At 36.5% G+C, this 1,153,433-nt stretch overlaps 2 protein-coding genes across 14 annotated transcripts; one reads left to right on the top strand and one right to left on the bottom strand.

The window, feature by feature from the left end:
* Nucleotides 1-152,770: 152,770 nt before the first annotated feature.
* Nucleotides 152,771-557,895, bottom strand: LOC145660847 (NEDD8 ultimate buster 1-like). 8 transcript variants are annotated; one of them, XM_081726271.1, is made up of 12 exons: nucleotides 557,742-557,895; nucleotides 446,933-447,080; nucleotides 394,160-394,422; nucleotides 384,869-384,989; nucleotides 357,871-357,966; nucleotides 326,211-326,368; nucleotides 294,123-294,319; nucleotides 219,791-219,952; nucleotides 213,444-213,799; nucleotides 204,527-204,764; nucleotides 169,737-169,893; nucleotides 152,771-153,298 (listed from the first exon to the last, which is right to left on the bottom strand). In XM_081726271.1, exons 2-12 carry the CDS (start codon nucleotides 447,059-447,061, stop codon nucleotides 153,289-153,291), a joined length of 1,887 nt encoding a protein of 628 aa, XP_081582397.1. In that variant the 5' UTR covers nucleotides 447,062-447,080; nucleotides 557,742-557,895; the 3' UTR covers nucleotides 152,771-153,288. The 8 variants fall into 8 exon arrangements, with proteins under 8 accessions (XP_081582397.1, XP_081582406.1, XP_081582410.1 ...); XM_081726280.1 differs by lacking the exon at nucleotides 557,742-557,895 and adding an exon at nucleotides 556,340-556,629; XM_081726284.1 differs by lacking the exon at nucleotides 557,742-557,895 and adding an exon at nucleotides 555,723-556,048.
* Nucleotides 557,896-588,947: 31,052 nt separating this feature from the next.
* LOC145660824 (DNA polymerase beta-like) lies at nucleotides 588,948-1,139,356 on the top strand. Of its 6 annotated transcripts, XM_081726247.1 has the most exons (8): nucleotides 588,992-589,110; nucleotides 665,419-665,618; nucleotides 744,070-744,230; nucleotides 840,164-840,286; nucleotides 892,521-892,686; nucleotides 971,339-971,543; nucleotides 1,131,520-1,131,622; nucleotides 1,137,619-1,139,351. In XM_081726247.1, the coding sequence occupies exons 1-7, from the start codon at nucleotides 589,044-589,046 to the stop codon at nucleotides 1,131,612-1,131,614; spliced, it is 1,017 nt and encodes a 338-aa protein (XP_081582373.1). In that variant the 5' UTR covers nucleotides 588,992-589,043; the 3' UTR covers nucleotides 1,131,615-1,131,622; nucleotides 1,137,619-1,139,351. The 6 variants fall into 6 exon arrangements, with proteins under 6 accessions (XP_081582385.1, XP_081582373.1, XP_081582393.1 ...); XM_081726259.1 differs by lacking the exon at nucleotides 1,137,619-1,139,351 and having other exon boundaries at nucleotides 588,948-589,053; nucleotides 1,131,520-1,132,413; XM_081726267.1 differs by lacking the exon at nucleotides 971,339-971,543 and having other exon boundaries at nucleotides 1,137,619-1,139,356.
* The last annotated feature ends 14,077 nt before the right edge of the window (nucleotides 1,139,357-1,153,433 follow it).

The raw sequence follows: 1,153,433 nt of genomic DNA, 5'->3' as shown, positions 1-1,153,433 counted from the left end.
GATTTAGAATAATTTTTAGGTACGCCACCGCCAATTTTTTTTCGTATAAATTGTTTATAAATCGTGTACAAACCAAAAATTTTTGTGGACAATCGTGAACAGACGATGAACAAACGATCTGCATGGTTTATTTTCGATTTCGAATAATTTTCAGGTACGTGAAGTTGGCGCCTCCCATTTTTTTCTTATAAATTGTTTATAAATCGTGAACAAACGAAAATTTTGTGTGAACAATCGTGTACAAACGATGAACAAACGATCGGCATTGTTGATTTTCGATTTCTGAAAATTGGATCTGCTGCTGGAAGTTGGCACCGCCCATTTTGTTTTTCGTATAAATTGTTTACAAATCGTGAACAAACGAAAAATTTTTGTGAACAGTCGTGAACAAACGATGAACAAACGATCCGCATGGTTTATTTTCGATTTGGAATAATTTTCAGGTACGTGAAATTGGCGCCGCTCATTTTTTTCTTATAAATTTTTTATAAATCGTGAACAAACGAAAATTTTATGTGAACAATCGTGTACAAACGATGAACGAACGATCTGCATGGTTGATATTCGATTTCTGAAAATTGGATCTGCTGCTGGAAGTTTCCATCGCCCATTTTGTTTTGCGTATAAATTGTTTATAAAACGTGAACAAACGAACATTTCATGTGAACAATCGTGAACACTCGATGAACAAACGATTTGAATGGTTTATTTTCCATTTCGAATAATTTTCAGGTACGTAAAGTTGGCATCGCATATGTTTTTTTTCGTATAAATTGTTCATAAATCATGAACAAAGGAAACTTTTTTGTGGACAATCGTGAACAAACGATGAACAAACGTTCGGCATGGTTTATTTTCCATTTCGAATAATTTTCAGGTACGTAAAGTTGGCATCGCATATTTTGTTTTTCGTATAAATTGTTCATAAATCATGAACAAAGGAAAAATTTTTGTGAACATTCGTGAAGAAACGATGAACAAACGATCTGCATGGTTTATTGTCGATTTCCAATAATTTTCAGGTACGTGAAGTTGCCACCGCCAATTTTTTTCCGTATAAATTGTTTATAAATCGTGAACAAACCAAAAATTTTTGAACAATCGTGAACAGACAATGAACAAACGATCTGCATGGTTTATTTTCGATTTCGAATAATTTTCAGGTACGTGAAGTTGGCGTCGCCCATTTTTTTCTTATAAATTATTATAAATCGTGAACAAACGAAAATTTTATGTGAACAATCGTGTACAAACGATGAACAAACGATCTGTATGGTTGATTTTCGATTTCTGAAAATTGGATCTGCTGCTGGAAGTTGGCACCGCCCATTTTGTTTTTCGTATAAATTGTTTATAACACGTGAACAAACGAACATTTTATGTGAACATTCGTGAACAAACGATGAACAAACGATCTGCATGGTTTATTTTCAATTTCCGAAAATGGGTTCTTCCAGGTTCACGCACATCGTGTTTAGCCCTTATGTATTCATCAATTCTTGTCCAAACACGTAACTTGCCCGACGGTTACGAATGAAGTTGTTACGGATGACGTAATTTTGTGTTGCTGGCATTTGCCCTGTAAAGGAGGTCGTCTCAACTCCTAGACCGAGAGAAATTGAATATTTGTCATGTTAGTATACGTCAGAAGTATCAGTTTTGTAGGTTGTAAAAATTTGCTGAACAGCCACACCCGGAATGGAACTTGCGTCCGCAACATTATGAAACTAACGCTGAAGCCACTACTCTAACGAGGAAGGTCCATAAACCGTGAGAGCTGAATTTTGACGAATATTAGTGACAAGATTCAGTTTGAGTTGCTAAGCAACGTAGTAATAGTCACTCGATGCGCAAATGCTTCCTTGAGCCGCTACACCGACGCTATCTTGAAATTCAGTAAGCAATGTCCAATCTTTTTTTGGCACAAAAATGAAAAAGCTTCTGATAGATCTGACTTCAGTATTGTGAACGGGATAGGCATCCATATGTGGGAGTACTTCCAGTGCATGATTGCCATCTTGAAAGACGCCATATTGAATTGCGGTCAAATATGATAAATGGCAAGGGGGTCATGTGAGGTATCAAATAACAATGGAACTACTCCTAAATCGATTTCCGTATCCAAAGTTTATATCTCTCTTTTCACTTCAGAGTTTAGAGGTCTCTCACCTACAGGAAAATATAAAAACTGTGCGAGTTAAATTTGTGTTATGAAACGCGGTAGTGCGAGCAGCTGCATGGTTTTAACTAATGCAGTAGTAGTCACTTGATGTACAATATTCACTATACCAATCGGGTCTTGAGCCTAGTGAGAAAAATCGTTATTTAAATTGGAAAACGTATAGTGAAAAATGGAATAGCAGCATGCTACAAATTATACCCATTTCGAAGCGCGATGAAATAGACTGGTGGTTGATGAAACTTGTGTTTAATAGTACTGACGAGCAGAGAATACCAAAGGGATTGTTCGAATATATATTAGAACATTATATAAACTGGTGTATTTGTTGAACGACCAAAGTGGTTCGGATTCCACTATAATCAGTAGGTGCACATCTCCTTTAGCGTAGCAGGCATAAGTGTGGTACGCTAAACTAAATCAAACCAAAAATTTATTTTAGGCAGTTTTACGTGATCCATTATAGTGTTAAGTTTTGTTCTCCAATCTTGAAACCTTACGCAAAGACCCTCATTGTTGCAGAATATTACGTTCTTTTCCAATACTCATACTTGACAACCTATAGTTTACCATGCATATTACGAAGTTAAAATACTTTAATGCATTTGTTGTCAGTTTTTCTAAATAATATCGATTTATCGCTGACGCATTGAACAATGAAGGGGATTTAAATTATCAGTTCACAGCCTATTCTTAGAAGAAAATATACCTGCAAAATTAAAATTTACTTTTCTTGTGTCTGTTCTGCTATTAGTGATAATACAATACATACACACCTGCTAAGAACAGATAGCAATAAAAATTATTACAAGATTCAATATCAAGTTTCAATCCATAACACAAGCCTCTTTCTGTTTTTTTCCTTCAATATTAAATAATTAAATATCTGCATCTTTTCACCTTTAACGATGAAAAACTCACTTATAATAAGGGCTTTAACACTCACAAAGATAGGTTAAAAGGGAAATATTTATTTTAAAGGATACATTTTTTTCGTATATTGTAATTGTGAATACTTTATTCCAGTATTTTCCACCCCGTGCAAACGCATGATGTGCACATACAGTATTATAGGGAGCTAGCTTGTTTACCAGCAGGGGCTGAGGTAAAGGGGGAAAAATTTCAACAATTTTTCTGCCTGACTCTTGCAATACTCCCTTACCCTCCTTCTATATGTCAGCGTTGCCAGGGTTAAAAATTTGTCACATGAATGTCATTCTGAAGAGTTAGTGTGAGTTGGTTATTTGTTGTGTGCTGTTGTGGTTGCGGTTTTGTTGCTTATTATTCATTTGACAATGGCTTCACAGCGTAAGAGAGGGCAAACTATACACAGCGAAGCTAGAGAAGTAATAAGGAAGGCCATAGTGAAGTGCGACGAAGAAGCGAAGGAGAAAAAACTGAAGCATTTGTTATCACAGCCTATTTTGCATGTGTCCACGTATACAGGGATCTTTGATAGGGATTGCATAATTGCATAAACTCTTTGAATTAAGTGAATATTAGCTGAATTTTTTGACAACGCACTGGCAACCCCGCCCAGGACCGTCGAGTGACCGTTTCTTGGCGACGGGGTGGGGAACCTGCCAATCAACTCTGAATTCCTCAGCCTCGCCCTCGGCATGTATGTGTAAATATTTTTGTAATACATCACTTTTGTATCTTGAATAGAAATTAATGTTCAATTGTGCGCAAACTTCAGTGAGGTATATGCTGTTTGTCTTCGAATGACAAACGGTAGTAGTACAGCAATTTTGGTTACGGTAGGCATCTGACGTTCGGTACGAACGCATTTGTTGGACCAGTGAAACATTCGTTCCGTGTATAAAATGCGAACATTTAATCCAATAAACGTAGTTAACATTTTAAATCAAGCAGTGGTGGAAAAATATACTGTCGTGAGTGAGAATGGGGTAGAAGATAAGACATTTGCAGATACATTGCTTGCAATGATAGCAAGCAAATATGATAGTGACATTTCTCTAACAGCTAGTTACACATTGGATGCAGACACAGACACAGAGTGAGCATGAGGACTCGATAAACGAAATGGATTTGGAACAGGGCCGTGCTGGGATACTAATGAGGGCGGTGGACAAGTCTGCTAAAAGGGCGTCACACATATATATATATATATATATATATATATATATATATATATATATATATATATAGAGAGAGAGAGAGAGAGAGAGAGAGAGAGAGAGAGAGAGAGAGACTTTGAAAGAAAGTATGGGTGCCATTTAATATCAAAATCACCACCAAATTTGTTTTAGTATTAACGTAAATAGTTAACCTCGAATCGAAATCTTCTTTACTACAGAAAAAATTTTTAGTTCCTGTAATAATATTTCTGTCAAATAAAAAGAAGCTAAATGTATCAACAACTTAATATAGCACGCCAATGGACGCAGGAGGTTCATTGCCGCGTTTACAAAAGCTCTCCATTGATTTCTGTCAGCCAACTGAACCCAGTTTCTACTTTATATTTCAATCTCTGCGAGAACCATTTTAATATTATCCTCCCATCTGCGCCTCGATCTTCCTAACGGTCATTTTCCTATTTGGATTTCCAGTTACAACTTCGAAAGCGTTTCTAATTTCTTTCAATCTGGCTAAATAACCTGACCATTTGAGCCTCCTAAACTTGATGACCCTAACGATGTTTGGTAAACGGTATAAAATTATGCAGTTCCTCCTTATGAAGTTTCCGCCTTTCCCCAATCTCGTTCCTTTTGGAGTTCGAATATTGGTTTAAGAATCTTGTTTTCAAATACTTTCAGTCTGCGATTTTCCCTCAGAGTCAGTGACCATGTTTTGCAACCATACAGCACAGCAGCCATGATTATCGTTTTATATTCTGAGCTACAAACTGCTCACCAGAATTAGCGACAACAAAAGATTTTTAACTGAATAATAGCACGAAAACCCCGCTTTCAGTTGACATCAAATTTTTTAATGATTATGGTTTTGGTCTGTTAATAATGATCCTGAATATTTGAAAGTATCCACTTTGTCGCAAGAAAATATAAGTTGGTATTTTAACGCATCCATAAAATGAAGAATTACGATCCCGCCAAACTTCCGTTAATTTAGTTCTCTCTGCATTGACTTTTAGGCCTATAGGCCTATCCCTGCAAGCGTTAATTAAGATTTCTGCATTCCTTTCTATTATTCTATCATTCCCTATTAAATTTACATCATCAGCATACGCCATAACCTGGCAAATACAATTCAGCTCTAGAACCTGATTGCTATCTTTGATTTTCCTTATAGTGTTCTCCAGAACAAAGTTAAATAATAATAACGACAACGCATCTCCTTGTTTCAGGTCATTCTCAACGTGAAAGCTGGTGAACAAGAATTTCCCTACTCGAACCTTACTTTGGGATTCATTTAAACATATCTCAATTAATCTACATTTTTCGGTATTGCAAATTCTGTAAGCATGTTGTACAATGTTTCCCTCCTACCAGAGTCTAAAGTCAATAATTGATGTGTCAGGATGTTGTATTCTCTCATTTCTTTTCAAGTATTAGTCGAATGGTAAATATCTGTTCGATAGTTGATCAATTTTACCTAAATCCGGGCTGATAATCTCCAATAATTTCATCTGTGTATGGAGTCAATCTTGCTAATCCAATGTTTAGGAGGATTTATTGGATGTTGACAGAAGAGAAATGCCTCGATAATTATTAAATCTGTTTTGCTGCTTTTCTTCTGAACTGGAACAATGATTGATTCTCTTCACTCTTGTGGTAATTCCTCATTGTTCCAGATAAGGAGAATTAGTTTGTGTATCTTGCTCTACAATTTTTCCCTCCAGCTAAAATTAAGTCAACCAGAATTTCGTCTACACCCGGAGATGTGTGTTTAATTTTCTTAAATAGCAATTTCTATTTCTGTCTGGTTAGGTTCTGGAATATACGGTTATGCTGCATGCATTTCACTTTCTCCACGCCCATTAGTTTCTGGCTATGTGTTTGCAAACCGTCAAAGAAATCTGTCCATCTATTTAAGATGCTATCTGTATCAGTGCGAACTGCTCCTTTAGGTTTCTTTAATATATAAGCACGAAGTTGATAGCCTTTCTTAAGTTCGTTGATGCATTTATACATGTCCCGAATGTTTTTGTTTTCACTATTATCTTCAAGTTAATTAATTTTAACTTTCAAAAGTCGCGTTTCTTTGTTCTAAAAGTTTTAGAAGTTTTCTGCCAGATGACAATGAAATTTTATGTAGTTATTTCATTCGGATTTTGTAGCCAACGCTGTTTCTTCTGTTTTCTCTTCTCTGCTACTTTAGTACATTCCTGGTTGAACCATGCTTTGTTCATACGTATTTCTGCGTGACCCAATATTTCTTTTGCTAAAATTTTAATGTTATCTCTAATTTCAACCAAGTATCTTGAACACTAGTGCACTCCGAACCTACTAAAAACAAGAATCTATTCGACACTTCAATCTGGCTCCCCTCTCACCTGACTCTCCTCTATTTTTTTTAAAAAAAATAAAATAAACCGCTCCGTTTTCAGATATTGAATATTTCCTTTATTCAACGATAGTCTCCCTCTTACTATCACATTCAACTCCTCTGAACGACCGAACATCAGTTATGCTAGACTGTTCTTTTCTGTCTACTAAAACATGATCAGTTTGAATATGTGTTTTTCCATCTAATGAAGTCCAAGTATATTTATGAATTTCGCGATGTTGGAATTTTGTAATCTTCACGATAAGGTTTCAGGATATTGCACAGTTCACGAGTCTAATGCCGTTGTCACAGGCCCGTAGACAGCCCTAAAACTTAGGGGGGGCCCGGCTGAATTTATTGGGGGCCCGATCCAACCATATGATAGTTCATCAACATATTATAGTTCTTTTACAAGCCTACTGTAAAACTTTTAGGGGGCCAGCAAAAATTTAGGGGGGCCCGGCCCCCCTAGACTCCCCCTGGATACGGGCCTGCGCTGTCACAACCTTCCTTATGCAAACATTTATTCCCTATAATCGGTTTGAAAATACCTTCTCGTCCTACCTTCGCATTGAAACCGCCTAACATAATTTTCATATGATATTGCAGGAGATGATCAAATACCCGTTCTATTCTTTCGTAAAAACTGTATTTTTTTTAAATCGCCATCCTTATTTTCTGTTGGGGCATGTGTTGAGTTGATTTTAGTTTAGCGTCCCGTTCAGCAGCGAGGCTATATGAGACGTGGACCTACTGATTAACGTGGAATCCGAACCACATGAGCTCCCGCCGGGAATCGAACCCGGGTCTCCCACGCCAAAGGCGCGTACGCTAACCGCTTAGCCACGAGGGAGCTCTGTTGGGGCATGTGAATTTAAAACAATAATATTACACTACCGACCCTTAAGGGAAGTGAAAGAAAATCTATCATTAACAAATTCAACCTATGTAATTGCCTATTGTGAACGGAAAGCCCTGTTTCTAGTTGGTAATTTTTAATTTGTTCCCCGTAAAAGCACGTAAAATTTCCCGACTTGACTCCTCCATTTCCTTCTCATCTAACTTCCTGATATCCCACTATGTCCAACCTCTATTTCTAAACTCATTTTTTACAAATTTTAACGCGCCTGTCCTATAGGAACTTCTTATATTTCATGTTCCAGATCTCATGTCGATTTTACTTTGCTGAGTTCGTGCCAAGTTATCAGTTCTGATCAGAGGATTCTGCGAACTTATCTGAACAATCCTTTTTTTACAGGGTGAGTTTGTTAGCCTCATACCAAATTCTCAAGCTGGATTATCACCCCTTGTCTGTCCACGACTGCTTACTCAGTATATTCGCAGCTAACCTCTATATCCCAGAGGCCTTCTCCTCGATCCACAACCTGAGGACGCGCCGTGCCGTGGTGACAGGAAGACCACATTTTATGGAAATTAATACAGCTATATTTCAGAAATACAAAAGGTACTGATTATCTGAACACTGCTTTAAAACACACAGGAACAATCAATATGCTCAGATATATGGATACATATTAAGACTGTGAAAGCTTCGATGCCGTAAAAATCGTAAATTAGAGACTAGTGTCAGTGTAGTATTACATAAATGCATCGTACGTTTGACTATCCGAACTATTCTTGATGTATCACATTGTTTCGTTTCATAGATATATACCTTTATATTATTTTTGTAAGTGATTATACTCTTTACCTGTTCTCTGCCAATAGCAACTGTATGAATTCATAATACAAAACTGAAATACAGAAGAATAAAATAAAAAACAATAATGTGATATATTTCGCAGGGCATCTTACGTAAAGGGCGCTTGTATTCTTCACAGGTTCTGTATTACCAGTCAGTATTTGAATTTATTATACAAAGCCCGTATAAAGGATAACTAAAACCACTTATTTATAATGTGATGTTTCGGTGGGCCAGCACGGGCCTGATTTGGAACAGATAACTAGTTCATCAATTACTGACAGTGAGCCTTCTACGAGTGAGTATGAGATGTCATTTTCAAGCAGGACGAACTTTGAACGTGTAACAAAAGCTGTCCTCCACAAATACAAAATATTCAAGCAAATTAGTTAAAACCCTGCAACTGCTCGTACGACCGTGTTTCATAACACAAATTTAACTCGCACAGTTTTCATATGTTCCTGTAGGTGAGAGACCTCTTAACTCTTAAGTGAAAAGAGATATGTAAACTTTGGATACGGAAATGGATTCAGGAGTATATTCCAGTGTTATTTGATATTCCACATGACCCCCTTGCCATTTATCACATTTGAGCGCGATTCATGATGGTGATCATGCACTGGAAGTATTCGCACATATAGATGCCCTATCCCGGTTTACAATGGTGAAGTCAGATCTATCAGAAGTTTTTTTCATTTTGTGCCAAAAGGGTATTCTTGGACATTGCCTACTGAATTTCAAGATGGCGTCGGTGTACCAGCTCAACGAAGCATTTGCGCATCGAGTGACTATTACTGCGTTGCTTAGCAACTCAAACTGAATCTTGTCACTAATTTCCGTCAAAATTCAATTCTCACGGTTTATGGACCTTCCTCGTAAGACATCACTATTCTGGGAGAAGGAAAAAATGGGGCTGTAGTGAATTCAGTAATTACACACTTTTACGATTCCAGTGTAATAATACTGAAACTTTCTGATTTCAGACATGACAAAATAGTAAAGTATTATGCAGAAAGAACTCAACCAGAGAAGTCAACTTTAAATTGACAACTCATATGTACGGAGGCGCTGCCATATGATCTCGCCTCGGGCCCTGATTTTTCACGGCACGGCATTGGACAGATACTTATATTGGATGGAATCTGGTGTTTCAGGGCACTGGCTTATTTTTTGGAGTTAATTAATTTAACGAACCTTATTGTCTAATGATCATCAAAACCTTTAGGGTACTTCCCGTAGATGTAGAAAGGTGAAATGTAGTATCCAGGCTTCGTGTAGCATGCAAGTAAGCAAATAAATGGCAAGAGGGTGATATTTCCCTCCGCTAAGTCCCCTTCAATGTAGTGTGTTGTTTATTCAACAAAAACACCTGAAATCCAATCAGAAAATTCATAAAATATAAAATATGTAGCCAAGTCTCGACTTTGCAATAATAATAATAATAATAATAATAATAATAATAATAATAATAATAATAATAATACAGTAATAACAGACTTACAATATGAATTACGTAAACATTACCGTCAAATCAAGAAAAAATAAATGCCACACCGGGATTCGAATCCGGGTGACTGTAACGGCAGTTCTCTGCTCTCACACTTTGCCATCAATTCCTAAGACAAAGATAAGAAAATAAACTAGTAGTTATGTTAGATAATCATAGAACACACTAGTTCTGGACGTGTTGATATAATTCAAAGAATGTGAAAATAATTTCTATCGTCTTTTCTTCTTTGGAAACTAGAAGGTAAAGAAGAATTGTAGGGATGGGTACGAGCGAGTTCTAGCGAGTTTTCACTCAAACTCGACTCGACTCAAAAAAGACATCTTTGAGCTCGACTCGAGAACTCAATTCCAAAAATTTCTTCCAACCTGACTCGAATTTGACTCGAGGTTCAACTCGATTCGAGTCAAAACGAAAAATCGAGCCAAATGCTGTGTGTAGTTTCAAGTACTTTCTTCAAGTATCCTACATAAACAATATAATTATTATCAGTGATGCTACTACTACTACCACTACTACTTCTACTTATTATTATTATTATTATTATTATTATTATTATTATTATTATTATTATTATTATTATTATTATTACTTTGACTATGGATCCGTATAGTAAAACTGCAAGCTTATTTTAAAGAAAAAATGTTATGAAAATTAAAGAAAACCTTGGGCAAGATTTGAACCCATGCCAAAAAGTATTTTCATTATTAGAACGTTGCCCTAGCACACTCGGCCACGAGGGCCGACAGCAGTTTGCCTTAATTTTCGCTATATGTAGATAATGACTCTTGATGTCCTATTTGTATCAGCCAATAGGATCAGAGGATATCTGAAATTCTTGGAATCTCCCGCACACCAAGGTCTGCGGGGTCGTTAGTTACGCCTCTGGGCTCGTTACATACGCGACAAATTCATTAAGGCTACAGTATTCACAAATTTGACAATAATATAAGAATATATATTTCTAGTGCCCCTAATAGTAGACATTTTTTTACGGAAATGGGCCCACGACTCATTATTGTTTTATTTATCTTTAATGTGCTGTTCTACTGTATTTATGTAATCTAATGAACCTGTTTGATGCGTCACTTATAATTTTATTTTCGTATCGTATATGGAGTAAAACAATTTTGTCTTAAAATGGGAACCCCTTGAACGGCGGGAAGCTTCCCTGGGGGTGGGGGCAGTGGCCCTCCCGCCCCCACAAGTTACGGCCCGTCGTTGTGGCAATCATTTTTTCTTAATTGGAATGTATTGTTTACGTAATTGATTTTGTAATTCTGTTATTTCTTTATTATTATTATTATTATTATTATTATTATTATTATTATTATTATTATTATTATTATTATTATTATTATTATTATTATTATTATTATTATTATTATTGCGAAGTCGAGACTTGGCTACATATTTTATATCTTATGAATTTTCTGATTGGATTTCAAGCCTTTTTGTTGAATAATCAACACATTCCACTTCAAGGGGTTTGGAGAAGGTAAACATTATCCTGTTGCTTTTCATTGGTTTACTTGCACGCTACACCAAGCCTGGATACTACATTTCACCTTTCTATATCTACGGGATGTGATGATAATAAGAGAATAAGTGGATAAGTGATGAGATCAATGAACTTTGCGTATTAACAACATTTCAAATATCAGGTTCTCAAAAAGTCATGACGTATTTCGGTAAAATATGACAAATGATGATTTGTGGATATACTAGAGTTATTCGGATCATGCAATAGTTTGTCATGAATAGCTAAGATTTTGAGGGTTTTGTGTAGTAGTATTGCTCTTTGTTTGGTTTGGTTTTACAGATTTGATCATAGATGACGTGGATCAATGAAAACTTGCGCTCGCGACCCACTCTGACTCATGATCCACCACCCAACTTGGCCCTCTCTGACCCACTACCCACCATGACCCACTCCGACCTATCACCCACAATGAACCACTGACCCACCAAAACACATCGTCATCAACTCTGACACATGATCCACGTCCTCTTTTCTACCGACTAAAGAGTTTATACTTGTAATAAAACAGGTTGTCAAATTCTAACTAATCGGAGTTTGAATTTCTACGTTCAATCAATCAAGCACCGCTCTGTTACAATAATGATGGATCTCACCTTTACGATATAAAATGGTAAAGTGTTTGTCATGAGCAAACTTACGATGAATTTCAATTAAATTATCATGGTCTAATTATTTCCTTGTTGAATTATCGATACTTCTCAGTTTAAAAGCGGATGAAATTTGAAACTCCCAAATCAAGGTACGTATACCAACATACAGAAGCTTACATTAGAAATTTTATGTCTATTTTTCTCACAACTTAATGGGTTCATTGTCCTGTGCTCTAAGCGCTCCATATAATAAACAAGCTTTTAGCAATTACTATAAAGCGCATGGTAAGCATATATGATATATGATATATGATGCGAAGCACTGTATCTTTTGTTGAGTTGATTTTGGGTTTAACGTCCCTTTCAGCAGCGAGGCTATATGAAAATGGACCTACCCCATGCCGTAAACGTCGCCAACACATAGTGGCCCACTTGCGGGTAAACGTCGATCGTCAATATAGAGACGAGACGGTGTCCCACTGCCGGCAGGGTTTCGACGAGTCGACACAGATATCTCACGTCGGGGTGTTGAAGTTCCCACCGCGTCGCAGCGAGGACTTCGTTTTGGTCCACGCTCCTTCGATTCGTCGCGGAGTATCGCGGAGAGACCTACACGAACTATCGCCAGTCGTGTGCATGCGGTTATTATTATATATTATTTTTTCCTGAAGAATTGTTCCTAAAGTGAGGTCCGGGGGTCAAAAATAACCACTGCCTGAACATCATGAAGTGAAAAATCTTGAGTGCGATAATTGTATGGATTTAGATGGCAACTGTCGTCGATCATTAGAAAGTGAGTATGGGAGAACTATGAAATAAAGTAAATAGACACGCGTCATTTTTTTTATAAAATTACATGGCGAACGCATTTTATCTTATCCCATACAGTTATCGTCTCATATATGCGGTTAAAAGAGCACTCTAATTGACCAGATTAAAACGACCTCAACGATTTATCCCTTTACAAGCGGTGTCTCCTTCATCGTCTCCGTGGTGAAGTCGGAAAAACACCCGTACAGTAATCATAAGGTTGGTGGTTCGAACCTCCTCCGGGGTAATTTTCTGGTACTTTTTTAATCTTTTTTTAGACTCGCCTTAATGTGATCAAATCACATTTATAGGCGATTTAACATATTTTGGGGGAGTAATTTTGTGATTCATTAGCGTTTTGTCGCGTCAGAAGATGCTGTCTACAATGCAGTGAGCAGAGAGGTTCGTTAAATGAATTAACTTTAAAAAATAATTCAGTGCCTTGAAACACCAAATTCCAATCAATATGTGTCCAATGCCGCGCCGTGAAAAATTAGGGCCCGAGGCGAGAGCATATGGCAGGGCCTCCGTACATATGAGTTGTCAATTTACAGTTGACTTCTCTGGACTATTCTTTCTGCATAATACTTTACTATTTTATCACTACTGAAATCAGAAAGTTTCAGCATTATTACACTAGAATCGTAAAAGTGTGTAATTACTGAATTCACTACAGCTCCATTTTTTCCTTCTTCCAGAACAGTGTTGTCTTAGAGTAGTGGCTTAAGCGTTAGTTTCGTAATGTTGGAGACGCGAGATCGATTCCGGGTGTGGCAATTCAGTAAATTTTTACAATCTACAAAACTGACATACAGTATACTTCTGTTGTATACTAACATGAAAAATATTTAATTTCTCTGGGTCTAAGAGTTGAGACAACTTCCTTTACAGGTGATACGCCAATAACACAAAATTACGTCATCTGTATCAACCTTCGTAACTGTCTGGCAAGTAACGTGTTTGGACAAAAATTGATGAACACATAAAGACTAAACACGTCCTTACTGCTGTAGTATGGGCCAAAACTGAGTTCCAAGGAATTGTTTCTAGCTGTGTAGAAATTGCTAATAGTGATCGAACTTATAATAGGGATCGCTAGTCAAGAGAATGATCCTATTTCAGATGTCGCCTCTCCTTTCTACTTAGAAGAAGGGTGAAACAAAATGCATGACTGTCATCAGCTAACAAATCTTTATATTCTATTTCTTGTCATAAAATGAAAATTCTATCTGTAAATCCGTAAACGTAATAATATTATTGCGTTCATGTATAAACCTAAGAAACATCTGACATACTCTATATCTTTTCTGTTCCTATGAATACCTTCGACATTGTTACTTTTTCTTTCCTTCTGTGGTAATAATAATAATCAAGGAATAACATAATTACAATACCAATTACATAAACATTATCTTCCCATTCAGAAACATTAATAATTACCACGACGGGATTTGAACTCAAGTAGCTGCAATGGGAGTTTCCTGCTTTAACAATTTCTTTTAAGCATATCGCCCCAACCGGAGTATTGTTCGCCACTGGCACCTCATGTCCTTTCGACGTATGCCAAACACTACAGGAACACGAACACAGAAATACTGGGGACAGTTAAAATTCCGACCTTGCTCTTCAGAGGAATTCGAATCCCTCGTGGATTGCGCCTCATGATAATGTGGCCTCAATTTGCCACAAACTCCTCATATGAATATAAGAAAATAAACTAGTAGTTATGGAACATAAACATAGAACTGTCTATTTCTCCACGTGTTGATGCAACTTAAAGAATGTGAACATAATTTCTGTCGTCTTTTTTTCTTTGGAAATTAGAAGTTATATTAAACACGAATGAATAAAGGTAATATTCAGTGTCCGTAAACGGAGAGATTCAATTTAAAGAAATTAGAAGAGAGCCAGGTAAGAGAGAAATACCAGATTGAAGTTTCGAATAGATTCTCGGCTTAGAAGATTCGGAGTGCACTAGTGTTGAGGATACCTGGATTGAAATTAGAGATAGCATTAAAATTTCAGCAAAATAAAAATTGGGACACGCGGAAATACGTAGGAACAAACCATGGTTCGACCAGGAATGCATAAAACTAGCAGAGAAGAGAAAACAGGCAAAATTACGCTGGCTACAAAAACCGAATGAAATAACTACACAAAATTTCGCAGATATCAGGCGGGAAACTTCCAAAACTTTTAGAACAAAGAAACGCGATTTTCTGAAAGCTAAATTTAAGGAACTTGAAGATAATAGTAAAAAAAACATCCGGGACATGTATAAGGGAATCCACGAATTTAAGAATGACTATCAACTCAGGCTTATATATTAAAGAAATCTGACGGTACAGTTCTCACTGACACGGATAGCATCTTAAATAGATGAAAAGATTTCTTTGACGATTTGCTTAACACGCAGCCAAAAACTAGTGTGCGTGGAGAAAAGGAGATACACAGCGCAGAACCGTATATTCCACAACCCAACCGAATAGAAGTAGAAACCGCTATAAAGAAATTAAAGAAACACAAATCTCCGGTTGAGTTAATTTTAGCTGGAGGCGAAAAATTGTGGAACAAGATACGCAAACTCATTCTCCTTATCAGGAACAAGGAAGAAGTACCACAAGAGTGGAAAGTATCAATCATTATTCCAATTCACAAGAAAGGCGACAAAACTGACTATAATAATTATCGAGGCATTTCTCTTCTGTCAACATCCTATAAAATCCTTTCAAATATTCTAATAGCGTTCAACTCTAGGCCTTGGTTGCTATCTTTGATTTTCCTTATAGCGTATTCCAGAACGAAGTTAAATAATAATGGGGAGAACGCATCTCCTTGATTCAGGCCATTTTCGATGTGAAAGCTCGTGGACAAAAATTTTCCTACCCGGACTTTACTTTGGGATTCATTTAAACATACCTAAATTAATCTACTTAGCTTTCTCGGTATTCCAATTTGTGTAAGAACGTTGTATAATGTTTCCCTCCTAAGGAGAACAATAGAAAGAAAGAAATGCAGAGATCTTATTAAACGCTTGCAGGGACATGGGTTTAGAGGTAAATGCAGAGAAAACTAAATAAATGGAAGTGCGTCGGGACCGGAATACAGCAAATTATGGATGCGTTAAAATATTAAATAATACTTTTGATAAAGTGGATAGTTTCGAATATCTAGGATCAATATTAACAGAGGAAAATCATATTCGCAAAGAAATTAAATGTCGACTAAAAGCAGGGAATTCGTGTTACTATTCGGTTCAAAATCTCTTGTCGTCGCGAATTCTGTCGAGGAATTTGAATCTTAAAATATATAAAACGATAATCATGCCTGTTGTTCTCCATGGCTGCGAAACATAGTCACTTACTCTGAGGGAAGAACATAGCCGGAAAGTATTTAAGAACAAGATCCTGAGACGAATATTCGGGCGAAAGAGGAACGGGAATCGGGAATGGCGGAAACTTCGCAACGAGAAACTACATAGTTAATATGGTTTACCCAATATTGTTAGGGTCGTCAAGTCTAGGAGGCTTAGGTGGGCGGGTCATGTAGCTAGAATGGAAGAAAATAGAAACGCTTTCAAAGTCTTGACTGGAAGACCAATCGGAAAACGACCATTAGGAAGACCTAGGCGCAGATGGGAGGACAATATTAAGATTGATCTCGCAGAGATTGGAATACAAAGTAGAAACTGAATGCAGTTAGCTAAGGATAGAAGTCAGTAGAGAGCTTTTGTGAACGCGGCATTGAACCTCCAGGTTCCATAGGCCATAGAGTTAGTTAGTTATGTAATGTTGTCATCTTTTCTTCTTTGGAAATTAGAAGTTATATTAATATTTCACGTTAATCAGTAGGTCCAGGTATCTTATAGCCTCGCTGCTGAACGGGACGTTAAACTCAAAATCAACTCAACTCTTTCCTGGGGCAAGCATTAATAAGATTATTTGGGCCCCTAGAGAAAGTTGATTTCTAATTATTGGGCCCCTCTCACCAACTTTCTTTTAATCTTTATGGGCCCACCCGAGCCTGTGGACCCTCCCGCACCGCAAGGTCTGCGGTTCCGTTAGTTACTCCCTGGGCCCATTACATACATGGCAAAATTATTAAGGGGACAATATTGTGGTGTACTTTTCTTTTGGGGTGAGATATTTAACTTTGTTAGCCATAACGTCATTAGCAAATGTAATTGAAATATCTTGGTAAGAGCATTGGTTAACCAAAATGCCTGTCACTGCTAAATAAGATACACCTTTAATTATTATGGAAACAAATTTAAATGATGTTAAAAGGGTTGCTAGTACATTTAAAATGATTTGTTGAAATATAATGACAAATTAAATGTAGTTACAAAATTAATAACTGATTAAAAAGTGAAAGCTAGTTAATTGAATATTTATGAATTAGATGGGAGACATTTCCTATTACATGGTAAGAATTCTGAACATTTCCTATTGAAAATTACAATTCAACATTTATCCAAATTATAGGATAAGTAGAAGGATAGTCACTTACAATACTATTCGGCAGAAGAGACCAGAAGATCCAACCTTTGATGGGCAGGAGAGATCCATCTCTATGTTCCGAACGATGGAGACTTCTTCAAAACAACTGCCTTGCTTCTCCACTGTACCAACTGGGCCCCGAAGCAAATTTACGGCAGTCTTTTATATGAATCGTGTAACTGTGGTTAAATTCCTCTTAACCTATTTCTGTTGTGACCCACTCACCTACAGAAGTCATGCAGCATAGAACAATATTTAGAATTTTACTGTTAGGTGGAGACTTCTGGTCTCTTCTAACTCAATGAGCATAGAGAAATAAATCAATCTCTGATTTTTCCACCTGTATGAAAAATATTTAAAATATATCACTTTTTTTTCGACTGTGATTTTTTACCACATTACCCCTCCTAGAGTAAATTCATCACACATTACTTTTCAATGTATGTTGTGATCACTATTTTTTTCGATTGTGTGCTGTTTTTTTCTTTGTTGTTTAAAGCAAAAATAGCGTTACTTTCATTGATTCCTAAAGGAGTCACTTATTATACACACAGAAAATAAAATTAAACACAAATTGGTGCACTGTTCGTTTAATGCACATTTTTCTGTGAGAAAAAAACACTGTTTACTAACCAGTTTCTTTGACTTCACTTTGGATAGGGTGTAAAGTTCGACGTATTTGATTATGAATGAGCCCTCTTTTTAAAGAAACACATACACACAGCAAATTCAATTCGTGATTGAGTATCCCAGCGAGTGTTCACTTGGTAGATAAGGTTAAAGCACAAAAGGGGCGACAGTTCTAGTGGTCAGTTATCGAAGTCCACTCCATGTTATTCCGTCGTTTACTTTTGTTACTTATACTTATTAGTCACACTGATATATTGATCGTATTGTAAGAACATAGTCTCAACGAGTGTTTATACGATGGGTCAGTGTTTTTAATCTTAAGATTGAAGTGTTATTAATATAACACATGTGCATGGCTTCGTAACCGAGCTACGAAGATCTTTGTCCTACATTTTCACTGGATGAAAACCATGGACTTAGAAGCTGTGAGATGCACTGCAAAGCATTGTAGAACCCGTAGTCTGTTAGCTGGCACTGCATCACGTCGTGAAGTATTTTGGGGAGCACAGTTATAAGCCTAAGATATTTCCAGTTCAAAAGGCTTTAATGCAGTTTCCTGGAGATATTGAGGACAGTTGGAGAACCAAACTGGGTTTCAAAATATAGTATTGATATGCAGCTTTGCGTAGTAACTCCGATGATTGCAGGCAGGTCTCCATGAAACAGCTCTGGATCAGCAGGATTCTCATAAGGTCGTCCTAGGATCAGCTTCTATAGGTCACTGGTAGAAGTCCTCCTGCTTGTGATTTGTGACGTATTTTGGGTGTCTTGGTAGTTAAGATAGGATGAAGGAGGTGTGTCATAAACGGTAAAGAGAGGGAGAAAAGGTTTTTTTTTCTTCATGCCAGTTATAGTTAATTCATAGGATGATGATCCGTATTACCAATAGAAAAAGCTCCCACATAATCATATTACTGAGACAATAGTCAATTAAGTACGGATAAAATAATGATAATGATGTCTCAAGAGAGATTCCCTTTTACTGAGAGAACGAGGAGAGAATGAAACTATGTCGATAGTAATAAAATAAGTTTTCCCTTAATAATTTCCCATAAATGAATATATTAATAGATATATTCTATTCGACACTATAAATATATATATATATTAAACTTAAAACTAATGCATATTTTATTATGTTAAAGGAGCATCTGTCCATCAAAATATATACAAAGTATAAAATATTTTAACTTTAGTAAGGACACAGCTGACATAAGAGATTACAGTTATCAATATGCGGAGGTAGAAGATTGCTTGAAGAGTGGGTGGGCTACAGGTAAATACTTTGGTGAACAAGGGGGTGTGGGTTGGCGCGGAAGGTTTGTCGTCTGTGAAATTGTTAAGATTTCGGAATTTTGCATAGGTGTTAAGGGAACAGGGGGTTCGCGTATAACACGTCTGTAAGTACGATAAATAATCCCTGAAAGGTATACGAAAAATATGTACATTCTACAGTTGTTAAGAATAACGTTAGTTGGCATACCTGATGGAAACAATGATATTTGGACTGCATCAATAGATTCAAGTGGCAAAGATTTAGTATTGAAATCTATCTTGAACGAAATAATTTTCACTTTTTCCTCTTTTCAGTGTATCCAACAAACAACTAAGGAATCCAGGTGTTTGGGCTTCGGGGAGGAAGGAATTCCCAGACCAGATGTTTTGACAACTCGCTCATTAAAAATGAAAAGAAAAATACTCGCTCGTGATTGGTTGGCAAAATTGAAAGTTTTTTCGGGGTCTAAGCGCAGTGAGATACTTATTATCAGTAATGCAGGAGTGTTTACTGTAAACATTTAAGAGATGGATTGGTTAAAATAAAAGATGTTTCCCCCTTATTAGTGTGCGTGTGAGATATTTATCCTGTGCAATGAAAGTCGTGAACCTGTTAAATGCAGTGGATGATTGATTGTGATATGTCGGAAGTTCATTTTTTTTTAATCATGGAACGTGAGACAAGGTCGTTAGTTCTATGAGTTAAAGTTTTTGGTGTATTAACGAGTGTTGTGCTTCCAGAAGTTCCTATATTTCGTTTCAAATCGTACGTCAGGAGCTACGTCAGGAAAATAGTGCTTTAATCTAGTCTTAGAGATTGGTTGTATCTTTCCATCCATTTCTACATTGTAGGAGTTGTTGTCAATCTTCGAAATTAGACGAAATGGGCCTAAATAATCCTGTCTGAAAGCAGCTGGTTCATTTGGTTTGCGATATATATTTTTTACTAATACCATTTGGTTAGGTTGATACGTGGTTGGAACTTTCTTTGATTCGATTTTAGCCTTTAGATCGGTGAAAGCTTTATGTCTCTGGTAGTTGACTAATGATCGTAGCTCGTCTAGATGTAACATACGATCAGGCACGTAGCCAAGGAAGGGGTCCGGGGGGTCCGGACCCCCCCCCCCCTTCGAGACCATAAATGAAAAAATTAAGGGAGGATAAAACAAAATGAAATGACGAAATGACAAAATGAAATGAAGGATCAGCGTTAAAAATTAAAAAGAAAATTACAGGAAGCTTTTGCTTACTCTTTCTTATGAGGAGATTTGTATTACTTGCACTATGGTGGCGAGGTAAGCGAGATATTCTGAAACAGTCAGGGAATTTGAAATTTCAAGAAAAGTTATGGAATTCTCAGAATTTCTGCTACTAGTCAGGGAGATTTCAAGCTTTTGAAAGCATATTGCCGTTGTGTAACAGCGTGGATATTTTAAATCATAATTTTTCGTCATCGCATCCTTGTAGTATCAAATGTTATTTCAAGGACAATTTTCTATTTCTCCTTTAACCTGTCATTTGGAACCGACAATAGTTGACGGAATAATAAAAACAAAAATTTATGTTGAAAGAGTTCTGTTAGCATTTGATTCAACAGAGAAAGGAACGTATATATTGTAAAACTAGTTGAACATACACATGCTTCGCCACAGGGGCTGTATTTGGAAGTCAACGCCTGTGGGAGTATCACCATTGATCTCAGCGACGACGAAAACTATGGATCTGATACTAATATCGGTCATTTTGGGCTATTTTTTTACATGTCTTGGTATCCACCCCCCGCTGACTCCCAGCCCGCATGCAATTGTAACTAAATTTGCAAGTCATCGCTAATGGAAATGTCACCATTGATTTCAGCGACCGCGAAAACTATGGATTTGACACTAATATCGGTCATTTTGGATTACTTTTATATGTCTTGGTATCTCACCCCCCTCCGGTGACCCCCGGCCCGGAGCCGAATAGCGTGAAGTTAATGCGATCCGAGTTTCACCATTGATTTCAACGACCGCGAAAATATGAATTCGACACTAATAGCTCAAGTGGTAGAGCGTTGGCTTCGCATTCGGGAGGTCGTGGCTTCAAATCCTGCTGCCGAGCATCCTGTCTGAGATTTTCCAGGGTTTCCCTCAGTCCTACCAGGCAAATGCCGGGATGTTACCTACTAAACAGGCCCTGGCCGATACCTTCCCAAATCCTTTCCATTGTTAATGTTGTTGGATATCCAGTGTAAAATGGCCTCTGAGCTGTATCTGGTGATTGTTAAATAAATAAATAAATATCGGTCATTTTCTACTACTTTTACATGTTCCGGTAAACGCCCCCTGAGATCCCCTTGGTTCGAATTTCGACAAAAACGTTTAACTCTGGTCTGGAGCCTGGACCAAGGTATTCGTGACTAAAATTTGGTAACTCTCGGTCAATTTGTCTGGTTCCCAAGCCGGTTCCGGTAAACGCCCCCTGAAACCCCCTGTTTAGAAATTAAAAAAAAACGATTCGTCTTGATCTGGGGCCTGGGCCAAGGTACCCCTGACCAAAATTTGGTAACTCTCGGTCCACTCGTCTGGTACCCAGGCCGCACACAGACAAACACACAAACAAACTCTTTATTTTATTTATATTAGAAGATAGTTTACAAGACAGTATTGAGTAAGTAATTTTTATAATAATTGAGGTCATAACGAAAGGAAAATTGTTATATTTGAATAAACTGGAGAAGGACGTACAAATTGTAAAATCTTTTTCAATACTTTTTTTTATTATTTTGCTCGAAATACTTGTTATTAAAATAGTTTGTTATTAAAATACTTGCCAACATATCCTCATTTTATTGTCCTAACAACCAAATATATGTTGATAGTAAAGTATTTTAGATTGATCGAGCTCCTGTGCCTTCATAATTTCATGTCACTCTGCCCTCCCCCCCCCCGTTACGAAATTCTGGCTAAACGAATCAATATATGTTCCAGTAAAATAGTTTAGAATGATCGAGCCCCTTTTGGGATGACCACAGTATTTCATGTCACGGACCCCCCCCCTTCACGAAATTCTGGCTACGTGCCTGATACGATCATGATTATCTGTATGTTGAATGGGAACTATTAATAAATTATCAATAATCAGTCGAGGTTGACGCCATACACGAGCTCAAACGGACTAGAACAGAATTTAGTATTGAGAGTTTGATTCGCGGAGACAGTGGCTTGGGGTAAAAATAGGTGCCAATCTTCCTTGTTGTTTCTTGAAAGGAATTTTAGCGCATTCTGAACTTGTTGTATTTTCTGTTCCACTGCACCTTGCGAAAAGTGGCCTAAAGGTAAGGAATATTTCACTGAAATGTTCATTGACCGCAGAAATTCTTTCGTCTTCGCACTTGTGTGATTACTTGATTTGTCAAGTAAAATTACCGAAGGTACCCCATATGGTATTATTATTTGTTCCATTAGGAAAGATATGAACGTGTCTGACGTCATATCTTTCACCAGGTGGGTTATGCAAAAGGATGATGCCATATCAACAGCAACATATATGTATTGATAGTCTCCGGAAGTTGTTTTTGGAAATTTTCCACACGAATCAAGTACAAGGGTGTGAAAAGACTTGTGGGTTGGCGCGTTTGGACGTAAAGATTATTCTGTTGGTAGTTTCTTTTGTTTTTGGCGCAATCTTGGCAGCTTCGTATCTTTTCATACAACCAATTTTTCATGTTACGTATGAAGTATTTAGATCTTAATATATAGTATCTCTTTAGGTACCCTGGATGTGTTAATTGATTAGCATGTACCTCTTGAAAAACAGTGTTTCTTAACACTTGTGATACGCATACTAACAATCTAGGGGACGTGGTTGAATGCATTTTTCTGTATAAAATGCCATCCATAAAAGTGAATTGCTTGCGCCAAAGATTGAACTGTGGGTGGCTTTAATCTTGTGCATGCAAAGTGTTTATGACCTTTGAAAAATAAGAATCTTGTCTTTGCAAACTAGCAATGTCTGTTTTGCTGTCCAATGCTAACAGATTTAAGGGGTGAACGTCAGGTTCAATGATTTCAAGATCTTCATCTTTAAAGGGTAGGGGGTTACGAGATAACAGGTCACTGATACTATTTTGAGAACTTTTTACATGTGCTATAGAGAAGTTGAAAGAATTAATATACTCGAGCCAACGTATGTGCTTTGCTGAGAGGTTCTTTGTATTCTGGAGTGCCGATAACGATTTATTATCGGTTACTATAGTGAATTTAGCACCTAACAAGTATTTTCTTAATTTCACTAGCGAATAATATATGGCAAATAACTCTTGACTGTAAATAGTAAGAGGTTTGACGCGGGTAGGGTAACGCGCGCTAATGTAACGAACGGCATGCCAATCACTTTCATTTTCTCGTTTTTGAAGCAGAACGCTTCCGATTCCAATACTTGAACTGTCACACATGAGTAACTGTTGTGTGTTTTCTGTAGAAAATATTGTTAAAACTGGTTCTATTGTTAATAGTTCACGTGCAGTTTCGAATGCATCTTGCATATGCTTGTCCCACTTAAGAGTGCGGGGAGAGCCTTTAAGAGCGTCATATAATGGTGCTAAGATGTTTGAAATGTTTACCAAGTAAGAGCGATAAAAATTAATTGTAGCAACCCATGATTTTAATTGTTTAACAGTGGTAGGCCTAGGGATTTCCAATATGGCCTCTAGTTTAGCAGGATCCGGTCTGATCTGACCATTCGAAACCACATGTCCTAGAAATTTGGTAGAGGTAACACCGAATTCTGATTTTTCCAAATTAAAAAGAACAGAGTGAGCTTCAGCTTTTTCCAATACTTGCTTTAAGGTATCAAGAAGCTCTTCAAAGGAATCAGAGTGAAGAAGAAAATCATCTACGTAGATTAAAAGACGATTTCGCGGGATGTCTTTGAAAATTTCTTTTAAAATTCGTTGCAAACTTATGGACGCATTTATATGGCCCTGGGGATAGCGTTTTAAGCGAAACTGAGCATGTGGCAAATCAATATCACGAAGCGAAAATGCTGTTGCATCCCTGTCTTTTTCGTCTAACTCGATTTGGAAAAAAGATGAATAATCACATATCAATTGAACACATGAACCTCGAGTTCGAAAGATGGTCTAAAATATCATTCATAGGAGTGATCGGTTCTGCTATAGATACACAGTGTTGTGACAATTTTCTCAAATCCAGGACTAGCCGTATATCATCCTTAGAATTCGGTTTTAACACAGCAATCGCGTTATTTCTGTAAGGGCTATTGGCAGGTTCTAATATTCCTTGGTCGAGAAGCTCCAAGACCTTCTGTTTGACTTTCGGTCTAAGGCGGTGAGGCATCGTAAAAGGTACAACCTGAAATGGGGCACGGTTTACTAAATCCAGTGAAGCAGAATAATTCGTGATTTTTGTAAAGTCTTCTTTACTCCATTTGAAAGCACATACATGACTGAGTAAGATATCTAGTATTTGTTTTTGTTGATCGTTACTAAGTTTAGTATTTATTTTAAATTTGGTGGGGTCTACAAGGGGTTTGATTTTTCCGTACCTTTCTTTTTCTGTGACTATTTGATCTGGAGTAAGATCATACAAGTTAGTAACAATATTAACCTGTTGAGTTTGATATTCGCTATTGAAAGGAATGGCAGAGACAATAACAGTACCCTTCTTAAAATGCTGAGCGTGGTCAGTGGGGTTGACAAGGGGAATAGCGGGGAAAGCAGCGTTGACTACTGTGTGAACAGTGTAACACGATTTCATATTTTTGTGAATGGGAGAATTGAGGTAAAACTCTCTGACGTCACCTTTCATAGGTAGACTTAGTTCAAGAATAGAAACGCTGTGAGAAGGAACCGTTACTGGTCTGGCAACTTCGAAGAGGTAGTTGCGGGTGGCTGGAATGTTAGCGGAAACAAATTTAAAAACTGTAACCTGAATATTGTCATAGTGTTGCGAAGGTGGCTTTTTCCCCAAACGTTTCAAGATTAGCTCACTTTTAGTATAATCTAACTTTGCAGAATGTTGGTTTAAGAACGGGTTTCCTATTATTATAGGCATTTGTGCTGATGGAGAAACACGAAAAAGTACGCTGAATTGTTTATCTCCTATAAAGATAGGAAGTGTAATAGCTTTGAGTAACCGAACTGGCGTATTAGAAATTCCATGTAGAGTTGTGGATAAATTAAAACAATGGGAGTTTGGTGGCAAAGCTGATAAAGGTATTATATTACATTCTGCTCCCGTATCCAAGAGAAAATGATGTTGTTTCTCACCTATTATGCCTTTAATAAACGTTAACTGGCGCTTCTTAATCAAGGGGGTACGCACCTGACTGCAATTTGGCTGGGATGGTCGTGGGATCGAGTCCCGGTGAATAACGTTCGTCTTTACGTTATCTAAATCATTAACCCCGTTGCTACTCTTGGTTTGGGGAGTCACAGTTGACGAAGTCACTGCGTTAAAGGACGAATTTCTGTTAGTGGTTATATGCTTATTGTATTGGGGTTTAAGGTTCGAACTAGGTGCGCTGCCAGCATTATCTATACAAACGTTATGTGAGGCGGGCACCGCGTCACATTGTTGTAGACGCTGGTTTGAATCAGGCACAGTGTTAACAGTGTTACTAGGCAGCCTACTACTGCTAGAGATTAGCCATTCTACCCCGTGCGGAGGTTCTGGCTGGGAAACCTTCGTTTGATTTGTTAGTTTTTTTTTTTTTTTTGATTGTCTGGGGGGAAGGTAGCAAAGGGTGATGGGGAGGATTGATTAGCTACAAACGGACTAGCATACGGATTGAGTGCTGAGGGAGAGAAATTTGGAAATTGGTAGGGAAAATGCTGGGTACATCATCGGAGGTACGTTAGAAAACATTGAAGAATATTGACTTCGGTTATTGTGCTTCCTAGATTTTTTTGAACGAGAATTCCTGAATTGTTGTTTCCCGTTATGGGAATTTTGTTTCTGGGTACTATTCTTAGAATTGGAAGTGTCTGTGTTATTAGACTGATGGCACGAACAGTCCTTCGATTTAGAGCGGGACCGTGAATGGTCATGACAACCATTTTGTGTACTGCTATGGGAATGAGTACATTCCCGACATTCGGAGAAATGTTTTTTTCTTTCCCTGCGTTCTTTACTAAGCTGTCTATCCCGACTAGGAGACCGTGAAAAATTTCCTTTAGAACATTTGTGATCATAAAAATGTTCTGATTTGCTATTATAAGACAGATCTCTGCCTTTTTGTGGAGGAACCGAAGAAAAGTGAGGGTGGGCGTCTGCAAACGCCACTGTGTGCGGGATGCTTGATTGTTACAATATGTGTTCATCTGAACCTGTAGATTTTCTAATTTAGAGATTATGTTATTCAACGCATCGTCTTGTGACGTATTAGGCGTGGCGATGGAAGACTGTGGAGGGTTAGTTAATGAAGAGAGACGTCTTTGAGCTGAGCAATCTGCCCTTTGGCGAATTTCAGCTGCGGTAACCAATTGATCGAAATTATTAATGGTTTGTTGGGAAAAGTCAAGGATATAAGTAGGTAACATATTGGTAATTGTGTCCTGTAAAAAATCTGAAAATGCAGGTTGCGGATCAAGCTGCTGACTGAGATATTTTTTTCTGTATACGTAATGTAAAAGAGATTCGTCGTTCTGTTGATAACAGCTCCTGTAATCCTCAATGTCAGATAATGGTGCGGTATTTGGTCCGAATTGTTTCAAAAAAGCGGATTTTAAATCATCCCAAGTTAATGTTGCATGAGACGGCTTTGAATGATACCAGAACTTTGGCACGTCACTTAAACATAACGAAAAAATAGTGCGACGTTTAGTATCTACCCAATTAGAGATTGCTGCAATTCTTTCAAAATTCGCCAGAAAGCGATCGGCGCGTTCAGTTTGTTGACCCGAGAATATAGCAAGGGAAGAGGGAGGGGGAGTGACCCACTTGATGAAGCGGAATTTTCTTGAGACATGTTCCTCGTATTCGCTCTAGTGCGGCTAGGTCTAGGCATAACAAAACTAGCACAATAATGTGAAAACTAAGTCTATTGGTACACAAACCATAAATAACATAACACAAATAAACTGGCATGAGAATAATGTACAAAAATGGAAAAATGCATTTGCAATTAATCAAAGGAAATGTAAGAGATTCTTAGCATATCATATACCGCCTAGAGAGCCATGTGGTGTACTTTTCTTTTGGGGTGAGATATTTAACTTTGTTAGCCATAACGTCATTAGCAAATGTAATTGAAATATCTTGGTAAGAGCATTGGCTAACCAAAATGCCTGTCACTGCTAAATAAGATACACCTTTAATTATTATGGAAACAAATTTAAATGTTGTTAAAAGGGTTGCTAGTACATTTAAAATGATTTATTGAAATATAATGACAAATTAAATGTAGTTACAAAATTAATAACTGATTAAAAAGTGAAAGCTAGTTAATTGAATATTTATGAATTAGATGGGAGACATTTCCTATTACATGGTAAGAATTCTGAACATTTCCTATTGAAAATTACAATTCAACATTTATCCAAATTATAGGATAAGTAGAAGGATAGTCACTTACAATACTATTCGACAGAAGAGACCAGAAGATCCAACCTTTGATGGGCAGGAGAGATCCATCTCTATGTTCCGAACGATGGAGACTTCTTCAAAACAACTGCCTTGCTTCTCCACTGTACCAACTGGGCCCCGAAGCAAATTTACGGCAGTCTTTTATATGAATCGTGTAACTGTGGTTAAATTCCTCTTAACCTATTTCTGTTGTGACCCACTCACCTACAGAAGTCACGTAGCATAGAACAATATTTAGAATTTTACTATTAGGTGGAGACTTCTGGTCTCTTCTAACTCAATGAGCATAGAGAAATAAATCAATCTCTGATTTTTCCACCTGTATGAAAAATATTTAAAATATATCACTTTTTTTCGACTGTGATTTTTTACCACAATATTGATAAATCTCAAAGCCATACGAATAAATATTACTCAAATGGGTCCACGACTCATGTTTGTTCTATTTACCTTTTCTCTGCTGTTTTGTTTATGTAATGTAGCGACCCAATTTGATGTTTCATTTCTAATTTCATGTTCCTATCGTATATGGAGTAAGAAACTTTGCCTGAAAATGGGCCCCCTCGAACGGCGGGGAGCTCCTCTGGGGGGCAGTTGCCCCTCCCACAAATTACGGCTCTGCCGATGACGTAGGCTCAACTGAAGAACATTTCGTGATACTTTCTTCATGAGCAACGTGTACATAACTTGTTTTTGAGTTAAGCAAGGAAATCTCGAGTAAGTCATTAAGACAAGCACAAGTTGCTTATATTTTCTTATTTGTATTTTTATTTATAGTTTGTTTATATATTTTTTGTTATATTTGAGTATTTTGTTTATATTTTTCCAGAAACGATTTTAACTAGGTGTTAGTTTGGGTGGAAATTTAAATGGCGCGTTGGGTGAATAATTAGCGTATTGAACTTCTATTTGGTGGACCTGGGTTCGAGTCCCGGCCGGGCTGAAGCTTTTTCAAGTTTTCTTTTTCAATTTCGATTTTAATGCATACTCAGTGTGATAAGCAAGATCTTCTCTTTTCCGGAAAGAAGAAAATGTTGGAATGAGGAGAATTTGAGAAAGTATCTCAATGGAGGCAATCATTTACAAAGTTATTTCCAGCGGTTGTTTTAGATTTGATATTTTCAGCTACTTTCAAGCATTTTCTGATTCATATGTGATCAGTGTTTTTATTTCTTTGATTATACAGTATATAATGAAAGAAATACATTACATACGCAGCAATATTGAGATAAATCTATGATGGTCATTGGACAACACGCTCTGAACCAGAGAGATTGATCTTAGAATGGAGAAATGTTTCGTTAGTCACCTACTTTACAATTTTACTCGCATAAACACCTGGATAGGGTTACCAACTGCTGTCAGTGCCGAGAAAAGTTAAGTGTAAGTTGGGTTGCATCTGTCTAGGCGTTCTCACAACTGCAAATTACCTGGGCCCCAAGTAATGGAATTAGAGCGTTTAGGGGGGAATTACTTTTCTGGCTGGTGTACGTTCTTTCATTCTTACAGAATATGCACTGCTTTGGATTAAACGAATTCTGACGCAATTGTATAGTATTCACATCATTGTGTTATAATGCTTTGTAAAATGGGTGTAAATTCTAATACTTACGGTATTTTCACTTGCAAGTCTGTCGCCTCAATTTTCTACGATCATTTGAAATGTTAAATTATCTTTCCTGCGTATCATTGATGGGTTGGTTTCGATTCATCGTCTATTTTAGCACTGAAGCTATTATAAGATATGTAAACCTGGAGTTTAGCATATATTCAACTCACGATGCTATTGGGAATTGAACACTGCCCTCTCACCCGTACGCTAACCATATAGTTACAGTAATGCTGTACCATGTATATCGATGAAAAGGGGAAAAATTAAGTTTCTACATCTATAGCGTAACATGCAAATCAACATTTTAGAAAAATTAATTGAAATATATTTGACTTTTACGTTTCAAGTTTATGCCATGTCGGCTAAATTGGATTGAAAATGAAAGCGAAGGTTTCTGAAAGAATAGGTAGAATGAGAACTAGAAATAAATGGAACCCGAAAAGACCCTCGGACATGATGTTGTACATCACAAACTCACATAGCCTGAGATTGAACCAGAAAATCCTGGCAACAGAGATGGACGCTTTGGCGTTGATCCACTCTGTCCCCGACGACATTTTAAATTGTTGGTATTTAACATGAATACTTTCTGCTGTTTAAAGCCACCACTGTACTTTTTCTCTGTATTCTTTTTTATATTTTTACCTTCATCTTGATGATGAATAGATTTTATTCCGAAATTATTTCATAGGTATAATTTGAGAATTGAGGCAACAACCGATTATTTCCAGATCCCTAATTCTTACATTTAAAAAGAAAACCATCGAATTAAAAAAATTATGATATGCGATGTTCCTTTAGTGTATGGTGCACCCCTGAATTTAGCAGGTATGTTAAATATACTGTATGGTATGTTAAATATACTCTATGTAATGTTGCCATTTCAACTAATATCCCACGCAAAAAAGAAAAGAAATCAATGACGGAGTTTTCATTATAACCTTTGTTGTAATATAGACCAACACGAAAATATGAAATATGGAAGATTTTTTTATTTTTTGCTTAACGTGGCTAGCACACTTAACAAAGAGTTACCCTCTATATGGGATGTGCAATCGAAAAGAAGTAAGAGTAGGCAGATTCTGGTTAAGTAAATATATTTACTTTTTTATAAAATATTAGAACATAAACATTGCAAATAAACTGCAGGAGATTGTGACCTTTAGCTATAATTATAAGAATATCAACAATTGTGATATAGTCAATATACAGATAAGTGTATAGAAGAGTAGCGAAATTTGTAGAGCAGAAATAGCCTGGTGAAGATGAAATTCAGACAAGATGCAGTTCGCAACACAACACACGGGAAAAGGTATTACAGTATTCCGTTGGTTCCTTACGTCTTCATCACCAACTCCGAACCCAACATCAGAATTGCCAGCTAAGCTAAGCCCAGCATCGCCCCCCTAACCAAGTTCTGAAATGTTCCGTACTTGGATGGCGAAGCGATGAAATAACCTAAGCAAACCTAACTATCCAAATATTTAAATCAATCAAAAGAAAGGGTGAGAAGGAGATCGTGGATGATCTCCTTAGTAGTTGCACATACGTTCATCTGAAAAGATAGAGTAGAACTTCCTCGCTCACTTTCATGCAAAGAGGGGAAAGTGAGCGAGGAAGTTCTACTCTATCTTTTCAGATAAATGTATGTGCCATTACTAAAGAGATCATCCATGATCTTTTGATTATTTGTGAGAACACGGACTCTATAAGTGGAACCAAATGCGTTTAATGCGAATGCTATCCAGTTTTAGTTCATGAACAATCCCGTCACCAATGTATTGCGAATCTAGTGCTCTGATGACAACAGACAGAACTGGAAGCAAGCGAGAAGGTGGAGGTTGCTTATTGGAATTGAAGACTTTGGGGCAAAAATAAGTCAAGTCCAAAAAGTGAAAAGTGTAAAGGAGATAGCTTCGCAAGGGTTTCTCTTCATCCGATTTTCTTCAAACTTGGAACCTATACTACACCGAAAATAAATCGACACGTATTTTTTGTTCTTTCAGAAAACAGGTTAAGAGGGGCAAAGGGCCCCTTTTCAAAAAAAAAGGGTTCCATTTATTAAAAGAACCACTTGAAAGAAACGAAACTTTGCCGATTAAAAGATGACTTCAAAGTAGGATATACAGGTTTTGTCGTTTTTGCGAGAAAAGGGTTGTAGGTGCAATGCCTCCTTCGAAATGACAAAGGACCCAAACAATCCTTTGGATTTCGGTGGAGTTGCTTGAAACCGTGATACGTTGTAAATATGCTGTTTCTGAGAAAAAGTCCCAATGGGCACAACACAAATCACTGACCGTTGGCCACTACAAGGCGTCTTTTTGAAAACAGCCGAAGATAACGACAGTCTGGATTTCGGTAAAATGACTGAAACGGTGATAAGTTGTAGACATTGTGGTCTCAGAAGAAGCATAATCAGGCATAAACACCAATCACTGATCGTTCGGCCACTACAAGGCCACGTTTTTGAAAAGAGCCGAAGATAGTGATATTCTGAATTTCGATGGAAATGACTGAAACTGCGATATGTTGTAGATATTGTCATTCTGGGAAAAAGTTTCAATGGACACAACCACAAATAACTAATCGTTTGGTCATTACAGGGCTACTTTCTTAAAAACAGACGAGTATAACGATGTTCTGAATTTCGGTAAGATTGAGTAAAACTAAGATATGTTGAAGATCTTCTCATCATGAAAAAAAGTCTTAGACACAACCATCGAAATATGACTGTTTGGCCAGTACAGGTCCAACTTTTTAAAACAGCCGGGTATAACGATATTTTTGATTTCGGTGTAAATGAATGAAACTGATTTGTTGTAGATGTCTTAATCCTCAGAAAAATTGTCTAGAGCTTTCCGGGGTTTTCCTTTATCCTGTAAGATGAACATCTGAATGTTGTCTATGCTTAAATGATGTTGGCAGCTACTTTCTCCATACCTTTTCCGGGTTGTGGGATAGGACTTTTCAGGGTTTCATATAATTCTATCAAAATTTCCGAGTATCCTTGCCTTCTGCTGTTTCAGAAAACGTGGCCCCGTAGTTGCAGAATGGTCACTGATTGTTGGTTCTGTCCATTGAGACTTTTCCTCAGAATCACAATATCTACAATACATTGCAGTTTCAAGCAATTACACCCAAATCAGAATAATGTTACCTCCTGCTCGTTTTTAAAAAGTGGCCCTATAGTGGCCAAACGGTCAGTGATGGGTAATTGTGCCTCTTGAGACTTTTTCTTGGGATCCACAATACCTACACCATACCACGGTTTCAAGCAATTCCACCGAAATCCAGAATACCATTTCCATATGCTTTTAACGACCCTTTAGTGGCCAAACGGTCATTGATTGGTGGCTGCTCCTGTTGAGACTTTTTTTCAGGATTACAATATCTACAACATATGACGGTTACAAGCAATTCCACTGAAACCCGAAATACCGTTACCTTCAGTTCTCTTAATAAAAGTAGTCCTGTAGTGGCGAAACGATCAGTGATGGATGGTTGTGCAAATTGAAACTTTTTCTCAGGATCATAATATCTACAACATCACGGTTTCAAGCAATCCCAGCGAAATCCAGAATAGCATTACCTTCTGCTATTTTCAAAAATATGGCCCTGTAGTGGCCAAATGGTCAGTGATTGGTGATAGTGCTTATTGAGACTTTTTCTCAGAATCACAATATCTACAATATATCAAAGTTACAGTCATTTTCATTGAAATCCAGAATATCACCATCTTCGGCTGCCTTCAAAAAAGTGGCCTTGTAGTGGTCAAACGATCTATGATTGGTGGTTATGCCCATTACGACTTTTTCTCAGATCACAATATCTACAACTATCACAGTTTTAGTCATTTGTACGGAAATCTAGACTGTCGTTATCTTCGGCTGTTTTCAGAAAAGTGGCTCTGTAGTGGCCAAATGGTCAGTGATTTGTGGTTGTGCCCATTGAGACTTTTTCTCAGAAACACCATATCTACACATATCACGGTTTCAAGCAATTCCACCGAAATCCAATTTCTGTAAGGATTGTGCGGCTCCTTTGTCATTTCGAAGGAGGCATTGCACCTACAACCCTTTTCTCGCAAAAACGACAAAACCTGTATATCCTACTTTGAAGTCATCTTTGCATCGGCAGAGTTTCGTTTGTTTAAAGTGATCTTTTAACCAGAGGACCCTTTTTTTAAAAAAAGGTACATTTGCCCCCGCTTAAGCTATTTTCTGAAAGAAACAAAAAATACGGGTCGATTCATTTTCGGTGTAATATACAAGTTCCAAGTTTGAAGAAAATCGGATGAAGAGAAACCCTTGCGAAGCTATCTCCTTTACACTTTCACTTTTTGGACTAATTTTTGCCCCAAAGTTTTCAATTCTCGATAGAGTATGTGTTTCGAAATGTGGTAGCCATGTTCGGGTCTATGGACCAGATGATAATGTCGTTCTTGGTAGGAATATGTTGCCTTATGTCCAAACGAAGGACGTATGTAAGGGACCCTTATTTAAGTCATGACTGGTTCAAATATATCATCGTATTTGACGTCGTAAGTAGTAAGGAGACAAGAATATAAAACCAATAGATGGTAGTGTTATTGATATAATTCTGTCGCCATATCATTAGAAGCTGCTGATGACTCATTCCCTGGTTTAGATGGAGGTTTTACACCTGTAACGCAGCACCGAAAATATTGGTCGTTGTAGAAATGCCTAGTACTGGTCGAATTTCGTGGCGACCTTTCCTTTTATCGACATTTTCCGATGGCAGAGAACCCTGCACAACGATTGGAGATAACCCAGCATGACCTAAACATTATCCAGAGTCTATAACACAAAACACCAAGATTTCCTAGTCAGTTAGAAGGCTACAGGTAAACAAGAAACGACCAACCGTTTGGATAGTGATCTAGATAGGGCAAAGAGGCTATCGACCTACGTTGGTATCGGCTGAGTTGGGCTAGATTAGTCTCTTAACAGATACACACAGAATTCCAGCTTCCATCACCAGGACAAGGGTAAGACAGAAGATTTGTCGTTAAAATGTATAATTTCAATGTCCAAAAATGGGTTGTAACGCATGTTAAGATATCAGTAAATACACAACTTGTTTTCCAGTAGGACGTAACTACAGAGAACACCCCCATATTTAGTACCGTTAAGGATCGAAGTACTCCAGTAGATAATGACAATATAACCAAAACGTTTTATTGAAATTATATTTTATATTCAGGATATCTCAATATTATAAATTTACTTAGCAAAGGTAACAATGAAAAGTTACTCATAAAAATGAACACAATGAATGCATTTCTAAATTCAGTAAGTATACGAATACTAACTTACCGAATAACAAATTAGGCGAGACCGGCCCAAAATTCCGCACCTGGGTAAAATTGCACAGTAGCTGTTTTCGAAAACAGTTTGATTAGAAACAGCCAGTAAGTGGTTTAAATGAGAGTTTGATGTAGCTACACTAGTGAGCTAAAATGTCATGTGTGTGTACGTAAAACGCAGTAGGTGTTATCGGCGAAAAAGTGATTTTGGTAGGTACAACTTTTATTTTCTTCTGTTTTTGATGTTGAATTATTATTTTACAGTACGAGGAAGTGCAGACATTTAAACATATCAATTGTAAGGTACATTCAATTATAGGTAGGTTAAACGTAGAAACCTCAAGGCTAAGCTTTCACATAATGTACAACAACCTGTTTTTGTTTTCCCTGCGCATCAGGGCAAGATGGCACCTAGTACATATTATACTATGCCATTTTGCTCTGGTTTAATCTGCCGAAATTCTGAAGCGTTTAAAGCAGTTTTCTTCAAATATATTTGCCACATATTGCAATCAAGAGGTGGAAAGGTGGTTGAAACCACATCCGGGAAGAACCGTGAGTCTTAGTAAAGTAGCCAAATAGTTTTCGAATGCTTATTTGAAATCTGCAACAACTCTCAATGCGCTTAATGAATTCAAAGCAACTAGCATGTGTCCTTTCAACCAAGATATTTTTCCAGACCATTTGTATGTACCAGCTGCTACAGATTGCCCTGAGCCAGTGAATGAAAGTGAACCGAGTATAGGTTCGGATGCAAAGTTTCAACAAGTCACAAACACGCAAGATAAAAACGCTACTTCCGTTGAGGATATTTCCCTTTCAGAACCAGGTCCATCTACATCAGAGCAGGGAAGAGTTTCAGAGGTTCCTGTAGCAGTTTTTCCTAAAACCTTCATTGAACACATTTCTCCAGTACCACGAGCTACAAAGAAAACGCGAACATAGAAAAGAAATAGGTCTACGCGTAAAGAAAGTCAATTCCTGCCATGTGGTCCATACCTCATGGAACTGAAGGTAAAAAGCGAATGTAAAATTAGACCTGCAGCACAAAGAAGATTGGAAAGAACTATAAAAGGTAGGATCTTTATTGATCTTAGTGGTGAACACGACAAAGTCTAGTGCCTTAGCCAAAGATCTGGAAGCCACTGTAGATCATAACGATGCGCCATGTATCTAGTGTAACGAACTTTACAGCATCTCCAAGGCCTGAGAAGGTTGGTTGCGTTGTCAGCTTTGTTTCCTCTGGAGTCAAACTGTACGTGCTGGATTATCTCCAAGGGCCAAGATGTTTGTTTATGAAATCTGTGGAAGCTGAATTATACTTAGTGCTTCATTTTCAGTTTTCATCTTCTGAAATATATTTTAATTTCTTTAATGTTCTTTCTTTCTTTTAACATGTTCGTAATTTTTACGTTGTTTTGCAAATAAAGTTTAGGCCTACATTGATATGTTTAAATGTATTTGTACAAAAATGTTCCTTCAGCCATTCTGTTTTTCTATTAATCAGTATTCACTTTCCTATACTTCTGTTTATAAGTTTCATAGAAGCAAGGTAGTGTGCCATTTTGCCCTGCCTACCCGGCCAAAATGGACTTTCGGAACTTTTTTCAAAAATCTAAAAACAAGAACTTTAACAATAAATAATCTTACTGATCTCCACGTCAATATTCAAACAACATTCCAAAGAAGCATTCATAAAAAACCGAGAAAATTTTAAACCTATTCTGAGGAGATATTCAAACATAAAGTCGATGTATGCCATTTTGGGCCGGTCTCCCCTACTATCAGTGGCGTAGGGAAGGGGGCCCAGAGGGGCCGACCCCCCAAAGAGGTGCGACAATGTACTTTGGTACTTTGATGTTTGTAATTTTTTATATATTTTTGTTTATATATTTTTGTTTGTAATTTCTCTATATGTACCTATAACAGCAATGTCCCCCCCCCCCAAACACATCCTGGCTACGTTACTGCCTACTATAAACATACCACATTTATCTTAATATACTTGGCTTCAAAATAACATTTTTTTCACTTCTTTACTCAAAGCCACACATTGACAAATTCCACACTACTTAATAATTTCGTAAGTTAACCGTAACTCGAATCTTCTTTCCAACTTTAAATACTGTTTTCTCAATTACAAAGATTTAATGGTACCACACCCACAATGATAAGATTACACTGGTTCGATGACTAGTCCATTAGTAGTGCTGCTAGTCATTTTCCCCTTCTACATTTAAATAATAATTCTATTCTTGGCCACATTTGGCACTACTAGTCTGAGAAATAAAATTACAACTACTTTATGTTTTATTTTTATTCTATTTTATTTATTTATATATGTATTTTTTACAGTTACTTCTTCAACTCATTACATCTATCGCTCGTCCTAACCTAAGAAAGAGGTTAACTTTTTATTATTATGGATTATCGCCGACCTAAGTTTGTTTAGTCCATTGTATTAATAAACTAAGTACTGAACTACTAAATAACGAACACCATTAACTGCTTCTCACAGTCACTCCAACACATACTAATAACCAGTGTTGCCACAGTCCTAGCTCTGGAGTGGGCTGAAAAATAGTACCAAATTGAAACAAAACGGGCTGAATTCATTAATTTTATACCAGTGTAATACATGGTTCTATAATACGAAACTAAAAGAGATAAAGTTCTAGAACACTCCCACCCTCTTCCAAGAGTCCAAATCAAGAAAGTGGCCTTTTAAAAATTATTTTTTAGAAACATACAAATAGGACCTCGAACAACCATGGAAGTTCCAGGGGTGCCCACAGAGTGGGGGCTATGACGCAAACTGCGTCATTGAAATATTTAGGGGGGTTAAAAATCTATATAAATATGTTTGAGGGAGTGTAAAAATTAATCGAAAAGATTTTTTCATGGAAGAACACCTACGGATAGACAATAGGGGGGTGCGTCATGGACATAAGGGCGGGCACCACTGATGGAAGTAGATAAAACTTTTCTCACACGTAGGAAGTATAACATAGGCCGGAAATTAAAAGGAGAAACAGTTATCATCTTCGGTATGTACTCAAACGCGCCTCTGTTTCAAAGTGACCAGTAAACCAAAACGGTATTATGGAAAAAAAATACATAAAACGAGGAACAAATCAATAATCTCCGAGTCAGGGATGAGTTCAAGGGGTAGCCCGGGGGAATCTCCCCCCAAAGAAAATTCATCCCCCCGGAGAAACTCTCAAAATTTCAGTCACAAAATGTAGAAATTACTTCACCCAATTATTTGCATTTCTTTCCGTGCACGTGCAGACGAAATCCGATCTCTCAATATTCATATAAATGACGCAGACCCATTCTATATAAATATTAAACATGTAACATCTAAGATAGAATACCAAAATAGTCAATAAGACCTGTATTTCTTAACGCTATGACCGAGTTTGACAGAACATGAAATTGTCAACTGTTGAAGAAAGGTTTGTATTTTAGTAGGTACTATACTCTCGCCCTATATTATAGGGTGGGTGCTCCATATATGGAATACGTTCCTAATATGAAATACCAGACTATTTTGTCTGCTATGTGCTGCCACCAAATAGACTTTACGTAAACTTGTGCACTGTGTCAGCCTCCGTCTGCGCATGAGTGGTTTGCTGCCGAACGATAACATAACATTTCCTTTTGTTGCAGAATAGTTTTTTGAAGAACTTGAGTTTTTCGGACGTACATTTCCAGGCTGCTGAATATATGCAAAGAGGCATATATTATTGTTGAGTTTGTAATATTTAGATTACATATATAGCGTACCATAAAGGCATAAAGATTCAGTACACAGAGAATCACGTAAGCGTATGTAGGAAGATAACTATCCAAAATGTCGATTTTCCTAATATGAAATACCAGCAGGATCCTAATATGGAATATTCCTAAATAGGTTCATACGTATGTGAACTAGAAGTGAAGAAGAATAACTGAATTGTAAGTTATATTAGACCTGGCATTGTTTTAGACCGAGCATCAGGGAAGCCTCCTAGTCGAAACGTTTCGCATTTATGTTGTCTGTCTACAGGGTGTCCATAAAGTCTGGATACATGGGGAAAAGCACAATTTAGTCAATTTAATGCTAATGAATAATATTTTCTACATTATTTCGGTGCTGTTCAGTGCATAATTTATGCGCTTTGCAAGATTAAGGTGAACTCGATGGAATAGGTCTGAATTGCCGTCGATTTCAGCACAACGATTGGTAATGCGTTCTGTCAGGTGATTTAAATTTCTAACCTTCATCGAATAAACTTTCTCTTTCAGCATATCCCAGAAAAAGAAAACAAGTGGAGAAAGGTCTGGCGAACGAGGGGACCACTTCACATGACCTCTTCTCCCAATCCAGTGAGGGAAATTGTCATTCAATCAATCTCTAACAGCTGCAGCAAAATGGGCAGGAGCCCCATCCTACTGAAACCAGTCTGGAGGTCCCTCACTCAAACGCTTAATTTGAGACATCAGTTTGTCTCTCATCATGTTTAGATAAGTCTCACTAGTTATATGTTCATCAAAGAAGAAAGGTCCTAGCACGAAACGGTTTTTGTCCAACATACTGCCTGTTTCTTTAAACTTGGTGATTAATTTCCCGACAGCAGTAAAACAAATAGGTTGTTAATGAGGGTGTCAAAGGTTAAATTCTTGAGCATTTTTGCGATACGATCATCCTTTTTGTCCAATTAAGAGTACCAACTCGACTCGTTCTTCTTTAGTCAGTCATCATTCAATCTGGAAAAATAAAAACAAAGTACTAGAATTCTCTATTTGCCCAGACTTTATAGACACTCTGTATGTGAGTATCTGTTTGTGTGTGTCTGTTTGTCTTGCAATAACTCCTGAGCACATCAATCAATTCGAATAAAACTTTCACAGATTAATTATTTGTTCAAATGTCTCAACTGCCGGATCGTATACAGTGTACAGTGAAGAGTACAGCACGACAGTACCGATTGAAGTAGTGAGTCCGCTACCACAACTACAGCCGCAGCGTCGTAGCACACGTAGTCGAAAGCAAGATGGGCAAAAATACTTACGAGTACTCCGCACAAAAACGATTTAGAAGCTGCTTCTACTTCATCACAACGGGCCTTTACCTCATCATTGCAAGTAATTAAAAAGATGTCTAGCTTTCTAAGCCCCACCCAACAAAATCCAATCGAAACAGCCAAAGAAAAGGCTTCACACTACTACAAATTAGATAGTTAATCCGAAGAATCAGTGAGTGACTTGAACGAAAGTAGTGACAGTTTAAGTGATCCTACTGATGATGTTGACGATGATGAGGAAAGCGGACATTGTGGTAAATTGTAGTCGCTCAGTGCAGGGGAGGGAGATTGGTTAAAATGTCCAGTTTGTAAAAGGTAATCCCACGAATTGTCTCCGGTGAAAGGTGGATAAAAATATGTTTGTAGCCATTGTTCTGCAAAGTAAAATTGAAATCAAAATTTAGACGCCATAAGACACGCTAATCCAGTATGTTTGAACTTTATAAAAGAAAAAGTTTAACTTTATTTGTCGCACGTAGTTTGATTCCCGTTTTTATTATTGGTTGTAGCTAGTAAACATACTTATTCCAAGTTAGAAGATATTGTAGCTACTCCAAAAGTTAAAATAAGTAGATATTATAGCCTATTACAGTAATTTACAAACATAGACCTAATAATGAAGTCAAGTCAAGTTCGATAATTATCTTCGTACTACGTAAAATTCTGGTATTTCTGCTGTTTTATATTTTAATTATCTTAAGAATGTTATGTAATTTTATGTGCACTTGTCTTATAGACCTACCAGTTATGATATATAGGCTACAATGCCTACAACGCGACATTTGGATAATTCGATCATGGGCACGATCCCTGCTCAGACCACCCATCTGAGTGAAGTTTATGTGGTTTTCCTCAGTCCTATCAGGCGTATGTCGGGATGGTTCTTTCCCTGAGGTCAGGACCGAGTCCTTTCCAATTCGTAGACTTATCTTAAGGGCCGATGTGATCTCGGAGTTGGGCCTTTGCTCCTTTTCTTGAACTAATAAATAAATTTATTTCTTAAATAAGCAAATAAATTGCTCGAATGCATTGCCCATGCTCGAATTATCCAAATGTCACATTGCAGGCAGATGCGCATATTTTGTTCTAGTATTCTATTTTAAGAACAGGTAGTGTTCCATATTAGGAGCAGGGTGTGCCTAATATGGGAAATTGAGTTTCTTTCAAGTTTGTAATATTGTAAAATATCAATAATGTGGAACAAACTTTCATACCTGTATTTTGTTTTACAAAGGTACCACAAGTGTTATGATGTATAATATTTTTATTCTGGAATACACGTTTCTGAGAAATAAAGAAGAAACAAAAAGTATTCCATATTCGGTACCTTTACCCTATATTAGAAGCAGGCACGTAGCCAGGATTTCGTAATAGGGGGGGTCCGAGACATGAAATACTGTGGTTATCACACCAGAGTTTGATAATTCTAAACTAATTTACTAGTAACATATATTGGTTCGTTTAGTCAGGATTTCGTGATGGGGGGGGGGGGGAGAGTATGATATGAAATATTGTGGTTATGACACCAAGGGCCTGATCAATTTAAACATTTTACTAGCAACATATGTTAGGACTTTAAAATTATGACATGTTAGTAAGGGCGCCGATTTCTCTGTAAATTGGGGGGGTCCATTCAGATGCAGAAGGCATATATGAATATTTTAAGACAAATTATATTCAAATTATGTCAATACATTGTATATTCATAAATACAACAAGGGGGCCCACATGACGTGTGGGGGACGGGACCCCTCGGCCCCCCAGGATCGGGGCCCATGCATGTTAGTAAGTACTTTAGTAACAAACTATGAAGAAATCTCGAATAAAAGAATATTTAAAAAAAAAATTACAATATCTACGTTCCCTCTTTTGTTCATCCAAATATAACAATTTTCCTTTCATTATGCTCTCAACTATTTAAAAAAGTACGTATCCAATAATGTCTTGTAAAATGTTTTATAATATCTGCGTTCCTTTCTCTGTTGAATCAAATGTTAACAGGACTTGCTTTCCACATAGCTTTTTTGTTTTATTATTCCGTCAATTACTGTCTGTTCCAAATGACAAGTTAAAGGAGCAGTAGAAAACCTTTTCTGAAATAACATGTTTGATACTGCACGGATCCGATGACGAAAAATTATTTTTATTTTTAGCTTTATTTTTATCTTTATATTTTATCTTTATTTTTAATGCTGATTCTTCCTATTTCTTCTTTCTTTTTGTTTCGTTCATCCTTAATTTTTTTATTTCTGGTCTCGAAGGGGGGGTCCGGACCCCCCGGACCCACCCCTTGGCTACGTGCCTGTTAGTAGGTAGTACTAACACAGATTGAGATAGGAAAGGAAAGATAGGGAAGATCTTTCGATCATTCCATATGATCTCTGATGTCAGCAGACTTCAGTTCTTGAAAATGTACAGTTCTTGCATTATTTGAAATAGAGCGCCTAAATCCCATTTTTCGCATCGGAAGTAACAGACGTAAATGTGTTTTACGATTGTTAAAGTAAACACACCCTTCTTTAACTAAAAATAAGTCAGTTAAAGGGTGAGATTCAGAGGGATCAGGGAGAAACAGTTATCCCTCTTGGGTTAGAGATCTATATAGAATTTATCAATATAATAGTAGTATATAAGTGAAAGATTGCTATTGAAGATGACGAAGATCCTGCTCAGTGCCGTGCCATGGGGGAGGGGCAAGCGGGGCAATGGCCCCGGGCGCCGAAGTAAGGGGCGCAAAATTCGGGAGGGAAAAAGAAAAGAAGGAAAGAAAAAGAGAGCAATGAAACACATATGCACATGTGGGCATGTGCACATATATAAAATGAAAGGAAAAAAGTAATAAAAAGTGCTCGAAATCAAGAAAAAGCAGGGTTTACTTTTTAAAATTTTCTTACCTTTCGCGGCTGGGGTGTCGACCTCACTCACATGTATGGGCTGCCGTCGCATACTCTCGCACCAAGCGCTGATTTTCCACGACACGGCACTAATCCTATTGAAGATTCCGTACTTTAAACTATTGATGTGTATGCAATGAAGAAACCAAGGTTAATATGCTTTATTTAGAATCAGAAGTGTGAGAAAGAATGATAATATTTTGTTAAGATATTCCTATGTATGTTTGTTTTAGGACAAAAAAAATTTGAGTTAATTTAAATCTTTTTTATAAACTTCTAAATTAGTAACAAACAGTAACTACTGAATATAAGAAATAGTAACAAAAATAGCTACTGTAAATAGCAGTTAAAGTTTAGTCTAAAGTATTTTTGCCAGTCTTTATTTAATGTTTTAGGTAAAATTAAACGATTTTTTTTAAAATTATTATCTCACATTGAATATTTATCAGCAAGTAGTCTCAATATTAGGTAAGATGTGCATGTGAATGGAATTGTTAAATATGCTGCTTTCTTGCAAAAAAACTGCCCCCCGAGGAGTTCACGTTCTCCCCGGGTGAAAATGTCTGAATTTAACACTGCTCCGAGTTAGTGTGTAAACTACGTTATAATAAAATATTAAAATATAAGTTATTGCACTTTATTCAGGCTTATTTCATGACCAAAGAAGGCTACTAAATTGACATTTGTAAACAATGTAAAACCGGTCCAGGATCCTAGAATCTTCCCTGAAAGACATCATAACACAATATTATTAATTTTAGGTCACAATGGATGAACTGATTTAGCGTAATTTGTTTCCCGGTATAGTTTGAAGCGTTACGCAGTGCAACGTCACAGAATGAATATTCAACAGCATTTTTTAAGAGTCCAATACACAGTATGAGTAACGTGAGATGTAGGAAAAGTCTTACTGACACTTGAAAGTGAGACAAGTATTTGTTAAATGGTGCTGAATTTGATAGAATTGTACCAACTTTTTCACAAAAGGGGCTGAAAATGCCAGCGTGGTACCAACGGGCTGATGAATGACAAAAAGGGCTGAATTTGGTACAATTGTACCAAGTGTGGCAACAGTGCTAATAACGAAACTTAAATGAACTAAAAATATTACCCATAAAATTCTCACATTCATACATCCAAAAGTGTGGAGACCCCCAAATAAAAGGCAGCTAAGTTGTAAAAGAATTGCAAAAGTAACACTGTATGTTAGTAGTACATGTGGAGGAAGAAAAAATTTTAGTACATGTTATGTTGATGGCCGCAACCTTGAAATACGCCATTTTGAATTCAGTTTCATTTTCCTCAATGGAAATCATATATTGTGATGCCTTGTCTTCCTCTGAAATTTTCTCAAAAATTAAATGCTGTGTGTTTTTGCTTCATCACTTACCACAACGAAGTTTAGATTGTTGACTCATTGAAATCATTTTGGTGTCATGAGAGCGAAGCACAACAATTGTTCCTGATGATTTTAACAACCGTCACCCAGTTAGGGCATCCTCAGCCATACAAGAGCAAACAAGTTGTTCAAGAAATTCAGGGAAATATGGTTCATGGCGAACAAAAAAAATCAGACAGGCCATGCATGGCAACTGACGAAACGTCACTGGCAGTGTTAGCAGTGTTTAGCAAGAGTCCAAATTGAAGCACTTGTCGTTTGTTCCGGGAAAGTGATGTTAGTCGCCCGTCCTTCATGCATGTTTTCACCCTGCATAATTGGAACTTCTGCAAGTTACAAGTGCATCAGCAACTTTAGAGGATGACCCCAATCGGCTTTGGTATTGGCAGAATGGGCAGCTGAGAAAATACGCGAAATTCCTCGTTTCTTCTACGACGTCTTATTCACAGATAAGGCCAACTTTTACGTTTCTGGTGAGATAAGCAAATAGAATGTTCGATACTAGTCGGATACTAATTCTCACTGGTGAGAAGCATCTGCTGGCAATCTTGCAAAAATTGATGGTGTGGTGAAATGTTGTGAGCATCATGTTGTGAAAAAAAATGAAATTTTTGAGTTTTACGTCCCACGCTTATGCCGGTTAGGCTAAAGGAGACGGTGATGATGAGTAATGAATGAAATGGTGGAATGAAGAAAGTGGGAGGAAACGGGAGAACCCCGAGAAAACCCACGCACACGGTGTTTGTCGCATCATGTTGTGGGTCCTTGGTTTATCAATAGTATGTTAACAACAATTGAATATTGTTGAATGTTGGAAGAAGATATTTTGCTATCTCTCTTATCTAAAGATCAGACATTCCCTATCTTCTGCCAACCTCCGCATTATGGAAATTGTATTCGTGAATATTTAGGTGTGTAGTTTCCCAACTCGTGGATCGGTAGACGTGTTGCTGTCGAGTGGCCGCCACATTCCGCTAGACTTTTATCCTTGGGGACATCTCGAGTCCATTGTGTCTTCAGTGAAAATTTGGTATATTAACCACTTAAAGAACATATAACAAACGCTTGTGCAGGCATACCTGAAAGCACTTTGAGCAAGGCTTTGGATAAATGGGAAAAAAGAATGACTGACAATTCAATGGAAGAGACAACATCGAACACATCCTTCAATGTGTGGTATGTGACTGATGTTGCGAAAATCAAACAGTCATAACTTCGCAATAATAAGTAATAAATTACGAACAAGCACAAATAGAAATCCTGAAAAAAATTCAGATAAAAGCAAGGTTCCATTTAAGTTCACTATGGGTTCCATTTAAGAAAACGAATGTGAATTCAAAATGGTGGATTTCACGATGGCGACCATCAACATCACATGTCCTAAAAGTTTATCCCCAACTGTACTACTAGCCTACTGTGTTACTTTTGCAATTCTTTTAAAATTCTGTCTTTTATTTGAGTGTTTCCACACTTCTGAACCACTCTGTATAGCAAGCAAAGCAACCTTACTTTGAACCCTAAGTAGCAGTTATAATCAGGGGTAAAAGTGGGTCTGAAAACGTAGGGGGACAGTAGGAAGCGGCATGACGTCACGCCGACCCCCTGCATATCTTTGCCCATTGCAACTTTTTTAGGAACTGCGGGACGCCATACATATTTTTTGAGGTGGGAGGACGGCGTCCCACCGCCTTCCCCCCTCTCTTTTATCCCTGGTTATAATTCAAATAATAGCCTAGAAATTGATGCAGTAGACTTGACATTAGATCAATACCGAAAAACTAATTATCTATTTATTTTAGGTTCGCAATGCCAATGCAACGGGAGTTGATTGACTACAGAAAGTTCTCTGAAGTTGTTGAAGAAGCTTTCACGCAAAACAAATTGGAAAGAGCGCCATTACTGATTCCTCTGGCTCATGTCCCTCCATATTTCACTGATTATAACTTTCTGAATTATGAAGAAAGGCGTATATTCTCCATGACAATGGAGAGATTAGCAAGGAAAAAGCCACATCTGATGCCTAACTTTAAAGATTTCGATACCACAAACTGTGGCTCCATTCTCAAAAACCAATTCTTACGTGTCCTCTCAGTACATGGTTTATCTAATTTAGTCTCCGGAAAGGAATTTGAAACGATTTGCAAATGCTTTGCTGTCCCTCGAGGCTTGCGTGAGGAAGTTGATTACAGAAAATTTGTCGAAGCATTGGAATATCTGAATTCCATTGCAGGTCACAATCCATTCTGAACTTTCCAACAATCTAATATTTTGTGAAATGCTTGTTCATATATATAGACCTATATAAACTATGTGCAACCATTTTTTACTATAATTTTCTAACAAAACATAAGTTTTACATCAATAGACCACTTTTCGCTCGATCTAACTTTATATATTCACTATATTTGTTATATTTGCCCTAAAAAGTTACAAAAATTGCTTGTACTCATGATTGTATTTTAAAAATGTACTGTAACTTTATTTATTTTAATAAAGATAATATTTTCGTTTAAGTTTGACGTTATAATATTGGTGTTGGTATATAGAAGATGTATTAGAATTTAAGTATTTTTTAACAAAATATCTACAATATATACACCTCTACAGCTGAATAGGGAATGAGAACATTCTCTTGGATGATAATAATATGAGATACTTCAGTAACCCCCTACTTTGCTATTTCCTGTTGCTTTACAAACATAAGAACACTCTCATGTATGACCCAATTCAAAGGAAATATGTATGTTTCTTCCGGTGGTTTAAGGGCACATGACCCAGGATTCGATTTCCGGTGGAAGAAAATTAAAATTTAAACGCATTAGAATGGTTCGAATTCCGCCTTAAACTCTAGGCCCAAGACGCTAAACTTAATAATAATAATAATAATAATAATAATAATAATAATAATAATAATAATAATAATAATAATAATAATAATAATAATAATCGAACGAAATTTGCATCACACAAACAGTGTTTGTAGGGGCATGATGGTATAATTCTTTCACAAAAACCTGGACTGCCTTTCAGAGTATACGTCCGAAAATGGAATTTAGATCGTTATGTCTCTCGGATCTGTGCTTATAAGGAAATTATTTTCCTTCCATTATGTCACAGAGTAAACTCTATAGTCTTACAACAAAAATAGACCATTTGCACCTTGCAGCCAAGGAGAGGCGCAAATTCTGACCAAGCCGCCTTAGCTTCAGAGTTGCCCCATCATTAAACTTCATGGTAGTAGTTTCTGTTGCAAGAGGGAAATGTCTTTCCGAAGTCAGGTAAGAACTTTTCTGCCTGAACATATCGTCGAAGCGTCACAAACTGTCATATCTCAGTTTTCTAAACTTTTCAGGAGAGCGATTTTTAGGTTTTTACACAACTTTGAACAGCCATAACTCAAAATCTATTTTATCGAAAGGAGTGAAAATTTACCAAGTTATAACTTGGATCATAAGAAATCAGTGTAGAAAGTTTTATGAAATTTGTCTGTAAAACCTTGTGAAAAATTTGGCGGGAAAGAGATACGACAGTTTGTGACCTCTCTTGTATGAAAGATACGACGCATATTTTTTTTTTATACTGAGAACTACATTAATAGATGAACAATCGGAATATATTGAAGTTTTATTGAAAAAACTTCGTGTTTATTACACAAAATATTTAACAAACACTTCCTGAGATTCTTGAGGGTAAACCGAAATTCCTGAGAATACATAAGAAACACAACATTAAGAACGTACTAACCTTAACACAAAATAAATGCTATCAAGTTGCCATTGCCAGAATATAAAATCTAGCAAAGTAATTGCAAATTATATGCTTTGATATCGCACTTGACAAGGCTGGCTAATGTGGTAAGTTTCTGTAAAATTGAACATGTTCAGGGTTTCGAATGATTGGAGTTGAGCCATGACACAATGATAACAAGTCCTCGTACTTCTCTGGAGATAATTTTTGGGAAGTCTGCAAAGTAGGAACTTCTATCTTGGTTGATTCTTTTCAGGGGATTGGATCTGTAAGTGTCCTCCAAGTGACTTGTGGACACTTGGAGGACATAAAAGATGACATAAAATGTGATTGCAATACATTTTATGTCATCTTTTATTAACCTTACTTGATTCTTTTCACTAATATGAATCTTCATCTTCTCTTCTAGCTTAGACTTAACTGTTTCATCACCATCTTTGTACACTCCGCATCAAAAAATTGCGACACCTAACGCCGTGCAGCTAGGCCTCCCAATATACACCTTCTTATCCCATAATCGTGTCTGGTAGAAAGACTCCCTCTCTCTCCCATACTAAAATTACCTAACAACAATTCTAATTTCAAACTTCACATGTATTAGTATCGATGAAATGAAATAACAAAACCGAGACGAAACAAGATTCATAAGTTAATTTAGGGAGAAACTGAAACACACACAATGAAAAATTAAAACCAACGAATGTCTATTACACAGAGGTTCAGAAATGAGGCAGAGAGAGAGAGAGAAGGCGAGAGAGAAAGAAAAACAAAACGGAGAACAGATAAAAATGTGGAATTTTAAACTTAGCAAGAAAAGAACCTAACAATATAAAGTTCCGTTACCAGAAATCCAAAAGTAATATAGAAATAACGTTTGTTTCATATATTTTTTCAGGACTATTCGAATGTATAGAGGATGCTTGAAACATTCATTAAGTCACTTTCAAAAAGGATAGCATACTCAATTTCCAGTAGAACTGTAGATCTCACGGGACACATCTAAGATAATGTCAACAGTTTAACACACATGCTTTGTTTCTGCGTGGTTCGGTTGTAAATTCGGTAGTGTTCATTGGACGTACTGAAGCAAACTACGTTCTAATAAACCCAGTAGGTAGCGTAGTTCATATCTTCCATTTCAGACTACTAATGCAAAGTGAAAAAAAGGAAAAGAAAAGAAAAAGGAAGAAAGAAAGAAAGATAAAATTGAATGAGTGCTATTTTACTGGTAAATTTTTATCAGAAATATCCTATATTAAAAGTCCAAACCGCATAATAATGCAAAGTTACAAATGTTCAAATGGAAAATTGGATGTTCCTTACAGATGTAGCAGACCTTGCATATTTCAAATTCCAACGTGAATAAATCACATTGAATTACAAGATGGAAACAAATTTGTGTCGAACTAGTATAAATAAATTTTTGTTTCCAAATAACCAAAGACATTACCATTTTCTAGTCTTTTAGGAAGATTTATCTGTACCGAACATCCAGCATCACTTTCATCTCTTGCGAATATAACGTTGTAATTTGCACAGAGAGAATGAAGACGCTAGAGCTAAAACGGATCATAGTGTCAGTCGGACGATGTTGGTTAGCTTATGAACCACCACTGGATCGAGGATTCAAACCCATATTGACCCGGTAATTCGACTGAGACTCGGTAACCCAGATGATAAAAAAGATATTTTGTTTATTCTCTTGCGTTTAAACAGTATTTCTTTCAGAGATGACGAGGACTGGAGATGTTATGTCCAGAGCACGAAAAACTCGACTCTGAAGTTGCCAGTTAATTACATTCTCCAGACCAGGTCTATCGGTCTCTTGCTCCGTTTTAACTTTGGAACACGCACACGCAGATGGAGTGCGTGTGTACGTGAGATAGAGGGGGAAGAAGTGAAAGATGCAACGACAGGATAGGGAAACGACAAGAAAGAGACAGAGAGAGATAGGGACGAATATAAATATGAAACATACTTATCATTACAGTGTATGATGAAGAACGCACACACTGTTTATTCGAATTCTCGCCAGTGATGCTTTGTAAGTTCTCCAACAGAAGATAAATCTCTGTTTACAGCCATTATTTTATGCGAAAACGTTATATTACCTGGTGGGGAATCGAATCCCGGTTTTCTGCTTGGAATTCTGGTACTTTACCACTACACCACCGATTGTTTTACTCAAACTTTGTTAAACAATATTTCTTTCTGAGAACGATAACACGAAAAGTGTTTACTGCAGATCAATGAAGTGTTTCGAATGTCCTGGTAAATCCCTTGCCCTTTCCCAACCAACATTCGTACATCGTCCCTATCATGATAAAGGTGTTTGGTTCCACATTCTTAAGCATTGCACGTATAATTTGAGAAATCGATTCTTCACTATCACTTTGTAAAAAATGCAAGTTTGGCATGAACAGGATTTGAACCTATGATGGATACCTTTATTAATCGTAACTCCATTACGTTACCACTACACTACTACGCCACCTGAAACTAGAAATCAAATATTACTTTAGCCTTGATCTTTGGAACGATCAAGCTTCTTCCTGTAAGTTTATTTCCACCAAAGTGCACAACGAAATTAATTTATTCGACGACCTAGAGAGAAATTAGTGCCCACTAATAAAGGAAACAACATACAATCCAGGAAAAAATACAGAAATAAAAACATATTATGAATTAATGTCGCCGTGCAAGTTCAAAAGTATGCCAATAATAATAATAATAATAATAATAATAATAATAATAATAATAATAATAATAATAATAATATAATAATCTATATTGTAAAATTGAAAGGGACTGTGACTTATAGTCTCTTGAACCACCCGACCGATCTCGATCAAATATTCAACATTGATAATGTTCGTACCTGGGAGTATTTTTATTTATTCGTTTTGATGGTGTTACTTAGGGCAGGGGGAGGATGGAAAAATATAAAAAATAAAGAAAACTTAATAAGTCTTGAATCAAACGACCGACGTGGATGACATTTTCAATATAGATTACGTTTGTGCAGTGGAATGCTTTTAATCATTTCACTTTGATGGTGGAATGTAGGGAAGGGGAGGCCGGGGAGAGATAAAAAATCAATGCAAATAAAAATAAAAGTGACTATGTTAATGAGTTAATAAGTCTTGAACCACCGAACAGATTTGCATCAAATTTTCAACATGGATGAAGTTCGAGCCTGGAGTGGTTTTCATCATATCACTTTGACGGTAAAACTTAGGGGAGTGGAGAGTAGGGGACAAATATATAAAAATAAAGAAAACCTAATAAGTCTTGAACCACGCGACCTATCTCGATCATTTTTTCAACATAGATGAGCTTCGGGCCTAGTATGGTTTTCATTATTTCACTTTGACGCTAGAAATTAGGGAAGGGAAATGCGAAAGGGATATATATATAATTTAATAACTCTCGAACCACCGTACCAATCTCGATGAAATTTTCAACCTAGATGAAGTACGAACCCGAGATGAAGTTCCTCAGATAATTTTGATGGTGTAACTAATTGAAGGGGGAAGGATAGCAACATTTAAAAGATAACGAAAAATGGCCGATATTAGTATCGAATCTATAATTTTTGGAGACGCTGAGATGAACAATGACACATCTGATGCCGTTTAAATCCAAATTCAGCCCGCAACATGGAGGAGGGGAAGACATATAAAAATGATCAAAATAACCAATATCATTGTGGAATTCATAGTTTTCCGGGTGGCTGAGATGAACAATGGCACTGAAGATGCCGTGCTCCGCAGCATGGGAAGGTGAGGGCAGATATAAAACTAACCGAAAATGATCGATATTAAAGACCGCGAATAATGGAGCATATTATTATTTTTTCTCAATTTAGCCCAGCAAAGCGGTTAATTGATGCTATTATTATTATTATTATTATTATTATTATTATTATTATTATTATTATTATTATTATTATTTTAAATTATTTTAAATGGCTGCAAACAGAGATTTATCTTCTGTTGGAGAACTTACAAAGCATCACTGGCGAGAATTCGAATAAACAGTGTGTGCGTTCTTTATCATACACTGTAATGATAAGTATGTTTCATATTTATATTCGTCCCTCTCTCTCTCTTCCCGTGTTCCAAAGTTAAAACGGTGCAAGAGAACGATAGACCTGGTCTGGAGAATGTAATTAACTGGCAACTTCAGCGTCGAGTTTTTCGTGCTCTGGACATAACATCTCCAGTCCTTTAGATTTCTTTCTTGCCTTTTTGAATAATTGGTGATTGTTTCTGCAATTTACATAATCTTGAAAGTGTTCCCAACATACTAGACACATGCACTTTACACATGCACTTTACACACGCACCAAACACTTCCTTGTTGCAGCCTGAGATCTCACAAGATGGTTGGACATACGTTGGGTCTTCGTCTGAAACACTGAGATCATCACATGAATGTGAGTCGATATTATCTCTGTTGGAATTCATTTGTTGTTGTACTTGGGACAAAGGAACGTCACTATCAAATGATATATCCAGCTTTTCGTCTTCAACTGGAAGAACAGTTTCCGTATACCATTTCCCGTCAGGTTTCCAGTACATTTTTACTTCAGTACCCTGCTGTTATTCACCAGAAAAATGTATATCTGTACTGGACACAATATTCTTTGTACCATCTTGCCATTGAACCAAAACATCCATGTTTTTAACACCTTCCATTGTAGCAAGATAAGTTTTACATCTACACCATGTGTATTACAACACTCAAATGAAGTAAGTGCAACAAAAAAGACGTAGTTTTCTACGCGTTAGTTTGCTAAAACAATACGTATCGCTCTTGGGCTTATTAATAACAATGCAAGAAAGCTTTGAAAACAATCTTTGAACTTTACCGACAAACTGCGACCTGTCTATAGGTTAACTGCGACCCTTGTATAGGTTAAAAAATAAATATATAAATAAAAACAAATTGCTTTGAATATAGACGTATCTGTCCAGTTGCGAAAGATTTGTTGCTCACAAACTGTCGTAACTGAAGATACGACTGTTTGTGAAAATTGTTTATATGCTTTGTCTTAAGATACTACACAGTGACGTCATCACTACCGTCAGAACAACACATATTACAGATGTGTCGTTTTGAGAAGTTGTAGAAGTCAGTGTATGCAATTACATAGTAAAATATCTCAAATTTCGATTTTTTTTTTTAGATACGACACTTTGTGACGCTGTCGACGATATGTTAACAACCAGGTTTAGTGGTAGCTTGAATTGATTAAATACCAATTTTATTAATGTTTTCCAACCTTGATTGCTTTTTTGGCTAATCTCTCATACTTTTTTCGATTTCTTGACTAAAATTAAATTCTTACTTTCAGTTGAACTGTAAGTTTATTTTACTCTTCTACTACAGTGCATATATTTACCTTATTTTTATAGCCTAAGACAAGTTTAGAATTAGAAGAAGAAAACAAATTTAAATATAAAAACCATAGGTATATACGAAAGTTGAGTATATTAATATTCAGACCTTATCGAAATTCCACTGATTTTACACTTCTAAGTCAATGTGTTACTACAATTTGGTGATAAAATAGGGCCTAAACCCATTACTACCCCTAAAGCTCATTTTCTATATAATCATAATTGTTTGAACATAGGTAAATTAGTTAACATTAACTAAGCATATCTGTAAGTTTGAAGTACAATTGGGGCAATCCAAATGAAATCGACCAATTTCCAGGTCAAAAGTTGCTAACAAAATTTATTTATCTTTTTATTTTTTTATCTAAGATTGTACCGCAGGTTTGTTTGTAGCGGCCATTATGTATAGGCGCCTGAGCGTATTTTCCACTTTTCAGAGAATTCCGTTAAATTCTGTAACTTTCTAGGTTTTAAAGATAATGAGTTCAAACCAAAACCATATGAAAATTAATGGAATGGACAACATTCTGTGTTCTGTGCACATTGAGACGTACTTCAGAACGTTGAAAGAAAAAGCTCTGAACATAGCGGTTGGAAACTTAGAAATGATCAGTTTGGAATGTTCATTTCGAAACGAAATAAATTAGACTCACCTTTTTTATCTACATAGAGACTAGATAGTAAACAACGTCCCAAACAAGTTTCAGATCTGAGAACCATATACTTGATTTTCTGGAAATTTTTAAACATTGCGAATTTTTGAAAATCGTGTATTTTCCCCATCAAATATCTCAGGAAAGACACAAGTGAAAAATCTCAAATTTGCACAAAATAGACGATGGTTGGGCAGTAACTAGTGAGTAAAATTGCATCACTGAGACTTAAGTGGTTTCTGAGTTATAAGTTGTAGCAATGATGTGAATTTCGCGATTTTAACAGCTCAAGTACCTCAGACATACAATTTATCTATGTTTCATCAGAAGGAGTGCTGTCAAATAGCAAGAAATTCGAGATTTGCTACTTGTAAAAGAATTATCATTGCCAAATCATATCATAGATTTATACCTGTAACGCAAACACAAATCATGTGTTATGAAGAATATAGCATGTTGTCATTTGCACCTAATGATACCGTAGCCTGTATTTACGACAAGAAATGGTGGATTGGGAGAATTAAAGACATCAGTCAGGAAAATAACGATCTTTTTATTAACTTGTTCCATGCCCATGGCCCAATAACCTTTTTTAAACTGTCTACGAATGACAAAGTGTGAGTGTCAATCACTAAGGTTCTCCGGAAACTCACACCCACAGAGTTCACACTGTTGCAGGTCGAACTTTCAATATCAGTGGCGAACTCTGTACACAAATTAGTCAACTGTTTACCGTACTGATGTCTTAACAGTTGCGCTATAGGCAGAAAAGAAATAACAGAGGCGTTTCGTTTTTTGTACAAGATATGATTCATCAATTATGCATACTTTACCCATTAAACATTACTGTCGTGTTATTTTGACTTTTGCTACAAAGTTTATATCCACTCCTCATGACGCTTCATGATATTAAGTCCCAGTGAAGAAGAAACTTACAACTCAGAAACCACTCAAGTCTCAGTGATGCAATTTCACTCACTCGTTACTGAACAACTATCATATATTTTGGGCAAATTTGAGATTTTTGACTTGTGTCTTTACTGAGATATTTGATGGTGAAAATACACGATTTTGGAAAATTTGCAATGTTTAAAAATTCCCAAAAAATTAAGTATACGATTCTCAGATCTGAAACTTGTTTGGCACATTGTCTGCTATCTAGTCTCTGTGTAGATAAAAAAATTAAAGGTGAGTCTAATTTATTTTGTTTCAAAATAAACATTCCAAACTGGCCATTTCTAGGTTTTCTACCGCTATGTTCAGAGCTTTTTCTTTCGACGTTCTGAAGTACGTCTCAATGTGCACAGAATACAGAATGTTGTCCATTCCATTAACTTTCTTGTGGTTTTGGTTTGAACTCATTATCTTTGAAGCCCAAAAAGTTACAGCGTTTAATGAAATCCTCTGAAAAGTTCAAAATACGCTCAGGCGCGTATATAAAATGGCCGCTACGAGGAAACCTGCGCGGCTAAAAAATTAATGAATACCCGCTTTCAACTCCCTGAATGTGGTACAAACCTAGGTAAAAAAATTAATAAAAAATTAAATTTTGTCATCAACCAAGCCCCTTTCTCCTAGGCTTTCTGAATAGGACTTGGTGCATATTGCCCATACAAGTAACGTGTCATGCTTATATTATACGTATTAACTGTACTATTTCTATAATGCTTGGTGACCTGTAGTTGTTGTGAAATAAACGCTTGTAAAGCGTTTTAATTCACCTGAATGTTTGCCTCTTTCGCTCCAAATATTTTTTATCGACATTTGATTTTCGAAACCGCAGTTCCTGTTCTTGTATTCGTGTTAGGGATCAACTTCCACATTCATACAAAATAATGGGCAGATTGAGCTCTTATTGATTTTAACGTCTTCGATATTTGTTAAGACAATAAAATGTTTTACAGTAGCGTCTAAGTAATAATAGACTACTCATTTCCCGCCATTAATCTACGTACATTGCCTCATTCGTATTTGTTACCAATACCCAAATTTAGAGTTTACACGATTCTGTTTATTAGAAAACCTTCCCTCTCTTGAAGGTCAACGACTTGCTTTTCCCTTTTGTAGTGAAAAGTAGTGGGAGGTAGGGAAGTTTCCTATCAGGTTACCTGAAACAGACTTTAGAAAGTGGAAGTTGGATATATAAGAAATGATAGCTTTTCCCTATAACAGAAGTTTCACTGTATGCCTAATAGTTGGACAACCAAAATAACAAATATATGCCCGGAAACATAACATGCCAGAATATTCATACATTTGGAGCAAAAAGTATTAGTAGTTTAGAGCATCACTTAGAGAAAAATCCACGAGATAAATATGCAGAAATTCCATTCACGTTAAGTTCTAAGAGATAGGAATTAATGCAAAGAAAAGGAAAATAATAATACACATAATGCAAAGACCGAAAAAGTACAGAAAGCGAAACAAAGTGAGAAAAAAGAAAAGAGCGAAAGTCATGGGAATAAACAAAATTTTAACGCTTAAGGATAAACAGTCTGCGTCTTTTCCCTGCCTCTGTTTTGGGTTTTTCTCCCTTTATGGGTATATCTCTTTCAGTATCAATAGCGAACATCATTTTCAATGCTTAATTCCTTGAAAAAAGTAACTGTAAATCCAGGCTGGGAATCGAATACAGAATCTTTAGAACGACAATCACACACGCTCTTTAATTAGATACACAGACCATATCAAGCACGTTCTTAAATCAGATATTGTGGGCAAGTTACCCAAGTTTCATTTGAATTTTGAATTTTATTTTCGGCCTTTAGCCATCTATGGCTAGCAGACACCTTGCTTTCCTACAAAAAACATTTGTTCTGTAGATTAAACTCAAGAATGAATTAATCTTTATTCTTGGGAACTGTTGCGCCAATATAAATTTCGAATTAATCGAGGATTAAGTGATTTCGTAAATCTACGAAATGAGTCCTGAAGGTGGTCGCATCAATAATATCTCGCTTGCGTTGTTACGTAACACACACACAGTGTAAATAAAGTTTCGAAACCACAAATTTCAAGTTCTGCCGTGGATAAGTCGGTAAGGTGTCGACGCTGCTGAGTGGAGCAACCAGGGTTAAAATCTCAGCTGGTACGGTTTGTTTTTCCTTTCAAAAATACATTTCTATGTGTTTATATTTATTATTAATAATCGCTTTCTTGCATTTTTGTAGATTATCTTAAATTGCTGGAGGTTAAGTAAAGTCAGGAAAGTTTATGTGTGTGCAGTCTTATATGTATCTTTACACATTGGTTTCCTTCTTTCGACCACGTGGATTACTGTCCCGACCTTGGAAGGTTCTCGAAGGAATCTGCTATGTATAAGACACAGATTTTATTCAAACTAATTGACCGACTCCGATGCCACATTGTTCCAATTTCGCCCATTTGCAACATAAATACAATAGGCAAATCAACATTTATAAGGTTACGTTCGTGACCTGGTAGTTAACGCTTCGGTGTCTGAAGTAAACAAGCCTGGATTCAAGTCATGTTATGGAAATTTCTTTCTTTCAAAATATATTTCTATATGTTCATATTTATGATTATTAATTGCTTTCTTGCATTTTCCTACATTATCTTAGATTAGTGACCATTGTTTAGGATAGATCATGTAAAGTCAGATACGGTTATGTATGTTTACACTTTCGTTTCTTTCTTTCAAATTACACTCCTATCTGTTCACATATATCATTAATAATTTATTTCTTGCACTTATTAATAATTTATTTCATACAACAGATAGAATAATCCATAGCATTCTTTTCACAGCACAGCGTTCTTCGGCATAGAACGTTGCTACGAGCAGCTCGATTATTAACTTTTTGTTCTTGTATTGACCTTCAAGGACCAACAAATGCCTTTTCGTGGAGTCACAAGTTTCCTTTAATCCCTGAAACTGATATAGAAATGATCTACACATTATAATCCAGATGTAAAATAGAAAGATTTATATTAGTTTTACCTGAACACTTACAAATCTATATATATAAAAGAGAACGCACAAATCCTTTGTTCCCTCATCACGCTAATACGGCTGAACCAATTTCTTTCATTTTGGGGGGGTTATTAGGATTTGGACCCTAGATGGTTTTTATCATATCACTTTAATTTTTAATTACCAGTGTCTTGAGATAATTGACCATTCAAGTGTCCATAACGTACAAATCCTTTGTTAGTTCATCATATGTAAAAATAAACGTATTTATATGCAACCCGCATGACCGTGTCACTCGGCGGGTTAACATAAATGACAGGCGATATAATGTTAACATTTACTGCAATCTACTATGGTTTTTATCATATCACTTGAAAGCGAAAAAGTAAAAATTATCTAAGTAACAAAGTTTATTGCGTTCCGGGGTGACCGCAGCGAAGCGGGGCGGGTTAACATAAATGACAGGCGATATAATGTTAACATTTACTGCAATCTTCTATGGTTTTTATCATATCACTTGAAAGCGAAAAAGTAAAAATTATCTAAGTAACAACGTTTATTGCGTTCCGGGGTGACCGCAGCGAAGCGGGGTGAACGCTGCTAGTATGTTATATCACAGAGGCCATCCCACAACTGGTTCCAATCTGGCATAATATCACAGCTAATTTTTTTTAAATATACATAGAAGTATGATTAGTACGTTAATGTTGATAATATTTATGGAACAAAAGACAGGTTTCAAGACTTCCAAACCATGCTTTGCATAAATGTCGGAAGTTCTATAGAACGGCTTTATCCGTGTGTCTGTTGACAGATACAGAGCAAAGACTGTAAGGAATATCGAGAAGTGGTTTTCTGCTATTGATTCAGCGTTCAAAGAATAGATTTCATCTCATCTGTTAACTCTATATTCAAGCCGGAAGTGGTTCAAATTAGACATTTCCGGTTTTAACATTTAACACCATAGATTGAAACGGCAACATACAGGGAGAAGCGGTTTTCTACAAATAATTCCGCGTGTAGAGGCAACATATCATGTCAATCCACAACATTCTACCAAAATTAAAAGTGGTTTAAATTTACTATTACTTCCGGTTTCAATACCAATTTCAACTTTTGCCGTCATAGCATCAAAACGTTAACAGCGAGAACTGATTTTCGAAAGCGAGTCACTGTCTTAAAACATGATTATCCAAAATATTCTACCGAAACCGTAAGTGGTTGAAATTTACTATTGTAGAGTATTGTATAAATTTACTTCCGGTTTCAATACGGATTGCTAAAACAGAAACAGTAAATGCTTCAAGATGTGGTTTCTCGCAATTAATTCAGCGTCCAAAGAATAGATTTTATTTCCTCTGTTAACCTTCTACTCAAATCGGAATTGGTTCGAATTACCCATTTCAGGTTTCAACGTTTGTCGCCATAGAAACAAAACGATAACAGTAAGAAGCGGTTTCTGCAAACGATCTAAAGAAAAGACAACATATCATTACTATCTACAATACTCTACCAAAACCGGCTGTAATTAAAATTACTATTACTTCTGGTTTCAGTAACTGTTTCAACGTTTATCGCTATAGAACGAAAACGGCAACTGATAGCGAGAAGTGGTTTCTGGCAAACGAGTCAACCTCTCAACAAACTTATAGTTGTTATCTATATAATTCTACCAAAATCGAAAATTGTTCAAATTTACTAGTACTTCTGACTCCAATACTGATTTCCGTAGAGCAAAAATGGTAAAAGATATCAAAAAGTGCCTTTCTGCAATCGATTCATCGTCTCAAAATAGCTCACGCACCAGAATAGCTTCCTCCTTCTCTGTTAAAGCTTTGTTCTCAGCAGTTAAAATTAGCCCTATTCTGTTTAAACGTTCATCGCAATAGAACAAAAACAGTAACAGATAACGAGAACACTTTTTTTTACAAACAATTCAGCGTCTCAAAACAACATAATTATTGCCAACACTACCAATACAGGAATTGGTTCAAATTTACTATTACTTTCGATTTCAATACTTATTTCCATAGATCAAAGCATTAGGATATATCAAGGTACGGCTTTTTGCAATGAATTTAGCGTCCCAAGAAAATGTTCCTCCAAGAATTCGTCGCCCCAAGAACATTTTCCGCCAATCCCTATTCAAACCAGAAGTAGCTGAAATTAGCCATGCCCGGTTTCTATGTTTATCGCTATAGAACGAAAACAATAACAGACAACGAAAAGCATATTTTTGCAAACAATTCCACTTCTAATGGCAACATATTACTATACACATCACTTTACCAAAACCGGAAGTGATTCAGTTTACTATTACTTACGTTCTCAACAACTTTTCTAACCCTTATCGCCATATAACAAATAGATAACAGATAGCACGGAGGAGTTCAAACAAATCACCTCTCAATACAATATATAATGACTATCAACAACACTGTTAGAAACAGAAGTGATTTAGATTTATTGTTACTTCTGGTAGCAAATACTGATTTCCTTAGATCACAAATGTTAAAATCCTATAAAAATGTGGTTTTCCCGATCAATTCATATCCCAAGAATAGGTTTTATTTCCTCCTTTAACGCTCTATTTGAGACGCAAGAGGTTCAAATTTACTATTGGTTCCGGTTTCAGTACTGATTTCCATAGAGCAAGAACTGTAAAAAGTATTAGAATGTGCCCTTCAGCACATAATTCAGCGTCTCAATAATGGATTCTATAGCTCTATTTAAACCGGAAATGGTTAAAACTAGCCATTTTCCATTTCAACATTTATTGAAATAGGAAACAAACAGTAACATATAATGAGAAGTGTATTTGATTTACAAACAATTCAGTATCTTAAGATAACATAAAATGACTATTGACAACACTCTACTAAAACAGAAAGTAATTCAAATGTACTATTAGTATTGTATTCTAGTTGTAATACTTATTTCTGTAGAGTAAACACGGTAAGAGATATCGAGATGCTGTTTTTTCAATCGATTTATTTGACCAAGAATAGGTTCCATCATGTTTTATTAGAATCTACCAGTTTTAGTTCAGTCTATGGTTGAATTAAAACTTGTTCAAATTAACCATTTTTGGTTTCAAAGCTTATCACCATAGAATAGAAATGGTAATAGATGGTAATGGTACAAATGGTATTTGCAGTGGACACAACCTCTCAATTGTACATATATCATTACTACCCGTAGCACTATACCATAACTAGTAGTAGTCGAACTGATAAACACATCTGGTTTCAGATTTTCATAGTGCATAAACTGTAAAAAATGTCGAGTTTTTTTTAATTTAATGTCGATGTCGATTTAATGTCCGAAGGAAAGGTTCTATCTCTTCCCCTAACTCTCTATTTAAACCGTAAGTGCTTCAAATTAACGATTTTTGGTTTCAAAACTTATTTTCATGGAAGATAAAGAGTAAGGGATAGCAAATAATGGGTTTTTGATATGAATTCAGAGTCCGAGGATTAAGTTCTATCTTCAATCTTTTTAAATTATTACGACTGATATAGATGTATTATTTGTCACAAAAGAAAATGCGTGTTTTTCGCGGGATAGTACCTCTTGCCCCTTGAAGCAATGGAAGATACGAGAAAGTCAGCTTGCTTAATAATGTAATTGCCCTTATTAGAACTTTATAAACTTGTAGATTCTAATAAAATAAGAAAATATATTACGTTTGCACATGCAACTTACACAATACATAACACAAATAGTGTAGCAAACAGGAAAAACAGAGAAACTCTTAGATGGGAAGACAACAGAAACAAAAAAATCACAAGTTCCATGTTTAAAGTTTATAGCAAAAAGCAGCACGTTGTCTTAACTATCAATCAACGATCCATATTCGAATCTTCAAGTATATTTCTTTTTTTTCTTTTCGTCTAGTGACAGCTATTCAATTTAGTATTAGAATTTTATATATCGTTTTATTCTGTCATTTCTTACGAAGATAATAATATAAGACTACTAGTACTTGTATGATTCTAAATCAAAAGGAAAGGTGTTCTGGACGTCATTCCATTAAAAAAAATATAGAAATTAGCTTACATCCGAAACTAAATATACAGGTAATTGAAACGAAAGTAGCAAATGACTACTAACGGACACAACCAGCAATTGAGTCTCTGTGCGTCCACCTGTCTGTTTCACCAACTCTCGTAAAAATTATTCGATTTTAATGAACCTTGGTATATGCCTTCTTCCAATCTTTGAAATTAACCTTACTGTTTGATATTGCAAAAATCAGCCAAAAATAGAGTAAAAGGGAATAAAATCCTTCCCATGCTGCAAGTTTTCACATACAGAAAATAATTTTGTGGTAGGCACTAATTCGATAAAATGTAGCGCATACTTTAGAGTACCCCAATAGTTGCAGTTAAACCGATGAAGGATAAGTTGGTACAAGATGCAAGTTTCCAAATCTTCCAAGTTTTATTATTGAAATAATATGATACTAATCAAATAATTTACTTTGATAGCAACAATGATTCGATTTTGATGCAATATGGCATATACTTTTTTTTAGGCTTTTCAATCACCCCACTCCATGGGGCTAAAGTTTGTCAAGAATTTAAGTATGAATCCTATATATATATCGGGTGTTCTAAAAATGGCGCCCACGGACCACAGAGTACTATTCTACAGGTCAAAATAAAGGGAAAATATTATATGACGATATACTCTCCGTGGCCTCCTTCAGCCGCTATGGAGAATAAAAATTTCAACATGTGGTTACGTCGCACTATAACTTGGAATTATTAACATTACTCAACTAATACATCAAGCAGTTTCTACACTAACGAGGAAGGTCCATAAACCGTGAGAGTTGAATTTTGATGAAAATTTGTGACAAGCTTCAGTACGAGTTGCTAAGTAATGTAGTAATAGTCACTCGATATGCAAATGCTTCGTTGAGCTGCTACACCGATGCCATCCTGAAATCCGGTAGGCAATGTCCAAGAATACCCTTTTGACCCAAAAATGAAAAAGCTTTTGATAGATCTGACTTCAGTATTGTAAACCAAGGTAGAGCATCTATATGTGGGAGTACCTCCAGTGCATGATCGCCACTTTGAAAGGTGCCATATTGAATCGTGGTCAAATATGATAAATGGTAAGGGGGTCATGTGGGGTATCAAATAGCACTGGAATTTACTCCTTAATCCATTTCCGTAACCAAAGTTTAAATATCTGTTTTCTCTTCAGAGTTAAGAGCTCTCTTGCTCACAGGAACATATAAAAATTGTGTGAGTTAGACTTGTGTTATGAAATGCAGTCGTGCGAGCATTTGCAGTATAATAGCCACTATACCAATCAGATCTTGACACTAGTGAGAGAAATCGTTTAAAAATTGAAATGCCTGTAATGAAAAATGGAATAGCACTATGTTACAAGTTATACCTATTTCAAAGTGCGGTGGAATAGACTGCTCGTCGATGAAACACATGCCTAATAGTACTGAAGAGCAGAGAATACCAAAGGGATTGTTTGGATATATATTAGAAAAATGATATAAACTGGTGAATATTAGTTAAACGACCAAAATGGTTGGGATTCCTCTATAATCAGTAGGTCCACGGCTCCTTTAACGTAGCAGAGATAAGTGTGGGACGTTGTACTGAATCAAACCAAAAATCTATTTTAGGCAATTTTACGTGGTCCGTTATAGTGTGTTTTCTTCTCCAATCTTGAAACCTTAGATAAAGACCATCATTGTTGCAGAATATTGCGTTCTTTTCCAATACTCATACTTGACAACCTATAATTTATCGTGCATATTACGAAGTTAAAGGTGCATTCCATTTCAATTCAGGCAGAGCATGTACCATCACCACCTCAGATATTGCTGAAACTTTTTTAATAGCAACTAGACATGTTTTTAAGAGACACATATTTTTTTGTTTTGTCGAAAAAAAAATTTCGCCAAGTAACGGGCCATCAAAGACGGGAAGTACAATTTATGAATTGTAGAAGACATGGAAAATGGTCAACTTCGGAGCCCCACCATTCAGCTATGGAGACAGGTAGAGTTATAATTCTTGTTGTGGTATGTACATAGGTATATAAACTATATTTTATTATAGTTTGGTTTACGCATGCGTATCTTTTTGTACATAAATTAACAAATGAACGTCAGTTTATCTGAAAAGTCGAAGTTTGCGAATTTTTTTCGAGCACTTCCGGTTCGAATTTTAAAATTCTGTTTTCACGGTTGGTAAGACCTAATAACCCGCTTTCCGAAAAAAAATGTTGTATCCCTTCTGTGTGCAACCGTTTTGTCGCAAAAAATTCGAGAAATTGCAAAATTTTCAAAAATTGCCATTTTTTGGGCGCCATTTTCTCGAAAACACCATCTTTTAAAATTCTGAAATTTTGTCAGATAGTTCAACCTTACATGAATAATAAACACACCAAATATCATACTCGACCAATGCTTCATGAATTAACTACAGCCTTTTGAAGTTAGCAAAGTTTCGTTAACTTTGATGTCTCACAAGGGAACCTTCCGAAAATGATAGTTGCAGTGAAAGATTTGGCCTATGCCAATTGAAAGAGCTGTAACAGAGATGAGCATTCCCAAAAAATTAGCTGCCCATAGCAATAAGTTCAAGAAATATAAGGGGTGGAAGTTCGGGAAACAGCAAGGTTGGACAAGGGGGAAAAGTGCAAATTCCGCAAAAAAACGGGGACACGGCAAAAGACAATGCTGACAAGTGATGTATAGAAAGAGACTTGCCACAATAGGGAACAAATGAAGGCCACCAGTGGGGTTAACAGTGTTGCCAACTGCAATGAAAAGTACATGTTTTGCAAAGAGTGTGCAAAACATGAAGGGAGTGCAAAATTTAGTGTCAACCTGTCATGTAGAACATAAGATATGGCGTGTATAATCAGTGGTACAATCTAACAAAAGAGAATAGAAAAAACAGAAGTACGAAAAATACGGATAAGACGAAGTTGGCAATAATGCGCCACATTTGATCACGAGCTGTGCATATTAGAATGAACAAAACAAGAAGCACCAACTATGCAGGAAACCGACGTACCTATAGTCGAAAAGAAAAACGAGTTCCAAAGTTCGCAACACTGGCCATGAACATCCAGACAAGTCTAATATAGTTAGGCCGCTCGCTTCACATAAAGAAAATTCCGGCAACAGGCATCACTCGGAATGCTTCAATGCTAGAGTGATTGATGCAATGTCAAGTCGGGGAACATGAAATGGTTGGGTTGAGCCAACAACCGATCGTAGAAGTAGTGAACATTATGTCATGGTTTGGTCGTATGTGGGAATATACAGGGTGTCCCAACAAACTTTGTGACCTGAAAGATTTGCGAAACGAACAAAAATGTGACGGATCCAGTTGTGCAGGAATGTACCAATGTCAGGGGGTGATAAAAGTTTGTGAGAAGCAAGTGCCCCCATGATCCCCATCATAGGGCTTCATGAGCCAACTTCAAACTTTCAAATGGCAACAGGGACCGAGTGGTACCTCTCTCGATAGATCATGGAATGTGCAACAACACCTATAGGAAACATTTGCTATATGAAGCATGTTTTTCAAATTGGCCGCCACAAATATATGTTGTGTCTTAACATGGCATCGAACACTATGATCTCAAATTGCTGCGAAGCGAAAAGAGATGTTGCAAATCCACTTGCACAGGAATGTACTCATGTCGAGGGCCAAGAATACTTTGTATGAAGCAAGTCCCTTAGGGCCCCCATCATAAGGCTCGAGGGGTCAATCGCAACATTTCAAATGGGAACAGGGGGCGGATGATATTTCTCTGGATAGATACCACACCGCCTATAGAAACATTTGCTATATGAAGCACGGGTTTCAAAATGGCGGCCATTTTGAAATCCCATATAGTAAATATTTCTGATATGCGTTTTTGCATAATCCAAGATTTATCAAAAGAATTATAACTCGACCGATGGTGCTATTTGAAATTTTGAAGTTGGCCCCTGGGATCCTATGATGGAAGACTTGGGGGCACTTGCGTCTCACAGAAGTTTGTCGCCCGCTGACATGGGTACATTCCTGCACAACTGGATGTGTCACATTTTTTTTCGCTTTGAAACTATTTCAGCCGCAGTGTTAGGTGGGACACTCTGGATATATCTTATAGGCGATGATAGTACTGCAAACAGCAACACACAGCGGATCAAGCCTTTGATTATGTTTGCTTTCTACAGGTGTGGATATGTGATAGAAAGACCACCAAAGGTTCCGACACCTCTAAAGTACTGTTTCGAGAAATTCACAGGCGATCATTGTACCATGTGCGACAGATTGGCAGTATTCCGCTGTGCTCACTGCAACTGTATCTTCTGTTTGCACCATTGTCTCATCGAACAATTGCACGTACAATGTTGACAAACATACACAAATGATGCGAAGGCTAATGCCTGTTGCCGGAATTTTTGTGAAGCGAGTGGTCTAACTATATTAGAATTGTCTGGATTTTCATGGCCAGTGCTGCCAACTTTGGAACTCCTTTAGTAGTATGATTCGTAGAAAATGACAGTTGTTTCCTTCAGGAATGTGGTGCAGGCCTGCAACCAGAGGGGGGGGGCCTAAATTTTTCGTGGCCCCTCCAGACCTTAACACAAAATGCTATTATTAATACAAAAAAAATTAGCTATTTGTAAGAGAATTTTTAATGATTCTCCCCTAACATATTCATGCTCCCCCAAACCTCTGTGGCTGGTTGCGGGCCTGATGTGGTGAATGTCCTGGAGTGGAAGGAATAAGTGTGGAGTCTTTAATTATTCTTATTCTTATTGATCCTGATGAAAATGAAAGTGTTACGTATGCCATATGGGAAAACAATGATTTCGTTAAAAAACTGTGGCACTTTCTGTTTTTGTATCGTACATTGCTGGTTTAACTGTAAGAATTGTAATTCATGACTACATCAAGAAAATCCAAAGAGAATTAATTCCTATAGAAAAGCATCGTATAAAATTTCAAGATACAAATTCTATTTTACTTCATGTGGACTTCGTTGAAAACTGGACTGTTATTCTGCAAAGTGAAATTCAGTTATCACCGAAATATGAAACAACTGACAGTTTTGTTGTAATAAGCGACGACAAAACACACAATTCGGCTCATGTACTCATAGCCATAGACAAGATCCTAAAAATACTCGAAGAAAAGCGAAAATATAGGTTATAGAAAGAGGTTCGAATACGTGAAAATAAGTGTCTACAATTTCTCAAACCGTGTCAAGTAATTCTGATGGCACTGCATCCCACTTTAAAAATCGCTTTCCGATGATCGAGATGCAGACAAGCCCGATAAAGCAGTGATTTTGCTGTGAAACCGGCCATGCAAGGTTCTTTGCCTCAGTATTGGGGGGAGGGGGTGTAAAGAATGAGGCAATGCGGCATAACTTTAGTCGAAAATAGATACACAGTATTAAAATCGCAGAAAAATTCGTGAGTATAGTGCAAGTACAAACTCCGGGTATTACTCTTGTTTTGTTGCCTGAAACTGAATTCGAGAACTTCCGGAGAAAAGAAAAGCAAGAATGGGATAGTGTGCGACCGGTAACTGGTATTCACCTTTGGCTTTCGGAAAATGGCGAAGTTTTTATGGCAGTAACGGGTCACCATGAACTAACTTCATGCTTCCCCCAAAATCGAGCTTCTGCAATTCAAAGTGTAGATTTAAGAAGTCTGCAAAAAGGAACTTTTATTACATACATATACGTATGATAACCAGTGGTGCGTAGCAGAAATATTATAAATAAATCATGAATTACGTGAAGTGGAAGTGCATTTTAGCCTTCCACAAGGACCTTCAGCAGGGTACAGGTTTCCAGAAGAGCATAAGAGAAGTGAAAATAAGTGTTTTGTGACTATCGACAATGTGCTACGCAGGGGCGTACCCGGGACAGACTTCTTGGAGGGGTGTGTGTAATACTGCTACTTGGAGCTATTTTTAAGAGCTCCAAACTTGGGATAGGTTTTATTTATATATAAAATAAGAAAGTTTTTTCTTCTGGTGCGGGGGGCGATCGTCCCCCTGCATACACCCCTGGACTAGTTGTGACTGCACCAACACCTATTGGGTATCTACACGGTTACACGCTGTTAGCGAAGAGCACACCATGCAAGCAAATGATTGGTCCATGTGAAAAAAATGTAAAATTTTGTTTCCGAAGACCATTCTAAGTAAGTGAACTTCAAATTTGTGTGTTTCGTAATCGTAATTTCCATCTCAGATAAATTCGGTATAAAAATTTTTAAAAAAACGGAGAAGAAAGTGGAGGCTCATTTTAATATTTCAGAGAGCCGTTTCGATCAAAATAATAAAATAAAAACAGTCAGCAAAACCTTTTATTCTTAATTTAATGAATGTGAACCACAAACATCATCAAATTATTGCACTTTTATTGTTTCCAGTGTTGCTAACTGTGACATCAAAGTTAACGAAACTTGGCTAAGTTCAAAAGGCTGTAGTTAATTCATGAAGCATTGGTCGAGAATGGTATTTCGCGTGTTTATTATTCACGTAAGGTTGAGCCATCTGACAAAATTTCAGAATTTTAAAAGATGGTGTTTTCGAGAAAATGGCGCCCAAAAATGGCGATTTTTGAAAATTTTGCAATTTCTCGAATTTTTTGCGACAAAACGGTTGCACACAGAAGCGATACATTTTTTTTTTCGGAAAGCGGGTGATTAGGTCTTACCAACCGTGAAAACAGAATTTTAAAATTCGAACCGGAAGTCCTCGAAAAAAATTCGCAAACTTCGACTTTTAGATAAACTGACGTTCATTTGTTAATTTATGTACAAAAAGATACGCATGCGCAAATCAAACTATAATAAAATATAGTTTATATACCTATGTACATACCACAACAAGAATTATAACTCTACCTGTCTCCATAGCTGAATGGTGGGGCTCCGAAGTTGACCATTTTTCATGTCTTCTACAATTCATAAATTGTACGTAAATTGACCATTTGTCTTTGATGGCCCATTACTTGGCGGAAATTTTTTTTTGGACAAAACAAAAAAAATATGGGTCTCTTAAAAACATGTCTAGTTGCTATAAAAAAAGTTTCAACAATATCTGAGATAGTGATGGTACAATTTTACTTTTTTTTGCCTGAGTTGAAATGGAAGGCACCTAAAATACTTTAATGTATTTATTGCTAGTTTGTCTAAATACAATCGATTTATTGCTGACGCATTGAACAATTAAGGGGAATTAAATTATCAGTTCACAGTCTATTCTTAGAATATACACCTGGAAACTTAGAATTCAGTTCTCTTGTGTCTGTTCTGCTATTAGTGATAGGGGAATGCATACACACCTGCTAAGAATAGATGGCAATTAAGATTATTACAAGATTCAATATCAAGTTGCAATCCATAAAACAAGCCTCTTTCTTGCTTTTTCCTTTAATATTAAATAATTAAATATCTGCAACTTTCCACCTTTAACGATAAAACACTTGCTTATAATAAGGGCGAGACTTTTCATATCAAAGCTGTGATAAATAACTAATTGTAGCAGGTGTTCACTTGTTTGGTGTACAACTTATATGGTAGAATTTTCATAATGAAAATGCATTGTGTTGTATATCAATTTTGTGCGCCAGTCCTAAAGAACATGCTTGCATATCCATGGCAGAAATGTGGGTACGTCACAGGAGCAATAGTTGGTTCATTTACAAATGTTCTGCAGCAGTGTCGGATTTACGTATAAGCTAAACAAGCTATAGCTTAGGACCTCATACTCATGGTGGCCCAAAAAATTCAAGGAAAAAATTGAATATACATTTTCAAAATATAAGAAAAACAATAAATGAAGTAACATCTACATATAGCAACATTGCTTCGTTTGTGTAGGCCCCTATGATGTAAGTAATGGGGTCCCTTCTGCTAGTCTGCTTCGTAAAATATCACTGGTTTCTTCATTTCTGTATATAGGATCCTACGTTCATCTGGACATATAAAGGGTCCCATTACCTTCAGTAGCTTAGGGCCCGACCAAACCTAAGTCCAGCTCTGTTCTGGAGACTAGTAGAAAATAGTGTCTGTGGTCATGAAGATTGTGACGAAAGTGCATTTGTTAAGTGTTTGTACTGCTCCATGATACTGTGTGCTAATCACTTCGTTTTGGATCTCCATCATAGTGCTGCGGATAAGCTAACCTATTGTGCACTCTTTGATAAAAGCACCAAATTTGGCACAGAGGTAGACAGATATAATATGAACAAATTTGGATGTGGAGCCATCGGCCAACTGATGCATTATCACTTTTCACTCTCAGTGTCTTGAAACGCACCAAAAAGGAACTGTTCTGAAGTATTTACTGGTTCTCGAGAAGATAGGATATTACCAGAGTGTAAATTTTGGTGCTTTTATCAGAAAGTGCATAATATGTTGAAATATCCAGCTAAACTGCCGGACTATTATAAACAATCACTAATTTGAGCTAGCTTTGAAATTTCGAAAGATGCTGCTTTTTAATGCTAACTTACATATTTACTCATTCTTCCTTCTCTGTTTCCAGAACAATGTCAAAGGTTTTCAAACTTGTGAAGCCTCGTGGTGAAGAAGCAGAAACTGTACAATCTACCTCCGGCCGAATAGCAAGAACAGAGACAGACTGATCATTATGGTTCATATGTCAAGAAGTGATGCAAGAGTCTCTAACATATCCATCCAGGAATACACGTAAAGACAAGGGGAGCAGCTACAGCATTCTCGCAGGATATCTGAAAAGGATATCTCCGCTTCTCCCCAAATCATTACTTTTTAGCCGACTAGATCAAGGAAGTGGCGTTGAAGCAGCATTGTTTGGAAACAATGCACGATACCATAAAACCTGTATGCTGAGGTAGAACAAAACCAAGTTAGAGAGAGCAGAAAAGAGGCAGCTGAATATAGGCGAAGATGAGGAAGCACAGAAAGCTGCTGACCACCAGCGAAAATGTAGTCGGTCACGACAATCAAGTACTGAGCCTAAACAACGAGAAGTGAAATGTTTCTTTGCGGAGAAACTGCTGGTCATGCCCCTCTTCATGAAGCTGCGATATTCCAACTGGACTCGTGTGTAAGGTCGTGTGCAATGATTCTGGGCGATATGGACCTACAGCCGAAACTCAACGCTGGGGACATGATTGCATAGGATGCGAAGTACCACCGTAATTGTCTCGTGAATTTGTACAACCGCGTTCGGAAGTTAAGGAAATGTGTCGTAAAAGTTCAAATGACGAACAAGCAATAGAAGGGCTTGCCTTTGCACACTGGTCGTGTTTATTGAAGAAGTTTTAGCGGAAGGTGAGACGGCTACGGTTTTCAAACTTGCAGACCTGACCCAGTTATATGTTTCGCGGATGGAACAAATGTTGGGAATCAAGTATGAAGGCAGGGTGCACACGACCCGTCTTAAAAAGAAACTGCTTGCTTACTTTCCTAACATGTGTGTACAGCATCAGGGGCTCGATGTCCTCCTTGCACTTAATGAAGACCTCGGTGATGCCTTGGCAAAGGCTTGTGAACTGGATACAGATACTGATGCTGTGCTCTGTCGCGCGCTGCCCAAATTGTGCGACGCCACACCTTCGGAGATGACAATGTGTTCAACGAATTTTCTCCAGAATGTCAACAGGATTCCGTGCCATCCGTGTTGCTTGCCATAGTCACTATGATCTTGGAAGGATCAAGTATCAAAGACCTTAGAGAAAGCACTACATAAGCGGCACTGTCTATCAGCCAAATCCTTACATTCAATTGTGTGAAGCACCGGAGAGCCGACATAGCCAATACGTCTCGACCAGTCCGGCACGCCACCACGCAGGAGACGCCACTTCCCATTTATATCGGACTCATGCTACACACGCACACTCGTAAAAGGGAGCTAGTCGACAAGCTGTCACACATGGAAATTTCTATTTCCTACGACCGAGTCCTGTCCCTCTCCGCATAGTTGGGGAACAGGGCCTACCGCCTCTACCATCAGAAGCAAGTAGTCTGTCCTCCCAAGATGAAAGGCAAAGTCTTCACCACAGCCGCAGTAGACAACATCGACCATAATCCAAGTTCTACGACCTCAAAACAGTCATTTCATGGGACTGCTATTTCTCTGGTGCAACATCCTTAAATGTAGCCGGTGTTGACCGCTGCATCAGTATCCTAGGAGGGTCGAACGAAAGAGGCCTCAAATCATTTGACCGTTTGCCACAATACAGACGTTCCATCCGTCAACAGCAGCATCAAGAACCCGCAGGTACCGGTTACCAACGTGACATCTCTGAGAGGCAGCAGCGGCCTCAAGCAACATATTGAAACAGAGTATCTTTGGATACAACACACCCAATTAGCCATAAAAGAAAATTTTCCATTAGAAAACACTTCATGGGCTGCATACCACGCAAGTCTACAGTCCAGTAACACAAGTCCGGCTATCTGCCCCACCTCACTACTCCCACTCTTCCTGGAGAGTGTCCATACCGTCGCTATGATCAAGCAGTGCATGGATGTCGTCAGGAACGCAGTGGAACATCTTAACCCTGGCCAGATTCCAGTGCTCATATTTGGCCAACCGCTTTTTGCACTGGCAAAGCAAATCCAATAGAAGTGGCCATAGGTGTACGGTGAAGAGAAGTTCGTCATCCTCTTCGGAGGTCTTCATGTCGAGATGGCGGCGCTGAAGACCATTGGTGACTTGTTGCGAGGGAGCGGATGGGTGCAAGCACTGGTTGAGGCAGAGATCACCAGTGCCGGGACTGCGGATTCCTTCCTGCGGGCAAAACATGTCACTCGAACCAGGAGAGCGAATCAAGTAACAGCATTTGCCCTCTTCACCCTGCAGCAGAACGCATACAACCACTACATTGACCAGTTGCGTGACGCCAGCACCAAGCAGCTTGAGTTCGCAGAGTGGTGCCAGCAAAAGGCGGAGACTTGCCCCCAGTTCCACTACTGGACAACTGTACTGGAATTGGAACTGACGATCTTAGTGTACGTGCGCTCTCTGCGCCAAGAATCGTTTGCTATGTACGTCGATGCCATCAAAGAACTAGTAGTGTGGTTCCATGCCTTGGATCACACCAACTACGCGCGCTGGATTCCTGTGCATCTGCGAGACATGGTGGAGCTGCCGACTAAACACCCTGAAATCGGTGTTGTCCTGGCGGTGGCTCTGTCACGCACCTTGAATGAGGAAACTGAAGTGTGGGTATCCTTCGGCTCGGGGAAGACGTTCCGCTGTTTGGCAGCCCATGAAATTGCTCGGGCTCTGGGTCCTGAAAAAGCTCAGACACTGCCGATGTTTCATGCTTTGACGGGCTTCGACACGGTCTCCTGCTTCGCTGGACGTGGAAAGAGGATAGCTCACGCACACGCTCACTCTTCTCTCCACTGCACCAGATCGTATTAATGAAGACGCCATGCATATAATTGAAAGGTTCATCATAGTGCTTTATGACAGAACAAGCACAGAAACGGACATTGATAAGGCACGTCACAAACTCTTTGCAAAGAAAAACAACGTCTAGCTGATCCCACCGACAAGAACAGCCCTGGAGCGGCACGTCCGAAGAGCAGTATATCAGGGCGGACATGTCTGGGGTCAGGCCATGGTTTCTGCACCAACACTGCCATCACCAACCGGCTGGGGTTGGATCAAGAACAGCGGCGTGTATGAACCTCTATGGACAACGCTACCCAAAGCATCCAAGATCTGCTCTGAGCTCGTCTCTTGCAAATGCAAAGACTGCATGAAAAAGTGCAAGTACAAGAAGGCCAGTCTGGAATGCACACCACTGTGTGCTTGCGACGGGGAATACTCTGAAATGTAAAATTATGAACTAAATATATATAACTTACAAATTATCTGGCATCTTTTCTTCAAAGCATCTATTAAAACCTTCAGCAACAAACTTTATCTAATTTCTGTTGTCTTTCGGGTGTCCAATGGCGGCCATTTTGGAAAATGGCCACCACGGCCGCAAGGAGTTAGTTGGCCGATGGCTCCACATCCAAATTTGTTCATCTTACATCTGTATAGCTCTGTGCCAAATTTGGTGCTTTTATCAAAAAGTGCACAATATGTTGAAATATCCTAGCTAAACTGCAGCACTATCAGCAGAACTGAAGAGCAAAAGGTTAGTAGGTTAATATTTGCTTACGTGCATCAGTTTATATTATTTTTCTATTAATTTTCTAATAACTTCAAGATATATATTCTTGTAAAGTCATAGGTGTCGTTGCACCTAACTTATATTACAACATTTAAATGCTATGCATAATCGCAACACACATAGACTCATATATATAGCACACTTTGAAATAAATATAATTTGTTACAGAGCTGCTATTCCATTTTTCACTACAGGAATTTCCATTTAATTAAGGATTTCTCTCACTAGTCTCAAGATCTGATTGGTATAGTGGCTATTGTATATCAAGTGACTACTACTGCATTAACTAAAATCCTGCAAGTGCTCGCACGACTGCATTTCGTAACATTTTAATTGCACAGTTTTTATATGTTCCTGTGAGCGAGAGAGCTCTTAACTCTGAAGTAAAAACATATATGTAAACTTTGGTTACGGAAATGGATTCAGGAGTAAATTCCAGTGCTATTTGATATCCCACATGACCCCTTTACCATTTATCATATTTGACCGCGATTCAATATGGCGCCTTTCAAAATGGCGATCATGCACTGGAGGTACTCCCGCATAGAGATGCTCTACCTTGGTTTACAATACTGAAGTCAGATCTATCAAAAGCTTTTTCATTTTTGGGTCAAAAGGGTATTCTTGGACATTGCCTACCGGATTTCAAGACTGTTACTACGTTACTTAGCAACTCGAACTGAAGCTTGTCACAAATTTTCATCAAAATTCAACTCTCACGATTTATGGACCTTCCTCGTAAGCGATGCTAGTATCAATCTATATTGACTTTAGCTGCCACCTAGAAAGAAAAGATGTAACTATTTGACAGATTGGTAGATCTACTCTATGGTTCTTTAGTCTCCGGACGAGAACCCGAAAGGTATACAAACATATTATATATATATATATATATATATATATATATATATATATATATATATATATATATATATATATATATATATATATATATATATATATATCAGTGGCGGCTGGTGCGTTGAATTTTAGGTGGTGCACAATAGATGACCTCACCTTTTTCATTATTATTATTATAAATAATAATAATAATAATAATAATAATAATAATAATAATAGCAGTGGCGTATACACGATTTTGTTTCGGGGGGCTTTGCTAACTCTCGAGGGGGCTTTGCCTGAAAATGTGAAAATTCTGCAAGATATTTCATATACTTTACTATAGTAAGTAAGATTTCGGGGGGCTTAAGCCCGGAAGTCCCCCTAAATACGCCACTGATAGTTATTATAAATAATAATAGCGATTTCTTCATAGCATGCTTCAAGTATGCAATGGAGAAGCTCATTTTGTATGATTTTTGACGTACTCTTGAAAATTATTGCGCTTTCTAAATGGCTCTTGAGAGCGCTGTCAAGTTCTGCACTGAAATTAATTAATCTACGAAAAACGCCTCGATTTGAAGACGAGTCTGTTTTTCATCATGTCCTCTTAAAGCCAATTCGAAGGTGCCACGAAACCAAATGCAATTGATGATTATATTGAGCACTTTTGTCAAGATGATTATTATTATTATTATTATTATTATTATTATTATTATTTTTTTGTCGTGCAGATGCTGGATATCCGCACCTTTTTTTACTCCATGCATCTTCCTCCGCCCCGAACAACAAACATTTTTAATTTCACATTCACATAACCACTTATGCTATTCAACAGAGACGTTACAGGATTCATTGCTACTGCATTGCTAGTTCACGTATATCAGGGACAGACACGTAATAATGCAATTACAGCAACAATATTCCAATGAACAACAAAGACTGGCACACACACACACAAACATACAACACAACAAAGTCCGCTACCCGCTTTAAACTCTCACCCTTTCCCCAATTAACGCTCTTTTTCTAAAAACTGCCCTCCAATTTTCTCATTCACCCATGCACATATGAAAAGGAAAACATTGTATCTATGCTGCCAAATTTCTACTTATTCAGATACGAGTCTATTAAATATCGACACCCTCAATTTATCTTCACTCTTCACGGGGTCGCCTTTACTGTCTTCATAGCTGCCTTGACGTTACTTGGTCGACAGATCCAATAGTTATGACCACTTGACAATCTCGCTTTTAGGCAAGGCGCAAGTTTTCTCTCTCTCTCTCTCTCTCTCTCTGTAGCGACTTGGTTACGACACGCAACATTGTCACTAAGGAACAAACTATTCCCCTTCAGGCGAGAACCGTGCAATCAATACTGTAGGGGGAGGGACGGTGGTGAAATTCCAGTTCCAAAGCGTTATGTTTTGGAAAGGCTGTTTTTGTTTGGTAGATTTGTTTGCAAAAGATGAGCAAGCATATGGATCCTTATGAAACAGTGCATGGCGTGATAACCCCCTCTTACTGCGCAACCCCCGCAATGGCCCAGAAGCTGTTAAAGCTGGGAGGTTTGGCAAACTATCAAGCAGAAAGCATCTAGCCAGCCCCGTTTCAATCGCACTTGTTTAAGAAAAGATAATGTTGACAATAAACTGAAAAATGATTTAGCACAAATAAAAAATGAAAATATTGGAAGGAGGTTTGAACAAATATGCATACATTAAGAGAAACCGCCACTGATATATATATATTATATATATACAGGGTGCGGCACGTAAAACCGGCCCGTCGTAATATTCTGGTATGTTGTGTTTTTGGCAACACTTAAATAATCTACCTTCCTACCAAGAAATGGCGTGTCGAGGTCGGGTCGACTTACGTGACCTGCAGCAGTCACGTGCAGCCGCAGCCAGTGAAACTTGTCGAAACCAGTTGAGAAAAAGGCCTCGTTGTGTTAAGCCGGGTGAGTGTCAGTGTGTGATAATGCCGTATTCGATACCCGAGCGTGTTGCCATTGTTGAAGGGTTCATTCTCACTGGATCTTTTGTGAAAACAAAGAATTTGTTTCGGGAGAAATTTCCAGGACGTTCTGTGCCAGCAAAAAGCGCCATACAGGAATTGATTGAAAAATGGCGGCGTACAGGATCGGTTCAAAATGCTCCCAGGAACAGATGACCATCTGTCTGCACACCTGAATTAAAGATGCAGGTGGAGGAGATAATGACAAGAAGTCCTCGAAAGTCAACCAGGAAATTGAGTCAACAGGTTCATGCGAGTGAGACAAGTTGCAGACGTGTTTTAAGGGGACTGAAGTTAAAACCGTACCGGATAAGTGTTGTGCAAGAACTGAAGGAACCTGACCTGCAGAAGAGGGTGCATTTCTGTTCATGGCTGTTGAGCAATGTTGCCAGTGGTTTCTTGGATCCACTAATGCTCATCATGAGTGACGAGGCGTGGTTCCACCTGTCTGGGTACGTAAATTCCCAAAACAACCGGTATTGGTCGACAGAAAATCCACACGCAATCCACCAGGTACCCTTGCATGATGAGAAGATTGGTGTTTGGTGTGCCATTTCCGCCACACGCGTTATTAGGCCCATATTCTTTGAGACGACAGTGAACAGTGACGTGTATATGGGAATCCTGGAAGAGTTTTATACACACTTGACCGAAGAGGAGCGTCCGTTATGTTACTTTCAGCAGGACGGTGCAACATGCCACACATCAGCTGCATCATTGTCTCTTGTGCATGAGATGTTTACACCAGAGAGGATAATCAGCAAAGGCTTGTGGCCTCCTCGGTCACCAGACTTGTCAACGTGTGACTTTTACTTATGGGGACTGTTAAAGGGAAGAGTATACGAAACAAATCCACACACAATTGAAGAACTCAAGACCAGGATCCAGGATGTCACCAATAGCATTACAACACAAGAACTGACAAGGGTATATATGAATCTCCTCAATCGTGCTCACATGTGTGTTGAAGTGGGCGGAGGACACTTTCAGCACCTGCTGTGAAGGCTGCTGTGAAGGTGAGTAGTCATATTCAATACATTACATTTCATTTATGTGTTGTAGTTAATCATATTCAATACATTACATTTCATTTTATGTGTTCACTTTACGGGCCGGTTTTACGTGCCGCACCCTGTATATATATATATATATATATATATATATATATATATATATATATATATATATATATATATATGCGATTTCTAGCACATATCGCATATTTCCTCTGAGATTTTCAATGATTCTCCCAGAACACAGTTAAAATCAGTAAACAAATAAGACACGGCTTTACTTTACCGATCCAGCCACTTCATCACAGTTCTACGATCACAAAATATTACATACGATCACATATTAAAATTTCATGTTTCTATCTATTATGGTTCTTGAGTTGCAAATCGCTACATCACAGACAGACAGACAGCTTATTGTATTATTAATATAGATGTGATAAACCATTCTGACAGTGAATAATTTAAACAATTGTTTTTCTTATCAGTTATCACCAATGATTATTAGTGTCTCACAGTGACGTCCACCAATGGTCACCTACCTTCGTGCAAAACACGCATCATGGAAGTAATTCAAAAGTAGGTCATAATTCTAACATTTTTGGCTACAATTTCAGAAAGGCGAATTTTATGAAATTGTATACTAGTTTAATGTGTGTCGATTGGGAATGCCTAAGGGAATACAATAATGTTTATGACCTAGTGAGTAGGCAATGAAATATTCGATACTTGCGCCCCTCGCAGGTAAAACTCCTCTGCCTCGAAATTTCCGTGCTGGTTCACTAAGGATATAATTAATAAATTGAAGGCTACGGCAAGTTATCGTAGGAAATTTCACCTAAAAACTAGCAATAGTACATCCTATTACATGGAATTTGCTCGTTTGAGAAAAGAAGTTAAAAATGACATCAAATTAGCATGTCAAACATTCTTATATAATACTGAAAATATTATTACTAAGAATTCAAGTGAATTGTGGAATTTTATTAAAAATTGGAAAAGACATCTACCGTCTAAATCAGCGTTTCCCAACCTTTTTCAACTTGAGGCACACTACGGGTGTTACTTGGATTCTCGCTGCACACTTATAGATATTATTATTTGTAAATATAAAACACAGTGGTATTTTTTCTGTGATTATTGATCACCTTCTCACAGAGAAGAAAGCTCGATCACTAGCGGTAAATCATTATGCTTATTTTTCATTCTAATTTAAAAATAGAAAACAATTGCAATGGAATATTGGACTCAGGTTTTTTAAAAATACGCTTTCTTTTTAAAAACTGTTGTCATGGGCTATATTTCGTGACCATTCTACATACGCCTGGGTTCTTGATTCAATTCTCATTAACTTTATTGGAAACAAAATTTTAAAATTTCTTTCTTTGTTCTACATATGCATTGCTTATAGGAACAACAATCTTAATGTTTGATTGCTATTTCCTTTAAATTGTCCAATTTATCTCAAGGAGTGAGAGATTCAAGAAGAGAGGAAATAGAGAGATAACGGTTGGTTGACTAATGCATTCTAGTTTCATCCAAACCTGGAAATTATGTAAACACTTCGTTTTCTTTTTGACGCAAAGACATCGGATGATTAGTCAAGAAAACGCAAACAACAAACAACTCAAGGTTATGTTGCACGACCAGTGCATACGTGACCTAGTTTGCAAGAAACAGGACATTGGCTCGATATGAATCAAGTAATGCCACAATTCAGGAAATGTCAGTATGATAATGTCATAAAGTTTGGGTTAGGAGTGATGTGAAGCTTCCGATCAAGTGAGATACCATCTCCCGAATATCCGACTTCTCCCTCTCCCTCTTTAGACAATCACTTATTTTGATTGTTGATGCAAACAGATTCCGGATAAGCAATTGCGTATGTCTCTTGTCCTATCTTTCTTCCCTCCTCACACTGACACATGAAGAGGAGACTCATCCTGCTTTCTGGAAAAATCCAGAATATCACACCACCATCTGCGTCACCAATGACGGAGTCGGGCATAATAAAATGACCGAACCCGTGAAACTTAGGGATAGTTGAGTGCGATTGAAAGTATAGTGTTCGTCAAGTGTCAACACCTTGTACGAAGCCTAACATCAGTTTTCAGGTAAATATGTTTCTGTTTTAAGTTATTTTTGTTTTCGGCAGGCAGCCTCGGAACAAATTCAATATGGCAAAGTTCTAGTGGAGAACTCTCAACTAAATACATTATCTGTCAAATGTTAGAATAATTTAACTCTTTAATTGATTGCAAACGATTTCAATTAATATTTGTCATTGTAATTTCTAATTTTGATTTTTACTTTATTCTGTTATTTTTAAACTTAAAGACAGACAAGATGTCATAATTTGTCAAGGCTTTCAAAATATTGTCTCAGTACTCCTCTGATATATTCTGAGTTTTGCACACTATGTTTTCTTCTTTCTCTTTTCTTGTTATCTTTATTTTATTTTAATAAATTGTATATTGTTAAATGAAGAAAGAGAGTTCTTCCTTTATACTAGACCTAGACCCATCCTTTCTAGGATAACAGTACAGGGTACAACTAGATGGGTGTATCTTGATCCCTATATCCCTAGACAAAATTTAACCTGTAGTATCTCATGTTTCTCTGCCTTCTGGCCGGGAAAACAGAGCCGTGAGAAATTTGGGGCCTCGTCCGGGATACGCCCTTGTACCTTTCTCATTGCCTAATTGCTTTTGTTTAGAGTATGCCTGCCTCCATTTAAGTGTAAGAATGTTTTTATCCATCCATGTTGTATTCCATGAATATTTTGTGAGAATATGTTAATCATTATTCAGCATATGGGCTGTATTTTTGTCATTAGAAATTGAAGTTCTATTCTGTTTCGGTCATGTCTTTCTTTATGCAGCGGTCTAAGGTTAAAAGATCGAAAGCCTCCCATTCATCAAGTGTTTGGCCGAAATGTTCACAAGTGCACTGTTCGCAATGTGGAGCTATCGCTAAGAATGATGAGGAACTGCAGAAAACGCTATGTCCAGGAAGGCCTATGGTTGGGTCATTCCTTCCTCAAACCAGGCATGAGGAACCATTGGACACTACTGAATATAAGACGGTGTCGAAACCCGCACCGAAACCACGCACCGTATTCTCAGATTCACCTTCGGATTCCCCTGGGAACATGTCAAGTAGCTATTAATTTCATAACCCAATGGCTACTTCAACTCCTCAGGACCCTCTAAAAATACCAAAAGAGGAAGTTGCATCTCCTCTACAGGTACATGTACAACCAGGTGACATCCTCAAACAGGATGAATATCCTAAAGAAGAAATTCCTGAGGCTTCACCGTTCACACCTCGTGTTGAGTTAAGTACCCAGGAATCTAAGTTAGTGTGGGCTCCTACTTTAAACTTTCCTGTCTTTAAGCGAGCCAAAGGTGAATCAGTTACTCGTTTTCTGGCAGACTATGAGCTGTTATCTCAAGCATACCAATGGTCTGAAGAAAAGAAACTTTCCTGTTTCTCATTTTGTCTTCGAGAAAGTGCTCAAGCACGGGAGTAAGTAGTACGACCACGCATAGCAGAAATGCAAACGTTTGCAGAGTTGAAAAAACTCTTGATAACAGCATTTCCAGACGACCAGTATTTATCCTATCTGCATCGGGATCTTCTGAAGCGAAAACTCCAACCCGATGATGCAGTGGATTCTTTTGTTTACACTTACAAACGAGATTGGCTGCTAGTAAGACCTGACATTACCGAACGGGAATGGTTACTTTATTTGCTTCGAGCTCTCCCTCTCCTATTTGCTGAGACTCTTATGTTATTTGAAGTGAGATCATTAGAGGATGTTATTAGGAAATTACGTATTTTAAAAAGTGTTGACAATCTGAAAACACGTAGTGCGTTCAATCCCTCGATAAGGGATGATATTCCTAACACGAAAACTAAATTATCTGCCGTTGGTGTTGTCAAAGGTCCGCAATTAGGTACATCACTCCCCACGGTTCGTCTTAAGTTAGGAGGGCGATTGGCAAATGCTCTTTTGGATACGGGAAGTGAAGTGTCCGTGTGTCACGAAAGTTTAATACCACCCAAGCTTTCTATAGCAAATCGTCTTAAATCCACAGTTCGAATCCAGACTATAGGTGGAAACCTGACCGAAGTACTTCCAGTTGTTCGGTTATGTTTCTATTTAAAGGATCATCAAGGTTATACCAACCGTATGTGGTTAAATATGGCTTTGTTGAAAGGTCGACAAAACGAGCATAGTGTTATTCTAGGTAATGAATTTATCCAAAAGTATTCACTTGCCATCCACCCAAACTATTTGCTGTTAAAAACCCCTGCAGGTCAACCCAAGAGACGGGTTTATTTTTGGACAAACCGTAGATGTACCCAGTCTAGGTTTAGACCCAGGTTAAACTTATCACGTGTTTACTACTTCACACGTTCAGGTTTACCACGGGGACCTCCTGACATAAATGCATGCAATGATTCCAATGTGATCACCAACAGTAGGAATCGAACCAGAAACTCCGCTAGAAGATGGAGTAAATGGCAAAGACCACAGCGAAAACTAAATTCGAGGAGTAGTCTAAACCAGAGTAGGTCAAGGGATTACACGTCTACCCAAGATCAGATTAAAGATCAACAATCACAAAGTCCAACAAACAACAATGTTGGAAAAGAGAAGTTAGACGATGATGCTTGGTCGATCTTTAGAATTCAGGACATAGAATATAAGCCTTCAGTGTTTGTTTACACTGCTAACGAAATAAAGATCCCCGCCAAACAAATGGCGGTAGTAAAAGTAAGAACTGATTCCCATAATTTTACTAAAATGTACATTGAACCTAGTGATGAGTTACAACACCGGTTCCGATGTCTTGTAACACGTACTTCATATGACCCAAAATTGGAAGGTCAAGTGTTAATACTTAACTGCAACCATGTGACCACCGTTATCCCTTCAGGTACCAAGATAGGTAAATTAGAAGAATATGACGAAATTATACATTCTGAATCTGTTGCTTCAGTAAATCGGTTGACTAGGAAAAGCGAAGATAAGCCCCAGGGCTCTTCATCAGTCCAGTCGGCGATTTCTGAACATGATGTAGCCACTGAAATAGACATCTCACCCGATCTCACGCCTGATCAACGGGCAGAGATTGTGGATTTACTTCGTAAATACCAAGATATTTTTGCCTGGCGTGTTGAGGATATTACAGTAACTCCAGAATATGAACATTCAATCGAAATGCTCATAAATGTACCCATAAGTACCGCACCATATAGAGAAACGCCGTCACAGCGTAAAATAATACAACAAGAAATAGCCAAACTTCTAGCTCAAGATGTAATTCGGCCAGTGAAATCTACCTACGCATCTCCAGTGTTAGTGGTAAAGAAACAAAATGGTGAAAATATACTCGTTTGTGACTTCCGAAAAATCAACCAGTACATAGTTCGAGACCAATATCGGGCCCCTGTGATAGATGATATTCTATATTACATTGGCAACTCTCAGTTTCTAAGCTCCCTAGACCTCCGCAGCGGATATTATCAGGTCGAACTAAAGGAATCAGACCAGGAAAAGACATCAATCATATGTAGTGAAGGTTTGTTTTGTTTTAAGACAGTTCCTATGGGTCTATCCACAAGTCCAAGTTGTTTCCAGCGATGTATGGACAAAATATTTGCGTCTTTGAAATTCAATATCATGGTCGTGTTTCTTGATGACCTCATTGTATACGCTCCTGACTTTCCTGAGATGGTTAGAAGAACCAAATTAGTTTTTCAGAGACTAAGAGAAGCTAATCTGAAACTCCACCCAGGGAAATGCCATATAGCATATAACAATTTAGAAGTTTTAGGTTTCAAAATTGGGCGAGATGGGCTATCACCGGTTCCATCAAAAATCGAAGCAATCACTAAAATCCCCGAACCAAAAACTGTCAAAGGTGTTCGTTCATTTCTAGGTTGTGTAAACTTCTTTCGGAGATTCATAAAAAACTGCTCCATCATAGCTAAGCCTCTCACTGAACTAACAAAACCTTCAGTTTCATTTCATTTTGGCGAAAAACAGAAATTAGCATTCGAAACCTTAAAACGGAAACTCACAGAGGCTCCAGTTCTTCAGATGTTTAACCCACAACTCCCAACAGAATTGCATGTAGATGGAAGCCAGAAAGGCATTGGATCGGTTCTCATACAAGTTAAGGGTGGGAAAAGACATCCTATTGCATACTATAGCAGAACCCTTACTAAACCTGAATCTAATTATTCAATACCAGAAATCAAAACTTTGATTAGTGCAAAGTATTCTTCATTTTCATCATTACTTGTGTGAAATTGATTTCGTAGTGTATGTAGATGCATGTAGTCTCTGCTACTTACGCAATCTCACTTCTCTTCGTGGAAAATATTTAAGATGGGCAGTAAGACTGCAACAATATTCTTTCAAAGTCGTGCATAAACCAGGAAAAACAAATTGTGTCCCAGATAGTTTATCAAGGCACCCTGTTACTGAGTTGTCTCAAGAAGAGCGCGATCTAAGAGAAGTAGGACCCATGGTGAATTATCTTCGTGTAAATACTGAAGAAACCATGGCAGCTAAACAAGCACAGGACTCATTCTTTTCCAAAATCCTAAAGGAAGTCAAAGACAACCCGACTGGTGCTGTCGCACGCCCTTATGTGTTAAAGGACGGTGTGTTGTATAGAAAAATGGGAGATGACTTCAAACTGTGCATTCCGGAGTCAGAGATTCCGAAAATTCTTCTAGAAGCTCATGACTCCGAATTGCTTGGTGGGCATTTTGGTTTTACAAAGACGTATGGAAAGATAAACACCCGTTTCTATTTTCCCCATATGGACGGAATAGTGCGAGACTATGTCAAGTCCTGCCTTCCGTGCCAGCAGAGGAACGCTGACAATAGACCTAAGCAAGGTTTCCATTAACCAGTTGATGCTAAACATCCATTTTATTCCATGGAACTTGATATTTTTGGACCCCTTCCTCCTTCTAATTCGTATAAATATATCATCACTTGCACTTGTAAGATGACCAGATATACTGTTGCCAGAACTTTGCGATCCGTAACTGCAAAAAGTGTGGTGAACTTCGTGATTGAAAATATTGTCTGTGTGCATGGTCCTCCGTCGATCATACAAACAGATAACGCAAGTAACTTCCATTCCGAACTGATGAAGGAAACAGCTAAATTGTTAGGCATACAGCAGGTATTCAGTAGTTCCTATCACCCAGAGTCCCAAGCGCGTGTAGAGAATTGGAATTATACCTTAGCCAAACACCTAAGTAAATACGTCGATGCGAATCAAAAACAATGGGCAAATACGTTCCTTTAGCAGCTTACGTTTATAAGTAGACACGACTTGCATCCATATAGTCCCTTCTAGCTAGTGTATAACAGAAAGCCGAAGTTGTTCAATGAATTGGAGATGCAATATTATAAACCAATGTCTCGTGAGTTTAAAACAAGACTCAAAAGAATTCACGAAGTTGCCAAGAAAGCTTTAGCCAAGCGACAGGCTAAAGATAAAGAACGGATTGATAAAGGAAGGCGTGAAATATTGTATAAAATAGGTGACAAAGTACTATTAAAGTCCTACGCTAAAAAACCTGGTCGTTCACATAAACTAGAGCGAAAGCACTATGTTGGTCCTTACGAAATACTCAAGGTGTTACCTCGTAACACCTGTGTCTTAAGATCACTTGGTAGTGATAACAAGGAATTTACGGTGAACGTTAAGCGCTTAAAATCATTTCATGAACGCAAATGGTCTCCAGGCAATCCTATCAACTCTGAGACTAAAGCCTAAAAAAATATATTAATCATCGTCCTTCGATGGTGTATCTTTACAGTTGGGTTAATTAGATAGAGATGGGTGTCTTCCTGATCCAGGCCGGCTAGGTCTGGAAGACATCCATTTCATTTGAATTGAAAAAAATTTATACGCCCTGTACTCTCAAAAAAAAGTTGTTCCTAAGGTTCTTCGAGTAGGCAGCTTAAGTTCAAGATTCCCGAGTTTGAACCAATATTCATTTAAACTCTACCCTGAGGGACTGTTTTCTCTTTTTGCATACTGTAGAAAAGAAAACACCATATGGTAACCGCAGGAACAATACATGTCTGGGAGTCCAGTAGCAGCTCGTACACGTAGTCACTGTAAGTCTAGTCCTTGTGATGTTTCTATAAAACTAGTTACCATGTAGACATTCCAAACAATTTACCCCTTCTGTGATGGATACCAAAGAAACACCCCAGGTGACGGTTCGTAATAAAATTCCAGTTTTCCCAATTGATATGTTCTCTGGGAAACCTCATCAGGATGTGACGCGTTTTCTTGATGATTTCAAAAGCGCGGCTCAGATGTTTAAGTGGAGTGATGCCGACAAGAGGGCATATCTACTCCCATACCTTTCAGGTAGAGCTCTCGATTACTTCGAAGTTCACAGTGCCGAGTTGAACGCTGAAGGGGTCACTTTTAATCAAGTTAGAGATAAACTCCTTAAGGCTTTCAAATCACCTGGAGATATCGGCGATGCATTTGCAGCATTGTATCAGAGAAAGAAGCTGCCAAATGAATCATACAATGAATACATGTTTAATGTCCTTTGCTTATGTAAAAGGGGAAACGACACTATGGATGAGAAAGAGAAAATCTGAAATATTCTAAAGGGTTTGGACAGTCCAGCCCTTCAATTCATTATAACTAAGGATTGCCAAACGCTGGATGACCTACAAAAACATCTACAGCTTTACGAAGCTGCAGAACATCAAACCAACTTAAGGGCAATAGATGAGTATACGTCCAAAATAGGCACTACCACTAAGCAGGCTCAACGTTCGGAAGAGCCAGTTCGCAAGCGTCCTAGACGCCAAGATCCATCTGTTCGGGCTCTAATAAAACAACTGCGAAACATGACTCTTGAAAGTCGCAATAAGTATTATCGTCAGGGTTCGAACCAGTATCGCCGTCAACAGAATCTGGCATACAATAGAAATACCAGCGATCAACAGCGCAGACAGTATAATCAATATCACCGTAACACACGTAAATTCCAACAACCACAAAACAAACGAAACCAAACATTGCGTAATCAGAAACCATCAAGGTTCCAACAAAGACCTAATAATAGTGCGCCTCAGCGTAAGGGTGACTCCGATTCCCAAAGGAATGCTCAACCCAGTACTTCCCAGAGTCAGGAATAGGATCATTTCTCTAAGTTATCTATGTGCATTTCTTATAAGTTTCCACAACTTTGTGTATCACACATTATGTAAATGCCAGTATCTGAAACTATTAGTTTAACGTAGTGACCTAAATGTTTTCATTTATTCGTAGGGGAATGTCAATCTTCATTGCGGATTTTAACGGTATGTACACCGTAAACTCTTATCTAATACGCGAATTCGCTTTGATCCCTATCATTTCCAGTCGCTTAGTAGCTGGTAGGAACCCATATATGGATCATAAGATTGTAAGACCAACACGCCATTTCGAAACTTTGTCAAAATTTGAGAAAGAGCAACACAACATTTATGAAAGAAACACAGGAATCACTTGGGGCATGGGCTCCTTAGACGAATTCCAACTTAGAGCCCGAGTACTTGGAGCAATTCCTCGCGGTAGTATCATATACACTCGCAGCAGTGCCCATGTGGCAGTATTACAAGAGATTCTACAAAACAGATTTGTTATGAATATTAAAGAAAACTTGGCTGGCCCATCTATAGATGACATGCCACCCTCAACATGGGAATGTCCGCTAACTCCTCTCCATGTACACAACAACCCATACTGTCCTGTCACAAGTTTGTATCAAATGTATCGGTTGTTTGTAATCCGGGCTCAGTACGGTGATGTTGAAGAAGTATGGAACTATGAAAATATGGAGTAATCTCTGGTATTCGGTAGAATATTAGAGTTTATTCATAGTTTATCCTTAGTAAAAAAAACAGTAATGTTCCTTGCACTTTCATTGATATGCTCACGTTGTAGGTACGCAACCTGAATTCGAAGTCCAAATTTGACTATTGAACCAGCACGGCAAACTAACCACACATCGCAGCAAATAACGTTCTATATGAGATCGAGGAGTGGATCGAAAATATATGGCAGTTAAGTTTTAAGGGCATCCGATCCAAATACGTAAACGAAATAATACCAAGAGCAATTCGAGTATTTCTATCACTCGAGGCATATAATCGATACGAAGATTTACAATGTAAGTGTTTGTTTAATATTTGGCTTTTTGTGACAAAACGTAAATTATTAAAATTCTTCCGCAGATTGCGAAGGGAACATGGATTGGCGTTCAGAATCAGGATCCGCTACAACCGCCATAATGAATGTTTTGTCATTTGCGCGGTAACTAGAAGTATAACGTGGCATGAATTTATTTTAGGAGAGAATTGATTCTCCTAATTCTTCTCTTCCAGATGGCTAATTCACTAACTCAAGCTATATTGCTCATCTGCAACTTGATTACTTCAGCTAATCAGAATCCATACACCATAACAGTAACCACCGGTGCGTTTTGGAACAAGCTCTCTCAGGTAATTACCTATGAAGCTACTATTCCTTTAGTCTATCATCAACAAGTCACTCAACTTCCAAATCTAAAGCAGAACTCTGCAATTAGTCAGAATCTTAAAGATGAAATTTGCCCAATAATTAACTATCATACACTCTTTTATTGTTCATTAGTCCAGCATGTTGACGAATTGGCGACTATCATAGAATCGCATAATGTGAGTAGGTTAAGTTTTGATATCCTTGAAAGCCGAAATAAGCGTAGCATAGATTTTTTTGGCGATGTTTTGCATTGGTGTTGTTCTGTAGCAACGGATGCTATAGTAGACAAAGTAGCAATTAGAACAAAGGAATTAGAATCAATAGTTGAGGCCATGAAATCGGAAATTTTCTCGGAACATCGAAATTTAGTTCAGTTTGTAAATGCTAGTAAGTATTTTAATGTTCAGCTAAAATCGTCCATTACTCAATTAGAAAAACAAATAAAACGCACACAAAAGTCATTAAATCAGGCACTGGAAAATGACACCGAACGAAAACAGTTACTCCTAACTACCTATGCTATGCGTCTTTACAATTCATTAATTCAACATATGAAAGATTCGGAAGATCAGGCAATTACTCATTGCATGTCTCAACGCATACCACCTTCTATGATTTCTCCATCTCAACTTAAATTAGACCTCACTAAACTTCAAAATAGATTACGTCAGCATTCTTATGTATTAGCGATACCCGTTTCTGATCTATTAAAGTACTATACCGTTCCCATTGCAAGTTGTCATTATTTTGAGGATGACGTAAGCATTGTCCTAAAAATTCCGATAACTAAGGATAATGCTCCTGCAGAAGTATATGAATTAGTAACCGTGCCATACAGGTATGAGAATGCTACATGCATAATATCTCATCAACTCTCGATCCTTGTAAAACGTGATCAAGGCATTTCAATTTTAGCTACAGATAAACTAGCTGCATGTGATCCTAAACGAGAAAGTCTTTGTTTTCTTCCAGCCTACCAAGGGGACTCAGTTCAATCACCCGGTTGCGCACGAACTTTATTTCAGAGTGCAACAGTTGAAGAAATTAGCAAGTATTGTGTGTTTCGTTGTGAAGGAGGAACAGGTTTACTTATCACAGAGATTCAGCGTAACTTATATACTGTCACAAAACCACCGAGGGAAATTTTTATAGAGTGTCCCAAGAAAAAGAAAACTGTATTAAATTTGGATCCTACTACAGCTGGAGCATATCAGTTGTCACTACCATGTCAGTGTAAGGCAATCATCACCGATGATCATGTTATTTCACCTTCATTCCCATGTCCTGCTACAAATGACCGAGACCTAACACTAAAAATTTTAATACCTGCTCCTTGGTCTAAAGTTCCATCACTAAAATTAAAAGGGACAGCGTTTGCAAGTTCAGAATATACACACCTCAATCAGTGTCTTGACACCAATTGGTCGGCCAAGATACGCCATTTCCGAATTTCGAAAACATATTCGCAAACACAATTACCATCACACGAAGTTCACATTTCTAACATTCAATCTCCACGGCCTTATTTGTCTATTATTTACGTATGGAATTTAGTACTCTCGATAATAATATTATGGGTTCTGTATCAGCTACGGCTTCAACTGTTTTCGCCTGTATTTCTATTGCCATCAGCACACGCAAACTTAATGCACGAAGTTGTAGAATCCTTATCATATGCTCTATTGGCTATTCTAATTTTTGGGTTCTGTCTATATTTTATTTCATACTTAAGTTGTAAGAAGTTAGGATCCTTACTTTCCCAAGTACGTCCGCTTCAACAAAAGACACTAGAGGCAGACACTCAACATATGACTTCCCTAGGAACTCCTCTACCTACCGCACGCGTCACCAGACATGCAACGTCCAGTGAAACGTCCATCTGACTACTTATTTTTTGTATGGCCTGTAGCAAAGTTGTAATGACCCAAACCCTTGAAATACCGATAGTTATTCACGGTGGATTGAATATGTTACCTTTTAATTCCCCGATTTTCTATGAATCATCAGTGGTCACTCTTTTTAAAGTCGAATACCTAGAGGATGTCTCATCATCAATTGGGTTTAGTAAATTGGAGCAATCTTTTTCCTTAGAAACTATTTCGGCCGACGAACCGTCAACCGGTTCGTACTTTCACACCATTACGCGTTTGCATACTAAACGTCTGTTATTATCTCACGATAATATCAACCACATCTATCGTACGTTATTTTCATTTGCTAATGAACCATGGTTCTTTACTAGTCGGAATAGAAAAATCAATTCTTCTGAAGAATTTGAAAAACTTTTGACAGCTTGTCAACGAAGAGTAGTGCACCCAAGTTTTCTAGATTTTGACGAATTATCTTCACTAGTAGATCGTATTCAGCCTAGACTAGCTTCAAAAGGAAAAACCTTAACTATAATTCCTGAAGACCCGGCTTCTATATTCAATTATCCACTAGCAGAATGTCTAATCTCTTCTACTTACGCCGTAGTAGGAATTAAGTTACCTGTCATAGAGCGGAATATAAGCGACCAAGCTTATGTAGTATCACCTATTGCATTTCGGAAAGGTAACACCATTTGTCATATAGAAATGCCGCAATCATTCATAGTATATCGACAACCAGGGGATCAGCTTTTGTACACTAGTTGTGACATTCATAGTGCATTATTGTGTCTATTGACTCCTCCGCCCATGACGCTTTTACCATATGTTGAATGTATAAAGGCTCAATTAAAAGGCATCACGAAAGATATTAATAAGTTCTGTAAATGGACTTGCTTTGTAAAGCCGTATGAAATGCCTACAAGTTACTTAAACTACACTACTCTATCACTGATGATTACGCATGAACAAACCCTAACAGTTACTTGTCCTACAGTTGACATCCCTCTGAGGGCCACTCAGAAAATTGGTGCTATTTTCGTGCAACTCGGTTGTTCATGTACACTTTCTTTTCAGAATGTAACCCTACGTCCAAAGTTTCCTTGCTTCTCGACAAGTACCTTACAGGCTAAAATCCATCATGTGACTCCATCCAAATGGATAACCCAATATCCTTTATCAGTACCAGCAGTTGTTGATTCATTTACTTTATCTGAAGATCCACTACATGAAGAGTCTCGTACGTCATCAAACGTATTCGTGTCGGTGAGTGTCAGCATCAATGTTCTACTATGCATATTTCTTATGACTCTCGGTGGTTTATATTATCGTCTTTCGATTCGCAAACCTATACCACCCCCTCGAGTAACATGTGCAAATCAAATGCACCAGCGAGCTAACCGATCACCGGAATATGAACACCACGTATTGCCCAATCTGCCGAATATATGGCTGTATTGTAAACCGGTTGCTGAAAGAAAGCGCATGATTAGTAGATACACAGACACTCTATCTACAGAAATAAGTATAAGAGAAGAGAACAGTTTTACTGATTATTTTAGGGCTAAAACCAAAATAATTCAAGTAAGCTTATTCTACTAAACTAATTTTCTTATCCATTTTTACTATATCTACCTGCATTACTTTTGCTTTATTATTCTTTTATTTTGCCTATAGCAAAAAAAAAGTTCTTTTTTATATTTGCAATAAGTAGATTTAGAGTAATCAGTATATTTGTTATCCTAAATATTAAGGCATTCACTATGTAAATGTAGGTATTCAAAATAGTATTCCTGATCAATCATTATAATCATTATAATCAAGATATAAGTATTCAATCTTTGTATTATATATTCTATCATGTAGTATTTAGTAAATATTATTGTAGAGTCTTGAAATAATGAATTGTCGGAACAGTTTTACTGATTATTTTAGGGCTAAAACCAAAATAATTCAAGTAAGCTTGTTCTACTAAACTAATTTTCTTATCCATTTTTACTATATCTACCTGCATTACTTTTGCTTTATTATTCTTTTATTTTGCCTATAGCAAAAAAAAGTTCTTTTTTATATTTGCAATAAGTAGATTTAGAGTAATCAGTATATTTGTTATCCTAAATATTAAGGCATTCACTATGTAAATGTAGGTATTCAAAATAGTATTCCTGATCAATCATTATAATCATTATAATCAAGATATAAGTATTCAATCTTTGTATTATATATTCTATCATGTAGTATTTAGTAAATATTATTGTAGAGTCTTGAAATAATGAATTGTCGGAATTCATTAGATGTAGAAATTGTGTGTAGGTATTTCTCTTATTTAGTTGGTAATATCTTGTCCAACCTTTCACTACGAACTTTTAAAACACAAATATAGGCAATTTGTCGAAAGGATTGAATGGTATTTTAAATTTTTAAGTTACGAAATAGTCTGCCACAATAAAGAAGCAATAATGCAACAATAACAATGATAACAGATACTTTTTCAACATTAGAAATGTACAGAACAGTTACACGGTATGAAACTTAAAATTGTAGATTCATAGTAGAGGTTCATAGTAATGTAAAATACAAATATACAATTTTCACTATGTTTTACAATTTGATTGCTATAAAATTAATAATTTTGTTTCGATTCCTCGCGGCACACCAGTGTGCCGCGGCACACCGGTTGGGAAACGCTGATCTAAATCGTTAAAGTTTCAGGATCATAATCTGTGTAGTAACGAGGAAATAGCCAATACTTTTGCGAAGTATTTTAGATCAGTGTATATTTCCTCTTCAGAAACGATAATTGATCCCAACATAGATCTGGGAGATAACAGATATGGTAGCATAGGAGCACTAAATATTTGCCAGATATATTTGAAGGAAATAGAAATGGCTATTAAGAACCTTAAGTCCAAAACGGTAGTTGGTTCTGACGGACTTCAATCCTACATTGTGAAGGGTTGCGCTGATATATTTAAATATCCCCTATTAATTGCATTCAATTTATCGCTAAGAACAAGCACTTTCCCAGACATATGGAAAACAGCTTTAATTTGTCCAATTCCGAAGTCCAACAAGTCAAGATATTACCAACTTTCGACCCATAGCAATATTACCTGCTTTTGCCAAAGTTTTTGAACATATCTTGTATCGACGAATCCTTAATCACGTCAAACCGGTTATCTCAATTAAACAACATGGCTTTATTTCACAAAGATCCACAATAACAAATCTTGCAATTATTACAGATTTTGTAGCGAATTCATTAGATGTAGGCAGCCAAGTAGATGTGATTTATATTGACTTTGAAAACGCTTTTGATAAAGTTAATAATAACATATTACTAGAAAAATTAAAGCTTTTCCACTTTTCTCCGTCCCAATGCATACAACTCTAAAGAATATATTGCATCCTCAGGAGTTCCTCAGGGTTCAAATTTAGGACCATTGTTATTTCTCTTGTTTATTAATGATTTACCTGGCTGTATTCCTGACCATGAAAAATTACTATATGCCGATGATCTAAAAATATATGCTAAAATCAATTCTGTGGACGACAACATAAAGCTGCAGCAAGGTCTAGATCATATTAGTAACTGGTGCTCTTCGAATCAACTTGGGGTCAATGCAAGCAAGTGCAAAGTATTATCATTCACTAAGAGCAAGTCACTTCGTCACTTTAATTATGAAATTAATAAATACATAGTAAATAGGCATGATCCAGTTAAAGATCTTGGTGTTACGTTTGATTCTAAGTTAACGTTTGACAATCACATTGTAAATAACAAGTGAAGCATTCAAGCTATTAGGATTCATAATTAGAACGAGAAAAGAATTTAAGAACTGTTCAGCATTACAGAAGTTGTACAATGCATATGTTCGCTCGAAGTTAGCGAACATATGCTATTTGGAACATATGCTTCATATGATAGCGAACATATGCTTCTACTATTTGGAATTCGACTCACATAAAACAACGTAATCAATTAGAAAGAAAACAGACAATTTTTTAAAATTTCTAACATAAAGAAACTCACATTTATCCTACTTATGACAGCTGTAAAACCATACTTGCTAACTTTAATCTTCCTACACTAGAACAAAGGCGACATATGATTGATTTATTATTCATTCAAAAAGTAACGCAAAATATTTTGAATTGTCTGATTTAGTTTCTTTATTGAATATTCATTTCCCCACATTAAAGTACGTAGAAACACTGGTCTTTATTACTGCAAAAAATCAAGAACTAATATAATGATGAAAACACCAATCTGGAGGACAACAGCTTTGTATAATAGAATGTGTTCAAATAACAATGAATTTGATATGTGATATGTCGCCTAAGACATTTAGAAATGCCATTATCATGAGCTATCAAGAGTTGTGAACTCAAGTTATGTTATCAAGAGTTATGAACATGTAATTGCGTAATTTACAACACTGTAATTGGGCTATAGCCTGTTGTGTTGACAATAAATAAATAATTATCATTGAGAATTAGGACATTTAAAATTACGTTGTAACTCTTATAACTTGTAATACCTAAACTGCTACTCAACAAGAACTGGTATGTTTGCCAAATCACGGCTAATTTCCCTGTTTGTGCGGAGGGGTGGCCAATTATTTACAGCACAGGGACCCACAATATATAAATACGAGCCTGGGGACAAGTAGAGCCTTGGGGAATGCCACCATGAAATAATATAGGATAAGAGACACTGGAATGCATGTAGACATTAGCCAGACGGTTGGTACGGAAATTATACAGTAGATGAATTGGATGTACGTGATGGAAAGACGGAAAAAGAGAAATCTGAATACTTCATCAAATGCCTTTTCGAGATAGAATAAAACTAAACAGGAAGGTTTTCAAGAATTATTAAGATTGTGATCATGTTGATAAGGCGAAGTAACTAATCCTTAATACTATAGTCTGCTCGGAAAGCGGTTTGATGCAAAGGAAGCAAATTTTTAGCTCTTAAGTGAGTGTGAAGTAAGTTAACAAGAATGCTTTCCAAGATTTTGCTGAAAGTGAGAGTTATTGGATAAGTCAAGTCAATTTTAGCAAATATGAGTGTTTTGGAAGTCGTCCATTGAGTGGTAAGATAACCTGTGCGTAGAATAAATATTTAAAAAAACTGCTAGAAGGCGTAGTAAGATGAATGTTGCTTTTTGACATGATTGAATCCAGACCAGGAACAGTGTTTCGTTTACGAGCCACGATAGATTTGATATCTGTTAAAGTGATTCTTAAGTGACAGGATGATCGTGTCCGGTTGAGCTCAGGTGAATTGATATTAAAGCTATGTGTAGGATGCCTTCAAGGAATGGCAGCTTCGGATGGTGTGAAGGTAGACTGTAGGTAGGTTGCGAAAATGTCTGCTCTTTTGTAATGTACCATTACAGTTGAAAGTGATGGCCACGTTTTTTTACTCACCCTATATCTAGTGAATTTTTTAAATTCGATTTTGGTTTAATTACACTATGTATTTATTCTCTTTACTTCAAATTAATGTAATGAATCGAAAGGGCTCATTAGGAATCATATTTTCACTGAATAACATATTTATTTATATTCAGATTAATTGTAAACTCCATTTTCGCATATACAAGTTGAATAGTTACAAGGTTTACCATTCTGACGTCATACCAAAACATAGTTCCGCCATTGGATATAAATTTTTTAATTTCAGACCAATGTAGAATTTGGCCAAGTAACTAAACCTTCCCTCACCCCCTCTCACTAGTCCATAGTCACTTTCAGATCCGGTTATATCTGGATTTCACCAATTTCTATTTGCTTTGTAATTTCCGCGGCTGAAAGATTTCGCCCTGATTGGAGGAATCATCCTATCCCTGTCGTTTTCGGGGCAATGTTCTCATTCTTAGCAAGGACGCATCTGGAAGCACAGCTTGTGGTGTGTACTGTCACATTTTCCACTGAAAGGGACAGAGATTTTAAGGAGAATTAAGGTAACATCCAATTTAATTTAATAGTTAAACTCTGACAACGGCGTAAGAGGCCAAAACTCTGCGTTTTTATTAAAGGAACAGTTAATACTTCAACGAAATAACAGATTCCGGTTGACAGGACGCCATGTTGTTGCCAAGCTAGTACAACAGAATGGGAGCGTGATTTTACTTTCCTTTTCTTTCAAACCAACGAGTTCAATTAGGGGTTAGGGAAAATAGACCTGTTTTGTGCATTTTGTTCGTGTATTTGGTAAATGTGATTTTTTAAATCAGTAACTGCATGTACATAGTACGTTTCATAGCTGTAATATTAATCATCATAATGGCAGCTTAATCTAACAAAAAGGGCTCCTATTCACTTTCCGAATTGAATCAGTTCTAGCGGGGGAATGGGTTAGTTATTGTTTGTTTTAGGGCCTTTTCCCCTCTCAGGGGAAAGGTCTCTCATTAAACCTTGTTAAGGTGCCCCCACGGCTTCAAACTCTAGTAAACATGTTTTAAATAATTGGCCAGGTCAATTGGACCTAGGGTTAACCTTCTCATTTTGTCCCCCTAAAGTTCAATAGAGCCAACTTTATATACCGACAACGGAGTAATGTGTTTTAAGTCTAATATATCAGGTACTTGCCTTTAATATGCATATAATAAATGGTGCTTGTTTAATTAGTAGTGTTATGTGTAGAACTTATAGTGGTGTATGTAGTTAGTAGTTCTGTGTGAGTGCGTGATTTTACTGTTAGGACAGTGTATGTTAATGCGTTAAGCTAGTACCATTTGTCTAACTCGAAGTACACTAAAGAGTAAATATTAGAGTTCTGATTAATAAGTGTAAGGGTATGTTTTAGTACACAGTAAATTATTTCTCTACTACAGCGCCATCGTGTCCGTTTTCGGCAATCAATTGTTTGTTGACATTACGTCATTGCATGAGTTAGCGATCTAGATTATTTGATTTTGGCCCCTTATTTTTAAATTACATCCCGTGGACATGGTTTTCGGTTCATATGAGTGTACGTTTCGATGAAATAGCATGAGATCTTGTAGTATTGAAAATTACAGTTCGTTACCTCAATTAGAAACCAAAATATCCGCCGAAATCAAGAATGCATATTTTCTTAATAGAAGTAAGCCTACATGATGTTACTGTTTGTTTCGAAATGCAATATTAAATTCTCTTTTCCCGTTGCTGTAGAGAGATTTCATTGTTGCTTTAGTTCTATCAGCAAATCAGAAATAAAATAATCGTTGACGATTTAACTTTCTGTAAATACACGTATGATTTTTTAAAAACTGCGAAGTAAATATAATTTTGGTGATTCGGAACAAAGAGTCCGTGGTTCAATGAATGTTATCTTGTAGCAGTTTAAGCGTGACGGATTGTGATAATTATAGATTTATTAGTGCATAATGTAATATGTGTATGGCCTGCGTGTAAATGTATGTAATTTGGTGTCCGTATAATATTACTTCGCGTGGAAATGAGTAAATAATGAATAAATGTAATGATATAGTAATAATACGATTATGATATAAAATGAATAAGATGATAGGATACCTGTACTGAAATGGATAGGCCCAATGTATATTATATATTGAGAATATGAATATGTTTACTGACAATCTCTCGCGTTTTGAATTCTCCACCGATACATTCATCGAACCGAGTTCGCTATTGAATAGTAGAATGTAGTTGGGAATTATATGTTACTTCACATTTAAGTATCTCATATTAACAGCTCCGGTTCTTAAGAATTTTATCAGATAGGGTAGCATAATGTAGGAATTACCTTTGAAGGTTTACGGAAATGATAATTAAGAAAAATAACTGCTATATCCTGGAATCATCGGAAAATACATGTTTGGTCATTTGTACCTGTAACATTCATTGACTCTCCAAGATTTTTTTTCTACGTTGCTTACGTTCTTTACCGTACAGTGTTCATATAGCTAATAGATCGGATGGGGCTATCCAATTAAATCAACCGCTACTAAATTAATATCTAGGTCCATTGCGTACCGGACGTCGACCCCTAGTTCTCTTAAGTATTTTCGGTTCTTTTCTTAGTTTAATTAGATGATGATGGAAATTAATCGACGTCCCAGACCTTGGCATGCCTGCGCAGGGTAGCCATCGGTGATATTTGGTCACTCAAATCACCGATCCAAAATTCAGTTTATTTATTTTTTTTTATTTTGGCAAATTACTCCTTAGGGATATCTTAGCTATTACTCTAGTTTCATTACTATTCTAAACTTTCTTAGTTTCTGAGAGGTCGGATGATTTTTTTCTTTTTTGAAATTCCAAATTAAGATTCTGCACCAACCTTCCGGTATGGCCGGGGTCTTCAATGGCGTTTACCGGATACAGTGAGTGGTGGGATTTCCCTAAAGCCTTTGTCTTTCCGAAAATCTCATTGAGGGCACAGACTCGTCTCGTTGTTGAAGATATTTGTTTTTTCGGCTATTTATTTGGTAAGCCGAACCCCTTTGGCATAAAAGAAAAGATTTGGTTATAGTATGTTGTATACGTAAATTCGACCACTTATCTTTCGTAGTTGTAGTGTTCTGTCTCCTCTCTTTTTACCTATCCTTTCTTCTACTCCTTCTCTAATGTTTTTTTTAAACTTTTACCCCAGGTCCTGAAACTCATGAAAGTATACAATGTTCATATCACTTATTTCGATCGTATGTACTAACTGAGACATCGAGGGATACAATTCGTGGAGGTATTTCCGTTATTTCAGAACAACTTATTACCGTTTTTCACGATACTCAACCCATCATGGGAGGGACTGACGAGAGGGTACACTACGATTTCAGATTCCCAGAAGCTTGATTATTGTTCATCGATCGTACAAACTATACCCATTGATTACTGATTTCCGGTTTCTTTCTATTGATTGGTTATATGGTGTGTATGTATTAGTAGTTTGGGCCCACAAATTTCAAATAATCTTAGTTTTTTACTTTCTCTGTATATACATTTATACATATGCTTACATAGTTTGAAAGGTTACGTGCCTGTTCTATTTGTTGTATTTCCACTTCTTGTGTCAACTTATTAAATAATATCAACCATTTCTCTATACGCGAATCTTAGTAAATTGAATTATTATTGATTATCGGGTTTATATATATTTCAATGTTGCAACCTTATTAAAAGAAAAAGAATTTTGTTAGTCAGGGTTTTTTTGTTTGGTTTTGAGCCAAGAAAATGTGAATACTTATTGAATATGAAAAGGTTATGTAGAAAATTAAGTGTCGACGAAATACTAAGATTGATATTAGAGAAAAATTTATTATATTGAGTAATATGAATATATAGATGAGCAAATATGTATGTATAGGGCTCGGTATTTACCCTGGTTGTTTTAGGTTGCCATAGATTTTTGACACCCCATTTTGACCAACTAGTTGTGATTGTAGAGTATTACCGCGTAATAAATAACACGTTACGGATTTGTTATTAATGTTCGTAACTATTAAATTTTTTAATACTATGTTAAATGTTGCATGTAAATAGAACAAGTAACAGATCGTAAAAATAACCCTAATCCGTATCTAAAGTTATTTTATGAAACCATAGCGAAATCAGTGAATTATGAATCAGTGTGCCCCAAATCCTTCCACTATGACTAGAACATACTATTTGTCATTCGCCAGTTAAGTGACTCGAATCTCTTGACTCCACAATATAGACCAGATATAAAATTTAGTGATCTTATATTGAACTGAATGTGGCTAATAATTTCGTCATGTAAATACAGGACCTAGGATAGGTCCAGAGACCTAGCTCCATTAAAATATCGTATAGTGGAAATATGTTCCCAATGTTTGAAACTAAATTCACTATTTTAAATCTCATGAAATTTGGAAATTTCATATCAAGTGTGTTACTAAGTGGAATATATATATATATATATATATATATATATATATATATATATATATATATATATATATATATATATATATATATATAATGTGAAGCAACTAATTTTTTTTGTCTGTAGTTAAGACAAATGACTAACCACTCTCATGGACGCCAATCTTAGTGCATAGAGTTATACAGGAGTTATTATCGACGTGAGGAAAGGACTCATAAAATTGTCGAAATTTCCCCTCTTGGGACAGAGACTCAATAAAAACGCTACCAAAGTTTTTTTCAAATGATTAACCAATTATATTTTTTCCTTCTTTCACATTGATATGTATTCTTTGTACTGAATCTTAAATATGTTCAATGTTGACCTTTGATTTTTTTTCTCTTCTTTCGTTTTTCGATTTTTTTTGTAACGTAGTCCAGCTCTTAATGTATCTGCAAAGAGAAATGTGTTATTCGATATTTTTGAAAGTAACAGATTTCTGTGCATGCCTATGAACCATATTATTATTATTATTATATTTTTTCATGTATCAAACTTTTTCCTGTTATGTCAAACTAAGTTTTCTTGGAATGTAATAAATGTCTATAGAAATGTAGTTAGGTTAGTTTAATTCAACTAAATGTAAGCCGAAGTATACATTGTCCTGTATGAATGTGAGTGTGAGTGAAATGTAGGTTTAGTATTAAGTGCACCAATTCTTTTGATATATATGTGTGACTTACTATAATTAATGGTAGTTAACAATTAAAGTCATTGAGAAGTCAATACTAATTCAATTTAAGTTGGCTCTATAAAGGAAGCAAAAAGGACAGAAATAGCCTGAACGAACGATCATCATGGGAGAACTTCGAAAGTCAAAATCCTCGACAAATATGTGTGTTACTTTGATTTTTTTGTTCTTCTCTGTGGTCAATTCTAGCATGCCGTTAACTTCATCATTTATACTTCAAGTACTGGATACTAGTCAAGAACTTTCGGAAATATTGAATAAACTGTTAAATTAAACTTTCTCATCTATCTCAGAGCTAGATTGGGATAATTAGGTAGTTGGGGTTAAATGGATCTAGGTCTGGGGGGTATGGGTTAACATGTGTCTACCTTTGATTACCTTAATACCAAATAATCACCCAATAGCTATTGGAAATAATCCCAATTCGATAATTATTCACTTTCCTTTACCATATTTCTCAAAAATATCCAGTAACAATTTCCCTATTTCCTCATCATCTTACCTTCCCTCTTTTCTCTTCTCCTATCCCATCTTCATCTTCTTTTCTTTACTTCTTCTATTTTTTAATAAAACTGAAAAGGGGGTCGTGACTGGGAATTCTATATATAGTAAACACGGTCATGTATTAATTTTATTTTATTTTCTTCAGAAGTCCGATATAAAAGTTTTCTCATTTTAATTGAACCTTGTATGTTCGAAAGTAAGAAATGGATTACATATTCCTATATAATTAGACATAAGGTGATAGCTTCATGAATATCTCCACCAGGGGTGAAGGGTTCTCACTCACGACTTATTCCATGCTTCTCATTTGCACGATACAGGGCTTCCCCCCTCTTTTTTCACGAGCGGAGCATAGTTTCTTTCCTCTTTCATCTTTTTTCTTTTTCCCTTTTCAGTTTTAGATTGGCGACCATAAACAGGATTGGTTACCATGGCAACCATGTTTGCTGTGGTAACGGATCTGAAAATGCTTCTTGAACAATACTAGTTATCACGCCCAACAGTTTTAGATTGGCGTACCGCCACAAGAACGGTTGTCATGGCAACGTTTGTTCCCATGGCAACGAATCTCAGTTTAAATGGCGACCGGTAGATCTGAAATTGTTTTAATGTCAAAGAGTGAGGTTGAAGGCATGTTGAATTCATTACAACATTGAAATTTATAAGAGAAATTTTATAGTCAAGTGGGACAACAGGAGTCGTTGGCTACTCTGTCATTTTTGTTTCCTTTCTAAGGGGAAAAATGGAAGGAGTGTCAAAATTCTTTTTCTAAATTAGAACTGAACGCTAGAAGGGTTTCAAGGAAGGAAAGAGAATGGGAATCCTTTAATTCATGAATATCTGTCTGTATAGTGAATAAGTATTACATAGTATATGTATATTGTATATGTGTATTTGTGATATATATATCTTGTCTTTTGTATAGTGTTTCAAAGCTATGGCAACAAATAAGAAGGTTATTTTGTCACAGGACGAATGTGAAGTCACGTGCACTGAATACACGTTAGATGATAACGCTAAAAGATCTCGTGCCCTGCGGAGATTAATAAGATGCACCGGTTGCAGGCTGAAATGGATCCACTTTGCTTGCACCAATCTGGATGATACTGCTGAAAATGCAGAAAAAGTCCAAACTGGTGAAATAGTAAAATACTGTGATGATTGTGAAAAGGACCGAGGCCAAATATCTCCAGTGGAGATATCCGACCTCGATGTTAAGGAAAAGAATGGAAATCACAGCGATTTTCGGAATCAGACGGTAAACCCGAAGGAAGGAATGTCATCTGGAGGGTCTGGCACGTCTGCATTAATTCGCCAGATGATGCAAATGATGAATGAAAAATTTTCTAATATGGAAGAAAAATTTTCCAATATGGAATTGAAATCGATCAGAATGGTGCAGACCTGAGGCGTGAGATAAATGAAAAGTTGGATCAGAATAGTGAAGACTTAAGGGGTGAAATAAATGAAAATTTTGATACCTCGAAACGAGAGACCGACGCTCGATTCGAGGTACTAAACAACAAATTTGATCAGATCTCTTTAGACTTTGCTTCTTCAATTAGCAAATTGAAGGAGCAAACGTCCACTGAACTAGACCAGGTTAGAGCATTCTACCGAACAGCTCAGAGAGGAAACAAATGCAAAATTACAGGAAGTAGATGTAAGGTTTGAGAACACAAACACAAGATTCTATGACATAGAACAAAAGGTTGAACAGCAGAAGGCTGAAATAAACAAATTAAATGTTACAATATCCAATCTGTCAATAGAAACACAACTAGAATCAGTCAACCAGAAAATTAGCAATATCCAAAATGAAGTGACAAACCTCAAGGAGAATGCCGGAAAATCGAATCAAGTAAAACTGGATCTGTTCTATCCTTTTCCTGGTAGCGAATCCCCAGGGAAAATTTTCCCAGAAACGAGTAACATTCAACCGGTAAAGAGTAAAGTGTCGCCTGATGCACGGGACACAGCAATGTATTGTCCCCCGCACCAGCCAACCTAGAAAACATGGTTGAGCAATTTCAATGTACCGATGCAGTCAAGTGTTGTGACTACAACAGTCACTAGCGTAAATGCTCATTCTACTTTTGGAATGGTACAATCTTACAGCGTGCTGCCAGGAGGGGGAGAGAGATGTGCCGGACCGTCGGTTACTGCCGTGGTGGTTCCTAAGTTCGAACCTCAGAAGGTCGACACTAATTATAAAACCTCTTTTGGTCATATGGGAGCGTTCAGTTCAGTGACCACTCCGTCGGTGGCAAATCCGGTGACAACCCAAACCGCTCAGGATAACGCGTTGATTCCACTAGATTCTTTTTCTGCCCCGTATAGTATGAACTCTAAAGTTTCCCTCCGGGATATTGAACGTTTTCCCACTTTTGATGGGAACATTGCTAACGGGTTACCTCGAGTTTTCCTGCTAAGATTGCAGCAATATCTTGACATGTATAAACTTACTGATGGGGAACGTTTGCAAATAGTTGAAAAGTGTTTAATCGGCGCTTCAGGTGAATGGTTTGCCTCCGTCAAATATCAAATTCGAACATTTAGTGATTTTTTATCCTTTTTAAAGAAGAGTATTGTAATGAGCACATAGAGCGGCTCCAAAAGAGAAACTTGCAATCACTCCGATATGATCGCTCCAAGTATGGGTCCCTACTGAACTATGCTTGGAAGATAATTGAATTATACTATCAGATAGCTGAACACCCCTCTCAGGCCGAACTGGCAGACATTAAAGTTAACGCCCTTCCACCCGATGAGTCCCGGGCCATAGCGTCCCACTTGTGCCAAATGGTGAGAGAAGTCACCTCGCGTCTGGCTGCCTTGTGCGGAAAGGAAGTTGGTGGTTCACCAAAGCGGTACTTCGCCCGACAGGCAAAGATTCTAAAACCAACTAAAACGAAGGTAACAGCAAGTTGCCAGACAGATTTCCTGAGTTATACCCAAGCTGGATCTCGTTGTCCTAGTGGGTATGGCTCAGAAAACAACAATAATGGCCGGCGACTATTCAGGAATCGGCCCATGTTCAACAATCGCCGGAGTTATCGTCCCTATGACCGTACTAACATGGAATCGAACCCGGATAGGGGCGATAAAACCCGGAGGAATTTTAACAGGACGTACGGAAGAAGGAAGAAAAGTAATAGTCAGGGTAATAATAATAATAGTAATAGTAACAATAATGTAAATCGACCCCAGAATTCAGTTCCTTCGCAAGTGCGTGGTAACGGTGAGCCTAGAGTAATATTAAATGGGAGTGATAGTCGGTAAACTGCATGCTAATGTCATCGGATATGCTAGTCGACGGGTAAAGCCTTACGAGTTGTCTCTGTCGATTTCTCAGTTGGAACTTTTATCCGTTCTATTCCTATGTGAACACCACTTGCCCGTTTGTCGTGAAAAAATGCTAAAAAACTGCGCCGTTTTGCATAATCTAAAAGGTGAAAGTATCGGAACTCATAACTTCCGAAATTTAAAGATTTTCGGGTGTACAGAAGATAAACGTAATGAACTACTTTCACGATACCCCAAGTAGATGTAATATATTGTCCAATTGTGACTGGTAACGTTTCAATGAGATGAATGAGTGTGTTAACAAGCATCAGTAGTTAGTATTCCCAATTAGCAAATTTTGTTATTCCAACAAAATTTTGTTAATGGGCCGGGGAAAACTGTAATGTACCATTACAGTTGAAAGTAATGGCCACGTTTTTTTACTCACCCTATATCTAGTGATTTTTAAAAATTCGATTTTGGTTTAATTACACGATGTATTTATTCCCTTTACTTCAAATTAATGTAATGAATCGAAAGGGCTCATTAGGAATCATATTTTCACTGAATAACATATTTATTTATATTCTGATTAATTGTAAACTCTATTTTCGCATATACAAGTTGAATAGTTACAAGGTTTACCATTCTGACGTCATACCGAAACATAGTTCCGCCATTGGATATAAATTTTCTTAATTTCAGACCAATGTAGAATTTGGCCAGGTAACTAAATCTTCCCTCACCCCCTCTCACTAGTCCATAGTCACTTTCAGATCCGGTTATATCTGGATTTCACCAATTTCTATTTGCTTTGTAATTTCCGCGGCTGAAAGATTTCGCCCTGATTCGAGGAATCCTCCTATCCCTGTCGTTTTCGGCGCAATGTTCCATTCTTAGCAAGGACGCATCTGGAAGCACAGCTCGTGATGTGTACTGTCCCATTTTCCACTGAAAGGGACAGAGATTTTAAGGAGAATTAACCCTTTCCGGCACATGGTTTTTTGGGCTATTTTTTAGACTTTGTCAAACAGCTACTGCATCGTCACTATTTATCCTAGGATCATGGTTCATACCTCATTCTCTTCAGAATGGAGCTGGCTTTCAAATGATATCACTTGCATGCTCATACCATATACCAGGAGCGGGAAAAATGATATCAAATGGAAAATTTCGGAGGGAAATTTTTTTGTCGCACTTTGGGCCCCTCTGGAGCATCCCTGCGTGAACGTTGCCATATAAAAAAAATCTGATAAATAGTACTTGGTATACTGAATGTGTGTGCCAAATTTCAATTTTCTATCTTGAATACCAAGGGCGGCAGAAATTTTATCAGGAATTCCCACCATGCCCCAAATTACCGTAAAACTTCATGATCTCAGGTAAAAAATTTCCTGAGACATCCCTAATTACCCTAGGGTCATGTTTCGCCCATCATTTTCTTCAGCTTAAAACTGCCTTTCAGGCGGTACCATTCCCTTGTCCCCATCATATATCTAAGGCGGGAAAATAAGGAAAAACCTTTTTTTGGGTCTAAATGTCCTTTTTTTCAACATTTAGCTCCCCCTGGACCCCCTGTTTTAACGCAGATATCTGAAAAAAATCTGGTAAATACTACTCGGTGAGCTGAATGTTTATGCACAATTCCAATTTTCCAGGTGCAAAAGTAAGCCCGCCAAAAAAAAAAATATACCGACAATGTCCCATATTTCCGTATACAGAGGGAAATTTTTAAACATTCCCTGAGACATCCCTAATTACCCTAGGGTCATGTTTCACCCATCATTCTCTTCAGAATAGAACTGCATTTCAGGCAGTACCATTCCCTTGTCCACATCATGTATCTAAGGCGGGAAAATCCCGTAAAAGGGATTTTTGGTAAAAATTTCCCTTTTTCATCCTTTAGCCCCTCTGTACCCCCTGTTTTAACGCAGAAATCTGAAAACTATTCAGTGGACTGAAAGTTTGTGCACAATTTCAATCTTCTACGTGCAAAAATAAGCCCGCAAAAAATAATACCGAAAATGTCCAAAATTCCCCTATACAGAAGTATATTTTGGTAAAAATTCCCTGACACTTCCCTAATTACCCTAGGGAATGTGTCGCACATCATTCTCTTCAGAACAGAACTACCTTTCAGGCGGTACCATTCACTTGTCTCCATCATGTATCTAAGACGGGAAAATGAGGAAAAACAGGATTTTTGGGTAAAAATGTCCCTTTTTTCAACTTTTTGACCCTCTGGATCCCTCCCCCCTGTTTTAACGCAGAAATCTGAAAAATCTGGTAAATACTACTCGGTGGACTGCATGTTTGTGCAAAATTTCAATCTTCTACGTGCAAAAATAAGCCCGCCAAAAATACTTTACATAAACCCCCCCAAAAAGTATTACACGAAAATATAAATTTTAGACTTATGACGTCATCACCTCCTATGTCTCGACGCAGGAAGGTGTGAAACCATACGTAATGTCTTCTACAATGCCTCTGGACTTGAAAAAAAAACCGGACGAAAAAGCTCAAATAGGAGAGTTATTACGCAATGTACCATGAAACACCCCGTATGGTACAAATTGTAAGGTGCATTTCGCCAGCCCCCCCACCTTGGAGTTTCGGAAAAAAACCTATGCCAATCGTTTGTGCTACGTTTGTGCCGGAATGTACCGCAAAAATTTTCGTTTGTACCACTTCCGGTACGAAGTTATAATAGTTTTAAAGTGGGGGGCTGGGGAAACGGCAGCCCCCCCACCTAGGAATTTCGAAACGAAACTTATGGCAATCGTTTGTGCTAAGTTTGTGCCGGAATGTACCGCAAAAATTTTCGTTTGTACCACTTCCGGTACGAAGTTATAATAGTTTTAAAGTGGGGGGGGCTGGGGAAACGGCAGCCCCCCCACCTGGGAATTTCAAAACAAAACCTATGCCAATCGTTTGTGCTACGTTTGTGCCGGAATGTACCGCAAAAATTTTCGTTTGTACCACTTCCGGTACGAAGTTATAAGGGTTTTAAATTGGGGGGGCTGGAGAAACGGCAGCCTCCAAACTTGGAATTTCGAAACAAAAACTATGGCAATCGTTTGTGCTACGTTTGTGCCGGAATGTACCGCAAAAATTTTCGTTTGTACCACTTCCGGTACGAAGTTATAAAGGTTTTGAAGTGGAGGGGCTGCAGAAACGGAAGCCTGCAACCTTGGAATTTCGAAACAAAAACTATGCTAATCGTTTGTGCTACGTTTGTGCCGGAATGTACCGCAAAAATTTTCGGTTGTACCACTTCCGGTACGAAATTGTAAGGGTTTTGAAGTGGCGGGCTGGGGAAACGGCAGCCCCCCCCACCTAGGAATTTCAAAGCAAAATTGATGTCAATCGTTTGTGCTAGGTTTGTGCCTGAATGTACCGCAAAAATTTTCGTTTGTACCACTTCCGGTATGAAGTTATAAGGTTTTAAAGTGGGAAGGCTGGAGAAACGGCAGCCTCCAAACTTGGAATTTCGAAACAAAAACTATGCCAATCGTTTGTGCTACGTTTGTGCCGGACAAAAATTTTCGTTTGTACCACTTCCGGTACGAAGTTATAAGGGTTTCAAAGTGGGGGGAGGGCTGGAGAAACGGCAGCCTCCAACCTTGGAATTTCGAAACAAAACCTATGCCAATAGTGTGTGCTACGTTTGTGCCGGAATGTACCGCAAAAATTTTCGTTTGTACCACTTTTGGTACGAAGTTATAAGGGTTTCAAAGTGGAGGGGTTGGAGAAAGGGAAGCCTCCAACCTTGGAATTTCGAAACAAAAACTATGCCAATCGTTTGTGCTACGTTTGTGCCGGAATGTACCGCAACAATTTTTGTTTGTACCACTTCCAGTACGAAGTTATAAGGGCTTTAAAGTGGGGGGCTGGAGAAACGGCAGCCTCCAAACTTGGAATTTCGAAACAAAACCTATGCCAATCGTTTGTGCTGCGTTTGTGCCGGAATGTACCGCAAAAATTTTCGTTTGTACCACTTCCGGTACGAAGTTATAAGGGTTTGAAGTGGAGGGGCTGCAGAAACGGAAGCCTGCAACCTTGGAATTTCGAAACAAAATTTATGGCAATCGTTTGTGTTACGTTTGTTCCGGAATGTACCGCAAAAATGTTCGTTTGTACCACTTTCGGTACGAAATTATAAGGGTTTTAAAGTGGGTGGCTGGAGAAACGGAAACTCCTACCCAGGCCCGTACTCAAGGGGGACTAGGGCGGGCTCAGCCCCCCTAAAATTTTTTGCAGCCCCCTAACTAAAGTCATAGTTCGAATTAACGAGGGATGCCGGGGAAATTCCCCTTCGGTAAAAATGTATGTCCGGCTCGTATCACAGAAGTAACATAACATCCATTTCTGGGATAAATTTTCGCCTTTTACATTTACAGCAAAAATACATAAGCATCCCCCTCTCGTTCGAAAGTTTAATTCGAACACTGACTGAAATGTTGGAAGAAATTGTATTTCCAAATGTACTTTAGAGGGCTAAATTAAAATTTACTTTTATTATCCTCATTTAAAGTATTGGCCTATTTATGCGCTACGCTTCTTTGAATTGCTATTTCTTTGAGCGTGATACTTTTTTTTTTTTTTTTAATGCTTCATGTGCAAACGACCCTCGCTGCCGGAGAAAAATAATTTATGGTTATTCTATCGGCAAACATGCATTTGTGTTCAGAAACAACATACTTTTACCTTAACACTAGAAGGACCAAAGGGGTCATTTTGACCCCTGACGGAATTTAACATATTGTAGTTTTAAGAATAATTATCTGATGGCCAACATATGGCGTCACTTTTATTCGTTTGTTATAACATGTCCATAGCTGAAATATTTATAGGTAATTATTTTTAATTTTCCCGAAAACTTAAGTTCTACCTAGAAGGACCAAAGGGGTCAATTTGACCCTTACCGTTTTAAACAAAGTTATATGAGTGAATAGTTTAAATAATTTTGTCGCTGCTATTTTATGACTTTTCTCTTGAGTACCGTGTGTTTTGTACGACGGTGTTCTTCTGTGAAGTAAGAATTGTGCTGTGTTTAGATTATACGTAGTGGAGTAGTGGGTATTCTGTTTTGAGTGGTATTGCAATATAATATTATGGCGTCGTGTAGCAGAAAAGAACTCACACCTCAAGAAATCCTGGACGATTTACAAAACGCTGATGCGATGGACTCGGGTGGTGAAGATGAACAGTGGACTGTAACTGAAACTGAAGACGATAGTGCTTCTGAAGAGAACAGTGTAGCCGATGAACATACAAGTTCTGATGGTGAAAGTGGTTTTAGTGATATTTCAAGTGAAGAAGAAAGTTCCAACCAAATTCCCAATGACGAAGTTGCTTCTGATCAGACAATATGGACAGTGATGGATGACAGTTCTGCATGGTGTGGTAGAATCAAGAAACATAATGTAGTGCATTACAGGGTAGGTCTTACACCTTATGTCATGCGTAACATAGACGATACTGAGGTGAGTCCTCTTAGAATAATTGTTGATGATGGGATAATGAGAAATATAAAAAAAAATGTACTGAAACAGAAGCTCGTATCGTACTAAAAGATCCAAACTGGTCGATTTCTCTTGATGAATTAGATGCCTTTGTAGGACTACTGTACACAAGTGGTGCAATGGGGATGAAAGGAATAAGTATAAAGTGCTCTGGTCTAAGAAGTGGGGCTCAAATTACTATGGAAACGTGATGCCAAGGAAGAGGTTTGTGGAAATTATGCTATTTTTACGGTTTGACTTGATGTCCACCAGGGATGACAGACGCAAGACACAAATTTTGACTGTTTTCTGAAACATGGTATAGGTTTATTGAAAATTCGCAAAAGTGTTACAACCCGGATGTCTTTTGCACTGTTGAAGAACTGCTATTTCCGATGAAAACGAGGTGTAGATTTATACAATTTATGGGTAACAAACCAGATAAGTATAGTGTGAAATTTTGGATTTTAGTTGAGGTGAAAAACAAATATATAGTGAACATTTTTCCTTACTTAGGAAAAGATGAACAGAGACCAGCAAACATTCCCCTGGTGGAACACGTAGTTTTACAGCTTGTAAAACCTTTCAAAACCTCCGGACTTCATGTGACCTGTGATAATTTCTTTACGTCGTTACACCTTGCAAGAGAATTGCGAAATATGAAAATAAGCATGCTTGGTACTTTACGAAGTAATAGATGGGAAGTACCAGCATCAGTTCGCTCTAGTAGGAATGAACTGTATAGCACAAAAGTACTCAAAACGGCCGACGACATCACACTCACATTGTATCAGTGTAAGCAAAACAAAAACGTCCTTCTGTTGAGCAGTCTTCATTCGGATGTACGTGATATGAAAGATGAGAAGAAAAAGAAACCAGAAACAATATTGTTCTACAACGAACAAAAGGTCGGAGTTGATATTGTTGACCTGATGTCACGAAAATACTGTGTGAAGGCAACAAGCAGGAGATGGCCTGTGCAGCTATTCTACAATGTGCTGGATTTGGTCACCATCATTGCCCATGTTTTGTACAAATGTGATACAGGGAGGAAAACCTCTCGACATACATTCATTCTCAAATTAGCGGAAAACTTTGCGGAGCGACAAGACAGAAACGGTTGCGGAACAAGCTAAATTCTGAAGAGTTGCCAGGTTCGATCCCAACCAAGAAACGGAAGAAGTGTCAGATAGGAAAATGTAAGGGCAATAAAACACAAGACATGTGCTTTCTCTGTAAGAAGTGTGCCTGTGGCTCTTGTACCAAGGTTGTCAAGAAATATGTTGTCTGCTCCATCTGCCCTGAATAAGGATACGGGATTCGTGATGGCACATATATGTTGTTTTCAGGTAGGAAACTCAATAACATTACTGTTTCATTGCTCCTGTACGAAAATTACAATTCCAGCCAGATGGTTGTTTCAAGCTTTTTTAATCCAAAAAATGAACATTCATATTTTCAGAAATAATAAAAATTGAGTCTCTCTATTCAAGAAAATAGTTTCTTTAGTTACGCATATGACCCAAAATTCCTTTAATTTCAACAAACCTTCATTTAAGCAAGTTACATTAATATTTATTTATTAAAACTTAGAGGGGTCAAAATGACCCCTTTGGTCTTTCTAGTATAAGAAAAATCTTGGTCCTTCTAGTGTTAATCTGCGGACGAAGAGTTTACTTCTTCCTGTCCTTCTTGGAATTTGCAACTGAAAACATCCTTTTGCTGTATGTCATTGGTTTTCAGTCAATATGCAAGAGATTGAACAAGACAGCATCCCTCAACAGGGGGTCGCAACTGCTTCGCTCTAATAATCACACAGGTGTATGGGTTTGTTTTGTGTATATTGGACATGGAGAGAGAGAGGGGGGGGGGGAATTTTGACTACGTTTTATGTCACGTGATAACGGAGTAAGAAAATTTTTCCTTTTCTGAATTGTGTTTACTCTTGTTGTGTTATGAGTTGAACATGGTTGTAATTGAAAGTTGATCGATACTGGTTTCTGAAGATGAACCGCAGCTGTCTTGAAGAATGAGAAATGTAGTGTATCAGCAACTTGACTATTTGTTAAATAACTTGTAATAGATAAGTAATACTTTTAATATATCTTTAAACTAAAAATAAGTTCGATTCACTTAATCTTTCTCGGGGATGAATTATTAGATACTTTAATAAAATAATTTAATAATTGTTGCCAATCTTTGGTGCCAGAATCAAATGTTCATGCAGATCATCAGACGTATGCCCAATCATCCAGAGTTACTATTTTGTAAAGGAATACCTTGCAATCTTCTGGTATGTAAACATACAATGCAGCGGACTAAACGGAGGTAGTAGTTGCACTTATAGGAAAAACAGAATTTTCAATTAAAAATTGAACCTTATTGGATGATAATATGTATAATACTTTATAAATTTGAAATTTGTCCTTTGACTTAAAACAGGGTGCATTGGGGAGTTTAGCGTCCCTCTTCAGCAGGGAGACTATGTAGACACGGGACCTATAGCTTAAAGTAACATCCAAATCACTATCGGTTTGAATCCGAGGACTCCCAGTACGGTTTGAACCCGAAACCAGACGCGACAAAGGCGAGCGCTGTACCCATGAGGCTACGGGGTAGCCCACAAAAGCAACAATTTGTTAATGTAGTTTCATTTTGAAGAAGAGATATCTTCAATAGAAATAAGTAAATGGCTGTTTAAATCATTAGTTCTTAACTTAAACTTTTTTTAGTGCCTACGAAAGCAACTCATCTCGAATTCTTATTTGTACAATGTAAAGAAGAATTTCATGTATACTTTGATATGAATTGTACTATGCAAAGAAAATTTAATGAATTGTTACTTCTCTTATCAATTTCGTTTCGAGAAAGAAGGTAACTGCGCTAGAACAGGGAACTTTTTTGGAGTTATTTCTTATTTGAATGCTCGAGTACCAAAACATAACAGATTATTTTTACTTAAACATGACTTTAGTAGCAATCGTCCTAAATGATTGTTGATAGTATGTTCCAAAGAGTCTAGAGCAGTGGTTTTTAAACTGGAGTCCGCGGACCCCAGGGGTCCGCGTGACCTGGCTATGGGGTCCGCGACGTCTAAAAATTGAAATGTGTTGTGATAAAATGGAACTCACAGCTGTTATGCAAAATGTATTTTTTCAGTTACTAAAAAGAAAGCAATTAGAAATTATACCTACGTTTGTAAATTTGAATATTTTCTTTACTAAATTTCTGCCCTGAAGCCGGTCAACCGTTATATAGGACTACTTCAGGTGAGAGGAATTCCTTCTTTGTTAGGGCATTTTTTCAAAACGAGTTGTACATTAACTGCACGCATTTTCGCAGATCCCAAGAGCTTCAGATATCCTTTGATCTGATTGGCCGATACAGATAAGACGTCATGACGTACATATAGCCAGAGGTGCCCATCCCCCCCAAAGCTGATGGCGCACTCCCCCCCAAAACTTACAATCTCTTCCCTCCTCAAAACTCAAGTCCTCTAAAAACAATTGCCCATTGTAGCAGTAGTTTTTATAGTATTAGTAATTGTTATTTTTGTTGTTGTTTTTATTTCCTGTAGTAGTATTATAAAATGCTTGTAGTAGTAGTAGGGGCAGTAGTAATTATAAAAATGGCATTACTTTTATTAGTAGTCTTGGTAGTGTGCAATACTAAATATGTTCTATAAGGATATTGAAGAGTATAAAAACTTCTACACACTGTGTATCACACAGGTATTCTTTTTTTTTACAATTAGTAGTAGGCCTATTATTTTTTTCTTTACAAAATATTGATATAATTCCCTTGCACATGAAAAGTAAGACGCAAGTTACAAGTTGTTGAGTTTGATACCAAAAGAAAATATTATCCTCGAAATTAGCCTACAAAAAGAAGTGATATCTAACAAAAAAACATTCCTGTAAAAGAGCCAAGTACGAGTGGCCTTAAAAAGAATTGAAATCACAAAAATAGGCGCCAAGTTCTGGTGGACAACAGTTACAAACACTCACTGGCTCACTTCAAATTTAGATTTGAAACTTGGCTGTTGTATGTATGGTTACCACTAGCTCACAATTATGTCAAACTACTTTATAATTTTCAACAGACAACATAGGCAAGTTTCAAATCTAAATTTGAAAGTGATTCCTTGAGTGTTTGTAACTGTTGTTCACCAGAACTTGGCGCCATCCTTTCATATAGCAACTTGCGCGGTACTTCATTCATAGTTTCTAAGCAGGGGGTTGGAGGATTCATTCTCGAGATTTAAAAAAAAAAATCGAATCGTGTTCCAATGTTATTCTGACGACAGCAAAATTACTTATTCGACATTAGAGTAAAATTCTTCCCCAATTTTTTTATTCCCCCCAATTTTTTTCTCGATGGCACTACTTGCGCCATTCATCCCTCCTGTGGGCGGCCCTTCTCTCTTAAAACGAACCAACCTTTCCTTTCATACGGCTACTTGCGCGGTACTTCATTCATCGAGTATCGAAGCAAGGGGTACAGGGGTTCACCCCGGAAAATTTTTGAAAATTAGCTTCTCAAAATCGTGTTTTAATGCTATTCCGACAGTAAAATTGCTAGTTCGAAAGTAGAGCAAATTCCCCCCCAAAATTTTTGTCAATGGCGCAGCTTGCGCCATACATCCCCCCTGTGGGCGGCCCTGCATATAGCACAAAGTAAACGCTAGCTGCTGTCGGCCCTCGTGGCTGAGTGAGCTAGTGCAGCATGCTAGTAAGAAAATTCGTTTTTGGCGTGGGTTCAAACCCTGCCTCCTGCCTAAGGATTTTTTTTATTATTTTAAAAATTTTTTGTAACATTTCTTTTGTTAAAATAATTTAGAAATAATATTCAGAAAGTGATTTAACGATTATTTTTTTAAAATTTTCATTAAACTTCTTTCATTAAAATAAGTTTGCCCTTGTACTATACAGATCCAAAGTGATCTAACGATTATTTTGTAAAATTTCCATTAAACTTCTTTCATTAAAATAAGTTTGCCCTTGCACTATACAGATCCAAAGCAAAAGCAGCAGCAGTAGTAGTAGTAATAATAATAGGTGACGTCATCGGTACGTGGCCAATAAGAATGTTACTTCAGCCATGTTTTGGCTGAACCTCTTGGGATCGGCGAAAATGTTAACTGCTACGTGCCGATCTTGTTTTGTTGAGTTACAACAATGACATCACCAGAAATCTCGATCTGGACACAATTGTTCTAAGATTGGCAGCATCCAAAACAAGGAGACTTATACTGTGATTGTGTTGTTAGTGATTGTTCAAATGTTCAACTTGTTTCTACTATAGTGTGCTAACATGAGGAGTGTATATATGTGTGTTGTGTTTGTGTTTCTTAATCTTATAAAATTTATAAATTTGTAGATAGCAAAAACCCATAAACATATCATTATTTCTTTCGAACATCACTATAAAAAACTGATCAAAAAATGTTTAGAAGTACAAGTGTAAAATAAAGCGCGTAACATTTGAAGAAATATAAAGTTTCGTATCTAAGGACATGTAAATAATAATACAGGTAAGATGTTAATTTCATTTTTCCAATATGCATATATTTGTTTAGGCCACATGTATTTCAAAATATTGATTTAAGATTTTGAGACCCTTCTCTGTAGAATCTCTTTGAAGATAGTATTAAATCTCATTACTCTCTAGATGTTTTCGAGTTTCATACATATTTTTTTCAGTCCATCAAAAGTTTAAAAACGTATTTCCTGTGCTAATTCTTTGGAAATTTTAATGATTGGTTCGTTCGGCCAACTATTTTTTTTAAATATTTTTTTTTATTTCCTTGAAGATGAGAAAACGGAAGAAATATTTTGTTGCCATAACAAATAAATAAAAATGAAACACAGTATTCTAGCTTTCAGGTACAATTGTACTAACGCTATAGGGGAAAATTTTAATAGTAATTCCTTCACGCTGTAGTTTTAGTTTTAAGAGCATAAGAAATTATTCATCATCACACACAGAGACAGACATTATATATGTGGAGTGCCACAAGGATCCGTATTAGGGCCGCTATTATTTTTTATATATATTAACGACCTACCAAGTAATATTGCTCCAGCAGAAGCATCCCTTTATGCAGATGACGCTAATATTATAGTAAAAGGTAAAACAAATGAGGTTGTTGAAGGTAGTGCAAACGAAATCCTTTGTAAAATCTCTCACTGGGTTAAAGAAAATAAGCTTAAATTAAATATTGAAAAGACACAAGCAATCAATTTTCATCACATGCGCAACAAACATGCACAGCCTAGGAACATTGTAATTCAAAATAACGAAATAGAATATGTAAACTCAACTAAGTTCTTAGGAATTTGGATAGATAAAAATCTCTCCTGGGATGTGCAAATAACTAAGCTTAGTAAAAAATTAAACCAAATATATTTCGCAATTAAAGTACTTAAAAATGTTTTAAGAGAGTCTACTTTAAAAACAATTTACTTTGGATTATTCCAATCGAATTTAACATATGGTATTATATTTTGGGGAAATACACACAAGGCCAACGTAATTTTTACGATACAGAAACGAATAATAAGAATGATGGCAACTGCTAAACCAAAAGATCATTGCAAACCAATATTTAAAAAACTTCGTATACTTCCAGTACCCTGTTTGTATATTTTAAATCTATTGATATTTGTAAAGAGACACCTACAAGGTATCCTTACCCGAGTAGAACATCAACATGATCATAATACAAGAAACAAAGAAAACTTTTCTATTGTAGAACACAGAACAGTATTATATGAAAAAGGGTGTAAATACGCGGGTATCATGCTTTACAATAAACTTCCGAAAGAAATAAAAACTCAGGACTCTGTTGCTAAATTTAAAAAAGAACTCCAGAAATATTTATTACAACATTGCTTTTACTCGGTAGAAGAATACATGAACTGCTAAGTGAATAGAAATGCACCATGATGTACAGTAAATCAATGTCATTACTCGCTTTCAGCATTACATATTTGTTGGAGGGTTTCTAAATACACTGCAAGTAATAATTGCTAAGTTTATTTTTAACAATGATGTCATGTAAAATGTACAGTGTAATAAGATGTAAGAAGTAAGACTTAATTATTAACCTAGTGTATGTAATTTTCACTATTATTGTTTCTTTCACTATTATTGTTTCTTTTACTTTTGTATTCATATATAAATGACGTGTCCACTTCATATGCATTGTATTACAGTGCTAAATGTATGAAAAAAGGACGAAATAAATACAATACAATAAAATACAATACAATATATATATATATATATATATATATATATATATATATATATATATATATACTAGCAGCGTTCACCCCGCTTCGCTGCGGTCACCCCGGAACGCAATAAACTTTGTTACTTAGATAATTTTTACTTTTTCGCTTTCAAGTGATATGATAAAAACCATAGAAGATTGCAGTAAATGTTAACATTATATCGCCTGTCATTTATGTTAACCCGCCCCGCTTCGCTGCGGTCACCCCGGAACGCAATAAACTTTGTTACTTAGATAATTTTTACTTTTTCGCTTTCAAATTGCAGTAAATGTTAACATTATAGCGCCTGTCATTTATGTTAACCCGCCGAGTCACATGGTCATGCGGGTTGCATATAAATACGTTTATTTTTACCTATGATGAACTAATAACAAAGGATTTGTACGTATGGACACTTGAATGGTCAATTATCTCAAGACACTGGTAATTAAAAATTAAAGTGATATGATAAAAACCATCTAGGGTCCAAATCATAATAACCCCCCAAAAATGAAAGAAATTGGTTCAGCCGTATTAGCGTGATGAGGTAACAAAGGATTTGTGCGTTCTCTTTTATATATATATATATATATATATATATATATATACATGTGTGCCCACCCTAATTTACATTTAGCCCCCCCCCCTAAATTTCGAGGCTGGCTACGGGCCTGCTCCTACCTTGGAATTTCGAAACAAAACCTATGCCAATTGTTTGTGCTACGTTTGTGCCGAATGTCCCACAAAAATTTTCGTTTGTACCACTTCCGGTACGAAGTTATAAGGGTTTCAAAGTGGGTGGGCTGGAGAAACGGAAGCCTCCAACCTTGGAATTTCGAAACAAAAACTATGCCAATCGTTTGTGCTACGTTTGTGCCGGAATGTACCGCAAAAATTTTTGTTTGTACCACTTCCGGTACGAAGTTATAAGGGTTTTAAAGTGGGGGGGCTGGAGAAACGGCAGCCTCCAAACTTGGAATTTCGAAACAAAACCTATGCCAATCGTTTGTGCTACGTTTTTACCGGAATGTACCGCAAAAAAAATTACGTGCCTGAAGTTGGCCCCCCACCTCTCCCAAATCACACCAAACGTTGCACATCGTTAATGCATCGTTAGTGCACGTTAGTGCATTTAGAACTAACGTTAGTGCTATCAGCGTTTACGAGATATTGAAGATTTTGGTTTGGGACCTACTTCATATGAAGTTAGCCCCCCACCCATCTTTATGCAGAGAGATTTTCACTAAACTCAGCGCATCGTTAGTGCATCGTTAGTGCACTTAAACACACTAAGCACTACCGTAAGTGCTACCATATTTTGGGAATATTCAAGATTTTCGGTGGGGGGGGGGCAACTTCAGAAATATCAAATTCTATACAAATAGAGGTAGAAACATGGGGTTGACGGTAATCGTTAGTGCATTGTTAGTGCACTTAAACGCAATAAGCACTAACATTAGTGCTACCATATTTTGGGATTTATTCAAGATCTTTGGTGGAGGGCCAACTTCAAAAATATCAAATTTTATACAAATAGAGGTAGAAACATGGAGTTAACGGCAATCGTTAAAGCGTGATTAGTGCACTTAAATGCACTAAGCACTAACGTTAGTGTTACCACATTTTGAAATTTATTCAAAATTTTTGGTGGGGGGCAACTTCAGAAATATCAAATTCCATACAAAGTGTCAGTATTTTCAGGAATCAGTAACGAATGCACTAATTACTTTGTTAGTGCTTGAAGAGGGCGCAAATTCACGCTGACCACCAAAGATATTTTACTTGTAGCACCTACACTAATTAAGCACTAACGTTAGGGGTTGGTGCACGAAGAAGCACTAACGATGCACTAAGGATTGTACTGGAAATGATCATTAGTGCTTTTTAATTTGGCAGAAATTTGACACAGTGAAAAACTCCCCTTAAATTTCTTATGTGAGTTTCCTGAGATGTAACTGGCCATAACTACACTAATAGTGAAGCACTAACGAAAACAGCTCTAATTTTTTCGTTATTGGTTGAAGTGGGGCGCCAAGTTCATGAAAGCTTCCAAAGGTTTTTTTACTTGTAGGACCTACATTAATGAAGAACTAACGTTAGGTGTTAATGCACTAAGAAACACTAACGATTTCAGTAGAAGAGGTCATTAGTGCTTTTGATTTTGGCGGAAATTTGACGCAATGAAAAATTCCACATGAATCTCTTATGGGATTTTTGTGGCATATAATTGGCCATATCTACATCAATAGTTAAGCATTAACGGAACTATGAGTGTTTTGCAGAAGCGCTAACGATACATTAACGAATGGACTTATTTTTCGTTACTGCTTGAAGTGGGAACCAAGTTCACGCTGGCCCGCTAAGGTTTCTTACTTGTAGCACCTACACTAATGAAGCACGAAACTTAGGTGTTGGTGCACTAGGAAGCACTAATATTACAAGGAAAGAAAACTTTCGAATTTATCGTGAACTTAGCCCCCACTACAAGCACTAACGAAAAAATTAGTTTTATACGTTAGTGCATTGTTAGTACTTCTAGAAGATACAAGTAGTTTCGTTAATGTTTCACCATTAGTGTAGAAATGGCCAATTATAAGTCTCAAAACTCCCATAAGAAACACATGGGAAATTATTCATTGTATCAAATTCCCACCTCATTCAAAAGCACTAATTACCTCTGTTAGTGCAATTGTTAGTGCATCGTAATTGCTTTTTAGAGCACAAACACCTAACGTTAGTGCTTCATTAGTGTAGGTGTTACAAGTAAAAAAACCTATGGAGAAGTCAGCGTGAATTTCGCACCGACACTTTAAGCACTAACGGAAAAAATAGTCCAATTCGTTAGTGCTTCTATAAAGCACTAACAATTTCGTTAGTGCTTCACTATTAGTGTAGTTATGGCCAACTACATATCACGAGACTCACAAGAAATTTAGGCAAATTTTTCATTGAATCAAATTTCCGCCAAATTCAAAATCACTAATGATATCTTCTAGAGCGATCGTTAGTGCATTGTTAGTGCTTCTTAGCGCATCTACATCTAAGGTTAGTGCTTCATTAGTAACTGTGCTACAATTAAAATACCTTTTGAGGCCAGAGTGAACTTAGCGCCCCCACTTCAAGCACTAACTAAAACTTAGTGCCATTCGTTAGTGCATTGGTAGTGCTTCTGGAAAACACTAACAATTTAGTTAGAACTTCAATATTAGTTTACTTATGGCCAATTACATGTAACGAAACACATAATAAATTTATGGGAAATTTTTCATTGCATCAAATTTCCGTCAAATTCAAGAGTACTAATGATCTATTCTAGTGCAATCGTTAGTGCATCGTTAGTGCTTCTAGAAAACACTAACAGTTTCGTTTGTCCTTCAATATTAGTGTAGTTATGGACAATTACATGTCACTAAACTCCTATAAGACATTTATTGGGAATTTTTAATTGCATCAAATTTCCGCCATATTCAAAAGCACTAATGATATCTTCTAGTGCAATTGTTAGTGGTTCTTAGTGCACCAACCGCTAACGTTAGTACTTCATTAGTGTAGGGGCTACAGGTACAATATCTTTGGAGGGCACGGTGAACTTGCGTCAACTTCAAGCACTAACAAAAAATTAATGCCATTCATTAGTGTATCGTTAGTGCTTCTAGAAAGCACTAAATGTTTGTATGAAATTTGATATTTCTTAAGTTGGTCCCACCAGAAATCTTGAATAAATCCCAAAATATGGTAATGCTAACCTTAATGCTTAGTGCATTTAAGTGTACTAACGATGCAATAACGATTGTCTTGAACTGCATGTTTCTACCTCTATTTGTATAGAATTTGATATTTCTGAAGTTGGCCCCCATCTAAAATCTTGAATAAATCCCAAAATATTGTAGCACTAACGTCAGTGTTTAGTATTTTAAGTGCACTAACGATGCACTAACGATTGCCGTTAACTCTATGTTCCTATCTCTATTTGTATAGAATTTGAAATTACTGAAGTTGCCCATCCCACCGAAAATCTTGAATGAATTCCAAAATATGGTAGCACCAACGATAGTGCTTAGTACGTTTAAGTGCACTAACGATGCACTAACGTTTGCCATTAACCCCATGTTTCTATCCCTATTTGTATAGAATTTGATATTTCTGAAGTTGACCACCCCACCAAATTTTTTTGAATAAATCTCAAAATATAGTAGCGCTAACGTTAGTGCTTAGTGCGTTTAAGTGCACTAATGATGCACTAATGATTGCTGTTAACACTATGTTTCTATCTTTATTTGTATACAATTTGATATTTCTGAAGTTGGCCCCACCACCAAAAATCTTGAATAAATCCCAAAATATGATAGCACTAACGTTAGTGCTTAGTGCTTATAAGTGCACTAACGATTCCCGTTAACTCAATGTTTCTATCTCTATTTGTATGAATTTGATGTTTCTGAAGTTTGCCCCCCTCTTTAAAACTATTATAACTTCGTGCCGGAAGTGGTACAAACGAAGATTTTTGCGGTACATTCCGGCACAAACTTAGCACAAACGATTGGCATAGGTTTTGTTTCGAAATTCCAAGGTTGGAGGCTGCCGTCTCTCCAGCCCCCCCCACTTTAAATGACTTATAACTTCGTACCGGAAGTGGTACAAACGAAAATTTTTGCGGTATATTCCGGCACAAACGTAGCACAAACGATTGGCATAGGTTTCGTTTTGAAATTTCTAGGTAGGGAGGCTGCCGTTTCCCCAGCCCCCCACTTTAAAACTCTTATAACTTCGTACCGGGAGTGGTACAAACGAAAATTTTTGCGGTACATTCCGGTACAAACGTAGCACAAACGATTGGCATAGGTTTCGTTTCGAAATTCCAAGGTGGGGGGGCTGCAGTTTCCCCAGCCCCCCACTTCAAAACTATTATAACTTCGTACCGGAAGTGGTACAAACGAAAATTTTTGCGGTATATTCCGGCACAAACGTAGCACACACTATTGGCATAGGTTTTGTTTCGAAATTCCAAGGTTGGAGGCTGCCGTTTCTCCAGCCCACCCACTTTGAAACCCTTATAACTTCGTACCGGAAGTGGTACAAACGAAAATTTTTGTCCGGCACAAACGTAGCACACACTATTGGCATAGTTTTTGTTTCGAAATTCCAAGTTTGGAGGCTGCCGTTTCTCCAGCCCCCCCCCCCCACTTTAAAACCTTATAACTTCATACCGGAAGTGGTACAAACGAAAATTTTTGCGGTACATTCAGGCACAAACCTAGCACAAACGATTGACATAAATTTTGCTTTGAAATTCCTAGGTGGGGGGGCTGCCGTTTCCCCAGCCCGCCACTTCAAAACCCTTACAATTTCGTACCGGAAGTGGTACAACCGAAAATTTTTGCGGTACATTCCGGCACAAACGTAGCACAAGCGATTAGCATAGTTTTTGTTTCGAAATTCCAAGGTTGCAGGCTGCCGCTTCTCCAGCCCCCCCACTTTAAAACCTTATAACTTCATACCGGAAGTGGTACAAACGAAAATTTTTGCGGTACATTCAGGCACAAACGTAGCACAAACGATTGGCATAGGTTTTGTTTTGAAATTCCTAAGTTGGAGGCTGCCGTTTCCCTAGCCCGCCACTTCAAAACCCTTATAACTTCGTACCGGAAGTGGTACAGACAAAAATTTTTGCGGTACATTCCGGCAAAAACGTAGCACAAATGATTGCCATAGGTTTTGTTTCGAAATTCCAAGGTTGCAGGCTGCCGCTTCTCCAGCCCCCACTTTAAAACCCTTATAACTTCGTACCGGAATTGGTACAAACGAAAATTTTTGCGGTACATTCGGGCACAAACGTAGCAGAAACGAATGCCATAGTTTTTGTTTCGAAATTCCAAGTTTTGAGGTTGCCGTTTCTCCAGCCCCCCCCCACTTTAAAACCCTTATAACTTCGTACCGGAAGTGGTACAAACGAAAATGTTTACGGTACATTCCGGCACAAACGTAGCACAAACGATTGCCATAGGTTTTGTTTCGAAATTCCAAGTTTGGAGGCTGCCGTTTCTCCAGGCCCCCCACTTTAAAACCCTTTTAACTTCGTACCGGAAGTGGTACAAACGAAAATTTTTGCGGTACATTCCGGCACAAACGTAGCACAAACGATTGGCATACCTTTTGTTTCGAAATTCCAAGTTTTGAGGCTTGCGTTTCTCCAGCCCCCCCACTTTGAAACCCTTATAACTTCGTACCGGAAGTGGTACAAACGAAAATTTTTGCGGTACATTCCGGCACAAACGTAGCAAAAACGATTGCCATAGGTTTTGTTTCGAAATTCCAAGTTTGGAGGCTGCCGTTTCTCCAGCCCCCCCCACTTTAAAACCCTTATAACTTCGTACCGGAAGTGGTACAAACGAAAATTTTTGCGGTACATTCCGGCACAAACGTAGCACTAACGATTGCCATAGGTTTCGTTTCGAAATTCCAAGGTGGGGGGGCTGCCGTTTCCCCCCCCCCACTTTAAAACTATTATAACTTCGTACCGGAAGTGGTACAAACGAAAATTTTTGCGGTACATTCCGGCAGAAACGTAGCACAAACGATTGGCATAGGTTTTGTTTCGAAACTCGAAGGTGGGGGGGCTGGCGAAATGCACCTCAAATAGTACCATGGGATCCCCAAAGGGTTAAGGTAACATCCAATTTAATTTAATAGTTAAACTCTGACAACGGTGTAGGAGGCCAAAACTCTGCATTTTTATTAAAGGAACAGTGAATACTTCAACGAAATAACAGATTCCGGTTGACAGGACGCCATGTTGCTGCCAAGCTAATACAACAGAATGGGAGCGTAATTTTACTTTCCTTTTCTTTCAAACCAACGAGTTCAATTAGGGGTTAGGGAAATTACGATCTGTTTTGTGCATTTTGTTCGTGTATTTGGTAAATGTGATTTTTTTTAAATCAGTAACTGCATGTACATAGTAGGTTTCATAGCTCTAATCAGGGTTGGCAAGGTAATTTACTTGTTACGTATTTTACATAAATTACGCGTAATTTACTAGTAATATACGTCATGCAAAAAAACAGATTTTTACGCAGACGTAGAAAACTATATTTCTTTCATTAAAACTAAAATCATTTTGAATAGTCGGTTATATTGTAAGCTTAGTTTTCTTATTTAAGCATTAAAACATTATTATCTTCTAAACATTATATAGAAAAGTAATGATTTTATGCCAAATCATAGTAATGAAAGATAATTTTCGATAGCCCCTCGCCGGCCAACTAGTACTATCCACCTATTAGCGCGCGCACAAGCACAAACACCCAACATATAAGCACGCACATTAAAAATAGGTGTTGGTTCGGATATGTTTGGAAGTATCAAGTAACCTTTTGTTTATAACAATTTATTGTTATACCTTTGCAGCTTTTAATATAAAGCTCGAAACATTTCAGTATACTTTGAAACTTCTATTAGAAAAGAAAAAGAGATTGACTATTAGGCTCATCTCACCTTCATATTACACACTAACACACATATAACTGATACGAAAAATACTGAACAGAATATTGAAATAATGAAATTTTAGAATAAACTGATCTGTTTTTCTTCCACGTCCCAACGATACTATCACTTCACTTAGCACTGGGACATATTGAATTTTCGATGTAAAAGTTATTACATTCTCATTTTAAACACACAGAACTGAAAAAATATAAAAGCACCCAACAGAACATTATACTACATTTTTCGGAATGAACTAATTTATTTTGCTCTTTTCTTCTAAATCCAACAACAACACTAAACATATTACTTCCCTTAGCACTTGACTATCATTTGAACTTTTAATGTAGAAATTTTTGATGCTCATAATAAATAGACAAAACTGAAGAAAATACTCAACAGAATATTGAACTACTTGTTTCTTAGTGGTTTTTGAAAAAAAAAAAAAGCAATTTTTCTTTCTTCCTAGTTCGGATACTGAATATATTTCACTTGGTTCCAATAACACTGAGTATATCATTTCATTTAAAACTTAACCATTATTTTAATTTAAAAAAATGTTACATGTAATTTCCGTTATAGTTTAGTACAATTCGAACACAATACTCTTAATCACACTAATATTCATAACTTGAATGGTCTTGTAATATGAGGGTGTAGTATATTTGAAGTAGTTTCTTCGAACGTTCGAAGCTGAGTCGGTTCCTTGTGACGTTAAGGACAAAGGACCAATTTGAGAAAAGTCTTTCAATTTACGCTGAAGATGCTGGGATGTTCAGTTACTTCATAGCAAATTCCGACAACTCCTTATGTTGCCGAGTAGTGAAATACCAGAATGTGCGTGGTGTTGTAATTCCCCTCTTCATAAGTTCTTCAAATTTTCCCCGATATTGCTGGTAGCTAGTTATTCCTGAAGGGCCGAGGTTTCCCAACAGAAACTCATCTACTTGTTCGTGATGCTTTTCTCAGACATTGCGGAAAGTCGTCACAAATGGAGACCACGAAGACTTACCATTGTTGTTGTATTGCATAATAGTTTCTCCCACGGCTTCTCTAGCATAAAACTTTTCTCGATTACAGAGGGTTTAAAACATGAAACATGATGAAATGGGCTTTAAATAGTCACGCGTGCAAACCGTATTATACAATGCTACTTTACAAAGCCAATACAAAATTCCCAGATTATGCTTACGGATTAAGTTTTGCAAAATCTAGCTAGATTCCATACAATTTTAGGAAGAATTTTTTAAAGTTTAGCGCGTAGAACGTTTTCTTTTAATTTGTAGACCTGTTTCTAATTTTTTACGTATTTTACGTAAATTACGCGTTTTTTACGCGTCACGTAGAAAACCTTTTTTTACGCGTAATTACCCAACCCTGGCTCTAATATTAATCATCATAATGGCAGCTTAATCTAACAAAAAGGGCTCCTATTCACTTTCCGAATTGAATCAGTTCTACCGGGGGGAATGGGTTAGTTATTGTTTGTTTTAGGGCCTTTTCCCCTCTCAAGGGAAAGGTCCCTCATTAAACCTTGTTAAGGTGCCCCCAGGGCTTCAAACTCTAGTAAACATGTTTTAAATAATTGGCCAGGTCAATTGGATCTAGGGTTAACCTTCTCATTTTGTCCCCCTAAAGTTCAATAGAGCCAACTTTATATACCGACAACGGAGTAATGTGTTTTAAGTCTAATATATCAGGTACTTGCCTCTAACATGCATATAATAAATGGTGCTTGTTTAGTTAGTAGTGTTATGTGTAGTACTAATAGTGGTGTATGTAGTTAGTAGTTCTGTGTGAGTGCGTGATTTTACTGTTAGGACAGTGTATGTTAATGCGTTAAGTTAGTACCATTTGTCTAACTCGAAGTACACTAAACAAGAGTAAATATTAGAGTTCTGATTAATAAGTGTAAGGGTATATTTTAGTACACAGTAAATTATTTCTCTACTACAGCGCCATCGTGTCCGTTTTCGGTAATCAATTGTTTGTTGACATTACGTCATTGCATGAGTTAGCGATCTAGGTTATTTGATTTTGGCCCCTTATTTTTAAATTACATTCCGTGGACATAGTTTTCGGTTCATATGAGTGTACGTTTCGATGAAATAGCATGAGATCTTGTAGTATTGAAAATTACAGTTCGTTACCTCAATTAGAAACCTAAATATCCGCCGAAAACAAAAATGCATATTTTCTTAATAGAAGTAAGCCTACATGATGTTACTGTTTGTTTCGAAATGCAATATTAAATTCTCTTTTCCCGTTGCTGTAGAGAGATTTCATTGTTGCTTTAGTTCTATCAGCAAATCAGAAATAAAATAATCGTTGACGATTTAACTTTCTGTAAATGCACGTATGATTTTTTATAAAACTGCGAAATAAATATAATTTTGTGTTTCGGAACAGAGAGTCCGTGGTTCGATGAATCTTATCGTGTAGCAGTTTAAGCGTGGCGGATTGTGATAATTATAGATTTATTAGTGCATAATGTAATATGTGTATGGCCTGCGTGTAAATGTATGTAATAGGGTGTCGTAAAACATTACTTCGCGTGGAAATGAGTAAATAATGAATAAATGTAATGATATAGTAATAATACGATTATGATATAAAATGAATGAGATGATAGGACACCTGTACTGAAATGGATAGGCCCAATGTATATTATATATTGAGAATATGAATATGTTTACTGAAAATCTCTCGCGTTTTGAATTCTCCACCGATACATTCAACCAACCGAGTTCGCTATTGAATAGTAGTATGTAGTTGTGAATTATATGTTACATCACATTTAAGTATTTCATATTAACAGCTCCGGTTCTTAAGACTTTCATGAGATAGGGTAGCATAATGTAGGAATTACCTTTGAAGGTGTACGGAAATGATAATTAAGAAAAATAACTGCTATATCCTGGAATCATCGGATAGTACAGCAGGGGTGTAGCCAGCAGGTTTGTGTAGGGGGGGGCCGTCGTTTTTGAGGGGGGGCCAGCTAGAATGTACAAAGCCAAAAAAAAGTGTGTTGCTGCTAGCGTTTTTGAGGCCTGAAAGAAAGGAAAATTTTGGTTTCCTTCTGGAAGACTAAAAACACTATTTTATCTTCTTCTTCTTCTTCTTCTTATTATTATTATTATTATTATTATTATTATTATTATTATTATTATTATTATTATTATTATTATCCATAAATTATATTCAATATAGTTTTTATTATGCATAATCATGAACTACTGCCAGGAACCAAACGCTATACTTTTGTGCATAACTATAAAGGTAACCAAGAAATTTCTGTCCCTTTTCGTGAAGGTCTGTGTTCAATTGGACCTCACACTGTGAGTTGAATGCAAGTGGAGATAAGGCGAACGTCAGTTGTTGGTGTGGGTATATCCGACATATTACCTGATTGTGGCAATTCAGACACACCGTGAACTTGCGTAAAGACAGAGGGAACATGGGACGAGCATGTATGCTGAACGAGTTCAAATGGAGGTCAAACGCCGCTGTACCGAGACATAAGATATGACAGGCCTTTGGTGAGGGTGTCGTGACGACGCGGACAGTGCAGCGGTGGTTTAACAAGTTTAAGGACGGTGACGAAACACCCGAAAACACCACGTGCCAGAAGATCAACACATGTACAAAGAGGAACTGGGACTACAATTCAGTATGTGGTGAAACCATTCGGCAGCACATCCATCAACTTGTGAAGCACTACAAGTTGGGTCGCTGGGTCTCTCATATTTTGACTACGGGCCAGAAGGCAACGCGGCAGTCGCCTGTGTTTATTTACTGTTTCGGAGCCATTTCTGGACAGGGAGTTGACATGTGATAAAAAGTGTGTCCTATACGAAGCTCCATGGCGCCGTCATCATTGGTTAGCATCCCATGAACCGATTTTAAAACAGCAGAAACCAGCACTGTACCAGAAGAAGGTCCTTCTGTGTGTTTGGTGCATCGTGCATCGGAAACTGCTACCAGCTGGTCAGAGTATCAGTTCAACTGTGTACTGTCAGCAGTTGAGCTGTGCTCAACAAAAACTCAAAACTCAGGAGCCATCACTTCTGAATTGCAAATGGGTCCTCGTTTACGGCTAGGATGACTTAGGACACTATTTTCCGCCTTGGATGGGAAACAATATTGCAACTACTATATTACCCGGGTATTGCACCGTCCGATTATCACCTGTTCCATTCTTTGGAGGATCACCTTAGAGGACGCCAGTTCAAATCCCTAGTAAAAGTCCAAAATGCATCTCATACTTTCTTCGTTTCACGGCCCACCAAGTTCTACCGCGATGGATTGCATGACCTTTTAGGACGTTTTCAGAAGGTCGTCGATGCTGATGGGGACTACTTTTGATCTTCCAGGTTAGGTGACATATCGATGTTCGAAGGTGGTGGGTCAAAAAGCAACAAAACTTTTCTTGGTTACCTTTATATTTAAATTTAAGACCTTGTATACAGAACCTATCTATACAAAATGGATTTTCTTTGAAATTTCACTTAATTTCTTTATGGTTTCCTGACAAAAATATTTATATTATTTGTGACTAAAACAAAACAGAATTATTTTATTACACTGAGTAGAAATAAAAGAGAGCGAATGAAATCTAAATTGAATAAAAGCATTGTTTCTCACCAAATTTTCCATCCTCTATGTCTTTTAAAACACTTGTTAAAGCACATAAAATATACTGTACTTACAAATCAGTTTAGTACCTTTGTTTTATGGCTGTATTTGTAGTACCTTGTTAAAACGTTTGTCTTCAAACTGTCAAATATAAATCGCAGTAAATTGTGTAATCTGCTGTCACAAAAAAGTATCCTATTTTTCGATCGGTATAAGGAAGAGATACTATATATACTATTTTTCGATCGGTATGGAAAAACAATATTTCTCCATACTATTTTACCATAAATTATTAATTGTCAATAAACTTTGTTACTTTTAAATGAATGAAGCGAGATAATTTTACTATGATGTTTTAAAAGTTGGTCATTTGGGGGGGCCAGGAAACCATTTGGGGGGGCCGGGCCCCGATGGGCCCCCCCTTGGCTACACCCCTGTAGTACAGGTTTGGTCATTTGTACCTTTGACATTCATTGACTCTCCGAGATTTTTTCTACGTTGCTTACATTATTTACCGTACAGTGTTCATATAGCTAATAGATCGGATGGGGCTATCCAATTAAATCAAGAGGGGACGCGGTGGCTCAGTGGTAGAGCCTTCACCTCTGGTGCTTGGGGTCCCCGGTTCGATCCCAGCCCCCGCCAAGTGAACTTTGTGGTGGAAAAACACCGTGTGCGTGGGTTTCTTCGGGGTTCTCCCGTTTCCTCCCACTTTCTTCATTCCACCATTTCATTCATTACTCATCATCACCGTCTCCTTTAGCCTGACCGGCATAACTGTGGGACGTAAAACTCAAAGATTTCATTTCATTTCATTTTTCCAATTAAATCAACCGCTACTAAATTAATATCTAGGTCCATTGCGTACCGGGACGTCGACTCCTAGTCCTCTTAAGTATTTCCGTTTCTTTTCTTAGTTTAATTAGATGATGATGGAAATTAATCGACGTCCCAGACCTTGGCATGTCTGCGCAGGGTAGCCATCGGTGATATTTGGTCACTCAAATCACCGATCCAAAATTCAGTTTATTTATTTTTTTTATTTTGGCAAATTACTCCTTAGGGATATCTTAGCTATTACTCTAGTTTCATTACTATTCTAAACTTTCTTAGTTTCTGAGAGGTCGGATGATTTTTTTTTTGAAATTCCAAATTAAGATTCTGCATCAACCTTCCGGTATGGCCGGGGTCCTCAATGGCGTTTACCGGATACGGTGAGTGGTGGGATTTCCCTAAAACCTTTGTCTTTCCGAAAATCTCATTGAGGGCACAGACTCGTCTCGTTGTTGAAGATATTTGTTTTTTCGGCTATTTATTTGGTAAGCCGAACCCCTTTGGCATAAAAGAAAAGATTTGGTTATAGTATGTTGTATACGTAAATTCGACCACTTATCTTTCGTAGTTGTAGTGTTCTATCTCCTCTCTTTTTACCTATCCTTTCTTCTACTCCTTCTCTAAAGTTTTTTTTAACCTTCCCCCCCGGTCGTGAAACTCATGAAAGTATACAATGTTCATATCACTTATTTCGATCGTATGTACTAACTGAGACATCGAGGGATACAATTCGTGGAGGTATTTCCGTTATTTCAGAACAACTTACTATCGTTTTTCACGATACTCAACCCACCATGGGAGGGACTGACGAGAGGGTACACTACGATTTCAGATTCCCAGAAGCTTGATTATTGTTCATCGATCGTACAAACTATACCCATTGATTACTGATTTCTGGTTTCTTTCTATTGATTGGTTATATGGTGTGTATGTATTAGTAGTTTGGGCCCATCAATTTCAAATAATCTTAGTTTTTTTCTTTCTCTGTATATACATTTATACATATGCTTACATAGTTTGAAAGGTTACGTGCCTGTTCTATTTGTTTTATTTCCACTTCTTGTGTCAACTTATTAAATAATATCAACCATTTCTCTATACGCGAATCTTAGTAAATTGAATTATTATTGATTATCGGGTTTATATATATTACAATGTTGCAACCTTATTAAAAGAAAAAGAATTTTGTTAGTCAGGGTTTTTTTTGTTTGGTTTTGAGCCAAGAAAATGTGAATACTTATTGAATATGAAAAGGTTATGTAGAAAATTAAGTGTCGACGAAATACTAAGATTGATATTAGAGAAAAATTTATTATATTGAGTAATATGAATATATAGGTGAGCGAATATGTATGTATAGGGCTCGGTATTTACCCTGGTTGTTTTAGGTTGCCATAGATTTTTGACACCCGATTTTGACCAACTAGTTGTGATTGTAGAGTATTACCGCGTAAAAAATAACACGTTACGGATTTGTTATTAATGTTCGTAACTATTAAATTTTTTAATACTATGTTAAATGTTGCATGTAAATAGAACAAGTAACAGATCGTAAAAATAACCCTAATCCGTATCTAAAGTTATTTTATGAAACCATAGCGAAATCAGTGAATTATGAATCAGTGTGCCCCAAATCCTTCCACTATGACTAGAACATAACTATTTGTCATTCGCCAGTTAAGTGACTCGAATCTCTTGACTCCACAATCTAGACCAGATATAAAATTTAGTGATCTTAAATTGAACTGAATGTGGCTAATCATTTCGTCATGTAAATACAGGACCTAGGATAGGTCCAGGGACCTAGCTCCATTAAAATATCGTATAGTGGAAATATGTTCCCAATGTTTGGAACTAAATTCACTATTTTAAATCTCATGAAATTTGGAAATTTCATATCAAGTGTGTTAAGTTACTAAGTGGAATATATATATATATATATATATATATATATATATATATATATAATGTGAAGCAACTATTTTTTTGTCTGTAGTTAAGACAAATGACTAACCACTCTCATGGACGCCAATCTTAGTGCATAGAGTTGATAAAGGAGTTATTATCGACGTGAGAAAAGGACTCATAAAATTGTCGAAATTTCCCCTCTTGGGACAAAGACTCAATAAAAACGCTACCAAAGTTTTTTCAAATGATTAACCAATTACCTTTTTTCCTTCTTTCACATTGATATGTATTCTTTGTACTGAATCTTAAATATGTTCAATGTTGACCTTTGATTTTTTCTCTTCTTTCGTTTTTCGATTTTTTTTTCTTTGTAACGTAGTCCAACTCTTAATGTATCTGCAAAGAGAAATGTGTTATTCGATATTGTTGAAAGTAACAGATTTCTGTGCATGCCTATGAACCATATTATTATTATTATTATATTTTTTCATGTATCAAACTTTTTCCTGTTATGTCAAACTAAGATTTCTTAGAATGTAATAAATGTCTATAGAAATGTAGTTAGGTTAGTTTAATTCAACTAAATGCAACCCGAAGTATACATTGTCCTGTATGAATGTGAGTGTGAGTGAAATGTAGGTTTAGTATTAAGTGCACCAATTCTTTTGATATATATGTGTGACTTACTGTAATTAATGGTAGTTAACAATTAAAGTCATTGAGAAGTCAATACTAATTCAATTTAAGTTGGCTCTATAAAGGAAGCAAAAAGGACAGAAATAGCCTGAACGAACGATCATCATGGGAGAACTTCGAAAGTCAAAATCCTCGACAAATATGTGTGTTACTTTGATTTTTTTGTTCTTCTCTGTGGTCAATTCTAGCATGCCGTTAACTTCATCATTTATACTTCAAGTACTGGAAACTAGTCAAGAACTTTCGGAAATATTGAATAAACTGTTAAATTAAACTTTCTCATCTATCTCAGAGCTAGATTGGGATAATTAGGTAGTTGGGGTTAAATGGATCTAGGTCTGGGGGGTATGGGTTAACATGTGTCTACCTTTGATTACCTTAATACCAAATAATCACCCAATAGCTATTGGAAATAATCCCAATTCGATAATTATTCACTTTCCTTTACCATATTTCTCAAAAATATCCAGTAACAGTTTCCCTATTTCCTCATCATCTTACCTTCCCTCTTTTCTCTTCTCCTATCCCATCTTCCTCTTCTTTTCTTTACTTCTTCTATTTTTTAATAAAACTGAAAAGGGGGTCGTGACTGGGAATTCTATATATAGTAAACACGGTCATGTATTTATTTTATTTTATTTTCTTCAGAAGTCCGATATAAAAGTTTTCTCATTTTAATTGAACCTTGTATGTTCGAAAGTAAGAAATGGATTACATATTCCTATATAATTAGACATAAGCTGATAGCTTCATGAATATCCCCACCAGGGGTGAAGGGTTCCCACTCACGACTTATTCCATGCTTCTCATTTGCACGATACAGGGCTTCCCCCCTCCTTTGTCACGAGCGGAGCGTAGTTTCTTTCCTCTTTCTTTCTTTTTTCTTTTTCCCTTTTCACTTTCTTTACCTGCTTGAAGAGGTTGATCAGTGTCTAGGAGAGGATAAGTAGCCTGGTTCTTGCTACCGGTAAGCATTTGGTAAATACATGGATGTACAGTGTGAGCTAAAATATTGGAAGCTCTTATCCACTGGCGGAGTTTATACGTTTTAACAATTGTGAACTGTACGTTGAAATTGATGATATAAGCGCAAGAACTCAGGATTCCCTGTACGTTTGTAATCTCTGTAGAATGCTCGTGAGCATCTAATAAGTGGTAAATAGTGGGTGGTTGCATTGGGTGAAAACCATGGGGTGTACTAATTAGTATAAAACAGCTGGTTGCGTAATGGAGTGTTGAAGTTATTGTATTTACAGAAGTATAATAGTTTTTCTCCGTTTTTTGGTAGAAATGGAAGGTTAACAATATTACTGAGATAAGAGAGATATACCCAGGGGTGGATAGGCATCATTAGATGGGCGCGGGTGCTTTTTTTTCCAGAAGGGCAAATGTCACAAATCAAAGTGCACAGTTTTCTTTCTACAGTAAGTCAATAGTATTAAAATTAACAATTGAAACCCTATATTCATCTTTCATCAATATATTATTCTGAATTGTTCAAAGTATTACATGAAGTTCAAAAAGTACCTACACTATATTACTAAATTAGCAGAATGTTTTAGTGTACTAGTTTTTGATGTTACTGTATATATATCACCTTTTCATTCGAAATAGTTTTAATAAATATTTTCTAACAGACACCAACATAAATGTTTTCAAATGTTCCTGAGACATGGTACTCCTTAACCTATTTTTAATGTATTTCAGTTTTGAAGAACTTTTTTCCTGAGTTACGGACAATGGTGCTATTCGGCCGGTTCGCACCGGTTCGCTAGAACCGGTTGTTAAAATATTTTCAGTTCGCTGAACCGTTTGTTTACCTTGACATAACAGTAAATTTTACCGTTATACAAAAGAACAATAAATTTCAGTTTAACTACCTTAGTGTTTAGAAATTCCTACAGCTACAAGGTTAAACATATCATTTCTCGCAAATTGCGATGCATCTTTGCATTTTCTATTATTACCACAGAAGCCAAAATAAGGAGCAAGCTGAGAAAAATATTACTATTATTTCAAGAAACTTTTCTGTGATGGGTCGGTTGGTGCAAGAAGAAATGCCTCGACTTCGGGTTAGAAAAGTTTTCCTCTCTGTTTTTCCTTCCCTTTGTCGGTTTGTTGCTAGTGGGTCGTCCTCCAGAGCTTCTTACGTTTCGAGTAATCCTATACTTGCTTCTAAGTGTGTAATAAAAAATCCCTTGAAGAAAAGACGCATTGGCATAAGAGAAAACAAGTTAAAACTATATTGGACCTAGCCGATACATGGTGTAACATGAATGTGGCTTGGATATGGTTACTGAAACGCAGAAGTGCGTACAGTAGATCACTCAAACAGCAACGGCATATTTCAGCGCGTTTCTTTTCGCTTTTCATTTGAAGTACTGATATACCTTATGCTTATTTACGCTTCCTGTGAAAACCAGCATACAGTATTTGCAAACTTTCTCCTCGCGAGACGCCATGAACCTAACTCAAGAAACATCCCGACCAAAGGAAATCTCTCTATATATAATTAGTCATTATAGTACAGAAAATGTGATACAGAATTTATAAATTGCGATACAAACTGAAATTTGTACTGCAATTTGCTACACAAAATATAAATTGTGAAAGAAATATACAGGTATATATACCTAGGTATACACACATACACACACACACACACAGAGAACCGGTTGTTAAAAAATTAGAATAGCACCACTGGTTACGCGCAAAGTCAATAGAAATTCGTATGCTAGTAGCAAACCTGACACAGAATCATAGTCATATGTCTTGCAAATAAAATCAGAAAAATACACACACTGCTGAACAAGACTGCAATTATTTAATTTAAAAAACACATTTACACGTGACGTTTCGATTTTCTAGCCAAGATCCTCATCAGACGTACACTCAAATCACGTGCACTCCTACACTCCTCATCACACTAGTAGCAAACCAGGATAAGTATTACTGCACAAATTGCAACTCTGCAAAATTGAAGAGCAGCACATCAGACAATTTTTGCAACACGTTTTGCACTCGCTTTCCTTGTGAAGAAATGTATTTTCTTCTAATTCTGAATCACTTGCGCCATCAGCACAGTCTTTAAATTTGTTATTGGCCTATTCTACGAATCTTAACACTGCATTCTTAAGGATTAAAAATCATATCTCTGTTCTTTCAGATGGAACAAAGTAGTCTGCACCATCCGATACTAATACAATACACCAGCACTCTGTATTTGGAGATAGTTTGACAGAAGGGTTGTCACTTGGAATATTCTCAGAAACTTGTGCTGTTAGAACTGTTTTGAACTTGAGATCTTTCATATATCCTTTCGCTTTACACCTAGCTTCTGATTTGATATTTTCTGTCGAAGCAATACAGCATTTTCTGGGTTCGAAAAATGACGAAAATTTTTCTGCAAAACAGTGCGTTTGATCTACCATCTTGTTTCCGCAATAACTAGAAGATGCCTTTGTTGACATTTGATCTTCCAAATGTCCATTCGCAGATAAGACTCACCATAAATATTGCAGTCATTCAGCAGAACAAACAGTAACACAGAATCAATGCAATTTTTTGCCAGATCACATACGACAAGATTGGATATATGAGCGTAACACCACACGTGTAAGTGATCATAGTGGTTTGAAAAATTAAAATATTGTCCTTGCATATTACTTCCGCCATCGGTTGAATTTCCAGTACACTTCTTAATACCATGGTCCAACTTCTGCAGAATTTCCGGTAGTAAAAAGGGAAGATACTGGCCTGTGGTAGATATGCATTTTACAATGACAATAATTTTTTTCTTTAACAACATTTTTTAATAACATACCCTAAAACAACAGAGCACTGGCCTGAAACTATTATATCTTGAGTAGTAACTAACAGAACAGAAAATATTCCAACTTGAGAGACTTTTTTCGAAACATCTTCTCTAATAAGTGTGTTGATAGCATGCAAAACATAATTCATCGTGTTTTTTAAAAGTTATGTGACGATCATCCTGCTTACTTCCTCGTACATGACTTAATTTTCTCTTCTCGATGAGCTTATCTAAATTACGTTTAAGCGGAAGGTCAAACTTACTGAACAAAAAAATAATATCGAAAAAGCTTCCATGATTAGTAGCCATGTCTTGCAGTCTATAGGTTGCTACATTTCCGTGTCCTCTGTAAGTTAGCACTTTTCTACCAATGAGTTTTAGCATATCGAAAACTCGCTGCATTATCTGTCTGTTCTTCTCAAACTGATACCGCCGTTTCTTTACCTAATCATGAGGAAGTAGTTTCTTAACACTATATGGTTTTGTTAGATATGTAAGCATCCACACTAGTCTCTGTTCTAGTTTGGAAGACTCGTGTTCTCTTACTCGCTGATAAACGTGTTTAATGTTACGTTTGTCACATAGAGAATCTTTAAGAAACATGTTTGTTCGATCTGCAGAATAAGCTGTTCACAACGCATTTTGAACTGGACAATATGACAGCCAAGCCCTGTTGGTCCCATCTGCTCGTTTATAAGCACTCTCAGAATTAAAGAGAATGCTATATTTTGGTTAATGGGGATGGAACTCAAAAACTTGAAGATATCATTCTCTTGTGGATGTATAAAATAATTAGTTGCTCTGTTCTCTGCTACATCATGCTTTTCAATGTTTTCACTGACTTCCAAATCGGTATCACTAGAACTGGAGCTTTTCTGTTCATTTTCTTCTTTAACAGCAACAATTGTGCCTGATGTTGGAAGCGCACAAATTTCAATACCCATGGAATATTCTTTATCATTTTCCACTCCGACAGTGACATTCGTAGTTGATGTGGTGGGAGTACTAATTTCAGCATTCACGAATCTAATGTTTCTTGTTCATTTTCCACTCTGACAGTAGCATTCGTAGCAAATAAGGTAGGATCGCTAACTCCAATACTGTACTCAGTCTGTTGGCAGTCAATAGCCGTAGTCTTGCAGGTTTGGAGGCACTAAGTAGGTATGTAATCCTTTTGCAAGCATCAGCATCTGCTTCTAATAGCTTTGCCTTCTTTCCATGACGCCGTATCGATTTTCACGATTTAAAGGTTGGTCAATTCAGTCCGAAATTTTCCTTTATATGTTGCATCTTGGGGGCACTTCGTTGAGGGGGCGCACCGGGGCCCCTGGATATACCGTCCAATCGGCTTTATCGAAGCACAATGTACTACGGGCGACGGGAGATAACTGGTGAGCTACGATGTGAAGATGCGAGTGATGGTTTAACGGGAACATGATCGCTACCAAGAGGATCAGAACTGTGAGAGTGCAACTTGCAAGGAACTGGCAGAAGTAATAACAACATCCAAGGTAGTATTGGAGGACGAGGCAGATTATGGGATGTGCCAGATGTTTCATTGTAATGGAGTATAGAAAATTGTACCTTTCGGTGGATCGTTCGTCTGCGAAAATTGATATCATCCATAACCATATAAGTACGGAAAGTGTCTGAGATATATTTAAAAAAAATTCGAGAAGTATGGCATGACCAGAGCGGATATAGATGGTAGCCAAAGTAATATACAAGTTCTTTGTAGTATAGAGTAGAGACATATTCAGGAGAATTGGTATTGGCAGAAAATGTTCGCGATAAGCAATAGTGGAAGAAAAGCCAAGGGCGATCCTGCCATTTGCACGGCACATGATATGGTAGTATCATGTCTTAGCAATGTGAAACGTAAAAATTTGTAGCTTTCGAAAGGCTTCCCATGAGTTTCATTCTGAAGAAATACGTTTATGTGTTCTTCTATAGTTGTTCAAAGAGTAGTTTAGGAGATTGAATAGATAGAATATTAAAAAACAGGAAAACCAACGTCATATGATCGGTATATAGTAAGTTAGGTTTTTAAGAGCTACGTTGAACGGCAGTAGCATGGAAGTAAGCATATGGAGCTAAATATGTAGCATTGAGTATGACATGAAGGGCTGCTTAGATGCAACTTGGATTTTTCGGAGTACATATTGTGGATGAATTAAAAAGCTATGGTCAGAAATGCAAGAAGTTGTTCGATTGTAATAACTTGATACAGAGGTAATAGGAGGAGATTCAGAAGATATAGTACCGGGTGCCCGAATAAGGCGCAAGTTCAGATTTACTCGCATTTACTGGTGGTCTGGCTTTGTATTTGTAACTAAACGTGGAATATTGTATTTAGGCGGTTTTTGTGTATTTGGAAAGACCTTTACGCAGTAAGGCCCAGAACAGAAGCCACACGCTGGCTGGTTTGGATATTTGGATGTCGGATAGGAATTATATTTCTGACATTTTTCACATAGAAGAGGTAGAAGTAGGGAAGTGGAGGATGCTTCAACCTTGTGTCTACGTTTGAAGATGAAGGCGTTGGAAGTTAGAAGTTCATCAATGGTTTCTTGATGCAAGGTAGAGACACGCATCATGTAGGTTGAGCTAATATTGTTCTTAATGTGTATGCATTTCGTAATGACATAGCCTTCCTGTTTGAGCTCTTCCGTAACCTCGCCATCTGAGATAGACGAGTCCACGCCACGTATAACTTCAGACGATTTCCATGGTGGTGGTGACTGCTTAGTTTTTTTGTCGGTTAACCGTGTCATGGTTGTTGTTTTGTCAGACTTCATAACTACAGCGATATAAAAATTTTGTAAGCTAGTTTCTCATCTACTGATTTGATGAGGATGCCATTACGAATAGGTATGAACTCACAGTTGGATTTACAGGACATGTACTTACAGAATTGCCGAAGAAGGATTTTGATATTGGTAAATTTAAGATCGAACTTTTGAAGAATAAAACTGTGTATTGGTAGATGCAGCTCCGAAACAAATTACGGTGCAGTGCTTTATCAAAACTACCAATAATCAATGCGAGATTAAGATCACGCTATTTTGCTCTAAATCAAAAGTAGCACCTATAAAGAGAATCACTCTTCCTAAATTGAAATTATATGGCACAATCTTATCTAACCTATTTTAGAAAACATTATCTAGCATGAATGTAGAGATAGACAGCATCCACTTGTAGATACATTCGACCATAATTTCAACCTGCACAAGATCATCTATGTTCCCCCTGAGTTGAATCAAGCCGACTTGGTTAGCAAAGGTATGGAGTCCCTAGCCTTGAAGAAATCTGAATTTTAGTAGAATTGTCTAAGATTTCTACAAGCATCATCGTGGCGGAAAAAAAAAAGAAAGCAAAACAGATATTAGAAGCGGAGAGCCCAGAAGAGAGAAACAAAATCATATCACTGATGAGCATTCATGAATACGGGGTTTATGCAAAAATATTTTAGTTTGAAAAGAAAAATAATGAGTTACAGCATACTGTTTACGTGTATCCATACTCTGAGAAATGCAGTCTGGAAAAACAGGAAACCTTGGTGTAAAAGACAAACCTATTTACATGCAGAGATGTATGAAAGTAGTAAAAGGACAAGCTTATTTTCAGGAAATAAGTGACATAAGCAACAAGCAAATTTCCAACAAAAGTGGAATTAAAAATTTATTCACTCATCGCTAGACACGGTTTATTACAAATTGGTAGAAGATTGGACAAACCGAACTTACATTATGATTCTAAGTATTAATATTATTATCTCCAGGCAAATACTTTACTAAATTTATCAAGTGTAAACATATGTATTGAGTCCATACACGCCAACCTCAGCTTCTTAGAGTATCGCTTCGTATGAAGTATCGAATACCACGTGAAAAATCAGTAAATAAATTAGCAATTCGTAATTATATGGCATACTACAAGCTGAAGTCCAATACAGCAAATCAACTAATGGGTCAATTACCAAGAGAAAAAGTAACGGAAACCAGAGTTTTTCTTCAATCAGAGCTTTGTTGGTATTGAGTACGCTTGGATATTTCTTGGTGAAGGCAACAGTTTGATCTAAGACTCTTGCAAAAGCTATATGCAGCTTTGTTCATTTGCATGGAAACACGAGTAGTTCACATAGAATTAGTCAGGGAATTATCAGCTAAGGCTTTTGTTCCTGCATTGAAAAGATTCATGGGAAGAAGATGTATCAGTTATCAACGTGACATGATTGGAACTTTGTACGTGAAAATCGAGAATTACAAAAATTCTTCAAAGTTGAGCTGTTCTTGAAATCAATGGGAAAATTTAAGGTTAACTTGGAAGTTCATTCCTTCACGATCCTCCCACAAGTGATCATGGGAAAATATGACGTATCAAATCTATATAGTGTAGAAATCTATAAAGTATCATTTAAAGAGGGTTGCAGGAGATGTTCATTTAACATTCGAAGAATTATCTACATGGTTCAAATCAAAGCGTGCCTAAATTCAAGAAAACTCACGCTGATTTCTAATGGTCCTTCTCATTTAAGTTCTTAAGTCCAAAATAATTCCTCATTCGCACCACGTTAACTAACACGCCAGAATCAGATGTATGTGACATTCCTATTAATCGACTGCTCAAATCGGAAAGAACCCATAACATGTAACTTGGAGACGCTGGAACAAGAATTATCTTAATCAACTTTAGTAGCGGAAAAAGTGGCCTTCCAAACAATCAAACCTGCAACCAGGAACAATGATTATCTCTCTCTCTCTCTTTTTTTTTTTTTTTTTTTTTTTTTTAAGTATTTTTCAAGTATGTAAACAGCATAGTACAAGTCCATCCAGGGAGTAATGTGATTGTTTTGTCAGATAGTTAAAACAAGGATCGAATTAGTAAATTAATAAGCTTATTTCTCGCCCTCAATTACATGAAAAATTTGCTTGAAATTGAGTTCAATCAAGACGGGAAGTGAATGAAGAAATCTTATTGTTTTTATATATCAATATTTTATTTTCTCATATTGTTGTTTGGTTTGCTACACTTATGTTTTCGAGTTTAGTTATTCTATTGTTTTATTCATTGAAGTGTAAAAGAATTTGAACAAATTTATATAAATTTTTTTGGTGCAGTATATTTGAAGATCAAGAATAAAGCTACAAGTGGTGTAGATACAGAAACTATTGCAGCGGTGAAATCATTGAAATACACAAATAAAAAATTGTCAATGAACTAGTGTGACATTATAGTAGAAGCTTAGTTCGATTCCGGACTACAACACTACAATTTAGGAGAATACGGTCAACAACCTGACGCAGCAAACTCTACTTTTTTTTTTTTTGTAAATAAATTATTCTAGCCTAAAATTTTCACTTGAAAGCATGATGTTTCCTTCATATTAAAGGAAACGCAATATACCTGTACGTCGTAGCTAAATTCCTTCCTTGGTCTCACCGGATTGATCTTTTGTACTGGATCACATTTCTCAGTTTTTCAAATTCTTTTCGTTGTTGTTTCTGGCCACAACTAGAATTCCAACTTCTAATTTTAGTTAATTTTATCAGCATCTTTTCTTCCTTTATCGCAAATCATTACTACCGAATTAAGCCGACCGCCACGGAAAAATATAACGTTCAGGAAGATGCAAGTCAGCCTACTATATATCACTATATGAGGACAATACTAGAAAGTTTACTTCCTCTGTCAACCATGGACTCTTTTGATGTTGTTCACCTGAAGAAAATTTCACCTACAAGCGGAACCTGACAACTCAGATATTCCTTCAACCAGGAGGAAAAGTCATGACGTTGCCATCTTGAAGATTATTGAGGAAGCAACCACGAGATCAAAGAACAAAGCTCTAATGTCATGTGAAACCTATATCAACGAGGAAGAAAATTACGAAGTAACCAGTAACCTATCTATATATGGAAGTATTGTCCTGGATAAGATAGAGAGTGTGTGGCAGAACTGATAAAATTACCCAGGAGAAAATACATCGAGAGAGAATCCATCAGTCAACCGATAGAGACAACCACCGCTAAAACCAGCGTAGGAATGAAAAAGATCGTATCTTGCACCTTGACCAAGGTAAAGCAACAGCATTTACTTGGCAGGAAACGTCTAAGAGTACTAACACTCTACATCCTAACTAATCGCTATTCTTTTTTAGCTACGCACTATTTTTATTAAAAGTATTTCTGTGGTTTCATTTATAAACCTCAATAAAGTTAAAGATATAGTACCTGAGCACATCTTCAACGTCTTAATTCGAGTCCAAACAATGTCAAATATCTACTAATAACTTATTTTTTGATTCCGACTTCAGTCAGAGGTGGGGAATCCCAAACGTATCTTGGATTCGAATTAGCACTTCCTTTAACATGAATTAAACTTTTCATTCACATTATGCTTTCATGTGAAAGCTTTTAGTTAGAACAATTTATTTCAAAAAGTAAAGTCAAAGGTCATGAAAGTGCAAATGTTACACTTGACCATTTTATGCCACCTCATGGAACACTAAACTCCAATCCAGTTCAATTATTGCTACTTCTGTAGTTTAATATTTCATAACAACCAGGTATATTACAAAAGTATATTGATACGTGTTCAACCAGAGTAAATAAACACGATTTATATTTAGTGCATGTGTATTTCATTTAATTAAGAATAAATAAATCATATCTACTCGGTCCAGTTTCAAAATATTCAAATTAAATTTCTTTATCTTTGGGATTTCCTTTCTTAAAAAAAAAAAATGTGCACCGAAATTATTTATTGCTTTATTAAAATCTAACAAATGTTACTTCGAAATTTTCTCATTTACTATAAATGCTATCATACCTAGTCTGTATGAATGGCGTGTGAATGAGAATTTCTTTTACTTATCTATTCTTGAGAGATTTCCAGAGTAATCTTGATCGTCAAAGCCTGCTACAAGTCACCAATTGATTCTATAGTATGGTATCTAGTCTTCTAGGTTTGAAAGGTTTAACGTATTAGAGCTAGATCGAATTAATGAAACTGTGGTGACAAATGCCATTTTGAGAAAAAAAAAAGTTTAAGTTGGGTTGGCAATATCATTACTTTGGTGATATCGCCAAGAATGTCAAACAATTCCTCCTGTCGATATTTGTATCGTACAAAATTTCAGCTCTTTATCTATTAATTTAAAAGTTACAAGGATGTTTCAAGATACATTGTCTACTTTGTATATACTCTCGAAACATCAATACAACATATGAGTAAATGAAATTTTCCAGTAAATTCGGATTTATACCAATACAACACTAAAACTACCATTTATTTCATATACGTAATGAAAGGTTAACGAAAACATATAACTCGTTAAACCACACAGGAACAAATCTGTATAATAGTTTCCATATTCTGTCAAACTTGCAGTTGTAAAGATAGTTTAAATTATTGTTCATGTGTGGTGTAACGAGTTACATGTTCTATAACACAAAGCAATGCCCTTAATCAGATATTTCAGAGTGAAGAGTAAGACTGAAGATTACTTTGTAAGTCAAGTAAATATATTGTAAACTAGAATTAATAATCAAAAACTTACATACCACCATTTTAGTAGTATCTATGAAGGGTTTGCTTAAACATTTTGTGCCCTCTGACGAAGCAATGAAATTACACTTTGTAAACCGGAAAAATAAGTAAATAAGTACAAAATAAAGAAAGAAAATTCTATCTAACTATACAGGATAATTGAGATTTAATTTTCTGTCGAAAATTATTAATAGCTTCGTAGTTTATTGTGGTAAGCATTCTTTGCTAAACTTCATAAGAAGAAGTGACTAAGCGTGAGGTCAGGGTTTTTGCTGATCAATATGTGAACCACGGGTACCCAGCGAACTTCTCGGGAATTTGTCGTCGTGCCACTCATGGAAGTTGACAGTAAAATGAAGGAGATGTGTTGAAGATAAGGCTGTCAAAACATTTTCTTGCAACATGGTTAGGTAATGATCTGTGTCTTTTGTGTTGTAAGGACCAGTCCACAACATTGTTGAATCTTACGCTGCTTCAGCTTATGAATTTCAAGCAACTTTCATTTGTTTTCGTCAAAGTGACCTTTTCGTGCCCAGAAATAAAAAATGTAGAAAACTGCACATCCTCCACATGAGATACAGCTTGGTCACTTTATAGAGTGGTGTTAAACAAGTGATACCAGTATTCATATCAACAAAGCATAATCTTTCCATAACCCATTTGTTGGCCACAGATACGCTGCAATGTTTTTAACAAATGAGGGAACTCCTTGAAGATAGTTTATATGTGACGGGTTTGGTCACATTCAAAAACGGTTTGGCGTATTCACTTTCTGTTACTTTCAGTAAATACTTTCTATAATATTTGAACATCATCCTTCCTAGGGTATTGTGAAACGATTATTCTACGAGCATGCATCAGATTCTGTAGTCGCGAGCCTGAAAAAGCTATTGTTGATGGTCTAGATCAGCGTTTCCCAACCGGTGTGCCGCGGCACACTGGTGTGCCGCGAATGGGCCGCTGGTGTGCCGCGAGAAAATCGAAACAAATTATTAATTCTATACGAACCAAATTGCAAGACAGGGGAAAATGTATATTTATATTTCACATTACTATGAACCTCTACTATAAATCTACAATTTTAAATTTCATACTGTGTTACTTTTCTGTACATTTTTAATGTTGAAAAACGTATTTATCATTGTCATGACCATTATTACTTCTTTATTGTTGCAGACTATTTCGTAACTTGAAATTTTAACATATCATTCAATAAATTCAACAAAGCAAGCATGCATACAAATTACCTACATTTGTGTTTTAAAAGTATAGGAGATTTGTTTATTTGTTCGTTATTTAGTGATCTTCCCTTTTAGTTAGAGGTTAGATACAGTTTTCGAAAGAGAAAGTGGATTTTTAAAAACCCGAGTCCTATATTTCATTGCTATTGTTTTCTATTTTAAAATTAGAATGAAAAATAAGTATAATGATTTAGCACGGGGGGGGAAATCAGTGATCGAGCTTTCTTCTCTGTAAGAAGGAAATTAGTAATCACATTAAAATACCACGGTAATTATATATATATATATATATATATATATATATATATATATGGGTGCCACGAGAATTCAAGTTACACCTGTAGTGTGCCGCAAGTTGAAAAAGGTTGGGAAACGCTGGTCTAGATATTCAGTAAAGAATGCAATCTACGAGCACTATGCCATTATCTCTACGCTAGCTATGATTAACTCGGTACGGTCGGAGAATCTTGTTATGATTAACTACGTTACATTATAACGAGAGGCCAACCGAGCTCGCTAACGTACCACCAAGTTTGGATTATTCTAGATTACTTCCATCACTGTAAGGTAAAACAAATATCTGCACTTAAAATTTGCAACTGTAGGGATCATAATACATTACGTTTCACGCAAACACAAGATCCTTTTCAAAATTCGTACGAAGTTTCCAATAGCAAATTAATTCTCAACCACCTCGTAAAATAATATTCTGGAGCGAACTTCGTATCTAATAGCCCAGTCAATGAAGGTAAAAATAAGCTAGATGTCGGAAGTAATTCCCGGAGAGCTGAATTTTTTCCTGTTGAAAGGCTATGATGAGACATGTAATTTCCCAAAAGTCCCCGGTTTTCCCCCTTGTGCTTCCCCCCAGCCCCCCTTAAAGGTGAATTTGCCGTCTTTCAGAAAATTAGCCATAACTTCGAAACCAGTGGAGCAAATGCTTCGCATTTTTTTTTTTAATTTTCTTTGTCTAATGTTAAGCTACAAAAAAAGTGTCTTTCATTTTTAACGAGAAATGTATAGTTTCGTGGCAATTGTGTCTTAAAAACAACAGTTTTTCGGCAGGAAAAATTCCCTTTATTTATTTATTTTTTTTTTCTATGAGGTAAAGTAAAAAAATGTTTCAAATGAAAGTTTTAGATCGAAGTCTAAGCTTTAAAACGAGGTATATTATGATAGTATTTATTTGACACATAACGAAAAAAATAACAAAAATGTGCTCCACCGGGTCAGCGAGCCTCAGTGCTGGTGTAATCCGACGAAATAGTACAGTGAGCTCAGAAATCTTAGTAAGAGCATAGAAGAGTTATGTACAATTTTTTACCCGATAAACTTAATTTGGATGGGAGGTATAAAGAAGCAACCTGGCTGGAATGGGCTTATGAACATTATTTGCAGCACCAAGCATTTTTCTGAATCTACATGTGTTATGGCAATACCATTTATAAACTTAGACCCAAATAATATGTCTACCATCTATTCTGCTTTATCTTTTGCTGCAGATCAATGTAGAAAAAGAAATCAATCTTGCATTGCTACTTTTAACCAACCATTGTATCTTAAAGCAACAGAAATCGTAGAAAGGTCAGATCCTAATAGTGACTCATCAAAGGTTATTCTTAGATTAGATGGATTTCACCTTTTAATGTCTTATATGGGATCAGTGGGCCGCATAATGGAAGGAAGTGGCTTACAAAATCTATGGGAAACTGTTTATGGTTCGGCAACTGTTAATAACATGTTCAGTGGGCATGCATATTCTAGAGGAATAAAAGCTTATTGTTTAACTGTAGCGTCTCTCATTACGGTAATGAGAGAAGAATTCCAAAGATTGAGGAGGACTGCAAGAAATTAGAAGACATATGTCAGCAGCTTATTGACAAGGAACTGGATTTCGAGCAAATTAATCTGGATGATGAAGCTACAGAAACTGTTTTAAACATTGAAACAAATTTTGAAGAGATTAAAAAAAAAAAAAAAAATCTAGCAGGACAGCAAAGTTTTGGCTAAATCTAATTAAGTGCATAGATCTTATGTTGAAATTTATATTTACAGAAAAAACTGGCAACTGGAACATGCACTTGAGTACAGTAGTAGACATGCTTTTATACTTCCATGCTGCAGGCCACTTGCCCTATGCTAAATCCGTGCATTTATATGCTCAGCAAATGTTGAAACTCGAATCTAAACTATCAAAAGAAGAATACGAATTATTTACTAAACAAGGTTATTTTCCGTTCGCAGGAATGGGAAATATTGGTCAGGAACTTGGACAGACATGATAATAGAACAATGCCTAATGCGTCCAATGAAAGCGGTGGGAGGTCTGACGCATGGAAGACGCATGAATGACAAATTCAATTATTTTGTTGATGTTTTCTTACATAATTTTAACATAGCATTTCCATTACAGTTACGGAAAGATCTTAATAACATGAAAAAGTGGGTCACGCAAGGAATAAAAGTTTCAAAGCAAAAGCTTATATATTATCATAAACTTAAGAAAACCTGTTTTAATTTACCAGCTAAAGTTATTTCCCATATAAAAACATACAAAAGAATATATCAGAATGTTATTCGAACAGCCAAAAGAATCCACAATGACACTATAATACACGGATACAAAAACAAAATGAAAGGTGCGTGGAACGTAATAAACAATTCATCAAAGACTGTTCCAATGCGCGAAATATCACAAGTTAATTATAGAAATAATTCTTTTGCTGATCCTGCTGCCATTACTGAAGTCTTTAATCAGTATTTTCTTAATACGAATTTACCACCTGGAAAGTTGGATCTCGCTGTAGAGTCAAATATTCCATGCAACAAACATAGTATGTATGTAACTCCGGTAACTGAAGAAGAATTGTTGGACTGTATCAAAAGGCTTTCTAGTACCCGTTCTGCAGGTATAGATGAAGTCCCATCCCTAATTATAAAAAAGAGTGCGCATTTAATAGTGAAACAACTATGCTTTCTTGTAAATGTATCATTTGAATCAGGCGTTTTCCCCGATAGATTGAAGACTGCAAAAGTTATACCTTTGCACAAAAAAGGAAATACTTATGATGTTCAAAACTATAGGCCTGTTTCTATTTTGTCTGTTTTCTCGAAGATTTTTGAATCACTAATGTTATCGCGCTTGAGAAATTTTATATCCTGCCATAACCTAATCTCGTCTTCTCAACATGGTTTCCAAAAAAACAAATCAATTGATACAGCGTTGTTTAACTTTATTAAAGAGGTTTCTACAGTACTCGATAAGGGAAAATATGCAGTAGGTTTATTTGTTGATTTCTCCAAGGCATTCGACAGTGTTCAACATTCTCTTCTACTGGCAAAACTCCAGAAATATGGTATTAGGGGTGTAGTACATGAATGGTTTCGCTCGTACCTGACAAACAGAAAACAAGTAGTAAAAATACAAAAAATAATTAACAATAAACAAGTCACATTTTCATCCACAACTGCTACTATCTCTGCTGGTGTTCCTCAAGGCTCAATTCTTGGGCCAATTCTTTTTTTATTTTACATAAATGATCTTGTTCAATATATGTATCCCCAACATATTGTACTATATGCTGACGATGTAAATGTCATAGTAACAGCGGACAATACAGTTGAACTAGAAAGTAAATTAAAACAAACTGTGGAGCGTTTGATAAAATGGACATCTCAGAATCAACTGCTGATAAATGCAAAGAAAACAAAAGCACTAAATTTTCATTACTCATGTACACCTCGAACAGTACCACCCATTGTGATAAATTCAACTGATGTAGACTATTCAAAATCCACTAAATTTTTAGGTGTAACAATAAGCAATAGGCTTACATGGGATGCACATATTACTGAGCTAAACAGCAAATTAAGTCGTATCTGTTTTGTCATTTATAGACTACGTGGTTCAGTGTCAAAAGAAACTTTGCTGTTATTGTACTATGGTAAGTTTCAATCATTGTTAAATTACGGAATAATTTTCTGGGGAGCCTCCTATTCCAGTGTTACTACTTTTCGTCTACAGAAAAAGGCAATAAGATCTATTTTTAATCTATCACCAAGGTCCTCATGCAAAAGGGTCTTTCAGTCAAATAAAATTTTAACTGTGCCTTGTCTGTACATATACAAAAGTATCATATATGTAAAGAGAAATGAAAGTAGTTTTCTTCATGTTGACGATGTACATTCATACAACACACGACAAAAGAATAACATATTCACAGCATACCAAAACTATGCGTGCACCAAAAGAAGTGTTCTTCCTATGTCCGCTAAGTTGTTTAATAAGCTCCCAAGTTATTTGAAGAATATCAAAAACATACGAAATATCAAAAATGAACTATTTAATTTTTTGTGTAACAAAATGTATTATCATATTAATGAATACTTGGGTGATAGTTTGTAAAATAATGTAAATCAATTATATTGAAATGTCTTATTATTATTTGACAAGTCCTATGTACTGGTCTCTGACCAATAATGTACGACATGGATGAATAAACAATGAATGAATGAATGAATAACAGATAGTACTTTGTCAAAATGAATTCATGGAACACCGTACTGTTTAAAGATACAAGAAGCCTTAGATAAATTTGCAGGAACAGCCTTAAATTTTACTGAACAGCATATTGAACTGCGGGAATCAAGGAAAGAAAGAGATAACAAGGATATTGAGAAATTTACATTTTGGCTGAGACAGCACAACCCTTTTACCAAGCTTTCAGGGGATCTCGTGTCTTTACATTCAGACTTTGTGTCAAATGACAGTGTTAACAGTAATAAAGCTTATGAAGTGGGTTTGGCAGCTATGAAAAAAATGAAAGGTAAGAGTTTTGGAGAGCTAAAATTGAAAAGAAAAGATATGGTAATTACTCAAACCAGTCATAAGTCTGTATCGGTTCGATCATTAAAATCCACAACAGCTTTTTAATAGAATTTTGTGTGTATGTGACAGCCCCAATAAACTGAAAATATATTTGGAATATGAATTGGCTCTTGTACCTCCATCGATTTTTGATGATACTTATCTTCGGAAAGGAACTAAATCGTCTATAGTTAAAGCATTTTCGGAAGGAATCGTTGAGCAACCATGCTTAGAAGATGCTGGGATAGTTATCGATGGAGGTTTCCTTCTTCATTATGTTTCATGGCCTAAGGATGCTACATATGGAGATGTTGTTAGGAACTATTGCTCATTTGTACTGTTTAAGTATGGAAATAATTGTACGGTGGTGTTCGATGGTTATCCAGAACAGGCGACTACGAAAGATGAAGAACACCAAAGGAGGACACTGAAATATTTCTCATGCGAAATACAGTTCGACGAAAATACTAAATGTGTCGTAAAAAAAAAAAAAATAATCTTTTCTTTCTAACAGAAAGAACAAAAAGAAATTGATTGAATGCACATATAAAGAATTGGAAAAGGTTGGATTAACAGCAGTTATAGCTGAAGAAGATGCTGATACTGAAATTTTAAGGACTGAAATTGACAAACTTGATACCTTTTCCAGAGTGATTGTTGTTGGAAATGACACGGACATTTTAATATTGCTAGTTGCATTAGCACCAGAGAAGAGACCCATTTTCTTTCGAAAAGATGTTGGAGGAAAGAACCCGTCAAGCACTTGTTTTGATATCGATAAATTGAAAAGATCCAACAAAAAATACAGACAAGCTTCTCCTTTTTGCCATGCTATTTCTGGCTGTGATACAACTTCGTCATTTTTTGGAATTGGGAAAACAAAAGCAGTTGAATTAATTCAAAAAAACACAGAGGCAAAATGTAAGGCAGAATGTTTTCTGCAACAAGATGCATCAAAAGATTCTCTTGTCGAGAATGGAGAAAAGTTTGTTCTTTCAATGTACGGGCTAAGTAAATATTCAACTTTAAACGAAGCTCGTTATTTCAGATTTACAAGACTAACTGCAAAGACTTCTTTGAAGTCAAACTTTGATTTAGCTAAATTACCACCGACCTCAGAAGCGTGTCGTCAGCACCTCTTCAGAGTGTACTTACAGGTGCAATTGTGGTTAGGCAACAAACTTAATCCTACTGATTGGGGTTGGAAACATGAATATATCAAAGAAAGTGATGGAAAAAGAAGAGTCTTAAGACCGATACTAAGTATGAAATCTTTTGCTCCTGATGAACTCCTAGCAATAATTTCATGCTCTTGCAAGGCAGCGGGTGGAGATTATTGTCGCTGCAGAATATCTGACTTTACCTGTTCAGCTATGTGTGAGCACTGTAATGGGTTATCATGCAACAATGTACCTCAATACAATGAAGATTTTGAAGATCAATTACACGAATAATCTGGCTTCATTTTAAAATGAATATTAGAAAACATTGCACACAGTATTCTTAGGTTATAGTGGTGGGTGGGTGCTCCGTGATGCTGTTCTTGTTAAGAAAGCTGCCGGTTGTTGCCAGTCAGGGACACGGCAGGTACATAGGTGGTAGATAATGGTGGATATGAGAGTAGGGAATAGTCCCCCCGAACTAAAACTGGACTTTTTTGATCTTATTCCTATGAGGCTTGAAGCATATTCTTATGACGTTCAAAGCTACATTACTCAGCTCTAGATTTACGTACTGTGACAATATATACCTCGTTTTAAAGCTTAGAATTCGATCTAAAACTTTCATTTGAAACATTTTTTTTTACTTTACCTCGTAGGAAAAAATTAAAGGGAATTTTTCCCGCCAAAAAACTGTTGTTTTTTTTTATATAAGACACAATTGCCACGAAACTATACATTTCTTGAGAAAAATGAAAGACACCTTTTTTGTAGCTTAACATTAGACAAAGAAAATAAAAAAAATGCGAAGAATTTGCTCCACTGGTTTCGGAGTTATGGCTAATTTTCTGAGAGACGGCAAATTCACCTTTAAGGGGGGCTGGGGGGGAAGCACAAGGGGGAGAACCGGGGACTTTTGGGAAATTACATGTCTCATGATAGTCTATCAACAGGAAAAAATTCAGCTCTCCGGTGAATAAAAGAATGAATGAATGAATGAATGTTCCGACACAAAACCTATTTTGACTGGGCTATAAGTACAGCATGTTTGTACTACTCATCACTAACTAATATATTACTACTAACCTCTATAATAATCTTTTATTTATTGATCAACTAGGTAATATTTTTCTGAAGTACAAATATTGGCACAATTCATCTTACAATGAAAATATAATTATAGAAATCAATCATACATACTTAATGAGTTAACAGATAATGTACAATGCACAAGAGAAAATTTACACTATTCTATTACATTAAAAATACCATTGATTCTTATCAACTGTTATGATTTCTTTTATTATGAAATTATATTATAATAATTTTCATAGTTTAATCTCACATACAATTTATTTAAATTTTGATAAAAATACGAACTCTGCACTTTCATATTTCAAAAACAAACATAACATTTATATTACATTGAATATTTGGAACATCAGTAATAATTCTAATATAAGAGTTGTACAATTCTGGATGGTTATTAAAGTTGTGTATCTTGAGGAAGGAACCAGAGTATACCTTTGTTCTTGTACTCCAATAGCCAATGATTCAATCGAAAATAATTAAGCTTTACTTCTCTTTCCTAATGGAAATCTGGTACTATTCAAGGCTGAAAAAGAAAAAAGTTATTTAATTACACTTACATTAATAAAGTCGTACACACCTGTTCACAAAAAGCTGGAAACTCGTTCAGAAACTAAGTCCGAAAAAGTGAGCCTAGATCCGTCACAATTCTCGCAGATCTATACACAGAGAATTGCATTTTCCTTCCGTTATTTATATAGACACTAGCTGCAAACCGTACTGACATCCGAGCAGTGTAAAAATGTAAAAAAACTTATTTCTGAGATTAATATTGATTGCACACCTCATGCACAGTTCCAATATGCAAAAACAATCAATATCTTTAGTAGAAATTACTGAAAAAGACCGAATGACTATTTAAAACTTCAAGTGTCAATCTGCGCTTGGAGCAATACAATTATCAATATTATAACGCATTTCCTTCTAAGTGCTTCCGCAGCCAAGCGGGTTTAGTAGTGCTGATTGAAATTTCTGAAGTGAAGGGCGACGGTTCGAGCCTCCGTGCAGGTGCGGAGAGTTCGTTTTTATTTCTACCTTTTTTAAAAAAAAAATATATGGGAACATTGTTATAAATATAAATTTCTACTTTGAAGTGCTTGGAAAAACAATCAGACGAATTGTCACTTTTCAAATCTCTGTTACATTTACTAGCCCGCCATTTTTAGAATTTATGTATAAAAACGTTAACACAGACGTCAAAAATGTAAATTATTCATATTCTATACATATATATATGTCTGTGTATGTGTGTGTGTTGTGTGTCACACAACTCTGTAACACTTTTTTTTTTCGTGAAAAATGCTGAAGTACGAAAACAGACGTATGCCTTGTCGCAGCAGACGAGTTTCTCCACTTAAGCTTACGAGTAATGAAATCACCTACAGCCAAACAGCTGTAATTCATTCATTAGTCATGGCTCATCGTGGTCAGAATGTTCGCGAGCAGCTTACTGCTCTTGTTGAATACGGTGGTATGAGTGTGAGACAAGCTAGCGAACGTCTTGGTGTTCCCTGTTCTACAGCATATACTTGGTGGAAGAAATACTCAGAAACAGGTAACGTGTCTAGAAAACCTGGCACTGGCCTTCAAAGGGTTTCAACTCCACAACAAGATCGGGCCCTAATTGATGTAAGCCGTCGCAATCCTTTCATGTCATCCCGGCAGTTAGTGATAGCGTCTCGTTTTCCTGGCTCCTTCCTCACCACTCGGCGACGCCTTAAAGATGCAGGGCTTCACGCATATCGAGCCGCGTGTAAGGAGCAATTGACGGATAGTCATAAAGTTGATCGACTAGCATTTGCTGAGGCAAATATTGGTCGTAACTGGGATCATGTAATCTTCACAGACGAAAAGATATTCTCTTCAGCAAATGATGGTCCTCGACTTGTGTATAGACCCACAGGAAAACGTTACGATCCACAGTACATGCACAGAACGCATCGAATGGGGCATGTTACTATTCACTGCTGGGGATGGCTGTGTAAGGATACAGTTGGTGAATTACACCGTATAGAAGGCCGATTGAACAGCCAGAAGTATCTGGATATTGTGCAGTATGGCTCTCTCCCCGCTGCGAGAAATTTATTTGAAGACGGCATTGTAGAAGTTCAACAAGATCATAGCTCAATACATGATTCCCATCTAGTTCAAGCCTGGTTTCAAGAGGAACCCAATGTTGAGCTAGTCGACTGGGTCCCAAGAGGATCTGACTTGAACCCAATGGAAAATCTATGGGCGGAAGTTACAAGAACTCTACACGAAAATTGGCCTGATCCCCCACCAAGGACACCTGACGCACTTTAGGAGTTAGTTTCTGACGCGTGGGAAGAAATAGCACAGGGACATCAATATGTCGCTAGCTTGGTTAACTCATTACCAAGAAGATCAAGATACGTCATCGAAGCTAACGGCGATTATACGAGATATTAATACCTGAATAAAGATTTGTCTTCATACCCAGGTGACCTTCGAGCTCTTTCAAGAGCTCACTAAGTTTTTCCATTTTTCCTTTAATATTGCTTTCATTGGGACGTTTGCGTTTCGTCGGAATGTGCAATATATATTTATTTCTGCTCCTTTGTTTACCCTACACAGATAGTCCAGTGGTTAGCACGTGTGCCTTTGGTGTGCAGGGCACCGGGTTCTACTCCCGCTGGGAGAGGCTTGTGTTTTTACCTATCTGTGATAATTCTGTGTTCGTGCCCCTGTTGTTAAAGAGGTACTGCTAAAACTATAAAGCCGAGTAGAACAATTACAAATAAAAAAATCAGTTACTGAGAAACGTTCGGTAAGTCAGTTTTGTTTTAATATCTAATGCCTAGCGCGTTCGTTGTTGGGTCTTATAGTCGCGGGTTCAATTCCCGTTAAGGGTCCATTAAAATTTTACTTGAACTAGAATGTATTTGCATGAATCACCCGTCTTCTTTAGCCTAAAGGACTTTTAAACGTTGAGGAAAGTATATGGTAAAAATGAAATAAATAATAAGACAGTAATAATGTTATTAATCTGTATCTATCTACATAGGATATAAATGAAAAAGACGTCGTCTATCAGAACAAAAAATTGCTTAACCGTTTGAAATGATTTTTATTAGTTAACATTTTCACCTACCTCTGACTCATGGGCACCCGAAGGGGGCAAGGTGGGCCGCCCTCTGACTCACGAAATGTACACAAACAGAATACCAAACATAATATATAGCAACCATGAAGATAGCCCCTCCTAGAACATTTTAGGGTGCCATGCGCAGACTGGCTTGTTGTCACGCCATTTTTATTAAGATACGTATCCTAACAGAGGAGAGAAGTTAAAATTTATGCCAAAAATAGAATATCTCACATTTGTGAGATGAACTTGGCCCCATGCCGTTAATGTCGCCAATATCTAGTGGCCCATTTGCCGGTAAATGTCGATCGTCGACATAGCGACGCATCAAAAGATTGCCGCTAGTGTCCCTGGCGGCAGGGTTTCGCCGAGTCGAAACAGACATCTAGAGTAGGAGTGTTGCAGTTACCACCACGTAGCGGCGATGACTTCTTTTCGGTCCGTCTTTCGATTCGTCGCGGAGAATCGGCGAAGGGACCGAAACGACTTATCGCCAGTCATTGCATGCGTTTATTATTATATATTTGTTTTTCCTGACGAATGTTCCTAAAGTGAGCTCCGGGTCAAGAGTAACCCATGTTTCTACGTCACAAGGTTGCTGTTTCGCGCCATTCCGGGAGAACTTTATATATTTTTTGTAAGTGCTTTTTAGACTCATCTCAATGTAAATGAATCATGCATATAGGCTATTTAACATATTTTGGTGGAGTAATTTTGTAATTCATTGGCATTTCGTCGCATCTCTGCCACCGGTGGCCCACTGGTGGTATAATTTTCAAAACGGAAGTGGGGCCACCGCGTATCGTTGCAGTGGGGCCATCAATTTTTGGCGAGAGGTCGCTAGTTACCCATCAATGGTCCACCGACGCTTACGGCACGGGGTAACTCTAAATTTAATTTAATTAGGAAATCACTATAGTTGCTATAAGAACTAGTTTTTGAACTTAGACTGTGTAATATTGGTTTTTTGAGGCAAACATTTCCTAAGTTCAACTTCGAGTCTCTTCGGGAAACAGTAAACCAAAGATGATAGATTCGAACCCACAATCCAACGTTCACAATCGAAAACATTCTGTAAATCTGTATTTTCCTCTTTTAAGTGTAGTAAGATATGTTGATCCGTTATTAACTGTACTGTAGAAACAATTCATCATTGTAATACTTAAGGATAAAGTATTTCGAAATTATGTATACATGGGAGCACATGGTAGTTGCCTCAATCCAGCTATAATCAATGCCCTCAATTTCCTTCTTGCAGTTCAAACCGATTTTCCTGCAAGCTGTTACACAACGGCAATTAGTCTAGTTGTCTACGTGTCGAACTGCTGAGCCAAAGGACGAGGGATCGAATCTCGGAGATGGACATGTAAATTTTTATTACTTGCAGAATTATACATTTCACCCATAATAAAATGAGCATTAAAACAGTTTGTGTTTCCATTGAAAAGTAAGAATTTACTTCAAGTTAAACTTGAGAGCAGTGAAGCAAAACGAATTGGGCTCATGGTTGTCCGAATACCTGACGATTTGAATAAACCATACGACACGCCTTTAGTATGGAGTTAAAGAGCTTTTTGATACGTATAAAGAAATCTCACTGACCTAAAATCCATAACGAAATAGGACCTACCAGAAGCTTCAACACCATGTCTGCGTCGCTTCGGTGAACACTGTATCAAAACTTCCTATATAAATTCCACTCACTTGACGTCTAGTCAGTCGACCGTACTTGGTTTGTTAGCTAACTATATTGAAGGGGTATAGACGAACAATATGCAAAATCCATTTTTCAATTTTGTCAGGAAACGAAAAAAATGTGACGCCCTTATGTTTCAGAATTCTTGAACTTTTTTTTTTGGGGGGGGGGGGGGTAAATTTCACTCATCTGCTGTAAGTAGTGACTACTGCTGTTAACCATTGCTTTCTTTCATTTTTCATTTACACATCCTATCCTCTTTCAAGTTCGGTTCCACATGCCATTTCATTTAGTTTCATATATTCTGTTCGATTAAATACACATTCCTCATATGTCCAAATTAACAAAACGGTTCTCTTGCTTTCTTTCTAATAATGATGATTTAGATTTCAAGAGAGTTAATTTTAAATAAACCTGCAACCAATTTGTTAATTACTACGAGCATTGAGTTCTTCCTCATTGTGTGTTAATATATATTCTTCAGTGTTTACATTCTAATAATAATAAATATTTATGCCACAATTAGATATAATTCCAGTATACGAAGGTTAAGTGGGTAATAAAGCAGTTCAAGCCAATATCTTACTTTAATCTGTATCGTAGATTACAATTATCGTTAAAAGAAATTGAATATTCGCATCCAAAATTGATTTTATCTAGGCAGGATGGATAGGGATGCGCACGAGACAAGATTTGAGGCCGTCTCGTCTCGACAATATGCTGTAAAAGTGATGTCTCGACTCGACAAATGTATATTTTTCTATTGGAAGAGCTGTCTCGACTCGAATTTTGTCAGGAAAATTCTGTCTCGACTCGACTCTCCGCATCCCTAAGGATGGACAGTTTGAAGAGCCCAGTATTCCAAAGCTGGCGGGGTAACCAACTACGCCATTACGCAACATCTATTTCAGATACAACCATTATTATACACTTCATTTTCACCAGCTTCTTCTTATAATAACTATATCGATTTCCTACTTAAATTCAATTATAGATAATTGTTTCTTATGTAGCAGCTAATATTCATGCTATACAGTATAAAACAAGTACACATTCAATGTAAATAAATACAAATGTAAGATATTACAGATTACTGGCATTGCGATTTAATCCGATTTTAAGCAGTACATATTTTCTAAATAATTGTTCAAATTGCTTTATAAGAATCCAGATTATGAGGTACCCTAAGTTTTTGTAATGAAAAAAAAAAAAAAAAAGCATATATATATAGGTGTATTTTAGGGGACTTCTGAGCTTGATCCCACCCCCCGAAATTTTATGTTTATTCAAATAAAATATTGTAAAGTGAATGAAATATCTTGTAGAATGTTCACATTTCCAAGAATGAAGTTAGCAAAGCCCCCCAATATATATATATATGAATAATTTTCATGTTGGACGTGTGGTTTTAGGTATTCAACTGTGTTCACATTTCTCATTTTAGCGTTTTCGTATATCAATTATGGACATGACGGGCTAGTAAATGTGACAGGGATTTGAAAAGTGACAGTTCGTCGGATAATGTGTTTCCAATCACTTCACAGTAGAAATTTATATTTATAAAAAAATTCTCATATACTTAAAAAAAAGGAAGAAAAGCTTTAACTTTCTCCACGGAGGCTCGAACCGTCGCCCTTCGCTTCAGAAATTTCAGTAGCAGTACTAAATCCGCTTGACCACAGACGCAACTTACAAGAGATTGTGTTATAATATTGAAAATAGAATCGCTCCAAGCACAGGTTCCTACTTGGAGGTTTAAATATCCCTTTTCTGTCGTTTTCAGCAATTTCTACTTAAGATAATGGTTGATTTTGCATATTGGAATTGTGCATGAGGTGTGCAATCAACATTAATCTCAGAAATAAGTAGTTTGATTTTGTTTTTACATTTTCACATCGCTCGGATGACAGTACGGTTTGCAGCTAGTGTCTATATAAAGAACGGCGGGAACATGCAATTCCCTGTGTATAGATCTGCGGGAATTGTGACGGATCTAGGCTCACTTTTTCGGACTTAGTTTCTGAACGAGTTTCCAGCTTTTTGTGAACAGGTGTGTACATATAGAAGGAGAGAAAAAAATTCAAACTTCTACGTAGACAAACTCGAACATGACCGCTTACACATACTCCAATAATATAGCATGCTTCTTCTTCTTTTTTCTTTGCTTTTTTTATTTTAAGTATTTGACCAACTAGTTCAAGTCAACTGTCTATGTACAAAGACACTAATTTATTCTATTACAATATACCGTCGCTTTCTAATGATTACAGGTTCTTCTTGGGCTTTTGCTTACAATAAAAATTAGGAAGTACAAGGGGAAACATCAGAGCATAATTTCGAATCCGCCGGATCTGAATTGTAATCTCGAATCCAGGTTTGCATTCATAATTTGAATCTTGAATCAAGAGTCGAAACCGAGATTTGGATTCTGAGAATTTCTATGGAGTCAAAATATTTTGATTCAGCTTATTCTGATCAAAGATTCCAAAAATATTTTTCTTCACTTGTAAGGAATGCGTCGACAGGTACATTGAAGCGTTGGGGACAAAAAAAACCTATATACTTCTGTGTACTTATTTTCACTTCCTTCATTTTCTCATTCTGTCACCCAAACACCTAAGTCGAATGTACATACGGATTGTTCGGTTTATATAAGACTAACTTAGAAACGCCGCTGCTATCTGGGGAATAATGCTAAAAAGACATATCTGCTGTGGTGGATAATAGTGGAAGTTGTAGGTGGATGAATATCATATATGAGTGTCACCAAGTGGTGCCTAAATTAAACCGATATGGAAAGGAGTTATTTTTCCTATACATACCTAATGAAACAGTGTTAGAAGAGTCGATTCGCACTCAGGGTGACAAGCTACTGTGGCCAGTTACACAAACCGAAAGATCATGGCGAAATGGTCGTCCAGAAATACAAGAATGAAAGTTCCAAGGAACGTGACAACCGTAGTGCTGCAGCGAACCTATCAACTGGCGTGCGAGGAAAATCCACCGACCCAACCAACATGTGATGGGCCAGCGATTCAATTTGGCACCTTTAACTGTGCACAAGCCATTCGCAAGTTGCATAGGCTGAAGTACGTTCTAAGGTCCACATACACTACTTCCTTCTGTGCAACACTATAGAACGAAAAAGTATGAAAAGCATTTGGCGGGGTCCTGGAGACAGTCGTGACAATGTAGGAAGCGTCCATTCATCTCACTGCTGGCGCTCCCATTCAGGCGCTGACAAACCTTGGTAGCAATGTCAAGGGCCGCTGCAACTTTGTTCGTCATTGGAGGAAGTTGCGCACATGTGTTTATGGTAATTACGGGATTCAGTTACACTGGGTAGTTGCTGATACACAAGACTAATGAAACGGGAAGGTAAATGCAAAATATTTCCAGAAATTCATTATGACAGTTATCTTTTGGATCTACGTCCCACAATTCTATGGTGGAAAGCCAATCAAGTGAGGATCCATACGCACACGGCTTCAAGTCATACTGAGGTCTCTCGTGGCTATGTTAGTAGCGTTCGCGCCTTTGGCGTATGGGACCCGGGTTCAATTCTCGGCGGAATCTTTTTATTTCTCGGTTCGGATCCCACGTTTAAACTGTGGGTTCACGTTTCACACAGTTTTGCTGCTGAACGGGATGCTAAAGTCAAATCCAATTAAATTCAAGTCATTAGACCAAAATATCTTTGCGTTTCTATCAGGGAATGGAACGGGAATTAGTCATTCCGTCATTCCGTTTAAAGACTTTTTTGAAAAGACCTGATACTATTCTAATGGATCTCTGAGGCTTTGCTCTATTGAGATAATATCGCCTCCAGCATCATCATCCTCGCACCCTTGCTAGTCGTTTTTCAGCTTGCAGAGCGGACTGGGACCGAACTTCCTTGCCCGTGCTTCAGCGAAGTTTGCTGGAATATAAACCTCGATGTCAGGCGATAGTTTATACTTCTGGGGTTCAATAGAACATCATTTGTGGTGGCGACAAGGTTACTCGTAAGGTACTCCAGGTTAATCTTCAAAATCGGTCTTAAAAAACTGCAAAACCTTTCGTACTGTAAACATTAAATTTTACAACTTCTCTTATTCACCCTTTATTCACGAAACAATTAGTTCTTCTATAATTTTCTAACAAACAGATATGATATTATTTACAGATTGTTGAATTGTTGATTTGTTCGGAAATCTTTTTGCTGCAGTCACATCTTTTATGCTTCAGGTGCTCGAAATACCATCTACCCTAATTTGTATTAATTATAAAGTACAGGATATGGAAAAGTTTTTTTTTTTTTTTTTTTTTTTTTTAATTGAGGAAATCCTCTAAACTTATTCCTGTTAGAGTTTGGAACACATGACTCCTGCTTGCTGAAACTTATGTACCTTTCCTTCTAACATTCTTTATTTCTCTTTTTGTTCTCAAAAATACTAGGTTTAGGTCAGTTTTCGTGAAAAAACATACTTCGTAACAATGTCTGTGTGAATACTTGACAACGCGTGAACAAACGACCACACTTGAAAGAATGACAGTTGCTATGCTCACGAGGACCAGCCGAGGATTATGGGAGTGAATATGAGTAATGGTTGGGAAAGAGGGACTTTAATTTTGTCCAAAAGTATATTACTTGTGTCCTTTCTAGCCAAATAGTTAGCGCGTGGTCCTAGGTTTTATTACTTGTGGAGGTATTGAATTAACACGTTCGCTGCGGCAGTGTAAAACCAGGGTCTGAAAAAAAAATCCTTTTTTTTTTAAAAAAAAAAAAGCCCAACCCACCTGGGCCCATATGGTTTCTTTCGGATATTTTCGAGTTTAATTGGGTTTTTTCGAAATATTTCAATGCCTTTGAGGTAGAAGTGTTAAAATGTGATTTATATTTCAAGATTATCATTGTCACAACTTGCAACCATTTTCTATTCACTGCTGTTTTGAAAAATGACTGTCATTTTGAAATTTTACGTTGGATCGCCGCCAAAATATATACAGCTAATTTAGAGTGTCTTGTGCTTCTACTCTGAAAATTTCAACTTCAAAAACCGAAAATTGCGGCGTGGATACCCGCTATTTTGGAAAAAAAAAAAAGGCCACTACTTTGAAATTTTACGTTGGTATGCTGCCGAAATCTGTATAGGAAATTTAGTGTGTCTCGTGATTGTACCTTGAAAATTTAAACTTAAAAGATGGAAAGTGGTACTTCGTTATATGTATGGTACAGGCAGACGAACGAACAAACGTAGATCGAATCATCCCAATAGCCTCAGTAACATTCGCCAAATATGTACACCAAATATATTAATTTAAAACAAATCTATAACTCATGTTTTATAAAATAAATGTTTCAAAATGTCTTAAATAAAAATTAAATATTTCCTAGTGTCAAATAAATTGTTTTACTGTTGAAGTTCACTTCCGATACTTTGTGTGTTCAATTGGGAATTTCCTGAGCACTTGTTACATGACTGTTCTCCCAGAAAATTAATTTAAAACAATTAACAAATATGCAAGGTGTTTCAAACAACACCGGCAACGTTTGGGAGGTGATTCCTGACACCAAGATAAGACAAAAAGTATAGACCAACCTAGGTGCACAAATGCTTCTTTTCGGAGTTATAAGCTGCCGAAAACATGAAAAAATAAACTTTAAAGGTCCATAGCTCCACAACTATGGAACCTACCAAAGACGGGTCAAGACTTTACTTAGAAACCAATGCGTGCGCTATCCAAAAATACATGTTTCTGAATTCTATGCTACTTCCGCAACCATTTTTATAGAGGTAGTTGGTGAGTACTTCAATTTAAAAGCCCCCAGCAAACCAAACCTCCCTCTATAAAAATTCTTGCATGAGTACCGCAGAATTCTGAAATATGTATTTTTGGATAGTGCACATCTTAGTTCCTAAGTGAAGTCTTGACCCGACTACGGTAGGTCTCATAGTTTTGGCGTTATAGACCTTTAAAGTTCATCTTTTCATATTTTCGGCAGCCTATAACTCCAAAAGGAAGCATTTGTGCACCCAGGATGGTCTATAATTTTTGTCTTATCTTGGTGTCAGGAATCATCTCCCAAACGTTATCGGTGTTGTTTTGAAACAACCTGTATAATACATATTTCATAAAGTACATGTTTCAATATGACTTAACTGAAACTAAATATCTTACAGCGTAAAATAAATAGTTTTATTAGGGGCGCGGTGGCTCAGTGGTAGAGCGTTTACCTCCGGTGCTTGGGGTCCCTGGTTCGATCCCAGCTCGCGCTGTGTGGACTGTGGTGGACAAACACTGTGCTCGTGGGTTTCCTCGGGGTTCTTCCGTTTCATCCCACTTTCTTCATTTCTCATAATCAGCGTCTCCTCTAGCCTAACCGGTATAACCGTGAGACGTAAAACAAAGATTTCATTTCATCTTTTTCAAATAGTTTTATTGTTGAAGTATTCAGTTACGATGCTCTGTGCGTTCAATTGCGGAAATTTCCCGAGCACTTCTTTCGCAACGAAGGGTTTATTATTATTATTATTATTATTATTATTGCTAGCTGAACCTGCGCTCTCTACACAGCGCATCATTCGCATATGGAAATAAATCTCCTTCTCATTCCTCACAACATCTATACATTCCCCTTTACAGACACAAGTAAAAGACGTCTTGATTAAAAAAAAAAAAAAAAAAAAAGGCATTATAAAGGGGAGATTTTTCGATTATTTTTTCTCAATATCTCGCACCGTTTGCAAGATTTGAGCCTACTTCCGGCTGGAGTTTCTAATTCATGTACAGGGTCAGTCCTTAAAGTAGTAGGACTGATTTTTTTTTCTTTTTACAGACTGACGGTGGTTACTACACCTGTTTTTGGTTGAGATGGGTCTCAGAAAACGCAGGAAGCAGCGCCAGTCGGCTTCCAGCCATAGCAGGGTAAAGATCGCTCGTCATCGTAACCTCTGCGAGTGACCCTCGTCACGCTGCGTCATGGCCAATCTTTTGGAACAGCGTTACGCCATGAAATTTTGCGTGAAGCTCGGTAAAACTGGAAAAGAGACTCATGCAATTATCAAGACGGCGTACGGTGATAACGCCATTGGAAGATCGAGTGTGTTTGAGTGGCACAAGCTGTTTAGGGAGGGGAGAGAAGAAGTTGAAGACGCTGCACGGTCAGGACGACCTTCGAGCTCCAAAACGGAGGACAATGTTGCAAGAGTGAAGAATTTGCTGGACAGTGACCGAAGATTAACTGTTCGCATGACTGCCGATGAACTTGGCATTGCTAAACCCAACTTCACGAAATTGTGCACGAACAATTGGAAATGAGGAAAATTTGTGCAAAGTTGGTGCCGCGAGTGCTGACAGGAGAGCAAAAGGACGTTCGCAAACGGATCTGCCAGGACCTTCTCGAAGAAGTGAGTGAAAATCCAAACTTGTTAGACAATGTGGTGACTGGGGACGAGACGTGGACGTTTGAGTATGACCCTGCGACCAAACGTCAAAGCGCGGAATGACACACCCGAAATTCCCTACGCCCCAAAAAGGCGCGCATGACGAAATCAAAAGTGAAAAACATGCTCATTTGCTTTTTCGATTCACAGGGAGTGATCCACAGGGAATTTGTTCCACACGGACAGACTGTCAATGCAGTTTTTTATCTCCAGTTCCTGGAACGGATGAGGAAACGCATCGTCCGCGTCCGCCCAGCCATCGCCAACTCCTGGTGATTGCATCATGATAATGCGCCGAGCTACACAGCCTTCCGACTAGTGGCGTATCTGGTCCAACCTAACATTGCAACCTTGCCTCAGCCACCCTACAGTCCCGACCTTGCCCCACCACTTTTTCCTCTTCCCCGCCTCAAAACCACCCTGAAAGGGGTATCATCACGGCTCGGTAGAAGCATTACAACAGGCCGTGAGGAGGCAGCTGAACAGCATTCCAGTTTCCGCCTTCCAGGAAGCGTATGAAAACTGGAAATCCCGCTGGCAGCGGTGTGTGGATGTAGGAGGATCATATTTCGAAGAATATTAAGCGTAAGTGTTATTTCTGTCAATATCTTATTTTTAATTGACTCAGTCCTACTACTTTAAGGACTGACCTTGTATGACCAGTATTTTCTTTCTTCTTGCATGCAGTATTTAATAAGCAAATACATTATATATACATAAATTATAATGTCAGTTATATATGGTGTTCATTGGGCAAAACACTCCAAAAATAAAGATTCATCTTAGACTGAAGAAATTGCTCTCCTTCCTTTTTCATTATTACTTGGCCATGAAACAAACGCCTGATACATATAAAACTTCTATATACAATAATGTGGCGTTGGAATGTCTAATGCGTAGGATATGGTGCTTTAGTGTTTGTTTTTTAATTTCAACATTTCCAATGTACCCGTAAAACTGTAATAAAGAAATAGTGGCCATATTTTTTAAATATTCAATTAGAACTGGACAATCGACGCAAAATTTGCAATCGATCAGTGAAAACGGCATCTTTCTAGAGCCTGTAGTTTCCGAGATCTCATTGTCGAAAGGATTAGCCACAAACATATAAACTTCCAGAAACATATAGTTTAAAAGAACTTCAAAGATGGCAGCACAGTTCATTTGCATTGCTTTTGCAGAAGGCTTATTAAAATGCAAAGGCTTTGAACAATAATTTAAAAGGATAAACCTTATGGAAAAGATGTCTTTAAGTAATTTATTTAAAGTACACATACTTTAAAATATTTGTCTTTGTTACAAACGTGAAATCAGAAATAACCATAAATTAAGGGTTCGAAATCAAAAGTTATAGGTTGGAGCTCAGGCGCTTTTGTTGCTATTGTAACATTTTAATATATAAATTATAATTATTATTATTATTCCCGAAAATGGAAGCTTTCTTTACTGTACAAAGAAACTTCCACTAGTACAGAAGCTTGAATCCAGCACTTGAAATGGTAAGCGTTACGTTAGTAAGCGAACTCTTCGAAACTCTGAGAATTAAACTTCTTAAATTTGACAAGAATTTTTACGCTACTGCTGCTGTTGATTCTACAGAATGCTTATTTGAAAAGTAGCAACAAATAACTAAAGTAAACTGTTGTTGGAAACCAAACTTTACTGAAGAATACTTGGGTTACCATCAAAGGTAATAAAAAATAATATTAATAGTTTTATTAATACACTACATATTTACTAGTAGTACCAGCAACTATGGCCCTAAACCCATCAGACGTATGAGGATAACGTCCTTCGGAGTCGCCGAGTGGGCGAGCACACTATTCACGGAAAGTATTTTCTAAAATATAAAATTGCATATTTTACTTCAAATAGGCTACAAGCACAATCCATACATTAATTTGTTCTATAATTATCTTAATCTAAGGTACGACTTTTTTCTTTCTTTCTTTCTTTTTTTCCCTACATTCAGTGCATTCACAACTTTATAAGGTCTTACGTTGATATTTTTTATACCTTAACGTGAAAGCACCTAATTCGTCGAAGAAAAGTCCAAAATCTAATAAAAATCACTTCCAATGTGATCACCTTAGTTATACCAATAATATACTAACGAAAAGCTCAAAAACCCAGGTGGGTTTTTTCATGTGGGTCCAACTCTGTGTAAAACCGAGTTTGGATCTAAGTGCTATACGAGTCACCGCATGTTTCGTTGAATGTTTGTCTGACGGTGCGATACGAGTCAGCAGCGACTCGTGCAGTCGTTCATAGATCTTACTTTGAGCTTCTCTCCACAGATGACGACGCGGTATTTCAAATTCACACTTCAGCCATCTGTTGACAGAATCTGAAGCTACGTTACGTCAAAGCAGGACGCGTCACCGGTGACTCGTGTAGCACATGGATGCTAGTAATATTAAAAATCTGTACAAACGAAAATACCAGAAACGCACAGAGGTGAACGCACAGAATGAACAGTGATACTTTCGATGCTGTTTAAATTCAAATTCAGCACCCGCTGCTTGGGAAAGGAGGAGGGATATATATATATAATTTTCACGTACTGGAGCATTATGTGTTTTCTCTGTACTTTAACATATAATTGTTAGATGGGCGCTAAGGTTCCTATATTTTCAGTCCCTTTTAATTTACAAATTTATATGTTTTAAGAATTTGATGCAAGCAGTTCAAATCAATGAAAATTGATAACTCGTCGCTATCGATCAAATTCCAAAATAACATTTTAAATTGAAACAAAAGAAGAGGTACATCTCACATCGACAGATAACCAATTAGATGTACAATAATTAAGAATGCGTCTCATAGCATTATCCTTTATATACCACCATATATAATTATCCTTTCATAGAACTGACTAGTATTGTGAGATGTTAAGGGTGCAAAGTCAGCAAAAAAATTTCCAAATTTTGGGAGGAATAGGTAATTATAAAAAAAATTTAAAAAAAAATCGAAGGAGTATTTGGCTCTTTCCTAATTTTGGGAAGGAGATATCTTAGATTACATTCTAATTTAGGTATATGCTAGCTTACATCTGAAAATTTCGGAAGATAGACCTTAGCCCGGCATACCTCGCCCATCACCCTTGTAAATTTGGGAAGGATGTATTAGACCACAAGATCACGTTGACCCGGGCTAAGGTAACTAGTTTAAAATTTTGAAATTATGATTTTGGCAATACCCATCTTGGTTTAAATCGTTCTAGATAAAGGCTTATGACAATGTCTGGGCTGGTAGGTACCTTTGATTCACCTTTGTCCGAATCAAGATGGCCTTCCCAAAATTTTGAAAGAAAATTTAGGAAGCATAACATTTGGAGGTACCCGTCTTGGTTTAAGATCTCAAGAACGTAATCTGGTCTAAGATACCTCTTTCCCCAATCGGTAATAATTTTAAGGTCACAAATTATTGATAGAATAATGTATATACTTAAAATTAGCTGTCTAATATGAATTTTGAATGTGCTCTTGTCCAAAATTTTGGAAGCGGTGCATTGGCCCATCCTGAAATTTGTAGCAATACGTTGGCCCATCTTAAAAATTTGAGACCTTTACACCAAAATGTATAATTGAAATTTAGTTGTTACGCATTAATTTCAAATACATCTCTACCCAAAAATGTTGCCAGAATCACGTTGGCTTACGCTCACAGTTCCTGGTTCACTTTAGATTTTAAGCTACAAAGAGAGAAAGGCAATGTACACGTTCAGAATGATGAATTATCGACAGAGCACATTTAATTGTTTCAATGCACCTTACAGTCAAAATTTTGTGTAAGGTTAACTGATGAATTCAAGACCTCTGAAGATGACCTTCCAGTACAGGGCATTGAATAATAATGAAACGTTATACATGTTCAACAATTTATTCCTTGTCTTCAAAAGCGAAGAAACGAAACTTACTTGTATTAATAAATTCTAACACTATTCTGAATTTATAGTATTCCTATAATTTATATAAATCTCAATTGCTTACTACTTCATTTAAACTTCATCTAGTATTGACTAATCATACAGGGAGTTTAGAAAGACCATACTGGAGCCTGTGATGCTAAATTAGTTTGTTCTTAAGGTTCTGACATTATTTTACGATGTTCCGTAGCATCATGTTTGATTTGTCCATTTACATCTTATTCATTATTCTATTCAATTTTTGAATGACGCCCTGAAATCAAATATCCACACCTTAAGCTTTATTTTATTTTTATTTTATTTTATTTTTTTATTTTATTTATTCTTGAATGAAATGGTTAAAATTACAGTTTTATAATTCTGTTTGAAAATTTTGTTTAATTCACTGCAACCTGGTAGGAGTACGTTCCTTAATTTTAGCTATTTTGTTCTATGCATTGAACGGTATCTTAATAATGTAGTACATATACACAAATTGTGGTTGATATAAGTACATCTATATATATGTGCCGTGACAGAGGTAAAATATATACATAATATTTAAGAGCAGTAACAGCATACTGGGGTGTGGTGGACAAACATCATGTGCGTGGGTTTTCTTGGTGTTCTCTTGTTTTCCTCCCATTTTCTTCATTTCACCATTATCATCCATCTTATCATAACGGTCTCCCTTGGCCTCGGAGGGCTTAAGTAACTTACGTATAGGATATTTCAGTGCAGTCACGCAATCTTACATGATGTAACTGTAGCAAATATATAAATATAACATGTCTGATTTTAAATACCGATATCAGAAGTTTGACTTACAGATGTTTCAGAAGTTGCTTGTATTCCAGAAGAAACTGCTCCTCTGGTATAAGAGTTAAGTCTAGATGATCCTCCTCGAACGTCGAAATACTTTCAGCTAGTCTTTCATAAGCTAGCTTATCCTGTTCGTTTCGAGCTTCCGAATCTGAGTCAGAATCTGGAAAATAAAATGAGTTGTATTAGTCCAGGGCCGGCGCGAGGGGGGTCGAGCCGTCCCATTGCCCAGGGCGGCAATTCTAATGGGAGGCAAAATTTGAAAAAGAAAAGTATACTATCAAAATATAATCCTTCGTAATAGGCCCACATGGAGAAATAAAATTGTATTCACCTGAGAATGTAATTGAACTTACTTCACTCACATTTGAGATACCGGTAATACTCACTCAGGAAATTCGGAGCATTCTCCTTCATTTTTAATTATCAAATTACTAGCCACAAGTATCGCGTTCAATATTTCTCTTGCAATGGCGTAGATAAGATCTTCAGCTAGGGTGGATAAGACTATAAGGTTTCTTTTATATTTTTTCTATTCAGCAATGTTCTAACGCTCTACTCCAAGTATGCAAGAGGTACATTTCCACTTGAGGCAGGTTCTAACCCACAGCTTCTAGAGACATTTAGGTTCTAGCAGCGAGTTGTTAACTAATTTACTGAGCAAATAACCAATTTTCGTTTTGTAGAAATTACATACAGTAATGGAGAATGCCGTGTAAAAAATTTGCGAACATTTTCTTGATTTCGTACCGGTAACAGACATCACTAGTCTAGGACTCACAGAAGTAATAATTAAACAGCTAAAGGAAATGAACATTCCTATCGAAGACATGAGGGACCAAGGGTACGACAATGGTTTCAATATGAAAGCAAACATTCAGATATTCAAAAGAGAATTTAAGAAATAAATTCCCAAGTCTCCTATGCTCCTTGTGGTAGTCATTCACTAAATCTTGTCTCAACGATGCAATTACAGCATCTCAATACGCCGTTTCATTTTTCTACAGCTAAAAAAGTTTGACTTTTTTTTCTGCATCAGTTCAACGTTGGGCCATACTAAAGGAACATATTAGCAGTCTCACTTTAAAACTGTTATGCACCATAAGGTGGGAGAGCCGAATTGATGCTCTGACTCAACTTACTGGTTAGATATCAAATAGGGGAGGCTGATGATGCCCTAGTTCAAATAAGTAACGACAATAGAACAGATAAAATGGTCACTCACGATGCTCTGTGTATAGCAAACCAGTTGCGTGGCTACTTTGCTCACTCGTTATTTGGTATGACTTTTTATTCCACATAAACATAGTAAGCAAAGTGTCCAAAGCATTGATTCTCATGTGTTGATGCAGTCGGGTTTCTTGAAAATTTGAGTACTTTAAGAAGAGAAGAAATTATGCAAAGTTTCAATCTTACTTAGTTGATGCGATGAAGTTGGTATCAGCATTAGATATGGATGATCTACTGATAGGTAATACAGTGCATGTTCGAAGTCGAAAGAAGAAGAGACAATTTCAGTACAAGGCAGAGCTATTGAAGATACACAAACAAGATACTAGATCGATTTTTATTACAAAGTTCTAGAATTGATTGTGTTAGCATTAAGAGAAAAGATTGAGCAACTTAAACATCACAGCGAGTATTTCGATTTTCTTTACGATATAAGTAATCTTAAAGATATGCCACCTGAACTTTTTTTTTGTCTGAAAAGTGTACTAAACTTGCCAGCATTTTAACTCATGAATAATCTAAAGGTATTAACCCCAGTGATTTGAAAGACGAACTGAAAGAAGTGTTATCCGCTACAATTAAGCCTAAATGTTCACCAAAAGAGACTTTAAAAGTAATTAAGGAACATGACTGTGCTCCCAATGTCAGTGTTGCACTTAGGATTTTGTTAACCTTGGCAAGTGGAGAAAGAAGTTTTTCGAAACTTTAACTTATTAAAAACTATATACTTTCTTTCATGTCTGAAACACACTTGAGTAGTTTAGCGATATCAACAGTACACGAATTGGCTGGTACATTGGACTATGCGAATGTGATAAAAGAATTTGCTCATAACAAAGCAAGAAAAGTTTCTTTCAATTAAGGTGTGTTTATGTCTGTCTTGTGTTCTAGTACATTATAGGGTTTAGGCTAATCACTTAGTTTTGCCGTAATATCTGATTCACTATATTATCTTCATGTTTCATACTCTACTGGAAACAACTTTTGATATAAAATAAACTTAAAATTCTTAGTCGTGACTGAAGTATACCTCTTTTATTTTATTTTCTGTATGCGCTGCTGTACATCACAGATATACAGCGAAATCAAGCACACTGAATATTGTGTCATGTATGGAGTCGTTTAAATATTATGTAAGCATTCGAAAGAAGTAGTGCATTTTTTTTTTTTTTTTTGTTTACTTTCTCATTTCGTACATGTTTTTAAATGGGGCATATTACTTTTAGACACTTGAACGTCTTCTGTCCAAATAAAGTTTGCGGATTAAAGGGGCGAAATGTGAAAGTACCGCCCAGGACGGCAAAACTACTAGCGCCGGCCCTAATTAGTCACGGGACAAATGCACGTACACAAAAGATTTTATCCCATAGCACTTTCTCAAAAAGAATCATAAGCTACTTAAAGATAGGAACGGTGGAACTCGAGCTTCTCTCGCCTTCAGTTTTTCTTTTTGATGTACGTGCTTATACTCATGGTTCAGAATGTCACTAAATTTTCTCATTCCTCAACACAAAAGCCCTCTTCGGATTTTAAGTGACTGGCACAGCAATATTGACGTGCTTCTGGATCTTGACAGATGGCTGCAGCATCACGCTGTCCTTCGAATCTTGACAGATAGGTGTCTTACTGACTACGCCACTGCACTTCCTTTCAAGACGAAAAGCGTGAGCTTACTCAGAATGCATAAATTCCTACTGTTATGGAAATGGAAATTAATGAACAATAAGGCGATGCTAGTTTAATAAAATTTTAATAAAATCACATTGTTGAAGCGCTGTCTAACCTCGATTTTCACTCCTGCCTCCTCACAAAAAATCTTGGACAGGAAGTTTAAGGAGTTCAACGTTTTACACGAGGCTGATAACTAAAATCACGGCCGCGTAGTCAGGACAACCTCGCCAAAGCCTGGTCTATTTTCCGCGCCGCTGCAACGGCGTTTGGCCCCAGTTTCAACTCGTACAGCATACACGCCATTATGACGCTCTGTGGAGATCCCATGTTCACTCTGTTCTTACGCAAGTTTACGGTGTAACTGAACTGCCACAGCCAGGTAGTATGTTGGATATAACCACACGAAAAACTGACCTTCGCATTTAACTCACGGTGTAAGAGCCAATTAAACAGACCTCCACAAAACGCGACAGAACTTTCTTGGCTACCTTTATAGAAGTCTATTGTAAACATTAACCCTGAAGTAACCCTCTGTATCCGAAAACCGATGATCTTCTACCAGTTCGTCGAAGTGCTTTCTTCACTTTGGGTCACCTTTTTCCTACGAACACAGCTGTAGCTTCTTGTTTTATTTTATGGTATTCTTTTCTCATTTTCTTCAATTTCTCTCGGCTCTCTTCAAGAGTGCGTAAAGCTTTCTCAATGTCAATTTGTTTAGTTTGGAGAAGTTGCGATGCGATGTGCAATCGTGAAAATATTTTTGACAGCAGCACAGACACACAAAATCGAAGGAATCTATGATTTTTGGAAATCACTCTGCTTTGGAACGTTTTCAGATTCATTCACTGCTCCTTTGAACTTTTATGACCTTTTGTGCATCATATGTAAGTTCTCCAACTCCTGTTTTATAGCTTTTATCATAATGATTGTTTTTTTATTTATTTATTTTGGTGTGTTGTTATTCGCAGAAGCAACATATTTTTGTCTTCATGTGGTCTACCAAACCTCAGGTTAAAATTATCTTTAGAGTAGTTCTGATGATCATGGTAAGTAACGGTAGTATCAAGACACTTAGCTTTAAAGAATGCGTACAGTTTCAACACAGAAAATGCAGCTGAAAGTTATTTGACCATGACGGAAAAGCGATGTGCCTCTGTTCCAGGAAATTCACAGATAAGAAAAGTTTTCAGAAGTTTCTCTCTGATTTCTTCAAAGGACAGGGTGCTTTCTTCGCTGGTCCTGTGAAATCTAATCTGCCACAAACACTTTACGAATCTGTGCAAAGATGAGACACATCAATCGATATAAAACATTTACCTGAACAAAATGGCATATTTCAAAGTAAATCCCAATGCAAAGTTTTCAAGAAAATCGTTAAAAAATTATTTTTTATAGCGCTAAAGGTATATAGTTCCTTACCAATAATAACTGGCAGCTTTTATTCTGGTGAAATACGTTGTTCATTTAGGAACTCTATAGGCCCTGTATAAAAATACCTGTTGCCTAGAATATTGTATCTACTATTGTTTATTCTTTTAATACGACAGATAATCGTAACAATGACAAAGATATTCCTAACAGTTACACGCATATTACTTGCAATCGTCAAATAATCTGACACGAAGAGAGAGTGAGGTGAACATTATTAAAATGAATTTCTATTACCAGTTCTCGATGTGATCTGCTGGTTAATGTACCGAATTTCCAAGAGCCAGACTAGGGATCGAACCTTATCTACACCAACTACCTTGTTTTTTTTAACCTTTGATTTGCCATTCGGGAAAAATATTGGAGAACAATAAACACGCAGGATAACGTCAGTGAAACCCTAATAGGAGAACAATAAACACGCAGGATAACGTCAGTGAAACCCTAATATCAAACAAATAAGGGTAAATTATAAAGGTAACCAAAAAAGTTCTGTCACTTTTTCATCCACCATCTTCGAACATCGATATGTCACCTAAGACATACCTGGAAGATCAAAAATAGTCCCCATCAGCATCAACGACCTTCTGTCAACGTTCTGGAAGAATGAATTCCGTCGCGGTAGAACTTGATGGGTCGTGAAGCGAAGAAAGTATCAAGTGTATTTTGTACCCCTACTAGGGATTTTAACTGGCGTCCTATAAGGTGATATTCCAAGGAATGGAACAAGTGATAATCGGACGGTGCAATGTCCGGGGAGTATGTCGGGTGCAATGGTGTTTCCCATCCAAGGCGTAGAATGGTGAATGGTGTCCTGAGTCATCCTAGCCGCATGGGGCTTAGCGTTGTCCTTTAACAAGAGGACCCCTTTGCGATTCAGAAGTGCTGGTTCCAGAATTTTGGGTTTTTCTTGAACACGGCTCAACTGACAGTACACAGTTGCATTGATGCTCTGACCAACTGTAGCAGTTCGCGAGGCACGATGCCGCAAGCAGTGCACCAAACACACAGGAGGAACTTCTTCTGGTGCACTGCTGCTTTCGGCTGTTTTGGAACCGTTTCACGGGATGCTAACCAATGATGACAGCGCCGTGGAACTTCGTACAGGACCCACTTCTCATCACCCTGTCCAGAAATGGTTCCTTGCTCAGACGAGACAGCAAAGAAACACAGGTGTCTGCTGGCGTTGCGTTCTGGCCCGGAGTCAAATCATGTGGGACCCATCCACCCAACTTGTAATGCTTCTCAAGTTGATGGAGGTGCTGCCGAATGGTTTCTCCACTTACACTGAAATGTAGTTCCAGTTCCTCACATGTCTGGTCGCCGTTCGCCCTAATTGTTGCCTGAAGATCTTCATTTTGTACATGTGTTGGTCTTGCAGCACGTGGTGGTCTTCGAGTGTTTCGTCACCATCCTTAACTTGTTATACCACCGCTGCACTGTTTGCGTAGTCACGAGACCCTCAGCAAAAGTCTGGCCTATCTTTCGCCCTGCTGCAGCGGCGTTTGACCCCAGTTTCAACTCGTACAGCATACACGCCATTATGACGCTCTGTGGAGGTCCCATGTTCACTCTATCCTTACGCAAGTTCACGGTGTAACTGAACTGCCACAACCAGGTAGTATGTTGAATATACCCACACTAACAACTTCGCTTTATTTCCATTCGCATTTAATTCACGGTGTGAGGGTCAATTAAACACATACCTGCACAAAAAGCGACAGAACTTTCTTGGTTACCTTTATAGAAGTCTATTGTAAACATTAACCCTGATGTAAGCCTCTGCCGAAAACCGATGATCTTCTACAAGTTCATCGAAATGCTTTTTTCAATTTGGGTTGCCTTTTTCCTACGAACACAGGGTGACTTCCATTTCGCAGCAACAGCTGTGGCTTCTTGTTTTATTTGATGGTATTCTTTTCTTATTTTCTTCAATTCCTCTTCGCTCTCTTCAAGAGTGCTTAAAGCTTTCTCAATGTTAAATTGTTTAGGTTGGAGAAGTTGCGATGCGATGTGCAATTGTGAAAATATTTCTGACAGCAGCACAGAGACACAAAATCGAAGGAATCCATGACTTTCGCCAATCGCTCTGCTTCTGATACCTCGTTAGCCTTCTTACTTGTCAGTGAAAGTTTTCGGAGAGTTTTCATTACATCAGCATACTTCAACCTGAAAGCTACAATGGACTGATACTGTGTGGCTCATCTGATTGGATTGAGCTTTTACAAAGTGACATCTGATTCTCCTGTCAATGATGACAGAATATCCCACCTATTTATACTTTGGCGAAAGAATATATACAAATCCTGGAGCGTTGTGAAGTAACTAGTAACCTTTGACGGCATCATAATAACAGGGTTTAGGTTATGTATCGCGCAGTGAGTATATATAGCTCGTTCCTCAATTTCTTGAAGTATCTTTTGAACACCTGAGTAAGCATCACTCATCATAGCAGCGCCATCATATCCCTGTCCTCAGCATTTTTTCACAGAGAATTGCAATTTCTCCAAATGACAACACTAGAGTTGCAAGTCAGGATGCAGTTGGACTTCTTAATGTAAAAATCCCGAAACACTTCTTCAATCTCTACTTGTCTACAAACTTCGTTTTCTAAGCTATCGTTTACTTTTGTAAAATTTACATAGCGAATAATGAAATTCACTTGATTTTTCTTTGGTAAATCTTGAGTTGTATCAATGATTAATGAGAAAAATTATACTCTTAATTTCCTTCAACAAATTAGCTTCTAAGTTTGAAGACAGGCAATGGACGATTTGATTTTAAATATCATGGTTAAGATACTTAATCTTGCCTTTGGGTAGACCAATTACCCGTGCCATTGTAGGATCATAGTTAGGTATCAACTGTACGAGAGACAAAAAATTACCATCGTAGCTTCCATTATACTCTTTACTGTCGCTAAATGCTAATGTGTTTTTTGCTAATGTGAGTGTAGTAAATCGAAAATTCTATCCAGAAGGTGGACCCAAAACTTTGCTTCAAATTACCTTTCACTCTCCAGTGAATCATCAATGGTTTCATCCATTAAGTCAACTTGCAATCTTTTTTACTCTTGGCTGCTCCACTTGTTTTACTTAGCTCCATGTTAAGGGGATAAAAAGAACAATTCACCAAACTAAGTTAACTGAACAGAGCGCTACTAAATTAATTGCGCCCGCTCACTTCAGCAGTGTTGCAACTCTTACAAGAGGCACAATGTGCAGATAATCTTATTTTTATACCCCTCGAAAGTAAGAGACATCGTTGTCAGTTCTGGTAGCTCATTACCTGGATCAAGTAATTAAACTATTGTGAAAATATCATTCATTTTCAAGTATTTTAAAAATTAGTATTTACAGGTAAGGTACACGGGAACCTTTAGAAGCCCTTGGACCTCTTATGGTTCTCTCCCCCCCCCCTCGTACCGCGGGGCCTTGCGGTTTATGGACCCAGTACTGAATTGCAAAAAGTATAAAAACTACTTTTAGACACAGTAGGACACTGTACACATTATTGACACTCTTTGAACACCTCCAGATGCTACATATTCACACCTTGTAGATACTGTGTTGTCCAAGTATGTTCCAGATGTATGTACAAAATGTGCAAAATGTATGTCATCACTTTGTTTTAAGAACTGTATTAAATATGTCATACTACATACTGTTCTCGGAGAATAAACGCTTTTGGACACGCGAAGCACACTTTACAAACACACCTGATATATTTTCCCCTCAACATCTGTACTAAAAGTGTTTAAATGGTGTTTTATTTTGTACAATGTGTATATAGAGATAAAAGAGCCGCAAAGAAATCCATAAATATGTAAAAGAAAGAAGCTAAAGCAATATCAAACATATCGTCCCTCTCAAGACAAAAGGGCGTATCTCATTTTCCTAAATTTTGCAAGAGCCAAGTTTAAATCTTTTCCCATGGTTTATTCTATCGTCTTCTTTCAAAATTTAGTTTGATTTCCTTTGTTCTGTTATATAATTTACGAGATCGAACTAAATTTTAAAAGAAGACGACAGAATAAACCATGAGAAAAGGTTTAAACTTGTGTCCTGAAAAAGTTAAGAAAATTAGATACACCCCTTTGTCTCGAGAGGGACGATATATAACGAAATAATAAGTTATCCTTAACACAAAAACAAAAGAAACAATTCAATAAATCCACAGGTTGTTCTTAATGCAATGAAGAATATATTTTTAAAAAAATCATAAATTTAAACATGATCATCACATAACAGGATAGTTTGTAGCTGCTCTTTGTAATAACCGTGATTTAAAAGAAGAAGACCTAAAAGTTGTACCTGTCATAATACATAATACGATATAATTCTCATTTGTTTATAAAAGAAGTTGGTAGTGAAAAACAAACAATAGATCTAATACCAAATAACAAGAAACGATACGTAACATTTAGTTATAAGGTTAGAACAATCAAATTAACATTCATTGATTGTTTTATATTTATGGCATTTAGTTTGGATGAATTATCATCAAACCTAACAACAGAACAAATGACTCATACACAACACTTCTACTCCAGTCAAGAGCAATTTCAAAAATCAAAGAAATATTTCAGTTTAATGTGCCATGGTTATGTCCTTTAGGCTAAGGGAGACGGATGATTAAGGCAAGTGAACGATGATTGAATTGGAATAATAATGTGGGAGGAAACGGAAGCACCCAAAGCGCACTCACGGACACGATGTTATCCACCAGAAACTTACTTGCAAGAGCAATTTAAAATTGTAATAAGAAAAGGTATTTATCAATTCGACTATATTGATAATTGGAACGAATTTAGAGAAAAAAAATTAAGATCTAAAAAAGAATGTTTCAACAAACTTAACACAGAAATTACTGATAAAGGCTAGGAACATGCAAAGAAGTTCGGGATAAATTCAGAATACAAAATCTTGGACAATATCATTAATTGTATTTAAGAACGGATGTTCTTAATAGCAGACGTGTTTGAAAATTTTAAAATCACATGTATGAATGCATATAGACTTGATTCTGCTTGGTATATGACTATTCCAGGTTCAGCTTGAGATGCAATGTTAAAATGCAAATATAGAATTAGAACTATTAAATGATTATGATACGGTATTAATGATTGAAAAGGGAATAAGAGGAGGAATTAGTCAATCTACGAAGAGATATGTCAAGGTAAACAATAAATATATGGAGAATATATGGAAGATTACAACAAAAATAAAGAAGACCTGTATCTAATGTATTTGGATGCGAATAATCTATCTGGATGGGATATGAGTCACTATTTACCTTACAAAAAACTTAAATGGTTACGTGAAGAACATTGAAACACTTTAGATGTTAATAAAATTCTTTAAAATTCAAAGACAGGAAATATATTAGAAGCTGATTTAGAATATCCGAAAGAATTACATGATCAACATGAAGACTTTTCGCTAGCACCACAAAACATGCAACCACCTGGATCAAAATACTCAAAAACTTCTAACATTTTCAATTTGATAACGAGAAATATGATTCACTACCGAAATTTAATACAGTATCTGTCACTTGGATTAAAATTAAAAAGGTACATAGAGTAACAGAATTCAAATTGCTTAAAAAATTATATCACCTAATCACGCAGATGAGAAGAAAACCAACAAATGAATTTAAGAAACATTTTTATAAGTCGATGAACAACTTTGTTCGAATAGACAATGGAAAATACTTGAAAAAAGAGTTAACATTAATCTAGTAAGCGATGAAAAAAAAGATATTTCTGGTAAAACCTAACTACAAAAGCATCATTGTATATACAGAAAACTTAATAGCTGTGCATATGAGCAAGATCAAAATATTATTTTGCAAACTGATCTATGTGGGAATGTATATCTTAGATCTATCAAAAAGTTCAATGTATGAATTCCATTACAATATAATGAAACCGAAATACCATGACAAAATAGGAATGTTATAGATCTACACACATGGGAAGTTTCATCTATCATATTTAAACGAAAGACTTTTGAATATGAACAAAATATTAATTACTATGATAAAAGTGTTTACAGTGAAAATAACACAATGTACCAAACATTAAGATTTTCGGTAAAATGAAAAATGAATTAAAAGGAACAATATTAGAAGAAATAGTTGGTTTAAGATAAATACATATTCCATAAAAGCGTCACAGATTGATTTAAATGACCCGAAATTTAAAAGCAAATTTGATAAAGAAGGATGTTGTAAAAAAGCAAAAAGAGTTTCAAAAATGTTCAAAAAATACAGATTTAACGTTTGATGAATAAAAATATTGTTTGTTAATCAGAAACAATATCACACAAATTGAGTTTAATTAGAAGTTATAAGCACGAGTTTTATTGTAGAAGAAAATAAACTCGTTCTAAGTTGTATAGATGTAAAGAGATGTCTTTTGAAAGATGGTATAAACAATTTACCATGGGGTCATTACAAGATATCAATAAATGTAGTATGTGTGTAGTATATATGCAGTTACAGTGTAATAGTTTTAGATATAAGTCTTTATGATTATGTCATGAAGTTCAATATGACACGGAATATATAAAATCATCTGTTCAAAAAAATTAAAGATTTTTATACAGAAAAAAAAAATAATCAAAAAATCTTATAACTCATAATTTAAACAATTGATTGATAATAGAAAAATGGGCGCAATATTTTTCGTAGAATGCATTTATGTAATTTTATATACATGAATTGTTTTACAAAATAGATATGTGCCAGAAATCCCATCTCATCAACTGTCGTGAACTATTGAACAGTTATGCCTCGAGAGTATCCTTTCTCCCTTCGCGCACACACATACTTTCGCGCAAATGAAGTTCCAATGAAATAAATTAGTGATTATATTCAGTGAAGGAAATAATAGAAATAATACCGTATAAAACAGAGAATTATTTTGGTGAACTTCCAGAAAAGGTACGGAATATTAGCACAGATTACGGAACTATCAGATATAACCTGTCTATTACAAGTAAAGCTCTCTTCGCGGTTTTAGCATCGTCTTGAAATAGTTTGTACACTGACCTGATGATGGTACTATTGTGCCAATGTTTAGATAAATGAATCAGTTTAGCGTAGAAACTATTTATAGATAAACACTAACAACGGCTAAAACCGCGAAGAGAGCTATACAATAGGAGAATATATTTGATAGTTCCTTAATCTGTGATATCAGTTTCATTTGTTCCTATCAAGTAATTATGATTTTTCTTTCTTTTTCCTTATGTTCTTGATATTACATACAAAGGTTTTCCCTCGTGCAGTACACAGATGCGAAGTGATAACCATTCATTTTACAATATATATATATATATATATATATATATATATATATATATATATATATATATTAAACTTTTACTTTATGCTAGGACGTTGTGAAATTTACGCTAGTACATTTAATGTGCAATTGAATGGTAATAACCCACTACATTAATCTACAAGAGTGATAGATAAATTGTAGATAAAGTGTAAGGAAGGACCATCTGATAAACTCATCGAAACATAAGTACTGTATTAAAATTAACATCAGCAGCTCTATAGCATGATCAGCGTTCTTGGTAAGAATAAGTAAATTTCGTATGCTCCCGTAAGAGTAAGTAGATAATTTAGATACGTATGCTCCTTTGAGTCTACTAAATGAATTTTGCTGTAGACAGACGGCATCATACACGAAAACTAAATAAAATATTTTGAAGAGCCTATCACGTTGATAACATTATAGATGGTGGCCGAATATAGATGTTTGCTGTAGGGTAACGAAAAGCAAACAGAATCCTGGAATCTAGCATTCAGAAAATTTAACTTCACGAAGATTGACAAACATTTCCAAAAGTTCCATAAATATTTCAATTGATGGATATTCATAGGGTTAGTCGTCTACAAAGTCTCCTGATGAAGGACAAAGTATGTTGACGAAATCTCGAAGTTCATTCGGATATGGTATACTTACGACATTTAAGAATATGGTTATCGAATGAAGTGCATCGTTTAAAGAGTTTTCCTCTGCTTATTATTTATTGTTACTTTCATTATTTCTCACTTTCATTTCTATTATTATTATTATTATTATTATTATTATTATTATTATTATTATTATTATTATTATTATTATTAGAAACTATTTTTCGCATAAAAGAAGCATCTCCATTCTATACATCGTTTTGCAAAACCATTAAACAATGAATATAATTATTTACAAAATTTTCTAACTATTTGTAAAATACAACTTCTACTAATATTTATTATATATTTAGAACATTTTATAAAGCAAATATTGTCCACAGCAAGTTTAAAGATTCCTACAGGTTTCTTATTTTTCCTAATTTCTTTTTGACAAAAGCTAACTTTATCTCGCCAAGCCAATCGGTAATTATTTTCAATAGGCCTATTGCATTTTAAACTACCATCACTTCTATTTAAATATCTGATTTGCTTATAAAGTACTACGCAAAACGTGATGTGCATTACGTGCTTCAGTTCAGTGTGTGATTTATTATTAGTATACTTCTTTCAACATAGTCATGTACTTAGATTATTTCTATTGCCATAAAGTTTACGAGAATGAAACAAATACTACTACGAGGTACACACGAGAAATTCGAGTCTTGAGAGCATAAATGTGATATGTCCAATTTTTTTCAATATTGACTTTGTCAGCTATTTCGATAGCCTGATACCTGCTATGATAGCTTGATATGTTAGCATGCATCAAAAAGACAATAACATGTTTAACTTCATCCCCAGTGTTCAACTATTTCAGTCATGATCATGTTTATTGCCAATATTTTGAAACTTCGAAACAGTTTCCTGAAAAATTTAGACAACTGGACATATGATATTTGTGTTGTCAAGGCTCGAATTGTTTATTTGTATACACACGAACAAAACTGCATTCACACTTCCAATTTTCATATCCTGCAACGCTAGACAATCAACAATACTGCTAAGGTTCGCTGGTTGAGAACTACATAAGGCGTTCTAAAAGTGCACCAGTTTGTTCGAAACATGTCAGTATAGCAAACTTAAAAAAAACAGAAAAATATCCATACCTCTGCGACGAATAAAAAATCGATTAGAATACACAGTTTAGTATTTACAGTGCGATTGATATAATGAGAGTTACAGAGAAATTTTATTTAACCTTAGATATACCAAGGAAAATCAATGTTGGTCAAACATTCATTTCATTTCACAGGCTACAGCATTTTGTAAAATCTCCGAATGTTTTACATTATTTGTTTCAACGTTACCTTCAGTTTTGTTAGCTATCAGTTTTATTATCTCTACTAAAACTTTATGAAAAAATATCAGGTCAAGGTATTTGACGTTCATCTTTGTTTTGTGAGAACATTTTTTATCAGCAAAACCGTTCTAGCTTTTTTTTTTTTTTTTTTTTTTTAAATGTATTATTTTTCATTTACACATTAAAGCTAACAAGAATATTTTTTGGTGCTGTATTACTGGTTTCCAGTGGGTTTGGAAAATGAAACAGAAAAGAAAAATAAATACAAAGGAAAAAGAAAGACAATCTAAGAAAGTAAAAACAAGATGTGCAGCGTGTCAGTTCAATTTGCAAAAACAATTGCAAAAAACCTGTGTATCTTGGTAGGTATTTAATTACGCTGAAATCTAAAACAAGCGTCTTGTGTGGTAAAATAATACATTACTATCTGTCAAAAAGATTTTTGTCGCAGGTCGGCATTGTTTAAACCTTCCTGGAATCTATGTTATGAACAATCAGTCCATACAATACGCATCCACTTCGTAACTTAATTATGTTTAACAAAGCTATTCAAGTAAGAAATATGAATAAAATAGTTATTTATATATATATTTATGTTGCAGTTTAGACAACAAGCTGTAAAATTAAAAAAAAAATCAGAACAAATCTTCATACTTAGCACTTAACGTTAATACAAAAAAATATTACAACTAGTCCGAGATATTATATTTGTTACAGAAGTTTCTTTGTGTCATTGGGTGAGTGGACAACGTACTTGAACAGTGAGATAATCATTATGGGTCTTGGGTTCGAACCTCCGCCGCAGCTATCTTATGATTCATTTTTTATAATGCTTGTTAAAAAAGAACCACAAATAGAAGGCAACAATTCGGTCATTTGAATTTGGAGCTCACCACGTAATTCTTGTGCTTCAATACAACGTCGAAAAAATGTTTGTTTAGTGGTGGATATAAGTCCTTAACCAGGTAATGGGGACTTCTTTGAAACCAAACGCAGAGTATGAGAATTAAGTTTGTCATATCTGTAGTTAGGTGTGGATAAGAAACGAAATTGAGAACCAAAGGTTTAAGAACAACTCAAGTTAGTAATACAAACTTATTGACTTACATCATAAAAGAAATACGAAAGACCTTTCGAAAAAAAGAACATAGAACTTTGTAACCGGAGGCAAAGAAATTTATTGTGAACACACTAAGGACGAACTTTTTACTGTGTAGTGATCGTGGTTCACTGGTCAAGGCGCTCGGCCAGTAACCAAAAGTTGTCGGATCGGATTCACGGAGGGCAAGTGTTTCTTTTTACTTTAGAATTTTTGGTGGCGATTGATCGGCGATCACACATTTTTGTTTTATTTTCAGATTTTTAATGCTCGGATGTTTCAATACTTGAACTACCAAATCTTCAGGTATAATAATAATCTCGTAGAAGATTAAAAGTTAGGAGCTTATCGTTCAAATCATACAATCAGGAACGTGACATTTGGCAAGCAGGAACGTGACATTTGCCAAGAACATTTCAGTTTTGTTAATGTTGCCCACGAGAAGAGGAATTTCTCATCTCGTTTATCAAACGAAACAAACAAAATCGAAACGAAAAAGAACATTTTACTTTCGAGATGGGACAAGGCTAACTCAAATTATCGTCTTGCTTTAGAGATGAGAATCAAGACAAGATGAAAAGTATCATAAACATTTCTCGTCTTATCTTGAGTTTCGAAGTAGCGTATGTCCATTCTTTAAATAACAATTGCTCTGTAGACTGAATCTTATACGCTATTTTGTTACTTTATGTTTCTGAGCTTATCAAATTATGGTCTGTGTACGTATTTTTGTAGCAAAGCTTTCGTAATTAATTCTGCATATCCTAAAAGTTAGTTTATTATATACCTTACTTTTCAGTGATATTCAGTTATTATTATTACAGCTAATTTTCTTAAAACGTACAGTAGAATACTTTCTACAAGAAATTTTAGTGGAACCTTTCGTTTAAAATTTTGGTAGTTGCAGAGGTGTGTTCTGGAGGTCCAGACCCCCTCCCCGAAACCCCGATTCTTCTGTACGTTTTGACTAATTTTAAGGCAACTTTAAAAAACTTTAATACCATTATTATTATTATTACTGAAGTTTTGTGAATGTAATGGTTTACCCTGTTCCAAAAAGGTCAAACGCTTTTTTTTATGGTTGTTTTGGTCGTAGCCCGCTCAGCTCTGGAATGTCCCTGCATCTATTCCAGCTCCCGCTCAGTGATCATTCTGCTGGAGAAACGCTGTGTGTGTAGGTTTTCTCGGGGTTCTGTTTCCTTCTATTTTCTTCACTCCACTATTTCTTTCGTTCTCGTCATCGACGTCTCCTTTAGCTTAGTCGGCATAACCATGGTACGTAAAACTTAAAAACAATTTTTCTTAGGGCTCTTGTGAGTTCAGTAGGCGTACTTTCTACATGAAATTTGACTGGAAAACTCGTTTAAAACAGGTTCGCTGCGTTACGAGTCACTGGTGGTTGGTGCGATACTTCGTTTCTGTGCGCTTCAACGAGAGACACGGTAACTCGTATAGCACTGAGAACCAAACCAAGTTTTACGTTACCGCAGTGAACATGTTAACATTTAGCTAGTTGTAGGAACGTACGCAGGGGATATGTCCTGGTCGTCTGGACACTTCTGTCCAATCCCGACTATGTTGTAACTTTTGCCTAATGTCTGGGGTAATTTTACAGATTTTAATAGAATCTCCTCACACGGAATTTATCTTCTGTACAAGGTGTTTCAAAACAACACCGACAACGTTTGGGAGGTGATTCCTAACACCATAAGACAAAAAATATGGACCAACTTGGGCGCACAAATGCATCCTTTCGGAGTTATAGGCTACCGAAAACATGAAAAAATGAACTTTACAGTCTCATAGCTCCAAATCTATGGGACCTACCGTAGTCGGCTCAAGACTTTACTTAGGAACTAGTATGTGCCCTATCCAAATATCCAAATTTCAGAATCCTGCGGTACTTCTGCAACAATTTTGATAGAGGTAGTTGGTGAATACTTCAAAGTATATACACGTAGCCAAACTCCTTCTATAAAAGTTATTGCGTGTGTACCCTAGGATTCTGAAACATGTATTTTTGGATAGCGCACATATTAGATCCTAAGTGAAGTCTTGACCCGATTACGGTATGTCCCATAGTATTGAAGTTATGGACCTTTAAACTTCATTTTTTCACATTTTCCGCAGCCTATAAATCGGAAAGGAAGCATTTGTGCACCCAGGTTGGTGTATAATTTTTGTCTTATCTTGGTGTCAGGAATAACCTCCCAAACGTTGTCGGTTTTGTTTGGCAACGCCCTGTATATATTGTAAGAGGAAGAGATGGATATAAACGCCTTATTTTATAATATGTGAGCACATCTTCCGTTGTCATTAAAAATCTGCTTTTGAGGGGAAAAGGGGGCAAGTTCTAAATATGCGGGCAATATGTAAAAGTGACCTCGTGTCCGATCATAACGGAAATCGGATGAACCGTTTGAAATGAATATTTGAATACATTTAGTACTTGGAAGAAAATAGTTAGCTGACGTCCACTGGAAACTTGACAAAACTTCGGCACGATTTAGAGGATGGTCAACTATGCCTAAATATAACATTTCAGTTGGAAGTAAACACGGGGAAAGAAGTAATCGCGGATTTAAGTTTAGCATTGGAAGTCACTGAAAAACAGAATGTGTTACGCTCAAACGACAAAAACGTAATTTTTTTATAAGGTTTGTAGACGTGATTAACAGATGATTTATCCCAACGGATCGACCATTTCTTACACGTGTCTGAAGTGTTTAGTTGCCCTCTCAGTTGATGCTGACTGATTGCGGCTACATTAACATCTGTTCCTTATAAAGTTTGGTTACTAACCTTTATAGAGTTTTGCCTTATAGGTTTTTTTTTTTTTTTTTCATTTAGGCATAGTTGATCAGTCTCTATATAGTGTCCAAGTTCGCCAGCGGACTCCAGGTGACCATTTCTTACAAGGGGAAAGAAAATTCAAAGTGCCAATATTAGAAACTAGAACAACACAATAGCCAGAAATAGTGGGGAAAAAGAGTCGCGCATATGTGATACGACGCGTAAAGTTATCAAGTGAGGCAGAGCGTCTGCGACCCCCATGCAAAGGGTCCTGGCTTGAATTCCCGCACGAGTGAACTTTTTTTGTTTTTGCTTTAATCAATAAAGTAGCGATAAAATATTAATTCACCATATGCTTATAATGCATAAAACAATAAAAAAGTTCAAACCAGTTGTCAAATCTTTCAATGCTCCATGTTAACCAGCAATAAAATGTAACCTATTCATCGTTGGATATTGATATCAGGAGTTATATTATGGTTAGCACAGTCGTTGTATAGAAAATTTCTAGACGCTTCGTGTTTATATCTGAGGATAGTGTGTAAATTACAATGGGGATGAGGAAGAAATTCCCTTTGGTAATATTGGATGTATGCTATAACCAGCTGTGTCATTTCAGACCACTTAAGGGGGGCAAGAGCGCCACCGACATAAGACTTTCACGTTTTGTACTAGTATATTAGTAGACAATTGATTAAAGTATATTTATTCCTCAAACTCTTGAGGGTCAAATGCCCCTCCTGCTCTCCCTAAATGATGCTCCTATTGTCATAATTTGCCATGCTAGTGTCGTCTGAAGCATATCCGTCCCCCCTTGTAAAAGTCCGGTCAATTCGCACACTGTTCACAGATACAGACACGAAGCGTCAAGAACATTTTTACACAACGACTTTGCTAACCATAATATAACCCGTCGCAACAATATACAACGCGAAATAGGTTATATTTTATTGCTCGTTAACATGAAATATTCAAAACTTTTCAACTGATTAGAATATTTATATTGTTTTGTGTATTATAAACATATGATGTATTAATATTTTACTTGTAATTACAAATGACTACTTTGTTCGTTAAAGCAAAAAACAAAAAACTGACTCGAGTAGGAATCGAACCCTGGACCCTCTGCACTGGAGCCGAGGATCATCCTAACTCTGCCACGCCGTCACTTCACAATTTCTCGAGTCATGTCATACATGCAGCGAGTTGGAACCTTTAAGACGCTCTTCCCCACTATTTCTGGCTATTGCACTCCTCTAGTTTGTAATATTAACACTTTAAATGTGCACTACTGCTTCGCGAAGGAGGCCCTGAAGTTCGTTTACCAAAGCCTGCTTTCCTCTTGTTAGTTAACTCTGGCCGGGTTTTTCTCATGTTACTTCTATACAATACACGTTCTAAGCGAGGAAAGGAGTATTAAGAGTACTCTAAAAAAGAGAGTTTCACGAATCTCTCATGATAGGAAGATGAAATTCGGCATTTAAACTCATCCTTACAAATCTGTGACGACATGGTCCATCCTTTTCGGAAATTCCAACTCTACCAAAAGAAACAAGGCAACTGCTACAATATCTTAATTTCCCATTTTGTTTTCATAAACTGGCGAAAGTAAGTATTTTAGCCATTTAAAATAATACTAGAAGATAGTTAGTTGGATTCACTTGGGTCTTTTTCATTTCACTTCAATTGATATGCTATTCTATTGCGGAAGAGGTTTGAATATTTCGCAAATAATATTTCATAAACTTATTCTTCTCGTTCGAAGAATGAACTTTTCAACTAGTTCGTGTATGACCCTTAAAGAGTGCTCTAGCCTATATTTTTAAACGAACTGTGTATTCTATTTTTGATTTTTTGAATATATTTACGGGTCTTTTGAACCCGTATTAGGAACCTAGAAGCACAATTTTAGGAAGCTAAAAATCAAGTTTAATTATTCTATTGGTCACAATAGCTCAGCGAGCGATCAAATTTTATACGCAGATTTGTGATTTTAATCTATTTTGAGTTACGTGGAACTTGCTCCATGCATGGCTTGTAGATTAATAGAAACCTTTCAGAGTTCACAAACCAATCATCCTTCCACAAACTAATAGTTCTAAGACTGATCAGTTGGTTTATTGGGAGTGTAACATCCCTTTCAGCACCGAGACTATATGAGATATGGTTCTACAACATAACTTGGGATCCTAAAGTGAACTCCCATCAGGAATCAATCTCTTGCTAGGTTTGATTCCATAAATGTTGCATTATTTTCATTCTCACGTGAGTATTCCGAAATAAAATATGACCTTCCAGAATACATACTGTCTTTCCACTCCGTATGAACACTAATTTATTAATCATATTCTCACTAAATAGTGAACATGATTTCTTTTTACAACATACTGGAACATCTAATAATAAAAACAAAATATGCTAATATTGTTTCGTTCCTTTTCTTTTTATGTTTTCATACAGACCAGTATTTCATTGATAACGTTGTGTTAAAAAAAAAAAAAAAAAAAAAAAAAAAAAAAAAAAAAAAAGGTGTGTTCAGTTCACGGTTAAGACAGAGATACGGCAGGCACTTGAAAGCTTGAAAGCGCCTCAGGTTATATTTGCTTTGCTCTTCTGCAGGCTGGTGACCCACCAATTTGCTACTTTCATTTTACTTACTTGTATATTTAGTTTCGGATGTAAGCTTATTTTTATATTTTATTAATGAAAAGAAATCTAGAACATCCTTATTTTTGATTTGCCTAGGTAGAATCATACTTGCAGCTTTATATTATTACCTTAGACAAGAATAAGAAAAAAAAAAACTTACAGAATGAAACCATATATAAAACTCTAATACTACAAGTAATGATTGTTTCTCCAACGAAAAGAAAAAAAGTGCACTTGATAAAGATTCCAACACAGATCAGCTGATTGGTAGGTTAGTACGTTAACCACTACGCCACATACTCGGGTGCTTGCTTTCCTGCTATACACTTTAAACATTCAGTTGTGATTTTTGCTTCTGTCGTCTTACCGTATAACAGTTTCTCTGCTTTCCCTGCTTGTCACATTATTCGTGTTATTTGCATTTGCAAACTTAATATGTTTTGTTGTTTTACCAGAATCCACAGCTTTAAAAGTTTTTAAGATCAATTACATTAAGCGAACTGATTTTCTCATATCTTCCATCGCTTCAAGGTGCAAAAGATACTTTCCTGCGAAAACATGCATAAACTTCTGTGACAGAGAATACCTATCGGTTTCTTCAAGGCAAGTTTATCAAAGAATTGAATCCAACATGGCTATTTAGTAGGCAAATATAATATTCAGTCATATATGGCGAAAGTGGCGGCTGCCAACAAATAGCGTTCTGTTTTCTTACAGCTAAGTGCTCTTTGCGAAGTATTCTGAAGTCTTAACGACATCAAACACAGTGGCGGCCGGTGGATTGTGGTTTCGGGTGTTGCAGTACGAATGATCGGAGACAGAACATATAAAGTGGGCTCCAGGCCCGTATCCAGGAAAGACTAGGGGGCCGGGCTCTCCCAAATTTTTGCTGGACTCCTAAAATTTTCACGGTAGGCTTCCAAATGGAGCATAATATGGTGATGAACTATAAGATGATTGGATCGGCGTTTCTAACTTTTACCCCCTCCCATCATTTTTGGGCTGGCTACGGGCCTGGTGGACTCATTGACTAATCAGCATAACTTTAGATACAAATGCTAGGTAACTTGTGAAATTAAATAAAATTCTGTTTTAAAAAATAAAAAATAATGCAGAACATTTTATCCGATTAGTCACTTCATTTAATTTGTAAGTTCATTTTCCTCTCTTTGATTGGAGCAAATCTGCCTAATACATGCTGGTTGAACTCTGGTATTCTTGTTGTCACGTCTTTTCCGATGGAAAACATAACCAATGGTGATAACTATTCCTGAGGCATTCAATTCCTTGAAAGTGTCAATTCTTTTCGATGTGAAAAAAAAAAAAAAAAAAAACTTTTTGTTTTATGCTGACATCATAGGTACAGTTAATATTAATTTCAGAAGCTTTGTAGATTCACTAAATAGCTTTCCTAGATTATTGGAAGAATTCATTCTAGCAAACCTAATCCCTGACAATGATAGAAATTCCTCTGCAGCGTAGACTGAAGACAGTTCGTGGCAGAGATTAGTTATATATAAATGTAAATTGAATACACTTTATTCACAGTTTATCTAGAAAAATTCAAAATAAATTGTGGAAATATATCTGGTGCAAACAACATTATTGCCATAAGATGTCCTGTGAATTTAAACCGAAGTTTTTTCGAACACTTTCCTGACTGTCCTTTGCTTGTTTTGCTTAAGCTTTAATTGGAAGTTTTTCCTGAGTTGAAAGCTGGGCATTTTTTGTAAGTTATTTACAGAAGCCATGGTATAAGTTCATTCAGAATTTGTAGGTTATTTACAGAACTAGAGCACACGCAATACAATTAAATCTAATAACTAAAAGACCAAACCAGCTGATACAAAAAAGTACCGCAATATGAATTGCAAATGTCACATATCAACACACACACACACACGTGAGCAAAAGAAAAACTACATTCCAAATCATCCATCTTAGTTAAGTAACGCACGATGAACACTGTATACTTCCACATGAAGCGAAACAACACTTATGAATGTCATACGTTCTGGAAAGCAAACTTTGAAACCCGCCGGATGTAGGATCAGTATTATCAGAAGCCAAAAGACAAAGAACGTCAAAACAACAGCATTGTCAGTTCTACACCCAGAAATGTTTGCTGGGAGGGGTCCAATACGTCTATGCAATATATACCTTTCTTATTCTGCACCCCCAAAAAAGACGATAAGTAATTCTTAATTACTGTCACCTATATTTTAAGCAAAAAATGATAGAACGATTATTTTTAAGAAAGAAAAAGTACATGATGAGGTGTAAAATAAAATATTTAGCCTACTTTAATCATTTCTCTTTTAAACAAGTATACTTCGTTAAAAAAAAGTCTACAAGTGTTAGTCGAGTTTCGAAATGTTTGGGAGGACCGGACCCGGTGGACCTCCCCCTCGCGGCTGCGCCCCTGAGCATTGCTAACTATTCCCAAATTCAATGTAAGGTTTCCCATCATAGTTTTACGTGGAAAGTTATCAAGAGTATAAAATACACTTATTTTATAAAGGAAATATATATGTATATGTAGTCCGCAGCAAAAAACCTGCAACATGAACATGTAAATTTATTGTGAAACGATGAAGTCTTTTGTTCCAAAATAAATGTGCAGGGGAGAACGGTGAGGTTTCTCCTGGCGTGATTCGTGTCACTTAGACGTTATGTTGATTCCCTGCGCTGTTAGGCGTAGCTTCCCAATAAACGTATATGGTCATGTTGAATGTTTTTTGCTGCAGACTGTACTTTCTCCAATTTATAAATGTGTAAGTATACTTCGTCAAGACAAAGAACAATTCGAAGTCCCTTAAAATTGTAAGTTTGGCAACAACGCATGAGAGAGGAGGGAAATGAATGAAAAAAGAAACAAGACTTATGAACACAGCTCACAGTTTGCTGTTTGAAATTCTCAGTTCCTCTTTTGTTACTTCTAATAATGATACTTCTAGTACAAAACAGTACCTTAGCATTAATGCAGCAAACTTTTTTTTTTCTTTAAAGAAAACACACACACACTTCTCGACGAAAAACAAAGATCGTCATAAAACAATGGTAGACAACATTTCCGGCTTCAGTTCATGTGGTTAGGGTCTTCGTTAAGCTGTACGTTCACTTCTCATAAAGCCTCCCTGCTGAAAGGGGAGCTAAACTCAAAATCAAATATACTATTATTATTATTATACGCATCTTTGGCATGGAATACCCGGGTTCGATTCTCGACGGGGGGCTCATGTGGTTTGGGTCCTACGTTAAGCTGTAGGTTTATTTCTCATTAACCTCGTTGCTGAAAGTTTCGCTAAACTCAAAACCAAATAGGCCTATATTATTATTATTATTATTATTATTATTATTATTATTATTATTATTATTATTATTATTATACACATCTTTGGCGGGGGAGACCCGGGCTTGATTCCCGGCGGGAGCTCATGTGGTTTGGGGCCTATGTTAAGCTGCACTTTTACTTCTCATATAGCCTCGCTGCTGAGAGGGGCACTAAATTAAAAATCAAACATACTATTATTATACGCGTCTTTGGTGTGAGAGATGTGGGTTCGATTCCCGGAGGGAACTCATGTGGTTCAGGGCCTACGTTAAGCTGTACGTTTCGCTAATTTTACAGTAATTATGTGATATCTTTAAATAGATAAAAGATAATCGAAATGTGGAACAAGAGCGCCCTAGACAAGATTTTACATGAAATACTGTTATCATGACTCACTTATTTGCTTTCGATTTCGAGCCATTTTGAAAATCAGCATTTATTTTCGCGTTTCTAAACGGCTGAAAACGGAAAGCCACTAGGTGACTTGTGATAACGGTACCTCACGCAAAGTAATATTGTCTAGGACGCTCTTGTTCCACATTTCAATTATGTTTTATCTATTTGAAGATATAATTACTGTAAAATTAGCGGTATTTTAATTTCGCCGGGATGAGGCCTTTTAAGCTGTAGTTTTATTTCTCATATTGTCTCACTGCTGAAAACGGCGCTAAACTCAAACTTTATTATTATTATTATTATTATTATTATTATTATTATTATTATTATTATTATTATTACTAGGCCTATAAATAGGGAATAGAAAAAAAGGTTTGAGGTTACTAAATTTGGTTAGACATTTTATTTCTTCCCAGTATGGACTTGATTGTTGTCTTCGTGTATCAGAACCATTTTAGATAGGTTTTCACGACGATCTCACATTTTTTTTTTTTCATTTAAAAGTCTCAATAGCTCTTAATAGTATCACCGCTTGCTAGAATTTATCTCACAAGAATGCACTCACTTTCATAAGACATTGGCCACCTTACCCCGAACACTCTCACTTAGTATTTTACGAAGGGATGAGGTATGTTCTCTATTGTATTCAAGTCGGTTTTGTCTTAGGTTTAAAGTAGTGGATGTAAGCCATACATTGAATTACGATATATTTAAAAAAAATGGCTGTATCCTCTTTTTAAAGATAAATGTTGTGCTCAAAAGTGAGATATCTTTCACATTTTCCTATAGAAAAGGTTGTCTGAAGAGAAATCAAAAGAAGTTGAGGCCATAGTGGGACACTATTAGTATATCTTAGATTCTGCGCAGCGAGATGTTTCAACTTCGAGGGAAAACGTACACCTAGAAAAAACACTGAACTCGCTGCCATCTGTGTTCAGCATTCAGATTTGGGAACCTGCCTCGTCAATATTTTCCTCATGCTCTGCCACATTTGTATCTTCAAGACTTCATCAGAGGGTGTTGTAACTTTTGATGCAAAATGCCTATAATTTCTATAGCACTCCAAAGGTTTTAATTTTGCAATACTGTCATGGATAACATCAATGTTTTCTGGGTCAGTATTATTGAAGATGCACTGCAGCGAAGTTCATTAACAATGAACCTTCGACCTTTTAGAAATCTGCGACTCAAATTCTCACAGTAGCTAGAAGTTACACGGTTCCTCAACAATTGACACATATCTGGATGGATTTTTGAGGTGATATCCTTCTAGTAGAGGTACCCAATAAAAGCTCGGTAATGCGCACCACAGAGCCGTTTAGGTTGCGATGAGCTATCCGCTCTGTTCGACTCGGCTCAGATGAAACATCCTCTCGAGTCGGCACGGTTGTGGTGCGTCATCGGCTCGGTAAATGTGATATATGAGCGGTCTTTCTGAGTTCGGCTGTGGAGAACAAGTCGCGAGCCGACCAATTTAAACCAATTGCACAGTTTCAGCACGTTTCATTCAACGCATTCAAATGAACCGAGTTTGGTCGCTAGGGGTTAGATCGGTTTTCACTTTTATGGAAGTGACTGTATGTCCAGCTTAGTGAGTCTTCTTGTATCTGATCTCTTCTTAAAGAAATCCTTGGTTCGGCTGTGAAGAGAATTGTTACAAAACGAAGTTCTTGTAAAGTCAGGTGTAAATTTCCAACTCGATAAATTTCTTGTATAGCTATCTTGAAGAATTAATGGCTTTACGCAGTGTTCAGTATCTTTTATCGGTTTGGGTGAGTAGGGCCATGGTTTTTATTGGACATTTAAAAAACAAACACTAAAAAGAAGATGAAAATAATACTTCCAGGTTTTGTTTATAACACCATGTTTTGCATCCGTACAGCACCGCAGGATTTTCATTGGAAAAAAGATATTCAAGTGACAATTAACTCCCATGTTCTTTACTATTGATGCACTCTCCTGTTCTCTTGGACATATCAGTAAAAGTGCTTACTTAGTATCAATTTGGGTAACAACGACACGCTGATGTTCTCTCATGCTTCACAGCGTAAGTGTGAAGATTCATGAATTATCGGAAATGAATTTTCTGAAAGGTAGTCCTTTCAGAATATAAATATAGCGTAATTTTGAATAGGCCTAATATAGGCACATTAAAAGCAAAATAATGATATAGAAATGTCATTTGACAGAAACGTGAAATATCTTGTCTAGAGTTCAATCTGTTTATTAAGTTACTTTTAAAATGCATCGCGTTACTTTGTCATCAACTTTTCCTTACATAAAGTATATGACACAAGTTATACTAGGTGATAGTTGTTACTAATACAACTCATAGTCGGTTCAGAAGTAGCGCGCTATTTGTAGCGAAGTTATAATAGGTAGCTACAAATTTTGGAGCTCTAGCTGTAGCGGCGCTACAAGTCTAAACCTGTAGCTTGTAGCTGTAGCTAAGCTAGATATTTTTATAGTGTGTAGGGAATTTTGCACTAAAGCTACAAATAAATCTTTTCCAGGACACAAAAATATTTTTTAACTCCAACATTACCTCACAATTTTTAGTAAATTTTTATATGATGATAGGGAGAATATATGATTGTTTTCTGATTTCTGTCTCCAATTATTTGGAACAATATTACAAGAAAATTTTCTGAAATAAATTGCGTACTGACGATCGGTCAAAAGGATAGTAATGACTCCTAAAATAAACCTACATGCCATTCTAGCAGCGAAAGCATATACATTTTTTGAGGGGAGGGAGTAATATATATATATATATATATATATATATATATATATATATATATATATATATATATATATATATATATATATATATATATATATATACTTTAAAAAGAACAGATAAAATGCATACTTTACTGTGAAATGCAAATTGACAGACAAAGCTTTTATGTAATATTTTAACCAAACTTTTAAGTTCAGTTACGCATGTAGATGCCATTATAATGCATGATCCCAAGTAAACTGTGACAAGAGCTTAAGTAGCGAATACGTTTCTGGAAAACTAGGTAATAGTTGTAGCGAGGTACATTTTTATCATGTACCTGTAGAGCAGCTACTTTTGAAAAGTAGCTTTCCGATCACTGCTCATACTAAAATAATGTTGGCAAATGGTGAATATAGTATATATACTTTCCTGCTACGTGTGCCTCTCAGGTCTATTCTAGGTGATCTTGTTTTCCTCGATTTCAACAAGCGATAGAAGGAAATTTATCACCTTTCTCAGTTGGTTTTCTGTATACTCAGAAAACTCTGAAAGTTAAGGGTATGATTTAGAGTACTCGGGTCATAACCAAAGAAGGGGCAAGAAAACCATGGATTTACTCATCTGAACCGATGAATACTACTAAACACTGCTTAAATCGATTAATTCTTCACGATATCTATGCAAAAACTTTATCGAGTTGGAAATGGTGGTGTCAACCGGCTCGGCTCGAGCCCTGAGCCACCGGCTCAGCTTGAACTCCGGCTCGGTTCAACTGAGCCAATAGCTTAAGTTTGGTCGATTGGAATGAGCCATTGGCTCGGTTCGGCTCGGCACAGGTGAGTCATTCGCTAGAAATGGGTCGGTTGAGATGAGACAACGGCTCGGCTCAGCTAGGCTCAGGTGAGCCATCGGCTTGAGCCTGCTCGGTTGGGGTGAGCCATCAGCTCGGTTCGGCTTAGCTTAGGTAAGATATTGGCTCGAGCCAGCTCGGTTGGAATGAATCACCGGCGCGAGCCGCCACGGTTGGATAAGCTATTGGCTACGTTCGCTTCTCAGTTCGACTCGCTGATGACTGAGCCGGGAGCGGAGCTGCTCTAGATGTTGACGACACTTATACTTTGAACTTGAAAAACACCGATTTGAAAGCAGTAGAGAACACACTTCATCTCCACTTGCAAAATACTCATGAGAGATTGTTCGGGGTAAGATGATGGCCAATGTTTCATGAAACAGAGAGCATTCTTGTGAGACAGACTCTAGCAAACGGTGTTGCTAACGAAAGCTATTAAGACGCTTAAGTGAAAAAATGTGAGATCGTCGTGAAAACCTATCTAAAATGGTTCTGATACACCAAGATCACATACACTCCATAGGTATAACCAGCACCGTAACTGAGATTTTTTCTGGGGGTTGGGGGTGCAAGCATTAATACGCGTATTAGGGTCCCATAGGAAAGATGTTTTTCTAATTCTTGGGCCCCCTCTTTCCATCTTTCTCTTACTCTTTATGGATCTCCGGAGCCTGGATGGGCCCTTCCGCACGGCAAGATCTGCGGGACCATTAGTTGCGCCCCTGAGCCCGTTTCATATATGACAAATTAATTAAGGGGACAATATTGACTAATCTCAAAGCCATACATATTATTTCTAGGGCACCTAATAGTAGATATTTTTTACTGAAATGAACAATAGACTCGTTTATGTTTTATTTACCTTTCGTGTGCTGTTATGTTTATGTAATGCCTGTTTGATGCTTCATTTATAAGTTCATGTTCGTATCGTATATGGACTAAAAAAAGTCTGTCTTACAATGGGCCCCCATCGAACGGCAGAAAGCTTTCCTGGGAGGGGAAGATGCCCGATGCCCCCACAAGTTACAGTCCTGGGTGTAACAAAAATCTGGGAGGAAATAAAATGTTTAGTACCGTCAAACCTTTCTTCTATTCCCTACTTAATAATAATAATAATATATTTGATTTTGAGTTTAGGTTCCCTTTCATCAGCGAGACTATATGAAAAGTAAACCTACAGCTTAACGTAGGCCCCGAACCACATGAACTCTCGCCGGGAATCGATCCGGGTCTCTGTCGCTTAAGACGCGTATAATAATAATAGTAATAATAATAATAATAATAATAATAATAATAATAATAATAATAATAATAATAATAATAATAATAATAATAATAATGATATAAATTAGAGATTCTGTGACGGATTGCTTTTTAGTTTTTAAAATGGATTAACGGAAGGGACAGTTACAGAAAGTAAGAAAATATGTTATTTAAAGTATATATGGGAGTATTAGAACGTCATTTTTCTGTTCTTTAATACTACTACTACTACTACTACTACTACTACTACTACTACTACTACTACTACTACTACTACTACTACTACTACTACTACTACTACTACTACTACTACTACTACTACTACTACTACTACTACTACTACTACTACTACTACTACTACTACTACTACTACTACTACTACTACTACTACTACTACTACTACTACTACTACTACTACTACTACTACTACTACTACTACTACTACTACTACTACTACTACTACTACTACTACTACTACTACTACTACTACTACTACTGCTGCTGCTGCTGCTGCTGCTAATTATTTTTTCTTGAAATACTTTGGTCATTGCGCAATGCTGCAACACTAACATTACCCGCCACTGATCAAATAAAAATGCAAGTACAAGTAGACGTAAAAAGTTAAAAACATCCATGTCTAGAGCGAGATTTGAACGTACGACACTCACAGCGAGAGATCTACACACCAGAATACAGGGATATAGTTGCCGGCTGAAAGAAAGGAAAATTATGAACAAACGTTTGTTCGACGTAGTATTGAAGCATAAGGATCACGTGGTCAGCTTCAAATGGATATGACTGAAATGTTCAATTTATTTATGGTTGTTTTCTTAACAAGCATTAAAAAAAAAGAATCATAAAATAACTGGGGTGGAGACTAGAATCTAAGACACTTAACGACTATCTCACTGTTCAAGTACGTTATTCACTCATCCAATAATACACAGCAGAAACTTCAGTAACAAACATAATATCTCGGACTAGTTGTAATACTTTTTTTGTATTAACGTTAAGTGCTAAGTAGGAAGATATGTTCTGATTTTTTTTACAGCTTGTTGTCTGAACTGCAACATTAAAATAAATGTAAATAACTATTTTATTCATATTTCCTACTTGAAAAAAAAATTGTTAAACATTATTAAATTACGAAGTGGATGCGTATTGTATGGACTGATTGTTCATAACATAGATTCCAGGAAGGGTTAAACAATGCAGACCCACGACAAAAATCTTTTTGATATGGCAATGCATTATTTCACCACAGAAGACGCTTGTTTTAGATTTCAGCGTAATTAAATACCTACCAAGATACACAGGTTTCTATGGTAGAAAAGAAATATTGTGTTACACTCAAGATTTCATCAAAAGGCTTGTCCAAACCGAGGCTTGGCTACTTAACCCTTCATTCGGCAAACCGAAAGTTTCTGTTTATTTCTGTTATTTTTTGTAAATCAAAGTTTTGTTTCCGTTCTTTCTCCCTCCGACCATTACTTCATGACAGAACTCTCAAGTTGGGAGACTTCGGCAGTAGTGAAAGAATAGTCGAGGTGTTATAGGCACTACATTAGAAATCTGGGGGTCATGGGTTCAAGTCTACTCAAAGTCAACTTAATACTTTTCAGGGTGTCTACTAAAATTGCAAAATGAAATTTCGTGACATTTTTTTATTTTTTTTTAACAAAAAATAAAATTTGCTAACATTTTCAAGAGCGAATTAGGTCGAATTTTCATCCATGCGATAGACACGTACTTTGCTTGCGATTTGGTAGCGTCTAATCCCGATCACAGACATTTTTGGTGGTGAATTTTGACGTTTTATAGAACAAAATTTTCCAATCTATATTTACATTTGTACAGTTAAAGAAAATCGTGACCCAAAAGTTAAATTTCGTGACTGTTTATGATTATGTTCTTAAATGTTCGCGATTTATTTAACTTGTAATGGCCTGTCTTCTAACAATGGAAACTTCCAATACTTGTTTTTAGTTTTTAATGTACCTTACTAATCGCTGGTTTTCAACTAACACTTCAAATAAACCACAAAGTACATATACTAACTGCACTGTGTTCATTGTACTTAAATAACAAACTTAACTTTAAAATTCTGGAAGAAATGTTCGTGCCTCGTGCCTTATGCACCGTCTCTCTTCAACACTTTCCATCTTGAATAACAAATGAAATCTAAATTTCGTAGAAACAGTGTTTCCAGTTCTTAAAAAATACTATTACATAATATAAGACTTAACAGTGACTTTCATGACCGTTTTCTGATTTCGTGACTTTCGTGACAGATAGACACCCTGCTTTTGAATTTAACCTGTTCTTGCAGGGTGTATGATGACTTCTCTTTGCTGAAAGTTCTCCATCTAGAGATGAGATGCAAGAATCATACGCATATTAACCGAGAGAAAGAGAGAGTGGAGGTATCTTCAATGAAAATATTACCCTACACATTCGTCGATATGCATATTTGATTATGTTTTAGTTCATTTTTATTTATTCTTCTTTACGAAAGTACAGTTCTCGATTATTTAGAACATAGCAAGAGATAGTGAATGATATATTACGGCGTATTACAAGAGAGAACTCGTGATCTTTTGATATCGTATATACTTCTAATAAAAACATACTCTTATTATTAATTGGGAATTAAATTACACAAACTCATGTTATGTGCACACATAATATGACTATTTGTCATATTAAAAACATATGACATGTTTTCTACTGATGCAATGGTTTTCGCAAATTGAACTGACTCACTGCACACCTTGTTTTTACTTTCTTAAATTATCTTTTTTTTCTCTTTCTTTTTCGTTTTTTCTTTTTCTTTTTTGTTTCATTTTCCGAACACACTGGAAACCGGTAATATAACTCCAGAAAATATTCTTGTTAGCTTTAATGTGTAAATGAATAATAATAATAATACATTTTAAAAAATAAAAAACTACGATGGTTTTGCTGATAAACAATATTCTCGCGAAACAAAGTTGGAAGTTAAATCATCTCAATCTGATATTTTTTTCATAAAGTTTTAGTGGATATATTAAAACTGATAAGTAACAAAAGTGAAGATAACGTTGAAACGAATCATGTAAAACATTCGGAGATTTTACAAAATGCTGTAGCCTTGAAATGAAATGAATGTTTGACCAACATTGATTTTTCCTTGGTATATCTAAGGTTAAATAAAATTTCTCTGTAACTCTTTCATGATATCAATCGCATTGTAAATACTAAACTGTGTATTCTAATCGATTTTTTATTCGTCGCAGAGGTATGGATTTTTTTCTATTTTTTGAAGTTTGCTATACTGAGATGTTTCGAACAAACTAGAGCACTTGTAGAACGTCTTGTGCAGTTCTCAACAAACAACTTAGCAGTATTGTTGGTTGTTTAACGTTGCAGGATATAAAAATTGGAAGTGTGAATGCACTTTTGCTCGTGTACATACAATGCCGTGGCAACTAAATTGCTTCAAAAACATGACGCGAAACATCGAGGGCCTATTTTTGCCTTCACTGTCAATCAAAAATACTTCAATAAAATTATATGCCTGTATGTATGGTGAACACGTACAAACCCCGACTGTGTTTTGCAAACTTCTACACTATAGGCAAGTAGTACTGCAAACAAATAGCCAATGATTGCCAGGTAAGTCGATAGTGGGCGTGGCTAACCGATTAGCCTGACAACTGGATCCTTGGAAATAATTCACTCTCAATAGTAGTTCGTTTCTTTTTCTAAATGAAGTCAACTAATAGTACAGTTCTTTTTCTTCTAACTTACGTACTACACAATCGTTTACAGCTTGAACAACAAATTCTTTGTTTTATTCAATTCATTCTCTACGACAGATATGACTGGCATTATGGCTACAAATTTAACTAATTTTACATTACTTCCAGTAATTTCTTGAACTTCTCAGATTAATATATTTGTAATTGTTTCTAGGTTGATTAACAACTAAAGCAGATGGTTTGGCAACGTTTCTTGAAACGTATATATCGTTCATTGCATCATTTGGAACTGTTACCTTAGCATATTGTTCTCTCACAAAAGGCAAAATAAGCGTACTTGTGCATTTGCTTGGTATAAATTCTACATTTCAGGTAGCATACGTTATATCTAATGGCGTGGAACTTTCTAAAGGATTTACAAAATTAACCTGTTCTGCCTGAATGCATTTAACATTCTCGTTTTTTGTACTATCACTATTTTGTCACTGGTCAATATCTCTATTTTTGAGATACTTCTTATATGAATTTTTCCTTTTTTTTTTTTTTTTTTTTTGTACACTAAGTGTACTTATGAGCCAGTGTGTTCGGTGTACCGATAGTAACAATGTTCAAGGTGATGACATAATACAGAACACTTAGCAAGGCGTAATCAGAGAAAAGGTATAGGGACGAAAACTAAGCCTAGTCGAACGTTATGGGAGATTATCATAAAGAACGGTAGAGTAGTGCAGCAAAGCTGAGTGCAGAAATTAATCAACATTCGGAGTCACGTTGCGATTTCGAAATCTCTGATCACTGCCGTAAACGTAGTAACAGATCGAGTTCATGTATAATGGATCTGCAAAGAGGTGTACGATCTACCTTCTACTGTCAAACACGGTGACCGCTGTGTGCTGTAATTTCATGATAATGATATAGTCCATTCTGTCAAAGGATAAATTACTACTAGATAGCGAAAAGGATTTTTGTGTCGGATTGCCACTTCCGATGAAAAATTGATTTACGACAACCATAAACTACTAGGACAGTATGGGAATCGTAATATACGTCCAGGACAACCTCCAAAACCATCTCTCCATCTACAGAGACTGTTGCTGGCATGGTGGTCTATGGTGAGAATGATTCATCGCGTCTTCCTCCGGCAAGTCGAAACTATTAGGGATCGTTATAGTCAGCGGCGCATATCTGTCTTCAACATGGGGGGTGGGGGGGGGAAGGGTAAGATTGTTCCCATACTTTTTTTTTAAGCGATGCTCAGAATATTTATGAAATTGAAAAACAATGCTGTGGAGAATCAGGGGAGCAGAGTTGTTTTCAACATTGGGAGGCGGGCTGATTTGAGGCTTATTCTGGGGAACATCAATTTCATCTCACTTTCCTTTGTGGCAATTGGACGCAAATCATCACATTTCTTCCCCAAAAAACACATTTCAAATCGGATTATTGGGGGGAATAGTCCCTCCCGTTCCAAGATTGGAGGGGATATGTCCCCCTCATCCCGCAGGATTTGCACCAGTGGTTATAGTGCTGAATCCATGAAACACGCAGTAAATTTCTTCATAAACTTTTAAGCAATAGTCAAAGGTCATTGTGCTTTCGCATCACATGAGAATGTCCGCCTAAATGTCGCTGAAACGACAGTACAGATGCTTCATGAGTTGTAATACGAAGCCACTCCTCACATACTGTATTCTCTTGACATATCTTTCACGAACTACCGCCTCTTCTGGCATTTCTATCACTTCTTGACAGCGTATAATTTTCCTAAAAACTGGGCGGAACAACGTTCGATTGGGGATCTTTCTTACATCATAAATTCTAGACTTCTTTCATCATGTAATCTAACTCTTGATTGAATGATGCCAAAAGTGTACTGTTGTAAAGAGACTATTTATACGAATTTGGTATTGTAATTTTTATCCCCCCTCCCTCTGGAAGTGACACATATTCCGACATCTCAAATGTACCAACCCAATACCAAAGATATTCCATTAATGGCTCATTAACTTTTCCTTTTAAATAGTTGGAAATTTTCTTTTTACCAAATCGCACATTAGTGATCACAACGCGCGCACAAGATTTTTTTTTTTTAATTTTTTTATTTTCTTATGAAAAAAGAGGTAATCATATCTATGATAATAAGAAAATCGATATAGAAAAGTTAAGACGGGTATACGGTACACAAGCGTTACAATACTGTACTCACAGATTTTTCAATAAACTTATGGTTCCTCCAGCTCTCGTAACTATTAAATATATCAACTGTTTTCATCATAATTTCTTACATTCATTGGCTATGTTAACCTAGAATTTCAACAGGAGCTGATATATTTCTTACCACTGTCAGACCCAGTATCCAGTGTCGTAGTCTGTGGTAAAACAGAGGACAAATCCGGAAAAATTCCTTCGTCTTGAGATGTTGATGCATTGTGAGGAGATGACGCTCTCTGCGAAGACGATTCCTTGGTAATAATGCCGTTGTTCTCTACTAGATCTCTAATAGCTTTCTCTGTGTCACCTTTGTACTTCTTTAATGCTAACTTGGCCATCGCCTCCTCAAATCCCATGCTAATCATCTAGAAAAATGATAATTGTATATTATTATATGTAATTGTATGTTATTCCATTACGGATATATACACTATTAATAATAGTTTTTAAGTAATTTAACAATATGAGAAAGAGTTCCTATTTAATCATCATCTTAAGATTATTTTGGGCGTTCAAGTAGTTTGTTTCCAGCTCGATGGATGGCGCCAGCGTCACGAATATTACTATATGAGAAAAGCTACATAGAAATAATCATAAAAATAGCGAACAATTAAAGAACTCAGCCAGAACCAACTAACTAAGCAAAAAGAACAATTATGCATTTTTTTAATATTCCATATTGCTGATACTCCCATCATTAGAGGTAACAATTGTTTATGAAACAATCAACTATAATTTGATATTTCTCACTTAGAAATCAACTAAACTTTGTAGTAGAATTTGTTGCAGACATATTTAGAGAACTGGCTAGGTAGAATTTCGATATTTTCCTTGTAACCATTGTCACAAGCAGGCCATTGCTGCACAACCGGATCAAACTGTCTCAAAGTCGGACTTAATTTACAATAAAAAAGAGAAGGTTCCAATACTTTCAAAGTAACTAATTCAAGAGTTTCCCAAGTGTTTCTAATCATCATGCACTCCTCATAGCTATTATCGAAATGCAATTGTTGCAAAACCGACAGAACACAAAACGGAATTACATGTAAACAATCTAAATAGGATTCAATTTTCTTAAAGAAACCGGTAAAAGTTTTGATACTATTACCAGTATAGATATCTATTGAACTAAATATCTGGAATTTTCATATTTTGCTTCTGATTATTGTGAGAAGCTGCTCATTGTTGCCGAAAGGGGTCCCTCTGTATAGTATTTTCTCGAAGAAGGTTCTAATTACCGTATATACTCGAATCTAAGACGCCCTCGACTCTAAGACGCACCCCCACTTCTGATGAGAATTACGAAGGTGTTCGAAACAAATATTCATTGCAATCTCTTGAAAGCAGAATTCATTTCATTTTATCTTTCTTACATAAAATAATTCATAGTGGAATAGATTCAGAATATTTGTTATCAAAAATTAAAATTCACGTCCCACATAGAGCAACGAGACCCCATATTCCATCTCTCGGAGCAAAGGACTAATGCATTAGATGTATCGCCTGTCAGAAAAATGTGTATATTGTATAATAAGATGTCACAAGAACACCCAGATATAGATATTTTTAGCTATAAACAAAATTTTCATTCTATATAAATTTGCTGTATCCTGTATATCGTGCTATGTGTATTTTCACGTATAAAACGTATATTTTGCTTTCATATTATTACTATATTATATATGTATTTTAAAGTGCATTACGATACAATGAAGATTATATTATTAATTTATTATATATGTATTTTAAAGTGTATTACCATACAATGATGGAAAACTGTAATTAAGCATTTGCCTGTTGTTTTTCCGAAATAAATTAAATTTAATTTTAAGAAAATGTAGTTTACTTGAGAGCATTGTTGGAAACTGCTCACTGCTACCAAACAATTATTTCTGATGCCCAAATATTTAATTTCAAGCTGAATGAGTGGCGCCACCGTCACCAATGCTATTACAAGGAAAGAGTTAACATAAAATCAATCATACAAATGTTGAACTAATAAACAATTCACCTCAAAACCAACTAACTAAACAAAATGAACATAAATGGTATTTGTCAATTTTCCATATTGTGGATCCTACCATTGTTGGAGGTAACAATTGTTTATGGTACAATCAATTGTAATTTGATTATTCTCAATCAGAAATCAACGAAACTTTGTAACAGAACTCACTACGAACATATCTTTAAAAATAAATAAATAAAAAAAAAAAAAAGAATTAATTAAATTTTGACATTTTGATTGTGACTATTGTTACAAGCAAGTCGTTGTTGAGAAACAGAGTCAAATTACCTTAAAGTCGGAATTAGTTTATAATGACAAAAGGAAGTTCCCAATACTTTCAGAGGAACTAATTCAAGTTTCCAAAGCGTTTCTAATTATACACTCATTGTAGCAATTATCGAAAAGCAATCTTTGCAAAACAAAGATAGGATTCAAGGCGGAACTATGCATAAAATTTCTAAATGAATATGATTTTCTCGTAGAAACTTGAGAAAGACTTTAGTACTATTACCAGTAAACATATCTATTAAATTGAATTTCTGGAATTTCGGTAACTTGTTTGTGTCCGTTGTTGGATCTGCTCATTGCTGCGGAAAGGGGTCGATCTGTCTCAAGATCATATTTATCTTATAATATAAAAAAGTTTCCAATACTGTCAGAACAACAAATTAAAGAGATTTCAAAGATTTACTTCTCAATATATACTCCTCGTGACAATTACTTAAGAGCTTTTATTGCAAAATAGCGAAAAAACATAAGACGAAACCATGTATACAAATTTTAAACGGGATAGGGTATATCGTTCGTTTTCTCGTAGAAACATGCGATTTATATACTTATTTATCTATTTCACTACTACTACTCTAAGTAAACATAATTTGGTATGGGTTTACAAAGTTTGTTTGAGAATATTGTTGAAAGCTGCTCACTGTTGCTTATTTTTGACGTTCAAATAGTTAATTTCTAGTTGGATGAATGGTGCCACCGTCACCAAAGTTACTACATGGAAAGAGTTACATAAAAGAAATCATAAAAATAGTGAGCAAAATTTACCCAAAACCAACTAAGGAAAATTAACACAGTAATACCTACAGAATGGTATTTGTCAATTTTCCATACTGCTGATACTGCCATTGATGGAGACGACAATAATTATGATACTAACAATTATAAACCGATTATTCTTATTCAGAAGTCAACTAAACTTTGCAAGGAGAAGGAGAAAAAAAGAGAAGCAGCAATTCTGAAGTGAGTCAGGCAAGGATTCTCATTGTCACAAATTTTGTTTAATCTCTACATTGATTGAATCAAGGACATTCACAGCCTAGTAATATGAACAGAAAATGCACACGTTTAGATTTGCGGACAATACCGCACTATTGGCAGACACTGAGAGAAAATAAAGGAAGGTATAAATGGAATGCAGCAGGTAATTAGCAGCAAATTCAGCATGATCAACGAGAGAGAGAAAGAGAGAGAAGTATGAAATGCGCAAGCAAATAAACAAGGAAATGAAGATTAAAATAGATCATGGTGGCGGAGGAGATACAAGAATTCTGTTACTTAGGGAGTAAAAGAACAAGTGATAATAGGTGTAAACAAGGTGTAAAATCCAGAACAGCGCAGACTAAGAATGCATTCGGAGAATAATAAAAGCTTCTAACTGGACACAACACAGAATTTAAGGAAAGGCTGATGAAAGAAAAAGAATGGAGTGTAGCGTTGTATGGATTGAAGCATGGACTGGAGAAGAGGAAGAACAGAGAATCGAAGGTTTTGAAATGTGCTGCAGAAGGTCGTTGAAAATTAGACATATAAACAAAGTATCCGTTGAAAAAAAAATACTGAAAATTGAAAATACTGAAAAGAAAAGTATAATGAAAGATATTAAAAAAAAAAAAAAAAATCAGATGATTGGATACATTATGAGATATAGAAGAATGATACTATTAGCCACGAAGGGAACGGCAGAAGGAAGAATACAGAAAGGTCGTGATTCAAATATACGAACAAAATAACACAAGATGAAGGGAAGCACATGTACATAGAAATGACACGTCTGGCTCAGGATAAGAAAGAGTGGAAAGCTGCGTGAAACCAATCGAAAGACTGTTGATCTGGGGAAAAAGATCATTCTAAAATATACCTATGTAGAATTCTATGGAATACAGTTAGATTGTTAATTTTAACTGAGAAGTGCATATCTTTCTCATGTCACAACATGATCACTATGTATTGCTCAGCTGAGAATACCATGTTCAAAATGCTTACCAACCTATTTTGTAATACCTTCTTTGTTCTAGGATGCTACGGCCTCCTAAATTTAAAATTTCATTTGTTAATTTTAACTGAGAAGTGCATATCTTTCTCATGTCACAACATGATCACTATGTATTGCTCAGCTGAGAATACCATGTTCAAAATGCTTACCAACCTATTTTGTAATACCTTCTTTGTTCTAGGATGCTACGGCCAACTAAATTTAAAATTTCATTTCGCCTTATTTCCCCCTTCTTAGTATTGAACTGCAAGGCGAGTTTGAGAATGCTGTCAATACATTTTCAGCACTTCTCCAGTTATATACAGTTTAGTGTAATAGGCTAATCGCAAGAGCTCTTCGACTTTCTCCTAGAAACTGAAAATCAATTTTGCCAGATATATCTATAGCACTAATTTCCTTTTTATGCTCATTGGTGACAAAAATCCAGCACTAGTTTTTGATCTGATTTTCATTCCAACCGGCCAACTGAGTTGGGCTAGGTTCATGCTACCTCTTTATTCTGTTCCATAATTTCGTGGTCAATTTCTCCGTTCTAATATCGATACAAATTTCGTTTTTGTGTTCATTGTTCAGCAGAAGGTTTTGGTGTTTTTTATTTTAAACAGTTGAGTGGTTGGGATAGTGTGGATTTGACCTTACCCAGAATCTTCCTTAATTTTTGACACTTCTCTGGGTACAATTTATGCCATATAGTAAAGTTATTAATGAAGTATTTATTTATTAAATATAAACACAATAGTTACAGCTGTTTCCAAAAAATCTGAAATTCTTCGTTTTCAGCTTCTAGTGATGCACCTATTTTTTGCACGCAGAACGAAAATTTTAAAAAAATATCCTAGGGAATCTCAATACTTAAAATAAATATTTGTTTTCGACGCATGATGGTTGGATCTACATGACAGCTTTCGCAGCATGTATGTTGATTATACAAATCATCATGTTTCAAAACTCCTTTCATTTCTTGATGGGCTCAATTCTATTATCTTGCAATTCTATTATCGCTCGAAGGAGGCATATTTTGAGAACAGCGATCTTATATTCTGTACCAATTGCATTTCTAAGCTGTATACACACAATTTAAATACTTCACATAACATTGATTAAGACTAAGTTATAAGCTTTGGTAACCAGACAGTTTCAGTACATGAACTCTAAAGGATCAACATTTAGAATATATGCGGATTAATAACATATATATATATATATCAAAAGAATATCGTCTACAAACTTGTTGCATGTATTTTTTTTTTAAAGAACATGCTCTATGCTTTATGAAAAATGAAAGAATACAAAAAGAATTAAAATAATTTACCCGTGACGGAATTTATACCCATGCTTTAGATTCTATTTGTAACTAAATCAACACTTTACTACTTAATTCATTGTACAACGCGGATAGTACCCACTTTAATGAACAGATAGCACACTGTTCAGTAGAAGGAACAACCTGTTCTTTAATATCGTTTGCATTCGCGTTTACGTTTTGTTTGAAACAAGTAAAACTTCTCTGCAATATCCAAATCTTTAACAGTAAGTTCTTCTAGTCATATACTCCACTATGGTTAACACACAAACTAATACAGCGGATATTGTGTTGAATAGTGCAGGTACCCTTGCCCATTACTGCTTAACACAGTTCACAGACGGTTCAGAGCCAGCATTAGTAAATAGATGCATTCAAACAATGCATTTGCGAGCCACAATGTATTCTTTTAAAGGCACTGCTGAATTTCTATAACTCGAATTACCACAATTAAATTCCCTAGAAAAGTGTTGCTATTAATAAATGGGTTAAGTATTGGCAACAATTTTTGACTGTATTTTAATTGTAATAATTTGGGCATCAGGATTTCAACAATGTTGTTAAGAAGTTGTGCTTGTCAATCAATGAAGAAAACCATCATGTAATGACTCAGTTGAAACATTCAGAGGTTACGTTCTCAGAATAAGATACAAGATTGCTATAAAAGAGGCATCGAAATAATTTAAATAAAAAGGAACATAAGCTAGGTGAGATTTTTCTTATTTTTGAATGTCAATTTTTTTTTAAGAAGAGCTACTATACTGACACAGGTAATATTTTTTGTTATAAATCCTCTGAAACCAGATATCCTGATGAATGTCAGGCCACAATAATTTCGTGACACAAAAATAAAGAACAAAAATATATTATCACGACAAAAGAAAATGTCAAGAAATTCCGAAAAAAACTACTCTTGGGCCTTTGACCTATAACTCGTGTATGACACTAGCTGAGGCTTTGACACAAATCACACTTTTACTCTTCAGAGCTTCTCTATAAATTGGCATGGGTTTCATTAATAGACGAAACGATCTCGTCACCAATGGTTCGAAGTGCTTTTGCTGTAAACTTTTAGAACTAATAGTTATGACTAATACATTATTTTAAAATTGCAAGAAAAATAAAATTTAATATTTGACCACAAATCGAAATTTTCACTCTATCCTGAATTTCAAAAAAATGTTTTCTTCTCTTTTGCTGGAGATACTTCGAATGAAATTTTCACCAAAATCTGAATAAAAGCAGGAAACTACTACTTTTATTGTTGTATTTTTGTTTTCAAGATTATTTCAAGATTGTTTTTTTCTTTATTAAGTCACTAAAATTAAATCAGTTTAATAGTTAATTTCTTTAACATGAATATACTCGTATATATTTAAAAAATTACAAAGTACAGAAACAAATAGAAATTTGAATATAAAGTATCTACAACAATTAGTTTTTCGACATTTTTGGATGAAAACCTCGGCTGAATATATGATTGTTTACAAATTTTTAAAATAATAATAACGATTTAAATAGAGGTCGATGACAATAATATTATCAAAATACTTTCAAACAGCAGTAAAAATGTTGATATCAACTCCTCTTTAACCGGAACGTCTTCTGCCTTCGAGATCTCCAAAGCCATGCTACTTTCCTCTAGGACGTTGTATTTGACCTACTGTGCTCTCTGCTGAGAAAGGGAAAACCAGAATTGGTTTCCTTCGGGTTAACATAGTTCTGTATAATGTATTGCCTGACGCTTGAACTCCCAGAAGATTTGGGGCTCAAATGTATTCTAGATCTCTCGAACTTTATTTCCAAATTTCAATGCTCTTAGTGTACTAGATACCGTCAGAAATTATAAAAGAAATATCTCTGCTAGTTCTTTACCAGTGCGTAACGTGCCCATAATAGCAGCTACGTTCCCTCATTGAATGGCCATGCTAATGCGTTGAATTAGAAAAGATTTAGCTCGAGTGTCTCCTGATTTAATGGATATACGCTTGCCAATTTCGTTAATAAATTTTGCGCCCTCTTGATCCCAGGATCCACTAGATTCAATTGCTACTGCAATAAACCAATAAGTACTGATCTAGGAGATTAACATATTTATTTCTTTTTTCTTTTGCTCTTCGTGCAGCGATAAGTCCTGCTTTTGTCGATCAAAATTGTAGATTGGAAGGTGCATACGTGTCTGAGCAAGTAAAATCCCAAATTAACGACTTTCCTTGCTTCCAGGGTACTAAGGTCATACCATCCGGCCTTTTTCCGTCTGAACGGCTGCACCCAATTGGTTGTTTCACTGCTGGCATCCCTGCGGATGTTAAGGCTCTCAAAATGATGTCATTCACATTCGAATGGCGTGAATGTATGCCGGCACTGCTTTTGCATGACAGACCGTGTAAACCTCTTTTATCTACGAGAGCGTTGCAACTTGGGGAGTGGTGTTGTTCGCATATATTTGCTCCTGCTCGATGGGCGACGGACACTCGGAAGCTTTCGTTGTCTAGGTGTAGACCGAGAGAAGATGAAGGTAGACCTTGAAGCCATGCTCCGTTTTCAGGGGACATGACAGCAAGTAATCTGGCCTTATCTTTGATGTTATTAGAAGCCTGCAATAATAAATTCAAATGATAATTCACGATGGGCTCGTGCCAGACCAACTGATTTTTTCGACTTTCGGGAGCCGGGGGGTCTGACCCAAGTAAATTTGTCCATCTGGCTATGCAGTCCCCTCTCTCTGAAGGAGGGTTCCAATCAGTTGTCTTGAACTATAGAAAGAGGCCAGAAAAGACGGGATAGCCAAATCCGTGGCGTAACGGATTCCAAGACTTTCATTTCTGACTGGTAGTGATGCTTGTAGCCATGCCTCATCACTGAGGGTACAATTAAGAATATTCTCCAATCTTGTTTTAAGAGCGTAGTCGAATTTTTCAAATAGATTATCGTCCTTCCCGGAGGGAGAACAATGTAGAAAATACAACAATCTTGGGATCGAGAAAGGTGCTCTGAGGAGATAAAATGCTGAATGTGCAGAAAGTTTGAAAAGGCGTGAAAGTAGAATCCAACATTAAATTTACAAATACGATTTGCCACTTTAGTTTTCCATACTTGCGAAATAATACACCCTAACCAAACAAATAACCAAGAGGTTTAAATAAATTTCCTATTGTTGCATTTTCTGGAATTAAAAAGGTAGTATTTGGTCTCAGAGATACGACAATACATTCTTTCTTAAGGAACAAGAGGGAATGGGGAGGGGGGGGGGGGCAAGTACATGATTGAGCTATAGATTATATATTTGTGTAACCAGATTTTGAAAGTATATTTGAGTTACTATTATGAATACATTTACGGTATTATGCTGGTATAATATAGAAACTGCAAACCAAAAGGAAGGAGATTTTAATGTCAAAAACTGGAAATGGAAGACAAGAGTCTCTATTCGTTTGCTATAAAATACACAATACCTGTTCAATGTCTTCTTTTCTTTTTCGCTTCTTTGTTTCCTTTTCGTTAGCAATACTCAAGAGCTCTGGATGATCTTGAATTAACTGAACAGCCAATGTAATATTATTGTTGGTTTGCTTCAAAGCAGCAGATGCAGTTTCTGAAGAATAGCCCATGGAAATAAGCATCTTATGGAATGATGCCTCAACCCACTCTCCATTCACACATTTTCCCAGTCTGTGACGCAACCTTTCCTCCTTTTCCTTCTTCAGTAGCTGCAACCGTTCATCACGCTTCCTCTGAATAATATCCACTGCAACAGGAATGTTTCCTTGACTAGCTCGCAGGGAAATTCTTGCTTCTGCCGGAGAAAATCCTTTTGAAATAAAAGTAAAGATTTAAGTGCGTATAATTTTGGGTGATAATTTTACTTACGTTCTACGCACACAATAATATAGTAATAATTCATAAAACATATAAGATTCCAAACATAGCGTCATATTATACTTTTCTTAACAATCGTATATTTTATATATATATATATATATATATATATATATATATATATATATATATATATATATATATATATATATCTATTATATAAAAGAGAACGCACAAATCCTTTGTTAGCTCATCACGCTAATACGGCTGAACCAATTTCTTTCATTTTTGGGGGGTTATTAGGATTTGGACCCTAGATGGTTTTTATCATATCACTTTAATTTTTAATTACCAGTGTCTTGAGATAATTGACCATTCAAGTGTCCATAACGTACAAATCCTTTGTTAGTTCATCATAGGTATAAAAATAAACGTATTTATATGCAACCCGCATGACCGTGTCACTCGGCGGGTTAACATAAATGACAGGCGATATAATGTTAACATTTACTGCAATCTACTATGGTTTTTATCATATCACTTGAAAGCGAAAAAGTAAAAATTATCTAAGTAACAAAGTTTATTGCGTTCCGGGGTGACCGCAGCGAAGCGGGGCGGGTTAACATAAATGACAGGCGATATAATGTTAACATTTACTGCAATCTTCTATGGTTTTTATCATATCACTTGAAAGCGAAAAAGTAAAAATTATCTAAGTAACAACGTTTATTGCGTTCCGGGGTGACCGCAGCGAAGCGGGGTGAACGCTGCTAGTATATATATATATATTCATACATACATATACATACATATATATATATATATATATTCATACATACATACATACATACATATATATATATATATATATATATATATATATATATATATATATATATATATACATACATACATATATACATATATATATATACCTACTACACACACACACACACACATATATATATATATATATCATTTTAAAAAACATTTCTGAGCAGAACAAAATGAATTATTTAACAAGTATACGATTTTTGTTACAGTTTCAAGGACCTAACATCCTCTTCATCAGACATTAAGAAAAAACAGACGACAGCAAATCTTATATCTTCCTCAGCCGTTAGTTAGCATAGCATCTGTCTTTTCTTAATGTCTGATGAAGAGGACGTTAGGTCCTTGAAACTGTAACAAAACTCGTATACTCATTAAATAATTCATTTTGTTCCGGTCAAAAATGTTTTTTAAAATGTTATTGTGATTATCCAGAACCATGGAGTTATATATATATATATATATATATATATATATATATATATATATATATATATATATGCTCCAGTTCCTTAAGGGATGCTGGTGGAGGGTAATGAGACCGAACACGCCTTTCTAACTCAAACCACAATGGCTCAATGATGTTCCGATCTGGTGATTGTGGGACCAAGGGGAAGTGTGCTAGCTCCTGGTTATGCTTCTCAAACCATGATTTCACCGTTTTTGTAGCGTGACACGGTGCCAAATCATTTTGGTAGATGCCATCACTATCAGGGAACAATATTTGAGCAATGGGTAGAACCTAGTCCCCCAAAATGGCCTCATACGCCTTAGCATTCATCATTCCATTCAGGGCTATGATGGGACCTGCGGAAAACCGCGATGTCACTGCCCATACTGTAACAGAAACACTCCTATGCTTTACAGTTGGGAGCAGACAGTCTGTATCATAGGCCTGTGACGGTGTTCTCCATACGTAACAACGACCTGTTGTTGGAAACAAGGCGAAGGTCGATTCATCGGACCACATTACGTGTTTCCACTGCTCGTGAGTCCACGCCTTGTGGTCCTTGCACCACTGGATACGCCTCTTCGCATTTACTGCTGTGACCAGGGGTTTGGCGATAGCGGCCCTGTCCTGAATTTTCATTTCATGAAGTTCCCGCCGCACTGTTTTCGATGAAACCGGGTTCTGTAGGCCGGAATTGAGTTCAGACGTAATTTTCATTGCAGTATTCTTCTTTTTAGCTGCTACAATCCGTTTTAATGACCTCCGGTCACTATCTGATAGGATTGTCTTTCCACCACTGTTGTGCTTTGCAGACGTCGTTTGCGCATGAATTGTGTATGCCCTTGTGACACTGAGCACAGTGCCTTTCGATACCCCCACAATGTTCGCCACTGTTGCCACTGAAGCTCCAACCAGACGGGCACCAACGATCATGCCTCTTTGGAAGTCTGTCAGGTCGCCCATTTTACCGCACCACTTCCGCACTAGGACCTCACAGGTGAACCGGTTATTGCTGACAGAAGAGGAAGGTCCACATGACACATTGAAAACAAGAAACGATCGGCAACCGCAACACGCATTGTACAGTGGATGGTCAAACTTACGTGTCCTGTATGAAGTGTTTTTAGATTTTTTGTCTACCCCTGTATATATATATATATATATATATATATATATATATATATATATATATATATATATACACTATGCGATCAAAAGACCCGAACACCCCCGCCCCCCCAAACACACGTTTTTCATATTAGGTGCATTGTGCTGCCACCTACTGTCAGGTACTCATTATCAGCGACCTCACTAGTCATTAGAGATCGTGAGAAAGCAGGATGGGGCGCTCTGCGGAACTCACGGACTTCGAACGTGGTTAGGTGATTGGGTGTCACTTGTGTCAGAAGTCTGTACACGAGATTTCCACACTTCTAAACATCCCTAGGTTTACTATGTCTGATGTGATAGTGAAGTGGATACGTGAAGAGACAAGTACAGCACAAAAGCGTACAGGTCGACCTCGTCTGTTGACTGACAGAGACCGCCGACAGTTGAAGAGGGTCGTAAAGTATAATAGGCAGACATCTATTCAGACCATCACACAGGAATTCCAAATTGCATCAGGATCCATTCCAAGTACTATAACAGTTAGGCGTGAGGTGAGAAAACTTGGATTTCATGGTCGAGCGGCTGCTCATAAGCCACACATCATGCAAGTAAATGCCAAACGATGCCTCGCTTGGTGTACGAAGCGTAAACATTCGACGATTGAAGAGTGGAAAAACGTTGTGTGGAGTGACGAATCACGGTACACAATGTGGCGATCCGATGGCAGGGCGTGGGTATGGGGAATGCCCGGTGAACGTCATCTGTCAGCGTGTTTAATGCCAACAGTAAAATTCGGAGGTGATGGTGTTATGGTGTGGTCGTGCTTTTCTTGGAGGGTGCTTGCACCAATTGTTATTTTGAGTGGCACTCTCACAGCGCAGGACTACATTGATGTTTTAAGCACCCTCTTGCTTCCCACTGTTGAACAGCAATTCGAGGATGGCGATTGCATCTTTCAACACGATCGAGCACCTATTTATACTGCACGGCCTGTGGCGGAGTGGTTACACGACCATAACATCCCTGTAATAGACTGGCCTGCACAGAGTCCTGACTTGAATCCTATAGAACACCTTTGGAATGTTTTGGAACGCCGACTTCGTGCCAGGCCTCATCGACCTCTCCTCAGTTCGGCACTCCATGAAGAATGGGCTGCCATTCCCCAAGAACCCTTCCAGCACCTGATTGAAAATATGCCTGTGAGAGTGGAAACCGTCATCAAGGCTAACGGTGGGCAGCAGTACCGATGGAGGGCGCCATGAACTTGTAAGTCATTTTCAGCCAGGTGTCCGGATACTTTTGATCACATAGTGTAGATATATATATATATATATATATATATATATATATATATATATATATATATATATAGCCATATGATAACTCTTCAAAGAATCAATTTCATTGAATTTCAATAGAATAATCTAATCATACCAGTCAGTATAAAGCATTATTTAACTGTGGAAGTATATCAATAATAAATAGTTGGTTGACTTGGAGTGGAGTGTCCATTTCAGCACCTAGGCTATATAAAACGTGAACGGAATTCGAACCACACGAGACCCTACTAGGAAGCAAAGTGGAGTGTCCATTTCAGCACCTAGGCTATATAAAACGTGAACGGAATTCGAACCACACGAGACCCTACTAGGAAGCAAAGTTGGATTTCCCACGCCAAAGGAGCGTACGCCAACCACCTAGCGACGAAGGAGCTCAACAAGAAATCAATAACAATGCAAGCTGAAAGTTCGAAACTTCTCGCATTTTTAACCATAACCACAATCTTTTTAGCGTCTTAGGCTATTATAATGAATTAAATGTTACTATATTATTTCCTAGGATATTTTATAAATATATTACTAACTTATGATTCACAGGTTATTAATATGTAAGAGGGCAATACTCACATAGAAAGAATTCAGACGACTTCAAATCACAAATTTGCAGAAGACGAAATTTTGTTACCTGTATCTTGCATTGTGGAGTATAATTTTGCTTCTGTACTTCACAAAACTTACTTTTTGCAAGAATATTTTTTCTACGGATCACATCTTAAACCGTTCCTTAATTCATGTTTTAATTCTTGTATTTGAGAGAAAGGATAACTTTACCGCTTAAGTAACTTCAAACTTAAGTAACTTAGTGCCTATATCACCTTCTGAGAATTGTTAGGACCCTTTATGATGAACATATTGTGTCTGCTAGCTTCCGTTTTTGAACAGTATTTCCATATTAATTAACATTTAACTACAGAAAGTTGCCCGCGATGGAAGTAGTCGACTTTGAACCATTACCTGGCTAATAAGTCCTATATTCTCCACCACCGATTGTGTTCGATGTAACGATCACGGGCCCGAATAATCGCGCAGCAGTATAGTTCCCATTAGCAAACTCCTACTAGAATGAGAAGGGGAATGTCTCACCATACTGCTCTGGCAATTTTCCCAAAACCCTGCAAAGTACAGGAACGGTTCTGAGTAAGTGCCTGTTTGAAGAGTTCAAATCCACAGTATTAGTGAGACGTCTGGGGATTTCACAGAGATGGGCGAAAATGAAATCACTCGAATTCCGGTCTTTTCTGCCTTTCTTGCGTACAACGTCTGCGATGATCGAGTGGTATGGAAGGAAGCCTTGTCTATCTGAATCCATATATGTATGTGGTCTCGTCACTGTACAGGAGGGGAATGTGTGTGTATACAGAGGGTACATCGCGTTTTCCTGGAAGTAAACTGCGTTGACTTTGGTGTTGGAAGGCACTTCGACAAATGGCAGTGTTCCTCGACTGCAATATCCCGACACCACAAAAAATTCCTTGGAAAAAGTTTCCTTGCACTGCAGCACTAAGTCAGAATGGCTCTTGTGATCTGTTTGACGATAGGAAATAGATCGAAGTCTGTTGGTCTTATCTTGGTAGAGTCACCTCTCATCTCGGCTAAACAACCATTGCTATTGGTTCCCTGTGAAGTCTGTTTCATACAGTTTTCAGCGTTTGCAAAACTCTCCTCGATGTTCCGCTCAGTGAGGAGGTGTCCGCGCGCTTTGTCCAATGTAACAATTATATATATTAACGATTTCACAACGCATAACACAGGGGTGCCCACAAGGGGGAGCTATGACGCAAACTGCGTCATTGAAATATTTGGGGGGGTTTAAAAATCTATATAAATATGTTTGATGGGGGGTAAAAATTAATCGAAAAGATTTTATTTTTCATTGAAGAACACCTATGGATAGACAACTGCAGGTGGGAAAAATGAAATGAAATCTTTAAGTTTTACGTCCCACGGTTATGCCGGCTAGGCTAAAGGAGACGGTGATGATGAGAGATGAGTGAAATGGTGGAATGAAGAAAGTGGGAGGAAACGGGAGAACCCCGAGAAAACCCACGAGCGCGGTGTTTGTCCACCACAAAGTTCACGTGGCGGGGGCTGGGATCGAACCCGGGACCCCAAGCACCAGAGGTGAACGCTCTACCACTGAGCCACCGCGCCCCCCAACTGCAGGTGGGGTGAGTCATGGACATAAGGGGGGGGGGGGCACCACTGCATAACATACAAAAAGGAAAAAAATGCCGATGATAATGCGTCTTACCAAGTTCCACAATGCGGCAAATGCTCTCGTCATCAATTTTAAGCTTTTGAAGTTCTTCTTCTGCCTGTTTGATTATTTCTGCTGCCTCGATCCGTTTGTTACTATGATATAACACTACGGCCTGAAGAATATGCAGTCGAAGTAGTAACGCTGCTACATCTCCTGTAATTAAATTTTAAAATTGAACGTAACTTATTAATCAATAGAGAGAAGACATGAAATTCAACACTAAACATCTGATAAGACCTAATATTAATATTTCGTGAGGATACGGAATATCAAATAATTTGGGGTTCAATATACATTGATGGAAACGCATGTAAAAGCACCCGGATACATGGCCGAACAAAACATTGTTATCAAAACTGCTCGTTTAGGACGAATATCAACGAACATCTTAGGGCGTATGACGGCAGTTGGTCGTGGAGATTTTTTCCCAGTGCTTGGAAGAATGAACAGCAATGTTTGCGTTAATATCCTTAAAAACAGTTGAGAATGCTCCAATCCAAGAGCATTGCCAGAACGAACTTAAAAAGAACTGCTTGTTGTCTACGGCAAATTACTTATATATATATATTATATATATATATATATATATATATAACATAGTAGGCTATTTGCTACCTGGGATGCCTAAGCCTACCATTTAATGCCTCATTTGAATGCCTAAAAAGATAATTGCTCGAGCCATGAGCTTCGATATTAAAACAGTAAGATATTGAATTGAACGATTCGAAACAGAAGAGAACAAGGATTACAAACTAAAGTGAAACTGAGTAGACCGCAAGTGACAACAGAAGACGAAAATGTTTCGATTATTGAAGCTAACGCAGCAAACCCGTTCGCTGCTGTAACAAACCTGAAAACAACTTTAGGTCTGGAATGCAGTGCAGAGACATGTGACTGTACTTATATTATTTGTTCTGCTTTGCAGGTCAAAAACAGATGCACATATACTTGCTCGCTTAGAGTTCGCAAGGACGCACATCAACAAGCCACAAGACTTCTGGAACTGTGTAATCGGGAGCGATGAGAAAGTATTTAGTTTATACGAAAGAAGAAACCTGTTAAAAACGTTCTACGATATATTGTTTTACGAAGAGATATGCTCAAACTGGAGGGCTCAAAATTGAAAAATTCGCAAAATATCATTTCTCTATGCTTTACGGTCCTCGAGATATGGCTCCTTAAATCTCTCGAAATCCGCACTTTTTTGGCCAATATCTGGGGAACAGTCGCTAGCTGGCCAGTGTACACTGGTTACTACTTGGTACCAAAATCAGGGTGGAAAAAAATCATGATTTTTTTCAAAAAAATCATTTTTGTTGATTTTTTTGATTTAAATCCATTTTTTTGATTTAAATCAAATCTTTTTCTTCGTATAATACAAGTCGCGAACTGAAGAAAAAACATTAAGAATTAGTATTAAATGTTAATTATGTCATTTAAGTGAAAGTATTGGGTTTTAATTTCGAATTAATTCCCAATCGTTAACCTATTTCAATCCCAAACAATGTTTCTTAAGCATTAAGGAAAAAGTACAACAATATATATCAACATGACACTTTTCTTTTCACGAAAGTTACTGATATTTGGCAGGGGCATATTTTTAAACAATTGGAACTAGCTAGCGGCAGGAAATACATATAAAGTACGTAAATTTTGCCTAAAATTAACTAACTCACTCTATGACCTATGGAACCCGGAGGTTCAATGCCATGTTCACAAAAGCTCTCCACTAACTTCTATCCTTAGTCAACTGGATCCAGTTTTTACTTTGTATTCTTATTTCTGCGAGATGCAACTTAATATTGTCCTCACATCTGCGCCTAGGCCTTCCTAATGGTCGTTTTCCGATTGGACTTCCAGTTAAAACTTTGAAAGCGTTCCTACTTTCTTCCATTCTCGCTACATGTCCTGCCTACCTGAGCCTCCAAGATTTGATGACCCTAACAATATTTGGTGAATGGTATAAATTATGCAGTTCCTCATCATGAAGTTTTCGCCATTCCTCATTTCCGTTCCTTTTGGTTCCGAATATTCGTTTCAGGATTTTATTCTCAATTACTTTCAGTCTGCGTTCTTCCCTCAGCGTAAGCGACCATTTTTCACAACCATACAGCACAACAGGCATAATTATCGTTTTATATATTTTAAAGCTTCAAATTCCTCGACACAATTCGCGACGATAAGAGATTTTGAACTGAATAATAACACGAATTCCCTGCAGGAATTCCAAAATAAAAAAATCAAGATGATCAGTTCCAGAAGAAGAAACACTTGTGATTGTTTAAAATATGCTTTATGTGACGTGAAAAACAGTTCAAATGCGAGTTGTCCGTGCATTTAAGACATCTATACATAGCAGGCACGTTTTTATACTTTTCTGTTGGCTATTTTATTTCCTCTGACAATTTTTCCTGCACAGGCGCGGCAAATTTTCTGCGATCACATCGCAGATCGCGGCATGTTCTGCAATGGGATCAAGTACGGTATCCACTTTATCAAAAGTATTATTCGATATTTTAACGCATCCAAAATTTGTCGTATTACGATCCCGAGGAACTTCTATGTATTTAGTACATAAATTTCGCCCAAAATTTTAAAATCTAATTTTTTTGTTTGTTTGTTTCGGAGAGGAGATCGGACCCCTCTAAATACGCCCCTATTATCTGGAAAGAAACAGACGTCGACACAAAAGAGTTTTCATCTTAAATGTCCATGTGATTTCACCGTTGGAATAGATATTTTAAAACCCTGTGTTACAAAGAGAAGAAAGCAGGGTTCACCCGTAACCCGTTCAAACGGGATTTTCCCTGATCGTTCCCTACATGATACTCGTTTTCATACTGTGCTTACATACATTTGAGTCTCATTGTATTATGATTATTATCTTCCATAATCGAAATAACAGAAGAGAAACGGGATATTATTTACTTTCACTTTAAATTAATTCATTTCGGAATTTGATTTAAATCAACGATTTTTATTAAAAAAATCAAGTGATTTAAATCTTGATTAAAATCGTGATTTAAATCAGACTGATTTAAATCAATCCACCCTGACCAAAATGTTTACCATCCTCTTAGGTACTGATCAACACCAATATCATCTCTCTATAATTTACGGTTCCCGAGATCTCCCCAAATCTCCCCAAAATCGGAACCTTTTTGACCAAATCTCGGGAACAGAAAGAGTGGCGCGAAAAATTCCATCACTTTCTTAGATAATTTTTGATGCTCTATCGAATGGATGGCTCAAAATTGAAAAATTCGCAAATAACAGACACATACATACACACACACACACACACACACACAGAGAGAGAGAGAGAGAGAGAGAGAGAGAGACAGAGAGAGAGAGACAGACAGACAGACAGACATAGAAAATTCAGTAACGAACTCTTTTAAGTTCGCTGAACATTATTGCCTTCATTAGAAATTAAATTTCCTGAGCAGGAAGATTATGTATTTATACATGATAATTGTTGTTCTTAATTTGCGGCAAATATAAGAATGGTTAAGTGAATATTCGGAGAAATTTGTATCGAATAGCCCCCTGTATCCTTAATTTGAGCCATATTAAACATAAGTGGCTCCATGTGGTGCAAGAATGGGAGAAGAGGCGTCAGGATCGAGATCAAACGTTTCTTCCAATGTATGTCATGGAGCTATGGAAACACTTCCTACCTAGTATTTGCTCTAGACTACAAGAAGGTATTGACTCTGAAGGCGATTACACGAAGTATTAGTGTTACTTTTGTGTAAACATTTAAGTTCCACTTGTTTATTATATTTTCTCGAAAGTAGAAATGCAAGGGCTCGAAAAAAAAACCCGGCTTTTTTGGAAAAAAACTCGGTTTTTTCTGCTTTGCTTTTTTGCTTGGGAAATTTTGGGCTTTTTTGAAAATTTTGCTTTAAACTGATAAAACAGACTTTGTTTCGCTTCTCTACGACAAAAAACTCATTTAATTAGTGGTTGATGCAAATAATAATATGAAACCTCGAAAATAAACCATGAATTTCAAAGAGATTTTTATGAAAATTCTTAACATATTTACATTATGAATTCCAAAGGATTAACCAATATATGTAATAATATTTTAACCTCTTATATACAATAAGTAGTTAAAAAAATGATACACAAATAACTAGCAAAATTGTATGCAGTATTTTTACTTCAAAATATCACACACCCTCCCTTTGAAGCAAAATAAAGAAAAACATGAGAGAAATCTGCACATCAAGGGCTTCGTTTCGGGTGGTTCTGTACATTCTTGAAATTTTTCAGTTAAGTTTTAACTTTCATATACATTGTATGAATATTTCGAACAAAGTTTTCACTGATTGATCATATATGTAATCTGTTACCACCTATCAGGTGCTACGGATCTGCAAAATCGGTAAAGCTCAAAATTCTGTAATGCACTGACTGTTCCTTAAGCTTGTTCAGAATCGGGAAAGTACCGAATTTTCTGTTCATGGATCATATACATAATATAGGTTCATCTGAGCGTATGGTTTCCTAGGCTGTAGAATATATAACCACCATCACGGTTTACCCAGTCCTGAAGGTTTTTGAATTTTTAACAAGAAAATTTAACATATCGTTAGGAATTTTTTTTCTATATAAAAAAAAAAACTATGGAATACATTTAAAAAGAGTGGAAGAATCAATCACTGTTCCAATTCACAAGACGACAAAATTGATTGTAATAATTATCGAGGCATTTCTCTTAACATTCTATTAACAAGATTGACCCCATACGCAGATGAAATTATTGGAGATTATCAGTGTGGATTTAGTCGAAATCGACCAGATATTTACCATTCGACAAATACTCGAAAAGAAATGTTAATATATTACACAGTACATCAACTGTTTATTGGTTTTAGAAAGGCTTACAACGCGGTTAGGAGTGAAACATTGTACAACATTCTTACAGAATTTGGAATACCGAAAAAGCTAGATTTATTAAGTGTTTAAATGAATCCCAGAGTAAAGTCCTAGTAGAAAAATACGAGCTTCCACGTCGAGATTGTCCTGAAATAAGGATATGCGTTATCGCCGTTATTATTCAGCTTTGTTCTGGAGTACGCTATAAGAAAAATCAAAGGTAGGAACCAGGACCTAGAGTTGAATGGTATTCACCAGGTTATGGTGTATGCTGATGATGTAAATCTGATAGGAGAACAATCGAAAGAAATGCAGAGGCCTTACTAAACGCTTGCAGGGACATGAGTAAATACAGAGAAATCTAAATACAAGGAAGTTCACAAGGATCGTAATACGGCAAATTATGAATGCGTTAAAATATCAATTAATACTTTCGACACAGTGGACACTTTCAAATATCTTGGATCAGTATTACCAGACCAAAATCATACCCACAAATGTCGACTGAAATCAGAAAATTCTTGTTATTATTCAGTTCAAAATATTTTGTCGCCGCGAATTCTGTCAAGGAATTTAAAGCTTAAAATATATAAAATGATAATCATGCCTGTTCTGCTTTATGGTTGTGAAATAGGGTCGCTTACGCTGAGGGAGGAATGCAGACTCAAATTATTTGAGAATAAAATTCTAAGACGGATATTTGGACCCAAGAGGAACGGGAATGGGGAATGACGGAAACTTCATAAGGAGGAACCACATAATTTATACGGTTTACCAAACATCGTTAGAGTCATCAAGTCTAGGAAGCTCAGGTGGGCAGGACATGAAGCCAGAATGGAAGAAAGTAGGAACGCTTTCAAAGTTTTAACTGGAAATCCAATCGGGAAACGTCCATTAGGAAAACCTAGGCCCAGATGGGAGGACAATATTAAGATGGATCTAGCAGAAATAGAAATACAGAGTAGAAACTGGATTGAATTGGATGAGGACAGAAGTCAATGGAGAGCTTTTGTGGTCATAGAGAAAGAGAGAGAATACATTTAAATTAAGCACAACTGCACAACTAACATGAGTGAGTGGTTAGCTTTCGCGCTTCTATCGTGAAGTCCTGGATTAAACCACGCGTTCGACCATTTTGACAAAAATTTTCCTTAATTCCATCTGTGAATGTAGAGATATTGCGTGTACTGTGAGTCCTGGCCGACTTCCTTTCTAATCGTTCTTAAATCTTTGTTATTACTAATTACCTGCAGTGATGGATTTGCGAAGAGGGTTAGGGTGGGAATGTCTTTCGGATTGAAGCCTCTATCCTGAAATTACGGAATTTCTAAAACAAACTAAATATTAATTTTGCCTTTACTCATAAACTTCATAGGAATTTTTAGAAAAACTGAGCATTAATAAGAAAAGCTCCTCCCAAAATACTTTTCTAAATCCGCCACTGATTATTAGTATAAAATGGTCTTCAAGGTTGTATCTGGAAGATTATAGCTGAATATACAAACGAAACGAAATATTTGTTATGCCTGTACTCATAAACTTAAGCTTGTCTTAAATAAAAGTTAGTAATTTTTAGAAAAAACCAAACATTTATTCAGAAAAAAAAAAAACTCCCAAATATTTTTCTAAATCCGATACTGATTATTTCTATCAAATGGTATTCAAGGTTGTGTCCGGAAGATTATTGTTAAATCATTGCACAGCTACAGTATAACGGAAATGTGGAAATACGCTCTGACAGATATATTGAAAAACGTACGCTCTGATCGATATATTGCAAAACATAAGTTTAATTATGTGCCAGAAGCTAGAGTACTAAGCTGTAAGAAGTGAAACATGGATGATTACAAAGAAACGATCTAGAGAATTAAAAAATGTCGATAACTCACAAGTTAAAATAAAGTTAAATAGCTTCTAAAACTGCCCTCAAATACTACGTACTTTATGTTTACTTTAATTCATAAACCATGTGCTCCATCCATCATGATTGTAAATTCCAGAGCGAAATATGGCATTTATGTCATGGAATCTTATTTAACTTTAGAGTATACTATAAGAAAGCTATTTTAACAGAAAAATCATGAAAATGAAAAAAGCCAAAATTTCCAAAATTCTGGTTTTTTTCCAAAAAAAAAAAAAAACTCGGCTTTTTATGTGCAAAAAACCATCGGTTCAAAACAGCCGGCTTTTTTGCATCTCTACACGAAAGTAAGAGATTCATAGATCTTCACTCTTTGCTTATTTATTATTACGTCAAAATGGACGTAATAGTAAGTAGTATATCTTTAAAAAAAAAAAGTATTTGCGAATTTATTCTTGAAATGGTGTCAGGAGAGTTGGGTATTAAAACCCAACGTCGACGACTGAGATTTCTGGGCGTATATAATACTCTAGGATTCCCGGGGTGCCTTTCCAAGTAAATCTCGAACAATGACTCTTCTGAAAATGCAGTTAAAGATATTTTTGAATGTAAACGGAGGTTATTATCTTCACAAGTGAAAGTACTCTTGAATGAGAGTACAGTGAATAAAACCATCGAGGTTTTAGTGTTCAAGCTTCTATTTTAGAAATCGTCAAGCCATTGTGGACACAATCTTTTGAATTACAGATTTTAAAAGAAAAAAATGAAGGGAAGATAGTTAAATAGAACACAACTTAAGCGCATATTTTTCTATATTAACAAAGTATATAATGCAGCTAACTGAAGTGAAAGAGTTGTCATAGTTCAGATAAAAAGAGCTTACCTCTGGTGTATGGAGTCTCTGCTCTGATTCCAGCCCGCGCCAAATAAACTTTGTGGTAGTAAAACAATTTTTTGTTCCATTATCATCATTCACCACCACCACTCCTATAGAATCGGTGCACAACGTGGGATGTTAAACTAATATATATATATATATATATATATATATATATATATATATATATATATATATATATATACAGGGGTAGACAAAAAATCTAAAAACACTTCATACAGGACACGTAAGTTTGGCCCTCCACTGTACAATGCGTGTTGCGGTTGCCGATCGTTTCTTGTTTTCAATGTGCCATGTGGACCTTCCTCTTCTGTCAGCAGGAACCAGTTCACCTGTGAGTGTCGTGGTATGAAAGTGGAGCGGTAAAATGAGCGATCTGACAGACTTCCAAAGAGGCATGATCGTTGGTGCCCGTCTGGTTGGAACTTCAGTGGCAACAGCGGCGAACATTGTGGGGGTATCGAAAGGCACTGTGTCCAATGTCACGAGGGCATACACAATTCATGCGCAAACGACGTCTGCAAAGCACAACAGTGGTGGAAAGACAATCCTGTCAGATAGGGACTAGAGGACATTAAAACGTATTGTAGCAGCTGAAAAGAAGAATACTGCAATGAAAATTACATCTGAACTCAATTCCGGCCTACAGAACCCGGTTTCATCGAAAACAGTGCGACGGGAACTTCATGAAATGAAAATTCATGACAGGGCCGCCATCGCCAAACCCCTGGTCACAGCAGTAAATGCGAAGAGGCGTATCCAGTGGTGCAAGGACCACAAGGCGTGGACTCATGAGCAGTGGAAACACGTAATGTGGTCCGATGAATCGACCTTCGCCTTGTTTCCAACAGGTCGTGTTTACGTATGGAGAACACCGTCACAGGCCTATGATACAGACTGTCTGCTCCCAACTGTAAAGCATAAGGGTGTTTCTGTTACAGTATGGGCAGTGATATCGCGGTTTTCCGCAGGTCCCATCATAGCCCTGAGTGGAATGATGAATGCTAAGGCGTATGAGGCCATTTTGGGGGACCAGGTTCTGCCCATGGCCCAAATATTGCTCGCTGATAGTGATGGCATCTACCAAGTTGATTTGGCACCATGTCACGCTACAAAAACGGTGAAATTATGGTTTGAGGAGCATGACCAGGATTTACCGCACCTCCCCTTGGTCCCACAATCACCAGACCTGAACATCATTGAGCCATTGTGGTCTGAGTTAAAAGGCGTGTTCGGTCTCATTACCCTCCACCAGCATCCCTTAAGGAACCGGAGCATGTTTTGGAGGAACAATGGTACAAAATTCCATACACCACGATTCAGGACCTGCATACGTCCATTCCACGTCGTTGGACGCAAAAGGAGGCCCCACACCATACTAGGTATGATTTTCACACTTTTGCAAACGTTTTAGATTTTTTGTCTAACCCCTATATATATATATATATATATATATATATATATATATATATATATATATATATATATATATATATATATATATATATATATATATATACCCACTCTCTACTCTATGAAAAAACCGGGCCATGCTATAACTTAAGAAATTCTGTGAGATTAAAATTTTACTACTTTTTTCTCCTCTTTTTTCTTTACTTATTTTTCTTCTCTGTTTTCTGTGGGTGATGAGCACTACAAAAATTCAGTGCGTACTCAAGCACCCAAGCTCCTCGGAGGTGGCGCCTCTAAATCATGTACTGTGAACTTTTTGAGAACATTTATTTACTTTTCTCATATAATTAACAATATTACTTTAATTCCAGTTACTAATAACTTTATTTGAAATCTCGGAGAATGTACATCTCTCTTATTTAACAGTTCATTTTATTTTGGTTCTTTAATTTCTAGTTTCGAGCATTATCTCAATTCGAATGAATAATGATGATAATATTACCATTTCTTCAACTGATGCTTGAAGTCGACAAAATGTAGTAGAATTTTATTTCTGACATCCATCTATAAAGGTAACCAAGAAAGTTCAGTCGCTTTTTCACCCACCACATTCGAACATCGATATGTCACCTACGACGTACCTGGAAGATCAAAAATAGTCTCCATCAGCATCAACGACCTTCTGCTAACATTCTGGAATGCCATGGATTTCATCGCACTAGAACTTGATAGACCGTGAAGCGAAGAAGGTATCAAGTGCATTTTGCACCTCTACTAGGATTTGAACTGGCATCCTCTAAGGTGTCTGTCCAAGGAATGAAAAAGGTGGTAATCTGGCGGTGCAATGTCCGGGAAATATGGCGGATGCAATAGTGTTTCCCATCCAAGGCGCAGAATGGTGTCTCGAGTCATCCTAGCCATGTGGGGCTTTGCGTTGTTCTGTAACAGGAAGGTCCCTTTGCGATTCTGAAGTGCTGGCTACAGAGTTTTGAGTTTTACTTGAACATGGCTCAACTGCTGACAGTACTCAGTTGCATTAATGTTCTGACCAGCTGGTAGCAGTTTCCGATGCATGGTGCTGCGAGCAGTCCACCAAACACACAGGAGGACCTTCGTTTGGTGCACTGCTGCTTTCGGCTGTTTTGGAACCGGTTCATGGGATGCTAACCAATGATGACGGCGCCCTGAAGCTTCGTACAGGACTCACTTCTCATCACATATCAATACCCTGTCCAGAAATGGCTCCTTCCTCAGACGAGACAGCAAAGAAACACAGGTGTCTGCTCGCCTTGCCTTCTGGCCCGGAGTCAAATCATGTGGGACCCATCCACCCATTTTGTAGTGCTTCTCAAGTTGATGGAGGTGCAGCCGAATGGTCTCTCCATCACACTAATAGTAGTCCCAGTTCCTCACGCGTTTGACCCCAGTTTGAACTCGTACAACATACATGCCCTTATGACGCTCTGTGGAGGTTCCATGTTCACTCTCTCCTTACGCAAGTTCACAGTGTAACTGAACTGCCACAACCACGTAGTATGTTTGATATACCCACACCAACAACTGACGTTCGCCTTATCTCCATTCGCACTGAACTCATGGTGTGAGAGCTAATGGAGCACACGGACCTCCACAAAAAGCGACAGAACTTTCTTGGTTACCTTTATAGTTAAGCAGTAACATAATATTCATTTAGTTTACTTTCAACGAGTTTTGCTTCTTCGCAGTTTTCAAATTATTCATTGATTTTTATCAATGGCATATACATAATTTCATCAGGGTTTCAAACTGCGATCTTTGCAGGATTTTGTATTTGTTGAAGAAAGCTAAAATCCCGAAATCCCCATTTGCTTATGAAACTGATTGTTATAATGAAATTACAAATGCAAATATTTATGTTCTACGTACAGATAAGTTCTATTAGTGCCTAAAGTGAAAACAGTGAAAGTGATTTTGCATCTCGCACAAAATTTGGTCCGAGCTGATAAAAATGTGTTAACTGCAATGGGATACTTTTCGCTGAAGGACGTGCCCTGCAGAACAGTGACATGTAATTGTAGTTTAATTCATACGAATTTGAAGTTTAAAATGTATAAAACGATAATTATGCCTGTTGTGATGTATGGTTGTGACATATGGTAGCTTACCTTAATAACAAAACGAGACTGGAAATTGTTCTGTTGTTGCTCGACCTATGATTTTGTCCTGTAAAACAAAAAACAGCTCTCCGCAGCATACAGAGAAGTGGATCCGAATCTTGTTTATCTGACGCCCCATTTCTTAAACTTTGAATACTTTGTGTCTTCTCCTTGCCCTGTTTGTTCGTCTGACCACTTCTGCAATTTCAGTTGCAGCATTGAAGTATTAAATATTTAATAATAATAATAATAATAATAATAATAATAATAATAATAATAATAATAATAATAATAATAATAATCTTCCCAATTTCTATTTATTTCCACTAATACTTCTGCATTCCATTATTAATACTGCAGTGCGGTGTCTTCCTTTTCATGGAACTACAGTTCCTACCAGTGACGTGGCGTGACACTTTGACGATTGTTTCCGGTTGCTGATACTACAAGTAACTCTTGTTTCTCAATAACAGAAATTCTAGTACTCACTTTTTCTTTCAGAGTATCAACCATTTCAAACTATAGGCATTGGAAAAGGGGTCAAATCCCACTTCATTTACTCTTGATCTTTTTGAACAATGTGACTCTTCAGGTTCTTTCATTTTTTTACTAAATATTATTGAAACTGTCTCTCAATGATCTTAGACATTCTTCAAACTCAACTGTTTTCTTTCTGCAGTAACGTACATCATGAACTTTCTTTTGTAAGATATTGAACAAGATTTCTTATCTTGATGCTATAACAGAAAACAGTTCAAGAAAAAAATTGAAGTCAAAACTTTGAAATGTTTGATAGAATTTTGCGACACAAACTCTGGTTTGAGAATCCTATTCGTCCGTTTTATCCATCATGGATTTAAAGACTCCTAACAGTTCATCTTTAAAGACATACAGCACATCATTTACCCTACTTCTATAGTTCCATACCCTGTGTTTGAGACTGTTGGGATACTTTTGTTGACTAAATAATCCAGAGCATTTGTTCTTTTTGAAGACTTCGAGGAAGAACAAGCAAGTCCCAACACAATTAAAAAACAAACCTTATACCCTTTTCCAGTAACGTAACTTGAAGTTTCAGTGCCCCCGCAACCTAGTTATGCGCCCCTAGTTTCGATATATTTTGCGACCCTGAAGCTCGTGCGCCCCCCCCCCTCCGCCACGAGGGTTGCGGGGGTGCTATTTACGCCTGTGCCCTTTTGTATAATCAACGGACTTTTCTAAAACTAAATTAAGTCTATGGGCATAAAATGAAAATATAATTAACAAGAGGCTGCAGTTCCCTATCTCACCAACCATAACTGGAGTTTCATCGTATGTTTGAGCAACAAGTTTTCCGTATTGAAAATTAGTCAGACAGTCAAACTACGACACGATGAAGACGATTGCACAGTTCTTTTTCAACACATCAAACTGCATCAAAGTGCAAATTCAACTAGTAGGCTAGCGGCTAGAGTTGGAAATTTGTTACATCGAAAGTTGTTTATACTAAATTAAAAACAAAATATTTTCAACTTAATTACCATAAATCATAAACAATAATAATTACTCGAATTGGAAGGAGCGCGGACAACATCTCTGCTTCGCTCTAATTATTACTATTCCCCCTTGCTCTTGAAACAGTTCCCATATAGCACAATGTGTTTCATCGATAGGCATTTCTATATATTTAATGACACTTCAGGGACTGACAATATCTTTGCTCCTTCAGGCATAAGATAACCATCTAAATTTATATATACCGCTTAAACAGAAATAAAATCTCATTTTTTTAAAAAAAAGATAATGCCCGTAAGCTCAAATTAACATTAGATGAAAAACTTTATTTTGAACCAAAGTAAACCTATATTAAATTTTTGTTAGAATATCCTATGGAATATATTCTTCTTATTCACTGTTGCTGTATTATTCAAATTTAAAGATAACGTATTAACATACAAAAGTCGTGTGAAAATGATAGATTAACATATAAATAATGCACTGGAACATCAGTCTCACAGTAGCACGTACTAAATGCTATTAGTATGAAAAACCTGCTACTTATATTTGTCCGAAATTGTATGCTGTTAAGACAGTGAAATAACCTTATGAATACTGAAATTACAGCCAAGTTTCTATCCTTAGAATGGGGAAGCAAACGAAACAGTATAGTAGAGTTACCGCCCGCTCGATCCTCTACCTCCTTTAGCCTAACCGGCATAACCGTGGGACGTAAAACTCAAAGATTTCATTTTTTTTTCGATCCTCTACAGCGAGAGGAGAGCGAATAGACTCCTAAGCGGGCGGTGAGTAGAATATACATGTTGATGATATTCTAGATTCTCCTTGTTTTGACAGGGAACGTTCCTATTTTTTCTTGTTCCACTCAGCCGAACGGTAACGTAAGGGCTATTCCGAAAATCCAAATACGAGCTCGCAGGATGCTTCTGGCTGGCAGCCTGGCACGCTAAAAGGTGCTTCTGGAGTGAACGAACGCTATCGGGGTTCGCGTTACCTCTGATATCTGCGGTATCAAAAACAGTATGCTCCTATTTGTGTTGGCATGTTGCATTCATTCACAATGTAAATGAAGCATAGGCCATCCAAACTTTTTTTTTTAAAAAAAAAGAAAGAAAAGAAAAAGGAAAATGTAAACATCTTCCCATGTCGATAATGAAATTTGAAGATATATGAAAACAACGAAAAACTAATATTTTTACCGTTACCGCCGGTAACAGCGGTAATATGCACTACACGTCCCTGGTTCCTACCCAATAGTTATTTTGTATTTGTGCGCATTTAATTTAACGTGTTTAAAGTCTTCGTTACATTCGTAATAATTGTAATTACAATTAGTTTATGCCTTGATTGCCGGTTCACGCTCAGCTCAGGATGCAAACTATTGGTTAAGAGGGAGTCATTCTTACAGCCTGATAAAACTTTGCATTGTGACTATAAGAAATGTCAGTAAAGTGAACTTTTCTATGTTTGCACTGTGCGTGACCAGTAAATGTCCATAAGGGACGCTTAATAATCCTTATAAATTACATAATATTGATGACCGAATATGAAACAGAACAAGTATCAATTACTAATATAATTCGTCAAGGAAACAAATAGAGTGAACACCAAATATTACAATAAACTTATTACATCAGGATGAATTAGGTTTAAACCTGAGATAATACAAAAGAGACTTCACTATGTGGCAAGATATATTAATCGAACAAGTTTGGAGTAGCTGCTAGTCAGTGATCCTAGTCGATTGGTCTGAGACGATTGGTTGCTGATTAGGAATACTTTTAATCGTTGATTCGAATCCCATACTGAAATAAGTTTTTTTTTTTTTTTTTAATTATTTCTATTTTAAATTCTCAAAGTTTCAGTGTTCCTATCCCTGTCGGATTCGATTAAGTAGGATTTCCAAATGGAGATGAATTAAAGGTCAAAAAGAAAAAAATAACACGAACTTTTGAAACAAAAAAAAAAAAAAAAAGGAAACAATGTCATTTAAATTTGCTTTGTTAGACTATGAAGAAATTCTAGCTGAATCGACGCAACTTTATTTGCACATGCAAAGCAATAATTTGAGTGCGAATTCGTAAAAATATTATCTAATCCTAAGTTATATGGAACAGAAATTAACATCGAAATCAGAAGATAAGGGCAAAAAGTGCTTTTAAATGTTGCATTAACCAGAAGAGAAAGAAAAAGAAATAAAAGGTAGTTTAAAATGTACTAATTAATACTGATTTGTTTGTTGGTTATTTCAAGTTTTTATGTTAATTTCTGTATATCGTCGTTATGGCAACGACTCGATATTGATTTCGGTTGCTAGGTAATGGTACGGTATCTATGTATTTAATTACTGATATAATGAAAATATATAACTTTAGAACGCCGAACTACAAGGACGTATGTAAATTTGCTGTTACGTATACGTCAAATATCTATAATATATTGGATATTAAGGCTACTACAATCAATCAGTACTTATTTATGCTGTGAACAGCGTATAGAGGTGCGAATAATAATTATTCCATGATAGAAATAAACGAACTGTGACAATATATCTATAAAATAGGTTTTTTTTTTTTTTTTTTTTTTTTTTTTTTTTTTTTTTTTTTTTTTGGCGTCTTCCGCCCAGGAAACCTTTGAGATGAGTTAGACGTATAAGTGTAACTGTCTGATCTATGTTATAAACATTTTGTAGCCAAAACGGATTATATTTTGTTACGTAATAACAAAAAAGTGTATAGAAATTCCAAATTAACCTACAAAGAGATGGAGATAACATAAATGTTAGAGTTGAAGATAACAATACATCAGCATCTGAGACAACAAAGAATGAGATTGATGTTATACGGCAATTTGGACAGCAATTAGATGCAAAAATTAATCTAATGACACAGCATTTACAAAAAAGCTATATGCCAAATGAGAAGAAACCGATGCCAAAATGGGACAAATTGTTCATCATTTTGCGGCTGTCAGGAGGTCTGTGAAAGTGATAGAAACACAAGTCAATGATCATTCACACCAAATTCAGAAACTCCAAGAAGTGCAAATCCTGAAAGAGGTGTTTGGGACAATAAATGGCAATTTCCATCCAATCGTGAATGCAGTAGATAAGGAACTAATACCGTTGAAACCAGAATATGCGAAGAGGCCAGGCATCTATAGGAATACTATATCGAAATGGAAGACGTAGGTTCCAATTCCAAGAGTGAGGATGAAGATAGAAGACCACAGACAAACCTTAATGTACATGGACAGCAGGATACCAATACTCGCGTAAAACCTAGTAAATTAAGGTATTCTAAAACCCATTTTAAATTTAATGAAATAAGATCTATGACTAAATTTAGCGGTCGCGCAGATGATATGGCAGCAAGCACATTTAAAAAAAAAATTGAAGTAGGGTATGATTTGATAGATGTAAATAGGTCTGGCATTCTTAAAATTTTACCTTAAGTTTTGTTACTGCCTTGTATAGTATGATTAAAAACTAATTAGAAAATTACATTTGCATAATTACATTGATTTCAAAAATGCATTAACAGCAAATTTTGAAAATGATTTCATGCTAGCTAATTGCGATGCACAGCTTAGAAATAAACGTTATGATCCTAATGTAGATAAGAGTATTACAGATTTTATGATTTCGGCCTATCTGATTTGAAATTGTTAAATTCATATCAACAGGAATTTTGTATCATTGCTTCAATACGTATGCCTTTACCCTTTAGACTCCAGCAAATTCTTATATCTTCACAATGTATTGATTTTTTGTGACATTTAAAAATTTTGAGTCAAGTGATGTTGCACAATAATGCGAACAGAAACGCAACAAATCACTCATATTATATTCAAAATCATATCATGATCTTGTAAGGTAATAACCACTTGACTTTTACCTTAGGCAGCGGTGGCCGCGGCGGTAGAGCGTTCACCTCTGGCGAATGGGGTCCCTGGTTCGATCCCAGCTCCCGCCACGTGAACTTATTGGTGGACATACACCGTGTAAGTGGGTTTTCTCGGGGTTCTCCTTCTTTAATCACTCCACCATTCCAATCATTTCTCATCATCACCGTCTCATTTAGCCTAGCCGGCATAACTGTAGGACGTAAAACTTAAAGTTTTCATTTCATTTTATTTGACTTTTACCTATTGCTCTCTTATGCTTACCAGTGTAATTCACTAAGATTAAATTGTCAACTCTCTGTATTGTGGGATTCGAAATATCTGTAGTAAGTTTTCTCCAAAAGGAATAAGGCATTAAACAAACTGAAGCACCAGTACCAATCAAAGCCTGAACTGGAACATCGTTAACTTTAATAGTATTTTAGCTGTGCAAAACGTTTTTAAGAAAACGAAATCATTATCAGGTAAATAAGTATTTTCTATATTGTCATCTAGCATCCAATAACAATTACGAATCGTAATGTATTGATATGTATCCATAAAATCTAAAACCTTAGGAAAAGTTTCCTTTTCAGAAAAATCAATTAAAGAATTTAAATGTATATATAATTATTCTCATAGCCATGTTTATAGGTTGCTCACGCAGTTTTAACCCATTCCACGCCAGCCACATCTAGTTTAAAGTACCGTTACTTAGTGGTTCCATCAAATTACATTGCGCAGCGCATTCTTACATATAACAGCATACTGTTTGATTTTTTTTTTTTTTTTTTTTTTTTGTACATTGGCTATTTCTGCCACACCTGAAATTGTTGTGGAATCTAAAAATTACATGTAGAATTGAACCTATGTAGTGATTATTTCTAAAATTTGTGGCATTACTACTTCTATCAAAATTAGATTTGGTCGTACTACTAATATTATGACAAGGGAACCTCAGATTGGCTCTCGCATTACAGTTATTGCCTTTATAGATACCAATGTTTCTCAAAGGTAGGTGATTGGTTGGGTTTCTGTTCGCATTACTGTGCAACATTACTTGACTCACAATTTTTAACTATCACAAGTAGGTGATTAAAATTAATACATCGTGAAGATATAAGATTTTGCTGGAGTCTAAAAGGTAAAAGGATACGTATTGAAGCAATAATACGAAATTCCTGTTGATATGAATTTAGTTATCTAAGCAGTACCTCGAAATAGAGGTTTTTCAAAATAATCACACTTTTAATCCCTTCTTTGTTCCTATCATTTCGAAATCCATATTATGATCACAGTACTAGGCACTAATGTACTTTAGATGTTCACTGAGCCGTCCCGTCTTACTTGCATTAACGTTCTAGAGGTTTAAAAAATTAATGTTTCTGATACGGTAGCGCTCTTAGTTTGCAACACTGAATAACAAAGGTCATACTATAAATTTTCGTTTGGTATGTAAATTTGAAACATGTAATACCATTAGAAAAAAATATAACGTTGAGTTGGCAATACTGTTAACCTGGTGGTATCACAGAGTATGTCAAATAACCTCTCTCTGTCGATATTTGCATGCCGCAAAATTTCATTGTTTTTGTCTATTTGTGTAAAAGTTACACGGGCGTATCAAGATAAATGGTCCATCCATATATATAAAATTTTCATGAAGATACATAACTCTTTATAACGTTTTGTGATTATACATTTTTGAGCTGGCAATATTACTATTTCTTTTTATCAATATCACTTACCGACCCTACCGTAATTAATAACAGAAAGTAGAAAGTAATGATCCTAATTTTAAACTTGAATTTCCATATCATTTTTATTGATGAAATTTAACTCAGTATAATATATTACACTGACAAGAGTAAAGTAATGTCATATTGTTCCAGGCTACGTGAGCAACATTAATACAGAATTCTGTATATAAAAAAACAAAGAATAATTTTGATTTCATTGTATAATATGTGGAAATGAACTTTACGCAGACGCTGTATTGTAAAAATGGTGTACATTATATTCGTGAAGCTAGTGTACAAAGAAAAGGCGATGTTTGTGAAAAGTTACGGAGAAAGAGTATTAAGAAAGTGCAAATTTAAAGAACACAATTAATTCAGGGGAGTAAAAGCCTTATTCCAGAAAGTCTTGATATTTTTACAAGTTACAAAAAACGAAACTTCAAGTGAATTCTAGAAAGTTGATAGTAAGTGAGTTGTTATAAATCACGCTCTCGTATTTGCTGTTTCTGTCACCCATATAACATAGACAAGCCTTGCTCTAAACCTACTCGATTATACGGTTCAACATAAACATAGTTCACAAATAGGAGTGCGAGTATCTTACCATGAAGCCACAATCTACCTAACATTGATCATTAACGCTGGCTCCCTAGCTATTCATTCAGATGGATTTCTCCTACGTTTTTGATAATGTTGACGTAAACGCAGGGATAAAAGTAAAGGGGAACGTGGGGGGACGCCGTCCCCACCTGCAAGAAATATGTACGATGTCCCCCCAGTTCCTAAAAGGTTACGATGGACGAAGATAGGCAGGGGGACGGCGTAACGTCATGTCGCTATCTACCGTCCCCCTACCTTTTCAGATCCACTTTTGCCTCTGCGTAAATGTGTGAGGTCTTGATAGCAAAGGTAATATGGGAGGGATTCATTGTGTCACGCCAGGTATCTGTGTCGCAACCCAGATAACAGTTAAGAAAATTCCAACTGAGTCTTTTATTAACACTGCAACTATCCGAGAGTACTTATATCCAATGAAAAAGAGAAATACAGGTCTTTCTTCAAAATCATTGTCATTGAAGACTTAAGTGAACTTCAACACAAGCAAGATCTCTTACTGACCAATTTTCACAATATCTGTTTCCTCTCAACCTTATATGGCTTGTTGGATTACAGTTGCAGCTAGGACGGAGTGGATTTATGATTACCATAATAAGAAATTCAAAAAAGTGACCAATCTCATATATTATGGCTGTATTGCAATTGATCAAAGCAGAAAATGAAAACAGTTGTAGTGATTGATGGATTTCTTATTTATTATGTTCCTTGTACTTAGGAAAATGTTATTCAAAACAGTAGTAACTACACTAAGTGTTCACTGAATTACGACCATCTACATAATACTTTATTGGTCCACTTTTGCTCAGAGGACGGTCTGACGTGGTATGGATTCTTGTAGTTGCTGATATGTTTCCACGAGAATCTGACACTGTATGTTCCTGATAGCATCCCACAATGAGCCCACAGATGTTGGTGCAGGAGTCATGGTGCAAAGAGCTCGTTCCGCAACATCCCATAAATGTTCTGTAGGAATAAGATCCGATGACTTAAGGAGCCAATTCATATGCTGCAGCTCTGTGAAATGTATCTGGCAAGCAAGTGCAGTCCTGGCTTGGTGGTACCATGTATTGCGGTCCTGGAAAATGTCTTTGTGTGGGTAGAAGTATTGCATTTAAGGGTACGTGATTCTCTATCATCTGCAGGTACACAACAGATGTCTCGCTCTGGTACATGCACACCAACGGTTCCAGTCCATGCCAACAGAAGCATCCCCAAGCCATACAGCGGCCCCAACCTGCCTGTACAATATACACCATGCACGAAGAATCCATAGCTGTTGGCGTCACATATGGGCACGCCCGTCCGAAAGGAGTAGCACAAACCGTGATTTATCGGACCAACACAAACTTTTCCAAATATCCATGGTTCAACTACAGTGTTCCTGTGATCGATCGCGATGAAGTCTGCGGTGACAAGTCGTAAGAAGTGGGTGACGAGTGTGTAGTCTGCTATGGAACTGTATGCGTGTCACTGTACGCCGTATAGTTACGTGAGATATGGGTGTTGTGCATCCACCATTGTATTGGTCATGCAATTCCCAGACACTGATGGTTCGTTTGGCTGTCACGATCTGTTTAACGCGACGCTCGCCCCACGTTTTGAACTTTCGTACGCCTCCATAGTTCCGTCTCTTGGAAACCGTTACTCAATTTTCTTCCCACTCCTTGTACAAAATTTTTAATATACATGGACGGGCGCACCCGACAAGAATTGCTGTCTGGGTTATTGACGCACCTATTGCTCGGATACCTACAGTCATACTATTAAAATGCAGATAAATCCTGCACACCTTCCATTATAACAGTGTGCTGTCTGCAAGAGTGTGTTCTTTTTCTGCAATACTACCAGTAGGGGTGGTCATATAGTCTGCTCGGCTGCTAGTCACACTTTCAAGGAATGTCGCTGTCGTTCTTGACGTTTGTCGTGAAGCTGTAACATGTTAAAGGTATGCTTTGATACCAGTACCAAGTTCTAAGCCCTTTGCACCTGGTGATCTTCGTCTCGTTTCTCACAGCTGTGAATAACCTTGAGCCAACTGTATGTAGAAATGTGCGGTTAGATTGTTCCTACATGTGTGAACACCAGGGTGGAAAAAAATCATTATTTTTTTTTTTAATTATTTTTGTTGATTTTTTTATTTAAATCAAATCTTTCTCCTCGTATAATACAAGTCGCGAACTGAAGAAAGATCATTCGGAACTAGTATTAAATGTTAATTATGCCATTTAAGTGAAAGTATTGCGGTTGAATTTTGATTTAATCCCCAATTGTTAACCTATTTTAATCCCAAAGAATGTTTAAGCATTAAGGAAAAAGTACAGCAACGTTTATCAATGTGACACTTTTTTTCACAAAGTTACTGATATTTGGCAGGGCATATTTTTAAAAAATCGAAACTAGCTTCCGGCACGAAATATATACAAAACACATATATTTCGCCTAAAGTTATAAAATAAATTTTAAAAAAAGGTTTCGGAGATGGGATCGGACCCCTTTAAATACGCCCTTATTATCTGGGAATAAACAGACGCGTACATAAAAGAATGTTCGTCTTACATGTCCATGGTGATTTTCCTGTTGGAATAGTTAGCGATTTAAAAACCCAATGTTACGAAGCGAAGAAAGCCGGATTCTCCCGATACCCGTTCAAAATGGGATTTTCCCTAATCATCTTCTGCGTCAAACACTCGTTTTCATACTGTACTATACATACATTTGAGTTTTATTGTATTATTATTATCTTCCATAATCGAAATAACAGAACAGAAACGGAATTTCATTTATTTTGACTTTAAATTAATTTATTTCTGAATTTAATTATAATCAACGATTTTTATTTAAAAAATCAAGTGATTTAAATCACACTGATTGAAATCAATCCACCTTGATGAACACTGTAACGGACTTTCCTGCGATAATTCTCCTGCCTAAACAACGTTACCGACTTTAATGATGATGAGTGTGGTCAGTGTAGCATTTTGTTTTAACCAGATTGAATTGTGAGCTGAATTGACTTTTATCAATCAACAAATAAATATTGATTGTATGTAAGTAGAGATGCAAGGGCTCGGAAAAAACCTGGCTTTTTTGAAAAAAAAAACTCGGTTTTTTCTGCTTCGCTTTTTTGCTTGGAAAATTTTGGGCTTTTTTCAAAATTCTGCTTTAAATTGATAAAACAGACTTTGTTTCGCTTCTCTATAACACAAAAAATCATTTAATTAGTGGATGATGCTGATAATAATATAAAACCTTGAAAATAAACTCTGAATTTCGAAAAGATTTTTCAAACAATTTTTCTTCAACTATTTACATTATGAATTCCACAGGATTAACCAATGTATATAATAAGAATTTTTTAACCTCCTATATACAAAAGTAAGCAGAGTTGGCAAGAACCATGGTTGTTTCTGAAAATGCCAAAAACCCAGGCTTTTTTGGTTTAAACCAGGCTTTTTTGATTTAGATTTTTTGCTTTATGTATTTATATTACATATTCACAGAAATAAGTTTGTTTCGCCTTGGTGTTATTATGCAACAGCGGGGTTATGCCGGAAGAACTCCCATAAGCTTAAAGAAGTCCGGTCAGTAAATTTCTTAAATTGAGAATCTCCCGCCCTAGCCATCGGGAAAATCCCGTCATTACTTGAAATCTAAGACAATAACGGGAAAATCCTGTTATTGCTTTTCATGTAAAATGTAAAGGTCAACGTATCATAATCAGTACGCTAAAACTGAGGTATTAAATTACAAATTTAGTATGTAGATATCATTGATAGTCCAATCCAAGCTAATGTTGGAAGCTACGTAGGCAATCGATAAATTTTGCCAATTTCTATCAATATACATAAGCATTCTTGGCTTCTTTATAAAGCAACCGGCATTTAGGCATGCAGAAATATATAATTTAGTTTGTTTCGTATGTTTAGGCTTAACATTCTTACAAAATACCGAGGTTATCAAGGAGAAGACTTTCGCTTAAACTGACATCCGAACCGCTACTTGGTTTACGCATGAAAGAAGGGTTGTGGTTCGACCGAGAATTGAACATGGGACACCTTGATTAAAAGGTGAAATAGAAATAAAACTATTGCAGGTGGTTTGATATCTGGAAACGTCACCATGAAGTTCACACGATTCGCATTTTTCATTCTTTTTATTTTTTGGTTTAAACCAGTTATTAAAAAAAAAAAGTTGGTGTAAACCAGCCAATCCTAAAAGTAAACACTTCTTTTAAAAGAATACACAAATAACTAGCAAAATAGTATGTAGTATTTTTACTTCAAAATATTCCATACCCTCTTTTTGAAACAAAATAAAATTAAAATAAAACAAGAGAAATACTTAGATTTATATGATACACTTAAAGGCTGCACATCTAGAGCTTTTGGTTCTGTATATTCTTGAAATTCTACAGTTAAGTTTTATACAACCACCATCACGGTTTACCCAATCCTCAAGTTTTCTGAATTTTTAAAAAGAGGGATTCAACATGTCATTACGGAACTCCCCCCCCCCCCAAATTAAAAGGACTACGGAATATATTTAAGTTAAGCTAAATACAACTGCACAACAAACATGACTGAGTGATTAGCTTTTGCGCTTCTATCGGGAAGTCCGGGATTCAACCAGCTATTCGACCATTCTGACAAAGCTTTTCTTCATTCCATCTGTGAATGTAGAAATAGTGCGTGTACTGTGAGTTGGCCGACTTCCTTTCTTATTGTTTTTAAATCGTTATTATTACAGTGAAACCTCTACTAACGGACACCTCTGTAAAGCGGACACCTCTCATAACGGACATATTTTGTAATCCCCAAACACTGTAATAGAAAAAAACATGTTGACAAACCTCTCTAAAGCGGACACTCTCTAGTACGAACACAGACAGTCTTTTCTGTCTCTTATAGGTATTATTTACCTCCATATTACGGACACGTTCTGTAGAAATAAGTTGAAAAGTACAGAAAAAATACATTTTCAGAAAAACATACATGTATCACCAAGGAAGCATTGTAATAACATTTTTCCTCGTCAACTGGCTGTTCAGAAACTCAGATGAAGCGTCTTTGTTTAACAAGACCCTCATATCCTTTGCTTGCATTCCACTCCCACCCAACCTTTTTAGAATCAAAAGTGATTGGCAGTTGCCTGCCATTTGGGATGACACGTCATTCTACTGTTCCGCTGGAATCAAGCAGAAGACAAGAATCAAGCATTTTTGTGTGTGTGTGTGTGTGTGTGTGTGTGTGTGTGTGTGTGTGTGTGTGTGTGTGTGTATGTATGTATGTATGTATGTATGTATGTATGTGTATGTATGTATGTGTATGTATGTATGTATGTATTCTAGATATTGCAATAAAACTTGGAACACAAATTACATATAGACCATAATATTTTGCGAGGTAGGTTATATTCAGGTACCTTACGGCCAGGGCTGCTCCAAAGGGCACCAAATTTCAAAAAAGGGATTTTTGGATGGAAAGTTCTCTATTTTACCCCGAATTTCCCTTCTCTTGTAGATCATGCAAACATGCGCATCATACCATTTGAAAGTATGTTTTATTCTGAAGAGAATGACGTATAACCCATGATACTCGGACGAATAGTACTGAATGTAGACTATCAGTAGCTACTTAACTGAAAGTCAACATTTTCCTCAAAAAATGCAGGAGTCGAAGAGTTAAGGGGGATAGAGGGGAAAGCAAGAGAGGGAGGGGTGGGGACTTTTCAGAAAATACCCCTTATATTGTGGTGTAACGTTCCTGAAAAATTCAGCTTGTTTCTAATTAGTCCCGACACAAAACCTTTATTGACTGGACTATTTGCCGCGATGTCAGAAGTGTTAAGGATCGCCAGCAGCACGGTTTCGTGTACTCGGAAAAACGCATGCTGCAATGTTTTCTTCCACAAGAAAGAAAGAAAGAAAGAAAGAAAGAAAGAAAGAAAGAAAGGAAGGAAGGAAGGAAGGAAGGAAGGAAGGAAGGAACGAACGAACGAACGAACGAACGAACGAACGAACGAACGAACGAACGAACGAACGAACGAACGAACGAACGAACGAACGAACGAACGAACGAACGAACGAACGAACGAACGAACGAACGAACGAACGAACGAACGAACGAACGAACGAACGAACGAACGAACGAACGAACGAACGAACGAACGAACGAACGAACGAACGAACGAACGAACGAACGAACGAACGAACGAACGAACGAACGAACGAACGAACGAACGAACGAACGAACGAACGAACGAACGAACGAACGAACGAACGAACGAACGAACGAACGAACGAACGAACGAACGAACGAACGAACGAACGAACGAACGAACGAACGAACGAACGAACGAACGAACGAACGAACGAACGAACGAACGAACGAACGAACGAACGAACGAACGAACGAACGAACGAACGAACGAACGAACGAACGAACGAACGAACGAACGAACGAACGAACGAACGAACGAACGAACGAACGAACGAACGAACGAACGAACGAACGAACGAACGAACGAACGAACGAACGAACGAACGAACGAACGAACGAACGAACGAACGAACGAACGAACGAACGAACGAACGAACGAACGAACGAACGAACGAACGAACGAACGAACGAACGAACGAACGAACGAACGAACGAACAAACAAACACAAACAAAACACACACAAAAAAAACATGGAGCTACCGGTTCCTAACACTTCTGACTTCTCTCCGAACCACTGGATGTCCATTGTTGTTAAGGCTTATCTCCTGCCTACTTTGGACTCTCCTTGAAATCATGGTATATCTGAGAACTCTATTAACGGCATATCTGAGAATTACACCCTGTAAGGAATACAATGTACACCTATTGAAAACTGACGAAATATGCACTTTTGAATTCTGTATGCGTGGCTCCCTTTACGCTGAGAAGGACAACCCTCCACAGTACCTGGAATTCGAAATATGGCTTCTTGAAATTAAAAAGCGTTGTAGCAAAAGATTTTTCATATCAGTCACCGTATTCGAGATGGCCGCCGAGACATGGTGCCTGTACCAGTTAAAACGTCCAGTACCCTAATATGAAAACGGTTAAAGATAAATGAACAGAACAAAAATTCGAATAGAGGATATTTATCAATCAACGGATTGAGAATAATACAATGGAGAAAAAAGATTATTAAAGTATAACTGACATAATGCACAAGATGAAATGTAATTCTTGGAAAATTATCTTTCGATCTCCCTCCATAATTGGGTGAAGCGGGAATGAATTGTAAAATCTCAAATGAGAACTCAGCTTTTACTTGCAATAGATATGGTTTGTTTGAAACACTTGTGTGTACAAGTGACTGTAATGAATAAAAGTAAGGTGAATAAAAATGAGGTGAAATTCAAGTTCAACACCCATTTGTATTGCAAACTGTGATTCGATGGGAAAAATGAAACAGCTGAAATGAGAAGCAAAGGTTTTCGTAATACATTTTGCCCACCCCTTCAACCCTGATAACACTAGTCAACAAGGTTTTTGCCACATGAAAGAAGAATGCTGATCTTTAAGGAACTTTGGCCGCTGAATTCGAATCTGCAATCCGTTTTTCTCTATCACGCACAGTTTCCCCGTGACAGAGGGATTGTCGGGAAATTTCCCCCAAAATTTCCCTTTTTCTTCATTTTTGTACCTCTAGCTCGGGTACCCTTAGGCATATAAACATACAAATTATATTCTAGGTTAGCTTGATTTATACTTAGTAAACCCTGTAAGTTTCATCTGAGTCGCATCATTCTTCATTGAGAAATAAATATATGCTATGTGTACTATCCATTTTACCACATACAATAGGTGCAGAAAAATCACATGTAACTTCCACGGGAATTACAATATAAGCAAGGTTTATACTTCATTGGATTTGTAATGAAAAATACTTTACAATGATGTATACACCATATCCGCCATTGGAACAAATGGATGAAATGCACAACTGCTTTACAAAGTATGAAAATAAAACATTTGTACTTACAATTAATTCTTCCTTTTGAAGTGCCAGTCACTTTCTCTAACTAAAAACCAGCAGTAGTCGCCCATCATATGAGGATCCCATTTACCTTGATAACGTTGCTCCATTTTTTGAATTTCCTGATGGAATCGTTCCCCTTGTTCTTCACTTAAAGCTCCTAAATTCTCGGGGAAAAATTCCAAGTGGGAATGAAGAAAGTGCATTTTCAGGGGCATTCTACATCCTAACCTTTGGCAGCTATCCAAAAGCTCTTGAACCAATTGACGGTAATTTTCTGCCTTATAATTTCCCAAAAATCCATACACCACTTTACTGAAATCTCTCCAGGCGGTTATTTAACTTTGTCTCAAAGATGTTGTCCTTTAATAGTTTCCGAATTTGGGGCCCGACGAATATCCCCTCTTTTACTTTCGCGTCACTAAGTTTTGGAAATTGACTTCTAAGGTACGCAAAACCTTCTCCATTCTTGTCCATGGCCTTAGCAAAGTTTTTCATTAAGCCTAATTTTATATGTAAAGGCGGCAGCAGAATTTTTTCTGAATTAACTAAGAGAGAATACTTAACATTGTGTTTCCCTGGCATATATGTTTCTCTTGGGGACCATTTTTTTTAATGTAGTGTGATTCAGTTGCCCTACTGTCCAAAAAAAAAAAAAAAAAGTATTTTGTAAATCCTCCCTGAAGCCTCAGTAATATAGCAATGACCTTTAAATCACCATAAATTTGCCAACAGTACTTGTTATAATACGAGGGCTATCCAGAAAGTAGATTACGTTTTGGAATAAAAAATCAACAAAGTATAGGAAACAAATTTTATTATATACAGATGAAAGCCACACACAAATACTACTTTTCGACATAGTCACCATTCAAATTAAGGCATTTATCGTAGCGATGTACGAGCTTGGAAATTCCTTCGTCGAAAAATTCGGCCGCCTGCGACTTCAACCACTTCGTTACCTCTTCTTGCAGCTGTTCGTCGTCATCAAAACGCTGCATAGCCAGCCACTTCTTCATTGCTGGGAATAGGTGGAAGTCGCTCGGTGCCAGGTCGGGACTGTACGGCGGATGAGGAAACCAGTCCCACTGAAAAGATTCAAGAACTTCACGTGTGACATTTGCCGTGTGGGGCCGGGCGTTGTCGTGAATCAACAAGATCTTAGAGCTCAACATTCCTCTGCGCTTGTTTTGAATTGCTCTTCTGAGGTTTTGCAGAGTTTGGCAATACCTTTGAGCGTTTATTGTAGTGCCTCTTTCCAGGAAGTCCACCAAAATCACACCTTTTCTGTCCCAAAAAACAGTCGCCATCATCTTCCTTGCCGACATTGTTTGCATGCATTTCTTGGGTTTTTGGGGAGAACCTGTGTGCCCCCACTGCATTGATTGCAATTTCGTTTCACAGTTCACGTGTTTCACCCATGTTTCGTCACCAGTAACGATGCGATCGAGTAAAGAGTCCATCCTTATTGTAGGCGTCCAAAAAGTGCAACGCTGCAGCCATTCGCTGATTTTTGTGGTCCTCTGTCAAGATTTTTGGAATCCATCTTGCACAAAACTTGTGGTAACCAAGCTTTTCGCTGATGATTTCGTGCAACAAACTTCGCGAAATTTGTGGAAAACTCAAAGAAAGTTCCGTTATTGTGAACTTTCGATTTTCACGGACTTTAACATCGACTTTTTCGACAAGTTCGGCAGTCACTTTGCTGGGTCTCCCACTTCGATCTTCGTCGTGAACATTGGTTCGGCCATTTTTAAATCTTATGACCCACTGTCGCACTCCACCTTCAGTGATAATGTTGTCCCCATACACTTCACACAGCTGCCGATAGATTTCTATCGGTTTACAGTTTTTTGCTGTCAGAAACCTTATTACTGCACGCACCTCGCAGCTCGCGGGATTTTCAATTAACGCAGACATTTCAAACCGTCACAGTATCTTAACGGAGCACAGCACGAACCTCTCACTAGCACGGCTAGATGCCGACTGAGCTGCGCAACGCTCTGATCCCAAGATGGCCGCGCTAGCCCCGCCCCTAGCGGACACAGACGAAAACGTAATCTACTTTCTGGATAGCCCTCGTATATCACAGCTAACAACACAGACAAACTTTCATAAGTTTCCTTCATCTCTACGGAATATGCCATTGGAATTGATGGTTTAGTGTTCCCATTATGTAGCAAAACAGCCTTAAGGCTTGTTTTAGAGGAGTCGATAAACAACCTCCATTCTTCAGGGATGTGTTGGAAACCTAGTGCATCCATTAAACCATCTATATTTGTACATGCACAGAGGGAATTTTGCATTATATAGTAACCTGAAAATTGTTCATGTCGGTTTCTGAAAACTGAAATTCTGGTGGTAGGAGCCAGTAAATTCCATTCTTGAAGTCTCGATCCGAGCAACTCAGCTTGTTGCTTACTCAGATTTAGATCCCCTTACTCAGATTTAGATCCCTCACTAAGTCATTCAGTCTGGACTGGTTAACAAGAAGTGGTGTGTTTTTGGTTGGGCTATAGTTTGGATCAAAGGAAGTTGATGGTTCGGGCAACTCATCTACTTGCTCTTCTGCTGGAGAAGATTCTTCTGACTGTGCGTATGGCTCAGGGATTGGGAGTTCAGGTCCATGTAGTATGGGTTTTAGAGCGGATGGAACATTTGAGTACTCAATATTAGATTTTGTTCGTTTAGAATGACCCCAAATTTTTGTTAGACAGAAATAACAAAACTGTCAGCATGACTGGTTGGTTCTCGCCAGACCATTGGCACCGCAAAAGGCATAGCTCGAGTTTTATCGCCACTTTTCCACTTAATAAGAGTAGAATAGCATGTTACACAGGACACATGGGAAGCCCACACTTTGTCTTGATCGTGTTGTTGTACAGCTGTATCAATGCAATCACTGCCAGGTGGTAGAAAACCACAGACCTCTTACTCCATGTCGTATACTCTCATTATTCGTATTTGTGCCTGTATGGGTAAATGAAATTTTTTTTTTCTTTTTTTTTTTTCTTTCGGTGCAAAGAACGCAACATCACGTCTTAAAATAAGTAGTACAAACAACATACATGCAGCTATATTTATTTCTCTAGAAATAATAATGCGATTGTTCTGAAACTTGCGAGGTTTCTTAAGTATAAATCAAAGTTTTATATGGTGTCATTTTTGTATTTATATTTCAAGAGCCAGTGGTACGAAAATTTCGAAAAAAGGTATAATTTGAGGGAATTTCTCAGCCCCCTCCCCTTGTCACGCAAAAAACTGTGGGTGATGGAGAAAAACGGCATGTCACTGCACTTTCGAATTCAGCGACCAAAGTTCCTTTAAGATCAGGTGTTTTCTCTCATGTGGCAGATAAAAAGTTAAAATTTGTTGACTAGTGTAATTTAACGTAATGCGTGGAAGATGTTCGGGAGGCATCTGCATCAGTACGAGGATCACAATCGAGATTACCGTTGAAACTTATTCGGAATTTAACTGTGGACAACATTTCAGTGAAGCTCATATTCTATCACATGCAAGAAGACGTAGAAGGAAAAGAATCGGACCAATATCGTGCAGACGACTGTTGAACAAAACGAACGTTTGTACACATTGTTCTAAAATTGCATTGTTCGACAAATTTGTTTCGCATTTCAGTTGATTCATTTTTGCATCAAATCATTGCTGGGTGCCTTCCATTTCAATTCAGGCAGAGTATGTACCATCACCATCTCAGATATTGTTGAAACTTTTCTAATAGCAACTAGACGTTTTTAAGAGACCCATATTTTTTTGTTTTGTCGAAAAAAAATTTCCCGCCAAGTAATGGGCCATCAAAGACGGGGAGTACAATTTATGAATTGTAGAAGACATGGAAAATGGTCAACTTCGGAGCTCCACCATTCAGCTATGGAGACAGGTAGAGTTATAATTCTTGTTGTGGTATGTACATAGGAATATAAGTAAACTATATTTTATTATAGTTTGGTTTGCGCATGCGTATCTTTTTGTACATAAATTAACAAATGAACGTCCGTTTATCTGAAAAATCGAAGTTTGCAAATTTTTTCGAGCACTTCCGGTTCGAATTTTAAAATTCTGTTTGCACGGTTGGTAAGACCTAGTTACCCGCTTTCCGAAAGAAAAAAATGTATCGCTTCTTTGTGCAACCGTTTTGTAGTAAAAAATTCGAGAAATTACAAAATTTTCAAAAATCGCCATTTTTGGGCGCCAATTTCTCGAAAACACCATCTTTTAAAATTCTGAAATTTTGTCAGATGGTTCAACTTTACATGAATAACCAACACACTAAATATAATTCTTGACTAATGCTTCATGAATTAACTACAGCCTTTTGAAGTTAGCGAAGTTCCGTTAACTTCAATGTCACAGTTAGCAACACTGGAAACAATAAAAGTGCAATGATTTGATGATGTTTGTGGTTCACATTCATTAAATGAAGAATAAAAGGTTTTCTTGACTGTTTTTTTTTTCATTATTTGGATTAAAAAGGCTCTCTGAAATAGTAAAATGGTCCTCCCCCCTTCTCCTCCGTTTTCTTAAACCGAAGTATGGAAATTACGATTACGAAACACACAAATTTTAAGTTTACTTGAAATAGCCATCCAATAAATTCTGGTGATCTATAAAAGGCCTGAACTATTACCTTAGTGATGATTTGGAATGCTTCAGACAAAGTCTCAATTAAGTGCGATATCAATACTTAATCGAAAAAGGACAAAAAGTTAAAAAAATCGAAACGTTTTCCTACGCGTTCCATCAAAGAAATTTACGGACTTTTTCAACAGAACAATTCCAGCATAAGAATGGGTCACTCGGAATTTTATAGTATTCGACTAAAGTGGGTCAGTCCGCAACCTGCGACGGAAGTGTGTGTGTGTGTCTTGTACAAATTTTAAGTTAGCTGCTACTGCGTTACAACAAATCAAAGGTGCAGCCTGTATTGAAGCTGTCATGAGTGACCTATTTCCTTTAGTAGTATGATCCATAGAAAATGACAGCTCTCTTCTTCAAGAAAGTGGTGAATATCCTGGAGTGCAAAGAATAAGTATGGAGTCTTCAATTATTGATCCTGATGAAAATGAAAGTGTTACATATGCCGTATGGAAAACAATGATCTCGTTAAAAAACTGTGCCACTTTCTGTTTTCGTATCGTACACTGCTGGTTTAAGGGGATGTTATACCTCTTCGCTTAGGTTTCTAACTCTCCATTTGGTAACACGTAAATTTTAATATGGTAATTTCTAACAAAGTATTACAGGTAATGACTTGAAATTTTTAATACAAATACACAAGACCCATATAAATCCAACCACGGTCTCCAATTTACGTTACATGCGTTAGATTAATTGCAACATATTCTTCAGAAAGTTTGGCAACTATGCTGTATATAGTATATGGATAGATCTTTTTGAAGGAATTGAGAGCCCTCTGAACCTCTAGCCCTACTAGCCTTCGCGACACGTGGTAGTGATTTATGAGCGCTTCAGGCTAAAAACCAATGTCGCCTCTGTTCTTTTCCTTCTAATTTTCTTTCTTGTTTCCTTTTTTTCAAAAACTTGTTTTGGGCAGCTTTGCCCTTTTGTCGGCTGTCTATAGAAATAGCAGTCATACTCCCTGGAATTGTTGACTCTCGGTTGGAACAGCCACTTCCTCTCCGTCGTGAACCTCAGTGTTAGATTCGAAAAACAAAAATAAACTCGAAGACAGTAAATGTAAAAAGACAACAGCAGCAGTAGTTTGTATTAAAAATTTGGAACGAACAAAAATATTGTATCTAAATAACGTATTTGTGTTAAATGTACTTTATCATGATAAGAAGTTCTATATTCTTCTCGTATAAGGTGTTATAAATCCTCTACTTTGTAATAAAACTAAAAGTAATGTCTTTGAAAGATTGTATTAGACTTGGCAAAAATTGGTTTTGTGGGGTCAATGTAATATTTCATACATACAATATTTTTATTCAATTTTCAGAAATTAGTGTGTTGGTAACATACAAAGTGTACAGTACATGTAATCAGTGTACAATATTAAGATATTTTATTGATAATTGTTTTTTGGACGAGTTAACTTCAGGCATTAATCATTCTATTCTTTTCTATAATGTAATTAATATAAATGTGTACACAGAGTATGAATGTTGTTTGACAATAGTAAGGTATTTAGTTGAAAAAAAAAATGCTTTTTGTAGGAACATTTTAATTTTAGATATATAGTCATTCTACCTGTTTTCATAAAGTAATTAATATAAATGTATCAACAGTATAAATGTCGTTAGTGTTAGAAATGTAGTGAAATATTTCGTTGATAATTGTTTTTTGTAGAATCATTTGAATTTTAACCTTATAGTTATTCAATGGGGTTCCATAATCTAGTGGTTAGAGCGTTCGACTCCTGATCGCCTGGTTGTAGGTTCGATTCCCTGCTAGAATACTCAAATTATTGGCGTCTGCCCATCGTCGTGAGGCAACCTGGGTAGCCATGTGATTAAAAGACATGACAGTCTATATAATTAATATAAATATATACACAGTACAAATGTTGTTTGACAGTAGTGAGGTATTTCGTTGATAATTTATTTTTGTAAGATGTATACTATTTTTATAATGACACAATGTGTGTATACTATTTATAGGATGTAGATCTATACATTCCTTTGTATAGACTTTTATAATGTATAATGAATTTTTTTAATCAAGAGCAAAAGTTTAAAACCTTAAAATGGGCGAATCTTGCCACAAAAGCGAGATGTACCCGTAGAAAGATTAATAATAATAATAATAATAATAAGGGAAGGAATGAAGACGTACTAAAGGAAGCTAGTGAAGGACGACAGATCATGAAGATAATAGGAAAGAGAAGAAACAGCATGCTTGCCTATCTTATTCGACACTCCGATCGGACCACCGTGTTGATAGAGGAAAAGGCAAAAGAAAAACCAGGAAGTGGAAGACCAAGGATAGAAAAATCTATAAGTTTTACGTCCCACAGTTATGCCTGGTAGGTTAAAGGAGCTAGTGATGTTGAGAAATGAAGGAAATGGTGGAATGCAGAAAGTGGAAGGAAACGGGAGAACCCCGAGAAAAACCCACACATGGTGTTTGTCCTCCACAAAGTTCACTTGGTGCTAGCTGAGATCGAACTAAGGACGCCATGTATTAGAGATGAATGCTCTACCACTGAACTGAGCCACCGCGGCCCGACCAAGGATAGATGCAGTTACGAAGAAGAGACCTTATCAAATTATAAAACAGCTTTCCCAGGGGAGAGAAAAGTTTTAAAATTTCCTTCTTGCGCATCAACGTATGATTGAAGTGAGGAAGGTTATTATTATTATTATTGTTATTATTATTATTATTATTATTTTATCGAGAATGTACTTCTGGGTTTCCTCCTAAAAAAAATGCACACACTATTTCCAACTATAGTTATCCTACTTTTTACAAATTTGTCTAATTCAATATTGGTTTAAATAGTAGTAGTTTTCAAGCTACATATATGAGTTCTTTGACTAACTGAATAGTGCACGCCCCTTCTGGCTCACTCGCCACTATTTAACATTAAATTTCAGATGCCTCGATATATTTGCATAAGTTTATTATTTCTAAAATAAACATTACGTAAAAGGTCCATTCAAATTGATATAAAGTTTTTCTGACATTTGTATATTACGCATATCTTTCTTAATTTGCATTACTCACATTACCCCAGAGAACGAACAAATTTTAGAGTTCTGGTTTGAACTTCTCTTACAATAATAAGCAAATATACGAGGAACAAATTTCCCACTATTGACGATGCGGAGGGGAGGAGATTTTCTGGACTAGGAAGGAATGTGTGCGGGTGCAGAGCAGAGATCTGCACGGGTCGGAATTTTCAGCCTGGGCCCGGCCCGTGAATTTACAATGTGAGACCCGACCCGAGTCCGAAATATGTCTTAGCATTTAGGCCCGAGCCCGGACTGAGCTCTGTGATAATCAAATGAGCCCGAAATAAGCCCGAATTACAGAAACGTAATTATTAATGCAAAATTGTATTTTTATTTACAGCAATTCGAGGTTTGATTTTGCAGTTGTGTTTTAAAAGTCCTCCAGAAAGAACGGTGCAATTTGTATCGTTTTACACCGGGACAGGACGTTTGGGCGCCGCCATTTGGGCGCGGACGTTTTGGCGCTGCCGTTTGGGCGCCGGACGTTTGGGCGCAAAGCCGTTTAGGCGCCAGACGTTTGGGCGCGAGGTACATAGTAAAAATCACAATTTACGACATATAAAGTAAGCTAGGCACTGAAAACTAAGCGCCAATCAAGATATATATACATTTCCTACACTTCTATCTTTATCTCACCTCATTTATCTGTATATTTTCTATCTCTGTCTTATTTATTCATCTAAATTAAATAGTTTAATGCGTTTGTGGCATTTGTTGCCTAACATCGTCATGGATTGATTTTTCGCTTGTTCACGATTCTTGTACTTCTGATCTAATATTTGTATTATATAAGAAAGCTAGGAAATAAAGGAATCAGACGAACTGTTAATTTTCTTAATGTTAATTAAAACATATTTATTTAATTTTTGTATTTTTTTAAAGAAAGTTAATAATTACATATTTATGAATATTAAAATTTGTTTTCTTTCGTATTACGTTTGCCAAACTCTTCTCTTCCTTAAGTTCAATAAAGAACTACCAATAAAAGATTGCAGCGTATCGCTAACACTCTCGCCTTCGGTGCGATCGGTCCCGGGTTCGATTCCCGGTGGGGGCACTCGGTCGAAAAAGTGTAACACGCTCTTTCAGGCCAGCCACCCTGAATGAGGTTTTCCTGGGTTTTCTTCATTCACACCAGGCAAATGCCGGGGTGGTACCTAATTTATAGGTCCAGGCCGCTTCCTTCCTTCCCCAATCCTTTCTTCTTTCCCTTTCCCCGGATAGTGTGCTCCCTCAAACGTGACGGGCTAAATGGCCTTAGATGCCGAGAGCCCAGAAATCTAAAAATCCTATATCCTAATCGAGTTGAGGGAAAGATATTTTGCATACATGGTGTCTAAGACATATTTTGCATACAGGATGTCTAACACATTGAGTTTAGGAACTGTAGTATGCCGTATTTCTGGTATCACTTTTTTTTATTAACATTCCAATATAAAAATCAAAACTTAACACACATTTTTTTCGTCCCTTGTAAGCATTTAATCTGCATTAAAGAAAGTGGCGAAAGAAAAAAAAACAACGATTTCAAAGTGAAAATTAATAGTTAAGTGTACATATATTGGTCATTTAGCCACTAGAAATGTGTTTGACATTCACACTTATTGCGTAACTACAGCAGAAGGCCTGCTTTAAGTTTTTTAATGGAATAGGCTCACTATGTATGTAATGCAGTCAATCATATGTAGTCTGGTCGACTTACATTTGGCTTGAAAAGTTATCAAATAAAAAGCACACTTAACTTTCGTTGAAACTTAAATTTACAAAATTTAATTGTTAATTCAGTTTTTATAATTTTGAAATTCCAGTATTTCTAGTATGTAAAACAAAATCCAGTATAATTCAAGGACTTCCACTACAGTAGACACCTTGTGATATCTTGATTCGAACTTTGTACTCAGCGCCTAACATAACGACTTTTTAACTCGCGCCCAAACGTCTGGCGCCCAATTGGCTTCGCGCCCAAACGTCCAGTGCCCAAACGGCGGGGCCCAAACGTCCGCGCCCAAACGGCGGCGCCCAAACGTCACGTACCGTTTTACACTATATTTACAAAGTTAGGCCCGAAAAAGTCCTAGAAATATGGTTGTATATTTAAAAATTCACATCCTGAACCCAGGGGCGTCATTTAGGGGGGCAGGAAGGGGCATTTGCCCCCCTGAGTTTGAGATTTATATAGATTTTATCAATAGAATAGTAATAAGTCAGTGAAAAACGCGAAATTTTACAAATATCAAGGGGTCTTGCCCCCCAAGCCAAATCTGAAATGACGCTACTGCCCGAACCCCTCCCGGGCCCGAAGTGATATATGTTTTGTAGGCCCGAGCACGTGCAGACCTCTAGTGCAGAGGCGTTTCAAGTGGTGGGCGACTGCCCACGGCCTTGCATCTTTAGGGACCTCGCAAAGACCAACGAGCCTAAATCGATTTGGCACTCACTTTTGTCGATGCAACAATAGAAACAAGTATGAATTCGGACTTACTTACAGAAAAACAATACATAAGGCTTCAAACTAACTTTTCATCTATTCGTATATATTAGATCGCTAGCATACGCGACAGGCGGCGAGTTTATTTTAAGATTGCAATAATGAGTGTGTATAAGTCTTTATCGTTGGGATGAATTGTTTTCGATAAATTTTATTATAATTAGCAATTTTTAAAAAAGGGGGGCAGAAAAAGGGGGCAGGAAGTACTCGTAAACCTTACTCGCCTTGCTGTGCAGATGATATGGTCAAAATCAATACTGGATAGTGGAAGTGTAAATGTAAAGGCTAATATGGAACAGAGAAACAAAAGAGAACTTCTTCAGAAGGGAATTGGGAGGGGAGGGACAATGCTGTGACACTTGAAATGCGCCTTGATCTGTATACTTCAGCAAACCTTTCTTATTAGATTACGCAATTTCTAGTTTCTTACTCCGATTATTCAAAGTATTCAAATGTTCTCGGAGAGAGCCCCCCATATCTCTCCCTTTAATCCGTCCGTGGTGTCATTCAGTTTTGCTTTTTGCTACTAATTCAAAATGCTTTCCGAAACAAGTTGTCTTCTTGTGACTGCAGGGGGTGGAAGAAACAAACAAACCGTGAAAGGAAGAGGTGGTTTTGGGCTCTTCCAGTCCAGACCATTCTAACCACTGAGAAGTAAGAATCGCATTAAAAGCAGCTAGAACAGATGGTCAGCCCTCTCCCCTCTGCAGCATACTTTTTATTCTCTGTTGCCAAACTTACTGAAGAATATATTGCAATTAATCTAACGCATGTAACGTAAATTAGAGACCGTGGTTGGATTTACATGGGTCTTGTGTATTTCTATTGAAAATTTCAAGTCATTACCTGCAATACTTTGTTAGAAATTACCATATTAAAATTTACGTGTTTTCAAATGGGAAGTTAGAAACATAAGCCAAGAGGTAGAAGATCCCCTTAACTGTAAGAATTGTAATTCATGACTACATCAAGAAAATCCAAAGAGAATTAATTCCTACCGAAAAGCATCGTATAAAATTTCAAGATACAAATTCTATTTTACTTCATGTGGACTTCGTTGAAAACTGGACTGTAATTCTGCAAAGTGAAATTCAGAGTTATCACCGGAATATGAAACAACTGGCAGTTTTGTTGTAATAAGCGACGACAAAACACACGATTCGGCTCATGTACTCATAGCCATAGATAAGATTCTAAAAATACTGGAAATAAGTGTCTACAATTTACCAAACTGTGTCAGTGATTTTTGATGGTGCTGCATCCCACTTTAAAAATCTTTTTCAGATGTTCGAGATGCAGACAGGTTCGACAAAGCAGTGTTTTTGCAGTGAAACTGGCCATGCAAGGGTCTTTGCGACGGTATTGTACAGAATATGGCAACGTGACATAACCTTAGGCAAAAACAGATACACGGTATTAAAACCGAAGAATTCGTGAGTATAGTGCAAGTACAAACTCCGGGTATTACTCTCGTTTTGTTGCCTGAAACTGAATTCGACAACTTCCGGAAGAAGAAAAAAGCAAGAATGGGAAAGTGTGCGACCGGTAACTGGTATTCAACGAAGTCACCTTTGGCTTTTGGAAAATGGCGAAGTTTTTATAGCAGTAACGGGCCACCATGAACTAACTTCATGCTTCCCTCAAAATCGAGCTTCTGCAATTCAAAGTGTAGGTTTAAGAAGCTTGCAAAAAGGAACATTTGTTGCATACATATACGTATGATAACAAATGGTGCGTAGCAGAAATATTATGAATAAAACATGAATTACGTGAAGTTGAAGTGCTGTTTATGCTTCCACAAGGACCTTCAGCAGGGTACAGGTTTCCAGAAGAGCATAAGAGAAGTGAAAATAAGTGTTTTGTGGCTATCGACAATGTGCTATTCAGGGGCGGATCCAGGACGGACTTCTGGGTGGAAGGTGTTGTAATACTGCTACTTAGAGCTACTTCTAAGAGCTTCAAACTCTGGGATGGATTTTATTTATATATAAAATAAGAAAGTTTCTTCTTCTAGGCGGCGGGTGGAGGTAATCGTCCCCCTGGATCCACCCCTGCACGAGTTGTGAGTGCACCAACACCTATTGGAGCATATACACGGCTACATGCTATTAGCGAAGAAGATACTAATCAAGCAAATGATTGGTCCATGTGAAAAAAAAAAAATCAGTTAAGTTTTATTTCCGAAGACCATTTTAAGTAAGTGAACTTGAAATTTGTGTAAAAAACTTGCAAAGAGTGAAAAACTGGTTTGACTCGAACCCGGGATCTCCGGCATAACGTGCCGATGCGCGAACCACTACGCAACTCAGTCCGCTTCCCAGAACAGCCAAACACTCTCTCAATAACGCATCAGCATGGTATGCCGGAGATCCTGGGTTCGAGTCCCGGTCCAGTCAAGCCACTTTTTCACTCTTTGAAAGTTGTTTAATTCGCACCTACAGAGGATTTTGGTGTGTAAAATAAATCGGTTGTTTCCTCCTTTCATTAATATATTTGAAATTTGTGTGTTTCGTAATCGTAATTTCCATCTCAGATTACTTCGGTTTAAGAAAACGGAGGAGAAGGGGTGAGGATCATTTTACTATTTCAGAGAGCCTTTTTGATCTAAATAATAAAAATACAGTCAAGAAAATCTTTTATTCTTCATTTAATGAATGTGAATCCCAAATAGAAGGTACCAATTAACAAGAATTTTACACACTTTATTCCATTACAGAGACATCTCTCTCTTATAAAAACACATTTCAGAAAACTTTGTTTCGTAGATATAATTTGCAAACACTAAGGTTCTCATTTGCAATTTCACCGTTCCTTCCTGATTCACCCACTTACAGAGGGAGGTTGGAGCGATAATTTCCTATGAATTAGATTTTCTCCTTTCTATTATAGCACTTTCATTTTAATCATCTTTTCCTCTGTTGCAACATTCCCTAGTCGTGGAATGATAAATACCCTCTGTGATTTCCTATTCGAATTTTTGTTCTGTTCATTTACCTTTAACTGTTTCCATATTAGTGGTACTGGACGTTTTATCTGATACAGGTACAATTCTTGGTGGTCATTTTGAAAACGATAACCCATATGAACAATCTTTTGCAATATCGTTCTTTAGTTTTAAAAGATATCGTTCTTTCCGGCATTAATGCAGTAAGCGATATTTTGAAAATTTTACAGGAGAGATGATAGGTTTTCTTGTTTAACGTTTTTGTTTTCTGAACTATTTTCGTAAGAAAAATACAGCTAATATAATTAAACAAGCTCCATCAAATAGAACAGTGACGTATATAATAGCTTCAAGATATTCACTTATTTTGGCGCTTAATTCATTTTTGCTTACAAAATTTTTAATAAATCAATGCTTCAAACAGTGGCGTGCGGTGACTTTTCTCATAGGGGACTAGGTTCGAAGAGAATGTGCGCTGTACAGTGGAGGTTCTGAGTCGTATTGTTGACATCAAACTCAATTTATACGTTTCTGTAAACGCTTCTTCTACCAAGCCTATTTCTTTCAATAAATGGATAATTTCAGTCACAGTTTTGTTTGAAAAATCTGAGAGTCTGTAAACTGATACTAATTCACTCCGCAAATTGTTAAAATTAAAAAAAAAAAAAAAAAAATCTAACTTGATTTAAGGGTCAGGAAATCGAGATTTGAAGCACTGAAATTTCTTTAAATATAACAGCTCAAGAAATTGCAACTCACTGTAATCTTGAAATCTCATTTCCATTTGTCCAATCACAGTATCAATAATGTCATGGTAGAGACGCACATATTTAATTTTTGTATCTGTTGAGTCATCTACTTTACGACTTTTATTAGAATGTTCCCGTTATCATCTAATTCTACTTTTCTATAAGACTCTTCAAAATCTTTTCTTGCATTTCTAAGGTGAGATATCGTTTCTTGTACTTTTTCGATGAAACATTTCACATCCAAGGTTTTACTTTGAAGAATGTTGAATAGTATGTATGTCTGTGCCCAAGAAAATATGACTGAAAACTTTTAGTAGAAATGCAAAATCGTAACCCTTCAATGATTACACATAGCCTTTTCCAGTCATGAAAGCTTCAGTGTCTCAATTATCTGAATCTTCTGCAATGTCTTCAAAACACCGTAAGAACTATATTTGATCTTCATTCACTGCATTCACAATTCTGGATTTGTAATTCCATCTTATATTGGCAACCGTTGGAAATCGCTTAATTACTTTTGATTCAATAAGCGCGTTACAGCATTTCGATGAATGTGAAAATAAATTTGGAATGCCACCTATTCTAAAAAATATTTTACGTTCCTTGATGTGATTAACAGACTGTGGAAAAACGAGATTGAGTCTGTGAGCATAGCAGTATATGGAGAGTGCAATGGGACACCTCCTTTTCTCCAAAGATCGTAAACCGTTTAAATGTCTAGAAAACGTGGCAGCTCCATCATATCCTTGTGCTACAAGCTTTTACTCACAATCAAAGCACGAGAGAACTTGGAAAACATGCTCACTTAGAACAGTCGCCGTGCAATCATTACTGCAAAAGAAACAAATCTTTCATGAATATTGTCATCTTTCACGTACCGAAAACGATTGAAAGTTCTTTGCAATGTCCGTAGTTTTGTCCAACATTATTACTGTAAAAAGTGTATTGTTAATTTCTGACTCAATTTTATCCAGAATTACGTCACCAACACATTTAATAACATAATTCTGAATCCTGTTTGATGTTACTTTAAACGCTGCCGTCCTGTAAAGATGTCAAGTCAATTTAGTGTCGTAATTAGAAAGTAACTGAATTACTTCAATACAGTTTCCCTAATTGACAGACTCTTCCTGTTCATTATGTCCTCTAAATGATAGCTTTTCTTGAGGCATAAAACAAGAAACATAAATAAATGGTTTCATTAGTTCTCGATTTGAATCAACTTCTGCATTATGCTTTAAAACATCTAACCTTCTTTGCTCACTCAATTGAAAATCAATTCTAGCTCTCCCGAAAGTTTTCAATTTAGTTATTGTGGACACGTGTGAATAACACTTATCGTGGCGCACCTTGGCTTTGTGAAAATTGTTCATGTCACAAAAAACATCATTATTCTTCATGTCCTTTTCTCTGTGGAACAGAATATAAGGCCAGCAACACTGCTTGTTTCTTGCCTCACATGCAGTTAACTATTTTGAAGAAGCAAAATAATCCGTTTTGATATTATGTATATAGTTTTTCATTTCAGACCCGAAACCAACCACAAAGGTTTGGGGGGGGGGGGGACATGAACATGTGAGGGGGGCCCAAGTCATTAAAAATTCTCTTATATATATCTAAATTGTGTTTGAGGTATAGAGGGGCCACGAAAAGTTTAGGGTGTCAGGTCTCTCTAGTCCATTCTGATTGCGGGCCTGTTTCATTTATGCCAATGGAAATACTTCAAGTTGATCTACCATTGGTTATTATTTGTTGCTTTTCTTGAAAACTAAGAAATCCAAATGATGCCATGAATAATTGGTCCAGAATATAACACTGAAACGGCCGATCCCCACCCCTACTGTCCCCTGTACCAATTGAAGTAATACCACTGCTTGCGCCATCGCTTTGCTGCAAGGGACTCGATTTCTCAGACGAGTCCCCTTCCATACTTTATTCTTCCAGTCATTTTCAAAATATATTGATAATCTAAAAAGTTCACACTTCACTAGATCTCTTATAGTGTCAAGATTAATACTGTAACTTTAACTGCGCTAAAACTATTAAGTGTAAAAAGCAAACAAGCACTAAATTCGCTTACGACAGAACGCCCGTGCTTAGAGCTTCGACAGCATAATATGAGGACTAGCTGGCTGGACCCTGTTCCCTTCCCCGAGAAAAGCTGATTAAAGTCCGAGCGTTTCCGATCTCCACTTCGCTGTCGCACCAAACAAACGGGCGCTGACTAAACTTGTGTGATAACAAGTGAAACAGTGTTATTTTACGAAAATAGAGAAATATAAAGAATGTTTTCGTATTCTTAGGTATATATTTATTACAAAATACTTTAATTTAAAATGCCAGGGGACTAGCCTAGTCCCCTTGACGGCACGCCGCTGGCTTCAAACGACATTCATTCAAATGTATTAATGCATTAAGGCACACGTTGTCATAGTGAGACTGCGTTAGGCGATATTTAGGGGGGAAAAATAAATGATAATAAATTGTTGATTCGTTAATTGAAGAATGTTAGTTTTATACTGATCGGTAAAGTACTAATCGCTTCTTGAAATAATGATGCTTAAAATCAATTAGCTAAGAAATATGCTTTGGATTACCTCTTCTTTATATGTAAAAATTAATCTAATCTTTTGAATGGTTAAGTTAATAATAACTGACACCATTATTTAGTTTTCTCATTTATTTTTAGCGTTTATTCTCATTTCTCATTTATTTTTTTAATTTCTTAAAGCTTAGAATATTGCAAATTATTACTGATTTGTTACGCTTACTGTACAATGAAAATTTGCATCATACATTTACTAAATAAATGCAAATTGCCGAAACTTCACAAAACCGTAACTTTATCAATTTTTAATTATTGCACGGAAAAATAAACAATGATGACAACATGTTTCAATCTTGAATTTCTTCTTCGGTATCCTCTTCATCTGTCTCCGGGAGGGTATCTTGTGCTTCTCCCCTGTGTGGCAACTGCTGGTAGAACCCGTGTAGATGCTTTGGTAGAATATTCTGATTACACAATTTGACAAGTTCCTGGTATTTGGCCTTACTGATAGCGATGGCTGCTGCCGCATAAAGTCTGCTTGGCTGCTTTTGTCTTGATGGGCGAAGTTTCAGTGTAAGATGCACTGCGTCCTTAGTCATTGAATACTTAACTTTGGCAAATTCACTATTTTTGATAAAGTGACAAACTCTCATCTTTGACAGCAAGAAAGGTTTCCCTGACTCATGTTTCTTAGCACTGAAGATTTGGGCTGCCAAAGTTGACCAGTTTCTAAAAGAATCATGCTTCAATAATTCAACATTATATGGATGTGGCTTTGTTCTCACCATTCTCATGACGGTAATCCACTTGGAAGGACTTTCAATTTTTTGATTAGGAGATGCTTTCTCAATTTGACTATGAACACTGTCCACAGGCGTATATGTGTGACCCGGTACCAAATAATTGATCTGGACTCGTTGTAAGTTTTTTGGATTTTTCAAGTTCATACTTCAACATGGCCAAAATATTTCTACTTTTGTTTCGACCTGAACAGTTATCGCAATACAGGATTAGAGTTCAAACATTACCTCGTTCGTCCACTACATCTATATATCTCGAAAGGATGGGAGCGATTTCATTCAAACCTTGTTTACCTTCGCTCTCACCCCATACATAATTGTATGCATTTCTGCTTTTTGATTCATATATCGAGAGATTGTATACGGAATACTTTCGTGTGTAGTATAAAAGCATGGAATCGCCATGACGTACGCTCAAAACTTTCTGCAAATCGAAACTCGCGACAAGTGTTCCTTCCTGACTACCACTCAAACTCTGCTGTATTTTTGAAACGAGCCTTAGTTGTTTCTTTATCTTCAATATGTCGGATGTAATCAGCCTTCTCTTCTTGGGTTACGTCTGTCTGGTTGGTAAATGCAATACATTTCTGGCACTTGTCCTTTTTGGGTCTATGAAACCCAAGGTTGAATTCTGAGTTCAATATATCCCGAAAAACTTTTTCGCTCAAAGGAATATTTCCTTCTTCGTTCATTGCCCGTGAGTAAATCGTATAGAGATAAGTGACGTTTTTGAGATCCTCGGGAAGATATAGTCGTGTTGTTTTATTTCTACAGTAGTGGGAAGGCACTGCAGGAAGTCTTTGAATGAATTCAGCAACGAGCTTCACATCTTGCTCGGATTTCGCATTGGGGCGAACTGAGTGGCGTCCTCGACCATCAGGTTTTGCTGAGCCTTCAGTGGATTGTGTAACAGTGTAATTCACAAACCTTTGTGAGATATCTTATGTTGAGAGCAAGAATTAAAGACAAACTCTTCTATATCCTTCACCTTCGTTAATAAAATACTGAAAAGATGATGCCCGTGGGCTCTCTCCCTGAATCCTCCTTCTTTTCACTGGAACTTGTCTGGTTGCTTCTAAGATCCAATTCCTTTGATCATTCCATTTTAAAGACCGAAAGTGTCTAAATAAGGATTGGCGCCTCTCTTCCGGAATATCAGAACATTTATTTGATCAAGACTTGCATTTGTTTGGTTGTATTTGTTTCTTTCTCGCTCTTTCATGCCTGTTTTTATTGTAGTTTAGCCACTTTGCTTTAATCGTTTTTTCTCTCTTTTTGAGGAGTTTTCTTTTTAATTCTCAATCCCCTTTCCCCTACGTTGTTCTTTTCTGGTGTAAAAGTAATCTTTCTACTTACAATTTTCCTCCGTTTCCTAACACCGCTTTCCTCAATGCAACCATAACCTGAATTCAACTTTGCAGCTGAATTTCCTGAAACCCTTTTTCTCTTAACATATAATTCATCTTCATCTGATGAGGTTGGTGTTGTGTCCTACCAATCTGTTGTTTTTGGAAGAACAAGCCTGGTTAAGTATGAAATCATCGTCAGAGAAATAGTCTAAATAGCTGTCCCAAATTTGTTCTTTTTCTCAAGTTCCGTTTCTCGGCGAAATAATGTTCATCTCTTTCTCGATTCTTTTCTTAAGTTCCCTCTTCATTCGGGTTTAGGGTCTCTTCCTTCACTACTGTCTCCTGATGCTTGTTTGGGTTTTCCCTACTTCCTTCGGTCTTCTCCTTATCTTCGTTTAGGGTCCCTTCCACTGCTACTGTCTCCTGATGCTTCTTTGGTTTCTCCTTCCCTTCTTCAGTTTTCTCTTCATCCTGGTTTACTGTCTCTTACAACGCTACTGTCTCCTGATGTTTGTTTGGGTTTTTCTTCCCTTCTTCAGTCTTTTCCTCATTGTGGTTTAAAGTCTCTTCCCCTGTTACTCTCTTCTGAAGCTGGTTTGAGTTTTCCTTCCTTTCTTCAGCCTTCTTCTCATCCTGGTCTAGGGTCTCTTCCACTGCTGTGAGTAAGGCCCCAATTTTCATGATCTCACTCTTTGGACAGTTAACTATATTGGAATATGTCTCGTTTGGTACCCTCGGCTTCATGACTTGTTTTTCAACTTGCTGTTTGGTTAGATAAGAAAAAAAAAACCTAAAAATGTGATAAAAGTAATATCTTTTATAAGTGGAGTGCAAAGTAAGAGTTTTAAAAGCTTTGGGTAATAGTACCTCCTGCCTACTAAATAAAGCTGACTTTTGAAGTTGGCAGAAATCTTACATTCATTAAATAAATTAGATAGTTTTGATTTCCATTGACTTGAAAGTTCAGCTATAAGTAGTAGGTACGTGGTAGTGTAAGTCGAAGCTTTAGGAAAATATTACTCTGCTATTTTTATCACGCTCTTTGAAATCGGTTTAATTTTTTATATAATTAGCATTGGCAACTTGTTATCTGGCCGGTGGAGTAGGGGCAACTTGCCTGCCTGCCAAACAGCATTGGATAGGTCGAACGTGAGCACGAACTTTGTTCTAGCCGGTCATCCAAACTGAGGATCTCCGTGATATTTCTCAGTCTTAACAGACGAATGCCGGAACGGCACCTGTAAGGCCAGAGCCGCTGGCTTTCCACATCCTTGCCCTCCATTCTTCTCCGGCCTGATCCTCAGTTTCCTAAAGACCACAACTAATTCACATTGCTAATTAGTTACTAAAAGAAACCTTTCTTAACAGCTAGATTTTATATGCACAGAACGATCGTTACAATAGAAATAACCGCCATCAAATATCGATAACACATAACTTCCACGTTATGAGCAGGTAACAAAGAAGACGAGCACGACTACCGAACATAATAGAACGCAGCAGATGCCCGTTATGGGCAAACAAAATTACGTGAGTCAATTTTGACTAGCGTAAACTGTTGAGGCACAAATAACTGCTGCCAGTACACCTGAGACAGTCGTACTTGTGGGATGTTCAAGCGCTACAGTGTCAAGGTTTTACCAACAGTGCTCATGACGGTCAGTCATCCGCCAAGCGATCACACTTGAATCAGGTACGTGCGTTGGCAAGAAAATGAACGAATAGCACTATGGTATCTCACCACAGGCGTATATTAATGGAGGAATTGACGCACCAGTAAAATGTGGGCCAATAAATCCCACAACAAATTTCAACTATGACCATGTGACATAATTTACATCGGTTAGGGTATGAGCCGTAGACTAACACTATTACAAAACAAAAATAACATACGGCTGACATGGACAAAAGCAAAGGGATCATTGTTCTATGGATCAATGAAAGAAGATTATCTGCAGTGGTAAGTCCCGCTTTTCACTGAACCATGTCGATGAGATTGTTGGAAACAGCATGAGTATATGACTCCGGGTTGCAGCATGGTAATTCAATTGGACGATGGCGGTGCTGTTTATTGTCTGGGTCTGGGAAGCGACGCACAGGGATTTCTTACTCGATTAAACTTTTCATGGCGCAAGATATTGCAACCCATACCTCCAAGCCCAAAAGAACAGCGCCATATTCTAGCAGGAGAACGGAAGGTGTCATCGGGCTGCGTTTATTACATAATGGTTGGAGGAACATTAAAATGAGTTTTCAATACTACCCTGACATCCAAAATTGCCAGACTTAACCCTATTAGGCATGTATGGAACATGCTAGGATGTTCTGTGCAGTGTGCTGCACATCGTCCAAATGTGCACCTAGTGTTGTAAAAAAAGGGGCTTTTTCTGTGAAGTTTTTTTTCAATAAAAAACATTGTTCTTTTTCATGTTTTTTCAAATGTCTGCTTTTTTTCTGGCAACTATTATTTATTGATTTATGTTGCAGATTATTGAAATAGTCAACAGAACTTGAGTCGAAGCCCTCGTAACTTACAAATCGTTTGTTTCTTTGTACCTATACGAGCAAAATTGTATGATTATCCCTTTCGGACCCAGGGCATTTTTGATGTTTTCCTACATTTTCAGTTAGTGACTTATTGCTCAAAAACCATTCATTCGATTGATATGGTTAAGGCCTTGTTTTTTAGAAAATGGATGTGGCTATCTTTTGGTGTAAGTTGCATTGCAGTGTTCCCAACGGGTGGAAAATTATTGAGGTAAATGTAGGGGTGAAAATTTATAAAAAATTCCCTAACCTAGTTTTTTTTTTTTTTTTTTTTTGTATCTGCAGCATTGGTGCTATATGAGTTCAAGTCACCTAAAAAAAATCTTTGATGTGTTGACAAGGTACAGTGAAATCCTGAAGTCGCAGGCTTCCATTCAAAGAGGGAAAGAAAAAAATCTCTGTCATCATGCACATGAAATTTTGACACTTTTTATGCCTCAGAAGCAAATATCAACAGATATGCTGGGTCTACAGCTTCTCTAATTATCCTATTGAAACATTTTATGGTGCGTTGTGTAGGGCAAAGAGGAAGCTTTCAGGTAGTGGCACGTTTGTTTCAATGTAGCCAGCAAAAGGGTAATAATAGAGAGGAAAAGGAAAATTTTCCGAATTTCTCACATAAAATCGAGAATTAATTGTTTTGGCTGGAAACACTGCCATCAGACAGACGAAAACTATCTGAAAATAAACCTTAGTACTCCAAGAATATATTCTACAAGTATCATGGCGATATCTAACAAAGTAAGAACGAAATTAAAAAAAAAAATCTCATTTTACCTCAGAAATTCATTATTTTCTTAACATTTCCAGAACATAGTTTATTATAAACCTCAACTGTACTTCTCCTAATTATTCTAGTGAAACTTTTTATGGTGCGCTGTGTAGGCTAAAAACGAAGCTTTTAGACACTAGTACGTTTGTTCGAGTGCAGCCAACAAGCGGGAAATAATAGAAACAAAAAAGGGAATTTTTTCAAAAATTTTCCACCTAAAATCTGGAATTACAACTTTCTGTAGCTGGCAACACTGCTATCAGACACACACACACACGAACTAGCTGAAAATAACCTTTGGTATCCCTCTAATATATCTTACAAGTATTGTGATGATATCTAATAAAGTAAGCATGTCAATAAAAAATATCTCATTCTACCTTAAAAAAACCACAATTATCTTTCCAATTAGAGAACAAGGTCTAATGTAAACCTCAACTGTACTTCCCCTAATTATCCTATTGAAACTTTCTATAGTGCGTTGTGTAGGGCAAAGACGAGACTTCCAGATACTGGTACGTTTGTTCCGATGTAGCTAACAAGAGGGAAATAATAGACAAAACGGATAATTTTCCCAAAATTTTCCCCTAAAGTCTGGAGTTAAAATTTTCTGTAGCTGGCAACACTGCTACCAGACAGACGCAAACTATCTTAAATTAAACATTGGTACACCACTAATATATCCTATAAGTATTATGGCGATATTTAAGGAATAAAGCTTCTAAGTATCAAAAATATAGTACGGTAAACATAAAAGGGAAAAACTAGAAAAATTAAGGGTTAGAACCTAAATACGAATTTTTCGTGCGCCCCCTAATTACCCCATTGTAACGATCTGCTCTTGCATTTGTTAAGTAAGGACAAATGTTCGATTGGCATAAGTTGACTTGCACTCGGACGTATAGGTACGGATTTATAAACAAAAATCTCGAATTTTTTGCCCAAATTTAGGGAAGTTGTAATTTCCCTAATTGGCAACACTACGCGCAGGCCTGTCCAATTGATGTTAACAGTTAGGTATCTATCTGGCAAGTCTTAAGGAGGTCTTTTTAGAGCGAAGGAAGCTACAGGGAAAAAAGAAGTAAAGGAAATTCGAAATTAGAAAATTCTAGAATTTTTGACAGGTGAAATTTGAGAAGGAAATTCGACACCAGAAAAAAAAAAGAAATTAATATAATAAACCATGGTCCAACCATATTTGGCAAGAATAATATTTAGATATCTTAATTAGTGTCCACACAGGAGCGGATTAAAAAAGTGACACACCCGTGTGTGCCACTTTGACCACCTAGTGTACATTTGTGTTGTTGTTGTAGTTACAGTCTCGACTAATAATAATAGCGTTGTTGTAACTTTATAAGGAAAATTTTCTCTCCTTTTTACATCTTAGTTCCAACACTGTTGGTGAGAAATGCAGGGTGTTTGAAAAAAATTTTGAGGTTTTAAGTCTTCGCAGTACTTATTACATTTTACGTACAATTATAAGCAATGCATCAAGTAAAAGAGCACCTCAAGCAGTCAGTCTTTGCTACAAGTGTTCGATGTGAGATTCATTCGTCACACGGTACACATCTAGTCGATAGGCAAGAAAGGCCCATAAACTTTCCGCAATATGGCACAAAACACATTCAATTTAGGGGAGTCTCGTTTCAAGTGTACCATCTCCTGAGGATTTGCTGACGGCCAGATGCAAACATTATGAGTGTTCACATTAGCTCTTAGGTGAAATGTCGATTTATTACTGAAGACGACACGATCCAGAAAATCTTCATTGTTATGCAACAATATTTCACTTGCGAAGTTGGCACGTAAACCGTAGTCTGTAGGCTTTAGATCTGTAGCAACTGCAAACGATAAGGACGTAATTGCAAGCGTCTTCTCAATATTCTTCACACAAACGGTTGCACTGTAACTACAGATTCAGTCTTTATTAAAACACAAAAAGCTTTCTGCTCTCTAGTCTCCATCTTTGCTACTTGCTCTTTCTAACGGCAGACAGAAGAAACAATGCATGTGCATGCGTGCATACAAAACTGTTTGAGTTGCTCTTTCATTTGATATAATATTTATAATTGTAAGTTAATTGTAATAGATACTACAAAGTTTCAAAACCCTAATATTAATTTTGAAACACCCTGCATTACTTCAAATTGAGTCATCCTATATTCATGTCTTGTATATACATATACAAGAAGTGCTATTATTATCAACTACTAACTTTCATCATTATACACACGGCTGGCCCTAGGCAATTTGTCGCCCCGTGCAATGGCATAATTTGCCGCCTCCCGCTTTCTCCAGAAAGAACAAATCTTAAAAGTCATGATTTTAAGTACTCAAGCATGAACAACGAAGGGGAGGGTAAGTGTAGTCGCACTCAGAAAGGCTTAAATACTTACTAAAAATGCAATCCCGTTGTGTCTGTTTTTTTCTTTAAATATTAATCTATTATGTTAGTGAAAGATAAAGCAAACACACCTGCAGAAGAAAGATGGTAATCTTTTATAGAATTCAGTATTGAGCTTGAATCTCAATGTATCGGTTTGCAATTCCAGTGCAACTAGTTCTTTTATCTTTATTTCTTGATTTTTCTTCTACATCTGTTAACATTAAAAAAAAAAAAAAAAAAAAACTTGTTTCCATCTTCAATGATAAGGAACTTGTTTCTGACAAAAACAAGACTACTATCCATTTCATAAAGATAGGCCCCTGACTTCGCGGTGCTGCCGTGACGTCCAGTCAAAACTGATATTGCATTGTCGTACCTCGTTGGAATTGCTGGAATGTTGTCTTTTTAATACTTAAGACATAAAAATTTTCTTTGTACTATGTAGTGAGAAAAAAATAAAAATTAATGAAAAAGTGCGTATTTTTTCGTACTTTTTTGGTAGATCAATGTTTATAGAACTATATCTCAGAAAAGAGATCACGTGAAATAATTTCCTGTGTACAATATGTAGATGCATCCATTAACTGTAAGTTGTGAAAAGTTTAATTTTCATCACTTGATATTTTTTGTGTAATTAAAACAAATGTGCGAAGCTCTGATCTCCTTTACCATGGTAGGTAGAGAAACGTACAAAATACTGTTCGAAAATTTGGAAGTCTAGTGTTCCAAATATTTGGAACTATTAACAAAAAAGGGTTTAGTTGGTAGAGTATTTATTTTTTAAAAAAATATGTTTACTTCAACATGTTCTCTGCGTTAAGCGGTGAGCCATGTTGCAACCCAATCTTTAAATTCCCCGCGCTTATATGAAGAAAGAGCATACAGTAAATGGAAGTGCGGCAACGCTGTCGTGCAGTGTTGTCGCGTTCAGGAAGCTTGTAGCGCGAAGCCTACTTCATAAGAATGTAATAGGAAAAAGTATTTATTATAACCTTTCACAACATCATAAAAACATTAATGCATGTACACTCATGTCTAAAATTATTGTCGCATGTCTATAAATATGTTATTGTAGGAATATAATTTGATAACGAATTCGCCTGGTATTTCTTATAATGTTAGTATGTGTATAATCGGCAAAGACATGTAGGCTATGTGGAAAATTTCATGTCAAAAGAGCAGTAAATAAGAACAATAAAAAGAAACTAAAATTTTCTTATCCATTTAGCAACATTTTGTTTTACTCATGCTAATTTTCGTATTCTTTTCCTATGAAATTTACCACAAATATACATTTCCCGACTCTACATATAGTATCAGTATTAAAAGTACCCTGCAAAATCATTATCAAATTATATTCTTACAAGAAGACAGTTATAGATATGCGACAATAATTTTGGACATGAGTGTACACATCTCAATGTAATCGAAATAAAACGTTGAAGTAACACATCCAAAAACTCATCTCTTAATCTATTTACTTCATTCACTTTCGTCATGACTTTGTTGACTCATCGCTGCTCCTGCTATCTTCCCTAATATTTATAAACAATTGCTCCATTTCTACCTCAAGATCTATCAGTATACACACTCTCCAGCTTACGAACATGTTAAAGGTTAAAAAGAAATGTGCCTTGGCAATCACGTGTTCACCCAAGTTCTGCGATCAATTCCCTTGCCGATTGTCCAGTAACACAGAATGGGTCCTTTGTTTTCTTTCAACGAAAGAAAACAATGCAATGAGTAGGTGACGAGGGCTGTATTTGCGTCTAATCACGTCTCACTGATTAAGTCTTCAATACTTCCCTTCGGTTCGTAGGCGTCAAAAACTTACACACGCATTCATATCATATGGGTTCATTGCAATGAGACGGACGAACTTGGCATATATATTTTCGTGAGTATATCTTGTGCTTTTTGATTAAAAAAAAAAATAAATAAAATAATAAAAAAAAAGATATTCCTTCACGAGCGGCGGTATTACAAAAAGAAGAGGCAAAATGTTTAGCGATAATGAAATTGCAGAACTGATGAATGACTCTGACTCAGGCGGTTATGAGTTAGTAATTAATAGTAAGGACATTGATTATTCTGTGCTCAGTGGCGTATCCGGGAGTGAACAAGATAGTAACTCTGTTTCAAGTAAACCTGAGGCTGCGCCGGAAAAAAAGAAACCGCGTCATTCCTATTCAAAGGCAGATTCTAATGTAGCTTGGAGCTCTTAGATCTGAAAACAGATTTTCTGTGAATTGTAAACTCAATATTACATATCAACTAAGGTTGTATCATATAATAAACTTTGTGCGTGTTTTTGTTTCTGTGCAAGTGTATTTTGTACTGCGTGCAATAAGTGAAGAACTGACAAAAATCAACAAATTTTCGAGGACCATCACATGCAAATCCAAACAAGATAAGAGTTCGCTTTTCTAATTTTGAACACTTGGTACATTTACTGTATATCCTGTTAATTTCTAAGAAATTGGTTTAAAATCTGTGGAGACATTACATTTTTAAAATATCTCTAAAAAGTGACGGGCAGTGCGTAACAAGTTTAAATACCCGTCCGGCTGAGAGTGTATACGCGTCAGGAAAATGTGGCAACGTAGCACTCCGTATAAACTGCGATAGCGAAGGGCGCAAAGCAGAGAAAATCATAATGTCATATTTGTGATTGTTTATCTTTTAAAACAAGTCAAAACAGTTTGGTTGAAAAAGCTACTTTAAGATCTTTCTAAAAGTTTTTTCAGATTGTTAATACACCGCCGCAATTCAGAGATAATGATGTCTCACTTTTTGCTGAATAACAAGAAAATTACTACGTGTTGAGTAATGAAATTTTCAGAACTTGCAGGTAATATATGCATCTATATATCTTGCACAGGAAATTATTTCATGTTAACTCCTTTCCGAGATATAGTCCTACAAACATTGATTTACCAAAAAAATATGAAAAAATACGCACTTTTTCATTAATTTCTATTTTTTTCTCATTATACAATACAAAGAAAATTTGTATGTCTTAAGTATTGAAAAGACAACATTCCAACAATTCCAACGAGGTACGACAATGCAGTATAAGTTTTGACTGGACGTCACAGCAGCACCTCGAAGTCAGGGGCCTATCTTTATGAAATGGATAGTAGTTGTCACATCAAAACTGTGATAACTTACTAAATGGAACAGATATTCGCTACTATACGAGAATTGAATTCTTGCATTTGAAAACAATCAAGCAATTTCTGCTCGGATTGATTCAACCATTTGCTTTAGCATTGTCCATGTAACCTTAAACTAATGCAACCTAAACATAATTTATGAATGTAGTATTCAAATAGGTCAGCTTAGTAAATGCAACTACCATCATCATGAAGTCTGTTTCCAACAAGAAATATTTAATTTAAATGATATAACTAGAGACCGGATGTTAGGCAAAATACCTATTCTTTAATGCTAAAGATATGATCAAAAATAACGTTTTAAAGTTTATATCGGGATTATAGTTTCGATTTAAGCCAACTCACTGCTTAAATAACTGCTTTAGTGCTTAATGTTGTGTATTCTATGCATTTTCTTTGAAAAAAAAATAATAAGATTTAATTGGGATATATATATATATATATATATATATATATATATATATATATATAATTTATATACTGTAAATAACACAAGCACATGGTACATTACAATCTCTATCTATCTGTTAGGGCAGAACCTGCTATAGTTTTGGTGCACATGCCTTTTTTTAGAGAAGAAGATAAAGAAGTAGAATGCTGAAACATTCTAGAAGTTTATGGAACATAATTTGTAATAGAAGATGTGATCTTTAAATTAGTTTTATACTGATATGTTTCTTGTGACACTGATTAATATTTAAATACATAGTAAAAAAAAGTGGAATGTTGTATTTAGTAGGTGTTACATAATTAATTTTTAGCATTGCGGTAGTTCAATATTTGGCGCAGTCGCATACAAGAATTTACGTTCCTGACAGACGGTAGGGAAAAGAAATGAAAAGCACATGTGTCTTTTATTTCAATTAGGAAGAAAAAAACCCAGCTGAGCTACATGAATAGATTACAATGTTTGTAGCCTAAATGAATCAGCATAATAATCAAGTTCACTTTGGCATGGTGGATGTCAAAGTGATGTCCTGTAGCGTATAGGATGTGGTGAGTGTTTCTTGTATCGCTTTATGCGAAGTGATTGAATGAGAGTCCTGTATTGCCTGGCGTAGTGGAGAGTTCTCTATTGCTTGGCGTGGCGGATAGAGTCCTGTATCGCTTGAGGCATTGTGAAGAATTTATGCACCCTTTAGTAAAAACTATCCTGTATCGCTAGGGATGAGAATGAGGTTTCTTGACATTGTTCAGAAGGATTTAGGCAGCTTATTACTGACTTGTTGTTAGGTTAGACTACGTATGGATATATTATTACCGGTTAGGTTAGGTTAGGTTTGTGACTGAAAATTTGATTTTGAAAAATTATTTGGTAACTTTCTAATTGAAGGAATGAGCTGTCGATAGAAAATCCTTTTAAAACAGAATTTAGTTTTGAGTGTATGTTTTATATACTGTGGGTTTGGAATTTTTTTTATTAATATAAACGTGTGTTTCTATTAAGATACCTTTGATATGTTTGTATGCAGAAATCGTTTATTAACAAGTTATTATCTATGCATATAAAATCATATTTGTACTTAGTAATTTATTCTATATTGGTATACGTTTCTGGAAGAAATCTATTAATACGAAATTATATACTTATTTTGGAGATATGATTAAACATTTAGAGGGAAGGAGGATGTTAGGGCAGAACCTGCTATAGTTTTGGTGCACATGCCTTCTTTTAGAGAAGAAGAGAAAGAAGTAGAATGTTGAAACATTCTAGAAGTTTGTGGAACATAGTTTGTAATAGAAGATGTGATCTTGAAATTAGTTTTATACTAATGTTTCTTGTGACAATGATTAATATTTAAATACATAGTAAAAAAGTGAAATGCTGTATTTAGTAGATGTTATATAATTAATTTTTAGCATTGCGGTAGTTCAATACTATCTATCTATCTATCTATCTATCTATCTATCTATCTATCTATATATATATATATATATATATATATATATATATATATATATATAATATGAAATAGATATCAAGCTTCGTTCTTTACATATACTGTAGAATGAAAGAAGACATTAACAAACAGTTATGTTGCTATATTCTTTGAACACTATTTATGACGAATCTATTTTTTAAATTGTATTGAGAATTTATCTTCATTATTTCGAGTTACATTTTACTGCCTATTTTACTGCTTAGTGCCTAAACATCAGGTCTCTACTTATAACAGATTTTGCCGGACCCTCCAAACTTGCCGCTCCATGCAAAAGCACGTGTTACAGGTATGGTAGAGCCGGTTCTGCATATCATATATATCTAGTCGACGAATTATTTATATATGATATTTAGAAAAATACTATTAGGCAAATTAGTATTAGTTTTTACCTTTAGACAAGTTATTTGAATTTTATACTGTTCGTGGCATTATTTTCGTACTTATTAAAGGCCTGCTTTCACGAAAAAGCAAAATTTCATTTCTACTTTTATTTCTTAGTTGATATTGATGAAAACTGCTGAAACCCGAATTGTTAATAGGTATGGTATTCATGTAAATTGTAAAATATTTGTAGCGTATTAGTATCTAGCGTTTAATTTATGTTGCATTTTACGGTGATTACACCTACATAAAATATTTCATACTTAAATAGACGTAAGATGCATTACAAAGGACTATTTGAAAAAATACGAAATTTAGAAAAAAACGAGAGGCAATGTTTTTTTCTAAAAAAAAACGTACATTTCTGAAAAAATACGAACGGTTTTTTTCTATTTACAACACTATGTGCACCACTTGCAGAAAACTGCTGCAGCATAGGTGGCTTGGACTGAAAATGCAGAATACAAGGAGTATACCTTGAGGAATCTATTCATGGCGTTTGAATGCTTTGATTACCCAGAAAGGTGGACGAACACGCTATTAGATAAGTGTCCCTAATGTAGTAACAGTTTAGTCTTAGTGTATAAAATAATCATTCTTAATAACTTGTCAACAATAGGAATATTTTATATAACATTTTTACTGAATTTTTAACGATTCTTTCACCATTCCGTAAGCTGAACAGTGTTACCTAATGCAAAAAGCTGCGCTGAAATCAGAATTTTTGGAGATATTAGTGGGCAAACATAAACTACATGCACACATAGAGACATCCTAAAAAAAATGAATTATTTGAAGTTCTACGTGATTTTCAGTGCGTGAAACCGGGATATTGTTCTGCATCTTTCCAAGTAAGTGATAGGATGTTTAGAACACACTTTTAGTGACTGTTCATATTTTACCTTGACTTTTATCCAGGTACAGTTTATTCAACACTAAAAAACATGTTCACGCAACTTTGATAATCGTTCATTAAGCGGAAAAATGTCCGGCTTTCCAACAATATTCTCAACGTTTTAAAGGTAAAGTTTAAACTTCTAAGATCCATTGATATTCTTAAAAAATCTTGAGTCTACTACGGTGAATAGCAAGCCATGTATGTTGACAGTAGTTCCCCGCAGATCATAGGCATATCGATCCTAGCACGCAAGTCTAGGTTGGATACGGTCATGCAGGAGCTATGGAATGCCCCATCAGAGGGGTTCTTGTATAATTGACATACTAAAGTTCACTGTAAAACAATGAATAAATAATTTCTAATGGTTCTTAATATAATCTTACTCAATAAGAAAAAGAAAATCTCAGTCTAAAATGTCTATTTCTGGCTTTAATGAAAATATTTGTGGAAGTGGTGCCACTTGTAGAAATTAATGTCAGAAAATCATCATAATTTTCATGAATTTTGATTTTTCTAGTGATTTTCTAGACTCTGGTTTAGGTGAGGCTTATACCCCCTAGGCACGCTATTTAGACCTAAGCTACACAAAACCGAACTGCACGTGCAAAATAAAGAAATCGAAAATTAACGATGGAAAACATTTAAATTTCTTTCAAATGTTACGTCTTGTTTCAATAATAGCAAGAATTATAAATTAAGTTGTAAAAACACAAAAATCTCTACAACTGAATTTAACATTTGAATCCTTTCCTCGATTTTTTTTTTTTTTTTTTTTTAATATGTTGATCAAGGTAGATTAAAGATTGACAACTTGAAATCAACGTTTACGAAACATACTATTGCTACTCGGGAGGCTTATTTAAGCCGGAAAGCACCGCAAGTTCGTTCCGGGAAATATTTTGTGTAGGAAGTCAGTTCTGCGACATTTGTCTTTTTTAGCAACATTTAGACACTTTAGTTAATAATATTAATGTTTATCTCTCAAACTATTATGAATTATCGATACTAAAACCAGTGTGGAACTTGCACCATTAGTTGATTCCGGTCATTGGCAGTTTTAGCAGAGAACAAAAACGAAGAATCAGCAGAACTGAGCAATAAACTACAGCAATAATTCTTACAAACCTGATTTTTTTTCTGCCCGACAATTACCATCACTAGGCTTATATTCACACAAAGAATGCCGTTCCATGTACTGTCTGCGAATAGCTTGTTGTTTAAGATTTTAATTCAACTGGCACAAGCGTTGTTGTGTTAAGGTTTATAAATAAGTAAAAAATTTGCTTTCCCCCACCTATTGTTGAAAAGGATGCATATGTACAATAATTTTACCATTCTCCCTGAAACCATTAAAATAACACCGACTATTTAATACACACCAGGAGCACTAGGGAATTTCTGTTCCTATTTTGTTGACAAGTTTTGAAATTATTAATATTATAAATGAAAACGAAATTATTGATTTTTAGCCTACTATTTAGTGAAATGATGTTAGATAATTGATATCTGAAACCATACAGTAAAGGGAACGCAAACAATCATTGTGAAAACTTCCTAAAAGTTGCTTCAAACCTTATCATTGTTCTCCTCTTGCATGGATTAATATACAATAATATTGTTACTTTCAGTCTACTGGAAAAATGTATTAAACGCCAAGCGTAGAACCTCTTAGCTCCTACCTTTTCGCTTGCTCGCAACACACTATTTTTTTACTAATAGGCCAGTGTTGCCAACGTGTTGATACAAAATGTCGCTAAAGAGGAGATGAGATGACTCCAATCTTGGGTGAAAAGTCACTAAAAAAATTATTCGTGGAATTTCTTTTTTACCCCTCTCTCTCTCTCTCTCTATATATATATATATATATATATATATATATATATATATATATATATATATATATATATATATATATATATATATATGTACAGGGTGGTAGGAAACTCCACCGACAAAATTCGGGAGGTGATTCCCGACACACCGAAACAAGAAGAAAAGTTCTTTTGCACTTTTCTCTAGGACACATAGTTTCGGAGCTACATGGGGCAAAATACACTTTAGAGCGCTATATCTTCTCTATTTCTAAAGATAGAGGCAAGGCAGCATGGTCACCTCAAAGGAACGAAACCTGCTCTATTCAAAGATGGGTATGTCGCAATCGTGAAATCAGTGCACAAGGGATTCCCCAAAGGAGCGTAGAGACTCCCGGATAATCTGTCAGGTAAAGATACGTCAAAATAGGCGTGAATGGATAGGTTTCCCACCTGGTAACCATAAGTAGTTGTACCATGCCGAGATCTCAAACAGAGACGAAATGGTGGACACGTCATATTCGTTATGCGTGGTTGCATAAGGGTCTTCACCACAGCGAAAATTAAACTACCGCTAATTTTATAGTTTTTCTGTAATATGTTCAAAATAAATACAAATATTGGGAAAGCAAAAACATAGTGCGCTAGATATTATAATTCTGCATGTGGTACCGTCATCACAACTCACTTATCTGCTTTCTATTTGCAACTGCCGAAAGATTTAGCATTTTTTGCGGGTTTTGTAAATAGCTGCACACACAAAGAAGATAGGTGAGTTGTGATAACGGTATCATATGGAGAATATTATCTAGTGCACTATGTTTTTGTTTTTCCAATAATGTTATTTGTTTTCAAGATATTATATTAAAAAAAAACACTTTAAAATTAGCGGTAGTTTCATTTCGCTGTGGTGAAGATCCATAACCACCAGGTACTGATGGTAACCAACAATGCAGTGGTACTAATTATTTCAGCCAGGGATACTATGTTATTTTCATGGTATAAGCCGGGAATAAGCTTTTACGTGAGGGTGATTTCCCCTGAACCCCTCGTTTATTCGAACACTGTTGACAGCAAAACATTGACTATTTTCGGGAACATTGCACGGTCAAAAAGAAGAGGGTCATAGCTACCATACGGCTAAACCACACTACATACGTACTTCGTTGATTTGCCTCGAGAGGACTCCCAAGTTGCTAGTCCAGGTCATTCCGATGCACAATGTGTTAGCACTGAAGAAACACTGAGTGCACAACCAACAAGCAATACATCACCATTGAGCAGACCTACCTTATCTGCCAAAGTCATCCGTGAAGTTGAAGTGGGCAACTACTACGTTGTGTGTTGTGAATCACGTTCATAGTGTAGTGTGTTGTGACAATGGCCCATTACATCAATCAGGAACAGGCTGAGATGATTTTTGTGTATGGAGAAAGACATGGAAATGGTAGGCAGGCAGCCCAGTTATACAACGATCGATATCCCAATAGATGCCAACCGCATCATACATTTGCAACGCTGTTTCGTCGTTTGTGTGAGACCGAAACGTTTCACCCTGCCATGTATGACACGGAAGATCACGTGAGGAACGCACTGTGCATGCCGAAGAACGTATTTTACGACATGTGCTCGATGACCCGAGTGTAAGTTCCAGGAGCTTGCCCCGTCAGCATAATGTCAGTCGCCAGAGGATGTTGTCGATCCTTCATGCTAACAATTTTTACCCCTATCATTTGCAACGGGTACAAAGTCTATCGCCAGGGGATTTTCCTCCCAGGCTGGACTTTTGTAATCAGGTTCTCCATTTCGTGGCAACAACTGTTGGTATTCTCTCCTCCATTTTGTTCACAGATGAAGCCCAATTTGGAAGGGATAGTATCCAGAATTTTCATAATAGTCATCTGTGGTCTGTGGATAATCCACATGGAATGGTACAGGCCCGCCACCAGCACAAGTTTCGTGTCAACGTTTGGGCAGGGATTCTGGGTGACCATTTCATTGGACCAGTTGTTCTTCCACAATGACTCACTGGGCTTATCTATTTGAACTTCTTGCGCGAGATACTTCCTACACTTCTGGAGGATGAGCCGTTGATCTTACAACATATGTGGTATATCCACGATGGTGCCCCGGCGCATTTCTGTCGCCCCTGCGTGATTATTTGAACACTGTTTTCCCGGGCAAGTGGATCGGCCGTGGCGGTCCTATGTCATGGTCTGCCCGGTCGCCGGATTTAAACCCTCTCGATTTCTATTTATGGGAGCATCTCAAAACAGTTGTTTATGCTACTTCGGTACCTGATACCCAAACGTTGGAACATCGCGTCCGAGCTGCTTGTGACGCTTTGCGGGAAGAACCAGACACGTTTCGACGTGTGCGCCGGTCTGTGCGACGACGTCTGAATGCCTGTGTTCAGAGTGGTGGACGTCATTTTGAGCATCTTCTTTAGTGTTGCCACAGGTAAGACTGTTGTAAGACTTCTGAAACCTTTAATGTCATTCTTTGTTATACTTATTCATCACAGACATCAGTACGAGCTGAAGTGTATCATCCTTGAAAATAGAGTCCATGTTTGCCTGTACGCATGCTTACTTTTGTCCATGTCTTCCATGCCTCAGTTGCCTACTCGGTAGGGCTCAAAGCGATTCTCGACCCTGCAATGTCTGCATACTCTGCTTGTTGCGAAACCGCTGCACCAACACCCATGTCCGGCGGTGTTCCCTTGAATTGGTCCCCGACGCTGCAATGGGGAATCCCCATTTTTCCAGCTCTCACCCTACAGTTCATACGTAAGCCATACGTAACACGTTACGTCTGTTTCACTTTTCACTGCCGCTACCATGTCTGCTTTGCGAAATCCCCTTCTTCCTGTATGGACTCCCATTGCGCAGTTTCGTCTGCTCCATTCAGTTTGCATCATCAGTCCCTTTGAGTATAATTTTCTTTCTCATTTTGTGGACCGACGTCACTATCTCAATTCGTTCGGGAGATATTCTACTTTACCCACGGTGTAGGGGCGATCTTTTCCTCGGTTCCTGCTGGAACACGCCGCCTCTTTCGATTTCTGTTCATGACTTGTTTCCTTGTTTTCAGTTATGGAGTCACCTCCCGTAGTGTATTCAACCACACTTCATATCCACAACTTCATTGTTGGTCACCATCAGTACCTGGTGGTTATGCAACCACACATACCTAATATGACGCGTCCATCAATTTGTCTCTGTTTAGATCTCGGCGTGGTACAACTACTTATGGTTACCAGGTGGGAAACCTATCCATTCACGCCTATTTTGACGTATCTTTACCTGTTGCGACATACCCATCTTTGAATAGAGCAGGTTTCGTTCCTTTGAGGTGACCATGCTGCCTTGCCTCTATCTTTAGAAATAGAGAAGATATAGCGCTCTAAAGTGTATTTTGCCCCATGTAGCTCCGAAACTATGTGTCCTAGAGAAAAGTGAAAAGAACTTTTCTTCTTGTTTCGGTGTGTCGGGAATCACCTCCCGAATTTTGTCGGTGGAGTTTCCTACCACCCTGTATATATATATATATATATATATATATATATATATATATATATATATATATATATATATAAGAAATCACGGATGAAATCAGGGGATAGCCCGGGGGATCTCCCCCGAAGAAAATTCATTCTCCCCAGAGAAACTCCCAAAATTTCAGTCACAAAATGTAAAAATTACTTCACCCAATTATTTGTTTTTCTTTCCGTAACGTGCAGACGAAATCCGATCTCTCAATATACATATAAATGACGCAGACCCATTCTATATAAATATTAAACATACAACATCTAAGATAGAATACCAAAATAGTTAATAAAACCTGTATTTCTTATACTGCTTGTAGACGATCCAAGAAAGCTTGAACAAGACACTTGTTCAAGACCATTCAAGACTATTTGATGAAAAACACGTCAGGACTGACATCATTTTTGTCTTGAATTCAATAGTTTCGTTCAAGAAATTTCGTTTCGGTCCTGTTCTAAACAATCCAATTCAAGAGCATTCAATAGCCAATTAGCGCTCGAGTTGAGTGCAGGAAAATACAAAACAAGTATGATGACGTCGTGAGACAAAGCTGCAGTTGAATAAATATCTTTTCGTTACTCTTTTCCATAATTATCTGATATTCCAAGTGTGTATTATAATAAACAAAAGCTAATATTTGCGTTGGAAGATACTGTTAGTATTTTTTATTGGTAATCACGATTTATATAGTTATAATGCTTGCATGCCCATAACTTTTGTTAAATTTTGAGGCAATGAGAAGTATAAGTATTAATTTGAGAATTTAATATACAAGAATACCGGGTATAGCTTAAGAAAAAAGAGACCATTAAATAAAAAGAATATATAACTGACTTTTCTTGATTTAATAAGACGTTTTGTACTGTTATTAATCTCTGATAATATCAAATAATTGCGTACAGATTGAGAATATGCTCGCAAACTGAAGTATCCTGGAAATGATTGCGTGTTATTCTATTTTATCACGAAATCCACACGTAGTATTTGAGAAGTTATTTCTTAAGGTAGAGTTTGCTTTCACACGTGCAGATTAATTTTACCAGTGCTTTCCCGTAAGGTACAAATGTGCATCCTAACATATGCTACATAAAAGACTATGCAAACATAATAATAAATAAATAAAATCGAGATACTATTTAACAGTGTCGGGGCAGGAGCATTGAAGCGGGGTCCACGGGAGAGTACGTTCGTACGGAGCAGGAACGGAGGTTATAGTACAAGAATAAGAATCATGTATAAATCAGAGTAGTGCAACAAACCCTTGACATCGTATTCACTCATTTGAACTGAACTATAGCTCTTGTAATGATTTGATACTGGTAACATTAAACTTCTAAATATAAAATACTGGTTTCCTACATTCTACAGGCATGTTTCGACAGTGGGAATTATTACGGTAGGCCCTATCTCAGATAATTCTCCTTCATATACACTCACACATTATAACAGTAAAATTACTATTCCTTTGACGGGTTATTCTTAACCAGTACCAAATTAGGGATCAATTTGTGAAGAACGTCTGGTGCAGATATGGGCGGTAAGTCCATTAGCTGAAAAAAATATTATCATAGCTTCCTTTGGTTTTCTGTGATTTCAACCTTTTCTTTAATGTCTTCCATGCCATAGCATAAATAACATCAAAAGGCAGTCATTGCCTCGTGATACCCACAATTTTAGGAAACAGTTCGATTTTTTTTTTTTTTTTTTTTAGTGTGATTTTGTCATCAGCACTCCATTTGAAGAATCAGGATTTTTTTTTTAAAAAAAAAAAACTTAGTATAGGGAACGATTTTATACCTAAACAGCACCTTACTTTTTTAACGTCAGCTAACCTAACTCACATTTAACGTAAAAGGAACAAACTACTTAATGGAAATTCGATGGGATTGCTGCAAAATCAATTGACCTGTTTTCTGACTCTTTAATATATTCTATTAAATTACAAATGCTTGCAGAAAGTTACGAAAAATATGCTAATATTATAGCTATTCATGCGCAGGTCTGAACTAAATCAATACGCACTTTCGCTTTCATTTGTTTTCTAGTTACAGTCACTTGTTTTGGACTGCCATCTATTAACAAGAATATAAAACAGATTCAATACCTCTTTAATCGTGTAAAAGTTGTTTCAAGTCCATTTGAGACTCTTGTTCAAGTGTCTTGAACAATACTCCTTTGAACATGTAAATTTGAGGTATTGAATGGTCTTGTTCAAGCTTTCTTGGATCGTCTACAAGCAGCATTAACGCTATGACCGAGTTTGACAGAACATGAAATTGTCAACTGTTGAAGAAAGGTTTGTATTTTAGTAGGTACTATACTCTCGCCCTATATTATATATTAGTAGGTAGCACTAGCACAGGTTGAGATAGGAAAGGAAAGATAGGGAAGATCTTTCGATCATTCCATATGATCTCTGATGTCAGCAGACTTCAGTTCTTGCATTATTTGAAATAGAGCGCCTAAACCCTATTTCTCGCATCGGAACTAACAGATGTAAATGTTTTTTACGACTGTTAAAGTAAACACATCTTTCTTTAACTAAAAATAAGTCAGTTAAAGGGTGAGATTCAGTGGGCGATATTTAGAGGGATCATGGAGGATCAGTTATCCCTCCTGGGTTAGAGATTTATATAAAATTTATCAATATAATAGTAGTATATAAATGAAAGATTGCTATTGAAGGTGACGAAAATGGAGCAAGCGGGTCGACGTAACCCGAGTACCGAAGTAAGGGGCGCACGATTCGGGAGGGAAAAAGAAAACAAAAGAAGGAAAGAAAAAACAGAAGAATGAAACACATGTGCACATGTAGGCATATGCACATATATAAAATAAAAGGAAAAAAATAATAAAAAGTGCTCAAAATCAAAGAAAAGCAGGGTTTACTTTTTAAAATTTTCTCAGCTTTCGCAGCTGTCTGTCCACCTCACTCGTATGTACGGGGGTACCGTCGTATACTCTCACCCCAAGCGCTGATTTTCCACGACACGGCACTAATCCTACTGAAGATTTCGTAAAATAAACTATTGACGTATATGAAGTGAAGAAACCGAGGTTAATATACTTGATTTAGAATCAGAAGTGTGAGAAAGAATGATTACTTTTTGTTAAGATATTCCTATGTATGTTTGTTTTAGGACAAAAAATATTTAAGTTAATTTAAATATTTTTAAAAACTTCTACATTAGTGACAAACAGTAACTACTGAATATAGAAAAAAATAACTAAAATAGCTACTGTAAATAGCAGTTAAAGTTTAGTCTAAAGTATTTTTGTCAGTCTTTATTTAATGTTTTAGATAAAATTAAACGATTGTTTTTTATATATATATAATCTGACATTGAATATTTATCAGCAATCAGTTTCAATATTAGCTAAAATATGCATGTGAATGGAATTGTTAAATATGCTGCTTTCTTGCAAAAATGCAGAAAAGCAACCCTCCCCCCAGAGGAGTTCACATTCCCTCCCGGGTGAAAATGTCTGAATTCAACACTGTAAGAAATATGGTCAATTCAAGCCATAGTTCTGTCTACGCTACAAAACCGTAAATGACAGAATCATATGTAAGTAACAACAAATAACATAGGTCTAAATATTTTTAACTTTATGATCAATTTCACTTCAACAAAATCAAAAATACTCACTCTTCTGCAGATGATCAGTTTGCTTTCGGTAATATATTATTTGTGACTCTAAACGGAAGCTATGTAAACTAAAGCATATTAGAGATTGGAGTTAGTCCACGTTGGAGGCCAAGAGATAACTACAATCAAACCGGGAATATGGAGATAAATGCTATGAACTTCCCCAGCTCGTCAACACTTTCACTGATTCAAATAAGCAAAAGGAAACTAAACATATATCTGAACTGATTTGAGCTAATACTACTTGATTTGACACAAAAGTCGGTAGATTTGTAAGTCGCCAAATTGTCATTCAAAAATCATCAAAAGTCGCTAATCAGAAAAATTATTTTCTGTCGTCATCTTGGAAGTAGAATTCCCTAGATTTAGCGACTTTTCCCCCAAATTGGCAACACTGTAATAGGCGCTCTAACGAAGGCCTTTTTTCGTGTAAAGTGGACGCTTGTGCAGCTTCGGAAGTTTTCGCCGATGAACTTCTGCGCCGAAATATGAAACCTTAAAATGTATAATACGACGTTACACACTGTTATTGCAAGTAAAACAGCAGTAAGTAGCTATAACAATATTACCGTTTACTTCAGAAGTGAGGCTGAGAGCCTCTTACGTATATTTTTAAGATAGCAACATTGCTGTAAGGAAAAGTATTTGTTGTTAGCAGGTAAATAGAACTGCAACAAATACTGGAATTCATTGATATCATTACATCAAAATTGTTTCAAGCGACTCAGTACCAACTTCAAGTTGTCATTTACTGCACTGCCATGAAATATTGTAATAATCATGTTCATACCACATTTATTTGCTCCAAGCACGAAAATAATTTGGTGTTTGAAACAATCTAGACTACAAGTCAGTTTCTTCGTTTCATCGGAAACATTTATACAGTAAATACAAACGACTGTGTGTTACATACGACATTTTTGCCTCCAGTAAGTCTAATTACACTAGTGTAAGCGACATAGCTATCTCGGCAACGGTTAAAGATAGAAACACGGCGATTAGGCCATTCGATGCGCCTTAAAATTTTCAGCCAAAAACTGCAAAAAAGTAGATTTCGAAAAAAAATGTCGCTCACTGCGTTAATGCCGGAAAGGGGCGATATGTCGAACGAGGTATCACTCATCCCATGTTTCCATATACAATATTGAAGTTGGACCCTGGGCGCCCATGAAGGGTAGCCCTGGAGAACATCGCGACAACACCATTCGATTTGCCCCATTAAATTTCCTATTTGAGTTTTTGTTTGGTTCATTTATGTTCAACCGTTTTCATATTAGGGTACTGGACGTTTATATGATACAGGCACCATGTTTCGGCGGTCATCTTGAATACGGTGACCGATATGAAAAATATTTTGCCACAACTCTTTTTAGTTTTTAAAGATCTTCCGAACGAGGTATCACTCGCCCTATGTTTCTATTTAAAATTTTAAAGTTGGGCCCCGGGCCCTCATGAAGGGAGGCCCTGGGTGGCACCGCGACATTACCATTTAATTTGCCCCATGGTATTTCCTATCTGAGTTTTTGTTTGGTTCATTTATGTTAACCGTTTTTAAGAAATGTTCGTGGAAAGATTAAAATGGGCCACTCTGTATATATATATATATATATATATATATATATATATATATATATAAACCAAGAAAATTTCAGTTTTTTTTCGAAATAATTTCATAAATTGTATTGTTTTGTTACATAATATAAATTTAAAATGTTACATTAATATTTTAATTTTTTTGAGACATTTGTTATATATATTTCGACAAACAGATATTGTCATGCTAATTTAACAGAAACATACAATAACATTCAATTTCTTCTTTCTAGTAGTCCAAAATCTTAGTGGCACTATAGACTATAGAAATAGAAATGACATAATGAAATCTCTAGAAATATAAATAAAATTGAGCATACTTGTTGTGGATTATGTTACAAGAATTTTCTGAAATCACTTTTACATTAAAAGTGTACTAACACTTGTAGTTATGATATTATTCAAAAAGATACTATTTTTAAAATATAGTAAAGTATCGACTATAAATCCTAATTTCAAAAAAGAAACAATTGAGTTTCGTTTTACAGTGTAAAACTACGGTAGACTTCCACACTATGCGAATTCAATACTCAAACTTGAAGTAGTACATCCATAACTACTGGTTGCATAAAGTAATAAGATCAAAGATATAACCTGTTTCTCGGACGTTGAATCTAAAAGCCATTAAGCCTACTCGCTATTCTTTACTGTTTTTGTCCTATGGCTATAAATGTTGAAACTGGAAATCGTTAACTTGGACCACTTTCGGGTCTGAATAGAGGTGTTAAGATAGGAGACAGAACCTATTCTTCGGACGTTGAATTGACTGGGAAAAAATATTTTCTCTTACCGTTTTTCCTGTATGGAAATCAGTACTGAAACTAGAAGAAGTAATAAATTTCAATTTCAGGTTTCGGTAGTGTTCCGAGTTGTGATATGTTCTCTTGAGAGTCTGAATCGATTGCAGAAAACTGCTTGTCGCTAACTATTGCAATTTTTATTCTGTGGGGATGAATGGTTAATTTGAACTGCTTCCGGTCTGTATAGACGGTTACCGGTTGAAATGGGACATATTTTTGAGACGCTGAATCGACTGCAAGAAATCACAACTCGATATCTCTCATCGTTTTTGTTCTATGGAATTAAGTATTGAAACCGGAGGTAGTAGTAAATTTTAATCACTTCTGGTTTCGATTGAGTACTGCGGTTTGTGATGATCAGGGCCCGGACAAGTCAACTTTTTTTCTGTTACGCATATGACAAGGCAAGTTCAAATAAAAACGTTATCCATCAATTCTTGGTTCTAAAAATATATTTTTTAGTCAACTTTTGGTCACTTTTTGCCGTTTTGAAGTTTCAGGTCAATTTTTTATATTTTAAGGTAACTTTTAGGTCACTTATGGTCTTTTTATTCTTTTTCTTCTACATAAGGAAATCTTAAAATAAAAACTGTTTACGGATTTAAAAACACGAAGTTAAATGATCTTTTATCCTGCTTCCTGGTTGTTGGGATGGAAAAACTGCATTCCTAACAAGTCAATGAACACTAAGCTGGAGCTGCTTGACGAGGGCTGGGGGTTCGTAAGTGGCCAAAGCAGATGGTTGTAAGTTGTTTACTACATAGGATATGACTACGTGAATAACTAAAAATTATTCTTTAAGTGCGCTTCCTAGTTTCAACTCGAGACTCAATTGATGCTTTGAGTATGTAGAATGTCGAGGCCTAAACCTCTACAGCTTCTCATTTAAGACATCTTGTTTCTGAATTTGGTGAGGATGTTTTTAGTACTGATAGCACAATAGTTTTGCAAGGTATGTGAAGAAAAGTGGCAGCAGAAAAAAGATATACTGTGCTAAAGCATATCAGAAGCGAAAAAGATTTACGTGCAGTTGAAAACAAACATAAAACCAAGTGTTCGCAGTTGTTACTTGTGGAGAGTGCTTCGAATAGTAAAGGCAAATCCTCAGTTTTCAAAAGAGTTGTGTGAAGTTTTTGTGTCTTCAAATATTCCTCTTTGGAAACTCAACAATGTGAAACTGCTGGATTTCCTGGAACGTCATACAGGTCGTTCCATTCCAGACGAAACGAATTTTAGGAAAAATTACATGCCAAAGTGTAACGAGGAGACAATAAGAAAAATACGAGAGGAACTTTGGACTCAAGAAAATTTTTTTTTTCTATAGACAGACTAGTGATGTGGAGGAACGTTATATAGTCAATATTATTATTGGGACAATGAAAGCCGACGAACCTAGCAAAATATTTTTCTAACTGGTGAAGTGTTGGAATCTGTCAACCATTTTACAATATGTAGAGTTTTCGATAAATCTATGTCCCTACTTTGGTCTCAAGGTGTCCAACATGACCATGTTCTTTTTTTAACAGATGCTGCTCCGTATATAATTAAGGCTGCTAATTCAATTAAATCGTAAAAATGTTTACAGTTATCTACTGCAATGCTGAATAAGGTATGAGCTAAATTTTGTGACGATTACAAAGTTCATGAGTTAGTTTGTTGTATCGCAGCTTATAAAATGTTTATATGTTGCTTAACTGGATATAGGCCTATATATCTGTAATTTAAATATGAAATGCTTAGCTACTTACTAAATTGGTTAAAGTTTAATTTTAATATTATTGCTTTTTCAAAACCAAAGACACAAATGATCAATGGGCTGCAACTAACTGAAACAAAACTTTTGAAAAAGAGTGAGAAATAGTAATTAAAATTCAATAGATGTTCAAAAAAATGTCAATGTTTTAACGAAATAAACGTTTAAAAAACGGCAAGTTTTAAGGTCAACTTTTGTTAATTTTAGGGTCATTTTACAGAAATTTTAGTATCATTTTATAGGTCACTTTTTAGAAAATTTTAGGTCAACAAAATCCGGGCCCTGGTGATGATATATTCTCTTGCGACCTTGAATCGACTGCAGAAAACCGTTTGTTGCTATCAATTTCCATTTTAGTTCTATGGCGGTAAATGTTCAAACCGGAAATGATTAATTTGAACTTTTTTCGATTTGAATAGATGGCTAACGGAAGAGATGGAACCATTCTTGGGATGCTGAGTCTACCGTAAAAATCCTCATCTCGATGTTTTTAGCATTTTACCTTCATGAAAATCAGTACTGAAACCGGAAGTTAGGAGTTAGGATTTAGATTTCTGGCCTTTCGGCATCTATGGCCATTTAGCCGTCACATATGAGGGATGACGTCCCTCAGCGAGCACAGTCAGGGGAAGGGAAGGAAGGGATTGGGGAAGGAAAGAAGCGGCCTGGAAACTGTAATTTAGATACCACCATTTGTCTGGTGTGACTGAGGAAAACCTCATTCAGGATGGCTGGCCTGAAAAAGCTTTTTACACTTTTTCGACCGAGTACCCCCACCGGTTAGCGACTACGCTACGCGGGGCCACAGTATTGAAACCGGAACTAATAGTAAATTTGAACCATTTCTGGTTTTGGTAGATTGTGGTGGATAATAATGTATGTTGCCTTGAGACGCTGAATCGTTTGCAAGAAACAGTATCTCGCTGGTGAGTAACACTGAAACCGGAAATGGCTAATTTGAACCACTTTCAGTTTGAATAGAGGATTAACGGAGGAGATGGATTCTATTCTTGCACGCTGAATCGACTGCAAAGACCGACATCTCGATATCGCTTACAGTTTCTGCTCTGGTACCTGTTGACAGACTTACGGATGAACGGACATAGCCGTTCTATAAGCAGCGGCGAATTCTCCATGGAAGAGGCGGAACAGCCTGTTCCCTCCTTTTTATATCTCTTTAAGTAATATTTACATTATTATATAACCTACCTTTTCAAGGAAAAGAAAAGGTCCATTCGCTGCCTTACTGCAAGCAAGCTCCATGTCTGCTCGTGTATGTGATATTGTATCACTTTTTCTATAAAAACAGGGAAGGTTTAGGTTTCTATAAAGCTAGTTAAACTTGTGCAAATAAGATGACAACGGAACAGGTAAGTGGCACCTGTTGTAAATTTCCGAATTCGGAAATTTAGTTCTGCACAGAAATGAAAAAGCCAGTGTATGATATATCAAGTGAGATTGAGTCCTTTTGGTTCACCGGACTTTATCATAATATCCAGTCGTTCTAAATGACAGGCCTACCCGTCACTTTACATAATTTAAAATGAAAATGAAATCTTACACTAGGCATTTTCTTGGTAGTCACCATAATTTTACGGAACGGTTCATTGAGTGCACATCAAGTGATAAATTGTCATATTAGTCATGTTTATTTTGTTACCGAAAAGACGTTTGAAACGTTTTGGAATTCAGTGATCATTTTTTGTGTAAATAGTGGGCAGGGCGTCATTTCAGACGTCGCTTGAGGGGGGCAAGAGCACCACCGACATAAGACTTTCATGTTTTATATCAGTAGACAATTGATTAAAGTATATGTATTGATTAAAGTATATGTATTATTAAGGGGGGATTGCCCCCCTAAATGACGTCCCTGATAGTAGGTCTTATGAATAGTCTTTAAACCATCTCCATCCAAGTACTGCGTAAAGATATTCGATTACACAAGGATTAACGGTCAAGTAGATTATCATTATCACTAAGAGATAGTTAAACTAATGAAAATGTAAAAACAAACCGAAAAAGAGAATGTCTGATTAGTGCCAGAGGTCTTCTTTAGCAAACTAGGGAATGGAACACAACATAGAGAGAGTAGAAGGACAATGAGCAAGAGCAAATACATTGTACTGCTGAATGTGATTGTAAGATATGATTAGAAAGTTGCAAACCATTTCTTGAACGCAACTACGTTGATAGAACATCGAATAAAATTCAAAATCACATAGCAGCTCTGTAGCAGAGGAAATAAGGCATGAAATTTTCATTCTCACTTTGTTGCGTTATTACTTCACAAAATAAGAGGCGTAGCAAATTTGAACTCCGTCACAGGTGGAAAAATTATTTCCATAATTCACAGATGATACTGAAAATTTATTGTTTAATCACAGTATTGGTTTAACATGTATAAACATGAAATAAAGTCTTTAACGTTCCATGGTTCTCATTTAGGCTAAAGAAGACGGATGATTATGAAATAATTTATGGAATGATAATGTGGGAGGAAACGGAAATCTCGAGGATGCTCATGAATATGATGTTTCCCATTTTAAATGCATCCTAATATTACGTTGGATTAGACAATGTCGAAAGATGTATTACTATTCACGATCTGTTCCCCACTCGGTATCAACATCGCTTGCTACTGTCTATAAGACTTCCGACGTTTATGCATAGCATAGTTTGGAAGTATAAAAAAGAAACAAAAACTTCGTAATAAAATGAAGAATAATTTTTAATGTCTTCATAAAAACACGACTTTTCCAAGGAACGATCTCCTCTACTCTTAACGCATTCATAGAAATGCAACTTTCCTTACGAAAAACAATCATCAATCACGTACTTTTTAGAAACACAAACTGGAAGTTCTCACTGTCTTAGGCCTATCTTTTTACATTTGTGTAATCATTTGCCAATGGACAGTAAAGCATGTTTAAATCATTTATTTAAGAATTAGACCAACGTTTTACGTTAATGACTTGTTTATTTTAAAGTTGTACGTATATACAGTGTACATCATTATATGTTTCCTGGAAATACTTGTAAGTCGGACATTTAAAAAATTATCTTAAAAATGTACAATTTTTAGTGTTGTTCCTACTTTTTCCGTAATATTAAAAAAAAAAAAAAATACAAACGAACTACTCAAAAAGTACTAAGAGGTCAGAATATATTAATAAGTACGGGTTTTGGTATGAAAAGTGTGTTCTTAATGCTATGGGTGAGGCAAAAGATGAGTAATAGAACTCCGACCTATCTAGCTTTTTTAGTATCCGGTCACATTATGACAGATATTCGGAAGTCTACTACATATCTTTACAAAAATGTCTCGAAAAATAGTTCCTTTACAGCAAAGTAGTGACTGCATCAAAAAATTGCTTTGTATTTGTTAGTACCTTCCTTATATGGTAGTCAGGAAACATTGGAAGGTCAAAACATAAAAACTGTATTGTCAAATGTAACGAAAAATGTTTCTTTACCTTCAACTATGAAAGAAAGCAAATAATAATATATTAAATAAAACACGAAAATTACCTGTTTCACCTTTAAGCTGAATAACTCTTTCTAAGTTTCGGCCATAACTTCGAGTGAAATTTTCTTCGCATTTCTTTAGTCGTTCTTCAGCATCCGGTATATGTGTAATACTTCGCAGACATAGATAGCACCACACAATATCCAGATTTAGGAGTGCGTAGTTATCTACACCTTTCAGGAGTTGTGAATTACAGTTGCTAAAAAGTAAAGCATATAGGAATCAAAATAAAAAGGAATGCAAAAATTAACGACAAAGAAAAGCATTATTCAACGAAAATGATGTAATTATCGTTTGCGCGCAGAAGGCTTATCAATTAACACAGAGCAAAGTTAACACATCTGCCTCGTTATCTTAACTTTCAAAAGCAAATATTATTGTTTTGAGTAGTATGCATGATGTAGCGAAACATGAAACAATACAAATAAATATATAAAAGGTACACTACATAACATATAATACGCTTAAAGAGTATGGAGGAAAAAAGTTACTGATATTGTTAATAAAGTCCCAATCTGATGTCTGTGACGGTGTTAGTGGCTAATGTGTGGTCAGTGTTAACATCTAACTTTCTTTAATACATATAATGAAGATGCCAGTAATAGGAAACAAAATGCTTGAACTCAAGTCCTTTGTATCTGTCCTGGCCGGAAATAAAACATAAAGTTTTCTGTGATGTAATTTTCAACTAGATTTGGAATCTCCATAAAATTCGGAGTAAAATTTGGGCAAGCAAAAGAGCAAATTTGAGAAACCTCGTCTCCGCTTAGGTATGGATAAAGTGCGTTATCAAGCAAGATAAAAATGTGTGTGAAAGTTGTCTATACCACTTTAAACGTAATAAATCTCTTTAAGCCCATCTGTGGCTAGAAAGAAACTGCCGAGTTCAGTAAAACTTTCGTCTATAACCGACACTTCGGATCACGGCCAGTGGAATACCTTTAACTAGAAAAGAAGAGGACAGAGGAAGGATAGTGTACCATAATTGATAATTTATGTTGTACGTATATACAAAAAATAAATGCTCCTTTTTAGGAAGTCGTACGAGAAGTATCAAATCATATCACGAAGTCAGCAAGAAACAATAAGCTGTTTCGACATTGTTAGTTTTTACCCATTTTTGAACAAGACCAAGAAGTATCCTCGACACCATTCCAAAATCTACATCCAAGGTGATAAATATACATCAGAAATTAGTGAAGAAAATGGTCTAATAAAATTAACGATCTTGCCGCCGCAAAACCTATTCCACCTGATGGGTAAGAAAATCCGATTATCTACATCTAATAGATGAAAAGAGTTAGAGCTACTTCATTGATACGAATTATATAAGTCGAATTTAGTTCCCCCAATGCACAGTGGTCCAGAAACCCTCAAAACCTGGCCAAAATTACCTTTTCGTGCAAAAAGTTAAAATCTTGTGTTTTTCGTTGCAGAAATGTTATGTTATGCTAAAAATAAGACAAAATGATGGAGAAAACATCTATAATAATGTATTTGCACATATTTGTACAACGAGAACAATATTTTTCCACATAAAATACAGCTTATGATTTTTACACATAAAGGCTATTATGATTCATCCTCAGATGACAGCTGTTAATGAATGCGAAACAAGAAGACAAAATGTTTTACTAACAATTTTAATAATATATTTATACATATTTGCACAATGAGAATAATATTTTTGCACGTGAAATAAAGAATAACTGAATAGTTTATGATTTTTACACAATAAGCCTATTCTGATTAATCCTCAGATGACAGCTGCTCTGGAGCCTCCATCTCTTGCAAAAGGTTCAGTATGGCTGAAGATAAGTTTCTTTTCTTGTGCTTCTGTGCCATGGGATTCCGAAGCGTGGATATCTTTGGGTTGCTTGTTACGAGGACCCGCTACAACACATCCTTCATTGTTTCTTTGCGTGAGAACTTTCGGGAATGATGCTCCCAATAATTTTTAATATGCTTATGTCGGGCTTCTTGGGCCTCCTCCGTCATCTGCGCAATGGGTAGTAGGTCGTGCAAGATTATTGAGGACCCATGAGCGAGAATTTTGTGAATGGAGGCGGGCATGTAGAACCACGAATAATGCTTGATGTAGAGATCCCTGATATCGTTTGCCCTAGCTTCAAATTTGTTTGGATCGATAGCCAGTCCACACGACTATGATTGCAGCAAGACGCCACATTGCTCAACAAGCTTTTCATTCAGACCTGTTATTGCTGCAACTTGTTGATATTTTCCAAAATATCGTCTGGCTGTATTGCCGTCGTTGGAAGTACCACTGCCGTCTTGCCTCGGTTCGTTAATATTGAGGCCTAACTAAGCTTTCATGGCCTCTTGGACCTCTTTTTTATTCTTCATCATGGTCGGTTGGTCGCCTTTCCGCACCTGCTATTTCTTAATTCCAAACGGTATGGCACATGCAGCAACCACTCCATAAATCTAATCCAGGCATGTAGCGTGGACAATCCGAATCGGAAAGTTTCTGGTTTTTCAGTTCTGGATCCCTTCTGGAAGAAATTCATTTCTTTTGGATTAGCGCCGCATAAGTAGCAAGTTTGTGCCGATCTTGTTTGTGTCACGGCATTACATATTTCGCCATCCACCATTGTGAACTGCAGATTGTGAGTAACCTCGAATTCAGTTGTTTCTATACTGCGATCTCCTAACAGCGGAATACTGATGCAACTTGGAGTCAGGCACCTAATTTGCTCTTCCATTGGGCTAGCTTCTTGCTTTGCAAGTTCTTCAGTTTCTTTCCTGAATTGTAACTTTATCGGCCGAGAATATCTTGTCGAAGAGGGACGTTGGTTTTGCCACACTACAACCCTAACCCCTTCTTTCTCATAATAAAGTTGCAGAGGCACAGTTGACGTGAAAAAATTGTCGCTGCCTTGAAAGCCCACCTCCAGAGCTGTCTGTTTGTATTGGGCTTGACTGGAGGATAAGTCACACCATTTGGTAATCAGCTGCAGAGATTTCTGATACTTTTCTGGGATGGTTTCGAGCACAGGTTCCTGTACTTGCAGAATTCTTGCAGTTGTATGTTCGAGGAGAGATTGTAGAGCTACTTCAGCTACAGATTCTGTGACGTTAATGACTTCAAGATAGCAGTCTTTCTTTGCGTCCATAACATGGTAGTAAGCAAGATATATATTGTGATCCAAGTCCTTTGCCCCGTTTCTTAGCAGCTGGTACTGGTGACGTGTCAGATCCCCTTCGAGTATCAGTGCTAAAGCCTCCACTGGGTTGTAAAATTTGGGATTCTGTTTTTGGGTATGTGCCCATGACTTTCGAATCTTGCCAGCCCTGGTAGGCGATTCTTCCATTTCTTAAAGAAGTTTCGTTTTTTCCAATTCTCTCTCCTCTCTATATTTTATTTGAGTAGCATAAACAAGAGCAGTACCGCTGAATGAGGAGCGCAATGTTTCTGTTTTTCTCCTCTTCGAGCTCTCGCTGCTCATAGAGAAAGCCACCTCTGGTAGTCCAGGTCCAGCTACATCTGCTAAAGTCGATGGCTCCCAGTCATCTTCACTGACAGGTTCAGTCATCATTAATAACTCGCCGTTTAGCCAATCCATATTCTCCTCTTCCAATTTTTGGTAATTACTGTTGCACTTGTCACGCATGTGAAACAATTTCGAGCAAAACACGTGCACACTCTGCTTGGCTTCCTTTGACAATTCAGCAGATGCTTTATCTTTGAGTTACGTGAACGGGTGCTTCTTTTCCACAGCTCTGTCTCCTTTTGCCCTCCGAAGGACCTCCAATACCCGTCTTCTTGATGTTTGATAGTACATGGCTGAAAACTAAAAGAAAAAAATTCAGTACAAAATAATTCTGCACTTTGTACAATGAGTCTTATTTACAACAAAAATATTTCATAGACGAGCAAAAATGAGTAAGTTTGGTTTACGGTTTCTGAAAGAGGAACTGTTGAACTACTTCCAGAGTGCGATACCAAAGTGGAAGTACGTGGAAGTCAAAAGATAGCTCTACGAGAACAAAAAAATACACATAACATTTCTTGCTCCAATTTACTTGCATTTCATCCCCTGTAAATCGATAAATTTAATAGCTACACACTAATCTAAACTCATCATCATAAATAATAATCTTTATAGATGTGACAAAAGTATTTCATTCCACCTGGCTACAGGAAGACTAGGTAGAAAACATTCTCACACTCTGTTGGCGCTAACTTAGAAATCTTCAGTAATTAATGCACAAGGTCAACCTCTCACTTCGGAAGTCAATTTCTGACTAAGGGGTGACAATTTCTTTAACAACCAGGTAGGTTTGAATACCCCAGGTCATTGACTTTCAAACACATTTGGTTGTTTGTTATTTTTAAGGAGTTGGTTTTTGGCCAGGTTTTGGGGGTTTCTGGACCACTGTGCAATGTATCGAAAAACTATTGTTTCCGTTATATGCAACATGTGAGGAACAGATAAACCAATCAACTTGTGAACATGAAAATTTTGAACAATGTCTCACCGAAAGTTGGGTATCACATGAAATACAAAATGCTATAGAGCTGGGTTATTAGATCGTAGAGGCATTCGAAATATGGAACTATGAAATTAACCAATATGATCTGAGAATCAATTTGAAATCGAAGATTAAATCATCTAATTAACCATGTTTTTGTATTACTGCGAAAGATAAATCCGCAGTGTGAGGAAATTACATTGGACCCTTATAAGACTGAAAATAACACAGCACATGATGATTTGTCAAATTACATTTAAATTCAATATGGAACGCTTTCGCAACTATCCAATTTTTGTCAAACTACTATTACAGTAGTAGGGACCCCGTTATATTGCGTCGAGTCAGCAAAAATTTTTGTGACGTCATAGGTCAAAGGTCAATGACCTTGGCCCTGGGTCAATGACCGAGGGGTACCTAGGACCACCCCCTCTAAATTTTGGCAGGGGTACCTTGGCCCACCCCTTAAATTTTGGCAGGGGTACATAGGACCACCCCCCTTAAATTTTGGAAATTGCCAAATCTAAAAATTGGGTGTGGTAGCCTAGGACCAGGGTATGTACCTCTATTAGTATTGGGTGTCTATGTCGTTCCCTTTCATGGGTAAAAAATTGCCAAAAATTGAAATTTCGGGGGTTTTTGACCTAATTTATCCCCTTTGATGAGGTGTTATTACCTTATATAGTTATATGGGCGTATACAGGGGTTCATTACCTTTCATAAGACATGGGTATATTAATGCACCCATTGAGAAATTTGGGAGGGGTACCTTGGCCCACCCCTTAAATTTTGGAAATTGCCCAATTTAAACATTTGGTATTATAGTACAGGACCCTAATATGTATTAGGTTAAATTTGGATGGTCCACCTCGTTTCCTTTTAGGGGTACCAAATTGCCAAAATATAAACGTAAGCAATACGTTATACCACGTGTTTGGTTTTTGGTCGATTTTATCCCCTTTGATGAGGTGTTATTACCTTATATGGTTATATGGTCATGTATAGGGGTCCATTACCTTTCATAAGACATGGGTATATTAATGCACCCCTTGAAAAATTTGGGAAGGGTACCATGGCCCACCCCTTAAATTTTGGAAATTGACCAATTTCAACATTGGGTATTATAGTATTGGACCCTAACATGTATTATGATAAATTTGGGTGGTCCACCTCATTCCCTTTTAGGGGTACAAAATTGCCAAAATATAAACGTAAGCAATACGTTGTACCACGTGTTTGGTTTTTGGTCGATTTTATTCCCTTTGATGATGTGTTATTATCCTATATAGTTATATGGTCATGTATAGGGGTCCATTACCTTTCATAAGATATGGGTATATTTGTGCACTCCTTTAAAAATTTGGGAGGGGTACTTTGGCCCACCCTTAAATTTTGGAAATTGCCCAATTTAAACATTTGGTATTATAGTACCGGATCCTAACATGTAGTATGATAAATTTGGATGGTCCACCTCGTTTCCTTCTAGGGGTACAAAATTGTAAAAATATAAACGTAAGCAATACGTTGTACCACGTGTTTGGTCTTTTGGCCCAATTTATCCTCTTGGATGAGGTTCTATTACCTTATATGGTTATATGGTTATGTATAGGGGTCTATTCCCTATCATAAGACATAGGTACATTTGTGCACTCCTTTAAAAATTTGGGAGGGGTACTTTGGCCCACCCTTAAATTTTAGAATTTGCTCATTTTATATATTTGGTATTATAGTACTGGACCCTAACATGTATTATGATAAATTTGGGTGGTCCACCTCGTTCCCTTTTAGGGGTACAAATTGCCAAATTTTAGTACAACCACGTGTTTGGTTTGACCTAAGTTATCCCCTTGGATGAGGTTCTATTACATTATATGGTTATATGGTTATGTATAGGGGTCTATTCCCTATCATAAGACATAGGTACATTTGTGCACTCCTTTAAAAATTTGGGAGGGGTACTTTGGCCCACCCTTAAATTTTGGAAATTGCCCAATTTAAACATTTGGTATTATAGTACCGGATCCTAACATGTAGTATGATAAATTTGGATGGTCCACCTCGTTTCCTTCTAGGGGTACAAAATTGTAAAAATATAAACGTAAGCAATACGTTGTACCACGTGTTTGGTCTTTTGGCCCAATTTATCCTCTTGGATGAGGTTCTATTACCTTATATGGTTATATGGTTATGTATAGGGGTCTATTCCCTATCATAAGACATAGGTACATTTGTGCACTCCTTTAAAAATTTGGGAGGGGTACTTTGGCCCACCCCTTAAATTTTAGAAATTGCTCATTTTATATATTTGGTATTATAGTACTGGACCCTAACATGTATTATGATAAATTTGGGTGGTCCACCTCGTTCCCTTTTAGGGGTACAAATTGCCAAATTTTAGTACAACCACGTGTTTGGTTTGACCTAAGTTATCCCCTTGGATGAGGTTCTATTACATTATATGGTTATATGGTTATGTATAGGGGTCTATTCCCTATCATAAGACATAGGTACATTTGTGCACTCCTTTAAAAATTTGGGAGGGGTACTTTGGCCCACCCCTTTAATCTTGGAAATTGACCCTTTTTACATGTTTGGTATTATAGTATAGAACCCTAATATATATTACTATAAATTTGGGTGGTTCACCACGTTTCCTTTGATTTGTACGAAATTGCCAAATTTTAGTACAACCACGTGTTTGGTTTTGGCTCAATTTATCCCCTTGGATGAGGTCCTATTACCTTATATGGTTATATGATCATGTATAGGGGTCCATTCCATATCCCCTTAAATTTTGGAAATTTTCCAATTTAAGCATTCGGTATCATAGTACATGACCTCAACATGTATCATGATAAATTTGGGTGGTCCATCTTGTTCCCTTTCATGGGTAAAAATTACTAAAATATAAACATAAGCAATATGTTGTACCATGCGTTTGGTTTTTGGCCCAATTTCTTCCCTTTGATGGGGTTCTATTACCTTATATGGTTATATGGTCATGTATATGGGTTCATTTCCTATCATAAGACATGGGTACATTGACGCACCCCTTGAAAAATTTGGGAGGGGTATCTTGGCTCATCCACTCGGTTTTAGAAATTGTTTTAATATAAGCATTTGGTATCATAGTACAGGACTTCAATATGTACCACTATAAATTTGGATGGTCCACATCGTTCCCTTTCATGGGTAAAGAACTACCAAAAATCGAATTTCGGAGGTTATTGACATCTATTTAGCACGTTATATGGTTTATTACCTTTATATGTTTATGTTCCCTTTTAAATTTGGGAATTATCAAATAACAAAATTCGGTAAACGTTTTCTAGGACCCATTGGTGTTCCTCTTATGGCCAAATATTCAAAATTTAAATGTTATTGACCGGCTTTATTATTGAATAAGTACAGGATTTATTACTTTTTTTTCATAAGACACAGGTGTATTTGTGTACCAATCTTAAATTTTGGGAGGGGGTACATTTCTTATTGTCATATCAATAATTGGTAAATGTTCTTTGGGTAAATCATTGTGATCACGTGATCAGTTATTGACCTATGATGGGATTAGGAGTCCAGGACATTGGTACATTGAAACTTTGTAGGATAATTTGAGAATGCGTCATTGGTATTGATTATTACAGCCAAATATAAACGTAAGCAAGACGTTGTACCACGTGATTGACCTTGAGTTTTAGAAATCTGATAGCTAACCTTATTGAATCTTATGACTCATAGTCTTAAGGGAATACATGCTACAACACTGGCAAAGTTATTGTTGATGCATTTTGATTGGCTGATCACTATCTTTCCTACAATCTGATTGGCTGATCACTATCTTTCGTGCAATCTGATTGGTTGATGAGTTTTAAATCTTTTTCTGCATTCAGTTTTGTTTTAACATTTAAAATTTTTTTGAATTTTTTTTTGTTTGAAACTTTGGTTTGACATTTTTTCGTTTCCAAATTTTTTGTTTAAAATTTTTTGTTTGAAAATTTTCAAAATTTTGTTTGAGATTTTTTCGTTTGAAATTTTTGTTTGAAAATTTTTTCGTTTGAAATTTTTTGTTTGAAAATTTTTGTTCGAAAATTTTGTTTAAATTTTTTTGTTTGAAATTTTTCGTTTCCAAATTTTTTGTTTGAAATTTTTTGTTTCAAAATTTTGTTTGAAATTTTTTTCGCTTCAAAATTTTGTTTGAATTTTTTTCGTTTGAAATTTTTTGTTTGAATGTTTTTCGTTTCAAAATTTTGTTTCAAAGATTTTTGTTTGAAATTTTTTGTTTCAAAGTTTGGTTTGACATTTTTAAAGTTTGTGCACTCATTAGTAAAGAACTGGAACTGTTTAGAACAAAAACCTTTGACAACATTGTGGTGCAATAGTACACGTCAGAACCTGGGGTTGTACTTGAAATGAAAAAACACAATTCATTGAAATGGATCATTTTATTACACTCCACATACATCCATACCAGATAGTGGTTCTGGATATTGTCGATACAATGTATTTTGAACTTCTTGCACTAGTTTGTCTTTAGCATATAATTTTAATTCCAATTGAAGTCTTTTAAGGTCTAATGCGATATCAATTGGTGGAAACTCAATGTTCATTTGATCACAAATAAACTGTTTATCAATACAGGTATGCACCCACGAACGATGTTGACAACCATCACAATATCTAGATACATGTTGTACAATATGCATAACACATTTTTCAAAATAGTACTTTTTCAGGAACATACTTGTTTTGTTACACACTTCCACTGCATGTTTAACACACTGGAATACGCTGATGAATTTGTTCCATTCCGTTTGTGTTAGATACACCATATTGCGAGGGACATGAAATGTACTCTTTTTACGTAACAGCACCATCTTCTCTTCGAGGACTGTACGCAGCACCACTTCATGATTTGAGCCTAATGATTTGACTATGGTCACATTTAGCTCATCATGAAAATAATCGTTCATTTGGTCGATTCGTGAACATAATATTTGCCATTCTTCACAGGTCAGTTGTACACCAAATTGTTCTGCTTTGCCCAATCGAATCACTGGGTCAAATGTTCTAGCACTGATACCAATCATCACATGTTTTGTTTGAAATATATTTATTGGATAATAGCTTGCGAAGATGAATTCTTTATCGTTAGAAGTACACATCTTTCCTCCTGAAAAGCACTTGCTCAAATGATTTCGTGGGATGACACTGTATTTGCTGGTTTATAGTTATTGCTGACGTCATTGGTAAGCAATGTGCAGACGTTTGAATTCATGATTTCATCACAGTTGCTGACCAACCAAATTCATACAACTATGTCTGATGTGCTGACGTTTGAATTCATGATTTTGCTGACGAATCTGGCTGTGTACTAAATTCAAACTGATGACTTCGACCCAAGAGTCTTTTATAGCATAAAGATACAGATCCAGTATTTAAGAAACGCAGCAGTTCTTCTTGTTTTGATGCTTCCATGGGTAAATATCTTGCTGGTAAAATTATATTCTTATCATTTTCAAGCTTCACTACGATTCTTAATCCAAACTCTGTAGGGATCATTTGGCTAGCTAAGATTCTATAAGGTACATTCTGTTGTAAATCAGTAATCTTGGTAAATGATTTCATCACATCACGTGTGTTTAGAAACTGCAGACAAGTAGCCATGATGATGTTATCATGAATACTAACGCGAACGATAATGCAAACTGATGACGTTTCATTATCATGTTCTGACGTGTACTATTGCACCATGTTCTGACGTGTACTATTGCACCACAATGTTGCCAGAGGTTTTAGTTCTAAACAGTTCCGGTTCTTTACTAATGAGTGCACAAACTTTAAAAATGTCAAACCAAACTTTGAAACAAAAAATTTCAAACAAAAATCTTTGAAACAAAATTTTGAAACGAAAAACATTCAAACAAAAAAATTTCAAACGAAAAAAATTTCAAACAAAATTTTGAAACAAAAAATTTCAAACAAAAAATTTGGAAACGAAAAATTTCAAACAAAAAATTTGGAAACGAAAAAAATTTCAAACAAAAAAATTTTAAACAAAAAATTTTGAAACAAAAGTTGTCAAAAAAAAATTTCAAACAAAATTCTGAAACAAAAAATTCAAACAAAAAATTTGAAAGCAAGAATTTTCAAACAAAATGTTTCAAGCAAAAAAAATTTTCAAACTAAAAAATTTTTACGTTTCACGGTTAACCGTCAAACTTTATCCGGTTTTTAACTATTCGATTAACAAATAAACGGTTTTGATCATATTTATCATTGAGTGCAAAATGTTGAACGAAAACAAGATTTTTAAATGTAAAACAAAACTTAAAAACTGAATACAGCAAAGATTTAAAACTCATCAACCAATCAGATTGCACGAAAGATAGTGATCAGCCAATCAGATTGTAGGAAAGATAGTGATCAGCCAATCAAAATGCATCAACAATAACTTTGCCAGTGTTGTAGCATGTATTCCCTTAAGACTATGAGTCATAAGATTCAATAAGGTTAGCTATCAGATTTCTAAAACTCAAGGTCAATCACGTGGTACAACGTCTTGCTTACGTTTATATTTGGCTGTAATAATCAATACCAATGACGCATTCTCAAATTATCCTACAAAGTTTCAATGTACCAATGTCCTGGACTCCTAATCCCATCATAGGTCAATAACTGATCACGTGATCACAATGATTTACCCAAAGAACATTTACCAATTATTGATATGACAATAAGAAATGTACCCCCTCCCAAAATTTAAGATTGGTACACAAATACACCTGTGTCTTATGAAAAAAAAGTAATAAATCCTGTACTTATTCAATAATAAAGCCGGTCAATAACATTTAAATTTTGAATATTTGGCCATAAGAGGAACACCAATGGGTCCTAGAAAACGTTTACCGAATTTTGTTATTTGATAATTCCCAAATTTAAAAGGGAACATAAACATATAAAGGTAATAAACCATATAACGTGCTAAATAGATGTCAATAACCTCCGAAATTCGATTTTTGGTAGTTCTTTACCCATGAAAGGGAACGATGTGGACCATCCAAATTTATAGTGGTACATATTGAAGTCCTGTACTATGATACCAAATGCTTATATTAAAACAATTTCTAAAACCGAGTGGATGAGCCAAGATACCCCTCCCAAATTTTTCAAGGGGTGCGTCAATGTACCCATGTCTTATGATAGGAAATGAACCCATATACATGACCATATAACCATATAAGGTAATAGAACCCCATCAAAGGGAAGAAATTGGGCCAAAAACCAAACGCATGGTACAACATATTGCTTATGTTTATATTTTAGTAATTTTTACCCATGAAAGGGAACAAGATGGACCACCCAAATTTATCATGATACATGTTGAGGTCATGTACTATGATACCGAATGCTTAAATTGGAAAATTTCCAAAATTTAAGGGGATATGGAATGGACCCCTATACATGATCATATAACCATATAAGGTAATAGGACCTCATCCAAGGGGATAAATTGAGCCAAAACCAAACACGTGGTTGTACTAAAATTTGGCAATTTCGTACAAATCAAAGGAAACGTGGTGAACCACTAAAGGGGTGGGCCAAAGTACCCCTCCCAAATTTTTAAAGGAGTGCACAAATGTACCTATGTCTTATGATAGGGAATAGACCCCTATACATAACCATATAACCATATAATGTAATAGAACCTCATCCAAGGGGATAACTTAGGTCAAACCAAACACGTGGTTGTACTAAAATTTGGCAATTTGTACCCCTAAAAGGGAACGAGGTGGACCACCCAAATTTATCATAATACATGTTAGGGTCCAGTACTATAATACCAAATATATAAAATGAGCAAATTCTAAAATTTAAGGGGTGGGCCAAAGTACCCCTCCCAAATTTTTAAAGGAGTGCACAAATGTACCTATGTCTTATGATAGGGAATAGACCCCTATACATAACCATATAACCATATAAGGTAATAGAACCTCATCCAAGAGGATAAATTGGGCCAAAAGACCAAACACGTGGTACAACGTATTGCTTACGTTTATATTTTTACAATTTTGTACCCCTAGAAGGAAACGAGGTGGACCATCCAAATTTATCATACTACATGTTAGGATCCGGTACTATAATACCAAATGTTTAAATTGGGCAATTTCCAAAATTTAAGGGTGGGCCAAAGTACCCCTCCCAAATTTTTAAAGGAGTGCACAAATATACCCATATCTTATGAAAGGTAATGGACCCCTATACATGACCATATAACTATATAGGATAATAACACATCATCAAAGGGAATAAAATCGACCAAAAACCAAACACGTGGTACAACGTATTGCTTACGTTTATATTTTGGCAATTTTGTACCCCTAAAAGGGAATGAGGTGGACCACCCAAATTTATCATAATACATGTTAGGGTCCAATACTATAATACCCAATGTTGAAATTGGTCAATTTCCAAAATTTAAGGGGTGGGCCATGGTACCCTTCCCAAATTTTTCAAGGGGTGCATTAATATACCCATGTCTTATGAAAGGTAATGGACCCCTATACATGACCATATAACCATATAAGGTAATAACACCTCATCAAAGGGGATAAAATCGACCAAAAACCAAACACGTGGTATAACGTATTGCTTACGTTTATATTTTGGCAATTTGGTACCCCTAAAAGGAAACGAGGTGGACCATCCAAATTTAACCTAATACATATTAGGGTCCTGTACTATAATACCAAATGTTTAAATTGGGCAATTTCCAAAATTTAAGGGGTGGGCCAAGGTACCCCTCCCAAATTTCTCAATGGGTGCATTAATATACCCATGTCTTATGAAAGGTAATGAACCCCTGTATACGCCCATATAACTATATAAGGTAATAACACCTCATCAAAGGGGATAAATTAGGTCAAAAACCCCCGAAATTTCAATTTTTGGCAATTTTTTACCCATGAAAGGGAACGACATAGACACCCAATACTAATAGAGGTACATACCCTGGTCCTAGGCTACCACACCTAATTTTTAGATTTGGCAATTTCCAAAATTTAAGGGGGGTGGTCCTATGTACCCCTGCCAAAATTTAAGGGGTGGGCCAAGGTACCCCTGCCAAAATTTAGAGGGGGTGGTCCTAGGTACCCCTCGGTCATTGACCCAGGGCCAAGGTCATTGACCTTTGACCTATGACGTCACAAAAATTTTTGCTGACTCGACGCAATATAACGGGGTCCCTACTACTATTACTATCAAGTCAGAACTCTACAAAAGCTAACATCATCACACAAAAAAGTAAGTCAAATTGTTCTTGTTTCTGATTCTAGGCTATATGTGGTTCGAGTGTGCAACAAAAGTACGCCTGCACAAAATCGAAACTCAAAGCTTGTATTGGGAGCATTTACCCCTTGCCAAGTTAGGCTCGAATTGTACAAATACCTGGATAAGTTGCATGAACGTATTTCATACTTTGACACTGATTTTATCATATTTACTCAGAAACCAGAAAAGCCAACGATCAGATTGTCAACGTACTTAGGATCTATGTCAGACGAAATGGAAAGATATAGTAGGGTAAAATTTTTCACAAACAAGGCTTTAAAAAGCAATCCGTATTCTTTTCTTTGCTACAAGTGGCAACTATTGTTTTTCTATTTCTCATAACCTATTTAAGTAGAAAATGATGTTTGCCACCCGTAAATTTCATGGAGTCATCAAAAATTCAAGATGGCGGACAATATGGCGGTCCGAAAACAAAAACAAATTTAGTTGTCATGTAGTATCAAGTTTGGTATCGATTTCTATGTTTTCATAGTTGTAGAGTTAAAAAAATGATATCAGAAATAGTGCCAGATGCATACAGAGACATAGAGAAATTTGACAAACAATAAAATTACTGTAAGCTTAAGGAACATTCATTCAAAATGATATATTGTCATTTAAGATGACTAGAGTTCTGTTCGTGGAAAAGTTTACATTTTTATATAGACTTCTGTTAAAAAGGATCTTTTCCCCATAATTTAATCTTTCTGTTTCTTATCTTTAAAAAGTAGGTTTTGCTTTCTTTTTTATTATGGTAATTAGATTGTAACTATTATAAAACCTACATAATGGAGCCTGTGGCAACAATTTCTCACTTTACCAAGAAAACTCGTTTTGAAGAAGATAATCCTGTATTGTGCCTCGTATGTGACAGTAGTGACAACAAATGAGTTAATGAAAGCAACGTTAAATGGTATAAATAAAGTGAAGAAATGTTTAGAGTGACAGTAATGACAACAAATGAGTTAATGAAAGCAACGTTAAATAAAATGAAGAAATGTTTAGAGAAAGGAAAAACGTTATCATCTGTTGACACTGAATTTAAAGACTATTGTACACCTAGAAAGATGCATTGTTAGATTGCCTTTATATGAGAACACATTTTTGCATTAAAAAAAAAAAAAAAAAGAAAAGAAAAAAAAACTGCTACAGTCAGTTCACATACCAAGACCATATTGATCGGTTGATGAAGAAACAAGAAAAGATGAACACAAGAAAGGTGGAAGTAGAGAGTTAAGATGATATGCTTCTAACTACAGGTGAAGAGGTTTTTCAGCCTGTGAAAGCATCTATGCGGTCATTAGTCCGTAACGTTAATTGGCAGCTTTGTATTTTCTGTCAGAAAAGAGATGACAAATATCTCAAGATTTAACATTTGACTGTGCTTCTACTATCCGCAGACTTGCAGACTCCAATTAACTATTTCGATGTCGAATAGGTACAGAAGACCTGATTGCAGTGGAGGCACACTATCATCCAACCTGTCGAAGGAATGAAGAGAGGGCATTTAAACTGAAAAATACTGTGGAAACTACTTGTACTTCACATATGGTACTCACTGGTACTAGTACAAACCCAATATTATCTGAAGTAGAATAGAATAATTATCATACAGGTATAGTCAAATGACAAAAGAAAAAAAAAACTTGGCGTTTATGTGACAAAGATATGAAGAAAATGCTATCCAAATATTATGGAAACAATATACAATTTCAAAAACAAATATGAAGAAATTTCCCTCCGCTTGTCTTCCCAAGAAAATTAACTACAATCGAAGCTGTAGAAGGTGTCATGGATCAAGATAGCTCAAGAATAAATTTTCAAGAAATTATTTCTGATACTAAGAACATATTCTCTGCTGAAAAAAAAAATCATTTCCACGTTAAAACGAAACTTCTGCAAAGAAAATCCTGTATTTCTTCGGATTCTTCTATCTGATAAAGATGACGATAAAATTTTTGAAGATGAACTTCCCACAACCAAAATTAACAGACAGATTGTTTAACTAGATCAAGATATTCTTTATGCATCTTCGAAAAGGAAAAAAATAACTCCAAAACATATTAGCACATACCTATTTGTTCATCAAGCAGATTAAAGAAGCTAATTAACACACTACATGCTACTGGAAGTTGTGTTAGTTATGATGTGATTCGGCGTATTGACACCACTATTCCAGAAAAAAACTGCGAACAGGCTTTCAGAAAATAATGTAGGGGTTCCTCAAAATCTTGTACCAAATTGGTTTATCTATTATGCAGCAGATAATATTGACATTTTAGAGGACACATTAGATGGAAGAGAAACTTTAAACATTTTCAAAATCAAAGCACACAATTCCAAAGAAAAATATTAACTTTTCTGTTAAAGACTATGGGCCTTATGCAGAGCCATTTTGACGCGTGATTAGTGCCATACTAAAGAGTTCGACTAACATGTTTCCTGCAGTAGTCAGGCCTTTAGTATGACTCTAATCATACGTCAAAACCACTCTGCATAAGGCGGTGTATATCAGTGTTTCCACCAAATCAGGACTTGGCATGACTATTTAGTCGATCATGCAGAGAAAATGATGTAAAGAATGTAGTGCTATCATGGACAGTATTTAACCAGTGTATTGCAGAAGGTGAACAGCCCAAAATTACTATAGGGTAGTACAAAATAACTCTAATCCAGCTCACGAGTATGACACATTATGGACTGTCGTTACCAGGTGTAAGATGATCTCTAAGAAACTAAACCAAAATGATGTTGTGATAACCTTTGATGAAGCTCTTTACTCAAAATTAAAAATGTTGATGTGACTCCCATCAAATGAAACAAAAAATGTTATTCATTTACTAGGTAACTTTCATTCGATACTGTTTATTTGACCGCCCCTAAAGAGCACTATGCCAGTTTAGTCCTTGAAGACTGCTGGGTATAGTGTCAGAAACAGCAGCAGCTTCTGTGTTGAAGGGAAAGCACTACAATCGTTGTTTGCAACTGCATAAAATAACTTTTGAAGCTGTATTGGGACCTTTAATGACATCATTCAAAAATGGGCTTTCCTTTAAAAATCACGAAGATGACAAGCATATAATTGATGAGAATGTAAAACATATCTATAAAGACTTTGAGACTAGATATTTTATGCAAGCTCAAATTGATGTTGAGGGATGCCCTTCCTTTCTACAAGATATTAAGCACTTGCTCCTTGAATTCATTCAGGAAAAGTCTTCAAATTATACTTTCAAGTATTGGATTCTTTACATAAAGTTCGTTGGCATCCTACTAGTTAAGATTGATATTCAGACGATTTGAATACAATTATATTGTCAAAATAACTGAAGTGAAGTAAACCTTTCGTTTCTTTAAATAAGTGAAGTTATATTATTAAGTTCGTTATGATACAGGAATACCGGTACTTGATGGTCTAATTATAAAGAAACATTGTGGTATCGTATTGAATAAATATTGTTGTGGATGCGTATTCTTATGTTTAATGTGCTGGATCTTAGAGTTAATGACTTTCTTACTTGCATAACTATTTATGTGATTGAGATTCAGAAGTTGCTCTTCAGTAACCGCGCGGCACATAACTGCATTTGAAGTATGAACTCAACAACTCAAAATGAACGCTTGTTACATCAGTTCGTATATGTATATACACGGTGTTTCAAAGCAACACCGACAACGTTTGGGAAATGATTCCGACACCAAAATAAGACAAAAAGTATAGACCAACCTGAGTGCACAAATGCATCCTTTCGGAGTTATAGGCTGCCGAAAATATAATATTATATATATATATAAGAACTTTAAAAGTCCGTAGCTCCAAAACAATGAGACCTACTGAAGTCGGGTCAAAACTTCACTTAGGAACTAATATGTGCACTATCCAAAAGTACATGTTTCAGAATACTGCTGTACTCACACAATTTTTATAGAGGAGTTTGGCTACGGACATATAATTTGAGGTACTCATCAACTACCTCTAGAAAAATTATTACGGAAGTACCGCAGGATTTTGAAACATGGATAATTGGATAGGGCACATACTAGTTTCTAAATCAAGCCTTGACCCGACTACGGGTCCCATAGTATTGGAGCTATGGACATTTAAAGTTCATTTTTTCATATTTTCAGCAACCTATAACTCCGAAAGGAAGCATTTGTGTACCTAGGTTGGTCTATACTTTTTGTCTTATCTTAGTGTAAGGAATCACCTTCCAAACGTTGTCAGTGTTGTTTTGAAACACCCTGTATATATACACATTGGATATTTAAAACTTGAACATTGTTAAGATTAAACAACATAGTTATAGTATTTCTTGTACTAAAGAAAATTTGTTATACTGTATTTGGAATACATGTTATTGCTGAGATTTGATGTTTCTAAATATATTAAATTTACTTTACTGAAATTTATTCTGCCTTTTATTTATTAAGAACATCATTTACTATTGGAAGGAAGAAGATTTATTAGAACGCTTCGATAACACCGTAAAATCTGGTTTAGAATCTATCCTAAATTGCTTTCTTGAGGATAACACATGGCTTCAGGCTTCTATGCCAGTTGGTTTTGGTGGATTAGGCATCCGACGAGCCATAGATTTGGCTATTCTCGCCTTCTTGGCATCATTCTATGGTTCCCGATGTCTAATAGAATCACTTCTCCAACAGGATATAAGCTTCCACATGGATTCTGAAGTAAAAGATTGCTCTTCAACTTGGTCACTGCTAGTTGGATCTGAATTACCTGAATTTAGTACCACAGCAAAGCAATCCACGTGGGAAGAACCTATCTTTAAATCACACTTCTCCTTTTTGCTACGGTCTTCAGACAGCCTAGAAGACAAGGCTAAAATAATTGCTGCATCATCCATAGAGGGAGGAGCTTGGCTTAAAGCTTTACCTTCGTCCCTTCTAGGCCTTCATCTCAGTAATGAGAGTTTTCGAATAGCTGTTGCGTTACGGTTGGGAGCAAATATATGTGAACCTCATAAATGTCAGTCATGTAAGAATCCAGTAGATAAAAAAGGACTGCATGGACTGTCTTGCATAAAAAGTACAGGTAGATATCCCCGACACTCGAATGTCAATGACATTATAATGAGAGCACTCATTTCAGTAGGTATACCGGCGATAAGAGAGCCAAATGGATGTAGTACAACTGATGGTAAAAGACCAGATGGGATGACCTTAATACCTTGGAAGAAAGGCAAATCATTGATTTGGGATTTTACATGCACAGATACTTTCGCCCCTTCCAACCTTCCTTTCTCCTCACTCCAAGCGGGCAAGGTAGCCAGTCGAAAGGAAACAGAAAAAAGAAGAAAATACAGTAACCTAACAGAGAAGTACCAATTTGTGCCCATTGCCATTGAATCCAGTGGATCCTGGGGCAAAGAAGGCCTCAGCTTTATAAGGGAAGTAGGTAAACGCATCACTCAATTATCTGGTGATGATAGAGCAAGCACCTTCCTCATTCAGAGAATAAATATGGCAGTGCAAAGAGGTAATGTAACCTCTATATTAGGAACCACACCACCAGGTAAAGAGCTAGAGGAGATTTTTCTTCTTTAAAACACATTTCTTTATGTTATCTGATTTTCTTAGGCTCGAAGAAGAAGAAATTGATTTGTATATAAAGTTATTTCTACTATGTGATTTGCTTTAGGATTGTTCTGTTTATGTACATGTTATTTATTCTTGTAATAGTTAAAACTTTACTGAAATATAATCACATTTTTCTCTTGTTTATGTTAATTTCCTTGATGCCCTTTCCAATCATGTAAATACCTTACATTGTATATGTCTCATAACATTTTCAACGTATTTTTTTAATTCAGCAGCCTCAAAAACATGAAAATCGACACCACGTTTGATGCCATATGCCAATTTGAACTTACTTCCCTTTTGGGCGGCCATCCTGAATTTCTGGTGACTCCAAGAAATTGACGGGTAGCAAACGCAATTTTCTGTTAAAACCAGTTTTAAGAATCACAAATACAATGATTGCTACTTGTAGCAAAGAAAAGCCTACGGATTGCAACTTTTCACTTATTCATTCCTTTACTAATATGGAGAACACGCATATAAAAAGACAATTTAGTAGTGAACCACAGAATTATGTCTTAAGAGTGTTCACTCCTGATACAAACACAAACAGTTATGTATATAAAACAAGAGGGTTCATCTTAAACTACCAAAGATGCCACTAGCTAAATTTTGACACCACGAAGCAATTGGTTTTAGATTAGTGCAGAGGTCAAGTTTAAACTATCAGTTCTCCCATGGAGTGCTGTGCAGTTTCCGATTGGGAAACAGATCGTGAATAGTAACACACCCTTCGATATTGTCAAAAACAGCGAATTAGCATGCGTTTAACGTACAACATTATATTCATGAGTTTCAAGAGGTTTTCCCGTTTCCTCCCACATTATCATTCCACAAATTCTTTTATAATCATCCGTTTTCCTTAATCTAAATGACATAAACGTGAAAGGTTAAAGATTTCATTTTATTTTTACACATGCTCGACCATTTTTTCTACCTGTAACAGTGTTCAAAGTTGCTATGCCTGTTATTTTCTGAACTCATATTGCAACAAAGGGATAAGTAAAAATTTCACGTTTTATTTCGTTAAACGTTTTCTTTGCTACAGAGCTGCTTAAGACGTTTTGAATTCTGTTGGAAGTTCTAGCAAATGTAGTTGTGTTCAACAAGTGGTTTACAACTTTCTAATCATACCTTACAGTCAAATTCAACAATACAATGTTCATTAACTTGCTATCCTCTTTATGTCTTCTAAGTTCCAACTCCTGCTTTTCTAAAGAAAACCTCTAGTGCTAATTAGACATTCTACTTTTCTGTTTGTGTATACATTTTCATTACTTTTAAATATCCCCACCGCCCGCTGGAGTCACTCTTCCGCTCGCTCTGTATACTGCCTGTCGAAACAACGATTCATAGTGTACGACAAAAACAAAAAATGACCGCTAGGTGACAGGGCCAGCCGAGGCTTGTTTTCTTCTACTTCACTGTAGCTCGTATACAGTAATTCAGCATATTTACCCCCAATTTTTGTAGGAAACAGGACACTTTTTCAATAATTTACTTACATACGGCAAAGTTGTATATATTTTTTAAGTAAGAATTTTACTTTTAATTAACAAAAGAAGAAATTCTACATATCTATTATCACGAAGTAATACAAAGGTTAACACAAAAAAAGGCGCAATAGACATGTAGTCGTCGTTAGCTGTATCAGTCAGTAATGGTATGTAATTTGTGATTTGCATACATACTTAACATATAAAAATAAATAATATTTAAATGAAAATACATAAAGTATCATCCTTATTTTCTCAAAGAAATAAATCCAAAATAGACGAAACACACTCTAACCAATTAAATTACGATCTACTCAGTTAATAAGGCCCAACATAAACAGATCACATTGTTTGTGTTGACTGAGCACCACCATCATTATGCTATTATTATTATTATTATTATTATTATTATTATTATTATTATTATTATTATTATTATTATTATTATTATTATTATTATTATTGACAAAAAGAGCAACGACTCATCATATGAAAAACACAAGAATGCCGTTGAATTTACACATTATAAAATGAAGTCAGGATTTACTATCCATCTCCCCAAGATGCATTCTCATACATCTTTTTCTAGGCCAACCCCCAAAAATTTGTACCTAATATGTATGTATCCTCCGCAAGGCTGGATTTAACACTAGAACAACTAGACTCGGACCTAAGGGCACAACGATCTTACGATCGGTCGTTGGACCAAAATTTAATAAGTGAAACGAAAAAAATGCAAAAGATGAAAAATGATTAGACAGTAAGCACCCTCCATGACGTTCAGTATGATTATGTTAATAGATACCTTCGCTCGGTACAAAACAAGGAGGAAGGCAGTTTATTTTAAGGGCAAACGCTTATAGACCCTACGCATCTGATTTTGGACAATGACAACAAATTCCATATTATACTGTTTCACAATCATACTGTGACTTTTTAGTATTTGAATATTAACATTTTACGGCCGAAAATTCGAAAGAATGTCTTTTATTCTTACACAAACTGATCATTCTCTGTAACTTTATTTTAAAAGATGTAAATTTGTATAAGTTTGACTTTCTTTACAGCAGATTGGAAACGAAAATTCGTTAAAATTTGAACAAAAATAATATATATAGGAGCAGGGTGGCTCAGTGGTACAGCACTTACCTCTGATGCGTGGGGTCCTGATTCAATCCTCGGCCAAGTAAGTTTGTGATGAACAACATGGTGTCCGTGGGTTTTCTCAGGGTACTTTCGTTTCCTTCCACATTTCATTCCACCAATTCTTCCATCAACATTCACTTGCCCTAATCATCCGTCTTTCTTAGCCTAACGGGTATAATCGTGGGATGTTACTCTGAAATATATATATATAAATATTATATTGTGTTAAAATTTTGTACATCGGCATGAGAGGCGGCAAATAATTTTTTGCCTATGGGTGGAAAAACATTAAATCTGACACCGACCATGCAGCCATTTTCTGGCGAACGACGCGCTCCACTCACTCCAAATTTTAATGTTATTATCAATAATAATAATAATATTTAAATAATAATAATAATAATAATAATAATAATAATAATAATAATAATAATAATAATAATAATACGAAACGGTAGAAATTCTCCAATACTCATTTTTAGAATTTCGACTGTCTTTCTAGAAATGAGTTTGAATTTGCAAGAAAATCAAAACGCTTCGTTTATGCTTTCTTCCTATGTGAATATTGGTTTCTCAATTTTTTCACTACTTTTTTCTGATAACAGCAATTTGTACTTTTCATCACTATAAAAGTTATACAAAATGCATTCCACAGAACTGGCAAACATAATGGCTCATAAATTATTACTCAATGAATCTACCGATTTCTTGAAATCCGGTATAGTAGCCTCAACGAACGTAACACAGTTTAGATTATGGAAGTTCGCCTTTCTAGGTGGTTCTTTTAGTCGTCTATTAAGAACACATTGGGCACAGAGTCTTGTTTCAGCATCCGAACTTTACATTAAAAAAAAAAAAAAAAAAAAAACTTCTTTTGCAGAATGTTGACAACAAACAATAGATCTGTCTGGAGGAATTCAGTTACTTCCCTTCGTATCATCATGTCTTGATATTTTATTTATTAACCATTTTTCTGCAGTTGAATACTCGATGGTATTTCGTGAAACGATACCCCAACGTATTCTAAAATGGCTCTTCGTAACTTAGAAAAGGCCATATAACAGTAATACCTTGTAATTTGCGAAAACACTGAACCCTACAATGTATTTTCCTCTATGAGATGTATACTAACAAGCCTCGCTTAGTGCTGCACCCATGTGGCGGAATTTGGAAAAATATTCGTACGGCGATCTCTATGTTATTTTTGGTGATTCGACAGGCAGTATAGAGAGCGAGCGAAAGGAATGACTCCAGCGGGCGGTGCTATCCCATAGCAATGTTGATAGACTACTTGACCAGAAACGTACGCAGGAAATTATTTTGAAGGGTGTCCAAATTCAATCTGAGGATAAATTATGTTAAAATTTGTAAAACTATTTAAAAAATAGACTAAATTTACAGAAAGTCAGGATTGTAGAGGGTCCGGACCCCAGAACTCACCCCTGCCTACGTTCCTGTACTTGACAGTCAATTCTTGTGTAATCGAATGTCTTTACGCAATACTTAGATGGAGATGGTTCTGAGACTATTTACGACACACGCTATTTACATTAAAAAATCATCACTGAATTCTGAGACATTCCAGGCACCTTTTCAGTACAAAATGAATATGACTAATATGGCAATTTACTACTTGATGAGCATCTCGTTAACCGTTTCGTAGAATTAATGACGACTACCTACAAAATGTCTAGTGTAAGATTTTATTTTCGTTTCAAATTCTGTAAGGTGCGGGTAGGTCTGTCGTTCTTTAAATAAAAAATTTAAAAAAAAAAACTCCATTATTATAAAATTCAGTGAACCAAAAAGATTCAACTTCACTTGATCTATCATACACTGATTGGTTCATTTGTGCAAGACGAAATTCCCCAATTCGTGAATAGAACAGCTATTACTTACCTGTTCTCTTGTAGTCTTATTTGACAGGTTTAACTAGCAGCATGGAAACATAAACCTTTCCAACTTTTATATATATATATATATATATATATATATATATATATATATATATATATATATATATATATATATATATATAAACTCCATGGTTCTGGATAATCACAAGAACATTTTAAAACACATTTTTCTGACCAGAACAAAATGAATTATTTAATAACTATACGATTTTTGTTACAGTTTCAAGGACCTAACGTCCTCTTCATCAGACATTGAGAAAAGACAGATGACAGCAAATCTTATTCCTAACTAACGGCTGAGGAAGATATAAGATTTGCTGTCATCTGTCTTTTCTCAATGTCTGATGAAGAGGACGTTAGGTCCTTAAAACTGTAACAAAAATCGTATAGTTATTAAATAATTCATTTTGTTCTGGTCAGAAAAATGTGTTTATATATATATATATATATATATATATATATATATATATAAATGATACAATATCACATATAACGTTATACAAAAGGATGAACAGATGATTTATTTCTTAGCAAATTAAAATCACATTTTAAAAAAATGAACAATATATATAGCGCTGAATTACATTATGCCCCATACACTGGTAGGAACAGGTCAAACAAAGAGTTTCGTCTGCTTGGTAGCCATGTTCGTTGTTTGTTTCGGGTATGCTCGGTTTTATTCGGAAGAAAATATCCCTCTCCCCAGAGAAGCAACTGAACGTTAAGCTGAAGAGCAGACGACATGGAGTTTGTTTGGGGTAAGGCAACGAATGAGCTTTGTTTTCCCTAGAAAATAGAAGTTTTAGAATAATTTAAATCTTAGTTACAAAAGCACAAATGGGAGGGAAAAGCTTGTTTCACCTGTTATATTGAGGAATCGTCGCTGCATTTCTCACAAAATTTGTCATACCAAAGGCCACACCAGTCAAGAAAAAGAGAAAGTATACAATATTAAATATATAAAAGCACGTTTCGTTGACACGACAGGATCACGTGCAGTTACATCAACAAACAAAAAATTGAACACAATGAAGAAGCTCTCCAAAAAACAATGAATAACCATAAAACGCAACAATGCGAATAACCATATTTCTATATCCTATTCCTCCTCATATCTCATGGAAATATTCTATAAGAAGAAGTTTTGCTTCAATCAATCTAAAGATAAATTAACATCAGTATAAGGACATAGACTTACAGCTAAAGATTTATCAAAACAAATGGATCTGCGAAGATGCTTTAAACATGAAGAAGTGACTTCAACCAACACCCTTCATAGAGTGTTATATTTTTCAATAAAACACTTTATTTATACCAAAAAAAAAAAAAAAAAAAATGTCCTTTGAGTTTACTTTATTAATAATTAAACTTAAGCTTAAAACAGTTTCGAGCTGTTGGCAGGAACCTTTTTCAAATTCATGTGTCGATTAGGAAGATTATAAAAACAAACTTGTATATCAAGTATGAAAAGTTTAAACTTTTAATATGCAAAGCTGTTTGCAAATGCTATATATCACCAAAATTATTATCTGAAAAACTTAATCCTTGTGTTTCATTTCTTTAAACGTCTTTTCCTAAACTATTACAATGGACAAGAATATTTTTAGAAAATTAATGAACTTATAATAAAAATTTTTGTTGACTGTCATATTAAAATTTACAAATTAAACAAAATATTTTTAAATTTTTGTATACAAAAGAAATATTCTTGAATTAGACAATTTTTATGTCAGGATTTTTAAAAAATAGTTTTAAAAGATTTACAGAAACAAAAAATAGTTTGAAAAAATTAGATGAATTTTGTTTGAATTTTTTTAAGCAAATGAATTTTTAGTTACAAAAATTTTACACAGAAAGTAATTTGTAAATTTTGCAAATTTTTTACACATGTTAAGACTAGTGTTGTAAAATTTCCGGAAATTTTGAAGCTGTTGGTAAAAAACCGTTTTTTCCGGTTTCTTTCCGGAAAAAATGGACAAATTGGGAAAATAACAAAAATCTTTGTATTGGGTTAGTTTTGTTAGTAATGGAACGTTTTTTTTTCGAACGTATGAAAAATGTAAGTTGAGAAATTTCAATATCGTGAATAAAAGAAGCATTCGAAAATAAAATTTGTAATAATTCTTGAAAATTAATAGTTTGCAGTTATTTTCTTTACGTGCTTTTTAGTCGTTTACTCCTGGTTGTGCATTAATTACAGAACTTTTACAATTGCCATCTATACATCTACCATCATGAAGCGTTTCTGTTATAACAAATAAGTCTCTTGAACGAAACTGAATTCTTAATGTACTCTTTGATCTGGTGAAGTTTTGTCGATTTTAACCAAATTACTTCTTAAAAAAGAGCGCAATAACCAAATTCACCAATATTCATGGACTAAAGCATAATTACTATTATCTAATATTCTAATATAGACTTGTAATATATAAAATTTATGTACAAATTGTGTATGTAAACAACACCTGTTTTCTAGTGCGACAAATTATCTATATACATACATAAAAATGAAAGTGACTATATTTGTAGCTTACCAACTCTTGAACCACCAGATTGATTGATCTAGATAAATTAAAAATCTACATGAGGTTCAGCCAGGGATGGATTTTACCATTTTACTTTGAAGGTGCAACTTGGAGGAATGAGGGGGATATACGTATATTGAAAATGACCGATGTTAGTGTCGAACCCATAGTTTTCGGGATTGCTGAGATGAAACAGTGACACTTCCGATGCTGTTTAAATAAAAATTCAGGCCCACAACTTAGGGGAGGGAGAACGGGATATATATATATATATAAAATTATTGTAAACAGCTGATATCATTGTCCAATCCATAGTTTTCGGGGTCACTGAGGTGAACAGTGACATTTTCGATGCCGTTTAAGTCCAAATTTATCCCCGCAAATTGAGGGACAGGAAGATATATATATATATATATATATAAATGGTGCAAAATGATCGATATTAGTTTCGAATTCATAGTTTTCGGGGTCGCTGAGATGAACAGTGGCACTTTCGATGCAGTTTAAATCCAAATTTAGCACCGTAACTTTAGAGAGGGGGAAAAGGATGATATATTTTTAAAAAATGATCGAAAATGACCGATATCAGTGTCGAATCCATAGTTTTCGGGGTCGCTGAGATGAACAGTGACACTTTCGATGCCGTTTAAATCAAAATTCATTCCCGTAACTTGCTGGCTGGGGAGAAGGAAGATTCGAATCAATGGTTTTTGGGGATCCTAAGATGAACATTAACACTTCCGATGCCCGTTGAAATCCAAATTCAGCCCACATTAGTACTCTAAAGGGGGTGACATGTAAAAGTAATTGGAAAAAAGACTAATACTAGTGTCGAATTCATAGTTTTTGGGGTCCCCTAAGTTAATTGATGACAGTTTTGACGCCCTTTATGTCCAAATTGACACGTCTTCTCCCCATGCGAAGAACGGGTATTCTGCTAGTCTTTAATAATAATACAAGTTTCACATGTTAAATTCTTTAATTTATTTCTCGCTTCTCAAATTTATGCACCTGTGCGGTGTATGTGTGTATATGTAAATAAGATCATTTCTCTTTTTAGTTGTTCCAAAAATATATTCAAATAATAAAGGGAGATTTTTACCAGAAATCACAAAATTAAAAAGTAAAATTAAAATCTGTTGCTTTAAGTAGTTTTCGTGCTAGCGAAATTCGTTGTATATATGCTGCAGATACATTACAGCAAATAAGATTAGCATCAGGCGAAGAAATAGTTTTTAAATTAATTTTCCGGGTTTTGCCAATATTCCCGAACAAATGTTTTTTTCTAATGGGTTCAAAATTTTCGGATTTTTTTACACAGCACAAGGAAGATACGTATCTCCATAAAATATATATTTGATTTTAACATACCGGTTTCAACTAACATGATTCTGGCCTCGTTCCCTGCCATAAACCGGGAACTTCATAAGATTGCTTAAGATAATTTAAAGGTGTGTACATTAATTAATCTAACTAGAATTATATATTATAAATTTTAATAGGGAAAATAGGGTGCAAATAGGGAAAATATATATTATAAATTTTCCCAATTCTAATACAAGAAACATAAGTACTCAATGATCTTAACTGTAAACTAGTAAATATAAAATAGATTTCATTTTAAAAGCATAATGTAGTAAAATAATCGAAATTTTCCCAAATTTTCCATTTTTTTCCACGCTCGGGTAAAAAACGGTAAAAAGGCTGATTTTTTACCCAAAATTTCCGTTTTTTTTCCAGGCCTTTACAACACTAGTTAAGACAGATAGCAACTTGTTTAAGCTTATGACATGATTTTAGCTAACTACTAAAACTAATGTAATATGTATGTGTAAAGAAAATATTCTATTGGCTATAATGTATTAAACTATAGGACAACATATCACGTGATAAGAAGGAAAGGAAGAGCAGGTGATGAAAAGTAGCAAATGAATGAATTCACGCGGCAGGTGTGAAGTATTATAAGTATTGTCTAATGTGCTGGTGTGAAGATGACTAATGCTTTACGGAGGACTGAATCTTAAAGTTATGTACCATGATTTTAAGTACAACTTTACGTCCCTAATTATAAAAACGGAAAAGAAATCACACATAGGCCACATATTCAAATTTAATGATGATTTTGGAAACCAATAAGGTTCATAACCCATGACAGAACATCACCTTTGTTCAAATGATACAAATGTTGTTTTGTTCACAGTTTTGACATATTAAATTATAAGAAAGTAATCATTTAATTTTAAAGCTAAACTTGTACTTCAATCACAATAACCCTAACTAAATATGACGTTAGAAAAACAGAAATATCACTTCTCATTCGCTACTTATCAACACATAAGTGTTTATTCCAGACTGCACAAGATGGAATCATACAACCATCACTTTCCAATCGCTAATTTCAACACATAAATAATCTCCCCAGGCTACACAACATAACGATGATGTAGGTCATGTGATTCACAACAACCAATTATAATGATTTCCCTGAGTGCCACGTGACTCAGGTTATGTGATTCACAAAAAACAATCACAGCGATTTGTCAATGTGTCTGTACGTCTACATCCGGATTGACTGTAAGAGAGTAGGGTGTTCGTACATAGGACCATAAACATTCAGTCTTAAAAGGTTGGTAAACCTATCGAAAGAAACCAAGGGATATGTATCTATTCCTAGGTACCCATGAGAGAGAGTAAGGTACTCGTCCACATAGCCTGGTATCTATAGGAGCGTAAGCAATTATGATTTTGAGTGGGTACGTAATCTCTCATAATATCCTAAGCACACATATCAAAAGAACCATAGAGGCACGTATCTGGTCCTCAATAGCTATTAAGAGAGTTTGAGGTACCCCTCTATAGGACCACAAACACCCATCATAGAAGACACCGAAATTTTTACCGTTCAAGTTTTTTGCAATGTTTGACTCATCCAAGGGAATGGGCTAGGACTACAACTTTCAGGAAGTAAATATCTACATCCCATAGACCCTACGTATCCTTTCAAAAATTAAGAGATCATTATCCCTATGACATTATACCATGTGACCAGTCATTTGACCGAGAGTCAGATGACTCCATGACGTGGTACTACGTGACCAAGATCAATTACCTCGGTTACTTTACCATTTCCTGCTATCTTCAGCTAAACAGAGCCGAATGACCTTAAACCGGGAGTACTACTAGAGGGTTAAGGAGCAGGCTGTCTCGATGACTTCGTCTGCCTCTAGATATTAATTGTAATGTAGGTCACATAACATGAAAATATTATTATCAGTATACAAAAAATCTGGCCCTCCACTTGTCCCCTATTTTCAGGAAAGGAGTGGAAGTCTGATGAAGATACAGTTAGTGTGTTGAAACTGTTACGTAATTGTGTTTTATATATTTTTATCACATAATCTTGCTCAATGTGTGTTGTGTTTAGTTTGATAATAAGGAAACAAGGTCTGATAGAATAATTATGATTCAATTACTAATCTTATTGATTGTTATATAAAATCCACAGGTAATTAAGTAAATATTTATAAATTACTAGTGTTTTCCTCGTTATATGTACAGTACAACTGATCAAAAACAATACGCGGCAAAAATTTCCTCTGAGAATTTGGTATACTATATACGATTCTTTCCAACAGAGATGTGAGGTACCAGCATTTGACAATATCTATGTTAATGCACTTACGTGGATTGAAATTAAAGCCACCTGAGAATAGTATTGCTGCTAATGAATTTTTCCAGAGTCTCACTATACGTGGTGATGTGGAAGCAAAGATGTGACTCACTACATGAATTACTTGACCATTATTAAATTGTACAGCGTAAAGTGTTGATATGATGCACGAACATACCATAACATACACACTATGCTCTATACAAATTGGGACTGTTCGTTTATCAAGTTAACTGAGCTGTCATCATACATATGAAGCAATTCATACTCCATGATAATAAGGAATATGTGTTTGAGAAAATCTTCGTAAGTACGTCAGGGCAGCTGAATGTATGGTCTGATGGTGGCCACTTGCAAAATTTCTACGCGAGTAGCATTTGTAATTGCTCGCGTCTCAGTATACTATCATACATCTTGTGCTACCTGTAGGAACAAGTATCATACATACATTTCAAGGAAAATGTAAGAAACAACAAATTACTAAGCGCTTGACTACTTTCCGAATGATCATCGAACGAAGACATTGCTATGCTCTTGAACCCACTGCTAATGAGATTCTCAATGTGTCGTGTAACACACTTCAACGAAGAAGAAGAGAACAGATAAAGCTACTGGGGTTTCAACTATTCCTTAAAGGACAATCATCCAAGATACCATCCAGTGATTAGAAAGAGCTAGTTCTTGGTGTTTGTCCACTCTCTAAGTCCGACAAGTTGGCCAAGATTGTTGTGTGCTAGAACCTTGCACGTAACTTTAGTAGGCATTATCGAAGAAAACATGTTTTTATATGTGTGCCATCTAAGGTGAATTCTCTACCAAGAGCAAGTATATAAGTCGGAAAGTCAATAGCGTCTGCGTTTCGAAAAGTAACATCTAGGTTAATGCGCTAACCTAGAGTCAGAAAATCAACCGAGGTTCCACTTCTATCGAGTGACTTATTGGGCTTAAACTTGTACGGAAAAACGTAAGTTCCATCTTATGACTGCCAATGACTCAAATTTAACCGAACTTCCACCTGACAAAAGTCCTTTCGGAAGAGAAGTTAGTCTTCCACTTCCGGCAAGCTTCATTAAGTCATCGGGTAAGAAGTCTTCAAATTTAGAAGACATTGTGGAATATATATGTACCAACAGACTAAAAACAAGATCTACCGATTACTTGAACTGGATTACGAAGTTCAATAAATATAGAACTGTGAACTCAAGAAACAATTTAAACATTACGAAATTGCAGTTTATGTGGAAAAATTGCCCATATATTTAGATCTTTTACTGTGCGTATACAAATACAGTAAAATTATATTGTGAAATTAAAATCCAGAAGAAAAATGTACTGAGATAAAGGTTGTCTTAGCCTTTATTGATGCAAGGTAGAAAAATTTCCAGTTGATCATTGTATGTACAATTTATTTACCGGAGAATGTGAATGTTCCACCCGTTCATACCGTTGAGGAATTGGTAAAGTCAAGATTAACAAATACTAAAGAGGAGTCAAGCAGGGCTACACGACAGGATGGAAGCACAAGCATCCATGATAGAGCCAATGACATTGTCAGTAAACCACTTGTGGATTCATGAGTACTCGTAACCACCAACACTTTTCTACATACTTCTCTTGCCTTACTCCTCCCTTTTTCTTCATATTGTATCCTCGTCTAGCTGCTTCGAACGTGAAGGATCAATCTGATATCATATGTCGGCCAGCTGGAAATGACTCGAGTAAGTGAAATTTTAAATTTGGGTGATCGACAAATCAAGAAGATATACACTTTGGACTCCTCTCCTTCCTCACACATAATAAACTGGGAAGATATAAATAGAAAACCAAGAATCTTTTTAGTTAAACTTTTTGTATTTTAACACTATTATGTTACGTAAATGAACAGCATAACTTATGTATTTGAATACTAACGCACCTGAATTCTTTGTCGGCTTCTAGAAGAAGAACCAAAGCCAAAGAATACTGCTCTTTTTTAAGTGCTGTTCGTCCTTTCTCATGTAGAGCCATTGCAATGACTAATGACTTCCGTTCCTCTTCTGGTAAATCTATTGCTTTTCCAGACTGATCTGCAACCTGAAAATTATAATTCTTAAACAGGCAGAAGGAACGAGATCTGTAGCTTAACGTTCTACGTTTATTTTCAGTAAACTAAAGAGACGGGTGAGAACTAGAAGTAAATAGTGATGAAACATCGATCTCAAAACTGAAAATCTGTGGTTAATCTCGCGAAGACTAAATAGAATATGAGTGGAATCTAACATAAGAGTAATCACAGTAACGATGTTATATACTAGAAACTCATTCGGTTCGAACCACGGACCCCTCGCACTGGAGATGAGAGCTTTGATATGTGCTATCGTGATCTTTAATTAAAGGACAGATTAAAAGCAATGCACTTTATTATTGCACAGCTTAGTACAATAAATAAAGTTAACCTGTCAGCCTGTTAGTACTGTTGACATAAATTAACGTTTATTAAAAAAAAAAGTTTCATTAATTAAAAATCGGATTTGTGTGCAAAATATTGATACATTTTTCACATAAAACATAACTAACGCACAGCATTAAAAACATTACATACAACTTGAGACACAAAAACAAAACACAAATATAAGATACATTGGAAACAGTACATAAGTTTAAGTACATTGTATATTTACATTTTATACGTTCTGGTTAATGTTTGAAAGAACTTCAAATATGGAAAATAATCTATATGGATTATTGCTTTCAACAACGTCTTCGTAAAATATCTTCAGTTCAACTGGAATACATTGTTGTATTTTCTGCGTTTGGCGGCGGCGGCTGCTGCTGCTGCTGCTGCTGCTACTGCTACTACTAATACTACTACCACCACCACCACCACCACCACCACCACCACCACCATCATCATCATCATCATCATCATCATCATCATCATCATCATCATCATCATCATCATCATCATCATCATCATCATCATCATCATCATCATCATCATCATCATCATCATCATCATCATCATCATCATCATCATCATCATCATCATCATCATCATCATCATCATCATCATCATCATCATCATCATCATCATCATCATCATCATCATCATCATCATCATCATCATCATCATCATCATCATCATCATCATCATCATCATCATCATCATCATCATCATCATCATCATCATCATCATCATCATCATCATCATCATCATCATCATCATCATCATCATCATCATCATCATCATCATCATCATCATCATCATCATCATCATCATCATCATCATCATCATCATCATCATCATCATCATCATCATCATCATCATCATCATCATCATCATCAATTTTATTATTATTATTATTATCGCTTCTCGGCTACTCTATTTTTCGAAAGTATTTCTTTAGTTTTCTAGCCAATTTCCATCTAGAGTAGCTGTCCCTTCCTCCTAGAGTGCCAAGCGTTTTCTTACTTATTACATCTCATTCTTATCTTTGGCTGGTGGGGTTGGTAAACGCTGATGGCAGTTAGTCAACCGGTACTGTGACAGTATGTCGCAGTGACTGTGTGTTGCTGCAGGGCCTTCAGCGGCTAAGCAGGGACATTTTCATTTGTCTGTTATCTACATCCTCATATGTCGTGAGGTCTTCTTGTTGTTTTTAGATCCTCTGGCAGTGCTGAGAAGCGATTTTGTGTTTTGTGTCTGTGTTTTGGATGGTCCTTTTCTTTGTCGTGCTCCTTAGGCCAGCGGAGTTCGATCTTTTATTTTCTTTTTGATAAATGTAGTTTTTATTTTATTTTATTTATTTATTTATTTTTTAATATGCCACCCTCAGCTGAAAATTGTCCATATTGTGATCTTCCAGTTTACGGAAGACAAAAAGCTGTTAAGTGTAAAAAATGTACAACTAAATGTCATGCATCATGTATTTCAGTGGAAACTGAAAGTAATTATGTATGTGAAAATTGTATGGAACAAAAAGACTATGATAACACTGGAAATAGTAGTGAAATGAATAAACAGAGTAAATTTAATCTAAATGAAAATCCTTCTTTGGCTACTTTTCAGCGGCTCATTGATAATTCTTTAGATAAAATGACTCAAATTTTCTTGAGAGAAATAAGAGCTCTCAAAGCTGAGATAACTTTTTTTACGTGATGAAAATTGTCAGTTGAGGTCTCTTTTGCAACAGAATGTAATTATGTCCGATCATGTATCTAATATGAAATCGTAGTTAGAAAATTATCAAAGCAGTGAGGTTAAAGAATTAGGTCAAGAAAACAGTTTTCCATCGCTTGTAAGTATTAATCAAGCATCAGGTACGTCTAATCGGAAGGATGATTCCGAGGGAAGTTGGGTTGAAGTAATTTCGAGAAATCAAAGGAAAATGAAAAGTAAACCTGCTAATAAAGACAATGTAAACCTAAATCAAAATCCGAATGTAGGTACAGGAGTAAAGAACAATTTACGCAAACTGAATGTTGGTCGTGGTAATACTAAAACAGAATTGGTTTCTAATGCAAGGAAAAAGGCTTTGTTTGTTACAAGATTTAGCCCATCCACTTCCGTGGAGGATGAAGAATTATTAAGTGAATATGTAAAATCTGTTAAATGTACTAAACTCAAAACCAAATATGACTCTTATTCCTCATCTCATATTGAGGTTCCTGAGTTTGATTATAATGTTATAAGTGACCCTGAAATTTGGCCTAAAGGTATCTTGGTTGGTCCGTTCTATGGTAACTAAAGAAATTAAATGTTACAAATAATATGGAAGAAATGAATGAAAACATAGACTCACCATGGATAATATTGAGTTATGGTACCAAAATGTACGTGGATTACGAGCCAAAAACAAACAGTTTTATAGTTCTGTGGCAGACTGCAAATACGATGTTGTTGCTGTCACTGAGATTTGGTTAAGTAACACTTACATTAACGATGATTATTTTCCCGACACTTACTGTTGCTTTAGATCCGATAGACACTGAATCTCATGTTTGTGAAAGAGGTGGTGGTGTTCTCTGTGCTGTGAAGAAAAACATTAAAGTAGTGAGACGAACTGACTTTGAATTTTTTGAGGAAAGTGTTTGTTTAGAATTTCCAAAGAAAACTGGAAAAAATCTTTTATTATTTTGTGTATATTTCCAACCTAATTTGCAATTGAATGAATTTAGTGAATTTTTTGAGGTCTTTTCTAATAAAATAGATATTTTACATTATGACATTTTAATGGTTGGTGATTATAATGTACCTAAAGTGGATTGGGCTAAGAAACAATTTTTAACAGGTATTCATTATTATGCTAAATGTAAAGCTAAAATTTTAATTACATTTCTGGATGATCTCAATCTCAATGTTAATTATAATGTATCTGACTTAGATTTGGTAATATCTAATTTTAATTTATGTGCTTCCAAGAATGTCCAACCGATTGTGGCGCCTGATAGCTGTCATTATCCTATTGAAATTGTTTCCTTTTTATTTCAATACACCGTTAGTTGGTAATTCTTCTTACTATGCTTATCATAAGGGCGATTATTTAGCCCTTTATCAACAACTTCTTGAAGCTGACTGGACTAATATTCTGTTGAATCCAGACCTTAATACTGCTGTTATTGCTGTAGAAAATTTAATAAAATCCAGTATGAGTAAGAACATACCTCTATATAGACCTAAATCTAGAAAATATCCTTCTTGGTACTCTAGGAATCTGATCTCATTAATTAAAGCGAAATAAAACGCTTATAAGAGATTTAAACTTACGGTTCAAATGAAGATTATAATGTTTCCGCTTACAAACGGAAACAATTTAAAGAAAGGTTAAGGTTAGACAAGCTTGCTTATATACATAATATGGAAAATGTATTAAGTAATTCACCTCAAAAGTTTTGGAAGTCTGTTAATAAAAACAAAAGTCAAATAAACCAAGCCACTGGACTTATGGTTGATGATGTGTATGTGTCTAATCCTAAAACTTTAGCTAATTCATGGGCTCAATTATTTGAGACTATATCAAAGGCGTCCTTCTTTACATAATACTGACTTATCGGACTTGGCGGGATACTTTTTATCCTATTATTACAACTGAGCAAGTAATTAAGGCTATAAACAATCTCAATGCCAAATCTTCTTCTGGCTTAGACGGTATACCTGCTTTTATACTGAAGGGCATTGTGTCAATCATTGCGCCTGTCTTAACATCTTTGTTCAACTGAAGTTTACTTACTTCTATTCATCCTGAACATTGGAAGATGGGCGTTGTTGTTCCTATCCCCAAGACTGATGGGAAAAATTTATCCGACTATATACCTATTTCTCTTTTGAGTATCATACCCAAGATTTTTGATAAGTTAATATGTAATTATTTGTATAATCATGTTTATCCCAATATTACGATCTATCAACATGGCTTTATGAAAAATCGGTCAACTACAACTAACTTAACATGTTTTATAGCTGATACTCTTCCTATCTTTAAAAGTAATGGTCAAATCGATGTAATTTATTTCGACTTTTCTAAAGCCTTTGATAAGTTACCACATGACATCTTAATTTACAAAATGAAACATTATGATCTCTCCATTGTATTTATTACTTGGTTAGTATCATACTTGTCGCAAGGAAATTGTTTGTGGTTAGGTATAAGGGTAATTTTCAAACGTATATAACATATACTCCGTTGTTCCGCAAGGATCAAATCTCGGACCACTTCTATTCCTTATGTTTATTAATGATATAACTGAAAATTTGGATTGTAAATGTTTGATGTATGCAAATGACCTCAAAATCTACAAAACTATTGTAAATTTGGATAATTGTTTGGTGCTTCAAAATGATATTAATAAAATATTACTTTGGTTTCAAAACAATGTACTACCTTTAAATTGTAACAAAACCTTTTCAATCAATATTACGAATAAAACAAATCCATTTTTTTTTCATTTATAACATAAATTATACTCTAATTAGAATTGTAGATACTAATAAAGATTTAGGCATTGTTTTTGACAGCAAATTGCTTTTCAAACATCTTGAGAATATAACTTCCAAAGCGAGATTCTTAAATGGATGTCCAAAGATTTTAAGTCTGTTAAAACATGCCTTATTCTTAATTATTCCAATGTCAGAAGTCATCTTGAATATTGTTCAGTCATATGGAATAGAAATATAGATTATTTATCTACTTCTCTGGAGGCAATTCAAAATCTTTTTCTTGCTTGGTTACGCTGGAAGTTTAAGTGTTATGAAGGTATGTCTTTAGATGAAGTTAGGATGTCTTTAGGTATGTTAAGGTTGTCTGAAAGAAGGATTATTTTGGATCTTAAAATGCTACATTTAATTCTTCACGGTAATTTGAATTTGTTATCGATAATAACTCTGTATATAACCAGTTATCATATAAGAAATCCGGAAATATTTAAACCCACTCAGTTTCTCAATGATGTTCCTTTGTATAAAATCTTATCAGCAGCAAATGATTTAGTAATATACAAAGACAGTTAGTTATATAATCATTTCATTATCAGCTGAGAGTTTTATTTTCTTTTATATAACATGATGTTTATTTTATGCATGATTTTTTGTTCTCCTTTTCTGTGCATGTGTCAATTGTATTTTATAATGAATTATGTTTATTTTTTGTTATTTGCATGTTATTTGTATGGAAATTGTAAGTGGGCAGTTCTGTCTGTAATTTCCAGTATGCAATTATTATTATTATTATTATTATTATTATTATTATTATTATTATTATTATTATTATTATTATTTTCTTTCAGGGAAGGTTATATGTCGTTCTCCTGCAGTCCTCAGAATTAATGTATGCTGAAGAAATAAGGTTATGACGATTATGCTACTATAGCCCTAGAAGAGTCTTCAGAGTACTGAAACTATATGGAAGGAAACTATTTGGAAGGAAATGCACTTATCGTGTCAAAGACTTTCAATTTCAATGGAATTCACAATCTTCTTGCCATCAATTCTTGGAGTCAGACGTATCATCAACACCAAGCAATCACTGTAAACTTCTATGATCTATTCGGGTGTACGACTATTTCACAAACTTATTTAAGAAAGTCATGTCATGTCTTCCAAGAAATTTTTATTGACTCCAAAAGACGATCATTTGGGAGATGTGAATGACCTCGTAACAGAAAGAAACGTTGAACCAAACTAAAATGTTTCATTTTACCAAGGCAACTAAGAATCTTACAATCGTATGATTCCCGTTCTGGCCCCAGGGCTGTCGGAGTTAATGAATATCTCATCTCAGGTAATTATCTATATAATGCAAGAGACATGAGGCTACTCTCCGAGAGATACCTTTAGCGTGTAGTCAAGTCAAAACTGCAAGGTTCTCTCTTTCCTTACTAAGCTTTATCAACCTTGAAATTGACTACAAAACTTCTTTGCCTTTCTTGACTTCTTAATTACTACAAGTTTATAATAATTTTCATTTCTCACACCTCTCTTCCGTTTTTTGAGATTTTCAATTGTCGTTTCACTCATTTTAACTTACATGTTCAGAAACATGGACACTACGCAAAAATGATGAAAAACAACTGGAAGCTTTCGAAATGTGGGTGTAGAGACGAATGGAGAAAATTATTGGGTCGAGCGCAAAACAAATGAGATGGTGTTACAAATAGTGTGAGAGAAAAGAATAATTTTAGATATTAAGAAGAGCAAGAGAAACATTGGAACATTGGAGAAACTGGTTGGAACATTGGCTAAAAAGAAACTGCATCATGAGGGACGTGCTAGAGGGTACAGTGGCAGGAAAGAGAGAGAGGGAGCGAAGGAGACTACAATTAATGGAAGATATCAAAACAGAAAAATCGAACGTGGAAACGAAGAGGTTAGCGAAAGATCGTGAAGTGAAAGCTTCTCAGTTGTGGCAAGTGACCTGCCAATACTGGCAGAATACCTATGATGATGATGATGACATTTTAACTTCAAATGGAACCTTTCTTTCTCGTTGAATCTTACTTGTCGACACTTTTACACCAATACAAGAACTAAGTACAAATTATAACCGAAACAGCTGTTTCGTTATTGAACTGGAGAGATCACAAATACAAATTTGCCAACTGTACATAGTGTCATATAATTACAAAGTTGCAACCGTGGAAACAACCGAACTCCAGGAGTAATGTTGTATCTACAGGGAACGGAAATTTTACAGTACATTTTCTGACATGACAGTAAGTGAGAATTACCTGATTTCAACATGAAATGATGAAACTACCCTCATGGAACAGTTCAACACAAACATCTCACTTTTTCAACAAGTGGAATTATGTCGTCTCATAAATTACCGGTTCATTAAAAAAATAATAAAAAAATAAAAAAAATAAAAAAAAACCTCTTCAGTGTCGTTTATACGATCCTTTGGCAAATGAATTGGTAATATTACATCACCGTGTAAGCATCTACAATATTCTTTTTAATCCAGCATTTGATATACAGACGTGGAGAACTGATTAATGCAGTTGTTTGAATTTTTCAACTTAGTTTATCAAATACAATGAATGATATAACATACTAACATATAACATACGAAGATAAAGTTCTTTTATTCAATGTAGCCATTCTACGACCGATTCCTCTAATTACTTTAACTTGCCCACATCTCCGTAATTAGGCGTTTCCGACCAAAGTAATACATTTCTTTTCTTGAAGTTCTGGACATGTACGCGAAATGCGTCGGTTTATTGCTAGAACACCACATATATAACGCTCTATTCAAAAAGAAGGAGCAAATTTAAAATATTTATTTCTAATGAACAACAATAGATGAAGACACATACAATACACCACTGGACAGAGAGAAGTTCCAAGTTTTAAACCCCACCTATTAGTTCCAGCAGCGCCGTGGCTTGTTTCCGAGGAAATGGCAACGCCCCAAGAGAAGTCGTTTTGTTTGTTATGCAAAAACTGAATTCTTTGTTGCAGTGCAGCGAGCATTTCACTGTAAGTTCAACAAAAAGCAGTCTCATCAGAAACAAATTTCCAATTGGTACAGGAAATTGGAAGAAAATGGTTGCATATGCAAAGGAGAAAGCACTGGTCGTCTTCGCAAGTCAGATAAAAATGTTGCGTGGATGCGTACTGCTTACGAAGGTAACCCTAGGAAATTCATAACCAGACGAAGCAAAGAACTTGGAATTCCGCAGCCGAGGTATGCCGTGTGCTACAAAAGCGTCTGAGTCTGAAGCCGTATAAGTTACAGTTACTCCAGACATCACATCTTGGCGATCATGAAAAAAACATCAGTTTTGCACTGCAATTTTGCAAGATTTGGAAGATGACACTTTTTCTGAAAGGTTAACTTTTTCCAATGAATCATCATTTCATATTTCTGGTAAAGTGAATCGCCACAATGTCAGAATCTGGGAAACTGAAAATCATGGCGTAGTCATCAGACATAAAATAGACTTTCCAAAGTTAAATGTGTTTTCTGCAATTTCCGTCAACAAAGTTTGGTGTCCTCTCTTTCTTACGAAGAAAATTATGACGTATTACGAAACTTGACATGTTCCAAGACTGGTTTCCACAAATTGAATAAAATCGGGATGATTTTATCTTCATGGAAGACCGCGCTTCACCTCACTTCCAACACGAGATACACAACAGTATCTGAATGACACAATTCCACGACGACGGATTGGAAGGAGGTAAGCAATATGATCTTGTTTATCTTCAGTGGTCTCCAAGGTCACCAGATCTTACTCATTATGATTTATATCTGTGGGGGTACTAAGAGGACAGCGTTAATGTAACATTATGTCTGTTACTTTTCAAGATCTACGAGATCAAATCGTTACAGCAGGGAGTTTTTTTCAATAACTAGGAACCAGTTAATTCGTGTGTGGCAAGAAATAAACAGATTAGATGTTTGTCGCATAACAAATGGTGCTCATGCTGAATGCATAAAATAAAACTTTGAACCATGGTACTCATGTTGAATCCATAAAATAAAACTCTGAACTTTCCTCTACCCAGTGATGTATCATATTATGTATCTATTTATTATTGTGTAATAGAAATAAATATTTAAATTTGTCCTTTCTGTCCGTTCTTCATACGCCCCCCTAACATTAAACGAATAGGTAAAAAAAAACATACTCACTGAAATTTTGTACCATGCAAATATCGGCAGGGGACATTGCTTGACACTCTGCGATACCACCCAGGTTTACAGTGTTGCTAACGCAACAAAGTTTATATATATATATATATATATATATATATATTAGCGTTATTACCCACTTCGCTGAGTTAAAATAAGAAAAATCAGTAATATGTTTCACATTTTACTATTACTGAAGGCGATGTTTTTTGTCTTGCATTCTTCAACCAGAACATATATATTCTCGGAATTTCCGACTCGAGAGATTGTCACATAAATTAGGCCGTGTGAGAAGCAAGGGGTTCTCTACCCCTTCCCCCTCCCCAAGCTGCGGGGCTGAATTAGGATTTAAACAGTATCGGGTTCATCTCAGCGACCCCGAAAACTATGGATTCGACACTAATATCGGTCATTTGCGATCACTTTTATATATTCCCCCGCCCCCTCCCCTAAGTTCCACCGTCAAAGTGAAATGATAAAAGACATTTCAGGCCCGAACTTCATCTATGTGGAAAATTTGATCGTGATCAGCCGGGTGTTTCAAGACAGGGACGTATGCAGGAGGTCCGGACCCCCCCCCCCCCTTCCGAAATTTCGACTTTTGTATAAATTTAGCCTAATTTTAGGGACAATTTTAGATATGTTATTATAAAATACCCTCATATTAAGTATGGACCCCCGAAATAAATTCATGCGTACGCTATTGGTTCAAGAGTTATTAAGTTAGAAACATAGTGACCTTCACTTTTATATATATAGATTAAAAGGCACTACATCAAGTTATTACATATTTTTTTAAATCTACATATTTAACGATAACTTACAATATCACATTAGTTCTTCATTGTTGCAAACTAAGGACTCTACAGTATTAAAAATACCAAATTTGGGTGACCTCTACAGCAGTAATAATGCAAGTGAGGAGGGCGAGGTAGTGCACATCTAAAATACTTTGTAATATTATGATCATGACAATGATGATTCTTGAATAAATAGGAACAAACTTACAATAGATTCAAAATTTGACCTTTTTCAAAAGCCTCTATTTTGTAAAACTGCTTAGATAAGTATCTCAGTCAATCGCAGAGATGTATGTCAATAGATGATAAGACCATAATACTGTGTATACCAATTTAACATCTCAAACCGTTCTGGAGATGTGACAAACATTTCCACCATTGCTTAAAATTATGTAATTCCGACAACTTATAATTACGCCTGCCAAAAACTACTGTTGGAATGTTACGGAAACAAAGGAAAGCAAAAGCGGTTTTAAAAATTTTCCCACAAACACGCCATCTTATGCAATATAGTAATTTTTATAATTTTTCTCTACCTTAGGAACAGTTTGACATACCAAATTGCTGTAAACGGCATTTTGGTCTTTGTACCTATACAAAACCAACTACATAATTGACTATGATACTTATCTAATCACATTTTCTAAAATAAAGTCCTTTGAAGAAAGTCAAATATCCTTGTAGCTTTGTTTATAGTTGTTTGAAATACGTCACATGATGATCGTAGTATTCGACACAAAGGTATCTTGGATATACATTGTCCCGTTTGCCTCACTTTCGTTATTAGTCATTACTGTTGTAGAAGCCTTTAAAATGTTATTATTTTTCGAAGTTATAATACTGTGTCGCCCTTAATTTGCAACCCTGCATACCAAGCGTGCTATTGTAAGCTTTCATTTAATACCTAGATTTTAAATATGTAATAGCATGACGTAGTGTTTCTTTGAAAAAAAAAAAAAATACGTCTGGTTGACATCACACAACGTCCACCTGTCGATATTTGCATCGTACGAAATTTCAGCATTTTGCATATGTTAGTTTAGAAGTTACAAAAGTTTCACAAGGTAGTACGATAATACACAGACGAACTGAAGGAACTGATAATAGGCATGAGATTAAGCAAAAAAAAAAGTCTAATGAACATGAGTCGAATGCGGCACCGTTTTACTGTAAGAGGCCTCAAAAAGGTCATCGAAAGCGCTGAAATAATGAATGACAAACTCTCCTGAACGGGGAAATTAACTTTGTTGGGATAAAATATTATACAGAAAGTCCACTTTGACAAATGCAATAACGTACGGATGGTAGCGGTACGGTCGCTGTGCAACGGGAATCCACACATATGAGGAATATGGGTGTAAAGTCTACATCTGTGTGTGGGGATTCCTCTAACGCGCCACTACTCCCCCACCATCGGCACATCATTACATTTGTTGGGGTTGACGTTCTATGTAATGTTTTGACCCAACAACGGTATCTTTCCGCGTTCATGAGATATTCGGCATTATATCAGTGCCTTCGCCGGTTTTCTGAATACGTTTTACAGTAAAATGGTGCCGCTTCCGACTCACGATACGCCGATGTAACTCTTAAACTAATGAGCAAAAAACGCTGAAATTTTGTACCATGCAAATATCGGCAGGGGTGCATTGTTTGACATACACCATGATATCACAAAATTAACGACGTTGCCAATCCGACATAGCGTTGTAGCTATTCAAATGTCATTACGTCAAGTTATTACTAGACTTCGGATTTTTGCATATTTGCATGTTTTATTCCTGATGTGATATTGGTATGCTCTTGAAACATAAATTCGTTTCAGCTGTTTTGGGATAAAATAGCAGAGTTTTATAGTGCATATATTTGCATATTTCGGAGGTTAGTGCATGTTTTCGTCGTTATTGCATATAAATGCATATTTAAAAGAACGACCAAATTGAAAATTTTTAAACAACTTTTCTCATAAATGGAATTTCAAGTTTCTAATACAAACAGACTCAAGACCTTGTAATGGGTCATTGTTGCAGTTTAGAATATCTTCCAAGATCACGTGAAGATAGAATAAGGAAGGGGTAAATGATTCATCCTCCCGGCAATGATGCATGACTGTTACTTATTTGGAAGGAGATATAAATGGGTGCACTGAAATTGCGCAAACTTTCACTCCCTTATCTGTTAACACAGATAAACCTTAATGCGCAGGCAACATAATTGGAAATTGCACAAAAAATGTTATGCAACGTTGCCATCACTACCATAAGCATTTTGACTAATAAAAACAGTCACCAAAACGCAAGTCGTTTTAGGGAAAAATACAAAGTAATGGATGGCAATATCATTTTCAGTTATCGCTATTATATGTGTGCACGGGCGTCGTTAGAGAGGTGAATGGGGGAACATGTCCCAGTCAATAATTTTTTGTATTATGTCTAACTATAAGATTGCCTGCAAGATTAAAACTGTACGAAAATAGTTATTGAAAGCAAGGAGAACTGTAAGGGAAACAAGCTTATATAAAATAAACAAAAAAATATATATATAAATATTTCTAGAAGTTCTCCTTAAATATCGTGGACAGGCGTTCGACCAATCAGAGATAAGGATTTGTTTATATTTTCCAGTTTTGCCAATTACAAACGAGCATTTATTTACATATTTCAGGTGTGTCTACCACGTATCTTACTAACTGTCCTTCCACTTTCTATAAATGATCCTTACATTAGCATCTTAGTTACTGTTCGTATGTGGTTTGAGAAAGATTTGTTATATATTATTATTTGTTATATATTGTAACCTAAATTGTTACGAGAATGAGTGGTCAGTGTGCCGGTTGCGGATATAATAAAAAAAATATAAGAAGCAAATGAGGAACAAGAATCACAATGTGGCAATCAAGATCGAGAATTAATAGCAAATTTTAGTGAGGAGCGTAAGATAAGCAAGAAGCAATAAACTAGAATTCACAGATAAACCATGAGAAGGCACGTAGGACAATTTAAAAAGCTGTAGGGTTTAAATCTCAAGGATTCAAGCTCTAAATGTGAAATATTCTCTAAATATACATTTTGCTTTGTAACTATTAGAATGCAATACAAGTATATCTCGCAAAGGAATCGTGTTTATGCATTTTGATGCACAATTTCAAGCAATTTCCTGAACCCTCTTGGCAACGTCGGGGTGGAAATTTGCGCAATTTCAGCACTTCCTGCTCTTCGTTAATAAGTCATACGTAGATTACAGAGGTTACAAACAATCTAATCCTTAGAAAAATTTGCGCAATGTCGTTGCACCGGATATAAATAACGATGTCGAATCATCTAGAACAAAATTCCACTTCAACCATCTCGGAAGTTTGCTACTGTTGTGTGTGTATGTCTGTGGATTTTAAATTGTGATCCTGTGGCAGTATAAGAATACCGAAAGAAACATCTAGAAGTTATGTTCTGAAACAACGGATTCAAGAAGTCATGAACATGTCATGACCGGATGTTCATGTCATGTTCATGAACGGATTCATGAACATTGTGATCATGAGAAAAAGTCTCAATGGGCACAACCACCAATCACTGACTGTCTTGCCACTACAAGGCTACTTTTCACAAAACAGCAGAAGGTAACTGTATTTTGGATTTCAGTGGGATTGCTTGAAACCACCACGAGGCCTTAAAATAACACGATGGGATTTTGGTAGAATTATATGAAACCGTGAAAATGTTTAGATCTTCTCCTCCGATCACACAACCCAGTAAAGGGAGGTAGTGAGTAACAGCTAACACCATTTAATCATTGGTAACATACCGATACTCATCTTACGGGACAAAGGAAAGGCTCGGAAGTCATAGAGACGATGACCGGCCTTAACCGAACCTTCCGAATGTGAACAAACGCTCTACTAACTGACCTAACGTTGCTCGGTAGCCATAAATTAACATCTTTTCACAGAACACGACATCTACAACATATCACAGTTTCATTCACTTTCACTGAAATCGAAATTTTTGTTATACTTGGCTATTTAAAAATGTGGACCAGTAGTGCCCAGACAGTCAATCAGGGGTAAAAGTGGATCTGAAAAGGTAGGGGCACGCACGACGTCACGCTGTTCCCCGTACCTATCTTTGCCTATTCTATTATTTAGAAAGTGGGGGTACGCCAAAGATATTTTCTTCAAGTTGGGGGACGACGTCCTCCGACGTTCTCCCTCACTTTTACCCCTGCAGTCAATGATTCTTGATTATGTCCATTAAGACTTTTTCTAACGATAACAAGATCTTCAACATATCAATTTCATTCATTTTCACCGAAATCCAGAACATGGTTATACTCGGCCATTTTTTAATCACCTTCTGCTGTATTCAAAAAGTGGCCCTCTAGTGGAAAACCGGTCAGTGGTTGGTTTTTAAACCATTGAGACTTTTTCTTAGGATCATAATATCTACAACATTCACAGTTTCAAGCAAGTCCACCGAAATCCAGAATTACTTCTGTTGTTTTCACACAAGTGACCCTGTAGCAGCAAAACGGTCAGTGATTGGTGGTTGTGATCATTGAGACTTTCTCTCCGGATAACAATATCTATAACATATAGTTTCAAGCAATTTCACCGAAATCCAGAATACTGTTACCTTCTGCTGTTTTCAAAAAAGTGACCCTGTAGTAGACAAATGGTCAGTGATTGAGGTCGTGCCAATTGAGACTTTTTCTCAGGTTCATAATATCTACAACATATCACAGTTTCAAGTAATTCCACCGAAATCCAGAATACTGTTACCTTTTGCTGTTTTGAGAAAAGTGGCCCTGTAGTGGCCAAGCGGACGGTGGTTGGTTTCTGTGCCCATTGATACTTTTTCTCAGGGTCACAATATCTACAACATATCACGGTTTCGAGCAATTCCACCGAAATCTAATTTCCATAAGGATTGTGTGTAGTACTTTTTGCGATCCTGTTTAATTTCGCTAGGCAGGTTTTACTATATGCTTATGCCAGAAATGTTTATTTACTTCTCTGAGTATATTTATTCTTTATTCACTGATAATTGGCGCATTCTAATCTTTTTTATTTGTAAATTACTATATATATATTTGTAAATTTCGGTTTTTAAAAGAAAATACCGAAAACTACATAGTTGTGTATTGTAGCATGAATACATCATAATTATACACCAAGTATATGCAGTTCAAGTAAAACAACTTTTTTGTCTATAGAGAATAAAATTTATCATTTAAGTTTAGCTTTTGATTGGTACATATTTATTCTTTTTAGTGCATATTTGCATATTTTCAGTACATATTTTCGTGATTTTTAGCGCATGTTTGGATGCATATTTTGCCGTTTTTTAGTGCATATCAATCTGAAGTCTAGTTATTACATACTTCAATTCTACATGCAGAACGAAAATATACAACACCACACTCATCATGCAGTGCTGAAAACTAAGGACGCTTCAGTGTCACAAACATGCAAATTCTGGTGGCCTCTTTAGCGTAATAATGCAAATAAGACAGTTGGAGCAGTGTATATTCAAAGTACTTTAGTGTTGAACACTATGATCATGATATGATGGATTTTAAATGAATACGACCAAAGTTACAAGGGATTGAAAACTTAACATTTTTCAAAAACCTTTATTTCGAAAAACTGCTTAGATAAACACTTCATCCAAATGCATTGATAACTTTGGATAGATATGTAGGTCATAATGTCGTTTACAGCAATTTGGCTCAAATCCTACTGGAGATGCGGTAAAAACTGTTAAAATTTGTAGCATTGTTTGAAAGTACGTAATTTCGAGAATTCTTTATAAAGACAACCTATCAAAAGTATCACTGTAATGTTATAGAAGCAAACTAAATAAAACGTTGTAAAAAGTTTCCATAAATATACCATTTTACCAACATACCAAATTTTATATATTTTTTTCGTATCTCCCGAATGGTTTGATAAATCAAATTCCTGTAAACGGTATTGTGACTTTTATGTCTATTTGAAACCTTACATGTAATTCACTGTGATACTTATATAAACACTTTTTGAAAGAAAGTCAAACTTCAATTCCTTATAACTTTGTTTCTACTTACTCAAAATATGTCATATGATTAGCATTTGATATTAAGATGGATTTGGATGTTTTTTTATGTTTGTGATATTATCGCGTTCTTAATTTGCAATACTGGATGCCAAGTGTGATTTTGTATGTTTTCGTTTTACATCCAGATTTGAAGCATATAATAACCTGACGTAGTGACTTTTGAAAAAATGCAACTTAATGTTGCATTGGCAACACTGTTAACCTTGTGTTACCACAGAATATGCCAAACAGTGTCCCTCTTCTGATATCTGCGTGGTACAAAATTCCAGCGTTTTTTGTTTGTTAGTTTAAAGGTTACACGGGTGAGGATGAATGGTCCACCTTGTATATATGTAACATGTCAAACCATATCACACAAAGCCAGGTCATATACGAGTAACATTTTTCTTCATAAAGCTGTATAAATATTATTATACAGGACTTTTATGTAAGTATAAGTAAGTTTAGTTCCATATCCATTGAAAATTAGAAGTTTTTGTTCTTAATTTTTGTGTGAATTTAAACTTCAATTGGAAAATGGAGTGAAAACTACAATTTTTTTTTGACGAAATTAGATATATACTTGTCTGTTCCGTAGCTTTTTCCTTTCCTTTTTTATTATTATTTCTCGACTCTCATCTTCTAATGATTCATTACTAATTATATTACATGTTTCCTCCTAGTCTCATGTAAAAAGAGAGAATTAATATCTGTTTTTACATAATATCTGACCAATCTAATCTAAAATACTTATGATTATGAATATAATATATAATGAATGACTTCGTCCTGCATACATGAAAGAGAGAAAATATTGTTTGACTGACTAAAAATTAACCTATACCGTGAAAATGTATATATAGCAAGTTTGGGAAAGAACGGGTAGAATTATGGCACGTTTAAGGTCGAAACTCTTGAAATTTTTCACTTTCACTTTCTAATCTTCTCTTTCGAACGTTTGTATATATAACAATAACTAAAGAAGTTTTGTCGCTTTTTCCACCCACCAACTTTGAACATCGATGTCACCTACGACGTACCTCCAAGATCAAAAATAGTCCTCATCAGCATCGACGACCTTCTGACAAAGTTCTGGAGGGCCATGCATTCCATCGCGGTAGAGCTTCGTGAACCGTGAAGCGAAGAAGATATCAAATGCATTTTGCACCTCTACTGTATTTTTGTTAAGAATGAAATGAAAGTAAAAAAGTGTATTATGTTTGAAAAACTTAATGAAGAAAAACAGTTTGAATGTTGTATAATAGAGGTACCTTTGCAAAAAATATGTATTATTTGTGTGTATAGGACGCCCGACAGTAACATTGAAATGTTTGTCAATAAGATAGATAAAATTTTGGCGTATTTTCATGTTAAAAAATACTTTCCAATTATTGTAGGTGATTTGAATGTAAATTTTCTAAGTGAAAAACTCAATGAAAGCTTTGAATCTTTACTTCAAACATACAACTTAAATCCCACAATTAAATTACCTACAAGAATAACAAAAAAACTCAGTATCTAACATTGACCAGACTTTAGTAAATCCATTAGTCATGAATTATGATTCAGAAGTTATAAATACAGGTTTTTCAGATCATGAAGCACAAATTGTAAAAGTAAACATTTTAAAACAAACACCTGCAACTATAGAGAAACCCAATGAAACACCTATAATAACGAGATGTTTTAGTTTAAATAATATTAATTATTTGGTTTATTTGCTTAGCTTGGAGACGTGGGATGATATTTATGAACTAACCGACGTGAATGACGTATATGAGAAAATATATGATACTGTAAAACATAGTTTTGAAGTAGCATTTCCAATAAAAAATAATTTTAGTAAAATAAAGAAGAAAAAATAAAATGGATTACACCTGAAATCTTAAAAGCAAACATGGTAAACATACAACTAAATAAAACTAGAAAGCGTTACCCTACCGGGATGAATGAATTAATTTACAGACAACACAAAACTAGTTATAAAAAATTGTTGAAGATAGCGAAACCATATTATAACAGTAGGAGAATTCTTCAGTCACACAATAAAACAAAGGCAATGTGGAAAATAATCAAAGAGCTCAACATGCAAATACGTAGTACCTGTAGGGTTGGCGTGAAAGGCCAAGTTGTTAGTGCCAGATGTGGAGTTGGCAAACACGGCTATGTGATTAACGCCACTTAGTTGAACTGTTTAGAAAAAAACATTTGAAGATCTGTTGTTAGTAACGAGATATGATATGTTGTGTTTGGGTACAGAGAAATGTTGAGTCTGTAGTTAATAATTTGTGGATTTATCAGAGGTATCGTTGTATCAGTGATTTGAGAAGTTAATCGAGTTGTGTAGAATTAATTAATTGTAGTAGGATATTATACACAACGCACGGATTGGTTTTGGGCTCACCAATATGAATTGATTTATCGTAGAGAATTTAGAAGTTATTATGTTGTTAATAAAGAAGAAGCGATTATAACCGTACAAGATTATTATTTTTATTATTTAACAATTGGCGACGAGTATTTGTGACAGAACCCACAAAGTTAAACGATGGCAGAAAACAAATTGGTACCATATTTTGAGCCATTAGATACTGATGAACCCGACGTTGAAACCTACATTGAACGGTATGAGCAGTATTGTCTAGCAAATGATGTACCATCGCACAAAAAAGTATGCATATTATTATCTTTGATTGGAGGCTCGGTTTATAAAATCCTGAAGGAGCTAGCAGCTCCACGCAAAGCACCTGAATTGGATTATGAAACCATTAAGGATCTTTTGATAAAGCACTTCCAGCACACATCGAACTTCATAGTCGAGAGATATAAATTTCATAATATGAAACAAGAACATGGCCAACAATTTCAGGACTATATTCTACAGCTAAAGAAACAAGCAAATCGTTGTAAATTTGGAGCCTTCCGAGAAGACGCATTGAGGGATCAAATAGTATGTGGTATCGCCAGTGAAGTTGCACGAAAGAAGATGCTTTCAGTGTCTGATTTGACTATGCATTCTGCTATAGATATAGCAAATCAGGTAGAATTGCTTGAAAAAGAAGTCACCATATTTTATAACACAGACACACGATTGGGACAAATACGAAATCCAGCAAATCGTTGCATTTCCAATAAAAACAATTTTTGCAGTAATTCATCACGGCAGACATACGGTTGTGCGGCATGTGGAAGACAACATCCCATACACCAGTGTCCAGCGCGAGATGCACGATGTAGAAGTTGTAATGCATACCATCACTTTGCTAAGTGTTGTCCAAAAAGAAAAATGTACTCCTCAAACAAAGAAGTTAATGAGATACCAATTGTGGAAGACAAACACATGGAGGATCGAAATTTGTTTAGTGAAGAAGAAACTCGACAAGCTTTGGATAATTTTGCTATGGATCCAGCAGAAATAAAAGAAGAAAATTGCTATATTATGGACGATTTTATAATAAACACTCTACATAATAGCAAGTCAGAACGACGGATGCCCGAAAAGGAAAGCAGACAATATCAGTTGGTCACGAGAATTGCTGAAGTAGATTATGAACAGAAGTTTAGCAATGTTCGTTATAATCAACATCGGATGAAGCCGGAATACAGATGCCTTCAGTGCATTCCTACAGAGGCACCAGGAATATGTAATCAAGAACAAATGAACGGTATTTCTCAGGACAGGACAGAATTCAGGGTAGCTGAATACGAATATACAGGTTCTTCGCAAGACAAGAAAGGTTTCAATTATGTAGATCAGACGGGGCAAAGTCAAATATGGAACAGGCAGCCAATAGAAGAAAAAGCAAAAGGTTGGGTTGTGAATCAGGAAGTAGCTTTGGAATCGGAAAAGATAGAAGAGTCGAATATATGGTTGTTGGCAGGTGAAAGAGAAGATAGCAGCTATAATCTTAAAAAGAAGAAAATGGAAGGTAAATTTGGTAGAGACTACACTCTATGGAAGGAACTGATATCGATGACAGGAAGATGGCACAAAAAAGGGGTCACAGGACGGAATGAAGCTGAAGACCGTCCAAAGGCAGATGAAATGAAGAAAGATTGTGGAAACCAGAGATTCAGTAGTGAAATCACAGGTAGAAAAGAAGAAAGTGCTGAGACTGATGAATTAGAAGAAAAAGACCATGCAAAGGCAGACGAAGTGAAGAAGAATTGTGTGGAAACCGGAGAGTCAGTAGTGTTGATGTCTCGAAGAGAAGTAGTAAAAAAAAAAAAAAAAAAAAAAAAAAAGGAAGGGAGAATGTTGTAGGGTTGGCGTGAAAGGCCAAGTTGTTAGTGCCAGATGTGGAGTTGGCAAACACGGCTATGTGATTAACGCCACTTAGTTGAACTGTTTAGAAAAAAACATTTGAAGATCTGTTGTTAGTAACGAGATATGATATGTTGTGTTTGGGTACAGAGAAATGTTGAGTCTGTAGTTAATAATTTGTGGATTTATCAGAGGTATCGTTGTATCAGTGATTTGAGAAGTTAATCGAGTTGTGTAGAATTAATTAATTGTAGTAGGATATTATACACAACGCACGGATTGGTTTTGGGCTCACCAATATGAATTGATTTATCGTAGAGAATTTAGAAGTTATTATGTTGTTAATAAAGAAGAAGCGATTATAACCGTACAAGATTATTATTTTTATTATTTAACAGTACCCATATAAATAGCATAATTTATGAGGGCGTGAACATGACAAATCCAAAGGACATAGCAACGTCTTTTAATAAATATTTCACAAATGTAGGGCAAACTCTTATTAAAAACAAAGGAACTAGTAAAACTAACTTATCGGAACTTAAAATTAAAAAAATGTGATAAATCTATATTCTTGAAACCAGTAACAGAGAATCATCATAACAAAACAAATGAAAAATTCGAATTCGGCTGGGTCGGACGAATTATCTAACAATTTAGTAAAAAGTTGTTACAAGTATTTAGTTAAACCATTATGTTATCTCTCAAATATTTCAATCGCCACAGGAACCTTTCCTCATAAACTAAAGATGGCTAAAGTTAAACCTTTGCACAAAAAAGGTAAACGCAATGAAAGAGAAAACTATAGACCGATATCATTGCTACCCATTATAGGTAAAATTCTGGAAAAAATAATGTTCAATCGAGTTATGGATTTCATTAATAAATATTCTATTATATCCAACACACAACATGGTTTCTTGAAAGGTAAATCTACTGAGACTGCAATTTTTCATTTTCTAGAAAACTGCAGAAAATTACTGGATGAGAAAAAAATATCTATAGGAATATTTTTAGATCTAACAAAAGCCTTCGATTTAGTAAATCATCATATATTGCTAGAAAAACTTAGTTGCTATGGTATTACAGGCTTAGCAAATAAATGGTTTGAATCATACCTTAAAGATCGGAAACAAGTAACTGAAATCACAGGAATAGTTAAAAATAAAATTCAAAAATGTGTGTCAAGTGAAGAAATTATTAATCGTAGAGTACCACAAGGATCAATTCTAGGACCACTTCTCCTTCTTCTTTATATAAATGATCTTTCTGAAAGTATTAATAGTTCATGTGTGACTTTATATGCAGATGATACAAACATAATAGTTAATGGGAAAGATGAATGCGAATTAGCTTCAAACTGCCAAACGGCAATGAACCAACTTTCAAGTTGGATGAATAAAAATGACCTAATCATTAATGTTAATAAAACATGTGCTTTAAATTTTAACAATGGTAAAAGTAATCAAGCCAATGCAATAATAAAAATAAATAATAAAACAGTTAAATATGTAGAAACTGCTACCTTTCTCGTAGTTAAAATATCTAATAATTTCAACTGGGAACCACATATAGAACATATAAGAAGTAAGCTAAGCAAACTATGCTATGCAATTAGTTGTGTAAGAGATAAGATTAATATAAAAACAGCTAAGTGTATATATTACTCAAATTTTCATTCTACAATAAAATATGGCTTGATGTTCTGGGGAAATGCACCTAAAAGTATTGCTATCTTTAGGCTACAGAAGAAAGTAGTAAGAATACTTGCAGGAGTAAAATGGAACTCTTCTTGCAGAAATATTTTTAAGGAACTTGGAATAATGACTCTTCCCTCAATGTATTTGTTCGAAATATTAATGTATTTGAAAAAACATAGTAGTGAATTTATTGTTAACAAAGACATTCACAGTTATAACACAAGAAGTAAAGACGACATTCACTTGCATGCACATAGGACAAATATATACAATAAATCAGTTACGCACAAAGGTACTCTATTATACAATCTACTTCCATCATGTATAAAAAATCAGGTCTCTGTCAATAGTTTAAATCCAAACTTAAAAGGTACTTGATAGAACAGTGCTTTTACTCGGTTGAAGAATATGTAGAAAATAATTCGTATACGTAATATTAAATGTATAGTAAGTAAATTAGTGAAACCATAAGAATCTATATGTAATAATAGTATGTATGTTTATGTATACTGGTATATATATAAATGACATGTCCAATTTCGTTGTATGACGATGAACGGATGCAATAAATTATGATTATTTATGATTGTGACTGGGGTTTGAACTGGCGTCCTCTAAGGTGATTGCTCAACGAATGGAACAGGTGATAATTGGACGGTGCAATGTCCGGGGAGTATGGCGGATGCAAGTGTTTCCCATCCAAGGCGCAGAATGGTGTCTCGGGTCATCCTAGCCACGTGGGACTTGGCGTTGTCCTGTAACAGGAAAACCCCTTTCCGATTCAGAAGTGCTGGCTCCAGAGTTTTGAGTTTTTCTTGAACACGGCTCAACTGCTGACAGCACACAGTTGCATTGATGCTCTGACCAGCTGGTAGCAATTCCCGATGTACGATGCCGCGAGCAGTCCACCAAACACACAGGGGGACCTTCTTCTGGTGCACTGCTGCCTTCGGCTGTTTTGGAACCGGTTCATGGGATGCTCACCAATGATGACAGCGCCGTGGAACTTCGTACAGGACCCCCTTTTCATCACCATGTCCAGAAATGGTTCCTTTCTTAGACGAGACAGCAAAGAATCACAGGGTCTGCTCGCCTTGCCTTCTAGCCCAGGGTCACATCATGTAGGACCCATCGACCCAACTTGTAGTGCTTCCCAAGTTGACGGAGGTGCTGCCGAATGGTTTTTCCACTCACACTGAATTGTAGTCGCAGTTTCTCGCATGTCTTGCAACTTTTATCTTCAATTGCTGCCTGAAGATTTTCATTTCGTACATGTATTGATCTTCCGGCACGTGGTGCGTCTTTGAGTGTTTCGTCACCGTCCTTTAACTTGTTAAAACACCGCTGCACTGTCTGCGTAGTCACGACACCCTCACCAAAGGCCTGGCATATCTTTCGCCCCGAGGCTTTGACCCCAGTTTGAACTCGTACAGCATACACACCCTTATGTGGAGGTCCCATGTTCACTCTGTCCTTATGCAACTTCACGGTGTAACTGAACTGCCACAACCAGGTAGTATGTTGGATATACCCACACCAACAACTGACCTTCGCTTTATCTCCATTCGTATTCAACTCACGGTGTGAGGGCCAATCGAATACAAACCTCCACAAAAAGAGACAGAACTTTCTTGGTTAACTTAATATATATATATAGGGTGTCCGGTGAGGAAAGTCAAAGATTTTGGGAGGTGATAAGGGAGATCATTCTTAGCAAAATTGCTTATGTGAACATAGGGTCTATTTCCCCTCGTTCCGGAGATAGGGTGAGAGTAACTTTTTTGCCTCTTGCACTTGCCGATTTTCGTTTGAAACATTTTAGCACACCCTGTAGTTGGGGTTATGTTACATATTATACCTTGTTTGAAAGCTAATGAAACATGCTTGCAGATGGTATACAGATTGTTCCAGTACTGCATACAAAAGGGAAATAGCGGAAGGAAATTTTTCGAATTTCCCTATAAAATTCCCTTGGATTCTTCTGGAGTGGAAACACAGTCACTAGAGGAATAGTATCTGATTAGGTGAAAATGATACTGTATACCAAAGATCACGTGAGGTGTCAATTTTTTAGCTTCATTAGAAGCCTTTAAAACAACATTCTTTATAACTCCTTACTCTAATAACGTAACAATGTTCCAACTTTCCATAGATGACAATGGTTAGAAATATTAATAAACGAATGTTTTTATGCAAAACTGGAGATACAATACTATTCCCTAACATATGAAAGCTCGACATTTGTATGCGGGAACACTAATTACAGTTTTGAACAACAGATGGCAGTGAAACAAAACCCACTTGAATTAAAGTTTTCGTACAACATATTACACCAGAATGTCTATTCCAATAGGATTGTCGAAAACATAAATAATTACTTCTAATACATAAACAATAATGTATACAGAAAGAGACGTACCCTACTAGCGTCTACCTTCAACGTAATTATTTAATTATTTTGCGTGTGCAGCAAATGTTCAAAGATATCACATCCTCGTCAATGCACTTTGTAGTGCGCGTCAGTACATGCAGTGTTGTCCGATGGATGTCTTGTCGACGCTCGTTGACAGTGTTGAATGCCTCTAGAATGATCTGAATTAACTCTTCTCGTGAGTTGGCCTTTCGTCTGTATATAATGTCCTTCAACCATCCCCATAAGCAAAAATCCAAAGGTGTAAGATCTGGGGAGTGGGGCGGCCAGTGAATAATTGACCTCCGTCCTCCCGACCCATCCACCGATGAGGAAACTTGGAGTCAATATATTGACATACAGCTTGTGTTGCATGAGAGGGAGTCCCGTCGTGCTGGAAGCACATGGACGCCCGAGTTTGAAAAGTCACATTTTCCAGTAGTACTGGTAGTTCATGATACAGAAAATGCAAATAATATTCACCGGTCAAACGCTGGGGCAGAAAAAAGGGACCAATGGTCTGATCACAGATAATCCCCGCCCAAACATTTAAAGAAAATCGTTACTCCAACAATGCCAATTGCGGGTGTTGTTTATCTCATTCCTTGTGAAAGTGGCCTCATCGGTGAACAAGATAAACGGCAAAACATTAGGATGCACCTGTACCCATTGGGAGAAACCAACATGTAGTTCACTGTCTCCTGGTTGGAGATAAGTGTGTTCCAAGAACCGGTTAACCGGTTTCGGTTCGGTTTGGGAACGGTTCGGTTCGGTTTGGGAAAGGTTCTGTTCGGTTTGGGAATGGTTCGGTTCGGTTTGGAAACGGTTCTGTTTGTAAAGTGTTCGGTTCGGTTTGTAGAATGGTTCGGTTCGGTTTAACAACTGTTGGGCTCTTTTTGAGGACTGTTTTGTTCGGTTTCAGTTCAATATTTGAAATCGACAGAAATGCAGTTTGCATTATTAGCAACAGTCCACCCGGACATTATAATAAGGGTGAATGTTACGTTTTTCGGTATAACTTTATTCAGATTAAAATTATTTCGATATTACTGAAACAATTTAGGGGTCGTACTTGTGTGGGTACTTTTACTAATGCTTTGGATTTTGGAATAAAACTCTTAATATCAGTTGGATGACAACTTTATGGCATGGGCGGATTTAGGAGATACCGTGGTAGGGGTGGCAGTTACTTGAAGGGTGGATGCTATTCCAGGAGAAGCTAGTTTAGAATGAAACATTAAATTCGTCTTAAAACGAATGGGGGGGAGGGCATGATTTACACCTGTATATGGAATATATCGTGGTGTAATATTATTAGGTAACCAAGAAAATTTATGCTGTTTCTGAGAACAGTTACTTTTGTCGCGTTAGTGTAGTCAAATTGATTCTGATGACGTTACACAGTATGGCGCTAAATTCGTTGTACAAAAACAGAGGGGTGATTCCTGAGAAAAAAAAGTTCCAGTACACATAGGACGAAAAGCGTGTCGTTTACGTGTTATAGGCTGCCGAAAGCGTGGGAAAACACACTTTAGAGTTAAATATTGCACAAACTACTGATTGTAGACGTGATGTGGCATGATATCCTAACCTGCTCTATCCAAATTTGCAGTTTTCAGATTTGTGCAATGGCGGCACAAGGAATTTCCTGATATTTTATGACGTAAATTGAGTGTACAACATGTAAAGGACATTTCACTGGCTGGAAATAATACTACGTGGCAGGTCAGTACTCATACACGAAGATAAAAGATGGCGGATGGAGTAAAAATTACTGTGTGGTTGCATACCTCCTCAAAAAGTACTAGTAAAGTCGTTGTACAAGAACTCACTGGAAACTTTACGTTTCTAGAATGTAAAAATACGCACGGCACAAGCCGATAAGTAGCAGAAAATAAAGAAATTCCGATTCCAGATCTGCTCATATTAATGATATCGCAACGCTTTTGAGAACACATCTACCTTTACAACTACAGTAATTGAACAAGAACTACAGACAAATAAAGAACGCGTAATAATAATAATAATAATAATAATAATAATAATAATAATAATAATACACATAACTGTTTTAGCACATTCATTTCGATCAGTACATCACACAAATGCGACTACAGTACGTTTTTTTTCAATCAATGTTCTAAACTGACGGGTGTGAAACAAAATATTCCTTCCATTCACGGTATTTGTACGTACTGTAACAGGGGCCGATATTTCTGAATCCAAATCGTATAACGGGACTGCATACAGAAGGTAGTTGTAGGGAGCAAGGTACAGAGGGGAGTCTTTATTTACATGGAAAAAGGATGGTTGTCAGAACGGACACTGCAAAAGGTGTTCAAAGTTTCAACCCACCACTTCAATGCAAAGGTTCCAGCGGCGTCGAAGGGAAAGACGCTGCGAACGCGTTGAAACACTTCTGCCGTTTCCTGAATGCTCCACGCTGCAGCAACAATTCGAGCAACCAAATCTTCCTCTGATTGCACAGGCGTCGCGCCGATTAGTTGTTTGATATGACCCCAGAAAAAGAAATCTAAGTGGTTAAGGTCGGATGAGCGAGGTGGCCAAGATACCGGTCCTTCTCTGCCGTCCATTTGTTCGGAAAGGATGCGTTGCGACAATTTCGCACCTCCACAGCAAATGTGCTGGACCACTGTTGTGCATAAACCACATGTTTCGATGAACAGCTAGTGGAACAGTCTCTAGTAGTTCAGGCAGAATCTCTTTCAAAAATATCCAATACTCCCACCCGGTTAGGCAATGTGGTAGTAGGTACGGTCTGATGAGAATTATCAACGATTCATGCCCACACATTCACAGAACTGCGTTCCTGATGGGCACGAGTTGACATTCCATATGGGTTTGCCTCAGACCACAAATGTTGAGTGTAAGTGTTCATCACTCCATCATGGGAAAACATAGCTTTATCTTTGAAGAGAATACGAGACACGAAGCGGGATATATTAGCATGGTTCGCGTAACCACTGGACAAACTTCCGCCTACGTGCATGGCGTGTAATGCATGCACCCTTTGGACATGGAAAGAGTACATCTAATTTTTTGTGAAGCATGTTCCAAAAATGCCGATGATGGGTGTTAATTTTAGCAGTTACTACCCGTGTGCTGGTGGACGGTTTTCTCTGATCTCAAGCAAGAATTTCCTTCTCAAAAGTCACAGTCCATACGGTTCTGTTTCGTCCAGCATTGGGCCTGTGTGCTTCCAGCAATCCTGTTTCTTGTAATCTTCGATCTACACCTGAAAACGTTGCGTGGTGTAGAATTCTAAGATTAGGAAACTGTTGTCTGTACACCGTTGTGCCACACGGCCATTATAGTCCGCTTTCCCGTATGCCAGATCAATGTCTGCCAATTTGAATTGAATTTCTCTTTATTTCAGCGGGCGAGGTTCAGCCGAGGCTGCTCTGCCACCTAACTCTTGTCATCATTACAAAGAAAGAAAAAAACAAAGACACAAATAAGATACAAGATACAAATAACAACATAACATGGTACATTCAATAATACTAAGGATAAACAAAACACTCAGTAAATGTGTATATATATATATATATATATATATATATATATATATATATATATATATATATATATATATATATATATATATATATATATATATATATATATAAAACTAATACTGTTACTCCAATTCCATACCAATTACAGTCCAATTTCATACTGTAGTAAACCTTTCATGTGTGCCAATGCTTTGTCTCTGAACTCTAAATAATAATGTTTGGAGTGATGATTTAAATGAATTGTACGGTTTGTCAGTGATTGACTTTGGTAGGGAGTTCCAGATTCTTACTGCCGAAACTGAAAATGCCTTCTCAGTTATTTTTCAAGAATGCCGGGGCATATTCAGTTTATTACTTCCTCGGGTATTGTAACGGTGAATTTCTGATCTACATGTTAATTTATGATGCAAGTAAGGTGGTGTTTTATGTGAATTTATTTTGTATAGTAAACAACAGTATCGGATATATCGTCTTTGGGACATGGTTAGGATATTGTTTTCATTAAGTACCGGCAGAATATGCTAAGACTTTCTGTAATTGAGAGAGAAGCGTAAAGAGTATTTCTGTATTTTCTGAATTGCCCTAGTATTTTGAGTGGAGAGACAGCTACCATATATTGAATCGCAATAGTCGAACAGAGGCAAAATGAGAGTGTTAACAAGATATAGTCTTGTTTCTTGCGACAAATAGCCTTTTAATTTATAAAGCTGTCGTAAGATGCGCTTAGCTTTAATACACTGTTCAGAAATGTGTTTACTCCAGCTAAGCCCTTGGTCTATTATTAAGCCTAGATCTTTTACAATTTCTCACGTGTGCACTTCTTTATTAGCTCTGTAATCACACTCGTTGGCCGTATGGTGATGAAATAAAGAGAAATTAAAGTGGGAAATGGTAGATATTTCCTCGCCATTGTGTTCACTGTCCAGAATCGAAGATAGCGAGATTCCAACTTAGTGCAACTCTTCTGTCAGAGAATGATATTCATGTGTACGATTAGCAAACGTACAAAACCTACATCGTGACGGAGAAGATACCACACCCAGAGTCGTAGCTACGGGGGGGAAGGGGAGGGAGCTGGTAGCAAGAGGGCGCCGAACAAGCAATAAGAAAAAAGAAGTGTTGAAAATGAGTAAACGATGTGGTGCCCCGTAAAAGTATTGGCGCCTTATTAAATCAATATTGTTGTCAGTTTGCAAAGAAATAGATTTGTTAAAAATTTTCTTGCTCGCTACGCTCGCAATCCAAACGTTTCAGTAAAACTCACAAGAAGTTTTTACTTATTATTTACAGAAAGTAATTATATAATGATTTGTTAACGATGTGATATACAAGGTGCCAAGTATTGGCTTACATTGTACGTAGGAGCGTTTTCAAAATCAGAAACGGTCAAAGTCTGAAATATGTGTTCGGCGTTTTGATGATGATGAGTCTGGTTAGTTAATCACGCTTTTCTTATAATATTAATCACGACAGTGAGAATGAAAGTATGAAAAATGAGAGAAATGAAGACACACGCAAGCTGCTATTTGAGCGGGAATATTAAAAGTGAAGGTAAACAAGAAGAATAATGACATTTTCGAATTTGAAGAAGTTGTAGAATGGGGGCTTAACAGGTCAGAACTTCACCCAACGAATTTCATCTTTTTCAAAGACTGATCACTACCAGTGATTTTTTTTTTTATTCCGTTGACATATGAAATGCTTCTAATTTGAAAGAATTTATTGGGATCATTTCTCCATCAAGTACTTGTATTGCCAGGATATTTTTTTTTTGTGCATACGTGGTATCTAGTTGTGTGATATTTTTTATCTATCTACATACATACAAAAGATATACAAACATATATATATATATATACTGCAACGAGTACTTTCAGGCTAATGCTATTTTATTCTTTTATTGTACACAAATCTGCTAAATGGTCGTATGTTACGAGTGAGTTAAAGATTAAATTCAGCTTCATGTGGACACAGCTGAATTTGCTTTGACGGTTCGCTTAAGTTTTGGTTAGCCAATAGTAAACGAAACCACGTTTCAAACCCTTTGGGTTTAGTTTGTCAAAGTTCTACGGACAGTTCTGAACGGTATGATTCGGTTCGGTTTGAGAACGGCTCGGTTCGGTTTGTGAACGGTTTAGTTTGGGATCGGTTCGGTTTGATTTCGGTTAACCGTTCCAAACGGTTTAAGTGGCAAACCGAAACCGCGGTTTACGTTTTCAGGAACCGTCCACCCCTAGTTGGAGATGTTGCACTCTTTGGGCATGGAACGGATAAAGCCCTTCTTCTCGCAGTACATCATGTACATACGTACGTGGAAGTACAAGTTGATTAGAAAGTCTCCTAATGGTGGTGGTTGGACTTTGCTGTACAGCCAGAATAACGTTGTCTTCTTGTTGATAAGTTTATTTTGAAGCTCGTTCAGATGTTAGCTTTACTCTGGGAAGCCCACCAGTTTCCCGTAGTTTAGTATACACGTGCAGTATGGACTCTGCGGCAAGGAAATCTTCGTTAGTATTCTTCCACCGCATCCTTGACATTACCATCACAAAACCCGTAGACGTATATCATATCTGCATATTCAGCGTGGGTGTATTCAAACGGCATTCAACTATAAGACTGTCGAACGTCTTTCACAGTATACACACAGGCACTTGGCACTTCCTCACGGTACCGAAACTCCTGTTATCACTTGCACATACGAGACAAAACAACTAATAAATGCCCTTTTAAGTTAATAAGTTGTGATGCGCCGCTTGCAGCAGAAAAATTCAAAAATACTTCGAGGAAATTGGGTATAACAGTGGCAACGTCTCTGTTGGGTGTGCGTGAGACTAGTAAAATGTTTGTGTACATTCGAAGTAATTATTTATTGCAATCCCCAATGCAATGCACATTCCGGTGAAGTATCTTGTACAGAAACTTTAATTCAAGTGGGTTTTGTTTCACTGCCATCTGTTGTTCAGAACTGTAGTTAGTGTTCCCGCATGGAAAGTTGGAACATTGTTATGTTATTAGAGTAAGGAGTTAGATTTTTTTTTTTTTTTTTTTTTTACGGCTTCTAATGAAGCTAGAAATTTGACACGTCATCTGGATCTTTGGTATACAGTATCATTTTTGCCTAATGAGATACTTTTCCTCTAATGACAGTGTTTCCACTCAAGTACAGTGTAAAATTGTTTAAAAAGGGAATTTTATAGGGAATTTCGAAAAATTCCCCTCCGTTATTTCCCTTTTGTATGGAGTATTGGGACAATCTGTATAACATCTTCAAGCTTGTTCCATTAGCTTTCAAACGAGGTACATGTAACAACCCCAAATACAGGGTGCGCTAGAATGTTTCAAACGAAAATAGGCAAGTGCAAGAGGCAAAAACGTTACCCCCACCCCTATCCCCGGAGCGAGGGGAATTAACCCTATGTTCACATAAGCATTTTTGCTTAGAATGACCTCCCCTATCACTTCCCAAAATCTTTGACTTTCCTCACCAGACACCCTGTATATACATATATATATTAATTTTCACACCATCACATTAAATTAATACATTATCATCTAATACGAGTAGTACTTTTCTTGATTTGGACAGAAAGAAGCACTGATGTATAGCAATGTTGTTCTTCACTATAATTTTGATGAATATATTCCAGGAGTTAAATCTATTTTAAAATTAAACTTACTTGGATGTAGTAGCTATGTTTCAGGTAATTTCTACTAGCAAGAAGCTCAGCATCAGCTCTCGTGGACTCAAGTAATTTGTAGTGGGACTCGTATTCCTCAAAAAGAGACATAAAATTAAATATTAATACACGAGTAAAACAAACGAACAAACAACATTTATGATTACAAGTCATATTTTGCCTTTAAACTTGTATTTTGTGTGTGTTAAAGCTTAAGCAAGATTTCAAACCTACAGAACAACAAATAGTCGAGCAAGATAACGTACAGCTAGCTATTCACGATAAATTTGCAATACTGTTCCACTGAGGTCCTAACACTCTTATAGTCGTTTGCGGAATCCCAAACATGCACTTCACTATCTTCATGTGTCTTCTGCTACTACTACTAGTACTGGTACACTTCTGTTCTCAAAAACCTAGACTACCTTCCACAGACTAAAGTTGAACTTAAATACTTACGTGCCTTAAGTCTGCCTTCAAAGGAGATCTATTTCTCGTTCATTCTGTTATGGAGCTACATGAGTATTCTTTATGGCATGTAGAAAACAATCATAAAATATAACAGAAAAGGAGGTATGACAAAAACTGCCATTCTGCATGATTCCACATTCAAGGCTGTACAAGATACATCGGCAACAGAAGAGTAACAGAAACAAACGGAGAGAAATCAAAGTCATGCATTCTTGGTGTAGTTGGTATCGTCACGGAGCTGTGTGCAACTGTTCATTTCGGCATCGATTCGAATCCTGCCTACAAAATTACTTTACTTTTTTTTACACAAAAATCTGCATTTTGTTAACAAGGAGCATCCATGTATGAATGTAAGAAATTTTAGTACACTAAAATATACATATTAAACAAAATTCCCCTTTCCCTTTTCTCTCTAATGTATTTTTGTTTTTAAATATATTCTTAAACAGAAAGCAGTGTGAAAACATGATCATCGTAGAAACTAACTCTGTAGTATTTCGCGTATGACGAATCATCGCAGAAGAAAATAAATGCCTGTTAAATTATATCAATACTAGCAGACGTGTCCGTTCTTTACGGGAAGAATAATGTATAAAAAATACAAAACCGGAAATCTGAATATCGTATTGCATTGTTCCCTTTTCCTTTAAGATTCGAAACTTTTGGGACGCAGTGGCTCAGTAGTAGAGCGTTCACCTCTGGTGCATGGGGTCCTTGGTTTGATCCCAGCTCGCGCCAAGTGAACTTCGTGGTAGACGAACACCGTGTGCGTGTTTTTTCTCGGGGTTCTCTGGTTTCCTCCCAGTTTCTTCAGTCCACCGTTCCATTCATTTCTCATCACCGTTCCCTTTAGCCTAGCCGGTATTACCATGGGACGTAAAACTTAAAAGATTTAATTGCATTTCATTTTTTCGGAATTTTCGAAAAAGCTGAATCACATAATTTTAATAAACATATTTTGTACTGAAGAGCATACGCCCAATTCAAATCAATCCGCATATTGGGTTATTTTCTGATTAAAGAAAGAGAAATCTAATTTAGAAATTCATCCTTTCTTCTTAGTAGCTGAGCTCTTAGAAAACGCTGTAAAATGTATTCCCTTACTTTTAATTATCAGCTTATAGCCCGCATTTCACACCTTCACGTTAAGCGAATCTTCTGATCGCCCATTTTCTAAATAAAGAAAGGGCATTTTGGATATTATAAAAATAACACTCTTTCAACTTTTAGGAGCGGGATATCTAGAAACACTAAACACTTATTTCATTATTTTTAATTAAGAGATTATTTACCGAATTTTATAGCTGCACTTAAAATTATCTTTACATTCAGAACTTCCAGAATAAAGAAAATAAAGGGAAATTTGCATATACTAAAAAATAAATGAAATCTTTCAGTTTAACGTCCAATGATTATGATTTCCAGCTAAGGGAGACGATGATTACAGCAAGTGAATGATGGAAGAGTTGGTGGAATGAGTAAGTGGAGGGAAACGGGAGTAACCCGAGAAAATCCACTTACACGATGTCGTCCACGACAAACTTCCTAGACCGGGGATCAAGCAAGGGACAATTTGCACATAGAAATGAGCAACATAGGAGCGGAAGTTTGTGAGACAATGAAACATTTCATTACTTTTAACTAAGAGCCTATAGGCGAATTTCACACCTCCAACTTACGCAGATTTTTACATTTGACACTTTCTGAGTAAAGGAAAATAAATTTGAATATTATAGGAACGATACTCCTTTCCCCTTTAGAAGTGCAGTTCCTGGAAATGCTCAAATACATCATTTTTTTTTTTTTAATTGAGTTTCACCTCTCCAAATTCAGAGGTTCGTGAGATATCCAATTCTTGGCAGATAGCTTTTTACCCCCTAAAGCCCCCTTATGATACATATTTCAATAAATCCTCCTTATCATATCTTTGATTTCGTGAGAAAACGAGCATTCTGTCCAAATTTCAAGTTTCTATCTATGGTATGGCTTGACTAGTGTTGTGAAGGCCTGAGAAAAAACGGAAAATTTGGGAAAAATTGAAATTTTCGAATACTTTACTACATTATGCTTTTAAAATGAAAACTATTTTATATTTACTAGTTCACAGTTAAGATCACTGAGTACTTATGTCTCTTGTATTAGAATAGGGAAATTTTGTACCAACAAACACATGTACACCACTCATCTAAAGTTTTTAAAGTTAGTACCGTGATAGAATGGAGTTATGGCTACAAAATATACTAAAATATAATCCTAGTTAGCTTAATTAATATAGAGGCATACCAACTATCTTAAGCAATCTTATGAAGTTCACGCTTTATGGCAGGGAAGTGTTACAATAACGGGTCCAGAATCATTTTAATTAATACTACTATGTTAAAGACATATTATATATATATATATATATATATATATATATATATATATATATATATATATATATATATAAAATGGAGATAAGTATCTTCTTTGTGCTGTGTAAAATTTTCGGAAATTTTGAATCCATTAGAAAAAAAATCTTTGGTTCGGAAATATTGGCAATACTGGAAAATATAATTTAAAAACTATTTCTTCACCTGATGCTAATCTGAGTTGCTGTAACGTGTCTGCAGCATATATACAATGCATTTCACTAGCAGAAAAAATACTTAAAGCAACAGGTCTTAATTTTGCTTAGTTTTCTGATTTCTGGTAAAAATCTCTCTTTATTATTTGTATATATTTCAAACTCAAAAAAAAAAAAAAAAAAAGATGATCTTATTTATACATACAGACGTACATCGCACAAGTGGGTAAATTTGAGCAGCGAGAAATTCATCAAAGAATTTAACATGTGAAACATCCGGTCATTTTTATTAAAGACTAGCAAAATACCCGTTCTTCGCACGGAGAGAATACGTTTCATTTCGGATATAAAACGCACCAAAACTGTCACCAATAAACTTACGGACCCCAAAAACTACGAATTTGACAATAGTATTGGTCATTTTCAATTCCTTCTACATGTCACCCTGCCATTTTAGGAATACCAATCGTGGCTGAATGGCATCGGAATTGATTTAAATGGCATCGGAAGTGTCACTATTCATCTCAGCGACCACGAAACCTGAAGATTGGACACGAATAAGGCTATTTCCGATCATTTTTATATATCTACCAGTTCTCCCTTCCCCAAGTTGCGGTGACGCATTTGGCTTTAAACCGTATCCGAAGTGCCACTGTTCATCAAGGATTCGACACTAACAATCGGCCACTTGACATATATAGCCGCCGTCTTTCCTACAATTTGCACCTAAAAAAATAAAGAAAATAAATAAATAAATGTATGTATGTATGTATGTATGTATGTATGTATGTATGTATGTATGTATGTATGTATGTATGTATGTATGTATGTATGTATGTATGTATGTATGTATGTATGTATGTATGTATGTATGTATGTATGTATGTATGTATGTATGTATGTATGTATGTATGTATGTATGTATGTATGTATGTATGTATGTATGTATGTATGTATGTATGTATGTATGTATGTATGTATGTATGTATGTATGTATGTATGTATGTATGTATGTATGTATGTATGTATGTATGTATGTATGTATGTATGTATGTATGTATGTATGTATGTATGTATGTATGTATGTATGTATGTATGTATGTATGTATGTATGTATGTATGTATGTATGTATGTATGTATGTATGTATGTATGTATGTATGTATGTATGTATGTATGTATGTATGTATGTATGTATGTATGTATGTATGTATGTATGTATGTATGTATGTATGTATGTATGTATGTATGTATGTATGTATGTATGTATGTATGTATGTATGTATGTATGTATGTATGTATGTATGTATGTATGTATGTATGTATGTATGTATGTATGTATGTATGTATGTATGTATGTATGTATGTATGTATGTATGTATGTATGTATGTATGTATGTATGTATGTATGTATGTATGTATGTATGTATGTATGTATGTATGTATGTATGTATGTATGTATGTATGTATGTATGTATGTATGTATGTATGTATGTATGTATGTATGTATGTATGTATGTATGTATGTATGTATGTATGTATGTATGTATGTATGTATGTATGTATGTATGTATGTATGTATGTATGTATGTATGTATGTATGTATGTATGTATGTATGTATGTATGTATGTATGTATGTATGTATGTATGTATGTATGTATGTATGTATGTATGTATGTATGTATGTATGTATGTATGTATGTATGTATGTATGTATGTATGTATGTATGTATGTATGTATGTATGTATGTATGTATGTATGTATGTATGTATGTATGTATGTATGTATGTATGTATGTATGTATGTATGTATGTATGTATGTATGTATGTATGTATGTATGTATGTATGTATGTATGTATGTATGTATGTATGTATGTATGTATGTATGTATGTATGTATGTATGTATGTATGTATGTATGTATGTATGTATGTATGTATGTATGTATGTATGTATGTATGTATGTATGTATGTATGTATGTATGTATGTATGTATGTATGTATGTATGTATGTATGTATGTATGTATGTATGTATGTATGTATGTATGTATGTATGTATGTATGTATGTATGTATGTATGTATGTATGTATGTATGTATGTATGTATGTATGTATGTATGTATGTATGTATGTATGTATGTATGTATGTATGTATGTATGTATGTATGTATGTATGTATGTATGTATGTATGTATGTATGTATGTATGTATGTATGTATGTATGTATGTATGTATGTATGTATGTATGTATGTATGTATGTATGTATGTATGTATGTATGTATGTATGTATGTATGTATGTATGTATGTATGTATGTATGTATGTATGTATGTATGTATGTATGTATGTATGTATGTATGTATGTATGTATGTATGTATGTATGTATGTATGTATGTATGTATGTATGTATGTATGTATGTATGTATGTATGTATGTATGTATGTATGTATGTATGTATGTATGTATGTATGTATGTATGTATGTATGTATGTATGTATGTATGTATGTATGTATGTATGTATGTATGTATGTATGTATGTATGTATGTATGTATGTATGTATGTATGTATGTATGTATGTATGTATGTATGTATGTATGTATGTATGTATGTATGTATGTATGTATGTATGTATGTATGTATGTATGTATGTATGTATGTATGTATGTATGTATGTATGTATGTATGTATGTATGTATGTATGTATGTATGTATGTATGTATGTATGTATGTATGTATGTATGTATGTATGTATGTATGTATGTATGTATGTATGTATGTATGTATGTATGTATGTATGTATGTATGTATGTATGTATGTATGTATGTATGTATGTATGTATGTATGTATGTATGTATGTATGTATGTATGTATGTATGTATGTATGTATGTATGTATGTATGTATGTATGTATGTATGTATGTATGTATGTATGTATGTATGTATGTATGTATGTATGAATGTATGTATGTATGTATGTATGTATGTATGTATGTATGTATGAATGTATGTATGTATGTATGTATGTATGTATGTATGTATGTATGAATGTATGTATGTATGTATGTATGTATGTATGTATGTATGTATGTATGTATGTAATAATTAAATAAGCCTATATTAATTGCTGTAGAGCACGTTCAATCAATTCAGTGTAAGTTGGTAATTAAATGTGCAAATGTTCTTAGGAAGACACTCCAAAAGTGCGGTGTATGCTTGTCGTACGAATGTCATGTATCAGGTTACACGCCTCACTTGCTTCATTTTTTCTGATCCTCACACACGTTGTTAGTGTCTGTCTGAGCAAACTGAAAACTCAGGTATCATTACCTAACTGAATTCAAATTTACTGCACTTTCAGTTGGCAAAATGCTAACTTCTCCAAGTTACTGCCCTTCCTCAACAGATACGCTCCTGCCCATTGCTCTACTTCCAAAGTCACGGCTTTAAACAACCACCATGCTACCCCAGTTATTAAACTACATGACAAGGATTTTCCACACTTTCCCAACAAACCAGGGCATTTTATATCTACATTGTCTGGCAACCAGTCGAAACGGTGGTGCCATAAGTACAGCAACTTCCTGAAGCAAGAAGATAAACAATGATCTTCCAACCATGGCTACCAGTGACTGTCTCCAGGACGAAGAGTCTGTTAATGCATCAGAACTGTCCAATTCAAATGCTGTATTCATATCGCTGTTAGCACAAATGGCCGGTGAAAATTTTAATTTTTTAAAAAAGAGAAAGACAAACAAAATAAGTGCTATGTCTGTATTTTCAGTAAGACCTGAACTTCCCCACCTGTACGAGTGTTAATATACAAGAGGTAGACTCGATGAATGAATAGGGAGTACGGTGGCTTAATGGTAGAGCGCTTTCCTTTGCTGGTGGGGTCACTGGTTCGGTCCCGGCAAAGTAAGTTTGTAGTACACAACATCATGTTCGTAGGTTTTCTCTGGTACTACCGTTTCCTTCCAAATTTGTGAGTTTCCACCATTCATTTGCCTTAGTTATTGTCTCTCTTAGCCTAACAGGCAGAATCGTTGGACGTTAAACTGAAAGATTTAATTTCATTTTCCACGAAAGAATAATGCTCAACGTATGTGTAGTTCCCCAGACATGAAGACCATACTAAAACGTAAACAAAACCTTATAACATAGAATGTCCTAAGTTTGAAGTGATTTGGCAGGTACAAGAACAGGTGTTCATTCTTTCTTAAGAGGTAAGACCTTAAAAATCTTGTATTACGTAATACAACTATTTTGCTTCGTTAATGATATCATTATAAGCGATTATCCCTTGTGTTTATAAATGTCTTGTCTGTTTAGTGGCTTACAAGGAAAATCCTTTTTATGTACTTTGTTTATATTTTACTTGTTTACACAAACAGTTTCCATAAAAACAATTCCTCCTGTTACAGCAAGAACGTGTATTTCTTTAAATATAAACGCCACTTCCAGTGCTAGTAATTGCTCTCTATTACGTACTTTATCAACACAACATCGAGCTTTGAAAGAAGTTCTGACACCGGAATTTGACTTCTTACCTCAATAAAATGCTTATGTCAATTTCGGCTCTAGGAACAGGGGTATTGCCATTTTACGTAAATGAGGTACAGATGTTACAAACGTTCCTCTGTCTTCGAGACAGGAAATCAGTATAACTTGCAGCGATATTACTGACATTAAAATATATTCCCCATCGTGCTCTTATAATAGATCTGCACGTGAAAACTTTTTCAACTATAAAATTTTAACCGTTATTTTCTATTGTTCCGTATACCAATATACTTGCTGGAGAATTTAATGTGACATGTCGTGCAACAGATACATTATGAACTCCTCGTCCCTCCCCTGCACTCAGCAATTACTTTTCTCATTAAAACTAAAAGATAACTGGCTACGCAATAGGCAGGATCTTCAGTTTACTTTTAAAACTAGTAATATGTGTAGCAGATTGGATTGCAGGTATCATCATCATAGGTATTCTGCCCTTACTGGCAGGTCACTTGCAGCAGCTGAGAAGCTTCCATGCTCCACGGTCCTCCGCTAACCTCTTTGTCTTCACGTATGATCTTTCTGTTTTTCTATCATCCATTACTTGTAGTCTCCTTCGCCCTCTGCCTCTTTCCCACCATCATACCCTCTAGGACGTCACTCATGATACAATTTCTTCTTAGGCAGTGTCCCAACCAGTTTCTCTTCTTCTTAACAATATCTAAAAGTGTTCTTTTCTCCCCAACCATTTCTAACACCACTCATTCGTTTTCCGCTCGACCCAACTAATTCTTTCCATCCTTCTCCACACCCACATTTCGAATGCTTCCAGTCGTTTTTCATCGCTTTTACGTAATGTCCACGTTTCCGCCCCATACAGTACAACACTCCACACGAAGCATTTTATGAGTCTTTTTCTCAACTCTCTATTCAAGGTCCCACAAAAGAGACTTTTCTTCCTCCTAAATGCTTCTTTCGCCATTCCTATCCTTGCTTTTATTTCACGTTCGCACTTCATGTCATTACTAAGAATACTATCCAGATATCAAAAACTATTTACTTGTTCTATTTGCTCCCCTCCCGCTTTTATATTTGACACAGATCTCTTCGTTCCAATCACCATGGTTTTTGTCTTTCTAACATTTATTTTTTTTCCATATTTTTCAAAGCCCATCCTCAGGTTTTCTAACAATTTATTGATTTCCTTTTCAGATTCTGCAACAAGCGCCATATCGTCTGCAAATCTTATGCATCTAATCATTCTATCTCCTACCGAAATGCCGTCATCATCATGTAAACTCTTTTTTCACTATTTCTTCTAGATAGACATTAAATAGTGTTAACGAGAGGCAGCATCCTTGTCGAGGTGAACTCCCCTTCCAATTGCACTCTCTTCCGTCAGTTCTTTTCCTATCCTAACACTTGCTTGTTGGTTCATGAATAAGTTTCTTATGAGTCTTCGATCTTTCCATTCCAACCCTATCTTCTTCAGAACTCCCAACAACAATTCCCAATTCACGCGGTCAAAAACCTTTTCTAGATTGATAAATACAACATACACCTCTTTCCCTTTTTCTATAAATCTTTCACCGATCGCCCTTAATAATCCCAATAATTTATATATATATATGCCCAATAATTTAATTTTACCTGTCACTGATATTCATTCACAGATTGTTCCGTTTAATGATCATGCAGATGTGCTTGCAAACATTCTTTCGGTGTTTCCTTGACATTTTGCAAAACTCTGTGGAAACTCAATAATTGATTCCTTTATGATACAAAAATAAAATTCCTATTTCGCAATAAATGGGAACATTGATTAGGCCAACATCAATATGATCTCATACTTATAGCTGGTGGGTAAAATATGCGAAGCCTAAAATACTAAGTTATTTATTTTTCATTAATTTTTTTATTTTTTATTATTATTATTTTTTTTTAATGGCAAGGTGCGGGAAGTGAACACAAACAGCGTGAACCTTAGCTTATGTGTATAGAGCCCTTCGAGAGCTGTGGATCCTGCCCAACTCCCTGCAAAATATAATTGTCATTCATAAAACTAAGGCATGGATAAAATAAATTCCTGCTACTTCTGTACGAAAGTATGATCCTATCTTGCCACAAGGTGCATGTCTAAACGATGAACATATTACTTTTTACCATTACATCTCTCCACATAAACGTCGAGTTGACAAGATTATTGACGTATTGCATCACGATAAAAAGACTTACGTCATGCCCCGACATTCAACGAATTTTTGTTGATCACTATACCCAGATGTATGCTAAACCTGAGGTACATGACTCTCGGTATCGGGATTACTTGAATATGCAACTCTTAGTATTATTGGAGGCCGAAAATAATTCCCTAATGACGTCCACTGCGGAAACTGAAATCCTACATCCGCTTACCCAGTTTTCTGGTAATTTAGTCCTCTAATCCCAGTCATCTAGTCTCTAGCACTGGAAGTGATGGATTAACATTGGGACATAATTAGGGTTGAAAACCTGTCACTATACAATGAACTCTATACCACTCCTTACTTCCTTCAAACGACGATCATCTTATTAACAAGTCTTCTGATAAAAAGGATGTCAAGCATTATCGTCCATAACTTTGCTTAACACTGATCTTAATTGACTTAACAAAATTTTAGTGCGACGCCTGCAATCCCCCTTTCAAGATACAATTAGTCCCTTCCAGTCGGCGTTAAACACAAGAAACCACTTACCAAGATTCGAGTTGTTGTAAGTTATTTTTTATTTGCTAAACTGCCGGCCTGCATTATCTCGTTTGATTTTCAAAATGTATTTGATCGACCGTCCCATGCATTTCTTTTTGTCGTGCTCCGAGCATATAATTTTCAGGAAGTCTTTATGAACTTTATTACTCACATCTATAGCACGGCCGCTGCCCTGCTACAGATAAGTGGTTGATTATCTTACTTTTCCCACTCCACTGCATAGACGTGTGCTCCAGGGTTGCCCATTTTTTACGTTTCTTTTTGACCTTGCACTAGAACCCTTCTTATATAAACTAGCAACATATATACAACTTCATCTCAATAATCACAGAAATATTTCGGTCACTGCCTTTGTTGCTGATGTTACGCTCAGCCGCAATATGTCCAATAATTTAACTTTATTAATGACCAAGTACAACAACTTAGTGATATTAGTGGTAAATTTCTTAATTTACGCCAAAAGTAATGATTGGAGAATGGATGGCATACATCTTCCTTTCTCGACAATTAATATGGTTGATAAAGTGAAAAAACTACGTATCACCTTCTCCAACAGTGTAGTCGACACTATAAACTCATTTGGGATCCAATACATTACGCATGATAAGTCTCAACCAAAAATTTATATTATTAAACCTCATTCAACGTACTCGGTATTTCAACAATTATTTGTGTGCTAAATTATGACACTATGATCATATACACCCAATCACAGAGCTGTATTTTCGCAAAATTAATTCTATTATTGACTGGTTTCTTTGGACAGGACAATATTTACATGACAATCGTAGCACTCTTACCTTACCTACTATACGTGGGGAATTGAAGCTAATTTCGATTCGAGCGAAATTTACTACTTGTTTTTTAACAAATAATTTTAGTCGATTTCATGTCCCTGATAGCTTTCTCCATCAATAGTTATCTTGTTGGATTACATCTTTCCCTGTATCTAACGACCTAATATAGAGTATCTAAAATATGCACCTGTGTATATTTAATACTGTGTACAAGGCTGCTCACACATACCTATTGCTGCGTCCATAACCTATTTCAATGTACCACTTACGTCTAATTAGTTGCATGCTCCTATTTACAACATTGTCGTTCTGCATATCCAAATGAAACTGTCAAAAAAAAAAAAAAAAAAGTTACTGATTTGGTCTAATCTTCATAATGTCACCTTGACCATGAAAGTCAGAAGTGTCTGGTATGAAATAGTACATGAACTAATTCCTAACAATATAAAATAAAAACACATTGGTGTGTTGTCTGTGGATATTTGCAGACAATGTAATCACTCAGCTGCAAGAGAACACAGACTGATGTTATATGCGTCTCCGTCTCTTACTATTTGGCATTTACAACAAATGTTACGTGTGGTACCATTGATCAAACTTCTGATCTTTTACAACAATATCGCTTTTTTAAATCTAACAAAACACAGCCTGACACATGATTAATTGGTCAAACATTGGTTTGTATCATGAACACATACCTATATGGGAATGAATATGCTTATGCGCTAGTTCTCAAAAATGGTAGTAAAATCTATTTTGTTAGCACAGAAAACAAATATTTTGCTAATTATTTACGTATCTTCTATAATAAATATATGATATAAATTATAATGTGAAAATTTAACACTTCTCCAAATGATGCTTTAAAAAAGCGTGTTAAAATGTCACTGATCCAGGGGTCAGGCGTTCGAAAATCCTCGATTTCTTTTATTTATTTATTTCTTTTATTTTTTACTTTTTTTTTTCCAACTGCCGCGTCGCCTTGGGTTCTGCTCGTAAACTACAACGTATGTCATTTAAAAAACGCGAGCGGCTCGCTCTCGCATTTCTCTAATTTTGTTTTCTCTTAGGACCACTTCGGTTAACCAGGTTAGGTTAGTTGGGGCTGGGAGAATCGAGACTATTACAAATTGGTCGTTGTACTGACACGAATGCCATCTAGAACCGATAAAAAATACATACAACAAAATTGGAGTATTTTACAGTTGTCGCATTAATATTGATAACGTAGTGGCCATTTATTTTCCAACAGAATGACTTCTATTGAGCGAAATACTGGAATATTACATAAGCATCTAAATATGTACAAATGAAATTGATGTTATCTGTTACAGCATTACAGAAAAAAATGAAAAACGATTTAACCATTTAAAATTAATTTCTGAACATAATTAGTATGTAATTCGAACTGGTATTTTTATCATGTCGCTTTGATTCAAATGCACTTCCTAACGAAGACAGAGAGGTTCAAAAAGTATGCAAAAACAGAGTATGTCACGACTCTCATGTTAGGTGCTTGAAATAGAACATCTTATTACAAAAAAGTGAGCGTGCCCTGTTTCCGAAAACTCCAATTCTTAACGGGAAAGGACAAGAAGAGGGTAATTTCTGTAATATTTTTCTCAATATATAAAAATACTATTGACGCTGTCTCTCTCATTATAATGGAATAACGGCTGAACCGTTTGAGATGAACTTTAGAAAATAAAGTTGGATCTAGCTGGGTTGTCATAATTTCATTTCAATTCAAAAACGAATCCTCAGAGGGAGAAAAGAAGTTCAAATATACGGTACCTTTCAAATGTTTTCCATGGACCTCTTCTTCTCGTGCAAAGAACAGGAATTTCACCTAGGATTGTAATTTTCTTTAGGAAATATATACCCTAAATACTACATTTCAGAGCAGTGATACACTTCATAGTTCATAATTTTTTAGTTGTATTATGCAGAGTTTCCTAGACGAAATATTCTTTCAGGTGACTGACAAATATGCCAGTGAAAAATATAATTTATACCGAAGTAGCTTAGTTGTTCTCGTGATAGCAAATGAACCATTTCGTCATAATTTGCGTTCATTATTTTCATTTTTGCGTTTTTTTTATGCGAGGGTCACCCAGAAAAAAAAGACTGATTTTAGCTATACAAAATGCAAAACACAATATTTATTAGAAAAACAATTCTGTTACATACCTAAAGCTTCCCTTACTTCTTCACATAATCACTATCTTCATGTAAACATTTGTCGTATCACGAGCTTCAGAATTGCCATGTTTTACTCTTCTGACGCCAGTTCATTGAGCCAGGTGGTCACTGCATTCCCCAACTCTTCATCACTTCCAAAACGTTTACCGCCTAGAAGCTCTTTCAGCTTAGGGAAGAGGTGGACATTGCTAGAAGCAAGGTCAAGACTATAGACTAGGTGATCAAAAATTTTCCATCCGAACTGATTCAGTAATTCTTACGTTACAGTAGCAGTATGACAACGGGCATTGTCGTGAAGAAGCGCAATTACTCCGGAGTGCATTCCTCGCCTCCCGTTTTGGATGGATCGCAGTAGTTTTCTTAGAATCTCACGATCTGCATTGGCCGTAGTGCCATTTGGCACGAAATCAACCAAAAGAAAACCTTTACGATTACAACATATGGTTGTCATGACCTTTTGTGTTGAGAGAATCCGTTTGAATTTTTCCGGTTTTCTGAGTGATGAGAGATCATGACACTCAAGTGATTGGCATTAGCTCTCTGGGATGATGTGGCACACCCATTCCTCATCACCAATCATAATTTAATCAAGAAATTCATCTCCATCTGTATGATATCGTGTCTATAATACCAATGCTGAGTCTGTTGTCAGAGTTTTATGTTGGTCACCCAGTTGCCGCGGAACCCACAGCGCACAACTTTTATTGTAGCCGAGATGCTGCGACACAATTTCACCAAGCAAAGAACGAAAAATGTCTGAAAACACAATGTTCAATTCGTCGAGAGTAAATAGCCTGTCTTGCAAGATTCTGTTGTTCACTCAATCTTCAGGTCTTCTGTAATGAGTGATGGGCGTCCAGATCGAATTTCATCGTGAGCATTTGTTCGTCCATTGTAGAACATTTCACACCATTTTCTCACATTTCTTTCCTTCATTAGATTATCACCATACTCTGCTTTTAGTTGCCGGTATATTTCTGCCGGTTTCACCTTTTGAGCATTAAGAAATCGAATAACGTTCCTTACCTCATTTTCGGCGGGATTTTCAATCATGTAGTTCATTTTGACCACCCCAATTGCGCAAGGGCGACTTCTTCCAACCTCCACTTACAGCGTTATAAGCACAACTGTTACGGAAGCCATTTGACCCTGAAAAGAGAAAGAGGAATGAGCTCCGCGGCAGAAATGTGCAAGCGGTCATTTGTTTGAAGGGACAGTGACCACCTGGCTTAATGTACTGGTGGCAGAAAAGTATAACATGGAAATTCTGAAGCTTGTGAACAGATACGGCAAATATTCAAAAAAGAGTGGTGATTATATAGAAAAGTGGGGAAAGCTTTAGGTATGTAATAAAATTGTTTTTTCAATAAATATTATGTTTTTCATTTTGTATAACTAAACAGTCCTTATTTTCTAGATGATCCTCAGATATATATGTATATACTTTTATTGAATGATGGATTTCAATGTGTTTTCAAACACTGCCAAATGGTTACTCTCCTTACTCCTTGTTATGTTACCACAGAGAGTATATCACATAGTAATTGCAAATAGGTGAACGATTTTGAAGCAAATTTTACTCGTTAGTGAAAACAAAACAACGTTCTCCTAACGGGAATTGAACTTAGATATGTGACTTTGATGTCGAGAATGGTAACCACTCAATCAGGAGAAACAGGTTTATTGGCATTAAATAGTCGTTATACGTTGTAAAAGTACCTAGGAAATTCTAAGCCTCAACTGAAGTCAAGTTACAGAAGAAATTGATAAAATTAGGCAACTTCGCAAGAAGTTTTCTGTGTGTTTGGGAAATTAACTTTATTCAAGATAAAAATCTTGTGTAGTTCCTATTGGCTTCTACGACGGTTCTTAGTCGCCTTGGTATAGAGTTAACAACGCTTGCGACATACCAGTGTCCGTGTGCCACTTCCTCCCACGTATTAAGAACTAGCTCCTACAAAATGTCAGCTCTCCTTAGTATTTTGTCAGGTCAATTCTCTTGTACAGCTGTCCATTGCATTCAGATTAGATGCTCTAGGAACACAGTCAACTAAATCAATATTTTCTTTTTCTTAAAGCCAGGCTTGAACTTAATGAGAATAATGAATTGAATAGAAATCATTTCTGAATTTCAACTATGTCGTTTTACGTTGCCTACTCAATCGGTCCTCTATATGGAGTAACTCAACTATTGTCTCCTTATATAAGCACTCTCAGCAGTGAACAGTAACATGCACCATTCAATGTGGTCAATGCATGTGCTGCGAATCATGTTTCCTTAGAGAGTCCAGGAATTGTTTATAGCCATCACTTGATAGGGAAATATCTTACACACAATCATAGTCAACGTCTTGCGAATAAAATCAGAAAAATAAACACATTGCTGAACAAGACTGCACTTATTTAATATAAAAACACATTTACACGTAACGTTTCGATCTTCTAGCCAAGATCCTCATCAGAGTGTACGTCTGATGAGGATCTTGGCTAGAAGATCGAAACGTCACGTGTAAATGTGTTTTTATATTAAATAAGTGCAGTCTTGTTCAGCAGTGTGTTTATTTTTCGGAAATATCTTCTCGTCTGTGAATAGTACATGATTCCAGTTACGATGAATATCTGCCTCAATAAGTAAATTATTCATTGCAGCTTTGGAAAATTCAAGATTGACCAAAGCAGTATATATTTAAGATTATATATTTGTGTTACAGTTTCGGCTATGTAACATAGCCTTCCTCAGACACATTATGAGATAAATATCCAATTTTGACAGCTTATATATAAATCTGAATGCAAGACACGGTTACTTTCTCTTTACAAAATGTAAACTTTTAATTGGCTCTAAAAAGGAGAATAGACAAGTGGAAGGACAGGAGGAAGGAGATACCCAAGAGACAGCAGACAGTGTTCTTAAGGAAGTGTGTAGAAGAGAACACCACACCGAAAGGACTTGGATAATTAAGAAAGGATTGATGTATCAATCAGTGAGAAACAAAAAGTTGATTAAGAAAGCAGAAAAGTAGCTCATGTGGGACACCATAAGGAGAACTAAAGAAGTGGAAGGCAGTGAGAAACGGACTAGAGAAGAGAGAGCAAGAATTGAAAATAAGTTATCGATATTTGTGAGAAGAAGAAGTAGTGAGAGGTTTGAACAAGTGGGAAAAGAAATTTGAAGAAAAAGAGAGAAATATTGAAAGAAAAAGGAAAGAAGCTTGGATGGACTGAGCAAGAAAAAGTAAGTGCAAACAGGGTAGTAACAATAAGAAATGTAGAATTAACAGACCAAGAAAAGAAATGTTTGGAATTAGGCTACAAGTTTAAAGTGAAAGAAGAGAAGGCAGAAGTAAAAGAGGTAGTATACACAGTAGAAAAGGCAATTATGGGAATAAAAGAACCAAAGCAGAGGGAAAGAATTAGGAGGAAAGCAGTAGTCATAGTAAAAGAAAACATAAACAGAAAAGCAGGAAACCTTAAGAAAGAAGAGAAAGAAGAATTAAGAAAGTTCAGGAGGAGAAAGGACATCGTGGTAGCACAGGCAGATAAAGGAGGGGCGACAGTGGTAATGGAGAAGGAATGGTACAAAAAGAAACTCGAAGAACTATGCGATGACACGTATGAAGTATGTGAGAGATGATATAAGAATCAAGATAATTGAGGAGGGAGAAAAACAAGGTTTCAAGAAATTAATCAATAAAACAGGAAGAATACCGAATTTGAAAGGTTTCCCAATAATTCACAAAAGAGAAATTAAATTAAGACCGGTGATGGATTGTAGGAACAACGTTTTCGAATTAGATGAAGAATTAAAACAGATTGTAGAAGATAAGAGAAGGACAGGAGAGTAGCAGAGTGAAAAACACAGAGGAGGTAAAACGTGCCCTAGAACGAGTGGGAGACAGAAGAGAGGGAACCATATTGTTCAGTGTTGATGTAAAGGCAATGTTTCCGAGCATCAAGAGGAAGTACGTGTTAAAAACAGTAGAAGAAATGGAAAATAAGATTATAACAAAATGGAAAAAGGAGAAGGTGTTGAAGGCCCTAAAGCTGATATGGGAGAATAGTGTATGCATGATTGGTGAAAAATTAGTGAGAATAAAAGAGGGGCTAAGCATAGATTCGAGACTGAGTCCGGTACTAGCAGAGATTGTAATGAATAGGTAGGAACAGAAAGTAAAAGAAAAAGGAGGACAAAATCTTATAATGTTTTGTAGATATGTAGATGATTGCCTTGGAATATGGAAAGGAACTAAGAGACAGTTGGAGAAATTTGTTAAAATAATTGAGGACGAAGAAAAAGGGATTAGGCTAGAAATGGAGATAGAAGAAGGGAGGAAAATCCACTTCATGGACATGACTATAGAGAAAATAGGAGGAAAATTCGAAACGAGATGGTACAGGAAAGAATGCAATGCCGGGATATACTGCCACAAGAGGAGCGACGTAGACAGGGGAACTAAGAAGAATTTTATACAGAACATGAAACAGAGAATAATAATGGTAGATAGCAACGAAGAAAGAAGGAAAGAAGACATAGAAATACTGTACCAGTTATTAAAGGGAAACGGATACAGAAGAGAAGATTTAGAAGAAAGAAAAAGAGGAAGAAAAGAAGAAGAAGCAAAGAAGGAAAAGCATGGTTTGGTATTGAAAGTTTAGGAGAGAAAACGGAGATCCTGAAGAACCTGTTAAGAAAGGAACGGATTAGAAGTTACAGGGAAGGAGGAAAGAGGCTAATAGACTTAGTGAGAGAGTAAAGCTAGAAGAAAGAAAAGGAGATAAGATCAGAAGAGGAAGGAGTAGTGTACCAGGTTAATTGTAAAGAGTGCGATATGAAGTACATAGGGGAAACAGGAAAGAGATTAGAAGAAAGGATAAAACAACATAAGGACGATGCCAGACTAAAAAGAGAGAACAACGCAATATATAAACACATTAAAGACACGGGACATGAGATAGATTGGGAAGGAATAAAAGGATTAGAAAGGGAGAAAAGGAGTGTGATAAGAAAGTGAAAGAAGCCCAGTGGATTAAGAAATATGGGAAGGAGAAGTTGATGAATTGGTCTAGTGGACTTGTGATACCGGGTACACGAATTATGGGAAAAGATGACACACAGAAAGAAAGAACTAAAAGGATCAACATGAGCTGTTGGAGCAGGTATACTATGGAGAACAGCAGATGTGCATAGCGAATAGAAAGTGTAAGTGACAAACACCTAATTAAAAGTTTCATAACAGGTGCGCAAAAAGAGAAAGTGCAATTAAAAGTTCACATTTTGTAAAGAGAAAGTGGGCATGTCTTTCATTCAGATTGTATATAAGCTGTCAAAATTGGATATTTTTCTCATACTGTGTCTGAGGAAGGCTATGTTACATAGCCGAAACTGTAACACAAATATATCATCTTAAATATACACACTGCTTTGGTCACTTGGATTTTTATTAGCTGCCTCAACAAATGTTAGCCGGTCGATTTTATGGATATCTGTCATTTTCTCCTTACGTCGGCTCGATAAGCCCTAAGATTAGCATTTCTTGACGTCACTGAGCAGTAAGAAAGATTTCGGAAAACGAGATGCTATCACTAACTTTCGGGAAGTCATAAAAGGATTCTGACGGCCGAGATTAATCAAGACCTGATCTTGTTGCTGGGTAGAACGCTTTGAAGAAGGGTGCTGCTTTCCGAGCCACAGTGCCTTTTCCCCTGTGCTTCCTCGACCAAATGAATACTGTCGCACGAGAAATATCGAGTTGTTGTTCGAGGCTACTTTTATCTGCGCCACCCGGTACTTACGAAAACAAAAGCAGATAGCAGATTTATCGTTTATAAGTAACAAATTTGACATACAGAAGTTTCTCAATTTCCCAACTTCAATCTTGAAATTTCGCAAAAGGAGTCAGGTCGCGCCAAGAACATAGCAAGATTATATCTTAAGGGTTCATTTCAATGTTCTGGAAGTTCTATTCAGGAGTACTTTTAAAACTTTTTTTTTTAAAGAGTCACTTAAAGGTTCTTTTATTTTGTTAAAAAAAAAAAAAACTTTGGATAAGTTTCTGTCATACATAGCTTACTAGCTGAAATGCCCGACCTTCGCAAGAAAAAGAATCTTTACGGAAAAAACGAAAAGTATATTTAAAGTCTTTATACTTTACTTAAAATCTTTCTACTTTATACCTTACTATATTCTTTTGCATTTTACTAAAAATATGAAGTAAATAAATAAATAATAAAGATCTGGCCCAGGCTAAGTACAAACAATATTCAAAAATTTATTTCAAAGGTATCAAACGTTTTGCTGTGAAAATGAAAATGAGAAAACTTCAAAATCATATATATATCATTCAAGACTGTATATCTGACTGGTCTAACCTAGTTGGTTTAAGTCCTCCTGAAATAACGGACAGAAGTTCGCCAATCATGAAATTATATCAATCAGTGTTATTACAAGAAGCAGACAGTCAAGAGGATAAGACCTCTTCCGCTTAAGACTTCTCCCCTCCTCATCACCAATTGCAGGTGCTTGGCTACAAGCATTACCTTCACACACCCTAGGACTGCACCTTCCAAACAAAAGTTTTCGTATTGCAGTTGCACTTCGCCTAAGAGCAGACATCTGTTAATCACACAACTATTCTAAATGTGGTGCATCAGTCAAGCAGAATGGTCTACACGGTCTGTCTTGTATAAGTAGCTCCGGAAGACATGTGAGGCATTCGAATGTGAATGACATATCTGGAGAGCACTCACATCGGCGGAAGTTCCATCTGTTCGTGAACCTACAGAATGTAACAGATCTGATGGCAAAAGAACAGATGGGATGACGCTGGTACCATGGAAGAGGGAAGGATTCTTCTCTGGGATTTCACCTGCTCCGACACTTTCTCGTCATCTAATCTCACTCTTTCTTCATCTCGAGAAGGAGCAATTGCAGCCTGCAGAGAATGCGAGAAAAGAAGAAAATATAAAGATCTACTCGATAGGTATATGTTCGTGCCCGTAGCCATTGAATCGAGCGGCACTTGGAGCCTCGAAGGACTCAATTTCATCAAAGAAGTAGGCAAACGTATTGCACACGTTACTGGTGACAAGCGGGCTACTACTTTTCTGATACAACGTATCAGCATAGCAGTTCAGCGTGGAAATGTGGCTTCCATTTTAGGTACATTACCTCCTGGCAAATTATTAGAAGAAGTTTTCCTTTTATAACTAACTGTTCAAAATTCGCTGTTTTATCTTTCTGTAAAAACAAATAACTTGAAAAAATCATAAAATAAGATTCGATTATTATTATTATTATTATTATTATTATTATTATTATTATTATTATTATTATTATTATTATTATTATTATTATTATATATTAAGAAAAAAACTACAATTTCATTACTTCATCCTCTTGTCACCGGAATTTCCGAATATGTTGGGGCACGTGTCAACATTGCTCTTAATAAGAAGGTCATATGTCAAGTTTCACCTCCCTAACATAAGAGGCTAATGAGATACTCTACTTTTGACATTCACTGAAACTCCCTTTCCCCCTTAGGTGTCATATTTTAAAAAAGTGCGATTACAAGAACAGTCAAAGACATTACCTATGTTTAAAACTTTACTTCAATTAGTTCAGTCCCTCCATCATTATAATGTAACAGACAACGTCTTTTTAATGTTAATAATATACTAATTGAAATGCCCGTATTTCCCACAAGAAGGATAGGATTAGGGTCAATCCATACGAAGTGGTCCAGAGGTGGTTGCTTGACCATCTCCGAAAATTATAAAAATTTGAGTGTGATGAACCTTGTGTATGGGAAGGTCAATAATATCATTCACGTTGTCGTATGTGCAAGTGTTCCTAAATGGCGGCCACATCTTTGTTGTCGGTGAAGTGCCAATTTTTGCATTTGCAAGTGTTTACAAAAATTACAGTTGCTCAGGACGTAGGAATCAGGCGAATACCAAACAAAAACGATTGTTTACAGGAGAGAATGAGGTACACGGATAATATAAACTTTTGCGTCTAAATAAACATACAGGGTTGCAAACCAACACACGAACTCACCGGAAAAACTACAGAAAATTACACTTTTGAAAGGGCTGTATTTTCGAATGGTACAAAGTGGGGGGTTCATAAGTTTTGTGCTGAATACTATTGCATGTAAAGAGTCTGTAGAAATAGCCACGTGGCATGATACTAGTGGCATCGTAGATTTATGGGGGTCCGAAAGTTGAAGTTTGTGATTTTGATGCCATAAAGTAATTCTGTATGTGAATAAACTATTGCAAAAAAATCATGACTAATATTACACGGAGAAAATAGTGAGGGCATGGTAAAAACTCGAAGAAAGCACTGCGTGACGATGGTCGTAGCCCGGAAGAAGTTAAATGTTTAGAAATATTTCATGCTAGATCTCAAAAACTACGCATGGTGCAGCAATTAGACCCGCTTTTTTGTGTGTGTGTGTGTTCAGTGGTCTTGCGAGTGGCGTTTGCTTCATCTTTCTGGCTCCATGATCATTGCCACGTCTATATGGTAAGGGGGTTAGCTCACAGTTGCACCCACGACACACATCATCGAATTGGATCGCAGTATTAAGGCACTTAATGTATCAGCAACGTATCATTGAAATCCAATCACAGTTACGGAAGTTAATATGTTTACAAAGTTTCGTTATATAGGATAGACTAGTTTTTGGCTAGCTGGAGACTTCGGCCCCACACCTCCGCATTTGCTCGGCCTATGGCCTCGAACCTCTGAAACCTACAATTCTACCAAATTTCAAGTTTCTTTTCGTATTTCAAGTATCTAAAAGATAAGATATTGTAAAACAAGAAAACAACCATTTAAATAACATGGGAATTACTTCATCCCCCAATAGATACCTTAAAAATTAAAAATATTCACTTTCGGCAATTTTCCTGTGGGTTAGTCCCGAAAGTATACAATCGTCCCAAATTTCATCATTCTAATCCTAACGGAACTGACTAAACATTCTGGGGTCTAGAAGATGTCCCATATAAGTAACATTGGGAAGACTTTTCAGTTCCCCATAAAAACTCTCTACGGTTGAACTTTTTTATTTTTGGTGATTTACTTAAGTAACGCTAACGGAAACGTACAAGAATATCGAATTTCAAGTTTCTATTTCAATTCCAAGTACCTAAAATATGAGATTATAAGTCCAAAAAAGGGCTCATCTAAGTAACGTAGAGAATTTCTTCATCCAACTTAGACTCCCTAAAAATTAAAAATATTAACTTCTGGCAATTTTTCTGTAGGTTAGTACTTGTAAGCTACAATCATGCTAAATCTTGACCTTCCACGTGAATCGGAAGTACCCCTTTATTTTACTTCAGTTCATGTAGTTTTATGTATAGTTAGGATAGATGTAACGCAACCTTTTGAAGATATTAACTTCCCTAACTGAGACTGGATTTCAATGTCACTTTGTTGATACATTAAGTGCCCTAATACCGTGGTCCAGTTGACGATAGGTGTCGTGAGTGCAAGAGGAAGCTAACCCCCTTACCATATAGACGTGGCAATGATCATGGAGCTAAGAAAATGGAACAAACACCACTCGCAAGCTTTTACACAACTCAACACAAACAAAAGCGGGCCTAATTGCTGCACCATGCATAGTTTTTGAGATCTAGCACGAACATAATAAAAACATTAAAATTTTTTCGTGCTACGACCATCGTCACGCACGTGCTTTCTTTGAGTTTTTACCATGTCCTCACTTTTTTATCCCTGTAATATCAGTCATGATCTTTTTGCAATAGTTTATTCACATACAGAATTACTTTGTGGCATAAGCAGCAATTTTTAGCACTTCGCCCTCTTGAGATATTACGCCCCAAAAATGGCATCAAAATCAAAAACTTCAACTTTCGGACCCCATAAATCTACGGTGCTTGTAGTATCATAGCCGTGGATATTTCTACAGACTCTTTATATGAAATAGTATTCAGCAGAAATCTTATGAACCCCCACTTTATGCCATTCCAAAATAAAGCCTTTTCAAAAGTGTAATTTTCTGCAGTTTTTCCGGTGATTTAACGTATTGGTTTGCAACCCTGCATATTTAGAGCCTCAATCTCTTCTTTAAACATTCGTTTTTGTTTGGTGTTCGTCTGATTCGTACGTTCTGAGCAACTGTAATTTTCGTAAACGCTTGCAAAGGCAGAAATTGGCACTCCACCGACAGCAAAGATGGCCGCCATTTAGGAACACTTACACATGCGAAAACGTGAATGATGTTATTGTCCTTCTCATACAAACGGTTCGTCACACTCAATTTTTTTATAATTTTCGTTGATGGTCGAGCAATCATTTTCCCCATTTTTATACCACTTCAGATGGACTGACCCATTATTGAAAATATTTAAACCTATTTGTTCCTTTGGTTTTCGTATGTCAATGTAAGTATAATGATAAGAATAGAAAAAGATACTTTATATTTATAATATATTTTTAAAAACCCTATTTTTCCTTACGGTACATCCTTTAATCAAAGTGTTGTGGAAGAAGACCACCTCGAGGTAGGTACCTGGTAAGGTACTAAGTAAGTTTCAAAGATATGTGTTCAAATAACCCATAAACTAAAGTGTTGTTATTTTTTCTCGTTGAAACTGCACTTTCCTGGCAATCTTACGTCTCGGAACGTAAATTTGAATACTTTGACATCTGTAACAGCAGTGAGCATTGATGTATGTCATTATATTCTGAATACACAATAGTAATTCTGTTTTTGTATTGTTATTTTTTTTATTAAGAATCCCTGTAAACTATTTTGTTCGTCCAAGAAATCGTGTCCACTCATATCATAGAAACCACATTTAAGCACACATCATCACCAAAATTCTTCAAGTTCTGTAGAGAGGAGGCACAAAAGGTGTGACACTTCATGTAAGAAGGTACTGGCTTGTTTTCTTGATTCACAAAGGCACTACCTGTTCCTAATATTGAGATGGTCACGGTCGTCTGCATATGCTTTTCATCGTTCATGTCACTTGTTACCGTATGATGTTACAAACAAAAACCCCCTACGGCAAATGTTGCAGCTAACAGAAAATTTGTCACTTGGTACTTCACGTATCCATGACAAAAAATTACCAAACAATCAGGAAGAACTGAACGTGGTCTTCGAATAATTAGAAACTGTCATGCTTGTTTCGTGCACTGAACCACTGTATACAACGAACACTGAACATCACAACTACAATACTTTTTCAATTTTCATGCTGCCTCTGCAATTTGAATCACCACACTAAACTAGCGAAAACCATTACTATACATCCCCCCTCCCCACCTGAGGTAAGAGAGAGGTGACGATGGTAATGAAAATGAAAGGAAGTAAGATAGTGGGAGGGAAACCGGAGAATCCGACGCACACAGTGTTTGTTTACCAAAAAACCTACTTGACGACAGGTTCCGTCTCTCTGTGAGAGCTGGAATCCAAACGAGACCCCGCTCGCAAGAGTGTGCACTCTACCACTGAGCCACCACGGCCCACCTGATGTGTTGTTTTGTACCTATCCTTTAGTTCACTGGACAAGGTATCTGTCCTTTTAATGCAGAAAATGATGGAAATGACTATATGAAACCTGTTCATATGATGAATATTCGAATTTCAATAGTACTAGTTCAGACTTTAGAAGTCAAAAATCAAAAAGTCAAATTCGATAACTTCAAACAAACGTCTAGTGGTATGATTGTAAGAAAGCTTATTTAAATATACTGTAAACAAGATTTGAGTCAGCTTCCTGTGTAACAAAGGTCAGAAGGAGTTGGTTTGAGATTCACATCAAAACTTTATTATTATTATTATTATTATTATTTTCTTTGCTAATTTTCGAGTCCCAATAATTCTATACTCAATCAAACAAGGCGCAAAAATTTATCACAAATTCATACCTGGACCAAACTCACGAAATACTACAAATTCGTAAAGTAACGTGAAAGCTCTGTTTTATTTGTTAATTACAAATTGAATGATTATTCTATTTTCTTCAAGAATGTATTTGTGATACAGCAACTCGTATTTTTATTTCAACATCACCCGATTTGCTTCGCTTTATTGACACTGTTACTGGAATTGGTTCTTCTTGTTCATGTATTAAATGAAGATATTTTAAAACCATTTTATTGCAATGATTGTTTCGCTTCTCTTCGTCACTCTGTAACGAAGATTTCAAACGATTAGCATTTCTTCACCCAAACTTGATTCACGTTTTTCTCATTAATTTGATGGTGAATGAACTTGATAAAGAGACAAAAGACATTTGCTTACTTTGTTTTATTCCACGTTATTTGTTTAACGAATAACTTTTATAACACACCAGTTACAACAGAAGCAATAATTCAGGTAAGAATCCTCCGAATTGTGATACTATATGATTTATTTTCTTATTAGAATATACTATTTTGTCTAAAAAAATGTGTGAGTTCTTAACATATGCTTGCTAAATACTTGTAAACGGAGCACTGGCTTGGGACATTATAAGGATATTCAAACATATCATTAAATATTGCGCCATAGCTGGTATTGTTTATGTAAGTATAGGAAAGAAAGGAAAGAAATTGGGACATATTTATAGAAATTCGTTTATTGGTTGACGAAAATAGTTTGAAATTGGTTTGCTGTAAAATAATTTAAACAACGCTCGAAAATTCCTTAGTTGAAAATTTCTAGAATTCGTTTATTTATTTATTTATTTATCATGAGACTTTTCTCAAAAAAATAAATATATAAATAAACTTTCGAAACTTGATCGCTGAAAAATTTTAGATGAATTTATTGCAAAATTTCATCTTTCTTTTTAATTCGCCGAATAATGTTTAGGATATTTTCCTTGCCCGAAAATTCTATTCTAGAATCCAGTCAATGGAACTCTTTTCGGATTAAAAATTTTTATTATCATAAAGTGTAATGTGAAACATTATAAATTTGGATGGTGAATGCCGGTTGAGAATAATAGGATGACGAAACTTTTTTTTTTTCGAACGTAACGTTACTTTAATTACGAGTACATCATGTCGAATAGTTGTTCTGAAGAATTAGTGCTCGAGTAGATTGCAAGATGCCAATGGCCTATTGACAGTTTACATGACAGAATGCATATTGTTTCTACAGCACACTTCGAGACCCCCGATGAACCTGGACAGGCATTTAATTATCAAGTCTGTATCATTTACAACAAATAGAGATACTTACGCCTAGATACTATCTATCATTAGATATGTTTTGTTCTACAAGAGTGTTTTGCGCAGTAGAAGGTTCTAGGTCATTTACCTACTTAATACAAAGGTTCAGTTCATCAGTAGAAAAAGAGCGAAAAGTTAGTACTGTTTTCTTGAAGTTTCAAAAGATTAAAATCTTGGAGTACGTTAAATGATTGAAAACTAGAATTGGAATACCGCGTAAAAATTGATGGTGAAGTAAATATAGCTTTATTAAACAGATATCCATTTGAGGACATAAATTAATATTCTTCTGAATTTCTATAACGCTAAGAAGCTAGATTTTGTAAATAAGCCATTTTTATTTTTCGTGTTTCCAAGCAATAATAACATCAAGGTTTAAGTTGAGTGTGTATACCACTCAGCGCACTTACTATCTCTATATCGAATGGAAATATATTTAAAGTGATCTACACTTCATGTCGAACCAGAAATATTAGTAATCTCAATGGAGTATATATCTTCTTACCTTAAGTACATCAGCATTATCATGTAAAAGGACAGCCATTATTTGCGATCCATTACTTAAGCCCTGACTCTGCAAATTCTCCTCATCTTTCATCACTCTTCCACGGCATATAAGTTTTATTCTTAAATAAAAAGAAAGGAATTATAAGAAATAGTATGAAATTAATTTTACTTATATTAAATATAAATAAGACGAACTATAAACGAAAGTAACTATATTTGTAACTTAATAATTCTTGAACCACTGACTGATCTCGATAGAAATTTGCAACATAGATGAGGTTCCGGCCTGGGATGATTTTATCATTTCACTTTGAAGGTGCAACTTGGAGGAAGTAAGTCCGGATATATATTGAAAATTACTGATCTTAGTGTCGAACCCACAGTTTCCGGGTTGCTGAGATGAACAGTAACATTTCCGATGAAGCTGTCATATATATACCCTCCCCTTCCCCCAAGTAGCAGTGCTGAATTTGAATTTAAGCTTCATCGGAAATGTCACTGTTCATCTCAGCAACCCGGAAACTGTGGGTTCGACACTATATAATGATCGAAAATGACCGATATTAATGTCAAATCCGTATTTTTCGGGGTTGCTGGGATGAATAGTAACACTTCCGACGCTGTTAAAATAAAAATTCAGGCAACTTAGGAAACGGGGAAGGGGATATATATATATATATATATATATATATATATATATATATATATATATATATATATATATATATAATGATCAAAAATAGCCGATATCAGTGTCGAATTTATAGTTTTCGGGGTCGCTGAGGTGAATAGTGACACTTTCGATGCCGTTTAAATCCAAATTTATCCCCGCAAATTGTTCGAGGGAGAGGTATATAAAAATGATGCAAAATGATCGATATTAGTGTCGAATCCATAGATTTCGGGGTGGCTGAGATGAACAGTGACACTTCCGATGCCGTTTAAATCGAAATTCAGCCCCCATTAGTACTCGTAAAAGGGAAGGGTGACATGCAAAAGTAATAGAAAATGACTTATATTAGAGTCGAATTCATAGTTTTGGGGGTCCTTAAGTTCACTGGTGACAGTTTTGGTGCCCCTTATGCCCAAAATGAAACGTATTCTCACCGTGCTAAGAACGGATATTTTAGTTGGCTCCCGGAGCTTTAATATATTTGTCACTGCTCAAATTTACGCACTTGTGTATGTGTGTATATGTAAAAGATCATCTCTCTTTTTGAGTTATTCGAAAACTATAGAAATAATGAAGAGGAATTTTTATCAGAAATCAGAAAACTAAAAAGTAAAATTAAAGCTGTTGCTCTAAATATTTTTCCTGGGAGCGAAATACGATGTATAGGTGCAGCAGACACGTTACAACAAATAAGATTAGTATCAGACGAATAAAAAGTTTATAAATTATTTTTCCGGGTTTTGCCAATATTTCCGAACAAAAGATTTTTTCTAATGGGTTCAAAATTTCCGGAAATTTTACAAAGCACAAGGAAGATATGTATCTCCATAAAATAAATATTTGATTTTAACATACTGGTATTAACTAAAATGATTCTGGCCCTGTTACTTTAACACTTCCGTCCCCTGTCATAAAACGGTAACTTTATAAGATTACTTAAGATAATTTCAATGCGTCTATATTAATTAATATAACTAGGATTATATTTTAGTATCTTTTGTAGCCATAACTCCATTCTATCACGGTGCTAACTTTAATGGAGTGGTGCAAACAAAACTTCCCTATTCTAGTACGAGAAACAACTACTCAATGATCTGAACTGTAAACTAGTAAATATAAAATAGTTCTCTTTTTAAAAGCTTAATGTAGTAAAATGTTCGAAAATTTCAATTTTTCCGGTTTTTTTTTCAAGCTCGGGAGAAACCAGAAACCTTAGGGAGTTTCTTTACCCAAAATTTCCGGTTTTTTTTTTTTTTCAGGCCTTTACAACACTAGTCAGGAATTAACTCCCAAACGTTTTCGGTGTTGTTTTGAAACACCCTATATATATATATATATATATATATATATATATATATATATATATATATATATATAGCGAGAGAGAGAGGGAGATGATAGACAGATAGATAGATAAAAATATAGATATATGAGAGAGAGAGATATTAAATACACTAAGTATATCATTATCATCAAGTACTCGTATTAAACATAACGCTACCACATTAAGTTAACAGTTAAATAAAGCAGATGTAACATTGTCTCTCTTTACTGTTGAAAAAACACTAGTAACAGTTCAGCTGTCAAAATTTATGTAAGTTCCTGGTATTCCCAAATTCCCGAAATTAGTCTTCGTATCACAGTTCGCGAAGACCAGTCTGTAGCCGACAAAAAGTAGTATTCAGGTGCACACAGTTGATATGTGGTAAAGGGGCATATATATTACGAAATCATTATTGTAAGCAACCTTATAGAATCGACATATTACTTGTTTGGGATGGGTATGTGTTAACAGATGGAACAATAAAATTCATTTTTTCGTTTGTATAATATACGAGACAGACAGTCTCGTTTCGAAATAGCTTGTTTCGGGGCAGGACGAGAATTAATAGGGGAAATACGCTCCACATCAAACATGTCCTGTTACTATTATAAATGCAATTATCATCATTAATGAAATATTCACATCATCATCATTAATATTCACATAAACATTTATCACTTTAGGACATATTTAATAAATACCAATTTGCCAGTAAAAAGTGGCTGTAAGAATGGTCTTTGAGTCTTCCATCGAGTGACAGCCATGTCCACATTACTGTACTCTCACACATGTTTTACTGCAATTATAATTATATCCGTTATAGTAAGGTTCAATATGTAGATATGGAGAAGGGTGGAAAAATCAGCTGGAAAAAGAAAATAAAGAAGTTCTGAGAAGAGTAAATGAAGATAGAAGAATACTGACGTCAATAGCAAAAAGGAAAAGAAATTGGTTAGGATACTGTCTAAGGTTGAATTTTCTTATAAGAGATACTTTGGAAGGATTAGTTTCTGGAAGGGGAAAGACGGGAAGAAGAAGGTGCCAGCTCCTGGATGTTATGAAGATCGAAAATTCTGATGCTTTAAAACAAAAACAAAAGTTGAGAACAGAAATGAATAGAGAAAGATGGGTTTGCTGTCAGAACTTGTCAATGTGGCAGAACACTGATGATGATAGTAAGATTACAGTCAAGCTCATAATAAAATACGTATGATTTGTTGTATTCATCACGATACATGGTAACAGCCTTCTTTGGGTAAAACGATTATTTATGCGCTATACTGTTATTTTATGAAAATATACACACGAATATAGAATTGATGTAGAAGAAGAATTGTTGCGATTTACAAAATTTGGTTAAACGGATATATGGAACGTATTGGAAATGGCCAATTGCTTAAAACATTATTATTATTTCTAGCAGTAGTGGTAGCTGAAGAAGTAGAAAATTAGGAACAATTCCACAATTGCTAGGAAACAAAAACGTTTGTTCTTTATCAGTCATATTTTTACTTATATTGAGGATGTGCCTTATGTATTCATCAATTGTTTGCTAAACATGTTGATCAAGATTGAATCAAGGTTGATACGACTCACGTCATTTTGTAGACGTGTTGTTGGTATTTCACCTTTCTATAGCGCGTGCCCTGTAGAAAGTCCTCTGAGCTCTAAGGCCGAGGGAAATTGAATATTTTTCATGTTGTTATACATCGGAAGTATCAATATTGCAAATGATAAAAGTTTCCTTAATTAACTCAGCAGGAATCGAATTCCAGACCCCCAACCTGTAAAACCGAGGCTTAAACTACCACTTCAAGATATCACTATTAAGTAAGAGGAAATAAGATTTGATGTGAAGTGTATTTAGCAAATTGCACAGTTTTACGATTACAATGTTATAATAACGGCGAAACACACTGATTTCAATCATGATAAAATATTTAAGTGCTATGTAGAAACAATAGTTCAGAGATTCAAATTTAAATTGAAAAACAATGAAAAACAAAAAGACATACAAACACGCAAGAACACGAAGGAAAGAAATGGACGTTAGAGGGATTTGAACCCTTAAGTGTCACTGTTCTTGAATGGAATCTGGCAGTGGCGTAGGAAAGGGGACCCAGAGGGGCCGCCCACCCCAAAGAGGTCCGACAATGTACTGTGGTACTTTGATGTTTGTAATTTTTTATATATTTTTATGTTTATATATTCTTTTGTTTGTAATTTTTCTATATGTACCTATAACAGCACTCCCCCCCCCCCAAACACACATCCTGGCTACGCTACTGGAATCTGTTTTTTCAGACCACTGGACTGTGCATGGCAAACAACGAAATATAAATAATTATATGTTGTAGTAGGATGATGAGAGACAAATGTCCCAATAGAAATAATATCAAATAGAAAATGTCCAGAGAAAGAAATGCCTAACAAGTAAATTTTACTTTCATATTATTATTATTATTATTATTATTATTATTATTGTTATTATTATTATTATTATTAGTAGTAGTAGTAGTAGTAGTAGTAGTAGTAGTAGTAGTAGTAGTAGTTGTAGTTGTTGTTGTTGTTGTTGTTGTTGTTGTTGTTGTTGTTGTTGTTATATGTGTGGCAGCAGTAGTATTATTGAACGGTGTTGCAGCATTAAGGTAATAGGAATTTTAACACCTTGCTTGAGCATCGAGGATATATGTTATGTGAAACTACAGTTTAAAAATATCTTGTCGGGTATTTCTTCATAATTATATTCTTTCACGAGACACTGATATCCATTGTAGATTGCCGTGTTTAGTGTTTTATCCAGTTTCCTCGATGTTGGAGGAATCAGATTCTCGAGAGCAGACATGTCTAACTGTTGGCCCGCGAAGCCGTGATGTATGGTCCGCGCCCTCAAAGGTAAGTTCTATATACATATTTTCTGTTTATTAAGGTATTTTGTAAGGACGTAGTTTTGTGAAATATAAAAAACAAAGAATTTTAATGTCAGCAAACTGAAACTGAAACCATTGATTTTTACACCCTAAGGAAAGCTACAATAGTTTCGAAATGACACCTGTAGTAATAACGTCCATCGTGGAAAAAATAAACGTCATAAGGATATTGTCAAAGTTGCCACTTTTCTATATAAATACAAAATGAGAAACGTTTGAAATTCATATTAAGAACTTCTAACATTTAGAGTATATTTACAACTACAAAACTTCAAATTTTTGTATCTAACTTTTACGGAACGTTGAGAAGTTCCTAAAGATGGGTTTTGTAAAAGACACTGCTCTTACTGTTTTCATTGTGGCTCGCAATATGATGTCCAAAATGCTGAAGTGGTCCGATGGGTTGAAAACAACGTTGGGCATCCCTGATCTAGAGAGAGAGACCATATTCATTACCTTTCTTAGTTTTATATCTATATAGGAGCGGATCTCGGATATAGTCAACGAGGTGGCTAGTAGAGATGGACGGTTCGAGGAGTCGTAAACCTCAGATTCAGTTTGTAGTATGAAAATATTATTCCCCTTCTTTACCTTCATTTTTAATATTCCCGCGCAAACTATAGCTTGCGTCTGTCTCTTCACCTCTCTTATTTTTTATACCTTCATTCTCACAGTCATGATTAATTCGATTTGGTAGAAAAGTGGGATTAACTAACCAAACTTATCAGCATCAAAACGCCTGACACGTATTTCAGACTTAAACCATTTCTGATTTTGAAAACGCTTCTGCGTACACTACAAGTTATTACTCGGCACCTTGTATATCACATTGTCATTAACAGATCATGTATAATATTTTTTTTAAGCAATAAGTAAAAAGTTCTCTTGACTCTCTTATAGAAACGTTTGAATCGTGAGCGAAACGAGCAAAAAAAAAATTTATCAAATCTATTTCTTTGCAAAACGACAAAAACATTGATTTAATACCACACGAACACTTTTACAGGGCGCCGCGTCGCTTACTCTTTTCCAACACTTTTTCTTCCTTCTTGCTCGTTCGGCACCTTCTTGTTATCAGCCCCCGGAGCTACAGTTCGCCCACCCAAGCTGCGGCTATGTTGGTTCGACAACGATATCAATAGATTTTGTCACGTATTTTTACTGGTAACAAGCAACTGACGTTTCACGCCAACATGGAGCAAAGAAAGAAATAATTAAGTTCTGGTAAGCAGACAAAGCCCAAAGTGAAATGTAATAATCTATGCAAGGTAATGTTATGCTTGTAAAAATATCAAGAGAGATTCATACACCTACCAAGGAATAAAATCAAAGTTGTTGAGCTTCATTGTCATCAACTTTGTCTACTTCCTGTAACAACTGAAGGAAAAAGATCGGGAACAAATCGAGTAATTCTGCAGAAAGACATCAGGCATAATCTCGTACACAAAAAATAATGATTTTTCCGGTATACAAATCTACATCGTAGACTTGCATACTTCAAGGTAACTAGCTATACAGAAGAGAAGCTTATTTACAAGCGATTTACAATATATAGAAAGCCTATTAACAAGTTCTTTATGCATATTCTACGGAAGAGGGTTTAAAATCTATGCCAAAATTAGAGTATATCAAAGCTTCTCATTTAGGAAGATGAAACAGCATATAAAGTTCTTATTTTAAAAAACTGAACATGTGCCAGTGCTTCAGAAAATTCCGCTTCTGAAGGCGAGGGGGCAATTTCTATGTATTTTTTTCTCTATGTCTATACTATAAAAATGAAATTGAAGTTGTCTGTTACATAATAACGGTAAAAAGGCTGGACTGTTGGAAATGAATTTTTGAAATAAATGAAATGAAATCGTTAAGTTTAACGTCCCACGGTTATGCCAGTTAGGCTAAAGGAGACGGTGATAATGAGGAATGAGTGAAATGGTGGAATGAAGAAAGTGGGAGGAAACGGGAGAACCCCTAGAAAACCCACGAGCATGGTGTTTGTCCACCACAAAGTCCACACGGCGCGAGCTAGGATCGAACCAGAGACCCCAAGCACCGGAGTTGAACGCTCTACCACTGAGCCACTGCGCCCCTGAAAAATGAATTTTTGAACATAGTATGTACGTTGAACTGGGCTTTTATCCTATCACTTTATTGAATTACATAACCTCAAGGGAAGGGAAGGATTCAAAATGCATGTAAAATAAAAGAGTGTATGAAGAGATCCTTATGTTAGGGAAATGGAATTCGGTATACACACTTCGCTTAAAAAATAAGCAAACACATGTTTCAGCGTTTTCTAAAACTCCGCTTTTAACGCAAGGAAGAGGTGCAATTTCATTACTTTTTTCTGTACGTTAAATCGGTAACGTCTGTCTCATCATAAAGGGAAAATGACTGAATAGTTTGAAAGGAATTTTTAGACGTAATTACGATTGTTCTAAGCCGGGTTTTCATCATGTTACTTTTATGAAATGAAATGAAATATTTCAGTTTAATTTCCACGATCATGTCCTTTAGGCTAAGGGAAACAATGATTAAAGCAAATGAATGATGATAGAAGAACTAGTGTGATGAGAAAGTGGAAATGGGAGTACTCCGAGAAAACCCACAAACACGATGTATCCACCATAAACTTACTTGGTCGGGGATCGAATCAGGGACCCCAGGCACCAGAAGTAAGCGCTCTACCACTGAGCCCCCGTGCCGCCGCTCACTTTCATTAAAATCAATATTCTAAGAGTGAGAAGGAATTAAAATTGTCAGCGATCGGAAGTTAGTCTGATCATCGACCTTCAGTAATACAAGCACGTTGCGCCCACGTAGCAGGCATAGCTCGTCCAGTGTCGAAGAGAAATGGAGGTATCGAAGCAGCTTGTCCGCGTGAGTTTGTTGTGTGACTTTAAAGTGAGTCCGTTAGCTGCCGCATCAAATCGTCCATATGCAAGATATGGAAAATTGAGTATCTTACGAGCCTCTCATCTCGGGGAGACGAAACTGGATGTATAAACTTATTATAAATAAATGATCACGTACTTCATTTTCAGAAATCCCGATTCTGAGAGCAAAGGGCGGGATGGGGGGCTTCCATATTTCTTCTCAATATATAAAAATGATATTGATATTGTCTATCTCATTACCAAGAGGAAACGGTTCAACAGTTTGAAATGAACTTTCGAACATACTTAGGGCTTGGCTTGGGCCAGGTTTTTATCACGTCGCTTTAAATCAAATGCACACCCTGAAGATAAGAGCGTTAAATAAACGTCAAAAATATATCTTCTAAGCCTCTTATGTTAAAGAAATTGAAGTCGATATATAAATACTCCATTAAAAATCAGTGGTCAGATGCTCCAGTACATTTGAAAATTCCGCTTTTAGGAGTGGAAGGGAATCATTTTAAAGATATTTAGTTTCCCTTTCGTATTCATAAAATTGCCAAAGCGAGGAAAGGTTTTAAATAAACTTTTGCACACATAACTTGAGTCCACCAGGGATTTTATAATTTTACTTTGACTAAAATGTATATCCTAAGGGAATAAAAAGGGTTTAATTTCTCGCAAAGAATAACGGCTACACCGATTGAAATGCATTTTTGAACGTACCTGGAACGAACCGAACTTCCTTCTTTTCTGAGCTTTCACTCTGATTCAAATAAGCATGGTAAGAGAAGAAAGAGAGTTCAAATATTCCTACAAAAATTTTCGTAAACCTATTCTTAACTTACAATCCCGGGCATTTCAGTTAGTACATTTTAATCATGACAAAGGGATTATTCAAATGTTCGGTTGGTACTCCACAGCCACAGCCACTCTATTATTCCAATCTTTCTCCCTCAGACCATATCTTATCTGTCTCTAATATATTTGGAGAATCTCATTTTGAAATTCGTTTACAAATTTATCAACAATAAACAGTAATGTAAGTATTTCGAACTAGAAACAGGTTATAGAATATATAATTGATTATTGAATGGAAATAAATTAACCTTTACGTATTCTAAAATTTTAAATCCTGGGTAATAATTTTAACTATCTGCATTGCAATCTTCTACGGAACCCAGTACAGATTGGCATTTTTTAAGGAACTGTTATTATACAGTAATCTACGAGCAGAAAGAATGAACTCTTGCCTAATCGTTGAATATATTTCTCAAATATTTAATCTTAGTGCTTTCATTTCTTCTGCTAAAAGTTATAAAAATAAAAATGCTAAGAAAATATGCATCAATTTAATACTGTCCATCACTGATGGATTCTGTAAATTTGTTTGAACATGCTGATTATATTACGTTATAATATTAAAATTAAACAAAACAGAAACAAAATCCATAATCTGTCATAAGGAAAATAATAGCAAAATCATTACCTTTGAGGAGTGACCTCGAGTTTACTGGCAACTGCTTCACGTAATTCCTGTCCCAAAGCATCTAGCCGTATTTCCATATTGGACGTATGAGAACTGCATTTTTCGTTATTCGGTATACGAACTTTCACACTTGCTACTCCTGTTTCCTGATATTTATTCCTCGATTTGATTTTATCTAAGGCATTTGACTGCAAAGACTTTAAGGCACTTTTAACAGTTTCAATGTCTAATTGAAGTTGTCTTGAATACAATTCAGCCAAATTCTGTTAAAAAATAGAAAAATAACATTATGAAATTAACTTTTCTTTATGTTTCTGTACTAAAAACTACACCTACTGATTTCAACCCAAAAAGGGTTCCAATCAACCAGTCAGCTTTTAACTGGTTCAGTGTTATCACCACATCAGTTCAATGACTTATTTCTGGATTTCTAGACCAGAGTTTGCAACCTCTTACTTTAAACAGTTTCTCAACCGCCTTACAATAATAGGTCAGCAGGAACAATACTGAACCCACCACAAATCGACAACATGGAACTATATTCCCTGTGAAGTGCAGAAGTAGTCTCTGTATTTCATCTGCATATCAAAATACGTATTAGTTGGTTTTCCTATCGATATATAATTAGTGTGTGTAACTGATTTTCTTAGCGATAGTTCAATTAATACATTTCATTTTATATTGTATATTGATATAATATTTAAGTATAGCTCAGTTACATACGACAGCAGCTATAAAATTATATATTGTTTGTATTTCTGTATATTTCCATATAGGAAGATTAATCAGTGATCTGTATCTATTTGACAGAAATAGGAAGAGATGGTACTGTTTATTTAATATGCTAAAAGAAGAGAATATCACTAATTTTTATTTGAAAAAGAAAAAAGAAAACTCACGAATCTACATTTTAAACTCGGGAAGCTTGAGTGACCGGAACTGGCTGCGCTCCGCATCTGCGATTAATAACGGCCAACCTAAGAGGGTGAAAGAGGCTAGCTAAGAGTCTCAATACTCGTCGACTAGCTATACATAGTCTTACTGAGGGACAATGATGGAATATTATGTGAGTTTCGAAACACTGCAGATTACTCACTAATCAACCATTGTTCAAAACTTAAAAATAAATAAATAAATAAATAAAAAATAATAAAAAAATTAGCGTAGAGCTGCAGGATTCTCTCTCTTTACAGGTTGTGGTTTCACACCTTTCACGATAGTTTCGCATCTTTGCCTGGCCTGGATTGTCTTGCCAACTGTCAACTCCTGCTTGGCGATCAAGCCTCTTGCTTCTTTTCCCATTAATAAACTGTGTTTCAAAACTGTTGATTGTTATTTTGATTTATTTTATAGCAAAATAAGTACATTCTGTCGTGTGAAACTACATGTTCTTGGAATCACACCGAAAAAATTATAACTTGATTTATCATCGTAGATCATAGCGTCGAGAATGTTTTATACTCTCTTGTTGATATATTTAAAAGTGATTACAGCAGTCATCCCAACAGTGTCTTCCTGAGAGGGAGCATGTCGGCTTTGGCAGACAACTCGCCTACACCCAACACGATGAAAATCTTCAATATATCTATATAAAGGGTTGTCAATTAATCATATATATATAGTTCTTCCCACTGATGTGCATATAATAATTTGTAATAATGATATCATATGTAGTATATTAGTATCTACTATGAAGACTTTTCCATGAAAATACCAATAATTTCTATGATGCAGACAGAAATATTTTCCTCCTCTTCCTTTTCCACTACGAGATCAGGGGCACCTCAAAACAGCGCTTCTCAGTGAAAACGTGATTTCCTGGAAATTTGAACACTATTGTGTTTATGTGTGATTTAATGTACTATAACACAATCATTCTAATCTTACAATACATGCGTGAACTTAGAAGAACTGACCATTACATTTATATATTTAGTGCAACAAAATGTGTAACGAGGGAAAAGTTACACACATGCAAATTTGAAAACTGTTACGCGTTTCCATTGTCTCAGTGCTAGCATAGGCCACCAAGAAGACACCTGTCGGCTATTTGCCATTTTCAAAAAGGGTAGGTGTGCCGCGATTGTCAGTGAACCCTTTTGTGTGTCCTAAAGATATAGACAAGGGGGAAGAGGATTAGCTGGTTTTGAAGACGGAATAAACATATCGGGAAGGTGTTACTGTGAATTAGCGAATTTGAAACCGGAAAGTAGAGGCAATGTTGAAAGAACGCTCTCAGTTGCTAAGCTGCGATAGTTTGATTTGAGATACAGATATACAGCACTATGTTATAATGTTATTATAGCTTATTCCTCAATTTTAGTGCAGACGTAGTTCCATGTGAATACCGGAAGACAATCCTACGAGAGAATGATCACTTCTGGTCTTTAAGTTTGAGGGACCAAGTTATATAACAAAACATAACGCTTACTTTAATTACAATATGGTTACAGTGATGGTGATTTTTTCTTTGAATACCTAAGAATTTCTTTTATGCAGAATTCACTAGTCATCTGTAAAGGTTGGATACTAAGCACCAGAGATGCTTGAATTCAAGAGCCAGTAGACAACAAGGAGGTGCTCCATGAAGACGAGGAACTTTCAACACTATATACTTCATTTATTTTTGTCGGGGTAAGTTAACTTAACCCGTGGGTTCGAACTTCTTTAACGATTCACGTGTCATATTGGATTATGACAAAGAGACTTTACATCTCATTAACACACATGATGTACAGACACAATTCTGAATAATAGAGTGTAACTTCGAAGACTTAGTTGTACGTTATCTTGAGTGGGAGATGGATTACCAGAGTACCTGGGTTCCTTTAGAAGCAGGGTTGGCAAAAACCATGGTTTTTATTAAAAAACAAAAAAAAACTTTTTTTTTTTTTTTTTTTTTGTTTAAACCAGGTTTTTATGGTTTAAATAATCTGCTCTATATATTCATATCATATATGGACCGAAATAAGTTTGTTTCGCCTTGATGTTATTATGCAACAACCGGGTTATGCTGGAAGGGGTCACATAAGCTTAAAGCGGAATAAAAACCGCTTTCCGAGAGAAATTGTCCTCCATTTGAATTCGGAACCAGGACTAATTGGCCACAAATGCGATAGTCTGCCGACTCACTCACGAAGAAATCCTGATAAAAATACGTTGTACTGATCTTTACATGCTTCTTAATATAACTGTCAAGAGTCATTTCAGAAGGACAAAAAGATAAACAGTTGCACAAGTGAAACCATTACACAGAATTACATATGAACAATTTCAAAGTACTACGGAGTACAGAAGAACTAATTTAGTTCAAGTTAGTTAACAACGACTTTTACTGGTCCAAATTAAAGAAATACAACGACTTAATCTGCATATCAATAAGAAAAGTGAATAAAAATACGAATTATTTGAGTCCACTTTGGCTCAGACTCATTTATACATAAATAGATACCAAAAATACTTATTTCACTAAATGCCTCTCGTGGGGTCTGTATGACCCCTCCCCACACACAAAAAGTACGGCATTTTCGATGTATTTTATCAATAGTAAACATTGAAACGAAACAATATTTAGAATTTTTCTTCGATTGCAATTACATAACAATAATAACAACTACAAAAAATCACAAAATAAACATTTATAAACTTATAAAAAAAGTTGCTTTTGTAGTATAATCTTTTTGAGTAATGAATGGGAATTTAGGTCTGAATATAATACGAATAATATACGGGAGTGAAACGTGATAACCCACAAATGTGTGTTCATCAAGATTTTACAAACACTTACACTTTTACTAATATTTTTTGTTTTTTGGTTTAAACCACCTTGGTTTAAACCAGCCAACCCTGTTTAGAAGAGTTAGAGAATAACAATTTTGATATAAATTGCCCGTCAGATGAAGGACGGAAGGCCATGCCTGTATACATAGCAGCCTTAAAGGAAAATAACCTGTGAGAGAAACGGCAATCGAGCTTTAGGTTGGAGGGGAAATACCAAACTACACAAGAGCTGGTGATTTTTTTATTTTATCTAGTTTTTTATTATTTATTTTTTTATTATTTTTTCGTTTTCCAATTGGATGAGGGTCCGAACCCGTGAATCTATCTCAGAGATAGAAGTGTACGTCAATAACTACACTGATCTCACAGACAGAGAGAGAAAAATTGAAAAGTGTGTTAGTAAAGCACCAAGTGTTTTTCGATGTCAAGCCTGGCTGCATATCCAATTATGAGCACAAGATCGAGGTAACGTCCACAAGTGAAAGTTTTTGGCTACTACGATCTAATTTGTACTGTTTTGTATTCCTGGCGCATTCTAATCAACATAGTACGAAAATCAATATTACCACTTCAAAAATAGGGGGAGAATGTCAGCCAACTTGAACTAAAAATGGCGGTCATTTCAAAAATTGAAAAATTTCTAAATGCCTAAAAGTAGTCGATATGAGCATCAAAACATTATTACTATTCAATGAGAAATCAAATGGATTTAAATTGAGAAAAACATGTGTAATAAAAAACAATATTGTAAAGTATCCAAAATTCTCACATGTATTTTGTAAATTTATTTTGTTTATTGTAAAACAAGAAAGTGATATTCAAACGGTTTAGGAAAATAAAAACAGATAACGTAGGCATCACACCACAATTATAGGAAGTTTTCCTATACGGAAATAACAAAGTAAGGCATTTCATAAGGAGACCTGAGCTAAGCTCTACGCCACAACCAGGAAGCACCGAAATCCCGGAAAGGGGTTGTGCTGGTTGAGGACGGAGAGTAGACTGGGGAGTTGGAATTAAGATCGCATAGTGAAAAGACATCGATTGGTGATTATCAAAACTGAAATACCTGTGAATATTACATCTATTTACCATGTTTGATAGTCATAATGGTTAAGTTTCTGTGCCATTATGATTTAGTAGATTTTTATAGTTAAAACCATTTCGAGTCCTGATAGCTTGTGGTGTGATGTCGAATATATATATATATATATAAAATGATTATTTCATTTCTTATCCTAAGAAGATTAGTTAAATCCATCCTTGAGTTGTCTAAATACACGGTGTTACAAATTTCAGATGAGCTACGCTCTGCCCCCAAGTATAAAAAGTTTCTAAGATACTAAGTCATTCCAGTTAGAAATTTGTAGCACACGTTAATATAAATCAATTTAAGTTCTCTTATTTTGTAAAGAGGGTGGATGTTGTGACATTGAATGTAGATCTGAATAATTCTTTATGTTTTTTTTTAAATATTGTTTTTAATTATAATCATCTGAATTGAAAACAGCACATATAATCAACAATTGTATTCAAATATAAAGAATTACTTCGCTTCCCGTCATGTAGCCCTAGGATATGGATAGAGTTTGGGTTGTTAGTGGTTCTCTTTGGCTTTCACTAGACTATTTAGTAAATTTCAATGTCAATTACATACTCTGTCTAATCAAATTGAGTACTATTACAATCACTTGTATCATCACCACTAAAGTCTTCCTCTTCAGGTTCAGGTTTCAGCACAAACATTTCGTTCTAAGGTAGTTAAGATCCATCATAGCAAAGTGGTTCCCATGACCCACTCCATCTTTTCCATACATTTTCCTCACGATTTAATTCCGGTATTAATGGTTCCATTGATCTTTTCCAGATGTACACAATTAAGTTGACTCTCTTCAGAAACTCTTTGACACTTATTGGGTCTAGAAGAAGAGTGTGCGTTGTTCAGTTTCGCTTTTGGTTTTCGTACAGTCTTATTCGAATTCTGACGTAATCTTCATCCTCTTTCCCACCGTAACAAACTTTCTGGATGAATTTATTTCCAATTGCCTGTACTTCGGGTGTAAGATTAGGCTCTTCTCAAATTTAGCTAAACCTTCCTCCAATTCTGTTTTGTGAAATAACTTTTTGATTATTGCAATTTTCGAAACTTTAAATAGAAATGATGTCACATTAGAGCCTATAATAGCAAGCACAGACAGTAGAGATTCAGACAAATCAGGCTCTAAAAAGGAGCAGATCTTCGTGACATTCGCATACCTGTTATGATCAAATTTGTAAAACCATGGATAAACATGGTCTTTTTCTTTGAGTCTGCTATATGCATGGATACATCAGTATCTTTAGAGAAAATCACAACAGGTGTCACTTTGGAAACTGCTGAGGCACACAAAATCAGTCGAGTATGTGCCTCCTCATTAAGAATTTAAAGTCCAAGAGTCCTCACCATCTATGGCAACTACTGGATATGGCAGTCTGTCTCGAATTATTATTATTATTATTATTATTATTATTATTATTATTATTATTATTATTATTATTATTATTATTATTATTATTATTATTATTATTTCAAAGTTTTACCAAGACTTTTGTAAGCGCTGCTTTGTTCTCGCTACTTTCAATAAAATCACTCCGGTTTCTCCCTTGAGGCATGACTCTTTCAGCTGATCATATACGAACTCGTGTTCCAGCTTCTCCTATTCTTCTTCTTGTGCATTTTTTTTTTAATACTTTCCTTATGATATGCATCAAAAACAATATGGAAAGCAACAGCCAAGAGTGAGTCTAGTGGAAAACATGATGTAAGAACTGCTAGGCCATATTCACTCCAAGATTTTCGGCTCGGCAGTGTCAATGGTTGCCATATCATTAATCAGTTATGTCGCATTCTCTGGAGCACGATTTTCCTTCTTGTACTAAGGTTTAGCATTATCACCAGTTCGCAATATTGATAGTGAAGTCTGGATCAGCAATATTAATAGCAGCAGCTGGTTACGCAATTGAAAATGCTTCCTCTTTGTCTGTATACTGAGAATAAATTAATCCAAAGGCTTCTTCGTCTTCCTTGATTACTTTTACAGCTTTTATTGTCTTCTTTTCAAGTCCAATCATAGGTTTATTACGCTTGATGTGTGCAAAGCAAAGGTGGCCATTTTCCACTGGGCTCGCTCGGACTCGCGCTCACCTGTCTCAGCTGGGCTCGCGCTCACTTCTCTCAACTTCTCTCAACTGAGCTCGCACTCACTCGGGCTCGCGCTCACCAGTCTTAACTGGACTCGCGATCACTTCTCCCAACTGTATTCGCGCTCACTCGCGCTCGCACTCACTAATCTTATCTGGGCTCGCGCTCATCTCTCTCGACTGGGCTCGCACTCACTCCGGATCGCGCTCACCTGTCTCAACTGGACTCGTGATCACTTCTCCCAACTGGGCTCGCACGCGCTCGCACTCACTTCTCCCAACTGGGCTCGCGCTCACTTCTGTCCACTGGGCTAGCACTCACCCGGGCTCGCGCTCACGTGTCTCAACTGGACTTGCGATTACTAGCGCTCGCGATCACTTCTCCTAACTGGGCTCGCGCTCACACTCACTGATCTTATCTGGGCTCGCACTCACTCGGGTTCGCGCTCACTTCTCTCCAATAGGCTTGCGCTCACCCGGGCTCACGCTCACTTGCCTCAATTGGGCTCGCGCTCACTTGGGCTCACGCTCCCTTCTCTCGACTGCGCTCGCGCTCGGGCTCATTTCTCTCAATTGGGCTCGGGCTCAGTTCCCTCAATTGAACTCGCGCTTACGTATTTCATTGGTGCTCGAGCTCACTTGCACTCGGGCTCACTTCTTTGAGTTGGGCTCGCACTGACTTGTTTCATTGAATCTCGGGCTCAATTATTGAGCTCGAGCCCAGTTGAGCGCAAGAGCCATGCTCGCGAGCTTGTACAAGCTTAATGGGCTGATTAATGGCGTATGTCCCCTCCAATTTCAATCCCTGATGGAGTTGTTACAATTAATAGGAGTTTTCTAACTTTTCCTATTTTTGCGGCAGCCCAAACTGTTATCTAAATCGATTTTTGTTAAAATAACGTGAGTCACTTTTATATCGATTTTCATTATTTCTGTTTGCAGAATCTACGTGGATAGAGCTATCATTTAGTTACAAAATAATGTTTTTTCTTATCTCATAGAAATACCTGACACGTTAATAATAAACTTCGTTAAAAGAGCTGCTTTAACAAAATAAACTAGTCCTACAAGTCATAAGTTGTTTATGCAGCTGAAATTTGAAATACTGTGGATTGATTAATTGATTATCTTTCACCGTCCCCTTTCATCAGCGAGGCTATATGAGACATGGACTTATAGTTTTAACGTGGAATCTGAACCACTGTCGTTCAATACTTCTCCACAGGGAATCGACCACCAAAGTCGCGCGTGCTAGCCACTAGACCAGTGGGAGGGCTTCTAATACTGTTGTCCAATGATTTTTATTAGGAATAAATTATAGGTGATTTTTTTATCGTTTAGTCAGCGTAACGAAGATGTCCAAATTACAGTATGATATACTAATTGTGAATGTGATAGCGCAAGTATTGAACCATTGTGTGGTCCACAATCCAGTATACACGTTCTGAACCCCTGTCACCAAGGCATTCGAAGTGAAAGTGTTAGTGCTCTGAAGAATGTTAACCCTCTCCCCGTCCCATCCCCATTGTTAAGAAACCAACTATCCAACCCCGAGTCAGTGAAGCGGAAATCGACCTTGGCCGATGATAATTTTGTGCTCAGGAACTGCATGAATTAGTAAGTACAACAAAATTAGTAAATCCCAGGTATGTTAAAAGCAGACCTTATTGTATTGCCAAGCCTCGAGGCTCATTCATTGTCGTGCACTGTAGATAATAGCTATGTATCCGAGACCATGCTTCAAAACCATACACTGAGAAAAAAGTGTACGTGGCGTACGTAAAATCGTATGTTACATTTGTAAATCCTGTAGTTTTTGGACTGCAAAGTACTACAAAACGTAGTGCAAACGTATAACTGAAAACGCATGTTTTATAATACTTTCTGTAAGTGTTCCATGTGTACGTACTTTCCGTATGAAACAATATGGGCGGTCAGGATCTCATATACAAATGGACGTATATAACATACATATATGTACAGGACCGAATTTAGGGGGAAGGGGTGAACCGGTGCACGTGCACCGCCATCCTTGAAAATATACACTATCGAAAATGAGAAACTAGCAGTGAAAATAGCAACACTTTCCGAAACTTTCTGCCGTCATGTTTCCGTTTGGGGATTTAAAAAAGAGGTGTTTTGCAAAAGCAATAGTTTAAGTTCATTTTCTGAATGTTGAAGGAAACGGATTCACCAAGCAAAGCAATATAACATTTGTCAAGTAGGGAAGAAACAAACCAGGAAGAGAGAAGACTTTTTCCTACATATCGTTTGTGACCCTCTTTAAATGTATAAGCTCACCTATGTTAATGCAAAAGCGGACATAAGCTCACCACTAATAATATAATTGTGTTATAAGATAATTAATGCTATAAAGAATACAATAATGATAACTAACTACACTTATAGGTTAATTAATTTAATTGCAAAGGTAAATAAACCTGAATAAAATAAATACAAGCAAGCAATGGATAAATGGCAAACGGAAAATATGACAAAAATGAAAACTAGATTTTGAATATTAATATGAGGCAGATTTTAAATATTAAAATATAAATTGAAAACGGATTTGGACAAACAAAATACTACTACTTACTTTTACTGAAGATAGCAATCCAACCCCCTCCCCTATGCTGAAACTTTCGGTGCAAGAAATTTTGCAGCGCAGAAATATTGGAAAACGATTTTGGGGAAAGGATATCCCCTCCTCCACTTTTTTTTTCGCTACGGCTGAAAGTACCTGACAAGGAACCTTCCGAAAAAGATAGTTGCAGTGACAGATGTGGCCTATGCCAATGGAAAGAGCTGTAACAGAGATGTTCATTCCCAAAAAATTAGCTGCCCATAGCAATATGCTCAAGAAATATAAGGGGCGGAAATTCGGGAAACAGCAAGGTTGGACAAGGAGGAAAAGTGCAAATTCCACAAAAAAGGGGGGGCATGGCAAAATACAATGCTGACAAGTGATGTATAGAAAGAGACTTGCCACAATAGGGAACAAATGAAGGCCACCAGTTGGGTTAACAGTGTTGCCAACTGCAATGAAAAGTACATGTTTTGCAAAGAGCACTATATGAAGTGACTGCAATATTCAGTGTCAACCTGTCATATAGAACATAAGATATGGCGTGTATAATCAGTGGTACAATCTAACAAAAGAAAATAGAAAAAACAGAAGTACGAAAAATACGGAAAAGACGGAGTTGGCCATAATGCGCCACATTTGATCACGGGCTGTGCATATTAGAATGAACAAAACAAGAAGCACCGAATATGCAGGAAAATGACGTACCTAGAGTCGAAAAGAAAAACGAGTTCCAAAGTTGGCAACACTGGCCATGAACATCCAGATAATTCTAATATAGTTAGGCCACTCGCTTCAAAAAAAGATAATTCCGGCTACAGGCATCACTCGGAATGCATCAATGCTAGAGTGATTGAGGCAATGTCAAGTCGGGGAACATGAAATGGTTGGGTTGAGCCAACAACCGATAATAGAAGTAGTGAACATTATGTCATGGTTGGGTCGTATGTGGAAATACGAGGGTGCACCACACCGAGGGTGCTCGTATGCAGGGTGCTCGTATGCAGGGTGTCCCACCAAACTTTGTGACCTGAAAGATTTGCGAAATGAACAAAAATGTGACGGATCCAGTTGTGGAGGAATGTACCATGTCAGGAAGTGATAAAAGTCTGTGAGAAGCAAGTGCCCCCAGGATCCCCATCATAGAGCCCCAGGAGCCAACTTCAAATTTTCAAATGGCAACAGGGACCGAGTGGTACCTCTCTCGATAGATCATGGAATGTGCAACAACATCTATAGGAAACATTTGCTATATGAAGCATGTTTTCAAAATGGCCGCCACAAATATGTGTTGTGTCTTAACATGGCATCGAACATTGTGATCTCAAATTGCTGCGAAGCGAAAAGAGATGTTGCAAATCCAATTGCACAGGAATGTACTCATGTCGAGGGCCAAGAGAACTTTGTAAGAAGCAAGTCGCCCAGGGCCCCATCATAAGGCTCGAGGGGTCAACCGCAACATTTCAAATAAGAACAGGGGGCGGATGATATTTCTCTGGATAGATACAACACCGCCTATAAGAAACATTCGCTATATGAAGCACGGGTTTCAAAATGTCCGCCAAAAATGCACGTTGTTCTTGTCACCGAGCAGATATTTTTGGCGGCCATTTTGAAATCCCATATAGTAAATATTTCTGATATGCGTTGTTCCAAATTCCAAGATTTATCGAAAGAAATATAACTCGACCGATGGTGCTATTTGAAATTTTGAAGTTGGCCCCTGGGACCCTATGATGGGGGACTTGGGGGCACTTGCGTCTCACAGAAGTTAGTCGCCCGCTGACATGGGTACATTCTTGCACAACTAGAATGTGTCACATTTTTTTCGCTTTGAAACTATTTCAGTCGCAGAGTTAGGTGGGATACTCTGGATGTATCACATAGGTGGTGATAGTTCTGCAGACAGCAACACACAGCAGATCAACCCTTTGATTATGTTTGCTTTCTACAGGTGTGGATTTGTGATAGAAAGACCACCAAAGGTTCCGACACCTCTAGAGTACTGTTTCGAGACATTCACAGGCGATCATTGTACCGTGTGTGACGGATTGGCAGTATTCCGCTGTGCTCACTGCAAATGTATCTTCTGTTTGGACCATTGTCTCATCGAACAATTGCACGTACAATGTGGACGAGCATGTACAAATGATGCGAAGGCTAATGCTTGTCGCCGAAATTTTCTTTTTGTGAAGCGAGTAGCCTAACTATATTAGAATTGTCTGGATTTCCATGGCCAGTGCTGCCAACTTTGGAACTCGTTTTTCTTTTCGACTCTAGGTACGTCGGTTTCCTGCATAGTTGGTGCTTTCTTGTTTTGTTCAGTCTAATATGCACAGCTCGTGATCAAATGTGGCGCATTATGGCCAACTTCGTCTTTTCCGTATTTTTCGTACTTCTGTTTTTTCTATTTTCTTTTGTTAGATTGTACCACTGATTATACACGTCATATCTTATGTTCTACATGACAGATTAACACTGAATATTGCAGTCACTTCATATAGTGCTCTTTGCAAAACATGTACTTTTCATTGCAATTGGTCACACTGTTAACCCCACTGCTGGCCTTCATTTATTCCCTATTGTGGCAAGTCTCTTTCTATACATCACTTGTGAGCATTGTATTTTGCCATGCCCCCCCCTTTTTTTTTTTTTTTTTTTTTTTGTTGTTGCGGAATTTGCACTTTTCTCCCCTTGTCCAACTTTGCTGTTTCCCGAATTTCCACCCCTTATATTTCTTGAGCCTATTGCTATGGGCAGCTAATTTTTTGGGAATGAACATCTCTGTTACAGCTCTTTCAATTGGCATAGGTCACATCTTTTACTGCAACTATCATTTTCGGAAGGTTTCCTTGTGAGATATATTTCATTTCGCTCTAGAAAAACGTATGATAGGTATAAAGAGGTATTAAAATCTAGACTTTGACTAGCAGTAGGCCTAATTCAGTAGAAAATAGAGCTATTAATGCTATATATCAGTTGCCAGATATAAAAATAAAATAATAAAGATGTTGCAGGGTTTAATGTATTAAACGTGGGCGGATTTTGAGGAACTTTAAATAAAATGCTCCTGATATTTAAATCTGGGCTTTGACTATTAGTAGGCCTAGTTCCTCAATAGAAAATAGGCTATATGACTAACGTCATATAGGAGTTATCAGACATTAGAATACAATATTGAGAGTGTTGCAGAGTTCAAGTCTTAAAGCTGTCATCACACTTGCAGACCAATACTCATCAAATGAACCTCTTTCTTATTTACTAAGATCAAAACAACTTATGAACAAACAAAAAAAAAAAAAAAAAAAAAGCTTAGTGTTAGTAAATAAGAAAAAGACTTGTTTGAGTGTTTGTCTACAAGCACGACGGCAGCACTAAGAAGCAAGGCCTAAATATATCTGAGTATGATGATTTCGTAAAATAAGAAAAAATATAAAAATAGTCCTGTTAGCAAGCAAATTCTATTATGTAAGTAGAATAATTCTAATTCTGATTTCTAATTCTGAAGGCGAATGTCCAATTCCACCATTGTTAATGCTATAAGTTATGGTTTAGCTTTGTCGATGGGGTAGTAATATTTGTGTAGATCAAGGTCAGAGAAAGTGAACAGAAGTATCTCTTCCAGGAAAGAATTTTCTGTTTTCCAAAAACTACCTTCTGGCATTAAACAAAGTTTAATTTTGTGTGTACGTGCTCTGGATTCCATTCCAAGACCAGAGCTGAGACACTTTTGTGGTATGTCGATGACTGTAATCAGAGACAAATCATTTGATAAGCACATGCATATGCTCGGTTTACTCACTGCAGGCGGCCTAACTCTGAAGCTGAAGAAATGCGAATTCGCCCGTACAAAAATTAACATACTTGGGTACGAGCTTTCCCAACACAAATTAGCGAAAAATCCGGAGAAAGTGAAAAAGCTATGGAATTTAGAACACCTAAAATTGTCAAAGAATTGCCCTTATTTATTGGCTATTGTCAACACTACCGCCGCTTCAGTCAGAGGTATTGGGGTGTTCCGTTTTTGTTATTAGCCCTACTGAAGAAAAATAGTGAAGTTCAAGTGAAAACTTTGCCATCATAAGGCCATGGAGAAAATTAAAGCCATCTTTCACGAGGAAGTTGTGTTGAAAAGACTCCTGCCAGATAAACAATCAATCCTGAATGTGAAGTCTGCTACTTGCATGTTCGTCGCTCCTGTATCAAATACTGCTGGATAAGGTCGAGAGATGAGATCAGGAGATAAAGATTATTGGTTTCTAGTCGCACGTGTTTAACGGCGCAAAACGGAACTATTTCATCACGGAGGAGTTCGTAGGACTAATAGATGGTGTCATGAAGTTAAAACATTATTTGGTTTGTCTCAAATTCAAAATTCATTCGGACAATCAGGCTTTAAAGTTCATCCTGCTCTATAGGCTTACTAACAAGCTGATTTCACGCTGGGTTCTAACGCTTTTGAACCTGGGCTTGGAGTTCGAATTCGTCAAGTCAAGCGACTATCACTAAGAATACCCTACGCACTTGAGGAAGATCTGAGTGCGCGTAGGAAACCACTATTACAAGAATCCCGTATGGCGATTCTCACAGAGGTCCCATATGATTTGCGTAAGCTTATAGCAATTCTTCCAGAAATGCAATCCTCTGACCCCACTTCAACAAGGTCAACAAGGATCTAAAAGACAACATGGACTCACCAAAGTTAGAGATGAATGTTACCGTTATGAATTGTTGAATGGACGTCTGTGTAAACGGGTTCGGGAAGGAGTCTGAATTTGCATTCCATAGGTCTTAGTAGGTCATCTGCTTGATTATTATCATTCAGAGAGCCAAGTAAGCTACTACCACTTGTCAGAGTAATTTGTGTGGTCCAAGGTGTGTGCATGCGTGAGGAAGTTTTGTTCATCTTGCAACATCTGCCAAAAGGAAAACCCAGCTCCCAGGACCTCTCAACCCTGTGGTAGTAGACCGCCCAAACTATTTAGTGTACGCTGACTGGTGCGGACTTTTGAAACGCGGAGGTGGGAAGTGTCATTACATCCTATTTTCTATTATGTGTTTTCGAAGCTGGTGTCACTCTATGCTTGCAGGAAAGCGAACACCAATACTGTTAGTAAGACTATTCATGGCTTTGGATTAATTGTTTTAACAAAAGAGACACTGACCAAAGCTTAAAACTTTACTTTATTTTAAATTATAATTTGTAACTGTTTCGGATATCTAGCATATCCTTCTTCAGACACGATCGAAATTAATGAAAATACAGACATATATATAAATGTTTATGCAAATTTGAAAACTGTTACGCGTTTCCATTGTCTCACTGCTAGCATAGGCCACCAAGAAGACACCTGTCGGCTATTTGCCATTTTCAAAAAGGGTAGGTGTGCCGCGATTGTCAGTGAACCCTTTTGTGTGTCCTAAAGATATAGACAAGGGGGAAGAGGATTAATTGGTTTTGAAGGTGGAATAAACATATCGGGAAGGTGTTGTTGTGAATTAGTGAATTTGAAACCGGAAAGTAGAGGGAACGTTGAGAGAACGCTCTGTCGCTAAGCTGCAATACAGCACTATGTTATAGTGTTATTATAGCTTATTCCTCAATTTTAGTGAAGACGTACTTTCGTGTGAATATCGGAAAACAATGCTACGAGAAAATGATCGCCGCTGGTCTTTAAGTTTGAGGGACCAAGTTATATAACAAAACATAACGTTTACTTTAATTACAATATTGTGGTGTGTATGGTTACTTTGATGGTAGTTCAGGCCACAAGAACTAATTCATTATCTGAACTATTAAGTGAAGTGACCAGGTTTCACGAAAACCATACTCGTGTGAAAAATACTATCAGTGAGAAACTCCTGCGCGTCTCGTCTCGAAATCCATTTTCGAGACAAAACTGAAGTGAGAACCAAAGCTGTGATACATATAGTGGTATTCTGCTGATACACCTAGTACGTTCAATCTTGTATCCACGTTACAGCATACACCTAGAAAAATGGAAATGAAATCTTTACGTTTTACATCCCACGAATATGCCGGATAGGATAGAGGAACGGTGATGATGAGAAATGAATGAAATGGTGGAATGAAGTGGGAGGAAATGGGAGAGCTCCGAGAAAACCCATGCACATGGTGTTTGTCCACGACATTACTCACTTGGCGCGAGCTGGGATCAAACCGAGGACCCCATGTACTAGAGATGAACGCTGTACCACTGAGCCACCGCGGTCCCAGCATACACCTAAAAGTTTTCACGATCACTGCATCAACATTACGAAGGGTTATGTAACGTAGGCGAATCATCTACGAGATCTAGCGAGACAGGTTGTTAAAATTTCACCTACAGTGATGTTACCAGTAACTACAGTCTACGTAGTGTAGTGGAGTGATTTTTCTTTGGATGAATGAGAATTTCTTTTATGCAGAATTCAGTCACCTGTAGAGGTTGGACATTAAGCATCGAAATGCTTGAATTCAAGAGCCAGTAGGGAACAAGGAGGTACTTCATGACGACAAGGAACTCCCACACTATATACTGCTTTTTTTTCTTTCTTTTCTTTTGTCGGGTTAAGTGAACTTACACATTGAACGTTTCAGTATAACTATAACATAAAATTTATTTCAATCAGTGTTGTGAAATTTCGGTGGAAAGTATAAAATTCTCCAATTGATTTCAAATATGAAAATATAGTATGATGTGTTAATATCCATTAATATATTAAATATTTGAAAATAATAGTGTGTCGTGCACCGTAGTGAATAAAGCGTTTGCAAGTGTTTTAATGTCTTGTGAGTTTCCAACACAGGAATTAAAGTATTTAGGATACTATAAATGAATGTTGCTGTTGTTCTTCTCATCGTGCTGGTGATTAAGCCAAGGGTTCTTCTTAATGTGAGTATGATTCTATTTCAGGAGGATGTAACGAGGGTTTTTCCTGAATGTTCTGGTAAGTCTGATTCGGTTCCTCTGATGTGAGCCAGAAGAATGAAAAATAAATGAATTCAGTGGTACTGAATAGTTAAGAAGCTAATGTAAATATATATCGCGTATATATCAGAAGTTGTTGAATAATGTTCTTTTTCCTCTCTTTCTCTCAGTTGAAGCCCACTCCTTATCCTTCTTACTGTAGTTAAGTCAACGTAACCAGCTACAGATTAAGTTTATGGTGGGTAATTATTACCAAGCCCTGAGATCAGTCCGAGTTGGGAGATTGGAAACTCTTCTTAATTTAATGGCAGTGGTAGCTCTAGAAGAAAGTCAGGTGCAAAACCTTCTCCTACATTTGTATCTCATTTAATAGGTTATTTTTTTCATGCTCCTAGATTATTATTTGCATCTATAAGCCTTTAGCTTATAGCAATTATTTTTTCCGCCACCGCCCTACACAAAAATTTGACATCCAGCGTGGGAGATCATAAGGGCTCTCCAGACTACTATAACTTTTAGCATGCAAACACAATAAAAATGCTGAGATAAGTTGAACAAGAAGAAAATTCAATTCTGAAACACTAAGTAGCACGTGCAATTTTGCTTTGTACTCTGTTACAAAGATATATACAAGTAGGAAAGAAAACGAAGCTGATGACATGTATTAACATGTATTCTATTAAATAAAACTGAAACATAAATAACTAAGTTACAACAGAATTAGACCACAGCACCAACATTTTTTTTTTTTAATGACCAGAACGTGATTGGAATTTCTAGAACTGTAATATTTAGTCCATGTCGGGTCTAATTTGCTCACTATGTTTACTACAAGAAATATATACGAGGATTGTGATAGCTATTATACTTGAAGAAAACTATTACAAAAGTAACGCACCGCAAAAACATGGTTACCACGTTGTGGTTATATTATATGTTTACAAAAAGGAACAAAAATTTATAGTTGGAAACCTCACAAATGAATAACGAATTCCGTTTTAATTTTCGGATTAACTTCGAAAAGAACAAATAGAAATAATTTGAAATAGGGCTTTGCTCTCTCTAACTGGAAGTATTATACATAATCAGTGCTTAGGAGGAATTCGTTAATATCACAGGAGCAAAATTATAAGATGTATTTCACTCCTTCATAATGTAAAAAGTAGGAATTTACTTGATTTTATAAAGGAGAGTGAACTTATTTTAAAAATTCCGTTCAAGCTTAATTAAAGAATATTTTTGTATTTAGAATTTTGTTAACGCAGGTTTGCAATAACGGTAGATGATATCGGGTAGATGATATACTAATCAAATTCCTTAAGAATATGGGGAAAGACAAGGGCAAAAAAGAATTGTTCCTATATTTGAAACAGAGTATAGCGAAATATTTCCTGAAGATGATCATGATATCGTTAGCTCTGAAATCAAATCCAGAGATGCGGCGATTACAGAACTATTAGTCTCGTATCATATGCAGCAAAATTATGCTTCGAATGCTGAACACAAGGTTGTATGGAAGAACAAATGAAGAAGTTTGAGAAGTGAAAAATAGAAGTTGTGTATGTTGTGCTTATTGCTCTAAAAAAAGGCGTTTGACCGGATGAAATGGGAATTGTTGATGGGACTTCTAAAGAAGGTTGAGCTGGAATGGAAAGATCGAAGAAACTTGTATATGAACCAGCAAGTATTAATAAGTGTTAGAACAGAAGTGACACAGGAGAATTGAACTGGAAGGGGAATTCGATAGAGATTATGTCTCTCGACATTATTTGACATCTACCAAGAAAAGATAGTAAAGAAGCGACACCATAATGAAGACGGTAGGAGGAAGAATAGTTAGGTGTATACGGTTTGCAAATGATATGGCGCTTCTGAAAAGGAAATTAATAAGATGTTAGAAAACATGAAGAGGAGCTGCGAAGATCGCGGAAATAAACGTTAGAACGACTGGATCGGTGTCAAAATATAGAAGGATCGGAGAAAACAGAACAAGTGACTAATTTCTGATATCTGGTCCATACTATTAGTGAGGACATGAAGTGCAAAGGTGAAATAAAAGCACGGAAATGGTGAAATAAATACATTCACTGACTTCCTCTTTAAAAAACAGCAGGAACGGAAGAAATGAAATGGAGATTCACGGCTTGCATGGTCATATAACTTTATTGTAATTATTATAATACAGACCAATCCGACATCGGGTTTGGTTGTGAAGAAAAAATGAAAAGAAATCTTGAAGTTTTACATCCTATGGTTATGCCGGCTAGGCTAAAGGAGACGGTGATGATGAGAAATGAATGAAATGAAGGGACGAAGAAAGTGGGAGGAAACGGTAGAACCCCGAAAACACTCACACACACGGTTTGTTAACCACAAAACACTTCGCGCGAGCAGGGATCCCATCCACCAGAGATGAACGCTCTACCACTGAGCCACCGCGGCAAGAGTAATGCGAGTTATACCAGTAAGTTGTAGTATCCCCGGGGATGGATATGTGCGTTGATGAACCCTGTAAATGAGTAGTAGAGTCATCATATCGTTGCCTGAGGCAAGTGAATGCGCCTCGAGAACTTGCAGATTAGCAGTGGCGCACAACTGTCGTATGAGTTTGTCCCGAACGTGTTCAATTGGAGACAGAGATCGAGTGACCTTGCTAACCATGGAAGAACCTCAACATGATGTAGACAGCCTATAGAACACACGAGTCGTATGTGGCCGACACACGAGCCGATCTCGTGCAACCCCACAACGCAGTCCCTTTCGAATGTCAAGATCGTGACGGCGACAAATAGCCTCGATGCTAACGTCCCATTAAAACTCAATCAATCAATCGAACACCGTCAAATGCTGGTAATGTTGTCTAATGCGGCAACAAGGCATTATTTGTGCTTCTTCACCTTTTTCTACTGTGCTGGCTCACTCTCTCACGTTTCACAATTAACGGACACGACCATGGCTGAACTCTTTACTGTTGGCTTTACTGCCCTCTGGTGGCCATTCGCGAAGTTCCCGATCTTTAAACTTTAATCGTTTAAACAACTTCCATAGCACACCTACCGGATTGCAGTTGAACTGGATGATTCTTTCTTGGTGTTTCAATCTTTTTATCAATGAGCGTATTTAAGTGTCAGTTAGCGTTCTTTATTTTGTGGTTCCTTAAATAAAAAGTTAAGGGAAAGATGTTAGTGAACACCGTGATGAAAGAGGTTTCTCAGAACCGGCAAGTGTTCTGCCACTACTGTATACCTATTAGCAGAATATCTATAATAATATTTATAGGTGTCACTCAGAGTTTCTACAAAACATGCAGCTTTTCTCTCGAAGTGGTAAAGAAATAGTATTTATCAAGATATTAAGTGTTTCACAGGTGGCTGCAGTATTTTGCAAATCCAGCTGCTTCTTGTGTTGCGTGTTCAACGGGTGCGTTAAAAATACTACTGTTTTAAGTAGGTAAACAGTATATCTAAGCACTGTAAGAACACTAACGTTCCTTAAGAATTGTCAGGGTTCTTACAAAATTACTTTTATCATTTTCCCTGACCCGCGACATTTAATAAGATAATGATGTACTAAATATGAGTGTCCGTAAAAGCTAAATAAAAATTTGGGCCAGTGATTCTCGACCTGTGTGCTACTTTCCGTTTGCAACACTATACAGTAAACACAGAGCCACACAAATGGCTAGTAATAGTAGACAAGCGAACCAGCGTAAGCTAACCAAAGAACTGCTATTTGAGCTAGTGAAGAAACTCTATAAGACATCTTCAAATAATATTACACATTAACGTTAAACTTCTTCAAAAAATGCGAAGAAGAAATTGGCCACCCTTCTCCTCAATGAGCAGCTATAACTTAAGAATTCATTCAAAAAGTCACAAATTACTTTTGTTAATTTCGAAGATATTAAGACGCACTCCTAAAAATTTAGTAAACAAACGAAAAAAAAAAAAAAATACGGAACTTCTCAATATTTCTTCAAATTCAATAAAATGAAACAATGAGTTAAACTTTTCAAAATCATGTGTAAACGTATATGCAATTGTGAGAAAGCAAATTAAGATTTTTTTTTCTCATCAAACGCAAAAATATATTTTAAGTTTAACATAATAAAAAGTTATGGGAAACGGACATTACATCTGCCTATGCCAACTCCCTAACCTCCATTTCTTGTACCGATTTTTTTTTTCAGTTATTCAATAGATCCTAATTGTTAGTACAATAGAAAATAAGTTAATTATGTTATATATATATTGTAAAACATACTAAAAGATAAAAGGAACTTAAATGATATTAAGTAGGAACACTACTTACAATAATAGTTTTTAACAATAATAGCTACGATTACTTGTTTCAGTTACTTAGATTGACTGCTTTAAAATTTTGATCTCACTTTCAATTTCTTGTGATTCCAATCATTGTTTTATTCTTAAGTTCATCTATTTTTTTTTTCTAGTTCTTTTAACTCAGCCATTTTCCTCCGTTCAAGTACTGCCTGAGACCTCTCATTTTCTCTTTCCTTTCTCTTTTCTTCCAAAGCCGAACTATAACTTGTTCTCGCACGTTTTACAGAAGCTAAAAGTTCTGGATCTGAAGCATTGAGACTTCTAATTCCACCTATGTAGGCCAAATAATCTACTAGTTGTCGTTGGGCTACTAAAGAAGTCTCTTGCAAATTTTCTACCAATAAATTTTCGTTAATAGAAAAAACAGACTTTACACTTGCATTTCCATGTGAAATAATATCATTTTCATTTTCACAAGACTCAAGAAGTGTTTGAATTCACTTTTGCCACTTAGAACGGATTTATAAAACTCATCAAGATTTGTTTTACTTCCACCTGAATTAAAATAAGATTCCAACACACTTTTAGACTACTGAAGAAAAGATTTGAACTCTTTCTGAACTTGCTCTGCTTTAACATCATTGAGATGAGACGACTGATGAAGTACTTTCAAGCACTTCGTCATTCTTATCCGGGCAATTTTAGGTTTATGCAAGATAACATCAGGATCAAAGCATGAAATGGCACGACTAAGAGGATATTTCAAAGGACATTGTTCGAGTATTTTTTTCAGTAGTGTCAGTAGTGCCTATCAAAAATTTTGACAATCATTGAAGAAAAAGCACTTGTCTACTTCCTTGACATCTTTAAGCTTCCCAATACATTTTTTTTTTTATTTATTTATTTATTTATTTTAAAGAATCCTATTTCTACATTCTTTGGGGCTTTCAGATTACTTTTAACTTTTATTTCTATAGGCAACTTATTTGCCGTTATGGAAAAGTGAAGAATTTCTTCTTTTACAAAACGTTTCAATAAATTTACAATAACAGTAAACAATTCTTCATATAAGAGAGGGGACCTGAAACTGAGTTAAAAATGGTTCTACCTCCAACGTCACAGATTTGAAAAATGTAAGTTTAGCAGGCATGAGGGAATCTTGAGTACCTGATTTCCCTCTGTTCGCGGTAGAATTTTCAGAAAGTTTAAGTGTCACAACTTTCAATGATATCTTTCACATCTTCAAATAGTTTTAAAGCTCTGTCCACACAATCAGCATTTTCCACCCATCGAACTTCACAATTGTTTGGGAGGAAACAGAATTTCCTCTGAATTTTCATTGTTCCTACAAAATAAGACAAACATTCCTCTTCGGGCTGGTGATTCACTGCATAATAAAGACATTGTTAAAACTTGTTGAGGTTCCATTGAACCATTAAATGTTCCCTTAAAAGAGTACTGTGTAGCACATGCAAACCACAGGATCCAATCTGTGGAGGTTTCGCTTCACTTCCCTGTACCTCTATTTCAGTTTGCAGAGAAGTTAGAAACTTCCAATGGACACTAGTTCCATCCATGCTTATTTGGAGTATCTAGGTCAAATCAAAACCCTCTGGAAAAGCTTCTTTGAATTTCAACGACAAATCATTTGCAGTTTCCCTATTAAAAAAAAAAAAAAAAAAAAAAAAGCCTTGTTGTAACACTATCTTCAATTTGATCCCAAAACCGCACATGCAGATCCATTTGACCTTCCCAGCAATTTTGCTAAAACGACTCGTCAAATGCAACAACAAAATATTCACGTTTTACCAAGCTGCTTGTAAGTTTTGTTCTGGATAAATGGGGCAATACCATAATATATAGTGTAGATATATTTAACAGGCCCCATGTGAAAATTCTTTGCTATGTTAATGTCTGGAAACATAGTTTACACAAATTGTAACTATCTTCGCAGTTGATGACTCTAAAACACCCCATAATTTCAGCAGCTGTAGTTCCTTCGATATTATATAGTTTGAAAGGTTTGCAGTGGTTTTATTGCCAATTGTACACCATGTACACCATTGCCATGTACACCATGAACTTTTTCAGAAGATTGTACGAAATGAGTTTTTGTACAACTCAACGAAAATCATTTATTTCTAGTGCCTCTTTCAACGAATAATGACTGAATTATTGGCTTATTTTAACAAATAGGAAAGACGGACAATAGTTTCATTTCCTGAGAAACATCACCAATTTTCCGCGATTTACAGGTTTCCCAGGTTAAGCACAATTTTCCCTGACTTTCCCCTGACATTTTCCCTTCGTTTCGTTTCCCCTGACCTTTCCCTGTTTTCCAGATTTGTAAGAACCCTGTGTTGTACAACATTATGTCGTCTGGACCATATATAAACAGAGACCTCGTATAAAAACTCAGATTTTCTGTTGTCAGCTGCTGTGGAAGCACAACATTTGATGAAAATGCTAAAGTAATCGTGTACTGCTTTTATCAACCATTTATAATCTGTGTAGTGCTTTTAAGAAAGAAATATCTACTAACAATCTAAAGGAAGTGATTTACTGTAGTGATTTAGTGCTTTTAAGAAAGAAATATCTACTAACAATCTAAAGGAAGTGATTTACTGTACTGGTGGATATGAAAATTATTTCCATGCAAAGCATACTGCATTAAAAAAGCCGAAAACATTAAACTGGTCAAACAAGTCCTATACGATCCCAATTCTCAGGGACACATTATTAGTAATACACTTCTGAACTTTGGCAAAATTCCTATTTAATCTCCTTAAACTTAACGAGGTAATAACGAAAAACTTGAGCGATATGTTTTAAAATCAGTTTCACTCTACTATAGGTGTCACGTTACTGAGTCTGTTATTATCGGCCACAAATGACATTTTTATTACTGTAAAAAATCGCTTTTGCACATTCTCTCTCTCTCTCTCTCTCTCTCTATATATATATATATATATATATATTTGGTCTAGGAATTAATTCGTGCGGTTGGTACGCACACATTGAAGCTGTAGTACAAACACAAAATACATAAATACCTTACGAAAAATATTGTCCATCGCTAGCCACCACTTTCGCCCATCTGTCAGGCAATGTACGGATTCCGTGGCGAAAGAAATCCTCATCCTTGGAAGCGATCCAGTCAGAGACCCATGTTTCGATATCTTCTGAAGAAGTAAACCGCTGTCCAATCAAATCGTTGTTCATGCAATCGAACAAGTAGTAGTCCGAAGGAGCAACGTCTGGTGAATACGGCGGGTGGGGTAAAACTTCCCATCCGACATTTTCTAAATAGATTTTTACCGGTTTTGCGACATGTGGGCGAGCGTTATCATGTTGAACAATAAGTTTATCATGTCTGTTCTCCCATTCTGGTCGTGTTCTGGCCAGAGCTTGCTTCAAACGCATTAATTGTCGTCGATAACGTTCTCCATTCATAGTTTCACCCGGTTGCAACAGCTCATAGTACACCACACCTTTCATATCCCACCATATGCACAGCATAACCTTTGCACAGTGAATATCTCGTTTTGGTTGTGATGGACCTGGTTCACCTGGTTTCACCCAGGCCTTTTTTCGTTTAGGGTTCTCGTAATGGATCCACTTCTCATCACCCGTAATAATTCGATGCAGAAACCCCTTTCTGCGCTGTCGTTGAAGCAGCAATTCGCAAATGGTTTTTCGTCTTTCAACGTCTCTGTCTTTCAATTCATGTGGAACCCAATGTGACATCTTTTGAATCATTCCCATGGCTTTCAAGCGTTTGGAGACTGTTGTTTGATCAACGCCTAATGCTGCTGCAAGTTGTTCCTGCGTTTGACACGAATCCTGCTCGAGCAATGCTGTCAATTCTTCGTCTTGAAATTTTTTTGGGTGTCCAGCTCGCTCTTGGTCTGCCAAGCCGAAATCACCACTTCTAAACCGTGCAAACCACTTCTGACACGTTCGCTCAGCTAGAGCATGGTCACCATACACTTCCACCAAAATACGATGACTTTCAGTCGCACTTTTCTGCATGTTAAAGTAATGCAGCAGGACACCCCGCAAAAACACTTTATCAGGCACAAATTGCGCCATGTTCACTTAACTACAAACTGGTGTTGACGCTTTAATCCACTGCCCTATACTACGAACGATACGCGATGACAGGGGTTTGCAACACGTGTGTGGATACACGGAACTGTGGGACGCTCCGTTCGTTGCGCCATCTCTTGTCCACCCGCACGAATTAATTCCTAGACCAAATATATATAAGTGAGGACTTATCCTCACGTTATTTTGTTCTGCTTAATGAGGTCTATCCATTGATATACTCCAAGGTAACCAAGAAAATTCTGTCACTTTTTGTGAAGCTCTGTGTTCGATTGACCCTCACACCGTGACTTGAATGCGAATGGAGATAAGGCAAAGGTCAGTTGTTGGTGTGGGTATATCCAACATACTACCTGATTGTGGCAATTCAGTTACACCGTGAAGTTCCATAAGAAGAGACTGAACATGGGGCTTCCAGATAAGGGTGTGTACGAGTTCAAACTGGGGTCAAACGCCGTTGCAGCGGGGTGGAAGATATGCCAGGCCTTTGGTGAGGGTATCGTGACTACGCAGACAGTGCAGCAATAGTTTAACAATTTTAAGGACGGTGACGAAACACTCGAAGACGCACCACGAAGATCAACACACATACAAAATTAAGATCTTCTGGCGGCAATTGAGGTGAACAGTGGCATGACATGTGAGGAATTGTGACTACAATTCAGTGTGAGTGGAGAAACCATTCGACAGCATATCCATGAACTTGGGAAGCACTACAAGTTGGGTCGATGGGTCCCACATGATTTGACTTCGGGCCAAAACGCAACGCGACTAGACATCTGTGTTTCTTTGCTGTCTCGTCTGAGGAAGGAGCCATTTCTGGACAGGGTGTTGACATATGATGAGAAGTGGGTCCTATACGAAGCTCCATGGCGCGGTCATCATTCATTAGCGTCCCATGAACCGCTTCCAAAACAGCCAAACCAGCGCTGCACCAGAAGAAAATCCTCCTTTGTGTTCGGTGGACTGCTCGAGGGATCATGCATCGGGGACTGCTACCAGCTGGTCAGAGCATCAATGTAACTGTGTACTATCAGCAGTTGAGACGTGTTCAAGAAAAATTCAAAACTCTGGAGCCAGCACTTCTGAATCGCAAAGGGGTCCTCCTGTTACAGGGCAACGTTAAGCACCACGTGTTTAGGGTGATCCGGACACAATTCTACGCCTTGGATGGGAAACACTATTGCATCCGCCATACTCCCCGGACATTGCACCTCCCGATTATCACCTGTTCCATTCGTTGGACAATCAGCTTAGAGGAGGTCAGTTCAAATCCCTAGTAGAGGTACAAAATACACCTCATATCTTCTTCGCATCACGGTCCACTAAGTTCTACCGCGATGGAATCTATGGCCTTCCAGAACGTTGGCAGAAGGTCGTCGATGCTGACGGGGACTATTTTTGATCTTCCAGGTACGTCATACGTGACATATCGATGTTTGAAGGCGGTGGGTAAAAAAGCGACTGAACTTTCTTGGTTAGTTTTATATTTTGCACTATCTTTTTTGGATTATTAGTAGCAGACAGTAAGATTTTTAAAAAAATCCTAAGTGTAGAATTAGATTGTTATCCGAAAATATTTGTAAAATTCGATAATTAGATGTTTTTTCTGTATTGTTCGCTATCACGTGTACCGGAGCTTTTTCAGATTATACAGACCAAATCTCTCAGAAATGAAAGCAAACTCATAGAAAAAATGCACATACTGTGAGTAATTTTAATGAAAAAGAACTACTGCATCCGTGGAAAAATGAAACACGAACAGACAGGTAAAAATCATTCAAAAGATATATTCGTTCATGCTTCACATAAACTCTATTTCCTTTTACATGCCAACCTATTCTTTAATATCAGGTATTTGGAAACAACTTGGAAATTACTTATACAAGGTAATTCCAAAAACATTAACCTTTCAAAGAAATTAGCAAACCAGGTAAATACGTCATACAAATCAATCAACAGGAAATAAAACTACATATAAGCAGCAGTAGCTATAAAATTTGTTGCTTTCGTCTGATCTCAAATATAATATTTAAATCATATAGCTTTTTATCTAAAATATAACATATACATACATTTTTGCTTCGACTGTGGTACGTCATTTTGCTTCAGCTGAAGATAAAGGAAAAGCAATTTGAAAAAACTTTTTCGAGTTCGTCCTTTTTTTTTTCTTTCCTTTTTTTAAAATTCAGATAGAACCAAGGAGTCCTTTAAGCTTAGATCTGGACTGAGAATCGGAGAACAGTCACTTTCGGAGAATAGCCACGAATAGAAAATCATTAGGAGTAAAAGGCACGCAAGTTTTAGACTTATTTAATGAAATATTTGTAATTATTTTCACAACTGATACCAAATTTTGATTTTGATACACCTTACCAAATACGTAGTATTTACGATTCTGCCTTATGTGAAGAGCTTTCAAAAACTACTTCGTATAACAATTTTATGCAGTAATATTATACTAGAATGAATTATAATGCACCATTAGATGAAAAATCAAGCTTACAAGTACTTTTACTTGTAATCTTTAGTATTAATCCTTTACAAAAGTAACGGAAGGTGCGTGAATAAAAAAAAATCCATCGAATTACACGTCACACTCACATATTCAAGAACAAAATTGTAATTTTTGGCTATATATATTTTTGGTACATTTGAGGAGTAGGGTTATTACTTTTCCAAAGCAAAAGTAGAGACACTTTATGCAGTTAATAAGATTAGAAACGTACCAATGGTCTTTTTCCTGTAATAACGTAATGGAACTCTTTCGAGAGAAAGGCGAATCATATGTATCTAATAGACAAAAGGAGACTGAGACTATTTAAATCATACAGGCCCTACTACATATATATATATATACAAAAATATAAAAACTTAAATAGTATGTAGCTTATATATAAGCCTATATGTTAGGCCTACATATCTAAATACATGCAAAGTAAAACATATAAATAGTTGATATATTCCAATACTTTTAATATAATAAGAATGAATATTACGAGACATTTATAAGTCCCGATACAGCCACGTCTGGACGTGGGACATGTGGTAATTCTAATGTACAGGAGCTACGCTATTGAACATATCGAGATCAAAAATTAAACTTAATGTTTACCTGGTATTCTCTACTTTCATCTCCAGGATCCCAACTAACAAGGAAACTTACGGAAGTGTCACTCACAGATTTGAATGAGATTTTGCACATTTCTAGAACATCGAAAATTAATCGACGCCTACTGTTTTATTTCGGCAATGGTGCGGGTTCAAGGGTAGAAACCACCCTTTGAATGTTAGGGGTGGCATCGAAGCATAGACAGAAAACATTCATTTAATGTAGAAGAAAACATGCTACCATGGGGGTTTTAGGACAGCTGATTCAGAATCTGACATCAAAATTACAAAATTCAAAATGGCGGATCCAATATGGCGATTACAATTACAAAAAATCATTTAGTTTGAAATGCTGTATATGTAACCAAGAACAATCATAGTTGGTAGGGATTACTGCGAGGAGGTTGCAGACCGATTTGAAACCCCTTTCTGTACTTATTTTAACGAGATGTTTTATTAAAGTGCAAAAATGAAATGAAATGAAATCTTTGAGTTTTCCGTCCCACGATTATGCCGGTTAGGCTAAAGGAGACGGTGATTATGAGAAATGAATGAAATGGTGGAATGAAGAAAGTGAGAGGAAACGGGAGAACCCCGAGAAAACCCACGAGCACGGTGTTTGTCCACCACGGTCCACACGGCGCGAGCTGGGATCAAACCACGGACCCCAAGTACCGGAGGTGAACGCTCTACCACTGAGCCACCGCGCCCCTGATTAAAGTGTGTCTCTGCACCTTTACTATTCGGGGTGCATATTTAAAGTGAGTCCCCTTCCTACCACTATTCGGGATGCTTATTGGAAATGACTCCCCTCCTCTCTCACTAGTCAGGGTGCTTATTGAAAGTGACTTCCCTCCCCTCTCACTAGTCAGGCTGCATATGTAAAGTGAGTCCCCTCTCCTCTCAGAATTCTGGGTGCTAATTTAATGTTAGTCCCTTCTCCTCTTACTATTCCGAGGTGCTTATTCCAGCGTCTAATGCAAAATCGATTTTGTTATTAGATTCGTGGAGTGGTCACAATTCATCAACTTTTGAACCTATTTCAAAAACAAAAGAGTACCTCAAAACAGAAACCTTTCCTGCAGAAATAACTAGTGGGATTCAGCCTCTTGATGTGCTGTTCTTTAGGCGATAGAAAAAAAACACTTCTTGAAACACTTTTCTGACATTGTTCTTTTCTACAACTATAACATTAATTTACATCTCCGTAATAGTATAACTAAGATCCAATCACTAATTAATAATCAGTATTCTTCTCCCAGATTTGAAAATCTTATTCGGCAAAAGCGGTTATTCGAAAGAAAGAAAGAAAAAAAACCTGCATTTGAAAATCGCAACACATTTTGTTTCAAAAATTGTGCAGCATTTTGCGATTTGGGCGCAGTTATTGCTATAATAAGGTGCGTCTGGTATAAATAATGTTTATGCATCACATACATTTTTTTTTTTTTCACGGAGTATCATTACTGCAAAACGTTTTCTCAGTGAATTTATAATTATAACAACTGAGGAAAGACTATGAAGTTTTGACATAGTGAGAGGCAAGAGAGCTCACTATACATAAGCACCCCGAATAATGAGAGATGCAGAGACTTATTTTAATCAAGTATCGTGTTAAAATACGTACAGAAAGGGGTTTTTAAACGATATGCAACCTTCTCGCAGTAGCCCCTGCCAACTATGATTGTTCTTGGCTAACTGTACAGCATTTCAAACTACAAGACTTTTTGTAATTGTAATCGCCATACTGGATTCGCCATTTTGAATTTTGTAATTTTTACGTCAGATTCTGAATCAGCTGTCCTAAAACTCCCGTGGTGTGTGTTTACTTCTACATTAAATGACCCTAATTATCTTCTTATTGCAACTCCACTTCACACTTTATTCAGGCTTACGACTGACAATGAATCAATTATTTTTACCAAACTAGAAACAGTTTTTACATTGGCACGTTTAAAGGTTGCGGAGACCTCCTATATCTTCTTGTCTGTACATGCTAATGGTAAACAATTCAGATCCTTTTGATTGTCCCTTTTTGTGTGTGTGTGTGGGGGGGGGGAGAGTTGTTTATTATTTTGTTTCATTTAGTCTATAACTTTACGGCGGACAGAAGTACTGCATGGCAATCTGAAACAAAGTTCTTCAATGGTTTGAAATCTACTGCTCCATACATATTCTGTTAGATGTGACTCAGTGATTCTGATACTCATCCTCCCTATGCGTCGTCGAATGTCTCGTTTTACTCGACCCATCGATATTAGGACCCATATTAGTTCTATTATATGTAAATGATTTGCCAAATAACGTAACATTAACAAATACAACTATGTACGATGATGACACGAGTCTAACTGTAACAGGTACAAGTCATGATATTATCTGTGATAAAATTGACAAGAAAACCCGTAGTTTAGAAAACTGGTTTGCCCAAAACAAACTAACATTAAACACAGGCAAATCTATAGCACTAAATTTTCATTACATTAAAAATAAGCATTGCCTAATACTGATATAATGTTAAATAATCAAAAAATAATGTATTAAAACTCAACTAAATTTCTAGGACTTTGGCTAAACCATAATCTTTCCTGGGAAGCACACATATTTTCACTAGCACAAAAGCTCAATAAAATGCTCTACGCATTAAAATCAATCAAACATGTTTTAAAACTAGATATGATTCGTAACTTGTATTTCGGACTCTTTCGGTCTTTACTTTCATATGATATAATCTTCTGGGGAAACTCCCAAGAAAAAGTAATATGTTGTTCGTTATTCAAAAAAGGGTTTTAAGAACTATAGCTGGGGCCAAAGTAAACGGCTCGTGTAGGCCAATATTTAAGGAACTTAAAATATTACTTTTACCCTCGCTATACGTATTTCGCATGTTGCCCTTTGTTAAAATTAACATTGAGGCATTTAACGCACCATCAACTCATAAATACGCTACCAAGCGTAAGGATAAAATCCCAGCATACAGCATTGCACAAAATTATACGAAAGAAATATCCAACGTATATGGGAACCATACGATATAATAAGCTGCCTCTATATCTTCGACAGACAGAACAAAGAGGAGAATTCAAGCGATTACTGAAAACCTTCCTATTACAGCACTGCTTTTATTCCGTGAATGAATTCCTCGATGTGTAAATAAATTTGATTACTGGTAGAATTTAAAATGCCTATTTTTTTGTTTCTTTTATATAGTAGACGTAGCTTAGTATTTTAATTTTTAATTCGTATGTGTATGTTAGAACTATGTATGTTTATGTATTTTTACACCCTGACGAGTCTTATTCACACGCACGAATTCGTGCAATATGTATAATTGTAAAGATGAAATAAAATGAATGAATGAATATTAGTGACACAAAAGATATAACGAAGATTAACGCCTTCGGCGTTACTCGTTTTAATATGAGTGCAATAAGTCTTCGGCGATGCCCTTCTCAATATGAGTGAAGGAAATTAATAAATATTAAAGAGAAACGCCTTTGGCGATGACCCTGTCAATTCTCGGACCAGCTGCCATGAGCCTTCTTGCCTAAACTTGAACTCAAATGTCATCCGAACAGTCACCAATCAGTTTAGCGATCCCGAAAACTGTGGATCCGATACTAATATTAGTCATTCTGAACATGCTACTTTTCACGCTCCGCAACTCTTCACAACAATGAGCTAAAACTGGACTTCAAGGATGACGAGTGTGTTACTATTCATGTCTGCGACCCAGAAAACTATGAATGTGACGCTGACATCGATCATTTTGGGCATGTTATTTTTCACTTTCCCCAACCACCCATGACGATTGAAGCTATAATTGGACTTAAACGCCTGAGAGTGTTATTATTCATCTCAGCAACCGTAAAAGTTATGAATCTGTCACTAATATCGTTCATTTTGGACATGTTATTTTTCACCTCCCCTAACTCCCAGGACGATGACAGCCAAAGCTGAACCTGAACAGCGTCGAAGTGTAACTATCCATCTTAACGACCTCAAAAACTATTAATTTGAGACTAATATCGATAATTGTGGGCAAGTATTTTGTACGTCACCTAGCCTCCCACGACGATGGAGGCAAAAACTGGACCTCAACGACATCGAGATTGTTATAGAAAATCTCAGCGTCACCGAGAGCTAAATTTGACACTAATGTCAGTCATTTTGAACATGCTATTGTTCACGCCAGCTTCAACCTCCATAAGGAGAGAGGCTAAACTGGATTTGAAAGGCATCGTGGGTGTTAATTAGGGCTGTGCGATATCGAAATTTCGATATCGACATTCGATATTTTTCTGATATCGATATCGAAATCTAATATCGATATCATCCAATATTGATATCGAGAACATCAAATATGGATATTCAACATATTGATTGGTCTTGAATATTCATGTTGATATAGACAATCTGGTCTCAAAGCGTTTCAATGGAAGATATCTCAGAATACTTGTTAGTCACAGAAAACAGACTTGAATAACGAAAAACACAGCTTTCTTACAAGGCTGGCTAGAATATTTATTATAAAAAATAAACTAGAAAAGTAAAGATTTTGGAAGTATAACACTTCCTTCTTCAGACTACACTCTACAACTGAAATCAGAAACAAAATTATATACAATAAAGAAAGGAGATCATTAGTTCTTTCCACCAATCAGGAATCACTCCTCATTAAAAGTTCACTTTTCTTTTTAAAAACCCTATCTCCCCTCCGGGGGCGAGCGTAACTGCCTTTTACCTGGCAAAATTGATGAGTAACAACATAACAAACAACTATGAACTGATAATAGCCGGCAACAGCTTTCTAACAATAAAATTCGTGAAAACAAGATCTTGGAAACACCTGCTTGAAATAAAGAGCTAAACAGAATCAAAACTTATAAAGCTTGTGACCATTTTAAAAACATTAACAAAATGCAGAAAACCATAAGTAAATAATGAAAGCATGAAAAATAAGTAAATAACTAAATAAATAAATGAAGGTATATAAAAGAATACATAGATTAAATAAACCTTATAGTGTTCTTATATTTTACCCCTCTTCTTTCTCTGTCCTTCCTTTTTCAAAACGTCCTCCCACTCTTCATTAAAACTATAACCACTATTTCAGTTCATAGCTTTATCGGCTACCTCTTTTATCCTCTTAGCTTCTTTCCACTTCCTAACCAGTTGTCTCCACTCATACTCCACTACCGTTGTTCCTTCCCAGTTCACTTCATGGCCGGTCTCACTGACGTGCTTGAAAATAGCTATTACTTTTCTAGTTTATTTTTTATAATAAATATTGTAGCCAGCCTTGTAAGAAAGCTGTGTTTTTCTTCATTCAAGATGGACACAAGGCCATATTATCATAATATCCAAAACAGACTTGTGTTCCTTCTAATCCACCACTCTTTCCTCAGAAAAAGTTAATAAAAATAGTCATTTAGTTTCTTTCCCAGCTATCATATTGGTCATCATTGCGGAAATAATGAGAGTGAAACAGGGTGACATAGAATATGCTTGTTTTATTTGTGTGCAGGTGTTTATTTCATGTATGTACATTTGTGAATGTGCACGTGTGGCGGTATGCGTTTGAGAGAGAGAGAGAAGTTCTTTCTATAATATAACACGTGCGTGTGTAGTATTTTAAGCTCACGTACAAACAATACTTGATCCAAATATGGACGATACGGGCCGCGGTGGCTCAGTGGTAGAGCGTTCACCTCTGGTGCATGAGGTCCCGGTTTCAAACCCTGCTCCCGCCAAGTGAACTTTGTGGTGGACAAACACCGTTGCGTGGGTTTCCTCGGGGTTCTCCCGTTTCCTCCCACTTTCTTTATTCCACCATTTTCAATCATTTCTCATTATCACCGCCTCCTTTATCCTAACAGGCATAAGCGTTGGACGTAAAACTCAAAAAATTCATTTCATTTCAGATATGGACGAATGACGTATCCGATCAACAAAAGCAAAATCGGGAAATCCCCGTATCTCTTTTGTGCTAATCATTTTATGCCTTACTGCAACAGGAAATCGATGCATATCTTTCAGTGCCATCTGCAGACAGTGGTGCTATTCAGCCGATTCGCACCGATTCGCTAGAACCAGTTGTTAATATATTTTGAGTTTGCTAAACCATTTGTTATACCCAGACATAATAGTAAATTTTACCCAGTTATACCCAAGAACGAGCAAGTTTCATTTTGTTTACCTTTGTTTTTAGAAATTCTTAAAGCTACAGGGTTAGATATATGATCTCTCAGAATAAGGTATAAGCGATTTTTTCTTAATTTCAAATGGGCTGGTTAGATATCAAGAATGAAAACTGGGATCACATGAATGCAGTGGTGAGGGTTATTTACATTTGAAACGCATACATACCATTATCAATAATTGTTGATCCATTGCTGGGTTAAGGTGTTTCCAATACATCTTGACAAATATCTATTTTAGATAATTCGTTTCCAAGATATTCGCAGTGCTACCTAATTTCGTCACAACACCTTATATTAGGTTGCTGTGTAGGTCTCTACTTTTCACTTGTGGTATCCAGTGAAAAATTTGCTTTTGTCTATCTTGTATGATTTGCTTCCTAAGATAGAGGGAGAGAGATATCTTTCTATGTATCCATCTACTATCTCTCTCTCATATATATAACCAATTGTCAAAAAATTAGAATAGCACCACTGCCTACAGATATGGAAGAAAACCTTCACTGGAGGAAATCTCATGACAGTGACTTTCCAAAATTATCTCCTCTGGCTCGTAAGTATTTGTGTAGGTACTAGCGTTCTATCGGAAAGAATATTTAGTTGTGGATGCAATATCGTAACTGATGCTTATACTTCACTTACAAGCAATGTACAGAACAAGGCAGGATCAGATCCGACTCAAACTTCGCCCAGAGGACACATAATAAAAAAGAAGAAAAAATGCCAAATTTTAGCTGCCCATATCCAGAAACACCGGAGATATGCTCCTCTACATAACGCACCACGCGACAATATGATACAAGGTAAACGTCGCAAGATACCCATTTATGTCGAAAACGGAAAGGATGGGCAGCACCAAAATAAAATCAAGATATTTGATATGCTATAACACTAGGACTAGCTCAGGAGAGTAATGCTCCAGGAAGTAGGAACGAAAAACACAGTTCTGATTGGTTGGCGTTATCCATTTCTTGTCACGTTGCATTCAAATAGCAGAAATCAAAGAATTGTTGTTGTTGGTCTTCGTGGCCGAGTGGACTACTGCTATATGCTACTAACAAAAATCTCTTTTGGCGTGAGTTTAAACCCGGCCCGAGGAAAGTATTTTTACATTTTTTTTTACATTTTTATAACACTTTTTAGATTAAAATAATATGAAAATAATACTCAAAAAAGTGATTTACTTACTTTTGTGCAGATAAGTAGTAGTAGTAGTAGGAGCGGGTTAGAAGCCACGCAGGGCTCGTTTTGTTCCCCTTGTACTCCATGATATAAATTTTGTGACCAACTTAAAACAACTGCCTAGGATAGCGCGTAAAACAGCTGGCTAGAGTAGCGCGCGAAAAAACGTACTTCCTGGAACATTACTCTCCCGAGCGGGTCGTATAACACTGACTTGGCAGCCATCTTGGAAACCGGGATCTTGGATATAGCGTAAGGTATTGAAATGAGAAGCGGGATGTCTGATATGTCAATGTAAGGTAAAATGCAAAAGGAAAACCAATGATGTAACCGCGTAAAACATATGTGTAATGGTGTGGACGGGACGAAGTGTGGAAGACTCGGGCAAAACAAACGTCTTATCGAAGGACAAAATAATAGGACAAGACCCCCACGACAATGATACGCGACAAGTAACTGCAACAGTGTCTGTGCATGAAAGTACATCCGCCTTGACAGATTATGCCTTTCGAGGATATTGGGATTCGGTTTGGAACAGTAAAAACCACAATTGCAACTCGCGATACTAGCGTTCGTTTGGCGACTACATAAACTACAAAGGATTATCTCTTATGGAACAGCAATTCAGCAGCTTGCTCCAGAGTGTAGAAGATATCATCTCGGATTGGTGATCAAAACAACGACCTACCTGGGATTGAAGCCCACTCCTAGACAACGTTTTATATGTTTCTTGTTCAATTTTCTTGCTGTTTCGTGTAAACAAAGGACATTTCGGCCTACATATGTTTAAACAACACTATCTAAAGCAAAGTGTGTACGAATGAGAAAGCCCAGCCATGTTCTAGCTTACATTTCTTTACGAATATTTCTTTTTCTTTGCGCGGTTTGCTACGCTGTTTCGCGACAGTCCCAAACAGTCACAATATCAGGGAAAGGCAGCGTTCTGCATTGACTCGATGAATTCCGTGAGTTGTTGCAGTCTCCCATTAGAAGGCTAGTTTACCACAAAATGAAATGACTCGAATTGTGTCTACTGGTTTCGAGAGTCTCATCCACATTCACTTTTGTTACATTGTGGTTGTTCAAAATTTCCAGCATGTGTTCAGTTCCTTGTCGTCCGTCCACTGTCGGTTCTGTCGATTGGAAGTACACTTTCCATCAGAAACACCAGATTGAGAGGGTTCGCCATTGCAGCTCTACATTGGTGTTTGTAGATGAACGATACTGCGGACACATTCACTACATAGAATATTGCGCGTTTTGGCTTGCGTATGCCACAAACCCACTATCACTTCTCACTGGCCGGCCCCTGCTGTCACGTTCACTTCGTTTCATATGTGCAAGTGAAACCAGTAGACACAATTCGAGTCGCCTCATTGTGTGGTAAACTAGCCTTCTAATGAGAGACTGCAACAACTCACGGAATTCATCGAGTCAATGCAGAACGCTGCCTTTCCCTGATATTGTGACTGTTTGGGACTGTCGCGGAACAGCGTAGCAAACCGCGCAAAGAAAAAGAAATATTCCTAAAGAAATGTAAGCTAGAACATGGCTGGGCTTTCTCATTCGTACACACTTTGCTTAAGATAGTGTTGTTTAAACATATATAGGCCGAAATGTCCTTTGTTTACACGAAACAGCAAGAAAATTGAACAAGAAACGTATAAAACGTTGTCTAGGAATGAGCTTCAATCCCAGGTAGGTCGTTGTTTTGATCACCAATCCGAGATGATATCTTCTACACTCTGGAGCAAGCTGCTGAATTGCTGTTCCATAAGAGATAATCCTTTGTAGTTTATGTAGTCGCCAAACGAACGCTCGTATCGTGGGTTGCAATTGTGGTTTTTACTGTTCCAAACCGAATCCCAATATCCTCGAAAGGCATAATCTGTCAAGGCGGATGTACTTTCATGCACAGACACTGTTGCAGTTACTTGTCGCGTATCATTGTCGTGGGGGTCTTGTCCTATTATTTTGTCCTTCGATAAGACGTTTGTTTTGCCCGAGTCTTCCACACTTCGTCCCGTCTACACCATTACACATATGTTTTACGCGGTTACATCACTGGTTTTCCATTTGCATTTTACCTTACATTGACATATCAGACATCCCGCTTCTCATGTCAATACCTTACGCTGTATCCAAGATCCTGGTTTTCAAGATGGCTGCCAAATCAGTGTTATACGACCCGCTCGGGAGAGTAATGTTCCAGGAAGTGTTTTTTCGCGCGCTACTCTAGCCAGCTGTTTTACGCGCTATCCTAGGCAGTTGTTTTAAGTTGGACACAAAATTTATATCATGGAGTACAAGGGGAACAAAACGAGCCCTATATAATGGAGTACAAGGGGAACAAAACGAGCCCTGCGTGGCTTCTAACCCGTTCCTACTACTACTACTACTACTTATCTGCACAAAAGTAAGTAAATCACTTTTTTGAGTATTATTTTCATATTATTTTAATCTAAAAAGTGTTATAAAAATGGAAAAATACTTTTCCCGGGCCGGGTTTGAACTCACGCCAAAAGAGATTTTTGTTAGTAGCATATAGCAGTAGTCCACTCGGCCACGAAGACCAACAACAACAGTTCTTTGATTTCTGCTATTTGAATGCAACGTGACAAGAAATGGATAACGCCAACCAATCAGAACTGTGTTTTTCGTTCCTACTTCCTGGAGCATTACTCTCCTGAGCTAGTCCTAGTGTTATAGCATATCAAATATCTTGATTTTATTTTGGTGCTGCCCATCCTTTCCGTTTTCGAAATAAATGGGTATCTTGCGACGTTTACCTTGTATCATATTGTCGCGTGGTGCGTTATGTAGAGGAGCATATCTCCGGTGTTTCTGGATATGGGCAGCTAAAATTTGGCATTTTTTCTTCTTTTTTATTATGTGTCCTCTGGGCGAAGTTTGAGTCGGATCTGATCCTGCCTTGTTCTGTATTGCCTGCTTTTTGAATTCCTGATGTAATATTTTAATACTCTTAGTTAAGAAATTATTCTGATATAGCAGCTAACTACAGTACCATTGTTGCATGGTAGGAAACATGAATGCAGATAGAATTGTTTACCATGGCTTTGTTTCGGGGGTCTTGCATGTGCAGCCACATGGATGAATTTTACTCGAGTTGACTGTTGTTTCCCAAAGAGTGCGCATTAGTGAGTTACCAAAGAACGCGCACGTACTCTTTGGGAGAATTTCTTTGATAGTGTGTATGGGTAGCGGCATTCATATTACAGACTGCGGTTATTCTTATCAGTTACTCTCGGAGTGTAATATGATGTTTGAATGGATTGTAGAATTATTTGTAATTGTTTGTCTTCGATTCAAGCACCAACTGTAAATCATATATAAGAAGTATTTTAAATTCACAAAATTTCTTAAATTACAATGATGATGTGGTGTTCTGCCTGGAGGTAGGCCTTTGGTCCATGATAGTTTGCCATTGCCTTTCATGGTATGATGATGTCGTCCTAAGAAGTGAGGAAATGATCAAAATAAAGATTCTGGAAGTGTTCTGGAGGAAGATGCTGAGTGAAATATGGCTTCGATTACGATTGTAATGAAACCACGAACTAAGAATTAAAAAAGACATACACTAAAGGTGTTGTTCAGGATTTTTTTCCAGTTGTGGAATAATGTAATGAAACCACGAACTAAGAATTTAAAAAATCATCATTAATTTTACTCATAAAAATCATAATTTGTGGGTGAAACTAAACGAAGATTTTCTTTAATGTTTTAAATTTCGTGTATGTTCATAATCAATTTTTTAAAACCACATGGACGTGTAATGAAGAAATTGTTGGAAGCAAAAGCAAAATAGTTTAGAATCGCCTGTATGCGAACAATTGGAAGCAAACATTAGAGTAAATTAAAGTTTACGAAGGGGTTTAGGTTTCAAGTATGATAGGTGTTCAGTGCGCCCTCTTAGGGACCGCAAAACGCACTCTTTGGGACACTGGTCCTTAAGAGTACGCATTTGAGTTTTTGAACTTTTCAACGTATATCTCCATTTCTACATCTAGTAGTAAACTTTTCTATTTCTTACAATGTAGCCTAAACTTCAAATAAAATTTTGTACAATTTATATAATTTTTGCTTCATTACTTTCGGAGCTATTTGAAAATGAATATTAAGTGCGTGCTCTTTGGTAACCTTCCTCTATAGTGAGGTCCGCCAATGCACTTAAAATATTATTACTAGAGACCGGATGTTTAGGCACTAAAAATTTCAAAAATAGGCAGGCAAATAGGCACTAAATGTAACTATAAATAATGAAGATAAATACTTAATACCATTAAAAATAGATTCAAGTCATGGATAATGTTCAAAGAATGTAGAAACATACTTGTTAATATCTTCTATTGTATTTATAAAAACGAAGCTTGTTACGCATTCCATATATACTGGGTGAATCTGAAAGAAGATTTGTACATATCTCGGGAGGTGATTCGTGACATCAGAAGAAGACAAAAGGTCCTCTTGCATGTTGTGAAATTCCAAATCGTGTACGAGTGACAGGGAGGCCAACTTGGAATCGAAAATCGAATCCTGACAATTGGAACGAGATACAAAGATGTGTAAATACTTCGGGAGGTGTTCCGTGACATTCAAGAGGACTTTCTGTCTTCTTTTCATGTCACAAGTCCCCTGTCGAAGTATGTGCACATCTTTCGGTTAAGTTCCAATTGTCAAGATTTGATATATATTTGAAGTTTACCCTATATATATATATATATATATATATATATATATATATATATATATATATATATATATATATATATATTGCAACGTACCACATGCTTGTGTTTACAAACATCTGATATACGTATATTTATGTTATAATATAAATTATATATTTTCCCAATCTAGGCATTGTTTTGAAGAAAATGCATAGAATAGGCAGCATTAGGCACTAAAGAAATTATTTAGGCAGTAAAGGTCGAAATAGGCAGAATAGGCAATATAAAATTGGCTTAAATCGAAACTATAACCCCCCATATAAAGTTTAAAACGTCATTTTTAATCACATCTTTAATATTAAAGAAGAATAGGCATTTTGCCTGACATCCGGTCTCTAATTATTACATAGCTCATACAATGAAGGTGAATGTGCATATGAGAAAATCATTATTCGTTTTCTCCGTTAATCCTTCATTAATAAAACACTTTTGTACTCGTTAGCTGAGCATTACCGATTGTTTTATTCAGTGAACTAGTAGAGCCAGAAACTATCCGTTTATTTGTTTCACAGAATAAGATGAGGATAGAAAAATACTAATTTGCTTGGGGAGGAAACTAATAATCTTGGCGAATAGGGAAACTGCACATTTGTGAACGAAAACTGACTTCCCATGGGCCTTTTACAAGGTGCATTTCGCAGAATAACAAGAAAAGGGCATGTCTTTATTCGGACAAGATAACAATTTCCGTTTCTAGTACTGTGAAATATAAATAATTCAAAACTAGTGACAGTAAAATTATATATCAAGGTTAACGTCCCTGATATGCTCCCGAAGCTAAGGGAAACGGCGATAAAGAGAAATGAAATTGTAGAATGAAGAAAGTGAGAGGAAACGGAAGAACCTCGAGAAAACCTAAACACACGTTTTTGTCCACCACAAATCTGACTTATCATGAGCTGAGATCGAACCAGGGATCCCACTCAGCAAAGGTGAATACTCTCTACTCAGCGACCTAAAAGTGAGAAAGAGATTGTTTTTACTATGCTAATTAATCTTGTATTTTTGAATTTGTTTGAATTTTTAAGTATTAGTATATTTAATTACTTGTAATAATTTTAAGTATTTGAATTTTTATAGCTGTTACAAATAATTATAAAATTGTTAATTTTCATTCTCAACAACGTGGTTTTATATATATTATTTACTAACTTCAATTGCAAAGATATGTATGAAGAAGACTCAGATACAGAGTTCAAACTATTATTATTATTTGTTTTTAATGGTATTTTATATTTTACCAGAATCAATACATTTTCTAAAATTTGTTAAAATGGATACAAGACTCAGAAGTCTATTATCTATATATGAAAATAAAATAATTAGCACATCCCTACTTACATGCCCGTATATGATTTATTCTTTTGTTTTGTTTGTTTTACGATACTTGTCCATACGAAAAATAAAAGAAAGAAACCGATCAGGACGACGAAGAGAAATGAAAATATATGGAGGGAAAATCGTTCACGAAGACCCGAGAAAAGAACTTTGGCTCATGATCCATTCTGCGTTTGGCTCTTCAAACGGGTTCTATGAACGGATCATTTTGATGAGTCGGATCTTGAGATCCGGATCACAATGAAGAGCCGTTCTGCCCATCACTAGAAATTAAAGAAACACAAATCTCCGGGTGTAGATGAAATTCCGGCTGAGTTAATTTTAGCTGGAGACGAAAAATTATGGAACAAGATACACAAACTCATTCTCCTTATCTGGAACAAGGAAGAATTGCCACAAGAGTGGAAAGAATCAACCATTATTCCAATTCATAAGAAAGGCGACAAAACAAACTAATAATTATCGAGGCATTTCTCTTTTGTCAACATCTTATAAAATCCTTTCATATATTCTATTAGCAAGATTGACCCCATACGCAGAGGAAATTATTGGAGATTATCAGTGCGGATTTAGACGAAATCGATCAACTATCGCCCAAATATTTACCATTCGCCAAATACTCGAAAAGAAGTGGGAATACAATACCCAGGTACATCAACTATTTATTGATTTTAGAAAGGCGTACGACTCGGTTAGGAGAGAAACATTATACAACGTTCTTACAGAACTTGGAATACCGAGAAAGCTAATTAGAGTAATTAAGATATGTTTAAATGAATCCCAAAGTAAAGTCCGGGTAGGAAAATTTTTGTCCCCGACCTTTCATGTCGAGAATGGTCTGAAACAGAAAATGCGTTGTCGCCACTATTATTTAACTTTGTTCTGGAATATGCTACAAGGAAGATCAAAGATAGCAACCAGGGCCTAGAGTTGAACGGTATTCACAGGTTATGGCATATGCTGATGATGTAAATTTAATAGGGAATGATAGGTGAACAATAGAAAGAAATGCAGAGATCTTATTAAACGCTTGCAGGGAATGGGTTTAGAAGTAAATGCAGAGAAAACTAAATACATGGAAGTGCGTCGGGATCGTAATACGGCAAATTATGGATGCGTTAAAATATTAAATAATACTTTTTATAAAGTGGATAGTTTCAAATATCTAGGATCAATATTAACAGAGGAAAATCATATTCACGGAGAAATTAAATGTCGACTAAAAGCAGGGAATTCGTGTTACTACTCGGTTCAAAATCTCTTGTCGTCGCGAATTCTATTGAGGAATCTGAAGCTTAAAATATACAAAACGATAATCATGCCTGTTGTTCTGTATGGTTGCGAAACATGGTCGCTTACTCTGAGCAAAGAACATAGACTGAAAGTATTTGAGAACAAGATCCTGAGACGAATATTCGGACCCAAGAGGAACGAGAATGGGGAATGGCGGAAGCTTCATAACGAGGAACTACATAGTTTATACGGTTTACCCAACATTGTTAGGGTCGTCAAGTCTAGGAGGCTTAAATGGGCGGGTCATGTAGCTAGAATGGAAGAAAGTAGAAACGCTTTCAAAGTCTTGACTGGAAGACCAATCGGAAAACGACCATTAGGAAGACCTAGGCGCAGATGGGAGGACAATATTAAGATGGATGTCGCAGAGATTGGAATACAAAATAGAAACTGGATGCAGTTAGCTAAGGATAGAAGTCAGTGGACAGCTTTTGTGAACGCGACATTGAGCCTCCGGGTTCCATAGACCATAGAGTTAGTTATGTGTTATGTATGTGTTTGTGTTCTTCTAAGTTAATCCGTTGGCTTTACAAATTTAACACTTGGACTTATTCTTTTGTAGTATTCTATTTTAATATTCAATTAAAAAAAAAAAAAAAACACGCGATCAATTGAGATCTCTTTCATGTTATTAAATTGATAATCTTTTGTATTAAAGAGCTTTACGCAAAGACGTGACATCTCCCACATGAACTGGAGAGGTTTTGTGCAAACTAGTATGTAAAAGTGTTGATGTTTTCATTAAATTTAGGCTAAAGCTTACGTCTTATACCATTATTCAGTTTTGCTTATGAAATCAATTTAGAAAGGTTCTAAGTCATCCCTAATAATAGTGCACCTAATAATGCATATTCTAATACTTAAGCAAATCCAAAGAAATAGGGAAGTGTTGATACTACCTAAACAGAATATGTAGATCTGTGTAGTGAAATGACAGAATGGAGGCTTTTGTTTGTTTTAGTGAGCTGAGTTATGTGGCTCAACTTACATCTAGTAACCACATACAAATAAACGGAAAATTACTACTTTGCACAAAAAACGGGTAAATTCTTGTTTCCCTGTCTGTTTAGATTTAAGCAAATATTAGCACTGGGATTTGATTCTTCACTCGCAATGGCAATACAGCACAAACATTAATTGTAGTGAGGATATCAAGTTGACTCAGTTAAAAAATGCAGCCATGTTAATGATGAGAAATATTTTGGAGGGCATAGCTCCCCGGCTCTGCACTGGCTTTGGGTTTATCTTTGAAAGGAACATCATTTCTGCCCAATACAATTTTTGCACAAAGTTTGGTTTGATTCGGTGAAGAAGTGCAGCCAATAATATAAGTCAAATATACAATATTTAGGTGGATTAAGTAGACGTAGAAACATTCCTACCCCACCGCCGATTTGGACTATCTTCAAAAGGAACCAAATTTTTAACCCATACTAATCCTCTGTAAATTTGGTTTTATTCTGTTAAGAAATGAAGTCAAAAGAGAAAATTAAATATTAACATGGAATGTTTGGGGGGCATAGTCCCCAAGCCCTACATTAATTTGACTCATGGAACGGGACGTTTTTCTGCCTCATGCGAGTATCATTAGGTTAAGAAATGCAAATGCAGCTGCTATCGCGAGCCAAAAGCGTTATGTATATAAAGCAAAACCCGCCGCAATTTTTTCGACGCAATGTCAAACACCAATATCGAATATCGATAATATCGATATCGAATATTGATATCGACAACATATCAATATTAAGTAGCGATATCGAATATCGACGATACCGGACATCGATATCGAATATCGACGATATCGGATATCGATATCGAATGAAGTCGATATTTTTGCGATATCGATTATCGATATACGCTGATATCGATATCCACGATATCGATATATCAACATATCGCACAGCTCTGGTGTTAATATTCATCTCAGAAACACAGAAAGTTATGAATTTGACACTAATATTCCTCATTTTGAACATGCTACTGTTTACGTCCACCAACTCCTATATCAGATGAAGGCTGAAGTTGGACTAGAACTGCATGGAGTGATACTATTCATCTCAGCGACCCCGAAAACTGTTAATCTCACATTAATATTGGTCATTATAAGCCTGTTATTTTTGAAGCTCCGCAAGACTGCATCTTAAGTTCGATTTGAACGCCGTCGGAAGTGTTACTATTAAAATCAGCTACTCCAAAAAACTATGAATTTGACAGTAACAGAGCTCATTTACGCCTCCCTAACTCCCCTGAGGATAGGAGTAAAGTTGAATTTCAACAGTGTCGGAAGTGTTACTACTTATATCAATGACTTCGAAAACTATGAATCTGACACTGATGTCTAATTTTGAACATGTTATTTTTTACATCTCATCTAACCGCATGATGATGGTGGCTAAAGTTAGGCTTGAACGGCGCCGGGAGTGTTACTATTCATTTCAGCGACCCCGAAAACTTAAAATTTGACACTACTATAAGGTAACCGAAAAAAAAATCTTGACGTTCTAAACCAGTCATAAACAAAGAATAAAACAGTGGACGGTATGCGCCTTTAGGTTTCAAAGTAATCTCCATCCGCATCCAATACCCTTTGTCAGAGTTCCTGTAGATGCACAATACCCTGGTAATACAACTCGGTGGCGGTGGGTGCAAAGAAGTCCGCGAGTCTTCCGCAGGTCTCCTTCATTTGCGAAGGATCACCCACGGAGATGATGGCAGAGGGAATGAAACAGATGGTGCCTTCCATTTCAACTCAGGCAAAAAAAAAGTAAAATTGTACCATCACTATCTCAGATATTGTTGAAACTTTTTTTTATAGCAACTAGACATGTTTTTAAAAGAGCTTTTTTTTTTTTTTTCGAAAAAAATTTTCCCGCCAAGTAATGGGCCATCAAAGACGAGGAGTACAATTTATGAATTGTAGAAGACATGAAAAATGGTCAACTTCGGAGCCCCACTAATCAGCTATGCAGACAGGTAGAGTTATAATTCTTGTTGTGGTATGTACACTCATGTCCAAAATTATTGTCGCATGTCTATAAATATGTTCTTTTAAGAATATAATTTGATAAGGAAATCGCCCGGTATTTCTTATAATGTTTGTATGTGTATAATCGGCAAAGACATGTGTGTGGCAAATGTCATGTCAAAAGAACAGTAAATAATAACAATAAAACGAAAATAAAACTTTCTTGTCCATTTAGCAAGATTTTGTTTTATTCATTCTAATTTTCGTATTTATAAATCTTTCCCTATGAAATTTACCACAAATATACATTATCCGATTATACACATGGTATCAGTATTAAAAGTACCCTGAAAAATCTTTATCAAATTATATTCTTACAAGAAGACAGTTATAGATATGCGACAATCATTTTGGACATGAGTGTACATAGGGATATAAATAAACTACAGTGATGCCTGTCTATGTTGGCCACCATCGGTTCCATTGAAAAGTGGTCAACTTAGACAGGTGGCCAACTTACAGAAAATAAGTGTGATTGGTGTTTTTTAAAGATAGGATTTCTAGTATTACTTGATTGTAAAATTTTAATAAGCAATGGCAGCATAGCTACTTTTAAATAATGTATATAGAGTAATCATAACAATGTACAGTACTAGAAAAAAGTACTACAGTATGTTTAATATATGTACGTTTATCTTCCTGAAAACTAGTCTGGTACACTTAGTTATTCGGATTGAAAGCGCAATAACACAAACAACCATATAATACAGGTAGAAACATATTTACGCAGCTTATTGAAATTGATATTGTAGCATACTGAGTTATTTAGATTGAAAACAAGGGCTTCAGTGGTAGAGCGTTCACTTCTGGTGCATGGGGTCCCTGGTTCGATTCCAGCTTGCGTCAAGTGCTTTGTGGTGGACAGACGGGTGCGTGAGTCTCCTCGGGGTTCTCTAGTTTCCTCCCACTTTCTTCATTCCCCCATTTTACTCATTTCTCATTATCACCGTCTCCTTTAGCCTACCCGGTATAAATGTGGGACTAATTTTCAGATTGAAAACAAGAAGAGCAAAATTATAAATTGAACAATTTATGTGCAGTTTATATATCTTTTTTTCGACAGTGACAAATATTTTCTGTAGATACCTTTCGAGAAAATAGCAAATCAGTTATTATACAAATTTATTCATCGTGGTTCATTCTAAACGTACTTCTTTTAGTCTTTTTAGCACATATACACGTTCTAATTTTGTAGTCAACTACTTCTTGTTAATGAACTAGAAGTGTTTCCTCGGAGCAAAATATGTTTTAAGAACATCTTATAGGAATTCATATCTCAAAACTTCCGCTACCTTTCGACAAGCCGTCAGGTGCCAATACTTGAAATTGAGATGGTTAGCTTTAACCTTGAGAATTTTCCGGAATTACTAAAGCTCCCCACTGATGAAAGGAGATGATATAGCTAATGGTTTTATCAAAACAGACAGGGTAAACAAATACGTCTAACCCTTTCCTGAATTCCTGTACGTGCTTTTTCTTATTCACACCTTCCTTCACCACCCCTTTATGAGGGTAGTGTTCTGGCCGTTGACCTCCAAGAACAAATCGTGCGAATCCATCTTTCTTTGTGCCCAGTCACAAATACAGAACATCTGCCTCTCATATGGGAATAAGAAAGAGTTAAGAAAAATAACAAAACGGTATTTTGCGTGGCCAAGATACGCAGGTAAATTTATCATTATCATCATAGGGCAAACATTGCTTCAATGTGGCCAACTTCCAAGATAGACAGGTGGCCAACTTACAGAGTAATAAGTAACGAATGTCTTATGGAAAAATGCAGGTTCAACACGAACTAGGCCAAGATAAGCAGGTGGCCAACTTAGAGAGGTGGCCAAGTTCGCAGGTTTTACTGTATATTTTATTACAGTTTGGTTTGCGCATGCGTATCTTTTTGTACATAAATTAACAAACGAACGTCAGTTTATCTGAAAAGTCGAAGTTTGCGAATTTTTTTCGAGCACTTCCGGTTCGAATTTTAAAATTCTGTTTTCACGGTTGGTAAGACCTAGTTACCCGCTTTCCGAAAAAAAAAAAAAAATGTGTCGCTTCTGTGTGCAAACGTTTTGTCGCAAAAAAAATCGAGAAATTGCAAAATTTTCAAAAATCGCCATTTTTGGACGCCATTTTCTCGAAAACACCATCTTTTAAAATTCTGAAATTTTGTCAGATGGTTCAACCTTACGTGAATAATAAACACACCAAATACCATTCTCGACCAATCCTTCATGAATTAACTATAGCCATTTGAAGTTAGCGAAGTTTCGTTAACTATGATGTCACAGTTAGCAACAGTGGAAACAATAAAAGTGCAATAATTTGATGATGTTTGTGGTTCGCATTCATTAAATGAAGAATAAAAGGTTTTCTTGGTTGTTTTTTTTATTATTATTTTGATCAAAACGGCTCTCTGAAATATTAAAATGAGCCTCCCCCTTCTTCTCAGTTTTTTTTAATACCTAAGTTATCTGAGATGGAAATTACCATTACGAAACACACACATTTGAAGTTCACTTACTTAAAATGGTCTTCGGAAACAAAATTCCACATTTTTTTTTTTTTTTTTTTTTTTTTTTTTAACATGGACCAACCCTTTGCTTGCTTGGTGTCTTCTTTGCTAATAGCGTGTAACCGTTCAGATGCCCAACAGGTGTTGCTGCACTCACAACTTGTCCAGGGGTGTATGCAGGGGGACGATCGCCCTCCCCCCGTCCAGAAAAAGAAACTTTTATATTTTATATATAAATAAAACCTATCCCAGAGTTTGGAACTCTTAAAAATAGCTCTAAGTAGCAGTATTACACACACCCCAAGAAGTCCGTCTCGGGTACGCCCCTGCGTAGCACATTCTCAATAGTCACAAAACACTTATTTTCACTTCTCTTATGCTCTTCTGGAAACCTGTACCCTGTTGAAGGTCCTTGTGGAAGGCTAAACAGCACTTCCACTTCACGTAATTCATGATTTATTCATAATATTTCTGCTACGCATCACTGGTTATCATACGTATATGTATGTAATAAAAGTTCCTTTTTGCAGACTTCTTAAATCTACACTTTGAATTGCAGAAGCTCGATTTTGGGGGAAGCATGAAGTTAGTTCATGCTGACTTGTTAATGCCATGAAAACTTCGCCATTTTCCGAAAGCCAAAGGTGACTTCGTTGAATACCAGTTACCGGTCGCACACTCTCCCCTTCTTGCTTTTCTTTTCTTCCGGAAGTTTTCGAATTCAGTTCCAGGCAACAAAACGAGAGTAATACCCGGAGTTTGTACTTGCACTATACTCACGAATTTTTCTGCGATTTTAATACTGTGTATCTATTTTCGCCTAAAGTTATGCCGCGTTGCCTCATTCTTTACCCCCCTCCCCCCTTCAATACTGACGCAAAGAACGTTGCATGGTCGGTTTCACAGCAAAATCACTGCTTTATCGGACCTGTCTGCATCTCGATCATCTGAAAGCGATTTTTAAAGTGGGATGCAGCACTACCTGAATCACTTGACACGGTTTGGAAAATTGTAGACACTTATTTTTACGTATTCGAACCTCTTTCTATAACCTATATTTTCGCTTTCCTTCGAGTATTTTTAGAATCTTGTCTATGGCTATGAGTACATGAGCCGAATTGTGTGTTTTGTCGTCGCTTATTACAACAGAACTGTCAGTTGTTTCATATTTCGGTGATAACTGAATTTCACTTTGCAGAATAACAGTCCAGTTTTCAACGAAGTCCACATGAAGTAAAATAAAATTTGCATCTTGAAATTTTATACGATGCTTTTCTGTAGGAATTAATTCTCTTTGGATTTTCTTGATGTAGTCATGAATTACAATTCTTATAGTTAAACCAGCAATGTACGATACAAAAACAGAAAGTGCCACAGTTTTTTAACGAAATCATTGTTTTCCCATATGGCATACGTAACACTTTCATTTTCATCAGGATCAATAAGAATAAGAATAATTAAAGACTCCATACTTATTCCTTCCACTCCAGGACATTCACCACATCAGGCCCGCAACCAGCCACAGAGGTTTGGGGGAGCATGAATATGTTAGGGGGGAATCATTAAAAATTCTCTTACAAATAGCTATTTTTTTTTTTTTTTTTGGTATTAATAATAGCATTTTGTGTTAAGGTCTGGAGGGGCCACGAAAAATTTAGGGGGCCCCCTAGCCCCCCTCTGGTTGCGGGCCTGCACCACATTACTGAAGAAGACAACTGTCATTTTCTACGGATCATACTACTAAAGGACTTTTTAAACAGAACAATCCAAGCGTAAGAATGGGTCACTTCAATACAGGCTGTACCTTTGATTTGTTGCAACGCAGTAGCAGATAACTTAAAATTTGCACAATACACACACACACACACACACTTAAAATTTGTGTTGCGGACTGACCCAGTTTAGTCGAATACTATAAAATTCCGAGTGACCCATTCTTATGCTGGGATTGTTCTGTTTAAAAAGCCCGTAAATTTCTTTGATGGAACGCGTAAGAAAACGTTTCGATTTTTTAAAAACTTTTTGTCCTTTTACCATCACTGTAATGACATCGCAATTAATTGAGACTTTGTCTGGAGCATCCCAAATCATCGCTGAGGTAATAGTTCAGGCTTTTTACAGATCAGAATTTATTGGATGGCCATTTCAAGTAAACTTAAAATTTGTGTTTCGTAATCGTAATTTCCATCTCAGATTACTTCGGTTTAAGAAAACAGAGGAGCAGGGAGGCTCATTTTACTGTTTCAGAGAGCAGTTTTGATCAAAATAAAAAAAAAATCAGTCGAGAAAACCTTTTATTCTTCATTTAATGAATGCGAACCACAAACATCATCAAATTATTGCACTTTTATTGTTTCCACTGTTGCTAACTGTGGCATCAAAATTAACGAAACTTCGCTAACTTCAAAAGGCTGTAGTTAATTCACGAAGCATTGGTCGAGAATGGTATTTGGTGTGTTTATTATTCATGTAAGGTTGAACCATCTGACAAAATTTCAGAATTTTAAAAGATGGTGCTTTCGAGAAAATGGCGCCCAAAAATGGCGCCCAAAAATGGCGATTTTTTGAAAATTTTGCAATTTTTCGAATTTTTTGCGACAAAACGGTTTGCACACAGAAGCGATACAATTTTTTTTCGGAAAGCGGGTAACTAGGTCTTACCAACCGTGAAAACAGAATTTTAAAATTCGAACCGGAAGTGCTCGAAAAAAATTCGCAAACTTCGACTTTTCAGATAAACTGACGTTCATTTGTTAATTTATGTACAAAAAGATACGCATGCACAAACCAAACTATAATAAAATATAGTTTATTTATATCCCTATATACATACCACAACAAGAATTATAACTCTACCTGTCTCCATAGCTGAATGGTGGGGCTTCGAAGTTGACCATTTTCCATGTCTTCTACAATTCATAAATTGTACTCCTCGTCTTTGATGGCCCATTACTTGGCGGGAAATTTTTTTTCGACAAAACAAAAAAATATGGGTCTCTTAAAAACATGTCTAGTTGCTATAAAAAAAAGTTTCAACAATACATGGTGATGGTACATGCTCTGCCTGAATTAAAATGGAATGCACCAGCTGGTAATCTGTTGGCCCAAACTCCAAAGAACATGGTGCATGCCACAGTGTCCTCCAACCACGTTGTTGAAGGGTCTCCTGAGTCCTCTTTGCCAAATGTGGCTTTACATTGTTGTGCACAAACACCACATCCCCAATGGCGGCTCTTTCTGCCGAAATTCACGGTGCCCCTTTGCAACTGCTGAGAGTAGAGATCAACAGTGATGATCTGACTAGGTGGAAGGAGTTCGTAATGCACCACTTGCCGACAGTTCTACCATACAGAGAGCATATGCTAGCGTGGATGCAGAGGTGGTCTTGAACTGTGAGGAACAGGGTCACGTGGCGACAACCAATGTCTGGTACGCTTGGGAGTGTTATAAAGGTCCCACTTTTCGTCACCAGTGAGTAAGCGATCTATGATAAGTGTGTTCAGCTGCCGAGTGAGAAAGGACAAACAGGCTGTCACTCATTGTTCCTTTGTTGGCTGACTCTATGACTTCCCTATCCATACAGATGCAGGTACTCTGACTGTTTCAGGAGAACCATGAAACCTTCCTGTACGTTCATCACACGTTAGACCACTGTCCTCAATGGCTGCTTTCAAAGCCACGTCATCCAACACATGTGGTCGTCCACTGCGAGATTCATCCGAAAAATTCACATCTCCCGAACGGTATCTCTGGAACCAATCCCTGGCGGTTCTCCTCAAATGCCTAGCATATGCGGCGACTTGATGCGGCAGCTAACAGGCCAATTTAAAGTCATACAAAAATACAAGGGAACAAGCTTCGATGCCTCCATTTCTCTTCAACACTGGACGAGCTATGCCTGCTATGTGTGCGCAATGTGCCTATATTACTGAGGTAGAGGTCAGACTAACTCCCGATCGCTTGGCAGGCATGTGCGTCATTTCATTTCCTCTCTGTGAGTGCATAATTAACGGGACGTCAAAAACGGCAAGAACTTTTTTTGGTTACCTTACATGTTGTTTTTCACTCCCCCCAACCCGAACTCCTCACGACTATGATGGCTGAAGTTAGGCTTGAACTGTGTCGGAATGTTACTATTCATCTTAGAGGTCTCGAAAAACTATAAATCCGGAATCCTTGGTATTTATAAATCTCCCTTTATTCATACATTTTGACTTCCCACCCATGTCAAAAGACGAAAAAGGGCTTTGTAGGCGATTAGATCTTGTGAAGATCTACCCGTGTAGCAAATTTGGTGGTTCTGGGTCACTCCTTTCTATGCGAAAAGTTGTATATATATACATTATTTTATTATTATTGAAGACACTGATGTTTCAAGATAAAGGGTCCCCTGTATATTTACTACCTAAAGGACAACAATACATACGACCATCCTCAAAAAATATGGAAAACCGAGTTTTGTATTGAGTTTAATAGAACGTACATTCAAACATTTACATACCTGTATCTCTCCCTCATTAACATCTTTGTCATCTACGTAATACGGAGGAAGCCATAATTTCACTTTATTTTCAGTTAGTTTGTCTCGAACACGAGATAGGTAGTCCTCCCACTGTAAATCTTCACTCATTTTCAAGGCCAATTATCATCTGTAATATAGGAACAAATATTTTTGAAAGGAATAAATGTATGTTCCTACTTACTTAAATGTAAATCTATAGTTATGAAAAATAATATTTTGCGCACACTAATTACTTTCCAAAATTACAATAGATAGATACAAAAACAAATATCTCGCACCTTAATGGAATAAATACACATCTCAATCAGAGGCGTCTTTTGGGGCGGGCGAATCGGGCCGTTGCCCGGGGCACCGCGCATTGAATGGCCCCACACATTAAAGTATATGCAACATAGCATATTTTAATTTAAAAAAAAAAATATATGAGAAAAAATGACAAAAAAAGTTCACTTATTTTAATCAACAAGTATAAAATATAACAATAAACTTAATGTCATCAGTGAAGTGTGGCAAGGTGAGAAAATGAACTTAGGTGTGACAAAGAAGCACTTGGAAGTGTTTCTGAAATGGCCTGAAGACTACCAGGAAGTGGCTTTCAGACAACCCTGTTAACAGCGAGAGAAGTCGCGGAATCATTTTCAAGACTGTCAGAAAAAGAAATAATAAGCACTTTAAGAATGATCAAAAAATGGATAAAAGGATTGTAATCTCGGCCAATAATTATTTTTTTGGATCAGTGGCCACAAAATTTTTGAACAGCCCCTAAATCCATTTTTTTTTTTTTTTTTTTTTTCGGAGAAAGCACGTTATATTAAGTTAAGTGATAGTTTGGGTTTGAGTACAGTCTACATGGTTCTCCAGATGTAAGGTCTACAAGAAAATTTTTGATTGAAATATACGGGATCTTTTGATCCAAAAATAGACAATTCTCTTACGAAGCTGACGACGAGGACCGAGAGCTTTCTGCAGAAGACTGCTTCAAAATAGAATACTTCTATATTATTGTAAATACGATCCGACGAAGCTGTGAACTATGATTCGAAGCTCTGAAGAAGCATAAACACACATTTGGTTTTCTATACCAGATTAAAAATTTGACAGGCATGAGCAACGAAGACCTTATGAAGTGCTGCAAAATTTAGAACAAATATTAACTTTGGAAGACATAGATGGAATTGAATATGTTCTCACAAGCCTTGGTAAAAATAACCTACTAGCAGTGCTTAAATGTAAGTGAAAACAAATTGGAGGAAATCTACCATAGTGTAGATATTGCTTTACGAATATTGTGCATAATACCGGTTACCGTTGCAACCGCAGACAGAAGCTTTTCAAGGATAAACTCATAAAAGCATACCTCAGAAGAACTTTGTCCCACCAACTGAGACTGGCCACTCTTGTCCTTCTTTCCATCAAAAACGACGTGGTTTCTTCTTTAGACTATAGTGCTTTGATAGAAAAATTCAGTCAACTGAAAAGTCGCAAAGCTGTTTTTTAAAGTAAGCATTCCAGTTTCCTGCGTGTTATTTTAGAGCTGTATGTACTTCAATACATCTTACAACAACAATTTATTTTACACAAAAGCTTACAAAGTATTATTGCGCCAGTGTCCCCAACCCAAATAGTAGGGCCCCACGGCACCAACTCGCCCAGGGCCCCGCAAGAACAAAGGGCGCCTCTGATCTTAATAATTATAGTACTTTACCATTTTAAAAAGCAGAGTATTTTGTATCCCTATAACCAAATATACAAGAAAAAGTGAAAACTGTATTTTCAACGATAAATTAAATTAATTACCTACGGATCCAGTTTCCAGATTCGTTTACTATTATGTCCCGGAGACGTTTCCTGGCAAGCAAATGGAAAGAACGAATCAGAAAATATGTATTAAAGAAACCCACTCTGGTAGAATTTTAAGAATCCAAGGAAACCCTTAGAAAATTTGTCATGAAGATGTGCAACTTACCGAGATCCAAACTCAACTTGAGAATTTTCCTTTGTCGTATATGTTTACGAAACCATGAAATGAGAACGTAATGTTGAGAAAAAAACGATATATACTACAAGGTGTGTTCTGGAGCCCGACTTCTTTCAAGATGTTTTAAATCTATTACACTCAGTTCAGGGGCGTCATTTCAGACTTCGCTTGAGGGGGGCAAGAACACCATCGACATTAGACTTTCACGCTTTGTACTAGTATATCAGTAGACATCGATTAAAGTATATGTATTCTTCAAACCCTTGGGGGGGGGCAATTGCCCCCTCCTGCCCTCCCTAAATGACGCCCCTGACTCAGTTTCTTTCCTTAAAAAGTAACAGGCGATTCTGATGAATTCGAAAATTATATTAATTTTCCCGTTTCAGATCTCAATTTTTGGAAAAAAACTGAAAAATATAACTGACATTTTCAATTTTCTGGTACTAGCTTGAAAATTTTGAAAAAACTTTCCTGATTACAATAATCTTAGTCATACAGTTCAAAATATTAAACACAAACGATCATTAATACAAAATAGGGAGATTACCCCCTTTCCATCACAGACGAAAGTTCAGAAACTTTTGCGGGAAAGAAGGGAGAAGTGACCATCAGACAGGGCTTGCCTAAGTAGGCCCAGCCCGAAAAAACCCGGTGTTTTTTTTTCGGGTTTGACCCACCTGAAAAAAAAACACTTTAAAACCCACCTGGGTTTTTGACCTATTTGTTAGTATATTATTGATACAACTAAGGTGATCACACTGTAAGTGATTTTTATCAGATTTTAGACTTTCCTTGGGCGAATTAGAGGCTTTCACGTAAAGGTATACATCAACATTCAACATAAGACCTTTATAAAGTTCTGAATGCACTAAATGAATTAATTTTTTTTTTAAAAAAAACTTACCTTAGCTTGAGATAGTTATAGAACAAATTAATGTATGGATTATGCTTATAGCCTATGTGAAGTAAAATAAGCAATTTTGTACTTTAAAAAATATTTTCCGTGAATAGTATGCTCGTCGGCTTGGCGAAACCGAGGGACTTTATCACTCATACGCTTCACGGGTTTAAGGTCATAGGTGCCGGTACTAATAGTACATATGTAAATACATTAGTAAAACTATTAGTATTATTTCTTACCTTTGATGTAAAACACAAGGTTCTTCTTGTGTTTCTTGCACGCTGGGAAGACCTTACTAACTACTTAAGTAAGCATGATAAATATAAAATATTATATCTGGGGGATGTAAATATCAATGTTTTAGTTGATACTCCTACCAAGAATTATTTTTCTGATATACTTAGATCATATAACTTTTATTTTCTAAATGATCAGCCAACAAGAAAGGAAGCTTGTTTAGATAACATTATTACAAATGTATATAGAAATGATTTATCGTGTGGTGTAGTACAGTGCTCATTGTCAGATCACGATGGCCTATGGGTGTTATACCCCTTTGTCAAACACAATAATACTAGGGTGGTGACCAAGAGTTTTCGAGTACTGAGTTTAGATAATATCTGTAGTTTAAGACATAAATTAAAAGAAATTGACTGGCAGCAAATATTCTTCAGATGTAAAAATGTAGTAGAAGCGTGTGAATTTTTTATGTATAATTTAACACGATGCCTAAACGAATGCTGTCCAAGAAAATTTAAATGCTATAACTTATCTACAAACAAATTACAGCAAAATGTTAGTAACTGGTACACTCCAGAACTAGCAGAGCTTCGTAAGGTTGTCATTGCTTGGTATAATAGGGCTAAATCGGGCTGTCCTGTGGGAAAAGAAAAATACATCAGAGCTAAAAGACGCTACAGAAAGGAAATAAGTGCGGCAAAAATTAAGGCAAACGACAATTTTATTGTAAACCATACAAATAAATGTAAAGCAGGGTGGACAATTATAAACAGGGAAATAGGGGTACGAAAAGAAAATGACTCAATATCAATATCCCCTGACACTTTTAATGAATTCTTTGTAAGTAGTGCTAAGTATGTAAATGGTAATACAAGCAGTATCTCTAAGTCCGCAGAAAACGATGTTATAGACTTCAAAAGTATTCTAAGTTCATGTAGAAATCAAACTAGTAACTTGACATTTAAATGGACAAACGTAACACCTGAAGCAATTTTGTCAGTGGTTCGTAAGTTTAAGACATCTGGTAGCGAGGATTATTATGGGTTTACTAATAGTACAATTAAAAATATTATAGACGTAATAGTGGAACCCCTTACACACTTAATTAATTGGATACTAGTAGAAGGAGTGTTCCCAGATTGTCTTAAGATTGCGGTTACTATTCCCATACATAAAAAAGGGGACAAAAACTGTCCCAGCAACTACAGACCAATATCTCTCGTACCAATTGTATCAAAAATTATTGAACATTGCATGAAAGAACAACTAACTCTGTACTTTGAAAATAACAATCTCATTAACTGTGCACAATATGGGTTTCGGAAAGGTATGTCCACAACTAAGGCTGTTGAAAAAGTTGTATCTGAGGTAATTGATGCCTTTGAAAACAGTTCATTCGCTTGCGCAACATTATTAGATTTAAGTAAGGCTTTTGATACTGTTTCACATGAAATATTGATTCAGAAATTACAGTATTATGGGATCAGAGGAACTGAGCTCTTATTGATCAGGTCTTATCTTGAAAGTAGAAAACAAGTTGTGTGTGTACAAAATAAACAGTCAAACGTACTTGATATATTAACAGGAGTGCCACAGGGAAGTGTCATTGGACCTTTTCTATTTCTGGTATACATTAACGATTTACCTGACTACTTATTAGAAACCACTGTTATGTATGCCGATGACACTACATTTATAACGAAAGATAATAATATAAACGCAATACACACGAAAAATAATAAAGCAATAGATAAATCTACTGATTGGCTGTTTCACAATAAATTAAATTTGAACCATAATAAAACAGAAAAGTTATACTTTCATCTCAGCAGCTCCACAACTGATACAAAAGACTGCTCCTCAGTTAATCTATTAGGGATATACTTAGATACGAAATTAAACTGGAATGTGCATACTATGCAACTTTGTAAAAAATTATCAAGGGCAGTATATGTGTTGCGTAAATTGAAAATATCTGTAAGTAAAAGTCTATTAATCACTGCATATTATGCTTTCTTTCACTCTCATCTGTCGTATGGCATACTATTATGGGGTAATTCTTCCGGAGCACAAACAGTATTTAAGTGGCAAAAAAGAGCGATAAGAACGATAACAGGAATTCCAGAGAGAGAATCATGTAGACATTTTTTCAAAGATTTTGAAATAATGACCATCCCGTCCATGTACATATTATCGTGCCTTATTTATATCAAAGAAAACTGTACAAATTATGTTACTCGAAGTAGTGTTCACTCACACAATACAAGGCGCAAAAATGAAATAAATATTCCCCATGTACGGCTGTGCAAAACTCAAAATAGTTATAAATATATAGGGATGAAATTGTATAATCTATTGCCACCTAGAGTGAGAGAAATGGAGATTAAAAATTTTAAATGTTTTTGTAAAAAGTGGCTCTTAGAAAAGTGTATATATAGTATTTCAGAATTTACGGAAGAAATTTCAGTATTAGAATAGAAAAGTAGTACTAGGTAAAATATAAAATATTGTATTGATTAATTAAAATTGTAAATATTATATGTACGCAAACTTAAATTTTGACGTTGTCTATTACAACATCATGTTGTTTAACGACAATAAATAATTCTTATTCTTATTCTTATTATTCTTCAACTAAAATTTGATTTTCCAAGAACAGTAGTTTAGTTCAGTTATTAGTTACTACTTTTCACATAAGCATTCTGTAGAAAATATGGCAGGTTTATTTACGCTGGAAGATGTTAATTTCATATAAGACATTTTAAAACATTTATTTATTTCAAACAACATGAATTGTATATTTGGCGAACGTCAGTCAGGCTTCTGGATGACTTGACGTTTGTCTGCCGAGCTCCTTCCGCGTCTTCGGCGTGGGACCCTGGTTTGCTTTCCGGAGGGAGCTCATGTTCTTCGGATTCCACGTTAATCAGTAGGTCCCGTCTCACACACACTACAGGGTACAACTTTCGGCTTTTTAAGTTAAAATTTTCAGAATACAAGCACGAGACACTCTAAATTTCCTGTATAGATTTTGGCGGCATACCAACGTAAAATATCAAAATGGCGACCATTTTTTTCAAAACATCAAGTATCCACGCTACGAAGCGCAATTTTCAGTTTTTTGAATTGACATTTTGACGGTGGAGGCACGAGATATGCTAAATTTGGTGTATAGATTTTCTCGGCGATCGAATGTAAAATTTCAAAATGGCGGCCATTTTTTCAAAACAGCAGTAAGTAGAAAATTGTTGCAAGTTGTGACAATGACAATCTTGAAATATAATTTCAATTTTAACACTTTTACTCCAAAGACTTGAAATATTTCGAAAAAACCCGAAAAAAACAATTAAACCCGAAAAAAACCATATGGGCCCAGGTGGGTTGGGCTTCAAAAAAGCCCAGGTTTTTTCAAACCCTGCTGTCAGAGGGAAATTTATCTATCCACACTTAACAACACCGGACGACGCTGAAACAAATGAGCATTAATATCACATGTTTACTTTCTTTCTTGTTATGGTGAGCTTCATTTCGCTGTTGAAGTAATGTGCTGTAACACACAGACCACACTGGAAGTTGTGTTCTTGCAACGCATTAAAGTGTGGATGTTTTGTTAATGAAATAGTTACAGTTTGCAAACGTTGTTTTGTGATGTGAAAATAAAATGCCACATTTGTGACAATGGCTAGAAAGTGTAAGAACGATCGTGACAACGTGTGTGTGTGTGTAGACGGATAACTACAAAACCGAAGCTTACGAAGATAATCTGTTCTTAGAAAAGCGTATGAACTGTATTTTTCATCGAAGGTCGACGCAGGCAAATTCTGGGCATTGAAATTTTGTCGTAAGGCTGGCCGATAAATGACAGTAGCGTGGCTCAGATAACCTGAGCCGGAGAGATATGGAAAGAAAGAGTTATTTCATTTAATCCAATGTTCTCGGGATTGCTGCCAGAGTGAGTGTTGCTGAGCTGAGCTTTCGTTACCATACAGCGGCAACATCTTCAGAGCTAGTTATTTCATTTGCCGCATGTTGAAAGCAGTTGAGGAAGAGGTTGGTGTTTCGGTCCTAAAGGTGTACGATGAATGAAACTGCAGTAAGAACAGTGACTTGCTACTTAGAAAAGACACTCACTGGGAAATTGTGCTATAGTCATGTGTTGACACTGAGTTTCGCAACTACTTTATAATTCAGTCGATGGAAGCCTTCCTAAGCAACATCAAGGATACTAATCATTTTAAATAGGTCCATATAAAGTAGTTTTTTCTTTAACGAGAAGAAAAGACACTGGTCACACTGGGATAAAGGAAATCTTCTGTAATAAACTTGATACAGTGTAGTGCGATTTATGTTATACGTAGTCTAAATTCGTATGTTAGAAATATCGCCAATCAATATCAAATAAATGCATTTACTTGTAACATAAAGTGAGTTATGTTTAAAAAATTATAAAGAATCAATGTTAAGATTCACAGTGGTGTACGAACAAAGAGAAAGAAGCACTGTCTTTATATTATTGATATAGTGATATAGTGATAAATGGCCTGAAACAAGGAGATGCGTTGTCGCCATTATTATTTAACTTTGTGCTGGAATACGCCATAAGGAAAATCAAAGATAGCAACCAGGGCCTAGAGTTGAACGGCATTCACCAGGTTATGGCATATGCTGATGATGTAAATTTAATAGGGGATGATAGGAGAACAGTAGAAATAAATGCAGAGATCTTATTAAACGCTTGCAGGGACATGGGTTTAGAAGTAAATGCAGAGAAAACTAAATACATGGAAGTGCGTCGGGACCGTAATACGGCAAATTATGGATGCGTTAAAATATTAAATAATGCTTTTGATAAAGTGGATACTTTCAAATATTTAGGATCAATATTAACAGACGAAAATCATATTCACGAAGAAATTAAATGTCGACTAAAAGCAGGGAATTCGTGTTACTATTCGGTTCAAAATCTCTTGTCGTCGCGAATTCTGTCGAGGAATTTGAAGCTTAAAATATATAAAACGATAATCATGCCTGTTGTTCTGTATGGTTGTGAAACATGGTCGCTTACTCTAAGGGAAGAACATAGACTGAAAGTATTTGAGAAGAGGATCCTGAGAAGAATATTCGGACCCAAGAGGAACGAGAATGGGGAATGGCGGAAGCTTCATAACGAGGAACTACATAGTTTATACGGTTTACCCAACATTGTTAGGGTCGTCAAGTCTAGGAGGCTTAAATGGGCGGGTCATGTAGCTAGAATGGAAGAAAGTAGAAACGCTTTCAAAGTCTTGACTGGAAGACCAATCGGAAAACGACCATTAGGAAGACCTAGGCGCAGATGGGAGGACAATATTAAGATGGATGTCGCAGAGATTGGAATACAAAATAGAAACTGGATGCAGTTAGCTAAGGATAGAAGTCAGTGGACAGCTTTTGTGAACGCGACATTGAGCCTCCGGGTTCCATAGACCATAGAGTTAGTTATGTGTTATGTATGTAGTCCCATAGGAAAACGACCATTAGGAAGACCTAGGCGCAGATGGGAGGACAATATTAAGATAGATCTCGCAGAGATAGGAATACTGGATGCAATTAGCTAAGGGTAGAAGTCAGTGGAGAGCTTTTGTGAACGCGGCACTGAACCTCCGGGTTCCATAGGCCATAGAGTTAGTTAGTTAGTTAGTGATACATGATTAATTTCTACTTACGTTTATCATACAGTTAATCTGATATTTTGGATAAGTATTTAGTCAACTATACTCTACGATTACTTATTTTGGTCAATTTTCTGCAAAAGACAGCACCGGATAAGATCAACGTTTTCAACGTTGTATTATTATTTCCTATTTTAATACATATCGCCTAGAATTACTATTCTTTCATTTACGTCGTTCACCCTTAACTGTTAATCACAATAATTTCTTATTTTCATGCTTTCTTTGCTCTTCATTACATACATATTCATTTGTATTGTATTATTGCACAAAATTAGTATCTTCCAAGTGTTAAGTGTTGCAAACTACGAACTATTCAGATATAACGAAAATAATGAATCCTTCTCATGTTTCCAACCTGCACTATAAACAACAGCCTACTACACTATTATGTAAATAAGTTTTTAGAGGGGAACCTGGGGCAGAACTCCTATCAAATACATGTCCCTGGGCCATTAAAAGTTACAAAACGCATACGAAAATACTTCTTTCCACATTAAGTTGCAACGAAAGGGAATACTTGTATTCATGAAATATAAATTTCTCTCTGCAGGAAATGCACTTTTACTGTTCTAGAAAGTGCAGACGGAGTTGGATTAATGGATTCAGATAGACTTTAGGAGGCCTGAGTATAACTACAGTGTGCGTACACATGGCATAAAAACTAAAGTACATAAAACGCGAACTAGCTTAAAAACACAAATCAATTTCTACTAGGTGACCACTAAAAATCACGAATGCCTTCTAACTAAGTAAGGACACGAACGCAGCAGGGATGCTCCAGCGCTCGGATATACGCATAAACGAGGAAGTGGAAAAACACTTTATATGGCATAGGACACATACTTTGTGTGTGGCACAGCTTTACGACATTTCTATGATCACCTTGCACGCTGCCTTCGCATAGCATTTCATTCCATCATGTCTGTCTTAAACTTCTGAAAATACTTAAAGAAATCGGAGTCAACTGGAGAGATCGACGACTTATTCAAAACCTGTACACAGAACAACGAGTGAAGATGCGCTTGAATGAAGGAGAAACCAATAGCGTGGAGATTGGAAGAGGAGTCACACAAGGATGTAGTTTGTCGCCCCAATTATTCAACATTTACAGTGAATGTTTAATGAAGGAAGCATTAATGGGAATTGGAGATTTCAAGATTGGAGGGCCGATCATTAACAAGATCAGGTATGCAGATGATACGGTTATAATAGCTAAAACCGAAGGAGGACTACAGGAGATGATTGACAAAATAGTTGACACTGGAAAACTGTATGGAATGGAAATTAACACCGGAAAGTCGAAAGTCATGAGAATATCCCGTGGAAACACGCCTTTACGGATCAGAGTAGAACAAAGAGAATTTGAAGAGGTCTATAATTTCAAGTATCTGGGAAGTATTTTGACGAGAGACGTTTACTGCACCAAAGAGATCAGGTCAAGAATTGCCATAGCTAAAGAAGCATTCAACAAGAAAAGATCACTCTTAACTAGCAGGCTCAATATTGGACTTAAGAAGAAGTTGGTCAAGTGCTATATATGGAGCATTGGACTGTATGGTTCAGAGACTTGGACATTACGGAAGTTAGAGAAGAAATATTTAGAGCTTCGAAATGTGGTATTGGAGGAAGATGGAGAAGATAAAATGGATAGAGAGAGCAACAAACGAAGATGTTTTAAAACAGATAGAAGAAAAGAGGACACTTCTAGCCACCATCCTTCGTAGAAAGGCCAATTGGATTGGACATATGTTGCGAAGAAATTGTCTTCTTCACACAGCCATAGAAGGAAAGATGGAAGGGAAGCGAGGAATAGGAAGAAGAATAACACAGCTGATCGACGATTTGAAAGATAGGAGAAAATATTAGGAGTTAAAAGAGGAAGCTGAAGATCGACAAAAGTGGAAGAAACATTTCCAGGCCAAAATCTAAAATTGAAAAAAAAAAAAAAAAATCCTCATTAGTTCCAGGACTTGCCAAAAGGCAGAATACTTCTTAATAATAATAATAACAATAACGTCCCTCTTATAAAGTACTATGCGGTATAGACCGCACATTCCATTTCGTATTTCTACCCTATGATACATGTAAGATGTAAGATGCAACTCCCCTCCTATTAGTTTTCGCTCTATATTCCTGTATTTCCCTTTATGTATTGAAGCATACACGTCCTAGATTAGTTAATAATCCTCTATACCTAATATCGCATCAATTCGCGAATTCATATAGTCCAGAATTTAACTTCGTTTTTCTCCCTAATTAATCACCCTTCACTGATGACATTACCTCCTTTGCTACTCTCATGCTGATATTTATTCTGATTCCGTTCATTTCTCCGTAAATTTTGTATTTCGGGGCCGCTGTCTGCGGCAGTTAACCCTTTATTTTTGGGGGGAGGCGTGACCTAAAGTTCTTCGAAACATCGCCAGAGCAACTGCTCTGTTCGCTCTTCGGAAGCACGGGCGTTGTAGTAAAGACTATTTTCTCTAACATTTTGTAGTTTCGTAGTGTTATTCTGGATATGAATCCAGGACTTTCTATGGAACTTCCTACGTCCATCACAACAACGCAGTAAGTAAGCCTAGTAAAGAGTATATTGTGTGGCCATTGTAAGTGTAGTTGTTCCTGTATGAGGTTGTTGTCTCTTGTCGACTCAAAATCAGATTTTTATATCTGTCACTTCGAATGTTATCCTCCGAACGACTGCACACAACTTCTTTGAGGAAGTTGATAGTTTATTTTATTGTTATGCTGTTGTGGTCATGCTATGAAAGTTTGATCGTAATTCCTCTATTTGTCTTCCTTTTGTTGCAGACAGACCATGGCCACTCCATTAGAAATTTGCACCAAACAGGAACAACAAGCAGTGATCCGGTTTTTGTGGCCGGAAGGTGTATCAGGGGCCGCAATCCATTCTGGAAATTAGTCATGGTTCTGACATTTCATCAATCGTCACTCGTCTGTCTAACAGAACCATGTCACGCGCACGCTCAATGTTGTTTTCATTTGAGGCCGTAGATGGTCGTCCGACTCCTTCCTCGTGCAACCATTTTTTTAAGTTTTCAATCCATTCGTAGACACTCCGTTCCGACAAGACACTGTTTCCGCACTGTGCCGGAGGTCTTTGATGGATTGCGGCCCCTGATACACCTTCCGACTACAAAACCCGGATGACTGCTCGTTGTTCCTCTTTGGTGCAACTTCTAATGGAGCGGCCATGATCTATCTGGAACGAAGATAAATGGAGGAATTAGGATCAAACTTTCATAGAATGACCACAACAGCGAAAGAATAAAATAAATGAGGACAGAGGTCAGTACAAACAATGTAAGAAAAGTTACAGCTACATTGCGGATAATTTTTGATTTACCCTCACATACCCAAAAAAATGGATGCCATCACCTCGGAAGATTTCTCTGATGTCAAAAGAAAGGAATTTCCAAATTTTCACCACTGTTTGGGTTGTTTGTATCCGCGTATCGTCTATAGTTAAGTATGTTATAGAAACCTTCATGATCTATCTGAAGTTGCTGCTGCAGATTCTGCAGAGATGACCGCAGACGTGCTTCTTTCTGGTCGCTTGTTAACAATCTGGGTACCTATTGCAATGACACCTTGGTCGTCTCCAAGATTGTACACACGGGACGCGTTCCTCGTATATGTCGATAGTCTTGAACTATCACCCAAGATATGAGTTGTAGGTCGTCGTAGGCGGAAAGGTGGAGGGGGGGGGAGTCTGCAGTGGTTTATTTCTGACGTTTTTGCTGACCCATTTCAAATACTGCGAATCACATTCTGGACGTGAGATATGAGTAGATCGTATTCCTCAGATGACCAACCATGTATTTATGTGTTGTCTTCGGTCATGCCTTTCTTGTGGAGGTATTAGATCACAGCCAGAATCACAATTTTCTATATAGCATTAGCTGCTGGACTTTGACCTCAATATGAGTCATCTTCTGTCTTTACCGTAAACAATTCCAGTCACCTTTCGTGTGTGTACTGAGTAGTAACTCTTTTTGTATATGTGGACATACATAAATTATAAAATTTTCAGTTCATAATGCAATTCGTGAGTTAGTTATGTCAACTCAAGTAGCCTCATAAGACACTGAAATTTGCCAAGTCAGAACTCATGTATTAATCGTCGGTAATACTGTCCTATATTTTAGTTTTTTTTATCTCTTTCTTGAACGGAAATAGGTATTCCTGATAGTTTTTGTCCTTCTGATTACGAATCTGAAATTAGATATGCTGTATCAGGTGTGGCTTTTCATAAATGTTGAAGTGAAATTTTAAAGGAAACCCTATACTTCTGAAATTTGTCTTTTAATAAAATTGTTATCTTTGTGTATGTCCAGATAGGGGCCTATATATTTATTAAATAAAGAATCGGTAAGTTATTATCTGTTCAGTACAGCACTTCAAAATACATAATGCCTGCCAGCCAAAGAAGTAGATATTTACGCTTTGTTACTCCAAATGCAGGAGGAAAACAAACAAGCAAGGGAAGAAAGTAAGGAGAATTTTGATCAGATTATTATTAATAATAATAATAATAATAATAATAATAATAATAATAATAATAATAATAATAATAATAATAATAATAATAATAATAATAAGTTGGTTTAGAACAGACTATAAACATAAGTTCAGTGAATGCATTGAAAATTTCGCGAAGATACAGGCCGAGCTTAAAAGCATACAATAGAAAGAAGACAATTTACAAGGATATGTACAGAGCGACCCTCTTAAAAGTGTCACGGGCTACATTTTCGTAATCTCCCTAGCTACCTATAGGTTCTCAGTTCAATTCTCTTTTAATTGATTGAAAACAAATTCTATCATTCTTTTCTTTGTTTTAAAAACGCATTGGTTATAGGGTCGACAATCTTAGGACGTGTCCAAAAGTACATAGTGCACACTTCGAGGATTCACACTCGAAGTCTACAAATGGACTGCACACTAAATAGTGTACACTTCGTCAAATTAACTTTTGATCCACACCTGATTTCAACACCTCATAGTGGTGGAACATGGAACATTGATAACAAAAGAAGGGAGAATTTCGCGTCCTAGAAAAAATAAACTTTTTTTTTAGATAAATGATTTTCCAGTTATATTAAATATAAATATATCGTACAGATTGACAATATGGCGTAACTATAAAATGACTTAAGAGTTTCTTTCATGTATGCCAACAGCTTCAGCTTTGCCGTACCTGCAAATATTTGTCATTTCAGATGTTTCACGCGCAGATTACAAAAGCGGAGCGTAAAATGCAATACCTATATATATATATATATATATATATATATATATATATATATATATATATATATATATATATATATATATATATATATATATATGTGTGTGTGTGTGTGTGTGTTTGTTTGTTGTTGTTGTTGTTGTCTTATGTGCACAATAAACTCGTAACAGCATAAAAACCACTAAAGTATTGGCGATGCTCTATTTATTAACTCCCCGGAAGAGCAGTAACACTGGTGGATAGGGCGCTAGCGACACTATTGCGAAGTAGCTTACGAATTTTATAGCAAGCGGAAGTAGGCAATTTGCAAGAGCGTTAGGACACCGAAGGTACTGAGGGAAGCGTCATTTACAATAATATGGTTCAAAACTACTTTGGGAGAGTTCATATTGAGTATAAATGCTTCTTGTTTGGAATATTACACATAAATGACACATAGTTGTTGTAGTTCTACTCTATTGCTTCAGTTACAGGTATACTGATTGGACTATTTCTACCATATTGCGCTAGTAATGAAGTTCCTTAGATGTTACCAGGGATTTATTTGTAGCCAGGGAATTTCCCTCCTTCTAAGTTTTGGTTTCCCTGTCTCTAGCTTTAATTCTATCTTCCCAGCCTGGGAAGATATTTTCCACCTTTCTTAGGTTATACAATCGATTTTAAAGTACAATAATTCAACTCCATATTTTAGTAACAATTCTTTAGTTTTTTGGTATGTTTATTGTTGCGAACTATGCTGGTCTTGTTTATAGATTTGTTTCCCGAAGAAAAATCTTGCAGCTGATATCACTGATTATCATACTTCATCTGAGTAGCACAATAATAATAATAATAAACATTTTCAGTTATTAGTGAGCAGTCACTGCAGTTGTGAATTGGTAGTTTCTTCGTTGACAAGCACCTTAAAAAGAACATAAGGAAATGGATATTAGACTACATTTTAATAAAGAAAAAGCTCCTGACGATTAAAAGGCAAGTAATTCCGGTACACAAAGTAAGAAAGTAAGAGGCTTTCGAGTTAATTGTGAATGAAATTCGTGTTGAAAAGACATCTTTGATATTTAGAACTGCCTATATTATTGCGCAAAATCGTCTGTCGTTTACCATGCATCTTATTAAATAGTAAGAAATAAATGGAATGAACCTCGAACAAATTCTCTACTCTAATGTTACGTGTTCAAATATTATTGACTTTGTAGCTACAGAAATGAACGAAAAATGACCCAGTATCTTGCGAATTCCGATCAACCCATCGCGCTAATGATGGACGAATCCTCCACTGTGTCTCATAAATCTGTTCTTAAGATGTATATCCGTACTGTAGTTAATCAGGTGCGTAGCAATATATTTTTAGGTTTATTTAAGATATAGGTAATAATAGGCAGAGATATTTGTGATTCCATAGTTAAAATATGTGAAAGTATGAATCTTTTCAAAAGGTTTTACTACAATCCAATTGGCGAGAATAATTGTCTGCAAGAATGTTAAACGGCGACAAAGAAATTTCAAAAATAAAATAAAATAAAAATAAAAAACAAAAGAATTAAAATTTTCCTCTGATGATTCAGCCAAAATTCTGCAAGAATTTTGAGAGCTTAAGATGAAACCTAATATTTGCCCAAATCTACAAAATCTTAACATGGAAATCAGTGTTCTTCCAGTTTCTTCTGCAGAGTGTGAGAGAAGTTTTTCCAGCTTAAACTTCCAGCATACTGATACTAGAAACCATTTATCTGTAAAAACCCTAGGATTTATTCTTTTCTTAAAGGTTAATGGACCAGATATTACCTCGTTCAATGGAGAAAAGTATACCATCAGCTGGATAAGAAATGGACATCATGACATCATGCTACTACCAACAAACCAATTGGGAAAAAGACGGCATCCGATGTAAAAGAACCTCGTATTGATAAAGTGAGGTACGGTGTGAAAGTATTGTTAATTTCTAAAGACAGTGTTAGATAACATGTAGTAAATCATGCTTCAGCTTAACCCTGTCTTTGTTCAATTCTGGATTCATTTTAATGCCAGTATTTTTTGTTGGCCAAAAGTTCACTTTTAGCAGAACATTGATACGTGCACACACCCCTGAATCTAATTTTATTAAGTACAAGGAGCAAAATGGAACGAAAACTCACTTATGATAATAAGGAATGACATTTAGTAGCGTCTTTCCCCTTCTACTTAATAAAATTAGGCGCAAGTATGTGTGCACCTATCACTGTTCTACTCAAAGTAACTTATCTTTTGTTGTATTTACTGTTCGGGCAGGGAATTTGGTCTTTAAGAACCAAATTAGAACAGACTAAAGAATTACTTGTCATAGAAAAACCGTTTTACGTAGAAGTGTGACACTTGTTATGACAACATGAGCAAATTGCAATGCAACTATAGGGCTTTTACTGGATGCTCTACACTTGTCCTCAGCAGTAGGACAAAAAGTAGTAAGGTAACTAACGCATGCAATCTAATCTACCTAACCAAATCTTATCTAACGTACCTATCCGTATTTATCATAAAATTGTTTTTTAAAAAAAAAGTTTAAAAAATAATGAACTTGGGAGTCTCCTATCAAACTAGTAACATAATTTCAAAGTAGATAGGTTTAAAAATAACGTTATTCCAACCCCACTTTAAAGTTGTTCTATTATACGGAACACAATCTTGTATAAATGTTCCCCCTTCTACAAAATCCACAAATAAATCATTGGATGTTACTATTTCTTTGTGAATCTACAGATTTTACACGTAAATCTTCGAATTAGTGTCTCCATATTCTTAATTTACACCAAAATTTAACACTTGTAAGGATGACAAAGAAAGAAGTGGTGGAGTTGAACAACATGAGGACAAAAATTTAGAGGAAATAGCTATTATGTCACTATGAAATACAAATTTATAAGGATCAGATATACTCAAGGTGGATAACCCTAATTAAAGTAATACGGTAAAAATAACAAAAAAATGGAAGATTACTATTTTATCTTATAAACCCGCTTAAATGGAGTCCTGTACATTGTATGCACTCACTACGCTTTCGGTGCTCTAAATCTCTCTCTTATTATACACCCGCTGTCTCTCCTACATGCTTCCCACTGCGAAAATGGTTACTCAGTTACGAAACAAATCCCCTCGTCCAAGTACAACCATAAAAGACTACTAATATAAGAATTTTTACGAAAATTAAGAGACGGTTCTATGAAAAAATACAGTATGTCTCATGTGATCGCTCTCATTGTTCAACTATAAGTAACTATTTGTTCATAATCGTTTCATAGTGGGTACAGTAATGGGATTATATGAATTAAGCGGAAGGTAAGTCTTTACTTTGGCCATTTCATTCAATGAATCGTTCAAGGAACCGATTCACAACGAAGACAGAAAACAACGTGCACTGCGGGGCTCTAACCCGCCTTCACTCACTAACGCTCGCTCGGCAATACTATGTGAATTAAATGTTAAACTTTGGTACAGAAAGGAACCAACTTAGCCACTAACCTAAGAGGCTATAGGTATGGGATAATAGGCAAGTTCTCAAAACCGGTACCAAAAGAACAAATCACTGAATCGAAAAAATGAATGAAATGGCCAAAATAAGAACTTACCAAAAGGAATTTGTGAAATCTTTGATAAATATATGGAAAGAAATTTTTGATTTGTATTTTTCACTTTTGGGCAGCTGTCAAAAATGTAAAATGTACGATAATTGGCAAATTAGTCTCTCACAAGTACAAGAAAATATGATAGCTTTGAATGGAATTTGTTTAGAATCAAAGCTAGAAAATTAGGTCTATCTACCTACGAATTAACATTTGTAGCTGTAGCTGTAAGTGTAGCTATAGAGAAATGAATAATCTAGGTATTCATTATTCTATACTACAACTTAATATTTTAATTCATACGGCATTAATATTTGTCATTTACGTGCAAATAGCTGTATTACCGATAGTATAATTATCTCAATTAAGCTACATAAACCATGTAATATTTAAACACAAATGTCTTTATAGCATTATTAAAGAAACTATTTGGTTGCTTTCCCTTTGCATGCTGAGAACAACGTAAATAGGTTTGTTATTTGTGTAACACTTACTAAATTGTATATTTATCAAATAAATTATTATTAGATCAGATCACAAATAAATTCACCTCAACAAAAATATTAAAATATGGCTTTTATAATTTTATTACTTTTATAATGTTATTTTATTAGAAATCGCCATGTTAAGCACACAAGTATACTAACATAGTGTACATTCTGGCACACTACGCACTATGCACTCGCAGACTTGTGAACTTGGAGCTTTTGACGCACACTAGGTGACGTCAGTTCCGGAAATAAGCGTACTTCAAATGTGCACTTGTATCTTTTGGACACGGCCTTAGTGTTTGGTTCTCATTTCCTTTACATTTTCCGATTACCTTAAAGATTGAGTAACCCGACAAGAGAGGAAACAGATAGACAGCAGTTGGATGATCAATACAGTCTAGTTTCATCCAGAAATGGAAGATATTGTGTAAACGCTTGTTTCTAGTCAGGAAAAGAAACCCAAAAACAACTAAAGGTTATGTTGTACGAACAATACATATGTGACCCAACTCGTAATAAACAGGACATTGAATCTATATGGATCAACTTGTGCCTCAAATCAGGAAATTGAAATGTGATGATGTCAGAGATCCTCAGCTCTGAGTGATGTGATGCTTCCTGACCAAAAGAGATACCATCACCCGAAAATTTCAATTTTCCTTCTCCCTCCTTTGACAATCACTTACTTTGATTGTTGAAGTAAAGAAGTTACGGATAAGCAATGGCGTATGACTCTTGCACCATCTTTCTTTCTTCGTCTCATCGACACGAGACATATTAGTCTGGAAAAATCCAGAATATACCACGCCACTACATACGTCAGCAATGACGGGTTCGGGCCAAAATAAATAAATAAATAAATAAAATTAAAAAATGACCGAATTCCGAGATTGTAGTGTACAGTCCAGTGCTATCCACACCGAAGTGTACATCGATGTTGTCAACATTTGAACCAAGCCTGAAGTCAATTTTTCAGGTAAATATGTTTTTATTAACTTAGAATACTCGTAGTTTCTTGTGTTTGGCAGGTAGCCTACGAGCAAACTCAATATAGTATATGTAGTGGAGAACTCTCAATATTAATTCACTTCTAGTCTAAATTCGTCCGAAGTTGTCTATATTCGTTTAATTTGAAACTTATTGTAAATGATGATTGACTAGCGTTATTTTGAATATTATAGTAACTATTAATTATTAAACTTTTTTTTGAAACTCGAAACAGACAATTTGTCTAGGATCTAGGATGTTTCGGTGTACGGACGTTATGGTGTTCGGGCGTTTCGGTGTAAGGACGCTTAGCTGTAAAGAACGTTTTGGTGTACGATTCAGAGGTATCCATAGGCGAGTTTTATAGAAAAATGCAAATCTAATTCAAAAATCAAATTTACTGCTAAATATTCAGCGTAATTTCTGAATAGAAATAAATATATTGCACAAAGTTTCTGAGATACCGTAATAATATATACAAACTGAATAATACATCAAAGGAATTTTGCTGAAAAAATAAATATATAGAATCACTCAACTCAGAATCTAAAATTGTACGTAATTCCTTCTAACAATGAAATTACATCAGATTTGTAATTTTCACAAACGTTGCTCAGTCTCTTCGTAACATCGGTGAATTTTTCTTTGTTCTGACTTTATGTCCGCCAATTATTTGTTCCATTTGAACGGGTCTGGGATGTTTCGGTGTAGGGCGTTTTGGTGTTGGATGTTTCGGTGTAGGACGTTTCGGTGTATAGCCTAATATTTGATTGCATTAATCATATGCTTGTAATGAACAATCATGTAGTGTCATACTGTAGCCACTCTGAATTGTGTAAACTGATTAACATTGTTATTGAGTCTCATTGTTATTGCTCAATCTCTTCGTAACATTGGCGTATTTTTTCGTTTCTCTGACTTCATGTCCACCAATTAGCTTATTTGTTCCATTTGAACATCACTAACAAGGAGACTTACGGAAGTGTAATTTACTGAATGAAACTTTGCATACTTGTAGAATATCAAAAAATAATCGTCACGTATTTTTTTTTTTACTCTGGTAATGGTGCGGGTTTAAGGGTAGAAACCACCCTTTGAACGTTAGAGGTGGCCTCCAAGCATAAACAGAAAATAATTATTAAAATAGAAGATTAAATGATACGGCCAGCTTGAAAAGGGAAAAAGAAAAGGAAAAAATAAATATAAGAAAGAAAGAAAAAATAAACTCCGCTCGCGCCGTAACAAAAGAGGGGGCGCCCTGTATTGTGCAAATGAGATGCATGGGAATAAGTCGTTGAGTGGGAACTCTCCACCCCTAGAGGGGATATTCATGGAGCTATCGGCTTATGTCTAATTATATATGAATATATTATCCATTTCTTAATTTCGAACATACCAGGTTCGATCAAAATGAGAAAACTTTTATATCGGACTCCTGAAGAAAATAAAATAAAATATGACCTTGTTTATTATACATAGAATTCCCAGTCACGACCCCCTTTTCAGTTTTATTCACAATAGGAGAAGAAGAAGAGATGAAGAAAGGAAAAGGAAGATAGGTTAGGAGGAGAGGAAAAGAGGGAAAGTAAGAAAATGAGAAAAGAGGGAAACTGTTATTGGATATTTTTTGGGAAATTTGGTAAAGGAAAGTGAATAATTATCGAATTGGGATTATTTCCAATAGCTACTGGGTGAGTATTTGGTATTAAGATAATCAAAGGTAGACACATGTTAACCCATACCCCCAGACCTAGATCCATTTAACCCCAACTACCGAATTATCCCAATCTAGCTCTGAGATAGATGAGAAAGTTTAATTTAACAGTTTATTCAATAATTCCGAAAGTTCTTGACTAGTATCCTAAATGAGCCAAAATGATGAAGTTGACGGCATGTTATAATTGACCGAACCAAAAAAATCAAAGTGACACGCATGTTTGTCGAAGATTTTGACTTTCGAAGTTCTCCCAGGATGATCGTTCGTTCAGGCTATTTCTGTCCCTTTTGCTTCCTTTATAGAGCCAACTTGAGTTAGTGTTAACTTTTCAACGACTTTAATTGCCAACTACCGTTAATTACAGTAAGTCACACATATATGTCAAAAGAATTGGTGCACTTAATACTAAACCTACATTTCACTCACACACACATTCATACAGGAAAATGTATATTTAGGTTGCATTTAGTTGAATTAAACTAACCTAACTATATTTCTATAGACATTTATTACATTCCAAGAAAACTTAATTTGACAGAACAGGAAAAAGTTTGATACATGAATTTAAAAAAAATATAATAATAATATGGTTCATAGGCATGCACAGAAATCTGTTACTTTTCAACAATATCGAATAACACATTTCTTTTCGTAGATACATTAGGAGTTGGATTACATTACTAAATAGTCGACAAAACGAAAGAAGAGGAAAAAAGTCAACATTAAACATATTTAAATTCAGTATGAACGAATACATATCAATGTGGAAAAAATAATATATATATAATTGGTTTATCATTTGAAAAGAAAAAAAAACTTTGGTAGCATTTTTATTGAGTCTCTGTCCCAAGAGGAGAAATTTCAACAATTTTATGAGTCATTTTCCCACGTCGATAATAACTCATTTATCAACTCTCTTTATACACTATGATTGGAGTCCATGAGAGCAGTTAGTCGTGTGTCTTAAACACAGGCAAAAATAGTTGTTTCACGTTATATATATTTTTCATTTCGTCACTTGACGCACTTGGTATAAAAATTCAAAATTTCTTAAGATTTAAAATATTGAATCTAGTCCCAAACAGTGGGAACATATTTCCATTATACGATGTTTCAATGGAGCTAGGTCTCTGGACCTATCCTAGGTCCGGTATTTGCGTTACGAAATTATTAATCACAATTAGTTCAAGTTAAGATCACTAAATTTTATTCCTGGTTTAGATCGTGGAGTCAAGAGATTCGAGTCACTGAACTGGTGAAGACCAAGTTAGTTATGTTTCCAGTTGTAGGGGAAGGATTTGGGACACACTGTTTCATAATTTACTGATTTCGCTATGGTTTCACGAAATAACTTTAGATACGGATTAGGGTTATTTTTACGACCTGCTACTTGTTCTATTTACATGCAAAATTTGACATAGTATTAAAAACTTAATAGTTACGTACATTTATAGCCATTCTGTAAGGTGTTATTTATTCCAAGTTGCGCGGTAATACTCTACAATCACATATAGTTGGTTAATATCGGGTGTCGAAAATCTATGGCAACCTAAAACAACCAGGGTAGATACCGAGCCCTTTACATACATATTCACTCATATATATATATATATATATTCATATTACTCAATATAATGAATTTTATTCTAATATCAATCTTAGTATTTCGTCGACACTTAATTTTCTACATAACCTTTTCATATTCAAAAGATATTCACATTTTCTTGGTTGAAAACAAAACAAAACCCTGACTAACAAAAATTCTTTTTCCTTTAATAAGGTTGCAACACTGAACTATATATATATATATATCCGATAATCGATAATAACTCAATTTACCAAAATACGCGTATAGAGAAATGTTTAATATTATTTAATAAGTTGGTACAAGAAGTGGAAATGCAACAAATAGAACAGGCACGTAACTTTTTAAACTATGTAAGCATATATATATATAAATGTATATACAGCAAAAAATCAAGATTATTTTAAATTAGTGGGCCCAAACTACTAATACAGTGAATGTAAAAAGTATTCATACACCTCGGAAAATCGAAACATGTAACTTATCACGGTGAACAAACACCGCTTGAACTGAAAATTCTATTTTATTTCTTCAACTGCAGGAAACATAACACAAAAATACACTGATATGAAACAAATTAGGATTGTAGCAAAGAAAGAAACTACTGTTCGTACAGGAAATTCAAAAAGGTTGTGAAAAGAAAGAAATATAAATCAACAAAAACTATTCATACACTTCACTTAGTACCTATGTTTTCGTCACATTGGGCCACTTCAGTACTTCGTAGGATATCCTTTCACTGCTATAATAGCTTTAATACGCTTTGGCATTGATGTTACTAAAGCCTTGGTCTTTGATGAGGGAATTTTCCGCCATTCCTCTTGCAGAGCATTTTGCAAGTCTTGTTTATTTGAAATTGGTCGTTTTCTAATTTGTTTGTCAAGGTAGTCCCAAAGGTGCTCAATCGGATTAATGTCGGGGGATTGGGGAGGTGTTGGCATGTATTTTGGCGTATTGTACAAGATCCAAAGGCGTGTATTTAAAGCGGAATGCTTTGGATCATTATCCTGCATGAATATGAAGTTTTGTCTAATGCCCATTTTTTTCAGCAGATGAATGGAGATTCGATTTTAAAATATCAATGTACTGATAATGATTCATCGTACCATCTATAAAGTGCAAGGACCCTACACCAGATGCACTCATACACCCCCAAACCATGATAGAACCACCACCATGTTTCACTGTAGGTTTCAGGTTTTGTTTTCGAAACTCTGTATTCTTTTGCCTCCACACCATGGTTCGTCCATCAGATGCAAAAATGTTGAATTTGCTTTCGTCCGTAAATATCACACGGTCCCAGAATTCTTGTGGTGTATTTCGGTGTGCTTTGGCAAATGTAAACCTTTTCTTCCTATTAACTTCACTTACAAAATATTTTCTTCGGGCTACCCGACCATGAAAGCCACGCTTTCTCAAGTAATTGCGAATCGTAGAATGTGAGACATGCACTTTAAGTTCATTATAAAGCTCACTTGCAAGCTCTGGCACACTCAGACGCGGATGCTTTTTTATTTTTCGAACTATCAATGAATGACAACGCGTATTTAATTTCACTGGACGACCTGTTCTGTGTGCATTTTTCAACGTTTTTCTCTGTCCCACTCTATCAATAATACTTTGAATAGTCCCTCTAGGCCTACCAACCATGTTTGCGATTTCAGAAAGTGACTTACACTGGTTATGCAGAAGAATTATAATTCTTCGTTCCTCTTCTGTAGTTTCACGACCTTTACGCTCCATTCTGCCGCACTTCCAAACTCCGCAATAATGTTGTGAACTTGAATGCACTCCAAGGGAACGTAGAACAAACTAGAGTGCCCTTACAGGCCTGTCGTTCGTTTTTGTACACGGAGAGTGAGGTATTCCTGTGAGAGTTGTGGTACTGTATGAATATTTTTTGCACATGAATTTTCAGATTTTTCCATTTTTTGTCTCTGTAAACCAAGGTCAAAATAGCATTTGTTGTTTACACTTCCCCCAAGTCTTCCTTCGGGAACACCTTTTTCTAATAGCCCAATGAGTTGGATTTACATATCATGGAAGCGGGACAAAATCTCATTTTTTACAAAAATACTGGCTGTATGAATACTTTTTACACTCACTGTAGATACATACCATATAACCAATCAATAGAAAGAAACCAGAAATCAGTAATCAATTGGTATAGTTTGTACGATCAATGAGCAATGATCAAGTTTTTGGGTATCTGAAATCGTAGTGTACCCTCTCGTCAGTCCCTCCCATGGTGGGTTGAGTATCGTGAAAGACGGTCCTGAGTTGTTTTGAAATACCTGAAATACCTCCACGAACTGTACCCCTCGATGTCTCAGTTAGTACATACGATCAAAATAGGTGATATGAACATTGTGTACTTCCATGAGTTTCAGAACCGTGGGGGAAGGTTCAAAACAAATTAAAAAACAAAATCCTGAAGAAGGAAGAAAGAGACAAGATAGAGGAAGTGGCGCCAACGAAAGGAGGAAGATTAAGGTACTACTCACTACACAGACGAGTGATCGAATTTAAGTATATATCAACTCACAGCCAAAAATATTCACATATGCCGAAAGAGGGTGGTTTACTTAAATACGTAGTCTCGAAAGTTATCTCCAAGCCCACAACGAGCCCGTGCCCACAAGGGAATTTTCAAAAAGGCAAAAGCTTTAAGGAAATTCCCCTCCTCACTGTATCCGGTTGAGTTCTTGGAGACCTCGGCCATACCGGAAGGTTGGTGCAGACTCTTAATTTGGAATTTCAAAAAATCATCCGACCTCTCAGAAAACCAAGGAAGTCCAGAATAGTAATGAACCTAGAGTAAAGATAGTAGCTAAGATATCCCTAACTAGCAATTTGCCAAAATAAAAAAAATAAAACAAACTAAATTTTGGATCGGTGATTTCAGTGACCAAACATCACCGATGGCTACCCTGCGCAGACATGCCAAGGTCTGGGATGTCGATTATTTTCCATCATCATCTAATTAAACTAAGAAAAGAAACGAAAATACTTAAGAGGACCAGGGGTCGACACCCGGGTACGCAATGGACCTAGATATTAATTTAGTAGCGGGTGATTTAATTGGATAGCCCCATCCGATCTATTAGCTATATGAACACTGTACGGTAAATAATATAAGCAACATAGAAAGAAAAAATCTCGGAGAGTCGATGAATATTAAAGGTACAACTGACCAAACCTGAACTTTCCGATGATCCCAGGATATAGCAGTTATTTTTCTTAATTATCATTTCCGTAAACCTTCAAAGGTAATTCCTACATGATGCTACCCTATCTGATGAAATTCTTAAGAACCTTAAATGTGAAGTAACATATAATTCCCAACTACACATTATCATCTCGGCTGAGTGAATGTATCGGTGTAGGAGTCAAAACGCCAGAGATTTTCAGTAACAGATTCATATTCTCAATATATAATATACACTGGGCCTATCCATTTAAGTACAGGTGCCCTATCATCTCATTCATTTTATATCATAATCGTATTATTACTATATCATTACATTTATTCATTATTTACTTATTTCCACGCGAAGTAATACTTTACGGACACCCTATTACATATATTTAAACGCAGGCCATACACATATTACATTATGCACTAAAAATCTATAATTATCACAATCCGTCACGCTTAAACTGCTACACGATAACATTCATCGAACCACGGACTCTTTGTTCCGAAGCACCCAATTATATTTACTTGCAGAAAAAAAAATTTATAAATGCATTCATTGTATGTTAAATTATCAAACATTATATTTTTCCTGATTTAACGATAATATCAGAGCAACAATGAAATCTTTCCATAGCAACGGGAAATTAGAGTTTAATATTGTAATTTCGAAACAAACAGTAACATCATGTAGGCTTGCTTTTATTAAGAAAATATGCATTCTTGATTTCGGCGGATATTTAGGTGTCTAACTGAGGTAACGAGCTGTAATTTTCAATACTACAAGATCTCATGCTATTTCATCGAAACGTATACTCATATGAACCGAAAACCATGTCCACGGGATGTAATTTGAGAATAAGGGGACAAAATCAAACAACCTAGATCGCTAACTCATGCAATGACGTAATGCCAACAAACAACTGATTACCGAAAACGGACACGATGGCGCTGCAGCTGAGAAATAGTTTACCGTGTACTAAAATATACCCTTATACTTAGTAATCAGAACTCTAATATTTACTCTTGTTTGATGTACTTCGAATTAGACAAATGGTATTAAATTAACACATAGTAGATACACTGTCCTCACAGTAGAATCTCGCACTCACACAGTACTACTAACTACATACAACACTATAAATACTACACATAAAACTACTAACTAAACAAGCACCATTTATTATACGAATATTAAAGGCAAATACCTAATATGTTAGGTTTCAAACACGTTACTCCCTTGTCGGTATATAAAGTTGGCTCTATTGAACTTCAGGGGGACAAAATGAGAAGTGTAACCCTAGGTTTAATTGACCTGGCCAATTATTTAAAACATGTTTGCTGAAGATTGATGCCCTGGAGGCACCTTAACAAGGTTTATTGAGGGACCTTTCCCCTGAGAGGGGAAAAGGCCCTAATCACGAATATTACCTAACCCATCCCCCGCTAGAAATGGTTCAATTCGAAAAATGAATAAGAGCCCTTTTAGTTAGATTAAGCTGTCATTATGATAATTAGTGTTACACTACGAAACCTACAATTACTGAATAAAAAAATCACATGTACTATATACACGAACGAGATGTACAAAACCAGATCGTATTTTACCTAACCACTAACTGAATTTAAAAGGATCAAAAATCACTCTCCCATTCTGTCTATTCTAGCTTGGCAGCAGCATGGCGTCCTGTAAACTGAAGTCCGGTATTTCACTGAATTACTAATTGTTTCTTTAATAGAAGTGCAGAATTTTTGGGCTCCTACGCCGTCTTCAGTGTTTAACTATGAAATTAAATTGGATTTTATCTTGAATTCCTTAAAATTTCAGTCCTTTCCAGCAGAAATGTGGGGGTCAATGTTACAGGTTGTGCTTCCTGAATCGTCCACGGTAAGGATGATAACATTGCGCCGAAAACGACAGGAACAGGAGGATTCCACCAATCAGGGCGGAGTCTTTCAGCCGTGGAAATTACAAAGCAAATAGAAATTGGTGAAATCCAGATATAACCGGATCTGAAAGTGACTATGGACTAGTGAGGGGGGCGTGAGGGAAGGTTTTAGTTACCTGGCCAAATTCTACATTGGTCTGAAATTAAGAAAATTTATATCCAATGGCGGAACTATGTTTCGGTATGACGTCAGAATAGTAAACCTTGTAACTATTCAACTTGTATATGGGAAAATAGAATTTACAATTAATCAAAATATAAATAAATGTTATTCCGTGAAAATATGATTCCTAATGAGACCTTTCGATTCATTACATTAATTTGAAGCAAAGAGGTTAAATACATCATGTAATTAAACCGAAATCGAATTTTAAAAAAAAATCACTAGGAACAGGGTGAGTAAAAAAAATTGACATTACTCTCAACTGTAATGGTACATTACAAGCTTACTGCCAAGGGGTTTTAGGACAGGTGATTCAGAACCTGACGTTAAAATTACAAAATTCAAATTGGCGGATCATATATGATGATTGCAATTACAAATAGTCTTCTGGTTTGAAATGTTCTGCAGTTAGCCAAGAACACTTATAATTAGCAGGGGCCGGGGTGGCTCAGTGGTAGAGCGTTCACCTCTAGTGCATGGGGTCCCGGGTTTAAACCCTGCTCCCGCCAAGTGAACTTTGTGGTGGACAAACACCGTGTGCGTGGGTTTTCTCGGGGTTCTTCCGTTTCCTTCCACTTTCTTCATTCCACCATTTCAGTCATTTCTCATAATCACCGTCTCCTTTAGCCTAACCGGCATAACCGCGGGACGTAAAACTCAAAGATTTCATTTCATTTCACTTATAATTGGCAGGGACTACTGAGAGAAGGTGCAGACTAATTTGAGACCCCTTTTTGTACTTATTTTAACAGGACGTTTGATTAAATCTATAGCCCAAAAAGTTAGAAGCCAGTGCCAATGCATTTGTCGCGAATGTGAAGCAACACGTGTTATTGGAAAAGAAAATATTTATAACTCTGATCAATACGGTTTAATTTGGAAATGCAGACGGGACGTACTCTAGTGTTTACAGGGATACAAACAGTAGAAAGTGTGACACAGTCAGTAAATTCTATGACTCGTAGCTACATCATACAGCCTTTAATTTCTGCAAATAGTGTTTTGTTATCACCACTGTTAATTGTTTTGTAGAAAAACAGTGGAACATTTGGTCTTATAGTCCAACACCTCTTTACATTTGAAAATATCCTTGTGAAAGCGTCAAATCCGGGACAATTAACATTACGTGTTGTGAGATCATAGTTCCAAGAGATTTTTCTTCAAGCATCTAATGCAAAGTCCATTTTGTTATTAGCTTCGTGGAGTGGTCACAATTCATCAATTTTGAACCTATTTTAAGAACAAAAGAGTAATTCATAATAGAAACCATTTCTGCAGGAACAACTGGTAGGATTCAGCCTCTTCTTGTGTTCTTTAGGCCGTTAAAAATTTTCTTGAGATATTTTTCTGACACTGTCCTCTACAACTATAACATGAATTTATATCTCTCTAATAATATAATTAAGATCCCAACACTGATTCATAATCAGTTTTCTTCTCCTACATTTGCTAATCTTATTGGGTATGCATGGTATAAAAGCGGTTTATTTGGAAGAAAAACCACCTGTGTTTGAAAATTTCCTTTCAAAAATTGTGCAGTATTTTGCGATTTGCGCACAGTTATTGTCGTAATAAGGCGTGTGTGGTGTACACAATGTTTATGCATCACACACTTTTTTACTATATATCATTACCATAAAACGTTTTCCCAATCAATTCATAATTATAACATTACAGGATATAAGAAGTTCTGACATAGAGTGATGCGAGGGGACTCACTATAAATAAGTAACCCCTGTCAATTACAGCAGCATTTAATTTTTATTTTATTTATTAATTTATATTTTCTACTTCATGAATTTATTTCTCCCTAACGAATAATTTTCATTTTGAAGAGTGGGCGTTTCGGTGTAAACATTGGAACTTTTACACCGAACCAGCCTCACACCTAAACGTCCTTACACCGAGACATCCGTACACCGAAACGCCCTGCACAAAAACGTCCTACACCAAAACATCCTACACCAAAACAGCCGTATCCCCATTTGAACAGCACTAACAAGGAGACTTACGGAAGTGTAATTTAATGATTTGAATGAACTTTGCATACTTGTAGAATATCAAAAAATAATCGACACGTATTTTTTTAAAATTTCGACAATGGTGAGGGGTTTAAGGGGAGAAACCACCCTTTGAATATTAGGGGTGGCCTCCAACCATAAACAAAAAATAATCATTAAATTAGAAGATTAAATGATATGGCCAGCTTACTGCCAAGGGAGTTTTAGGACAGATGATTCAGAACCAGACGTTAAAATTACAAAATTCAAATTGGCGTATCCAATATGATGACTACAATTACAAATAGTCCTCTGGTTTGAAATGCTCTGCAGTTAGCCAAGATCAATTATAATTGGCAGGCGCTACTGCGAGAAGGTGCAGACTGATTTGAAACTCTTTCTGTACTTATTTTAGCATGACGCTTGATTAAAGTAAATCTATAGCCAAATTATTTAGAAGCCAGACCCAATGCATTTGTCGCGAATGTAAAGCAACACATGTTGTTGGAAAAGAAAATATTTATAGCTCTGATCAATACGGTTTAATTTGGAAATTCAGACGGGACGTTTACAGGGACACAAACAGTAGAAAGTGTGGCACAGTCAGTAAATTCTATGTCTCGTAGCTACATCATACAGCCTTTAATTTCTGCAAATAGTGTTTTGTTATCACCGCTGTTAATTGTTTTGTAGGAAAACAATGGAACATTTGATCTTATAGTCCAAAACAACCTCTTTAAATTTGAAAATATTCTTGTGAAAGCATCAAATTCGTAAAAATTAACATCAAGTCTTGTGAGATCATGGTTTCAAGACATTTTTCTTCAACCGTCTAATGAAAAGTCTATGTTGTTATTAGCTTCGTGGAGTGGTCACAATTCATCAACTTTGAACCTATTTTAAGAACAAAAGAGTAATACATAATAGAAACCATTCCTGCAGGAACAACTGTTAGGATTCAACCTCTTGATGTGTTCTTCTTTAGGCCGTGGAAAAACTTTTTGAGATATTTTTCTGACACTGTCCTTCTCTACAACTATAGCATTAATTTATATCTCCGTAATAATATAAAGATCCCATCACTGATTCATAATCAGTTTTCTTCTCCTAGACTTGCTATTCTTATTGGATATGCATGATATAAAAGCGGTTATTTTGAAGAAAAATCACCTTATTTGAAAATTTCCTTTCAAAGATTGTGCAGCATTTTGCGATTCGTGCACAATTATTGCCGTAATAAGGCGTGTGTGGTGTAGACAATGTTTATGCATCTTTTTTTATATATATATATATACAGAATATCATTACCGTAAAACGTTTTCTCAATCAATTCATAACATCTGAGGATATATGAAGCTCTGACATAGAGTAAGACGATGGGACTCACTATAAATAAGCACCTCGAATAGTGGGAGGTAGAGACTTACTTTAATCAAGCATCCCGTTAAAATAAATACAGAAAGGGGTTTCAAATCGGTCTGCAACGTTCTCGCAGTAACCCCTTCCAATTATAGCAGCATTTAATTTTTATTTTATTTATTAAATTATATTTTCTATTTCATGAATGTATTTCTTCCTAACGAGTAATTTTCATTTTGAAGAATGGACGTTTCGGTGTAAGCATTGGAACTTTTACACCGAACCAGTCTTACACCTAAACATCCTTACACCGAAATGTCCTACACTGAAACGCCCTACACCAAAACATCCTACACCGAAACAGCCATATCCCTTTGTCTAAGCTATCACATATCTTGTATCAGCATTCTGCTGTCACAGATCATTGCAAATTTTGTAATTTACTTTGTTTTCCTCCTTTTCTCTTTCTTTTGTTATTTTATTTTAATAAACTGTATATTGCTTAATTGAAAAGTGGGGTTCTTTCATTGTTCTAGTCCTAAACCTAAACTTTCTAGGACAAAATTTAATGTACAATTAGAGGAGTGTCTCCTGAACCTCATATCCCTAGACACATTTTTATTTACGTAATCTCATATTTCTCTGCCCTCTGGTTGGGAAGTCAGAAGCGTGAGATTCTTTGGAGGCTCGTCCGAAATACGTCTGGTACAATACGCGGCAAAAAACCTGCAACATGAGGATGTAAGTTTATTGTGACACTACACCTAACAGCACAGGGAATGAACATAACGTCTAAGTGGTACGAATCATGCCAGGATAAACCTTGGCCTCCTTCCGTGCACACTTATTTTGGAGCAAAAGACTTCGTCATTTCACAATAAACTTATATGCTCATGTTGCAGGTTTTTTGCCGCGGATTGTACCTTTTTTCATTGCCTATTTGTTTCTGTTTACAGAATGCCTACCTATTAATTAAGAATGTGCTCTTTGCTAGAGACAGTACAATGTTGCTAAGTTCAATCATCATCCAGCATATGGGCTGCATATTGTGTTTCCTTTAAAAGTTGAAGTTCCATCCTGTTTCGCTCATGTCTTCCTTTGGACAGCGCTCTAAGCCCAAGAGATCCAAATCCTCACATTTTCAAGTCGTCAGCCTCAGTGTTCACAAGCGTACTGTTAACAATGTGCATCTGTTGCTGAAAACGAGGAAGAGCGTCAGAAAACTCCATGCCCAGGAAGGCCTATGGTTGGGTTATTCTTCCCTGAAACGATTCGAGAGGAACCGTTGGACACTACCGAATATAAGACGCTGTCGAAACAAATAAATTTGATAAAGATAGCCTATCTTCATTGTTTTGCTTTCTAAAAGTACTCCAGAGGTTTGAGGAATGCCTTCGGGTCTCATTCTAAACAAAGGGAAAATCCTATGAAATGAAATCTTTGAGTTTTACGTCCCACGGTTATGCCGGTTAGGCTAAAGGAGACGGTGATGATGAGTGATGAATGAAATGGTGGAATGAAGAAAGTGGGAGGAAACGGGAGAACCCCGAGAAAACCCACGCACACGGAGGGAAAATCCTAACCTACACCTCATAGCAGTAGAAAGCGGGCAACGACTTAGGCGGTTAACGTGACGGCAGGGACTGACTGACTCCCGGAATAAAGTCAAAATCTACCAGGTACAAACGGCCTCCTCAGAGAGCGCATGAGCAGGTAGAGGTAAGGGAGGTCTTCTTGTTCTTACGAGGGGGAACTGTCCTACAAGGCGGATGAAGCACACGACGGTCAACGGTATGGAGATGAGGAAAGGAAATGGGAACACTATCACATTATCTTCTTCCCCAGGAAAGACGGAGAAAAATAAACAATGATTGCTCTTCTTGAGAAACAACATTCCGGAGGCATAATAGTCCCCCATTCGGATCTCCGGGTGGGGACTACACCGGGAAAAATCATCCGAGGAAAAAATAATAATAGTAAGTTTATAATAATATTAAGTTTCATTACAGAAAAGAAACCGGGAACGTACGAACTTTACAACGTGCGAACTGAACAGAATGTCTTGAGTGAAGTGAGATGGTAAGTAAAAAGTGAGATATTGGGTGATATCAATAAAACGGAGAAGTTACTCATTACGCCCAATTTTGAAGTAGTTACTCGCATTGGTATCAATAAAAAAAGAACTAAGCAATAATCGTCTCGGCTGACCTCAAAGAAGCTCCGCCCTTTTGAAGTAACCACACCTCTATTCTCGAGCCGAGTAACTACTCCACGTTTGATATCAATAAAAATCAAAGACTCTTCTGTGATGCTAGTAACTTCTCCAAATTTGTGGAGCAAGCTAAATAGGTGACTCCGTGCGAAATATGGCAGAGTATATGATTGTTTTGCTATGTAGCAAAATTTATAAATTGCACAGAAATGTTGCAAATGGAGATTACAAAAAAACATAGGTTCATGAAAGAAAATGTAGAGTAGTTAGCACAACATTTTTTAGGAGAATCAACGGAAATTTGGGGTGATGCACTAAGTAATGATGAAAAGATGCGGGTTTTCTTGCTTTATGTGAGTGATCCGGGATTCCAGGTCTGAATGTCAGGGGATTCTGTTGTGGCTCAAAGTACTGTGTCTATGACTACTACAAGTGTAATGGATGCGATTATTGCGAAATCTGAAAATTGATTGTTTCTGGTGGTGTGTGTAATATTCAAACAGCAAAGGCAGAGTGGCAAGAACAATATACATTACCGGGTGCTATCGGAGCACTTGACTATAAACACGTGGCAATAAAGAAACCTAGTATTTTGGAGACGAATACGCTAATAGGAAGAGCTCCTTCGTGGCTAAGCGGATAGCGTACATGCCTTTGGCATGAGAGACCCACGTTCGATTCCCGGCGGGAGATCATATGGTTCGGATTCCAAGTTAATCAGTGGGTCCCGTCTCATATAGCCTCGCTACTGAAAAGGACATTAAACTCAAAATCAACTCAACTCAACGCTGATAGGAAGGGTGTATACATGAGAATGTATATTTTTTATGCCAAGGTGAAAGGGGACACATATGGTGTGGAAAACGCAATCAGATGGACGTGCTTTACGACGTGACTGGCTGGATTATTTAAAAAAGGAAACAAAGGGACCAAGTGTCTGATTTCAATCTTGGACAAGACCTTGGACAACACGTGATATTCACTTGTCGTGCTAATCTTGATATTACTGGATTCCAATCAACATCCATCAGTTCCAAGAGGTTCGTTCCCGTGGTTTCAGTATTACTTTCTTGTTTCCCGTTTTCTTTTTCATTTTTTTTATATGCTCGCTCGGATATTAAAGATTCTCTTTTGGATTTGTGTCTCATTTGTAGATGTATTTGATATTTCGTTGCATTTCACTGTAATTGCCTTCAAAGCTTCGGCTTTCCTTCGTTTATTTTCTGGTAACTGTGACTTTGAAAGTGCCACTGGAACTTTTATAATATCCACAAATGCACTTTAATTGAAACTGTCGTTGCTACTTGTCCCTTCCATGGCGTTTAGGATACTGCGCCAGAAGTTGCCCACAACAAAATGACCGCCCAACAGATGGGAGAAATGAGTAACTACTTCTTTTATTGATACGACTCAGTGCTACGTGCAGAGGAAGCGCAAGTAAACGTTCATAAATCTGGAGCAGACTAGACCTGAGTAGTGGCTTGTTTTATTGATACGAAATTGAGGGAGGAGATTACTCCAGGTGTAGTTACTCCGATTCTCGAGCAGGACTTCTCAGGAGTAGTTACTTATTTTTATTGATATCACCCAGTATCGGGAAATTACACTATATTCTATTCGAGCGACGTTAAGGTTAAAAATTGTGTCTTGATAGCAATGAAGAATGAAGTAGCAAGAACTTTAACCAAAGTAAAATATTGCAGTGGCTGTTTGATGTTTGTAAAACTAAGTGCAAAACCAGTGGATATTGTAGTTAATAACGTGTGTATATGCCAATAACCAACTACAATGACAATGAAGTAGAAGTAACATATGATGCGATTAATGAATGACACATTACATCAGGAGGAAAGAGGCAAGGTTAACGCCCTAGTAATTGTTACAGCGCAGTAGAAGAAGGAGCTGCGAAACAAGTGGTGGGACCATTCGAACTTGGTAGAAGAAAGGCATGAGGCCAAATGTTTATCGACTTCAGTAGGCAACATGATACAGTGGTGACGAACACATGATTTTATAAAAGAAAAACCTAGCTGTACATGTTGAAAAGTCCAGGAGATAAGAACACTACCAAATCGATTACATTCTTGTCAAGTAATGTTTCAGGAATAGTGCAGTCAGTAGAGACCGTGAAGATACTACCGGGAGCAGATATTGATTCGGATCATAATCTCACAGGACGGAAGTGCAAACCTGGTTAAAGTCAATAAAGAAAAGTGGCACAATAAATCGAAAATGGAACATGGAGCGACGAAGAAATATAGGCAGCGATGTGAACGAAGAGATTCAAGAAAACTTATGGGCGATATGGTAGGTAATGTAGAAGGGTGATATCCAGAAGTCCTAAAAATATAGTCACTAGACCTAAATTTTAGGACTTCTGCAGTTTAGGACTTGTGCCGCGGTATGATTTTTAGGACTTGTGCCGCGATATAATTTTTAGGACTTCTGCCTTTTAACAAAAATAAATAAATAAATAAATAATTTAAAAATGTTTAAAAAGCATATTTTACCAGACTTCTGAAACCAAGCAAACATTTAGAATTGCAATATATACTGTGCGGAGCGTATTTTATTAAGAGTAGGACAAAAATCCACCAAAGTTTACTTAATTAGGACAAAAGCTCAGTAGACATTTCACGAGTGAACATTAAATACCAACTGTATACATAAAGAACGCAGTAAATTTAAAATTGAACAAAGAACATTTATTATGCAATACAGTGGGTGACATTCATAAGTCCTAAACGGCACAAGACCTAAAAATATAGGCACTAGACCTAAATTTTAGGTCCTGTGCCATTTTTACAGAAATCACTACATAGTCATTTAGGGGTGTAGCCTGCAAATTTTTTTAGGGGAGCAGGGTTTTTATATATTAAAAGCAAATCAAAAGTTTATTTCCAGATTACGAAAGCTTCAATAAGACAATAAATTTATACATATTACACCTGTACATAAATACATAATATTATTATATTTCCAGTCAGTTCCTTTTTGAAACCTGGACCTTGACAGAGCGTAAATTTAAAACCACAGCTTGCGGGAAATGTATGAATAAGTTAGTTATAAGAAATCGGAAACTGTTCATGGAAGTCCATTTGTTTGACTATTTATCTTCTGTACTCTTATATAAAAGAGTAAGGATGAGTGATTTTTTGGGCATACTACTACAAGTAGAGTCGTTAAATTTTAATTATAAAATATAATTTTCTTATGAAAGCAGGACATAAGAAAGAATTTTTAGAAATAAGTATCGTAAAAAGGGTGGGGCAAGATTTTTTTTAAAAGGGCAGTGTATCTCGCAAGTTTCTGAAGCTAGTAAAATGAAACTTGGCATATAAACTTTCCTGTTTTAAAAAATTGAAAATTGAACACATAAAAGGGAAAGAGCAAAGGAAGCACTTTTTATGTTCGAATTCCCCATTACTTACTCAGACAATATGTAAATAAATTAAGGAAGGATTTGTTTAAGGTAGATGCGTAAAACTCGGTATTTGAACTTCTAACTAAAAGTAAAAAAATACTATATGTTTCAGTGTCTTGAAATTTACACTTTTAAGGGGAAGGAGGGTCAATTTCTATAATATTAAAATATCCCACTGCTTATGAGATTTGGGCAGAAAACTCTTTTTCCTTTAGGCCTCGGTTCATCCAGTTAAGCAAACGAGAGTACAAAGTGGCTGATTAATTAGGTTCTTTTAATTATTTTAACATGTTGACGTAGTTTAATTCTTTTAAAATTGTATTCTTTCACATTCTATTATAAACATCCTTCATTTGCTGTAATTATTAAACACGTTTAATAAACATAAAACAGAATAACCCCCGGTCCCGGCCAGGAATGTGTTTTTGCTGTTAAGCCATCATTTTCCGCCCGTAACATAACCTTTGATTTTAACTTCACGTACTATCAAGACTCAAGTCTCAAATGTAGCATATATGAAATATACATATACTACTACTACTACTACTACCACTACCACCACTACTACTACTACTACTACTACTAATAATAATAATAATAATAATATGTAATAATAATAATAATAATGGCCTAGAGTTGAACGGCATTCACCAGGTTATGGCATATGCTGATGATGTAAATTTAATAGGGATGATAGGAGAACAGTAGAAATAAATGCAGAGATCTTATTAAACGCTTGCAGGGACATGGGTTTAGAAGTAAATGCAGAGAAAACTAAATACATGGAAGTGCGTCGGGACCGTAATACGGCAAATTGTGGATGCGTTAAAATATTAAATAATACTTTTGATAAAGTGGATACTTTCAAATATTTAGGATCAATATTAACAGACGAAAATCATATTCACGAAGAAATTAAATGTCGACTAAAAGCAGGGAATTCGTGTTACTATTCGGTTCAAAATCTCTTGTTGTCGCGAATTCTGTCGAGGAATTTGAAGCTTAAAATATATAAAACGATAATCATGCCTGTTGTTCTGTATGGTTGTGAAACATGGTCGCTTACTCTGAGGGAAGAACATGGACTGAAAGTATTTGAGAAGAGGATCCTGAGAAGAATATTCGGACCCAAGAGGAACGAGAATGGGGAATGGCGGAAGCTTCATAACGAGGAACTACATAGTTTATACGGTTTACCCAACATTGTTAGGGTCGTCAAGTCTAGGAGGCTTAGGTGGGCAGGTCATGTAGCTAGAATGGAAGAAAGTAGAAACGCTTTCAAAGTCTTGACTGGTAGACCCATAGGAAAACGACCATTAGGAAGACCTAGGCGCAGATGGGAGGACAATATTAAGATGGATCTCGCAGAGATAGGAATACAAAGTAGAAACTGGATGCAATTAGCTAAGGATAGAAGTCAGTGGAGAGCTTTTGTGAACGCGGCACTGAACCTCCGGAGTTAATAATAATAATAATAATAATATGTACTTCTGAAATACGTATGTATCTGTGTGTTATAAATTCTTTCATAATCTTGAAAGAAACTTGATATGTTTTTAGTTTGTAAAAATCAAGGCCCTCTAGAATAACTTGCTGGCTACTCCCTGAATGACTATGTATTGGTCTCTGTACACGTATTGTGTTATCACTTACTAGTCTAGTGTTATTTGTAGAACAAGACAATGGTTCTTGTCTTGGAATATTACTAGTTTGGTGTGGTAGTACAGTGATAGAGTGTGACCTATAATTTAATTTCCCTATAGGGTATGCTACCTGCAATGCAATAAACTGTATATGCTTCTTCTTCCTAACAAGGCTGGGCGATAAGCCCCTACAATTCCATTACAAATAAGGACGAAATTATTTCATAAACTACTTGGTGAACCTTTGTTAATATAACGATATTAGTTCTTACAACCTTTTGTCAATCTTATTTAACAATTGCAAAATGGAATGAGAGAGAAAATATATAATGATGATGATTTTTTTTATAAAAAGGTATACACACAACAAAAGGGAATCTGTTGGTCACTACTGCGTATCTGCTAAACCAGGGTCAAACTCTGTGTGTCACAAAAGTTAGTTTAACAGAGTTTAAAATAATATATATTTTGTTTGACTTACAGAGTTGAGTTGAGTTGATTTTGAGTTTAACGTCCCGTTCAGCAGCGAGGCTATATGAGACTTGGACCTACTGATTAACGTGGAACCCGAACCACATGAGCTCCCACCGGGAATCGAACCCAGGCCTCTCACGCCAAAGGCGCGTACGCTAACCGCTTAGCCACCAAGGAGCTCTTTGACTTACAAACATTATCATATTAGAAAAATGATTTGAAATAACACGCCAGGCATAAGATAAGCCTTGGGCTATACCGCTTAGAACCGCTTAAGAGTGAATCTATCATTTATGCATTAAATTTCATTACTGGCTACTTAGACGTTTCGGCCTCGTACTGGAAGTCAGCTTCTCGAGTTCTTTTCATATCCCACGATAACTGTTTTAATTACACACTAATTATAGGCACTACAATTCACTAGATGCATCACGTCTTCCTCTTTCAAGCCTAGAGTAGCGATCAGGTTTGAGCCCACTACAAACCTATTTGTGTGGCTACGTAGTCGGGATCGAACTTTTGACTGTCCTGATTGTAGGTGATCGTTACATTTGTTTATTTTTTCCGCTTATACATGGGGCTTCGGCGGCTCAGTGACAGAGAGTTCACCTCTGGTGCATAGGGCCCGGGTTCGATCTTAACTCCTGCCATGTGAACTTTGTGGTGGACAAACACCGTGTGCGTGGGTTTCCTCGGAGTTCTTCTGTTTCCCCTCCACTTACTTCATTTCCTTCATTTCTCACAATCGCCGTCTCCTTTAGCCTATCCGGCATAACCTTGGGACGTAAAACTCAAAGATTTCATTTCATTTTTACGCTTTTACATATCGACTAGTAATTATACTGAATAACTTAATTGTCCTTTCAATTTTAAATTTATTGAGCTTTTAATTAGGGATGCGCTCGAGTCGAGACACACTTTGTAAAATTCGAGACGAGTCGAGACGGCTCTTAAAAATCTCGACTCGACTCGAATGTCTCGAAAATCTTTTTATAATTTTTAATATTATTTTGAAGAAAGTATTCACTCAGAAACAGCCTTGAAACCAATTCCAGCTTTTATTCCTTCAGAAAGGTACAGAACGCATAAAATTAATAGTTAATCTTTAAAGATCAAGATTTAATTTTCAGCTCAATTCAGTTAATTAGAACTAATAGTTAATGTCGTTGTATTTGGTTGTACTGCAAATATAATGATAATAATAATAATAATTGATTATCTAGTTTGTATAAAACTATTATCCGTAGTCTAAATCTAGTTTGTATAAAACTATTGCGATAAAGTGAACTTCATAAATTCTCTGAATGAGCAGTTGGTAGTCTATAGTAATTTAGCATACAGTGCTGGAAATTGGTATAAAGGCAGAGGGACATTTGACAATAGATGGAAGCAAGAATGCCGAGGATAGATAAAGATGATATATTTACAAAGTAACATTGTAGACTGTACAAAATCAAAATCATATCGCTTGCTAATATGGCACTGGCACGCATAGTTTACACAAAAAGCGAAATGAGACGATTGTCGGGTGGAAATTGGTATAAAGGCACCCACCGTTACTCGTTGTTTGGCGCCCTCTACACGTTCAGCATTACTCTTGATGCCACTTTGGGAATCAGCTGACACAGTGCGATAAGAGAAGTGCGGGTGCGAACGTCTGTGAGCTTGTGTGGGCCATGCCTCGTGGAAAGTTGTTGTCCAGCGAGAAACAAGCACGTGTCTGTGCGTACAAGGACATGGGCCTGTCAAATCGGCAAATTACTAAACAGCTAAATCGTTCAAGTTGTGTAATTAATAATTACGTTCGATTGGGCGCACAATACGAAAAGAACGGGAAGTATGGTAGAACATGAAAACTTTCGGAGGCTACAAAACGATTAATTGTGCGCAAGGCAAGGGCCGGAAATATGTCATCTTCCCAAATTGTTGCTGCTTGCAACTTACCTGTCACATCCAGAAAAGTAGAGATGCAAAAAAGCCGGCTTTTTTGAATCGATGGTTTTTTTCACATAAAAAGCCGGCTTTTTTGGGAAAAAAACGAGAATTTTGGAAATTTTGGCTTTTTTCAACTTCATGATTTTTCTATCTAAATAGCTTTCTTATAGTATATTCTATAGTTAGATAAGAATTTCATGACCTGAATGTGATATTTCGCTCTGAAATTCACCATCAAGATGGATGGAGCACATGTTTTACGAATTAAAGCTAACATGAAGAATGTAGTATTTGAGGGTAATTTTAGAGGCTATTTAACTTTATTTTAACTTTTGAGTTATCGACATTTTTTTTCTTCTTTAGTTTGTCATCCGTGTTTCATTTCTAAGAGCTTTTAGTACTCTAGCTTCTAGCGCAAAAGTTAAACTTGCCCGTTTTTCTATTTATCCGTCAAAGCGTACGTTTTTCAATATATCCGTCAAACCGTACTTCCACATATCTGTTATACTGTAGCTGTGAAGTGATTTAGCAATAATTTTCCGGACACAACCTTGAATACCAATTTATACAAATAATCAGTAGCGGATTTAAAAAAAATTACTTTAGGAGGGGTTTTTCTGATTGTTTCGTTTCCTAAAAAGTCCTAATTTTATTTGGGAAGTGCTTGAAGTTTATGAGTACAGGCATAACTAATATTTCGTTTCGTTTATATGTTTAACAATAATCTTCCGGATACAACTTTAAAAATCATTTTATACTGAGAATCAGTGGCGGATTAAAAAAAGTATTTTGGGAAGGGTTTCTTACTAATGTTTAGTTTTTTTAAACATTCGTAATTTTTATTTGACGGGAGCTTAAAGTTTATGAGTAAAGACATAAATAATAAATATTTCGTTTGTTGCAGACATTCCGTAACTTTGGGGAACGGGCTTCAGTCCGAAAGACCGCCCCCCTAACCTTCGCAAAACCGTCACTGCTGGTAATTAGTAATAATAACTATTTAAAAACAATAAGAAAGGAAGTCGGCCAACTCACAGTATACGCACTATTTCTACATTCACAGACGGAACAAAGAAAAGCTTTGTCAGAATGGTCGAATGCTGGTTGAATCCCGGACTTCCCGATAGAAGCTCAAAAGCTAATCACTCAATCATTTTTGTTGTGCAGTTGTATTTAGCTTAACTTAAATATATTCCGTAGTCTTTTTTTTGGGGGGGAGGGGGGAGTTCCGTAATGATATGTTGAATCCCTCTTGTTAAAAATTCAGAAAACTTGAGGATTGGGTAAACTGTGATGGTGGTTCTATAAAACTTAACTGTAGAATTTCAAGAATATACAGAACCAAAAGCTCTAGATGTGCAGCCTTTAAGTGTATCATATAAATCTAAGCATTTCTCTTATGTTTTATTTTAATTTTATTTTGCGCCAAGTGATCTTTGTGGTGGACAAACACCGTGTGCGTGGGTTTTCTCGGGGTTCTCCCGTTTCCTCCCACTTTCTTCATTCCACCATTTCATTCATTACTCATCATCACCGTCTCCTTTAGCCTAACCGGCATAACCGTGGGACGTAAAACTCAAAGATTTCATTTTTAATTTTATTTTGTTTCAGAAAGAGGGTATGGAATATTTTGAAGTAAAAATACTACATACTATTTTGCTAGTTATTTGTGTTCTTTAAAAAGAAGTGTTTACTTTTATGGTTGGCTGGTTTACACCAACTTTTTTTTAAGAACTGGTTTAAACCACAAAAATAAAAAGAATGAAAAATGCGAATCGTGTGAACTTCATGGTGACGTTTCCAGATATCAAACCAACTGCAATAGTTTTATTTCCCTTTCACCTTTTAATCAAGGTGTCCCATGTTCAATTCTCGGTCGACCCACAAACCTTCTTTCATGCGTAACCCAAGTAGCGGTTCGGATGTCAGTTTAAGCGAAAGTCTTCTCCTTGATAACCTCGGTATTTCGTAAGGATGTTAAGCCTAAATATACGAAACAAACCAAATTGTATATTTCTGCATGCCTAAATGCGTGTTGTTTTATAAAGAAGCCAATATTGCTTAAATATATTGATAGAAATTGGCAAAATTTTTCGATTGCCTACGTAGCTTCCAACATTAGCTTGGATTGGACTTTCAATGATATCTACGTACCGGTACTAAATTTGTAATTTAATACCTCAGTTTTAGCGTACTGATTATGGTACGTTGACCTTTAAATTTTACATGCAAAGCAATAACAGGATTTTCCCGTTATTGTCTTACATTTCAAGTAATGACGGGATTTTCCCAATGGCTAGGGCGGGAGATTCTCAACTTAAGAAATTTACTGACCGCACGTCTTTAAGCTTATGAGAGTTCTTCCGGCATAACCCCGCTGTTGCATAATAACATCAAGGCGAAACAAACTTATTTCTGTGAATATGTAATATAAATACATAAAGCAAAAAATCTAAGTCAAAAAAGCCTGGTTTAAACCAAAAAAGCCTGGTTTAAACATCCCCCAAAAAACGGGTTTTTGGCATTTTCAAAAACAACCACGGTTCTTGCCAACTCTGCTTACTTTTGTATATAGGAGGTTAAAAAATTCTTATTATATACATTGGTTAATCCTGTGGAATTCATAATACAAAGAATGTTGAAGAAAAATTGTTTGAAATATTTTTTCGAAATTCATAGTTTATTTTCGATGTTTTATATTATTATCAGCATTAACCTCTAATTAAATGATTTTTTGTGTTATAGAGAAGCGATACAAAGTCTGTTTTATCAATTTAAAGCAGTATTTTGAAAAAAGCCCAAAATTTCCCAAGCAAAAAAGCAAAGCAGAAAAAACCGAGTTTTTTTCCAAAAAAGCCGGTTTTTTTCCGAGCCCTTGCATCTCTACAGAAAAGTGCGTCAAATTTTGAATCAAGATCCACATCTTATATTCAAGAAACGGAAGTGTAAACCCCCCTTTAGTGCGAAGCACAAGCAGGCGCGACTCCAGTTTACGGCAACACATATGTCGTGGACATCCGAATGGAATCACGTTGTGTTTAGTGATGAGAAGAAGTTTAATTTAGATGGCCCGGATGGTTTTCAATACTATTGACATGACCTTAGGAAAGAGGAGCAAGTGCAAATGAGCAGAAATTTTGGCGGAGAAAGTGTTATGATTTGGGTAGCGTTTTGTGTTAAAGGTGCATCCAACATTGCATGGCTCAACACCAAAATGAATTCATCTACGTACATAGAGATGTTAGAAATAGAATTGGTGCGGATGTATGAGGAGTCAGACGATCAGAACCTGATTTTCCAGCAGGACAACGCTGCTATTCAAAGGGCAGCAGCAACCCGACTGTGGTTTGAAGGTAAGGGCATCAAGGTTATGGAGTGGCCAGCGAGAAGCCAGGATCTTAATCCGATAGAAAACCTCTGGGGAATCCTTGCGCGCAATGTTTATCGCAATGGTCGGCAATTTGGGACGGTTGCTGAGTTGAAAAACGCGATACAAGAAGAGTGGTCAGCTATTCCACTGCAACAACTAACATATCTCATAAACACAATGCCGAAGCGTATATTCCAACTCATTCAGAAGAAAGGAGGGTCAATCAAGTACTGAACATCTATTTTCATTTCTGTACCGTACACTGTATTTTTATTTTTTGCCAAAGACAATGGGTGCCTTTATACTAATTTCCACCCGAAAATGGTCTAATTTATATTTTTGTATAAACTACGCGTGCCAGTGACGTATTAACAAACGATATGCCTTTGATTTTGTGCAGTCTACAATGTTACTTTGTAAATATATCAACTTTATCCATCCTCGGCATTCTTCCCTTCTTCTATTTTCAAATATCCCTCTGCCTTTATACCAATTTCCAGCACTGTAGTTATAATTATTGTTTTCGTTCCCATGAACGCAATAGGGTTATGTAACTTCTGGATTATTCGCTTGCCCAACTATTCTGAGGCTTTAATATGTTGCAGCATATCACGAGCTACGGATAATATATAATGTAACATTTGTTGTACATCACATATTATGGTACGAGACTATTTTACATAGTATATCTTATCTAATATAAATAAAATAAAGAGTTTGTTTGTGTGTTTGTCTGTCTGTGTGCGACCTGGGGACCAGACGAGTGGACCGAGAGTTCCCAAAATTTGGTCACGGGTACCTTAGTCCAGGCCCCAGATCAAGACGAAGCGTTTTTTTTTTTAATTTCGAACCAGGAGGGTCTCGGGGGGGGACGTTTACTGGGACCGACCTGGGGACCAGACAAATTGACCGAGAGTTACCAAATTTTGGTCACGGATACCTTGGTCCAGGTTCCAGTCTAAGGCAAAGCGTTTTTTTCAAAATTGGAACCAGGGGGTCTCAGAGGGGCGTTTAGCGAGACATGTAGTAAAAGTAATCCAAATTGATCGACATTAGTGTCAAATCCATAGTTTTCACGGTCGCTGAGATCAATGGTGACACTTCCATCAGCGATGACTTGCAAATTCAGCTACTACTGTGTGCGGGCCGGGTGTCAGCGGGTGAGGAATACCGAGACATGTATAAATAGCCCATATTGATTGATACTAGTGTCAAATCCATAGTTTTCGCGGTCACTGAAATGAATGGTGATACTTCCACAGGTGTTGACTTCCAAATACAGCCCCCATGCGAAGAATGGGTATATTAAGCTAGTATTACAATAAATGGACTGCTTAGATGCCAAGAACTAGTACAGATAAGTACCATTCACTTCTATGAATAGGTATTTTTTAAAAGGATTTTTGTAAACACTAAATTATAAAACAATGAACTACATACAGTAGTTATGGTTTTGGTTCCCAACATAAAAGAAATATGGATTGTTCATGAGATATTGAACTTCAACTTTCACTCCTGGAAAATTTCGATTTTGGAGTTAGGCCACTTGGCATCAAAGCAGTTCACTGTAAGATAAATACATTCCGCACATTAGTAACATAGTTGTTCAGGGGCCTTCGATTTCCATCCTCTCAAATGAAAGCTGAACGATTGCTTGATACATGCTGACTATATAGGAGAAATAGTGTATTAAGTTTTCGAGCTTTAGTGCGTATCCGTATTTACACTATGATATAACTTTAAGTTCACACTCAAATCGAGCTAATTGTTTAATGCATTTCGAAAGCTTTTGTTTTTATGCAGCGCATTAAGGAAAATCTATTTCATAATCGTAACATTTATGTACTAAGAAACTATGAACGTAAAGTGGACTCGACCTAGCCCCGTGGCCGCTGTGACTCAGTGGCACAGCTCTCACCCTTGGTGTGTGAGGACTCTGATTCTGTGTGTGTGTGTGAACTCCGCGGCTAGTGTACGCGTCTTTGCCATGGAAGACTCGGGTTCAATTCCCGGCGCGAGCTCATGTAGTTCGGATTCCACGTTAATCAGTAGGTCTACATTTCATATATCCTCGCTGCTGAAAGAGACGGTAAAGTCAAAATCAACTCAACAATATATATATGTGTGTGCTTATGTGAATTTCCTCGTGGCTGTATGGTTAACACATACGCCTTGATCGCGGGAGACTCTGGTTCGATTTACGGTGGAAGCTCATGAAGTTGTTACCGGTATCCCACTTTAAACTGTAGATCCATGCCTCATATAACCATAGATATAATATATATGCCTTTGATACACTTATTTTCCGACTTGGAAGCCATCGAAAATTTCCGGACACAGAGTCCCGTAGACCGAAAATGAGAAACATGGGTACAGAGTAAAACAGCCATAGAAATTTAAGCTTTTTAGGCTAACTTAATCCTTATACATAATGCAACTAGCTTGGCCAAGTTATAATGGAGGAAATGCTATCATTGCAACACTCTGAGAATAGAAAATGTTCGTCAGGTATTACTATCCCCCCTCTCCTGCAGAATGAAAACCCTGACTAAAACTCAATATATATATATATAACTATTTTGTGTAATGTAAAACTATTTTGTGAAACATAGTATTCATGTTTCCTTGCAGAGGTCCTTACGAGGGTTCGCTTCCATCTTCCTCTCCCCAAGAACTAAAATAAATTAAAAAAATTGCTATTACTTGTTAATCTTGTACAAAGGACGCAATTAAAGTCCCAGTGTAACACCCCTTCACATTTAGATTTTTCCCCTGGAAGAAAACCAGTTATTATTGTTTCTTGATTTCTCAGTCTCACCTACATAAACATACGAATAGAATTACAGGATAGGACATGTTTAGAGTGCTTGCACGTGACATCTAACTATATTTCTCATCAAATGTGTCACAGATGAAAATCTTGCTTGGGTTTCAGCTTGTATAAAGGATCCGAATCAGCGACTCGTTGGGCATCGTTGTTCAAATGATGTTACACAGTATATTACGTTACATAAACATTTAATAATTAGAGGTAATTGCGCTATTCCTACGTAATAGTAGATAAAAATACAACGCAAGTAAAGTGGCGGCACCTGACCCCCATTAGCTGAAAAATCGCCTTTTTTCCAGGGTCTCCTGAGATCAAGGACTTAATTTTCCAGTGTCTCACGATACGCTATGACCCACGCACCGTCCACCCATGGTCTTTTATGACCTCCATTTTAGGGGTGTATTTGTTCCCTTTTATGAGCACTTTTTAGGGGGTGTACTCGTTCTCTTTTATGAGCATATTTTTCAACCCCTATTTTAACATAGCAGAAATTACATAAGACTACGAACACATAGCAGAGCAGAGAATATATAATACTACGAAACATAGCAGGGGTGTACTCGTTCTCTTTTATGAACATTTTTTTCAACCCCTATTTTAGCAGACAATGAATACATAAGACTACGAACACACAACTGTCTTCGTTCTACCCCTATTTAAACAGCAGAACTAGTAAAAGAGTATGGCTTATTTTCCAACCCCTATTTTAACATAGCAGAAATTACATAAGACTGCGAAACATAGCAGGGGTGTGTTCATTCCCTTTTATGAGCATTTCTTCAACCTCTATTTTAGCGGACAATGAATATCTATGTAACATAGCAAAGGGGGTGTACATTAGATTACGAACACACACTGTATTCGTTCAACCCCTATTTTAACATAGCAGAAATTATACTATCTCCACCCCTATTTTAACGTAGCACAGATTTCGTTCCCAACCCCTAATTTAACATAGCAGAAATGACATAAGCATGTCCCCAAACTACTGACCTTCGTGAACAAAGGTCAAACTGGTAAAAGAAGCCACATTTAGTAATTGATCATCAAAGAGAACATGTCCCAAAAGTGTTGACCATCGAGCTCAAAGCTACGAGTTCCAAAAATAATGATCATCGAGGTCAAAGGTCAAAATCGAAAACGGAGCAACGTATTGAGGTGCTGTTTCCACCCTCGGAGCAGACTACGTGCAACGATTGGTCGTAAAAGACTATGACCTATTTTTCATTCCCTAAATAACATAGTATGCACAGTTGTTACCCCCACTTCCGGTTCTGATTAAACACACACATACACTTGGTTGCGTATTCCAAATCCAATTTTGAGTCTGGTTAGTACAAATTTATTCCTTTGTTTGTTTAAATAGTACAACATGGTGAAGAAATTGGGTAGACCACTCAAATGTGTAGCACAAAAAGTTATAACATGCTGAGCTAGTTAAAATGGTCTTTCTTCGCTTTTGCTTTTGATTAGCATAAAAATTATTAGTTAGTTAAATGGTATTTCTTTGCTTTTTTCGGTTTGGTACAAATTTTAAGCCAGTTAAAAATGGTCCTTCTTGGCTTTTTTTCTCGTTGGTACAAAAGGAAATAGGACACCCTAATAAATGGCACAAAAAGTATAGAATTCTGATCCTTCTTCGCATTTCTGGTCAGTGCAAATTTATACCTTTGTTTACTTGATTCTTTCCTTTTCTGCTTGGTACAAAACTAAATAATACATCCAAATATATTTCTTCGTTTATTTGAGTATTACAAAATGATATAAAATCCTGAATCCATGTTCACTTTCTCAAATTTAGCCCTTCGTTGGTTTAAATAGTAAAACATGGCCTGGAAATGATATTTCTCGTTGGTACAAAAGGAAATAGGACACCCATATTTATTTATTCCTTTTCTTAGTCATGGCAACATTAGGTATGAAAAAGCTGAGCTACTTAAAATGGCTCTTCTTTGCTTTTCTTCGAATGAGTACAAAAACTTAGACTACTCAAGTTATCCTGTTTTTTTAATGGTACAAAAATGTATAAAATGCTAATCTACTTAAAATGGCCCTTCTTTGCTTTTCTTCTGATTGGTACAAAAATGAAATAATTATCCAAATTTATTCTTTCGTTTATTTGGGTAGTACAAAATTGTACAGAAATATTGAAGTAGTTAAAATGGGCCTTCTTCACTTTTTTCTGGTTCATACAAAGCTAAATACTCCATCCAATTTTTTTTTCATTTATTTGAGTATTACAAAATGATATAAAATTCTTAGTTAAAATGGTCCCTGTTCGCTTTCTCAAATTTAGCCCTTCGTTTGTTTAAATAATACAACATGCACTAGGAATTCTGAGCTAGATTAAAATGGCATTTCTCATTGGTATAAAATTGAATAGACCACTCAAATATATTCCTTCGTTTATTTAAATAGTACAAGATATACAATTTTCAGTTAGTTAAAATGGACCTTCTTCGCTTTTTTATAAATTCTGAGCTAGTTAAAAGGGCATTTCTCCTTGGTACAAAATGGAATAGATCACTTAAATTTATCCCTTCGTTTGTTTAAATAGTACAAGACGATATAAAATTCTCAGCTAGTTAATATGGCATATCTTTGCTTTCTTTATTGCTAGTCGAAAAATAAATACTCCGTCCAAATTAATTTTTGCGTTCATTTGAATAACCCGAAAAGGTACAGAAATTCTGCGCTAGTTAAAATTGTGTTTCTTTGATTTCTTTCTCATTAATACAAAAGCAAATAAGTCACTCAAATTTATTCCTTCTTCACTTTTTTTTCTGCTTGGTACAAAATTGAATAGATCACACAAATTTACTAAATGAGGAAACGTCATCTTAATATGTGACTACGTTAACGGGTTATTAGATTTTAAGTATTTGACCTTTGACTTTGATGGTCATTATTTTTGGAACTTGTAGTAGTTGATGACCAATTACTAAATGAGGAAACAGCACCTCAATGTGTGGCTTCGTTTAAGAGTTATTAGATTTTAAGTATTTGACCTTTGACCTCGATGACAATTATTTTTGAAACTTGTAGTAGTTGATGACCAATTAATAAATGTGGAAACGCCATCTCAATATGTGGCTCCGTTTCCGAGTTATTCGGGTTTAAATATTTGATCTTTGAACTCGATGGTCAATACTTTTTTCGCATGTACTAGTTGATGACCTATTACTAGATTTGGAAACAGCGCCTCAATGCGTTGCTCCGTTTAAGAGTTATTCGGGTTTAAATATTCGACCTTTGACCTCGATGGTCATTATTTTTGGAACTTGTAGTAGTTGATGACCAATTACTTAATGTGGAAACGGCACCTCAATATGTGGCTCCGTTTTCGAGTTATTAGGTTTTAAGTATTTTGACCTTTGACCTCGATGGTCAGTTTTTTTGGAACATGTAGTTTCTGGTGACCAATTGCTAAATGTGGAAACACCACCTCAATATGTTGCTTTGTTTACGATTGATTGGGCTTTAAGTGTCATACAAAAAGCGTATCCCACATAAACTCTTAGACCCAGGTAAAAAATAAATATGATATTCGTAATCAGCATGTCCGAAAAACCCCCATATGCCGAGTTTCATCCAAATCGGTTAAAATTGTCATAGAAAGGGCGTATCCCACATATACTATAAGAACCAGGTAAAAAATATATTCCTAATCAGCATGTCCGAAAACTCCCATATGTTTAGTTTTATCCAAATCGGTTCAAAGGGCGTATCAAATCGGAAATGTAAATGTTTCTGCGCATGCGTGTTATTCCTACTAAATTGGATTTGGCATACGCAATTAAGTGTGTGTGTGTGTGTGTGTGTTTAATCAGAACCGGAAGTCGGGGTAACAAGTGTGTATACTATGTTATTTAGGGAATGGAAAATAGGTCATAGTCTTTTACGACCTACTCGTTGCACGTAGTCTGCTCCGAGGGTGGAAACAGCACCTCAATACGTTGCTCCGTTTTCGATTTTGACCTTTGACCTCGATGGTCATTATTTTTGGAACTCGTAGCTTTGAGCTCGATGGTCAACACTTTTGGGACATGTTCTCTTTGATGATCAATTACTAAATGTGGCTTCGTTTACGAGTTTGACCTTTGTTCACGAAGGTCAGTAGTTTGGGGACATGCTTATGTCATTTCTGCTATGTTAAATTAGGGGTTGGGAACGAAATCTGTGCTACGTTAAAATAGGGGTGGAGATAGTGTAATTTCTGCTATGTTAAAATAGGGGGTTGAACGAATACAGTGTGTGTTCGTAATCTAATGTACACTCCCTTTGCTATGTTACATAGACATTCATTAACCGCTAAAATAGAGGTTGAAAAAGTGCTCATAAAAGGGAATGAATACACCCCTGCTATGTTTCGCAGTCTTATGTAATTTCTGCTATGTTAAAATAGGGGTTGGAAAATAAGCCATACTCTTTTACTAGTTCTGCTATGTTTAAATAGGGGTGGAACGAATACAGTTGTGTGTTCGTAGTCTTATGTATTCATTGTCTGCTAAAATAGGGATTGAAAAAAAAATGCTCATAAAAGAGAACGAGTACACCCCTGCTATGTTTCGTAGTATTATATATTCTCTGCTCTGCTGTGTGTTCGTAGTCTTATGTAATTTCTGCTATGTTATGTTAAAATAGGGGTTGAAAAATATGCTCATAAAAGAGAACGAGTACACCCCCTAAAAAGTGCTCATAAAAGGGAACAAATACACCCCGAAAATGGAGGTCGTACAATACCATGGATGGACGGTGCGTGGGTCATAGCGTATCATGAGACACTGGAAAATTAAGTCCTTGATCTCAGAAGACCCTGGGAAAAAAAGGCGATTTTTCAGCTACCGGGGGTCAGGTGCCGCCACTCTACTAACGTATTTATTGTAAAGTGGTTCTGAAATTAGCCATAGACCCAATACAAGCAAAATTTAAAACAAACAATGTGTATTACCTAGTCAAAAATTGAGCTTGTAGTGAATGCAAAATGTCCCTCATGCACAGCGTCCGATAAATCGGACGCCTAAAATTTATATCTCACCTATCTCGTGCTAATGGAAATCATAACTAAATATGTAGTTAGTAATAAATGTTGATATCTATACTTTAATTTTTATACAAAATTTAAAGCTTTATGAACACCTTTATATTTATTTATATGTAAAAAGTAAAGCCATACGTGAAACAGCATACTGCCTCGCCGCCATGTTTTATTCTTCGACAAATGAAGTACAGACAATCAATGTTATCGAGTCAACCACTGAAAACGTAGGAAGTAGAATCACGAACTACAGAGAATAAAAGGGCTGAAAACATACAGTTTCTTCGAAAAATGAATAAAAGCACGCGTTCCGATTTATCGGACGCTGTGCACTAATGGGTTAAAGTGGAATTTTCTCCATCTTGTTGGCCGCCTATCAAAGCTTATCATCAAGAGTCTTACACTGAGGAAAAAATGTATGTGGCGTACTTAAAAAGGTAGGTTACATGCGTAATTCCTGTAGTTTTTAGACTTAACATACAGCGGACGTATAACTGAAAACGCATGTTTTATAATACTTTCCGTATAAGTGTTCCATCTATACGTACTTTTCGTATGAAACAATATAGGCGGTCAGGATCGCACATACAAATGGACGTATATAACATATACCTGACGAATGTAACATACATATACAGGGTTTGTCCGGAAAGTAATAGGACTGAGTCGATTTAAAAAAAATATATTGAGCCAATCGTTACAATTCTTTAAAAACTTTCAAAATAGGCTCCTTCTGCGTCGATGCAGCGCTGCCAGCGCGATTTCCAAGCATTGAAGGCGTCACGGAAGTCATTCTCCGGAATAGCCTTGAGAGCCGCGGTGCAAGCTGCTTGGATCCCCTCTGTCGTCTCAAAATGCTTGCCTTTCATCGGGCGTTTCAGGCGAGGAAAAAGAAGTCCGGGGGAGCCACATCTGGGCTGTAGGGCGGCTGCGGAAGCGTTGGGATGCCGGCCTTAGTCAGGTAGCTGTTCACAAGAAAGGCGGTGTGAGCCGGGGCGTTGTCGTGGTGCAGCTTCCAGTCGGCTCCGTATGTCTGGTCGGACCCAATTGACCCTTCGTTCGAGTCTCTTGAGCACTTCCACGTAAAACTTGGCGTTGACAGTTTGTCCAGGAGGAACAAATTCATGGTGGACGATGCCTTTGATGTAAAAAAAAAAAAAAAAAGACAATGAGCATCGTTTTCACTTTGGATTTGCTCATTCTTCCCTTTTTTGGGCGAGGAGACGCCGGCGTGTGCCACTCGGAAGATTGCCTCTTTGTTTCGGGATCATACTCAAAGATCCATGATTCTTGGCACAATTCCACTCGCCGCAATTTCGGGTCGTCAGTGAGCACTATTGGGACAATCTTCGCGCACACCTTGCGCATGTTCAAATGCTTCGTTACAATTTCATGAACCACAGTTTTTGGTAAATTTAACATCTGGGTAATTAAACGAATACTTAGTCGACGTTCTGAGTTCAAAACTTCGCGCACACGAGTCACATTGTCGGTGTTTGTCGAAGTCGAAGGTCTTCCAGCACGGTCTTCATCGGCGACCTCTTCCCGGTCCTCCGAAAAGGGCTTGTGCCACCGAAACACACTACTTCTTGCTAAAGCATCATCTGGGTAAGCCTGCTTGATCATATCAAACGTCTCTGTCGCAGATTTACCGAGATTAACACAGAATTTAATCGCGTACCTCTGCTCTAACGAACGCTGCATTTTCGGCTTGCACCACTCATAGAAACACGTCGCGCGAAAAAGCCTGTCCTGACTCTCCGTGTGCTCGGAGACAAGTGACCAGCCGCTCGTTCGTTAGCTAGGAACGCCCTCTACCGGATCCAGTCGGTGTGCGCACGCTCCACGGTACAGTCATGGCGGAATAAAATCAGTCCTGTTACTTCCCGGACAAACCCTGTATGTGTGTAATATAAGGAAAACTGTTAGATGTCAGACATCGTGCAATGGCATGATGTAACATCTAAGGGCAGTGCGTATGTAGCATATGGATAACGTATGCTTCGCACCGATTTCTTTAGTAAGCAAGAGGATTCCGTATATTTGTACAATATACCGCTGTTCGGAGAACGGATTTTTCTCAGTGTAAGAGTGGAGACTTTCATATGAGACAAAGATTTGTTTCGAGACGAGATGGCATTTGCATCATACCACAGGAGACAGCCTACAATCTCCTATCGCCTCATCTCGTGGCAACATTATTAAATTAAGTAACTTTATCTTAGAAAGACTTTAAATGTCAGTAACAGTCGAAAACGTTTAACACTTTCCGGATCCGGGGTTTTTGGGCTATTTTTTAGACTTTCAGTCAAGCAGCTACTGCATCGTCACTATTTATCCTAGGATCATGGTTCATACCTCATTCTCTTCAGAATAGAGCTGGCTTTCAAATGGTACCACTTGCATGCTCATACCATATACCAGGAGCGGGAAAAATAATGTCAAAGGGAAAATTTCGGAGGGAAATTTTTTTCCATGCACTTTGGGCCCCTCTGGAGCGGCCCGGTGTAAACGTAGCCATCTTTAAAAAAATCTGATAAATAGTACTTGGTATACTGAATGTGTGTGCCAAATTTCAAGTTTCTATCCTGAATACCAAGGGCGGGAGAAATTTTATCAGGAATTCCCACCATGCCCCAAATTACCGTAAAACACCATGATCTCAGCTAAAAAATTCCCTGAGACATACCTATTTACCCTAGAGTCATGTTTCGCCTATCATTCTCTTCAAAATAGAACTGCCTTTCAGGCGGTACCATTCACTTGTCCCCATCATGTATCTAAGGCGGGAAAATTCCGTAAAAGGGATTTTTTGGTAAAAATTTCCCTTTTTCAACGTTTAGCCCCTCTGTACCCCCCTGTTTTAACGCAGAAATCTGAAAAAATCTGGTAAATACTAGTCGGTGGACTGAATGTTTTTGCACAACTTCAATCTTCTAGGTGCAAAAATAAGCCCGCAAAAAAATAATACCGAAAATGTCCAAAATTCCCCTATACAGAAGTATATTTTGATAAAAATTCTCTGACACTTCCCTAATTACCCTAGGGCCATTTGTTGCACATCATTCTCTTCAGAATAGAACTGCCTTTCAGACGGTATGACTCACGTGTCTCCATCATGTATCTAAGGCGGGAAAATGAGGAAAAACGGGATTTTTGGGTAAAAATATCCCTTTTTTCAACTATTAGCCCCTCTGGTTCCCCCTGTTTTAACGCAGAAATATAAAAAAAAATCTGGTAAATACTACTCGATGGACTGAATGTTCGTGCAAAATTTCAATCTTCTACGTGCAAAAATAAGCCCGCCAAAAATACTTTACATAAAAAAAATATTACACGAAAATATATATTTTAAAATTATGACGTCATCACCTCCTATGTCGCGACGCAGGAAGGTGTGAAACCATACGTAATGTCTTCTACAATCCCTCTGGACTGGAAAAACAAACAAATCCCGGACGAAAAAGCTCAAATAGGAGAGTTATAACGCAATGTACCATGAAACACCCCGTATGGTACAGATTGTACCATGGGATCCCCAAAGGGTTAAATAAATGAACAAGTAGTGAATTCCTGACACCTATCGCATTTCGAGCACTGAATGTAGTTATTCACCACCAACAATTATATAAATGTTGCCACTAAGATGGAAACGGGAGCTTTTTTTCTTTTAATTCCATGAGCGCCAGTAGCGAAAAATATGACATTTATTATATAGTTTATATGAAGAAAAAAAAAGTGTTTATAATCTACAAAACGATGTTCCTAAGAACGCAAAGAAAAGAAATTATTTTTTAAACAATTACAGTAATTGCCCACACTCTGCTTGAGTCGAATGTATTACTGAACTTCACATCAAGCAATGGAAAGTGTTTTCGAAGCTCGTTTGGTGCAAGACTGCCGTCATGAAATAACCATGTGTTTCGTTTTACCTTCGTATTCTATCACCTCCGATACTTTTGCTGATTTTGCGTTTTATCAATGAATAATTCGTAAGTTGTAGAAAATTGCTCCGTTATATAAAAACGAGAGTTTCTACCGTAATAGGGACTCGAATCTACGTCCGTAAAATTACAAGCATTATGCCTTAAACCCCTTCGCTACTCTGTTAACCTAGTAATCGTTCACAAAAAGCCGTGAAATATTAGACAATCCTTTTACCTTGTCGTAAGAAATCATTTAATAAAATGAATAATTTACTCTCGTTACTATCAATACTTCAATTCAATGCGAAATGTATTCGTACAGTATGAATAGTTTCCTAACAAGTAAACAATGTTTCTGTGTTTAAATTGATGTTTCTATGTTTTCTATGTTTTCCTTTCTTTTCCAAAGAACATCGAATGTACAGTACATCATCACAGAAGCAGAGCATCTAGTGAACCGTATTCTACATAAAAGCTATTCATTTTGGAAAGCTATTTACTATTTGGAATCCCCTCATAATATGCAGTATATTCTTACGTTACTCTTCTGTCAATTTCTCCGAAGAGGAAAGCGAGGGGTCTTTTCCTTATGAACTCGGTGTCTTTCTGTTCTGCCTAAGGGCCCTCTAGCACTTTGTAAAAAATATTATAAATATTCTTATTTTTAGGCAGAACGGGAATTCCCGTTCTGCTTAATCTTTGAAGGTGCGAATTCTGTACAGGGAGAGATTTCTCCTAGGAATGTTTTTCTTCTTAATTGTAAGAGATTCTGTAAGAATAGTAACTATTTTTTCAGATTTCATCATAAATTTTAAATGTTATTCTACTTGTTCTTCTCCGAAAAATGAGTAGATACAGTTTTGCTATTAGCAGTTTTATTCACATCTATTTTAGTAAAAATGAATGTGATTTCTTTAAAATATCTGCAGAGAAATGGAAAATTGATTGACTCAGTTGAAATAAAGTCGTTTGACATTGTAAGTGAAACAAACATAAATCAAACTTAATTCGGTCTAATATAAAGTCATTTCAAAACCAATTTTTTCTCAGTTTTCCAGTAATTCATGCCCAACATGCTAAGGTTAGCAGTAAATAAAAGGTATCACATTTCACATCCCCAAGATAGGTTTGGCCATACATTAAACAAATAATCCAAGAGGGTGCATAACACGGCCCTTATCCCCGATTATCTGACCTTTTGATTTGGTTGGAACTCTATAAAAAACATACAAGTATTTGAATGCGTTATATTGATATTTTGAATTGGTGCTATTTACAAGCTTGTACATTGACAATATAAATATGAGAATAGAAGTATGTTATCGCATATAGTATAGATTTATGTATAGAAGACAAATAAGCTGATAAGGTGATGCCGAAAAAAAAGTTGTGATGTACAGGAGTAAGACTCTTTCTTAAGGTACTCCTTATGCGTTCTCTTGCATTGCTTACTTAATATGTGGCCAAACATCTCTCGAGGATGTGACTTGTGACACATTTTGCGTACTGAGAGCCTTAGCATGTTGGAAATGAACTTCTGGAAAATTGAATAAAATTTTGATGTGAAATGACTTGATATTAGGCCGAATTAGGTATGTTTCATGTTCGTTTAAGTCACAGTGTCAGACGGCTTTTCTCCAACTGAACTAATCGATTTTCCATTTCCCTGCAGGTGTTAAAAAATTACATTCATTTGTACTAAAGTGATGTGAATAACATTGCTAATGACAGAACTGTATCCTAGTCATTTTTTCCGTAAAGAACAAGTAGAATAACATCTAAAATTTATGATGAAACTTGAAGATATGGTTATTCTTCTTACAGACTTTGTTAGAATTACTAAACAGATGATTATGAATGCAGGATAAAATCCAAGAGGATAAGACCTTGAAAATTCTGATAAAATGAACTAAAACCAAGGGACAGAATCATAGGCGCAGTCTAATAGAAGGATGATTATTCTTTTCTACAACTGTCACACATCTTTGACAGAGGGAGGGGAGAAGAAGACTACAATTGATGGACGATATCAAAACAGAAAAATCGCACGTGAAGAAAAAGAGGTTAGCAGGAGACCGTGGAGCATGGAAGCTTCTCAGTTGTAGCAACTGACCTGCCAATAATGGCAGAATACCTATGGTGATGATGATGTCATGCACCTAAAATGTTATCTGTAATTTTTCACTTTATTGAAGTAACCTGTTTAAAATACTGAAAACTCAATAAAACACGTAAGACAGTTGTACAGACGTGTTCAAATTATTAGACTCACTCTCGAAAAATGCGAAATTGATGTTGCAGTCCTAATTTCGGAGTTCTTGAACATGTAATTTAATTGTTTAAACCACCAATATAGGATTCTTCATTTGTTTACTGTAGACTTGAAGTGGTGATATCACCGTTGAACAGCAGATGGCATTAGTAGAGGGGAGAGAGTTCTCAAAGTAGTATTTCAGCTTAGACAGGTGTTGTGATTTCGAACAACAAGTTACAATCTGAAGTATTGTGTCATAAGCGGTTACGACATTCAAAGCGTTCAACAGTTCTTATGGGTCAGTTCGAAGTGATCTTGAGTGTTTTGTGTATTAATCTTTTATTCTATGAAGTCCTGTAATCGCGGCATAATTTGAAAAGCCAGAGACCTTTCTTCCCGTAAAGTGGAAGTTGTCAAAACACTTCTGGTGAAAGGAAGATATACACGACAAATTGCTACTGGAGTTTGGGTAGGGCAAAAATCTGTGAGTAAAATCTCCGTTGCGATGACAAGAAGCAAATGTGTCAGCAAAATAGGCTTTGGAAGTGTGGGTGAGATCCAAAGCTATCGCTAAGAGGTATCAAAAAACTAAAAAAGATTGGCTCTGGGAAACAGAAACGCAACTTCTAGAGACTTAAGCATAAAAATGGCTGAGTATGGTGTAGACATTTCGCCTGAAAATGTTTGAAGGGTTCTTTGCGTTAAGGGAATAAAAGCACTCAGGCCAAGAAAGAAAGCAAAAATTACTCCAATCATTGCAAAGAAGCGCCTCGAATGGGCACAAGGCAAAGAACATTGGACTGCTGATGATTGGAGAATAGGAGTTTCAGTGATGAATCATGTGTCTTCGTGTCTGATGAATCTTCACAATATGTGCGACTAGTGTTGCAGAGGTCTAGAAAAAAAAACGGAAATTTTGGGTTAAAAAAAAAACAGTTTTTTACCGTTTTTCCCCGAACCTGAAAAAAACGAAAAGATTGGGGAAAATTGAAATTTTCGAATGTTTCACACATTATGCTTTTAAAATGAAAACTATTTTATATTTACTACTTTACAGTTAAGATCACTGAGTAGTTATGTTTCTTGTATTATAATAGGGAAATTTTATGGCAATAAATATATTTACAATTTACGCCATTCCTTTAAAGTTAGCACCGTGAGAGAATGGAGTTATGGCTACAAAAAATACTGAAAAATAATCGAAGTTAGATTAAATAATATAGACGCATGTAAATTATCTTAAGTAATCTTATGGCAGGGAAGTGTTAAAATAACAGGTCCAGAATCATTTTAGTTAATACAGTATGTTAAAATCAAATATCTATTTTATGGAGACACGTATCTCCCTTGTGCTGTGTAAATTTTTGTAAATTTTGAACCCATTAGAAAAAAATCTTTGTTCGGAAATATTCGCCTGATTCTAATCTTATTTGCTGTAACGTGTCTGCAGCATCTATACATACAACGTATTTCGCTAGCAGGAAAAATAGTTAAAGCAACATCTTTTAATTTTACTTTTTAGTTTTCTGATAAAAATACCTCTCTATTATTTGTATATTTTTCGAAGAACTCAAAAAGAGAGAGGATTTTCTTTACATATACACACATACACCGCATAAGTGCGTAAATTTGAGCAGCGACAAATATATTAAAGAATTTAACATGTGAAACTTCAGTTCGTTATTCTTAAAGACTAGGAGAATACCTGTTCTTCACACGGAGAGAATAGTTTCATTTTCGGTATAAGGAGCATCAAAACTGTCACCAGTGAACTTAGGGACCCCAAAACTATGAGTTTGACACTAGTATCAGTCATTTTCACTTACTATTACATGTCATCCTCTCCCTGTAGAAGTAATGATGGGGGCTGAATTTGGATTTAAACGGCATCGGAAGTGTCACTGTTCATCTCAGCCACCCAGTAAAGTATGGATTCGACACTGATTTCGACCATTTTTATATACCCACATCTTCTCCCCCCACAAGTTGCGGTGCTGAATTTGGATTTAAATGTCATCGGAACTGTCACTGTTCATCTCACGACCCCAAAAGCCATGAATTCAACACTAGTATCGGTCATTTTGGATCATTTATATATATATATATATATATATATATATATATATATATATATATATATATATATATATCCGCCTCCAAGTTGCGGGGATGCATTTGGATTTAAACTGCATCGGAAGTGTTACTGTTCATTTCAGCGACTCTAAAAACTATGGATTCGACACTAATATCGGTCATTTTCGATCATTTTTTATATATTTCTCCGCCTCCAAGTTGCGGAGATGAATTTGAATTTAAACTGCATCAGAAATGTCACTGCTCATCTCAGCGACCTCGAAAACAATTGATTTGACACTAATATTGGCCATTTCCAGCCATTTTTATATCTCTCTTTCTACGGAGAGATTCAAGTTGCGGACCTGAATTTGGATGTAAACGGCATCGGAAGTGTTAGTGTTCATCAAAGCAACCCCCAAAACGATGTATTCGACTATAATATCGGTCATATATATAGAAGCGTCACTGCTCATCTCAGCAACCCCAAAAACTATAGATTCAACACTAATATCAGTCATTTTCGATCATTTTCTATATATATCACCCCCTTCCCCCTCCCTAAAGTTTCGGCGTTAAATTTGGATTTAAACTGCATCGGAAATGTTACTGTTCATCTCAGTGGCCCTGAAAACTATGGATTCACACTAATATCGATTATTTTGCATCATTTTAATATACCTCCCCCTCCCTTAATTTGCGGGGAAAAATTTAAATTTTTTAAACGGCATCGTAAGTGTCAATGTTCACCTCAGCGACCTCGAAAACTATGGATTCACACTAATATCGATTATTTTTCATCATTTTTATATACCTCCCTCAATTTGCGGGAGTGAATTTGAATTTAAACGACATCGTAAGTGTAACTGTTCACCTCAGCTACCGCAAAAACTATGGTTTCGACACTTATAGCGGTCATTTTCGATCATTTTATACTAGAGATGCAAGGGCTCGGAAAAAAAACGGCTTTTTTGGAAAAAAACTTGGTTTTTTCTGCTTTGCTTTTTTGCTTGGGAAATTTTGGTTTTTTATTCAAAATACTGCTTTAAATTGATAAAACAGACTTTGTATCGCTTTTCTATAACACAAAAAATAATTTAATTAGTGGTTGATGCTGATAATAATATAAAACATCGAAAATAAACTATGAATTTCGAAAAAATATTTCAAACAATTTTTCTTCAACATATTCACATTATGAATTCCACAGGATTAACCAATGTATATAATAAGAATTTTTTAACTTCCTATATACAAAAGTAAGCAGAGTTGGCAAGAACCGTGGTTGTTTTAGAAAATGCCAAAAACCCGTTTTTGGGGGGATGTTTAAACCAGGCTTTTTTGGTTTAAACCAGGCTTTTTTGACTTAGATTTTTTGCTTTATGTATTTATATTACATATTCACAGAAATAAGTTTGTTTCGCCTTGATGTTATTATGCAACAGGGGGGTTATGCCGGAAGAACTCCCATAAGCTTAAAGAAGTGCGGTCAGTAAATTTCTTAAGTTGAGAATCTCCCGCCCTAGTCATTGGGAAAATCCCGTCATTACTTGAAATGTAAGACAATAACGGGAAAATCCTGTTATTGCTTTGCATGTAAAATTTAAAGGTCAACGTACCATAATCAGTACGCTAAAACTGAGGTATTAAATTACAAATTTAGTACCGGTACGTAGATATCATTGAAAGTCCAATCCAAGCTAATGTTGGAAGCTACGTAGGCAATCGATAAATTTTGCCAATTTCTATCAATATATTTAAGCAATATTGGCTTCTTTATAAAACAACACGCATTTAGGCATGCAGAAATATACAACTTGGTTTGTTTCGTATATTTAGGCTTAACATCCTTACGAAATACCGAGGTTATCAAGGAGAAGACTTTCGCTTAAACTGACATCCGAACCGCTACTTGGGTTACGCATGAAAGAAGGTTTGTGGTTCGACCGAGAATTGAACATGGGACACCTTGATTAAAAGGTGAAAGGGAAATTAAACTATTGCAGGTGGTTTGATATCTGGAAACGTCACCATGAAGTTCACACGATTCGCATTTTTCATTCTTTTTATTTTTGTGGTTTAAACCAGTTATTAAAAAAAAAAAAGTTGGTGTAAACCAGCCAACCCTAAAAGTAAACACTTCTTTTTAAAGAATACACAAATAACTAGCAAAATAGTATGTAGTATTTTTACTTCAAAATATTCCATACCCTCTTTTTGAAACAAAATAAAATTAAAATAAAACATAAGAGAAATACTTAGATTTATATGATACACTTAAAGGCTGCACATCTAGAGCTTTTGGTTCTGTATATTCTTGAAATTCTACAGTTAAGTTTTATAGAACCACCATCACGATTTACCCAATCCTCAAGTTTTCTGAATTTTTAACAAGAGGGATTCAACATATCATTACGGAACTCCCCCCCCCCCCAAAAAAAAAAAAGACTACGGAATATATTTAAGTTAAGCTAAATACAACTGCACAACAAACATAACTGAGTGATTAGCTTTTGCGCTTCTATCGGGAAGTCCGGGATTCAACCAGCATTCGACCATTCTGACAAAGCTTTTCTTCATTCCATCTGTGAATGTAGAAATAGTGCGTGTACTGTGAGTTGGCCGACTTCCTTTTTTATTGTTTTTAAATCGTTATTATTACTAATTACCAGCAGTGACGGTTTTGCGAAGGTTAGGGGGGCGGTCTTTTGGACTGAAGCCCGTTCCCCAAAGTTACGGAATGTCTGCAACAAACGAAATATCTATTATTTATGCCTTTACTCATAAACTTTAAGCTCCCGTCAAATAAAAATTACGAATGTTTAAAAAAAAACTAAACATTAGTAAGAAACCCTTCCCAAAATACTTTTCTAAATCCGCCACTGATTCTCAGTATAAAATGATTTTTAAAGTTGTATCCGGAAGATTATTGCTAAACATATAAACGAAACGAAATATTAGTTATGCCTGTACTCATAAACTTCAAGCACTTCCCAAATAAAATTAGGACTTTTTAGGAAACGAAACAATGAGAAAAACCCCTCCTAAAGTACTTTTCTAAATCCGCTACTGATTATTTGTATAAATTGGTATTCAAGGTTGTGTCCGGAAAATTATTGCTAAATCACTTCACAGCTGCAGTATAACAGAAATGTGGAAGTACGGTTTGACGGATATATTGAAAAACGTACACTTCGACGGATAAATAGAAAAACGGGCAAGTTTAACTTTTGCGCTAGAAGCTAGAGTACTGAAAGCTCTTAGAAATGAAACACGGATGACAAACTAGAGAAGAAAAAAGATGTCGATAACTCAAAAGTTAAAATAAAGTTAAATAGCCTCTAAAATTACCCTCAAATACTACATTCTTCATGTTAGCTTTAATTCGTAAAACATGTGCTCCATCCATCTTGATGGTGAATTTCAGAGCGAAATATCACATTCAGGTCATGGAATTCTTATCTAACTATAGAATATACTATAAGAAAGCTATTTAGATAGAAAAATCATGAAGTTGAAAAAAGCCAAAATTTCCAAAATTCTCGTTTTTTCCCCAAAAAAGCCGGCTTTTTATGTGAAAAAAACCATCGATTCAAAAAAGCCGGCTTTTTTGCATCTCTATTTTATACATCTTCCTCTCCTTCCCTCAAGTTGCAGTGCTGAATTAGAATTTAACCTTCATCGCAAATGTCAGTGTTCATCTCAGCAACCCCGAAAACTATGGGTTCGACACTAAGATCGATAATTTTTAATATATATCCGCACTTCCTTCCTCCAAGTTGCACCTTCAAAGTGAAATGATAAAAACATCTCAGGCCCGAACCTCATCTATGTTGAAAGTTTTTGTCGAGATCTGTCTGGTGGTTCAAGTGTTGTTAAGGTACAAATATAGTTACTTTCATTTATATATATATACAGTACTGGCACAATTATTATGGATTTTTGAAAAAAACATATTTTTTCTACAAAAACGATATTTAAGCAAACAAATAATAATGCAAATCAATTTTATTCACAAATAGTGAGTACGTCAATAGTAAACAACTATTTTAATACTTAGTTTGTCCACCCTTTGCATTAACAAGTGCTTTAACACGTCTGGGCATTCCAGTGATCAACTTTCTGCACAATTCCCTGATTCTACCTGAATGAACCCATACTTTGATAAGACGTTGTATGAGTTCTGTTTTGGTCGTTATGCGAACTTCATATATTTCATCTTTCAGTACAGACCATTAACTCTCAATCGGATTCATATCCGGGGAATTTCCAGGCCATGAGAGCACTTCTACACCATTTTCTTCAAACCACTGACCTTGCCGTGTGACACGTGGCAGAGTCCTGTTGAAAAATCCACGGTCTATCCGCAAACCAGCCCCTTGTTTGAGGTAGCAAACGTCTTTGTAGTACTTCTTTGTACTTATACTGGTCCATGGTGCCATCAACAATCTTCAAACGACTTGTTCCATACACAGAAATGGCTCCCCAGACCATGACCATCTGAGGGAATTTTACAGTCTTCTTTAAACATTCCGGTGTAAATTGCTCACCTGATCGCCTTCTTACAGTCTCACACGGTCGTCAAGCACTGCAATGGTAGACTCGTCAGAGAACACAACCTGCAACAATACAGAACACAAAATAAGGCGTGGAACAGCTGAGGAAAGTGATGGAAGCGATTGAATAACGAGTAGACTTAATGACGTGAATGTCTACAAGGCTTAAAATTGGAAGCAAAGTTTAATATTTTGGATAATTTTAATCATTTGTGTCATTAACGTTTTTAAATGAATATTTTAAACTCTTACCTTCTCCCATTCCTCAGATGTCCAGTCAACGTGACCCTCTGCCCAGGCCTTACGAGCCTGTTTCATCTTGTCAGTAAGGCGAGGCTTTTTTCTGGGACGATATGCTTTTAGTCCACCTTCACATAGTCTCTTATTTACTGTTCTGCGAGCAATGGTAATGCCCTCTGCTGCAACTTGGTTGGAAATCATTCTGCAAGATGCTCTTCTGTTAATTGCCATTTTAATTATTTTTCTGTCCATTCTCGATGTTGTTTCCTTAGGTCTACCACATTTTCCAACCCTATTTGATGCCAAACTGTGGCCATATTCTAATTTCTTCTTGATATTACTGACGGTTTAAGTTGAAACTAAGTTTCTTCGCTATTTCTTTCTGTTTTAAGGTGGTTTCTTTCAATAAAACACTAATCTGTCCAACCTTGCGAGGACTCAAATCACGAACTTTGTCCATGTCTGCTCAATTGCATAAACACATTAGAAAATCTGAAAAAAAAAAGTTGGCATTAAACTTAAATGCACAAATACACAGAACTAAAGTGATTACATGCAAACTACAGGTAGACAATGCAATAAACACACATTTCTTCACACAAATGCCAGACTATTACTGAGCTCTCTCCAGACGATGCAGTGATTGTGCCAGGGTTGTCAGACGTTTTCTCTCTGTATTGCCAGACACTCCCATATAAGACTATAGAACCCACTTAAAATAACTAATAAATATTTGTTTGGTACTGGTGTGGTAAAGTAAACAAAACATTAGTTAATAAAATTATTTGCAAGACATTTTTGCACAAGTTTTGTTTTTATCAAAATCCATAATAATTGTGCCAGTACTGTAGTTACATTCTTTCATTTCTAGTCTAGTTAGTTACATTCTAATATACTTTCATTTATATATATATATTTATAAAAAACAGCTATTGCTTCTGCACTATTTCAATGGTTTGTACTTTAATATATCCCTTCCTCAATCATGGTTGCGGAATTGATTAAACGTAATGTTCTTGTATTAAATAAATTTATTTTAAATATATCTTTCTCATTAATTTCAATTAAGTTGCTTTTCAAAGATCCTTTAAAATTTCAGTGACGCGCTATGGGCTATAAGCCATTAACTTCTATGGCCATCTTGTTACAAACTACAGATTTAAATATTCGATAAAGCATTTCAGTAGTAAGTAGTTGCCACAATACCAATATGAACGTATTTAATTCCAACGGTAACTATGTTAGTAACACTAAAATTATTATTAATAATGATAACGAGTAAGGAGTAGTTAATTACGAGTATGACAATTATTTGCTACAGAAAGACTTCTGTACAAGAAATATATGTGTAAAAATAATTTACTTCAAAACAACACAAGGAAAGCAAAATTTATGACGTACATAACTAAGGTCAATGGTGTGGAAATAGAGAAAAACAGACATTATGAAAAATCTGGGAATCACATTTGGTAGGAAGTTAAAATTTTGTCAACAGAAATATATCATGGAAAGAGCAAGAAAGGACAATAGGCTTCATTTATTTATTTATTATTTCAGAACGATAGAATATGTATTTATACAAATAACTTGTAAGAACTAAGGTTCTGTAATATGAAACAGTATATTTAAAACTTTGGCTAACAGATTGGCAGTATTCTTCTTACGGACGCGATGGTAGCGCCACAAGAGATTTTTAGGACTTCTGCAGTTTAGGACTTCTGCCGTTTAGGACTTGTGCCGCGAAATGATTTTTAGGACTTCTGCCGTTTAGGACTTCTGCCTTTTAGGACTTGTGCCGCGATATGATTTTTAGGACTTGTGCCTTTTAGGACTTGTGCCGCGAAATAATTTTTAGGACTTGTGCATTTTAGGTCTAATGCCGTTTAGGTCTTGTGCCTTTTAGGACTTCTGCCGCGTCCCCATGTAGAAAACATCTGGGGAAAAGTTAAACAGATTCCACTTGACATATTCCAAAATAACATTAGCAAGATAGAAAGAGCACCGAAAATAACATGGATAACTGAAGCGATGCTTAAGAAGATGAAGGAACGCAGAAAAGCGAAACCCACGGGAATCAAAGACTACACAAGGCTGAAAAATGAATTGAAAAGAGAGACGGACAAAGCTAAAGAAAAGAACATGAAACAGATATATGAAGAAACAACAGAACTTCAACGGCGCTGTAGATATGATTTCTACAGCGGGAAAGCTAACAAAAGTGTACGTACGTTCGGAATCGAAGATCAACAAGATCATGTAGTCACTGACTATCAAAGAACTCTACGAATTTGGGAAGAATACATAAAAGATTTATATGATCAGAAGAGTCGCCCCAAAGATATTGCAGTCGAAGCAAAGGAAGAGATGGATGATGATGATAAAGGACCCAGTATATTGAAAAGTGAAGTAGTACAGCCACCAAAAATATGCGAAGGTGGAAGGCCGCTGAAGATGATGACATACAGGTTTGCTCAAGGAATTAAAAGACAATGCAATCAAAGTACCGACTTCACTTATTAACAAGATCTACATGAGCGGAGAATGGCCAAAGGATTTTCTTGGTGTTACAATGATTGCATTACCCAAGAAAAAACAAGCAAAGAAGTGCAGCCATCACAGAACCATTGGCCTTATTTCCCACATTTGAAAGATTATTGCATGCATACTGAACAGGCGCCTGGAAAGTAAGATAGAAGAGATGTTGGAGGAAGATCTATTTGGACATCGGTGGAAAAGGCACTAGAGATGCTATTGAGTTGATGAGAATTATATCATAATGAGTTCTTGACGTAAAGGAAGAGTTGTGTTGGTGCTTTATCGATTGGCTAAACGCTTTCGACCAAGTCAATTGCACCGAACTGTTAGAAATATATAAAGGAATTGGGGTCAACTGCAGAGACCGATGAGTCATTCGCAACCTGTACGTAGGGCAGCGAGTGAAGCTGTGCTTGAATGAAGGAGAAACCAATAATGTGAAGACTGGAAGAGGAGTCACACAAGGATGTAGTATGTCGCCTCAATTATTTAACATTCACAGTGAATGTTTAATGAAGGAAGAATTAATGGGAATTAGAGATTTCAAGATTGTGGGTCAGATCATTAACAAGATCAGGTATGCAGATGATACAGTTATTATAGCTAGAACCGAAGGAGGACTACAGGAGATGATTGACAAAATAGTTGACACTGGACTGTATGGAATGGAAATTAACATCGAAAAGTCGAAAGTTATGAGAATATCCCGTAGAAACGCGCCCTTACAGGTTAGGATAGAACAAAGAGAACTTGATGAGGTCTATAATTTCAAGTATTTGGGAAGTATTTTGACGAGAGACGCTTACTGCACCAAAGAGATCAGGTCCAGAATTGCCATAGCCAAAGAGATATTCAACAAGAAAAGATCACTCTTAACTAGCAGGCTCAATATTGGACTTAAGAAGAAGTTGGTCAAGTGCTATATATGGAGCATTGGACTGTATGGTTCAGAGATTTGGACATTACGGAAGTTAGAGAAGAAATATCTAGAGAGCTTCGAAATGTGATGTTGGAGGAAGATGAATAAGATAAAATGGACAGAGGAGCAACAAACGAAGATGTTTTAAAACGGATAGGAGAGAAAAGGACACTTCATTCATCATCCTTCGTAGAAAGGCCAATTGGATTGGACACATCTTGCGAAGAAATTGTCTTCTCCACACCGCCATAGGAGGAAAGCGAGGAGTAGGAAGAAGGAGAACACAGCTGATCGGTGATTTGAAAGGTTGGAGAAAATATTAGGAGTTAAAAGAGGAAGCTGAAGATAGAGAAAAGTGGAAGAAACATTTCCTGGCCCAAATTTAAAAACTGAAAATAAAAATAAAAAATCCTCATTAGTCCCAATACCTGCCGAAAGGCAGAATACTTAATAATAATAATTGAATACCATAAGAAGATAGTACATTAGAAGCCGTCATTTTCTGTGTAGTATCACTGACGACACCTCAGCAATATACAAAGGACGCGATGACCCATTAATAGAAGGTCATTATGATGATGCATTGTCCTACCCGAAGGTCGATCTTTGACCTGAAGGTCAACGGACAAAGTGAACCCATGATGGCTTGCCATAGCCTTCCATGTAATGATGATAACGTCCTAAGAACTGGAACTAGAGTAGGATCCAAATCACTTCTGTTCCCACTGGGAATCGAATCCAGGACTCACCGGGGACACTGGAAGGTCAATAAGAGTAACATTATTTCGCATCTGTTTATTTTCATGGTAAATGTGCGGGCAAAATGTGGACCAGTAATAATCTTCGATAACTACAGCAGGAAGCGCGCGTTAATGCGAATATTTGCTTGAGCTGTTCGGGTTATTAAATTGTTTGGCGTAGAAAGGAAGTGCTCAAAAGCCACGAATCCAGTTACAAACGAATATTTGACAAGGTTTAGTTCTAATCTAAAACATGTACAGTACCGTATATGTAGTTAAGCATTCAAAAGTCATTTGAAACAGTCTTGTATTCAAGAAAAGTAACCTGATCTAGTCCAATAATTCACAACTGTTTCTGTTTGAGCAACCAGTCTAAAAATATCAACCCCGCTGGCTAAATGTCATTCGGACAAGCGAAGGTTTCGGATTACGGTGGGTTTGGATTACCACGAGAATCCTGTACTGCTAATGGAGAAATAAAATACGGAAATGTGTAGTTAAATGAGCTCGAATAAAAGCAAGTCACCTATATTCATGTCCAATAAAACAAGCTACCAATCATGTTTACACCATGCGAGAGGAAACAATATGAGCAATTTTAGTCGTGCTAACTTCATTGGTCCACAGCAATTTGCGAATTATCTAGGAATGATGGGGAAATCCCCCTTTAAAACTAGATACACCATGTAAAGTTTTATTATTTTTTTTTCCTTGTTATTTTCTCCTGGAGTAAAAACTGGAATTAGAAAGAAAGGTTTACATGGACTGTGATGTCAAATAACGGAATTCAAGGAATAAGAAACACATATTCCTCCTATCAGTATATTTGAGGAGGGGCGGGGGGAGACATTTTAGATTTCTTTCCTAAAAGGAACTTTATAGTAACAACAATACTAATAATGCATAAAACAATAAAAATCACGTATATGTCAATAACTAAAATTCAAGTAGAGATATTAAGTAACAAAAGTTTTTTTTTTTTTGGTTTGTTTTTTTGTTTCATGTGTCTGCGGTAATTACGAGTGACTATTTTTACATTTTCTTCCAACCCTACGAAATCGGTTTAAATGGCTTCGTAGTTCACGAGGTCCTGGAATTTAAAGCCTGCGTAATTTAAAGGTTAATCACGACTATTGGCATCTTAAAATTATTGTTCATTGCAGAGTTAAACAGAGTCCTAGAACCTTTTACATTACAATCCGAAGTAACACCTATTGCTTTTGAAGTACAGGATGTCACCTTCATTATTCTACTTCTGTTGGGGTGGGCGGAGGGCGAGGCCATCCATCGGGTGGGCAGTCGCCCACCCTTAATGCCGTCCCTGCATATGATGAAGAAGGTAAGATGTTAAAGGAATGGGAGCCAAATTATGTCCTCCAAAATTCGAGAATTCAGAATTCGAATGTGTTAATCTGTGTTGAGACTGACGGTTACTCAAGCAGACTTTTTTCCAGAAAATTTTGTCCTAGGGAGACAAAATGTGAGACGCTGTTCTGGAACACTATTTTTTTTACATTTATTTACATATTTAGTTATGAATGAATAATTAAGGAATACTGAAAACTTAGGAGTGAGGATTTCAACAAATTATCCGAAGGAAGGACTTCGAGCCCTGTGCAGGAATGACATGTAGGCCTTAATCACAATTTATTTTATCTTAATTTGGAGCCAAGTTTCCTCGGAAATATGGCTGGGAAAAGCACAGTTGTCAAACAGGCCACCACCACTGGGATTTCAAACTATGTTCGAAATAAAGGTAAACTTGATTTTACATCCTGTAGCACTCATTGTACATGAGTAACGCACGGTTAACTCACCGAATAATAGCAGCCATTGCTTGCGGCCTTTATCATCCAAAACCTGATATCATTTATATTGAAATAACTAAGAACTTCTGTCATTGTAAGTAAAATAGGCCTAAATTTCCCCTATCTTTTAGCTTTCTTAATAAGTTTACGACAGTAGCTTGTGGATCTGATTCTTTTAATAATATCTTCTAAACGCTTAATACCCTCTTTCTCTATCTTCGTCAAAACTATATCAGTAAATTGAAGTGATGACTATCACTCTGATTCCCGATAGTTTATACCAGACTGTAAACTTCATATTTAAAAATAGTTATTTTTAAGCTAATAAATATAATGCAAAATACAATATATTATACACACTCACATTTTTCTATTACCGATTCAGAGCCCAATGTTTATTTATATATTATCTGTCACAACGAAAATACATGTTTTTCGCGGTAGACTATCTACTCCCACTTGAAGCAACGGAAGATACAAGAAAATCAGTTCGCTTAATAGTGTAATTGACCTCATTAAAACTTTTAAAGTTGTGAATCCTGGTAAAATAACAAAATATATTATGTTTTTAAATTAAATTTACAGAATATATAACACAAATAATACAATAAGCACTGAAAACAGAGAAACCGTTATATGGTAAGACAACAGGAACAAAAGTCACAAGATGCATGTTTCAAGTTTATAGCAAAAATGCAGCACGTGAGTATATGGCGTACTAGCTAACGTTCTTATCTACTGCGCCATTCAAACCTTCATCAAATATACTTTTTATTTCTTTTCGTCGAAGAAACAGCTATTTAACGTATTTTTAGTTTTATATATGGTTTCATTTTGTTAGATTTTTTTTCTAAAGTAATAATTTAAGGCTACCAGTATGATTTTAGATCAAAAGTAAGGGTGTTCTAAAATTCTTTCCATTAATAAAATGTAGCAATAAGCTTACATCCGAAACTAAATATACACGTAATTGAAAAGATAGCAGCAAGAGTCTACCAACTTACTCAACCAGAATTTGAGTCTCTGTCCGTCGGTCTGCCTGTTTCACCGTAACTCTCATAAAACTTACTCCATGTCATGAAACTTGGTATATGCCTTCCTCCAATCTTTGAAATAACCTAGTTGTTTGACTTTGCAAGAATCTATCAAAAATAAGGAAGTGTAAAATCCTCCCCATGCTGCAAGTTTTCACATACAGGAAATCACTTTCTGGTAGGAACTACGTATATATGACTTGAATTCGTTAAAAAGTAGCGCATACTTCCTTTAGGGTGTTCCAATCATCCCAAACGGTTTGCAGTTGAAACCGATGAAGGATAAGTTGGTAAAAGATGTAAGTTTCCAAAGCTTCGAAGTTTCATTATTAAAATAATATGATATTAAGAAAATAAATCTCATTGATCTTAACAATGATTCAATTTTGATGCAATATGACATATACTTTAATAAATACTTTTCTGACCAAAGTATATACTTACTTATTAAAATTAAAGTAAGTCGAATTACTTTCAATAACTTATGTTCATCATACGTTAACTAGTAGAATGATCTAGTTGACGTAAGTCAAGTTATTGAAACTGTTATTAATTTTAATAAATAAGTACATACTCTGGTCAGAAAAGTATTAATTATTTAAGCAATAGTTCCAGAGTCAAGATGGTATATATATAAATTTGTAGCACATAGCTCATGTTTCCTTTGAGGTTTTCAATATTCCCCCTGAAGACAGTTAAAGTCAGTATAAAATAAGGAATGGATTTACATTACCGATCTAGCCACTTCCTCACAGTTCTACGATTACATCCAAAATCTCTTGCAATGTGAGATAATTTCCCACCATTAACAGCGCGATCAATAATATCACCTTTTCGAACGGAAGTCAAATCTAAATAGCCGAAGGCGACCAGACGTCCCGTTTTAGCTGTTGCCTTGTTTTTTTATTCTCAAACGGGACCCCGAAATGTCCCGTTTTAAGCAACAGTAAACATTGTGTTTCGTAAGTGTTATTTAAAATGTAAACGATGAGAGCAATTATATACTTTCTCGTTAAAATGACTGTGTATACAGCTATTTTTCGTAATATTACTCATTGGGAACTTTTAAGCCATACAGCCCTCCCCACTGGTCTCGTGGCTAGAGCATTTGAGTTTGGTACATACTTTCTTGGGTTCAATTTCCGGGGAACAACACAAAAAGTAAATTTTACAACCATTCACTTTCATTAATCATCCGTCTCATCTACCTAAAAGAGTGTAACCATCGGATATTAAACTAAAAAGTTTCATTTCATTTCAGTTTAAGTGATGTCTGAAACTTTTAAATGATCTTGAATGCTTGTATATCTTGAGACTTAAAAACATTACTGGCGCCAAATGCAATCTGAGAATTAGAAGTTGGGACTCCCCTCTTCCTCCGATTCATAAGCGTCCCGTTTTTGTAAGTTAAAATTCTGGTCACTTCAAAAGAGCCTCTACTTTTAGGCATCTTTGCTGACACTTATTAGACCACAGACGAAATACCCAACTGTATGAAGGAACGTGAGAGCGTATATTAAAGATCAGAATAAGATTTCATATTGATTTATTTATTGAATTATGTTCCATTATTGTCGGTGCTGTAAGTTTTATTTTCGTAAAGAAATAAGTTATTGTTTAAATATACAAATATAATTATATGTTTTCCTTTTTCGAAAAAATAATATGACAAGCATAATTTTTTTTAGGTGTAGTAGAGAAAAAACACTTGTTTAGTGAACCACCAACGAACGCTGTAGAGCCAGAGAGCAAAGCAATGTTATTTCAGACCTTCTTCGAAATCCCTGTCTTATATGTATCTTAACTGTGAAGTGAACACACTTTTTTTTTAACAGTGTAATCAATGAAATACTCTTCTGTATGTGAAAACAAAGAGAAGAGGAAGGAAAATATATTAGTATATTCTATTCTTATTATTAGATCTTTCACTATGTTGAAAAAATAAACCATGTTTACTATCTAATGAATATGATTAATAACTTAGTGTTCTTATCGAGTAGAAAGATTGTATATATCCTGGAACTTCATATTCTATTTGGGAATACTGGTGTGAGATTGAAAAAAATGTAGCATTCTATGGAATCAATCCTACCAAGAGATCGATTCCTGGTGGAAGCTCATCTGGTTCAGGATCCCAAGTTTAGCCGTAGGTCCATGTCTCAAAAAATGAAAGGATTGCCAAACTCCCAATCAACCACTTCATCAGTCTTAGAGCTCGTAAGTTTCAGAGAAAGTGATTAGCGTAAAACTCAAATAGATCAAAGTCACAAATCTGGGTATAAAAGTTGATCTCTCGTTGAACCATTGAGACCCATAATTCAACTTCGGATTTTTAGCTTCCTAAAACTGTGCTTCTAGGTTCCTAATATGTGCTCAAAAGATCCTTAAAATATTCTAAAAATTATAAAATAGAATACAAAATTACTTTTAACATATTGCTGGGGAAATCTTCAAAAGGCAAACACGAACTAGTTGAAATTCCCGTTTTTCGAAAGAGAAAAATGTTTATGGAAATATTATTTTTGCAATATTTAAACCCTCTCCCACAAATAGAATACCATTTCAATCAAAGTGAAAAGATAAAAATCCAAGTGAATACAACTGCTCACTATGTTCAAGATCCATCAAAGAAGACAGTTAAAACTTTCCTTACTTAATCCAGATTATGAAACAAAATGGAAAACTAAGATATTGTAGCAGATGCTCCCTTTCTCTGTTACAGTCGGAATTTTGGAAAACAGTGGAGCACGCGGTCACATTTTTAATGTTATGTGCAGAGTTTCATGTTTCTATGATGAGAGGTTCGTGAAATACTCTGTTTTTGGAGTACATTTTAATCCTCCTTTCCCCCCTAACGATATGTATGTATGAAAGTAACATGATAAAAGGCAGACACAAGTTAACTAAGAACTAGTCAGCTGGTGCCCGCTGGCAAACTTGGAAACTATTTAGAGAATGACCAACTATGCCTAAATGAAAAAAAAATTAAAAAATAGGTAGAAACAAACACGGAGAGAAGTTATGAGGGTTAAAGTTAAGTTCAGTACTGAAACTCAATAAAGAACAGATTTTAATGTAGCCGTAATCGGTCAGCACCAATGACAGCGCTGAACACTTTAGGCACGTGTAAGAATAGCCGAGCGGTTGGGGTAAATAATCTGTTGTGTGTTCAAACCCTATAAAAAGTTACCCTTTTTTCATTCGCGCGCATAAATTCTGTTTCTCAATGACTTCCAATGCTAAATTTCAATCCAATATTACTTCTTTCCTCGTGTTCACTTCCACCTGAAATTTTATATCTAGTAACCTCTAAATTATGTTCAAGTTCTATTGAATTTCCAGTGTACGTCAGCTAACCATTTTCTTCCAAGTACTCTATGTGTTCACTCACTTATTTCAAACAGTTCATTCTTTTCCCGTGATGATCAGACAGACAACTACGATATCACTTGTACATATTGACAATGTATTTGGAACTTGCCTTCTCTTAAAATTAAAAGCGGATTTTTAAAAGACGATGGAAGATGTGCTCACGTATTTTAAAATAAAGTGTTTATATATTTACCTCCTTCCATTTATGATATAGGTGTTAATTATGTAACATGATAAAAACCAGACTTGAGCCAAATGCTAAATACAGTATGTTAAAAAAAAAAAAAAAAAAATGATTTCAAGCGCTTCATCCGTTTTGCTGTGATGACCAGACAACCTCGTTGTCATGATTCTTACTGAGCAAAATTATAGAAATTGCTCCTAAGTTTCATCTTACCAACGCGAGATACTCTATTTTTGGCATACATTTTCAATCCCTTCTCTTCCGTTGAGATACACTTTTCAAAAAAAATGACATGACAGCAACCCACTTCGAGGTAGGTGTTAGCTATGTTTAAAAAAAAAATCATTTCAATCGGTTCAGTATTTTTTATTATGATAGACGTCTTTTTCATTTATATACTGCGTAGATAAAAATTAATGGTATTGGTGCTGTCTTGTTATGTACTTATTTAAGTTATTTATTGGTGTATAAGTCACTTAGTGATATCAAAAATGAGTTGTTATGTTTAATATGGTGGACAATACGTAACAGCACTTTCCATGTTATCAACAGTCAAGTTGTGAATTTTGTATGTAAGATTCATCTTACATTGCATATAAAATGTCACATTAGTAGGAATTTAATCTTGAATGCTGAAACATTGTTGTTTTATTTCTCAAGAGACTTTCATTCCCGTCCAGCCATTATTTTGTCAATACCTTACAAAACAGTGGCACCAGACTTTTTACATGTATAGTCTTAATACTTTTTCCCCACATATTTTTCTCAACTTTCTCAGATTTAGTTGGATATTTTCCTCAACACTTTATCAGTACTCAAAATTTTAATAACTTACCATTAGCGCCTGAAAAGTGCCTCTAATAGAAAGGAAGATTACACTCAATATACTCAATATCATGTTTAGATTCCTCATCTTGCAAACCTTTCTTTGCTATAGATATTGTACACTTATTTATCGGTAAGTTATTTGCTACTGCTGCAACTTGGATCACTTTATTCACAACTTTCATTCACATCATCATTCAAGTCAGCGACTGCTATTCAGTCCTGTTTCACTCACACAGATCCGAAAACCCAAATAAACTTAGCTATTCGGACAGACCCGATGGGCCGAAAGTAACCGAAATTTCAACTCTACAGCATTTTAATCTACCAAATCTTCACTATTTCGAATATAATTTAAGTTTATTCGTTTTCTTATACTAAAATTAATGCAGCGGTTTTGGATGCTCACGATGCAAATATGTTGAACAATATGATAAAAACCTGCTCGAGCTAACTAGGAAGTGGTCATGACACAATTTAGGGAATGGTCAACTACGCCTAAATGTAATATTTCATGTGGAAATGCATACGGAGAGACCTAATGGGGGTTTGAAGTGAAGCGTATCATTGAAACTCAACGAGAAAAGACTTTAATACAATCTTAATCATCATCATCATAGGTATTTTACAATCGTTGGCAAGTCACTTGTCGAAACTGAGAAATTTCCTTGCACCATGGTCTTCATCTTTACGTACGATTTTTTTTCTGTTTTGATACTGTCCATAACCGTAGTCCGCTTCACCCCCTCTCTTCCCTGCAACCATATCCTCTTGTACGTCCGTCTCAACACAGTTCCTTTTTAGCCAATGTCCCAATCAGTTTCTCTTCCTCATTTCAATTATATCTAAAATACCTGTAGTTCCTATCTTCTACATCATTTCTAATACTCTTATCCTCCGTTGTCCACTCGGCCCAGCTAATCCTCTCCATTCTTCACTACTCACATTTCGAAAGCTTCCAGCCCTTTTTTCCTTCACTTCTGCTTAATGGCCATGTTCTGCCCCATACAGTACAATACTGCACACGAAGCATTTCGTGAGTCCTTTTCTCGATTCATTATTCAAGATCCCACAAAATAGACTTCCTCCTAAATGATTTTTTGACATTCTTATTCTTGCTTTTATTTTGCGTTCTCACTTAATATCACTGCTAATAATACAATTCAAGTATTGAAAACTAGTCACCTGTTCTGTTTCCTCCCCTCTAACTTTTACATTTAACACCGACCGCTTCGCTCCGATCACAATGGTTTTTGCTAACATTTACTTTTCATCCCATATTCTTTACAGCCGTTTCTTAAGTTTTCGAACATCTTATTTCTTGATATCAAATATGAGTTGTTATGTTTAATGTGGTGAACAATGCATAACATTTCCATGTTATCAACAGTGAAATAGCGAATTTTGTCTAGAAGATTTATATTACATTGAATATAATGTGCCACGCTAGCAGCAAATTAAGCATGATTGCTAAAACATTGTTCAGTTTCATTTCTCAAGAGATTTTCTATACTGTCCTGCCATTACTTTGTCAATACCTTATAAAATATTAGCAACTACTTCTGCATGTATAGTGTTTAACAGTTTTTTCCATACATTTTTCAACTTTCTCAGATTTAGCTGAATATTTTCCTCAATACTTTTCAGTACTCAAAATTGTTCATGTAATAACATCACTAGTACCTAACTTGTAAAGTGCTTCTGATAAAAAGGAAAATTAAACTGAATATGTAGAATATCATATCTAGATTGCTCGTCTTGAATTTTTTTTTTTTTTTTTTCGATATCGTACACTCTGATTTTTTGGAAAATTATTTGGTACTGATGTATCTTGGATCACTTTGGTCACTACTTCTATTCCCGTCACCCGAGTTGGAAATTGCTTTTCAGACCCGGTATCACTCGGTTAAATCTGATAACCCAAACAAACCCGATGGGTTGAAAGTAACCGAAATGTCAGCTCTACAATATTTTAATCTACCAAGTTTTTACTATTTCAAATATAATTATACAGTTATTCGTCTTCTTATACTAAAATCAATGCAGTGGTTTTGGACACTCACTACGCAAAAAGATTGAACAAAACATTATTTGGACTCAGCAGCATTTCCTATATTCTACACGACAAGTTTTACGGCCTCGCTTGGTTGAATTTTGAAAATCCCTTATAAGAAAATCATATAACAGTTTTTCTGTAATTCCCACGCGTTTGTATTCTTGTAGACTTTGTAGTTATCTTTCAGTGCAATGTTTGACACACAGACGCACACATCAAGAGAGAAAGGCAATTATATATTTAATCCCAAGAGAGGCAGAATCGTGTTGCTAGAATTACACTTAAAAATTAAATGAACATTGATGAAAAATTAGTTTAACATTCCACGATTAAGTAAGTTAGGATAAGGGAAACAGCTAATTAATGCTAATTAAAGTAAAATTTTGATGATCTTCTAACATGAATCGAACCTGAGACTACATGCATCAAAGGCAGCACTTGTCCAGCGAAAAGGGACAGAACTATATTAAAAATGTTAAACAAATTCTCCGTGTGCATGACAATGTTTCGTCGTCTCCAGATCTGTTCGGATCATACTGGGTCATGAGTCTGCTTCCACCACGTTACGAAATTCTGAATCAGTCTTATCACTGTTTTTCAATACCAAGTATAATACAAGGTTTGTTCCAACCCTAACGGGTAAGAACTAACCGTGGTCGGGTACTTTTTTCTAAACAAGTTGTTCAATTCCCGGCGGGACCTAATGTGGTTCGCATTTCACATTAAGCTGTAGGTCTATGTCTCATATAGCCTCGCTGCTGAACGGGACGCGAAACTAAAATCAACTACTACAACTAATAATAGATATTCTAAAAAGATTTTTGCAGATCATTTCCTTCATAGTAAACTATTTTTCGTATCAAATAGAACAAATATGTATGTATAACAACAAACATTCCGTAAGACCTTCAGAAGTATTCAAAAACCTTTTTAAGAAAACGATTTAATGTAAGGACTTCCACCAAAAATAGGTTCTAGCACGCAAAGTAGGCTATTTTTGGCAGTATTACATTTGATGTGTTGCTAGGCCTACATTTGCTAATGAAATGTTGACATTCCTTGTTCTTTCTGAAATGTATGCAAAGGAAAAAGTATTTCTTGGCCTAAAATCCGGCATGTAGTAATCTTGTAATTGTTACGTTGATTTATAAACAAATCAGGAAATAGGAGCTGGTACAGTGAGCCACTCACTGGATTTACCTCTAGTTCAGTCAGTTTGTAACAATATTATAACCATGACACTCAAACTTGTGTTGAGTTTTTCAAGATTTAAAGTTCTTAACACGTTTCAGATTCTATCGAGAATAAAATTCAAGATGTATATTTTAGGGATGTACCAAAATATCGGTATCGGTAATATCGGCCACTTTTAGGAGTATCGTTTCGGCAAAAGGACACCGATATTTACCGATATATTTTCCGAAACACTGTTATCACTGTTCCCGTATCACTGTTAATTAATATGTTTAATTAACAGTGATACTTACATTTCATCGATTTCTTTCAGTTGATTTAAATTATTATCAAGTGTATAATCGATTTTTTTTATGCATGTGTACGCCTTTGATTTGCACTACTTGTACTCAACTGACATTTTTAGTCCCTCCATGCCAAAACACTGGTGAAGAAAAGCCCAAGTCAGGATCACATGGGGCAGAAGAAAATTTTCTAGGGAAAGCCCATTTCATGGTTGCCATATTACGTCTGGTATTTAACATACGTGGTTTGCTATATTACGTATACATTTTCATGAGCCAAGGTTGGTCGGTGCCCACCCTGCCCTCCCCCTTCGAACACCCATGGTCTGGATAGCAGACCTGTCATTTGAATTTCAAAGGAGACAAAGGTTTCGATTCAAAAGAAAATGCTACGGAAGAAACCCACTTTTCTTATTTTCTCTTACTTACCGGTTAAAAACAATCAGTTCTAAAGTTATTAAATAGTTTTATCGTTTTCGACTTCGCTTAAATAATCCTCATTTTTTTTATAGTATACACAGCAACACCTGGTTCACCACGCACAATTTTTTAAACAATAAAAATTTGTAATAGTAGTATCCATTTGTATTATATGTATTAAGGGGCGGCGATTAGAGGGCAGCTGCCCCCAACTTCTTTGAAGTCACAACTTAATGTATATAGTTTCATTTGGAAATGTAAAGTTTTTGTACGTATTACTGGTTCATAGAAAAAATGGTGCCATATAATATTTGCCGTACCGTGAATACGTATTGGTTATCTGTCTTTCCGTGGAGTTAAAAAAGTTACATGAATTGCGTTTTAATTACCACGGAAAATTGCCCAAAAATTAACCTTCTGGAGAGTAATAATTCCAGCATACTTTCATTTCTTCTTACAAGGGTCCGACATGTTAGTCTGCCGCTTTGAAACTAACTGAGAGAACACTTCGCAAAACAAGAAAAGTCTTTCACAAGTTATTCTTTAATTGCACAAAAATCGACAGTTCCTAAATGTCTTTTCTTCTTTCTAATAGTAGGGGATATTGATTAAAAAGATAATAATAAGAATCAAATTTTACCTTTTTCATTGTTTTGCCTACAGAATTTCGTCGCTGCGCCTCGAAGAACCGCTGTGTGTTAAAACCACAACTTTTCAGGAGAAGCAAAAAACATTCCAAACTCTTAAAGTTTTGCCAAATACAAGGAAGTATTTGAAAAATATAAGAAAATTGGTTCTACGTATTATGCACTGGACATTGTTGCAGCTTGTTTCAACAATATTATATTACTATTTTAGTGTTTACGTAGCACATGTCGGTTTATCTGTTGCGCCTTTATAAGCACATAGAGGATCAATACGTACATGATGAGAGCTCATCCGTGGCTAAGCGGTTAGCGTACGCACCTTTGGCGTGGGAGGCCCGGGTTCGATTCCCGGCGGGAGCTCATGTGGTTCGGATTCCACGTTAATCAGTAGGTCCACGTCTCATATAGCCTCGCTGCTGAACGGGACGTAAAACTCAAAATCAACTCAACTCAACGTACATGATGAGAGCTTGAAGCTTTTAATTTTAGTTCATCATTTTTTGCATAGTTGTGGCGAAACACTTGAATATTCACTTGTCACATTATAAGGGACGCTGCCTGACAGCTTTTAGGTTTATTTGCACGGCATAACCCATTTTCGACAAAAAAATGTCACATAGCGCAGGGTTCTTACAAAATTACTTTTATCATTTTCCCTGATTTCCAGGTGCAAGACCAACCATTTTTCCTGACCCGCAACATTTAATAAGATAATGGTGTACTGAATATGAATGCCTGTAAAAGCTAAATAAAAAATTGGGCCAGTTATTCTCAACCTGGGTGCTGCAAAAGATCAGCAACTTTCCGTTTGCAACACTATTCAGTAAACACAGAGACATACAAAAGGCTAATAATAGTAAACAAGCAAACCAGTGCAAGCTAACCAAAGGATTGCTCTTTGAGCTAGTGAAGAAACTTTATGACATCTTTAAATAATATTACACATTAACGTTCAACTTTTCAACTTCAAAAAAAAAAAAAAAAATGCGGAGGAGAAATTGACCATCCTTCTTCTCAATGAGCATCTGTAACTTAAGAATTCTTTTTTTTTTTTTAAAAAAAAAAAGTCAACACATTACTTCTGTTGATTTCGAAGAAAATAAGACAAGCTCCTAAAAATTTAGTAAACAAACGAAAAAAAAAACAATACTTTAATGGAATTTCTCAATATTTCTTCGAATTCAATAAAATGGGAAAATAAAACAATGAGAAACTTTTCAAAATAATGTGTAAATGTATATGCAACTGTGAGAAAGCAAATTGTGAATTTTTCCCTCAAACGCAAAAATATTTGAAGGTTTAACATAATGAAAGTTATGGGGAGCGGACATTACAACTGACCATGCCAATTACCTAACCTCTATTTTCTTATAGCGATTTTTTTCAGTTATTGCAATAGATCCTGATTGTTATCACAATAAAACATAAATTTATTGTCATACATATTATACAACATATTAAAAGGTAACAAGAATTTTAGGAAGATTCAAAAAATGGATCAAAAGATTGAGATCTTGGTCAAGAATTTTAGAAATGATCAAAAAAAAAAAAATGAATCAAAAGATTGAGATTTCGACGGATAATTAGTTTATGGATCAGGAGCTACAAAATTTTTGAACGGACCCTAAATCGAGTTTTCTTATTTTTTACGGAATAGGCACATCATACTGAATTGAGTGACAGTTTGGGCTTGTCTACACTACATGTAGTCCTACAGATATAAGACCTACAAGAAAAATTTTGTCTGAAATATATTGAATCTTTTGATCCAAAAAGAACTTAAATGATATTAAATAAGTAGGAACTCTACTTAAAAGCTTTTAACAATAATAGCTCTGATTACTTGTTCCAGCTACTTAGCTTGACTGCTTTAAAATTTCGATCTCACTTCCAATTTTTTCTGATTCTAATGTTTTTTTTTAAAGTCTTCTTTTTTCTAGTTCTTTTAACTTAGCCATTTTCCTCCGTTTAAGTACTGCCAGAGACCTCTCATTTTCTCTTTCTTTTCTCTCTTCTTTCAAAGCCAAATTATATCTTGTTCTCGCACCTTTTACAGAAGTTAAAAGTTCTGGATCTGAAGCACTGGGACATCTAATTCCACCTATGTAGGCTAATCTACCAGTTGTCGTGGGGCTATTGAAGAAGCCTCTTGCAAATTTTCGACCAATAAATTTTCGTTAATCGAAAGACCAGACTCTACACTTGCATTTCCATGTGAAATAATATCATTTTCAGAAAACTCAAAAAGTGTTTGAATTCACTTTTGCCACTTAAAACTGATTTATAAAACTCATCAAGATTTGTTTTACTTCCACCTGAATTAAAATAAGATTCCAACACACTTTTAGACTGCTGAAGAAAAGATTTGAACTCTTTCTGAACTTGCTCTGCTTTAACATCATCGAGACGAAACGATTGATGGAGTATTTCCAAGCACTTCGTCATCCTTATCCGGGCAATTTTGGTTTATGCAAGAAAACCTGAAGATCAACGCAAGAAATTGCACGAGTATGATATCTAAGAGCACATTTTTCGAATATTTTTTCAGTAGTGCCTAACAAAAATTTTTGACAATCACTGAAGAGACTGTACTTGTCTACTTCCTTGACATCTTTAAGCCAAGGTTACTAGAAGGAAAGGTTGGGCTATACGGACAGACGCTTCGCTCCTCGTTTTGCGTGACGTCACCAGCGAGGAGCAGCAAGTAGGTATAGTGGTGTACGAAGCAGCCAGAATGTCTTTCTTTTCTTTCTGTATGCATAACATTTTCGCTGTCACAACATTCTCCTACATACAAAGTACAAATAAATAAATAAATAAATAATAAATAAGCCAGCAATAAATAGAACATCTTAACGCAATTTATATTATGGAAAATTAACGATGTACCTGTGTTGCATGATCATTTATTTATTTTTTGATGAGATAGATAATTGTTGAATTATAATTAAATTTAAATATATCTGAAATGTTGCTGTGAATGTATTTAAGCAAAGTTGCAGATAAATATGTGTTTTACCAGGGCAATCTCTGAAATTTCCGGTGCCTGGAGTTAAAGTAATTGCGGAACCAATGATAAGGTGAGTTCCACCCCCGGCATAAATAAATTACTTTGTGATTACTGATAGGAATATCTCAATAAATACTTAAAACCATGGATAATAATAATAATAATAATAATTATTATTATTATTATTATTATTATTATTATAATAGATCGTTGATGCATTCAGTTGCGGAAGCCCTTTCATGCCTAGCAATTTATTTTGTTCAATATACGGCACTCAGGATTAGTTTAAAATTGCCAATTCATATCTTCTCCACATGATTATTAAAACGGAATCCATCCGTGTTAAACGTCATGTCGACTATCCATCACAGATTATATTCAATGTAACCATTGTTGACGCTATGATTGCACTTCGTGACATTAATAGTACACAGTCCGGAAAAATGTATTTCGTTTATATCTAAATATTTGTATGCTAACTAGTGTTACGAATCGAGACGAGACGAGAAATTAGGTTTTCTCGTCTTATAGAATCGATTTTCGAAAAAAGCTCTTTTCTTCTCGCCTCGAAGTTTCTCTAGCCTCTTGTATAAATTTGTGTACAAAATTTGTCCTGACTTCCTAAAGTCACGAGAGATCCACGAAGGATGAGAAATAACTACAGTTAAACCATATTCATTATTGGAGTATATTGTGTAATGACTTGTGTATCTTTGAATGCTCTTCATTGTGTTCTTACAATCACTTTATCAATTTATATATATATATATATATATATATATATATATATATATATATATAATTTTTTTTTTTTTTTTTTTTTAACGATGAACCATGCAACATTAAACCGGTGTTTAAGGTTTAATATTTGGGTGAACTCGTGTTGCCAATGAGACTCGTGAAGTTTCTCATCTTGCCCATATTTTTAAATTTAAACGAATTTAAAAGATTCTTCTAGTCTCGAATTGCAGACGAGACGAGACATTTCTCGTCTCGATCTCCTCTCGTTGACAACACTAATCTCAACAATGAATTAGAGATAGTTAACCTGCTCAACGGCCAAACTCTTCCATTCTGTGGTGCAAGATGTGGGGCAATCGCCCCACCTGTTCTACCCACACGACGCCCCGGAGTTTTACTCTGATTTCTAACTCAAACATCTAGAGGACCAATAAGCAGCAAAAATATCGATAAATAATTTTAAATTATGAACTTCATGCATACATAGAAATTTATGAAAATGAATAAGGAAAATAAACTTACTTTATTTTACTTTGAAATCGGGAAATCGGCTCCCCCTAGAAAATTTTCTTCGGGTGCCTATGATCCTGACTGAGGACTTTTGTCTTTTCTTCACTATTTTGGCATGGAGGGACTAAAACTATCAGTTGAGTATGAATAGTGCAAATCAAAGGCGTATACATGCATAAAGAAATCGACTGATTGTACAATTGATAATAATTTTTAACAGGGTGGATTGATTTAAATCAGTCTGATTTAAATCACGATTTTAATCAAGATTTAAATCACCTGATTTTTTCAATAAAAATCGTTGATTTAAATCAAATTCCGAAATGAATTAATTTAAAGTGAAAGTAAGTAAAATCCCATTTCTGTTCTGTTATTTCAATTATGAAAGATAATAATCATAATACAATGAGACTCAAATGCACAATATGTAAGCACAGTATGAAAACGAGTATCATGTAGAGAACGATCAGGGAAAATCCCGTTTGAACGGGTAGCGGGTGAACCCTGCTTTCTTCTCTTTGTAACGCAAGGTTTTAAAATTTCTATTCCAAAGGGGAAATCACCATGGACATTTAAGATGAAAACTGATTTAAGATGTCCACGTCTATTTGTTTGTTTCCAAATAATAGGGGCGTATTTAGAGGGGTCCGATCCCCTCTCCGAAACAAACAAACAAAAACAAAAATAGATTTTAAAATTTTGGGCGAAATTTATGTACTAAATACATAGGAGTTCCTCGGGATCGTAATACGACAAATTTTCGATGCATTTAAATATCGAATAATACTTTTGATAAAGTGGATACTTGACCCTATTGCAGAACATGCCGTGATCTGCGATGTGATCGCAGAAAATTTGTCGTGCCCGTGCAGGAAAAATTGTCAGAGGAAATAGCCAACAGAAAAGTATAAAAACGTGCCTGCTATATATAGATGTCTTAAATGCACGGACAACTTGCATTTGAACTGTTTTTCACGTCACATAAAGCATATTTTTAACAATCACAACTGTTTCTCCTTCTGGAACTGATCATCTTGATTTTTTATTTTGGAATTCCTGCAGAAAATTTTTGACTTACAAAGACTCATCGCATAAAGACAAAGAAAGTTCTGCCATCGGTTAATATATAGGATCAGAAAACTATATTCACGAAGAAATTAAATATCGACTAAAAGCAGGGAATTCGTGTTATTATTCAGTTCAAAATCTCTTATCGTCGCGAATTCTGTCGAGGAATTTCAAGCTTTAAAATATATAAAACGATAATTATGCCTGTTATGCTGTATGGTTGTGAAACATGGTCGCTTACGCTGGGGGAAGAACGCAGACTGAAAGTATTTGAGAATAAAATCCTGAAACGAATATTCGGAACCAAAAGGAACGGTAATGAGGAATGGCGAAATCTTCATGATGAGGAACTGCATAATTTATACCGTTCACCAAAACATTGTTAAGGTCATCAAATCTTGGAGGCTCAGGTGGGCAGGGCATGTAGCGAGAATGGAAGAAAGTAGGAACGTTTTCAGTTTTAACTGGAAGTCCAATCGGAAAACGACCATTAGGAAGACCTAGGCGCAGATGGGAGGACAATATTAAGATGGATCTCGCAGAAATAAGAATACAAAATAGAAACTGGATTCAGTTGACTAAGGATAAAAGTCAGGAGAGCTTTTGTGAACATGGCATTGAACCTCTTATAGGTCATAGAGTGAGTTAATTAATTTTAGGCGAAATTTATATACTTTATATGTATTTCCTGCCGCTAGCTAGTTCCAATTACTTAAAAATATGCCCCTGCCAAATATCAGTGACTTTCGTGAAAAGAAAAGTGTCATTTGATATACATTGCTGTACTTTTTCCTTAATGCTTAAGAAACATTGTTTGGGAATAGGTTAACGATTGGGAATTAATTCAAAATTAAAACCCCATACTTTCACTTAAATGGCATAATTAACATTTAATACTAATTCCTAATGTTTTTTCTTCAGTTCACGACTTGTATTATGCGAAGAAAAAGGTTTGATTTAAATCAAAAAAATCGATTTAAATCAAAAAAATCAACAAAAATGATTTTTTTGAAAAAAATCATGATTTTTTTCCACCCTGATTTTTAACAACTTTTAACTCTAAAAGAAACCGATGAAATATAAGTGTCACTGTTAATATTAAACAAACTGAAAATAGTTTGAAAAATGTATCGGAAAATATCGGTGTTTATTTGCCAATGCCGATACCGATACTTCCAAAATCGCTGATAATACGGATACCGATATATCGGTACATCCCTAATTCTATAATGTGGAACACTTGGAGATGAAAGACAAATAGACGTAAAAATACATATGTACACACGTACTCAAGTTCACACTATCTTGCAATATTGCATGTCTGTACAACCAAGCCACGTAAAGAAATCTTCCGAGATATAGACCTTTTCTCTATTAAATAATATTCGTCCACGTACACCACTAGAAAAGAAAGCAACATAATTCAACATAGTAAAAACCCAAAATAAATAAAGAATTGTTTGTGGTCTTACTAGGAAATCTTCGCGCGCCAAGCAGACGACAAGCTCTAAGTTCTTCGCTGGTGACGTCACTGTCAAGAGAGCGTAAAAGTAGAGGTTCGGGACATAGGTTAAGAGCACCCCCTGCTTTAAGCTTCCCAATGCTTTTTTTTTTTTTTTTTTTTTTTTTCTGCCTCGAATCTTATATCTACATTCTTTGGGGCTTTCAGATTATTCTTAACTTTTAGAGCTTGTCCTCAAGTCTTCTTCATCGGACATCGGCATTTAAATTTTATCATATAGTGTTCAAAAAAAAAAAAAATGTTTACAATCTACTACTGTGTGAAAAAGCATTCAGTAGCAGCAAATTATCCTCAATTACGCCACAGTACTTATACACTATTATGTTCGCAACAGAAAGAAATGCCACCATTTATAACGTGAAGTGTAACAAATTAAAATATCTTCATAAATTACACTCTTAATATTAGAAATAGTGTTGTGTACAACTGTACAAGAAGTAGCAATTACTTAACAAGTTTACATACTATAAATACAACTCCTAAAACTGAAAGAAACACATTTATTTGTACTGCTTCTTTCAACAAATAATGACTGAATTATTGGCTTATCTTTACAAATAGGTAAGACAGACAGACAGTTTGATTTCCTGGAAAAAAAAAATCCCCGATTTTCACTGATTTCCAGGTTAAGCACAATTTTCCCTGACATTCGACCTTCGTTTCATTTTCCCTGACTTTTCCCAGTTTTCCAGATTTGTAAGAAGCTTGCATAGCGGTTCTTCGAGGCGCAGCGACGATTTACGATATTCCGCAGTTACAAATTGGTGTTTTATTTTTTATTTTTATTTATTTATTTATTTATTTTTTTTTTTTTTAACTAGCAGAAACAACGCCCTTTTCGCAGACGCAGTACAGCCCTTTTCGTTACCGGTAGCATTGTAATCGCCCAGTGTTCGAGTCGCTGTTCGGGCTTCCATTTATATGTAACCGGCTCGAGTTCAGGTCGCTGTTCGGGTGGACATTTGTTTGTAACCATTTCAATGCGAGGTCTCTGTTTGGGTGAACATTTATTTGTAACCACTCCGTGTAATTTGGTCGCTGTTCGTGGTTCGTGGTCCTACCAATAAGTATCTTCCTGATACTTGAACTTACCTGGACAGCACGATGAAGGACCTCTCCAAGAAGGGATTACAAACTGTTTCCAAATCGCTCGTCGGTCTCAATAGTGAAATGAGCATTAGGCGCCGAGAGGTTCGGGTGTCTCGTCTCGAAAACCTCACGGACGATCAGACGGTCATCCAGACCATAACGCACACAAATATCACTCATACAAACAACGAAAACACACTGAATTAAATGACACTATACTTATTTATTAGAACACTATTATATATAAAAAAAAATAGCGAAGAGGAATGAACACAACACTGAACACTGAATATGTATAATAATTTTCGTCACTGAAATCACACTTTGCCCTTTCAGTGCACGATAGCCCTTTAAATATATAAGATTATAATTCGGATTTCACTGTAAATGCTTCTCTCACACCATTGACGCACTTGGGGGATTAGCACTGGGGAAAAGTTGTCTGGATCGTCCCACGATGAATCCAGTTGTTACGCCGAACAATCCTGAAGCGTAAAGGCGATTCTTCAGCAAAATAAAAAAAGAAGTAGAATGCTAATGTTGGAGGGCGCGTGTATAACTTTTTAAACGCACAAGGTCTGCGGACCTGGGACTTCACTAGTTGGGGGCTAGCCGTAAGAAAACGTCCTTCACCGGCTAATAGGTTGTGCCCTTTTACACACAATCGTACTGGGTTCCCGACGCAACGTGCGTGGTGGCTGCGTACAGTATCGGAGTCAGACTCCCTGAGCACCAAAGCTCAAGGTACGGGTTGCAATGGTCAACTAAGAAGTGTTGGCAGTTCATTCCAAAAATCACTCAGTTAGATCACCTGTATGCACATGCAAATGGAATACAGAAAATAATTTGTGTTAATTTTAGTCAACTGCCTATAATGCACTAGACACGGCGATAACTCTGGCGTGAGAAAGTACAGATAACGAGCTACGAAACAACGCAGTTGGTGCCACTTTGGTCACTGGAACATCTGGTCAGCCCGTATTTCTCTAATCTACTGCAATATTTCCATAAGCGATTAAAGAAAACACTTAATTCAGTTCCAAAGAACTGCAGAGTATATACTCTGCATAATAATAAGTCAGGGAGAAACACTGAAATGGTTCGTCACTAACTGAAATGTTCTGACCAAAAGCAATGTTTTAAATATATATATGAAAAAGCGATGAAAGACTTCTTTGTCCAATTGTGTGGGAAAGAAGCAATTCCCACCAAAGAAAGAACTTATATGCGTCGCAGAATAAAGTACAAATCGAAAATAATAATCACTGTCTTTACGAAATATACAGAGTATCCATAAAAAATCCTTCTATTACCTGGTAGCGGTTATAGCGTTTTTCTTTGAACAGAAAACACGAAAGAAACAGTTGAGAATGCTCGAAAAGCATTCCAGATCGAACTTAAAAACAATTAATTTTTTCGAAATTTATATGAAATTGTATATTAAATGTATTTGATTAAATTCAATAGATAATATATTTACATATTTGGAACCTGCGTATTAGGGGATCTGTTGAATTAGCTACATTGAGCTGTCATTTTTTATCACTGTATACATACATATATATCGGTACTTTTTGAATAATATCTTGAGAACGGTAAATCATAGAGAGATGATGATGTGTCAATCAATACCTAAGAGGATGGTGAACATTTTGATACCAAATAGTGATCGGTGGCCACTGACCAAATCACACTATTTTCCAGACAACTTTGAGATGTTCATGAGCAACGAATCAAATCTTTTCTTATATCTTCATTGTTTAAAAGTACAAAGGGCTAGTACCCACTTGCGTTGCGCTTGTCAATTTACTTAATAAAATATGAAATACGATATATGGTATTTTAACTGAAAAATAGTATTCTATTAATTTTACAACCTTTTGTCAAACAAATTGTTAGAAACAATCAGGAAAACTATTATTGATATACAAATATTAAGATTATTTCTTGCTCTTAACGCCCAATCCCGCCACTAAGTGTTAATTGATTCCAGAAAATAAAGAAAATAATTTATTTCTAACAGTGCACTTAAATTTCCATTTGTTTTCTGAACCCACGTTTTAGAGACTAAATCATTTCACAGTCTAACAAATGGTACTGTGACTAAGTACCATTTAGAGGTAATATATAAATAGTGTCAGTCACTTTTAGGCTTAAATGTATGCAATCTTACATTAAAAGGTAAATTATCATAAGTTTAGTCTACTAACTCGCATACATTTTCAAGGACACATTTTGATTGCTCTCCATTCTATAGTGAATGAGTGAGTGTGTGAGAGAGAGAGAGATCCACAATAACACTATGTGATTTCGACTGATTATAAAATTAAAATTTTTCGGAATATCTTTGTAAATACGGTAGCAGGAAATGCATTAACTCAAAATATTGTTGTTTCTTCCCTACAAGTTCTAACATTCACTCCTTGTTCCACTAGAGGGCAGCAAATTCAAGATGGCGCTCGCCAAATCGCAACACGGCTGGTGTATTTTGCAATTTCACTCAACGAAGAGTGTATCGACTGTGCAACGTGTGTTCAGCAGCAAATTTGATGTCAATTCAGGCATTTCAAATTTGTTATGTAAGTATTACAAATCTGTGCAAGACAACACCGAGAACCCAGTAATATCCTTTGTGATGTACGAGATTAAAAGTCAAGAGGTTTTAAAGACGAAAAGGTACACACAACGTAGAAAAGATTCATGATTCACACAGATTCAGTATATATATATATATATATATATATATATATATATATATATATCTGACCAAGATATATCTCAACCTCTACAAAACATGTTCCTCTTCTGTAACTTAACCATGTTTCACCTACTCGCATTTCGCTCCAATGAAGACGTTTTAAAGGCACAAATTTCAGTGCATGCCATCTAATATGTGAAGCAACGAGTCGAAAGGCAAAACGGCATATATATACACACACTTCGGGGGACGGTGTTTTGCATCTTCAGGGGCAGTGGTGAAAGCTGAGAGGCAATTTTGAAGGATCTGTCCAAAAAACTTTTCAAGCATGCCTCTGATGTCTAGTAAAAACGTTGGGACAAGTGCATTGCATGTAGTGGGGACTATTTTGAAAAAAAAAAAAAAAAGTACACGTTTATAAGGATGTTTTATTCATTTATAATCATTCTTTATAGATCACCCTCGTAGCATAAATCCCGAAAAGGTTAAGAGAGGAATCGCATTACTGGATGCAAATTCAGTTAAGGAGCGCTTACTCGTTATGGGTATAAACAGAGTACTGACTTTTCATAACAAGTAACGCAAAAACGCTAACCAACTTGAACTAATTTGCGGGTAAGTGTGGGAGAGCACGTCCGGGTATATGAAAAATACGTAAAATTCACAGGAAAAAAACAGTGAATCGATTATTTTTCGTGAAATTTAAACAAAAAAGTTTAATGTGTTATTTTGAATGTTAAAAACCGTCTTCTTGCTATTTTAAGTGGAATCATACTGATGTCGAACTTTAAAGTGTAACAAGGCATTTAGTTGAAAGACGGCAGTTCCATGTGACTGATGTGACATTTCGCTTTTCAGTTATATAAAGTATGTTGGTGAGGAATAGCAGTTATTACGCTTTGTGAAGAGGCATGAATCACTGAAATCGAGCAGAAAAGGTGATAAATGTACACGACCATAAAAATAAAGAAATGGATAAATAGTTATATTTAGATGCCAATATCGTAGTGATGGTGTGAATGTAATTGCAGTTAATGCATTACGAAAGCAATGTGAACATCGCGTTGATGATGTGAAAGAAAAAAGTGAGCACATGGAAGGTTATTTATGTAAGTGCTTATTTAAATATTCTACCACAACGTAGAAGTAAGTAATCACAGTGAACGTGTCAACAAATCAACTTACGTAACTTAGTGTTTTTGGCGACATCCTCGTTTACGGGCATGCTCACCATCGCTGACGCGGCTGCTTAATACTGATGCATCCCATGTTTTAGCTCGAGTACTCTGCTGCACTCCTGTCCTGAGTTACATACAAGGGTTGGATTTTTAGTAATGGTATATCTTGAGAAGTATAAATGAAATGAAATCTTTAAGTTTTACTTCCCCGGTTATGCCGGTTAGGCTAAAGGAGATTGTGATGATGAGAGATGAGTGAAATGAAGAAAATGGGAGGAAACGGGAGAACCCCGAGAAAACCCACGAGCACGGTGTTTGTCCACCACAAAGTTCACACGGCGTGAGCTGGGAACGAACCAGGGACCCCTAGCACGGGAGGTGAATGCTCTACCACTGAGCCTCTTGAGAAGTAGAGTACTTACAAGGTTTGAAATTTTACAGGCCCTCGATGTATAACCAGCATTGTGAATCACGTGTTCCCAGCGATGTGGAAGCCGCTGGATGCCGTTGGCAGTGCCTAATCTCTGGATAGTGTGGATGGAGCGATGGCCGCCGGAGGAGATCATCAACTGTACGGAAGCGTGTGCCACAAAATGGTTACTTCATCTTCGGGAAGAGGTCGTAGTCACAGGAACTTAAATCTGGAGAATAGGGGGGTGATATAGCACTTCCCAGCCCCAACGACGCAACAAATCAGTGACAGCACCTGCTGAATGTGCCCTTGTAGAATGATAGATGTGTTCGTCAGTAAGTAGTGTCGTTTTCGTCTTACAGATGCTCGCAGATTGTTTTGAAAAAAAAAAAAAAGCAGTAGTACTCTGCACTAGTGGTGTGTCCTTGGGGGAGGTATGGTTTATAATTACACCATCCCAGTCGTATGCAATAATGAGCGTACGTTTCACATTGGTTGGAACATTCCGAACTGTTTTTCTCGGTGACCCAGGATGACGCCACTCGTTCTGGCGTTTCAGCTGTGATTCATACGTTCTGGTCCAGGTCTCATCAATAACAATGATCCGCCGTAACATGGCCTCACCTTCACGTTGATACCACTCCAAGTGTGTTCGAGTGACATCACATTGCAGCCACTTGTGTTGTTCACTGAGATTATGTGGAACCCACCTTGAGGCGATTGAACGCAATCCCAGGTTCTTCTTCAGAATTTTCAGCACAGTCACATGCGCTAGTCCTGTATCGTTGGCCAACTGACGAATCGTTGCGTTCCGATCCGCTAGCAGTAGCGCGTTCACGTTCTGCACATCATCTTCACTTACAGGAGGATGGCCGGAATGAGGCATGTCTCTGACATTTTGTCGTCCGTCATTAAAGGCTTTGACCCACCTTACTATTGTACTGTATGGCAGAGATGGGCATTTTTGCTAACCCTCACTCACCTTCACCCTCACCCTCAGTTGACTCCCTCACAGTCACCCTCAGCCACCCTCAGTTGACTCCCTCACAGTCACTCTCAGCCACCCTCACCCTCAGTCGACTCCTTCACCCTCATCCTCAATCGACACCCTCACCCTCAGTTGACTCCTACACCCTCACCCTCAATCGACACATTCACCCTCAGCCACCCTCACCCTCAATCGACACCTTCAACTTCACCCTCAGTCAACACCCTCACCCTCAATAGACTCCCTCACACTTACCCTCACCCTCAGACACCCTCACACTCAATCGACTCCCTCAACCTCACCCTCAGACACCCTCACCCTCAATCGACTTCCTCACCATCAGCCACCCTCTATCAACTCCCTCACACTCACAGTTTCTTTCATGTACTAAATAAACAATAAGTAAGGGTTAATATGATTCTCATTGAAGTGATTGAAATTTATATATTGTAATGTACGTAGATATACATTATATCTACGGTATAATATTATTTATATTTCATATACTTGTATATATATATATATATATATATATATATATATATATATATATATAGAATAGATGGCCATTTTGCACTTGGATCGCTCGCGCTCGAATTCACCAAGACATGAATATCAAAGGGTCGCGGACATAAGCTCACCGGCAATAAGCTCACCTTTATTAATGCAAAAGCGGAAAAAAGCTCCCAGGACACAGGACACAAGCTCACCACTAATAATATAATTATAAGATAATGCAATAAAGAATACAATAATGATAACTAAATACATTTGTAGGTTAACTAATTTAATTGCAAAGGAAAATAAACCTGAATAAATTTTAAAAAAGCAACTGAAAAATGGCAAACAGAAAATATGACAAAAATGAAAACCAGATTTTGAATGTTAATATGAAGTAGATTTTGAACATTAAAATATAAATTGAAAACGGATTTGGACAAACAAAAGAGTACTACTTCCTTTTACTGAAGAAAGTTATCCGACCCCCTTCCCTATGCTGAAACTTTCGGTGCGGGAAATTTTGCAGCACAGAAATATTGGTAAACGAACTTTTTTTTTTTCTTTTTTTTTTTCTATGGCTGAAATCAACTCAGAAATATTTCATTTTCCTTTAGAAAAAAATGACATGAAATCTTTTAAGTTTTACGTCCCACGTTTATGCTCACCATAATATTAGCACATAGTAAACTTTGCCACGGTTATTTTTTCCACTTTGTTAAACTAAGTAAAGACAAAGTAAACGACCATTTTATCTTAATCAAACTTGGAAAACAATTCAGTTGGTGTTATATTGTAACTTTTTCAATCTATTCCTACATTAATATTAATCTATGTTAAAAAAAAAAAAAAAATGAGTATGTTAGAAACAGTATAGAGACGAGATGGAACTCAACACATTCTTGGTCTCGTCTCGACCCAAAAAAAAAAAAAAAAAAGTATCAGTCTCGGTGTCATTTCGATCAATATATGAAGCTCCTTCGTAACTAAGCGTAACGTGCCTTTGGCGTGGTAGATCCGGATTCGATTCCCGACAGGTGATGTGGTTAGAATCCCAAGTTAAGTTGTAGTTCACATCTGTTGTAGCCTCGCTGATATAGTCGAAAGTGACGGAGCAACAGACATTTTGCTTGAGATATCATCGGTATCGAAAACCAATATTGAACCCAAATAAATTAATTCCAACACTTTGCATTACATTATTCTTGATTAGCAGAAAGACGGACATTATACTACTAGCCAGAGCACGTGCCTTTGGAGCATAGGGTTCCGGGTTCGAATCTTGGTGGAAGGTCATTGAAAAGTTTCAACGCATAACGGTAACTTCGGTGCTGAAAGGGACGCTAAATTCCAAGCCAACCAACTATGCAATTTACATCTTGATATTTTTAATCGATTCTCTTGTTTAACCAGATAATTTTCCTCTTCCCTTGATCTTGCCTTATTCTGAAATTCCTACTCTCTACCAATCTTAGCATTTTATTCTTAATTTCAGAACAAAGTTAGTACAAGACGAGCAATTCCAGTAAAAATAAAATAAAATAAACATATCTTTCGAAGGAAAATTTCTAAGCTGCGTGAAAAGAAATGTTTGAAAACTGAAAAATTATATGTTTGTTTTACGAAACTAAGTTTCGGAATATTTTGGCAACGTAGTTTTTCGGTCATTTCAAAGATTGGAAAGAGAATAAGATATTGAATCCCAATTCAAATTATGTGTTGTTTAAAATATTTTCGTTATACTTATATACGTAGCTATTAGAGGTGGTATTTCTCCCTCTCTCCCATGCAAACATCTATGACTTAGACCATCCAAGGGCAATTGTTCCACCAACTAACATATAACATAATAGTATAAAAAGAAAAAAAGCAAGGCCATGTAATTTCAGTAATTTCTGTTAATATTCGCCACGAGACCAAGAATTTCGAGATTGAACTTGATCTTGTCTCGGCATATCTCGAAATACAACTGTCTATCTTGTTCACGGTTCTGTTTCAGACTCTCGACTAAGGCTCGATATGTTGAATCTCGGTCTCGTTTCGATTTACTAAACTCTGTCTCTAACTCATTGTCGTCTCGAAATTTCAAGACGAGAAACAAGATACTTGGAGCAGTCTCGGTTTCGATATCATCCCTAGAGTATATTGTCAAGCATAATTCTGGGACGGTAGGAGCAATTTCAATCAAGTTTGATACACATATGACATAAAATTAGAAAATAATATTGTAGGAATAAGACATCTCCAGTCCCCCTAGCGATGGATAGGAGTGACATGTAAAATTAATCGAGAACGAACTATATTCATGTCGAATCCACATTTTTAAGAGTCGCTAAGTTGATTGGTGAGAGTCCAGATGACATTCAAGCTCAGGTGTAGTCTAATAGAACAACAGATTTCCGTAGAACCTTATGATAACTTTTACAGATGAATAGAAATATTGAACCTACCAGAAGATTGTGAAAACAAACAAATTTCTCTTCAAATATACATTTCGAATATTTTGAATAAATCTCTTATTCTTCCGTGTGTACATTTCAAAGACTAAACCATATTCGATTGCTCATTAAATAAATAAAAAATAAAAAAAAAATCTTAATTTAACGTAGCACCATTATGGTCTTACGGCTGAAGGAGATAAATGGTTAATGAAAGTGAACGATGATGAAAAATTAAACTCTGTGCTCTCCTACTGGGATTCAAACCTGGAACCACGTACAAAAAAGGAAATACGAGCTAGCCACTACACCAGCAGATAGGACTGCTTATTGCAATCATGCTGAGCATCCCTTTGAGTATCAAGGTCATGACACGTCGACCTTCAATTTAAGGTGGAATCGTAACCAACGTGATACGATCAAATTTCAAGGCTCTTCTAATCAGGAATCGAACCCAGGACACGATGTAAGCAAGGCGCACGTGGATAATTGTAAATATTTTGCCGTAATTTAAAAGTAAATTATTTGGAGTATTCATATAGTTTTTGGCTAAGAAGAAGAAAAGAAAGGTTGTATGCTGTTGTAGTTTCATTCATTGCTTATAGCATTGTTTCAAATTTAAAAAAAAAAAAAAAAAAAAAAAAAAAACACTGGAGTTTAGCTACATACGTTAATTCATACTATCCTTCGATATGGACAACAAAGGAACGAAACCATGTGGAAAAATGTTGCTGCTCTGTGACAATAGGTAGCAATTTCCACGAATTGTCTCACTCCCCTCTAAGCAATATGCTTTCAACCGTAAAATACAAGCATCACATGATCTCTTCATCTTCAGGAATGATGGGAAAATTTTGGAAACGATGTCTCATTCGGAGCTTAGGAAGTGTCACTCTCATTTGAACCCGCGAAGCTCAAGTGAGATAGTGCCACGAAGAACATATAATGATCATTAGATCGTTCATTGCCTTCGAATAGTAGTGACGAACTGTTTTACGCTTCGCGAATTTTCTTTTTGTTTTTACTTTTCAATTGCTTTTTATAAATTCGTTGAACGTAAACTTCTATGGGATAATACAGAAGAAATATGTCTGACAATAAAATGCAACAAATCATGAAGAGCAACCTGGACCTAGTGGAATTTCAGGAAGACGCCGTCCTCAACAACGTTCCACCGTTACTGAAAGTCATGAGGAAATATATGCAAAAAAAAAAAAAAAAAAAAAAAAGTAAGAGGAGTATATTACAATGAATTACATTCTAAACGAACGACTAAAACATCACTATAGCACACGTAAAAGAACGAATATTGAGGGAATTGAGGGAACCGCATTTGATTTGAGAATTATCTTTGTCTAGAAGTAAATTCAGATTTCAGATCTCGCAAATAATGTTCTGTGAAATGCATAGACTACTAAAAGCAGTCCCATTTTTAAAGTTTATTTTATTTTTGCTACAGTACAAGAAGACATTTAAAACATACACGCATGTAATGAAGCTCCCCACACTATCTTGCAATATTGTTTCCGGAGTTTAAGATTTTACGAAATCACACATGTTTGTACAGCCAAGCCCACGTGAAGAATATATCATCTTCCGAGATATTAACTTTTTTTTTTTTAAACCATTAAATGACATTCGTCCAAGTAGTCAAAAACATACGACAGAAAGATTTTCCCACAAAAATCTGCTCTACATAGGAAAGCAACACAAATCGAACACAGAAGTCCAAAGTAAATAAGGGGTTGTTTGTCTTATTAGTAATTCCTCACGCGAAAAGTGGACGACAAGCTCAAGCGTCTCGGTGGTGACGTCACTATAAAGAGAGCGTAAAAGTTGGGTAAAAGATAGATTCTGCACATAGGTTAAGAGCCGCATCTGGTTGAATGGGACAAGTAATATCTACTGTACATATTTATAGCAGTCGACAGGGGTTCATAACGCAGTTCGTAGATATATTACTGTATATAGACAACAATTATTTTAAAGTTAGTAGTCTTTCTTTCTAAAAACTTTATCCAAGAATGGAATACACAACAGCCTACATTATTGGTCTGAACTTCCAATTTCTATAACATTCATTCAAAGACTGTAGAAACGCACAATGCTGTAATATAATAAAATTTAAATACATTAGTACGTTAGAATAAAATATAATCAAAAAGAGAGAGAGAACAAAAATAAAAAAAGGAGACGAAAATAATCAACGAAAATTGGATATCCAAATTTCGTATATTGTATTTGATGATAGCTATTTAGGCGGAAATCGATATCTTCCAGATATCGCACATTTCTTTGACGAAAATTAATTTCAAAAATCGACACTCTCCAGGTTTCCCACGTGTTACATTTTATTTAAGAAAAGGACTTATCTACTCCAACAGTCTGAAAAAAAAAAAAAAAAAAGTGGTTTGTAGGTCGAGACAATTATACAATTGTAATAAAAGAAATGGAAACAACAAAACTCCAAAACACAAGAAACGAAACAAGAATACGCAGCGCCGTGTCACTCACTCACTTTACCTAAACTGTAGAAATGTATCAGGCAGCCAGGCGACATTGCCGGTCGTGTGAGCAACCGCCCAGAAGGAAACATTGCCTTCGACAAAGCCGGTTTCGGTGATAACGCCGGCTGCGTTGAAAAACAATCCTGTGGAGGATAAGGGAGGCGGGCAGATTTAAGGCTTATTCTGGGGGGACATCAATGTCATCTCACTTTCCTTTGTGGGAATCGACACAAGTCATCAAATTTTTTTCCTAAAATACGCATTTCAAATCGGATTATTTGGGGGAAAGTCCTCCCAGTTCCAAGATTGGACGAGACATATCCCCCTCATCCCCCCGGGATTTGCGCCAGTGAATGCCGGTGCGTGTGCAAGCTAAGATTTCATTACATTGAAATCATGGTCGTCACCGACATTGCCGCAGCTGGCGCCGGCATTACCGGTATCGTGTTCAAATGCACTTTTGTGAATGCCCAGTTATTTTGAATAAATCACTTGGATCAGTTGAAGGCAATCTACAAGTTTTTTCCCCCTTCCAGTCTTTGTATTGTCCTCAATACCGTGATCACCGTCTTTATTTGTTTCCGCACATTCTTTCTTAATGTAAGCATTGGTTGCATTTGTCATCAACATTTCTACTGGCATGGGATGTTTCCTTTTGGCCAGTACATCACTTTTTCTTTGAAATTTGTTACCAAAGATTTCTCGCAGATTGACACATGGTTGAGTGCTGGGGAAGGGATCAAATCTTGCCTTTCGCTGTTGTTGTATCAACACTACGAGGAAGATTAGGAGACTTCGGGAGGGCAACTATGAGGCTGTGTTTTTGTTCGTCTGGCAAGTCGCTACCTGCGGATTCAGAAAAGTTCGCTTTTCTCTAAAGAGACCCCTGCTTCTTGGAATTCGCCCCAGGCGAATTATTTAAACTTGTTCGTTGCACACCAACATCTGGAAGGGAGAGTTGATAGGGATCCGTTCTTTTCCAGTTCTTTCAAAGTGAATCTTTTACCATTAACATATAGGTATTTGAAATTAAGTTAGCAAGTTTTCCATCCTTATGTGGTTCTTGCGTGTAGTGGCGGATCGTGGACATAAACCCACCTATATTGATGCAGAAGCGGACAAAAGCTAACCGGACATAAACTCACCGTAAATAATACAATTATGTTACAACAAACTGTTATAACAATGATAAAAATTATGTTTGTAATAACCTAATAATAATCAGCGCAGTTGCTACAGCGGGTCTTAACCTCTAAACCCCCTAAAAATCTATCGTGGTAGCAAATCTCAGTATGTCCTAGAAAACAGCATATCAAAAAAAGACACTAGTGTTTTTACATTATTATTATTTTACTATGAAATGATACAATATGGGTATACATTATTTTGTATTGTACACAGTTCAAAATACATTATTTCTATTAAATATATTAAAATACTCAATTGCAGCAGCTTTGTCGAAGTACTGCATAATACATATTTTCTATAAACCTGTTTGAGACTTACTTTTTAGGTAAATTTAGACTTTCAGTCAAGCAGCTATTTCGTCGAGACTATTTATCGCAGGATTATGGTTCATACCAGAGATGGGCATTTTTGCTAACCCTCACTCACCCTTACGCTCAATCAACTCAATCACACTCACCCTCAACCACCCTCACCCTGGTCACCCTCAGTCACCTTCACCACCAATAGACTACCTCACACTCACAGTTACCTTCATGTACTTAATAAATAATAAGTAAGGGAAAATATCATTCTCATTCAAGTGAAGTTGCACATGGTTGCAAGAGGTTGGGTGGCTTTTTTTTTTTGTGTGTGTGTGTGTGTTACTACTGAACTTAGATACCTAATATTGGGACTCATGTTCTTCATGAATTGATGTAAGAAGCGGCCACGTAATTTCCGGCAAATTGTTTCATCACTGGTACCATGAGCAATGAGATAACAACAGTGGAAGAAACTTCGTTCTTCTCAAACTTGATACGTGAAAAAACTTATGAGAGGGGTTTCGTTATTCAAACACATATCATTCTAACAGTTTCAGAAGAACATTAATCTTATAATAACGCAATGACTGTAAGAGTTACCTTGAAAATGTATTTTGTATGTTCTCTCTCTCTCTCTTTTTTTTTTTTTTTTACGTAATTCAGATATTTTTTTCTGAATTTCACTGGAGTTATAAGGAACCTTCAATTATCAGGCACCCAACTTTAATCGCTCACCCTCCGCCCCAATGCAACGTTGGGAATATTTGCAGCTTAGTGCAGCTTAAAGGAACATGAACGTACATATTTGATTTCTTACTCTCTTGCTAATAACGTTGTCCTCGAGACGAGATGAGAATTCAGGTTTTCTCGTCTCGTGTCGTAAATGTTTTTAAAAGTCTCGTCTCGAATCAAAATTTTCTTGTCTCGTTTTGGAAATTTTTGTGAAAGAATGTGTCCTAATTTCCGCCTTAGTTTCATGTAAAATTTATCAGAATTCTTCCAGGGTACGACGAGTCCACGAAAGATTGATATAACAACATTTAAATCATATTTATTATTGAAGTAAATTGTGTAATGACTTGCGTACTTTAAACGTTGATAAATGATCTTTATTGGATTCATACAATTACCTTATCAAATGTGTATATATATATATATATATATATATATATATATATATATATATATATATATATATATATATATATATATATATATGCTAATTATTAATCATTTAACACTAAACAGTGTTTGAAATTGAGATGTAACATTTGGGTGAACTAGTCATACCTACAAGACTCGACAATTTTCTCGGGGGCGCGGTGGCTCGGTGGTAGAGCGTTCACCTCCGGTGCTTGGGGTCCCTGGTTCGATCCCAGCTCGCGCCGTGTGGACTTTCTCGGGGTCCTCCCGTTTCCTCCCACTTTCTTCATTTCACTCATCTCTCATCATCACCGTCTCCTTTAGCCTAACCGGCATAACCGTGGGACGTAAAACTTAAAGATTTCATTTTCGACAATTTTCTCGACTCTCCTCGATTCACTTCTCATTTTATATTTACGAAAGAAGAAGCATATACATGGATAAGCACACCCTATATTTTTTAAACCGGGAGATCGTGTGTCTACCGAAAGTTCTAGTGTTTCTTGTGAGTACTCTACAATTTGTTTCCTCCGATGATTTTTTTTTTTTTTTTTTTTTTTTTTTTTTTGTCCCGAACTTTCCTTGAATTTGTCCCTATGCATATTTTATAGACTTAAAAATACTAGAGACAGTCATCAGAAAATAATGAGTACACATCCTACATATCCTCTCGTCAAAACTTCGGAACGAGTCGAATCGACCAATTTTAATTCGTTTTCTTTGCCACAGAGAGCATCTGATCCTTTATACAATACTGAGGTCAGTTTATTCGCAAGTTTATATGGAGGATGTATGTATTTTTCCTTTTTCTTTGCTTGTTACTTAAAATGTTCTGCAAATAACTTCAATAACTTTTGAAACTGTTTGTCTTTACTTGAGCATATGCGTGAAGTGGTTTATTACGAACAGGACAAAAAGAACCGTGATATATCTATTACAGATAATCCGCTTAGAAACACTGCTGCTTGCATTTTAGTTCCAAAACCGGCCGCCTGTACTCGTTCGCTGGTCAGGTAATAACGGAAAAGTAGTACATTATATAAAATGGGTTAATATAAAGGACTCCGTTAAAAGAGAAATGCAACTGCCAAGTGGATAAATATCACACATTACAAATAATTGTCGAGACGTTCTATTGGTCCCTAACCGGCTTCATTTGTACTCAAGCAGAAAATTCACCCTAACCTCCCGCGTAAATAACACTCCAAATAAGCCATAAACGGTACGTGTTTGGTGTCGAAGTGATACCCTGTTGCCATCGCTAAACATATTATCGATAGATACATTATGTAATAATAATAATAATAATAATAATAATAATACAATCATTAAAGGAATTCAATATAATAGTATGGACAGGGGCGGTCAAGGATGGATTTCTGGGGGTGGCAAAGAAAGATTGTATTTTTTTCTCATCGGGCTTTTGCGGCACTGATGCCTTACGTGGAGGGGGGGAAAGAAAGGGGCGAACCACTTAACATGTATGGTTCGTACAAGCGTTATAGTTATGGAAGTTACATAATATTAACAATATGATATATTTAAGAGTAAAATAAGCACATATCATGAAACTAATGATTGATTTCTTTTTTCTTTTCATTAAAACGTATCCATATTGAATTCAAATTAAATGAAATATTTCAGTTTAACATCCCAGAACTAGGCCTTCAAGCTAAAGGAGACGAAAGGAGGATGCAACGAAAACAAAAGTAACGAAAAATCTAGATAAATCTGTCTTTCTGCGAAGACTACTGAGGAATCAGTAAGCAAGACGGTGAAAATTGCAAAATCGCTTTCTTTTTCAGCAGGTCAACTGGAAGGCCACCCTCAACTGGAAGGACTTGTTGCAGGGACGGCGTTAAGGGTGGGCGACCGCCCACCCGATGGATGGCCTCGCCCACCCACCTACCCACCCCAACAGAAGTAGAATAATGAAGGTGACATCCTGTACTTCAAAAGCAATAGATATTACTTTGGATTGTAATGTAAAAGGTTCTAGGACTCTGTTTAACTCTGCAATGAACAATGATTTTAAGACAGATACGTACTTGTAGTAATATAATGATGCCAAAAGTTGTGATTAATGAATTAAAGTTTAACAGACAAACACCCACACAAAATCGTGCTATTGAAATCCTGTGTTTGTATGTGCTGCGCTGGGGAAAAAGGCAGTATTTTTTAAAAGGATGACTAAATAATGGACAGGACTGCGTAGTATTGTCTATTGTCTCATTTCAGAAAGAGAGGGAGGGGAGTAGTGCTTTGTGTCGGCGCGATTGCTTCTTAAAAAAGGGTTGCAACTTGCAATTGTTTACAGCAATGTACTGCATGTCTTATCCGTGTGGCATTAAACAGATTTGTAAAAATCCTTATTATAGCATTGTTGAGTTGAGCTCTGTTGCGTTCAAAAGTCTCGGCGGTCAGTGCTTGCTCAGCTAATATGTATAAAAAACTTATCAGCGATTTTTGCTCAGGCTCAATGTCTTCCTCGTGTTCAAAGAAGAATGATTTTCAATCCGTTGACGTAAGTGATAATCCTTCTTCTTCAATGGAGAAAAAGACAAAAAATACGAATACATGTGACAACTAGTGCTGTCGAATTTATGAGACATTTGCGGTTTTCGGTTTTTGACAAAACCGCTTTCCTGAAAACGGAAACCGCAAATGCGGTTTTGGAAACCGAAACCGTAAAAGCGGTTTTCAAAACCGAAACCGCAAAAGTAGTTTTCAAAACCGACATTTCGGTTTTATGAAATTTCACTTTTTCAAAAACCGATTTCGACAGCACCAGTGACAACCAGGATTCGCAATTTGAAGTGTTCGATTTCGAAGAAAGTGAAAATAGACAAGATGATGGAGAGAGCGAAGACGACAGCATTGCTTCTGAAGATACTACTAAGGACTTGTCAGTGAAAACAGAGGGATCTTTCTGCAAAACCAAAATCCCTAGTTGTATTAATCATGTCAACGATTTAGCAGAATTTCCATCCGACGAACCCCATCAACTACATTTGCATCATTATCCCACAATAAAATCCGGCAGGGACAATCGATCATTCAAAAGTGATTGGTATAACACATTTCCGTGGATTGGGTACAGTGCACAGGAAAATGCAGCTTTTTGTTTTCCTTGTAGAATGTTTTCATTGCCGAACAAAAAGAAAAAGGAAGAATGATATATTTACAGCAGTTGGTTATGAAAGCTGGAAAAGAGCTAGGTAGAAGGGCTCAGTTTTTCGAAAACACGAAAACAGCGAGCAAAACAAATCTCAGATTGCTTGGGCTTCGTTCAAACAAATTAAATCCATAGGTAGAAATGTATCTGTCGCCACATGTGTAAGTGAAGTGTATGACCGCCAGGGAAAACCGTCAGTATATTGCGCGTCTTGCTGATTTAATACGCTACACCGCGGTGCAGGGAATTGCACAAAGGGGCAACAGGGAGGAGGAAATTAGTGAAAGTACGGGAAATTTCCTCGAACTGGTTTCGTTAGTTGCTAAGACTGATGAGATCCTACATAAGAAATTGCTTAATGCTAAAAAAAAACGCAAAATATTTAGGGGTATACATCAATCCAGGACGAATTGCTGGCGGCTTTTTGTAAGTTAGCTAAAGGAACAATTATGGGTGAAGTTGAATAGGCAAAGTATTAGGCCTATAGTCTATTGATAGATGAATCAAAGGACATAAGTAAAGTGGTGCATGAGAGATTCCTTGGTTCCCATCCTGCTGAAAATTTAGTTTCCGAGTCACTGTATCGGTATGTGAAAGAAACTGTGCAGTTGGGTATTCTTCTAGAAAACTGTTTGTCAAACATGCGATGGAGCCAACGTTTTGAGTGGGCAATCTCGTGGAGTCCAAGCACTAATTAAGCAAGAAGTACCTCAAGCCATTTACGAGTGTATCCATTGTATGAACCATAGATTAAACCTTGTTATTGTGGATGTCTATGTCCAGAATACGCTCATTGCCCCATTTATGTTAGTATGAGCAAATATCGGTTGAGGAAGAAGATATCCAATTGCAAGAAGACTACAGACTAGGATATTTCTTCCTGTACTTGACAGAATACTTTCAGAAATGAATAGGCGTTTTACAGAAAATACAGGTAGGCCCTATTCTATGTGGGATAAGCAGTCTTCACCCTAAAAGTGAACACTTCCTGTCATTTGAGAAAATTGAACCACTTGCGCGTTATTATGGATGTGATGTCGATAGTGTATAAGTGGAACTGAAATTTCTCCCGAAAGTTTTTGAAACGTTATGAGGAGGAAAAGCAATGCAAATTACCTCCGTTTCTCAGTTTACTGAAGTGATAAATCGTTTCAAAATTGCTTTTCATGAAATTCACAAATTAGCCATAATTGCTGTCACCATTACTATATCTAGTTCACCACGTAAGCGTTCTTTCTCGTGTCTTACACGGGTTAAAACACATCTAAGAAATCGAATAATAAACGGTCGACTAAGTGATCTTTGTTTTCTTTCGGTAGAAATAAAACTTGTAATGAATATTGCTGTAGAGGATATGGTAAATGCATTCCATGCTGGACATAAAAATACACGCATTGCACTTCATTAAAGTGCAGGTATAAGAGTTTATTGTAAGCTTGTTCGTACCATGTGATCAGCCCTTCATAGTTTAAAATACGTTGTTGTTTCTGTGAATCATGATGAAGTTTTGTTAATTGCTATTTACTTCATTATCTTTTTTTTTTTTTTTCTAACTTGCTTCAGTTTCAAAGATTTCTGTATAAAGTATGATCAAACAATCATGCTGTCGAATTTCTCTATTCTTTTAGTAACATAGGTCTTTGCTGTTGCATATAGAGATCACGTCAAAAAAATCTAATGTGCACAAATTAAGAATATATTAGAGAAAATATAAATGTTTTTTTTTTTTTTTTTTTGTCTCTTGCTTTCTTGTAATAAATCCTTCAAAGATAAAAATATTTGCAGTACCCTATTTTATCCTTGTTTTACTTTACCTACTTATTGTGTATTTTATATTATTAACGAAATGTAGAGTATTATCTGTTAGTCTCTGTTTTTGAACCTTCTTTTATTTCTATGCATTCAAGTGCATTCTTGAAGAGAAAGGAGGTAAAACTGTCTTGAATTTCATCGACTACACAGTACACACCGTTATTATTGTTTAAAAAAAAAATGGAAGTAGAGGTAATGTGTCTTTCACGCGAAATTCTATAGGTCGAGCATATAGCTACGAGCTCCCGCAGCCCATCCTAAGTCCTGCATTTCTTCAGTCCCACCAGGCGAATGCCGGAATTGTACCTTCTACAAGACCAAGACAGTTTTTTCCACATCCTTGTTCCTCCCTATTTCGGTCTCAACCTTGGCTAACTAAAGAGTATAAAAAATTGAAAATTAATTGTCAAAAAATATCTACATTGCCCAGTTCTCATTTTCATTGTCCGCCCACCCAGCAACTAGGTCCGCCTCTTTCCGCCCACCCCATCAAGTGTTTCTGGCGCCGTCCCTGACTTGTTGAATTAATCCTCCCATGTAACTGCCCCTTCTCACTCAGTCACTGAGTGACGTGACTTAGTTGCGTCACTGCTTGTGAAAAGACAAGGAACCGACAGCAGGTACCGAGGCTTCTTGTTCTTTTCTGTTTCCCCATCCCTTTTATTGCCCATGTTATGAATGGTGTTGCCAGGACACATAGAAATACATGGAACACGCAGAAGCGCACATATAGCCACTCATGGTTCGAGATTTCAGTGTCCATTCGGCTACTATCCGGTTCATATAGTTCGTAGAAGCATTTCCACCGTCTGAAGTTATTCCACTTTGAGAAATGGCTGTTAATAGTAAGCAAGCACTTCTTCTTATTTTGCTGCTCAAAAACAAGAAACGTAGAGTGGAAAAAAAGAATGTCTGTGCATCCATGGCTAACAACGAGATCGCAAAGTGGCCTGTATCATACTTTTCATTATATAGCCGTGTTATTTGGCTTCTGTTTGGAGCCTTTATAAGGGCATCCACCCCCCTCTAGAGAACATCATATCTCGCTGTCTTTCTGGCATTTGCACACAACTCTCAACCATGACCCCAATCCTAATTCAAATAGTAATGCCAAGCGAGCGTTAGTGAGTGAAGACGGGTTATAGAGCCCTGCAGCACACGTTGTTTTCTGTCTTTATTACAACTAAATGGGAAGGGAGACCTATGTTCTAGAATCATTCCACCATGTTGGTTATTCTACGGTTACATTGACAAGTATAACTTTCCCCACGTTTCCTTATACCTATTTGCTTATCGCATTTTATACAATTTATTTTTAGATTTATTAGGCCATGACTTTTACTTACTTTTAAGAGATTTTTCTGATTATCACCAGCCATGTTTAGAAAACTATTGCTCATTACATTCCCATAATCCTACCATGAAGTAACATTCCGCCAAGTAGTTCCCCACGCTTGCCAAATAGTTCCATGTTTAGAACCGTTTATATAAGAAAATAAACACAACTTTCGCTCTCCTTATCAAGCACACTAACAAGCAAATTATTCATTTCTTCCCGGTAAATTTTCAAAGGTTTGCTAGAAACGGACGACCAACTTTGGAACTTAACCTTAGTCTTGAAACTGGGAGGCCAAAATCAGGTAAAATCACCATGTTTACGGGAGAAATAAGTTGATGTTACGTAATTGTAATTACTAAGTACTAACATAACATAACGTAAACTAAACTAACCTAATCGACTCTAACATAGCCTAACCTAAATTATTAATAAAACAGAAAATATACGAAGAAATTATGAATCTTAAGCAAAGAATTCTGGGCCCTCAAATCCAGAAATTCCTATCTAAACCGTCAAAAGATACAGAAAATGTAGCAAGAAAGCACAAAATTCTAGCAAAATATTCTGGCCCCCAGTTCCAAAAATATGCCAAAATCACTTGTTCTGTTCACAGTGCACTCTTACAATCAGTCCATCCAACTGAATCGTAACAGAAGCCAGTACAGAGGCCGGCGGATTAGGGCTGGGGTGCGTCTGAAGGTAGGGGGCGCAACTGCGGCGGTGTGTATATACATAAACCAGTTCAGTGGGAAAACACTTCATATGACATAAATGCACAGGCGTTTCGTGTGGCACAGCTTTGCAGCACTTCTACAAGAACATCGTGCATTGTCTTCTCATAGGATTTCACTTCATGACAGTTCCTAATGGAGTATGATATAAAAGGACTAGCTCAGGAGAGTAATGCTCCCGGAAGTAGAAACGAGAAACACAGTTCTGATTGGTTGGAGTTATCCACTCCTTGCCACGTTGCATTAAGTTCCAAAGTTGGGCGTCCGTTTCCAGCAAAATTTTTAAAATTTACAGGAAAGATATTAATAATTTGATCGTTTGTGTGCTTGATAATATATAAAAGTCTCGAAAAATCTGTTTATTTGTTATATATATGCGGCTATAAACATGGGACTATACAGCGAGCGGAGGGAACTACTTGGCGCAAGGTAACCAAACAGTTGCATTGTGGGAAAGAAACGAGCATTTATGTTATGAACATGGCGAATTTACAAGGGCAATGAACTAACAGTTTTAACATTTGTGAAGCAATACGTTGATAACGAGCAATTTTTTTTAAAAGTTTGTGAAGAGCACGAATTAATGAACCTAATAACAAATTACACAAAGTATGAAGACGAGATAACAGCGAAAAAACGTGGCGAAAGCGGACGCCCAACTTTGGAATAAATGCCCATTAAAATACCAAAAATCAAACACTTGCTGCTGTCGGTCTTCGTGGCCGAGTGGGCTAGCGCTATATGCTAGTAACAAAAGTCTCTTTTGGCGTGAGTTCAAACCCAGCCCGAGGAAAGTTTTTTTCATTTTTTTACATTTTTATAACACTTATTAAATTAAAATAATATGAAAATAATACTCAAAAAGTAATTTATTTATTTTGTGCAGATTAGTAGTAGTAGTAGTATTCCCCTTGTACTCCATGATATAGGGCTCGTTTTGTTCCCCTTGTACTCCATGATACAAATTTTTTGACAAAACAACTGGCTAGGATAGCGCGTAAAACAGCTGGCTAGAGTAGCGCGCGGAAAAACGTAGTTCCGGGAGTATTACTCTCCCGAGCGGTTCATAATATAAAGACCACATTTCACATATCGTATTTCTTCATTATACATGTGAGAGGTAAGATACCGACATATTTCAAATACTTATAGATTGGTTTTCCAAAATAACATAACAGGTTTCTTTCATAAAGTTTACAAATGTACGTTTGGCCAAACTGGTACAGCACCCATGATTCTGCTCGTAACATACATAATTATACAATAATGAAAGTGTACGTAGAATGTAAGCTCACCTGGAGTTTCTCACCGCTTCTTTTTCTTCTTCTTCTTCTTTTTCATCTTATTTTAATCATGTCTTCTTCTACTCAGCATTATACAGGGTGTTTCATAACAAAACCAACAACTTTTGGGAGATGAATCCTCACACCAAGATAAGACAAAAAGTTTGACCAACATGGGTGCTCTAATGCTTCGTTTGGGAGTTATAGGCTACCGAAAACACAAAGAAATGAGCTTTAAATGTCCGTAGCTCAAAACTATGGGACTTAACATAGTCGTTTCAAGACTTCACTATGGAACTAATATGTGGGGTATTCAAAGATACATGTATCAGAAACTTAAGGTATTCACTCGACAATTTTTATAGAGGAAGTTATGCTACGGGCATATAATTTAAAGTACTCACCAATTACGTTTATAAAAAAATGTTGCGGGTGTACCGCAGGACTCTGAAACATGGATATTTGGGTAGGACTAATAATAGTTTCTTAGCAAAGTCTTGACCGACTGCTGCAGGTCCCATAGTATTGGAACTACGGACCTTTAAAGTTCTTTTTTTTTTTCGTGTTTTAAGCAGCCTAACTCCGAAAGGAAGCATTTGTGCACCCAGGTTGGTCTATACTATTTGTCTTGTTTTGCTGTCAGGAATCAGCTTCCAAACATGTCGGTGATGTTTTGAAACACCCTGTATAGATGTATACATAGATTCAGAACAGGAGATCCTTGGTTCCAGAAATTACACAGTGCTCTGACCCTTGTCAACAGGTCATAAATTTAAGAAAACAAGAGGCGACCCTCGTTTAGAAACAGAAAGAGAGATTGCCAAATGTCCCCATTTCTCTTGATTTTTTTCAGTCTTAAATAACTCTTTGTGTTAGTGTGTTCGGTTATAATTCGCTATAATGTCTCCGACCTTACAATAACCCCGGTAACGGGCAACATTTGGACGAAAATCGGGAACTCAGGCCTTCTTCGCCAAGAACTCTGACGAAAGAAGATAAGGTTGTAGTTGGGGGCAGGGATGAATTCAGGGGGTAGCCCGGGGGGAATCACCCTCGAAGAAAAGTCATTCCCCCCGGAGAAACTCAAAAAATTTCAGTCACAAAATGTAGAAATTACTTCATTCAATTACTTGTTTTTCTTTCCGTGCACGTGCAGACGAAATCCGATCTCTCAATATACATATAAATGACGCAGACCCATTCTATATAAATATTAAACATGTAACATCTAAGATAGAATACCAAATAGTCAATAAAACTTGTATTTTTAACTCTATGACCGAGTTTGGCAGAACATGAAATTGTTAACTGTTGAAGAAAGGTTTGTATTTTAGTAAGTACTATACTCTCGCCCTATATTATATATTAGTATATAGCACTAGCACAGATTGAGATAGGAAAGGAAAGATAGGGAAGATCTTTCGATCATTTCATATGATCTCTCATGTCAGCAGACTTCAGTTCTTGAAAATGTACAGTTCTTGCATTATTTGAAATATTCCTAAATCCCATTTCTCGCATCGGAAGTAACAGACGTAAATGTGTTTTACGATTGTAGTAGTAGGGGTCGACGTATATTGCGCCGAGTCAGCAAAAATTTTCTCGATTCTGATTGGCTGAGATAGGTCACGTGACTTTAGGCCCCGCCCACGCGGGAAATTCAAATTTTTTAGGTCACGTGGTATGACGTCATGAGTCACCCTGCGGGGAAATCCCTCATTCTCTTTTATGACATGGATTTTTGAAATTTGTTCCCTTTTACGGGTAAGATGTGTGTTTTGATTGGTTGATAGCTGTCACGTGATTTTAGACCCTGCGATATTTGAAATTCGTTCCCTTTTACGGGTAAGATGAGTGTTTATGATTGGTTGACAGAGGTCACGTGATCTTAGACCCTGGGATATTTGAAATTCGTTCCCTTTTATGGGTAACATGAATGTTTTGGTACCACGCTGATGATTGGCTGACAGAGGTCACGTGATCTTAGGCTCTGGGATTTAAAAAAAATTCGTTCCCTTTTACGGGTAAGATAAGTGCTTTGGTACCTTGATTCTGATTGGATGATAGAGATCACGTGATTTTAGGTCCTAGGATTTTTGAAATTAGGGTGTCCTTTCTGATGTATACTTTGGTATTTCGATTCTGATTGGTTGATAGAGGTCACATGATTTTAGACCCGCCACACAGTGAACAGGTTACATGGGAAAACCCCTCACTTATTTGTTTTATTTTATGTGTAAGATGCGTGTTTTGGTACCTCAATTTTGATTGGTGGATAGAAGTCACATGATCTTAGCCCCCCCCCCCCAGTTCATGAGGGAAATACAGAGCGATATGACGGCGATCCATCCTAGACCGGGATCTTAGAATTTAGTTCCCTTTTTATGGTTATGTGTAAAGTTCCCATGAAGGGTTCAACCTCCTCCTTAAATAACCCTTTTTTGGTATCATGATATTGTACTGAAGTTTACATTAAATATTATCGTTCTCTTTGGCAGATAAGATGATTACCAGCTTTCTTACCTTGATGGAGATCCTGTCCTTGAATTAGTAGCCTATGTCTCTGGAAGTAACAATGGTGAAAGAGGGTTGTCGCTTGTAGATTTCTTATAACACATTGTTGTGAGTTTAAGCGATTTTTTAAACGCTCAGTAAGCGCTTCAATTATGGAAACAGTGTTGCCAGATTTTTCTTACCTAGACTGCTCCGATTCTTTTCGAAACGGTTCCGCAGAGTGCAAGAAATTTTAAACTAAAAATTTTTTCGAACTAAAAAAAATTGTAACTAAAAAATTTTAAACAAAAATTTTCAAACAAAAAATTTTCGAACTAAAAATTTTGAAACAAAAAAGTTTCAAACAAAAAATTTTCGAACCCAAAAAAAATTTCGAACTAAAAAAATTGAAACAAAATTTTGTCGAACTAAACCATTTTTTAAAAACAAAAGTTTCGAACTAAAGATGTAAATCACATCTAAAAATTTTCAAATCAAACTTTTTATCGAACTAAACTTTTAAAATTTTCGAACTAGAAATTTAAACCAAGTTTTAGAAAAATCCTAAGAAATGTTTCTCCAGGAATCGAACTCAGGTCTTTCAAACTAAAGATGTGTATGCTAACCGCTTAAATGAATTCGGTTTTAATCGATCTTGGTGGGTTTCGAACCATGGTCCTTGAAAAGGATACACATATACTTTAAGAAAATAAATCTGACAGTGTAACGCTTCTCAAATCAAACTTTTTATCGAACTAAACTTTTAAAATTTTCGAACTAGAAATTGAAACCAAGTTTTAGAAAAATCCTAAGAAATGTTTCTCCAGGAATCGAACTCAGGTCTTTCAAACCAAAGATGTGTATGCTAACCGCTTAAATGAATTCGGTTTTAATCGATCTTGGTGGGTTTCGAACCATGGTCCTTGAAAAGGATACACATATACTTTAAGAAAATAAATCTGACAGTGTAACACTTCTCAAATCAAACTTTTTATCGAACAAAACTTTTAAAATTTTCGAACTAGAAATTGAAACAAGTTCTAGAAAAATCCTAAGAAATGTTTCTCCAGGAATCGAACTCAGGTCTTTCAAACCAAAGATGTGTATGCTAACCGCTTAGCTATGAATGAATTCGGTTTTTTAATCGTGCTTGGTGGGTTTCGAACCATGGTTCTTGAAAAGGATACACATATACTTTAAGAAAATAAATCTGACAGTGTAACGTGGATTAAAATAAAATGCTGATAGACTTCTTTGTGTGTAGACATAGAAGCACATATGATTGAAAATGCAAACGTCAGCGGATCGCATTACTTTTGTTTTACTACGAACGTGTCAGCATGATTCATGAAAAAAGCAAACATTGACATTCTCGTATGGAATATGAGGAAAATGAAATGTCGTCACAGTTACGACAAGTAGTGACATGATCCTGACAGAAAGCATTTGGGATCAGAACTGTGATACTAGATGTTGTAACTATTGAGAAACTTGAATGACGTCACGATCGATTGTTACACATCGTTTTCGTTCGTGATTCATGACAAAAGCAGCGAGCGTTTTGATTGGTTCGTTGTGATGTCATTTTATAAATTTCCTCGTTTCTGATTGGTTGACGGTGACATCGTTTTCACAACGACCTAAATAAAAATCTAAATTTCATTTTTCAAATCCTACATCGCTCTCAACTATCGTGTGATAAGGTCTACTTTTAAAAGTGTCTTCATTTAAGAAGCTTTACTGCACCGACTTTGTGTTCATTGAATTTGAGGTAAGTTCAGTGAGATTTTATTTTTCACACAAGATTCGAAAATCATTTTTATTTTATATTTGTGGGGGTGGATCACTCATACACTGTTTTACTTTTAGTACGAAATATTTAGACTATGAAAGAATTAGTGGAATGGGAAAGTGGGAGTACGAATCAGGACCCCCACACATTAGAAGTAAGCACGAGAAATGATATGGTTTAGCGTCCCTTCAGTGAGCGCCCGTCGGGAATTGAACCATGGCCAGAAAAATGTGTACGCTTATTTTTGAAAAGAATGCATTACAAAATTTCAGAAACTATGCCTGAGAATAATATGGTTCGATTCCCTTTGAAAGTATTAGCGTCCCTTCAGCTTAACGTGATATTCGAGCAATCAGCCGGGATTGAACCAAGGCCAGAGGCGTGTACGTCAATCATTTAGCTTAGTTTTGAAAAGAATGTATGATAACGCATGAGAATATTAAATTTCAGAAAAGGCTTGACAACGCTCCGATGTGCGAAAGCAAACCCCACCGAGGATTGAACCAGAGCCTTCCACGTTAGAAAGCATGTACGCTAACCGCTTAGCCACGAGTACATGAATATGTGGTTAAAAAGATTTACGCTATACAGATTTTGTTTTGACAATTACGTATGTGTAACGTTAATGTTCGGTGAATCTCTTCAACTTGCAAACGCATCATTTAAAGGTCGTTGTGAGTAGAAAAAAAAATGCTTACGCATGCTTTATCACATCTCAGTACTGTTGAAACATTCATTCATGCATTCTTTTTATCACTATAGAATGGTAGGTCAGTTACATGCTAATGTAATGGTCTCGAGTTGACAGCAATAAAACACACATTTCAGTAACATAATTATTTTTAAAAAACTTTGATTTCTAGTACATGTGCTTTCATAATGAGATTCTGAACGGCACCGCCAGGAATCAAACTCAGGACCTTTACATGAATTGTTTAGTTAAGAATTTATCATGAATGTTATGATTTCCTGGGCTAAGCGGTTAGCATACGTTCCTTTGGCGTGGGAGACCAGGGTTCGATTCCCGGCGGGGAGCTCATGTGGTTCGGATTCCACGTTAATCAGTAGGTCCACGTCTCATATAGCCTCGCTGCTGAAAGGGACGCTAAACTAAAAAATCAAAAAATCAACTCAAATTCACGCTGCTCAATTCCTTTTTTCCCATTACATATTTGTTTTACCGTACCTGTTTGTTTGTTTTCATTTTTAATCATGGCCGAATCGGATTTTACTGTTCGCAATGAAATCACTCGTCATTATAGACGATTTATGTACGTTTATGTATTATGAGGTGTACGTCAACCATTTAGCTTAGTTTTGAAAAGAATGTATGATAACGCATGAGAATATTAAATTACAGAAAAAGGCTTGACATGCCCCGACGTGGAAAGCAAACCCACCGAGGCTTGAACCAGGACCTTCCACGTCCGAACCATGTACGCTAACCGCTTAGTCACAATAATAATAAAAAAAAATACGCTATACAGATTTTGTTTCGACAATTACGTTTGTGTATCGTTAATGCTTGATGAATCTCTTCAACTTGCAAACGCATCATTTAAAGGTCGTTGTGAGTGGGGAAAAAAAAATGCTTACGCGTGCTTTATCACATCTCAGTACTGATGAAACATTTATTCATTTCATGCATTCTTTTTATCACTATAGAATGATAGGTCAGTTAAATGCTGATGTAGTGCTCTCGAGTTTGACAGCAATAAAACACTCATTTCAGTAACATAATTATTTAAAAAAAAACTTTGATTTCTAGTACATGTGCTTTCATAATGAGATTCTGAACACCACCGCCAGGGAATCAAACTCAGGACCTTTACATGAATTGCTTAGTTAAGAATTTATCATAAACGTTATGATTTCCTGTTTATCTGGTGATTAAGATTTTTCTTTCTTCTTTTCTTTTGTAGTAAATTCACGCTGCTCAATTCCTTTTTCCCATTACATATTTGTTTTACCGTAATTGTACCTGTTTGTTTGTTTTCTCCTTTTATTAACCATGGCCGAATCGGGTTTTACTGTTCGCAATGAAATCACTCGTCATTATAGACGATTTAACATCGAGGGCAGAATGCTCGAAATTCAATTCAACGCACCGCCCGTAGGAACCGATATCATACAGTATGCACATAATAGTTTCCAAGCAATGCTGGACCATTTGTTAGCCAATGTCGACGATGAGGCGATGGTTGGTTTATCGGTAATATCGCCACGCAACACGAATAAACCGTTTTGGGTGAGTTTTCGCCAAGCACGAAACCTGACACTGGAAACGATGTGGGCCTCATTCGAAAGAGTGTTACAAAGTAACAATGCATTTCTCCTGCATGAACCATTCACCGTGCATTTTCATCGTGTGGATATTCCACGTGGCTATGGCGGTTTGCGGCAAGGAGTACTTCAAAATGAAGAATTGTTACGTTGCAAACGAGGGATTGTACGTGTAAAAAATCAAGATTCAAGGTGCCTGGCGTACGCCCTTGTTATTGCTATTGGCCTGAAAAAATACAAGAATGTAGATGTAAAACGATATACACAGTATCAACATCAGAGAAAATGTATTGTGGACCAAGAAGTCGATGCGCTATGTGCAAATGCAGGAGTGAATTTGGATCATGGTGCCAGTGTAAATGAAATTCGACAATTCCAGTCATACCTCAAAGAATATAAAATTACAGTGTATACTAGTTTCTCAGGCCGTGATATCATGTACGAGGGGCCCAACGACGAAAATCGCACTCCCATAAATTTGATTTGTTTGGCTGGCCACTTTGACATCATTCAATCTTTAACTGCTTGTTTTGCAACCAATTTCTACTGTGAAGCGTGCCATAAAAAATACAGTGAACGTAACAGACATGTGAAAAATTGTCCTCTAACGTGCTCCAAATGTTTACAGAGACCTCTATGCGACAAGAACCAAACGCCGATATTATGCAACGACTGCAATCGTCAATTTTATGGCGAAGAATGTTTTAACAATCATCGTAATATTGTATATCATCGTGGGGAACCTGTATGCAAAATGGTGCAGCAATGTACTAAATGCTACAGAGTATATTCTTTTGTACGAAGTGGACAACGCATTCATGATTGCAATGAGATCTTTTGCAATGTTTGTAAGAAGATTGTTCCGGGATCGCATCAATGTTTTATGCTTCCTGATCGACAATGCTTGAAACCTGGTGTTCCTTCACTCATGCACGCAAAGAAAGCCTTGTTGATATTCTATGATATAGAATCTATGCAGGACATGAATATTGGCGATAATACGTATGTACACATTCCAAATTTACTGGTTGCACAACAAGTATGTTATGCATGTGTTGAAAACAATAATATCCAGCAGTCTTGCAGTACGTGTGGTCAGCGCCAGCATATTTTCCAAGGAGAGGATCCAGTTTATGATTTTCTCCAGTACTTGCGGGAACGTCGTCCCAATATAAATAGGATTTTCTGTGTCGCGCACAACGCTAAGGGATACGATGGACATTTTATCCTAAAGACCATGGTAGAACAATGTCAATGGAGACCTGACGTCATATTAAATGGGACCAAGATACTGAGTTTAACGTTGAATAATCTTACGTTCATTGACTCGTTGAACTTCCTACCTATGGCATTAAGTAAATTTTCAAAAGCGTTCAATTTACCCGCAACTAAAGGCTACTTCCCGCATTTCTTCAACACCAAGGAGAATCAATCGTATATTGGACCACTTCCAGAAACAAAGTATTATGCTGCAGATGAAATGGCCGTCGAAGACAGGAACAAGTTCATGCAGTGGTACAACGATCATCGTAATGACACGTTTGATTTTCAGAAAGAAATTCTCAAGTATTGTATTCAAGATGTCAATGTACTGCGACAAGCATGCGTTTCGTTTATGACGTCATTTGAAACAGAAACCAAAGTGAATCCCTTCTTGGAGGCGATCACGATTGCCAGTGCTTCCAATTTAGTATTCCGCCGGAATTTCCTCAAACCCAACACCATTGGAATTCTACCGGCACATGGCTATCGATGGAGAAGTACCCAATCGATCGCTGCAATGCAATGGCTGGCCTACATTGAAAAAACCGAAGAAAAACAAATCTTACATGCGGCCCGACAAAAAGAAGTGTTTATTGCGGGATTCCATGTTGATGGTTACTACCAAGATCCTGAGACGTTAGAGGAGCACGTCTACGAGCATGCTGGCTGCTTTTATCACGGGTGTAAAGTATGTTTTACTACAGGCCGTAATCAGCCCATCTACAGCAATCCAGAAGACACCATGGAATTCCGTTATGAACGAACGCAAAGAAAAAATGCAAGACTGCGTGAATTGGGGTACATTGTACATGAAATGTGGGAGTGCGAATTTAATCAGTTCTTAAAACAAAATCCTGCAATGGCGACGTATCTGAAGAATCACCCGTACATGAACCGCAGACCATTAAATCCAAGAGATAGTTTTTTTGGAGGAAGGACCAATTGTGTGAAATTGTACCACCAAGTCGACGAAAAAGCGGGGGAAGTAATAAAATATTTCGATATTGTCTCGCTTTATCCTTACATCAATAAGTGTGCTAAATACCCTGTAGGCCATCCACGAATTTATCTACAGGGTGATGAAAATATACCACCAATAAATAAAGTCAATGGTCTAATCAAAATGACGATATTACCAAGTCGCCATCTTTATCATGGTCTCCTGCCTTACCGATGTAACAAGAAACTACTCTTTCCACTGTGTGCTGCGTGTGCCGAAGAAATGAACCCAGACCCTACAGCAACGTGTACACACAACGACCAGGAGCGATGCCTCACTGGAACATGGGTATCATATGAAATCCAGAAAGCAGTAGAATTAGGATATCAACCAGTGGAAATTTTTGAAATTTGGGATTATGACATTGAACAATATGATCCCATCACGAAAACAGGTGGCTTGTTCACGGAATATATCAATACGTTTTTAAAATCAAAAATGGAAGCGTCTGGCTGGCCCAGTTCCTGTGTGACCGAAGAAGACAAATCAAAATTCATACAAACCGTCCTGGAGCGTGAAGGTATTGCATTGGATCCGTCCAAAATTGAAAATAATCCTGCACGAAGAAGTTTATCTAAGCTTTGTGTTAACTCATTATGGGGAAAGCTTTGCCAAAGATCAAACTTTAGCCAGACCACAATTATTGACCGGCCGGAAGAATTTTATGAAAAACTCACTTCCCCCGACATTAAACTCCATCAAATTGTACCCATCAATGATACGATGTTGTATGCGTTCTGGGAGTACAATGAACATGTGCCTGTTCAAAACCGAAACACCAATGTCGTGTTAGGTGCATTTACAACATGTCAGGCACGCCTGGAACTGTACAAGTACCTGGAAATGTTGCAGGAACGTGTTTTATATTTCGACACGGATTCTGTAATATTTACAGAAAAGCCCGGGGAGCCAACCATTGAACCTTCAACGTACTTGGGATGCTTATCGAATGAGATGGAGTCTTACGGACCACGAGCATACATCAAAACATTTGTCAGTGGAGGACCAAAAAATTACAGCCTAGAAATATACAATCCGGATACCAACGTCACCAGTTACATATGCAAAATTAGAGGATTTACATTAAATTACAATGCAGGACAACAATTAAATTTCAATACGCTAAAAGAAATGATTACAAATCAATGCCGTGGACAAGTCACCATCACTATCCCCCATAAGATATGCAGGACTAAAGACCATACCATCGTCACACGCAAAGAAGAAAAAATGTACAGTATCCAGTACACAAAACGTCGATTTAAAGAATTCAATTCTTATGATACGGTTCCGTACGGGTACGTTAAAAAACAGAAGATGGAACTGGAAAAAGAAGATGAAGAAGAAAAAACTGTAAATACCCAATAAGGCCGCCATTTCTTTTTTCCTTTTCCTTTTCTTCTTTCCCTTCCTTAACCACAAAGCAGCAACACCAAGAAGAAGAAAATGAAGTACCCACAAGAGTTCATAAATCATCAACATCACCATCAGTGGAAGAAATGCAGTCATCTCGTACCGAAGGAGGAACCTTGACCATAAAGCAGCAACACCAAGAAAAATGCAGTACCCAGAAAAAGTTCGTAAACCACCATCAGTGGATGAAATGTACCCGAGGAGGAAGATGAGCCTAAACAGATCCATCATTTACGAGTAAGTTTTATTTCTCTCTTATCAATATTGACTCATTTTTATTGTTTCAGAAAAAAGAAATTCTTAAAGTAATCCGTCGTTTCTTCTTTTTCTTTACAGGATACGTCTACAACATTCAAAGATGATGACACGTCCAACATATTCATTAAACTAGATCCTGTATTTATTATGTTAATAAACTTGTATGAGAAGAGCACATACCTTTCGTTAAAATACAACAAGTTGAAAAAAAAATATGTTTTATTATTTCTTGAAACCCTGAACACTTGTTTTCAAATAAATGGTAATCTTGAAAATTTAAGGTGGAAAATATATCCAAGATTTGGTTTACATGATTTTGTTCGAAAAAATAATTAAAGAATTTTTTAGTGTCCAAAATTTGGTTTTTAATTTAGTTCGAAAAAAATTTGGATTTGAAAACTTTCAAATGTGGTTTACAACTTTAGTACGAAACTTGTTTTTAAAAATTGGTTCGAAATTTTTTGTTTAAATTTTTAGTTCGAAAAATTTTGATTTGAAAATTTAGTTCGAAAGTTTTTAGTTTAAAATATTTTTCGAAAAATTTTTAATTTTTTTAGTTCGAATTTTTTTTGGGTTCGAAAATTTTTTTGGGGTTCGAAAATTTTTTGTTTGAAACTTTTTTGTTTCAAAATTTTTAGTTCGAAAATTTTTTGTTTGAAAATTTTTGTTTAAAATTTTTTAGTTACAATTTTTTTTAGTTCGAAAAAATTTTTAGTTTAAAATTTCTTGCACTCTGCGGAACCGTTTCGAAAAGAATCGGAGCAGTTTAGGTAAGAAAAATCTGGCAACACTGTTTCCATAATTGAAGCGCTTACTGAGCGTTTAAAAAATCGCTTAAACTCACAACAATGTGTTATAAGAAATCTACAAGCGACAACCCTCTTTCACCATTGTTACTTCCAGAGACATAGGCTACTAATTCAAGGACAGGATCTCCATCAAGGTAAGAAAGCTGGTAATCATCTTATCTGCCAAAGAGAACGATAATATTTAATGTAAACTTCAGTACAATATCATGATACCAAAAAAGGGTTATTTAAGGAGGAGGTTGAACCCTTCATGGGAACTTTACACATAACCATAAAAAGGGAACTAAATTCTAAGATCCCGGTCTAGGATGGATCGCCGTCATATCGCTCTGTATTTCCCTCATGAACTGGGGGGGGGGGCTAAGATCATGTGACTTCTATCCACCAATCAAAATTGAGGTACCAAAACACGCATCTTACACATAAAATAAAACAAATAAGTGAGGGGTTTTCCCATGTAACCTGTTCACTGTGTGGCGGGTCTAAAATCATGTGACCTCTATCAACCAATCAGAATCGAAATACCAAAGTATACATCAGAAAGGACACCCTAATTTCAAAAATCCTAGGACCTAAAATCACGTGATCTTTATCATCCAATCAGAATCAAGGTACCAAGGCACTTATCTTACCCGTAAAAGGGAACGAATTTTTTTTAAATCCCAGAGCCTAAGATCACGTGACCTCTGTCAGCCAATCATCAGCGTGGTACCAAAACATTCATGTTACCCATAAAAGGGAACGAATTTCAAATATCCCAGGGTCTAAGATCACGTGACCTCTGTCAACCAATCATAAACACTCATCTTACCCGTAAAAGGGAACGAATTTCAAATATCGCAGGGTCTAAAATCACGTGACAGCTATCAACCAATCAAAACACACATCTTACCCGTAAAAGGGAACAAATTTCAAAAATCCATGTCATAAAAGAGAATGAGGGATTTCCCCGCAGGGTGACTCATGACGTCATACCACGTGACCTAAAAAATTTGAATTTCCCGCGTGGGCGGGGCCTAAAGTCACGTGACCTATCTCAGCCAATCAGAATCGAGAAAATTTTTGCTGACTCGGCGCAATATACGTCGACCCCTACTACTATTGTTAAAATAAACACACCTTTCTTGAATTAAAAATAAGTCAGTTAAAGGGTGAGATTCAGAGGGCGTCATTTAGAGGGATCAGGGAGGAACAGTTATCCCTCCTGGGTTAGAGATCTATATAGAATTTATCAATAGAATAATAGTATATAAGTGAAAGATTGTTATTGAAGGTGATGAAGATTCTGCTCAGTGCCGTCCCATGGGGGGGATCAAGCGGGGCAATGGCCCCGGACGCCGAAGTAAGGGACGCAAAATTCGGGAGTGTAACGGGTGAACGACACATATATAATCCTTAAACAGTCCCACTACCCACAGTCCTGCGAGAACGGACGTCACCTCACTTCCCCCTTTAGAATATAAAATTATAAAAGGAGAGAGAAGAAGAATTCCATTCCCCCACGACTGAGAATAATGACGACGTGGAGTGAGAAGTCCAATACTGGACAAGGCTTATATTAGATACAAATATCACTATTAAGATTATCAGGAGAATTTCTACGACTACTTGTAAATGTAAAAGGTTTTTCTAACAAGTGAAAATTTTGATTATAACAATTCCGAAAGAAAAAAAAAAATATATATATATATATATATATATATATATATATATATATATATATATATATATATATATATATATATATTAAATATTTAACCATTTAACAAGCAACAATAGCATAAATAGAAATCTCCGTTAACAAGCAAATTATTTTCTAAAAAAAATATTTTTTTCCAAGTAACAAAAATTTTTGAAGTAGGAACCTTTACAATAATTTCCTCAAAAATGTATGGAACTCAAAGCTACTACCAAGTGGCTTCTCATAGGAATGAAAATGCGGGAGGAAAAGATATCTTAAATGGGTCAGTACGCATGAATTACGAGCAATAGCTCAACTGTAATTCCATAGTATCTATTCCTTTTTTCTTTCTAAAAGGATCTAGGAAATTTATCATTCATTTAATGTCTCCACTTGCCTGAGAATTTTCCGTAATAGCTGTATTCAATTCCTGACTAGAGACTTCTATATAACTTACAAGAAAAAGAAGAATCAATAAGTTTTAACTGAGGCTCAAGTATGCCTACATAAACCATTTACGTTAACAATATGATTAACTATGTTACTTTTGTTTACTTTTCTTTCACAGTTTTTAGAAATTAATACTTCCATGAATAACAAATAATATTGACAAAATCTGAACAAACTCCATAGTCAGGGTCTGATATAATATCTAAAGAAGTTAATAAAGAGAGATTCACTTATACGGAAAACGTTTTAAAGACTCATTTTTATTTTCAAACGACGTATCCCACTCACCTCAATTATAGCACTGCACAGAGCTCGTTGCTTAGAACGAAAACCTCGGTTGCAACGTGATGTCATCCCGAACGACACGAAACTCTCGCAACCAACAGGCAAGGTTCTTGTATGATGCTTCCAACTCCGAGAGAATTAACCAGCTTTGCAGTAAGCCGGAGTTTCATCTCACATTTTTTCTTTTACAATATTTTATTTTATTATGAAACTTGGGTAGGTTACAGGAGGGAAAAAGAAAAGAAAAGAAGGAAAGAAAAAAAGAAGAATGAAACACATGTGCACATGTGGGAATGTGCATATATATAAAACGAAAGGAAAAAATTAATAAAAAGTGCTCAAAATCAAGGAAAAGCAGGGTTTACTTTTCAAAATTTTCTCACCTTTTGCGGCCCTTCAGTAGTATAGACCGTCATTCTCACCAACTCAGTCCGGAAATCTCACTAAAATGGGCCTAAAATCCGCCATTTTGTACAAAAATGCATCCACAGACCGAAAATCTCACCAAAATTGCTGCAAATTCCCCTCATTTTTCACGAGAATTAGTGTACAGACCGAAAATCTCACCAAAATGGATGCAAATTTCCTTCATTCTCACAAGAATTGGTCAACGGTGCAAATTTCTCACGAAAATGGATGCAAATTTCCTCTGATATGTTTTATCATATATTTTAATACAATTTATGTTAATTTATACAATTTATGCTGATTACTGAACGTTTTTCCCCAAGCCTTTAAGAAACTTGTTTGTTCCTTTCTTATTTTTCCCTCAAGTGGTGAACAATAACTGAAGGAACTTCAGAAGATGTCCACAGAGGTCTTTTTTGTTAATCTTAAACACAGTTGGTCTTGGTATTCAAAAAATCTAATTCTAAAGAAAGAAGACACATATAATGAAAGAATGGAAGGTCATAACATGAGGTAATTAAAGGGGGAAGAGCACAGGAGGAGGGAAAATACAGTAGGGATATACCGATATCTATACAAAACGGGGGGAGATAAAGACAATGGGAAAGGTTAGAATTCGAAACAGAGAAGCATTGTGTAACACTGACATAATTTTGAACCTTCTGTCATTAAAAGAAAAGAAGATACTGTCACTTGAAAGTGACATATAGGTGTCGGACAATACTTTAACTGTTGGAAGTCAGAAAGACATGTCACATAACTTAGTTTCATGTATTTAGAAACATCGGAAATGTCGATAATACATTATTGTTAAAAGGACAGCTAAATGATAGCTAAGAGACTAAAGAAATGTAAGAGAATTCTTTGAGGGCAAGTAAAGAAAAGAAAGAGAGGCTGGTGTAATGTATTTTTGGGTGGTCCAAAGGATTGCAGGGCGAACTGTAATGTCCTTCTTTTAATTGGGGTTGTGACTTGTACGCTATGGAGAAATAGCACTTATTATTGTGAAGGACAGGGATTTTAAGAAACACCTTGGAAATGTTACATGTCACTTTGTAAAAATTATTGCATTGGAAAGCGTAACATATTTTTGGGTGGTCCAGATGGTTGGGGGCGAACTGTAATGTCCTTTTTGGAGTAAAGGACCACTTTTAATTGGCGTGCGACTTGTTAGAAATTTGTTAAGGACCTTGCCACATAGAGGGAGAGAAAGAGTGACCCTTCTTACCTGAGTTTGAAAGGGGAAAAAGAATGAATTAAATGTGTACGTAAGGCAAGTTTCCCTTTTTGCTTTTGGAAGAAGTCTTGAAAGAAGATTTCTTTAAGATACTTTTTGCATAAATGATTTTATCCTTTTAAAAACTAGATTATTGAATTAATTATTTATGAATATTAATGAGATGGTAATGAATATTAATGAGGTGGTAAAGAAAGGGTTAGAAAGAATGATTTTTGTGTTTTTCGTATATTTAGAGGTATATTGGGATATATGTAATATAGAGTAGTACATATTGTACATAAATGTATCAGAAATTGGGGATGAAATGGGCGCAACTCTAAGAAACGTATTTTATGTATTGATATGGTATTTTCAGTAGCTGATATGGGATTTTAGCATAGAATATTGTCTTTTGGATACTGTATGGGTCTAATGGTGTACGAAGCTTAGACGAATGACAAATTACATGTATATATGAATATATGATTAGTTTGTAAGTGGGTACATGTATGTATGTATATTGGTTCTGATATCTGGACAGGAATATATGTATCATATTGTAGACATATTATTTTCGTTTTTATGTAAGTGTTTTAAGCATGTGTTGTTGGGTTGGTTAGCTTTAGGCGCTATGACAGTATGGATAGCTCGTATCTCTTGGTTTGTATTGTAGGCTTATATATTATGACTTTTTATGCATGTAGACTTATTTTACCGTAACGTAGGGTTCCATATCTTGTTTTGGTGATATGCTAGGTGAATGGAAATGCCTGAAGTGTTTGTATTGTATTAATATTGGTTTGTATTGTAGGGTTATATATTATGACTTTTTATTCAGGTAGCCTTATTTTAACGTAATGTAGAGCTGTATATGTTGTTTTGGTGATATGCTAGGTGAATGCAAACGCTTGAAGTGCTATGTATTGTAGGCTTATATATTGTGACTCCTTATGTATATAAGTGTTTTAGATTACCTTGAATAGCATGTTAGAATGTATATATTGTGATTTTTACGTACGTAGATGCTTGTTAGACATGTCCTGGTGGTATTTTAAGCACAAAGGATATCACTGTGGTATAAGCCATTTACTTATAGATAACTTTTAACTACAGTATTCTAATGACATATATTGGTACTTTTACTTACTTCTAAGCTGCTTGTTTACCTTGTAGAAGACATTATGACGTCAGCATGGTTTCCAACGTGGGATGATTTTTTGTACGAAAATAAAATATGATAAATACGAATAAATAACCTTATATGAAGCATACATATTCTTTCTTTATCTTATATAGAATACATATACTTCGTAATATATCAATATTTGTTTGGATATAGCCATAGGAATAAAACATAATATCGTAAATTGTAACGCTTTATTGTATTTATGTAGTCTACAATATTCTAGTGACAATATTGGCATATTTATATACATATATAGATATATTTAAATAAGATATTTACTATACTTAGAATATTCTTCATAACTTATTCCCATATTTACATTATATATACGTAGAAGTACCAACAGATAGGTCTTGTGAAAACTTATGGACATATTTGATGATACTATGACTATGTTATGACATTATGGTACCTTTAGACAGTCTACTATTTACATATTTACTTACATATATACAGAATACCAATCATTTAACACACTTAATACTTTGATAACCATATGGCAATGTCCTATAATCAGTAATACTGTTATGATTTAATCGTCGTCTTTTATTTTGAACTTTCTGATGTGTTTTAGTTTCAGATTTGGATACGATGACAAACCCTGGCTTACGAACAATTCTTCCTGGATTGTGTAACTGTTTTTTCTCAGCTTTATCCCGAACTAATTGATAAAAATGTTCAAAGTTAATTTCTTATCGTGTACGATGATTTAAAGTTATTCCTCTAATTTTAAATACATAATCTACTTTCCCTGTTTGAACTTCTTTCATTCTATAGGCATAATTTTTTGGCCCTAATCCTATAAATGCATCAATTTCCCAGCCATCAGAAACTTCATTAGTTAACTGACCCAAATAGGAACCCAAAGAAAGTGGAGGCTTTTCATTACGTCGTTGTACAAACATAATACTATCAGTGTCGCAGTACAATACACGATCAGGATGTACGACTGTTAGTAACCCGTAAAGTTTTAGACGCGCCCACGAGGTGATGAAGGCTGCAAGGACAACATTGGAAAATTTCCATGGTTTGTTTTTGTTCTCAATGTTTTTATATGATACAATAAGATGTTGCTCTCCAATAGGCAATACAGTTTGTACCTCATATTGTGGTGCCCATAGATAACTTAAAAATTTTTCTGGAGTATCTACAATTACAGATTGAGATAAATCTGTTCGCTGTCCCCATTTTCCGTATAAGGAATTGAGAAATATTTTGGAAATATATCTTAGACCAGGATTTGATTCAATGTTATTTTCCGTTAACTGAATGCATTCATGGACATAATAGTCTGCAATATATTTCTCTTGATCTTGTTTAGTTTTACACCAGCTAGGAAATCCTGAAGGCTCCTGTTTCATTTTTAAGAAGGAATTGACATAATCTTTAAACAGATTATTTTCTGATCCGGATAATTTGAATTCCCAAATTTCTATAATTTGTAGAATTTTGTATCCGAGATCTAAAGCTACATGAAGTTCAGGAGTACAGTATGTACCGGTAAGGACACGCTCAGTATCATTATGCATGCAATTGTTGGCACTTTATTCTATACACGTACGACATAACCCAAACAAAAGGCGTTCATTACATGTATATGGTAAAATTGGAAAATATAAGTCTTTTTGAGGTAAGATACTACATTTGACTAATCCATGAAATATTTGCACTTGTGGAAAGTCAGGCCCCTTGTATATTATAGGTTTACCTATAGGCAATGGCTTACGTGCCATTACCCAGAGGTAAAGACTAGTAACATCTAAATAGTGAATATACTCTTCACTGGTACACTCATACAAGGCATTAAAGCATTCGGTACGTCCACCATGAAAACTATCTTTAGGTATTAGATGGTCGACAAGATCATGACACTGTGTCTGAATAAACTGGTGTAATTTTTTATCATTTTTTACCATATGATCCCATTCACATTCCCACATTTCAATGACATTAAGATTTAATTTCTTCAAAAATGCTATTTTTGTGGCGGTTTTTTCATACCGATCTTGTAGCGATGTACCCTGCTTAGAGGGGGAATCCAGGGACACATGTCGTAGTGTAGGATAACAGTTTAAATACCCGTGATAGTAACATCCATGAAATTCGTAAACTGTATTTGTTTTACTTTCAAATCCATCGACCTTATACCTTCCAAATTGTTTTTCCAACCCATTTCCAGAATGAAGAATTTTATTACCAGTAGTACGTGCTAAGTATCGTAGCCAGTACATTGCCAGCAGACTTTGACGATCACGATGGTCAAACCCATAGGGTGAAATAATTGGAATAATTTCTTTGGGTAAATATAAGGTACGATATGTTAGTATTGCCAAACTAGCAATAGTTGACGCGACGATAAAACATTGGATACCATTTGTTTTGTCTTCAATTAAGTTTGAAAATTTAATGACAGTCTCTGCTAAAATTTTAACATCATTTCTACAATATTCAATCATTTCCTTTTGAAGATTATACTCCTCATTACTTGCAGCACGTTGTTCGTGCCATATGATAAGTTGGTTTCGATCTTCAGTGCTCCTTGAATCAGGATCAAAATATTTTAGCTCAGGAATTTTGCCTATGTAATTTTGGTTTTCTAATGTATTAAACAAGTACGGGAAATCTCCCTTTCGTAAATTTGCAGAAAGACCTAACGTCTTAGGTAATTTTGATAATTTAACTCCCATATACAAATATGTGTCACGGAAGTAAATCTTTTGTCCTAAACGCATTTCAATAATTTTTTGCCCTGACATTATTACTTCAGGTGTAAAATGATGGTTTATTATCAAAGTTTTAGCACAGAATTGCATATCATAATTACTGCCATTATGGGAAAGTACAATGATTTTTTTAAACATCGGTCGTGTTATTAATACATGATTAACAAATCCGTCAATGTTATTAAAATCAAATGAACGGAATCCATTTTTATCTCCACATACAAAACATGTATCATCAAGTTTCATGTCCTTACACTTGTAACAAGCATGAATATCGAATCCTGGACCACACCTACGAGAAACATTGCGTCAACTCCACTCAATCTTATATTCCACTTACTTCGCTCCTTTTCCTTGCGTTACACACACATACACACAAACACACACGCACACACACACACACACATATATATATATATATATATAAGTAAGACTGACATTCAGACATCGGGAGCGTACAGTTCATATTTTCTCTTTTCCAGGAAATACAAATTTCAACCGCGGATAAATAGTAAGTACAGTAAGCACTTGAATCAGGATAGTAATTCAGTTAGCAATAACATAAATCACAAAAATGCAGTTGGTACTCAAACGAAACAAACTGTTTCTTCAGATGATCAATATCTATGGAAGGGGAAAAAGCAAAATAATATCTGTTAATAATAAGACTCACTCCTGGTGATAAAAAGGTATTTGTTTTTATAATTGATTCATTTAGTTCGCACGTGGTCCCTAATGCTGACAATTTTGACAATAAAAGTTGGTTTCGTTTGTAATTCTACTTCTTTATTTACTCTGAATACGCAGATGAAGAAGAGAAAAACATTAGCAACAAATAACTTCATGAGCTCACAAAGTAGAATTAAAACGACCCGCTCGGGAGAGTAATACTCCCGGATTTCCGCGCGCTACTCTAGCCAGCTGTTTTACGCGCTATCCTAGCCAGTTGTTTTAAGTTGGTCACAAAATTTATATCATGAAGTACAAGGGGAACAAAACGAGCCCTATATCATGGAGTACAAGAGTATAAGTACTACAACTACTTATCTGCACAAAAATAAATAAATCACTTTTTTAAGTATTATTTTCATATTATTTTAATTTCATAAGTGTTATAAAAATGTAAAAAAGACTTCCCTCGGGCCGGGTTTGAACTCGCGCCAAAAGAGACTTCTATTACTAGCATATAGCGTTATCCCACTCGGCCACGAAGGCCGACGGCGTTTGATTTCTGCTATTTTAATTCAACGTGGCAAGAAGTGGATAACGCCAACCAATCAGAACTATGTTTCTCGTTTCTACTTCCGGGAGCATTACTCTCCCGAGCTAGTCCTGAATTAAAAGTCTCTTTGTTCTTTTCCCCGATGCTTCTTTAGGAAGCATGAAAGCAGGGTGCGAAATCATTTGAAAATGGTGGGGGGGAAGAAGTTCAGCGATCCACACTAATGCTTCGTGGAGCCTCCAAAAAATTGAAATATTAATGGATTATTATTATTATTATTATTATTATTATTATTATTATTAATAATAATAATAATAATAATAAATGTTCAAACTAGTCGTAATTGTTATTTAAAAATACTTTAATGTTATTTATTCATTTAACCAAAATTGGTAACTTATCTACTGCATTTAATATATACTTCGGTGCGTATGGTCCAGGGTGAGACTCTAGTAGGAGCACAGTACCCTTGTGTTTACCATTATATTGAAGATTTCTATTCGCGAAAATAGCAGTAGAGATATATAAGTCAGAAATAATAGTCCCTGAGAACCGATGTCCTAACCAAGCATTAGAACTACTAACTTGAAGCGCTCCACGTGGCAAGCCATAGATCCTCATGAGCTGTAGAGTCAGAGTATAGTTTTTATTATTATTTATGAAATTCTCGTTTCTTCGCTACGTACGTAGTGTTTCAGTTTGGTCGTTCAGATATACGGTCACCTTTGTAAGTCTAAATAATACTATGTATCTATATTGTATTATTAACAAGAACATATTATTATAAATAATTATTTCAATACAAATACTTGATAGACAACAAAAAGCCGTGTTGCCTCAGTGGTAGAGCGCTCTCCTCAGGTGCGTGGAATCATCGGCTGGATCCTAGCTCGCGCCAAATTCTGCTTGCGGTATACAAACAATTGTGTGGGGTTTTCTCGGGGTCCTCTCGCTTCCTTCCATTATTCTAATCAACCATTATAATTTATCTCATCATGACCGTCTTCCTTAGCCGTGGTGAATATTCATAGGACGTTAAACTTTATAAAATAAAAGCACAAACACTATAATACGATTGATTTGCTGATTTAAGTTTAATGACCCTTTTCAGCAGCGAGGCTATGAAATGTGGACTTACAGTTTAAGGTGAAATCCGAACCACTGTAATCGTTCAAATTTTTGTCCTGCTACATCTGTGACTGTCGCGATACTTTTAAGTGTTGCAGCTGTAGATGACTTACTGAACACCTGGTAAAGTTCGCCTAACAAACATGCAAAGTTGTGAACAGCATTCACAACACCAAAAACTCTTTCAGAAACAAGATCAATTCGATGTGCCATGCAGCGTACGCTAATTAGGCACGGGTTGACATTTCTTCTAATTTGAGCAGCAACACTTTCGTTTCTCCCAGTAAACACTGCATCCCCGTCCGAACTAAATCCAACCAGTTTTTCTTTAAGATTAAAAATATCTATGCCATCTTCGGAAAATGCTTGAATAATTTTCTCTTTAAGGGATTTTTCATCGGCATTTTCTACAGGCACTAATTTATAAAAACGACAACAAGGTTTATTTTCTTCGTCCAGATATGTTCATATAACAGCAAGTGCTTATCCGCAAACCTGTTTGTAAGTTCGTCCACTGAAATTGAAGAACAATCTGTTTGTTTGAGAAATTTTACCAATTTTGCATGCAACTGCTACGCTAGAGAATAAAGGTCTTCATCTCGTCAACAACCGAAAAAGTTAAACACCTGATCCTTTTACAAATAAACTACATTTTTTACAACAGCATGCATTTAAAATTATTGTTTGTCTGAAAATTTTCTTTATAGACCTACTTATATTTTCCTATTAAGGTGTCCCCCCTTACAGATTTTGGTGAGGGGGAAAAGCAAGTGTAAAATTTTTGGTGGGGGGAAATCCCTCCCGTCCCCCCCGGGATTTCGCACCCTGCATGAAAGAAACAAAATGAATTTTCGGAAGGTTTGCTGATTCTGTTTAGTTTTGTTTCCTCGTCCATCGATCTGTACCTTGTTGGCTGTCACTATATGTGATTTAAAGTCAGAACTTGTGCATTTGTTAAGAACTGATATAATAGGGTCTCTCTTCATTCTTCTTCTGTTTACAGACTGACATTGTGTGTCTGAGGTGTCAGAAGTGAGTATAGAAGCCAGGAAGGTTCAGTGTATATTCACCATTACATTTTGTCATCATCATCATCATAGGTGTTCTGTCATTTTTTGCAGGTCACTTGCTGCCACTGAGAAGCATCCATGATCCACAGTCTTACGTTAACCTCTTCGTCTTCATGTGTGATTTTTCTATTTTGATATCGTCCAGTAATTGTAGTTTCCTTTGTCCGCTCCCTCTTTTACCTGTCACCATACCCTCTACTGGATCCTCGTGATACAGTTCCTTTTTAGCCAATGTCCCGATCAGTTTCTCTTCCTTTTCTTAATTATATCTAAAATTGTTCTTTTGACTCCACCATTTCTAATACTCCCTTATTCGTTTTTCGTTCGACACAGCTAATTTTCTTCATTCTCCTCCACACTCACATTGCGAAATCTTTCAGTCGTTTTAAATTATTTTTTTTAATAATAACCATGTTTCTCACCCCTACAGTACAATACTCCACACGAAACATTTTATGAGTCTTTTTCTCAACTCTTTATTCAAGGTCGCACAAAACAGACTTTCTTTCCTCCTAAAGGCTTCTTTCGCTATTCTAATTCCTGCTTTTATTTCACGTTTACATTTCACTTTTATTCTACACATGTTCTTCGGGTTTTCAACTACAGACTGAATACATGGAATGGATTTCATCTTTAAGCGGAAGCAGTGGAAGTGATTAAAAGGCATTTAGCATTCGTTTTTTTTTTTAATTTTAAATTTACAAATCTTTCATTAACTTTCACAAATACATTTATAATTTCTATTATAGTGCTATGTTCCATTTAGACCTGCTGGTATTTGTTAAATATCATACTGTTGTTCCGCGGGGAAAATCAGATCTAAACCATCGGAAGTGGGGAGCAGCCACCTTCACAATATTCTTTACAATGGAACTTTTGTTTGACAAACGAAATTAGTTTTGCTGATATTTTGCGTACACAGACAAATGAGCGTTTTCATACGTCATATTTTATCGTCACATATTACGATCACCCCTACTCCAACACTCTTATCCAGGTTCAGTACAGTAGCAGTATCTTACCTATTGCTATTTCTTAGTTTGACGCACAATCGGTACAGGAAATATCTGTGTGAAACAGTTTAGCCTGCCATTTATTTCAATCATATGTTTTCTATTCGTTTTATATATTCTCTCGATTTCGTATTGCTCCCATTAAACTTTTATTGCAACGATTTATAAACTATCATAAAAGGAAACCCCCTACCTAACACACAATTATTAGACTGTTTTTCGCACCCTCCAATTCGAGGTTCCAAATGAATTTGCGCAAATATAATGGCAAAAGCAATGAAAATATATGAATTTGAGAAAGGCTTTATTTATAGTCAGGCACTCTTTCAGTCTTTCTTGTTCTTTCTTCAGAAGAAAGTATACGGAGGAAGAAATGTGACAACAGCGCGCTCCGTTTACTCTGTACTGCAATCTAAGAGTGAGACGCGCTATAGCACAGATAGCATGTTGCGCTACCACGCTCGCCTACGAGGACTGACAACACTTCCCGTTTATCTCGGCTAGGTGCGACGCCATCAATGATGACTTGGGTCGCAGACAAGGTTGGACGACGACAAGCCTGGACACTTAATTTTGGTCGCTTCCGACAAGGTTGGACGACGACAAGCTTGGATACTTCTCAATTTATCCTCTTGCGCGAGACTCGAACGAATTCCTGAGGTGTCCAAGGTTGTCGTGGTCGATCCCGACAAGCCTGGACACATCTCATTTTGGGTCGCTGACGACAAGGTTGGTCGACGACAAGCCTGGACACATCTATTTTTGGGTCGCTGACGACAAGGTTGGCCAACGACAAGCCTGGACACATTCCTGAGGTGCCCAGGCTTGTCGGGATCGATTTTGGATCACTGGCGACAAGGTTGGCCAACGACAAGCCTGCACACTTAATAAATAAATGGATATATAGTTGAAGGGTCCAGGGGAACAATATGATAAGTCACATTTTGCAAATTTTACAGTACAACAAATTTAAAGTTTGAAGTTATATATTTTTCAAAATGTCATTACAATGCAATGCTTATTGTTGTTAACATTCATTTTAGTTATATCTTATTGTGATTCGATATTATAAAGTATGAAAAATAATATAGTAGTAATACTTTTTTAACAATAAAAAAGTACTGTGTTCTGTTTACCGGACTTATCAGAGTTTTCCCCTAACAATCACTACTGTCTTGAAACTGATGATAATTTTATATACAAAATTGCTGTAAGAAATCTAATAAAAACACATCTTTGTAACACTTGTACATATTATGAAGTCTTTTCAATGGTGGTTTCTTGATTTACTGTGCCTTTGGAAGGTTTGTGTAGTATTCCACTGCTTTTAAAGAGAAATAGTTTTACAGTGACTGCAAATCTGCATATTTTTCTTGAGATATCTCCAGGAACCCTAAAAAATGATATGCCTAGATGAGTTATGCTTTTAAAATTAGTTGAGGTGAAAACAAGATAGGTTAGAGACAGCATATAGAAGTAGTGCTGTCAATCGGGTCGATTCTGACCCGAATCGGGTCAGCTTTCAAAAATGAAATCTTTGAGTTTTACGTCCCACGCTTATGCCGGTTAGGCTAAAGGAGACGGTGATGATGAGTGATAAATGAAATGGTGGAATGAAGAAAGTGGGAGGAAACGGGAGAACCCCGAGAAAACCCACGCACATGGTGTTTGTCCACCACATAGTTCACTTGGCGCGGGCCGGAATCGAACCCAGGCCCCAAGCACAAGAGGTGAACGCCATTGAGCCACCGCGGTCCCCAGCTCTTTTCAAGTCACTGGTTGGTCAGCTCGGGTCATGGGTAGTCAGCTAGGGACGTGTTACGGGTCAGTCGAGTCAGCTCGGATCGGGTCACGTGTCAGGTTGGTTCGAACATTTTTGTTTCGGGTAAGGTTCCGGTCGGATTTTGGATCAACTTCAACCGAACCAAAACAAAAATGTTTGACCTAACCTGACCCGAGCTGACTCGACCAACCCGTAACACAACCCTAGCTGAATCTGCTCTTGACTCGAGCTGCCCCAACCAGTGGCCCGGCTCGAGTCGGAATCGACCCGATTGAGAGCACTGTTTATAAGCTAAGTTAAACATTTGAAGGCTAGTTTACGTTAGGGTAGGTAACGTTAGTTATTTTGTAACGTGTAATACGTTAAAACTTACCATCATAGGCCGAGGATTACCAGTATTTTTCAAATGTTTCGTAAGATCATCAACTTTTCCGCGATCAATACCATGAGGTGAAGCGAATGCAGCTTTACAAACAGTGACCTCCTCCGTCTATCCTTCTTGTCCACCCGCAGTCGGTATGAATATGATGCATCACAATAAGACGCTTCACTCTCGTTTTTCCTAGGCCTACGTCTCTGCACAGCTACTATTACATTTAGGCCTGACAGGTATATGTTAATTTCATCATTTGACACCATTTCGTTCATTCGTCTAATGATTTCTTGTTTTCCTACATCATTAAACTTCTCAAAACATCGTTTGCAGGTGCACTCTGGGCCGGTCTCATAGCTCTGTCGTTTTGCATTACATCTCGAATTCTTCCATATGAAAGTTTTTTCATAGATGTTGAAGGTGGAGCAGATTCTTCTTCACTAAGGGAATCATCCATGCTTTGTTGATCATTATCCCTGGCCACAACAACTAAAGAAACCCACGTTTTACTGTAAACTTCACGTAACTAGAGCACGTTTCTGAACGGATACTGTGACAAGTAATTCCTTAAATGGCCGATATCAATGCTGATAGTTGTATATACAACACAACAATAACCTGGACTTAACAGCGTTTTCCCCAGAAGGTCGTGGACTTAACATATTCTTCCCCAGGATGGGTTTTCTTTACTCGTAAATATTTTCGGACTTATCATAGTGTTCCCTTCGTCATTAAATCAACAGAAACGTCCGTTTTCATAGAACAACACTGTATCAAAAACAAAAAATAGCAATTTTTGGACTTATCAGTTTCTTCCCCTGGACCCTTCAGTTGTGTTCGTCATATCCTTCAATATATGACAACTAACCATCATTTCTGGTCACTTGGTGGGTGAATACGAAAGGTCTCAAAGAACCTTGGTATTAATCCACTAAGCAACCAGATGTTCATTTTCTAAATTAAATGATCTGACAAATACAACTGTTTATTCAGTTGTACGGGTGTACAAGGGCAGTTAGTGTTATGAATGTACAAGGGCAACTGTTCTCTCTGATTATACTGCAGTGTTATTTTTATACCACCGTGATATAGATGCGAGCCATGCAACTCTATATTGAAGGGCATGTATGTATGAACTGGAAACGCCTTAATTGGTAGAGTTTGTTGGAACAGACATTTCAAATTAGGTCGTTGACGACAAGCCTGGACACATTCCTGGGGTGTCCAAGCTTGTCGCGGTCGATCCCGACAAGCCTGGACACATCTCATTTTGGGTCGTTGACGACAAGGTTGGACGACGACAAGCCTGGACATATTCCTGAGGTGTCCAAGCTTGTCGTGGTCGATCCCGACAAGCCTGGACACATCTCATTTTGGGTCGCTGACGACAAGGTTGGCCAAGGACAAGTCTGGATACATTCCTGAAGGTGTCCAGGCTTGTCGGGATCGACCCCGAGATGTTTGACATATCTCATTTTGGGTCGCTGACGACAAGGTTGGCCAACCTTGGCGCGGTCCCGATGACTTACTTCATCTTATATGTCTGTTGACTTTCACAAATCAGATGAATTGTTGAGGATTTTATTGTAATTTGTATTTAGCGAATAAAATTCAACATTTCAAATTGTACTATAACTCATACTCCCACAAACAAAAAAGGGCTTAAAATCTGCAATGTGGGTTATAGGTTAGCAGTTCAAAATCTTTCAATTTTTTCCGTAAAAAAACTGAAAGCTTACGGAAGCTTGAAGGCATCAAGAGTTGATGGCAACACTAATAGAGAGAAAGAAAGAAAGAAAGAAAGAAAGAGAGAGAAAGAGAGAGAGAGAAAGAGAGAGAGAGTTCTTCATCGGTTCGACAGTGGCCGTTAGAGCGAGTGCCACGTGTATTGTGGTGCTCTGTGAGAAAAAGACTGGAGTGTGATTTTCTATACACCTACACTACACTCACATTTTTTTAAATCTTTACACGCACATACATCTCCTTCTTTTTTACATTCTCTCTTGTTTTTTCATTTTACACTTTCCTCTAACTTTTTACCCGGTTCTATTTGGCTTTCAGTCTTTTTTCAGTGTCTGAACTTCTTTACCGATTTTAATCTTTTCCCCGATTGTGTACTATATTTTATTCAATTTTTGTTCGTGAATCATAAATCCTCCGTGTGAGGTACACATAAGACAATTTTGCATGTATAGCACACATGACTTCAATGCTGGTGTATCTACCTATTTGGCTGATAATAGTCATAAGACACAGTGTTGCCAACCGTAGCGGAATTCCGCTACGCGTAGCGAATTTTCGTTGCCCTGGCGACAAAGCGGCGACGTACGAAAAATACGGAAAATGTAGCGACTTTTGAAAACCTATCTTAAAAGCTCCAAGTTTCCCCCATAGCTTGAAAGAAATGAACAAATTATATTACGAAATATTTATGTTAGGTTAGAAAATATGTTACAAAATTTAATCAATTCGGGACTTAGTTGTTCTGACACGTGACATACTAAACAGTTCGAGTAAAATGTTTCTTGCAGTAGTCAGGCTTTTAGTATAACGTAAATTATACTTCAAAACGATTCTGCATAAGGTGAAATCTATCTTGTGCATTTAATGTGGGCTTAATCAGAGTATGGTTTTGGGGAGAGAGGGTCCACTTGTTGTAAGGTAGAAGTACTGTTGAGACAAAAGTATAGAATTTTTTATGCAGTTAAATAGTATTTTATAGTAGTTTCATAGGGAGAGAAATTTTTTAAAAATAGCATTAAACGAAAAAAATACTTTTTCTTGAAGGTAATTGCAATAAAACGTTTTATAAATTTTATATTTGATATATGTATCAACATTATTTGCACGCTAATCTTAGTTAAATTTGTTGTCAAGTGACACTCGGCTTTAAACCGATTGGACCGATTGCTCGCAATCGGGCCCCGCACTAGTACCGTCTACTCTATTGTCCAATCTAATCTACTCTCCAGTGCCGTTTCAACAGAATATTAAACCCCAGAACAAACAAGGTGTTGTGGTCTCTATGACTATATTTTGCTCCTAATACATGCCATTATGCTCGTGGTACCCCCAATGCTTGCGAGGGACCCGGACAAGTGGCTATGATACCGTTAAGATGGCTCTGCTACTCTCGATTGTCAAGTACATACAACAACATATTGCAATACACGTAGGCTACATTCATGGACTCCACAAGGGAGTGTATGGCCTTCCCTAACAAGTAAATGAATAGTTAGTATTAAGTTTCCGGGCATAAGCAAATACATTCTGAATTTATTGCTGCAGTATTTATTTTATTATTATTATTATTATTATTATTATTATTATTATTATTATTATTATTATTATTATTATTATTATTATTATTATTTTACGTTTACAACTTATGTTGTAAAAATTGATATTATGTCCAGAGAGTATTCTGCACATCCCCAACACCCCTGACATTGCCAGATTTCCTTACACACACCTCTGGGCGTAAAAGTATTGTTTTCTTTGAGTTTGTGTAAAAATGTATATCATTATTATGGGTTCACACTCTCTTTTATTTTGAACACTCCCAGTAATTAAAGTTCTTGGTGTTCTTGCTGATTATGTCATGTGATACCACCGAGTGCGATTTCTTTGCATGTAATTCCTCTTATTATAGCTATACTAGAAATACAAAACTAGAGGACAAAATTTGCCCTCTCCTGCGAAAAATTCCGTAGATTTTTTAATCAAGTCAGGAAAACCGAATGTATACTAGCGGATACTGAATAGGTGGCTGCTTACGAAGGTTTGTCTTCGAATACCAATCCAACTCGAATAATCCAATTTAATACATGTCATCTATTTCCATCAGTTGCTTAACGTTTGTGATCAACTCATCACCATTTCATTTTGTATGCAGTCGATAACAATTTCAAGCTGATTATACCTTTCATAAGTAGCTACCTACGATGTTCTCATTAGCGTACATTAGGTTTTACTGACTTGAATTCTTTTTCAAAAAGATCTAGTTATTAAGAAATCTTTGAACCAAAGAATTCATATCAATGTGCATTTCATTATGTCTTACAGATATAAATTTATGGAAATACATACTTCATTGATTTCTTGTAAAACTCTAGTCCAATTTGATATATTACATGACCCCTTCCTATTTGAAAAAATCATACGACATAAAAGGTGGCCGACTTAAAGATTGTGACCATGATACGCACACCCTCAAATAGATGTCTACTTCCTCCCGGTGTCGGTGAATGTATTTTTGTTTCTCATCCCTTTATCTGCTTTACAAATAAAATGAAATTCTCAAACTTGAAACAAATTGTAATGACTTATTCTGATCAATCAGGTTGTTGGCAACTGCGGCCGTCTTTATAGATGGAAGCATTTTAAATTTTGCTTACGCTCTTTTCTTGATATTCCACACTTCTCTGCCAAGTTTGGCCAAGAAAGTAGATTTCGACATCGATAGGTTTACTTGTAAGAGAAGAAGCCTATGAAATACTGGTACAGAACCTTCTTGAAAAATTGCAAGGCACAAGGGTGAAATATATATTTTAAAATTATTTTATTGTCTACATTTCCATTAGAGTTATATCTCTGAAAAATTAGTTGCTATAAGCAATGTATAGGGTGAACGCATTTTGCAGATGGAAAAACGTTGGAAATGGGTATAACCACTAGACCAGCAAGGAAAGCGCAATATAGGTTCTACAGATTTTGGTGCAAGTTAGTTGTAAACCTGGGGCCCCGCAAAATGTTCCCAATCGCGCCCCGCACCACCTAATGCCGGGTCTGACTATTGTAATTATTCTTACATAATTATTTAGAAGTTATTGTATGCAGTAACGAATGAAACATGTGTATCCCTTTTCTTTCATTTCTTCTATTTTTAAAAGAAAAAATGTTTACAACTGATATTACACCAGGCCCGTAATCAGGGGGCCGGTCCCACTAAATTTTTGCTGCCCCCTAAAATTTTCACGGTAGGCTTGCAAATGGACTATAATATAGTGGTAAAGTATAATATGGTTGGATCGGGCCTCCTCTAACTTCTACCGCCCCCCCCCCTACAGTTTTGGGTAAACTACCTGCCTGTGTTACACAATGTTAATATGTTAATAAAGAACATGATAATAAAAGAATGATAAGTACTGACTGTGAGTGATTTATTCAAATAAGACTGAAATTCATTTTTTTTTAATTCATAAAATTTAGTGAAGCACTAAATCAAAGCTTTTCATTTAGAATCTAGGCCTATTATTAATGTGTGAATTTTTTGCAGGTTTGGTAACAAGGTTCTTTCTTTATCATTTAAGTTTAATTTTATAATGTAGCGGAAAATAGCGGAATTTCAGTAAGGGTAGCGGAACGTGGCGGAATTTTGACGTTACAGTAGCGACTTTTCGAGATGGGGACCTGGCAACACTGATAAGACAAGAGATTCATCAAAAGAATGGTAGTTGAAAATGGACAGAGGTAAATCAAACTCCAGAAAGGACTGCCCTAATCAGGATATATGTCAACTACTATTAGGTTTGTTTATTAGGCATTATGAACTAGCAGTGTTCGTAATTTCATGTAGGCAGTACGTTCAAATTATAAGCGAATAAATTCAAACTGATTGCCCTTTCCGCTAGGGTTGCCAACTGACAGGTATTTTTGTGTGGCTCAAGGTTAATTTTTTTTTTTTTTTTCGTAGAACAGATATGAATTGTCATCCATAAAAATGACCGTGCAGGTGTAGTTTTGGCGCACTACTGGAAATAATTGTTGAAAAATTTTCTTATCACTAATTTACTTCCTATTGTCTCCTAAAATATTTGCGCTGGGCGACATTAAAAAAAAAAGTAATTTGTCCTAGATAAAATTCGAGGGGGTCACCAGAGATAATTGTTGGGTATTACTACTGTATCACCGGACCAGTTTGAAAATTGAAAAAAAAGGACCAAAATGTACTGCACTCGGTTATATTTGATTGGGCATATAAGTGAACTTTGTGGTGGACAAACACCGTGTGCGTGGGTTTTCTCGGGGTTTTCCCGTTTCCTCCCACTTTCTTCATTCCACCCTTTCATTCATTTCTCATAATCACCGTCTCCTTTAGCCTAACCGGCATAACTGCGGGACGTAAAACTCAAAGATTTCATTTCATTTCATTTTTGATTGGGCATATATTCCGAAGTTGGGCGTCCGCTTTCGCCACGTTTTTTCGCTGTTATCTCCTTCGCACACTTTTTGCAATTTGTTATTTGGTTCATTAATCCGTGCTCTTCACAAATTTTAAAAGATTTTGCTCGTTATCAACGTATTGCTTCACAAATGTTAAAATTGTTATTTCATTGCTCTTGTACATTCGCCATGTTGATAACATAAAAGCTCGTTTCTTTCCCACAATGCAACTGTTCTGTTACTTTGCGCCAAGCAGTTCCCTCCGCTCGCCGTATAGTCCCGTGGCGAAAGCGGACGCCCAACTTCGGAATATATGCCTTTTTTTAATGTCGCCCAGCGCAAATATTTTAGGAGACAATAGGAAGTAAATTAGTGATAAGAAAATTTTTCAACAATTATTTCCAGTGGTGCGCCAAAACTACACCTGCACGGTCATTTTTATGGATGACAATTCATATCTGTTCTACGAATAGGCGTCCGTTTCCAGCAAAATTTTTAAAATTTACAGGAAAGATATTAATAATTTGATCGTTTGTGTGCCTGATAATATATGAGTCTCGAAAAAAATCAGTTTATTTGTTATATATAAGCGGTTATAAACATGGGACTATACGGCGAGCTGAGGGAACTACTTGGCATAAGGTAACAAAACAGTTGCATTGTTGGAAAGAAATGAGCATTTAGGTTATCAACATGGCGAATGTACAAGGGCAATGAAGTAACAGTTTTAATATTTGTGAAGCAATACGTTGATAACGAACAAAATCTTTTAAAAGTTTGTGAGGACCACGGATTAATGAACCTAGTAACAAATTGCAGAAAGTGTGTAAAGGAGATAACAGCGAAAACACGTGGCGAAAGCGGACGCCCAACTTCGGAATAAATGCCCTAATATAACATAAACTAACCGAACCTAACCTACCCTAAACTAACCTAATGTGAACAAAAATTACTAAAATTGTAAAAAAGGCCCATTTAGTATCTCCCCCAACTCGTTTCATGGTTCTTGTTTTTGTTGAAATTGTGATCAAGGCAGAAGTACAAGAGCCCTGGGGGGTTATAACTCTCTTAGCTAGCTGGCCCTAGCTCAGCTATATTTTGTAAATTAAGTAACACACTGTAAATCTGACATGTGTAAGATTGGGGGAGATAATGAATACCAGCCTTACGTTACGTTATATTACGTTATTAGGCGTGTAGCTTTACTATACGGATTCATGATATAAGAAGAAGAAGTAGAAAGTAGTAGTAGTAGGTGGAGGAACGGATTAGAAGCCCCGCAGGGTTTCGTTAAATTCTGTTGTCGACATGAAATGAGCAAATTAAAGAATTGCCAAAATTGTTCTGTGCGTTTTACAGTCTATGGATTCGTACAATAAAACAAGTATACTTCTCCGCGAAATAGTCATCCGCCTCCACATACAGTGCCGCTTACAACATCATAAACAATCTTCCTCACGAACTTAAATAAGGTGCCTTCCATTTCAATTCAGGCAGAGCATGTACCATCACCATCTCAGATATTGTTGAAACTTTTTTTTATAGCAACTAGACATGTTTTTAAGAGACCATTTGTTTTGTCGAAAAAAATTTTTCCGCCAAGTAGCGGGCCATCAAAGACGGGGAGTACAATTTATGAACTGTAGAAGACATGGAAAATGATCAACTTCGGAGCCTCACCATTCGGCTATGCAGACAGGTAGAGTTATAATTATTGTTGTAGTATGTACATATGGATATAAATAAACTATATTTTATTATAGTTTGGTTTGCGCATGCGTATATTTTTGTACATAAATTAACAAATGAACGTCAATTTATCTGAAAAGTCGAAGTTTGCGAATTTTTATCGAGCCCTTGCGGTTCGAATTTTATAAATGTTTTCACGTTGGTAAGACCTAGTTACCCGCTTTCCGAAAAAAAAATTTGTATCGATTCTGTGTGCAATCGTTTTGTCGCAAAAAATTCGAGAAATTGTAAGATTTTCAAAAATCGCCATTTTCTCAAAAGCACAATCTTTTAAAATTCTGAAATTTTGTCAGATGGTTCAAATTTACACGAATAATAAACACACCAAACATCATTCTCGACCATGCTTCGTGAATTAACTGCAGCCTTTTAAAGTTAGCGAAGTTTCGTTAACTTTGATGTCACATTTAGCAACGTTGGGAACAATAAAAGTGCACTAATTTGATGATGTTTGTGGTTCACATTCATTAAATGAAGAATAAAAGGTTCTCTTGACTGTTTTTTTATTTGATCAAAAAGGCTCTCTGAAATAGTAAAATGAGCCTTCCACTACTCCTCCGTTTTCTTAAACCGAAATAATCTGAGGTGGAAATTACGATTACGAAACACACAAATTTTAAGTTTACTTGTAATGGCCATCCAATAAATTCTGATGATCCATAAAAAGCCTGAACTATTACCTCAGTGATGATTTGGAATGCTCCAGACAAAGTCTCAATTAAGCGCGATGTCATTACAGTGATCGAAAAAGGCAAAAAAAAAAAAAAAAAAAGTTTTCCTACCCGTTCCAAAGAAATTTGCTTATTTCTTACGCGTTCCAAATAAATTTACTGACTTTTTAAACAGAACAATCCCAGCATAAGAATGGGTCACTCGAAATTTTATAGTATTCTACTAAAGTGGGTCAGTCCGCAACCTGCGAGGGAAGTGTGTGTTTGTTGTGCAAATTTTAAGTTAGCTTCTACTGCGTTGCTACAAATCAAAGGTGCATCCTATATTGAAGCTGTCATGAGTGACCTATTTTCTTTAGTAGTATTATCCGTAGAAAATGATAGCTGTCTTCTTCAAGAATGTGGTGAATGTCCTGGAGTGGAAGGAATAAGTATGGAGTCTTTAATTATTCTTATTCTTATTGATCCTGATGAAAATGAAAGTGTTACGTATTCCATATGAGAAAACAATGATCTCGTTAAAAAAAAGCTGTGCTACTTTGTTTTCGTATCGTACATTGCAGGTTTAACTGTAAGAATTGTAATTCATCACTACATCAAAAAAATCCAAAGAGAATTAATTGCTACTGAAAAGCACCGTATAAAATTTCAAGATACAAATTCTATTTTAATTCATGTAGACTTCATTGAAAACTGGACTGTTATTCTGCAATGTGAAATTCAGAGTTATCACCGGAATATGAAACAACTGACAGTTTTGTTGTAATAAACGGCGATAAAACACACGATTCGGCTCATATACTCATAGCCATAGACAAGATTCTAAAAAAATACTCGAAGAAAAGCGAAAATATATTTTACAGAAAACGGTTTAAATACGTGAAAATAAGTATCTACAATTTTCCAAACCGTGTGTGATTTCTGATGGTGCTGCATCCCACTTAAAAAATCGCTTTCAGATGTTCGAGATGCAGACAGGTCCGATAAAGCAGTGGTTTTTGCAGTGAAACCGGCCATGCAAGGGTCTCTGCGACGGTATTGAAGGGTGTGTGTAAAGAATGTGGCAACGCGGCATAACCTTAGGTAAAAATAGATATACAGTATTAATACCGCAAAAGAAAAGAAAAAGTGAAATGAAATCTTTAAGTTTTACGTCCCACGCCTATGCCGGTTAGGCTAAAGGAGATGGTGAATATGAGAAATGAATGAAATGGTGGAATGCAGAAAGTGGGAGGAAACGGGATAACCCCGAGAAAACCCACAAGCACGGTGTTTGTCCACCACAAAGCTCACACGGCGCGAGCTGAGATCGAACCAGGAACCCCAAGCACCAGAGGTGAACGCTCTACCACCGAGCAATCGCGCCCCCATTAGAACCGCAGAAGAATTCGTGAGTATAGTGCAAGTACAAACTCCGGGTATTACTCTCGTTTTGTTGCCTGGAACTGAATTCGACTACTTCCGGAAGAAAAAAAGGGAAAGTATGCGACCGGTAACTGGTATTCAACGAAATCATCTTTGGCTTTCGGAAAATGGCGAAGTTTTTATGGCAGTAACGGTTACCATGAACTAACTTTATGCTTCCCCCAATATCGAACTTCTGCAATTCAAAGTGTAGATTTAAGAAATGTGCAAAAACGAACTTTTGTTACATACATATATGTATGATAACCAGTTGTGCGTAACAGAAATATTGTGAATAAACCATGAATTACGTGAAGTTGAAGTGCTGTTTATGCTTCCACATGGACCTTGAGGAGGATACAGGTTTCCAGAAGAGCATAAGAGAAGTAAAAATAAGTATTTTGTGACAATCGACAATGTCCTACGCAGGGGCGGATCCACAACGAATTTCTGGGTGGTGGTGGTGGAATACTGCTACTTAGAGCTACTTTTAAGAGACCCGAACTTTGGGATGGGTTCTATTTATATATAAAATAAGAAAGTTTCTTCTGAAGGGGCAATCGTCCTCATAGATCCACTCCTGGACGGGTTGTGACTGAACCAACACCTATTGGAACACCTGCACGGTTACATGCTATTAGCGAAGAAGACACCAACAAAGCAAATGATTGGTCCATAAAAAAAAAAAAATCAGTGAAATTTTGTTTCGGAAGACCATTTTAAGTAAGTGAACATGAAATTTGTGTGTTTCGTAATCGTAATTTCTACCTCAGATTATTTCAGTTTAAGAAAACGGAGGAGTAGGTGGAGGCTCATTTTACTATTTCAGAGAGCCTTTTTATAAAAATAATAATAAAAAAAAAACAGTCAAGAAAACCTTTTATTTTTCATTTAATGAATGTGAACCACAAACATTATCAAATCAGTGCACTTTTATTGTTCCCAGAGTTGCTAACTGTGACATCGAAGTTAACAAAACTTCGCTAACTTTAAAAGGCTGCAGTTAATTCACGAAGCATTGGTCGAGAATGGTATTTGGTGTGTTTATTATTCATGTAAAGTTGAACCATGTGACAAAATTTCAGAATTTTAAAAGATTGTGCTTTTGAGAAAATGGCGATTTTTGAAAAATTTACAATTTCTCGAATTTTTTGCGACAAAACGGTTGCACACAGAATCGATACAATTTTTTTTTTCGGAAAGAGCGTAACTAGGTCTTACCAACCGAGAAAACAGTATTTTAAAATTCGAACCGGAAGTGCTCGAAAAAAATTCGCAAACTTCGACTTTTCAGATAAATTGACGTTCATTTGTTAATTTATGTACAAAAAGATACGCATGCGCAAACCAAACTATAATAAAATATAGTTTATTTATATCCTTTCGTACATGCCAGAACAAGAATTATAACTCTACCTGTCTGCATAGTGGGGGCCGCGGTGGCTCAGTGGTAGAGCGTTCACCTCTGGTGCTTGGGGTCCCGGGTTCGATCCCAGCCCTCGCCAAGTGAACTTTGTGGTGGACAAACACCGTGTGCGTGGGTTTTCTCGGGGTTCTTCCGTTTCCTCCCACTTTCTTCATTCCACCATTTCATTCATTACTCATCATCACCGTCTCCTTTAGCCTAACCGGCATAAATGTGGGACGTAAAACTCAAGATTTTTTCTCTGTCTGCATATACAAATGGTGAGGCTCCAAAGTTGACCATTTTCCATGTCTTCTACAATTCATAAATTGTATTCCCATTCTTTGAAGGCCCATTACTTGGCGGGAAAATTTTTTTCGACAAAACAAAAAATATAGGTCTTTTAAAAACATGTCTAGTTGCTATAAAAAAAAGTTCCAACAATATCTGAGATGGTGATGGTAAATTTTATATTTTTTTGCCTAAGTTGAAATGGAAGGCACCATAAGTTCTCCAATTACCATGGTATATCTCCTAAAACTGGTCCGACGATACAGAGTTAACCCAATTTTTGAAAAATTACAATTCTTTTTCGATTTGTTTTTAAAATCCGGATGTACGGCATAAGAACTATAGTGCAAAAGCACAAACTAACCTGTGCTAGATGGCCCCTAAAAAGCACGAATGCTATCTAACAGAGTCAGCGTAAGGCAAAGCTGGTGGGCCCGCGCCGCAGCGCGCGGGTGCGTCCGTAGGGAACAGGTGGGTCAATGATACTAGTTATACGAGTAAGCGAGGACTGTGAAAAAGAAGTGGATTTTGGCATATAGGTCAATGCGCGTTTCAGTAGCACTTGTCATGGCTTACACTAGTAACTTACCACTTATAAACATAAAATGAAACTTCTGTGTATCGTGCAGAAATACACCACAATTTTATCTACCATAAAGCACTTGTAATGATTTCACTGTAGTAACCCTACGTTGTAAACCTGAAATACAGCTGTATTACTTTGTATAAAATTTTGTCACTTGTAGAAATGTGTTCCTTATGAATATATCTTCATACAAATCATTGAATTTCCCCTGCCAATCTTCCGAAATGTAATGCGCCAAAACTACACCAGCACCAAAATGACCGTATTTCTCTATTTTAGAGGAGCCTACGTAGGTGAAATCTTGACTTACTGCCTTAGAAAATATTTCTTAAGGTAGGAGTTGCATTAATGGATGCAGATTGACTTTTGGAGGGCATTACTGCTGTATCGCCGAACCACACAAAAGTAGAAAACAAAATGGAATATTATTTAGTTTCTCCCTAAAAATACTTGGTTGTGACCTTGGCTCATTTGCTATTGATTATTGTTCAAAATACAGTGTGAACATATGGCATGAAAACTAGTGCCTAAAACAAGAACCAGCTTCTGCTAGATGGCCACTAAATAGCATGAACGCAACTGGTAGGCCGAGCTTTAAAGAGGGGGTGCGTTCGTGGGAGGCAGGCGCGTTAGTGGCGGTGGACATATAAACGAGGATAGTGGAAAAACTGGCTTTATGTGTTGCAGAGTTTTGGGTAGGCATACTAAATGGCATCCAAAGTGTACTAAATTTGGTTTATCTAGACCTTTCTCTTTTCTGTAATTTCAGTTCTTTTCCACACGATAAACTGTTCCTTGTTCAGTAGGCCATGCCTTTCACATAATTTCAACAATTAACACTCCTTATTTTTGTATAACTCAATAAATCTCAAGCATGATATTACACAATCATGTCGTTTACGCACCATTTCCACATTCCCTTTCCCATAACAAGTGTACCAATCCGCCAAATGGTCCCTTCCGCCTCCATGTATGATGCCGCTTACCACATTAACAACAAGTATTTCCTTAAGTTCAACTAATCCCCTCACCTTACTTTCACTCACTCTTCCTCACAAACCAAAATAAATTCTCCACTTCATGTGATAAAGTTTCTAAAATTGGCCCGTCGTTACAGCAGTTAACAGAGACAGATTCCATTCCGGCGGGACCTCGTGTTGTTCGTATTCCACGTTAATCAGTTGGTCCACGTCTCATATAGTTCGTGGTGGGGCGCTGACCTCAAAATCAACTCAACAAGGAGAGTTGAGTATAAACACAGTGTATGGATATGTTGCGTAAAAACGACAGTCTATAAAACATGAAGGTTTAGCTGAGGGTCCAGAAGCTCGTAAAAAAAATATAAAATTTACGGAAGAAAAGAAAAATGCAACTGCAAAACCTAACCACATCTATCCTAAAGTAAGAAACTAACATAATAATAATAGAAATAAGCGAAGTTATATCATTTTTTAAAAATTATACCGAGCCTTTTCACTAATATGATCGGCCTATATTTAGCAAAAGGGGTCTAGCTTTTTTTTTTTTTTTTTTTTTTTTTTTTTTTTTTTAAGTATCAAATTTTTATAATATCTGCTCACATTAGATTAGGTTATATTATATTTTAGTGTCAGGGTCCAGCATAATTTTACTTAACAATTATACAATTTCGCTTATGTGTACTATATTGAGGTAGTTCAGCTTAGCTTAGGTTAGTTTATGTTATATTTGATTACGTTATGTTACGTTTAAGTACTTGCATCATCCATTTTTTCTGTAAATTTTATTTTTTTACGTGCTTCTGGACCCCATCTGCGATACATACTCCATATAATCTAACAATAAACTTACCTCATCTAACCAAAACTAACTTAATGTGAACAGAAAGTATCGAAATTCTAACATTAAAAATCATGAATGCAATCTAACCGATTCAGGGTGGAAGGTCCGCGCGGGGTGCGTCGATTGAAAGGCGCGTCAACGACGTTGTACGTCTAGTGAGGTTAGTGGATTCACTTCATATAGGAAAAATATGCCTTGTGTGTGAACAGCTTTTTAACACTTCTATGATCTCTTTGTATACTGTATTCACATAGCACTTCACTTCGTCTGGTCTTGATCATGGAGGACTACTTGATAAAGAACACACGTATTTGTGTTTCGTATTTCTACCGTATACATGAAAGAGACGAAATTCCGAATTATTATGGTTACAGTTCACATATTCCTTCCGTAAATTTTACAATTTATGCTTCCCCTAAAACGGGATAGCACCAAAATTACAATTTTATAGTTAAAAGTGAAAGAGGGTTGTGTAGAATATTAAATTTCACTGTCAGAGGTATAACTCACAATAGAAGAAACCAGTATCTTATGTTAAGTGTAGTGTTACATGTGTGAAACTGTTTTAAGGCCTATATTTGGTTATATGGTATATTTGGTTAAAATGAGATCAGATTTGAAAGACGACTGTCTGACATACTAAGTTTACTTCTGTGGAGACTAAGAAATCAGTCCGTGAAATTAATAATTATAATATAATAAAAATGCTTTTGAATTTCATCGTGAAATTCATTGGTAGTGCTTTGCCATTTTTTAAGGGTAGAAATTGAATTCATGGGCGTTGATTCACTTTGCGAGAAATTCCCTGTACGAGAGAGTCAGGAAATATGCCAAAAAACAACATTGCAAATGACAGTAACTTGTGCTAAGTTGCCACTGAAAGGAGAATGTTACGTAATCGAATAAGGGCAGGAGCACAGTGAGGTTGCCCGCGCTGTACCACAGGGATGTGTCCATACGGACCATGCGCATCAGCGACGGAGAATATGAGTATAAACCCAACTTGAAATTTTTTTTGGAAAATTAATGTTGGACCAGCATGGACTGCCATGAGAAAATCGAGACTTTAATTCAATAATGCTCAATATAACGAATGATTTCATTCTGAAACAAAGTTATTATTAGTTTAGGCCTAGAATAATGGTTGTTGTTCACTTCCAGAAAGGTAAATATTGTAGGGTTCCCAGAATAGGTGGCTACTATCTGCAAACAAAAGTTATTAATAAAGCGTTGAAAACTATACAGTATTGATCAAGTTCTTCGAAGGTCTAAAACAAGGAAGTTGACTCACTAGTCCAAACATTCCTGAAAATAAACGGTCATTACGCCATGAATTGACCAAAACCATAGGTGGGAAATGTGTAATACTACACGTACTTACACATAAAATATGCGATCGTTTCCTACGATGCAAAACTAGAAACATGAAAAGGGCCTGCAACCATAGGAACTTAGAAAATGTTTCTATACATAACTGAAATATAAACACTTTAATATTCAGTTAAAACACACGTATGTTCCCTGAAACATAACGTACGTCTTCCACCTAGAAAAAGATTTGTAAACAAAATACAAATGCTTTCGAGCATCGTAAACTTTTATTTTATCAAATCATCAACTGCAACAGGTATATAGGTATCGACACTAGTGCACGGATTTTTAATAACATTAGCGAACGCATGATCATTGGCTGATACAATCATTACTTATCTTCAACAAAACTCCTTATTGGCAATAGCAAAATATAACTATTAACACATTCACGGGCATTAATCGCAAACACACATAACAAGAGGTATATACAATCCACCTCTAAAAGTATTAAACATTTACAATAAACACTTCCTACTCATGTAGCATCCATAAGCTAGACATTCGAGAAGTAACAAGCAGTAACCACCTCCAAACGTGAGCCACCCTTTAATGGCCTTTGGCGTCACGTTAAAAGACGCATGCATCATAAGAGTAAATTCATGTAAGGATGCAACTGTACAACAGCCTTTTGGCATCTTAGAAATAGCCCTAAATCATTTATAATGGTCAATTGCCATTCAGTTGCACTGAAACGTATGCAGCCCAAAGATACTTTATTCGCAATCTTTTTGTTCGCTTGATAACCATTATCAATATCCACGTGCCTCGTTGGTTTATGCCTAATTTCCTCAACGTACCATAAGCAATGGGACCTATTCGTTACTAGATTGTACAACAAATCAATTTTTTTAAAATATGAAACATTTCAAATTTAATTTAAATTTCATTACATATTATTACTATTGTGAGAATTTATTGTCAAGTGCTAGTGTAAGACAATATTTTCTCTCCTTTCAAACCAGTAGGCATGAAAGCAATCAGTTAAACAACAAAGTAATTCATTAGTTATGACTATTCTGTTCAAATGAATCATGTAGCGAAAGTTTCGACTAGTATTTTTCTCGTATTGAAGTAAACAAAAACTCTAATAAAGTGAATTAACTGAATTTTTCTACCTGTATGAATATTTAACACAAAACGAAACCAAAAATTAGGTATTCTCTCCTTTGTGTGAGTCGTTGAGCAGTAGATAAACTTGTGAAATATTATGAAAACAAAACTTTTTAAATGTTTTCCAGATTAAAACTACTATTTCATTACAAATATATATCTTTCAAAAAGATAATTAAAATGTACTAACATACTATATAGATGCAGTGCAACGTATGAACAAAATTTAGATACTAATTATATTTTCCTCACTAAATATGCAAAATATATTCATGAAGTTAGTAAAATTCAAAATTGAGTATAATCTATGTATATACTACCTAACATTTCTACGCATTATATTATTATATCCAAATTGTTAAAATATTTATCTATATACTTGCATTATATAACATAACTTTAAACATTTTAATACATATACATGGGTTAAACGGCGGTTAAGCCTAGCGAAGCGCCATCCTGTGTGTCATTGGTTGACAGCAGAGGTTGTATGTCATTAATAAAAAATATAGGTTACTAAATTGATCCCGAAAACCAAAGAACGGAGACTTACAATCTCCTACAGCTGAAGTGTGCAGGGTCGGCAAACTCCCTGTCGATTCGAATGAATCGCTTCTTCACTAAGACCTATATACCACCCTGGCTGAATGCCTTCCGCATTCATGCCATGACACATCCGGGTTAATTTTCCAACCCCAATTGGGCTGTCAACATTCAGGCCTTTAGGAGGCATCTTAAGAAAATAAAATACAATTAAAAGGACGATAAAGTGGTTTACTCAGGGAGGAGATTTAATGCTACAGCCCAACATTTGAATTTCATCGATCATTTAACTACTGATATTACTCAAGGCCCGCTCATACCTACAAAATTAGTAGGTTTACAAATGTATCCTTTTAAAGAGCGCTAGCCAATACATACATGTGCGGCCTCACTGGCAGAATGCATTTATCATAGTCGAGAATAAAGTCACATCCGAGAATACTTGTCACAATCGTGAAATACATACTAACAATAATATTAACTTATTCATTAACCATCAATGGTACTCAAGGACTACTTATACACAACGATCTTAATATGTTCCCATAACATAATCCTTAACTTTACAATATACTGCCTAACTGGCATAGGCATTTCATTACTATCGATACATTATTGTTTCCGGTGTTTATCTTAGTAGTTGGGTACCGGGGTGTAATTAACTGGTGTCCGATTTTTTTTCTTGAGGCCAGTTAATTATACCAGGCACAAGGAAAGAAGAGTTATCGAAAGGAATGACATCTAATTTACTTCTTCTGAATCCAAATCAAAACTAAGTATCATATCAAAATCTAGAATCCAAACATAAATTTTACTACTATGCTTTTTTTCTAAATATTCCAAACATTAAAAGTCTAACAAAATTTTGAAATGTGTAGTTGACAGCCAAATTTTACACATTAGCTGGGACCCAACCAGGCGCCACACTGGTTTCATCACTTTAATTTTGTAACGAAAGTAGCAATGTTCCTAGGGGATGAATTATATTTTTAAATTTTCGACTCTTCTTAACTCAGAGTATAGTTGTCTCTAACCTCAACTAAATTTCAAATCTATTAACATCGTGACGAATACTTATTGACTTTGCATAACAAACACCATATGTGAACGAATTCGTAAACAGATTTATTAAATTCAACACTATTGTCAATGATTTTCAACATTATACTAAATTATGTCTTAATTTACAACGTTTCAACGCCAAATCGATTTTGCATAACAAACTTAATATCCTTTTACCATCATTCAGTGACAACATCAGATGAAAAGATTCATTGACTGAGGAACACTTTTTTTTAATTACCAAAATCCAAATTTCGTAATTAATTATAATAATTATTAGTACTTCTCTAATTAGATTTTCAAATATCTCTAATTTCCTAACATTTCTCTAAATAAATAATAGTATGGGGACAGCTAAATGTTGATATAAGACACAAAGGGGGATTAATAAAAACTCAAAAGAAGATTGTGTAATAAAATTTTATTAATATTGTCTGGTTCCAAAACTGGAAACACCTGAAAAGAAATAAAGTATACAGAACATGAACATCCTAACAAGAATTCGATACAGAAGTTCCGTATCCAAAACGGGATAACCATACTTGTCAAAAGTGGTGCGGCACTATTAAAATTTCAAAGTCCGAATTCGCGGTCTGAGTTAATTACCTATTCAAAATTTCCAATGCTGTCCTTCCTCTGCTTTCCCCATTCATCTTTCATCTCCAAAAGCTGTAAAGAAACCATAAAACAAAACATTTAAATGGACATACCTGGTTTACAAATGGATGTTGATAGTGACTCGGGCTGGCGCGTCGGCGGCGGGGGGCACACACTTTGAAAAGCAAATTCGTAACTTTCGAAATTCGAGGGGAAGAATTAAATAAATGAACAATAATCTTGATTTATTTCTTCCATTGGCCTAACTACAACAACAAAAAACAATTTCATTTTACTATTTATCTTAACTTCTCCTCTCAAAACTTTTTTTTTTCTTTTTTAATTTAATGCCATAGTTGGAGTAAACTGGAATAGTTAGGCATAACGACCTTAAGATATTCGCTAGTCCACTCTGGTGAGCGCATACAATAATCAGTAACGTACAAGTCACGTGTCTTGTACAGAAAATAATTCAACTTATGCATATTTTCCAATCGCACAGAACGTTAATTTGTCTCTCATTACCTTCATTCATTGGCTCTTGATGGTTATGGATTTCACACTCAGGTTGTAACAGAGGTAACGGATCATCAATTGCCTCAAGTCGATGAGGAAGATTTTTCAATTTACCAATTTCGTCCTCAGGTAAATGTTTCTTTGCCAACAATAACCAAGTACGATACGTTTGCGGTGTGGGCGTCCATATCTTGACCCTATCTAGAGATTGATATCTTATACTTTCACCATTCAAAGAGTCCCACAACTCAACTGCTCTGCCATTGCTAGACACACTAGTACATATGTATGGCCCGCGGTAAAGTTCAAAAAACTTTGCAATTTGTTTCTTTATAAGACTGCTCACATTGTGCTGCCGCATAAATACGAAATCTCCGGCGCGCACTAAGCGTCTGTGTTTTTGAGTTTCATTCGACCTTTTGTTTCTCCTTTTAATTTTTTCAGTTCTTTTCACATTGGCCAAAATCAATTTATTGCTCCAATTTATCCCATCCTCATCAGGCATATCTTCCTGAACATTAATACCAAAATGCAGAAATATTGGACGCGAAGAATCAATGTTTAAATGCAAACTGGCGGGTGAGACTCCTAAGTTTTGTGAAATGGAAGAGTTATACAAAAGCACAGCCTGTGTCAAATTTTCAGCCCATTCCGCGTGCGGTTGTGAACACAAAGTTCTTAATGTCTGCACTAATTCTTTATTTACTCTCTCCACTAGAGAACTCTGAGCATGGTAAACAGTACAATACTTGACTACAATATTATATTTTTTCATGGCTTGAACAAAACATTTGCAGTGAAAGACTGGTGCATTATCTGCCAAAATTAGGCAGCCCAAGCATAGGAAAATAATAATCTTCAAAACCTCTAACAATCGTCTTGACCTTTGAGCTCAACGCAAATGCTGTACAATTTAGCCAACAAATCTTCTATTCGTTCCGGTTTAATCTACCTCAAGACTGAATATTAGCTCTCAAATCAATGCATAACCTCTGTTTATTATTCCTTTTTGGAACAACTAAGATAGGGTTATTATGAATAGATTGGCTGTTAGTGATAATTCTCAACTGTAACAGCTTTTTGATCTCATCTCGCACAAACGGCAAATGTTTGTAGGCAATCGGATACTGTTTACGAACCAAAGGTTCATTGGTATCAATTTCCATTTCATATTGAAAACCTTTACACCTGCCAGGATAATTTGTGAAAATTTCTCTATCTCGGAACAATAAATTCAACATCTCTTCTTTTTGGTTAAGGTCTAATGTATTGGCGCGATCAACGGCAGCTCTCAATTGATCTGTTGACGCAACCTGTCTGAGAACGGCATCTTCTCGACTACAGCTAACATTACCAGCGTGCAGTTGCTTTGCATTATTGTTTTCCTTATCAGCTGATTCGACCGAGGACTCTGCACCGTCATTACAGTCTTTTGCTTCAATGGGGAGAAGGGAGACTACCACTCTAATATTATCATACTCTAATGAAATATTGCCATGACTAAGATTAATAACTTTGTAATTGTTCTAACGCGTTCAGACCCATTATAAATTACTTTTAAGATAGGCCACAACAAAAACTTCTAACGTAAATGCAAGCGAATCTATTTCAATGTGTATGACAGTCCTGCCTCTACACTTTCTCTTGAATTTTCCACTATATTCCACGATAGGAACATCATTAGCTGGTTGTAATTTAGGAAATGAGATCTCTTTCGTAATTTCTTTCTACATGTCGTAGGAGGCCAACGAGGTCTCCTCCCCCGTGTCACACAATGTTTTCACTTCGATACCATTTAGGCGTGTGTTAATATAAGCTGAATACTGCCTGCCATACTCTCTAACTATTTTTTCTTCAAACTTGTCTCCTTCAGTATCACTTCTTGCATCCTGATCTGAGTCGGATTCAAATGTAAAATTTCGAACGCGGACACATTATTGGGGATTTGGTTATTTACTGTCTCGACGGATGTGTCCCCTCGAAACCCATCTTCATTCAGTTTTCCGAGTCTTCGCGTGACTGGTCTTGGGTTCGATTCTGATTTGATCCGTTGTTGTTCTGGTTTTTCCAATTCTGTCGAGTATTTCCCCGTCCTATATTATTTTCTCGACGTTGTCCTGACCTACGGTTGTTATTACCGCGCCAATTATTATCCCTGTCATTACGAAGCTCTTCTGTTCATTATTCGTTCCTGCATTTTCACTATCATTGTTCCCTGTGTCACCTTGGTTTTGTCGAGTACCACTATTATTGTTTCGCCTATTATTCCGTTGTTGACCATTAGATGATGCGTTTGTTGTTTTGGCTTGCTGCACACGATATGAACGATTATCTTTATAATTATTATTATTGTATGCATTATAGCCTCTCTTTGCATTATTTTGTGCTACCCTCACGATTCAATCCTAGCGATACTAGCCAAAAACTGTTGAAAAAAAGTGCACGGATGCAATGTTAATTCTTCACGATACATTCGCGGCAAAGTATCAATGATGTTTGCAATAATCTTTGCGGGTGAACTTTCCGGATTTAAATCTCTTAATAACTGATACTGTTTTGTGGCGAAACTGCGAACATTGTCATGGGTCTTTGGATCGATCCGCCTACTTCTACAAGAAGCAATCTGACTAGAAACAATGGTGTCTGAATCAAACGTGTCTATTAATGCATTTTCAAACTGACTGTAGGTTTCAAATTCTCGAGGATAATTGGCAACCCACTCTTTAGCCACCTGTTCGACAAGACACGGGATAAGATGAACCAAATCATCTTCATATATGCCCACAACCCTGGCTTTTTCTAGCAAGTCCTGAATATATGAACGCGCAGTTGTGCTATCGGTGAGTCCTGTATATTTTGGTAAAAACTGCAAGTCTCTAACTTGGATGGAACGCTTAGGCTTAGAAACTCTACGCAAATAGACTTGTTTTACACTACTATCGGATCCGTCAGATTCGAATCCTTCACTTTGATAATCTGAGTCGTTTTACTCATGATCGAACTGATTCTCCTTACGTGGTGACGTACGTGTGTCAATATACAATTGTCGCAATTTATCTTCAATATGTTCCTGACTTACTAATAGTTCATGATTTACTCTTTCTAACCTATGCATTTCCTGAGTAAAATCTCGATCATGTTCGGATTTTACAATGACAGCGGGCTGTTTCTCAAAATGCTTGTTTATCATTTCAACAGTAGCTTTATGATGTTCTCTGAAACTTTTTAGGGTTTGTTCGATTCCATCTGATCGTTCACTGTTCAGTTTTAAAATTTGCCGGTGCGCTTGTACTTCCTCACCTATCTCACCTGTCTTTTCCGCGAGGTCCTTTACATATCCGTTTAATTCATGTATGGCACTTTCCTGCTTATTCATACGAAAAGTAACAATCTCGCATTTTCTGTCTGTGAGCACCTGGTGTTTTTCTATTTCCTCTACTTGGTCTTTTACCCCTTGCACTTCCTCTTTCAAAGTATCAATATCACGCTGTTGGGCCTCGGTGGTCTGCCTACACTTAATCTGTACCGCTTGTATGGATGCCTGTAATTGTCCGATGCTTTTGTTATATTCTGCACTACCTGACTCAACGCGTTTGGTTAGGCTAGCTAATTCCAGACGTATTTCAGTAATCGTATTATTGGTCAGTGTAATGTCACTACTCAAAGCGTCAAATCTATTTTCTAATTCAACCCTATTCTGCGTGCACTCGTTCGCTAATTTGGTCATGGAATGTTTGCATTCGCCTATTCATTCATCTACTCGTTCACTATTGCTTTCAATTTTATGTTCTAAACGTTCACTGTTATTTCCTAGTTTCTGCTCTAATTTGGCAGACTGTTTCTCTAACAATGCTTGAATTTGTTCTAATGTAATGCTACTTTCCATATTTACTCAAGTTACAAACTACTAATTCCTTCCTCCTCCTCCCCCCCCAAAAAAAAGAAAAATGCAAAATACGAACGCTTAATTTCAACAACAAAGTGTAAACAAACAACTTTCTGAAACTAATGTATCACTATTTCAATTGCACAAAACTTTTATCAAAATTGATGTTTCACTTTGCGAAGTGTTCAATATAAAATTAACACATGAACTGATAGCGTATACAGAAAATTTTTTTTTCATTCAAGAAACATAAAAGGTGCATAGTGTAAAACATGTGTGTGTGTGTGTTCAACTACGATCAGCTGTTTACTATTCGTTCACGTTTACATGGTATTAAAAATCAACAAGAAATTTTCACGAGCTATACTTGTTTCTTTCTTAAAGAATTTATTCACATCAAAAACTTTACATTACTTGCGTTTTATTTCTTTGTCTATCCCTGTTTTCTTTAAAATTGACTAAAAATATTCACACATCAGCTGACGGAAGTTAGCTGTCAACACTACGCTAATCAAATTCAAAACTCAACACGTTATGTGTATAACTAATGGTACTGTAAAAACAATTGTCCGAAGGTTGCTATAATTTCGTCTGTCACGGCCGTCATGTGGTTGTAATCGTTTTTTTTTTTTTTTTTTTTTTTTTTTTGCCGTTGTTAAAGTTTCATAACCCTAAACATAACCCTCTCTCTTTGTCATGTAATTCATTTGCATTCATCCTAGCTTTACTACGGCAAGTCACAATTCCATCCGCACTTACACCTTATCGAAACCGAAGCTGGGCACATACGGTTGATAAAACATAAGTACCGTAAAATAGAAACATGTGTAAATGATTAATTTGAGCACACATATAAACGAATAAGAATCACCCTACGATATAAATCACAAAACCTAGTTAAACTGCGCAGAAAGATATAATGTTGCTGAATATGAAGCACACAAATTAAAAGGACATTAAAAGATTACAAGCAAACGAGTAACTTTTGTTTGATAGTCTTTGATCGTTTCAACCTCTCATTTCAATTCTATTTACTTTCTTCCAATGAAGGGGTGGCTATGTGGCTTTATCAACAAATTAAGGTTTCACTTAATCAACAGTTAATCTTCGACCGGTCAGCTGATACCAGTCGGGCCCTGGTGTTGAATCCATAGGACAACAGATCCACAAAAGGTTTCTTTACTGAGCGGGAATAAGCTTGGGGGTACGTCAATTAAGCCCAAAAGGTCCGCCTTAATCATCTTCTTGGCGATGCTCAATAATTATCCACACTGGCGTAATTCTTTTATGATTTTGACTATCTGTACTCACTTGTTTGACAAAACTAAGAACTTCACTTCACTAGTAATAAGTTCAACTACAGCTCGCCGTTATTTAGTTATGAAATCATTTTTTACGCTCAACCCAAAAAAAGTGAGCGGAGCCGACTTTCGGTAATGCAAGCGCGCAACTCAAATAGCACACCCAGTTTTGCATTTAAGGATGGCAAGAGCTCAAGGGGTCGTACCTTCTTGTAAACGCTGATACGACTGGGGTTTCCCTTGCCGAAACATGATTTACATGTTGTTAGTTTTTCTTCAGGAGCAGAGTCATTGACCAATCAGCGCTCATTTGCCACAGTGCGTAGGTGGTAATGCAAATGTTCCGAAAGTTACGGGGCAAAAAAGTCTTCAAGCATGTTATTATCACGTGAACAAAGGTCCTGCTTCTCGACCATGTATGGCCGTAAAAATCAAGTGAGGCTCACGAACACAAATGTACAAAATACCAAACTGATGAAGAAAGCTTCGAGATTGTTCCTTTTATATACGAGGGTTGGCTAATAAAGTTTGAAATTAAGTCTGTCTTTTCCAATGTCTCTTCTGAGTTCAAAAAATCAGCTTCGAGTCGGTGATAGCTTTTCCCGTTATCGTTTATTCTAAGATTCTGAAATTTCCGCATTTAGTATACCGTGATGTAGCGCATGATTCATAAGGTAAGTATTTTTCGATATTTTGTTCTTTCCATTGTTGTCTGCTTTTGATTGTTGTAGAGGAATTAATGCTTCTCCCGTTATCGCTTGTTCTAGGTCTCTGAAATTCCGTCATTTAGTACAGGACCAAGTGATCTATGAATTTTAGGAGAAAAGTTTACTACAATTTATTCTTTCCATTGTTGTGCAAAATGTTTTTGTTATTCTGGGTATTATAATACATGGACATCTTCAGCTTACCGAACCCACAGTTTTTCCCTGGTTTCTTTCACATCTGTTTTCTTTCCAAGTCTCCAATTTCGTTTCTCCCTCCAATTCGTTTCACTGTCCTTGAGGGGAGGGATAACATTCTTCTGAAAAATAGTAGACACTGGACACGACCGTCCTGTGAGTTTCTCTCTGAACACCAAACACACACACACACACACAAATACCAAATATAACTATACATTCACACGCACCTTTCTGTTACACATTATATGTGGAAACAAATACCTACCACTAAAAGGTTTCTCGGGAACATTTACGAACAATTTGGAATAATTACTTTTCTTCACTTTTGAATTTCCAAGCCCTTTCTTTGTTCGAGTATTGTTCGTATAAGAATCTGTACACTTTTAGAGTTACATACACCCTTAGAGACTGAGATCATAAGATTTTAGTAAGATAAATAATTACGTCGAATTTCAATTCAATCTTTGTCGCTTGGAGGACGATACGATGGGTCACTGGTAAAGCTCTCACCTCTAGTGTGAGGCGTCCCTGGTTTGATCCCGCTAACGCAAATTTGTGGTGGACAACACTTTCGCCGTAGTTTTCTCAGGGCTGTTCAATTTCCAAAAACATTCTCATTCCGTCAATTCTATCATAATCATTCACTTCCATTAGAGTCACCATGTTTTCTTCTCTTATCGTTACTGGAAAGTAAAAATTATCCAGAAAGCAACCAAAAGTGTTGTTGAATTATTGCATTACTGAGAAATCGGACTATTTGATCATGCATATGGCAGTGATGGAATGGGACATGGGTCACTCGGGTCTCGACTTTTGTCTGTCATCCGAGTCTGGGTCTCGCTTCTCAGACTCGGTCTGATTCGGTAACTGAACGAAACCGGAGATCCAGTCATACCCGGAAACTCAGATACACCTAGTGACTGAGAAGCAATGGAAATAGCTCTGAATAGGGGAGAACAAACTCATATGCGGTACTAATTTTAATTTTTCGGTTACTCACATATTTTGTGGATTAAATTGATTCGTCGTAAAATTTTATTTCGATTGTAGTAACGCATATTTGTCTTGTCGTAGGTAAATATAGATTACTCTAATGTCACTCAACTTGCCACTCTTCAAATAAACTAGATAGGTTGTTATATTTTATGTGAATCTGAAATGTTAGCAATTTTTGATAATGACGTTCGGGTATCATTGATGATATGTAGACCCTGTCATATAGATATAGAGATTTTTTTTTCATTGATCATTTGTAAATATTTCATTTTTCACTCCATTAATAGTAGTGCTTGTAATCTATGCATAAGCCAAAGTAGATTAGTATATGCTACTTGCTACTTATTCACATTCAGATTGAAATGAAAGTTATAATAGTAGTATACGGGCTTATGTCTGTTGTTATATTCAAAATATGAATGACAGGAGTAGGTATCGATTAAACTGAACGAACGTCAATGCAATAATAAATTTTGTAAAGAAGTAGAGAGGATGGACAACTGATATGTCTGTGTTATTTTTTTCTTTCTTTGATTTGTTCTGATTTAACGTGTGTTAATGAAGAGTGCTGAATTTTTTGAAAATCCAGACAATAATCTTGTGCTATACTGATATAATAGCACAGTCACATAACATATATACTTGAAATACTGCGACGTAGGCAGATATTCGAAATAACAACTTATTTATTTATTTATTTATTTTTTGTGTTAATATTTGTTATTGTGTAATTATTTAATGATGGGGAAGAATAAATAGTTACAATAATCCGGCTTTATAATTTCGAATGATTGCTCATAGATTTAAGTCCATGCAGCTCTAAATATACATACGTACTGTAAGTTTTTTTTCACTCTTGGTTTGCTGCTGAAACAAGAACTTGAAATCCTTTGATACCTTCCATTGCGCATACGAATCGAATATTCTATTATAACTTTCGTTAGGTTAGATTAGCCTTAGTAAATAACAATTTCATTTCTGATAAATATAAATGTATGATACATTTTATAGGTTAAGGACAGTTAGGAAAAATCTAAAGCTAATACAACCTGACAATTTTTTTTTATTCTCTGAAAATTACGAAGTGGCGACCATTCAGCCTTAGGATATATTGTATAATTATTGTTTTAGTGTGCCAAACTGAGGTAAAATGCAAAATATAATGAGTGGACATAATGATGGTGAGTTATTGGACGCCTGACCCAATTAATGAATAAAAATGAGTGACGAAACTCCTAGTGTAGATGGATCTATTGAACATTTCAAATGCTGTGATAACAAATACAGTGCTGGTGACAGTGTATCCATATGTTGTGAAGCATGCGATCAGTGGTTCCATATCCGTTGTCTTAACATTCCTGATGAAGAACAGGAAGTTTTACGTACTACTGATAGCAAATGGGTTTGTTTTGATTGTAAGTTAGACAATGCATTAGTGTCAGAAGTTGAGAGACCCGTGGAAAGAAACCCAAAAAGAAAACGTGTGCCGGAAATTGAAATCGGTGGAGGGCCGTTGCTTAAGACATTAATTGGTATCATTAAAGACTTAAGAACCGAAATGTCCGTTATGAACTGTAAAATTGATGCCGCTAAAAATTACTTAAAGGTTGATATAAATAAGTTAGGTAACGACATTGTAACCATTAAAGAGTCTCTTTCCACTGTACAGGAGGATTTATCCACTGTAAAACGAGAATTAAAACATGAGGTATCACAGTTAAGAAGAGAGTTGGAAGAAAGTAAACAGAATTTAGGCGAAACGGTAGAAAAAGTTAGGGAAGTCTGTATTAACAAAGTAGATAATTTGAACATTGAGATTATGAAGGTTAGGTCAGATTTGGAAAACACATAGTTTGTAATGAAACTGTGAAAAACGTAGATTGTAAAGAAGAAATTATAACTAAAGATATTCAAACATTGAAATGTGACCTTAGTAAAGTTAATGTAAGAATAGATACTGAATTACAGAGTGTAAGAGAGAGACAAGTTGAGGAACATCGGAAACTCCGGGAAGCTAATGAAAAGGCGATTAATATGATTCACATAATGGAACAGGATGTAATTGACGCATATCTGCACAATCGTGATCGATGTGAACGAAATGCAGAAACTTTAAAGAGTTTCATCGAGAGCCATTTGAGTGGAAATTCAGGTCCTTCGAAAATTCGTAAACCAAATTTAGTCGAAATTCCTTCTGAAAATCACAGATCAGTTCAGGATGGCAATGAACGTTCAGAGACTCCGGTTTTCAAATTTGATGAAATCCTACTGGATGATACCGATAATACAGGTTATTCTTCGTCAGATTCCGATAAAAATTGTAAAGAATCTCTTAAACATAATCGTTTTAAAAAGAAAAAATGTCCATGTAAGAAATCGGGTCGAACACGGATTGGCGAAAATCAATATAATCAAAGCGATCTTGTTGTTAAGATCAAAACAATACAGTTAGTTTAGGGTTAAATAAAGAAATTAAGCATTGGGGAACTAGTCCTTCGTACAAAAGGGGGGCTGGCACATATCTCAAAGAACTTCACCATTTTCCGAAATTTGACGGTCAGCTAACTCAAGGTGTAGCTCAAATCTTTTTGGATGATCTCTTACATACCATGAATATGTATGTTCTTGCTGATAACGATCGCATGTATATTATTGCTCGTTGCCTAGAAAAAACCGCTAAGATATGGTACCGTAGTGTTGCTTCCCAAATAGTCCTTTCCTAATTTCCTGCGACTCTTTTAAGTTGCAATACATATCGGAACGGCTGGAGAGGGCGCAAAAACGCCACCTCTATTCGTTGCGATATGACTAGTCAAAGCATTCTTCTTTACTAGGATTCGTGCGCCACGTTGTCGAAAAATATAATTCTATAGTAACTTCGCCCTCTGATCAGGAGTTGGAGGACTTGATTCTAGATTGCCTTCCTAAAGAGGAATCCAAAATTTTAAAGCTGGGATCAGTTAGTACAGTACAGTATCTGATGCTACGTATAGCGGAGTTAGAATGTAGTCCAACTCCCACCTTAGGAAATCAGGGTAGCTTAAAATTTCAACCTCGGAAACCGCAAGTCAGGAAAACATTCTTTTCACCAATTACCTCAAACCGAACTGACAAACTGAACCAATCCACAATGAAAGTGGGGAAGGGAGAATAATTCTCAATTTAGGAATAATAAACCTCAAAATTGTAATGGGAAATCGTATCGTAATAATTGGAGAAGGAATCGAAATCAAAAACAAGGATGGGAAAGGAATGGAATAAGTAGTTTTAGATCCATTAATGGTATGCAGCCAGTTCCGATGTATGGTGGAGTACCAGTACCTTATACCTGGAATGTATAACTTCAGTAATATGAAACCGGCTGTGGTACCAGGTCCTGTTACGATGGTAACGCCTCCCTTCTCACAAAGTGTACCTGTAGTGACTACTGTCACTTCTGCTTTGCGCCCACCGTATTCTTCGGTGACTGCGGAACCGACAAACAGTAATATCGGTTCCCAATTTATTAGCCAACCGGTAATCGTTTCGGTTCCGCAGTCGCCACTGTGGGGAGACGATAGCTGCTCCAATCAACTTCTCTCCCCAACTCAAAATGTTAGTAAACCCTACTATCTTAAGAATGAAAATGTGTCAATTGGAAATGAATCTTCCTTAAAATTGTTAACCTATTTTGTTTTAAAGGAAGAAGAAGGAAATATGTCTAAACAAGATTTTGAAATATTTCCTTCCCCTTCGGTAAATTGTAAGGTGGGGGAAATGCAAATTAAATGTATCCTGGATACTGGCGCAGAGGTAAATCTTCTAAATTATAATATTTGGCAGAACCTTCAAAATTCTTTCCGTTCGGCTAAGCTCAAACCAGTACCCAGTGTGCATTTAAATGCTTTCGCGGGCAAAGATAGTTTCCCTGTGAAGGGATTACTTGAATTAACATTAAACATATAAGATAATCTTTTTAATGTCCCAGTCTTTGTCGTAAAAGATATAAAGGCTGGATTATTATTAGGTTCACCGTTCTTTGTCAAATTCCAAGTCACGTTGGATAGTCATAATAGGAAATCAATTTTGAAAAATAATAACAACGAAGAAGTGACTTTGGATATTTCGTATCCAAAAGTACTCCTTGTCCATTCAGACAATAATTCGGAATTATTAGAACCTAATCAAATTCTTCTTCTGATAAACACTGTAGGGATTATGGTGAAATTTCGGAATCGGAAATCAAAGAATACATTAGAAATCGTGATGATTTAGATAATAACACAAAATTGAAATTAGAAAATTTGCTACTTAAGATCAAGCACTTATTTTGCGAGTGCCCAAAACCTATCCGATGTGAGCCTTATAGGATAGAATTAACGGATCAAGAACCTGTGGTTGGAAAAATCTATCTTATTCCTCAAGCAATGCAAAAGGAGTTTGAGGAAGAGGTAAATAATTGCATCAGATTGGGAATAGCTAAAGAACATCCCAGCAGTTATCGTAACCCAATTTATTGTGTTAGAAAGTCTTCTGGGGGTGTGAGACCCGTGATCGACCTCAGATTGCTGAACCTAAAAGTCGTTAGTCCCAAAACACAGGTCGAACGTATAAATGAGATTCGTACTCGTATCTCTGGAGCTAAAATTTTTAGCCCCATGGATGCTACTATGGGTTTTTATGGTATCAGACTTCATCCCGATTCCTTCACATACAGAAGTTTTATTTATTTAAGACGACAATATGTATTGTGTCCTACCAATGGGTTTAAAGTCTAGTCCTAGTATCTTCCAGAATGTAATGAACTCGTATTTTGGATTAGATACTAGAAAGTTCGTTGTGGTATATCTTGACGATTTGATGTGTTCTAGTTCAAATTTTGACGAACATTTTTCTCATTTAGAACAACTTTTCCAAATTTTAACCTTTGGAAATTTCGCGTTAAATTTTAAAAAATGTCAATTTGTTAAATCAGAACTTATTCTTGGGGCATATTGTGAATGGGAAGGAATTAAAACCAAATCCTAAACAAAACGAAGCCATTAAGTATTTTCCTATACCTAAGACTAAGAAGAAACTTCGGTCCTTCTTAGGCATTCTTTCATGGAGGAGGAAATTTATTCCTCAGTTTGCAGCTTTAACAGCGCCGTTTTTCGATCTTCTGAAGAAGGATAAGAAATATTGTCTAACTGAGGAATTGTTGAAGATTTCAACAATTGAGAAAATTGTTGAGTGAGCCTCCAGCACTTAGTCAACCCAATTTTGATCAACCGTTTCATTTATTCTCAGATGCATCCCTAGAAAATTTAGCTGGCTATCTGGCTCAGTATGACGATACTGGAGAACTTTTGATTATCGAATATGCAAGGAGAAAATTGATATTATATGAAATTTCTTACTCGATCTTCCAACTAGAATTATTAGCCGTGTTATATCTATGCAAACATTTTTCTTATTATATTTTAGGTAGAAAGGTCCTTTGCGACAACAGCGCAGTGCCGTATGCTTTTACCTTACAAAACTTTGATCCTCGAACCACAAAAATTTTGCTAAAGTCACAAAGGTTTGACCTTCGGTTCGAGAATATTAAGGGAGTGGATAACAAAATAGCCGACATATTGAGTCGCAATACTCCTGAACTCCCTGCCGAACCCGAAGAGTATCACGTGAATTTTATTAGTTGTGATGAAAATACGTGGTTCAATGTAAATGAATTGGTACAAATGCAAGCTGGTAATAAGTATTGTAATAAGCTAAAAGCGAAAATGATGTCGGAAAAGATGGAATCCCAAATTCGGCTAGTAAATGATTTGTTTATATTGAAAATTTGAAAACGAAAAATTGGTTGCTAGTAATTACAGAGTCATTAATTGAAAGAACGATTAAGAAAATTCATGAAACGGGGCATTTTGGTGTAAGTAAATTTTTAAAATTAGCTCAAGAATTATTCTACTGGAAAGGCCAGAAACGAATGTTTCAGAAATACATTAATAATTGTGAATTATGTGTGCAAACCAAGTTCTCCAATAGAATCATTGCTCGTGAGAATCTTCATATTGAGGCAGATAAGCCACACCATAAATTATGCATTGACCTCCGAGGTAAATTACCATGTAGCTATGGATTTTACTATGTACTCTCCATTGTTGATGTCTATTCAAGATTTCTGTGTTACTTACCTTTAAGAACTGCCACAGCTGCTGAGATCGTTCGGACGCTGGAAAAGGAGTATTTCTATCTTTTTCCTTATCCCAATTTTATCATATCCGACCAAGGCCCACAGTTCCTTTCGAGCAAGTGGAAAACGTATTGTAATCATCACCAAATACAACATATTCTGGTCTCTCCATATAACTTTCAAGGGAATGGCATCCTCGAACGCTCACATCGGAAGCTCAATCGAATGATTCGATTATTATGTAGCCATAATCATACCAAGTGGAAAACCGTGTTAAAAGTGGCACAAGATTTGTTAAATTATTCTTACAATAGTACCATTGAATGTACGCCCGCTGAGGTGTTCATTTCCTTCTCAGCTGCAGACAGATTTAGAGAGAAATTTCCGTGGCCTTTAGAATTAAAATCAATAGAAAATTCAAAACGGCATATTCAAGTGGAACCCCGTCTGTTATCTAATGAAACAAGACTAAATAGTAGTTATGTTTAGCTTGATATCTTCTATCGCTTTGGTCATTATGAGACCGATAGATGACTAGATTTTGGGGTATCTTCTCCACCACCAGCAACTAGCGCTGGAATATAAAAATAAATCTCATCTGAAAGATAATTCTACAACTAAAGCATGTGGGAAATGTAGCTCATGGTATTTAGAAATCATAACTCATACTCAAATTTGCTTTTAAAAGTGCAGCAGATAGGGTAAGGACAATTAAGTATAAGAGTAATTAGTCTGGCGTAGTCACTTATTGTTTCGACGAAATAAACAGTACCTTCTTCAAAGTTAGTAATTCCATTCTTCTCCTCCCTCTCTCGCTGGCTCGTTGCTGTTCTTCCAACTCCAAACGAAGTGTCCCGAGAAACACTCACCATCCAGTTTTGTTTCCCGGACTCAGGCCTCAAACCACACCTCCTGATTTCCTCAATACCAAATATGGTCACTCCATAACTCACCTTTTCCTAACACCGTGTTCGTGATGTCACATGTGTCAAAACGTTTGAGAGTCGAAGACCTCACACGCTGGGGACTTCACCTCCTGATCCTGAATTGTATTTTCTGAGGAATTTCAAGTGCAAAGCTAAACCTCAGCGAAAAGTAGAAAATACAAAATACACACTTAATAATCGTTGACGTAGTTACCAGACAATAACTTTTAGTTGAGGCAATCGAATGAGTCAGCTAGAGAAAAGCTAACTGGGCGCTCGAAATATTTACAAATAAGTTGAATGTGAGCAATGTCCTCAAACGCAGACTAGTGACACTGCCAAGAAATGGAAACGTAGCCAGACACAAGTAGAAAGTTGATAAGTTGCACAAAAGTAGGAAAACAAACAAGGGTAGTGACTTTATATAAGGTTAAAGGAATCTGCTATTGCACTTATCTTTTAATAAAACACAAAGGTATACAAATATGCTTCTAGGAAGCTTGAGACTACATAATTGAACTTTCCGAGGAAAGAAAAAAAAAATAAAAATAATCCAGCGAAGTAGATGACGTGAATCCAAAAGTCTGTCGTTGGAATCGAACCAGGGACCTCCGACGTATCGTATCGTAACATGCCCTCCCCGCAAACAAGATGATTGAGTCTAAGAGCTGAATACATGGAAGATCTAGAACAATCATCGGCATCTAAAAGAAACTTAAAAAACACATGTAAGTATACATTCAAATTTTTTCTCAATATTCAAAATTAACAACCAAAAAAAAAACCTAAATCATACTTAGTTACGACCTCGAAGTTCAGATAAAACACACTAGATGGCATAGGCGGTATCGGACGACGAATCCAGGCAGACGACAAGTTCTCAGATAAAAGAAAGGAGACATCCCAGTACTAATATAAAAAAAGAAGATTAGAAGAAAAAAATGGGACAAATTCATAGTAAAATTAACAAGGTAAGTCCTACAAATATACCACAACAACAACAAAAAAACAATATTACACTATAAATATATGTATAGTCTTGAAGTAGAAAAAAAAAAAGAAATAGATATGGATGCAATAATAACTAAGCCAAAGTAAACGGAAACAAACCCGGTATAAAAATGTGTAAAGCACGAGCAAACTTAAAAGAAAAATAATGATAATATTTCTGTTCCGTTTAGCCTTCCTTACTGAAACAAAAGTTAATAAGCAGTATACAGCAAACGAAGGGCAGTAATAATTAAAAAAAATTAATTAATTGAAATACAATCAGCCTTGCACTAAAGTTTTTTTTTTTTTTTTTTTATATATAGAATGAAATAAATAATCCACAATGTAAAATCTCTAATGTAGATCTCACTCTAATGGAAGACAAAGCTTAATAATTTACGCATAACTAGGTAACTACCCATAGAATAGCACAGAATGTTGGCGGAACAAAACCGGGGGCAAAGAGTGGTCCTATTAATCTCTAGAAAATTGAACCATGAAGGATTTAATCTTCAGTGTCCGTAGAAATGGACTTATCGCGGTCCATATTCGCACTTGCCGACAAGAAAAATAGGACACGACAGACCACCACCAAACTACTCCTAACCTAACGCGGCCTATAAGTGAAGATGTCCAGGTGAAATATCCAAGGTGACGGGGCGACGTAAGAAATACTGCTCGGGGCGACGTAACAACAACCAGTCGGCAGGATCGAAGATCACAATAAGTCAAATCCACTTGGCGAGAAACTTCCATGTCCAATAGCAAGGCTGAGGCGTAGATTTCTCAATTGTAATCCATATCAGAAAGTCAAAATAAGTCCAGACGAAGCATTGAAAGTGAAAAGTATGTTCGTAGTCAGAGGTAGAAGTTTAAACACAAATAAAATCACAGTCTATAATGTGAATAAAATACGATCTGTCGTAGCATACAAATTATGTAGTATTATTATTAATAAATATCTTTGTTTCTTCTAATCACATTAAATTCAAAGTTTATACAACATATGCATATACAATAAAAATGATACTACTCCACTTCTACCTTTTTCTTCTTTTTCCAGAATTCCTACTTGAATCCAATAATGGGACGTAGGCTTCAATGCATCCAAGGATTTCCACAAGGTAACTATAATCTCAATATCCTTCAAATAATATAATCAAAATACTAATGCATCATATGCCACTACGAATTCTTAAAAACAATATATATATATATATATAAGTAAGCAATACAACTGTACAATGTTAATACAAAGTTATTATATCAACGCCTATAAATATCTCTAATAATAATAATACCTAATCCCAAGTTGCAGTAAGTTCCAATAAATATCAATAATATGTTATATAGTCATGTAAATAAGAAACTGAAGGCGAAGGATGAACATTAGTTCTATTGCTTTCACTAGTAGTTGGTGGAGGGGGTGGAGGCAGGCTAGCACTTCTAAAAACTTTAGGATTTCGACGTAACATGGGGCGTCGCTTATAAATTTTAAATAACAGAAAAACTGCTAACAACAGCAATAAAATTTCCACAATATGAACAATGATCCACAACACATCTTGATCCAAAGACATAGATTCTGCTCTAGCGCCTTTCATACAAAGAGTACACAAGAAAAAACCTTGTTTATATAGTAAGTAACCTATAGCTAATGTCAAAATAATATTCCAAATCACGAGAAAAATAGGAATAAAATTGTCTCTATAATAAATTGGAGTATAGGGAACCACAGTAGCGACAGAATAGCTAGAAAGATTTAGATGAGGTACAGAATAGTGCCAATTGAGATTTAATAAATTTGAGGAATTGAAAACTTCATGAGTTTTAAATTTCTGATTAAGGTGAACAAAACTATTGGCAGACAAGAAAGCCGGAAATAAATGCACTACAGTAGGCGTAACTAATTCCGTTTGAAAACAAGGAAAGACGGCTTTCGCAAATAAATGGCTATTAACTCTTAATGTCGTACCACAAGGCAGTTTAATCATAATCGAACCATACTTAGCTTTATCTGTAATGTCTATGAGTTTAGTGTTAGTACCAGTCACTAATTGAACCGTAGCAGGCGGATGAGTCAACACATAAGTATGTGGTTGTAATTCCAGCAATTGGCTTTGAGAATTGTCATGACAAATATAAGAGCAAGATGAAATTATATCATGGACAGTTATACCAAAATATCCTTTATATAAACATTGCGCTAAATGAGAGGACACAGAAACATGCGATGGGATTTTACATAAGGGTGAAACTTGCAAATTACATGACAAAAGGTCTGATCCAGTAATTGGTAGGGCTAAAATATGACCCTGAAAGATAACATAACTGGGTGAAATACTAATTGAACATGTTTGGTTATGATAACCAAATGGAATGGCCTTAACTGAAAATAATTTAAATTGCACATCTTGTTCTCTAAGTGGCACTTTAAAATGCACAAAAATGTAATTATCAGTAATAGTGCACGAAAGTAATTTCAAAGAATAGTATATATCAATATCTTCAGCAGGAATAGCCAAAATCATACGTTGTTTAGTTATAGATTCCTGTAAAATGTGAAGCTGAGCTTGCAAAACTTCATAAGGCACCAATACGGGATCTAACTTCCCTGCACGACAGCTTTGAATGGACGTTTGATAACGCTGAAATTCTAATACTTTCAAAATGTGCATCGATAACTGATATAATTCACCCAAAATCGCAAAAACTTCCAATTGGTCCTTATTTGATAAATTTTCTAAGGTCCTGGCCAAAAATTTAGATTGATCCAACAAAGTCTTAGAAAAAACTTCCATCTTTTGAAAATTTTTACCCAATTTCGCCTGGAAATTTGTTAATTCAACAGACGCATTCTGAATATACACAGAATTCCTCAGTAACTGCTGTCTTAGTTCAATAACTGTAGATTCTAATTTATCTTGTTTCTTCTGAAAAGACGATAACTGTCCTTGGGTAGCCACGTTACAGCAAAATGAAAAAAGATTCCCTAAAATAGCAATACCTCTCTTAGAACGCGAATGTTCTCGGTATCTATAAGGTTCATTAATTTTCAAAAAATTACTCGCTATATGTGAATGTAATGCGTCAAGACTATGAGCTAAAGAGCATGTCTGAATAGAGTACGAAGAATTATCGGCACAGTGTAATGATTTAAATAAAGAAGACGCAGGCAGGGATTGCGGAAAAGTGAAACTTACGTTAAACATGATGGGAATAGCATATTGGTATAATATGTGGCCATGTAACTCATTAAAAAAAAATCCACTTGAAATCGACACATCAAAATTGGCAGAAGTACCAAAGGCAATGGATAAAACCAGGATCATCTGTAAAAAATACAGACGAACACACATATAACACCCAAAATAAATAAATAAAACTCAGAACAAAACTCAAATAAAATTCAAGTGCGTTAACGTATGCAATGCATATATATTTGTATCTTAACTACCATAGTGTAACTTGATTCATTAAATAAGAAGGCTAATAGATGCATTTAAACAAAAAACTCAGCTTAGTACCATTAAATTAAACTGCTATACTTCTCATAAAATGTAGAAATTACTTAAAAACCATAACGTATCAGTCATAAAGGCAAAATTGTAATAAAAATAACACTAAAATTGATACTCAAACAGGTATATATTGTAATTAATAACACAACTAAGCAAAACTTATATCATAAAATGCGCATATTGACTAAATTAGGATATATATATAAAAAAATACGTCATAATCAGGAAATTAACATCAAAATAGAGATATCTAATGTCAAAATTAGGAAAACTGCAGTTTAAAGTCTTAATTCGGTGAAATTCAAACGTCACAGACCAGGGTAAAATACACAATTAGGTCAATATGTAATATATATATATAGATCATGATCTTCGCAATTATACTCGAGTAAAGTAGTCATAATGAAAATTGCAAAATAAATAAATAAATAAATAAATAAAATAAGTACTAGACCAGCTAGTATAAAAATGTCATAATTGGTATTTTTTTTTTTTTAAGCTTATGATCTGAATAGAAAATAAACTAACGTCAAATCAAAGTATAATAAATATCCAAATTGAATTTCTTTTTTTTCCTTTGCAGGTAAGTGAAAGGAAAACCCTTCGTCCAGGATCTATATAACCGAAGACTAGTGATCAGTGAGTGTGTGTGCCTGATACAGTGCTGTGCGTGCGTGATACACTAATATGTGAAACATTAGTGAATTTTTTTTTTTTTTTTTTAAGTCATTAGTAATACATGTAGGTAAGAATAGCTGTAAGAACTCTACTAACCTTCATATATGCGCTACTAACCACTGTCTTTTTTTTTTTTTTTAAATCCGCACTGGGAAATAAGCAAACATATTATTTTCATATAATTTCCGGTTCTCTTTATCAAAAATACATAGCACAATACGATCGAAATCTTGCAGATTAGCTTCCAAAACATTTCGAATCGTGGATAAAGCAATCTTCATTGCCTGAAACTTGTCAAAATTGAATTTCCCAGTCCCCAAATTAGGGAACGCTATCGTCCGGCAATTATTCTCCAAAGCGCGTTGTAGACAATTCGTGTAACATTGTCGTAAAATTCTTTTATTATTATCTCTAGGCGCGCAAGTGAATAACACATATTCCGCTGGTAAATTAAAAGCCGAAGAGATCTTAGCTTCACCAGGTTTTAACGAACCTAGCTTTTTACAAACTTCAACTAGTTCCTTCCCTGCCCCTCTGTGAATTGCTCCGTCGACTCCAGACAAGGGAGTAAGGGTCTCATTCGCTGCATTAACCACGATGTCACACTTCAGATCCGCAATATTACCATAATATACACTCACTTTTCTGTTAATGTCCTCATTATAACTATATAATGGCTTCTTGTATGCGAATTTCTGAGACAAATTCATTAAAGTTGGAAGCTCCAACACATCCACAACTCGCTGAATTTCCACGGGATCACTGAGTGCAGTGGTGAATGTTAGCTGGTTAAACTCTATATTATGTTGAGAACAATCTTTGGCAACATTAATCACTTGCATGTCACGTATTTCTTCTTCTTCTTCCTCGCCTGTCATCGGTTCTGGGGTTACATCCGGGTAATACGGTTTAAGTCTAGTAATGGCAATCGACTCAATTTTTTCTCTTCCCTTTGAAGTTTTGTACTTCACAAAATAAGCATTTTCATAATCTTTTCGTACTATAACAGCAGGTCCAAAAAATAATCCTGAAAATGCTTTGGCATTACCTCTCCGTCTTGAAGGGTCAAAGATCCATACACGCTGTCCTTCCGTGAACTGTACAGATCTATGATGTTTATTGTAAGACCTCTCAGAAGTACGAAATCGATTAAAAAGTTTATCCTGAGCCTGTTCTCTAATATCAACAAGAGTGGCTAGACGCTCTTGATTCACACTGTGTACACACGGTCCATTAATGATAGCCTGGTGTTCTAAATAAGGATCCACTCCGTGTAACAGTTTAAATGGGCTAAATGACGTGGAATGGTTCACAGTGATATTATGGGCAAAAGTGACGGCTGGCACGTGATCCACCCAACTACCATGATTGTTAGGATCCACTTTCCTTTTCAATAGTGCTTCAATATGGCGGACAGAAGTCTCAACAAGACCATTGGTCTGGTGAAAGTAAGGATTAACAAAGTTCATTCTAATATCTAAAATATTACATAGTTCTTGAAACAAAGAACTAGTAAACGCCGTAGATCTATCTAAAATCACTTCTTTGAACAGACCAAAGCGTAAAATTACATGATTGTACAAAAAATCTGCCAAAGCAGCGGCTGTCTGTTCACCCAACGTAGCCGTAACTACGTAACGAGTATTGTAGTCTATTGCGATAGCTAAATATTTGTGCCGCAGAATATTGGCATCAGAATACCTCCCAGCTACATCAATACCAATACGAAAGAAAGGAGGCACGCTAGGCATAGTTTGTAAAACACCTGGAGGCGAACCCGGTACCTTTTTGAAACGTTGGCACACCTGGCAACTTTTGCATCGCTCGATGACGAACTTTTTCATGTAAGGAAAATATACTGAATTTAACAACAAATTATATGTTTTTGTAAATCCCGAATGTGAACTACCCAAAGAAGAACTATGAGCTGACTGAAACACTTTCTCTCGTAAGGAAGCAGGAATAGCTACCAACAACTGTGTACCAGTTGGACGTCTATGTTTTCGGTACAACAAACCATCCTTCATCTCATATCGCAGTGCCTGTCGTTCAATATCGTAATTTTGCGATATTTTCCCTTCTAAAAAGAGAATGATATCTTTGTAACAGGAATCCTTCCGCTGTTCTTCCTTTAACTTATCATCTTCTTCTATAGTAAAGACCCGGGGATCTTCTAGATTCTTCTGTTCATCCTCTTCGTCTCTTGTGCAATCTACATGGCGACTAATACTGTCTACAAGACTATTGGAAGCACCCGAAATATGAGAAATAGTGTAATTATAGGTCTCCAACTCCGCAAGAATTCGAGAAAATTTAGCCACATTCTTAGTTTGACGTAAAAAAACCAGTGACCGACAGTCGGTACGCAAATAAAAGTGACGTCCTAATAAAAAATATCTAAAGCGTCTTAGCGTAAAGATCAACGCTGCAAGTTCCAAATGAAATGGGTGATAAGATTTATCGTGTGGCCCCACAGCACGAGAACAGTAAGCTATTGGAACCAAAGGAGCATCTTTTTCATCACTTTCAGGTTGCAGGACTGCCCCAGCTAAACCGCGTTGTGAGGCGTCCGTGACGACGTACACGTCTCTTTCTGGATGAAATTTCATAAGAGTAGGCGCAGACAAGATCACTTCTTTGAGCTTTTCAAAAGCTTGTTGTTGTTCACTCGTCCATTTGTATGGAACATTTTTTTTCAATAGACGCTGTAACGGCTCCGCTATAGACGAAAAGTTGGCAACATGGTTTCTAACAAATGAACACAACCCTAAGAAACTTTTCAATTGTTTTTGTGTTCTTGGACGTCTATAATTTTGAATCGATTCAGTAATACGTTCAGAAATAGAAATACCACGCTTAGAGACGCGGTGACCCAATATTTCCAATGAAAAATGGCCTAATTTGGTTTTTTCAGGAGATATTTTCAAACCTCTGCGTCTTAATCGTTCAAATAGTTCACGTGTTGTATTAATAATGCCATCTATCGTATCGTCTGACCACAAAATATCATCGAGATAATAAAATACTTTATTTTCATCTAATCCTTCTAGTGTTAGTTTCATTAAATCATTTAATGCCGCTGGAGAAGTAACTCCTCCCATAGGAATGGAAGTGAAACAGTACTGCTTAAGTCCAGGAACTGAAAAAGCAGTTACTAATTGGCTTTTTTCAGACAAAGGCACTTGAAAGAAACCTTGCGAAAGATCTGTCGAACAAATCAGGTTTTTACCACTAGAACGCACTAATATGTCCTGAATTGGTGGTACAGGAAAACTAATAGGCCTTATTTTAGCATTCGTAAATCTCATATCTGCCACGAACCTCCAAGATCCATTTTTTTTCTTAACTAGTATGATGGGATTATTGTAACTACTATGACAAGGACGAATGACGTTCTGTTTAAGTAACTGTTCAACTTGCTCGTGAACAGCATCCCGAAGATGGAACGGGATGGGAAACTGGCGGATGTATACTGGGTCTTCATCCTTTAACTGAAATTCGTGAACATAGTCCCGTGCCTTTGAAAAATCGTCCGGGGACCAACTAAACACATCTCTGTACTCCGTAACTAAATCATAAAATCGTTGTCTGTCATGTTCAGAGAGTTCAGGGTTCACATCCACCCTGGTACAATCAAATTTATCAGATTGAGTCTTTTGAAGACCAGTATCTTCTGTAACATTACTACAAAAATGTTCTTCCCTATTCAGAACAGCATGCCCTAAAACTTTATTCTTCCATAGCAAAAATTGCTTGTCAGTAGGATTCGAAACCCAAATATGTGAATTTACGCTGTCAACCGCAGTATCTCTTAATAAAACATGTACAGCACCCACTACGAACTTATTAGGTACCAAATAATCTCTATTTCCCAATAAATCAAAACATTTCTTCACTTTAACACATGTTCGCGAACGTGGGGGCAACCAAACAGACGAAAAAACCTTATACACAGGAGATACGAGCGTTGCAAATTCGTTAGACACAGAATTAACTGTATTGTCGGTGGGCAGAGTAAATTTAGGAATCCTACCAAACCGCGTAACTTCCAAGCATAAATCATGTAAATTTAAATTTGCCTTATGTGCTAATAAAAAATCCTGCCCCAATAGGGGTGGGTGGGAATACGCTGGGATAACCCGGAAAGGATGACAAAAAACTTGAGATCCAAGCTTGAATCGAACCAAAGCTATCTTGTTAACAGACAAAGTATTCCCTGTCACGCCTTTCAAAAAACTATGTGTTGCTTGAACTTTAGCAAAACGCGGGACCATGGCCTGACCAATACAAGACACCTGTGATCCAGAATCCAATAATAAAGGACTCTCTTTCCCATTAATAGTAACATTAACATGAGGAAGCGCACGATCAATCTGAATAGGGACTTTAAGACGTTGAAGAGCTGATGGCCCTGCGTCATCAACTCTATTGATCAGTTTAAATTACTTCTACAGTGGGTGGCAATATGGTTTTCTTTTCCACATTTATGACAAATAATAGGACCCCTCTGCTGTGTCCTATTCCCTGCATTGTTATTCTGACCACCCCGGGAACGATTTTGCTGAAACCGTTGGCCATTGCCCCGTCTATTATAATTACGTCCATAATTGTTATTACTATTGTTATTATTAGTATTACGTCTCGAAAACGAACGTTGAACATCTGTTCTCTTATTTTCTGCTTGCAAAGACAATTGCGTTAATTGCTTTTGTATAGCAGCCAGCTGATCTTTAACCTGATCAGTTTCCTGTGTATTCGTAGCTTGAGAGGGCAAAGTCCGTACTACAGCCTGGGAAAGCTGACTTTGCGGAACAGAAGCCGATTGAACTTGAGTATTCTCAGGTGGATTACATTGCATTAACTGAGAATTAGCTAACAACGGATTTTTCTTAATCAGCTTTTCAATTGCTTTTCTTTCTAACAACACGCGTGCCTTCTCCTCGTCCAACAAATCTTGCACTAAAGCTTCAACAGTAACATATTGTTTTTTTATTGCCAATCTCATATACTCCGGAGATAATCCATCGATTATTAACTGCACTTGCTTAGCTACTGGCGCGTCCTTATCGTTACGTAAAATTAAATTACGCTTGGCGTAAACGTATGATAGAATACTCTCTCCCTCATTTTGTTCTCGCATCCGCATTTCCTGTTCTGTAAGTTGAGGCAAAAGCGCGTCCTTGAAAGCAGCTATTAACTTCTGTTTAAATTGCTCATATGACAACTCCGGAAAATCTGCTTGTTTTGACGTAGTGTCAAACCAATAGGCTGCTGACCCCTTTAAAAGCGAACCCAGAATCCATTTTTTCTTTACGTCTGTCCAATTATTTACCTGAGCCAATACTTCAAATTGATCGATATAGCGAACAATATCATCGCCCATACGTCCAAAAAATGGTTCTGGCCGAAGAATATGACTCAAAATGCCAATATTATCCTGATTTCCCCCAACAGCCATGTCTACAGTAAACTCAAACCTGTCAGAATCTAATGAAGAAACAGTGTCAATACTCGAAAGCGAATGCGTAAATTGTAATTGCTTTTTAATCTTATCAAAACATTGTCGCGTAAAATGTATGCGACCCGGAGATGATGTAATAATCGGCTCAAAAAATTCAGTAGCATCTAAATCATCACAAAAATCAGATAAAAACACATTGTCCTCAGCAAAGTAACGCAACATATAAAAATAATCTCCAAATAAATGTAGTCAGAACAAAAAAGTGAAAACGCCAATTTTTTTTTTTTTTTTTTTTTAACCCAGCTGCACAGGTACTACAGAGATCAAACCTAAAGCATCTCCATCATGAAACAAGACTAAATAGTAGTTATGTTTAGCTTGATATCTTCTATCGCTTTGGTCATTATGAGACCGATAGATGACTAGATTTTGGGGTATCTTCTCCACCACCAGCAACTAGCGCTGGAATATAAAAATAAATCTCATCTGAAAGATAATTCTACAACTAAAGCATGTGGGAAATGTAGCTCATGGTATTTAGAAATCATAACTCATACTCAAATTTGCTTTTAAAAGTGCAGCAGATAGGGTAAGGACAATTAAGTATAAGAGTAATTAGTCTGGCGTAGTCACTTATTGTTTCGACGAAATAAACAGTACCTTCTTCAAAGTTAGTAATTCCATTCTTCTCCTCCCTCTCTCGCTGGCTCGTTGCTGTTCTTCCAACTCCAAACGAAGTGTCCCGAGAAACACTCACCATCCAGTTTTGTTTCCCGGACTCAGGCCTCAAACCACACCTCCTGATTTCCTCAATACCAAATATGGTCACTCCATAACTCACCTTTTCCTAACACCGTGTTCGTGATGTCACATGTGTCAAAACGTTTGAGAGTCGAAGACCTCACACGCTGGGGACTTCACCTCCTGTTCCTGAATTGTATTTTCTGAGGAATTTCAAGTGCAAAGCTAAACCTCAGCGAAAAGTAGAAAATACAAAATACACACTTAATAATCGTTGACGTAGTTACCAGACAATAACTTTTAGTTGAGGCAATCGAATGAGTCAGCTAGAGAAAAGCTAACTGGGCGCTCGAAATATTTACAAATAAGTTGAATGTGAGCAATGTCCTCAAACGCAGACTAGTGACACTGCCAAGAAATGGAAACGTAGCCAGACACAAGTAGAAAGTTGATAAGTTGCACAAAAGTAGGAAAACAAACAAGGGTAGTGACTTTATATAAGGTTAAAGGAATCTGCTATTGCACTTATCTTTTAATAAAACACAAAGGTATACAAATATGCTTCTAGGAAGCTTGAGACTACATAATTGAACTTTCCGAGGAAAGAAAAAAAAAAATAAAAATAATCCAGCGAAGTAGATGACGTGAATCCAAAAGTCTGTCGTTGGAATCGAACCAGGGACCTCCGACGTATCGTATCGTAACACTAAACAGAAAAGTAAATCGCAAAATATGGTGGTTGAAATTAAGGAAATGGACTTGATTATGTTGAAAACTCATTTTCAATCTAACGCGTTTAAAAGTCACACATAAATATATGGATGTATACACGGAGCCTTATGTTGTGACAAAAGTACATCACAACTCCGTTTCCTTGAAAGATTTAACGGGGAGAGAAGTGTCGACACAAAATTTAGCAAATGTGAAATTATTCAGTTGCTCGCAAGAAAAGAAGGAAGAATTGTTGAAAGACTTTAGTTACAATAAATAAAAAAGAATTAAAAAAATATATAAAAAAGTTAATCTTTTATTATTTTTTTCGGAGTGCCGGGAAAAATGTAACAACCCGTTTTACCGGTTATTACAGTGGTACTGTTGATAATAATGTTGGCCCTCGTATAGTGCTACTGTACCAGTCGTGTTGTTTTATTATTCTTTACATTGGTACTGTTGATAATAATGTTGGCCCTCGTATGGTGCTACTGTACCTGTCATCCGTGTGCGTGGGTTTTCTCGGGGTTCTCCCGTTTCCTCCCACTTTCTTCATTCCACCATTTCAGTCATTACTCATCATCACCGTCTCCTTTAGCCTAATCGGCATAACCGTGGGACGTAAAACTCAAAGATTTCATTTCATTTTTCATTTTTGTACCAGTCATGTTTTATTATTATGTTGTTTGTCATATTCTTTAGTAATTATGGCACAGATGCGATATATCTACTCAAGCTAATTTATGACATGAAACACGACACACACACACAAAAAAATCTTAATCCAAAATCGAATATTTCTTTAAAGCTAGTTCCTATAGATTTAGTTCAAGTTACGGCACGATGCGTAAGAGTTTTTATTCTTATCATATACGATATTCTTAAAAACATGCTTAATATCTAACTAAACCTAATTATTTAAAAGTTATATTACCTTGATAAACTCATAAAACGATGGAAATGAAATACAACTTCTGCTTCGTATGTGCCATTCTTTTGTTGATAGTAGAGTGGTAGTTCTTGCTATTACCGCGAGAGGGCGTTTGAATCGCTACTTGATGCAGACGTAATGCTAGTTTTGAAAGATGGCGACCAGGAACTGCATGAAACGTCTTGTTGCTTTGACAACAAGTAAACACGGACAAGGAAAGAATAAGTGAGTTCTAAATTTTGTTATACGTTATTCTCAGTAATTTAAAATTTAAACTTAATATATATAATTACTGATTAGGTCCCTGTACTGCGATATAATTGTTATAAAATTGTCTTAGTTTATAGTCGAGTATATGATTTTGAAAACGCGTTTATTGAGGCCTGGTTCCGAGAGAGGGAAGGCGCAGTGAATCCCTACGTACTAGAGTGACTAGACGGTGGCCGTGTCAGTGCTCCAAAACCTTTAGAAATTTCGTAACGAAAACGTTTATTTTGGCCTTATAACAGTGGTGAAATTGTTGTTTAGACCTAACCTAGTTAATTGTTTTGGCAATATGAGAGGAGCCTGACTCAAAATTTGTATGTTACCTTCTTTCAGCAAAATGACACCGAATATCACCTCCGCCATTACTACAATTATAAAGTAATGCGGCGGGAGGTGTAGTCGTCGAAATCCGTCGCTTCGGACTACGGGATCTACCTTCTATAAATCGTAGAACGTCGAGCTGGTGGCCTGAAGAAATGGAATTCGGTGTTTTAGTTCGCAGGTTGGACGAAACATAGCCTCTCCTGCATAATCCAAGATTGAGGGGGCCAGTTTGTGTAAACTTTTAGTGAAAAGCGTTGGAGAACTGGTAATATCAAATTTTCCTTTTTCAATTCTAGACAGTATGGTAATTTATGGAATGAAAATCTTCGAAACCAATATGTGCAGATAAGTAAGAGTGCGTCACGCGTTTTCGTAACTCATCACATTTTTATCCACTCATAAATATATTGAATAAAAATCGAAATGTGATCAAATGACTAAACTCACTACTTTTAGTACATCTATTTGATAAAAATATACATATGTGTGTTTCTATTATGTCATAGATTAGGCGAACTTGGTAAAATTTTACTTTGACCGTGCCGATGAATGTTTTATCTCACTATATTATAGGGTATAATTTTACTTCGACCATGTCTCTGAATATGTTTTGTTTATTGTAATTTTTCCTTGATCGTGTCTATGAATATGTTCAGTTCGGTATGAAATTTTCTTCTGTATTGCGAAACATGTTTTGAATAGGGGAGAACAAACTCATATGCGGTACTAATTTTAATATTCCGGTTACTCACATATTTCGTGGATTAATTTGATTCGTCGTAAAATTTTATTTCGATTGTAGTAACGCGTATTTGTCTTGTCGTAGGTGAATATAGATTACTCTAATGTCACTCAACTTGCCACTCTTCAAATAAACTAGATAGGTTGTTATATGTTATGTGGATCCATCACCTTTTGATAACGAATTGTGAATCTGAAATGTTAGCAATTTTTGATAATGACGTTCGGGTATCATTGATGATATGTAGACCCTGTCATATAGATGTAGAGATTTTTTTTTTCATTGATCATTTGTAAATATTTCATTTTTCACTCTATTAATAGTAGTGCTTGTAATCTATGCATAAGCCAAAGTAGATTAGTATATGCTACTTGCTACTTATTCACATTCAAATTGAAATGAAAGTTATAATAGTAGTATACGGGCTTATGTCTGTTGTTATATTCAAAATATGAATGACAGGAGTAGGTATCGATTGAACTGAACGAACGTCAATGCAATAATAAATTTTGTAAAGAAGTAGCGAGGATGGACCACTGATATGTCTGTTATTTTTTTCTTTCTTTGATTTGTTCTGATTTAACGTGTTAATGAAGAGTGCTGAATTTTTTGAAAATCCAGACAATATTCTTGTGCTATACTGATATAACAGCACAGTCACATAAAATGTATACTTGAAATACTGCGACGTAGGCAAATATTCGAAATAACTTACTTTTTTTAGTGTTAATATTTGTTATTGTGTAATTATTTAATGATGGGCAAGAATAAATAGTTACAATAATCCGGCTTTATAATTTCGAATGATTGCTCATAGATTTAAGTCCATGCAGCTCTAAATATACGTATGTAGTGTAAGTTTTTTTTTTCACTCTTGGTTTGCTGCTGAAACAAGAACTTGAAATCTTTTGATATCTTCCGTTGCGCATACGAATCGAATATTCTATTATAACTTTCGTTAGGTTAGATTAGCCTTAGTAAATAACAATTTCATTTCTGATAAATATAAATGTATGATACATTTTATAGGTTAAGGACAGTTAGGAAAAATCTAAAGCTAATACAACCTGACAATTTTTTTTTATTCTCTGAAAATTACGTATAGTTATAAAATCGAAAACATGGAATATCGAAAATATCAAATACCGAAAACATCGATCCTTAAATGTTTCGGTATTGATGTTTAGATATTCAAAAATATCTTATGGATGGATCGATATATCGAAATATCGCGCAGCCCTAGTTAGGATGCAGATAAGCATGTAGCCACACGTCTCATATAAATTCGTTCTCGCATTCTCCGAACAAACGATGCTCAAATACATTGTCTAGTAGCAAACTCGTGATTTGGCTTGGTCCTCACAGTAGAATTTCTAGCACAGAATTATTGTGGTTTCTGAACGCGCGATAATCGAATTAATGTGCTGTCAATAATTAACTTTGTTATTAAATATGGAAAACAAAGTGACATTCTCTACCTGATCTTCACTTTTTCATCAAATACAACTCAATCTCCATTATGGTAAACCAAATACCGTATTGACCGTAATATAAGCCGAACATTTTATCACCATTTCAATTGTGAGAACTAGGATGCGTTATATGTTCCCGACCTTACTAAAATTATGGCAGTTCCTCACATTGTATGCTCTTACAAATATGTGTATTCCTCATTTTGAAATAGCGATAATACAACAACAGCATTGTAGAAACTGGCCATATTATTTATACTGTAATGTTATCCATTAGTAAGCTAAGGATAGAAGTCAGTGGAGAACTTTTGTGAACGCGGCATTGAACCTCCGGGTTCCATAGCCATAGAGTTAGTTAGTTTAGTTAATGTTATCCAATAATAACATTGTCGAAACTAACTTTCGGTAGTTAACAGGAGTAATTTGGCAACGGTTGATGATTGACAACAATCAATACGCAGTGCAACTTTTATAACACATTAAAATATTTTAAAGCACTCAAAAAAATTACAAATACCTCAAATGCACGTGTGTGAAATTGCTCCCCTTCTAAATTTCGATTCAAATCCAAAATCAATCATTTGTATTCTATTTGTGATTGATTCTTTTGAAGAAATAATAGTTTATTAAAAAAAAAACGAAATATTTTTAAAAAAATAAAGTTCACACTTCACACTACTCTCAATTTTCAAAATCTGATTCAAAACTAGGGACGCGCACAAGTCGAGGCGAGTCGAAATTTAAGTCTGCCTCTACTCGTATGGAAAAAATGCTGTTTCGACTCGGCGGAATCAAAATCTAAAGCCATCGTTTGTTTGAAAAATATAAAAATAAATTTTGACCTATTACGTATGTTTATATATTTACACACACACACACACACACTATATATATATATATATATATATAAACATGAAGTAGTGCATGTATAAATACTTGTTGCAAGAGAGTAATATAATCAAAGATAGAACCTGTTACTCGGATGCTGAAGTCATATCGGAAAGCCATTAGTCGCTGTCACTTATTGTTTTTGTTCTATGGCGATAAAGATTGAAACTAAAAATCGTTTATTTAAACCACTTTCGGATTGAATAGAGGCCTAAGGAAGGAGATCAAACCTATTTTTGGGACACTGAATCAATTGCCAAAAACTACATCTTGATAGCATTTACAGTTTTCGCTCTACGCAAATCAGTATTGCAACCAGAAGTAATAGTATATGTTAGTCAATTTCGGTTTAGGTAGAGTTTGTGGATATGTCATAACATGTCTTGAGACGCTCAATCGTTTACAAAAAAAGAAAGCTTTTGGTTATCTGTTACCGTTTTCGACATGAGTTAATGGTCGTAAACAATGAAACCTGAAGTAATATTGAATTTGAACCATTTCTTGTTTTGGTAGTGTTGTGGATAGTCATATTATGTTGTCTTGAGACGCTGAATCGTTTGTTGAAACCGTTTCTTGCTATACGTTACCGTTTTCGTTCTTTGGTGAAAATGTTGAAACCTGAACCGGAAATAGTTAATTTGCACCACTTCCAATTTCAATAGGGAGTTAACAAAGCAGATGGAACTTACTCATGGGACGCTGAATCGATTGCAGAAAACCGCTTGTTGATAGCATGCACTGTTTTTGCTCTGCGGAAATCAATTCTGAAACCAAAAGAAATAGTAAATTTTAACCACTTTTGGTTTCGGTAGATTATTGTGGTTAGTCATGATACGTTGTCTTGAGACGCTTAATCGTTTACAAAAAGAAAAAAAACTTTTGCCTATCTGTTACCGATTTCCAAATATGGCGATAAATGTTGGAACCGGAAGTAATAGTAAATTTTAATCACTTCCGGTTTTGGTAGTGTGTTGTCAATATTCATGTTATGTTTTTCTGAGATCCTGAATCGTTTGTAAAAATACGCTTTGTGCTATCTGTTACCGTTTTCGTTTATGGCGATAAACGTTGAAACTGAAATCGGAAATAACTAATTTGAATCACTTCCAGTACCAAAAGAGAGTTAATGAAGCAAGTGGAATTTACTCTTGAAACGATAAATCGTTTTCAAAAAATCTCTTTTCGATATATGTTACCGTTTTCGTTCTATGGCGATAAACGTTTAAACGGGAAGTGTCTAATTTTAACCACTTGCGGTTTGAATAGAGAGTTAACGGAGAAGATGGAAACTATCCTTGGTATGCTGAATCGATTGCAAAAAATCGCGTCTTGATATCTCTTGCCGTCTTTGCTCTGATATTTGTCAACAGACGGACAGCGCCCCTTATGCATAGTATAGTTTGGAAGTCTAAAAGAGAGATCAATGTGAAGTTGTCCACGAACTTCATTTTGTAAATATATATTGATTTTTTTCTAAACTCAATAACAAGGGATTGATTTTGGTTTTGATACGAAATTTGAAAGAGGAGAGGCTCCTTACACATATCAAAATGCCAATATATTGTTTTTGATGCATTTATTTTTATACAGTCGTGCAACAGCTTTATTTTATCATTCTGTGCATACATACATTCGAAACTGTGAGTAAAATGAAAAATTACTCCATTTTACGCAATTAGGTGAATCGTGTGATGTATACCGATGCTTCACTCTTCAGTTGATGTGCTCCTATAGAACTTTTTTTGATTCGTTATAGTAAGGGCCGTGAATCTACGGTTTACGTGGAATCCAAACCATATGTGCTCCCCTCGGGAATCAAATTCGGGTCTCCTGCGCCGAAGACGCTTACGCTAAGCATATAGGCGATAGCTTATAGACTATTTTGTATTTACATAGCTTAGGCATATAGTATCTAAATTACTACTTTGAAAAAAAATGGATACACTGTAACAGCTCTTTTCTCCATAAATACAACACTGACGCCCACCGCTATTGCTTCATTGCATGTATTTACGTTACATGCTTAACAAAAAAAAATCGAATTTACACCTTTCATCTTTTTCTGCATCTCATAATGCATAGGAAGGGAGTTCTTATATAAAAATATACTCTCTAACATGTAAGAGTATAGTTTTTTTATATAACAATAAACTTAGCAAGAAATCTCTCTATACTTGTTTTCTTCATCCGACAAAAAAATAATAAAAAGTCGGGTTTCGTTTCCCCTATATTTCCTGGACGTGAGATTATGGTGGGTAATGGAATACACTGTGAGGATCGATCTTTCATAATGACCTATGCACTAGCCAATTACGCAGCACTCAAGCCCCGTTTGTGTTTCGGAATTTATAGTTGGTTCCGTCCTTTATAATTTCTAAGTTGCATTGTTGCATAAGAACGAAAAACAAAACTTCAAACCCAAACCGATTTTTAAAATGAAATCATGACATGCTGCAGTTAATACTGGAATATTACTTACAAAATATGAACAAAATCATAATAGACGTTTTCGGAAAACTACGTCAGAAGAAAACTCACCCTAAAATGTATACTACTCCTTTCCATGGGAAATAACTTACGTAATATTGTGGGGAATCTAATGAAATATTTATTTACGAAGTGATTTGCTATAATTTATATATTGATATTTGGTAAATGAGATGCCACTCTAAAATGGAGTAACAATTTAGCCACTTCTTGCATTAATTCCAAATATTTGATAATAACTATTGTATCTTCGTAAATACAACAGTACTCTTTCTTGCTTATCTTTTCGTTAAAACTATTTTCCATTTTTTTTTCTCTCTCTCTCTTATATTGGCTTCATCGCTAAACAGCGTTATGACTCCACACCAACAGTGCGTGAAGTTTTAAAGGAGTAACACATTTCAAAACTCCTATACTGGATAAAGAATTCAAGTGTTTGTACTTTACCCGTTAATATATTGTACAGATCAATGGCATACGATATGAACTTGGGTTCTTGCACTCCTCTTTATAACGTTGTGTGTACGCCACTGGAGGTTCTTGTTTTCAATTTGAGTTGTCATTTATGACATCTTTGATTAAATATGTGCTAACCAAATATATTTAATTGCAATTCCAGTATCACGTGAACAAAGACAAGAAATATACTGCAAATACCGAAAAAAGAAGTGTTCTCAGCAATCGGCATTTTCGCTATTCAGCGTTCTTTACAAGAAATGGAACGATTAGCTTCAAACTACTCTTCCGCACAAGCTGCAGATTACTAGACAGTGGTCAGTAGTGTCAGGTTACTTAGAGGGATGGAAGTACCGAAAAAGAAAATTCCTACGAAGGTGGCAGACAAACGACATCCCATACCCTTTGCCCCATCCTACCCGAGGGAAAAATAAAGAAGAGGAAATGAACTTCTAACTCAAAGGTCTTGTCCTATCTTCCAAATTGGGTTCGACAACACTGCCATCTATTTTCGTAAGTTTCGTAAAAACTGAAAACTATGCCCCCTGCGAACGTAAAATTGTACTTCTTTCTGACGACACTATTTCATGGCTTTAGACTAACCTTAATTATTCGAGTTTTGCGACATGGCACTTCTACGTACAACACAACAACAAGAGCACGTAACTTATACGGTATCAAAATGAATTTTATGTCATCGGAAAACGATACGTAACAGATGTATCCTTAAATGTCCTTGATTCATCATGAGCGGTCTCCAAGCTCTTGTCTACCATATTTTCTCATTCCATTCGTTTTTTGTATGACCCAAGAAGCCCTTGATACTACGAGCAAATGTCATATGTTGCTAATTTATACGATGGATGTAAGCATACTGTATCTACAAAGAAAACAAAAGATTGTCACTACAGTTATCTGGTTTGGCTTAATTCTTGCGCTTTATACATCTATAACTACCTTTTGTACGTCATACCAAGATATGAAGGGGAAAAACAAAAAAACGTGAAATATTTGAAAAGGTGAAAATTTCACACAATATTACAACTGATTCGTCATCTTGAAAGACGTGTCAATCATGAACGAGATTTTCAAAGTGAATGATACACTAGATTCAGCTGGAACTCGGTGTTGTAAGTCCACTAATGGTTTACTAAATGTAGTGGAATTCAGAAAACAACATATTGAGTGTGAGACAAATAGAAAACAGTAAAACGAATCTCACACACACGAAGAAATCAGGTCGACTTAAAAGTTGTCCAATATAATCCCGAAATTACAAATCACACCCTACACGATTTCGTGACAGGTTGGCAAGACATGTTTTGCAACAAGCCCTTCAATTCTGCTTTCCTTTCAGTTCTTTTTTCTCTGTTAAAAATGTTTATCATTCTTGTTTGCAACACTGATGCTTTCTTAAAGCACAAAAAGAACAATTTGTGTAGTGTGTATCTATACAGTGAAGAGTGTGAAAAAGTGAATAAGTATCACTGAACGACACTCAAAAGAACTGATTAAGCCCATGACCGATTATCTTTATTGAAAATTGATATCCATGCTTAAGGAAGGAATTCTGAGTGTTAACAGTTTTTGATTTGTTGTAATGTCTGTCATAACTATGAATTTTAGTTAAGTATCGCGTTGTCGCACAAATCCAGACAAAACTATGGGAGAAGGAAAATAGTAAAAATTCAAAAATGCATTATTTTCATGATTAGCAAATGCTATGAAAACTCGTAAGGAAACTATAGTACACTCGTCCGAGTGTTTATCTGGCAAGGGCACTACATGTCTAATAAATAAATAAATAAATAAATGGAAATAAAGCTACTGTTGATTATGCAGATTCTGTTCAATTTCTTAGTATTATTGTGTGGAGTTTGTGTCATTGTTTCACAAGCATTACCATGATGGTGCTTATAAAGTTCACGAAACAATTGAATGTTAAAGTAAATTATTTAAGAAGAAATTTAAAGGCCTTTCATTTGGTATTTTCAAAGAGGATGTCAGATTGTTATTGAAGAGATTGGGACTCCAAGTATAGTGTGTATTGCATATTGAAATCCCTTGATTTCCTTGACTGCAAGTACTTCCATCTGTAATTAAACTTATGTTATTTATTGCTAGATGTTTCCGCTATGTTATTTGTTTGTTATATGTCTTATGCAGTATTTGTATTTTGGATTAGTTAGTTCTAAGATTGACAATTATTATGTTGTGTCTGAAAGTCTTGTCTTTCGTATATATATATATATATATATATATATATATTGAAGCCATGTGATTTGCATATAATAATACCGATTATTACTATTGTTGACCTACTCAGATGAAGTTTTTTTGATGATGAGCATAGAAAAAATGAAAAGCATCTGACTTAAGCGTGGTAAAATGTGATGGAGCCGGATCTCAGAATGCATGACTTCAATAAGAAATAACAAAATAAGATTTTTTCTTTCCTGTTTGATTTCATTTATGCCTTTCATTGTAGTTGTACTGAGAAATCTTATAAATTCATATTGTCGGAAGAGTCGAAATGAAATAAATAAATGTTTAAAATGTTCGAATTCTTTCTTTTTTATTTGTTTAATGTGAAATGCTGTTACAGTAATAGTAGTACATAATATTTAATAATAGTTTTGAAACAATATAGTAAGGTGTTATAAACAGTGTTCAGTACAATATTAGTCTCTAGATTGAACAGAAAGGTTTCGTCTGGAGTGTCAGTTTCCGGCAAGTTCCTGGAATTAAAGAAATTTTTAATGAATAGTCAGATGCTATTTAGTATTTGCTATTTAAAAAAATAAATAAAAGAAATTATAGATACAACTGAGTAAACTGGCAAATTGTTACTTTGGTCGAAAATTTTAAGTTAATCCTTCAGATCTATTATGGTGACTATATAATTGATTGTGTTTGTGCGTGAATGGCGGTGATGGCTACACTGCTCTTCGGGCACCGATACAGTTGAGTATTGGGAGACCAGTGGTAATGATTTTGAAAGGAAAACATCATTAGTAAGAACATTTTAATATGATCCCAAAGTTTAAATTATTTTCTATTATATATATAATAATTATTATTTAATTATAATTTTTTTTTTACAGTTTCAACATACAACATAACAAAATGGTTGAAGTCTGAACAAAGTAATTACAAACTGTTTCAATACCATTTTATATTTTTGAATAAACAAGTTTCTATCTGCAATGCGTTTTGTTGTATTAGATGCATTCCATCCTTTCCGACGTAACATACGGAACGCTTTTTAAAACACATCATGTGTTCTGCCGCTACAGTATATTCAAATACGATTGTAATTGGGTTGCGAGTTTGAGGTTAATATGGGCAGTTCATGGAATGAATCAAAAATCATGTACAGGCTATACATGTATATAATATATATTTAGAATGGTATTTAAACTGACATGGAATTTAAGGTAAATATCATACTACAGAATTTCTGCTAACAATTGGAATTTGAAGGTGCAACTACATACATTATAAGGGACAAACATCTATTGACATAAGTTGATTTCTACCGGAACCGTAGTACACAGGGAAAAAATGTTACTAACGTAACAGTACAGGGTAACTAACTGGCCGTGATGTGAACGTTAATACAAATAATAATAACTACAAACGAAATATGGAGAACAACATCAAACGATAAGTTTAGGAATCAGCCATATAGATTAGAGAACGTAAAACCTGTACCATTTCGGTACCTGTACCTTACACGTTTCACTTTTGAGAAATTTCTTTCACACACACAGAAAAAAAAAAAACTGTTATTCAGTGTTACAGATACAGTCATCAGTAGAGACACGATTTTTTGGTGACACGCGAAAACTTGAAATATATCAGTTTTGTATGAAAATGTATATCTAAAATAAATATTTTTTTCACTATTTGTTAGACCATATAACGCTCGCGATTAAAGGTGAAATTCTGTCGAATTAGCGAAATTTGCAAGAAGTCTCGATATTCCACGAAACTTACGCAAAACTGACAATTTTTCGACGCTTTTACGATGTATTCCAAAGATGGACAATTTTGCTAACCCTCACTCACCCTCACCCTCAATTGACTCCCTAACCCTCAGCTACCCTCACCTTCAGTTGACTCCCTCACAGTCACCCTCAGCGACCCTCATCCTCAGTTGACACCTTCACCCTCACCCACACTCACACTCAGTCGACTCCTTCACCCTCACCCTCAGCCACCCTCTATTAACTCCCTCACACTCACAGTATCTTTCATGTACTAAATAAACAATAAGTAAGGGTTAATATGATTCTCATTCAAGTGATTGAAATTTATATATTGTAATATACGTAGATATACATTATATCTACGGTATAATATTATTTATATTTCATATACTTGTATATATATATATATATATATATATATATATATATATATATATATATATATATATATATATATATATATAATATAATAGATGGCTATTTTGCACTGGGATCGCTTGTGCTCTGGTTCACCAAGACAAGAAAGAATATCAAAGGGTCGCGGACATAAGCTCACCGGGCATAACTCACCTTTATTAATGCAAAAGCGGAAAAAAGCTCCCAGGACACAGGACACAAGCTCACCACTAATAATATAATTATAAGATAATGCAATAAAGAATACAATAATGATAACTAAATACATTTGTAGGTTAACTAATTTAATTGCAAAGGAAAATAAACCTGAATAAAATAAAAAAAAGCAACTAAAAATGGCAAACAGAAAATATGACAAAAATGAAAACCAGAGTTTGAATGTTAATATGAAATAGATTTTGAATATTAAAATATAAATTGAAAACGGATTTGGACAAACAAATGAGTACTATTTCCTTTTACTGAAGAAAGTAATCCTACCCCCTCCCCTATGCTGAAACTTTCGGTGCAGGAAATTTTGCAGCACAGAATTATTGGTAAACGAAATTTTGGTGAAAGGGTGTCTCCTTGTTATGTTTTTTTACTATAACTGAAATCAGCTCAGAAATATTTCATTTTCCTTTAGAAAAAATGAAATGAAATCTTTTTAAGTTTTACGTCCCACGATTATGCCGGTTAGGCTAAAGAAGACGGATGAATAACTAATGAAATGGTGGAATGAAGAAAGTGGGAGAACCCCGAGGATACCCACGCACAAGGTAGTTGTTCACCACAAGGTTTACTTGGCGGGGACATGGATGGAACCGGGACCCAAGCACCAGAGGTGAAAGTTCTACTACTGAGCTACCGCTCTTCCCCTTTAGAAAAACATATGATGGGTGTGAAGAGGTATTAAAACCTAGACTTTGACTAGTAGTAGGCCTAATTCAGTAGAAAATAGAGCTACTAATGCTATATATCAGTTGTCAGATACCAGAATAAAATATGAGGATATTGCAGGGTTTAATGTGTTAAACGTGGGTTGACTTTGAGAAACTTGTGATAAAATGTTCCAGATATTTAAATCTGGGCTTTGACTACTAGTAGGCCTACCTTCTCAATAGAAAGTTGAGTATGTGACTAACGTCATATAGGAGTTATCAGACATCAGAATAAAATATTAAGGATGTTGCAGAGTTCAAGTCTTAAGGCTGTTATACTTGCAGACCAATGCTCATCAAATGAATCTCTTTCTTATTTTATTTATTAAGAACAAAACAACAACTTATTAACCAAAAGAAAAACCTTTGTGTTAGTAAATAACAGAGATTTCTTTGAGTGTTAGGCTGCAAACACGACGACAGCACTAAGAAGCAATGCCTAAATACATCTGAGTATGATGAATTCAAAAAAAAAAAAAAAAAAGTCACAAACGAGAATCACGAATCCCGTTAAGTAACCAAATTCTACTATGTAAGTATGTATGCCTAATCATGAAAATATTTTAATGCAGCGATGAATTGTCCGCCCTATAAGAAAAATTTGGTTCCAAAATTTCCAGGGCAAAAATTACGCCTACTGTCGCCCATGCTTAACACATTAAACTTGCAACATCCCTATTTTATTCTGATATTTGATAACTGCTATACAACATTAATAGCTCTGCTTTCTACTGAATTATTGGGCCTATTTGTAATTGTAGTCAATGTCTAGATTTTAATATCCAGGGTATTTTGTTACAAGTTCCTCAAGGTCTGTTCACGTTTAATACAACGCAACTCCTCAACGTCCTTATTTTTTTTTTTACACCTGATAAGTAATATAAGATAGTAGCTCCATTTTCCGCTACTATCTTATATATTTCAATATTCAGTGAATTTTATTAAAAAACCCTGAAGGGAGCTTATGTTTGCTATCGGTGAGCTTTTGTCCGCCCCTGTAATATAAGACTACCAGTGAGCTTATGTCCGGTGAGCTTTTTGCCGCTGAGCTTATGTCCGACGGGCGGCGGTAATTTTGTCACCGGAAAGTTCGTCACGGTAATTTCGTCGCCGGTAATTTTGTCACCAAAATATTACGATATATGTAATTTCGTCACTAAAAATTTTGTCTCAATAATTTCATCACCAGTGTCTTTTAGAACATAATACAAGTACAATGAATGAATCGAAAATGCTTTTGAAATTGCTTTCTTTAATCTTCAACTGAAGCAAATCGAAATATATAATAATAATACAAAATTCTGGTAAGACAATAAACAGGAGAGCGCCAATATATTCTTTTCAAATTAGTATGGAAACCAAAAATGGTAGATGTATACCACGTTTGGTTTTAGTACAGAGATTAGAGTCGAGATGGAATATTATTCTTGGGACAGAATTGATTACAGAAAATCGCTTCTCTCTACCCATTACCGTTTTGAACTTATAGTAATCAACGTTTAAACAGGAAGTAGTTGATTTATGCTACTTATGGTTTGAATAGAGGGTTAAGAGAGGAGATGGTAAATATTTTTAGAATGCTAAATTGATTGCAAAAACACTTTTAGCTATCTATTACGGTTTTTATTCTATGGCGATCAACACTGAAACCGGAAGTGGTTGATTTCTGCCACTACCGAGTTGAACAAAGTGTTGAGAGAGAAAATGCGAACTATTCTTAGAAGGCTAAGTCGATTCCAAGGAAATCGAACTTGCTCTCTTATCGATTTTTCTCTATATAGATTAATATTAAAACCGGAATTCGTACTGGATTTCTACTTCTTCCGGTTTTAATACAGTATTAAGGATGAACATTTCAGTTATTCTTGGAACGCTTAATCGATTTGAGAAAAAAACTTCTCGCTATCTATTACGGCTTTCACTATAATGACAACGTTAAAACCGGAAATGGTTGATTTTTACCACGCCCGGTTCAGTAATCGTCCCCATTAACGAACTCGGACGAGATACCATAATCGCACCACATATCTATTGCAAAAACAGAATATAAAAATTTGGCATTTGTCCAAGAGTTCTGGGAGTAACGGACGTACGTACTAAGAATACAATATTATGTCCTGTTACGTAATAATAATAATAATAATAATAGTTATAAGCGTAGATCCGGAAATGATTCATTTGGCATAAAGAGTAACTGCAAATCTGATGATTATAAATGACTTATACCCAAAGAACAAAACATAATAGACGACTAGGCAGGGTTGGTTTTACCACTAGGCCCTAGTCTAGGGCGCAACGTTTTGATGGGAGCACTTCGAATGAAAATGTAATTAGCAAGAGGAAGAAAAAAAGCAAAAGTATAATAATAATAATAATAATAATAATAATAATAATAATAATAACAGAAGTCAAACAGTCATCAAATAATAATGGATTGAGCAAGTCTATTGGCTGTAATCATTGGCCGTCGAAGCTAAATACAATTTTGACGTTGTACTTGCAGTAGACAGTAGGGAAGAGGCGGGCAATTATGGTACTGCACTTCCCTCGCAACCCTCCTGTACATGTGCTCCTCAACACCTTGTCACAATATAAATCTAGATAAATTTCAACAATCCGATTATTTTATTCCTTTTAATGAAATTCTTAGTGTTGGAATATTCAAACTATTACGGACGAAAATTCAAAACAAATTTCTTTCATTATTGCGCCAATGCATATTGTAAAACTCAAACTCATCATTCTCAGAAACTATTTGTATTTCAAATAACAAGAAAATATCGTGAGTTTGTAGTAATTAGTCTTTCATCACAGCATTTGTGAAATGAAAATTCATTAAAATTTATACTAAAACGAAACGTAGACCCCTATGCATAAAATAAGTTTTTCATTATTATTTTCTATTGTTTTCGAAATTTCCCCCATCGGGGAGGGGTAAAAAACCCGCGACTAGAGCAGGTACGGAAAGATCAAGTGTGCATATTTCGTCTGATCAGCACTTTTTTTTATAAGCATATACATACATTGGCATCAAGATACACTGGCAACATTGTGCGGTCACGGTTACTGCAGTGTCCCCGTACGAAGGCTACAATTTAAAGCCATGCTTTTCCTCGAGTGACGGACACTAAGAGTAGCTCGAGACAGTTGCGCGAGAGAGGTCGGTGACGGCAACCGTTTTAGTGACGGCAACTGCAGTTACCTCGTACGAACGCAACAATTTAAAGCAATGCTTCACAAGCAGTTGTGTCATCAAGTTGCGTCACTTAGTGACTACATACGAAGGCTCAGTAACAAAGAAACATGTGGTTTTCTTCAATGGTGTTCCGCTTCTTTTGAAGCGGCCTGGGGACGGTTTGAGCGATTTTACTTTACATCAACTCTCTCGCCCGAATCCCGACTCAATCGACTCCCTCACCCTCAGCCACGCTCATGCACCCTCCCTCACCCTCAAGAAGTGTTGGTAAGCCAAGCTCCTCAAATACGAAATTAGAATGGTTACTTTAACGTTCCACGGCTTTGTCGTTTATTCTAAGGGAGACAGGCGACTAATGCAAATGAATAATGGTAAAACTAAGTCGTTGTGTTCGCTCACCGAGAATTGAACCCGTGACCCTGTGCACCACTGGTGCACACACTAACCACTAGACTAGAGATGAGGAGGGCTAGAAAATAAGTAACAGTAATTTAAATTTGTATTAGTTAGAGTTGAACTAACCACTAATTATGTTTCTATATTGGAGTGGCAAAACATGATGTGTAGTGTATATTTAAGCAAGCAACCAAATCTCAAACTTATCAATTAAATTTAAAATACTTGAAGTTCAGTGGTGAAAACCAGAGGGGGAGGTTGGACGTCAAAAGTGGGAGGGGGCAAGACATGATCTCAATATTTGTATATCAATGTTAGTTTTTTGGTTGCTTCTAACATTTTGTTTGACGAAAGGTTGTATAACTATTAGGATACTGTATTTTCCAGTTAAAATATCGTGTTTCATATTTTACTAAGTAAATTGGCAAGAGCAACGCAAGTAGATACTAGCCCTTTGTACTCTTAAACAACAAAGGTGTAAGAAGAGATTTGATTCCTTGCTCATGAACATCTTAAAATTCTCTCTGGAAAATTGTGTGGTCAGATTAGAGGCTTATTTGATAAATTCGCAAAACAAACAGAAAGGATAATATTAATCGAACAGTAATGAAAAATGAGGCTTGTTTCGCAAAAGTTATATTGAAACTGGGAATTAATGAACGACTTATATTTTTAATTCCATGCATGTTATAACATGTTATTACTCTTAGAAAAACAGTAAATACTACAAGCATATGCTGCGACATTTAAAGAAATAATTTTGCAGCTTCCCGAAAAATGTTCGTTGCCATTGGGTACAGTTTTCACTTTCTTGAAATACATCAAAACTTAACAATACTTAGAATCACTCCACACTCCAGTTATGCAAAATAATACTAAAACTAGGGATGCCCACGAGACAAGATTTGAGGCTGTTTCGTCTCGAAAATGTGCTGTAAAAGTGATGTGTCGACTCGAAAAATGTATTCTTCTCTATTGGAAGAGCTGTGTCTCGACTCGAATTTTGTCAGGAAAATTCTGTCCCGACTCGTCTCGTGCGCATCCCTACTTAAAACCTAGAATTATGTTGAATTCACTAAATTTAACTGTATATACAAAATTGTATACAGTATGTATACCCCTAAATTCATATATTACACTGCAAAATAATGCCGCGCCTTTGACGTGGGAGACCCGGGTTCGATTCCTAACGGGAGCTCACGTGGTTAGTATTCCACGTTAATCAGTAGGTCCACGTCTCATATAGCCTCAGTGCTGAACGGGATGTTAAACTCAAAAAAATGAAATCAAAATATTCCTTACCATTAGAAAGAAGAAAAGACATTTCAGGAACTGTCGATTTTTGTGCAATTAAATAATTTGTGAACAGTGTTTCTTCCAGACATGCTTTTGGGAGGCACTGCCCCCCGAAGCTCTGAGAGTATTCCACTTCCCGAACGAGACCAAAATAATACGTCTATAATATAATAATAAATAGAATAGTACCAGCAGTGCTCCCCCGGAATACTAAGTGTGCGCCCCGGAACATTGTTTCTGCAAGAAACACCGCTCGTGAAGAACTTTTTTTATTTATTTATTTATTTTTTTTTTTTTTGCGAAATATTATCTCATTTAGTTCTAAAGCAACTGACTAACATATCGAGCCCTTGTAAGAAGAAAGGAAAGTACACTCGAATTGTGGCACTCCAATAGCTTAATTTTTTGCTCCATTTTTCGTAGCAATTAAAACGTAATTCATGTAGCGTTCTTCACTGTACGGGAAGACAAACCAATACGTACTCACGGAACGGCAAATATTTTATGGCACTACTTTTATTCTATGAACCATTAATACATACGAAAACTTTATATTTCCAAATGAAATTATATTCATTGATGAAATTATAAAAGTAGGGGGCAATTTCCCCCTTTGCCCCCCCTAATCGCCGCCCATGGTGAAAACGAATATATATATAAGCTAATACGTCATTCTATTAGCTTATAGATCATCCGTTACAACGAATGTTATGAGGACTTTTGAGATTGACACGTCTTCCAATGTATGTTTTTCCAAGAATTGCAGACTTTTCGTTACCTTTCCACCCCTTTCAAGCCTCTATAGTTTGCTTCTGACAAAAGGAAAGTTTTCCGCATCAATCAGTAACTATTCCAAGAAACAAACTGTGTGATTCTAACGACTGCAAAAATGTTTTTAATATGTTTCAAGACAGACACAAATGCCTGGTTTTTGTTTCGTTACATAAAATACGTTATCTTTTCTATCTATATGACCACTCGAAAAAAATACTAGAGAGGAGAAAAATTAAAATGTTTTTCACGGAGGGAATTAAATTTTTGTCACATGGAATATCCCTTTCACCATCCCCATTATTTCGTACACTGGACCACCTGATGTTTTATGACCTAATTACGTCACTCTGTACCAACTAGGTTGCTGCTGTATTTGGAGTTCGCAGGAAAGTGCTATTTGAACCGTTTCCCAAACAAATAACTTTCAAGCAAACATCCTTCAGGAATTCATTCTGGTGATGGGCATTTTTGCTAACCCTCACTGCCTCTTACCCTCATCCACCCTCACCCTCAGTTGACTCCTTCACCCTCACCCTCAGCCACCCTCACCCTCAGTTGATTCCCTTATGTTCGCCCTCAGCCACCATCAGTCGACTCCTTCACTTTCACCCTCAGCCACCCTCACCCTCAATCGACTCCCTCACCCTCAGTTGATTCCCTCACTCTCCCTCAGACACCCTCACCATAATCGAATCCCTCACCCTCAGTTGACCCCCTCAATCTCACCCTCATCCTCAATAGATTCTTTCACCCTCACCCTCATCTACCGGAATGAGGGTGAGTGAGGGTGGCCCTCTTAAGGGCAAAAATGAGTGAGGGTGCCCATCTCTGATGTATTCATTACCATTATTTCTCCCTTCTGCATACTGGACCGTAAGTAAACGCTAGCAGTTCGTCATTTATCTACCCCAACTCAAACTTGCAAAACCTGATGATAAATTTTCTAGCAATGTAATGAAAGTTCCCATTTTAGAGAAAATAGACCATGAATTTTTGAAATTTTACATGCAGTTACAAAATGAGCTCCAAACTTTTTTTTACTGGTGAAGTGGATAGTGTGGAAGGAGTGTTGTAGGGTATATTAGATGAGCATTCAAAAATCGCTGGAAAATGTCTCCAATTAATGTACATATCTGTTTCGGATGTTGATGTGGAGAGGGCTCTCTCTTCCTACAATGACATACTTACCACCAGAAAACATTGAAACAATGCTTACGTGTTATTTGCATAAGTAAACTGTGAACATTAAAATTAATTTTTTCTGTTAATGTTTTTTCTTTAAATACTTTTATTCAATAAGAATGCTTAGTCTTATTTTTTAAATATACAAATATGGTTTAACGTAGTCATTCATGAGCTCATCTCGTGATGGTTCATGAGTGGAAATTAAGGTGAAATAAAAGGTAACTAATTGTAATGTGTTCTTACATTGAATTTATATTCACTGATTTTATCCCTGTTTACGAATATTTTTATAACGAAATTACGAATTGTTATTTACCACAAAATCGTGTCTCTAGACATTAGTAGAAGCATCTATTCCCCACCCCCCTCTGAGTGCTCTAATTCCATTCCTTGGTGTCCAGAAAATTTGCAGTTGTAAAACGCAACCCAACTTACACGAAACTTTTCTTGGTGCTGACAGCAGTTGGTAGCACTGAGCCAGGTGTATATGCAGGTAAAATCTCCAAGTATAGTGTGACGAACGAAATAGTTCCTCATTTTAAGATGAATGTCTATCTTTCGGAACGTGTTCTCCAATGTACACCATATATTAATCGCAATATTGCTGTGTATGTAATGTATAATTTCATTATGTACTGTAAGTTCAAAGATATAAAAACACTAACTAAGCATGAATCAGAAAATGCATGAAAGTAGATGAAAATATCAAATCTAAAACAACTGCAGGAAATAAGTTTGTAAATCATTGCCTCCATTGACAGACCTTCTTCAATTCTCCTCATTCCAACATATTTTTCTTTCTGAAGAGATCTCGCTTGTCACATTGAGTACGCAAAAAAATTGAAATTGAAGCATTTGAAAACGATTGCACGTTGCTGAAATCGAACATGGCTCTCTCAAATTCCAGTTCATTGTGCTAACCACTAGCTTACAGCATCACTTTACCCTACATAGACTCTTAGCTAGTTAAATCCTTTAATGTAAGACTACCTAGTTATATCATAAATACTGTCACAAGTTTGAATGTGAATAACACAGAGAGAATTAACACCATGGCAATTTATTTTGGTCATGTTTTACATTGATATGTTGTACACCTGACGCACCAATCATTTTTCGAAATGTCCCCCCTTGGCCTTGATGCAGGCACGAAGTCTGTCCGGCCACTGGTCAATGGCATTACGCACCACATCCATGGGAAAATGGTTCACTGCTCGGGTCAAGGATTGTTTCATACTGTCGACAGATGGATGCCGTTTATGGCAGACCTTTGCCTGAAGAACTGCCCAAAGTTTGTAGTCCAATGAGTTAAGGTCCGGGCTGCTCGAAGGCCAATCAGCGGTAGAAATGAAGTCGGGGACGTTACATGCCAGCCACTCCTGGGTTGTTTTCGCTTTATGGCCTGGAGTGGAATCCTGCTGGAAGGCCCACCTTTCTCCAGGGAACATAGTAGCCGACAGTGGTTTCACTATAGGTGTTAGCACTGTGTCCTGGTACATCTTGGCAGATGTTTTAACACCTTGTTCGCAAAAATGCAGCTGGGTTGTGCCTGAGTAGCTCACTCCCCACCAAACCATCACTGAGGCTGGGTGATGTGCCTTCTGAACCGTTGGAGCTACCTCAGCAGCTGCAGTAGATAACGTGGCATACACACAGTCATTTTGGGCTGTGTAGGCCTGCTCAATTGAGAACACCTTTTCGTCAGTGAACAGAACCTTTCTGTGCAGATTGTTGGCGTAACGCTGCAACAGTCTCTTTGATTTAAGGACCCTCTGTGACATTAATGTTTGGGTCAGAAAGTGACCAATCCACCTCTTATACGCCCGTAAATGTAGGTCATTCCTGAGCAAAGGTGTCCAAACTCATGAGGTCGGCGCTCACGAGTTCGGAACTCACACTCACTCGACCTCAACCTCACGAGGTGAGCGTGAAGCTGAGTGAGCGTTAGGTCAGACCGGTGAGGTGAGTGAGGTCGAAATGAGTTTGTGAGCGTGAGGTTGAGTGAATTTAGGTCAAACTGATGATGTGAGCGTGAGGTCGAAATGAGTTTGTGAGGTTGAGTGAGGTTGGATCAAAGTAGACACCTGGTTCTTCCAATGGCAGGGAGAAGTATATTGTAATTCGAAAACACTGTAGATTTTTTGTTCTCTACACAAAAGCTTCTTTTTCTCTATCTGAAGATAACACCTGCTGTGAAGCAACCATAGGTAAGCAGGGAGTATTTTCGGTCCGCTACCTATTTATTTTTTTCATTGGCCAACTTGGAATAGAAGTTTTAGTGTCTTTTGTGATCAGGTATTTCTTAGAAGCAAGTAGAAAATAATCATGGAATGTCTTGATGTTTTGTCAGGCACACTGGAGCATTTGGCCTCGAAATCCCGTCAAGAATATTCATCATTTAGTATCATAAAATAACCGATTAAATTAAATTGTTTTGTATTTACCTACATTTTTAGATACATTACCACCAAAACTGATTTGAATATTTTCCTTTGTCCCTTTAACTATAGTTTTCTCTTGTGATTTCGCTTGCCATTTTTAATAGGGATTTTGTAGGCTAAATCAGTGTTTTATTTACGAATTTTCTAGAGGGGAGGGGAATCTTGAATCTTGGGCTAGCAGTTAACCACGTAAGAATTGCAGCTCTCCCCCGCCCTTGGCCGAGGGGAGCCCATCTCTCCAACTACTTGGGCGCAATTTCCCCCCGAATATACTATTCCCCCCAAAAACAGAGTGCTTTAATTCTTCATCTAGATTCACCCTCCCCAATGAATTTCCACACTGGTTTGCATGTCGAATACATTGCAGGCTGCATCACTTAGTAGCCCTTGTCCATTCTTTCTAAACAGGATCAGTCTATACAGTATTTTCTTCCACCTACCGTCATAATTTTATCCCTTCAAGCCACAAAGAATATATTCATTCGCCTTCACAGTTTCCGTTTTTAAAAGGAAAATTATAGTATAATTAAAAGTGCGATTCTGTCATTTTGAAAGAAAATATACCCTCCCCCCAAAAAAAGCCTAACGGGTGCAACCAACGCCCTAAAACCAGCCTGTGGGCACCTCTGCCTGCTCCAATTAGAAAATAGAATTTACATATTTTCTGGGCGAGTATTTCAGATACATTATTACATCTTGATAAGTATATAGAATTTCATATACACGGACTATTTACTTGGAAATAAAATTCATATAATTAGCAAGTAATTGTTTTTATATAAATATAGGTACGCAGAACAGCCATAAATAAATGTTTTGTATTACTAAGGTAAATGTGCCAGTGCTCGACCACTTAACTCATTTTCGTATAATCCTTTAATCGTTGTTCAGAGAGCGGAACAACTTAGAAGGATGCAACGAGCTCACGTATGTTCTTAAAGCTATATTTCATCTATGTTTTACTTAAAACAGAGATAACTTATACCATTTATGTAATATTAGTCGGACAAACCCCGATGATTGATTTATTTTTAGTGTTCGACCAGGGCTGGATTTAATGTTTTGCCGCCCCTAGGCGCTAGGCCCAAAAGCATTTGGAACTCCCTTCCCCTCGTCGTATAAATATCTTTGTTTTTGTATAAATTTTAATGCATTTTCACTTTGTATACTGTAAAGAAAGATTTGAATTGTTACAATTTCATTTTTTTTTTTTTTAAAGTAAATTTACAGAGAATGATTACAATACGAGCTAGTTCAATAATACAAGAAATTCGTTTCGAATTTTCGACTGTACGTAATAGTTTTGATATTGAAACTACCGAGAGTCTCTAAAATGACCAGAATAACTGTTTGGACTGTTGAAATTTATCTAGATAGAGATTGGTAAGGTGGCAGATATCGAGGGTCACATGCAAAAGAGAACTTAGGGAAGGGGGCGAAGCGCATCATACGGACCGGCCTCTATGCAAATGTCTACTGCAAGTATAAGGTTAAAATTTCACCTAACTTCGACCAATGATTTACGCCATAGATTTGCAAAATCAGTTATTTATTGAAGAGCTTCATTTTTACTGTTATTATTATTGTTATTATTATTGAGGTTAGACTTTTTTGGGGGGCCGCGATGGCTCAGTAGTAAAGCGTGCACCTCTGGTGCGTAGGGCCTCGGGCTCGATCGCAGCCCCACCAAGTGGACTATGTTGCAGACAAATATCGTATGCGTGGGTTTTCTCTGGGTTCTCCCGTTTCCTCTCACTATTTCACCCATTATTTCATCATCACCGTCTCAAAGATTTCATTTAGAATGAAGGGTTACGAGAGATGACAACTATTCTTAAATGCCTAACCAGATTCCAAAACCTACTTTTCGCATGTTCTTACCTTTTTTGCAATATTTTTGAATCCGCAAGTTGTAATGTACTTCTATCATTTCCGATTTCGGTGGAAAGATAAGGATGGTAACTAAAGGTATTCTTGGGATGTTTAATTAATTGCAAGAAAAACAAAAACAAAAGAAGCGCTTCTCTATTACAGTTTACACTTTATAGTGATCAACATTAGAACCGGACGTGGTTGATTTCTGCCATTTTCAGTTTGAATAGAAGGTTAAGAATGAATGTGAGAACTTTTCTTAGAAAATGAAACCAATTCTTTAAAAAAAAAAGACTCCCTATCTTTTTTTTATAGTTTTTGATCTATCTAGATCAATACTGAGACTGAAAGTTGTAGTAAATTTATATCACATTTACTAGTAGTCAGTTGTAGTAAATTTATATCCGATTGTAGTACATTGTTAAAGACGGAGATGAAAGGTCGTCTTGGGACGCTCGATCAATTGTAAGAAACCATGTCTCGCTATATGTTACTGTCTTTGCTCTATAGTAATCAATGTTAAACCGAAAACGGCTAATTTCTACCTTTACCCATGGGTAAATCATCTTCATTAACGAACTTTTCAAAATAATTATTTTAGCTATTGATCCCAGGAGACGGAATTCAATAATTCACTTGCATTTCGTAGTTCGCGTATGAAGCAAAAGTCATATAGGCGTACGAACTAATATTACAATATTGTAAATCCCGCTTGGGTGATCCTGATAAATTGACGCGTGTTTGTCATATTTGGTTGTATTAGGTAGTAATCCTGTGGAACAGAGAACGTTGAAGTATTGAAAGTCTAAGTCGTGGTATATGAATAATTTTCGCTATGTTGAGAAAGTGGTATCGGTATACCTTGATATTGAAAACAAGAAAACATCGAAAACTATCCAAATACTGAAAACTATTGAAAAATAGACATTGAAAAATCCTGGCATTTCATACTATCGATCGATAAATCGAAATATCGCAACTCCTACCCACGACCCTGTGCACCAAAGGTGCGCGTGCTAGCCAATATGCTAGCGGGAAGAGCTGTGCCCAAACTCAAGAAATCGGCGCTCACGAGTTCGGAACTCACGCTCACTGGACCTCAACCTCACGAAGTGAGCGTGAGGTTGAGTGAGTGAGAGGTCAGACTAGTGATGTGAGCGTGAGGTTAGAATAAAGTGAGCGTGAGGTCAGACTGATGAGGTGAGCATGAGGTCAGACATGATGTGAGCGTGAGGTCAGACCTGTGAGGAGCGTGAGGTAGAAACGAGTTTGTGAGCGTGAGGTCGAAGTCACCTGTGTTCCGGAGCAGACGAGACATGGAATTTCTTCTGATGTCGAACTCAGCAGCCATCACACTTTGTGTTCAAACAGGATTTCTTCGAATTCTTGCTGCGACTGCTTTCTGGACCTGCGGGGTTCGTACCGTTCGTGGTCTGCAACTCCTTGCGCGGTCAGCTGCCGTTCCAGTTCGGTGTATTGCTGTATGGCGCGATACACGAATCTCTTGCTGATTTGTAGGATTTTCAGGAAGTTAAAAATTTCACCTGCTGTCTTCCCGACCTTGTGTAGTGCAATTACTTCTACACGATTTTCGTAATCTCCCATCAGAACTCCGTACAATATCAACGTATTCCATGAACAAACACACTACATGCATCTTCCATTTTATACACACTTGGCAGCACTGTGCCACTCCAGATGCCTACAGCGCCATTCCAAACTTTGGACAGTATTTATGATATAACTAGGTATATACATAAGATACTAATGGTCGTTTAAAGAAACGTTTCTTACGTGAATGTCCTAATGACTTACTCGAGATTCTCTTAACTCAGAAACAAGTTATATAGAGCTTTCTCAATGAGGAAAATATCACGAAACGTTCCTTAAGTCGAGGCTACCTCATCGTTTTTTTAATGATGGTCCCGATTTACATTACAATTCTTCCTCACTTTAACTTCTAATTTCCAAAGAAGAAAAGATGGCAGACATTACTTTTCGCATTCTTTGAATTGTATCAACATGTGTAGAAATAGAGTTCTATGTTTGTCTTCCGCAACTACTAGTTTATTTTCTTAAGTTCATATGAGGAATTTGTGGCGTAGTGGTAAAGCAGGGGGACTCCTATCGCAGAGGCACGGGTTCGAATTCCATCGGGCCAGTTTATTTTTTCTTTATTGGAATGTATTTATTCCTTTATTATTACTATTATTATTATTATTATTAACAAAAATTTGTACTGTGTTTTATTAAAAATTAAATCATCCGATCAAAAATATTTCATGTAAAAGATGCCTCGTTCACTCTTAAAAATTTATCTCATGTAAAGTCAAGTCTATTCTTTCTATATAAACTCGAATACTTTCATTCTAAGAACAATACGAATCTGTACATCTTAGTGTAAGAAAATTCCATGACTTGGCTGTTACGGAACACTGAAGTTATTAAATCTTACGATCGTATACGATCGTATGTGAATTATGTCCATTATATCAATAGAAATAGTCCTATACCTGTATTCATTTTTAAGCTTTCAGAAATACAATTAGCAATTATAGCTTAGTATGTAGGAGGTTATACCTCAATTTCTGCCCATCTTCTTCCCGATATATGTACACTCGCCTAAAAGCCATAACGTTCAACGTGTTCGGACGAAATTTTAAATTTAGGTTTCCGGAAGATCCTCCAGAGGAGGGAGGTGGAGTTAAAATTTTCTTCCTACCCTCAAAAATAAGGGTACTGTGCTAAAAGGACCTCTTTTCTCAAAAACTGCTGTAACGATTTTGTTCATTTGTTTATATATATATATATATATATATATATATATATATATATATATATATATATATATTGTGGAGAAATTCAGAGCGAGTGGTTTACTCTTTCGAGTGACTTCTTGAAACAATTTAAATTTTAAAAATCTTGATTTTGTACACATTTAATAAATATATACAAGATATCAATAATATCTGCTTTCATACTTTTTTTGAATGAGATATTCATATCTGTCCGAAAAGTCGAATTTGCTAAGTTTCAAGACTGAAAAAAGGTAACTAAGAGAAGGTGTGTGTTGTGCAAAATACATTTTTGGGCTAAGAATATTGAGTAAAATTTCCATGAACTGGTGCAAAGAAAGTTATTTAAGTTGGGCTAAACTTTGATAAAATTTATTTGTGGACATCTCTACAAAGAACGGATTTAGGCGGGATGGCATGATTAAAAATATTGCCGAGCAATTTGCGTTAAATAGGGTAAATTCATTACTTCGGGAAGCTAGAAAACTATTCTGACGAGGTCTAGATGTTGTGGGAAGTTACTGAGGGGATATAGTATGAGGAATTTATGTAACTTCAATGAAATTTATCTTTCATAAACAAATACCCTGAAAGCAGAAAAGTGTATATATATCAAATATTGCTCCTAATGCTTCTTTTGTGCGAAGAACAGGCACTTCTGTTAATAAACAGAGGTAAAACAATGTGGATTCTGTGCAAGCACATAATGGATATTGTGTATGTTACTGGCACTTGCATATTATTTACTAGCGAAGTACTCGTTCCCCGCACAGAGAGAATAAAGTTTGTAAACATTATATGCATGTATATATCCAGTGGCGGCGGTTGGACGTTGAAAGTGGGGGGGGGGCAAGACATGATCTGAATATTTGCATATAAATGTTAGTTTTCCTGCTTGTTTCTAATATTTTGTTTGACGAAAGGTTGTATAACTAATAGGATACTATCTTTTTCAGTTAAAATACTGTATATAATATTTCATATTTTATTAAGGAAATTGACAAGAGCAACATCCCTTTGTACTCTTAAACAACGAAAGTGTAAGAAGAGATTTAATTCCTTGCACATGAACATCTTAAAATTCTGTCTGGAAAATTGTGTGATCAGATTATTGAATAACAAATTTGCAAAGCAAATAAATGGAAAGGATAATATTAATCATAGTAATAAATAATGATTAGGGGCACGAGTTTTTCACACTAAGAAAATTTCGCGTTTCGTTTTTCATATTTCGCGTTTTGTCGCATTTTCCAAATAACTTCTGCATTTTTTAGCTCTTGTAAAAAAGATATTCCCTGACATTTTTATAATTGTTCCTTCTATTCATAGATCACTACAGAAATAAACCATTAATAACCTAAAAACAAAATACAGTGAATATTGCACTTGACATTGTAAATTTCACTTATAGAAAATTATATTTTTTTAAAAACAAATCAAAGAAAATGAGTAACTAAACTTACTATGAGTAGGAATAGTTTTGCTGTTTTATGAAACACATAAGGACAAATTACATTTAAGCATTAAACATAAGCATGTTACACTTATCACCAGTCCATACTTAAGGAAAGAAAACTCTCACAATTGGCATTGCTTGTTGGAAGCCACACATATGTAAGTGAGTTTACAACAAACTTCAAACAATCATCACTTCAGAACTTTCGTCCATTCAAAATATTCATTACACTGTACTTTCCAGACGAATCACTTGTCAAGAGTTCATAGGGTACTTTGAAAAACTCCAAATGCAAAACTCCAATACTTCATAATCAGATGCTTTCATTTTTTTAAATGAAGGCCAAGCTTTAAAAAACTTCCTTAACGCAACAACGTTTGGTTCACTACCACATGCAATTACAGAAGGATCAGCTTTCCCAAAGCATCAAATATTTCTGTAGTTTGGGAGTCTTCTCTTTCCGAAGAAAGTTTCAAGGATGATCTTTATGCACATTTTTTAAGTCGCATACAACACTAGCCCCTTTTCACTTCGTAACAAATGTAAGTGTGCTTTAGTTTTTCCACCAAAGAGGCCCTGCAACATGTTCTCTACCCGAATTACTCAAAATGCACATGCCACGTTCTACCGTTCCGACAGCGGAAAAGTGGCGTTTCCAAATTAATGAAAACGTATGTTTAAAATTTCGCATTATATCGCGAATTGTTAGAAATTTCGCTTTTTATCGCGCAACAGAAAACAATGAAAATACACATAGAATATCACAAAACGTCAAGAAACTGAAAATTACTTAATTCTGACGCATTTCATTTTGTCGCGCAATGCGAAAAACTCGTGCCTCTAATAATGATGTTTGATTTGCAAAAGTAATATTGAAACAGGGATTAATGAACAACTTAATTTTTAATTCCACACATGCTATTAAATGTATATTATTACTCTTAGAAAATGAAAGACAGTAAATACTACAAGCATATGCTACGACATTTAAAGAAATATTTGCTTTTGCAACTTCCCGAAACATGTTCTTCGCCATTAGGTGCAGTTTTAACTTTCTTGGAGCACATCAAAACACAACAATACTCAGAATCACTCCATACTCCAGTTATACAAAATAACACTAAAACCTAGAATTATGTTGAATTTACTAAATTTTATTGTATATACACTCGTACACCTCTAACACACCACTTCATTCATACATTACACTACAAAACAATGGAAAAGGTAGTAGTTGTTTCTTATTACGCTTTTTCCCCCTTACTTTAGAAAGAAAAGAAATTTTAGGAAATGTCAATTTTTGTGCAATTAAAAAGTAACTTGTGAAAGACTTTTTTCTTTTGCGAAATGCTCTCTGAATTAGTTTCAAAGCGGCTGACTAATATATTGAGCCCTTGTAAGAAGTGAAAGTATGCTGAAATTGTGCTCCAATAGGTTAATTTTGGGGTTATTTTCTGTGGCAATTAAAACGCAATTCCTGTAGTTTTCTTTACTCCACGGGAAGACAACCAATACCTACTCACGGAACGGCAAATATATGGCCCCATTTTTTCTCTGAACCAGTAAAACATACAAAAACTTTACATTTCTAAATGAAACTATATACATTCATTGATGGGTTACTTCAAAAAAGTGGGGGGGCAACTGCCCCCCTTTGCCCCCCCTAATCGCCGCCCATGTATATATCCTAGATAGAGTAGCAGCACTTCACACGAAGGGAACAGGTTTAAGGAAACAATTTGAGCACCCTTCCCTTCCTTAAAATGCAAGATTCAGTGAAATTGTAATGATAGTAAGCTATAAGATACTCTATTTTGGCACATATTTTCAACTCATCTGCTCTCTTAAGATACACAGCGACTTTCTGGAACAGTTTTCACTCGAACTCGTCTGCATAAACACCCAACTATTGTTACTTTTCTAGGCTAATAACCTTGTAGTTGCATACTTAAATTGCAGTCGGTTATAATATAGGGAATAGCTTTAAAAATCCTAGATACAGTTTTAATGTGTTTAAAAAGAAAGTCTGTAATAACATATCCTGCCGTTAATACAAAATTTTTAGGACTGTCATTTGAATTATTATTGGTGGTTTTTGAGAAGCCCCAAATATCTTTTCAATGAAACCAATATTCCTAGGAGATAACATTTTGTATACAATGGCTTTTCCGAAGCAAGTATCAGTATTTGCATTCAACGGCACGAGGCTACCCGACAACAGTGTAGGCATGCAGTTCAACCCGTTATGTGACTATAACAATATCCCGAACATATTTTGCTCAAGTCTACGATCAGATTTGCGAGTTGTGAGTATGGATATAAAAACGGCTCTCGGCGACTGCGGAGGAGATGAAGAACATCTATGAAGAAGAAACTTGAAGTGAGAGTACAATGTTTCGTTGGCATAAAGCGTTTGTCGAAGATCACGAGTTAGCCGTCCTAATTCCGTACAGTAAGATCACGGTACGTTCGCAGTCACGCTACAGCCCAGACCTCACGCCATGCTTGTTCTGGTTCTTCCCAATGTCAAAGAAGATAGTTTGATTCCCGGTAGGGACACTCCGTCAAGAAGGTGTAACAGCTTTCTCAGGCCAGCACTCTGAGAGAAATTTTCCTGGACTTTCCTCATTCACACTAGGTAAATTCCGGAATGGTACCTAACATACATATTCTAGACCGCTTACTTCCTTCCCCTTTTCTCAGATAGTATTGTCGCTGAGGGATGTCATCCTTCATACTTGAACATACGGCCGTAGATGCCAGCAATGCCGAGAAATTTGTATCTATATATATAAAAGAGAACGCACAAATCCTTTGTCCGCTCATCACGCTAATACGGCTGAACCAATTTCTTTTATTTTTGGGGGGTTATTAGGATTTGGACCCTAGATGGTTTTTATCATATCACTTTAATTTTCAATTACCAGTGTCTTGAGATAATTGACCATTCAGGTGTCCATTACGTACAAATCCTTTGTTAGTTCATCATAGGTATAAAAATAAACGTATTTATATGCAACCCGCATGACCGTGTCACTCGGCGGGTTAACATACATGACAGGCGTTATAATGGTTTTTATCATATCACTTGAAAGCGAAAAAGTGAAAATTATCTAAGTAACAAAGTTTATTGCGTTCGGGGGTGACCGCAGCGAAGCGGGGCGGGTTAACATAAATGACAGGCGATATAATGTTAACATTTACTGCAATCTTCTATGGTTTTTATCATATCACTTGAAAGCGAAAAAGTAAAAATTATCTAAGTAACAAAGTTTATTGCGTTCCGGGGTGACCGCAGCGAAGCGGGGTGAACGCTGCTAGTAAATAAATAAAATTAAGAAAGGATTATGCGGTCGGTAGTTTACAGCGGATGTTGAGGTCAGGTTGCGGAGCAGTCTTTCTTGAAAGCGTTAGCCTGTAGTGTTTTCGTTTTTAAGAGGTTCTCACCACCGACGGATTTGAATGGCCGTCGTTTTACTTGCTACATATTTGCTCTCTTTCACTATGGCTGTTTACTCTACCAAGGCTCAACCTTCGGTTGCCGTCATACGCTAAACAGCATACAAATAACCATGAATTTTAGCAGGAGCTCGGAGCTGTTTTAATGTAACGTATACGGATGGTTCGAAAGGAGATAATTCCATTGGCTGTGCTTTCGTCATGGACAAGAACAGCTCGGAATTTAGTCTTGTATCGCCTCTGTTCAGTATTTACAGCTGAACTAACCGCAGTTAAGCAGACTAGACTAGACCATGATCTTTAGCTTTCGCTACGTTGTGTACTTACTAGCACTGACTCACAAAACATTATTATAAACCTTCTAGATGTATTGAGTACACACGCTCTAGTTCAAGATGTTCTTGTAAGATTACATAATCTAGAACAACAGGGCTATGTCATCGTTGTCTGCTATATGGTGGGAAGATGGGCGTGCCGAAACAGCAGCCAAAGTCGCCAAATTGGCTGGAGTTCCACTGGAATACTCTCTTTTCTGTTGTGATCTTAGTAACTGTTTTCTCCAACGGATGCGGTCTCACTCGAAAGCGAAATGGAACCAGATCAACGTTCCATTTCCGTTCAGTTCAGTTAAACCTCTTTGAGGCATTTGGCAGACGTCGCGTACTAGTCGCTGAGATAAAGTGATCCTAAAACGCTTTGGACTCTCACATATCACATATTCCAATCCTATTGGACTCTTCACATTTCACACATTCAAATTTAGTGCGTGGTCCTGACCGTCCATATTGCGAAGACGATATCGCTCCACTGATGTTTAGCACATGTCCAGAATACTCAGACCCCGGAGAAAGTTTTACTATCGAAAGATCTTAACCAGGATCTGCGGTCTTTAGAATTCTTACCTTTATTTTTGCGATTGGGATAATTAACGTGCTCTGAGGAATTTTCCTTTTAGATTTTTTCTGTTGAGTTTCTCTTATGGCCACTATTTTTAGTTCTTTCCTTGTTATATTTTATGCTTTGTTATTTATTTCGTTATCCATTTAGCGACCTTTTTTCAACTTGTATTGTTTTTTTTTTTTTTTTTTTTGGTATATTCTCTCAATTCGTAGATCTTGTATTTGAATTACATTTTTTTAGAAGTTTCTTTAAGATTTAGATTTCTGAGCTTTCGGCATATATGGCCATTTAGTCCGTCACGTATGAGGAATGGCGTCCCTCGGCGAACACACTATTCAAGGAGTTTGAAGGAAGAAAGGATTGGGGAAGGAAGGAAGCAGCCTGGGATCTGTCAGTTAGGTATTTGCCTGGTGTGAATGAGGAAAACCCAAGAAAACCTCATTCAAGGTGGCTGGCCTGAAAAAGCTTTTTACACTTTTTCGACCAAGTTCCCCCACTGGGAATCGAACCCGGGACCGCTCGCATCGAAGACGAGAGCGTTAGCGACTACGCTGCGCGGGGCCACTTTTAAAAGTTTTGATGTGCAGTTAGTGCCGGCAATGTGTCTCATCTTGACGGGGCAAATAGCCTTGGTGCTGGTGTTCCCATTAAAATTTAACCACAATCTGTATTGCATCTTGTTATCTTGTTTCACTGTCTTACTTTTTTTTTTTAAGTCCGAGTATGAGTGCCTTAAACTCTGTAAACTACAGTTCAAATTTAACTTTGAAAATCATATTAAGAAATATAAAACACTGCCAATCTGGTTTGCGTACGTTGTAGCTACGGAGCAATAATATGAAACAATGAAACTCCTCTCTACTTCGGGATATTCTTTACAGAATGGCTCCAATTTTATTTACCGATTGTGCTTAACCTGCCCCCATGACAACATCCGAACATCTCTCAAAAGATTTCCTACACTTTGTATTCCCAAAGTAAGTCAGGTAAAACAACATTTTCTTAATAGAAGTAATATTTTCTATCAGACTTTTAAGTGTTAGAAAGTCAATTTCAACGTACTTGTATGTTTATTAACGCTGTAAATTGAACTTAAGTTATTAGTATTAATTATGAGTGGTGCCACGTAACCAGTTATAGAATTATTATTATGATTACCTCTAAAAGAGCTGGCTGGAAGTCTCAAGCAGCATTTCAAATACTGCACGAAAAAGACCACCACAAATAGCCCTCCTGTAGTAAAAATATTTAATTATCAACATGAGCACATAAACTTATAAATACTAGAATCCGATTCCGATTACATACTATACAAGGATAATTAGTAATGCAGTTACCACTAAAATATGACAATAATTTCACATGTATCTTCCGTAATTGCCTGTGTCTTACATCATCATTTGATCTCACTTCGCATAAAAGCATTAGGAAATACATATTTCCATGAGATGAAACATGAATATGTAGCTTACGAAATGAGACAAGACCGTATACTCGACCAACTTAACTGGTAGAGCTTGGAAAATATTTGATATTAGAATCTGAAATGCGAACAAAAGAACGAGAAGAGACTTAACAATATTAATTTTGATTAAATCTTAACTATATATAAAACTACATGAGCTGACAAATTATTGAGCATTTCCTGTAGGGCTACAATAATTAAATTTGGCATAATTGAAGCTTTCCAGAACTAACCCACAGGAAAATTGCCAAAAGTGAATATTTTAAGTTTTTACAGGGTCTAAAGAAGGGATGAAGAATTTCCTCATGTTATTTAAAGGGCCCTTTTTTGAACCTATAATCTCATGTTTTAGGTACTTAAAATTGGAATAAAAACTTGAAATTCGGTATGCTTACACGTTTTCGTTAGCACTACGTAAGTAAATTAGTAAAAATAAAAAGTTCCAAAAGAGTGGTTATATAGGGAACTGAAAAATCTTTCTCATGTTATATATATGGAACACCTTTTACACCCCCAAATTATTGGGCACTTCCTGTAAGTCTACAATGATTAAATTTGACATGGTTGTAGCTTTTCGTGACAAACTCACAGGAAAATTGCCAAAAGTGAATATTTTTAATTTTCAGGGGGTCAAAAGAGGGGATGAAGAATTTCCCCATGTTATTTAAATGGTCCTTTTTTTGATTTATAATCTCATGTTTTAGGTACTTACAATTGGAATAAAAACTTGAAATTCAGTATGCTTGTACGGTTTCGTTAGCTTTACCTAAGTGAGTCATCAAAAATAAAAATTTCCAACCGTAGAGTGGTTTTATAAGGAACTGAAAACTCTTTCCCATGTTATTTATATGGGACGTCTTCTACATCCCAAAATGTTTAGGCACTTCCGGCAGGATTAGAATTATAAAATTTGGCATGATTGTAGCCTTCCAGGACTAACCGACAGAAAATTTGCAAAATGTGAATATTTTTAATTTTTTAGGGGTCTAAAGGGGGATGAAAAACTTCCCATTTTATTTAAATGGGTGTCTTCTCGGGTTACAAAATATTATCTTTTAGATAGCTGAATTAGGAAAAGAAACGATAGAATTATGGGTTCAAGAGGTGCGAGGCCTTAGGCCGAGCAGTGTTTGGGGGGCGAATTCAGGAAATATGAAGAGCAAGTTCACAAAATTCACTGTTCATGCAAAAGCCGATAGATAAGAAATGCGAGTCCGTAGGCCGAACAAACACGGGAGTCTGGGGGCGGAGCCCCCGGCTAGCCAAAGGCTAGTATATATATATATATATATATATATATATATATATATATATATATATATATATATATATATATATATATATATATATATATATATATATATATATAGTGTGTGGCGTGTGTGTATTGAAATAAAGAATTGGTATTTAATATTGTAATGGCTTAGCAATGCAAAGGTAAAATTCTAGCAAATCATTTTGAACCGTAATTGCACACTCAAATATTCTAAATTTATATTATAACTTATCAAACCTATATAGAACACTACAGTTTTAAGTTTCTTTCGTTATAATTCAAATTATATATTAAAGCCAATTTCTGTTAAAGGAACGTTAAACTCTTTTCAACATACGATTGTTGTTCTTAACCACAATTGTGGTTTTATATTATTGATGCAGCAGCCATTAGCTATGTCGACGGTTGCACTATAAATTGTTAAAATGTAAAAAAAAATGTATTAAACAAAATTGATTTTCACTATAACTGTCTTGGTCACAATCGAAGTTGCAAACCAAAATGGCGCAGGCATATAGTCTGAAATCGCCTGTGTTAAACAGTTTAATATACAGCTAAAATACCGTGAATATTATAAATAGTGACGCCAGGAATGACTACACTCTTTAAAATTTGTATTCAACATAAAAGAATTACAACAGAACGCTTGTATCAAATAAAACTTTGTATTATACATACATACATACATACATGCATACATATATACATACATACATACATATATACATACATACATACATACATATATACATACATACACACTTACTTACTTACTTACGGACTGACTGACTGACGTCCATCCATCCATCCATCCTTCCGTCACCTACAAGCGAAATTAAGGGTCGCCTATTTCTTTTTTACAGAGCTTGCTGATTATGAACGTAATGTTAGTCGCAATATCCATAAGTACAATGCCTATCGTAAAGCGGCCAGTATCTTGGCAGAGCATCCCACACGAGTTAAATCAGGCAAAGAAGCCAGAAAATTAAAAGGTATTGGAGAAAAAATAGCAGCGAAGATTGATGAGTATTTGAAGACAGGAAAAATTGAAAAGTTGGAGAGGGTACGTATAAATGGTAGTGTTTCAAACTTCAAAGTATATGTAAGTCAATGAAACTGACAATTTCCAACCTTCCACACTTCCATTATTACACTTCATCTTTGAAATCATGATCTCATGACAAAAATGAAAGGGAAAAAATAGAGAATATAATGGAAAGAGCAAAGCGAATTACGATTTAGAACAAATAAATTGATCTTAGTCTAATGACTCGATGGTGGTAAAGTTAAAAGAAAAATAGTATTTATGTTCAAATTCATTGAATTTATAACATTAAAGATAACTCATTTATTATTAGTTAAAAAATATTTTAACTTTCTAAGTAAACCGTACAATGGCAGCCCTGAGAAATTTCTCTTCGCAAAAACAAAAGTGTATATGTATGTGTGCGTCTTTGTGACGCAGAAAATCCTTTCGCTTCTGCAAATATTGTTATAAAATGTACTCCCTCTGCATTCTTAACCACAGTGCTTCATGACTATTTTTAACTATTACGTTATCCATTGCGTGGTGTTGGTGGCTGGGAGCACTTGAGTGAGGAGGGACTGGCAACAGTGAATTCAGTCTGTGATGGACGACGATGAAAGAAGTTCGTTAAGACAACGTTGTTGACCTCTCAATGAAGGAAATTCTTAAATCGTCATTTCAAATAATTTAAAAAACAGTGAAGCCAAATTCATCAAGTACAATGAAGCTCACCAAAAGTGCAGTGTTTCTTACCTTAAAACATAGGCTGGACACGGACAATTAGAGAGATAAGCATAGTAAAAATAGGGTTTTCCCTCTAAGAAGATACTTACGCGAACGGGAATCGCGAGTTCTAAACGGCCCCAAATTAATATAACTCGTACGATTAGAATACAAATAATTGCTATAAATGTTTAGTGATCTCTAATCGAAACGTATATATACATTTCTAGTTATGCATGATATCTTTGTGTTTCTTTGAGAGCTCCTCCGTGGCTAAGCGGTAAGCGTACGCGCCTTTGGCGTGGGAGACCCGGGTTCGATTCCCGGCGGGAGCTCAAGTGGTTCGGATTCCACGTTAATCAGTAGGTCCACGTCTCATATAGCCTCGTTGCTGAACGGGACGTTAAACTCAAAATCAACTCATTTGTGTTTCTTTGATTTCCTGTATGCATAAAAACAAAGTGTTTTAAGTGAGCAAGTAACTCCAAGTTCCCTTCATAAGTGTAATTAAATACGTAGTGTTAACGTTGTAAGTACAGCTTAATATTGTGCCCTTACACTGGGTTACACAAGCACATTCTGGTCTCCGAATTCTGGGTTTAGTAGGTTCGAAGTGATGGTTGTGACAGGTTAACTTTGTGGGTGCCACTAGGTGTATCTGTGTGCGGGTCCGGTATGCAATAAAGACGGTACTATTGCGTGGTGGATCCAGTTGGGGTGTAGCTGGGGGACCCGCAAGGTAAACAATAGTGCAAGGCCGTTATGGCGGCAATGTTCCTAAACAAGTATCGGTACAAAGTCAAAACAAGTACCGGTACAAAAGCACTATTATCACTCATCCATCCGCCTACAGTTTAATTATAAAGTAGCGGAATGCATCAGTGTGTAGTAATGGAAATACCGCCACAAAATGGCGCCCGTTAACGGAACTGGTGTAACCTTTAGTTACATATATTGTGTTTATGTGTACATTTGTGTGGGGTAAATATTAATTTGGTTTAGTATGCACTAATGGTATTTTAATTATTAGTATTGTTTTTCATAATTGTGTGTATTTAAATTGTCAACATGTCTGAGAGTGAAAATCTCAATTTACAAACATTGCTTCAGGCAATTAAAGAATTGTCAGTGAATGTAGATCAAAAACTTGAAAAATCAAACGCAGCTTTGACAGAAAAATTTGAAAGATATATCGCGGAATTACACGATAGGGTAGATAGAATTACAGAAGAAAATAAAGTCGGTTTCGTTTCTATTAATAAGAAAGTTACTGAAGAGATAGAGAATTTACGTGCTGACTTTGAGGAAAAGTTGCAAATCGAGGTAGGTAAAGTTAAACGTTCTTGCGAAGAAAATTTTGCGAAATACACAGAACAAATACAATCCGAAATCAATAAATGTAACGTAGAATTAGAGTCCGTTGTCGAAAAGTTAAACGTTACGGAAAAACAAAACGAAGTGTTTTCAAATTTATGAACGCTTTTGATGACTTTAATTGCGCTTAATCAAAGACAAAATAAATGTGAGATCAAAATAGGTACATTGAATGGTCAACTAGAATCTTTAGAAAATCAGGTAGATCGTCTGCATAGTGAACTAGTAGAAAAGACGGATAAATGAGAAAATTGAATGTCAAAACTTCAGGAGGTAGTTCAATCTAGTATTACAGCATGCGAAACTACGATAATATCGCAGAAATCAGTGGAAGAAACACGGGCTGATATTAGTAGCAGAGTTGAGGCTATTGTTAACGATGTAGAACAAATAAAACAATCTCTTGTAGAAAGTCAGGTAAAAAACCTTCCCACATTCTAATCACGTTTTTTCGAATGTTAGGGTCAAAAAAGAAAGAATAGACAATCACGTTGACCAAGATACGCGCAGAGGTACTTCAGTGTATTCTGATTCTGGTAGTAGTACTCTTGAATCTAGTAGTTCTAAAGAGGAAGGCAAATCATGTTGTTTCCAAAACCGCCGGAAAAGAAAAAAATAGAATTAGATACGAAAGTTTCTGAGAACCTTAGAGATTTAGAAGGATTTGAAAAGTTTTCAGGTCATGAGAACGAACTTACCGCGACTGCATCTTTGAAAAAGTTCAAAGATCAGGCTTCAATTATGAATATTCCAAGTAGCCAATACTTAGACATTATAAAGTTTTTACTTACGGGATCCGCGTACAATTGGTATATTAACAATTGTTTCTCTTTCGATACGTTCAAAAAGTTCAAGAAGAAATTTAAGGCTGAATTTGAAAATGAACAAGTGCAAGCAAGTAAGTTAATGGTGCTTCAAAATAAACCGTATGATCCGAAAACAGATGGAAGTGTGTACAACTTTGTCTCGTATAGATGCAATAAAATACAGGAAATCAATCCTGATATTAGAGAACCACTTGTTATCAGTATGGTGCTGAATTTAATTCCACCTTGTTTCAGACGTCAACTCACTACTCTTACCACTTTAACTTTGTCGACCGTGTTACAAGTTATTCAGAAACTGGAAGCCATTCCTAGATCTGATACTAGAGTGGGATCTAACTATAAGTTCGCGAAAATTAACCATGTGACTTCCACTAATAGTAATTTAAATGAGAATCAAAAGAAACGTAAGAATAATGGAAACTGTAATAAATTTCCACACGAAAATACTCAGCAAAATAAAAATAACAAGCGTAGACGTGGATTTAAGAAAAACAAACGTAAAAACTATAATAATAATAGCGATGAAGTGCATTCTGATGCGCATTCTTGCAGTTGTAGTCAGCAAATCCCACCTAGAGTGAATTCCCCAGTGGGTAATCAGTTTTATCAGTCCTCAAATGGAAACAATCAACCTGTAAATACGAATGGTAATGTTGGAATGCATTCTCCTAATGACCAAATGCCTGGAAATTCACCTGGTTTTCCAAATTTTGTAAATCAAGGAAATTTTAGGTCTCCAAGACCACCATTTGTAAATTCAACTCCTTTCAATTCAAACGGACAAGTTCGTTTTCCGCACCCAAACTAAATTCTCCCTGTGTGGAGGATGCTCATCACAGGAAAGTCAGTGAAAGTTCTGGTAATAACGTAAATGCACTCACTAAAGGTTGTCATACTGTGTATGTTACTGTTGAAAGGAAACTTAAATGTTGTACAATGGGACAGTGATGGAGATTCATCCGAGGATGAAGGGGAAAGTAATAGAAATTGCAAACAAATTGTTTCGTCACAGGCTACTGCAGAAATAAAGGTAAAAATATTCAATGAAGAATTTTACGCTTTGTGCGACTCTGAAGCATCCCCTAGCCTGCTTAGCTTTAAATTGTGGAAATCGATTTCTGCCATTGTTTCTAATGCTCAATTAAAAACCTGTTCCCGTATTGTACTTGTTGATTATTCTGGTAAAAGAATGAAATCAGTAAAAAATGAAGTTATCCTCTGTTTAGAAATAGGGCCTTTGATGTAAGACGTAAGGTTTCTGGTGGTAAATGATTTAAAGTTCTTGTTTGTTAGGCCGAGATTTTCTTACCATAGCAAATACAAAGATAGATTTTGCTAAGAAAATCGGTAACAATAAAAAAGGAAATTGACGGAGTCGATTGTAATTCGCCTTCTTCTGGGAATAGTAACCAAGTTAAAATTTTGACAAGGCAGAAGGGAAAAGGTCAGGAGTTTGAGTTAGTAAACAATGTAAAAGTCACTAATTTTAATGATTCAGAAATTTCTTGTGAAAGTGAGTCTGAAGATGTTAGCCATCCTTTAGAAAGTAAATGTCCCGTAGTAAAGAATTTGCTTAAGCAAAAACAACAATGTATGACTGAATGGTTAAACGAAATTAATGGTAGATATAAAATATATGAGCATTTACGTGAAAGATACAAAAATTCAGTTGTAAATAATGAATCTTTGAAAGAGTTAAATTTCCATTTAGTACAGGAATCAAAATTTTTGTATGAGTTGTATGGAAAACAGATTAGCGGCATTGAAAATGATATAAAAGAATCTCATGGTATGTACAAAATCAATTTTCTAAATCAAATCAGTCCAGGAATTGTAGTAGAAAATAATAGTCCGGAAACTGAACATTTTCCTTCTGTATATGACATTAAAAAAGTAAATGAAATTGTTGATCTTGATGACCAACAAAAACAACAACTTTATAATTTGTTAATTAAACATAGATGTGTGTTCAGTGATGTACCAGGTAAATGTAATCGTTTCGAATACACTATCGAAGTTGATACTGACAAACCTATTGTTAAGAGACAATATCCCTTACCATTTAAATTTAAAGATAACATAGAAAAACAAATAAAAGAATGGCTTGAAAACGGAGTTGTAGAAGAGTGTGTGTCTATTCACACTCATCCGTTGTTATGTGTAGCAAAAAAGAATACATCAAAACTACGTACCGTAGTCAATTTGACCTCTTTGAATAAGCATGTAAACCTTAAACAGTTAAAAGTAAACAAAATTGATGACCTATTGTTAAAATTATTAGTTGCCTTGATTTTGTTGGATCCTATTTGGAAGTCAGTCTTTCTGATAAATGTAGACCTTACACGGCCTTTTACTGGAACGGCAAAATGCATCAATTTATATGTGTTCCTTTTGGACTTAAATGGGTCTGTAGCTTTCATGACTTGTTTACAAACAGTGCTAGGTTCCGGATTGTATGATCAACTGGTCTATTATGTCGATAACGTTTCAGTACCAACAATGTCTTTCGAAGAGCAAATTTGTTAGATGAAATTTACTAAAGTACATGAAGCAGGAATGACGTTGAATCTTACAAATGTTCATTTTGTAACAAAGTTTAATTTTTTGGGTTTTAATGTAAATCCTTAAGACATAACGAAAGATTAATCGTACGTACAATGTATAAAGGATCTCCCACGACCTAGAAATCTGAAAGAATTACGAGTACTTGGTTTGTTTCAATGGTGTTCAAAATTTGTTAGTAACTTTGCACATAAACCCGAACATTTGTTTGCTCTGTTGAGAAAGAAAAAATGGGTATGGGATGATGAGTGTGAAATTAGTCTTCAACAATTGAAACATGATTTAGCTCAAGAAGAATTGTTAGCTCATCCTCGTTTAGATCATGATTTTTTGTATCATCACAGTTTGTAGTTAAGTGGCTTTAGGGAATATTTTGTTTCAGAAAATTAATGGCGAACTACATGTTCTTGGGTTTCATAGTAGAACTTTAAAACAAGCTGAAAACAATTACACAACGACCGAAAAAGAGGCTTTATCAATTGTCGCTTTAAGAAAATGGGGTAAATTGTTGTATGGTAGACATACAAAAATTTACACTGATCACCATTCTTTAGTATACCTCCATAACATAAGAAATTGGAATTCACGTTTAGCGAGATGAAGTATTGAAACTTAAGGATTCAAGATAGAAATCATTTATATTAAGGCTAAAGATAATCAGGCGAGTGATGTTCTCTCACGGGTAATATTACAAACAAAAGTTGAACAACATGAAATTAATAAATTTGAGGTTTTGACATCATGTTTCGGAAATCTTACTGTCGAAGAATTGTAAATCAAACAAGAATGTTCAAAGTATAAAAAAATAATTCAGTTTTTGCGTAATCCTAATTACCCGTATGCAACAGTGAAAATAGAAACATTGAAAGTTTTACAAGTTAAATAATGACGTTTTGTTGAATAGAAGTTATCATTTTCCAGACTCTTGGAAAATTTTTATACCTCCTTCCATGATTCCCGAAATTGTTAAGTACTTTCATGAACAAGGTCATTTTGGTGCTGAAAAAACAATTGCATCTATTAAAGAAGCGTGTTATTGGAAGTCATTAAGAAAAGATGTTATTGATCTCATAATCGACTGTATGGATTGTAAATTGACAAAAGCCTTAACATATCCTCCGGCCAAACCTCTGCAGACTAGCCGTAAAGAACATATCAGATATGCTTTCTATTGATATTTTAGGGCCGTATCCAGCTTCTCAGAATGGAAATAAGTTTCCTTTGTCAGTGTTAAATGTTTTTAGTAGATATTATGTAATGTTTCCTATGAGAAATGCAACCGCGAGATGTGTTTTAAAATGTCTAGAACAATATTATTTTCCACTTTTGGGTGTTCCGTTGTCTGTCTTAGTGGATAATGGTAGTTGTTTTGTTTCTAGTAAGTTCAAGGAAAAATGAAGGAATATAGGATTAAAATCCATTATGTTAGTCCGTATCATCCAAAGAGTTCTGTAGTAGAGAGAATTCATAGAGAAACTAATCGTTTGTTTAAATTGTTGTGCAACGAGAACCATGTAACGTGGGAGAAGTATATTCCCCAAATTGTTATTTTACTAAACTATTCTGTGTGTCGCAGTTTAGGAGTAAGTCCAGCAAGTCTTCATCTAAATGTAAAACCGCAATATTCTGTATTTCGGAATAGTTATAAATTATGAATATGATGAAAATGAACTTCTAAATTAGGGAAATAGACTTATAAAGGCTGATTTTCGTAGAAAAGAAAATATTAGAAAAAGGAATGAAAAATATAATAAAACAGAAGAAGGTAAATATGTTATAAAACAGAATGATTTGTTTATTTTGCTTCAAAGTCATCTTACTTCAGCTGTAGATTCGAAAATTAGCACGTTTTTTCATTTGTACAAGGGACTTTTACTTTGTAAACAAAAGGTTACAGATAAGGTGTTTGAACTGATGGATCCATTTACTGGTGAATAATTAGGAACTCATTCAATAGATCGTATGAAAGTTTGGAAACCAACTTCAAAAACTAGTCAACTTTTGTTAGAACTTGCCAAAAAACATGTACATGGAAAAGAATTAGAGTCCATAACTCCAAATTGTCTAAAATTAGATTCGTGTGAACCTGAACACAATTCATGTGAATTTTAGTGATGTTGTGAAAGTAGATTTGTCTGAATTTAATCCTAGCAAGAGTCGAAACGAAAATATCTAAAAGTTAGTGAAAAGATTGATAGAATGTGATAAATATTTACAATATTTAACAGATGAACTTAATTGTACCAGTTATGCTTTGTCACTTACACTAAACCATCTTGTAAATCCTAAACTTAATAAGTTGGGATAAAAGGAGAGTATATACACTTCGATATGTTTATATATCGTTTTGGCGTTAATAGGCGTCCTTGAACCACTATGTGATTTCCGGACGGCCGAAGCCTTTTATTGAATAAGGAATAATATGCCAAGTGGCTTGCCAAGGCATGAGATAAGGTTCCCTCCCATCTTGCGTAATTTTATATTTGTTTAAAGCCCAGAGTAGGCTATTTTCGTATTATACCCTTCTATATTCCTTTTAATATTAACCTTTTATTCTATCTCTAAGCCTTATCTCGGGGATGGGAAACTGATAATAATAATAATGTGTTGTCTGGTTCGGTGTTAATGATTTATAATCGTGGTTAATCATTTGATGCTAATATTACCGTGATTCGGTCAATCTGGGTTCGATGATAGCGAAACAGACAACCAGCTAAATAAATACACTTAACATATATCATTAAATAATTTATTGTTGATTCTCATAACAATTAGATTAATAAACGAATTAGGGCTTTGCATGGGCAGTGTGGCAACTATCTATTTTCTTATTTCGTTCATTGAGTTTTGGATTTACAGTTTAAAATCAAGTTACTTTAATTGACTTTAGTTGAAGCTAAAGATCGTTTGGTTTTGTTAACAATTGCTTAATTTAGACATCTCAAGAGAAACTACTAACCTGGTTGCTGTTGAAGTACTCCAGTCTTGGTATGGAAGCGTAGAGATTACAATCACTAAAAATATAGAGACTTAGATGTCGACTCGCGGGATCTCTCCGAAACGAGGGTTTAGTCGAGACTGCTCTCCTCGAGCTCTACATGCAGGTCGAAAACTACCTTCCGTATTTCTTGCAATACTTTAAATTCCTATCGTTATAATTAGCTCGTAGGTGACTCAATTGTCTTCCTTGTAGCAAGACTTCCTTATACCTGACTCTGGATTTTTACCAAGTGTTTTACATATTTGCTGGTTGTGAAGTCTATAGAATAATGTGCGTATACAGAATTCTTTACACGGAAGTCTGGCTTTAAACAATGCAAGAGATTGTTAAGTCAATGTCCTTTTACACTTATACTATCTGACCTGCCAATTATTAATGTATCCACCACACTGTCGAAAATAAATCGGATGGAAATCCGGTTTGTTTACAAAACATAGTACTATAATTATGGATCACCCTGCAACAAAATTAATCACAACATAATAAAATATACAAAAGGAATACAAATGCAATATGTATACGAAAACATGATGTAGAAGTTGATTATTAATCATTAATAAAGTTTTTAGTTCTTTACTGAAATGTTACTAGTTCTTAGATGTCCTTTTTCATTGGAAGTTACCATTGAAATCATAATAATGCAGGTAAGCCATGAAGACTGTCTGAAATATGTGTTAGTAGGAACACAGAAAAAATCTAAACGAAGCAGTACTACGTTTTATCGGATGTCGGTCACAACTATAAACTTGATACGTTTGCATATTCAGTAAATACTGGAACTCGTGTAGCGAGTAGATAACAATATATATGTATCAACATTATTAAAACACCAAATAAAATTTATGCACTTCATCAGATTCACTATTCACTGCTTCGGTAACGTTAACTCGATATATAGAATCACTGAGGATATACACATTCGTAATTGAACACTTTGAGAAGAAAAGAATACACTGAATCAGCACTAAGACACAAAGTTGCAGTCGTAACACTGAAAGATTTCTTTTCTCAGTTTGATGACAGGATGACTTCCGGACGTTATATCAGAAAGAGTAAGGAGGGGTGGTACTCCCTTGTTGAGCGCCCCTTGAATGTAATCGCAAAAGAGTGGATATAGTTTATTTTGTATATAATTGAGTTCCATGAAGTGATAATGAAATGATTGATGAAACTCCGGGTAAATAGTCTGAATCCTATCGCCGTGTTCAGGTGTTCATAAGGATGATTAAGCGATTCTGAGTGATTAATTAATGGGCATGTCAACTTCATATTGGCTTCTTCTTCTGCAAGGGTAAAGTAAGGCTGTGCCATCGGCGTGGAAACAATTATCCAAGACTAAGATGGTAAGTTTATATTATCGGGTAATAAATGTCATTAATGTTCCTTTATTATTTCTGGAAAGTCACTGGTTCGATAATTTTTAAATGTATTCACTAGATATAGATTGCGTATTTACATTCTTCTGTAAAGTTGCGCATTTGCATTGCTCAAATTATTTTCTGCAACTATGATTTTCGTTTGTATGGCACTGGCAACCCTACACAGGACCGAGGGTTGCTATGACGTTATAAGTGTTATATGTTGTTAGAGCATTAGTTAAATTATTGTGATAGAAAATAGTTTTTCACTAGTGTGGTGTAGTTTATCAGTTTAATATTGTTCATCATCGTAAAATACTACATTCAAAAGTGTTCAAAACGAAGAACAAAACGGTAATGTAGATAAATATTAATTTGGAACACAGACGATCTTCGCTTGTTGACGACTGCGTAGATATCTCAAGATGGCGTGGAGTTCCGTATATGCAACGCAGAGGCTATTAGTCACTAGAATACGCACTTTAAATACTTATTTAATTTAGCTTCTTAGTATGTCCAATAATAAATATGATAGTAGTTCATTTATAGAAAATAAAACTAATTCAAAGTCATTGACACAAACACAAAACGTCCACACACAATAACAGTATTAGTAGCCTATCTTGAAATGTCAGGCAAAACCATGATAATTAGCTTCAACTTTTAATAATTAAAGTACCATTAGGAAAATAACGATCAATAAACTCAAAATTATAGTATTTATTAAATATAGGCCCCAAATCTATTAAATATATGAATATCGTACAAATCTATAGTATAAAATACGCCGTGCATTATATAATTTACCCTTGCACTACAAAGTTAAATGTCAATTATAGTATATTTACAAAAGTCGTTAACTGGTTTAATTAACATTAGTTGTACAATAAATACTAAATGTTGATTTATTTTTCATAAAAATGTTTCTAAAGGCTCTTTACAACCCATTTTTATTTAGGCTACACGTAAATCGAGACATATTTGTTCGCATGTATTGGTATCGTCGAGAAAATGTTTAGTACTATTGGTGCGAGCTTCAAATGAATGTCTTCTCGCATGACGGATTTTGGTACGCACTCGCGTTTCTTCCGTGCACTATCTTGGTGTATGCTAATGATGCTCGCAGGCGTTGCTGAGTAACTTGCCACTTGTGTATTTCAATTAATTTTTGAAACAGTCTGTGTACTTTTGTGAACTTTTTGGCTATTATTTGATATTGCTACTGCATACAGTTCATATTTAGGTGTTTTGTCCATAACTAGATTATTATTGAACTTGTTCTCACGTTTCTTGCATGCCTTGTAAATAATATAAATAGACGTAATAAGAAGAATAAAAAGTAACGTAGTTATACAACTAATCACTGTTGTTTTGAAGTTGTTCATGATATCTGAAAAATAAATAAATCTCGTCTTAATATCTTCGCTTTGTACGCAAATATGTAAGTATATTTACAATGCCATAAAAACATCTTGGCAACTACTTTATCATAACATCGTATAAAATTCAAGTGTATCCTGCATATTACAAGCTCTGCTCATAAATGATCAAGTAGATAAGAATTCTTAAACACTTATGGTAGTCTTTGACTGCCGTGCGTAAAGTTTCAATGTTGTATATGGATGGTAGTTCCATCAGAATAACCGGCTCCCAACAGGTAAGTCTGCAATGAAATGACCCCATTAGTGAATATGTACGTGGTATTTGATATGACGTCTGGAATATAGGTCGCACTTATATTAGGTTGTCTATTGAATTCTAAGTATATATTAAGGCTGGTTCCAAGGCCAAACAGATTTGAAGGATGGAAAACTTGTTTACAATTTTTCACTTTAATCTCAGAATGCAGAGGACATTGCATTTCTCCTAAGTCTTCATCTTCTATCTCTATTCTCGTTTCTTATCTATGAAGTAAATAATTCATTGTTGGTTACATTTGATTTCTACAATACTTAGTTCTTTAAACAAGGCATTAGAAGTCTCCTATACATATATGAATATAAATTCTTTGAAATAGCTTAATGTATAAAACTAACTTACGTATGTTTTGAAATAGTAGTAAAATAACTAACAGTTTCTGTCTTTCTATACTAACATAAGCCATTTATTAAGCCACAAAAGTACTAATATAATGTGTTCTTTTCTTTTTGTCTTTTCTAGGTAAGTAACGTGGTTCAACAAATTACATATGTTTATGCTGTAAGATGTGTAGCGCTGGATAATATTGAGGCGTGTTAAATATGTATAAACGTTGTACTGTAAGTAGCCAGTTTCTCGTTTAATTATAGGCTTATTCCGATTATGTCGATTCTGTTCCTACTAACGGAGTATGAAAGATAGTAAAGTAACCCAATGTTAGTTCTGCATTTAACTAAGGCATACTTTTGAAAAATAGATCGGGTTTTAAATTGACCTGTTTTAATACTGTTATACAGCCGCAGTAAACTCGGCTGTTCAAAGTCTGCCTTATGTAAATACCCCTTCACCAATAGGTATTTCATTATGGAAGGCCTGTCTAACCGCATTCGGATAATAAATAATTTCAATAATTAAGTCATATGGTTACAAGGTTGTTATTATAGGGCGTACATATGTGACCTCTAATAGACATAGTAATTATATACTAAAGTCCTGTTTTTTCAACTATCTTGTACGTCAGGCGCTTGTGCAGTTCGTATCTGAGCAATTTGCTTAGAAAGTTTTTGTATTTGATACCATGCGAATATTACTAAAAGCCATACTCTAAAACGAAATATAGGTCTGTATCAATGTACGGAACTCGTATTCGTACGTTAATTTGCTAATCTTATCTATTGTAGTAGAGTATTTTATCTATTTAGTAATACTTGAGTGTCTAATAATTAATCCAATCATAAGTTTTTTTCATCTTGTTGAAATTTTACGTACATTTGTACAGTCGCCAGCAATTATTTCGGATCCATTGCCATAAGCAGCCTACATTTGGTTGACGAAATCCAAGTCAACAGCCTCAAACAGCGGATAGGAATAATTGTAAAATTTCAAGTTGATAGTTCTTTTTAATTAATTAATTAGTATTGGGCATTACTTTGATTCGTCGAACGTCGATGCAGTCCGTTTTCCCTTCCTTTTGATCATCCAAAAATTCAACTTCTACAACGTTGGGATTCTTAAATGACAAAACTCTCGCCTTCTGATTGTACTTGTGTGCAAAAACGTCGGGTTGATTGAATTTTCTGTGCACGTCAAGTATTCTTACTATACTCCCAACTTTTATATGGTCATGATGATCTTTCCCATGTTTAACTTTACGTTTTTCAAAATCTTTTAATAATTATTCCTTCACTAAATCTCTATTTTCATATGCTCGATACGGGTTTCATTTTCAAAATATTCAATTCGAGTATGAAATTCAATATACTGCGCCTGTTTAGGCTCATATCCATGAAGAAGTTCAAAAACTGAATACTTTGTTCGTGAATGTTTCGAACAGTTTATAGCCATGGCGATGGTTGAAAGGATTTTAGTCCAATTAGAACCTTCATCGTCCAAATAACACCTCATTATATCCTGAGCAGTTTTTGCGAACTTTTCTGCTAAACATTGGCTTTCGTGGTAAGCTGTAGGGCCAAATACCAATTTGAACCCTAAACGTTTTGACAATTCTTCTAAAATCTTATTTTTGTGACCACGAAGGCGGTCTAAATTAATCGTATCCGATATGCCGTTTTTTAAAATTACATGCTGGTAAAGACCTTCAGCAATTTCGTTACCTTGATATCTTTAATAGGTATGAGAATAAGGAACCTCGTTGCAACTACAACTAACACATGGCGAAATTTATGGTCAGTCTTTAATGGTCCGAACTCGTCCAGATTTATATGACTAAAAGGATTTGTAGTTACTCTAACACCAGGAATTAATTTAGGTTTTCTATGTATCTTCTTATTTAATGCACATTTCTCACAGTTTCCAATCATTTTAGCTAATATTTTCCGCATCTTGGGAAAATATATTTTTGCAACAACTCTTGGATAGATCTTGGTTAACGAGAAGTGCGCGCCAGATTCAGGGTTTACATGGTAGTATTAAAAAACATTGGAATATAGTTTCTCGGGTATGCATGTTAACAATTTGGTGATATTTGCATACTTCGCTTGCCTGTACAAAATTCCATTTTCGAGTTTATATGCTAAGCACTCTCTCGTAATTTCAACTTCTTCCGGATTGTCTTGATGGTTCTTAAGCTTTTTATATATGGGTCGACACCACGGGTCCTCATTTTGCAATGTTCCAAATCTAATTCCGGTTCCAATGAAAATAAACACATGTCATAATCGTCATCTTTCCCTACATTAAAAACTCCCTTGTGCGGTTTTTTCTTGTTTCCCTGAATAGGTAATCACTTTCATTCTGATGACTTTTTACAAGAATAGGAGTAAACTCATATTCTAAAATATACATATTCCACTTGGCTAGTTTCGCTGCTAAATTTTTCGCTTGTTTAATGAAAAATAGCGCCCTGCTATCCAGTTTCACATGAAAATGTCTACCCAAAAGATGATAACGAAAAGCTTTGAGACAAGAGATGAGACTAAGCGCTTCGATTTCGAAAATGGTGAGATTACGTTCTGTTTTGTTAATGTTCTTGAAAAATATGATAATACATTGAGCTCCTTCAATGTCTCATCTTCTGCAATATAGAGGATTCCTCCTATTCCAGACATTGAACCGTCGATCACTAATAACAATTGCTTTTCAGGGTTGTATTGTGCTAGTATTGGTGCATTCCCTATTGCCTTTTTCAGGGTCTCAATAGCCTGTTGTCTCTCATCATTCCAATACAATTTCGCTCCTCTCTTAAGCAATGGCTGGAAAGGTTGCACGATTTTCGCGTAGTCTTACATATTTTGTACAGTAACTAGTCAATCCTAGCCATGAGTGTAACTTTTTAATGGTTTTGGAGGTGCACATTCTTCCACTGATTTCTTAATTCTGTCACAAATGGCATAACCATGCTGCTCAATTTTATAGCCTAACGCTACTATGCTTCTTTACAAGAAAGCACACTTGTCTAAAGATAATCGAATTCTCATGCGCTGTAAACGCTGAAAAATTTCACGTAAAACTCCCACTATTCTTTGTTGGTCGTCAGTGTAGGCCAATATATCATCCATATAATGAGTCATTACATCTTGACATACCCTGGAAGGTTACAAACATCAGTCTAGCATATATTTGAGGGCTAAGTCGGTAGCCCTGTGGTATCTTGCAATACTGAAATGATCCTAGGTGTGGGATGTGGAATATTGTGCATGGTCTAGACTCTTTAGCAAGTGACACGTGGAAATATGCAGATTTTACATTACACTGTGAATAGAATTTATGACCAGATGCTTTCGCTACTATTTGAGGAATAGGTTGAAGATTTATAGATAAAAAATAACGCGTTCATTCAATAGGCGAAGGTCCGTAACGAGTGGCCATTAATTAGTGTCCTTCAAAAATAACGTTGGAGAGTTGTATAAACTCTGGGAAGTTTCAAGTACTTCCTGTCTTAATAATTGTTCGTTCTGTTCGGTTACTTGTTATTTCGCTGCTTCCGGAATCGCATATTGACGTACACAAAAAGGTTCGTGTAACTGCAGTGGTATTTTGTGTTCATAGTACGGTATGGTCCCAATTCTGTCTGGATTCCATTTAAAAACATTGGCATATTCATAACAAAGATCCAAAATTTGTTTTCTAATATCCTTTTTGGCTACATTTCCAATTTTAATTCTTTTTGGGTCAAATAATTTCCTGTCTTCTTCCAAATATTCCTTCGAGGCCTCTTGTTCTTCTTCTTCCTTCTCCTGTAGTAGGTGAATAGATTGCACAGTTCCAATCTTGAAATTTTCTTTAACTTTACACTCTCAGTGATTGGATTCACAACTTCCACACACGGATGCTTCCTAGATACTAGACACACTGGTATCTCTATACCCTTCTCTTTCAAGACTTCATCAGGTTCCAACAAGAGATCTTGATTTTCCCTGGTGTACATTGGTTTCAGTGGAATTAAAATCTTCGACCTTGGTGCGATCCAAATTCTTCTAGGTGTTAGTAACTGTGGCTCCAACTTCATGTTTAAGTGCTCTCCTATCGTCGTAGACACTAAATGTAGCGTTCGTTCTTGTTGTTGTGCTAATTTGATGGACTTCCTAGGTTGTACCATTAGTTGTACTATTTTATCTTGAAAATTTATATTCGCATTCGCAGCCATTAGAAAATCTACACCCAACAACATGTCAAAACCGACTCCTTCAACTACTCGAAAACAGTGGCAAAACTCATTTGAACCAATTTGGAATTTTAAATTCACGGTATTAGATAAATGAAGAATTGTATCTCCAATTCCTTTAATTGGAGTTTCCAACCTTAATACCACGTTCTTCAGCAAAATTTTCTTATCAACTAAAGATAATGTTGACGCACTGTCTAAAATATTATTAGTATTTAAGGTATCAATCTGAACTTGTAATCTAACTATATTGCCTGTGAAATAGATAGGTACTTGGATTTGTTTGTTTGTTTAATTTATACCTATTTGTCGCCGTTCTAGTTTTATCGTTGTTTTGTTGTACTAATCCTATCTTATTTACTTGGTTGCCCGCTTCTGGTATTGTCTCTGAACATGTAGAAACCTGTGTTCGTTTCCCATTAGTGTGGCGGTTAACATATTGTCTATCTGGAAGATCACCGCCTCGACATCCAGTATTACTTAGTTTAAATTCGGCTGTAAACAGTTCTCTGCCAAATGATAAGGCATAAAACATTTTGAACATGCCCCACATTCGGAACAAAGTTAGGAGCATTGGGGTTAAGTAACATCTGTTGTTGTCGAGGGTAAAAGTTTGGTATGCGCTGCGCCTGTTGTTGTGATTGTCCTGTACCATATGCTTGCCTACCATTAAAATTATTCGGTCTTCTGTTTCAATTAGACGGTTGTCTTCCATTCCAGTTCCCATTGTAATTTCCTCTTCCGTTAAAATTTCTCATACTATTATTGCGTCCACCGAAATTTCCTTCCTCTCGCGGTCGAGTTCTGAAATTGTTGTTGGCCATCGAATCTACTAGCATTACCACCACGATCTCTGAAGTTCACACCTCTTCCTCGAAAAGTGGTTCTTTGCTGTTGTCCCCTCACACTGAATGATGGTTGGTTACCTTGATGAACTTGACGGGAAGTGTCCTCTTTCGGCACCTGAGTATCCTGTAACATATTCAATGTAAGCAGTGGTGCCCAACCCCTCTTATGTCCATGACGCACCCCTCCCCCAATTGTCTATCCTTAGGTGTTCTTCCATGAAAAAAATCTTTTCGGTTAATTTTTACACCCCTTCAAACATATTTATATAGATTTTAACCCCCCCAAAATATTTCAATGACGGAGTTTGCGTCATAGCCCCCCCTTGTGGGCACCCCTGATGTAAGTTGTTCTAGCTTCTTGGATAGATCGCGAAGTTCATCCCTCTTGTTCCTTTTCTTAGGGTTGTCCTCTTTCCCTGGCTTCGTCGTAGGTTTTGTCATGGACTTTTCTCTTCCTGTTTGCTTCTTCTGTTTTTCCATTTTAAACTTCCACCTCCTTTCAATCTCAGATGTATCCGACTCGGAATCCGTAGTGGAACTGAATGTAGTTTCGTTTCTATCAGTACTGTCATCATCCTCAGAACTGTCCTCTGACGAACTTGATGTTGACGAATCCCTCATTATCTTCTTTCTATTGTTTTTCTTGCTATTCTTCACAGTTGACCTCTTCTCCATCTTTCTCGCCATCATCACCTTTACAAGCGCGTACTCTATATCGTCGATAAGTTGCTCTGGGGACCTAAATTTCTTATTCCCTAACTTTTCTATTTTGGCCCTTAAACCACATGCTAACATTGACACTGCCGTTTGGGGTGAAATATGCCTGGCATATTTATCTATTAATGCTAATTTATCATATAAGTATAACTTCGCACTTTCGTGTTTCCCCTGTGTCCTGTTGGTAATTTTGATAATCGGATCCGCACTTGTCCTAGGATCAAGAAAAAACTATAATTTCTCTCTTGAAGTCCTCATACGGTAGTGCATTTAAATTATTGCGCCTAATTAAATTCTTTACCCAACCTTGCGCTTTACCTACAAAACATGTAGGTAACATATGTTTAGCCTTACGTTCCGAATAATCGTTTTCCCTTATAAAATCCTCAAATGTAACGAAAAACTTTTCAATACAGTCGTGTTTTATGTCAAATTAAGGTGTATTATATGTATGTACGTGAATAACCGTCCTATTTTCCCTCCTTGGACCATGATCTCTTCCACGCTGCTGATTTTCTCTTGTTCCCCATTTTCGCCATTATTTTGTGCTCCTTGGTCCTGTTGTCTGTCATTCTGCGGGTCATCCTGAGGGCTGTTTTCATTCTGAGGGTCATCCTGTCGTCTTTCATTCTGCGGGTCATGCTGTCGCCTACTGCTCCGCCGCTCAAAATCTCTCTCTGGACTATCTTGGTCAGATGACGAACGTCCCTGGTCGCTGCTGACGGAGGGGTGGCGTTTTCTATCTCATCTTATCGTCGGTGTCGTCTGCAATAAGAAAATTCATCTCTCCTCGTTGCACTCTGGATCTTAAATTATACGGGCTTCTATCAGAAGTTTGTGACCTCACGTGTTGTTGTTGACGCTGCCGTCGAACTAGGACCGGTGTTGCACGTCGTCAGATTTCTTCCAATATATTACCTAATTCGTCCCCTAATTGTCTTAAATTCAAGCTGCTCATAGATTATAACTAAGAGGAAAAATTTTCTTTCTTTATTGCACTGTGTAAATAATTTTGGCCTGGCTATACTTTAACACTTAATTACGCAAACATTTCTAAAATACATATATCGTTATTCTTTTGTCTCCATTTTTTCTTTAAATAAAGCAATGTCACATACGGACGTGAACATTATGCAGCATTCGAACTGCAAGGTCATTTCGTTTCCTGTTAACAAGCTGAACTACGCCAAAAATGCTGACTTATAAATATGTCGCACAGACTAACCTGAGTAAAACATTGTGTTTTCATGTAAGATAATAATGATGAATGTCTCGCACCTTAGCACGCATTATAGTCTCGCATTATGATGAATGTCTCGCATTATAGTTATACACATCAATAAAATTGCTTATAGTTAAAAGAAAATAGAAAGTAGCTTTTGCCCAAACTAAATTGTATAATTATCCACCTTTAACTTGTATAATTACTTTTTTTCGTACTACAAAATTCCTTTAAAACTTATACTGGCCATTATGTGTCTCTGTCAGGGAATCGAGCCCCGTTCTCTCACTTAACAAGCAGGGTTACTAACCACTATACTGTGACTAAACGCATTCTACCACCTTCAAAGAAAAGAACCTCACTGGCCACCATGTGGTGTCTGGTTCGGTGTTAATGATTTATAATCGTGGTTAATGATTTGATGCTAATATTACCGTGATTCGGTCAATCTGGGTTCGATGATAGCGAAACAGACAACCAGCTAAATAAATACACTTAACATATATCATTAAATAATTTATTTTGATTCTCATAACAATTAGATTAATAAACGAATTAGGGCTTTGCATGGGCAGTGTGGCAACTATCTATTTTCCTATTTCGTTCATAGAGTTTTGGATTTACAGTTTAAAATCAAGTTACTTTAATTGACTTCAGTTGAAGCTAAAGATCGTTTGGTTTTGTTAACAATTGCTTAATTTAGACATCTCAAGAGAAACTACTAACCTGTTGCTGTTGAAGTACTCCAGTCTTGGTATGGAAGCGTAGAGATTACAATCACTAAAAATATAGAGACTTAGATGTCGACTCGCGGGATCTTTCCGAAACGAGGGTTTAGTCGAGACTGCTCTCCTCGAGCTCTACATGCAGGTCGAAAACTACCTTCCGTATTTCTTGCAATACTTTAAATTCCTATCGTTATAATTACCTCGTAGGTGACACAATTGTCTTCCTTGTAGCAAGACTTCCTTGTACCTGACTCTGGATTTTTACCAAGTGTTTTACATATTTGCTGGTTGTGAAGTCTATAGGACCAATTCCATTTCAAATCGTCCAGGCAAACCACAATTGGTCCCCATCATAGTCTCAGATTTCATTTATTTTTTTATATGCGATCTACATGCAATATTACTAGACCCATATTTTTTCTTTTTGCTGAAAAAAATTTTTTCTCCGATATACAGCCTTCCAAAATGGCCGCCCTCCTCTCGGATTACTCGAAAAACTGAAAAACGTGTCAAATTAAAAGTTTTGTTGTAGAGAAACGAGTGTACTTAGTAACGTAATCGCAATAGCAGGAAGAGTATAAAGTTGTATGTTTCGTTGGAGGGCCAAAATTCGTCTATTGGACCAAAGGAATCGCGCAATTCACTCGCAATGTTGCCAACTTTGATGAAATTTTTGCTAACTTCAAACATTTTTTTTTTCTGTCCTCACAAGCAATATCAACCATCTGCTTCTTGCATCGAAATCTACTCTATAAGGTCTCTTGAAAATGTAGAGGACTTACGTTTCTGATTATTACATCCCGCGTTATAGCATGATGAAAAGCTGAAATTTGCATTAAGACGCCATGTTTGGACGCCATTTTCTCAAAAACCCCACCTTTTAAAAATCTGAATTTTTTACATGTATTGGAGAAGTACGTAAATATTTAATATCCGTTAACCGTTCATGCGGCTGCGGCCCCTAACGTTCGCAATTAATTATTGAAATTTCGATTTTTGTACTTGGAATGTAAATATTTCCTATGGACATTTAGGTCCTATACACAAGGCGATTTGAAAGGGAGTATGAAAATTTTGAGAGATGAATCCTGACATCAAATCCAGTAGAAAAGTTCCTATAAACATGAGTCAAATTCAGCTTCGTTTTCGAGTTACAGGGTTTCCAACTCGGGATCCAAAATCGGTTCGGGACAATGGAAAATACAATATACATTTCGCGTTAAATCAGAAACTATGTGTTAAAGCTTTGATAAAGTTCAGGAAGTTGATTTGTATCAATATGATGATTTTTACGTGCATTGCAATTCAGTTGGCAGTGTTGCTAACTTGCTAGAACTGTTATTTGTTTCCAAATGACTATGTGAATTTTATTTGATATTTGGTATTCATTAATGATCGTGAACATCACATGAAACACAATTTTCCCCATATCACCACAGTTTTCGAAAACTTACATGTATTTCATTAATAGGTTTATCTCGTACGTTATTGATAGTTTGCAACATTTAGTGTGAATTTCACTTGATGTTTGCCATCATTAGTAAAACCAAAATGTCGAATAAAAACTATGTCTGTGTAAGTTGTAATAATAATAATAATAATAATAATAATAATAATAATAATAATAATAATAATAATAATAATATGAAGAAGAAAAATATTTATTATTATTGCAAAACCTCTCGTAACTCCACGCATCAAGTTCGAACTTAATTAAGAAGTTCTGCTGCAACCACGAAACAGTTTATTACGAGATTCGGTGTCGTGAACATCGTCCTAGTGTTCTCTGGAACCATGAAAATTGTTTTCACTGGTAACATGACATTGTAGTGCACTAGTTACAGTGTTTGTGTGAATAACAATTGGGAAGTCTTACACAGAGAAAAATCCGTTCTCCGTACAGCGGTATGTTGTACAAATATACGGTATTCTCTTGCTTACTATAGAAATCAGTACGGAGCATACGGTATCCGTATGCTACATAGCCACTGCTCTTAGATGTTACAACATGCCGTTGCAGGACATCTAACAGTTTTCCGTATATCACATGCATATACTTATGTTACCTTCGTCAGCTACATCCATTTGTATCTGAGATCCTGACCGCCTACATTGTTTCATACAAAAAGTACGTATAGATGGAACACTTCTGTACGTATAATACAGAAAGTATTATAAAACGTGCATTTTCAGTTATACGTCTGCTGTACGTTGTCCTAAAATTACAGGAATTACGCATGTAACCTATCTTTTTAAGTGCGCCACCTACAATTTTTTTCTCAGTGTATTACAGTAAGGACCATATTAAATGTGTTGATTCTAAAAGGCATAAGATAATTGTGTACAAAAAGAATTCTTGACAAACATTTTATCATGCTGTAAAATATATGTATTGCGTACAGCGCGTCTCCCAAAACGTAGTATTAGGAGAGGATGATTATTCGTGTAAAGGGTGCTTTGAATACTTACCGTGAACAACGTGAATGTTTGTGATATATTGGTGATCACGAAAGAAGATGTAAATATGAAATTATGCACCAGCAAGATAAAGAATTTGTTCATCTGAATGTAGATTTGGAAACCATTAACCAGACAGTTAACATGCTAAACATGAATGTGCCCCATTAAAACGGCCGTTATCGGTGAAACCTAGACTAAGGTGAAGAATTCACATTTCAAAATTTTTCATACTGCCTTTCAAATCGCCTTGTGTACAAGACACAAATAATCATCCTCCCCTAATAGTACGTTTGGGCTGACACGCTGTACGCAATCCATATATTTTACCGCAAGATAATTTTTTTTGTCTAGAATTCTTTCTGTGCACAATCATCTTACGGCTTTTACCATAATCAACACATTTAATACGGTCCTTACTGTAATAGGACTTCCCCATTGCTATTCACACAAACACTTAACTAGTGCACTACAATGTCATGCTACCAGTGTAAACAATTTTCATGGTTCCAGAGAACACTAGGACGATGTTCACGACACCGAATCACACAAACTATCAATAACGCACGAGATAAAACCTTTTAATGAAACACATGTAAGTTTTCGAAAACTGTGGTGATGTGAGGGGAAAATTGTGCTTCGTGTGATGTTTGCAATCATTAATGAATACCAAATATCAAATAAAATCCACGTAGTGTCATTTGGAAACAAATAACAGTTCTAGCAAGTTAGCAACACTGCCAACTGAATTGCAATGCACGTAAAAATCATCATATTGATACAAATCAACTTTCTGAACTTTATCAAAGCTTTAACACATAGTGTCTGATTTAACGCGAAATGTATATTGTATTTTCCATTGTCCCGAACCGATTTTGGATCCCGAGTTGGAAACCCTGTAACTCGAAAACGAAGCTGAATTTGACTCATGTTTATAGGAACTTTTCTACTGGATTTGATGTCAGGATTCATCTCTCAAAATTTTCATACTCCCTTTAAATCGCCTTGTGTATAGGACCTAAATGTCCATAGGAAATATTTACATTCCAAGTACAAAAATCGAAATTTCAATAATTAATTGCGAACGTTAGGGGCCGCAGCCGCATGAACGGTTAACGGATATTAAATATTTACGTACTTCTCCAATACATGTAAAAAATTCAGATTTTTAAAAGGTGGGGTTTTTGAGAAAATGGCGTCCAAACATGGCGTCTTAATGCAAATTTCAGCTTTTCATCATGCTATAACGTGGGATGTAATAATCAGAAACGTAAGTCCTTTACATTTTCAAGAGACCTTATAGAGTAGATTTCGATGCAAGAAGCAGATGGTTAATATTGCTTGTGAGGACAGAAAAAAAAAATGTTTGAAGTTAGCATAAATTTAATCAAAGTTGGCAACATTGCGAGTGAATTGCGCGATTCCTTTGGTCCAACAGACGAATTTTGGCCCTCCAAAGAAACATACAGCTTTATACTCTTCCTGCTATTACGATTACGTTGCTAAGTACACTCGTTTCTCTACAATAAATTTTTTAATTTGATATGTTTTTCAGTTTTTTGAGCAATCCGAGAGGAGGGCGGCCATTTTGGAAGGCTGTATATCGAAGAAAAAATCTTTTTCAGCAAAAAGAAAAAATATGGGTCTAATAATTTTGTATGTAGTTTCTTATTTTAAAAAACGAACTAAATCTGAGACAGTCGTGTGGACCACCCTGGACGATTTGAAATGGAATCACTCATAGAATAATGTGCGTATACAGAATTCTTTACACGGAAGTCTGGCTTTGACCAATGCAAGAGATTCTTAAGTCAATGTCCTTATACACTTATACTATCTGACCTGCCAATTATTAATGTATCCACCACAATAATAATGTGGGTGGTATCTTCCAAATTTAGGAGGGCAGGCACTATAAAAGTGTTATGGTCTGACAAACGATCCACTGCTCAGTCCATTCCTGGTTAATGTCTAACCGGAATGTAATAAATGTAGAGTATTATAATTAATTAGTGTTCTTGTAGTTGTAAGTGTGATGATACATTTAATATTTTGAAAATGTTTACTTGTCTTTTTATTGTAATTTGACTTGTATGTGATATTTTCGTGTACTATTAATACTATGCTATTGATTTTCATGTTGATCATTTTTAATTGCGAATATTTTGAAATATGATATTGTTTAATTGATAAAAGTTTCATTTAGTTACGAAATAGTGAAATATATACATGCAGTTGTGCAAATTTTATTGTTTCAAATAGTGCATTGAAATAATTTCGTTTCATGAATATCATAGAACAGCATTATTCATTGTGTAATGGATATTTGGAAAAAAAAAATAATTACAATAGAGTTAAATATTATATAAGTAATTGTGTTTTGTAATAGTGTTAAGTATTTTGTAATGCATTAATAATGTTTGAGTTAGTGCATACTAAATAACAATACACAATGTTAAATAATACTAAATATTATTTAATAGAATTAAACAAAAGTAATAGTATACTAAATTTATGATATCATGCTGTGTAGGAAATAATGTGAATGAAAACTATTAGTGAATATTAATCTGTTTACCATTATATTTAAAAAAAGAGAGACATTGAGACTTTATGGCCCTCGTAAGTTCCGAAAATCGTTCCAAAATGGCCCTTGCGTTTTTAATCGTATTTCCGAGTGAACTTTCTACTTTACCCAAAGTAGGAGACTAGGGATTAACCCTTTAAAAACCTATGAAAAATTGATTTTGAAGAATTGTTTAAGTATCTCATACACTAGTGCAGTGAAGTGAACAGTGGTGCAGGGTTGTGTTTATTTTTCAGTTCCTTCAAAACAAACGTCTTGTCGAGCGCCTATATAACATTAAAGGGTAACTCATTTATTATTAGTTAAAAAATATTTTAACTTTCTAAGTAAACCTCGTATAAAGGGAGCCCTGAGAAATTTCTCTCCGCAGACAAAAGTGTATATGTATGTGTGTGTCTTTGTGACGCAGAAAATCCTTTCGCTTCTGCAAATATTGTTATAAAATGTACTCCCTCTGCATTCTTAACCACAGTGCTTCATGGCTATTTTTAACTATTATGTTATCCATTGCGTGGTGTTGGTGGCTGGGAGCACCTGAGTGAGGAGGGACTGGCAACAGTGAATTCAGTCTGTGATGGACGACGATGAAAGAAGTTCGTTAAGACAACGTTGTTGACCTCTCAATGAAGGAAATTCTTAAATCGTCATTTCAAATAATTTAAAAAACAGTGAAGCCAAATTCATCAAGTACAATGAAGCTCACCAAAAGTGCAGTGTTTCTTACCTTAAAACATAGGCTGGACACGGACAATTAGAGAGATAAGCATAGTAAAAATAGGGTTTTCCCTCTAAGAAGATACTTACGCGAACGGGAATCGCGAGTTCTAAACGGCCCCAAATTAATATAACTCGTACGATTAGAATACAAATAATTGCTATAAATGTTTAGTGATCTCTAATCGAAACGTATATATACATTTCTAGTTATGCATGATATCTTTGTGTTTCTTTGAGAGCTCCTCCGTGGCTAAGCGGTAAGCGTACGCGCCTTTGGCGTGGGAGACCCGGGTTCGATTCCCGGCGGGAGCTCATGTGGTTCGGATTCCACGTTAATCAGTAGGTCCACGTCTCATATAGCCTCGTTGCTGAACGGGACGTTAAACTCAAAATCAACTCATTTGTGTTTCTTTGATTTCCTGTATGCATAAAAACAAAGTGTTTTAAGTGAGCAAGTAACTCCAAGTTCCCTTCATAAGTGTAATTAAATACGTACCCAGACAGCATGTTTGCTTGCCGCAAGCTTGCCTGTCGCTTTTATTTGATTTTATTTCGCTTTGGCTTATACACAAAAGCTTATTTCTGCTTAGCGCAAGCCGTAGTGCGGGCAACCCACGCTTCGCTTGCGAGACGCTTTTCTTTAGATTGAAGTAAAAAGCCAGCGCGCGTTCGATTTTCAGTTGTTCTCAAAATCCACGTGACGCTGACCTCCTTACTTTCGGCGATAAGGTAGTGTTCGCGTTGTTAGTGTCTTGTTAGCATTCAGCTTGAATAAAGGACAAACTTAATTATTTTTTAATTGTTCCGTCTAGTACTCTAGTACTCTAGTCCCACGTACCTATAATATCGCTCTTTATTTCCTCATATTTCGGTAACTATGAGGCATAACGAATTGTAGTATTTATGTATAAAGCATAAATGTGAACATAGATGGCAGCAGATTTGAGCCTACTTATTTCGCGAAAGAATACAGAACTGTTGCAGATATTTTAATATAAACTTCAAGTTTAACTTACAGTTTACTATTTGCTTTATCTGAACGCTGTGTTTAAAGTATAAACATTTTTCTGCGTTTTTATATAAAAAGGTAGAAATTTCAAGTACTCGCGGGTAATATAGCAACATGTTAGATATTTGCAAGAAGCAACGGCGCGTTGCGTGTCACAACTAAACCGTAACAATTATGCTTATTTTGATGTTTTGCAGAAGCGGATGGGAGACTTGGGTGTTTTCATGGTTGTGCATATGCTTCAATAATTGGGGAGGTGAGGGGACAGTATATTGTAGCATAGATATAGTCAGACGGTTAAATTATACTGATTTCATACTGTTTTATGTAAATTCGCTTAGTGCAAGATTCCATATAACTTCTTTGGCGTGTGCTTCGCTTGCAATAAGCTTAATAAAGCTTGCCATTGATGAGAATACGCTTATACTTGGCTTGCGTTTAAGATAATTTGAATTGTGTTTAACTTGTGAAGACAAGCTTGCCCCAAGCCTTGCCCAGATGTAACTAACTAGCTTGCCACAAGCTTAAAGCAAGCTAATTGGCTTGCATAGTTTAGCTTGCGGCAAGCTAATTTACCTTGCAACAGCAAGTTTGTGGCAACTTGCAGCAAGTTTAAATTGCTGTCTGGGTAGTGTTAACGTTGTAAGTACAGCTTAATATTGTGCCCTTACACTGGGTTACACAAGCACATTCTGGTCTCCGAATTCTGGGTTTAGTAGGTTCGAAGTGATGGTTGTGACAGGTTAACTTTGTGGGTGCCACTAGGTGTATCTGTGTGCGGGTCCGGTATGCAATAAAGACGGTACTATTGCATGGTGGATCCAGGCGGGGTGTAGCTTGGGACCCGCAAGGTAAACAATAGTGCAAGGCCGCTATGACGGCAATGTTCCTAACCACTAAAGTCAAAACAAGTACCGGTAAAATAGCACTTTATTATCACTCATCTATCCGCCTACAATTTAATAGTAAAGTAGCGGAATGCATCAGTGTGTAGTAATCAAAATACCGCCACAAATTGAGGTGTTGATAGGATCATACTTTCAGGAAGGATACTGCGTGTATGAAGTTACTTAAAAGTTTAAATTCCAGACCTTAAAGACAATATATCAGGTTGTCTAAATACATAGTATTAATCCTTTGGTGATCAAAATTGAAAATAATTTCATTGTTTTTTGACAATTTTATGCAACCACATATGCAATATTTTCTACGATGACATCTGGTATTCCTCCGGCAACACCATAATTCCGTCTCTGTAGAGATTCTTCGGTTTCTGGTCATGAAATTGTAACATGTGATTTTCACAAGCTTCTTTCGAAACTATCTTAACACCATTCAGAGGGTTCTGCAGAAATCGAATCTGATGGTGCTCATTCAGGGCTATATGGTAGATGCGTTGAAACCTCTCAACCAAGTTCTACCATTTTGTGAGGGGTTGTTAAACATGTATATGATCTGGAGTTGTCAGCGTGGTATGTAATACCCTTTCTGTTGACTTGTTTCAGCCATTTGTTTTGAATTGCTAAGTGAACGCGAGCTAATTTTCGACAGCACAGGTTCGAATCTATCGTTCTGCCCGGCGGCAGCATCTTGTGAGGCACGATGCCCTTCCAATATCAACAAATGAACAACGTAACTTTCCTGGGCGTCAGTGTGAGGTTGTCACAGAATGTAGAGCTGTTTCTCTCGTTGAAAATAATCGCTTTCGGACATTGGGGTGATATCAATAAAAATAAGTAACTACTCCTGAGAAGTCCTGCTCGAGAATCGTAGTAACTACACCTAGAGTAATCTCCTCCCTCAATTTCGTATCAATAAAACAAGCCACTACTCAGGTCTAGACTGCTCCAGATTTATGAACGTTCACTCGCGTTTCCTCTGCTCGTAGTAGTGAGTCTTATCAATAAGAGAAGTGATTACTCATTTCTCCCATCCGTCGCGTGGTTATTTCGTTGTTTTTACCTATGGCGTAGGATCCTAAACGCCATGGAAGGGACAAGTAGCAACGACAGTTACAATCAAAGTGCATTTGTGGATATTATAAAAGAGTTTCCAGTGGTACTTTCAAAGTCACAGTTACCAGAAAGTAAACGAAGGAAAGCCGAATCTTTGAAGACAATTACAGTGAAATGCAAGGAAATATCAAAAAAATCTTCGACTGAGACACAAATCCAAAAGAGAATCTTTAATATTCGAGCGAGAATAAAATATAAAGAAAAAAGGAAACAAGAAAGTAACACTGAAACCATGAGAACGAACCTATTGGAGCTGATGGATGTTGATTGGAATCCAGCAATATCAAGATTAACACGACAAGTGCATATCACGTGTTGTCCAAGGTCTTTGTAGATTGTTTGGTTTTAAGAACGAAATCAGACACTTGGCCCTTTTGTTTCCTTTTTTAAAAAAGTCCAGCCAGTCATGTCATAAAGCACGTCCATCTAATTGCGTTTTCCACATCATACGTGTCCCCTTTCGCCTTGTCATAAAAAATACATTCTCATGTATATACCCTTCCTATCAACGTTGAGTTGATTTGATTTTGAGTTTAACGTCCTTTTCAGTAACGAGGCTATATGAGACGGGACCCACTGATTAACGTGGAATCCGAACCACATGAGCTCCCACCGGGAATCAAACGCGGGTTTCTCATGCCAAAGGCATGTACGTTAACCGCTTAGCCCAGGGCCTAAAATTCAACGAAATCACAGCTCCACACTGGTAAAAATTTTATATAGTATAGGAAAACTAGTTTAGTCAGCATTTGTTTTGACATATAATCAGTGTTCTGTCCAGTATATCATGTTTACCTGCAGCCAAAAATCATTATTATTATTATTATTATTATTATTATTATTATTATTATTATTATTATTTAGGAAAATTTTGGCATCCAGAACAAACAAAATTAAAGGCACATTAGGATACATATTTAATTGTATTGTATTAAACCATAAAATACGGGAAACAAACCGGTAAGAAAAATAGTCACACTGGAAGAATTTTTTCTCATGAAACTTAGGAATGGATAATATTTCCTGGGTTATGATTGGTTGTTGAGAGTCTACGGTGCTTCGGCTAAATTTTTGGCGGTTATTGATGTATGTTATCTTTGGTAGTACATATTTCAATAACGGATTCAAAGGATCGTGTAATTTTTATCATTATATCGGAAAAGTGTAATCTATTGAAACAACAGAGAAATGTGCAGTTAGTTGCATATTTTAAAACTATATGAATGAAACCGAAAACGTTTGAAAACTAAACTAAATATGATTAAAAAGTTCCTTCACCTCAAAATTGGCAATGGTTTTCCCTGCCATCTAGGAGACATCTATACGTATTAATTCTGGCTTAATGTCATATACTGGCAGTTATATGGAATTGAGTAACCCATTGCATAATGAATGTATTGAATCAGTAAGACTTAGTTTGACACACTAAACGCGTTTAAATGCATAATCCGATTGATTGATGGATTGATTTTAGTTTAGCGTCCCTTTCAGCAGCGGGGCTATATGAGACGTGGACCTACTGATTAACGTGGAATCCGAACCACATGAGCTCCCGCCGGGAATCGAACCCGTGCATAATCCGAGAAATGTAAGGTACTCACATTAATACCACTCCACACTTTAAGAATTATAGTTCCACACTTCTTTCCTACAGTTCCACAAAGTGTGGAGTAGTCCACTCAATTTTAGGCCCTGGCTTAGCCACGAAGGAGCTCTTCCTATTAGCGTATAGTCAAGTGCTCCGATAGCACCCGGAAATGTATATTGTTCTTGCTACTCTGCCTTTGCTGTTTGCATATTACGCACACTTCCGGAAACAATCAATTTTCAGATTTCGCAATAATCGCATCCATTACACTGGTAGTAGTCATAGACAGTACTTTGAGCCACACCAGAATCCCCTGACACTCCGACCTCGAATCCTGGATCACTCACGTAACGCAAGAAAACCCGCATCTTTTCGTCATTACATAGTGAACCTCCCCCAAATTTCGGTTCATTCACCTAAAAAAAATGTTCTAACCACTCTACATTTTCTTTCATGAATCTATAATGTTTTTTGTAACCTCCATTTGCAACAGTTCTATGCAGTTTATAAGTTTTGCTACATACCAAAACAATCATATATTCTGCCATATTTCGCACGGAGTCACCTATTTAGCTTGCTTCACAAATTTGGAGAAGTTACTTGCATCACAGAGGAGTCTTTGATTTTTATTGATATCAAACGCGGAGTAGTTACTCGGCTCGAGAATAGAGGTGTGGTTACTTCAAAACGGCGGAGCTTCTCCGAGGTCAGCCGAGACGATTATTGCTTAGTTCTCTTTTTATTGATACCAATGCGAGTAACTACTATAAAATTGGGAATAATGAGTAACTTCTCCGTTTTATTGATATCACCCATTGTTATTGTGGCTTACCTACTTTTTATCACTCGTGACGGAAATGGTTCGAGTTCTCGCAGATAGAAATTCGATTAAGTAAATACTTCTGATTCAAATCATGTGGCTTCCTTCTGTAGCCGAATTTTTCTAAATAGTTTAGCTGGTGTTAGATGCCTAGATCATTGGTAATGCCATGACTGTTTACACGCTGGTCTTGTTCGGTCTATGCCAAAATATGCTCTTCTTTTTCTGTGATTGGTTATCCACTGCGGTGAGCATTTTGAACATCGAAGTTTTCACAATGAAAACGATTGAACTAACTTCTGTCTGGGGCTTTTGATAACATATCTTGCATATAGGCAGCATCAATTTCTTCAGTGGCCTATGCAACATTTACATCTTCGATTGTTTTATAATGTAGTGCAGTTTTGCATAAAGTTTACTTATCTTCGCTGTGCAATACCTTTTTTTTTCTGATTATATAATTTAAAACATTTTTGTATATGCATTAACTTCAACTATCAACAGTCAAATGACGTTATAGGGGAGCCAGCAAGAGAAGATCTTTGACAGCTCGCAGTGCCTTGTCACTACTCACGTGTCAAGGGTTTTTTCGGTGCATCTATAGTGGCAATTTAATTAATGATGTAAGACAGAGAAACCGTGGTTGCTAACACTAGTACCAAAGTAGGGATTGCATTGTCCCTCCGTATGTTGTAAGAAACGTCAGAGACCATCTCTTGCTGGCCCTACTTTAGGCTTGATACACTGTGAAGTTCGGGGCACTAACGCCACTTCGTTCATAGAAGATTCAGTACTTTTTAGACAACCTGATATTATATTTACTGTTGCTAATTGTGACAAGATACAAGTGTAAACATTTCGAAATTATAGTTACATTTTCAGCAGACACAAAACCATCTTTCCATACATCATTGCTGCTTAAAAGAATGTATGTTCAGCCTCATATGAGGTGTGTTTAAAAAGTATCGAATCTTATTTTTGCCCGCGCAAACCAATGAAGCGCGGTAAACTTTCTTCAGTATAAATGTAAAGAGGACACTCATGCGCAATCAACATTTTTTTCTCGCCCGCTGAAAACGTCAGTCGCTGGCAGTCGACCTACGAGTGAAGACGTGTAGCAAGTGTTTGTCTGATTTCAGTTTTTTGAAACAAAGAAAAAAAGAGCAGCAATATTACACGAAATTTTGCCAAAGCTTGGCAATATCCAAGCGAAATCATTCAATCGGATCGGTACATTCAATTTTGAACGAGAATTTGGGCATGAAGAGTGTGTCCGTGAAATTTGATTCAGGCTTTCATTTGATTAAACACAACATTCCTATGTGTTGTCAGGCTCTCTACTCATTGACATGGCTCCGTGTTTCTTTCGGTTCCGAATTTCCGAAGCTGAAAATGCCATTAAAATAAACTCGATTGGAGTCAAGAGAAGACATCGTACAGGATGCGATGCCACGGTTGGTCACCATTCCAAAAATTGTGTTCCAAAAGTGGCGGGAGCGCTGGGAGAAGTGTGTGCATTACCAACGAGACTACTTTGAAGGGATTAATGTTTCGGATTTCCAAATCAGTAAATGTATTTTTGTCAACCAAACGTTCAATATTTTTTGAACATGTCTCGTATATATACTGAGTTTGTCACTGGTTGTCAAGAAATTCCAGTGACAAACTTCGGGAGGTAAATTCTCTCATACGAAGAAACAAAAAAGCGTAGTAAACATGGGTGGTCCGGAAGCGCGTTGTGTCGGAGATATAAGGTGCCGAAACCGTGGGAAATGAATCTTCAAATGCGTATATTTCAGAAACTATTCCACATAGACGGTGCGGTTTGAAAACTCACCAGCGAAGTCATACGTGCTCTTGTTAAACATGCATGTTTCATAATCTTGCAATGCCTGCGGGAGCGATTCCCCAAAGGAGCGTAGGGATTCCCGGATAATCTGCCGAGTAAAGATGGCTCGAAAGGGGTATGAATGGACGACTTCCTCACCTGTTAACAGTACTTCCTTGTACCAAGACGATAACTCAAACGGATACAAAATGGTGGACACGTGTATACCTGCTGTGTGTGGTTGCATAACCGCCACATACGGATGGTGCCCAATAATGAAGTTCGGAATATGAAGTACTGTGAATATGCAGACGAAAGTTCGTAGTGTGGCACGTGCGGTGTTGCTACAGCATAACACACGAAGCAGAGTGATTGAGAGCTGTTGAAACTAGATGCAAACCCGCTTTCAAAATGTACATAAATTATAGTGGACAAATGTACGTTAACATATGCAGTATTGTGGAGTATAGTATTAACATACGTAAGAAACAGGTGACAAATGACCTCCTGGGGACAGCGATAATGTGATTCGCATATTAGTGGCATAGTTGGTGCAATGCTATAAAGCATAACCTGCAGGCACACAAATAAAATACACAAAGCACAAAGACAGAAGAAGACGAGTCAATACAGGAAATGGTGTTTGTAATTCACTTGTACCTTACAACGTCACGAAATCTACTAAAAAATGTGAACCATTGACTTCAATGCACAAGAGATTGCGTCGAAGCACTTCGTCTTGCACACGAGGAAAAACGTCGTGGTTAACACGAATTCGTGCGGAAGCCTCGAAAATGCGGCCCATAAGGTCCAATTCATTCTCCACTGGTGTCTGGCAGACCAACTCCTTCATGTGTCCTTATAGGTAAAAGTCCATAGGTGTCATATCCGGTGATCTAGGAGGCCATGCTACAGGTCCATCGATTCCCAAACATATCAGAAAGTACATTTTGAACACGCCGCGGCCGATGGGGTGGAGCTTCGTGATGCTGGAACCACATTTGTCGCCGGACTGCAAGGGGGACGTTTTCTAGCAGTTCCGGGAGTACCTCTGAAAGAAACACACTGTAAATATGCATGTTCAGTCGTACCGGTCCAGACATTAACTGTGAATTGTTCTTGATGACTTCGGCGAAACATTGCATGCGGATTGTTTGCTGCCCACCAATGCCTATTATGAGCATTGTAACATCCGTCATGAGTAAAACTACTCTCATCCGTGAACAAAACATGCCATGCGAACTGCGGATTCTCCACACACTACCGCAGGTACCATCGGGCAAATCACACACTTTTGGGATAGTCTGTAGGACGCAAAACTTGTACTCTTTGAGGATGATATGGATAGAGATGTTCTTCATGTAGGACGTTCCACAGTTACTGGTGCTGAACATGTAACACATGTCCAACGGCCCGCGTGCTTGTTGAGAGATTTTGTTCAAATTGGTCCAACACATTCTCTTCGAATGCTGGTGTTCTCACTGTTCGTGGTCTTCCTGCATCAGGCCGGTGAATATGTAAGGAACCTGATTCTCGCAGCTGCCGATCAATTGACGTAAATGTAGTGTGATGGGGGCACTGTCGTTCTGGAAAACGTTCTCTATACAGTCTTTGTGCTTCCCTTGCATTTCCCAAAGCTGCACCATATGCCAGATGCATATCACTTAATTCTGCCCAAGTAAACTCCATTTTGCCACTACGGTGTTTTATAAAGTACAGACAGTAAGCAGTGCACACAAGCACAGTCGCTTCCAGAATACACGTCAGTCTTCGGTAGACTAGCTTCTTTAGGTGCTCGTCTGTCATATGGCTTAGTGTCGAATCCCAATAACAGCATGACTCTGTTAGTCAATGTTTATTTGATCTCTTCTATCGTATTTTTTGTTCCTATAAACATTTTGGACGTAAGAAAAACGCCATGTACTGTCATTTCAAGGACAATGTCTTTTTGTTGAATATTCTGGACTCAGTTAAAATGATCGTGTGAAACTGAAATACCCCTTACATGTTTTAATATTTAAAGAAGACCAGAAACCAATTTCCTTACACACAGTAAAATGATAATCAATGTTATTTTTGTTTTTAAATTTCGACAATACCCTCCAGAGTTCGACTGCGTGTGCATTTGAATGTAGCCTAAATCTGTTTACATTATGAGAGTTAATTACATCCGACGACTAAAGTTCAGACACAAATGCAGGCGATCTTGCGGCCAGAGCGTTTATAAAGGTACCATCTTGGCATTCGACATGTGAAACTGAAGAAAGCCACTCAGAATGGTTGAACAAAGAGTGACGAATCTAGGCTGGGGTCGGGGACCTTGGTCCCACAATTTTGCTGCGTTACTAGAAAATCACTAATGTAATAAATACCAAAACGCAGTCCAAATTACGTATTTTACATAGCAAAATACTGACACCCCCTCCCCCTCCAGTTTTTACTTTCAAGATCGGCTACTGAACACAAGGATCGTACCCGGTTCTCTCTACACTTAATCTACTCTGGTGTGCTAAATTGGAATAGGCGTATAGATTTGAGGCTCCAGCAGTTGCATTGTAAGCAAAAATAAAGATGAGAAGAGTATCACGTTATGATTATTATTTTGTAATAACGTCCCCGCTTTATAGACCTAACAAACTGGACACGAAGACAATCTTGATGTAACTTTAAATGGAGGAATAAATACAAGGTATAAAATATGAAGGTGGTTTATTGTTCTGTTTACATATTTTGGAATCCGTTAACACGAGCGGCTTGGGTACCCGAAGAGAAAACGAAACCGTAGCAGGACTTACATTTAATTTAGCGAGCTAAACCAATTCTTTTAAATATCACATTCTCGCATATTTGGAGACGGGACCTAAAGTTTCAAATGCGATCCGATCCATCTCTTGGTTGTTGAGTCCAAAACTTGGACTCTTAGTGGGGATTGACCCCGCGACACGGTGCGTCAACGTGCAACCTTGCTTTTTGTTGCTTCCTTGCTTATCCACGTAACGGTGCAACAACTGAAAGGAACAAGTACCATTGAAATCAGGTAGACGGTTGCAGACTTATTAAGATAATGCATATGATTTCAAATCACAAATCTCTCATACATTTAATCAGATCATGCATGTAATGTACTTAATATTAGATCTCGTTCATTAGTGACATTCACTCAGTTCACTAGACATAACGATATTTCTAGCCATTGCTAAACATTACTCATATCTGGAAATGTGCTGACTGTATTCGCTATCGTACTATTTGGGGTTTTCCTTTGCATTAAGTGTTTTCACAATTTCAATCACTCTGCTTCGTGTGTTATGCTGTAGCAACACCGCACGTGCCTCACTACGAACCTTCGACTGCATATTCACAGTACTTCATATTCCGAACTTCATTATTGGGCACCATCCGTATGAGCCGGTTATGCAACCACACACAGCAGGTATACAAGTGTCCACCATTTTGTATCCGTTTGAGTTATCGTCTTGGTACAAGGAAGTACTGTTAACAGGTGAGGAAGTCGTTTGGGGAATCCCTTCCGCAGGCATTGCAAGATTATGAAACATGCATGTTTAACAAGAGCAGGTATGACTTCGCTGGTGAGTTTTCAAACCGCACCGTCTACGTGGAATAGTTTCTGAAATATACGCATTTGAAGATTCATTTCCCACGGTTTCGGCGCCTTATATCTCCGACACAACGCGTTTCCGGACCCATGTTTACTAAGCTTTTTTGTTTCTTCGTATGAGAGAATTTACCTCCCGAAGTTTGTCGGTGGAATTTCTTGACACCCAGTATATATATATATATATACGCTAACCTTAGAAATGAAGCTCTACTGGAGCAGCAGAGAATTTTCTACTCAGCAATGGACGTTAAGATTTCAGTCCTAAAAGCAAGATTATGGCGAAATGTGTTTTTCGTATGGATCATTCTGTTAGATCTCTTTCTGTCATGAAATAATAGGTATTATTTGCAGTATTCCAATATTTGTGTCTGTACAGTGATTTGAAATTAGCTTTTTCTTCTTTGTCTGTAACTTTTCCATGTTTATATGGGATTGGTGTTTCCATCTTCAATTCTTTTCCTACACTCTTCTCTGTATTATATGTGATGTATTAAGTAAACAATTGAAATTATCTATCGAAAGGCGGGAATTATAACTTCGCTCATTTTCTGCCTTTACAGCACAGTAAATTAAAATAAAGTCGTTGCAAAAGTAGTCAAGAACATTGAGTGTTGGGGAGAAAAGCTGGTTCAGTAAAGATCTAATCACGTTTTGAAACTTGAAAAAGGATTTTACTTTTTAAAGTAAAACTATTCAATAAGAAGAAAATGATGAATACAATCAAGTCAGAGAGATCAATATTGAAATAGAGACTTTATTTACACTAGAAAATACTTCATGCGAAAACAATCTCTTCGACAAAACACAAAAACAATGATATTGTGCGGAGTGATTCAACTTTAGTTGTATATAAGTCATTTGCAAACAAATTGGCTTTTTGGAGGCTAAAAACGGCGAAACTTAAATAATTGAAATATCGTTCTCATAATTAGAACTCATCATACACACCAAGAATTTAAACCATTCATGGTGGAGGCCAATTCATTTATTAAGGTTTTCACCATTTTTATAGCAAAAGGAGAAATCCATGCATCAGGAGAATGACAGCGAAGTCAGGAGAATGACATAATGTTCTAATTTTATGCTCATAACTGGCAGTGAGAGACTCACATAACCTTAAGCGTTAGTACAAGGATATTATTTAGCTATAGTTAAAAAGTAAAGAAGTCAGAGTGTGAAACAAAGTTTAAAATTATATTATTATATAAAGAGTAGGGAGAACATAAAACAGTGGCGCCCGGTGGATTGTGGTTTCGGGTGTTGCAGTACAAACGATAAGAGACAGAAGATATAAAGTGGACTCATTGACTAATCAGCATAATTTTAGATGCAAATGCTATGTGACATGTGAAATTAAATAAAGTTCTGTTTTTTTTAAAAAAAAAATCCAAAACATTTTATCCGATTAGTCACCTTAATTAATTAGTAAGTTCATTCTCCTATCTTTGATTGGAGCAAATCTGTCTAGTACATACTTGTTGAACTCTGGTATTCTTATTGTCAGGTCTTTTTCGATGGAAAGCATAACCAATGGTGATAACCTTTCTTGGGACATTGAATTCCTTGAAAGTGTCAATTCTTTTCCATGTAGAAAAATACTCTTCGTCTTTTGCTGACGCCATAGGTACAGTTAATATTAATTTCAGAAGCTTTGTAGATTTTTTAAATATTTTTTCTAGATTATTGCGAACGATTCATTCTAGCAAACTCAGTCCCTGACATTGTTCCGAATTCCTCTTCAGCGTTGACTGAAAAGAGTTCGTAACAGAGATTAGTGTTATAAAAAATGTCCATTGAACACACTTTATTCACAGTTTACCCAGGAAAATTTGAAATAAATTGAGGAAATGTATCTGGTGCAAACAACACTACTGCCATAAGATATCCTGTGAATTTAAACTTGATTTTTTTTCGAACACTCTCCTGAATTGTCCTTTGCTTGTTTTGTCAAAGCCTTAATTGCCAGTTTTCCGTTGAAAGTTGGACAATGTTTTTTGTAAGTTATTTACAGAAGTCACGGTATACAATTCATTCAGAATTTGTAGGTTATTTACAGAATTAAAGCACACACAATAAAATTAAATCTAATAAATAAAAACCAAAACAGCGATACAAAAGAGGTATATGAATTTCGAATGTCACATATTCATACATAAACACACATACATGTGCGTAAAAGAAAAAAAAACTACATTCCAAATCATCCGTCTTGGTTGTTACGCAATGCACGATGAACACAATATACTTCCACATGAGGCGAAACAATGCTTATCAATGTCATATACTCTGGAAAGGAAACCTCGAAACCCGCCAGATGTAAGATCAGCATGTATACCTAACAGAAGGTAAAAGTCGAAGAACATCAAAACAAACAGCACTGCCAGTTCTACACCCAAAAATGTGTGTTGGGAGGGGTTCGATACGTCTATGCAATATATACCTTTTTAATTCTGCATCCGAAAAGACTATAAGTAAAAACTGTCACCTATATTCTTAGCAAGAAAACGATAGAACGATTGTTTATAAGAAAAGAGAGAGTACATGATGAGACGTAAAATAAAATACTTAGCTTACATCAATCGTTTCTCTGTTAAACAAGTATAGTTCGTTATGAAAGACTACAAATGTTAGACAAGTTTCGAAATTGTTTTGAGGTCCGGACCCGGTAGATCCCCCTCGTGGCTACGCCCCTCAGCATTGCTAACTAGTCCAAAATTCAATGTGGCGTTCCCCATCATAGAGTTTTGTATGGAAATTATCAAGAGTATAAAATATACTTATTTTATAAAAAAAATATTTATAAAGTAAAATACTAGGCTATCCACAGAAGGAGGGGGCGATTTTACATACTGACTTATTAATATTTGAATCACAAATTACTGTGGAAGAAGCCTTCATTATCAATATAAGCTAAGAATTAACTTTTAAATGCGTTTCTACTTTCATTTGTTTTCTGCTCTACTAGATATTTTCTTTCTTATTTTGTAATTCTGCAATCACTTTTTTAAATTGTTATTATATTGATTTGCTTCAGTATGGTCCTGTAATTTAAAAATATGAATGCATAAAAACAAATTCCATTTGTTAATTGCTAGTGAAATAAGATACAAAAATCTTATTTAGCGCGAAAAACCTTCTCGTTCACTGGAAACCGTGCTGTGTTGCAGAAGCACTGCAACGACCAGTCCCTTTAACTTCTGAGATAGGGGAAAGGAGACTTAACATTTGCTTCAATTACCGCGCTGAAGGAATCTGGTCGTTGTGTGCTCGCTGCAACACAATATAAATTAGAGACTCTGGGACGGATTATTTTTCGCTTTTTAAAACGGATTAACGGAACGGACAGTTACAGAAGTAAAAAAAAGTTATTTAAAGTGTATATATGTGAGTATTAAAAGGTATTTTTCTGTTCTTTGCTACTATTGATAATATTTTTTTCTTGAAATACTTTGGTCGTTGCGCAACGCTGCAACACTAACATTAGCCGCCACTGACATAAAATAAGAAAGTGATATGTATGACATAATACTTAGTTTTAATTACAAGATGCATGCAAACGTACAGTGTGCGAATTAGATCATCTATATTGGGGGGGATAAAATTAGGCCAACAGGACATAAAGTCTGAAGGTGCAAATTTCAAATTGAGACAATAATTCCTTACCCCCATATATATATATATATATATATATATATATATATATATATATATATAATATGACATCTGTAATAAATAAGAGATTTATTAATTTAATAAATCTATCGACAATAACTATGTACGTATATATTGTCTGATATACACACACCCCACCAAACCTTTCTGAACGTGTTTGAATGTAGTGATGGGTAAATTCCCGGGAAGATTCCTAAAATGGGAATTTATCCGGAAATTTATGTACAATCAGAAAGAAAATTGCATTCTATTACTATATTATGATTTCAAAGTTGAATTAATTTTTATATCACAGCATATTATTACAGGAAATAAGGGGGTATTATGATGGCAGTAGAAAATAAGAATGGGAAGGTAGTCAGCGAGAGAAATGAGGTCATAGGAAAGTGGAAAGTATACGTTGAAAACTTATTTGAGAGTAGGGATAGACCGTGTAGCCTAAATGTTGAAGTAGAAAATGAAGTAGGTAAGGATGATAAAGGATTTAGTATTCTTAGGGATGAGTTTGAAAAGACTATGTCTGAGATTAGGAATGGAAAGGCAACCGGAATAAATAACATACCAATCGAATTCATTAAAAATATAGGAGACAAGGGAAAGAAGGAATTGTTCCGACTACGCAATGAAGTACATGAGACAGGGGAGTGGCCAAAAGACTTCCTAAAGACGATCATGATACCGATGGCTAAGAAATAGAACCCAAAGAGATGTGAGGATTATAGAACTATTAGTCTCATATCTCATGCAGCTAAAATTCTGCTCCGAATACTGAACAGAAGGTTATATGAAAGAACAAATAAAGAAGTTGAGGAGGAGCAGTTCGGGTTCAGAAGAGGCAAGGGCACAAGAGATGCAACTGGATTATTAAGGGCGATCTGTGAAAGATTTATAGAAAAAGGGAAAGAGGTGTATGTTATATTTATTGATCTAGAAAAGGCTTTTGACCGCGTGAATTGGAAATTGTTGTTGGGAGTTCTAAAGAAGATAGGGTTGGAATGGAAAGATAGAAAACTCAAAAGAAACTTATACATGAACCAACAAGTAAGTGTTAGGATAGGAAAAGAACTGACGGAAGAGAGTGCAATTCGAAGGGGAGTTCACCTCGACAAGGATGCTGCCTCTCGCCAACACTATTTAATGCCTATCTAGAACAGACAGTGAAAAAGAGTTTACATGATGATGATGGCATTTCAGTAGGAGGTAGAATGATTAGATGCATAAGATTTGCAGACGATATGGCGCTTGTTGCAGAATCTGAAAAGAAAATCAATAAAATGTTAGAAAAAAATGAGAAAGGGCTTTGAAGAATATGGGATGAAAATAAATTTTAGAAAGACAAAAGCCATGGAATTGGAACGAAGGGGTCTGTGTCAAATATAAAAGTAGGAGGGGAGAAAATAGAACAAGTGAATAGTTTTCGATATCTGGGTAGTATTCTTAATAATAACATGAAGTGCGAACGTTAAATAAAAGCAAGGATAGGAATGGCGAAAGAAGCCTTTAGGAGGAAGAAAAGTCTGTTTTGTGGGACCTTGAATAAAGAGTTGAGAGAAAGACTCATAAAATGCTTCGTGTGGAGTGTTGTACTGTATGGGGTGGAAACGTGGACATAACGTAAAGGTGACGAAAATCGATTGAAAGCCTTCGAAATGTGGGTGTGGAGAAGAATGGAAAGAATTAGTTGGGTCGAGCGGAAAACGAATGAGAGAGTGTTAAAAATGGTGGGTGAGAAAAGAACACTTTTAGATATTATTAGGAAGAGGAAGAGAAACTGGTTGGGACATTGCCTAAGAAGATATTGTATCATGAGGGACGTCCTAGAGGGTATGGTGGCGGGAAAGAGAGGGAGGGGCGAAGGAGACTACAATTAATGGATGATATAAAAGCAGAAAGATCATACGCAAAGACGAAGAAGTTCCCGGAGGATCGTGGAGAATGGAAGCTTCTCAGCTGCGGCAAGTGACCTGCCAATAAAGGCAGAATACCTATGTTGTTGTTGATGATGATATATATTATTACTGTTACCCACAGAGGATTCTTTAAAATGTATATTCTCAATGGTACTATGTTACTTTATTAACACTTTATTATATTTAGAGAGTACGCATAAATGTATATTTATTTACAATATATTCTATCAATTAAATATGTGTGAAAAAAATATATAGTAAATTATATAGTAACAGTTTAAATTTATATGTAAGTGGATTTGCTCAACTTGACTCTATTACTGATGTTATAAACACATTAAATTTATAAATGTTATAAACCAATTAGATTGGGTAAGTGCTAGAAGATATATGTCTCACCAATTTATCAATATTTGCGCATACATATTTATGTTCACAAAATTTGCTAGATACTTACTTACTTTTATATTTTAGCACGTAACATTGCCATACACGACCTTTCATTCTACCTTTTTCTCGAAATTCCATACATTAATTCACATGTAAGAGAAGTCCGAGTACCTCTTCAGAAATTCGAGTCAGAGAGAGGAAACAGAGTGCCGTCTATTACTAATGGTGGTTCAGGGTTTATTAATAGTACTTCATCTCTATTTCTACATAATTCTAAAGTACTTTACAAAATGGTTCTTTTTATCATAATTGTAAATTAGTATTTTGCTAATTTTGGCTGTTCTTTAGCATTGGGGGCCAGCTATTGCACCTATTATTTTGCGATATTCTATTCCGATGCGGTTGTTTTATGGTTTCATAAGTTAAATTACGTTACCAACATTAAATTCAGACAGCATTGCAGAGCGAGCGTTAGCGAATGAAGGCGGGTTATAGCCCCCCCCCCCATTGCACGTTCTTTTCTATCTTCGTTACCAACAATTCACTTTCTTTTCTCACATAAATTACTTCCACTTACCTTTGCGTTTTGTACAAATCCCCTACTGCCCTAAAAGAATTTGTTCGATACTTTCTTGACTACTTCAACATCACTATCAACTCATTTCTTCCGTAAATCATCCTACTTTTTGCTAGTTTTGGCCCCACAATACTAAACAATTACCTTACTTTTTATTGCAAATGGAAATGGAACTTAAAAATGATATTATTAGTTATATAAAGTACCGTCAAATAATTTTAAATTTTTTTAATCTCCAAATTCTTCAAAACCTAGAAGTAAATCATAATATATTAAAATAAAGTAATTAGTCATATGGTTCTTATAATTTGGAAGATAAAGTAAAGAAATGGAAATAAATTCCTTCCCGGGAATTTATAGGCCATGGAAAAACTCCGGGAATATTCCCATTTTTAAAATTCCTTCCCACCGGGAATATTCCCACTGCCAATCACTAATTTGAATGTTCTACTCACTCTTGTCCCCGTAGCTCTCTAAGGTTTATTTAGTTGTTAATTCGGCCCGAGCGATAGCCATGATCATAAGCATTCAGGGGCGGATCCAGGGGGCGATCGGGGCAATCGCCCCCTCCCCCAGAAGAGGAAACTTTCTTATTATATATATATAAACCCATCCCAAAGTTTGGAGCCCTTAAAAGTAGCAGTATGACAACCCACCGCCTCCCCAGAAGTCAGTCCTGGATCCGCCCCTGCAAGCATTTGTTAATTTTTCCACTCATATTGAAATCTTCCGATTTGCGTTATTACATACAGGCTGAAAAAAAATACTTCAGTCTTATGGAAACCACTAAAATTATCAGTTAAACCTGACATACTTTTTTTTTTTTTTTTTTTTTAAAGAAAATCTAGATATTAGCCTATCAAACAAGAAATGTTACTGGTCCCGATTTGTGACATCAAGGTCAAATCGAAGGCCAAATATTTAAAATCTTTCAATTCAAATTTCGAGCTTGTGCTTCTACTCCCCGCCAAAGAATCGCTCTTCACGACTTTTTCCCTCCAAATATCAATTCCGTGACAGGGCTCAGGAACTCAACACTTACTTTACAACAATTACTTTACTGTTAGCAGTGGCGGCGTAAGGGCGGGGCGAGCGGTGCCACCGTCCCGAGCCCCACTTTGTGGGGGCCCCCGAACGGTAGGTAAAAAATAATACAAAAGAACCTTGTTAGAATGAGCCGTACAAGGGCTATCAAGGTTTATAATCCATACTCTCCCTAAGACTAAACGCAAATATTACATCAAATATCGTATGAAACAAGAAGTATCTGTCTAATAAAACTAATCAGTGTCGGATTTCCGTATAAGCTAAACAAGCTATAGCTTCGGGCCTCACTCTCTTGGGGACCCGCAAAAAAATTTAGAGGAAAATTGGATGTAGATTAAAAATAAATAAAATAAAAGTTTCATATATTGGGGGCTCCCATAGAAATTTAAAGGAAAGAGCTCCGAATACGGAATAGTTGAAAAATAGTTAAAGTAAACGTTTCACGCTCTTGGGGCCCCCAAAGAAATTTAAAGGAAAAGGCTGCATGTAGGTGAAAAAAATAACAAAACAAACGTTTCACTCTTTTGGCTCCCTCCTCCCCCAAAAAATTAAAGAATAAAGCTGAATGTAGGTGAAAAATACATAAAAGTTTCACTCTCTTGGGGCCCCAAAGAAATTTGTAGGAAAAATGTATGTGGATTAAAATATGAATAAAATGAAAGTTTCACTCTCTACAATAACCTCAGAGAAATTTAACAGAAAAAAACTGAGTGTAGATTAAAGTAGCCTATAATAAAAGAAAAGTCGAAATATATTGTGTTGTTTACATTCTAAGGTCTTATGATGCAAGTAATGGGGCCCCGTCTGCTAGCCTGTTTCCTAAAATATATATATATATATATATATATATATATATATATATATATATATATATATATATATATATCAGTTCAAGAGAAGGGTACGAAGAAGGGATCAACGTACATAATGCTTTAATTTTCTGTTGCTAACTAAAAGCTCTTTGGTGCAGACGCTATAGTCTCTGATTCACTTGTTTTCCTTCTGTCTTTTTACTTTTGTCCTTTAGAAGTCGAATTTTCAGCGAGCAAAACCCTTTGGCTTAGCTGGTTTACCCAATTTTGCTCTTGTTTTTTTTGACGTTATTTAATAAGAAAACAAGTCTTCAAATATTTAAATATTCAAAATACGTCAGCATTATATTTGATTCAACTCCTGATTGTTATCAGGTGAAATAGTTGTCACAAATCATTCGATTTGTTGACATACAATGATTCTGTTCAAGTTCGGGAAACATTTATTGATTTCATCTCTGTCGAAGAAAAGACTGCTGAGAGTATTCCTGCTGAAATACCTACTGAAGAAACTTCAATGTGATAGGCTTGATATTAAGATTGCAGAGGCCAATCAGACTACAATTTCCGGACAATATTCTGCAGTTAAAACTTTGATACGGAATATAATTGGCTATTTTCGTTCCTTGTAAATTCATTGAACCTTATGGCGTACATTAACATCCTGCGCACGTTAACATTCTGGCGGTCACTTTCTTTGGAGCAATGAAACGTTTGTTTGTATTTTTCTCTAGATCTACTCACCGATGGAATGTGCTGCAAAAGCACGTAAAGATTGGTCTGAAACGTGAAAATGACATCAGATGGAGTTCGAAAGCAGAAGCTGTGAAGGCATTTTCTATTCAATTGGATGAAGTAATTGATGTGTTGGAAGAACTGCGTAACAGCTCGACTGAAACGCTTGATACTCGAGGAGATGCTGGTCTTCTTCTTGCAAGCATTCAGTTATTTAACTTCATCGCTTTACTGTATTTCAAGTTTGAACTTCTCTCATATATTGATCGGATCCAAAAATGACTTCAATCTCAGGATATGAGTTTAAATCAATACTCTTATTCAGCTACAGAACCTGGTTGACATATTGGTACCTGGAGACATGAGCTGGTCAAGGAAATCATATATGCAGCTGAAGGATGTTGCAGAGCATGGAACATAACTGGGTACACACTGTAGAAGAAGGAGATGCATGCCTGGAGAAGCAAAGAATGAACCCCTAACTACACAGGCCAAAGTGAAGCGCACTATCAATGAAATTCTAGATGAGATAAGACAACAAATGTATGACCATTTTACTCACAAGGAACAGACATGAACGTGTCATTCGGACATCCGAATCAAACCTAGTCCATTTGATAAACATAACAAAGATATGTTCACAAAGATATATGCACAAAAAATTAGGTGCCATGGACAACAGGGCAAATCCTTGAGGCCCATTACCACTAACTCTAACTAACTAACTTTATGGCCTATGGAACCCGGAGGTTCAATACCGCGTTCACAAAAGCTCTCCACTGACTTCTATTCTTAGCTAACTGCATCCAGTTTCTACTTTGTACTCCAATCTCTGTGAGATCTATCTTAATATTGTCCTCCCATCTGCGCCTAGGTCTTCCTAATGGTCGTTTTCCGATTGGTCTTCCAGTCAAGACTTTGAAAGGGTTTCTACTTTCTTCCATCCTAGCTACATGACTCGCCCACGTAAGCCTCCTAGACTTGACGACCCTAACAATGTTGGGTAAACCATTTAAATTATGTAGTTCCTCGTTATGAAGTTTCCGCCATTCCCCATTCCCGTTCCTCTTAGGTCCGAATATTCGTCTCAGGATCTTGTTCTCAAATACTTTCAGTCTATGTTCTTCCCTCAGAGTAAGTGAGCATGTTTCGCAACCATACAGAACAACAGGCATGAGGCCCATTACCCTGTTAGTATAAACAAAATCATAGACTCGCAGTGAAATAGCTATTGCATCAACACTATTCATTCGAAAGTCATGGTCTATATTAGTTGTCAATTAAAAGTGTAGCAAGTGATAGTTCTAAACTCAAGTAGAATATTCACTCTGCTTCATTTAAATAATAGAAATTTTACAAAAATAATGATCTTTTGCTGTATCGTAAATATTTCAGTAAATAAATAAATAAAATACATATGTATAATTTAATCATCGCAACTAGATAGCTGATTCTGTGGGTCAAGATAATGAATATTACTACAAACTGTTACAAAGGTGGGGGCCGCAGTTGCCCAGCGGAAGCCGGTGGGTGTAGCTAAGCAGCCTGTAGTGTTGTCAACGGCTCGAGCGGCTCGGCTCACGACTCAGTCACCTCAACATACCGAGCCGGTTCGAAATCCATAAAAGTGATTAGATGCTAATACAATATGAAGTATATGTTCTATAAGCCTTTCCCACAATTCTACTGCTTGGGGCTGAAATCAATCAATACTGAGGAAGTTAATTAACATAGATAGATAGATATGTTGGTGCACCAGTAAGCTCCCAAGAGTACAGATTAATTCATTCTTGATTTTAATCTACAGAACAAATGCTTTTTATGAAAGCAAGGGGACTGCTACCCATAGATGGCTAAGTGAGGTAAATAAAATTTAAACTTCAAATGGAACTAAACTTCAATTTAAACTTCACCGACAATGGCTGATTTAACACGTTTGATAACAGCGTGGGTAATAGCTGATTTATAGATAGAGCCTGCGTAGTTAAGTGGATACCGCGTGAGACTGTCATTCTAAGGGTCTGGGGTTCGAGTCTCGGCCTAGACTGAGTTAAAATTTTCTCTTGTTTTTGTCGAACAAGTTTGGAAGCAAAGTTATGTTAATTATTGCGAAAATATCTATGGTACGGTTCGAAAATGCACTATGATAACTACATTTTAGCTTCGAGCTATATAACGATAGATCATATGTAAAGAGTTTGCAGACGGTAAAATACTGATGCGAAGATATTCAAACTGGTGAGCCAGGCTCTCGTCCATGATCAGTCTCGAGCTCAATAATTAATCTCGAGCATATGTGTGAGCGTCAGTGCTATAAGTCTATTGCGAACTATGAAAGTTCGAGCAAACGTTAGGCCGAATGAGGATAATGGGCGCGAGCATGACAGAGTACGATCCCCATTGATAGCGAGCCTGAGTCCTTGGCGTATGACTTATGTTTTTACCATATTGAAGGTAAAACCAGGTCTTCATACAATGTATACACGACTCCAAAAGTGCATTACCACCTGCAATTCTCCTTTTCCTGCAATAGCAGGCAACCCAAAAAGCTCGGCGATTGGGTTGGTTGCAAATTCGAAAGGTATTGGACTAAATCTCAATTTTGTCACAAATATATCACTGTGGCAAACTGCAAATAAGGGAATAAAACAAATTGTTAAGAATGACAACTTTATTATTGTGACGGAGTTGGATTACATCAGAAGTTACAAAATGACTTACTTAAGCAGTTCAAACAAGATGAATGGTACGAAACAGATATCAGAAGAAAGCATTTCTCTTTCCCCCCACCCCACCCAAAAAAAGAAACTCATAAAAAGAAAAAGTTACATAATATAAAAGTTTCATATAAAAGCCTAACAGCACAAAAACAATATCTACACGAAACGAAAAAAAGACAAGCACAGAATAGGGGGCGTAGCAGACTTGCGGCCCTCCCATGCAAGATAAAGAGACGGGACCCTAGTTGTAAACCCCATAATAATAATAATAATAATAATAATAATAATAATAATAATAATTATTATTATTATTATTATTATTATTATTATTATTATTATTGAAAAGTCGTTTCCTTTTCAAAATCTCTGCCTCAGAGCATGAATGCATATAGCGATCATGTGTGCACCTTTTGTCAATTAGCGGTCCCAAAGGCCGAGAGGGATGGAAATCTCCAAGAGAGAAAAACAAAAAAACTTTCTTATGGTAAATTCTAGTTCAAAGTTCGAAGTACTTGCTTTTGCACGTGATTTTTTGTTTCTTTTTTCAGGGAACAGAAAAGTTCTGGCGCCTAAGAAATTACGTCATATAATATTGCAAATTTGCAAGTGGATGTATTTACATTGCAATGTTTGGTAATAAAGATATAATTAGAAAACAATTTTGCTAAAAGTAAGTTTAATTTCTTCATCCATCGCAAGTCTTAGGGGACTTATACCTCGCCTCCCCACTCCCCGAATATCGATATCGAAAATTTAGAATGATATATTCATGTCCATATATTTGCGATATCGAATGTTGATATATGATAATATAGATATCGATGATAGCGATATATCGACATATCACAGGCCCAGATTCCGAGAAGTGATGCTTGAAATATACATGAATCAACAATCAAATGCTAAATAAGTTTTCCATTTCCGTATCCAATGTTGAGGGGGGAGGGGGGGGAGTCTACTTAGCTACACAGGCCATATCAATTGTGTTCTTAAATCAGCCATTACACCCGCTATTATCAAAGTGTTAAGTCAGCCATTGTCTGCGAGTTACTCCAGTTCCATTTGAAGTTTGAATTGAAGACCTGAATTGCAAAACATCCCAAGTCCACTCGTTTTTTTCGTATTTTTCGTTTTCTGTTTTTCATGTTAGCATCTATCTTTCAGGGCTATTCACTTGCATAATACGTAAGTCCAAATCAATACTTTTTTTTAAAAAAAATCAAAATAATTTCAGCTAAACAAAATAGCACTCCGGTGGACTTCGGATGTTCTGAAATTCAGATCTCCAATTTTATTTACGGTCTTTAACCATCTTTAACTTGCAGGCTCCTTGCTTTCGTAAAAAGCATTTGTTGTGTACATTAAAATCAAAAATGAATTAATCTATATTCTTGGGAACTTACTGTTGCACCAACACACATATATACAGGGTGTAACAAAAAGGTACGGCAAAATTTCAGGGGTGGATTCCTTATGGGTAGACAAGCAAAATCGTTCATATGACCATATGTCGGGAAATGTATCATTACAGTTACGGCCATTTAGCCGCCTAATCGTGGAAATATTCCTATTCTGGTAGCTCCTTAATGTGACTCAATTTAAACCTCAATAAATCAGACCCTAATTAACCTTGGAAGATATTTTTGGTATCTATGTATTTCTAAAGGACGATGCTTTCCGCCTATATATGCAGGGTGAGTCAAAAGTCTTTGGACACCTGCATAAGCTTTAAAATCGACGGGAAAAGTAAATAATGATGATGGGAAAAGAGGTTTGATGAGGGGCTGGAACTTTTGGAGTGTATGTCATTGATGGCCGCCATCTCGAAAGCCGCCATTTTGAATTCAAGTCATTTTTTAAAATGGGAAGGGGGTGTATGTCACATCAAATAACACTAGCTTGAGCTCAGAAATTTAGTGGTGTAATTTGTTTTTTCTATCTTGTACAGTTTAGAAGTTATTAATGTTCAAAGGTGGGAAATTACTTGATACTGACCCAGTTCTCTCTGTTCCAGGTGATCTAAAATAGGACTGACACGTGAACAGAAGATCGAAATCATCCTTATATCAGGGGAACGCAGCTACCAAACAATAGCAGCTGATTACAACCGACGGCACTCGGACAGAGAACCGGTATCGCACAGCACGGTGGCTCACGTGATCACCAAATTCCGAGAGACGGGTTATGTTTAAGATAGGGCACGTAGTGGGCGACCAAAGACTGCCACCAATGAGGAAATTGCAATGGCGGTTGTTGCGTCGTTTGTGAAAAGTCCTAAACGAAGTACCCGTCGTGTGTCCTGGGGGGCGCGGTGGCTCAGTGGTAGAGCGTTCACCTCTGGTGCTTGGGGTCCCGGGTTCGATCCCAGCCTCCGCCAAGTGAACTTTGTGGTGGACAAACACCGTGCTCGTGGGTTTTCTCGGGGTTCTCCCGTTTCCTCCCACTTTCTTCATTCCTCCATTTCACTCATCTCTCATTATCACCGTCTCCTTTAGCCTAACCGGCATAACCGTGGGACGTAAAACTTAAAGATTTCATTTCATTTTTTTCCGTCGTGTGTCCCTAGCATGTGCAATAAGCCAATCCTCCGTTGTCCGGATATTGCACGCTAATCAATGGCATCCTTACAAGCTGCACATGCAACATAAACTGAACGAGGATGACCCTGATCGCCGGTTGGAGTTCTACATGTGGGCTACTGGATCCTGCGTTTGCCAAGGGCATACTGTTCAGCGATGAGGCGTATTTCATTTTGAACGGGGAGGTTAATCGACATAATTGTCGATACTGGTGTGACGCAAATCCGAACTGGGTTGACCCGAGTCGAGAACATAGTCCAGCGAAGGTGATAGTGTGGTGTGGCATATGGGACACCCGCATCATTGGGCCATTTTTCATTTACAACACTTTAACTGCACCACAGTATCAGATGCTGTTGCAGCACTTTGTGTTCCCTGCCACACTGAAAGCTGACGGGATTTTCCCATCTTATTTTCAGCACGATGGAACTCCTCCACACTATAGACTTGGTGTCCGTCAATGGTTGGATGAACAACTGCCAGGGAAGTGAATTGGTCGCCGTGGTTCCGTGGAGTGGCAGCTCAGATCCCCTGACTTAACGCCCCTTGATTTTTATCTATGGGGACATCTTAAGCAGATAGTGTATGATGAGACAATCCGTGATTTCAGACACCTGAAGGAACGCATCCAACAAGCCTGTGACCAAATTTCAGGAGACATCTCCTCCGTGTGCAGGCAGAGTGGTTGCTTCGACTACAGTTGTGCATTGCACGGGATGGACAACACGTAGAACATGTGTTGTAGCATTCAGTATCAAGGTAATTTCCCACCTTTGAACATTAATAACTTCTAAACTGTACTAGATAGGAAAAACAAATTACACCACTAAATTCCTGAGCTCAAGCTAGTGTTATTTGATGTGTCATACGCCCCCTTCCCATTTAAAAAATGACTTGAATCCAAAATGGCGGATTTCAAGATGGCGGCCATGAATGACATACACTTCAAAAGTTGCGGCCCCTCATTAAACCTCTGTTCCCATCATCACTTTTTACTTTTCCGTCGATTTTCAAACTTATGCAGGTGTCCAAGGACTTTTAACTCACCCTGTATATTTTATATATGTGTGGGAGTACCACGGTAGACATGGGAGGGTAATTACTTGTTTTCTTTGTTTTTTGCATCAGTATTTTGGAGATGGCATTCCTTGGGGATACCCTCATAAAATGCATATCAGCGGAAAGCTTAATTTTTGCAGAACACATTGCTACTAAAACTACCTTCCTATCTTAATCAGAGTTTGATATATTGAGGTTTAAATTGAGACACATTAAGGAGCGACCAGAATGTGACTATTTCACACCATTAGTTGGCTCAAAGGCCGTAACTCTGGAACGATGCATTTCCCGACATATGTTCATCTGAACTTTTTTGCTTGTCTACCCATAAGGAATCCACCCATGAAGTTTTGCCGTACCTTTTAGTTACACCCTCTATATACAAGATCCGTTTTGTAGATTTACGAAATAATTTTTTTCCTCAATCAATTTACAAAACGCGTCTTGAATGAGGTGGTCGCACAGTAATGACATCCCGTAGCGTCGTTACGTAACACACACAGTATAAATAAAGCTTCGAAACCACAAATTGCAAGTTCTGCCGCAGATAATTCGGTAAGGTGTCTACTTGCTGAGTGGGCAACCCAGATTCATATCACGGCTGGTACGGTTTGCTTTTTTTCCCTTTCAAAATACATTTCTGTATGTTTATATTTCTCCTTAATAATTACTTTCTTGCAATCTTAAATTAGTCGGGGTTAAGTAGTCAGAAGATTAAAATACATGTATGACTACTTTATCCGTGTGTGTGTACTCATATATGTATCTTTACATATTTGTTTCTTTCTTGGGGTCGCGGTGGCTCAGTGGTAGAGCTTTCAACTGTGGTGCTTGGGGTCCCGGGTTCGATCCCAGTCCCCGACAAGTGAACTTTGTGGTGGACAAACACCGTGTGCGTGGGTTTTCTCGGGGTTCTCCCACTTTGTTCATTCCACCATTTCATTCATTACTCATCATCACCGCCTCCTTTAGCCTATCCGGCATAACGTGGGACGTAAAACTCAAAGATTTCATTTGTTTGTTTCTTTCAACTAGTGTTGCCACGAGACGAGAGAGAAACCTTTGATACGAGACAGATTACTTTTCCCGTCTCGTTTCCGAGACGAGACGAGACATCTCTTGAAATGCCTCGTATTGTCTCATGTCACAAAATTGCAAAGACAGTTTTTGAAATTGTTTAAAAATTTATTAACTCGGAATAAAATTGCCTTCGAAAGTATACCAGCGTTTATTATTTCAAATGAGGACTATCCTAAAAGAACAAGGAAGTCCCAAAGTTATTTTTTAAATGATTCTTACAAACAGCTTTCATTTCCACTTTCCAACGGATTCAAGTTTAAATATTTAGTGATACTGTTCCAGATTCAAGTAAAATATTAAACCATTCTTTGAGATCAGTGTTTCGGAAGATTTCATTCCGAGGGCTGGTGGTTATATCTATGTATAAAAATGCTTTATAGAAATACAAGTTCTCTTAATCCCAGTTTCATCAGCAACTAGCCATTGTTTCTTGAGTTTTCTCGTTCCGAACAAAGAGAGAAACGTGTAGGCCTTTTTCTGTACTGAGTTTGAAAGGATGGTGGTTTGACAATAAAATTTAGTTTCTTTTTATTGTTTTATGATGTTATTCGAACCAAAGCCATTTTTGAAATCAGAAAGTCACATATAGTGATGAGCGCAAGAGTCTTGGTCTTGCAGTTTTTGCAAGAGTCTTGCATGCAAGACCAAGACCAAGACCAAGACCAAGACCAGGAATCCCGATGCAAGACCAAGACCAAGACCAAGGGATGCAAGACCAAGACCAAGACCAAGACCATACCTGCAAGACCAAGACCAAGACCAAGACTCTTGCGCAAGAGTCTTGCACAAGTACCAACACTACTTGAATTTTTTATAGAATGTAAAAAGGAAGAAGAAAAATCATTACATCTTTCACGTGAACTTCTTGGCTCCAGTAAAAATACCGCCGGAAATCGGTTGTTCACGAGACGTCCGACAGCATAATTCTATGAATTGTTACAAGCTATAATAACTTCAGTGTCTGATTTACTTTGGTCATCATTTGATCATTCACGACGGCCCATGATTGGATTTTGGGAAATCATATGAAGAATAGTTGTGTCCATAAGAAGTGGATAAGCAAAAATAAACTAGAGCATGTTATAGACACGGTAGCTCAGTGGCAGAGCGTTCACCTCTGGTACATGGGGCCCTGGTTCGATCGCAGCTTGCGCTATGTGAGCTTTTTTGCTGAACAAACACCCTGTGCGTGGGTTTCCCCGTTTCCTCGTACTTTCTTCATTCCACCATTTCTCATCATCACTGTTTCCCTTAGCTTCAGTGTTATAATCGTGGGACGTTAAAGTAGATATTTAATTTCATTTCAAAAACATATGAATGGTGTTCTTCTTCCAAAACTAACGGGAAATGTAGCATTGAACATCGGCAATTCCGTACACCATAGGTGCCGACTACATAGATATGGCCTTGGCTCTGAGGTTCAAGCATCCGTTGGAAATTTTTAATGTGTACTTATAAAATTAATATTGAAATAACATTTTCATGGCATTGACAAAAACTTAGCGCATGTGACCGCAAGTTTGATTTCATAGGTGGATGCTTATACGTTGAATAATTGTTTATCAATATAACTTATAGCCCCCTTAAGTATACGGCATATCTAGGATTCAACGATATAACATTATACAACAATAAATAATCTATATTCACAACTGAGAGTGATTTCGTACTTATTTCAAATAACTTGAAGTTTGATGCCGTTGTTATGTATTTCTAATGTAGGTCAAAAGTATTTATATAAATTGAGTATACATATATATATATATATATATATATATATATAAAGACAGACAGTTGAGTCGTTTTCAGTTTTCACTCAAATTATTCTAAAATATTGGGGCCGCGGTGGCTCAGTGGTAGAGCGTTCAGCTCTGGTGTTTGGTGTCCCGCGTTCGATCCCAGCCCCAGCCAAGTGAATTTTGTGGTGGACTACACCATGTGCGTGGGTTTCCTCGTGGTTCTCCCGTTTCCTCCCACTTTCTTCTTTCCACCATTTTCATTCATTTTTCATTATCACTGTCTCCTTTAGCCTAGCCGGCATAATCGTAGGACGTAAAACTCACAAATTTAATTTCATTTCATATTCTAAAATATTAAGAGGTTTAATTATTATTATTTTAATTTGTTCTCTCTTTTTTGGTCAATATTGCAAAACTTATCATCATCGTCATAATAATAGCTATTCTGCCATTATTGGCAGGTCACTTGCTGCAGCTGAGAAGCTTCGATGACTGTGGTCCTCAGCTAGTCTCTTCGTCTTAACGTAGCAATTTTCTGTCTTAATATCTTTCTTCAACTACGATCTCCTTCGCCCCCTCCCTCTAGCACGTCCCTCATAGTACAGTTCCTCCTCAGCCAATGTCCTCCTTTTCATTACATCTAAAATTTTTCTTTTCTTCCCTACTGCTACTATGTCTAAAACCTTCGCATTCGTTTTCCGTTCAACCCAGCTGATTCTCTCCTTTTTTCTCCATGCCTACATTTCGAAAGTCTAACTGTTTCATCGTTTTTGCGTATGTTCTTATTTCTGCCCCATACAGTACATATTAGAATCAGTAAAACAAAATTTCAATATTTAATTGGGAGATTGTTCAATACAAAGATGAGCTAATCGTGGTAGGAAAGAAAAAAAATCTGACGCCTTTAGAGTGTAAAAATAAATTTGCAATTTATGGTATTTCAGTAATTTGTGCCGTCTTGGTTTTCTTTCATGCGTCTCACTGTCAGGGATAGCCTCCCCAGTTTGGGAACCAGTGGAGTATTGGATCTGTTAAAACATAAAAATATTACGAAATGTTGTGATTTATCTTATAAGTAGTGAAGCGTGATCACCCATTGAAAAAAAAAAAAAAAAAAGTAAAGGTCATCGCCTATGTTGTACAGTATCATCACACTTACACGAAGGAAAAATAGGCCCTATATTACATTTAGAAACATACATTGTATTTCCCTCACTATTGACGCAATGTAGGATTTATTATCCCTTATATCCAGAGTAAAATTTACTTATGAAAATCATAGATTTCTTAAAAGCAAAACTTGCAAGACTCTTGCAAGCAAGACCAAGACTGGGTGTGCAAGAACAAGACCAAGACCAAGACTAGGTGTGCAAGACCAAGACCAAGACCAAGACCGAGGGTTCCACTGCAAGACCAAGACCAAGACCGCATGTGCAAGACCAAGACCAAGACCAAGACCACCCGGGTCTTGGTCTTGGTCTTGCATTTGCTCATCACTAGTCACATAGGCCTTCTTATTTTTTGAAGTGGCGCCAGAGGTTTTGAAAAAAGGATTTCAGAATAAGTGGGGAAGGCTTGCCTTTCGACTGTACAGACGATATTGACAAATATTCCTGTCGTAATAATTCATTGCTGGAAACCATTGGCGCCCGAAGAAATTTTTAAGGGGATCATCTCCTTGATTGCTATATTACGTCTGGTATTTCATATACGTAGTTTGCTGTATTACGCATACATTTTCGTGAGCAAGGGGGGCGGGGCCCCTTCCCCCTCCCTTCGGGCGCTCGTGGTCGAAACTAAGTAGTCGTTGTTTTAAGCAGTGTTTCTTCCAGACATGTTTTTGGGGTGCTGCCCCCTGGAAATCTGAAAGTGCCCCCACGGGGAGACCAAAATAATACATCTATAATATAATAATAAATAGAATAATACCAGCAGTACCTACGGAATCCTAAATGTACCCCCCAGGAACATTTTTTCTGAACGAAACACTGATTGGAAAATTGTAGTCGTGTTGTGTGTTGTGCTGATAACCAAACGAGAGTGGCTAAAAGCTGTAATTTTAACCACTTTGTATAACAGCTCCTTTTTGTGGGCCTCATCCGCTTTAGTGTTTCCTATCGTGTCTCGTCTCACAAGACGAGATATGGGACGAGACGAGACAGCTTGAAGTCCCCTCTCGTCTCATCTCGTGGAAACACTACTTTCGACCATGTGGGTTTCTGCCCCGATCTTGGAAATGTCCTCGAAGGGATTGGGCTACGAATAACAGATTTTATTCGAACTAATTGACTGACTCCGATGCAACATTGTTCCAATTTCGCCTATTCGCAAATTAATGGAATAGACAAACATACGTTTATATGGTTACGTGAAGGCGGTCCCGTGTTCGATTCCTGGTGGGGGCACTCGGTCGAAAAATTTAAGTTTTTCAGGGCAGCCACCCTGAATGAGATTTTCCTTGGTTTTCCACATTCACACCAGGCAGATGCCAGGGTGATACCTTAGGTTTCAGATCGCTTCCTTTCTTCCCCAATCCTTTCTTCCTTCCCTTTCCCCGGAAAGTGTGTTCGCCTAGAGACGTCATCCGTCGAACGTAACGGGCTAAATGGTCTCAGATGCCGAAAGCCCAGAAATCTAAATCCTAAATCCTAAATTTACAAGGTTACTTCTGGGGAACATTGTTCTTTCAAAATATATTTCTCTATGTTGATATTTATTATTATTAATTGCTTTCTTGCATCTTTCCTACCTTATTCTAGATTAGTTACCATCGGTTAGTTTAGTCAGATTATGTATAGTTAAGTACGGTTATGTATGTTTACCGTTTTGTTTATTTTTTTTTTCAAAATACATTCCTATCTGATCACATGTATTGTTAATAATTTATTTGTTGCACTTTTAATATTGTATTTCATACACACAACAGATAAAACAACTCATACATTTTAATTACACAGCAAATAGTTCTTTGACATGGATGGAAATCTCCTTTGCTTATAGGAACATCTAGTATTACCAATGGGGATTTCCCTCATCCCCCTTGCAATTCGCACACCGTGAACAGATATAGAACATTGTTGAACATTTCTCGAACCACTTCATCACACTCCCGGCCTTGTGATATGGTGCATTATTTTGTCGAAAAGTGCCACTACCGTTGGGAAACATGGTCGTCATCAAGGGGTGTACGTAGTCTGCAAGCAGTGTGCGATACGCGTCGGCCGTCATTGTGCCTTGCTCGAGCTATACTAGATACATGCTCACGTGTATGTCCCCCAGAGTATTATTATTATTATTATTATTATTATTATTATTATTATTATTATTATATTTGAAGTACTATCAAATATCACGACATTACTTATTAGTTTTAATTAACTGAATTGAGCTGAAAATTATATCTTGATTTCAAAAGATTAACCATTAAGTTTATGCGTTCGGTACCTTTCTAAAGTAATAAATGCTGGAATTGGTTTCAAGGCTGTTTCTGGCTGAATACTTTCTTCAAAATAATATTAAAAATTATAGAAAGATTTTCGAGACATTCGAGTCAAGTCGAGATTTTTACGAAAAGTCTTGACTCGACTCGTGTCTCGGCTCGAAAATTAGAGTCGAGAAATAAGTTTGCCTTGACTCGTCTCGAATTTTACAAAGTGTGTATGAACTCGAATTCCAGTCCAGATTCGAGACATGTCTCGACTCGTGCGCATCCCTAAATATTCATATTTTAAATGTGCAATACTACCTCGCGAAAAATGACCCCGAAGTTAATTTACCAAAGTCTACTTTCCTCTTGTTAGATTAGTGATCGTGGTTTAGGATAGATTATGTAAAGTCAGACATGGTTATGTATCAGGCACGTAGCCAGGATTTCATAATAGGGGGGGGGGTCCGTGACGAAATACTGCGGTTATCACACCAGGAGCTCAATCAGTCTAAACTAGTTTACTGGAAACGTATTTAGTTCGTTTAACCAGGATTTCGTAATGAGGGGGGGAAGCATGACCTGAGATACTCTGGCTACACACCAGGGGCTCGATCAATCTAAACTATTTTACTATGGCAACAGCTATGGCAATATATCCATATTGGTTTTTTGGACAATAAAATGAGAATATGTTAGTAAGTATTTTAATAACGAACTATGAAGAACCTCGAGTAAAAGAATATAACAAAAAGTATTGAAAAAGATATAATCTTCCGAGTTTTTTAAGGACTTCTGAGAGTCTATCTAATCGAACTGTTTTATCGATCGTCATTTGTAGTCCTTAGAATTAGCATGGAGCTAGATGGAATTTGCAATGCTTTATTACAATAATATCAATTTTCAACTTGATCCCCCTCAATTTCCTCCACACAAAGCTCCTCAGAAGAAAGAGTAACTAAACGCTTACTGTAGCTTTATATATTTAACGCTGATTCTTCTTTTTCTCGTTTCTTTTTGTTTCATTCTTCATTAATTTTTTACATTTATGATTCTAAAGGGGGGGGGTCCGGACCCCCCGGACCCACCCCTTGGCTACGTGCCTGTTATGTATGTTCACACTTTCGTTTCTTTCTTTCAAAATGCGTTCCTATCTGTTCACATTTATTATTAATAATTTATTTATTGAATTTATTAATAACTATCAGAAAAACCCATTATTCGCATGGTGGTTGTATTTGGAAGTCAACGCCTGTATTAGTAGTATCACCGTTGATTTCAGCGAGTGCGAAGACTACGGATTTGACATTAATATTGGCCATTTTGGATTATTTTTACACGTCAGGTAACTCTTCCGGTACCCCACCCGCAGAGCTTCCTCGAGGCTAAGCGGTTAGCGTATGCGCCTTTGGCGTGGGAGACCCGGGTTCGATTCCCGGCGGGAGCTCATGTGGTTCGGATTCCACGTTAATCAGTAGGTCCAAGTCTCATATAGCCTCGCTGCTGAAAGGGACGCTAAACTAAAATCAACAACTACCCCGACCCGCAACTAAGTGGGGTTAATTTGGAAGTTAATTGCAATCGGAGTTTCACCATTGATCTCAGCGACCACCAAAACTTTGAATTCAACACTAATATCGGTTATCTTCTACTACTTTTACATGTCCCTGTAAACGTCTCCTGAAACCCTCCTGGTTCGATTTAAAAAAAAAAAAAAACGCTTCGTCTTGATCTGGAACCTGGGCCAAGGTACCCAAGATCAAAATTTGGTAACTCTCGGTCCTGTCGTCTGGACTCCAGGCAGCACACAGATACATACATACAGACAGACAGACACACAAACTTTTTATTTTATTTATATTAGATTAGGTGTATTTCAAACAGTGTTTCTTCCAGAAGTTCTTTTAGGGGGTATTGCCCGCCCGGAGCTCTGAGAGTGCCCCCCGAAAAAGACCAAAATAATACGTCTATAATATAATAATAAATAGAATAATATCAACAGTGTCCCGGAATACGAAGTGTGCCCTCCCCGGTACACAGTTTCTGAAAGAAACACTGATTTCAAACAACAGATAGAACCAACGGCGCCGACTTTCCAAAATGAATGTGTTATATGGTTTCAGTGGAGTCTCGAGTTTTTTGATTGATTTCTTTTTAGTTAAAATCTTTTATGAACACTGTCATAAACGGCTGGGCTGTGATAAAGTAAAATATACCGGTAATATAAGGATAAGTTGGGGCTGTCCTAACTCAGTCGGTAACACGGCTGACTTAAACGTAAAGAAACAGGTTTAAAACCGGGTTCAAGTTTAATTACTGTAATGCATATTCTCAACATATATAATCGTGATATTTAGTGTATATTTTCAACAACTTACATGATGCACAATGAGTGCAAGAGGCAGTGATATTATCAACGCGCTACTAAAAGAAAATACTACATTCATACAAATTAAAATGAAAAAATCATCATAAAAGAAAATAATTTTAATGGTATTGCAAACAGAACTTGTAAGAATGTTGTTGTGGACATAAAGTATAAAGTGACTAACTTAGTGTGTTCCTTTGTTGCCTTTGCACAAACACACTTGAAACAAACTTAGAAATTTTAACTTCCATCTCTTTGTTTTAATTGTTTATTTTTTGATAGTGGCAAGTGAGAAATATTTATTTTATTATGTTTCTATGAAACTAAAAATCTTGCCTGCAGCGCTCTGACAAGATTATTTGTGTGAGTGCTGGAGCCATGGAACGCAAAGGAGGCGGCGCGCATAGACAGAACAACCCCTAGCATTTCTTACACAGCACAACGTGGTATGGCACAGAACGTTGCTACTGTACTAGCGAGTTCCAGCTAGTTAAGCCTTTTATTAACACCCGGAGGCAGCATTCTGTTATATCGTAGTTAGTCGCGTGTTAAAATACTCCTAGTATCAGCTTTTTCATAGTTCTATTGACCTTGAAGGACCAACAAATGCCTTTCAAGGAATACAAGTTCCCTTTAATTCATGAAGTTGATATAGAAATGATCTTCCAACCTATGCTGTGCATAAATGCTGGAAGTCTCATAGAACGGTTTTATCCGTGTGTCTGTATACCAGAGCCCTGCAAAGCCAGGCCCGAAGACGGCCCGGATGAATGTGTATTCTGTGTCCGGCTCGACCCGATTAGGCCCGAATCTCGAGCCGGGCAGAGAATAGGCCGGGCACAAACGGGCCGGACCCTAAACTGGCCGGGCACAAACGAGCCGGGCTCTAAACGGGCCAGGCGTAACTGGCCTGAGAACAACCAAGTTGATAAGTCAAGTCAATCCTTCAATATGCAATGGAAAATGTGTCGTCATAATATTGCAATGTCTATTTGTCCTTCTCAAATGGGAAAATCGTGTGAAAAGTTACCCAACGTTTGTTTTCTATATCCCTATACTGTCTGTCTATTTGTTATTTGTGCTTGCTCTGTCCAGCCATGTTTATTATACAATAATACAGCTCATGGACGTAAAACTCTTATACTACACTCATTAGTGCATTACGAGTAACAGAGAAGATATGTAAAACTGCTACACCATATGTGATACTAATACTACAACTACTACTGCTAATACTACCATTACTATTACGATTACGAATGCTAGTGCTAATTCCACTATTGCTGCCACTGCTACAAATTATTACTACTACCACTACTGCAACTACTCATTACTATACTAATACGACAGCGAATACCACTACTGCTATTACTAGTAATACGAAAACAAAACAATGAAAATGAAATATTTGAGTTTTACGTCCCACAGTTATGCCGGTTAGGCTAGAGGAGACGATGATGATGAGAAATAAATGAAATGGTGAATGAATAAAGTGGGAGGAAACGGGAGAACGCCGAGAAATCCCCCACACGGTGTTTGTCCACCACAAAGTTCACTTGGCGAGAGCTGGCATCGAACAGGGGACCCCATGCACCAGAGGTGAACGCTCAACCACTGAACCACCGTTCCAGGAATACCTAATCGACCCTGGCGTCTTGGTGATTTATTTCATCATAATATTTTGTTATATTTGTAGTATCATACTATGATATAAAGAATACAGGAACATGTAACATCATTTGGTATTTGGCTTGCTAATTGAACATAACTACGAATTGCACTGATCTTATGAGCACACCAGTTCGCGGTTTTGGCCTCCGTGGTCTAAAGGTAGCGTACCAAATTCTACTTAGTACTTGACTTTGTCATACGTTCTTCAGGTAACTACGGCTCAGGCCGTATGGATGATGATGGGATGAATTGATGGAATGAAAACAGTGGGAGGAAGCGGGACCACCCCGGAAACTCCCACGCACACGGTATTTGTCCACCACAAAGCTCACATAGCATCTGGGTGGTAGTTCTGTACGAATCCAATGAACTACGGAATAACGTAGCAGAAACTCCCTACTCTGTAAATATATACTGCTAATATTCGTAAGTTTCAAGCTTGTAAAAGAACGTAGCTGTTTTGTCTTTCTATTAAGGTTTACGATATTTCTATCGTATCTTGTCCGAGCTGCAAAACGAGAGGTAATACATTTATCGATTTATGGTTAGGGATTGGTCCTTTAAAACATTTAATTAAATCGAGAGCTTATAGAAAGATACTATCCCGCGAAAAACGTGCATTTTCTTTTGTGACAGATGATAACACTACTTCGAGTTTCACTATTGAATTCATATAGTTTGGAAATCTTTGTTCACACTGTGAAACGATACTCACTTCTTTTATTTTGGTATTGGTTCTGGTAACTCGTCTAATATATGCAACAAGTTGACACTCTTAGTCATAGATTAGAAACTTGTAGCAATACACGTTGAAACCGAACTTGGCTAACTTCAGCTACTTCTGGTTTGAATAGAGATTGGTGGAAAATATTCTTGGGATGCTGAATTCTTGGAGGAACATTTCCTTACGACCCTGAGTTGATTTTAAAAAGCCGTATCTTGATATCTCCTATTGTTTTGATTCCTGGAAATAAGAATTGAAATAGGAAATGATAGTTAATTTGAACCACTTCCTGTTGATCGTTAAAAAAGCCGTATCCTGATATCTCCTATTGTTTTGATCTATGGAAAAAAGAATTGAAATAGGAAGTAATATTCAATTTGAACCACTTCCTGTTCCCGTAGGGTGTTAACAATAATTATGGTATGTTGCCTAGAGACGGTAAATCGTTTGGAAAAAAATGTTCTAGCTGTCTGTTACTGTTTTCGTTCTATGACGAGAAACGTTCAAACAGAATATGGCTAATTTTAACAAATTCTGCTTTGATCAAAGCTGCCACGGAGATGGAGGAGGCTATTCTTGGGACGATGAATCGATTGCAAAAAGCCACTTTTTAATATCTTTTACCATTTTTGCTCTACGGAAATCAGTATTAGAACAGGAAGTACTAGTAAATTTGAACAATTTCCAGTATTAGTAGAGTTATTTGGATAAAAACGATATGTTTGTTGAGAGGCTGAATCGTTTGCTTAAAACTGTTTCTAGCTATCTGCTGGCGTTTTCGTTCTATAGCGATAAACGTTGAAACCGTTATTGAAATCAGAAGTTATAATAAATTATAACTACAGCCGAATTTAGTATTGTAGATATTTGTCTTTAGACTCTAAATCGTTTGCAGAAACCACTTTTCACTATCCGTTTTCATTTTCTTTATATATCGACAAACGTTGAAATCGGAAATGGCTAATTTGAAGCAATTCCGGTTTGAGTAGAAGGTTAACGGAGGAAATAAAATATATTCTTTGGATACTGAAATAATTGCAAAAGACCACATCTTGAACCATTTACTATTTCTATTAGGCGGAAATTGGAAATTGAAACCGGAAGTAATAGTACATTTCAACCATTTATGGTTTCGGTAGAATATTTTGGGTACTCATGATGTTGTCTCTTAATGGTAACTCGTTTTCAAAAATCAGTTCTCGCTATGTTACCGTTTTATGCTATGACGATAAAAGTTGAAACTGTTCTTGAAACCGGAAGTAATAATAAATTTAAACCATTTTCAATTTTAGTAGAGATTGTGAATGACTATGATATGTTGCCTATACACGCGCAATCGTTTAGAAAAAAAAACGTTTTCATGTATGTTACCGTTTTTATCTATGGGTTAAATGTTAGAACCGGAAATTACTAATTTGAACCACTTCTGGGTTCAATATAGAGTTAACGGATGAGATGGAACCTATTCTATTCATTGGATGAAGAATCAATAGCAGAAAACCATTTCTCTATATCCCTTTCTGTCTTTGCTCTTCTATCTGTCAACAGACACACGGATGAAACCACTCTATAAGATTTCCGACTTTTATGCACAGCACACTTTGGAAGTTTAAAACCTGTCTTTGGTTCCTTAAATATTATTAACACTAACATATCAATGATACTCTCGTGTATGATTCAAAAAGTTAGCCGTGAAATTTAATCTAGATTGGAAGTAGTTGTGGAAAGGCCTCTTGTTATAACAGATTTGTGGGTGTTCAGATAAAATCAACATAATCTTCTTATTTCCCAACGGGTAAGTAATGCATAGGTCATTTCTACTGTATGTCAACTTCACGGACCAAAGCGACTTGTGACTTCATGAGAAACCATTTGTTAGTTCTTCAAGGTCAATAACAACAAAATACTAAGACTATACGCGACCCATCACTTCGATAGAAGAGGCAGATTCAATAGACGTGTTTACGTATAAAAGAAGCCCTCCGGCACTTAGGCTGGGTGGAAGCAATATTCTATGCGAAAGAACGCTGTTTGTTCTATCTGTTCGAGTTTGCTTGTGTGTCTGTCTGTGTGCAGCCTGGGGATCAGACGAGTTGACAAAAAGTTACTAAATTTTAATAACGGATACTTTTGTACAGGCCCAGACCAGGACCAAGCGGTTTTTATTTTAAAAAAATCGAACGAGGAGTCTCAGGGAAGGGGGACGTTTACCAAGACATGTAATAATATTAGAAAATGGCCGATATTTGTGTCGAATTCATAGTTTTCACGGTCACTGAGATCACGGTGACACTTCCATTAGCGATGACTTTCCAAATCAGCTACCATTGCGTGCGGGCCGGGGTCACCGGGGGGAGGGGGCGAGATGTACGGAAACACGTAAAAATAATCCAAAATGACCTACATTAGTGTCAAATGCTTAGTTTTCAAGGTCGCTGAGATGAATGGTGATTCTTCCAGAGGCGTTGACTTTAAATACAGCTCCCATCGCTTGGGAGCCAGAGGCGTTATTTTTAAATTTCGAACCAGGGGGTCTCAAGGGGCGTTTCCCGCGATTTGTAAAAGTAGTAGAAAATTACCGATATATTTTCGTTTCGTTGTTCAGTATGTTTACATAGATATTTTATCTGACCCATGCGAAAATTGATTATTTTCAGCAAGTTATTATTAAATGCAAGAAATAAATTATTAATAATATACAGGGTGGCCCAAAAGTACGTATACAGTACCGTACTGATCAGCTCATTGCATTTTATATAATTTCTTATTTGTATCCATCAGGTAGACTTAGTTCCTTTATTATTTGTTGTTAATATGTTTTTACTTACATCTTAAGCTCAGAAGAGCCGAAGCAAATAAACTCATAAAGTAGAATGTTATAGTTGATCAATATAGCGGTGTATGCCTGTGTTTGGACTACCGGCACGTGAACAGATAGGAATGTATTTTGAAAGAAAGAAACGAAAGTGTAAACATAACCGTATTTGACTTTACATAATCTATCCTAAACCGCGGTCACTAATCTAAGATAATGTAGGAAAAAATGCAAGAAACTAATTAATAAAAATAATAAATATGAACATATAAAAATATATTTTGAAAGAAAAAAGTTCCCCTGGCAGAACTTGTTTAATTCAGACGCCGAAGCGTTAACCAGAGTTGGAGTGGGTCAGTGGGTCGAGTTTTCTGAGTGGGACGTGGGTCAACAGCATGTGACCCACTGTGACCCACCACCCACCGTGACCCACTGCGACCCATCACCCACCAGACCCACTCTGCTCACTGCATTGTAAACAGCATCTTCTGAACAGCATTTTTTTTCACCCTCGACTCTATCCATAGAAACTAAAAGCTAAAACGAAGAAGGACATTGAAGAAGCAGTTGAAGTTAAATTTATATCATGGCAGTCAAGGTGGTTCATATCAAGGAGTGCCTAATATCAATATTAGGCAGTCAACTAATATCGATCCTTTTCGATTATTTTTAGAAATCAATCCTATATAAAGAAAATGCCCCCCCCCAACAAAAGGGAGTTTTAAAAAATGATATTGAGATTAGGGCCAAACTATGTATATGCCAAATGTCATTTCAGTTGACTTTGCAATTTGATCATGATGATCACACATACATAGTTATATTCAATTTTTATATAATAATTCATACATTATAGGTTATTCAAAAAAAATCCATTAGTTAGCTCCTCTAAAAACTCTTAGGCTGTGTCTGAAAATTCAAGAAGTAAGTCCTATTGCAATTATTACAATTGCAAATATGATCAATTTCCTAAAGTTCTGCAAGAGTGTCTGAAGTTCTTTGTTCAATAGAAACAAATGAAAAAAGAAGGCCTCGAAAGAAAACGTAGACAAATTCACCAGAGCTCAGAAGAAGCTGTCTACAATGCACTGAGCAGAATGGGTTGGTGAGTCAGGGTGGTTCGGTGGGTCAGAATTAGAGATGCAAGGGCTCGAAAAAAACCGGCTTTTTTGGGAAAAAACACGGTTTTTCCTGCTTCGATTTTTTGCTTGGGAAATTTTGAGCTTTTTTTCAAAATTCTGCTTTAAATTGATAAAGCAGACTTTGTTTCGCTTCTCTATAACTCAAAAAGTCATTTAATTAGTGGTTGATGCTGATAATAATATAAAACCTCGAAAATAAACTATGAATTTCGAAAAGATATTTCAATCAATTTCTCTTCAACATATTTACATTATGAATTCCACAGGATTAACCAATGTATATAATAAGAATGTTTTAACCACCTATATACATAACTAAGCAGAGTTGGCAAGAACCATGGTTGTTTTTGAAAATGACAAAAACCCGTCTTTTGGGGGATGTTTAAACCAGGCTTTTTTGGTTTAAACCAGGTTTTCTTGATTTAGATTTTTTGCTTTATGTATTTATATTACATATTCACAGAAATAAGTTTGTTTCGCCTTGGTGTTATTATGCAACAGCGAGGTTAAGCCGGAAGAACTCCCATCAGCTTAAAGAAGTCCGGTCAGTAAATTTCTTAATTGAGAATCTCTCGCCCTAGCCATCGGAAAAATCCCGTCATTACTTGAAATGTAACACAATAACGGGAAAATCCTGTTATTGCTTTGCATGTTAAATTTAAAGGTCAACGTATCATAATCAGTACGCTAAAACTGAGGTATTAAATTACAAATTTAGTATGTAGATATCATTGAAAGTCCAATCCAAGCTAATGTTGGAAGCTACGTAGGCAATCGATAAATGTTGCCAATTTCTATCAATATATTTAAGCAATCTTGGCTTCTTTATAAAACAACAGGCAATTAGGCATGCAGAAGCATACAATTTGGTTTCGTTTCGTATGTTTAGGCTTAACATCCTTACGAAATACCGAGGTTATCAAGGAGAAGACTTTCGCTTAAACCGACATCCGAACCGCTACTTGGTTTACACATGAACGAAGGGTTGTGGTTCGACCGAGAATTGAACATGGGACACCTTGATTAAAAGGTGATAGGGAAATAAAACTACTGCAGGTGGTTTGATATCTGGAAACGTCACCATGAAGTTCACACGATTCGCGTTTTTCATTCTTTTTATTTTTTGGTTTAAACCAGTTATTTTAAAAAAAAGTTGGTTTAAACCAGCCAACCCTAAAAGTAAACACTTCTTTAAAAAAATACACAAATAATTAGCAAAATAGTATGTAGTATTTTTACTTCAGAATATTCCATTCTCTCTTTTTGAAACAAAATAAAATTAAAATAAAACATAACGGAAATACTTAGATTTATATGATACACTTAAAGGCTGCACATCTAGAGCTTTTGGTTCTGTATATTCTTGAAATTCTATAGTTAAGTTTTATATAACCACCATCACGGTTTACCCAATCCTCAAGTTTTCTGAATTTTTAACAAGAGGGATTCAACATATCATTACGGAACTCCCCCGCCCCCCCAAAAAGGGCTACGGAATATATTTAAGTTAAGCTAAATACAACTGCACAACAAACATGACTGAGTGATTAGCTTTTGCGCTTCTATTGGGAAGTCCGGGATTCAACCAGCATTCGACCATTCTGACAAAGCTTTTCTTCATTCCATCTGGGAATGTAGAAATAGTGCGTGTACTGTGAGATGGCCGACTTCCTTTCTTATTGTTTTTAAATCGTTATTATTACTAATTACCAGGAGTGACGGTTTGCGAAGGTTAGCGGGGCGGTCTTTCGGACTGAAGCCCGTTCCCCAAAGTTACGGAACGCCTGCAACAAACGAAATATCTATTAGTTATTCCTGTACTCATAAACTTCAAACACCTCTCAAATAAAATTAGGACTTTTTAGAAAACGAACCAATCAGTAAAACCCTTCCTAAAGTACTTTTCTAAATCCGCTACTGATTATTTGTATAAATTGGTATTCAAGGTTGTGTCCGGAAAATTATTGCTAAATCACTTCATAGCTACAGTATAACAGAAATGTGGAAGTACGGTTTGACGGATATATTGAAAAACGTACGCTTTGACGGATAAATAGAAAAACGGACAAGTTTAACTTTTGCGCTAGAAGCTAGAGTACTAAGCTCTTACGGTTAGAAATGAAACACGGATGACAAACTAAAATGATCTAGAGAAGAAAAAAGATGTCGATAACTCAAAAGTTAAAATAAAGTTAAATAGGCTCTAAAATTGCCCTCAAATACTACATTCTTCATGCTAGGTTTAATTCGTAAAACATGTGCTCCATCCATCTTGATGGTGAATTTCAAAGCGAAATATCGCATTTAGGTCATGGAATTCTTATCTAATTATAGAATATACTATAAGAAAGCTATTTAGATAGAAAAATCATGAAAATGAAAAAAAGCCAAAATTTCCAAAATTCTCGTTTTTTTTCAAAAAGCCGGCTTTTTATGTGAAAAAACCATCGATTCAAAAAAGCCGGCTTTTTTGCATCTCTAGTCTGAATGGATTGTTGGGTCAGAGTGGGTTACGGTGGGTTGTGTGTCGCAGTGAGTCATATCCTGTTGACCCACAACCCACTTAAAAATCTTAATCCAATTGACCCACTGACTCACTCCATCTCTGGACTGCACACACGGAAAAAACAGCCATATATTTATCTGAACCTTCCTGACTTTACTTAACTTCCACTAATTTAAGTTATTCTACAAAAAATACAATAAAGCAATTATTAATAACAATTACAAACATAGAGAAATGTATTTTGAAAATAAAATCAAAGTGAACCAGAAGAAAATTTGAACCCGGGTTGCTCCACTCAACAAGCAGACATCTTACCGACTTACCCACGGCAGAACTTGTAACTTTTTGTTTTGAAGCTTTATTTATATTGCGTGTGTTACGTAACAACGCTACGAGATGCTATTACTGTAGCGACGACCTCCTTCAAACCCGTTTCTTAAATTTACGAAATAACTCTTTTAATCCTCAATCAATCCGATATATATCCTTGTGTGTGTGTGTGTGTGTGTGTATTGGTGCACCAGTAAGCTCCTAAGAGTATAGATTAATTCATTCTTCATATTAATCTAGAGAACAAATGTTTTTAATGAAAACAAGGGGCCTGTTGCCGTAGATGGCTAAAGGCCGTAAATAAAATTCAGACTAGAAGTGTAACTGGGGTAACTCACCGATGTAACTGGCTGATTTAACACGTTCGATAACAGCGCGTACGCAATTGGCATAGGCTGTATAGATAACTGGGTAGCGTGTGTGACTGTTGTTCTAAGGATTCTGTGTTCGAGTCTCATCCTAGACTGTTACATCCTTTTCAAGGAATTGAACATTATAAATGATCCTGAAATAGATTTATCCTATGAAGTGAGAAAAACCAAGACAGATGCAGGGGGAAAAGGCGCAGACTGTTTATCTTTAGGTGTTAAAATTTAATTTATTCCCATGTCTTTTGTTATTTCCTTTCCCTCTTTCCTTCTTTTCTCATTTTGTTTAACTTTCTATACTTTTTCGGTCTCTGTATGATGCGTATTAATATTTTCGTTTTCTTTGCATTAATTCCTATCTCTTAGAACTTAACGTGAATGGAATTTCTGCAGATTTATCTCGTGGTTGTTTCTCTAACTGATGCTCTCACATAGTAATACTTTTCCCTCCAAGTAGAGGAATATCCTGGCATGTTATGTTTTCGGGATGTATTTGCTGTCATATTAGTTGTCCAACTATTAGACATACAGTGGAACTATGCTGCTACAGGAAAAAGTTATCATTTCTTACATATCCAACCTCCAGGTTTTAAAGTTCCTGGGTGTACCTGGAAGATATAAAATAGTCCCCATCAGCATCGACGAAATTCTGTCAACGTTCTGGAAGGCCATGGATTCCTTCGCGGTAGAACTTGGTGGACCGTAAAGCGAAAAAGGTATCAAGTGCATTTTGCACCTCTATTAAAGATTTGAACTGGCGTCCTCTAGGGTGATTCTCCAAGGAACAGTCCTACTAGGTTAATTATAATGTATTTCGGATCAGTATGTTTAATGAACACTACCGAATTTGTAACCGAACCACGCTAAAAGAAAGGGTGTGTGTTAAACTTTTGGCATGATCGTAGATGTGTCTCGGAACTTTACAGTGTCACTGGAAATTGAGTAATTAATTTGACCACCAAGTTTACTATTCATTTTGAAAGTGACTTGACGAATCTTTCAAACATTCTTTATATATTCCAATAGTTCTGAAAAATATTAAAAGACAAACGCTATTTCTATATTACTGATGGACTTCTGGAAACAGAAATTTATAATGTTAAGTTCTTTTACTACCTCGAATATTTTTATCTGTGGTCACTTTTCTTTCTCTTCTTCTGTCTCCTTTTCTCTCTCTGTCTCACTTCTGTACCTCTAACAGATATCTATTCGTTTCAATTTTTCATTGAGAAGTGTTTAAGTTCTCCCTACATTAATTTTGAATTTCGTTTCGTCTCATTTTTATTCTTTCACTTTATTGATACTAATACATGTATATTTTGAAATTAGAATTATGCTCATGTTGTTGTTGATTTTAATACGGGAAAAAGGAAACGAGAAGAGAGAGGGGTGGTTTTTTTTACCAGACACGATTATGGGATAAGAAGGGATATATTGGATGGTCTAGCTGCACGGTGTTAGCTGTCACACTTTTTTGGTGTGTATAAGTTCAATAATTCACCATGAATACAATCAACCAGAAGTGTTTTTGTAATGAAGAAATAACAACATGAAATGTGAAATCTCTTTTAACAAACTGTTGAGATTTGAGAGTCGACAAACTTTACACTTTTGGGTACCGATTACCTTGAAACCCCAGTAGCCACAATTACCCCGAGATAAGGAGCTTATATTTAAAAGAATAACATTCTCAGCAAAATGCAGAAGTCTTTTAGTGTGAGAGAAAAGAAGGAATGGAACCTTTCATTTCTAGTTCTATTAGTCTTGTAGCTCTGAGTTTGTGGCAAAAGTACTGATAGAAATAAGGACAATGAATTATGAATATTTTGTAGAACATTCCACTTTAATATCTTCCGTTTTGCTTAGTTCTGAAAAAATATAGAGTATATTGCTAAACTATGTAAACTACTTGTACTGTCGCTGATTTGCGATGACAATCAGAAATAGAAGTAAAAGGTAAATTACAGTAATGGTTTTCTATCTATAGCTTTCCATTAAGGGAGAAGTATAACTAGTTTTATTTTAACAAATTTTTTGCCTTAAAATGCTAGTTCAGGTTCATCCTCTTCCACTTCAACCTTGAGTATGGAAATGGAAGAACATAATTAGATTTTGATTGTTGATTCTGGTATATATCAAGCATAATTTCTCGGATCTAGGCCTGTACGATATGTCGATATATCGATATCGTCTACATCGATATTAACACATATCAATGTTCGATATCTTAAATATACCGACATCAATATATCATAATCTTGAATTCTTGATATCGATCTTCAGAGAGGCGAAGTACAGGGAGCCCATAAGACTAGCGATGGATGAAGAAATAGAACTTAATTTTTACGATAATGACTTCTAATGACAATTAAAGACTTTGGTGCAAAAAACAGTCAATTCTAAAAACTGAAAGTGTAAGGGAGATATCTTCACAAAGGTTTCTCTTCATCCGATTTCTTTCGTACTTGGCACATATATACTAGACCGAAAATAAATCGATAGGTATTTTTTTTGTTTCTTTCGGAAAATAGGTAAGGGGGCAAATGGTTCCTTTTCAAAACGGGATCCCCTTGATTAAAAGGACCACATTAAAGAAACGAAACTCTGCCGATGCACAGATGACTTCAAAGTAGAAAATGGGTTTTGTCGTTCTTGCGAGTCAATGCCCCTTCGAAATACCAAAGATCCCGCACAATTCTGACGGAAATTGCGTTTAGGTGGAACTGCTTGAAACCGTGGTATGTTGTAGATGTGGTGTTCCTGAGAAGAAGTCTCAATGGGCACAACAACAAGTCACTGACCGTTTGGCAACTACAGGGCCACATTTTTGCAAACAGCAGAATGTAACGTTATTTTGGATCTCGGTGGAATTGCTTGAAACTGGTATGTTGTAGATATTATGATCGTGAGAGAAAGGCACAATTTGCCCGAAAACTAGATCACTATCTTCGACTCGGCTGCTTTCAAAAAAGATGTTTCGTAGTGACCAAACGGTCACTGATTAGTGGATGTGCCTATTAAGACCTTTCTTCAGAATCACAATATCTACAACATATCACAGTTTCAGTTATTTTTACCGAAATCCAGAACATCAACACTTTCGGTTACTTTCAAGAAATTGGCCCTGTAGTGGGCAAACGGTCAGTGAGTAGTGGGTGTGCCCATTGAGACCTTCTCTCGGAATCACAAGATCTACAACATATCACAGTTTCATTTTTAAAGAAATCCAGAACATCACCATGTTCCGTTACTTTCAAAAAAGTTGCCCTGTAGTGGCGAAATGGTCAGTGATTAGTGGTTGTGCCTATTAAGGCATTTTCTCAGAATCACGATATCTACAACATATCACAGTTTCAGTCATTTTTACCGAAATCCAGAACATCACCATCTTCGGTTACTTTCAAAAATAGTGGTCTCGTAGTGTCCAAACAGCCAGTGATTATTGGTTGTCCCCATTAAGACTTTTTCTCAGAATCACAATATCTACAACATATCACAGTTTCAGTCATTTTTACCGAAATCCAGAACATCAAAATTTTCGGGTACTTTCAAGAAAGTGACCTGTAATGGCCAAACGGAAAGTGATTAGTGTGTGTGCCCATTGAGATCTTTTCTCGGAACCACAAGATCTACAACATATCACAGTTTCAGTCATTTCTATGGAAATCCAGAACATCACCATGTTCCGTTACTTTAAAGAAAGTGGCCCGGTAGTGGCCAAACGCTCAGTAATTTTTGGTTGTGGCCATTAGGACATCTTCTCAGAATCACAATATCTACAACATATCACAGTTTCAGTAATTTTTACCGAAATCCAGAACATCAACATTTTCGATTACTTTCCAAAAAGTGGCCCTGTAGTGGGCAAACGGTCAGTGATTAGTGGTTGTGCCCTTTTCTCAGAATCACAAGATCTACAACATATCACAGTTTCAGTCATTTTTACCGAAATCCAGAACATCACCATCTTCGGTTACTTTCAAGAAAGTGGCCTGGTTGTGGCCAAACGGTCTGTGATTAGTGGATGTGACCATTGAGACCTTTTCTCGGAATCACAAGATCTACAACATATCACAGTTTTGGCCATTTTTAAAAAATTCAGAACATCACCATGTTCCGTTACTTTCAAGAAAGTTGCCCTGTAGTGGCCAAACGGTCAGTAATTATTGGTTGTGCCCATTAGGACATTTTCTCAGAATCACAATATCTACAACATATCACAGTTTCAGTCATTTTACCGAAATCAAGAACATCAACATTTTCGATTACTTTCCAAAAAGTGGCCCTGTAGTAGCCAAACGGTCAGTGATTAGTGGTTGTGCCCTTTTCTCAGAATCACAAGATCTACAAAATATCACAGTTTTAGTCATTTTTACCGAAATCCAGAACATCACCATGTTCCGTTACTTTGAAGAAAGTGACCCTGTAGTGGCCAAATGGTCAGTAATTATTGGTTGTGCTCATTAGGACATTTTCTCAGAATCACAATATTTACAACATATCACAGTTTCAGTCATTTTTACCGAAATCCAGAATATCACCATGTTCCGTTACTTTCAAAAAAGTGCCCTCGTATCGTCCAAACGGCCAGTGATTATTGGCTGTGCCCATTAAGATTTTTTCTCAGAATCACAATGGCTACAACATATCGCAGTTTTAGTCATTTTTTCCGAAATTCAGGCCATCAATATTTTCGGTTACTTTCAAAAAAGTGGCCTGGTTGTGGCCAAAGATCAGTGATTAATGATTGTGCCTATTAAGGCATTTTCTCAGAATCACAAGATCTACAACATATCACAGATTCAGTCATTTTTACCGAAATCCAGAGCATCACCATGTTCCGTTACTTTCAAAAAAGTGGCCTTGTAGTGGCCAAACGGTCAGTAATTATTGGTTGTGCCCACTGGGACTTTTTCTCAGAATCACAATATCTACAACATATCACAGTTTCAGTCATTTTTATCGAAATCTAGGCCATCAATATTTTCGGTTGTTTCAAGAAAGTGGCCTGGTTGTGGCCAATGGTCAGTGATTAGAGGTTGTGCCTATTAAGACCTTCCCTCAAAATCACAATATCTACAACATATCACAGTTTCAGTCATTTTTACCGAAATCCAGAACATCAACATTTTCGGGTACTTTCAAGAAAGTGACATGTAATGGCCAAACGGAAAGTGATTAGTGTGTGTGCCCATTGAGATCTTTTCTCGGAACCACAATGTCTACAACATATCACAGTTTCAGTCATTTCTATGGAAATCCAGGACATCACCATGTTCCGTTACTTTAAAGAAAGTGGCCCGGTAGTGGCCAAATGGTCAGTAATTATTGGTTGTGCCCATTAGGACATTTTCTCAGAATCTCAATATTTACAACATATCACAGTTTCAGTCATTTTTACCGAAATCCAGAATATCACCATGTTCCGTTACTTTCAAAAATGTGGCTCTGTAGTTACCAAACGGTCAGTGATTGGTGGTTGTGCTTATTGAGACTTTTTCTCAGGATCACAACATTTACAACATATCACAGTTTTACAGATTTTCATTGAAATCCAGAATATCGTTATGTTTGGCTTTTTTAAAAAAAGTGGCCCTGTAGTGGCCAAATATCAGTGATTGGAGGTTATGGCCATTAAGACTTTTTCGGAATCACAACATCTACAACATCACTGTTTTAGTCATTTTGTCCAAAGTCTCGAATGTCGTATTCTTTGGCTTTTTTTTAAGAAAGTGGCCTCGTGGTGGCCAAACGGCCAACGATTTGTGGTTGTGTCCATTGAGACTTTTTCTCAGGAACATCATATCTACAACATAACACGGTTTCAAGCAATTCCACCGAAATCAAATTTCCATAAAGATTGTGCGGGGTCCTTTCTCATTTCGAAGGAGCATTGCCTCTGCAAAACTTTTCTCTGAAAAACTTCAAATCCCGTATTTTGTACTTTGAAGTCATCTTTGCATCGGCAGAGTTTCGTTTCTTTAATTTGGTCCTTTTAAATCAAAGGTACCATTTTTTTTAAAGGGACCCTTTGCCTCCTTTAACCTGTTCTCCGAAAGTAACAAAAAAAATCATGTGTGCATTTATTTTCGGTCTAGTATATATGTGCCAAGTTTGAAGAAAATCGGGTGAAGAGAAATCCTTGCGAAGTTATCTCCTTTATACTTTCACTTTTTGGACTTGACAGGTCGTTTGCCCCGAAGTTTTCAATTTCTTTATTACCTCAAATTGCATTGTAAATAAATGCACTTGCAAATTTGCAATATTATATACTGTAATTTCTTAGCCGATACAATTTTCTGTCCCCGAAAAACAAGAAAGCACCCGTCAAAACCAATTTTTCGAACTTTCTCCTCGAATTTATCATAAGAAAGTTTTTTGTTCCTCTCTCTCAGAGATTTGCTTCCCTTTTGGCCTTCAGGGCCACTCATTGACAAAAGGTACACACGTGACCGCTATATGCAGACATACTCTTAGGTACGGTCAGAGATTGGGGAAGTAGGCGATTTTTAATAATAATAATAATAATAATAATAATAATAATAATAATAATAATAGTCATCATCTAAGAATTAGGTTTACAACTAGGGTCCCATCTCTTTATCTTGTATGAGAGGCCTTCTAGTCAGCTAAGCCACTGATGTTCCTTATTTTGTGTTTCTCTCTCTTTCTGTGTAGTGTGGATGTTTGTTTTGGGGTTGTTAGGCTTTTATATTAAACCTTTACATTATATAATCTTTTTCGTTTTACGAGATTTTCTTTTGGAAAAAGGAAAGAAACTGCTTTCCTCTTATATCTGTTTCTTACCATTCACCTTGTTTGAACTGCTTAGGTAAGATGATTTTGTAACTTTTATGTCACCCATTGCCATCACGATAATAAATTGGTAAGTCTTAACAATGTATTTTATTCTCTTATTTGCAGTTTGCCACACTGATATATTTGTAACAAAATTGAGGTTTGGTCCAACGCCTTTCGAATTTGCAACCAACCCAACCGCTGAGCTTTTCGGGTTGCCTGCTATTGCAGGAAAGGGAGAATTGCAGGTGGTAATGCACTTTTGGAGTCGTGTATACATTGATCTTACCGACTACACTGCACAACACATGTACGCCCACTACAAAACAGGTCTCAATTGCGGGTACTTACAATCAAGAAACACACATTTCATGGAACAGCTACAAAACATGCAACATACATAAAACAAGACCCTAGGCGCATGCAACATGCACTCTACAGGCGTTTACATCACATTTATAGTACCTGTAAATGTTTTTCTTTTTCGTATGAGGAAAATGGTCATTGCGTATAATCAACATTTAATTTTGCTTTGTAGTGAAGAGGCGTGAAAGGGTCTCACAATGTTTATTGCGCACCAAGTATATTATACAATAAATCTGCTTCTGGAACTCAGTAGATTGACAAGAGCTCAGAACTCCCTTCTTAAATAATAGCTAACGCTTCCATTTGTTTTTCAGAAGAACGATTGCCTTTTCGAAAAAAAAAAGTACAAAGAAAAACTTTAGTTGAATTTAGTTTAATTAGTTTAGTTAAATTTAGTTGAATTAAATGGCTATAACAAATATGGGTTAGGATGAATTAAATGTCTATAACAAATGTGGAGTAAGAACTTGGTTAATTACAGAAGGTAAGGTGTATCACAACAGGACATCTAAAAAGATGATTTAATTATAGGCACTTAAATTACCAATCGAGGAAGACTAGAGAACTCGTCCAATATAGTAGGAAACTGATTCGGGTAGTAAATTCTCGTAATTCTTATACGATTGACTAATTCTTGAAGCAGGCAAATTTCTACAGGCAGAAAATATAGGTAAGTGGTTGTATAATTTTGCATCTTTAATGAGCTTAACGAAGACATGTGTGAACAGTAGTGAATTTAATCTTTCTTTTTTTCCCTGTCTCTCGTTGGTATTGTAATATGTAAAACACTTTACCTAATAACATCTCCATCTTTTATAGTAAAAGTATGTTTTGTCATTACATCTTGACTGAGTTCTGAACATCGAACTTCCTATTACATTCTTATAACCAATAGCAAAAACGCTTAAGTTATTCTCTAGTCAAAATATATCCCGATAGAATCCGACAGTAAAGTGGAGTGAATGGAATTTAAAATATAAGGATTATTTAATCTACAATACCAAACCTCTTCAATATTGACTGACATGTGCAGTCACGTGTTCCAAGTGTTTTCTACACACACTTCCCATTTACCCACAAGTATGAGTGCACCTTCTGTAATAAATGAGCATTTGAAGTATATTGTGAAAGTGAATTAGGATATATTCCACGTTTTAAGAGGGATAAAAATTTTGTCAGCCATTAAAGCACAGAAACAAATTTAATCTTGATTGGAAGAAAAGTTAAAGTATAACATACATATTTTTCGTTAGTGTTGCATATTTCAAATCAAGTAATTGCAGTTAATATTGGCAGTAATATTTCTTTCTCTATATCAAACAGAAATATGTATATGTGGTTTCTCGTTTCATTTTACTTATTAGTATTTTGTATTTGTTATTTATTATTATAGGTTCGCAGAGATGATATGACTTCTGCTATTAGTCGTTTGACTCGTGTAAGTGGAATAGGACCAGCTAAAGCCAAAGAATTGGTTGATCAGGGAATAACAACGATTGAAGATCTTCGAAAGAATCAGGATAAGCTCAATCATCATCAACGGATAGGATTAAAGTAAGTACCAGTACAGGAAAAAAATATGATTTGGAATATTTAAGCTTGTCTTTGGTATAGACGTAAATTTGAAGCACGTTACATGCTTAAAGCGATATAGGAGTGTGTGAAAATTCTTATATTTTCAATAATATTAGTACCAACAGGCACGTAGCCAAGGGGGGGGGGTCCGGGGGTCCGGACCCCCCCTTCTAGACTAGAAATGAAAAAATTAAGGAAGGATAAAACAAAATGAAATGACAAAAAGAAGGATCAGCGTTAAAAATTAAAAAGAAAACTACAGGAAGCTTTTGCTTACTCTTTCTTATGAGGAGATTTGTATTACTTGCAATATGGTGTCAAGGTAAGCGAGGTATTCTGAAAGAGTCAGGGAATTTTTAATTTCAAGAAAAGTTATGGTTTCAGAATTCCTGCTACTAGTCAGAGAGATTTCAAGCTTTCAAAAGCATAAGTGCCGTTGTGTAACAGCGTGGACATTTTTAATCATAACTTTTCGTCATCGCATCCTTGCAGTATCAAACATGTTATTTCAAGGACAATTTTCTATTGCTCCTTTAACCTGTCATTTGGAACCGACAGTAGTTGACGGAATAATAAAAACAAAAAATTATGTTGAAAGAAAGTTCTGTTAGCATTTGATTCAACAGAAAAAGGAACGCATATATTGTAAAACTAGTTGAATATACACATTCTTCGCACAGGAGCTGTATTTAGAAGTCAAAACCTGTGGGAGTACCACTCAGCGACCACAAAAACTATGGATTTGATACTAATATCGGTCATTTTGAGCTATTTTTTACATGTCTCGGTATCCACTCCCCGCTGACTCCCGGCCCGCATACTTGCAAGTCATCGCTAATGGAAGTGTCACCAATTGATTTCAGCGACGGCGAAAACTATGGATTTGAGACTAATATTGGTAATTTTGGATTACTTTTATATGTCTTGGTATCTCACCCGCCCCCCCCCCCTCTGGTGACCCCCGGCCCGGAGCTGAATAGCGTGAATTTGGACGTTAATGCGACTGGAGTTTCACCATTGATTTCAGCGACCGCGAAAATATGAATTCGACACTAATAGCTCAAGTGGTAGAGTGTTGGCTTCACATTCGGTAGGTCGTGGCTTCGAATACCACTGCCTACCATCCTGACTGAGGTTTTCCAATGTTTCCCTCAGTCTTACCAGGCAAATACTAAAGAGGCTTTGGCCGATACCTTCCCAAATCCTTTTCATTGTTAATGTTGTTGGATATCCAATGTAAAATGGCCTCTGAGCTGTATCTGGTGATTGTTAAATAAATATCGGTCATTTTCTACTATTTTTACGTGTCCCGGTAAACGCCCCACTGAGACCCCCCTGGTTCGAATTTCGACAAAAACGTGTAACTCTGGTCTGGAGCCTGGACCAAGGTATTCGTGACTAAAATTTGGTAACTCTCGGTCAATTTGTCTGGTTCCCAGGCCGGTTCCTTTAACCGCCCCCCGAGACCCCACTGTTTCGAAATTTGAAAAAAAAAACGCTTCGTCTTGATCTGGGGTCTGGGCCAAGATACCCCTGACCAAAATTTGGTAACTCTCGGTCCACTCGTCTGGTCCCCAGGCCGCACACAGACAGACAGACAAACACACAAACAAACTCTTTATTTTATTTATATTAGAAGATAGTTTACAAGGCAGTATTCAGTATGTACTTTTTATAATAATTGAGGTAATAACGAAAGGAAAATTGTTAAATTTGAATAAACAGAAGAAGGACGTAAATATTGCAAAATTTTTTTCAATACTTTTTTTATTATTATTTTGCTCCAAAATTTCTTCATAACTTGTTATTAAAATACTTGCCAACATATCCTCATTTTATTGTCCTAACAAACCAATATATGTTGATAGTAAAGTACTTTAGATTGATCGAGCTCCTGGGCCTTCAGAATTTCATGTCACTCCCCCCCCCCTCCGTTACCAAATCCTGGCTAAACGAACCGATATATATTCCAGTAAAATAGTTTAGAGTGATCGAGCCCCTTTTGTGATGACCACAGTATTTCATGTCACGGACCCCCCCTTCACGAAATCCTGGCTACGTGCCTGGTACCAATTTTAGAATTAGAGAAGAGCTAGTGAAAAGAAATAAGTAACGAATAGACACATTCTCTATTGTCACAGCTGCAACATAAGATTACGTTTTGATTAAAATAGAACCTTCCGAAAGTGTTGCACTCCGATTTTCGTGAAATTTTGTAGGTAGAAAGTAGACCTAAAATGACCGAATATGGATCTTTTCTACGGAAAACCGGTTTAACGGGGCAAAAGCTCCTTTTGACATTTGTTCGAGCCGGCGCTGAAATCCACCGAAAGACATGAACAATTTGATTGAAAATTCATACACAAGTAATGGACATAAAATAAGAAAAGAACTTATTTCTTATTTGTCTGCGGAGAAACAGAGGAAAGGGCAAAAGTCCTCCGATTTGTTTCTAACTGGCCCTGAAAGTTACAGAAAGACATGAACAATTCAAATATTTCAGACACATTTATTCTGCAATGTGCATCATAGAACTTTCCGTAGGATCGCCTAGTCTGTGAATCAAACTGGAATATTGACGGATTTTGTGTATCTCACAAACACTGTTTTTTGTAGGCAGTCAAGTTATTTGTTGAACAAGATGTTATTACAATATTGTTACGAATTGCGAACCACATCATATTTGCTTGTTGCTTATTTACTTGTTGGAATATTGTCCTAGATATCTTATCAAGATAACCTTATGGAGATAATACACAAGATGGTGTCCAAAGTCATTTATTTGCAAGGAATTGTAAGTGGACATGTGTAAATGCACTCTTGATCTGTTGAATAAAACATTAAACTAAAGGAGGTCTCACGTTTTAATAACATAACGTACGTAGATGATATTGATCTAGAATATGACGTGAACAGCATGTAAAAGACAAAAATCAGAAGTATTTCCTGATATCTGTAGTAGAGCAGAAAAGCATTGATATGGTTCTTAATCCGGCAAATATTGCAAATATCCGGTCCATGTTTGTGACACTACAAGTAATGCAGCTTCCGGAATCACCAAATCACATCCCAGGAAAGACATATTGCAAGCATTCTTAAGAATTTAATTAAAGAGTACGTGAAAGATGGCAGTTCTTTTAATATTGTAAAAGAAACATATTTAACTGTTACTAAAGAAGATGGGAGGATAGAATCTTTCGCGGTAGAAGATGACAACCTGAAGTATTGTGTTGAAACCAACCCAAGTGGAAATGATGGGGATTCCGTCAATTTTGACTACAATGAGAGAGCAGTTACATATTGGAAAAGCGGTTAGAAGAGGGTGCTATCCCTACAATCTGTTCAGTTCAAGTATGGGAAAGTCACTTCACGTCAAAAACTGGACCGGTTAGAGAAAGAGATGGCAGCTGGAGGAATTCGGAGAGGTAAATGTCGCATGTATGTACTAGACAGTATGTACTAGAGATGTTCGAAGAAGCTATACAATCACGGTTTTCAGTGCATGATGTTGATCTGCGAAAATGGGCTCTACAGGCTAGTAGCAACCTTCACGTGACATTCTTTAAGGCATCGCAAATATGGTTGTTGAAATTTAAACGTCCACACAAAATCGTCTTTCGAAAAGTGACGAAATTGGTATCTACTATATATCCGGAAGGAGTTGCAGACAAGAGAATCATAAATGTTTTTGTTAACGAAGTGAAGCAACATATTCTCCAGTTTGGGGCAGATAATGTGTATAATTCCAAGCAAAGTGGGTTTTGTTGTCACCGTTATTTATAGTTTCAAAGGAACCAAAAGGCGAGTTCTGTCCCAGAGTTCACGAAAGTATTTTCCGCCCACATAATATTTATTTTTCCGTCTCAAAGTGAGAAAAACTCACAAAGGAACATTTTCGTACGTGGTTAGAGAACATTTATTTTCCTACAACACAAGGTAAAACAGTGCTGCTATTAGATTCCTGGAGTGAACATTGTAAAAAACTATACACACAGTTCAAACACAAAACAAAGATGTAACGCTTCTAACAGTATTGAAGTATGTTGAAGATTAACATGGAAACTTCAACCATTAGATATTTATTTTTTCGTTGATGGAAGAATCGTGATTCGCGTTTTTCGATGTAGTTATCTTACAGTGACACGATATTAATTTGCATTTAGGAGGTAATATAAAATTACAATAACTGATTCGCAATAAGTTTTCATCTTCAAGATGTAGAGACATCTTCGCGTATCCGGGTGATCACATTGGGTTTACAACAGAAAGAACTGAACGATTTCAGACGCCTGTAGAGTATTGCTTTGACACGAATGCAGCTCTGACGTGTGATATTTGTGGACAGGTAGCAAAAATTCCTTGTACGTGATACGAAAATGAATTGTTTACAACACTTCTTTGTTGACTATTACTGTGAAGATTATGTTATCAAACGAAGTGTGAATTAAAGCCTTCTAACAAAAATAATGTGCATATATTAATAGCATCCTCGTCTTTAATTTTACTAATTATGAATCAATGTGACACACTTCGATATTTCAAAATCTTCTATTAATTAATATAGTAAGTTTCTATCTTCAGTTCAGCAGACAGTTTATAACACTTCTTTATTGACTTATATGACTTAGTTTATATGACTTTTAATAACAACATGTAACGAACTCTTATATGATGTCGTTCCATTTAAGATATTTTAAATTAATCTACTGATGGAGTCTAGAAAATCTTTACTTTATTGTATTAAGTACTATATAGTGTTTCTTTTAACAAATTTTGCTAAATATATTTCGTGATTAGTAATTGGAAAAAAATATGGATCGAATTGGTGTCTTGTCATGATATAGAGGTGAGATACTACATTTTGGTGCTTTCGGAAAAGAAGAGGGAGAATAAGGAGAATTGTTTTCACTTTTTCCATTTTTTTGAATGTTCTAGAATTGTGTGATTGTTGCCAATCAGAATTTTGAACCAAATCACACTTAGTATGGACCACTTCGTTGTTGTCTTCTTCTTCTCGCTCGAAAAGAACGCAGGAGGTAGAGTGTATTACAGGGACGGCGCCAGGAACGCTTGATGGGGTGGGCGGAAAGAGGCGGACCTAGTTGCTGGGTGGGCGGACAATGAAAATGAAAACTGGGCAATGTAGACATTTTTGACAATAATTAAGTTTCAATTTTTATAGTCTTTAGTTAGCTAAGGCTTAGACCGAAATCGGGGAGGAACAAGGATGTGGAAAACAGCTGTCTTGGCCTTATAGAAGGTACAATTCCAGCATTCGCCTGGTGGGACTGAAGAAATGCAGGACTTAGGATGGGCTGCGGGAGTTCGTGGCTATAGGCTCGACCTACACAATTCCGCCTGCCGGCCTACCTCTACTTCGTTTTTTTTTTTTAAGCAATAATAACGGTGTGTACTGTGTAGTCGATGAAGTTCAAGACAGCTTTAACTCCTCTCCCTTGAAGAATGCACATGAATGCATAGAAATAAAAGAAGGTTCCAACAACACAGACTAACAGATAATACTCTACTTTTCGTTAATAACATAAAATACACAAGTAGGTAAAGTAAACCAAGGATAAAATAGGCTACTGCAAACATCTTTGAAGGATTTATTACAAGAAAGCAAGAGACAAAAAATATAAATCAGTATCTTCAGAAGCAATGCTGTCGTCTTCGCTCTCTCCAGCATCTAGTTCATTTTCACTTTCTTCGAAATCGAACACTTAAAATTGTGAATCCTGGTTGTCACATGTATTTGTATTTTTCTCTTTTTCTCTATTGAAGAAGGAATATCACTAACGTCAACGGATTGAAAATCGCGTTTCTTTGAACACGAGGAAGACACTGAGCCTGAGAAGAGATCCCTGATAAGTTTTTTCGACATAGTTGAACAAGCACCGACCTCCGAAACATCTGAACGTAACAGAGATCAACTCAACAATTCTGTAATAAGGGTTTATACAAATCTGTTTAATGCCACACGGATAAGACATGTGGTAATGGGTACATTGCTGTAAACAATTGTAAGTTGCAACCCTTTTACAAGAAGCTATCGCGCCGACACAAAGCACTATTCCCCTCCCCCTTTCTGAAATGAGACAATAGACAATACTGGCCACCTGTCCATTATTTAGTCGGCTTTTTAAAAAGTACTTCTATTTTTTTTTTCAGTGCAGCACATACAAACACTGGCGTTTCAATAGCACGATTCTGTGTGTGTGTGTGTGTTAAACTTTAATTCATTAATCACGACTTTTGTCATCATTATATTACTACAAGTATCTGTCTTAAAATCATTTTTCATTGCAGAGTTCAACAGAGTCATAGAACCTATTACATTTCAATCGAAAGTAATACCTATTGCTTTCGAAGTACAGGATGTCACCTTCAGTGCCGGATTTACGTGTAAGCTTGGGGGCCCAAAAAAACAAATTTAAAGAAAAATGGCTGTAATGTTATTTCCAAATAATAAGAAAAAGCAAGTAAGATAAAACGCACATACAACAACGGTGTTCTGTACTATTATGTATTAAGCTCTCATGAAGCAAGTAATAGGGCCCAGTTTTCCAAACCGCCGGCAATGGGATTTCTGTTGCCCAGCCCCGCTTATAATGGAGCCCTCGTTTCCCAGCTCCACTTGTAATGGGGATCTTGTTTCAGAGCCCCATTTGCAATCGGGACCCTGTTTTACAGCCATTACACTTGGCTATTTTAATAAGACTTCACAGCATAAGTGATACAGTATCTTATATGCGGATAGAACTCTAGTACTACCCTTTCACGTACTATTTGGAATTCGACAAGAAATTGAGTCTGGTAAGAGTGGATGCATAGGAAGAAGACATGAAACAACAAGCTGGCAAAATAATAGTAAAATATATTGGAATTACAGCTCTAAGCGGCAATGTGCAGATGTATTCATAGTGCTGTATAGAGTTGAGTTGATTTTGAGTTTAACGTCCCTTTCAGCAGCGAGACTATATGAGCGGGACCTACTGATTAACGTGGAATCCGAACCACATGAGCTCCCTCCGGGAATCGAACCCGGGTCTCCTACTCGAAAAGTACGTACGTAAACCGCTTAGCCACGGAGGAGCTCATATAGTGGTCTATAGAGTGCAATAATGGATCACTAAAGGCAGGGGAAGATCCAGGGGGCGATCGCTCCCCAGAATTGAATTTTTTTATTTTAAAAATAAAGACTATCCTAAGAATTTTCACCTTTGTATTATAATGTAAAATAAAACCTATTGACTTCGAGCGACTGCCTCCCCAAACATTCAGAATGGATCCGTCCCTGACTAAAGGAAAGAATAGAAGCACGAATCATAGAGATTTCATCCATTCGTTATAGGCATATGAGTCGTTCGTTTGTATATATTAACAGTATTTTATGTATTGTTACGTTCAGAACTGCCCGAATTTACCTTGTGTAAGTTAGTATGCAGCAGGCTGAATGCAATAGGTTATCGGCACTAGTTACTACATAGCAAGGCAAGGTGCCAACATCTTTTCACGTCGCAGTAAAAAGATGCTACCTACATTTATAGGACTAATAATAATTTCATTGCAACAGTTAGGTTTTTTCAGACCGAGACGTATCTAACCAGGAGTCGGAGAGGCCTAAGCCCCCAGTTTTTTGAGTGACAAAAATAATTGATGGCATTACTTACATATTTTTGAAAGTTTATAGCAAACTCACGATATATCTATCATAATCTGGGTTTTAGTTGCCCCTCCTCCAGTTTTAACCTTCTAGGTTCGCCTCTGCTTCCAGCGCATTTGTGTTCGTATTACACCTTGTGTAATCTTCGAGAGTTGCATTCCATTTTGATTTACTCTAGTAACCTGACCTGGAAAAAGCTCACACGATTAGTTGAGCTTCAGGCTGTAATTACCAACCCTGGATGATATTCAGATTGTATTTACTTACATCGGATCCCTGGAAACGTTTCAAACTTTACCCAACTGTATAGAAACAACTTGAAATGAGAAATGATGCGGCCTCCACATATTGTAGAAGCATGGCCTGGAGCGTTGATCATAGTTGGTGCAAAAAGAAAACATAGAAGATCGGCAAGGGGCTTTATTGGGACCAAATTAAACTACCGCTAATTTTACAAATTTTACAGTTTTTCTGTAGTGTATTCAAAACAGTAAGTTAAGATAACGAAATATATTCGCGAACGTATTTAGATATGTACACCGTATTAGGTCCATAAATTACCATATAACATATATTCCAATAAAAAAGGCGACATTTTGTAGCTGGAAAAGAAAGCTAGAAATACAAATGGCCTCATTATCTTAAATAGCTTAGGGCCCCATCAAACCTAAATCCGGCACTGGTCACCTTCATTATCCCACAGAGCACATCACAGCCAGTGGACGTACATATTAAATCCAGAACGTCCAGTTTTAGTACATTGACTTATGCGTAACATCCAGTGGTTGTCCATATTACGTTCGGCAATGGATATCCATATTCTGAACTTGAGTGGACGGTCCATTGGATGTCCATATTACGTTCAGAAGTGAATATCCATTTTCTGGACTTCAGTGGATGGTCCATTGGATGTCAATATTTAATCCACAAATGAAACGTCCACGGACCTACATTATTTGGATAAAAAAGGGACGAACGGAAAACAACATTCAATTGTTAGTGACGGCGCATGCGCAGATCCTTGCACAGTGCACTCTCAGCCGGTTTGAATTAAATGGTTGATTAAGGTTGTTGAATTTAAGTAATTTATTTACGAAGACTTTTTGTGTTGGAGTGAAACAGAAAGATAGAATAGGAACTGCGAAAAAGGTAAGATATGATGAGTGATTTGTTTATATAGATTTATTCCGGTGCACCATTTATTATACAACTGAAAGTTTTGTGTATGTGTACAAAAGTAAGTCATTATCAATTATAAAGCAATTTTTAATTAAGAAGGAACAATACAGGACGTGGATAACTTCGCTATTACGTCGACATGCCATTTCAAATCTTATATTCGGGTGTATTATAATAGGCTGGGGTAACGTAGATGGGCACATGGGAATTGGTAATGTATATATATATATATATATATATATATATATATATATATATCAGTGAATTCGGATGGTGAAGGGTGTAATAACACCCTCATATAAGATACTAGTGAGGTTCGTTCCTTGTGTACCAAAGCTCAGGTCTCAATTCGACATTACTCGAGAAGACGGTTCAACCAAATTTTGACAGATTTCTTACATTCCCAGGTTATATTAGAGTTTTGTATTTCTTTTAGCCCAGCATGCACAAAATGAGGAGCTCCATTACTACTTGCAGATTGACTTCAGGAGAGCTCAGTATGGGTTACTACTGTATCGCGGGACCAATTTTAGAAAATTTACCAGAGAAATTGGAGGGTTTCTTTTGGTTCGTGAGTAAAAGTAAGTTGAGGGTGATAGTTACCAAAATACTTGTCGTTAGTTATTTTTGATATTGTAAGCTACACTATATATATGGGGGGCGGAAGGGGAAGGTTCTAGATTACTGGTCCCCCATGCAGATTAGTAGCTGGGTATGTTTCTTTCTGTACTAAAGAGTATACATTTAACTTATACAGTATTGCCGAGCGAGCGTTAGCGAGTGAAGGCGGGTCAGAGCCCCGCAGGGCACGTTGTTTTCTGTCTTTATTACTGCTCAATGGGAAGAGGGGCCAGTACTCTAGAACCTTGTCGGGCGGAAGGGACTATTTGGCGGTATATTTGTTATGAATTTTGGGAAAGGCAGTGCGTAAATGACAAGGTTGTGTCATATCGTGATTGAGTTTTATGAAGTTATACAAAAATGAGTGTCAGTTGTCGAAATTGTGTGAAAGGCAAGGTCTACTAAACAGGCAAAAAGTTTATTGTGAATAGTGTAAACAAATTGAAGCTACAGAAAAGAAGAGGAACATTTAACCAAACCTAATCGAGTATAATCTAATTTAGTACATTTTGGTACTTTTTTGGATTGCATGTAGTACCTCCCCCAAAGCTGTGCAACACATAAGGCGTGCATTTTATGAAATGAACTGTTAGATGAAATTGTTTTCCCACCATCCTCGTTTATGCGTATACTCATCGCCGCTGACGCGCCTGCTCCCTACGGACGCTGTTTCTGCTCTCCTGTTTTGACTCGGTTAGATGGCATTCGTGCTTTTTACTGGCCACGTACCACAAATTAGTCAGTGTTTTATGGACTAGCTTTTATGCCATACGTTCACATCGTATTTCGAACATTAATCATTATCAAGTGAGCCAGGGCCGATATCTAGTATTTTGGGTGAGAAACTTTATAATTTTCCTTTCTTATTTTCGTATTCTGGCAATACAGCAGTAATACCATAAGTATAAATACATTGCGGATGTGAGCTCCTCCGTGGCTAAGCAGTTGGCGTGCGAGACCCGAGTTCGATTACCGGCGAGAGCTCAGGTGGTTCGGATTCCACGTTAATCAGTAAGTTTACGTCTTATATAGCCTTACTGATGAACGGGACGTTAAACTCAACAGCAACGACATTGCGGATACCGGTTCTGAAAGACTGGCCTGAGCCTAATAAAAAAAAATACGTGTGTGTGGCATAAAGCCTACAATGCATGATGATGTACCAACTTGTGCTAGGTGACCAATAAAAAGCACGAATGCTATATTCCCTAGGTTAGGCCTAGTTTGTTTCAGAGTATAATGAGAGTTCTTGAACATTTTACACTTTTAGTTATCGCTTAAAAGCTCTTCTCGCATCATTTCTCGTCTGCTCAGAGGAATAGGGTGAACATGTATTCGCCAAGCAGTGCTTAGTCTCTACCGAAGTTGCATACAGCACAACCCAGTAGAGATGCAAAAAAGCCGGCTTTTTTGAATCGATGGTTTTTTGCACATAAAAAGCCGGCTTTTTTGGGAAAAAAACGAGAATTTTGGAAATTTTGGCTTTTTTCATTTTCATGATTTTTCTGTTTAAATAGCTTTCTTATAGTATACTCTAAAGTTAAGTAAAATTCCATGACCTGAATGCCATATTTCGCTCTGGAATTCACCATCATGATGGATGGAGCACATGGTTTATGAATTAAACTAAAAATAAAATACGTAGTATTTGAGGGCAATTTTAGAAGCTATTTAACTTGATTTTAACTTCTGAATTATCGACATTTTTTCTTCTCTAGATCATCTAGTACTCTAGCTTCTAGCAAATAATTAAACTTATGTTTCTTAATATATCTGTCAGAGCGAACGTTTTTCAATATATTCGTAAAAGCGTACATCTACATTTCCGTTATACTGTAGCTGTGCAATAATTTAACAATAATCTTTTTGACACAAGCTTGAATACCATTTGATAGAAATAATCAGTATCGGATTTAGAAAAATATTTGGGAGGGTTTTTTCTGAATAATGTTTGTTTTTTCTATAAATTCCTAACTTTTATTTAAGAGGAGCTTAAGTTTATGAGTACAGGCATAACAAATATTTCGTTTCATTTGTATGTTTAGCTATAATCTTCCTGATACAACCTTGAAGACCATTTTATACTGATAATCAGTGGCGGATTTAGAAAAGTATTTTGGGAGGGGCTTTTCTTATTAATGCTTAGTTTTTCTAATAATTCCTCATTTTTTATTTGAGGACAGCTTGAAGTTTATGAATAATGGCAAAACTAATATTTAGTTTGTTTTAGAAATTCCGTAATTTCGGGGTAGAGGCTTCAATCCGAAAGATATCCCCACCCTAACTCTCTTCGCAAATCCATCACTGCTGGTAATTAGTAATAACAAATATTTAAAAACGATTAGGAAGGAAGTCGGCAAGGACTCACAATACTCGCACTATCTCTACATTCACAGATGGAATTAAGAAAAACTTTTGTCAAAATGGTCCAATGCGGGGTGGAATCCCAGACTTCACGATAGAAGTGCGAAAGCTAACCACTCACTCATGTTTGTTGTGCAGTTGTGCTTAACTTAAATGTATTCTCTCTCTCTCTCTCTCTCTCTCTCTCTCTCTCTCTTTCTCTCTAGGACAAAAGCTCTCCATTGACTACTGTCCTTATCCAGGTTTGGGTACAAAACCTCGCCTATCCAAAACCCGCGGGCAAAAATCTCGTCGGCCAAAACCTCGCGTCCCAAAATCTCGCCTGGCCAAAACCTAGCGGTTCTGATCTCGGGAAACAGAATCTCACCTGGTCTAAACTACGCAGGACGTAATCTCGCCTGGAGGAAATGTCGTCAGTATGAAACGTCGTCACGACGATTTCTTCGATATTGAATGTTCTATTGCTGTTTGTATATATTTTGCAATAACATATAATTGCATTTTAAATAATGAGAAGGAAAATTCTAACGCGTGCTTTGAAAATCTATCCTATATAGAAATGAAAATGACTATTTTTTGACATCATATCTCTTGAGCCACTCGACCGATCTCGATGAAATTTTCAATATAGATGACGTTTGTGCCTGGGATGTATTTTAAAATTTCATTTTGGCGGCACAACGAAGTCGAGGGTGATACATTTAAATATAAATAAAACTTAATATCTCTTGAACCACGAGACCAATCTTGATCTAATTTGGCACACAAATTAAGTTAAAACCTGGGATGGCTTTTATCATTCCACTTTGACGGGAAGAGGGAGGGGAAGGTGGAGACATATAGAAATACATAAAAATGAAAGTGGCTGCGTTTGTGACCTAATAACTCTTGAACCACTCGATTGGTCTCGATCAAATTTGCAACATATATGGGGTTTGAACCTGGGATGGTTTTTACTTCACTTTGACGCTGACCTTAGGAAATTCTAACAAAATCTAAGAATATTTATGAAAGTATGAAATAATATCTGAATTTTTACATCCCTCGATTATGTTTTGTAGGTTAAAGCAGACGTAGATGATCAGGATGAAGGAAATGTTGGAACGAAGACAGTAGGAGGAAACGGGAATAACCCAAGAAAGCCCACGCTCACGATATTTTGTATCTTCTTCTTTTTATTATTATTATTATTATTAGTAATAATAATAATAATAATAATAATAATAATAATAATAATAATAATAATAATAATAATGAATTGCATATTAACAAACTCATTGGGTAAATTTTAAGGAAAGGTTTCATTCCGCGAGATTTGGTCCGCGAGGTTTTGAGCAGGCGAGATTTTGGGTGGCGTGGTTTTGGTAACGCGAGATTTTGGGCGGCGAGTTTTTGGCCCGGCGAGATTTTGTCCCGCGATGTTTTGGGCAGCGAGGTTTTGGCTCGCGAGATTTTGGGCGGCGAGGTTTCGGCCGCAAGATTTTGTCCGTATCCTCTTTATCCAATTCAATCCAGTTTCTACTCTGTATTCCTATTTCTGCTAGATCCATCTTAATATTGTCCTTCCACCTGGGCCTAGGTTTTCCTAATGGACGTTTCCCGATTGGATTTCCAGTTAAAACTTTGAAAGCGTTCCTACTTTCTTCCATTCTGGCTACATGACCTGTCCACCTGAGTCTCCTAGACTTGATGACTCTAACGCTGTTTGGTAAACCGTATAAATTATGTATTTGCTCCTTATGAAGTTTCCGCCATTCCCCTTCCTCTTGGGTCCAAATATTCGTCCCAGAATTTTATTCTCAAATAATTTCAGTCTGCGTTCTTCCCTCAGCGTAAGCGACCATGTTTCACAACCATAAAGCATAATAGGCATGATTATTATTTTATATATTTTAAGCTTTAAATTCCTTGACAGAATTCGCGGCGAAAAGATATTTGGAACTGAGTAATAACATTGAATTTTCTGATTTCAGTCGACATTTAATTTCTTTGTGGGTATGATTTGGTCTGGTAATACTGATCCAAGATATTTGAAAGTATCCACTGTGTCGAAAGTATTAATTGATATTTTAACGCATTCATAATTTGTCGTAACTTCCTTGTATTTAGATTTCTCTGCATTTACTCATGTCCCTGCAAGCGTTTAATAAGGTCTCTGCATTTCTTTCGATTGTTCTTCTATGAGATTTAGATCATCAGCATACACCATAACCGGGTGAATACCAGTCAACTCTAGGCCCTGAGTAGTATGGGCTGTACTTCAGGAAACTTTTTGGTCCCTGGGTCCCTGCCTCAGGACCCATGGTCCCTGGCCGGGGTCAATGACCTAGGGGTACCTAGGACCACCCCCTAAAATTTGGCAGGGGTACATAGGACCACCCCCCAGGACCCATGGTCCCTGGCCCGTGTCAATGACCTAGGGGTACTTAGGACCACCCCTCTAGATTTTGGCAGGGGTACATAGGACCACCCCTTAAATTTTGGAAATTGCCAAATCTAAAAATTGGGTGTGGTAGCCTAGGACCACAGTATGTACCTCTATCAGTATTGGGTGTCTATGTCGTTCCCTTTTATGGGTAAAAAATTGCCAAAAATTCAAATTTCGGGGTTTTTTGACCTAATTTATCCCCTTTGATGAGGTATTATTATCCTATATGGTTATATGTGCATATACAGGGATTCATTACCTTTCATAAGACATGGGTATATTAATGCACCCCTTTAAATTTTTGGGAGGTGTACCTTGGCCCACCCCTTCAATTTTGGAAATTGCCCAATTTCAACATTGGGTATTATAGTATAGAACCCTAGTATGTATTACTATAAATTTGGGTGGTCCACTTCGTTCCCTTTTAGGGGTACAAAATTGCCAAAATTTTAGTACAACCACATGTTTGGTTTTTTTTTTTGGTTCATTTTTATTCCCTTGGATGAGGTCCTATTACCTTATATGGGTGTATACAGGTGTTTATTTCCTATTGTAAGACATAGGTACATTTGTGCACCCCGGCAGGAGTGCCTTGGCCCACCCCTTCAATTTTGGAAATTGCCCAATTTAAACATTTTGGTACAATAGTATAGAACCCTAGTATGTATTACTATAAATTTGGGTGGTCCACTTCGTTTCCTTTTAGGGGTACAAAATTGCCAAATTTTTAGTACAACCACATGTTTGGGTTTTTGGCTCATTTTATTCCCTTGGATGAGGTCCTATTACCTTATATGGGTGTATACAGGTGTTTATTTCCTATTGTAAGACATAGGTACATTTGTGCACCCCGGCAGGAGTGCCTTGGCCCACCCCTTAAATTTTGGAAATTGCCCAATTTAAACATTTGGTATAATAGTATAGAACCCTAATATATATTACTACAAAATTTCGGTGGTCTATCTCGTTCCCTTCCAGGGGTACAAAATTGCCAAAATATAAACGTAAGCAATACGTTGTACCACGTGTTTGGGTTTTGACCTAATTCATTTCCTTGGATGAGATCCTATTACCTTATATGGTTATATGGCCATGTATAGGAGTCCATTCCCTATTATGAAACATAAGTACATATGTGCACCCCCGGGAATGGTACCTTGGCCCGCCCCTTAAGTTTTAGAAATTGCCAAATTTAAACATTTGGTATCATAGTACTGGACCCTAATATATATTACTACAAAATTTGGGTGGTCCACCTCGTTCCCTTTTAGGGGGCATTTTGTTCCGCTTTAGGAGTGAACCTTGCAATCGTCCCGAGTTTGATTCTTGGAAATGTTGAATTTAACGTCCCCGCGAAAACGGTGAGAGATGATAGGACGAAACAGGAACTTACTTGACTGAGGATTGAAGCAGGGACCTCATACACTAGAGACAAGCACTGAGCCATCGTACACGTGTGTTGATTACTATGCAATGGTCCCGAGTTTGATTCTAGGTGTTAGTTTCAGGAAATGTTAACGTTCCCTTGAAACGATGATGAGAAATGAGAAAACATCATAAACTTACTTGCTTGCGGATTGAAGCAGAGACCTCACACATCAGAAAAAAAAAACGCTGAGGCACTATGCCAACTTCAGTGCAAGCAATTTTTGCGTATGAAAAAAGAACATGAACAGATTATGTTACATTACTACACATTTCTGCTTGTTGTTACGCATAGAAGCTTGTTATTGTGAAATTGCAGAATCTGCTTATACTACATCAGCATTTTTTTCTCAGCTGACGGACTTTTAAAGCTCAACTTTACATTTATGTCAAAGACAGTTTCGTAACATATCGATGAGTGTTACATTTTTCAATCAACTTTAAGAAAAATGAATCACATTTTAGATGTGGTAATTTGAATGTCGTAAGAAACTAACGAGTCAACGGAATGATGTCATTATCAAAATTGCGATACTAGATGTCGTAACGATTGATGTGTAAGGAGAAAAAACGTGAATAATGTCACAACCAATCAGATTGCTTCTTACACCACGTTTCGGCTCATGATACATGATGAAAGCTGTGTTTTCATTGGTTCTCCGTGATGTCATTGATTCATTTTCCTCGTTTCTGATTGGCTGATAGTGTTGTCACTTTATAGTTGAACCGTTTCAGACCTAAATAAAATTCTTAATTTCATTTTCAAATCCTACTTCCACGAAGATCTTGAATGAACGTAGATGTACCTCTAGTGACAGCGTGACTTTACTCCGTTCCTTGAATTTGAGGTAAGTATCGACTGCGTTTTCTTAACATCAATGGAGTGCTTTTGCATGAGGATAACATTGTTATCATTGTTTTATTTTAACACGAAATATTTAGCAAATGGAAGAATAACCCTCACTTACTTGACCGGGGATCGAATTAGGAATCCCACACATTAGAAGTAAGCACGAGAAAATTGTTGATTTTGGTTTAGCGTCCCTTCAGTAGTGGGGTGCTAGGAATACAGCTTAATGTTGAATTTGAGCGCATACTGGGTGTTGAACCCGGGCCACATCCCACACATTAGAAGTAGGCACGAGAAAATTGTTGATTTTGGTTTTAGCGTCCCTTCAGTAGTGGGGCTAGGAATACAGCTTAATGTTGAATCTGATCGCATACTGGGTGTTGAACCCGTGCCAGAGGAACGTAACGCTAACCACTTAGCTCAGTTTCTGAAAGTAAACAAAGAAACTACGCACGATTTTGTTCCCTACAACGTGAGACGTGGACCTACAGTTTAATGTGGGATCTGATCTCCCGCCGAGAAACGAATTCGAGTCTTTCTTGTCTTAGCTCGAAAAAAAAGCAAGCGCATGAGATTTTGTTTTCGTTTCATGTTCGTCATACGTTTTAAAGTTCAGTGTCAGAGGAAAAATGCTTACTACTACAATGATTCTTTCAGCACAGTTAGAAAAACAATTTCATTCATTCTTTTTATCACTACAGAAACTTAGGTCATTTACATGTTGATGTTGGTCCGGGTTTGATTTCCAGTATGACGACAATAAAACGTTTCAGTAGTAGAACTATTTGAGATATGATCATTCTTTTAGAATTGATCGTGTAGTCATTTTGATAATGTAGTGATCTCTGAATTCAATTTTAATTCGTGCTTTTTTTCTCTTTTCGTTTTAGATATTTGTTTTTCTTTGCCTATTCCTTTTTTGCTTACCTTACCTTTTTCCCTATTTGAATATGGCTACTTCTGGCTTTACTGTCTTGCGAGAAATCAATAGACATTATCGGCGTTTTAATCTTGAAGGACGAATGCTGGAAATTAAAATTAATGCTCCGACCAGTGGCACCGATATTGTTGAATGGGTTCAGGCCTCCTTTCAACAGATGTTGGATTACTTATTGGAAAACGTCGACGAATCATCGATGGTTGGATTGTCGATTTTATCCCACGATGAGAAGAACAAACCGTTTTATCTATCTTTCCGGCATGCAAGTAATTTGACACTGGAGACTTTATGGGCTTCCTTTGATCGCATCCTTCAAAGTAACGATAGTTTTCTCATGAACGAACCGTTCATTGTCCATTTTCATCATGTGGATGTGCCCCGTGGATTTGGATTGGTGCGTCGAGGTCTTTTATCAAACGACGAATTATTAAAACGCAAGAAAGGCATTTTACATGTAAAAAACACCGACAAGAAATGTTTAGCGTATGCAATTGTGATTGCTATTGGCCTAAAGAAATATAAGGATACAAATAAAAAAGTTTACGATCAATATCGCAAACAGAGCAAGTGTGTCGTTCTCCCTGACGTACATGAACTTTTGTCCAGATCATCAGTGAATTTAGACCATGGGGGATCTGTGGAAGAATTACGACAATTGCAACGCTACTTAACCGATTATAAACTTACCGTATACACCAGTTTTTCCGGAGAAGATATTCTGTATGAAGGGCCAGGTGGCGAAGACAAGATTCCAATCAATTTAATGTGCATCAATTCACATTATGACATCATCACGTCATTAACAGCCGTTTTCTCTACTGTGTATTATTGTGTTGCATGCCACAAAAAATATGATCATCTTAATAGACACGTCAAGAACTGTTCGGCCATGTGTGAGAAATGTTTGCAGAAACCGCCATGCAGTAAGACCAATACGGAGAAGCAGTGCCCAGAGTGCAATCGTGAATTTTATGGTGAAACATGTTATACAAATCATCTGACTGTACCATATCATAAGGGCCAACCAATATGCAAGATGGTGAAACAGTGTGCCAAATGTCTACGCATTTATTCGTTTGTCCGTACAGGGGAAAGACAACATCATTGTACAGATTATTTTTGTAATGTGTGTCGTAAACACGTTACGTCTACCCACCAATGCTACATGAAGCCTGATACGACTCAATTAAAACCTGGAGTTCCATCAGTGTTACATGCCAAGAAAGCTATGATTGTCTTCTATGATATCGAAGCCACACAGGATACTTTCTTCGATGAAGACACGTTCATTCATAAGCCCAATTTACTGGTGGCCCAACAAGTATGTTACAACTGTGTTCAAGATGAGGATATACATCATCCGTGTGAAGTTTGTGGACAGCGAGAACATATTTTTCAAGATGATCCGATCAATGCCTTTCTTGCGTATTTACGTCAACCACGACCCAACATCAAACTTATTGTATCTTTGGCACATAACTGTAAGGGCTATGATGGTCATTTTATTCTTAAATCTTTAGTGGAAGAACATGAATTGAAACCTACTTTGATCTTGAACGGAGCAAAAATTTTAAGCATGAAAGTGAATCACTTATCGTTTATTGACTCCTTAAATTTCATGCCAATGGCTTTAAGTAAATTATCCAAGGCATTTCATTTACCCGCGACCAAAGGATATTTTCCACACTTTTTTAATACTGCTGCAAATCAAACGTATGTGGGAAAATTACCGGACATCCATTATTATGGTGCAGATGAAATGAAAGTGGATGAACGAGAGAAATTCATGACATGGTACAACGAACACCAGAACGATACGTTTATTTTCCAAAAAGAATTGGTAAACTATTGTGTCCAGGACGTCAACGTACTTCGATTGGCTTGTATATCTTTCATGACCACTTTTGAACAAGAAACTCACGTCAATCCTTTCCTGGAGGCTATCACTTTGGCGAGTGCGTGCAATTTAGTATTTCGACGAAATTTCTTAAAACCTAATACTATTAGCATTCTTCCTGCACGAGGATATCGTCACAGAAACAATCAGTCACGGATTGCTTTGCAGTGGCTTGCCTACATGGAAGAAAAAGAGGGTCATTCAATTCTACATGCGGCCAAAGGCAAAGAAGTTGTCCTCTATGTGTCCCTACAGGCCGTGATCAGCCCATTTATGAGAACTCCGAAGAAACAATGAACTATCGCTACGAGAGAACACAGCGTAAAATGAAATTATTACGATCCATGGGATATAAAGTACATGAAATGTGGGAATGTGAATTTCGTCAAGTGTTAAAATCCAATCCAGCATTGGCCTCTTCTTTAAGCACACATCCTTATACTAATAAGACACCATTAAATCCAAGAGACAGCTTCTATGGTGGCCGTGTTAATGCCATTAAATTGTATCACGTCGCAAATGAAAATGAAGGCGAAGAAATAAAATTCTTGGATATCGTCTCCCTGTATCCTTATGTGAATAAATGTGGACGGTATCCAATAGGGCATCCACGAATATATCTACAGGGAGATCCAGAAATGCCCGACATTCAAGATGTCAACGGATTGGTCAAGTTGAAGATTTTGCCTAGCAGAAATGTGTTTCATCCAGTGCTGCCATTTCGCTCAAATAAGAAGTTGTTGTTTCCACTTTGTGCTGCCTGTGCCACAGCATTAAATCAAGATTCTGAATGTACACATTCGGACAGTGAACGAAGTCTAACAGGAACATGGGTGTCCTATGAAATTCAAAAAGCCATTGAACTTGAGTATCAAGTCATTGAAATTTACGAAATTTGGGATTACGACATCACCGTATATGATCCAGAAACCAAGACTGGCGGATTATTCAGCAAATACATTAACACATTTTTGAAATCTAAGCTGGAAGCTTCTGGATGGCCTGCCAATTGCGTCACCGAAGAAGAAAAGCAGCAGTATATTCAAGTGGTACAACAACGGGAAGGCATAACTTTAGATGCAGCAAATATAATGACAAATTCACACGTCGTAGTCTTGCAAAACTCTGTTTGAATGCCTTCTGGGGACGACTCGCTATAAGAGACAATTTCAGCCAAACGACCATCATTAACGACCCCAAAGAACTGTATCAGAAATTAACTGCTCCAGATATAAAAGTCAACCAAATTTTACCTGTTAACGATTCGATGTTATACCTTTATTGGCAGTATGAAGATGATGTTCCAGTACAAAATCACAATGCTAATGTTGTCCTTGGAGCATTTACAACGTGTCAAGCTCGTCTGGAACTCTACAAATATTTAGAACTGCTGCAAGAAAGAGTATTATATTTCGATACAGATTCCGTAATATTCACGCAGCGACCATCACAGCCCACAATAGAACCAGAAGTATTTCTTGGTTCAATGTCAAATGCACTGGAATCAATTGGACCAAAAGCATACATTAAAAAATTCGTGTCTGGTGGCCCAAAACAGTACGCCTTGGAAATCTACAACCCCGACACGAAATCAACCAGTTATGTATGCAAAATTCGTGGATTCACACTCAATTATACTGCAAGTCAAAAGTTAAATTTTAATAGTCTGGAGCAAATGATCATAAATCAATCGAATGAAAAAATCTCCATTAGCACGCCGCACAAAATTTACAGAACCCACGATCATCATCTTGTCACAAAACCTGAAGAAAAGAAGTACAGTTTCAACTATAAAAAACGCCGATTAATACCAGACACATACGAGACATTGCCCTATGGGTATAAAAAAGCCAGAACAGAATAACAGCCATATTTTCCCCTAATCCCACCAACATCACCTCCCAAAGACGGGGCAAAGAATCAACGCCTCCCAAAGACGGGGCAAAGAATCAACGCAACACGGGACATGCTTCAACGAGGCCACAGCGGAAACAAAACTCAGATGACATCACCTTGCAGAAACCCGTGAAGAAAAAAAAAAGGAATTCAGGTACGTCACATTTGCGTTTCTTTTCTCACCTCACTCTCTCTTGATCAGTTAGTTCGATGTTAATAATCTGTTTTTCTTCTTTCACAGGAAACAAAATAAATATTACCATGTATATTCATATGTTTTATTTTCTCTTTACAGAATTTGTACCCGTCACGGACACGTCTTCCTTTGAAGAAAAAAGAAATTCTGCATTCATTTTCACATGCTAAAAATAAATGTACAAAAACATGATTCTGTGTTTTTTATTTCACATCCTAAAATCAAATTCTTTTTCCTGTACTGCGATTTCAATTTCTTTTTTCTGAATCAGTTTACCGGTAAAATAAATCAATGTTTTACGAAAAAAAAATCAAACTAAATTTTTGTTTCAGAAAATTTTTAGTGTACGAAAAAAAACTGATTCAGAAAATTTTTGTGTACGAAAAAAAATGTTTTCAGAAAAATTTTTTGTGTACGAAAACAAAATTCTGTTTCAGAAATTTTTTTTTGTGTGTACAAAACAAAAACTGTTTCAGAAAAATTTTTATGTACAAACAAAATTCTGTTTCAGAAAAATTTTTATGTACAAACAAAATTCTGTTTCAGAAAAATTTTTGTGTGCAAAACAAAAATCAGTTTTCGTCACGAAACTGCTCCGACTAAATGAATCGATTCATTCTGATAGTGTTGGCAACACTGGAAAAATTTCGGTAAGTATCGCTCAGACCCTGAGTTACAGCGAACACAACTAGATTCGAACCAGCAACCTTACATGTCTGATTCATCTCTAAATACAGCCAACTAAACAATAAGATTATGTGTATACGTCAATGCTTTGCACTGAGTCAACAAGGTTTTCTTCAAGGTCAAAGTTGCACACGAAGTAAAAAAGATGACAACGCAGATCTTCTATCTTTCTATATGAAACATAAACCTAGTATAAACTGCTCGCACTGAAATGTGTAATGTAACATAATCTGCTCGTCTTCTTTTCATACGCGAAACTGTTCGCACTGAATGGAGTACGGCGGCTCAGCGCTTCAATCCACAACGAAGTAAGTTCATGTTTCCTCCTATCATTTTTTTCATCATCGTTTCAAGGGGACGTTAAACTCAACATTTCTTAAACTAACACAAAAAAAAATCGAACTCGGGACCATGACATAGTAATCAACAAACTGAACTTCTCAATGGGCCATGGTGACTCAGCTCTTATTTCTGATGTGTGAGGTCTCTGCTTCAATCCGCAAGCAAGTAAGTTTATGATGTTTTCTCATTTCTCATCATCGTTTCAAGGGAACGTTAACATTTCCTGAAAACTAACACCTAGAATCAAATTCGGGACCATTGCATAGTAATCAACACACGTGTACGATGGCTCAGTGCTTGTCTCTAGTGTATGAGGTCCCTGCTTCAATCCTCAGTCAAGTAAGTTCCTGTTTCGTCCTATCATCTCTCACCGTTTTCGCGGGGACGTTAAATTCAACATTTCCAAGAATCAAACTCGGGACGATTGCAAGGTTCACTCCTAAAGCGGAACAAAATGCCCCCTAAAAGGGAACGAGGTGGACCACCCAAATTTTGTAGTAATATATATTAGGGTCCAGTACTATGATACCAAATGTTTAAATTTGGCAATTTCTAAAACTTAAGGGGCGGGCCAAGGTACCATTCCCGGGGGTGCACATATGTACTTATGTTTCATAATAGGGAATGGACTCCTATACATGGCCATATAACCATATAAGGTAATAGGATCTCATCCAAGGAAATGAATTAGGTCAAAACCCAAACACGTGGTACAACGTATTGCTTACGTTTATATTTTGGCAATTTTGTACCCCTGGAAGGGAACGAGATAGACCACCGAAATTTTGTAGTAATATATATTAGGGTTCTATACTATTATACCAAATGTTTAAATTGGGCAATTTCCAAAATTTAAGGGGTGGGCCAAGGCACTCCTGCCGGGGTGCACAAATGTACCTATGTCTTACAATAGGAAATAAACACCTGTATACACCCATATAAGGTAATAGGACCTCATCCAAGGGAATAAAATGAGCCAAAAACCCAAACATGTGGTTGTACTAAAAATTTGGCAATTTTGTACCCCTAAAAGGAAACGAAGTGGACCACCCAAATTTATAGTAATACATACTAGGGTTCTATACTATTGTACCAAAATGTTTAAATTGGGCAATTTCCAAAATTGAAGGGGTGGGCCAAGGCACTCCTGCCGGGGTGCACAAATGTACCTATGTCTTACAATAGGAAATAAACACCTGTATACACCCATATAAGGTAATAGGACCTCATCCAAGGGAATAAAATGAGCCAAAAACCCAAACATGTGGTTGTACTAAAAATTTGGCAATTTTGTACCCCTAAAAGGAAACGAAGTGGACCACCCAAATTTATAGTAATACATACTAGGGTTCTATACTATTGTACCAAAATGTTTAAATTGGGCAATTTCCAAAATTGAAGGGGTGGGCCAAGGCACTCCTGCCAAATTTAAAGGGGTGCACAAATGTACCTATGTCTTACAATAGGAAATAAACACCTGTATACACCCATATAAGGTAATAGGACCTCATCCAAGGGAATAAAAATGAACCAAAAAAAAAAAAAAAAACAAACATGTGGTTGTACTAAAATTTTGGCAATTTTGTACCCCTAAAAGGGAACGAAGTGGACCACCCAAAATTATAGTAATACATACTAGGGTTCTATACTATAATACCCAATGTTGAAATTGGGCAATTTCCAAAATTGAAGGGGTGGGCCAAGGTACACCTCCCAAAAATTTAAAGGGGTGCATTAATATACCCATGTCTTATGAAAGGTAATGAATCCCTGTATATGCACATATAACCATATAGGATAATAATACCTCATCAAAGGGGATAAATTAGGTCAAAAAACTCCGAAATTTGAATTTTTGGCAATTTTTTACCCATAAAAGGGAACGACATAGACACCCAATACTGATAGAGGTACATACTGTGGTCCTAGGCTACCACACCCAATTTTTAGATTTGGCAATTTCCAAAATTTAAGGGGTGGTCCTATGTACCCCTGCCAAAATCTAGAGGGGTGGTCCTAAGTACCCCTAGGTCATTGACACGGGCCAGGGACCATGGGTCCTGGGGGGTGGTCCTATGTACCCCTGCCAAATTTTAGGGGGTGGTCCTAGGTACCCCTAGGTCATTGACCCCGGCCAGGGACCATGGGTCCTGAGGCAGGGACCCAGGGGCCAAAAAGTTTCCTGAAGTACAGCCCATACTACTCCCTGGTTCCTATCTTTTATTTTTCTTATAGTGCACTCCGGAACAAAGCTGAATAATAACTGCGATAACGCATATCCTTGTTTCAGGCCAATCTCGACGTGGAAGCTCGCATTTTTCTATTCGGACTTTATTCTGGGATTCATTTAAACACTTAATAAATCTAGCTTTTTCGGTATTCCAAATTCTGTAAGAACGTTGTACAATGTTTCCCTCCTAACCGAGTTGTAAGCTTTTCTAAAATAAACAGTTGATGTTCTTGGTAATATATTCCCATTTCTTTTCGAGTATGTGTTGAATGGTAAATATCTGGTCGATTTCGACTAAATCCACACTGACAATCTCCAATAATTTCATCTGCGTATGGGGTCAATCTTATAAATAGAATGTTAAGAGAAATGCCTCGATAATTATTACAATCAATTTTTTCGTCTTTCTTGTGAACTGGAACAGTGACTGATTCTTCCACTCTTTTTAAATATATTCCATAGTTTTTCTTTTTGTAAAAATAAAATAAAATAAATAAATAAATAAAAGTTTCGTAACGATATGTTGAATTTTCTTGTTAAAAATTCAGAAACCTTCAGGACTGGGTAAACCGTGATGGAGGTTATATATTCTACAGCCTAGGAAACCATACGCTCAGATGAACCGTCTATTACCTATATGATCCATGAACAGAAAATTCGATACTTTCCCGATCCTGAACAAGCTTAAGGAACAGTCAGTGCATTACAGAATTTGGAGCTTTACCGATTTTGCAGATCCGAAGCACCAGATAGGTGGTAACAGATTATTACGTATGTGATCAATCAGTGAAAATTTTGTTCGAAATATCATACAATGTATATGAAAATTAAAACTTGACTGAAAAATTTAGAACCACCCGAAACGAAGCTCTTGATGTGCAGATTTCTCTCATGTTTTTCTTTATTTTGCTTCAAAAAGAGGGTGTGTCATATTTTGAAGTAAAATGCTACATAAAATTTTGCTAGTTATTTGTGTATAATTTTTTAAGTACTTATTGTATATAAGAGGTTAAAATATTATTACATATATTGGTTAATCCTTTGGAATTCATAATGTAAATATGTTAAGAATTTTATAAAAATCTTTTTGTAATTCATGGTTTATTTTCGAGATTTCATATTATTATTTGCATCAACCACTAATTAAACCAGTTTTTTGCTGTAGAGAAGCGAAACAATGTCTGCCTTATCAATTTAAAGCAAAATTTTCAAAAAAGCCGTTTTTTTTCCGAGCCCTTGCATCTCTACAACCCAGTAATGTGTATCTTTAGATTTAAATAAGGAGAAGAAAAGTAAAAAAGAAATAATTTAAAGATGAACCCTCCCTCTGGCCCCAATCGACAATAGCACAAGTTCCTTGAGTCCACCTCTTTTCCTTCTTTTACCTTTCTTCTCTTCACCTGCTTCCCCTTCCCCCTTCTAATCACTTATGCTCCGTCGTTTCATAAATGAATGAAAATTATATTTTTGAGTTTTACGTCCCACGGTTATACCTGTTACGCTAAATGAGATGGTGCTGACGATGAGAAATGAATTAAATGGTGGAATGAAGAAAGTGGGAGGAAATGGGAGAACCCCGAGGAAACCCACGCACATGGTGTTTGTCCACCACAAAGTTCACTTGGCGGGAACAGTGTTTGAACCCGGGGCCATATGCACCAGAGGTGAACGCTCTACCACTGAGCCATCGTTTCGTAAAGTGAGAATTCTTCAAGTCAACTGAAGGCATTATTTTATAGTGAAGATACACTTTCACAATACGATATACTAAAAAGTTTTAGATGCAGTGTTTATCTACTTAAACATATCTGCAGATATTGTAATATAAGTACTGAAAATACTGCACAATAAAAACTGAAGATGCTGGATCATAGACACTCAGATGAAAGTAGTCGCCAAATTGTGTTTCTATGTACTTGTTTTTTATTTTTATTTATTTATTTTTCCCCGGAGTTATTTATTCTCTGTTCTGGCTGAAACGCTCCCGCATTTCAATACTTCAGTGTGTAACTTATCGTTACAATGATTAGAAAGAGAGAGAGAGAGAGAAACTCTTTTCGTACCCTCTCCCTTTTCCGTATAGATTTTTTTTATCGTGTATTTAAGTATCAGCGCTTTGCCAAGAAACAGAAATGTCAGTTAATAAATAAACGTAAAAGGTCTATAGCATCAATTTTTTTTTTGGATCATAATAGTAAAGTTTATTATTTACAGTATCATTTATATTTATTAATTTGAAATAATTACTAGCAAATGCTAGCAGTGATATTTTTTTCTTCGTCACATCTGCCACAGGTGGATAGAAGAAATGTCATTGGTTAAAGATTTTAGCTCTCAGATTTCTGGAAGCTGGGAGTAGGAGATGTAGAAGCGTCTTTTCTTCGAATATCGGGGTTGGATTAACACGTACAATGTAACTATAGATTTTCAGTTTTAAAGATTCGGCGTAAAAAGTATATCAACCAGATGAGGTTGAGTGGAAATTAGTCGCAATTCGGCGTGTAAGTGAAGACGAATAGCGTAATGACATCTATGCGTATTGATATCTTGCGAAACTTCATAAATACGTCCATATATTATTTAGTAACGTTATTATATTATATATTTACAATATTTCCAATAACGAGGAAGATTTAGTAAGGAAAAAGTAATACAGGTTAACACATCCTATGGTTTTTTTCATTATTTCGGTATTTTCCAGTTTTTTTTTTTTTTTTGTTGTACTTTATTTTCATTTGAATTAAGTACTTTCTTCCTACTTTGTTTTCGTGTGAGAGGAAATTTTCATCTCCTTGTATACTTCATGGCGTTTGTCATGTTTTCTTCGGGGCAGAGCGGTGTGATGTGGAGGGACATGTGTGTGAGCTCACAGTAAGAAAGTTTAACGTTATTTTCCATCACCGATGGACTTGTACTAATAACTATCCGATTTAATTTTAAGCTTTCCTCCGGACATGTAATTTATTCCTATTTACTTAGTTCACCTTTTGATTAGAATAATTTCTATTATTTAAATTTTCTTGAACTGGATTTTTTAAAATTTTCCTTTTTATTATCTTTGCTTTTTAACCAACTTTTGGTGGTAACGAAGTTTGTTTGTTATATATAATTTAACGGTGGTCCTTTTTCGTATCTCTGCTTGGTCACAGACTTATAGCTAGTTTGAGGATAGTATAATCGGTCTATATTGAGAGGACCATACGTTTTTGGGGTCTATGGCTAATTGTTTCGGTTTAAGTCAACAAATGGTTGTAAGTTTTGTAAGTCCATAGCACCCATCTCCAGAATTAAATGGCATTTACAGTACTGTCCTAGTAGAAATGCAGTGTTAGGTTAATACGTGTAGCATGTTTCCAGAGACACGAGTCTGAAATATAAAAAAATGTCAAAAATATTGCATAATCAATTTGGTTTTAGTCTTAATATTTAAAGATTTGGTTTTAGTCTTAATATTTAAAGGCTAAATTGTAGGCTATAATGGACGTAGATAAAATTGTAATTGATTTCATAATTTCTTCTAAGACAGTTAATGAATTTTTTATCCAGGATAACACGGAAATAAAATTTACTTGAAAGAAAAGGGTCGGGTTGAAAATGGGCTGTAGTGTAATAATTTGACGTGCAATGACTCAAATATGTTTATCTCCTTTTTTAAAAAAAAAAAAAAATAGTACAATTTTTATGTTGCACATTTAATGTGCGATAAATATATTTTCGTAGTAAATGGGCTCAATGTTAGATAGATAACATTTTTGAAGTCGATTACAAATATCTACATTGTAACATTTTTCCTTTCAATTACACATAATATATCATGTCTTGCTCTAAATTAAAGTTAGAGGCAGCGCAGTAACTTAGATTTTCTTTTGGGGGGGAAAGCATTAATATTTGAGCCCCCTCCAAAAGATTGTTTTGGATTCCCCACAAAATTCGAAAATAGATCTCGTCTTTCCATCTTTCTCTTACTCTTTGTGGGCCCTCCAGCTCTCTGCATGGTCCATTCCGTACATGACAAATTAACTAAAGGGACAATATTTACAAATGTCAAAGCCATAAGAATAAAGATTTCTGGGGCACTTAATAATATAGACATTTTTTACTGAAGTGAGTCCATGACACATTTTTGTTTTATCTACCTGTTGTGTGCTGTTTTGTGTATGTAATGTAGTGAACCTGTTTGATGCTTCATTTATAATTACATGTATTACAGTATATGGAATAAAAAATTGTCTTAAAGTAGGCCCCCTCGAACGGCGGGAAGCTTCCCTGGAGGGGCAGTTGCCCTCCCTGCCCCCACAAGTTACCTCCCTGGTTAGAGGCAAACAGGCATGATTACGTTAATTGCTAAAAAATTCTTTAGTTGCTGTTTTTACATTTTCTGGTTATAACTAGTTTAGATCTCATAGATTAGCAGATGTTAGAATGTCAAAATAATACACACAGACTCAAGTATAACACATTCTTCTTTCCACAGAATCCGTAGAAAAAGCTTGCGGGACAGTTACAGAGAAATCATTCGCTTGTCCGTATTATACACTAGAAACGAAAAAAAAAAAAAAAAACCGGAGATTTTTTGAAAAAAAAATCGAAATTTTTGCGCCCTTCTGGCCCGGGCCTGGGTACAGTCATGGGTCAAACGTCATTTTCTTCAGTATAACGAGCTCTTTCTAACAGTACCACTACATGTCCGTATCGTACACATCAACCGGAACAATCGAGACAATCGGAAATTTTCAGAAAAACTCACCGCTTCGGACCCCTCCGAAAAACACTTGAGCCCCTCGTACCCAACCCTGGTTTCACATAGGGATCTCAAAGAATGAGAAATACTGGTACCTAATGGTGCACGCAATCAGTATGCAAAGTTTCAATCTGATATCTTGAAAATTAAAGGCGTGAAAAATTTCTGAAGTTTGTTTTATGAAAAATTTCACGCCCCTCCGCTCCCACTTGGCGTCGCCAAGTTTACCATCCGGTTTCAAAACGCATCTAGGTCCATCCTAGACTTGACCAATAAAAAAAACCCGGCTTAAATATTTGTTATAGAACCTAAATAAGCGATCAAATACGATACTACGCCGTGGTAACATAAGTTACTATAAAGCCTAAAAGGGTTAAGCTTTGGAAACAGAACGCCACTGTTGAGCTTCGCACTGCCGCCACCAGTATATATATTATTTCGGAAAGGTGGGGATATATTCGTACTTACACTATATATTTTTTTCCGATATTTTAGAAAATCGGAAAACCTTTAACATTCTTCGATCTTACAATGGAATAAGAAAGCCTGTTTCTTAGATGGAACGACTTTTGGGAGTTAAACTTGAAATTTGAGATTCATTGTATTGTGCTTGAACAGAATAAAGTATGAAAAGGGAATACATTTTGTGGCCCAAGGCTGCAAGAAAAAAAGTAGATTTTCAGAAACTTAAAACTGCCGCTAATAATACGTTTTGTAATTTGTATTGATTAATTTATTTATTAGTTTAACGTCCGTTTCAGCAGCGAGGCTATATGAGACGTGGACCTACTGATTAACGTGGAATCCGAACCACGTGGGCTCCCGCCGGGAATCGAACCCGGGTTTCCCACGCCAAAGGCGCGTATGCTAACCGCTTAGCCACGGAGGAGCTCATTTTTGTAATTTGTAGTTCAATTTGGAATTTGTAATTGTAACTTTGTATACCTTTGAGTCCCGTTTGTATAGTTTAAAGCCAAAAGGTCCCAAGTTGAATCCGTCATGTAATTTTTACTCTTTAAAGTTAAACATAAAGAACCTTACTTAACATCAACCTCATAATCTGATTTTAATTTTGATCGTTGTGATGTTGATTATACCTAGAATTAATTTTCCCATTTTCTTAATTTCAGAAAATAGAAACATGGAGCGCACGAAGAAAGAATCTCATGATATATCAGTGAGAAGGTTAAAATTCCCTTGCTTAACAATATTATGCGCTTATAATACATTTCATAATCAAGAATAAAACATGTGAGGTGATTTTGAGTTTTACGTCCCGTTCAGCAGCGAGGCTATATGAGACGTGGACCTACTGATTAACGTGGAATCCGAACCACATGAGCTCCCGCCGGGAATCGAACCCGGGTCTCCCACGCCAAAGGCGCGTACGCTAACCGCTTAGCCACGAAGGAGCTCAAGAATAAAACATGTATACGAAACTTTTAATACCATTGAGATGCGAAAGAAAATCGTATTACAATCTTATTCAATATATTAAAAAGACAAATATTGTGAAACAGTATATGTAATTAGAGGTAATCCAATAAAGTATATTGTTATGTTATTCGTTTCTTTCTATGTTACGCCTTTCTTATTCTTTAATGTATATAAGTTCAATAATTTGTATCGTTCTCGGCCATTAATGGATGGCATGTTTTGATTGAAGTTAATGTTTCTCCTATGAGTATGATAATATGAAAAAAAAAGGGGGGATAGTGTTAAAAAGTTTTGATCATCATTTGTTTCAATATGAGAAGTGAAGCGTAGCTGTCTTGTCTGTTCTCAGTACTAAGGAAAAGGGAGAACTGATATTTCCAAATGAATTTGAAACTTTAGAGTGAATCGAGGGAGGTTTCGGTTTGTGATATCTTTCTATGCATCTACAAAGAGTGGAAGAGGATGCAGGTCTGAAGCTTTTTTAATCAACAAATTGTATTAACTAAAGCGTATGGGCAGAATACTTTACATTGTTAATTATATTTTGAGTTCTCATTTTCGGGAGATAAGGATGCATTATTGTAAGGAAGGATTAATTCATGTAAAATTGGAACTAGATTTGCTATTGATACCGAATCTTCAAATAGTTTGACCTTTCAGTAGATACAAATCGAAAACAAATTATTTTCATGGAACACAGAACAAGAATTTTGACTGGAAAGGTACGAAATATTAAACGTATTAAAAATATTTCTCATTGTTTTTTTTTTTTTTTTTTTTTTTTGTTTGCTCATAAAACTTTATAGTATAAATGTTGACGTGTGTATTTGTTGACTGATAGTAAAAATTGATGGAAGATGGCTTATTTAAATGTCACTTTGATATGGTAAAATTTAACCTATGTTAAAAATAGATTGATTCCAGATAGTATGGGTTCTGTATCGGGCTTTAAGTGAATAATCCTTCTGTGGCAGTCCTTTAGAACATTCAGTGAAAGGCCATAATTGGTCCGTGTAGGAACCAAAAATAGTCACAATTTGTACGTTCAGGTTCCCATGATATCCACATATGGACATCCTCTACATCAGTTTGAAGTCCATAATAGGTCCATTTTAGCTCCCAATGGACGTCCAGGAGATGCATGGCAACTGTCCCAAAGTAACATCTTGTGTATATCGAGTAGACGTCGTATGGACCAAAAGAACACGTCCTCTGAACGTCCATTGGGCGTCTGTACGTCCATAATTAGTTCGTTTTGGTACCAGAAATGGACATAATATGTACGTTCTGGACGTCCAGTAGATGCACGACAACTGTGCCACCTGTACTCTCCCGTGTACATCCACTAGACGTTGTATGGACCAAAACCACACGTCCACTGGACATCCCGTAAATCCATTTTAGCTCCGAATGGACGTCCACGAGATGCATGGCAACTGTCCCAAAGTAACATCTTGTGTATATCCAGTGGACGTCGTATGGACCAAAAGAACACGTCCTCTGAACGTCCATTGGGCGTCTGTACGTCCATAATTAGTTCGTTTTGGTACCAGAAATGGATATAATATGTACGTTCTGGACGTCCAGTAGATGCACGGCAACTGTGCCACCTGTACTCTCCCGTGTACATCCACTAGACGTTGTATGGACCAAGACCACACGTCCACTGGACATCCCGTAAATCCATGCCCGGACGTTAAATGGATGTACATTGGACGTCGGTGTGCTGTGTGGGATTCTACTTCTGTTGGGGTGGGCGGTCGCCCACCCTTAACGCCGTCCCTGGTGTATTAATTAATGACGGCGGTCCAAAACAAAAAGATCCAGTAGTCTACCTTCCCTGGATTTTCTTTTAAATCTAGGGAAAGAATGAAAGAAAGATGGTGTTGCCCTCCCCATATTGAACGGCAAGCCACAACAAAGAGAGAGAAACGTCAAGTTGACCCCAACTATTTTACAGTTGTTAGAAATTTAATTTGTGATATAGGCGTTTTGAAAGTGACACGAGTACAAAGGGTCAGCCATTGTTTTTGTGATTTTGGGTATACGATTAACAATTTGTAATGGGTAACTAATTTCCGAATCTCTCTTTCCTCCCTTTCTGGCTTAGCACCGTAGTTGTAGTAATTACCATTGTATATAACAGCAATTACCTCTAGATATGAAAGGTAGAATATATATGTATAGAAATCTATATTCTTTTAGTGATTGATAAAATTCTTGTTTTGGCTATTTCGCCGTTCATTCTTAATTTGTTCGACACAATAAGTGATAATAATAATTACATAAGATGAGACTTATCATTTTCTTTGAAGCGTGCTCATATCTTACCGATATAGAATAACTACATATGAAAAGTAACACTGTGGTATAATCGAATTGTTGTGGAAAAGATAAGTGCATTTGGGATTTAGTCATGTGGCCAATATGTTTGATGTTTGCATAGTAAATATTGAGGATAAGTAGATGATTCCTGTTAGTAATAACTATGCTACTCTGTGTCTGTTATTTTGTTGTGCGAATGCTCAGCAAATTAGTAGCTTACTTTAATAGTATAATTACATAAAGTGTATGATTCCATTGTTGAGTTTAGGGTTACACGAGCCGTAAATGCTCACCAGACGCGACCAAGTGTTACTTTGAGATGCTCTAGTGCCGTACAAAGCAATGATTCAACGCAAAGTCTTCAGTTAATTGTTCGTCTCAATATTTATCAGCTACATATAGCTATATTAGCTATATTTATCAACTGCATACTTACAGTGTCGTATTACAATGTGAACTTCCTGTGTTAATATTTAGAAATTCAGAACTTTCCCCTATATGAAGTACATATTTCATATACGAATATAGATACAGTAAATAAGAAAGCACATATTCTTGAATTACAAATTTTGGAAAATTTTGTCATGTTCACAATAATAGTCTTAATGCACATTAGGACTTATCATACTTCCCTGGTCCCTCTGTAAAAGGAATTTATTCCTAGCTAAGTTAAAAAAAAGTTCCTCTGGAAGACTCCTTTTTTTCCTGTTACGTAATGAGTACTAAGAGATAGTTGGAGGAGATCCAAAGTAGGACGCTAGGATCTTAATTGACAGTAGATGTTTAATCACTGAATCGCTTTAGTATAAAGTTCAATAATCACTGTTTTCAAGCTATATCAGATAACAAATTACTGCATTATGACATATATATGAGCGGTATAAGCTCTCGAATCCTGTTTCCTGTATCAAAGGTTTACCGGCACTTCCTTCTGAGCGCCACAGCATTCAACAAGCTAGGACAGGCAAGTGGAGGATATCTACTCATGTTGGTCAATTGTTCAGTTCACGATGTTGAAGGTGAAACAGCATACTGATACTATCCATGCTCTGTGCAAGAATAAATCAGCGAAGTGTGAACAAATAATACAACATACATCTAGTGATTAGTAGACTTGGATAGAAAGGTGGTCATTACGTCATCATTCTAAACTTATTTACGAGGTTATACAACGGATGTGAAAGGTAATGACATTATTATTTTGTTTGTGGGTCACCCCGCCGCCCCTACAGGTTACTAGGACATCTTAAATTTATTTTGGGATGACAAAACGGATTGAGAACGATATAGAAGTAAATATTGACCTCCTTCTGTTGAAAACATAATCCTACACTTTTGTTTAATTGAAATTATAATTAAAAATATGTTTTAGATTGAATGAAACTTGATTTCTAGTCCCCATAAGCTTTTTCCCTAATACTAATGATTGTGATACGTTAAAATATATTTTAAATTGATTGAAACATGATTTGTAGCTCCTAGAAGCTTTTTCCACTATTAATGAGCAATTAATTAGTACGTAATTGCATAACAATAATATTAGGCGGTTGCAGAAATATGAAGGAATTACATTTGAAAAAATTGTGAAAGAATAACATATTTGAGTATATGCCCCTCCCGCACCGCGCCACTGTGTAGTATTTTTAATAGAAGACTTATTGTTTTGTAATGGAGTGAAAAAGATGTGAAGATGAGTTGAGTTGAATTTTAAGTTTAGCAGCGAGGCTATGTGAGACGTGAACCTAGTGATTAACGTGGGAATTGAACCCGGACCTTACCGCACCGCCCCACTGTGTAATATTTTTAATAGAAGACGTATTGTTTGTAATGAAGTGAAAAAAAGATGTGAACATGAGTTGAATTTTCAGTTTAGCAGCGCGGCTATGTGAAACGTGAACCTATTGATTAACGTGAATTTGAACCCGGACCTTACCGCACCACGCCACTGTGTAGTATTTTAATAGAATACGTATTGTTTTGTAATGGAGTGAAAAAAGATGTGAAGATGAGTTGAATTTAAGTTTAGCAGCGCGGCTATGTAAGACGTGAACCTATTTATTAACGTGGGAATTGAACTCGGGCCTTTTGTGTGAAATGTATGTACGTACGCCAACCGCTTAAAGGGATGAGATGAGGGGTTATTCATTTATTTAGTTGATGAAGTGGTTGAGGGAGGAATGATTATTTATTTATTTAGTTGGTGTATATTTCATTTCATTTTATTTGATTTATGTAGATTTTTCTTTTCATAGTTGCGAGCCGTGAAAATCTTTGTTTGCAGAAACGCACACAATACGTATAGTCTAATGTTGTTGAAACATTTCTTTGAAATGCGAGAGAGAAAGTTCCCCAGCTATAGTGCTGAAGTTGCAGTGACCTAGTAATGAGAAGTGATTGGCTGTTTTTAACATAGTTCATGCTCTACAGATAGCAGGATGCATTTTCTCCCTCCCACTTAGCTGGAAGCTACATGGTTGACCTCTTTCCTTGTTTTAAGAATAACACATTGAATGCATCTTTTCCCCTCCTCCCACCTGTTGAAAGGTGCATGGCTGACAACCACTTTCCTTGTATTAATAATAACACGATGATGAATGCGTGTCACTGAACGTTTGCAGAATGTATCTTTTTTCTCCCTTCCGGTTCGAAAGTGGATGGTTGACCTCCTCTTTCCTTGTACGTTGAATGACTTTCACTGAACATTTATCTGCTGCTGACCAAATTCTTTGTTAAATGTTTTTACGGTACAATATCCATTTTTGGTGTTCTTGTTTACCAAGAATAAAATTTAACACGAGGCAATGTTTATGGTGCTTTAGAAATTACTGTTTGGTGTTCTTATTTTTTGAGAATATAAGATGTAAATAAAGTTGTATCCTCATGACACGTTTTCCCAGAAAATGACTGAAGACAATCTTCATGCTATTAGCCAGTATAACCCGTATACATTGTTTATAGAACTGAAGTATTTGGTACATGAAAAATGATAAAAGTATTGATTACTTTTCAGGACATGATACGGTATTGTCCATTGGAAAATGATAATTTCCGTAATAGGTAGAAAATGAAGGGTGATTGAATGAACCATGTTATAAATATATGAATGACCATATTTCTCTGATAGTTTTTTGATTGTGTTCTTAACGAGATAGAAGTTTGTTTGTTTGTGTAATTTTGAAGTGTTACCCAGAACTGTTTTATTGATTAAGGTAAGAAATATATATATTTACGATTAAGTTATGATAATGATTGTTGCATACGCGGTGGCTCAGTGGTAGAGCGTTTACTTTCAATGCTTGGGGACCTTGGTTTGATTTTAGTTTGCACCAAGTGAACGTTGTGATGAACAAACACCGTGTGCGTGAGTTTTAAGTTCAGTTGACATAGTTTTGGGACGTAAAACTTAGTTTTTTGTTTGAGTTTATGAAACGTGGGCCTTTATGTTTACACAGGAGGTGGACAATATAAGTTTTTACCAGGAATTAAACCTCGGGCCCGGACCCGGGACCCCTGCGCGTATCAAATGCGACCGTGACGCGAACGCGCTAGTTTTTACCGCCCCGCGCGTAACCGTGACGCGCGGATGCTACCGGTTACGGCACGCGGGTACCGAACGCGTACGGCACGCGTTTATGTTAAAGGGATGTACGCTAATTGCTTAGTTACGAATGAGTTTAAGGGAAATGATGCAACCGGAATTGAAGTGGGGACCCCCTGATTTATTTAGGGAGCATTATTCCTAGGAAATTTACACATAAATATTAGGAAAATAATTAACGTAAGTTACATTTAGCATTAAAGATATGTACGTTATCCCTAGGACACACATATTGTATTTCTGCATTAGAAATTTACTTGTTGAAGGGAGGACCCTACCATTATCATTAGATTGCGTGAAGGCTATTTTTTGTGTTTACCATAACTTAGGGGAGAATGAGAGAGAGAAAGATTAGTTACGTTATAGCTGATGAGTAACCTTTTTTCAGGAAATATTGGTAGAGCTAAATAAAACTATTCTATTCTATTTTGAATAGGAAACATGTGGTCCCTCAAGAACCGTCACTGATTTTTTAAAACTTATTGCAGAATCATAACTAAATAATATTGGTTTAGATTTGGTAAAAATGTGTTATGTACACATATGGAACAGTTGATATATGTCTGAATTACATATGTAATAAATATTTATGTATTTACTGCGCTATGAAGTACTTTGCTCTATTAGAAAACTTATTGTTTGTCTTACCTTGCATAAACAGATTGATCGAGTAGAAAAAATATTATATTAAAAATCAGTTACTAATATGTGTTTAGGAAGTGTTTTGGCAGACGCGCTTTTTTAGATAGATTGAAAGAAAAGAATTTTTAGCACATTGCTTGATATACAAGAAATAATAAACATAAAAATGTATTGCGTAGTCTCCACATCAGGATTTGCGTTACTCATTATAAATCTTGTGTAAAACTTGTTTTAAGATATAGGCGATTGAAATTAATGTTATGAACAACTACTGGTGGAAATTCCCTTTGTAAATTGAACGGTACCTTTTGCAATGAGAATTGAATATGTAGAACTATTTTTTTGCAACTGAAAGGTGGAGTTTTGTCCCTTATATTTTTAGCTAGTTTCCCCCCATACTTTTGTATAACTGAAGACTATTTAGTATGTGTTTTGATAATAATACGTGAGGGGCGCTTCAAATGATAGGCTAATTTATTGAGAGGTTTGCCCCTAGATTATTTATTTTATTATTTTTGGTAATAGTGCTACAGAGGAAATATGCCCCCGGCAAATGAAAGAATTTAGATTTTAAGGCTTTTGGCATTTAAGGACATTTACCATGTTATGATTTGAGGGTCCACATAATCCGGGGGAAACGAAAGAAAGGATTGGAAAGCGGTTTAAAATATATAAGTAAGGTATTAATTTGCTATTTCCCTATTGTAAATAATGAAAATTTAGGATAGCTTCAATTAGGATGAATAGCCTGAAAAGGAAGAGTTGTTACTTTATAATTTACTGCATCGGGATTTGAACTGAAAATTGCTTGGCCGAAAGGCAAGAGCGTTAAGGACTAGGGGGAAATAAACGGTGTTAGGTTTCCTTACTAAAGGAACGGAAGTTTATTTAAGTTTATTATACTTATACATGTATTGACCACTAATGGATAATCACCAAAACATATATGTATGGATCCCCAATACTCAAGGTGATAATTAAGAACATTAAAACACATATATACATATTTATGAGGATATGGAAAACATGTTTTGTCTTTTTAAATATTAACTAATAGTTAAGAAAAGAAATATAATATTTAATAAAATATACAATATTATACTTTACCTTGAAAATATATATAAAATTATATGGACACGGTATGACAAACATCCTCATTGTAAAACAGCTTTTGCTGTATTAAGCTTTATTTTATACTTTTGCCGCTAGGTGTCACGAGTAGTAGCGGTGGGTATGCAATACATAATAGAAAATGATATAACATACATTTTACGCATAGTCATCATTTTCTTTTACATTACCCTACGATAAAGATTAAAGAGAAGCTTGCCTTATCCGCAAATCTTATTTTTATTGAACTATATAAATTGTAGTATTACGAAGTAAACTATATTGGTATTCATTAAAGCTTATTGTATTTCAGAGAACGAACGAACGAAGCCTTGTTGATATTAAAAGCCAGCTAGCCAGCTATTTTATTTTTTGTTCAACTGGATTGCAAGGGAAATACACCATTTTTTCTTTTTTGTGGACTTGTTAAAGATTAACTAACACTTTAAAGGTGTGTATGATATATATACTTATTGATTTTTTGTACTTATAAATGCTTTTTCATTTCCTTTTAATCAATTAATTATTATTAACTAAAGAGAATTTATTTGTGGATATTTTAAAAAAGAATAGTTTACAATTAAAATATATAGAGTGAATATTTACTTATTTTTTCATAATTAAACAGATTGCTTTCTATTTACATATCAATAAGTGATTAGTCTCTTTTTGCATATTAATATAATTTACTACTGCTTAAAAATTGTTGATTAAACTTTCCTTTTTTATATATAAGTAATATATTAAAGTGAACTTGATAACTCAAAACAGTTTTTTCTTTGCTTTCTTTCAGATGGATTTTTTCTGCCCATCAGAAGAACTTAACATGGTGGACGAAATTTATTTGCAAGAATTGGTGCGCGGTTTTAACGACTACCTGAGGGTCTTCAGTACGTGGAAAGCCATAATGGAATTAGAGCAACTGGGACATCGGGGGTCGGGGAGATGTGACGCACTTTTACGCGCCCTTCGTGCCTTTGAAGGTAATGATATACTACTTCTCTAGCATTGCGTAAGCAGTGCTGATATAATAGATTTATTTTTGTATGGGTTTTTCCGTACTTATGATAGTTACTATTTGGCGCAAGTAAAACTTTTATATTTATTATCTTCTGGGGAAGGTCTGGTGAATAGAATAAAAGATGTAGGGTTATCAGACTTTTTGATTTTGGCTCGCGGTTTGTTTCGGAACCGTGCTTAATTCCATCTCAAAATAATGCCATAGTCATGTCCCCTCAAGAAAGTCATAACTTGAGTGAAAATAATAATAATAAATTACATTTATTAACTAATGAAGATTTAGCTTTTTAAATGAAGTAGATGGGATTGGCATTCAAAATTCCGCTGAAATACCAGTTGAAAACATGAGGAGTTTGGTTCAAAATGAGGACAATGCTGGGGTTATACCCACGCAAGAAGTCCAGGGAGAAAATCCTGTATACAATCCACATGAACACTGTGTACAGGATAATTATGACTATGGGGACCAAATGTTTTTTCTCCTCAACCTGATCCGTCATATGCTAGTGTTCCAACAATGGTTGGACATGGCAACACAAACAATAATAGTACAAGTAGTACTACTAGTAGTTCTAATAGTGGTAGTACAAGTGGTAGTAGTAGTAGTAATAACAATAATGACGGACAGAATCAAAGAAATAGTAATTTCAAAGTAGTAAGAGAAAGCAGACAATGGTTCCGTAAGTTTCATCTTACGGGCCATGAAATTGCCGTTAGACCTGTGGGTGTTAAAGAAATATTAATAACCCAGAGACCTATGTTGAAAGTTTAATTAATTTTGCGTTGGATCATGTGATCTCCAATGCACGCCCCTCGGACTACATTGGCTTATACATAGACAGTAGTAATAGTACCAACAAACAAACCAGTGTATGTTCCATTTAGAAAAAAGGGCAATTTCTCTTACGACAGTTTTTACTTCAATTGAACGTGTATTAAATTCAAATGAAGTGTTTCTTTTAGGGCAAGAAGTATTGTTTCGATTTCAGATAGCGGAGAGTATGCACGGCCAGGGAAGAAATGCAACGAGTGCCGTTGATAAATATGCTAAATACCAGGATTACTTGGAAAAGCGATTAATTCGAATTGAAAATAAAAATATTTACTGTTTACCTCTGTCTATAGTATGGGGCCAAGTAAAGCTCCATGGTACAAAATATGATTTATATAATTTAAAAAGAAATGATCGCGATACATGGATTGTTAAAGAAGAAGTTCTTTGCGAAATGGCAGGTGTTAGCGTTAAGGCGAAGGGCGGTTATGATTTTTCAGATTTAGACACTTTCCAATCATATTTGAAAGGAGAGTATCAAATCGTGGTTTATGAGAAGCATGAAAAAACCGGGAATATATATAGTACGTTACCCGGGAGAACCGGCAGAAAATAAGATTTTATCCTTTAAGAGGTAACACTATTGGTCATTTCGAACCCATTTGTAACATTAAAACTTTTCTCAAAGCACGAAAGTATTGTTATTATTGTTTGGAAGCTTATGATGAAAGGTCACATGCACACAAGTGTAAGACTCGTACTTTTTGCGAACATACTCACGAACGTGATTATACTGCAAACAAAATTAAATGCAATGCATGCAATAGAGAGTTTCTGAGGGTGTGTGTTTTCAAAACCATGTGAACAGTAATAAAGCGGGTAGATCTGTATGTGATAATGTAAAGTTTTGCTTCAATTGTGGTGTCATCTTTGATAAAAGAGGGCGAAAATCTGATCACATGTGTGGCGAACATTTTTGTTCAACGTGTGCGTATGTTGATATAAACCATACATGTTTTGTTCAGAGACAGCGACCTGTTCATACGAAAAGGTTTATGTACATCAACTATGATGTTGAGACGATGTTAATGGCACCGAATGACCGCGGTGAAAGGGAACACAAAGTTGTATTGGTGTGTTGTCATCAGGTTTGCCACACCTGTATAAGGAAAGGTATCGATGAGCCTTGTAAAATGTGCGGTGATAATAATGGAAATCGTTCGTTTTCTTTTAAGACAATGACGGATTTTATTAACCACGCGTTAGTAGAGCGTCCTGTCTTTCAGAAAATAATTGCAATCGCCCATAATGGTAGCCGCTACGATGGTCTCTTCTGTCTTAGAACTTTAATAGATGACCAGCATATTATACCCAGTGCTCTTATCCAGGGTCAGAAATTTTTAATATTAGGATAGGTAATCGTATTTTTTTCCGTGATTCTTTTCTTTTCCTTGGCGTAAAATTATCCAAATTAACAAAAACATTAGGCCTTAGTCAAAATTCAAAGCAGGGATATTTCCCATATTTATTTAATACTAAACAAAATCAAAATTATGTTGATCCCTACCCTCCGCTTGAGTACTATGACCCTGAGGCGCGAAGCACCGAAAAAAAATTGGAAGCCTGGCACCAAGAACGTGTGGAAAGTGGCGAGGAGTTTAACCTACAAAAAGATATGCTGGTGTACTGTGAAAATGACGTTAGAATTCTAACAGAAGCGGTCATTAAATTTAGCGATATTATTGAAGAGAAAACGGAGGGTTTGCAATGTTTTATCACTTCATCCATCATTGTAAGTCTTGCGATGCGGACATATCGTACATTGCACTTACCGGAAAATACTATTCCTATCATTCCCGCGTTGGGACTTCACCATAAGACCAAGTATAGTACAAAAGCTATGCAATGGCTTATGTATATGGAAGACCAATTAGGGATAGAAATCCAGCATGCTAGGAGAGGTGGGGCAAAGTATATTGGTAGGTACAAGGTCGATGGATGGCCGAAGGACTTAACGCTGCCTTTGACTTTTATGGATCTTATTTCCATGCTTGTAGACTTTGTTTTCCCTTTAACCGTGACGCCGTTTTACACAATGCTCAAGTCTCGTACAATACGATGGAAAAACGATATGAGCAAACCTTGCGACGCCGTAGGTACCTAAAAAGTGTAGGTGTACACCTGTACGAAATATGGGAATGTTCTTGGGACAATAAAGTAAAGACGGATAAGGAAGTACAAGAGTTTGTTCAAGAATTGTATTAATTTACCTGATTTTCTTATTCCTAAGAACTGTTACAACGGTGGTCGCACGGAGGCTTTTCGTTCTTACGTCAATTGTGCGAGTAATGAGCGAATTGGTTACGCCGATGTAACTAGTCTTTATCCATGGGTTAAATCACCTAACATTTATACGGGGCCAGACTTTCCAGATGTGGAAAATATTCACGGTGTAGTGAAATGCACTATTTTGCCTGCAAAAATCCTCTATTTTCCGATCTTACCATACGTTGCGGGAGGTCGATTACTCTTCGGTCTTTGCCGCACATGCATGGAAGAAAACACTAACGAATGTACCCATAGTGACGCTGAGTGTGCTCTCACAGGAACATTTTGCACTCCAGAGTTACACATTGCTCTGCAAAAAGTTTATAAAATAATATACATGAAATATGGGAATTTGAACTCTTAGATCCTGAAGAGGGGAATTCCGGTGGTTTGTTCGGGATCTATGTAAATTCCTTCCTTCAGATGAAGCAGGAAGCCTCTGGTTTTCCTGCTTACTCTACCACTGAAGAAGACAAACAAAAATATATCAATGAATATTATGCCCATGAAGGCATACAATTAAATTATGACAATATTAGAATGGACCCGGGATTGACGCAATGTGCAAAATTATACCTCAATTCATTGTATGGAAAGTGGGGGCAACGCACAGATATGTTGCAGAGAATAATCGTTATTGATGAGGTTACATTTCTTAGGTATTTAACTACGGGAAGGTATGAAATTCAAAGTGTGGTACCAATTGATGATGACCATCTTATTGTCACAAAGACATTGAAAATGAAAATGTTCCGTTAGAGTTTTCCAATGTGATACTAGCCGCATTTATTACTTCGTGGGCTAGACTTAGACTTTACGAATTACTAACAACTGTAGGACAGAGCAATTTACTGTGATACTGACAGCATCATGTACTTACAGAAAAAAGATGAGGAACCCTTGTTACCGCTCGGAAACTATTTGGGTAATCAGACAAATGAAATTCCTGAAGTTTGGGAGTTTACAACCTGTATCGGTTTAGGCTGTAAAAATTGTGCAATGCGGCTAACAAATGCCCAAGGGGATGTGCGGCATACATTCAAAATTAGGGGGATAACACTAAATGACAGGACCTCTCAAAAATTAATTTTGAGAGTTTTATAAATTAGTGTCTGGAGTCCACAGTAATAGAAAACCCAAATAAGATCGTTCGTGGACCGGGGTTCCGTATCTTTAGCTGTAGAGAGACAAAGACACACCGTGAGGTTAACAAAAAACGAAAACGTATTGACGAACCTAACGTGATTGACGATGAACCAATACAAAAACGTGCAAGTGTACCTTACGCTTATAGGCCCACGAATGAGTGAATGTGATTTGTATGAATGTCTCTTTCGTGCAATGAACCCCGAACAATCATCGATTGTAAAAATATTTATTTTTAATTTATTCCTAATTTATTTTTAATTTATTCTTAATTTATTTTATTCTTTTTTATATTTTCGTTTGCTGTGCTAACAATATATATATATATAAACTAGTCATTTTATAAACCAGTGATTTTAACCTTATATCCCAGTGATTTTTAACCGTTTCGTTTACTGTGTAAACTGTGCTTTTGTATTCCTTCGTTTCCTTGTGAAAATATTAAAAATTCTTATGGAATCTCGATATTTAATGTATGAGTGTGAGTGTGTGTGTATATGAAGCAAAGTTTCCATTGTATACATTCATTTTATTACAAGATGTTAAAGTTTTAACATCCCTCTACTATTTTAATTGCTGGTCCTTCAAGGGCTGCTAAAACGTGTTTTCTAAATCGTTTACTTAATGAACGTCATCAAATGTTTAGTATAAAGTTCAATGATATTGTTTGGTGCAATGGTGCAGTAATACCAAAATTACATGCAAATTCAAAAATACGTTTTGTAGAGGGAATACCTGACATGAATAATTTTGAAAGAAAATTCATTATCAATACTTGATGATTTAATGTCAGAAACTAATGGTGATGTTGCTAATTTATTTACAAAGTATGCACATCATAAAAAGTTGACTGTAATATTTATTATTCAAAATTTATTTCCAAAAGGAGAACATGCACGTGATATTAGTTTAAATGCACGTTATATTATAGTATTTAAAAATCCACATGATAAATTACAAATACAATATTTAGCAAGGCAAATTATGCCTGGATATAGTAAAGAAATCGTCAGTGTGTTTGAAGAAGTAACACGGGAGCCTCACACTTATTTATTATTTGACTTAACACAAAAAACAAACGATGCATTGCGAGCACGTACAAATATTTTTCCTATTAAAATCATGTATGTGTACGCTAACGTAAACGACATGCATACAGAAATTTTTGTTTAGTCTGCATCAAGATGTTGAAGGTGAAACAACACTACAACACGCTCCGTGCGCTGTGCAAATGCAAAAATACAAAACGAAAACAAATTTTACAAAAGGCTTAGGGGATTTATAAGAACAATTTCTCAAGTAGCTAAAAACACAAAAGGAAACATCACTTTAAATTCTCGTCAGAAACGTTTCCGTAGACATAAAGAGATCTTACGTGCTCTATCTCAGCAGCGTACTCCCTTAAAGAAAAAGTTGTAAGAATAAGGTAAGGTGGTGCGCTTCTACTGTTAATATTCGGACCGTTTCTTGCAGCAGTGGGAAGCAGTATTTTTAGTCGTTAAGTATGTCAGAATTACGTAAAATGATTTTAGTTCCTGAAAATGCTGTACATGAAATTCAATCAAAACTTAAATCCAGAGATTCACATCAGTCACGTTTAGATGAAGAAATGAATAACATCTTAAAACGTCATGGTCTTAGTGTACGGAAAAGTGGAAATTATATCAACAAGCTCTGCATCGTTATTTACGGTATACATCTTCTTGACATAAACCTATTATTTTACCTGTCATTCAAGAAGAAGAAGAAAAAGAAAAAATCATCATCAACTTCCAAACATGATAGCAATACTTCTATTTTACCATTTGTATCAGACATTTTAAAATCAGTACCGAAAAGACTTCGTAGGAAAACAGATCTATTATTAAAATAGTTGACAAGTTCTGGTAAAATTCAGTGGGATAAGTCTGTAATATAACGTATTCATGGAAAAACAATATCAGGTTCAAATATTATAGATTTAATAAATGATGATGTTCGTAGAAGATAATATCCAAGAAATCCTACAGGTATTCATGAATTTAAAAATTTATTAGAATATCTTAATATTCCTAAAGAATTTATTAGTACACCTATTAGCACACAAGCATCAAAAGTGAATAGTAGTAATAGTAGTAGTAGACATCGTATTCGTAAACTAAAAAAATCTGCTAGTCCTACAGTAGTAGCTAATTTATTTAAACACTGGAAAGAGTATAGTATGTAAAATGACAAAATTATCAAAAATGTATTATGATTATTCAAATCCTAATTCTTTATCAAGTATACAACGTAAAACAAAGATATCTAAAAAGAAAATTAAAAATTGTTTAGCTTCTGAAGATGCATATACATTACACGCACCAGCTCGTAAAGTTTTTCAACGGAAAAAGTATTATGTTAGTGCACCAAATGAAACATTACAAATGGATTTAGCAGATATGCAAAATATTCCAAAGTATAATAATAATTATAAATATTTTATGTTGTATTGATATTTTTTCACGTTATGCGTATTGTGTACCGTTAAAAACCAAAAAAGGTCTTGAAATGGTAGAAGCAATAACAAAAAAATTTAAAAAATCCAAGTTACCTGTGTTTAACGTACAAACGTATTTCGGCGGTGAATTTTATAATCGATATCTAAAACAATTGTTTAAAAATATGAAATTAATCATTATAGCGTTCATTCCAAAATTAAATGTGCTTTAGCGGAACGGTTTATACGTACATTAAAAGAAAAAATGTATTGTTATTTTACTGCAAAGGATACTTATCATTATATAAATGTATTAGATCAAATTGTAAATAATTATAATCATTCATACCATTCAAGTATTAAAATGGCACCTGCACAAGTAAATGATTCCAATGTGAATCAAGTGTGGGAAACATTATACGGAAATAAAAAGAATAAGAAAAATATAACTTGTAAATTTAGTTCGGGTGATTATGTTCGTGTTAGTAAGTATAAACATAAATTAGAAAAAGGATATTTACCTAAATAGTCACAAGAAATATTTATTGTTGATAAATGTATTAAGTCAGATCCGATCACTTATGAATTAAAAGATTGGAATAGTGAAGAAGTTAAAGGAATATTTTATGCACAAGAATTACAAAAAGTAATTATAAATTCAAAGAAAACATATCTCATTGAAAAAGTATTAAAACGTGAAATTGGGTGGATGTTTGTAAAATGGTTGGGATATCCATCAAGTATAAATTCGTGGATTACATCAGATTCTATTCAGTCTGCAAAATCAATCCAAACTTTAAACATGACTTTTACGTTACTCTTCCTTCAAATGCAAGTAGCAATCTTTTTAATAATACTACATCATCATTCCAATAATACTAAATTGGCACAACCTATTGATTCAAGTGATAGAGAATGGGGTGTTGCATTAACACAAATTAATATTCCGTGGGGTTTTTACAATGTTGGTGAAAATGAAGAAATAATAATTACTACTGTTACCGATGATAAAGTTGAACGTTGTCATGTTCAAATAACACCGGAATAGTATTCATCAGTTGAATCTATTCTACAGTTGATTCCTGAAAATGTTCGTACATTACATTATTTGCAAAATAAAAATCAAATTGTTATTAAACATTCTTTGAAATTAGAAAATCAATGTATGATTGGTATTACACCGGGATTACAACATTTGTTTAGATTTATTAATAAAAATACAAGTGATTTTAAAAATATTATATATACAAAAGTTAGAAATGTTGATTTAATATTAGCACGTGGAAAATTTCCATGTGATTTAGATTATATTCCCAATATAATTAATGTGTGCGTTGATATTGTAAAACAACAACAAAATATAGGACCATTAGTTCGAAAACTTAGTGTATATAATGTATCCTCGTCGCCAAAAGTGCCTTTACATCGCCGTGACGTGTATGTGACCGCGCAGTACTCTAAGGAAGGGATGGTTGCATAAGAAATTGTGATTAATTTTGAAGAGTTTTTATTTTAACTAGGAAAATAATGTAGGTATAGGGACTAAAGGCATAGATTAGGAGCATCACCGCACTGTTCTATCTGAAAACCGTATTCTCAGTTTTTCAATTTACTGTCTTATATGTTAAGTTAATAACTGCTAACAACTGCTACTAGAGCTTTTCACTCTTCAGGACTTTACTACGACATGTTCGCAGGGCACTTTTCTAAGTCCTAAATGGGTGCGTGAATTATGTCATTCCTCTCACTGTAATTATTTGAGAATGGAAACTGATTACGCTGAACGTGAATATGTTTCGCTGTCGTAAAGCAAGGACCGTAATAAATGTAGATAAGGTTCTTATTATTATACAAAACACAGAAGTATTTATTCCGTATATAGAACAATATAATACAGAAAGTAAGAAACATCATAATCACTTACACCCGCAGGATTTTTTCCAAAGAGCTGGGGGAGGACAAAATACCGATATAGCGTTTTTCATTTTATTGCCCTATATATGTTAAGTCAAAATCCATAACATTAATATTGATAGCGTATATCGTCTTTCGCCGCTGTAGCCCATTAGTCAGAACATTCATCTCCAGACATGATGTTGAGAGAATAGAAAGAAAGAGATATGAACAGTGGTGTAATTAATTTTACTGCGTCCTGGATCGATCGATCATTGATTTACTCATACTTCACCAGGCCTCCTGTCCCAGGTATTTCAGCTGCTGCCTTATATATAGGGTTCCATGTCAGAAAGGCAGACAAAAGGGCAAACACAGAGAGGCCCGAGTCAAAACGGCTCGCGACAAAAGGGACCCGCTACAAAAGGGCCAGATCACAAAGGCCCAGCGTCAAAAGTGCCCGGGTGAAAAGGTCTGCGCAACAAAATGGCCTGAGTCAAAAGGACCCGAATCAAAACGTCCCTCATAAAAAGGGCTCTGGCCAAAAGGATCACACAAAAAAGAACCCGAGTCGAAAAGCTCTGCGTGAAAAAGGCCCGTGTCAAAAGGGGGCCACGCTACAAAAGGGTCGGAGTTAGCCATGCATCAAAAGGGACCGAGTTAAAAGGTCTCCGCAACAGGTCTTGATTCAAAAGGGGTCGAATCAAAACGACCCATATCTAAAGGGCCGGGTCAAAAGGGTCCCAAGACAAAAGAGTAAAACAAGCCCGGGTAAAGGAGGCCACGCTACAAAAGGGCCTGAGTCAAAACGTCTCCGCGTCAAAAGTGCCCGGGTGAAAAGGTCTCCGCAACAAAAGGGCCTGAGTCAAACGGGCGCGAATCAAAACTCCCCTTATAAAAAGGGCTCTGCCCAAAAGGGTCCCACAACAAAAGGACCCGAGTGAAAAGGTCCTGTGTCAAACGGGCCCGGGTCAAAAATGGGCGTCGCTACAAAAGGGCCCAGTCAAACGGGCCCGAATAAAAACGCCCCTTGTGAAAAGGTCTCTGGCCAAAAGATTCCCACAACAAATGGACCCGAGTAAAAAGGTCCTGTGTCGAACGGGCCCGGGTCAAAAATGATCGTCGCTACAAAAGGACCCAGTCAAATGGCCCCGCATTAAAAGGGCCCAGTTCAAAAGATCTCCGCAAAAAAGAGCCGAGTCATATCACCTTTCATCAAAAATTCTGGGTCAAAAGTGTCCGCGACAAATGGGCCTTGCGTCAAACGCCCTGGTCAAAATTGCCCCGCTACAAAAGACCCGAGTCAAAACGGCCCCACGTCAAAGGGGTCCGGGTCAAAAGATCTCCGCAACAAAAGGGCACAAGTCAAAAGGATCCAGCGACAAAATGGATCGGGTCAAAGTTCTCAGCATGAAAAGGGCTCGGGTCAAGCATCTCAGCAACAAAAGGGCAGGAGTCAAAAATGCCCGAATCAAAACGAGCCTCATTAAAACAGCCGAGTCAAAAGGGTCTCACGACAAAAGAGCCCGAGTCAAAAGAGTCCCGCCTCAAACAAATTCGGGTCATAGGGGTCCCGCTACAAAAGGGCCCGTGTCAAGACAGTCCCGGGGCCAAAGATCTCGGCAACGAAAGGTCCTGAGTCAAAAGGGCCCGAATCAGAACGCCCTTCATAAAAAGGGGTCGAGTTAAAATGGTTCCACGACAAAAGGACCCGAGTCAAAAGGCCCTGCGTCAAACAGGCCTGTGTCAAAAAAGGCCCCGCTAGAAAAGGGCAAGAGTCAAACGAACCTGCGTCAAATGGGCCGATTAAATGTCCTCACAACAGAAGGGCCTTAGTCCAAAGGCCCGTTTCAAAACGCCCCTCATCAAAAGAGTCCCACGACAAAAGGTCTCGAATCGCAAGTGCTCAGCGTAAAACGGGCCCAGGTGAAATGGGGCTCCACTACAAGAAGCCTAAGTCAAACGGCCCGGTGTCAAAAGCGCCTGGGCCAAAAGTACGCAACAAAAAGGCCGAGTCAAAAGGGGCCGAATCAAAATCCCGCACATCAAAAGGGCTTCGGTCGAAAGAGTCCCACGACAAAAGGGGCCGAGTCAAAAGGGCATTGCGTCAAACGGACCCGAGTCAAAAGTGGTCTCGCTATAAAATGTCTGAGTCAAAAAACACGTCGAAAGGGCCCAGGTAAAAGGTCTCGAAAAAAGGGCGCTGCGTCAAATGAGCCTCGGTCAAACGGGTTCTGCGACAAAATGGCCCGAGTCAACAGGGAACTACGTCAAACGGGCCCTGGTCAAAGAGGCACCGCTACAAAAGGGCACGGGTTAAAACGCCCAGGCGTAAGCCGGGCCTGAGTCAAAAGGGCCTCGCGTCAAAGTGGCACAAGTCAGGAAGGTCCCGCGTCAAAAGGGCCTGGTAAATACTGCTTCAAGGGTAAAAAGTTTTAGATCAAAGCAAGATTGGAGATCAAGCATACACAAGGGGTTTGTGTCCTCTTAGTAAATTGAAGTGTTTGTGGAAAAGAAGGAAATATATCTGTGGTTATTAGTAGCAAAAAGGAAATTTGAATGGTGATAATAGTTTTGTTTGCTTGTTGATTGGTTTGCAACAATCGCTTTCGCTTAAGTCGTTCTCCATGAAAGTTTGCTTGCATTCCTGTCATAGGCGGACTGGGTGTATTAAAGCCTAGGCCGCGGTTACCATGGAGGGCTCTCAGACTATAATATCAATTTCTAAAATATCGTACAATCAGTGGCTCAACCAGCTATGAGCTCGGGGGCTCATGCCTCCCCGAAACAAACCTGGTCTATCTTATACAGCCGCGCTCCAGACAAATTTCGGTGAAATTTCAAAATAGATCAATGCATAAATGAATATTGAATTAAGTCAAAGCACTGTCGAAAGAGAAATACACAGAGAAAACGGGGTGTCTAAAAAGTCTCCTTGACTTAGGATAACTATGTTATTATCAGAGTTACAACAAAATGTAAGAGGAGATACCGTTTTCAAATAAAGTTTTTAATAGACAGTAACTTCATTCATTTGTGTTCTGGGTCCAGGTAAATGGTAACGTTGCATTTTCATGTAACATTATGCGCATATAGAGCGTACAGCCCAAACGGCTTGTCCGATTTGAAAACTTCTTGCACTTTAGAATGAAAACATTATATTTGGAGACGGTTTCTCCTCCTACATTTTGTTGTAACTCTGATAATAAGAGAGTTACTGTATGTCATGGGACTTTTTAGACACTGTATAGTAGCTGAAGCACTAAACAAATAGTAGCCAATAGCTTTTTACTATGGAAAAAACAGAACAGCTTACTGAAAATTGTAACAAACAACTAACAATAACTTTTGACTGGAATGAACACGACGTTTTACTGAAAATGAAAAACACTGCTGAACAACTAAAAAACTAATAATTTTAAAACGTTAAGATTCTTTTCAGTTCAGATTATGAATGGCAGAGTTTCTGAATAACTTCGTTCACAGACACTAAATTTAACATATCTCTTTCCATTTTCATTAGTAAAAATGTGTCCGGAATGTCTTCACACAAATTAGCTCTGAGATGTTTACTCTTTAAATTTAACTTTAAGAAGCACCTTTCACTTGTGTGCATGGTAGAGACAACGCATGTTTGTATGCAATGTATAAATTATTAAAAAAAACTAGACTGACAGAAATCGGTACAATATTTTCCCTGCACACGACAAAAAATTTGTACACAAGGTGTTTGCAGCATCATTATCACTCTTGCCGTGAATCCCGTCCAAAATGTTCCATCTACCATATCATGCTCAGATGCATAATCATCATCATCTTCTACGGATTCAGGGGCATCATTCTCTTCAGGATCATAGAAAACCAGAACGTTTTGTGACATAATACACGACAAAGAACTGCTGGAAATCTTTGTATATTTCCTCATATTTTATATTTAGTTTTTTTCGCAAAAACTCTGAAAGCTCCTGCAGACACACCATTCTTCCCGATTTTCGAAAAGTGCTTGGAATCCAGCATTTGGAGTTCATTTGGCTGCTGAAATCTATTACTGACACATGTAACAGCTGTATTCAGAATTTTCGTTGAAGTTTTTTTATTCTGAATAAATCATTTTCACTTATATTTAAGTTCTTTCCCAGTTCAACTGTCGCAAGCTCTCCTGACATTTTCTTCTTCTTTAAGATTCTTCTGGGCGGAAAGTCTTTTTCCATTGCTATCTCTACACCAGATTGCACAAGCTGTTGTTTTTTCACAGAAAATATTTTTGTATTTTCGTAAAGCTTAAACAGACATCTTTTGCCTCTATTTTCTTCTGAAGCTACTGCAGCAAGTTGTCTACAATAAGTCTCCAGGTTGTACGATAGTCCAATCCGTGAGACTGCAGGTATTTTGAAACATGCTTCGTTTCTGTAAACAAGTCCTGAAACACAGAGCACATCATTACAGTGTTAAATTCTGTGAATTTATTCAGCAAAGTTTAGCTTGAAATGTTGATTTCGCATTAAAACTCCTGTCCTGTACATCATCATTGAGGAACAATAAAAATGAAAGAAATCTTGATAATGATAGACAGTCGTCTCGTCTTGGCTTCATGTTTCGTAGCGAAACTTGTTTGTCGCCTACCATATTCAGTGCCTTGTTTTTGCTCCACAATCGTGTTGCACCAACTTGTTGAACTTTTCGTAGTTTGTCATGTTCCTCGTGGCTTGCATCAATCATTTTCTTCCAGACATTCTTTCTTTTGTAGTATTCAGACAGAACACGGTACTGGTTTCAACCACACCAAATAAGTTTGCAGTTTCAGGGATCTACTCAGTCAAATTTGTCATAGCCAAATTAAGAGCATGAGCCATGCATTGGGTGTAAATGGTTTCAGGATTATCCTTCTCCAGTAATGCTTTAACTCCCTTATAGCATCCACTCAAGTTAGCAGCTCCATCAAAACAGCAACTTACAATATCGGAGATCAAAACATTGTTGGCACAAAGTACTCTTTTGTTTTCAATTTAAGTTACTTGTCTTATAGTGTCACTCTTTACGAACACTGTTAACAGCCGCACAAATACTTGACCGCTTATAACGCAGAGAATTACTATAGTAAGCTGATTCAGCACTGAAACATCTTAAATAGAATCAACCATTATGCTGAAAATGCCCGCTTTCTTGCCGTCTTCCACTGTTTTCTCCTGCAATTTTGTAAACGTTTTTGATAGAAAATATTTTTTTAAAAAAATACGCCGTTTTTCCATTTTTGAGTTATCAAATATAGACCTACAAGATGTATTAACATCCATAAAGGACCAATCAGCCTGTGGTTAAATATGGACCCAGCTACAAACCAGACCCCAGTCTTCAACGATGAAAGGGCCCCATCTGCCCAACATAATGAAAAAGTTCCAGGTCCCAACAGCTCAACATGATGAAGAAAGTGCCTAGGAGCCCAACTGCTCAATGAAATGAAAGAAGGTCCCCAACTGCCCAATATAATGAATAAAGGACTCAGGGCCACAACTGCTCAATGTAATGTAAGAAGGTCCCAACTGTCCAATATATTGAAAGAAGGGTCCAACGCCCCAGGTACACTCCGCATCAAAAGAATTGCGATAGTTAGGCCACCCAATATACATCTTCTTATCCCATCAGGTAAAGAGAACCCCTCTCTCTCCTCCTCTCTTCTCTCCTATACTAAAATTAGCTAACAACATGAGCGCAATTCTTATTTCAAACTACACATGAATTAGTTTCGATAAAATGAAATAACAAAACCTAGACGAAAAAAGATTCATAGGTTGATGTAGGGAAAAATTGAAACACAAAATGAAAAATTGAAACCAATGGATGTCTACTTCACAGAGATTCATAAATGAGGCACTGAGAGAGAGGAGGAGAGAAGGAAAAGGAAAGGGAGAACAGATAAAACTGGAATTCAAACGTAGTAAGAAACGAACCTGACATTATAAAGTTCCGTTTCCAGAAATCCTACAGTAATATAGAAATAACGTTTGCTTTTACATATTTTTCAGAACTATTCGAATATATAGAGGATGCTTTAAACATTCATTATGTCACTTTCATAATGGATAGCATATTCAATTTCAAGTAGAACTGTAGATCTCCGAGACAAATCCAGAATAATATCAAAAGTTTGACACACATGCTTTGTTTCTACGTGGTTCGATTGCAAATTCGGTAGTGTTCATTGGACGTACTGTTCCAAAATACATTCTAATATACCCAGTATATGCCATTGGTCACATCCTCCATTTCAGACTACTAATGCAAACTGAACAAAACAGAAAAAATCGAAACGAAACGAAACGAAAAGAGTAAGAAAGAAAGAGAAAATAGAAGACAGTTCTATTTTACTATTAAATTTCTATCAGAAATACCCTATATTAAAAGCTCAAACTGTATCGTAATGAAAAGTTACAAATGTTAGAAAGGAAAAGTTTATATTCCTCATAGATGTAGCATGTTTCAAATTTCAACGTAAAAAAAACACATTGAATTATAGGATGGGAACAAATTTTGTGTCGAATTATTATAAATAAAATTTTGTTTTCAAATAACCAAACAGTTGCCATTTTCTGGTCTTTTCCGAAGATATATCTGTTCCGAACACCCAGTATTGATTTCATCTCTTCGGATATAACGTAATTTGCACAGATAGAATGAACACGCTAAGAGCTCAAACGGATCATCGTGTCAGTCGGATGATGTTGGTTAGGTTATAGATACCACTGAGTCGAGGATTCAAATCCGTAGTGACCCGGTAATTCGACTGATACTCGGTAACCCAGAGGATATAAAAGAGATTTTACTTATTTCTTTGCGTTTAAACAGTATTTCTGTCAGAACTGACAAGGACTGCCGATGTTATCCCCAGAGCACGAAAAACACGACGCCGAAGTTAACAGTTAATTAGATTCTCCAGACCAGGTATATCGGGCTCTTACTCCGTTTTAACTTTGGAACATGAAGTGCGTGTGTGAGAGAGAGGGAGAGAGGGTAAGAAGTGAAAGATGCAAAGACAGGATAGGGAAACGTGAAGACAGAGAGAGAAGGGGACGAATATAAATATGGAACATGTTTATCATTACAGTGTATGATATAGAATGCACACACTGTTTATTTGAATTATCGCCAGTGATACCTTGTAAGTTCTCCATCAGAAGATAAATCTCTGCAGCCATTATTTTATGCGAAAAAAATCATTCTACCTGATGGGGGATCGAACCTAGATTTTCTATTTGGAAGTCTGGCACGTTACCACTACACCACTGATTTCCTTAGCCAAACTTTGCTTAACAAATGATGTAGTGGATCTTTCCAAGAACGATAACACGAAGAGTGTATACTCCAGATCAATGATGTGTTTGGAATGTCCCGGTAATTCCCTAGCTCTTTCCCAACCAGCGTTCGTAAATCGTCTCAATCATGATAAAGTATTTGCTTCCACATTCTTATGTATTACTTGTCTAGTATGATAAGTCGATTCTTCGCAATCACTTTGTAAAAGGTTTAACTTTGTGTTGAACAGGATTTGAACTTACGCTCGATAACTCTATTATTCATAAGTCCGTTACTTTACCCCTACACTATCAAGACATCTGAAATTACAAGCCAAATATTACTTACTTTAGCCTTGATCTTTGGAACGAACCAAGGTACAAATGGAAATGGACTTATTCGACTGCCCAGAGAGAAATTAGTGCCCACTAATAAAGGAAAAACATACAATGCTGGAAAAATTACAGAAATAAAACATATTTTGCAGTAATTTCGTTGTGCAAGTTCAAAAGTACGTGAATAATAATAATAATAATAATAATAATAATAATAATAATAATAATAATAATAATAATAATAATAATAAATGTTCACATTCACAGTATAGTAGTATATTATTATTATTATTATTATTATTATTATTATTATTATTATTATTATTATTATTATTATTAATATCAATTATCCGCTTCGTTGGGTTAAATTGAGACAAAATAGTAATATATTCCATTACTCACAAGGGAACCTTCCGAAAATGATAGTTGCAGTGAAAGATGTGGCTTATGCCAATTGAAAGAGCTGTAACAGAGATGTTCATTCCCAAAAAATTAGCTGCCCATGGCAATAGGTTCAAGAAATATAAGGGATGGAAGTTCGGGAAACAGCAAGGTTGGACAAGGGGAAAAGTGCAAATTCCGCAAAAAGGGGGCACGGCAAAATACAATGCTAACAAGTGATGTATAGAAAGAGACTTGCCACAATAGGGAACAAATGAAGGCCAACAGTGGGGTTAACAGTGTTGCCAACTGCAATGAAAAGTACATGTATTGCAAAGAGCACTATATGAAGTGAGTGCAATATTCAGTGCCAACCTGTCATGTAGAACATAAGATATGGCGTGTATAATCAGTGGTACAATCTAACAAAAGAAAATAGAAAAAGACAGAAGTATGAAAAATACGGAAAAGACGGAGTTGGTCATAATGCGCCACATTTGTCACGAGCTGTGCATATTAGAATGAACAAAACAAGAAAGCACCGACTATGCTGGAAACCGATGTACCTAGAGTCGAAAAGAAAAACGAGTTCCAAGATTGGCAACACTGGCCATGAAAATCCAGACAAGTCTAATATAGTTAGGCCACTCGATTCACAAAAAGAAAATTCCGGCAACAGGCATCACTCGGAATGCATCAATGCTAGAGTGATTGAGGCAATATCAATTTGGGGAACATGAAATGGTTGAGTTGAGCCAACAACCGAAAATAGAAGTAGTGAACATTATGTGATGGTTGGGTCGTATGTGGGAATATACAGGGTGTCGCACCAAACTTTGTGGCTTAAAAGATTTGCGAAACGAACAAAAATGTGACGGATCCAATTGTGAAGTAATGTACCAATGTCAGCGGGTGATAAAAGTCTGTGAGAAGCAAGTGTTCCCAGGATCCCCAATATAGGGTCCCAGGAGCCAACTTCAAATTTTCAAATGGCAACAAGGACCGAGTGGTACCTCTCTCGATAGATTATGGAATGTGCAATAACATCTATAGGAAACATTTGCTATATGAAGCATGTTTTTCAAAATGGCCGCCACAAATATATGTTGTCTTAACATGGCATCGAACATTGTGATCCTAAATTGCTGCGAAGCGAAAAGAGATGTTGCAAATCCAATTGCACAGGAATGTACTGATGTCGAGGGCCAAGAAAACTTTGTAAGAAGCAAGTCCCCCAGGGCCCCCATCATAAGGCTCGAAGGGTCAACCGCAACATTTCAAATGGGAAACAGGGGCGGATGATATTTCTATGGATAGATACAACACCGCCTATAAGAAACATTTGCTATATGAAGCATGGGTTTCAAAATGGCCACCAAAAAGGGACGTTGTTCTTGTCACCGAGTAGATATTTTTGGCGACTATTTTGAAATTCCATATAGTAAATATTTCTGATATGCGTTGTTGCATATTCCAAGATTTATCGAAAGAAATATAACTCGACCGATGGTGCTATTAGAAATTTTGAAGTTGGCCCCTGGGACCCTATGATGGGGGACTTGGGGGCACTTGCGTCTCACAGAAGTTTGTCGCCCGCTGACAGGGGTACATTCCTGCACAACTGGATGTGTCACATTTTTTCGCTTTGAAACTATTTCAGTCGCAGAGTTAGGTGGGATACTCTGGATATATCATATAGGCAGTGATAGTACTGCAAACAGCAACACACAGCAGATCAAGCCTTTGATTAAGTTTCCTTTCTAGAGGTGTGGATATGTGATAGAAAGACCACCAAAGGTTCCGACACCTCTAGAGTACTGTTTCGAGACATTCACAAGCGATCATGGTACCATGTGTGACGGATTGGCAGTATTCCGCTGTGTTCACTCCAAATGTATCTTCTGTTTGGACCATTGTCTCATCGAACAATTGCACGTACAATGTGGACGAGCATGTACAAATGATGCGAAGGCTAATGCGCTGTTGCCGGAATTTTCTTTTTGTGAATCGAGTGGCCTAACTATATTAGAATTGTCTGGATTTTCATGGCCAGTGCTGCCAACTTTGGAACTCGTTTTTCTTTTCGACTCCAGGTACATCGGTTTCCTGCATTGTTGATGCTTTCTTGTTTTGTTCATTCTAATATGCACAGCTCGTGATCAAATGTGGCGCATAATGGCCAACTCCGTCTTTTCCGTATTTTTCGTACTTCTGTCTTTTTCTATTTTCTTTTGTTAGATTGTACCACTGATTATACAAGTCATATCTTATGTTCTACATGACATGTTGACACTGAAAATTGCACTCACTTCATATAGTACTCTTTGCAAAACATGTACTTTTCATTGCAGTTGGCAACACTGTTAACCCCACTGTTGGCCTTCATTTGTTCCCTATTGTGGCAAGTCTCTTTCTATACAGCACTTGTCAGCATTGTATTTGGCCGTGCCCCCTTTTTTGCTTAATTTGCACTTTTCCCCCCTTGTCCAACCTTGCTGTTTCCCGAACTTCCACCCCTTATATTTCTTGAACCTATTGCCATGGGCAGCTAATTTTTTGGGAATGAACATCTATGTTACAGCTCTTTCAATTGGCATAGGTCACATCTTTCACTGCAACTATCATTTTCGGAAGGTTCCCTTGTCAGTCACTGTTTAGGATTACTAAAGCGCTCTTTGATATCGGTCATTTTCGATGTGTTTTATATATCTCCTCCCCACCCTATGTTGTGGGACACGGCATCTGCAGTGTCATTGTTCATCTTAGCGAGCCGGAAAACTATGAATTCGACACAGATATTGGTTATTTCGATAATTTTTATATGTATCCCCCTCCTCCAAGTTGAGCTAAATTTGGATTTAAACAGCATCAGATGTGTCACTGTTAATCTCAGCGACTCCGAAAATTGTGGCTCAGTAGTAGAGCGTTCACCTCTGGTGCTTGGGGTCCCGGGTTCGATTCCAGCCCCCGCCAAGTGAACTTTGTGGTGGACAAACACCGTATGCGTGGGTTTTCTCGGGGTTCTCCCACTTTCTTCATTCCACCATTTCATTCACTACTCATCATCACCGTCTCCTTTAGCCTAACCGGCATAATCGTGGGACGTAAAACTCAAAGATTTCATTTCATTTATTTTCATTTTTGAAATTGAGAATGCTATCCATTATGAAAGGGACATAATGAATGTTTAAAGCATCCTCTATATATTCGAATAGTTCTGAAAAATATGTAAAAACAAACGTTATTTCTATATTACTGTAGGATTTCTGGAAACGGTACTTTATAATATTAGGTTCGTTTCTTACTAAGTTTGAATTCCACAGTTTTATCTGTTCTCCCTTTTCTTTTTCTTCTTCTCTCCTCTTCTCTCTCTCTATGCCTCATTTATGAATCTCTGTGTAGTAGAATCCATTGGTTTCTTTTTTTCATTGTGTGTGTTTTAGTTTCTTCCTACATCAACTTATGAATCTTGTTTCGTCTCGGTTTTGTTATTTCATTTTATCCAAACTAATACATGTGTAGTTTGAAATAAAAATTGCGCTCATGTTGTTAGCTAATTTTAGTATAGGAGAGAAGAAAGGAGGAGAGAGAGGGGGTCTCTTTACCTGACACGATTATGGGATAAGAAAGTGTATATTGGGTGGCCTAACTGCAGGGCGTTATCTGTCGCAATTTTTTTGATGCGGAGTGTACAAACTAAATCACAGTTTCTGATAATAAAAGACCATAGTGAAAGATGGACCTAGCCACAAATCCAGTACCGTAATTGCAGGCTACTTGGACCCTTAAGGAGCTACTTGGACCCATACCAAAAACTCGTTTAAAGTCCCATATGCAATGCAATAGTGAGTGAGTTCAGAGTTAGATCCGTTAGATGGGATCATAATGCAGACGTACGCACATTGAAACTAGTTCTGTGATAGGCTACGATTGAGCAGTATTGGTGAGAAAGGTCGTTGACGAAAAGAGTGTATTTATTGACCGCCAAACTTTTATGTGTGGACACTATTTGCAAGGAAGTGGAACCAATGCTAAGTAAACACATAAGTAGTTACATATAGGTTAATGAAACTGACATGGTAAACTTTCTCATATACAATAAGATTTGTGCATAATTGCATTATTTATGAAGTGTGTACATATGACCTGGGAAACATGGATATTTTGTCCCAACACATCTTTTGTTATCTTTATCCCACCCCATCCTTTGTTATCTTTATCAATCAAAAATAAAGGTCTGTTGTCACGTGTCACACAAGTAAGGACTTTCATTGTTTCCTTAAGGATGCCGGTACAAAATGGTACATCAATATAAAAGATTGCCTGCAGGTCGAAAATATGCTGATTTTTCATAACAGATTGAAGAATGTTTACCAGAAATTCAGTCGGGGAAAATGTCGCAAAAAGAAACAGAAGCTCACTTCAAGATAAGTCATTCCACCATAGAAAGAAGATTAAACAGGTCAAGACATAATCCGGGCCATCTGAAAGTGTTCACTGAAGAAAAAGAATTAGCCTTCGCTAGCCATCTTGATAAAGTTTGTGATTTCGGATTCCTCGTTAATTAACTTGATTTGAGATTTATTGTGAAGTCCTATTTAGCCATGCATGGGAGAACTGTCATTGCTTTCTAAGACAATTTTCTCAGTCGAGATTGGGTGAAGTTATTTTAGAAACTGTACCTCCAGTCAACGACTAGATTCGCTGCTAATATAGATAGGGCTCGTGCAGCTGTAGAAGAAAACGTAATCAGCTATTACAGTCATTATATTTGATAGTACTCTCTTAACATGTTCTCTTTGTGGATTGCAGTAAATAAAAAGTGTTGTTCTTGGAACACCTACGTCCTACTTAGTCTCAGAGCAGATTTCAATGGTTTTCTGTAGGAAAATATGGGGGTGGGTTCAAGTAGCCCGAACGCGAGTATTACTTGGACCCATTTTTTACAATAATCGCCTGTGCTTTGTTTTCAGTATATGTAACTAAAACTGTCCTCGATATGTACAATAAAGCCTATAGTTACACTTAATATGAGTTATGACGATAACTTTCGAGTTTTCGTGGATGAAAACAGGCCGAAAGAACGAATTTATTGCAAAATTGGGTCCAAGTAGCCCGCATCTACGGTAACAAAAGGACCTTATTGAAAAAGATAACTTACGATTGATGAAAGGATGGAAGAGGATTGTGTGTTGGCAGCATAATAACGGTGATCTACCGAATTATTTAGCTTTCTTCTGTTTTAGCTTTTCTCTCTTTTTCTTTCTTTCTTTCTTTATTGTTTCATAATTTTTTTCTGAGAGGGCCTAGGCCGCGATTTTTCTGAGAGGGCCTAACGGCTCTGGCCAGTCTGCCCCTGACTCCTGTCTTTCTGAGTTTGTATTCTCGTGACATAGCTCAATCAAACTTTATCTATTGCCGATTTTCCCCTTACTTGTAAAATTCCATTTCTACCCCTGGATCAAAGTATAGTATGAAAAATATTCTATGGAAAAGATTAGTTTAATTTTACTCTGAGAATACATATGTGGATCTGCATACAGGGTTAGTGAAAAGTATTGGGACAGAACAATAATAACGACATGCGCGGACGGAGGAAAAATAAATGTTACAAATGGTATTGTTGCAAAACCTGCATTGATTTGGAGTGTGGTCACCATGGAAGGCATCTTGAATTCCGCCATATTGCATATCACACAATATTGTTTTAAATGTAAAAGGTTATGATTTTACACTTCAACTTGTTGAGACAGAGTGTGCTAATATTTGACATATGTATCTAATAGAAAAAATGTATCATGATAGGACAGTAACAAAGAGATGCATAGACGGAGGAAAAGCAAATGTTACAATTTGGCATTGGTGTAGAAACTGCGTTAAATGATTTAGTATACATCATAGTAGCCATCTTGAATTCCGCATATTGTATACCATACAATATTTTTTAAATAAAAAGAGGTATGTGTTGAGTTTTGATTTTGAGTTTAACGCAGTGGCAAGGCCTGAGGGGAGACAAGGTAGACAGCGTCTACCCTTTAGAATGTTATATGTATTAAGCCATTAAGCCTAAATTACTAACTTAAAATTTTGCAATTTAGATTCTAATCTTAAAATTTCCTATAATTTATTCTGAGCTTTTTTTAATGCTTGCGTATGAAAGATAGAAAACAATGAATCTCGCGAAACCTTGAACATTATTCCTATAGAAGCGTAGGAGAAACAAACAACCACGTGCGAAGTCCAAAGACTCGTGCTATGTAGTACAGTGAAACCTCTCTAAAGCGGACAACCATGGGGAATCAAAAATTTTCCGCTATAGAGAGGTGTCCGCCTTAGAGAGGTTTCAATATTTTATGACGTAAATTAGTAAACAAGATAATACACAATTAGAAAACAAATATTTTTGCATGAGTCATGTATTTACGAATATTACAAAAACGCCTGAATTATCCTCCGCCACCCAATACTCTATGTTAGAGGCACAACATGGAAATAAGATGATATAGTTCTCTGCTCTTTACACTTGCTACTACTTACTACATTTTCGGTATGTTGTTTTAATTTATGAGCTAATTGCAGTCCAGTAATGTCTTTAATCTGACAATATTTGTGCCCGCGGGCCAAAAATACCAAACTTGTCTTCTGCTTGCTTACAGATTCTAGCGGAACAGTACCATAACGTGTCATCCCAAATTGTGGGTAACTGTCAAACACTTTTCTGTCTAAAACAGTTTGGGTGGGAGTGGATGTAAGCAAAGGACATGAGAGTGTTGTTAAACAGAGACTTCGTCTGGGTTGCTGAGCAGCCAGTTGAGGAGGCAAAATGTCACAATGCTTCCTTAATGACACATGTATGAATTACTAAAAATGTATTTTTACTGCACTTTCCAACTTGTTTCTAGAGAAAGTGTCCGTAATACGGAGATAAATAATACCTATAAAAGACAGGAAAGACTGTCCGTAAGGTCCGTACTAGAGAGTGTCCGCTTTAGAGAGGTTTATCAATATGTTTTTTCCTATTACAGTGTTTGAGGATTACAAAATATAGACCCTATCCGTTACGGGAAATGTCCGTTGATAGAGGTTTCACTGTAGTACTTGCGAAAAGACAGTTGCTATTCTGACTACGCTTACAGGGCTACCTATCTTCATTTTAAGCTGGATTTGTAAGTGACAGAAACAGACCACTATTTCTTCTTATTTGTTTTTATTTTAAACCATCTTTCGAGCTCCCTCTATAAAATGTTAAATTGTTGTATCCTTGAAGAACATTAGTATATATATATATATTGTCCCTATATGTCTCCAACATCAGAATAAAAAAAAGAAGACTCCCTAACGAAAAGTTTAGATGTATTGGCAATTCTATCACTTTTATATTTTTCGCGAGAGTGGCCAGTGCTTTTACATGTCCCGGTAAATGCCCCCCCCCCCGGTTCGAATTTTGAAAAAGAGAAACCTTTTTGTCTTGGTCTGGGGCCTGGTTCAAGGTACCCGTGACCAAATTTTGGTAACTTGGTCCACTCGTCTGCTCCGCTGGCGCACACAGACACAAAGATATTTAGATAGATACAGAAACAAACTCTACTTTATTTATATTAGATTCTTCGCTCAATAATTGTGCAGATGAAAGATTTGAAAAATACAAAATCTGGTCATTAAAGAACTAATAAATTATAGAATATTTAGTATGCATCAACAAATTATTTCATACGGCAAACTGAATGACTTGATATCCACCTTTTCTAATACTTTTTGCTCAGATCAGCTTAAGAATGAACTTATTAACTTATGTTCCGATAGAACAAACACATTTCTCTTCCTGAATACTTGAAATATATTTTCAGTAATGAACCTCAAAGCATATATCAGGAAACAACGTAGCTGCTAAATATGGTATTGAGCATTCCATCAACTCCAGTTTTTTTTAAACATTCAATGAATGCCCTGAAAAGAGTGTAACTTACTTAATAAACAGCATGACAAAATTTCTGAATTATGGACACTTATAATAAAGAAGTTGGTATGGAAGCTTTGTAGGATACCTGAATTAAAAAAAAAGAAAAGAAAGAAAGAAAAGAAAAGAAAAAAAAAAGAGTTATTAATGTTTTCGCCGAAATGAAGAACAGGGTATGGAGCTCATTCACAAAACTGTAAGGTATTGGTTAAGGTATTTGGTATTAGGTATTAAGTTAGGTGTTGTAAGGTGTTAGGTTTTTTTTCTTTTATCTTTTTTGTTTACTTTACAGTTCATTTCTAAGGTATTTAGAAATGACTATCCCTAAGGAGGGTATGGGAAGTAATGCCCCTATTTCTTGCAAATGAGGTACCATTCAGAAATCTATGCTTCGAAAAAAAGAACTATTCACCAAATTTCACTAATTATAAAATTTCACTAAAATTTTATACTTAAAGGAAGAGAGTAAACATATGCCTTACAAATACTATATATATATGTACAGCGAAACCTGTCTATGCTGGCCAACATTGGTTCCATTGAAAAGTGGCCAACTTACAGAAAATAAGTGTGATTCGTGTATTTTTAGAATAGGATTTCTAGTATTACTTGGTTGTTAATAAGCAATGGCACGGCAGCTACTTTAAAATAATGTATATAGCTTAATCATTTAACTAATTTTTGTTAATGAGCTACAAGTTTTCCCTCGGAGCAAAATACGTTTTGAGAAATGTTAAGGGAATTCATATTTCAAAACCTCCACTACCTTTTGACAAGAAGTCATGTGCCAATAGTTGAGAATTGAGATGGTTAGCTTTAGCCTTGAGAATTTTCCAAAATTACTAAAGCTCCTCACTGATGAACGGAGCTGATAGGCTATAGCTAATGATTTTACCAAAACAGATAGGGTAAACAAATACGTGCAATCATTTCCGGAATTCCTGTACGTGCTTTTTGTTATTCATGTCTTCCTTCCCCAACCCTTTATCAGGGTAGTGTTCTGGCCTTTGACTTCCAAGAACAAATCGTGGGAATCTATGCTTTTTTTGTCTCCACTTACAAATACAGAACATCTGCTTCCCGTATGGAAATACGAAAGAGTTAAGGAAAACAACAAAATGGTATTTTGCGTGGCCAAGATATGCAGGTAAATTTATCATTATCATCATAGGGTAAACATTGTTTCAATGTGGCCAACTTCCAAGATAAAAAGGTGGCCAAGTTGACAGGTTTTACTATATATATATATATATATATATATATATATATATATATATATATATATAAATTGTGGCCCATTTTAATATTTCCACGGAAATATCTCAAGAACGGTTGAACATAAATAAACTGAACAAAAACTCAAATAAAAAACATCATGGGGTAAATCGAATGATGATATCGGGGTGCACCCAGGGCCGCTCTTCAAGTGGGCCCGAGGCCAACTTAAAAATTTTAAATGGAAACATGGGGCGAGTGACACTTAGGGGTGTTCGATAAGGCTGAAGACCTATCGAACTTCGGGAGTGAAAATTTATCGAGTTGTCATCGGTTATTCGAAACCGTTCGAGTGTCTGAAATTATCGAAGTTTCGGGTATTATCGAAATTTCGAGTATTATCGAAGTTTCGGGTATTATCGAAATTTCGAGTATTATCAAAGTTTCGGGTATTATCGAAATTTCGAGTATTATCAGTTTCGGGTATTATCGGAATTTCGAGTATTATCGACATTTCGAGGATTATCGAAGTTTCGGGTATTATCAACATTTCGAGTATTATCGAAGTTTCGGGCATTATCGATATTTCGAGTATTATCGAAGTTTCGGGTATTATCAAAAGTAGTGATGAACAGTTCGGTTCCTTCACCTCTCCAATGATTTCTTCTTGCAGCCAAACTAGTCAAACAACTTTTTTCATCTGATAAGTTATTGCAAAGTTGTATTTGTCAAAATCATCTGTAAAGTTATTTTTCTACCTGCCCTGTTATTGGTGCAATCGGCAAAGTGACTATTAGTAGACTAACGTTGTCTTGGATTCCAATTCCATTCGAGTGATGCATGTTTTCTCTTCTTCTTTCTCTCTTTGACAGACTGCTTAAACCTTGTGCAGATCTGTGGGGAAAAAACGTTTCCTTCACTACATTGCTAAGAAGAGAAGTTATAAAATGAACACTCTGCATATATGTAATACATATTATATACAACTATGATAACCTCGAATACATCGTTTCTTTTGAATACTCCGATAATCCCGAACTTTTCTAAATATTCAAGCGACTCGACAAGTGCGATCATATTGATATATTTCTGTATTTGCTGCTTTCAAACAATTCGAGATTCTCGAACAGTTCGAGTGTCTTGAAGTTCTCTAATGTTTCTTACATTTCGCGTGCCTCGAACACTTCGAGAGTCCCGAACATTTCGGGAGTCTTGATCATTTCGAGAGTCTCGAACATTTCGGGAGTCTCGATCATTTCGAGAGTCTCGAAAGTTCGATAATTCGATAAAATTAAAATTCTTTATCGATGAAACGGTTTTGAAATGTTATCGAATTGTTATCGATTACTCGATTATCGGAGCAGCCCTAGTGACACTTCATTCGATAGATCTTTAAAAACTAAAAAACGATGTGGCAAACTGTTTTTCATATGGGTCACCGTATTCAAAATGGCCGCCAAAATATGTTACCTATATCAGATAAACGTCCAGTATCACTAATATGAAAACGGTTGAAAATAATAGCGGATGAACAGAGTAGAACTCTTATAGGAAATCACAGAGGGTATTATTCATTCCACGCCTCGAGAATGATCCTATGGAGAAAAAGATTATTAAAGTATAATTGATAATGCTAAAGAGGAATTCTAATTCTTAGAAAATTATCTTTCCGATCTCCTTCCGTAAGGGGTGAAGCGGAAATGAATGGTAAAATTTCAAATGAGAACCCCCAAATTTACTTGCAATAGGTATGGTTTGTCTGAAACACTTGGTTGAGTTGATTTTGGGTTTAATGTCTCGTTCAGCAGCGAGGCTATATGAGACGTGGGCCTACTGATTAACGTGCAATCCGAACTACACTTGCTCCCGCCGTGAATCGAACCCGGGTCTCCCATGCCAAAGGCGCGTACGCTAACCGCTTAGCCACGGATGAGCTCCTGAAACACTTGGAGTGTACAAGTGACGTACTGTAATGAACCAATATTCTGCAGACGACTTTAAGAAAACCAACGTTTCTACACATTGTTCTAAAATTACATTGTTCGACAAATTGGTTTCGAATTTCAGTTGATTCATTTTGCACAAATTATTTCCTGCAATCAAAATGGAAGGTACCGTTTAACAAGAATTTTACCTACTTTTTTCCATTACAGACATATATCTCACAAAAAAACATGTATCAGATAATTTTGTTGTGTAGATATAATTTGCAAAAACTAAGGTTCTCGTTTGGAATTTCACCGTTCCTTCCTGTCCCCTTCACCCACTTATCGTTGGACCGTTTTCTAGGAATTAGATTTCCTCCTTTCCATTATGGCGCCCTTACTCTAATCTTCTCCTCCTCCGTTGCAACATTTTCGAGCCGTGGAATGATAAATACCCTCTGTGATTTCCTATAGGAGTTTTATTCTGTTCATCCGTCAGTATCTCCAACCGTTTTCATATTAGTGGTACTGGCCGTTTTATTTGATACAGACAAGATGTCTTGGCGGCCATTTTGAAAACGGTGGCCCATATGGACAACTTTTGTCACAACGCTGTTTAGTGTATGAAGACCTATCGAACGAGGTATCACGTGACCCATATTTTCATATAAAATTTTTAAGTTTGGCCTGGGCTAAGATGAAAGGCGTCCCTGGGGGCACCGCGAAAACATTATTCGATTTGCTCCACGACTTTCCTATTTGAGTTTTTGTTTGGTTGATTTATGTTCAACCGTTTCCATATTAGTGCTTCTGGACGTTTATGTGATACAAGTAACATATTTTGGCGGCCATTTTGAACACGGTGACCGATATGAAAAATCTTTGGCCATATCGCTTCTTAGTTTTTAAAGATCTATCGAATGAAGTCTCACTCGCCCCACGTTTCCATTTAATATTTTTAATTTAGCCCCGGGCCCGTTTGAAAAGCGGCTCTGGGGGCATCTCGACATCGCTGTTCGATTTGCCCCATGGTAGGGCCTATTTCCTATTTGAGTTTTTGTTCAATTTATTTATGCTTAAACGTTTTCGAGATATTTCCGTTGAAAGATTAAAATGGGCCACTCTGTATATATAATGTTTGATGCTAGAATCTTTCTACAAACTACGTTCATCGTCCGTTTCAAAAGCATCGTAGTCTACATTATTTATTATTTCCGTAATTTCTCGGGGCGAAAATACGCCACTATCATAAGAACCACGACTTATCGCGATGGTATTCATAGCCAAAAGCTCAACTAAAAAGAACAAGGAATAGTAAGCAAACTACAAGAGGGATGTGAAACAACCATACACACTTCCACTGGCTGATAGAAAAGGGGAAAACAAAAATAGTACATGTTTTTGCCTTTTGAGTACTCATATCTTTTTGGAAATATATACTTGACACATGTCATTTAATCTACGCAATACGTGACCTGTACGCATGAGGGTGAAAAATATTCGTGAAGAGTAAACAGAAGGGACTAGCTGTTGCTGCTGGAACTGACCTTGATAGGTACTGACTAAACGTCCTGTAACAAGAGGGCAACTAATTACCCATGGGTCTCTTGCAACTATACAGCGAGCTGTGTGCGTTCTGAGTCACTCCCTCTCTAAGCCTGGCTATGTTTGCGAAAATATTGTTTGCTTATCTTGCCTTGGGACAGGGATTAAGAAGGCGCCCTTGCACACCTTGGGGAGTGGGACGGAGTAACATAAAATGATCAAAAGACGACCGATGTTAATATAGAGTTAATAGTTTCGAGCAGTGGCGTATACTGGTTTGAAAGCATGGGCTACCACTGACCTTGTATATTATTATTATTATTAATGATGATAATAGTAAAAGTAATAATAATAATAATAATAATAATAATAATAATAATAATAATAATTAAATTTGCATAACAATGAACAAAAAGTGGTTGTTTTTTTCTTTTTTTGAACGTTTGTTTTGAGACAATTAATGTTTTCCACCGTAAATGAAATTCCACCATACATTTCGCAATTCTCGTGGATTAGATTCGTAAAACGTTAATTTTTAAAATTGTATCTTCCATTAAAAGTCGCCTCTGTTACTGACGTTGGTTGTCATTCCTTGACAGTCTTCGCAAAAATTCTGAGTATAGTAACGTAATGCCGCGGTGGCTCAGTGGTAGAGCGTTCACCTGTGCTGCTTGGGATTCCGGGTTCGATCCCAGCCCACGCCAATTGAACTTTGTGGTGTACAAACACCGTTGCGTGGGTTTTCACGCGGGCTCGTTTGACGCAAGGCCTTTTGACTTGGGTCATTTTGTCGTGGAACCCTTTTGACCCGGGCTCTTTTTATAAGGGGCCTTTTGACTCGGGCCCGTTTGACTCGGGACCTTTTGTAGCGGGACCGTTTTTATCCTGGGCCCGTTTGACTTGGGTCATTTTGTCATGGGACCCGTTTGACCGGGCTCTATTTATGGCGGGTGTTTTGATTCGGTTCCTTTCGATTCGGGCCATTTTAATCCAGGGCCGTTTGACTCGGGCCCTTTTGCAGCGGGCCTTTTTCTCTTGGGGCCGTTTGACGCATGGCCTTTTGACTTGGGTCATTTTGTCGAGGGACCCTTTAACCCGAGCTCTTTTTATGAGAGGTATTTTAATTCGGCTCCTTTTGACCAGGGTCCGTTTGATGAGGGGCGTTTTGATTCGGGATTTCACTCACGCCCATTTATTGCGGAGACCATTTGACCCGGGCTCTTTGACTCGGTGCCGTTTCACTCACGATCCGTGGTGGATCAGTGGTAGAGCGTTTACCTCTGCTGCTTGGGATCCCGGGTTCGATCCCAGCCCACGCCAATTGAACAGTGTGGTGGACAAAAACCGTTGCGTGGGTTTCCACCCGGGCTCGTTTGACGCATGGCCTTTTGACTTGGGTCATTTTGTCGTAGAACCCTTTTGACCCGGGCTCTCTTTATGAGGGGCCTTTTGACTCGGGACCTTTTGTAGCGGGGCCCTTTTTATCCTGGGCCAGTTTGACTTGGGTAATTTTGTCATGGGACCCGTTTGACCGGGCTCTATTTATGAGAGGCGTTTTGATTCAGTTCCTTTCGATTCTGGCTCTTTTAATCCGGGGCCGTTTGACTCGGGCCCTTTTGCAGCGGGCCCCTTATTTTCCAGGGCCCGTTTGACGCATGGCCTTTTGACTTGGGTCATTTTATCGAGGGACCCTTTAACCCGGCTAGTTTTGTGAGGGGCATTTTGATTCGGCTCCTTTTGACCAGGGCCCGTTTGATGAGGGGTGTTTTGATTCGGGACTTCACTCGCGCTTTTTTATTGCGGAGACCATTTGACGCGGTGCCGTTTTACTCACGGGCCGCGGTGGCTCAGTGGTAGAGCGTTCACCTCTGCTGCTTGGGATCCCGAATTCGATCCCAGCCCACGCCAATTGAACAGTGTGGTGGACAAACACCGTTTCGTCTGTTTTCACCCGTGCTCATTTGACGCAGGGCCTTTTGACTTGGGTCATTTTGTTGTGGAACCCTTTTGACCCAGGCTCTCTTTATGAGGGACCTTTCGACTCGGGCCCGTTTAACTAAGGACTTTTGTAGCAGGACCCTTTTTCTCCTGGGCCCGCTTGACGTAGGGCCTTTTGACTTGGGTCATTTTGTCGTGGGACCCGTTTGACTAGGGCTCTTTTAATGAGGGGCGTTTTGATTCATCTCCTATCGACTCGGGCCCTTTTTACCAGGAAACTTTTGACACAGGGCTGTTTTACTCGGGTCCTTTTGTAACGGACCCCTCCCCCCGGGTCCGTTTGACGCATGGCCTTTTGACTTGGGTCATTTTGTCGTGGGACCCTTTTACCCGGGCTCTATTTATGAGGGGCGTTTTGATTCGTCCCCTTTCGACCCGGGCCCTTTTAATGAGCTGCGTTTCGATTTCCGACTTTTCTCGCATCCTTTTGTTGCGGAGACCTTTTGACTCGGGCCCTGTTGACGCGGATCCGTTTGACTTAGGGGAGGCGGTGGCTCAGTGGTACAGCGTTCACCTCTGCTGCTTTGGGTCCCGGGTTCGACACCAGCCCACGCCGATTGAACTTTGTGTTAGACAAACACCGTGTGCGTGGGTTTCCTCGGGGTTCTCCCGTTTCCTCCCACTTTCTTCATTCCACCATTTCATTCATTACTCATCATCACCGTCTCCCTTAGCGTAACCGGCATAATCGTGGAACGTAAAACTTAAAGATTTTTCTATATGGGTCTTTTGCCCCCCCCCCGTTGGAAAAAAATCTGCGGGCGTTAGTGATTATGATGTTGCTTAGTTACTGTATTATATTGTTTTATACACGGAATAAATACTTCTGTGTTTTATATAATATTGAGAGCCTTATTTACATTTATTACGGTTCTTGCTTTACGACAGCGAAACATATTCACGCTCAGCGTAATCAGTTTCCATTTCCAAAGAATTACAGTGAGGCGAATGATATAATTCATGCACAGATTTAGGACTTAGGAAACATGTCGTAGTAAATTCCTGAAGAGTGAAAAGCGCTAGTAGCAGTAATTAACTCAGTCAGTCCCTATAGTTCCTTAGTGAATTACATAAATCTTACAGATGTTGTATCTCTTTCTTTCTCTTCTTTCTACATCATGTCTGGAGATTAGTGTTTGGACAAATAAGCTAAAGTGGCAATTTTGAAAAAGTAAGATGATCTACGCTATAAGTGACAGATGTTGTGGTGTTTAACTTAACATATAAGGCAATAAATTGAAAAACAGAGATGACAGCGCACTGATGCTTGAAATCTCTGCCTTTACTCTCTATACCTACGTTATTTCCCTAGTCAAAATAAAAACTCTTCAAAATTAATCACAAATTCTTATGCAACTATGCCTTCCTTAGAGTACTGCGCAGTCACATACCCGTCACGGCGATGTAAAGGCACTTTTGGCGACGAGGATACAACACGGTCATGTAAAATCTTTTGTGCTTCACACACCGCATTATGTTAACGTTAATATTTTGATACGATGGAAGTAAACTTAAAAGATGAACACGGTTTAAAATTACCATTTCGATTTGGAACTTCAAACCTAACACTTCATTTTAAACGAAAATGATTTCTGAAAGTATTAATGATAGTTTTTATATTACATTAGTTTCAAATGCTAGTGCTAATGTATATCCTACAAATAATCCAACACATTTTATTAATCAACTAAAAAATAATATTCGTTTATCAGAATCCGATTGGCATGTAGAATTAAGTGAAGTACATATTCCATTAACATGTTATAATGTTACCGAAGGTGAAAATGTTGTATGATACAAATTTAAAAATGCTGAACCTATGAAAAGTAAAATTCTTGTTGGATGTTATCCATCCATTCATCATTTACTAGAGGAATTAAATACAGTATCCACATTTATAAGTTTTAGTTTCTCAAATGTTGTACATGTTAAATGTGATGAACGTGTAGAATCAATAACATTGTCGCCTACATTAGCTTTGCAATTAGGTTTTTCTGAAAAATCAGATCTTGTTAAAGAATCTCGTGGATTCAAACAACCATACGTAGATATTGGATATTCACATCGAATTTTTATTTGTACAGATATTATACAATATCAATTCTTAGGTGATACAAAAGCACCATTATTACGTATAGCAACAATCTCTGATATTAAATACGGAAAAGTTCAAACAATTACCTTTGAAGATATTCATTATATGCCACTTGCAAAATTTTGTTTTAACACAAATTGAAATACTATTTAAAGATCATGCAGGGCGAAATTTGCTATTTTGTTCTGGAACACTGACCGTAACACTACATTTTAAACGCTCTCCCACATTTGCTAAATAATAATAAAAAAGTAAAAATGAGAGCAAGACCTGTTACTTATCACCGTGGTCGTGGAATACCATATTTTGCAGGACCTGTATATCAAAGGGGACATGGTATAGGTAGTTTCTTTAAAGGATTATTTCGTTTTGCTTTACCATTTCTTAAACAAGGTGCAAATACTGTAGGACGTCAAGCATCACAAACCGGTATGCAAGTTGCGGGTGATCTATTAGAAAATCGACCATTTAAAGAATCTGTTCGTGCGCGTGTAAAAGAAGCTGGTGATAGTTTAAAGACAAAAGCAATTAATAAAGTCGGACAGTTACTAACTGGTAGCGGCAAGAGACGGTCACGAAAGAGAAAAGCTCTTGCAATTGTAAAGTTTGGACCACCAACAAAACGTAAACATATACACGACATCTTTTCATAATGGCGCTCCTAAATTCAAATAGTTTTGAATGTTGTACCAATGAATCTAATTTCTTTTCTATACCAATGACACAAACAGCTATTGAAGCAACTATAAATTTTGAATATCATCCTATTTCTACATTAACCTCAGAAGGACCTATTGAATTTGTTATTCCGGGAGAAACAGGAGAGTTTATTCATCCTGCATATCTATATCTTTATGTACGCTGTAAAATTACAAAACCTGATGGTACAACTTTTACTCAAGATGATACTGTTGCACCAGTAAATAATTTCTTACATTCTTTATTTAGTCAAATTGATATTTCATTAAATGGTAAATTAATTAGTTCTTCATCAGGACCTTATCCTTATCGTGCATACATTGAAACATTATTAAATTATTCTTATGATGCTTCTCAAACACATTTAGCATGTGCCATGTGGCATAAAGATACTGGAAAACAATTTAATAAATTAGATAATACAAATGCTGGTTTTCAAAAACGTGCTAATAAGGTGAAAAATAGTAAATCTTTTGAAATGTATGGTCGTCTTCATACTGATATTGTAAGTTTAGATCGTATGCTCCCTAACAAAGTAAGTTTACGTGTAAAATTACACCGTAGTAAAAATAATTTTTGCTTAATGTTTCCTGAAAATAAAAGTTATACAGTTGCACTTGAGGAAGCTATTCTTCATGTACGACGTATTGATGTAGCTGCAGATTTAGCTATGCAATTAAATACACAAATGGGTTTGGAAACGGCCAAGTTACCTCTAACGAGAATGGAGACAAGATCTTATACTATACCTGCACAAGTTAAGTCTTACAACATTGATAATCTCTTTTTGGGTAATGTTCCTAAAGGCCTGGTTATTGGTTTCATCTCCAATACAGCCTTCAATGGAAAATCACATCTTAATCCCTTTCAATTTCAAAACTTTAACGTTAACAAAGTGCAACTACAAGTTGGCTCAAAATCATTTCCTCCTAATCCCCCCACTCTTGATTTTAATAACGATATATACCTTCTAAGTTACTATACTTTGATTTCAGGTACTGATATATATTATCAAAATTATTTACATACTGTTACTCTTGATGAATATCCAAACGGATATGCTCTGTATGCTTTTATTCTATCTCCAATAGCATCTTTAGACGATAACACGTAAGATGTAGTACGCGATTCCCCTGTAAATTTAAAAGTATCATTTTCAGAAACTTTAACTGAACCTGTTACATGTATTGTGTATGCACAATTCGATTCATTAGCACAAGTAGACAAAGATAGAAATATTTATACTTATAACCCCTTCTAATTTAATCATTTGCGTACGATGAGGATTGTTGTACACTTCTCGGCGTATCACGATAACGAAGATGATGAGTTTATTATATAAAGCTAGCCATTGTAAATCCTGACGTTCCCTTTTTACAAAATTAGATTTTTAAACCACCATTTCCTTTAAATAAGTTACCTGAGCCAATCATAAGTGCAAACAAATATCTAAGTGAGAATGTGTATGGCATTACCTGGCACGAAGGCGATGTAGAATATTCACATCTTAAGGAAATACTTCAAACATATTGTTCAAATACTACAACCATAAACACATATGGAATAACTAGAAAGTGTTTTCTTCAAGAAATTCTTGAAAGAGAAGTTACAAATTTAGAAGAAATAAACTGTCCAAAGTATACTGCATTAAGTTTTCACGTTCATTGGTGTGCACATAATAAGCATCGTTTTGGACAATATAGGTGCAGTGTTCATGAAGCATTACTATATAGTGAAAATGTAAAGGTGTATGACTATGTGTTACATGTGAATAACGGTGATAATTACATACCTACTACGATTAAAAAAATAATAATAATCATGTATAGTGACGAATTGTTAAAAGTGTTACTAACTGATAAAGTAACTGGTGCAAGTGTTACTGGGATTTATCCTATTGACAGACTTCCTATAACGGTAGAACCTCCTGCTGCGCTTGTGATTAATCTTGATACATCTGCTTCTGCTGGTTCCCATTGGGTTGCAGTGTACATCGATAAAAAACATGGCTATTACTTTGACAGTCTTGTTATGAACATTCCCAAGGAAAAAAAACTTTTTATCAAAAAACACTAAAATGTACTTTACGAATAATCATCAATATCAGCATGATGAATCTGTGTTGTGTGGATATTTTGTATTATTTTTTGCATCATATTATTCGCACTCATTCATTTCAAAAGTGTTTAAAAATGTTTTTAAAAAAATTAAAGAAGAAATTGTTTGTAAACGTGTAAACAAAAATTTTTTAAAAAAGAAAACACAAATAATTTTTGTTAATTTTTATTTTTCTTATATACATTTTTTTAATTTTCAATAAATTTTTTAAAGTTACATCCATGAATTTCATTTACAATTCCTCATTACAATCTTTAAAATGCATTAGTAAATGCTGTTGGTCTTTCATATTTCCACCAATAATTCAACTGTTGTGCATTACGATATGCACATCCTGATTTCTTTACAACATTTGTGTGAAAATTACAATATTCATTAAATGTGTTTCCACATAATTCATTTAATGAAGGACAATGTTTTGTTTCTAAATTAATAACATTATCTGGTGCAAATACTCTTTTAATCCAAAGAGATTTCTCTAAACCTGTACAATACAAGGTTGAATTATTTAAACATAATTGATATACAAGATTTCGTATGTATGATACAGTATATCCAGTTTTGCTATTCCATTTCAAATCGTGTAAATTTAATGTTAACCAATCAATTTGTTTTTACAACCTAGTGATAATAAGTTATAATCTATTGGTGATTTACCAAGCAGTGAAAATTTACTGTATTATCGCATGCAGTTAAACAAAATTCACGAATAATAAATTCGTTATCAGACATTTTAAAACCTTGAATATCAATAATATACTGATCTACACATGGTGAAATTTCATTTGTGTGATAAATGAAAAACGGAATAAACTGTCCAACAAATTCTGTATTATTTAAAAGATCACAAATTGTATGCATAAAACATATAAATGAGATTTCACTGTGTTCTTGTTCAAAAACTTCAGAGTTCACTAAGAGTTTTATCAAGAGATAAGTACTTCGCTGCAAATGTTCCAATATTATGAAGATGTGTACAATCATGAAGATTTATTTTGCATTCCATACATTCAACTGGATTATTATTACGTAAGTATACTTCTATAGTTTTTAATATACAATTCACATTAATGTTTTCATTACTACATAACACACATAAAACACTAATTATTTGAATACATTTTTTTCACTCGGAAATATCCGATTTCCGTCTGTCTTTTCTTATAAAAATGTCCAATAGTTCCGGAAGATAGTCTGTTTCACTTAATAAATCCACATACGCATCATGAAATTTTTCCCTTGTTAATATTCTAATAATATGTCTGTTTGCATACAAGTAAAACATCTTCTTCAACACTAGGACGTGCTATAATACTCCAAGCTCGGGTTTCCAATGACTTTGGGTGGACATTCCTACAATCATGCTCAAAATCATGAAGAGATCCTTCTCTACATCCGTCGCATTTTAATGTATCATTAAAATCCCATTTTTCAATAGCTTGCTTTATACATTCACGATCCACCTTTTGATTATTACAACAAATATCTAAACCCCCAAATCGTATTGTTCTTGATAATACTACTGGAGATGATGGTGGTGTTGGTGAAACCGATAGTACTGGTGGTTCTATCGAATCAAAATCATATTCTTCATCTGCCGATGATTCATATATTTCTAATTCATCAGAGGATGATGCTTCAATATTGCTATCGCAGTGATCCTTCTTCTCATACAACTGCATATTGTTTATATATATATATATATATATATATATATATATATATATATATATATATATATATATATATATCCCAGCGTTACTCCGTATTTAAAGTATTTTCATACATGCAAAGTAATCACGTGTTCAACATTCGCAACGCCCTACTTCTTTTCCTATTGTCAATTAACGCTTCCTCAATTTTATTTTTATTTTTCGCCGACAATGTCATATATTTAATCACAGCGGTGCCATACTTTTTCTTTTCTATTGTCAATTAGCATAGGAGAAAGTTTCAACATGTTTACCTATTGCGTCCTCAATTTTCTTTATATTTTTCGCCAACAATGTCTTATTTTAATCATAACGACGCCAAACTTATTTTTATTACTCTGTCGGTATTCTGTGATGTTTACCCAACACGGTATTGCTTTTATTTTGTATTTTAATTTTAATATGTGTCTGCAACACCAACTTTCACTTCTACCCAAACGGTTTCCAAAAACTTCAGTTCGTCTCTTAAGTTCACCAGGAAAGGACGTCTAACAACCATACTCTGTATATTCAACAGTATACGTACTCCGTACACAACGTCTTTCAAATTATTACCATCTAATAAAGCAAAAGATTAAAAGTCCTGCATGAATAAAGATTATTCCCTCCACCATTTAATATGATCACAATCAAATTTAACAACGAGTATGCTATGCATACGATCCAATTTTAACAACGAGTGTTATTATAAATAACACGAACAAACAAATAATTAACATACAATGAGTAAAAATATGAGCTTCTAATGAAGCAAAAGAATAAAACAAAATACAAACCAAATAAAATTGCACATATTGTTCGAGTAATTATTGCGAGGTATTAAAATACAAAAAAACAAATAAATTATTTTAGTAGGCTCACACGTAGTGTTCGAATAATTAATTAAAATATTCTGGGTTTGAGTCTTACTACTTCAAGGGTTTCTACAAAAAAAAGCGTACCAACTAAAAAACGTATTTTCTCTTTATGAGCTTCTAATAATTAACACCGATTTTTAAAACGTTCACACAAAGAGTTCTGAATTTGCTATGCAATGATCTAATTTAAAATAAATAACACGAACAAATAAAATAATCACAATCTTTAATTTTACATTAAGTAAATTATAAAAATAAAAATATATATGTCATTCAACCTTTTTTTCTATAAACTAGGACATCCCTCCTAACAATCTATCCTTTCCGGAAACTAGTCTAACCATCTAACGGTCAATAATAACTCTTACTTGACCTAGTAACCTATCAGGGCAACGGGGTGACCCACAAACAAAATAATAATGTCATTCCCTTTCACATCCGTTGTATAACCTCGAAAATAAGTTTAGAATAATTACGTCATGACCACCTTCTACTACTGGTCTACTGTGATTTAATAAGTACTATTTCACAAGTTGCTAAAATTGCAATAAAAGGAAGCAATGCAACTCCTTCAAGCTTACCAAGGGCATACAGCAATGTAACTCCTCCCAGAAAAAAATAATTATTATAATTTATAAGGTACTAGAGGTGCATTTTCTGATTAAAGAACTATATAAATAAAGAAATCTTGTATGTGGACTCAAAATAGGATAGCACACTACGATTTATAATAACCTATTCTTTAGTTGAGAATAGAATGGTAAATGAAGAACGATGAAGTAACCTATTAACTAATCAAGATTACAAAACAATTGTCATTTACCCCCAAAATGTTGTTGTATCATTATTCATGTAACTTCCATTTACACTGTTTAAAATACAACCACATTGCCATCTGTTATTAAGTATGATAAAAGTTACAAGCTACACCATCTAGAAGTAAATACGAAGTGTACTTCTTTGTTACATTGATAGGGTGATTTGTCTACTGGGTAATTTATCTTTGGGTGATTTGCCCAAAATGATACGGGATTTATCCATTTTGGCGTATGGCGGTTTTGTTCATTGGAGTACTTGTCCTTTGGGTGATTTGTCCAAAATGATAAGGGATTTGTCTACTCTCGCATTTAGGTGATTTGTCCATTGGGCGATTTGCCCTACTCCCGAAATATGTTCTACATCCGAAACAAAATGAGTGATGTAAGTCCCCTTACTACCTCCTGCCACCGTACAGGTAGAGACAGTAAAAGTTTACATTATACTGTTTACTGAAAAAAAAACTAGGTCTAAGTAAATACTTGAAAAATTTAGAAACTCATTATTAATCTTTCATGCTACTAAAACAACACTATTGAAAAAGAAAGTATACAGACAGGTTGATGATTTCGCTGTACAAAAGCCACTACTGAGACAAATCTATTTTAAAAATTAACTGTAATGCCTTAGAACTCTAGCACTTACTAGTGGTCCTGCATAGCGGTGAAGCTAACACTCTCGTCTTTGGTGTGAGCGGTTTCGGATTCGTTTCCAGGAGGGGACATTCGATGGGAAAACTGTAAAAGATTATTCAGGCCATTATCCTGAGTGATGTTTTCCTGGGTTTACCTCATTCACGCCAGATAAATGCCGGGATGGTAGTTAACATAGTGGTCCCAGACTGCTTCCTTACCCATTCCTTTCTTACTTCCCAAGTACCCGGGTAGTATGATCGCTGAGGGACGTCATTCTTCATATGTGACGGACTAACATGGTCATACCTGCCGAAAGCGCAGAGATCTAATTACTAACCCTAATCTAGCATTTACTTGTAGGTTTGTAGTCCTTCTACAGAAACTGCCAAGATACAAGATGCATCTCTTTAAGGTGCAGGAAGAATCTCATTACCAGCATCTAGGAGAATAGTCATATTCACAGACGTTCATACGAGCTAATGAGAAAAGCCGATTTTGAAAATATGCTCTCTGAAAGTATAAGGACAAAACTACAAGCTCTTAGATGATTGCAGACAACTACTGTAGTCACGGAGTAGTTTCCAACATAATTAAACCTATTTCGAAATAAATCCTTTTTGGTTCGAAAAAAGACGAAAATTCACTGTAAAAACTGTATAGTTGGAATAACCCAGAATTCTGGGTTGAAAAAGTGACAACCACGCCGTATTGTCTTAGAAATCAGAAAATATGGTTATAATAACAATACGAAAAGTCAAAACTAGTAAAAAATAAAAATCTCTGGCATGACCTGGATTCGAACTCACACCGCGCGGCTGTTAAGCGCGTGCGTTATCCACCAGACCAACCGGAATCTTAGTTTAAGCTGTGTGATAACAAGAATTACAGCGTACTTTGGAAGCAATTTTTTAATCACTGAATTTAAAACAAGTCAATTAAAAAAACTAAACCAAACCAAACATCACCCGGAATATTGAATCAATGCCATTAAATGCTAGTTTAGTACAGCAGCTATTTATCAATGTTAACGTATGTTTTGAGAGAAATTGTCTTCACTCTTGGCGAAGTGTACTGAGTGAACTGCAGTGCACTTCGCCAAGAGTGAAGAAAATTTCTCTCAAAACATACGTTAACATTGATAAATAGCTGCTGTACTAAACTAGCTTTTAATGGCATTGATTCAATATTCCGGGTGATGTTTGGTTTGGTTTAGTTTTTTTAATTGACTTGTTTTAAATTCAAAGTGACTAAAAATTGCTTCCAAAGTATGCTGTAATTCTTGTTATCACACAGCCTAAGCTAAGATTCCGGTTGGTCTGGTGGATAACGCACGCGCTTAACAGCCGCGCGGTGTGAGTTCGAATCCAGGTCATGCCAGAGGTTTTTATTTTTTACTAGTTTTGACTTTTCGTATTGTTATTATAACCATATTTTCTGATTTCTAAGACAATACGGCGTGGTTGTCACTTTTTCAACCCAGAATTCTGGGTTATTCCAACTATACAGTTTTTACAGTGTTAACATACAATGATCTCCGCCGCACAAGCCAAAAGGTGTCGCTCTTCGAGCAGTTAAATATGCAATTTCCCACTCAAAACAGTCTTTTGCTGTTAACAGTTGTAACTTTGAAGCCCTTGCAAATTATTTTTACAATAGAATTTGGTAGTAAACTTTAACACTTTTATTCATTAATTTTCTCCATTAAATCACGATGCCATAGATCACAACTTCCATCTTTTTCGACACGACCACCAATACAAAAAAGAAACCCCGACAATGGGATGATAGGAAGTTTAAAAAAAGAGAGAATAGAAAAGAGAATCAGTGAATCAAAGAATATTCTTCCACAAAGAATCCAAATCGGTTTCTAAACAACCGCAGAGAAGATAATTAGTTATCGTTGACGAAGAATCTTTCCTAATATTGATATTTTGAAATAAATAGAAAACGAAGAATTTTTATTACTGATTTCGCTGTTTTTGCTTGTAGAAATTCAGAAAAACTGCGAAAATAAATAATTTGATGAAATACTCCTCGGAAAATACAAAATTTAAGGAAAATTGTGGAAATGCGAGTATGTACGAAATTGCGATAACTAACCTAAATTCCTTATGCCTGTATATTAAGTCTAATAAGTGCTAACTTATTACCATAACAAATTATTTCACGTTTACTATTATTAATAAAGAAAGTTACATTTGTAAAAATATTGTTGATGAGAATCATATATAGTAAAATACGATTGGTACGGAATTCGTATTTCCTATCGACATTCCTCGTGAAACTGAGACAGAAGGTTAGACAATAGAAATCAGAATGACTATCCGCGGGATTGAAGCAATACCTCTCATCACTGAGGTGTGGTTTAACTGCTCACTTAATTTTTTTCAATCTTTAGTTTAAAACAATTACATGTTTGCTGATGTGATCCGGTGTATGTTTTTGACTTCCTTATTTTGGTGGGAGTTTAGTATCCATTTTCAGCCCCAGGACCAAGTCAGATGTGAGTCTATAGTGTGTAAAATACAAACCACTACAATGTAGTCAAATTTTAGAGCTATCCCACCGGAAGTTGAATTTAGAACCACTTGCAACAAAGACATGTGCCCAAGTCACTAGACCAGTAGCGAGGGCTTGACTGAGCTTATTACTTCTATTATTAACATTCCACGATTACGTTTCAGTGCTACGGGAAACTTGATGACAATAAACGATATAGTGGAATAAAGTGGAAGGAAACAGGAAAACTCGAAGAAATCCTTCGCACACGGATTTGTACACTACAGATATTAAGCTCAAATAGAAGAGAAATAACGCAATGTACCATGAAAAACGCGTATGGTACAAAATGTACCATAAGATCCCCAAAGGGTTAATAGTAGTCAAAACTATATAATTTTCTTGTATTAATTTTAAGCTTTAAGGATACAAATCAGTGGCGGAGCCAAGGGTGGGCCTGGGGGGCCAGGCACCCTTGCTCAAAATCTTGGCCCCCCTAGTGGCCCCCACACACAGAGTGATGCTGCTATAGGTCGACAAACGGTGAGTTAATAGTGGCCGCAAGTGAAACTACTACCGAAACATATCTCGACAACAAAGTTACCAACTGCAGATTATCGTATGTTACAATAGTCTGTGTTCCGAGCAAAAATCTTCAGGCTCCTTTTTGTTTGTAGTACAGCAAGATCTAATTTATCGAAATTTATAAGGTGCATGCATTGACCTCAGCATCTGAACGTTCCTTTTAACCTCTGTCCCTTATCTGGTTGTCTTCTTTGTTTTCGACAAAGAACAAAAAAAAAAAAAAAAGTAGTCTGCATTCTGGTTTGCTTCAATGTTGAAAGTCATACTAAAATAAGAGATGCTTACTTACAAATAGCATGCATTGCAGTAAAACATTACACTCATGTTGGACGAAAGAAGTCTTCGTACATTAAGTAATTAATTTCCATCGATTAATCCATGCCCCTCCTTCAAATCTAATCTCAAAACTTGCAATATTAATTTAGCATCGACTACAGGATAGTAGCGTTATTTCAACTACATTTGAATTTATTTTAAGGCTTTGAAACATCCGAGACTCAGAGGATAGAAATAAGGGAAATTTGTCAATAGGACCACCGAGGAAGAATCTTGGTAATCTCCTCAGTTGAAATATTTATCCACGAGGGATCAATCACACCATCTTCCGAATCTTAAGCTGATGTTCTACAGCTGAGCTTTGTCCATTCAGCGTGGGTGTGAAGTGTTTGTGTATTTGAATTCAATTCTAAAAAGTAGTGAAGGTAAACAAACGAAAGAAAGAAAAGGACCACGTATACTTCTCTTGCTGTAAGGAGTTCCGATTTAAATGCTCTAACACTGTTGATATTAGGGAAAGAAAAACATATTTCCTCTTTTTGCTTCAAAGAGTGCTCACTTCATAATTTTAATAAAGTAAAGGCATATTCATTACTCAGTTTTAAAGTTCAAGGGTAAAAGTAACCAAAAGTAATTGAACTACGGCCAGATCAAAACAAGAGCCTGGAACCGGGGCAGTTGCCCTGGCGCCAGCAAACTAATATGTGTGTTTATTGGTGTAGATGTACTGTACATAGATGAAAGGGGTACTAATCGCAAAATTTGCCCTGTCTAGTTTCGTCACTGATTAGGCTACCATTTCTTAGAGCGTGAAATTTTGACACTTTTCTGAAATATTAAGAATACATTATAATTATTGGCAATTTACTTTAAAGTGAAACTTAAGCTTCAAGAGCAAGGCTTGCAATTTAAAGTGGGCTGGAACGGCAAATCACTGTCCTGTTACGAGTTCAGTTTCTGTTTCTGTGCGACATTTGTCTCATAAGCACTTTTGTCCTTGTACATCACATTTTACTTTATTATTATTATTAATAATAATAATACAGTTTATCTACCAAACAACTATTTATATTATTATGCGTTATTAAACCAAATCTGGAACTTGTGATATTTATTTACTTCCATCATTCCATCCGGAAAATAAATGTCATCTGTACGAGATGGAATGTTTTCGGGTAAAATTTAATATGACTGCTGCCATGCTGTAACTTTGAGCTTCGCCTTATTTTAAGTAGATGCAGACATGTCGGAAGGTTTGATTCTTGTAAATTTTTTAGTTCAAACGCTGTCGAAAATGTGGTGTGGAGAATATGACTCTCAAGAAACAATATTCGAACAAATTTATCAAGAATATTTGTGGATATGCAAAGAAAATGGTTCTGAAATTCCAGAACCGGAAACAGATAGACTATAGGGGTTCCTCGTGGAAATGAACTAGACATTCGCCATCGAAATATCACAAATTTATTTTTGATAGTCTCTTCCTTCACTGGAGGCAGAAAACTAATTTTCTAAAGATAATATACTAAGAGACATTTTTCTGTCTACTATTGATAAAGCAATCACTGAGACGGAAAAACGCTTTGGATCATGAAGCAAAATCATTAGATCAATCGCCACTCTACATCCAAAAGGTAAAACTTTCTAAATTACAACATCGTGGAGCATATGGCCCAGTATTATGAAAGTGATCTGGAAATATTTAAATATAAACTCAAAATCCTCCCAAACACAATTAAGTTGTTTGAAGACGAGAGAAAACCAAAGTTGATTCCTTGGTGAATTTCGTTGATCTTTGCGCATTCCTAGAAACCAAAACATTACAAAATTCATTCCTAGAAACCAACTAGTTAGATATAATCTTTGTGACTATATCAGTTTCTAGTGCTACATGTGAAAGGCTATTCTCATGTTTGAAAAGATTAAAGACATATAGGCAATTCAATGATTGATGATAGGTTGAAAAACTTAGGATTACTTTATGTTGAAGAAAATTGTTAAATCGTTAGATCTTGAAGAAGTTGTTGATAAGTTTGCTGCTGCCCACAAGAATAGAAAGATCCTCTTTTAAGTAGAGGCATGAACCTCTAAGTTATTTTCTTGACCTGTAAAAGTGTATTTCTCTGCTTCCACTTAATCAACCAGCCACACATATTTTAAATGCAGCGATTAAATTACCACTTACTTATATTTTAAATCAATTGTATTAATGTATCCTAGTTGTTTGAAGTAGTAAATTCATACATTTTCACCGTAAAAGAGTAAAATCATGAACAACAAAAATGAAACCATTCACCTTGAAAACACACACACACACACACACACATATATATATATATATATATATATATATATATATATATATATATGAAAAAAATCATTCATTGGAAATGGCCCCCTCAAAATTTTCTAGGGCTCTTCATTGGCCCCCCCTGAGAAAAATTCTAGTTACGCTACTGGTACAAATGTGTATACCACACAATATGAATCTTTTCATTAAGACAAGCACACACATTCACACAAGATAAGATTTTATATCCCCCAAAAAACGCCGATTTAAATAACGTGGGAATTTTTTCTTCCCCCCCCCCCCCCCCTTTAAACCCCTTAAAAACTAAAAATATTCACTTTTGGCCATTTTTCTGTGGATTAGTCTCGGAAGACTACAATCATGCCAAATTTCATCATTCTAATCCTGCCCGAAGTGCCTAAACATTTTGGGATGTAGAAGATGTCCCATATAAATAACATGGGAAAGATTTTCGGTTCCCCATAAAACCACTCTACAGTTGGAAATTTTTATTTTTGGTGATTTACTTAGGTAATGCTAATGGAAACGTACAAGCATACCGAATTTCAAGTTGTTATTCCAAGTACCTAAAATATGAGATTATAGGTCCAAAAAGGCCCATTTAAATAACATGGGGAATTTCTCCATCGCCCCTTAGACCCCTTAAAAATTAAAAATATTTAGTTTTGGCAATTTTCTGTAGGTTAGTCCCGAATCGTGCCAAATTTAATCATTGTAGCCCTACAGGAAGTGCCCAATAATTTTGGGGTGTAAATGTCCCATATAAATAACATAGGGAAGATTTTTCAGTTCCCCACAAAACCCCACTAAAGTTGGAACTTGTTATTGTTAGTGATTTATTTTCATAACGCTAACGAAAACGTATAAGCATACCGAAATTCGAGTTTTTATTCCAATTTGAAGTACCTAAAACATAAGATTATATTTCCCCCAGAAAATACCCATTTCAATAACATGGGGAAGTTCTTAATCCCCCTTTAAACCCACTAAAAATTAAAAATATTCATTTTGGCAATTTTTCTGTGGGTTAGTCCCGGAAAGCTACAATCTTGCCAAATATTAACTTTCCACGTCAACCGGAAGTACCCGTTATTTTATGTGAGTTCATGTAGTTTTATATATAGTTAGACTAGAATATGTTTCGTCGCGATCAGATCAAGTTAAAAACTTAGTGACTTGGGTCAAGCAACGAGTTTGCGAATGGGATGATTCTCACCGAGATGCGTTACTCCATGATTATTCAAAAAAAATACAAACCCAAATCTCAACATTCTTCTGACTCAACATCCTTTAACACCAAAAGAGTCGAAAACAAACTCAATGATAGAGACATAAGAGGCGCAGTCAGATTACTAATTTCTCAAGATATCATCGACACACCTAATGTATCTATTTTAGAAGCACTTAAGGAGAAGCACCCTTCACATTCAGACACATTTTCATTACCAGACCCTCCTGAAGATCACCCTAATATACCAAGAGTTTCAGTTTCTGAATTACGATATGCTGTAAAATCCCATCTGGATCAGCTGGAGGTATTGATGTTCTCCGTCCCTCGATTCTTAAGGATCTACTTCTACATCATGAGTCGGATTCAAAAGAAAGATTAACTACTATGATTCTAGAATTACTTTATTTAATCCTTTCGGGTAATATACTTCAGGAAATAAGACCAATCTTTTTTTGGAGCATCACTTATTGCGCTTAATAAGAAGAGCGGTGGGATTCGACCAATTGCAGTAGGGAACATTTGGAGAAGAATATCAGCAAAAGTTATATGTTCCAGAATTAAAGAATCCGTCGTAAGTTTCCTTTACCCGAACCAATTGGGAGTATGCGTTCCCAATGGAGCCGAGCCGCAGCACATGCAGCTTGCATTTACTTTTCTACTCCCATTCACAACAAAAGGCTTTTTTGAAATTACACTTTCGTAACGCTTTTAATGAACTGAACCGAGACGCAATGCTACTCACAATTAAAACTAATTTTCCATCGATTTATCACTATGTCTATCAATGCTATGCGCAACCAAGTAACCTATTTCTAGGGGATGTTTATACTCTCGCAACGTAGAGAACAAGGCGATCCTCTAGGTCCCGCTTTGTTCGCCATGTCAATTCAATCCATAGTGTCTAGGATTAACACTAAATTAAATATCTGGTACTTAGATGATGGCACCATAGCAGGAGATCATGACACAGTTATAAGTGAACTACACAATATTCGAACTATGGCAGCAGACATCGGAGTACATTTAAATTTTAAAATTTTATGAAGTGTGAAGTAGGATTTTTAGGAATTTCGCAAGATCAAATGGAAATGTTATATTCACAATTTAAAAATTCAGCACCGGGAATACAACTTATTACAACCTCGTCAGGTTTTCTACTTGGTGCAGCCCTTTCACCTGAGGCAACACGTAATTTGTTAGTCGAGAAAACTAAAAAGTTAGATTTTTTCTTGTCACCTAGTCTCCGCACATTCAGCTTTTCATCACCTTCGTGCGTCGTTCTCCATACCAAGAATAATCTATTTTTTACGCTATTCTACTTCTTGGCTTGAAGTCGATTTACTAGGGAAGTTTGACACCGTTCTGAAATCTGGACTGGAATCGTTACTCAACTGTAACCTAAATAGCAACACATGGATACAGGCCTCCTTTCCAGTTGATTCTTGAGGTCTTGGTATTCGTCGGGTTGTAGATTTGGCGTATCCTTCATTTTTAACGTCGTTCTATGGTTCCCGCCATACCATTGAGATACTCTTCAACCAACTGAATGAGCCTCACACAGAATCCGATGTCCAAGACTGCATATCTGACTGGTCTAACCTAGTTGGTTTAAGCCCTCCTGAAATAACGGGCAGAAGTTCGCAATCAATTTGGGACAAGCCAATCATCAAATTATATCAATCAGTGTTTTTACAAGAAGCAGACAGTATAGAGGATAAGGCTAGACTTCTCGCCTCCTCATCATCAATTTCAAGTGATTGGCTACAGGCATTACCTTCACACACCCTAGGACTGCACCTTCCAAACGAAAGTTTTCGTATTGCAGTTTCACTTCGCCTAGGAATAGACATCTGTGAATCACACAACTGCTCTAAATGTGGTGCATCAGTCAAGCAGAATGGGCTACACGGTCTGTCTCATATAAGTAGCTCCGGAAGACATGTGAGGCATTCGAACGTGAATGACATTATCTGGAGAGCACTCACATCGGCGGAAGTTCCATCTGTTCGGGAACCTGTGAGGTGTAACAGATCTGATGGCAAAAGACCAGATGGCATGACGCTGGTACCATGGAAGAGGGGAAGGATTCTTCTCTGGGATTTCACCTGATCTGACACTTTCGCGTCATCTAATCTCACTCATTCTTCATCTCGAGAAGGAGCTATTGCAGCCCGCAGAGAATGCGAGAAAAGAAGAAAGTATAAAGATCTGCTCGATAGATACATGTTCGTGCCCGTAGCCATTGAATCGAGCGGCATTTGGGGCCTCGAAGCGCTCAATTTCATCAAAGAAGTAGGCCAACGTATTGCACACCTTACTGGAGACAAGCGGGCTACTACTTTTCTGATACAACGTATCAGCATAGCAGTTCAGCGAGTAAATGTGGCTTCCATTTTAGGTACATTACCTCCTGGAAAATTATTAGAAGAAGTTTTCCTTTTATAACTAACTGTTCAGAATTTACTGTTTATCTTTCTGTAAAAAAAATGTCAAATATAAAAAAATATGAAAATAATATCATAGCAATAAATAGCATAGCAATAATATATATCAACAAGAAATTGTCAAAATAAATTTTATTTTTATCTTCTCCAAACTGTGACACACACACACTCCTTTACGCATATATTACTTGTAAGGTTTTCGAAGTAGCCTTAGGAAGTTTAATTTTAAGCGCTATTCTTTTTTTTTGGGGGGGGGGCAAAAATACATATATATGACACAGTAATAATGACTATTGTAACATTATAAAAATATTAATTGTTACCTGCAATACAAGTATAGCTTGCCAAATCCTTGTTAGCTATCACTATTTTTTGCCTAATTATTTTACATTTCATATTTAACAATCAAATATTGTTATAACTTACGGTTTCATTCAAATTTGTAACATTCAAATTTATATTTATCAACAGTTTTCTTCATCTTCGTATTATCATTATTATTATTAATGTTAATTGGCAAAAATTTTATCCCGAGCTTACGAAAGGAAGATCTCTTCTAATTCTTTTCTGGTTGGCAAAGTTCTCAAAATAAAACCAAACCAATTGGCGTAACGGCCCGCTTTGTAAGTTTGAGCTGCTATACGTCATCTGTTAGCGTCTGGTGAAACTACGTCCAACCTAACGACGAACATGTGGTCAGCGCACCGCGTCGCCCTATCGCTAACGAGCGTATCGGGAGCTTTCTAGACCTAGTAGCCGTCACGACTTTTATTCACGTGACTCCCCAGTTTTGCCTCACGACGCTGGGTAGACGCCGAAAATTGGGAAGTGCCGGTCGGGAATTGAACCTGGAACCATACGGACATGAATCCAACTCTCTAACCACTAGACTACGGTGTCCCTGTTTTCTCAAAATAGACGATACATTTCCTCGTTGAATTGCTATATTAATGCGTTATATGAGGAATGTTCTAGCTCGGGTATCTCCCGATTTTAGAGATATGCGTTGGCCAACTTCATCGATAAAATTAAACCACTTTTTTCAGTTGCTATTGTAACAAACAAATATTTGCCCAATATATAGTCTATATATTCCTTTTCTCGACCTCTCTTCGTGCTGCTACGAGTCCAGCTCGAGTCGATGTATCTGGTACATTTGAGGGAGCTTAAGTGTCTGCACAGGTGAAATCCCAAACAAGCGCTTCTCTTTTTTCCATGGCACTAATGTCATTCCGTCAGGCCTTTCTCCGTCATTGCGGCTGCATCCATTTGCTTGTATCACTGATGGAACGCCTGCTAAAATGAAAGCTCTTAGAATGATATCATTTACACTGGTATATCGTGAAAGCCCGCCAGCACTGTTTTTACATGATAAGCCATGCAATCCTCTACTATCTACATGGGTGTTACATGTGGAGCAACAGTCTGGCTGGCAAATATCTACTCCTAAGCGCAGAACAGTGGCTATTCGAAAGTTTCCGTTAGATGGATGTAAGACCAAAGAAGTTAAAGAAGATAAAGCTTGAAACCATTCCCCGTTTTCAGGGGGTATGTGACAGCAAGAAGCCTGGCTTTATCTTCCAGGTTATCAGTTGATCTTAATAGCGAAGCTATATGATGCTTTATGATAGGTTCATCCAAGGCTGATTGAATATTTCTTCTTTCGAGTACTGGGTGATTAATCCTGTTAAATTAGTCGATTTGGTCATGCAATTCTGCACATCTTGATCAGAGTTTATGTTGACTTCCCGCTGGAATAGAGTTCCTATTAATTGTCGAGAGACATAGGCTGAAGCTAGGAAAGACAGAATGATAATATTATGGCGCGACGAATCCTAAGACCTCCATTTCCAACTGGTAAAGAAGCTTGTAGCCATGATTTATCATCTAAGAAACAGTTGAGAATGGATTCTAATTTGTAATTTTTCATCTCTTTATTGTTTGAAAGCTTTTCCATTGTTATTTTTTTATATAATAGGATTATTTTATTTTATTACATTTATCACTTACAAGTTTCATATAATAATTGTACTGACAAATAAAATTAAAAGAGTAACTTCATTAAGCAAATAAAATTGTAAAGTTTAACTTTAGAAAGTAAAATCATTATTAATAGTACCTCTTTTGATCTGTTCTGCAGATATTGTAGCTTAGAATGTTTTCCATTTTCCACATTTAGCAACTCAATCGATTGCCTTGAGCGTGTTATATAGTTCCTTTTTTTCAACTTACAGCATTCGAACTGAGGGATTGTTGAACTTAAGACGGTTCTTTATTTAAACTATTCTTTTGGCATGAAGCAGGTGTTTTTTTTGGTGCGGATTACTTCATTACGAAATGTTATTTTTTTTTAATTGTCCGAAGCTTTACACTATTAACCATTAATATCCCCATTCTTTTTGATAATTTCACTTTAAAAATCTTTATTTGCTAGGAAGGGTTCGAATTGAAAAACTATGGTTTTACCATTTTCGAATTTTCCATGCATTTTACCAATGGGCAATTGTTTCGATAAGTGGTAAAGTTCTCTTCCTAGTTCGTGTAGGAGAACCGTGAATGAAGTATGCAATTCTTCAGCGTTTTTCTTTTAGTATTTTCAAAAATTTATGTACGCGTGTGTAAATCCGTATTTAGATACAAATATTCGCATACTGCAGTCGATATCTATTACTATTTCATGATAGGAAAGTAATAGTAAAGAATACTTTACTTAGAAAAGTAATAGTAAAGAAATCATTAGTTAGTGTTAAAATATTATGTGGTATAAAAAGTACTGAGTCGTTGAAGGTAAAAATTGAGAATATATTCATTTTAATTTGATTTCTTAATATTATGAAACCACATTTGTATCATTTCGTTCGATAACCTTCTGCTGTTTCCTGTAACACTATAATCCTATCGCTGTAGAACTTCTATGGTTTTTGTTCCAAAAATATAACAGGAAGTTTTCACAGGCATTCTTTGAATGTAGCTTAACGCGATTCAGAGAATACTGCAGAGAACGAAACAGTGCCACGTCCAGTCTATACAGGAGATGATTTTAAATCTGCCAGCCAAGCTCTTCCAATTTTTGAAGGGTCGTTAAAAATGTATACGGTCTTGCGTTGTCAACGTGGTATACGACACTTTTTGTCGACCAGCTCCCGCAGTTTCTCTTGCATTGTTAGGTGTACTCGCGCTAAGGCTCGGTTCAGACGTGCAGAAAAGTCTGTTGCGGGCCCGCAACAGACTCGCAGCAGACTCGTGCGGGCGTCACAGAGCAACCAGTTCAGACGTGCAGAAAAGTCTGCTGCGGGCCCGCAGCAGACTCGTGCGGGCGTCTCAGCTTAACCACTTCACATAGACATAGAAAACAGCTCATTTTATTTTCAGCTGCAGTTAAATGAAGATAGAAATTGAAAGAAGAAAACGTGCTGTTTTTGTACACTTAGCCAGTAAAATCCTAAGCAAGAAACAGAGACGATACTGGGTTCATCCGTACGTAAGCTCACGACTGCTTAAAGGTGAATTTTCTTCCATGTTTATTGACTTGCGCAATGACGAAGAAAAGTTCTTTAATTATTTTCGCATGAGCATCACTTCATTTGATGATCTCTTATCGAAAATAAGTGGTAAAATTAAAGCAGAAGATACTTTCATGATACTAGCGATACCACCAATTGAAATATTGGCTGTTACATTGAGTTGATTTTGAGTTTAACGTTCCGTTCAGCAGCGAGGCTATATGAGACGTGGTCCTACTGATTAACGTGGAATCCGAACCATAAGAGGTCCCAACGGGAATTGAACCCGCGCCTCCCACGCCAAAGGCGTGTATGCTAACCGCTTAGCCACGGAGGAGCTCTGGCTGTTACATTAAGGTAAGTTAATTATGTTAACTAATTATCATTTGAAAGATCACAGAAAGTTAAACATTCGGAGATCTATTCATAGACATTTTCAAATGTTATTAGCGGCCACTGGCATTTTTTTTTTTTTTTTTGGCCACTGGCATAGTTTAACAATTGCGTGACTAATTTCGATTTTTTTGACATAGTTGGTGGCTTTAAATTAAAAATTAGACATTTTTTTAGACTTCCCGAATATCCCGCTCAAGAGGGGGCGTTTCAATAATAGTAAAATTTCACTTTATTTATTCAAAAATTACCGAATGTGAGGATTCGCTTCAGTTAGAGATATAAAATTCGCCATGTAAACTCATAATAAAAATAATGGAGCACAGGTTTCAGCGTCTTTGAAAATTTTCTCTTGAAGTGGAGATGGGGGATTTCTATAGTAGTGGGGTCCAGTGGCTCAGTGATAGAGTGTCCACCTCTGGTTCGATCCCAGCTTGTGTCAAGTGGGCTTTGTGGTGCGAGAAGCACCGTGTGCGTGAGTTTTCTCGGGGTTCTCCCGTTTCCTTCCACTTTATTCATTGCACCATTTCATTCATTTATCATCATCATTTCCTTTAGCCTACCCGGTATAATCGTGCGACGTAAAACTCAAGGATTTCATTTCATTCCTATAGTAGTGACATTTCCCGTTATGTATTGAGAAAGCGTTCAATATGAGGACTCGCTTAGATTGGAGATGTGAAATTCTTAAATAAAAATAATGGATTTAGTGTTTCCGAATAATCCATTTCTAAGGTGAGAAAAAGGAAATATTTTTATAATTGTGACATTTAACGATAGAAGGTTTTGAGGAAATCCCCAATTGCCTCCTTGTAGCACACCACAAGGAGGCAATGCAGCAAACGGAAGCAGAAACAGATGGGCTGATTATTTTGTAAGCGACATAGGTAGAGTTCTATGGCAAGATAACTTTGTTTAAGTTGTTCTTTATGTAAAAAAAAAAAAAAAAAAAAAAAACATTCAGTTGTTATCTCTAGAATAGCAACGACGTGCACAATATTATGAATTGTACGAGAAACACAAAAAACACAAATAAAAAGCATACTCGAGATGTAACAGAAATATTTAATATTTCTGTTACATCTCGAGTATGCTTTTTATTTTCTAACCACATGAGTGCCCTGATGTTCAACAATTTTCGTGTTAACTCTTTTTTTTTTTTTCTTAATAGTACATTAACAAATAAAGACAACAATTATCAGCCGAAAAACGATGTTTTTTCTTTCTTTTCTGTTCTGCTATTATGTTGATGGTTGTTTTGGACTTCAGCGTCCTTTTTGAGCAAAGAGGCTATATAATACGTGACCTTGACCTAAAGTATAATGCAACGTACGTTATAAACAGTCGGTTCATTCCGGAGTGAGTGACAAGAAATCTTATCAAAGAAACTGTATTAACAATAAAGGCTTGCTCTCCAAGCGTATTTGTTTATTGTTATCACAAAAAAGTATTCATAGCCTCGCTGCTGGAAAGGGACGCTCGACGAAAATCAAGTGTAAATACTACATGAATATTAGATTTTTACATTGAAAAGTAATAATAATACATACCAATGCTGTTTTTTTCTTCTTCTGTTTTTACATTAAATTTCTCACATAAGGTTTCACACACCTTATTCCACGCATCTCATTTTTTTCTTTTTTTTTTATTTCTATCTCTATACATTTCGCACTTTAAATTCCATATCTTGTATTTTTGTATTTCGTTAATGAATAATTCTTCATTCAGTTCTTCGCTTTCCATTTCTGCGGGCGCGGGAAAGTCTGCACGTGTGGCTTGACTCATTGCCAGCAATGGTTTTCCGACCCGCTACACCTGTGCGGACTCGCTGCGAGCCAGCAGTCCCCGCAACTCAATTTTCGCCCGCTGCGGGCCCGCAGCAGAGTCGTGCGGGAAAGTCTGCACGTGTGGCATGAATGATAAGAACCAATGTATTTCCGGCTCGCGCGGGTCCGCAACAGAGTTTTCTGTTGCGGGCCCGCAACAGACTTTTCTGCACGTCTGAACCGAGACTGATCCTCGACAGTACAGGTCTGACTCGACCATTCTGATCGGCGGCAGCAGCTAGCTATGGCTGATGAGCTTCCAGTCCCACCGAACCCACAGTTATCCTTTCTGAGCGTCAGTTTGCGCTTTGCCATAGACTGGAGCTTCTCTTTCCTTCGATGACGATCTTTTTCGCACATTGTTGTGGTACGTTATCCACTTTTCATCGCTCATGAGGAACTGCTTCACATATGGCTTGGGTTCGTTATGTTCTTATAATGATTCGCAAATAGAAATTTGATCGAGTAAATGATTTGTCAAGTCGTGTAACTTCCAGACGTCGAGCTTGTTTTTGTAGTCAGCTTTCTCCAAATAGTGTAGCGCTGGCTTACATGTCGGTGTTGCTTGAGTTATCTGTAATTGGTCAGATGGTAGTAAAATTGAAGGTTTATGAAAAAAATTGTGGAATGAGAGTATGGGAGGAAATGATGAAGCTCGAAGAACATCCATGGACACGATGTTGTTCACCAAAAACTCATGGCCTAAGATCAGCCAGGAACTCCTTACACTGGATGTGAGCGCTCTACTACTGAAAACTTATAACTATATGATGTGCATCCAGATTGATAGCTGCTGCATTGAAAGTAGTTTTCCTTCAGTTGTCCTCTCTTTATCTGATCAGTTCGTTATTGTTCCTTTAAAAATAATCCTAGTTGCGACTATGAGCAATGGTCAGTTTTTTGTCACACTTTCTTCGTTTCGTATTATTTCATCATTATATGTGAGTTTCTCCTTCTTCATTATTATTATTATTATTATTATTATTATTATTATTATTATTATTATTATTATTATTATTATTATTATTATTATTATTAATATTAATAATAACGTGATATATTCTCTTTCTTGTAGATACTTCGAAGATTTTGAGAAGAAAATACCAAGAAAAGAAATTGAGAAAATTCAAGCAATTATGACGAAACAAATACACAATATTGATTCAAAATTTATAATAACTATTTGTGGAAGCTACAGGTAAATATCTTTACTATTCTGGTGAAACATGTTATTCATTCATTTATTTGGTATTATAACCGTAACAGACTTGACGCCTACAGTTGATAGAAAGATTTCATTATAATTTCATTGTATTTTCTGTAGTGTACTTTTCTTTTTAGGAGTTGAGGATGGAGCTTAAGCTAGGTTAGTACCAGGGGATATCAAAAAGTTCATGCAATCACCTAGCAGAAATCCACTTTAAAGAACTCTGACACCATGATGGTATTAGTCCTTCTCTACGTAATCATCGTGCCTAGCGACATATTTTTGTCAGCTATTCTTCACTTTCCGTAAGCTCGTTTTGTAAAAGTCTGCAGTTTGTTTTTGAAACCACAGTTCTACCTCAGAAATGACGTCATCTCTACTATCAAAATGGCATCCTCTGAGTGGATGTTTGATTTCTGAAAAGAAAGAGAAGTCACTTGGTGCTAGATCCAGGGAGTATAGGAGTGGAACAATATTTCATATCCTAATTTCACCGTCTTTTCATGGATGCATGGGCGGAATGAGTTGGTCCATTGTCTGCCAACAGCATAAGTTATTTAGGAGATGGGGATAATGGGTACTGGTAATAGTTTGCCCCTGTGGTGAGTTATCTGTCATGGTGCCGTCTTCACAGTCGCAGAGAACAGAAAGTATCACCTTGGCGGCAAACTTTTGCACTCATGCTTTTTAGGGGTGGAGAAAGAGTGATATTTCCATTGTTTGCACAAATTCTTTGTTTCTGAGTCATAAAGATAAACCCAATTGTAATCAATTGTCACTAGTCTGTCGAAAAAGTCCTTTCCATCCACCTCACAGCGATGCAACATTCCTCACGATTTCTCTTCTGGAAAGATGAGATCAGTTGTGACATCCACCGTACTGACACCTTGAAGATGCAGCTGGTTGTGAATGATAGTCCAGACAGATCCGTAACTCATACCAATTGCACACATAACACTTTCAATGGTTATCCTCATGTCTTCCATTATGATCTTCTCAAATTTCTACGTCAAGGCGGCATCATCAATGAAAGATTGTCTTCCTGATCTAGAGGTGTCCGCAGTAGTCATGTGTCCAGTTTGGAATTACCGTTTGTACTTGGATACCATCTCATAGAATGAGCTTTCATTTCCATAGCCTTCTTTCATCTCTCCGTGGATCTGCTTTGCTGATTTTCCCAGAAGATTGAGGAACTTAATGACAATACGTGCCTCAAACTTGTCAATCATCGCACCTTTAGTGATTTACCTGAAAAAAAAAATGTTCTAACGAGTCCACAATTTGCATGATTAACATACAAGGATACTAACTATAATATGCATGTCCAAGGGGATTCGTAGTTTGTCATCTTCTAGGAGATTGCACGAACTTTTGATACTTCTTTGTATAAAGTTGTAGGTTTGAAACAATTTTTGGTTATAATGAGCTTTATGTTAGTATGAAAAAAGAAAGAAAATAAGACCAGAATTAAAGAAACTATGAGATAATGGTAACAAAAGTAATTTCTTTAAAATTAACAAAGTATCACATGTAACGGTGTCTGAACTGTTAAGAGGTTTTTGAAACATTGCTTTATATATTTCTCTAGAATTTGAAGTAATAACTCGGACATTCTGTAATAATAATGCTTTAAAAGGCAAAAACATAAAATGTTCAAAAATTATTCAGACATAAAATGTTTGATAATCTTTGTATATAATAATAATAATAATAATAATAATAATAATAATAATAATAATAATAATAATAATAATAATAATTATTATTATTATTATTATTATTATTATTATTATTATTATTATATGTTAAGATTTCTTGGTATGTTTGTTGTGAGGTTTATTGTCTTGAAATTATAGTAAAAATGCCGTTGAAATAATTGTAAACACTATGTAAGGCAAATATATTAAAAATTGCGTCATCGTATGATTTCACTACTTTGCCCTTAGTCAATGAAGTTTTGTTGGTAGTAGTGCTCTCAACGGGTCGGGTCGGGTCGAGTTGAAGACCAACCCGACTCGACCCGTGACCCGAATTGACTGACCCGAACCGTGATCCGATCTGATTGACCTGACACCATAACCCGACCCGAGCTGACCCGGTTGACCCGACAACCCGACCCGAGCTGACCCAACTGACCCAACTGACCCAACCCGACAACCCGAACCGAGTAGCCTGACCCGACAACTCGACCCGAACTGACCCGACCCGTTTGAGACCACTATGGTCATGACACTGGGTGAACGCCAAAATGCACTCACATTGGGAATTAAACCCGGACCACGTGTACCGAAGTCTTACACGTTAACCACTAGCTAGATCAAGCGGGGGATTTGTATATGCATCTTAATGAATATTTGGCAGTTTTGAGGTTTAGTTATTTCTTTTTATAACTGATACCAATGTCCGACGTGGGAGAAGTTTTTTTCTTGCCTTAGTTCTATGTGACGAAATTTTTCTTCAAGGTCAGTGTTCTCACCTGCTCGGACGGCAGGGGGTCTTCTCGGAAGGCAATAGCAAGAGTCTCTTGGCGGAGACAAAAGGAAATCGTTTAACTACAATGATAAGGGTTGAGGAAACGGGAGAACAACTGTGATTTTTTCCAACCCTTCAACTTTCATTCCAAAATAGGTTCTTATGATTCCGGGACCCGTGCCACTTTGATTTTTCTTTCTCGGTAATTAAAACGTATTTTACAGTATATATAGTTGCACGTAAGAAGATACATAATATGAATTTTGTAATTTAAAATTTAAAAATACAGTATGATAATTAATTATAAAGTACTAATTTTATTTCATCACTTTCAGCCCAACAAATGAAATTCAAACAATTCGCTCCCTGGGTCTTGGTCATCAATACTGCGTCTTATCCTTTGTCTTGCAGTCAAGTCTTGGTCCTGCATTTCGTAGTCTTGGTTATCTTTCATGCTATACAAGAGCCAAGAATGCTTGCCTCATCGGTACAAATGAAGACCAAGTGTGATTTTGATTATGGTCTTTCATACTATACGGAAAGCAAGAAAATACGCTCATCGTTACTTGGTGATCACCAAAACAAGGCCAAGAGCAAGATTACTATGCACTTCGTCTTGCATATCCAATCTTTATCTTGTTCTTCTATCGGTGTCCTTGGGCTTGGTGAAATAAAATGAAATATTCAGTTTAAGGTCCCTCGATTCTGCACCGAGGCTAAGGGATATGGTGACCATGAGAAATGAATGAAATGGTGGAATGAAGAAAGTGGGAGGAAACAGGAGAACCCCGAGAAAACCCACTACACGGCGGTTTTCTACCACAAAGCCCACTTAGCACAAGCTGGGATCGAACCATGGACACCATCAGTGGCGGAGCCAAGGGGAGCCAGGCCCCCTTGCTCAAATTCTTGGCCCCCTAGTGGCCCCCCACACAGATGATGCTATTATAGGTCGACAAACGGTGAGTTGCCAGTGGCTACAAGTGAAACTACTTCCAAAACATCTCTCGACAACAAAGTTACGAACTGCAGAATACCGCTGCGTTCCGAATAAATAGCTCCACTCGTTTTAGTTTGTAGTACGGGAAGATCTAATTCACGGAAATCTGTGGGATGCTTGCATTGACCTCGCCACCTGGACATTCATTTTAACCGTGTCCATTATCTAATTATCTCCTTTGTTTTTGACAAACAACCAGAAAAATAAAAAATCAGTCGGCATTCTCATTCGCTTCAATGTTGAAAGTCATGCATACTTACAAATAACATGCACTGCTGTAAAACATTACACTTGTATTGGACGAAAAAAGTCTTCGTACACTAAGTAATTGATTTCCATTAATTATGGCGACATAGAACAAATGCATAGCATCCATTAAATGATTTGGTATTATTATTATTATTATTATTATTATTATTATTATTATTATTATTATTATTATTATTATTATTATTATTATGAGTTTATCTATCAAAGAACTATTTATTGATTAATAAAAATGATTAATCAATTATATTTAGTTACGTATGGTAGATGACTTCAGATTATATTATTTACTGACCGACAGTATCCCACGCTGTCGTATCTGTGCATTAGAGGTAAGATCTAATCTTTTCTTTGTAGAAGTTAAGTAAAAGAACCTGTTTTACCTCGAAATGCTTAATTACAATTTTATTTACACAAAGACAATTCTAATATACAAGATGATATTAACGATGCTATTTGCATATACGAGTTACTTGTCACAAAAACTAATTACGCTAGGAAACTAAAACTATGCTCAGACTGTCTTTCTTAGCTAACTTTTACAAGTGGTAGCAATTGAAACTCACATGTGTATATGGTAACCTCTCACCCGAAGTCCAAGGTTAATCTCTTTGCACATGGCTTAAAAAAAAAAAAAAAAAAAAAAAAACCGTCTCTGTTGCCTTTGTTTTCACTCTCTCCCTGTGCCAGCCTGAATCCCCATTATATTACCAAATGTTATCAATCTTTAATTTCAAATTAAGTGCTTTATGATTTTTTTTTTTTTTTTTTTTTGCAATTATAGTCTCATTAGTTTCTATCACCGTTGTCCCTTAGGACAAGTTATTATAACAAAGGAAAAACATATTAATACTTCCTCTTGATTACTTTTCAAGGCTTTTTCTTATAATTCACTTAAGCACTATCACTTTTTTTTTTTTTTTTTTTACAAATTATCATATCCATTTATTCCTTTTTTTCATAAAATCTGTTTTCAACACATTATATTATCATGCGGTATTAAAACAAATCTGGAACTTCTGATATTTATTTACCTCCATCATTCCATCCGGAAAATTAGTGTGATCTGTACACGAGGGAATGTTTTCGGGCTGCTAAAATTAAGATTACTGGTGCCATGCTATAACTTTGAGTTTCGCCTTATCTCAAGTAGATGCAGACATGTCAGAAGGTTTGATCCTTGTAGATACACTAGTTCAAACGCTGTCCAAGATGAGGTCTGGTAAATATGACTCTCAACAAACAATATTCGAACAAATTTATCAAGAATGTTTGGAGATGTGCAAAGAAAATGGTCTCGAATTCCAGAGCCGGAAACAAATAGAATATAGGGGTTCCTCGTGGAAACGAACTGGACATCCGCCATCGAAATATCACAAATTCATTTTGGATGAATCTTTTCCTTCATTGGATGGAGAAAACGAATTTTCTAAAGATAATATATCTATCAAGAGACATTTTTCTCCCTACTATTGATAGACAATCACTGATATGGAAAACCGCTTTGTATCATATTGCAAAATCATCAGATCAATCACCATTCTACATCCAAAAAGTAAAAACTTTTTAAAATTACAACATTGTCGAGCCTATAACCCAGCATTATGGAGTGATCTGCAAACATTAAAGTGAGAACTCAAAATCCTCCCTAACACAATTAATAGAGCAACCCAAAAGCATAAAGAGCATATAAAGCATAACAGCAATTTACACATATGGTTGGTACCTTGAACATGATTGTGATGGTCTAAGAGTCCAGAAGAAACTAGTTTTAAAAGCATAATTTTAGAAAATAAATCATAAAGCATAATTTAAAATATATAGCACAATTCTTGGAAAATTCTCTTTAACTGAAAGTTTAACATACTGTGTTAATATTTTTTTAAAACCAATATTTACAATGAAAAATCATTGAGAACATAACAATGCAACAATGAAAAGTTTATTTTCATTTCTGTAAACTTTTCGGTGTAATCCTTTGATGTGGAGAAAAGAAAAAAGTAAAAGAAGAAATTCTTCCGCCAACAATGAATAGTATGCAAGAACTCCATACTATATTGATATGTTTACTTTTTGAACTTAAGCACTTTCTGTACTTTTTGGTGGCATCTTTTACTTTCCCTTTCTGTGTATATGTACCTGTAAGGCGCACACAAATGATAGAAAAAAATTATTCGAGCAAAGCACATCTCTTTACAATGAATTAAGTAGAAAGTTCATTAAATATGAGAGAAACTAGTTGCAAAAAAAAATCAATAAATAGGTCAAGATATTTAGAATATTTAATGTATAATAAATATTATACATTATACACGATTAATGTAAAATAATCATTGAAATTAACAATAAAGCATAATTTTTTAAAAAAAAGCATAATTAAACAAGAAATAAAGCATAATGTGGGTTGCTCTAACAATTAAGTTGTATGAAGACGAGAAGAAAACCAAACCTGATTCCTTAACGAATTTGGTTGATTTCTTTGTGTCTACAAAAACGCATTCCTAGAAACCTACAAGCTAGGTATCATCTCTGTGATTATATCAGTTTCTAGTGCTACATATGAAAGGTCATTCTCTTGTTTGAAAAGATTAAAGACTTGTATACGCAATTCAATGACTCATGATAGGTTAAAAAACTTAGTGTTACTTTATATTGAGAAGAAAATTGCTAAATCGTTAGATCTTTAACAAGTTGTGGATATGTTTGCTGCTGCCCACACGAATAGGAAGATCCTCTTCAAGTAGAGGCATGAACCTATAAGTTATTTTCTTTACCTGTAAAAGTGTGTTTGCTTCCACTTAAGTCAACCTGCTACACATATTTTAAACGCCATGATTAAATAACTATTTACTTATATTATAAATCAATTGCATTAATGAATCCTAGTTGTTTGAGGTACTAAATTCTTATATTTTCACTGTTTTCCAAAGAGTAAAATCATGAACAACAAAGATGGAAACATTCACCTTGAATACACACACACACACACACACACACACACACACACACACACACATATATATATATATATATATATATATATATATATATATATATATATATAGGAGATGGCCCCCTCAAAATCCTCTTGGGCCCTTCATTGGCCCCCCCTGAAAAAACTCTAGCTACGCTACTGGACACCATGCACCAGAGATGAATTCTCTACCACTGAGCCACCGCGGCCCTGCTTGGGCTTGGTCCATATCCAATATCTCTTTTGGCGTTGGTTAAAAAACTTCTAGTTTTGTTCTAAATCCAGACTCCATATTGGCGTAGATATTAATATTACAGTCGATTGTTAAAATCAATTTTCCACATTTAAAAGTTAGAGTACACACAAGTACAAAAATAAGCATTTACCATAAAAACACTAGCTGCAAGTAGTGCTCTCAAACGGGTCGGGTCGGGTCAGGTCAACTCGGGTCGGGTCAGTCGGGTCAGCTCAGGTCGGGTTGTCGGGTCAGGCTACTCGGGTCGGGTCAGCTCGGGTCGGGTTGTCGGGTCGGGTCAATCGGGTCGGGTCAGTCGGGTTAGTTCACTTTGGTCAACTGAGTTTAGGTTGAGCTTAAACTCGGCTGGAGTCGAAAGCTGCTGTCTTTCACTAGCTTCCTAATTAAAAATAGGAATTTTCAATTGATTTTATAGAAGCCATAAATCTATTTTGAACACTTGCAGCTAGTGTTTTTATGGTAAATGCTTATTTTCGTACTTGTGTGTACTTTAATTTGTAAATGTGGAAGATTGATTTTACCAATCGACTGTAATATTAATATCTACGCCAATATGAAGTTTGGATTTAGAACAAAACTAGAAGTTGTTTAAGCAAGGCCAAAAGAAAGATTGGAAATGGACGACCAAGCCCAAGCAGGGCTGCGGTGGCTCAGTGGTAGAGAATTCATCTCTGGTGCATGGTGTCCATGGTTCGGTCCCAGCTTGTGTTAAGTAGGCTTTGTGGTGGGGAAACGCCATGTAGTGGGTTTTCTCGGGTTCTCCTGTTTCCTCCCACTTTCTTCATTCCACCATTTCATTCATTTCTCATGGTCACCGTATCCCTTAGCCTCGGTGCAGAATCGAGGGACCTTAAACTGAATATTTCATTTTATTTCACCAAGCCCAAGGACATCGATACAAGAACAAGATAAAGATTGGATATGCAAGACGAATTGCATAGTAATCTTGCTCTTGGCCGTGTTTTGGTGATCACCAAGTAGCGATGAGAATATTTTCTTGCTTTCCGTATAGTATGAAAGACCATAATCAAAATCACACTTGGTCTTCATTTGTACCGATGAGGCGAGCATTCTTATTACTTAAATTAGTATTCTAAATTAGTACTTTATAATTAAATATCATACTTATATAATTAAATATCATACTTATATAATTAAATATCATAAATACCACATCATATTTTTAAATTTTAAATTACAAAATTCATATTATGTATCTTCTTACGTGCAACTATATATACTGTAAAATACGTTTTAATTACCGAGAAAGAAAAATCAAAGTGGCACGGGTTCCGGAATTATAAGAACCTATTTTGGAATGAAAGTTGAAGGGTTGGAAAAAATCGCAGGTGTTCTCCTGTTTCCTCAACCCTTATCATTGTAGTTAAACGATTTCCTTTTGTCTCCGCCAAGAGACTCTTGCTACTGCCTTCCGAGAAGACCCCCTGGCGTCCAAGCAGGTGAGGACACTGACCTTGAATAAAAATTTCGTCACATAGAACTAATGCAAGAAAAAGAAAATAAATTTCTCCCACGACACACATTGGTATCAGTTATAAAAAGAAATAACCAAACCACAAAAGTGCCAAATATTCATTAAGATGCATATACAAATCCCCCGCTTGATCTAGCTAGTGGTTAACGTGTAAGACTTCGGTACACGTGGTCCGGATTTAATTCCCAATGGGAGTGCATTTTGGCGTTCACCCAGCGTCGTGACCATAGTGCTCTCAAACGAATCGGGTCGGGTCAACTCGGATCGGGTTGTCGGGTCGGGTTGTTGGGTCGGGTCAATCGGGTCAGCTCGGGTCGGGTTGTCGGGTCAGTCAATTCGGGTCACGAATCGGGTTGGGTTGGTCTTCAAACCGACCCGACCCGACCCGTTGAGAGCACTAGCTGCAAGTGTTCAAAATAGATTTATGGTTTCTATAAAATCAATTTAAAATTGCTATTTTTAATTAGGCAGCTAGTGAAAAACAGCAGCTATCGACTCCAGCCGAGTTTAAGCTCAACCTATACTCAGTTGACCAAAGTGAACTGACCCGACTGACCCGATCCGATAAACCGACCCGATTGACCCGACCTGATAACCCGACCCGAGCTAACCCGATTCACCCGACCCGACCACCCGACTGGAATAACCCAACCCGATTGACCCGACCCGAGCTGACCCGGGTTGGGTCGGGTCAACCCGACCCGTTTGAGAGCACTAGTTGGTGGACGGATTCGCTTCGAGTTCGTAGTGCTGAAAAAACTATCGAGGAGGAAACATGATTTGTAATATGTATGACGGAAGTAACTTGGATGGCGGAGGCAACAACATTTAGTGAATGAAATGAAACCTAAAAGTTTTACGTCCCACGGTTATGCTGAATAGACTAAAGGAGATAGTAATGATGAGAAACGAATGCAATGCTTGAGTGAATAAAGTGGGAGGAAACGGGAATACCCCTAGAAAACCCATGCACACGGTGTTTGTCGACAAGAAAGTCAGTTTGGCGCAAGCAGGAATTGAACCAGGGACCTCACGCACCAGAAGTGAACGCTCTACCACTGAGCCACCGCGGCCCAACGTGAAGTCTTTATTAGAATACGAAAGTAATGTTAAATATAGTGAGGAATTTACCGTTCTTTAGCAATGGAAATGAAGTTCTTTTACCGCAAATTGTGAATAATTGTAACGTACCGGTTTATCGGTAACGGTACATTGATTTTTTTTGTTGTCTGTATTACTATTATGTGGGCCCCCGTATAGTTGATTAGTGCAGCGTTGATACCGTTAATATGTTTATTGAAGTGCATTTGTTGTTAGGTTAATTCTCCATTGATTCTTTCTTTGATTCACTATACTTGCTTTTGGGTTATTATTCTTGACCTAAGCCGTAGGAAACTGTTGACTTGCTATTGTTCGTGTGAAAGTAAACTAATATGCGTGATGTCACTTTCGTAAACTTAGTATAAGATTACCGCCATAATATTGACATTGGCAAGTTATACTAAATCTGAACATCAAAACAGCGTAAATCGGTACATAAGACCAGTGGCGTAGGGAAGGGGGGGCCCAGAGGGTCCGCCCCCCCAAAGAGGTCCGACAATGTACTTTGACGTTTGTTATTTTTTATATATTTTTATGTTTATATATTTTTTGTTTGTAATGTTTCTATATGTACCTATAACAGCACTTGCCCCCCCCCAAACACACATCCTGGCTACGCTACTGCATAAGACCGACATAATATGTAAATACTAAATTTGTAAATTTAATTACATACACTGTAAAGTTTTATAATATTCCAATGCTTACAAGAATTCGCGGTTGCGATGAATGTTAGGAGTATGCATCTTCTTCATATTGGTGAGGCTTGGAATTGATGACGACAGTTGCTGTTCAATTATCAATGGTAGGGAGACCTTAGGTTGACAAAACCAGAGCACCACACAATATGACGTCACTAAATGTGATAGTAAGTTAAGCAGTGTTTGCAACTGATTTGGTGTCAACTTATTAATTTTATACTAGAATAACAGACCGGTAAAGAAACTATGTTAAAAAATGATTATCTATTAATGAAATAATTTTCTTAAAGAGATATTTGTATACTTGTATGAAAACATAGTATCTCCACACGCGAAATTTGATGATGTACTCCGCGAAAGATTTGTTCCCACCAAAAATTTGGAGATCCACAATATATAATTGACATAAAAATTAATGATAGGCCTACATCATATTAATATGTGACAGGCCCGTATCCAGGCCCTCTAAGTTTTTACTGGCCCCATAAAATTTTCACAGTAGGCTTGCAAGTGAACTATAATATGATGATTAACTATAATACGTATGGATCAGGACCCTCAAACTTCTATCGGGCTCCTACATTTTTGGGCTGGCTACCGGTTTGGTATGTGATAAGTGACAGGACGGTAATTTGAGAAGGGAGGGGGCAACTGCTTCCCCAGGGAAGCTCCCCGCCGTTCGAAGGGGCCCATTTTAAGACCAAATTTTCTTACTCCTTAAATGATATGAACATGAAATTATAAACGAAGCATCGAACTGGTCCACTAAATTATATAAACAAAACAACACACAAAAGGTAAATAAAACAAAAATGAGTCGTGGGCCCATTTCAGCAAAAATAAGTCTACTATTAGGGGTCCTAGAAATAATGTTTATTCGTACGGCTTTGATATTTGTCAATATTGTCCCCTTAATTCATTTCTCATGTATGGAACGGACCCAGAGGTGTAACTAACGACCCCGCAGACCTTGCCGTGCGGAAGGCCCACAGGCTCCGGGGGTCCATAAAAAGTAAGAGAAAGATGGAAATAAGAAGCCTAAGAATTAGAAATACAACTTTTTCTAGAAGCACCAAATACGCTTATTAATGCTTACCCCCTCCCAAGAAAAATCTAAGTTACGGCGCTGGATAAGTGGATGCAGGTAGGTATAGAATACATAAACACAAAATCTGTAATTTCATGATTAAAATGAATGACTGTGTGTTGGACAGTGAAAAAGGACTGTACTACTAATTTTTAAAAATTATATAACGTTTACTGTATGTAGGAAACGATGGTGCTGTCCTATTTTATGAGTTTGAATTTGCAAAATTCACGAAAGAAGTAATATATTTCTCGGGTTCTCTAGGATTACGAAGGACCAAAACTTAGTAAAAAGCAGAATGTTTATAGGTGGAATGAGTTCAAGTTGCGGAAAGATAATTGATATTGATATGTGAGTAATTTGTGAACTGAGTAGACTGGAAATGCCGTGTGCGGAATGGAAAATTTTACAATTACTATTTGCAATTAATTATAATGGACGAATACAACGTGCATTGCGGCGTTCTAACCCGACTTCGCTTGCTAGCACTCGCTCGTCAATATTTATTTATTTATTTATTGATACAAGTCATGGCCATTACCGGCATCTATGGCCTTAAGCATGTCACGTTGGAGGGATGACATCCTCGGCGAGCACACAATCACGGTACGGGAGAGGGATATAAGGAACGGATAAGGAAAGAAGCGGCCTGAGGCCTGTAAATTAGATATCACCCCGGCCCGGCATTTACCTAGTGTGAATGAGGAAATCACAGGGAAAACCTCATTTAGGATAGCTGGCCTGAAAAAGCTGTTACACCTTTTCGACCGACTGACCCTGCCGGAAATCGAGCTCAGGGCCAAAGGCGAGAGCATTAGCGACTATTCAAGCTCATCAATACTGTCTGAAACTCTTTAGTTAGTGGTATGTTTAGCTTAAGGTACATTAACCTCACAAATATTTAAGAAAACAGCAATGATTTTCAACAAAAATTGCTTTCTCCCCGTAATCCGACATATGGCTAGTTTTTAAAGCACACACCGAGAAAAAAATGTAGGTAGCGTACTTAAAAAGGTAGGTTACATGCGTAATTCCTGTAGTGTTTGGACTTAACGTACAGCAAACGTATAACTGAAAGCGCATGTTTTATAATACTTTCCTTATAAGTGTTCCATCTATACATAGTTTCCTATGAAACAATATAGGCGGTCAGGATCTCACATACAAATGGACGTATATAACATATAGCTGAAGAATGTAACACAGGTATATGCATGTGATATACGGAAACTGTTACATGCCAGACATCCTGCAATGGCATGATGTAACATCTAAGGGCAGTGCGTATGTAGCATATAGATAACGTATGCTCCATACTGATTTCTGTAGTAAGTATTTCTTGATAAATCCATTAAATTTGTGCATGTAATCCCAGAACAGAACACAGATATAGATGGGAATTCATGTCACTTAATGACCTTCCCATTTTAAGGCAGTAGTAAATGCGAAAATTGTCGATAAGTGATTCGACTACTTTGATTTTGCGAGTAGTTGGTACTATGTGCGACGTTGTCCATGCGGCGTCTAGGGTATGGTCGACGTCGATAAGCTAATAAAACGAAATACTTCAAAAGTTGAGCCAGTGGGTGCGTAAACGTAAACTTCGTGTAGCTTAGATACAGGCTGCATAATTACTTAATTACATCAGTGTTAATGTGCATCCTTAAATTGGGATAGTGTAGTTTCCACAGTTCAGATCAAGAATACGTGGACAAATTCATATTACTTTGAAACTCACATATCTTGATGAAAATAGTGGCATCACGCCTTCTAAACTCTATATGTGTTGACGTGTGCCAGTAATCCACCAGGAACAGGTAGGTCTAAAATTCAGGAGCGCTACAAGAGATACTCGTAATTGTTCAAAAATACATTAAAAAAATGCATTTATGGGTGCACACTTAGTAGTAGTAATAGTAGTAATGATAGTATAGTAGTAGTAAGGCAGTAGTAGTAGGGTAGTAGTTTAGTAGTAGCCAGGCCGAAACCAGAGGGTCTAGGGGGGCCAGGCCCCGCTAAACTTTTTGTTGCCTCTCTAGACTTCAATACAAAATTTTATTATCAATACAAACAACACAATTTAGATATTTATAAGATAATTTTTAATGACTTGGCCCCCCCTAACATATTCACGGCCCCCTAAACCTTTGTAGCTGGTTTCAGGTCTAATAGTGTAGTAATAGGCTAGTAGTAGTAGTAGTAGTATAGTAAGGCAGTAGTGGCAGTAGTTGAGTAGTAGTAGTAATAATAATATACTAGTAGTAGTAGAAGAGTAACAATAGTTCGGGTTAGGTTACGGTAGGTTCAGGCAGCGAAATAGTCATATGTCAAGTCCCTTGTGCATTAGTTTGCAGCCCTGCAATAACGCCCCTTATGGAGAGTTTCATAGAAATGAAAGCAACACCTTATTGCTTGTTCATAGATGACTTATATGTTCTGTGCCTTAATTCCTTAAACATTTGTCTTTTGTTCTGAATTAACACCTTTTATCTGTAATTTTAAAAATGTCCACATATTCTTAATCCCGTTTCTGCCACTCCAAAACACTTACTAAACCTACAAGAGTTCATTTGGTGCTAAAAGAAATTGAATGTCAGTACACTTACAAAATAGAATATAACTGAGGAAACCTGAAATTTCAATCTTGATACATGTATTAGTGCGCAGCACGAAATGAGATTTTTTTAAGAAAAAAAAAACGGCGTTCTTCCCGCCTTTGATAGGACAAGCTGCAATTATTTACGCATTATTCAGTCCATTGTTTGTGTATAATCTGGTTCGTTTGCTGAATGTAAAACGCAACTCACATAACGGGTGTAACAATATAATGACTTTTTTATTGTCCACCAGTACACGAACAAATTCCAGGTATGTCTTAAATTATAATCCACCTTGGCATATTATCTCAGCCGTAATGATGTAAACAGAGCTGCCTTGCTTATGGATACACTGCGCATGAAGCGCTCCAGGTTAGTGACGTCATTAAGTGACGTCATGTGCTGTTGCTCTTGTTATGTCGGGAGTTCTTAAGTTGACATAACCACAGCAACAGGACATGACGTCACTTAATGTCGTCACTACCCTGGAGCACTTAATGCGCAGTGTATCCATAAGCAAGGCAGCTCTGTTGACAGTATTACTGCTGAGATAATATGCCAAAGTGGATTATAATTTAAGACATACCTGGAATTTGTTCGTGTACTGGTGGACAATAAAAAATACATTATGTTGTTACAGCGGTTGTGTGAGTTGCGTTTTACATTCAAGAAACGAACAAGATTATACACAAACAATGCACTGAATAATGCGTAAATAATTGCGGCTTGTCCCGTCAAAGACGGGAAGAATGGCGTTTTTTTTTTTTTTTTAAATCTCATTTCGTGCTGCGCACTGATACGTGTATCAAGATTGAAATTTTAGGTTTCCTCAGTTATGTTCTCTTTTATAAGTGTACTGACATTCACAATATATCAATTTATTTTAGCACCAAATGAACTCTTGTAGCTTTAATAAGTGTTTTGGAGTGGCAGAAACGGGATTAAGAATACGCGGACATTTTTAAAATTACAATTTACAGGTAAAAGGTGTTAATTCAGAACAAAAGACAAATGTTTAGGGAATTTATTTATGAAAGCGCAGAATATGTAAGTCATCTGTGAACATAGATACAGCAATAAGATGTTGCTTTAATTCTATGAAACTCTCCATAAGGGCGTTATTCCAGGGCTGCAAACTTATGTACAAGGGACTTGAAATATGACTATTTCGCTGCCTGAACCTACCCTAACCTAACCCGAACTACTGCTACTCTACTACTACTAGTATACTATTATTATTATTACTACCCAACTACTACCATTACTGCCTTACTATACTACTACTACTACTGCTACTAGCCTATTATTATACTATCATTGCTACTACCAGGGCCGAAACCAGCTACAAAGGTTTGGGAGGACCGTGAATATGTTACGGGGGGCCAAGTCTTTAAAATGATCTTATAAATATCTAAATTGTGTTTTTTGTATTAATAATAAAATTTTGTATTGAAGTCTGGAGGGGCACAAAAAGTTTAGAGGGACCTGGCCCCCTCTGGTTGCGGGCCTGGATACTACTAAACTACTACTCTACTACTACTGCCTTACTACTACTATACTATCATTACTACTATTACTACTACTAAGTGTGCACCCATATTTTTTTTTTAATGTAATTTTTGAACAATTATCTCTTGTAGCGCCCTTGAATTGTACCTGATCCTGGTGGATCACTGGCATGCGCCAACACATGTACAGTCTAGAAGGCATGATGACACTATTTTCATCGAGAAATGTGGGTTTCAAACTAATATGAATTTGTCCACGTATTATTGATCTGAACTGCGGAAACTGCTCTATCCCAATTTAAGGATGCACATTAACACTGATGTAATAAAGTCATTATGCAGCCTATACCTAAGCTACACGAGGTTTACGCACCCACCCTTTCAACTTTTGAAGTATTTCGTTTTATTAGCTTATCGACGTCGACCATACCGTAGACGCCGCATGGACAAAGTCGCACATAGTACGAACTATTCGCAAAATCAAAGTAGCCGAATCACCTATAGACAATTTTCGCATTTATTACTGCCTTAAAATGGGGAGGTCCTTAAGTGACATGAATTCCCGCCTATATCTGTGTGCGTTGTGGATAGGGATGCGCACGAGACAAGATTTGAGACTGTCTCGACTCGAAAATGTGCTTTAAAAGTTATGTCTCGACTCGAAATAGATATATTTTTCTATTGGAAGAGCTGTGTCTCGACTCGAATTTTGCCAGGAAAATTCTGTCTCGACTCGACTCGAACGCATCCCTAGTTGTGGATTAATGGATTTATCAAGAAATACTGAACCCACAGGGTTACTTATGAACAAGGGCGCCCATCAAGGGGGCAAGGTGGGGCGCTCGCCCCCTAAGAGGAAATTGTACTTGGGAATACTGAAAACCCAATAGAATTTTTACATTACTTACAGCAAAATTTGAAACTATATTTGAAACGTCGCTTATACTTGCACCCCTTGGAAACCACAACATGGGCGCCCTTGCTTATGAACTGCACACTAAGAAAAATCCGTTCTCCGGACAGCAGTATATTGTACAAATATACAAAATCATCTTGCTTACTACAGAAATCAGTATGGAGCATATGCTACATACGCACTGCCCTTAGATGTTACATCATGCCATTGCAGGATGTCTGACATCTAACAGTTTTCCGTATATCACCTATGTTACATTCTTCAGCTATATTCTATTCTAATATGGACATTCTGCGTCGATTTGTATGTGAGATCTTGACCGCCTATATTGTTTCATATGGAAAGTACGTATAGATGGAACACTTATACGGAAAGTAAGTATTATAAAACATGCGTTTTCAGTTATATGTTTGCTGTACGTTAAGTCCAAAAACTACAGGAATTACGCATGTAACCTACCGTTTTGAGTACGCTACCTACATTTTTTTCTCAGTATGTGCTCTGAAAACTAGCCATATGTCGGATTACTGGGAGAAAGCATTTTTTGTTGAAAATCATTGATGTTTTCTTAAATGTTTTTGAGGTTAATCTACCTAAAGCCAAACATACTACTAACTAAAGAGTTTCAGACAGTGTTGCTGAGCATGAGTAGTCGCTAATGTTCTCGCCTTTGGTCCTGGGCTCGATTTCCGGCAGGGTCAGTCGGTCGAAAAGTTGTAACAGCTTTTTCAGGCTAGCTATCCTAAATAAGGTTTTTCCTGGGATTTCCTCACTCACACCAGGTAAATGCCGGGATGGTATCTAATTTACAGGCCTCAGGCCGCTTCTTTCCTTATCCGTTCCTTATATCCCTCCCCCGTACCGTGATTGTGTGCTCACCGAGGATGTCATCCCTCCAACCTGACGTGCTTAAAGCCATAGATGCCGGTAATGGCCATGACTTGTATCAATAAATAAATAAATAAATATTGACGAGCGAGCGCTAGCAAGCGAAGTCGGGTTAGAACGCCGCAATGCACGTTATTTGTCCATTCTAATTAATAGCAAATAGTAATTGCAAAATTTTCCATTCAGCACACGGCATTTCCAGTCTACTCAGTTCACAAATTACTTACATATCAATATCAATTATCTTTCCGCAACATGAACTCATTCCACCTATAAACATTGTGTTTTTACGCAGTTTTTCCCCGTAATCCTACAGAACCCGAGTAATATATTACATACTTCTTTCGTAAATTTTGCAAATTCAAACTCATAAAATAGGACAGCACCATCGTTTTCTACATACAGTAAACGTTATATAATTTTAAAAAATTAGTAGTACAGTCCTCTTTCACACCCAGTCATTTATTTTAATCATAAATTACTGTTTTTATGTTTATGTATTCTACACCTGCATCAATTTATCCAGCGCCGTAACTTAGATTGTTTTCTTGGGAGGGGGGTAAGCATTAATACGCGTATTTGGTGCTCCTAGAAAAAGTTGTTTCTCTAATCTTGGGCTCCCTCTTTCCATCTTTCTCTTACTCTTTATGGGCCCGGGTCGTTAGTTACACCTTTGATCCCGTTCCATACATGACAAATGAATTAAGGGGGCAATATTGACAAATATCAAAGCCATACGAATAAACATTACTTCTAGGGCCCCTAATAGAAACTTTTTTATTGAAATGGGCCCACGACTCATTTTTGTTTTATTTACCTTTTATGTGTTGTTTTGTTTATGTAATATAGTGGACATATTCGTTGCTTCATTTATAATTTCATGTTCGTATCGTATACGGAGTAAGAAAATGTTATCTTAAAATGGGTCCCCTCGAACGGCGGGGAGCTTCCCCAAGTTACGGCCCTGTCACTTATTACATACTAGGCTGGTAGCCACCCCAAAAATCTAGGGGAAGCCCGGTAGAAGTTTGGGAGGGAGTCCCGATCCAAACGTATTATAGTTAATCATCATATTATAGCTCAGCGTACAAATTTTCGACTAGAAATTTAGAGCTGGCGACCAGTGTTCAGTAGGAATGGTTTCTGCCTGAACTCACAGGGCAGCGCATTTTCTGTTCCGTAAGAAAATAATTGTCACTGAGTGAGAGAAAACACGGAATGTGAAGTCTTTCTTTGTCAAACCAAAGGTCGTTAGGGGGGGGGGGGCATCTCAATTTGAACGTGAGAGACATTGGCGACCATTATTTTTGGATTGGCGAGTGCGTCTGACTTTGAAATTTTGCACCCTTCATTTGCAAGCGTACTGTGAAAATTTTAGGGGACCAGTACCGTAAAAATTTAGAGGGGCCCGCCCCCCTAGACCCCATGGATAAGGGCCTGTCACATATTAATATGATGTAGACCTATCATTATTTTTTGTCAATTATATATTGTGGATCTCCGAATTTTTTGTGGCAACAAATCTTTCGCGGAGCACATCATCAAATATCGCGTGTGGAAATGCTATGTTTTCATACAAATATACAAATATCTCTTTAAGTATATTACTTCATTAACAGATAATCATTTTTAAACATATTTTCTTTACCGGTCTGTTACTCTAGTATAAAATTAATAAGTTAACCCCAAATCAGTTGCAAACACTGCTCAACTTACTATCACATTTAGTGACGTCATATTGTGTGGTGCTCTGGTTTTGTCAACTTAAGATCTCCCTTGTTATGTCAACATAAGAACTCCCATCAATGGTAAGTAATACGTTACTCTTTTGTTTACTGCAGCAAGGACGTTATAAAATAAAGGATCTGCCCATACGTATCTTCAACATATGAACTCAATGAAGCCAAAAAAACAACCGAGCATCGCCCGAGCCGGCACGACTGATTGGCTACTCTCGTTTCCGCCATGATTGTTGGCTCGAAACATTGCGATCTTAGTGGCGCGGAGTGGAAGAGTAGGTGTGGCGAAGCTATGACGTATGGCTTCACAATGTTGTTGTATGGGCAGATCCTCTATTCTATAACATCCTTGGTCTGCTCTTACCTGACCCAAATAAGTGAGTGAGATGAAATTATCCTGAACGCCTTTAGAGCGGTAAAGTTTAACAGAAAAGGGATAGGATGCAATTTTAATAATAATAATAAGTTATACATGGTTGCAATAACGAATAATTCGTAGGTGTTTCAAAATAATCACCATATGTAGTTACTGTGTGTGAGTAGTTATGTTATGTATATAGAAGAAGAAGAAGATACAATCAACAAGGAGTCGGTGGTAGGGATCTCTTGGAAATTTAAAAATTAAGACGGAAATTATTGCAATTTAGAACTAAAGCTGTGACAAAATTAACATCTCGGCTGAACCTGTATTGCATTTGGTGTTTAAGGGGGTTTCCGTTAAAATTTTGTCTAACCTGTTTCGGCTACACCCATGAACGCCATTTTGAAGTGGACCAGAATCTAATAGACGTAGGAATCGGGACATAAGTGGAATCCCACCCTGAAAGAGAGGAAAGTAGAGTCGGAGTCTCACTCGTGTCAAGAGTTCTATGCCTATGGGTAAAAGTACCTGCAGTTCAGGTAACCCAATTTGCTATATTTAATTAGCAGAGATTGAAGTTGTCAGCCCAAGATGGCGACGGAACTACAATCATAATGCTACCGTGATAATATAGTGCATGTGTAGGAACTGTGATGACAATTTCAACTTAGTTAAATATGTAAATGTCTCAAGTTATTGATATGTCTAACTAAATTAATGTTGTGTCACGCGTCTTATCCATCTATAAATGTCTCCATTTCTCTATTCCTTCCCAGAGAATGAAATCAGTTGTTACAGCTTTATAACATTTGGTTTTGATATAATGTCGATTTCGAACAAAATTTTGTTCTGCTCTCAGTATTCCTATTAGCCAGAATCAATATAATATTTGTTCCGTCACATTGGGAAATAGCTGTTATTATATAAATATCAGGAGGAATCATGGAAAATATAATTTAGCCTCATGTATCCGTTCAATCCGAATTCAGCTTCAGTTTGCTGCCCTTCCTATAATAAGACTGACTAAAAAATTATCATTTTGGTTAGATTAAGAGATGATGCTGATCAAAAATACAAATGTTCTGTCTCCCAACTGTAGGTCTTGATATGTACATTGCTAAGAATGCGTTCCGTAGTAATGCCAATAGTCTGTCCCTTAGTTTTTTTTTCATTTGTAGCTGCATTTCATATGTATATATTTCATGAATCATCATCGAAGAAGTAGCTATAGCATAGCGCTTTGAAGAGAAAGTGTGGATTCTCCCGCTCTAGTCCATATAAACTGTCAACCCTCTGTTGTCCCCAAGGCTAGGGTGGCGCTGCGATCGTTTTCAGATTTCACCAGAGCGTAGTTTCCTCCCTGACAACATGAATGCTTTGAACACTAAGATCCCTTCCTCTGGACTCTTTTAAAATTGCTCACACCATAAAACTCTGCAGAACATGTAGTTAATCAACAACACAAAGAACACTTTCGCATCTGAAAGAACACTTGAATATCTTCGTGTCACCATTCAAAGTACATTGGAAATAGCCGAATATTTGTGGAATAATAGTTTTTCCTACATATTAACATCAACATTTAATCAGGATCCACTGGAATGACATTTCAGTATTATAAGATCATTGTCATGTGGTGATTACCCTTCTACCCTTGACTTTCTTCATTTGCATATGTTGCAATCTTTGTACTATGTTCCTGTATAAAAAACGTGCTTTCTTCAGGTTTAAACTGCGAACCTCAAATAATATTTCTCTCACGACTTTTGTTAATCAAATGAGAAAATTGACAAAAAATCACTGAAGAAAAAATAAATAACTAAGAAAAAGGCGTTACAAAATATCACTTTCACGTTGATTTTGGTTGAAAAAGGTTCAGATGCATGTGACTGGATAAGTAATTCTCCACCACTTCCAAAATGCAGTACTACAAAAGAAAGTTACATAATAAAGAGTCAAAATTCACTAAATGTACATGCTGTATAAGCAAACCACGAAGAACATCTTCAAAAGAAAATAACGGCGCTGTCTTCACTAAATTCGAAGACTGGAAATTAATTTCTAATGTACCCAACTCAAGAAGTGTTTAGCGTGTTAATACAGGCAGAAAAATAGTGACCGCTAACATTGCATCTAATAAAAGCATAAGCATGTAAGGTGACATATTTTTTTTTATGATACTTTGGACAGTTTGAATGAAATCAAAGTTGATGTCATAGTGCTGGGATGTAGGAAGGAACATTCATTCCATGGAACTAATTCCCAAATTGGTTTTACATTATATCACGTGACGTTTCTCTTTTCGCTCAAAGGAAATTCGGAAGGTGTTAGCGTCGTCAAAAATCGCAAAATCATCACTCAAGTTTTCAAAAATTGCTAGTGTCTAATCACTGACTCAGGGATCAACGAAGAAATCTTGCAGTATAGTTATAGGTAGGCCTATATTTCCTACTTACAATAAAATGTTATCAATTTATTCTTATAATGAAACTTGCATACATAAAGTACGGAAAGCAATGGGTCCGACATTTTCGTCCGTTTTGGACAGATTTCCGTTTTATACAAATTTGAAGAGCAATATAAAGATACATCGGGACTTTGAAAAGTTTCCATTATAGAAAGATTTCCACTTTATTGAAGTTCCCGTTTATACAAGTTTCATTATATTTTAAAATGTAACTTTTAATGTAAAATTTTAAAATGTAACTTGGGTTTTGTCTCAATGCCATGTATAAAATATGCAAAAACTTTATTAATAGATGGAAAAATATTATAACAAATTTAAGAGTTTGGAAATTTGTGGGTTCAGAAGTTCTTTTTTAATTACTTTTTTAAATTTTATGGTATCTACAAATTACTGCTACGTATGTATTAAGTAGCTATACAATTTAATACTGAAATCAATTAAGTACACGCTACGTTTCCGTAGGTGAATTAATGAACTGTTAAAAAAAGAAGAAAAATGTATGAGATTTACATTTGTTTCCTTAGCGTTTCATACGAAGTGGGATCGTAAAACTACGACAGCGCCTCTCTGTGGTGAATCACTCCAACTAACTGAGTGTTTACACTTTCTCTTCAAAGCGCTCTGGTTATAGTGTAATTGTATTCTCTTCTATGGCTAGATGTAATAGCCGTAGATGCTTAGTATTGGCTACTGCTTTGAATTTCATTTATAAAGAAGATAGATCATAGCAAAACATGCATCCAATATATTCAATGCATAGGTGACTAGGGTAGTTAGTTTTCTTTTGTATTTATTCATTATTCTGGGACGCATATTATACCAGTTAGGGAGTGATTAGATTGGATCAGTCCATATTAATTTCGTGGTTTATATATATGTATAATGTGTTCAGTCAGTCTTAATAAGATTACGTAGATGGCTACCCATAATACTATAATGAACAAAAGCTCCAGTGTGAACGGTCTAATTAAATAACGAAAGCCAAATAATGTAATTATTCTAATTTTATTAAATTGTAATTAATCAAATCGAGTAATACTTCAGAATTTGGGTACAGACTAAAATTTTACGAGAACATAAACATGTATGAACATTTATGTGGAACACTGTTGTAATATATCTCTGATGTAATTATTACAATTTTCTTCGACTTGGATATTTGGATTGAATTATCCTATAGCTTGTAATAGTGATATTATCTGAAAGCAATAAAAGCAATTATTCCAAAATTATATTATATTTTGAGTAGAAAATTTCGTTGTATCAATAAATAAATAAATACACACCCACACCCACCCACACCACACACACACACACATATATATATATATATATATATATATATATATATATATATATATATATATATATATATATAAGTGTAAGGCGAAATGAGCAATTTGCTGGATCTCATGGCTGGTATACTACTTCAGAAAATCTGGTTTTCTTTTCGTGCATGGGTTAGTTGCGCGTTTTGGGTTAGACAAACTTTGTTATATTTATATTTTTTAAATTTTTTTATGTATATTTAAAATTTGGCTTCATCCATTTAGGATTTATAAAACGATTTAAGAAAACCAAAAAGAACAAACAAAAAACAGAGCGTTTCAGAATTGGCGACTGTATCTAAGATTTGTGAATTTTTCTTTTTTTTTTTTTTTTTCTTTTCAAGAAGTAGGGATCTACCTCAAGAAATGGCTTAATTCAGCCAGAATATTAGTTACTCCGATACTATTTCATTTTTAAATAACTTGTGAAAATTTAGTGTAGTACATAATTATGTGTTGAAAGTGGTGTGAGTTAACCGCCAGGTTTTGTTTCTTGGAGTGCCCTTGCATATGTATTTGAAGGAAATTCTGTTATCTTCTAATAGTAGTCTTTGTTTTAGAAAGAGTGACTTATATTATTAAAGATGGGCGATCAGCATTTAGTCTGCTATTAGTTTTAAGAACGAAACAACAGAAGGGATTTTTTCATTGGCCACAATATCTAATTTTTAAAAAAATGAAAAAAGAAAATAACAATGTTAACATTTGAGTTAAACACAGCTGTGGTAAAGCGCTCTCTAAACCTTAGAGCGCTCTGAGTTTCTCCCTATCTAAAACTATGTAAAATTTGGTCATGATTATTTCAGGAACTACTGTACGTAAAACATTGTAATTTTGTATAACTATTACAATGACCAATCTAAAGAAAATGACTGGTGAGTTTTACAGATATCCCGTTTCAGTTTTCAATGGACTTTGATGCAGGCCCGTAGCCAGCCCAAAAATTTAAGGGGGGCCCGGCGGAAGTTAGGGGGGCCGATCCAACCATATTACCACATTATAGTTCATTTGCAAGCCTACCGTGAAAATTGTAGGGGTGCCAGCCAAAATTTAGGGGGGCGACCCCCTAGACCCCCCTAAATACGGGCCTGCTTTGATCAATTAAATTTGACAACAATGTAATAACACTGACTGGCTGCTGCTCGCACGGAGAACAACAATTTTTCCCGTTCCTCACGTTGTTCTGTCACCCTATACGAAATGCTTATCAAAAGTTGTATTTTTTTTCTTTCTTTACATGTTTGTTGAAGTACCTTAATATATTATTCAGCCATTTTCTCCCTCGAATCTGAAAATAGGCTGAGGCACAGATAATGTAACTTTTTTTACACCACAAGCATAACAGTAAAGTGATTGGAAAAGAACAAAAACTGTTTCTTTACTAAATTTCACAACTCCTTTTTGAGACTGAAAAAATATTCAAATTTCGGCATTGCATAATTTCGTTTACAGTATAAACAACTGAAGAATACATTCAATCTAAACACATTAGATTACAATATTATTCGGTCTGAATTGATTTGTTCAATCACTAATTTCGTCTTGTACAGTATGATCAAAAAACTCTAGTCACTCTCCTATATCCATCAATCTTATTCATGATGGAGTCAGCAATACAAATGAAAATCTCTTTTGGGCAACTGAGATCTTTCTTCAAGCAGAAGTATCATACTTATTTATTTATTTATTTTAAAGATATTCAAGTTATTATACAGAAAACAAGAGGAGAAAATTTTCGAGACGAGATGCGAAAAGCCTTTCAAAAATGAGTCTAGACGAGAAAGAATCCTTCTAGAATTTCGGCAACAATGGAGGTAAGCTTTCTTCTGACAGTCTATTACAATCTCAGTAAATAAAATATGAAGTCCTGAGTGACTGACTGACACATGCACAGGCCAAACCGCAGTTAGAAACTTGAAATTTGGACAGTACATAGGATTTGTGACATAAAGTACAACTAAGAAAGTATTTGTTGGAAATTCGACGGGGTGAAAAGTATTTTCACGAAATGGCCATATCTCCGAATCCCTAAGGCTAGAGAGTTTAAATCTTATATTTGTATTTCTCAATAATTTGACACGTGTTTCAGCTTTTTTTTTTTTTTTTTAAAAAAAAAAATTTAGCAAAAAGACGAAGAAAATTAGTGGAAAGGAAAAAAAAAAAGGTTAGGATTGCAATTATTATAATAATATGGAGATGTCTCGGAACTTCTGAAGGTTAAAAACATGGAATTTTTGTATTTGAACTTCTCATTGAAAATAAGTACATACATATTTCAGCGTTTTTTCATAATTTTACCGTGAAGGGAGGAAAAGGGGCGGAAAATAGATGGGAATTATAATTATTATTATAATATGTTCAATAGGGTGGTTCATCAGCAATAGATTTTTAAAGTTTCAGCTACATGACAAGACACACTGTGCCTTACTTCCATTTGATATTGAGAACCTATATACGAAATATGAACTGGTTGAAGCATAATTTAGAACTTCTCCAAAATGTTTACTTTAGTTGATCTTTGAAATTATTATGTATGTTTCATGAAATATATGGTCAGAGAGAAAGTGAGAAGATATGTAGCGTTCTGGATTCTACAGAGGTTGACCTTTCTTCGTCGTCGGATATAGAAGACACTGGTAATCCTCCGTATGTGGTTCCGAGTCAGCGAAAAGGAGAAATACACATGGAAATTCTCCTCATACACGTTTGACCCCAGAAATAGCTTCAGTACTAGGTCGCTTTAATATATCCGACCGCACGGCAATGGCAACTGTTGGAACTGTGGCTAAATCAACAGGTCTAAACATTGGAGGAACTACTCTCACTACAAATTCCATTCGACGCCACTGAAGGAAAAACAGGGAAGAACTACGAAAAAGGGCTGTAATGCCTGGTGCTACCATACCTCCAGCTGTTCTACTTCTGCTTCATTGAGATACAAAGAAGCTGCCATATATTGATCCTCACCATTGTAGCAATGTTCATATGATTGCTCTGGTAATAACTAGAAACAGCATAGAGGTTCTAATTAGTGTACCGCAAATCCTTAACATCATAGGTATAGTTGAAGCCGAAGCCTGTTGTTAGGCATTCCTAGAATGTGGCTTTTACAGGATCAGATCAAGGGACTTGTCTTCGACAAAACAGCAACAGCTGTTTGCTGGTTAAAGGAGCAATAGCATTCTCTTGACCACGATTATTGGAGCTCTGCACTCGAGGATCCTGATCTGGGGGAAGATTAGCGGAATTAGGGAACCTAGGAGACCTGAAATCCCGAGCATTGAGTTTCCTAAAAAAATCAATTGAATTTTCTGCACATCCGCGTAACGGTTACAAAAAATTTATTGTTCTTTGATATGCCTTCTTGGGTGAACAGCTTGAAGGAGGAGTTCACATTAAAACCCCTGGCACTTTATATCATGCCAGGGAGATGGCAAAGACTATTTACATGATAAAGATGTTTCTCTTCCGGAAACAGGTGAAACTAACTACGAATGAACATAATGCAGTTAACTTACAAACGTCCGTCTCTTCGCCAATCTTTTGTACTGTTTATACTGACATGAGGCACCCAATCGCTGCTCACGCTCCGAAAAATGATTTGACTTTATGAAGGACCTTGGAGTTGGTCTACCAGATCGGTCCAGTGCCAAAGTGGCTTTAGATGCTCTTCAGAGTCATCTATGGTATCTTTCGGAGCAGTTAGTGGGACTTGCCTTTCTTGACGAACGAGTCTCTTACCAGGACAAAAGGAAGATGGTGGATAAATTGGACACGCCAGAAGAGAAAGACTCAAAGGGTTGGAGAGGAAGAATTTATCTTTGACAACCCTCCATGACTGCCCCACCGAGAAAACGAGAAAGATCTTCGATGCAATACTTCCAAATGGCCACAAAAAAAGTCTCGTACTTTCTCGCGATAGACCCGTCAACATGGGAGGATGATGCTACATACCAGGTATTTAAGAAAGCTCTCAAGTGCATGGCAGTTGTCAACGATACTGCTAAGAGTGCGATCGCTTATGCTACTAATTTTAACAATTGCCTAACGAAGGATGAGTCTCAGAAACAGTACCTTCTGAAGTTGCTTGCAAAGTATCGTAAAGATTTGCCATCTGTTCAGAAGTCTTTGTTTGTTTAACGTGAAATTTTATAAGTGCGACATGTTAATCCTTAGACGCTACTTGCATTGCAGATTCATTTAATATAAGTTTTCGCATTTCTACTTTTATACTGACATTAAAAGTGGGGAAAAACGATTGGATGCACCTAGATAACGTAGAAAATTGTGCGCACGTAGTGATTTATTTGGTATCGAAGTGTTGTGTATCTGCATATAAGCTGTTTCAAAATTACTTTGAAGATAAAAAATATTTTGTTTTTGTGAGACCCCTAAATTTTGGATTAGGGAGACAAAGTTTCGTAGGTGAACTCTTTATATCAAGTGGTACAGTTCGCGGCATAAAAATTGATACAAAAATTCTAAGTCCGAATTAATAATAAAATCTTGCCCCGTTTTCTTATGCATCCAGAAATACATATCTCAATCGATTAGTTTCTCCTAGTACGATCCAACTTCACCTCTCCTTGTCTAAAGCAGTGTGTGTGACGTAGTACACTCTTTCCATTCAGACGAAAAAAAAAAAAAGGATCAAGTTTACAATGTTATAGCTCTAAAACAGTCTTTTTCATTCGTTTGTTCTGAAATATTTTTAAGAGCCTAAATTAAAAAAAAAGTCACACAACATTCCCATATCTTTAGTTTCATTCTTTCCCTTCTTTAAAGACTGCACGCTAGTAAGATGTTCCCTAAGAAATCTATGGAAATTGCCAATAACAGCCTACGTTTTATGCTTCCTAAAGTCTGTAATGCACGCACAGAGCTCGAGAATATCTACTGACAGAAATTAGTGTTATTCAATGATTCATTTCATTTCTTTTCAGTAATTGCAAGCAAATGTTCCAAGAGTGTCATTTGAGCAGGACAGGAGGGTGTAATTTTCCCTCGCTTGAGCTTCATAAATACATATTGTTTGATCAAATGTATAGTAATACACCAATGAAAAAGTGAAAATTTTTCGCCGGCAGAGACTCTCCCCCCTTCCCCCCGAATAAAATCTAAAATGACACTGCTTTTAGCAACAAACATATAGAGTTACGATAGCACATTGCTAGAGAGCTTACATTTGGTTTCAAGAGTCGAAGGTTTGATCTCAAGCCATATTGGTTCCTGGGCGACATTGAGAGAGACAGAGAGAGATTGAAATATGGAGACCGAGAGGAATGATTTATATACACAGATTTAGAACTGGGAAAAAATGATCGGACGGCCTTTGTATTATGAAGAAAAATGTGATTTTGTGAAACAGAAGAAGGGAAGGTTTCTTTCACTGCGAGGAACGATCTGCGAGGATCACATTAGGCAGTTGTCGAATTAAGGTGGAGAACACTTTTTAGAGCATCAGATGATTACGAATGGACAGAAAGATCTTGAGAACTGAGGAATTAAGAATTTTAAAAAATTGCAGCTTCCGAGACGGGTTTCGAACCGCGAACCTTGTAGTTATCGAACCATGACTTTATCCATTCTGCTACGGAGAACTCTGTACTCATCCACATATTTCCTTTAGCTACGTTGAAAGCTAACTTAATAGAATATTCCAAAAGTTGACTTCTTGGATGCGCCGTTCTGATAGGATATAAACCTCTTGTAACTTAGTTACAATGTGTATAATGAACGTCTCCTTGTTCAGAACACTTTTTAGGGCAGTAAAATTTGTTACTATTGTGTTAATTAGGTGACATTTGATAAAACCATCTGATAAAGTAGTGCCAAACCCTGTGCATCATTGTCTGATAGTTAATGGTTAATGTTAGTTACTCCTGCGTGTATGGTCCGAGCTTCGAATCAAGGCCATTCTTATTGATTATTTTCTTTGAGCTACGCACATACTGTGCATTCCACAAGTTCAATTTTGAAGTAATGTAGTCACAGCTACTTTAATTCGAAATTATTTTCAAATATGATATTTGTTATTACATGCGTTTCTTTAACTTGCGATGTTTCAAACTTGATATTAAATCTTACAATCGTAATGTAACTCATTTCTCTACGGCATATAATCATGAATGTTTGCACAACGACGACAGTCAGGCAGTTTTTTAAAGGAGATGAAAGAAATGAAATGCAGTCTTTAAGTTTTACGTCCCTTGGTTGTGCCGGGTAGGCTAAAGGAGACGGTGATGATGAGAGATGAGTGAAATGGTGGAATGAAGAAAGTGGGAGGAAACGGGAGAACCCCGAGAAAACCCATGAGCACGGTGTTTGTCCACCAGAAAGTCCACAAGGCGCGAGTTAGGATCGAACCAGGGATCCCAAGCACCGGAGGTGAACGCTCTACCTGTAAAATCTGTAAAATCGCTCCTAGCGTTAGGCAAAATTACAAAATAGTCGGGATTGGAGACAATTGTCAGTACCATCAGGACATACCCTCTGCATACGTCCCTACAACTATTTGGTCTAGGAATTAATTCGTGCGGTTTTTAATAAAAATTGAAGCTTTATTTCAAAAACAAAGTAAATGAATACGTTAACAAAAATATTGTCCATCGCTAGCCACTACTTTCTCCCATCTTTCAGGCAATTTACGGATTCCGTGTCGAAAGAATTCCTCATCTTTTGACGCAAACTAATCAAAGATCCATTTTTCGATATTTTCTGAAGAAGTGAACCGCTGTCCAATCAAATCGTTATTCATGCAATCGATCAAGTAGTAGTCAGACGGAGGAGTGTCTGGTGAATATCGCGGGTGGAGTAACACTTTCCATCCGACATTTTCCAAATAGGTTTTGACCGGTTTTGCGACATGTGGTCGAGCGTTATCATCTTGATAAATAAGTTTATTATGCCTGTTATTCCATTCTGGTCGTTTTCAGGCCAGAGCTTGCTTCAAACGCATTAATTGATGTCGATAGCGGTGTCCATTAATAGTTTCACCAAGTTTCAGAAGTTCATAGTACACCACACGTTTGAAATCCAACCATATATACAGCATAACCTTTGCACAATGAATATCTCGTTTCGGTTGTGAAGGACCTGGTTCACCTTGCTTCACCCAGGCCTTTTTTCGTTTAGGATTCTCGTAATGAATCCACTTCTTATCACCAGTTACAATTCGATGCAAAAATCCCTTCCTTTTCTGTCTTTGAAGCAGCAATTCGCAAACGGTTTTTCTTCTTTCAACGTCTTTCTTTTCAATTCATGTGAAACCCAATAAGACATCTTTTGAATCATTCCTATGGCTTTGAGACGTTTGGAAACTGTTGTTTGCTCAACTCCAAATGCTTCTGCAAGTTCGTCCTGCGTTTGACACGAATCCTGATCAAGCAATGCTCTCAATTCTTCATCTTCAAATTCTTTTGGCTGTCCAAATTGCTTTTGGTCTTCCAAGCTGAAATCACCACCTTTAAACCGTGCAAACCAATTCTGACACGTTCGCTCAGCTAGAGCATGGTCACCAAACACTTCCACTAAAATATGATGACTTGCGGTAGCACTTTTCTTCATGTTAAACCAATGAAGAATAACTCCCCGCAAAAACACTTTATCAGGCACAAAATGCGCCATTTTCAGTTGAAGAAAAAATGTTGTTTTTTCCGCTTCAAGCAACTGACATATACTAAACAAGATGCTCAATGACAGTAGTTTTCAACGCATGTTTGGATCAACGAAACTATGGGACAATAAGCTAGTTACGCCATCTTTTGTAAAACCGCACGAATTAATTCCTAGACCAAATAGCTAAATGTTAAATGGAAAGTTTCCAGGCCAATTTCATGTAGAAAGTAGGGATACTGAACTTAGAAGAGCCATACAAAAATTTGTTTTTAAGTAGTGGTTATGCCGGCTAAGCTACTGAAGAAGTCGATGATGAGAATGAATGAAATATTGAAGCAAGAAATTGGGAGGAAGCGGAATCCGGAGAAAACTACACACACGGTATTTATGCAGCACAATGCCCACTAGGTAGGAGCTGGGTGGAACAGGGTGAACCATTAAATTAACAACACTTCAGTAATAATAATAATAATAATAATAATAATAATAATAATAATAATAATAATAATAATAATAATGGCATTAAAATTTTAAAGATGTCCTAAAATTTGGAAAAACTTACTTAAACGTAGGGCTTTCGGAGAAGGGTTTCCGTACCTTCAAGATACACCTCTGCGACTACCCATATTTTAAATAAAAGCTTTCCACTAACGTTTCATGTAGAAAGTGTTCTACTGTATGTTTTAAGGAAAATAACTGTAATAATAATAATTGAATATCACTCAACAGTAAGGCATATAATAAACTTATTTTTAGGCTATACAGAGGTAATTATAATAGCTTTGCTTAAAAAATACCAACACAGACCATAATTCAATGAGCTTTAAAATACAAAGTAACAAAAAGCCTATAAGATTCAGTCTACAAAGCAATTGTTACTTAAAGAATGGACATACACTATTTCGAGAATCGTAACAAGACGAGAAATGTTTACTATACTTTTCGTCTCGTCTCGATTCTCATCTCCAAAGCGAGATGATAATTTGAGTTACCCTTATCCCGTCTCGAAGGTAAAATGTTAATTCTCATGTTATTTTGTTTGTTTTAGAAACAAGATGAGAAAGTTCTCTTCTCGTGGGCAACATTAAACTAAACCGAAATATTCTTGCCAAATGGCTTCATTGATTTTGCTATCTATGTTAGTGTTTTGTAACTGGAGTTGCTCTTCTTTTTCTTCTTCTGCTCTGGACTGGTTGTGTGTGGAATTTACAAGGGCCGGATGCAGTCAGCGGTGGAAACTCTTCTCTGTTAAGTATGTTCGGGATGGCTTGTCTGTTTGTGTTGTGGCATGGTCTTAAGGGACAGTCACTACCACCTGTTGAGTGCCCTTTCTTCTTGCAGGTGGCACAGAATCACCTGTTTATGGGTTTGTCACATGTCTCGTGGTTCTCCCCGCAGCGGAAGCAGACGCGAGAACGGTTACAGGCTTGAGAGTTGTGGTCGTACATATAGCAATTGATGCACGGATTCGGTCTTCCTGTGGTTCTGCTGGCTTCAACTTTGTGGCTCTTGTCGTGGATGTTGACCCCGTCTTCGATGAGTCTGGTTATTTCTTCAGGGTTTTGGGAGAAAATTCTGAGGAGAGGGCCTGAAGCGTTCTGCATACGTGTTACATTAGTAAAATCAATGTTACTATTTATTAGTTCTTGTTCTATCTCTTCTTTGGTGAGCTTCACGTCTACTCCTTTGACCACACAGGTGAAAGTGTGCTGTTTGTGCTTTCCAGAGCGGACTTTGAGGGAGGGGCCCGCTTTCCATCTGCTATTTCAACCTCTTCTTCGTTAGACACCAGTGTGTATTTAGACTTCGGCCCGAAGTCATCTGGTTTAAACTTATATTTGAACTCTTCGTGTGCTTCTGTCGTGTCAAAGATGAGGTGGAAACCTTCCCCATTTCGTGTGGGTCGTCCGCGTAAGGAGCGCAGATTTGGTTTTGATATGCGTAATTTAATGAAATCATAGAAAGCATCGTTTTCATACAAGTGAGTTACACAATTTTTAAAGATATAATGGTATTTAGGCTTTTCTGGTGTTTCATCTGTGTTAGGGGGAGTGTTCTTCTCTTGTAATGCAGGTGTTTCTGTTTCGGTGGTGATCGTATTCTTCTCTGAACTTACGGGTTGGTTTGTGTTTAAAGGCATTTGTGAGGGAGGTTCTGGTTTAGTGGCAGATGTATTCTTCTTTATGGAAGGACTACATTGTCTGGGTGTGTTGTTGGTTTAACTGCTTCTTTCTTCTCTATCTTTCTGTGACTCCTCCGCACCATCGTTTCTTGTGTTGTGAGCATGTCAAGGGCCGGATGTGTGCGTAGTATAAGGTGTGTTTGTGGCAGTGAGCTGGGCACTGGAAATCCCAAGGGAATAGAAACAAACGCTCTTACCCCGCAACTGTCGTCAAAGGCTGTTCACACAGGATGCCAGTGCGAATCTTAGCTATCCAGGGGTCTGCAAGTCAGAGCGATCTTCCTGTTCCGTGGGGAGTGACCAGTGGGATTGGGAGACACTCATAAACGTCGCACTATTCGCCGAGGAGGCAAGGCTTGATATTTTCTCTCTTCTTTATGTATCTTCTTTGTAGCGAGTGAGGAGCTCAGACCGCATGCACACTGAACACAATCTTCTTTAGGGGGAGGCAAGGCACTGCTTCTCCACCTACACTTCTTTGTGTGATAGTTAGAGAGCTTCCCTCAACGACCTCTTCTTCACGCTCTCTGTTCACGAAGCGTTCTCCCAGGATGAGACCGGAGATGTGGACATGTATATATGGTGACTATTTAGGGGCGCAGCTATGAATGGGTGCTTGTGATTGGCTGAGGGAAATGCTGACTTCTGGTTGGCTTAAGAATGCTTGTTTCTGATTAGCTATTGTTGTGGCTACGGGAAATGGCTTTGTTGAATGTCTTTTTTATTCCTGAAAAGGGCCGACCAGATAGGACTGAGTTGAAACCCATTGTCTCTATTGAGACTGTTCCTTTCACGTGAGATAGCTATGGCTTTTTTTTCTGTCCCAAAAATTGCTACACTTGACTACTGTGGTGGTATTTGTAAAATTAATTCTGTGTTCTTTGCATCGTTGTTCTATTGTACGTCCAGTTTGTCCTAAGTGTGATCTGCCACATTCATATGGTATAGGATATTCATCAGGAGTGCGCAAGTGAAGGTCGTCTTTTACTCATTTGAGTAATGATCTGATCTTGGCTGGAGGTTTATGAATAACTCTTATACCATGTCTGGCGAGGCAAGTATTCTGCTGGGTTTGCAAGAGATGCGGCCAATAAAAGGCAATACGGTAGGAGAGAAATAATCTTCACTCTTAACTTTTATATATCGCTTTGTGTTGGGAAGTAACGGCCTTTTTTTATGGCCATGATGATATATGTAAGACTGTAGCCATTCTCTTTTAGCGTCAAACGAAGATGGTTGAATTCCTCTTGTAAGCTTCCTGGTCATTTACGGACACTGCTCTGTATTTCCAGGTGTTTAGCACTGTAAGACGTTATGTCTTGTGATGGAAGCTGCTTGCTTTGAGATAAAGATCCGTATCTGTCGGCTTCCTAGATACGTTATAGGAAATAAATAAATAAGTATACTTACGTCTTCCTCTGAAGTATTAGCTGGCAAATTAACCTGTTCTTTGGATTTTTCTTTGTTATTTCTCCATGTTTTCCTTTTATATAAGAGACGGCTTTACTGAAATAATCAAAGATTGCTGTGACATGCACATACGCTACAAGTCTATCCTGACTTTCGTTTTCTACCTCTCCTGTTAATAAATTTTCTTCAAATATTTTTTATCTGAATGAAACCGAAACAACAAAGAAAATGTTTTTACTCCTACCTTGTTTTGCCCGTAAGTTGCGGAAAAACTGCTACTACAGTAGTAGTTGCTGAGTATTTATAGAAATAAATTGCCGCTTTCTTGGATGTCAATTGCGGATACAAATAAACAGTACTAATCCAAGGTTCGCTGTTGTAGTTGATGGTACTGGGAACGACGGCGAATGCTTCAAACTAGACCGATGGTAGGACATATGTTTTGTTATTTTTGTGGAGGTCAACGATTTCTTGGCGCAAATACATTCATTTAATTTCATCTGAAGCCTTGAACTAAAGTAAAGTCCACATTTTCTCAGAACCTTCTTCAGCGATTAGAAAGGAGCTGGTTCCATCCCATATTGTCTCGCTCAAATTGTATCCCATTTGCAGACTTTGAATTTGGATCAAAGAAGGCGTGAAAACTGTGTCAAAACAGAAAAATTTCAATGTCACTACATGAACATAGGCCCTAGTCCTCATCCTCAACTCTATCTCTCAATGATCTTTAGAAACAAAAGAGTTTCGAAGAAAAACATTTGGAAACAGTTTGTCTTTATATAGTAATACCAGAGGTCAGCTTTCAGAAGGTAGGAACAGCACATCTGACATCATGAGGAAAAACCACTGCAGGTTCAGATGCTGTTTTCTATGATAGAAGTGATTCTCGGAAACTCGAATCCTACACTCCGAAAACGCAAACATGTTAAAAGAATTTAGACATTTAGAATTTACAACAGCCTGACAACCAGGCGTTTAGTGCGATTTTTCTCTTTGAAATACAGTACATGAAAAGCTGTTGTTGTTTGTTCCAATGAAGAGAGTATACTATGGATTGAATGTAACGTATACCCGCGCACTTCCTAAATTTTAGGTGGCTATACGATTGTTTCCAAAAATTAGAGGTGGGTATACGCCATATATCCGCGTATACCGTCCATTACGTCCCTGCCTATCAGTGGCGTAGGGAAGGGATGGGCCCAGGGGGGCCGAGCCCCCTCAAAGGGTTCCGATAATTTACTTTGGTGCTTTGATGTTTGTAATTTTTTGTCCCAAGAAACAGCAATGGCCTTCAACGTACTCTATTTCAGAACAAAACATGTCACTAAACAGTTTGTAGACAAGCTGAATGAAAGAAAGGAGGGGTAAAAATAGAGATTTTCCTTTGATGTTTTGGTCTCATTCAAATGAAAAATATTTGAGGAAAAAATGTTAACAGGAGAGGGTGGAAAACAATAGTAAAAACTTGTAGCATGTGACTATCTCACAGAAATCTCTGATGTTTGATCAATTCGAGCAATTCAGAAGATTTGCTTAAGTTATTCGAGTTCAGGGTGTCGAAATAAGAATTTCCTTTGCAATTGCAAAATGTCACAAAACGTTTTACAAAAGTGGTTAAAGAGGAAAAAAGCAATTGTGTTAATTTCGGTGGGAAAATGTGCGAAGAAATCAAAAAACAACGGAGAAAAATCTAAACAAAATATTAATTCAGAGGAAGACTCGCAAAACGGTTTAGAAAAACAGCTAGAACGAAAAAATAATAGTAGTGGTGTGAAAAACAGCAATTGAGAAGCAACGAAGAAATATCTAGAAGTCAGCACTTAAGAAAAAGATATATTATTATTATTATTATTATTAAAAACTAAACATTCTGACGCAGGAAACGCATATATACCGGGTGCGTCATTTATAATGTCAAACCTTGATGACGGAGAAACCAAAAGAGAGAGAGAAGCGAAACTTTGCACGAAGCAACTATACAAAGGGCCACATTGGTAGACCTATTATTTGACATCCCCGGATGAACAGTTTTGCCAACCCAAAATAAAGTTACGATTTTTAAATGGAACGACATAAATTGTATTTCATAATTGAATTCAGCACTAACAAGGAAGACGAAAGATATGCCACCCGCAGGTCAATGTTGCAAACTTCTCGAGAAATAACGTTAAATATGTGTCACATTTAAACGCCTTTTGCACACACAGGGAGTGAGATACAAACTAGTTTTGCAAAATAATTTAAATATCGGCCAGAACGGTTTAAATTGACACCAAGTTTAGATGGGTCCGTTAAACAGTGTTGTCATAACAGAAAAAACAAAAGTTGTTGAGTTTGGATATGATGCAATAACTCGAAAAAGGCCATAAGTACATTACGGTTTAAAATTAATAGGACAATTTGGTATGTCATAAGAAGCATTCTCACGTTTATTTGAAGTCGATAAGTCAAGTACTTACCGAGATATTTGGAATTTTGTAAAAGCTGAGAATTTTGCGCTGTAGAAGTTGGTAACGCTGTTGTAACGTGTTGGTATTGCACCATATCCAAGCTCGACTTTTGTCTTTTCTGTTATGTCAACACTGTTTAACGGACCCATCTAAATTTGGTGTCAGTTTAAACCGTTCTGGCCAATATTTAAATTATTGTGCAAAACTAGTGTGTACCTCACTCCCTGTGTATGCAAAAGGCGTTTAAATGTGACACATATTTAACGTTATTTCTCGAGAAGTTTGCAACACTGATCTGCGGGTGCCCTATCTTTCGTCTTCCTTTTTAATGTTGAATTCAGTTATGAAATACAATTTAGGTCGTTCCATTTAAATAATCATAACTTTATTTCGGGTTGGCAACACTGTTCATCCGGTGATTTCAAATAATAGGTCTACCAATGTGGCCCTTTGTATAGTTGCTTCGTGCAAAGTTTCGCTTCTATCTCTCTTTTGGTTTCTCCGTCATCAAGGTTTGACATTATAAATGACGCACCCGGTATATATATATATATATATATATATATATATATATATATATATATATTATAAAACACTAAGTCCCCCAAACAACAATCCTGGCTACGCTACTGCTGTCTATATATATATATATATATATATATATATATATATCGGGTGAGTCAAAAGTCCTTGGACACCTCCATACGTTTGAAAATCGGCGGGAAAAGTAAAAAGTGATGATGGAAACCGAGGTTTGATGAGGGGCCGCAACTTTTGGAGTGTATGTCATTCATGGCCGCCATCTTGAAATCCGCTATTTTGGATTCAAGTCAATTTTTTAAATGGGAAGGGAGTGTATGACACATCAAATAACACTAGCTTAAGCATAGGAATTTAGTGGTGTAATTTGTTCTTTTCTATCTTGTACAGTTTAGAAGTTATTAATGTTCAAAAGTGGGAAATTACCTTGATACTGACCCAGTTCTCTCTTTGTTCCAGGTGATTAAAATGGATCTGATACGTGAACAGAAGATCGAAATCATCCTTATATCAGGGGAACGCAGCTACCGAACAATATCAGCTGACTACAACAAACAGCACCCAGACAGAGAACCGGTATCGGACAGCAGGTGGCTCTAAGGTGGGAAATTACCTTGATACTGAATGCTACAACACATGTTCTACGTGTTGTCCATCCCGTGCAATGCACAACTATAGTCGCCGCAGCCACTCTGCACACGAAGGATAATGTCTCCTGAAATTTGGTCACAGGCTTGTTGAATGCGTTCCTACAGGTGTCTCAAATCACGGATTGTCTCAGCATACACTATCTGCTTAAGATGTCCCCATAGATAAAAATCAAGGGGCGTTAAGTCAGGGGATCTGGGCGGCCACTCCACGGGACCACGGCGACCAATCCACTTCCCTGGCAGTTGTTCATCCAACCATTCACGGACACCAAGTCCATAGTGTGGAGGGGCTCCATCGTGCTGAAAATAAGATGGGAAAATGTCGTCAGCGTTCAGTGTGGCAGGGAACAAAGGTCCTGCAGCAGCATCAGATACTGTAGTGCAGTTAAGGTGTTGTAAATGAAGAATGGCCCAATGATGCGGGTGTCCCATATGCCACACCACACCATCACCTTCGATGGACTATGTTCTCGAATCGGGTCAACCCAGTTCGGATTTGCGTCACACCAGTATCGACAATTATGTCGATTAACCTCCCCGTTCAAAATGAAATACGCCTCGTCGCTAAACAGTATGCCCTTGGCAAACGCAGGATCCAGTTCGTGGTGTTCAGTAGCTCACATGCAGAACTCCAACCGGCGATCAGGGTCATCCTCGTTCAGTTTATGTTGCATGTGCAGCTTGTAACGATGGCACTGATTGGCATGTAATATCCGGACAACGGAATATTGGCTTATTGAACATGCTAGGGACACACGACGGGTACTTCGTTTAGGACTTTTCACAAACGACGCAACAACCACCGTTGCAGTTTCCTCATTGGTGGCAGTCTTTGGTCGCCCACTACGTGCCCTATCTTGAACAGAGCCCGTCTCCCGGAATTTGGTGATCACGTGAGCCACCGTGCTGTGCGATACCGGTTCTCTGTCTGGGTGCTGTCTGTTGTAGTCAGCTGATATTGTTCGGTAGCTGCGTTGCCCTGATATAAGTATGATTTCGATCTTCTGTTCACGTGTCAGACCCATTTTAGATCACCTGGAACAAAGAGAGAACTGGGTCAGTATCAAGGTAATTTCCCACCTTTGAACAATAATAACTTCTAAACTGTACAAGATAGGAAAAAAAGAACAAATTACACCACTAAATTCCTATGCTTAAGCTAGTGTTATTTGATGTGTCATACACTCCCTTCCCATTTAAAAAATTGACTTGAATCCAAAATAGCGGATTTCAAGATGGCGGCCATGAATGACATACACTCCAAAAGTTGCGGCCCCTCATCAAACCTCGGTTTCCATCATCACTTTTTACTTTTCCCGCCGATTTTCAAACTTTTGCAGGTGTCCAAAGATTTTTGACTCACCCTATATATATTTATGAGCACGAGTTTATATATATATATATATATATATATATATATATATATATATATATATATATATATATATATATATATATATATATATATATATATATATATATATACAAGTAAAAACATTTCACTTCAGAGATAGAAAAATAAAGAATTCCAAATATATTATTCAAACTAATGATAAATATATTTTTCAATAGTGATGAGCGCAAGAGTCTTGGTCTTGCAGTTTTTGCAAGAGTCTTGCATGCAAGACCAAGACCAAGACCAAGACCAAGACCAGGAATCCCGATGCAAGACCAAGACCAAGACCAAGGGATGCAAGACCAAGACCAAGACCAAGACCATACCTGCAAGACCAAGACCAAGACCAAGACTCTTGCGCAAGAGTCTTGCACAAGTACCAACACTACTTGAATTTTTTATAGAATGTAAAAAGGAAGAAGAAAAATCATTACATCTTTCACGTGAACTTCTTGGCTCCAGTAAAAATACCGCCGGAAATCGGTTGTTCACGAGACGTCCGACAGCATAATTCTATGAATTGTTACAAGCTATAATAACTTCAGTGTCTGATTTACTTTGGTCATCATTTGATCATTCACGACGACCCATGATTGGATTTTGGGAGATCATATGAAGAATAGTTGTGTCCATAAGAAGTGGATAAGCAAAAATAAACTAGAGCATGTTATATAGACACGGTAGGTCAGTGGCAGAGCGTTCACCTCTGGTACATGGGGCCCTGGTTCGATCGCAGCTTGCGCTATGTCAGCTTTTTTGGTGAACAAACACCCTGTGCGTGGGTTTCCCCGTTTCCTCGTACTTTCTTCATTCCACCATTTCTCATCATCACTGTTTCCCTTAGCTTCAGTGTTATAATCGTGAGACGTTAAAGTAGATATTTAATTTCATTTCAAAAACATATGAATGGTGTTCTTCTTCCAAAACTAACGGGAAATGTAGCAATGAACATCGACAATTCCGTACACCATAGGTGCCGACTACATGGATATGGCCTTGGTTCTGAGGTTCAAGCATCCGTTGGAAATTTTTAATGTGTACTTATAAAATTAATATTGAAATAACATTTTCATGACATTGACAAAAACTTAGCGCATGTGACCGCAAGTTTGATTTCATAGGTGGATGCTTATACGTTGAATAATTGTTTATCAATATAACTTATAGCCCCCTTAAGTATACGGCATATCTAGGATTCAACGATATAACATTATACAACAATAAATAATCTATATTCACAACTGAGAGTGATTTCGTACTTATTTCAAATAACTTGAAGTTTGATGCCGTTGTTATGTATTTCTAATGTAGGTCAAAAGTATTTATATAAATTGAGTATATATATATATATATATATATATATATATATATATATATATATATATATATATATATATATATATATATATATATATATATAAGATAGATAGTTGAGTCGTTTTCAGTTTTCACTCAAATTATTCTAAAATATTGGGGCCGCGGTGGCTCAGTGGTAGAGCGTTCAACTCTGGTGTTTGGTGTCCCGCGTTCGATCCCAGCCCCCGCCAAGTGAACTTTGTGGTGGACTACACCATGTGCGTGGGTTTCCTCGTGGTTCTCCCGTTTCCTACCACTTTCTTCTTTCCACCATTTTCATTCATTTTTCATCATCACTGTCTCCTTTAGCCTAGCCGGCATAATCGTAGGACGTAAAACTCACAAATTTAATTTCATTTCATATTCTAAAATATTAAGAGGTTTAATTATTATTATTTTAATTTGTTCTCTCTTTTTTGGCCAATATTGCAAAACTTATCATCATCGTCATAATAATAGCTATTCTGCCATTATTGGCAGGTCACTTGCTGCAGCTGAGAAGCTTTGATGACTGTGGTTCTCAGCTAGTCTCTTTGTCTTAACGTAGCAATTTTCTGTCTTAATATCTTTCTTCAACTACGATCTCCTTCGCCCCCTCCCTCTAGCACGTCCCTCATAATACAGTTCCTCCTCAGCCAATGTCCTCCTCTTCATTACATCTAAAATTTTTCTTTTCTCCCCTACTGCTACTATTTCTAAAACCTTCGCATTCGTTTTCCGTTCAACCCAGCTGATTCTCTCCTTTTCTCTCCATGCCCACATTTCGAAAGTCTAACTGTTTCATCGTTTTTGCGTATGTTCTTATTTCTGCCCCATACAGTACATATTAGAATCAGTAAAACAAAATTTCAATATTTAATTGGGAGATTGTTCAATACAAAGATGAGCTAATCGTGGAAGGAAAGAAAAAAAATCTGACGCCGTTAGAGTGTAAAAATAATTTTGCAATTTATGGTATTTCAGTAATTTGTGCCGTCTTGGTTTTCTTTAATGCGTCTCACTGTCAGGGATAGCCTCCCCAGTTTGGGAACCAGTGGAGTATTGGATCTGTTAAAACATAAAAATATTACGAAATGTTGTGATTTATCTTATAAGTAGTGAAGCGTGATCACCCATTGAAAAAAAAAAGTAAAGGTCATCGCCTATGTTGTACAGTATCATCACACTTACACGAAGGAAAAATAGGCCCTATATTACATTTAGAAACATACATTGTATTTCCCTCACTATTGACACAATGTAGGATTTATTATCCCTTATATCCAGAGTAAAATTTACTTATGAAAATCATAGATTTCTTAAAAGCAAAACTTGCAAGACTCTTGCAAGCAAGACCAAGACTGGGTGTGCAAGAACAAGACCAAGACCAAGACTAGGTGTGCAAGACCAAGACCAAGACCAAGACCGAGGGTTCCACTGCAAGACCAAGACCAAGACCGCATGTGCAAGACCAAGACCAAGACCAAGACCACCCGGGTCTTGGTCTTGGTCTTGCATTTGCTCATCACTATTTTTCAACATTAGTTATAGCATATTTGTTCCAAAATAAACATCGAACAGCTTGACAACAATATCTTTCGGGTCTTTAACGATTTTGAGCAACAAAGTAAAATCTGTAGATAATGTTGCTACCACTCCCAAATTTACCGGTATTAGCCATGACTTCCAAGAATTTATATTTATCCAAACTGGATTCAAAACATTCTTCATGAACATGGTCAAAGTGGTTGTCAGCCTCCTAGGATGTCTCTACTTCCGTCTTATTGTGTGTTATAGAGAAAAATCTCGTCCACTTCTTTACCAGGATGTAATGTGCCTAAGATCGATGACACATTCCCGCGCTGGATGGCGATGCGGAGTATATACATAAACGCAACGCACTTTTGTCTATTTACATGTCATATTTTATTTGAATTAACCTTTTACTCTTACACGTTTGCTTTGTTATGAAGTTTGAGGTGATCTTTTCCAACTTGAAACGATGTACAGTCAACCTCATGCGCCTGAAAAGTAGAGGAAAGTTTCAAGAGATTGATAACACTACTCAACAGGATTTTGGCACAGAAATGAAAATACCTGATTCTAATAGAACTTTTTGCGTAGAATTCGCATCTGCAATCAGGTTTTCTCCATCACCCTCAGTTTCCCCGTGACAGAGGGATTTTCGGGAAATTTCCCCTCAAATTTACTTTTTTTTTTTTTTTTTTTTTTTTTTTACAATTTTTGTACCTGTAGCTCGGGTACCCTTAGGTATATAAACACACAAATTGTATTGTATGTTAGTTTGATTTATACTTACTAAGCCCTTTAAGTTTCATAAGGATCGCATTCTTCTTTCTAGAGAAATAAACATATTTATATAAAAAACATGCTATGTGTACTGTTCATTTTGCCATATCCATTAGTGCAGATAAAATCACATATAATTTCCACGAAAATTATAATATAAGCACGGTGGACTTCCAATAAAACATATTTTCAATGATGTGTACACCATGTCGCCATTTTTGTATGAGGGAATTTCTAGAGGGATTTTGTTGGAAAGTCCCTTCAAAAAGTAGTTTATAAGATTTTTTGTCTCAACTTGCTATTTGTATATATAGTGATACAGAAACAGGAACTGCACTAAAACATAGCTTTATGTCTACTTAACAAATAATGTTTATTTCATGTGAATCGCATTATTCGTGTCTAGAGATATAAACTATTGTGTCTATTTATAGGTACTAAAGAATATATTATGCAATACTTTTACCGAACACAAAAACCAAACGTTTACGTATTATTGTCGGCACATAGATGGATACTCAAATACAAGCACAAATACACGTATGCTTTCTGTGGAAAATAAGTCACTTTTTAATATTTTGATCTGGCAATAATGCATAAAAAAATTGATGACTCACGTAGCCTGATGACTGTTAGTAGCTTTGAGTGACGGTACAAGCTGGACGTGTTTTAGATGTGGCCGCGTGTAAGTTGAAGTGCTTGTGCATTGTGGAGTTCGAATAGATTGTGTTGTGTGGTGATGCACTGAGTTAGATTACGTTTGTGCTGCTTCATGATTGATGGAGTGTAGATGCGTGTGTGTATGTGTGTGTGATACCTTACAGGATACAGGATGCCGAGGAAGTGTGTAAATCACCCGGACAATTTCTGTTATGTATGTGGGGAGCTGGCATTTAAATCGCAACGTCAATGTTTTACTCCACTTGTGAGGAAGTGTTATCAGTCATATTTTGGTTGCTGTGTAGAAGACCAAGATAAAAATTGGGCTCCTCACAACATTTGTTGTACTTGCGTGAAACATCTGACTGGATGGGCAAATGGTGAACGAAAAATGAACTTCGCAGTACCGATGATCCGGAGGGAACCAAAAGATCATTCTTCAGACTGGTATTTTTGTATGACACAGATAAAAGGAATAACCAGTAGATCTGAGCACACAGTACAGTATCCTAATTAGGCATCAGCAATTAGGCCAGTTCCACACAGTACAGAATTACCTGTACCAGCATCTTCTGCTCATCCACTGGCGCAAATCCCGGGGGGACGAGGGGGACATGTCCCCCCCAATCTTGGACCTGGGGGGGACTGTCCCCCCCAATAATCTGATTTAAAAAGTGCTTTTTCGGATAAGTGTCATGATTTGTGTCCGACTGCCCCAAAGGAATGTAAGATGAAATTGATTTCTCTTGGCTTTTCCATTATTTTTTTTTAAAGAATCGTATTCTGTAGTATTTCAAACTGAACTTCGTGCTGTAGTGAGTTTAGTAGTCTCATCAATATGTATTAATTCCACTTCAACTATTTGGGGACAAATTGCAATAAATGCCAGAGGAGGATATGCCCCTTTCCTCATGCTGGAAAGTTGTCTCAGCTGTAGGTACGGGCACAAATTCCGGGGAAATGGGGAGACATGTCCCCCCCAACATTGGAACTGGAGGCTCTTCCAATAATCCGATTTGAAACGTGCTTTTTGCAGATAACTGTGATGAGTTGTGTCCGACTGCCACAAAGGAATGTGAGATGAAATTTGTTTCTCTTGGCTTTTCCATTTTTAATGAAAATGAAGGCGTGCGACTGTGCGTGACGTAACCTGATATGAAATCTTATCTCCTCCTTTCCCCTAGGCCCTAGCACACGAAGAGTATATAGACTATCCAATGTCAATAGAACCCATCTTTTCAGTAAATGCGCATTTAATCTATTTGTAGTATCAGCCTAGGCATCTACTCATGCTTCGTAAGCTAACTAACTCTATAGCCTATGGAACCCGGAGGTTCAATGCCGCGTTCACAAAAGCTCTCCACTGACTTCTATTCTTAGCCAACTGGATCCAGTTTCTACTTTGTATTCCTATCTCTGCGAGATCCATCTTAATATTGTCTTCCCATCTGCGCCTAGGTCTTCTTAATAGTCGTTTTCCGATTGGTCTTACAGGTTTGGTAAGCCGTATAATTTACGTAGTTCGTCGTTATGAAGTTTCCACCATTCCCCATTCCCGTTCCTCTTGGTCCGAATATTTCTCTCGGGATCTTGTTCTCAAATACTTTCAGTCTATGCTCTGCACTCAGTAAGCGACCATGTTTCGAAACCATACAGAACAACAGGTATGATTATCGTTTTATACATTTTAAGCTTCAAATCCCTCGACAGAATTCGCGACAACAAGAGGTTTTGAACTGAATAATAACACGAATTCCCTGTTTTTAGTCGACATTTAATTTCTTCGTGAATATGATTTTCGTCTGTTAATATTGATCCTAATATTTGAAAGTATCCACTTTATCAAAAGTATTATTTAATATTTTAACACATACATAATTTGCCGTATTATGGTCCCGACGCACTTCCATGTATTTAGTTTTCTCTGCATTTACTTCTAAACCCATGTCCATGCAAGCGCATCTAATAAGACCTCTGCATTTCTTTCTATTTTTCTCCTATCATCCCCTACTAAATTTACATAATCAGCGTACGCATAACCTGGTGAACACCGTTCAGCTCTAGGCCCTGGTTGCTATCTTTGATTTTCCTTATAGCGTATTCCAGGACAAAGTTGAATAATAATGGCGACAACGCATCTTCTTGTTTCAGGCCATTCTTAACGTGAAAGCTCGTGGCCAAAAATTTTCCTACCCGGACTTTACTTTGAGATTCATTTAAACATGCCTTAATTGATCTAGTTAGCTTTTTCGGTATTCCAAATGCTGAAAGAACGTTATACAATGTTTCTCTCCTAACCGAGTTATAAGCCTTTCTAAAATCAATAAATAGTTGATGTACCGGACTACTGTATTCCCGCTTGTTTTCGAGTATTTGGCGAATGGTAAATATTTGGTCGATAGTTGATCGATTTCGTCTAAATCCACACTAATAATCTCCAAAAATTTCATCTGCGTATGGGGTCAATCTTGCTAATAGAATGTTTGAAAGGATTTTATAGGATGTTGACAGAAGAGAGATGCCTCGATAAGTCGGTTTTGTCGCCTTTCTTGTGGATTCGTACAATGATTGATTCTTTCCACTCTTGTGGCAATTCTTCCTTGTTGTAGATAAGGAGAATGAGTTTGTGTACCTTGTTCCACAATTTTTCGCCTCCAGCTAAAATTAACTCAGCCGGAATTTCGTTTACACCCGGAGATTTGTGTTTCTTTAATTTCTTTATAGCGATTTTTACTTCTATTCGATTGGGTTCTGGAACATATGGTTCTGCGGTGTGTATGTTCCTTTCTCCACGCACATTAATTTTTGGCTGCGTGTTCAGCAAATCGTCAAAGAAATCTTTCCATCGATTTAAAATGCTATCTGTATCAGTGAGAACTGTTCCATCAGCTTTCTTTCATATATAAGAACGAGGTTAATAGCCTTTTTTAAATTCGTTGATCCCTTTATACATGTCCCGAATGTTTTTATTTTTACTATTATCTTCAAGTTCCTAAATTTTAGCTTTCAAAATATCACGTTTCTTTGTTCTAAAAGTTTTGGAAGTTCCTTGCCTGATGTCTACGAAATTTTGTGTAGTTATTTCATTCGGGTTTTGTAGCCAACGTAATTTTGCCTGTTTTCTCTTCTCTGCTAGTTCGAACCATGGTTTGTTCCTACGTATTTCCGCGTGTTCAAATTTTTCTTTTGAGAGAGGATGTTTCGTAAGCAAAGAAAAGAATTCAATTGCTGGAATATTTTTCTCTATAATCTTAAGATTACATCTGTTAAGTAAAGAGTATGACATGCGTCAGATTTCTGAAACGATTCCTGTAATGTTATTGAGATTATAATCATTTTGCTCAAAGAGTATTGTTGCGTCATACATAATTGATATTCTTTCTTCATAGTTTTGGGGAAGTCGTCATTTATATTATTATATTACTATAAAACAATTTTAACGTGGATCTTTGTGGATGCCTAATTAGAAACATACCAATTATAAATATGCATGTATTCAGATTTCAGAATGCTTTCACGGCAGTGATTTGTAATACTGATATGTACTACTACTTCATCTACATCACCTAATATATAATATACTCTACAATAGTTGATCAGATTCATCTACCGTAATATGAGTTTCATCTCCCTTATCTAGAATAAACCTCAAATCTGCCCACCTTCCAATGTTGAAAACAACCAATGGCGTATTTAGGATTTTCTTTCGAGGGCTATACCCAACACAAGGAAGGAAGTGGACAATTGCCCACCTGAGTTTGAGAATTAAATATATTTTAATTATGCATAAATTGAAGTTATAATGGCAAGAATTACAGATCGATAAATCCTATATGATATGATGCAAAAATTTAGAAGTGAATCTAACCCTTTATTCTATTCATACAAGAAAAAGAAAGCATCCTCTTGGCCGTCCTAATTTCCCGGGCTAATTATTCCCCCGTTTTGATTTTCTTTAATTCTAACATTTCCTTCTTTTAAAAATAACTAAAGGATATAATTGTTCCTTTGTTATAATAACTAAAGTCCTGTCATGTTGATATCCGAGCATGTTGGTGTGGAACACTAGTTTCGCTTATCAACTCCTCTTAGTTTTGGTGTTTCTGATGACGGCCAACTTGAATCACAACTGACAACGGTCGATAAACTATGATAGGCGAAATGAAAGTAGTAACGTCAAGAAAAAGAAACAGAAAAATAGAAAGGATGACAGAAAGAACCATTAAGGACGCAGTTCTTACATGGAATGAAATTTGATAAATACAGTATTATTTCTGAACAAAAAGCATAAGAAAATGGAAAATGGTAAGAAGGATTATTGTTGTACGTGGAATGCGTAAAACTAACAAATTATTTCGAGGGGAGAATGAGCCCGATAGCCTCCTAAATACGTCACTGAAGACAATTCTGCTCCCCTGATCCTTCACAGCATTGTTTTTCAACTTCATAAATATTTTAAACATCGCTTATATATATATATATGGGTGTTCGGAAAACTGGTTTGTTCGGATAATCGAACTGTACATGTTTATTTGCCAAAAAGAAGTACTGTACTGTTTGCATGCACCGTGAGAAGCTCTTCTTGGGGGCGCGCAATCCTTCAAACTGCGCGGAGCGGCACGCCTCAACTCTAAGCTGGCGCAGCTGTTGCTGTGAACAGCTTTGATACTGCCGCTACTTCGACAGCCAGTGCCAAACCGACAGAAGTGTGCTGATTGTTGAAATAGGTGCGAGCGAGTACACAGTTCGGTTAAGCGGTCGTTCGGTTGACCGACGTCCGGATAATCGACGCTCTACTGTATGTATATATATATATATATATATATATATATATATATATATATATATATATATATATATATATATATATATATATATAATATGGAAACGTCTTACCCGTCCCCCCCAATGTTGAAGACAGATTTGCGCCTATGTGCTCATCTTATGGTAAATGAGGATTACGTACGTACTTGAGGCAACTACTGAATTCCAAATGAAGAAGATGATCCTACTTATGTAGAAAGCACATCTACATTGGATCCCCATCTGATAACTCAGAGTGAACTAAACGACTTCATACGGGATTTACAACTCTCCAAGACACAGGCAGAACTTCTTGCTTCTAGACTTAAAGGCTGAAATCTGCTCCATCGTGACACTAAAGTGTGTATTTTTCGAAACCGTCATACAGAGTTTCAAAACTACTATTCTCAAGAAATTAATTTAGTGTATTGTAATAATGTCTGTGCTGTGATGGATACACTCGGACATGCACATATAAGTACAGAGTGGAGATTGTTTATTGATTCTTCCAAAACTAGTTTGAAGGCTGTCCTTTTGCACAATGGCAACAAATTTCCTTCATTGCCTTTGACTTATGCAACTAATGTGAAGGAAACCTATGTAAACATCAAAATAGTGTTAGGAAGAATTCGGTATGAGAAATACAAGTGGACCGTTTGCTGTGATTTAAAAGTTATTTCTTTGTTAATGGGTTTGCAGCTTGGTTATTGTTGTTTCCTCGGCAAATGGGACAGCAGGAACAAAGCGGAACAGTACATCAAGAAGGAATGGCCAAAGCGTGTATTAACTCCTGGACAGAAGAATGTTGTTTATTCTTCACTGGTGAGCCCTAATAAGATAGTTCTACATCCTCTTCAGATAAAGTTGGGGCTCTTCAAAAACTTTGTTAAGGCAATGTACAAAAGTAATGCAGGATTCTGCTACCTCAAGGAAAATTTTCCTCGGGTTAGTGACGCTAAAATCAATTAAGGGATTTTTGTAGGCCCCCAGATAAGATGTTTGATTCGTGACCAAAAATTTGAGGATCTCTTAACTCCGGTTGAGAAAGCAGCTTGGTGTTCATTTAAATGTTTAACAGAGAATTTTTTAGGAAACCAGAAAGCCCCAAATTACCGTGAAATTGTGAGTAATTTCCTGTAATCATTCAAAGAAATGGGTTGCAACATGTCCCTTAAAGTTTACTTTCTAGACTCCCACCTCGATTTCTTTCCCGAAAACCTTGGTGCTGTTAGTGATGAGCATGGGAAACGTTTTCATCAGAACATTTCCTCCATGGAGAAGAGATACCAGGGACAGTGGAGTTCACAAATGCTAGCTGATTACTATTGGACACTCAAAAGAGATGTTCCAGAAGCCAAACACAGAAGAAAGTCGACAACTAAAACATTTTAGTTGAGGTAAGTAAGTGTTCATTTATTAAGAAGATACCACTCACTTCTTTTATATTATTTACTAAGTAGACATAAAATTATGTTTTAGTGCAGTTTCTGTTTCTGTATCACTATATACAAATAGCAAGTTAAGACCAAAAAAAATCTTATAAACTACCTTTTGGAGGGAATTTCCCACAAAATCCCTCTAGAAATTCCCTCATACAAAAAATGGTGACACGGTGTATACATCATTGAAAATATGTTCTATTTCAAATCCAATGAGGTATAAACCTGCTTATATTGTAATTTTCGTGGAAGTTATATGTGATTTTATCTGCATTAATGAATATGGTAAAATGAACAGTACACATAGCACATTTCTTTATAAACATGTTTATTTCTCTAGAAAGAAATTTCATATCTCAAGCCATTCCGGAGCTATCATTGTCATTGTTAATGTGTACAACACTGCTTAAAATTACATAATTGCGTAAACTTTTAATTACAACAACCAAAAACTATTGTTGTATTGTTGTGAAAGCAGGCGAAAACTAAATTTTTAACGCAATTTTCTACAACTACATCATTTTAAACAGTATACTAATTTTTAACAATGTTTTTCATATCGAAACAATTTGAGATATCAAATTACTGTAAACTACATTATGATCTTCATGTAAATTGAAAACTGTGCATGTGATTCTCTAAACACTTTCTCGAAATAACACGGTTTGAAGAAAGTAAAAATTTCAATCCCTTATAACCGTTAACGCACCAAGCGGGGTCCTCAAGGGACCTTAGAGGGTGATATTTGGTGATACTGCTACAACTATAAGAACCAATTTATTCTCCATTTTTATATGTGCCCTGCTTCCTTTTGGGATATCTGCAATATAATTAGATCAATGATACGTTCGTTAAAAGAGTGCAAAAAAATAAGTTGAGAAATTAAAATAATACTTGCGGTCCCAAGAAGACCCCAGCTTGGTAAACAACGTTGATGATTTAGGCTTGGTGCGTCAAGGTAACTTTGCTTCTGCTTGTTAAAAATACGTCATGTAATGGTCATAGTATTAAACACTAAAGTATTTCCGAGGTGGATTTACACGTCCGTTTCACTTGCATTCAAGAGATTGCGTGGGTCAATGAAAATTTGACCCATGACCTGACCCACCACCCACCGTGACCCACTCTGACCCACCATCCACTAAAACTCATCGTCGTCAATTCTGACCTATAATCCACACTCTCCTCTCCACTGTTTAAAGAGTTCACACTTATAATAAAACAAGGCTATGAAATTATTACTAATCAGATTTTGAATTTCTACGATTAATCGCTCAAACACAATACCGGTGGATTTGACCTTTACGATATAAAATGGTAAAGTGCTTGTCATGGGCCGCATTACGATGAATAGTAATTTAATTATCATATATAATTGTTTCCTTGTTGAATTATAGATACTTTTCAGTGGAAAATAGGATGAAATTAGAATGATAAAGTATAGGCCAACGTAAAGGAAGAAAAAAAAAGCTCGAAAGCCAAGTAGTAAGTTCTATTGCTAATATTACAATTATAAACATCAATATCCAAAAATATCTGAAGTTCTTTTTTCACTTACATTGTTAGATCTACTCATCTCAGATAAGTAAAAAAAAACAACTGAAAAGGAAGAAAAATTGATGCCTTGAAAGTAAAACGTAGACAAATTCACCAGTGTTCAGAAAATGCTGTCTATAATGCACTGAGCAGAGTGGGTCGGTGGGTCAAAGTGCGTCAGTGTGTCACGGTGGATGGTGGGTCACGTGCTGTTGAGCCACGACTCACTTACTCATTCACAAATCTTGACTCACTTGACCTAACCCACTAACCCCCTCCTGATTATTACTGTTGAAGAGGCTTCGAAACTGAGTGTTTATGGCTGTTTGTGATACTGTAGCGTCCTTAGTTTATAACACTGAATAATAGGTGTGGCATTATTGTAAAAGTTTTCGTCTATAAATTTGAAATACGTAATGCTGTTTTAAAATGCGTAAAATGTAGCTAATACGTAATGCTATTTTTGTTAACCTGACATAATGCTGTTTTAAAATAAGACCTTATATCGGATTGGCAACACTCTTTATTTGACGGTATTGGAAAGTATGTCAAACGATATCTTCCTGTCTATATTTGCATTGTGTGAAATTTCTTTGAATTTTATCAATTAGTTACGAGGGTGTTTCAATATAAATTCTTCATTGTACATATATATAATTATCAATTGTACGTATAGTGATAATGTAATTTTAGGTTTAATAAACAGCATTATTCATTTTAACATACTGATCTTCTTCTAGGCGGGGCGCCAAGGAAAGTGGCGATATTGATACTTTGATATCTCATCCAGACTATACATCTAGTACGAAAGAAAGAAAACAGGATTATTTGTCAGAAGTAGTGAAAGCATTGGAGAAAATAGGACTCATTACTGATACATTGTCACTTGGAGGAGTTAAATTTATGGTAAGGAATATTTTTATTCTGTTAAATTTTCCCAGTTTGCACAGTTAGAAACTTCAAAAAGTATAGGTTGGAAGTATAAGAAATCATAGCATTTTCCTATAGCAGAATAGTTTCGCTGAGCGTGGGAGACCCGAGTACGATTTCCAGCGGGAGCTCATGTGGTTCGGATTCCACGTTAATCAAGAGATCCCGTCTTATATAGCGTCGCTGCTGACTTGCAAGTAGTGATTTAGAAGTTGTATTTACATTGCAATATATTATCTAAGAACGCTACGATATGTTATAATGAATTACTCTTGTGATCGACTCCTCTTTTAAACTCTCATAACTTCTCTACCCTTTGCCATCTACCGCTAGGATTCCACACTTTTACTATTCTAGTTGTATACTTTCAGATCTTATATACCACGTTCAGTTCTTATGAAAGAACGTTTACTTGTAAAGTATGAAAAAAAGGCAGGGGTGGATGGAAGGTCCCTCCCCAATTGTTTCAGTTTGTTTTTTTGGTTCTAATTGACACAAGTCATTATATAGAAAGTGGTCTGTAATTATTTGAAATAATGTTAGACTATTTCTTCGAGTATACATAGAAACAACTCAGTGCCACCACAAGTCCACATTACATGGCCTTGCACACCGCCATCGAACTCACACACTAAATTGTTTCTTCTCAATGTTATCAGGTCTTATGTTCTAATATAATAAACTTAAGCAATAAGTTACTAAAAATTACGTAAAACCCAACATGCCTCCGGCCTTGAAGTCTTCAACATATACGTTTACATATTATAAGTACAATACAATTCACGATTCCTTCAATTATTCAAGAGGCAAGATCGACACTTTTTCAATAAGCTTCATACATTCTCCTTGTGCAATGCGTACACGTACCAATCCATCAGTACCCGTATGGATCTTTGTGATTCTACCTAGTTTCCACTGTTGCGGTGCCAAATGATCACCCTTCAGCAGAACCATGCTACCAACCTTCAAATTTTCTTTTTGTGACAACCATTTAGACCTCTGCTGTAACCTAGACAAATATTCCAATCGCCACGGTTTCCAAACTGTTTGAACCAAACTTTGTACAGGTTTCCACCCAGATATCAAACTTATTTTACCTACAGTACAATCTTCACTGGGTACAGTTAATAATGCTTGCCCAACCAGTCAATACATGTAAATCATTAGGATCACTAGACAGTGGGAGTCAAAGGTCTAGAGTTCAAACATGCCTCAATTTAAGTTAACACTGTGTTACTCGAATGTTAATTTTACACTACCAACAGTACATTTTAGGTGATATTTTACTGATTTCACACCTGCTTCCCAGAGCTCACCAAAATGAATAGCTGTAGGAGGATTGAAATATCATTCAATACCTTGACTGTTAACAAATTCTAATAACCTTTCGTTATGTTTACATCTAACATAAATTTCAGTAATCTTTTTAACTCTACGTTGGCACCGACAAAATTGCTATCGCAGTCAGTATATACATGCAGTGGTTTTCGACCTCACAACACAAATCTTCGTAAGAAACGTTTCAGTACTAGCACCATTTACAAGCTCAAGATGTATGCTTTAGTAGTCAAACAAATGAAGAGTACAATATAACATTTGTAAGCCCCCTGACCTATATAAACCATGTATAAACGATGTTCTATAGAATGTACTTTGTAGAGGTTAGAAAGGAAGTCACAGTCTTTATAATGGCTATATAATATCTGCTATGTTAAATAAGAGTTGAAAAAAATAACTTAGCATTAATTTATATGTAATTTCTGGTATGTTACACAGGAGTCATTAGATGTATCATAGGCATTCTATGTAATTTCTACCACAATAATAGAGGTCCGAAAAAGGGGGCCTTAAAATAAGCTCCTATGTTAAAACAAAGCACATACATCATTCATGTGACTACTCCACGGTAATGTTCGCCTTTTCTTGTGTAGTTTCTGCTGTTAAATAAGGTTTAACAAAGGTGCCATTCTCTTATAAGGGTTAATTTGAGGTCACTGCTTTTTTTCACATGAACTATTTGCTGTCCTTATATTTGAAAAATGTAAACGGAATTTTAATATGTTGTATCGTTTACGAGTTATACATGGTTAAATTTATAACCTTTGACATCAGGGTCACCGTTTTTTTTTACGTAAACTGTATGCTGACCTTATATCGAAACTGCAACGATGTTATATCGTTTGAGTTATACATGGTTAAATATTTGACCTTTGACCTCGAGGTCATAACTTTTGTGGTATGTTGTAGTCGATGTCGTATTGCTAGGAGTGAAAACTGAATTTTAATACGTTGTACCGTTTACGAATTATATATGGTTAACATTTGACCTTTGACCTCAAGCTCACCAGATGTACTCTAATTTCTGTGTGTAAGGGGTTGAAAAGTTGATGGGTAAATAGAAGGCTAAATATGGTGAAATATTTTATTCTTGACCTCGAGGTACTATTCAAAGCCCTAATCTCAATGTTTCACCGTTTCATAGCCTTTTATACCATTTCTGCTATTGTGCACTGGTTTGCTATGTGGGGTTCGTAGACTCTTTGTTGTGTTAAACAGGATTGAAAATATGTTTATTCCCTTTTACTGCTTTAGTCATTGCCTTTCTTGTGCATGTTACATAGGGGTTGAAAATATGCTCGTAGTCTTTTACGAAAAGTTATGAAAAATGTGTTTATTCTGTGTAATTTCTGCTAGTCATAGCCTGTCTTGTGTAAGCTCTACTATTTACATAAGGGTTGAAACAAACAATTTCATACTAATTCGTATGTTATATAGTTGTCGTTATAGGGGTCATAGTCTTTCTTGTGTAATCTCTGCTATGTTAAATAGTTGTTGAAAATGTGGTCGTAACCTTTTGTGTAGGTTAAATAATCTAAACTGAGTGTAATCTCTCCTATGTTAAATAGGGAGTTGCGAAAGGTGGCCGTACCCTTCCTTGTGTAAGCGCTACTATATTACGTAGGGAATGGAATATGTGTTCGTACTCTTTAATATCTGGGGCCACGGTGGCTCAGTGGTAGAGTGTTCATCTCTGGTACCTGAGGTCCCTGATTCAATCCCAGCACGTGCCAGGTGAACTTTGTGGTGGACAGACACCATGTGCGTTAGTTTCCTCGGGTTCTCCCATTTCCTCCCACTTTCTTCATTTCACCATTTCATTCGTTTCTCATCATCACCGTCTCCTTTAGCCTAGCCGGCATAACAATCGGACGTAAAACTCAAAGATTTCATTTCATTTTTCTTCAATCTCTGCTATGTTAAATAAGGATTGCGAAAATGTGTTCGTAGCTTGCTGCTATGCCATAGCCTATGCTCTGTAATTTCTGCTATGTTAAATATGGGAAAAAGAAGTAGTCATAGACTTTCGTGTGTGTTACATAGAGAATGAAAAAATGGATCGTAGTCTAGATTGTGTCAAATTTCTGCTACATTATGTGTTGAATATAGGGTGATTCTTTATAGGGTTTACAACTTCAATCAGTTATAATTCTTTATTGGAACCACATACAGACTTTGTTTATATGTCATTATACTGCAAAACACTTCAAGTTTGACTCACGCAGTGAGTAGTTGCGGAGTTAAACACACGCGGCGCCACCGGTCAATCGTTGAAAATGAAGACTTTCACTGATGCGGAAAGAGCTAAGTGTAGGGATGCACACGAGTCGAGACATGTCTCGAATCTCGACTCGACTCAACTCAAATTCGAGTCGTGACACACGTTGTAAAATTCGAGACGAGTCGAGACAAACGTATTTTTTGACTCGAATTTTCGAGTCGAGACACGAGTCGAGTCGAGACAGCTCGTAAAAATCTCGACTCGACTCGAATGTCTCGAAAATCTTTCTATAATTTTTAATATTATTTTGAAGGAAGTACTCATTCAGAAACACTCGGCACGAGAATTTCGGAAACTGCAGGACTTGTCAGATGTTCGAGGAGTGCTATGGTGAGTGCCTTCAACAAGTGGCGAAACCAAGGGGAAACGACGTCCAAATGTCGAGGTGTTGGGCGCCCCCCACCTCCATGGCCGTGCTGGGATACTAATGAGGGCGGTGGACAAGTTTACTAAAAGGGCGCCCATACAAACGGGAATATATATACTTTGAAAGAAAGTATGGATGCCTTTCTATATCAAAATCACCACGAAAATTTGAGTTGAGTTGATTTTGAGTTTAACGTCCCGTTCAGCAGCGAGGCTATATGAGACGTGGACCTACTGATTAACGTGGAATCCGAACCACGAAAATTTGTTTTAGTATTAACGTAAATAGCTAATTTGTCTTCCCTAGACTTGATTACCCTAATAATGTTTTTGTAAACGGTATAAAATTATGCAGTTCATTGTTATGGAGTTCCGCCATTCCCCATTCCCGTTCCTCTTGGAATTCGAATATTGGTTTAGGAAACTTTTTTCAAATACTATCAGTCTGCGATTTTCCCTCAGAGTCAGTAACAATGTTTCCCAACCATACAGCACAACAGGCATGATTATCGTTTTATATTTTAAACTACAAATGCCTCAACAGAATTCGCAACAACAAAAGATTTTTAACTGAATAATAACACGAAATCCCTGCTTTCAGTTGTCATACATTTTTTGTGATTATGGTTTTGGTCTGTTATTAATGATTCTAGATATTTGAAAGTATCCACTTTGTCGAAAGAAAATATTATTTGGTATTTTAACGCATCCATAAAATGTAGTATTACGATCCCGACAAACTTCCATTTATTTAGTTTTCTCTGCATTTACTTTTAAGCTCATATCTCTGCAAGCGTTAAGTAAGATTTCTGCATTCCTTTCTATTGTTCTATCACACCCTATTAAATTTACATCATAAGCATACGCCATAACCTTGTAAATACAATTCAGCTCTAAGACCTGATTCCTGTCTTTGATTTTCCTTATAGTGTTCTCCAGAACAAAGTTAAATAATAATGGCGACAACGCATCTCCTTTCAGGCCATTCTCAACGTGAAAACTCGTAAACAAGAATTTCTCTACTCGAACCTTAATTTGGGATTCATTTAAACATATCTTAATTAAACTACCTTTTTCGGTAGTGCAAATTCTGTAAGCATGTTGTACAATGTTTTTCTCCTACCCTAGTCTAAAGTCAGTAATTGATGTGCCAGAATATTGTATTCCCATTTCTTTTTAAGTATTAGTTGAATAGTAAATATCTGGTCGATAGTTGATCGATTTTACCTACATCCGCTGTGATAATCTCCAATAATTTCATCTGTGTATGGAGTCAATCTTGCTAATAGAATGTGTAAGAAAGTTTATTGGATGTTGACAGAAGAGAAATGCCACAATAATTCTTAAATCAGTTTTGTTGCTTTTCTTCTGAACTGGAACAATGATTGATTCTTTTCACTCTATTCCTCCTTGTTCCAGATAAGAAGAATGAGTTTGTGTATCTTGCTCTACAATTCCTCCCCCCCCCAGCTAAAATTAAGTCAACCAGAATTTCTTCTACACCAGGAGATGTGTGTTTCTTTAATTTTTTAATAGCGATTTCTATTTATGTCTTGTTAGGTTCTGGAATATACGGTTATGATGTATGCATTTCACTTTCTACACGCACATTAATTTTTGTCTATGTGCTAAGAAAATTGTCAAAGAAATCTTTCCATCTATTTAAGATGCTATTTTGATCAGTGAGAACTGTTCCTTTAGCTTTCTTTAATATATAAGCACGAAATTGATAGCCTTTCTTAACTCCGTTGATGCATTTATACATGTCCGGAATGTTTTTATTTTTTACTATTATCTTAAAGTTAATTAATTTTAGCTTTCAAAAATCGCGTTTCTTTGTTCTAAAAGTTTTGGAAGTTTTCCGCCAGATGACTGTGAAATTTTATGTAGATATTTCGTTCGGATTTCGTAGCCAACGCTGTTTCTTCTGTTTTCTCTTCTCTGCTACTTTAATGCATTCCTGGTTGAACCATGCTTTGTTCCTACGTATTTCTGCGTGTCCCAATATGTCTTTTGCTGAAATCTTAATGTTTTCTCTAATTTCAACCAAGTATCCTGAACACTAGTGCACTCCGAATTCTCTAAAATCGAGAATCTATTCGACACTTCAATCTGGCTCCCCTCTCACCTGACTCTTCTCTAATTTCTTTCAATTAAACCGCTCCGTTTTCAGATATTGAATATTTCCTTTATTCAACGACATTCTCTCTCTTATTATCATAATCAACTCTTCTGAATGGAAGCTTCTCAGCTGCGGCAAGTGACTTGCCAATAAAGGCAGAATACCTATGATGATGATGACTCTCCTGAACGACCGAACATCAGTTGTGCTAGACTGTTTTCTTCTATCTACTTAAACGTGATCGATTTGTTTATGTGTTTTTCCGTCTGGTGGGGTCCAAGTATATTTATGAACGTCGCGATGTGAGAATTTTGTAATCATCACGATAAGGTTTTTGGATGTTGCTAAGTTCAAGAGTCTAACGCCGTTGTCACGATCTTCCTTATGCAGACATTTATTCCCTATAATCGGTTTGAAAATACCCTCTCGTCCTACCTTCGCATTGAAACCGCCTAACAGAATTTTCATATGGTGTTGCAGGAAATGATCAAATACCCGTTCTATTCTATCATAAAAACCTTTTTTTTTAAATTGTCATCCTTATTTTCTGTTGGGCATGTACGGTACATTTAAAACAATAATATTACACCACCGACCCTTAAGAGAAGTAAAAGAAAATCTATCATTAACAAATTCAACCCATGTAATTGCTAATATTACGTATTCGTTTGTGAACGAAAAGCCCTGATCCTAGTTGGTAATTTTTAATTCGTTCCCCGTAAAATAACGTAAAATTTCCCGACTTGACTCCTCCATTTTCTTCCCATCTAACTTCCTGATATCCCACTAGGTCCATCTTCTATTTCTAAACTCATTTGTTACCGGTACACATTTTAACGTGCTTGCCCTATAGAGACTTCTTATCTTCCATGTTCCAATTCTCATGTCGATTTTACTTTGCTGAGTTCGTGCCAAATTATCAGTTCTAATCCGAGGATTCTACGAATATATATAAACAAGCGGTTTTTTTCAGGAAGAGTTGTTAGATTCACACCAAATCCCCAAGCTGGAGGATCACCACATGTCTGTCCGCGACTGCTTATTCAGTATATTCTCATCTAACCTCTATATACCAGAGGCCTTCTCCTCGATCCATAACCTGAGAACGCGCCGTATATAAGTAGCTATATTTCAGAATTACAATAGGCACTGATTATCCGAACGCTGACTTAAAACACACAGGAACAATCAATATGGTCGGATATATGGATGCATATTAAGACAGTGAAACCTTCGATGCCGTAAAAATTGTAAATTAAAGACTAGTGTCAGTGTAGTATTTCATGAATGCATCGTACGTTTGACTATCCGAACTGTTCTTGATGTATCGAGTTGTTTCGTTATATGGCTACATAACTTTATAATATTGTTGTACTTTTTACCTATTCTCTGCCAATAGCAACTGTATGAATTTATAATACAAAACTGAAATGTAGAAGAATACAATTTAAAAAATGTGATATATCGCAGGGCAACTCATGTAAAGGGCGCCTTATATTCTTTACGGCTTCTTGATTAACAATCACTATTTGAATTTATTATATAAAGCTGCTACACAGGATAACTAAAACCACTTATCCATAATGTGATGTTTGTAGGGCGCCTTATGTAAAAGGCGCACTGTACCTTTCACAGGTTCTTTACCAATAGTAACTGTATGCATTTATTGTGCAGAACTGTGGTATACAGAAGAGTAAATAAAATCGTTCATCGTTGATGTGGACTCGCAAGGGCGCCTAATGTAAGGGGCGCACTGCACCTTTCACCGGTTCTTTACCAATACAACTGTAAGAATTTATTACTAAAAACTTGTACCTTTATTTATACTGTGATGTTTCGGAGGGCGCACCGGAACACGTCCTGGTGGGCCAGCACGGGCCTGCCCACTTCATTACATATGTTGGACGTTGTAATCTGAGCAGACTGGTAAAACAGGACAGGCAGCGAACTGCATCGGAACTAACATCAGAGTTTAATGCTGGGCCAGGTACAAGTGTGTCTGAACTAGTGTAAAATTTCCGGAAATTTTGAACCTATTGGTAAAAAGCCGTTTTTTTTCGATTTCTTTCAGAAAAGATTGGAAACATTGAAAAAAAAATTAAAAAATGTTTGCATTAGGTTAATTTTACTAGTAATTATATCCTTTTTTTTCAAACGCGTGAACAATATAAGTTCAAAAAATTTCAATATTGCGAATACTAAAATATAGCACTCGAAAATAAAACTATTCCAATTATTATCTATATTAAAATACTAGATTTACGCGTATATGTTTGTCCCCACAGAAAAGTTTATATGTTTGTCTCCAGTCCTGTCGACAATAAGATATTGAACCCACAAGCGCTAGAAACGTAACGTTTTCATTGGTCGATTCCAAATTTTGTGTAAATTGTCCAGCTCTAATGAATATTTAAAAAAAAAACATGGCCATTAGTTCTTTATTAAATTTTTAGGGGTACACTGGAAGTACTGATATATATATATATATTTTTAAAGTAAAGCTTCATACCCTACGAGTTAAATATTCCAACATCACATAGTTGTATATAGGAGTTGTATATCTCTCAGGTGCTTGTTTCATGATAATGGCCAAATGATAAAAAAACGACGGATAACTCATTTCTCCAGTCTAAGATGAATCGTCATTGTTTGGAGAGTTTTTTTTATGAACTCTGTATAACTGACATAATTAATTGTATGTGTAATTTATTTACTTATTACATAATGCATGTAAAAAGAAAGAAAACACTGGCCATATATGAATTAGGAATTCCAACCACAAGTCGTCTCAAATCTTGCAAACGGTGCGAGATATTTAAAAAAAATAGTCGGAAAAATTTCCCCTTTATGATACCCCTTGCCGATTTTTATGAAGGCATTCTTCACTTGTATCTGTAAAGGAATATGTACAGATATGAGGAATGACAAGGAGATTCATGCTCATATATGAATGATGCGCTGTGTAGAATGCGCAGGTTCAGCTAGTTGAAAATTAATAGTCTGCAATTATTTCTGTTATGTCCTGTATTCGTGGATGTGCATTAATTACAGAAGTTACATTTACATACAGTTACATGCATTAATTACAGTTACATACAAGCCTACCAACATGAAGTGTGCTGTTGCAACAAATAGGTCTCTTGATTAAAACTGAGTTCTCAATATGCTCTTTGATCTGGTGAAATTTTGTTAGTTTTAACCAAATTACTTCTTAAGAGAAAGAGCAGGAGGCAAATTTCACTAATACTCATGCACTAAAACATATAATTACTATTATTTAATATTTTAATATCGACACATATAAACTTTATGTACAAAATCCTGTATGTAAACAAATACGTTTTATAGTGCGACAGATTATCTATTACAATCAAAATGAAGGTGACTCTGTTTCTAACTTAATAACCCTTGAATCATTAGACCGTCCTCGATAAAATTTTCTACATAGATGAGGTACGGGATTGTTTTTATCATTTTACTTTGAAGGTACAACTTGAGGGAAGGGGAGAGGGAAAAATGACATATTAGTGTCGAATCCACAATTTTCGGAGTCGCTGAAATGAAGAATGACACTTCCGATGCCGTTTAAATAAAAATTCAGCCCCACAACTTGGAGGAGGGAGGAGATACATAACAATTATTGAAAATGACCGATATTAGTGTCGAATCGATAGTTTTCGGGGTCGCTAAGATGAACAGTGACATCCACATTCAGCCCTCAACTTGGCGGAAGGGAGAATATATATATATATATATATATATATATATATATATATATATATATATATATATAATATATCTGCTAATGATTATGACACCAAACACTATTCGAAGCTTTCTTGCACCCACTGGAAAACGTGAAGTATATTAATATTTATTTGCATATATTGTTATTGTAGACTGTTCGCATAATGCCCACCGACTTCGATTTTACAAAATTTGAGAAATACATTTCCCTTTTTATTTTGTGGTCAATTTGAAGGCATTTTGTTATACTACCATTAAGAAACCCATATACATCATATTACGAATCAATCATTATGGAACAATTTCATGTGTTAGGCGCAGCAGTGGTACCAATCTTTGAAAATTTCATTTACAACTTTTTTCTTTTTCTTTTCTAATTGATTTTGTGAGTAATAGTGCATTCAGTATAAAGGTATAACAAGATTTTCTCTCTCTCTCTGTCTGTGTGTGTGTGTTTCTAGTTTCCGGCGTAAGCGTATGGATACTACCAGGTATACTTTCGTGCGTACACATGTTAGTGTGTGTGTGTGTGGCGGGGGTATATGAAGTATTAATTGGGATTGCGTATGGAACTTATCGATATTAGTACGTACATACGAGCGGCCGTTTCTTCACACGATAACTTTGGAGGAATGCGAATTTTTTAATTCTGCTTTTTGCAATAAATAAGTAGAGTGATTCCTCTTGAGAGAGTTCCTTAATGGAGGCGATTCGCTAACTGGAAGTGGTAGAAATGGGTCATTTCCGATTTTAACGTTGATAACTATAGAGTTTACAAAATTTGGACGATTACTGTGTTTGGATTTCATCATAATCTTTGAGTCTACGTCTCACATAACCTCGATACAGAAAGGGAATCCTAAACTTAAATAATTAACTAACTCGAAACCGACGAGAGTACAAAACTCAAGGTTTCTGCAGAAAACTGGCAAAAAGTATTAAGTATCCAGTTGGAGGGGGAGGGAAAGGATGAGAACACGGACATAAGACCATAAAACACATTATTGAAATGGCAGTCACTGATGATTACAGAGGTGGCTCTTGGGCCTAGAACTTCAAAATTCCCTTTATGACATTTCCCGAGCGTGCACAATCTGAGTTACTATAATTTTCACAGTACTATATTCAGCCATCGTTTATTCAATTCCCCCGCCCTTCAAAATCTGAAATGAACATTGCCTCCTATGATGTTCAATATAAAGTACATGTATTTTTGCAGTACTGCTTTTCAAGTCCATTTAGACAGTCCCCCCCCCCCATTCAAGACTCAATCGGAAATGGTCTCAATCGTTTGTACATCGTTTGTACAGAATTGTGCAGGCGAAATTTTCGTTTGTACGTAATTAGGGGAGCCGCCAGAACGAAAAAAAGTGGGAGGGCCTGTCTAAGTGGAAGCCCCCTCCATGTCCAATTCAATCACAAATTGTCGCAATCGTTTGTACGTCGTTTCTACAAAAATTTGCAGGCGAAATTTTCGTTTGCACACAATTAAGGGCGCCGCCAGAATGAAAACAAAGTGGGGGTCTGTCTAAGTGGTAGCTCCCACCATGTCGAATTCAAGCACAAATTGTCGCGGTCGTTTCTGCATCGTTTGTACAGAAATGTGCAAGCAAAATTTTCGTTTATACATAATTAGGGGCGCCGCCAGAACGAAAACATTTGGGGGCTGTCTAAGTGGTAGCACCCCACCATGTCCAATTCAATCACAAATTGTCGCAATCGTTTGTACATCGTTTGCACAGAAACGTGCAGGCCAAATTTTCGTTTGTACGTAATTTGGGGCGCCGCCAGAACGAAAACAAAGTGAGTGGCTTTCTAAATGTTAGCTCCCACCATGTCCAATTCAATCACAAATTGTCGTAACCGTTTGTACATCGTTTGTGCAGAAATGTGCATGCGAAATTTTCGTTTGTACATAATTAGGGGCGCCGCCAGAAAGAAAACAAAGTGGGGGACTGTCTAAATGGTAGAAACATTAAAAAAAAAGTGTCACATACTATGGATAGTTTTCTAACAAGACTTTATACACACTATTGTGTCGATTGGTATGTTCACACTATCGTGTGATTCACTACATTGATCTTATTCTAACGATGATGGAATTAATTTTTTTGTTTTTATATTTATATTTTTTCTTACAATCATTATTGCTGAGTTAGTTTATCAATCCTCGGCTCTTATTATTAAATTTATTCATTATTTCTTACATGAGCTGAATCCTTATGAGAAAAATTCACTTTTTTCTTTCTAACTTGCGCAGAAACTGTTATTCTCATCTCGTACAGGAAATTGATAAGTGGAAGATATAACAAATTCAGAAAGTAGACTGTTAAAGGGAAAATTATAACACAGTATCTTGTTTTATTTGAACCTCTTCATGAAACTCATTTTGCAGAATCTATAGAATGCATGGTGAAGTATTTTGTTGCATTCAGCATTCTGATTTACGAGTAGGGTTGCTAACTGGCCGGTATTTCACCAGCTTGGCCGGGAATATTGCTGTGATTTTGATTAAGGCCGGTGACCGGTACAAACTTCTTATTAGTTCCCTTCTGACCCGTATTTTGGAATCTGCAATCCACAATATAACATTGAACATCGAAATTTTTCAACAGTGCCTTTACAAACATAAATTTCCGTTGTATTATACATTATCGATATTTTTTTTAATCTATGGCAGATTTTTTTATTTATTTAACATAAGAAATTTGATAACACTTAGATTTTATTGTGAAAGAATTTTATACATTTATTGAGAGGAGAAAATGGCTTTTTAAAGCAATTTCCTTTGTTGAAGTGTAAGTTTATAGAGTAAATTTCATTTTATGAATCAACAATTGTTACGTAAAGATTAATATCCAGTATTATTCATCTGTTTCGGTAATTTTAAAGAAGTAGCAATTGCTGGTAAGTACAATAACGATCAATACAGTCTTCCGTCTCTCATTTGTACAGAGAATTTTGAGGGTGTGTCGGTAATTTTGTTTTCCTGAGTTGGCAACCTGTTTACGAGGTTTTGTTTCAATTCTGCTACGTAGTGGCTCCGTACTGACACTCCGCATGCAAATAAGTATGTAAGGCTACGATCGTCCCGATTTCTTAAAATTTGTCCCGGTGTGCAGAAATTTTCCTTCTTGTTCTGTTTTTCTATTATTATTATTAATTACATATCAAAAGTTCTGAGAAGATAATAAAATCGACTTATTCCTTTTGCTTTTGATTCCGACAATACTATAGGAACAATTTCATTCTAATCTTTATTATTATTCCAATCGCTGCTTCCCTGGATATAACATGTAATGTTTAAATCCTCCTAACTGGCACTCTTATCACCAAAAGTAAGAATGTATACCCCGAGGTGGCAAACAAATCCTTGTGACGTTGTAGACCAGCCCCGAAAACATTTTTTTGCTTCAGAAAAACAATTATGCAAATTGCTTTCTTTTAGTTCGCATTTTAGGTTAACGAAAATAAATCAGTCCATTGAAATTTGGAAACAACTTCACAAATCTGGATTTCTTTTTCTTTATAGACATATAGAGCATGTGAGGTGGTATGTGTAATAATATTGAAAATATAATTTTTGCCTAAATATTGTATGTTCACTGATTGCGTTTATATTGTATAACAGCTTCTACAATAATTTTTAGCACTGTTGATTAAATATGGACTATATTAGTACATTATTTTAAGTTGTGTAATTAGTGCGATGCTGTAGTAAAATTCGAAAAATAAAATTAATACAAAATGCAATATTTACTACTAATTTGTAAGATGTCCCGTTCTTTCTGTTTTCAAAAAATATGGTAGCCTTAAAGTATGCTAAGCCATACAAAATAAATTGTACTGTAAATTGTACCCCTCTGATAGTGCTCTCAAACGGGTCGGGTTGTCACATTCTTCACTTATTTTGAAATACTATAAGGAGCTTTGTTGTAGAATTCAATTCGAAGTTGGTGAATGAATGATAATTGTGACTAATTGTAGCTGAAATAGTAATAAAATTTTAATTTAACCGTATAATAACTAATTGGCATGGTAATTGTAATTAATATTACGACTGACCTTTTTCCTTTCTGCATTTTTATGTCAAGTTAAATGTCACATTAAGTGAAATTGAAAGGAAATATCTAGTTAAGGTCCCACGTTATGCACCAACGCTAAGAGAGACAGTGATGATGAGAAATAATTGAAGTGGTTGAATGAAGAAAGTGGAATGAAATGGGAGAACACCGAGAAAACCCATGCACACGGTGTTTGTCCACCAGAAAACTTACTTGGTACGAGCTGGAATCAATACCCATGGACCTTCGGGTCAAACATCTGCCTTTGGGCAGGACACATTATTATTATTATTATTATTATTATTATTATTATTATTATTATTATTATTATTATTATTATTATTATTATTATTATTATTATTATTATTACTACTTTAAGAGTGACCAAGAAATTTCCGCCGCCTTTTCACCAACACCTTCGAACATTGATATGTAACCTAAGACGTACCTGGAATATAAAAAATAGTCTCCATCAGTATCGACGAGCTTCTGCCAACGTTCTGGAAGGCTATGGATTCCATCGCAGTCGAACTTGGTGGGACGTGAAGCGAAGAAGGTATCAAGTGCATATTGAACCTCTACTAGCGATAAGAACCGGCGTTCTCTAAGGTGATTGTCCAAGGAATGGAACAGGTGATAATCGGACGGTAGAATGTCCGTGTAGTATGGTGGGTCCAACAGTGTTTCCCATCCAAGGCGTAGAATGGTGTCCTAGGTCATCTTAGCCACGTGGGGCTTAGCGTTGCCTTGTAACAGGAGGACCACTTTGCGATTCAGAAGTGCTGGATCCAGAGAGTGACAATACACAGTTGCATTGATGCTCTGACCAGCTGGTAGCAGTTCCCGATGGACGATGCTGCGAGCAGTCCACAAGATGCACAGGAGAACCTTATTCTGGTGTAGTGCTGGCTTGGGCTGTTTTCAAACCGGTTTATGGGATGCTAACCAACAATGACGGCACCGTAGAGCTTCGTACGGGACCCACTTCCCATCACATTTCAACACCCTGTCCAGAAATTGCTCCTTCCTCAGACGAGACACCAAAGAAGGTGTCTGCTCGCGTTGCTTTCTGGCCCCAAGTCAAATCATGTAGGACCCATCAACCCAACTTGCAGTGCTTCCCAAGTTGATGGTGCTGGTACCGAATGGTTTCTCCACTAACACTGAATTGTAGTACCAGTTCCTCACATGTCTGTCTTCGCCTCAATTGCTGCTTGAAGATCTTTATTTTGAACATCTGTTTGTCTTCCGGCACGTGATGCGTCTTCGAGTGTTTCGTCACCGCCCTTATTCCGTCCTCCGCGTAGTCCCGACACCTTCACCAAAGGCCTGTCATATCTTCCGCCCCGCGGAGCAGCGTTTTACTCCAATTTGAACTCGTACAGCAAACAAGCCCTTCTGACGCTCTGTGAAGGTCCCATGTTCACTCTGTCCTTACGCACGTTCACGGTGTATCTGAACAGCCACGACCAGGTAGTATGTTGGATATACTTACTAGTGTTGCTCACGAGACCAGGTTCGGGGCATTCTCGTCTCGAAAATGTGTCGTGAAGGTAGTCTCGCTCGAAAAGTACGTACATATGTTTCTATTGAAAGAGCTCTGTCTCTTCTCGTACCCTTCATGAAAATTCTGTCTCGTCTCGTCTCGTCCAACAACTGACCTTCGCCTTATCTCCATTCGCATTCAACTCACGGTGTGAGGGCCAATTGAACACAGACCTCCACAAAAAGAGACAGAACTTTCTTGGTCACCTTCATATTATTATTATTATTATTATTATTATTATTAATAATAATAATAGTAATAATAATAATAATAATAATAATAATAATAATAATAATATTGCTGCGGTAGGGATTTGACTTTCTCGGCACTAAATTACTCGCTGATTTTATATAACGTTGCAAATATCTTCTAGATAAATTCATCAATAAAAAATTAAGAGGTAATTCCTTACAGAATGATATTTCAGTGCAATTAGTTCCTTATAATGCGATCAGACAGCAACGCTGTTTTTTAAATAGAAAAATCGGAATGTTAACGTAATGAAATTTTTGTTTATTACACAGCAAAAAATATTAAAAGAAGTTCAATATACATTCCTTACTAGAAAATCATGTTGTTTTCAGAACTTCAAATTTTATTTTGACTTTCGAACTTGATTGCCTAAATTTTAACCTTGCAAATTTGGATGTGGAGGAAAATAGAGAAGGTTAGCAGGGTAGAGAGGAAAACGAGTTAGGAAATGCTGAAAAAATGCAAGAGACGAGAGCAATATTGGGCGATATAAGGAAGCGAAAAAATGGACGGATCACAAGTTTCGATATTTCTAAGGGATTGCATTCTGAGAGATGTAATAAAGGGGGTGATATCAGGAGAGCGAGAGTGTGTAAGAAGGTTGCAATTGATAGATTGTAATAAGGAGGGTGGTGCATTATGTTTGGTTGCGAGGAAGATATTAGCGGGAAATCGCAAAAATGGAAGCTTCTTACCTAGTTCACGGAAACTGGCTTGTCATTAATGGCAGAACACTGAGGAGGAGGAGGAGGATAATTATACTACAAATAATAAAGCCGAAACAATGGTTTATGCATACGAATTGGCCAGCATTTTTTTTCTGGTGGCAGCTTTGTAAGGTTCTATTTCTCTCAAACTGGTTAGATTGTAAGGTCAGGTCACTCGGGTCAGTTGTCGGGTTAGGTCACCTCGGGTCGGGTCACTCGGGCCAACTCGGGTCGGGTTATTCGGGTCGGGTTGTCGGGTCGGATCACAGGTCGGGGCATCGGGTCGGGTCAGTCAATTCGGGTCACGGGTCGGGTCGGGTCGGTCTTCAACATATAATTTTCACGAAAATTACAATATATCACGGTTTATACCTCATTGGACTTCCAATAAAACACATTTTCAATGATGTGTGCACCATGTTGCCATTTTTGTATGAGGACATTTCTAGAGGGATTTTGTGAGAATTTGATGGAGTGTAGATTCCTATGTGTATGTGTGTGTGATACCCTACAGGATACAAGATGCCGAGGAAGTGTGTAAATCAACCGGACAATTTCTGTTATGTATGTGGGGAGCTGACACTTAAATTGCAACGTCGATATTTTACTCCACTTGTGTGAAAGTGTTACCAGTTATATTTTGGTTGCTGTGTAAAAAGTGGGCAAATGGTGAACGAAACATGAACTTCGCAGTACCGATGATCTGGAGGGAAACAAAAGATCATTCTTCAGACTGCTACTTTTGTATGACACAGATTAAAGAAATAACCAGTAAATCTAACCACACAGTACAGTACCCTAATTTGCCATCAGCAATTAGGCCAGTTCCACACAGTGCAGAATTACCTGTACCAGTACCTCCTCCTCAACTTACGGTAAATGAGGATTACGTACTTGAGGCAACTACTGAAGTTCCAAATGAAGAAGATGATCCTACTTATGTAGGAAGCACATCTACATTGGATCCCCATCTGATAACTCATATGAACTAAATGACCTCGTACGGGATTTAAAACTCTCCAAGATACAGACAGAACTTCTTGCTTCTAGACTTAAAAGCTGGAATCTGCTCCATCGTGACACAATTGTGAGTGATTCCCTGCAATCATTCAAACAAATGGGTTGCAACATGTCCCTTAAAGTTCACTTTCTAGACTCCCACCTGCATTTCTTTCCTGAAAACCTTGGTGCTGTTAGTGATGAGTATGGGGAACGTTTTCATCAGGACATTTCCTCCATGGAGAAGAGATACCAGTGATAGTGGAGTTCAAAAATGCTAGCTGATTACTGTTGGACACTTAAAAGAGATGTTCCAGAAGCCAAACACAGAAGAAAGTCGACAACTAAAACATTTTAGTTGAGGTAAGTAAGTGTTCATTTATTAAGAAGATACCACTCACTTCTTTTGTATTATTTATTAAGTAGATATAAAATGGTGACACGGTGTATACATCATTGAAAATAATATTATGTAATATAATATAATAATAATATGTTTAATGTTTAAATGTTTATAATGTTTATAATATTTAAATATAATAAAACATGTTTTATTTCAAATCCAATGAGATATAAACCGTGCTTATATTGTAATTTTCAGGAAAGTTATATGTGATTTTATCTGCACTAATGAATATGGTAAAATGAACAGTACACATAGCATATTTTTTATATAAATATGTTTATTTCTCTAGAAAGAATAATGCTATTCTTATGAAACTTAGAGGGCTTACTAAGTATAAATCAAGCTAACATACAATATAATTTGTGCGTTTATATACCTAAGGTACCCGAGCTACAGGTATGAAAATTGTTTAAAAAAATAGGAGAAATTTCCCCAAAATCTCTTGTGAAAGGAAAACTGAGGGTGATGTAGAGAACTGATTGCAGATTCGAATTCTACGTAAAAAGGTCTATTAGAATCAGGTATTTTCTTCCGTGTGCCAGAGAAAAAGAATTTTTTTGTCGACTAAGGTAATAGATACACATTGTCTCAAAAAGGTTGAGCGCATTCTTTATTGTTGTTTTGAGGCAAAAATTTTCTAAGTCCAACTTCGGGTATCTTCGGAAAATAGTAAACCAGGTTCGAACCTCCAAGCCAGCCTTTGCAATCGGGAAAAAGTTTGCAGATTTTTTTAATATAATAAAACTTATCAAGTGTTGAAAAAAAGCAACCTTGATTGAAATACTTAATGATAAAATATTTCGAAACATTGTATTAATGTCAGCACATGCTTGTTTGTCATTTAGCTCTCCATACGTAATGGAACATTTAGATACGTTAAAGAATCTTTCCATACGTAAAAGAATGCTCAGAGTTAAGACATAGAACATAATTATCGCGTGAGTACTAAAATAAAAGTCAAAGTAGAACAAAAGCAGCGTTTGTAGTAGATATGAATGTCATAATTTTCTTGAAAGCCGTTGTATATCGCTAGAAGCATGTTTCCAGAAGTCGTTGTGTTAGCTCACTGGTAAACTGTCGGATTTCAAATCATAAAGTTGTGAGTTCGATTCTCTTCTGGGTCAATGCTTTTTAAATTATATTTTCCGCAATGTATGAAAAATTATATAAAATAATTACATTAAAATACATCAGTTGTATATATATAACATAATCATTGCGTATCATAGTAATTATTATGTTTAAAATATAACATCTGAAATAGGTAGGTGTTCACAGTAGGTCGGTATTATATATGAGAATGTTAAATACAAGTTAAGAAACACGTTCAATAGCAATAAATAAATCATGTAGTGTATTTATTTGCAGTTATTTGTCATATAGAGGTTAATTCTCAACAGTCATAATACGTATAGCATGTCATTTATGTTCTTGAAAAAATATTCGATGCATAAACAGAGGGTATAAGCAGTGAATCCAAAGTCGCAACGCTGGCAAGAAATTCATGAACCCCAAAGGTCACGTGAGCAGACTGGAATTGTCCTTATGAAGCATGCCACAGCAGAAAGTCTTTACATAGATTTTCAGTTCAATTCCTGATATATGTTTTTGCAATGTGGAAGTGGTGATGCCTTGAGTCGCTCTCTCTCGCTCGTTCGCTCACTCTCTATTTATACAGAATATAAAAGTGGATGTATGTGTGTGTTTCAACATAATTTTGATATATCTAGAGCAGAGCTGTCCAAATGGCGGCCCGCGGGCCGCATGCGGCCCGCCAAACCATTTTCTGCGGCCCACAAAGCTCTCATGACATACGATTGTTATTACTGATAATATTTTCATTTATGTTCATTCTTTTAATGTTTCCACTCTTCTTTCGAAATAAGAAATCCATTTAGTGCTTCTGTACAACAAAAAGGCCCGGACATTCAAGGCAACACTGGAGTCGGTAATGTAGCTATAGGCAAGGCATCGCTACTGAAAGGAACGGTTACTTCAATTAACCAAACCAAACCAACCATACCAATTCACCATGAAAATTCTGAAGAATAGCTTCCGACGCGGGCTTGGAGGTTCTTCTCTTTTACATCTTCTGCGGCTCGCAACAACAGGATTGGATGTAGATATCCCAGCCCTTGTAAAGTCTCTTAGTCACCCTCATTTATCACATTGAATGTAATATTTCAAATACATTTTTATATTTTTCTTTTGTAGTATAGCCTAATAATAATAATAATAATAATAATAATAATAATAATAATAATAATAATAATAATAATAATAATAATAATAATTATTATTATTATTATTATTATTATTATTATTATTATCTGCGGCCCTCCACCTTGCTAGCAAATGCGGTTATGGCCCTCAGGCTCATTATAATTGGACATCACTGATCTAGAGCAATTTTAACTATATCTCTTACAATCTGGAAAAGAGTACTGTCGGGATATATATCAAAAATGGTAGAAACGGGTCGATATTAGTATCGAATCCATAGTTTCGTGGTCGTTAGGTGAATAGTTCTACTTTCAATTCAAGTCCAATTAAGCTCCCATTAGCACCTACGGTGGTTACGTAGCGACATAAAAATATCGAAATCAACCGATATTAGAATCGAATCGTAAGTTTTCAGCGCCGCTAACAGTGCCGCATTTCCCATTAGTCCACAGTTCACATTAGTCCCATTGCCTAGAGGGCAACATATTTGCATAGTGTAAAGTTTAAAACTTGAATATTTTAATTTTTTCCGTATGAAAAAGTTAAAAATCAAGAGCAAATATGCTATTTCATGAACAATTCTCTTTTACTATTCTAATATGTTTAATAATAGCGTAAGAAATCTAAAAATAATTCAGAACATGTTTCATATTTGTTATGTTTTGTTACGTAGTTGTAGCTGTAGCATGTAGTGAGTGGTATTTAACTGTAATAAATTCACTAATTAAGCATATTCGAATTAAGTTTTATTTTTAAGTTAGGGATGAAGGGGCGGAGAAATATGTAGTTATTGGGGGCGCCGAAAGCAAAAGTGCGTAGGGACGCCGAGTTTTTAAATGCAACACTGGTCGCTAAATTAATTGGTAGAAATTTTAATGTTATTTAAGACCAAATTTAGTCCTAACGATGGCAGTATCCGTTTGCTCTCCTAGGAAAAATGAAAGGGGCTTACATCAAAATTATAAAAAAAAGACCGACATTAGTGTCGGATCCATAATTTTCGGGGTGGATTAGATAAAGAGTGGCACTTCAGGTGCCACGTAAGTTAAGCCCTCATTAGCACCCTGAAGGTGTGTGTGAAATTTTGACATGTAGAAGTAATTAAAAATGATCAATGTTAGTGTCGAATCCATATCTTTAGGGGTCCCCAAGTTCATTGGGAGCAGTTCTGATGGCCTTTAAGTTCAACTTCCAGCAGGAGTAAAATCCCCTAGCACATCTAATAAGGAGAGTCGGGAGTCGAGTAACATATACAATGATTTAAAACGACCGATATTAGTGTAGGGTCCATAGTTTCGTTATCACTGAGATAAATAGCAATACTTCTGAACGAACATGTCAGCTGGATTTTGAATTCACAGGGGCAGCATCGAAGGCATTGCTCGCACAGCTCTAAGTATTTTAATGTTTCTGTATAACTGTATATTCCAGCGTAACTCATTAATGTCTGGGGCAACATTTACCAAACTTGGGGGACATATTACTTTCAATCTAAGAAGAAAATATTGTGGTAGTATGAAGTTATGGAAGTTGGGAGGTGTGACATGTAAAAATAATGTAAAACGACTGATCTCTCTTATTTCATAATTTTCATAATTCTGATCATAATTTTCTCTGTCGTTGAGATGGATAGTGATGCGCAGAATGGAGTTCACATCCAAATTTACCCCCATCTTTACAGGATGGTGGCCTGGGAGAGAGAAAAATGTAATCTCAAAAATTACTGAAATATTTGTTGAATTTATAGCTTTTGGGGTTGAGAGAGCGTTTCTAATAACTTTGGAAGGTAGTTTGTACCCACTTCAAGATGGGCGTTTTAATCATATCAATTTCTCACCGTGAGAAAAATGACCATTTCAACTACTATATGAAGCCAACCTTCGCAATCGACGAACAAATTGTGTGGATGTATGTTTCGTCTTTTAAATGAAAGAAGACATGTTAAAATCAAAGATGGAGTTGGTCAGTGGGTCGGTTGCTAAGTGGGTGAAATGGGTCAAGATTTGTGAGTGGGTCAGTGGATCGTGGGTCAAAAGGACGTGACCTACTGCGAAACACAACTCACCGTGACTCACACTCACCCTCCGACCCATTCTGTTCAGTGACAACCTCTTCTGAACACTGGTGAGCTTTTCTACATTTTACTTTCAAGATCTCCATTTTTCGTCTTTTGTCATTTGTTTCTAATGAAAAAAGTTCAGTTCAGAAAATGAAAAATGGCCATAAATTTGTATTGTAAACTTAATTACATGAGGATTTTCAATTAGTACGGCATGCTTAATTATATGGAAAATTAGTTTTTCTTTCTTTCTTTACATTAGTCTAATTTTCCTTGATTTGGGACTTTCAAATTTCATCCTATTTTCTACTGAAATGTGTCTGTAAGGCAACAAAGAAATAATTATATATGATAAATTTCATTTTAATTCGGAAGATGAGAAACACTTTGCCATTATATATGGTAAAAGTCATATCCACCAGTATTGTAACAGAGAGGTGCTTGAGCCATTGATAGAAATTCAAACTCCAATAAATGATAATTTCACAGTCTTGTTTTATTGCAACTGTAACCTCTTTAGTCAATGGAGGGGAGGACGTGGATCATGGGTCAGAGTTGATGTCGATGGGTTTTGGTGGGTCGGAGTTGGTCGCAATGGTTCAGAGTGCTTCATAGTTGGTGGTGGGTCAGAGTGGATCGCGATGGATGAAGGGGCAGAGTGGGCCAATGGGTCATTTGGGTGGTGGTTGATAGTGGGTCATGGTGGGTCGTGGATCAAATTTTCATTGACCCACACCCTCTCTGGTTAAAATTGTACTAAAGATAAGAGGCACCGAAGATGCATGTCGGCTATTATGCTCAAATTGTGCACATAGATAGTACCCCACAGAAAGCAATAAATCTGAAACGGTTCACGGTATCACCTTCTAGAACTCGAGATGTAGGGGTATGTCTGATTGGCTAAATTAAGACGTCAATGATTTATCCTTCAACAAGCAAGCTTTTTATGATAGTTTCCATGGGGAAGTCAGAAGAGCACGTGCCTAGTAATCGTAATATTGATAGCTCCCGTCCACCCCGGCGTATTTGTTTTTTTTTTTTTTGACTCACCTAAATATAAACAAATCACACATACAGGCATTTTAACATATTTTGGAAGAGTAATTTTGTGGTTCGTTGGCGTTTCATCGCGTCTCTTCCACTGGTAGTAAAGTTTTCAAAATGGAACTGGGGCCACCGCGGATCGTCGCTGCGAGGCCACCAATTTTTGGCGAGAGGTCAATAGTTGACCATCTGTAGTCCACCGACGCTTACAGCTTAAAGTAATGAACGATGTCTTTGTTTTGTAGACTTCAAGACTACCGAGTTATTATTATTATTATTATTATTATTATTATTATTATTATTATTATTATTATTATTATTATTATTATTATTTGTAGTAATAGTAGTATAATTGATAATAGAACAATTATATTGTCTATGTATTGTCTAGGTAGGACTACACACAGGATTTGGCTCGTTTTGGTTCGACTCGACTCTAATCCGAGTCGAGTTGGAGGATATTTTTCGCGCCGAGTCGTAGAGTAGACCTCAAAGATACCTGTTTCGAGTCGAGTCGAGTTTCAGGGAAAAGTCGCTCGTGCCCATCCCTACTAATGAGAGCTTAATCGGAGTTAAGCGAAATCGAAAGCCACACTACTTATCAAAGCGACCCCGAAAACTATGAATTCGACACTAATAGCGATCATTTTCTAGCAATCTTTTATATGTATCTCCCTCCCATTCACCATAGGTACCCGACAGCACTCTTTTTCAAACTATAAGAAATGTGGTTAAAATTACATTAAAGAAGTTATGGACACAGCTAAGGTGAAATGGATACAACGAAGAGGATAAGATCACAAGAGACATAGCAAGAGAGAGAAAGAAAGTGGAAGAAGACGAAAAAAATGGTTTGGAATAGAAAGCCTAGGCAAAGAAACAGAGCAGATAAAGAGAATGCTTCGGAAAGCTGGAATTAGGACGTACAGGAAAGGAGGAAGCAGAATAATTGAACTAGTAAGAAGAACCAAGAGAAAAGCAGTAGCGGACAAAGATCAAAGGGGAGTAATATATAGAGTAGGATGTGCGGAGTGTAACAAAATTTACATAGGAGAAACAAAAAAGAAAATGCAAGAAAGGATTAAACAGCACCAGGATGATGTAAGATTGAAAAGGGACAACAATGCGATATACAAGCATCATAAAGAGACAAACCACAGGATAGGGTGGGAAGGAGCAGAGGTCATAGAAGTAGAGAACAGAACTTTGGTGAGAAAATGGAAGGAAGCCAGGGAAATTATGAAGGCAGGAGACAAGGTAATGAACTGGAATGCAGGATTCTCGATAAATAAGGAGTGGGAGAAGATTCTGCTTAAATGCATCCAGCGAAAAAGTAAACTTTTAATTGGACATGTGTGCAGCTAAAAAGTGAAAATGAAAGCCACACAATTGTTACTTTGTAATGAAGAGGCTAAGCCTAATTAAAAGTTGATCTCCGGAGAGTACAGGGTTTGTATGATAAGTAATGAGACCAGGTCTGGAAACATTGTTTTATTGATCTGATCTGTACAGGGACTTAAAAGCTTTCGAAGTACTCTCCTCTTGCGTCGATGCACTTCTGCAATCGATGTTTCCACGCTGCAAACGCCCCCTGGAAGTCAGCAGCCGGCATGTCCTTTAGAAATGTGGTCACGGCTGCTTGGATGGCTGTGACGTCTGCAAAACGGGTTCCTTTCAAGCGTGGCTTCAGCTTCGGGAAGAGGAAGAAGTCGGCCGGGCTCACATCTGGGCTGTAGGGTGGTTGTGGAAGGACTTCCACCCCAATCCGGGTCAAAAAGGAGGTCACTAAGAAGGCGGTGTGGGCAGGGGCATTGTCGTGATGCAACTTCCACCGGCTAGCGATCGCCGGTCTTTTCCGCTTGACGCTCCTGTGCAGTCTCTCAAGGACTTGTTTGTAGAAGGCGGCGTTGACGGCTTGTCCTTGGGGTACAAACTCCTTGTGGACCACCCCCACATTGTCAAAAAAAACAATCAACATTGTTTTCACCTTTGACTTCGACATTCTGGCCTTCTTGGGGCGCGGGGACGCAGGAGTGTGCCACTCCGCGCTTTGACGTTTCGTTTCAGGGTCGTACTGGAACACCCACGACTCGTCACCTGTTATGACGTCATCTTCAAAGTTAAGGTCACTGTTCATGAGGTTCAACAGTTCCTGACAACAATCAACACGTCGTTGCTTTTGTTCGTCAGTCAACACTCGCGGCACCAGTTTCGCACAGATTTTTCTCATTCCCAATTGTTCCGTCACAATCTTGTGCACTGTTGTGTGGTTCATATCGAGTTCATCAGCAATCAATCTCAACGATAATCGACGGTCTGAGTTCAGGAGATCCCTCACTTTTGCCACAGTTTCGTCCGTAGTCACTGTTGTCGGGCGTCCAGCCCTCTCCAGATCCTCAACGCTTTCCCGGCCGTTCCGGAACGCACTGTGCCAACGAAACACCTGGGCTTTGGATAGGGCTTCCTCTTTGTAGGCCTCCGTGATGAGAGAAAGCGTCTGAGTAGCCGTTTTCTCCAGGCGAACGCAAAATTTGATCGCATAACGCTGTTCGATGGAACCCTCCATGTTTGTTGATTTTCCGCCGTGACAAGAATGTTCACAAGGGCTTTGTCCAAGGCTTGTCCGCGCTCCACTAAGGCTCGGAGCCAACTGACGCGCGGTGCGTTGCTTAGCTCGGACCCCCCCCTACATCCTCCATCACCGACAAACCCGCTCCAGCGACACGCGCGCCGCGGCGCGGCGAGTCTCATTACTTATCATACAGACCTTGTATATAAGTGATGACCAACTCCCAAGCAGCCAGAAGGAGTGGAAGTCTGATGAAGACACAGTTATTGTGTTGAAACTGTTACGTGATACTGTTTTTTGTTTTATATATTATCACATAGCTTTGCTCAGTGTGTTATTGTGTACTCTAGGCCAGTGGTTTTCAATCTAATTCCTATCACGATCCCCTTTTATCACATCCTCTTGCCAGCGACCCTTTTATAATTTATGTTTTATAATAAGCTTGTATGGGATTTTTAACATACCTATTTCCATAATAGTAGAATCCATTTCTTGTTTGTAGTGAACAGTGCCGTGGCATGGAAAATCAGCGCCCGCGGCGAGAGTATACGACGATGTCTTCGTACATACAAGTGAGGTCGACAGACTAGCTGCGAAGCGCCACCGGCACGAAGGTCAATAAAATTTTCAAAAGTAAACCTTGGTTTTGATCTTTCCTTGATTTTGAGCACATTTTATTACGTTTTTCCTTCTATTTTATACATATGCATATGCACTTTTCTAACATGAGTAACACACTTCCTCCGAAATTTGTGTCCCCTTTTTACGGCGCCCGACGCTGACAGTGGATACAGTAACTGTAATATCTATATTCCCAACCACGAAGGTGCTGGTTCAAGATGGATGTTAAACTCCTTCATTGAAAAGGCCATTAACGTATCTGATCTAAGCCCACGACTTCTTGACCAAATAATAGAATGATCATGCGACAAGTCTTTGCAACTGATTTTCTGTAACAAAGACTTGGACAAGTTCTGCCTGATGAGGAGAGAAGAATATCCTGGTCTGGTATCTGCTGCTTTAAAAGTAATAATTCCATTTGCTATATTGTACTTGTGCGAAAGTGTTTTTTTTTATGGTAAACATTAAAACAAAGACAAGAAATCGCTTATCAGTTGAAAATGGCTTGATAATGTTCGTCACGAAGATTGAACCGGGCATTGCTGCACTAGTGAAATTACACCATGCTTAGGTATCTCATTAGGTTTCAATTTTAATTGTATTTCAATGTGCAGGTTTTGTTGCATGTGTATTTTTCTAGTATTTCTATATACAGTTCTCATTAGTTTCATATCATACCTCTTTCATTTAAATTCATTTTTAAACAACTCTGCACCCTTTGAAAATGTTAAGTAGACTTATTTTTATTGTTATTTATAGTATGTATAAAAAATAGAAGTATGCCTATCAGAAGAAAATTCAAAATAATATTTAAAAATAATTTCCGGTATTAGATTCTAACTATATTTATCTCTTCCGCTTATCTTCGCGACCCCCTAGGGGCCGCGACTTTCAGGTTGAGAAACTCTGCTCTAGGCATACATGAGTTATGTTGGAACATACATACATACACTTTTATATGTATAAATACAGATAAGAGAGAATTGAGAGAGAGCGATTAAGGTATTACCGCTCTCAATCTCTTCACTTTACTTTTGTGATTCGTGAATTTCTTACTTGACAGTTTGGGGCTAGCTATTTCTTTTGTCTTGAGCCACGATCCGATTTTCGATATGCTCTACCTAAATGCTGTAATGCGAATATTGGGAAGTTATCTACGTATGAAAATAGCTGCAAATAAATACATTACATAACTTATTTATTGCTATTACGCGATTTTCTTAATTTGTATTTAATATTCACATAAACATACCGACGTTCTGTAAATACCTCAGATGTTATATTTTAAAGATAAGAATTAATTATATCGTGAAATGATATGAATATATATATTCAACTGATATATATACAACTGATGATATGAATATATATATCAACTGATATATACAACTGATGAATTGTAATGCAACTATTTTACATAATTTTCATGCATTGAGGAAAGTAGTATATCATAAAAGAACCTCACCTTAACGGGTATCGAACTCACGATTTAAACGCTCGGGGATGCACCACTGAGCTAACATGACCGCTTTTCGGAAGCTGCTTCTGAAATGTAACTGAGCTCATACGTAAAGTTATTTTCCGTATGGAAATCACAATGACGAAACGAGAGTGTGAATACATAGTTTCGAAATATTGTATCATTAAGTATTTCAATGTTACTTTTTTTTTTTTTTACACTTAATACCATTTCTACATGTCTTATTATATTTAACAGAAGGAAAAGCATATCTGTACATTTTTTCCCGATTTCTAAGGTTGGCTTGGAGGTTCGAACCAGCAGCTTTAGTTTACTGTTTTCCGAAGATACTTGAAGTTGGACTTCGAAAGTGTTCGTCTCAGAACAGCTATCATCATATCGCTCAATCTGTTTGGTATATGGTATATGTTTTTATACGTGTAAAGTCAGTATAACAATTCATTCTTTAAAGACCTTTTCGTATGTATTAATATTCCTTTATAAAAATTGTTTTTAATATTATTATTACGGTGCACCATTTTCAGATTTCTTTTGCGAGTCGTTGACCAAGTCGTTCCCCACAATAGGCGTGTCGTGCAAGTAACCAACCACACGTCAGGTACTAGCTTTTACCTATTGCTTCCTGCTCACAGCTCAGAACATTGGTAACTATGGATAGACGTACAGCAGTAATTACTTTATGGGAGTTGGAAGGCTATTCTGCAACTGCAGCTAGCAGGCGAGTAGGTGTCCCGGCCTCTACAGGAAGGCGATGGATTCGGAAATATGGTGCTACAGGTCAGACTGGTAATTTACGATCTCCTGGTCGTCCACATGTGTCAACCGAAGCCGAAGATGCGAGATTAGTAAACGAAGCCCGGTTAGACCCACTAAGGACGTCTAGGCAGCTAAGGGAAGCTTCTCTCTTTCCTGGTAGTAAGCATACACAGGGGTGTAGCCACGGGGAGGCCCATCGGGGCCAGCCCCCCTAAATGATCAGCTTTTAAAACATCATTGTAAGATTACCTCTCTTCAGTCACTTAAAAATAATAAAGTTTAAATATAATTAATAATTACGGTAAAATAGTATGGAAAAATACTATTTTACCATACCAATCGAAAAATAGTATGGTATCTCCTCCTTTTACCAATCGGAAAACAGTATGTTTGTTTTTATTTATTTATTTATTTTTATTTATTTATTTATTTTTTTACAGCAGATTACACAATTTACTGCGATTCATGTTTGACACTTTGAAGACAAACGTTTCAACAAGGTACTATAAATACTAGTCTACCATAAAACAATGGTACTAATCGCTATGCATGCGCACGGGATTCCCCAAAGGAACGGAGGGCTTCCCGGACATGCTGTAAAGGAAAGAAGTGTCACAGGTTGTTAAGTCCGTGCGCACACATAGTTGCATTTTCAAATATGCATTTTTCAATAGAGTAGGTACGACTTTCTAAGTGACGTTTTTAACCGCACTGTCTACGATGTGTTGTTTCTAAGCTGTTGGCCTCTGAAGTTCATGTTCCCACGCTTTCAACACTCTGTCATTCCTAAACGGGACGGGATTTCTCCCATGTTCACTAGGACTTTTTTGCTTTTTTTAAAAGATATACTATCAGCCGTTCAAGTTCGTCCACGTAGTTACCGTTCACCCTGTATATATAGATATATAGATAGATAAATATTTCCATTATTTTGAAAAGTTGCGAACTATAGCCTATATAAATTGAATCATACAGAAGGGATTCGAAGACGCACTAGATACCAGCATGACTGGTGAAGAACCCTGTGTGTATTACAATACAATAAAACTCCGTTTTGTGGCTATCGCAGCATTGCATTCACGCCATACGCGTTTCTGGAGTTAGTTGTTAGTGATCGTAACCACCGCTTTAAAATTCCTTCGCGTTCCCACTTGTATCGCTATTTCTGATAATATTATTTAAAACTTCTGATTCGAATTATTACCCACTCTTTTCTTCAAAGAAGTTTCGCATGTGAAACAGAAGAAACATTTTTTCGTGAAATAATATTTTCCGCGACAGAGCGATGCACGATTTGCAGACCTAAAGATATTAAAAACCTAATTCGTCGGATATTAATGTCGTACTACTTTTTTATTATTATTTTTGGATTTGAATATTTCTGAAGAAATCAAGTTTATTCGCATTCTCGCATTGATTTAGGAAAAAAAATTGTAAAGTGGTAAACTGAAGTCCGAAGTCCAAAGAAGGTGCTCGAAAGCTAGTTCACAAACGAGATGTCCTGCTCCTTCACGTGTTCAGCCACTTCGAATCTATGGTCGAGGAGGAACGGAACTTTGCACCGTTGACACTGGCGAACTTCAAATGCACGAAGCATCCTGGGTCTAAGAATAAGAGGTCGATGTTATTTCTTTAAGTTCTGTTTTAACTGCATTTTCCGCAGTACTTTCTCCTTGATAATCAGCAATGACCTAAAATGATGGATGCGATCTCCTTGGGGAAACGACAGTAGTATTGAAGAATTATGATTGGTTAATTAAACAACCTTATGTTGATAAAATATTATTACGAGTCTACCATTTTCTAATACTTTGATTTGTTGGCGAAAAACACTACAAATATATTCACAATAATATAAGTATTTTGTAATAAAAAGTTCCACCATTAAAAATTTTTTTGTATTGTAATAACCCCTAAAATAATCAAAATAATAAAAAAACAAAAATCAAAAAGAAAGGGGAAGGGTTCGGCCTTGCGTTACGAAATGTGACAAGCAGGAGGGAGGGGGTAAAAATTGGTCAAAAATAGCGTTACGTAATATGTGGACGGCCCCTAGAACAGGAAATTAGACATATATGTTAATAAAATAATTATGTTTGTAAATAAATATATTTGTCAGGAAATCTTAAAGAAAATAAGTGAAATTTCAAAGAAAATCAGCTTTATATAGATTGAGGGCCTCTGTACAAGGGCTTAAACTAAAATAGTTATGCACGAAGGTATGTTTGGTCCGGGACAGTAATTATTGGTTAAACATAATAAAAACTACCTGGAATATAATTTATGGAGAAAAAGCTAATAATAATAATAATAATAATAATAATAATAATAATAATAATAATAATAATAATAATAAGCTAGAAAGCATTTTTTTTAGTTTCCCGGAAGGAAACCAAAATTTTCCTTTTTTTCAGGCCTCAAAAGCACTAGCTGCAACATAATTTCTTTTGGCTTTGTAGCTGCCCCCCCTGAAAAACGACGGACCCCTCCTACATAAAGCTGCTTGCTACACCCCTGAGCATACAGCTCTGCCAAGGCTTCGTCATGCTGGGTTACGTAGCCGTTTTGCTGCCATGAAGGAAAAACTCTCAGACGACCACAAAATTTACCGTCTCGCGTTTGCACAGGCGAATGTGGGTCGCAATTGGGAAAACGTAGTAGTTTTCTCAGATGAATCCATATTCACAACATCAAATGAGGGACGCCGTTTTGTGTATCGTCCGAGGGGCATCCGATATGACCCTGGATATGTGGATGCTTGCAATCGCAGTGGCCATGATCTATTTCATGTTGAGGTTGGATTTCCAGTGGACAATGCTCACAAGTAAACCTTACGTTTGGGTGAATCGAGTTGCTGACTGAGACACATATGAGAAAGTAGTACTAAATGTGGTCAGTATTTCAGTGAAGTTGTAGGTGCGAAGCTCCAGGGGTTTAGGAGATACAGCTACCAGAACATCACATGGAAGTACAGAATAGTCTTCATACAGTTGGAGGTAAAAGCTCTGTAAGACCTCTTGTAACGACAAAAGGTGAATAACAAATATATGGGTACATATAAGGACTAGGGGGAAGTCATATAGTAAGGGTATACCTGACGGCGGCCATCTTGAAATCCGCCATTTTGAATTAAGGTTAAGTTTTAAAATAGGAATAAGGTCATGTGATACATGATTTAAGACGTAAATTTAATCAGAAGAACAATGGTGGCGTTAATTTTGATTTACGCGCAATTGGTAAAAAGTTACAGGGAAATTAAATATTGTTGCAGCATATGTATTAGTCCTTTACCCCAGCTAGTAAATTTTGTGTTAATGATAATAATTAAATAAAAAGCAGATGGATAAATATTAGGTCTATGGTAAGAGTTGCCTTGATGGCGGCCATGTTCAAATCCTCCATTTTGAATCAGACAAAAGTTTTAAACAAAACGCATAACATTAACACCTTATTAATAGCAAATTTTACCATAAATCCAACAGTATAACCATTTTTGCTTTATCATTAACCAGCATTTGTTATCGCATAAACAAGTTGCTAATTTAAGGAAAAATGACCAAAGTGGAATTGAGTCATAATTGAACTTGGGTCTTTTTTCCAGAAAAGTCCTCAATTAGTACAATCAATATGTAGTTCAGAAAAGAATGCATGACGTGCACAAATGCTCTGCTCACAGTGAGCACAATTGACAAAGGCAATCGAGTTACACTTGACACATTTGTCGTTAACAATTCCGTCAAAGCAGTAGTCGTAAGGAGCGATGCAAGGTCCAGGTTCTTCATTCAAATATCCAGCCTGATTGAAAGCGAATCGAATCATACTGGAAAAACGAGGAGCACTGAACTGGTAAATTGTAAACGACTGAAGTTGTATGAACCTATCACGATGCCATATGTTCACGTCACTTTCTGTTACTGCTGTATCAGTAATGAAACGAACAAATGCTTTGTACGGGCGAAAGAAGTGAACATCTAGAGGCTGAATCATGCCCGTACAACCACTAGGTATCAGTCGCTTGATCAGTGTAACTCCTTCGGGCACACACTGTGACGAAACAATGTCGTTTTTGTTTGCACTCCACGAATCAAGTAATAGCAAGATTGTCTTTCTATCACGTGGAATGCTTTTCCACCTGCTTTTTATTTAATTATTATCATTAACACAAAATTTACAAGGTGGGGTAAAGGACTAATACATATGCTGCAACAATATTTAATTTCCCTGTAACTTTTTATCAATTGCGCGTAAATCAAAATTAACATCACCATTGTTCTTCTGATTAAATTTGCGCCTTAAATCATGTATCATATGACCTTATTCCTATTTTAAAAACTTAACCTTAATTCAAAATGGCGGATTTTAAGATGGCCGCCGTCAGGTATACCCTTACTATATGACTTCCCCCTAGTCCTAATATGTACCCATATATTTGTTATTCACCTTTTGTCGTTACAAGAGGTCTTACAGAGGTTTTACCTCCAACTGTATGAAGACTATTCTGTACTTCCATATGATGTTCTGGTAGCTGTATCTCCTAAACCCCTGGAGCTTCGCACCTACAACTTCACTGAAATACTGACCACATTTAGTACTACTTTCTCATATGTGTCTCAGTCAGCAACTCGATTCACCCAAACGTAAGGTTTACTTGTCAGTACTTAGACATTATGAGTAATATCATGGTGCCGTCTGTACGAGTATTTCAGCCTGATGGTGTAATTCACTTCCAGCAAGACCAGTCGCCAATACATACTTCCCATGTGGTTCAGGAATGGTTTGCAGGGCAGCCTGAGATTGATTTAATTGACTGGCCGCCTCGTGGAGCAGACCTCAATCCCATTCAAAATATGTGGGCAGATGTGAAGCGTACTCTAAGGGACAGTTGGCCTGAGGCAGATCCACCAAGAACTCAGGATGACCTGTGGCATCTTGTTTCCGAAGCATGTCTGGAGGTAGGGGAAGGAGATAGATTTGTCACCCATTTAATAGATTCCATGCCCAGAAGAATGGGGCGTGTAATAAATTCAGAAGGGTCTTGGATGCAATATTAATGTCCCCGCCTTAACTCCCGAAAACGGCCCTTTTCAGGGCTACCTAAACGCTTCTGAAAATATTTCTAGAAGTAAACCACTCATTCTGTGCAATTCTACTAACAAAAAATGATAATTCGCTACAGGCTTTGAACTCAAGACCTCTTCATTGCCAAGCCCGTACTCTATCAGTAAGCTAACATAAAGACGCAAACCCAATCTGAAGAAACGCCTTTCAATTTCCGGCATTCGATGACAATGATGCTCATATACTTTGCAAATGTTGTATTCAACTTGGGATATTCCCCGAGAGAGAGAGAGAGAGAGATATGGATGAATATACAAAAGCATATTCAACGTATTCGAATGAGACTCTAAGTAACAACATTCCGTTCTAAAGAAAATTTGTGTTTCTTCCCGTGACGTTGAGGGGATCGGGAAAAGTTGTGTCTTGAAGCAGGATCCGACTTTGGATACTCTGTTTATACATTTTCTATATCCGTAGGAATATAATGTATTTCACGAATGTAAATGACATGCTGTAATGAGAATATTGAGAAGTTATATCTGTATGACAAATAGCTGCAAATAAATACACTACATAATTTATTTATTGCTATTAAACGATTTTCCTAACTTGTATTTAACACTTTTATATATAATACCGACCTACTGTGAAAATTATCTCAGATGTTATATTTTAAACATAATAATTACTATGATATGCAATGATTATGTTATATATATATACAACTGATGTATTTTAATGTAATTATTTTATATAATTTTTCATGATTTGCGGAAAATATAATTTCATAAAATATCATTGACCCAGATGGGAATCGAACTCATAACCTTAAGATTTGAAATTCGAGAGCTTACCAGTGAGCTAACAGAAGGTCTTGTTGAAACGTGCTTCTAGCGATATACAACGGTTCTCAAGAAAATTATGACATTTATATCCACTACAAACGCTGTTTTTGTTCTACTTTGACTTTTATTTTAGTACTCCATACGTTATTCTATGCCTTAACTTTGAACATTCTTTTACGTATGGAAAGATTCGTTTACGTATCTAAATGTCCTATCACGTATGGAGAGCTAAATGACAAACAAGCATGTGCTGATATTAATACAAGGTTTCGAAACATTGTATCATTAAGTATTTCAATCAAGGTTGCTTTTTTTTCTACACTTGGTAACAAGTCTTATTATATTTAAAAGAAGAAAAACACATCGGCAAACTTTTTCCCGATTGCAAAGGCTGGCTTGGAGGTTCGAACCTGGTTTACTATTTTCCGAAGATACCCGAAGTTGGACTTAGAAAATTTTTGCCTCAAAACACCAATAAGGAATACGCTCAACCTTTTTGAGACAAGGTGTACCATCTTCAATCTCAGCAACCGTTATTCAAACCGGTTAAGGTTGATCGCTAAACAGCAAAAACGATAATACATAGCTGTATCCCCACCCCCTTTCTTACTTTCTAGGTTAACTATCAAAAAACGTTAAAACCCGATACACTTGTTTAAAATTTGAAATGAGAATTCGACATATCTCTAACAACTTTCATATCTCTAACTTTGAGAAATCCCGAGATATATACATAATTACAATAATCACAATCCCCATCCCTTTTGTTCAATTCTAGGTCAAATACTAAAAATACTCACATCCGTATATTATTTAGTACAAACGAAAATTTTACCAGCACATTTCTGCACAAACGATATATAAACGATCGCGACAATTTGTGGTTCAATCGAACATGGTGGGGCTAGCACTTAGACAGCTCGCCTTTCTTTTCGTTCTGTCGACGCACCTGATAGCGTAGGAAAAAAATCCGCCTGCGCATTACTGTGCAAACAATGTACAAACGATTGAGATAATTTTCTTTTGAATCGGACATGGAGAGGTGCTACCAATTAGGCAGCCTATACTTTGTTATCGTTTTGGCGCGCCCCTAATTGTGTACAAACGAAAATTTTGAATGCAAATTTCTGTACAAAGACGTACAAACAAGTGCGACAGCTTGTGGTTGAATTTGACATGGTGGGAGGGCTACCATTTAGACAGTCCTCCACATTGTTTTCGTTCTGGCGGCGCCCCTAATTGTGTACAAACGAAAACTTCGCCTGCACATTTCTGTACAAACGATGTACAAACGATTGTGACAATTTGTGATTGAATTGGACATGGTGAAGGGCTACCATTCACACAGCCCCCACTTTCTTTTCGTTCTGGCGGCGCCCCTAATTATGTACAAACGAAAATTTCGCCTGCACATTTCTGTACAAATGATGTACAAACGATTGCGACAATTTGTGATTGAATTGGACATGGTGGGGGCTACCATTTAGACATCCCCCACTTTGTTTTCGTTCTGGCGGCGTCCCTAATTGTGTACAAACGGAAATTTGGCTGCACATTTCTGTACAAACAATGTACAAACGATTGCGACGATTTGTGATTGAATTGGACATGGTGGGGGGCTACCACTTAGAGAGCCTCCAAATTTTTTCGTTCTGGCGGCGCCCCTAATTGTGTACAAACGAAAATTTGGCCTGCACATTTCTGTACAAACGATGTAAAAATGATTGTGACAATTTGTGATTTAATTTGACATGGTGGGGGGCTACCATTTACACAGTCGAGTATTAGCTTCGAAAGAAGAAAGAAGTGCGTTTCGTTGCGCTCCTGAGAAGGAGCTCGTTTCGGTGTGAAGTAGTGAGTTTTTGTGTAGTGTGTGTGTTCTTAGTGATTGTGAATGTTTGGAGAATACAATGTTGTAAACAGTACAAAAATCAGTTACGTGGTGTGAAACTAATAAGCAAAAACAAAACTTATATTCAGTGTTAATCACCATCATAAAGCATTACACGTAGCATTTAAAAAGAAGAATATTTTAAAAAGTAAAAACTCATGTATCATCACTTCCTGCATTGCTGTCGGAACATATGATGGACTTCAAGCTTGAGGTGAGTGTTCTGTATTTTTTATTATTATCAGTAGATAGGCAACCCTCGTGGTAATTGGACAGGCCAGGTTGCATAAATACATAGGCGTAGATACACACAAACACTGAAATCATCCGTAGTATAGATAAACAATAGTCATCTTATCGTGGAGAAGCATCCATGTGCATGTAGGATAGGCAACCCCCCACACGTGCGCACGCTGCGGGTTATCCGTATTTTTTAAGGGGAAAAATGCAGAGAACTCCGCCTTCGGGAATAAAAAGCACACAGGAACAGAGACTAACGAGGGAACAATCTCCAATTGTAAATATTAATCCGACAATGACATTAACAAAAAAGGATGAAGGTGAAAAGAGGAAGAGAACCCAAGAAGAGGAATCCTTCGAGCAACAAATTCCGAAAAGATCCATGGAGGAAACCTTAGGTTTTGACACTATGGACCAATATGAACAGGAATTGATATACATAGAGGGACTATTAGATTGGAAAAAGGTAGGCCGTGCCCATTTAGAAAAGCTGAAAAAACGTGTGGCCGTATGGGTTAGAGATAGGTCTCAATTGGAAGGCAAATTATCACAAATGGAAAAGATGAATAGCAATCTTCAAGAGAAATATGACCTCCTTCAAAAGGAGAAACTAATGTTGGAATCTGATCTAATGTGTGGGCAGAGAGAATCAAAGGATGAAGATAAAAAGATCATAGAAAATTTACAGGATACTGTAGAGAAACAAAGAAAAGAAATAGATGAATTAAAGGAGGAAAAAAATGAAATCAAAAGTGACAGGGACAGACAATATAAGAGAATGGAAATAGAAATATCAGAGACAAGAAGTGAAGCAAAAAGAGAGATAGAGGAGAAAACAAAACAGATAAGAATCTTAGAGGATCAAAATAGACAACTAGAAAAAGAAAACATCAAGATAAAAGAAGAATTAAAACTACTGGGAGAGCAGCTAAGGAAACAGGAAACAGATAAAATAAGGGAGACATCGATTCTAAGGGAAAAGCTAGCGGAAGTTAAAAATGGAAAAGAGATAGATACTGAACATATGACAAAAGAGTTAAGAGAAATATCCAAGAAAATAGAAGACTTGAAAGTCGGAAAATTGGAAACCGAGGAACAAAACGCCCCAACATGGACAGAAGTAGTCAAGTCAGGGAGAAAGATCACAGAAAAAGAGAAGAAGATTAGAGAGGTTACGGCAAAAACAAAACCAACTCTGATTTTTAAACCAAATGATGGGGAATCAATTAAACAAACAGTACAACGTCTTACAGGAACAATCGACCCTAGGAAAGACAAATTAAAAATCAGTGGAATGAGAACGACGAAGGACATAGTTGTATTAGAAACAGCAACAAAAGAAGATCTAAACAAGATAACATCGAAGGAGGAAATCAAAAAGAACTTTACCTTTGAAGAAAGTAGAAAAAGAAATCCATTAATGATAATTTATGGTATCCCTTCAGAATTAAAAGACGAGGAAGTAGTGACAGCACTTGTAGAGCAAAACTTCGAGGAAAATGAAATAGAAGAGGCTAAGCAAATCAAAGCCCGTTTTAGAGCGGGAAGAAAAAATAAAAAAAAAATGTCACTTGGTCGTAGAAGTTACTCCACAAATAAGAAGACTGCTAATTAATAAAGATAAGGTCTATATAGACTATGAGTCCCTCAAGATAAAAGACTTCATAGTTATTCCAAAATGTTTTGTTTGTCAAGAGTTTGGGCACGTAAGCAAATACTGTGATAACAAGGACAAACAAAGATGCAGGTACTGCGGCACATTAAGACATAAAAGCGAAGAATGCGAGGACAAGCATAAAACCGTATGTGTCCCATGTAAACTGAGACATAAAACATGTCAGACTCCAAATACAGAAGAATGCGTTTCATACAGGGTCGCGAGAGAAAGAATAATCAGTAAGATCAATTATGGCTGAGAAAAAGCAGCAAAAAGTAGTAATAAAGAAAAAATCCCCAAGCAAACAAAAAAGAGATAAAAAAAGATTGGAAGAGTTCTTAGAGAGGAAAAGAAATGGAAATGAATCATTTAAAAACAAATACGTGCAAACTGACTTATTTGAAATAAATAACTCTAAATTAGAAACAAAATCTGAAGGAGAATTTAAAACCCTCTTGGAGAATAGAATGAAAAACAAATACAAAAAACAAAATACTATCCAACAAGAATTTAACCAACAAAAAATTCCAAAATTAAAAGATTCCTTTACACAAGGAGAAGAAAAATACTTATTTCCGGAAAAAACAAAACCTATTCAAGATAACGCAATATCATCATCAGAATCAGAGGCAAAAATAAACTCACCAATAATAACTGAGCCCCGACCTCTGTAGGAAAGAATGGATAAATATAAATTGGCCAAACTAGAGGATAAACAAATTCTAACTGTAGCATTTAGACAGATTATCAGAGATTTACACGAAAAAGGAAGAACCATTACATATCCTGTACTGGAAGAAGTGGACAGAATGGAGCTCAGAATATATGATCTACCTGCAAATGGTTGGGAATTAATTGACTTAATTGATGAAGCATTTGAAAGAAGAGGAATATACTGGAACATTGATAACGTATACAAACAAATGGTAAACGCCCACGGTAGGTTATACTTTGATTTTAGTAAAACGGGAACGGAAGCAATGGTACACACCAAATATGCATGAAACGTCCAAAACCTTAAGATTTTTGCAAAATAACGCCCATAGATCAAAAATTGCAACGATGGAACTAAGAAGATATGCAGAAATAAATAATATAGACATACTAATAATTCAAGAACCTTACCTAATAAAGAACAAATTGGCAGCTTTCCCAGCGACTGCAAGAATTATTTATGGAGGAGATGATCCAAAGGCTGTCATTGCTATCATGAATAGAGAACTCGAAATCCTAAAAATATCACAACACTGTGACGATTGGAACGTTTGCATAGAAATTTCATATGGGCATGTTAGCTTCTGGCTCATAAATTCTTATTTTCAATATAGCATAGAAACTCAAGTATTTTTACAAAAACTACAAGACTTAATCTGGAAACATCCTAACAAAAAGTTTATTTTATCGGCAGATGTAAACGCTAAATCCACTGCCTGGGGTTCACCTACCACAGATATAAGAGGTGAGGCCGTTGAAGATTTTATACAGCAAAATGGATTATTACTACTAAACAGGGGAAATAGACCAACATTTGTAGGCCCCAGAGGGGAATCATTCATAGATGTTACGTTATGTACTCTGGGCTTAGAAAATAAGATAAGTAATTGGACAGTCCACGACAGAATAACTATAAGTGACCATGAAGTAATATCTTTTGATTTGAAAATAGGCGAAACATAAGCCCATAATGAGACAACAAACATTCAGAAAACAGACTGGGAATTATTCGAGAAAAAGCTTATCTTACCTCAGATAGAAGATTCAGAAAATGTGAATGGACTTGCTTTACAAATTGAAAAGGCCACTAAGCTAGCTTTACAGGAATCGACACCAAAATGTAACCCAAAACCTGAACACAGCGAATTCTGGACTCCTAAATTAGAGCGCCTAAAGAAAATCCTAAAAGCTAAAAGAAAAAGTTATCAATCAGCTTTATCACCAATAATCAAACAGAGAAGATTAATCATATATAGAACTGCGAAACAAGAATATACTGAAGAATTGCTGGAATCTAAGAAAATAAGCTGGGAGAGATTTCTAAGAAAAAACATAGAACTGGATCCATGGGGCCTACCATATAAACTAATAATGCAAAAAATAAACCCAACAACATTATCAACTATAAAAAATAATGACGGTTCTTACACCCAAACTTGGGAAGAAACCATACAGAAACTATCTTGCAAATTTTTTCCAAGGGACTTACAAGATAATGAAAATGAAAATCAACGCAAAATAAGAAGAGAATTTGAGAACATTAAACCCGTGGAAGCCTTACACGATATTCAGGAGATAACAAATACCGAAGTAGAAGAAATTATAAGAAAACTAAAAACAGGAAAAGCTCCAGGCTTGGATGGCATAAAAAATGAAATTTATAAAAATAAGAAAAGTATTTGGATTCCCTATTTTACAAGACTGTTTAATTTTTTACTCAGAAAACAGGAATTCCCAACCATTTGGAAAGAAGCTAAATTAATAATATTGTTAAAAGGACAAGATAAAGACCCAACCGATGTAAGTTCGTATCGTCCTATCTGTCTACTCAGAAACATCGCGAAAATTTTTGAAAAAGTCATAGCTAGTAGAATTAATAATGTTAGGAACATTGAAAATGATAAACTACAATTTGGCTTTAGGCCCGGCAAATCGACAGAAGATGCTCTCAACACCTTTGTAGAACAAATTAGAAGAAGCTGTTCAGTAAATAAATACGCGTTGGCATTATTTGTGGATATCGAAGGCGCGTTCGACAATCTTGGGATTCCTTCATTAATTCAAAATCTCATCAAAATAAATGTACCAGGGTACTTATTAAACATTATTAAGAATTACTTTACAGATAGAAAAATATTAATTAAAGGTGAAAAAGGGAATATTGTAGTTAAGACAGAGAAAGGATGCCCCCAAGGATCGATCTTGGGACCGTTGTTGTGGAACATAGAATTGCAGCCCTGTCTGGAAATCCTAAATAGTAAAGAAGAAATAGACCGAGTAGTGGCATTTGCTGACGACATTGCAATTATCATCTCAGCTAATTCACGAAGAGAATTAGAAATTAAAGCAGAATTAGTCATTAATATCTTACAAAATTGGAGTAACAAAAGTAAGCTAAGGCTATCTGCGAAGAAAACAAAGTATATGTTGTTCGGTACACAACTGCGTAGGAATCCAACAATCAAATTAGGAACTAATACGATAAAAAGGGAAGCAGAATTCAAATACTTGGGTATACACATTGACGAAAAACTAAATTTTGGGCCACATATAAGATACATAGTAGACAGGGGTCATAAAGTTGCAAACAAGTTAATATCGATAGCAAATACCACGTACAAACTGCCAAGGAAAATAATTAAATTATATCAAGAAACTTTATTAAGTGCAACAATGGCATATGCTTCAAGCGTGTGGGCCCACAGATTGTTGGAAAATAATACCTTAAAACAAAATGTCGATAGACCTCAAAGGAATTTATTAATAAGATTAAGTGGAGCATTCAGTACGACACCGCTTATTACGTTAAATGTCTTGTTAGGAGTCAAACCAATAAGTTTAATTATTAGGAAAAGAGCTGCAATTTATTGGTTAAAAAAATCAAACATGGGGAAAGTACAAGAATTACTAAGCACTCAAAGTAAAACGGTCGAAGATATAGAAAACGAACTAATAAAAATTTGGAACAAAAATTGGCAAGAAACCAATGTCTCACGTAGATTGTATAATATAATACCAAAAATTGATATTCGTCTCAAATGGCAGCACTTTGACCCCAACCCAGGATTGATACATTATCTCTCAGGGCACGGGCCATATGAACAATACCTGTACAGAATGGGTTTGAAAGAACATCCCATATGCCAATGCCAAGAACTAGGCACGCCGGAACACCATATTTTATGGTGTCCCCTCTTGGAAGATCAATTACAGGGAAGAGATGACATCAGAACAAAAGAAACAGGGGAAGTCTTAGCTAAGGAAGAGGACTACAAAATATTAAGTAGAATAGCAAAGGAATATTCTGATCTAAGAAAACAATTATATAAAAGGCAACAAGAATAAGAGAACGACTTTTGGAAATGTGACACAGGAATAAACAAAATGTAAAAGAAAACACTAAGGAATGAAAATGAATGTGTCAGAGTGCAAATGAGTATCTTCCAGGACCGGAGTTTTTACTCCAGGAACGCTGGATTTCCGCGTGCTCCGGAAGAATAGTGTGAATGTGCGCTCGACGCATCTCCGGCATCCAGCCGGATTGGAACTCCGGATGTGTTGAGCGGGTGTGCACGGAAGTAGGTGGTGGGAAATAGCGTAAACTTCAAAACAAATCAAAAATAGCATATACATAACATACACTAAAGATCCTATGCACAACAAAGCCAGTTACTCGGTAAATGTCATACAGTGTCCACCTCGAACCTTGTTCGTGTAGGTGTCAACACTGGTCCCAGCGCTCACGGCGGCAGGACACAACTGACCAGGGCCTGCACTAAGTGCTCCGAGTGGGTCCTGGACCTCAAACCGTTGCACTGAGGATCAGAACCATAGAAGTCAATTGTGGAAAACTGGAATGACTAACTCCGCTTAGGATCAATAAGGAAATCAAAGTTTACGCGATCGCAGAAAAGTGAATGGGTGTTGTAGTGTGCAGTGTGGTGATAGTGGTATGTTCTTTTTATTACGGAAAAGTTGTGTTTTCACACACAGGAGCGTGTAGTGCTTATTTAAGCGTGCAATATTTAAATGTAAGTGTATAATAATGATGCTGAGTTCAGTAGTGCAAATATTATCATCCTCTATTAGAAGAATGTAGTAAAAATTTATTTTTAAAAAACCACACAGGAGGAAACCTAAATTTAAAAAATGTCAAAAAAAGAACAAAATAAAATAGGTGGAAAGCCTATCATACAGGTGAAACCTAAATCCAATGAAGATGATACAAAAAATAGGTGGAAGGTTATTATATAGGTGGAAAGCCTATTATACAGGTGGAAGGCCATCACAGGTGAAATCTAAATCTAATGAAGATTATGATAATACAAAAATAGATGGAAAGGATATTATATAGGTGGAAAGCTAATCATACAGGAGAAACCTGATCCAATGAGGAAGATGATCATAAAACCTAGGTGGAAAGCCTATCATACAGGTGAAACCTAGATCTATGAAGATGATGATAAACATACGAGAAAGGCTAAGTATGATAAAAGAACGAGGATAAAAAAAATTGAAGACTAGAGTAAGCTAAACTTGAGTCGAGAATAGAATAGAATAGGAAAATTAGAAGACGAACAAATATTAGGTAGTTAGGAGTTTATATTTTTTTTTAAAAAAATCTTTTTTTCTTTTTTTCTTTTTCTTTTTTTTCTTTGTTGATTTTGTCAAAATTTATCTTTTGTTGTTTCTTAGTGTTGTGGTTTCGTCCTTTTTTCCTATCCCTCGTCCCTGTCCACCCTTGTCCAAATAGAAAAACAAATGAATGATGAAAAAATAATAAAGCAAAGGAGATTGCAATGATGATAGCCCTGTTTCGGTTAAACTTTCAGGTGCCGAAACTGAAAGGCGCGATCTGAGCAAAAAAAAAAAAAAGTCCCGCACTTTGTTTTCGTTCTGGCGGCGCCCCTAATTGTGTACAAACGATTGAGACCATTTCCGATTGAGTCTGAAAAGGTAGGGGGTGTCTACATGGACGTCTGCTTTTCACCTCTAGTGTAATGAAATTCTTCCACGAGAAAATCTGTAATCAACACTGTCAGTAGCTACGTCCTCAGCTTATATACATTTACAAGTACAGCTTTATTTTCGTATTTTTTTCAACAGTTAACCAATTTAAAACCGTATTATAATTCAAAGTACTTATCATAGTTCTAACGTAAACAAGAATATGTAGTCAACTTATTAAATAGTTCGCTCTGCAGGAACCCGTTCAGCGCATGCAACAAGCAAAAACAACATGTTTGGCGTCTCACAAATGACAAAGAAGAAAAAAGAAAAGCAAAAGCAGCACAGAAGTGCCTTATCGCAGTCAGAGCTGACAACATAGTTTCGGTCGTCACTAACGCCAATAGACCTACAAGCGGTGTAGAAGAGTTATACAGTTTCAATATACGCTGTGCCACAGTAGCGCTACAGGCGGAATGTGCACGAACTACAAATGAATATGTTTCTTACAAGTATCAGTCACTGTTGCATCCTCTTTACCTTCTACATTTCCTTTTTTCTCCCACTTTTTGACCTTGACAAGCAGAAGTACCAGGCTTTCCGAGTTCACAACTAAACTGTTTGTGTACAGAGTACGTTTTCAGTTCTTCGAATGACTGTGCGCGCGAAGATCAAGGGTGATGATCGGACAACCGTATACGGCAGTCAGAAACACCCGGTTGCAATTTTAAATGTAGAATACCAATATAGAGCCTAGACAATGCCGTGAGGATGTATATATATATATATATATATATATATATATATATATATATATATATATATATATATATATATATATATATATATATATATATATATATACATCCTCACGGCATTGTCTAGGCTCTATATTGGTATTCTACATTTAAAATATATATATTACGTTTTTTTGTAAGTATGCAACGGTACGGCATATGGCACCTTTTAATGGTAGCGGAATATTTCGTCCTCTGTCTTAAAAGTGGGTTTACAAGAAACTTAAAAAAATACCAAATAGTAAATGTATAGGTTTATTGAAAATCAGAGTTTTTTGTTTGTTTTCGTTTTAATTTTTTCTTTCAGGAGTAAGAGCTGCGAATCTTTGTTCCTTCTTAAGCCAGTTAATAATATTCAGGGATCTTTCCCTCGCTGGTACGTCCTCGAGCTTCCCGTTGTTCATTCTTTTTTCACACAGTAATATAAACCATAAAGGCTCTGAACCGACCAGATTTTTTTCTGAAAAGACTGATGTCTCCCAACAAATTTGTCTGCGCTAATTCAATGGCGATTAGAGATGGAAAGTTGAGGGTTGAATTCCTGAGATAAATAAAGCAATAAGGCAAAAGTGGACGGTGAGCAAAAGTCAGACTTTCTCTCTCTCTTTCAGAAATGGGCATTCAGTAAATGGAAATGTGCATTCAAGATGCAGCATTCAATTACCTATACAAGCCGGCTACGAGTCTTTTGTTTTGACCACGGGTGCAGTCCAAACTACCCTTCCTCCTACATATTTTACAATTTAGGATTTAGCTTCTTACAGGATGTGTAGCCTACCGAAGGACCACACAAATGTTATCGAAACTATTGTGCTATTGTTTCTTTGTATGCTTTTGCAGAAATTTCTTTGGATATCGAAGCCCGCTCACTTTTGTTACTTGCGGACACGTTTAGAAAAGCAATTTAGTAAACCAAGCTTTCTGTCTAAAATCTTTTTTTTTCATTGAGAAGCAACTTCAACTCGTCGCGCTCTCGAGTTTGTGCTCAATTACAGGTGGAAAAGATTGAAGTTCCGATTACAGCTGCTCAAGAGATCCTGTGAATCGGAACATTTTGCAAGCGGCTTCGGTTTCGGGGACCCTAAAACGTCGTGGGATGAATTTTCAGCAATGAAGTACCTTTCATTTAATTGGTCGTGTGATTTGTTGCGTGGTGTGGCAGACAAGAAAGCTGTAAATATTTTCGAATTATAAAAATTTTAATTGAATCTTAAACGTGCGTATAAGTGTGTACTGTGTGGAGGAACGTCGAGTAGTTATCTCCAGATATGACAAAAAAATATAGTCGCTTTTTTAAAATTGCCAAGGATCTTATAAGTACATTTCTTATCCTATGAACCATGTTTTAAAATATTATGCTGTCTTTTCGTAATCTACGTTGCTATCTGGAATAGGCCATAAAACGTTGATATTTCAACAGGGATGAACGCAGGGGGTGGAATTTGGGGGTCCAGACCCCCGAAATCCTGATTTTTATGCAAATTTAATCTAATTCTAGGGGCAAGTTTACAAATTTTAATTAAATTTATCCTCAACTTGAACTTGAACCCCCCGAATACTTTTGACCCTTCCGAAATAAATAGGGGGCGCGGTGTCTCAGTGGTAGAGCGTTCACCTCCGGTACTTGGGGTCCCTGGTTTGATCCCAGCTAGCGCCGTGTGGACTTTGTGGTGGACAAATACCACGCTCGTGGGTCTTCTCGGGATTCTCCCGTTTGTTTCCACTTTCTTCATTCCACCAGTTCCTTCATTTCCCATTATCACCGTCTCCTTTAGCTTAACCAGCATAAGCGTGGGACGTAAAACTTAAAGATTTCATTTCATTTTTTTTAAATGCTGCGTACGTGCTTATATTTCAATTATCTTTTATGAAAATGATGTTCTCTTAAAAAGTGTAGGGTTTGGTGTCTGAATATTGGGAGCTAATTGTGCTATATAATGTGCTCCTTAATATTATTATTATTATTATTATTATTATTATTATTATTATTATTATTATTATTATTAGAGAGAGAGAGAGAGAGAGTGAAAGAAAGAAAGAAAGATATAGATATATACATGATCGAAAATGGCGGTCGCATCCATACTTTTCGGGGTCTCTGAGAAGAACACAAGATGCCGTTTAAATCCACGAATTCAATCCCATTAGTACTCCTAAGAGGAGACGGGAACATTTAAAGGTAATTGAAAATTACCTACATTAGTGTCGAATTAATAGTTTTGCGGCTCGATAAGTTCATTGGTGACCGTTTTGGTGCCCTTTATGTCCAAAATGAAACGTATTCTCCCCGTGCAAGCTATTCGGCTAGTTTCTAAAAATAACGAACGGAAGTTTCACATATTCAAAAGGTACAAATAATAAAGAGGGGGAATTTTACCAGAAATCCGAAACTAAAAAAGTAAAATTAAAACTTGTTGCTTTAAGTATTTTCCCTGTTAGCAAAATACATTGTATAATGCTGCAAACATGTTACAGCAAGTAAGATTACTAGCATCAGACGAAGCAATAGTTTTTAAATTATATTTTCCGGTTTAATTGAAAATTACGGATATTGATGTCAAATTCATAGCTTTGGTGGGGCTCGATAAGTTCATTGGTGACAGTGTTAGTGCCCTTTGTGTCCAAAATGAAACGTATTTTCCCCGTGCGAAAAACGGATATTCTGCTAGTCTGTAATAATAGCGAAAGGAAGTTTCACATACTCAACCCTTTAATATATTTCTCGCTGCTCAAATTTACTCAATTGTGCGGTATATATGTATATGTAAATACGATCCTCTCTCTTTTTGAGTTATTCGAAAAATATACAAAGAATAAAGAGGTATTTTACCAGAAATCAGAAAACTAAAAAGTGAAATTTTCTTAAGTATTTTTCCGTTAGCGAAATACATTCTAAAAATCCGGACGTGGACCCTAGAAGCTATTTACATTTTGTCTTAATATAACACTAGCAGTAAACGAACAATAGTACGAACATATATAATTGTTTGCCATACATATTTTTATATTTACTTTCTCTTAGGCCTATAAGTTTTAAGTGTGACTTAAAAGATCAGTGTAATTTAGTGTACGAGCAAGTTCTTCAGAAACATTAAATGTAAGTAGCCTTTAGTACGGTGGTGTAATTACTGTATGTACTGAATAACCACTGTATCGATAGAACATACCGTACACTATATGTAAGCCTAAATGGCATTTTCTTGACCATTTTCGAAAATCGAAACTACTTGTGGTCCCAAATAGTTCGGATTTTCGACTTCATACTGTATATGCTTCAGACATGTTACAGCAAGTAAGATGACTAGCATCAGGCCAAGAAATAGTTTTTAATACATTTTCCTGTTTTTGCCAAAATTTCCCGACAAATGAGTTTTTCTAATGGATTCAAAATTTTCGAAAATTTTACATAGAACAAGGAAGATATCTCTATAAAATATATGTTTGATTTAACATATTAACTAAAATGATTCTGGCCCTGTTATTTTAACACTTCCCTGCCATCAAGGGGGAACTTCATAAGATTGCTCAAGATAATTTTGATGCGTCTATATTAATCAAGCTAACTAGGATTATATTTTAGTTTCTTTTGTAGCTATAACTCCGCTCTATCACGGTGCTAACTTTGAAGTGTTTGGATGAGTTGTGCACAAAATTTCCCTATTCTAATACAAGAAACATAAGCACTCAATTATCTTAACTCTAAACTAGTAAATACAAAATATATTTAATTTTGAAAGCATAATATAATAAAATATTCGAAAATTTCAATTTTACCCAAATTTTCCATTTTTTTCAAGTTCGGGAAAACCGTAAAAAACTGATTTTTTACCCAAAATTTATGTTTTTTACCCAGGTCTTCACAACACTAGTCTGAACACACAGTGCACCGAACACTCCTAAAAATGAGCCTCCGCAGCCGACGACTCATTCATGTGCGAATGTTAACACCACGATATCGGCAACTACGACTGAAATGAATACGTGACCATCGCCACTGGACCTTGGTATAGTGGGAGAGCGTTGAATTGTCTGATGAATCCCGATACCTTCTTCATCATGACGATGGGAGGGAGCGAATCCGTCGTATTCCAAGGGAACAGCTCCTTGACACCTGTACTGCGGGACGGAGTCAAGCTGGCGGCGACTTAATTATTATCTGGGGAACATTCACGTGAGCATCCATGTGTCTAGTGGAGGCTCGAGCTAGGCACCATAATGACCGAGGCGTATCGCACACTGCTTGCAGACTACTCATACCCTTCATGACGACCATTTGCCCACGATAATAGCACTTTTCAACAAGATAATGCACCATGTCACAAGGCCAGGAGTGTGATGGGTGGTTCGAGAAGCGCAAAAGCGAGTTCCAAGTGATGCTCTGGCCCCCCAACTCGCCGGATCTGAACCTAATCGAACACATCTGGGATGTGATTGAACGTGACGTCAGGACGCATCCCCCTCCCCGGAATTTACGGGAATTAGGTGACCTGTGTGTGTATACGTGGTTAACTCTCTCCAGCGACCTACCAAGGATCATTGAGTGCATGCTAAGATGTGTAGCCGTTGTTATCCGTGCCAAAGGTCGACATACTGACAATTAGGTAGGTAGTCATAATGGTCTGGCTGATGTGTGCGTATATTTTAACTCGTATATTTTGTATCGACTCGAATTCAAGTCAAGTCGAGACAGAAACATATTTTCGAGTCGAGACAACATTTTCTCAAGACAAGTGGAGACAGGCTTAAATCTCGACTCGACTCGTGCGCATCCCTAGCTAAGTGCGTGTTTTGGTTTGAAGAAACGAAGTCAGCAAGAAATGTACAGCATAAGTTTCGCACACAATACGGCAAATAACCACCCAGCAGACCAACAGTGTATAAATGACACCAGACATTTGTTGGAACAGGTTATTCTGTGCGACACGCAAAGGCTCCAGGGCGCTCACCCGTGACTGACGATATGATGGAAGCTGTTCGAGTTTTGTCCGCAGGCCTCGAAAATCTACACGACATGCATCACAAGAAACTGGTATCCCTCAGACCACTGTTTGGCGTGTATTTCATAGACGTTTGTCCATGAAGCCATACAGATTGTCTTTGATTCAAGCACTGAGTGATGCGGATATACATACCTGACATGAATTCTCTTACCTTGTTGGATCGCATTACTGGTGATGAGTCATTCTTGAACAATGTGGTATTCAGTGACGAATAAGCTTTTCAACTTTCCGGCCGAGTCAACACACGCAATTTTCGTATTTGGGGCACGTTAAATCAAATTGCGCACATGGAGCTGGTTCGTGACAGCCTCAAAGTGAACGTGTTTTGCGCTGTTTCCAGAGCAAAGGTGTATGGATCATTCTTCTTTGCTGAGAACACCATCACCGGCATCGCCTATCTTGATATGCTCCAGAACTTCCTTGTTACAACAGTTAGATGAAGATGATCACGACGATCTCTTACGGTGGCAAGAAAATGTCGCCCCGCCGCACTACCTGATAGACGTAAGAGAATTTCTTGATCACCGTTTCCCAGATAAATGGATAGGTCGTAGTGAACCAATTGCCTGGCCGCCGCGGTCTCCAGATTACACGCCACTTGACTTCTTTCTATTGGGGTTTGTGAAAGATAAGGTGTACACCGTTTCCCTACCTGATAATGTTAATGAACTGAAACATCGCATCACAACAGTCGTCGCGGATGTTACCCCCGAAATGATGGCTACTGTTTGGCAGGAAATTGACTTTCGTTTGAATGTGTCCAGGATGAACGCAGGTGTACACATTGAGCCATCATGGATTTGTCCAAAAAAAAAAAGTGTTTTGGCAGTATAATGACATATAAACCAAGTCTGTATGTGATTCGAATAAAGAATTACAACTGAAGTTATAAACCCTATAAAGAATCATCCTGTATGTGTTCGTAGTCCGCTACTAATTTGTGCTATTTTAAATAGGGACTGAGAAAGTAGTCATAGCATTTCTTGTGTATATTACATACGGGTTGAAGAAGAGGACCGTAGAGGGTCGTAAAAAAACGAATTGTACAGGGTACTCATTTCTTATACCCGGCCGATACTCGTTACACATCATATCATACAGCCATTATCTTTTATAAAATAGTGCATTTTTAATGACAGTGTGTATTCTATGCTATGTTAAATAGGGGTTGAGAGAAGGGGCCATCAAAGAGAATGGAATAGGTGGTGAAAAAAGAGGTCATCAAAGAGTACGAGTACACCCATATTATTCAATAGCGGTTAAAAATGCGTCATATTCTTTTATCAACATAGAAAAAGGTGTCGTAAAAGGGAACAAAAAGTTACTAGATCTGATTGCAAAAATCACTAAATCTAGTTACAGAAACGTCGCCAAGTGTCCCCACTCTATTATTGTTTTGTGAATATATTAAAACTCATAATAGGAATGATGATGGCAAAATAATGATGCCAATGTTGTATGAAAATTATTTTAATAAGCTTTTCACGTGTTCATAATCAATTTTAAAAACGAGTTTTCAGGTTTGAAACGAATCGTTAAAATATAGAAATCAACCAAAATCAGTTTTCATCCGGTAAACGCCCCCTTAGACCCCCTTGGTTCGAATTGTGAAAAAATCTCTTCTGGCCCCCAGGCGAATCCGCGAAAACTATGAATGTAACACTAACAGTTGCCATTTTCTATTACTTTTTACATATCCCGGTAAAACCCCCTATGATCCTCTGGTTCCAAATTTGAAAACACAACGCCTCTGGCCCGCAGCCGATGGGGGCTGTATTTGGAAGTCAACGCCTGTGGAAGTATCACCATTCATCTCAGCGATAGCGAAAACTATGGATTTGACACTAATATCGGTCATTTTCCATTATTATTAGATGCCTCGCAATTCCCCACCCCCGGTGACTCACGGCCCGCATCTGATGGTGGCTAAATTTGAAAATCATCGCTAATGGTAGTATCACCTTTGATCTCAGCAACCGCGAAAACTATGGATTTGACACTAATATCGGTCATTTTGGATTACTTTTACGTTTCGGTATCCTCCCCCGTTGACCCACGGCCCGCAGCCGAATTGGTTGAATTTGGAAGTTAATGCGATAGAGTTTTACCATTGATCTCAGCTCCCGCGAAAACTATAGAATCGACACTGATATCTGTCATTTTTACTACTTTTACATGTCCCGTAAACGCCCCCTGAGACCCCCTGGTTCGAATTTTGTCACAAACGATTCGTCTTGGTGTGGGCCCTGGACCAAGGTATCTTTAACCAAAATTTGGTAACTCTCGGTCAACTTGTCTGGTCCCCAGGCCGTTCCCGGTAAACGTCCCCCTGAGACCCCCTAGTTCGAAATTAAAAAAAAAACTCTTCGTCTTGATCTGAGGCCTAGACCAAGCTACACGCGACCAAATTTTGAAAAGTTTCGGTCCACTCGTCTGGTCCACAGGCAGCACAAAGATAGACAGACAAACACGAACAAACTCTTTATTTTATTTGTATTAGAAAGGTCAGATCCGCCCTTATTGAAATAGAGCGGTGCTTGAGCGATTGATCGTAGAAATTCAAACTCCGATGAGGGATAATTTCATAGGCCTGTTTTATTACAAGTTTAAACTCTTTAGTCAGTAGAGAAGAGGGCGTGAATCATGGGTCAGAGTTGATGACAATGTGTTTTGGTGGGTCTGTGGGTCACAGTGAGTGAGAGTGGTTCATGGTGGGTGGTGGATCAGAGTGGGTCACGGTGGTCGTGGGTCACGATAGGTGGTGATCCAATTGGTTTTCATTGCCCCACGCCCTCTCTGAACTACAGTGTTGAAAATTAATCAGTGAATATCAATTGCAATTGATCAATCAATTGAAAGTAATTGCTGTGGAAATTCATTTGCAATATAATTAATTGCCAATTAATTTCAATTGCAATTGAATGACTGAATTCAATTGCAATTACTTTCCACTGCAATTACTTTCAATCAATTGATTCTCCATTATTAATGACCAACTGCAATTAACAATTAACCATTACTTACTTTAATTGTTAATCGCAATTAACAATTAAATTTACAGATTGTAAATTGTTAATTCAATTGAAATTTGCCCAACACTGCCGCGCGGTCACATACCCGTCACGGCGATGTAACGGTACTTTTGGTGACGAGGATGAAAATACGCATACATCAGAAGTCCCTAAAAATATCGAAAATTGCAACGAAACTTCGTATTGGGACCATTTGCAAAACAATAAATGAATCGTGTTTTAATTTTTGCGGAAAAACACTGTTGGAGCTTGGGCCCCATCCGAAGAAAGTATTAATAATACCGTAATAGCGAAGGAAGGAGTGGAACGAAGGAAATGATTTTGTGTAGATATTATATAGACCCTATGTAAAATAAGCCCTTTCGTCTTTCTGAAGTAATCCTATCAGTTTTGCTTCAAATTTGGCAGACAAGAGCAAACTGGACATGAATCGACACGCCTTTTTGTTTATGCGCATAAACATTCTAAGGGTTAAACGTGCCTCCTGAAATGCTATTAAATACGGCATAATGTTTGTGCGTGCAGTTGATCTGCCAAATTTGAAGAAATCGGATGAAGACACGATACTTGTGAAACTTGAAAGGAAATATTTTACATATCCAATATCTACATACAACTTAATTCGCTTCGGTTTACTCCTCACGCCACTCAACGCCTCAGTCCACTCAACAATTTTTATTTCTTTGAAGAAAATACGAAACACGTATTCCCTCATCTTACCTCTACAATATTTGTGCACATTTCATTCACTTCGGTCCACTTCATTTTGCCTTTCGGGGTCAAATTACAAAATTTTGGACGGGGGCTTTTGCCCTAAAAAGCGTTGTTCTCCCGGAAATAAAACGCGTATTCGTTTAGTTTTTGCCTATTGTACATACACAAAGTTATGTTGCAATTCCACATGTCCTTTACACACATCTGACATACTGTTACTAGCACTTTTGATTTATCGTGATCAAAGGTTTGGAGGGGTCGGTGTCTCACCCAACCGTTTTCTCCAGGAAAACATCAAACCGGTCTCCTCATTTTACGTCTGCAGTATCTGTGGACAATTTCATCCACTTGGGTTCGTTTCTTCTTGCCTTTCGGGCGTCAAATTTCAAAAATTTGGGTGGGGGCTTTTGAAACCTAAAACCGTTCTTATGCAGAACATAAAAAAACCCGTATTCGTTTATTTCTTTTCGTTTTGTCCATACGCAACGTTATGTTGCAATTCTTCATGTCCTTTACACACATCTAACAACTGTTACTAGCACTTTTGATATTTCGTGATCAAATGTTTGGAGGGATCCGTGCCCACCCAACCGGTTTTCGAGGAAAATAGAAACTCGTATTCCCTCATTTGATGTTATACACTATCTGTGCAGAATTTCATTCACTTCGGTTCACTTCAATTTGCCTTTCGAGCGTCAACTTTCGGAATTTTGGGTGGGAGCTTTTGCCACGTAAAACCGTTTTTCTGTAGAAAATACAAAAACCGTATCCGTTTATTTTTTGCGTATTGTCCATACACAAAGTTTCGTTGCAATTCTTCATGCCCTTCACAGAAATCTGACGTCCTGTTACTAGCACTTTAATATTTCGTGATCAAAAGTTTGAAGGGGTCCGTGCACCACCCAACCCTTTTTTCTCGGAAAATGCGAAATCCGTATTCACATTTTACGTCTGCAATATCTGAGGACAATTTCATCCACTTGATTCACTTCTTCCTTGCTTGTCGGACGTCAACGTTAAAAATTTTGGGTGGGGATTTTTGCATCCTAAAACCGCTTTTACGCAGAACATAAAAAATCCGTATTCGTTTATTTTTTGCGTATTGTCCATACACAAAGTGTCGTTGCAATTCTTCATATCCTTTACACACATCTGACATACTGTTACTAGCACTTTAGATTTTTCGTGATCAAATGTTTGGAGGGGTCCGTGCCTCACCGAACCGTTTTTCCAGGAACATAGGAAACCCGTATCATCCTTTTACGCCGTCAAGATCTGTGCACCCTTTCATTCACTCCGGTTCACTTCTTGCCTTTCGGACGTAAACATTCAAAATTTCGGGTGCGGGCTTTTCCCCCCTAAAACGGTTTCTCCTTAGAACAAAAATCCCGTATTCGTTTATTTTGCGTATTGTCCATACACAAAGTTATGTTGCAATTCTTCATGTGCTTTACACACATCTGACATAATGTTAGTAGCACTTTTGATATTACTTGATCAAAGCTTTGGAGGTGTCCGAGGCCCACCCAACCCTTTTTTTCAGGAAAATACGAAACCCGTATTTCCTCATTTTATCTCTACAATATCTGCGCTGAATTTTATTCACTTCGGTTCACTTCATTTTGCCTTTCGGGCGTCAATTTTCAAAATTTTGGGTAGGAGCTTTTGCCCCTAAACCGTTTTTTCCGCAGAAAATAAAAAAACAGTATTAGTTATTTTTTTTCGTATTGTCCATACACAAAGTTTCGTAGCAATTCTTCATATCCTTTATACACATGTGACATACTGTTACCAGCACTTTTGATTTTTCGTAATCAAAGGTTTTGAGGGGTCGGTGCACCACCTAACCGTTTTTTCATTAAAATACGAAACCCGCATTCCCTCATTTTATGTCTACAGTATCTGTCCACAATTTCATTCACTTCGGTTCTTTTCTTTTTGCCTTTCGGTCACCAATTTTCAAAATTTTGGGAGTGGGATTTTGCCCCCTAAAACATTTTTTCCGCAGAACATAAAAAAACAGTGTTCGTTTATTTTTTTGGCGTATTGTCCATACACAAAGCTATGTTGCAACTCTTCATGTCCTTTACACACATATGGCATAATGTTACTAGCACTTTTGATATTCCTTGATCAAAGGTTTGGAGAGTTCCGTACCCCACCCAACCCATTTTTCAGGAAAATACGAAACCCGTATCCTTATTTTATGTCTACTATATCTGTGCACAATTTCATTACTTCGGTTCACTTCTTGCCTTTCGAGCGTCAACTTTCGAAATTTTGGGTTGGGGCTTTTGCCCCCTAAAACCGTGCCTCCGCAGAACATAAGAAACCCGTTTTCTTTTATTTTTTGCGTATTGTCCATACACAAAGTCATCTTGCAATCTTTGTGTCCTGTACACGCATCTAATATACTGTTACTAGCACTTTTGATATTTCGTGATTAAAGTTTTGGACGGGTCCTTTCCCCACCCAACCGGTTTTTTCAGGAATATTCGAAACCCGCATTGCCTCATTTTACGTCAACAATATCTGTGCACAATTTCATTGAGTTCAATTCACTTGTATTCGCCTTTCGGGCGTCAACTTTCAAGATTTTGGGTTGGTGCTTTTGCCCCTAAAACTGTTTTTCCGGAGAAAATAAAAAAAAAACGTATTCGTTTATTATTTGCGTATTGCCCATACATAAAGTTTCGTAGCAATTCTTCATGTCCTTGACACACATCTGACATACTGTTACTAGTATGTTTGATATTTCGTGATCAAATGCTTGGAGGGGTCCGTTCCCCACCCAACCTTTTTCTCCGTTAAAATTCGAAACCCGGATTCCCTCATTTTACATCTGCAATATCTCTGCACAATTTCATTCACTTTGGTTCAGTTGTTCTTGCCTTTCGGGTGTCAGCTTTGAAAATTTTGGGATTGGCTTTAATATTAAACCTTTACATTATGTATTTTTTCTTTTTTATGAAATTCTTCTTCCGGGATGGAAGGAGACAAATGGTTTCCTCTGATATCTGTTTCTTGCCATTCATCTTGTTTGAACTGCTTAAGTAAGATCATTTTGTAACTTTTGATGTCATCCAACTCCGTCACAATAATAAAGTTGTCATTTTTAACGATTTGTTTTATTCTCTTATTTGCAGTTTGCCACACTGATATATTTTTTACAAAATTGAGGTTTGGTCCAACGCCTTTCGAATTCGCAATCAACCGAAGCGCCAAGCTTTTTGTGTCTCCTGCTATTGCAGGAAAAGGAGAATTGCAGGTGGTAACGCACTTTTTGAGTCATGTATACAACTACACGGAAGAATTTATTTGTTCATAATCGTTTCATAGTGGGTACGGTAATGTGATTATATGAATTAAGAGGAAGACAAGTCTTTACTTTGGCCATTTTATTCAATGAATCGATTCGTAACGAAGACAGAAAAGAACGTGCTCTGCGAGGCTCTATCCCGCCTTCACTCGCTCGGCAATACTATGTGAATTAAATAGTAAACTTTGGTATAGAAAGGAATCAACCTAGCTACCAACCTATATATATGGGCTAATAGGCAAGTTCTCAAAACCGGAACAGAAAGATCAAATCACTTAGAGAGAATATAACGTTAATGCGTTTGTTATTTGTGTAACAATTTTATTTTCCACTTGTAAAATCACTGATTTGTATCTTTAACACTAAATTATTATTCGATCAGATCATAAATAAACTCCCCTTAAGAAAAATATTAAGCATATGCCCTTTAAAAGTTTATTGCGTGATTTTACGAGAAATCGTCATGTTAACCACACAAGTATACTAACGTAGTGTACATCCTTGCACACTAAACCTATGTACTCGCAGACTTGTGAACTTGGACCTTTTGACGGACACTAGGTGACGTCAGTTCGGGAAATGAGCGTATTTCGAATGCGCACTTGTATCTTTTGGACACGGCCTATGTTTTCTTATGCCAATCTTGAAAACTCGATTATTTTGCACAATATGATGATATTGAATATTTGTTTGTTACCGAATTTGCTAGCAGTTAACTATCATTGTACGAGATTTCTTACTTCGTATTTCAGTTAGAACTCTTAGCTGTGTTATTCCTCTGCGAGCAGTTTTTGTATTGTATCTTAGGGCGGAAAATTACATTTCGCTGTGATAACAGTGCCGTGGCATATCTGTTCACTCTTTTTGAGAATGAATACAACTAAGATCTTATTAAAATTACAGAGATTTGACGTACTGTTTGATAATAAAAAAGTGACTGATAAAAAATCGCAGATATTTTAAGTAGAAACTGCCTTCTAAATGAGAGAAATGTGAAGTAAACTTTATAACCTCTGATGAGGAAACTTGGTTTGAGTAAGGGGAATTGATGGAAGAGCAAAACTCGAATCTCTATTGTTGTTAGTTAAAAAGTAAACTAAGGTCAACGTTTGGAAGTGATCATTTTAGGCTTATTCATAATTTCCTTTATTTACAAAATTAAAAATTAAACATTTGGTTCAAAGTTACTCCAGAGTCCTTAGTCCAACACGTGATTAGACAAATATATTAAATGGAGTATTTTGGCATAAATAACTGTATAAACCTTTCTCAAAAATTATTCTTCTGGAAGAATCAAAAACATTCATGCAATAGAGTAAAAGCTCCTTATTCGCGCTTCCTTCATTCGCGTTTTTACTATTCGCGGATTAAAAAAATGCGACCCAATTCCTATATTTGCTGCTAAAGATTTCTTTATTCCGGGATCTAATCAGTACGTACATACATAATAATAAAAAGGATTCCAATAGATATCCAACCCAATATCCTTTGTAAACGCCGTCAAATGGACTAATAAAATGTAAAATAGAGCTTATTACAACTTTGCCTGTGTTTTTGAGAATGTAAACAAACAGAATGAAAGCAACCTTATTACTCAATGAATAAAGTATATTTTAAAATGCCGCCACATTATTAGACGTACCGTCCTTTGGTAAGAGCCGCTTTGCGTGTTTTATTGTTTCGTCTTTCCATTCGTTACAAAACTTGTGATCGAGTAACACGTCTCTACCGCTGTCTTCCTAATTTATACAGTAATGTCAACTAAAAGAATGAGAAACGAGTTTCGACACGAAAAAAATCTGTGTTACCGCTTAAAGTGAAAATAGAAATACTTGATCGTTTACGCCTTGGAGAGTCGTTTGCATCCATATCACGCTCATTCAATGTCAACGAATCAACTGTACGATCGATAAAAAAATCCGAAGATAAAATAAGGTCGTCTGTAGCTTCAACTTCACTGTCAGCGAAAATTGTTTGTGATCCAGCAATAGAAAAAATGGAAGTGGCGTTGTCATTATGGATCGAAGACCGCAACCAAAAAAGGGTGCCCCTGAGTGGTCCAATGGTCCGGGAGGAGGCAAAGCGTCTTTACGCTCATTTTAAAGAACCTGATGGTAGTTGTAGTGGTGAATGTACAGATGGAGGATTTCAAGCATCGGAAGGTTGGTTCAATAAATTTAAGGTGAGACAATCATTGCATAACATTAAAATCGTTGGAGAAGCTGCATCTGCAGACACTGCTGCAGCAGAACGATATCAGAAGAATTTGAAAACTTAGTAGCTGATGGAGGATACGAACCTGAGCAAGTATTTAATGCAGACGAAACTGCACTGTTTGGAAGAGAATGGCAAACAAAACAATCATTTCTAAAAGCGAAAAGTCTGCTCCTGGATTTAAGGCAGCAAAGGATAGAGTTACACTGCTGCTATGTTCTAATGCATCTGGAGATTGTGTCATTAAACCACTGATGCTTTACAGATCGTTAAATCCTCAGGCTTTAAAAATTCAAAACAAGGACGACCTGCCAGTGTTTTAGCGTGCTAATAAGAAGCGTGGGTTACAAGCGCTATTTTTGTGACTGGTTCCGGAATTGTTTTGTTTCTGAAGTTGAAACATTTAAAAAAACAGAATTTAGACTTTAAGGCAGTTCTAGTTTTGGACAATGCACCAGGTCATCCTCGCGAACTTGAAACTATGCATCCAAATATAAAAGTGACATTTTTACCTCGCAACACAACGGCTTTGCTTCAACTTATGGACCAAGGAATAATCCAGGCCTTTAAGCTCTATTACATTAGACGAACCTTCAAAATCGTATTGGATAATATGGAATGTAATCCTGATATGAATGTTATGGAATGCTGGAAGAAATTTGACATAGCAAAATGTATCGTAAACATAAAAGAATCATTGGAAGAACCGAAGCCACACACATTGAAGTTATGCTGGAAAAAACATTGGCGTGCTCTGACTGCGGAAAATGACGAAGAATGTGTGCAAATTCAAACTTTGACTGCAAACATAGCCGAAATTGCGAATGGAATAGGACGAGATGGGTTCGAACAAATAGAATCAAGTGACATTCAGGAATTGCTTGAATCGCAAGATGAAGATTTGACTGAAAACGACTTGGAGGAAGTGTTAAATTCACAGCCCATTGAAGAAGAGGCTTCAACAAGCACTGGAAACGTGACTTTTAATTTGAAAAATCTTAGTGAAGGTTTAAGAATGGCAAATGAGCTTTGTGATTTCTTTATGAAAATTGATCCGTCTATATAACGAAGTCTTATTTTTAAGAGGCAAATTGCTAATGCCACTGCTGAATATCAGTCTGAATTGAAGGAGCTTTTAAAAACTGCCAAGCAAGAAAAAATTACAAAATTCTTCAGACCATTGCCTAAGCCTGAAGATGATAATCAATATGGTCAAAAACTTCAATTACAGTAAATTGATTTTTTTATATATGTATTTGTTTTTTATCCCCTATAATTCCATATAAATTACCATTCCGTATTCACGGTTTCTGCATTCGCGGCATATTTATGGAACATATACCCCCGAATAAAGAGCTCTTACTGTACATCAAAACTTGTGAACTCCGTGATCAAACGAAGTTGTCGAGTCGAATCCTTGCAAGGGAACATTTTCATATTGAGACAGAATAGTTTCATGAAATATTGTGTCTAGACATTGTAGGAAAATTTCCTTGTAGCTTTGGCTACCATTTATTAATAGTAGATGGTTATACTAGGTTCTTATGTCCCATGATAACCACACTAATTGAAAACATACTAAAGCCAGCGCAGGATTTATTGAATAATTCTTACAACAGTACAATTGAATGTACTGCTGCTGAATAATTCGTATCTTACTCGGTCAGCGATGAATTTAGAAAATAATTTTCTTGGCCGCCGGAATGGCAGATGTAGTTTTCAAATTTCAATGTTCAAGTAAATTTTCAGATACTATGTAAACGAAAGCCAAAGCTGCAAACTAAATCGGTAAGTTAGTCGTAATTTAAGAGGACAATCTAGAAATGTCCTGAACACACTTTTTCTCAGATTCTTATAAGAAAATTTCTCACAAGTATATATCTGTTTATACCGGACCATATATAGCGACTGGAATACATAGGAATTCGATTTTCTTGTAGGATCTCAAGATGAGACAAGTAACCAATCAAAATCTGTCTACTTTAAAACTTAATTGTTGGACAGAAAAGCGAGAAAAATTGTTGGAAAATTTCAAATAAAAGATTTTATTCTTGCTTTACTTTCGAAAACCAAAATATTTTTCTTGGAGTGCCGGGAAAATGTTACGTACCATTCTCTCCGTTTACATAATAGTGCTTAATACGGCTATGCATATAGTAATTTGCCCTTGTACTGCATAGTGATACGCAAATGCAAGAACAAAACCCCGGTGGTCTTGGTCTTGCACACCCAGTCTTGGTCTTGGTCTTGCATGCAAGAGTCTTGCAAGTCTTGCTTTTAAGAAATCTTATGATTTTCATAGGTAAATTTTACTATGGATATAAGGGATAATATATTCTACAATGCGCCAATAGTAACGGAAATACAGTGTATGTTTCTAAATGTAATATAGTTTACTTTCGTGTAAGTATGACGATAGTGTACAACATAGTCGATGACCTCTATTTTTTCTATGGGTGATTACATATAAGATAAATCACAACGTCCTGCAATCTTTTTATATTCTTAACAGATCCAGTACTTCACTGCAGGGGCGGATCCAGGACCGACTTCTGAGGGGGGCGGTTTGTTGTCATACTGCTACTTTTAAGGGCTCCAAACTTTGGGATGGGTTCTATTTATATATATAAAATAAGAAAGTATTCTCTTCTGGGGGGGCCATCGCCCCGATCGCCCCCCCTCGATCCGCCCCTGCTTCACTGGTTCCCAAACTGGGAAGGCTACCCCCGAGACGCATGAAAGAAAATCAAGACAGCACAGATTACTGAAATACCACGAATAGCAAAATTACTTTTACACTCTAAAGGCGTCAGATTTCTTTTTTCTTTTTAACCACGATTAGTTAAAACTGAAATTGAAATTTTGTTTTACTGATTCTAATATGTACTATATTGGGCATAAACATGGACATGACGCAAAAGAGATTTTTAAAAAATGGAGGTTTTTGAAACGTGGGCATAGAGAGAAAAGGAGAGAATTAGTTGAGTTGAACGGAAAACGAATGAGAAGATATTAGAAACATTAGCAGTAGGGGAGAAAAGAAGATTTTTAGATGTATTTAAGAGGAGGAAGAGGAACTGGTTGGGACATTGGCTGAGCGGGAACTGTATTATGAGGAACGTGCTAGAGTTATGGTGGAAGGAAAAAGAGGGAGGCAAGGAGACTGTAGTTGAAGGAAGGTATTAAAACAAAATTGCTACTTCAAGGCGAAGAAACTAGCTGAGGACCACTGTACATCGAAGCTTCTCAGTTGCAGCAAGTGATTTGCCAATAATAGCAGAAAAGTTATGATGATGATATATTTAGCAATGTTGGTCAAAATCAGAAAGAGAGAAAATTAAAATAATAATGATTATAATTAAACCTCTTTATATTTTAGAATAATTTGAGTGAAAACTGAAAACGACTCAACTGCATATGTCTTAAAAATACAAAATAACGGCATCAAACTCTTAAGTTGTTTGATATAACTGTACAAAATCACTCTCACTTGAGAATATGGATTATTTATAGTTGTATAATGATGTTATATCACTTAATCCTTGATGTGTCGTATACCCAAGGAGGCTAAAAATTAGATTGATAAATAATTATTCAACGAATAAGCATCCGCCCATGAAGTCAAGATTGCGATCACATGCACTAAGTTTTTGTCAATCTAATGAAAATGTTTTTATACCTTGTAACAATTCATAGAATTATGCTCTCGGTCGTCTCGTGAACAACCGATTCAGAAAAACGACATACTGTAGCTATGCTAAGAGGCAGATCGACTCACACGGATTGCATAAAGTACTGGGAACATATACACTCCAGCGACATTTTTACTGGAGCCAAGACATTCAAGGGAAAGATATAATGATTTTTCCCCTTCCTTTTCACATTCTTAAAAAAGTCAAGTAGTGCGAGTACTTATGCAAGACTCTTGCGCAAGGGTCTTGGTCTTTGCCTTGCAGGTATGGTCTTGATCTTGGTCTTGCACCCTTTGTCTTGGTCTTGCATCGGGATTCCTGGTCTTGGTCTTGCATGCAAGACTCTTGCAAAAACTGCAAGATCAAGACTCTTCCGCTCATCACTAGTACTGCAATATATGTATTGATAGGTTAGGCATACTTATTGTTAATCTACATGGTAATCCGGTGATTTGTGTTTGCACCAAGGATGTTTTATAATAGAGGATCTGCCCATACGCATATTCATCATATGAACTCAATAAAGCCGAAAAACAATCGAGCATCGTCTGAGCCGGGACGTATGATTGGCTACTCTCGTTTCCGCCATGATTGTTGGCTCGAAACATTGCGATCTTAGTGGCGTGGAGTAGGTAGAGTAGGTGTAGCGAAGCTGTGACGTATGGCTTCACGATTTTGTTCTATGGGCAGATGCTCTATTTTATAACATCCTTGGTTTGCACTATAAAGCCTGTCTCAGACGGGACTGAAGTAAGGCTGTGATTCACGATCTAAAATACACGGCCTTACTTAACGATCGTGTGAGAAGTAACTTGCCCCTAGTTCAGGTTGAAATTTTCTGTTGTCCTCATTTGGATCATGACTTGGAAGAAATAGAAGCAGTTTCTATTTTCTTCTGGACTTGCGTACAACTACCATTCAGAAAAGAGTAGCGCCTGACGACAAACAACTTCATTTCTCGCTGTAATTTCAAAACAATGCTGCCTGGACAAGAGAAGCATTAATAGTATTAATAGACTCTTACGAAAAATATGATTTTTTGTAGCACGATTTATATTATTTAAAAAATGCAAGACTAAAGACCTTAGAGGAAGTATGCAGTGAAGGTATCCGCCCGACCACTACTGGTATGAACAAATGTAATTACATCTTGTAAAAGAATAAAAATAGGTGATTGAAGTACATTGTGTAATTTGTATACCAAAAAAATGTAACATGTTAAAAAAGGGTGCAGGTTTACTTTTGGCGCACCACTCGAAATAATTGTTCAAAAATTAGAATTCTTTCACAAATCACCTTCTTATTGTTTTCTAAATGATTTATGCTGGCCGACATGAAACTATCCACATGGCATAGTTAAATTTCAAGGAGATATCATAAGCAATTCTTGAAATATTATAATTCTTGTACGATTTGCGTATAAATACAGCATCCGGATGCATGCATAAAAACTTCAACCCAAAAAACACAAAACATCCTGCGTTAGGTCGCCACTAAAAAGCACAAATGCTATCTAACGGAATCATAGCAGAGCGAACTGTAGGGCCCGAGAGTTAGCGAGGGGGTGCGTCTGAAGGGAACAGGCGCGTCAGCGAAGGTGGGTATCCGCATACGCGAGGGTAGTGAAAACGAGTGGGTTTTGACAATGATACGAGTTTCAATAGAATTTGTCATGGGTTCATACTAGTAGTTCCACTTGTAAACAAAATAAAACTTCTGTAGACTGTACAGAAATTCACCGCCGGTGGAAAATAGTTTCTATACAGGTGCATTTCGCCAGCCCCCCTACCTTGGAGTTTCGAAACAAAACCTATGCCAATCGTTTGTGCTACGTTTGTGCCAGAATGTACCGCAAAAATTTTCGTTTGTACCACTTCCGGTACGAAGTTATAATAGTTTTAAAGTAGGGGGCTGGGGAAACGGCAGCCCCCCACCTTGGAATTTCGAAACGAAACCTATGGCAATCGTTTGTGCTACGTTTGTGCCGGAATGTACCGCAAAAATTTTCGTTTGTACCACTTCCGGTACGAAGTTATAAGGGTTTCAAAGTGGGGGGGCTGGAGAAACGGAAGCCTCATAACTTGGAATTTCAAAATAATAGGTATGCCAATCGTTTGTGCTACGTTTGTGCCGGAATGTACCGCAAAAATTTTCGTTTGTACCACTTCCGGTACGATATTGTAAGGGTTTTGAAGTGGCGGGCTGGGGAAACGGCCCCCCCTTGGAATTTCAAAGCAAAATTTATGTCAATCGTTTGTGCTAGGTTTGTGCCTGAATGTACCGCAAAAATTTTCGTTTGTACCACTTCCGGTATGAAGTTATAAGGTTTTAAAGTGGGGGGCTGGAGAAACGGCAGCCTCCAAACTTGGAATTTCGAAACAAAAACTATGCCAATCGTTTGTGCTACGTTTGTGCCGGACAAAAATTTTCGTTTGTACCACTTCCGGTACGAAGTTATAAGGGGTTTCAAAGTGGGGGGGCTGGAGAAACGGCAGCCTCCAACCTTGGAATTTCGAAACAAAACCTATGCCAATCGTTTGTGCCGGAATGTACCGCAAAAATTTTCGTTTGTACCGCTTCCGGTACAAAGTTATAAGGGTTTCAAAGTGGGGGGGGGGCTGGAGAAAGGGCAGCCTTCAAACTTGGAATTTCGAAACAAAAGCTATGCCAATTGTTTGTGCTACGTTTGTGCCGGAATGTACCGTAAACATTTACGTTTGTACCATTTCCGGTACGAAGTTATAAGGGTTTTAAACTGGGGGGCTGGAGAAACGGCAGCCTCCAAACTTGGAATTTCGAAACAAAACCTATGCCAATCCTTTCTGCTACGTTTGTGCCGGAATGTACCGTAAACATTTTCGTTTGTACCACTTCCGGTACGAAGTTATAAGGGTTTTAAAGTGGGGGGGGGCTGGAGAAACGGCAGCCTCCAAACTTGGAATTTCGAAACAAAACCTATGGCAATCGTTTGTGCTACGTTTGTGCCGGAATGTACCGCAAAAATTTTCATTTGTACCACTTCCGGTACGAAGTTATCAGGGTTTTAAAGTGGGCGGGCTGGAGAAGCGGCAGCCTCCAAACTTGGAATTTCGAAACAAAACCTATGGCAATCGTTTGTGCTACGTTTGTGCCGGAATGTACCGCAAAAATTTTCGTTTGTACCACTTTCGGTAGGAAGTTATAAGGGTTTTAAAATGGGGTGGCTGGAGAAGCGGCAGCCTCCAAACTTGGAATTTCGAAACAAAACCTATGGCAATCGTTTGTGCTACGTTTGTGCCGGAATGTACCACAAAAATTTTCGTTTGTACCACTTCCGGTACGAAGTTATAAGGGTTTTGAACTGGAGGGGCTGCAGAAACGGAAGCCTGCAACCTTGGAATTTCGAAGCAAAAACTATGCTAATCGTTTGTGCCGGAATGTACCGCAAAAATTTTCGTTTGTAGCACTTCCGGTACGAAGTTATAAGGGTTTTAAAGTGGGGGGCTGGGGAAACGGCAGCCCCCCCACCTAGGAATTTCAAAACAAAATCTATGCCAATCGTTTGTGCTACGTTTGTGCCGGAATGTACCACAAAATTTTCGTTTGTACCACTTCCGGTACGAGGTTATAAGGGTTTTGAACTGGAGGGGCTGGAGAAACGGCAGCCTCCAAACTTGGAATTTCGAAACAAAAACTATGGCAATCGTTTGTGCTACGTTTGTGCCGGAATATACCGCAAAAATTTTCGTTTGTACCACTTCCGGTACGAAGTTATAAGGGTTTTAAACTGGGGGGGCTGGAGAAGCGGCAGCCTCCAACCTAGGAATTTCAAAACAAAACCTATGGCAATCGTTTGTGCTAAGTTTGTGCCGGAATGTACCGCAAAAATTTTCGGTTGTAGCACTTCCGGTACGAAATTGTATGGGTTTTGAAGTGGCGGGCTGGGGAAACGGCAGTCCCCACCTAGGAATTTCAAAGCAAAATTTATGTCAATCGTTTGTGCTAGGTTTGTGCCTGAATGTACCGCAAAAATTTTCGTTTGTACCACTTCCGGTACGAAGTTATAAGGGTTTAAAAGTGGGGGCTGGGGAAACGGCAACCCCCCACCTAGGAATTTCAAAACAAAACCTATGCCAATCGTTTGTGCTACGTTTCTGCCGGAATTTACCGCAAAAATTTTCGTTTATACCACTTCCGGTACGAAGTTATAAGGGTTTTGAAGTGGGGGGCTGGAGAAATGGTAGACTCGACCCTTGGAATTTCGAAACAAAACCTATGCCAATCGTTTGTGCTACGTTTGTGCCGAAATGTACCGCAAAAATTTTCCTTTGTACCACTTCCGGTACGAAGTTTTAGGAGTTTTAATGTGGGGGCTGGGGAAACGGCAACCCCCTACCTTGGAATTACGAAACAAAACCTATGCCAATCGTTTGTGCTGGAATTTACCGCAAAAAGTTTCGTTTGTACCACTTCCGGTACGAAGTTATAAGGGTTTTAAATTGGGCGCCTAGAGAAACGGCAGCCTCTAAACTTGGAATTTTGAAACAAAACCTATGGCAATCGTTTGTGCTACGTTTGTGCTGGAATGTACCGCAAAAATTTTCGTTTGTACCACTTCCGGTACGAAGTTATAAGGGTTTTAATGTGGGGGGCTGGAGAAACGGCAGCCTCTAAACTTGGAATTTCGAAACAAAACCTACGGCATTCGTTTGTGCTACGTTTGTGCCGGAATGTACCGCAAAAATTTTCGTTTGTACCACTTCCGGTACGAAGTTATAAGGGTTTTAAATTGGGCGCCTAGAGAAACGGCAGCCTCTAAACTTGGAATTTTGAAACAAAACCTATGGCAATCGTTTGTGCTACGTTTGTGCTGGAATGTACCGCAAAAATTTTCGTTTGTACCACTTCCGGTACGAAGTTATAAGGGTTTTAAAGTGGGGGACTGGAGAAACGGCAACCCCCTACCTTGGAATTTCGAAACAAAACCTATGCCAATCGTTTGTGCTACGTTTGTGCCGGAATATACCGCAAAAATTTTCGTTTGTACCACTTCCGGTACGAAGTTATAAGTCATTTAAAGTGGGGGTGGGGGCGGGGGCTGGAGAGACGGCAGCCTCCAACCTTGGAATTTCGAAACAAAACCTATGCCAATCGTTTGTGCTAAGTTTGTGCCGGAATGTACCGCAAAAATTTTCTTTTGTACCACTTCCGGTACGAAGTTATAATAGTTTTAAAGTGGGGGTAAACTTCAGAAACATCAAATTCAATACAAATAGAGATAGAAACATTGAGTTAACGGGAATCGTTACTGCACTTATAAGCACTAAGCACTAACGTTAGTGCTATCATATTTTGGGATTTATTCAAGATTTTTGGTGGGGGGGCCAACTTCAGAAATATCAAATTGTATACAAATAAAGGTAGAAACATAGTGTTAACAGCAATCATTAGTGCATCATTAGTGCACTTAAACGCACTAAGCACTAACGTTAGCGCTACTATATTTTGAGATTTATTCAAAAAATTTGGTGGGGTGGTCAACTTCAGAAATATCAAATTCTATACAAATAGGGATAGAAACATGGGGTTAATGGCAAACGTTAGTGCATCGTTAGTGCACTTAAACGTACTAAGCATTAAGGTTAGCATTACCATATTTTGGGATTTATTCAAGATTTCTGGTGGGACCAACTTAAGAAATATCAAATTTCATACAAACATTTAGTGCTTTCTAGAAGCACTAAATATACACTAATGAATGGCATTAATTTTTTGTTAGTGCTTGAAGTTGACGCAAGTTCACCGTGCCCTCCAAAGATATTGTACCTGTAGCACCTACACTAATGAAGTACTAACGTTAGGGGTTGGTGCACTAAGAACCACTAACAATTGCACTAGAAGATATCATTAGTGCTTTTGAATATGGCGGAAATTTGATGCAATTAAAAATTCCCAATAAATGTCTTATAGGAGTTTAGTGACATGTAATTGTCCATAACTACACTAATATTGAAGGACAAACGAAACTGTTAGTGTTTTCTAGAAGCACTAACGATGCACTAACGATTGCACTAGAATAGATCATTAGTACTCTTGAATTTGACGGAAATTTGACGCAATGAAAAATTTCCCATAAATTTATTATGTGTTTCGTTACATGTAATTGGCCATAAGTAAACTAATATTGAAGTTCTAACTAAATTGTTAGTGTTTTCCAGAAGCACTACCAATGCACTAACGAATGGCACTAAATTTTAGTTAGTGCTTGAAGTGGGGGCGCTAAGTTCACTCTGGCCTCAAAAGGTATTTTAATTGTAGCACATTTACTAATGAAGCACTAACCTTAGGTGTAGATGCGCTAAGAAGCACTAACAATGCACTAACGATCGCTCTAGAAGAGATCATTAGTGATTTTGAATTTGGCGGAAATTTGATTCAATGAAAAATTTGCCTAAATTTCTTGTGAGTCTCGTGATATGTAATTGGCCATAACTACACTAATAGTGAAGCACTAACGAAATTGTTAGTGCTTTATAGAAGCACTAACGAATTGAACTATTTTTTCCGTTAGTGCTTAAAGTGTCGGTGCGAAATTCACGCTGACTTCTCCATAGGTTTTTTTACTTGTAACACCTACACTAATGAAGCACTAACGTTAGGTGTTTGTGCTCTAAGAAGCAATTACGATGCACTAACAATTGCACTAACAGAGGTAATTAGTGCTTTTGAATGAAATGGGAATTTGATACAATGAATAATTCCCCATGTGTTTCTTATGGGAGTTTTGAGACTTATAATTGGCCATTTCTACACTAATGGTGAAACACTAACGAAACTACTTGTATCTTCTAGAAGTACTAACAATGCACTAACGTATAAAACTAATTTTTTCGTTAGTGCTTGTAGTGGGGGCTAAGTTCACGATAAATTCGAAAGTTTTCTTTCCTTGTAATATTAGTGCTTCCTAGTGCACCAACACCTAAGTTTCGTGCTTCATTAGTGTAGGTGCTACAAGTAAGAAACCTTTGCGGGCCAGCGTGAACTTGGTTCCCACTTCAAGCAGTAACGAAAAATAAGTCCATTCGTTAATGTATCGTTAGCGCTTCTGCAAAACACTCATAGTTCCGTTAATGCTTAACTATTGATGTAGATATGGCCAATTATATGCCACAAAAATCCCATAAGAGATTCATGTGGAATTTTTCATTGCGTCAAATTTCCGCCAAAATCAAAAGCACTAATGACCTCTTCTACTGAAATCGTTAGTGTTTCTTAGTGCATTAACACCTAACGTTAGTTCTTCATTAATGTAGGTCCTACAAGTAAAAAAACCTTTGGAAGCTTTCATGAACTTGGCGCCCCACTTCAACCAATAACGAAAAAATTAGAGCTGTTTTCGTTAGTGCTTCACTATTAGTGTAGTTATGGCCAGTTACATCTCAGGAAACTCACATAAGAAATTTAAGGGGAGTTTTTCACTGTGTCAAATTTCTGCCAAATTAAAAAGCACTAATGATCATTTCCAGTACAATCCTTAGTGCATCGTTAGTGCTTCTTCGTGCACCAACCCCTAACGTTAGTGCTTAATTAGTGTAGGTGCTACAAGTAAAATATCTTTGTTGGTCAGCGTGAATTTGCGCCCTCTTCAAGCACTAACAAAGTAATTAGTGCATTCGTTACTGATTCCTGAAAATACTGACACTTTGTATGGAATTTGATATTTCTGAAGTTGCCCCCCACCAAAAATTTTGAATAAATTTCAAAATGTGGTAACACTAACGTTAGTGCTTAGTGCATTTAAGTGCACTAATCACGCTCTAACGATTGCCGTTAACCCCATGTTTCTACCTCTATTTGTATAAAATTTGATATTTTTGAAGTTGGCCCCCCTCCAAAGATCTTGAATAAATCCCAAAATATGGTAGCACTAATGTTAGTGCTTATTGCGTTTAAGTGCACTAACAATGCACTAACGATTACCGTCAACCCCATGTTTCTACCTCTATTTGTATAGAATTTGATATTTCTGAAGTTGCCCCCCCCACCGAAAATCTTGAATAATCCCAAAATATGGTAGCACTTACGGTAGTGCTTAGTGTGTTTAAGTGCCCTAACGATGCACTAACGAAGCGCTAAGTTTAGTGAAAATCTGTCTGCATAAAGATGGGTGGGGGGCTAACTTCATATGAAGTAGGTCCCAAACCAAAATCTTCAATATCTCGTAAACGCTGAAAGCACTAACGTTAGTTCTAAATGCACTAACGTGCACTAACGATGCATTAACGATGAGCAACGTTTGGTGTGATTTGGGAGAGGTGGGGGGCCAACTTCAGGCACGTAATTTTTTTGCGGTACATTCCGGTAAAAACGTACCACAAACGATTGACATAGTCTTACCTCGAAATTCCAAGATGGGGGGTTCTGGAAACGGCAGCCCCCTAGTTAAAACTGTCATACTTTTGTACTGGAAGTGATACATACAAAAATGTTTGCGATACATTCCGACACAAATGTTGTTAAACGATTTGCATAGGTCTCGTTTCGAAATTCCGACGGGGCATCAAAACGGCAGCCCCGAAGCTTGAAACTCTCGTATCTTTGTACCGGAAGTGGTACAGAAAAGAGTTCAGCGAAACGTTCCTGTTCAAAAGTAGTGCAAAGAGTGGGCATAGGTTTCATTTCGAAATTACTGGGTGCGGGGCTGCCGTTACCACAGCCCCTCTTGAAAACTCATATAACTTCGTACCGGAAGTGGAACAAACGAAAATTTTTGCGGTACATTCCGGCACAAACGTAGCACAAACGATTGGCATAGGTTTTGTTTCGAAATTTCAAGGTTGGAGGCTGCCGTTTCTCCTGCCCCCCCCACTTTAAAACCCTTATAACTTCGTACCGGAAGTGCTACAAACGAAAATTTTTGCGGTACATTCCGGCACAAACGTAGCACAAACGATTGGCATAGTTTTTGTTTCGAAATTCCAAGTTTGGAGGCTGCCGTTTCTCCAGCCCCCCCATTTTAAAACCTTATAACTTCATACCGGAAGTGGTACAAACGAAAATTTTTGCGGTACATTCCGGCACAAACGATTGTCATAGGTTTTGTTTTGAAATTTTTAGGTGGGGGGCTGCCGTTTCTCCAGCCCCCACTTTTAAACCCTTATAACTTCGTACCGGAAGTGGTACAAACGAAATTTTTTGCGGTACATTCCGGCACAAACGTAGCACAAACGATTGCCATAGGTTTTGTTTCGAAATTCCAAGTTTAGAGGCTGCCGTTTCTCCAGCCCCCCACTTTAAAACCCTTATAACTTCGTACCGGAAGCGGTACAAACGAAATTTTTTGCGGTACATTCCGGCACAAACGTAGCACAAACGATTGGCATAGATTTTGTTTTGAAATTTTTAGGTGAGGGCTGCCGTTTCCCCAGCCCCCCACTTTAAGACCCTTATAACTTTTTACCGGAAGTGGTACAAACGAAAATTTTTGCGGTACATTCCGGCATAAACGTAGCACAAACGATTGGCATAAGTTTCGTTTCGAAATTCCAAGTTGGGGGGGCTGCCGTTTCCCCAGCCCCCCACTTTAAAACTATTATAACTTCGTACCGGAAGTGGTACAAACGAAAATTTTTGCGGCACATTCCGGCACAAACGTAGCACACACTATTCGCATAGGTTTTGTTTCGAAATTCTAAGGTTGGAGGCTGCCGTTTCTCCAGCCCCCCCCCACTTTGAAACCCCTATAACTTCGTACCGGAAGTGGTACAAACGAAAATTTTTGTCCGGCACAAACGTAGCACAAACGGTTGGCATAGTTTTTGTTTCGAAATTCCAAGTTTGGAGGCTGCCGTTTCCCTAGCCCCCCACTTCAAAACCCTTATAACTTCGTACCGGAAGTGGTACAGACAAAAATTTTTCGGTACATTCCGCCACAAACGTAGCACAAACGATTGCCATAGGTTTTGTTTCGAAATTCCATGTTTGGAGGCTGCCGCTTCTCCAGGCCCCCCACTTTAAAACCCTTATAACTTCGAACCGGAAGTGGTACAAACGAAAATTTTTGCGGTACATTCCGGCACAAACGTAGCACAAACGAATGCCATAGTTTTTGTTTCGAAATTCCAAGTTTTGAGGCTGCCGTTTCTCCAGCCCCCCCACTTTAAAACCCTTATAACTTCGTACCGGAAGTGGTACAAACGAAAATGTTTACGGTACATTCCGGCACAAACGTAGCACAAACGATTGCCATAGGTTTTGTTTCGAAATTCCAAGTTTGGAGGCTGCCGTTTCTCCAGCCCCCCACTTTAAAACCCTTTTAACTTCGTACCGGAAGTAGTACAAACGAAAATTTTTGCGGTACATTCCGGCACAAACGTAGCACAAACGATTGGCATACCTTTTGTTTCGAAATTCCAAGGTTGGAGGCTTCAGATTCTCCAGCCCCCCACTTTCAAACCCTTATAACTTCGTACCGGAAGTGGTACAAACGAAACTTTTTGCGGTACATTCCGGCACAAACGTAGCACAAACGATTGCCATAGGTTTTGTTTCGAAATTCCAAGTTTGAAGGCTGCCGTTTCTCCAGCCCCCCCACTTTAAAACCCTTATAACTTCGTACCGGAAGTGGTACAAACGAAAATTTTTGCGGTACATTCCGGCACAAACGTAGCACAAACGATTGGCATAGGTTTTGTTTTGAAATTCCTAGGTGGGGGGCTGCCGTTTCCCCAGCCCCCCACTTTTAAACCCTTATAACTTCGTACCGGAAGTGGTTCAAACGAAAATTTTTGCGGTACATTCCGGCACAAACGTAGCACAAACGATTGTCATAGGTTTCGTTTCGAAATTCCAAGTTTAGAGGCTGCCGTTTCTCCAGCCCCCCACTTTAAAACTATTATAACTTCGTACCGGAAGTGGTACAAAGGAAAATTTTTGCGGTACATTCCGGCACAAACGTAGCACAAACGATTGGCATAGGTTTTTTTTTCGAAACTCCAAGGTGGGGGGGGGGGGTGCTGGCGAAATGCACCTTTTCTATACAGGCATCTTTCATATCAACTCATTTATTTTATCCGTCTTAAGGCACTTGTAATAACTTTAGCCTAGTAATCCTACACTTGTAAACATAGAATTCAGATGTGATGCGCCAAAAGTAAACCAGCGCCGAAAACAGAAACAATGAGAGTTAATTGTCATCAGTGTTATGTGGCTTTCGTGAAATTTTAGGGAACTGCCACAATACTGCCACAATACAAGAATTCCGGGTGTAGTGCATGGGATAGTTCCCGGCGGGTATAAGTTTACTTTATGGGCTATGTGGGCATGTTTTGTGGGTACTGAGCTGAGCGAATGCACTCAGTACCTATACTAGAAAATTGCTCTTTCTTCTTTATTTTAGCTTTCCGCGCCTGATAACTGCCCACATTTACATATTTTGACAAGTCATTTGATTTCCAGTTCTACAATCTGGTGGATCCAAGGATCTACAGACCATTTTCTAGCTGATACAGACTCTTCCATGTTCGTGTCTCGCTGCTGAATCTTCGGAGTTACTAATTTCAATAGCGTATGGAATTCAGAATAATCCATTTTGTAGATTTTTTTTTTTTTTTTAGCAACGAGCATTTTTTGTAAGTAGTTGATTATTCACCATCGAAAATACGGTGCTTTCCTGTGCATTATTGCGGCGAAGAATTCACTCCCTGGTCCACCAGCTCCTCTTTACTCTTTCTCTCTCTCGGCGGACGCGGTGGCTCAGTGGTAGAGCGTTCGCCTCCGGTGCTTGGGGTCCCTGGTTCGACAGCCAGTTATAGCATCTTTTTAGTAGTCACTGTAGTAAGAGGGACAGAGTATTTAGTTAGCTTAAAATAATCCATATGGATGACACATAACCAGGAAACAAATCCATTTAAAGTATAGTACATTTAAAAATATATTTCTTTTCCTTGATTAGTTTGTTCAGTAGATGCATTTTAATGACGCATTTAATTTTTCGTTTCTTGACCTTAGGTGGAGGTAGTGAGATCTTATGTAAAGATTAAACAAAAAATGAGTTTTCTTCTAAAAAAAATATGATTTGTTTAATAATTATAGATATGAGATACAAATTTGTCTATACAGTTTTTTCTCCAACATTTTGTTACTGATTGAAGAAAGGAATTCCTAAACCGAAAAATCAAGAGAATATATATTGAATACAGTTAGTATTTTTTTTTCGTTCAATTTCGATTGTCGTATTTTCTTTTAATTATTTCTTCAAATATCTGAAATTAATAAAACTGTTTATTAAGAAATTGATTTGTCATTAAACATTACAAATTTCATATTATGTTTAGTTAATATTTAACGTAATATAAGGAATGCGAATAAAATAATTGAATAAAAGAATCTCATGATTGGAATCTAACTTTTGCAAGAGCCTAGAGCTTCTGAGGATTTTATCCCTAACAGTGTTCTGTTGACAATGCTAAAATAAAATTTCAAACTAGTTAGTAGATTTCCATGATATAATTAATTCGAAGATAATTTATTTTCATTGAAGGTTATTTTTAGTTATACTTGTCATTATTAATAGTACTCATTGTTTCATTATGTGTTTTTAGTTGATTTATTTCGTGTTTTTTTCTTTTCCTAACCTTGATTTAATGATTTACAAAACTTTACTGAATTAAATTACTGTGTATGAGACATTATTAATTACCGCACTTATAGAACAAAATTGACGACTTATACTCTGTGATGTTATTCTATTTTTTAATAACCGGCTCTGTAATATATGGTGTGATGAAATTCGGCAGCACTGCGAATATCTTCGAAACGAATTATCCAAGATAGATGGTTATCAAAAAGTATTGGAAAGGCCTTAATCCAGCAATAGATCGACAATTGTTGGTAATGAAATGAAATTAAATCTTTAATTTTGACATCCCACGATTATGCCGGCTAGTCTAAAGGAGATATAGATGGTGAGAAATGAATGAAACTATGGAATGAAGAAAGTGGGAGGAAACGGGAGAACCCCAAGGAAATCCACGCACATATTGTTTGTCCAACACAAAGTTCACTTGGCGCGGGCTGGGATCGAACCCAGGACCCCTGCACCAGAGGTGAACGCTCTACCACTGAGCCACCGCGGCCCCTAATTGTTGATAAGGATATGTATGCGTTTCAAATACGTATAAATAACCTTTACTACTATACTCATATGAACCCAGTTCTCATTCTAGATATATGAACATTTGAAATTAAGAAATAAACGCTTAAACCTTGTTCTGAGGGATCATATGATTAACCCTGTAGCTATAAGAATTTCTAAATACAAAGATAGTTAAACTAAAATTTACTGTTCCTGGGCATAACTTGGTAAAATTTCCTGTTATGTCTAAGTAACAAACGGTTCTGGGAACTCTCTATATTTTAACAACCGGTTCTATCGAACCGGCTGAGTAGCACCACTGGTTATACTTCAGGTTCATTTACACTGTTCAGTTCCTTTAAGTCACCAGAAACAGTTATGTATCATGTTACAAAATCTCGTCTATTTTGATCAGTTAGTTTAAAAATTGCAAGGATATTTCAAGATAAATGGGCCACCCTGTTTATGTATTATTTTGAATGAATGAAAGGCAACGGAGAGTTTTGTATTTTATAAAAGAAACAAAGAAAGAAATGAATGCAAACAAATTCCTTGTTTCTGATGTTTAATTCGTTGTGATTGGCACCATGTTGAAGTAATGCCATATGCTGCATATTATTCGAAAGGCCATTCCGTCACCGTTCAAATTTGCTATATTCCACCTCTGTAGAACTACAGGATGAGCCATAAATACTTCCTTAAGTGTAGTTATATTTCGTTAGGCCGCTCTTAATTTTTTCTCCCGATTTCTATGGTAACAAACATGAAATCTTTTGTAAATGTTCAGTATACAATATCGTTTCCATGTATTATTTTCCTTCTTTTTCCTCGGCGTTAATTTCCTTGCCGTACAATTTTCTTAAATAAGAAAGAAACAAATGGGCATTACGTTTGAAAACGGACATTTTAAAGGGCAATTTCCCTCAATAACTTCCCCTCAATTATGTGAGCAATGGATAACCCATTTTTATATAAAAATTTCCTGACTCATCCCTAATTATCTTAGAGGCATAATTGATACAGTTTTGTTTGGCCGAAACCAGTCTTTTAAAAGGTACCACTCGCAAGTCTCTAGCATGTATCATAGTAGAGAAAATTCGCAAAAAAGAGAAATTTTTGTCAAAAATCCCTTTTTCCCCGATTTTGGGCCCCTCTGGCCGGCCCCTGTGTCAATCCACAGAGCCCCAAAATATCTCAAAAATACTACATACTATGTATAATAACGTACGAAGTTTCAATGTTATATCTTGAAAAAAAAGAGAGGAAAAAAATATTGCCCCATGTGCAAGCAGTATCAACTTTCCCCTATGTAAGCAATGTATAACCCATTTTTATATAAAAATTTCCTGACTCGTCCCTAATTATCGTAGAGACATGATTGATACACCGTTTTGTTTGGCCAAAACCAGTCTTTTAAACGGTACCACTCGCAAGTCTCTAGCGTGTACCATAGTGGAGAAAATTCGCGAAAAAGGGAAATTTTTGTCAAAAATTTCATTTCCCCCCGACTTTGGGCCTCTCTGGTCGGCCCCATGCTAGAGACATGCGAGTGGTACCATTTGAAAGACTGGTTCATGCCAAAGAAAATGAGGTACGTATCATGACTTTAGAATAAATAGTGATAGTACTGTAGATACTTTACTAAAGTAATTGACTAAAAATGTGTAAAAAATGAAAAAATAAAGAAATCGAGATTTTTTTTACATACGTCTGTTGACTCTAGCAACATGAGTCATACCTCATTTTCTTCAGCGTAAGGCAGCCTTTTAAATGGTACCACTCAAATTTCGCTATCGTGTACCTGTGAAGAGAAAAATGGGGAAGAGAGAATTTTTTCTTTAAAAAACCCCTTTTTTTTCCATTTTGGGCGAATTTTCCCGCTTCTGGTACACGATAGGAAAATTTCGAAAGCCTGGTACATTTCGAAAGAGGGGTACATTTCGAAAGCCTGTCTCATAACAAAACCAACGAGGTACAAACCATGATTCTAGGGTAAATAGTAATGTGTCAGGGATTTTTTGAAAAAACTTCTCAAATATACTATTTTTTAAAACCCATCGTCCATGTTTGTGACGTCACAGCCCCCAGAAAGAGCACGCGAGGCTGCAAAATGCCCATCAAATAGGTTCTATGATGTTTCCATATTTGAATGAATGCAAAAACCCCGGTCTAAAAACCTTTACTAGAGACTTATAAAGCAAATTCCGAAGGTCGTCGCCATGGCACAGGTGTTGTGCCATCATGATTTAAAAGGGTTAATTGTAATATCTGAAATTTCACCACCATGCTACCTATTTTACAGGGTGCTTCAAATTATTAGATTATATTAAAACGTATTAATTCTAACTTAAATGACATTTGATTAAAATATAGTAATGATAATAGTAATATGTAGCACCTTGATCACATTTAATAGAGTATATGCTTAATGAAAATAAAAAATGAAGAAAAAAAGAAAGAAAATTTAGAGTTTCCAAACTGCTGTTTCAGTATAGGTCTCCACTTCGTCTATCTCAATTTTTCTTCTCCTAGAATATTGACATTGTATTTTGCCTTTTTGTTTGCAGAACTTAGGTGAAAAACTATAAAACCTAGTTTCACTTTGTTTTCCAGTAGATTAAAGAGACACGGTATTTATTTATATATTTATTTATTATGTATGTTCTTCTGTGTTTCATGTCTTAAAACTTCGAGCGATGTTCTGATTCCGTAGATCTAATTATTTACGTAACTATGTAATCTGTATTTTTGGGTGCTACGATCATGATATTTTTTGATACTGTCTACTTTATAAATATTTTTTTTATTTTATAGGGAGTTTGCAACTTAGGTCTAGCGAAAAATTCAGAACCAACTATATACAGACGTTTGGACATCCGGCTTTTTGCACACGACGAGTATTACTGTGGTGTACTATATTTTACTGGAAATAATCTGTTCAATCAGACTATGAGAGAACTTGCTTTGGAGAAAGGATTTACATTAAATGAATATACTCTTCGTCCTTTGGGTTCTACAGGTATAATTATTCAACACAATATAAATACATGTGTTTGCGACTACTGTACTTAAGTACCAGCGACGGTCGGTAACTTATGGAACGAGTGAAGCAATAGTTAAAATATTAAATACTACAAACAATTGACATTCACCATTTCTCCTTCTTTTGTCAATTTCAATTATCTGATTACAAAATTTATCCATGTGAGTTAAATTTTAAATCTATTCTCCTTTTTCTCTTCAATTCTTCAGTCGTCCGATTATAAATTCATCATATCACTTACGTTTTAAGTTTATTCTCTTTCCTTTCGTGTCAAATTCTTTGATCATCCGATCATTAAATTCATCTAGTCATTTAAAGTCTATTTTCCTTCCTTGTCAAATTCTTTGATCATCCGTTTATATTCATCATAATTTTCAACTTGCTGCAGTTTCGCCAGCCTTTCTTCGATAGATATCAAGGGTGGGTCAGACAGTCCTCCTCGATCTGGAGCATTTGTGTACAATGTGTGAACTGGTCAAAGTGCAGAGAAAGAGCGTTCGGCAGTTGGTAATTGGTAATATAGAAACCGGTAATTGGAATTATAGAAACCAAGCTGCAAAGCTTATAGAATTCTTTGAAAGCAGACGATGACAATCCAGTACCTTTTTCAATAGGTGAGAAGTTTAGGAACACCAATTGAGGCATCGCAAAATGTGCTCCTGAAACCCTTGAAAATCGATGTATTGGCCTTAACGTTCTTTCAGTGAAGAAAACTTTGCATCTAGGAATTGCTTCTCAGTGTATGTGTGTGTTTTTTATCGAATAACTGAAAAAAAGTCGGTTTTCTCAATTTGTGAATCTTAGTTGAATCTGGCTGCATATGTCGTCATAAATTTCACAATATAAACAACGATAATGTGTGTTCATATCATTACTTTCATTTGTGCAATATTTCTTCTTAGAAGGTCCTATCTTTGATTTACAATGTACCATACTGAATCAAAATTATTTCTTTTACTTTCCAGAATTTCCTGTTTCCATTACTTTCCTAATGCAGTAATTTACATCAAATAATTTGATCTAGAATATGTCACACAGGAAATCCCTTAAGCAAAATATTTCGCTGAATATGCGTAACAAAAAGTTAAACTAAAAGGTCGAAAAGCACTGTATCAAATCCTCAGATCTCGTGATAAATGTATTTATCCCACTATTGTGGGTTATTCAAGATAGCATAGAACAGATTCGTAGGGTCTTTGTATGCTCTACTATCGTTTGAAAAGCCTTGAATTATAATTTCATTTTAGGTAGTATCTTCCTAACCTTTGAATCCAAATCCTCCACCCTTTTTGTGAGATTTGAAACGAAACAGGAAAAATGCTAAGTATCATGAAAACGAAATTACATTATTTGATAGCTGACTGACTGGGAGAGTACAAAATTAAATCGATAAATACAGTACAGTAAATAAAGTACAATACAAAATTAAGTACAGTAAATAAATAACGCATCAGGATATTTAACCCTAACTTTCTTTTCAAGACCTTTAATTTCTCCGGCATAACTGCAACACCATCATAATACTGAACGATTAATTTAGAACTACTATCATACAAAGTATTTCTCGAATGTTTAGGAAACATGTTCTGCTAGAGCATCTGCAGTATGGTTTGAACTGACATCAGTAAAGACCAGAAATCATGCAGCAACTTCTCCATCAGGAAGAATGTACCTTACAACTGCTGATAGTTGTAAATGTGATGATATATAACTCGCTTCGTCTAATGTAATAGAAATGAGACGTGAATCGGTCAGTTTCCTTTTTAATTCATTTATTACGATAATGCTTTGAATCAAAAATTGTTTTGCATATGTTTTGAGAGACCCGAAAATACTGTGCCTGTCTGAAAATTATTGTCCAAAACTTCACCATATTTTCTTAAAAATTGTAGTTATTCAATGCAGTTCCTCCTGTTAATCGTCCTCACCTTCCAAATGACCCCTGGAGCTAAGTTCTTGCCAAGTAAGGAAGATAAGTGGGTCAATCCATCTGAAGTAGGTCAATCCATCATAAGTGGGTCATATATATCAAGAAAAAAGGGTTGCTCGGCCATTTTTTAAAATTGTGAAACCTACGCAGTTGTTTGCTTCATTTCTGAAGACTATAAAACTGTGTTTACAATATGTTTATCTGAAGCGGTTTGCCGGTGGCGGCCATGTTTGTGTTGTGGCGCGCGCCTACTTTCAGAATCGTAAGGGTTAACAAAAACGTTCATTACGAAAACAGTACTTGTTCTAGAAGGATAAAACCAAAAGCATTTGATTACTAATGGATCGAAGTAAAAAAAATCTAGGCTTATAGGTATTTACCTATGTTTCTCCTTTGTATGAGAAATTTACAAGTGAACGCAAACATCAATATCGGTGCAATTTCACGTTTTGTAATGTTTTGTAAGTAGTAAGGAGCGGTATACACAGTTTGATTTAGTTTTGTGCTATCAAGAGATATGTCAGTAGTTTTACCAGAAAAAAATTTGATTGTAATGTACTTTTATGTTTTTATGAGTATGTTAAAATCCCGGTTTTGTCGAGAAACCCGAAGTTTGGGTTCAAATAACTCTGATGGGGCTAGTGATAAAAATCTCAAATTAGCACTGGATGTAGTGCTGTTGTATATGTTTATGGCAAATAAAAAACATACTTGTATATTTTACTACTACAAACGTTATAGCTTCTCAAAAAAGAAACTGTTGCAGTGATACTGTTCTACAGAAGTACAGGGTGCGGCACGTAAAACCGGCCCGTCGTAATATTCTGGCATATTGTGTTTTTGGCAACACTTAAATAATCTACCTTCCTACCAAGAGATGGCGTGTCGAGGTCGGGTCGACTTACGTGACCTGCAGCAGTCACGTGCAGCCGCAGCCAGTGAAACTTGTCAAAACCAGTTGAGAAAAAGGCCTCGTTGTGTTAAGCCGGGTGAGTGTCAGTGTGTGATAATGCCGTATTCGATACCCGAGCGTGTTGCCATTGTTGAAGGGTTCATTCTCACTGGATCTTTTGTGAAAACAAAGAATTTGTTTCGGGAGAAATTTCCAGGACGTTCTGTGCTAGCAAAAAGCACCATTCAGGAATTGATTGAAAAATGGCGGCGTACAGGATCGGTTCAAAATGCTCCCAGGAACAGACGACCATCTGTCTGCACACCTGAATTAAAGATGCAGGTGGAGGAGATAATGACAAGAAGTCCTCGAAAGTCAACCAGAGGATTGAGTCAACAGGTTCATGCGAGTGAGAGAAGTTGCAGACGTGTTTTAAGGGGACTGAAGTTAAAACCGTACCGGATAAGTGTTGTGCAAGAACTGAAGGAGCCTGGCCTGCAGAAGAGGGTGCATTTCTGTTCATGGCTGTTAAGCAATGTTGCCAGTGGTTTCTTGGATCCACTAATGCTCATCATGAGTGACGAGGCGTGGTTCCACCTGCCTGGGTACGTAAATTCCCAAAACAACCGGTATTGGTCGACAGAAAATCCACACGCAATCCACCAGGTACCCTTGCATGATGAGAAGATTGGTGTTTGGTGTGCCATTTCCGCCACATGCGTTATTGGGCCCATATTCTTTGAGACGACAGTGAACAATGACGTGTATATGGGAATCCTGGAGGAGTTTTATACACACTTGACCGAAGAGGAGCGTCAGTTATGTTACTTTCAGCAGGACGGTGCAACATGCCACACATCAGCTGCATCATTGTCCCTTGTGCATGAGATGTTTACACCAGAGAGGACAATCAGCAAAGGCTTGTGGCCTCCTCGGTCACCAGACTTGTCCACGTGTGACTTTTACTTATGGGGACTGTTAAAGGGAAGATTATACGAAACAAATCCACACACAATTGAAGAACTCAAGACCAGGATCCAGGATGTCACCAATAGCATTACAACACAAGAACTGACAAGGGTATATATGAATCTCCTCAATCATGCTCACATGTGTGTTGAAGTGGGCGGAGGACACTTTCAGCACCTGCTGTGAAGGCTGCTGTGAAGGTGAGTAGTCATATTCAATACATTACATTTCATTTATGTGTTGTAGTTAATCATATTCAATACATTACATTTCATTTTATGTGTTCACTTTACGGGCCGGTTTTACGTGCCGCACCCTGTACTATGAATAAGGTTACTTGTCTTCAGAGCAAGTATATGCTGTATACTTGTCCTATATGTTATGCATTGTTTCAATATTGGAAAAATAATGATGTCTTTGTGTATTTACTTATTCCCAGCACTTAAGTTTATGGAGCTTAAACAATATGTTACGACCAATAACTGTAGGTTGTTTATTTGGTCGATAGAATATAATAGCAACAGTAATAATAATGACAATTATTCCAAAGTAGAAATAAATACGGTAATTAGACAAAATATAAAACAATTATGACTGAAAAAAGGAAAATATATGTATTGATGTTCACATGACATTAAGCTAAATCTCAAATTACCAGGATCTTGTCCTATAAGAAATTATCAGGATCTTGTCCTAAGCAACGATCCCATTAGTGAAATTCAAACTTTACTCATTTCTTAACCTAGAAAAAAAATCTTGTATTATAAGGTTAGTAAATAATATTTCAGAAGGACTCTAAATAAAAGAAAAATTGTAACTGCGCTAAAATTTAAACGAAAATAACCTGTTCAATATGTTTATTGCTTCAGAACTAACAAAGAAACCTCCACCATCGCATATACACGATAGTTGCCTAGATAGTAAGTTTAGGCTCAATAAAGCAGCTCGTATCTTCATATTTCCGTTGCTTAAACTTAATACATATGAAGTTACATTGTTATTCATCAACATGTTTTTTAATAGCTTTTACATATTTTAGTTTGGATCGTTCTAATAAAATTTATTCATTAGTAATATAAGTATCGCCTGCTAAGAAACAGGGATATTCTACATCAGAGTGGTCTTGCAGTGTCTCTAAGAAATGATTAGCTTAAATGTCATCTTACGCTGTCCTTACTTGTTCTGACTAATATTACAAAGTTTCATATCAGCCATGCTATCACACGAAAATTAAATGACACATACATTATTATTAATAATAATAACTTAATTATCTTGAGATAAGAAGGAGCAGAGCAATGGACTTATGACATTGATGATATAATACACCAGTATTCCAGCTCTATTTACTTCTCCGAATAAACATTGCATAGTGTGAAAATTCTATAATTATTCAGTAATAAAAATGGTAAATGATATATTTACATGCAAAAACATGTATGGAATGTGAGGCATTAGCTTGAACTTAAAACTAATTCATTCATCATTGCATTATACTAGGAGCTGACTATAGATAGATCCCAATTTCCAGCATGGCACAACGAACACTACTAACTAGACAGTATGATAGCAACGATATTATCTCTATTGTTCTTAGCTTGGTTCATTTCTAAATATTGCATTAGGCGTAGGTAGCAAGATAGAGGTTTTTTAAGGCAGGTAACTGTGAATGGCTGGTACCGTCGAAGCTCATTTCATACGTTAGTATTCATTAATTACAAAATTTAATAATCAAAGAATTTAGATTATTATGAAAGTCAAGGATTTGTATTTGTCACGCGATTACAGCTATAAGACGTTCCCACTATGAAACTGATGTGCATGACGCTACCGGTATTTAGCTACTAATCATCATCATCATACTGGTCAAATGCACACGGAAAAATTTTAAAACTTATGGAATTTTCTTTATGAAGGATTAGTTGTACTTTTCACTGCCGTTAGTGCCACCACTGAGAACTAGACAGAAAACTTTGTTTTTAAAAACAATTGCAAAATTTATCGTATCAATCAGTCATCCTGGAATTCCCACTCCAGCTATCAGAACTCCTGTGAAACAAATAATTGGTAAGGGATTACCTTATAATACAGCTATACCATCCAGCACCGTTCGAGTCCCAAATAAACTTCCTTGTTGTGCCTGCAGAATATTCCCATGACTGATAAAATTATCTGTTCGGTGTCAGAACACCACATTACACCATTACAAACGAATCATCATCTTTCTGTAAAGTCCATAATCTACACTTAAATTTACGTACGAAGTCCCACTCAGATTACTTTAGTGTTCCTATGGTCATTATCAAGATTTTCAATCAATAATTTTGCATAGGTTAAATACACAAAATATAATTTTAGCTCAAATCGAATAATAACAGGACTCGTCCCAACGCCTAAACAGATTGTTTATTCAAAATTTTATATCCATACGTCACACCTAACAACGAATGCCAAGCCCACAACAAACTAGAATTTTCATCTCTGTAAGAACATTATTCTCTTGAATCATATTTAACATTCAAAATTTACTCCCGTAATTCCTAAATAAAAATTGATACTAAATTATTTCATCCCAAAATGTATAAAATATTTATTTTACACAGCACTATTTCTTTGCTTCCTCTTTCGTATTTCGCTCGTCAGTTGTTTTGTTGCTATTAAATTCAGCTGCGAGCTCCTTCGTGGCTAAGCGGTTAGCGTACGCGCCTTTGGCGTGGGAGACCCGGGTTCGATTCCCGGCGGGAGCTCATGTGGTTCGGATTCCACGTTAATCAGTAGGCCCACGTCTCATATAGCCTCGCTGCTGAAAGGGACGCTAAACTAAAATCAACTCAACTCAACTCAAATTCAGCTGCTCATACTTATAAATGGCAAGCACCGATTAAGAGAAACAATTACAGCCATCAACGTTCATGCACTGTTCGACACCACTTGCAATACTAATAGTTTAATATTCGTAACAATTAATTTCTTCGTGTGGAAAATAGAATAAGTTTAAAATATAAATAATTACATATTATCAGAATGAAGCATACTGATAAGGAAATTTTAACATGCATATTTGTTACTGTAGCTAAATTCTGATTAAAATTTTATAAATATTAGAACTTTAAAAAAATGTCTAGTCATGTGTAATCCTTGATAAGCAATATATTACATTTAATTTCCCTTATTTATAAATCAAATTGTTTAACTGAGAAATACAACGGAATGAAATACACGAACGGGTCAGTACCCGGTACAGCTTTAGAATACGGTTGTACAGTATAGAATAATAATAAATTCTGGTAACATATTCCTACAAACGCAAATCATCCTTTTTTAACATCGTGGAATATTAACAAAACACGATTGATAACTGTAAGAATCAATGTCACGCGATCAGACTGATCCGTTACAAATACTAATAACCTATTACTATTTGAGAGAGAGTATCTTAATCGAAGCGTTTAGCACAACTGAGACTGTATAAAAAGAAAGTATTTTGAAAATAACGTATTGTTGTTCTAGGAACACAAAACATAACTGCTTATTAGCATGATATTCATTCCATTATGTTTGATTCTAACATACTAGTTAGATGCAAGTGGTAGAATACGTAACACAGGATGGTCGTTGTAGTCCTTTGATTCTGAAATAAAGAACAGCTTACCGTGCCTTCTTAGATAGGAACATATTTGCGCTAGCTTCTAGTACCAATAACTCTAGTACAGCGGTCGAAATGTTTTTATTATTATTATTATTATTATTATTATTATTATTATTATTATTATTATTATTATTATTATTAGAGTTTCTAAGATCTTAGCTACTTCACCTGATTTTACCAGAAAATATTTTATGTTTTGTAACTTTGTATTACAAAATAAAAACATGTCATCTACGCCGAGTATATGATTATTTATTGGCCTTTGCTAAACTTCCTTTGCGACTTCTCGCTTTGTAGTTCCACGCACACCATCACAGGTGTTTTTCCTATGGGATGATCCAAAGAAGTGCCATTCAGCGTCAAGATCGAAATCTTGTTTGTAGCAGTACAGGTTACCAAAGTTCTTTTTTTGTTTTTATATTGACTTGAAGCTCCATCAGAAAAATAAATAAGATTTTTAATGTTCGGATCTACATTAATATACGCTTAGAAATCTTTTGAAAGCAATAAAATGCCCTTGTATCGTGCTGTAAATGATCAGTTAAGAAACATACTTTTGTGTTCTAATTTATCATTTTCCCTAAAATAGAATACGAAAGGGCGAACTATGGCTTGGATATTGATCCAGTGGAAACTCTATCTCATTCTGAGCGGTGAATGAATAATTTTCTGCAAAATCTGCTAACACCACATTCTTCTGCAGTAAGTTCTGCTTTTTCTTCTTGAGAAACAGAGCTTGAGACTGACAAAATAATGCGGTTTCAGGTTTTAGAATTTCTCCGCTAACGATTCAAAAATCTCCATTTGAATCTTGAGAACTGTGTTCATGTCTGCCCTATCAGCTGTTATCCACTGTTTGTACGTTATTGTATGCAGCAAATTATCAGTTTCATTGGAAAGATTGAATATGTCCAACAATACCTCTTTATCTGGATATTCACTGCACTCATTCATCATACAACTGTAATTGTTATTATCACAAGCAGTAGTGTCTAATAAGTCCCTGTAGTCGACATGCAGTTTTGAACCATCAATCATAAGTTTGTTCTGGTGTTGGAGAGAGAACTGTATGTGTCCCTGATATACCATTTTGGTCGGAATTCGCAGAACTTTGATCCAATTCTATCCTCAGAGTGTTCACTGTGAAAGGAGACACACAACTCATTTCAGTTAATCAGAATAAGACGCTTTTGCTTCTCCACCTTAACACCATCAACTCTGTACTAACACAATCTCTTTCTTTCTCTTTCTCCCTTTTTTTATTTATACCGGGACACAACCTACTGTTATCATCATCTTCATAGAACGCCACTACTTTAGTAATTGTTTCATCGCTAATACCCGTTTTGTGTCTTTTACCTTACTCTGGTAGAATGCCACGCACATTAATTAATTCTCTAGTAAGTTGTACCAAACGCACTGACACATTAAACTCTGATGCTATTTTAGATCTGAACCAAGATTGGGGAAGTAAACTGATAATTTTAACCTTACACATATGCGAGTACACATTTTTCTTTCAGTTTACAAATAAGTTCGTCGAATATTCCCGTGAAGAAAGTTGCACCGGAGTTTCGTTCGTAGGAACTTTAGATTCAAACACAACTCTAGATGTCTTTGTACCTTGCTTGATATCTACTCTACTTTCAATTTAATTGCTGAAAGTCTTTATTTGTGCTTACCTTCCTTAATTTTGATGAAGGTGACACACGAAAACTCCTGCAAGCAGCATCCATTTGTTCTACATTGTCATGTCGATGTCGAGCAATATATTCATCGTATGCACATCCATTTTGTTCTTTGTTCTGTTGCGAAAAAAAATACGTTTCAAACAGTTCACACAGAGAGACTTTCCAAGAGCTAAACGTAGATGTTTGGAAATATGTTCTGCATGGGCTTGTTCTAATGTTATTTCTCACAGATGACTAAATTTCAACAACTTATTTTCGTGATACTTGCACACAGTTTTAATATCTAAACTTACACGCAACAAATAAGCTGTTGATTTTCTTCACTAAATGCACTAAGATGTATAAGTTCTTTTGCCACTGTACCATACATTGTTTTATAACATTCTTTGTTCTTGTACATTCCTATGGAACACTGATCTTTCATGTTCAAACTACACGGTACCTACAACGTAAACCTTCAGCACACGACACTGTTAAAACCTTCACAAACTTGAGCCACTTTCTACTGATGTGAACAGATAACTCACTACTGTCAGACTGACTGGTCCATACAGCACAGCTACACTGCGTGTGTTGCATCAACACTTGCGGCTATAAATATCTTCAAACCTGTCATAACGCAGTCTAGCTGTGTAAATCTTCGTGTATATTCTATTGCAACTGTACTGGTCTACATATGAAGCTATCGACTTGCTGTGAAGACAAGTAACCTCTACATAACATTTCTTCAGTGTGCCAAAGCAGTAACATTTCAGCGGAGTTTCATTTTTGAGAGGCTATAACTTTTGTATTATTAACATACACAAGAATGTCTTTTATTTGCCGTAAAAATATACAACAGTAGTACATACTGCGCTAATTTGAGATTTTTATCACTAGCCCATCAGAGTTATTTGAACCCTAAAGTAGAGTTTTTCGACAAAACCTGAATTTTAACACACTCTCTTAAAAACACAAGGGTAAGTATATCACAATGTTTTTTTCTGGTAAAACTACTGACATATCTCTTGATAGCACTAACTAAATCAAATTCCGTATGCCACTCCTTCCTACTTACAAAACATTACAAAACGTGAAATTGCACCGTTATTGATGTTTACGTTTACTTGTAATTTTGTCATAGAAAGGAGAAACATAAGTAAATACCTATAGGTGTAGTTTTTACTTTGATCCATTAGTAATCAAATGCTTTTTCCTTTTATCCTTCTAGAACAAGTACTGTTTTCGTAATTAACGTTTTTGTTAACCCTTACAATCGTGAAAGTAGGCGCGCGCCACAAAGCAAACATGAACGCCATCGGTAAACCACTTCAGATACAAATATTGTAAAAACAGTTTTAAAGTCTTAAACCATTAGACAAACGACTAAGTAAGTTTCATGCTTTTTAACAATGGTCGAGCAACCATCCCTGGATCACTTCAAATTGATTGACTCAAGTACATCATGCATTCGGCGTAAAACTTTCCGGTTATTTTTCGCCTGCTCGTTATATCTAATAGCCTTTGGTTTGAAATTATTTCCTTTTTGTTTTAAAAACTCAAACAACTAAGTAACCGGCCTTTTAAAGTTTCTGGATTCCCTCCCGCCCACTCTACTCACTGAGTTAGGTCGATGCTGCCATGGGTTACCACTGATGAAATGCAAGCAACAGAATGATTCCCTTCCTAGTATATACCTTCAGAATAATTATCCAAAAGATGTACCGCAAAAACCTACGAAAGAATCGAACTCTTGAAAAAAAATTCAAGCACAAATATGAACATCCGATTTTTACCTAATTAAAATAAATATTTACTTTGTATTTCAGTCACTGTTTCAATTTGCACTTCGAAATGTGAAGAAGATCGTACCACACCCGCATGAAGTTCAAGGGAATGCTTTCGAATATTCATTCCTGCTCGTAGTCGGCAAGGAAAGTGAACCAGTTCGTTCTGACTAGGTCGCGCTGCACAAAATGCTTATGAAGAACTGCACGGTGGGATGGCACCCATATTCACTCATAGCATGTTTCGACATAAAAATAATAAAAGAAAAATAACGTTTAACCCTTAAACATATGCATCAATTTGCGTAATATTAGCAGGCATGTAGGGTATATACCTCAAGTGTTTATTTTCGTCTATTTTAGAAATCGAATGCACAAGATTGCATATAAACTACTAATGTAATCATAGGTTATCATACACTTACTACAATAATGAAAATTACACTCAGGATCGCGAATTAAATATAATTTTTCTACCTTTGTATATCATTTGCAATTTTCGTGCAACAATTGCATTTTAATATTATTATGATGCAAGTTAGTGTCATAGTATAAATCACATTAACTAGATCTTACTATCTAATGCTATTCATAAACCCACGGTTGCCAACTACATTGAATTTATTGTAAGTCTTCAAATATGAACTTATTGAGTGACAGCAGTTTATTTACATTAATATGCTTCGCTTTTGATATTAACCTCAGTAGTTATCACATTAATTGGTCGTTAAATAGATGCCGACAGTATATATATAGGGTGTCCATAAAGTCTTTTGCCACCCCTAAAACTCGGAAACGGTGAAATATATGTCAAAACGGGAAAACGTATTTCATCATTTCAAAAGTACCACGTATTGATTGAAACAAAGTTGCCCAGGGTCCCTCGGAGGGTCCCAGACGGGGCCCAACTCAAAATTTTCAAATGGAAAGGGAGTTTAAGTAGTATATCGTTTGAAAGCTATTTACAAAAGAAAGACGATGGAATAAATTTCAATGTTCTATAGTAAACCTGTACAAAATGACGCCAGGTCAAAATCTTAATACAGTTTGCATTGAAAAGTCTTTGGCCACCTCTAGAAATCTGAAATGGCTCAACAGATATCAAAACTGAAAAACATGTATTTCATCATTTCAAAAGTACCACCTATTGAGGGGAACAAAGTTGCCCCAGGATGCCTTATAGGGTCCCAGACGGGGATCAACGCAACAGTTGTAAATGGCCCTTTGAAAGCAATTGTTAAATGAAGGAAGATGGAACAAGTCTTGTGAGTATATTAACCCTTTGTGAAATGGCGGGGGACTGAAAATGTTAACACAGGCTTGTAAAGCAAATTGTAATAATACTAATAATAGTACTAATACTTGTAATAGGAATATTGGTAATAACGTCAGAAGAAGTAGTAGGGACACTTCTACCTGAAATAGTATTGTCTCAATTAGTAATTCAGACATTGCATCCAGTTAATTAAGCATTTCAATAAATGTGACTGTTTACATATCTCTCAGTTCACCCAATCCATGTTCTTTCGAACACGATTTGCATAGCCGTTCCGAACTTGTATCATGTTCATTCTTTTACCGATAACTTTCAAACAATACGGTACTTGACCCATTTCCTATTCGCAAATTTTAAATGAAATTAAATGAAATCTGTAAGTAGGGATGCGCTCGAGTCGAGACAAGTCTCGAAACTCGACTCGACTCGACTCGAATTCGAGTCGAGACGCACCTTGTAAAATTCGAGACGAGTCGAGGCCAACATATTTCTCGACTCGAAAATTCAAGTCGAGACACGAGTCGAGTCGAGACGGCTCGTAAAAATCTCGACTCGACTCGAATGTCTCGAAAATCTTTCTATAATTTTTAATATTATTTTGAAGAAAGTATTTACTCAGAAACAGCCTTGAAACCAATTCAAGTGAGCATCCATGCATAGACGTAACTTACGGGGAGCAACTTCCCCCCCCACACACACACACATTCTGAGGTTTATTAGGATAGTCATTCAGTGTTATCTATGAACAGAGCTGAAGCGAGTACAACACCGTTTGGCTTAAGTTTGTGATTTTGTTTCACAGTAATAAGGTCTTTAGGCGCTAACCAGGCCAAGAGAAAGGAAGGTCAAGGAAGTGAAAAGACAGCGACCCTGGTCTAACAAAACGTACCAGGTAAAACTTCAGTCAGGATGGCCGGTCGGAACAGGGTTCGATGCTCCACCTTTAAAATACTGCTCCTTAGGCATACACACTGCCCAGGGCTTAAAGTGGCTTCATTGAATAGCCACCTCGCCTGTATGCTTATCCACAGTGATTTGCGAGAACACAGTCAACAATTAAAGTAAATAATCCCTGATCCATGTTCCTGATGTGGTTTGATAAATCATTAATAGTCGTTTCATAGACGGAACCAAAATATTAATTAAAAATTAATGCTCTATGTTTGTAAAGTGAAAAAATGCACTCGAACTAAATTCTGACAGCAGGCTGATTTGTCGGAATGCAGCGCCGGCGCGTTGCGGCTCACTTTAAGCCCTGACATTGCCTCTCTACTACTAGCTGGGTAATTGTAACTCACTTTCGATGCATGTGATCTGAATTGCTTCACACCTCACTTTATTGCTTTTTACGTTTTTAGACAGTTTGACGCTTTACGACGGTAATAATTAAGGCCCGGATTTTTATGTAGTCCAAAGTACCGAAATATGTACATAAATATGTAGTAAAAATCAATGAAATATGTAAGAAATATGTTAAAAATATGAAAATATGTAAAAATATTTTTTCGTGTTTATTTTGTGTCTGTGCTATTTTCTTAGCTAATTAATATACTGTAACATATGTATGTAATAAAAGCTTAACAAGTGTAAATAACTTCGTACAGATACGTACAAAATTTTCAGAAGAAACAAATGAAAATATGTATAAAGAAATTAAAAAATCACATTATTGAACATATAAACAAAAAAAAATATTTAAACAAAAGGCACTTACTTTTGGGACGAACAATGAACCACTAAATAATTTTACGCAATGGAAAAACTTTGTCACTGATACGTTCAAATTTTCACTAAGAACAAATAAAATTGTCTCGTGGAGAAATGAAAACCACATTATTGAATATCAAAAGAGAAAAAAAATATTTAAAATAACGAGCGCTTACTTTCGGAGCGCACCATGAACCACTAAGTATTTTATATGATGGTATTCGAAAAATTCTCTAACTTGCCACAGATACTTCAAGCTTTTACTAGTAACAAATGAAATTGTCTCAGAAAAAATGAAAACCACATTATTGTATATGATGAAAAAAATCTTAGAAAAAAAAAGCGCTTACTTTGCTGATGCTTAATGAACCACTACATACTTTTCCAATTGTTCAGAAGCTAAAGAGAGTCGTTGGTCAGTCAGGATCCTTTTATAGGCTGAGAAAGACCTCTCCACGTCGCAGGAAGTGACAGGCGCGAACTTCAGCAAATGACATTTTCCAGGACTGATTTCCTCAGGGGCCTCCGTTTCTTCTCCATCCAATGTCCTGCATGCAGTCCTCAATGTTAGGTATCCTGGATTCCTCTTCAAAACGGACTGGAACTTTCGGGCAATTTTCGCACCTGTTTCTCCCTGCACAATGTTGAGTTTCTTGTGTTTCCGTAGAGGTTGCACATACAAAAAAAAAGGTGAGAAAGCCAGCCAACTGTATGCGTTTTAGTTTGTTTTGTCGGCACACATCCGAGTGGCGTCTGCTTGCAAAGGCGATAAGCACAAAAATCCTTATATTGTTTTCTTTATTTATACATAAGAAAACAGATTTTTTTTCAGGATTGGAAGCGATAACTGACGACGTTTTTTGTAGATTTGGTTTAACCCAGCTTTCCCTCAATGCAAATCGGTTGAACAAAGTGAGAGAAAAAATACAGATATTTAAGTAAAGTACTTTTTGAGTTATTATTACATATATAGGCCTATTTTTATTTGCGTATTATTTAAAGAAAATTAGCGAAAAGGAGCCAGAAAACTGAATTTATTTAAAAATATGTACAGCAGACGGAAAATATGTAACACACTTCAAAATATGTAAAAATATGTAACGTGATTTTGGTTTATATGGCTCCTTACTTCGTAATTTGCGAACATTTCATATTTTCACCAGCGTACATACAAAGGAAAAAATATGTAAAAACATAAAAATCCGGGCCTTAGTAATAATAATTTATAAACTATATCGTCAAATTCAGGATTTCTTTATTTTTCTGTTATATCAGAAATGCTTGTAATTTGAATAAAGATAGGACTTATTCTGAACATGTTTTCTTTGGGAAGGGGGAGGATCACAGAGGCAGTGTAAAATTGTGATTGAACTATATCTTTTAAAAAAATTGCTAATGTTCAGAGATGTTCATATACCTTCTCCCTTACTGATTCTGGCTGTTTCTTACGCAATGGACAGTTATTAAAAATTTTCTTATCTATGCTGATATTATTATAAAATGTTCGACTGTAAACTGACTTTAAGTCTGAAAAAAGTTCTAGAATAACAACGCGAATGGAACTCTGATTTTAACCATATTTGGTAATGTCTTGCAATAAATGTTTTGCTACATTCATCTTAATAAAGGTCAGTGAACTTGGAGTGTGCTGGAGAAAGGGGTTGCGGTGTACATTGATGGTCAAAGGAAGTACAGGTCGGTCTGTTGTCTGGGATACTGGGTGTGTTTTATAAGGATAAGCAGGGACATACAGAACTCGGCTCTTTGTCGGAAATCTTGTGGTCCTAAATACAAAAGATATTTTATTGCTTTCCCTTTAAGTCACAAAAATAGCAACATCTGGTATTGTTGTAAAGTGGAAAGGGAGAATTGTAAGGTTAAAACAACGAGTTATTTTTACTAATAGCCACCCTGGCACCCAAACCAAAAATAATACACTTGATTTATTCTGAAGTTTGTTTGCAGTGAGCAAGGTCGCCGATCCAGGGAGGCCGGTGGAATCCGGGTCCCCCAAAGCTCATATGGGGGACCCCTATGTATTTTTCTGAATATGTATGTTTTATATGTATTTTGTATTATATGTATTTTTTTATAAATATACAAAACCACATCTGAATGCCCCCCTCCCCAAAAGTTACAGAGAAATCGGCGCCCTTTACAGTGAGCAGTTCGTTTATATATATATATATATATATATATATATATATATATATACAGTGACGTATTAGGGGGGGTCCCCGAAAGTTAGCAAAGCCCCCCCCCCCGAAAGAAAATCGTAAATACGCCACTGTATATATATATATATATATATATATATATATATATATATATATATATATATATATATATATATATATATATATATATATAGCCTTCACGTGTATCGGTGTACAGTGGTTACATTTTTTTATATTTTATCTGTGGTACCTGAACATTTCTCAAGTTTCACAGGAAGTTGTGACTAATATGCAGTGCTAAAAAAAACGGAATATTTTAGTAAGAAGCCGAAACTTAGCAATATTGACAGTGCCAGCGGAGATAATGAAATAGTGACTAAACAATCTACTTCTTGCGTTTCAGAAGATAAAAATTCAAGTGCTAGTATGAAAACAATGTCAGAAGATAAGAATTCAAATCAGTGAAGCCATATCTAGCATCTTGGTGCTAGATCTAGCATAATTCACATGCATTTAGCATCTAGCATCTTGACTTTAGCATCTTGGCCAAATCTAGCATAATTTCATTCTTCCCTCTGGTGAACAGAAAAAGAACGAAAATTTAGATGGTACAAGGACCGTCTGGAATTATTCTTCTTAGTAGAAGCGATGGTTGGAGCAATGAAACCAGTCTATTTCCGCGGTTATAATTTATTGTTGAATTCAGAGAAATGTCCAAAAATAGCAAAACATGACTCTACAAAACATATTTACTTACCCATAGTTTTATTACTGTCAACTCAAACCTAAATGTGTGGTTATCTGGAATGTTTCTGTCCCTTTCAATTTACAACTTGAGAGGGGGTGGATATGAGCGTCAGGGGATAGCTGGTAATATACTAAAATAAATGCTTCAGAGCTGTGTCGGAAGCGACATGTTGTGTAAATGTTTCTTAAAATGTTATCCATTCATAAAATATAAATTCGACCTTCCTTCCCTATAATGTGCCATTTACCAATTTATTTCATTATCAGTCCTGACAGCGTCATATTAGTTTTGTACATGAATACAGTTGAAACACTTCATTAAAATAATGAAGATAAGGAGGGGCGGGTCTTTTTACTATAAATTAGGAAAGATAATTTGAAAATCTGGCATAATTTACAAAAATCTAGCATAATTCAGATCCGTGTTTGGCATCATCGCGAGTCTCGTGTGTGGCAACCCTGATTCAAATGCCGGTACTACTGTTCTGCCGTGTCGTGACAAAACGCTGTAACTTTGGCGAAGAAGTTTTGCGAAAATGAGCCTTAAAGTTTTCATCCGAAAATGTGATCTGTATCGTGTAGAACCAGTGTAACTAGGCAATAATGGTCAACCAATCAATTTTCACCAAATTTAATCACACAACATGCATTTACGTAACATTACATGTAACCACGTGTTTCCAAAGTCAAGATACACTATTTCTACACGATACAGATCACATTTTCGGATGAAAACTTTAAGGCTCATTTTCGCAAAACTTCTTCGCCAAAGTTACAGCGTTTTGTCACGACACGGCAGTGTTGAAACAGTGTCACAAGATGAAATTTCAGAAGATCGTGATCCAGTCAAAGGTTGTGAAAAGGCAAAGACATTTCTTGCAGTAGGTCTAGGTCCCTTTCAACCGCAATTGAAAACATACTCCAATAAAAATAGCCGCCGGTTCCGATCTGAGTGGTATAGGCAACTTAGTTGGTTAGAATATAGCATTTCTCGAGATAGTGCTTTTCGCTTTTATTGTCGCGCATTCTCCGAAAATATTCCGAAATCTGAAGACACCTTTACTAAGGAGAGTTTCCGTAACTGGAAGAAGGTCGTAGATAAATTCGGTACTCATGAGGCAAGTAACGCTCATAAGACTTACGGAAACTCTATTGCAGGGATCAGTTGCGCGTAAATTAGACGAAAAAAATAGTTAACGGCAATAGAATGTATTTGAAGCACTTCTAGATAGTATTTGTATGTGTTCCTCTTAGAGGCCATAGAGAAAATAACGTAAGTGAAAATAAAGGTAATTCCTTAACAACATTTAAGGCTCAGGTCAATATGACGGTTTGGGCAAAGATCAGAGGAACATTGACTAAGTGGGGCTTAAAATGGGCCGGAACGCACAAGTTCTGCCTTCCAGTAAGTCAGTGTGGTGTCCGAATTCAGTTCCTGTGCTGTACTTGTCTCGCTCCAAATTTGTATCTTTTCAGTTTATTATTGTCATATTTTACGCAGATTAATATCTATTAAAGCACGATAAAGAACTAATCTAGAACTTTTCGTTCTGCGTCATTGTGTTCCGCGAAATAATTTTAGGGAAAGGCGTTCCGGCTATTGAATAAAAAAATTTTTAGCACAAAGGCAAAGGTTTAATTTTAGGTCTCATCCGCAAAAACTGACGTAAAGTTAGGCTGGATATCTGCCAGAGTACTATTTATATCATTCCCACACTCCAACTACACAATGATGATCCAAAATCAGAGAGGGTTTCTCGAAACTACGGTGCCAAATATTTTGTTAAAACATTAGAAACAAATGTATGGTTGGTTTCAAAAACTGACAATTTAAGGTCGAAGACTACCTACCAAGTGGAAATTTGTGAATATATTTTTGTCGAAACAAAGAAAGTTTACACGCGCACAAGTGAGTAATGTATATTATATACTTCTAATTACAGCTTGTGAATCTTACAGTCAATAAATAAAACTTGTTGTCTCTTAATAATGAAAGAAAAGAAGAATCGCAGTTCACGCTCATGCCATGTAGCTGCCATCGCAAATTCAAACTTTATAATCGATTTTTATACCAAAGGCAATAATTTGAAATATGTTGCTGCTTCCAATTTAAAGTGGAATTAAAATCTATGCCTGGTTGAATTCGCAACTTTCTGTGATCAGTTGTTAATGTATAATGCTCTTTCTTAAACTTCCATAGGGAGAGAGCATACACAACTCAAAAAAGCATGGAGAGATGTATGCTTGCAATAACCCGGGGAGATGACAAGACTGACCGATATCATCGCGAAAATAAAAGGACTCGAGTGTCAGGGAGCTGGTCATATTGCAAGAAGAACTGACGATAGATGGACAAAAGCAATCCTTGACTGGATCCTAAGGGAACGAAAACGAACTAGAAGACGTTGTAATACAACACGGTGTGACGAAATTAGGAAGCAGTGTGGAGTAACATGGAAACGAACTGCCGAATATAGATACATGTGAAAAAGAATTAGAGAGACCTTCATCCAGCAGTGGGTCGACAAAGGTTGAGAATTATATATATATATATATATATATATATATATATATATATATATATATATATATATATATATATATATATATATATATATATATATATATATACAGTGGCGAATCCAGGATATGACCAAGGGAGGGGCTAAACCATAATTTGCCGTTTTATCCAGTGTAAAGCAGAATTGAAGCCCATTTTATCCAGTGTAAACCTGAGCGTCAAGGGGGGGCTATAGCCCCTTAGCGCCCCTTGGATCCGCCCTTATATATATATATATATATATATATATATATATATATATATATATATATATATATATATATATGTGTGTGTGTGTGTGTGTGTGCACGAATGTTTTGCCCCCCGACCATATGGGCCAAGGTTACGCTTATGCATCCATGTGTCTAGTGGAGCTCGAGTAAAGCACCATGACGGCCGAGGCGTATCGCACACCGCTTGCAGACTACGTACACTCCTTCATGACGACCATGTTTCCCAACGGTAGTGGCATTTTTCGACAAGATAATGCACCATGTCACAAGGCCAGGAGTGTGATGGAGTGGTTCGAGGAACACAGGGGCGAGTTTCAAGTAATGTGTTGTCCCCCAACTCGCCGGATTTGAACCCAATCGAACATATTGGGATATGATTGAACGTGACGTCAAAGCGCATCGCCTTCCTCCCCGAAATTTACAGGAATTAGGTGACCTGTGTGTGCATATGTGGTGCCAACTCTCTCCAGCGACTTACAAAGGATCATTGCGTCCATGCCAAGAGCATTCACCGTTGTTATCCGTGCCAAAGGTAGACATACTGACAATTAGGTAGATAGTCATAATGTTCTGGCTCATGTGTGCGTATATTTTAACTCGTATATTTTGTCTCGACTCGAATTCGAGTCGAGTCGAGTCGAGACACGAGTCGAGACAGGAACATATTTTCGAGTCGAGACACGAGTCGAGACAACATTTTCTCGAGACGAGTCGAGACAGGCTTAAATCTCGACTCGACTCGACTCGTGCGCATCCCTATCTGTAAGTTTAACGTCCCACGATTATGCCGGTTAGGCTAAAGGAGACGGTGATAATGGGAAATGAGAGAAATGAAGAAAGTGGGAGGAAACGGGAGAACCCCGAGAAAACCCACGAGCACGGTGTTTGTCTACCACAAAGTCCACACGGCGCGAGCTGGGATCGAACCAGGGACCCCAAGCACCGGAGGTGAACGCTCTACCACTGAGCCACCGCGCCCCCTCGCAAATTTTAAGTTGTACCCCACTTGGGAACCTGCAGGGATTCTGGGACATATATTTTTACATCGAAAAACTGTACTTTACAAATAAGGAAACACTCCTTTTAGCGATTTGACATCTTATGTTTTACCATTTCGAATCATTGGAAGTGACATGGACTTTTCGATGAAGGCTGTGTTAACATTTTAATCCCCTCCGCCATTGCAAGTAGGATTGGTATTGAAACATAAGACCTGTTTCGTCTTCCTTCTTTTAACAATAGTTTTCAAACGAAACTTGGCCCCCCTTTGCCATTTGAAAATTTTGAGTTGGAACCCGTCTGAGACTCTCGGAGGGACCCTGAGGCAACTTTGTTTCCCTCAGTACATGGCACTTTTGAAATGATGAAATACTTGTTTTTCAGTTTTGATATCTGTTGAGTCATTTCAAATTTCTAGGGGTGGCCAAAGACTTTTCAATGGAAACTGTATTAACATTTTGACCTGCCGCCATTTTGTACGGGTGTACTATAGAACATCGAAACTTATTCCATCGTCTTTCTTTTGTAAATAGCTTTCAAACGATATACTACTTGATCCCTTTTGCCATTTGAAAATTTTGAGTTGGACCCCTTCTGGGACCCTCCGAGGGACCCTGGGGCAATTTTGTTTCACTCAATATATGGTACTTTTGAAACGATGAAACACGTGTTTTTCAGTTTTGACATCTCTTGAGCCATTTCAGATTTCTAGGCGTGGCCAAAGACTTTTCAATGAAAACTGTATTAACATTTTGACCTGCCGCCATTTTGTACAGGTTTACTATAGAACATCGAAACTTATTCCATCGTCTTTCTTTTGTAAATAGCTTTCAAACGATATACTAGTTTACACCCTTGCTATTTGAAAATTTTGAGTTGGACCCCTTCTGGAACCCTCCGAGGGATCCTGGGGCATTTTGTTTCACTCAATACGTGGTACTTTTGAAATGATGAATTACGTGTTTTTTCGTTTTGACATATATTTAACCGTTTCCGAGTTTTAGGGGTGGCAAAGTTTTTATGGACAGCCTGTATATATAATTTTGCAATAGTGTCCTACTTTCTCTTCTTGCCCTGAGGGTAGTTTTCTCTTTCGGATGCGTTGTTGTAAGGATGGACGAAATGTTGTAAGGGTTGAATAACATTTTTGTACTCTTGATCAATATGGCAACGCTATATTTTTACTAGTACGTATGTCACACGTTTTAGTAGATAGAAGAAGGCAATCTAGCATAATTGATGTCCGGTCGTTTAGAGGGGCTAATTGTGACACTGATCACTACCTGGTAGCAGCGATATAACACGAGAGAGATTATCGTTGAATGAAGGTAATATTAATTGTCCGAAAACGGAGAAATTCAATTTAAAGAAATTAGAAGAGAACCAGGTAAGAGAGGAATACCAGATTGAAGTTTCGAATAGATTCTCAGCTTTAGAAGATTCGGAGTGTACTAGTGTTGAGGATACCTGGATTGAGATTAGAGATAGCATTAAAATTTCAGGAAAAGAAAAATTGGGACACGCGGAAGTACGTAAAAACAAATCGTGGTTCGACCAGGAATGCATTAAACTAGCAGAGAAGAGAAAACAGGCAAAGTTACGCTGGCTACAAAATCCGAATGAAATAACTACACAAAATTTCGCAGATATCAGGCGGGAAACTTCCAAAACGTTTAGAACAAAGAAACGCGATTTTTCAAAGCTAAAATTAAGGAACTTGAAGATAATAGTAAAAATGAAACATCCGGGACATGTACAAGTTGATCAGCGAATTTAAGAAAGGCTATCAACCTCGTGCTTATATATTAAAGAAATCTGACGGTACAGTTCTCACTGATACGAATAGCATCTTAAATAGATGGAAAGATTTCTTTGACGATTTGCTTAACACGCAACCAAAAACTAGTTTGCGTGGAGAAAAGGAGATACCCACCGCAGAACCGTATATTCCAGAACCAACCCGAATAGAAGTAGAAACCGCTATAAAGAAATTAAAGAAACACAAGTCTCCGGGTGTAGATGAAATTCCGGCTGAGTTAATTTTAGCTGGAGGCGAAAAATTGTTGAACAAGATACACAAACTCATTCTCCTTAACTGGAACAAGGAAGAATTGCCACAAGAGTGGAAAGAATCAATCATTGTTCCAATTCACAAGAAAGGCAACAAAACTGACTGTAATAATTATCGAGGCATTTCTCTTCTGTCAACATCCTATAAAATCCTTTCAAATATTCTATTAGCAAGATGGACCGCATACGCAGATAAGATTATTGAAGATTATCAGTGCGGATTTAGACGAAATCGATCAACTATCGATCAAATATTTACCATTCGCCAAATACTCGGAAAAAAAGTGGGAATACAATACCCCGGCACGTCAACTATTTATTGATTTTAGAAAGGCGTACGACTCGGTTAGGAGAGAAACATTATACAACGTTCTTACAGAACTTGGAATACCGAGAAAGCTAATTAGATTAATTAAGATATGTTTAAATGAGTTCCAAAGTAAAGTCCGGGTAGGAAAATTTTTGTCCACGAGCTTTCACGTCGAAAATGGCCTGAAACAAGGAGATGCGTTGTCGCCATTATTATTTAACTTCGTTCTGGAATACGCTATAAGGAAAATAAAAGATAGCAACCAGGGCCTAGAGTTGAACGGTATTTAGCAAGTTATGGCATATGCTGATGATGTAAATTTAATAGGGGATGACAGGAGAACAATAGAGTTAAATGCAGAGATCTTATTAAACGCTTGCAGGGACATGGGTTTAGAAGTAAATGCAGAGAAAACTAAATACATGGAAGTGTGTCGGGACTGTAATACAGCAAATTATGGATGCGTTAAAACATTAAATAATACTTTTAATGAAGTGGATAGTTTCAAATATCTAGTATCAATATTAACAGAGGAAAATCATATTCAGGAAGAAATTAAATGTCGACTAAAAGCAGGGAGTTCGTGTTACTATTTGGTTCAAAATCTCTTGTCGCAAGTTCTGTCGAGGAATCTGAAGCTTAAAATATACAAAACGATAATCATGCCTGTTGTTCTGTATGGTTGCGAAACATGGTCGCTTACTCTGAGGAAAGAACATAGACTGAAAGTATTTGAGAACAAGATCCTGAGACGAATATTCGGACCCAAAAGGAACGGGAATGGGAAATGGCGGAAACTTCATAACTAGGAACTACATAATTTATGCGGTTTACCCAACATTGTTAGGGTCGTCAAGTCTAGGAGGCTTAGGTGGACAGGTCATGTAGCTAGAATGGAAGAAAGTAGAAACGCTTTTAAAATCTTGACTGGAAGACCAATCGAAAAACGACCATCAGGAAGACCTAGGCGCAGATGAGAGGACAGTATTAAGATGGATCTCGCAGAGATTGGAATACAAAGTAGAAACTGGATGCAATTAGCTAAGGATAGAAGTCAGTGGAGAGTTTTTGTGAACGCGGCATTGAACCTCTGGGTTTCATAGGCCATAGAGGTAGTTAGTTACGCATGTCACATGACATTTTTAAATCTCTCGGCCGCGTTGGAAAATTTAATCAGGGTGAATGACATTTTGTGTTCTCTCACCCAAATATGGCATCGTTGAAAAAAATGGCGGGAATGTTTATTATTACGTCCGAACTTAGGAGATGGTATTTTTTACTGGTAGGTACACTTTTTACAAGGCTTGACCAGCACGGCTCAGTGTTTAAATGGTGGGCAATATATTTATTCGCGCGGAACATTTTTAATTAGCTCGGCCAGCAAGGCCTTGGTATTTTAACAGGTACATATACTTATTGTATACTTGGTTTGAATTGTGATGAGCGTTATGATGGGACTTCTACTTCTGATACATTCGTTGAACTGACTGAGTTTTCGCGCAGTTATAACAGACTTGGACGATGATACCTGCGGTGATGAAACTTGTTACAACCTGCATGCAAAGGGAATGACCTTAACTTGGCCGAATGGCCATGACGGTAATGCAGTCTTCTCTGCTGTTTTGAAACTTGCTAAAATATGCATAAGGCAATAGCCCCTTTTCATATTGTCTCTTGTGAAAACTAACTTTTGAATGTCTTGTGAGTATGAAAGTTGTTTTAGGTTTAAAAATATTTAAATACAGTTCTTAGGAAAATTACATAAAAGAGGCATCATGGAGTCTTTTAACAACCAGCAGGAAGTTAATGCTAACGAAACTATTGTTAATCGTGAATTGTCATTCGATGTGGAAAAAGAAATATACACATCCTCAGAAGATGAAATTGATAATATACATAAGAAACACCTCACCTACAGTGTCGCTAACACCGCCACACAGTGTGATAAAAGACGATTCTAGTGGAACGAAATTGTCGAGGACCTGGTTTCGGATTTCTTGATCGTAGAGTATAAACCAATAAGTATTGACATCAGGGGCGTCATATGAGTGGTTAGGAAGGGAGGGCAATTGCCAATCCGAAGCAGAAACGTGTTTGAATTAACATGTTTTGGTAATAAAAACATATGAACTACATTTGTGAATACTAATATATTAGCATACACAGTTAGGATGTAAAACGTTAAAAATTACCAAACAAATGTAAAGATACTAAATATTTGGAAGAATTGAAGGTGATGTTGTAAAGGGTTATCCTCACCTAACGAATTAAGAGAATACAGAATTAGAAGATTACCTTAACCTATGTCGTGTGACTTGTGCAGCCTCTCCCTCTGTTCTGCAACACACGTTAGTAAAATATGTTCAAAGGAATTACATACATTTAGGTATATAATAATCTTTGCATTACACTGTCACTTAATTATCGTCCCCCTGACAAAATGTAAACTGACACACCTTATTGACATTTATTAGAATGTGAAACAAAATTCTATACATAAAGAATTAACAATAAAGATCAGTGAAATATCGGCATCTCGATTATAGTATTAGTTTTGTTCAGCGATGCACAGAACAACGTACAATGTATTTACAGCAAGGAATATAAAGAAAAGCACTAAACTGGCTTTTAGGAAATAATGAGTGTGCTTATGGGCTCTCAGAATTACATTCATCGTCATCTAAGGAAACGTCATCTGTATTCAAAACAGGCAATGAAAGTAACAAAAGAACTTCGCGCATTCTATGGCCTGCCTTCTTTCGAGGCTTGTGTCTTAAACTGGCTATTAACGGATCAGAGAATATCAAGAATCTATGAATGAGACCTGTGTTGCTATCCACACATGAGCTTTTTCGTGTGAAGTTCTCTTGGTACTTTCTAGTGTCTTTGTTACTTGCCTCTCGTGCTTCTTCTGAAAGTTTGCCAATCGGAAGAATGCAAGCGGCAATAACAATTTTCCCACATCATAAAATCTTATGCACGCTAATTGGTATGAGATACCATGCATAATCTCGTAAGTACAAATGTCTAGTTTCTGCTAAATACTGCTCAAAAGCATCTCCGTTAATGGGAAAACCGCAATTGATGCATTCTAAAATTACATGAAAATGTTCAATGAATTCAACATTAACACCTGTAATGTCAACAGACAGTTCAGCATTTCTCAAAAACCTTCGCGCTGTATTACCATCATTGGTGTTTCCTCCTTGTTGTGTAGGCATATCAACCAACCTCATTACGAAATCTTCTTGAACACACTTTTTCCTATTGGCTAATTTATTTTTTATTTCGGGACCTATTACCCGTACACTTTTACTTCTAATCTATATGCAGTATGCATTCCATAAACCTAATCCATGTAATGATGGTAAACCAAACGTCATTGCTTTTAGGTCAACTTGTTTTGCCTCAATGACTTTGCCCTTATTCATCTCCTTAGGTGTGGCTCTACACAAGAAACAACATTGAGAGGATGAATATGACGACAAAGCATTACATATTTTGCCACCTATCATACTGAGAACTAGGGACGTATGAACAGAAAAATTCCTGTTATTTATTCTGACGCATGTAGGAAAGAGCATCTTAATTTGTTCTTTAATAGCATTTACTTCTTTGGCTATAAAATCCCATGTTTCTTTTGCAAAAATAAATTTAATCGGTCAACTGTATCGAACTGACCGAGAACTTGGATTTTGTCACACGATTTGCTTACTTCACACCTTTGAGATAAAGTTGAATTGGCACCATTGAAATGCTGAATAAATTATCATCACACGCACTTTCACTTGGAAACCTTTGTTTATAACGTATTTGTTGTGAAGTATCACATCCCTACTTTACAATAAAGTAAAGATCACTACAATTTCCCGGCACTTGCAAACACTTCTTGCTGTGCTACACACACTCTTTACACTGTGTGATCGACTAAAGACTGGACAGGAATTTCAGCTAGTTTCAGTCACTGTAACATTTGGGGGATAACGTGCACTCTTTGCTTGTTTCACAGCGTTATAAGAGGGATATATATTAGGAGCCACACTACTGGTTTGCTCTCGTAACATAATATATTTTTAAGTTGAAAGATTTGCATCAACAATCAGTACCTGAACTTGATCTGCAGATATATTATTCGTTTCATTTTCCTGATTGGACACTGAACTGCGTATCTTTTTCATACTGGTCCCTCGACGAGGTGACGCTTCTGATGATAGAATCCTTTTTGTTCTCTTCGCGAAGCTTCATTTCCGCAGCAGTGGATATCTGCTCCAAGCTATTTGATGCGACGAAGTCTCAAAGCTTCCTCCTCTTGGTTTTCTCGCAACACTCACTGAATGTCATGGGTGGCCTTCCAGAAGTAGCAAATGGTCTGTCAGTGGATGGAGAAGGTAGTAGCTTTCGAACAGTGTCTGGTAAACTTATGTTTCCACATAACCATTCTGCATTCGATGTAACGAATCATTCACGATGACAATGAGATTTGTCCCACCTTTACTCAACTTTCTGACATAGGCTTGTTACAAATACCTTTAAATTCTTTTCAACATCGTCAGAAAGGTGTGCTATGGTGACTATTTTCGAAACAAGTTTATACACCTTCTCATAACGCTCAATTTTACGGTGACGCGACCAAACATCAAATACTGCTTGCCGGGAGATTGAGGACGCCATCCTGAAAAAAATAAAATATATATTTATTACAAGCGCAAACATGCGCAAAATTTTTCTTCGTATTATTTTAGTACACATCCTAGTGCATGATCTAAAATCAGTCTGACGTTTGTATACGACTGTATTATCTGTCAGGAAAGTAAATGTACACCTATTTTTCGAGTCTGGCATTCCTGCGCTCCATTCGTGGAGAGTATGAGAATTAAATCAATCAAATGTTTACTGAGGGGCAAAAAGAAAAGTATAATCTGAATAAGACATTGCAGAGGGGCACAAGCTATGAATACGAATGGTGCATAGTGTAAATAAAGGACGACACCGAAAGAGAAAGCCAGAAACAGCTGTTCAACTTAGAAAAAAGAGTAAAAATTGGCGAAGTGGGAACACAAAACACAAATACAACTACACCGACAACTAAACGTTCACCAAGCCATGATCTTGGTGTAGTGGTTAAGATGCTGGCTTAGAAATACAAAGGTCGCCAGTTCGAATCCTCGGCAAAGGCACTTTTAAAAATTTTTGTTAATACATACAGCTCATGAGAGATGGTAAAAGAGGTCGTATTTAGTTTTTCGTAGCAATTATTATTGGTAATGTTTAATACTGATAATACTTTTTGTCTTTGCATATTGCTTTTATTCTTTTCTTCATTTCAAAAGAGAAGAATATCCGAACAAATGCCATCAAAATTCCTCATATTTTGAATGTAAACGCCATTTGCAATTAGTGAAGAATAAAAATTGAACGTTCCGATGTAGCTGCAAAAAGTAAAAACAAAAACATGAAAGTGGACCATACTCATGGTTATAAAAATACAATTTCTACATGCCTTACACCTTCCGCCACGTTACTACGTTAGCAAGTAAGAGGCTTGTGTTTAGGTTAGGCTGGTCAATACGTTTTGCAAAGGTGCCCGGTTTAGCTCTGAAGCACTTTTTCTCTCTCCCTCTGTGTGTCTATTTATCTATCCATCTGTATATATATATATATATATATATATATATATATATATATATATATATATATATATATATATAACGCTATTTGTGATTGCCATAACCACCCTAATTTTCAGCGGATTGAGACGAAACTTGGCACAAACATTAATTGTTGAAATATCTTGATGAGTTCGTTAACCAGAATAATCAGATGAAAATGTTCAAAATGGCGGCCTTTCAAACTCTTAAAAACTTCCAAGGGAACCAAATTTCGCCCATAAATAGGTATTCAGAAAGTTTGAATAACTTTTTCTCTTTTACTGAAATATTTGTGTGCAGGGAATTATTGAAATATTGGACCCGATTAATCGCCTAAAGAAGGTTCACGCCCTTTCGCTACGGTCAGGCTTTTTTTTTTTTTTGCAAGAGGGGTGGTATTTTCCTATGGGAACAAGATGATTATTAGTTATGATATGGAATTACACACTGAAAGTGAAGTAACTTGCAAAACGTGTTATTTGAAAGAATAAAGGTAGGCAACATTGGTGGTAAGTAAAACAATAATATTAATAATAATAATAATAATAATAATAATAATAATAATAGGTGTTGTTTGTGGCAAGGCAATATCTTTCTCAATTCTTCTTTAAACGTAATGATTGTAACGCCATATCTCCCTTACAAACAAAATATTAGCAATTTATATCGAGAGAACGGGAAACTGTTGAGTGATGGGAGCAACGTTGGACAGTATGCACTCATAGTACTCAGAAAAATAAGCGATTTCAATGCAAAATGAACGAAGAGTCATTGTCATGGGTAATCACGGAGCCACGGCAGAGCCCTCTTTAGGCAAAATGTCGATAACTTATATCGAGAGAACAGGAGGTGATAGTGGGATGGGACCAACGTTGGACACCGTGGACCCATAAGGCGCATCGAAAAAATTAGGGGGGGCGGGCGCCAGCCAGCCTTACTTATTTCCACATAATAATATAAAATTATATTGTCGAAATACACACACGAGTTAGCTACTAATATTTCATATTATTGTTATTATTATTATTATTATTATTATTATTATTATTATTATTATTATTATTATTATTATTATTATTATTATTTTCGACAGCGTCTTTTCATTACGTGAGCATGTTTGACATGAAACCAAAGAGAAAATCCATCATTCGTAGAAAGAATAAGAATAGCCAGTTACATTAACTGTGGGAGCTCCTCCGTGGCTAAGCGGTTAGCGTACACGCCTTTGGCGTGGGAGACCCGGTTCGATTCCCGACGGGAGCTCATGTGGTTTGGATTCCACGTTAATCAGTACGTCCACGTCTCATATACCCTCGCTGCTGAAAGGGGCGCTAAACTAAATTCAACTCAACTTACTTTAACTGTGAACGACGGCGAAAAATATGAAAAGAGTGACTACCTGTAGCAAAAATAAACAATACTTTATGTCAAATCGATAAAAAATCAAGCCGAGATAGATTCGAACTCGCATAGACGGCGCGAAAAGCCAGTTCATTGTCCACTTTTTTTTTAACTGACTCGCCGAACGTGTTTCAGTAACTTACTTATTGCTAATTTTACTTGCTTCACTCGTTTAACTTGTTTTTTCAAAAACTTAAAACGACAGGGACACGAACTCAGAAACATCGAGGACAGTTAAAAATCATAGATGCTCTCCCGCCGGGAATCGAACCCGGGACACCATACACCAAAGGCACACGTGCTAGCCATTTTTTTTTTTTTATTTTTTAAGAAAATTTATTGTAACTCAAGAATCAATTACATTGAAGTGGTTAGGCTTTTGGCACAAAGAAAGGAAGTTACTAGAACAATGAGTTGGCTATAAAATTTGCAAATAGCTTATTACGTACATCCTTTGCTAATTTGGAGTATTCTTTTTGTAAATACTGTACATAGAAGGCTCCCCCTGCTTCTAAGTTGGAATTAAAAATATATTTGACGGTCGTTCCTATATACCAATTGACACTATGTTGTTTACTAACGGGATAAAAACGATAATCAGGTCTTAAAACTATGCTAATATTTATATTGCGTTCCGAACTACGAGTAAGAATGGCTAAAAAGTGACGTAACTGAGACCAGATTTTTGTGGATTCCAGACATGTCGTGATTCTATGAATCAACGTATCTATATTGTTACATCTATTGCAAAGAGCATCAGGACTAAAACCATATTTGTTTCTCTTTTCTTTAGTATCAATAACATTATGGACAATCATAAACCAGATAGATTTGCTGGCAACACACAAGGTCAAGTCATTGATATTGGCCCAAATAGTGGACCAATTACACAAGTACTCATCTAACACAATTTTAGGTGGGACATATAATCTAGTCATTTTAAAAACATACAGCTGTTTACTACTTAAAGTTTTAAAATCAAAAAGCTGCGACAGATATATATAATCACACAAAACAGTTTCCAAGTACTTACAGCTTTGAGGGAAATCAGCCATACACAGGGGTAGACTCCTCTCTGTTCGTGCTAATACGTAAGTGAGCAGTTGTTGTGTTACACTATTCGCTTCGTCTGTGTACAAGGTCATTGAGCGAGTAACATACAAACTTGCAGCTTTTTCTTGCACATTGAACAGACCGATGCCACCTTGTGAATGTAAACAACACATTACATCATATTTAACACGAAAGACCTGATGTTTCCATAGAAACCAACCACATAAACTTTGAATTTGTTTTCCTATGAGTTGAGGCATAGGTAATACATTTGCCAAATACCAGATTTTGCTTAAGAGATAAACATTTATAAATTTAGCTCTAGAATATAAACATAGATTTCTGGATTGATTTACATAACCTGAATGACGCAGTGTGTTTACAATATTCGTATAGTTATGATCAATAGTGTGCATTATGTTTGAATAAAAGGTAATTCCTAAAATTTTGATACTGTCGGCCTGAGGGACGGTATCTATATCATTAAAATCAATACTATTGTTTATGTTTAACATATGCGATTTACAAACATTTAATCTAGCCCCAGATGCTACCTCATATTCACGAACACATTCCATCATGAGAGAATAATCTAGTTTTGAAGAGACAAAAACTGTTACATCATCTGCATAACTAGCCACTTTTATAGCAGGGGTAATAATATTTAGACCAGTTAGGCGGTCATTCATAGCATATAACAGGGGAGCAAGGCTAATAGCAAAACTCAACATTGAAAGGGGATCACCTTGTCTTATTGAACGTTTGATGGGAATGTTGTTGGATAGGTGACCGTTAACATTTAACTTCGTATGAGCATCTTTATAAAAATATTTCATCCATGTAACAAATTGTTCATTAAAACCGAATTTTCTGAAAACAGACCATAAGTACGAGTGTTCAATATTATCAAAGGCGTTTTTAAAATCTAAATTTATCAGAGCCGCTTTAAGAGCGCAATCATTACAAATAGTAATACTATCTCGAATAGTTAATAAAAGGTGATAGATGGTTTTCTGTTTAACAGCCACATATTGCAAATTTTGTAATAACTTATCCATGTAGTCCTGTAATCTGTTTTTAATACATCTACTAAAAATTTTGATATCTGTATTAAGAAGGGATATAGGTCTATAATGGCTAACATTAGATGGTTGAACAGTTTTAGGGATAAAGACCGTGACGGCTGGATTAGGGCGCTTGATAGTCTCTGAAGCAAAGAACCATTCATTTACAATCAATGTTAGTGTATCGCCCATTATATCCCAAAATTTAACATATAAACGGCCAGAGATAGAGTCGGGCCCAGGAGATTTTCCTTTTTTTGCAGCATTTACAGCTCTTTGTACTTCATTTTTAGTAAACGGAGCACATAAAATTTGATTGTCTTCATCATTTAGCACTGCAGGCACACTGTCAAGTAATTTATTTTCGCAGCCGGTAGCAGCAGCGACCCCAAATAACTGGTAGTAATAATCATACAGGGTGTTACGAATATTGTCCTGAGTAGTTTGAATGGAGCCTTGAGCATCTGTGAGTGACGTGATAAGTTTCCTCCGTCCACGTTTGGCTTCTGTTAACACATGTGTAAGAGAGCATTGTTCTTCTTCCGGAAACCCTGGAACTTTACTACGTAACCTAATCCCTTCCATTTTCTGTTTATGGAATTGTAATAATTTGGCTTTGTATTTACGTACAGAGATAAGGGCCGAGCGATTTGTCATCGCTTCAGTTTGTGCCTCTAATAGACATTTATAATAGAAATTATAAAGTTTTCGCTTATCAGCATAAATTTCAGAGGAATACCACCTACAAAAGCTTCGGATTTTGTCCTTACAGTATTGATTCCACCACTCAATATATGTTTTAAACCACTTCTTTTGTTTAAGCCAATAAGCCCACTTTTTAGAAAAGAGCTGACAAAATGACTCATCATTGAGCAGACTTTCATTCATGTGATAATATCCCCGTCCCCGAGCAATCTTCTGGTCATTAATTTTAATTTCCATTATTAAACAGAGATGATCAGTGAAACACGTGGGATATCGGTATACAGAAACAACCTTGGATTTGAAGTTATCATTTACATAAATCCTGTCTATCCTTGAGCTCGAAGTTTTTGTAACAAAAGTGTCCCCCCTTAAATCTGGGTGTTTGAAGTCCCACACATCTACCAAAGACAAATTCTTTACCAATTCATTTAAGGTAGGGCAATAATGGTAAGTTGGTTCTGTTGTGTGAGTTATACTTGAATTATGATCTCCGCCAAAGATAACATTATTTGGGCCACTAAAAAACGGCGCTACCTCATTTGCATAAAAATTATTCCGTTCTTTTCTATTATGGCTTCCACTGGGCGCATAAACATTGATTAGAGTTATATCATTAACCTGACCTTTGATAATTCGACCATTAGGATGTAATTCTACATTTGTAAGCGGGATGCCTTCTTTAACCAAAATTGCAGTACCAAGGCTATTATATGTACAATTATTATATACATTATATGATGGATGTACGTTTACAATCTTTGGACCAACTTCTTGGAGAAAAGCTACATCTATTTCAGATTTAAGTAGAAAGTCATTGAGAGCTTCAAGTTTGACTGGCGATTGTATTCCGTTGATATTTATAGTTGCTAGTTTTAAGATAGTACACATAAATATTGTTATAGGAAGTTGTCTAATGTTAGCAACACACTTCATAATACCACACCACTATTTGGCTGCAAGCACTGTGTTTCTGAATGTTTAGGTAGGAGTAGAAACTGTTGGTGACTCACCTGAAGAAGGAACTGCGGTATCAGGTAGATATTCCGTACTCACTAATTTAGCTACAGACGACCGGGTGATCCTAGGTGATACTTCTAAGGGTCCTTGATCCGTCTTCTTAGGTTGTTTTACTTGAGCTATAGCCGTTCCTGCTTTCTTCCGTTTCTTGTCTTGGGAGGCTTCCTGGGAATTCCGGGCATCAGATCCTTTTTTCCCACTAGGACAACTCACAGGGGGGAAAGGATGATCTTTTTCCTTGGACTGAACTGGACAAATGGGACTTACAGAGGAAACTTCCGATACACTATAGATGCACTCGAGCTTCTGATCACCATCAACAACACTAGTGGAGGAGGAATCACTGTCTATCAAAAGCGTCTTTCTATCTTGTTCAGTGACAACTTGATGTTCCCGTGGAAAATCTGACTCAGCCAGTGAAGAAGTACCATGTAAAGCTGGAGGGGCTGCAGATGAGGTCCTGTCCTGACTATCACTAATATCCTTGGGAGAGACGTTTTCCTTAATTGCTCCGGAACATGGTCGGCTAGGAACACTGTCTTTTGGCACTATCGGAGTAGTGTTTAGAGAACGGCCCTGTATCACAGGGGTAGTAAGCTCAGTCATTAACTTTGGAAAGTCAACATCTGACGTTAAAGTAGGCAAATTAGCAGGTTTAACCACATTAATTTCTTGGGTTGGCGAAACCCGAGAGCGTTCCTTATCACTTTCAGTATGTTCCATGGTTGTTGTTGAAACAAAGGCCCGTTTTTGACGCTGAAAACATTGATCTTGTAAATGATCTCTAGATTGGCAGTAATAACAAGTACGGTCCTGACCGAAATAAGTTACTAGGAACTTCTGGTTACGAATATCCAGGAAGGACGGTATAGGTTTAAACAAATACATAGTCACGATCTTTCGTCCAGATCTAACTTTATAAATATGAGTATCGTCATAAATTTCGTCTTTTATACTTTTACATTCTCCATAGATAGACAAGGCACGCGTGACATCAGTATCACTATATTCCGTGGGAATAGCATGTATTCGCACATAGGTTAAAGGTCGATCAGCTAATTCTAAAGTCACGGGGTATGTTCCACTATCATCTTGAAATTTAACACTATCACCATGATCTCTTAATAATTTGTCACACAACAAGTCAGACAATAACTTAATATACACACATTTACGATAAATATCTAACTCAATACTCAGTATTTGTTCTTCCTTTAACTTAAACGTAGTTTGAATAAACTCATGGATTTTTATTGTGGACGGACGGTTAGGAATCGCACGAAATCCTAATTTTAATGTATTGACACGTTTGATAGACATTTTATAATTCTAAATAAACTCACTAGTCACCACTAAACTGAAATATATTGTAATCAAGTCAGCGTAAATTCCAAGCAAACACAAAGTACACTGGGCGCATTCAATGCCTCTCGCACGATACGACACTGGACGGACGACCAGCGAAAGACGTGTTACCTCTTGGGCAGCTAACACGCGAGTCAGCCATTAGACCAGCGGGGAGGACACCGCTCACTACCTGTGTCGTTAGGAATTACGACCACTGTATTGCCAGTTATCACTTATGTGGGTTGTATACTATGATCACATGTTTCTTCTTTGCTGGAAGAGTTAAAACTACATTCTATGTAATACATGAGGTATTTAGACCTACATGCTCTTCATACAATGTAATAAAAGGCTCATGCTGGGAATAAGAAAAAGAACATTCCTTGGACAAAACGGAAACTATTGGCATCAGAAATATTTATCTACGAGGCATGCGCAGTAGTATATTTCAGAATAGTTACTGTTTAGTTCAGTAAACGAAGAAAGGAGTATTAAAAAGCAAATACGTCGCGTCAACGAGATCAACCAGAGTTGACAGAGGCGGAAGCAGATGTGTAGTAATATAACAACTTGGTTAAATTGATAATTGGTTCTTTATTCTGTAGTAGATCGTATCACAACTTTACGGGAGAGCAGAGAAAGACTTACTAACGCTATCATATACAGTAGTAAGCTTTAGTAACACGATCATATAGACACAAATGGATGTAACTGTGAGTACTACAACTTGGATTTAACGAAAGCCGTTTAGATATTCAGTGGTTTGCAGGGTTGTATAAAACACAAAAAGATAAGACACAATACAATTCCTCAGCTTCCAGTAGCTAGATACATGCAATTTCTGGTTAGATACTGAAACTGCTGTCGGATTTTAATACATGACGTATTGCAGGATACAAAACGCTTTGCATTACTTGTTTGTTTGTATACAGCTACTAGCTTAGGTTCTGAAAGTTTGTGTATAAACTAGGGATAGCCGATTCCGGAATTATTACTTTCCGGACTCCCGAAAGTAAAACCGGACAAATTTCGGAATTCGGAAAATTCCGATTTTGGAATAATTCCGGAATTCGGAAAAATCCGGAATTTAGAAATTTCTGATTTCGTTAAAATTCTAAAATTCGGAAAAATCCGAATTTTTTCGAAACCCGAAATCTTTCTCAATTCCGGAATTTTCTAAACTCCGGTTTCTTTCCGAATTCCGGAATTCTTCTGAATTAGTGAGTTTAACTGAATTCCATAATTTTCCGAAATCCGGAAAGTGAAAGTTCTGCTTCCGAAAAATGAATTCATTTTGGTTAATATGAATCGTGGCGGAAATAAGTCTTTGCCCAGGTAATGGCGGCTGCTTTGAAAGGTATAGAGAGTATGGGAATTCAATCTGTCATATTTGTAGTTTGGTGTGGAGAAAAAACAAACTTGTGAACCAACGGTTTAAGAAAAACTCAAGTTATTAATGTAAACTTTGCCGACATCATAAAGAAATACGAAAGACATTTTGAATCGAAGAAATATAACATACAAGTTTGCAAGCGGAGACAAAGAAACCTAACGTAACCAGACTAAAGACAAATCGTTTACCGCGTAGCGATCGCGGTTCAGTGGTCAATGTGCTTGTGCGAATGCACGTTGCAATTATTATTATTACTTTAGGATTTTTGATGGCGATTGATCGACGATAACATACGTTTTATTATTTTAGATATTTGAATACTCGGATGTTTCAATACTTGAACTATCAAATCTCCAGGAATAATAATAATAATAATAATAATAATAATATAATAATTATTATTATCTCGTAGAAGATTAAAAGCTAGGAGCTAATTATCGCTCAGGTCATACCATTACAAGCAGAAACGTGACATTTGGAAAGAATATTTCTGTTTGGTTTAATGTTGCTCACGAGAAGAGGAATTTCTCATCTTGTTTCTAAAACAAACAAAATAACATGAGAATTAACATTTTACATTCGAGACAGGTCAAGGCTAACTCAAAATTTTCGTCTTTCTTTGGAGATGAGAATCAAGACGAGACGGAAAATATCGTAAACATTTCCCGTCTTGTCTCGATTCTCGAAATAGTGTATGTCCATTCTTTAAGTAACAATTGCTCTGTAGAGTGAATCTCATACGCTATTTTGTTACATTGTGTTTCAGAGCCCATTGAATTATGCTCTGTGTAGGTATTTTTGTAGCAAAGCTTTTATATTTACCTCTGCATATCCTAAAAATTAGTTTATTATATGCCTTACTGTTGCGTGATATTCAGTTATATTTATTACAGTTATTTTCCTTAAAACATACAGTAGAATACTTCCTACATGAAACTTCAATGGAACGCTCGTCTAAAATGTTGGTAGTTGCAGAGATGTCTTGAAGGTACGGAACCCTTTCCCCGAAATCTCTACTTTTATGTAAGTTTTGCCAAATTTCAGGGCAAGTTTAAAACTTTATTATTATTATTATTATTATTATTATTATTATTATTATTATTATTATTATTATTATTATATCAACACCGTGTATAACCTTTAAAATATATACGGTTTGTATCTGAATAGTAAAATCTAATTGACTGTCGATCTCGGTCATCGAGAAGTCTTCAGGAGGGAAGGACATCGGTCACGTTCTGGGTTTGAGTTCCGAAGGGGCAAGTATTCGGGCTCGAAACAAAAATTGTTAAAAGTTATAGGCTTTAGCCAAACATGTTCAAAACAGCTGGGACCGGGTTTAGGCCCATCAACGGCTCGAGCGGCTCGGCTTACAGCTCATTCACTATCGAACCGAACCGAGAAGTGAGCCGAGCCAACAGCTCACCCAACCGAGCCGATTTGAGCCATCGGCTTAGTTGAGCTGAGTCGAAACGTGCCGATGGACTAGTTTCAACTTAGCTGGCTCGAACCGGTTCACATGAGCCGAGTAGTTGACCCATCCCAACCGAGAAAGCTCGAGCCATCGGCTCAGTTGGACCGAGCCGACGGCTCATCCCAACCCAGCTGACTCGAGCTGTTCGCTCAGTTGATACGAGCCGAGCCGGTTGATGTCACTACCCGAGTTGGTCTTATGCTTGGGCTCAAGAATTCGACCGTGCAGGTCTCAGTCTTCATTTTAAGAACTACAGTATATACTTATATTGGTGATTACGAAATTTGGGGCTGTCTCGTAATAATAAAAAAAAACTCTTGTCTTCTCGTTATCTAGACGAGACGAGATACACTAGAATTGCCGCACGAGATGCACTAAAATTACGAGACGAGACTCACCCCTGTCGTGAGCAACACTAAAAGTATTCCACATTACTGCTTACATTTCTCATGGCTTTCGCTTCCCAGTCTAATCAGTCCATTATTTCAAAATGAGGTGAACGAGCGAGCGAGCCATTATCAAACTCAACTCAACTCGAAACTCGACCTCGAAAACAGCGACTTGGCTCGGAACTCAATTTAAGAAAATTACCTTTGACTCGACTCGAATTGAACTCCGTTTACCTGCTGTTTCTGGAGAAAAAGGAGTAGAAATTGTTGAAGTGGAAACATAACATACAAATACGAATAGCGATGAGCACGAGTCGAGCCAAAATTCGACTCGACTCGAGTTCAATTCGAGTCGAGTCAAAGGTAATTTTCTTAAATTGAGTTCCGAGCCAAGTCGCAGTTTTTGAGGTCGAGTTTCGAGTTGAGTTGAGTTTGATAATGGCTCGCTCGCTCGTTCAGCTCGTTTTAACTCGTTTTGAAATAATGGCCTGATTAGACTGGAAAGCGAAAGCCATGAGAAATGTAAGCAGTAATGTGGAATACTTTTAGTGTTGCTCACGACAGGGGTGAGTCTCGTCTCGTAATTTTAGTGCATCTCGTGCGGCAATTTTAGTGTATCTCGTCTCATCTAGATAACGAGAATGCAAGAGTTTTTTTGTATTACGAGACAGCCTCAAATTTCGTAATCACCAATATAAGTATATACTGTAGTTCTTAAAATGAAGGCTGAGACCTGCACGGTCGAATTCTTGAGCCCAAGCAGAAGACCAACTCAAGTAGTGATATCAACCGGCTCGGCTCGTACCAACTGAACGAACAGCTCGAGTCGACTCGGTTGGGATGAGCCGATGACCCGAGCCGGCTCAGTTGGAACGAGCCATAGTAGTACTCGCGACACTCTGCCTAACTCTTAATAATCCAATTTGGATCCCCATGGACCATAGTGAATGAATCAGGGATGCTTTGGCCCGGGATTACGTCACCTATTGAAATTTTGCTTATGCTTATTCAGGGGCCATGCACGATGGTACGAATGAATCAGAGGTACCTTGGCCAGGCTATGACGTCATTGAATTGGGAGTATTGGATCAGAGGTCATGATGATTCTTTAAAATTACTAAAAGTATGGTCTTGATGATTCATTACGTTATGAAATAGTACAGGTTTACGAATGCTTTCGCTCCCTTTTATGGCATAAAATTTGGAGATTGTTATCCATGGACTAACACTGGTGCAAATGAAATCTTTAGTTTTATGTCCCACGATTATGCCGGTTAGGCTAAAGGCCCATACAGCAGAGGTGAACGCTCTACCACTGAGCCACTGCACCTCTACTGGTATGAATGAATTAGAGGTAGTTGGTTCGAGCTAATATGTTCGTTTGACGTCACTGAACTGGGATTTTTAGCTTGGAGCTTATCATGGCTTGTTTCGTTCCCTTTTATGGGTATAAAATTACCAAAACAAGGTTTGATCTCTTTCTTGATGACCTATTACATTATGAATTAGTAGACCCCCGTAATAGTATAAATTAGTATTAATATGAAACTCGAAAACTTCGAAAAGTTCCTTTGTGGCTAACCGGTTAGCGTATGCGCCTTTAACGTGGGAGACCAGGGTTCGATTCCCGGCAGGAGTCATGTGGTTCGGATTGTTATCCCTTTGATGAGATGGACTAACACTGGTGCAAATGAAATCTTTAGTTTTACGTCCCACGATTAGGTTAAAGGAGACGGTGACGATGAGAAAGGAATGAAAGTGTGGGAGGAAACTGGAGTATAATGTTACCCACCACAAAACTACTTTTTGCGGTGTTTGAACCAGGGACCCCATACAGCAGAGGTGAACGTTCTACCATTGAGCCAACACCTCCCTTACTGGTGCGAATGAAGTAGAGGTATTTGGTTTGAGCTAATGTGTTTGTTTGATGTCGGGGTGACCCTATTTCACTTTTGGGACCCCCCACACATGGACCATAGCGAATGAGTTAGAGATGTTTTGGCCCGGGATTGCATTATCTATTGAAATTTTTGCTTATGTTTACTCAGGGGCAGGGATCACTCAGGACACATAAGATCACATTGATTTACATCAGGAGTTCGGGGGGAGGGGAGTATCGCACCTCGTACTCTTTGATGAGTATAAAAATATTAAAATTTGGACGTTTTTTAACTTATCCTATTATCTTTCACGAGACATTTTCGTTGTATAATAGAGTACAATGATTTACTTTTTGGGAGTTATCATTCTTTTTGGAGCCTTATTACGTTATATGGAGACGTATTTAAAATTATTCCCTTAAATTTGATAAGTACTTTGTGATCCATTTTGTTCCGCTTCAGGTGTGAACATGGATACATTGCAATCGTCCCGAGTTCAATTCTTGGTGCTAGTTTAGGAAATTTTGAATTTAACGATGGTAATGAGAAATGGGGGGAAACATGAACTTCCTTGACTGAGGATTGAAGCAGGGACCTCACACGTGTGTTGATTACAATGTAATGGTCTCGAGTTTGATTCTTGGTGTTAGTTTTAGGAAATGTTAACGCCCCCTTGAAACAATGATGAGAAATGATGAAATGAGAAAACATCATAAACTTACTTGCTTGTGGATTGAAGCAGAGACCTCACACATCAGAAATAAGAGCTGAGTCACCATGCCCCATTGAGAAGTTTTTAATTTCTGTGCGAGCAATTTCACGTATGAAAAGAACATGAACAGATTATGTTACATTACTACACATTTCTGCTCGTTGTTACGCATAGAAATTTGTTATTGTGAAATTGCAGAATCTGCTTATACTACATCAGCATTTTTTTTTCTCAGCTGACGGACTTTTAAAGCTCATCTTTAGATTCATGTCAAAGACAGTTTCGTAACATATCGATGAGTGTTACATTTTTCAATCAAGTTTAAGGTAAATGAATCACATTTTAGATGTGTTAATTTGAATGCCGTAAGAAACTAACGAGTCAACGGTATGATGTCATGATCAAAATTGCGATACTAGATGTCGTAACGATTGATGTGTAAGGAGAAAATGTGAATAATGTCACAACCAATCAGATTGTTTCTTACATCACGTTTCGGCTCATGATACATGATGAAAGCTGTGTTTTCATTGGTTCTCCGTGATGTCATTTATTCATTTTCCTCGTTTCTGATTGGCTGATAGTGTTGTCACTTTATAGTTGAACCCGTTTCAAACCTAAATAAAATTCTTAATTTCATTTTCAAGTCCTACTTCCACGAAGATCTTGAATGAACGTAGGTGTACCTCTAGTGACAGCGTGACTTTACTCCGTTCCTTGAATTTGAGGTAAGTATCAACCGCGTTTCTTAATATCAATGGAGTGTTTTTGCATGAGGATAACATTGTTATCACTGTTTTTATTTTAGCATGAAATATTTAGCAAATGGAAGAATAACCCTCACTTACTTGACCGGGGATCGAATTAGGAATCCCACACATTAGAAGTAAGCACGAGAAATTTGTTGATTTTGGTTTAGCGTCCCTTCAGTAGTGAGGCTAGGAATACAGCTTAATGTTGAATTTGAGTGCATACTGGGTGTTGAACCCGGGACACATCCCACACATTAGAAGTAAGCACGAGAAATTTGTTGATTTTGGTTTAGTGTCCCTTCAGTAGTGGGGCTAGGAATACAGCTAAATGTTGAATTTGAGCGCATACTGGGTGTTGAGCCTGGGCCAGAGGTGCGTAACGCTAACCACTTAGCTCAGTTTCTGAAAGTTTACATTAACGTAAACGAAGAAACTACGCACGAATTTGTTCCCCCACAACGTGAGACGTGGACCTACAGTTTAATGTGGGATCTGATCTCCCGCCGAGAAACGAATTCGAGTCTTTCTTGCCTTAGCTCGAGAAAAGCAAGCGCATGAGATTTTGTTTTCGTTTCATGTTCGTCATACGTTTTAAAAGTTCAGTATCAGAGGAAAAATGCTTACTACAATGATTCTCTCAGCACAGTTAGAAAAAACAATTTCATTCATTCTTTTTATCACTACAGAAAGTTAGATCAGTTACATGTTGGTCCCGGGTTTGATTTCCAGTATGACAACAATAAAAATTTTTAACAGTAGAACTGTTTGAGATATGATAATTCTTTTAGGATTGATCGTGTAGTCATTTTGATAACGTAGTGATCTCTGAATTCAATTTTAATTCGTGCTTTTTTTTCTCTTCTCGTTTTAGATATTTGTTTTCTTTGCCTATTCCTTTTTGCTTACCTTACCTTTTTCCTATTTGAATATGGCTACTTCTGACTTTATTGTCTTGCGAGAAATCAATAGACATTATCGGCGTTTAATCTCGAAGGACGAATGCTGGAAATTCAAATTAATGCTCCGACCAGTGACACCGATATTGTTGAGTGGATTCAGACCTCTTTTCAACAGATGTTGGATTATTTATTGGAAAATGTCGACGAATTATCGATGGTTGGATTATCGATTTTATCTCATGATGAGAAGAACAAACCATTTTATTTATCTTTTCGGCGTGCAAGTAATCTGACACTGGAGACTTTATGGGCTTCCTTTGATCGCATCCTTCAAAGTAACGATAGTTTTCTCATGAACGAACCGTTCATTGTACATTTTCATCATGTGGATGTGCCCCGTGGATTTGGAAGAATGCGTCGAGGTCTTTTATCAAACGACGAGTTACTAAAACGCAAGACTGGCATTTTACGTGTAAAAAACACCGACAAGAAATGTTTAGCGTATGCGATTGTGATTGCTATTGGCCTAAAGAAATATAAGGATACGAACAAGAAACTGTACAGACAATATCAGAACCAGAGCAAGTGTGTCGTTCTCCCAGCCGTACATGAACTTTTGTCCAGATCCTCAGTGAATTTAGACCATGGGGGATCCGTGGAAGAATTGCGACAATTGCAACGTTACTTGACAAATTATATACTTACCGTATACACCAGCTTTTCCGGAGAAGATATTCTGTATGAAGGGCCGGGTGGCGAAGACAAAATTCCAATCAATTTAATGTGCATCAATTCTCATTATGACATCATCACGTCATTAACGTCTGTTTTTTCTGCTGGATACTATTGTGTAGCTTGCCACAAAAAATATGAACATCGCACTGCACACGTCAAGAACTGTTCGGCCATGTGCGAGAAATGTTTGCAGAAACCGCCATGCAGTAAAACCAACACGGAGAAGCAGTGTCCAGAATGCAATCGTGAATTTTATGGTGAAACATGCTATACAAATCATCTGACTGTACCATATCATAAGGGCCAGCCAATATGCAAGATGGTGAAACAGTGTTCCAAATGTTTACGCATTTATTCGTTTGTCCATACAGGGGAAAGAGAACATAATTGTACTGATTATTTTTGTAATGTATGTCGTAAACACGTTATGTCTACCCACCAATGCTACATGAAGCCTGATACGACTCAATTGAAACCTGGAGTTCCATCAGTGTTACATGCCAAGAAGGCTATGATTGTCTTCTATGATATCGAAGCCACACAGGATACTTTCTTCGATGAAGACACGTTCATTCATAAGCCCAATTTACTGGTGGCCCAACAAGTCTGTTACAACTGTGTTCAAGATGAAGATATACATCATCCGTGTGAAGTTTGTGGACAGCGGGAACATATTTTTCAAGATGATCCGATTAATGCCTTTCTTGCGTATTTACGTCAACCACGACCCAACATCAAACTTATTGTATCTTTGGCACATAACTCTAAGGGATATGATGGTCATTTTATTCTTAAATCTTTAGTGGAAGAACATGAATTGAAACCTACTTTGATCTTGAATGGAGCAAAAATTTTAAGCATGAAAGTGAATCACTTATCGTTTATTGACTCCTTAAATTTCATGCCAATGGCTTTAAGTAAATTATCCAAGGCATTTCATTTACCAGCGACCAAAGGATATTTTCCACACTTTTTTAATACAGCTGCAAATCAAACGTATGTGGGAAAATTACCGGACATCCATTATTATGGTGCATATGAAATGAAAATGGATGAACGAGAGAAATTCATGACATGGTACAACGAACACCAGAACGATACGTTTATTTTCCAAGAAGAATTGGTGAACTATCGTGTCCAGGACGTCAACGTACTTCGAATGGCTTGTATATCTTTCATGACCACTTTTGAACAAGAAACTCACGTCAATCCTTTCCTGGAGACTATCACTTTGGCGAGTGCGTGCAATTTAGTATTTCGACGAAATTTCTTACAACCCAATACTATTAGCATTCTTCCTGCACGAGGATACCGTCACAGAAACAATCAGTCACGGATTGCTTTGCAATGGCTTGCCTACATGGAGGAAAAAGAGGGTCATTCAATTCTACATGCGGCCAAAGGAAAATAAGTTTATGTTGCTGGTTTTCATCTGGACGGCTACTACAAAGATCCCGACACTAAAGAGGAACACGCGTATGAGTTTCAAGGTTGCAGAAGCCATGCCTGTCCTCTATGTGTCCCTACAGGCCGTGATCAGCCCATTTATGAGAACTCCGAAGAAACGATGAACTATCGCTACGAGAGAACACAGCGTAAAATCAAATTATTACGATCCATGGGATATAAAGTACATGAAATGTGGGAATGTGAATTTCGTCAAGTGTTAAAATCCAATCCAGCATTGGCCTCTTCTTTAAGCACACATCCTTATACTAATAAGACACCATTAAATCCAAGAGACAGCTTCTATGGTGGCCGTGTAAATGCCATTAAATTGTATCACGTCGCAAATGAAAATGAAGGCGAAGAAATAAAATTCTTGGATATCGTTTCCCTGTATCCTTATGTGAATAAATGTGGACGATATCCAATAGGGCATCCACGAATATATCTACAGGGAGATCCAGAAATGCCCGCCATTCAAGATGTCAACGGATTGGTCAAGTTGAAGATTTTGCCTAGCAGAAATGTGTTTCATCCAGTGCTGCCATTTCGCTCAAATAAGAAGTTGTTGTTTCCACTTTGTGCTGCCTGTGCCACAGCATTAAATTAAGATTCTGAATGTACACATACCGACACTGAACGAAGTCTAACAGGAACGTGGGTGTCCTATGAAATTCAAAAAGCCATTGAACTTGGGTATCAAGTCATTGAAATTTACGAAATTTGGGATTACGACATCACCGTATATGATCCAGAAACCAAGACTGGCGGATTATTCAGCGAATACATTAACACATTTTTGAAATCGAAGCTGGAAGCTTCTGGATGGCCTGCCAATTGCGTCACCGAAGAAGAAAAGCAGCAGTATATTCAAGTGGTACATCAACGTGAAGGCATAACTTTGGATGCAGCAAATATAATTTCAAATTCAGCACGTCGTAGTCTTGCAAAACTCTGTTTGAATGCCTTCTGGGGACGACTCGCTATAAGAGACAATTTCAGCCAAACGACCATCATTAACGACCCCAAAGAACTGTATCAGAAATTAACTGCTCCAGACATAAAAGTCAACCAAATTTTACCTGTTAATGATTCGTTGTTATACCTTTATTGGCAGTATGAAGATGATGTTCCAGTACAAAATCACAATGCTAATGTTGTCCTTGGAGCATTTACAACGTGTCAAGCTCGTCTGGAACTCTACAAATATTTAGAATTGCTGCAAGAAAGAGTATTATATTTCGATACAGATTCAGTGATATTCACGCAGCGACCATCAGAGCCCACAATAGAACCAGAAGTATTTCTTGGTTCAATGTCAAATGAACTGGAATCAATTGGACCAAAAGCATACATTAAAAAATTCGTTTCTGGTGGCCCAAAACAGTACGCCTTGGAAATCTACGACCCCGACACGAAATCAACCAGTTATGTATGCAAAATTCGTGGGTTTACACTCAATTATACTGCAAGTCAAAAGTTAAATTTCAATAGTCTGGAGCAAATGATCATAAATCAGTCCAGTGAAAAAATCTCCATTAGCACGCCACACAAAATTTATAGAACCCACGATCATCATCTTGTCACAAAACCTGAAGAAAAGAAGTACAGTTTCAACTATAAAAAACGCCGATTAATACCAGACACATACGAGACATTGCCCTATGGGTATAAAAAAGCCAGAACAGAATAACAGCCATATTTTTCCCTAATCCCACCAACATCACCTCCCAAAGACGGGGCAAAGAATCAAGACGGTGCACGGGACATGCTTCAACGATGCACGAACGGAGACAAACTCAGATGACATCACGTTGCAGAAACCAGTGGAGAAAAAAAAAGGAATTCAGGTACGTCCCATTTGCTTTTCTTTTTCTCACCTCACTCTCTCTTGAACAGTTAGTTCGATGTTAATAATCTGTTTTTCTTCTTTCACAGGAAACAAAATAAATATTACCATGTATATTCGTATGTTTTATTTTCTCTTTACAGAATTTGTACCCGTCACGAACACGTCGTCCTTTGAAGAAAAAGAAATTCTGTATTCTATTTCACATGCTAAAAATAAATGTACAGAAACATGATTCTGTGTTTTATTTCACATCCTAAAATCAAATTCTTTTTCCTGTACTGCGATTTCAATTTCTTTTTTCTGAATCAGTTTACCGGTAAAATAAATCAATGTTTTACGGAAAAAAAATCAAACTAAATTTTTGTTTCAGAACTTTTTTTCGTGTACGAAATAAAAAAAATGTGTACAAAATAAAATTCTGTTTCAGAAAATTTTTTGTGTACGAAAAAAAATGTTTTCAGAAAAATTTTTGTGTACGAAAACAAAATTCTGTTTCAGAAATTTTTTTGTGTACAAAACAAAAACTGTTTCAGAAAAAAATTTTATGTACAAACAAAATTCTGCTTCAGAAAAAAAATTTGTGTGCAAAACAAAAATCAGTTTTCGTCACGAAACTGCTCCGACTAAATGAATCGATTCATTCTGATAGTGTTGGCAACACTGGAAAATTTCGGTAAATATCGCTCAGGCACTGAGTTACAGCGAACACAACTAGATTCGAACCAACAACCTTAAATGTCTGATTCATCTCTAAATACAGCCAGCTAAACAATAAGATTATGTGTATACGTCAATGCTTAGCACTGAGTTAGCAAGGTTTTCTTCAAGGTCAAAGTCGCACACGAAGTAAAAAGATGACAACACAGATCTTCTATCTTTCTATATGAAATATAAACCTAGTGTAAACTGCTCGCACTGAAATGTGTAATGTAACATAATCTGTTCGTCTTCTTTTCATACGCGAAACTGTTCGCACTGAATGGAGTACGGTGACTCAGCGCTTGCCTCTAACGTGTGAGGTTCCTGCTTCAATCCACAACGAAGTAAGTTCATGTTTCCTCCTATCATTTTTCATCATCGTTTCAAGGGGACATTAAACTCAACATTTCCTGAAACTAACACAAAAAATCGAACTCGGGACCATTACATAGTAATCAACAAACTGAACTTCTCAATGGAGTATGGTGACTCAGCTCTTATGTCTGATGTGTGAGGTCTCTGCTTCAATCCGCAAGCAAGTAGGTTTATGTTTTCTCATTTCATCATTTCTCATCATCGTTTCAAGGGGGTCGTTAAAATTTTCTAACACTAGCACCAAGAATCAAACTCGGGACCATTGCATAGTAATCAACACACGTTTACGATCGCTTAGCGCTTGTCTCTAGTGTGTGAGGTCCCTGCTTCAATCCTCAGTCAAGGAAGTTCATGTTTTCCCTGTTTCGGTCTATCACCATCGTTTTCGCGAGGACATTAAATTCAACATTTCCTAAACTAGCACCAAGAATTGAACTCGGGACGATTGCAATGTATCCATGTTCACACCTGAAGCGGAACAAAATGGATCACATAGTACTTATCAAATTTAAGGGAATAATTTTAAATACGTCTCCATACAACGTAATAAGGCTCCAGAAAGAATGATAACTCCCAAAAAGTAAATCATTGTACTCTATTATATAACAAAATGTCTCGTGAAAGATAATAGGATAAGTTAAAAACGTCCAAATTTTAATATTTTTATACTCATCAAAGAGTACGAGGTGCGATACTCCCCTCCCCCCGAACTCCTGATGTAAATCAATGTGATCTTATGTGTCCTGAGTGATCCCTGCCCCTGAGTAAACATAAGCAAAAATTTCAATAGATAATGCAATCCCGGGCCAAAACATCTCTAACTCATTCGCTATGGTCCATGTGTGGGGGGTCCCAAAAGTGAAATAGGGTCACCCCGACATCAAACAAACACATTAGCTCAAACCAAATACCTCTACTTCATTCGCACCAGTAAGGGAGGTGTTGGCTCAATGGTAGAACGTTCACCTCTGCTGTATGGGGTCCCTGGTTCAAACACCGCAAAAAGTAGTTTTGTGGTGGGTAACATTATACTCCAGTTTCCTCCCACACTTTCATTCCTTTCTCATCGTCACCGTCTCCTTTAACCTAATCGTGGGACGTAAAACTAAAGATTTCATTTGCACCAGTGTTAGTCCATCTCATCAAAGGGATAACAATCCGAACCACATGACTCCTGCCGGGAATCGAACCCTGGTCTCCCACGTTAAAGGCGCATACGCTAACCGGTTAGCCACAAAGGAACTTTTCGAAGTTTTCGAGTTTCATATTAATACTAATTTATACTATTACGGGGGTCTACTAATTCATAATGTAATAGGTCATCAAAAAAGAGATCAAACCTTGTTTTGGTAATTTTATACCCATAAAAGGGAACGAAACAAGCCATGATAAGCTCCAAGCTAAAAATCCCAGTTCAGTGACGTCAAACGAACATATTAGCTCGAACCAACTACCTCTAATTCATTCATACCAGTAGAGGTGCAGTGGCTCAGTGGTAGAGCGTTCACCTCTGCTGTATGGGCCTTTAGCCTAACCGGCATAATCGTGGGACATAAAACTAAAGATTTCATTTGCACCAGTGTTAGTCCATGGATAACAATCTCCAAATTTTATGCCATAAAAGGGAGCGAAAGCATTCGTAAACCTGTACTATTTCATAACGTAATGAATCATCAAGACCATACTTTTAGTAATTTTAAAGAATCATCATGACCTCTGATCCAATACTCCCAATTCAATGACGTCATAGCCTGGCCAAGGTACCTCTGATTCATTCGTACCATCGTGCATGGCCCCTGAATAAGCATAAGCAAAATTTCAATAGGTGACGTAATCCCGGGCCAAAGCATCCCTGATTCATTCACTATGGTCCATGGGGACCCAAATTGGATTATTAAGAGTTAGGCAGAGTGTCGCGAGTACTACTGCCATCGACTCATTTCAATTGAGCCGATGGTTCGAGCTTTCTCGGTTAGGATGAGTCACCTACTCGGCTCATGTGAACCGGTTCGAGCCAGCTAAGTTGAAACTAGTCCATCGGGACGTTTCGACTCAGCTCAAGTAAGTCGATGGCTCAAATCGGCTCGGTTGGGTGAGCTGTTGGCTCGGCTCACATCTCTGTTCGGTTCGATAGTGAATGAGCTGTAAGCCGAGCCGCTCGAGCCGTTGATGGGCCTAAACCCGGTCCCAGCTGTTTTGGACATGTTTGGCTAAAGCCTATAACTTTTAACAATTTTTGTTTCGAGCCCGAATACTTGCCCCTTCGGAACTCAAACCCAGAACGTGACCGATGTCCTTCCCTCCTGAAGACTTCTCGACGACCGAGATCGACAGTCAATTAGATTTTACTATTCAGATACAAACCGTATATATTTTAAAGGTTATACACGGTGTTGATATAATAATAATAATAATAATAATAATAATAATAATAATAATAATAATAATAAAAGTTTTAAACTTGCCCTGAAATTTGGCAAAACTTAAAAGTAGAGATTTCGGGGAAAGGGTTCCGTACCTTCAAGACATCTCTGCAACTACCAACATTTTAAACTAGAACGTTCTATTGAAGTTTCATGTAGAAAGTATTCTACTGTATGTTTTAAGGAAAATAACTGTAATAAATATAACTGAATATCACGCAACAGTAAGGCATATAATAAACTAATTTTTAGGATATGCAGAGGTAAATATAAAAGCTTTGCTACAAAAATACCTACACAGAGCATAATTCAATGAGCTCTGAAACACAATGTAACGAAATATCGTATGAAATTCAGTCTACAGAGCAATTGTTACTTAAAGAATGGACATACACTATTTCGAGAATCGAGACAAGACGGCAAATGTATACGATATTTTTCGTCTCGTATCGATTCTCATCTCCAAAGAGAGACGAAAATTTTGAGTTAGCCTTGACCCGTCTCGAATGTAAAATGTTAATTCTCATGATATTTTATTTGTTTTAGAAACGAGATGAGAAACTCCACTTCTCGTGAGCAACATAAAACCAAACCGAAATATTCTTTCCAAATGTCACGTTTCTGCTTGTAATGGTATGACCTGAGAAAAAATAAGCTCCTAGCTTTTAATCTTCTACGAGATAATAATAATTATTATTAGTTTATTATTATTACTATTATTATTCCTGAAGATTTGATAGTTCAAGTATTGAAACATCCTAGTATTCAAATATCTAAATATAATAAAAAGTATGTTATCGTCGATCAATCGCCATCAAAAATCCTATTTAAAAAAAATTACAACGTGCATTCGCACAAGCACCTTGACCACTGAACCGCGATCGCTACGCGGTAAACGATTCGTCTTTAGTCTGGTTACGTTAGGTTTCTTTGTCTCCGCTTGCAAACTTGTATGTTATATTTCTTCGATTCAAAATGTCTTTCGTATTTCTTTATGATGTCGGCAAAGTTTACATTAATAACTTGAGTTGTTCTTAAACCGCTGGTTCACAAGTTTGTTTTTTCTCCACTCCAAACTACAAATATCACAGATTGAATTCTCATACTCCCCATTTCTTTCAATGCAGTCGCCATTACCTGGTCAAAGACTTATTTCCGCCACGATTCATATTAACCAAAATAAATTCATTTTTCGGAAGCGGAACTTTCACTTTCCGGATTTCGGAAAATTATGGAATTCAGTTAAACTCACTAATTCAGAAGAATTTCGGAACTCGGAAAGAATCCGCAATTTTGAAAATTCCGGAATTGAGAAAAACTCCGGATTTCGAAAAAAATCCGGATTTTTCCGAATTCCGGAATGTTAACGAAATCAGAAATTTGTAAATTCCGGATTTTTCCGAATTCCGGAATTATTCCAAAATTGGAATCTTCCGAATTCCAGAATTTGTCCAGTTTTACTTTCGGAAGTCCGGAAAGTAATAATTCCGGAATTGGCTATCCCTAGTTTATACACAAACTTTCAGAACACTAAGCTAGTAGCTGACTACAAACAAAAAAGTAATCCAAAGCATTTTGTATCCTGCAATACGTCATGTATTAAAATCCGACAGCAGTTTCAGTATCTAACCAGAAATTGCATGTATCTAGCTACTGGAAGCTGAGGAATTGTATTGTGTCTTATCTTTTTGTGTCTTATACAACCCTGCAAACCACTGAATATCTAAACGGCTTTCGTTAAATTCAAGTGGTAGTACTCACAGTTACATCCATTTGTGTCTATATGATCGAGTTACTAAAGCTTACTACTATATATGATAGCGTTAGTAAGTCTTTCTCTGCTCTCCCATAAAGTTGTGATACGATCTACTACAGAATAAAGAACCAATTATCAATTTAACCAAGTTGTTATATTACTACACATCTGCTTCCGCCTCTGTCAACTCTGGTCGATCTCGTTGACGCGACGTATTTGCTTTTTATACCCCTTTCTTCGTTTACTGAACTAAACAGTAACTATTCTGAAATATACTACTGCGCATGCCTCGTAGATAAATATTTCTGATGCCAATAGTTTCCGTTTTGTCCAAGGAATGTTCTTTTTCTTATTCCCAGCATGAGCCTTTTATTACATTGTATGAAGAGCATGTAGGTCTAAATACCTCATGTATTACATAGAATGTAGGTTTAACTCTTCCAGCAAAAAAGAAACATGTGATCATAGTATACAACCCACATAAGTGATAACTGGCAATACAATGGTCGTAATTCCTAACGACACAGGTAGTGAGCTGTGTCCTCCCCGCTGGTCTAGTGGCTAGCACGTGTGCCTTTGGTGTATAGTGTCCCGGGTTCGATTCCCGGCGGGAGAGCATCTATGATTTTTAACTGTCCTCGATGTTTCTGAGTTCGTGTCCCTGTCGTTATAAGTTATTAGAAAAAACAAGTTAAACGAGTGAAGCAAGTAAAATTAGCAATAAGTAAGTTACTGAAAAACGTTCGGTGAGTCAGTTAAAAAACAAAAAAAGTGGACAAAGCACTATCTTTTGCGCCATCCATGCTAGTTCGAATCTATCTCGGCTTGATTTTTTATCCATTTGACAGAAAGTATTGTTTATTTTCGCTACAGGTATTTTTCGCTGTCGCTCTTATCGTATTTTTCGCTGTCGTTCACAGTTAAGGTAACTGACTTTTCTTATTCTTACTACGAATGATGGATCTTCTCTTTGGTTTCATGTCAAACATGCACACGTAATGAAAAGACGCTGTCGATAATAATAGTAATAATAACATGAAATATTAGTAGCTAACTCGTGTGTATTTCGACAATATAATTTTATATTATGATGTGGAAATAAGTAAGGCTGGCTTGCGTCCCCCCCCCTAATTTTTTTCGATGCGCCTTATGGGCCCACGGTGTCTAACGTTGGTCCCATCTCACTATCACCTCCTGTTCTCTCGATATAAGTTATCGACATTTGGCCTAAAGAGGGCTCTGCCGTGGCTCCATGACTACCCATGACAATGACTCTTCGTTCATTTTGCATTGAAATCGCTTATTTTTCTGAGTACTATGAGTGCATACTGTCCAACGTTGCTCCCATCACTCAACAGTTTCCCGTTCTCTCGATATAAATTGCTAATATTTTGTTTGTAAAGGAGATATGGCGTTACAATCATTATGTTTGAAGAAGAATTGAGGAAGATATTGCCTTGCCACAAACAACACCTATTATTATTATTATTATTATTATTATTATTATTATTATTATTATTATTATTATTATTATTATTATTATTTTACTTACCAAATGTTGCCTACCTTTATTTGCAATGCAATATGTTACTAAAAAGCAAATCAAATAACACTCTTCGCTATTCACGCTCCCGAACTCGAAATACATGATTTACAGTTCTCTGTGTTAGGGGAAAGCACATTTATTATATTATTCTTTCAAATTACACGTTTCGCAAGTTACTTCACTTTCAATGTGTAATTCCATATCATAACTAATAATCTTCTTGTTCCCATAGGAAAATACCATCCCTCTTGCAAAAAAAAAAAAAAAAAAGCCTGACCGTAGCGAAAGGGCGTGAACCTTCTTTAGGCGATTAATCGGGTCCAATACTTCAATAATTCCCTGCACACAAATATTTCAGTAAAAGAGAAAAAGTTATTCAAACTTTCTGAATACCTATTTATGGACGAAATTTGGTTCCCTTGGAAGTTTTTTAGAGTTTGAAAGGCCGCCATTTTGAACATTTTCATCTGATTATTCTGGTTAACGAACTCATCAAGATATTTCAACAATTAATGTTTGTGCCAAGTTTCGTCTCAATCCGCTGAAAATTAGGGTGGTTATGGCAATCACAAATAGCGTTATATATATACAGATAGATAGATAAATAGACACACAGAGGGAGAGAGAAAAATTGTTTTCTCCCTTCTCGCACCTGTGGTGCGTCAGAGCTAAACCGGGCACCTTTGCAAAACGTATTGACCAGCCTAACCTAAACACAAGCCTCTTACTTGCTAATGTAGAAACGTGGTCGGGAGGTGTAAGGCATGTAGAAATCGTATTTTTAATAACCTTGAGTATGATCCACTTCCATGTTCTTCCTTTTACTTTTTGCAGCTACATCGGAACGTTCAATTTTTATTCTTCACTAATTGCAAATGGCGTTTACATTCAAAATATGAGGAATTTTGATGGCATTTGTTCGGATATTCTTCTCTTTTGAAATGAAGAAAAGAATAAAAGCAATACGCAAAGACAAAAAGTATTATCAGTACTAAACATTACCAATAATAATTGCTACGAAAGACTAAATACGACCTCTTTTACCATCTCTCATGAGCTGTATGTATTATTTACAGAAAATTTTAAAATTGTCCTTGCCGAGGAATCGAACTGGCGACCTTTGTATTTCTTAGCCAGCACCTTAACCACTACACCAAGACCACGGCATGGTGAATGTTTGGTTGTAGGCGTAGCTTTGTATTTGTGTTTTATGTTCCCACTTCGACAATTTTTACTCTTTTTTCCAAGTTTAACATCTGTTTCTGGCTTCCTCTTTCGGCGTCGTCCTTTATTTACACTATGCACTATTCGTATTCATAGCTTGTGGCCCTCTGCAATGTGTTATTCAGATTAAACTTTTCCTTTTGCCCCTCAGTAAAACATTTGATTGATTTAATTCTCATACTCTCCACGGATGGAGCGCAGGAATGCCAGACTCGAAAAATAGGTGTACATTTACTTTCCTGACAGATAATACAAGAGACTTCCAATATACACTACATTAATGATAATGTTAAATAAGACATGATGACATTATTACAGATCAGGTGTTATTACTGAGGGCTCACAGACAAAAGACACTGCTAGCCGTACATAAGAAATTTACTTCAAAAATACACAGGAATGTTTGTAGATAATACCTTCAGTTACTGACTATCATTTTCAACGCTACACACCATGACTTACTTTGATCGACTTTGGGGGCCTTTGCGACTTTCCTGTCGCAGATAATGACAACTCTTATTGATATTCTTCATAGGAACCTGGTCTTACCATCTACTAAATATCACGTTTTTAAACACAGACTTCAGTTTTTCCAATTAAATACTCCTGGATTGATCAAGCAAAATATTGTGGCGACGGCATCCCCGATAATACTTCATCGGGTAAGTTATAATTGTGGTTCAAGTTATGTGGACCCAGAATATGTGAAGGACGCTATTGAAAACTGGGATTTCGTTGAACCATTAATTTGTGATGGTTGTAGACTGAGTGTTAGTCATTATTGGGCTCATGATTGTGTGCATCTGGATCGAAAGTCATTGGAAAACCGTGGTTGTGGTATAGTTGCAAGTCCTAGTGTTGATGATGACGTTTTACGTGTATGCAAATACACATATTATTGAACTATTAACAAGAGAGAAATGAAGCTTATTGGGAACTACTAAGTGGTGCTGACTAGCTCCCGGAGTTAGTGGAAGTTTTATTAAGGAAAGAAATCAGACATACCTTTTAAAATATATTTCATTGCTGGTGGTGTTTAATGTGTTTTATGTAGTGACGAAGACATATGAGTGTTCTCATCTATATAATGCTGGAACATTTTTAGCAGTGAAGTATTTATCCCTTGATAAAACTTTTCATGAACTGTTTGAATGTTCGGAACAAGAATATAGTGAAAGCTCATTCATGAACTTAATGCGCAAAAGTGGCGATCTTTTAAGAAATACAAATTTTTTTCAAAAATTATTCCATTTTTCAAGCAACGTTCATGTGACATTCCACCATGTGTGAATCAGTACATCATTGTTATTCAAGATTTTAAAGTATCTCATATCGAATTTATCTTTCGTGAATTTTGTTTAACATGCGATGATACAGTAAATTTCCATTGCTTGGTAAAATCACCAATAGAATACAATTTATTATCATTGGTTGTCAAAAAATCATTGATTAACATTAAATGTACGTGGATTAAACTAAAATAAAAAAATGCATATATTGTATCACACATACGTAACGTTGTAATCAATTATGTGTAAAGGATGGAACCTTTTATTGTAAAGGTTTAGGGAAATATTTTTGGATTAAGAGAATGTTTGCATTAAATAATGTTATTGATTTGGAAACAAAACATTGTCCGTCATTAAGTGAATTCTGTGTTAATACATTGAACGATTATTGTTCTTTTAATACTAATATTGTAAAATTAATCAATGTGCGTATCATATTGCACAGCAGTTGAATTGTTAGTGGAAATATAAACTACCAACAGCATTAGTTCATGTATTATCTAGATTATAATTATTTTGTTAAGGCTGTTCATAGGAATTGTAAATAATATGCAGGAATTGTAAATTAAAAATATTCAAAAATGGTAAATGAAATTTAAAAATTGTAAAAAATAAAAAACACTAAATAATTAATAACTTTTTATATTTTAAAAAATTGCCCACACGTTTATAAACCATTTTATCATCTTTTTTAAAAAAATCTTGCTAAACAATTTAAAATATTTTTCAAATGATTGATTACGGCTAACAGAATGTAGAAAAACACAAAACACAAATTGATACTCTTGATATGCTTCATTATATATAAAATATATTTTACTATTTTTAGAAAAAAGATTTTTTATATCCTTGAGAATGTCCGTGGCAAGATTATCGAAATAATAGCCTTCTTGTTTTTCATTCATGTACACTGCAACCCAATGCGATCTGTTTGAATCTGATTTGTCCAGATTAACAATGATTCCCGCTGCGGATTTATCAAGTGGGTATATTTTCGTAACACACTATTCATTTTACCAAATCGTAGTCATTACTTCTCATGATAAATATTATCTTTAATCATAGTAGGTACTCCCATGCGCAATAAAAATTGCATGTATACTGTAACTCACGATTTTTCGCATTTATTCCATTTTCCTTACGTTTATGGGTGAAATTCGATTATTAGTATGTAGAGATAATAGAAAGCAATCCATCTAAGCAGATATTTCAAAAAAAATAATAATAAAATAATAAAAATGTAAGAAAAAACAAAATTATGCTCGCTTTTGTGTATACTGGCAGTCATGATTTCTAGGGATTTTTTCAGTAGCAGAGCACAATGGCGGAGGGAATTCACTAAGGAAGTCGAGGAGTTGGAACAAGGAACTGGATAGTGGAATAAAATGTTGCATTTATTGGTTAAAACCTAGTGTGTAGATAGTCTGCCAAATATAAATTAGCTTCTGTAACCAAGATGTCGTACGTAAATATAGAAACAAAGAGGAAATTTCCTGTCTTGAGGTTGGAAGTGACATGCGCTATGGATATTAGCATTTATTTGTTAAGAAAGAGAACAAGCAAAAAGTAGTTTCCGTGGTTAGGTGGGTAGCGTGGTGGATTAGTAGTTCTGATACTATTTAGACACTAGCTCGAATCCCATCCATCCCATCCTTTTTTTACAAATTATAATTTTCATGTTAATAAGAACCGAAGCAGTATAATAAGGACATAACTTATTGAAACTTTGCTGTAATGACGTATTTATCCAGTATTAGAGTACTATTGGTAATAGCTATTGTTTTCAGTTCATGCTGTTGTATAGCTTCTCTCATCCTGTTTCCTTAGGAAAAGAAATTTCGTCTCCAACAAAGTGTGAAGGATATATACGGACACAAAAAAGACATCTTAGTACCAAACGTGATTTATCGTGATGAAATGGACTAGTTTGCCACTATTCTTTTTTTAAAAAAAAACTTAAGTAAATTATTGAAGTTGGCTTCTCTTTAGCTTTTAGCTAAAAAAAATATTTTTCTTTATAAGACTATACTTTATAAGGCAAGGTGTGTGATCATACCCACAAATTTAGCTAGGGAGTGAAAGATAATTGTTTATACAAACATTTTACAGATTTAGGTTCGTGAAAAACCAATACACCATGGTCTCGCTTATCTGACCTTTCTTTGTTCCACATACCGTATGATCCGATATATCATTGCAGATAGCACCAATCGGCAAGAAGAACTGCAAGTTGTGGTCTTCATCTATTTTTCATGCTCTGGAGTCTATCGCCGTGCGCGCCCGTCTACACATTGATTCGTATGTCTATCATTCGGCAGACACGTATCCAGGTTTTCTGTATTTCTCTTAAACTTTTTCCTACTTTTCATTTATACACCGGTTTACTTTGGAAACTGCATTATAGCACAAACAAAATGAAACATATTTTCGAGAGAAATGTAACTAAAGAAAGCTGTCTGCTACGTATATAACATAACAAAAGTAGCAAGAAGACATTGAGTGTATCGTTCTAATATAGTAAAGTTAAAAACACAACGGAAATGAAATGTTAATCCTATTTAACACTGTTGTTTAATTCCACCTGGTATAATGGCATTATGCTATGTTCTTAGAATTATAAGAAAACAGCACGTTGCCCAAAGTATAGACGCTGACTCCAAGTAAACTGATATAAAAGAACCTCAAAAGCAAGTTTATTAAAAAGTGCTTGAGTTTCGGAGGGGGACAGTCCTCAGGCCCTCACGCTGGATACGTCCCTGATTTAGTGCAGTGCAGTTATTTGTTATAAAACATGATTATTAGATGCGTAATATGTAAAATTATTTCATAAGTTTTACTTTTAATAGCTCTTTTCTTAACACATTCATATTATCCGGTGTTCTGCCTGCCTGTTTATGCCTTATAAGCGAAACTCTACTGTATTTCCAAAGCCAGCATATAGGGCTACATGAACTAGAATTGTATCATCCTAGAACAGGCAATAGTGTGAAATGCTTATATTAAAAGGCTGGAATAAAAAAGTGTAAGTACTGTTTTGGTAGCGTGAGAACAAATTAAAAACAATTCAATATATTTCCTAGGTATCAGATTATCATCTTATTGTGTCGATGTGTATTCTTTTTTAAACAGTTTTGAAAGTCATACCATTCGCAATATTTCTAAGGAAATCGAAAGAAAAACTCGTACGTGCCTCTTATGGCTAGTGGCTTAAGTGCATGGTCCGAAACCGAGTCCCACGTTAAGGTATAGATGGAGTTCCCATATTTCAAAAATGCAAATCCGGGATGCTACTAAATTACAAGAATCTTTGAAATGCTTAAAATTGAAAGAAGTGTTGAATACTAATTTATTTTCCTCCGTTAGATAGAGTTGTTCAAGTATTACGTTATCACATTTTTACTCATTTCACTAGACCTTCTTCCAAGGGCGCCGATTTCTCTGTAAATTTGGGGGGCACTCAAATCAGAAGATATATATATGAGGATTTTAAGATAAATTGCTCAAAAATTATGCCAAATATTATATATTCATAAATACAAAGGAGGCCCACATGAGCTTTGGGGGGCCCGGCCCCCAGGATCGGCGCCCTTGTCTTCTTCCTAGTTAAGCAAACGTAAGCAGATGATTTACTCCCTCCCCTGGTAAGCAAAATTGTTTTTTTCCTCAAGATCTGTTGTGTTTCGTGAAATAACAGCAGCAATTTCCTGATCACTTAACCATCTAAATGAATGTTTTCACTTAGAACCATCCCGTCGAGACTCGTTGCCTAGGACTAAAATAAATTAAAATAAATAACGGTTAACAGTGTTAAATTTAAATAAATAGAGTTTTAATTAAGCACGAATTTAACTGATAGAGTACAGTGGGGAAGGCTCAAGAGTTCGCGCTAGGATCCTTACAATATCAAACCCCGTGAAATGCACTGCAAACCTGTCTGCAAGCCCCCCATGATGTTCAGCAGATATTGTGTATTAATGCTCATTTCAGTGCAAACCTACATAGGCCTACGCACTTCAATACTCAACGAAGGTGCAGACGATTCATGAGTTGCAATATTGTCTCTCACCCACTGTATTCTCGTAACATGTCTCCCAGCGATTACATTTTTTGGTATCTCAATCACTTCCTAGTAGGATAGCTTTACCTAGAGACCACTGATTAACCTGGTATTGGATGTTTCACTTTCTTACCTTTGGAGTTGACAGTCATCGGTTGGACATTTCACACGCAAATATCTAATATTAACAACATTTCTTCTATAACTTCGTAATATTGTATTATTTCTTTGTATTATTCATTAGCTTGGTTAGGGTTGTTTAAACACTTTTCTCTTTGCACCTACTTATTACCTATACCTTAACGTTGGATAAAAATACACTAGTTCTCACCGGGAATCAAATCCAGAACCAATGCACTTGAACCATTTGGCCACAACGAGGCACATTTAGAAACAAGTTTCGAGTTTGTTAGGAAAATTGTGATTTAAAAATATATTTAAGAATGGGTACGGATGAAACGCACTGAATTTTCTCGCTCGAATTTCTTAAACTGACTCGTGTTAGGCTGCAGCTAGTGCTCTCAACGGGTCGGGTCGGGTCGGGTTGAAGACCGACCCGACCCGACCCGTGACCCGAATTGACTGACCCGACCCGATGACCCGACCCGACCCGACTGACCCGAACCGTGATCCGATCTGATTGACCTGACCCGATAACCCGACCCGAGCTGACCCGGTTGACCCGACCCGACAACCCGACCCGAATAACCCGACCCGACAACCCGACCCGAGCTGACCCGATTGACCCGACCCGACAACCCGACCCGAATAACCCGACCCGAGCTGACCCGACTGACCCGACCCGACAACCCGACCCGACTGACCCGACCCGACAACTCGACCCGAGTTGACCCGACTGACCCGACCCGACTGACCCGACCCGACAACCCGACCCGAGTTGACCCGACCCGACCCGATCCGAGTCGGGTCGGGTCACGGGTCGGGTCGGGTCAACCCGACCCGTTTGAGAGCACTATGATCACGACACTGGGTGAACGCCAAAATGCACTCACATTGGGAAACTAGTTTTAAAAGCATAATTTTAGAAAATAAAGCATAAAGCATAATTTAAAATATATAGCACAATTCTTGGAAAATTCTCTTTAACTGAAAGTTTAACATACTGTGTTAATATTTTTAAAGCCAATATTTACAATGCAAAATCATTGAGAACATAACAATGCAACAATGAAAATCTTATTTTCATTTCTGTAAACTTTTCGGTGAAATCCTTTGATGTGGAGAAAAGAAAAAAGTAAAAGAAAAAATTTTTCCGCCAACAATGAATAGTATGCAAGAACTCCATACTATATTGTTACAGTGACGACGCCAGCTTTAAGTTCTTAGGGGGGCAAAGGAGGGGCAGATACATTTTCGGGGGGGGGGGCTATTTGCCATACCAAAAATGACATATTTATTACCTTTGACTTATTTTACATTACATTGTGTATTTCGTTGCTGTTTTTATGTTAGATCTATATGATTATAAATTAAACTTATTTCAAATAAAATTTGTAACTAACAAATAAGTAACGTCTGCACATGAAATATTTTTCAATGAAAATTTTGAAGCCTAAACATAAATTGAATTACTTTCGCGTATGCTACAAGTAACACATTCGTCTATATGCTACGTCTCTCTCTCTCTCTCTCTCTCTATATATATATATATATATATATATATATATATATATATATAGCCAGAGAGAGAATTTACGAGGAGCTGCTGAAAATGTCGTAGTCCAATCCAGAAGGAGTGTAGGTACTAGGTAGAAAAATGAAATCGTAGTTTAGAAAAACATATCTCTGTATATACAAATATAAAGTTTCATATTAATAATGACATTCTTATTGTTTCTCAGGCCTCTGAAGTGATTATGTGTGCCCAAACAGATAATTTCACGAACATCCAGATCCTTACTGTTATAACATTTTTGTTCCACCAAGGAAAGTCACCGAAGTAAATTAATTAGGAAATCAGTGAAACACCACGGGACTCTCCTCCGTTATATATGGTGGTGAAGAAGTAAGTGGCTTATTATAAACGTAGCAATTTCTCATCAAATTATGCTTTACATCCAGGATGATTAAAAGCAATGACTCTTCCTGGAATCATGGATGCAATTTGTGACATTATTCTTGAAAATTGCAGCATTTCAGCCAATGGTGGATATAGCCCGGGGCCGGAGGGCCTAGGCCACCCCAGTTTTTGTGTGACAAAAATAATTTAAGCTATTATTTATATAGTTTTTAAAGTGTATAGTAAACTCACTATATATTTATTATAGTCTGAGGTCTGCACCCCGCTTTCTCAGTTTTTACCTTCTCAGCAAAACTTGTGTCAGAGATTCTGGGCATTTCTTTGGAACTCGTCGGTAGCATAATTCAGAATGGCTTGGGTATGCGCAAGTTCTCGGCATAATGGGTTCCCAAAATATATGTCAGGAGAATAAAAGGGTAACGGCATTAAGAGAAGTCTTCTCCCAGTTTGACCGTAATGCTGATCAATTTCGCTGACGAATAGTAACCATAGATGAAATATGGTTGTACCACTATGATCCTGAATCGGAACAACAGTCAATGGAGTAATAGCACTCATTTCTCCATCGCCCCAAAAAGTTCAAGACACAGAAGTAGGTTGAGAAACTGTTTGGAACATTCTTCTGGTATAAGTATGGAGTGGTAGACTACCTCCTCAATGGTCAGATATTTAATCCAGAATCTATACATTACTTATAAAACTGAAAGAAAAATTCAAAGTTCAACGCTGCGGAAAATGAAAAGAAAGGAATTCTGTTCCTTCAGGAGAATACACCTGTCCATCAAGCCCCTGCGAACATAACTGACATTGCATAATCTAGGATTTCAATGTCTAGATCATCATTCTTATTCCGCAGATTTAGCTCCGTCTAACTATTACGTGTACTTATTTCTCAAACTTAAATAACACTTGAAAGACGCCATTTTAGATCTGATAGGGGTAGTGCTACGAACAGTGCTGCGAGGAAATCTAGATTTTTTAAAACTTTTCTGCAAAAGCTGGAGCACTGTACAAGGTAGTATATTGACTCTCGGGGGAAGAGAAGAAGAAGTAAAACTTCACCAATCCACGTGCACTCCTTCCGGGTTGGGCTACGAATTTTTCAGCAGTTCCTAGTCAATATGGTAGACGTCACGTCAGTACTTTGAAACAAAATAAGTAAAGGAGCACTAGTATAAACCAATTACTAACTAAAGATCAGCACTCTGACAATACATTTTATTGGGAATCAATTTCTTCCATAACTTTATTATTATCATTTGCAGGAAGGGAAAACACAACTCTTTTTATCTCCTTCAAAAAATTAAGCCCTGGTAGTTGCAAACTAAGCTGTTATAAGCACATCCTCTGAATATTGGAAGCCGAGAATAATGTTTCAGAAAAAAGAAGTTTTAAATAAAACAAAATATGAAACTGAAAACTTCAAACCTGGATAAATACAAACAAGTTACGTAACTGATTTTACCTTTCTTTTGTTTCCAATCGAAGTTGATCCAATGAGAAGAAAACAAGTCGACCAAATCTACTATTGTTCGCTAGGCACAATTATTAAAAATCATAAGAAAGAAGTATAACTAAAATTTACCTCAAAAGGGGCTAAATTAGAAAACAGAAATATGCGTGCATACCCAGACGCTCAAAGAAGAAAGCTTGAGGATTAATCTGCCACATAGTAAATTCATGGAAAGTGGACTACAATTTGTCAATGAGATTGGTTATGATACTGATATAAAATACTACGTGAAGAATGTTTAAAGATTGTACGAGTCTGGAGGGGCAGTCTAAGTGGCAGTCAGGGGGGCAAAAGTAGCTACTATGGGGGCGCTCGCCCCCCTTGCCCCCTTCTGGCGTCGTCACTGTATTGTTATGTTTACTTTTTGAACTTAAGCACTTTCTGTACTTTTTGGTGGCATCTTTTACTTTCCCTTTCTGTATATATGTACCTGTAAGGCGCACACAAATGATAGAAAAAATTTATTCGAGCAAAGCACATCTCTTTACAATGAATTAAGTGGAAAGTTCATTAAATATGAGAGAAACTAGTTGCAAAAAAATATCAATAAATAGATCAAGATATTTAGAATATTTAATGTATAATAAATATACATTATACACGATTAATGCAAAATAATCATTGAAATTAACAATAAAGCATAATTTAAAAAAAGCATAATTAAACAAGAAATAAAGCATAATGTGGGTTGCTCTAACAATTAAGTTGTATGAAGACGAGAAGAAAACGAAAGCTGGTTCCTTAACGAATTTCGTTGATCTTCTTTGTGTCTACAAAAACGCATTCCTAGAAACGTACAAGCTAGGTGTCATCTCTGTGATTATATCAGTTTCTAGTGCTACATGTGAAAGATCATTCTCTTCTTTGAAAAGATTAAAGACTTGTATACGCAATTCAATGACTCATGATAGGTTGAAAAACTTAGTGTTACTTTATTTTGAGAAGAAAATTGCTAAATCGTTAGATCTTTAACAAGTTGTGGATATGTTTGCTGCTGCCCACACGAATAGAAAGATCCTCTTCAAGTAGAGGCATGAACCTATAAGTTATTTTCTTTACCTGTAAAAGTGTATTTGCTTCCACTTAAGTCAACCAGCTACACATATTTTAAACGCCATGATTAAATAACTATTTACTTATATTAGAAATCAATTGCATTAATGAATCCTAGTTGTTTGAGGTACTAAATTCTTATATTTTCACTGTTTTTCAAAGAGTAAAATCATGAACAATAAAGATGGAAACATTCACCTTAAATACACACACACACACACACACACACACACACATTATATATATATATATATATATATATATATATATATATTGGAGATGTCCCCCTCAAAATCCTCTTGGGCCCTTCATTGCCCCCCCCCTGAAAAAAACTCTAGCTACGCTACTGGACACCATGCACCAGAGATGAATTCTCTACCACTGAGCCACCGCGGCCCTGCTTGGGCTTGGTCATCCATATCCAATATCTCTTTTGGCGTTGCTTAAACAACTTCTAGTTTTCTTCTAAATCCAGACTCCATATTGGCGTAGATATTAATATTACAGTCGATTGGTAAAATCAATCTTCCACATTTAAAAATTAAAGTACACACAAGTAGAAAAATAAGCATTTATCATAAAAACACTAGCTGCAAGTGTTCAAAATAGATTTATGGTTTCTATAAAATCAATTGAAAATTGCTATTTTTAATTAGGCAGCTAGTGAAAAACAGCAGCTTTCGACTCCAGCCGAGTTTAAACTCAACCTAAACTCAGTTGACCAAAGTGAACTGACCCGACTAACCCGACCCGACAACCCGACCCGATAACCCGACCCGACAACCCGACCCGATAACCCGACCCGACAACCCGACCCGATAACCCGACCCGACAACCCGACCCGACCTGACCCGATTGACCCGACCCGACAACCCGACCCGAGCTGACCCGATTGACCGGACCCGACAACCCGACCCGAATAACCCGACCCGACAACCCGACCCGAGCTGACCCGATTGACCCGACCCGACAACCCGACCCGAATAACCCGACCCGACAACCCGACCCGAGCTGACCCGACTGACCCGACCCGACAACCCGACCCGAGTAGCCTGACCCGACAACCCGACCCGAACTGACCCGACTGACCCGACCCGATAACCCGACCCGAGTTGACCTGACCCGACCCGTTTGAGAGCACTAGCTGCAGCTATTACTGAAACATTTATTTGGGAAATGCGAATAAAATAATGTGTTTTGGAAAACTTTGTTCGAAGCAACTTACGTCCAAAAGTAAAGTACCCATAGGTCATACTTCTATTAGAAATAACTTATGTCATATATTAGAATTATTAAGGAAACAATTGTATGTGAACTATGAGCAAAAACATCTGAGTACTTTCTGAGAGAATCGTCAAAAAAGTCATCCCCAAGAATAAAATATCCCTTGTATATCTTTTCAGGACAAACGAGTTATCCTATTTATAAAATACGAACAAAATTGCCTGAGTCGTTCTCGACAAAATCGTAGGGTAAAACTTACTCCGAAAAGTAATATACCACTTCTAGCTTTTTAGGATGATGGAATTATACCATATCGGTAGGTTATTTATGTAACATTTATTTATGAAATATGAACAAAATTGCGTCAGGCGTTAATGAGAAAATCGACGGAGAAGAGTAAACTAAGAGTAAACTACCCCTTCTGGATGTTTACAGGACAAACGAGTTGTGTCATATTGTTAGGTTATTAATGCTACATTTATTTATGAAATGTGATTGAGAAAATTGTTCGAAATAACGCATCCCATGCAGTAAATTACACCTTATGTATTTTTTCAGAGCAATGATTCATACTACGGTGAAGGGTTATTAATAAAATATATATTTGTTTAAAAAAAGCAAAATCTTTACAGCTGTTTTTGAGACAATTTAATTATTTTAAATTTTCATCCTTCAGTAAACTACCCTTATTTTTAGGTGTCGGAGGATATACAATTCGAAACGATAAAATTTTATAAAAACTTCATGTCTAGAATTCGGTCCAGATACGGCGAACAATATGGCCTCTATTTGAATGCATGTAAAAGCGTGACGAACCGACAGACGAACAGATGGACAGACATCAAAAACACTTTTTCGATATGTGGGTTTGTTGAATCCATTGAAATCTCGAGTTCGATTTTTATCACTATCACTACAATTTCTTCTTTCGTCGCTCGAACGTGAAAACGAATAGGAATACAACGACACGTAAGGTGATAATTTGTAATCCTCAAAATTTAATGATTTACGTTTAATGTGTTGCCATGCTAGAAAAAAAGCTTATGCCTGTTTGTTATATCATTTTAATATCAGTTTTTCACGCTATTATATAATGTAGAAATATGGCATGATTATCGTTGATATTCATGCTATCTTTTGGAAATATTCGTCTTCCGCATACATAGATCTATATAATTTAGTTACGTTCAACGAAAGCATTCTGGTACTTGTGGATATGAAAAAAGAGAAAGTCAATGCTCTAAAAAACAAATAAACACAAGCACACACACACACATAAACGATAATTTAACATCAGATCGATGTAACAAGGGTAAGACTGGAAAGACTGTCAAGGTCACGTATGTTCTTTTTCCTGTTCCTGACACACAAATCCGAAGTGAGTTGTCTGCTGTTCAAGAACGGGCAGGAAAGGGGTAACATATAAGACCATAAACTGAAAGCAATCGCTGTTTCCAATAGTAGGCCTACACGTATTGTAATACTAAATACGTCGATTAAAGGACACTATCAATAAGTTATTTCCTTATTATATTGTTTCGGTTCTTATTAACATCAAAATTATACACTTCCTATAATGTTTTGTATATATATAAAATATGGGATGGGATGGGATTCGATCTCGTGACAAACTAATAAAATAACTGCTAGACTGCCACTCTATCCACCTAACCACGGAGGCTACGGTTTGTTTGTTCTCTTTTTCGTGACAAATAGTGCTCATAACGATGGTGCGTATCGCTTCGAACCTTAAGATAAGAGTTTTTCTGTTTAATTCTATATTTTTGTACGACATCTTAGTTACAGAAGCTAATTTATATTTGGCAAACCCTCTAGACACTAGGTTTAAACCAGTAAATTCAATATTTTACTCCACTTTCCAGTTCCTTCCTTCGCCTATCGACCCTCGCCCCTCGTTCACTGCCTATTGTCAATTTTCCTTCGCAATCGTGCTCTGCTACTAAAAATCCCTCGAAACCATGATTGCCAGTATACACAAAACCGAGCGTAATTCTGTTTTTTGCTTATATTTTTATTATTTTATTATATTTTTAGGAAATATCTCCTTAGATGGATAGCTTTCTATCATCTGCACATACTAATAACTGAATTTTACTCATAAACGTAAGGAAAATGGAATAAATGCGAGAAATCGTGAGTTATAGTATACGCGCAATTTTTTTGCACATGTGGGTACATAGCTATCACTATTATTCACATATAACACACAACCATACACTTTTACAGATTCACTAAACCCTTAATGTACACTGCACGGGGACGCGGCAGAAGTCCTAAAAGGCACAAGACCTAAACGGCATTAGACCTAAAATGCACAAGTCCTAAAAAATATTTCGCGGCACAAGTCCTAAATGGCAGAAGTCCTAAAAGACAGAAGTCCTAAAAGACAGAAGTCCTAAACGGCAGAAGTCCTAAAAATCATTTTGCGGCACAAGTCCTAAACGGCAGAAGTCCTAAACTGCAGAAGTCCTAAACTGCAGAAGTCCTAAAAGGCAGAAGTCCTAAAAATCTCTTGTGGCGCTACCATCGCGTCCGTAAGAAGAATACTGTCAATCTGTTAGTCAAAGTTTTAGATATACTGTTTCAAATTACAGAACCTTAGTTCTTACAAGTTATTTGTATAAATACATATTCTATCGTTCTGAAATAATAAATAAATAAATAAATAAAGCCTATTGTCCTTTCTTGCTCTTTTCATGATATATTTCTATGTTGACAAAATTTTAACTTCCTACCAAATGTGATTCCCAGACCTTTCATAATGTCTGTTTTTCTTTATTTCCACTCCATTGACCTCATATTAGTAACATAATATTGTGTATTAGTTATGTACGTCATAAATTTTGTTTTCCTTGTGTTGTTTTGAAGTAAATTATTTTTACATATATATTTCTTGTACAGAAGTCTTTCTGTAGCAAATATTTGTCATACTCGTAATTAACTACTCTTACTCGTTATTATTATTAATAATAATTTTAGTGTTACTAACATAGTTGTTACCGTTGGAATTAAATACGTTCACATTGGTATTGTGCAACTACTTACTACTGAAATGCTTTATCGAATATTTAAGTGTGTAGTTTGTAGCAGGGTGGCCATAGAAGTTAATGGCTTATAGCCCATAGTGCGTCACTGAAATTTTAGAGAATCTCTGAAAAGTAACTTAATTGAAATTAATGAGAAAGATATATTTAAAATAAATTTATGTAATACAAGAACATTACGTTTAATCAATTCCGCAACCATTGTTGAGGAAGGGATGTATTAAAGAACTAACCATTGAAATAGTGCAGAACCAATAGCTGAGTTTCTTATAAATATATATATATATATAAATGAAAGTATACTAGAATGTAACTAACTAGACTAGAAACGAAAGAAAGTAACTATATATATATATATATATATATAAATGAAAGTAACTATATTTATAACTTAACAACACTTAAATCACCAGACTGATCTCGACAAAAATTTTCAACGTAGAAGAGGTTCGGGCCTGAAATGGCTTTATCATTTCACTTTCAAGGTGCAACTTGGAGGAAAGAAGTGCGGATATATATTAAAAATTATCGATCTTAGTGTCGAACCCATAGTTTCGGGGTTGTTGAGATGAACACTGACATTTCCAATGAATCTTCAATTCTAATTCAGCACTGCAACTTGGGGGAAGGAGAGGAAGATATATAAAATGATCGAAAATGACCGCTATAAGTGTCGAATCCATAGTTTTTGCGGTCGCTGAGGTGAACAGTTAAACTTTCGATGCCTTTTAAATTCAAATTTACTCCCGCAAATTTAGGAAGGTACATAAAAATGATGCAAAATCACGGGTGTCTCTGACGGGGGAGACGCGTCCCCTCCAATATTTTGAAGTACAAAATATTCAATATTTTATTCTAATTTAATTTATTTACTAACGACAGAATATCATAAATAATAATTATTATATTTATTTGGAATATAATATTAAGGCTGTGAAACGATTGGAATCGAGTTCTTGATATACCTTAGGGGGTCCGTGAAGGTAAGCAGAAAGGTAACAAATAGAATCGAAGTTAATAAACAGGTTGGGCTTGGTACTACCATTTAAATCACTTTCTTTGATGCCCCCCCCCCCCCAAATTTTACATGCCAAAGACGCCAGTGTGCAAAATAATTGATATTAGTGTGAATCCATAGTTTTTGGGGTCGCTGACGTGAACAGTGACACTTTCGATGCCGTTTAAATTCAAATTTACTCCCGCAAATTGAGGGAGGTATATAAAAATGATGAAAAATAATCGATATTAGTGTGGATCCATAGTTTTCGAGGTCGCTAATGTGAACAGTGACACTTTCGATGCCGTTTAAAAGAAATAAATTTATTCCCGCAAATTGAGGGAGGGGGAGGTATATTAAAATGATGCAAAATAATCGATATCAGTGCGAATCCATAGTTTTCAGGGCCACTAAGATGAACAGTAACATTTCCGATGCAGTTTAAATCCAAATTCAACGCCGAAACTTTAGGGAGTATATATGACCGATATTATAGTCGAATACATCGTTTTTGGTGTTGCTTTGATGAACAGTAACACTTCCCATACCGTTTACATCCAAATTCAGGCTCGCAACTTGGGTAGGAAGAGATGTATAAAAATGGCTGGAAATAGCCGATAATAGTGTCGAATCCATAGTTTTTAGAGTCGCTGAAATCAACAGTAACACTTCCGGTGCAGTTTAAATCCAAATTCAGCCCCCATTATTACTTCTAAAGGGAGAGGATGACATGTAATAGTAAGTGAAAATGACTGATACTAGTGTCAAACTCATAGTTTTGGGGTCCCTAAGTTCACTGGTGACAGTTTTGATGCTCCTTATACCGAAAATGAAACTATTCTCCCCGTGTGAAGAACGGGTATTCTGCTAGTCTTTAAGAATAACGAACGGAAGTTTCACATGTTAAATTCTTTAATATATTTGTCGCTGCTCAAATTTACGCACTTATGCGGTGTATGTGTGTATATGTAAAGAATATCCTCTCTCTTTTTGAGTTCTCCGAAAAATATACAAATAATAAAGAGGTATTTTTATCAGAAAACTAAAAAGTAAAATTAAAAGATGTTGCTTTAACTATTTTTCCTGTTAGCGAAATACGTTGTATGTATAGATGCTGCAGACACGTTACAGCAAATAAGATTAGCATCAGGCGAATAAATAGTTTTTAAATTACATTATCCGGGTTTTGCCAATATTTCCGAACAAAAGATTTTTTCTAATGGGTTCAAAATTTACAAAAATTTACACAGAACAAGGAAGATACATGTCCCCATCCTGTTATTTTAACACTTCCGTGCCATAAAACGGTAACTTTATAAGATTACTTAAGATAATTTAAATGCGTCGATATTATTTAATCTAACTTCGATTATATTTCAGTATTTTTTGTACCCATAACTCCATTCTATCACGGTGCTAACTTTAAAGGAATGGTGTAAAAATATTTATTACCATAAAATTTCCCTATTCTAATACAAGAAACATAACTACTCAATGATCTTAACTGTAAAGTAGTAAATATAAAATAGTTTTCATTTTAAAGGCATAATGTGTGAAACATTCGAAAATTTCAATTTTCCCCAATATTTTCGTTTTTTTTGTTTTTTTTTTTTCAGGTTCGGGAAAAACGGTAAAAAACTGTTTTTTAACCCAAAATTTCGTTTTTTTTCTAGACCTTTGCAACACTAGTCGCACATATTGTGAACATTCATCAGACACGAAGACACATGATTCATCACTAAAGCTCCTATTCTCCAATCATCAGCAGTCCAATGTTCTTTGCCTCGTGCCCATTCGAGGCGCTTCTTTGCAATGATTGGAGTAATTTTTGCTTTCTTTCTTGGCCTGAGTGCTTTTATTCCCTTAATACAAAGAACCCTTCGAACATTTTCAGGCGAAATGTCTACACCATACTCAGCCATTTTTATGCTTAAGTCTCTAGAAGTTGCGTTTCTGTTTCCCAGAACCAATCTTTTTTTAGTTTTTTGATACCTCTTAGCGATAGCTTTGGATCTCACCCACACTTCTAAAGCCTATTTTGCTGACACATTTGCTTCTTGCTCATCACAACGGAGATTTTACTCACAGATTTTTGCCCTACCCCAACTCTAATAGCAATTTGTCGTGTATATCTTCCTTTCACCAGAAGTGTTTTGACAACTTCCACTTTACGGGAAGAAAGGTCTCTGGCTTTTCAAATTATGCCGCGATTACAGGACTTCATAGAATAAAAGATTAATACACAAAACACGTCAAGATCACTTCGAACTGACCCATACGAACTGTTGAACGCTTTGAATGTCGTAACCGCTTACGACACAATACTTCAGATTGTAACTTGTTGTTCGAAATCACAACAGCTGTCTAAGCTGAAATATCACTTTCAGAACTCTCCCCCCTCTACTAATGCCATCTGCTGTTTAACGGTGATATTACCACTTCAAGTCTACAGTAAACAAATGAAGAATCCTATATTGGTGGTTTAAACAATTAAATTACATGTTCAAGAACTCCGAAATTAGGACTGCAACATCAATTTCGCATTTTTCGAGAGTGAGTCTAATAATTTGAACACGTCTGTACAACTGTCTTACGTGTTTTATTGAGTTTTCAGTATTTTAAACAGGTTACTTATAAAGTGAAGAATTACAGATAACACTTTAGGTGCATGACATCATCATCATCATCATAGGTATTCTGCTATTATTGGCAGGTCAGTTGCTACAACTGAGAAGCTTCCATGCTCCACGGTCTTCTGCTAACCTCTTTCTCTTCACATACGATTTTTCTGTTTTGATATCGTCCATCAATTGTAGTCTTCTTCGCCCCTCCCTCTGTCAAAGATGTGTGACAGTTGTAGAAAAGAATAATCATCCTTCTTTTAGGCTGCGCCTATGATTCTGTCTTTTGATTTTAGTTCATTTTGTAAGAATTTTCAAGGTCTTATCCTCTTGGATTTTGTCTTGCATTCATAATCATCTGTTTAGTAATTCCAACAAAGTCTGTAAGAAGAATAACCATATCCTCAAGTTTTATCATAAATTTTAGATGTTATTCTACTTGTTCTTTTCAGAAAAATGACTAGGGTACAGTTGTCATTAGCAGTGTTATTCACATCTACTTTAGTAAAAATGAATGTAATTTTTAACACCTGCAGGGAAATGGAAAATCGATTGATTCAGTTGCAGGAAAGCCGTCTGACACTGTGACTTAAACGAACATAAAACATACCTAATTCGGCCTAATATCAAGTCATTTCACATCAAAATTTTATTCAATTTTCCAGAAGTTCATTTCCAACATGCTAAGGCTCTCAGTACGCAAAATGTGTCACAGTTCACATCCTCAAGAGATGTTTGGCCACATATTAAGTAAGCAATGCAAGAGAACGCATAAGGAGTACCTTAAGAGAGAGTCTTACTCCTGTACATCACAACTTCTCTTTCTGCATCACCTTATCAGCTTATTCGTCTTCTATATATAAATCTATACTATATGCGATAACACTTCTATTCTCATATTTATATTGCCAATGTACAAGCTTGTAAATAGCACCAATTCAAAATACCAATATAACACTTTCAAATACTTGTATGTTTTTTATAGAGTTCCAACTAAATCAAAAGGTCAGATAATCGGGGATAAGGGCCGTCTTGGATTATTTGTTTAATGTATGGCCAAACATATCTTGGGGATGTGAAATGTGATACCTTTTATTTACTGCTAACCTTAGCATGTTGGGCATGAATTACTGGAAAACTGAGAAAAATTTTGTTTTAAAATGACTTTATATTAGACCGAATTAAGTTTGATTTATGTTTGTTTCAGTTACAATGTCAAACGACTTTCTTGCAACTGAGTCAATCAATTTTCCATTTCTCTGCAGATATTTAAAGAAATCACATTCATTTTTACTAAAATAGATGTGAATAAAACTGCTAATAGCAAAACTGTATCTACTCATTTTTCCGAGAACAAGTAGAATAACATTTAAAATTTATGATGAAATCTGAAAAAATAGTTATTCTTCTTACAGAATCTCTTACAATTAAGAAGAAAAACATTCCTAGGAGAAATCTCTCCCTGTACAGAATTCGCACCTTCAAAGATTAAGCAGAACGGGAATTCCCGTTCTGTCTAAAGATAAGAATATTGATAATATTTTTTACAAAGTGCTAGAGGGCCCTTAGGCAGAACAGAAAGACACCGAGTTCATAAGGAAAAGACCTCTCGCTTTCCTCTTCGGAGAAATTAACAGAAGAGTAACGTAAGAATATACTGCATATTATGAAGGGATTCCAAATAGTAAATAGCTTTCCAAAGTGAATAGCTTTTATGTAGAATACGGTTCAATAGATGCTTTGCTTCTGTGATGTGTACATTCGATGTTCTTTGGAAAAGGAAAAAAATAGAAAACATAGAAACATCAATTTAAATACAGAAGCATTATTTACTTGTTAGGAAACTATTCATACTGTACGAATACATTTCACATTGAATTGAAGTATTGATAGCAACGAGAGTGAATTATTCATTTTATTAAATGATTTCTCATAACAAGGTAAAAGGACTGTCTAATATCTTACGGCTTTTGTGAACCATTACTAGGTTAACAGAGTAGCGAAGGGTTTAAGGCATAATGCTTGCAATTTTACGGACGTAGATTCGAGTCCCTACTACGGTAGAAATTCTCCTTTTTTTATATAATGGAGCAATTTTCTACAACTTACGAATTATTCATATATAAAACGCAAAATCAGCAAAAGTATCGGAGGTGATAGAATATGAAGGTAAAACGAAACACATGGTTATTTCATGACGGCAGTCTTGCATCAAACGAGCTTCGAAAACAACATTTTTCATTGCTTGGTGTGAAGTTCAGTAATACATTCGATTCAAGCAGAGTGTGGACAATTACTGTAATTGTTTAAAAAATAATTTCTTTTTTTTTTTGCGTTCTTAGGAACATCGTTTTGTAGATTATAAACCCTTTTTTTTATTTCTTCATATAAACTATATAATAAATGTCATATTTTTCGCTACTGGTACTCATGGTATTAAAAGAAAAAAAGATACTTCCATTTCCATCTTAGTGGCAACATTTATGTAATTGTTGGTGGTGAATAACTACATTCAGTGCTCGAAATGCGATAGGTGTCAGGAATTCACTACTTGTTCATTTATTTTAACGTTTTCGACTGTTACTGACATTTAAAGTCTTCCTAAGATAAAGTTACTTAATTTAATAATGTTGCCACGAGATGAGGCGAGAAAAGATTGTAGGCTGTCTCCTGTGGTATGATGCAAATGCCATCTCGTCTCGAAACAATCTTTGTCTCATATGAAAGTCTCTACTCTTACACTGAGAAAAAACCATTCTCCGGACAGCGGTATATTGTACAAATATACGGAATCCTCTTGCTTACTAAAGAAATCAGTGCGGAGCATACTTTATCCATATGCTACATACGCACTGCCCTTAGATGTTACATCATGCCATTGCACGATATCTGACATCTAAGTTTTCGTTATATTACATACATATATGTATGTTACATTCGTCAGCTATATGTTATATACGCCCATTTGTATGAGAGATTCTGACCGCCTATATTGTTTCATACGGAAAGTACGTATAGATGGAACACTTATACGGAAAGTATTATAAAACATGCGTTTTCAGTTATACGTCCGCTGTACGTTGTCTAAAAACTACAGGAATTACGCATGTAACCTACCTACCTTTTTAAGTACGCCACATACATTTTTTTCTCAGTGTAAGACTCTTGATGATAAACTTTGATAGGCGGCCAGCAAGATGGAGAAAATTCCACTTTGATGGTCACCTGGCAATACATTCGGTCGCAGACAAAACCCACCCAAAAGCTTTCATGTCTAGAACAAAAGTCCACTAGATACATATTTTATGATTAAACATTAAATACACACTCTATGTACGAGTAAAAGCGTAAAAATGAAATGAAATCATTGAGTTTTACGTTCCAAGGTTATGCTGGATAGGCTAAAGGAGACGGTGATGATGCGAAATGAAGGAAATTAAGTAAGTGGGGGGAAACAGAAGAACCCTGAGGAAACCCACGCACACGGTGTTTGTCAACCACAAAGTTCACATGGCAGGAGTCGAGATCGAACCCGGGCCCTATGCACCAGAGGTGAACTCTCTATCACTAAGCCGCCGAAGCCCCATGTATAAGCGGAAAAAATAAACAAATGTAACGATCGCCTACGATCAGGACAGTATACACTGTGAGAATGAAAAAAATTCTACTATTAAACAAAATAAAGCTGTGTTTTCTTACAAGTTAACAAGAAACCGTTGGAAAAGTTTCCGTGGCTGCATTAAGACACGGAATACAAACTAAAAATTAACTTCCCAAGTAAAATTTAGTTACAGAAAGTAGTTTGTGACCTGAAAAACCAAGAACAGTAAGGAGTATTTAAACTTCGGGTTTTGAGGTCATGGAGGTCCCTCTCGGAAGGTAGGCCAAGGTGCTGCACGTTTGCCGAGGAGTTCTTGATTAACAGGCTGCTTCGATTTCGGAAGAGAGTGGCCCAGAGTTCAATTCAGTTTTATTCAGCTCCATAAGCCACGCAAAGAGATTTGCTGTGGGCTGTGACGGTTGCCTACCTCAGAGGTCCTGAGATCCATACCGTTCTATATAGCCACGCAAAGAGGTTTGCTGTGGGCTACCACTGATGCTGTCTTTAGAGGTCAAAAGTTCGATCCCGACTAAATAGCCACACAAAGAGGTTTGTAGTGGGCTCAAACCTGATCGTTACTCTAGGCTTGGAAGAGGAAGACGTGATGCATCTAGTGAATTGTAGTGCCTATAATTAGTGTGCAATTAAAACAGTTATCATGGGATATGAAAAGAACACGAGAAGCTGACTTCCAATACGAGGCTGAAACTTGTAAGTAGCCAGTAATGAGATTTAATGCATAAATGATAGATTCACTCTTAAGACAGTTCTAACCGATATACCCCAAGGCTTATCTTATGCCTGGCGTGTTATTTCAAATCATTTTGCTAATATGATAATCTTTGTAAGTCAAACAAAATATATATTATTTTAAACTCTGTTAAACTAACTTTTGTGACACACAGAGTTTGACCCTGGTTTAGCAGATACGCAGTAGTGACCAACAGATTCCCTTTTGTTGTATGTATACCTTATGTAAATAAACAATCATCATCATTATATATTTTCTCTCTTATTCCATTTTGCAATTGTTAAATAAGATTAACAAAAGGTTGTAAGAACTAATAGCTTTATATTAACAAAGGTTCACCAAGTAGTTTATGAAATAATTTCGTCCTTATTTGTAATGGAATTGCAGGGGCTTATCGCCCAGCCTTGTTAGGAAGAAGAAGCATATACAGTTTATTGCATTGCAGATACCATACCCTATAGGGAAATTAAATTATAGGTCACACTCTATCACTGTACTACCACACCAAACTAGTAATATTCCAAGACAAGAACCATTGTCTTGTTCTACAAATAACACTAGACTAGCAAGTGATAACATAATACGTGTACAGAAACCAATCTAGAGGGCTTTGATTTTTACAAACTAAAAGCAAATAAAAAGTTTCTTTCAAGATTATGACAGAATTAATAATACATAGATACATACGTATTTCAGAATTACATATTATTATTATTATTATTATTATTAGTAGTAGTAGTAGTAGTAGTAGTAGTAGTAGTATATTTCATATGTGCTACATTTCTGAGACTTGAGTCTTGATAGTACGTGAAGTTAAAATCAAAGGTTATGTTACGAACGGCAAATGATGGCTTAACACCAAAAACACATTCCTGGCCGGGACCGGGGGTTATTCTGTTTTATGTTTATTAAACGTGTTTAATAATTACAGCAAATGATGGATGTTTATAATAGAATGTGAAAGAATACAGTTTTAAAAGAATTAAACTACGTCAACATGTTAAAATAATTAAAAGAACCTAATTAATCAGCCAGTTTGTACTCTCGTTTGCTTAACTGGATGAACCGAGGCCTAAAGGAAAAGAGTTTTCTGCCCAAATCCCATAAGCAGTGGGATATTTTAATATTATAGAAATTGACCCTCCTTCCCCTTAGAAGTGTAGTTTTCAAGACGCTGAAACATATAGTGTTTTGTTACTTTTAGTTAAAAGTTCAAATACCGAGTTTCACACATCTAACTTAAACAATCCTTCCTTAATTTATTTACATATTTTCTGAGTAATGGGGAATTCGAACATAAAAAAAGTGCTCCCTTTGCTCTTTCCCTTTTATGTGTTCAATTTTCAGTTTTTTTTAAACAGGAAAGTTTATATGCCAAGTTTCATTTTACTAATTTCAGAAACTTGCGAGATACGTTACCCTTTAAAAAAAATCTTGCCCCACACTTTTTACGATACTTATTTCCAAAAATTCTTTCTTATGTCCTGCTTTCATAAGAAAATTATATTTTATAATTAAAATTTAACGACTCTACTTGTAGTAGTATGCCCAAAAAATCACTTATATTTACTCTTTTATATAAGAGTACAGAAGATAAATACAGTCAAACAAATGGACTTCCATGAACAGTTTCCGATTTCTTATAACTAACTTATTCATACATTTCCCGCAAGCTGTGGTTTTAAATTTACGCTCTGTCAAGGTCCAGGTTTCAAAAAGGAACTAACTGGAAATATAATAATATTATGTATTTATGTACAGGTGTAATATGTATAAATTTATTGTCTTATTGAAGCTTTCGTAATCTGGAAATAAACTTTTGATTTGCTTTTAATATATAAAAACCCTGCTCCCCTAAAAAAATTTGCAGGCTACACCCCTAAATGACTATGTAGTGATTTCTGTAAAAATGGCACAGGACCTAAAATTTAGGTCTAGTGCCTTTATTTTTAGGTCTTGTGCCGTTTAGGACTTATGAATGTCACCCACTGTATTGCATAATAAGTTTTCTTTGTTCAATTTTAAATTTACTGCGTTCTTTATGTATACAGTTGGTATTTAATGTTCACTCGTGAAATGTCTAGTGAGCTTTTGTCCTAATTAAGTAAACTTTGGTGGATTTTTGTCCTACTCTTAATAAAATACGCTCCGCATAGTATATATTGCAATTCTGATTGTTTGCTTGGTTTCAGAAGTCTGGTAAAATATACTTTTTAAACATTTTTTATTTTTTATTTTTTTATTTTTGTTTTAGGAATTTGTCTTCGGATTCTCGTATCTCCATTCGAAAGAAACTAATTTCTTAACTAACTATGTAATTAATTCTTAGAATGAAATAGGTTGTATTATGTAACTCGTGTATAAGTGCAGAACAGATAGTGATAATAATAATCTTATTAGTACAAATATAGCTGTTACTGTTGGAATTAGCTACGTTCGTAACATTATTGCCAACTAGTTGCTGCATAGTCCCAATTTCGTGTGGTGGTGGCGAATTTCGGAACTAAAGCAAGTGAATGAAAAAGGCACAAGTCCTAAACGGCACAAGTCCTAAAACGCAGAAGTCCTAAACGCCAGAAGTCCTAAAAATCATATCGCGGCAGAAGTCCTAAACGGCAGAAGTCCTAAACTGCAGAAGTCCTAAACTGCAGAAGTCCTAAACGGCAGAAGTCCTAAAATTTAGGACCACTGCCTATATTTTTAGGACTTCTGCCGTTTAGGACTTCTGGATGTCACCCCACTGCACCTGTATTGCCCTAAATGATGTTTATATGGGCATAATTGTAAACGTGAAATGCCAATGGAGTATACCTTAAACATTCTGTTTCTTCTAAATTTGTAAAAGTTCTCTGAAGAACTTGAAAACACTTTCTAGTTATTCCATAGGTACAATTTGTATTCCATAGGAACCATTGGGGCAATATGTTTGAAATATATTATTAAAATACGAATATTCTACATCGCCCTCATGCTAGGTAATGCAATATACGTTATCGCTTAAGTATCTATTTGTACATATATGATTGGCTCAGATAGTTCATTTAAAGGATATGGTGGTTTAAATGTCCAGCTTTGAACAAAGAGAACGTCAGGATTTACAATGGCTAATTATTTTACAATAAATTCATCATTATCGTCATAACATGTGCAGAAGTGTACAATAACCCTCAATCTATTCAACTAACTTAATTTAGAATGTGTTGTCAATATAAATATTTCTTTCTTTGTCTATCTATACTAAGAAATCAAATTGTGCGTACACAATGTATGTAACTGGCTCATTTAAAGTTTCTGAAAATGGTACTTTTAAATTTACATATATGGGAATCACGTACAACATCCCAGGTATTGTCATGTAAAGTACCTGTAGGGGACAATAAAATCATAAAGAGCATATCCGTGTGGATAATTATCAAGAGTAACAGTATATGAATAATTTTGATTTCAGATATATTCCAATATCTGAAATCGAAGTGTAGTAACTTAAAAGAGTATACAGGGTGGGCCATTTTAATCAATCCACGGAAATATCTGAAAAATGATAAAACATAGAAGAAATGTTTGAAGTACACGTTATATATTGCTAAGGAAGAAAACCAATTCCACCAAAAGTACTCCTCGCCACCCCCCGTAAATGGGGTAACGGGGGTAACTTTGAAATGTCAAATGGGAATATGAGTCGAGTAATACCTCGTTCGAAAGGTCTTGGAAAACTAAGTAACGCTGTACCAACAGATGTTTCATATGGAGCACCAGTTTCAAAATGGCCGCCATGATATAGTTCGGAAACTCCAGTGCCCGTAATATGAAAACCATGGAAGGTAAATGAATGGAACAAAATTGAAATACGTAAATATCATAGGGCATATTGAATGATGTGATCCCTGTGATCCCAGAGGCTTCCGTGAAGGGGTCTTGTGGGCTAACTTCAAAATTTCTATGTCCGACCGGACAACAGTTCGGGCGTACGCTTGACCTACCCAATGCTGTTTGGAAGGCAGACTTCATGGATAGAGAATTGGTGCACTGAGTTAATACGGATGGCCACAGTTACATTTTGATTAACTATTAGCACTCATGTCATATTGTGAGCTTGAGGGACGAAACAGTGTGTACGTATATATCCCCGAAATGCTTTCCGAATAACCAGCACGTATTGTATAAAAATTTCTGTGGCGACGGAGATTAGCAAATTCACACATTTGTAAGTTATAGCAACTGCATTATTCGACAATTTCTTTCGTATAACGTTCCTTCTGCTTTCGCATCAAATCATACTCAGCCATAGAGATATGCGTTACAATTCAAATAAAATTTCGCCTTTTTTTAGTCACTACAGCGTCATCCTTACAAACAAATGTTTCAACCACACCATACCTATTTGTAGCGTAACCTTAATTTGCGAATTAAAGTAGAGTTCTCATTTGAACTTTCACAGTTACTTTCCACCCCACTCGCATACAGAGCACAGGAAGAGATTATTTTGCAGGACTTGGATTTTTCTCTATACATTATGGCAATTTTACTCTAACATATTGAAGTTCAGGGAGAAGTTCAGGGCCTTCAGGGAGGCCACTGGGATCACAGGGACCACACCATTCGATATGCTCTATGATATTTACGTATTTCAATTTTGTTCCATTCATTTACCTTCCATGATTTTCATACTACGGGTACTGGAGTTTCCGAACCATATCATGGCGGCCATTATGAAACTGGTGCTCCATATGAAACATCTTTTGGTACAGCTTTACTTAGTTTTCCAAGACCTTTCGAACGAGATATTACTCGACCCATGTACCCATTTGACATTTCAAAGTTACCCCCCGTTACCCCCATTTACGGGGGACGGGGAGGGGTACTTTTGGTGGAATTGGTTTTCCCCCTTAGCAATATATAACGTGTACTTCAAACATTTCTTCTATGTTTTACCATTTTTCAGGTATTTCCGTGGATTGATTAAAATGGCCCACCCTGTATATCGTTTTTAAAATGGGAGGGGAGGACATTTGGATATACTTCGGGTTGAGACATTCGGGTATGGTATAAGATCTTGTTTCGACTCTTGTCAGAGGTAATTTGAACGTTTTCAACATCATTTGCGCATTTAATTGAATAGCTAAATCTGCAGTTACATCAATGCAACGTACATGAGGAATCACTTCCTCAAGTGCAACACTATATGCCGTGTTCTCAGCAGACATTAACCCTTTGGGGATCTTATGGTACAATTTGTACCATACGGGGTGTTTCATGGTACATTGCGTTATAACTCTCCTATTTGAGCTTTTTCGTCCGTTTTTTTTTTTTTTTTGTTTGTTTTTCAAGTCCAGAGGCATTGTAGAAGACATTACGGATGGTTTCACACCTTCCTGTGTCGAGACATAGGAGGTGATGACGTCATAATTCTAAAATTTATATTTTCGTGTAATACTTTTGGGGGGGGGGGGGTATGTAAAGTATTTTTCGCGGGCTTATTTTTGCACGTAGAAGATTGAAATTTTGCACAAACATGCAGTCCACCGAGTAGTATTTACCAGATTTTTTCTTCAGATTTCTGCGTTAAAACAGGGGGGATCCAGAGGGTCAAAAAGTTGAAAAAAGGGATATTTTTACCCAAAAATCCCGTTTTTCCTCATTTTCCCGCCTTAGATACATGATGGAGACAAGTGAATGGTACCGCCTGAAAGGCAGTTCTATTCTGAAGAGAATGCTGTGCGACACATGGCCCTAGGGTAATATGGGAAGTGTCAGGGAATTTTTATCAAAATATACTTCTGTATAGGGGAATTTTGGACATTTTCGGTACTATTTTTGTGCTGCTTATTTTTGCACCTAGAAGATTGAAATTGTGCACAAACATTCAGTCCACCGAGTAGTATTTACCAGATTTTTTTAGATTTCTGAGTTAAAACAGGGGGGTACAGAGGGGCTAAACGTTGAAAAAGGGAAATTTTTACCAAGAAATCCCTTTCACTGGATTTTCCCGCCTTAGATACATAATGGGGACAAGTGAATGGTACCGCCTGAAAGGCAGTTCTTTTCTGAAGAGAATGATGACCCTAGGTTAATTAGGGATGTCTCAGGGAATGTTTAAAACTTTCCCTCTGTATACGGGAATATGGGACATTGTCGGTATATTTTTTTTTTGGCGGGCTCACTTTTGCACCTGGAAAATTGGAATTGTGCATAAACATTCAGCCCACCGAGTAGTATTTACCATTTTTTTCAGATCTCTGCGTTAAAACAGGGGGGGTCCAGGAGGGCTAAAAGTTGAAAAAAGGATATTTAGACCCAAAAATCCCGTTTATCCTCATTTTCCCGCCTTAGATACATGATGGAGACACGTGAGTCATACCGCCTGAAAGGCAGTTCTATTCTGAAGAGAATGATGGGCGAAACGTGACCCTAGGGTAATTAGGGATGTCTCAGGAAATTTTTTACCTGAGATCATGGTGTTTTACGGTGATTTGGGGCATGGTGGGAATTCCTGATAAAATTTCTCCCGCCCTTGGTATTCAAGATAGAAACTAGAAATTTGGCACACACATTCAGTATACAAAGTACTATTTATCAGATTTTTTTAGATGGCTACGTTCACACAGGGTCGCTCCAGGGGGGCCCAAAGTGCGAGAAAAAAAATTTCCCTCCGAAATTTTCCCTTTGACATCATTTTCCCCGCTCCTGGTATATGGTATGAGCATGCAAGTGGTATCATTTGAAAGCCAGATCCATTTTGAAGAGAATGATGTATGAACCATGATCCTAGGATAAATAGTGACGATGCAGTAGCTGCTTGACTGAAAGTCTAAAAAATAGCCCCAAAACCCCGGATCTCTTAAGGGTTAAACAAAAAAGCATCTTTACTACGTTCTAATTTTGCGCAAAACTTACTTTATTGGCAAGCATACGATCTAAACTTAAAATATCAGTATGAAGATGTCCAAGAGGTTTACTATTTTAACCTATTAAAACGTTTCTTAGAAGCAACATTAGTATCGTCTAATTTATTAAATTGCTTTGCAGTATCTTTATGCCACTGTACACACGCTAAATGTGTTTGAGAAGCAATATAGGAATAAATTAATAATATTTTAATGCATGCGATCCTGATTCCATTATCATAACTAATTAACTTATCATTTAATGAAATATCAATTTGACCAAATAATGCATGTAAGAAATTGTTTATCTGTGCAACATTTTCATCACTGCCTAAATTTGTATCATCATATTTTGTAAGTTAACAATGTGCATAAAGATATGCAGGTTAAATAAATTCAGTTGATTCTCCTAGAATAACAAATTCAATAGGTCCTTCTGATCTTAATGTAGAAATGGGAAAAGTATTCAGCATTTGTAGTTGCTTCAGTGGCAGCTTGTGTCATAAGAAATCAAATTCATTGATGCAAACAACATTCAGAATTATTTCAATTAATGGAGCCATTATGAAAATCTGTCTTTTATATGTTTACGCTTAGTCGGTGGCCCAAACTTTACAATCGTATTACTAGGAGGGCATTTCCGTTTTCGTGACTATCACTTATTATTACCAGTTGCGACGACTTTGTTAATAGCTTTTGTCTTTAAACAATCACCAACTTCTCTTACACGTGCAGAAATAGATACTTTAAATGGCCGCTCATCTAACATAACATCTCAACTTGGATTTCAGTTTGTAATGCTTGCAGACTTACAGCTTTAACACTGTATAAGAAATGGTAATGCAAAACGAAATAACCATCTAAAGATACTACCTATACCATATTCCCTTTCATATACGTAGGTGTCCTGAAAAATAACGTATCCCACGCACTCGTTGACGGCAAACATATTTTGATCTCCAAGTGGTATATAATGAATAACTTGTAATGTTATCCTTTGGACTTCTCCGTATCTAATCTCAGATAATGTTGCTATGTGTAATAACGGTGCTTTTGTATAACCTAAAAATTGATATTGTATAATATCAGTATAAATAAAAAGTGATGTAGGTATGCAATATCGACATATTCTTATTTAAATCGCGTTTCGATAAACAAAGTATGATTTCTGAGAAAAACCTAATTGTAAAGCAAATGTTGGTGACAATTTAAACTACACCATCGCATTTAACATGTGCAATATTTGAGAAAGTAAATTTTATAAATCTTGATACTTTATTTTATTCATCTATTAAATGGTGAATTGATGGATAATATCCAATGATTATTTACTTTTCATAAGTTCTAAATTTTTAAATTTGAACCACATAACATTTTCACCTTCGGTAACATTTAACAACTAATGCTATATTTACTTCACTTAATCCTACGTATAACCGTGCCCAGAAAAAATGGCACGTATACTGTAACTTAAATTTTTCTGCAATAACTTAGTTGTGTATAATTTTACTTTGAGTATTCATGGGAGAAAGAAGCTAGTAACTAATATTTCTTTAAAATTTTATGCAAAAATAGTGGGAAATAGAGATGATATAAGCGAAAAATAGAAATCAATAGCAACTTTCTGCTGGTACCATAGGGTGAACAAAGAAATGGCAGCACAGATATTTGGAGTCAAGGTGGACGTGAAGTTCGAAACTGAGATTTCACAATATATCTGTTTTCATTTTAATGCACATAGTACTGCAAAGTCCTTAAATGCTAATTAAGTCAGGATTTTACATCCAATCTAAGCTGTAACATAATAATTCTCGTTAGAAAACCCGGATCGGGAATACGAATTTAAAACTGGCCTATACTTTAGATGGCATTAAAAAGTCTAAACAGTATAGCCTAACTGTGTGGCCAAGTGGGTTGCGACGTGAGTTAGTAAATTACATGTCTTCTACGTGGCGGTTCGAGTCCACTTTAATCCTTTCAACCTTTTTTTAAAGTAATACATTTTTCTAAATCACAAATTACATTAGTACACAAAACATGGGTAACAGTTTATATTATGATGGCTTATACGATGAGCTTCAATAGAAAAAAGTGCAGTCACTCATTAATCATTACGTGGTAAGTTTTCAATAGATTCTGTGCTTTATCGTCCCGTTTGTGAACGTTATGAAATGTGAATTGGTTTCAATGTTACGATGATCAAGAATGCTGATATGTGTTGTCACAACTTGCGCTTTCAGAAGCCTCAAGTTCACACGCGATAAAATCGCATTTCTGCATTACCCACCTTTTTCAACTACTTTTAATAGGTATTTTTCCTATTTATCTTGAAACAAAACACTCCTCGAAAGGTTTGCTCTATTACATACTGGACACCTGACGATGTTTCCATTAACTCCTGACGATGTACTTTCATTTAACTTACAAGGGACATCACCCAATTGTCCGGCTCCGATTTCAATGAAATTTTTCTAGCTGATAGAGGACATATATGTATTATTTGTGATGACAGAAATTTTTGCCACGGTGCATGTTTTCTATTTTTTTAAATAACACTAGTTAACAAATTTAAACTTTTTGTTTGTTACATGAGAAAAATCACCTGATCTTAAAGGAACTTTTTGCGCTGAATTCGAATATGCACTCGGTTGCTCTCCATCACGTACAGTTTTCCCGTAACAGAGGGATTTTCGGGAAATTCCCTCAAAAATTTCCCTTTTTCAGATATATTATTCCCCTAGCTCCTGTCCCCTTACATATAGTAACATAGAAATTATACCTAAGTATACCTTGATTTATATTTAATAAACCCTAAAAGTTTCGTAAAAATCGCTTTGTTCTTTCTAGAGAAATAAATATATTTGTATGTATACTGTGTGCACTGTTTATTGCACCTGATAGTAATGCTTTCAGATCTCCTGAGTTGGGGTAAAAATGATTTGCTTTATTACTACAAACACAGACATAAAAATGAATATTTACAATAGTCAACAACACACTTGTATTGCTCTCTGTAAATTAGAAACGTGTATAAAAATAGAATGTACTTCCAACGTATATTTTTTTAAACGTACAGTATATGTATATCTTAATACATATATATACAATTCTCCAAGTTTTTTCGTTTTGTTCATGAAATGGTTATCAATATTTGTTATCAAATGTTATGTTATGTTATCAAACATAATTTGTGCGTCGTGCTACGTCACTTTACTTGCATGGGCAAAAGGGAAACAAAGGTTCATGAAATTTGCTGTACCAATGGTGTGGAGAGAACCCACCAATCATCTGGATGATTGTTATTTTTGTCTCACAGTAGTTAAGGGACATTCTAAAAAAAAAGCAAATACACAATAAGTTATCCCAACGTTAAATCCGCAATTAGACCTATTCCGCACGGGGATGAATTTCCACTTCCCGAGCCCCCTACCAACTGGGAAGAGATATGGCCAAAAGACTCTGATGATGATCATGACCTTGATGAACCATCGACATCAACATGTACACCTTGTCTCAAAAAGGTTGAGCGCATTCTTTATTGCTGTTTCGAGGCAAAAATTTTCTAAGTCCAACTTCGGGTATCTTCGGGAAAAAGTAAACCAGGTTCGAACCTCGAAGCCAACCTTTGCAATCGGGAAAAATCTTGCAGATGTGTTTTTCTTCTTTTAAATATAATAAGACTTGTTACCAATTATATATAAAAAAGCAACATTGATTGAAATACTTAATGATACAATATTTCGAAACTGTATTAATGCCAGCACATGCTTGTTTGTCATTTTGCTCTCCAGATACGTAAACGAATCTTTCCATATGTAAAAGAATGGTGAAAGAAAGTTAAGACATAGAATATTATTCTCTCCTGAGTACTAAAATAAAAGTCAAAGTAGAACAAAAACAGCGTTTGCAGTGGATATAAATGTAATTATTATCTTAAATAACGTTATATATCGCTAGAAGTATTATTCAAGGAGCTCTTGTGTTAGCTCTGTGGTACGCTGTTGGATTTCAAATCGTAAGGTCGAGGGTTCGATTCCCATCTGATCCAATGGTTTTTATGAAATTCTATTTTCCGCAATGCGTGAAAAATTATTTAAAATAATTACATTAAAATACGTCAGTTGTATATATATAACATATAATCATTGCAGAACATAGTGATTATTATGTTTAAAATATAACAGATGTTCACAGTACGTTGGTATTCTATAATATGTGAATGTTAAATACAAATTAAGAAAATAATATCATCGCAATAAATAAATTATGTAGTGTATTTATTTGCAGCTATTTGTCATATAGGGGTTACTTCTGAACATTCGTATTACAGCGTGTCATTGATATTCTTGAAAAATTATCCAAGGCATAAAAAGAGGGTATAAACAGAGAATCCAAAGTCGGAACGCTCACAAGAAATTCATGAACTCCAAAGGTCACGTGAGCAGACTGGAATTGTCCTTATGAAGCATGCCACAGCAGAACGTCTTTACATAGATTTTCAATTCAATACCTGATATATGCTTTTGCAATGTGGAAGTGGTGATGCCTTTGGTCGCTCTCTCTCACTTTCTCGCTCGCTCACTCTGTATTTATATATATATGAAAGTGTATGTATGTGTGTGTTTCGACATAATTCTGATATGTCTAGAGCAATTTTAACCATATTTCTTACAATCTGGAAAAGAGTACTGTCGGGATATATATCAAAAATGCTAGAAAAGGATCGATATTAGTATCGAATCCATAGTTTCGTGGTCGCTTAGGTAAACAGTTCTACTTTCAATTCAAGTCCAATTAAGCTCCCATTAGCACCCAGGGTGGTTACGTAGCGACAAAAAATATCGAAATCAACCAATATTAGAGTCGAAGCGTAAGTTTTCAGTGCCGCATTTCCCATTGTCCAACTAGGCCCGTGCCTAGAGGGCAACATATTTGAAGAGCGCAAAGTTTAAAATTTTAATTTTTTTCGTATGAAAACGTTAAAAAATCGAGAGCAAATATACTATTTCATGAGCAGTCCTCTTTTACTATTCTAATATATTTAATGATAGTGTAAGAAATCTGAAAATAATTCAGAACATGTTTCCCATTTATTTTTTGTTACGTAATTGTACACTGAGAAAAAAAATGTAGGTGGCATACTTAAAAACGTAGGTTACATTCGTAATTCCTGTAGTTTCTGGACTTAACGTACAACCGTATATAACATCCTGCAGCAAACGTATAGCTGAAAAAGTATGTATTATACGTACTGTCTGCACAAGTGCAATGACGTCATTCGTGTGACGTTATCTGCAGTAACAAGTATATACGGAGGTAATATCTAGCTTTGTGACGTCAGGGTCGTATGTAGCATGTGGGTTAATAATGACGACATACACTGACTATCAGGACGGAGCATGATTTCAAGAAGTATGCAATATACGTTCTGTACGTATGTTTCTTGCGTTCAACCCCGAGACAGCATCTATATTGTACTTGTGCCCCATACGTACGACTAGATACAGTATACGTATTGTACGTATGTATTATACAGATTTTCCTTATGTCGCACACAGCTTGTCCAGATACAGCATACAGAATATCCGTATGCACCATACAGAGTGCATATATGTAACTTACAGACTGTCTGCATGCAGCATATAGATTATACGTATGTCGCGTACAGGTTGGCCATATGTAATGTATAGATTGGATGTATATAGCTAATAGGTTGTCCATATGAAATATACAGATTTTACCTGTATCGAATACGTATTGCCTTCTTGTAATGTATGGATCGGACATATGCAGGATCTAGAGTGTACGTATAGTGCACCATTATTAAAGTGCTGCAACATACTGCAAAGTGCATGATACATTCTTACTGTAATGTTGTCAAATATTGTTTTACTCTGTATGAAAACAAAAATAGCTTAAAATATGGTTGATCTCCTTTGTGCCAATAATAATAAAATTAACAATACTACACTTTTCAAATCTTAGTTTGGAGCAGTGAAACTGTCCAAAGAAATGTATTTACCTGCAGGGTGTCCTATAAGTTTGGATTTCCTGCTAATTCGTTGGAAAGCTACTGCAAAGTCAAGTGTTGAAAAGTGACACAAGCGTTAATTTTAAAATTATGGGCACAAAGCAGGGGCGGATCCAGGACGGACTTCTGGGGGGGGGGCGGTCGGCGGTAATACTGCTACTTTTAAGAGCTCCAAACTTGTTATGGATGGGTTTATTTATATATAAAATAAGAAAGTTTCCTCTTGTGGGGGGGGCGATCGCCCCGATCGCCCCCCTCTGGATCCGCCCCTGGCACAAAGGAGGTTAACCATATATTAAACTATTTTCGTTTCCATACAGAGTAAATCAATATGTGATATATTACTGTAAGAATTTATCATATGGTTTGCAGTTAGTTAGTTGCAGCACCTCAATAATAATGCAAAATGCACAGCCTTATACAATCCTATATTCAAACTCAAACAAGATTTACGTACAATCATTTATTAAGCTGTTATCATCCATTGCTTGTACGATATAAAGATTATTTTACCTCATTCTTTTCCTTAATAGTATCTTCTACTAAAGTGCAGTTGTTACCACAAGAGGCCTGAATAGAATTTTCCAGAAATAACTTCTCTGTACATTTTAATTAACAGGTTTTTTTTTTTTTTTTTTAATGTCGCAATAATTAAAAGTGTGGTGTCAGCCGGAAACGCATTCGCTTACAATATTATTCCTACTCAGTACTCGCCATTAAAAATGAAACACCAAGAAGGAGACTGGGTAGATGCGCCAAAGTTCCCAGGCCGATACCTAATAGTAAGTGCAGAATACTCTTAAACGTTCGCTGTATTCGCTGTGTGACAACGTGGTGACAGCGGAGGCGTTGTGCAGCCATCGACTAAACATATTTATTCTTCCCTGCTATAGACATTCTGCAAATTTGGACTTTCCTGGATGCATCCTTCTTAGTGCAACATTTTAAGGAAAGAGCAATTTAACAGTCTCATACATTGCTTAAAGAAAGAGCAATGATTCTCAGAATTACTCGGAAGATATATATACACAATAATTTAAAACGGTTATTTCAAACTTTGCAATTCAAAGCACGAAAAGAACTATAGATAAAGGAACACTGATTTTAGCCAAATAGTAATTAGTAAACTCAATCACACTCAGTACCATTAGTTGCTTGGTGTTATCCGTAAGTCAGAGATCACGGTATCTCATTTCGTGTAGATTTTTGCATTTGTTTAACGCTAAAAATGTATTTTATCGCTAATTGAACCCAGTACCATATATATACCGACAGGACGTACCTTAGTCACAAGGTGACATGAGTGAAACACTAAACTATTCGATTGACACCTGCGGCCTTGTCAACACTAGAGAAAGTTACAAAGTGATTAAGTAAATACGGAACATAGTTCATACAAAGTATAGCGATGTATGAAGTCTCCGTTTCATACGACTTGGATAAAGGATACATCTGAAATAGCAACAAAGAAATATATAATGATTTCTCTGGATAATTTGGATTAGTCCAGAATTCGAACACACACACGCTGGTAAGTCCAACATTTTTTTTTTTTTTAACTTCTTTCTTCGGATTCCCAATAAAGTTGACTACTGAAAAGCTGAGTTATAGATTCTGTATTAAAACAACACCTTCGCTAGACATGTTCAGTATACACATTGTCTTACATACAGAACAATACATTAGTTATTAATGCATGTCTGAAATAATAGTGCTTCGTATAGAATTTTACTTCATCCAATCGCAATAGCACAAAGATAAAAAATATTGCTAGGGATAATGTTCTTATTACAGAGAAAAAGAATTAAAATGACTTAACATTAACAATCATTTTCTTTAAACAGAGATAATATTTTATTATAATTTATGGAAGAAAGAAATAATTTGTAGTACAGTATCTTTATTAGGGTTATATATTCGTACAAAATAATGTAAGTACAACTGAGTCTGTCTTCAGAAAGGGCGTACTTTTAGCCACAACCTACACTGCTTCTTTTGACTGTCTTTCAAGCAGAATCCTGGTTTGATGCACGAAATACCTGCAACAAAAATCAGAAAATATTTAAAATGTTATATTCAGTGTGCTTAATTTGGTTGTACTTAACAATACAAAGTATCTTAACATTTTTGAGATTAAATGGACAAAATCTGTTCGGTCAGGTATGGACTTTTGGGTTGCACGTAGAAAAACTATGAAGTGTTTATTGATGCTGAACAACAACTCAAAATGTATTACCATTCAAAAGTAAGTGGGTACCTCAATGGTGTTCGGGCTACCATGGGGTACCTAATGTCTGTATTTTTTAGATATATGAAAATATATGTCTCTAAAATGTAAGGAACTGACATCTGTTTACCGAAAACCTCAACTCGGTAAGCCTTATGGATATCGAGATATGGGAAAATAAAGAGCGACACTACAGAACTGTGGAGTTTGCGTACTAGATGGTGCAGTTTCGGAAACGTAATTACGAGGGCTTACAACAACCTCAAAAGTAGTTTCAATTAAATACACTACACACACGCCCTGATGGGGGTTTTCGGGTACCATGATATTCCCAGAACTCTCATTTCTAAATATTCTAAAATATGTCTTAATAACGTTTTAAAGAACGTTAGAGGTGTGTGTTTACCGAAACCGCAAGTCGGTACGACTAACAGTTACCGAAATATGGTGAAATAAAAAGCGACACCATAGGTACGTGGAGCTTGCATATTAGACAGTACAATTTAGAAAATTAATTAAAATATGACTATCAAGATATTGTCAAATAAAGGGAGGATCCATATAGTTATGGGGTTTTCGTGTTAGGTGGTAAAATTTCCGAAACCGGTCATGTAAAGTTAATAAGCATCAGTAGCAATTTCATCTTAAAATAATTAGGTATTTCCATGGAGTTTAAGAACATCATGGAGTCTACCAAGATTAAATTTTAAAAGTTTTGTAAAATATATTTTGACATTTGTAAAGAGTATTAGAAATATGTATTTACCTAAAAGTTCCAGCTAGTACATCTAGCAGCTAGAGAGACACCATACAATAAAAGCGTATTAGATCTTGAAATTTCAGAAAACAATTATTGATCCTAACAAAAGTTAAATAAGATGGTACTTATATGGGTTAAGTGAGAACCTCAGACTCGTCAGTACAATTTCGATCGAAAGATTAATTCAGCTCTAAATTTTCTTTGGACAATTCCAAGCGTTCATCGGGCTCTGAAATAAAGTGAACATTTTTTTGTCAATATCTAATATAGCAAGCGAGATATAAGGAATTATGTATTTTATGACGTCGTAAAAATAGAGACCCACATGGATTTGTACTTTTGAGTATTTGCTGTAAGAAGAAGAAATTTCAGAAAACAACCGTATATACCTTAATAGACAATTAAATGGGCGGGGGCACAGTGGCTTAGTGGTAGAGTGCTTACCTCTGGTGTATTGGGTTCTTGGTTCGATCCACGGCCAAGTCAGTTTGTAGTGGACATCGTATTCGTGGGTTTTCTCGGGGTACTCTCCTCCCACCTTTGCATTCCATCAATTCTGTCAACAACATTCACTTGCTTTAATCATAATCTCCCTGAGACTAAAATGCATAATCGTGGGTCGCTACACTGAAATATTTCCTTTTATTTAATTTTAAAATTAAATAGGGAGTTAAGTATGATCGTATTTCTATGGGTTAAGTGAATACTCCAATAGTTTCTGCAAAAAAAAAAAAAAAAAAGATTAGTTAAATACCCTACCACTAAGCTACTGTGTCCCCGCCCACTGAATTGTCTATTAAGGTATATACAGTAGTTTTCTGAATTTTTTTTCTTTTAGGAAAGACCCAAAAGTACAAATCCATAAAGATCTCTATTTTCACGTCATAAAATATATAATTCCTTATATCTTATTTACTATCTTAGATATTGACAGCGAATTTTCATTCTTTTGCACAGCTCGATGAACCCTTGGAATTGCCTGAAGAAAACCTAGGACTGAACTAATCTTTCGATCGAAATTGTACTGAGGTACTGATTTAACCCATAGAAGTACCATCTTATTTAATTTTGTTGCGACCAATAATTGTTTCCGAAATTTCAAGCTTTTATTTCACAGTGTTTCTCCAGATGTTAGATGTACTAGCTGGAAGTTTTGGGTAAATACATATTTCAAATACTGTTTACAAATGTCAGATTATATTTTCAAAAGCTTTTAAAATTTAATTTTGGTAGACTCCATGATGTTCTAACACCCCATGAAGATATCTAATTACTTTAAGATGAAATTGCTACTGGTGTTTATTAACTTTCCATGACCGATTTCGGAAATTTTAGCATCTAACACGAAAACCCCTTAACTGTGTTGGTCCTCCCTTTATTTGACAACATCTTGATAGCCGTTAGTCATATTTTAATTCAATTTCCGAATTGTAGCGTCAAGTATGCAAGCCCCACATACCTATAGTTTATTCCCCCCCCTAAAAAAATCAGTTCTTTACATTTTAGAGACATGTATTTCCATATATCTAAAATGCAGAAATTAGGTACCGCATTGGAACCCCATTGGAGTACTCACTTACTTTTGCATAGCAAGGTAAAAACGCCAGTGGTTCTCACTTTAAGTTTGAAAACATACTATTTTGTCTCTTCTCTGAGCATCGTGAATCTGTCGGAGCTGTACCATAGTTGGAAAGACTCACTGATCCTTCCTATAGTGACCATGTAGTCAGAATTCAAAAAGGAGTAGCCCTTGAAGGAAAAACAATATTTTAAAATCCTTGCACCAGTAGTCGTCACCTTAAAATCAAAATGTTCCAGTAGTAGTCAGGATTTTCTACCAGTGTTCATCACTCAAATAACTTGACAATTTATTCAAAAACGCACTGTGTATCAGTTTAGGGTTGAGAATACAATATAAAGTAGTAAGCTTAATAACTTTGCATCACTTTTAGCACTCAAGAAAGAAAATAAAAACGTTTTTACATACTTTTTAAAGCAATTTCAGAAAGAAAAATGTTAACTGAATACAAAAGTTAACTGTATATCACTTCCACGTTAAGAGTACAATATTAAATACTATGTTTAATAACTATACGTCACTTTAAACTCTCGAGAATGAACATAAACAATTGTACATACATTTTAAAAACAATCTGAGAAACAAAATAAGTTAACTGAATTCAAAATTTAATTATACATCACCTTAAGCTTAAGAATACACTATAAAATGCTGAGATTAATAAAAAATGAAATCTTTAAGTTTAACGTCCCACGGTTATGCCGGTTAGGATAAGGAGACGGTGATAATGAGAAATGAGTGAAATGGTGGAATGAAGAAAGTGGGAGGAAACGGGAGAACCCCGAGAAAACCCACGAGCAAGGTGTTTGTCCACCACAAAGTCCACACGGCGCGAGTTGGGATCGAACCAGGGACCCCAAGCACCGGAGGTGAACGCTCTACCACTGAGCCACCGCCCCCCCTGAGATTAATAACAATGCATTACTGAAGAATGAAAACAAAAATGTTTTAGCTACCTATATTGTATTTACATGTTATTTCTCATTAACATTTTTTTTTTTTTTTTGATAACTCATGATCAAATCTAGGGATGCGCAAGGGAAAAGATTTGAGGTTGTCTCCTCTCGAAAAGGTGCCGCGAAAGTTGTCTCGTCTCGAAAACTGGATCCGTTTCTATTGGAAAAGCTCTATCTTGTCTCGAATTTCGTAACAAAAATTGTCTCGTCTTGTCTCGTGCGCATCCCTAATCAGGTCCATAGCCAAAAACTTCATTTCGGAGGGTGCTCGATAGGGCTTTGGGATATCCGAATTTAGATATAGATAATCGATGTCGACAAACTATCGAAACTTGTTCGAAATATCGAAAAATACAGCAATATCGAAATATAAACAATATCAAAAATCGAAAATATAGAAATATGAAAGAGATCAAAAATATGGATATATCGAACAAAAATGGATATATGATCTTGGAATACGATTTGGTGGAATAATGAGGGAGAAAAATAATCATTGATTAAATATTAAATTGAAAAGAAATAAGAGCCTGACGCTCAAATACTTATCTATCCGGCACCCATCTTGATCCCCATAAAATATCATGAAGTGCTTCATTGATTCTAAACCCAATAATAGTAATTTAACAATAAACACAATATATAATTTACTACGCACCTTGAAATGTAGAAATTAATGATTGTAATCCCCAGCTTTCCAATAGACCTTTGATTTCTCCAAATGAAGATTCGGATATCTTGTTTCTTCTCAAGCAATAATGGGTTACAATAATCAGTTGCAGTCCAAAGCCAAGTCACTAAGTTAAGCATAAAAATAAAAGAATTCATTAGTTAGATGCATACAAAATCCTACGCATGTAAATCCGAATCTACTTGTATTAAATTGTAAATTTAAACAAACTAAATTATACTACAGTTATAGTGACATCAAACATACATTAAATAAGGTATACAGGGTGTCTCAAAAGTCCCCTGACATAGGGTAACTCTGTTATTATCAGAGTTACAACAGAATGTAGGAGGGAAAAGCATATCCAATTATGATGTTTTCAATCTAAAGTGAAGGAATTTTTAAAATCGGATGACCCGTTTGCGCTGTACACTCTCTATGCGCCCAATGTGAAATGAAAATGCAACGTTGCCATTTACCTGGACCCACAACAGAAGTGAGTGAAGTTACTGTCTTTTACGCTAACATGTCGATGGCCAGCCCCCGTTTCAAACAGTAACTTCATTCACTTATGTCGTGGGTCCAGGTAAATGACAACGTTGCATTTTAATTTAAAATTGGGTGCATAAAGAGTATACAGCACATTCATCTTGTCCGATTTTTTAAAATAGTGTTCACTTTAGATTGAAAACGTCATATTTCGAGATGTTTTTCCTCTTACATTTTGTCGTAACTCTGATAATAACAGAGTTACCCTATGTCAGGGAACGTTTGAGACATCCTGTATACATCATAAGAGGTTCCTTTCTTAATTCTACACGGATGTGGTTTCATTGAATGTGAGGTGGGTGATACACATTAGGCCTTTTGGGAGTACGTCACACGGACGACCGTAATTTTGTGTTCAAAATTTTTATGAACTGGTGGGATATGTGATACATATGGCCACGGGCTAGAATTTTCTCAGTATGTCAAATATGCAATCAGATTTCATGCAGCTTAATTTGGTGAAAAGCTATTGCCAATTGAACGTTACATTTACCTCTTTCTTGCAGATGTTGAACCATGCCGTTAGCACGTGAGGAATGGATCGAAATAATCAAACTGTGGGGCGGGAGGAGTATATGTGCAGTGGTTGCCGATTGCAGAGTCATCCACAATGTGACTCTGTGTCACATGTTTCAGTGTCACAGTAATTAACTAAATTTGAGAAGACGGGCACATTCGTGAACATACATCGTAGCGGTTCAAACTCGCGGGACCTTGTTCCTTCCCCATTTTGAACCGGTACATGAAAATGCCATTTACTCCATGTTTGCCTGCGCCGATTTTGAAAATTCCTTCACTAATCGATTTCTCCCGTTGAGTACTACAAGAACCAGTTAAAATCTCGCGGGCCCTTTATTCTTCCCCATTTCGAACCGGTACATGAAAGTGCGACTTTTTTTCATGCTTGCCTGCGCCGATTTTGAAAATTCCTTCACTAGTCGATTTCTCTCGACGAGTACTACAAGAATCAGTTAAAATCTCGCGGTCCTTTTTTCTTCCCATTTTGAACCGGTACCTGAAAATGCGATTTTCTTCATGTTTGCCTGTGCCGATTTTGAAAATTCTTTCAGTAATCTATTTCTGTCTTCGAGTACTACAAGAATCAGTTAAAATCTCGCGGTCCTTTTTTCTTCCCCATTTTGAACCGGTACATGAAAATGCGATTTTCTTCATGCTTGCCTGCGCCGATTTTGAACATTCCTTCACTAATCGATTTCTCTCGTCGAGTACTACAAGAATCAGTTAAAATCTCGCGGTCCTTTTTTCTTCCCCATTTTGAACCGGTACATGAAAATGCAATTTTCTTCATGCTTGCCTGCGCCGATTTTGAAAATTCCTTCACTAGTCGATTTCTCTCGACGAGTACTACAAGAATCAGTTAAAATCTCGCGGTCCTTTTTTCTTCTCATTTTGAACCGGTACCTGAAAATGCGATTTTCTTCATGTTTGCCTGTGCGGATTTTGAAAATTCTTTCAGTAATCTATTTCTGTCGTCGAGTACTACAAGAATCAGTTAAAATCTCGCGGGCCCTTTTTTCTTCCCCAAGCCAATATTTTTTTGTATATTTGAATGTATTCAAGTATGGAACAAAAGTATTATATAATTCCCTTAGTAGGCTTCTCAACTTAATATTTTTCAACTTAAATTTTATTTATTTTAATTATTTATTTTCTTGTGACTCAATATTTAATTGCAATCGTTCATTGGGGAGAAGGGTGGCCATTCTCAAATATATAAATATAGTATTCTTAAAATTTATGTGTTCTCGTACTATTAGTTTCTTCCACTAGACCTGGAAATTGCAAAATTAATACCTGGAAAACCTGCAAAATTCAGGGAAATTGAGTTCCATATTTATGTATGAACACTGCTATTTACATTTTTTTTTTTCGAATAGGGAGAACTGTACGAAAGGGTGGTTTGAGAATAGTATAACAGTAGGTTTCTGGGAGTGTTGTTCGAAATGAAATCTTTAAGTTTTACGTCCCACTATTATGCTGGCTAGGCTCAAGATGACGGGGTGTTGTTCGGTGGGGGTCAATGTTGCCAATTTTGGGTAAAGTCGCTAAATAAGGGGAATTCGACCTCAACGATAGCGCAGGGTGACCATAAAATTTTCAGTTAAAAACGGGACAGGTTCTTGCAACACTAGACTTTTAGATCTACCTTTGTTCTTATCAGTGCCTTGATATCAGAGTTCCCCCTCTCTCTCTTCGTTACAGAGCGGGTACTTATGAAAAAAGAAAGACACGTTGAAGTTTGTTTAACACACAACCAACTGCTAAAACCTCTGCTGCCTTTCGAGCAGTACTGCGAACTATAGAGTATGTTTAATATAGGGATTTTCAGTTCAATTTTTGCCGCTTTGTTATTATTAATACTTTTAAAAGGAGTAAAGGTACTGGGTTTGTTATTTACTTCTTTCATTTACATAAAACGGGACGAATACTACTTTTTTCCATCTACTGACGGGACGGCCGCGACACGCCCCTAAAACGGGACTGTCCCGGTCAAAACGGGACGTATGGTCGCCCTACGATAACGACAAAAAAAAATTCCGATTGGAGACTTTTTTGGGTGATTTTTAAATAACGATTTACCTACTTACACATTTAGCGACTTTTTGCTGCAAACAAAATGTTCATCTGTAGAGAAGCATTATTAGTTCAAAACAGTTTTTACGTTCTTTTTTTCTGTTTGTTTGTTTTAATCAGCGCAAGTGATGAAGAGTTTGGAAATACAGCGTACTCACTACTCCACAATCCTGCATTGTTATGTTACCCTTGCCCTCTAACGAAGAATAACTACAAACTTGATGTCCTTTAGTTCGCAGAGTTTCCGTTGAGAGACACACGTAATACATCATTACCGATAGCAACAAGATTAGCTATAGATGCGTGAAAAAAGGCGAAGAAGGTGTTTGTTATATTTGTCCTCTGGGGTCTTTTAATTATTCTGCACTTTTTCTTTTACAAAAAATTGCTTAACGTAAGTACTGTAGTGTTAATTATTTCGGAACTATTTTGACCACAACATGAACAAAAGTACCCGAAACAACCTGAAATGATCCCTGAATTAAAGGATTGGTTGCGCCCTGTTTACAAAGATGTGAATAGAACCAGCGGCGCAAATCTGTCTTCAACATTGGGGGGGGGAGGGGGGGGGGTAAGACCGTTACCATACTTTTTTTTGGCGATGTCCAAAATACTTATGAAGTTGAAAAACAATGTTGTGGAGGATCAGAGTTGTCTTTAGCGTTAGGAGGCTGCAGATTTGAGGCTTATTCTGGGGGACATCTCACGTTCCTTTGTAGCAATCCGACAAAAATCATCAAATTTCTCCCAAAAAACACATTTCAAATCGGATTATTTGGGAGAAGTCCCCCTCAGTTCCAAGATTGGAGGGGACATGTATCCGTCATCCCCCCCCCTGGATTTGCGCCAGTGAGTAGAACATATTGTTTAGTTTACATCTACAACTTTTACAATGCTTATAGACAATGAATTTCTCGATTATTTCTTATAGCGACTTTTCACCCAAAATTGGAGTCGTCACCTCTCGTTTCGCAAACTTATTGCCAACATTTTAGAAACTGGTTGCGGGGAGAGCTACAATGGATGATTCAAGTTATTTCGTCGCTTCCGCTGTGAACCTAAGTACAAGATTCCAAAAGTCACATTTTTTTGGTTCCAAACAATATGTCTGCTGGGTGAAAGCATAGACTGGAATGTGTTGCCTTTCCTACCTTATCTTTAATCCCATAGTAGCTCCTTTCCCAAAGTTAAAAAAATGCAATTCTTCCTTTCTTAATAGTACTTATGACCCAAAGTATTACGTAAGCATTGTATGTTACTTATGTAGCTCACAGAGCCGCAGCTATGGGCGAGCAAGCAAAGCACGTGTCCCGGGCGCGTGGTTGGAGGGGCGCCTAAAAGAGACGTTATATATTAGTACTTTTCCTGGCGGTATTTAATACTTTTCATCAGAGTGCGAAATCATGAAATCAAAGTGAGAGGAAAAAATGAAATGAAATCTTTGAGTTTTACGTCCCACGGTTATGCCGGTTAGGCTAAAGGAGACGGTGATTATGAGAAATGAATGAAATGGTGGAATGAAGTAAGTGGGAGGAAATGGGAGAACCCCGAGAAAATCCACGCACACGGTGTTTGTCCACCACAAGGTTCACTTGGCGGGGCTAGGATCGAATCCGTGATCCCAAGCACCAGAGGTGAACGCTCTACCACTGAGCCACCGCGGCCCTAAAAGTGAGAGGAGACTGGAGGAGTGAAGAGAGAGAGAGAGAGACAGAGAGAGAGAGAGAGAGAGAGAAGAAAACGCTCGCACTTTTACACTTCAAAGTAAATTAAGTCATTTATTTTTTCTGTCCCCCTCCTCCCCCTCCCCTAAGTTCTGTCAAAGTAAATAGCTAAAAACACTCCCAGGCCAGAACCGCATCTACGTTGGAAATTTGATCGAGATCGGTCGGTCGGTGCAAGAGATTAAGAAAAAATGAAATGAAACCTTTGAGTTTTACGTCCCACAGTTATGCCGGTTAGGCTAAGGGAGACGCTGATGATGAGCAATGAATTAAATGGTGGAATGAAGTAAGTGGGAGGAAATGGGAGAACCCCGAGAAAACCCACGCACACGGTGTTTGTCCACCACAAGGTTCACTTGGCGGGGCTAGGATCGAATCCGGGACCCCAAGCACCAGAGGTGAACGCTCTACCACTGAGCCACCGCGGCCTCCGGCCGGGAATCGAACCCGGGTGTCCCACGCCAAAGGCGTGTTCATTAACCACTTAGCCACGAGGGAGCTCATCTGTAAGGCAGTGTAAACCCCCCAAAAAAGAAAGAAAATAAACGCACACTGGATGTTTGCGCAATTGAGGATCAAAACATTCTCAATGGAGTATGAGAAATAGTAAACGTCAATCAATGTGTGCTTTTGCTTATTCATTACTTCGTTAATACTTAATTCCTTCTAGAAATAGTGAAACAATACTATGAAGAAACACTAATTAAACTAATAACAATTACGTTGTATTTCTTACCATACCGTTTTTACCACCCATAGAATTTCAATCTAGCACTATACTGCATTAGTCACGCCGTAACGAAAGCTGAAATTCAAAGACCTGGCACTCGTTAACTGTTGAAGCTGTGTTGTAGCTACCTGTATATCACGCGGCCTGCGTTGGTACTCCTCAACATAAATACGTCACAGCCCAAAGCCAGGAAACATCACAAACAGAAGACAGGGGCACAAGCAGTGCCTGACACTTCACGAACTCAAACCCACCAAGACTCAACTCAACATGACCTTCAATTACGTTCTAGAAACCAAACCAGTGCTAAGGCACAAACTCACCAACTTCCTATATGAAAACACAAGAAAAAAATCTAACGTTTTGGTTCCAAAGTGATGACATAACAATAATACTAAAAAGGTTTTAATTTTCAGTAACCCAAACATTAATTAACTAGGGAACATAACAAAGCAAAAATAAATAAATAAAAATAAATTAAATTAAAAAATAAAAACCTGACAAGTAAGCTCTCCCTGACTACTTTTTTTTTTAAAATTTCAGTGAGGCTGTAAAATATGTCAATATCTTCGTTATATATATATATATATATATATATATATATATATATATATATATATATTCATTGTAAACAAGTTCTTTAAACAAAAGAAAGCTCTGAGAGCGCTTACCTCTGACGCGGTAGGTCCCTGGTTCGATTCCTGCTCCCGACAAATAGGCTTTTGGTGAACACTGTAGTTGTGGTTATTCTTAAGACTTTCCAGTTTCCTTACATTTTCTTGATTCCACCATTATCATGTATCTCATCGTCACCTTCTCTCTTACATTGATGTACAATCATGGGGCGTTAAACTAAAAGAAAAAAAAATCTTGCAAATATCCTAGTAAAAATGAGTTTTCTAAACTACACTAGTGGCCCCGCGTAGCGTATTCGCTAACGCTCTCGCCTTCGGTGCGAACGGTCCCGGGTTCGATCCCGGTGGGGGAACTCGGTCGAAAAAGTATCAAAAGATTTTAAGTCCAGCCATCCTGAATGAGGTTTCCTTGGCTTTTCCTCATTCACAGCAGGCAAATGCCGGAGTGGTACCTAACATATAGGTCCCAGGCCGTTTTCTTCCTTTAGTTATGCAATTATGTTAAGCAGCCCTGTAGTAAAACTGCTCCAAGTAATAAATCGTCACATATAAAACGGAATGAATAAACACATAACATTCATTTTGCTACCTTGAAATGTAAAATGTTTCAAAACATTAATATTCAAAGATTTCTCAAAATTCAGATTCACCCATTCCATTGTCCTCAATCATTAACGAGTTTTACAATAGTAAGAATTGTATTCATAAACTACATTACTTACTTAGTACTATATTAAAGCAAGTTACACTAAAAGAATATATAATTAATGGAATATTTAACAAAAGTAATGGTTAACTAGTGTACTTACCCAAGCACTTGTTTCCTTCCTCTCTTCTTTTCCGTTTGTAAACAACCTCGTTTCGCAAGCAAAAGACGGTAGTTCAATGACGTCAGCCATTTCGAAAGAAAGAGTGTCTATAGGCGGTCTGGATCTCACACACAGATGGACGTATATAACATATAGCTGAAGTATTTAACATACGTATTCGTATGTAAAATACGGAAGATTGTGAGATGTCAGACATCCTGCAGCGACATGATGTAATATCTAAGCGAGTAAAAGGCAGTACCTATGTAGTATATGGATAAAGTACGCTCCGTACAGATTTCCTTAGTAAACGTAACGAATCCTTGTATTTGTACAATATACCGCTGTCCGGATAATGGATTTTTCTCAGTGTAGCTGTAGCATCTTGTGAGTGGTATTTAACTGCAATAAATTCACTAATTAAGCATATTCGAATTAAGTTTTATTTGTAAGTTAGGGATCAAGGGACGGAGAAATGTGTAGTTATTGGGGGCGCCGAAAGCAAAAGTGCGTAGGGACGCCGAGCTTCTAATGCAGCACTGTTCGCTAAATTAATTGGTAGAAATTTTAATGCCATTTAAGACCAAATTTAGTCCTAGCAGTGGCAGTATCCGTTTGCTGTCCTAGGAGTAATGAAAGGGACTGACATCAAAATTATAAAAAAAGACCTACATTAGTGTCGAATCTATAATTTTGGGGGTCTCTTAGGTAAAGATTGGAACTTCAGATGCCATGTAAGTTAAGCTCTCATTAACACAATGAAGGAGTTTGTGAAATTTGTGACATGTAGAAATAATTGAAAATAACCAATGTTAGTATACAACCCATATCTTTCGTCGTCGTCAAGTTCATTGGGAGCAGTTCTGATGACCTTTAAGTTTAAGTTCAACTTCCAGTAAGAGTAAGATCCCCCAGCACATCTAATAAGCAGAGCGTAGTTCTGGAATGTCTGGGACAACCTTTACCAAACTTGGGGGACATATTACTTTCAATCTAAGAAGAAAATATTGTAGTAGTATGAAGTTATGGAAGTTGGGAGGTGTGACATGTGAAAATAATGTAAAACGACTGATCTTAGTGTTTTATCCATAATTTTCTCGGTCGTTGAGATGGATAGTGATGCTCCCAATGGAGGTTACATCCAAATTCATCCCCATCTTCACAGGATGATGGCCTGGGAGAGCTAAAAATAAAATCTCAAAAATTACTTAAATATTTGTCGAATTCATAGTTTTCGGGGTGAGAAAGCGTTTCTAATAACTTTGGAAGGTAATTTGTACCCACGTCAAGATGGGCTTTTTAATCATATCAATTTCTCACCTTAAGAAGAAATTACCATTACAATTATGATATTAAGCCAACCTTCGCAATCGATGAAAAAATTATGTGGATGTATGTTTCGTCTTTTAAATGAAACAAGACATGTTAAAATGGATGGAGTGGGTCAGTGGGTCGGTTGGTAAGTGAGTGAAATGGGTAAAGATTTGTGAGTGGATCAGTGGATCGTGGGTCAAAAGGACGTGACTTTCTGCGAAACACCACTCACCGTGACTCACACTGGCCCACTTGGTGGCCACCCTTTTAGTCCAAAGATATTTCGTCCAAAGAACATTTCGTCCAGAGACATTTAATCCAAAGACATTTGGTCCAAAGGACAATTGGTCCAAAGGACATTTCGTCCAAAAGTCAATTGGTCCAAAGGACATTTCGTCCAGGGATGTTTAGTTCAAAGCACATTTCGTCCAAAGGACATTTGGTCCGGTAACGCTTGGGGGTCAAGGGTTTGTTTCTATTAGAAGAGTAAAAGTGATTCATATAAAATTGTGACTCAGTAGCTTCTTATTTCTAAAGGAAATTTGAAATAGAGATTTATTCCGCAATTTTCATTTTGATAGAACAAATAATGCTGAGATATTCAAAAAAAAGTAAACGCCTGAAAACAACATGGGCGAACAACAGGAGTGAGGGAAAGGTTGTAGTGTGAAGTATGTTGCTGTAATAACTGCTATCATGACATCTAAAATTTTCATGTTGTGAATGAAATAGTTCTAAAATAAGTACCGGTAACTAAAATTAATGGAGTTTAAACTTGAGTAAGTTAAATATTAGGTATTCAAACCCTTGTGTTAGAAAAGTGAAAAATTATGTGTCAAGTATCTTTGAAGAAATACTGAGAATAGAAAAATACACATGTGTGAAATATATTCTTAGTGTCCAAAGATAATACTCTTAAACAGTCACATTCTTGGTTGCAACATTGGGAAAAGTTATTGACAAATATAAGATGAAAGTTGGAACATTTCGTGTAGAATATACGTATCTTTTCAGGTTAACCACAAGTCTGGTTTCTATTTGTAGACTATTGATAGTGTGTAACTTCGGCAGACGTTTCTACATAATTAGTGAGTTGTATGACAAACCAGAATTGTTAACTTGTCTTGTATTTTTATTTCAGTGTTACTCCTTATGCAAATATAGTATATACTTTTGCTTTCATATTAATTTTCTCGGTACAGCACAGTACATTTAAGATATCCATTGCAAAGTCTCAAACCAAATATAAGATTCACATGACCATGCGGAGGAAATGTTGTCCTCAAATGAAGAGGGAGTATGCTCTTCAAGGGGTTGTTTATCATTTTGGGAGGTGAATTCCTTAACCAACAAAGCTACAACTGTATTTCTGCGAAGCTAAAACTGTATTTTTGTAAAATTATTAATGAAAGCAAAGAAAGGTGGCCATTTAGTTTTCAGGCGTTTACGTTTTTTCTGAATATCTCAACATATATTTGTTTTATCGAAAAGAAAATTGCGGAATAAATCTCTATTTCAAAATTTCCTTTAGAAATAAGAAGCTACACAAGTAACACTTCCCAAGTGAAATACTCCAATTTTGATAAAAATTTGGCAGGCAGATACTACACATAAAATAAGTAAATACGTGTTTTTTTTTATTTTCTGCGGAAAAACGGTTTTAGGGGGCAAAAGCCCCCACCCAAAATTTTGAAAGTTGTCGCCCGAAAGGCAAGAAGAAGTGGACCGAAATGAATGAAATCGTGCACAAATATTGTAGACGAAAAATGAGGGAATACGGGTTTCGTGTTTTTCTAGAAAGAATGGTTGGGTGGGGCGCGGACCCCTCCAAACCTTTGCTCATGAAATATCAAAAGTGCTAGTAACAGTATGTCAGAAGTGCCTAAATTTACATGAAGAATTGCAACGAAACTTTGTGTATGGACAATATGCAAAAAATAAATGAACACGGGTTTTTTTATTTTCTGCGAAAAAGGGTTATAGGGTGCAAAAACTCCCACCAAAAGTTTTGAAAGTTGAAGCCCGAAAGCCAAGAAGAAGTGGACTGAAGTGAATGAAATTGTATGTAGATATTGGATACGTAAAATAAGGCCTTTCGTGTTTCACAAGTGTCTCCATCTGATTTCTTCAAATTTGGCAGATCAACAACAAGCACAAACAGTATAGTGTATTTTATAGCAATTCAGGAGGCACCTTTAACCCTTACAATGTTTTTCCGCATAAAAAAAAAACACGTGTCGATTAATTTCCTGTTTGCTGTTGATGTGCCAAATTTGAAGCAAAACGGATAGGGATACTTCAGAAACACGAAAGACCTTATTTTACATAGGGTCTCTAAAATGTCTACCCACAATTTCATTTGCTTTGGTCCACTACTTCCTGCGCTATTACTGTAATATTTACTTTTTTTCGGAGAAGGCCTAGGCCCCAACACTGTTTTCCGCACAAATTAAAACACGTTTCGTTTATTGTTTTGCGAATTGTCCCTATACGAGGTTTCGTTGCAATTCTCCATACTCTTTAAGAACCTCTGACGTATAATTATTTGCACTTTTGACATTTCGTAATCAACAGTTTAAAAGGTCCGTGATATACGCAACCGTTTTTTTAAAAGGAAAATACGAAACCCAATTACCTCAATTTACGTCTACAATATCTGTGCACAGTTTCATTCAATTCTGTACATTTCTTCTTGCCTTTTAGGCCTGAAATTTCAAAATTTTTGGTGGGGGATTTTGTCCTCTAAAACCGTTTTTCCTCAGAAAATAAACTCGCATTCGTTTATTTTTTGCGTATTGTCCCTACACAATATGTCGTTCCAATTCTTCATGTCCTTTAAGCACTTCTGACATACTGTTATTCGCACTTTTGATGTTTCACGATCAAAGTTTTGTAGGGGTCTGTGTCCCACCCAAACCTTTTTCTTTTTTTCAGGAAAATACAAAACCAGTATTCCCTCATTTTATGTCTACAATATCTCTGCACAATTTCATTCACTTTGGTTCATTTCTTGTGACCTTTCGGGCCTCAAGTTTCAAACTTTTGGATGGGGGCTTTTGCCCCCTAAAACCGTTCTTTCGCAGAAAATAAAAAAAAACGTATTTATTTATTTATTGCGTATTGTCCCTACTCAAAGTTTCGTTGCAATTCTTCATGTTCTTTACACACATCTGACATACTGTTATTAGTACTTTTGATATTTCGTGATCAAAGGTTTGGAGGGGTCTGTGCCCCACGTAACCATTTTTCCAGGAAAATACGAAACACATATTCCCTCATTTTACGTCTGCAATATCTGTGCACAATTTCGTTCACTTCGGTCCACCTCTTCTTGCCTTTCGGGCGTCAACTTTCAAAATTTTGAGTAGGGGCTTTTGCCCCCCTAAAACCACTTTTCCGCAGAAAAACACGTATTCGTTTATTTTGTGTGTAGTATCTACCTTCCTATTTTTTTTCAAAATCGGAGTGTTACACTTGGGAGGTATTACTTGTGAGTCATAATGTTATATGAATCACTTTTACTCTTCTAATAGAAGCAAACCCTTGACCCCCAAGCGTTACCGGACCAAATGTTCTTTGGACGAAATGTGCTTTGAACTAAACATCCCTGGACGAAATGCCCCTTGGACCAATTGTCTTGTGGACGAAATGCCCTTTGGACCAAATATCTTTTGGACCAATTGTGTTTTGGACGAAATGTCCTTTGGACCAATTGTCTTTTGCACCAATTGTGTTTTGGACGAAATGTCCTTTGGACGAAATGTCCCTGGACCAAATGTGTTTGGACTAAATGTCTCTGGACGAAAGTCCTTTGGACGAAATGTTCTTTGGACCAATTGGCTTTTGGACGAAATGCCCTTTGGACCAAATATCTTTTGGACCAATTGTGTTTTGGACGAAATGTCCTTTGGACCAATTGTCTTTTGCACCAATTGTGTTTTGGACGAAATGTCCCTGGACCAAATGTGTTTGGACTAAATGTCTCTAGACGAAAGTCCTTTGGACGAAATGTTCTTTGGACCAATTGGCTTTTGGACGAAATGTCCTTTGGACCAATTGGCTTTTGGACGAAATATTCTTTAAACCAATTGTGTTTTGGACGAAACGTCCTTTGAACCAATTGTCTTTTGGACAAAATGTTCTTTGGAGAAATTGCCCTTTGGACCAAATGTCCCTGGACCAAATGTGTTTGGGCTAAATGTCTCTGGACGAAAATCCTTTGGACGAAATATCTTTGGACGAAACGACCCCCAACTACCCACTGTCCCATTCTGTTCTGCGCATTGTAGACAGCATCTTCTGAACACTGGTGAGCTTGTCTACGTTTTACTTTCAATATCTCCATTTTTCTTCTTCTGAATCTCCATTTCTAATGAAAAAAGCTCAGGCATTTTTGGATTTTGATATTTGCAATTGTAAGAGTGGCAATAGCAATAGGAGTTCAATTTTGAAATACAGCTTGTGAGCTTTTAGAGGAGCTAACTGCTGGAAAAAAATTTTGAATCACCTGTAATATATGAATTATTATACCTAGTATAAAAAACTGAAAGTAACTATGTCTGCGTGATTATCACGGTTAAATTGCAAAGTCAAATGAAATGACATTTGGTATATAATCAGGCCCCAATCCAAACTGGGAAGTTATCATACGCATATCACTTTCATTATAACACATATCCTTAGTGGGGAGTAGGTGTCCGAATTTTTGCGAAAAACTGAGTATCTTACAAGCCGTTCAACTTAGAGAGCTTAAATCCAGTATATAACTCTTTACTAAAAATAAACAGAACGTGTCCTGGCATTTTTAAAAATGTGTTTTATGAGCGGGGGGGGGGGGTTTCTATATTTTCTATACTTTTGCAATGGTAAGACAAGTGTTTACCTCTTCTGGATAGTTTCACAGTTTCACATTTGTAGAGGTGGTCAAGGAGTTTTCAATGAAGGATTTATTACCATCTTGAACGCTCGCTATTTTGCACAAGTTAGCATAAAGACTCGGGACTCTTACCATTTTTTTAAAATTTTAGTAATACCGGGGAACCTTGGGGCAAATTTTTTTCCTCGACACTGGGTACCTGTGAAGTTTTAAAATACATGTTTTCCGGTGTTGACATCTGTTTCATCGTTTCAGACTTATTATTAGTGTCAACGGGCTTCATGGATACCATGCTTCTTTATTCTCTTAGTTTTCAGATACAAGCCCCCATGTCGTAAGCGTCAGTGGACCACCGATGCGCAACTGGCGACATTTCGCCAAAAGTTGGTGATCCCGCAGCTACGATCCGTGGTGGCCCCACTTCGGTTTTGAAAATTATACCACCAGCGGCAGAGGCTCAACGAAACGCCAACGAACCACAAAATTTCTCCCCTAAAATATGTTAAATCGCCCATATGCTCGATTTGTTTATATTCAGATGAGTGTAAAAAACACTAGGGGAAAAAAGCAAGTATCCCAAGGTGGGCGCGAACCTTCAACCTTAAGTTTACTTGCCGCATATTCTTCTGACTTCGCCACGGAAACGATGAAGAAAATCTCGCTTGTAGAAGGATAAATTATTGAGGTCTTAATTTAGCCAATCAAACAAATCCCTCTATCTCGAGTTCTGTGAGATAGCACTGTGAACCGTTTCCAGATTTATTGCTTTCTGGGGGGGGGGGTACTATCTATGTGCAAAATTTGATAAAATCGCCGACGCGCACCTTCGGAAACTCTCCTCTTTAGTGCAATGTTGACAAGAGATGGTGTGGGTCAATGAAACCTTGATCCACAAAATACTGACCCACTACACATCGTGACCCACAATGACTCAACACCCAACGTGATCCATTCACCCACCATGACCCACTCTGACTCACCACCAACTATAAACAACTCTGAACCATTGTGACCAACTCCGACCCACTAAAATACATCGTCATTAAGTTTGATCCATTATCCACGCCATCCTCTCTACTGACTTAAGAGATTATATTTGTAATAAACCAATTTTTTCCAGTAGTTAGCTCCTCTAAAAACTCATAGCCTGCATGTCAAAAGCCAAGCAGTAAGTCCTATTGCCATTGTTACAACTGGAAATATCAAAATCCAAAAGAGCCTGAACTTCTTTCTTCATTACAACCAAATGAAAAAAAGAAGAAAAATGGAGGTCTTGAAAGTAAAACGTAGACAAAGTTGCCAGTGTTCAGAAAATGCTATCTAGAAGGCACTGAGCAGAATGGGTTGGTGGGTCAATGGGTCAGTGTGAGTCACAGTGATGGTATTTCGCAGTGGGTCACGCCTTGCTGGTCTACGATCCACTGACCCACTCATAAATCTTGACCCACTTGACCCACCGACCAACTCAATCTCTGATTTTACATTTAGTATATCATTTAAAAGACGAAACATACATCTACACAATTTTTTCTCGATTGCGAAGGCTAGCTTGATACATATACTAGTTGAGATGGTAATTTCTTCTTAAGGTGAGAAATTGATATGATTAAAGAGCCCATCTTGAAGTGGTTACAAACTACATTCCAAAGTTATTAGAAACGCTTTCGCGACCCCAGAAAACTACTACTTCGACAAATATTTAAGTAAGTTTTTACATTTTATTAATCATATCTCCAAGCCACTCATCCTGTAAAGATGGGGATGAATTTGGATATAACGCCATTGAGTGTTTCTCTACTCATCTCAACGACCGATCAAACAATGGATAACACTCTACAATCAGTCATTTTACACTATTTTTACATGCCACTCTTCCCAACTTCAATCTTTTGAGGTATCTGAATTCCACAATATTCTTTTTTCTTAGATTGAAAGTAATATGTCTCCCATGGTAGGTAAAAGTTGCTCCAGATATTCCGGAGTTTCGCTGGAATATACACGTATACATGCATCAAAACATTTAGAGCTGTGTGAGCAATGCTTTTGATGTTGCTCCTGTAAATTCAAAATCCAGGAGGCATAGTCGCTCATACCAAAACGTGGCATTAAATGACATTGTGTTTGTAACAGTGTCACGAACTCAAACTATGGATTTGACACTAATCTCAGTCACTTGAGACATTTTATTTTTCATCCTTTATCGCCCGCCATAATAATGGGTTTTGAATCAATTGAATTGATTTTGAGTTTAACGTCCCGTCAGCAGTGAGGCTATATGAGACGTAGACCTACAAATTAACGCGAACTACATGAGCTCTCGCTGGGGGCCGAATCTGGGTCTCCCACACCGAAAGCGTGTACGCTATACGCTTAACCACAAAGGAGCTTTACGATGAGAGTTAAATTTGGACTTTAACGCTTTCGGAGTTGTAATTATTAATTTCTGCAACAACGAGAATTATGGATTCGACACTAATATCGATCGCTTTTACTTTATATATATTGGCGGAGAGAAAGGGACCACATCCATATACAAAAGCCTTGCAGATTATTGAACTGAAATCCTTTGGAAAGAAATCCTATTCTGCCTTCTTTCTCGAGTATAAATAAATCTCTTAGACATGACTTCCTGTTCGTAAATTTCCTGTTTACATAGTTTTGGGAATCGGGAGTTTTGTGTCTGTAACGAAGATTGGAGTTTGTATAATAATTTCTGTTTATACCCGAATAGTCTCTTTACCTTTCAGAAAGCGTAAATCACTTGCTGTAATGAGAAAATTCAGAAGTAACTTCCGATGACAAAAGTAGTAGTCCCCCCCGTATGGCGAACTGAGTCAGCAAAAATTCCTCGATTCTGATTGGCTGAGAGAGGTCACGTGACGTTAGGCCCCGCCCACGCGGGAAATTCAAATTTTCCAGGTCACGTGGTATGACGTCATGAGTCACCCTGCGGGGAAATCCCTCATTCTCTTTTATGACCGGGATTTTTGAAATTTGTTCCCTTTTACGGGTAAGATGTGTGATTCTGATTGGTTGACAGCTGTCACGTGATCTTAGACCCTGCGATATTTGAAATTCGTTCCCTTTTACGGGTAAGATGAGTGTTTATGATTGGCTGATAGAGGTCACGTGATCTTAGGCTCAGGGATTTTTTAAAATTCGTTCCCTTTTATGGGTAAGATGAGTGGTTTGGTACCTTGAATTTGATTGGTTGATAGCGGTCACATGATCTTAGACCCTGGGTTTTGAAATTTGGGTATCCTCTTTGATGAGTACTTTGGTACTACGATATTGATTGGCTGATAGAGGTTACATGATCTTAGACCCGCTACACGCTGAACAGGTCACATGGTATGACGTCATGTTTTACCCTTGCGGGGAAATCCATTACTAATTCGTTTCCTTTTACGGGTAAGATGAGTGCTTTGGTACCTTGATTCTGATTGGATGATAGAGATCACGTGATTTTAGGTCCTAGGATTTTTGAAATTAGGGTGTCCTTTCTGATGTATACTTTGGTATCTCGATTCTGATTGGTTGATAGAGGTCACATGATTTTAGACCCATCACACGGTGAACAGATTACATGGGAAAACCCCTCACTCATTTGTTTCATTTTATGGATAAGATGAATGTTTTGGTACCTCAATTTTGATTGGAGGATAGAAGTCACATAATCTTACCCTCACCCCAATGCTAGACATTCAGAGTGGTATGACAGTGATCACCCTCGACCTGGATTTTTTTAAATGGTTATCCTTTTTGGTACCTTAAAGTTCCCGTGGAGGGTTCAACCCATCCTTAAATAACCCTTTTATGGTATGATATTGTACTGAAGTTTACATTAAATATTATCGTTCTCTCTTTGACAGATAAGATGATTCTTACCTTGATGGAGATCCTGTCCTTGAATTAGTAGCCTATGTCTCTGGAAGTAACAATGGTGAAAGAGGGGTGTTGCTTGTAGATTTCTTATAACACATTGTTGTGAGTTTAAGCGATTTATTGCTCAGTAAGCGCTTCATTAATGGAAACAGTGTTGCCCGATTTTTTTTTACCTAAACTGCTCCGATTCTTTTCGAAACGGTTCCGCAGAGTGCAAGAAATTTTAAACTAAAAATTTTTCGAACTAAAAAAAAAAAATTTGTAACTAAAAAATTTTAAACAAAAATTTTCAAACAAAAAATTTTCGAACTAAAAATTTTGAAACAAAAATTTGAAAAAAAATTCGAACTAAAAAATTTAAACTAAAAACTTTCGAACTAAATTTTCAAATCAAAAAATTTTCGAACTAAAAGGAATTTAAAAAATTTTCGAACCCAAAAAAAATTCGAACTAAAAAAATTAAAAATTTTTCGAAAAATATTTTAAACTAAAAACTTTCGAACTAAATTTTCAGATCAAAATTTTTCGAACTAAAAATTTTAAAAAAATTTCGAACCAATTTTTAAAAATAAGTTTCGTACTAAAGATGTAAACCCCATTTGAAAATTTTCAAATCCAAATTTTTCGAACTAAATTAAAAATCAAATTTTGGACACTAAAAAAATTCTTTAATTATTTTTTTGAACAAAATCATGTAAACCAAATCTTGAATATATTTTCCACCTTAAATTTTCAAGATTACCATTTATTTGAAAACAAGTGTTCAGGGTTTCAAGAAATAATAAAACATATTTTTTTTCAACTTGTTGTATTTTAACGAAAAGTATGTGCTCTTCCTATACATGTTTACTAACATAATAAATACAGGATCTAGTTTAATGAATATATTGGACGTATCATCATCTTCGAATGTTGTAGCCGTATCCTGTAAAGAAAAAGAAGAAACGACGGATTACTTTAAGAATTTTTTTTTTCTGAAACAATAAAAATGAGTCAATATTGATAAGAGAGAAATAAAACTTACTCGTAAATGATGGATGTGCTTAGGCTCATCTTCCCCCTCCTCGGGTACATTTCATCCACTGATGGTGGTTTACGAACTTTTTCTGGGTACTGCATTTTTCTAGGTGTTGCTCCTTTATGGTCAAGGTTCCCCCTTGGGTACGAGATGACTGCATTTTCTTCCACTGATGGTTTATGAACTCTTGTGGGTACTTCATTTTCTTCTTGGTGTTGCTGCTTTGTGGTTAAGGAGTGGGAAAAGGAAAAGGAAAAAAAGAAATGTCGGCCTTATTGGGTGTTTACAGTTTTTTCTTCTTCATCTTCTTTTTCCAGTTCCATCTTCTGTTTTTTAACGTACCCGTACGGAACCGTATCATAGGAATTGAATTCTTTAAATCGACGTTTTGTGTACTGGATACTGTACATTTTTTCTTCTTTGCGTGTGACGATGGTATGGTCTTTGGTCCTGCATATCTTATGGGGGATAGTGATGGTGACTTGTCCACGGCATTGATTTGTAATCATTTCTTTTAGCGTGTTGAAATTTAATTGTTGTCCTGCATTGTAATTTAATGTAAATCCTCTAATTTTGCATATGTAACTGGTGACGTTGGTATCCGGATTGTATATTTCTAGGCTGTAATTTTTTGGTCCTCCACTGACAAATGTCTTGATGTATGCTCGTGGTCCGTAAGACTCCATCTCATTCGATAAGCATCCCAAGTACGTAGAAGGTTCAATGGTTGGCTCCCCGGGCTTCTCCGTAAATATCACAGAATCCGTGTCGAAATATAAAACACGTTCCTGCAACATTTCCAGGTACTTGTACAGTTCCAGGCGTGCCTGACATGTTGTAAATGCACCTAACACGACATTGGTGTTTCGGTTTTGAACAGGCACATGTTCATTGTACTCCCAGAACGCATACAACATCGTATCATTGATGGGTACAATTTGATGGAGTTTAATGTCGGGGGAAGTGAGTTTTTCATAAAATTCTTCCGGCCGGTCAATAATTGTGGTCTGGCTAAAGTTTGATCTTTGGCAAAGCTTTCCCCATAATGAGTTAACACAAAGCTTAGATAAACTTCTTCGTGCAGGATTATTTTCAATTTTGGACGGATCCAATGCAATACCTTCACGCTCCAGGACGGTTTGTATGAATTTTGATTTGTCTTCTTCGCTGACACAGGAACTAGGCCAGCCAGACGCTTCCATTTTTGATTTTAAAAATGTATTGATATATTCCGTGAACAAGCCACCTGTTTTCGTGATGGGATCATATTGTTCAATGTCATAATCCCAAATTTCAAAAATTTCCACTGGTTGATATCCTAATTCTACTGCTTTCTGGATTTCATATGATACCCATGTTCCAGTGAGGCATCGCTCCTGGTCGTTGTGCGTACACGTTGCTGTAGGGTCTGGGTTCATTTCTTCGGCACACGCAGCACACAGTGGAAAGAGTAGTTTCTTGTTGCATCGGTAAGGCAGGAGACCATGATAAAGATGTTGACTTGGTAATATCGTCATTTTGATTAGACCATTGACTTTATTTATTGGTGGTATATTTTCATCACCCTGTAGATAAATTCGTGGATGGCCTACAGGGTATTTAGCACACTTATTGATGTAAGGATAAAGCGAGACAATATCGAAATATTTTATTACTTCCCCCGCTTTTTCGTCGACTTGGTGGTACAATTTCACGCAATTGGTCCTTCCTCCAAAAAAGCTATCTCTTGGATTTAATGGTCTGCGGTTCATGTACGGGTGATTCTTCAGATACGTCGCCATTGCAGGATTTTGTTTTAAGAACTGATTAAATTCGCACTCCCACATTTCATGTACAATGTACCCCAATTCACGCAGTCTTGCATTTTTTCTTTGCGTTCGTTCATAACGGAATTCCATGGTGTCTTCTGGATTGTTGTAGATGGGCTGATTACGGCCTGTAGTAAAACATACTTTACACCCGTGATAAAAGCAGCCGGCATGCTCGTAGACGTGCTCCTCTAACGTCTCAGGATCTTGGTAGTAGCCATCAACATGGAATCCCGCAATAAACACTTCTTTTTGTCGGGCCGCATGTAAGATTTGTTTTTCTTCGGTTTTTTCAATGTAGGCCAGCCATTGCATTGCAGCGATCGATTGGGTACTTCTCCATCGATAGCCATGTGCCGGTAGAATTCCTATGGTGTTGGGTTTAAGGAAATTCCGGCGGAATACTAAATTGGAAGCACTTGCAATCGTGATCGTCTCCAAGAAGGGATTCACTTTGGTTTCTGTTTCAAATGACGTCATAAACGAAACGCATGCTTGTCGCAGTACATTGACATCTTGAATACAATATTTGATAATTTCTTTCTGGAAATCAAACGTATCATTACGATGATCGTTGTACCACTGCATGAACTTGTTTCTGTCTTCGACGGCCATTTCATCTGCACCATAATACTTCGTTTCTGGAAGTGGTCCAATATACGATTGATTCTCCTTGGTGTTGAAGAAATGTGGGAAGTAGCCTTTGGTTGCGGGTAAATTGAACGCTTTTGACAATTTACTTAATGCCATAGGTAGGAAGTTCAACGAGTCAATGAACGTCAGATTATTCAAGGTTAAACTCAGTATCTTGGTCCCATTTAATATGACGTCAGGTCTCCATTGGCATTGTTCTACCATAGCCTTTAAAATAAAATGTCCATCGTATCCCTTAGCGTTGTATGCGACACAGAAAATCCTATTTATATTGGGACGACGTTCCCGCAAGTACTGGAGAAAATTATAAACTGGATCCTCTCCTTGGAAAATATGCTGGCGCTGACCACACGTACTGCAAGACTGCTGAATATTATTGTTTTCAACACATGCATAACATACTTGTTGTGCAACCAATAAATTTGGAATGTGTACATACGTATTATCGCCAATATTCGTGTCTTGCATAGATTCTATATCATAGAAAATCAATAAGGCTTTCTTTGCGTGCATGAGTGAAGGAACACCAGGTTTCAAGCATTGTCGATCGGGAAGCATAAAACATTGATGGGATCCTGGAACAATCTTCTTACAAACATTGCAAAAGATCTCATTACAATCATGAAGGCGTTGTCCGGTATGCACAAAAGAATATACTCTGTAACATCTAGTACATTGCTTCACCATTTTGCATACAGGTTCCCCATGATGATATACAATATTACGATGATTGTTAAAACATTCTTCGCCGTAAAATTGACGATTGCAGTCGTTGCATAATATCGGCGTTTGGTTCTTGTCGCATAGAGGTCTCTGTAGACATTTGGAGCACGTTACAGGACAATTTTTTACATGTTCATTGCGTTTACTATACTTTTTATGGCACGCCTCACAGTAGAACTTGGTTGCAAAACAAGCAGTTAAAGATTGAATGATATCAAAATGGCCAGCCAAACAAATCAAATTTATGGGAGTGCGATTTTCGTCGTTGGGCCCCTCGTACATGATATCACGGCCTGTGAAACTGGTATACACAGTAATTTTATATTCTTTAAGGTATGCCTGGAATTGTCGAATTTCATTTACACTGGCACCATGATCCAAATTCACTCCTGCATTTGAACATAGCGCATCGACTTCACCGTCCACAACACATTTTGATTGATCTTTATATTGCTTATGTCGTTTTACATCTACATTCTTGTATTTTTTCAGGCCAATAGCAATAACAAGGGCGTACGCCAAACACCTTGAATCTTGATTTCTTACACGTACAATCCCTCGCTTGCAACGTAACAATTCTTCGTTTTGAAGTACTCCTTGCCGCAAACCGCCGTAGCCACGTGGAATATCCACACGATGAAAATGCACGGTGAATGGTTCGTGCAGGAGAAATGCATTGTTACTTTGTAACACTCTTTCGAATGAGGCCCTCATCGTTTCCAGTGTCAAGTTTCGTGCTTGGCGAAAACTCACCCAAAACGGTTTATTCGTGTTACGTGGCGATATTACCGATAAACCAACCATCGCCTCATCGTCGACATTGGCTAACAAATGGTCCAGCATTGCTTGGAAACTGTTATGTACATATTGGATGATATCGGTTCCTACGGGTGGTGCGTTGAATTGAATTTCGAGCATTCTGCCTTCAATGTTAAATCGTCTATAATGACGAGTGATTTCATTGCGAACAGTAAAACCCGATTCGGCCATGGTTAACAAAGGAGAAAACAAACAAACAGGTACGGTAAAACAAATATGTAATGGGAAAAAAGGAATTGAGCAGCGTGAATTTACTACAAAAGAAAGAAGAAAGAAAAAATCTTAATCACCTGATAAACAGGAAATCATAACATTCATGATAAATTCTTAACTAAGCAATTCATGTAAAGGTCCTAAGTTTGATTCCCTGTCGGTGACGTTCAGAATCTCATTATGAAAGCACGTGTACTAGAAATCAGTTTTTTTAAAAATAATTATGTTACTGAAATGAGTGTTTTATTGCTGTCAAACTCGAGACCACTACATCAACATGTAACTGACCTACCATTCTATAGTGATAAAAAGAATGCATGAAATGAATGAATGTTTCATCAGTACTGAGATGTGATAAAGCACGCATAAGCATTTTTTTTTCCACTCACAACGACCTTTAAATGATGCGTTTGCAAGTTGAAGAGATTCATCAAACATTAACGATACACATACGTAATTGTCGAAACAAAATCTGTATAGCGTATTTTTTTTTTATTATTATTGTGACTAAGCGGTTAGCGTACATGGTTCGGACGTGGAAGGTCCTGGTTCAAGCCTCGGTGGGTTTGCTTTTCCACGTCGGGGCATGTCAAGCCTTTTCTGTAATTTAATATTCTCACGCGTTATCATACATTCTTTTCAAAACTAAGCTAAATGACTGACGTGCACACCTCATAATACATAAACGTACATAAATCGTCTATAATGACGAGTGATTTCATTGCGAACAGTAAAACCCGATTCGGCCATGATTAAAATGAAAACAAACAAACAGGTACGGTAAAACAAATATGTAATGGGAAAAAAGGAATTGAGCAGCGTGAATTTGAGTTGATTTTTTAATTTTTTAGTTTAGCGTCCCTTTCAGCAGCGAGGCTATATGAGACGTGGACCTACTGATTAACGTGGAATCCGAACCACATGAGCTCCCGCCGGGAATCGAACCCTGGTCTCCCACGCCAAAGGCGCGTATGCTAACCGCTTAGCCCAGGAAATCATAACATTCATGATAAATTCTTAACTAAGCAATTCATGTAAAGGTCCTGAGTTTGATTCCTGGCGGTGACGTTCAGAATCCCCTTATGAAAGCACGTGTACTAGAAATCAAAGTTTTTTTTTTAAATAATTATGTTACTGAAATCTGTATAGCGTAAATCTTTTAACCAAATATTCATGCACTCTTTTTTATTTAAGCGGTTAGCGTACATGCTTCTAACGTGGAAGGCTCTGGTTCAATCCTCGGTGGGGTTTGCTTTTCACATCGGATCGCTGTCAAGTCTTTTCTGAAATTTAATATTCTCATGCGTTATCATACATTCTTTTCAAAACTAAGCTAAATGATTGACGTACACGCCTCTGGCCTTGGTTCAATCCCAGGTGATTGCTCGAATATCACGTTAAGCTGAAGGGGGGACGCTAATACTTTCAAAGGGTATCGAACCATATTATTCTCAGACATAGTTTCTGAAATTTTGTAATGTATTCTTTTCAAAACTAAGCGCACACATTTTTCTGGCCATGGTTCAATTCCCGACGGGAGTTCACATTCAACATTAAGCTGAAGGGACGCTAAACCATATCATTTTCTCGTGCTTACTTCTAATGTGTGGAGGTTCCTGATTCGTACTCCCACTTTCCCATTCCACTAATTTCTTCATAGTCTAAATATTTCGTACTAAAAGTAAAACAGTGTATGAGTGATCCGCCCACAAATATAAAATAAAATGATTTTCGAATCTTGTGTGAAAAATAAAATCTCACTGAACTTACCTCAAATTCAATGAACAAAAAGTCGGTGCAGCAAAGCTTCTTAAATAAAGACACTTTTAAAAAACAAACCTTCTCACACGATAGTTGAGAGCGATGTAGGATTTGAAAAATGAAATTTAGATTTTTATTTAGGTCGCTGCGAAAACGACGTCACCGTCAGCCAATCAGAAACGAGGAAATTTATAAAATGACATCACAACGAACCAATCAAAACGCTCGCTGCTTTTGTCATGAATCACGAACCAAAACGATGTGTAACAATCGATCGTGACGTCATTCACGTTTCTCAATAGTTACAACATCTAGTATCGCAATTCCGATGCCAATTCCCTTCTGCCAGGATCATGTCACTACTTGTCGTAACTGTGACGACATTTCATTTTCCTCATATTCCATACGAGAATGTCAATGTTTGCTTTTTTTCCATGAATCATGCTGACACGTTCGTAGTAAAACTAAAGTAATGCGATCCGCTGACGTTTGCATTTTTTCAATCATATGTGCTTCTATGTCGTCACACAAAGAAGTCTATCAGCATTTTATTTTAATCCACGAACGAAAGCGTTACACTGTCAGATTTATTTTCTTAAAGTATATGCGTATCCTTTTCAAGGACCATGGTTCGAAACCCACCAAGCATAATTAAATCCGAATTCATTCATAGCTAAGCGGTTAGGATACACATCTTTGGTTTGAAAGACCTGAGTTCGATTCCTGGAGAAACATTTCTTAGGATTTTTCTAAACTTGGTTTAAATTTCTAGTTCGAAAATTTTAAAAGTTTAGTTCGATAAAAAGTTTGATTTGAGAAGCGTTACACTGTCAGATTTATTTTCTTAAAGTATATGTGTATCCTTTTCAAGGACCATGGTTCGAAACCCACCAAGATCGATTAAAACCGAATTCATTTAAGCGGTTAGCATACACATCTTTGGTTTGAAAGACCTGAGTTCGATTCCTGAAAAAACATTTCTTAGGATTTTTTCTTAAACTTGGTTTAAATTTCTAGTTCGAAAATTTTAAAAGTTTAGTTCGATAAAAAGTTTGATTTGAAAATTTTTAGATGTGATTTACATCTTTAGTTCGAAACTTTTGTTTTTAAAAATGTTTTAGTTCGACAAAATTTTGTTTCAATTTTTTAGTTCGAAATTTTTTTTGGGTTCGAAAATTTTTTGTTTGAAACTTTTTTTTGTTTCAAAATTTTTAGTTCGAAAATTTTTTGTTTGAAAATTTTTGTTTAAAATTTTTAGTTACAAATTTTTTTTTAGTTCGAAAAATTTTTAGTTTAAAATTTCTTGCACTCTGCGGAACCGTTTCGAAAAGAATCGGAGCAGTTTAGGTAAGAAAAATCTGGCAACACTGTTTCCATTAATGAAGCGCTTACTGAGCAATAAATCGCTTAAACTTACAACAATGTGTTATAAGAAATCTACAAGCGACACCCCTCTTTCACCATTGTTACTTCCAGAGACATAGGCTACTAATTCAAGGACAAGATCTCCATCAAGGTAAGAAAGCTGGTAAGCATCTTATCTGTCAAAGAGAACGATAATATTTAATGTAAACTTCAGTACAATATCATGATACCAAAAAAGGGTTATTTAAGGAGGAGGTTGAACCCTCCATGGGAACTTTAACGATAACCATAAAAGGGAACAAAATTCTAAAATACAGGTCTAGGGTGATCACCGACATATCGCTCTATATTTCACTCATGGGGTGTGTGGCGGGTCTAAGATCATGTGACCTCTATCAACCAATCAGAATCGAGATACCAAAGTATACATCAGAAAGGACACCCTAATTTCAAAAATCCTAGGACCTAAAATCACGTGATCTCTATCATCCAATCAGAATCAAGGTACCAAAGCACTCATCTTACCCGTAAAAGGAAACGAATTAGTAATGGATTTCCCCGCAAGGGTAAAACATGACGTCATACCATGTGACCTGTTCAGCGTGTAGCGGGTCTAAGATCATGTAACCTCTATCAGCCAATCAATATCGTAGTACCAAAGTACTCATCAAAGAGGATACCCAAATTTCAAAACCCAGGGTCTAAGATCATGTGACCGCTATCAACCAATCAAATTCAAGGTACCAAACCACTCATCTTACCCATAAAAGGGAACGAATTTTAAAAAATCCCTGAGCCTAAGATCACGTGACCTCTATCAGCCAATCATAAACACTCATCTTACCCGTAAAAGGGAACGAATTTCAAATATCGCAGGGTCTAAGATCACGTGACAGCTGTCAACCAATCAGAATCACACATCTTACCCGTAAAAGGGAACAAATTTCAAAAATCCCGGTCATAAAAGAGAATGAGGGATTTCCCCGCAGGGTGACTCATGACGTCATACCACGTGACCTGGAAAATTTGAATTTCCCGCGTGGGCGGGGCCTAACGTCACGTGACCTCTCTCAGCCAATCAGAATCGAGGAATTTTTGCTGACTCAGTTCGCCATACGGGGGGGACTACTACTACAAATAGCTCCAAATAAATACACTACATAATTTATTCATTGCGATGATATTATTTTCTTAATTTGTATTTAACATTCACATATATCATAGAATACCAACGTACTGTGAACACCTGTTATATTTTAAACATAATCACTTTGTTCCGCAATGATTATATGTTATATATATACAACTGACGTATTTTAGTGTAATTATTTTATATAATTTTTCATGCATTGCGGAAAATAGAATTTCATAAAAACCATTGGATCAGATGGGAATCGAACCCTCGACCTTACGATTTGAAATCCAATGGCGTACCACTGAGATAACACAAGCGCTCCTTGAATAATACTTCTAGCGATATATAACGTTATTTAAGATAATAATTACATTTATATCCACTGCAAACGCTTTTTTTGTTCTACTTTGACTTTTATTTTAGTACTCAGGAGAGAATAATGTTCTATGTCTTAACTTTCACCATTCTTTTACATATGGAAAGATTCGTTTACGTATCTAAATACGATAAAAAGTATGGAGAGCAAAATGACAAACAAGCATGTGCTGGCATTAATACAGTTTCGAAATATTGTATCATTAAGTATTTCAATCAATGTTGCTTTTTTATATATAATTGGTAACAAGTCTTATTATATTTAAAAGAAGAAAAACACATCTGCAAGATTTTTCCCGATTGCAAAGGTTGGCTTCGAGGTTCGAACCTGGTTTACTTTTTCCCGAAGATACCCGAAGTTGGACTTAGAAAATTTTTGCCTCGAAACAGCAATAAAGAATGCGCTCAACCTTTTTGAGACAAGGTGTACATCCAAGGATCCAACGTTCATCCCTGACTGTGTTCGCGAGCCACATTTCATCCGGCAATGTGAACTTAATGACCTAGTCCGTGATTTGCACCTGACAAAACAAGAGGCGGAACTTCTGAGATCAAGGCTCCAGCAGTGGAACTTATTGGATGCAGAAACGAACATATCAGTGTACAGGAAAAGGCATGTTCAATTTTCAAGCTATTTCTCAATGCAAGATAATGTGTGCGTATGTACGGATATAAATGGGTTGATGGCGGAGCTAGGAATTCCTTACGTTCCAGAAGAATGGAGGTTATTTATCGACGCGTCAAAGGTCAGCCTTAAAGCTGTCCTTTTACATAATGGAAATAAAACACTTTCTATACCACTTACGCACTCAGTGAAGATTAAGGAATCCTATGACACCATGTCAACTTTGCTAAATCTTATAAATTACAAGGACCATTGTTGGCAAATATGTTGTGATCTCAAGGTAGTTGGTATTTTATTAGGACTGCAGTGCGGTTACACGAAGTACCAATGTTTTTTATGTTTATGGGATAGCCGAGCTGATGACAAACATTATGAAGTGAAGGAATGGGAACCTAGAGTGAATTACGTACCTGGAGAATGCAACGTCAAATACGCTCCTTTGGTAGATCCTAATAAGATATTACTACCGCCACTTCATATCAAGTTAGGACTTATGAAAAACTTTGTCAAAGCCATGGACACATCTGGTGAAGGTTTCAAGTATTTGCGATATAAGTTCCCTAACCTGAGTGATGCTAAGATTTCAGCGGGAGTGTTTATTGGTCCCCAAATTAGGAAATTAATGCTTGATGATAGCTTTGACAGCAAGTTAAACAGTGCTGAGCTAGCTGCCTGGACAGCATTTAAGTGTGTTGTGCGCAACTTTCTGGGCACTAACAAAGCTGAGAGTTACACAGAAATCGTACAGGACATGATACAGAAATACAAAGAGTTGGGTTGTAGGATGTCTTTAAAAATCCACTTTTTGCACTCCCACCTCAGCTTCTTTCCTGCTAACCTAGGTGCTCTTAGCGACGAACAGGGGGAAAGATTCCATTAAGATATAATGGCAATGGAGAAAAGGTATTATTGTTTATTGTAAATTGTCACACTTGTAAATTATATTGTATTATATTTTATATATGTGTTTGTGGTAATAAAGCAAAACGTTTTAACTAACTCTAACTAACTCTATGGCCTATGGAACCCGGAGGTTCAGTGCCGCGTTCACAAAAGCTCTCCACTGACTTCTATTCTTAGCTAATTGCATCCAGTTTCTACTTTGTATTCCTATCTCTGCGAGATTCATCTTAATATTATCCTCCCATCTGCGCCTAGGTCTTCCTAATGGTCGTTTTCCTATGGGTCTACCAGTCAAGACTTTGAAAGCGTTTCTACTTTCTCCCATTCTAGCTACATGACCTGCCCACCTAAGCCTCCTAGACTTGACGACCCTAACAATGTTGGGTAAACCGTATAAACTATGTAGTTCCTCGTTATGAAGCTTCCGCCATTCCCCATTCTCGTTCCTCTTGGGTCCGAATATTGTTCTCAGGATCCTGTTCTCAAATACTTTCAGTCTATGTTCTTCCCTCAGAGTAAGCGACCATGTTTCGCAACCATACAGAACAACAGGCATGATTATCGTTTTATATATTTTAAGCTTCAAATTCCTCGACAGAATTCGCGACGACAAGAGATTTTGAACCGAGTAGTAACACGAATTCCCTGCTTTTAGTCGACATTTAATTTCTTCGTGAATATGATTTTCGTCTGTTAATATTGATCCTAAATATTTGAAAGTATCCACTTTATCAAAAGCATTATTTAATATTTTAACGCCTCCACAATTTGCCGTATTACGGTCTCGACGCACTTCCATGTATTTAGTTTTCTCTGCATTTACTTCTAAACCCATGTCCCTGCAAGCGTTTAATAAGATCTCTGCATTTATTTCTACTGTTCTCCTATCCTCCCCTATTAAATTTACATCATCAGCATATGCCATAACCTGGTGAATGCCGTTCAACTCTAGGCCCTGGTTGCTATCTTTGATTTTCCTTATGGCGTATTCCAGCACAAAGTTAAATAATAATGGCGACAACGCATCTCCTTGTTTCAGGCCATTTTCGACGTGGAAGCTCGTGGACAAAAATTTTCCTACCCGGACTTTACTTTGGGATTCACTTAAACATATCTTAATTAATCTAATTAGCTTTCTCGGTATTCCAAGTTCTGTAAGAACGTTGTATAATGTTTCTCTCCTAACCGAGTCGTAAGCCTTTCTAAAATCAATAAATAGTTGATGTACCGGGGTATTGTATTCCCACTTCTTTTCGAGTATTTGGCGAATGGTAAATATTTGGTCGATAGTTGATCGATTTCGTCTAAATCCGCACTGATAATCTCCAATAATTTCATCCGCGTATGGGGTCAATCTTGCTAACAGAATATTTGAAAGGATTTTATAGGACGTTGACAGAAGAGAAATGCCTCGATAATTATTACAGTCAGCTTTGTCGCCTTTCTTGTGAATTGGAACAATGATTGACTCTTTCCACTCTTGTGGCAATTCTTCCTTGTTCCAGATAAGGAGAATGAGTTTGTGTATCTTGTTCCACAATTTTTCGCCTCCAGCTAAAATTAGCTCAGCCGGAATTTCATCTACACTCGGAGATTTGTGTTTCTTTAATTTATTTATAGCGGCTTCCACTTCTATTCGATTGGGTTCTGGAATATACAGTTCTGCGGTGTGTATCTCCTTTTCTCCACGCACATTAGTTTTTGGCTGCGTGTTCAGCAAATCGTCAAAGAAATCTTTCCATCTATTTAAGATGCTATCCGTATCAGTGAGAACTGTTCCGTCAGATTTCTTTAATATATAAGCACGAGGTTGATAGCCTTTCTTAAATTCGCTGATCCCCTTATACATGTCCCGAATATTTTTATTTTTACTATTATCTTCAAGTTCCTTAATTTTAGCTTTCAAAAAATCCCGTTTCTTTGTTCTAAAAGTTTTGGAAGTTTCCCGCCTGATATCTGCGAAATTTTGTGTAGTTGTTTCATTCGGATTTTGTAGCCACCGTAATTTTGCCTGTTTTCTCTTCTCTGTTAGTTTAATGCATTCTTGGTCGAACCATGGTTTGTTCCTACGTATTTCCGCGTGTCCCAATTTTTCTATTGCTGAACTTTTAATGCTATCTATAATTTCAATCCAAGTATCCTCAACACTAGTGCACTCCGAGTCTTCTAAGACCGAGAATCTATTCGAAACTTCAATCTGGTATTCCTCTCTAACCTGGCTCTCTTCTAATTTCTTTAAATTAAATCTCTCCGTTTTCGGACATTGAATATTACCTTTATTCAACGATAATCTCTCCCGTATTATCGCTACTACCAGGTAGTGATCAGTGTCACAATCAGCCCCTCTAAACGACCGGACATCAATGATGCTAGATTGTCTTCTTCTATCTACTAAAACGTGATCAATTTGATTATGTGTTTTTCCGTCTGGTGATGTCCAAGTGTATTTATGAACGTCGCGATGTGGGAATTTTGTACTCTTCACGATTAGGTTTTTGGATGTTGCAAAGTTCACGAGTCTAACACCGTTGTCATTACTTTCCTTATGCAAACTTTCGTTCCCTATAATCGGTTTGAAAATATCCTCTCGTCCTACCTTCGCATTGAAATCCCCTAATAGAATCTTCATATGGTATCGCGGGAGTTGGTCAAATATCCGTTCCACTTCTTCGTATAAACTATCTTTTATATCGTCACCCTTATCTTCAGTTGGAGCATGTACATTTAAAACAATAATATCACACCACCGCCCCTTAAGAGTAATAAAAGAAAGTCTGTCAGTAACAAATTCAACCCGTTTAATTGCTGGTAATATTCGTTTGTGAACGAAAAACCCTGTTCCTAACTGGTGATTTTTATTTCCTTCCCCGTAAAAGAACGTAAAATTTCCGGAATTCTCAGATCCATTTCCTTCCCACCTAACTTCCTGAACTCCTACTAAGTCCATCCTGTATTTCTCTAACTCACTCGTTACAGATTTTAACGCGCCTGCCCTATAAAGACTTCTAATATTCCATGTTCCAAATCTCATGTCCATTTTCTTTTGCTGATGTCGTGCCAAGTTATCAGTCCTTGTCCGAGGCTTTTGGGAATGTTTCTGAACAAGTACCTTTTTTTTACAGGATGAGGGTGTTAGCCTTACCCAAACCCCCAAGCTGGAGGACCACTCCTAGTCGTCTGTCCGCGACTGCTTATTCAGTATATTCGCAGCTAACCTCTATATCTAGAGGCCTTCTGCTCGATCCGCAACCTGAGGACGCGCCATGCCGTGGTGACAGGAACCCACGTTAAACGTTTTACCTCAACTTAAGAGATCTGAAAGCATTACTATAAGGTGCAATAAACAGTACACACAGTATACATACAAACATATTTATTTCTCTAGAAAGAATAAAGCGATTATTACGAAACTTGGAAGGTTTGTTAAATATGAATCAAAGTATACTTAGGTATAATTTCTATGTTAGTATATGCAAGGGGACAATATCTTGGGGTGTAAAATAAACGAAAAGGGAAATTTTTGAGGGATTTTCCCGAAAATCCCTCTGTTACGGGAAAATCGTACGTGCTGGAGAAAAACCGAGTGCATATTCGAATTCAGCGCAAAAAGTTCCTTTAAGAACTGGTATTTCCTTTTATATAACAAAACCTTTGTTAACTAGTGTAATTTTTAAGATATTTGTATGTGGTTATTAGAGATTACTACAGAAGTCCCTTACTAACCTTTGTAAAAGCGTTAATGTAAAGAATAACCATGTAGATACATATAAGGCCTAAGGGAACGTTGTATGGTAGATATGACCTTGACGGCAGCCATATTGAAATCCGCCATTTTGAATTAAGGTCAATTTTTAAATAGGAATAGGGTAATATGATACATAATTTCGGGCTAGAATTTAATCAGGAAAACAATGGTGAAGTTAGTTTTGAAATACACCCATTTGGGGAAAAGTTACAGGAATAATTACAAATAGAGTCTTCAAAATTCAGAAAGATTGATGGATGCTTATTCCAACACTATTCACGAACTGACAAATCGCAACTCTTAAAAAATGTAATAAATTTAGAAAACATGAGCCATGGCAACAATTGCAAAGTCCCAGTTGGAATCTTAAAACATGCGGTGAAAGCTAGGAGTGTTGCCAATTTGAAAGATCGAATAATGAACGTTTGGTGCACATTAGAAGCAGTAATAAATTCATACTGGTTAACTATAGAGCAAAAATAAGCATACCATTGGCTTTTCGGGGAAATTTGCTATTAAAATGAGGTGTCACGTGCTATTTTTTATTTTTCAAACTTCACTTTAATTCAAAATGGTGGATTTCAAGATGGCTGCTGTCAAGGATACCCTTACCGTATCACTCCCCTCTAGGCATAATATGTATTACCGAAGCTTTTATCCACTTATTATCATTAATACGCGGGTTAGAAGCGGAGGTAAGGGACTTTCGCACGTAGTAAGTGAACAATTGAATGCCTGTAACTTTTCCCCAAATGGGTGTATCTCAAAACTAACTTCACCATTGTTTTCCTGATTAAATTCTAGCCAGAAATTATGTATCATATTACCCTATTCCCATTTAAAAAAAACTTGACCTTAATTCAAAATGGCGGACTTCAAGATGGCTGCCGTCAAGGTCATACCTACCATACAACTTCCCCTTAGGCCTTATATGTATCTACATGGCTGTTCCTTACATTAACGCTCCGTTTACAAAGGTTAGTAAGGGACTTCTGTAGTAATCTCTAATAACCACATCACATAACTTAAAAATTATAAAAAAAAATAGAAAACATGCACCATGGCAAAAATTTCTGTCATCACAAATAATACATATATGTCCTCTATCTAACTAACTAACTAACTCTATGGCCTATGAAACCCGGAGGTTCAATGCCGCGTTCACAAAAGCTCTCCACTGACTTCTATCCTTAGCTAACTGCATCCAGTTTCCACTTGGTATTCCAATCTCTGCGAGATTCATCTTAATATTGTCCTCTCATCTGCGCCTAGGTCTTCCTAATGGTCGTTTTCCGATTGGTCTTCCAGTCAAGACTTTGAAAGCGTTTCTACTTTCTTCCATCCTAGCTACATGACACGCCCACCTAAGCCTCCTAGACTTCACGACCCTAACAATGTTGGGTACACCATATAAATTATGTAGTTCCTCGTTCTGAAGTTTCCGCCATTCCCCATTCCCGTTCCTCTTGGGTCCGAATATTCGTCTCAGGATCTTGTTCTCAAATACTTTCAGTCTATGTTCTTCCCTCAGAGTAAGTGACCATGTTTCGCAGCCATACAGAACAACAGGCATAATTATCGTTTTGTATATTTTAAGTTTCAAATTCCTCGATAGAATTCGCGACGACAAGAGATTTTGAACCGAATAGTAACACGAATTCCCTGCTTTTAGTCGACATTTAATTTCTTCGTGAATATGATTTTCCTTTGTTAATATTGATCCTAGATATTTGAAACTATCCACTTTATCAAAAGTATTATTTAATATTTTAACGCATCCATAATTTGCTGTATTCCGGTCCCGACGCACTTCCATGTATTTAGTTTTCTCTGCATTTACTTCTAAACCCATGTCCCTGCCAGCGTTTAATAAGATCTCTGCATTTCTTTCTATTGTTCTCCTATCATCCCCTATTAAATTTACATCATCAGCATATGCCATAACCTGGTGAATACCGTTCAGCTGTAGGCCCTGGTTGCTATCTTTGATTTTCCTTATAGCGTATTCTAGAACGAAGTTAAATAATAATGGTGACAACGCATCTCCTTGTTTCAGGCCATTTTCGATGTGAAAGCTCGTGGACAAAAATTTTCCTACCCGGACTTTACTTTGGGATTCATTTAAACATATCTTAATTAATCTAATTAGCTTTATATGTCCTCTATCAGCTAGAAAAAATTCATTGAAATCGGAGCCGGACAATTGGTGATGTCCCTTGTTAGAAGTGCATGCGCCAAAAGAGTTGAAAACTTTCTCGTTCTTTTAACTTGAGTTGATTTTGAGTTTGTTCGTTTCAGCAACGAGGCTATATGAGACGTGGACCTACTGACTAACGTGAAGTGCGAACCACATGAGCTCCCACCGGAAAGCGAACCTAGGTCTCCCATGCTTAAGCTTTATTTGAATGTGGATCCAAACGCTCTCAAGCGAATTTAAGAGGGTGCATTTGCAACGCCTGAGTTTGTCAATAAATGCATTTTTATTAATTATATTAATTTTACTCTTGGAAAGTGTAACCAATATTTTTTTTAATTAAATTTTCTACGATTTATACCTAGCCAGTGTTGAACAGTTTTCATTTTTATATCTGGTAATAGTAACTTTCAAAGTCCCCTCTCTTCTGCCTCTAGACCTAGCCATATTGCTTGTAATAAATGCCAAATTATTATTTTATCAACAAAGAGAAGCTGTCATACTAACTCTGGCATCAATCTCCTGCTGAGTATTAACTGCTGTGAAGACTAACAAATAATAATAATAATAATAATAATAATAATAATAATAATAATAATAATAATAATAATAATAATAATAATAATAATAATAATAATAATAATAATAATAAAGCATCTGAATGATAAAGATATATTTCCACGTTTCTGCTAAAATTCCTGTAGGCTTCCCTAAATCTGGATATGTTTTTATAATCTATCGTGGCGGACATCAGTCCTTCTCCAGGTAATGGCGACTGCTTTGAAACCAAATCCAGAGTATGATAATCTGTCATATTTGTAGTTTGGTGTGGAGAAGGAACAAAATTGTGAACCAGAGGTTTAAGAACTCAAGTTACTAATATAAACTGTGCTAAAGATTATTGACTTATTTTATCATAAAAGAAATTCGAAAGACGTTTCGAAACGAAGAAAAATAACGTAGAAATTTGTAAGTGGACACAAAGAAACTTACCGTAAACACACTAAAGACGAATCATTTACAGCATAGTGATTGTGGTTCAGCGGTCATGTCATTTGACCAGTAATCTGGAGGTCGTCGGATTGGAATCACGCCATAAATTTCTTTCACTTCAGGATTTTTGGTGGCAATGACACACGTTTTATTATCTTCATATATTTGAATACTCGGATGTTTGAATATTTGAATTATAAAATCGTCAGAAATAATAATAATAATAATAATAATAATAATAATAATAATAATAATAATAATAATAATAATAATAATAATAATAATTATTATTATTATTATTATTATTATTATTATTATTATTATTATTATTATTATTATTATTCGTAAAGGATTAAAAGCTAGGAGGTTATTATCGCTCAGGTCATACCATTACAAGCAGAAACGTGACATTTGGCAAGAATATTTCGGTTTAGTTTAGTGTTGCCCACGAGAAGAGGAATTTCTCATCTAGTTTTAAAACAAAATATATCGAGACGAGAATTAACATTTTACATTTGAGATGGAACACGGCTAACTGAAATTATCATCTCACTTTGGAGATGAGAATCGACACGAGACGAAAACTATCGTAAATATTTCTCATCTCGATTCTCGAAATAGTGTATGTCAATTCTTTAAGTAATAATTGCTCTGTAGACTGAATCTTATACGCTATTTTGTTACTTTGTATTTCGGAGCTCATTGAATTATGGTCTGTGTAGGTATTTTTGTAGCAAATCTTTTATAATTACTTCTGCATATTCTAAAAGTTAGTTAAATATATACCTTACTTTCAGTGATATTCCGTTATTTTTATTAGTTATTTTCCTTAAAACACACAGTAGAATACTTTCTACGTGAAACTTTAGTGGAATGCTTTCGTTTAATATTTGGGTTGGGCAGTAACAGTAGTGTGTGCTGGAGGTCGGGACCGCCTCCCCGAAGTCCGACTTTTCTGTAAGTGTTTGCTTAATTTTAGGACAACTTAAAAAATGTTATTGCCATTATTATTATTATTATTATTATTATTATTATTATTATTATTGAAGTTTTGTGAATTTAAATGGTTCTCCCTGTTCCAAATAGGTTAAGCACTTTCTTTAGTATTGTTTCATTCGTAGTTCGCTCAGCTCTAGAGCTTGTGTCCCTGGATAAATCCCAGCTTCTGCCCAATGTGAATTGTGCTGGACAAACACCATGCGTGCAGGTTTCCTCCTGGTTCTGTTTCCTCCCACTTTCTTCATTCCACTATTTCTCCCATTCTCATCATCGACGTCTCCTTTAGCTTAGCCAGCGTAAAATTTAAAAACACAATTCTTAGAGCTCTTGTGCGTTCTGTAACTATACTTTCTACATGAAATTTTACTTGAATCGTTTCGTTTAACACTTTGCTAGCTGTAGGGACAGTCGTGGTGGTCCGAGCACTTCTCTCCAATCCCGACTACTTTGTAACTTTTGCCTAATGTTAGTTGCGATTTTACCGATTTTAATACATCTGTCCTCTAACGGAATTTGTCTTCTATATTATTATTATTATTGAATTTTTGAGACCTCAATATTAAGTCCTATTTAACAAACTTGAGGGCATTTTCGCATTTTCGTGGTGTATCAGTGGTACACTTGTGTTCACATAAACTTTGAAACTCATTCAGAAACTAAGCCCAGAAAGTAAGCCTAAAGTCCGTCACAATTCGCGCAGATCTATACAGGGGAATTGTATTTTCCCTCCGTTCTTTATGTAGACACTAGCTGCAAGCCGTACATGTGCCACCAGTAGCCAAATATATTGAGGTGCTCAGTCTTCGTAAAGAACTTGTAAAACTTGAACATCGACAGTTCGAAACTCGGTCTCAGACGTTTTATTTGTTTTCTTAAAATGAAGATATGATAAAATAATTAAAAGTGGAATGCATTAAAATATGTAAATTCCAAATGTAATGATTTGATATTAAGGTTGGTGTTTACTGCCTCTATTGCATTTTTGTTTACTTCTAGTTCAAAACAAATACTTATAAGACTTCTCGGTTTAAAATCTCTAGAATAATCAGTGACACTTGGATGCGTGAAATTATACTGAAATAAATACAAATAAACATACTGAAGTTGATAGTAAAATGGAAAAAATTGGGTTGGATACTGTCTAAGGATGAATTGCAATATAGGGAGTAAACACATAATAAAAAGGTGGTGGGTGAAGTGTTACCAAAATTCCAGATTGTGTTTTGGAAAATCCTTTAAGTGTCAGATTAATCAAAAATGTCACAGTATTTATGCTGAGATGTTTCTTGCATGTGCCAGTGACTAATATGGAGCTACCCCTTCTAAAAATCACATAAAAATCACCATAAGTATTCTTAGAAGGTATTTTTTGGATTCATTAATGTGATATTCAGTGTTATTGTAGAAAAGTCGTATATGTATTTAAATATGTGATGTTATTTTTGTAACTCACCGCATTAGGGTAGCACAAGGGAAGAAACTTATAATGATGAATCTTTATATGAAGTCCAAATTTTATTCTGGAAATGCCATTGACTCTCATATTAATCATAAATTTAACAGAGTTAATATTATGATGCTTCTTGCGTGTGTCAGTAACTGAAATGGGACTACAGCTTCTATCCAAAATTCACATAAATTTCGACATAAATATCCTTAGCAGGGACATACGAGAGAAAGCTATTTTTTGGTCAATTAATGTGAAAATTGGAGGTGGTGTAGTAAAAAAGGTATGTGTTTTTGAAATCTGGATTGCTATTTTGGCAAGGCAGCGCTTAGGGCACACGGGGTGAAATACATGATTCCAACTTGTATTCTCAAAATGCTAGTGAGGGTCAGGTTAATCATAAATGTAACATAATTAATACTCCGATGCTCCTTGCATGTGCTAGTTATTAATATGGGCAGTTGCCTCCACCACATTTTGCAACATATCTACCAGATGACTTGAAACAGATAATTGTCCAGAGTGTAGAAATGATCACTCCAGATACGGTGGAGAAGGTGTTCACAATGATTAAAGTCAATCGCATTACTTTTTGTCTTATCCGTTCAGGAGAACATGCTGATTAAAAGTATGTTGATTTTATGTCTTATACTTAGGTTAATGATTTTTTTTTAAACAATTAATGATGATAGGTCCACGAAGTGTTGTTTTCAAGAAGTAATAATTTTGAAGAAATGATTCTTATTCCTCGCGTGGCATATTTGTTTCTACTACAACCGTGTGTTCATAGTATGCGATGTCCTGATGTATTTACATACGAGTAGATTATTTTCTGGAAAGTTGGATAATACGGTTATTGTGTGAGAAGTACGAAAGAGATACACTCTTTTTACGAATAAAGAAAACAATATTGAAATGTAAAGATAACCTACTAAAGTTGTAATTTTTAAAATGTTACTTTTCATTAAGATTTTTTGTGTGGTTCCTGCGATATTTTCCATTGTCATTTTATGTTCTACTTAGAGCTGATTTTGCTTAAGTGTGCAGAAATTCGTTCGTGACGTATGTGTGATTTTGTGCTATAACAACAGTCGTAATTGATCTTTATACAGGGTGTCTACTGACTTTCATTTTCAAAATTCCAGTATATTCAATACAACTACCAGCAAAATTCTTGTACCTATAATGATTTTTTTTAAAAGTTCTTTAAGAATAATCACACTCTTGATGATTTCAGGTATGTAATAGTTTTACCATCCAAAGAATATTTTATTAACAAATTTAGTTAACCTTGATTTTTTAAATACAGTGATTTTCTAAAAAATTTTAAAGGGCCTCCCAACTCTCCTCCCAGCCCTCCACTCCACCCATTCCTTTAAATATTTAATTACAAAATGCATACAACTCTTGCTTTGGAAAAATTTACAATCTCAATGGATACAAAATTGTTTCTAAGACTATTAAAACAATTACAAAAACGTATTGTTGACAAATTACTAGTTTCATGTTTTTTCCAGTATGCGGATCAAAATTCTAGTATATTTCCAGTATCAAAATTAAATTCCAGTGTAATTCAAGTATTTTCAGTATCAGTAGACACTTTGTTATAAATTGCAAATTCTTTCATTATATTCCAATTACAGCATAACAACAAAGCTATATGCATAATCTGTTACACTGATAGGAGATAATGATTTACAGTAGATTAAGATTTTTTTAAAAAATCACAAAATTTCTCTGCAGTAATGACAAAATACATAAGACATCTACCTTCCAGTATATCCATGCAAGAATATTTATAATGCCTTTTGATGTAACTTTTGGAAGGGGGAGCGTAGCCCCATATCAATCATGTCACATGCAATTAGCATGAAAGTATTGATTCTCTGACATTCGTAATTAATCCGACCCTCATTTTCATTTCTAGAATAAAATTTGGAATTTTTATTTAAAAAATCATCCTCATATATTTCGCCCACTGAGTCCCCCTAATGCGGCGCGTTACCAAAATAACATTCCAAATTTGAAAACCTCGTACCTTTTTACTACGATAGCTCTACATTTCACATTAATTGATCCAACAAATTGCTTCTTCCGGATGTCGCTGATAAGGATATTTATGGTAAATTGTTCATTTGATTTTTAGAAGAGAGGCTCTAGCCTTATATTAGCACTGACATATCCAAGGAGCAGCGGATTATTAATTATGACATTTGTGATTAACCTAACCCTCACTGGCATTTTCAGAATACAATTTAGAATTTTTATAAAAATCATGTATTTCGTTTCCTTACCAAAATAGTAGTTCAGATTTCAAAAACACATACCTTCTTTACTACAAAAATCCAATTTTCACATTAATTAACCAAAAAATTGTTTCTTTCTGTATGTGCCTGCTAAGGATATTTATTCCGAATTTTATGTGAATGTGAATTTTGGATAACAGCTGTAGCCCCATTTCAGATACTAACACATGCAAGAAGCGTCGGAATATTAATTCTGTGAAATTTATGATTAATATGAGGGTCAGTGGCATTTCCAGAATAAAATTTGCACTTCATATAAACATTCACTATCATATCTGTGCTACCCTAAGGCGCTGGGTTAACAATTTAACATCTTATATTAAATACACATACCTTTTTACTACAATAACGCCGAATTTCACATTAATTGATCCAAAAATACCTTCTTTTGGTAGACTCTGCTAAGAATATTTATTCCGATTTTTATATGATTCTTAGAAGGGGGCTGTATCCCCAAATTAGTCACCGGCACATACAAGTAGCATCTTAATATAAATTCTGTGGCATTTGTTATTAATTTGGCGTTTACTGGCGTTCCTAAAATACAATTTGGGATTTTGGTAACACTTCACTCACCACGCCCCTTGTCCCGCAAAAGAGGAGCCTTACACAAAAAAATGTTCGAGATGATTATACTGTCATCGCGGATGAGTGTTATTGCATTTTGTAACAAATAATACTCATGTACTTCAAAATCCTTTCCAATAATCATTGGAGACAACTGCTTCAAAAAATGTAATATTAAATCCCCCATCAAGAAAATAAACTTTTGTGTTTACGACCGCAAAAGAGGGGCTAAACAATGATTTTCTGTCATTTACTGTTAAAATTTGAAAATTTCAGCCATTCTTCTCTAAAAATGCCAAATTTCACATTAATACTGTGAAACTTTCATCTTCTACCAGTGCTGTAGAAAATTACACGAATTATGGAACATGCAAATTTGCACTACATAATGGTAATTGATTTCACTAGACAATAGAAACATCACCTATAGTTTAACAAATAGAAGTGTTCCAAAAACCGGTTAACTGGTTTGGGTTCGGTTTAAGGTTGAACAAAATGTGTCGGTTTATTTCAGAAACCGAACCGTACTTTCGTTCAGTTTTGTTTAGAAACTGACACTATATTGCCACTTTCCACAATATGCACACACATTTTGGAAAACTTCCGAAAGATATGTAATGCTTTCGTTTTAGGTTCAGGTATTCAGGTTTCAGGTGAATCTGCTGTTTTACTTTTGTATGGAATTATGATCCTCATGTTTTTCGCCTACATATTTTTTAGAACACGTTAATGAGCAATAGAAAATACAACTGTTTTTCGGTTTGCTTTGAATTCGATTAATCGTTTAAAATAAAATGAGATCTTTGCGTTTAATGCCCCATGATTTTGTCTGTTAGGTTAAGAGAGACCATGATTAAAGCAAGTGAATTATGATGAAGGAATTGGTGGAATTAAACGGGAATGTCCCGAGAAAACCTACAGTCCACTTTCTCCTTCAAGTCCGTGTGTGTTTGTATGTCTTTTTTGTTTTCTAATTTGAATTCTTTGGACTATAGTATTATATCATTACCGAAATCACAGTGTTTCGTCGTTAAAATATTGAAATGGTAAACGTGTGCAATTTACTACATATAATTCATATCCATGTTTTTTCTCTTACTTAACAGAGCAGTCTTAGGATAGTGGCGTGAGCATTCATTTCGTAAGTCAGGGGCCCTGGGTTCGTTTCCCGCTGAGATAAATACAGATTTTTTTTAATCATTTACAATATTGATACTTCTGATGTATAATAGCATGTAAAATATTCAATTTCTCTCGGTCTCAAAGGTGAAATGACTTTCTTCACGAGAGAAATACTAACTATATGACGTCACATGTCTACAACCTTGATTCATACTGTGTGAGAACATAACGTGTTTAGCATACAATTCATGAATACATAAAACTCACCCTTAGTATGAGTCATAAGTGTGTTTGATCAAACGCAAACGATATTGTTTCCTAGCAGGTGTAGAATTGTTCCGTACATCTTCCACTATTATTACTACTACTAGAAGTAATATTTTCGTTCGCCATTTCAACACATTCCATATATCAGTTCAACCAATATTTGTAAATAGGAACTATTCATTTCTATATTCGAATTTATATTTTGTTAAAATATCAATATAACCCATACATAATCTAAATTCTTTTACACAAAAAGGGCATTACTATGCATGTGAAGTTTACATCTACGTATCGTCCAGGTTTCCCTCCCTCTTCCTTCCAGTTTAAGGCAGTTTATCTTTATACAGTGTCCAAACCAATTTCTTTTCCTTTTTACTATCTTATTACTTTTACCATTCCAGGACGTTCTTTTGTTTTTAACGGAACACAATATGCATATCCTGAAAAAATTAATAGAACATAATATATATTTGTAATTATTATTATACTTTGCAATATTTTGCATATTCTCTAAATCCATTTGTAATGTTTCATTCGGTACATAAACATAGTACTTTTTACGCTTAAAACTATACGTACTTGTGCGTGCAACATATAAACGTCTTTTGAAGCTAACGAATTTTTAATTTTCTTTTTAGATTTTTTTAAATGTAATGTTGATAAGGAATCTGGATTTGAATAATCATGTTTTTGATAAATTTGCTATATTATCTACATACTATATTCTTTCCAATGTTTAAGTAAATTAGATACTGCCGTGGGACTAAATGATTTTCTTACTTTATGACTACGTCGGCTTTTACTATTTACATTTGATACTTGTGTGCTAAAAGAAGTACCAATAAATTTGTTAGGAACGTTAAGATCCTCTAAAATTTTTAAATTCATTAATATCTGTTGGGTGTTTAGAATATTTACTCGTACGAACATCATTTACTAAATTAATAATATTTGAACCTGATATTATTTTTCCTTGAATGCGTACTATACCTAGCGTATCTCAATAAATTTTATATCAAGCTTTCAACTGTTTTAATATTAGATTTGCTTTATGTTACTGTTTTCGGTATTGATCGTAAAATATCTGGTAAAACTGGAAAAATAAGAGTATTGTTTTCATGTTCAAAGGCTGATGATGATGAGAATTTTTCTATTTTTCTTCTTCGTCTTCTTGAATAACAGGTAATGTAATAGGTTTATGTGAAGATAGTGAATCTATTGATTTAATATTAGATTGAATTTGATGTACAGCATTTTCAGGAACTAAGTTCATTTTACGTTATTCTGATACACTTAGCTATTAAAAATACTATTTGCAACTGCTCCTAGAAGTGGTTCTAAGATTAATGCGAAAATCGCACCACCTTTTTGTAATAACAACTTGTTTTTCTTAAGTGCTGTACGTTGTTCGTATAGAGCACATAAGATCTTTTTATGTCTGCGTAAACGTTGTTTCTGGCTTGAATTAAAGGGAATGTTTCGTTTCATTGTATTTTTAGCCACTTAAGAAATGGTTCTTATTTAATCGCCGGAATCATTTTGTTACCGTTTTCAGCTTTACATTTACACAGGGCAGGAAGCGTATTGTAGTTCTGTTTCACCTTCAAGATCTTGATGCAAAATAAACGAAAATCTCTTATGTGCCCTTCTACAATAGCATACACATACATTGTTTCACCGGGGAAATATTGTTATGTATCCGTAATGCCTCATTTGTTCTCTGCGTTAAGTCAAATAATATATATGTGTGAGGTTCACGTGTTGTATCCAGTGTAACCACCCAGCAAAAATATTTCGTACTAACCTATGCAGAAAAAAGGTATTAGATCTGGGGAAAAAGTACTAAAATTTTATCTGCTCCCGTTTCACCTTGTTTATGGTGTTTTAAGATATTAACATCCTATTAGGTTTCCGGCAGCTCCCTCTCTCCTATGCGTGGGAGAGTGACTCCCACATTTAGAACTCCCGACTTTAAATTTTTACAGTCAAAATTCGATACAAACCGTGCAAACCACTTACACCCAATTTTGACTTTACACCCCCAAACTAAAAATCCTGGTGGAATCCTTGCTTTGTTGTTACTGGCAACATCTCCCTTTCAAGATGATAAATAATGCTACATGGTTCATTTTCATCCCCTCCATCCTAACGCTAACTCCAAAAACATTTAATGCGATTCATAAAGAAGCACTAGGTCTATCATCCCGTTTCCCGAGCCCTATGGATTATCAAGCGAGCAACAACTGACCACTGCCAGAATTTGTTCTCGTTGAAAAGGCGACCGGACGGCACCTATGTCCCACTTCCGCTCTTGTAAATATCAGTGTTGAAAAAAGACAGAAAAAGTGTTAACAGGAATAGTGAAATGTTCGTACATTGCCAAATTTTCCTGAGATTCCTTTTTCTCTCCCAAATGCATTTATGAGAAAAGAAGAGGAGGGGAAAAGTATTAGATTTGTTGGTGAACGTAGTAGAACACTAAAATATTATAAAATGTACTAGATCTAGTACGAAAGTACTAGCGGTGGCCACACTAGTTGTATCTTGAAATATATCGACGATATATTTACTGTGTGGAGGCATACTCTGTCCAGCTAAATATTATATTTGTAATTTATGACGCGCATTTTTAAATATAATAATAAATATATTTAAACTAATGTCACGTACAAGTTTTCCTTTAGGAAATAAATTTTGTATAATAATTACGATTGTTGTATTATGATGTACGTATTTTGTAAATTGATTAGCAATATCACCATTTGCTTCTCATATTTAATTATCAAATGTTAATAAAGAATTTTCTTTATTCGTGGCTAAGCTGTTAGCGTACATGCCTTTGACGTGGGAGACCCGGGTTCGATTCCCGGTGGGAGCTCATGTGGTTTGAATTCCACTTTAATCAGTAGGCCCACGTCTCATATAGCCTTGCTGCTGAACGGGACGTTAAACTCAAAATCAACTCAATGTTCTTTAATACAAAAATTATCCATATCAGGTATTCCTTCTACAAATCTTATTTGTGCGATTGCGTCTAATTTTAGAGCACCATACGGTTTCATCAAATTTTATACTAAACATATTTTCATGTTCATTAATTATGTATTTACAAAACATGTTTTACCAAGCGTTGAAAAACCAGCAAGTAATACTGTAAAGGGATGATATACCTTCAACATCTTGTGTCAATACATTACACACTTATATACACCTTTATATACATTTACACACTCAATGATTCCATATACAAGGACGTTTTCACACTATGACCAGAATTTTAAAGCTCCTGAGTTTCTGTAGGAAACGTTGCAATAAAATGAAGCTTAAATGGTTAAATTAAGAAATAAATAAATTCACAAGAATATTAAAAGATAAGTAAAACTGAACAAAGATTCATTCATATTTACTCGTTCGCATGCTTATAACCATAAGGTACACTTGTTCTTTTTCGTGTAGGTTCATCGTCCGTCACGTTATTGTCGTCAATACGTTTTCGCTTTTTGTTAACTTCACGGTGTCTTTGTGTCTGTACAAGTCAAAATCTGGAACCATGGTCTACGCACAATACTTGGGTTTGCAATTACTGCAGACTAATTTCTTCAGACACTAAACTGTAGGAACTGTCAAAGTTAATTTTCTCAAAGGTCGTGTCATTTAATGTTATCTCTTTTTTAAGAATGTGCCGAAATTTCCCATTGGCATTTTTAAGGCTTCTAGCTTATTTGGCCCGAAACGTACAAATGTAACAAGTTTCCATTTTTCTGGTATTTCATCGATTAAATCATCCAAAAAGTTTCCAGGCGGTAGCAGTTAATCCTCATTTTTCTTCTGTGTCAACATAATGTTGTCAGTGTCGCATTAAATTTCTCTGTGAGGCCTAACTATCGTCAGTAGTTCGTATGGTGTAATTCTAGCCCACGAAGTAACAAATGCTGCTAGTATAATATTAGAAGACTAATGGAACGTTTTTAGTTTCATTGTCTTTGTAATTGACAAGATGGTCATCATCAGTAGGTGGGATGCTTTAAATTTCATCCATCATTAGCAATAGTACTCTGAGTGATATCTGTTCGTTGTCCCCATTTGCCGTAGAAACTATTGAGGTATAATTTCGCACATTGCTTCAATCCAGAGTTCGTCCTAATTTTGTCATAAATTAATTTTATACCTTCGTGTACGTAATATTGCTCGAAGTAGTTTTTGTTTTCTACGCTTTAATAATAAGTAGGAAAACCTGACGCTTGCTGCTTCATTTGAAGAAAAGATTTCACATATGTCCCGAAAACAAAACGTGAATTCCCCTCTTCAGGATACATCAGTTCAAACTCGCAAAGTTCATGGATATCACGTATCTTTGTGGATAAGGAGGGAGGAAGAGGGCATGCATCCCATAGGGAAAAGAGGTCTGATGGGCCCTAATTTTTTGGAAGGAGCCTCGTGACTTTTACCTTGTGACTCACGAGGAGTTTGCCTATTCTGGGAAGAGGGTGTTCGTGACCCCTCACATGCACAATCTGCTGCTGTAGCCTGCGTGGCGATTGCTTCTGAGATTGCGACTGGCAAGTGTCACAGACGTGATGACATATTCTGGAGCCAGAGAGCAACCGATGAGGGGTGCTCGGAGCAGGAAGCCTATTACGTGAACGTGATTTGCTTCGTTGTCGATCAGAAAACGGAGACGGGTCTCTAGAAGACGCAAAGGCTACTGATTAAACCTTACTTTCACCATTCTTCAATGTATTGTAAAATAAGGTAAGAATCCAGTTTAGAAATGATTGTTTCCAAGGTGTTCTCAGATGCAGTTATCGTGTGGGACTGGGGAATGAGGCTAGGCTGCAGGAGTTCAATCGTTTCGTTGCCAATAGTTCAGCTCCTCAACCTGCGAGACTAACTCGTCAAAGAATGCAATCGGTCGCTGCGCAAAACATATATATTTGAGAAGGTGGCCACTAATAATATCATAAAGAAGCTGAGTAAATAAAAGTTCTCGTGGAAATCATTTACTTAAATATTGTTTGGCATAGCTACATGCAAGCAATGATTTGTCAGGAAGCTGAACCCGTGCTATATACTTATCTGCTAGTTAGCTGAGGGTGTGAAGTAAAAACTGGGCTAAAAAGGCTTTTTAAAAAATCCGTTTAATTGAGCGTTGCATTCTCGCCCTTAGATTTATACAAAAAAGGGGAGTGTTAGATAAACAGAGGAGAAAATTTGTCTATTTGAGATCTAACAAAGAAGACAGGACCCCGAACCTTTCAAACGATTGGATGAATTTCTTAGCAAATTCTCCAAGTAAAGCGGAAAAAGTTTATAATGAAGTAGGCATTGGAGATACCGTAATAGATTGTGAAGTGATGTTCGGATTCGTATTGCGTGGAATACCGTAAACAGAACAAAATATATCCATAGAGAAAGTTTGATACACAGCATACAACGCTACTTCTCAGATACTGGATTAACAATCAAATGAAAAGTTTTACTACCTGCTAATATCAAAACTAAATGGAGCAAACGGTTATAGAAAAATCAAGCAAGAAGTTCATGAATGAAATTATTCCCATCAAGGAATTTAACAATTTTATAGAGTTGTTTTAATCTACTAAATGACCTAATATATTCAATTATATATTTATTTATGGTAGCATAGTGAAAATACTAAAGCCTAATTCGTGTACCATAGTCATTAAAAGAAACAAAAGGATTTCATGTGTCTACACCAATAGATTCATTGACATTTACAATTGCAAGTATAATTTAAATATGAATAAAGCATGACTATTTGAATCTTAGATTTTTACAATGAAAGTTTGCATTGTCAGCGGAATACCTCCGCATTTCTCTGAACTTCTTGTTTAGATCTTTTACATAAGGTTTGACTTAATAAAGGTATAAGTTACAGGGTTGAGGTTAAGAATTCCTGGTTTCTGAACACCATCCTAACTCGTTCCAAGCCAGAAGGTCTTAAAGTGAATTTCTGTAGACCAACGTACCACAGAAGTATCGCCAGGAGAAGACCTCTTGTCCATGTCAGAGATAGTTTATATATACACATCGGTCTTGGTTTTCACCTGTTTACTTCCTACTTTCATATATTATTTTGATACTTTCAATTTTGTTTATACCTTCTGTTCAGGCTTTCTAGGTAACGAGCTTCGCTGTTTTTCATTTTTGAAATACGAAAATATACATTTACAGAAAAAAATTGATATACGTAAGCTTAAATTATATTACAGATTTGTTTGAAAAATGATGTTCTAAGTTAAGAATTTTATCGTCTTAACACTGAAATTATTTAGGCCTAAATTTGTTTAAAAACGTATGCATTATACATGAATTGGTGATACTAAATATTGATCAAATTAAAGCTACGCGAAAATTATTACGGTATGTCGCGAATTCACGACTTTAGGCAGGTAAGCTACATTTCACTCTGACAATAAAAATGTGTATGTATTTTACGGTTAGAATATTACAAACATGTAAATTACTTGGACTTTTATCTTAATTTCCAACTTTGTCACATTTTACACAATTATACTTTTTACTACTAAGGAAATTCTAGGAATTTAGTGCTTGCAGCCCTTGAAAGGCCTGATCCTGACGCCATTTGATCAGTATCTCATGACTGCACAGTTACAAACGAGTGTATCTCGAGGGCTTACTAGATCAGGTAGCTGTCACGCCTATTTCCCAATTTACATCACGACGTTGGTTGGACACTTGAATTTGGGTACTCCGGTCGGGAATCGAACCAGGACTACGCGGACATGATTCCAACACCTAATTATTAAGCTACGGAGAGCCTGAACGAAATCTTACCTCTTCAAAAAAATTAACAAAATACACGAACAACCCACTAATCCCACTCCCCCGAATCAGTGTACAAAATATATTTTATTGCAATGAAAGATGAGGAAAACCAAAATTTCATACACATATTAACCCCAAAGTAGTGAATTATATGGATTTGTTGTAAGAAATTATTAAGTGTGGAATTTCCTTTTCCTCAGGTCTTTTACACTATCCCTTATCTACAGCCAGGGCATTAAGACAGGGAAGCCGAGATAAGAGTTTGATTTTGGGGGAAGTTAACTTGAACGTACTTACTTTCATATCTGTAAACCAATAAACAACTGCCTTTCAGGGGGCTAAAGGTGGTTGCAAGGGGCTCAGGCTTGAAATGTTCGCTGTCACGTATTTTTGGAAAAATGTTTCAGTATTCCATAAAAAGCAATCTTTATGCGCGTTTTAGGCTTTTGTACCGGAGAGTAGGTTCGGCATTTTAAGACTTCGGTTAGCTTAGGATGGATTAGGTTAAGTTAGGTTATGGTAATTTAGTCCAGATTACTCTAGGTTGGATTGGGTTAGTTTAACTGTGTTTCGTTTAGGTTCAATATTCCTGGATCTACTCTTCGGCACTTAACCTGCGTATTATTTCATAATTACATATTAAAAAGAAATAATCAGTAATATTCTCAACAACATCTAAAGATATTAGTTCCTGCCGAATGCCCCGAAGAAGTGACGTACCACATTTTTGTAATGTCTCGAAAACGGTTTGGTCCCAAGTGGACACAAATGCATGCGTACAGATGTGTTCAAATTATTAGACTCAACATTCACTTTCTGAATATTTCACTGTTCTTGCAATGTTACGTGAGGAAATACTTTCGAACTTAGTCCAAATTACTGCTTTGTGACTCTATCCTAATTGTTAGTGGGTTGGCATATGCATTTCAATATCAATAAAACAAATGCGTATGTGACATTCAAATATAATTACTATACAGTGTGTATATCCACATTGCAAACAGAAGATGAAGTGGAATACTTACAACAAAATGATCTCTCACACAAAGATTAATATTTCGTACGATCTCTCTTATTCACTATTAAGTCTTTTATCCTTTGTGGTATGATATATACGACTTTAGCACATTATGCCTTCAATTCAACATCAGATACCACAAATTGTTGATCTCTTCGATCAATAGATGTTTGGTTGTAATGTGTTTCTTCTTTAGCTTTTCCTTCATAAAGCTCGAAAAGTTTTCAATCGGGTACATGTCAGGACTATTGCCCGGCCACGAAAGAACACTAATTTCGTTGTCCTCGAAACTTTTTGTCACAGCTTTGACCCGGTGACATGGAGCCCCATCATGAATGAAGATATAGTGCGTGTCATCAAACCAGACTGCAGTCTGGGGAAGCAGTTCTTCTTGAAAAACTTGTAGGTATTGGTCGTGCTTCATTGTTCCCTCTACAATATATATATATATATATATATATATATATATATATATATATATATATATATATATATATATATATATATATATATATGTAGTCTCCCAGATCCGAAGACAGACATCACACCCCAGACAATGACTGAAGTAGGATGCTTCACGGTTTGTTGGAGGCATTCCAAATTGAATTCCTCCCCAGGTCTACGTCGTACCAGACACGAAAACACATGATTCATCACTGAAAGACACTATTTTACAATCATCAGCAGCCCAATGTTCTAGGCCTCGTGTCCATTCGAGGCGCTTCTTTGCCATGATTTGAATAATTTTTGGTTTCTTTCTTGGCCTGCGTGCTTTTTTCCCCTCAGCACACAGAATCCTTCGAACATTTTCAGGCGAAATGTCTGCACCATACTCAACCAGTTTTGTGCTTAAGTCTCTGGAATTTGCGGCTCTGTTTCCCAGCGCCAATCTTTCTCATACCTCTTAGCGATAGCTTTGGTTTTCGCCCACATTTCCCAACCGTACTTTGCTAATACATTTGCTTCTTGCTCATTGCAACAGATACTCTACTCACAGATTTTTGCCCTACCCTAACCGTAATAGCAATTTGTCATTATGTATATCTTTCTTTCTCCAGAATGTTACGGTAGCTTCCACTTTATACGGAGAAAGGTCTCTTTCTTTTCTCATTATGTCGCGATTACAGAACTTTACAGAATAAAAGATTAATACACAAAACACGTTACAATCACTTTAAACTAGTCCATTCGAACTGTTAAACGCTTTGAATGTCGATCCTGCTTGCAACTGCAGCCACAACACTTCAAACGGTACTTTGTTAATAGAAACCACATTAACTGCCTATAACTGAAACACTACTTTCAGAATTTCCCCCCTCAACTAATGCCATCTGCTGTTCAACGGTGATAGCACCACTTCAATTGTGCAATAAACAAATGAAGGATCCTATATTGGTGATTTAACACATTCGAGTCGGAGGCCCTCTTTGCGTGGTTTCTCCCTCAGGACGGCGGTTTTACCATGTTTTTTGGAATTTTGTAAAAACTCTACTACAAAGAATACAATTAAAAAATCGTTCATTTCTGAGCATATATACTTAGGACTATTTAATACACAAATCCCAAATCATTTGTTCATTTCTATATATTTTTATTTATTTGTTATAAATGAGCCGTTTTGCAATTATAAAAGAACTCCGACGAACAATACAATTGAATACTGAGGTACATATAATAACCTTTACAAGCAGTTACATCGTTGATAATGAAATACAAGAACCTTACAGAGTGATTGGATATCATGAAATTGCAAAATATCAGTTTACACTAAGAATTTAGTGCAAGGCTGATTTGTGATGCAAATCAATCAAACCGATAAAACCAAGATATAGAAGTTATGTATGTTGATGACTCATTCACAGCTGCTTCGATTGAAGCACAATTGACAAATTCGCGCGGAAACAGTCTCTCATTCTGGACTGGTCGCACTGTCGATTTTTTTACAAGTACTTGAGGCATCACAAAGTATAACTGAGAAGCCGAAACCCACCTACGGACATGCGTTTGCCATTCAAAGTAACGAAACCTTGGGCCCGCCGGGTAGGCGGGCTCCGTCCACTGAACAAGAAAATATAGCCCGCCTACGTGGCGGGCTCCGTCTCGAATGTGTTAACCATTAAATTACATATTCTAGATTTCCAAAATTATGACTGCAACATCAATTTTCCATTTTTCGAGCTTGAGTCTAATAATTTGAACACGTCTGCATAACGTTGGAATATCCATAAATGTCGCCCATTTAAAAAAAATATCAACGCTTATCAGTAAAATAAAAGATGAAACTAGCAAAAACACAGTAACGCGTAGTTCTACTGCCGCTAATATCCTTACTCTCACCAAAGTAGGCAAAATAGTCAATACATGGCAGACTAAGCAAGGATGAATTGAGTGATATGTCGCACACTCCTTGCAGTCGGCATCTGCGGCTACCGCTATACACGGTTCGCAGAAGCGGCCATTATTATTTGTATGTTGTGGATTCGCGACAGTCGTCCAAAGCGGTAATTCAGCGTTTTAAATAGTAAATATAATTTTACTTCTCTAGTATATCAGGTGTTCCAAAAATGGCGCCCACGAACTACTGACCACTATTCTGCAAATCAAAATAATGCTAAAAATTTACATAATTGCACTTTGTGGCAACCTTGCGGGTCCTCGTCTAGAGAAGCGAATTGTACTCTGTCGCAATATCGCAGATAAAGAGCCATAGAGTAGATCCAGCAACCCATCAAATAGTTACATCGATTATTCCAAATGGTAGTTAAAGTCTATAGACGTTGATGCTAGCACCATTTATTAGCTTGGTAGATTCGTGGATAAAAGCTAAGGTGCGTGAAGTTGGCCCGCCACTTGTGGCCAAAATTCACCAAATTTTGACCAGCGTTAGTGCTACGTTAGTGCTGTTTTCTGCCGTAAATATTTTCGTTAGTGCTGCTAAACTTTACGAATTAGAGCAAAATCAAAATGGGCCCGGCCAACTTCACGCAGCCCGCCACTAGTCGCCAAACTTCACCAAATTTTGACCATCGTTAGTGCTACGTTAGTGCTGTTTTCTGCCACATAAATTTTCGTTAGTGCTGCTAAACTTGAAGAATTAGAGCCTCTTCAAAATGGCTTCAGCGTGAAGTTAGCCTGCCACTTGTCGCCAAAATTCACCAAATTTTGACCAGCGTTAGTGCTACGTTAGTGCTGTTTTCTGCTGTAAAAAAGTTTCATTAGTGCTGTTAAACTTCACGAATTACAGCAAAATCAAAATGGGCCCGGCCAACTTCACGCAGCCCGCCACTAGTCGCAAAACTTCACTAAATTTTCACCATCGTTAGTGCTACGTTAGTGCTGTTTTCTGCCACAAAAATTTTCGTTAGTGCTGCTAAACTTCAAAAAATAGAGCATCTTCAAAATGGCTTTAGCGTGAAGTTGGCCTGCCACTTGTCGCCAAATTTCACCAAATTTTGACCAGCGTTAGTGCTACGTTAGTACTGTTTTCTGCCGTAAAAAGTTTCGTTAGTGCTGCTAAACTTCACATATCAAGTGCTGCAAAATCAAAACGGGTCTGGCCAACTTCACGCAGCTTGCCACTTACTACCAAACTTCACCAAATTTCGTCCATCATTAGTGCTACGTTAGTGCTGTTCTCTGCCGTAAAAGTTTCGTTAGCGCTGTTAAAGTTCACGAATTCGAACAAGTTCAAAATGGGCCCGGCCAACTTCACGCAGCCCGCCACTAATCGCCAAACTTCACCAGATTTTCACCATCGTTAGTGCTACGTTAGTGCTGTTTTCTGCCATAAAAATTTTCGTTAGTGCTGCTACACTTCAGAAATTAGAGCATCTTGTAAACGGCTTCAGCGTGAAGTTGGCCCTCCATTTCTCGAAAAAATTCACCAAATTTTGACGAGCGTTAGTGCTACGTTAGTGCTGTTTCCTGCCTAAAAAGTTTCGTTAGTGCTGTTAAACTTCAAGAATTAGAGCAACTTCAAAATCTGCCCGGCCAACTTCACGCAGCCCGCCACTAGTCGTTTTGTTTGTTGTGTGTCGTTTTCTGCCGTAAAAATCGTCGTTAATACTTCTAAACTTCACGAATTAGAGCAAATTTAAAATGGGCCTGGACAACTTCACGTAGCCCACCAGTTGTCGCCAAACTTCAACAAATTTTGACCATCGTTAGTGCTGTTTTCTGCCATAAACATGTCATTAGTGCTGCTAAACTTCAAGAATTAGAGCATCATCAGAATAGCTTCAGCGTGAAGTTGGTCCGCCATTTTTGTTAGTGCTGCTAAACTTTTCGAATTAGAACAACTTCGAAATGGGTTCAGCCAACTTCACGCAGCCCACCACTTGTTACCAATCTTCAGCAAATTTCGTCCATCGTTAGTGCTACGTTAGTTCTGTTTCCTGGCATAAAAATTTTCGTTAGTGCTGTTAAACTTCACGAATTGGAGCAACTTCAAATTGGGTCCGGCCAACTTAAAATCTGGTTTAACGTCCCACGATTATGCACCAAGGCTAAGGGAGAACGGTCGTGGGGCCAAAGATTTGGGCCGTATAACAATACGGGAAGAGCAAATTACTTGTGAGTTCAAGTCTGTACTTTTGTCAACATTAATTGAATATGTATATTCTGCATTTATAAGTAGCAAGATCTAGAATGATGAAAAAAAATAAAACTTTCTGTGCATGCCTTGAAACGGCTATCCTACCTTGTAGGCTTCCCTTCTGTCACAGTTGATAAAAGTGATTTATTTGACGATTTTAAATGAAAACAGGCATATTGCAGAACCATAACTCGGAATTTTTCAATTTATCGGAACAAAAGTATTACATCCAGAGGAAGAATCGAATCCTTCTTGAGAGAAACCAGACTTGGAAACCAATATACCTGAGATTGTATAACTTACCGGAACCAAAGTATTAGATCTGAAGAAAGAATCGCTGTTTCAATCTACTGAAAGTAACCGAAATAGAACCAAACTGCTTATCTATCAGTAATACCAAAAGAATTTTAATTGTTGGAGTCGCAGATGTTGCTCTGGCGGGAGAATAGATTATTTTGTTTTTGTTTTCATTATTGGATTACATCTATTATATAAAAGAGAACGCACAAATCCTTTGTTAGCTCATCACGCTAATACGGCTGAACCAATTTCTTTCATTTTTGGGGGGTTATTAGGATTTGGACCCTAGATGGTTTTTATCATATCACTTTAATTTTTAATTACCAGTGTCTTGAGATAATTGACCATTCAAGTGTCCATAACGTACAAATCCTTTGTTAGTTCATCATAGGTATAAAAATAAACGTATTTATATGCAACCCGCATGACCGTGTCACTCGGCGGGTTAACATAAATGACAGGCGATATAATGTTAACATTTACTGCAATTTGAAAGCGAAAAAGTAAAAATTATCTAAGTAACAAAGTTTATTGCGTTCCGGGGTGACCGCAGCGAAGCGGGGTGAACGCTGCTAGTCTATTATATAAAAGAGAACGCACAAATCCTTTGTTAGCTCATCACGCTAATACGGCTGAACCAATTTCTTTCATTTTTGGGGGGTTATTAGGATTTGGACCCTAGATGGTTTTTATCATATCACTTTAATTTTTAATTACCAGTGTCTTGAGATAATTGACCATTCAAGTGTCCATAACGTACAAATCCTTTGTTAGTTCATCATAGGTATAAAAATAAACGTATTTATATGCAACCCGCATGACCGTGTCACTCGGCGGGTTAACATAAATGACAGGCGATATAATGTTAACATTTACTGCAATCTACTATGGTTTTTATCATATCACTTGAAAGCGAAAAAGTAAAAATTATCTAAGTAACAAAGTTTATTGCGTTCCGGGGTGACCGCAGCGAAGCGGGGCGGGTTAACATAAATGACAGGCGATATAATGTTAACATTTACTGCAATCTTCTATGGTTTTTATCATATCACTTGAAAGCGAAAAAGTAAAAATTATCTAAGTAACAACGTTTATTGCGTTCCGGGGTGACCGCAGCGAAGCGGGGTGAACGCTGCTAGTATGAGATAAACGAGTTCAGTTACAACCAAATTGTGGCTACATTGACTTCTTGGAAGACACACGTGCTTAAATTAGATGCAGCTTGAATTAGAGGTCTGCACGGGCCGGAATTTTTAGCCCGGGTCCGGCCCAGCCGGTGAATTTATAATGTGATTCCCGACCCGTGTCCGAAAGATATTTTAGCATTTAAGCCCGAGCCCGGCCCGAGCTCGTGTGATAATCAAATGAGCCCAAATTACAGAAACTTAATAATTAACCCTTAATTAGTCGCATGCGGAATTTTGTTCCGCACTTTTACATTTTTGTTTTTGTTTTCATTACTTTCGATCGTATGCTTTTGAACTTTTGTCTAGCTGTCTTTTAAAGTTTCATGATTAAAAAAATACATATTTGAATTGTTGCCCAAGCCACTAGTGAATATTTTGTTATTTATTTCGGAGTAATGCATTTTGCGGAGCAAAGTTCCGCGCGCGACTAAGTAAGTTACCCTTTTTTTCTCCTAAAAATTCTACGCTTTCTTTCAGTTTATTGTTTTTAGCTGATAACAATTAAGCGAAGAGCAACAGGAAGACCAAATATTGTTGTGTCAAGTGTCAAAAATTTGTGTGCAGTGAGCATAAAGAAACTGTCACATATAGCAAAGAATGTAATCATAAAGATAGAGTGAAGGAACCTGAAGACGAGGATATGTAAGTAGTATGGATATGTAAACCGAGAGAGAAAAGCATAATTTATTTGAATGTTTCAAAATACATAAAAACTATATTTCTTATCAGATCTAACTATGCATGTTATTATTCTTGTTATTTGAGAAAAAAACAGAATAGTTCCTTCATTGTTTAGGTATTTATGTCTAACGTATTTTTATATTAGTTTAGGTCTTCATAGCATAAAATAAATTAAGACGCCTATTAAAACAAATATTTTAACCTAAAATTAAATATTTTTTTAAAAAAAAAACAAATATTACACGAGTTTTATTATGTAGTTATTATGCGGAACAAAAGTCCGCACGCGACTAATTAAGTAACTTTTTTCACGCGACTAGTTAAGGGTTAACGCAAAATTGTACTTTTATTTACAGCAATTAGAGGTTTAATTTTGAAGTTGTGCTTTAAAAGTTCTCCAGAAAGAACGGTTCAATAAATATCGTTGTACAGTATATTTACAAAGTTAGGCCCGAGAAATATGGTTGTATATTTAAAAATTTATTGTCCGAGCCCGGCCCGAAGTGATAAATGCTTTATAGGCCCGAATCCTTTCCTCAGACCGGGTCAGGCTTAGGAACGCGGGCTCGGCCCGAGCCCGTGCAGACCTCTAGCTTGAATACAGTGGTGAAAATTGTAAAGTAAGTATATAACTCTTTCAATAGCAATATGTTTCTTGTGTATTGATTCTTAAGGTTATAATAAAGCACTTTGATTTCCATTGAGGCAAAAAAGTACCTTCATCTCAGATATTGTTCAAACTTTGTTTATGAAAACTACAGGTATAGACCAATGTGGTTTTAATGGACACGTACTTTGTATTTTCTAAGGAAGTGTTATTTAAAAAAAAAAAAAAAAAAAAAAAAGTTCTTGCGAAATAATTGGACACCAAAGATAGCAAGTAAAAATTATGAAGTGAAGCCAACATGGAAATTAGTTTGGAGCCCAGCATTCAGTTGTGGAGACTGGTAGTTATAATTCTTGTTGTGCTATGTGTGGTACGTACGGATAGGCCCCACTAACGTTTAATTTTTAAATTGTTTTTATATCAATCGTTTGATCAGGTATGATTAACAGTTTTTAACGTTTGATCAACTTTACTAACATAAATATAAGCTATATTTTGTAGCGGTGGTTAACTACACGCTAGCTCCCTTCACGCCAGACTCAAAAATTTTCGATGTCAAGCGTTTGATCAAGTTTCGAAGATATATAACTAACTAACTAACTTACTCTATGGCCTATGGAACCCGGAGGTTCAATGCCGGGTTCACAAAAGCTCTCCACTGACTTCTATCCTTAGCTAACTGCATCCAGTTTCTACTTTGTATTCCAATCTCTGCGAGATCCATTTTAATATTGTCCTCCCATCTGCGCCTAGATCTTCCTAATGGTCGTTTTCCGATTGGTCTTCCAGTCAAGACTTTGAAAGCGTTTCTACTTTCTTCCATTCTATCTACATGACCTGCCCACCTAAGCCTCCTAGACTTCACGACCCTAACAATGTTGGGTAAACCATATATATTATGTAGTTCCTCGTTCTGAAGTTTCCGCCATTCCCGTTCCTCTTGGGTCCGAATATTCGTCTCAGGATCTTGTTCTCAAATACTTTCAGTCTATGTTCTTCCCTCAGAGTAAGTGACCATGTTTCGCAGCCATACAAAACAACAGGCATGATTACCGTTTTGTATATTTTAAGCTTCAAATTCCTCGACAGAATTCGCGACGACAAGAGATTTTGAACCGAATAGTAACACGAATTCCCTGCTTTTAGTCGACATTTAATTTCTTCGTGAATATGATTTTCCTCTGTTAATATTAATCCTAGATATTTGAAACTATCCACTTTATCAAAAGTATTATTTACTATTTTAACGCATCCATAATTTGCTGTATTCCGGTCCCGACGCACTTCCATGTATTTAGTTTTATCTGCATTTACTTCTAAACCCATGTCCCTGCAAACGTTTAATAAGATCTCTGCATTTCTTTCTATTGTTCTCCTATCATCACCTATTAAATTTACATCATCAGCATATGCCATAACCTGGTGAATACCGTTCAACTGTAGGCCCTGGTTGCTATCTTTGATTTTCCTTATAGCGTATTCCAGAACGAAGTTAAATAAAAATGGCGACAATGCATCTCCTTGTTTCAGGCCATTTTCGACGTGAAAGCTCGTGGACAAAAATTTTCCTACCCGGACTTTACTTCGGGATTCATTTAAACATATCTTAATTAATCTAATTAGCTTTCTCGGTGTTCCAAGTTCTGTAAGAACGTTGTATAATGTTTCTCTCCTAACCGTGTCGCACGCCTTTCTAAAATCAATAAATAGTTGATGTACCGGGGTATTATATTCCCACTTTTTTTCGAGTATTTGGCGAATGGTAAATATTTGATCGATAGTTGATCGATTCCGTTTAAATCCGCATTGATAATCTCCAATAATTTCATCTGCGTATGAGGTCAGTCTTGCTAATAGAATATTCGAAGATATATAAGGGTTAGAAAAGGGAGGCAGTCCCCTACACCTCTGATTCAACTTTTTCTTATGTCAGTCGTTTGATCATAGTTTGATCAGGTGTGACCAGTTATTTTTAACGTTTGGTCAGTTTTTCAGAGATAAGCTATATTTACTAGGCGGCTAGCTACGCGCTAGCCCCCCATCACGCCGATTCGATTTTTTTTTTAATAATCGTTTGATCAGGTTTGCTCAACATTTCATCTACTTTTCACTAACATCATCTACATTTCATCTACATTTCCAACATTTCACTAACAGAGCAATAAAAGGTCTCAAACGGGGGGTTAGCCCACTACACCACCAATTCGACTCTATTATGTCAATCGTTTGATCAGGTACTATCAACAGTTTTTAACGCTTGATCAGCTTTACTAAGACAAATATAAGCTATATTTAGTAGAGTTGGCTAACTACTCAAAATCAAGCCAGAATCGAAATCTTTCGATGTTAATCGTTTGATTAGGTTTGGTTAATAATTTCCAACATTTAATCAACTTTACTAACAGAGGTATACAGGATATAAAAAAGAAAAGAAAATGAAACAATGCTACATTGCTACTTACTAAGAGAAACATTCTTTTTGCACACACACACACACACACACACACACATATATATATATATATATATATATATATATATATATATATATATATATATATATATATATAGATATAGATAGATAGATAGATAGATAGATAGATAGATAGATAGATAGATAGATAGATAAAATTAAAATAAATCGGAATTCAGTATGCTACGAGGATTGACAATAATGTCTTCCCTGATGAAAATGGATGCAGAAAGTGAGTGTATTTGTTTATTTTATTTTATTTATTTATTTTTTTTTTTTTACTTTCAATAACAAATTTTTAATATACATAGATATTTTTGGGAATTACATTACAAATGCATCCACACGGTTAAAAATGCGTTCATATCACCATTCAGAGTGTGTGCCTTATGTCTAAAGCAATCTGTGATGTAGTTTTTATGATGATTAAACAATTTTGCTGGTGAGGGGAACATAATGATATGTCACATTGTCTAACCGAGTACACTGCAAAATAAGATTCACCATTCCCATGCAAAACAACGCAATGACACATACCAAACAATCTGTTATATGCAGTTAGATTACCAAAACTAAACTACCTACATTTTGTTCGGGGTTTAATTCCAAACGATTTCACTTCATAATTCAACTTCATGGAAGGGAGGCCTTACAATTACGTTCGGCCGAACCGCTTAGTCAAGCAGCAAATCTATGTAATTAGGATACAGATACGCAGCATCAATGCAATATCTGAAAAGATAGAATTTCTCAGTTCCTCGATTCTGAAATAAAAAAATCTACTCTGTAAAAAACCTCATACAAAGGAGTAAATGTCATTCAACTTGCTAAGAAATATAATCATGTAATTTATCACTATTTAATTTTACTATACTTATCTAACGTTAGTTTAAATATTCATATTTACTTTTAGTATCTTAATGTCACCACCTAGGGTTGAAGCCATTTTAAAGATGCTCTCATTCTTGAAGTTTAACAGCATTAACGAAACTTTTTATGACAGAAAACAGCACTAACGATGGTCAAAATTTGGTGGTTTGGCGACAAGTGTCGGGCTGTGTGAGTTGGCTGGACCCATTTTGAAGTTGCTCTAATTCGTGAACTTCAATACCACTAACGAGGCATTTTGGGGCAGAAAACAGCATTAACGTAGAGCTAACGATGGACGAAATTTAGTGAAGTTTGGTAACAAGTGGCAGGCTAAGTAAAGTTCGCCGAACCCATTTGGTTGCTCTAATTCGTGTAGTTTAGCAGCACTAACGGAAATCTTTACGGCAGAAAACAGCACTAACGTAGCACTAACGCTCATCAAAATTTGGTGAGGTTTTTCCACAAGTGGCGGGGCAATTTCACGCTGAAGCCATTTTAAAGATGCTCTCATTCTTGAAGTTTAGCAGCACTAACGAACATTTTCATGTAAGGAAACAGCACTAACGTTCCACTAACGATGGACGAAATTTCGTGAGTTTTTTCGATAAGTGGCGGACCAACTTCACGCTGAAGCCATTTTGATGATCCTCTAATTCTTGAAGTTTGACAGCACTAACGAATTTTTGTCAGAAAACAGCACTAACGTAGCACTAACGATGGTCAAAATTTGGTGAAGTTTGGCGACAAGTGGCGGGCTGCGTGAAGTTGGCTGCATACATTTGAAGTTGTTCTAATTCGTGAAGATTAGCAGCACTAAAGAAAAATTTTATGGCAGAAAACAGCACTAACGTAGCACTAACGCTCATCACAATTTGCTGAAGTTTGGGGACAACTGGCGGGCTGCGTGAAGTTGGCCGGGTCCATTTTGAAGTTGCTCTAATTCATGAACTTTAACAGCACTAACGAAACTTTTTACGGCAGAAAACAGCACTAACGTAGCACTAACGATGGGCGAAATTTGGTGAAGTTTGGTAGGAAGTGGCGGGCTGCGTGAAGTTGGCCGGACCCGTTTTGATTTTTCTCTAATTCGTGAAGTTTAGCAGCACTAACGAAAATTCTTACGGCAGAAAACAGCACTAACGTAGCACTAACGCTCGTCAAAATTTGGTGATTTTTTTTCGAGAAATCGCGGGCCAACTTCACGCTGAAGCCATTTTGAAGATGCTCTAATTCTTCAAGTTTAGCAGCTCCAACGAAAATTTTTATGACAGAAAACAGCACTAACGTAGCACTAACGATGGTCAAAATTTGGTGAAGTTTGGCGACTAGTGGCGGGCTGCGTGAAGTTGGCCGGGCAAATTTTGAAGTTGCTCTAATTCGTGAAGTTTAATAGCGCTAACGAAACATTTTACGTCAGAAAACAGCACTAACGTAGCACTAACGCTCGTCAAAATTTGGTGAAGTTTGGCGACTAGTGGCGGGCTGCGTGATGTTGGCCGGGCCCATTTTGAAGTTGCACTAATTCGTGAAGATTAGCAGCACTAACGAAACTTTTTACGGCAGAAAACAGCACTTGCGTAGCTCTAATGATGGACGAAATTTGGTGAAGTTTGGTAGTAAGTGGCAAGGTGCGTGAAGTTGGCCGGGCCCGTTTCAATTTTGCCCTAATTCGTGAAGATTAGCAGCACTAACGAAACTTTTTACGGCAGAAAACAGCACTAGCGTAGCACTAACGCTGGTCAAAATTTGGTGAATTTTGGCGACAAGTGGCAGGCCAACTTCACGCTGAAGCCATTTTGAAGATGATCTAATTTTTGAAGTTTAGCAGCACTAACGAAAATTTTTATGGCAGAAAACAGCACTAACGTAGCACTAACGTTCGTCAAATTTGGTGAAGTTTGGCGACTAGTGGCGGGCTGCGTGAAATTGGCCGGGACCATTTTGAAGTTGCTCTAATTCGTGAACTTTAAGAGCACTAACGAAACTTTTTACGGCAGAAAACAGCACTAACGTAGCACTAAGGATGGTCGAAATTTGGTTAAGTTTGGTAGTTAGTGGCGGGCTGCGTGAAGTTGGCCGGACCCGTTTTGGTTTTGCTCTTATTCGTGAAGTTTAGCAGCACTAACGAAACTTTTACGGCAGAAAACAGCAGTAACGTAGCACTAACGCTTGTCAAAATTTGGTGAATTTTGGCGACAAGTGGCGGGCCAACTTCACGCACCTTAAAAGCTAATGGATCCAAGTTAATCTACGACATTACTTCATAGTGAAATTTTTGATTCGCCGTAGGGGCTGAAGGTGGCTTTGGAGATATAACATTTTCGCTTTATTTTGACCTAAGGAATAGCGCCTTGTTATCCCTTGGCGGCATTTTTAGAACACCCTATAAAACTAATTTACTAAATTTAATATATTAGACTTTCCAATAAAATATAGATAACCATGTAAGTTCTATATGTAATAAGTAGCAAACAGTTTTGTGGTTGATTACTCTAATTTGAATTAGTGCGCGGAAGCGCTACTTTGAAAAAGTTTATATAATTAAGCCTAGTTCAAACTAAAATTTCTTTGATGTATGCTATTCATTCAGAGAAATCCCGAGTGAACTAAAATAAGATTGCATTTTTGAAATCATCGTAAATATAGACTTGACTTAGAAGTATTTGCGTTGTAATAGATTTAATATTTACTACTTACCCATTTATTTAGTAACTACTTATATACGTAAGTTCTTTACTTTTTTAAAAAATAGAGGAACAAAGCAGTTTGTCTTGTATTATTTTATGGAGCATCCGTAGAATAAAACTCTCCTGCCAACTTCATCATTTTAAAACAGAATTTCATTCATTCATCCTTACTCATCCGAAAATATCCCCACCAGAAAGATTATTATGAAAGAACCTCTGAATTAAATTAACCACAGTATTCGAAAATACTGAATATCAATCAGCAAATTTCACGAAACAGTGCTCTTCAATTACAATAGCTTTTACAATTCAGTTTTGCAGTTTTTATTGTTCACTCTTCTCTGTCCTGTTCAAAACAACTTTATTCTAAGTTATTAATCGAGGCTTACGGTTTCTAATCTAGATATTCAAGAAACTTAATTTACATAGATACAGAAACTACAATGACACACGACTGTTTCGTAATATAATTTACTGTTTACAGGTAAACCTGGAGAACCTGTTCCAGTCAAGTCTGAAAGAGAGATATTTGAATACATTGATTACCCATATAAGGAGCCATGGGAAAGAAATATGTAAATTTGTGTGTGAGTATCTTTTTGAAATGCTACCAATGTACTGAGCAAAAGTTAATGAATACCACCAAAATAGTAGCATTACGGAATTTAAAATTGACACTGCATTAAATTACTTTTTAAAGAAGAAGTGAAAAATATTCAAATCCACAATCAGTACCTGTAGCAAAATCTAACAAGTTACAGTAGTTGATATTCTTTGGGAGAAACAGTTATAATAAATGAAGGATTAATCTGTTACATCTGTTTCAGTATAAGATTATATAGTACCACATTGTCCCAAATCTTTCCCATTTGATTGTTTTATTTCATATTCTCTATTGTTTATTTGATATATGATACCGCATAGTAAGTTTGTGCATAATTTCTGTGTTATTTGTGTAACTAAGAATAAAGTAACTTATTTATAATTTGTGAAAATTATTCTGAATATTACTTTTTTTAGTTGTTATGGAAATTTGGATATTTCATGTGTTATAATTCTTGAAAGTTAAATTAATGGATTTCAAATTAAATGCACGAAGTGTTGTTAAGAAAGTAGAGTTCTCTTAACGACTTTTCAAATTAAATGAAAAAGCATCTCTATTGTAAACAATATACTTCCTCGTTTGCATCGACACAAAAAAGACAAACCAATGCACGTACAAATTGGATCACAAGTAATGAATATCAAAGCACAATAAACATTAAAAAAAAAAAAAGCTTTAGCACTTTTACAGCTCATTGGAAATAATATATTGAACTATTGAAGATGTCGTGTGCTTGTAATTTGTAGAAAGTATTAACCTATTTCCAGGTAAAGTGAATAAAAGTTCGTGCATAGAAAATGAGAATGTTGAATTTAATGAAGAATACTTCAAAATCTTTTCTGCTTGTTTGTTTTTTGATCGGTTAACTATACTCAATTTCTTAATATCGTTACTCGACTTTCGTTGAAAGTCTACTCAGTTTCGAAGTTCCAAAATGACTCAAATTTTGTTGAAATGTGGTCCCTCTGTTATATCATCCCAGTGCCCTATTCTCCGCTATTAAAAATTGCCTATTTTTCATTTTATTTTATTTATTTTATTTTATTTTATTTCTTTTATTTTTAAGCACATCGTTCGAATAGTAATCAGTCCTATATCCCAGAGTATCACAGTTTCTGTTTCCCGCGGTTTTTCTTTAATATTGTTATTCTTAAGAAGTTATGCGTTTTGAAAACAGTTTAACAACCCATATTCATACATCAAGAGAACGATAAGAAAGTTTAATTTTCTTCGAGTTCCCCCGCTTCTGCCCACATTCTTATTTCATCAAATCCATTAATCAATGCCTGCATAACCCTCACTATATATAATCGTGAATGCACATAAGGAATTCAGTAAATATTTAATTTTACATTCGTTCTTCAGTTTTCTGGGAATACTACAGTTTCCTCCCACTTTATTCCCTTATTAATAATCTAACGGTGGTAATCCTGAATTCATAGAAAATAACTTTTTTTAAGAGAAAATAGCTTTTAAAATAGTTTTCCTCCACGACGTCCATCATTAATTAATAAAACTGTTAGTACTACCTAGCGACAAAATTCTGAATTAAGCATTAGTTCACTCGTAGAGGTTGGTAAATTCAGACGCTCGTGAGACAGTTTTCTATGTATTACGGTAAGTAAATTGTACTAACAAAAGTAAAACATAGCGATCTCTCGGTTATGTGTTTACTACTTCAATAGGTTAATATTTATCACTAGCCGTACCCTCTCTCTGATATCTATCCTGAATAAATGCCAATAATCTGGTAATCACATGCTAATCCCTAATATTATAAATTATGTGTTTCTTATTATGACAACAAAACATAACAATATATCCATTAAGATAGTAATAATTCATAATCATAGCATTACTTAATGAAACCTATAATTCCAGGTATCTGATAAGTCTCTATCATGTATTTTCGTTGTTCTCAGCTCGCAAGTTTAGAAAAGAAAGTAACTCAAAGTATCAATAAAAAGAGTTAATAGTTAACGCTGTTAGTTCAGATGATTCCAGGCAAATCTAAATGATATTAATAAGCACACCATTTGTAGATGCTTAAAAGACTCGGTATTACCATGTATTTATAAAATAAATTATTTTTATTTTCAAATTCATATAGATAACACTAAGCATATTATCTTCGATCTAATGTAATATGTAACTTTATTCTGTAGCACATTTTTCTACGCTCTTCAAAGTTACTAACCAACTAGTTCTTCAAAGAGAAAAGTGTTGTTTTTCGAACCAGAAAATATAGTATGAACATTTGTACGTAATAAGTCATAGATGAAGTATTAGTTATTAATACTTCATACTTGATATTGTAGTATATTTCAAACACAAAATATAAAATAACCGTAACTTATTGTGTGCAATTAAATAGGAAAAATGTGTGCATGATTTTCTATTAGCTCACAAATCTCAGATTGATATGGAGAAAAGTACTTTGACTTTGCGTAGGTTTGGTAAACTACCTAGAATAATTATTCCGACAGGGAAAGAAAATGCAGATAATGAGGTCTCGCCAAAAACGGGTAATTTGTTAGAGCAATGTTTAGGCCCCATGTTTGTGTTAACACAAAGTATTTTCATTCCTCCTAGAGCTAAGGCTTACGTGGAAGTTAAACTTATCAATTCTAGGACTGTAAAAGAGTATTTACTAGAACCTAATAGGCAATTGGAAGAAAAATTAGGAATTTTGATTCCTAGAGCTGTTTTATCGAAAGAACAACTTTTCATTCCTATTATTAACCCATTTGTGTATAAGATCACACTAGACAAAAATAAAGTTGTAAGTTTTGGAGATGTCATATCTGAAAAGCAACTTAGTTGCTTTCATTCCACACCAGACGAAGTTGTCAGAAATTAAAAAAAAAAAAAGACAAAAGTTATTTGATAAAACAAAAATCGATATATGGAAAACCGCAACACGGGAAATTAAAGAGAAACTTTTAGACTTGATTTTTCGTTATGCAGATGTTTTCGCTTGGAGAGAGAGTTCTTTGGGAAAAGTGAAAAACTATGAGCACCACATAGAAGTCATCACATAAAATTGACACTCCGTTTAACAAAGCCCAGTATTCAGTGCCGGCGGCCTTAAGACCAAAAATAAGAGAACAGATCAATATCTTGTTGGATCAAGACGTGATCGATACTGCAGAAAGCCCATATAATTCTCCGGTGCTATTTGTTAAGAAAAAGAACAGGAATCTGAGAATTTGTTTGGATTCGAGATTGCTGAATAAACATGCAGTGCTACAAAGCGTTGTTTTACCTCCCATCTATGATATTTTGTCTACAATTGGAGGAAGAATCTACTACTATAGTTTGGACGTCAAAAATGCGTTTCACACTATTCCCATTGCAGAGCATTCTAGGGATGTGACGGCATTTAATATTCCCCATAGATCGGGAGCTTTCGTTATTGTTCTCTTCCCCAAGATTGTTTAAATAGTACGGCAGTGTACAATAGAATTATGACAATGGCACTCGCAAATGTTTTCCTATGCATGTTATGCATTGTATAGGTGACACAATGTAGCACAAATTCGCAGGAACAAATGCTACAAATTTTAGAGAAATATTTTATAGGTTAAGAAAAATGGGACTCAGGCTTTCTGTCGAAAAATGCACATTTCTCTATGAAGGAATTATTGAATTAGGACATAATTTATCTCGATTTGTGTATAAGATCTGAGACAAAATAATCAACTCTATAAAGACCTATCAGCCACCCACTACTGTTAAAAAGTTAAAGAGCTTTTTAGGGTTTATGGACCATATAAGGAAATTGATAAAGAACTATGCAGAAATAACAGCCTTTACAGAGGTTGATGCGCAGAAATGTAAAATTCGAGTGGAAAGAACAGGAGGCCAGTTTTCAACAACTCAAAGCAGGACTCATGGAAACCCCAACTCTAAAGCCTTACAACCCGAAAAAACCCTAGCCTTGTTCACAGATGCCTCAAGAAAATCGATTTCTGCGATTTTGGTGCTGTGTGAGGAGGATAATCAATGGTACCCAATTAGTTACTACAGCAGAAATTTAAGAGATTCAGAGAAAATTTTGACATCTATTCTTTGGAACTGTTAGCTATTCTCAGTGCTTTCAAAGCGCTCAAAGTCTTTCTGATTAGCAGAGATTTTTTTCTTTTTACGGATAATAAAGTGATTTCATATTTAAAGAATACACCTAATCTACCATCAAAACTAGCACGTTGGCAGTTACAAATGGCGGAATTTTCGTATATACCAGTTTATATAAAAAGTGACAAAAATATGGCGGATTGTTTGTTAAGGGAAACTAATATTCCTCCTACTTCAGAGGATTTTAAAATTGACGAACTAGATACATTTATAGCGTTTACAGATGAGATAGATGTGGCAAAATTGCAAAAAGAAGACAAATTTATTTCTCCTATATTTGCTACCTTGGAGGGACAGCCAGCAGAAGACCCAAAACTGGAACGTTAGTCATTTTACTACGAAATTAGAAATGGTAAATTATTTCGAAAACAAAAATATCCAGGAGGATACAGATACCTTTTGTGCATACCATTCTCTTTGAGAAATTGTCTTTGACCAGCTACATAATGTTAAATTAAGAGGTGCACACTTTTCATCCTCAAAATGTTACTCAGCCGCGTTAACAAGATTTATATGCCTAACCTTAAGCAATTTATTCAACAGAAGTGTCAACAGTGTATTTCCTGTCAAGTTAACAAAAGTCGTACAAGCAGAATTCCATTGCACGCGCAAACATTTCCATCATATAATCCAATGGAAACAATCTTTTTGGACGAATTTGGCCCTATACCTGTATCAAGTACATACCGACACATGTGTTAACAGCCGTTGACGCCTGCACAAGATATGACATAGCACGCAGCATTCCAGATATATCAACTGAGTCAATAGTACAAGTGTTGTATGAAATCATACAGTTATTTGGAGTACCACGGCAGATTGTTTTAGACAGATTAGCCGCACACAAATCTAAAATTATGCAAGAGTTTGCGGATAGATTTGGCATTCACTTACATTTAGCGAATACAGCCAGTCATTACACTGTGGGAGCAGCGGAACGAACTAACGGTATCATATAGAATTGTTTACATAATATTGATCGTAAAATGACATCGTGGAATACACAACTACAAAATTTATTTTCAATAAATTCTCACATCCACCAGAGAACAAGATATTCACCACACTACTAATTTTTGGTTGGAATGCTAGAACACTGCTTGATCATGAATTAGACATACCATGTCAATACGTTGACAACGAAATTCGTATCAAAAGTGTTCAGAATGCGCGACAATCGCAATTTACTGAAGAGATTTAGAACACAAGCCTATTTTGAACGGAAGTTTGCAAACCCTCAATACAAAGTTGGACAGAAAGTTTTAATACAAAGATTGAATTCAAAACCAGGAATTCCAGCTTGCTTTGGACATAAATTCAGTATTCAAGAAGAAATTTTGTCCAAGCTTAATGAAAATTCGTATGAAATTAAGTACAAAACCCCTCGAAATGGTTGGAAAGTTGATTCATTTAATATCAAGAGAATCAAGGCATTTTGTAAAAATACAGAAAGAAGATAAGTCAGCACATTAGTGTAACCCATTTTGGAATTAGAACAGGAGATTACTAACAAGGTGATGGGACTATTCATTCTTTCCTGTATTGATATTAATCAGTGAGTTCGTGCGCTGATAACCAAACACGCTTACAGACAATCATGAAAATATGATTTGTCATTTCCTTTCAATAACAACATAGGATCCAATGCCTTCTGTATTCTTTACATTTCTCTATTCTATGGATATAATAGGAATCGTTTTCTTATTTTTCGTGAAGTAAGGAAAATCCAAAATTACAGTATAATTACACTTACAGTGATTATATTCATTTATATTAAATAAATTTGTTCTTATTCCTGTAGTAGAGCATGTATTGAAAGATTTCGTTTTTTCTTCCTTTCAGATGTTTTGGCTTCTAATCACTATTCTATTCCAAGTCAAATACATTTCTTCAGATTGGATTATTGAAAACAATAAACATTCTACTTTAGCAAAATTGGGAATTGCTATTTCAGAATCAGGATATGCAGTTTACAATACTGACACAGTTTATACCACCTTAAGAATCCATCTAGACACTGATCACACGAATTTGGTTAACAACACTTGTGTTACTGAAGCAAAATTTATTGATGAGATTATTTCGAAAGAACAAGAATTTTATTCACAATTACGAACTGTTATTCCTTGTGCATTTCAATACTCAAATAATTCTCTACATTGTTTACACCAACACCGCTCTACCCGATCAATTATTTTTTGGCTTTTAGGAATTTCTTCCTTTGGCTTCTCGGCCTATAACTTTTTTGAAACTCAAAAGATAAATAATTCTTAGAACATTCTTCAAGAACATGACGATTATCTGAACTTCGAACTAAATAATATTAAGAAATCTTTTAATCACCAAATCAAAATTGTTCATGGAGTAGTTCTTCCTGTTAAAAATGCTCTGTTACAGGTGCAAACTCAAACTTCTGAACTCTTTGTGGAATAATAACAAAGGAAAAACTATTTTTAGCTATGTATAATTATCATGAATCACGGGAAAAAGTCCGAGATATTTTAACGGACATTTTACAAAATTGTAGATATGCAAAATTACTTATAGAATTTTAAATGCAATTCAGGTACTCAATAACACAGTACAGTGTAATACAGTGTAAATAGTGAAGTATATTCTTTTAAGTGAACACTGCAAATATTTCAACAGTGCAAAATAATTATTTTTATATAGCATATTTTTCATGTTTGGTGATTTCATTTCTTATATTGGACTATTATGTGGACAGTGGACTCCTGAATATTGCAACAATCCCCTTGTGTTTATTTTGTTTCAACAGGGAAACAAATTAGAGCGGGGGAATGTAGTATACCAATTTTTTAAAAAAAACGAAAATATTGGAAAATTTGTGTAAAGAGTCCAAAGCTGGCTAAAGTACAAAATATTAACTGTCTGAATTGAATGAATTAAGTCAGGGTTCTTTCCAGGATCTAGTCCTCTTTATTGAAATAAGCCCAAAACTTATTTTATTCTATCAAACATACACGTGGAACTCCCAAACAAAGAAATACGAAAGGCATGCCGATTGCATTCCGCAGTTTTATATAAAAGGACCATCAACGTTTACTTGACACAAGTCAACTCAAGTCTATACTTCAGTTCTAGACTTGCCATTCGCCTTAGGAGTTGAGCTCCCTTGTGGGTAAGCGGTTAGCGTACGCGCTTTTGGCCTGGAAGACCCGGGTTTGATTCCCGCTGAGAGCTCATGTGGTTCGGATTCCACGTTAATCAGTAGGTGCTGATATAGCCTCGCTGCTGAAAGGGACGATAAACTAACATCAACTCAACTCACGTTAGGAGTTACATAAGCTACAGAGGCGGAGTCTTCGAGGTTTACTACAGCTACCACAAGGATTACAATGTAAGTGCCTTTTCATATTACCTTATCTGATAGTTTTAGATTCCTTGCTTCGTATCTCGAGCACAGCATTTATACTCATTATAAGAACGACCAATGAAATTAAAACCTTCTTTATCACTCAACTATTAGTTTTCTATTATCTTCAATCCATGTTTATCTCTATCTCTCGCAACATTCAGTGAGAAATCAACTTAAGATTTAGATAGACGGAGAACCTATAGTCAAGGGTTCGAGTCGCAGTTTACTCCCCAATATTAAGTATTCTTCACAGAATGACAATACAACGAGTTCTTAACAACGAACTTCTTCCAGAAGTGAGATGAATAAATAACAAATAAATGAATAAATAAATAAAATCTACCTTCTCGCAATCCTATCTCCATCTTTACTGGGATCCTACAAAAATTCATTTTAATCATTTTAACAATGAACTGCCTATGGAAGTGATCCAAGCAAAATTGTCAAGCATACGATCGAGTTCAAAATAAATATTATGATGCTCGTACGAGCGCAGGAAACAGAATCATAAGCTAGAATTGAACCCAAAAACTCAAGGAATTTTATTATGATCACACAGTGTTCATTGAGTAGCTAGAATCGAACCCAAAAACTCAGGGAAGAGGAGCATAAGCTAGATTCGAACTCTGAAACTCAGAGATTTTTTTACAGGGGCACGTTTCAACAAGGAGCTTTTAGTGTAATCACACACAATGTTCTAAATTTGTCAAGCAAATAGTCCAATTAAAAAATACGAAAGGAGTGAAAATTCTACATGGGAGCCATGAAGGCCATTCTCCACAGGGGCCATCCTTCTTCCACAGGACCCATTCTTCTTCTCCGTGAACCATAAGGGTCAAGAACCACAGCCAAATGTCATTCAACTTTCCAGGGAAAATATCATTCCAACCAGTACATATGTTGGAATCAAGGGGCGGAAGAAGGGAATAATAGTTTCTCTAATAAATAGACATGACAAGAATATTAACTAGTACAAGAATCGGCCCCTTAGTGTACATTCTTGTCGATTCCTGCTGTAGACATCTCATTTTAAACACAAAAGGTAGGGAAAATATAACAAAAATATTGATGTGACCAACTTAGAAATTATTTCTACATAAGAAATAAAATTTTTGTTGTTCAAAACAATTCGTCAATTATTGTGTAAAAAATGGATTTATTAAAGTCATATTAGCATCCACTTTGCAGTGACGGTATGTCTTCATCACTGAAAAACCACAGGTGGTATGTCTTCATCACTGAGAGACCAGAGGCAGTATGGCATACCACTGCATACCGTCTCACTTCGACCATTGGTATAGGGTCTTGGGAGGGGGTATGTATAGCTCGCCTTAAAATTTTTAATTCTCATTTACGGTATAAGATTTTGGACGGTGTTATTCTCTTTGGTGAGGTTTTATTAGTTTATGAGTTCCAGAACATGAGTCAATGATGAGCTAAATTTTGGATCATCCCTTAAATTTAGCAGGGTTCAAGATTCAGTTTTGATTGGTGGATTTCGAATCACGACATCTAATTGTCCAATAGTGTGCCCCTGAACATATATATTTATTCTCTGAGAAGGCGAAAAGAGGAGAAGTGCGATCTGGACCTGGTAAGTAACTCTTAAATAATTATAACAGTTTCAACGTTTTCGTTCGTGGATTAAGCCTTTTGCACCCAGGTTATTTGTGGCGTTTTCCTACATTTTCAGTTAGTGGCTTATTGCTCAAAAATTATTTACCCGATTGATATAGTTAAGGCCTTGCGTTTTTAGAATAGAGATGTGGCTATCTTTTGGTGTAAGTTACATTGCAGTGTTGCCAACGGGAGGGAAATTATTGAGGAAAATGTAGGGGTTAAAATTTACATTAAAATCCCTAACCGAATTTCAAGATTTTTTGTAGTTGGAACCACTGTCGCAATATGAGTCCAAGTCACCTAAAAAGTTCTTTGGTGTGTTGACCAGATACGGTGAAAACTTGAAGTCGCTGGCTGCCATACAAAGAAAGAAAGAAACATTCTCTGTCGTCATGCACATGAAATTTTGACACTTTCTACGTCTCAGAAGCAAAAATCAAGAGATATACCGGGGCTACAACTTCCCTAATAATCGTATTGAAACTTTTTTATGGTGCGTTCTTTAGGCCAAAATGGAGGCTTTCAAATAGTGGTACGTTTGTTTAAATATAGCCAGCAAGGGGGAAATAATAGAGGGGGAAAAGGAAAAATTTCCGAATTTTTCGCCTAAAATCGGGAATTAATTTTTTGGCTGGAAACACTGCCACCAGACAGACGCAAACTATCTGAAAATAAACCTTCGTACCCCACTAATATATCCTACAAATATGGCGATATCTAACAAAGTAAGCATGGAATTTAAAAAATATATATTCTACCTCAGAAATTCACCATTTTCTTACCATTTACAGAACATGGTTCATTATATACCTGAACTGTACTTCCCCTAATTATTCTACTGAAACTATTTATGGTGCATTGTGTAGGCTAAGGATGAGCCTTTCAGACAGTGATACGTTTGTTTGAATGTAGCCAACAAGAGGGAAATAACAGAGACAAAAAGGGAATTTTTTCAAAATTTCCCCCTAAAATCGGGAATTTTTGTACCTAGCAATACTGCTACCAGACACATGCAAACTATCTTAAAATAAACATTGGTACATCACTAATATATCCTACATGTATCATGGCGATATTTAAGAAACAATACTTCTAATTTCAAACAAGATTACGGTAAACAGAAAAGTAGGGGAAAACTAGAAAAATCAAGGGTTAGAACCTAAATAGGATTTTTCCTGCGCCCCCTAATTACCCCATTGTAACGATCTGTACCCGCTTTTGTTCAGTAAGGCCGAATGTTCGACTGGCGTAAGTTGACTTGCACTCGGACGTATAGGTACGGATTTATAAACAAAAATTTCGATTTTTGTCCAAATTTAGGAAAATTTTAATTTCTCTAGTTGCAACGCTGCGTGCGGGTCGGTCCAATTGATGTCAGCAATTAGGTATCCATCCAAGGTATCTACCTGACAAGTCTTAAGATATATCTACAACGAAGGAAACTACAGGAAAAAAAGAAAAATTCGAATATTCACGAATTTTTGACCTTGGGCTGAAATTTGAGAAGGAATTTCGACACCCAGCAAAAAAAAAAAACTAATATGATAAACTATGGTCCAACCATATTTGGCCAAAAATATCCCTGTATCTTAATTAGTGTCCATACAGGAGCGAAATTAAAAAGTGAGAACGAGTGCGTGCCATTTTCGCCATCTGGGTCCGAAAGGGTTTTAATAAAACGCTGAAAATATTTAAATGCTTCTTTGTGTGTTGACTTATAGACATGATTTTTAAAACCAAACGTCAGCGGTTGTTGTATCATGTTACTTTGTTTTACTACAAGTGTATACATATACCTTGTCAACAAATTCATGAAAAGTAAACATTGATATCCTTTTCTTATTGCTTATTGAACATGTAGTAATTGCAAAGATGCACTGTTTTGTAATTTATGCTATTTTCGTAGAGCGATTTATGATCATTACCTTGATGTCACGGGTTACAAAAGCTAGATTGCCGAATAGTGACATGATCCTCACAGAAAGATTTCGTTGTGATAGAATTGTTAAGTGTGTCGTAATTGGAAGAAATATATCGACTACTAAAAGGATGTCATGTACTATTGATGTGCCAGTATATTTGGAGAAACGTATTTCGAGCTCATAAATCATGATTTTAGTAACGTCATGACAGCGTTTAGGCATTCAAATTGCTTGTTGCATACTGTTTAGGTTCATGATTCATGATGTTCTCAATATTGTGTAGTTTTTGTAAGCGTCGTTCTGAGTGGTTCTTATTGACATCATTCATTAGGTTACTCACTTTTGATTGGCTGATAGTCACATCACTCAATAATGTACACTTTTCTGACCTACATACAAATGTAATTTTCATTTTTCAAATGCTACACTAGCGAAGATTGTTGATCGAACTGAGTGTGCATTTTTTTTATGAGTGTGAATTTTAAAACTTCTGCTCAACCAGTTATCGTTCATCGAATTTAAGGTAAGTTCACAAGATACTTGGAAAATTGAATGTTCAGATTTTATCCTGAGACAAGTTTACAAATTTTTCGAAAACATTGTCATTCAATATTAGTGGTGCGATTCTTGAACCTCATTTTTCGAAAACTATGTAGTGCATGAGAATTTGTTACGCGCTGTTATTATAAGCAGTGCATCAGAACGAAATTATTTTGTTCTTGAGAATTTAGCACCAACGCGCTATTATCAATTTCTAGATTTACAAAGTTTTACTTTTTCGAAAACTAGGCATGAAAAATGAAATGCAAACTTTCAATTTCACGTCCCATGATTGTGTCCTTTAGGTGAATTAAAGTTACGATAATTAAAGCAAGTGAATTATGATGGAAGAACTGGTGGAACGACAAAGTGGAAGGAAAAGGGGAGTACCCACGAATACGGTGTCGAGGATTGGATCAGGGACCTCACGCATAGGACACGATGGCTTAATGATAGGTAAGTGCTTTATCATTAAGCCATCGTGCCCTATAAAACCACTTACGACATATTATATTGTTTGATTGATTTAGTTTAGTGTCCCTTGCAGCAGCAAGGCTAGGACTTACAGCTTAACATGGAATCCGAGCTCTCTCCGGGTATTGGACCCGGGTCTTTCACACCGGAGGCCCGTACACTAACCGCTTAGCTCTAAAAGTGCATGGAAACTTGATAGAAATGTTATACTATATAGATTTACAAAGCACACGCATGAGATTTTGTTTTCTTGGAAATTACACTTTTGCAACGTCAATGTTCATCGTAAAACTCGCTAACTCTTCATTTTAAAGTCCGGTGTCAGAAACAAATGTTTACTACAATGATTCTCTGTTACACAGAACACATCTCAGCACAGTTAGAAACTATTCCATTCATTCATGCATTCTTTTTATCACTACATAATCCTAAGTCAATTACAAGTAAATGTCTTCATTGATGTATATCACCCTTACTAAATAGGGTCCTGGGTTTGATTTCCTGTACGACAGCAATAAAGTGTCCCTTTCAGCAGCGGGTTTATTTTCTTGAACCGCATTCATTTTGATTTCTCGGAAACTGCGCATGAGAATTTACTGCTGACGTAATTCGTTTAGAGTTTATAAACTGTGAACAGAATAAGAAAATCGTTTTTCTTTGATTCTGAGTTTTCACAATTTTATTTTCTTAAAAACTACACATGAGAACTTTTATCAATGGTTGGATTCAATACTTTGAGTTTATAAATTTCGCGTGAAAATTATTTTTCTCTCAGGATTGATTATTTAGTCATTTTGATATGGTTAAACGTTTTTTTCTCTCTCTTTCTTTAATAACACATGTACAGCCACTAGCATAATTATCTCCCCCCGAGTGCTCTATTCCATTCCTTAATGTCCACACATTTGCAATTGTGAAAACGCCTGAAGAGATGCAACCCAACTTACTCGAAAGTTTTCTCGGCATTGACGGCAAACACTGAGCCAGGTGTTTATGCAGGTAAAGTTGTATAGTAGGTGAATAATGAAACAGTTCTCCATTCTAGGGTGAATCTCTATGGGTCGAATCGTGTTGTCTAATGAACACAATATGATAATCTCAATTTTGCTGTTCATGTGGTTTGGATTCCACGTTAATCAGTAGGTCCACGTCTCATATAGCCTCGCTGCTGAACGGGACGTTAAACTCAAACTGAACTCAATTTTGCTGTGTATGTAATATATTATTTCATTATATACTGTATGTTCAAAGAAATAAAAAAACTGACTATGCATGAATCAGAAAATGGTTGAAGGTAGATGAAAATATCAAATCTACAACAACTGCAGGTAATAAGTTTGTAAATCATTGCCTTAATTGATAGACTTTCTCCAATTCTCGTAATTCTAACGTCTTTTTCTTTCTGGAGGTAAGTTCTAGCTTGTCACACTGAATATGCATTGAAATTCAAATTGAAATTGAAAATTTTGAAAACCTATGAAGCTGGTAGGGATTTGAACCCGGGTCTCCCGAAAGAAGTTCCATTCTGTAATCACTTGCCTACTGCGTCACTTCATATTCCACCCGAACTTTTAGCTAGTTAAAATCGCCTCATCTAAGACTATACACAAATAATAATGCTTGGGTAAGGAGACGTTCCTTATGTGAGTGTTACAATGCTTTACTTGAGATTTTTTTCTTTAACTTGAAAACAAGTTATATAGACTTTCCTTAATGGGGAAAATATCACGAAACGTTCTTAAATTTGAGGCTACCTCATCGTTATTAACAGTGGTCCCTATTTACATTACAATTCTTCCCCACCTTCTAATTTCCAAGGAAGAAAAGACAGCAGACATTATGTTTGCATTCTTTGAATTGTACCAACACGTGTAGAAATAGAAAGTTCTATGTTTGTCTTTCGTAACTACTAGTTTATCTCCTTATCTTTGTAGAGGAACTTGTGGCGTAGTGGTTAAAACAGGAAACTCCTATTGTAGAGACCGGGGTTCGAATCCAGTCATTTTTCTTTAATGGAAGGTATTGTTTACGTAATTGGTGTTGTAATTCTGTTATTCATGTATTATTATTATTATTATTATTATTATTATTATTATTATTATTAGAATTAGAATTAGAAAGTCGAGAATTAGCTACAATATTTTGAGACATTTTTGATGGGACTTGAAGTCCTTTTATTGATGAATCAACACATTCTACTGTAAGCCCTTAGGAGAGGGAAATATCATGTTTTTTATTTGATTGTTACTTGCACGCTAAACCAAGGCTGAATACTAAATTTCACTTTTCTATATCTACGGAAAGAGCCTAAAAGTTTTGATGGTCATAAGAGAGTAACTGAATAAGTAACGAGATCAATGAACTTCGCGTATTAACGTCTAAAGTACCAGTTTTTCGGAAAAGTCATAACGTATTTTGGTAAAAGATGACAAGTGATGATTTGTGGATATAGTTATTCGGATCGTGCAATTCTTATGTAATCAGTAGCTAAGAGGTTGAGCGTCTTTATTATTGAACTTTGTTTGGTTTGGTTTTACAGATTTGACAACAAATAGAAGATGGAAGACCAAAAATTGCATTTTCACCATATTTTATTGTTTTACTTCAGGAAAGGGAAGGACGTGCAACAAGCCTGTGAAAAGTTGAGTAGTTTACTTCAATAATGCTCTGCACGAACGTCGGTGCCACTGCTAGTTCGCGAAATTCCGTAGTGATGATTTTAATCTCAACGATGCCCCTCGGTCATGAATGCCAACCGTGGTTGAGGACGGACAAATGAAGGCATTAATTACTTTGAACTATCGTTACATGGCATGAGAAATTGCAGAAACATTGAATATCCAACTGTGCACGATCATCTGAGGAAACTTAGATACAGAAGCAAGGTCAATGTGTGGGTACCTGGTAAATTCAAAGAAGTTCATTTGACGGCACGGATAAACATATGAGACATTCTCATTAGATGTGATGAAAACGATCATCTTTTTGAACGATTGATAACTGGTGATAAGAAGTGGATCGTGTGTTATCTGTCAAACAACTAAATGCTTGTTTTTCGCGGGATAGTATTGTCTGCCCCTTGCGGCTATCGATGGTATGAAAATAAAATAATATAAAGGGCTATAAAATGAAAATAAAATACCACCACGAATATAGTTATCCAACACTTACTGTAAAACGAATAATTGTTCCCTGCTTTATAAAGAATTTTTATATCCTTTTCGCTTTTAGTAAATAATCGTCCGATATGAATTTTAAAAATATTTTGTAATTTGCTGATGAAAAGAGATGCGAAAGAGAGAGTAGTAATGGCAGGAGATGTAGAAAGTTAGGAATAATTCCACAATTGCTAGGAAACAAAACGTTTGTTCTTTATCAGTCATATTTTTGACCGATACTAAGGATGAGCTTTATGTATTCACTAATTGTTTGCTAAACGCTTACGTTCGCAGACAGTACGTATCAAGGTTGATACGGCTGACGTCATTTTGTGTTGGTATTTCATCTCTGGAGAAAGTCTTTCAAATCTAAGACCGAGAGATATTAAATATTTTGCATGTTATTATACATCAGACATAGCAATATTGCAAATCATAAATATTTCCTTAATTACCTCAGCTGGAATCGAACCCAGTTGCCCAAGATTGTGAAACCAATGCTTAAGCCACTACTCTAAGACATCACTGTTGAGGAAGAGGGTAAAAGACTCCATGTGCAGTGTATTCAGCAAATTCCACACTTCTACCATACTTTGTGGTGGACAAACACCGTGTGCGTGGGTTTTCTCGGGGTTCTCCCGTTTCCTCCCACTTTCTTCATTCCACCATTTCATTCATTTCTCATCTTCACCGTCTCCTTTAGCCTAACCGGCATAACCGTGGGACGTAAAACTCAAAGATTTCATTTCATTTCATTTTCACTTCTACCATTCCATTAATGTTATAATGACGAAACCCTGATTTCAGTCTTGATAAAATAGTGAAGTGTTGTGAAGAAACAATAGACCAGAGATTCCAAATTTATATTAAAAATAGTCATAAACGCGCAAGTGCATGGAGGAAATGGTCTGATTCCGTTACTCATAGTTTAGGTGGACAAAATAGTCTGCTAGCGATATATATGGACGTATGTGTGTGTGTGTGTTCCAACATAATTCTGGTATTCCTGGAGTAATTTTAATCAAACTTTCTACACATATTACTTACACTCTGGGAAAGTACTGTTGGGGTCAGCCTTGGAGAGTGGGTACATATAAAAATGATAGGAAATGATCGATATTAAAGCTTATCCAGACTTAAGAGTGTGCTGTTGGTCTTATGAGAACACTGATGCGAAATTGAGCATTAAAAACAAATGCAGAACAGATCGCACTTCTATTATGCTGCCGAGTGATGTTGCCAATTCACGTAGTAAAGAAAATATCGACCAACACGACATTTAATAAATAATATTATTATTATTATTATTATTATTAATAATAATAATAATAATAATAATAATATAATAATAATAATAAACAATTAACCACTGTGAATCAATCGCACTCCAAATGATCAATTCCTTCCATATTAACATCATCATCGTTGATTTCAGACGATTCTTCTTCAGAGGAGTCTTCACCGAAATGAATAATCAAAGGCTCATCATCATCTTGCAGCTCATCTGCTTTCACATGTCACTTTCAATGTTTATCACGTGCCTCATGTAGTTCTGCCAATTTTCTGCTCTTATACACTCAAATGGTTTATGAATTAATTTTTCAACGTCTTTCACTTTGAATGTTGCATTATTTACCCCAACATAGTGTTTTACTTGAGACTACACGAGTTCAATAAGATTAAGATCACAGTGATAAGGGGGTAATCGGAGAATAGTGTGTCTTAGTTCTTTAGTCAGTCTTTCTCATATTTAGGACGATGAATGCTTATTAGATCCACCAAATCTTTCTTTAACATATCCTCATCATACACAATATTGTGCAAGGTTAACCACTGGCACATGTCTTTCTTCCAAGATTTGGTTCGCAGTGGCTTCTTGCGGCGACTATTATAGGATTCATTGTTCATTACGATAACTGACCCTGGAGGGAGCTTTGTGAGTAACTCATTGCGGAAGTATTCCTCAAACAAATCTCCATCTATTTTTATCATGAGCGTCAGCCGTATTTTTCTTACACAAGAAAACCGATTTTGCCCCAATTATAAAATCTTGTTCGTTGCCAGCATGAACCAAGTCTTATCGCGGCCCACGATATGTTCGATGTTTAAGTCCACAGTAAAGTACATACAGGAAAGCTTGTCTTGTTGTTTTAATTATTTTGCCTTTACACTCTTCATCCACGGCTATCCCAATATTTACCCACGATTCGTCCAAGTATACTATGTTTCTATTTTGGTTTCGAAATTTTATTGTTTGCCGTAGATATTTGTGGCGCAACGACACAATGTCCTCTCTATATATTAGCATGGCCTTACTTTGTCTTGTCTCATAAACAAATTCAAGCTCTTTTAAAAGCACATGAAACGTGGATCTTCGGCAAATCGGTATCTGAATGTACCCGTTTGAGAACGGAATTGAGTGTTGGTGGCAAATTTCTAAAGTAGAACTCGTGGACTTTTTGTCTGATCGCACTCCTAGCAAATTCATTGTATTTTATAAATCGACTGTTCTTTGCCATTTTCTTTCTAAATCGCTTCTAGTTCGGTGTTACTAAAGGCCCAAGCGATACCTCGCTTCCAATTTTGAAAACAGTTGTCCTGGAAATTTTCGTGGCTTCAGCTGTTTCATTCGCGACACAACTTATACTTTTACCCGGGTTTTCTGCTTTAAATAATTAAGCACGTTCATGCCATAGCCCTTTCTTTACTCTTCAACACTTGACCACTCTTACTCTTAAAAGAGGTGCTGGCTGTAACTTCTTCCATTTTGATATATTAACACAAACGCACGCACCTACGCACACACAAACACACGCGATTTTGTTTCCAGAACAGCATAGTCAGGGCCGGATTTAGCATTTTGGCGCCCCTAGGCCCAATATTTTTTTCCGCCCCTAGTCTGGTTAAAGTTACTTTCCTAAAAAAAAAACCTTTATTAAAAAATTATATCACGCCTATATGTTAATTGCTTAAACATCCCTCCACGATGCAATTTTATCATTGCAAGTTTTTTGAGGAATTTACTTGGTTCTGGGCTTAACAAAATACCGTATTAATGTATTAACAAAAGATTGGTGAATAACTTTGGTTTTGTTCAATTTAGCCATTTGGGCAAATAAATAAAAAAAAAAACTCTGTAATACATTATAAAATAGTTTTAATCTCAGAAACACAGTTTACATTTTTTTCTCTCGGCCGTGCGCCCCCTGGGAGCTTGCGCCCATAGGCCCGGGCCTATTGGGAAATCCGGCCCTGAGCATAGTATGTAAATAAACAATCAAGAAATGCCGAATGCTCAGAAACCACACTCCGCCACACTCTGCGCAATAGCAAAGACACAACAGAGAAAAATTTTATCTGGTGTCGGATATGAGTTATCTAGCGCGACAATAGACGATACGGTAGGTAAGCAATTGGTCCCACCCAGCGCACCAAACTGTCTCCCTATTTCCTGGTGTAGTTTCTGCAACCAATGCTATTATGAAACCCAATAGAAATCACAGTCAGTTATGAACTCAAAAAAGAATTTCAATACACGAAAGATAAAAGAAAAAATATGAAACGTGTCCTACAGCAATTCTCACTGAGATTTCCATCTCGATAGAAATATATCAAATTAACAATCGAATCACCTTGTAATCGGACGTACCGAGAAACTTTTCATGAATCAAGCTTAAGAAGTCTTACACTTACAAGTAAGGGACCATATGGTTGTCGCGCAAATCAGATGAAGACACACGCCATCTGATTGAGCATGAAAAGATATGGAGAACACAGAAATTTAAGGTGCTAAGGGCCATAGGGAGCGGAGCGAGGAAAGAGGAAACATTGAATGTCGGCAAAATTGAAGAAAGTCAGGAATGACGGGAAAAGTTAATTTCGTGCAAAACAGGGAAAGAAAGTCAACCAAAAGAAAGAAACTAAACATAACAAGGGCATCAAGGACGAAGAAAGATTATAATCAGGGTTGCCATCCAGGCCGCAGTGTTGTCAGCTCTGCATAACATTGATATGGAAGATATAGCACAGTATAGCAATTCATGCACAAGGAAAAATATTAGTAGCACAAAAGACAATTGAAAAGACTCTGTACACGTGCGTAAAAAGGTGTAACGTAGTCGTGAGTGAATATTACACCCGCGTGAATACAAATGGAGGAAAATAGAGAACAGTACGCACCATTTGTAGTTTAATTGCAGTTGACGTGAAGATCACGAATGAATGCGTGGTCAACACACAAACATTTCTCGCAGTGAGCACAGCAGATAAAAGCAAACTGGTCACACGCGTCTCTGCAGCATTCCTCTGTGAGTCCTTTTGCAAAGCAATATGCGGAAGGTGTTTTAAACTGTCCAGGATGTTCATTGGAGTAGCCACATTTGAAAAACGCAAAGCGTATCATCTTTTGGAATCGCCTAGAGGAAAACTGGTAATGAACAAATGACTGAAGGCGGAGAAAGTTCTCACGTTGCCACACATTAATACTGGAGAACACTAACGTATCTGTGATGAACGATCATCATCATCATCATGGAACGATGCTCCCAAACACTTTCGTTTCTGTGTTATCATGTGTACCCCCTTCACTTTCATGTCTATATTTGTCCTCCCTCATGTACATTATTCACTCACGACTATCGTTAAACCTTTTTACCCACGTGTACAGAGTCTTTTCAATTGTCTTTTGTGTTACTAATATTTTTCCTTGTGCATGAATTGCTATACTGTGCTATATCTTCCATATCAATGTTATGCAGAGCTGGTAACACCGCGGTCCGGATGGCAACCCTGATTCTGATCTTTCTTCGTCCTTGATGCCCTTGTTATGTTTAGTTTCTTTCTTTTGGTTGACTTTTTTTCCCTGTTTGCACGAAATTAACTTTTCCCGTCATTCTTGACTTTCTTCAATTTTGCCGACATTCAATGTTTCCTCTTTCCTCGCTCCGCTCCCTATGGCTCTTAGCACCTTAAATTTCTGTACTCTCCATATCTCTTCATGCTCAATCAGATGGCGTATGTCTGCGTCTGATTTGCGCGACAACCATATGGTTCCTTACTTGTTAGAGTTTATTTCTAATGCAAAGCAAGTTAATTGCTTTGGAAAGATATGGATTATGGCTGTACCTTGGTTATATAATAATAATAATAGACTTAATAAAACTGAACTACCTGAGATGGTAATTTCGTACTTGAAAAATCAACCCGCAGGCCATTCTCTGAAATTATTGTTGCCTTTTTATTCATAGTGTTCCCCCGTGAATGAGTTGTTGCGCTCGCCGCCTTGTAATTAAAGGGATCCAGGTTCGATTCGCGGTGGAGACACAAGTAGTTCGGATTCCATGTTAAGCTGTAAACACTTTTCGTTTATGATTAAAATATTTTTCTTTGGTTGAGATAGAAAAAATAAGAAAAGGAGATGGAAAGAAGTTTTTCTAAAAATCAGAAAGATTTCATTCAATTCTTTCTGCCCGTACTTTTATTCCTTTTTAGCTACCTATTTTCGTACTTGAAATCAGTAGAAGTGACAACACTAATGAGCTCACCAATGTAGGTTGACACTACGGTAAAATTTCTCGGCAATTGGCAACGTTACCTTTGATCAGACAGTTTTAGTCACGTTCAAATGCAGTGGCAACGTTCTAGCAGCCGTTACGCTTATCATGTCGTCCCCCTTCGAGTTTCAAAAACAAAAACCAGCCTGTAAAAGCTAATTAAATACTTCATAAGGAAAAGAAACGTTATAAAAATTATTTTTGTATTGTTGGTAAATATTTAACATTTTTTAAGATAAACTACAGTAATGAAATCTGTTCTGTTTAAGGAGGTAAGTACGTAGAAGTAATAGCCCATAAGCAACCACAGTACAGACCAAACTTTGGACAGCCTATAGTGTCAAATCTATAGTTTTCGGGATCACTTAGATAAATTGTGTCATTTCCGATTCCATTTAACTTTGATTTAAGCTCCTGTTTGCACCCAGGGGGTGAAGTAGTAACGTGAAAGTATCAAAATCGACCGATATTAACGTAAGTTTTCAGTGTCGCGAAGTTAATTGGTAGAAATTGTTAATGCCCTTTAAGTCCAAATTCAGCTCAAGTGGTAGCAATACCCCCCGCCATAACTCTCCTAGGGGAAATGGAAGTGGCAGACATAAAAATGACAAAAAGACCTATATTAGTGTCGAATCCATAAATTTGGAGATTATTTACAAGGGACGTATGCGAACCGTGGCAGCTAGATATTTATGAAAATTGGTACTCTGACTAATTGTGGATCGTTAATCATCATGGTGATAGTCACTTGGTGCGGAAATGCCTTGTTTATCCGATATGTATAATACAGGGTGTCCAATATACAATGCAACTCGGATTTTAGGATAGTAGAGCTTTTGAACCTGAAATGATACACGAATAATGGTTATACCAATATGAAGCCTAGTTCATGCATATATTTTTAAAATGGAAAGCAGCGATTTAAGTACACTACGAACCACACAGTGTTGCCAGATGTAACCGAAGGTTTAAATCTTTTTTTTTTTTTTTTTTTACAAAACATGTAAATTGT

The sequence above is a fragment of the Thermobia domestica genome, chromosome 1 (genome assembly GCF_964235325.1).
Source record: "Thermobia domestica chromosome 1, izTheDome1.hap1.1, whole genome shotgun sequence".
Classification (NCBI taxonomy): domain Eukaryota; kingdom Metazoa; phylum Arthropoda; class Insecta; order Zygentoma; family Lepismatidae; genus Thermobia; species Thermobia domestica.
The sequence above is the reverse complement of the archived record's forward strand: the minus strand, read 5'-3'. Positions and strand labels throughout refer to the sequence as shown.

Excerpts from the sequence above, each read along its gene's own strand:
- LOC145660824 (XM_081726247.1), top strand. The coding sequence starts at position 589,044 with ATGGACAGAGGTAAATCAAACTCCAGAAAGGACTGCCCTAATCAGGAT. Across the intron at positions 589,111-665,418 it reads TATATGTCAACTACTATTAG|AGCTTGCTGATTATGAACGT; the intron begins GTTTGTTTATTA and ends TCTTTTTTACAG. Across the intron at positions 665,619-744,069 it reads AAATTGAAAAGTTGGAGAGG|GTTCGCAGAGATGATATGAC; the intron begins GTACGTATAAAT and ends TTATTATTATAG.
- LOC145660847 (XM_081726271.1), bottom strand. The coding sequence starts at position 447,061 with ATGAGTGAAGATTTACAGTGGGAGGACTACCTATCTCGTGTTCGAGAC. Across the intron at positions 219,953-294,122 it reads TCAGCTTAAAGGTGAAACAG|GAGATGTAGCAGCGTTACTA; the intron begins GTAATTTTCGTG and ends ATTTAATTACAG. Across the intron at positions 169,894-204,526 it reads GGATACTGGGTCTGACAGTG|ATTCTGACTCAGATTCGGAA; the intron begins GTAAGAAATATA and ends TTTATTTTCCAG.